The sequence below is a fragment of the Symphalangus syndactylus genome, chromosome X, assembly GCF_028878055.3.
Source record: "Symphalangus syndactylus isolate Jambi chromosome X, NHGRI_mSymSyn1-v2.1_pri, whole genome shotgun sequence".
NCBI lineage: Eukaryota > Metazoa > Chordata > Mammalia > Primates > Hylobatidae > Symphalangus > Symphalangus syndactylus.
This window is the reverse complement of record NC_072447.2, coordinates 127,612,908-128,766,340: the sequence shown is the minus strand read 5'-3', so window position 1 is coordinate 128,766,340 and position 1,153,433 is coordinate 127,612,908. Positions and strand designations below refer to the sequence as shown.

Sequence of the window (1,153,433 nt, the reverse complement as noted above, 5' to 3'; positions counted from 1 at the left end):
CACCTGGACTATTTACAGTATTAGGTTATTACAAATAAGCCTCCTATGATCATTTTTTGACAAGTCTTTTTATGGACATATGATTTTCTTTTTCTTTTTTTAATTTTTATTATACTTTAAGTTTTAGGGTACATGTGCACAACGTGCAGGTTTGTTACATATGTATACATGTCCCATGTTGGTGTGCTGCACCCATTAACTCTTCATTTAACATTAGGTATATCTCCTAATGCTATCCCTCCCCCCTCCCCCCACCCCACAACAGGCCCCGGTGTGTGATTTGTTGAATTTTAAACGTCTACTCTTTGAAAGATGACAATAAAAAGCAAAATGACAAGCCACATACTGGGATAAAATACTTGGAAATACGTTTCTGATAAAGGACTTAGATCTGAAATAGATTACTAATTTGTGCACTTCAATGATTTTCAAAAAGCCCAATAAAAATAGGCAAAATATTTGAATAGACACTTCATCGAAGAAAAGATATAGATGGCCAAAATCCATATGAAAACATGCTCACCATCATTAGTCATTGGTTCAATACAAATATAACCCTCAAGAACATATTAGCTTATTTTTATAAAAACTGACAATACCAAGAGCTGGTGAGAATGTAAAGCAACTGAAACTCTCATGTATTGTTGGTGGAAATATGTTATAGTAAAAATATTTTGGAAAAGAGCTTGGAATAGTCTTACAAAGTAAAACATAGTCACATTCACCATACTGCCCAGCAATCCTTGTCCTGTGTATTTATCCATATGCCCACACAAAGACTTATGTTTGAATCTCTACATAGCCTCTTAAGAACTGGGAAGAACCCAGTGTTGTTCAGTTGTTGAATGGATGCACAAACTGTGATGCATTAATAAAACAGGATACTACTTAAAAAAATCAAACATACTACTGATTCATGCAATGACAATGATGAATCTCAAAAGCATTATGCTAAAAGAAAGAAGCCAGAAACAAAAATCTACACAAGGTATCATTCCATTGATATTACCTTCTGGAAGATGTAAAATTATAGAGACAGAAATCAGATCAGGGGCTCAAGTAGGTGAGGTTATTACTTACAAAGGGGAATGAAAACTTTTAGAGTGATGAAAATATTCTATAACTTAATTTCAGTGGTGGTTACATGATGATCATGGTTACGTGACCAACAAGCATGGCTACCTGTTACTCAAACAAATTGAATTATACATTTAAATGGGTAGACTTTTACTGCAAGTAAATTATACTTTAATAAATCTAACTTTAGCAAAGTAGAAAGTGTAAAAATGTATAAATTGTGGCAATTTGAGTTAGTTGTCTGACAGAACTTGGAAAAACTACTTTTTGGGAAATATTCAACTATATGGACCAGAGTTTACAAAACATTCTTCTAAGCAAAAGACACTGTCAACTGTTTAAGTAGAAATAGTATTCACACTTTTATTACAATGTTTTGGGTTAATCACATTTATAGTAAAATCATAAATATTATCTTTATTCCTTTGCTTAAAAGCTAAAACTATAGAATCTTTAATACTAGTCCTAAAGGCAAGTGATTATTTTTAATATTCTTTTTCTCCTTACTGTTTTGGAAAGTTATTTGACAAATGTCACAACCTATTAATTGCTTTTGAAATCTCTTCCAGAATATTCATGGGATAAACTCTGCTCATGTTGTTAGAATACCTGTTATTTTATTGTATAATTATCAGACTTTAGAAATGACTTCCCACAAATTTGTCTATTTCAGTTCAACATGCGTTCCATAATTTCCTGGGGCCCCTATCCATATATTTTTTGTAAAAGATATTCTCTTTGAAACCTGTAGATTCTTATAAATTGGGGTAGGAGGTGATACTGTGCACTGAAATTTGAAGGGGTTGGGAAAGAAACCACCTGAAAAAATAATTTTCCTCTGCTTGTTGGCTACGAATATCAGAAGTCCCACTGTTAAATATCCATATGCTTAAGATGCAAGCATCCTGGGAAGGGAGAATTAAAATTTCCCAATGTCTTAGAGGTAAGAATATTCATCTATTTATTTTTCTGTATCAAGAAGAATGAGGAATCCATTTGAAAACCCTGGAGAAATAGATAACAGGGAGATGAAGGGATCTAGAAAGGAGACTGTTGGCCCACGAGGGTGAAAAAAAACTTTTACGGACTGCACAATACTTACCAGTACTGATTATTTAAGAATGAATGTGAATGTTTCTCTACAAACTTCTCTAATAAAGGCAATTTTTTCCTTTATTTTGTTAAAACTCCAATTTTGACATGTAGATAATTACTACAACTCTCACGCATTTAATCATTTTTTATTCACATAGTTTTACTTTCATAACTCATATACTCACTTTATTTGATTCCAGGAGCATAATGGAAGGAATGGGTAACCTGTATATCATTCACTCAACATTTGTCTCGAAAACAAAAGCAATCAATACAGGATACTTTAATCCTATTTGTAACACAGCAATGTGTGGTGTTACAACAGGAAAAAATATATTGATGGTAAGCTTTTTTTTTCCTTTAAGTCTTCAGCTAGGTAAGAAATATGGCCACTTCTCTTTTAAGGTTGTATTCATTTTTAATGACATTGCTTTTGGTAAACAATAATGGTCTAATCTTTTAAAAAATTGTATATATATAGCTTAAGTATCAGTTTCACTGGAGAACAATGCCTTTGTTTTACTGTGCACATCAAATAAGATGAGGTGTCAAGTCCGACTATTTACTCTAAGTAAATTCTAGACGTCTGACTACCTATATTTTTGTTTTACTTTCTACGAGAGAGATCTGATCCATTAGTTCCTACAAGCAATTATTAACATCTCTAAAATTGTTTTTCTTATTCACATTCAAATTCAATATTTTCAATAATATCATCCAACTATGGAATTTTATTTTATTTTTTCTAATAATTCATAAAATCATAGTTGAATTTATAATAAAATTACCAGTGTAGGAGTGATGCCAAGATCTTTTTGTATTGTAATGTAAAAAAAAAACTTCTCCTTCCTTTTTATAGATTACAAATACAGAACATATTTTAACCAATCAATTATCTGTTTATTTATAGATACTATATGTGGACATTGCTAACTCCTAACAAATCATCTTGAGGTAATTACAGCATAATGTTCTCCAAATTAGTTCTTGTGATTTCATGTTTTAAGCCTTAGAAATCTAAATTCTGCAGATGTAGCTATCTAGTCTTGAGAACCTAGCATTATGGTAAGATATTATGGTAATGAAAATTCTGTCACTTTAATTTTAATTTATAAAAGACCTTCGGTGTTTGATACTTACTTGCAAAGCTAAAGTAAATGATTATTTATTCTAGAGTTAACAAACAGCCCAATGACAATTCTACATTTCATACTCATGTCATAGAATATTAGGCAAATTTAAAAGGCCACAAAACATTCTTATACAATGTATTGCCAGTTGTCTCAATTATATATACTAACAGGTCTAAAAGGTAAAGATCATATAGTCTGGTGATATTAGTGAAAATTACAGTGCACAAACCTCCAATGAAATCACCTCCATAAAGAAGTGAGAACACTGACAAAATGTTGTCAAACCAACTTTTTCACAACTCTGGGAATTAACCAACAGCTTATAGCAATTCTTGTCGCATATATTCAATAAAACAGTAAGAATAGCAAGGTTCACGGTATTTTAACTTACTCTAGTCTAATCTGCCCCTTCCCAGATCAGCACTGCTATTGAAAACCGCCATCTCACAATGATAGTAAAACCCAGCACCTTGGCAGGCAGTGGAAGAGGTACATGGAATTGGAGATCACTTTAAGCCCCATTCCAAGAGACTTATTATTATTCTACCTGTTGTTTAATCTTTCAAAGTTCCTACTCACAAGATGTCTTCCTTTTAGGAGCTTACAAAATATGAAATCAATTTCCTTAGGTGACTTGGTCAAAAACAATTACAGAAATTGTTTAACATTGGGGTTGTTGAGAACAGAGGATAACAGTTGGGGTAAATAATAGATTATCCAAAAAGGTTTAAAGAAAAATCTTTTGAATGAGATGTGCATAGGAACTTTGAAAAGTTATGACACATTTCTGAGGCTCTAGAAGTCCATGTGTGTAGGGTTGTGTGCATGCTCAGGGCTGGGTGCATACTCAAGAAACATCTGAAAAGATCCTATTTCTCACCACTGGTTGATGTTGAGGCTCTGTACAAGTAGGAAATGGAGATTAAAGCAGACTTTTCAACTGCTTAGCTGAGTGTTGAAGACATGACTCAACAAACATACAGAGCTCCTTGGCAAAGACTGAGAAACGTATATGTTGCAGGCATTTAAGAAGCTCTTGGTACAATAACTGACCACTAATCTAACTGGGCAGAGACTTTAGTGGCCACATACAACAAGATGTAGACTTTTGAAAATTAGTTCATAAAAGTATCTAAGCAAGCAAAGAACAATGACTAACAGCAAAAAGTAAAAAACTTGGGAACTGTGGAAAATCTGATATCCAGAGCTGCTACATTATAATATTTCAAATTTCTAGTTTTTTATTTTAAAAAATGACATGCAAAGAAACAAGAAAATATGACTCAGGAAAATGCAAAAAAGCATTCAATAGAAACTGTCATTGAGGAAGCCCAGACATTGGACTTAATATCAACACTTGTCCAACTGCACACCAAGTTGTGGGAAATGTTGCAAGTTTTGTAGTGGCCCAACCTGGAATGAAGAACTTTTGTCTTTCTCTCTGTGACATAGGTGCAGCAGGCATGGGAGGGAATAGAAAATCAAATCAGAGTAGCAGTGGGGAACAGGGTAGGAATACGCTAATTTGCTGATTTTAAAGAAAATTTTCAAAATTAAAAAATTAATAAAAAATTACATATAGCAAAAGAAATGAAAAGGAAATTTAAAACAGTACAACAGAAAATACCTATTTAACACAAAAGAAGGCAGAAATTGAGAAAGGGGGAAAAGACATAAAATTTTTAAAAGTAGTCAAATGGTAGACATAAATCCTCATTTATCAGTAATTGCATTAAATGAAAATGGATTAAACAGTCTAATTAAAAGGTAGGGATTGGCAGAAAGGATTTTTAAAAAAATACATTATTTAACTATTTGCTGTCTACAAAATATACAATTTAAATTCAAAGACAAATAGTTTGAAGGTAAAAGAATGGAAAACAATGTACCAGGAAAACAGTAACCAGAAAATAGTTGGAGCTGCGATACTAATAACAGACAAAATCCATTTTAAGAGACAACTTGTTAATAGAGATAAAGAAGGATATTTTATCATGATAAAAGGGTTACTCCACCAAGAAGACATAAAAATTATAAGCACATATGCACCAAACAACAGAGTCCAAAATAGATGAAGCAAAACTTAACATAATTGAAGGGAGAATGAGAGAAAACTAGTTGGAGATTTAAATATCTCACTTTTAATAACGGGTAGAATAACTAGAAAGAAGATCAACAAGGAAATAAAATATTTGAACAACACTAAAACTAATCAGACTTAACAGACATCTATAGAACATTTCACCCAACAACAGCAGAATACACATTCTTCTCAAGTACACAAGGAGCATTCTCCCAGATAGATCATATGTGAGACAATAAAACACAATAAAATGAATTTAAATGAATTAAAATTATACAAAATATGTTCTCTAGCCACAATGGAAGATAACTTATAATTACTCCTCTTCATACTAGGAGAAATTGGTGCCAGTAAAGAGAGCACAGCTACATTAGGAAAACAGTATATATTCAACTTATTCCTATCAAAATCTCCCTATAGGAATCACATCCTATAGTTATGTTCTGCATCAGTCTTCTTTCTTCCCAAGAAATACCTTACTGTTGCTAAGAAATACCTTACTGTTTCTATGACATTAGGTAAATCCTTTCCAAAATATGTTATTCACAACACACATTCTTTGGGATATTAAAGGTATTATGTGAAAAAAATGTTTCCATGTCTAAGTACATTTCAAATCACATACAGTAAAACACATTCTTTTACTGAAAGATTTCTTAAATATTTTAAAACATTAATATATACTATTAAACTTCAATAAGAAACATAGTATGAAGAATTTTCCAGACATATTTAAACATATAACTATCTTTGCAAAGATTATTTCATAAGCCTAAGGGTCCACTTAGAAGACTCTTTAAGACATAGTAAATTAAATCTTAATATTATAGAATAACAACAGAAACCTGTTATTTTGTGATACATAATTCATAGTCCTGAAAATGAATCCTGACAGTATTCTCTGTCAGTGTTTGAGAATGAAACTTTTTTACTACCTTTATTTTGTAAAGAAGATAAAAGTTTTATTTTATTTATGAGTTTATACTGGCACGTGCTATATATAGGAAAGTAGATTTAAATCACGTAAAGACTGGAAGGACAGGAAGAAAAGTGGTCCCTTGAGCTTTTGGAGTCTGATATAATTACTAGCCACTTACAAACTTTATGATGTCAGGCAAGTGACTTAATCTAGCTAAGTCTACATTTTATGCTCTGTAAAGTAGAAAGTGAATACCTAGTTCAAAGGATGGGTGAAAGGAACAGAAGAGAAATACATCTTATTATGTCCTACATCTTACTGTGGTATCTGACACACAGCAAGCATATTTGACTCCATGAGTAATATCTTACAGTAGGTCAAACAAATGTTTGCATCAACATTGTCCTAGGGCCATAACTCATTCTTAGAATACTCAGAAGATGTTTACCTTCAGTCATTTTATATAAAGTTTACTACTAAATAAAAATTACATCTATTACTGAAAATGCAGCAGCTACTGTACAAGTGAAGGGTTCATGTGGATGTTGTGAGGTCTGGCCCCTCTTTCAGATTAATAAGTATTCCAGAGGAATGCTTGTCTGTACAGAGGTAGGCAGTGGAAAAATAAAATGTCCTGTGCAAGAAGTTGGGGTAAGTAATCATTGTCACATTCAGTTTGCACCCAATGCTACATTCTGAATGTTTGTGTCCCCTCAAAATTCATATGTTGAAATCTTAAACCCCAAGGTGATGGTGTTAGGAGATGGCACCTTTGGGAAGTGATTAGGCCATGAGGGTGGAGCCCTCATGTGTGGGATTAGTGCCCCTATTAAAAAGGTGTGAAAGAATTCCCTTGCTATTTCTTATGTAAGGTTAGAGTCAGACAATAGCAGTGGATGAGGATATGGGCCCTCATCAGACACCAAATTTGCTGATGCCTTTATCTTGGTCTTCCTAGCCTCCAGAACTGTGAAAAATAAATGTTTGTTGTTTATAAGCCACCCAATATATGCTATTCTGCTACAGCAACCTGAACTGACTAAGATGCCCAGAGACAGTAAACATAGAATTAAAATAGTAACTACTATTTATGCAGCACATACTATGTGCTTAAGCTATACTTTACCCATATTACTTCATTTTACCTTCACAACAGCTTTTTGAGGTTGTAAAATTTCTATCCCAACTTTATAAGGTGAGTACTACTATTATCCCTGATCTGCTAATGGAGAAACTGAGACTAGAATAATTCGCTTGTTATATAATTCAGAAAATGTATTCAGCAGTTATGAAGATTAAATGAGAAGATGTGTATAAAGCACTTAGCATAATTATTAGAACATAATAAGTGTTTAATAAATGCTACTTAGTGGATTTTGAAGGAACATGGATGGAGTTAGAGGCTATTATCCTTAACAAACTAACATAGGAACAGAAAACCAAATATCACAGGTTCTCGTTTATAAGTGAGAACTGAATGATGAGAACTCATGAATACAAAGAAGGGAACAAAAGACACTGAGGTCTACTTGAGGGTACAGGGTGACAGGATGGAGAGGATTAGAAAAAATAACTATTGGGTATTAGGCTTAATACTTGGGTGATGAAATAATCTGTACACCAAACCCCCATGACACGAGTTTACCTATATAACAAACCTTCACATGTACCCCTGAACCTAAAACAAAAGTAAGTAAGTAAGTAAGTAAATAAATAAATAAATAAATAAATCTCCACGATCTGGGAAAAAGAAAAAATAAATAAATGCTAGGTATAATTATTCTAACTATAAGATCTTGAGAACAGATAAAATAATAATAGTTTTCTCATATGTGAAAATAAGGATACCTATCTCATAGAAGTGTTGCGAGGATTAAATGAGATTATACATGTATAGCCTCTGCACATACTAAGTGCTTAATAAATGTTAGCTATTATTACTCTCACTTTGCATATGTGGAAACCAGAGCACACAAAGGAATAAGTAGTGCGTCTAAGGTCATAAGAGCAATTATAGATCCAGATCTGAATCCAATAGCTTAAGACTGCAGTCTGGGTATTTAACCACTGAGTATTAGAACTCATTTTTTATCTAATTAGCAGAGTTAGAGAAAGTGCTCTTCCAAGCACCATTTACGTGCACATATGCCCTTTTGGAAGGGAGATAGGACCTATTGCCTTTTCTTATTAACACATCAGCCCAAATTGGCCCCTAAATTTAGCTAATTGTCACTTCAGGAGGCCCAGAGAGACTGCTCAGAGGAGAAAAGACATGGGACTCTAACATGGAATAAGGAATAAGTGGAATTAATCATATCTACCAGCTTTAATATTACAGAGTAACTCATCTAACGAGTAACTCGTATCTAAAGGATAACTCATATCTAAAGCTGGTAGATATGATGAACTCCACTTACCCCTTATTCAATTTAGATATGAGTTACAGATTATGGACATTATGCCAGGGAGAGCAAGTTGCAAAAAAAAAGTGGTACCCAAATGAGTGGGTACCAAAACTTAATTCCTTAAAAGACCAATTCATTTAATTCAGTGTCCCTATTAGATTAGGTGCTGGGCTATCAATTTCAACTTCATGACTGAATGCTGTATTTCTGAGCCCACTTAATTTAATGCCCACAGTTGGTCCAGTGAAAGGAAGACAGTTGTATCTAACTCCACAACCAGCCCAAATTCCTGCCTGGATAGGACAAATGAAGTTTAGTTAATACCCACAAGAGTATTGTTGAGCACAGGCCTTTAACTGCCCACCAAGTCAATTCTCAGGTCAATAGTCTCCTTTCACAGTTCCTTAGTTCACCTTTTGTTTTTCCATTGCCAACTTTGGTTGCTTACACCACATAGTGTAAGGCCTAACACTGAGGCCTGATATTATGTGCTGCCTTGTCATCTGGTGAAACTTGGACAGCTTCAAATGACTGAAACGCAACTTCCTCTCCCAACTCTTCTCCCACAATTAAGGCCTCCAAGCTAAACAACCCTCCTTATCAAATGGACCAGGTACAGTTTCTACTTATCTCTGAATAGTCAGTTTCAGTTCACTGACAGCTTATGTAACTATTCAAACATGAGAATCACATTTTCCTGAAGGTACTAAGGATCATGTCACAATCTTGATGCTATTATACAAAGCCTGCCTCCCATAGCCCATGCTTTTTCACTCTTCCTAAGTACAACCCCCACTGTAACCCTGCACAGCATGCTATGCCCTCCTCCCTGGGGCAGTGCATATATGTCATTATTAAACTCCTGTTAATCTCATCTGCCCTGCTTCTGTTGTTATGTGTTTGGCAATTCTCTGAACTATAAGACAAGTAGCCCTCTGTCATCAAAGGGGTGAATAGAAAACAACCAAAACAATTGTCATCATCAACAGAATGGCCCAACTATGACCAGGGACACCTGGTCAGCTTTACCAAAGTTTGTCTAACTGGCTCCATGATATGGTAAAGACCGCCTGGGATGAAATTGCCAACTGCTGGTGGGCTTGCACTTTTGCATAAGCAGCACTTTGTTGTATTTGTTGGATGTTGCTCTTTCTTTCTACCCTAGAATGCCCTTGTGTCCCCAAGATAAAAATTACTATTAGTTGACTATATCCCAACATGATGTGTTATGGGATTTAGCCTGTGTTTGACACGTGGTCTCTGAGGCCCTTGCATGTAAAATCACTGACAGCTCCATGTCTCAACCAGTCAGTGCTTGAGTCCTGCTTACCAACAGACAGGTTAGAGCTTTCTGAGCACTGTGTCTAGCCCCATGACCACCACTATATAGACATTGTTTGTCATTGTGCATCCTTACAATGGACCTGAGAATGGCCCTTTGTGAGGTTAGTGGAAAAGAAGAAGACTACCATCCCAGGGTACAATTACTTATGGCATCCCAGTTGCCTAACAACAGTTTTTGTTGCTCAAGCAAACAGGCAGCCTTACCCATCTCCTGTGCTGCTGCTTCTCTTGCTGCTCTCCTGACCCTCAAAGATATCTTGGTGAACATTCATGGCAGTTCATTGCCCAGGCATTGATGACAAAAGTAAAGGAGAAGTATTTGGTACCAGCGCCTTCAAAAACACTAAGCAAGGTAACTTAATTACTCTCCCAATGAAAAACTCCTAGCCAATATGGCTGGACTTTGCTTAGCACTGCTGCTTACCAGCATGCTAAAGCATTAATATTGTGATCACAAGGCTTGATGACTCCCACCTAGGCCATAGATAAAATTACTGGATGTGGACCCTCATCTTGGGAAGATTGACAGACACTTCTTGAAGGAGAAGGAGGAGGCAGCCTATGATGTGAGCCACTGCACTCAAACTTTTCCTTGTAACCAACCAGAAAGTCTGAACTATGGGTGATTAGATAGAGACAGAAACTGAAAGCTGTCACTTCATGTGGCTAAAAATCCAAAACAGTCTGAGGAAATTTTTACATAGTAAAGGAGGTAAATTAGTATGCTGAAGTTCACACTCTTAATAGCAGACAACTCACCAGGATCTTTAAATACCTCTGCTGCTGCCACCTATGGCTCTATAACAAAGTTCCTGATATTCAGGGTTTATAGGAGAAAATACCCACTGCACCATTGGAAAGAGCTTAGCTCAAACCTTCCCCATGTTAATAGTTGCTTTATGGGGCTTAAATATCCCAAGGTGAGTCAGGTTTGAATAAAGAGTTTAACTCAAACCTGACTCAAGTGTGGGCCTCTTGAACCCCATAAAACAACTATTGACATGGGGAAGACCCCTAACCCTGACAATATTGATTTGAGGCTCTCTGGAGAAAGAAATTTATAAATAAAGGCAGAATAGAGGAGACACTTCCTGAAGTATAGTCAATGTGTATAGGTGGTGCGGGGTGAGGGTGAGGGGATGATGCAAGGAACAGGAAATAAAGAAACCAGAATACAGGGGAGAAAATATAGAACTGAAATAAAAGTCCACAAGTTGACCCAATTAGAAGCTCAAAGTTTACTACAAAAATTTATACAGTGAAAATAAGAGTGCTAATTGGCTTTTACACCTATGCAACATAGGTTCTGAATTAACTGTAATATCTGCTGAAGTATACCAATTGCCAAGGCTTAATGGCCTTAATCAATACTGGGGTTCTGATTAGTTATACCCACAAATCTCACTAAATTTGAATATGCCGCCCCACTCATAATCTTAGGGAAATTATGGAATATAAAACAGAAAACAAATAGATAGGCTTCTCCTTAACCATTGAAGCTAGTGATTTGCGTAAATTCCCCATCGTCATAGCACCCATTGGCCTCATATTTGGACAAATTCATAGTGGGCACAGATACTCTGACACAATGAGTAATAAACTAAAACTAAATTAAGTCTTTGGCACAAATTGGCTTAAAAAATGGGACTCCATTGACAATATCCTCAATTACAATAGTTATTATGGCCCAATATAAATTAAAACAGGGCCTTCAAGGATCAAAACCTACTATACGAGACCTATTGTATTTAGTGAAGGAATGATTGTCCCGACTATTTCTCTTCTTAACTTCCCAATTGCCTATTCTTAAACTTAAAATGAGTGGTTCTTTACAGTGGATTACCAAAACCTTCAAGCTGTGGTCACATCCACTAATGCCTCCATATGTAATACTTAACATTACCAAAATTGCTAAATCCGTCCAGTCATCAACTGATATATATTTTGTGATTATATTTGGCCAATATGTTCTGATTAGTACCTCTTTCAACAGTCTTTTGCTCATAATTTTCCTTCATATCCAAAGGGAAATGATACTTAAATGTCCATGGGATACCTCAGTAGCTTTACCACCACCCACTGCCTTTACAGGCAATATCTTAACTACATCCACCTTCCTCCAATGACACAGGTATAACCTTACATACATAACATCCTCTGAAGAAAAAATGTATTTGACATACTTATTCAGGGCTTACAAATAAGTCCACAAAAAAGAGATGGGCCATTGTCCTGTACATAGTGCAAGGGCCACACTGCCTTAGTTAAATAACTAAACATTACTTGGTAAACCAAGGGCTGCTCCATCCCTGACACTGTCAGGAAACAACTATTGACCCTTCCAATACCTTCAATGTTAAAACAAGACCAATATTTTTTAGGCCTTTGAGGTTCTGCAGGCAACATATTCCTCATTTTAAAATCGCATTTAATCTCACTTACGCTGTTACTTGCATATCAGCCCAATATGAATGATACCCTCTCCAATGAAAGCTCTAGAATCTGTCCAAATCCTCATACAACAGACATTTCTATTAATGGCCCTGTGAGTCTCTCATTTTAGAGGCTTTAACAGCCTCCTCTCATATCTTCTAAAGTCTCTGGACCAACCATGATAACCATAAGTTGCCCATAGACTTCTGATGCAAGAAATTGCCCTCCACGACCACACACTACACTACAACAGTATAATAATTATTTTTTTGTTGTTTTTTGTTTTTTTTTTTTTGAGACGGAGTTTCAGTCTTGTTGCCCAGGCTGGAGTGCAATGGCGTGATCTCAGCTCACTGCAACCTCCGCCTCCCGGGTTCAAGCAACTCTCCTGCCTCAGCCTCCCGAGTAGCTGGGATTACAGGCATTCACCACTACACCCGGCTAATTTTTTATTTTTAATAGAGACGGGGTTTCTCCATGTTGGTCAGGCTGGTCTTGAACTCCCGATCTCAGGTGATCCGCCCCCCTCAGCCTCGCAAAGTGCTGGGCCTATAGGCGTGATCCACGGTGCCTGGCCCATTATTTCTAGGTGTAAGGACATTTCTGGAAGAGACTAGTATTAGAATTAGTGGACTGAGTAAAGCAGATGGCTCTCTCCAATGTAGGTGGACATCATCCAAACTGTCAAGGACCTGAACAGAAAAAAAAAAAAAACTTCACCCCCTCTCTGATTGCATGAGTTGAATATTGATTTTCTCCTGCCCTTGGCACTCCTGATTCTCTGGTTTGCAGATCTTAACTGGAATCTACAGCATTGTCTGTCTGGCTCTTAGGCCTTCAAACTATATCACTGGCTTTCCTGGCCCTTCAATTTGAAGACAGCAAATTGTGGGACTTTTCAGAGCCTATAATTTCATGAGGCAATGTCTTATAATAAATCTATTTCTTGATACATAATAGGAGATTATATATATTGGTTTTATTTCTCTGAAAAGCCATTACTAATAAAAACAATTGCTGGCCACCTGCTGATCTCTTTTAGAAACAGAGACTTTCACAGACCCTGAACTTATGACCCTTCATACTAAGCTATCAATTATACCTTGGGCTATAAAGGCAATATCATGAAAGCTTGACTTGGTTACCAAGGCCTCCTTGCTACAGAATGGAGCAAAATCTGGGCCCTATGGTATGTCCCACTTGCAGGAGAAGGTGGCCTCCCCCGCAGGGGGACTGATAAGTCCTTTGCCAAATGTCATGGTGCTAAAAGAGGTCATTTCTCTCCCAAGCCCCCTTAATGCTTGGAGACTCCCTTGGGATCAACTGAGTGAACAACAATGGAAGTTCATACACTTTATGGACAATATTGCCACCATATAGATGACAAATCTTAATAGAGAGTTTCTGCCTTTTCGTCTCTTAGCCAGGCCATTTCTGATGAAGGACCAAACCCAATGATCAGCACAATTGGCCACACTTCAGTCACCTTAGAACTGGATGCTCTGTTCAGCAAATGGGCCCACCTATAGTTTTTTATAAACTCTTGGGCCATTGCCTAAGAGTTTTCCCCTTTGGAATAAAGAAGCTCTTGCCTCACAGATGCCCAAAATATAAGTCAAGGTAATTGATATCTCTACACATACTAAGGCCACAACACAAGGCCTTACCAGAAAACTGTATATACATCAGAGCCCCAGACATTGTTTTTCTTTTTTTTTTTTTTTTTTTTTTTTTTTGAGACGGAGTCTCGCTCTGTCGCCCAGGCTGGAGTGCAGTGGCGCAATCTCGGCTCACTGCAAGCTCCGCCTCCCGGGTTCACACCATTCTCCTGCCTCAGCCTCTCCGAGTAGCTGGGACTACAGGCGCCCGCCACCACGCCCGGCTAATTTTTTGTAGTTTTAGTAGAGACGGGGTTTCACCGTGGTCTCGATCTCCTGACCTCGTGATCCACCCGCCTCGGCCTCCCAAAGTGCTGGGATTACAAGCGTGAGCCACCGCGCCCGGCCTTTTTTTTTTTTTTGTTTTGAGACAGTCTTGCTCTGTCACCCAGGCTGGAGTGCGGTGGCGGGATCTGGATTCACTGCAAGCTCCGCCTCCCGGGTTCACGCCATTCTCCTGCCTCAGCCTCCCAAGTACCTGGGACTACAGGTGCCCGCCACCACTCCCGGCTAATTTTTTTGTGTTTTTAGTAGAGATGGGGTTTCACCGTGTTAGCCAGGATGGTCTCAATCTCCTGACCTCATGATCCACCCGTCTCAGTCTCCCAAAGTGCTGGGATTACAGGCATGAGCCACCGCGCCCAGCCCAGGCATTAATAGTTACCAAGGCACTCATTTTACTTCTTATAACACACATGCTGGGATCTAGAAAAACACATTCAATGGAACGTCTACCTTCCCTATAGGCCCCAGGAAACTAGCTTAACTGAAGAATAATCAGCTTCTGAAACAACACTTACTTAAGTTACAAAGTGGCAAATGTATCCACTTCTGGGTGTCACTATTGCCACAGGCATTGATTAGCCTAAATCCATGGGAACATGCACTCCCTACACCAATGCCACAGCTTCCTCAATTGCCTTTATTGTCTACCAAAGAATACACCAATAAGGTTCAAGGTTTTTACTACCACTTCTACCTCTTTGTCAAGGGCCTACTTTACTTCCTCAGAAGATACTTGTCCTACTCCCTAGGGGTCCCAGTCATTACTAAGGTTTAAATTGATGTCAAGGCATTGAGGGGTCAATTGTGGTATAAGGCCTAAAATTATGGTTCAATAGTATGTGCTGCCTTGACATCTAGCAAAACTGGGAGGGCCTCATATGCTTAACCACATGTTCCTCTTTTCACTCTGTTTTCTCAGATAAGGTCCTTTAGCCAAGCAACCCCTTCTCCCTTATCAAGGAGACTAGGCACTGTTCCTCTGATCCCTGAGTAGTGTGTTTGGGTTCCCTGTCAGCCTGCAAAGTTATTCAAATAAGCCAAGAACATCCTCCTGTGGGAGGATCCTCCCTCTTAATACTGCAAAACCTGATTTCCACAACCCATGGTTGTTCACTCTATTCTTGAGCACAACCGCTGTGTGGTCCTGTGGTGTGCAGTGTCCTCCTTCCCTGGGCTGTGAGTATATGTGACTAATAACTGCTGTCAATCTCATTTTTTCAGTGTTAGGTGCAGTGTATTTGTGCATACTCATAAACCTAGGACAAGAATCCCTCCCTCATCAACCTGGTAAATCGATAATTAAATACAACTTTTCATTAGGTAGCCAATAAGCGCTGATGAATGCCAACCAGCTGTCCCTTCAGGAAAGCCTGGTTGGAAGAAGTACAAGCTACATCAGAGTAAATATGGATTATGGGGTGAAATGATGGTCAAATGAGTCAAATTCAAAGGCTACATTATCTTCTTCGAAGACTAAAGTTGTGAGTTGTGAGAATTAATGGTAGTAAAGTAAAAAGAGAGCAAGAAAGGGGAGTTTAAATACCACTTCCCAAAATGTTCCTAAGGAGCCTGTGAGACAGGAGGTGAATGACTTGAAAGAGCATGATAGCAGGTGGATAATGTACAAACACAGATTTAAATAGAAATCAGTGTTTTATTTAGACATAGGAAAATGTGCATTGTAAGAATGAGATCAAGTGAGAAAAAAACCTGTTATAGAATGCAGGAACCATCTCTTTGTCTTTTTAGTATACATTCTCACAGACCCTAATGAGCAATGGGTCCATGCAATGAATACAAAAACTCAATAATAGGTGTTAGAAATAATCATCCAATCTATTAATCCCTAACTCAATTTATAAATTCAGGATTGTTTTCTTATTTTTCTCTACCACTATATTGTAATTGATGCATTTTACCTTGGAATAATTAACCGCTTTGAATAAGAAAAACTCTTAACATTTTAATTTAAAAAATAATATATTCTTACAGACAATGTATTGGAAAACTAGCATTTCATTAGGCCTTTTTAAAATTAGTCTCATGACTGGGCTTCCCCTTTCAGTTTGAAACCTACCAGCCAAAATACAAACAAAATTAAATTTTGGAAAATGTGATCACTCCCTGTAGCTATTTCCAGGAAGTTTCAGGAAACATTAGTTAGAACTGCAATGATAACAGCACACTTCTAAAGCGGGTGAATATCTCCAGCTCTGGAAATCAAAGTCTTCATTCCCTTTATGAAACCGACGTTGAAAAACAAAACAAAAAAAAAAAAAACAACTTAACAAACAAATGAGAATAACTGTGTCTCTTCCCCTGGAAGCATTTGTGATTTAATGATGTCCATTTCTTAGTGTCCCTTATATAGCAGCTAGGGGATATGGTGATTACAAGGAAATGCCCTCCTGACCTTCTGCCCCTGAATAAGATTTTCCCTGGTTGGCCATATCTAGGATAGATACACTTTGCATTTTACTTTACCCTAGGACAGGTGCAGTCTGGCATTTTCAAAAAAAAAAAAAAAAAAGTAAATGCATGCAAGGCACCATTATCACTTTTTTGTAAAATGAGTAATGTTACTTTAATTGATTTAGGGATTTAGAGTTAGGAAGTCAATAAATGAAGAACATTATCTTTTTTTTTTTTTTTTCTTCTCATGTAGCATTTAGAAGAGTTCTAAGCATATAGTAAATGCATAACAATTAACACATTTCTAATGGTCACTTTGTCTTCTAAATGTGCAAATAGATGACTGAACAAACTGCTCCTTATTCATGGAGTTTTTGTTTCATATTTGTTGTTCAGTGAGATCCATATCTAATCAGAAAGACAAATCTAATGATGCTGGAAAATAGGTCACTTGATAATTTAGCCTGAATTTTTTCCTTAATAATATTAATAATACCTATTTACTTGCCTTTTTTTGTAGGTTAGATAAAGGGCAGTTCTGCTTGCTGGTACAGGGAGAAAATCCTAGACATTTGGTTACAAACCTGTAAATGGTAGATTTCTAGGCAACTGAGAAGTTATTATAAGTCATCTTGAAGCCAGGGGCAAATTCTAATCTTTTGCTCTACAAATAGAATAGAATCAAATAGAATGAAATAGAATTTAAAAATAAGGGTCTTTATTTATAAGAAAAGTTGAGACACTTTGGTCTAGATAAACTCAGGTTCTCTTCTAATCCTATAGCTCCTCTGACAATGAAATATAAAACAATTACATGTTTTCTAAACTCCTAAAAGTAAGTTCTAAATCCAAAGCTCTGACATCTTATTTCCTCATCCGTGCTCTTGCTTTATGAGTTCCCTCCCTTATATTGCAATATCCCATGTAGTTCAATAACAGAATTCTCTAAATGCTAACAGTTTATTTGATCTGTCATTTTTAAAAAAATTAACATACAAAAAAACAAGACAACATTTCATATGGAGTTCAATGTCAATTCTGTAAAAGAACATAGGAAAATAAAGTGAGATTATAGCTAATTTGTAGTTTTTTCTTTATAGATTTTTATATTTCCAAAATTTCTAAAACAAGAACAAGAATAATTTTTGTAATAAACAAATGCCTTGTGAGTCACTTTAGGTAAAGAGAATCAAACAGGGAATAATGTGTTATTAGAATTTCAAAGGGTTTTGAATTCCTACTTTTTTTTTTTTTTTAACTGGTCCACACTGAGTATCTAAAATCACATTTAAGTTTTCCTCCTGGGATTAATTCATATATTATTCAAGTTAAGACTACTGAAAAGCTAACGTAACCAGAATGTTTCAAGTAATTGCACATTTATATCTATTATGTTCTGCTTGCATGAGAAAGAGCAGGAAAGGTTAAGTGAAGGCTTTACTGATGAGGACTAAACTCTGATATTCTTATCTTGTCCAAATTCCTATCTAAGGAGTCTGGGGAGTCATGCCCTACAAATCATAAATTCTCATCAGATGGGTTTTATTTAACCCTATATATCGTGACTTACTTTCCAACCTGACTCTGGCATAACATTAGGAGACAAGGAAGAAAATTAAAATATTTTATCCCAAAACATGTTTGTTTGCTATATCTTGAAATGGCCCTGCAAAGCTGTCCTTTGTGAAGGAAAATTTGCATCTGTAAAGAATCTCTATTAACATAGCTACACTTTTTTCTTCTAGACCCTCCCAATCCCAAAGAGATTAAAAGTCTAGCACCTTTTAAAGAACTAAGTAGAAAACATTTGTCATCTATTATCTCTAAGGGTAGCCACTATAAGACTTAAAAAGAACCTTGGTCTCCACAATCCTTTCTCTTAACCTGAACATTTCCTTTCTGTGATCCCAGGTCTACAGATAAACTCAACCAATTGTGAACCAGAGAAAGTTTAAATTTACCTATAGCCTAGTAAATAGCTCCCTCACTCCCCCGCCCCACCAACACACCACCTCCTGCTTCGAATTGTCCCACCTTTCTGGACCAAACTAATGTATTTCTTAAATATATTTGATTGATGTATCGTGCCTCCCTAAAATGTATAAAACCACGCTGCACCCTGACCACCTTGGGCACATGTTCTCAGGACCATCTGAGGGCCGTGTCATGGGCCATGGTCACTCATATTTGACTCAGAATAAATTTCTTCAAATATTTTACATAGTTTGACTCTTTTTGTCGACAGTGAGGACTTATTAAAACTTTTGACAGATCGATCAATGCCCCCAAACATCCCAAAACAGGATCAGTATCCACTCTACCTGCATCATCTCTAGTATTTTCATGACTCACTCTAATGCACTTAAAGATCCAAGATCAAAAAGTACCTACTGAGTCAGCAGGTTTTCATGTACAGGTATGTAACTGTAGAGCAGACCAGTGACATTCTTGACAATCTCCAAATTCAAAACAACAAAAAGACTTATGAAGAGCAAGGTGCAAATTGAAAATAACATCTCACTGTAATATCTGTGTGTAGGTAATAACTAGGCCCATTCACTAAGTTACTTACTCCCTCATGCATACAATGAAGGACAAACGCAATTCAAATTTATGCCTAACAAAACTGCAAAATATTCCCTGTTGTGGACCTACAAAGTAATTGGCAATGGCTGGACAATACACAAGACAGATTTTTATTCTTATATAATTGGTAAGGTGTTGTTGGGGCTCAGAAATCAATACCCCAAAATATGGCACTTTGTACATGCTGAACTGAAAAAGAATCCTCAAGGTCTTTCTGATCGCCCCCGATCCCCCAACCCCGTGCCTCTATCCCTTAGACTAGACTGAAGTTGTTCTCTGAAGTTCCTTTATTTGACTAAAGGCTGGACCTACTAAGGTGAACAATTGTCTTTTCTTTCCTTCCCCGTTATCTCATTATCAATGCAGAAAAAAAGACCAAGAATGTAACCACACCTGAAAATATCCCTTCACAAGATGTCTGTCTCTCAGAATAATTTAAATTCCAAAAAGAACTACTTACAAGTTAATCTGTTCCTCAATTCATTCATTCTCCCTAGTAATCATCTATTGCCCCCCACCAACAGAATTTTTCTCCCACTCCCATAACCTACTGTGCCAGAATCCAAGCCCCCATTCTTTCAGTAACCTCAAGATGGTATATAAATTTCTGCATCCCATTGGGGGTGGGTCTTCATTTTGAAGGCTCCCATGTACATGTTAAATACATTTGTATGTCTTTTCTCCTACTAATCTGCCTCTTGTCAGTTATTTTCAGAGAACTTCCAGAGGGTGAAGAAGTTTTCCCTTGGCCCCAACATTGTTCAGTTACTGAATATTAACCACCTATTGCAGGACCATTCATTATAACTTTTTAAAAAAGACCTTTGTGAAAGAATAGAAATATCCTAAATATTCAGTTTATTTATTGTGTTGCCAGTGGAGGGTCTTGACTACGAGTTGTCCAGGTCCTTCGCATTTTAAACAAATAATTGAACAGAACGCACAAAGTAGCAGAGGCATGAAACGCGGGAATGAAGCAGCGAACGCAGGAATTTATGAAAGCGAGAAAGCACTCCGCAGGGTGGCAGTGGGCCCCAGCAAGTGGCTCAAGAGCCCAGTTACAAACTTTTCCAGGCTTTAAGTACCCCCTTTGAGGTTCTTATCAGCTACCCCTTATCTGGATGAAGGATTTGGTCTGTGGCTAAAGGCTGAGGTGAATCGGTGCCCTATGCAGATAAAGGGATAGTCCCTGGTTGGCGTATGGCCAATCTAAGGCACTCTCCTTTTCCATCTGAGATGTGGTGGAAGGGGAAGGATTTTAGGGAGAGTAGCCTTTGATCCTTTGTTACTAGGCATGGGGAGATTGGGTTTTTCTATTTTGGTTTAGCTTTAAGAAGTTTGTGTTAATTGGCCTTAGATTTCCTGCCCCCAGACCTTGGTGTTATTTCTTTTAGGAAGTTAGCACAAATCGGCCTTAAGTTCTCTGTCTCCAGACCGTATTTTCCTGCCTCAATTGTACACGTTGAGATAGACTTCTGATATTTTTGTGGCCTATTTCTCACTGGAGCACACACTTTTAACTTGGTTGCTGTAAACCAAAACTAAAATTCTAAGCCCCTCAACCATCTGAATTGACCTCTTCCCTTGGCCAAGGGAATTCCAAAGTTAACCTGAAAAACTACATCAGGCCATGATGGGAAGCTGGGCTTGGACATGCCTCATTATTCCCTCCTCCCTTTTTGAATTCAGGCACAGCTGACCAGCGTTAACATTAAAACAGATCTTAAGACTGACAAAGCAGACTCTTTATAGCAATAAGACACCAAATTCCAGCCTGACTCTAGATTAGCATCACATGAAAGATACAAGACCCTGAAATAAGTATTTTATCCCAAATATGTTTGTCATATCTTGAAATAGTCCTGCAAAGCCATCTCTTGAGGGGAAAATATACACTCTGAAGAGAATCTGTCGGGCCTCTGAGCCCAAGCTAAGCCATCATATCCCCTGTGACCTGCACTTACACATCCAGATTGCCGGTTCCTGCCTTAACTGATGACATTCCACCACAAAAGAAGTGAAAATGGCCTGTTCCTGCCTTAAGTGAAGACATTGTCTTGTGAAATTCCTTCTCCTGGCTCATCCTGGCTCAAAAGCTCCCCCACTGAGTACCTTGTGACCCCCCACTCCTGCCCGCCAGAGAACAACCCCCCTTTTTCCTTTACCTACCCAAATCCTGTAAAACGGCCCCACCCCTATGTCCCTTCACTGACTCTCTTTTCGGACCCGGCCCGCCTGCACCCAGGTGATTAAAAGCTTTATTGCTCACACAAAGCCTGTTTGGTGGTCTCTTCACAGGGACACGCATGAAATTTGGTGCCGTGACTCAGATCGGGGGACCTCCCTTGTGAGATCAATCCCCTGTCCTCCTGTTCTTTGCTCCATGAGAAAGATCCACCTACGACCTCAGGTCCTCAGACCGACCAGCCCAAGAAACATCTCACCAATTTCAAATCCGGTAAGCGGCCTCTTCTTACTCTCTTCTCCAACCTCTCTCACTATCCCTCAACCACTTTCTCCTTTCCACTCTTCAATCTCTCCCTTCTCTTAATTTCAATTCCTTTCATTTTCTGGTAGAGACAAAGGAGACACGTTTTATCCGTGGACCCAAAACTCCGGCGCCGGTCACGGACTAGGGCAGGCAGCCTTCCCTTGGTGTTTAATCATTGCAGGGACGCCTCTCTGATTATTCACCCAGGTTTCAGAGGTGTCAGACCACGCAGGGATGCCTGCCTTGGTCCTTCACCCTTAGCGGCAAGTCCCACTTTTCTGGGGAAAGGCCAAGTACCGCAACCCCTTCTCTCCGTGTCTCTACCCCTTCTCCGCCTTTCTGGGGGGCAAGAAACCCCCAACCCCTTCTCCGTCACCCAGAGCGGCAAGTCCCGCTTTTCTAGAGGAGGGACAAGTACCCCAACCTCGTATCTCTGCACCGGATCCCTTATTTCTGTGCGCCAACCTCATATCTCTGCGCCCCAATCCCTTATTTCCATGCCCTGACCTCATATCTCTGTGCCCTGACCCCTTTCCTGCTTTTCTGGAGGGTAAGAACCCCCGAACCCCTTCCCTCCGTGTCTCTCTCTTCTCTCTGGGTTTGCCTCCTTCACTATGGGCAAGCTTCCACCTTCCATTCCTTCTTCTCCCTTAGCCTGTGTTCTTAAGAACTTAAAACCTCTTCAACTCTCACCTGACCTAAAATCTAAGCATCTTATTTTCTTCTGCAATGCCGCTTGACCCCAATACAAACTCCACAGTAGTTCCAAATAGCCAGAAAACAGCACTTTCAATTTTTCCATCCCACAAGATCTAAATAATTCTTGTCGTAAAATGGGCAAATGGTCTGAGGTGCCTGACGTCCAGGCATTCTTTTACACATCGGTCCCTGTCTAGTCTCTGTTCCCAATGCAACTCATCCCAAATCTTCCTTCTTTCCCTCCAACCTGTCCCCTCAGTCCCAACCCCAAGCATCGCTGAGTCTTTCTAATCTTCCTTTTCTACAGACCCATCTGACCTCTCCCCTCCTCCCCAGGCTGCTCCTCACCAGGCCGAGCTAGGTCCCAATTCTTCCTCAGCCTCCGCTCCTCCACCCTATAATCCTTTTATCACCTCCCCTCCTCACACCTGGTCCGGCTTACTAGCCCTTCCCCACCTGCCCAGCAATTTCCTCTTAAAAAGGTGGCTGGAGCTAAAGGCATAGTCAAGGTTAATGCTCCTTTTTCTTTATCCCAAATCAGATAGCGTTTAGGCTTTTTTTCATCAAATATAAAAATCCAGCCCAGTTCATGACTCCTTTGGCAGCAACCCTGAGACACTTTACAGCCCTAGACCCTAAAAAGTCAAAAGTCCGTCTTATTCTCAAAATACATTTTATTACCCAATCTGCTCCCGACATTAAATAAAACTCCAAAAATTAAATTCCGGCCCTCAAGCCCCACAACAGGATTTAATTAACCTCGCCTTCAAGGTGTGCAATAATAGAAAAAAGTTGCAATTCCTTGCCTCCACTATGAGACAAACCCCAGCCACATCTCCAGCACACAAGAACTTCCAAATGCCTGAACCACAGCGGCCAGGCGTTCCTCCAGAACCTCCTCCCCGAAGAGCTTGCTACAAGTGCCAGAAATCTGGCCACCAGGCCAAGGAATGCCTGCAGCCCAGGATTCTTCCTAAGCCACGTCCCATCTGTGCGGGACCCCACTGGAAATCGGACTGTCCAACTCACCTGGCAGCCACTCCCAGAGCCCCTGGAACTCTGGTCCAAGGCTCTCTGACTGCTTCCCAGATCTTCTTGGCTTAGCGGCTGAAGACTGACGTTGCCCAGTCGCCTCGGAAGCCCCCTAGACCATCACAGACGCCGAGCTTCGTGTAACTCTCACAGTGGAAGGCAAGCCCGTCCCCTTCTTAATCAATAGGGAGGCTACCCACTCCACATTACCTTCTTTTCAAGGGCCTGTTTCCCTTGCCTCCATAACTGTTGTAGGTGTTGACAGCCAGGCTTCTAAACCTCTTAAAACTCCCCAACTCTTGTGGCAACTTAGACAATACTCTTTTAAGCACTCCTTTTAGTTATCCCCACCTGCCCAGTTCCTTTATTAGGCTGAGACACTTTAACTAAATTATCTGCTTCCCTGATTATTCCTGGATTACAGCTACATCTCATTGCTGCCCTTCTTCCCAATCCAAAGCCTCCTTTGCGTCCTCCTCTTGTATTCCCCCACCTTAACCCGCAAGTATAAGATAACTCTACTCCCTCCTTGGTGACCGATCATGCATCCCTTACCATCTCATTAAAACCTAATCACCCTTACCCCGATCAATGCCAATATCCCATCCCACAGCGTGCTTTGAAAGGGTTAAAGCCTGTTATCACTCGCCTGCTACAGCATGGCCTTTTAAAGCCTATAAACTCTCCTTACAATTCCCTCATTTTACCTGTCCTAAAACCAGCAAGCCTTACAAGTTAGTTCAGGATCTGCACCTTATCAACCAAATTGTTTTGCCTATCCACCCCATGGTGCCAAACCCATATACTCTCCTATCCTCAACACCTCCCTCCACAATCCATTATTCTGTTCTGGATCTCAAACATGCTTTCTTTATTATTCTTTGCACCCATCATCCCAGCCTCTCTTCACTTTCACTTGGACTGACCCTGACACCCATTAGGCTCAGCAAATTACCTGGGCTGTACTGCCGCAAGGCTTCACAGACAGCCCCCATTACTTCAGTCAAGCCCAAATTTCATCCTCATCTGTTACCTATCTCAGCATAATTCTCATAAAAACACACGTGCTGTCCCTGCTGATCCTGTCGGATTAATCTCCCAGACCTCAATCCCTTACAAAACAACAACTCCTTTCCTTCCTAGCCATGGTTAGTGTGGTCAGAATTCTTACACAAGAGCCAGGACCGCACCCTGTAGCCTTTCTGTGCAAACAACTTGACCTTACTGTTTTAGCCTAGCCCTCATGTCTGCGTGCAGCGGCTGCCACTGCTTTAATACTTTTAGAGGCCCTAAAAATCACAAACTATGCTCAACTCACTCTCTACATTCCTCATAACTTCCAAAATCTATTTTCTTCCTCATACCTGACGCATATACTTTCTGCTCCCTGGCTCCTTCAGCTGTACTCACTCTTTGTTAAGTTCCACAATTACCATTGTTCCTGGCCCGGACTTCAATCCGGCCTCCCACATTATTCCTGATACCACACCTGACCCCCATGACTGTATCTCTCTGATCCACCTGACATTCCCCCCATTTCCCCATATTTCCTTCTTTCCTGTTCCTCACCCTGATCATGCTTGATTTATTGACGGTAGTTCCACCAGGCTTAATCGCCACACACCAGCAAATGCAGGCTATGCTATAGTACAAGCCACTAGCCCGCCTCTCAGAACCTCTCATTTCCTTTCCATCGTGGAAATCTATCCTCAAGGAAATAACTTCTCAGTGTTCCATCTGCTATTCTACTACTCCTCAGGGATTATTCAGGCCCCCTCCTTTCCCTACACATCAAGCTTGAAGATTTGCCCCCACCCAGGACTGGCAAATTAGCTTTACTCAACATGCCCCGAGTCAGAAAACTAAAATACCTCTTAGTCTAAGTAGACACTTTCACTAAATAGATACAGGCCTTTCCTACAGGGTCTGAGAAGGCCATCGCAGTCATTTCTTCCCTTCTGTCAGACATAATTCCTCAGTTTAGCCTTCCCACCTCTATACAGTCTGATAACAGACCAGCCTTTATTAGCCAAAGCAGCCAAGCAGTTTTTCAGGCTCTTAGTATTCAGTGAAACCTTTATATCCCTTATAGTCCTCCGTCTTCAGGAAAAGTAGAACGGACTAAAGGTCTTTTAAAAACACACCTCACCAAGCTCAGCCACTAACTTAAAAAGGACTGGACAATACTTTTACCACTTTCGCTTCTCAGAATTCAGGCCTGTCCTCGGAATGCTACAAGGTACAGCCCATTTGAGCTCCTTTTTATTAGGCCCCAGTCTCATTCCAGACACCAGACCAACTTGGACTGTGCCCCCAAAAAACTTGTCCTCCCTATTATCTTCTATCTAGTCATACTCCTATTCACCGTTGTCAACTACTCATACATGCCCTGCTCTTGTTTGCACTGCTGGTTTTCACTGTCTCTCCAAACCATCACAGCTGATATCTCCTGGTGCTATCGCCAAATTGCCACTCTTAACTCTTGAAGTAAATAAATAATCTTTGCTGGCAGGACTATGCTGAATCTCCTTAGGCACTCTCTAATCAGATGTCCTGAGTCGTCCCAATTCTGAGACCTTTTATACCTGTTTTTCTCCTCTTATTCCATTTAGTTTTTCAATTCATACAAAACTGTATCCAGGCCATCACCAATAATTCTACATGACAAATGTTCCTTCTAACAACTCCACAATATCACCTCTTACCACAAAATCTTCCTTCAGCTTAATCTCTCCCACTCTAAGTTCCCACGCCGCCCCTAATCCCACTCGAAGCAGCCCTGAGAAACATCGCCCATTATCGCTCCATACCATCCCCCCAAATTTTTGCTGTCCCAACACTTTACCACTATTTCGTTGTATTTTTCTTATTAATATAAGAAGACAGGAATGTCAGGCCTCTGAGCCCAAGCTAAGCCATCATATCCCCTGTGACCTGCACTTACACATTCAGATCACCGGTTCCTGCCTTAACTGATGACATTGTCTTGTGAAATTCCTTCTCCTGGCTCATCCTGGCTCAAAAGCTCCCCCACTGAGTACCTTGTGACCCCCACTCCTGCCCGCCAGAGAACAACGCCCCTTTTTCCTTTACCTACCCAAATCCTGTAAAACGGCCCCACCCCTATCTCCCTTCACTGACTCTCTTTTTGGACTCAGCCCACCTGCACCCAGGTGATTAAAAGCTTTATTGCTCACACAAAGCCTGTTTGGTGGTCTCTTCACACGTACGCGCATGAAAGAATCATCTTCCTTTTCCAGGACTTTTTCCTTGTCCAGGAGAGAATCAACTCTGATAAGAAACATTTACAATCTATTTTCTCTGAAGCTTGCTACCTGGAGGCTTCCCGTACTTAACAGGAACCTTGGTCTCCACAACCCATTATCTTAACCCAGACATCCCCTTCTATTGATTCTGGGTCTTTAGACAATAACTTAACTCTTTCAACCAATTGCCAATGAGAAAATCCTTGAACCTACTCATGACCTGGAAGTCCCCCATTGCTCTGAGTTGTCCCACCTTTCTGGACTGAACTGTTGCAGGAAGAGGGTCCTGACACAGATTTCAAGAGATGGTTCTTGGATCTTGCACAAGAAAGAATTTGGGGCAAGTCCACAGAGTAAAGTGAAAACAAGTTTATTAAGAAAGTAAAGGAATGGAAGAATAGCTACAGAGCAGGGCATTCCCAAAAGCAAGAGGAGTAAAACGCTCACCTTAGGTACAATGCTTGTTTATTTATAAGAAAACAAAGCAAAAAATCATGGGAGAGATGTGCTCTACTACAGGCGCTGCGACAAAGGATTGTTAATCTTTGTGTAACTACTGTCTTCTGCATGAATACATTTTATTATCATTAAAGTGAAACTTATTCTTAAAATAAGGATGCTTTTGTTCTTAAGATATCGGGACATCAGGACATTTCCTTTGTTATTTCCTGGGTCTGTTAAGTTTTGGGTCTATTTTATCAACATTAATAACTTGTTTCCTTAACTGTAAATATCCTGTGACTGAGAATGCCTAACCTTCTGGGAATGTGGCCCAGTAGGCCTCAACCTCATTTTACCCAGCCTCTATTCAAGATGGAGTCGCTGTGGTTCAAATGCCTCTGATAGAACCAATGTACATCTTACATATATTGATTGATGTATTGTGTCTCCCTAAAATGTATAAAACCAAACTGTAGCCCGACCACCTTGGGCACAGCTTCTCAGGCTCTCCTGAGGGCTGTGTGATGGGCCATTGGTCACTCATATTTGGCTCAGAATAAATCTCTTCAAATATTGTGCAGAATTTGACTCTTTCTGTCAACAGTGCACATAATTTAACTGCCCTGAGTTTTTGCATTTGGATATTGTATCTATATTTTTCCCAAATTTAAACGATTTACTTGTTTGTTGGTGAAACTGAACTGTTATCTTAGCAAACAACACTTGGAAAAACCTTCCATCAAAATGCCTTGCATTTTTCTGTGTAGGAATCCTGTAGGAAGTACACTGTGAAAACTAACAAAATATATTAAGTGACTATGTTGAAAGATTATATACCTAGTAGAGAGATCAGAAACTATGACATGAAAATATTTTGTTTTTTTAGCTATGTGTAAAACTGCAAGTTAACAAGATAAGATTAATTTTAATTTCAGCCTTCTTTAGTGGAGTTGAGGCATTCCACATGTTCCATCACAGCTGATCCAGATACAGAAACTACAAAGAAATACAGTTCATATGAAGCAACCCAAGGTCAGGTAATATTTCCAAGTAACAATTTCCTGGACTGTATTTCAACTCCCATCTTTTCCTTGCCCTTGTTTTAAGAGCCAAGGATTTGAGACAGAACACTGAAGATTGATTCACAAAGGTAGCACCAATAATTCGCTTAAAATTGGGAGATATGTAATTTATATGAACCTGATATTTTAATAAAAATATGAAAAATATAAAATACAGTATCTATAATATTAGTATTTATAAAGTAATAACAATATACATATAGTGATAATAATTGTCCTTTGCCTGCATAGTTGGGGTGTTTAACAAATGAAATAAAATAATTGATTTTAAAAAGCTTTATATGTTATAAATTGCCACAGAAATGTTATCATTATTTACAGTAGTAGTCAATATTCCATTCTCTTCATTTTTTTAGAGGACTTAGGAGAAGAGATGCAAGCTTGTGAATAACCAGGACTTTACCATGAAGAGAGCAACTCACTGTATTAAGCAAAATTTATTGAACCTACTGTTAAAAGAAAAACCTTAGACAAATTAAATTTAGCAGAGTTTAATTGAGCAAAGAATGATTCATGAATTGGGAAGCCTCTGAACCAAAATAGGTTCAGAGAGGATCATCTAGCCTGCCTTATGGTGGAAGAAGATTTGTGGACAGAAAAAGGAAAGTGAAGTACGGAAATGGAAGTGAGGTACAGAAACAGCCAGATTGGCTACAGCTTGGTGTTTGTCTTATTTGAACATGGTTTGAACAGTTGGCTGTCTTTGATTGGCTAAAACTCAGGGCCTGGCACAAGAGTAGGTTACAGTCTGTTTATACATCAAGTTAGGTTATAGTTCACTATGTATAGAGAAACTTTTAAAATATGTAAAGAGGTGGTTTTTGGCTAAACTTAATTAAACACTACTATGTGAAAGATTGCATAATACTGAATTCTATTATATTATTCTTTAAAACCTTTCATCTGCCTTTTTTTTTTTTTTCTGAGACTGAATCTTGCTCTATCACCCAGGCTGGAGTGTAGTGGCACGATCTTGGCTCACTGCAACATTCACCTCCCAGATTCAAGCAATTCTCCTCCCTCAGCCTCCCGAGTAGCTAGGATTACAGGAGCCCACCACTGTGCCCCAGCTAATTTTTGTATTTTTAGTGGAGACAGGGTTTCACCATGTTGGCCAGGTTGGTCTCGAACTCCTGACCTCGTGACCTTCCCACCTCAGGCTCCCAAAGTGCTGGGATTACAGGTATGAGACACTGTGCCCAGCCTCTTCTGCCTTTTTTTATTGTAGGAAAATGTACGTAAATTTAAGTAAAATTTACGAAAATTTACATCAAAAATATACATAACTTAAACTCACCATTTTAACCATTTTAAAGTATAAAATTCAGTGACATTTAGTACATTTACAGTGTTGTGTAATCATCACCCCCATCTAGATTCAAAATATTTCCATCGCCCTCCAAAACAACTCCCAAAATACTATTTGCTCCACTATTCACAAAATACCATGCAAAGGAAATCAAACAAAATGCAGCCTTTTTTGTCTAGCTTTTTTCACTTAGCATGTTTTTAAAGTTCATCCACATTTCAGCATGTGTTTTTTTTTTTTTTTCTTTTAAACAGAGTTTCACTCTTGTTGCCCAGTCTGGAGTGCAGTGGTGCAATCTCGGCTCACTGCAACCTCAGCCTCCCAAGTAACTGGGATTACAGGCATTTGCCTCCATGCCCAGCTAATTTTGTATTTTTAGTAGAGGTGGGGGTTCACTATGTTGGTCAGGCTGGTCTTGAACTCCTAACCTCAGGTGATCCACCCACCTCGGCCTCCCAAAGTGCTGGGATTATAGGCATGAGCCACTGTGCCCGGCCCACTTCATTTCTTTTTAAGACCAAATGATATTTTATTAAATAGATAAACCTTATTTTTGTCTATCCATTTATAAGTTAATGAACATTCACTTTTTGACTATTGTGAATACTGCTCTTATAAATACCTTTGTACAAGGTTTTGGATTTTTTTCTTTTTTCTTTCTTTTTTTTCCTTTGTGTTTACCTTGTCAGAACTAAGCACAGGGAAGCAGAAAAAGCATAGGTCAGGACAAGTTGTACAAGTTTTCGTATGAACAAAAAGACAAGAGATAACAAGTATTCACAAGGATTTGAAGAAAAGCAAACTCTTATAAACTCTTGGTGGAAATATAAACTGATATAGCCATTATTAAAAAATAGTATAGAGATTCCTCATAAAACTAAAAGTAGAACTACCATATGATTCAGCAATTCCACCACTGGGTATATATCTAAAGGACATGAAATCTGTATATCTGTGCTCTTATATTCATTGTAGCATTCTTCACAACAAATAAGATTCAAACTAGGTGTCGATCAATAGATGAAAATACGATATGTGTGTGTACATGTAGTAATATGTATGTATGTACGTACGCATAATATATATATAATATGTATAAATGTAATAGATATACGGAATGAAATAATATTCAGCCATAAAATAGAAGGAAATCTTTCCATTAGTGACAATGTGGGGATGAACCTGGAGGACATTATACTAAGTGAAATAAGCCAGACACAGACAAATACTGCATGATCTTACTTATATATGAAGTCTTTTTCTTAACTCAGTAGTTACTTGGTTGCTGTAAACCTTCGTTTATTTTTAAGAGTTCCAAAAAAGTTGATTTTCACAGTTCTTGCCCAATTTTTTCTGGGTATCATTGAGGATATGAGCCCTTGGAGCTCTCTCCTCCACCATTTTAACTCTCTGATCTTTTTGTGCAAGTAGCCGATGGTTGACAAGATATGATCTGGAGGGAGAGCACAAGGAATGTTCAGAGATTATATGACTTACTTTGCTTGTACACCATTTTAGCACTTATGGAGCATTTTCATATGGTGAATACATAAAGAAGTTTGCCACATGTGACCCTCATTATAGTTCATATTTTTGAAGGTAAAGTCAACTTTTTTGATATTAATAATGAAGGCTTAAGAGGAAAGTGTGATTTTGCTAGAGAATCTATACATAGAAAAAGATCAAAAGTCTAGCTAGATTTGGATGAGAATCTAGAGGTATAAAAAGTATTGTTTTGGATTGAGGGTCTCTGGAACCAGGTGCTAAGATTTGGAAGGGAGGAAAAAGATGGAGAATTCATACAGGGTGAAGTCTAACTGTGGTGCAGACCCCACAAATTTTTAATCAATTCCACCAGGAGTTATGTAGCATATGTTTGTCCCAGCGTGGACCAGAATGATTGGAACTTTACACCCGATTTCAGTCACTGCATATTCCACTGGAAGCATATGACCTCAGACGGCATGATTCCCTGTGGTTGAGGCACCACCTAGAGGAGTTGACAGCTAGGGCAACAAGGGTGACATAGTTTGGATGTGTGTCCCCTCCAAATCTCATGTTGAAATGTGATGCCCAATGTTGGAGGTGGGGTCTGGTGGGAATTGTTGGATCATGGGGGTGGATCCCTTATGAATGGCTTAGTGCCATCCCCTTTGTGATGAGTGAGTTCTCACTCACTCAGTTAGTTCACAGGATGTCTGGTTGTTTCAGAGTGTGGCAATTCCTCCTCTCTTTCTTTTTCCCTCTTGCCACGTGATATGCTGCCTCCCCATTTGCCTTCTGCCATGATTGTAAGCTCCCTGAGGCCCTAACCAGAAGGAGATGCCAACGACATGCTTCTTGTATTGCCTACAGAACAGTGAACCAATTAAACCTCTTTTCCTTTTAAATTACCAAGCCTCAGTTATTTATTTATAGCAACACAAAACGGCTTAATACAATATTCTTCTTTGACGGCCTTGAATGACACATCTTTGAGTCTACCATAAGTAGTCTGCATTATGTACATGTTAATATGGCTGGCACTATTCCACATGCAAATAGCATTCTGAAGAGAGATGTATAATACAAACTTTCAGTTGATGTACAGACGTTAAAAGGGATATACATTATAAAAGACAATGTAATTTCAAAATCCTTCACTGGTACTTCTTAAGAAAGTAGATTTTAATTCAACTTATGTTTCAAATGAAAATAAACTTGATAATGGAAGGAAGCTCTGCAGAGAAAGAGCTTTCCTAAGATAAGGATATCAGTATATTACTTAATGACAGCTTTGACTGCCTGTTTTCTCTCAAGGATGTTCTGGGGACAGAACAGATGGAGTTTTTTCACTGAAAACTTCTTTAGGTATACCACATTAGAAGACTTAATGGTATCTTTTATTGTTTAATTCATAAATAAAACAACAAACTATACATCAGTACAACCCTCTATAGTTTTAAGATAGTATTAAGAACACATAATCCATTTGAATCCCTGAAAAACACAGTTATTCTAATTTTTTTTTTTTTTGAGACACAGTCTTCCTCTGTAGCCCAGGCTGGAGTGCAGTGGTGTGATCTCAGCTCACTGCAACCTCCGCCTCCCAGGTTCAAGCGATTCTCCTGCCTCAGCCTCCCGAGTAGCTGGGACTACAGACGCATGCCACCATGCTGGCTAATTTTTTGTATTTTTAGTAGAGACGGGGTTTCACTGTGTTAGCCAGGATGGTCTCGATCTCCTGATCTTGTGATCTGCCCCCCTCGGCCTCCCAAAGTGCTGGCATTACAGGCATGAGCCACCGCAACCGGTCACAGTTATTCTAATTTTAATGATTATGCCAAATAAGAGTCCAAAAGACAGTGTATCTTATTATATTTTCCAGAAATGTGACAGTTCACCAAGAGGTTTAAGAATATCATATCATAAACATAATGCCTCTCCCTCCTCACTTGTTGTGGAAAAGATACAGAAACATGAAACCTATTAAACACTTATCAACATTAGTTAATGATGATATTATGCTAGATTATAAATGAAATGTAATTTTAAAATTAGAAATTTCTGTCCGCTAAGTTTTTAAATCTTCTATTTGTCTTGCTATCCAGTGTTATAATAGAACATTTGTGTACTCTTTTTCTTTAGAAAAATGTTTACTCCTAGCAAAACCTGGAGAACAAGTCAATCTGTCTTTTTAAAAATGAAATGCATCTGCAATCTTTTAAGCATGAAGTAACTAATCTCTGTCTCATATTCTATAGTTGAAAGGAAAATGTCAGGACTCTTAGAACATTGGTTTGTTTGTATCTAAGAGTAAATTTGCCAATGAAATCCTTGATTTTCATTTCTTTACCCAATAGCTTTATGATCTCATATCAATACTCTAAATTCTTAATACAATTGAGAAAAGGGGTATAACTTAAATTTTGATCTGAATCAAGTTGCTATATCAATTTAAATTTTAACAGTTCCCGGGCTAAGTAATCCTTACTTGTGTTATATTATTCACATCCTAACCTATGTGAAAGATTACACATAAACACAGGATGAGGAAAACCTAGACAGTGCAAACTATTATAGTCTAACAGAAACACCAGAAGCAGCAAAGACTTCTCACGTCAATAAACAAGATGGTTCTCATATTTATGGGCATGATGTGATCAATAACACAACAAGTACAAAAAATGTCTAGTCCAGGTAGGAGAAACATTTCTGTTTCCCAAGGGTTGCTCAATAGCCCAACAAGATGTTATACATTCTCCTTTGAAGCTTCACAAAGTGCTCTTTCAATAGATATTCTCTCTATTTTAATTCTAGAAATCTTTATTTTACACCAAAGAGAGGGAAGAAACTCGTTTAGTCATTCAGTCAGCCGTTAAAAAAATACTTTGGGTGCATCTACTATGACAGAAAATAAATACATAAATTATTTAAAAAATAAAAAGTTGGTGGATAGTAAAGAAATAAAGCAAATAAACAGGAAGGATAAAGCAAAGAAATAGGAAGTCATTTGGAGGATGAGGTGGAGGTATTGCCTCACAGTCCATAGAGCTTCATGGGGATTGCAGTCAGGAATAGAATGATCTAGGATACTAGTAATACTGGACTTCTTTCAGGGACCGATGTATACAGGACAAATGACATTTATGAGATTTATTCAGATGGCCTCAAAGCACATAATGAAGGTGAAGTTGGAATACTGAGGAGTCAGGAAGAGTGATGGATCAAAGTTCTGAGCCCTTCCCTTCAGCCTTTCCAATAATTTCTGGGAAAGAGGGTAATCAGCTTGAGCTCATGGAGCTCTGGGACTCCTTGACTATTTTTCAATGACTTGTGGAGGCTTCCATATGATAAAATAGAACATGTGATTTTTAGCATCTTAGAAAGAGCCAATAGCCTATTAAATGAAAACCAAAGCAAATGTTTTTACAATGGTAAACAAAGCGTCACACATACATTATTTGAGATTGTAAAGGTTTGTGGTACATTGAGAGGTTGTCTGTTGGCAAATTGTTTTTTTCTTAAAACTGAACGTTCATGGGGCTGAAAAATGCTGATGGAATTTACCTCATGTCTTACAGATATTTTGTTGGGTAGCACATGAAGAAAAGTACAGTAAAGGCATTTGGTTCACACTTGTTCTTGAGTTTCCACAATATTTTACTGTCCACCAACATAAAAGCAAGTAACCTGAGGCATTGGCAAGATTTTATTGTGGTATTCTTCAGTAACTTTTATATACTGTTTCCTTTCATAATTTGAGACGCAATAATGATTTTTGTTATAAATTTCTTCACAAATATTCTTACTGATGGATGATGCATTTATTTAAGCATCAGTGGACAAATAAAGTTATCCACGGGTGACTAACAACCTTGAATAAATACCACTTCACTCAGTTGCTATCCATAGTACCTGAGAAATGCAATTACATGCTGGAAACTATTATCCCAATTAATGGCCTGTTTTATATTCGCTGTGCATTATACTTGAAACACTTTAGAGGCCTGGCCTTCACTTAGCCACAGGCAAAATAGAAATTTATAACAAATAACCAAGAAAAGTCTATCATTTACTTACCAAGATATGTAGCGTGTAATTATGCTTTAAGCATAACTAGGCAGGACTCAACAATGCCCTTTGATTTAAACCACAGTGAAAATATATTTTTAAAACTGTGACAAATATAACTTTGTAATGAACAAGTCAGTGTGGATTACTGCAACACTGGAGGTCTCATTATCAACCGGATCTAACCCTCCCCTCTTCCAATGATGTGGTCAAAGGTTAAACTTGATTATATTTATTATATTCAGAGAGATTATCATTATTCCAGGCATATGAACTAAAAGAGCAGCAAAACGTGGAAGTCTGACTACCTAGATGAGTGAACAAATAAAATAGTCTGTTAAGAAGTACACAGCCCTTGGTTGTGTTGCTACTTTGTAAAATGTCAGCCTGAGGCTATGTTTTATGGCAATGGAATTTGACCACTGAAGTTTAACTCTACTCCCTCTGGTGGTTTTCAAAGCTGTATTACCAAAGCTATAAAATAAAACACAATTGTAATTCTTCTCCTTATTGTAAGAAGCATTGATCGCCTCTGATTGTATATTATAGCAAAGGGGCAGTCTATTACATAAGTTTATTGCATTTTATTCCTGATAATTACTGGAAGTTATTGAACAAGGCAGGGAGTTATAGCCAGTATGTTCCTGCTCTAGCTGAGGAAGCAAATCTACAAATATTTAGTGGATCTAAACAGTTGTAAACAACACATCCTGTTTATCGTGTACTAGAAATTTATAATTTACAGTGCATTTGAGGTTATTTTAAGAATCATACCCTCCATTCCACAAACTTACACTTGAAATATGAACTGTAGCAAAATGTCATACTAAGTATATAATCTGGTTTTTAAAACCAATTTGACAATACATACAACGTGAAAAGTCAAATTGTTTAAATTTGCTATTTCACTTTATTAAGAGAAATGGGTTTTGTTCATTTTGACTTAAATCTTTCATTAATAGCAGACATATCACTTTTGGTCATATGCATTTTTGCACTTAAAATTATAGTTATTCATGAATCTAAACTTATCCTTGTGTTAGTAGGAAAACTCTCTAATAAAAAAAAGCAAATTTTAAAATGCCAAAGTCACAAAAGAAAATGAGACAAGTTAAAATACCATACTTAATTGTTCTTTCTGCAAAATTCACAACAAAAAAGGAGCAGATACAAGAAATCAGAAGTTGTTAATGTTATGTGTTTGTATATATATGTATATGTAATTTGCTCTATACTGTCTGATATAAGGTTATATTTGTACAACAGCCAACAAAATATAGATTTTGTACCATTCACTATCTTATCTAGTTTATGTATCATAAAATCGCATAGTTTAAATGTTCCCTGTCTGAAAATGAAGCATTAACTCTTAGCAGACTAGCAACCCCACAGACAACAACTCTGGGGAAAACGTATGAAGGCATGAGAGGGCAAGCAGAAGCAGGCAGATACTTCAGAGTAACTATACTTGGAAGAAGTAAAGGAGTAAAGGGCACTGGTTGGGTTTCCATATTTTAGTGTTTTTGTCTAAAAGTAGGTCCTAATCAGTGCTACCTGAAGTAGATAAAATTGAATAGAAAACCCAAAACTATAATGTTGTGAAGAAATGGATAACGGACTTAGGGGCAAAGGCAGCAGCTAGAAAGTAAAGGCAGTATCCTATTTTAAAAAAAGAGAACTACAGAGGGGCCCCCTAAGATCAATGTGTAATATCCTCCTGTATATGTATCTGACCCCTGAATTACACATGTGTGAGACAGGCTGTAAGCATCCGAGTTAAAGCTAAAAGGACTAAACAAATTTCAACTCCTCACCACCACAGGGGAGACACAGGAGCATGAGTCCAGCGAAGTTAACTGCCTGCCATAATAAAAATAACAACAAAAATCAGTACACAGAATTCAGAATTTTTGTATTATATTTTTTATAATGTCTAGGATTTACTTCAAAACTCATCGATACATAAAAAAGCAGGACAATGCAACTGATATTCAAATTAAAAAGCAATATATTGATACTACATCAAGATGACTGAGATGGGGCAGTTAACAGAAGAGAACTTTAAGATAGCTATAATAACTATGCTCAAAAACATAAATAAAAATATACTTGTAATAAATTACATAATAGAAAATATCAGCAAAGAAACAGAAACTATAAAAAAGAGCCAAATGGATTTTGTTGTTGTTGTTGTTGTTGTTTTGTTTGTTTGGAGACAGGGTCTCACTCTGTTGCCCAGGCTAGAGTACAGTGCTGTGATCATAGCTCATTGCAGCCTCAACCTCCTGGGCTCAAGTGATCCTCTCACCTCAGCCTCCCAAGTAGGTGGAACTTTAGGTACATGCCACCATGCCTGGCTAATTTTTGTATTTTTTGTAGAGACAGAGTCTCACTGCATTGCACAGGCTAGGCAACTGAATTCCCGACCTCAAGTTATCCTCGTGCTTCAGCCTTCCAAAATGCTGGGATTACAGATTTGAGCCACTGTTCCTGGCCCCAGATGAAAATTTGCGAAAAGTAAATACACTTCTGAGAAAGAAATTTGCTGGATAAACAATATTAGATGGGAGAAGACAGAGGAAAAAGTAAATGATCATAAAGGTAGATAAATAGTGTTAAAAGATAAACTTTAGCTGAATTAAGCTGAAAGGAGCTTAATTGAGCAATGAACAATTTGCAAATCAGGCACTCCCCAGAATCACAGCAGATTCGGAGAGACTCCAGTGCAGCTACATAGTGGAAGGTGATTTACAGATTAAAAAAAAAAAAAAAAGGAAAAGACGTACAGAAATCAGAAGTGAGGTACAGAAACAGCTGGATTGGTTACAGGTTGGCATTTGCCTTATTTGAACATGGTTCAAACAGTTGGCTACATGTGATTGGCCAAAACTCAGTGATTGGCACAGGTGTAGGCTATGGTCGGTTTACACTTCCACTTGTTATAGTTCAAGATGTACAGAAAAACTTTCAGGCTGAACTTAAATATGTAAGGAGGCATCTTTAGGCTAAACTTGATTAACAATAGAAATTATCCAACCTGAAGAAGAGAGAAAAACATTATTAAAAATAAATTTCCAGTCTTAGCAACCTGAGGAATAATATCAAAAGGTTAAAATACATGCTAATAATACTGGAAGAATCAATATTGTAAAAATGGCCATCCTGCCCAAAGTGATTTATAGATTCAATGCTACTCCTATTAAACTACATTGACATTCTTCACAGAACTAGAGAAAACTGTTTTAAAACTCATATGGAACAAAAAGAGCCTGAATAGTCACAGCAATCCTAAGCAAAAACAACAAAGCCGGAGGCATCATGCTACCTGACTTCAAACTCTACCACAGGGCTACTGTAACCAAAACAGCATGGTACTGGTGCAAAAACAGACACATAGACCAATGGAATTAGAGAACGCAGAAATAAGACCACACACTTACAACTAGCTGGTCTTTGACAAAGCTGACAAAAACAAGAAATGGGTAAAGGATTCCCTATTTAATAAATGGTGCTGGGATAACTGGCTAGCTGTATGCAGAAAATTGAAATTGGATTCGTTCCTTATACCGTATACAAAAATTAACTCAAGATGGATTAAAGACTTAAATGTAAAACCCAAAATTATAAAAACCCTGGAAGACAACCTAGGCAATACCATTCAAGACACAGGCACAGACAAATATTTCATGACAAAGACACCAAAGGTAATTGCAACCAAAGCATAAATTGACACATGGCATCTAATTAAACTAAAGAGCTTCTGCACAACAAAAGAAACTATCAACAGAGTAAACAGACAACCTACAGAATGAGAGAAAAGTTTTGCAATCTATCCATCTGACAATGGCCTAATATCCAACATCTATAAGGAACTTAAACAAATTTGCAAGAGGAAAATAAACAACCCCATTAAGAAATGGGTAAAGGACATGAACAGACACTTCCCAAAAGAAAGCATATATGCAGCCAACAAGCATATGAAAAAAGTCCAACATCACTGATTATTAAAGAAATGCAAATCAAAACCACGATGAGCTACCATCTCACACCAGTCAGAATGGCTACTAATAGGAAGTCACAAAATAACAGATGCTGGCAAGGTTGTGGAGAACAAGAATGCTTATACACTGTTGGTGGGAGTGTAAATTAGTTCAATTACTGTGGAAGACTGTGTGTAGGGTGGAGCCAAGATGGCCGAATAGGAACAGCTCCGGTCTCCAGCTCCCAGCCCCAGCGACACAGAAGACGGGTGATTTCTGCATTTCTGCTTGAGGTACCGGTTTCATCTCACTAGGGAGTGCCTAACAGTGGGTTCAGGACAGTCGGTGAAGCGCACTGTGCGCGAGCCGAAGCAGGGCGAGGCATTGCCTCACTCGGGAAGCGCAAGGGGTCAGGGAGTTCCCTTTCCTAGTCAAAGAAAGGGAAAACAGACGGCACCTGGAATATCGGGTCAGTCCCGTCCTAATACTGCGCTTTTCCAACGGGCCTGGAAAACGGCACACTAGGAGATTGTGTCCCGCACCTGGCTCGGAGGGTCCTATGCCCACAGAGTCTTGCTGATTGCTAGCACAGCAGTCTGAGATCAAGCTGCAAGGCGGCAACGAGGCTGGGGGAGGGGCGCCCGCCATTGCCCAGGCTTGCTTAGGTAAACAAAGCAGCCAGGAAGCTCGAACTGGGTGGAGCCCACCACAGCTCAAGGAGGCCCGCCTGCCTCTGTAGGCTCCACCTCTGGGGGCAGGGCACAGACAACCAAAAAGTCAGCGAGAACCTCCACAGCCTTAAATGTCCCTGTCTGACTGACAGCTTTGAAGAGAGTAGTGGTTCTCCCAGCACGCAGCTGGTGATCTGAGAACGGACAGACTGCCTCCTAAAGTGGGTCCCTCACCCCTGAGCAGCCTAACTGGGAGGCACCCCCCCAGTGGGACAGACTGACACCTCATTCAACCGGGTACTCCTCTGAGACAAAACTTTCAGAGGAACTATCAGACAGCTGAATTTGTGGTCTCACGAAAATCCGCTGTTCTGCAGCCACCGGTGCTGACACCCAGCCAGACAGGGTCTGGAGTGGACCTCTAGTAAACTCCAACAGACCTGCAGCTGAGGGTCTTGTCTGGTAGAAGGAAAATTAACAAACAGAAAGGACATCCACACCAAAAACCCATCTGTACATCACCATCATCGAAGACAAAAAGTAGACAAAACCACAAAGATGGGGAAAAAACAGACCAAAAAAACTGGAAACTCTAAAAAACAGAGCACCTCTCCTCCTCCAAAGGAACGCAGTTCTTCACCAGCAACGGAACAAAGCTGGATGGAGGATGACTTTGATGAGTTGAGAGAAGAAGGCTTCAGACGATCAAACTACTCTGAGCTACGAGAGGAAATTCAAAACAATAGCAAAGAAGTTAAAAACTTTGAAAAAAAATTAGAAGAATGGATAACTAGAATAACCAATGGAGAGAAGGGCTTAAAGGAGATGATGGAGCTGAAAGCCAAGTTTCGAGAACTACGTGAAGAATGCAGAAGCCTCAGTAGCAGATGCGATCAACTGGAAGAAAGGGTATCGCTGATAGAAGATGAAATGAATGAAATGAAGAGAGAAGGGAAGTTTAGAGAAAAAAGAATAAAAAGAAATGAACAAAGCCTCCAAGAAATTTGGGACTATGTGAAAAGACCAAACCTACGTCTGATTGGTGTACCTGAAAATGATGGGGAGAATGGAACCAAGTTGGAAAACACTCTGCAAGATATTATCCAGGAGAACTTCCCCAATCTAGCAAGGCAGGCCAGCATTCAGATTCAGGAAATACAGAGAACGCCACAAAGATACTCCTCGAGAAGGGCAACTCCAAGACACATAATTGTCAGATTCACCAAAGTGGAAATGAAGGAAAAAATGTTAAGGGCAGCCAGAGAGAAAGGTCGGGTTACCCACAAAGGGAAGCCCATCAGACTAACAGCTGATCTCTCAGCAGAAACTCTACAAGCCAGAAGAGAGTGGGGGCCGATATTCAACATTCTTAAAGAAAAGAATTTTCAACCCAGAATTTCCTATCCCGCCAAACTAAGCTTCATAAGTGAAGGAGAAATAAAATACTTTACAGACAAGCAAACGCTGAGTGATTTTGTCACCACCAGGCCTGCCCTAAAAGAGCTCCTGAAGGAAGCACTAAACATGGAAAGGAACAACCGGTACCAGCCCCTGCAAAAACATGCCAAATTGTAAAGACCATCGAGGCTAGGAAGAAACTATGGCAACTAACGAGCAAAATAACCAACTAACATCATAATGACAGGATCAGATTCACACATAACAATATTCACGTTAAATGTAAATGGGCTAAATGCTCCAATCAAAAGACACAGACTGGCAAACTGGATAAGGAGTCAGGACCCATCAGTGTGCTGTATTCAGGAAACCCATCTCACGTGCAGAGACACACATAGACTCAAAATAAAGGGATGGAGGAAGATCTATCAAGCAACTGGAAAACAAAAAAAGGCAGGGGTTGCAATCCTAGTCTCTGATAAAATAGACTTTAAACCAACAAAGATCAAAAGAGACAAAGAAGGCCATTACATAATGGTAAAGGGATCAATTCAACAAGAAGAGCTAACTATCCTAAATATATATGCACCCAACACAGGAGCACCCAGATTCATAAAGCAAGTCCTCAGTGACCTACAAAGGGACTTAAACTCCCACACAATAATAATGGGAGATTTTAACACCCCACTGTCAGCATTAGACAGATCAACGAGACAGAAAGTTAACAAGGATATCCAGGAATTGAACTCAGCTCTACATAAAGTGGACCTAATAGACATCTACAGAACTCTCCACCCCAAATCAACAGAATATACATTTTTTTCAGCACCACACCACACCTATTCCAAAATTGACCACATAGTTGGAAGTAAAGCTCTTCTCAGCAAATGTAAAAGAACAGAGATTATAACAAACTGTCTCTCAGACCACAGTGCAATCAAACTAGAACTCAGGATTAAGAAACTCAGTCAAAACCGCTCAACTACATGGAAACTGAACAACCTGCTCCTGAATGACTATTGGGTACATAATGAAATGAAGGCAGAAATAAAGATGTTCTTTGAAACCAACGAGAACAAAGACACAACGTACCAGAATCTCTGGGACACGTTCAAAGCAGTGTGTAGAGGGAAATTTATAGCACTAAATGCCCACAAGAGAAAGCAGGAAAGATCCAAAATTGACACCCTAACATCACAATTAAAAGAACTAGAAAAGCAAGAGCAAACACATTCAAAAGCTAGCAGAAGGCTAGAAATAACTAAAATCAGAGCAGAACTGAAGGAAATAGAGACACAAAAAACCCTTCAAAAAATTAATGAATCTAGGAGCTGGTTTTTTGAAAAGATCAACAAAATTGATGGACCGCTAGCAAGACTAATAAAGAAGAAAAGAGAGAAGAATCAAATAGATGCAATAAAAAACGAAAAAGGGGATATCACCACCAATCCCACAGAAATACAATCTACCATCAGAGAATACTACAAACACCTCTATGCAAATAAACTAGAAAATCTGGAAGAAATGGATAAATTCCTCGACAAATACACCCTCCCAAGACTAAACCAGGAAGAAGTTGAATCTCTGAATAGACCAATAACAGGTTCTGAAATTGTGGCAATAATCAATAGCTTACCAACCAAAAAGAGTCCAGGACCTGATGGATTCACAGCTGAATTCTACCAGAGGTACAAGGAGGAACTGGTACCATTCCTTCTGAAACTATTCCAATCGATAGAAAAAGAGGGAATCCTCCCTAACACATTTTACGAAGCCAGCATCATCCTGATACCAAAACCTGGCAGAGACATAACCAAAAAAGAGAATTTCAGACCAATATCCTTGATGAACATTGATGCAAAAATCCTCAATAAAATACTGGCAAACTGAATCCAGCAGCACATCAAAAAGCTTATCCACCATGATCAAGTGGGCTTCATCCCTGGGATGCAAGGCTGGTTCAACATACGCAAATCAATAAATGTAATCCAGCATATAAACAGAACCAAAGACAAAAACCACATGATTATCTCAATAGATGCAGAAAAGGCCTTTGACAAAATTCAACAACCCTTCATGCTAAAAACTCTCAATAAATTAGGTATTGATGGGACGTATCTCAAAATAATAAGAGCTATCTACAACAAACCCACAGCCAATATCATACTGAATGGGCAAAAACTGGAAGCATTCCCTCTGAAAACTGGCACAAGACAGGGATGCCCTCTCTCACCGCTACTATTCAACATAGTGCTGGAAGTTCTGGCCAGAGCAATCAGGCAGGAGAAGGAAATAAAGGGTATTCAATTAGGAAAAGAGGAAGTCAAATTGTCCCTGTTTGCAGATGACATGATTGTATATCTAGAAAACCCCATTGTCTCAGCCCAAAATCTCCTTAAGCTGATTAGCAACTTCAGCAAAGTCTCAGGATACAAAATTAATGTACAAAAATCACAAGCATTCTTGTACACCAATAACAGACAAACAGAGAGCCAAATCATGAGTGAACTCCCATTCACAATTGCTTCAAAGAGAATAAAATACCTAGGAATCCAACTTACCAGGGATGTGAAGGACCTCTTCAAGGAGAACTACAAACCACTGCTCAATGAAATAAAAGAGGATACAAACAAATGGAAGAACATTCCATGCTCATGGGTTGGAAGAATCAATATCGTGAAAATGGCCATACTGCCCAAGGTAATTTATAGATTCAATGCCATCCCCATCAAGCTACCAATGACTTTCTTCACAGAATTGGAAAAAACTACTTTAAAGTTCATATGGAACCAAAAAAGAGCCCGCATCGCCAAGTCAATCCTAAGCCAAAAGAACAAAGCTGGAGGCATCACGCTACCTGACTTTAAACTATACTACAAGGCTACAGTAACCAAAACAGCATGGTACTGGTACCACAACAGAGACATAGATCAATGGAACAGAACAGAGCCCTCAGAAATGATGCCGCATAGCTACAACTATCTGATCTTTGACAAACCTGACAAAAACAAGAAATGGGGAAAGGATTCCCTATTTAATAAATGGTGCTGGGAAAACTGGCTAGCCATATGTAGAAAGCTGCAACTGGATCCCTTCCTTACACCTTATACAAAAATTAATTCAAGATGGATTAAAGACTTATATGTCAGACCTAAAACCATTAAAATCCTACAAGAAAACCTAGGCAATACCATTCAGGACATAGGCGTGGGCAAGGACTTCATGTCTAAAACACCAAAAGCAATGGCAACAAAAGCCAAAATCGACAAATGGGATCTAATTAAACTAAAGAGCTTCTGCACAGCAAAAGAAACTATCATCAGAGTGAACAGGCAACCTACACAATGGGAGAAAATTTTTGCAACCTACTCATCTGACAAAGGGCTAATATCCAGAATCTACAATGAACTCAAACAAATTTACAAGAAAAAAACAAACAACCCCATCAAAAAGTGGGCAGAGGACATGAACAGACACTTCTCAAAAGAAGACATTTATGCAGTCAAAAAACACATGAAGAAATGCTCATCATCACTGGCCATCAGAGAAATGCAAATCAAAACCACAGTGAGATACCATCTCACACCAGTTAGAATGGCCATCATTAAAAAAATCAGGAAACAACAGGTGCTGGAGAGGATGTGGAGAAATAGGAACACTTTTACACTGTTGGTGGGACTGTAAACTAGTTCAACCATTGTGGAAGTCAGTGTGGCGATTCCTCAGGGATCTCGAACTAGAAATACCATTTGACCCAGCCATCCCATTACTGGGTATATACCCAAAGGACTATAAATCATGCTGCTATAAAGACACATGCACACGTATGTTTATTGCGGCACTATTCACAATAGCAAAGAGTTGGAACCAACCCAAATGTCCAACAACGATAGACTGGATTAAGAAAATGTGGCACATATACACCATGGAATACTATGCAGCCATAAAAAATGATGAGTTCGTGTCCTTTGTAGGGACATGGATGAAACTGGAAAACATCATTCTCAGTAAACTATCGCAAGGACAAAAAACCAAACACCGCATGTTCTCACTCATAGGTGGGAATTGAACAATGAGAACTCATGGACACAGGAAGGGGAACATCACGCTCCGGGGACTGTTGTGGGGTGGGGGGAGGGGGGAGGGACAGCATTAGGAGATACACCTAATGCTAAATGACGAATTAATGGGTGCAGGAAATCAACATGGCACATGGATACATATGTAACAAACCTGCACATTGTGCACATGTACCCTAAAACCCTAAAGTATAATAAAAAAAAAAAAAAAAAAAAAATAATTAATGATAGCCTGTGAACTCCTCCATCTCCTGAAATCTTACTTATGTCCCACGAAAATGTTCCCTATGCTCCTTTCATGATGCCACCATTGCATTCCAAGAATTGTTCAGAAACCTTCTTAAATCAACAAAAGTCATTAATTATAAATCTACTGGCTAGAACAAAAGCTTGACTTGTGTTTGCCTCTGCTCTGTCTTTAAGAAGGGAGATTTATTAAGCAAATTAACCAGAGTGAAACTAAGAGTGAAACCCAAAATACATGTGCATCGTTTAGAAACAAACCTGTTCATAAATTGCTGCTGAAATATACATGATAATTCTCTTCTGCCTGATAAGTTTGCCAGCTACATAAAAATCCGCTATCCCCAACTAATTGGTTGCACAATAGTATACATATGGAAACAGATACTTTAAAAACAAACAAAAATAAATAAATAAAAACGTTTTGATCTTCTAAAAAAAAAAAAAAAAGACTGTGTGTATATTCCTCCAAACCTAAAGACAGAAATACCATTTGATCCAGCAATCCCATTACTGTGTATATACCCAAAGAATATAAATGATTCTATTATAAAGACACATGCACATATGTATGCTCATTGCAGCACTATTCACAATAGCAAATACATGGAATCTACCTAAATGCCCATTAATGATAGATTGGATAAAGAAAATGTGGTACATACACACCATGGAATACTATACAACCATAAAAAAGGGCAAGATAATATCCTTTGCAGGGACATGGATGGAGCTGGAGGTGATTATCCTTAGCAAACTAACAGAGGAAAAGAAAACCAAATACTGCATGTTCTCACTTAAATGTGGGAGCTAAATGATGGGAACACATGGACACATAGAGGTTAACAACACACACTGGGGCCTACTGGAGGATGGAGGTTGGAGGTTGGGAGGAGGGAGAGGATCAGGAAAAATAACTAATGGAAACTAGGCATAATACTTAAGCGATGAAATAATCTGTATAACAAACCCCCATGACACAAGTTTTCCTATGTAACAAACCTGCATATGTACCCCTGAACTTAAAAGTTAAAATAAAATAAAATGCATGTGAATGAAATACCAGAAAAAGAAGAGAAGAGAAAATGGGTCAGAAAAGCAAAATATTCGAAGAGAAAAACTGGTGAAATTTTCTCATATTTAGTGAAAAACAAAAATGTGGAGACTAAAATTCAGCAAACCCCAAGCAAATTAATACAAGGAAAACCACACATAGGTACAACATGTCCTCTTGCTAAAAACTAGATATAAAGAGAAAACCTTGAAAGCAACCAAAGAAAACTAGTAAGCAAAATCTCAGTACTGCATACTATTGAGCATTGCTTAGAGAAATTAAAGGTTTTCTATATAGAAAGATACACCATATTCACGGATTTTAAAGACAACATATGCTTAAGATACTAATACCACCAAAGATAGATAGACAGATAATACCAGGTCTATGTGTGAACATTAATAAATTGATTCTAGGGCCGGGCGCGGTGGCTCACGCTTGTAATCCCAGCACTTTGGGAGGCCGAGGCGGGCGGATCACGAGGTCAGGAGATCGAGACCACGGTGAAACCCCGTCTCTACTAAAAATACAAAAAAAAATCAGCCGGGCGTGGTGGCGGGCGCCTGTAGTCCCAGCTATTCGGAGAGGCTGAGGCAGGAGAATGGCGTGAACCCGGGAGGCGGAGCTTGCAGTGAGCCGAGATCGTGCCACTGCACTCCAGCCTGGGTGACAGAGCGAGACGCCATCTCAAAAAAAAAATAAAATAAAATAAAAATAAAAATAAAAATAAATTGATTCTAAAATGTATATGGAAATGCAAATGACCTAGAATCTCTAAAACAATCTTGCAAAAGAAGAACAAAGTTGAAAGATTTATATTACCTGATTTTAAGGCTTACTATAAAGCTGTAGGAATCAAGACAATGTGGTACTGGCTTAAGAATAGACAAATAGGTCAAGGGAACAAAATAGGGATCCTAGTATAGACCTCTATTAGGTCAATAGGTCAATAGACCATGAACTATTGATGTTTGACAAAGGAACCAAAGCAATCTAATGGGGAAAACAGAATTTTCTCAATAAATGAGGCTATAACAACTAAATATTGTTATGGGGAAAATTATTTTTAACCTCTACTTCTCATCACACATAAAAACTTATTTTTACTTTGGGCCATAGCCCCAAAGTAAAAATTAAAACCATAAAACTTCTAGTAGCTTTTTTCCCAGGCAAGATGGCCAAGTAGGAATAGCTCTGGTCTGCAGCTCCCAACTAGACCAACACAGAAGGCGGGTGATTTCTGCATTTCCAACTGAGGTACCCAGTTCATCTCATTGGGACTGGTTAGACAGTGGGTGCCACCCACGGAGGGTGAGCAGAAGCAGGGTGGGGTGTCACCTTACCCAGGAAGCACAGGGGGTTGGAGAACTCCCTCCCCTAGCCAAGGGAAGCCATGAGGGGCTGAGCCATCCCACCCAGATACTACACTTTTCCCATGGTCTTCACAACCCACAGAGCAGGAGATTCCTTCTGGTGCCTATACCACAAGGGCCCTGGGTTTTAATTGCAAAACTTGGTGGCCGTTTGGGCAGACACTGAGATAGCTGCAGGAAATTTGTTTTTCATACCCCAGTGGCTCTTGGAACGCCAGCGAGACAGAACCATTCACTCCCCTGGAAAGGGGCCTGAAGCCAGGGAGCCAAGTGGTCTAGATCAGCAGATCCCACTCCCGTGGAGCCCAGCAAGCTAAGATCCACTGGCTTAAAATTCTCACTGCCAGCACAGCAGTCTGAAGTTGACCTGGGATGCTTGAGCTTGGTGGGAAGAGGGGCGTCTGCCATTACTGAGGCTTGAATAGGTGGTTTTCCCCTCACAGTGTAAACAAAGCCACCAGAAATTACTGGGCAGAGCCAACTGTAGTGCCACAAAGCTGCTGTAGCCAGACTGACTCTCTAGATTCCTCCCCTCTGGGCAGGGCATCTCTGAAAGAAAGGCAGCAGCACCAGTCAGGGCCTTATAGATAAAACTCCCATCCCCCTGGGACAGAGGACGTGGGGGAAGGGGCGGCTGTGGGTGCAGCTTCAGCAGACTTCAAAGTTCCTGCCTGCTGGCTCTGAAGAGAGTAGTGGATCTCCCAGCACAATGCTCAAGCTCTGCTAAGGGACAGCCTGCTTCCTCAAGTGGGCCCCTCACCCTCCCTGCTTCCTGACAAGAAGGCACCTCCCAGCAGGGTTTGACAGATGCCTCATACAGGAGAGCTCCAGCTGGCATCTGGTGGGTGCCCCTCTGGGACAAAGCTTCCAGAGGAAGGAGCAGAATGCAATCTTTGCTGTTCTGCGGCCTTTGCTAGTGATACCCAGGCAAACAGGGTCTGGAGTGGGCCCCCAGCAAACTCCAGAAGACCTGCAGAAGAGGGGCCTAACTGTTTGAAGGAAAACTAACAGAAAGCAATAGCATCAACATCAACAAAAGGGATGACCACACAAAAACTTCATTTTAAGGTCACCCACGGCAAAAACTAAAGGTAGATAAATCCATAAAGATGAGGAAAAAACAGCACAAAAAGGCTAAAAATTCAAAAAAACAGAATGCCTCTTCTCCTCCAAAGGATCATAACTCTTTGCCAGCAAGGGAACAAAATTGGATGGAGAATGAATTTGACAAATTGACAGAAGTGGGCTTCAGATGGTGGATAATAACAAACGCCAAGCTAAAGGAGCATGTTCTAACCCAATGCAAGCAAGCTAAGAACCTTGATTAAAGGTTAGAGGTTTTGCTACCTAGAATAACCAGTTCAGAGAAGAAGATAAACGACCTGATGGAGCTGAAAAACACAGCACAAGAACTTCGTGAAGCACACACAATTATCAATAGCTGAATTGATCAAGTGGAAGAGAGGATATCAGAGACTGAAGATCAACTTAATGAAATAAAATGCGAAGACAAGATTAGAGAAAAAAGAATGAAAGGGAATGAACAAAGACTCCAAGAAATATGGGACCATGTGAAAAGACAAAATCTACGTTTGATTGGTGTACCTGAAAGTGATGGGGAGAATGGAACCAAGTTGGAAAACATACTTCAAGATATTATCCAGGAGAACTTCCCCAACGTAGCAAGACAGGCCAACATTCAAGTTCTGGAAATAGAGAGAACACCACCTCTACCTTTAATATAGAGAAAATTACCTATTTGGTCTATATGTTTGATGAATGAGTAAATGATGTTAATAAATTTTAATGAAAATGATAGTATAATATTTTAGCAGTTCTTCTGAATTATTTGGTAGCTCCATTTATTTGAATATTTTAGCCTCCAGCTTCACAAAGCTGTCAGGGCATGTGATTTTAGGTAAAGGGCTTGATATGGTTTGGCTGTGTCCCTACACAAATTTCATCTTGATTTGTAGTTCCCATAATCCCTATGTGTCATGAGAGAGACCCAGTGGGAGGTAATTGGATCATGGGGGCGGTTATCCCCATGCTGCTGTTCTTGTGATAGTGAGTGAGTTCTCAGGAGATCTGATGGTTTTATAAGGGGCTTTCCTCCCATTTTCTTTGCACTTCTCCTTGTTGCTTCCATGTGAAGAAAGATGGATTTGCTTTCCCTTCTGCCATGATTATGTTTCCTGAAGCCTCCCCAGTCATGCTGAACTGTGAGTCAATTAAACCTCTTTCTTTTATAAATTACCTAGTCTAGAGTATGTGTTGATTAGCAGCATGAGAATGGACATTAATACAGTAAATTGGTACTGGGTAGTGGGGCACTGCTGTAAAGATACCCTAAAATGTGAAAGTGACTTTGGAACTGGGTAACAGGCAGAGGTTGAAACAGTTTGGAAGGCTCAGAAGAAGACAGGACGATGTGTGAAAGCCTGGAACTTCCTAGAGACTTGGTGAATGGCTTTGACCAAAATGCTGATAGTGATATGGACGATAGAGTCCAGGATGAGGTGGTCTCAGAAGGAGATCAGGAACTGGTTGAGAACTGGAGTAAACAGACTGGTGGCATTTCGCCCCCACTCTAGAGATCTATGGAGCTTTGAACTTGAGAAAGATGACTTAGGGTGTCTGGCAGAAAAAAATTTCTAAGCAGCAAAACATTCAAGAGGTGACAGAACATAAAAGTTTGGAAAATTTGCTGTCTGATGATACAGTGGAAAAGAAAAACCCATTTTCTGGGGAGAAATTCAAGCTGGCTGCAGAAATTTCCATAAATGATGAGGAGCCAAAGGCCAATCACCAAGACAAAAGGGAAAATGTCTCCAGGGCATGTCAGAGACCTTCGTGGCAGCCCCTCCCATCACAAGCATGGAGGCCTTGGAGGGAAAAATGGTTTCCTGGGCTGGGTCCAGGGCCCCCCTGCTGTGTGCAGCCCATGGACTTGGGCTCTAGCCATGGCTAAAAGAGGCCAAGGTACAACTGGGACTGTGGTTTCAGAAGGTGCAAACCCCAAGGTCTTGGCAGCTTCCACGTGGTGTTGAGCCTGTGGGTGCACAGAAGTCAAGAATTGAGGTTTGGGAACCTCTGCCTAGATTTCAGAGAATGTATGGAAATGCCTGGATATTCAGGCATAAATTTGCCACAGGTGCGGGACCCTCATGGCGAACCTTTGCTAGGACAGGGTGGAAGGGAAATGTGGGGTTGGGGCCCCCACACAGTGTCCCCACTAAGGCACTGCCTAGTGGAGCTGTGAGCAGAGTGCCACCACCCTCCAGATCCCAGAGTGGTAGATCCACCGACAGCTTGCACTTTGTGACTGGACAAACTACAGACACTCAACACTGCCCTTGAAAGCAGGCAGGCAAGGGGCTGTACCCTGCAAAGCCAAAGAGGTAGTGCTGCCCAAGACCTTGGGAGCCCACCTCTTGCATCAGTGTGACTTGGATGTGAAACATAGAGTCAAAAGATATGATTTTGGCACTTTAAAATATAATCACTGCCCTATAGAATTTTGGACTTGCATGGGTCCTGTATCCCCTTTGTTTTGGTCAATTTCTCCCATTTGGAACAGGTGTAGAGAGAACCATAGGAAAAGAGGTCTCCTTTAGAGCTTTACCCTTGTGTTAGCACATCCTCTCCCCATTCAGAAAAACCATGAGTTAAAAAGATGGAAAACTTCTATAAATGAAAATACATGTAGCAAATAATACAGTAACTAAATGGCAACATTAATTCAATATGATAATATTAATTCTGCTATGGTAAGGAAAGATGTGAAGAAATCAGCAAGGCCTTTTGATTTTATTTTAAAATTTAAAGCAAATAAAACACAAGTGTCCTATCAACTAAGGTGACAAAATGTCATTTTCACCTCAGTTCTCCTTGCTTGAAGAACAGACAAGATCATTTTGACATAGCCAAGAGCAGAGACTCCTTTTCATCAGAACCTTGATCAAATGTTTTCATATTAGATTTCCACCTGTTTAAGGACAGCCATAGATATTTCCCAGTCCAGTCAGCAATATCAAACCTGTAACAAGCAGACCCCTCTTTTCACAAAGATACTGAATCCATTGATTCAGCTATACTTGATACAAAAGCCCTTGTTTTACATTATTATTAAAGAGAGAGAAAACAGTCACTCTTAGCTCAGGAAGACTCAAGATCATTCTGATGACTTTAATTTGAGAAAAGCCCAGATATACAAAGCAAATGTGTAATTTTCACAAGTTGTGAAATTCAGAAATACTGTCTGTCACTGGCAGCCATTAATGGTTGTAATAAATAAGGATATCTGTGATGGGCAAGCAAGAATTGTGGTGGACAAAAGGAAAATAAACACAAACATAATCAACCAAGGAGTTAACTGCTCCATCTTTAATGAGAACCCCAAGTTCTTCTTTAGCTATATATCTTCTATTTTCATCTTTCTCTCTGGTGTATATAATTTACCTGCACATTTCTGCTCATTGTGAATATTTTTTCATATTGACACAATTATATTTTCATTTGAATGAGTGTTTATCTATATAGCACACACGCTTAGAACACTGAAGAAAAACAGAAATGAATTTTGATATCTTTTTCAACTTCTTTGACTAAAATGAAAATTATTTAAACTCCTTTATTATTATGCATGGCAAGCTTCTTTAAAGGTTACTAGCTAAACAAATATATATGTGATTCTTATTTACATTTATTGACACATCATATTACTTTAGAGAAGATAAAGCGTTTATCTTTAGTACAAAACCATTATTGCCATAATATTTCACAAGTGACTTGCCGATTTCCTCCATTACCATAAAATCCAAATTATCACTGATGATTATCCAAGTCAGAAGTAAAGACAAAATAAAAGACACCATATTAAAGGAAAATTTAAAACCATTCATCATTGTCCCAGTTTGATTTTTTAATATAACCAACTTTAAATAAAGTATTTAGAATTGTAGTCTTCTTTTAATCTTCTTTTAAATAAAATGAGCCTACAACGCCTACCTGAAGACCTCATATCCCTAAAAATCTTTTCTCCCTAAATATTTATATTTATTTTTTGCTTAATCCATATTTTGTTATTTACCAGATACAGGAAATTACTGCTGCATAATAAGAACTAACATTACTGAGTCCCTGTAGTGTGCCAGATGTTGTTTTAAGTGTTTTACATAATAACAATAACATTAATGGTGACAGAAAACATTTATTGAGTGCTTACTATATGTCAAATACAACTTACTTTACATGTATTAATTTAATTCTGACAGTCCTATGAGATATCCCTAATCAACTCATAATCATCATAATTGTACAGATGAGGAAATTGAGACACATCAAGATTAAGTAACACATGACACCAAAACCAAGAGCAACAAGAAAATCAGTTAATCTGACTTCATCAGAATTGGTCTTCAAAGACACCATAAAAAATTGAAAGCATAACCCAGGAAATGGGAGACATTATTTGTAAATCATATATCTGACAAGGACCTTTTACCTGAAATACATGAAAAACACTTACAATTCAATAATAAAAAGATAACTCAATTAAAAATGGGAAAGGTCTTGAATAGTCATTTCTCTCAAGAAGATACACAAACGGCCAATAAGCACATGAAGAAATGCTTGACATCATTAGTCAGCACAGAAATACAAATTAAAACCACAAAAAGTATCATTCCACACACATTAGGGTGGATAGAATAAAAAAAGTCAGATAATAACAAATTTTGGACAAGGATGTGGCAAATTGCAACTTTCTTGCTCTTCAGGTGGGAATGTAAAATGCTGCAGCTGCTTTGAAAAACAGTCTATTAGTTTCTCAAATGATTAAACATACAGTTACCCTATAGCCCAGCAATTCCACTTATGGTTATATATCCAAGAGAAATGAAAACCTAAGGCCACACAAAAACTTGTACACAAATATTTATAACAGCATTATTCATAATAGTCAAAAGATGGACACTCAAATGCTTATCAGCTAACAAATAGATAAATAAAATGTATATCCATGTAATGGACTATTATTTAGCCATATAAATAAATTTTTATTCATGCTAAAATATGGATGAGTCTTGAAAACATTATGCTAAATGAAAGAAACCAGTCACAAAAAAATACTTATTGTATAATTCAATTGGTATAAAATGTCCAGAACAGGGAAATTTACAGAGACAGAAAGTAAATTAGTGGTTGCTTAGGGCTGGGGAAGTAGGGCAGGGTGGATGACAGGATGATAGCTAAAGGGTATAGAGCTTTCTTTTTGTGGCAATGAATATGTTCTGTGGTAAGGTTTGCACATATATGTGAATATACTAAAAATAATTGAATTGCACACTTTGAGTGAATTGTGTAGTGTGAATTATACTTCAATGAAGTCATTTTTTAAAAAAGATAATTTGTTCAAGCTTCCACAGCTAGTGACAGAACTGGGATTAAAACTGAGGCATTTCAGTCCCCGACTTAGAAATTTTAATCACTATATCAGTGTCTCAAGTGTGTTATTTTGTTTAATCTCCACAATAACCCATGGAAGTTGGTAATGTTATTAACTGCATATTATAGAAAAATGATAAATTAAAAATAACATGATCTGTACTTTCAGAGAACTTAAAATCTAGCATCAGGAAGACATACGCATAAGAAAAAATTAAGTATAATAAAAGACAACATTCAATAAATATGATAATAGAAGTAAGGAAAGTTGATGTACGGTGCAAAGAAGGGATAAAAGAGATAAAAGAAGAATTTGGTATATAAAAGTGTTGTAGAACGTTCAGAAAACTTACTCCATAAAAGACTGTAACTATTAAATGACCAATAAAAATGTAGAAAAAACATTTTTGGAAACTACTCAAAAGCCTTCACTGTTGTCCTTCTATCTCACCTATGCATCATCACATTGCCTGCAAGATAAAATCCAAACTTTCTAACAGTAGTATTTAGGCAAGTTCTGAAATTGAGGCATTAATAAATAGCCTACCATTCAGAAAAAACCCAGGACCAGATGGATTCACAGCTGAATTCTACCAGAGGTAAAAAGAAGAGCTGGTATTATTTCTACTGAAACTATTCTGAAACATTGAAAAGGAGGGACTCCTCCCTAAGTCATTCTATGAGGTCAGCATCATCCTGATACCCAAAACTGGCAGAGACACGACAAAAAAAAAAAGAGAGTATTTTAGGCCAATATGCCTGATGAACATTAAGGCAAAAATTCTCAATAAAATACTGGCAAACTGAATCCAGCAGCACATCAAAAAGCATATCCACCATGATCAAGTTGGCTTCATCCCCTGGATGCAAGCTTGGCTCAACATATGCAAATCAATACAGGTGATTCATCACATGAACAGAACTAAAGACAAAAACCACATTATTATCTCAATAGATGCAAAAAAAAAGGCCTTCAATAAAATTCAACATCCCTTCATATGAAACACTCTCAATAAACTAGGTATTGAAGGAACATACCTCAAAATAATATAAATCATTTATGACAAACCTACAGCCAATATCCTACCAAATGTGCAAAAGATAGAATCATTCCCTTTGAAAACCGGCACAAGACAAGGATGCCCTCTCTCACCATTCCTATTCAGCATAATATTAGAAGTTCTAGCCACAGCAATCAGACAAGAGAAAGAAACAACAAGAGAAAGAAATAATGCATATTCAAATAGGAAGAGAGGAAATCAAATTATCTTTGTTTGCAGACATGATCCTATATCTAGAAAACCCCATGGTCTCAGCCCAAAAGCTTCTTAAACTGATAAGCAAATTCAGCAATGTCTCACGATACAAAATCAATGGGCAAAAATCACTAGCATTTCTATACACCAACAGGCAAGCAGAGAGCCAAATCATGAATGAACTCTCATTCACAATTGCTACAAACAGAATAAAATATATAGGAATGCAGCTAACAAGGTAAGTAAAAGACATCTTCAAGGAGAACCACAAACCACTCCTCAAAGAAATGAGAGAGGACACAAACAAAAGGAAAAACATTCCATGTTCACAGATAGGAAGAATCAGTATTGTGAAAATGGCCACAATGCCGAAAGTAATTTATAGATTCAATGCTATTCCCATTAAACTACCACTGACATTCTTCACAGAATTAGAAAAATCTACTGTAAATTTCATGTGGAACCAAAAAAGAGGCTGTATAACCAAGACAATACTAAGCAAAAGAACAAAGCTGGAGGCATCAGGTTACCCGACTTCAAACTATACTATAAGGCTACAGTAATCAAAACATTATGGTGCTGGTACACAAATAGACACATAGATCAATATAACAGAATAGAGAACTCAGAAATACGAGTGCACACCTACAACCATCTGACCTTTTACAAACCTGACAAAAACAAGCAATGGGGAAAAGATTCCCTATTTAATAAACATTGCTGGTAGAACTGGCTAGCCATATAGAGAAAATTGAAACTAGACCCCCTCCTTACACCATATACGAAAATTAACTCAAGATAGATTAAAGACTCAAATGTAAAACCCAAAACTATAAAAACACTAGAAGATAATCTAGGCAATACCATTCAGGACATAGGCATCGGTAAAGATTTCATGATGAAAACACCAAAAGCAATTGCAGCAGAAGCAAAAATTTACAAATGGGACCTAATTAAACTAAACAGCTTCTGCACAGCAAAATAAGCTATCATCAGAATGAACAGATAACCTACAGAATGGGAGAAAATTTTTGCAATCTATCCAACTGACGAAGGTCTAATATCCAGAATCTACAAGAAATCTAAACAAATTTACAATAAAAACTAAACAACCCCATTAAAAAGTGGGCAAAGGACATGAACAGACACTTCTCAAAGGAAGACATATATGCAGCCAACAAACATGATAAAAAGCTCAACATCACTGATCTTTAGAGAAATGCAAATCAAAATCACAGTGAGATCCCATTGCACACCAGTAAAAATGGTAACTATTAAACAGTAAAGAAACAACAGATGCTAGTAAGGTTGTGATGAAAAAGAAATGCTTTTACACTGTTAGTGGGAGTGTAAATTAGTTGAACAACAAAATGGTTCAACTGGTTTACACTCCCACTATCAGTGTGGCAATTCCTCAAAGACCTAGAGGCTGAAATACTATTTGACCCAGCAATCTCATTGCTAGGTATATACCCAAAGGACTATAAATCATTCTATTGTAAAGATACATGCACGCATATTTTCATTGCAGCATTATTCACAATAGCAAAGACATGGAATCTACCTAAATGCTCATCAACAATGGACTGGATAAAGAAAATGTGGTACATATACACCATGGAATATTATGCAGTCATAAAAAGGAACAAGAGCCCATATTTTGCAGTGACATGGATGGAGGTAAAAGCCATTATCCTCAGCAAACTAACACAGGAACAGAAAACCAAACACTGCATGTTCTCATTTATAAGTGGGAGCTTCACGATGAGAACACATAAACACATGAGAAGAACAACACACACTGGGGCCTGTTGGCAGGGAAGGGAGAGCATCAGGAAGAATAGCTAAAGGATGTTGGGCTTGGTACTTAGGTGATGGGATGATCTGTGCAGCAAACCACCATGGCACACATTTACCTATGTAACAAACCTGCAAATCCTGCACATGTACCCAGGAACTTAAAATAAAAGTAAAAGAAACTTTTTTTAAAAAAATAATATTTAAGGCTTATCACCATCTGGCCTTAAAATAACCTTCTAGCTTCTTCCTCGACTACATTCTAACACCCACCCTATGCTCTAGCGGTAGCAAGCCATATCTTTTCAGACCTCTAGTCCTACTGTCGTGGTTCCAGTATGGAACATCCATCTCTCCCTTCTCTTCATATATATAATATATATATAATGTATATATTGGTATTAATCATTCCTTCCTCTTTACATCAGCTTTTGTGACACTATTAAAAAACTTATTTCAACTTATTTTATTCCATCTTTCATTATACTTAGTTTCTTATGCATGTGTCTCCTTCCTGACCTCCACTACATTAGACTCCCTGAAGACAGTGACTATATCATATATTCACTCATTCTTTCTAGTACTTTAAATATCATTCATGTTTGTTCCATGAATGTCTATCAGTAGTTAGTAACTGTTATACAATTTTTCCTCATATTTTACCTGTTCACATTTGGATGTTATTGCCTAGCTTATATATGAAGTATAAAGCCTCTAGACTGTGAATGCCTTGAGGGTTGTAACTTCATATTTCACCTCTGTGGTCTAATACAGGGCCTGGCTCACAGGTTCACAGTAACATGTTATTGAATGAGTGAACAAACATCAAGAGGAGACTGTCTTTCTTAGGGACATATAACCTGCACACATTATCATTAAGGTCATATTCAAACAATACAGATAATGGACATAGCATACACTCTTATAGCTAAAAAGTTGCATAAGTAAAGATCAGTATCTAATGGTGAAAACAGTTGTTTGCCATTCTTATTTCCTTTAAGTTGTGCTGTGAGTCCTTAATTTCAGAATATTTGTTATCATGGTTGCTTCTTAAATAACTCAAGAGTCTGATTATAAGAGAATTCCTGTAAAAACACACTTAAATATGTGTCATGTCAGAAAATAAAATGTCACCGTGAATGCTATAATTAAGGCTAAAAAGGCAACTAGACTATAAGCACATAATTTTAAGTCTTTTATTTCTCACAGAAACATTTCTGAAGGTAAAAGTTTTCATGGTTCTTAGTTTAACTGCCCATTTTATTTTAGAAAGTTCTGGGAAAATGTGTCACTCTTTTGTAGTTAATTTGACCTAAAATGCATATTCTAGTCACTCAGAAATTATTTATGTGCTTTTCTCACTGCTGAATGATTCAAAACAATTTGGTTTTAAAATGCCAAGCTTGTCACGTGTGCAATACTGAATGGTGAAGTGTGATGTTACCATAATCAAGTTTGATTTTCAAAATTCAAAAAATATTTATGAAAATTTAAAATAGCATATTTAAAATAGTATACACTACAAAGATCTCTATTTCTTTCCCAAAGAGACAATTCTGATGAATGTGCTATTCTCTGCAGCTGTGGATATTAACGGTTCAGTTAGAGAGAGAAGAGAGAGGACAGGGAGAAAGAGAATGAAGAGTAGAATGTTCAGCCTTCTATGTTTTAAGGAAATGTGTTCCTTTTCAAATTTTGCTTCTTGGTATTCCAAGAACATTCAAACAACAAAACATTATTCTCCTAATTGAAGAGTCAGCAAGAAATAATGCTCCATCTCAGGAATGAATCCATGAAAGCCTAATGTTTTTCTACCGTGGCAAAAAAAAAAAAAAAAACCCACATGACATGAGATCTACCCTCTTAACAAAGATTTAAGTGTACAGTACAGCATTGTTAACTGTATGCACATTGTTGTACAGCAGATCTCTAGAACATTTTTATCTTGCATGACCAAAACTGTATACTAATTGAACTAATTGAACTTAATTATTTCAACCTATATAATGTTACCATATATGCCATACAAGGTCCCCAATCTTCAAAGAATTTGGCTCCAGTAAAGTATGCTTAATGCTAAAAATAAAACAATATAGCTACTTTTTCTTTCACAATTCCAAAGAACCCTTATATTTTGCATTATTTCGGGGCCATAATTCAATGATCAGTTATTAAGTATTTACCTTTTAATACGCATTCTGGTTGGTGAAAACTAGGAGAAACCAAAGTTGAGATTTATGCAAAGATAATCTGTTGCAGATATAGTTAAGATTCATCTATTATCTTAGCTGAATAACTAAATAGCTAAAATTCTAGCAGTAAAAAAGCCTACCCATTTTAAGTGTAACTAATTTGAATCTAAAATAAACTGAATCAAAATTGATGTAAGGGATAAATATCACATCATTATACAAAGTCAATTCTATAGAGACTTTAAAGAGAAGCATCTATAATGATTAAATTACATTTAATGAAATTATTATAAATAATTCGATATTTTATTTGAAATATTATAAATAATTATCATAACTAAATATACATAATTTATAAAGTATAAATAAAAATACAATGACATTATTATAAATAAATGGGATTATTTATCAAAAGCATTATATATCCACTGTAACTTCTTCTCATTTTAGGAGGAAAGAGAGGGCATTAGACACTATATACACGTGTTTGTATGTATGTGAATATAAATATATATACACATATATATTACATAATATCAAAATAAACACTTATATGCTTATTGATCTTGCTGAAAAATACCTAATATAATTGTATTAGATATTACATAAGTTCCTTTAAAGTTAATAAACAGAAAGCTGTTCTATTATTTGACAAGAGATTAAGAACCAATTAATAATTTTAGATAGTTGAAGATATTAATATCTCTGCCTCTTATTATGGCTTTTTTTTTTAACAAAAGCTTTTTAGCTTTTCAACTTGGTAACAAAGCGTTATCAATGTCAGGGAAAACACAGTAGTTTTTTGCACTGAAGGAAGGCTTGAAACATTGGCAGGAGGAAATATCCCAGCACACCACATTATAGCATTAGAAATATTTCCTTATAAATGACACAAATTTCTGTATTAAATCTATTATGGAAATAAAATAGAATATGAAGCCTTGTGTTGTGTTTTGGACAAAAATATTGAAATGGCCAAAGGAAATGTGTGCTTTTCTTTACCGGGAGACTTTTTATTACAGCTTTAATCTCATTACTTGTTATTAGTCTGTTCAGGTTTTGGATTTCTTCTTTTTTTTTTTTTTTCTTCTTGATTCAACCTTGGTAGGTTGTACGTAACTAGGAATTTATCTGTTTCTTCTAGATTTTCCAATTTGTTGGCATATAGTTGCTCATAGTAGCCACTAATAGTCCTTTGAATTTCTGCAGAATCAGTTGTAATGTCTTACTTTTCATCTCTGATTTCATTTATTTGGATCTTCTCTGTTTTTTTCTTAGCCTGGCTAAAGGCTTTTCATCAATTCTTTTTAATTTCAAAAAAAAAAAAAAACCCTGCAACTTTTTATTGCATTAATTCCATACTGTTTTTCTCATTTCGATTTCATTTATTTCACTCTGATTTTTATTATTTCTTTTCTTCTACTCATTTCAGGTTTGATTTCCTCCTGCTTTCCTCTTGCTTTTCTCGTTCTTTAAGATAGATTATTAGATTTTTTTTTCAAGTTTTTCCTCTTTTTTCATGTAGGCCCTTATAAACCTCCCTCTCAGTATTGCTTTTGCTGTATCCCATAGGTTTTTGTATATTGTGTTTCCATTATCATTTGTTTCAAGAGATTTTTAAACTCCTCTGAATTTATTCATTGACCTACTGGTCATTCAGGAGTATATTATTTAATTTCCATTTATTTGTATAGTTTCCAAAATTCCTCCAGAATTATCTGTCTGAAAGGTCACATATTTCTTTTTCTGCAGGATTGGTCCCTGGTGCCTTATTTAGTTCATTTGGTGAAGTCATGTGTTTCCTGTATGGTGCTGATGCTAGTAGATGTTGTACAGTGTCTGGGCATTGAAGGCTTAGTTAGTTATTGTAGTCTTCCCTATCTGGGTTTATTTGTAGCTGTCCTTCTAGGGAAGGTTTTTCAGATATTTGAAAGAACTTGGGTGTTGTGATCTAAGCTGTGTTTACTTTAAGGACACCACAAGCCCAGTAACACCGTGGTTCTTGCAGACTCATATAAGTACTGCTTTGGTGGTCTTGGACAGGATCTGGGAGAATTCTCTGGGTTACCAAGCAGAGACTGTTGTTCTCTTCCCTCACTTTCTCCCAAACATACAGTCTCTCTCTCTCTCTCTCTCTCTCTCTCTCTAAGTACTCTAAAGCAATGAGCAGAGTGGCAGAAGCACTCTTGTGGCCACCACCACTATGAGTGTGCTAAGTTAGACCTGAAGCCAGCACAGTGCTGCATCTCGCTCAAGGCATACTGCAACAATCCTTGGCTACTGCCTATGTTCACTCAAGGCTCTGGGGCTCTACAATTAGCAGGTGGCAAAAAAAGCCTGACCTGTCCCTTCAGGACAGTGAGGCCCCTCAAAACCCAGGTGGGTCCAGAAGTGCTGTCTGGTAGTCAGAGACTAAAATAAAAAACCTTAGAAATATACCTGGTTTTCTATTGTATTGTGGCTGAGCTGGTACTCGAACCACATGAGGCAATCCTTTCCATGCTTCAGTCTCCTTTCTAAATGCAGGGGAGCCTCATCCAGTAGCCACCACCACCCGAGGCCACAAGAACTGCCAGACTGCCACTAATGCTGCCTGAGGGCCAAGATATCTTAGATCAGCTTGCGGTGAATGCTGACTGGCCTGGGACTCACCCTTCAGGGCAGTGGGCTCCCCTCTGGCCCAGGGCAGGTCCAGAAATACCATCCAAGAGTAAAGTCCTGGAATCAGGGACCCCAAGAGCCTACTTTGTGCTCCACTCTACTGTGGCCATGCTGGTACCTGAAGCCAGCAAGTCTCAGAGGTTCACTTAAGGCCCTCAATGTAGTACCTGGGTATCTCTGCTTGTTATTCAGGGCCCAGGGGCTCTTCAGTTAGTAGGTGCTATATGCTGCCAGGACTGGGTTTTTCCCTTCAGGGCAGCACATTCCCTTCTGGCCCAGGGTGTGTCTAGAAGTGTTGTCTGGGAGCCAGGGCCTGGAACAGGGGTCTCTCAACTCTGATCAGTGCCCCATCTTGCTGCAGCTGGGCTGGTATCCAAGAGGCAAAACAAAGCCCTCCTCAATCTTCCCTCTCCTCTCCTCTCCTCAAGTGGAGATAAGGGGTCTCTTTAGGAGTCATGAGCTGTGCAGCCTGGGGTTAGGGGAGGGGTGAATCCCTTGGCTGCCCCAGCTGCTGTCCCAATATGTCACATGGCCCCCACAATCCACTGTCTCTGGTCCTAATTCAGCACAAGGACTCACCTAAGAATTGCAGTTCTTATGGTCTGGACTGCCTTTCAACCTTCCTTAGAGGCCCAGAGCACTTTAGCCCATGGTGGCAAGGTTTGTGGCAACTCAACTTTGGATGGCTGGGATTGGCACTTCTCCTCTAGCTAGGGCTGGATTAAATGCTTCCACCTTGTGCAGGCTTTAGCCGAGTTTGGTCTGGTTTTCCTTTCTGCTCGATGCTCTCTGCACCATGCTGCTGCTGATGGGTGTATGGGAGGGTGGCATCAGCAATTCATGACTGTTTTTTATCTCTTCAGTGCCTGTTTCAGTGATATGAAGTTTAAGTCAGGTACTATGCGTGCTCACCTGATTTTTGGTTCTTATGAAGGTGTTTTTTCTGTGTAGATAGTTGTTAACTTGGCATCCTTGTGGGTGGTGCTATCAGTGGAACCTTCTATTCTACTATCTTGCTTCACCCTGTGTCCTTTTTAAGGCTGAATAACATTCCATTGTATGTATATATTTTGTTTATTCATTTTTCTGTTGATGGACATTTGAGTTGCTTCTGCCTTTTGACTACTGTTAAAAATGCTGCCATGAACATGAGTGTACAAATATCTCTTCTAGATTCTGTTTTCAGTTATCTTGGTTATATACCCAGAAGTAGCATTGCTGTATTTTCATTTTGTGTGTGTGTGTGAAGTGTAGCATACCTTGAGAAGAGTGCAAAAATAGAAAAGAATAACTCAAATGAATTTTACAAATTGAATATTCATGTAACAAGTTATTATCCAGAAGGCTCTCCAACTCCTACTCCTTCCCAACTACCACCCCTTCCCTCTTCTCTGTATTCAACCACTATTTACATTTCTAAATATTATAGTTAAGTTTGCATATTTAGGGACATTTTATAAATTGACTCAATCAAAATGTAGTTTTTTTGTGCCTGGCACATTTCATTCACATATGTATTTGTAAAATTCACCCCTATGATTGGTTGCATGTAGCTGTAATTCATTCACTTTAATTACAATATGCTATCCATTGTATAAATATATAGCATAGTTTCAAATCAGTTCTACTCTTGATGGGTATTTGAATTGTTTTGAGTTTAGAGATATTTCAAGAATGAGACATTCTTACACATGTCTCAGTGCAAATTTCTATAAGGTATGTATATATTTCTATAAGGTATGTATATAAAAGTAAAAATTTTAAGTCACATGGGCACGTACAAATTCAGTGTCAACTATTTTCTAAAGAGTGTATACCAATTTACAGTCTAATCAGCAGAGTGTTAGTTGCTCCATATTCTTGCCAATATTTGGTAGTTTTCATCTTTTTCATCATAGTCATTCTGGGGTAAAATTTTATTATAGTTTTAATTTGCACTTTCCTAATTCCTAAGGTGGAAGAGCAACTTTACGTATGTTTACTGGTCATTTGAATGCCCTCTTATAGTGAAGTGTCCATTTAAATCCCCAACAGTTTTTATTAGGTTGTCTAACTTTATTATTTATTTGTGCAAGTTTTTTACATTTTCTGTATATAAGCCCTTTGTCAGTTATTTGTGTTACAAATAATTTTTGCCATCCCATGCCTTGGGCGTTCACTATATTAACCTATTTATGCCTGGGGTTGAATTTTTTTGAATTTTGCAGTCAGACCTTGGTGATGACCTTGAGCGGTAGGATGTAAATAACTCCCACATGCTTAGAGTTCCAATAATGGAACGCTAGGCATAAGTGGGTTTTAATGGTGTCTATTTTTCAGGTATTTATTTTAAATTAGTGTTTTTCATTACTTTTTAATAAATATTTTTCTATTTGAATTTCCTTAGTTCATGCAGATAGTTTTCCATGTTATCCTGTAGACATGTTATTGCTTTGCCTTTGATTTTTAGATGTGGAATTTGAGTTTGCATATGGTGAGGGGATCTAAGTTTACTTTGTTTCCCATATAATGTCCACTGACCCAGCAACAGTTATTGAAGAGATTGTCTTTTCCTCACTTCTCTGGAGTGTCTCCTTTGTCCATATATGTGGCAAGTCTATTTTTTTCACTCTATCTGTCCCATTTGTTTATTCATCTGATCCAGTGTCAATAGTACATTCCCTTTATTGTTGTAGCTTTAAAATGGACCTTTATATCCAGTAGACCAAGTCCTCTGAACTATATCTTCAACATTGTTTTATACTATTCTTGGCTTTTTGCATTTCAACGTAAGTTTTAGAATTAGCTTATCAAGTTCCAACAACACAGTCTATTGATATTTCATTGAAATTGCATTGACTATTTCTTCATTGCATTTTTATTGCGACGTAATTCAAATAACATGAAATTCACCATTTTAAAGTATACACTTCAGTGATTTTTTAGTTTATTCACAATGTTGTGTGACCATGACCACAAATTCCAGACACTTTCATCATCCCAAACCTTATACCTGTTAGAAGTGACTTCCAATTCTCCTCTTCTCCAATATCATAACAACAAACATACTTTCTGTATTTATGTATTGCCTATTCTTGAAATATTATATAAATGGAATAACACAGTACATATCTTTTATATATGTCTTTTTTCACTTTGCATTATGCTTTCAAGCTTTATCCATGTTGGAACATGGACCAATACTCCATTTATTTATGGCTAACTAATATTCCATTATATGACTATACCCAGTTGTGTTTATTCACTCTTCAATTGATGAACATTTGGATTGTCTCCACATTTTAGCTATTATGAATAATGTTGCTAAAATATTTATGTACAACTTTTTGTGTGAACATATGCTTCTATTTCTCTAGGGTATATGCCTGGTAGTGGAATTTATAGATCATAGTGTGTTAGTATATTTTCAACCATATGAGTAACTGTCAGACTTTTTCCACAGCATGTGCACCATTTTACATCTCCATCCACAATGTATGATGGCTCATATTTCATGACATCTTTATCAAGATTTCTTATTTTCCTCTTTTTAAAAGATTATAGCCATCTGATATAGTTTGGATATTTGTCTCCTCCAAATCTCATGTTGAAATTTGATCCCCAATGGTAGAAGTGGGGCCTAAAGGCAGGTGTTTGGGTCATGGGCGTGAATCCCTCATGAATGGTTTAGTGTCATCCTTGGGGTAATGAGTGAGTTCTCACTCCGTTAGTTCCTGTGAGAACTGATTGTTACAAGGAGCCTGGAATCTCCTTCTCTCTCTCTCTTCTTTCCTGTCTCACCATGTGATGCCAGCTCGCCTTCACCTTCCATCATGAGTGGAAGTACCCAGAAGCAGATGTTGATGTCATGCTTCTTTTACAGCCTGCAGAAGTGTGAACCAAATACACTTTTTCTCCGTAAATTACCCAGCCTCAGGTATTCCTTTATAGCGACGTAAATGGATTAAGACAGAAAATTGATACTGAGAAGTGGAGCATTGCTATAAAGATACGGGAAAATGTGGAAGCAGCTTTGGAACTGAATAATGGGAATAGGTTGGAAGAGTTTGGAGGGCTCAAAAGAAGACAGAAAAATGAGGGAACATTCACAACTTGCTAGAGACTGGTTAAGTGGCTGTGTCTAAAATGCTTATACAAACATGAACAGTAGACTGGGTGCGGTGGCTCACACCGGTAATCCCAACTCTTTGGGAGGCCAAGTTGGAAGGATCACCTGAGCCCAGGAAGTCAAGGCCAGCCTGGACAACATAGCAAGACCTTGTCTCAAAAAAAAAAAAATTAGCTGGATGCAATGGTAAACACCTATAGCCCCAGCCACTCAGAAGGCTGAGGCAGGAGATTCATTTGCACTTGGGAGGTTGAGGCTGCAATAAACCATGATTGTGCCACTGCACTCCAGCCTGCGTGACAGAGTGAGAGCCTGTCTCAAAGAAAAAATTAAAAAAAAAAAAGAAAGAAAAGTGAAGGCCAGGCTGATGAGGTCTCAAATGAAAATAAGGAAGTTACTGGGAACTGGAGCAAAGATCACCTTTGTAATGACTTAGCAAAGACTTTGGCTGCATTGTGTCTATGCTTTGTGGAAGGCCAAACTTAAGAGTGATGGCCTAGAGTATCTGGCAGAACAAATTTCTAAGCAGCACAAAGCTCAGGAACTGGTGCGGGTGCTTCTAATAGCTTATGATTAAATATGGGAGCAAAGGAATCATCTAAAGTTGGACTCTGTAATTAAAAGGGAAACAGAGTGTGAAATTTTGGAAAATGTGTAGCCAGGCCATGAGATAGAGAAGAAAAAAGCATTCCTGTGACAGTAATCTGAGGGTGCTATGGATCAATCAATTACTAGAGAGATCAGCATAACTAAAAGGGAGATGGTTGGTAATAGTCAAGACAATGGCAAAAAGGTCCCAGACATTTCAGAAACCTTCTTCAAGGCCACCACTCTTTTCATAGGCCCAGGGACTAAGAAGACAGAATTGTTTCAGGGTCCAGGCCCAGGATGCTGTTCAATGCATCCTGGCTGCTCCAGCTCCAGTCCAGAGGGTGCAAGTGGCAGCTTCCACGTGGTGATAAGGCTACAGACAGGCAGAATGCAAGAGTGATGAAGGTTCGGTAGCTTCTACCTACATTTCAGAGGATGTATGGGGAAATCTGGGTGCCCAGGAAGAAGCCTGCTGCAGGGGTGGAGCCCTTGCAGAAAAATTCTACTAAGGCAATGCCAAGTGGAAATGTGGGATTGGAGTCCTTATGAAAAGTCCCCAATGGGATACTGTCCAGTGGAGTTGGGGGAACTGGGAATGGGGCCACAGCCCTTCAGACTCCAGAATGGTAGAGCCACCAGCAGCATGTAAAACTGCTTTTGCAAAGATTATAATAGTGAGATAAACCTAGTACGGCTGACTCCTTGCTTCTAGCCTCACAGGCTGATTGCCCTCGCTCATTCCTGGGCATAGACCAAGCTAACGATGGGAAGAATTTATAGTTTAGTTTTGAAGCAAGGATGATGATAGTCCCTCCCTAAAACTGACTCCTTCTTTGTTCAGGTGCTTAAACTGCCTTTGTAAGACTAATGGAAGGTCACAGGATTATGGGAGGGCCTTGAATTCTGCTAAAATGTAGGCATAGTTAAATGACAACCAGCCATTGTTTCCTAGCTTGCCTTTCTATAATCTGTTACTGTTTAAAAGTCATAAAGCCAGAGGTCACAAGATTTGTTACTTCTTCAGTTACTCCTATAGATAATAGATGACATCACTATTATGGAACATAAGATTGGTCTTTTGAGATGATTTTCATACTTTTGCATTCTGGCAGCTGATTGACTCAACCTGGACCCTTAACTCATAACTTAACTCATTCTGTGGACCCCAACCAGAGGCTGATGTAGTGCACAAGGATTGTTTTCCACATTCCTACAGTTTCATTCCCAACCAATCAGCAGAACCCATTCCCTAGCCCCCAATCTGCTAAAGTATCCATAAAAACCCTAGCCCCTGAGTTCTTGGGGTAGCTTATTTGAGTAATTACTCCTGTCCTTCCACTTCACCAGCACCATGATTATTAAACTTTTCTTCAAAAAACTGCTGTTCTTAGTGCATTGACTTTCCTAGGAAGCAGGCAAGATGAACTCATCAGGTGATCGATTACATGTGCACCCTCAGCCGGGAAAACCCACAGTTGTTAGATTCCAACTGTGAGAGCAGCCATATGGGCTATGACCAGCAAGGCAATGGGAACAGGACTGCCTGAGGCTTTGGGTGTGCCCTGGATGCAAGATATGGAGTCAAGCTTTATTATTATTTCAGAGCTTTAAGGTCACCTTGTTTTATTATCTTCGTGTGCCTGGTTTGTTTTTATTGGGGGATGGGTTATTGTATATTAAAATCACTTAAAAACATATTGAAACTTGGGATGATGTTATCTTCCTCCTTATAGCAAATTTGCATTTGCTTCTGGGAGAAGGGGTAAGATACCACCAATGCAGATCAATTTAATCCAGTTATAGAGTCTGAAATTACGTGAAGCAAATCTTTAGTCTCTGAGGGGGTTAGAGTATTTCTGGCTCAACTTTAATCCAAGTTATGTTCCTTTGGCATCTCAACCCAAAATGTAAGAGGTTTACAAGGCTTCCTACTCTTTGATGGACCCTAATAGCCCTATAAATTGTGCTCAGCTTCTTCATATCTTGGCAGCCTCCTCCAAAATCAGCAGATACCCACTGAGGGAAAAAAAAAAAAAACTGTTCCAAAGAAGAATTTATTTTGGTGTTTCCTTGCTCCCCACTGAGCTCTTGATGCCATAATTCTTTAATATTACTTAGCTTTATCATGCCTCAAACAGAATTTTAGAAAACATTTTGCTCAGGTGTTCTAGTTGCTCTCAGTGAAAGAGCTGGTCAGCATTACCTAGTCTGCCATTACAAGAAGTGGAAATTTTCCTAGATAGAACTTGAATTAGAAATTTCAATCTTCTTCCAACCAGTATGTTGGAACTTGCTTGTTTTCTCCTTTCCCTGACATAAAGTTAAGTTGATACCCCAAAATAGAAAAAGATAAGAGAAAGGATAGAAAGTGAAGAATAATGCACAATCTGGATAACAGGTTTTCTGAACAATCAAGAACTAAGTAGTTTTACATTAATAATAAAATGTGCATTAATTAATTTAGGGTAATCACTATGATAAATACTGAACACTAACACTTTCTAATCCTTTGTTTCCTTGAAGAATTTATTGATTAATCCCTCCTTTCTTCCAATATGCATGCCTCTTCTTTCACATACTAATTTCTCATTTAAGTGTAGTTTTCTTCTGTTACACTCTTTTCTTCTCTCTCCTCTCTCTCTCTCACACACACACACACACACACAAACACACACACAGACACTCCCCTCCAATATTACATACTTTTTGTTTGTATCTTTATAATATGTTTTGAAAACTAATGGCTAAAATGGACCCTTTTAAAAATGGTTTTGATTATTCTTCATCATATTTCCATAGATTTGCTAAAAATCCAGTTGTTATTTGAAGTGAAATTCCACTTAATTTAAAAGAAAATTTGGTAAGAATTGACCTCTGAACCTTATTGAATCCTTGCATGCCACCATTATGTATATGTTTATTTTATACTATCTTTTGAAACATAATAAAGATATAAATAGAATTTTCTTCAAATAGGTCTTACACATCTTTTGTTAGACTTACTACTAGTTACCTTATGGGTTTTCTGAGAAAATCGTATTTTAAATTTTAATTGTTTTCTAATTACACACACACACTTTGGTCTGAATATTTGCTTAGGTTATATATTTAGAAACTTAAATCATCTTTGATTAAAGACACATTTTGTTACTTTCTGATTCCTATTCTTTTTCTTCTTTTGTACTAGGTAGAAACTTCTATTGCAATGTTGAAAAGGTATGAGAATGACCACCTGTATCTGCTTGCTGGCTTTAAATAATACACCTAGTATTTTACTACTAAGTGTTGTGTTTATGTAAGATTTTGATAGATACCATTGATAGAGTTAAAGAAGTTTACAGTTGCTAGAATTATATGTTAATTTTATTAAAAGATTTTTCTGCATCTAATAGATGCAGATCTTATTTTCTTTACCTCTTTTAATTTTTTAGTAAATTTTCTAATATTAAACCATCCTTAATTTTTAGAATAAATCATCCTTGTGTTACATTTTAAAAATACATTGCTGAATTATGTTAGCTAATGGAATATTGAGTGTTTTAGATCTATGTTTCTGAGACTGGCCTATTACTGTCCTATCTTATACTATTCTTTTTTTTTCTTTTCTGTGAAATAAAGCCTTATTAAGTGGAGACCAGCATACACAGAAATGCACAACTGACTGATAGCTAGTAATTATGTATAATTCAGGAATTGTGCTTAATAACTTTTTATGCACAAAGTGTGGTTATTCTCTAACCCATGAAGACACAGGCTCTCATTTTCAAGGGTACATTTTCTGGAAATCTCTGAAAGAAAGAAAGAAAGAAAGGGTTTTGTTTCTCCCTAATTTGTTTCTTTTTCTTTATTTCTTTTTTTTGGGGGGAGGGTGGACATGGATGAAGCTGGAAACCATCATTCTCAGCAAACTATCACAAGGACAAAAAAACCAAACACTGCATGTTCTCACTCATATGTGGGAATTGAACAATGAGAACACTTGGACACAGGAAGGGGAACATCACACACTGGGGCCTGTCGCGTGGTGGGGGGAGGGGGGAGGGATAGCATTAAGAGATATACCTAATGTAAATGACAAGTTAATGGGTGCAGCACACCAACATGGCACATGTATACATATGTAACCTGTACATTGTGCACATTTACCCTAGAACTTAAAGTATAATAATAAAAAAGTATACTATTCTTATCAGTTTTGTGTATCAGCGTTATAAGATTTTTATAAAATGAGCAGAAGAAACATCTTCTTTTTCTGCTCTCTGAAACTGTTTGAATAAAGACAGGAATTATCTATTCCTGGAGGCTTTGCAAAGCACGCCTAATGACACCTTCCAGACCTCATACTTTTAGAAAGAAATAGATTTATAATATTAATCCAATATATTCAATATTTGTAAGACTATTTTGAGCAATTGAATAAGCCCTAATCCAATTTTATTAATCCATATTTACCTAAAAAAATTTCCCATTTCATTTTGGTTTTCCCATTTGGTGGCATCAAGTTGTCCATAATATGTTGTTATAAATTGGAAATTTAAAAGTTCCTACCAAGGCAATACTATGACCCCCTTTTAATGCTAATACTAATACTATTTGATTGTGCCTTCTATTTATTCAACAACATTGCCAGAAATTTCTATATCTTAGTATATCAGGTTTTGAAATCCTCTCTATTGTTTCTTTGTCTTTTCTTTTAATTAGTATCTGCTCTTCTATTTATGGTTTTCTTTTTTTTCTTTTCTTTTTCTTTTTTTTTTTACTTTATACTAATGTTCTTAGTCTAACTTTTCAAAGTGAACACTTGCCTCAATAATTTTCAATCTTTCTTTTTTTCCAAATACATTCATCTTAGGCTATAAAGGTCCTTCTAAATACTACTTTTTCTTCATTCTACAAGTTTTGGTTTATAGTGGTTTTATTGTTCTTCACTTATAAGTATTTAATAATCTCCATTATGGTTTCTAATTTAGATCATTATTTATTTAAAAATTTGTCCCTATAGGTGTTTTTAATTCCCACATATAGCAGTTGCACACACAGGCTTTATTTGGGTGACACATTGGTTGACAGGTTTGCATGCAAGGGAAGTCCCTCACAGCATGAGACTGCCCAAGGCTATGGTACAGAACAACCATCCAGAAGAGGAATAGGACACAAGGACTCCCAGGGGAGACAGGAATTAAAGATGGGGTTCATGTGATGGGGTGATGTCACTCAGCAGCACTTTGGGGAATCACTGGGTCAGAGAATTTTGAAGGGCAGCAGTGGCTTGGGGCCTTTACAGCCACAGGATTTCTCTTATCTAGGGCTAACAGATGTGCAGTTTCACAGAATATGCAAAGCAAGCAGACTCTAAATGGCTAAAAATCTGCTTATTTGGGGTATGTTTAAAACAATGGGATGTGTAAAAATTTGAGTGTGGTTCCAGAGAGCATTTGAGCTAACGAGTCTCAGCCTGCTGTGAAGAAATAAACAACATAGGGGCCAATATACAGAGGACATCTTTGGCTCATTTATGTAACAAGTTTTAAGAAGGCATATGCATTAGTTCAATATGCCATGTTGCGTGAACTGCTATACTTAGCTCTTTACCAATGAGCATCATGCTGAAATCGTTTATATTTTAAGTCTGCTGCACTAATTCTTAAGCAACTCTTTTAAACTCTAGTAATAATTTTACGATGAATGATAATAAGGCAGTTCCCAGGTAGCTAAGGCCAAGATCTGTTTTTTCCATATGAGGCAACATCACTGAAATGTAAACTATTGGAAGGGAAAGAATTACAGTGCTACATCATCTGATTTAATGTTTCATTTAAAAGATGAAGAAATTGAGTCACAGACAGCCTAAACAACTTGTTTACAGTAACATAGTTAACTAGTGACAGTACTAAACCAGGATCCAGGTTTCTTGGTTGTCAGTCAAACAGTTTTCCTACTCTACCATAACAGGTCAAATCTAGCATTTGTACTAATAATTTAATAAATAGGATCTACCAGCTGTTTTGCTCCAACAATGTTGCATTTGCTTTACATATATTCCTCATTTTGTCTTTATCAAAACCTTGTGTTACAGATGATGGAAAGAGACTAAAAATGTAAACAGAAATAAAACCAGGACTAGCATATAGGTGTCCATTCCCACACCCTTCCTCTCTGTGCTACATAATGGTGATAGTGGGGATAGAGCTATAGTTAATAGATATATAGTTAATGCTGCCTTGCAATGCTGAAATTTTATAATGACCAGCATTTGTCCTTACTAAATCAAAGTGTTATTTGAAAAGAGTAACAGTGAACAATTTTATTGATTTTAATTCATTCTTAGCAATGGGTGATAATTTCATTAGGTTTTTTTATGAGTATTGTGCTCCATAACAACTTTATCCTCACAAGAAAGAGAGAGCATATATGAGGTATGAGAGATGCACACTGTGAGCCTGTTTCTTTATGTTCATTATTGTTTTGTTTTCAGACAAAGAAGAGTAACAGCATTTACCATGTACTTTTATCACTAACTCTTATGACCCAGTCTTTTAAACATGTCAGCCTTTATAGACATGTGTTTAACTACTATCTCAAGTTATAAAATTGAAGTGGGAAATGCTTTCAGGTTACTCTGATGTTCTTTTTAGGATTTAAGCACATTTTCTTCCTCAAATGATATTGCAACCAAATGCAAGTCCAGCTGCTTGCTGCCTGAGAAGCCAATCACACAAGAGGTGAGGTGTGGTGAAAGGAAAGCAGCTTTATTAATTAAACACTAGCTGTTGAGAAATGCCTAGGTGCATGCCTCCAAAAGACCATTTCAAATTTTAGCCTTGTTAAGGAGTTTAAGAAAAGAAACTTGGTATGAGAAACATACTTGAGGAGTGAGGGATACAGCGACTACATGTCTCATTCCAATGGCTGTCTTGAGTTATTGTCCAGCTGGAGTGTGAGCTGGTGCCATTTCAACAATGACTGAGTCATAGATTTACTGCTTTGAGGTAATCTGTAGATGGGGAGGATTCTATAGCTGAGTCTCTATGCCTGGTTCATTTGAAGGTTAGCCCCTGGAATTTCTAAGCAAGCACATAATTAGATAAAGCAGCACAGTGAAAGGAGTGTCCAGTGGGAAGGGAGGGAAACAAAGAGTTTCAAAAAGAGAAAAAAGTTTTAAAATTCATTTTGAAGCTAAGCTACTTGGTTACAATGTAAGAGTTATCTTTAAAGCTAATTTCAGCTCCTCAAATTAAAAAAAAAAGCTGACTATATGGTAAGCACAAAATTTACATTTATATGCAGATTTGAGGAAAGCAAGAGAATCTGCTGTGAAAGGTGAATATTTCAGAAATATTTGTAGTATGCATATTTCAAAGTAAGTTATGCTGATAACATGTCAATCTTGGAACATAGATCACCTGTAACTAAAGCACTTCACCTGAGTCATGTTAATTTTATAGAATAAGGTATTTTTTTCTTAGTTTATTAGCCCTCATTTATTGCTTCTTGTACAAAATGTTCCACAAGAAAAATAACACTGATGACCAGGCAACAGCATTTCATAAGTGTCTCTGACATTAATCAGTGTGCTTGAATCCAAGGAGCTATTATTTTAGACACATTTAAATCCTGATTGCATTTTATTCTGCCTTGGCAATGTTCACAATGTGATCTTCATTAGAATGTATTTTAAGCTGTCACATGCTGGCATGGCCATTATTTGTATTCTGCACCGTGAGCAGTAAATCATGTGGAAGGTGCCTAGATGCAGAGTTCCAGGGTCCAAAATTTGCCTTCTTTTGGTTTTCATTTTGTCCCTTAATATTTCTCTTGAACTGAAAGGAGGTTCAGAATATAACTCTCTCTGAGAACTAAGCACATTAATGAGAATCTCAGATTCCTACCATTTTTAAATGAATTTGAAGATGTCTACCCTGATCCTCTAGTACCTTCACTTTAGTGGGTCAACAAAAAGTAGTTTGAGTATATCTTGGTTCATGTCAGAGCTTTGCAGAATTACTTCTATTGCTTTGAGTACTCTGAGAAAATGCTAAAGGGCCTGATGTCCTGCAGTTCTTCCTACCACCTGCACATGTGTGTCCCTGACCTGGAAGCTCTTTTAACTAATTTCAGAAAGGGCCTGGAGCCCTCATGCTTATTGCATTCCCCTTAGTAGTATGGAGCTCAATATAAGGAGCCAATTATGGTGAGTTTTCCAGTTAAAAATATGTGAATTAGGTCAAGTTTGGCATCCAGACCTAACTTCCCATAGCAGGTACCCTTTTTTTTCTGCTTACCATTTATGCCTTATGTATGGCACATTCTACAGTGCCACATAATGTTGAAAATCATGTCATTTAGAATCAAATACTCCAGTTAGTGGAGGCCATAGGCTCTTGGTCCCCCAAAAGTTTACTAAAAAGTCACTTGTGTGAAAGGAAAATATCTTGGGGCTCCAAAATCACTAAGCTAAAGGGAAAAGTCAGGCTGGAAACTGCTTAGGGCAACCCTGCCTCGCATTCTATTCAAAGTCACCCCTCTGCTCACTGCGATAAATGCATATCTGATTGCCTCCTTTGGAGAGGCTAATCAGAAACTAACAAGAATGCCACCATTTGTCTCTTGTCCACCTATGACCTGGAAGCCCCTTCCTCGCTTTGAGTTGTCCTGCCTTTCCAGAACGAAACAATGTTCATCTTATATATGTTGATTGATGTCTCTTGTCTCCCTAAAATGAATAAAACCAAACTGTGTTCTGACCTCGTTGGGCACATGTCCTCAAGACCTCTTGTGGCTGTGTCACAGGCACGTGTCCTCAACCTTGGTAAAATAAACTTTCTAAATTAACTGAGTCCTGTCTCAGATTTTCGGGGTTCACACTTGCATGAGGCATGTTAATAGGAGAAAAGGAATGTAAATTTATTTAATATGTAGACATGAGAGCCTTCTAAATGATGACCCAACTTTCCAATAAGTAACAGAAACTTGTATACCATTTTGAAATTACAGAAAGAATGTAAACTTAAAGTATGTCAAAAAACAGGCTTTAGTGGCAAGGCAGGTTATAGGAGGAAGAAAGGAAGAGGCTTGTCTCGATGAAGATGAAGCTTCTTTCAGAGGGACTAGATAGTAAATGTTTCTTTTCAGGTTTCTTAAGGTGTGAGACTCTCAGTCCTTCCTGGATCTAGGACAGATGTGGAAAGCAGGGGTATGGCTTTATTAATGGAGATGCTGTACAGATGCAAATTTTTCCCAACAGAAAACAGTTTTGCAAGGCCACCTCTGTTTGCTGGCCAATTGGCAGCCATTTCAAAATATGTCAAAGAAATATATCTTGGGGTAAAATATTTTAATTTCCTTCAAATTTGAATACTAGCTCCCCACTTACAAGCTTATGACCTAAAGCAGTGGTTTTTAATGGGGTAATTTTGTACCTTGCCCGACTCCTCAGTGGGGCTGCAAGTATATTTGGCATTATAGGGTGTATTTGTCAAGGTTCTCTAGAGGGACAGAACTAATAGGATAGATGTATGTATGAAAGGGAGTTTATGAAGGAGTATTGACTCACACACTCACAAGGTGAAGTCCCACAATAGGCCATCTGCAAGCTGAGGAGCAAGGAAGTCAGTCCGAGTCTCAAAACCTCAAAAGTAGGGAAGCTGACAGTGCAGACTTCAGTCTGTGGCCTAAGGCCCGAGAGCCCCTGGCAAACCACTGGCGTAGGTCTGAGTCCAAAAGCTGAAGAACTTGGATTCCGATATTTGAGGGCAGGAAGCATCCAGCATGGGAGAAAGATGAAGGCTGGAAGACTCAGCAAGTCTGCTCTTCCATCTTCTCCTGCCTGCTTTATTGTAGCCATGCTGGCAGCTGATTAGATGGTGCCCACGCAGATTGAGGGTGAGTCTGCCTTTCCCAGTCCACTGACTCAAGTGTTTATCTCCTTTGACAACACCCTCACATACACACCCAGGAACAACACTTTGCCTTCTTCAATTCAACCTAGTTGACACTCAACATTAAGCATCATATCTGGAGATATTTTTGATTGTCATGAATATACATGGGTTTTGAAGTCAGAAAGACTTTAGGCCTAAGTCCAGATTTCTTGGATAAAGGAGTGCGGTGATCTTGGGCAGATTAGTCTCTGATCCTCACATTTTTTGAAGGTCAAACTAACCAAATTTTGAAAACACCTTAATCAATGTCTGGTACATGATAGGCACTTGATAAATGTTCACTTCCATTCCTGTTTCCAACAGTCTACCCACATCTATCCTGTTCCAAGGGAGACTAGACAAATAAATATTGTTTTCTAGAGTGCCCTACTCTACAAAAAAAATCATAATAGATCATACAGGGGAGATGGTAGCCTAGATAATACAGAGGGCTGCAAATCCTCATTGTGCTTAGACTGGGAAAATATCTCTGCTGCCTTTGAGTATATGTCTCCCTGTATTAAGCATAAGGATGATGTGGTAGACCCACAATCATTAGAGATTCCACCTTAGAACAGTCACAGAATGAAGATCAGAAAAGCAATGTAGTGGTTACAAACAAAATTTTTAAATAGAATAAACAAATTCAGAAAATTTGGCAAGGGAGAAAACATATTATTGTGAAATACGTGATTTTGTTTTCTGTATTATATACACACATATATAGATACAATTACAGGTTGAGCACTCTGAATCTGAAAATCCCAAATCCAAAACTTTGTGCATGCTCACATAACACTTAAAGGAAATGCTCTTTGGAGCATTTCAGATTTCTGGATTAGGGATACTGAACCTTTAAGTATAATGCAAATATTCCAAAATCTGGGAAAATCTTAAATTTGAACACTTCTGGTTCCAAGCATTTTAAATAAGGGATACTCAACTTGAATATACATATGCACACATACACACATATACATGTATATACATATGTATACATAGTGTGTGTGTGTGTGTGTGTGTGTGTGTGTGTAAAGCCATAATGTAAAATTCACTTCTTCTGTGGTAAAAAAAATTTCGAAAAACACTACATTATATTTGGATTTTGGGATTTGGTTTTTATTTCTAACAGGATGTATTCACAATGTGCTACTCATAATGTCTTACCCAGTCAGTCCCGTTTGTGATCACTGCCATCAAATTCAAGGGTGAGTAGGCAACATTGGAGTAGGGCAGTCTGTGACCATAAAACACAATGTGTTTCAGTGAAAAGGATCATATATTTATTTTTGGTGCTCTACTTGCCTATGACAATATTCTAAATAAAGTAGACCATCAATAAATAACTGTTTATTTCAGGAAGTAGTATAATAACAGGTAAACACCACTCTGATGCCTTCAGAACCATGTCCTACCACCTGCAGAAAAACTTATATGCTGGCTTAACAGATTTTGAAAAAAACAATCCTCGTTTTAATTTTCATTTTCTCTTCTAGAAGGGTTAATAATTGGTAGACCAGGGATATAACCCCAAATAGTGCCTGTAGATATCAGATATTTTTTTGAGACAGGTTCTCACTCTGTCTCCCAGGCTGGAGTACAGTGTCGTGATCATGGCTTACTGGAGCCTTGTCCTCCCTGGGCTCAGGTGATCCTCCCATCTCAGCCTCCCATGTAGCTGGGAACACAGGCATGCACCACCACACCTGGCTAATTTTTTCTATTTTTTTGTAGAGACTGGGCTTCATCTTGTTGCCCACGACGGTCTCAAACTCTTGAATTCATGCGATCCACCTGCCTCATCCTCTCAAGGTGTTGGGATTACAGGCATAAGCCACTGCGCCCAGCTTAGATATCAGATTTTAACAGGATAGAGAAATGTGACCCAGATGATAGTATACAGAACTAAAACAAAGGATGCAATGACTAAATTTGAATGACTAGAATGTGAATGACTAAAACAACAAAAAAATGTTATTTAATGGTATAATGTCAACTTGAAATGGAGTAATGTTAACCTAAAAGGAGATCTCCAGCAACATGCCAATATGAATGATATAAATAGCAAGTTGGTAGATACCACAAATCTGAGTTGGGGGGTGACGGTTTGGCTTTGTGTCCTCACCCAAATATCATGTCAAATTGTAATCCTCACATGTCAAGGAAGGGTCCTGGTGGGAGGTCACTGGATCATGGCGGCAGTTTCCCCCATGCTGTTCTTGTGACAGTAAGGGAGTTCTCATGAGATCTGATGTGTTTTAAAAAGAGCAGTTTCCCCTGCATTCTCTCTCTTTTCTGCTGCCATGTAAGACGTGCCTTGCTTCCCCTTCACCTTCCTCCATGATTGTAAGTTTCCTGAGGCCTCCCCAGCCATATGGAACTGTGGGTCAATTAAACCTCCTTTCTTTATAAATTACCCAGTCTTAGGTAGTATCTTTATAGCAGTGTGAAAACAAACTAATACTGGGAGAAAATGTTTTAAATGATAAAATCAGAATCCCTATGAATTATCACAGACTGGTAAAGGACAAGTGAAATCTAACAAGATAAATTATAATAGGGATAAGTAGAAGGTCTGGTATTCGGATCTAAAAAGCCAACTATACAAGTATAGCAAGGGAAAGACATGACTTAGCAACAATGCATATATTTTAAAAAGGAAAAAAGAAAAAGTGAAAAAAAGAAAAGAAAAGAAGAAGACTTGAATATTTTAGCTTAAAACGAATTCAAAATGAGTCCACACTTAAAATTTGAATTATAATTAGGTTATAATTAATACTGGGTTATAGTTTATGTTAATACAACCATAGTATTTTAAATAAAGGAGTTGACAATCTTTCACAGACCATAACTGAGTATAGTACTCAGTTCCGTGAGCCATAACTTAAAAGTTTGTTTATATGAAAGCAGTCAACTGAAAAAAGAATTTCAAACCATTTTATATGAAGAACAGGTAAGGGAACTAGAAATGTTCAATCTGAAAAAGAGGAGCCAATGGATGAATACTTAAATTCCTTATGTAAAACTCCCAAAGAAGAAATTGGAACAGTTGGGTGAAAGTTATCACACTTCAGCTTTCACCTTGGTGAAGGTTACCAAATATAGGGAAAAGTTTTGCTGTCTCTGGAGGTTGTAAGTTCCTGGGTAAAAAGAAAGAGTGAAGTATTCACTTGGAAACAAAACATCACTTTGCAGGAATGTCGCAAATTGGATTAAACTGTTGGAATGTTTTAGTACACAATGACCTTCAAGGTCCTTTTCAACCTTCAAAGTAAGTAATATTAAAAATAAGTACTGTACATACCATACATTCTTTTGTGACTTTAGGATTGTCCCTAGATTTTTTTTTAAGGACGAATGTAAAAACTCCACAGGATTACAAATCCTTACATTAAACATTTTAAATTATATATATTAGCTGACACTGCTTTGGCATCAAGCAAACTTAAAACTTATAGTAGTATAAATGTGTATTTTAAAGGAATAAGTATAACAAACCCCAAGATAAATGTCAAGTACTTACATGAATACTAATATGTCTCTGATCCCTAAGAGATTTAAAGGGACAAATTCAGTCTGAGTATTTCAAAAATATCTGTATAGTTTTTTTCACACATTTAAAAAACTAAAGGTATGGCAGACTATTTTTTCACTTTTTATTTTGGTTTTGGCTAAATGCAACCTGAATCCCCAACTTCAGACTGATCTACTGGGAGCAAATTTGAGATGGCTGCAGACATCCAGATGTTCTATTTGTTTGGTGGCTGGCAAACAGCCCCTTTACTTCAAATACTGCCCACTTTGGCAGACTGGTTTGTTGATTACAAAGAAAAATCCCATTAGGACCACCCCTAATAAGATGATAGTCTTTAGATTATTCAACCATTAAAACAACAAAAACAATATGTAAATCACCAAAAAGTTGAATTACCAAAGCACTGCTGAATTTTTGTCATTTATTTACAAATTCCCCTGTGAACAGGCTCTTTCTTGTCATTTGTTTGCTTTGGCAGGCCACTTATCAAAACAGAGTCTAAAAAAGCATCCCAAATAAAATGACTGGTTCCACTAATCATGTCATCAATGGTATTATTCATTCTTACGTTTCTAACCACCTTTATCACTGCTTCTGGGAAAGCAACTATGTAGCATTTAGGCAGTAAGGGATCCTTTAATGTATCATAGCACAGTTTGGCACACCAAACAATAGCATAACATCCAATCATCATGAAACATTAATCCTTAAAATATTAGGTGGTCAAAATAAAATATTTATCCACAACAGTGTACATACAAATACATGAATTAATGATTTCCAGAAGCTATGTGTTTTGTGCAGTTTAAAGTCACAGCTATAAATATCAAAAGGCAACAGAAAACGGTGGCAACAAGTGAACACAAATGCCCCAATATATTGCTTTTATTTGAGTAATTTCATGCACATTCGCCTTTAAATAATTTTTTAAAGGTAAAAAGAGATAATCCTACCACATCATATGTTGTCTGTTATGCTATAGAAGACAATCATATTTTCAAATATTCCTTCAGTCACTTTTTCATCATTATCAGTGGACAGTATTAATTCTATTTTGACCATATAATGTATCACAGAATATCACAAGTGCAAATAAAGATGAAGAGAAAATGAATATTATGTGCATTTGTAAAATGCCACAGCAATTATTCATTTGTTTACTTGGTCACCTTTTCTCTGGCCAGGAGAAGCTAGGGCCTTAAGCTTCACAGAAAAAGTTGGTCTGTCTTCCATTTTACATATATGAGAGACCCTATGCACACACATATGAGAGACCCTATGCATACACACACATAAGCACGTTCATAAATTATTTTAATCAAACGAAAGCATTCAACCTGTAAAAGCAAGCTGTAGGCAAAACAAAAGGTGAGTTACTCATTCCAATCTAGTAAAGGATGTCATATCTTCTTTGAAAAGTGAGGAATATAACAAAGGGCCGTAGAGTGAGTTTTTTTTTCCCAAATAAAAATATGTTTGTGGGTTCTTTAAATATAATCTTAGCTCAAAGTAGCTCTATAAAGCATTCAAGTATTCCCAGGTGTGGAATATGATAATATGTGAATTCTTTAACAGTGTTTTAGCTGGTCATGTAATTCATTATTATGATGAGGAAATTAAATCAACATATTCATGCTGTTTTTCTTATAAAGATAAAAGGATATCCAGTTTGAATCATTGTCAAGTTGTCATTTTTGAGGAAAAATCTCATTACATAATCTTCACTTTCAGTGCTCACAATCAATCTTTTACTTATAACAAATTAGGGGAGAAGTGGCTTTTCTCAGTTGAGACTTGTTTCTACATGTCTAAATATTGAGCTACTCAGGGTCATGATAAACTCCACGAAAAAGAGCTGAAGGCCTTAGACACATGTAAGACCTTTGTGTACATGGTTTTCAAGAATCAGCTTATTTAATTTAAAGCTGTTTCTGTGTCTCTGATAAGAGATTAGGAGAGGTTTCTGTATTTTGTAATAATCTATAATTTATTTTAAGTCTTTTAGTTACTTTTCCTATGAAATCCTTGATCAATTTAATTCTGCAATGAAAAATGTTACGGTATGTGGTTCACTGAATACAGGATATGACCTGCAGTCGACACAAAGTAAGTTAAGAACTCAATGCCCCTATCAAAATCAGTACAGAACATTCATAAGTGTGTGAATATCTTTCTCACATTGCATCACTCTCACACTGATTACTCTTCTGCCTCTCACTTCCACCTTTTATACCCATTATGACATTGCACCAACCCAGATTATCCAGGATAATCTCCCTATTTTAAGGTTAGTTGATTAGCAATCTTAATTCTTCTTTGCCATGTGAAATAACATATTCATGTTTTCCAGGGATTAGGACACATACATCTTCAGTGACCATTATTCTGTCTACCACACCTGCCAATAACTACATAAGTGAGCTTGGAAATGGATCCTTTCACAGTGGCAACTTCAGATGAGCTCCCAGCCCTGGCTTAGGACTTTAGTGCAGCTTCGTGAGAGACCCTAAAGCAGAGGTCCCAGCTGAGCTGTACCCAGATTCCTGACCCACAGAAACTATGAGATAATAAATGTGCATTACGCTAACTGCTAAATTCTGGTAATTTGTTATACAGCAATAGATAACCAATACGGTACTTAAAACTAAATTATTGTTTTTATTTGCACATTTTACCTAGGTTTTATTTTTGCATCCATTTAATTAAAAATAAATGTACCTTATTGATTTCAGGTTGTGGAAATTACAGGTTACATTTAAGTTATTCAAACCAATAGTTGGAATGATCAATTACCATAGTGTTTATAATGAAAAGCTCCAGTGTACTACCCTCACATAGTAATTATACGAAATCAACAATAAAAATCACTCTTATTTTAGCTACAGACTGATCCTCAGAATATGATTACAGTATAGGAAGATGATCAGTCAGAAGAAAAGGCATGGTGGCCTAGCCACACCACAATGCTTATAATTATAAAGAAATTGTAGTGCATTCAACTGAAATTTTAGCTGCTGGAATCAAATTAATGTGTTGCTAGTTACATTTTCACTTCCTCCAAAATCAAGGATGTTTTCTCTTCTTTATAGAACAGGGAGCACCGAGAGATGAAATTACCATAAAAACTAAAAAGCTGATTTATCTTGCAATGTTTTTTGGTATATTCAATGGGTGATATGTATGCCAATTGATTTGTAACTGACTCACTTAATTGGTTAAACCATGGAAATAATGAGTGAAGTTAATTGCCCTAGATAGAACAGAACTCAAGACTCTTTAGCACTACGTTCCTCTCTGCCAAATGAATACTGTTTTTTTAAATCAATCATAGATATTAACAAGCTTTGCCATTCACTGGTGATAAACTATAAATTTGTATATGCCCATATGTATTTTTTGGTAGCTATTCAGAGAGACTGCCTGTTTAATGCCAATCAGTTGGGTTTCACTGTTACTTCTGGGTAAGGAAGAATAATCATACAAATGGTTTTATAAACTGAAACTAGTAGGTGCTAAGCATGTTTTCATATATTAATTAACACCTGTATTCAGTAGGTATAATTATTCCCATTTTATAGATGGGGAAATTGAGGCAGAGAAAGAATAAGCAACTTGCTTAATATCACATAGCTAGCAATTGCTAGTGCTAGGATTCAAATTCTGTTTATCCCCTATACTACACAAGAGTTCCAAGAGTTTTAATAGTCTTAATTGTTCTAAAATTCAGATGTCTAAGTAGAAAAAACTATATTTATTAGTGTTATGGATTGAATTGTGTCCCCCCAAAAATTCATATGTTGAAGTTCTAAACTCCAGTACTTCTGAATGTGACCTTAATTAGTTAAAATGAGCTCACTAGGGAGGCCCCTAATCCAATATGACTGCTGTTCTTATAAACAGCAGAAATTTGGACAAAGGCAGACACACAGAGGGGAAACAATGTGAAGAGACACAGGGAAAAGACAGACATCCACACGCCCAGGAGAAAGGCCTAGAACAGAGTATCCCCCCATAGCCCTCAGAAAGAACCAACCCTGCCAATATCTTCATTTCGGGCTTCTAGCCTTCAAACTTGTGAGGCTAAATTTCTGTTGTTTAAGCCATCCAGTCTATGGTACTTTGTTAAGGCAGCCCTAGCAAACTAATATGATGAGTATTACTATTTTCTAGATGGTAATAAAAATATGGAACTTTCTCTGAGAAGACTCTATCTGGCTGTCAAATGCTGAGCCTAAACTGTTTTCTAGTGAATTTTTAAGTTTTATTCCAGTTGGTGGTTTCATGCATTACTTTATCGAAGCACATGAGGCAGTGGTTCAAGCAAGCAACCTCCAGGTAACCAAGTCAAGGTGGTCGAATCCTATGGATGAGGGCATCGGATGGCAGCCCCCGGGCGCGGGCTGACAAGTGGAGCTGGCCTGAACTTCCGGGCCTTTGGGCCTTCCAGGAGAATTGGATCCCAGCCACACCAGGAGCTGAAGCCATGGCCTCAAAGCCTGAGTGTGGCATCGTCTGTCTTTATCACCCTTGCACCCCTGGGCCGCGATTTAGCTGTGGTTGAGGAAGGGAGCCAGGTGGTTTGTGAGGCCTGATGTGGCCTCCCCTGGGAGGCTCCTGTCCCCCATGAAGGCACCCGGAGCTGGCTTAGCGGGAAAGCCCAGCCCCTTGGCACCCCCTGGCAGGGCTGCAGCCACAGTGCCAGCTACACCTCTGCAGCTCTCCAATGGAGGATGCTCACCCCCTCCTTCTGTCCTGGATGGTGAGGACGCACTTCCTGACCTGACCTCATCCCACCCCCTCCACTGCCCCCTCCGGTGCTCCTGCCTTATGAAGAAGAGGCTCCTGCTCCAATGGGGGCCTCACTCATTGCAGACTTAGAGCAGTTGCACCTGCCCTCGCCCCAACCCCGACCACAGGCCCCGGTGGAGGGACCTTCAGTCCGGCCTGGGGAGGAAGAGCTTCCACCTTCCCCAGCAGAGCCTGTTGAGAGAGAGTCGTCCACAGACATCTGTGCCTTCTGCCACAAAACCGTGTCCCCCCAAGAGCTGGCTGTGGAGGCCATGAAGAGGCAGTGCCATGCCAGGTGCTTCACGTGGCACACCTGCTGCCGCCAGCTGGCTGGGCAGAGCTTCTACCAGGATGGGCGACCCCTCTGCGAACCCTGCTACCAGGACACGCTGGAGAAGTGCGGCAAGTGTGGCGAGGTGGTCTGGGAGCACATCATCAGGGCCCTGGGCCAGGCCTTCCACCCCTCCTGCTTCATGTGTGTGACCTGTGCCCGGTGCATCCAGGATGAGAGCTTTGACCTGGGCAGCCAAAACGAGATGTACTGCCTGGACGAATTCTACAAGAAATTGGCCCCCGTATGCAGCATCTGTGAGAATCCCATTATTCCTCGGGGTGGGAAAGATGCCTTCAAAATCAAGTGCATGGGAAGAAACTTCCATGTAAATTGCTACAGGTGTGAGGACTGCAGGATCCTCCTGTCTGTGGAGCCCAGGAACCAAGGCTGCTACCCCCTGGACAACCGTCTCTTCTGCAAGCAGTGCCATGTGAAGCAGGGTGCTGCTGGGTGCTACTGAGAGCACCACTGGGTGTTAGACAGTGAGCGGTCCACTAGCCCTGGCTGGGGCCCTTTCCTGACTTGGTTTCCCTTCCTGGCCTGCTCTTGCACACTTTCCTTCTGAGCTTCCATGGGGACCAGCCTGTCCAGGACACAGCGGGGCTGAGCACCCCCAGACCTTCCACTCCACCCTCTGGGCACCAGAAGGCTCCTGGACCATGAGTGTCACCCGAAGAATTCCCTGCTGGCCCCAACCTTCTTCCAGGAGAAAGCTGGAGGGAGTCTGCTGGGGGCACTTGGACCCCTAGCATTGACTGTAGCTCTCTGGTAGGGGTGCTGGGACCAGTCCGGCTTGCAGGGTTGAGCCATTTGAGGAAAAACTCCAAGGTCCCTTAAAAAGTGCTTTTTAGGCTGGCCACGGTGGCTCGCGCCTGTAATCCCGGCACTTCGGGAGTCCGAGGCGGGCGGAGAAGCATTTTCCACATTCGATCCTGCCAACCGATGTCCCACAGGACATGCCCTTATTCAAGCTGCTTCTTTTGATTCTGCTTTTCTATTAAAGGGTAGAGATGGAAATGGGAGTGTGAAGGCAATGCTGCTCCTGCCTAGGCTCACTAGCGGGGTATGAAGAAGTGTAGGAAGGGTGAGCAGTAAGAGAAAATATTGCTTCTCTTGTTCTGAGGCCCTCAAAGACTCCAATAGGCCTCTTCCCACTTCCCCTGCATTCCCTTGCTCAGAGCAATACCCATGTTCCTCGTCTATCACCACCACCTCCATAAGTGCTTGCCAGGCAGCGGCACCAGGCCCACTCCTACCATCACTACTGGCAGCACCTGGAATCCTTCCCCTCTTCCTCCACCACTACAATTTCTACTCTTCCTCCTCTATCATATCAGCTCTAGAATTAGACCCAGTAGGAAAAAAAAAATACCTGCACATACCCATATTTCCAAACATACAGGGGCCATTAGGATATACAAAATATTATAGTATCTGTCCCTCTGTCCAACAAAAGTTAAGGTGTTTGTTCCCCAACAGCCCCCTTCTTTTCTTGTACTCTTATCCCAGGTAAACAAAGCCCTTCCTGTTTGTCACATCTCTGAGAAAAATTTCTGGTATGGTAAGATTATTTTTGTTGTTCACCCCTTATCTCACCATACTCATTCCAAGATGTCATTCAGATCTTTCCCCTGCCTTATCTTAGGGGAGGTTTATGCTTCCAGCCTGTATTTGGTTTTCTTTAATCCTGAACATCTTGACAGAATTATGCCGACAGAAGAGTGACTTAGAGAACAGAAAGAAAAGAAGGAGATTTCTGCTCATGATAACTAAGCACCCCTTACTCTACGCAAAGACTCCAGAAATAAGGCAGGGCCCCACAGGAGAATGGCTACATGGTCCATGTAAGGAGGCTGGACCCTAGGCATCAAGACTTCCACCATCAGCAGACATTTCCATCTCCCACTGGCCCCAGGGCAGCAGAAATGCCCACCTTCAAGGTACTATGTGGACTCAGACAATGAATGTAGGGGGGAATCACTGTCTAAGTCCACATAGTACCTTGCCCCCATTCTTGGGTAACTCCTTAGAAGAGGAGGGGCCCTCCAATAGTGAATGAGATTGAACTTTTCTTCACTTCAGTGAGATGAAGGGCAGATGCGGATTTAAGCTGCCACCTCTGAGCAAACCTGCCCTGAGATACACACTACACAGAAGACACAGCAGTCAAATGCACATTCTTTATTACTAGTTAGGACCAGAAAATCCCTGACAAACATTGATTTTGGTGAGCTGGGTGGGATCTCATTGGGAAACTCAAGGACATCTTTAGCTTGGACTGAAGGCAGATCTGACCAACCACCCCTGGGCTCCACCCTGGCTCCTTCCTTGCCTTGCAGCAATTGCCTTGGGCAAGCCTGCAGAGAACACACCAAAGAGGGAGAGGTGGGGGTCCTGGGGTATTCCCAAGAGTGCTTGCCCCAGTCTACCTCTATTTTTAACCCAATTTATCCTCCCAAGAGAAACACCATTCATAACCTGGTGCCCCCAATGTTTGTCCTTGGAATCCATTTTGTTCTTCATCCACTGCTGCCTGAAAAGGGACTTGGGATGGGGGCAGCCTGAGGCTGAAAGCTAGCGTGTGTAGTGAACACTCCCCAAAGCACTGTTTTTCTTCAAGACACCCCAGGTGTTTCAGGCAGGCTGGTGGGCAACCAGGAAAACAGCTATCCCTCTCAAAGGAGGAAATCAGCAGAGAAAATCAGAAAAGCTCTGCCTGCATTTCTGTGAGGACACTTTCCCAAACTTTGTCACTGCTCATTTATCTCACCTGAGACCAATTAGAGAAGCAGTTTGGTTACTCAAGACCTTTCATAAGGGCTGGGCATGGTGGCTCACAGCCACTCGGGAGGCTGAGGCAGAGGATCACTTGAGCCCAGGAGTTTGAGGCTGCAGTGAGCTATGATGATCATGCCACTGCACTCCAGCCTGGGCGACAAACTGAGACCTCATTGCTCAAAAAAATAAAAAACAAAAACAAAACAAAAAACCTTTCATGAAAGTCTCTTTCGCATTGGCCCCAGAAGCACAGAAATGGATCTGGATGTTACTTCAATTGATTTTATCCAAGGTCACGCTATATGCAAGCAAAGAAGACATCCCTGATCTAATGTGTATGCCAAATTATGCTCTTTCCTATCTTCTAACCAAACTCACAATAAAAGATTATGCTGTGTGTACTAGATAATAACATACAAGTCTAGCTCCCAAAACATACTAGGCAATAACTATTTCTTTAATGAATTAAATGAAATTAAAGTTGCTATCATCTATAGAATTTAACACTACAACCCCCTAAACTCTTTCCCTAAACTTCTCATTTAATGAATTAAGGGAAATTCATCAAAGTTGCTATCATCTATAGAATTTAACACTTTTCTAAGTTAATTCCCATACCAATGAAAAAAATTCAACTCTACAAAAACAATTTTGTTCTTCCTTTTCCCCCTAATGAGTGTCAAATTATCTCTTCTTGCCTGACTTCCTTTCACTCTTCTTGACTGCAGCCAGCTGGGGTCTCAGTGAGGTGTGAGTCCATCAGAACTGAGGTGTTACTTCTTGTGGCTTTGGCAGATCTTCTAATGTCACAGGTTCAGCTTCTTCAGAAACAAGCAAGTTTGGTGGGGCTAAGACACAAAAACAGGACTTCACCTGTAAAACTAATAAAACAAAAAATAAGCAAAAATCAACACTGCATTAGTTTCAAAAGGAATGATAGCACTTGCAAGGAAAAGCAGTGTTTCTAAAATACAATATAGCCTGTAACTCTAAAATCACATGGCTGCTCCCAGCCAAATACATGGCATTTTCAGGAGAAGGAGGTTAAGAAAAAAAAAAAAAAAAAACAGAAAATGGTTGATTTAAAACAGGCTTTATAACTATAACTTTAGCATCTCCAGGGTGTCAACCAATTAGTATCAGCCAACCAGAATCTACTACCTGAAAAAGTTGACAGCAATTAGGAGAAATCCCCTAATTAAAGACTGAATGTTATACTCAGAAGTAGTCTCTCTTTATTCAAATAAATGAATAAAATAAGAAAATAAATACATACGTATTTGTATGTATGTATACTCACAATGATAAAAAGTACTTAATTTGGATAATAGGATAATGGATTATTTTATCTAATTTTCTCTACAATTTTGGTTTCAAATTTTCTGTTAAGTAAATAAGTTACTTTTTTATCAGAAGGGGGTCCTGGGAAATTGGTTTCTCTTTGGAGTGCTTCCATCTTACTTACCTTCCTGAAATCAATGAGTTTACGCTGGGTCAACGCTGCCATTCTCAACTGGCATATGGACTCTCTTGCATTTATAGCACACCTTGTGCCATGGAAAATTCATGGCATTACACCATGGGCAGGCCCAATTCACTGGGCTGGAGCATGAGGCAGGCTTCTGTTGCTGGGATTCTGAGGCCTTTTTCCTTTTTCGTTGCTTGACCTTCTGCCCCTGAGGCTGGTGTTTTCATGGGCTATTTTTCACACCATGGCTCTTGCTATCCTCCAGAGAGGTTGCCTGGGGCCTCTCCGGACCTTCCATCTGGCTGTGGCTCTTGATAAACTTCAGTGAGGCTGTGCCCTGCGGAATCACTGGATGTTTCTTCAGGCTGTGGCTGTTGCTGTCCCCTAGGAGGACCATCTCCTGGTGCACCACTGGATCTTTCTTCAGGATGTGGCTGTTGCTGTGCCCTAGGGGGACCATCTCCTTGGGCATCACTGGATCTTTCTTCATGCTGTAGCTGTTGCTGTCCCCCAGGGGGACCATCTCCTTGGGCATCACTAACTCTTTCTTCAGGCTGTGCCTCCTGCTAAACCCCAGGGAGGCTGTCCCCTGGGGCACCACTGGATCTTTCTTCAGGCTGTGGCTGTTGCTGCCCCCCAGGAAGACCATCTCCTTGGGCATCACTGGCACTTTCTTCAGGCTGTGTCTCCTGCTAAATGTCAGGGGAGCTGTGCCCTGGGGCACCACTGGATCTTTCTTCAGGCTATGGCTGTTGCTGTCTCCCAGGGGGAACATCTCCTGGCGCATCATTGGATCTTTCTTCAGACTGTGGCTGTTGCTGTCCTCCAGGGGGACCATGTTCCGGGGCATCACTGGATCTTTCTTCAGGCTGTGGCTTCTGCTGTCCCCCAGGTGGACCATCTTCTGGGGCATCACTGGATCTTTCTTCATCCTGTGACTATTGCTGTCCCCCAGGGGGACCATCTCCTTGTGCACAACTGGATCTTTCTTCAGGCTGTGGCTGTCCCCCAGGGGGACCATCTCCTTGGGCATCACTGGCACTTTCTTCAGGCTGTGTCTCCTGCTAAACGTCAGGGGAGCTGTGCCCTGGGCCACCACTGGAACTTTCTTCAGGCTATGGCTGTTGCTGTCCCCCAGGGGGACCATCTCCTGGCACATCACTGGATCTTTCTTCAGACTGTGGCTGTTGCTCTCCTCCAGGGGGACCATCTCCTGGGGCATCACTGGATCTTTCTTCAGGTGGTGGCTGCTACTCTTCCCCAGGGGGACCATCTTCTGGGGCATCACTGGATCTTTCTTCATGCTGTGGCTGTTGCTGTCCCCCAGGGAGACCATCTCCTTGTGCACAACTAGATCTTTCTTCAGGCTGTGGCTGTTGCTGTCCCCTATGGGGACAATCTCCTTGGGCATTGCTGGTTTTTTCTTCAGGCTGTGGCTCCTGCTAAACTCTGGGGGAGCTGTGTCCTGTTGCATCACTGGATCTTTCTTCAGGCTGTGGCTGCTGCTGTCCCCTTGGGAGGTCATTCCTTGGGGACACTCAGAACCTTCCTTTTGGTTGCAGCTTCTGTTATCCCCTGGGAGATATACTCCTTGGAAATTCTCAGGATATCCATCCTGGCCATGGCACTTCTGGTCCCACAGAGGGGCCGTCTCCCCCTGGGACCCCACTGTGGCCCAAAGACCAGGTGGATAGATCCCTGCAGGAGGCATCTGTGGTGCAATTGCTGCTGCTGATTCCATTACTACTGGGGGTGGTAGAGGTGTTGAGTATGGCAGTCCCATTGGTGAAGGCACATGGAATGGGACTGGATGAGGCGCCTGCATTGGCAGAAGGGGTTGCATGCCCTGGACCCTGCCACTCTGGGGTTCAGGCATGAAAAACACAGCTGCTGGGGCTGCTATCTGGGCTTCCGAATGTGGCATTCCCTGTGCCTCTGTGGTCACCGCCTCACTCCGTTCTGCATTTAAAGTCCCGGCCACAGGCCCATACTGGCCGGCTTCTGGACCAGGTACAAAATCCTGAGGTATCGGATAGACCTCCATGGATCTCTCAACTTCACGCAGCCTACCGCATAACCCATCACGCTCATTCAGCGCCTGCTGCAGGGCAGCCTGCGTGAGGTGCAGCTGTGTTGCCGCCTCCTCATGCTGCAGTCGCAGCTGCTGCAGCTGGGAGGTTAGAGCCCAGGAGGTCATCTGGCGCTCCTCCACATGCTCTTGCAGCCGCCGAACACGGTACAGCAGCTGCTCCCGCTGCCTCGCAGCCACTCACACACTCAAAGCCAAAGCGCTCCAGGTACAGGCCCTCTTAATGGCGTGGGGCACCCGCGAGTCGGCCACAATGGCCCGAAGCCGGTCCTCTACCTCGTTCCATGGCCGCGAGCGGAAGGCCATGTAAAAGGCTGGGCCGCCGCCATTCCTGAGGACTTCATTGTTGATGAACCTGATCACATCATTGTGGCGGAACCCGCTAGCATGGTCCCCAAAGTTCATCGCCATGGCGGCTGTGGCCTAGTCAAGCAGCTGCCTCATGGTGGGTCGCCTCGGCTGCCGCCGCCGCTTCCAGTACAGGCTGCTGCCACCAACCAGTCCACCCCTCACCTCTCCTTTCAGTCTTACTTTAGTCCTTGCTCAGTCCTGGCCTCCTCCTCGGCCTCCTTCCTCCCTCACTCCCTTGTTCTCACAAAGAGCGAAGCAGGTCCCCCTCGCCACACCGAACCCTTCCGGCGACTCCGCGACACGTCACAGAGAAAAGTTGAGTCATGCCGCAAGGCCTGCTGGGACCAGCTTCCTTTGAGAAGGCACTTCCTGAATGGAGAATCGCCAAGCGGCTGAGCTGGGAACTGCAGTGAGCCCAGAGAGGGAGAGGGAAGGGTAGGTTTTCTGGAGACGATAGAGTGGCTATTTGCACATCCAAAGTGGAATGGACCCCCAAACACACACACACACACACACACACACACACACACACTTCTTCTCTGAAAGGGAAGGTGGGTTAAAGGAGCTCAGAGACCTTCTGGGTGGGGTTGGGAGACTGGAAGAGTAGAGGGATGTAGGTGTAGATGGAAGAAAATAAAGTTGCAAGGCTCCCAGTTCAGGGAAGTGAATAGGGTACAAGCTGGTGGAGCAGATGCCCTTGTTGGGCCAACAGTGGGAACCAGGCTCAGTTGTATGCCCTGTACATGAGTGAAGTGAGAGGCTGGCAGCTGTTAGAGGGATTACAAGATTCAAACCACAGGTGAAGGCTAACCAGGGACACTAGAAAAAGCACCACTACCACGGCTGAATGGATAAGGCAGGAAGGGAAGCCAGACCAAGATGTTCTGGGAAGACAGGGAGCTATCAAAAACAAGAGGCCGGCCGGGCGCGGTGGCTCAAGCCTGTAATCCCAGCACTTTGGGAGGCCGAGGCAGGCGGATCACGAGGTCAGGAGATCGAGACCATCCTGGCTAACACGGTGAAACCCCGCCTCTACTAAAAATACAAAAAATTAGCCGGGCGTGTTGGCGGGCGCCTGTAGTCCCAGCTACTCGGGAGGCTGAGGCAGGAGAATGGCATGAACCCGGGAGGTGCAGCTTGCAGTGAGCCGAGAGCGCCACTGCACTCCAGCCTGGGGGACAGAGCAAGACTCCGTCTCAAAAAAAAAAAAAAAAAAAAAAAAAAAAACCAAGAGGCCACTACTAGGATGCGTGACCTGATTCGGTGAAAAGAAGACATTTCAGAACTTAGCCTGGTCAACCTAAAAGGAAGAAACTGAAGCAAAGTTAATATAAGTAGTGAGTTTATTTGGGCCAATTTTGAGGATTGTAATGTCAGAGTATAAATTTAAGTTGTCCTAAATAGATACTCCAATTGACAGGTACAAGTATTTTTTAACAGAGAGTTCCTTATTTATTAAAAATTTACATTAAAATAGGATAAACTATTAATTGGCTATGCATTATTATTTGTATTACAAATTTTAAAAACATAAAGATAATGGGTAAGACAACTTGCCAAAAACAAAATGACTTTAAATAATTGCCCACAGATACGGATACAGAGGATATGATTAAAGTCCCATACTCATGTCCCTCTGGGACTATATACCTCACCTAGTTCAGACTGCTGTAAGATATCTTTGTTTCCTCAGCATCCTGAAATGGAATGCTCTGATGAATGATGAGAAAATGTGTGTGAACATGTGTGAGAAAAGTGAATACTAGTAACGATGTTGGATCTCAGATGTTTCTGAGGGCTTTCGAGAGGATACCAAAAGCCATATGAAGAAATTTTCTATTACGGTGTCGGGGAAGGAAGGCTGCTGTTTGCCTGTTTGCTCAGTTCCTTCTCTTATACCTCTCAGTAACCATACTGTCTTCAAGCCTCCTTCATAGTTCCTGCCTCATTCACTCTCACAGGAAGGATTTTTCTCTTTTCAACTTTAAAACTAAATTCTTCACCTGTGGTTTGGATACCAGCCTCTCCCATCTCCTCAGGGAGTTTGATCCATTCATAGCGCTCCATTCTCTTCTCTGTTTCAGCCTCTTCCTCTTCACTGGCTCCTTCCCATCACAGTAAGAGCATGTTCAAGTTTCTTTCCCCGCCCAATAGTACAAGTTTCTTTTAACTTGACCTTTCTGTAGACTTTGACTCTTTCAACCAATCCTTTTTTGAAATTCAGTCCTCTCTTTTCTTCTGTGACACCAAACTCTACTGATTTTCTTCCCCTCTAGCTGCTCCTTCCTAGTTTCTTTATGCTGCTTGCTGTGCTTTCATTCACCTTTTAAATACTGGTGTCTTCCTGAGTTTTGTCCTAAGATCCCTCAGACCTCAGACACCCTCCCTTATTCCAGAGACTCTCTCTGTGTGATCTCATCTATTCTCTTGTTATAAGCTATCATCATTAATTGCTAAAGATTTCCAAAACTTTATGTCTGGTCGTGCTTTTGAGAGGTGACAGTGTGCTGGCAGTCCTCACAGCCCTCGCTTGCTCTGGGCACCTCCTCTGCCTGGGCTCCCACTTTGGCAGCACTTGAGGAGCCCTTCAGCCCACTGCTGCACTGTGGGAGCCCCTTTCTGGGCTGGCCAAGGCGGGAGCCGGCTTCCTCAGCTTGCACCGAGTGTGGAGGGAGAGGCGCAAGCGGGAACTGGGGCTGTGCGCGGCGCTCGCGGGCCAGCTGGAGTTCCGGGTGGGCATGGGCTTAGTGGGCCCCTCACTCGGAGCAGCCGGCTGGCCCTGCCAGCCCTGGGCAGTGAGGGGCTTAGCACCCAGGCCAGCGGCTGTGGAGGGTGTACTGGGTCCCCCAGCAGTGCCAGCCCACTGGCGCTGCGCTCGATTTCTCACCGGGCCTTAGCTGCCTTCCCGCAGGGCAGGGCTCGGGACCTGCAGCCCACCATGCCTGAGCCTCCCACCCCCTCCATGGGCTCCTGTGCGGCCCGAGCCATCCTGACGAGCACCGACCCCTGCTCCACAGCACCCAGTCCCATCGACCACCCAACAGCTGAGGAGTGCGAGCGCACGGCATGGGACTGGCAGGCAGCTCCACCTGCAGCCCCAGTGCAGGATCCACTGGGTGAAGCCAGCTGGGCTCCTGAGTCTGGTGGAGATGTGGAGAACCTTTATGTCTAGCTCAGGGATTGTAAATACACCAATCAGCACCCTGTGTCTAGCTTGAGGTTTGTGAATGCACCAATCGACACTCTGTATCTAGCTGCTCTGGTGGGGCCTTGGAGAACCTTTGTGCTGATACTCTGTATCTAACTGATCTGATGGGGACGTCGAGGACTTTTATGTCTAGCTCAGGGATGGTAAACGCACCAATCAGCGCCCTGTCAAAACAGACCACTGGGCTCTACCAATCAGCAGGACGTGGGTGTGGCCAGATAAGAGAATAAAAGCAGGCTGCCCAAGCCAGCAGTGGCAACTGGCTTGGGTCCCCTTCCACACTGTGGAAGCTTTGTTCTTTCGCTCTTTGCAATAAATCTTGCTACTGCTCACTCTTTGGGTCCACACTGCTTTTATGAGCTGTTAACACTCAGGGCGAAGGTCTGCAGCTTCACTCCTGAAGCCAGTGAGACCACGAGCCCACCGGGAGGAATGAACAACTCCAGACGTGCTGTCTTAAGAGCTGTAACGTTCACTGCAAAGGTCTGCAGCTTCACTCCTGAGCCAGCGAGACCACGAACCCACCAGAAGGAAGAAACTCTGAACACATCCGAACATCAGAAGGAACAAACTCCAGACACGCCGCCTTTAGAACCGTAACACTCACCGCGAGGGTCCGCGGCTTCATTCTTGAAGTCAGTGAGACCAAGAACCCACCAATTCCGGACACACTTTGACCCTCAAACTTGAGACTCACCTAGCCAAAAACCTCCTACAAACTTTCACATGGATCTTGCATAAGAGCCGTGTTCTCCACAAGTCCTAAACTCATCAATACTATTTTGGACAAATAGCTTGTCAAGTTTCTTAACATTTCTGAGGATCCACTTCCTTAAAGAGTTGTTGCAAAGATGAAATAAGAACATATATGTAAATACTATTTTCGTCATCACCCATATTACTATTAAATGAGACTTAAACTGGAATTTGAACAATGGTAGGATTTAGATGAGGACACTGAGGAGAAAAATGAACTTGAAATTGATAAAAGATGTTTCTCTATTATTTACCAATTGGCTGGTTGGCCAAGATTTGTACCAGGTCACCCTGTTTTGCCATATCCAGTTGAATTGTATTTCTCAATTCATTGGACAACTGCTTCTTGTGGTTTCATTCCATTATGATTTTAGAAGCTGGTATCTGGTCCCCCACCTACCTGCCTTCTATTTTTCAGCTATTTCCATGGATGCTCTTTGCTAGAGCTACACATCTGACACTAGCAAGGAGACACCATGTGTGTGCTGGCATTTGTGATATTTCCAGGATCTATGTTGGCTTCTGGGTACTGAAGGCATCATCTGCCTCTGATTAGAAATGAAACATAATTTCTATATTTGGAATATACAGAAATATGAAAACACAGGAGGATATAATTATGAGGATAAATGATTTTGTATATAATAATAATAATATCTTCTTAGTTTAGCAATGGAAAAATTTAATGTGACTCAGAAATATGTTTAAAAACTTAATGTATTTATCACTCTATATATATCGATAAACAGATAAGAGCTTTCCCTGAAAATAATATTTTCATACTTGGACGGTTCAACTTGCCAAGTGTTGAATAAATAGAAGGAGCAGAACTGTTTTTCTAGACATATAAAAAGGCACTCAGGTGTAAGAGAAGCAGTTATCAATATTGCCAGCTCTAATTTTCAAATTGGCACTAATCATTGTTGTGTATTAAGTGAAGGTAGAAATGATTTCCTATAAACTAACACTAAAGTTGCTCACCGATTCTTTTCTATAGTCTTTTGCATATTCATCTTATAAACAATAATAATGGTGCTAATAAAAAGTTTTTCTTCTGAGCTTTTTATACAGTAATAAATAATGAATACCTTCTTAGCACTTACAATGTGCTAGGCCCTGTGGATACTTCGTGTGCATTATCTTATGCAATTATCACTACAACCGTGTGAGTTAACTAACAGTATTACTTCCATTTTTGGAATAAGTAAATTGGGGCTTAAGAGAGTGAAATAACATTTACAAGGACCCACAGCTAGCGTTTTAATTCTAGGAAGCCAGAATTAATACCTGATTAAAATCCATGATCTTAAAATTAAACTCTACAGCCAGAATGGCACATTTCCTCATAACTCTGAGACCCAAACTAACAGAATCAACATATTATAGACATGATAATACATGTGCAAAACTTATACTGAACAAAAATGTCTTTTAATCCAAAGCCAAGAAGAACAAAACTTGCCTATAACCTATTAGGTAGCCCAAATATATCTCAAAAATGAGTCAAATGAAGAGGAGTGATTAATTTGAAACATAGAAAACAGGAATCAGAGAGTACAAATTGAAACTGGTATTACAAACCTTTCCAACATAAAAGATGTTCTAGCCAATGAATAAGAACATTCCAGTCCTCTAGCCAGATCTATACCTGTAGAGATAGACGCATTAAGCCACAGAAGTTCCATGACAAATATCTATGAAAATCACTCAAGCAAAATCCCAGTTTTTCTCATTCCATGTTGACCTATGTGCCCTGATAATTATATGTTCCAGTATAACTTATAATTATGGAGGAAACTCAGCGACCATCATCCTACGTGCTGCAGTCTTTTTGACGGTTATGTTTATTGAAAAAGAAAAACAAGATAACACTCAGATTTATACATTGATCCCTTTTGTATTAAACTGCTACAAGCTACTCTCTGAGAGACTGGTATCATTTAAGTATCTGACCAAATTGAGCATCTTACTTATGGAACTGAGGAGCACACCCTGGAATGGGGTGCCCACACTAAGGTACATCTACCCTAGGAGACAACTCTATGTCATGATTCACAAAGTCACAGGTTTACTTCCTTGACCTAGACTGATCAAGGTAATCATTATAATTTCTGAGAGAATCAAATATATGATGTTATTTGTAACAGTTCTCATTTGTTTGAAGGCCCTTCAAAATAGTTGAAATTACAAATAGAGGTATACCTGAGAGATACTGTGGGTCTGGTTCCAGACCACCAAAATAAAGTGAATATCACAATAAAGCAAATTACACCAATTTTTTGTTGCCCTGTCCATATAAAAGTTATATTTATAATATGCTGTAGTCTATTAAGTGTGCAATAGCATTGTATAAAGCAATGTATATACCCTAATAAAAAATGCTTATTGCTAAAAAAAAAATGCTAACAATCATCTGAGCCTTCACTGAGTAATACCCTTTTTGCCAGTGGATGGTATTTCCTCAGCATTGGTGATGGCTAACTGATCAGGGTGGTGGTTGCTGAAGGGTGGGATGCCTAGGGAAATTTCTTAAAATAAGACAATAATAAATTTTGCCACATGAATTGACTTTTCCGTTCATGAAAGATTTCTCTGTAGCATGCAGTGATTTTTGATAGCATTTTACCCACAGTAGAACTTCTTTCAAAATTGGAGTCAATCCTTCTAACCTTGCTGCTGCTTTATCAACTAAGTTTGTATAATATTCTAAATCCTTTGTCGTCATTTCAACAATGTTCACAGCTTCTTCACAAGGAGTAGTTTCCATGTCAAGAAGTCATTTGCTTTGCTCATGCATAAGGAACAATTTTTCATCCATTAAAGTTTTATCATGAAATTGCAACAACTCAGTCACATCTTTAGGGTCCACTTCTAATTCTAATTCTCTTCTATTTCCACCACATCTACAGTTACTTCCTTCACTGAGGTCTTGAACACCATAAATTCATTCATAACTGTTGGAATCAACTTCTTCCAAACTCCTGATAGTGTTGGTATTTTTGCCTCCTCCCATAAATAACCAATGTAGTTCTAGAATTGTGAATACTTTCTAGAAGGTTTTCAATTGACTTAGATCTGATCCATCAGAGGAATCACTATCTATGGCAGCTATAGCCTTACAATATGTATTTCTTAAATAAGATGTAAAAGTAAAAATTACTCCTTGATCCATAGACTGCAGAATGGATGTTGTGTCCGTGGGCATGAAAACAACATTCACTTCCTTGTACATCTACATCATGGTCCTTGGGTAATCTGGTGCATTGTCAAGGAGCAGTAATATTTTGAAAGGAATCTTTGTTTCCGAGAAGTAGGTCTCAACAGTGGACTTAAAATATTTGGTAAAACATGCTGTAAACAGATGTGCTTCCATTCAAGCTTTGTTGTTCCATTTATAGAGCATAGGCAGAGTAGATTTAGCAAAATTCTTAAGGGACCTAGGATTTTCAGAATGGTAAATGAGCATTGGCTTCAATTCGAAGTCACCAGCTGCATGAGCCCCTAACAAGAAAGTCGGCCTGTCCTTTGAAACTTTGAAGCCAGGCAGTAACTGTTCTTTTCTAGCTATGGAAGTCCTAGATGGCATCTTTTTCCAATATAAGATTCTGTCTACATTGAAAATCTGTTTAGTGTAGCCACTTTCATCAATGATCTTACCTACATCTTCTGGCTAACTTGCTACAGCTTCTACATCAGCACTTGCTGCTTCACCTTGCACTTTTATGTTATGGAGATGACTTCTTTCCATAAAACTCGTGAACCAACCTCTTCAAACACTAGCTTCAAACACTTCCTCTGCAGCTTCTTCACGTTTCTCAGCCTTCATGGAATTGAATAAAGTTAGGGCCTTGCTCTGGATTAGGCTGTGGCTGGGGGGAATGTCGTGGCTGGCTTGATCTTCTATCCAGGCCACCAAAACTTTCTCCAGATCAATAATGAGGCTGTTTTGCTTTCTTATCATTCATGTGCTCACTGGAGTAACACTTTTAATTTCCTTCGAGAACTTTTCATTTCTATTCTCAACTTGACTATCTGTTTGGTACAAAAGGCCAGCTTTCAGCCTATCTCAGTTTTCGACATACCTTCCTCACTAAGCTTAATCATTTCTAGCTTTTGATTTAAAGTGAGAGACGTGCAAATATTCCTTTCACTAAAACACCTAGAGACCATTGTCATTTATTAATTGGCCTCTCTATTACAGAATAGAGAGACCTCAGGAGAGGGAAAGAGAAGGAGAAATGGCCAGTAGGTGGAGCAGTCAGAATCGACACATCCTTTATCAATTATGTTTGCCTTCTTATGTGGGTGCAGTTTGTGGTGTCTTGATCATAATAGTAACATCAAAGATCACTGATCACCATAACAGATGTAATAATAATGAAAAATTTTGAACTATTGTGAAAATGACCAAGATGTGAAACAGAGACATGAAGTGAACGCATGATATTTGAAAACTAACGCTGATAGACTTGCTCGATGCAGAGTTGCCACAAATCCTGAATTCGTGAAAAAAAAAAAAAAAAAAAAAAACCCACAGTATCTGTGAAGTACAATAAAGCAAAGTACAATAAAACAAGGTATGCCTGTGGCAGCAATTGTACAAAAAAATTAAAGTTTGGTTACATGCTGTAGTACTGCTAACGTTCTACTAAAGCAATACACCTCCATTATGTTCTGCCACAAGAACTGACCTTGTATATGTAATGAGCATTACACTTAATTTTAAATCACTGTAATATAATACTATTGCTTTTGAGCCACCTATTTCAGTTATCTTTGGTAATATTTGTAGTGGCAAGCTTGCTGTGTTGTATTTCCAAGAAGAGCTTTTTTTTATTCCACCCTTTCTGTTGTTCTGTTGTTTTTCTCTCATTATTCGTTGTCAGAGAGCTAGAGATATTGGATTACCCTTCCCAGATTGTGTTTTAATTTGGCAAAAAAATTAAGATGCATATACAGTCATATGTTCCCATCCCTGCCCCTGTAGTTGTATGTCAGTAGGGCAAATTATGAGTGATATTAATCCATTTGGTATCAACACAGACTACATTACAAATGGTCCTATGAGTATATGTTATGATAAAAACATTAAAAACTCCTTTTCCGTCTATCCATTTCACAAGTTAATAATGTTCCCACAAATAACCTTTTTAAATTAACAAATATTATAGATCTGCAACTCACGAAATTATCTAAAAAATGAGTTTTTTCAATTTGTATCATGTTTTAGAAGTTAGAAATTCTTGTGCTCCTCTGTCTGCTGCTTGTAAAAGAAAGGGAGAGAACATCCTTCTATTTATCCTAAATATTATTATCTTAGTATGCCACTCAATCCTCAATTTTCTGGATTCTGGATCCTATACACATTGCTCTACCATGTTTGATTTCACTGAAGTTGCAAACTGCTTCGTAATTGTAAGATCCAAGAGAAATTATTTTCAATCTGGATCTTCTGATTGAATATGGTACTGATAATCACTCCCTCTTTTTTAAACTTCTTCACTTTTGAACTCCAGGAAATCAAACACCTCTAGTTAATATAGCATATCTCCAATCATTCTTTTTCTGTTTATTTTATGAGCTCCTGTTCTCGTATTTGCTCAATAAATATTGATGTTCCCCAGAGTCAGTGTTGTTCCTCTGATCTTCTCACTTTACACCTTTTCCCAGGTGATCGAATTGATGCTCAAGTTTTCAATTGTTACCCATATGCTGATAACTCCTACACCTATATCTCTAACCTATGTCTCTCATTCAGGCTTAAGAGTTGTACTAAACTATATGCTGAATTCCTCAAATGGCTCACAGGAACCAACCTTAATGGCACAAACTGAATTCATGTTTACATCCCATATCACATCCTATCCTGTTCCTGTAATTATGCATTGTCTGTTGCCATCATCCACTCAATTACCAAAACTAGAGATTTTAAAGTCATAGAGACTCCTCTCTCTCTTTCCCGTCCCTATATCTAATTAGTGGCAATATCCTCCTTTATATTCCTTGTTTTTTTTCCATTACTTTAACATCTATACTATCACTACCCAAAGAAACTACCAGCATTTACAACACCCTTAATGTCTTATTTTAGCACCTCACAATTCTCCCTGTTGGCCTTACTGATCTAATTTTTATCCACTCCCTCATCAAATGCTACATTCAAACAATGCTGAATTGCTTATAATCCCTCACACATGTGTTCTTGTTTCTCATGCAATTGGCTTTGTTTCTGCTGTCTCCTCTGCCTGGTTTCAAACACTCTTTACCTGGTTAACTTCTAATAATAATTTAATATTCAGTGTAGGTTTCATCTTATCTAGAAAGCATTGTTGATATCTGCACATAAGGCTATTTCCTACTATTCTATAAACTAGTCTATTCTATCTTGTTCATCTTTGTATCTCTAGCATTTAGCTAAGTACCTGTTATACAATACAATGCATGTTTATTGAATGCAGGAACATGAAAGGTAACTCCTAGTTATTGCATGCAGATTTGATGAACAACTCTAAACTCACCTTATCCTTTCTCTTTTATAATGTCTAGCCCTCAGTTTCCATCTTCTCAGATAAAATAATCCTACTTCTTTTTTTTTTTCATTTTTGAGATGGAGTCTTGCTCTGTCGCCCAGGCTGGAGTACAGTGGTTCAATCTCGGCTCACCGCAACCTCCGCTTCCCGGGTTCAAGTGATTCTCTTGCATCAGCCTCCTGGGTAACTAGGACTACAGGTGTGTGTCACCACGCCCAGCTAATTTTTTTGTATTTTTTAGTAGAGACGGAGTTTCATCGTGTTAGCTAGGATGGTCTCAATCTCCTGACCTCGTGATCCAGCCACCTCGGCCTCCCAAAGTGCTGGGATTATAGGCGTGAGCCACCGCACCCTGCCAATCCTATTCTTTATCGTCTACTCTTGAAGATCTTTCTCCTTAATTATCCTCGTTACTTGTTACTTGCTACTTACATTTAGATCTTCTCCAGTTCAAACACATCTTCTAGATATGCGGGCAAATCCGTAATTATGTATACAAAGTAGAATATTGTATTTTTTATGTTAATATACACCACGATTATGCTCATTATTTTTTGACCTTTTGACCACAGTAGCATGCTAAGTTGATATCTTTAGGACAATCAGAAACTCACTAGATATTTAATATATATAAATAATATAGTACAGCAAACAAAGATAACTAAAAACATGGTGTCTACCCTTATGGAGTTTGCATCTTGTTTCAAAGGTGAAAGAGGTGGACATAGGTAATAAACAAAAAGCACAGAGCATGCATGGCAAATGCTATAAAGAAAATAACATAAGTGGCTGTAATATATAGTACTTGGGTCCCCAGAGAGGCTAATTTAGACAGACTCACAGCTCCTCTCTATAGATGTAAGCTAGATAGACTGATAAACTAGAAACCCATTAGCCTATGAGTATAATTTAGATTATTTTCCTCAAATGCATGCTGTATCCTACTCAATCTTACTCATGATTTTCCTGCCCACTCACCTTTAAAAACCCATATTCTTTTATCAGTATGACACATCTTCCAATTCATTTGAGTCAAGGAAATGTTAAAAGTGGTCCCACAGAGTCCCTGATTGAATTAATCTTTTTGCATTACAGACAGTTAGAAATCTCACAGAGAATGTCTTTTCCTCTGTTTTACCACTTTCGACTTAACATTTCACTCCTTTAAAGACTATGGTGTTAACTCCCGACTTGGCAGATGTATTATAGACTCATTTTTCCATCTAGTTTCAGTCAGCATATATTTAGCAGACATTATACTACAGATTTATGAAAAATAAGATTAGTCTCAGCATTGAGACCTGTGAGATGCCCATTTTTGTTACTTGTCTACTCAGAGAAGTACATACCTAGCATCAGTGTGTCTTCATAGTTCCCTTTTTCTCCTGTGCTTAGGACCTCCCTCAGAAGTCATAAAACTTACTGGGTTTTTTGTGGAAAAAAAATTACCCCAAAAGATGCAACTGCTAGTGCTTGTGATGGCAATGAAAAGAAAGTGAGAAGATGCAAGAAAGTGATGGTTCTTAGCCAGCAAAATAGAACTTGTACATGGGAAACTATAGCGATTGTAGTAGTATTTGCAATATTGAGAATATCTGTCTCTAGATATGTACTTTGGGACTTTTAAGAGTCTACGGTAGTATTTCCGAGAATTGCCTAATCATGAGAATCCCCTAAAACACATGCAAAATAGACTATCAGTCTCTCTCCTTTGGAAACTATCGTTCTGGAGAGAGGCTGAGGGCAGAGAACCTGCATTTTTAACAATTGTCCCAGATGAATATAAAGACCTGACAGGTTTGGGAAACACTGGTTTATATAACTTTACTTATAGAATGCAGTACATGTGAAAATGGATTGTAAAGTTTTCACAAATAATAAGTACTCAATAAATGTTTTTTATCCCTTTCCCTTTCCTCCTCCTTTTTCTGGCCCTTTTATGAAATTGTGACATCTATGGAGGTTTATGTATCTCACTGCTAAAACTCTGCTTCCTGTGTGAAAGAGGAATCAAAATTTTACTTATTATTATGGTCTTCTCCCTCAAATTTGTGATATAATAACAAAACTTAGGCTCTTCCAAGTGCCATATTACCTATCATGTCAAACATTCCTGGTAGCTGAATTTTATTTAGGCATTTGTCTTTAGGCCATTCATCAGTGTTATTTTGCATTTATCATTTTTTCCATTTAATTGGCTTGCAAATCTCAATATTTTTCTTAGGCTTAGAGTAATGGTGATTTTATCTAATTTGTTATGCCTTGGGAAAAAAATAGATTGTTATTACTACAACAGCATTTTAATCAGGAGAATCATAGAACTAATTAGGGGCAGAAGTAAAATTAAAAGAAATGATTAATTCTCAATCCATTACGCTTTCCACCACTCTACACTGCCTCTTAGCTTGCATACATGTAAACAATTATAAATGCTTATTTTAGAAGAGTAAACAAATCGTGAGGTATTACATATTCTAGAACATCTTTGTTCTGCTGAATCTATAAACCTTTTGTGCACAAACCGAATAATGTTTGGAATAAATGTTAATGTAATTCTTCAATTTTCAAATAAAATTTGTGGCATCGTTATTCATTTCTAACTCTTTTACCCTTTAACATAGCAGAACTAGATATGTCAGGTTTAACTGTCCATTCTAAAATGCATTCATTTCTGTTGACCTGAGTTTCTCAGAAATGACATCATTAGGGAAACTTCCAGTAACACACTGATTTTTAAATGTAGTTTATAACTTAATATAACTCAACAGAAGTTTATGGACTAATCGCAAGTTATGTTTGAACTTACATTATCTCTTATATTGTTAGTTTCCCATCCATATGTTCTATATTCCCAAAGTAAATGGTCAGATCCTAGAGAGCATAAACTACACATTAAATCTCTTTGTATTTTACCCAGCACCTAGTAAATTGTCGTTTAATATATGTTACTTGGTTGATCACCTTCTCAGAGAACCACAAGGCACAACAGGGTTTCATAGGAGCACCTAATTTTTCCAGACCCCTTCCTAAAACCAAGTGAATGAGTAAACCACAGATTGAGGGAACTGGCAGCCCTCAGTCTGGATCTAGCCTCCACATAATAATAGTTAAGCCACCAGATTTTTAAAAGAAATTATCTCTCATGACAATCTTGTCACGTTAAAAAGAAAATCAATCAATCAATAAATCTCAACAGCCCTACATCCATACCTCTCTGACATTGTTAAGTTGTTATCTATCTGTGGTAATGCAACCACTACCATTCTCCTCGTGAAAATCTCTGGAGATAAAGATTTTAAATATATGACTCATTATCCTGGTGATCAAGAGAGTTTGCTTGGTAACCAGCTTAAACTTCTCCATTTTTATCATTTTCTTTCCTCTTTTCTTTTCTTTTTTTTTTTTTTGGTGGTCAGAGACTAGAAAAAAAATCTTTCATATTATAAACTTTATGTTGGAAAACTGTGACTAAGTCACCCCTTAGCCATCCATTCTCCAGAAGAAATAAACCTAGTTTATTTACCTTACCTTCACAAATTTTCTGTATCTTTATTTCTATCTCCGTGCCTTTGGTTTTACCCACTCCAAACCACACCACCAGTGATTTGAGACAAATGAAAAGAAGCATGTTAATTCCACTACCTTAACCCTAACCCTGCCTCCCCAATGACGTTAGGATAAAATTGAATTTCATTTGTATGCAAGGCCCTGACAACATAATGTCTACCAAATTTTTTCATCTAAATTCGTGCTACTTCCTGTCTTGCACTCCATGCTCCAGCAACTTTACTTGTGTTTTCCCACCATTAATATAAATACCTTTGCTCCAGAGGCCTTCCTTGCTTGGAATACCCATGCCAAGCTGTCTCCACCACTTGGCTACTCATCCTTTAAGATTCCAAGGTCTCATTGTTATTCCTAATCTCCGCTAATTTTCATAGAAAGGCGTCCACTTCCCCATAAAAAGCCATAGACTTTATGAACCTACATATATAATAAAATTGTATAAAACTTACCCATACAGGCACACACACAAAGACACATGCATGTAAGTATAAAACTGGAGAAACTTGGATGGGAATAGTAGATTGTGCAAATGTTAATGTCAGGGCTATGATATTGTACTATGGTTTTGCCAGATATTACTATTGGGATAAATGGAGTAAAGCGTACACAGGACTTCGACATATCTTACAACTGCATGTGAATCTACAATTACCTTGGTAAAAAAAATTTTTAAGTGAGATTTTTTGCAGTTAAAAAAATTATACTCCATGTTAAGAACCCCTGCACTAACAAAATCTTAATATAGTGTTTCCCGAAGTGTTCCTGAAGATGTGTTTCAAAGCCTATTAAACGTTCAGAGAAGTCAAGAAACAAAACAAAACAAAACAAAAACAAAAACAAAAAACAAATCAAACAAACAAACAAAAAACAGCCTTCTAAACTCAGGCTTTTCCAAGAGTATTTGCCCCCCAAAAATCCCCACTTATTTTTGTGGAATACTTATTAGTATTTAAGAAGGAGTTGCATTACACAGAATCTACTTTTTTTTTCTTTTTTTTTTTTTAAATTATTATACTTTAGGTTTTAGGGTACATGTGCACAATGTGCAGGTTTGTTACATATGTATCCATGTGCCATGTTGATTTCCTCCACCCATTAACTCGTCATTTAGCATTAGGTATATCTCCTAATGCTGTCCCTCCCCCCTCCCCCCACCCCACAACAGTCCCCGGAGTGTGATGTTCCCCTTCCTGTGTCCATGAGTTCTCATTGTTCAATTCCCACCTATGAGTGAGAACATGCGGTGTTTGGTTTTTTGTCCTTGCAATAGTTTACTGAGAATGATGATTTCCAGTTTCATCCCTAGAACTAGAAATACCAGAATCTACTTTAAAAGTGCTGACTTGTTCATCACAAGATCAGGTTTGCCCTTATCATAGCAGCCATGAATACCATTCAAGATAGATTTGAATTAGAATATTTCAGCAGACTGTTACCATTCTTCTTTCATCATTGTTTTTGAGCAACATGGTTTACTTTGGGGTGATACCTGTTTGGAAGGATAGGGCAACCAGGTGGAAGGACTACGTGGGTGTACTGTAACACTTTCACACTAGTTATTTTCCCTTGCCATTCAGTGAGCTGTACTGAATTGAAAATAAATCTGTCAACAGCCAAAGCAAAAGAAAAAATGAAAATATTCTTAAGAAAGGAGAAGTCAATTTGAGGAACAAAGTATAAAATAAAATATAAAAATATATTCATGAAATATGTACAGGAATTCTCTTCACAAACTTTTGCACATAAACTCACATTTGGAGAAACTGAGGTATGCTCTTATAGGTATTCTCAGTGAAAGTACTTTTAGCTTGAGTTTTGTTCAGCATATCAGGCCTTTTCAGTCTTTCTTTCCCAGCATTCTGACGGGGTATTACCTTTGAAAATATAAACTGCATTCACCTTGATGCAATACAATATGGTGAAAAGAGCAATGGGCTTGGAAACATGAAATAAGGATTCCAATCTCAATTATGCCACACAGTGTGTGACCTTAAGCAAGTCATTTTGCCTCCCTTGGTCTTCAACTTCTTCATTTATAAACTATCTGAGGTTGGTTGCCTACATTCATAATTGAAAGAAAAAAGTGCAAACATTATTACTAATATAAAAAGTAAAAGACGGAAATTTATAAAAAGAAGAAAGTAAAGAAAGTTTAGACGAGCTGGTGTCAAATGAAACTTTTAGTTATATAGAGCAGTGGTTGTCCTTAAAATACCAAAATATCCATTATGCTCAAATTGAATGTATAATTGCTAATATTTATTGAGTACCTACATTGCAAAAACTTTTTTGCATATTTTGCATATATGATTTACTGGATTTTTACTGAAACCCTATGAGGTAAATATTACTATTATCCTTGTTTTATAGATGAAAAAACTGAGACATAGAAAAGCCAAGTAATTTGACTAGTCACGCAACTAATGAGTAAAAGACCAAGAATTCAAAGCTAGACAGTCTGGCTATAGAGGATCTGAGATTAACCATTAAGGTATGAAATAAACAGAGGAAATAAATACCCTTGCAAGAAGAAAAGATGGGACAATAAAAGGGAAAAAGCAGAACACTAAAACTATCCAATTTCAGCAGTTGCATATTCCATAGGTATGGCAAGAGCTTGAGTAGTATTACAAAGATGGAACAATGTGAAGTACACAGGGAGCTATTTTGCTTTTCTAAATGTTATCCAATAAAACAAGGACACTAATACAGAATAAAGCTTTAGTGGCCTAAATCTTTATTCATTGGCCGGAAATGAAAAAAATAGATCAAAATATTGTTGCAACCATGTATGAATAAAATGTTGTCCTCTTGGTGTACTCTGTTTAAAATATATAAAATAAAGTGTGTGCTCCATAGATAAAGAATATTAGCCTTGTACACACGTAAGAAATCTTAATACTTTTCCAACTTGTCAATGACAGTTGTAGTATAATGAAGAATTTGGCTGACCTTTGTGCTCAGTTCCTGTAAGGTAGCTTCTAAATTCTTGCAATTTCCCAAGGATAAGAGTGTCTTCATTATTCATGGTGAGCCTTAGTAGTTTATGTTAATGAGGTGAACTCACTGTGGACCCTAGATAGTTTAAGCAAAGAAGACAGTACAGGATGGGAGTTGACCTTGCCAGAAAGACCAACCATGTGGTTAGACAATTGGAACTTTGAGCCATGTGACCTCTAGGGAGGGAGTAGGGTTGGAGAATGTATTATGTCACCATGTGGCCAATAATTCAATCAATCATGCCTATATAATGAAATTCCAAGAAAAAGTCTGGACACTGAAGCTCGGGTGCACTTTCCTGGTTAGCGATGCTTTGTACATATTGTTACACATGAATATGTCCTGACTTACTCGGAGAAGACACTGGAAGCTTCACAGCTAGGACCTTCTCAGACCTCCAAATTTGCTACTCTTCTTTTAGATGGTCTTAGTTAGCCTTGATTTGTATTCTTTTTGCTATAATAAAACTGTAATTATGAATATAATGCTTTTCTGAGTTCCTTGAGTCATTCTTGTGAATTATTGAACTGAGAGAATAGTAGAAAACCATGAATTTGTAGCCCATTGGTTAGAAGTGTGAGTGGCCTGGGAAACTCGGAGCTGGTGACTGATATGTGACAAAAGAGCAGTCTTGTTGATGATTATGCCCTTAACTGGTGAGGTTTTGCTTAACTCCAGATAGTTAGCATCAGAAGTCATTGCAATAGTCCAGTAGGAAGTGACTTAAGGTATGACAACAAAAATATTTAAGAGAAGTTGGTCACTGCAAATGTGCATAACGAATCAGAATTGTACAAATAGTTCCTCACCTAACATATTTTTAAATTTTTGAACAGTATAACTGATAACAATGTTGAAGTCTACAATACCAATTTTATGGTCAGTCATTAAACCAAACTCATAATCTATGTAATTATACATTTCAGTGCACAAAGCTGAATTTCTTGGCGTAAACTAAGACCTTCACTATTTCTTTTCCTTCATGAAAATCAAAGCCTTTCAACCAGGATATTTTCATCACACTAGATAAACTGATTCCATCCATCAGCCTTATGCCAGCATTAGATAGGAAATTTTCAAACAAAACTTTATTTTACTTTTGTTGAGTCTAAATCCAAACTTTAATCTCCTATCTTCGTTTTTAAACTTAACTCACAATGACATCAACATGCTTTTTTAAAAGTCTTAAGTGTGTTATATGCGCATTATAGTGTTGAGTTTTCAGTAACATTACCGTTCTACAACTATGCCCAGGGATACTGAAATCTGTTATCAAAATGAAGGAAAGCAGCATTATTTTTTGTCTGTAATGACTTTACTGTTTCCATTTTAAAGAAAATATACCCTGTTTAGTAAAATAAGGTTAGGATGACATAAAGAAGCTAGTAAATAAGGAACAAGTTGAACTCACTCCTAACATTTACAGAGTAAGTCAATTTGTTTAGTGTTTCTGAAGGAAGCTGACATTGTCCAATCTGATTTTCCAAGAAAGTGAAGGATAATTGGCCACTGATGCTTAGTTCACCTTTGCCATCCTCATGACAAAGAGCAGTTTTAAATCCAGTCCTTCAGTTATCTTTTCAACAAATGTTACTGATTACTCATTAGATACCCAGCACTGTTTGGCACTAAGGAAACAGACAATAAAACGCACTTGCTGCCCCAAGGAGCTCTTATCTAATAAGACAAACAACAAAGTAAGCAGACAATTAAAACACAATTTGATAAATTCTGTAAAATGATACCCAGAATGTTGTAATAGAGCAGAGATGAAAAAGCACTTACCTCTACTTGGAAGTGTGAGAAACATTTTCTTGGAGGAGAATGACTTCTTAAGCCACATCTTCAAGCCAGAGTTTGAAAAGAAGTTAAAACAAAGAAGGGGATTTGTAAGGTTAGAATAAAGACATGGAGGTAGGGTGACCACTCCTCCTGCTTTTCACAGAACTAAGGAGGTTCCTGGGGCGCACGACTTACGGTGCTAAAATCAGTAAAGTCCTAGAGAAACCAGGATGCATTGGTCTCTACTAAAAATATAAAAATTAGCTGGGCGTGGTGGCATGTGCCTATAATCCAGCTACTCAGGAGGCTGAGGCAGGAGAATCGCTTGACCCGGGAGGCGGAGGTTGCAGTGAACCAAGATAGTGCCACTGTACTCCAGCCTGGCAACAGTGTGAGACTCTGTCTCAAAAAAATAAAATAAAGAAATAAAGTGGGTAAGGACCAGCATTTTTAAAAAACAAAAGTGCATGTCACAAAGTAAGTTTAAGTATTCTTTCACAACATTTTTTTTCAGGTAGGCAGAGAGAGAGAGAGAGCGTGTGTGTGTGTGTGTGTGTGTGTGTGTGTGTGTGTGTGGACCTGTGTGACACATGCTTGTATAAGTCAAAATCAAATCAAGGATTTCTCAAGCACTTTGGAGAAACTACTTGTTCTTCAGAAAATAAACAGGAACCAGTTTTTTCAAGTGAGCACATCTCACATGCAAGACAGGCTTTATGGTTGTTAAAGTAAATTGAAATGGAGATGAGGCCTGAAGAATCATTGAGTAGACAAAGCAAGTTAGGCTTCATAAGTGACCTCAACCTTGCTATATTTGAAAACATAAGAAAAGCTTAACTTGAACTATTTATTTAAAATGCCTATAATAAAGAAAAACTTAAGCTTAACCAATCAGAAGCAACCAACATATTTATAATTACATAACTTGGGACTTCTCAACATGATAAACCAAATATGATAACAACTGTTTAACTGTAACCAATCAAATGTTTTCTTTGCTTTACGTCCATACCCATCCTATGACAGCTTCTCCATTGTGTTCTGTCAGTGGAGCTCCTGAACCACTTCTGGTTTGGAGCTGTCTAATTCATGAATTGTTTGCTCAAATAAACTCTTTAAAATGTTATTGTGATGCAGTTTCCCTTTTTAAAATGGGCATGAAACCTGTAGAGAAAACGGGGCCTGATCTTGGAAGGAGCCCCACACTTAACTTCATACTCTGCTTTAACAATCATGAAATTCTTAATAATTTGGCCTTTGACTTTGTGCTTTGAAAGTGAAGTCCAGTAGAACAATGGAATATGCACGTGAGCAGAGAAGATATGCCTTGTGGCAGCATACACACCACAAGTTCAGACCCAGGAGCATAGTAAGTGTTGAGCAGTTAGCTTGGCTGCCTGAGACACAGACACTGGCCTGGGACAGGTTAGGGGTCTGCAGCGACCTAAGGGAGTAATCTCAGGCCATGACCTGAGCCCAGATATGGAGCTCTGGTGGTAGCAGCAGCAGTAGAAATACCAGTGGTGGTAGGAATAGTTGCATCCTGGGAAAAAGGAGGGGTTCCGTATAAGGAAAATGCTGGGACTCAAGATGGGAGATAAGCTTGCGTGTTCTGGCATCGCATCCCTGCAGCATCTGTATAAATACTAACTCTGGGCAGGAACTGCCAGAGCTTAGTCAGTAAACTTTGCCAGTGAATTACTACCAAACAAAAATAAACACGTGGACATTGCAATAAAACATATGAACAAATTATTAGAATTCTTTAAAGTGTATAGAATTTCTAAATTTGAAAACTGTTGCAACATTACAGAATGAATATCCATGGACTTAGTAATAGCAATTAAATTTAAAGAACACGATTTTTCCTAGAGGCTTTACATTAATCAATTATTAATAAGGAAGAAAAATTTAAAATTGTTTTTCTTTGTAATTGAATATATAGCAATAGAATGCATAAACAGTCATTTTGAATTGGAAATAAATCATGAAACCACTTTCAGTTTCTTCTACCACCTTCTCAAATTAAAACACAATTTGATAAATTCTGTAAAATGATACCCAGAATGTTGTAATGAGAAAACATTAAAATTCCATCATATAAATTTACATTTACAATTAAATTTAGTCTTAAATGAAACTGATTTGAATGAAGAGTTAAATCTTTTTAGAAAAATTGTTCTGCAAGAAATATAAATTCTACATGTACTAAAACTTATATTTAGACCTAATTTATCAGAAATCATCTCAATATTATTATAGCCTATGTAATACTCTTAACAGTTGTATCAGCAGAAAGATCCTCCTAAAAACTTAAAAATTATCAAAAATTATTTGCATTCTTGTATTTGCCAAGAGCAACTGATACCACTTTCAATTATAGCAATTGAAATTTAAGGGGCTAAAAGTGTATATTTTGATGACTTTAATAAATAAATTTACAGAAAAGTGAGTCAGAAAAATCTTCTGATGGATCAAGATGTCATGTTAATAAAGTACGATTGCCTAGGCGCAATGGCTCACACCTGTAATCCCAGTACTTTGGGAGGCCAAAGCGGGCTGATTGTTTAAGCCCAGGAGCTTGAGATCAGCCTGAGCAACATGGTGAAACCCTGTCTCTAGAAAAAATAGAAAAAGTAGCCTGGCATGGTAGCACACACCTGTAGTCCCAGCTGCTTGGGGTGCTGAGGTAGGAGGATCACTTGAGCCTGGGAGGCAGAGGTTGCAGTAAGCTGAGATCAGACCGCTGCACTCTAGCCTGGGTGACAGAACAAGACACTATCTCAATAAATAAATAAATAAATAAATAAATAAATAAATAAATAAATAAAATCATTTATTATATTATATAAAATTATTACACCAAAATATTATTTTCTTCACATTAAGTTCATCTTGTTATTCATGTATCTACCCCATTAAGTTTATAAGTAATGAAATATTTTTCTAAAAAAGATTTATATTTTAATACCCTAAACTACACATTTTTCTTCTTTTTGAATAAGGAATCTCATATTTTCATTTTTCACTAGGCCTTGCAAATTATGTAGCCGACCCAGCTTGCAAGTATTACCATAGAATAAGAGAAACAGAGATGATCTTTGTTATCCTATCAATAAACTTGTATTTTAATAGATATAGCATTAAGCAAATGAAGCTATGGTATTGTGGTAGTTACTGTTTTTGTCATGCTCAGGATATTCTCCCAGCCCCATATCTTATAAAAAGAAGTGAGCCTGTGACCTAGGCTGAGACCATCATAGCAAGCCAGCTGTATGATCCCACTGATTGGCCCACGGATGAACAAGCCAGAACTATCTGAGGTCTTCCTCGGGATTATTCAGCTGAATGTGGTAGGGAAGTGTCTCTCTTCTCTCTAGTGATGGAATTGTAGGGATGTCAAGGAACTATAAGAATATGAGTCTATGGGTGTCAGAGGCCATTTTCTTCACAAAGTAGAGAAGGCTGAAAGGAAGAAACTAACATTCAAAGCAACCAACAGTGGGTAGAAGAGGGAGAAAGAGAGAAAGGAAGAAAAAAAAAAAAGACTCATGGGATTGAAATTGTATTTTGCATACTTGAGATTCCTATAGCTGCCCTGTCCTTATAGCTTTTTTTTTTTCCTTTCTTGATTAGGAGAGCTACTCTACATGTATTTAATATATTCACTTCTCCCTCTTAAGCTGGTGGGAGTTGGATTTCTCTTGCAACCAATATAATCCAAACTAATAGATGGATGATAACAACTTTATATTTGTGAGCATTTCATAACATATCATAGAAACTCTGAATAGCCAACAGCAATAATTCAAGAATAATTGAGATAGAATTACCATACGTGATCAAAATTAAAATACTAATTTTTGTGGAGAATTTTATAATGTGTAATATATGTACAGTATGTCATTTCACCTTTATACCAATTCTGTGAGCAAGACAGGATAAGTATTATTATGTTTCTGTCTTCCACACATTAGATGGGAAGCTGCATAACAGAAAAAAATATATATTTTTTTCAGATTTTGCAATTACCTGGCAGAAAACCATATTTTACAAATAACAAAACAGGATATATTGGCCCAAAGCTACACAAATGGTTAAGTGACTGGTCAGAGACTGGTTCCCCGGACATCTAGCATTTTGTGTTTTGTGATAGGCATTATATTTGACATTACAGATACAAAGGTGAGGAACATCCTAGTCCTCCTTCTCTTAAAGAATTCACAGTCTAGTTCACAAAGAAGGACTTCTCAGATATTTCTGATATATCCCATGCTGTCCTGTTGAAATCACTCAGCTGGTGATAAGTTTGAGGTAAAACACTTTGTATTACTAGCTTATATTCACAAAAGGATCTTGAAATGTTCAGTGCTTATATATTTAATCATATTTTAACTTTTATTGAATGGTAAAAGAATTTTCCCCCCGCCCCCTGCCAAAAAAAAAAAAAAGATACAGGCCGAGTGCAGTGGCTCACACCTGTAATCCCAACACTTTGGGAGGCTGAGGCAGGAGGATTGCTTGAGGCCAGGAGTTCAAGATCAGCCTGGGCAACATAGTGAGACCCTATTTCTATTTAATATAAAAAATAATAAAAGTAACAATAATAAAATTTAAAAACCACTCAAACTGTGGTGGCATACACCTGTGGTCCCAGCTACTTGGGAGGTTGAGATGGGAAGATCGCTTGAACCCAGGAGGTTGAGGCTGCAGTGAGCCATGTTCATGTCACTGCATTCCAGCCTGGGTGGCACAAGGGGACTCTGTCAAAAAAAAAATTCTTCCATAGGAAATCTGGCATATCCAGTGTGGGACTAGAACCTGGCATGTACTAGACACCTACTACTAAATGAATTGTATTGTTGCACTTCCCAGCCCTACCTCTAATAGTTTTCTTCAGAGATGATACATTAGGGTAGTTTAGTGACTGGGATCTCAAGTCAGATAGAACTGTGTCAAGTCCCAGTTCTGCCATTTATGAACTCCATTACTATTACAAAGTTTAATAATCATTTTGTGCTTTACTTTTCTTACCTGTAGTATGACAATAATAATAATACTTATAAGATTTGTTGTGAAAACAAAATATAATGTTGCAATATAAAGCACTTGGCCTGTATGTTGCAATGTAGTACATTTTAAGTTTTGTTTTTTCTTAATTCTAAGTCAAAATAATGTTCAAGATGATGGATATGCTAATTAACCTGATTTGATCATTATATGGTGTATGCATGTATTGAAATATCACATTGTCCCCTATGAATATATATAATTACTATGCATCAATTAAAAATAAAATTTAAAGAAAAGGGAAAGTGATTAAGTAATCAAAACACTCTAATCTATAGTAAATAAAAGATACATACAATGCTATGATTGTGCATGTTCATGATTAAACATGATTAAATAAACATAAAAAAGCTATATAGACACCTCACCTTTTGTAGACTTCTTAATCTTAAAAATGGTTTCATTATTTAGTTTATAATGCATATAGTATTTTGTTATAACTTTACTACTAAATATCACTATTTAGTTCCACTTTGACAATAATATCGATCCCCAAAACACATTATTTGCAAGCATCTAGTTTATGAAACGTGCGTGATTCATAGTTAAAATGAATTACAAAGTAAGTTTTTAAAACTTCTATAGTTGAGCTTCACAAGCCACACCTACTGCAATATCCTTTTTCCCCCATTTACTTCCCTATTCAGAATAACACTATCCAAACTTCTTTTAGGGCGCTAATATTATGTAAGTCTAAACGTGAATGTCGAAGTACGCAATGGATTAACTTAAGTATCTTGTTAATTTGTATTAATTATCTTAATTTTTTCTATTCTCGTTTTCAGGAGATTTGAATAACAAAGTAGCATGCATTGATTAAAATTCTAAGTTGACAAAAGCTATTAATTTAGGAAGCATAAATTTTATGCAAAATGTGGTGTCACACAAAGACTTATTTATTTCAGTGTAGGATAATCCAGTATGGTGATCAAGATGCATACAGATCATATGCCAGCTTCAGCTCTGTAATATTTTTCTTTAGGGAAAAATGAAGAGCTGCCTTCAGAAGCTGCAATTTCAGGCATTCTTTATAAACACTGTGAATAGTTGCTCAAGTCCAGTTAATGTATTTAATATCGACAACTATCATGACTATCCGGATTGCAAAAGACTTCTTTTATTTCATAACACTTTCTTAGTCTAAATCACTTGTCTTTAAACTGCAGTCCATGAGTCACATCTAGTCTGCCAACCAATTTTTAAATAAAGTGCTACTGGAACACATCCTCCCACACTCTTTCATTTATGTATTAGCTACCTCTTTGGCTTTATGATGGCAGAGTTGACTAGTTGTGACACAGACAGAAGGGCCCTTGACAGAAAAAATTTGCCGAAGTCTGGTTTAAATCATTTGGACCATTACATCATTTCTCTACTATCTTGAATATCTCCAGTCCAATAGAAGCTTTACTAAGCCAAATTTGATTTAAGGGATTCTTTCAACTATGGTAATGTATTTTCACTTTCTTTTCTCAGTTAAATTCTTTTAGATTTAGTATAGACCCATTGGCCACATTTAATAACCAAAGACCCACTCCATGCCTAACTGTTCTCTTTGAAGTTTCCTAAACTTCCTTTAAACAAATTTCGCAGTCTCCTTTTAATTCTCATTATTCTAAACCTTTCATGCATGACAATTATGATCACCCCACCAATACAGAAGTTCTCTCTCATTTCTTGGCTCTAAATTATAATAATATCCTGTTTTTCTCTTTTTTTATAGTCTTCTTTGGCTCATCTCATCTTCCTTTCGCTTTCTGTGTGCATTCTCCTAGGCCATTTTATATTCTCATGCTATGTGTATTCCTAAAAAATACTAATTTGTTTTCATAGCTTTAACTATCACATCTATGACTGCTGACCACCAAAATATCTTGTTGATCTGACAAAGTTGAATGTATTCTGTGTTGTATTAAGAGAAAGCACCACCTTGATAGACTTTTAGTAGTGTCTTGGAAGGGGAAGGGAAAGGGCAGATCTTCATACAGTTTTGGGGTTTGTCTTAAGGAAGGTCTTTCAAAGAAGGGATCTGCCTGGAATTGGAAAAAAAAGTTGTAACAGATTTTTAGATTGGTGAATGCAGCAAAGCAAGAATTTTGAAGTGTCCTGATGAGTAATCATTTGATAAGCAAGCAGTTTGCCCATTGAGTGATCTATCATCCTGAGAATGGTGATATTTACCCTGATGAGTAACTTCTTGCCTTGAGAAGGGCAGCTAACTGATCAGCTTATTGTTCAGATGAAAACCTTGTTGCAACTTTATTTTCCTAGGCAATAATTTCCTGAAATAGTAAAGTAATGTTAACCTTAACAGCCTTAGTTCTTGAACTCATTAAGCAGTATGTTTGCAGGAAGTTTGTTCTCACTTCTAGTCCAATAACTTGCAAATAGTATCTATAAGATACAGTCTCACTTACTCTAGATGACTGCTATGCCAGGTCCTATTTTCAGTTTCATTTTTATTAATGGGACTAATATACTTCAGGAATCCTAGGTTTGAAGCCTAGGCATTATATTTAACTGCTCTTTCAAAATGACTCCCAGTATTCAACCAGTCATCAAGTGTTGTCTGTGTATAATCTCTTTGATAAAATCCTCCAAAAAGCGATGAGACTAGCGTAAGGAGGAAGTAATGAGGAGCTAGGGCTATTCCTCAGATAGACTGAAGGGAAAGGTAACCTCCTGAATGAAATAATGGTTATGTATGTTAAAGCAGTGTCACAATTACTTGTTAGCCTGAGACTAGGGTTATACAACTTCCGGAACTGTGATGTAAAAAGAAAAGGTTAAATTGCAAAACAAATGATAGGAGAGAGAAATTTGGGAACCACTAGTAAAACTGAGTGCAACGCTGTGAAATGTCTTCATCAAGATCTACAACCAGTTAGAAGTTAGAGGTCTGGTACGGTTTGAATGTGTTCACCAAACTTCATATGTTGGAAACTTAATCCCCAAAGTAACAGTGGTGGGAGGTAGGAACTAATAAGAGGTGATTAGGTCATAAGGGTTCCACCCTCATAAATGGATCAATGTTATTATCATAGAAATGAGTTCTTTTATCTCTAGATGGGGCTTATAACAAAAGCGAGTTTAGCTCCCTCTTGCTGTGTTGCTCTCATGCTCTCTTGCCCTTCCACCTTCCACCATGGGATGATGCAGCAGGAAGGCCCTCACCAAATGTTGGTGCCATGCTCTTTGACTCCCCAGCTTCCAGAACCGTGAGTCAAATACACTTTTATCATTTACAAATTACATGGCTGGGTGCAGTTAGCTCATGCCTGTAATCTGAATACTTTGGGAGGCTGAGACATGAAGATGGCTTGAGGTCAGGAGTCCAAGACTAGCCTGGGCAACATTGTGAGACCATGTCTCTATAAAAAGTTTTTAAAAATATTTTCATTGATTAAAAAAATACCTAATTTGAGGTATTCTGTTACAGCAACACAAAATAGACTAACACAGGGGTCCCTATAAAGTCAATTTCAGTATATAATCAAGGTTGAATAATAAGAAAAGAGTAAGTATTGGCTGATTGAAATAATGAACCCTTACCATCTTTGTGAAGCATTCAGGAATAAAAGCAAAGTATTGTTGCTCTGTTCTAAGTTTCTCTAGAGGATAGAAACCATATGCCCATTAGCTGACTATTCTTCCTCAAGAACATAAATTCCTTCCTTCCCACTGACCGCCAACATTCTGATCATGGATAGTTTGATATTTGGGGAATTGTAGATTCTGGTTCCCAGTTGGCAATGAATTCTTCACCACAACAAACAGGCTAGAGCTATTTTTGTGATTCTGTGAATGTCATGTCTTTCTGATAAAAATTAGTATTCACCAGTAACTAAAAAACAAATAGAGGTTACCTGTCCTTAACCCTAAAAACCTGGCTATGAGGAGAAAACAATCCTCAGACCAAATTCCAACAAAGGTACTTACATTTCTTCACAACCTGTTTATAGATAAAAGAGGCCCCTCTTCTATCCTTAAGTCCACCTTGCATAAAGAGTTTACTCTAGACCCAGCCATCCCATTACTGGGTATATACTCAAAGAACTATAAATCATGCTGCTATAAAGACACATGCACACGTATGTTTACTGCGGCACTATTCACAATAGCAAAGAGTTGGAACCAACCCAAATGTCCAACAACTATAGACTGGATTAAGAAAATGTGGCACATATACACCATGGAATACTATGCAGCCATAAAAAATGATGAGTTCATGTCCTTTGTAGGGACATGGATGAAACCGGAAAACATCATTCTCAGTAAACTATCACAAGGACAAAAAACCAAACACCGCATGTTCTCACTCATAGGTGGGAATTGAACAATGAGAACTCATGGACACAGGAAAGGGAACATCACACTCTGGGGACTGTTGTGGGGTGGGGGGAGGGGGGAGGGACAGCATTAGGAGATATACCTAATGCTAAATGACGAGTTAATGGGTGGAGGAAATCAACATGGCACATGGATACATATGTAACAAACCTGCACATTGTGCACATGTACCCTAAAACCTAAAGTATAATAAAAAAAAAGTTTACTCTAAAACAAATGCAATTACATTCTTTCACCTAAATGGCAGAATGTGGAAGCTTGTCATCCTATCAAGGGGTAAGATTTTCAGTGAATCGGAGATGCAAGACCAATAAGTTTCAGTCCTGGAATGTTGTACCTATGACACAAGACTTCTGATTCCCAGTACCTTGCAGATTTCCAACACCTTATTCATACCAACGAAGTTGATCCTCTTGCACTATTCACAGACAATCACATATCTAAAATACTGTTATTTTTTCCAATCAAAAAATATTTTTGACATTGCTGTGCAAATTGGCCAACCCTAAGTTGATGTATTCATTTAAGATACCTCACCTTCTAATTAGCCCCAAGTGTTGCTTCAGATAAAGACATTTCATATGCTAATTAGTTACCCCTAGGATTTTAATTAGAATTAACTTTTTAATGTTATTCATCGCATTGTTTATACAGTCATGATGTATTTTAAATTCCACTCAGACAATATAACTCAGTAAATGCTACAGGCCCATATATGTATAAACATCATGAAAGCCCACTCCGTACTCCATAGCCTGGCTGGCAGAACATAGAAGAACTACATTTCAGACAAGTGGGATGAGCCCAGCCTGTTAGCTCTGCCTCTTAATGTATAATTGCACGTTCTAAAATTTCAAATATGTAGCATTATCTTCTTCTTCTCTGAATTCTCAGAGCACTTTTGGATTTCTTATAAGATCCATAAGGAAAGGATCCAGTTTGTTTTGATCACTGCTCTGTTCGTGGCTTACAGAATCGTTTCTGATGAATGAATGTACCAATGAATAAACACATGAATGTGTAAGCTCAGTGATCTCAGGCTATGACTGAATCTCTCTGAGCCTCTGAAGTTTCCTTATACATAAAAAAGGAATAGCAATAATATTTACTTTATATTACTAATGTGATATTCTTAACTCGAATGCACTTTACATGGTGCCACTACATTAATTTTCTTGAAACACTATTTTATACAATCTTATCACTGCACTTACCATATTGTTGTATAATTATCTCTTTCTGTATCTGATTTTCCCACTGGACTATGAATTTGTTGAAGGCTGACACATGATATTTTATATTGTATCCCCAGATCTAGCATGGTGGAAAGCACATATTAGGTCTCAATGAATGCTTGTTGAATGAATAAATCTGCTTGAGTCATTGCAATGGTTAAAATGAATATAACCATAATTTATATCAAGTATCTGAGTACCAAATTTAATTTTATACTTATTTTCAAAGTTTGTCCACCGTAAAGATTTCTACTTTATTACTAAATTGTACCATGCTAAAAAGTTAGCTTTTCAAAGGAAATTAATTCCTCAGAGTAAGTTAACTGAGCCAGTTGATTTATGGCTGTGTGTACAAAGGCAAATGAAATAGAAAGTTGAGTAATTGCTAATTGCTCTGTCAATTTAGTCAATATTGACAGCCACTCTGGAGCACACAGTTTACTTTTTACTTAAATAGTACAGACAATTGTCTCAAATCTAAAAAGAAAGAAAGAATGACCCTGCATTTGTTCCCCGTATGACATAAAACTGGTTACTGTGAGATGGAAAATTAAACCTTATAAAAAGGTACTAGTATGAGGGTACTAATTCCTTAGGCATCAGAAGTACTTACTTATAAAGTTCTTTTCCCTTTAAGATAGCTACATGGTATGACCCTTAGGGAAAACGCCTCTGAAGATTCCATAGTTTTCAAGGAAAGGCACCAAAAAATTGAAATACATTTCCACCCTAAACACATTACTGACAATTCCACATCAACAAACAGGCTTAATCCTTCTTTAGACACATTTGTCCTGCTAGTTAAAAAAAAAAAAATTACTAGAACCATGACATTCCCAGTTATTTTGGAATAACTCTAAAATAAGCAGAGACCTTTAAATTCCAAATACTGAATTTTTAAATATGAGCAAAAGCACTTGAAAATAAACATTTATATTTTCATTTATAATTATTCCAAATTCTGATTATATTTTCTGCATTCTTATCTGCATATGATTTTTACTTAAAACCTAGATGACGGGTTGATAGGGTGCAGCAAATCACCATGGCATATGTATACCTACGTAACAAACTGGCACATTCTGCACATGTATCCCAGTACTTAAAGTAAAAAAAAAAAAAATCTGAAATTATTAAAAGATGTATATTTTTGCTTATTTTAAATTCTTTTTTATTAATTGATAGTATCACCATTCATTAAAATTATGTAAATCGACTTAAATATTAAAGCAAAGCATATGTAAATCAAATGCCATTTGTTATTAAAAATTGAATTTTGCTAAGAGTTTAAGGTTGATTTAGTTGCAATTGAGCCCTAAATTTAGTGCTCATCTTCATGGACTCAAACGTAAATTGAAAACATTATGGGATTTTATAGTTCTTATTATCTAATAATAGAAACCAAAAATATTTGTCTACAGAGACAAATGTTACAAGCATTTAATTATTGTATGAATGCTTTGAGGAGCATGGCATAGACTTTGAGAAATATGACAGGCATCGACCCTCATTTTGGTTTTGTCTTGCTCCGTTTTGTACTGCTATAACGTAATTCCACATCCTGAGTAATTTATAAATATTAGAAGTTTATACCAGGCATGGTGACTCATGCCTGTAAATCCCAGCACTTTAGAAGGCCAAGGCAAGGGAATCACTTAAAGCCAGGAGTTTGAGAGACCAGCCTGAGAAGCAAAGCAAGACCCCATCTCTACAAAAAAATAACAAATAAATAAATTATCCAGGCATGGTGGTGTGTGCCCATAGTCTCAGTTACTCAGGAGGATGAGATGAAAGGATTATTTGAGCCCAGGAGTTCAAAGCTGCAGTGAGCTATGATCATGCCACTGCACTCCAGCCTGGGCAACAGTGAGGCTGTCTTTAAAAAAAGATAATGGAGGGAAGTTTATTTGGCTCATGGTTCTGGAGGCTAGGAAGTCCAAGAGTATGACACTGACATCTGGTGAAGGCCTTCATGCTTCATCATCTCATGGCAGAAGGTGGGAGGGTAAGAGTGAAAGAGTAAGAGAGGGCCAAACTCATTTTTATAACTGCCCACTCACAATAACAAACCCACTCCCTCATGACCTAATTACCTCTTGAATGTCCTACCTCCTAAAACTACTGCACTGGGCATTGAGTTTCCAACACATCAACATTGGGAGACACAGTCAGACCACAGCATTTTACCTCTGGCCCCTAAAGTGCATATCTTTCTCATATGAAAATGCATTAACTCCACCCCAATAGCCCCAGAGCCTTTACTCATTCCAGCATCAACTCAAAAGTCCAAAGTCCAGAGTCTCATCTAAATCAAATATGCATGAACACAAGGTATGATTCACACTGAGGCACATTTCTCTCCAGCTGTGACCCTATGACATCAAAGCAAATCATCTGCTTCTAATACACAATGGTGGGACTGTCATAGGCTAGACATTCCCATTCCAAAAGGGAGAAATAAGCAGGAAGAAAAGGGTAACCAGTCCCAAGTAAGTCCAAAACTCAATAGAGAAAACAACGTTAGGTCTTAAAGCAGGAGAATAACTTCATTTTATTCCATGTTCAGCATCCTGGGCACACTGGGGTAGAGGTTGGGCCCCCAAGGCTTCTGGCAGCCCTGCCCCAACAGCTTTACTGGGCTCAGTCCATGCTTCAGATCCCTTGGGTTGGAGTTGCTGCCTGCAGCTCTCAGGCTGGTATTGCACTCTGGTAACTCTCTAATTCCGGGGTCTTGATGGTGGACTTACTCCAACAGCTCTACTAGGCATTACTCTAATAGGGACTCTCTGTAGTGGCCTCATTTTCAGAGCTCTACTAGGCACTGCCTTAGTGGGGGCTCTCTATAGTGGCTCTGCCCCTGTGACAAGTTTCTTCCCCATGCTGCCCAATACATCTTTTGAAATCTAGCCGAAGGTCACCATGGCCTCATAGCTCATGTATTCTGTGTCTGCAGAGTCAGCACCACATGACCACTGCCAAGGCTCACATTGTTATGGGATCCTTGGGGTGTTGCTTTTCCAGCTGGAAACCTCTGTGGCCGGTGGTGCCTTTGCCTGAGTTTTGCTCTGGCACGTGGGGCTCATTCCTCCCACTCAGCCTGCCAGGTTACTCTCGGTTCATGATACCGGCCTGGATCCCTCACCTGCCATGGGTGAGCAAAGCATCAAGGAGTGTGTGAGTGAATGAGCGTAGGGTCCAGCCACTTCACACAGCAAGGCACGCCAGTCGCAGTGGGGTGGGAAGCTCCAGGGGCTGGCACAGGCACCAGCTCCCTGCAAGGCTGCAGCCGGATCAGGTGTACCGCAAGTAGCTTCCACAGCTGGCACCAAGGAACGCAGTGGCACCCAGAAGCTTGGAGATGCCAGGAACCACAGATCCCCAAAAAGGGTATCACAGCCCTAGCTTGGGAAGCTCCTAGGTCTGGGCTTCCTGAAGGGCCGCAGCTCTTCTCTCCTTCTTGTCACCCTCAACGTGGTGAGCAAAGGGTGCATTTCAGCCCTGTTTGTGTTATGGCTCTTCCAGCTCTGCTATTCAGCAAGTCCCGAGTTCTTGTCCTGCATCCAGGAAAAATGAGATATGCAGACAAGTGGAGAGTGAGCAAAGTGAAGAGTTGCTTTATTGAGTGACAAAACAGCTCAGAGCTGACCTGCAATAGGTACCTCTTCTCCCCAGGCAGGTCATCTTGAAGAGTGTTCAGCTCTCAGCAGAGAGAACCACAGTCGGTAGCTCCTCTGCACAGGCAGATCATCCAGATGTTTGTTCAGCTCTCAGCAGAGAGGAGAACCACAGTCAGTAGCTCCTCTGCACAGGCAGGTCATCCAGATGTTTGTTCAGTCTCAGCAGAGAGGAGAACCACAGTCAGTAGCTCCTCTGCACAGGCAGGTCATCCAGATGTTTGTTCAGCTCTCAGCAGAGAGGAGACCCACAGTGGGTAACTCCTCTCCACAGGCAGGTGTTCCTGTCATCTGCCTGAGTCGGCCTGAGTCCAGGGTTTTTATGGACTTCAGAGAGGAAGAAGTATGTGCTGATTGGTCCATGAGTGCCCATGGGCTGGCCAGAAAAAGCACCATAAGTTCTCGCTCCAGTCCTCAGAACTGGCAGCCTGGCCCTCAGGCATTAGGCCGTCCCAGGCCTGAAGGTGGAGTTTCACCAGGGACCCACCCCTTTCTGCCTAGGAACCTGCCTCCTGCCACGACTAACCTGCTGTCCATGGTGTGCACAGTGCCCAGGCTGCTCGTGCCAAGGGATGCCCGAAGGCCTGACCAGAGACACCCTTACCACCCCCACCATCCTCCCAACTGTGCCCATTGGCACCTAAAGCCCAGAGAGGGCCAAGGCAGCAGGGGGCTGGTATGTCAGCACTGCCCCAAGTGTGCACACACTCACCTGGGTGGTGACAGCACCCAGGCTCAGCCACAACTTTGCTCTGAAATCAAAGCGGGTTCCATGAGTGAGGAGAGGCCATGCAGCAGGAGCAGGCACTTCTGAGCCTGCAGGGGCAGGGGGGCTTCGTGGGCCCCAAGAGTGCAGAGATGCCTGGGTGCACATTCTGCTGCTGTGTGGCTGCAGCTGCACCAGGGATGGTGAAGCTCCTTCTTCTCCAACTTGGAAGGGGGCTGGGCTTCCGCCTGTTCCTAGCTCCCGCCAGCTCCATGGGGTGTGCAGTCCAAGTTGTGCCTCCCCCACTATAGCCAGCATCATGGCAGTGGACACTCCAGAAAGGCTGCCACTGCCATCAACGTCACTTTCACCCTCCAGAGCAACAACATGAGGTGTACCTGGGCCTGCCTGAGCCACAGGTGAGGTGACCAAGGAGCAGTGTGCCAGAATGTGGGGAGCAGAATCATGAGGTGGCCGTAAGCAGCGCATGCTGAAGTCCCATGGGCCCCTTTCTGGATACGTTGCCCTGACTCACAGCCCTGTTCTGAAACTATAATGAGAGGAGCAGCCTACTCAAAGATCTCTGAAATGCCTTCAGGGTCATTCTATCATTGTCTTGATAAATAGCACCTGGCTCTCTTCTAGCTTTAGTAGTCTCTTTAGCAAAGGGTTGCTTGGCCACACCCTTGGTTTGTTCTTCTAAATGTGCCTTTTCACTTCTTACATGGCAAGGCTGATAATTTTCTAAACCTTTTCATTTTAATTCTCTTTTAATTATAAATTTCATCTTTAAGTAATTTTTCTCTATTCATAGCTTCCTATATGTGGTTAAAATGGCCACATATCTTTTTAAATATTTTGCTTAAAAATTTATTCTGCCAGATATTCTAGTCCATTACTCTTAAATTCCACCTTTTATAAAGCCCTTGGGCAAGCCCTGGTAAGAAGGATGGCCTTTCCTCCAGTTTCCAATACCTTGTTCCTCGTTTCCACCTGACACCTCATTAGAATTATCATTACTGTTCATATTTCTACCAGTATTCTGATAACAATGACTTAAGTAATCTCCAAGAGATTTCACACTTCCCTACAGTGCTCTCTCTTCTGAGCTCTCACCAGAATTACCCTTAGCACTCCATTCACAGCAACCTATGCGTTTCTTAGCTTGTTCCTCCAAATTCTTCCAGCCTCTGTTCATGACCCAGATCCAAAGCTGCTTCCACATTTACAGATATTTATTATAACAAAAGCCTTACTTCTCAATACCAGTTTTTGTCTTGGTTCATTTTGTGCTGCTGTAAGAATACCACAGACTGATATAGGCAATAAAAGCTCATTCATGATTCTGGAGGCTGGGAAGTATGAGAACATGGTGCCAGAATTTAGTGAAGACCTTCTTGCTGAATCATCCTATCCCAGAAGGTGGAAGGGCAAGAAAGGTTGAGAGCAAGAGTAGGCCAAATGTACTTTTAAAATAGCCCACTTAATAACTAGCAACCCCCTGAATAACTAGCCCATATTTGCAATAATGGCAGTGTAATTTGCAACAATAAGCACCTATTTTGTCTCCAATAAATTTGATGGAGATATTCTGTTTTGTCTATTAGAAGCAAATGTCAGATATGAAAATGATATGTCCTCAGGACTTCCAGTTTCCTGTCTGACATGTAAGGAACTTGGAAGTCTTCACTCCATTTTAACAAGTAAAAAGTTAAACAGGCTGTGCGCAGTAGCTCAGGCCTATAATCCCAGCAGTTTGAGAGGCCAAGGCAGGCAGATTACTTGAGGTCAGGAGTTCGAGACAAGCCTGGCCAACATGGTGAAACCCCATCTCTACTGAAAGTACAAAAATTAGCTGGGCATGGTGGCAGGCACCTGTAGTCTCAATTACTCAGGAGGCTGAGGCAGGGGAATTGCTTGAACTGAGTAGGCAGAGGTTTCAGTGAGCCAAGATCGTGGCACTGCACTCCAGCCTGGGTGGCAGTGAGACTCAGTCTCAAAAAATAATAAAAAAAAAAGTTAAATAAACTGAAAAATTAATAACTCTTCTTAAATCTGTCAAAGAACTGTTACCTCAAAAATTGGAGACACCGACAAGTAGATACCAAGAATCACAACTTACTGAGCAGAAATCCAGCAGCAGAAACTTCTGCAGGGTAGAAAACTCTAAACAATAATCGAAAACATTGCTGGAGGCTCAGGTAAACAAGCCTAAGAAATAAAAACTTCATCAGAATCCAGTCATGAGGGACCCTCACACTTTGGTTAGTTTCACCTCCAGGGGCTCTACTAGATCTTCACAGTGTTTATCAAAGAAAAACCCCTTCCTGCATCCAGCAGGTAGAGGGAAATACATTAGATTCTTCTTAATAAAGCCTGCCTTCAGGAGAAATTATTTAACCAGAGGCTAGCCTGCTTGAGTTTTACCAGACCCTAACAAACCTGGGAGAAGGGAAACACCAAACTCTAGCCCCCTCTAGCTTTCCACCTAGGGAAAGGGAAATATACAACTCTAGCCCCCTCCAGCTGTCCTATCCCACTTAAGAAAGGAAAAACTGAGAAGCACTGGTGAAGTTCACAGCCCAGGGCTACAGGAACGTTGAAACAGTAAGACCTGAAAAAAGGACTATAAAACGCTTTCCCTCCCTTCACATCTTACAAATACATTACAAATGGCCTATTTATAGAAATTCTCTATTACCCATTACATCATGTCCACCTTTTAACAAAAAATTAAAAGGCATATTGATATGGTTTGGCTGTGTCTCCACCCAAATCTCATCTTGAATTGCAGCTCTCATAATTCCCTCATGTTGTGGGAGGGACCAAGTGGGAGGGAATTGAATCATGCGGGCAGTTTCTGTTATATCGTTCTCATGGTAGTGAATAAGTCTCAGGAGATCTGATGGTTTTATAGGGAAAACTCCTTTCACTTGGCTCTCATTCTTCCCTTGTTTGCCACCATGTAAGACATGCCTTTCACCTTCTGCCATGATTGTGAGGTCTCCCTAGCCACGTGGAACTGTGAATCAATTAAAACTCTTTCTTGTATAAATTGCCCAGTCTCAGGTCTCAGGTGTGTCTTTACCAGCAGTGTGAAAACAGACTAATACACATACTAAAGAGCAAAACAAAACAAAACAAAAAAACAGTTTGAAGAGCCAGAGTCAGTAACAAAATCTGATTGGTAGAGAAGTTGCAATTATCAGACCAGAAATTTTTTAAGCTATGATTAATATGCTAAGGGCTTTAGGGCAAAAAGTAGACAACATGCAAAAAAAGATAAATAATATCAGCAGAGAGGTGGAAACTATATGAAATAATCAAAAAGAAATGATACAGAGGTAAGACATCGTAACAGGAATAAAGAATGGTTTTGATGGGCTCATTAGTAAACTGGACATGGCTGAAGAATGAATCTCTGAGCTTGAATATATGGTAATAGAAACTTTTAAAACTGAAAAACAAAAAGAAAACATAGTGAAAAACAAAACACAACAGGCTATCCAAGAACTGTGGGAAACTACAAAAGAGAGAGCATACACATAATGGGAATATCAGAAAAAGAGAAAGGAACAGAAGAAATGTCTGAAGCAATGACTGAGAATTTCCCCCAAATTAATGTCAGACATCAAACCACAGATGCTGGAAGCTCAGAGAACAGAAAGCAGGATAAAATACCAAAAATCACTATAGCAAGGCAGATAATATTCAAATTTCAAAAGTACAGAAGATAATGAAAAAGACCTTGAAAGGAGTCCGAGGGAAAAACACTTTACAGAGAAGCAAATACAAGAATTATACCTGACTTCTTTTTAGAAAGTATGTGATATGGTTTGGTTCTGTGTCCCCACCGAAGTCTCACCTTGGATTGTAATCCCCATAATCCCCACATGTCAAGGGCAGAATCGAGTGGAGGTAATTGGATCATGGATGTGGTTTTCCCCATGCTGTTCTCATAATAGTGAGTTCTCAAAAGATCTGATGGTTTTATAACTGCACTCACTCTGTCTTGCTGCCCTGTGTAGAAGGTGCCTGCTTCTCCTTTGCCTTTTGCCATGATTGTAAGTTTCCTGAAGCCTCCCCAGCAATGCCAAACTATGAGTCAATTAAATCTCTCTTCTTTATAAATTGTTGAGTCTCATGTATTTCTTCATAGCAGTGTGACAACAGACTAATACAGTAAACTGGTACTGGAGGTGGTACCAATTTTAGGTGCTGTAAAAATACCTTAAAATGTAGAAGCGAATTTGGAACTGGATAACAGGCAGAGGTTGGAACAGCTTGGAAGGTCCAGAAGAAGACAGGAAGATGTGGGAAAGTTTGGAACTTCCTAGACACTTGTTGAATGGCTTTGACCAAAATGCTAATAGTGATATTGACAATGAAGTCCAGGCTAAGGTCGTCTCTGATGGAGAGGAGGAACTTGTTGGGAACTGGAATAAAGGTGACTCTTGCTGTGCTTTAGCAAAGAAACTGATGGCATTTTGTCCCTGCCCTACAGATCTGTGGAACTTTGAACTTGAGAGAGACGATTTAGGGTATCTGGTGGAAGAAATTTGTAAGTAGCAAAGCATTCAAGATATGGCTTGGGTGCTCTTAAAAGTATTTAGTTTTATGCATTCACAAAGATACGGTTTGGAATTGGAACTTAATGTTTTAAAGGGAAGCAGAGCATAAAAGCTTGGAAAATTTGCAGCCTGATGATGTGATAGAAAAGTAAATCCCATTTACTGAAGAGAAATTCAAGCCAGCTTCAGAAATCTGCATAAGTAATGAGAGCCAAATGTTAATCTCTAAGATAATGGGGAAAATGTCTCCAGGGCATGTCAGAGATCTTCATGGCAGCCCCTCCCATCAGAGGCCCTGAGGCCTAGGATGAAAAAATGATTTCATAGGCCTGTTCCAGAGCCTTACTTCTTTGTGCAGTCTCAACACTTGGTGTCCTACATCCCAGCTTTGGCTAAAGGGGGCAAAAATACAGCTCAAGCCATTGCTTCAGAGCATGCAAGGCCCAAGCCTTGGTGACTTACACAAGGTGTTGGGCCTGCGGGTGCACAGAAGTCAAGAATTGAGGTTTGGGAACCTCTGCTTAGATTTCAGAGGACTTGACTTATCTTGGATGAGACTTTGGACTGTGGACTTTTGAGTTAATGCTGAAATAATTAAGACTTTGAGGGACTATTGGAAAGGCATACTTGGTTTTGAAATGTGGAAAACATGAGATTTGGGAGGGGCCGGGGGTGGAATATATGGTTTGGCTCTTTGTCCCCATCCAAATCTCACCTTTAATTGTAAACTCCATAATCCCCATGTGTCAAGGGCAGGACCAGGAAGAGGCATTTAGATCATAGGAGTGGTTTCCCCCATGCGGTTCTCATGATAATGAGTGATTTTTCATGAAATCTGATGGTTTTATAAGCATCTGGCATTTCCCCTGCTTGCACTTACTCTTTCCTCCTGCCCTATGAGAAATGTGCCTGCTTCTCCTTTGTCCTACACCATGATTGTAAGTTTCCTGAGGCCTCCCCAACAATGCAAAACTGTGAGTCAATTAAACCTCTTTACTTTATAAATTACTGAGTCAGAGGTATTTCTTAATAGCAATGTGACAGAGGACTAATACAGTATGTCAGCAAGAACAGAATGGAGTAAAATATTCAAAATGTTGAGAGACAAAAACATCAACCTAGAATCTTGTATGCTGTGCAGTTATCCTTCAAAACTGACAGAGAAATAAAGACTTCTTTGACAAATAAAAGTTGAGAGACTTTGCCAGTAAACCTATCTTGCAAAAAATGTTAAAAGTTCTCCAGAGAAAAGACAAATGATACATGTCAGAAACTCAAATCTACATAAAGAAAGTGTCACAGAATAAATAAATGAAGGCTAAATAATCTTATTTAAATTGATCTAACAGATAGTTTGTTCAAAATAATAATAGCAACAATGTACTCAATATGTATGTTGGATATATATATTTACATATGCTTATTATAAGTAAAATAAATTACAAAAATAACACAAGGAACAGTAGAGAGGAATTGGAAATATTTTTTATTATGATACTATTGCTACCTGTGAATTGGGATATTGATATTTGAAGGTAGACTTGGATTAGTGGGAAATGTATATTGCAAACTCTAGGGCAACCACCAAAACAAATATATAGGAATTTATATGCTAATACAGGAGAGAAAGTAGAATTATATAAAATGTTCAATAAAAAACACAAAAGCAGAAACATTATGGAAGACAAAAACACGAAACAAGGGCAACAAATAAAGAACGGTAACAAATATGGCAGATATCAATCCAACTATATCAACAATTACCTTAATTGTCAATGGCCTAAATATACCAAATAAAAGAGATTGTCAGAGTGGATCACAAACAACATTCAACTATACATTATCTCTAAGAAAACCACCTTAAATATTAAAGACACACTTATATTGAAAGTAAATAGAGGGATCAAATGTCCTACAAAGTCCCAGAAAAAAATAAAAATAAATAAAATTTGAGGGAGAAAGATATACCTTGTTAACACTAATCAAAAGAAAGTGGGAGTAGCTGGTTTTTTCTTCTCGTTTTTCAAGTCTTAAGAGGGTAGCTATTTTAATTTTGGACATAGCAGACTTCAGAGCAAGGAAAGTTTTCAGGGACAAATAGGGGCATTTCATAATGATAAATAACACCATCAATGAACTGGATATAATTGACATCTATAGATTACTTCCTTTAACATCAGCATAATACAAATTCTTCTCAAGCTCACATGACACATTCATCAAGATAGACCATATTCTGGGCCATAAAACATAACAACAAATTTAAAAGAATAGAAATTATATAATGTCTGTTCTCAGACCACACTGGAATTACAAATCAGTAACAAAATGAAAGCTGGAAAATTCCAAAATATTGGAGATTAAATAATGCACTTCTAAATAAGACATGAATCAAAGAAGAAATCTCAAACAAATTTTAAAATATTTTGAACTAATTGAAATGAAAATACAACTTACCAAAATTTGTAGGATATTGTGAAAGCTGTGTTTATAGATAAATCTATAGCACTGAATACATATATTAGAAAAAAAGAAAGATATAAAACCAATCTTCTATGTTTCCACCATAGGAAACTAGAAAAAGAAGAGCTAATTAAATCCCACATAAGCAGAAGTAAAGAAAAATTAAAAATTAGACCAGAAATTAATGAAATTGAAAACAGGAAATCAACAGAGAAAATCAACAAAATCAAAAAATGGCTCATTGAAAAGATCAATAACATCAATAAGCCCATAGCCAGGCTAAGAAAAAAAGATACAAATTACTAATATTAGAAATGAAAGAGGAGACATTACTGCAGATCTCCTGAACATCAAAAAGATAATAAAGGAATATTATGAACAACTCTAAACCCACAAATTTGATTACCTAGATAAAATGGAAGAATTCCTTGAAAGACACAATCTGCCAAAACTCACACAAACAAGAAAAGACAATATGAATAGGCTTATATCTGTTAAAGAAATTTAATTAATAATTTTAAACCACTCAAAAAAGCACCAGGCCTAGATGAGTTCACTGGTGAATTCTACCAAGCATTTTACCTATATATTTATATAATATACAAATATATATCTAATATATAAATATATATCTCATATATAAATATATATAAAATATATAAATATATATCTCATATATAAATATATATAATATATAAATATATAATATATAAAAATATATAAATATATATCTAATATATAAATATATATAAATATGTAAAAATACATCTCATATATAAATATATATAAAATATGTAAATATACATCTCATATATAAATATATATAAAATATGTAAATATACATCTCATATATAAATATATATAAAATATGTAAATATACATCTCATATATAAATATATATAAAATATGTAAATATACATCTCATATATATATAAAATATGTAAATATACATCTCATATATAAATATATATAAAATATATAAATATACATCTCATATATAAATATATATAAAATATATAAATATACATCTCATATATAAATATATATAAAATATATAAATATACATCTCATATATAAATATATATAAAATATATAAATATACATCTCATATATAAATATATATAAAATATATAAATATATATCTCATATATAAATATATATAAAATATATAAATATATATAAAATATATAATATAATATATATATCATATATAAAAATCATATATTATATATGATATAATATTGTATAATATATAATATATAATATATATCATAATATTATATATATTATAGTTATATATAATTTATATATAACATATATATAAATATATGTTATATACAATATATAATATATAATATATTATATGTAATATATATTATATGTAAATATATAAAAATTATATGTATAATATACAATATTTATAAATATATAATATATTATAAATATATATAATATATATTATAAATAATATATATTATATATAAATATAAATAATATATAATATATAAAAATATATTATAAATAATATATAAAAATATATTATAAATAATATATATTATATATATAAAAATATATAAATTCTCTACAATCTACCTCAAAAGATGAAAGCAGAGAGAATATTCCTAACTTTTTCTATGATGTCAAAATTAACTTAATACTAAAATCAGACAAAAACATTACAAGAAAACCATAAACAAATATCTCTCATAAACACAGATACAGAAAGGCTCAATAAAACACTAAGAAGTGATTCCAACAACATGTAAAAAGACATACACCACAAACAAGTGGGATTTGTCCCAGGTATAAAAGGTTGGCTTGACATTTAAAAATCAATTAATTTACTACATAACATCAACAGATTGAAAAAGAAAAATCTAATGATCATATCTATAGATGCAGAAGAAACATTTGACAATGTTCAATGCCCATTAATGATAAAAGCCTTCAACAAACTACAAATGGGAATGGGGACATACTCAACTTTATAAAGAACCTCTACAAAAAATATAGAGCTATTATCGTACTTATTGGTGAGAAACTTGAAGCTTTCCAACTAAGATCATGAATAAGACAAGGATTTCCTCTCTTACCAGTGCTTTTCAATATCACATGGAAAGTCTTAGCTAATGCAATAAAACAAGAAAAGAAAATATATACATATTGTGATGGAATAAATAAAATTGTTTTTGTTCACAGACAACATGATCATCTGTGTAGAAAATCTGAATCATAAAAAAAACCTGGAACTAATAAACAATTTAGCAATGCTGCAGGATATGAGGTTAACACAGAAAAGTCAATACTTTTCTGCATATCAACAATGAACAAGAAAAATTTGAAATTAAAAACACATTGCCACTTACGTTAGCATCCCTAAAAAAGAAATACTTCATATAAACCTAACAAAATATGTACAAGATCTATATGAAGAAAACTACAAAAATCTCATGAAAGATATCAAAGAAGAACCTTAAAAATGGAGAGCTATTTTATTTTCATAAGTAGGAAGACTCAGTGTTGTCAAGATGCCAGTTCTTTCCAACTCTGTATATTCAATGCTATACGAGTCAAAATGTCATGAAGATATTTTGTGGATATTGACAAACTTATTCTAAAGTTTACATGCGGAGGTCATATACTCTGATAGTCTTTCCATATAAACCTTAGAATAGCCAACCCAATATTGAAGAAGGAAAACAATCAGGGGCCTGACACTACCCAACTTTGAGACTTACTATAAAGCTACAGTAATAAAAACAGTGTAGTCTTCGTGAAAGAATGGACAAGTAAATCAAAGGAACAGAATAAAGAACCCAGAAATTGATCCAAATAAATATAATCACCTGATTTTTGACAAAGGAGCAAAAGCAATACAATTGAGAAAAGGTAGTCTTTTCAACAAATGGTGGTGAAACAATTGGATATCTATTTACAAAAAAGCGAATTTAGACACAGATCTTGTGCCCTTCACAAAACTTAACTCAAATGGATCATAGATCTAAATGTAAAATGTAAAGCTATAGAACTTCTAGAAGATCACTTAGGAGAAAAACTAGATAACCTCGGATATGATGACAACTTTTTAGATACAACATCAAAGGCATGATCCGTGAAACAAAAAATTAATAAGCTAGACTTCATTAAAATTAAAAACTTATGCTCTGCAAATGACAAAGCCAAGAGAATGAAGACAAGCTACAGATGTGAAGAAAATATTTTCAAAAGACATACCTCATAAGAAAATATTCATAATATATAAAGAACTCTTAAAATTCAAGAATAAGAAATTAAGTCTGATTAAAAATGGGTAAAAGACCTGAACATATACTGCAACGAAAAAGATAAACAGATAGCAAGAAAGCATGCAAAAATATTTCAATATGTCATCAGAAAAATGCAAATTATAACAATACTGAGATACCACTACATTACCTATTAGAATGGCCAAAACCCCAAACACTGACAACATAAAATGCTGTCAGTGGATCTACCATTCTAGATTTCTAGGGTGGGGAGGGCATTGGCCCTCTTTTCACAAGTTCACTAGGCAGTGCACCAGTGGGGACTCTAGGTCTCTCCTACTAGACATAGGATTATGAGAACTACAATTCAAGGTGAGATTTGTGTGGGGACAAAGCCAACCATATTATTTCAACTCTGACCCCTCCCAAATCTCATGTCCTCACATTTCAAAACACAATCATGCCTTCCCAACAGTCCCCCAAAGTCTTAACTCATTCCATCATCAACCCAAATGTCCAAGTCCAAAGAAGGTCATTATATAATAATAATAAAAGGGTCAATTCAGCAAGAAGATATAACAATTATAAATATATATGCACCCAACACTGGAGCATACAGATATATAAAGCAAATAATATTAGAGCTAAAGAGAGAGATAGACCACAAAACAACAGTAGCTGAAGAATTCAGCACTCCACTTTCAGCATTGAATAGATCTTCCAGACAGAAAATCAACAAAGAAACATCCGACTTAATCTGCACTAGAGACCAAATGGATCTAATAGATATTTACAGAATATTGCATCCAATGGCTGCTGAGTACATATTTTGTCCTCAGCACATGGATCATTCTCAAGGATAGACCATATATTATGTCACAAAACAAGCCTTAAATCATTCAAAAAATGAGATTACATCAAGCATCTTCTCTGAACACAATGGAATAAAACTACAAATCAATAACAAGAGAAATTTTGGAAAGTATACAAACACATGGAAATTAAATAATATGCTCCTGAATGACCAGTGGGTCGATGAGGAAATTGAGAAGAAAATGGAAAAATTTCTTGAAACAAATGATAATGGAAACACAATATACCGAAACCTGTGGGATACAGTGAAAGCAATACTAAGGGGGAAGTTTATAGCTGTAAGTGCTTACATCAAAAAAGAAGAAAAACTTCAAAAACAAACCTAATGGTGCATCTTAAAGAACTAGAAAAGCAAGAGCAAACCAAATCCAAAATTAGTGAAGACATGAAATAATAAACATCAAAGCACAAATAAATAATTTTGAAATGAATAAAACAATACAAAATATCAATAAAATATAAAGTTTGTTTTCTGAAAAGATAAACAAAATTGACAGTTCTTTAGCCAGACTAAGAAAAAAACAGAGATGACCCAAATCAATAAAATCACAGATGAAAAAAGGAGACATTACATCTGATACACAGAAATTCAAAGGAATATTAGTGGCTACTGTGAGCAACTACATGCCATTAAGTTGGAAAATATAGAATAGACAAATTCCTAGACACCTACAGTCTATCAAGATTGAACCATGAGGAAATTCAAAACCTGAACAGACAAATAATAACAAGATCTAAGTTGAAATAAAAATTGTTCAAATAAAGCCTGAAACTCAATGGCTTCACTACTGAAATCTACCAAACACGTAAAAAAGAACTAATAGCAATTCTACTCAAACTATTCCAAAAAATAGAGAAGGAAGGAATACTTTCAAACTTATGGTATGAGGCCATTATTATCCTCATACCAAAACCAAAGACATATCAAAGAAAGAAAACTGCAGGTCAATATCTCTGATGAGTATTGATGCAAAAATAATCAACAAAATACAGCAAGCCAAATTCAGCCATATGTGAAAAAGATCATTCATCTTGACCAAGTGGGATTTATCCCTGGGATGCAAAGATAATTCAACATATGCAAATCAAGCAATGGGATACATCCTATCAACAGAATAAAGGACAATATGGTCAAATCAATAGATGCTAAAATTCATAAAAAGACCTTTGATAGTTGATCAAAATTGGTGCTTTTTCTATTATTATTAATAAGTAATAATAAAACGACTTCATAATAAACATATTTATTGTTTGTCATACTGCTATAAATCTCTGCCCTACAATCACATAAATTTGCATAAATTATATTTTATATTTTTCCATAAAAAAAGTTTAAATGGTTCTTTTATAATCACATTATTAAGTGTAATACTAACTGTAGAGAACATTTGACTAGACTCAGGAGAACTTAATCCTCTTTTTATAATTTTATACATTTAATGATGGGAAGACTTTTGCATAGATGGGTTTTTGGCTTTGTACATTTCAGATCTTGCTTTTCCTCTACTATCTTCATATTTCCAGTGCTGGAAGCTGTAGCTATTGTTCATACCACAACGTGACTCCAGGTTTTCATATTCATGTTGTATGCACAGAAGGTGGTAGGAATATTCGTGGAAGCCACTCCTACTCTGGGGCAGGTAATAATAACTATACATGAATGTGACTGTGGATCACATAGATATATCCTACTGAAGTCAGACTAAATAATATCCAACTGAACTTCTTCTGAGCCAATTCCTTAATGTGCCTGTTGTCACTTGAGTCCCATTCTATGCAAGGAAGAGTGAGTGGGGAGAAAATATAAAAAGAGATATTGGTTAAAAATATATTTGTATTAGTCTGCTTTCACACTGGTGATAAAGAAATACCCAAGACTTGGAAGAAAAAGAGGTTAAATGGACTCACAGCTCCACGTGGCTGGGGAGGCCTCACAATAATGGCAGGAGGCAAGGAGGAGCAAGTCATGTCTTGCATGAATAGCAGCAGGCAAAAAGAGAGCTTGTGCAGGGGAACTCCCCCTTGTAAATCCATCAGATCTCCTGAGACTTATTCACTATCACAAGAACAGCATGGGAAAGACCTGCCCCCGTGATTCAATTACCTCCCACCGGGTCCCTCCCATAATATTTGGGAATTTAAGATGATATTTGGGTGGGGATACAGCCAAACCATATTATTCTGCCCCGGCCCCTCCTAAATCTCATGTCTTCACATTTCAAAACCAATCATGCCTTCCCAACAGTCCCCCAAAGACTTAACTCATTTCAATATTAACTCAGAAGTCCACAGTCCAAAGTCTCAACTGAGACAAGGCAAGCCCCTTCCACCTATGAGCCTGTAAAATCAAAAGCAAGTTAGTTACTTCCTAGATACAGTGGGGATACAGGTATTCAATAAATACAGCCATTCCAAATAGGAGAAATTGGCCAAAACAAAGGGGCCACAGGCCCCATGCAAGTTGGAAATCCGGCAGGGCCATCAAATCTTAAATCTCCAAAATGATCTCCTTTGACCCCATGTCTCACATCCAGGACATGCCGATGCAAGAGGTGGGTTCCCATGGTCTTGGGCTGCTCCAACCCTGTGGCTTTGCAGGGTACAGCCTCCCTCCCAGCTGCTTTCCCCAGCTGGTGTTGAGTGCCTGTGGCTTTTTCAGGTGCACAGTGCAAGCTGTCAGTGGATCTACCATTCTGGGGTCTGGAGAATGGTGGCCCTCCTTTCATAGCTCCACTAGGTTGTACCCCAGTAGGGACTTTGTGTGGGGGCTGACCTCACATTTCCCTTCTGCACTGCCCTAGCAGAGGTCCTCCATGAGGTCCCTACTCCTGCAGCAAACTTCTACCTGGGCATCCAGGAGTTTCCATACACCCTCTGAAATCTAAGCAGAGGTGCCCACCCCAATGCTCGACTTCTGTGCACTTGCAGGCTCAACACCACAAGGAAGCTGCTAAGGCTTGGGGCTTGCACCCTCTGAAGCCATGGCCTGAGCTCTACATTAGCCCCTTTCAGCCATGGCTGGAGCATCTGGGTTGCAGAGCACCAAGTCCCCTAGGCTGCACACAGCATGGGAACCCTGGGTCCAGCCCATGAAACCATTTTTTCCTCCTAGGCCTCTGGGCCTGTGATGGGAGGAGCTGTCATGAAGACCTCTGACATACCCTGGAGACATTTTCCCCATTGCCTTGGGAATTAACATTCTGCTCCTCATTACTTAAGCAAATTTCTGCAGCTGGCTTGAATTTCTCCTCAGAAAACCAGTTTTTCTTTTCCATTGCATTGTGAGGCTGCAAATTTCCCAGACTTTCATGCTCTGCTTCCCTTATAAAACTGAATGACTTTAACATCATCCAAGTCACCTCTTGAATGCTTTGCTGCTTAGAAATTTTTTTCAAAAGATAGCCTAAATCATCTTTCTCAAGTTCAAAGTTTCACAAATCTCTAGGGCAGGGGCAAAATGCCACCAGTCTCTGCTAAAATAGAAAAAGAGTCACCTTTACTCCACTTACCACCAAGATCCTCATCTCCATCTAAGACCACCTCAGCCTGGATTTCATTGTCCATATCATCATCAGCATTTTGGTCAAAGCCATTCAACTAGTCTCTAGGGAGTTCCAAACTTTCCCACATTTTCCTCTCTTCTTCTGACCCCTCTAGACTGTTCCGACCTCTGCCTGTTATCCAGTTCCAAGGTCACTTCCACATTTTCAGGTATCTTTTCAGCAGTGCACCACTCTACCGGTACCAATTTACTATGTTAGTTCATTTTCATGCTGCTGATAAAGACATACCCAAGACTGGGAAGAAAAGACATTTAATGGACTCACAGTTCCACATGGCTGGGGAGGCCTCAGAATCATGGTGGAAGACAAGGAGGAGCAAGTCATGTCTTACATGGATGGCAGCAGGCAAAAAGCTTGTGCAGGGGAACTCCCCCTTAGAAAACCATCAGATCTTGTGTGACTTATTCACTATCATGAGAACAACATGGGAAAGACCAGCCCCCATGATTCAATTACCTCCTGCTGGGACCCTCCCACACATGCGGGAATTCAAGACAATATTTGGGTGGGTCACAGCCAAACCACAACAATCTTAGTTTTACAAATTTTGCAAAACCATGTGATGATGCAAATATATCACTAGTGCTCTGTTGTGCATTAGGGTGTACCCTAATCCAATGTGACTAATGTCCTTGTAAGAATAAGATATTAGGACACAGCCACACACAGAGAGAAAATCATGTGAAAACACACAGAAAAGATGGCTATCTTTTCTGGCTCCTTGGCTAGCCAAGGAGCAAGACCTTAGACAAAAACCAACCGTGCTGACCTCTTTATCTTGGACTTCCAGCCTCCAAAATTGTGAGAAAATACAACCAGTCTGTGATGCTATGTCATGGAAGCCATAGCAATTGATACAGTCCCATTAGGGTCTTTCGAGGGACCCATTCTAGTAAGGGTTTCCTGAAACTTAAGCTTCATTAATTTCATCGTAAATCCATCTCTATCTGTACCACACAGTTTGTCACTCAATTTTGTTCTATCTTGTATCACTAATTTACAATTCTCTCCAATTTTATTTTAATTGCCTTGAGGATACCGACAGTTTTCCAAGTCTTCAACATTCACTCCCATCGATGTTTTATCCCTCTAATATCCCAAGATAGGATTAGATACAGAGTGTATCTATTAAGTAACATTTATTGAATTATTCATCACATCTATATGTAATCTCACCTGGAGTTATTAAAGGTTTATTAAAGAGAGCCTTTGTCATCTCCATAAGATTAAATACTCTTCTGGGAGTCATGGCTATTTTTGCAGTACAGATGTTCACATAAATACTTTTGTTGAAAGCCAGAGTAAGTTTAGTATACTAGCAAGTGCTATCATAGGCTAAAATTAATATGCACGTATATAATACTAAATATCAGGTATCAAATAAATATTTATTAATAACTAGAAACCAGGACACTAATTTATATCTTGGAAGCACATAAATATTATGAAAAGAGAACTACAGTAACTGATCAAGTAAGTATAGAGAGTCATTAACTTCATTATTGTTGAGATCATGTACTACTCAAATTAATAAGTTGTTAACACAATTTCCCAAGAGTGTTACCCTCACCCCACCTAATTCACAGAATCTGAGTATGAAAAGCAGTTTTATATATGCAGAATCCTACTTTCACTTTTTCACATTTCATGATCCTGGAGGGTGCATGTAAACAAAGATTGAATTTAGAAAATAACTAATGCCTATGTAGATTTAAAAGTAACTAGAGATGTCCTAAATCCTGTCCGTTTGTAATGTGTTGCTACAAAATCTGTTCTTTTTATTGATGAACTTTTAAAATTAGCTTTATTTCTATTTGCTGTTGTTAAAAATTACTGTTGATTTAATTATTTTCCAGATTAATAATTTAATAGGCTTTACTCATAATTAAATAAAACATACAGAGGTGTGAACGAAAATTAGTATTTTCACAGTGATTTACTTGATTCCACTGACTGTTTCCCTGTTTCCTAGGTATGATCTAGGAAACATAGTTTAAAATATCTAGATACACATGCAAACCCCAAACTTCTCATGGTAAGCCCCAGATAGACTTTCTTATGGCTAAATAAATAAATATAATGCCACAATTGAGTAAGCCAGTCTGTTTCTTCTGAAACTGAGCCGTTAACTGTCAAAAATGGTAGACATGGCCATAGTGAAGGTGTTACTATATTAGAATAATTATTTTATTATTATATATTATCTTATTGATAGGGACAGGAGGCAGAAAAATTCTAGGCAAAAAAGGGTGGGACCCTTGGAGAAGCCCCACCCTCGAGCCTGGAACCATGGCCCAAAGTGAGAACATGCATTCTTGTTTTCCTGCTTGAATGTTGCATTTTCCAATACCTCCCATGGCCCACCCCAGCCCCCATCCTGTACCCATAAAAACCCTAGGCTCCACCAGTGGAGAGCAGAGAAGGGGAAAAGAGAAGAAATAGCTGGACGTCAGAGACTGTGGTTGACATTGGAGAGAAGCAGCTTGACCTCAGAGGGACAGCTTGATGGCGAGACTTCGGAGAAGAGTATGGCCGGAGATGGCTGGACTTCAGGGGAAGAATACCTTCCCACTCCATCCCCTTTACAGCTCCCCATCCCGCTAAGAGCCACTTCCATCAGCAATAAAATCCCCAGCATTTATTATCCTTCATGTGAACTGATTTTTCCTGGACATCAGAGAAGAGCTCGGGATACAGAAAGCTGTCACACTGACCCTCTGCTCTTGCAAGAAGGCAGAGGGTCCACTGAGCTGTTGAACACTTAAGCCATCTGTGGACAGCAAAGCTAAAAGAGCACTGTAACACATGCCCTCTGGGGCATCAGGGGTCACAGGCACCTCCCTAGACGGGGGCGGCACAGAGTTTTGCTTCTGCCAGCACCCAAAAGTGTTTGCTCCAGCTCCTGCACCCACTCATCTGCATGCTCCCCCTCCCGTGAGGGGTTGAGAGCTGCAGGCTGAGTAAGCAAGGCATCCCTGTCCTGAGTCCCATGGAAGGGGTCAAGGAATAGTTCCTGTTTCATCGTGACGTATACCAGCAAGTTTCATCCAGCAAAAGGAATTAAAAAACAAAATTGGTACTATATCTTCCAAATATTATCATATAAAGAAAAATTATAAGTATTATAAATGTAAGAAAACAGGTGGCCAATTAGATTTTTTAAAACCATAAGGTAGAATGAAATGTACAATAAAGATATTTCAGTCAATGGGAGGCAGAATGTTTAAGGTGTATCTATGCAAATCCTCTCATCTTTTAGTTGTAGATCAATGTTTTATATATGATAAAATATTAAACGTCATGAGCATCTTGAATAAATGATTATAGCTCTAATTCTTGCTTTGTTATTTAGCCAATAACACATTGCTGTTGATGGTTTCAGCTAATGACTGTACCAAGCAAAAAATCTTGCTTCTTTTTAACCTGCAGCACTAAAAGCTAAAATGTGTTTCATAAGTGGCTTCTGCCTTGATTATCATCATCAACATATAAAAGGGTAAATAACAAATGTATTTTCTGAGTCAGGTTCTATGATGTGAAATGTTGAAATAATAAATTATACTTTCATGGAGCCATAAGTAAAACAAAATACATGCGTGTTCTAATTGTTCTACTGTAACTGTGGTCATTGACTAGGGTTCCTTTAAATAAATAGGTTTCCTGCTGGGCATGGTGGCTCATACCTGTAATCCCGGCAATTTGGGAGGCCACGGTGGAAGGATCCCTTGGTTTAGGAGTTTGAGACCAGTTAGGGCAATACAGTGAGACCTCTGTCTCTACAAAAAATAAAAAATTAGCTGTGCTGCTACACTCGGCCTGAGTGATAGAGTGAAACCCTATCTAAAAAAAAAAAACCACAGAAAATAAATAAATGAATATTATGTTTCTTGATTATAAAAAGAGTATATGCTTATTGTAGAAAATTGGAAAACTTTAGAAGTTTAAAGCTAATTCGCTATATACCATTGTATTCTACTTCCTTATTTTCTCCCACATTCCGTATCTTACATATTTTCCCACGTATATTATAATTCTTTGTAAACATTTTCAGAGTTCCATTCTAATGGTAACTTACAATAATGAGGCTAAATAAAGGTTACACATAGAAACATATTAGATATATTTAAAAGTAAATATACTATGTTAAAAAAGAATGCTTGTAATCAGAGACTGTTAGTTGTTGTTTGTTAGACAATACCACATTTTTAAACAATTATCCTTTTTAGTGTTATTCATTTACTTGAATTCTTATTTATGGAAATGAATAACTATGAATAAATGTGTCCAGCGTATAACAAAAGTATTCCATTAATACTTCCTTACAAATATTTTAGCTGTGGTAGAAGTGGGAGTACACTTTTAATTTGGACTTCTAATTGATAATTGAAGTTTCTAGCTAAATGAATGTAAACATACAGTAATTCAAATAGCCACGTGACTTTTTAACACCTTAAATTAGGTCTTCCCTAATTAAGGAACTCATTATGCTAAAGTTTCAGGTAATGTATATTTCAAGCATTTCACTGAACTTAGGTCAGTTGCTTGGTTTTATTTTTGGCAGCCTATTCTGATATTTTCCAGACCATGTTTTAAAATGTTATGAGAAAGACTATAACAAATTAGTGAACTGTCTGTTCATAAACCTGTTCTGAATCTTTAGCAATAATTAAGACAAATATCCAACTTTGTTCTTGATGTAGTTCCCTTGGAATAGGAAATAGTTGGAATCTTGAGATTAGTTTTAACAAAACCAATTCTGAGAGAGAACAGGTGGCTTAAAGAGGAAGAATGCGTACTTATGAAAGAGACTAAATCTTTTTACACCCATAAATAGTATCCAGTCACCTAGTTGTTTAATTCTTCAAATTTAAATGCTTTTGGCTATAAAAATATTACATCTAATAATTTTGAAGTATGCTTTCCGTAATGCGGGATTTTTTTTATTTTAAAATATCTTAACACTGAGAATGTCATTGTGAATTATGAAATTTTTCTATATTTAATTTTATTTGGTGCCATGGGCTATGAGAAAGACTTTACTGAAATAAAGGTTAATAATAACTTCACTTTAACTGTAATTATTTTTCTTTCTTTCTTTTCTTTGATTGTTTAAAGTAGCTAATCATAGTGGAGTGCCCTTTAAATCAGGAGACCAATGACACTTTGTTTCCAATTAACAGTAAAAACCTTATTTGATCTTTGACTTTTTTATGAGATGAATTTATATTTTCCAGACTAACATGCATGACAACATAATTCTCTATACTCATTAATATTCAACTTTGCTGCTTTAATGGGAAAAACCAGGAGAAATGTAATGGCATCTGCTTATCTAAGGCATTAGTAACTTTTGCTAACATAAAAAAACCAACAATACATTTTTGAAGAATTTACTCAAAGTTTATTTGTAAAGAATATAAAAGAAGAAATACCAGTATTTCCCATATATTCGAATAAATGGTTTTTATAATGTTTCTGAAATATTCAGATGATTAGTGTCATTTATTCAAGATACCTATATATTATTAACAGCTTTATTGAGATATAATTCACATATCATACAACGCACCCATTTAAAATGTACAAACCAATGGTATTAAGGATGCTCACAGAGCTGTTCCATCTTCACCACAATCAATTTTAGAACATTTTCCTCCTCTAATGAAGAAATTCCGTAACCATTAGTAGTCATTGCCCATTTCTCTTCCCTCCCTCACCTTCCCATCTTCTCCCTCCAGTGCTTGGGCCCAAGCAATCACTTTGAATTATAATAAACATTAATTGAGCACTTGCTATACCTCAGACTGTCCTAAGTGGCAAATATGTATTAACTCATTTAAGTCTTTTGAGGTAGAAACTTCGAATATTAAAGAAACATAAATAAATGTGTCTAATCTACTTGTGGGCTTAATCTTTTATTTATTCCATGGTTGTATATTACCATTAAAATGGAACTCTGAAAATGATGCTGTAGAAAACCTTTAATGGCACGAGAAAGCGCATGTGATTTAATGCTTAAGCTCTGTATATAAGATTATATTAGTTCTGGTATACATATATATAACATATATGCATGTTTGTATATATATTCTATATATATGAACATATATGTATACCATGTTTTCTATATATATATAACATTATATATACATATATAACATTATATATACATATATATAACATTGTATATACATATATATGTTATAGAGAGAGAGGGAGAGAGAGAAGTGGAAAGAGAGAGTAAGTTCACCAAATATTCATAGTGTCCTCGCTAGGTAATGGACTTTCAGGTGATTTTCATTTTCTTCTTTGAACATTGCATTATGATTTATACCTGGCAACACCCACAACTTAGCCTGACAATAGACTATTAACAAAAATCATATGAAAGATGAAACAGGACTGACAGGGAACTGTGTTGTATTTTAGTTATTAATACGCCAAAGCAGAAGAAAGACTAGGCTATAAGAATTGTTGATCCAGCTTCAGTTAATATTCTGGTGATCTAGGAGCTATAATTAGTTCATAGTGAAATGTTCAGGAGACAATCCAAATATTTTATGTTGTTCTAATGAGCCAAATAATCATATACATAATCCTTACTGATCCATTTCTACTCTTCTAAAATTAGGTTTAACTATCCAAAGCTAAAGATAGAAAAAATATAATTCACTGGCATTTTCGACTTTGTCCTAAATAAGTCCAAAGAGGCCCATTTAATTCTGATCCATATTTAAAAGGACTTGAATAAAGTATAAAACATTAGGAAGAGGTGATTATCTCTTTGTGAGAATGTGTATATTCATTTGAATTACTAATTTGAAATTATGATTACATATAGTAAAGGCAACATATTTAGGTTACTGAAAACCTACTACATAAGCCAGTGTTTTTCAAAGTGTGACTCCCTAGATCATCTGTATCAGAATCATCTGTGGTACTTGTTAAAAATGCAGAGTGCTGGGTCCCCATCCCAAACTAAGTGAATCCAAATCTTTGAGAGTGAGGACCATATTCAAATTTTCAACAAGCCCCCTAAGTGATTTGAAAGCACACTAAAGTTTGAGAATTACTTTCCTAAACGTAAGATTTTAGTCTCTGACAATGAGATATCATTTATATTCACAATATAGATCCACAATGGAGGATGCATTTGTACTGTAAAAACCTGAATTAAGTACTCAATTGTCTCTAAAGAACACAAAACTGAGGACAAATCCCTGTCATTATGCATCTCAGGATAACTTAGACTAGCGCATCTCAGATTTGGTTGATTCTCAGAATTTCCTGGGCAGTTTTTAAAAGTATGAATTTTCACACTCCACACCACATCTACTGATCCAGAATCCCTGGGGGCAAAGTCTGGGAATCTTTCTGATTTTTAAATTTTCCAGGTGATTTTAATGACCAGCTATGTTTGGAGACCACTGGCCTAGACTACACGGTAGTCTAAGGGTTTCATTATGAACTAGTTATCCTAGAAGCTAATCTTTCTAGGCCCTGAATCTGCCCTAAAATGAAATTGTGGTTTTTGTTTTATTTTTTAGGAAATTGATCAAAATGCTGGTCGTTATGGCACCTTGTAGAAACTTGCTAAGGGGTGTGGCAATGTATTACCGGCTCCACTGACATTGATTTCGGCTAACTGCATTGTGCAAATAGACTGTGGCACCTTGGTTGTACTAAATCTTAACAGCAAATATGAGTGAGCTACTGTGAGTAGCTTATATGTGCAGAAGGCCAAAAGATTAAACATTTAAAGCTAATTTGACTAAGTTTATTTCCCACTGAATGGAGAGGTTAAAGTTCGTGAACGTTAATTATAAATAAAATTAGATGAAAACTGGAAATTGTCCCAAATTAGGGAAATATAAGAACAATTACACAAGAAACCTCTGAATAACTATGCCTAACCTCTCAAGATAGGAAAATCTAATATTAGCTTCCCTATTTTATAGATGTGCAAGTTGAGGTCTAGATATTAAGCAATTATTGCGTAAGATCACCTAGGGCTATTACAATCATAGGGCTTAGACCAGAAACGAAGTCTTCTGTCTTTTAATGTTTTTCTCCCACTCTATGCTGCTACCTCCTTCATTAAAACCCATTCAAGGTGACAAAACCTGGACAGATTTTTTTTTTACCTTTAGGAGAAATAAAAGGAAGGAAATGTCTTTAATTGGAGTTTTTTCCCGAATTCCAAGTTCAGTGAATGCTGCCTTTTATAAGAGCAACTCATTTTCAGAAGAGTTTGTTTAGTCTAAACCCTTGTAGATTAATCAATCACCCATGCTACAAATCAAAGCGCACAGCTGATGCACTTTGTATTATAAATGTTTCACACTGAAACATTTATAGCATTAAAAAGACAATAATCTTCACTGATAGAGTTTCCAACTACTAAGGTTACCTCATAAAAAACATTTGTCAGTAACATTACAATTAAAACAAACGACACTGCATAAAACTGCCGCAGATATTTCCATTCACAGGCAGCTAACAAAAAGAAACCAAAGTGCCATGACCTTGTTAAGCACATGGTTATAAGAAGAAAAAATATCAGCAGTCAGTATAGAAATGTTAAGGATGAAAGAGGATTATAAAGATGTTATTAAATAAGGAATTGAAAACTTAGGTCTCACTGACCTCACAAAGATATTATTAGGTTACTGACCAAAAAAAGGTGAAGAGCATTTTGAAAAAGAACCTAAGTCAAAACAGTGATGTGGGATGAAAGTAATTATTTTTATTTTGGAAGAAAACCCTTTAGACTCTGCTTACTTTGTGACATTTTTTACTGGCACCAAATACTCAAATACAGATCCACCTTTCCAGCCCAGCAAGAAACCTCCTGATATGCAAAGCAGCACACTGCTGGGATCTGGAGAATTTCATTCAATTTAAATCAAGGACTTATACTGGACCTTTAAAATCATTTCACTTGCTGAAGGACAAGCCCTTTCTAGCCCATAATTGTGCAGTGGAAGCTTCCAAATAGGAGCTTGATATTAACAAAAAAGTTTAAGCGGGTTTTGAACCTTATCAACAAACCCTTTCTTGATCAAAGCTGACTTTATACAAACCAGATTTTTGTACAATATTTATGTGTGCCTAGAGAGTAGTAGGCATTATAAACACAATGAATAAAATATATTTGGCCATATATGCTCCTGTGCTTAAGTCCCTGGGGAGTGAATGAAATGGTTAAGGAGGTATATTAATGTTTTTAGGCTACTTAAGGCATAACTGCTTGAAGAGGTTAGTACCTTAGTGGGTTCTCTAAGCTTGTAACTTACTCCTAATGAGTGGCTAACTGAGCGTATTACCCCTAAATTACATAAAAAGCTTCATCTACTGCTAAAGCTACAAGTGGAGTATTATTCTAGATATTCTAGGAATACAGTCAGCATGAAGTAATTTTAGCCTACCTGGAAAACAATGCTGCAGAAACTGCAGTGGGCCATACCAAAGGAAGAAATGGGAGGTAAGGTACCTGGAATATGTAAATGTTCTTATTTTCTCACAGGAAAAATTATTTAATAGCTCAGCTAAGGGTGGGACTCCCTTGCTCTGTCAAATGTTATATGAATAAATGTTTCTTCCTAGATCAGTATTTGGTATCATTGTTATATTTGAGTTTTTCTTACATTCTGAAAATATTTACACTGTTGCCATGCAGTTGTGTTTTAAAATGCAGGTGTTGTGGTTTCAGTAAATATTGTTGTGCTGTTGTTCCTCTGTTTTTGCTTATTCTTATAGCAACATGTCTTCTATTTAGAAGTACAGGCAAGGAAAAAGAAGAAAAAAAATCTTCAAATCCTGCCACCTACACATAAACACTATTAACATTTAGTGTTCTTCCATTCACTTTTCAGTACAGATAGAAATATTTTGTTTTAAAAATGCAAGTTCAGATATTGAGTAATTGATATGATTGAATTACTTCCTGATTGTATATGTTCTCTTACCCTCACATACAAAAAAAGTCTGTCCACTGACATATATGGAGACCTGTTCATATAAATGTTATAAGTGAATATTACAGTTTATATATCTCCCTGTTATTTTAAATCAGGAATGTATATTTAATCTGGTATTCAAAGAGGTATCAATTAATGGATGGATGATCTCTAAGACAGAATCATTCAAAATGAAACAGTGTCTATAATAGTTTCTTTCATGAGAGTCAAGATTCAGTGTTTACTGTGTATTGAGCCTTAAATTAGAATTTTATCATCTATGTTTATATAACTATTTTGATTAGGAAAGAAAGAAAGAAAAGAAAGAAAGAAAGAGAGAGAGAGAAAGAAAAGAAAGACGAAAGAAAAGAAAGGAAAGAAAGAGGAGAAAGGAAGGAAGGAAGGAAGGAAGGAAGGAAGCAGAAAAGAAAATAAAGGAATCAGAAAAAAGGTTTGTTTTTGCCTCTAGCATGAGGAATTCCTTATTATTTAGAATTTACAATAATATATCTGTGGCAAAATATAACCTGACTTACTATGCAAAACGATTGTGAGAACTAGGCATGACACATCGAAGCAGTGGGGCATCTGACTCAAATCTGAAAAAGATACACTTGGGTGGAAATGACTTTTAATCTTTTAAATTAAAAGTAGAAAAATAACTATGGCATTCGTGTCCAATGGAAAAAAATACAATTATAGCTTTGTGATCTACAAAAAGAATGTTGACTATGCTCCAATATGCATGCATTAATATTTTTATTTGCTGGCTAAAAAAAAAAATTCTATGGGACCTATTCTTCCATTGATGCATGAAGAAATTATATAAGAAAGTAACTCTCAAATGAATCAGTGAAAGAGCACACCATTTAGCATTTTACAATTCTCTTTATTCATTCATTCCATTTCCCAAATGAAAATGCCCCAAACCTCAGAATCAGAATCTATAAAATTACAACCTACAATAACATGCACTTTCCAGGAAAGTGCTATGTGCTGGCACTTTGTGTATCTAGATATGCTTATATTTCAGATTTTGGAATATTTAAATGCATTATGCTTTGAAGTATCCTTTTTGAGTTACCCACATTGAAAACATTGTTTTGAGACAATACTTGCATGGCACTCTACTTTCTTCAGTTATAGGCCACACTCTTCCCCACAGTATTTTGCAGGGCTTTTACTGGCAAAGAATTTCTCATTGCTTTCATATTTCAGATATTGGTTTACAGGAAATTCACACACCCTTGGAAAGTTCTGGGAAAAGGCAGTACACATTTGTGCAAACCATTTTTAAAATTAAAAATGTGTGCATGATATAGAGAAGTTAATTATGTTGCATACAAAGCACTGCTGCAAGTTGAAAGTTATTTGAAGGATTTGGGAACGTGGCTAATAAACACATTTATACAATCAAAAATTTCAGTTGAACTATCAGGATTTTATAATAGATCTTTTGCATAGCAAACCAATTGAAAACATTTACATAAATCAATAATCAAAAATTCTAACACTACTTCACTGTGTGTCAGTAACACAAATGGATCTTTAGAGATTTCTGATGGAGATAAAAAATTGGTGATACAGAATCAGGGAGTGGGAAAAGGTCTAAAGAGATTAGAGCACCTAGACACAGGATCCTTAAAGAGATTAGACTCCATTTGCCTGAGATAGTACTTTCACACTACCACTCTTATCAGTTGCATTAACACCTCCTTTATCTAGAAACAGCTAATTCAGAATCTCTGATAGTCAAGATGGATGTGGAACTGAGATTTGCCTTTGTAATAACTATAAAAGAATGATTTTCTATGTAATTAAGTGTTTAAATCAGATAGCAGAAGAAATGTTCAATCTTATAAGCATGCAAGGTTTCCAGGCCCCCTTTAAAAGTCATTTTAGTTGTTTATATATCCTTCATTATAAAAGCAGTATGGAAAACTTGGAAAAAATACAAAAGTACAAAAAGGAAAATCAAAATCTTCCATAATCTAATAATCCAGAGATAGGCATAACTGGTATTTTAGGCAACAGGGGCTGGCAAACTGTTTAAATAAAGAGCCAGATAATAAATAGTTTGGCCTTTGTGTGCCATACATGTTCTCTGTCACTTAACACTTTTTCGTGTTGTTGTTGTTGTTGTTTTCTTTTTAACAACCTTTTTAAAATGTAAAAACATTTTTAGCTAAAGGTCATACAAAAACATATTCCAAACTTGGACTTGGCCAATTAGATCTTGTTTGCCAACCCTCGTTTAGTGTATATCCCTAACAGTAATTTTTCTCTTACAGATTATTTTTTTAGATATAAAATATCTTAAATATCCAAAAATAATATTTACAATACTAAGATTTTTCGTCCTACATGAAAATGGTGTTCTTGCAAATCTACTCTACCAACCTTGCAGAAATGTTCAAATATTGTAGTTCCTCAGATAGTCCATTTCTCAAACTGAGATTTCCTGAAACACCACATTTTAAAATACTAAAGCATTTTTTTAAATTAATTTAGTCTAGCCTTTCCTACATCCTTCTCAATTTGGTATTAAAGATTTATGAGAACATGTTTTCTCCCTCTAATCTAAGCACTATATTCTTTATCCATAGAAAATATCTTTTGAGATTTTAGTATTTAACCATTATTATGAATGAAAATTTAACTATCTCTTGTAAAAAGCATTTTTTTCTTCTCTTAATAAGTAGTTGGGGTTAATATGGTAGGCATAATAATGCCTCCCCAAGGATGTATACATCCTAACTCCTGGAACCTGTGAAAATAATATCTTACCTGGCATGAGGGACTTTGCAGATGTGATGAAGGGTAAGAGATAAGAGATTATCCTGGATAATCTGGGTATGTAATCACAAGGGTTCTTAAAAGTATAGAACCAGTTAGAATGGCGATCATTAAAAAGTCAGGAAACAACAGGTGCTAGAGAGGATGTGGAGAAATAGGAACACTTTTACACTGTTGGTGGGACTGTAAACTAGTTCAACCATTGTGGAAGTCAGTGTGGCAATTCCTCAGGGATCTAGAACTAGAAATACCATTTGACCCAGCCATCCCATTACTGGATATATACCCAAAGGACTGTAAATCATGCTGCTATAAAGACACATGCACACGTGTGTTTATTGTGGCACTATTCACAATAGCAAAGACTTGGAACCAACCCAAATGTCCAACAACGATAGACTGGATTAAGAAAATGTGGCACATATACACCATGGAATACTATGCAGCCATAAAAAATGATGAGTTCATGTCCTTTGTAGGGACATGGATGAAACTGGAAAACATCATTCTCAGTAAACTATCGCAAGGACAAAAAACCAAACACCACATGTTCTCACTCATAGGTGGGAATTGAACAATGAGAACTCATGGACACAGGAAGGGGAACATCACACTCCGGGGACTGTTGTGGGTTGGGGGGAGGGGGGAGGGATAGCATTAGGAGATATACCTAATGCTAAATGACGAGTTAATGGGTGCAGCAAACCAACATGGCACATGGATACATATGTAACAAACCTGCACGTTGTGCACATGTACCCTAAAACGTAGAGTATAATAAAAAAAGTATAGAACCTTTCCAGAATGTAGTGTGAGAGAGAGATGACTACAGAAACACAGCTAGATGTGATAGCGCTAATTTTGAAGATGGAAGGAGAGACCACGAGCCAAGGAATACAGGTAGCCTCTAGAAGCTGGAAAAGGAAATGAAACATATTTTCCCCTAGAGCCTCCAGAAAGGTACATAGTCCTGCTAACTATCTAGAATTTAGCCCAGTGAGAACTTTTTTGGACTTCTGACCTACAGAGCTGTAACACAATAAATTTTTTATTGTTTAAACTATTACACAAACTTGTTATGACATCTGTTATAGCCAGTTAACAATCTATTTGCAGACCATCCTTATTTCTTTATTTATAATCTGCTTTGTTTCAAAAAGGTGAAAATAGTGTAGAAGGATGCAAACCATAAAACATGATAGTATAAATTAAATATAGGCATGAAAGGGGAAAACCCAAAATCAGAATAGGAACCTAAAATGAAACCTAAGACTGAGGCTAATACAAAACTACATCTTATAGACGCATATTATTACAAGTGGGCTCTAGGCTTTCTAATAGCCAATGAAAAGAGGGAAATCTTATGAGTTTCATAATTTGTGATATCATAGTATTATATAACAACAAACTATTTTCTCAGAAGAACTTCAATTTCACTTAAAACTCAGTCCAGATGAGAATTTTTCCTGAGAGAGTTTATAATATACAGTCACACATCACTTAAAAATGGGGTAAGTTCTGAAAAATGTGTCATCAGGCGATTTCTCATTGTGTGAAGACAATGGAGTGTACGTACACAAACCTACATGTTGTATGTAGTCTACTGCATTATATAGCTGTATTATAATCTTATGGGACCACTATCATATATGTGTTCCATCATTGAAACATTGTTATACAAAACATGACCATATTATGCAATGATGATGTGCTCAACAATTTTCATATGTCCATGAGTCTATGCTAAATTTTACCATTAGTGTTATTTCAATAAAAACAATTTGTTTTACAATTTACCAAATCAATGTAACAGTGATCTAAGTAACAGCCTCACAGCATTCTTGATCCATAGGCAGCTCACAGATCTTACCTTTGACTCTTCCAAAACTGGCAGAGTTAACTGGGAAATAAAATCTGTTATTTTAGTAGATTCATGGTCTTTTCATAGTAATATGGTTTGTTTCTGTGTCCCCACCCAAATCTCATGTTGCATTGTATCGCCATTGTTGCAGGAGGGACTTGGTGGGAGGTGATTGGATCATGGGGGTGGATTTCTCCCCTGCTGTTCTCACGAGTTCTCATAAGTTCTGGTTGTGTGAAAGTGTGTACTTCAATGTACTTAAATGTAAGTTAGGAGTACTTCCCACTTCTCTCTCTCTCTCTCTCCTGCCACCATGCGAAGACATGTTTGCTTCCTCTTTGGCCTTCTGCCATGCTTGTAAGTTTCTTAAGGCCTCCCAAGCCATGCCTCCTGTGCAGCCTGTGAAACTGTGAGCCAATTAAACCTCTTTTCTTTGTCAATTACCCAATCTTAGGTAGATCTTTATAGCAATGGGGAATGGACTAACACACAGCCAGATTTCTTTCTTCTGCACGTAACAAAATTTCTTTCTCCCTGCATATTTTTAAAAGTTGAAAATTCAATATAGTACAAGTAGAAGAGATTCTTGGTAGGGGGAAAAGAAATATGGAGTCAACATTAAAGAAATGTTAGCTATGTACAATTCATTGCAAAATGCTTTTTAGGTCAGAAGAATCACTGTGGCTTCATTTAGTTACACAATTCTGTCTCAAATTCTACTGGTAAAGTGGTAACAATAACAGATTGGCTTTGACCAGAATTCAGGAAGATCTTTGATCTTATCCCCTGTATTATCTTCCTCCCAAATACACAAATCCCTTTTAATACATTGTAGAAGAGAAATGAGTGACAGAACTACTGAAAAAATATTTAAAAGTTTGCATTAATTTGTATAACTAGATATCATCCCTTTTTTCAATTATGGTGTTTGATGGGTGAAAAAAACATAATTTTTATTGAATACTTAAATTCTGATGATACATTTTCTATTTCAATATTGTAAACCATTGAGATACTTAAATTCTAGAAATGGATAAATGTAAGTTAGGAGTACCTTATTTTCTTTTAAAATATGGAGCTACATTTTCATACTTAGAGATTTTCTAGTCTTTCTAACTAAAATAATATGTTCCATTGTTTAACATTCCAGAATCAGAAATATTGCATCGGCCATGCAGATGGAGAAAGCACTAGAGTTACAATAAGATTTAAAGAGAAAAAGTAGTTACCAAAGAGCCACAGGGATGAATGCACACAGAAGGGGCAGAACATGCCAGATTAGAATTGACAGATTGCTAAGAATAAAACTGAGCAATAGCAATAAAGTAATATTCTTTCAATCGTTTTTTCAAGTCATATTTTTACTTGTAGACTCTGACATGTTTTACACATATACTTAGTCAATCTCTGAGAATGTGTCAGGTGCCAAAGAACATAAAACTAGAGTCCTACTTAGGGTGAGGTTACTCTACAAAGCAAGACAAATAAACCCTTGAAAGAGAAAGGCACTTGGAAAAGTTTACAGGTACCCAAGGCACAGTGGCTTTTTCTGGAAAAAAAGGGGAAAACAAACCATGCAGATTCTTTTCAGCTATCTGGCCTGTGCCCATGCAATTAGCCTTCTGGAGATATCCTGCCTGGTTTCCTAGATGATACTAAAACACTCTTTTACTGTTCTTACTTTTTTGGCCAATAGCCCTCAATCCTGCCCTGGAGTCCTGCCATTCTTTTTGCTTTCTTGGCTTATTAAGAAGCTCTAATAAACTTATGTGGACCCAACAGGCATACATGGACAGCTTCAGAGGTTTGCTTCCTAAACTCCCTGAAATTGTCTGCAAAACGTATTAGAATGTACATTTCTTTGGGGGAAAAGGTATGTAGCTTTTATCAGATTCCTGAAGGAATATGTTACACCAAAACCTTAAGTAGTATTGACTGAGTGTCCATATATATGCGGTGACTTGTACTTCATTTTGGGGAAACAGAGGCTTAGAATAATGATGGCTATAATGTTTGCAACACCTTACATACTACCACGCATTACATGGATTATAAACTACTTTTGTACGAGTGTCTATCCTTGAAGAGCTTATATCTCAGTTGGGACAAAAATATATCCACTTCAATTATCTATTAAACATTCATTAAGTTTCTACTCTGTGCTAGGCTCTGTTCTAAACACACAAAATACACCAGTAAATAAAACAAAGATCTCTGCCCTATAATATCATCTTACATTCTGCATTTAACAAATGTAAAACATGGGAACAGTTTGAAAACAATATATATGCTTATATAAAGTGAATAGCAAAATGCTTATAGGGTGTAAAGGACTTTGATTTAGAGCTCTGCTCTTAAAGACAGCACTGTCTTGTATCATAAATACCCTCCCTTGAATACTGCTTTCTACTTTCAAATCATGTAACAGAATCAAGTTTGAAGCTTGTCTGGCCTTGAATCTTGGACTAGCCTTGATAAACATTATATTTTACTATGGGTCATCTCCAACATCTCCAATATCTGGTCGATTTCAACACAAAAACCCAAAGGTGAAATTGGTGAAAATTTCTTTATCTTACCCTTTCCCAGAATAATACATTATTTCATAGCGATGCAAACATAGACCATGTACATTACGGTCTATCTTTTCCTGCTTGAGTTTTATGCCCTACTGGCACTGTGCCTAGTACAAGTGGTAAACAGCACAGTACCATTTTTTCTTTCCAATTAATAAGAAGGCAGCACTTTACTTTTAGGAGCACAGAAAATAGAATGTGCATAATTATTTAAGTTGTGAATAATACCAAGAAAAAAAGTATTAGGTGGCAAAGCCTAAGAAACTTGGATGATGATGTATATCAAACTGCACAGATGAGAGAAATTTTATTGATAGTAATTATTTAATACATAGTTTCTGTGTTATTAAAAAGTTATACCAGAGGAGGGAAAGCTGGTATGTTAAAATATTAATGTTTAATTATAAATATTATATTATTACATATTATTTTCTATTTTTCTTTTTAATTCACCTGTAATGATACAAAATAAATATTCTGTTTTGTATACATTTAAGGAGTACAAGTGCAATTTTGTTACATGGATATACTGCACAGTTGTGAAGTCTGCACTTTTAGTGTAACCATCACTCAAATAATACACACTGTACTGAGTAATTTCTCATTCCTCACCTCCCTCCTACCCCCGCCCCCCTTTCAAGTCTCCAATATCTATCATTCCACACTATATGTCCATGTGTACATATGATTTAGTTCCAGTTTATGAGTGAGAACATGGTTTTTAACTGTTTCTGAATTATTTCACTTGAGATAATGGCCTCCAGTTCCATCTTTGTTGTTGCAAAAGACATGATTTCATTCTTTTCAATGGCTGAATCTCTTCCATGGTGCGTGTGTGTGTGTGTGTGTGTGTGTGTGTGTGTGTGTGTGTGTATAACATTTTCTTAATCCAATCATCCATTGATGGACACAGTTTTTGACTCCATATCTTTGCTATAGTGAATAGTGTCACAATAAACATATATGTGCAGGTATCTTTGTGATATAATAATTTATTTTCCTTTGGGTAGACACCTAGTAATGGTATTGCTGGATCAAATGGTGGTTCTATTTTTAGTTCTTTGAGATATCTCCATACCGTTTTCCATAGAGGTTGTATTAATTTACATTCCCACTAACAGCGTATAAGCTTTCCTTTTCTCCACTCACCAACATCTGTTCTTTGGTTGGGGTTTTTTTTTTTCCGACTTTTTTTCAGCCATCCTGACTGGTGTGAGATGGTATCTCATTGTGGTTTTAATTTGCGTTTCTTTAATGATTAATGATGGTCATCATTTTTTCATACACCAGTCGGCCATTTGTATGTCTTTTTTTGAGAAATGTCCATTCATATCATTTGCCCACTTTTTAATGGGGTTATCTGAGTTTTTTTGTTGAGTTGTTTGAGTTGCTTGTAAATTCTGGGTATTAGTCCCCAGTTGGGCGAATAGTTTGTAAATATTTTCTCCCATTCTGTATGCTGTCTTTTCACTCTGTTGATTATTTCTTTTGCTGTACAGAAGCTTTTAGTTGAATTAAGTCCTATTTGTTTATTTTCATTCCTTGTGCTTTTGAGGTCTTAGTCATGAATTCTTTCCCTAGACTAATCAATGTCCAGACAAGTTTTCCCTTGGTTTCCTTCTAGTATTTTTATACTCTCAGGTCTTACACTTAAGTCTTTAATCCATTTTGAGATGATTTTTGTATATGGTGAAAGACAGGGGTCCAGTTTCATTCTTCTGAATATGGCAATCCATCCCAACACCATTTATTGAATAGAGTGTCCTTTCCCCAGGCTATGTTTTTGTCAGCTTTGGCAAAGATCAGTTAGCTGTAGATACATGGCTTTATTTATGGGTTCTCTATTCTGTTCTCTTGACCTATGTATCTATTTTTATGCCAGTACCTTGCTGTTTGGGTTACTATAGCCTTGTAGTATAATTTGAGGTCAGATAAAGTGATGCCTCCAGTTTTGTTGTTTTTGCTTAGTATTACCTTGGCTAGTCTGACCTTGCTACATATTATTGCTAGTGGACTTTCTGTCTCCTAGGCTGGACTAGTTATTCTCCCTCATCTAAACTTGAATATGGAATTGCCAATGTGTTTTTTGTAGGCTGTTCGGTAATCAGGGAGAAAAATCTGATTTTCCCTTGTCACAGGCTACATCCCCTATCCAATAACGTGCAAATGTATGTTTCTAAGGGAATGTGGAGGACTCAGAACAGAGTATCCTAGGGGAAAAACAATATTTCTCCTAACAAATGACCAAAAGATGTCAACTTCTTATACAAAAAAGAGTACATATGTCTTTGAATCATGCTCATGACTTGAGATTACAAGAACCACTCATCTTCTATGGAGAATTCATATTCATTTATCCCTGAATTCTCAATTCCTGACATCACAGAAGGTGTTAATCTTTTCTCTAAGAGTCAGAATGGGTTCTGGTAAATCATAAAACTGATATTCTGGGAAGAATTTCTGTAATCGCTCTTCTGAGTTCTTTGTTCCTTTGTATCTACGGACGAAAGAAAAAAAAATTCCCTTTGCTAATTGTCTTTCCTTCTCCTTAGAGTGCCAATTTCATTTAGTGGGACTATTTAAAACCCATTCTTTAGAAAATGATTTCTGTCATTCTATATAATATCTAGTTCTTGTGGGGTTCATTATACAGGTTTTCCACTGTCACTTTCTATCCATGTGACACACAAACAACACTTTCTCTTCTCAATTCTTATAATACATCTTTAATATACCTGTACTCTCTACTACAAAAATATATCTACTTTTCCTTTGAATCCCATCCCTTTATCCGTTGTCATTTTTAGATCTATCATGACATCACTTTAAATCCAATAAATAAAAACTTATTTTAAAAGTGCTCAGTGTCGGCATTGGAAGAATGCTATTACTGAGGAAGTGGCAATTAGAACCCACCTAACATGACCCTGAGGCACCTTACCCCTTATAAACCAGAAGAGTCAGAGGTAAGAGCCCCCAACTCAGCACTTCAGATGAGCTCAGCATCAGAATCAATTATCTCTTTGGCTCCTCTGCAGCTGCTCAGGGTCAAGGATTATGTACTCATATTAGTCTACTGGGGCGGCCATAGCAATATACCACAGACTAGATGGCTTAAGTAACCAAAATGTATTTTCTCACAATTCTGGAGGCTGGAGGTCCAAGATCAAGGTGTCAGAACTGATTTCTGGTGAGAGCTCTCTTCCTGGCTTGCCGATGGCTGTCTTTACCCTGTGTCTTCACATGGCCCCTCCTCTGTACATATGTGTACATACACAGAGAGAAAGAGGGAGAGAGACAGAGAAAAGGAAACAGAAAGGGGGAGAGGGAGAGATCGCTGGTGTTTCTTCCTCTTATATGGATACCATTCCTTTTGGATTAGAGCCTCACACTTATTACCTCCGAACCCTAATTATGTCCTTAAAGCCCCTTTTCCAAATACACTCACCATAAAGATTAGAGCTTCAACATGCAAATTCTGGAGGGACACAATTCAGTCCAAAATAGTATTATTCAACTCTATCCTTGCATCCCTCTTCTGAGGATTCAGCTCCAATCCCTGCCTCTCTCTATAGTCTAACTTACCTCAGCATGTCTCTTAAGTGACCTTACTAGTACATGACTTTTCACCCTATTGTCTCTATATTCCCGGTTCTTGGTTCCTTTGCTGACATATTTCAAGCACCACTTCTGTAGATCAGACTGTGTACTTAGATTATCTAACGAGTTGCCTCCATAGCTTTTTTTTTTTTTTTTGACAGTCTTGCTCTGTCACCAAGGCTGGAGCACAGTGGTACAATCTCGGCTCACTGCAACCTCCACCTCCCGGGTTCAAGCGATTCTCCTGCCTCAGCCTCCCAAGTAGCTGGGACTATAGGCACGTGCCACCATGCACAGCTAATTTTTTTTTTTTTTTATCTTTAGTAGACACGTGGTTTCACCACGTTGGCCAGGCTGGTCTCGAACTCCTGACCTCAAGTGATCTACCTGCCTCAGCCTCCCAAAATGCTGGGATTACAGACGTGAGCCACCGTGCCCAGCCATAGGGAGACTTTGTTTATGAAATGATAGAATGACTTTTCACTTGATAGCAAAGTTCTAGTTGAAGTCCCCTAGAGACTGGTGAAACTCACCTTCTACCTACTCCCTACATAACCACCTACTTCCACACCTACAGAAAGACACGTGGCCTGTTTCTCCCTGTGGTGGCTACAGTCAGCTACTGTACCACTAAACTCCAGTCAGCAGGCCCTACCCTATCCTGCCTGATTTTTTTTTTTTTTTGGAAGGGTTTGGGGGTGGAGACAGGGTCTCACTGTGTTGCCCAGGCTGGAGTACAGTGGTGCAATCTCAGCTCACTGCAACCTTTGCCTCCTAGGTCAAGTGATTCTTCTGCTTCAGCCTCCTGAGTAGCTGGGATTACAGGCATGCACTACCACACCCAGCTAATTTTTGTAGTTTTGGTAGAGACGGGGTTTTGCCATGTTGGCCAGGGTGGTCTCAAACTCCTGACCTCTAGTGATCCGCCTGCCTCGGCCTCCCAAAGTGCTGGGATTACAGGGGTCAGCCACCATGCCAAGCCCCTGCCTGAATTCTTTAAATCCCACATAAAAGGGTTTTTTTGTTTGTTTTTGTTTTTGTTTTGAGACGGAGTCTCGTTTTGTCACCCAGGCTGGAGTGCAGTGGCGCTATCTCGGTTCACTGCAAGCTCCGCCTCCTGGGTTCACACCATTCTCCCGCCTCAGCCTCTGGAGTAGCTGGGACTAGAGGCGCCCGCCACCACGCCCTGCTAATTTTTTGTATTTTTAGTAGAGACGGGGTTTCACTGTGTTAGCCAGGATTGTCTGGATCTCCTGACCTCGTGATCTGCCCGCCTCAGCCTCCCAAAGTGCTGGGATCAGAGGGGCGAGCCACCACACCCCACCCCCACATAAATGTTAAACAACCCTGTAGTTTGTTTGATTTTAGTAATAACCAAAGTGCCACTGCCATTTAGTGGTGATCCATACAATTTTCAAATTCAGGTTTTTGGAAAAATAAAATAAAGTCCTCTTAATATTGAACATGAACTTAAAGAGCTAAAGTCAACCAGTGACAACACTATAATGAAATTCAAAAAAAATTGAGGTAAAATATACATTTATAATTTACCACCTTTACCACTTTTAAGTGTACAGTTTAGTTGTAATAAATACATTTATATTATTTTTCTCATGTCTTTCAGCAAATTTTAACATATCATTGTGTCCACCCTGCATCAATTATATTTGCTTTAAATTGAACCATATATATCAGACAGTACATCTTCATACTCTAAAATTTTATATAACAAAATAAGTGTCTCCATGGTTTTATGATATAGTTTCTTCCATGTCAGTTTTTGGACTCTTTTCACTATCAAGTTTTATAAAAATGTTAGGTAAATGGCTTATATTCTTGAGGGATACAGGTTAGGTTAGGTAAGAAGAGAAAGTATTTCTAGTGAGAAAAAGAATCCTCCGAAGAACTTTGTATACCAGTGAATCCCAAAGAGAGAATTGAAATTGATTCTCTGGAGCAACACAGCTCTTATAGCCATAGGCAAAATTCTACCAACCTATCTGAACACATCTAGCTGATGAGAGACTATGTTGCTTGAGATTCTTCTGTACTCCCAAATGTGCTTAACTTAGATTTCTGTATCCTTTGTGCTTTCAGTGGAAATGCTCCAGGAAGAATTGCAGTGATTTAAAAATAGATACTTGCCAGATTTTTATTTTTATATTTCCTGACAACTGACTGCAGATTATTTGAAGAATTCAAATATGAAAACATTCTAAACCTTCACTGAAAGCAAACAAAAACCAGTGAGTTTTGTGTGTTCATTGCTAATGTATAGCTCTGGAAACACAGAATTTTATGTGTCTGTCACAAAATCTAGAGAAAACATCAATGCTTAATGCTTCAGTTTCTAACTGCCTAATGTTGAAGTATGAATAAAATTTATTTTCAGACTTATTTCTTCCTCATAAATTATTATTTCTTTAATTGGAGGGACTTTTGAAATAACATATATGTTACAGAGATTACTGAGCCAAATGCTTTCTGTAGGAATTCTTTTAATATGTTCCACATTGATTATAAAAATAAAGGATATGCATTATTTTTGAGACAGGATCTCACTGTCTTGGGCTGGAGTGCAGTGTCGTGATCACAGCTCACTGCATCCTCCACCTCCTGGGTTCAAGTGATCCTCCCATCTCTGCCTCCCAAGTAGCTTGAACTACATTCAAACGCCAGCATGCCTAGCTAACGGTTTGTACATTTTTTTTGGTAGAGACAGGGTTTTGCCGTGTTGCCCAGGGTAGTCTTTTTTTTTTTTTTTTTTTTTTTAGACGGAGTCTCCATCTGTCGCCATGCTGGAGTGCAGTGGCGTGATCTCGGCTCACTGCAACCTCCAACTCCCTGGTTCAAGCAATTCTCCTGCCTCAGCCTCCTGAGTAGCTGGGATTACAGGTATGTGCCACCACGCTTGGCTAATTTTTGTATTTTTAGTAGAGACGGGGTTTCGCCATGTTGGCCAGGATGGTCTTGATCTCCTGACCTCGTGATCTGCCCTCCTCAGCCTCCCAAAGTGCTGGGATTATAGGCATGAGCCACGGCGCCTGGCCCTAGGCTAGTCTTAAACTCCTGGGCTCAAGCAATCTGCCAGCTTCAGCCTCCCAAAATGCTAGGATTACAGGCCTGAGCCAGTACACCCAGCCCATTTTGTAAATTTTGTAAAAAATGTATTACAAAAGAAATGGTCTTTTCATAATCCTACTGTTTTGAGATAATCACTGCTAAAAATTTAACAAAAATCTTTCCAAATGCTTTTATAAATTTTTATGTAGTTGAAATAATATTTATATGATTTTTGCATCATTTTAACTTAAGATTATACCATAAGTACCCTCTTATGTTATTGAAAAGGTTTTAAAGCATAATGTTAAATGGCTATGTGATATTCTATCTGGATATTTCATTTTCCCCTGATGTTGAGAAATTAGGTTGTTTTTAATTTTTCATTATTATAAATAAGACTATGATGAACATCTTGATACTTAAATTTTTTATTACTTCCTCAGGGTAAATACCTAGAAGTAGTACTGCTGAATTAATAAATAATTCAATAATTTAATTAATAAATAATAATTATTTGAAAAACAAAATAACTGTTTTTAACTTTTATTTTTAGTTTTGCAGCACATGTGCAAGTTTGTTATATAGGTAAACTCATGTCACAGGGATTAGTTGTACAGATTATTTAATCACCCAGGTATTAAGCCTAATACCCATTAGTTATTTTTGCTGACCCTCACCCTCCTTCCACCCTCTACACTCAGGTAGGCCCCAGTGTCTGTTGTGCCCTTCTATGTGTCCGTGTGTTCTCATCATTTAGCTCCCACTTATAAGTGAGAACATGCAGCATTTGGTTTTCTGTTCCTGCATTAGTTTGCTAAGATAATGACCTCCAGCTTCATCCATGTTCCTGCAAAGAACATGATCTCATTCTTTTTTATTGCTACATAGTATTCCATGGTTTATATGTACCACATTTTCTTTATCAGTCTACCGCTGATGGGCACATAGGTTGTTTCCACATCTTTGCTATTGTAAAGAGTGCTGCAATGAACATCATGTACATGTGTCTTCATCATAGAATGATTTATTTTCCTTTGGGTATATACCCAGTAATGAGATTGCTGGGTCAAATGGTAGCTCTAAAGCAAGATAATTTAATGCCAAGGTCCCTAACCTCTTTGGATTTGCAAACCACTCTGATAATTTGATTTAAATTATACCCTTCTTTCAGAAAATGCTAATAATTATACTGTTTATTTCACATAAATATAACATTTAAAAAATTATGTCTCACTCATGAAAACACACTTAATAGGTGCAGCACACCAAATGGCACATGTATACATATGTAACAAACCTGCATGTTGTGCACATGTACCCTAAACCTTTAAGTATAATAAAATAAAATAAAATAAAAATTATAAAAAAAAAAAAACAAATTGTCAAAATAAGAAGTAAATTTTAATTTTGCTAAAAGGTAAATTTTAATAATAATGTCTTTGTTTTGTAAAAGACCTTAAAATTTATATAGCAACACATACATTTGAGATCAACAAATTACTTGACTTTTGATGGCCACAAATGCTGACAAAGATAACTCACAAAATTATATAGTTTGACAAACTAAATCAGAGCTCATGCAGCTTTGCCAGATAAGAATAAAGTTATGTCAAATTGCCTCAGGATTCTCCAAGATTCTTCCAATTAAAAGCATGTTCCAGCATGTCCTTAATTCTCAAATGAATAAAGCCATCTTTTTGTTATAATTTCCGTTGTTGATGCTGTCTGTTTTAGTAAGGGAGTGTTTATAAATCAGTGGTTCATTTTAAAAATCATCTGAGTAGGAAGAAAGTTTATTCATTTACTTATTAGAAACAGGGTCTCACTCTGTTGCAGACTGGAGTGCAGTCGCACGAACAAGGCTCACTGTAGTTCAGACCTCTTAGGTTCAAGCGATTCACCTCAGCTTCCCAAACAGCTGGGATTACAGGTGCACACTGCCATGCCTGGCTAATTTTTTGTCTCACTATGTTGCCCAAACTGACTCTCAAACTCCTAGCCTCAAGCAATTCTCCTGCCTTGGCCTCCCAAAATTCTTGGATTACAGGTGTGTCACTGCGCCCAGCCAGGAAGAAACTTTAAAATAATTTTGCAATTATTTTAGGTATGTACACACTTCTACCAGCAGAAAAACTGAACAAGCTTTGGCAATCTTGGCTCCAGCCAGCAGACGAATCTCCTTCAAGTTTACAAAGTTTGTAGAGTTGCTTGCGTTCACTCTACGCTTCCAGAATAGAAAGTTTGGCCAAAATGAAATGAAACAAACCAAAAAATCTTGTAAATTTTTCCCATGGCAAACGTAATTGTGACGACAAGACCTTGAATTGAAGGAATTATTGTATCCCTATCACCAAAAATCATCAAGCCAAACTATTCTTCTGAAAGTGAGCTTGCTCTAAATAAACAAATAAATAAATAAACTTGTTTTTGTACTTCAACCAAACACGTCAGTACTTATTTTTAGAAAGCCAGAAAACTCTCATGGAGTAAGAAAATTCAAATTCTGTTCCCATTTCTTTATAAAAGCTCTTTTAAGGAAAAGATGATTCAACAGCCAGGCTTTCAGGAAGCTGATAAATTCTACCATATCATAGGTCTAGCAAAAAGAGAACAGAAGGGGGCATAAGTTTTCTGGTGCCAACTCACAGGGGCACTGCAAAGAAGCTAGCTTTTGCTGAAGGACCTGAATAAAGACATACAAATGGCCAACAAGTATACGAAAAAATGCTTAACATCCTTAATCATTAGGGAAATACAAATCAAAACAATAATAAGATATCACCTCACACCTGTTAGAATAGTTATTTCCGAAAAGTCAAAATATAATAAGCATTGGGGAAAATGTGGAGAAAAGGAAACCCTTGCACACTGTTGATAGGAATATAAATTCATATAGCCATTATGGAAAACAGTGTGGAGGTTCCTCAAAAAACTAAAAATAGAATTACCATGTAATCCAGCAATCCTACCACGGGTATCTATCCAAAGGAATTGAGATCAGTATCTTGAAGAGATATCTGCACTCCCATATTCATTGTAGCAGTATTTACAGTAACCAAGATATGGAAGCAACCTGTGTTCAGCAACATATGAATGGATAAAGAAAATATGGTATATTTACATAATGGAGTAATATTCAGACTTAAAAAAGAAGAAAATCTTGTCATTTGCAATAACATGGATGAACCTGGAGGACATTATGCTAAGTGAAATAAGCTAGCCTTTGCCAGTTTAGCTTGGTTGTAACCACATATATAGAGACCAGGCTCAAAACACCTTCCAGTCCCCAGCTACAACTTCCCCACTTCCTGCCCCAGCTACTCATGTTCAGGCCAATAGACAAAACTTCAATAGACAAAACTTCAAAAACTGTTGTCTGCCTTTGATGCTGATGTAGAAAGATTTGATCCTCATCAAAATGGAAAGCCAGATATGTGGCCAAGCACTGCAGGTATTCCAATCATCTAAAAGAGTATCAGGATTTTTTTTCTCCATTATAGATAGAGTCTACTGAATATAACTCTCATTTAGGTAATGAGTCTAGGTTCTCATTATGAACACGGTATTATAGGCATCACAGAATAGAAGTGTTCATAATGAGGACCTAGACTCATTACCTAAATGGGAGTTATATTCAGTAGACTCTATCTATAAAGTGAGGGATGAGTAATCTTTTCTGTAAATAGTTTCATCAAAAATAAAGTAATTTTCGAAATGTACAGACATGTTCCTTCATCTTCATTTGGCTAGAACCATGTCACATTAGAAGTGTCACAGGTTTTGCATTCTGTCATGTCCAATAAGGAAGGGAAATCAATGGATACTTACATATTATGTTTTTTTCTTTTAAAGTTTTTAAACTTAAGGTAGATTCATTGTAATCAAAAGCAATCACATATGATTATAATAGCTGAATACAATTTCTTTTATTCTTAGGAAGGAAAATAATTCCAGATGTCAAAATGCAGCAATTATGAGGATTATATACTGATGGTTCTCATCTAGCAATGCCTTGTCACCTATATTAGGCAGACTAGGCTACACTGACATTGCAGTAACAAACAGCTATATCTTAGTAGCTCAATAAGACAGAAGTTTCTCACTCTCACAAGAATCAATATGTGTCAGGGCAACTCTCCAAGGGAGTTTCACTTCATGTTGTGGTGATTTCTGTAATAATTGGACTATACTCCTGCAATAATTGACTCAACTATCTTAATACAAGGTTCCACAATTGCTAAGGAAGAGAAGTTAGAGCTAAAGAATTGAGCACTGCATCTTAGGTGTTTCAGGCCAGAAGTAATACATACCACGTCTGCTCAGCCCATTGACTATAAATAGGATATGGCAATCAGGCAGGAGAAGGAAATAAAGGGTATTCAATTAGGAAAAGAGGAAGTCAAATTGTCCCTGTTTGCAGATGACATTATTGTATATCTGGAAAACCCCATCATCTCAGCCCAAAATCTCCTTAAGCTGATTAGCAACTTCAGCAAAGTCTCAGGATACAAAATCAATGTACAAAAATCACAAGCATTCTTGTACACCAATCACAGACAAACAGAGAGCCAAATCATGAGTGAACTCCCATTCACAATTGCTTCAAGGAGAATAAAATACCTAGGAATCCAACTTACAAGGGATGTGAAGGACCTCTTCAAGGAGAACTACAAACCACTGCTCAATGAAATCAAAGAGGATACAAACAAATGGAAGAACATTCCATGCTCATGGGTAGGAAGAATCAATATCATGAAAATGGCCATACGGCCCAAGGTAATTTATAGATTCAATGCCATCCCCATCAAGCTACCAATGACTTTCTTCACAGAATTGGAAAAAACTACTTTAAAGTTCATATGGAACCAAAAAAGAGCCCGCATCGCCAAGTCAATCCTAAGCCAAAAGAACAAAGCTGGAGGCATCACGCTACCTGACTTCAAACTATACTACAAGGCTACAGTAACCAAAACAGCATGGTACTGGTACCACAACAGAGACATAGATCAATGGAACAGAACAGAGACCTCAGAAATGATGCCACATATCTACAACTATCTGATCTTTGACAAACCTGACAAAAACAAGCAATGGGGAAAGGATTCCCTATTTAATAAATGGTGCTGGGAAAACTGGCTAGCCATATGTAGAAAGCTGAAACTGGATCCCTTCCTTACACCTTACACAAAAATTAATTCAAGATGGATTAAAGACTTAAATGTGAGACCTAAAACCATTAAAATCCTACAAGAAAACCTAGGCAATACCATTCAGGACATAGGCGTGGGCAAGGACTTCGTGTCTAAAACACCAAAAGCAATGGCAACAAAAGCCAAAATTGACAAATGGGATCTAATGAAACTAAAGAGCTTCTGCACAGCAAAAGAAACTACCATCAGAGTGAACAGGCAACCTACAGAATGGGAGAAAATTTTTGCAACCTACTCATCTGACAAAGGGCTAATATCCAGAATCTACAATGAACTCAAACAAATTTACAAGAAAAAAACAAACAACCCCATCAAAAAGTGGGCAAAGGACATGAACAGACACTTCTCAAAAGAAGACATTTATGCAGCCAAAAAACACATGAAGAAATGCTCATCATCACTGGCCATCAGAGAAATGCAAATCAAAACCACAATGAGATACCATCTCACACTAGTTAGAATGGCCATCATTAAAAAATCAGGAAACAACAGGTGCTGGAGAGGATGTGGAGAAATAGGAACACTTTTACACTGTTGGTGGGACTGTCAACTAGTTCAACCATTGTGGAAGTCAGTGTGGCCATTACTCAGGGATCTAGAACTAGAAATGCCATTTGACCCAGCCATCCCATTACTGGGTATATACCCAAAGGACTATAAATCATGCTGCTATAAAGACACATGCACACGTATGTTTATTGCGGCACTATTCACAATAGCAAAGAGTTGGAACCAACCCAAATGTCCAACAACGATAGACTGGATTAAGAAAATGTGGCACATATACACCATGGAATACTATGCAGCCATAAAAAAGGATGAGTTCATATCCTTTGTAGGGACATGGATGAAACTGGAAAACATCATTCTCAGTAAACTATCGCAAGGACAAAAAACCAAACACTGCATGTTCTCACTCATAGGTGGGAATTGAACAATGAGAACTCATGGACACAGGAAAGGGAACATCACACTCCGGGGACTGTTGTGGGGTGGGGGGAGGGGGGAGGGACAGCATTAGGAGATATACCTAATGCTAAATGACGGGTTAATGGGTGCAGGAAATCAACGTGGCACATGGATACATGTGTAACAAACCTGCACATTGTGCACATGTACCCTAAAACCTAAAGTATAATTAAAAAAAAAAAATAGGATATGGCCCCACGTATATGTTATGGAGCTGGAACGTGTAGTCTTAGAGTTACCCAGAGGAGAAGTGAACTGGATATTGGTGAGTAGTAATAGTATCTACTACACCATTCTAGACTCTTTTAGAATGTGGCAATGCCTTAATAATATTTTTTCCAAAGAATAGAAAGGAAATCAAAGACACCATAGGGATCTTTTGGACCTTAGTTAAGAATTCCCCATTTACCTTCTAAAAGTTGTAAATCCAACTTTCACTCAACTGATTCCAATAAGAATGAGGATCATTTAATGGATTTAACATAAATTTTGTGTTCAATTATCAACTCTACCATTTACTAACTGTGTGAGTATATGTTCTTGGAGAAATGACTCACAATCTTTGATTCTTGATGGCCTCATCATTAAAAGGAGGATGATAATGCCCAACTTCCATCATAGTTTTGATGAGTAAATGAGAGATGAAAAATGAACTAGCAACATCTCTGGCACCCATCAGCTTCTTAATAAAACCTAGTTCCTTTCTCTATCTCCTCTCACCTCTTCCTGCTTTCCTTTACCTTTCTAAATATTGGCACTTTCCAGATAAAAGAAAAAGCCGTTGTGGTTAAGTGATGAAATCTGAAGAGACACAGTGTGCCCGATCAGTCTGTCATTCAATAGCGTGTAGTCTTAAGAAAATTACTTAAATAACTGAGCTTCGGTGTCCTCATTTGTAAAATAATAGACAATTTAGTACCTACTTCATAGGATGTTTAAGAGGATTCATTTGTATAATGTGTATAAAATAACTTACATTTCTCAGTAAGTGTTAGCAATTATTATTAACAATGCAACATGTTTACAATTTCATGTCAGAAGTTTGTTCTGCTTAAGCCAAGCTTTGGAGAAGACTTTAATAACTAGTTACTCAATTCTAATTCATGAACCAGAATAATTAGCATAACCTAGGAGTTTGTTAGAAATGAAAACTCTCTTTCCCTAGAGCAAGAAAGGGAAAGAGAGAAAAAAAGATAAATGCAGACTCTCAAGATCTCATTCCAAATCTACAGAATTAGAAGCTGTAGTTTTATAAGTTTTTCAGGTGATTCCTGAAGATAAATATAAAGAAAAGAGGTTTAATTGGCTCATGGTTCTGCAGGCTGTATAGGAAGCATGATGCTGGCATCTGCTTGGCTTCTGTGGAGGTCTCAGAAAACTTACAGTCATGGTGGAAGATGGAGGGGGACCAGGCATGTCACATGGCAGGAGCAGGAACAAGAGAGCCAAGGGGGAGGTGTCACACACTTTTTAACAACCAGATCTCATAAGAACTCACTCACTATCATGAGGATAGTATCAAGAGGACGGTATTAAACCATTCATGAGAAATTTGCCCCCATGATCCATCACCTCCCACCAGGTCCCACCTCCAACCTTGGGGATTACGAGTCAACATGAGATTTGGTTGGGGACACAGACCCAAACTATGTCAGACTGGGAGGCAGGAAATCAACATTTAAATTGTAACTTCCACTGACAAGCTGATTAATTTTATACAAATCATTTAATTCATTTTAGCCCTTTTCCTCATCTACAAAATGAAAGAGTTAAGCTCTTTCTATGGTCTTAACTGGGAACATGCATCAAAATTACGAGAGGAAGCTATTGCAAAATATCTGACAAGCCTGGGACCTGCCCATGAAGATTCTGATTCATTAGGTCTATCATGGTGTCAAAAAAACAGGGACAGCTGCTTTTATATGGAAACCTCTGGAGGTAGGAAGAATAATAAACTAGAGAGGAGACACCTGTAAGATTGCCTCAGAGAAGAGCAGAAAGTGAGGTCCTGGAAGCCAACAAGCAACAAACATTAACAAGTGCTCTGGTGCAAGAACCAAAATCCCATGAATAGGTCAGGCTGGACAGATACTATGCTTAGTGTTCTTGTGGGAATAAAATTAACTGTGTGGGGAAAGTCCTTAGTATAAAGCCTGGCACAGAATGGACCCTCAATAAAGGTCCTTCTCTTTCCCATTTCCCTCTTTAAGGAAATTCCCAATTCATTTCAGAAGGATCTAACTGATTTCTAACTCTAATGCAACTGTTTTAAGTGAGACAAAGTGGATAGCCTCAAAAACAAACAAAAACATCTAATAAATAATTTAAAAGATAAAGCAGAACAATAAACATAATTTCTCATTTTATTAAGCAATAGAGTTTTGATGTTGTAATACTGAGACTCCAGACCAGCCATGAAATTTATAGAGCCTAGTGCAAAAAAGTCCAGATTTTCAGTTAATCAGTGATGTTGGGAGTAGTCATGAAGACAGTCACAGGTCCCAGTTCTTCACTGGGCAAAGAGTGCAGATTTGCATGGAAAAACAGTAGAGATAAACGCCAAGATCTGATGACAATGTGCATGCATTATTTGGACTCCTCTCAATTATCTGAAATATTTGGTCTTATTAATACTTTTGTCTCCATTATATTCAGCTAACTATAGAGTAAAACAGTGACTGCTTCAAAAATTCAAGGCTACATGAATGCTTATCCTCCTCCTTGTTACCAAAAATCTTCATTCCGTAGACTAATCAAAGCAGAAAATTTGGAAAAGCACCAGTGAGACACAAGCTTAGCATGTGTGACCAAGGTTAACTCAAAATTACTAGAAGGGACACATAAATGAAGTAAATTAATCCATACCCCCTGCAAGGGATAAAAAAATGAGCAAAAACTTGATTAAAAAAAATCTCCAAGTCAAAAAGACTGAACAAAAGCAGCACTTGAACAAGATGAAATAAAATACCCTAGGCAGAATAGAAATGGCTTCCATTGGAAAGCTGATGTTTCCCAAAGAAGGAAACTCCCCAGAAATTCAAAACAAAGATAAAGGCATAAAGAATCAAAGTACACATTAAGAATATTAAATTCTACTAAGTGAGCAAAGTGATTGATTCATAAACAAGCACAGTAAGGAAGCTCTCTAGCAAGTAGCATATGTTGCCTGAAAGCATAGGCAATGAATGCATTCAAACAAGCACACATGGCCACCCAGAGACCAACACCTTACTAAGATGTCTTTGGGGCTTATGGCATGGGACCCCAATGTATTATAAATGAAATGGTCTCACAGTAGGGTTCTTTTATAATCACAGACATAACATCCCCCCCACCAAAATCAGGAGATATCAAGAAAGAGCTAACTCAAGCTGCTTTGCATGTTTTTTAAAAATTTTACTGAGTATCATCAATCTTTATTTTTGAGACAGTCTCACTCATCTAGGCTGGAGGGCAGTGGCATGATTTTGGCTCACTGCAACCTCCGCCTCCTGGGTTCAAACGATTCTCCTGCCTAAGCCTCCTGAGTAGCTGGGATTACAGACATGCACCACCACACCTGGCTAACTTTTGTATTTTTAGTAGCGATGGGGTTTCACCATGTTGGCCAGGCTGGTCTCAAACTCCTGACCTCAAGTGATCCGCCTGCCTCAGCCTCCCAAAGTGCTGGGATTACAGGCGTGAGCCACTGTGCCTGGCCTGTATCATTAATTTTTATATTTGCTTTGATTCATCAAATATTTATTGTGCACCTAGTATCTACCAGGTTCTGTGGTAGGTATAGGGGATATAAAAGTAAATAAGGCATATCCCCCAAGCCTGGGCAACGTGGTGAGCTCCTGTCTCTACAAAAAAAAAAAAAAAAAAAAAAAAATTAATTAGCTGGGCATGGTGACACGTTCCTGTGATCCCAGCTACTCTGGAAGCTGAGGTGGGAGGATCACTTGAGCCTAGGAGGTCAAGGCTACAGTGAGCTGTGATTATGCCACTGCACTCCAGCCTGGGCAATGCAGCAAGATTTTGTCTCAAATAATAATTGTAATAAATAAAAATGAAAAATAAGGTATAGCCCCTTTCTTAAAATACCTTAAATCCAGTAGAAGAGGCAATAGGAAACTAAGTGATAGTGATACATGGTACTCATGGAAAGCTGGAGGTATAATACTAGTATGAAACCTGTCCCTCAATTTTGTCAGAAGTCCCCTTGATTTACAAGTCTTTTGGCCTCATGACTACATGCTTTTTTTTTCCACTTAGTACCACTGATATGGTTTGGATGTTTTGTCACCTCCAAATTTCATGTTAAAATGTTATCCACAAAGTTGGAGGTAGAGCCTGGTGGGAGGTGTTTGGGTCACGGGGCCGGATCCCTCATGAATGGCTTAGCACCATCCCCATGGTAATGAGTGAGTTCTCACTGAGACTGGCTATTTAAAAATGTGTGGCACCTCTTTCCTCTCTCTTGCTCCCTCTCTCACCATGTGACATGCTGGCTCTTCTTTGCCTTCCACCATGACTGTAAGTTTCCTGAGGCCCTCACCAGGAGCAGATGCTGGCACTGTGTTTTGTGTAAAGCCTGAGGAACCATGAGCCAAATAAACCTCTATTCATTATATATTACCCAGTCTCAAGTATTCCTTCATAGCAATGCAAACAGACTAACACAATCACTTTTAACAGGGTAAAGATATTGCCTATGTGAACAGGATATATATATATACACAAAACAAATCGAACGTCTCTGAAACAAACAAAAAAGGGTGCTTAGATGGGGAAACTAAAGCAACATTCTCACCTCTGATAAATGTTCATAAATGGACAAGATTGACCTCAGGTACAATTTTGAGGCCAGTGAGGTTTCCTTTGGCTCCTCCTTTTTTTCAGAATTCACCATTCCAGACTCTCAATGCCCTCTTATGCCTTGCAGGATCCAGACTCCCTTCCTGAGAACAGCTTTTTGGAGGCTGATGTATAGTTCTCTACCTGTCACATCTTTTCACTACAATGTCCACAAGTTTCTAGTATGGTACAGTGGTTTAATTAATTTATTCATTCATTTATTCATCTATTCATGCATTCAAAAAAAATACTGAGAGCCAGACACTGTGTTAGGCACTAGAAATGCAGTGGTAAGCAAGATTGGTGTTGTTGTCTTTGCCCTCAGGGTTACAGGTTGATTAGAGATGATTTCTCTAAGTATAAGATACTATCTAGAAGACACAGCAATGACTATTTCTGTTGACATATATATTATAGGAAAAGCTGGTTGTAAAATAATTTAAGTCACACTGGGGCATACTTCGTTTTCATGAATAGGAAGAAATTGAGGAAAATATTAAAAAGTATTGTGATTTTAAAAGTATTCTGTAATGAATTACTTTTTGAATAAGTAGCTAGAAAATGTTCATATCCATATGGTTTACTGGGTTCTATAAACTTAGAAAGGAAAATTGACTAGATTATGTTAGAGAAAATAAGGGTACTTGTTTTGTGAAAAACTCTCAAACCATGTTTTCCCACCATTCTCACACATCACAACAACAATCATCAACACCAAAGAAGATTTCTGTGGCCAAATAAGTGTGTGTGTAGTTTCCCCACGTACCAAGCAGCAGACACCAGCTGGGTATCTTCCAATTCAATCCCGACACTATCTTACCTAGAGATAGGTCAGATAACATAGGTTGAGGGCTCAGTTCCCAAGATTTCTCCCACCCCCAGACACCATTGGCAAGACCAGGCCTCCAGAACTTCTGGTCGATGGGCTTAAAGTATGGGTTCCCACAACCCCCTCTTTGGGTTCCATTAATTTGCTGGAGTGGCTCACAGGACTCAGGGAAACACGTATATCAGTGTATTATAAAGGATATTACAAACAATACAGATGAAGAGATGCATAGGGTGAGGTACAGGGGAAGGGGTGTGGAGCTGCCATGCCCCCTCTGGGTGTGCCACCTTTCAGGATTCTTCACATGTTCAGCTATTTGGAAGCTCCCTGGATGCTGTTTTCTTGGGTTTTTATGAATGCTTCATGACACCAGCATTTATTTCCCCAGGGTATGGGGGGAGACCCTCTGGAATGAGGGATTTATGACCCAGAATTAGAAAGGTAGAAGAAGATTAGAGTCCTGCCTTGGTACAGGTAAAAGGAAGGCAAGAGAAGGTCAGATTTTGTTCCCTGAGGCCTGTCCCTAAGGCCTAACACTCCCAACACTATAACAAAAGACTGTAACAAGGGCTATGGGAGTTATCAGCCAGGAACTGTGGATGCCCTTGTTACAGTATATTATACACACACACACACACACACACACAATGTATGTTGTGTATATATATTATATATACAATGTATATTGTGTGTATATATTATATATTTACAATGTATATTGTATATATATAGTTTAACACCACAGCACTACTTCCCCACTTCTTGATAAACTCTGAAATACACATCTCTTTTATTTAAAGAGGAGCAAAGGGACAGCTATTTTCCAAGTCATTCAGCCTTTAAACAGATCAATCCCACTGAAAACCATTGAGATTCAAACATATTACATGTTAAAACAAGGATATTTTTGAATGCAGAGCTTACAGTAACTGATCTGCAGCAATACATTAAGACTACTTCTTTTACATACCACTTTTAGTAGATGCCCTTTTCAGAAGACCACTTAACTCTGCTCATTTAACAATCCATTCCTTGCCTTTGCTTTTGAAAAAGCAATGACATTTGCCCTTCTTATTTCTGTAAGCAGTGTCATAAAGCTTAATTTCAATCACAAGGTTCAGCAGCTCAGAAAATTTGTACCCTTCCATTCCTCTTATGATAAAAAGAAATGTATTTTTTTCTAATAGGGAAAGGGGTAATGAGGTAAAGATTTAGTGTTCATGATTATGGTTGATTTCTGAGGTTAATTCATTTAAGTCTTTTTTAAAAAGTGGTTTTGGCTATATGTTGCAGGTATAATATATGTTGATATAAAGCATACTTAACATTTTATCATTGGTTAATTAGCATTAACAAAATAGGAATGCTACTCATTTAACTACAGTTCATATTCATTTGAAGCATAACTTGACATTTTTCTTTCTTTAAATATTATAAATGGCTCATTATTTCATCAATGTTCATTACCTTGACATATCATTCATTTTTTTCCTTTTAAGTACAAATGGAGAGTTGTATTTAAGGAATGAACAAATTAAAACTAAAGTTGAACACCCTTTCTATTCATTTCCTATCTTTGTTGTAACAAATTACTACAAACTTGGTGGCTTAAAACAACACGTTTACTCTCTTACAGTTCTGGAGGCCAGAATTCTAAAAATAGTTTCATTGGGCTGAAATGAAGGTGTTGTCAGGTCCAGCTTCTTTCAGAGGATCTTGAAGAAAACATATTTTTTGCCTTTTCTATTTTCTAGTGGCTTCCAGCATTCCTTAGTTTATGGCCGCATCACTCCAATCTCTGCCTCCACAGTCACATTGCTTTCTTCTCTTCCACATGTTACATTTTCCTCTGTCTCCCTCTTATAAGGGTACATGTGATTACAATTAGGTCCTACTGAGATAATCCAGGATAGTCTCCCTATCTCAATATTTTAAAGCACATCTGCAAAGTCTTTTTTTTGCCATATAAGGTAAAATTCACATGTTCCAGGGATTGGGACATAGTTATCTTTTGACTCCATTATTCAGTCTACCATGCCCTTCTAAACTACATACTAAGACATTATGACTTCCATGGGCCATGCACACTTTAGCCTTTGTGGCCCTATCCTCCATAAAAATAAATTTAAAAATATTTTTTATGACTGCATTGATATAAAGATGAATACTTATATATTTCTTATCATAAATGTATATACATTATATTAATTTTTCTTCTCATTTTAAAAGAAATTAAAATACTTTTGTGAACCCCTAAAAGTATTATGGGCCCTAGGCATGTGTCTAATGAGAAAGTCAACCTTGCATACAGAAAACATGTAAGGTGTTTGGATCTCAGCAGCTGATAGAATTTTAGAAGTATAGAAGCTCAGGAAATAATTCTAATGTATACATAGGTTTCTTAATTGCACTTTGGTTTTCAAAATTCATAAGATTTCTGTTCCAGTTTAAATAAGTGTTCCATTCTGTAAGCTTTCTCATTTTTCTATCATGTGAACTTTAAAAAGGAAAACACAAATCATTTTTAAGAAGGACTATTTCTTCCATACCTAATTGATGAAAAAATAATGTGCAAGATGTTTTAAAATGAAATAAAAATGGTTTCATTCTGTGTCATCCCACTGCAAATTTTGTGAGTAACAATAAACAGCCCATTGTGTATGTTTTCTTTTTAAATTTTAAAGGTTGGGGTAAGAGAGAAATAACACTAATAATGTTGAACCAAATCACACAGCTTTAATGTGACCTGGTTAGACATCACCCAACTTATACCTCTTCCAAATTAGGTTTCTCAAGATAATGTTGTTCTACCATCAAATCGTTCTTTTTTGTTTGTTTTTGGACAGAGTCTTGCTGTTGTCGGCTCAGGGTGGAGTGCGATGGTGCTATCTCAGCTCACTGCAACCTCTGCCTCCCGGGTTCCAGCAATTCTCCTGCCTCAGCCTCCCAAGTAGCTGAGATTACAGGCACCTGTCACCATGCCTGGCTAATTTTTGTATTTTTAGTAGAGACACAGTTTCACCATATTGGCCAGGCTAGTCTTGAACTCCTGAACTCAGGTGGTCTACCCACCTCGGCCTCCCAAAGTGCTGGGATTACAAGGCATGAGCCACTGTACCCAGCCCGTAATTGTTTACACAGTTCATTTGTGGCTTGCAGAACTACATTTTCTTTGGCAATACAAGGAGAGTGAGGAATCATACAAATTTTTATTTTCAGTATCTTATGAAAGATTATGCTAATCATAGAAATCACAGCTTGGGTAGCTAACAGCAAATCAAAATTTGGTTTTTCTTTAGTAGGAAAATGTTATTATTGTGCACTGCTTTTCAACTAGAAATTCTACAGTCATACATTTTCTAACATTTAAACTTTGTTTCACAAACTCAGTTCATTAGTTTTAATAAACTCCTTATGATTTAGAGGATGCAACAGATGATATTTTATATTACATTATATTACCTCCAGGACAGTTTTAGCTATACCTAGACTAAAATGCACAATTGCTGTAACCATTCATCGCTTTCTTTGGGATAACAGTATGAATATTTTTTTATGAATGAAATAGAATAACACATTTTAAAACATGCTTCTTAAAGACCATTCCTATATTTATTTTCAAATTGAATTAAATGTTTTATGTTATTATATAGTACACATTCTAAGTTTTACATAGTTATGAAATCTCAGTGATAATAACAATAGTTATAATTTCAGCTTTACATGTATTATTTATTGCTCATAGCAAAAATTAAGACAGGTCCTTTTACTTTATTCCATTTTAGAAGTGAGGACACTGAGGCATTGAGCAGTTAAATAATTTGTCCAAAATCACACAGCTAATAAATAATGAAGTTGAGATTGAAACCTAAGCATGGTCTGTCTGCCTACAGAGCCTATACATGTAACCCACCATATTATACTGTCTCTACACAGACTATTCATAATATTCTAATACTCCACTTTTTTTGTGGGAAATGCCAATACTCATAAAAAGTTTTTGATGATTGCAAAGTATCAACTAAAGTCGATTAATGACACACACATATGCCATGAACCAAATACAGAATACACTCATAAAATTAACTAGAGTTTGCATTGGATAGTGTGGTCCAGTTTAATTGACTGGAGAATGAAATTAAAAACTTTAAAATTTTGGTACTTTCATGGAAAAAGTTGTTAGTTTTATTGAAACTGCCTTTGCAAAAATATTATGACAAGAGAAATCTGACATAGTTGACTCCATCTTGCTTCTGACCTTCAAGCTATTGTTGGTCATTCCTGGGCATAGGCCAAGCTAGGTTAGAAGGAATTTAGTTTTTAGTTTAACTTGAAAGCAAGGATAAGGTTGGGCACAGTGGCTCACACCTGTAATCCCAGCACTTTGGGAGGCTGAGTTGGGAGGATCACTTGAGCCCAGGAGTTCAAGACCAGCTTGGGCAAGATGGTGAGACCCCATCTCAACAAGAACAACAAGAAAATTAGTTGGGCATGGTGGTACACACCTGTGGTCCAAGCTACATGGGAGGCTGAAGCAGTAGGATCACTTGAGCCCAGAAGGTCAAGGCTGCAGTGAGCCATGTTCACACCACTGCACACTGCACTCCAGCCTTGGTGACAGAGCAAGACCCTGTCTCAAAAAAAAAAAAAAATGATGACTATAGCACCTCTGTAAAACTAACCCCCTCCTTGCTCAGGTACTGAAAACCACTTTTGTAAGACTAAAGAAAAACTGTAAGAATAGGATTACGGGAGGGTGCTGAACTCTACTAAGATGTAGTGTAGTTTCTATTATCCTTTACTGTTCAGGAATCGTGTGGCTAGAGGTCACAAAATAAGTGTAGTTTCTATAATCTTTTACTGCTCAGGAGCCATATGGCCAAAGGTCACGAGATGTATGCCTTCTCCAATTGTTCCTATAGAAAATATCACTATTCTAAAACCTAATTTTTTTTTTTTCCTGTGACAGGGTCTCCCTTTGTTGCCCAGCCTGGGCACGGCTTCCAACCTCTAGGATTGTTTTGTTATCTCCTTCAGGCTGACCCCACCAGGATGCGACTGATCCTATGGCCCCACCCAGAGGTGGACTGAGAACATGAGGTCCATTTTCCACATCTCTATGATTTCATCCCCAACCAATCAGCAGCACCCATTCCCTAGCCCCTTGCCCACCAAATTGTTTATAAAAACTCTAAGCTCTGATCCTTTAGGGAGACTGATTTGAGTGATAACTCCAGTTCTCCTATGTCAGACGGCCTTGCATCAATTAAACTCTTCCTCTAATGTAATGCCAGATTCTCAGTGAATTGATTTTGTCCATGCAGCTGGCAGGAAGAGCCCCTCCAGTGATTACTTTACTTTGTTACAAAGCCACAGACTTGACCAGTAGCCCAGTCAGTTTCACAACTGTATGGAGGGCACAAAGACAACTTAGGCAGAGAGAATGAGTAACTCATAGCAAATCTGTTGTTTCTACTACAAAGGAAACCAATCCAAGGCTATGCCCCACTGAAGAAGGAGCAGCTGTGAAACAATATATACAAAAGACAACATTAAAACACAAGGAGCTATAGGCTTTAATTAAAAGCACTTTGTGCAGTGCTTTGCTGTTTTAAAGATGGGGTGTATCTATTACTACATCATGCCAGAAGTAAAAATACTACCGCTGCAATAATAGTAGTAATATATGTATGAATATTTTCAAAATGCCAAAGCACTCTGATTCACCCCATATCCCTGCCCAAATTCACAGGTAATTTGGATACTATAGAATCTACTAATTGGAAGGGACTGTAAGAGTTACCAAGTACAGTTTATGAGCAGTGCAGAGATTCCCTCTATACTACGACTGGCAGGTGGAAAGTCAGTCTCTCCTTAACCCTTCCAGTGATAAGGAACCCATAGAGAAGCATGAAAAGTAATCCATTCAATTATTGTACAGTAATAATTTTTAGATATTATTGTCCTACCAGATTGTCTGTACTTCCATTTGTTAGGTCTAGTTGAGTTTTTGAAAAAGAAATATGCTTAATCTCTTCTCCTCATGACAGTATTTTTAAAGAGCAATTATGTTCTTTCCCTTTCTTTAGTCAGTCACCTCAGGTTCTGTAAACCATTATTCATAAGGAATATTTTCAGAGAAAGAACACAGGATGCTTACTTTACCACCTAATTTCTTATGGGTCAAAGATCAGAAGATGAGCCTTGTAAGCTATAAGTGTGAAAGGATTCACCTGTTTCATTATTGCAGCTTTTCCTCAATTCTGAAGTTATTATCTATTCATTTCCTGAAGCAAATTTCATGAGAAAAACATCTCCCTCTGATATCTCACGATGCCTGTTCTTAAGCAATTTGAAAAGAGAATGCCTTTGCCAAAATCGTTACTTGATTCAGAGGCGTTTGAACTTTTTACATATGATCATGCATCCACATAGTTTAAAGGTTTTCCACGCAGTGTATCAGCCCAGCACATTTTATTTTGATGATTTCATTGACCTTGTGCCTATCCTATCAGTTTTATCCACATACTCGCATGAGTCACAGTCCTCAAAATGTCATAAACATGAGGTTTTGTTTTCATTGTGTGAATATTACTCTAGACAAGATGAGGAGAAAGCTTTAAAGTCAAGCATTCAAAACTTAAGGAATGCCTACATGTTTTCCCCTTCCATCTTTCTCATGGACACATTTATACTGAAACAATCTAACAACAACATTCTATTTACATGTAATCTTAATTGGTCTCTAACATTTTCAACAAGTACATTTTCTCAAACCCTCAACCCTCTATTGCCTTGAACTTCATCCTTCCTCTCTTCCTGTCAATGGAGGGTAGATTTCTCCTCTCCATCCTTCCAGCATTTCCTCCTTTACAATGTTTTTCACTTTGTCAATCTGTTTCATAATAAATAACCTAACTCTTCATGAAGCACTCCATCCACCTTCCTGACTTAACTTAAACCTTTGCTCTCTCCCAAGGACAGGCTTTCCCAAGAAATCTCCTGGAGGAAAAGCTACTTATCATTACACCTTGCGTGAGATGAGGGAGGAGAGTGCAAGGCAGTATTCTCCTTTACCACTAGTTCTCCTTTACCACTTTCAAACCATTACTTCTCTACTCCCTTGTTAAAGTACCTTGTCCTTGAAGATGGCTTTACCATGATCTAACTCGTCTCATTACAGAAATCTACAGCTCTAATGGTCATTTTATCACTATTTAGTATTTAGAAGCCAAATCAGCTTATAAATGCTTTTTCTGAGATACAAGACAGTTATATGATGAAGTCAGGATGAAACACACAAAAACATGTAAGACTGAGGTCGGAGTTTATTGACACTTGCTATTGCCTTTCTGGATATCTGGAGTATATTCACCCACTGTCTCCATTTTTGCTTCCTTGTCTCCTTTCAGTAAACTATTTATGCTAGACTATAATAATCAGGCTTTTGTCGTACAACTGCAAGGAAAGTATCCTCACCGAGGTCCCCAATGACTCCGGTTGAGAAATCCAATTTATTTGACATAACAGACTGTAGGTCATTCATTTTTAAATGATCCCTTACTTTGCCTCCCATTATATTATATATTCCTATATTCTCTTCCTATCTCTTGTTTCCCACTGATCATCCTTACATGTTGGTGTTCCTCAGAATTCTGTCTTAGGTGCTCTTCTCTTTTTACTTTATACTTTCCTTTTTTGGAAACAGAACCATTTCTTCTTATTTCACTCCATTCACCACTACCACCCCTGATTCTGGACCTGTATAATTCTGTCTGGTTCTTCAAGTTTCAACCCAGGAATTCTTTTTTTGTGAGGAGTCTTTCTTAACTAATTTCCCTCCTACCTTTAGAGCTTCCAGTATGTCTTCTCTTTTAGAATATGCAGTATTTAGGTATTACCTTTATTTTTGTCTCAACTTTTTAAATGTCATTTCCCCCTTAAGGCCTGCAGTGTATTGAGTATGTTTACAGTTCCTTTTTTGGCTATTTCAAGTTGAAAAGGGGTCACCCTCTCTGAATGCTTTCATCACTATTATTTCCTCAATCAATTCCACGTTGTTAGTAAAATTAAAGTCCAAACCAATGCTTCCCCTTGGTGTTCTCTCTTTAAAAAATAAATTTTCAGCAGCATCAAGACAAGAATGTATCTGTTTCTACTTTTAGCTAAAATAATTATAAAATATGTACATAGTTGACGATCTCATCCCTATAATGTCTTGCTATGTAAGAATTGGTATATCTGGGTTGCGAGCAGTGGCTCACGCCTGTAATCCCAGCACTTTGGGAGGCAGAGGTGGGCAGATCATGAGATCAGGAGTTCAAGACCAGCTTGAACAAGACGGTGAAACCCTGTCTCTACTAAAAATACAAAAATTAGCTGGGCGTGGTGGCACGCACCTGTAGTCCCAGCTACTTGGGAGGCTGAGGCAGGATAATCGCTTGAAACCAGGAGGCAGAGGTTGCAGTGAGCCGAGATTGCACCACTGCACTCTAGCCTGCATGACAGAGTGACTCTGTCTCCAAAAAAAAAAAAAAAAAAAAAAAAAAAAATACAAAGAATTGGTATATTTGAATACAGATATATACCATATTCTCAATCTATCTGTCTATCTGGATAGTGTGTACATACTTTAAAAAGCATATCATTTGTCCCTCCTTTCCTCTAGCCTTATAAAATAGCCTCATTACATTTCTACACTGGAGTCCTAGATTTTCACATAGGTGCTCATTTTGATAGACAATGTCATTCTACGATCCTTGTTTTTTATTTCTACTATCATATTCTATTATGAATTATATTTGTAGTAGACAGAATTCTAAGAAGACCTCAAAGATTTCCTCCTCTTGGTGTTCAGAAAATGTACATGTCCCTCCTCTTGAATGATATCACTTTTATGATTAAGTTACTGATCAGTTGAGTTTAAGATAATCAAAAGGGAGATTATTTTGAGTGGGCCTGAAATAACCAGGTAAGTCCTTTAAAATAATGTGAAGTGTCAGAGAGGCATTTTTGCTAACCTGAAAGAAAGCAAACATCCACGTTTTGAACTCCTATAGGGAGTCCGTCCCCATAACTCTGGGGTGGGGATCCCTCCCTCACCAATGAGATAAAAAGGAAGTAATAAAAACCCAGTGATGAACTGGAGAATATGTTTTATTACCATAGCTAAACAATAATAAATCAGTAGTAATTTTGAAATTCTGGGTAGAAATGGAAGTAGTTGGGACATACGTGGAACTTCCATTTTTTTCTCATTTGAATACCATTGTATTAGTCTCTTCTCACACTGCTATAAATACTTGAGACTGGGAAATTTATAAAGAAAGGAAGTTTAATTTGCTCACAATTCTGCAGGCTGTACAGGAAGCATGATGCTGGTCATCTGTTCAGCTTCTGGGGAGGCCTCAGGAAACTTACAATCATGGCAGAAGACAAAGGAGGAGCCGGCACTTCACTTCACATGTCTAGGAGCAGGAGGAAGAGAGAGAGAGTGGGGAGGTGCCACACACTTTTAAACAGCCAGATCTTTTGAGAACTCTATCACAAGATAGCACTAGGGCGGATGGTGCTAAACCATTAAAAGCCACCCCCATAATCCAATCACCTCCCACCAGGCCCCATCTCCAACATTGGGGATTGCAATTCAACATGAGGTTTGGGCAGGGACACAGATCCCAACCATATTGACCATTATTTTGGAAGCATTGAAAGGATATGGTGATCTATCAGGTGGATGCAGAGTTGGTGTCAAATAGGATGAGCTGTTTTGCTGGGCCATGTTATTAACCAGCATTTCCTGGGTAAGAGTCACTAAAAGGAATTATTGACAAAACGGATAACCAAGCCTATCTTCCTGAAGGTTCTTATTCAGTGGGTGTGGGGTGGGTTCTCAATTTGTTTTAAATCAAGCATGCCAGGAGATTCTTATCAGAGAAATTAGGAAAACACTATTAAACTGTAGTAGTGACATAGGAGTTAAAAAGAAATTATTTAGGCAGATAGTGAGGGTAAGGAAGTCCTCTGTAAGGTTTTCCTTTTAATGGAAAGCAGCCCCCAAATCATTTTCTTTTCTAACAAAGAGCAGCCTGTAAAATTGAGCTGCAGACACAGACAAGCAAGCTGGAAGCTTGCACAGGTGAAAGCCAGCAGTTGTGCTAATAGGAAAAGGCTACGTGAGACTAAGCATGATCAAAATGGTGGCTCCATCTTCCCTTCTCTTTGCCAGCCAAGTGTACAGTAAGAAGCAGACAAGTGGCACTGGAAAGTGGAAAGCCCATTTGCATAACAAGATTAGGGTGGGGCGACCAGCCTTCCCTGTGCGCTATGTAAACGTCACACCTGGTGGAACCAATGTTTCTGAACCATAAATCAGATAGGCCTCCTCAATCCTGCATATAAAATCTGCTGTGGTCCACCATAGGCTGGCTTTTCCCTTTCGGACACTCCTGTCTCTCATGAGAGAGGTAGAGCTGCTCTCCTTTGTCTTTGTTTTGCCTATTAACCTCTGCTCCTAAACTCACTCCTCATGTGTGTCTGTGTCCTTAATCTTCTTGGTGCGAGATGACGAACCCGGGATATTTACCCCAGACAACTATGCCGCTTCAGTAGTGACAGTCTGAGAACAGTAGAGATAATAAATTACCTAAGAACTGAAATAAAAGCTCGCTGACTATTGGCAGAATTCAGTTTGTTGTAGTTGATGCTGAGATCCCCATTTTCTCAGTTCTTGATGGCTTTTGTCTGGGGACCTCTCCTAGCTCCTTGAGGCTGCCCACAGTTCCTTGTCATGAGAAAAAAAAAAATGGAAGTTCCACGTATGTCCCAACTACTTCCATTTCTACCCAGAATTTCAAAATTACTACTGATTTATTATTGTTTACCCATGGTAATAAATATTACCAAATATTCTCCAGTTCATCATTGTGTTTTTATTGCTTCCTCTTTATTCCACTGGGGAGGGAGGTATCCCCACCCCAGAGTTATGGGGATAGACGAACATGCAACACCCAATGCTGGACAGATGAGACTGATCACAGTTTATCAATTACATATACTCACAGCCTAAGAGAGGAGGACACCACACACCATACAGGACCACACAGGAGTTTGCTCTCTGGAGCAGACCAAGCAACCAGGGGCTGTGGGAGGCAGGCTTTATAGTATCAGACAGGTGGGGTGACCCTTAGTTCCCACAGGAGGATGTGATTGGCTTATTTGAATAATTCCATGGGCCGGCAAAGAACTGAAAGCCACTACTTAGGAACTGCACCTGGTCTCCTTGATAAGGAGGCTTGTTAGGCTAAGGGAACTTATCTGTGGGAGCACGGTAGGGAGAAAAACTCATAGATAGGCTATTGGAGGCTCTCTCAGTTTCGCCAGATATCAAGGCAGTACATAATATGAGGCTTTAATTTTAGGCCTTACATCACACACTGGCTTTGATAAACGGTGGCAGGCAAGGCCCTCAACATATTCTGAATAGTTGTGCCAGGAAGATAGCTCATGCACTACTTTATCATGCTGGATGAATGAATTTTTAATCTATATTTACATGTAGCCACTTTCTATGTGTAAGATTTTTAACAATAAAAAAAGCAGATTCCTGAATACTCCGCTGAACACATATCATGCATTTATTTTTTATTTTTATATTTTGGAGACAGGGTCTCATCCTGTTGCCTAGGCTGGAGTGCAGTGGTACCATCATGGCTCACTGCAGCCTTAACCTCCCTGGGCTCAGGTGATCCTCTCATCTCAGCCTCCCAAGTAGCTGTGACTACAGGCGCATGCCACCATTCCCGGCTAAGTTTTGTAGAGACAGGGTTTCACCATGTTGCCCAGGATGGTCTTGAACTCATGGGTGCAAGTGATCTTCCCACCTCAGCCTCCCAAAGTGCTGGGATTACAGGTGTGAGTCACTGCACTGTGCCTGATATTTTAATAAAAAATAATTGCAGCCAAACACAGCGGTTCATGCCAGCGCTTTGGGTGGCCAAAGTGAGAGGATCGCTTGAGGCCAGGAGTTCAGGACCAGCCTGGGCAACATAAGGAGATGCTGTCTGTATATAAATTTTTTAAAAAATATATAAAATATCAAATTTTCAAAATTATAAATGGAGGAGAAATATTAAACTATGTTATCACGAAGTTAGTTTAAGTCTGCTTTTAAAGCAATTCATTTCAATTGTGCATATCACTTGGAAAACTTTCTCAAACCTTACACACATCCCATCCTCCTTTCTTCCCTTTCAGTCCCACCACATATTGCCCCAGCGGGAGGATATTTGTTTGTAGTGAATTATTGCCGTAACCTTCGGTGTAGCCATGAGTGTGCCTGGAGGCAAAGAAGTTGATAACCACTTTCCAGTGTTGTCCAATAATAGAGTATTTCCTTTCCCTTCCCTCTCTTTTCTTTCCTCTTGTTTCCTTTACTCTTTCTCCTCTATCTTACCACTGCTGCGAGTTAATTGAAATCTAGAAGATGGACTTTGGCTGAAGATTATATAAGAGGACAATCAGACCAATCTGTCTTTAGGCCAAAATTCTCATGGCCTAAGGTTGCAAGAGGCTGAAAGACTAAAGTATTACTGCAGAACCTCTCTGGAATAGATATAATTCTAAGACATCATTCAGGGAGATTGAAGGAGTAGTCTAATCGAAACGACTAAAGGAAGGATTAAGAACGGGGTTAAAGTGTCATTTCTATTAAGAAATTCTGGGATGTTCAGGGATTTTCTTCCTAAAAAGATTACTTCATAAGTGTAATCTTTAAATATTATATGTTCAAAGTATATCTACACATAGCTTATAAAGTAAGAAATAAAGATATATCTCTCTGAGACTTAGGGGACATTATTATTGTTTGCTTCATGTATTCCTATTCACAGTACCTTTCCCACTTGGGAGCAGTGTATTATATTTGCAATAAAAGCAAGCAAATGAAAAAAAAAAAAACTAACTCCAGTGAGCTGAACTTGCAAACCTCAAGTTATGCAGTAATCGCAAATATCATGTATGTCAATGTAATTGTGGCAAATGTGAAACATGATCTAGTTTAAATCATATTTAATCAGAAATGGGCAATGGTTCAGAAATGTAATGTTTCCATTTTAAGGATGTTAAAATTCATTACTATATTGACTTCGTGTTTCTGAAACTTTTTGGACATTGGGCTTAGGCCCAGAGGAATTTCAAAAATCAAAATTGACACTACGTATTTAACTATCATAACCACTCAGCAATTATATTATATTAATATTAATTATATTCTCATCCAACAACTCCACAATCTAGGAACTTGTGTGCATATTGAGATTCCTATGGAAGTTATAGCATTAATGAAATTGAGTTTTAAATTTCCCTAGGCTCAACCTAGACATTAAGAATATAAATGTAAATTAACAGCGAACTAGCAGCCATGAATACTAACACTCAAATCACATTCATTCTCATTTAAATTTTACGCAGACATCAGGGAAACAATTTCTCCTCCTTTCCTCTAAAGAAATTATATTAATAATTTTGGCAGTCTTCCTGTGATGAAACAACATAGAATGCAATGCAGAATGCAACACCATTAAATTACTTAGAAAACAGGCATATGAAAACTAAATCTGGATAGATCATGTTTGCTTTGCTTGTGGGACAATTTTAGAGACTGAACCTAGTCTACTCCTGAGTTTAAGGAGATGCTAAGGTTTAAAACTATGGGTTGAATATACTTACTAACCAATAGCCTGTTAACGGTCTTTAGTACCACCAAGTATAATAAAGGGAAGCGTAAATTACATAGCTCAAACCACAACAACTCTGCATAATGATATAACCAGTACAGTAGTCCCCTCTTATTCATGGATTTGCTTTTAGCAGTTTGTTAATCACAGTCAACTGCACTCCAAAAAGATTAAATAGAAAATTCTAGAAATAACAATTCACAGGTTTTAAATTGCTTGCTGTTTTGACTAGCATGATGAAATCTCTCACCATCCTGCTTCATCCTAACTCAGATGTCACTTAGTGGCCTTCTCTATTATCAGATTCACTGCTACAGTATTGGTAATGCAGTCCTTCTGTTCAAGTAATCCCTACTTCATAATGGCCCCAAAGTACAAGAGGAGTGATGCTGGCCTATTATTGTAATTGTTCTATTTTATCATTAGTTTTTGTTGTTAATCCCTTACTCTGACTAATTTATAAATTAAACCTTATTATAGGTATGTATATATAAGGAAAAACATAGTAATATATAGGGTTTGTTACCGTCTGTGGTTTCAAGCATCAAACTGGGGGTCTCGGAAAGTATCCCCTGAAGATAAAGGGGGACTACTGTAGTTTCCCTGCTATCTTTTTAGATGACTCTGCCATGACCAGAGAGAGCTGTATGACTCTTATGTGGCTTTCTTGGTCCTTCTTTTGTCCTCCTTTCCTTCAGATTTGAAGAACAAAAGGAAACAAGGAAAGAATAACAAACTGCCAACTATTAAGTGTTTGGCTTACTTGACAATTGGTAAAGGAAGGAGTCCGCTACAGGCAGAATGACAGGTGCAAGTAGTTTGGGACTCTCGGACGGAAGAGTGAATTGCAAGGTCCACTGCTAAGAGAAAAAAAAAGTAATCCAGTGAGAAGCTCCATCCCAAGTCTGTTTACTCGAAACACGTATCTATTCAATTGGGTAGGGTTAAGTTGGGAATTGAGAGCAAGATGTTTACCTTTTGTGTCCTAGCTCTTGGGTTCTTCATATTAATATTTTATCGTTTTCACTTGCTTCATGAGTGCTATTCACCTAACTTCTCTGTAGATTTCTCTTATGGATTCTCTACCCTGACAGAAGTTTATTCCTTGGTATTGCAGATAATTTTTCTCTGGGAAATACAAACACATTCCTAAATTTGAATTCTCATGTAACAATAATCCAAATTTATAATCAATTTTCCACAGAACTCCTGAAAGAGAGGTGGGGTGATTGTAAAATATGGTGGTAGAAATATTTTCTTTAAAGCTCATTTAGGTGAAAGTGGTACTTTTTTTTTTTTTTTGGACAGAGACTCAATCTGTTGCCCAGGCTGGAGTGCAGTGGTGCCATCATGGCTCACTGCAGCCTTGACTCCCTGGGCTCAAGTGATCCTCCCAGCTCAGCCTCCCAGGTAGCTGCGATGACAGGTGTGTACCACTATGCCCCACGAATTTTTTTTTTTTTTTATATTTTGTAGATACGAGGTCTCCCTGTTCCCCTAGGTTGGTTTCAAACTCCTGAGCTCAAGCAATCCACCTGCCTCAGCCTCCCAAAGCAAAAATACTTTGTAAACAAAAAGTTTTTTAAAAAAAAGAAGAGTGAGAGAGACAGAGGAACATTTTATCTGAGAGATATCAAAACATACTATAAAACCTAGTAATACAGCATGGTATTAGTTTACAGACAGTCACTCAAATCAGTGGTTGAACAGAGTTTAAAAATAAAAAAATAGATGTGTAAAGATGTGCTAATTTGGTTGACGATAAACTTCAGATCACTGAGAAAAGGATGGGCCTTTCATAAAAGGACAAACGGCCAACCAAATGAAGAAAAAAATAGGCTGCACCCTTAATTGAAACCATGAATACAAATAAACTTTAAAGTTTTAATTTTTTTAAGTATTAAAAATAATAGAATAAAATAATGGATACTTAAAAAAATTATGGAGTGGCAAGGTCTTCCCAAGCAAAGTATGAAGCCCAGACTCCATGAAGCAGAAGACTGACAGATTTCACAACCTCAAGTGACAGACCTGGAGAAAATATCTGCAACATATAAAACAAAAGGGCAATAGCCCAAATATATCAGGAGTTCAACAAATCCATGAAAAAATACTGTAATAGGCAATTCACAAATGAAAAAATATATAACCCTACAAAAAAGTTCAACATTACTAGCAATCAAGCAAATGTATATTAAATGTTTAATGAGATATTTTTGTCCATCAAATTTAAAATGTTTGATGATGCAAAATGTTGTTGCCTATTGGAGAAATGGACACTTTTTTTTTGTTGCTAGTAGCACAAAATTTTTTTTTATTGTTTTTTGTTTGTTTTTTTACCCTTGTTGGACAGTTCTTTTTTTTTTATTTTTATTATACTTTAAGTTCTAGGGTACATGTGCACAACGTTTGCTCTGAATGATGGTTTCCAGCTTCATCCATGTCTCTACAAAGGACATGAACTCATCCTTTTTTATGGCTGCATAGTATTCCATGGTGTATATGTGCCACATTTTCTTCATCCAGTCTATCACTGATGGACATTTGGGTTGGTTCCAAGTCTTTGCTATTGTGAATAGTACCACAATAAACATACGTGTGCATAAGCCAAAGAACAAAGCTGGAGGCATCACCCTACCTGACTTCAAACTATACTGCAAGGCTACAGTAACCAAAACAGCATGGTACTGGTACCACAACAGAGACATAGACCAATGGAACAGAACAGAGCCCTCAGAAATAATACCACGCATCTACAACCATCTGATCTTTGACAAACCTGACAAGAACAAGAAATGGGGAAATGATTTCCTATTTAATAAATGGTGCTGGGAAAACTATTATTCCCTATTTAATAAATGGTGCTGGGGAAATGATTCCCTATTTAATAAATGGGGAAATGAGTCCCTATTTAATAAATGGTGCTGGGAAAAATGATTCTCTATTTAATAAAATATGTAGAAAGCTGAAACTAGATCCCTTCCTTACACCCTATACAAAAATTAATTCAAGATGGATTAAAGACTTAAATGTTAGACCTAAAACCATAAAAACACTAGAAGAAAACCTAGGCAATACCATTCAGGACATAGGCATGGGCAAGGACTTCATTACTAAAACACCAAAAGCAATGGCAACAAAAGCCAAAATTGACAAATGGGATCTAATTAAACTAAAGAGCTTCTGCACAGCAAAATGAACTACCATCAGAGTGAACAGACAACTTACAGAACGGGAGAAAATTTTTACAATCTACCCGTCTGACAAAGGGCCAATATCCAGAATCCACAAAGAACTTAAACAAATTTACAAGAAAAAATCAAACAACCACATCAAAAAGTGGGCAAAGGACACTTCTCAAAAGAAGACATTTATGCAGCCAACAGACACATGAAGAAATGGACACTTTCATACACTCTCGTGAAAGTCTTTTTGAAGAGATACTTGACAGTATCTAGCCCACAGTATTTGATCCGTGAAATCCACTCCAAGAATCTATTCTAAGGAAATTCTCGTACAAGTGCACAAAAATATATACTGAAAAGAGAATGAATTGAAGAATATTTATCATAGCATCATTTGTAATAGAAAATAATTGGAAACAATCTGAGCATCCATCAATAAAGAAATGGTTAAATAAAATTATAGTACATCAAAATAGTGGACTACCATGCAGCCATTTTAAAAATGAGGTGGATCTGCCGGCACCAATATATCACCTCGCTATATTTTTAAGCAGAAAAAACAAGCTCCTGAAGGCGAGCGGGTGGATCACAAAGTCAGGAGTTCAAGACCAGCCTGGCCAGCATGGTGAAACCCTGGGTCTACTAAAAATACAAAAATTAGCCGGGCGTGGTGGTGGGCACCTGTAATCCCAGCCACTCAAGAGGCTGAGGCAGGAGAATCGCTTGAACCCGGGAGGCAGAGGTTGCAGTGAACCGAGATCGTGCCATTGCACTCTAGCCTGGACGACAAGAGCAAGACTCCGTCTCAAGAAAAAAAAAAAAAAAGAAAAAAAAAAAAGAAAATGAATCTCACATAAATATATAGATTGCTAGAAATAGAGAGGGAAGGACACTCCAAGTAGATGAAAGATTGTTTTGAACTGTAGAATTTTTAGGCTTTATTTACAATAGCATTTGAACAATAACAACAAAAAATAGAAGGTTTCACTCTACCCAAGTGTCCATCTGATAGCCCCTGGGATAAACTGTACTTCGCACAATTTCAAGACAGAGAGAGCGATATGGTTTGGCTGTGGCCCCACCGAAATCTCAACTTGAATACTATCTCCCAGAATTACCACGTATTGTGGGAGGGACCTAGGGGGAGGTAATTGAATCATGGGGGCCGGTCTTTCCTGCGCTTTTCTGTTGATAGTGAATAAGTCTCACGAGATCTGATGGGTTTATCAGGGGTTTTTGCTTTTGTTTCTTTCTCATTTTCTCTTGCTGCTGCCAGATGAGAAGAGCCTTTTGCCTCCTGCCATGATTCTGAGGCCTCTCCAGCCATGTGGAGCTGTAAGTTCAAGTAAACCTTTTTTGTTCCCAGTTTCGGGTATGTCTTTATCAGCTGCGTGAAAACAAATGAATACCAAGAACAACAGTAACCCGCAGCACCTAGAACTTCAACTAAGGCATCCAAGTAGCCTAGAAAATTGATGAGCCTACTTTTTGGTGGTAGTTGACTCCTACCTATGCCCATCCTGTGATTGAAATGTCTTTGGTGGTAAAACAAAGTGGTCCAGGAGGAGTCTGTACTATTATAATGATATTAATTAAAAAGTGTGTTAATTGCAAATTTGGAGATAAAAAGGATCAGACCTTTAAAATGAAAAGTAAGGATAGGTATGGGATGTGTAAGGCAAAATAGTTCTGTCATGTTTTTAATAATATATTTTTGATTATGAAGTAATGCATGTTTGTTATAGAAAACAATATACAAAAGAAAATTAAAACTGCTGGCAACCCCATGAGTCACTATTAATACTGTAATTTATTTTTCCCAGTTTTTTCCCCATGCCTCTATTTATAAATATTTTTGCTTTAGTCTATTCATATAAAGTTGGGGTTATACCCTTTTGTACTCTCCAATTTTTCCTATTTAAAATATATAGAGAATCAGTTTTTAAATTCAGTTTTTAAAAAGTTGAGCTTCAGGTAATTGTGAAATATTAATGAGGAAATGTCCAGCCAGCTGTTAGAGAGAGAGTCTAGGAGAAATGTTGGAAAAAGGTCTGGAAGATGTCAATCTATAAGTAATTATTGAAGCCTGGAAATGGGGTGATATCATCCACACTTTTTCACAGGGTGAGTTACTGGGTTAAGAAGGCAATTGATAAGGTTGGAATAGGATAGATAATTTCAGAATGTATCACATAGCAGTTATAAGTATTCACACTGGATTGCAATATAAAAATCAACTTCTAATTGTGAGTCTAAGGACTAATCATTTAGAAACAGTAGAAGATACTGACAGGACAGAAACCGTAACTAGTTTTAAGAAAATAAGATCAATGGTTGGCATTGGTCTCTGGGCCCCTTTACAGTCTTTACAATTACTGATGACCCCAAAGTGCTGTTGTCCCTGTGAGTTATACCTATTGATATTCGTGTATCAGAAGTTAAAACAGAAATTAAATATTTATGTATTGATTCACTTAAAATAACAGTAATAAACCCATTACATGTTAACATAAATAGTATCTTCATGAAAAATTGCTATATTTTCTGAAACAAAAAATTACTGAGCAGCCATTAAAAGGAATGAAATCATATCCTTTCCAGCAACATGGATGGATCCGGAGGCCATGATTTTCAATGGAATAACTCAGAAACAGAAAGTAAAAAAAACACACATTCTAAGTTATAAGTGGGAGCTAAACAATGGGTACATATGAGCAAAAAGACGGAAATAATAGACACTGGGCACTCCAAAAGAGGGGACAGCTAGAGGGAGGCCAGAGTTGAAAAATTATCTATTCACTACGATATTTACTATGTGAGTAATGGGTATACTAGAAGCTCAATCCCCACCAGTATGCAATATACCCATGTAACAAACATGCACGTGTTCACCCTGAATCTAAAATAAAATAATTGAGAGGGGTGGTATCATGATCTTTAATGCCTGGCTTAACAAAACACAGCTGAAATCTCATCTCTGCTTCTGCATTCAGTTAATTGATGATGCACACATGTAAGAAAATATGAGTGGGCCGGGGACGGTGGCTCATGCCTGTAATCCCAGCATTTGGGAGGCCGAGGCAGGTGGATCACAAGATCAAGAGATCGAGACCATCCTGGCCAACATAGTGAAACGTCATCCCTACTAAAAATAGAAAAATTAGCTGGGTGTGGTGGTGCGCACCTGTAGTCCCAGCTACTCGGGAGGCTGAGGCAGGAGAATCTCCTGAACCTGGGAAGCAGAGGTTGCAGTGAGCCAAGACTGCGCCACTGCACTCCAACCTGGTGACAGAGTGAGACTGCATCTAAAAAAAAAAAAAGAAAAAGAAAAGAAAATGTGAGTGAAAAAACATAATGTCTTTTATTCGTTTGTTTTCTGAGACAGGGTCTTTGTTGCCCAGGATGGAGTGTAGTGGTGAGATCATGGCTCACAGCAGCCTAAACCTCCCAGGCTCAAGTGATCCTCCTGCCTTAGCCTCCCATATAGCTGGGACTACAGGCACACATCATCACACCTGGCTAATTTTTAAAAATGTTTTATAGAGACAGGATCTCACTGTGTTGCACAACCTGGTCTCAAACTCCTGGGCTGAAGCAATCCTCCCACCTTGGCCTCCCCAAATGCTGAGATTACAGGCATGAGCCATCACACTCTGTCAACAAATAATATGTTAGTATTAGGAACATAAGTTTAACTGCACAGACACCCTAAAAGGCTCTAAGGAGCCTCCAGGGGACTCTTGACCATACTTTAAGAACAGATACCATATGACATAGAGAGGTCAGGAAGATTAAGGATAGAAAATGTTTTATTGAGCATTAGCAAGTGTAAGGATTTGAATGACAGGGGTAAAGATTCTATCAACGGTATATCAGATCATAACATACCTTCCCTCCTTTCCTGACTTCCTGTTGTCCTTAGGGCAAAATCCAAAATCTTTATCCAGGCCCTTGAGTTCTTGGATGTTTTGGCTCCTTCCTGCCTCTCCTGCCTCATCTTACATCACTTCCTCCCCTACATCATTATGCTCCTTACACTCTAGATGCACAGGCTGACCTTGCATTATTTGAGGTACCAAGACATTCCTTACATCAAATACCATAGATTCTGTTCTCTCTGCCTGGAATGCCAATTACTCCACATTCTTCAGGCCTCAGATTAATAGCCACTGCCTCAGGAATGCCTACTTAACCACCTCAACCTCAATCGAAATGGGTCTCCTCTGTTGTTCTCTTGCAAATACCTTGTTCTGTTCCTTCAGAACACCCATCAGTTTAGAACTACATATTTCGTTGTATTAGTGGTTCTGTTTGTCTCCTACCAGTAGTCTGTAAACTCTACAAGGGCACGAATACGTATGTTTTGTTTACCACTGTCTTCCCAGTACTTAGCACCGAATAGGTACATAGTAGGTATTCTGTAAATCTTTACTTAGTGAAAGTATAAATGAGAGAATGAAGATACATACGGGGAGCCTATTTTCTTAGTCTGAGAAGAAATTATTCATGTTTATTGTGTTGTATGGAAAATGATAACATCCCAGTTCCAAATTTTCATTTAAAATGCCTTTTAAAATCTGTTTATGAGGGACTATCCTAATAATTGTTAGCATTTATTAGTGATTGTTAATGTATGTGACTATAAAAGTCTTCTTATGGCCATTATTAAGCATGTGTTTTGGAAGCACTAAATATTTTAGTTATTTCAATACAAATTAGTAGTTACCTGTACAAGTCAATCACAATAATTCACTTAAAAGATTATGATAATGAGGTCACAAAGTTAGAGAGAAGTTCAAGTGCATTTAAATGCCAGCCGAGCAATCCTAATTGTTCTATACTCTTTTCAAGTTCTTTTCCTGGAGTGTAATTTTATCTCTTAAGGAGAAATCACAGTACATTTTGAAATCAATTTTTTCCCCTTTTCAACAACTGTGATAGTTAAAAAAATGCTAAAAAGTAATATTCTTAAAAGTATTTCCAATAAAAAGACAAACACTAGCATAAAGTCAGCTTTCAGATCTTCAAGGGAAGGCACTATGTTATCTTTATGAGGGTATAAATTATTATTATTGCCATATTGGTTTATGTGTATGGATAGTGAATATAAGTGAATTTTATATAAATTAAGGACCAAGGTACCATTTTTTAAACTAGCTATAAATTTAAATTTAGGCAGTTATTTGAATCCATTATAGCAATAATACAAATGAATTGCCACTGTACCCTATTGAGAAGCCTTGGTTTCTGAAGGTTATGATTAGTCTGTATTAGGGATGTATTTTATTCTGAGAGTAAGGTAAAGCAGCATTGATGGAGCCTTTCCAGTGAGGGATGTTATATATGAATGTACACTTCCATGAGCAGAACTTGCTGTGAATACAAAGTGCCTTGCTAAAGCCCAGACTTTTTTTAAAAGGCATTTTGTTTCTCCTTTGCACTCTGGCCAGAGAAGTAGCTCCACAGGGTCCATTTGGATACTAAATAGGAATAGGTAAAGAGAAGACTTTAATTGGCTTGTCAGTTGTTTTCCTGAGCCTTACTTGGGTATGTGAAAAATAATGTGTCTGACTCTGTTCTGAACAGATGGATGCAGAATCCTGGCCACCAACTGTTCATATCCAGGCTCAAATAAGCTTCCTCCAATGTGGCTGCTTTCCCCAGAGGGGGTGCCCACAGCTGGCCGGAAATGGGCACTCCCTTGCAGCAAGCTGGTGACTGCAATTTTACAGCCCTGTTTATGGAAGCTATTTGGGTAGAAAATCATTAAGCTACCTTTCTTGCTTCCAATCATTGTAGCCAAAAGTTAAGGTGCCAGCTCTATTCATAATCTCTGCTAGCTGATCTCTGGATGGCGTTGTTATCAGTTGAAGTAGGAAATAATAGTCCACCACAACGAGTACATGTTGAAATTATGCTTTTGAAAACATCTTCCCATTAGAAAAGCAACCAAACAAAACTCCTTCATTTCAGATAGTGCACATTGATTTTCTTTATGTAATTGTTATTGACTTTAGTCTTCTAATATTGATATGGTTTGGTTGTGTCCCCACCCAAATCTCATGTTGAATAGTAGTTCCCATAATCTCTGTACTTCATGGGAGAGATCCTGTGGGTGGTAATTAAATATAGGGGTGGTTTCCTCCATGCTATTCTTGTGATAGTGAGTGAGTTCTCCTGAGATCTGATGGATTTACAATGGGGGGCTGTTCCACCTTTTGCTCTGCACTTCTCCTTGCTGCCACCATGTGAAGAAGGACATGTTTGCTTCTCCTTCCACCATGATTGTAAGTTTCCTGAGACCTCCCCAGCCATGCTGAACTGCGAGTACAATGAAACTTCTTTCCTGTATAAGTTACTTAGTCTCAGGTATGTCTTTATTGGCAGCGTGAGAATAGACTAATACAAATATTATTGTACTTACATTCTTACTTATGATGGTACTTAGAAACAAAACTGACATAATATTTTCCATTATGCATTCTTCTCACAGAATGCAACCTATAGATTAAAAATATATTTAAAAAATCAAGGCCAGAACATCTAAATATTGTTCTCTGGGAGTGAAATGTTCTAGGTACATGGTAACAGTCACACAGTATATGCTTGTTGATTAGCAAATTGTTCACACATCTTTGAACATTTCTTAGCTTCTTTAAGTCTCAGTTTCTTTGCCTATTCCCAATGCTGGCACAGTTCCTGGAATATAGTAGATGTTCCATAATCACTTGCTGAATTGAATTTATGTAATTACATTAGTTTCGGAAATAAACATAAAAAGGTGTATGAGTGCATGTGTGTGTGTGTGTGTCTTTGTTAACAAAAAGGTATATATCTTAAAATTCCTAGCAAATTATTTTAATAATATACACTCAGCAACTGGATAACTGTCATATAGAGATTGCATGCTCCATTACAATCTGTTATATTTACATTGGCTATTCTGAAACTAGCAATTTAGTGTGTCTTCTTCCTGATATTCATATTTGAAATAGAAATTCTTGGTCCCATGAGCAAAACTACTTGAAAATTCTGCAATTTCATGTTGCTTAAATGTGTCTGGGGAATCTCTAAAGTTGAATAAATGCCTTAGGAAATCCACCTACAATATCAGGATATAGGCGTCTAGAAGCAGCAAATCAGTTCTTAGGAAACAGAGAAAAGTGACAGAACCCTCTGTACTTTGGAATTAGGACTGGAAACAATGTTTTGAAGGAACTAAAGGGAGACAGGTGCAGACCAAATGAATTAAGGACACCAGGGAGCCACAGGAGACCAGTAAGGAAATGAGAGGGAAGAATGCGAGAGAAAATACAGCATAAAGAGGAGGTGGTAGAGAATTTCTAAAAAATGATTACAGGGACTGCTGAATTGCCAGGAAAGAAACAAACTCAGCCTCCTTTCATGAAATCCCTAAGTATCAACTCTCCCTTTCTGCCAGTATCTCCAAAAAGAGTAACAAAGGAACAGCAAGAATGAGAGTGAGATAATCATGCTTTTAAATTCATATTCCATTTCCTTGACCGTTAGGGTTTGTCCATGTCCCATGTGGCCAGAATTCCCTTTTTGTTATGGGGAGTTCTTTTCTTAATCGCTGGTTACAGAAACACCCAGAGTGTTTCCAGTCATTGGAGAAGTGACTGGCCAGATGTTTCTTTTTTTTTCTCCTTCCAGAACTCTTTGGTAAGGATTGAGGAGGTATCCTGAAAGTCTTCCCTCCACAGTTCAGGGTTTGGGCAGTTCATAATGTGGAATCTTTCATTTATTTAGGATATTTAAATCTATATATGTTTATACAAATAACTTGTTTTTGTTTTGTAGGAGGGTAGTGGGTTTTAGGAAGGTTTCGTTTACATATTTGTGGCAAGACACAGGTTTTATACCCATCCTTTCACTACTGCTTTCTCAACAGCCCAACAGAGAGCCGGTGATAGAAGCAGTTGCTATGCCCCTACAGAGCCTGGTTGTCTTTTGTTTCTTTGTTGGCAGGGCGGTGGGGCGGGACAGGAGGGGGAGGGTGTTGAGCCGCAGGGATCCAAATGATTCCTGCCCGAAGCTGAAGACCTTGTTGGGAACGGGACGATGGGAATAAACGTGCTCTTGATTCCCTGATTCTTCCCCCTAGAGTGTTCAGCTCTTTGTATTTCCTCCCATTGGCGGTGTGATGGTCTTACAATGCTCCCTCTTTGCAAATACCTGTATCAAAAGCTGGGAAAATGGGAACACACGGTTCAGAGAACTCCCCCTGGCGTCACTCTGTACTACCTCTCTTTCTGAAACTGAATCTGGTCCCCCTGCTCTGGAGTGCAGAGACCAGCCCGGAAGCCGACCTTGGGCAGGGGCCGCCACCCAGGGAGAGGAACAGTTGGAAGCTCTGGTGTTCGCCCACCGCGCCAAGAGGAACTCTTCCCGGTAACTAGCACCAGCCATGACTCCAAGCATGCCTTATTGTAACCTCTAGCGGGTTCCCAACTCGGCAATAGCTTCTCGCTCTCCTGTCCCTGTTCTTGCGGAGGAAAATTTAAAACGTGCGTGCACATATACACATTCACACACGCCCTTCTTTCTTTACTTAAAAAAAAAAAAAATCAGTAAACGTCCTTCGCCCGAAGAATGTTCGACTCTTCACGCTCTCTTTTCTTTACCTAGAGGTCAGCAGTCCCTTGGGAGCACACGCGGTGCTCCCTCGCTGCTCTGCGCGCCCCCTACCTGCCTACGGCTGGGGTGGCGCCGCGGGGCAGGAGGCTTGGGAATCCGCTAGACTCCTATTTCTCCAGTTGGTGCAGCTCCCCTGGCTCGGCACTTGGTATCTCCCACGGTCTTGCTCTCTGTGGGAAGCCGGAAAGAAGACTGCTGTGGGCGTCGCCGCCACCCCTCCCGGAATCAGAGCCTGCTCCTAGCGGGCATCTAAGCCTCCTACTTCAGACTCACATCTGGCCCAGCCAGACAGATGTTAGCCGCTGGAGAGTGCCTCCATGCGAAGCGCCTCAAGTCCCGTGCATGCCCAGTCGGACTCCTAAGGCTCCTGACGCGAGTTTCTGGGCGTGCAGATTCCGCTTCTCCGCTTTTTCGAGGAAGCTGAGGAGGGTTGGGAGGGAGGGACGGATCCAGGTCTTGGGGCAGTCGCTGGGTTCGCCGGAGTACGTGCCCTGGTGCCAGGCTGGGTGAGGGGCGGAGCCGTTTAGGGAGCCCAGGAACCTGGGCGGCCAGGCAGGGCAGGATCCCTTAGCGCTCCCCTCTTCCCCCAACCACCTTCAGGTGGAAGTCGTTACTGCTGATCTGATGCGCCGCCAATAGGCTGCATGTGGCCGGCCGGCCTTGGAGCTCTGGGGTCACACTGTCAGAGGGACGCAGTCGGTGGTGCACTCTCACCGACCGACGCACGAGAGCTTGTGGGTAGCTTATGCACCGCATTCACGGGCTTTTGGCTTTTCTGGAAGGCGGGGGAGAGGAGAATAAGAGAAGGAAACCAAACAATTTCTCTCCCCCCCGCCCTTTTTTTTTTTTTGCCAAAGTTATACTGGCAAAAGACTTCGCATTCTAGGCTTTGAACATAGAAGCAGTGATTGTGCTCCTGTGTGTGTGCGCGCGTGTGTGTGCACGCGATGTTTGTGTATGTCATGACTAGGTAACATTGTCCCAGGCTGATCCTGGGGTTGACAAATACTCATCCGAACGCCCCACCCCAACCTCACCCTCAGGAGAAAGTAATTAAAAAAAAAAAAAAAAAAAAAAACTAGTCGAGTGAGTCCCCTCGCCAGGCATCTACCCACTGTGGTAGGAAATCTAAATTTTGTTGATCCATATTTCCTTCCTCTGCTCCCATATCCAGCTTTCTCCTTCCCCTCTCCACCCTATAACACCCTGATCTTTCTCATTTTGACTTCCCTTCCTCTGCCCGATACCTGCTCCTTAAGCCCTTCTCCTCTTTCTCCTCCTCCTCCTCCTCCTCGTCTCCCCCTCCTCCTCCCCCCACCTCCCTCCACCTCCCATCTCAGCTGCGGCTAAAACCTGGAGTCTTGGGGAAAAGGAGAAAAAAAAAAAAAAAACTCGGCTGTGAAGCTGTCAAACCGGGCATGCTCAGTAGATAGGGCAGGTTTTTTGGTCGCGAGTAGCGGAGAAACATTTTTTGCACCACCGCGACCAGCCTTAGAGCGCGGCGGCGGCGGCCACGGCAACATCAGCCCAGCCATCAGCCGTGCAGACGCCCAGCACCCGGGAGCGCGGCGAGCTTCGGCTCAGCCCGGAGTTCACCTCCGAGTGCCCCGGGGGCTGAGCTCACCCCTTCTGCTCTCTCACACACGAACACTCTCTTTCACTCACACACACACACGTATTCACACTCTCTCGCACACACATAGGACCCTGGGCGCAAGCACCCTTCCGGCAGCAGTCGTCCGCTGGTGCAATAGTAACTAGGTTCGGTTCCTGCCACCGGCGGCCGCCGGTTTAGAGCACCGCCGCCAGCAGCCGGAGGAGAGCAATGCGGGGGCCAGAGCGGCAGCTCGAACAGTAATGTGGATTTACAGTCGTTTCCCGCAGGAGTCGGCCGAGACGCCCTAAGTCCCGGGCACTGGCAGCGCCCGGCGGAGCCGAGCACCTGGCGAGGGGGCGGGGGAACCGCACCTGGGGACGACGCCGAAACTTGCGCTTGGAATAGGTAGGTGCGTTTCTCCTGGCTCCCACCCCATTCCTTCTCGCTCCCGCCCGCCACCCCCAACCTTCTACCCCAAGGACTACAGGCGAACTTCGCCCCGAGGCTGCAGGCGGCGGATGGCGGCTCCCGGCTGTGAGCGGCCGGTTGAGTCCGCTCTGGGACTCCTGCCCGAGGTGGCAGAGCCTCCGCATCCTTCTTCTCCCGGTCTCCGCCGGCCATGGGGCTCTGGACCATCTGGGGCAGAAGGGAGGTCGGCCTTGTTCGCAGTTCAAGCTTCCAGCGGGCCCTGGGGACGCTGCACTTCGAGGGCTCGCTGGGCTTCCCAGGCGGCACTTTTACCAACCAACTCCTTCAGTTCTGAGAGGGAGCCTCCTCGCCTCGGCTCTCGCGCAGAGCCCAGGCACTCTAACAAGTGGACCTGGGTGCTTGGGGTGAGGATGGGAGGCTCGGTCTAAAAAGAAAGAAAGGGGCGCTTCTCTGGCATCCCTCCCATCCTGGAGCGTTCGCCCGGGGCTCTGCCACTGGGGTCCAGGTCCTGCTGTCTCCGCAGAGAATATGCCCAAGGGCTAGGACGCACTTTAGTACCTGTTTGCTTCTGAATTTCTATTTGAGCCTCACTCAGGGAGCCCGGGTTCCCGGGGGATCTCCAGGACCTCCTAACCTACGCCGCTGTCGAGGGCCCCACCCGATGCGTCCTCCCTATACCTTTGTCAATCTTTGTCAAAAGAGACAGTCATTACAGCCCAGGCGGTGCTCCTGGACCGTCGGTGTTGACTTTAACCATGCGCTCCAATGTGCGGGTTTGTGTGTTTCCGCATTTCATCCGAAGACGTGGTGCCCGAGATTCAGCAAAGGCCAGCATATCTGCGAGCGCCAAGCACGCGCTAGGCAGGCTTGGGGAAATGTAACCTCACTTTCTTCCACTCCGTAACGGGAGGATTGCCAATTTAGTTTCAGGATGCTTTGCCTAGAGGCGGAGAAGGGGAGATTGTTAGCGCTACTTGGTGAGTGGATGTGTTTGCAGTCAGGAGTATATTTAAACATTTCAGTGAACCCGATGCAGTCAGTTGTTTACAATTGCGGAGACAGACGATCGCACTCCACTAGTAAATGTTTCCACGTCTGTGTCGCCACTGGGAGAGTAGGGGCGGGGGCGGGGGCTGGTTTGCAGCTCGTACTCGCCGTCGGCAGCTTCGGGTTGAGCAGATCTGCATCACTGCTACTGGCGATATGCTAATAGGGGTAGAAAAGCTCTACATCTCCAATAGGAAACAATTGGTCAGTAAACATCCTGAACTTAACTGTTTTTTTCCTGGGATACCAACCTGGAGGTGTTTTTGAGGTGGCCCAAAGAAATACAAAGAGAAATTCTCAGTGCCACAGAAAGGAAATTAGTAGCCATTTGGTTTTAAAGACCAAAAGGAAACGAAACATCCCAGTGCACTCTAATAGGTACTGTTAGATTAGCGGTTAATTGATCGCGTTTGTGACAAGTGAGTGTCGCAGACAGCTTCCTTGAATTTTAGACTCTTGTTCTATGATTATAATTAACAAGCCAGGTAACAATGCACTGTGAGAATCAATTGCTACTCTTAACGTGTTTGAGGAGAACATGGCAAATGTCTTCTCTATTACATGTTTTTTTGGCTGAAATAGCCCAGTTCATCTTCCTAGTCCGAAGTCTTCTGATCTGGAGCAGTAGATACTCCAGTGTTACCAAGAAAGGGCAGAGTCTAAGAGGGAAAGGCTTAAAAAACAAAATTAATGAAAAGGCGATCCACACCTTTAACTTCTGCTCCATGATTACCCAGCATCTGCTTGCTTGCCTCACCCCCGCTCCTTGCTCTTCATATCTGCAATGTGGGGAAAAATGAATTTTCATAAGGCATAGTAAGACCCTCAAAGTAAATAACTGGAGAAACAGAATCCCAATTTTGCCATTTTAGTTCAAGTTCATAACACTATTTTGTGATGCATTAAATAATTTACTATTGCAAAGTTGGGGTTTTTAAGGGTAATTAAAGGCTTTCAGGTATGACAAAATAATGTTGAAAACTTTTCATGATTAAACAAAGTCAAAATATGCATTTAAAAAGGGATCATGTAATTCCTAAAATAAATCCATGCTCTAAATATTATTTAAAAGTTTTCAGGTTGTTCCCCAGAATGTTTCTGAAAAACAGGTGTTTCTATAAAACAACTCTATGAAGAAATGTTAACATTTTCATAATAAAACTAGTAGAGTCCAGTCCTGAGAACAATGTCAGATATACATAGCAGAAAAAAACCCACAAATATTTTTGCATACATGAAGTAGTATTTTCCATTAGGTTTAGGTTCCAATTATGAATTAGGGACAGTCATGTCATTTGACAAAATATACAGTGAGGCTAAAGAATGCTTTGTAGAATCATTGTGCTGTAAAGGTGATTAAGATTTCAAATACTCAAACGTATAGGTGTATTAAAATAAAATTGTATTATACATAACTATCATCACATTCAAAGGCCTAATTCAGTCTGAATACCCTAGAAGTCTCAGTGTTTCAATTCAGCTATTATATGTGTAAATAACACCGACATAATCATAGTTTCCCTCATAGTCATTGATCCTTTCTGATACCTTTACCAGAAAGATTCTTGCTGAAGCAGAACAGTCTAGCATTCAAGTTTATTCTATACGATATTACTTTAAATTGTCAAACTGCAAAACATTCCTGATACGTTGTTTCTGAAAACAGACAACTTAGTGGAAATTTATTTTCTGTGACAGCCTTAAAAACTTGGAAGTAGTAAGAAATTTTAGTGTTAATAAAACAAAAATTTTTCGTATTCTATGTTAGAGATACACATTTGGAATCCATATAATTTTTGCTTGAAGCTTGCTTTTCCTAAGTCATTCAGTTTCAGATTTAAGTAAAGCTATCAAGTAGTTGGTATAGATTATGGTTAATAAATTCCCTATAGTTTCCCAAAACAAGTTAATTATTATTATTTATGCATTTATTTATTTACTTACTTATAAATGACCAGAGGTCAAAAGAAGACCAATACTTTGAATAACTGACTCAGTGATTAATTTTTTTTGACGAAAACAAATTTTCTTATAGTACTCATATTTGTTCTCTCTCTCTCACACACACACACACACACACACACACACACGCATGGAAGCAATTGCTTGTGAATGCCTTGAATCAGATATAAAACATGTACAATAGCTTTATTAAAATTATATATATTTGTTAAATTGCTGTGGATTTTAACCTCAAAATTAATAATCCATGCATACTTAAAAAGCTTCCCATCACTTAACATTTAGAAGAAAGGTTTAAACTGGATTCCTAGTATGACTACAGGCAGATGAAAAATATTGTAAGTTACAAAATTTAGCAATTCTGACCAACAGCATATACCCACGACTGGAAGTGTAACTGCTGATTATAAAAATTAAAAGGAATCAAATTTCAGAAATGCTCACATATACCACAATTTCTTTAAATCATCTACAGATTCTGCATATTAGATTAAATCACTATTTTGAATGGAAATTGCTATTATTTTTCCTTCCCCTAAAAGGTAAAAATATTCTGAATCCTGGCTTAATATATTATTTTTATTCCTGTTTTCCATTGATTTTTTTTAGAACAGAGGAAGGTAAATATCAAATATAACCAGCTAGAACCATGCTTAGTTTGAGCAGGTGAATGCTATAAAAGGCTTCACACAGCTTTTGATTATTCTTAACAACCTTGATGACCAACCATAGGTGTCTGTTCAGTATTCAGTGCTCTGTTATGGCAATTTATATAATGTATAGAGATTTTGTAGTTTGCTAGACGTGCTGTGGTACAATTTAGCAAGACCAGCAAAATTGCTTACATTTGGAACCCATGAAAAATAGGGCTGAGGAAATTGGAATATGATGGCATAGACTGAAAATTATTATATAACAATATTTATATCAATTGCAATGCTAACATTTCTGTATAGAAATTAAGCTAATTTTAATTTGAAAAGTAAATATTTTTACAGGTGACCTGGATCCCTAATATTTTAAAATAGTAACCTAGAGTCTAATAAATGAAGTCTATTAGATTTTTATGTAACTTCAGGACCCATTTCAAGGCCTGGAAGTATAATCTTGGATAATTTACAGCTTAAAAAATTATTCTAAATTGCACTTCCTGTCCGAGCCTCCACTTTAGGTAAACAATAGCATATGGTGAAACATGCATATATGCCAACTAACCACTACCTCTTGGATGATGTTTTTAATGTGATGTAATGATTCTGAAATATTGGATTCTCCACCCCCGCTCTATTCTAACTATAAGAGTGGAGAAGCTAATTGGAAAATGGACACATAAAAACATGTTAAAAATCTCTTTTCACATGGGTGGTTAATCCCCTATGAAGTTCTTACCTGGGAGCCTTTATATTTCTGTTTATGGTAGATATGTGCCAAGGTTAATATTTTTTCTCTGGGTGCTTATGACAAATTTCTATGACTGAATCTAGGTGACACCCAAATATGTGACTGCACCATTCTGTTAACCATCCAACTGTTTGGGGCGACAAACATCTGGTTGTTTGAGAAAATTGTTTACTTAGTTTCTGGGTGTTTTGGAGTCACTTAACAGGCCGATGACCCTTAATATCCATGTCAAAAGAAAAAGAAAAAATAAAACACTTTAAAATACATGTAAAATATCTTAAACACTCTTGGGTTACTATAAAATGCCCAATGAACTAAATGCCATCGTGAATCTACAGCCTTCTATAAAATGTATAAGGAGATGTTGCTTGCATTCTCCAACAATTACAGAAACAGAAACACACTGACCTTTTCAGCAAGCCAGGAAATTAAAAACTTTAAGTTCAGTTCTACACTCTACTCCCCTTTCCCTGCCCCCCACCCCTGCCCCCTGTACTGATTCATCAGTTTAAAGAAATTGACTTAAGGGGCTTGATACAGTGGCTTCTTAAAATTTCCTGTACCTCATTTTCCACTGATTGTGCTACTGCCATGGAAACTAGATGGGACAGACAGCTGGGAGTCACTAATTCAGAATGGGAATCTGCTTGTTAATTTAATTTCATGCCAGCCTGTTGGTCCCTGAAAGTAACTGTAAAAGGCTGGGGAATTGAATTTGCTAGAAATAAATGATTAAGCCGAACGAAAAATCAGTGCCATCTCTGTCATTTTCCTGAAAATCTTACTACAACCCTCTTTGTCCCTACTCAAGCAATTTTTAAAAAATAATCACAGAAAGAGAAGTTTGATTTGTGCATTCCTATTGGTATGTATGTATTCTATGGAGCATTTTTTGTTCTAATAGAACATTTACAGCTGTAAAATAGTTTCATAATAGCTATTACATTGAAAAAATATGTTCTTTCAAGTTATGATTTTGTAGACTTTGAAGAAGCCTAGTTAGTGATGATAGGAAAACAATATAAATGATGCTTGAATTTTCCAGTAGAATTGGTTATTTTTCCCTTTCAAATAAAAAAAGTCTTATTACAATATCTATGCCCCACTTTTATTACAGAGACCAAATGCATTTGAATGCATTTATTTGAAATTTGTAAAACAGTCATTTTACCAGTCACCAGAAAGCACACTGATTGTTTTAATTTTATTCGACTAAGTTGTAAATTAATAAGTAGTCAACAATGAGGAAATTGCCTTTTAACGTTTCTCGTATTCTGTTTTAATGTTTTTGTGGCTGATTATGAGTTATGAAATTAAATTTTGGAATCATAATCTCTATGATGAGCTGAATTGCAATCCATGTCAAGTCTTTTACCGGCTAAAGTCCTGAGAAACTAGTATTATTTTTCTGTCAATTTGTAGCTGTAAGCAAATTTCTATATTAAGACTGAGAGAAGATCTTTGGTAAGGAAACAAAGAATGGAAAGATATATAAAGGTCAGAAGGTATTTTTCTGTTTTAAGGTTAATAAAATTTCAAAATATATATGTTCAAGGTAGAATTATTCATGATAGAATGAAGTAGTTATTTAAAAGTTTAGGAAAACTAATATCCACATTTTTACAGTTTAGGGAATACTGAGAATATCAGTATCCAGTTGTTGAGTGTTGAATTACGTGTATTTTATTCTTTGGTTTATTTTTTGTTTCTTGGACTATATCTGTGTGATACTAAAATCTGACTAAAACTTAATAAAATTGGGACAATTATCACGGAACTTGTAGAATTCATAATATCGGTATCTTCTTTGTCATGTCGATTTCCTCTAACCTTTCAGCAGATGCTTGCATTTGGATGAACAATGGAAAAAGTCATTCATTCATCTGGATGGTTCCAGCTTCCACTGTTTACTCAAATCCTCAGTTTTTATGGTTCTATAGCCTCGGTTTCCCTTTTGAAATCACCATATATTTATTTTTCAATTGTTTTTCTATTTAGATGAAAGGTATTGTAAGTATTCAGGATGCTGATGCATATTATACATATATATGTAACTTTCAGTAGAATTTCTATACGGTTATATTAAAGGAAATCCACTTTCATTTTAACGTTTTAATGTTTGGAATCGATTTGGTGTTTTTAGTTGCCTGTATGAATGATGGTTTTTAAACAGCCAAAACAAAAGTACATGGCTATCAGTTTGCATACTTCTGGGAAAATCTGATCACTGGCTAAGGTCAAAGATAAAATTTCCCAGTTGCATGGTTTTGCATAATTGGTGGATTCTAAGTGTGTATATTACCTCTAATGTCTCTATCTGGTTTAGACACCTGTCAAAGAGAAGGTGCCAGATTAGATGGACAATTGGTTTATTAGATATTGCAATCCCTATGTCCCAGCTGCATACAGACATTTTAAGAAAACTCTTCAGTTGTTCAGAGAAATTAGAAAGAGATACTGCAGATGGCTGATCTCAATAATCCAGGTTTTTTCAGGTACATTTAAAATTAAATGTCCTAGAGATGATTAATTCAGGAAAGTTATTGATAATGAACTCATCTTATGCTACACATCCTTTGCACCTATGATGATACCTTATTAAAGGTGTTTCAATTTTGCTAATTACCACCTGTGTTTAAATATAGAGGTGTATAAATACACTATAACTACACAGTGGTTGGAAGCCTTCTCAACCTAAAATTTTGGTACTGTTTTTAGCTTACTCAATTCCTATCAAGAAAATGTTTGTGGTCAACATTTTGAATTTGTACTCTGTGCCTTATCCCCCTCCTGCTTTTAACATTAATGATTTTCTTTTTTAAAGCTGCTCTGCTTAATTGTAAGCATTTGATTGATACTGATGTGTGATCTGTTCTATTAAGTAGCCCAAATATGTGTTTGTGTTTATGTGTGTGGGGCTGACATTTTTTAAATGAATATTTATGAAAACATACATACATTGTGGACAAGGATTTCATAAGCATCATTTACAGACACATATAAATACACCACTTATTTGCTTACTGTATACTTCAAATGAATATGTATTTGTGACTGTGACTCATTATACGCTTAAAGCTTTAAGTAATGTAGGAAAGCATTTTCAGAATTGTGAAGCAAGTCAAAAAAAAGAAACTTTTTTGGGGAAGATAGTATTAATTTCACTAATGAGATCTAGTGACCGCTAAGGGAGAAGAACAGTACAGTTGATTGGCCAATTAATACTTATTGCTTAGACTTGAGAATAATCTTACATTTTAAATTATCAATAAAATCACTCTAATTCCTTCCTTCCTTCCCTCCTTCCTTCCTTCCTTCTTTCCTTCCTTTTTTTTTCTCTTTTTAAACTACTTTTAAGATTTGGGTTGGTATACAGTTTTAAGAGAAAGAAAATAGGCTTTAGGACACTCACTAAAATATTGGGAGTGATTACTCTTTTTATTCTTCTTCTGATTCTGGCCAATTCTTTATATATGTTCTAGATAATTATAAGCATAATATGAGATATTATTATTTATATTTTTTTCAGTTCGTACCTTCTTTCAGTTGTCTTGGGTAGGGGCTATAATGTCACACTGCTTTACTGGGTTGGTATTTATTATAAATGTACTCTGTTCGTGTATTCATATGCTGCTAGTACATTTGTGATATATCTTTCCTGTTTAGTCTAATAAAATCTCAACACTTAGGGGTGACACTATTTATTTTTGGTTTGGAATTCATGAAGTGTCAACATAAGGATGCTACATTTTCTTCATTGTTTTGTTCTTTCCCTATTTGAGATACTGCTTTGATGAAACATTGGACAACTTGTGAAAGTGAGGTAATTTTAATGTAAACAATTAGAATTCAGTGCAAGGGAAATATTTTAACCGGTAATTTAACATGGAAGAAAGAAAATTTTAACAATTTACTTCTGTAAAACATGGAATAAAGTATCCTTAAGAAAATGTGTAAAACAGCAGTAGACATAGTGAGAGAACATTGGTCCTAGATATTTAGCAAAATACTTGGAACTGCTTTACTATTGAAAGGGAAAAAAATTAACATTTACACTGATAATCTGTGACAGTGGGTCTTGAAGGCTCCTGTTTTCCACAGAGGCCCTCCAGGTCTCGTGCACTGGTCTCTCCTTTTACTGAAAACTTCAGTATTACATAGTTTTGGTTATATATCATAAAACAATTTTTATGAAGGAAAATTTTCATTTGCTCATTCTTCCATTCATTCATTTACTAGTTTATCAAACCTTCCTCAATGCCTCTGTTTACCTGGTGCTACAGAGACATTAAAAAATCATCTTTGGGAGACAGATATATAAGCATACTCTGGTCATATAACAAATGCTACAGTAGAGGAATAATTAGAATGCTCTGGAAACTCAAAGGTTGATAAAGTTTTATAAATAATCAGTTATTTGAATTGATTCTTAAAGAGTGTCTAGGATTTTTTTAGTCAGAATATGGAGAATCACATTCCACATGACCTTAGGGCTGTGAAAGAACACAAGGTTAAATTAGCAATGGGGAATACCAATCTAGGACAAGGGAGTGCCATTTTATTTCCTATCTGAGCCTGGAGAACAGAGGTCGGGGATAACGTCTTATTTTATTTCCATTTATGTGTCTGACATACAGAAGAGGCTTAGTACACATTTGTTGAGTGAATGAATGGGTTGGTATTTTGCTGCATGGAGATAATCCTAGAAAATGGTGTTTTTCCTGAGGTTTATCCAAAATTAAGCAGTGTGCTATGTTGTAGCAGCGTCAACTGAACGAGATAAGGGGTTTTAAAGTGAGGGCAAGGTGAATCAACCTTGTTTTAGAAAGACATCACCAGTATGGAGAAAGGATTGAAGTAGATTAAGAGTATAGTAGCAGTGAGACCAATAAAGAGGCAGTACTGCAACTGTGACCAATTATGAGGACATGAACCAAGGCAGTGACAGTAAGGATGGAGAGGAGTGGACAAATTTGAGAACCACTCATAAGGTTGAATCAATGATTCTTAGAAATTGATTAAATTTAGGGTGTGAGGAAGTGTGAGGAAGAAGGAGGGAGTGACTCTGAGGCTTTCGTCTTGGGAAACTAGGTAATGCCATGAAGCAGAATAGGGAATACAGAAGAAAAAGTTGGTTTTAGTGGGGATAATGCGGTCAGGTTTCGACTCACTCAATGTGAGACACCAGCTAGATATCCAGATGGAGATGGATTGTGCCAGATGGAAATTACAGATCTGGCTGGGCGCAGTGGTTCCTGCCTGTAATCCTAGCAGCTTAGGAGGCCAAGGAAGGAGGATTACTTGAGCACAGGAGTTCGAGACAAGCTTGGGCAACATAGTGAGACCCCATCTCTTTTTAAAAAAAAAAATTAACTGGGCGTGGTGGTACATCTCTTTAGTCCCAGCTACTCAGCACTCTGAGGTGGGAGGATTGCTTGCTTGTGCCTGGGATGTTGAGACTGCAAGTGAGCCATGATTGCACCACTGCACTCCAGTCTAAATGACAGAGCAAGAGCTTGTTCTAAAAAAATACAGATCTGAAGATAAAGTCTGGAATTAGAGATCTGGGTGTCATCAATCAACATAGTAGTTGAAATCATAGGGGCAGGTAGGTGAGCATAGCTAGAGAGTATATACAGTCATCTTTTGGTATCTGTGGGGACCGGGTTACAGGACCCCCCACCATAGATACCAAAATCCACAGATAGTCACGTTCATGATATAAAATGGTATAGTATTTGCATATGACCTAAGTATATACTTTAAGTCATCTCTAGATTACTTAACAATACCTAATACACCAGATGCAAGGGTGTACATGCCTATAGTCCGAACTACTTGGGAGGCTGAGGCAGGAGGATCCTTTGGTCCCATGAGTTTGAGTCCAGCCTGGGCAACATAGCAAGACCCCATCTCTAAAAAAGAAAATCTAATACAATACCTACACATCACTTTATTCACATGGAATCAACAAAGTACTTGCTGTGCGGCAAATTCAAGTTTTGCTTTTGGGAACTTTGTGGAATTTTTTTCCGAATATTTTTGATTCACGTTTGATTACATCTACAGATGTGGAACTCATGGATACAGAAAGTTGACTGTATAGAGTATAAAGAAGCAAAGATGAAATCTTGAGAAACACTGCATTTAAGAGTTTAGTGAAATAAGAGGAGCCTTCAAGAGAGAGGAAGTTAGAGTAAGATCAGAGAGGTACAAGCCGTACAAGATAACAATAAAATAGAAGCTAAGGGAGGAAATAATTTTATAAATGCCACTTGGGCAAAGATATGAAAAAATAATTCACAAGAGAGGAAATAGAAATGGGAAATGGAAAAAAATGACTGAAAAATACCTCAACCTTCAGTAATCAACATAAATGGTATTCAATGAATATAAAGTTTCTCTTATGCAAGGCAAATAAGGTCTAGAGATCTTTTGTCCAACATAGTGCCTTAAATAACAATACTGTATTGTACACTTACAATTTTAAGAGGGTAGACCTCATGTTAAATGTTCTTACCACAGTTTGTATGTACATGTATACATACAAATTAGAAACAATAAATGCTTGTTTATTTTAAAAATTAAAATAATGCTCAGTGCAATTTTTCAAGTCCCAAATGTTAGTCATTCTTGATTTCTCTTTTTTAACACCTGACACCCAACCAATTAACAAATGCTGACTATACCTTCAAACTATATTCTTTATCTGAATAATTTTCATCTCATTCATTACTAACACTCTAGAACAAACCACCATCATTTCTTACCTGGACTACTGAAAGAGCCTTCTAATTGATATCCCTAGATCCATCTTTGTTCTCATATAGTTTTTCACACAGCAACCAGGATGATCATTTTATTTTATTTTATTTTATTATTTTTTTATTATTATACTTTAGGTTTTAGGGTACATGTGCACAATGTGCAGGTTTGTAACATATGTATCCATGTGCCGTGTTGGTTTGCTGCACCCATTAACTCGTCATTTAGCATTAGGTGTATCTCCTAATGCTGTCCCTCCCCCCTCCCCCCAACCCACAACAGTCCCCGGAGTGTGATGTTCCCCTTCCTGTGTCCGTGAGTTCTCATTGTTCAATTCCCACCTATGAGTGAGAACATGCGGTGTTTGGTTTTTTGTCCTTGCGATAGTTTACTGAGAATGATGGTTTCCAGTTTCATCCATGTCCCTACAAAGGACATGAACTCATCATTTTTTATGGCTGCATAGTATTCCACAGTGTATATGTGCCACATTTTCTTAATCCTGTCTATCGTTGGACATTTGGGTTGGTTCCAAGTCTTTGCTATTGTGAATAGTGCCGCAACAAACATACGTGTGCATGTGTCTTTATAGCAGCATGATTTCTAGTCCTTTGGGTATATACCCAGTAATGAGATGGCTGGGTCAAATGGTATTTCTAGTTCTAGATCCCTGAGGAATCGCCACACTGACTTCCACAATGGTTGAACTAGTTTACAGTCCCACCAGCAGTGTAAAAGTGTTCCTATTTCTCCACATCCTCTCCAGCACCTGTTGTTTCCTGACTTTTTAATGATGGCCATTCTAACTGGTGGGAGATGGTATCTCATTGTGGTTTTGATTTGCATTTCTCTGATGGCCAGTGATGATGAGCATTTCTTCATGTGTTTTTTGGCTGCATAAATGTCTTCTTTTGAGAAGTGTCTGTTCATGTCCTTCGCCCACTTTTTGATGGGGTTGTTTGTTTTTTTCTTGTAAATTTGTTTGAGTTCATTGTAGATTCTGGATATTAGCCCTTTGTCAGATGAGTAGGTTGCAAAAATTTTCTCCCATTCTGTAGGTTGCCTGTTCACTCTGATGGTAGTTTCTTTTGCTGTGCAGAAGCTCTTTAGTTTAATTAGATCCCATTTGTCTATTTTGGCTTTCGTTGCCATTGCTTTTGGTGTTTTAGACATGAAGTCCTTGCCCACGCCTATGTTCTGAATGGTATTGCCTAGGTTTTCTTCTAGGGTTTTTATGGTTTTAGGTCTAACATGTAAGTCTTTAATCCATCTTGAATTAATTTTTGTATAAGGTGTAAGGAAGGGATCCAGTTTCAGCTATCTACATCTGGCTAGCCAGTTTTCCCAGCACCATTTATTAAATAGGGAATCCTTTCCCCATTGCTTGTTTTTGTCAGGTTTGTCAAAGATAAGATAGTTGTAGATATGTGGCATTATTTCTGAGGGCTCTGTTCTGTTCCATTGATCTATGTCTCTGTTGTGGTACCAGTACCATGCTCTTTTGGTTACTGTAGCCTTGTAGTATAGTTTGAAGTCACAGGATGATCATTTTAAAACTTAAACAAGATCTAATGATCTGTCTGCTCTCTGGCTTCCAAAGGTTGACTTCTCATCACACTGTAAAAAACTTGAAAAATTTTAAAAATCTTTACAATGGCCTACAAGGCTTTACATGATTTGGTCATTATTTATTGGACTTCATGTCTTACTATGTCCCCCCTCAAACATTGCTCATAACGTTCTAGCCATATTGCCCTTTGATTTGTTCTTTAAACATGCCATGCATTCTTTTTTTTTAATCTCAGGGCCTTGTGCCTGCTTTTTTATCTGTCTGAAATGGTTTTTCTCCAAGGTTTCTGCAGACTTTACTTTTGTTTTAAAATAAAGAACAGAGGTTTATTTTCTCACAGTTTTGGAGGCTGGGAAGTCCAAGATTAAGGCACTGACATTCAGTGCAGGAGGCAGTTACTCCTTCTGCTTCCAAGATGGTGCCTTTTTGCTGTGTCCTCCAGAGGGAAGTACCCTGTGTCCTCACGTGGTGGAAGTTGAAAGGGCCAAAAAAAAAACCAAAAAAAACTAGCTTATTCCCTGGACCTCTTTTATAAATTACCAATCCATTGATGTCTTAATCACTTCCCAAAAGGTCCCGCTTCTTAATACTGTTGCATTGGGCGTTAAGTTTAAACATGAATATTGGAGGGGACATAAACAATCAAACAATAGAAGTATATGATAGATCCTTTTTGACTCAGGATCACACCACCATAATAATGTCACCAAAAAAGGTGAATGGAATATTCTAGCATTACAAGTAATAATAAAAACTAACACATATAGAATGCTTCCTAGGCAAAGCACTGTCCTAAGGACTTTATATGTATTAACCCATTTAATTTTCATTCAGACCTCTCCAGGTTTACTTTCTTACTTCATTCAGATATTTGATCAAATGTTCCTTCATCATAGTGGCCTACTCTGACCATCCTATGTAATGAACTTTATTGTCCTTCATTTTCTATGCCTTTATCAGCTTCTATTTTTCTTTATATTATTCATCATTAACTGGTATCATACTGTATTTTTATCTTATCTACTTTTCTAGAATATTAGTTCCTTGAGAGCATGAACTTTGTTTCTTTTTTGCTCACTACTATATCCATATCACCTAGCACAGTGCCTGATACATAGTAGGTGATTAATAAATATTGGTTGAGTAAATGAATGACTAATAAGGACATGATGAAATATTAGTTGGTGTAGATTTGGCAGTTTGTTGCAAAAGCCTTAATAATGTTCTTACCAATAATTCTACTTCTGGGACTTTGTCCTAAATAAATAATATGAAATAAAGAAAAAACTTCATTTACAAAGATTTTCACCAAGCATTATTTGTGATAATAGAAAATATGAAGGAACCCAAATGTTCAACAAGGCAAATGCTATGTGATTTATGATACATCTAGACAAGGCAATACATAATGGCCATTAAAAAAAGATGTTTACAAATATTTTATGATAAAAGGAAAATGTTTGTGTTATACTACCAAATGATAAACCAAGGTGTAAAATTATATGTATCCAATATGTAAGAAAAAAAAAAGACTTGAAAAAGGGATACAAAAGTGCTAAAAATGATTATTTCTGATTGAAAAAGGTGGGTAATAGGTTATTTTTTCCTTTATTATCTGTATTTTCCAAATTTTCTGTAATTAGACTATATAACTTTTATCAGACACAGTGTATTTACAAAACAAAGAAAAACATTAAAAAAAATATTGCCATATGAGAAGTGAGGTTTGGGAATAAATAACAAAGAGAATAAACCCATTTTTCTTGAGAGATGTTGCTGGAGGGAGAGGAATATGTCAGTTTTAGCCAAGACCAACTATTCTCTGACTTTATTTTGAAGAGGACTACAGAAGGGAAAATAATCGAGATCCACTGATCCAATCTGGTCTTCACTCACTAGAGAACCAAAGAGGGCAGAACTTACCCTGCTAGGATTTGAACAGGATGTTCAAGGGAAATTGCACAAATTAAGTCTTCTTCATATTGCTGTGGAAAGCACTAGCAATTTGCTTCATGTAAAACAGAAGTGATTACTCACTGTATTTCTTCATGTCATGTAGTAAAAACAATTAAGTGAAGTTAGACTATAGATTACTTGGCTATTCAGCCACAGTCACCTCTAATGGAAAAGAAGAAAAATAGCACTGACAAGTTTTGGCAGGTCTCATCATTAGAAATGCCTATATTGCCAGAAAGAAAAGAAGCTTCAGCCAATAATGTAAACCGAGAAGTTCTCTAGGCCTTGAGGAAGAAAGTGACAATACAGTGTTGCAGCATTAATTGTCTGAGAGCACTGATCATTGTAATGGGAAAACTGTCTCTTTTATTAACACAATTATTTTCTACAAAGTCTTTGAGTAAATGTCCCATTAGAAAAATTGCATTAGGAGTTTCAAAGCATATATAGCGATGTAAAGATATACTCATTAATAAAATAAAGTGTGACCTATATGCCACCCAAAGTCCCTTGAAAATAGAAATAGCATTAATATAGGTATTAAAATTATAGTATAATTAGGTAATTATTTTTAAAAAGTAAAAATTTGTGAGGAATGCGGAAGTAGCTTCGCTAGGAAAACTCCCGGCGTGGAGATGGCGCGAGCTGGTCACGGAGCAGCGGTGCCCAGGGTGCGGGCAGGTCCTGGGAGTCCCCGGCAGCAAGCGCAGCCGCTGGAGAAGCAGCGCCCAGCCCCGTGGCCCGGGCTTCGCAGCGAAGAGAAGAAGAAAGTGAACTGCAAGCCCAAGAACCAGGACGAACAGGAGATCTCTTTCCGGCTCCAGGAGATTATGAGGAGCCGCCAGGAGATGAAAAACCCTATCAGTAACAAGAAAAGGAAGAAAGCAGCCCAGGTGACCTTCAGAAAGACATTGGAGAAGGAAGCAAAGGGAGCGGAGCCTGACATCGCCGTCCCCAAGTTCAAACAGAGGAAGGGGAGTCCGACGGGGCCTATATCCAGCGCATGCAGCAAGAGGCCCAGCACTTGCTATTCCTCAGCAAGAACCAGGCCATCCGGCAGCCAGAGGTGCAGGCAGCTCCCAAGGAGAAGTCTGAGCAGAAAAAAGCAAAAAGGTGTTCCAGAAGCGGTGACTAGATAAAGTCCGACGGAAAAAGGAGGAAAAGGCAGCAGACAGGCTGGAGCAGGAGCTGCTCCGAGACACGGTGAAGTTTGGTCAGGTTGTCCTGCAGCCCCCAGAGCTGAATGCCAGGCCCCAGAGGAGTGTAAGCAAGGACCAGCCTGGCAGGAGATCGCAGATGCTGAGGATGCTTCTGAGCCCAGGCGGTGTGTCCCAGCCTCTGACCGCCTCCCTGGCCCGCCAGCGGATTGTGGGGGAGGAGAGAGAGCGGGCCATGCAGGCCTACAGAGTGTTGAAGCAGCCGCGGCGGTGGCTGCACGGGGAGCAACCACACCTCACTTCCCGGAAGAAGCCAGAGCCGCAGCTGTGATGGAGAGACACCTGGGGCCTGGCCACGCTCCGGGAAAACTGGCACCAGGAGCTGCCACACCTGGGTAGGAGAGAGGCAGGCCATGCCAGCAGTGTGGGGTGAGGCCTCCAGCTACTTGTTCACACGTTGGGCACTAGTGGGTCCACATCTTACAGGGGGTGAGTGCCCGACGGACTAGGGCCAAGGCCTGGCTGACAGACGGCCTGTGGGGCCCCGTGTCACTCACAGCTCCATCTCTTTGTTTTGAACGTCCATTCTGAGTCTCAGCCCAGGTACACCTTAGGAAGGGCTGGATCCCTGTCCCTGAACACCAACTACTGAGACAGCTGATGAGGCTGGCTCGGTGTGTGATGGTGTGTGTGTGTGACAGTGTGTGACGGAGGCCCCCGGGAGTGCACAGCGCACATCAGGCAGAGCAGGCCACGGGCAGGGAAGACGCATCGGGGCAGGGCCACTGGGCACATCTGGACCACCTGGGAGGGCTCTGCAGGGGACCGTGACTACAGGCCAGTTGTGAGTGGTCCCCTGCAGAGGCTGCCCACCCAAGGTTTGGTTGGGGTGAAACATGATGACAACACATACACTTAAGAAGGTGGGAGCCGGGGGCCGGGTGCGGTGGCTCACACCTGTAATGCCAGCACTTTGGGCAGCCGAGGCGAGTGGATCACCTGAGGTCAGGAGTTCGAACCAGCCTGGCCAACATGGTGAAACCGCATCTCTACTAAAAATGCACGAAAAAAAAAACAACAGTGGGAACAGAGTTGTCACTTACCTAACAGGGCTCTGAGAGAGCAGGGAGGCCCAAAGTGGCTGGAGAAGGTAAAGGAAAAATCCTGTCTTGGGCTCGGGGTCACAGAGTGGGGCCCAGGGGGAGTTCCTGCTGAGTGTAGGGCCTTGCCAGGCTTCAGTCTCCGTCCAGTGCCAAAGGAGGAAATGCCCAGGCTGTCAGCATTTCCAGATGAGAGCAGAAGGGAGAGGCTTAAACCCAAGTCACACGTCCAGCAATGGAGTCCGACAGCCCAGCACCATCTGGGAACTGAGGAGCGCCTCTGCCCGGCCCCCACACCCTGTGGAAAGTGAGGAGCGTCTCTGCGAGGCCACCGCCCTGTCTGGGAAGTGAGGAGCGCCTCTGCCCGGTCACCCAGTCTGGGAAGTGAGGAGTGTCTCTGCCTGGCCACCCCGTCTGGGAAGCCAGGAGAGCCTCTGCCCGGCCGCCGCCCTGTCTGGGAAGTGAGGAGCGCCTCTGCCCGGCGCTGTGCAACCTTCCAAGTGTGAAGTGACAGCCTTGTGTGTGATCTTTTCTGTCTTCCCCAAGTTTGGACTTTCGACATTAAAGTTTACTTTTTAGTTAAAAGTTCAAAAAAAAAAAGTAAAAATTTGTACCATTTTCTAAACTAATAGAAATCATACTTTTAACATCTATTTGAGAAAGATATCTATCCATACACATGTATGCATATTCACATTATGTGCATATTCATATATACATATATTTTTTGATGTCAACATCTTGAACCTGGCTTTTAGGCCCTTCTTCTGCTCACCTCCAATTTATGCATTTTATCTCCATAGCCAATCTCTGCTGATAGTTTTGTTTTAAGAGGCTGAGAACTGAAGGAAGTAGAATATTATTATCTATGTAGGAAGAAACAACAGGCAGTGGTGCTAATTAAGGTCTGGGCTAGATGATCTCTTAATGAGCTGTCCAGGTTTAGACATAGGGCTCTGCTTGCAGGGTCTAGCCTATTTCCAAAACCAATAGTCAGTCCTGTGAGATGTATTTTGTATTTGTTTAATAGTTTCTGCTGTTTTTGCCTCTGGTATGCATTATTTGGCTGAGTTCAGTGATGGTCCTGTCAAACATTCTAATTTCTTTTTCTTAAACAGTAGTTAACCCACATTCAGTATTAAGACGGTGAACAGTTTCTTTTTTGGAAATGAATTCTTGAGAGGAATAGAGAGATAAAGGGTGAGGGAAGTTGTACATGTTGGGAATTGTTAAGTGATGGCAAGTAACCTGTGGTATCTGACATAGATCAATGTATTAACTGGCCTTCTCTAGTCATAAATGGGGTGACACACTCCTAAAGGAGCCAGCTTGAAAACAATGGAGAAGTGAGCAGAGAAGAGCTATATCATTTTGAAGCCTTTTGTTTTTCCCCATCTTCTGTTTATCTCACCAAGGCAAAATGCTACATATAGGGCAGTTTATTTTTTAAAGCATTTTTTGCTAGCCTCCTTGCAGAATCAGCCTGATGTATATGAAGCCAATTTCTACAGACTTGCTCTGGTATATGCAGCACAAGAGCCAGAAATATTTTTTATAGTCTGGATCTAAGTACTTTCTGAAATGTCTTCCCTTGAAAGATTCTAACTTAGCACTATTCTGGAACCACATGAACATCTGAGCAGAACTACATCTTTTTTGAGCAACATTAACAGTGATGAAAAATGCACATCAGGCAGTTAGATTGCAACTAATCAAGAGCACGACTTCAGCCTAGTATGAATGATTTATATATAGTGCATTGGATATGGAGATCATTAGTTAATAATATGATACCCTGTTGTCATTATAAGGTCACCTTGGTGATCTTTGTAAGATAGTTGTAAGGTGACGATGATGTTATTGACCTACGTTTTAAATGTGGCATTTAAGTATTGTCTTCTGTCTTGATTTACTGGTAAAATTTTTAAATTGTTCACTCTTACTACTGAGATTTTTCCTCAAATATAAAAATAATAGGTTTGGGGATTACTTCATTAATAAATTGGGACCATAAGGTTAATTAAGTGCCAATCATAAAATATTGGAATGTTAAATTTTGAAGTTTCTTTTTTCTTCTGCTTTAATTTACACACTGCCTTTTCATTTTTCTTTTCTTTTCTTTTCTTTTCTTTTCTTCTTTCCTTTGTTCTTTTTTTAGACAAGGTCTCGCTCTGTCATCCAGCCTGGAGTGGATAACACTCCAGCTCACTGCAGCCTCAACCTCACAGCTCACTGCAGCCTCACTGCAGCCTCAACCTTCCAGGCTCAAATGATCCTTCCACCTCAGCCTCCAAAGTAGCAGAGACTACAGGCACACAGCACAATGCCTGGCTAATATTTTTATTTTTATTGTAGAGACAGGCTTTCACTCTGTTGCCCAGGCTGGTCTCGAACTTCTGTACTCAAGCGATCCTCTCACCTCGGCCTCCCAAAATGCTTGGATTACAGGCGTGAGCCACCCTGTGTGGCCCACACTGCCTTTTCTAAAATGGATTTTTGAAGAATTAAAAACGTATAATAACTTTCTATATATGAGTAATATGTGTTTGTTATAGGAAAGTTAGAAAATACAGATACACAGAAAGAAGAAAATCATATATAAGTTACATACGTATATATCTAAGCTCAACTCACATTGTGGTTACTTTATAATGTGCTTATTTAAATAAATATTTTTGAACATTTCTATGTGAATAAAATATATTAGATATGTGCATACACACAGACATATATATATACATACACACACATAAACACACAGACCTACACACGGAAAGAGAGAGAGAGACAAAGAGAGACAGTTGAAAAAAAACACCAAAAAATGAAAAGAAAAATATATAGTCCCCTTTCCCCCATCTCTTCCAGAATGTCATTTAGAAGCAGCAAATTAAAGACATACATAGAAATTATATGAAGTGACCATTAACATCTAACAGTTCCCATATTATGTTTAATGGCTGCTTAGTAATCCATCACATAAATAAATCCTTGATTTATTTAACCAGACTCCAATTATTGGATATTTAGGCAATTTCCAATATTTATTACTATAAAAACATCATGAAAAATTCTTATACATACCTCTCTGTATATATCTCTGATAACTCCTTTTGGAATGTTTAAATGTAAAATAACTTGATCACAAGGAAGACATATTTTTAAGGGTTTTGGTACCTACTGAAAAGTTGCCCTCCATAAATATTGCACCAATTTTACATTACTAATAAATGACTTTTTTCTTTTCTTTTTTTTTTTTTTTTTTTGAGACAGTCTTGCCCTGTTGCCCAGGCTGGAGCGCAATGGCGCAAGGTCAGCTCACTGCAACCTCCGCCTCCCTGATTCAAGCAATTCTCTGCCTCAGCCTCCCGAGTAGCTGGGATTACAGGCACTCACCACCATGCCCAGCTAATTTTTGTCTTTTTAATACAGGCCAGGTTTCACCATCTTGGCCAGGCTGGTCTTGAACTCTTAACCTTGTGATCCACCCGCCTCAGCCTCTCAAAGCACTGGGATTACAGGCGTGAGCCACCGCACCTGCCATGAATGACTTTTTAAAAGTTCATATGTTAAAAATCCATGTGACTTCATACTGGGTATATATAAATCAGAGGAAGAAGTGTATCTCTCAATTGGAGTAAAATTAGTAGGGATCATTATATAATAGCACAGTTCCTTCCTTAGCACCAAGCATGGCACATGGGAGACTATCTTAGTCTATTTGTCATGCCATAAAGGAATGCCTGAGGCTGTGTAATTTATAAAGAAAGGAGGTTTATTTGGGTCACAGTTCTGCAGGCTGTAAAGAAACATGGCAAGAGAATCCACTTCTGGTGAAGACTCAGGAAGCTTCCAATCATGTCAGAAGGTGAAGGGAAGCCAGCATATTCAGAGATTAAATGATGAGAGAGAGAGAGCGAGAGCGCCAGGCTTTTTTTTTTTCAACCAGCATTTCTCATGGGAACTAAGAGTGAGAACTTACTTGCATGATAAGGGTACCAAGCTATTCATGAAAGATCTACTCCCATGATCTAAACACCTCGTACCAGGCCCCACCTCCAGCATTAAGGATCAAATCTCAACATGTGACTTGGCAGGGCCAAACCAACCATATACAAACCATAGTGGAGACACATTTTATAGTCAGCTTTATACCTGTTGAATAAAAGACGCCATGTGGGACGTTGGTAAAAGGACTGAACCAAAAGTGAGGGGACATGCATTCTAATCCTGGCTCTGCCACTAACCACATATGTGAGTTTGCAAAAGCCATTTAACCTCTCTGGGCCTTAGTTTCCTAATCTTACAACAGAGTTGTTTGAGAAACAGATGAAATACATATATGAATTTTTTTATAAATTGTAAAGGACAATTTTAATGTAAGAAATTAGGACTACTATAAATTGTTTACACTAGTGGAAACTCCTTGAAATTGTGGGCATTTCATCTCAAAATGACTGGTATGTTGAGTGGAAATTGAAAAAAAGGAAATTGAATAGTGTTCAGTTGGGAGAGTCTATGTGGAATGGGTGAGAATTTCATACTCCTCCAGGTATACTCTTCTATAATTAAGAAATTCTTTGTTAGCAGCATAATTAATATAATTAGTTGAAATTTCAAGTAGACCTTTTAGAAAATGGACCCCTTTATCTCTTGTGAATTGCACAATGAATATTCTTATATTCGCAACCCTCATCTCCACTTCCAACCCTACCCCACATGTATCTCTTCCATTCTTTCATATAACGACTGCTGTGGATTTGCATGCACATATGTTTGAAGGATAATTTGGCCTAATTTGTTTACAGGAATTACAAGGGTGACCTTTATTCCGCTGTCTCCTTTTTGATTCCCATAACTTCTGGACCTATCAAGGTATGTGCATTTTACACCGAATTTTACTTTGAGATTTGAACACATAGCTACATAATGTGAAAAGAATGGAATGTTTTGGTGATATAGTCAGTTATATTTATTGCACGTCATGTAAATGAAATGCATTGTTTTAAAATTTTTAAAGTCTATTTGTCCATTTTATAGATAAGCTTGTGTCTGTACCTCATAATTTTTAGTCTTTGCAAAAACAAATATGCAGGCTGTCTTACATGTCTGAATAATTCTGTGACCTTTTCCACGTACAGCTACTAAAATCAGGAGTCTTCTTGACTAATGGGAACATCTGCAGTGTGTAGGAACAGCAGTAGCCAGAGAAGATGTTTGCAAAACTATTTAGTAGTTCTTACTGACTACAAATAAATATTTCTCCATATCAGTGGAACAGATATTTCCATTCAGAAAATTTTACTGGCATAAATATTTGCCTCCTGAAATGAATGTTTTGATTCTTTAGTAAAGTCTCATGTAAAATATTTGTATTTACACAGGTATTGCATTCATTTGTTTACCCTTCCATTATAACTTCTCTTCATCTACCCATCTATCCATCTATAAGCCCAATAAACGGGTATTGAGCAACTTTGGGGCAAAAGTTATTGTGCCTTTTTTTGTGGTAAATGTGCCAATGTCGGTATAATTCAAATGGAGCACTGAGAGTGTTTGCTTCTCTATAGTCAGTCCACTGTTAGGTGGACTATATGAGAAAATGTGGCAAGATGAAGGATCTCGCTCATTGGTTTTAATTTTTATTAAAATATTGGTCAATATTCAGTCCTTAGTAACTAAGGCATAGAAAGCATTGATTTTTTTCCCTTTGCTACCTGTATCTTGCAGTGCTATGCATTACTCAAATGTGAATTCTCATTTCAAGCTGTAAAAAAGTCAAAAGGATGATCTGAATTTGTGGTAAGTCTTTGGCATCACTTGATACTTTCTTTAAGAGTATGTAAAAAAGAAATCTGCAAACTCTCAGAATTTGCATTGCCCTTCTAAAAATATAACACAAATATCTTGTAAAGGGTTTCATTAATCGGGCTCCAATTATTCGATGTTAGTCTGTATCAGAAATTTAAAACGGATTTGTCAGTTTTGACTATACATGTAGTTCTATTAGCCTTTCTTTCAGAGGTACTGTCTTTAAGGGAATACTATTGCCAAAAAGTTCAGATTACTATAGGAAAAAAAAAATGTAAGATCACAAAATAAAATGACATTAAAAGATAAACTTACTTAAAAAGTTAAGTCAAGATTTTTGTATATAATGTCATTTGTGAAAATAATTTTTTTAATTTGATAATTGTGAGTCTGCCAGTTGTGCAATACTAATTGCAAAGTATTTTTCACACTAGGAAAGTTTAAATGTGTGGAAAACGTTAGTCTTACTAAGCTAATGTGAATGAATGGATCAGGATGGAGAGGAAAATGCCTGACAGACCCAAAGAATGCACACTTATAAAAATAATTGGCACTAAATATTTAAAAGTTTCAGAGAGCAGCTAGTTTCCCTCTTTTAGAAAGACAACATGACATAGTAGAAAAGCCCTTGTTTGTCAATCAGAAAGCCTGGGCTCTACTCTCAGTCTTATATTAGTAATACGTTTCTCATCAGGTCACTTCTTCACTCTGAGCATTGGTTTTCTCAAGTCTATTATAAAAACTTTGGGCTGAACAACTCCAACTGTCTTTCTGTTCAAACATTGTATGATTTTTAGAAAATTCAGGGCTGTTCTCAGATATGCAATATGGAATCAAGATTAGCGATTAAATTGAAATACACACGCCATTTAAAAGATTGCTCCTTGTTAAGTGGTTTAGTGAGTTGGTAATAGTATATTTTTCCTTGATTTAAAGCAATTGTGTATTCGAACGCCACTATCACTCACTCACTCCACGCGTACTAGTACTGGCGTTATAATAAATAGTTTCAAGCTGAAGTTTAGCTAGTAGTCTTGAGTCTTCCTCCTCGATAAAAATGCTTAACTTTGGGATGCTGCTGTGCTTCTTCTCTGTCAGTCTGTTGGAGTTCAGCAAACTATGTTTTCACCTTCTTGCATGATGGTCGTTCAAGGTCAAGCATCTCTCTGTACCTTGAAACCATCCAAGTGTATAACCTGATGACTTCAGACTCCAATGCTTTCAATCTGGCACCTTTCATGAGCATTGAGTTCATATTAAAACATTTAAAATATATTCTCCTTCATCTACATATCACAGCAGTAACAACTTGGGCACAGGACAGTGCCTGAGAACAAATAACCACTTGGAGTTAATGATCTGAGGGGCAGCTGAAGGACCATTGACTCTTCCTAGTCAGTTCTTTGTCCCTATAAAATGCCTACTTCTGAGGTGCCGAGCCTTCAATAATTTTTCTGTCTCACATCAGATTAAGTAGTGACCATAAATAATAGCATTTAATACATAATAATGAGATGTGGCAATGCAATAAAATATCAACAATTCTAGTACTATATTAACATGGCTATTCTGATGAAACCAAAAGAATGAGCAGTAAATGAAGTTCATGAATCATAATATTTTAGAAGAGACTTTCCCCTTATTGATTTGAAATGAGATATAAGAAAGAATTCATTTGGTTTAGGGGAGCAGTTCCCTTTCTTTTGCTCTGTATTCCACTGATGAATGATCTAATTTAGAAATAATAAAAAATGCCTCTGACGTCTATTTTAAATTGATTTTTAAATAGTATATGTTCAGCTTTTTCCCCTCTTTTTTAGCAGTAGATTCATTTTTCAAGATATGTACAGCTCTGAACTAAGTTACAAATACAACTCTACAAATGTTCTTTTCCAGAAGAAGCACCTTTTATTTATTTATTACTGTGACAAACATTTATAAGTCTCTACAGTGTGCCAGGCATAGTGCTAGGTGCTGGGGAAACAAAAAGTAATATGGAACGTAGTCCTCACTCATAAGCTCATAGTAGAGAGTTGGGGACTGTGCTATACACAGAGAAATAAAATAATCAAGTGTTGTAGGTATGGAGTTTCTATGAATTTACTTGCTCATGGCATTTTTAAAATAAGTTTAAAAGATTCATATATCAAAATCTACTGAGTAAGGCAATGATATGTGTAATCTAAAATAGCTCTCCACTCAAATCTACAGGAATCATTGGTTATGGTGGGAGAAATGCCCCCCCGCCCTCAAAAAGATGTCTGTGTCCTAATCTCTGAAACCTGTGAATATGGCATGTCATGTGAACATGACAAAGAGGAATTAAGATTGCAAATGAAATTAAGGTTACTAATCGGCTGACCTTAAAATAGGGAGATTATCCTGGTTATCTCTGTGGGCCCAATGTAACTACAAGCATCTTTAAAAGTGGAAGAAGAGAGCAAAAGAGAGAAAAACAGAGAGATGGGCCCATGAGAAGAACTTGGCCTGATTTTACTGGCTTTGAAAATGGAGGAAGGGGCCATGAGCCAAGGAAGGTGGACGGCCTCTAGAAAGTGGAAAAGGCAAGAACACTGATTCTTTCCTAGAGCCTCCAGGAAAGAATTCAGCCATGCCAATATCCCGATTTTAACCTATCAAGACCCACTTCAGACTTCTGACCCCTAGATCTCTAAGATAAGTCTGTGTTGTTTTATGCTGTCAATTTTGTGGTAATTTATTACAACAGCAATGGCAAACTAGTACACTGAGGTTTACTCAGTACAGAAAATGTAAGGAGAAGTCTCTAGTTATTGATCATGATTACTGAAAGGCATTCTTCATGCTGAAATTGGTGCACAGGGTTATTTACCTAGTGACCATTTTTTCTAGATATCCGTATCAGGTCCCTCCATCAGAACTACAGCGATTTGTGAGGTCCCTGAAAAACCTGACAATTCTGTCACTCCCACTCCCAATTTCAGAAAGAATTTAGTCCTCCTTCCCTCTCCTTCTGTGGACCACTTGTGCTCCCTTCCTCTATCCCCTTGTCCCATATCCCTCCACATTGATGCCTAGGATACAAGGTTTATTGATAAGTGAGAAGTAAAAAATTATCTTTTTTCTTTCATGGAACACCCGCAGCAGGAAGAATGATATAGGTACTAATATCCTAATAGGTTTACCCTGGCATGGGTTTCATGACAATCTAAATGTTGGGTATTAAGTAGAGTGTGAAAATGAAGTTTCAAACTAGTGGCCGATTGCTCAGGGCCAGTCCTCAGATACGTTTGTTTGCAACCCAGAATGGTTTCTCTCCTCTCTACTCCTTTTCTTCCTTTTTAAAAATGCTGTAGCTTGAGTGTGTCCTCTTTAATTCTGTAGTAGAGGGTAAGTGCATATGCTTTGGGATTTAAAACCATGAGAAGATCCAATTCGGCCACATATTGACTATACAGCTTGGGCAAGTAGATTAAGAATAATCTCTCTAAATCTCAATCTCCTAACCTCTAAGATGAGAACAATAATTATACCTCACAGAGTTGTGACGTTGAAAATGGCATGCAAATAATTCATAAAACACCTTGCACAGTGCCTGGCATATAACATAGTGTATGCTCAATAAATATTAGCTATTACTTCTGCCACTATTATTGCTATAGTAAGGGCACAAAGGATGGGCAAACAATTTCATCTGGTAGGGGAATGAGAAGCAGATATCTGGAAATGCTTCGTGGAGGAGGTAATGCTGGTAATACTAGGGCCAGGCATGTGAGTGTGGACTGCTGGGGAATAGGGAATGGTAATTTGGTATTGTCAGAAGAACAAATGGTAGGGATGTTCTAAGCAAAAGAATAAGTGGCAGAGAAATATCAAATACCCTGGTATCTTAGGGAAACTGCAATCAGTCTTTACAGGTAGAGGGTCATGTGGAATGTAAGCATGAGAAGAGATAAGGATAGAGAAGTATGCTGGAGACAGATACAGATGGATTTCCCCAGCCTGTATCCTACTAAGGTGCATCTCTTTTTTTTCCTGTAGGTCAGTGGTTTTCTAATGTTGCTTGTGAAATTTGAAGTTTGGTTTATTGCCCACTGAACCTCTTTCTTGCTTAAGGGCAACCCCTGAAATGGCTACCTAGGAACACTGATTATTTTATTTTATTTTATTTAAATAAATATATATTTTTTATTTTTATTTATTATTATTTTTTTAGAGATAGGGTCTCACTATGTTGCCCACGATGGTCTCAACTCCTCAAGTGATCCTCCTGCTTGGCCTCCCAAATTGCTGGGATTACAGGCATGAGCCACCACACCTGGCGGAACATGGTTTAAAAGTCACTGCTCAGCCGAGCATGGTGGCTCACGCTTGTAATCCTAGCAGTTTGGGAGGCCAAGGCAGGAGGATCACTTGAGGTCAGGGGTTGAAAAGCAGCCTGGCCAACATGGTGAAACTCCGTCTCTACTAAAAATACAAAAAAAAAAAAAAAAATTAGCCAGGCGTGGTGGTGTGCACCTGTAATCCCAGCTACTCAGGAGGCTGAGGCAGGAGAAACCTGGGAGGCCGGAGGCAGAGGTTGCAGTGAGCCAAGATTGCACCACTGTGCTCCAGCCAGGGAGACCGAGCAAGACTCCATCTCAAAAAAAAAAAAAAAAAAAAAAAAGTCACTGCTCTAGGGAAGGAGGAACTAGAGAAAGACGTCAGTAATCACGTTTGTGATATACAGGGCCCACCCAGGTGGTAGTATGGAGGATGGATTGGAGGGATCATATATGAAGACGAATAAACCAGTTAGGATACTACTGCTAAAAGCTAGATAAGAGATGATGGGGGCAGATGGCAATTACCGATGGTGATAGCAATGAAGAGACAGAGTTGAACAGTGATTCTCAAACTTGAGTGTGCATCAGAATTACTTGGAAGGCTTGTTGAGAAACAAATTGCTGGATCCTACACTTGAGTTTCTGTTTCAGTTGGTCTGAGGTGAGGCCCAAGATTTTGCCTCTCTAACAAGTTCCCAGGGGATGCTGATGCCACTGGTCCAGGCACTACACTTTGAGAACCATGGGATTTGAGATATGCCATGTAGAACTGACAGGCATGGGTCACTTATTAGATATGGGCATAAGGGAAAGGTTTCTGGCTTGAAAGGCTAGTCAGATAGTGATACTATTCAGCATTACTAAAAGCAAGTTTAGGCTGAGTTGAAAAAGAAAATGTTCATAACCCTAGCAAGAGAGGGCAGCTAAAAATCTTTATTATTTTTTTTTGTAGAGATGGGGTCTCACTTGGTTGCCCAGGCTGGTCTTGAAATTCTGGCCCCAAGCTGTCCTCCTGCCTTAGCCTCCCAAAAGCACCAGGATTAGCACCTGGCCTTTAAAAATCTTTAAACAAGATTTATGATCAGATCCTAGGCTTTCTTCTGGGCAGCCTGATTCTATCCTTTTGTACCACTAGCTTCTCTTGCTCCCAGTTCACCCCCATTTATATGCCTTGGTGCCATTCACATTCAGGAAGTGAAAGTACAACTCTGGGAGGGGGTAGAATAATGGATTCCATTTTATACCTGTTGAGTTTGGTGAGCCAGCAGAACATCTAAGTGAGAAAACCTGAAAAAAATAATTTAGGCATTAGTTTTTGTTTATTTGTTTTTAATTTAAAATGAGGTCATTTCCTTATTTCAGGTTGGACATAAACTCTGTGCAAAATTGTAGTAGTCACAATATAGGTCAATTTTTTTTTTTTTTTTAGGAGATGGGGTCTCACGCTTTCACCCAGGCTGAAGTGAATGGCACAATCATTGTTCACTGCAGCCTTGAACTCCTGGATTCAAGCAATTCTCCTGCTTTAGCCTCCTGAGTGGTTGGGACTATATACATGAGCCACCATGCCAGGCTAGATTGAGCTATCATGTGCATATTTGCTGTCAGTCCTATAAGGATTTTTGAGTGTTAAATTTGCTCATAGCTGGCAATCATCCTTTTTATAGTATAGATCAGTGAATCCAAAACATGTTTATTTTAAAATTCCCCTTGAACACCCGTGTGACCTAGCTTTCTCTACATTACTTCTTTACCAAAAAGGAAAAATCAAAGTATGGCAGAATATCCATGTGGGTAAGTAGAGGAGAATAGGAGAGTGCCATACAGATTGACCTTTCTCTTCTTTTCTTTCTTTTTTTTTTTTTGTAGCTTATTTCAGTAATGGTCAGATATTTCACTGAATCTATCCCTCTAAGGTTGAGAGTAGGCAAAGGAAAGATCTTAGAACAAGATAAAGTACCTACATGCAATGGTGAGATGGGGAATAATATAGGGAATTTTGAGGAGCAGTAGAAGTGAATACTAAACAAAAAGGATTAAATTGATAGACTTGATTTTGTTGCAAGGGGGCAGTTGTACTGGTAAATCAGTCATTTTTGGCACATAGTATATCCTTACAAATATTCTAGCATATTAAAATTATCAATTTACTTGTCAGCTTGCAGTTCCACAAAGCTGTAGAATCATCTTAATATGGGGAGCAAAAATATGATAAGATGGTCAATTATAGTCATTCACTGCCAAAACTTCCTTGAAAAGATATACTTAACTGTATCATTCATTCTCCTTTGAAGGCTGCTCATCTTAGAGACTGATTATGTACTTGTAATTTGTGGATAGGACAGCCACTCATACACTTCCATCTGCAAGGCTCATAAAGAACCTTAACTTGTAGACTCGATTCAGTTTCTTGTAACATTTAGCTCTGATCTTTCGAGGAAAATACGATGCATTCCTTAGTACTTATTCTTTTATGCCAGAAAAAAATATGGAAGGAAAACAACTACAAAACTAAAAACAAAACCTTGGGGTTTTGCTACCTGTTTATAGATAAGCCATGATCTGAAATGCATCCATGTATATCAACAAAAAGTCCAACATTGGATGCTTAGGAAATGGGATCAGAGTTAATAGAAATGGCTCTTGTAGTTTCTGGGAAATCTCACTGAGAAGAAGTTATTCCTTAGGAGTGTTATTTCAGCCCCATGATATTGCTAACTTGACAGCTGAATGCAGAAATGTGTCTTTTGGGTGAGGCAAAATCCAGCTTTTTCATAGACCTCCATTTCACCTTAATAAATTTGAAATCACTATTTCTTCAGCTTTACATATTTCCAAAGTATATTGAGAATCACTATATATACTTTTTTAAAGGTAAAGAAAAATAAAAAACAATGACAAAAATTCTGAAATATGTACAAAGGGACAATGTAATCCCATGCCTTGTGGCACCCTATCTGAAGTATCAAGGGTCTTTTCTATAGTATAGATGTTGAGCTGGTGACCTTCAAATATTGTCCTGTTTTCATTCGATGTCTGACATATGTCAGATGAAACTGTTCAACTCATATGACTTTAAATAGCTGTTTTCTGTGAATGCATCAGCTACTTATTTTGTCCCAGACTCATCTGTACTACTGCACATGAACTTTAATTTTAAAATATATACTTCAAGTGACATAGCTGAATGTCACTGTGTGTGATAGATTGCTGGTTTTGTTCTCGTCTTATTTGCAAAATGCTCACCTAGTTAAATGGTGTGGGTATAATATGTAAACCTTTAGGTGTATGATGTAAACCTTCAATAACTTAATATCAATAATACAAATTTTCAATGCCTTTCTTAATTTTGTTTAATTTTACACCTGTGTTCAAAACACCCTGATTAATGCTTTAATATTTTGTATATGGTGTATGAACACAGAATAAAAGATGCACTTATGTACATGCCTGATCCAAGCTTATATCTACATACTGTAAAATGTGAGTGCCAGCTGAGTACCAGTTTGCACCAAGTTTATAGTTTTAATCATAAAAAAGTACATGAAGTTATTATTCATCTTATTGCTGAACAGTAGTTTGAAAAGGCAGAGGGAGAAGCTCTAAGAAGATCCTTTAGTAATTCTAAGAAAGGCTGATTTTCAGTTAAGTACATTTTTGTAAGTCATTTTGTCATTTGGTAAACACACAATGATTATTCCTTCAGACAGATGAAATATTTATTAGAAAGATAAATGTGGAATCACAATAGTATTAAAGAATACCATGGGAGTGGGAGGCCTGTCAAGAATGTTCTGACCCCAGGAAAAAGAAATCAGAATTGCCACAGAGAGGGACCATAGAATGAAAACTTTTTAAAAGGTTATTTCCATAAAGTCTGAGAAAATCTTGGCCTCCATTAAGATTTTTGTCCCTGAGAGCGTAAACTATAAGTATGGTAACTGCTTTGTCTGCAGAATACAAAAGGAGATCTTCGCTTCATCATTATCCTGGGAGTTGAACATCCTGCTAACATTTGAATAAAAATGCCTACTTCATTACTGATGGGAACACGGAGTTCTGTGTACCAAATGATTTACAGTAGAGCTTACTAACAGGGCTATCTTACAAATGAATGGGCTTTTTAAAGAATAATACAAGTTGTTAATGTGTATAGTATCAAATGAAATATATAATGCCCACAAATTCTAAAAAGTCTACCAAGTGAGTACTGGCTGTTAGAAAGATATAGTCCTATTATACATTTAGGTAAAATGGAAAGTGATGACGTAGAAAACAGAATTCTGATGTGTTGACAATACCATCAGTGTTTTTCCTCTAGTAAAATCTCTTAAAATGATGGAAAACAGAACTATGAAATAATCAAGCTGCAGAGGACCTTGAGAAATCATTTGCCCTAAGCTTTTGCTTTCAAACATGTGAATGTCTACATAAAGGGTAAGCAAGTCATGTTGTTAGTGCTATGAATACCAAATTCTTTATTTAGCAAATATATACAGCATTTGACTCTGTGCCAGGCACTGTGCTAAGCACTCTACAATAGTAACTGGACACATTGGTCATGGTATTGCTTTTTTCCCCCCTTCTACCCCTTTTTACCCTCCCCTTATTTTTTCTCTACACATCTTTTCCTGTTTCCTTTTTCCACTATGTGGCCCTCCCTAGTATTGTTCCAGACTTCTTGGGGTCCTCCAGTATAATGAGGTTACTGAACTCTAGTGTAAGCCCTTTATTCTCATTGCTTTTGAGAATGTCATGGAATTCATGTCAAATTTGTTATGGGAATCAAAGTAGATTATTTTATCATTTTGCTTTCATCTCTGTGACTTGTCATTTTATGATAGAAATGAGTGTTCTCGAATAATTTGGTATCCCCATAGCATGGATTGATGGTTACTTCCAGTGTCATAATATCACTTGTTTAATAATAATATTTTTGGGTAAGACTAAAATTATAAAGAGTACTATGTATAGAATATTTTTAAAATAATACTTTCTCATATTAAATTTCCAGTTTGCCAAACCACATGAGAATCTTCTCTTTTGCCCCATTCCTGAAAGGGTGAACATGCTTTCTTCATTTTGTATTTTCTCATCTCATTCTTGAGTTTGCGTTTTTTAATCTTATAAACTTAGTAGGTCTTTAGCAAAAACTGCTAACCTTGCTCTTTCCACTTATCTCTTGAGGACATAGATAATCTTACGTGACTGACATAGTTGTTATTTTAAATTATAGTAGACAGTTCAGCTTGCAAGCCACTCTCTTCCTTATATAGACTTCTCTGTGTGTTGCACATTGACTTGTGTGTGTGTGCATGTGTATGATCTAGCAAGTTATGAGCAATTACTGTGTGCCAAGTACTATGCTATTCATTTTAAAGTGTTATCTCATTTAATTTCCACAATAACTTTATGAAGGTTGTACAGTTATCATCTCCAATTTGCAAGTTTGGAACACTGAGGCCAAGGGCAGTTAAAGTAATTTGAGTAACGTTACACAGTAAGTAAGTGGTAAGGCAAGTATTCAGGGTATTCAGCTACTATTCCCTTGAGTCTTCATTTGTTACTAACTCTGTTAACAGGATAATTCTGGTTTCTTTAAATTTGATCTGTTTTCTCTTGTTGGAATGCCCACATTTAAGACTTCTTAAGTTGAGGTATCTGAATCTTGGATTGGGCCTTTAGATATGGCAGATGAATTTTAGACTCCTGCTCAAAGAATGTTTTTATTGTGGAATACCTCAACTAAAGGATTCTAATGTGACCCCACTAAAATATGAGTCTGGTAGATATATTTTGCAGTAGAAAGGGCCACAATATAGTGAATCAGTTTAACTCCATTTTCTGGTATGCCCTAATCCTTTGCTTACCCATACCACCATTCCAAGATGAACCAATTTCTCTTTGTCTGATATCAGTGCTGTTTACTTCCCATGAAGCCTCCTTGAGTAAAGAACATGAACATTTCTTCCTGTCTTATTTTCTATTTCTTATATTCAAACTGTGAATGTACTTGAGATCCATTATTTGTTTTTCTCCCTCTACCTTTTTATCCTTGGGGATTTCCTCTACCTTTGTAACTCTAGCTGCTATTTCTTATATAAATAATTTTTAAAACATTTCTTATACTATGGTCTCATGTCTCCAACCTCTTGCCACACATGTACAATTGGATATTCTGCTGATATTTGAAACTCATTGTGTTTCTAACGGTGAGCACATCATATTTCCAAGGTTGGATCCCCTGTCCAACTTCCCAGTTTCTGTTGATGATACCATCATTCTTCCAGCTACCCTTGAGGCTTAAAACCTTGAGGCTTTCTTTTCTTTCTTCTTGTACTTTGCTCTCCATATCTAACCAGTCATTAGGTTCCATCATTGCTTCATAATGTCCTTTATTTCCATCCTTTATTTTCTGTACCACTGCCATGAGCTTATCTCCACTTTAGACAGTTTAACATCTTGCTCATTAATCGCCCTCTAAAGCTTAGTATGTGGCCTTGCCCATAGCAGGGATTCAGAGTATTTTGGTTTTGTGATTGAGGTGCAGGTTGCCTCCTGCCTCCAGCAACAATGAGCACTTTTGGAACCCAGCCTTTTTGAGTTTATGTTTCTTGCATGTGTGCATCCATCTCGTTGGTAGCCAGATATATACCAATATTCTTTTCAGGTGTATATATTTTTATCAGACTCAGTGTTATATACATGTCTTTCGTGAGCTACAAGAGGGAAGGGGACTGAAATTGATCCGGAATTAATGAGTTCCAATGCTTTAAAAGGACAATCAGGGCATTTTATCTAGTGAGGGTGAGACAATAAGCTCCATGGCAATGGAGACTATGTGGGCTTTAACACTGATGGATTCCCAGGACCTAGCACTATACTTAGCACTAGTAGTATTTAATGAATATATGTTGAATGAATTAATGAATAAGCACCAGTGATAGTGACAACTGTGCTGTCCCAAAAGAGGAGAACAAAAGTCTCCTGATGACTACTTGCCTCATTCACTTTAATATATTAAACTGGGGAGATTGCACCTAACATGCTGAGATTTTTCCACATGGCCATATATTTAAGGCAATAATTGAATCCTTAAGAAAAATTTATGTTCATACTAAATTATATTTCTCGTGGGATAACATGGCATGATTCTACGTGGATACCACAAATTATATTGATAGGGTGAAATGTGTTTTCATGTCTGTTTATAAAATGTGGAATATTATTGAATTACTTAAAGTGTTGTGTTTGAGATGAGCTTAGGCTGGTTTCTTTGGGTTTGACACATTTCAGTCTGTCATCCTGTCCTTAGAGATGTTGAAAATTAAATGGGGATACTTAAATAATTTAATTTATAAGCTTGCTTACAGCTATGTGGTTTATCAAGCCAGATGCCGGCACCCTCAGTTTCTTGTAGCTGAGATGCTTCCAGAACATAAATTAAAATTGGTTCTGCATGTCAAGAATTAGCATGTAAAAAAGGAAGAAACTTTTTTCTCAAATAGCCAATATTTGCGTAGTATTTGCTGGGCAGTGTCATTTTTTTTAAACCATTAGCCAATTTTAAGGAAGAGTATAATTCATTCATAAAATAAGCTTAACTATATTTTGGGGAAAATCCTATTCCCTGTGCATATGATGACGTAACTCACATCTTTATAACACAAAGTCTATAATAGATATCTTATTCTAGTTTCACGCCTCCCTCTCTCCAGAAGTCATTTTCTGCTGTTTTTCAAATGCAGTAGATTTACTCAAGTTTTTATGGTTACACCGCCAACATTTCCAGTTCCTTTTTTAAAAAATTGGTCTAGACAATATTTTAACAGGACGTTTTTCCTAGTGAGAAATTATGCATCTGAGCTCTTCTTCCCCCACATAAATGGAAAATAAACAACAGCTTCTATGTAATTTAAGCAAGGCTGTGGGAGACAACTTGAGGTGGTAGGAACAATGCAGGATTGCCCACATTCACCGTGGGACCTTGGGCAAGTCAATTGCTCTATCTGGGTTTGTTTCTTCTCGTTTAAAATGGGGGGGGGCGTGAGGTTGAATCATCTCTCAGTTTCCTTGCATGCTCTAGAATTCTTTGAGATGTTGTAAAGTCTTAGGCCACCTCTCTTTCCAGGTTCTTTGCAGTATTAAGCTCTTTCTATTCTTTAAGGGCCATGAAACATTCCAAGGTTCATGATTCCAACTTGACTTTCTCATTTTTAAAGTCCTTACAGCATTTTCATAGTCAGATTGCAGTATTTAGCATGTTTATACTGCATAATTATGCTTGTCTAATTCTCTTTATCTAGCTAAGTGTTTTCTTGTCCACTAAAATTATCTCTCCAACTAGACTACAAGAATGTTGAATACAGGAACTATGCCTTTTACTTCTATTTTCTTCGTGGAATGTGTTATATTCTAAAGTAGGTAAAATTATCAATTGATTTGGATTAGATTATAATCATTTATCACCTGGGTTGAAAGAACTTGAAGTATGAACAAAGATAGCCTCTTTTATGGTATATTGAGGCTTCCTGTCTCAGTCTGTTTCAACTGCTATAACAAATAGGCCATAAACTATGTGGCTTATAAACAATAGAAATTTATTTCTCATAGTTCTAGAGGCTGGAATTCCAACACCAAGGCACTGGCACGTTCAGTGTCTGGTGAGGGCTGACTTCTTGGTTCATAAAGAGCCAGCTTTCTGGTGACTTGACAGTGATGTGACTTCTCATTGTATTCTCACATGCTGGAAGAGGTGAGGGTCTCTCTAGGGCCTCTTTTATAAAGGCATTAATCCCATTTATGAGGACTCTGCCCTCATCACCTAATCACCTCCTAAAGGCTCTACCTCCTAATACTATCACATTGAGTGTTAGGATTTCAACATACGAATTTAGAGTGGGAGCAGGGGACACAAACATTCAGACCATAGCACCTCCTCTGAAATTATGAATAATTTCCTCTAGATCCCTTAGACTGAATTAATATTACAATGAAAAATACTTTTTCTGGGTCTTTAGATCTGGGGATGTAATTTATGTGAAGCAAGACCTTGTTTGACAGGAAGGTGTTACTTTGGTTATTTTTTTTTCTGGACCTTTAATATCAACTTTCCAATCTAATACAGCCAAAATAAATTGAGCACACACTATATGTTAAAAATGTGATAGACTCTGTGGTGAGTTGGAGGGAAAGTGGTGTGTGTAAAGATTGATAGAAAATAATTTTTGCCCTGACTGCTTCACAGTGAGGAATTTGGGATATGATAGATATAAAAACCAACAAACAAAATAACTCCTACAATATAATTTAATAAGAACACTAATAGAGGTACATGTGAAGTGATTTGGAATCACAGACAAGCATCTTACTATATCTTATGGCTTATATCTCGGAATATACTACTGAAAGGTAACAATTTTAGAAAATGACTAGGAATTTGCTTATCAGAAAAGGTAGGGAAGTGCATCCTAGTAAATATATTAAAGTAAAAGCACAAAGACATGCAATCTATGATATATCTGAGGGATTATGTGATATAGTATAGTTAGATTACAGGATGTTCAGGGAAAGCATTTCATGAGAAGATATTGGAGCGGTAATAAGGTTTTTAGCTTATCACTGACCTTGGAAGTCCATTTTATTCCCTAGCAGGTATACACCCTTGAGCATTTTCTAAATGTGAAGAAGCCCATGGAGTGGGAGAGCTGGTCTATAAGAGGAACTTGTGGAATGATTTTCTTCCTGTCATGAAATCTTCAGTATCAACTTCTTCAACTGTCCTATATATTTAAGACAGTCATTTTTTGTTCTTTTCTCTTGAATGTGTATTAGGAATGGTGAGATCATCTGAACTCATTTTATGACTAATTAAAATAGGGGAGGAAACCCCTGAATATGCATCTGAAACTGAACTCTTACAACTCACAGCAGTAGATAGCAATATAGACAAATGAGACTACATTGCATTCAGGCTTGAATACAAGAAGCTTATTCAGCAAAGCTTGGAATGGAGACTTCTCTTTCTGGTGCACTTTTCAAGTACCAGTGGTGGATGTCTCTTATTCCCTTCAGGCAACCAGGGACTTCACATTTATCCTCTTTCTTTGTGTCTACTCGCTTCTCCCTCAAAAACATAAGGCCTGCTCTAAGAAAAGGAACTGACAAACTTAGTCATTTGGAACCATAAGTGACTCTTAAGGCTCAGTGGGATAGTCTCCCAGTGCTGTTTGCATTTTAAGAAGGAGATGAAGGCCTTGCTTAACTTAAATCACAAGCTTTAAATTTTACAGCAGCACCTAGTCCAATGAGGGAGGCATCTGGTATTTTATCTCAATGATTGATAGGTAGTACCCCAACATTAATAGCATGAAATCACTGATAACACTTCATGTCCTTTTATCGTGTCCAATAATATTAAGCTATTTGAAGTTTGATAGGTTTTGCAACTGAAATGAGAATCTACAGCTAGATTTTTATAATAAAAACAGTATAAAGCATTTGAATTTCTATGTTATTTCCCACACTTACTGTTTCCCTTTATAGTAATGAATAGACTAAGCCAGGCATAAAAAGAAGAATGAGAATGAAAAAAAAAATGAAGAAATGACTTTCTGGGCCTTTGGCTCTTTCCTATGGGACCTTAATTTAGACTTCTCTTATATGTTTCTGAGTTTAAGAAACTGACTTTTGATTGACAAGGATATTGTTAAGGTTTTGAATAGAAACTTAGCTATTGAAAGAATTGTATCTTAGATGTGCAGATTAGGGTGGGTTCAGGGTAGTTAGTATTGAGATAAAATGAAGACTATTAAATGTATCTGATGGTCAGATATAAACTAGATATCCCAGTTCCTTTAAAAGCAAGGCCAAAGCCTGACTGTGCAGCAAATTAAGAAAGAAGAAAATTACTCTGATTTATACCAGCCGTGTGTGGCCACCATAGCCAGTTTGTTAGCCAGTTCATTGGAATTGGATTTCTGAGTTATTTTTTTTTTCGTCCTACATTATTGCCATCTTTAAAAGGAATGGGGTCATTTTTCAGCTTCATGCATTGATAAGTAGGTCTACAACTCCCACTGTTTTTCATATGTGTCTAATTTTTGCCACTCTCCTGACAAATACGTGACAAAACAGAAGTCAGTATATTGCTTTTTACTTTCTCAGTAGAAAACAGCTTTAGCGGAAGGTACAATATAATACCTAATGATCATAAGTAGAAACAATTTATTTCAGCTTGCAGATATTCCTGGGGTATACATGGCTGGGCACTAGGCACTGAGATAGAGGCAAAATCAAAAGATGTGGCTTCTTCCCTCAAAATGCTTACCCTCTAGGATAAAAAATATGATCTGCACACACACACACACACACACACACGAGATACTGGTTTTCTGTGGCTGTATAACAAACCATCACAAACTAAGTGGCCTGCAATGACACCAATTTATTATCTCACAGTTTCTTTAAGTCAAAAGTCTGCTCATGACTCAGTGGTTTTTCTGCTCAGTCTCACAAGGCTGCAGTCAAGATCTCGGTTGGGCTTATTCTCATCTGGAAGGTCAATTAGGGAAGAGTCCACTTCCAACTCCCTCAGATTATTGGCAGAATTAATTTCTTTGTAGGTGTAGAATTCCTGGCAGCTTGTTTCTTCAAAGCTGGTAATTGAGACAGATAGTCTGTGCTGCTTCAAATCTCTAATTTCAGGAGTGACTTTAACCCCCTTTTAAAGGACTCTCTTGATTAGGCCAGGCCCACCCAGGATGATTTCTGATTAAGTCAAAGTCATCTGACTGGGGCTCTAATACAAATAGAAAATCCTTTTGCCTTTGCCATATTCTGTTGGGTAGAAATAAGTTATAAGTTCTGTCCACACTCATGGGGAAGGTATTACACAAGGGCAGGACTTAGTGAGTGTCACACTAGAATGTGTTTGCCACACACAGAAAACACTAAATACCAGCAATGACAATACAAGTACCTTGGTATGGACAACAAGCCTAAATGGAAAGTATGTACAGGGACTGAGGAAACACAGAGCAAAAGGGTGATCTCTGCATGTATCCAGCAAGTTTACTATGCACTAACCATGTACCAGGACCTGTGCTAAGCTCTGAGGTTGAAATAAGTGCAAAATGGCAAGTGCCCTAGGTAACTCTTGAAAACATACAATGCACAATTCCAGTAGACTTAAGAACCCTATTAAATACTGTTATCTGAGAAAGAGACACTAAAGACACAGATGTTGATAAATATGTTTACTCATAGCTATGAGTTCCTTATATCTTGCTGTGGAGGTACAATACGACAAACACACAGACAGACACACACACATACACACACACAAGCATGTCTACAAGGCAGTATAAGTAGGTTTGACTGAATATAACAATTTCCAAATATATCCCTTGACACAAAATCATGATTGCTTTATTCTGGCCTCTTTGTGTGGAAAGTGGAAAATTGTAATAATCATGGCCAGGGTTTGGAGGTCTGACTCTTGAGTCTATTCAATTAGTGCATGTAGATAGCAAAGCAGCTTCTCAGTTTAGTCGTTGCATTACATATCACTTAATGTTTGCTTGAATCTTTTTCTATTTATTACCTTATTGGATCTGAACACCAGCCCTATCACACACACACAGCAAAATTTACCATGCCCACTTTATAGAGGGATTTCTTGTCCAGATTTAGATAAGCAGGATACTGAAAAACATGGGCGAAACCCTAGGTCTTCTCACACCAAATCCAGAGTTTTCCGTGCCATGTTTATGAATTAACAAGAAGGAAGTGAGGTGGAGGAAAAAAATAATATAGAAAACAAATTATCCAGCTTCACTAGTTCTACCATATATAAGCTTGACCCTCTCATTCTGTGTTTGGTGGATCCTTTGTCCATTGTTCATTTTTAAGCCCCAAATCATGTAGCCTAGATTTCTTTATGAAGCCAGAGTATTTATACTCAAGAGTTTATGAAAAGAAAAGTTGTTGTCCCTAAAATGTACCCTCAGACTCACCTAGAGGGACCACTTCCAGTGAATAGGTTCTTCATGCCCCATTAGTTTCTTGATTTCTCTACTGAGAGTGCAAACAAGCTTCCTGTTTTCACAATGATTGTAATGATGTGAACATTTACCCATCGGGAATGAGACAAATCACCAAATCATTTCATATGGGCTATTGCACAACTGACAGTTATGATAATAAATTTCAAGACACTGCTGACTGCTTGTTCAAATCTACTTTGGGACTTTTTAGTTCATCCAGTTTTCCTCCAGATTTTATGTTCTTTCTATTATTCAGGCTACTTTAGGCCAAATATTTAGTCAGTTTTTCATTTTGTAGCCTTACTGTCTGCATCCAGGTTTTACATAGTATATTGAAGAGACTGCTTGGTCACCTGAAGCTGCTCCATTTTGTCAGCGGGAAAGCATGTCAGGCAATAAATCCTGAAAAGAATGAACATTTGCTTTATATAGGTATCTCATAATCCAATTGCAAAGTCTCTCTCAGGAATCTACTGCAATGTTTGTTTTCTGCAGGTGAAATTCAATGAGATAACAACAGTGCCATATATGAAGCCATAAACCAAACTCCTTATAAGGATTTGATTATGAGGAAAAAGGAATTTATGGTTCCAGCCTTTTAGATACCACCTAATATGCAATTTTATCTGTCTTCAATTATTCATAAGTCATTTCACAGACACATTAAGATATACCAGTCTTCACATCCAAATATTTTTGGTAGCATGTTTTTCCAAAAATCTCCTTGTAAGATTAAATATAAAATTTGAGCCTCAGTATTCAATATGGTCTAGCACAAACATCCTGAGTATCTCATTTTACACTTAAATTTATTAGACTAAGAAACTGGGTCCTTAAATGTTAGTTGCTGGCTTTATTATTAACTAGCAGTGTGGCGGTGAAAAAGTCATCACAACCTCTCCAGGACTCTATTTTCTAGTTTATTGCCCAAGGCACTTGTGGTGAAAACTCAAGATAGTGTATATAGAAAAACTTTATAGAAAATGGAGAACAACGGACGGAGGAGTTATTATTAGTAATAATAATGGTTGGTAAGTTGGATGAGGTTGCTATTTAAATTCACTATATGCTTAAATTTTGTAAATGATCATTTTCTAGTGTGAACACAGCATTCTTAAAATTGTTTCCTTTGAACTTACATGTTGTTTTCTAAGAAGGTTATGATGTTTTAAAGTTATCAAGTGTAAATGAAAAGAGCCAATGCATATATTTAATATTGTTTTTACTTAGTGTATATAATTAGTGTCTACTCCCTAATGAGTAGGGTACAAAAAATGAGGTACAGATATTAATTTGTTCTACTTGCTATACTGTATTATGTATTCATATACATTTTTAAAACATGTTTTAGCTCAATATATACCACATTTGCAAAACTCAAGTGTCCTCAGCATCAAATCATTTGAATTATTTTTTACTAACATTATTTTCTCTTTAATGGCAAGAATCGCAGCTGTTTAAAGTGCCCAGAAAGTAACTCAGGCCAACCATGATGGCTTGAAAATGTGACTAATTTATTAGTCATGCGGTGATAAACTATATAGCGAACAGGGAGAAGACAAAATGTTTTCCAAAAGAAATATCTATGTAATTTTCACCACCTGAGTTCTCCACTGAAGCAAGGTTAAGAAGTTAGCATAATATTCCTCCTGAACTGCGGGCCCTGTGCCACCAGGCTTTCAGAATTTGAGCAGAAAAGCAGCTCAGCTTTTGTCTTCCCACTGTCATTAAAAGCATCTCTGCTTCTCTTCCCCTTACCTGTATCCATGGGAGTCTCACCACATCAAGGAACATTACCTGTCATTGTGATGCATTTAAGATGCAGGTGTCTGAATTTTTCTTTTTCCACTTTTTTATTTCATGCAGTGTAGTAATTTAGGCTTCCTATGGAGAGGACATCTTATAAATAAAATAATGTCTCAGATCTGCATATACATGTGTCTGTATTAGTGTTTAATGGTTTTGTTTTGAATCAGGGGTATAGTGGCTCTTAATAGAGCCAGAGAATATGGCAAAAATCCAACTTTCTACACATTTATGTTTAATATGCAAAACCAATTGTTTTCCACTCTGTTCTTTCCTGCTTTCTCCTCCTGTGTCTGTTCCATCCTCATAATGGTGTTAAGAATTGGTATAATTTTGTTAACTAGAGGCTATGCAAATTAATAGAGAAGGTTTATTTTGATGGTCTAGATAATGTGCAGGAGAATCACTTTCTCACTGTAAACTAATCTGTAATGACAGACACTCAATGTCAATTGTGTCACTGACAGCTTTTTATGCCAGCTTTAGCAACCTTTGTCCTTCTGGATGTTTTCTAGTCATGAACATGATATTCAGTAATGAACACCTTTTTGGTAGAAGTTGAATGGAGGTGATGGCTGGTATTGGATGTAAGCCGTATTCCTTTTCCAGAAACTTATCGTACTCAGGACCAATACATATTGACTCTGCTCTGGTATGTCTTCAGTAATAGAACAGTGCTTACAACTATGGCATACTTATACAAATTAATGAGTCAGTAGAGAATTAAAGACACAGAGGAAAAGAACTTTTCCCTGTTATTTACTCAATGAAGTATAATTTGGAAGGTTGTGATTATGCCTTAGGTGCATTCTTAGTCCGATGAAAAAAGTCAATGAGGCAAGTTTACAAGTATTCATAAACTGTCTACTATGTGCTAGGTTCTTTGCTACGTGCTCTGCCAGGTGCAAAGCAATAATTCTGACATTTCAAATGTTATCCTTATGTGCTTTAGACTTCAAGTGCAATACAAATTCAGAGAAGAGAAATTTAGTGTAGCCTGTATTATTTGTTGATGGCTTTGTAGAGCAGTTGAGACACTGGATCTTGAGGAAAATCTACAATCTGGAGAGATTAAGAAGAGTAGTGAAAATATTCCACTTGGGCAGAATGACATAATGAATGCCTCAGACTTTATTTGATAGGCAAGTGTAAATTGAGAATTTTAAGCAGGTATGTTACATGGTCAAATAGTATTCTGAGGGACTGAAAGTGGCTGGAGGAGGGTGAGAGTTTATCATTTAGAAGGGTATTGCAGTTAGCTATATTTATCAATCACTTAAACAAATGGTCAGTTCAGGCTCTGTGTACATACATGGCTGAAATCAGTCAAGTAACTAGTTGTTTTGAAATTAGCTGACTTGGAACTGTTGTGAAAACAACCAGTTTGATTGAATTCACTTGTTTCTCTCCAGATCAGCTCATTATTACATAAGCACTATGTGTTAGTTACACTCAGAAAAAAAATCACTTAAGCTTGTTGTTTCATGGCTTACAGGCAAACCAGCTTGTAGATTACCTAAAAATTTGGCTTTTCAGTTGGAAGTTTCAGTGTTGTGTCGATAAAGCCTTTTAAGAGTTCCATAGATATTGGCAGGCAGTACTAAGATATGTTAGAATTAGCTGTTAGGAAACAGACTTATCAAGAGTAGCAAAATAAATCCTTATGCAAAGAAGTGACAAGACACACATAGTATATTTTATTAAATATTTTCAGTGGTTTATAATTAAAGTATAAATTAAAAATTAATAGAATGAAGAAAGGATGAGAAGGAAAAAGTGACAAAAACACTTTTTATATGTCATTTTAAAAATAATCCATATTGGAAAACATGACTATTGTTAGGAAACAGGCTTCTCTGAAGAGAAACAGTGTGTTTTTTAAAACCATATTCTGAAGAGTTAGTATCAGGCTAAACATTAAGCAGAGTTCATGGATATTTGTTAAACATCTATTTTCTCAGAGCTGAATGTCATGTCAAATTTACTTTACCTGAAGGAACATGAACTGCTCCATCCTTAAAAATACCCTAGGGCATCTTTATTTTTGTTCCTAATAGCCAACCTAAATACAATAGTTATACTGACTTCCCTTGATTATTTACTATTGATGCATTCTAGATACTATTATGATGTCATTGGCAATGCCAAGTAAGTTATCTGGTCATGACAACCTGTTGCAGGAGTGGCTCACTAGCTAATGACACTGATCCTAGGATGAGTGGGGCAATATGAGGCAAGAAAAGCCCTTTGAGAAAAGAACCACTTCTCTGTGGCGGTTCTTGTCCAACAAACACACACTGCTACTAGGAGTTCTATCCAGCTTCCAGATAATAGCTATATCCATTATATAGCATCCAGAGAGGCTAGAGGCACTAATACCATTTAAGAAGCTGTTGGCACAGCCCAGGAAAAAGTTAACATTAGCCTGGATAAAGTGGTGGCAGCGGGGGCAGCATTGGTAACTCTGGGAAGCTGGAATACTAAGAGTGAGAAGAGAGGGGGTCAGAATGACTTCAAGGCTGCAATCTTGGGTGACTGAGAGTGTGGGTGCTATTAAATGAAATTGGGCATTCAGGAAGTAGAGAAGGTTTGTGATGGGGAAAGATGTTCTATTCTGGACATGTTGTCTTTGTGGTGTTCAAGGGGTCAACTGTTGGGGTTGTGAGATTTGGGTTTAGAAAAGAGATTAGAGCTGCAGATGTAGATATGGGAGTCATCTGTATCTTCAAAATTTAGATGTTAATTGAAGCTGTGGCAACGGATACAATTGCCCATGGAGGGAATATAGAGAGCCAGCAAAACAAAACAATATAAAATGGATTGAACAAAAGACTTAAGGTGCTGGTGGAGGAAGAGTAGCCAATGAAAATGTTAGAGAAATGGCAGAAAGAAGAATGAGAATCAGGACAAGTTAATGTTTCAGAATCTAAAGGAACAGAGAGAATCAAGAGATGTGGAGGTGGTCAGCACCATCAGACATTGCAGAAAAGCTGAATAGGCTGAAAATTGAAAAAAAGCACCTGGATTTGGCACATTGGTGAACTTCATTTAAAGAGAAATTTCAGTGGAGTAGAAAGAGCACATATATTGCAGTGAGTGAGTTACTGAGGAAGTAGAAGAGATACATTGTGTCACACATCATCAGTGATAGAAGCTATAGTAATAAAGTAAAAAGAAATGGGAAAATTGTCTTAGCTTTATGGATTTTAATTCTGAGAGTGCTCAAATGCTTCATTAGGTGGCATCCCCATTCCATATGCTTATCCACCATGAATCCAGTCTAACTCTTCCATCTACAGTATCTAGAGTAGTTTGCCCCCATAATATTAACATAGCTGAGGCAGCTTCAGGCGTGACAACCTCATACAACAATGCAGAAAGGGGCAGAAAAAAACCTACTTGATTCTTGCTACTTTGTAAGTGCTAAGAAATCTTTCTCACCTCTTTACCGCAAGGAGCCTTCCTCTCATATCTCATTGGACAGAATTAGGTCACATCACTCTTCCTTACCCAATCACTGGCAAAAGAACACGTAATTACCATAATCTACTTATACTAATCAAGATTAACAGTCTGTGATTGAGTCAGGATCTGGAGATGCAGCTTTAGCTGGGACCTGGGTCTGGGTCTGGGTCTGGAACTAGACTTTCTTTTATTTAAATTAGCTTTATTGAAATACAATTCACATACAATAAAACTCACCCATTTAAAGTATACAATTCAATGGCTTTTTATCTATTCACAGAGTTGTACATCCATCACCAAAGTCAAATTTAGAACAATTTTATTGCCCCTAAAGGAAATCCCATATCCATTAAACAGCCACTCTCCATTTTCCCTTCCCCAATCCCTGGCAAACACTAGTGTACTTTTTGTCTCTATGGATTTTCCCAGTCTGGATATTTCATATAAATGGAATCATACAATATGTGGGTTTTGATGATTGGATTCTTTCATTTAGCATAATGTTTTCAAGGTTCATCCACATTGTAGCAGGTATCAACACTTCATTCCTTTCTTTATGGCTCAGCAGTCAGCCCTCTATGTGTTCTGCATTTGTGGATTCAACCAACTGTGGATTGATAATATTAGAAAAAAAAAGTAAAAATACAACAATAAAAATAATTTGAATTAAAAACTAATACAGTATAAAACTATTTCTATAACATTTACGTTATATTAGGAATTATAAGTAATCTAGAGATGATTTAAAGTGTACCAGAAGATGTGTGTAGGATACGTGCAAATACTATGTCATTTTAGATGAGTGACTTGAGAATGCTCAGATTTTGGTGTTTGAAGCAGTCCTGGAACCAACCCTGAGGATATCAAGGGATAACCATATAATATTCCATTGTATAGATACAGATATTTTGTTTGCCTATTTATTAGCTGTTGGGCATTTGGGTTGATTTTTTTTTACCTTTTGGCCATTGTCAAAATGCTGCTATGAACATTTATGTCCAAGTATGTGTATAAACATGTTTTCAGTTTTTTTGGGTATACACCTAGGAACAGAACTGCTGGGTCATCAGTTAGCTCTATGATTAACATTTTGTGGAACTGACAAACTGTTTTCCACAGTGATTGAACAATTTTACATTCCCATCAACAATTTAAGAGTGTCCCATCCCAATTTCTCTACATCCTCTATAACAGTTGTTATCTTTTTTAATAGCTATTATAGTGAGTGTGAAGTAGTATCTTATAATGGATTTGTAGTCTTTCTTGAAGCATATAGATAAGTGGAGGAGCGAGGATATCTGAACAAATCTGGGATGATTTTAAGACAATGCCATAGAACTGCTGTGTGACCTCCATGAGCATTTGTGGGCTATTGTACCCAATTTCTTTTCTTTCTCTCTCTTTTTTTTTTTTTGAGACGGAGTCTTGCTCTGTCACCCAGGCTGGAGTGCAATGGCACAATCTCGGCTCACGGCAACCTCTGCCTACCAGGTTCAAGCAATTCTCCTACCTCAACAATTCTCCTGCTTCAGCCTCTCAAGTAGCCCGGATTACAGGCATGCGCCACCACGCCCAGCTAATTTTTTTTTCTTTTTCAGTAGAGATGGGGTTTCACCGTGTTGGTCAGGCTGGTCTCAAACTCCTGACCTCAGGTGATCCACCCACCTCAGCCTCCCAAAGTGCTGCAATTACAGGCATGAGCCACCATGCCTGGCTTTCTTTTTCTTTTCCTTTTTTTTTTTTTTCTTTGATGGAGTCTCACCCTGTCTCCCAAGTTAGAGTGCAGTAGTGGTGATCTCAGCTCACTGCAACCTCCGCCTCCCAGGTTCAAGCAATTATCCTGCCTCAGCCTCCCGAGTAGCTAGGATTACAAGCACCTGCCACCATGCCTGGCTAATTTTTGTATATTTAATAGAGACAGGGTTTCACCATATTGGCCAGGCTGGTCTTGAACTCCTGATCTCAAGTGATCTGCCGGCCTCAACCTCCCAAAGTGCTAGGATTACAGGGGTGAGCCACCATGCCTTGCCTCCAATTTCTTTTTTGACTGAACTGTTTCCTACTGGTTAGTCGTGCCTCCTTTGGGTCTCAAAATCTCACCACTTCATGTGCTCATGGACTGCTCTGTCTTTAATCTCCTATGTAGCCTGGATCTCTAGAAGCTGACTCTAACATTATTTAAACAAAGAAGTGAGAATTAACTATTATAGGCCAATAACAGAGTCTGGTCACAAATAAATACAAAACATATTCTTATTTAACTTAATTTGGTAACTTTTTTGATTTTACTTCAACTTTACATTTGATACATTATTTGAATTATCAAAATTTTCCAGTACTGACTCAGGAAAGATTCAGTATAATAGGCAAGCATATTTGGATCTAATAATAAATTATATAATTAAAATATGGTATAAAAATATAACTCTTAAAATTCATCTGGGCTGATCTATTAGTTACCCTGAGAGATGATATAGATGTTACAATAGCTGATTGGTGTTATAACACCAGTTCTTAGAGGACCATATATTTGTCAGGCTCATTTATCTCAAAAGCAGGAGTTAGGTTTGGTGAAGCATGGCAAAGAGTAAATTTTTAGAAACATAATCATGGGCATAAGAAGTCTTACTCAGGAGATGGGTGTGTGGGTCCTGTAAATCCTTAGGCCAACACTAAGTTCAGTCTGAGCGTTCCAAGGGAGCTAGCATGAGAATACGTTAAGGGGCTTAAAACCAAAAGTGAGAGTCTACAGCTTTTTTCTTGTGATTAGCAATCATACACCCATAGAGCTGCTGTGTGGACCTCCATGACCATTTGTGGGCTATAGTACCCAATTTCTTTTTTGACTGGACTGTTTACTACTGGTTAGTTGTACCTCTTTTGTGTCTCAGAATCTCACCTCTTCATGTGCTCCTGGACTGTTTCTGCCTTTACTCTGCTATACAGCTTGGATCTCTGGAAGCTGACTCTAACCTTCTTTAAGTAAGCACTTTTTTTTTTTGTTGTCAGACACTGCTATTTGCCTAGCCAACCACCATTTCTTCTTTCTTCATTGTCAATATTATGTTGGATTTTTTTCAGGTATATTAAAATTCTAGATTCATAAACATATTTTATAAATGAAAAGGAACTTAGAAGGCATTTAGTCAGTGTCTTAAAACTGTGGGTGGGCAATTTGCCTACTAATACCACATGGGTCCTTGCTCTCTCTTGGGAATCTATTAAATCAGCATCTCTGGGAGTGGAACCCAAACACTGGTATTTTGCAGGCTCCCAAGAGTAGTTAAAATGTGCATCTAGTTAGTACTAGTATACCTTCCCAAAAATTACTTTGAGGGACATGAATGTTAATGCTATAAAAGGCTATGCTTTGGTACAACCGTAAATTTTTCTGATTGATATCATGTGGATAACCATGACCCTGTATCTCTGCTCCAGAATGCTCCTTGATACCTCTATAAAGACCACCTCGACTAGGAAGGACCATGATTGACTCAGTTTGACATTTTGCTTTTTTTTTTTTTTTTTGAGATGGAGTCTTGCTCTGTCACCAGGCTGGAGTGCAGTGGCATGATCTTGGCTCACTGCAACCTACACCTCCCAGGTTCAAGTGATTCTCCTGCCCCAGCCTCCCGAGTAGCTGAGACTACAGGCGTGCACCACCATGCCCAGCTAATTTTTTTATTTTTAGTAGAGACGGGGTTTCACCATGTTGGCCAGGATGGTCTCCATCTCTTGACCTCGTGATCTGCCTACCTCGGCCTCCCAAAGTTCTGGGATTACAGGCATGCAGCACTACACCTGGCCACCTGATTTAAATATATATATATATATATATATATGTTTATTATCTATGTCAGGATGTAGGTAAGAACATATCCAAAAAATATTCCTTCTCCTCCATAAATTTGATGTCTCTGTTTTCAGGTTAGGGTTATGTGTATTAGAAAGTTATCCTCACATTAGCATATTTTCTATATACATTTGGCTTGAAAGATAGGTTTCAGGAATACTGAAGCAGATTGAATAGTCCTTTTTAACTTTAACAGCTAGTGAGTTTGTTCAAATGATGACACTTTTTCCCTGACTTAGAGATAATTGCTCGGATATGTGTTTAAGTGAAGTGTTTTGGGAAACATACTTAGGTATATCCCGGTTTTCTTCCATGAATTGTACTCTAATTAAGCTCTGAATAAAATAGGAATGCTTTTTTATACCTTAGTTTTGAATCCATTCACTTTAGGAATGCATTCTAAACATGACCATCAGTATTGAATTCATAATGCAAAGTTATTTGGAAATTGAGGCATGCTAGTTCGTTCCCACATCGACTTATTGGGTGATCAGCCATTCTTGGAAATTGCTCCCAGAGAAACCAATCATCATCAAGTTTTATTACATGTGCATAGTATATAGTGCTCCAGGATCTGTAACAGTAACAAAATATGGTATCAGTCGATGGATACAAAAGCATATGTAATGTGTAAATGTCTATCTGCATGCAGCATTGTACTGAGCACTTAGGTAGTAACTCGGTGCTGACACTTGTGTTTTCAAGCTATATTGCATATTGGGGTGATTGACACAGCAATCTAGTTAAACAGAAGCAGAAGCAGAAAACTGTCCCAGAGCTTCTTATAGGAGGCAAACAACTTATGTCTACATGTATGACTATGGAATCATTTTTTACATAATTAAGTAAAAATGATCTGCTAGACCAGTTATTTTCAACTCTGGCTGCATATTAAGATCAGCTAGGGAGAGTTTTAAAAAATAAAGACGGCCAGTTCTTTCTCTCACAGATTCTGGTGCAATTGGTCAGAATGGGGCCCAGGCATCAGCATTTTTAAGCCCCCCCCCCCCCCCAACCAGGTGATTCTAATGTGCAACCAAAGTTGAGAATCACTGAACCTGACTATGCATCATGAGGATAGGAGCCATCGTTTGTCTTGTTTACTGCTACACTCTCTTGTCCAGGCCAGTGCCTGGCACATAATACTTCAATAAATATTTGTTTCATGCAAAGTTACCGTCTCTAGAATTGGTAGAGAGCTGAATATTTAGACTCAGTTGTCCAGGCATTCAAAAACCAACATTTTTGTGGAAAGCAGTTTGGCAATTTCTCAAAGAACTTAAAATAGAACTACCATTCAATCCAGCAATCTCATGATTGGGTATATACCTAAAGGAATATACATCGTTCTACCATAAGAACACATGCATGCATATGTTCATTGCAGCACTATTCACAATAGTAAAGACACAGAATCAACCTAGATGTCCATCCATGATGGACTGGATAAAGAAAATGTAGTATATATACACTGGATAAAGAAAATGTAGTATATATACACTATTGAATACTGCACAGCCATAAAAAAAGAGTGAAAGCATGTCCTTTGCAGCAACATGGATGCAGATGAAGGCAATTATCCTAAGCAAACTAATGCAGGAACAGAAAACCAAATACCACATGTTCTCACTTATAAGTTAAAGCTAAACTGAATACACATGGACACAGAGGAGAACAACAAACACCAGTGTCTACTTTGGGTGGAGGTTGGGAAGAGTGTGAGGATTGAAAAACTACCTATTGGGTACTATGCTTATTACTTGGGTAACAAAATAATGTGTACAGCAAACCCCATTACACACAATTTACTCATAACAAACCTACACAGGTACCCCTGAACCCAAAATAAAAGCTTTTTAAAAATTGCTAAATGTTTATAGCAGTTAGAGGCCTGCAGATGGTTACAAAAGAGATGATCTCACAGAAGCCCTCACCACGAGGTCTTCTCAACTAGTGGTAGATTATACCTGCTTCTTGCCTAAAATACCAAACTGTCAAAACAAAAAATACAGGGGCCCTGACCTCAAGGTGTTTGTAACCTACATAAAACTACTAATTTCCTACTTTTTTGTGGTCTCCTTCTTGCTCCTACTGAGAGGTGACAGCGTGCTGGCAGTCCTCACAGCCCTCACTTGCTCTCGGCTCCTCCTCTACCTGGGCTCCCACTTTGGCAGCACTTGAGGAGCCCTTCAGCCCGCCGCTGCACTGTGGAAGCCCCTTCCTGGGCTGACTGAGGCCAGAGCCGGCTCCCTCAGCTTGCGGGGAGGTGTGGTGGGAGAGGCGGGGGTGGGAACCCAGGCTGCGCACTGTGCTTGCGGGCCAGCACGAGTTCCGGGTGGGTGTGGGCTCGTCGGGCCCCGCACTCGGAGCGGCCGGCCGGCCGGCCCTGCAGGCCCCGGGCAATGAGTGGCTTAGCACCTGGGCCAGTGGCTGCGGGAGCTTCTCGCAGGGCAGGGCTTGGGACCTGCAGCCTGCCATGCCTGAGCATCCCCGCCCACTCCCCCGCCCGCCTCCGTGGGCACCTCTGTGCAGCAGGAGCCTCCCCGACAAGCACCGCCCCCTGCTCCACGGCGCCCATTCCCGTCGACCACCCAAGGGCTGAGGAGTGTGTGCGCACGAGGCGGCACTGGCAGGCAGCTCCACCTGCAGCCCCAGTGGGAGATCCACTGGGTGAAGCCAGCTGGGCCCCTGAGTCCAGTGGGGACTTGAAGAACCTTTATGTCTAGCTCAGGGATTGTAAATACACCAGTCGGCACTCTGTATCTAGCTCAAGGTTTGTAAACACACCAGTCAGCACCCTGTGTCTAGCTCAGGGTTTGTGAATGCACCAATCGACACTCCGTATCTAGCTACTCTGGAAGGGACTTAGAGAACCTTTGTTTCTACACTCTGTATCTAGGTAATCTGGTGGGGACGCGGAGAACCTGTGTGTCTAGCTCAGGGATTGTAAACGCATCAATCAGCGCCCTGTCAAAACAGACCACTTGGCTCTACCAATCAGCAGGATGTGGGTGGGGCCAGATAAGAGACTAAAAGCAGGCTGCCCGAGCCAGCAGTGGCAACCTGCTGGGGTCCCCTTACACACTGTGGAAGCTTTGTTCTTCCTCTCTTTGCAATAAATCTTGCTGCTGCTCACTCTTATGGGTCCACACTGCCTTTATGAGCTGTAACACTCACTGCGAAGGTCTGCAGCTTCACTCCTGAAGCCAGCGAGACCACAAACCCACCGGGAGGAACGAACAACTCCAGATGCGCTGCCTTAGGAGCTGTAACACTCACCGGGAAGGTCTGCAGCTTCACTCCTGAGCCAGTGAGACCACGAACCCACCAGAAGGAAGAAACTCCGAACACATCCGAACATCAGAAGGAACAAACTCCGGACACGCCGCCTTTAAGAACTGTAACACTCACTGCCAGGGTCCGCGGCTTCATTCTTGAAGTCAGTGAGACCAAGAACCCACCAATTCCGGACACGCTACCTCCATTAAGAAATGTGGACAAACAATACTCTAGGTGAGTCTGTTTTTTCTTTTAATAATAATATTAAGGGGAGGAAGGTAGATATTTGTTGTGTGAACAGAGCAGCAGACCTCTGTGGCATTTTCAAGGTAGTTTTCAAGTCTGTTAACACAGGTGTTTGGGTTATACTCTTGCTGTAACTTCCAACTTTGAAATCTAGCTTACTCTTAATTGCATCTCAGAAACTTTGCCAAACAGAAAACTTTCTAACTAGTTTCCATCTCTTACTCTTTCTCATGACTTTGATGACTTCAGAATCTTAACCCAAACCCCAGGGTTATGACTCCAATTTAAATATGTAAATTTAAGAAATGTAATGCCGGTGCCCTTTCTTTTTAGTGTAGATTGGCTCCAAATGCAGGCATAGCTGGGATTTGATAATTACTTTGTCCTATAGTAAATCTAGTTGGGTAGTGAATCAGGTAACACTGAACTAATTGATTGTATTTTATTTTTATTAATTCCATGTTTGCAATTGAATTATGTATGAAGCAGTAAAAACATCCTGCTGTTCTTTTTGTAAATGATGTTATATTGTATCACACAGTGTCTTAAGAATACTAATGCTTGAAAAGATGACTTGAGGATTAAAATGCAGCTTTAGCTTATGGGAGAAATACCACTCAACAATAGTAGATATGACATACATGTAGTGAAAATGACAATCAAACTGGTCTATTAAGTGCAGAGACAGATGTCCTATGTAAGAGATTTCTGTGTCATTGCTGGGAAACGTGTGTGTGCATTATTCATCTCTGCTCAGGCACTACATTCAAATCCTTTCCAAGTATTCCCTTTTGAAGTACTTTCATGCTGAATTGCTGTCTGTGAGTTTTTGCCTTACGTTTAACACCCAATTTGATTCCTCACAGAATCATAGTAGCAAAGTAGGGGAGAAACTAAGGGTCAAAGAATAGCTTAATCTGAAAATCCCAGTTTTATGCAGTTGGTATAAGAGGACTCCAGTAAGGAAGTACTTTATGAAAGTGAAAGCTCTACAAATACTAGATGGGATTATTTTTATTCAACTATGTTTGGCATTAAAATAACCTTAGTTGTGCTGATTATTAACTTTCTGTAATTACCCATCAAGTAAAGGAAAATAAAAAGAAATAACTTTGAATTCTGTTTCAGCAGTATTGCCTGAGGAATTTAAGCTAGTCAGATTTTTGTTTTTCTTTCTGTTTTAACCCAGATGATTATTTCCATTTACATGTGTAGGAGGAAAAGACCCTTTTCTTAAAGGACTTAATTACTGTAAAAAGGCCTATAATTAATGCAGTAAGTGATTTTTTAAAAAAATCTCCGTTTTACAGGTAAAAGTAAGTGATTTTGGAAATTGCTTTTGAATAGAATTCCCCTCCCCCCCCAGTCATATGTCTTAAGGACATTCTGATGGTTGAAACTCAAGGAGAGAATTCTGCTGGTTTTACCTTTCTACATTGAAAGACACTTGGTGGCAGTCCGTAAGCACTAGATTTCCTTCATTTAGCTCTTTCTTGGGGGAAACAAAGTTTTTACCTCAAGCTTCTCTTGAGTTCCTGACAGATTCCATTCTCCTTGAAACAAGCGGTAACTGGATATTACTAAGACAGTTCCTCCAGTGAGAAAACTGCAGTTGGGGAACTCTAGCCCCATAATTGCTTTTTCATTTGGGACTCAGCTTGCTTACGAAGAAATTGGATGTTTGGGATTTAAAGACACACCTCTATTCTTTGTACCATCACTGATTTAATTGTACTGTCTTCCTTTCTTTCCTCCCTTCTCTCAAGCAACTCTTTCAGCAAGTGTGATTTGAATTAGGCCTGCCATACTGCCCTCTTCAATAACATCTACCAGCCTCTTGACCATTTAATCCATTTTGAATTCAGAAGATACTTTTGTGTGGCAATAAACTTGGTTGTCACAAGCTTCCTTCTTCACAGTGTCATAGTTTGCAGAAACTATTTAGGAAAATCTGGTTCCTTATGTTCCTAGAACTGTATGGCTATAGCTTTCCTCTTGGAAATTTCCCTATGGAAGGATGGCTTCTATTACATGGGAATGCTTTCTCTGAATACTGTGACCAGAGAATCTAAGTGCCTGTGTTGTTTTGACTAAATTAACAAAATTTCTATAATTCATGTCTTTTCCTTTTATGGCAATTAAGTAATATTTCATATGTGTGACTTTTATTATTTTTCTTTTCAACCACACCTGTTTTGGTCAAATCATCTCTTACCTTCTTAAACCCCCATACATTCACATACATACACATTTCTTTACACATTCACACTTCTATTTTTTTTTTTTTTTTTTTTTTTAAGATACAGAGTCTTGCTTTGTCACCCAGGCTGGAGTTCAGTGGTGCAATCTCACTGCAACCTCCACCTCCCGGGTTCAACATATTCTTGTGCCTCAGCCTCCCGAGTAGCTGGGATTACAGGTGTGCACCACCACGTGTGGCTAATTTTTGTGTTTTAGTAGAGATGGGATTTTGCCATGCTGGCCAGGCTGGTCTCAAACTCCTGGCTGTAAGAGATCCACCAGCCTCAGCCTCCCAGAGTGCTGGGATTATAGGCATGAGCCACCGTGCTCAGGCCTCAAGATGATATTCTTTATGAATTTTTTCCCTCTATTTTAGCTAAAGTTATTATGAAGTATCGATATATTCACTTTAGGCCAAGGTTTCTCCACATAGGCACTACTGACATTTGGGGCTGGATAATTCTTTGTTGTGAGGGTCTGTCCTGTGCATTGTAGGATGTTTAGCAGCATTCACTACATGCCAGTCCTACTCCCTACCCAAGTTGTGACAATCAAAAATGTCTCCAGCTTTGACAGATGTCCCCAAAGTGGGGGTTGGAGAGCAAAATTGTCCCCAGTTGAGATCTACTGGCTTAGAATATCTAGGACCTGGCCTTTCATTGAAAAGATACAATCATTTTTCAATGTAAACCATATACACAATTTTCAATTAATGCTTGTAATACTGTTTGTATGTACTATACTCATAACCTTCCATATACTTCCTATTATTTGAAGAGTTACAAATAGTCTCACCTATTTTCCATGATTGTGACATGATTATATCCAAATAATCTGTATGTCTTTACCCAAGCCCCTTTTACAAGCATTTTCTCTCACAAAGCAATAATCTTTAATATACCACAAACAGTTCATCTGTGTCATTTTTTCTGCTGGTCTCCGATCTGTTATGTTATGCTGACTTGCCATTATTTTTAAAGCAGTGATGCTAAACTATTTTGGATAAATACCTCATTTGCTTTGTAACTTTCCTGGAAACATTAAAAAATATTTTAATATTTAGGAGTATTTCTTTTCTACTAAGGACTTTTAGCCAGCATTCCTTTTTAAGATATCATGTTCTGATGATTTACTTGTTAAGTTTACCCTTTCAATGTAAGTGCTGCTATAAGCTCGGGATGCATTATACATTTTCAAGATCTGTAGGCCCACTGGAATTTTGATTTTTTTTTCCCCTGAAATTCACAGGAATATTATACAGACAGATTTTCTATTTAAAGATAAGTTTGTATAAACCTCACTGTGCCATTTAAGTAATAAATATTGGTGCATGAACTGGTTTGACTTTCTGCTGAGAACTGCTAAAAGCCTTTTAATAGAAAACAATAGGGAATGTCAAACATTGAATCACGATCTCACTGAAGCAATTTTTCTTAGAAAGACTTTCATCACACAGAAGTTTTATCCTTGCTCAAATTTTGCCAGAAATTATGTCTGGTTAAAATCTATTGTGATGCCTTGTGCAGCTTGTTTACCCAATCTTTTATGAATAAAGGGCAGCTTTTTAATATGTTACCAGCTTTGTTCTTCTCTTTCTTTTTTCTTTTTTAAAATAATTTTCATACGTAAATACTAACTAGCTTTGAACTTAATTTTTGTCTAAACATATATTTAGGTACAAAACAGAAGACTATAATTTTATTTTAGGTTAGGTATCACTAGGAGAGGTAGTTAATAGCCACATGTATGTTTAATGGTATGTGACTGGTTGCTTTGGGAGCAAATAAACTAGAATTCCCCTAAATGAGCCACTCATTTTACTTTGTCTTGTCACCAGTTTGTGCCTTCTAACCCAGGCCAGCTGTCTCACAACAGAGGCCACGTGAAAGGAATGCAGGCTCGGCAGAGTTTAGTCATCGCTGTAAAAAATTGCTTGAATGATAAAAACTACTAGGTTTATTTATCTTAGCATCTTCAATTACAATGTGAGCTCAGTGAGTTTTGACTAAGCCCTACCTTTTTCAATGTATATAGGTCTATTTAGAACAGTTGAGAAGGGGAAATCAAAATAAAAAACAGTAACTGGCTTCATGTAAACGTAGTCTGCATGTATGAAATGTGAAAAGTCCCATTTCACAGCTAACCACCATTTTGGACTTGCCATTATCTTCCTTTCATCCTTCTTTTTTTCTTCCTTATTTTTTACTTCTTTCCTTCCTTTCATTTCTTGATAGCAGTGTTTAGCTCGTGGTGATCCTCATTAATTCTCTTATCCTTCAATACTCATGGAGAAATCCTAAAATCCCTTGTTTTGATGCCAGAAGCATGTGTTGGTTACTGAAACAACAGTCTAATTAGGCTCCAAAATTAGAATGTTGCCTGTGTTGGACCCTAGAGGGGGTAGATACTAAGAAACTTACAGATATACGTTGTGGTTAGATTGTGTCTTGTATTCCTTCATTGCACACTGTCATCGTAATTCAGTGCCTTACATATGGAAGGTACTTAATTTTATTTTTTCTTTTATCAGGGTGTTCTTACTGTTGAAGTGAAAAAATGATCCTGTCTTCCTCTACTTTTAGTTTTTTCAATAATCACAATATCCATCTCTTCCCAGATAAGGATAGGAAACGTTTTATGTAGCATTGTGCAATATCTTAAATATATACTTAATTTAATAAAACTTAAAATGTATTAGAATTTATCCTTTATTGGATGGAATTATTTTCCTTAATAATTTAATATATTAGTTAATTCATTTACTACCTAGAAATTCTTTAAGAACGAAATATTTCCTATACCCTGTGCTGAGCACTAGGGATGCAAATGGATGAGATGCCATTACTATCCTCAGGAAATAACAATCTATTAGAAGAAGACACAAATAACTGTGGTGTGGTGAAACAAGACCTATAGTATAGATAGATACAATGTGCCACAGCAGATAGAGGAAGTTAATTCTGTTAATGGTAATACAGAGTAGGCTGTCCAGGAAGGAGATGACACTTGAGCTGGTCTTTTATTTATTTATTTATTTATTTATTTTTTTTTTATTATACTTTAGGTTTTAGGGTACATGTGCACAATGTGCAGGTTTGTTACATATGTATCCATGTGCCATGTTGATTTCCTGCACCCATTAACTCGTCATTTAGCATTAGGTGTATCTCCTAATGCTGTCCCTCCCCCCTCCCCCCACCCCACAACAGTCCCCGGAGTGTGATGTTCCCCTTCCTGTGTCCATGAGTTCTCATTGTTCAATTCCCACCTATGAGTGAGAACATGCAGTGTTTGGTTTTTTGTCCTTGCGATAGTTTACTGAGAATGATGTTTTCCAGTTTCATCCATGTCCCTACAAAGGACACGAACTCATCATTTTTTATGGCTGCATAGTATTCCATGGTGTATATGTGCCACATTTTCTTAATCCAGTCTATCGTTGTTGGACATTTGGGTTGGTTCCAACTCTTTGCTATTGTGAATAGTGCCGCAATAAACATACGTGTGCATGTGTCTTTATAGCAGCATGATTTATAGTCCTTTGGGTATATACCCAGTAATGGGATGGCTGGGTCAAATGGTATTTCTAGTTCGAGATCCCTGAGGAATCGCCACACTGACTTCCACAATGGTTGAACTAGTTTACAGTCCCACCAACAGTGTAAAAGTGTTCCTATTTCTCCACATCCTCTCCAGCACCTGTTGTTTCCTGATTTTTTAATGATGGCCATTCTAACTGGTGTGAGATGGTATCTCACTGTGGTTTTGATTTGCATTTCTCTGATGGCCAGTGATGATGAGCATTTTTGCATGTGTTTTTTGGCTGCATAAATGTCTTCTTTTGAGAAGTGTCTGTTCATGTCCTCTGCCCACTTTTTGATGGGGTTGTTTGTTTTTTTCTTGTAAATTTGTTTGAGTTCATTGTAGATTCTGGATATTAGCCCTTTGTCAGATGAGTAGGTTGCAAAAATTTTCTCCCATTCTGTAGGTTGTCTGTTCATTCTGATGATAGTTTCTTTTGCTGTGCAGAAGCTCTTTAGTTTAATTAGGTCCCATTTGTCGATTTTGGCTTTTGTTGCCATTGCTTTTGGTGTTTTAGACATGAAGTCCTTGCCCACGCCTATGTCCTGAATGGTATTGCCTAGGTTTTCTTGTAGGATTTTAATGGTTTTAGGTCTAACATATAAGTCTTTAATCCATCTTGAATTAATTTTTGTATAAGGTGTAAGGAAGGGATCCAGTTGCAGCTTTCTACATATGGCTAGCCAGTTTTCCCAGCACCATTTATTAAATAGGGAATCCTTTCCCCATTTCTTGTTTTTGTCAGGTTTGTCAAAGATCAGATAGTTGTAGCTATGCGGCATCATTTCTGAGGGCTCTGTTCTGTTCCATTGATCTATGTCTCTGTTGTGGTACCAGTACCATGCTGTTTTGGTTACTGTAGCCTTGTAGTAGAGTTTAAAGTCAGGTAGCGTGATGCCTCCAGCTTTGTTCTTTTGGCTTAGGATTGACTTGGCGATGCGGGCTCTTTTTTGGTTCCATATGAACTTTAAAGTAGTTTTTTCCAATTCTGTGAAGAAAGTCATTGGTAGCTTGATGGGGATGGCATTGAATCTATAAATTACCTTGGGCAGTATGGCCATTTTCACGCTATTGATTCTTCCAACCCATGAGCATGGAATGTTCTTCCATTTGTTTGTATCCTCTTTGATTTCATTGAGCAGTGGTTTGTAGTTCTCCTTGAAGAGGTCCTTCACATCCCTTGTAAGTTGGATTCCTAGGTATTTTATTCTCTTTGAAGCAATTGTGAATGGGAGTTCACTCATGATTTGGCTCTCTGTTTGTCTGTTATTGGTGTACAAGAATGCTTGTGATTTTTGTACATTAATTTTGTATCCTGAGACTTTGCTGAAGTTGCTAATCAGCTTAAGGAGATTTTGGGCTGAGACAATGGGGTTTTCTAGATATACAATCATGTCATCTGCAAACAGGGACAATTTGACTTCCTCTTTTCCTAATTGAATACCCTTTATTTCCTTCTCCTGCCTGATTGCTCTGGCCAGAACTTCCAGCACTATGTTGAATAGGAGTGGTGAGAGAGGGCATCCCTGTCTTGTGCCAGTTTTCAGAGGGAATGCTTCCAGTTTTTGCCCATTCAGTATGATATTGGCTGTGGGTTTGTGGTAGATAGCTCTTATTATTTTGAGATACGTCCCATCAATACCTAATTTATTGAGAGTTTTTAGCATGAAGGGTTGTTGAATTTTGTCAAAGGCCTTTTCTGCATCTATTGAGATAATCATGTGGTTTTTGTCTTTGGTTCTGTTTATATGCTGGATTACATTTATTGATTTGCGTATGTTGAACCAGCCTTGCATCCCAGGGATGAAGCCCACTTGATCATGGTGGATAAGCTTTTTGATGTGCTGCTGGATTCAGTTTGCCAGTATTTTATTGAGGATTTTTGCATCAATGTTCATCAAGGATATTGGTCTGAAATTCCCTTTTTTGGTTATGTCTCTGCCAGGTTTTGGTATCAGGACGATGCTGGCTTTGTAAAATGTGTTAGGGAGGATTCCCTCTTTTTCTATCGATTGGAATAGTTTCAGAAGGAATGGTACCAGTTCCTCCTTGTACCTCTGGTAGAATTCAGCTGTGAATCCATCAGGTCCTGGACTCTTTTTGGTTGGTAAGCTATTGATTATTGCCACAATTTCAGAACCTGTTATTGGTCTATTCAGAGATTCAACTTCTTCCTGGTTTAGTCTTGGGAGGGTGTATTTGTCGAGGAATTTATCCATTTCCTCTAGATTTTCTAGTTTATTTGCATAGAGGTGTTTGTAGTATTCTCTGATGGTAGATTGTATTTCTGTGGGATCGGTGGTGATATCCCCCTTTTCGTTTTTTATTGCATCTATTTGATTCTTCTCTCTTTTCTTCTTTATTAATCTTGCTAGCGGTCCATCAATTTTGTTGATCTTTTCAAAAAACCAGCTCCTGGATTCATTAATTTTTTGAAGGGTTTTTTGTGTCTCTATTTCCTTCAGTTCTGCTCTGATTTTAGTTATTTCTAGCCTTCTGCTAACTTTTGAATGTGTTTGCTCTTGCTTTTCTAGTTCTTTTAATTGTGATGTTAGGGTGTCAATTTTGGATCTTTCCTGCTTTCTCTTGTGGGCATTTAGTGCTCTAAATTTCCCTCTACACACTGCTTTGAATGTGTCCCAGAGATTCTGGTATGTTGTGTCTTTGTTCTCGTTGGTTTCAAAGAACATCTTTATTTCTGCCTTCATTTCATTATGTACCCAATAGTCATTCAGGAGCAGGTTGTTCAGTTTCCATGTAGTTGAGCGGTTTTGACTGAGTTTCTTAATCCTGAGTTCTAGTTTGATTGCACTGTGGTCTGAGAGACAGTTTGTTATAATCTCTGTTCTTTTACATTTGCTGAGAAGAGCTTTACTTGCAACTATGTGGTCAATTTTGGAATAGGTGTGGTGTGGTGCTGAAAAAAATGTATATTCTGTTGATTTGGGGTGGAGAGTTCTGTAGATGTCTATTAGGTCCACTTTATGTAGAGCTGAGTTCAATTCCTGGATATCCTTGTTAACTTTCTGTCTCGTTGATCTGTCTAATGCTGACAGTGGGGTGTTAAAATCTCCCATTATTATTGTGTGGGAGTTTAAGTCCCTTTGTAGGTCACTGAGGACTTGCTTTATGAATCTGGGTGCTCCTGTGTTGGGTGCATATATATTTAGGATAGTTAGCTCTTCTTGTTGAATTGATCCCTTTACCATTATGTAATGGCCTTCTTTGTCTCTTTTGATCTTTGTTGGTTTAAAGTCTATTTTATCAGAGACTAGGATTGCAACCCCTGCCTTTTTTTGTTTTCCAGTTGCTTGATAGATCTTCCTCCATCCCTTTATTTTGAGTCTATGTGTGTCTCTGCACGTGAGATGGGTTTCCTGAATACAGCACACTGATGGGTCCTGACTCCTTATCCAGTTTGCCAGTCTGTGTCTTTTGATTGGAGCATTTAGCCCATTTACATTTAACGTGAATATTGTTATGTGTGAATCTGATCCTGTCATTATGATGTTAGTTGGTTATTTTGCTCGTTAGTTGCTATAGTTTCTTCCTAGCCTCGATGGTCTTTACAATTTGGCATGTTTTTGCAGGGGCTGGTACCGGTTGTTCCTTTCCATGTTTAGTGCTTCCTTCAGGAGCTCTTTTAGGGCAGGCCTGGTGGTGACAAAATCACTCAGCGTTTGCTTGTCTGTAAAGTATTTTATTTCTCCTTCACTTATGAAGCTTAGTTTGGCGGGATAGGAAATTCTGGGTTGAAAATTCTTTTCTTTAAGAATGTTGAATATCGGCCACCACTCTCTTCTGGCTTGTAGAGTTTCTGCCGAGAAATCAGGTGTTAGTCTGATGGGCTTCCCTTTGTGGGTAACCCGACCTTTCTCTCTGGCTGCCCTTAACATTTTTTCCTTCATTTCAACTTTGGTGAATCTGACAATTATGTGTCTTGGAGTTGCCCTTCTCGAGGAGTATCTTTGTGGCGTTCTCTGTATTTCCTGAATCTGAATGCTGGCCTGCCTTGCTAGATTGGGGAAGTTCTCCTGGATAATATCTTGCAGAGTGTTTTCCAACTTGGTTCCATTCTCCCCATCATTTTCAGGTACACCAATCAGACGTAGGTTTGGTCTTTTCACATAGTCCCAAATTTCTTGGAGGCTTTGTTCATTTCTTTTTATTCTTTTTTCTCTAAACTTCCCTTCTCTCTTCATTTCATTCATTTCATCTTCTATCAGCGATACCCTTTCTTCCAGTTGATCGCATCTGCTACTGAGGCTTCTGCATTCTTCGCGTAGTTCTTGAAACTTGGCTTTCAGCTCCATCATCTCCTTTAAGCCCTTCTCTCCATTGGTTATTCTAGTTATCCATTCTTCTAATTTTTTTTCAAAGTTTTTAACTTCTTTGCTATTGTTTTGAATTTCCTCTCGTAGCTCAGAGTAGTTTGATCGTCTGAAGCCTTCTTCTCTCAACTCATCAAAGTCATCCTCCATCCAGCTTTGTTCCGTTGCTGGTGAGGAACTGCGTTCCTTTGGAGGAGGAGAGGTGCTCTGTTTTTTAGAGTTTCCAGTTTTTTTGGTCTGTGTTTTCCCCATCTTTGTGGTTTTGTCTACTTTTTGTCTTCGATGATGGTGATGTACAGATGGGTTTTTGGTGTGGATGTCCTTTCTGTTTGTTAATTTTCCTTCTACCAGACAAGACCCTCAGCTGCAGGTCTGTTGGAGTTTACTAGAGGTCCACTCCAGACCCTGTTTGGCTGGGTGTCAGCACCGGTGGCTCAAGCAGAAATGCAGAAATCACCCGTCTTCTGTGTCGCTGGGGCTGGGAGCTGGAGACCGGAGCTGTTCCTATTCGGCCATCTTGGCTCCACCCCTCCCGAGCTGGTCTTAAAAAATGGAGAGGAGTTTGCCAGTTAAAAAAGTAGCAGTGTATATTGCGGGAGAGGATAACATCCATTCCACACTGCAGACAGAGCATAAGCTAAGGCATGGAAATATCTGACTTGTTTGATATGCATGTCATATGTTCCAGTGTGGCTAGAGCATCAGTTGCATTGGGACAACTTAAAGTATATGAAACCAGAAAGATAAACAGAACCTTGAATGCCTGTTAATCAATTTGGATTTTATCCTGACAGCAAAGGAGAACCACTGAAGTGTTTTAAGCAGGAGTTTGACAGGATCTGGTTTCTAATTTAGAGAGAAAATTCTGTTAGCAGTATTGAGGATGGGTTGGAGGGAGAAGATGTGGGATATTAAGGAACCAGTTAGGAGTTTACTATAATTATTTAGGTGACGGACAATGAGTGCCTGGATTAGGACATGGGCATTGCAAATGAAAATGATGACATATTTCTTAGTTATGTTAGACAGGACTTTAGTAACCACTTCTATACGGAGAATAAGGAGCAACAGAGAAGAATGAGCCCAAGGTTTCTAGCTCCAGCCACTACCAACAGGAACACAGGAGGAGAAGCAGCTTTGGTTAGGAAAGGTGATGTTGGAAGTGTTTGTTGTAAGATTACTGTAAGAGGTTAGACATTTAGAACTATGGAACTTGAGTTCAAGAGAGAATTAGAGTTAGAGACAGACTTGAGGGTCATCAGCATATCTGAGATAGTTAAAAGCATGAACCTGAGTGCAATTGCTCAACGAGACCATACAGAATAAGAAGAGAACAGAGAAGAGGGAATAACTCGGTGTGGGGGGGATGGGTTTTAAGAAGCTGGTAGAAAAAGAGAAGCAGACAAAGGGATCAAGTAGTTGCGCTACAGATGTCATAATTGGACTACAGGAAAACCAGTGCTGTTGGGTACCTGATAGAAAAGAATGAGCAGGAATGGAAGGAATGAGAAGAGAGATAAATTAAGAAAGGGAGAAAAATTGAGAGAGAATAGACTTAGATTGAATGCTGGTGGAAAAGAGAGAGCAAAGGAGATTGAAAAGGAGAAAGGAGTATGTATATACATATATACAAAGAGAGAATTGTGAGAGGGAATATAATTGATACAGCAAGTTTTCAGATGAGGCATTACAGGCTAGAAGCGCAGATTGGGGGTAAAAAACACAGGTGAGAAAGATTCTTGAAAAATTAAGAGGACATTTCTTCCTCTGATGCGAAGAAAAAGGAGTAAGAATAAATGAAAATAGATTTTGAAGGTATAGTTAAGGGAAGTTGAGAGTTCAAACATGACAACTTGATTTCTCTATGAATAAGAGAAAAAGTCATTGGTGGCCGTGACAGTGAGTTGGCCTAAGTGAAGTAAGGCTGATACTTTATCAGCACCAGTGATAGTTTTTTTGAGAACCAACTTGTGTAAAAAACATTTATAAATCTGCGGTGTAACCAATCAGCAAGATAATGAGGGTTTTCTCTTGCTCTTGGCTGCTTGTGAGGAGGAAGAGAAAAATAAAATGAAGCAGGGATGGATGCAGGATTATGAATTGGCAGGTCAGGTGTGGTACCAGGTAAGCTGCGTAAGGGACCTGTGATCACTAGTGAGGGTTAGGTAGGCATATAAGGGAAGTTAGGAAGACGCTGATGGACTAGCAACTCGGAGACAAGGGATGTGGTTGGAGGTCTTATTTGAGGTTTAGTGGGAGGGAAGAAGTATATTTTGAAGTCTAATTATAAGATTAGAGTCTTGCAGATTTAAATAGAGAGTCTATTATGGCTTAACTAATTTTTATAACTAAAAAGTAATGTTGAGTAAAACATGAAAAGAATTTTTAAACTCCTGTGAAGTGTGTACCAGTGATTAGAGCTGCGACAGCTTATAGGAACAAGATGAGAAAAACTGAAGCTGGAAATGAAATGCTGTGTGTGTGTGTGTGTGTGTGTGTGGGTGTATACAATATATCCACACATATACTATAGTATGGTATATACTATACTTATGTAGATATATAAGATATATAATATACGCACATATACATGTATACACACATGCATACATGTGTCTGTGTGTATGTATAAGATATGTATACCACAAATATATGTGATATATATACACACATATGTGTGTATATATAAATAAGATATATAAATAAGATATATATACACACATGTGTGTGTATAAAAATAAGATATATATACCCACACACATATGCATGTGTGTATATTTGTATGTGTGTATATTTCATATGTGTCTTATATACATTTTTTCTTTCAACTATTTTGAGACAATACAAACGTGGAAAAAAATGAATCTCTGGTAATTAAAAAGTCAAAGATTGGACCTGAGAAGTGATAATGGAAAGTTTTAGGGACTATGGTCATATTCTTGGTAGGTGGGCTCAGAATTCAAGACTTGAATATATTGAAGAAATGGCTAGAAATTAACCAAATTTTATTACAGCATGTTTTGGGGTATTGGGGAGGCAAAAACAAACCATGAGTGAGGGAAGTCTTGCATGTTAATCCTAAACCCTTTAATTTTTCTTATACCTCACTAGATATGCGTTCTAGTAACTTAGAATGTAAGTAGGTTTTCCTTATTAATAGGAGAAACTGCAAATTTACTCTACCCTTCACTTTATGTACCCTTAATTCTCTCTATCTCAGAAACATCTTCTTGAATTGAATTTTATACCTCTGTTGGCACACACAAGTGATTCTAAGCCCAGTACCTAGCATATTTCCTAGCACTTAATTAGAAATGTAGATAAATACCTAAATAACAATAAAACATAATACATGCTATAATAGAGAAATAAAAGGAGGAAATGGTGGCGCTTGAAGGAGGAAATGACCAAATTGTATATAGGTGTGTTAGTGACACATGTCTTTAATCCCATGGCTCTTAACATTGACCCTCAAATCCTTAAACCCCCTTCCCAGAGTCTATTTTCCACCCTGGATTCTCCCTTCCTTATCTCCTTTTGCCCTCACCAAAATTTTCCACCATATTGCCCAATTTCACAATAATCTGGTAACGCAACTGGTACCAATGAGATAACATATTAGTGTATTGATAAGAGCCTTCTGAAGGGATTGTTTCAACCCAAAGGAATGACACCATAAAATCTCAGATATTATGGCAAAATCATGGGGAACATTATTGACTTTGGGTAGACAGGTTGTCTAATGACTCTAAAGTCTTATCACATTGGTGTTTGTCCTACTTACATGTAAGACTGACCTTGTATTTGTATAAAATTTATATATGTTGCCTAGTAAAATTTTGTTGATCATTTGTGTCAATTAAAAGTTTTCTGGGTATAAAAGCTATGGTCTGAAGAGGTGCAAAGATTTAGTTAGTTTTACTATCATGGTTTCCTGAATCATTATGGCTTCCATGATTAAGAAAGTTTTAAAGCAACTTGCAAAGATTTAACTTTGTCCTATGCCGGTAAATCCAACCTTGATCAAACTAACTCAAGTTCCCAGCTCCAAGAGGGCATTTGTTCTCACTGTGTTTTCTGCTCAATTTCCCCCAGCTGAAGTGAAATGGATGAAGAATTTTAATTTGTCTCTTTTGCATTCAAATATAAAAAGTCATTGGATGTTAGTTGAAAATTTATGAAGTGACAGTCTTGTTAACAAAGATAAATGAGATGGCTTGTTTTATTAATATTAATGTTGCACATAATGTAGCTTTGCTAAATAAATATATGGTTACATTTTGCAAACTTTGCAAATTAAGAATTTATAGTAATTGTAGATTTTAAGGCCAAGTTACAAATTTTCAGATGCATTTTAATTGTCAGCAAATATTTTAAGATTGGAGAATCACATTTATTTGAAATATTTGTGAAGAAACTTAGCTACAGCCTTGATGATTTCCAGTATTTGTAGTGATGTCCTAATTATCATATTACTTATAACAATTGAGAACTATGGTAATTGAGAAGGAGAATCTTCCACAATCTAATTCAAGTCAATCCCATTAATATGAACTCCATAGGGGAGCCACATGTTCTGGCTGCAGTGAAATGCTTGCAGTCCCAAAAAAGAAATCAGGCCCAGATTTTCTGTGGGAGATGGGGATTAAATTAATAGTTAATGGAGAAAATAAAAAATTGGAAGGGGGAGGACTTGGACATGCCTTCACTTCACTCATTCATTCACTCATTAAATATTTATGAGTGGCTGGGCAAGGTGGCTCACGCCTGTAATCCCAGCACTTTGGGAGGCTGAGGTGGGCAGATCACCTGAGGTCAGGAGTTTGAGATCAGCCTGGCCAACATAGTGAAACCCCGTCTCTACTAAAAAAAAAAAAAAAAATACAAAAATTAACTGGGTGTGGTGGGGGAGGGGATGCCTGTAGTCCCAGCTACTTGGGAGGCTGAGGCAGGAGAATCGCTTGAACCTGGGAGGCGGAGGTTGCAGTGAGCCAAGATCGCACCACTGCACTCCAGCCCGGGCGACAGTGTGAGACTCGGTCTCAAAAAAAAAAAAAAAAAAAAAAAAAACAATTTATGAGCACCTGCCAGGTGCCACATCCTGTGCTGGGTTCTGCAAATAAGACAGATGAAGTCGAAGTCCTTGTCCTCATGGTTGTTCATTACATCCAGATGTGGATGTTCCTATGCTCCTGTGGTATTCTGTTAGTTGTTTCGGAAACTTGGTTGGTTCATTATGGTCAAAGTTCTAAATTAGTTAAGATGATTAAGATGTTGAGGTGCAGAGAGGGGAGGACAGAGGGAAGGAGAGTTGCAACTGAACAAAAGAGCCATGAAATGCTTAGCTGTTCTCTCTTTGCCACTCTTCATCACTGCCTAATTTTCACAATGGATTAGCAAATGTGAAGTGTTCTGTAGGCAGACATGACTCCATTCAAAGCTTTTCATAATCATTTTGGAAAGTGGCAGGAATTAGAAGCCCAGCATTGGCAGCACAGGAGGTAAGGGTGATATTTATTATAGACCATTTTTTGCTTTGTAGTTTATGGAGTAAGCTAAGCTTACAACTATAATTATATTATTCAATGTTTAAATTTTATATATTATCAGAACAAGTATTAATGTATAAGAGGCATACAATGTGAAAATTGAGCCATCTCTTTGGATTCATTGAAAGGTTAGTTTTCCCAACTTATATTTATAAATGACTTAGGACCACTGATAATGCTAATGAATTTAGCTAAAAAGTATCTCCAGAATGATACTCAGACATTTTGTACATTTAGATTTATTCTACAATTCGGTGGGGAACAAAACCATTCAAAACCATTTTATTTTGAATAATTTAGTTACTTCTTGCTTTCCTAATGGATTTGCTTTATGATTCAAAATTATTCTGGATCAATGAGACATGATGGACATCTATGGAAAAAATAAAAATATATAAATTATACAGATTTTTAAAATCCATATGTTTAATTTCATAGTCTAGAAAAAAATAACATCTAGGTTTGACTATTTTCCCTAATACCTGGAATGTATATTTTAGATAACAAAGGGAGATGAAGTAAATGCTATGTTAGTCTCTTTTCAAGGAAATCTTGTGACTTTTTCAACATTCTATCACAATGTCGGGAAAATTCATGTTTTATAATCTAGAATTTTATTTGCCTTGCTTTATATATATAGAGAATAGTTACTTTCCTTTTGTCAGAATTTCTAATTTCTAATGTCTCTTATGCTAGCTGCTATTTCGGTGATAGGTGCTTTTAAAGAGAGCTTCAAATGATTGTACTACTTTTACCTAGTAGCTAACATTAGTTTCCATGACAGAAGGTGTGTAAACTATTGTCAGTCTTGACAATATAGAAACAAGATCGGCTTTACTCAAGAAAGTTTTCATTTAGGTTAATAATATTAGGGTAAAATCCCAACTGAGTCTATATCAGGAAATCTTTTATGATCTGATATTATAACACATTCAAGAATAACAAATTTTCCTTTAAATAAAATTAGAGGGAGTTGCTTTGAGGCTGAATAAAAAATACATTGGAAAACTGCTCTGTTGGGAACCCATTTATCTCTGACTCTAAGACTAATCATGTTATGAATAGACGTACACACTCTGGGCAACTTGAAAAACAGTTTGTTCAGCTCCAGAAGGACTCTCTGAGAGATTTCTTGCCTGAAAAACTCTCGATTGGACTCCGCCTTTTTATGAGATTATCAAATATTTTTACATGTTTTGCTTTTGCATGTGTATGCATCCCAGGATGATGGTTCATACTTGAATTATGTTTATTGTTCATATTCTTTTATCTCATTTTTTCTCCTTGGTACACCATGTCAAGTATTACTGATTATTAACAGATGCTCTCTTGATGGGCCGATTTAGGGGCCTACATCTTATTTCCAAAGGGCTTTTGCATACTCTCACTGCTGTTTCCTTTGGATAAGAATTTTGGGACTATGTATAGACAGCATACACGACACTGTGATACTTAAGATCAGTTATTTTTTCAGATGGCACATCTTATCCTTGTTAGAATGACCTGAAGCCTTGTGGTTTTAGCTGCACCAGGATGAGATGCCTAGAGATGTAGAAGGGTCAGACTTCAGTAGAATTGCAGTCCAGGCTTGCCTGTCCATGCTAATGGAAAGATGTCATGTTGTATAGCAGTGGGGGTTTTCAGCTTTTTTTTTTTTCAAGAAGGAAATAATGTTTTCAAGTAAAATTTTCTGTAGAACCCCAATATCTACAACAATTAAGAATATGGAGTTGCCCAAAGCAGAGAAAGAGCTGAGACCCACTCTCTCATCTGCTTTGCCTTCTGCTAGGCCTCCTTGTCACCCCGCTCCGTGACCCTTCAGGAACCTCTGTGGAGTACTAAAGCTCTGAGGAATGAAATTGATAACCATTGTGGTACGAATAATTTTTCTTTTTTAAAATCCTTGATCATTGACTGAAATTTTTTAAAAACTACATTTCAAAATTGAGGTGTCAGCTATCTAGGGAAATCATATCAGTTAAAATAAAAGCAGTCCCACTATCCAAACTGGAATGTGGAAGAAATAAAAACCTTCTCATCTTTACCACCCTAACAAAAAATTAAGCATAAAAAGCGATAAAAGTTCAAGTAATTTGAAAGCCAAGTTGCATAGCCCAGCCTCTTATTTGCTGTGTGGATAGAAAGTGAACTAACATTTGATGAGTATCTACTATCTGAAAAACCTTCTGCCATGTGCATTATACAATATTCTCTAATTTAAATCTCACAACAATCCTGGGAGGTGGAAATTATTCCTATTTGACAAATAATAAAAATGTGGCTGGTGGAGATAAAGAAACTTACTTGAGATCACACAGCTAGGAAGTAGAGGGTCTGGGTTCTGAACCCTAATCTGACTGGCTCAAATGCTCATACCCTTTCTCCAGTCCTGCGCTGTATTTCCAGAAATATAGTGAAGGGAAGCAAGGATATTATGAACTATAAACACAAGATTGTCCTGAAAAATATAGAGATGCCCTTGACCACAAACACAGTGTTTTTCATTTGCTATTTATATACCACTATATCTGTGCCCCCTTCCTTTCATATGCAATATATTTGATATATTCTTCCTTCCTCACTCCTCTTCTGTTATGCTTCTCTCCTTTCCTCTTTCCCTTCTCTCTCTACTTCCACCTTGACTGTTGCACAGTCTTAAGAGATATGGGTCCTCCTCTCATCTAGACACGGTATTTGTTGGTTTTAAGAAATGAAAACCCAGTTAAGATAGTAAAGTGAGAAGGTCCTTAAAAGAATATAGAGGTACCTCACAGAATGCAGGGGCAAGATGTAACTGCCACACCAGGAAATGAGGTGGCTTTTCTACCTCTCTGTGAGTGCATAGTTTTCCTTATGTCTGCTTCTCTCACATGGCTTCTTTCTGCATATCTGCTCTTACTCCCTTCTCACACCTCTGCTCCTCTTAATTGGCTCCCTCTGCTTAGGAATCTTTAGCATTGCTCAATATGGATGGCCTGGCCCTAACTCTGCGTGGGCTTTCAGATCCAGTGCCTGGAACTTTCCTCCATATCTCTAAGTTTAATGTCCTGTGGGCATAAGGTTGGCTCAGCTCAGCTTATAAATACATACTCTTTCGCGTTAGGTGTTCAACCCTGATCCAGTCAGCTATACTGGAGTGACAGGTCACAGATTCGAATATGGTCCCTTCAGTTGAGATTATAGGTAGGGCCTAAACCCAAAGATAGGTCTAGTATACTTTCGTCGATACTGGACTTTGCTTCCAGATATATTCTCCTTCCTTTACCCTAATTAATTACTCTAGAGAAGAAAGGAAGGAGGGAGCCCTGTGGGTAGCAGGACTTTCTCCTACAAAGGAAGTTAGATTGTTCCATTCAGGGCTTGTGGTGGTTGATGTGTTTAGCTCAACCAGATTTGGACATCCCACAGTGTGGCAGAAGGCTCAGAAACCTTTGTAGAAAATGAGGTCGAAAAAATATTACTTAGGTAATTACTTTTGCAACAACTTTTAAAAATGTATTTGATAAATAATCTTTTACATATTTATAGGATACATGTGATATATTGTTACATGCATACAATGTGTAATACACAAGTCAGGGTACTTAGGATATCCATAACCTCAAGTATTTATCATTTCTATGTGTTAGGAACACTTCAAGACTTCTCTCCTAGCTATTTTGAAATACATAATACATTGTTGTTAGCTAGCTATAGTCATCCTACTCTGCCATCAAACATTAGAAATTATTCCTTCTATCTAACTGTATGTTTGTACCTATTAACCAACCTCTTTTCATTCCCTCATCCATCCACCCACACACCCTTCCCAGCCTCTGGTAGCTATCATTCTTTTCTGTACCTCCATGAGATCAACTTTTTTAGCTCCCACATATGAGTGAGAACATGTGAAATTTGTCTTTTTGTGTCTGGCTTATCTCACTTAACATAATGACCTCCAGTTCCATCCGTGTTTCTGCAAATGACATTTTATTCATTTTTTATGGCTGAATAGTATTTCATTAAAATAGTATTTCATTAAAATTTTGGATTAGTATGAACAACATGAAAAGCCTTTACGATGTGGCACAGTCGCGTTAGTCATGGGTCAAAAACGTGGGTGTAGTTCACCTTGCCTGAAATTGTGTTACATATATAAGTGGTAGAAACCAGGTTTCTACAAATAAGATGTGCTGGATGCTTTGTTTCTAATAAACTCATCCATGCTCAAGAGAGAAGTATCTATGATGCTGTTGTACTTTAATGCCCAGTACTATATTACAAAAGTATTTTAAAAATCACTTCAAAGATCATCATCAAAGGATAGTGCAGTCTTTGATTACTCCTTGAATACTCTCTCTCTACTTCTCTCTCTCTCTCATTTTCTGTCTCTCTGTCTCTGTCTCTCTGTCTCTCTCTCTCTCTGTGTGTGTGTGTGTGTGTGTGTGTGTGTGTGTGTGTGTGTGTGTTTGTGTGTTGAGGGCAGCTAATTGCAGTGTGAACCTGAAGTAATGCTTTTATTATAGGCTAAAGAAGTTATATTAAACTTTGTCTCTAGGGGTTATGATTTGAGTAGATTATAAGGGTTATGATGTATAAGAACTTAGTTGAAATTATTCTAGTATGCATTATTCCAGGCTTGATGTATCATGTTGTGATATAGCAGCTGTCAATTTTGTAAAAAGCCTAAAAAGGATTCTTTGGGACTCCCTAGCCATCTCTTATTCTGGACATTTAAGAAAGTAAAAAAGAAGTTCATAATCACCAAGTTCCCAAACTTGTCAATGTATCATTTTCAGGTTGAAGAGTTTTTCATGGAAACGCTTTGCTTCTAGACAGCACCCCTTGCCTTCTGCACAATATCAGCAGGTGCGGTGGTAGCTTCGGGAGGGCTAGCCCCTGTGTGGTTGCTCAAGTTTTTCAACTTTAGAGTCTTCATATCTTATGATTCCCCTATACTTCACGGATGATGACTTTTTACTTCGTTGGGGCCCTCCCTGACCACTCTATCTACAGCAAACGTCCTCATCCCCCATACTCTCACTTTATACTGTTTTGTTGTCCAAATTTTACTTATCACAATCTGCAATTATTTTGTTTAATCATTTTGTGTTTTATTGAATGTATCCCCCATCAGATTGTAAGCTCTGAGCCGGCAAGGACCATATCTATGTTAGTCAACATTGGTATCCCCAGTGCTTTATACAGTGCCTCACATATAAAATGGGCTCAATAAGCATTGTAGGGGTTGGTGAATGAACAAAACAGTAGTAGAACACTATCATCCATGATAACAAAGCAGCCACAGAAGTCATTTCACTTTGGAAAATGAACCTCTTGGCACAATGGCTGTGTCTCTCATGTGCACATGGTTAGTATACCAGCCATCCCTGAAGAAAGGGATGGGGGATTTGGGCAAATCATATTATATTAGAAGTCCCCACACCTACCATTCAAAATGAATAATTATCAATATTTAATATACTTAATAGAAAAATGCCCCTATTTTAAATGTGCAGACTGATGATTTTTCATACAATGAGCATACACATGTAGCCAGCACCTAGATCAAGAAACAATATTCCCAATACTTGGAAGCTCCTCTCATGCCTGCTTCCAGTTACTGTTCCTTCAAGGTTAACTATTAGTCTGTCTTCTAACAGCATACATTAGTTTTGCCCATTTGTACTTTATATAAATGGAAGTATACAGTTTCTATTCTTTCAACATTATGTTTGTGAGATCCATCCATCAACCATATTGTGGCATCCCCCATACTTAATGTTTTTAAACAAGTGGAAATGAATCCCAAGACACAATGAGAGGGCAACGTAATGAGGAAAGGAGGCTAGTTATATAGAGTGATGATTGGAGATTTATGTGCTGAAGTGAGCTATGTTCTATTAAATTCACTCTGCCTTCTTTGTTTCCTCTAGCCTTGCTTCCCAAATCCTAAACATTCAGCTTACAAATATCTGCCCTTGGGAAAAATACTTACTAATCCACCGAAAATCCATCTCTGCTACTGCAGAAAAAAAAAAAAAAATCTTTTGAGCCTGTGCTGTCTCCCTGAGGTGTGTCAATACTGCCATTTCTTTATACCGGGGCAGCATTTAATTATTGATTCTTAATGCATATGTCCTGGAGGTGTTTATTAACCTGAGTTTAGGGACATTGTTCTTTCCCTCTCCGTGCATGAATTTATGAGAAGACCTATAGGGGAGGGGTGATGAAAGAATTGATTAAGTTTCTGGACTTTACCCAGAAAGGGATAAAAATAGGATACTATGCATGATTTAAAATTGGCAAGGACAGGCCTCCAGCATGAGGGAGTCTCTTTGAGTTATTAATCATGAGTTATATATTTTTGTGACAGTGAAAGGGAGAAGCTTTAATTAAACACACCTTAATCAACTTCCCTTACAAAATTCCTTTTTAAAAATAAATATGGCATCAAGTAATGCATGGAAGGTGTAGAGTAACTCTTCTAGAGTTCTATATAATGAAGAAGCACCCCCTGACAAAGAAGGTTGCCAAGCACTTGCACAAATTACTAAAAAAGGCTGGGGAATCACTGGCCATCTGTTCAGCATGGTTCTCATGCAAGTGTGCCTGGAGCCATGGGGCTAAATGACATGATATTAGAAGGAAAAGATCTTTTGGTTTTCATTTGATGATTATCAGGTTTCTTTAAGTCTAAAAAATGCCTTAAAACTTAAGTAATAAAATAAGGTGTTCTTTTGGCTCATGCAGTGTGTTGATCTCTGTCTCTCCCAAGCCTTTTTAGACTTCATGCCAGAGACCACCTGGAGGCAAAAGACACCATTTATTTAATTCCTTCCAATACTAGTACCACACATTTAAAAAAAAAAAAAAGTATTGTGCTGTTGCTTGCGTAAAGAGCTATTATTTACTGGGTCTCATTTTAAAATGTTTTTATTGCTTTTTAAAGTGGTCAAAATGACACTTTTAAAACCCACAATTTTGTGTGACCTGCATATTGAACCAGTCCAGACACCACTTGAAAGGTCTTCGCAGGCCACTATGGCTCCAATAGTAATAATAATCAATATCACTTAGACTACTTATTGGGTACATACTATGTGCCAAGAACTGGGAGGCACTTTATATATGTTATCTCATTTAATTTTCTCAATGATCTGGCAAGACAGGCACAACCATCACTCCACTAATAAATGAGGGAAATGAGTCTTCGCCCAGTCAGATAATTAGTCCTCAGCCACATTGCTCGTTTGTTCAAGCACTGAATTATGAACTTGGGTCTGTCTGACTCCAATGCCCACATTCCTTCCCTACACCATACTTTCTTAGTACTTTGGGAACTGTGGTCTACACTCATTTCTTGATATCTTTGGGAGTTTGGTTCCAGGACCCCATGGATACCAAAATTTGAGTATGTTCAAGTCCCTTATACATTTGCATATAATCGATGCACATTCTCCTGTATGCTTTAAATCATCCCCAGATTACTTATAATACCCAAATACATGTAAATAATGTTATACTGTATTTTTTCTGTTTTTTTAATTGTTCTATTGTTAATTTTTAATTTCACATAGTTTCAGTCTGTGGTTGGTTGAATCTGCAGATATGGAACCCATGGATGTGGAGAGCTCACTCTATTTCAAATAAGACTGAAACAAACACAACTTCTGATTTGGATATCTTTCTAGGTTCATCTGGTTTGTTTTCTGGTCACTTTTAACATGTAGTAATCAGTACTAGGTTTGAACCTTGCCTTTGCCACTTGCCAACTTTGTGACCTGCAGCATGTTACTTAACTTCTGAGGCTCAGGTTCCTCTTTCATGAAATAGTTAAAATAGTAGAACTCACTTGATAAAGATGTTTTAAGAGTTAAAGGAGATGATGCAAGTGAAAGTATATATCAAAATAATAACAAGTGCATAGTAGATGTGCAAGACTATTAATAACAAAGATACTAGGATTGGTTTTTGAACTTAGAGCACCTTGGCAGTCTCTCTTCTCCTTCTCAGTAATTAACTCAGTTGCTCTCTTAGAAGCCTTTTCTGTTCATCAGGAACAGAAAACGTTTCCTTACACCCAGAGTTTAACAACTGAATCCAGGCTGTCTTTACAAAATAAATCTTGATTCTCATACTTCGATTTTTAGCAGCCTGTCTTCTCTTCCTTAAGGTCTAAAGAATAACCATGAAAATAAAAACGTGATTCTGCTGAGACAGCATTTGAAAAAAATAATAAATGAAAACTAACCCCAATCAAAACAAATAACATATATCCAAGCATCTCAAACATTTAAAATGTTGTAAAGGTAGAACTCATGCCTATTTACCTAGCCCTATGATTGTCATATATTCCAAACCAAAAATTAGGACACATAGTCCAACAAAGAATTCGTTTTCAGATTTGTATTCTGATTTATTGAATAAGATACATGGAAGCATAACAATTAAGTTGCATTTAGCTATACATTTTCTGAATCATCTTTATTGAGAAGAATATGGGACACTATAAAGTTGAACTATCCTAAAGATTAGGGACATGTGATACTCTACACTTTTCTTTTGAATAGAAGCATATCAGTAATCTTTGAATATCCTTGAAAAGTACCAAGATAGAAGGTTATTAACATTCATTGCAATGTTAATAACTTTATTCCAGAATTTTCTTTTGTTTCTGTTGTATAACTTCACTTGTAGAACACCCATTAATGCAATGCCAAGCTTATAGAAACACATGCTTTATGTAATTTTTAGTGTCGGTAAAAGTGATATTCAGAGGGAGAAAAGATAAGTAGCCCCAGGGTTCGATAGACATCATTTAGTAGTCGTCCTGTTAATCTAAAATCCTACACATAACCAATTACCATTGTAATGAGAACTTTAATTTTTAAACTTCCTATCCAATTTCTTTCAATCATTGCTGCAAAACATTTGAAAGCCAGTAATGCAGATGGTGCTTTATAGGCCTGTGTTAGAAATGGTCACATCTCCAGGGAGCTAAAATCACAGCAGATCACACAAGTAGAGTGATCTTCTTTTTATTGTGGGCATTATATAACTTCAGCTTTGAAAAAAGTCGTGTTAAGGATGAAACCCAGCGACTTTTAGTGATAAAAAAAATTTTGCAACCATTTTTCATAGAATACACACCCAAGGCCATTTTTTCTCTTGATCTTTTGAAAGAAATTGTACTATCTGAAATGAATCCAGATAAAAGAGATTGAAGGCAGTGGATGTTCATAAAATTCTTGTTTGGATATGGCAGGTCTCTGGGTGGTTTTTGCTGTTTAGGACCTTCTCTGCTTCTCCTCTCCTGTCCACTTTTCTCTTGTACCTATTCTTAAAGAGACCACTCTGTTAGTTTAGAGTGATTCATTTATACTAGTGGTGAAAAGGCATTTTCATCCACTACCATGAGGTATTATTAATCTACTGGGCCTTCATAAATTTCATTGTGAAGGGACTTAATTTGTTTTTATTATGAGAACTTTTGAGCACATTCAGTTATCATAATCAAAAAGCACTTAACCGCATGTGCGCTGTGCCAAGAGAATTACAGAGACACATTTTCTTCCCTCTGAGTGTTCAAGTTTAACAGTGACTGCCAGGTTGCGTGGATCACTGTGTGGAGGGACAGAATGATACATGATCTTGGAGAGCAAACTTGGGTCTAAAGGTATCAGGCCAAACCAGCAAACCTGTGTCATAATTGGGAGTTTCGGGAGAACTAGTGGTTGATGTGAGAAATCCAGCCATGCTGGAGGCACAAACAGAAGCCCAGTTTGGTATATGTAGACTAGAGAACCGCATCCAGAGGATTAAGCATGGTAAAAGGGTACAAGACTGGAGTCCAAACATACAACCAACTTGGTCAGGATTCATTTCAGGCAAGAAGAAACTGGGAATAGAGTTTTAGCCCAGATTCAAAACAGATAGCCGTGTCCTCCTAATTGCACAGCCATGGTGAAAAATCTATATTCCTTCCTTTGCCCCTGATTTTAAACAGCCTTTCTCTTGTATTTGGATCTGGAATACTGGTTTGGGCTGCTTCCTCAGGTGAGGCAGGCTGCTGCAGACTATGTGTATTATAACATATACTGATATACTACAGTAAGCTCTTGTAATCTTACCTTTGAGACAAGATTAATATGAACAAAACGCTTATTCAAAGGTCAAATGATATCTAGTGTCTGGGGTTTGGTTGCAGTATACATGGACCTTTTCTTAGAACTCCCTCTTTCTTGGCGATGAAATACAAAAATCAGGCTGACTTCCACCGAAGCAGCTTTTAACATTTACAACTGAGGAAACCAACTGATATCTAAACAGAAGGTTTTTTCCAATCTTTTCGTCCCTAAGGGCAATAGGCTTTTCAGAAAGCCATCTTGGATTGTGGTAAACTCCAATGATCAGTAAATCTGTCCATTGGTAAGTATGAAATCAGCCCCTGTTTTTAAAAAATAATTTCCAATTTTTATTTCTATTTTTTTTTTTTTTCTGGAGCAAAGGCGATTATTCTGTTAGTTACAGGACTTCATCTGGACCTCTAGTTTGATGACATTAGCCACTATACTGGTCTCAACTGGGACAAAGATACTATTTCTACATAGTGTCAACACTGACCTGATTAATAGATACTACTGCTCTTTTAGAATAAAGGCAAACATAAACCTTGAAGTAAGTGAGAGGGGAGGAGACAAGGACTTTAGGGGATGCTTTAAAAGCTGCTAATTTCTCTTGATGCCATTATTCCTCTGTGCATGCTTAAAGGATTATCTTGATGTTGGAGTAGTGATCGAGAGAGTATCATTTGTAACCTTGGGGGTAGGGATGGGGTGATGGGGAAACTGTTCTAAATAAACTCTGAGACAGTCAGTTCAAGAAGAAAGTTAAGGCTACACCTTGAGTTTAACAAAAATAAGTTCTTAGTGATACTTGAAGAATTACCAGTGGCCTATGTTCCTAAGAAAGGAGTAAGAAGGCCAGACACGGTGGCTCACGCCTGTAATCCCTAAAGGCCCTCCCTTTAGGAGGCTGAGGTGGGCGGATAACGAGGTCAGGAGATTGAGGCCATCCTGGCGAACACGGTGAAACCCCGTCTCTACTAAAAATACAAAAAAAAATTAGCCAGGTGTGGTGGTGGACGCCTGTAATCCCAGCTACTCGGGAGGCTGAGGCAGGAGAACAGTGTGAACCCGGGAGGTGGAGATTGCAGTGAGCTGAGATCACGCCACTGCACTCCAGCCTAGGTGACAGAGCGAGACCCTTGAACTTAAAGTATAATAATAAAAGAAAGAAAAAAAAAAAAAGAAGAAGGGAGAAATGGGAGAGAAAGGCACTCATCAGTTTTGCATATTTTACCTTCATAATAATGTTATGAGTGTGTATACTTTATCATCTTCATTTTATAGTTGAGTAAACCGGAGCTCAGAGAGGTTAAATAACTTGTTTAAACACTGTAGTTAAGAATTAGGCCCTAAAGGCAGAGGCAGGTGAGCCTGAATTCTGGCTTCCCCTAATTTCTACCAGTATGACTTTGGGATAGCTACTTAAACTTTCTGTGCCTGGTTTCCCCATCAATAAAACAGCGAATATAATAGTACCTACAATCAATCATAGGAATTTTGTGGATATTTAATGAGATAATGTGTATAAGTCACTTAGCAGTGTTCCAGACACCAACTACTCAAAAAGGGCATCTGCTTTGTAGTTATCATCACCATTATCAGCGTTGTCCTTACCCCTTCTATCCAGATGTCAGACACCAAAGCTTATGTTGTTTCTACAACATTATAGTGCCTCCTAGTGGTAGTAAGAGTGGTGGAGCCAGAGAAAGTTAATGTGCACAAGTAGAAGATGAAAAGATAAGGCCATGAGAAAAATGAGAAAAGGCAAAATTTAAAAGGAAGATAAAAGGAGCTTTATACTAACAGGTGTAATCACTAGAAGCTCACTTGTAAGCAGTCGCCTCAGATGCCATACTCAGTGCATCCTGCACTAGAACAATCCTTTCTCTCTGAACCCCTGAGGTTACTAGATTGTGGAGAATAGAACCACATGTGACCACTCAATGAGACTCATGGAGAGGCTTTCATTAGGCTTTGTTTGAGAAAGCCACCATGTAGAGCTCATCTAATAGATCTGAACCCTAACTCAAAGACATTTTCAAACTAGTTCCAAGGCCATGCACATGCAATGAAAACCATGCTTAACTATGGGATACAGGGAATGATCGATCATTAAAGAATTAATTAACCAAATTTATTGAAAATTGAAATCACCCCAACTGTCAAATGAGTCATGCTCCATGGACTTTCTGTGTTCTAAATATTGCTCAAATCATGCAAACGTTGTGTGAAACTGTTATGTTGGCTGCTTTAACGCAATTTCACCTCATTTACATGAACTTTGATGTTGCTTAGGGATATTCAATACAACAGCACCCACCCAACAAAGTACTCAAGTATGTACAGCCATTGGAAGAGTAATGACTGTAACGTGTCTAGATGTACAGGAAAGCTAGCTTCTTATAACCCAGATTGAGCTAAATTAGCCTGATGAATTCATTTTCCCTGCTATTGTTGGTTTGACCTTCATTTCAATATAAAAATGACAGAAAATAGGACACTTTTTGTTTCTCTAGTAATCAATCACCATTTCTACTGATTCATTGTCAGTGCCTACTCCATTCTTCAAGGCAATCAGCCAAATGCCTGCCACCAGAGAAATCCCTGGTTCCAAGCTTAAGTCACCTTCATAAGTACTGAAGTCCAACATACAAAACTATTGGACAGCAGTTTATGAGGGTTTAATCCTTTTTGGACAGGTGGCACTTTTAAGTTCTGGGTAGAAAATTCCAACATTTTGAGATCTGGAATTTTGACCTGGTAGAGCAGCTGATACCTTAAACAAAGCAGTGTTCTCTTTATTCACTAGGTGGCAGGAGCTCCTTAATATATATGTGAGGGATGGCTATAAACACATGTTTAGACTAGTGCATCAGTAAAGCTGTCTTTTAGAGACAGATCATGAAAATGTGAGCCAGGAAATATTAAACCAGAGCCTATGAGAAAAGAAATCCTCTGTGTTAACCACAGTGGCTTAGGATTTAATAGTAGTAGAAAAAGGTGATTGTTTCTTTAAATAATAAGAATTTGAAGAAATTCCATTAGTAGGTTTGTCAAAATGAAGTGAATTAATAAAATACTTTCTTCCTATGTGTTTTGCTGTTTGAAAATTTACTTCCTTCAAGTCTCTGCTGAAATGTCATTTTATCAGCAGGTGCTTACCCTCTTTTATACTCCATAACCCTCTGATGTTGCTTTGTTTTACTCTACAGTACCTATTACATTCTGACATACTTTATATTTTACCTGCTTATTTATTTACTGAGTGTCTCCCCTATACCCTCTGGAATGAAAGCTCTATGGGAACAAGGACTTTGTTTTGTTCATTATTGTATTCCCAACACACAGAACAGTGACTGGCAGATAATGAGTGCTCAATATACATTCAAGTGAATGAGTGGAAGAATTACCAAAAGGAAATTATTTTTAAAAGATAATTTTAAATTCAACTTTTAAGTCAGCTTGTATATAAAGCCAAGCTGATTTGTATATAAAGTCAAGCTGACTTAAAAGTTGAATTTAAAATTATCTTTTAAAAGTAATTTCAATTAATTATAATCAAAGTAAATCATATTATAGTATACATATTTTAATTTTGTTTTGCTATAATCATAAAATATTAAATACTATCATCACCTAAATGGATGTCTTTATGTTAACACTTGATGGTATCTAAGGTAATTAATTTTTAAGTAATTATGCCAAATTTGCTTGCTGTTTTTATATCATTAATCAAGATAATGAACCTTGTCATTGATAACACTGTGATTTACCAGTATTTTGCTCTTTAATTTCAGTTTTTACTTCTGTTTTGAGCAGTAGTATAATATTTTAGAAACATAAGGAATTAAAATGGTGATAAAATTAGGTGAATTTAGAGAATGTCTGTATTGTTATTTTTAAAATATCCAAACTGCCTCTACAAGTACATCTGTGAAGTTTTAGTTGTAGCATGGTAAAGAGAATCTTAGCAACCAGATAACTTTTGAAAAAACACTGAATGTTTCCAAGCCTCAATTTCCTTATATATAAACACAAGATAGTAATTTCTGTCCTGCCTATTCATAGGATTATTGAGATATATAAAAATTATCTGGGAAATGTAAAATTCTATTCAACTTTAAGGAGTTATAGATGATGCTAGTAATTTCATTTGTCTAATAATTTTAGGAGCTACAGCAATCCCACTCCTAGGTATTTGCTCTGAAGAAAGGAAGCCAATATATTTAAGTGATATCTGTATTCCAATGTTTGTTGCAGCACTATTCACAATAGCCAAGACTTGGAAGCAACCTAAGTGTCCATTAACAGAAGAATGGATAAAGAAAATGTGGTATATATACGTAATGGAATATTATTCAGCCATAAAAAGAATGAGATCCTGTCATTTGCAGGAACATGGATGGAACTAGAGGTCATTATGCTTAGTGAAATAAGCCAGGCACAGAAAGATAAACTTCACATGTTCTCACTTATTTCTAGGAGCTAAAAATTATAATAATTGAACTTATGGAGATAGAGTGTAGGATGGTTACTAGAGGCTGGGAAGGGTAATGGGGGTGGGGGGAAGTGGAGATAGTTAATAGGTACAAAAAATAGAAAGAATGAATAAGACCTAGTATTTGCTAGCACAATAGTGTAACTACAGTGAAAAATAATGTACATTTTAAAATAACATCAAGAGTATAATTGGGTTGTTTGTAACACAAATAATAAATGTTTGAGGTGATGGATATCCTGTTTACCCTTATGTGATTATTATGCATTGCATGCCTGTATCAAAATATCTCATGTAACCCAAAAATATATACATCTACTATGCACCCACCAAAATCTTAAAAAGTACTTTGTTTTTAATACTCTCTTGTAGGACTTTGGATATGAGCCCTGTCTTAGCTCAGGTTGCCATAACAAACTGCAATTCATTGGATGACTTCAATAACAGAAATTTATTTCTTACAGTTCTGGAGTCTAGACGTCTGAGGTCAAGTTTCCAGCCAATGAGTTTCTGGTGAAGGTACTTGTCCTGGCTCGTAGACAACTGCCTTCTCACTATGTCTTTACATGACCTTTCCTCAGGGCTTGTGTGTATAGAAAGAGAGACAGCAGTTTTCCAGCGTCTTTTCTAATAAGGTCACTAGTCCTGTTGGATCAGCGTCTTTTCTAATAAGGTCACTAATCCTGTTGGATCATGACATCACCCTTATGACCTTTTTAACCTTAATTACTTCTTTGGAGTCCCTATCTCCAAATATAGTCACACTGAAGGATAGGGCTTCAACATATGAATTTGGGGGAAACACAGGCATTCAGTCCATAACCAACATCAGCAGCATCACCACAATAATGTTCATAATAACTTTTTTTGAGCACTTTTTGTGTGCGTGCCAGTTACTGTGATAAGTACTTTAAATGAACTATCTCATTGTTTTAGTCAATTATTTCTGTGGCTTATCACAATCACTTGAGGACCAGTGAGAGGGGCTTTTCTCCATGTAATTATTTAAAACCTAGGCTCTTTCCATCTTGTGGCTGTGGCCTCCTCTGAGTTCTAGAAGTTCTTTCTATTTAGCCGCTGAATGGGAGAAGAAAATAAGGATAGCACATGGGAGGTTTTTATGGGCCATGCTTAGCAGTGCCACGTGACCACTTTTCATTAGCAAGAATTTAGTCACATGGCTATACCTAATAGTTGAGAAATGCAGTCAACCCGTGTGTTCAGGAAGAGGAGAACAGGGCAATACAGATATTAGTGGAGCATTAGCAGTAACTAGCATACTCATTTAATCTTCATAGTAACCTAAATCGGTAGGTACCATCATTGTCCCTATTTTACCAATGAAGAGAAGGTATTTGCTCAATGTCACACTACTAGTAATTTAAATTGAAACTCAGTCTCCTTCAGAGGGTTGCTTTTAATCACTGTGCTCTTCTTTCTGAACTAGGGATAAGAGTATTATTTCATTGCTATAGTGAATGTTTGAAATGTTTGACCATCTCTCAAAGATGTTTTAATAGATCAAAAATTTTGTTTAGTTATAATTTGTTTAGTTACTAAAGGAAGAAGGGAAAGAAAAAAGGAAGGAAGGAGAACAAACAAGGACAAGCTTTTTGTGGAGGGGTTGGATGCTGTTTCTTATATGCAATCATGTATACTTGTTAATACCATTAATAGCTTATTCACCTTTAGGGTCTTTTTCCTCATTGACATCATTTTTAGAGATACTTCGAATGTGTTTAGGGTTTGGCTGTGACATCAAAGTATATGGAGTCCTTTGTCTGTCTCTGCCTAACTACCTCTTCATAATGGAGGTTGTACTGTCCAGAGAGACCATATAAACTCATCTTAGAATTTAAAGTCATTTGTCCATATTGAGCACAAATTGGAAGGTCAAGGACTAGGATACTGCTTCCCATTGGGCTAAAGGGTTCCTGAAGTGATCTAAAACAGGAGGGATGGGAAATCTCCCTTCCCTTTTACCTAAGTGGTTACAGGACTAAACTAAATTACAATAGGTTGCCACTTGTTTTTTGCATCTTGATGGGTTTTATAGCCACCTGGATGGGGCTGCCTCTCCAATGTACCATGTTGAATGGTGCATTGTTTGATTTACAATGTTCAACAAACATTCTTAAATCTCTTCTTATATTTTAGTTGAAAGTTCATTTTCTTTTTATAGATAGCACAATACTATCCTAATTCTAGCTAAGTTATGATAACAAACTACAGAATATGAAATTCTAAGCTTCTAAAAGTTGTCTTCATACCATTCAGATGGTATGCTTCTTAAAATGCCAACATATTACAAAGACCATTTAATTCAGCCTTCTTGAAGCACGAGAAGAAATGATCTTTCTAGCAAAACTGTTTTCCTGCCATATTAAGTTGAATTTCTCCAATACTGTAAGAGTTCTGGTAGCTTTTGAAAAAAGTAGTAGGGTGGGGGATAAACTGTTTAGACAGCGTGAAATAACTTAAAATTTTCCTGCCTATATTAAAGAGAGTAGCAATCTAGGATAGTTTCATCTTAAAATAAATTTGTGTTCCGTGGTTGATAGTAAAGGGGTAGTAGGGAAGTGCTCTTGACTAACTTGTTCCATTATCAAAAGCCAAGTCAGGATTTTTGCATGTGCATATATAAGTGGCCAAATGAGAGTTCATAGACAATGATATTACATTAGGCTTTCTTCCGGCAGTGTTGATAGTAATAATAATATGGATCAGGCCTGTCTTACCAATCTGAAACACCCTATAATCCGAGAAAACATTGAAATCAGACGTGTAGAACTGAATTAGAGATGTGTGGGTATTAAAATACTCCATCCAGCCCATTTCCACATGTACCATCTGTTGTTTCCAGATGCACTGCTTCCTAGAGGCAGTATTCATGGGGATGGCATTATAACACCAACAAATCGGCATTTCTACTTCTGGGACTTAATTCCCAGAAATACAAGTTTTCATTGGCTGCACTTCAGGGAATTAGACTTTTCTGTGGCTAGGGACATGCCATTACAACCATGGTAATGGAAGTAGACCAATTCAGAGCATGTAAGGCAGCAGGGTGCCTTCAAATTGGAAGCAGTACAAAGTTTCTCTGATGTGTCTGTAACTCAAGGTAAGTTGAGTAACACTATTAATGTTCCCCCCTTGGTACTTAGATATGCCTAGCACATTGCAGGTAAGTTGTTGGAGGTACCTCTTCTATGTTAAGTTTGATAAGGCAAGTTATAAAACCCTTCAAAGGCTCTGGAGTATATGCTTAAAGCCATGTATATAGTCCAGCACCTTAATCTGATGCTGTCTGTAAAGCAATGGGCTGTCACCTCCCTCAAGACCACTGCTTGCCTCATTAATACCACTGGAACAAATTATCACTTCACAGCCCAGAAATCTTCTATAGCAGTTGTGGTGATTGATGTAACAAGGCTAAAAAATAATGATGAAATGCATGTTCCAGAAGACAGATTCAAATGGCAGGAGCTTCAAAGGCAATTAAATGTGACACAAAAGGAGTCTTCCTGGAATAAAGTATTTTCAAATAAATGATAAGATAAGTGTGATAATCTCCTAGACTCACATTACACATAAATTAGTTTGCTGTGAATAATTATTTCCAAAGGCTTAGTGTGCATTGAAGTAAACGTTTAGAAACAGCCAGTTTGAACCATTTAAAAAATATATTTTGGTTTAAAATGAGGAAAAAAGAAATGCTTTGGGACTAGCATATATGGTCACGATGGAGTTTATTTATTTGTAGCCATAGTATTTGAATGACATCTTTTGATATGCTTTAAAATTTCTTGTTGGCTGGAAAGTAAAGAATCATGACTACAGATGTCCTCCAAAGTGAGTCAAACGATTCTTATGATGTATTGATTCTATACCACTAAGTTACTAACTATGTTGTGGGAGGAACCTGCCTCCTCAAGATAGTGCAGCTGTACATCAGACACGGAATATCAAGGTCGTCATGAAGGGGAAATTTAAGACATGGAAATAACTAGAACAGCTGGGCAAGGTTAAAGCACTCTGGCATGCACTGGCGAAAGCAGGGCAGCAAAGCTTGCATCTGTAAGCTTCCAGAAGAGGTGAAAAATCCAAAGCTTTGGACCACTTTTCTGTGGAAAAGGTAAAGGTCAAACTGTCGTTTTGGATCTGTACATGCTACTACCTTATTTTCTTGAAATTTGAACTTGAGACAGATAAGAAGAGTACTGACTCAAGTGTAGCAAGAGAGGTTATTTTTAATACGGATTCATGTTTACAAGTTTAGTTAATCATAGGACTGGACTTCCACAGAGTTAAAAAAATAAATTCTAAATAGTAATTTTTAAAAATCATATTTGGATTAGATGTAAAGTGATCTGGGGCTGTAATGGATATTTGTTTAAAGTTATTTCTTCACTAGTCTGTTATTAGCCAAACCTGATGAGGTCATGTGTCGATTTATTGGCAGGATCAAAGGAACACATTTAAGGTGGTATATTTGTTGATCTCACCCAGAATTCTCTAGATATGAGTTGATACAATTCAATAGCTATTAATTCCACTTTAATAATGAGTTTGACATTTTTTTTTTTACAATTCTTAACCAGCCTTTTCAATAACACGATCCAATGATGCAGAAATTTGTTTCTAATTGTACAGGCCATCATTAACATTGTTGTTTACCCTGAAGGCATTTGAGTGCCCCTTTGAAATAAAAATTAAGGGCTATTTTGACCTAGATCTTTAAAAACAAGTAACACGTTTATGCAAGCACACTGGTTAAATTGTGGGCTGCAGACAAAAATACTCACCAACTGTCAAAAGAGGCTGAGAAGTTATTTCCACTCTAAAATGTCTACAATTCACTAGGTTAGACAAAGAGGCACATTCATGAATCAAGAGAATTGTTTTATAAAAATGATGTTTTAGAAAATTGCCTTAACATCTTACACACTTTAAGTTTGGAATCGAGAAATTCTGCTTTTTACTTACCTGCCTTATTAATTGTTTTAAAATACTGAAAATATATACATATGCATCATGTTTGGTAGGAAACACATATGACTTGGCATGACAGTTGCTTGAAATAGAAAAGCAATACAATGACTTTGTACTTTTACGAAACACATAGATTGGTAATAAAGCTCCTTCCTAATCGCATTTGGCCATCACAACACCCAAGTGATTTGTGTAATTATTGTTTTATCTATCTTTTTAAACAATGGAAAGGTCAGATGAACCAAATGACCCAGTGCTCATTTTTATTGTTACCATCCTTCTACTAGATGTACAGTCATAGTCGTTTTTAAAAGAAAATCCTGACTTTTTTTTTATCATATCCAAAAAGCATGTCACTAAATTCTCATATCTTGTGACAACTGACAAATAATAGCTAGAGTGTATTTTTTACACTAATTGTGATTTTAAACAACATTAAGAATTGGTTGCTTATATGGGGTAAATTAAAACACATAGATAAGCCCTTTTAATTGAATACTTAGAACTACACAATTCCAAATTAGTCATGTAATATTTTAAGAAGAGAAAGATACACGCATTGGGTGCCTTCTCTGGGCCAAACACTGTCACACATGTAATGGCAACTTCAGAACAACAGTGTGCAGTAGTTATTTTTATCCCCATTTTTATGGAGGAAGAAACCCAACCTCAAAGATGTTAAGCAGCTTCTCCAGCATCACACCAGCTACTCAGTGGCAGAGCCAATATTCAAATGTACATCTGCCTGTTTTTAACTTCTGCATTACAAAGCTTTTAAATAAATGTGGAAAATATGTTTGATAATAATGGCTAAATCAAAATGCATTGGAGTAAATCTGTGTAGTACTGTTCATCAAGGTAAAAGTACGCATTTCGTTCGTTAAATTGTTTTATACAAGACACTGGAATAAATTAAAAGCATGAGTGATATCAGAATTTAAAGCATTGTGTTTATTATATTAATGTTTTATAAGTTACAATTATTCAATTGAGCAGTCTACAAAAATATTTAATGGCAAAAGTAGAGTTAAGTAAAGTTATTTGCACCCACACATTCATAAAATTTTGTTTTGTTACTTTAAGACAGGGTCTCACTCTGTCACCCAGGCTGGAGTGCAGTGATGTGATCATAGCTAACTGCAGCCTCAACCTCATGGGCTCAAGAGATCCTCTTACCTCAGCCTCCCAAGTAGGTGGGACCACAGGTGCACACCAGCACTCCTGGCCAATTTTATTTTTATTTTATTTTATTTTACTATTTTTTTTTTTTGTAGAGACGGGGTTTTGTCATGTTGCTCAGGCTGGCCTTGAACTCCTGGGCTCAAGTGATCCTCCCACCTTGGCCTCCAAAAGTGCTGGACTTACAGGCGTGAACCACCACACCCAACCTTGGTTTTTAAAGCTGGGATCTCTATTTTTCACAACCTTATTTATAAAACAAGCCAAATACCAAAACTGAAAAATGATATGGCTTCATTTGAACTATCTCTTGCTATGTGTAAGGACCGTTAAAGATATTCTGGTACAAATTACTCTTTAAAATAGGGCTTAAATTAAGTATGTTCAGTTGTGTAGTATGCTTTCGGCTTTAGGTTATAATGCAATCAGTTATTTTGCTGTGATTCAATATTTACATGTTTCTGCTGAAGAAAAAGCCCGGTCACTACAGAAAGCAATTGTATGATTTTACATGTGTAGAAATCTTGTGATATAATTGCATTCTCATTATTTCTTCTACTAGTAATTTATGAATATTCAAGATTTTTATTTTATTTACTTTCAACCCAAATGATATTTTTTTCTGCAGAATAACAGAAAAAACTTAACCCTAGAAATGACTGTTTTTTAATTAAAAATAATAACCCTTCCAGAATATAGAGAAAAATAAGTTATTTTTCTCTATATTCTACTTATTCACCAAATAAATAAATGCTGACTATCAGAACCCTTTAAGTCTGTATGACCTTGTAGTTCTATAACCTCCTTGAACCCATAGTTTTCTTAACTATGAAATGAGGTAATAACTACTTCCCTGGGTTACTATGATTGATACTTAAATAGTATAATGCATGGAAAGGATAAAGAACTGTGCCTGGCAATGAGTAGGTATCAAATTGTTATTGAGTCAATTAATTTGTTGTGCATATAATTAAGCAATTTGGAAATATGATTTAGGAACATCTTATAATCTGACCCAGAAATTGATTTTAAAAATGAATGAAATTTCAATTACAGTGAAGTTGCTTGTCAGATTCCCTTGACAGCTTCCCCAATATTGATCGAAATGATCTAGACCTCTCAGGAGCACCCTCCTTCACTAGGTCTTAGCCCTATACTCCCTCTCTTGTGTTTTACTGGTTTCCTTCTCACAGTAAAGCATTTTGATATGGGTGTTTAACATGACTATTTTGATGGAGTCATATTGACATAACCACATCCAAATATCTCTATATTAACCATTAATATATTAACAGGATTATATTAACCATTAATGTAAAACCATTGGCCATTGGTTTCTTTACCCAAGGACTGTGTATCATATCAGACATTTTGAGCTTAGTTCCATCTCTTAGCATCCCCCAGCAGACTTCATGGTTCTTTCACTTTCTACTTTACCCATTTTTGTTTTAAGAGACAGGGCCTCACTCTGTTACCCAGGCTGGAATGCAGTGGCATGAGCATAGCTCACTGCAGCCTCAGACTCCTGGGCTCAAGTGATCCTCCTGCCTCAGCCCCAAGAGTAGCTGGGACTACAGGCATGTGCCACCACACCTGGTTAATATTTTTAAATTTTCTAAGACATGGGATCTCCCTATGTTGCCCAGGCTGGTCTCAAATTCCTGGCCTCAAGTGATCCTCCTGCCTTGGCATCCCAAAGTGCTGGGGATTACAGGAGTGAGCCACCACACCTGGCCTTACCCATAATTGTATTGCTTGACTTTTTATTAAAACTTACTGCTTTTGTAGTCATAAAAACAGAACTATTTTAAAAATGTTTACAACTGAGTCAACCTCCAAGGGGAGGGATGCTTTTTACCCAAAAACTAGGATTGTAAAACAGTGTTACCTCATAGTGTATATATGTTACTGTAGAAATTGTTAGAGAAAATTTTCTCATACCCCATCCCTAGTGTCGTATGAGATTTGAAAAATCAAGAAGCCTACGCAAAAAAGTAGCCATTTAAAAATATTTTCTTCTGGAAAATGGCACAAATTCCATAATTACATTGCTAAATCTGTATTTCAGTAGAGATTAAATAAATATAGCAATTGTAAACTTTAAGAGATAAGACAATTTAGAATGGTGACCATTCAGCCAACAACATAAATTATGGCTGCTGTCCCTTTGTGAGAAAATCATGTGTGATAAGTATGTGGCCCCTAGTTTTATGTCGTGTAGATGTCACATGGTGCCTAATCCCAACCTCGTTCCCTACCCCATTTCTGAGCTTCTTGTCATTTCATAGTCTTCTGGTATATAGATCAGGGATAGGATGAGGTCCAAAGATAAGAATGAGGATGTTTGTTTCACATACTGCTTGATTTAAAATAATCTGACTATAAGCCTTGTCACATTATCAAAATATCAGGTACCCTATTCCGTTCTTTGCTGTACACTTGTCTCCTCTTGATATTGCTAAATCATGAATAATAAAGAATATCTATTAAGAAATGTGCTTTTGAGACTAAAAGTTAACCCCACTTTAATGATAACATGTTGGAAAATACAGTGGAAAGGCTAGAACGTGTGCAGAGGATACCATTTACTCGTGCCATAATGAGAAAAATATGACCAATTTGGAGTGGTCTTTGTGTATAAAACAGGACCTACTTTTGCAAGAGACCTGTTCAACTATATATATATGCAGCAGTAGGCAAATATTTGAGTGAGTAGAATAATAATAGCAAGCATCAATGTGGGATTAACTGGTGATATATTTTATAAGGCCACGTTCATCATGGTATATCCCATACAACAGGCAGATGTTAAGATGATGTCAATAATTATGAATTTGTTGAGTACCCATGAGTAATTTGCTTTTTTAACATAATGGATTGAACACATTTTAATTCTTGCCTTTTGAAGGCTTCCATATGAAGCCTTCTAAAGGGGATCACATAACATGCTAACATACAAGTGATTGTAAAGAAGAATTAGTTTTGAAAATGTTGTTCAGATAAGAACACATGGACAGAGGGAGGGGAACAACACTTAACTGGGGGCCTATGTAGGGGGCGGGTTGGGGGAGGGCATTAGGTAAAAGAGCTGATGCATGCTGCGCTTAATACCTAGGTGACGGGTTGATAGGTGCAGCAAACCGTCATGGCACACGCTTACCTATGTAACAAACCTGCACATCCTGAACATTTACACCGGAACTTAAAAACATACATAGTTAGAATGGGAATGACATGAAATTCATTAAGGTTGACATTTAAATTCATGAGGTTATCAATGCTTATATACTTATTAAAATATAAAGTTGTTTACGGTAAAAAAAAAAAATAGGAAATGTTGTTCAGACAAGTATTTAAATATTGTTAGTGCATAGGACTGATACAGACTGGGTTAATCTGGAAAAAGTCTCTTACTCAAGGGAACCTTCAGGTGAACTTTCTGGGAAAGGGTTATGTTATTTAGACAGACTTTTGAAGTAGAAGTATTGAAGGCTGCTCAAGGCACCCCACAATTTATATTATTTTCTTATTCTAGAGAGGAAGAGTGTTGTCATAAGGAAAAGTTAATGAAGAAAGACCGACGTAGGATTTGGTTGAGTTTAGTACATGCTGATACTATGGTAGCACTGTATCATAAACTAGTACTGTAAAGACTATTATATACTACCCACGCAATTATAAGATGACACCCATTCATTTCCATTTTCATCATCTTCATTTTTTTCTAGAATATTTGTAGCTTATAAAATAGGATAACCTGATTAAATTTAGTCCTTTGAATCACAAAGAATTCTAGATTATTTCCTTTTTAATTCTGGGAAAACTTAAGCCATCTGTTGCCTTGAAGCAGAGAGATTTAGTAATCAGGCAGAGGAGTAAGAAGATACTTGTCTAGAGATATCATTAATTAACAAACTTGGAAGGTATTCTTCATTTTTTACCTTAAAGTCAAAGTACCCCTAATAAGTACATTGGGGAATTAGGTTAGAAAACCTGTCTTGGGTCAGATACTCTTTGTGTTCTGCTTTGTATAGTGCAGAAGAATATGTAAATAGAAGGTGTTGGGTCCATTACCATGAAAAAAAAGCAGTAAATAACAAGAATTGTTTTTTGTGAGGTCCCAAAATAGTGCACATTTATAAAAAACCCCAATATTTCAAAACAAATATTATGTTTTAACATAATCCTTTTCACTTAAAAATAACTGTTCTCACCACAAAGAGGTGATAACTGTTTAAGGTGATGGATTTTTTGATTAACCTATTTGATCCTTACATCACATTGTACCCCATAAATATGTGCAAGTGTTATGTAAATTAAAAATAAAGTAAAACTTTAAAACTGTTGTAGTGTCCTTTCTACTTAACTTCCATATTAAAATTGAAAATTTCAACAACAAATTTTGAAGGAACTAGAACAAGTTTTTTTAAATCAAATTTAACTACAGCTATTTTGCAATTAAATGGACCCATTTTAAGTGCATACACTGATGAGTTTTGACAAATATATATACCCATAGAGTCACTACCACTACCAGAAACACATAGGATGTTTCTAAAACCCCATAAATTTCTCTTCTGCCTCTTCCCAGTCAATTCTCATTATCCCAAGCCTCAGGCAATCACTGATATACTTTCTGTCCCTGTAGATTAGATTTGTCTTTTCTAGAATTTCATATCAGAGGAATAATACAGTATTTACTGTTTTACATATGAGTTCTTAACACTCACGGGTTTGTTTTGGTTTTGTTTCCATATCTTTTCAGCACATAGTATTATTCTTAATGTTAGACATTCTAATAGATGTGTATCAGTATTTTGTTGTGATTTTAATTTTCATTTCACTAATAACTAGTGATGTTGAGCATCTTTTCGTGTGCTTAATGGCCATTTGTGTATATTTTTGGTAAAGTGTCACTTCAAATGTTTTGCCCATTTTAAAATACTGGGTTGTTTATCTTCTTCTTATTGAGTTGTCAGAGTCTTTTATATATTCTAGATACAAGTCCTTTGCCAGATATATGTATTGCAAACACTTTCTCCCAGTGTATGGCTTGCCTTTTTATTTTCTTAACAGACAAAAACTTTTAATCTTTATGAAGATCAACAAATTATTTTTTCTTTAACAGCTAAGTGCTTTATTTTTCATTTTCTGTTTTTATATATTTAGGGGGCACAAGTGCAGATTTCTTACATGTATATATTGCATAGTGGAGTAGTCTGGGCTTTTAGTGTACCCATCCCCCAAATAGTGAACATTGTATCCAACAGTTAATTTTTCAGCCCTCACTCCCCGCTCACTCTCCCATACTTTGTAGTCTCCAATGTCTGTTATTCTGCTCTATATGTCCATGCATACCCTTTGTTTAGTTCCCACTTAGAAGTGAGAACATGTGGTATTTGACTTCCTTTTCTGAGTTATTTAATTTATGATAAGGGCCTGTGGTTCCATTCATGTTGCTGCAAAAAACATGATTTCATTTTCTCTTCATGGCTGAGCAGTATTCCATGGTATGTGTATATATATATATATATATATGTATATATATATATATATATATATATATATATATCACATTTTATTTATCCGGTCATCCATTGATGGACACTTAGGTTAATTTCATATTTTCGCTATTGTTAGTGCTGCAATAAACATGTGTGCAGGTGTCTTTTTTGGTATAATGATTTATCTTACTTTGGGTAGACACCCAGTAGTGAGATTGCTGGGTTAAAAGATAGGTCTATTTTTATGTTTTGTGAAATATTCATACCGTTTTCCATAAAGGTTGTCCTACTTTATGTTCCCATCAATAGTATATAAGCATTCCCTTTTCTCTGAATCCTTGCCAACATTTGTTGTTTTTTGGACTTTTTGTTTTTAATTATAGTTTAAGTTCTGGGATACATGTACAGAACGTGCAGGTTTGTTACCTAGGGATACACGTGCCATGGTGGTTTCCTGCACCCATCAACCTGTCATCTGCATTACGTATTTCCCCTAATGCTATCCCTCCCCTAATCCCCTACCCCCTGACAGGCCCTGGTGTGTGAGTTTCCCTTCCCTGTGTCCATGTGTTCTCATTGTTCAATTCCCACTTATGAATGAGAACATGCAGTGTTTGGTTTTCTGTTCCTGTGTTAGTTTGCTGAGAATGATGGTGTCCAGCTTCATCCATGTCCCTGCAAAGGACATGAACTCATCCTTTTTTATGGCTGCATAGTATTCCATGGTGCAGATGTGCCACATTTTCTTTATCCAGTCTATCACTGATGGACATTTGGGTTGGTGGGTTGGTTCCAAGTCTTTGTTACTGTTAACAGTGCTACAGTAAACATACGTGTGCATGTGTCTTTATAGTAGAATGATTTACAATCCTTTGGGTGTATACCCAGTAATGGGATTGCTGGGTCAAATGGTATTTCTGGTTCTGGATCCTTGAGGAATTGCCACACTGTCTTCCACAATGGTTGAACTAATTTACACTCCCACCAACAATGTAAAAGCATTCCTATTTCTCCACATCCTCTCCAGCATCTGTTGTTTACTGACTTTTTTTTTTTTTTTTTTTGAGACAGTCTTGCACTGTCACCCAGGCTGGAGTGCAATGACGCAATCTCAGCTCACTGCAATCTCCACCTCCTGGGTTCTTACGATTCTTCTGCTTCAGCCTCCTGAGTGGCTGGGAATACACGCGCACACCACTACACCTGGCTAATTTTTTGTATTTTTAGTAGAGACGGGGTTTCACCATGTTGTCCAGACTGGTCTTGAACTCCTGACCTGGAGATCCACCCGCATTGGCCTCCCAAAGTGCCGGGATTACAGGCATGAGCCACCGTGCCCAGCTGTTTGCTGACTTTTTAATGATCGCCATTCTAACTAGCAGGAGTTGGTATCTCATTGTGGTTTTGATTTGCATTTCTCTAATGACCAGTGATGATCTTTTTTTCATATGTTTGTTGGCCACATAAATGTCTTCTTTTAAGAAGTGTCTGTTCATATCCTTTGCCCACTTTTTGATGGGGATGTTTGTTTTTTACTTGTAAATTTAAGTTCCTTGTAGATTCTGGATATTAGCCCTTTGTCAGACGGATAGATTGCAAAAATTTTCTCCCATTCTGTAGGTTGCCTATTCACTCTGATGGTAGTTTCTTTTGCTGTGCAGAAGCTCTTTATTTTAATTAGATCCCATGTGTCAATTTTGGCTTTTGTTGCCATTGCTTTTGGTGTTTTAATCATGAAGTCTTTGTCCGTGCCTATGTCCTGAATGGTATTGCCTAGGTTTTCTTCTAGGGTTTTTATGGGTTTAGGTTTTACGTTTAAGTCTTTAATCCATCTTGAGTTAATTTTTGTATAAGGTGTAAGGAAGAGTCCAGTTTGTTTTCTGCCTATGGCTAGTCAATTTTGCCAACATTTATTAAATAGGGAATCCTTTCCTCATTGCTTGTTTTTGTCAGGTTTGTCAAAGATCAGATGGTTGTAGATGTGTGGCATTATTTCTGAGGCCTACGTTCTGTTCCATTGGTCTATATATCTGTTTTGGTACCACTACCATGCTGTTTTGGTTACTGTAGCCTTGTAGTATAGTTTGAAATCAAGTAGCGTGATGCCTCCAGCTTTGTTCTTTTTGCTTAGGATTGCCCTGGCTATATGGGCTCTTTTCTAGTTCCATATGAAATATAAAGTAGTTTTTTTTTTTTTTCCTAATTCTGTGAAGAAAGTCAGTGGTAGCTTGATGGGGATAGCATTGAATCTATAAATTACTTAGGGTAGTATGGCCATTTTCAAGATATTGATTCTTCCTATTCATGAGCATGGAATGTTTTTCCATTTGTTTGTGTCCTCTCTTATTTCCTGGAGCAGTGGTTTGTAGTTCTCCTTGAAGAGGTCCTTCACATCCCTTGTAAGTTGTATTCCTAGGTATTTTATTCTCTTTGTAGCAATTGTGAATGGGAGTTCACTCATGATTTGGCTCTCTGTTTTTCTATTATTGATATATTGGAATGCTGTGATTTTTGCACATTGATTTTGTATCCTGAGACTTTGCTGAAGTTGCTTATCAGCTTAAGGAGATTTTGGGCTGTGACGATGGAGTTTTCTAAATATACCATCATGTCATCTGCAAACAGAGACAATTTGACTTCCTCTCTTCCTATTTGAATGCCCTTCATTTCTTTCTCTTGCCTGATTGCCCTGGCCAGAACTTCCAATACTATGTTGAATAGGAGTGAGGAGAGAGAGTATCCTTGTCTTGTGCCAGTTTTCAAAGGGAATGCTTCCAGCTTGCCCATTCAGCATGATATTGGCTGTGAGTTTGTTATAAATAGCTCTTATTATTTTGAGATATGTTCCGTCAATACCTAGTTTATTGAGAGTTTTTAGCCTGAAGGGGTGTTGAATTTTATCGAAGGCCTTTTCTGGATCTATTGAGATAATAATGTGGTTTTTGTCATTGGTTCTGTTTACGTGATGGATTACATTTATTGATTTGCATGTGTTGAACCAGCCTTGCATCCCAGGGATGAAGCCAACTTGATAGTGTTGGATAAGCTTTTTGATGTGCTGCTGGATTCAGTTTGCCAGTATTTTATTGAGGATTTTCACATCAGTGTTCATCAGGGATATTGGCCTGAAATTTTCTTTTTTTGTTGTGTCTCTGCCATGTTTTGGTATCAGGATGATGCTGGCCTCATAAAATGAGTTAGGGAGAAGTCGCTGTTTTTCTATTGTTTGGAATAGTTTCAGAAGGAATGGTACCAGCTCCTCTTTGTACTCTGGTAGAATTTGGCTGTGAATCCATCTGGTCCTGGGTTTTTTTTTTTGGTTGGTAAGCTATTAATTACTGCCTCAATTTCAGAACTTGTTATTGGTTTATTCAGGGATTTGAGTTCTTCCTGGTTTAGTCTTGGGAGGGTGTATGTATCCAGGAACTTATCCATTTCTTCTAGATTTTCTAGTTTTTGTGTGTGTGTGTGTGTGTGTGTGTAGAAGTGTTTATAGTATTCTCTGATGGTAGTTTGTATTTCTGTGGGATCAGTGGTGATATCCCCTTTGTCATTTTATATTGTGTCTATTTGATTCTTCTCTCTTTTCTTCTTTATTAGTCTGGCTAGCAGTCTATCTATTTTGTTAATGTTTTCAAAAAACCAGCTCCTGGATTCATTGATTTTTTTGAAGGGTTTTTCTTGTCTCTGTCTCCTTCAGTTCTGCCCTGATCTTAGTTTTTGAATTTGTTTTCTCTTGCTTCTCTAATTCTTTTAATTGTGATGTTAGGGTGTTGATTTTCGATCTTTCCTGCTTTCTCCTGTGGGCATTTAGTGCTGTAAATTTCCCTCTAAACACTGCTTTAGCTGTGTCCCAGAGATTCTGGTACGTTATGGCTTTGTTCTCATTGGTTTCAAATAACTTATTTATTTCTGCCTTAATTTCGTTATTTATCCAGTAGTCATTCAGGAGCAAGTTGTTCAGTTTCCATGTAGTTGTGCGATTTTGAGTGAGTTTTTTAATCCTGAGTTCTAATTTGATTGCACTGTGGTCTGAGAGACTGTTTGTTATGATTTCCGTTCTTTTGCATTTGCTGAGGAGTGTTTTACTTCTAATTATGTGGTCGATTTTAGAATAAGTGCTATGTGATGCTGAGAAGAATGTATATTCTGTTGATTTGGGGTGGAGAGTTCCGTAGATGTCTATTAGGTCTGCTTGGTCCAGAGCCGAGTTCAAGTCCTGAACATCTTTGTTAATTTTCCGTTTCATTGATCTGTCTAATATTGACAGTGGAGTGATAAAGTCTCCCACTACTATTGTGTGGGAGTCTAAGTCTCTTTGTAGGTCTCTAAGAACTTGCTTTATGAGTCTGGGTGCTCCTGTATTGGGTGCATATATATTTAAGGTAGTTAGCTCTTTTTGTTGCGTTGATCCCTTTACCATTATGTAATGCCCTTCATCGTTTTTTGGTCTTTGTTGGTCTATAGACCGTTTTATCAGAGACTAGGATTGCAACCCCTGCTTTTTTTGCTGTTTGCTTGGTAATTATTTCTCCATCCCTTTATTTTGAGCCTATGTGTGTCTTTCCACGTGAGATGAGTCTTCTGAATACAACACACTCATTGGTCTTGACTCTTTATCCAATCTTGCCAGTCCTTGTCTTTTAATTGGTTTTAATAATAACCATTCGGACTGGTATAATATTGTATCTCATGGGGTTTTAATGTGCATTTCTCTGATGATTAGTAATGGCTAGTGGCTAGTGCTTTTTTGTGTCCTGTGTGTTCTTGCATATTCCAAGATCATGACAGTTTTCCACTGCGTTTTCCTCTGGTAGTTTTATAGTTTTAGCTTTTACATTTAGGCCTATAATACATTTTGAGACAATTTTTTATCTGGCATGAGGTAAGAGTTGAAGTTCAATTTTTCCTTATGATTATTCAGTTACGTTAGCAACATTTATTAAAATATTATCTTTTCCTCATTGAATTTTACCTTTGAATTTTATTCAAAAACCATTTAACCATATACAGGTGGATATATTTTTGGACTCCCTATTTTGTTCCATTAGACTATGTGTAGTATATGCTGATACTACATATCATGATTCTTTTTCAAAATCATTTAGGCTTTTCTAGGTCCTTTGCATTGTCATATAAAAAATTGGCTCATCGATTTCTACCACAAGAGCCTGGGGAGATTTTGACTGGGTTTGTTTAGAATTCATATCATTTTGAGGAAGTACTGGTATCTTAACAAGTTGAGCCTTCCAATTTATAAACGTGATATCACTCCATTTATTTAGATCTTTTTCTCAATGATATTTTCTGCTTTCTAGTGTACAGGTCATGTTCTTTTGTTAAATTTATGCCTATATATAATAACAAATTTTCAAAAATTAAATATCAAGAGAGAATAGACAGTGAAACTTATCCAGGAGTGCAGCCTGTTTTCATAAAATTAATTTGTGATTGACACCAACAAGCCTTCTGATCTGAAATTTCAAGTGTTCTGGTGAGTAATTGGAATTTGTGTATATCTTTTTTTCTAAGCTTTTTATATCAATGTCTTTTAAGGAACCAGGCATATATTCTCCTCAGTGAGAATCTCCAAGTGAGCCTTTTACTTTCCCCTAAGGTTTGGCTTCCTTATGTTTGACTATTGCCTTATACATGTTATTTGTTATACATATTATACATGTTATTTGTTCATTGACTTATTGGCATAAAGGCCATAAAAATACTTTTTCCTCCTTCAGAAGTCTCTTCGACATTAATAGCTTTATCTAGTAGCTCAGTTATGGAAACTCACAAGCCTACATCTCGAGCCTAATATTTATCAAAACTCTAGTTCTAAATCATCTACTTTTGCTGGGTATTTCCATATGTAAAGGTTTGTTAATTTAAGCATATCTGAAACCAAACATCTCTCCCCTCACACACACACACACACACACGCACACACACACACATACACACACACACACAGAAAGAGAGAGAGAGAGAGAGAATTTCATTAAGCAAACACATTGCTACTATCTGGTACAAATAGATGAGTTTAAATCCTAATGTAAAAGACATAAATATAAACAAAGTTTCATTGCATAATCTGAAAAATTGCATAATAGGGGTAAGAAAGATTATTATGGAAGCATCTAACTGTGACTGGTGGGTTCAGGCACTTCACAAAGAAGGTGATGCCTAAACTGGGACCCCTCAAATCCATTTTTGTTCATCAGGTTGGATAAATCATAAAATAATTTTGTCATTCATAATGTTAGTCCACTCCATGTTTGAAAAATTGTAGTTATTCTTGATTCTTTTCTTTCTCTTGCACCTCAGGTTCAGTCAGTGAATATTACCAGTTTTATGCATTGTAGCACAGTCATTAAATGTGTTGACTCTAAAACTATTCTCACTGTATTTGAAACCTGACCCCACTCCTTACTTGTTGTGTATTTTGGCAAGTTATTCTTCCTCTCTGTGCATCAGTTTATTTTTCTGTAAAATGCAGATAATAATTATACCTACCTTCGAGTGTAAATATAAGGATAAAGTAAGATAGTAAATATTAATTGTTTACCTCAGTGCTTAGCCCATAGCGAAGTATTCAATAAATATTCACAATTATCAATAATATTGTTATGGCATCACTTAAATATTTTCTTTCCTTTCCAACACCCTTGAAATAACCCTGGTCACTCTTTTTTTTTTTTTTTTTTTTTTTGAATAGAAACAAGATCTCACTGTGTCACTGTGTTGGACAGGCTGGTCTTGAACTCCTGGGCTCAAGCAGTTCTTCTGTCTCAGCCTAACAAAGTTCTGGGATTACAGGCATAAGCCACCATGCCCAGCTCCCCAATCACTCTTTACCCTGGCTACTGTAGTACTGAATCCATATTTAAAAAGTTCATATGTATGTTGATTGTTTAGGTGCACCGCTTGCCTTTTCTCATAGAAACAGTGTTGTGAATGATGGTTAAATTAACAGGCCAATCCAGCAAAAACTAATTTAATGCAAATCTGTTAAATATATTATCATGTTGAGTCCTCTATAACCTAGCTAATGCATAATAACTGTTTTTCAATTATTCAGCAAATATTTAGGGAGTACCTACCATGTGCCCAGAACTATTTGGTGCTTAGAATATACCAGTGAACAAAACAAAGATTCTGAGCTTGAAGAGCTAATGTTCTAAAGGTAGAAGTTAGGACTTCTTTACAATCTTACAGCCTTCTGCCACTACTTTCTAAACTTAAAGCAGACACATAGCTTTTTGGAAGACTTCTAAGTGTTTTCATGGTAGGATGCTAAGAAAGACAACAAATGTTTAAAGAGGCTCCCTTCCATACTTTCTTATTCTCTTGGTTAATTTTGTCTCTGGAGAAACAAATTGGCACATAAAAATTAGCCCTGGGTCTTTGGCTATTCAAAATGAAGTTTTACCTTCATTTCAGAGGAGAAACAATTTTAAGCTACAGAAAGGCATTTTTTTCTGCAGAAATTGGATGGGACTTATGCTGTCGGTGAGGACCCAGAAGGAAAAAAAAATGGGATGGGGAAAAAGCAGCTAGGACAGTGCTGGTGAGACCATCTTCTAGGGCTTTATTCACTCTTCCCTTTTCCCTCACCACTTTCAGCCTTGCCATTTCAGACTCTCCAATGGAATAGCCTGAATGAAAAGACAAGAAGAGAAAAATACCCATAAGCATGGGAATGAGATTTTTAAAGCTTTTGGGATGGAAAGGGAAGGGAAGGAAATCACAGAAACTGGCTCTAGTAAAGGATGTCAGTTTCTGTCCTCAAATGCCTCCAGGGTATATAAGTAAGTCAGAAATACCCAACCTAGATTTTGACAGCAAACAGACCTGGGTTTGAATCCCAGCTCATACATTTATGACCTTTTTACGTTTGGCAAGTTATTTAACCACTCTAATTCTTTGCTTTCTCAATTCAGAGTTAATGAGAGGGAGCACCTTATGGATATGATTGTTGCTAGGATTGAATGAGATAATGTACATAAAGTGCTTATAAGAGTGACTGGTACATAGAAAGTGCCCACCCACGAAAATTAGTTCTTTTCTTCTGTCCCATAAGAATTAATTTCATTGTTTCATAAACATCAGTGCATCCTTTCCTTCCCCAGTCCAAGCTATCCTAGATACTACTGCTATAGAAATCGCTTAAAACACCTTTTGGATCTGCTGTGCCTGCCAAACAATCTCCAATGGATTCCCATCACCTATTGGGTAAAGTTTAAACTTAGGCTAGTATTCAGAGTCCTCCACAATCTGAGCCCGACTATTTCCTCTCTACAATCCTACATGAACATTTTACTCAAGCCCAATTTGTCGACACTAGTGTTTCTCTAACAGAACTCAGGGCTTGTTGTTTAAGGATAGAGCCTTGATTTTGCCGGGAGGCTAGTGGTATGATGGTGGGGTGCTGATAGCATTTCAAACAGGGGAGGGCAGGATCAGAGAAAAACTATGTTTCTCTTTTTCTCTCTCTTCCTCTGTTCCATGAAGTATGCCTAGATTGTCTTAGCCAGGAAGTGTTTCTTTAAAAGATCAATTACTGTTCCTGCGTGTTTGGGGGAGTGGGGAGGGCGATGAGAGGGAGAGCATCAGGAAGAACAGCTAATGGGTGCTGGGCTTAATACCTGTATGATGGGTTGATCTGTGCAGCAAACCACCATGGCACATGTTTACCCATATAACAAACCTGCACATCCTGCACACGTACCCCCGAACTTAAAATAAAAGTTGATTAAAAAAAGACCAATTACTGAGTCCCAGTTCTATAAGTCGTGGTGCTAAGAATGGGCACTACAGTGCTTCCTCCTTGATTATGTAATCACAAAGAGGAGAAAGACATGACAACAAATGTTTTTAGCTAATTGTAATATGATTCTTCCGGGTGTATGTGTATGTGCGCATGCATACGTCTGTGTGTGTGTATGTGTGTGCATCATGTAGACACATGAAGGTAAGTGTGACAAACTGATGTAAGTAATCATTTACTAAGATGGTAACATTTGAATGGGAACTTGAGATATTTGACATTCCAGAAACAACAAGCACACCAAGTAATGGAAAGAAAGGGAGGACATTTGAGACAGGGGAACAGAAGATGCAAATGAGTAGAGGCGTGAAAGGGTTTAGTGTGTTCAGGGAGTCCCACAAAGTCTAATGAGACTTTAGTACAGTCTTGTGATAAGAAGGGAGTTGAAAATAATGATAAATGGAGCTCTGAAGGTAGGTTGGAGCCAATTTAGGGATTCAATTACAATGATAATTGTAATTAACATTTATTGAACACCTAGTATGCTCTAGGCACTGTGTAAAATGCTATATATATGTGTATATATATACACACACATATATATATATGTAATCATTTTTAAAACTGTTTTTTTTTTTTTTTGAGGCAGAGTCTCTCTTTGTCACTCAGGCTGGAGTGCAGTGGCGCGATCTTGGCTCACTGCAACCTCTGCCTCCTGGGCTCAAGCAACTCTTGTGCCTCAGCCGGGTACAACCATGCCCGGCGAATTTTTGTATTTTTAGTAGAGACGGGGTTTCACCATGTTGGCCAGTCTGGTCTCGAACTCCTGACCTCAGGTGATCCACCCACCTCTGCCTCCCAAAGTGCTGGCATTATAGGCATGAACCACTGCGCCAGGCTAAAAAGCTTTTTATCAACCATATGAGCTATAAGAAATATTATTATCCCCATTTAATAAGTGAGGGAACTGAGGCAAAGATTAAATAAGTGTTCAAAATCACCAGCTGGAAATGGTAGAGCCAAGGCATAAACCTAGGTCTATAGGACCACAGAGTCAATGAACGTGAGTGAATGAGGCATTGCCAACGGTGAGGTGAAAATAGAGCAGAGAGATTAGACTCTGAGGCATCCTCTGAGATAGAAAGATAGTGTTATTGTGGCCTGGTAACTTGTTTGGTGTTGAAGGCTAGAGTGAGGCATGGAGGGTGACTCTAAGGTTTCTAATTTGCGAGATGTCATAATCTCATTAGCAGAGATGGAAAATTTAGGAGGGGAAGAGTGGTAGTGGGAGCATTAATACATTTGGATTTGTATGTTTAATAAACTTCAATATCTGAAATGGACTGAAGGTAGTCACTAGACTTATAAATACAAGTTGAAAGGTCTGGATGGAATATAGAGACCTAGGACCACAGCATTTGGGCAGTAGTAGGAGGCGTGATTATGGATAAAATTACCCAGGGGGAATGTATAAAGTTAAAAGAGAAGAGCATCAGGGATGGAGTACTTCTTTCTCTGAAACATTTTACATTTTCCTCGTGAAATAGCATAAGCTTCCTAGTGTTATGTAGTTTTTTTTTAAACCTCTCTGATCTCTATCGAATTATCAGCTACTTGAGGACAGAGACCTCCTTGATGAATTTCTACAAACTAGCCAACATTTAGCAAAGAGCCTTGTGCATAGTGTGAATTCATTTTATTGGATTGTCCCTTAGCATGAGGATGTTAGGGATGGGAGTCTGAGGGACCTGTGAGAGGCTTTGGGTTGTCAGCTAGGAGCCGGGGTGAGAGCTATACATTGGGAGCAATGGAGGTGAGAAGAAGGTGCCTACCATTCAGAGGTTGGGCTATTTTCCCCACTTAAATATGGCAATATAGTTATGTCAAAAAGTATAAATGTTGTGTTTTATCAAGTAAACATTCTCAGGCTTGCTGTTGGATAAAATTTGGTGGAGTCGGGGAAATCCTTCAACTTATGCTTTCAATTTCTGAAGGAAACTTCCAAATGTAGTAAAATAACAATCTGAGCTTGTATTCATTTTTAAATTTAGGAAACATATTTCAACTATGCATTACAGTATAGCTGTTTAAATGAACTATTCTATGATTCTTTCAGCATTTGTGAAATAAATAAAACAGGGCACTGAATAAAAGTGGAGTATTGTTATTTCACTGTTGCTGAAAGACAAAATCAATACTTGATTACTCTGAATTAGTATATCCAACCACGCAAATCTTTAACCTCAGATTAACTAAATGTAAGACCGTGACCCAACCTACAACAGTAACATTTAGCAATAGAGAATGAACTGGTGCTGAGCCTATTTGTAAAGCTTGGAGTTGCACTCATGTCCAGGCTAGTTTTCTGACTATCATTCTGTCTGAAGTAGCTACAGAATTATGTCAGCAGAATTTTAACTAATTGGCATTTCTGTGACCGTTTCCTTTCTCGTACTCCTACTACTCATTTTATAACACAGCTCATAAATGAGGCCTTAGGGAAATAAAAGGCCTCAGTGATACTTTGCATCACATTAAAGGTTGTTTTCTTTGTTAATATTGCAAAGAGTTTTGCAAATGGCCATTTCTCATATCGCTAACTGTTCATTAAATCATTCAAAATTTAGGCTGGGCGTGGTGGCTCACACCTATGATCCCAGCACTTTGGGAGGCCGAGGCGGGTGGACCCATGAGATCAGGAGATGGAGACCATCCTGGCTAACACGGTGAAACCCTGTCTCTACTAAAAATACAAAAAATTAGCCGGGCGTGGTGGTGGGCACCTGTAGTCCCAGCTACTCGGGAGGCTGAGGCAAGAGAATGGTGTGAACCCAGGAGGCAGAGCTTGCAGTGAGCTGAGATCACACCACTGCACTGTAGCCTGGGCGGCAGCGTGAGACTCCATCTCAAAAAAAAAAAAAAAAAAGTTATTCAAAATTTAAAACTTATGTATTGATTACCTGCTATGTGTCAGGTAGTATACTAAACATTGGAGCTATAAGTGGTCTGCAAAACTGGTGAGGAACCTATACATACATTCTATACTGGTGGAGACAGATAATATACAAACAAGTAGGTAAGTGAACTGAATAATTTCAAATAGTGATTCATGCCAGACAATAAAATAAGATAATGGGAAACAGTGATTTTGTGGTGGTGGTAGTGGAGAGCTGGGAAACATTAACTAAGATTATTTAAAAGGCCTCTCCGAGGAGGTGACATTTGAGCTGAAACCTGAGTGAGGAGAAGGACTCATTTAGGCAAGGATATGGGAGAAGAGGATCCCAGACAGAAGTAACAGCAGGTACAAAGTTTTCAAGCCTGGAATGAGTGGGTGGGTCTATGGAACAGAAAGAAAGCCATTGTGAATGAAGCAGGTGTGAGCACATGGTTTGAAGATGGAGAAGCAGTCAGAGTTTGGATCATTCAGGGTCTCGTGGACCATGATAGGAAGCTTAAATTTGATTCCAAGGAAAGTGGGAAGTCCCTGTTGGGTTTATCACTCTGGCTTCTGAGATTTGCCTCAGGGCCTTCTTGTTTCCTGGCATCCTGCTTCTTCCTGTGGCAAATCCTGCCTTGGTTTCACTGGCCTGGAGAAGTGATTAGCTCCCCAGTGATCTAGAACCATCCTTTCTGTGCTGTGACTGTCCTTCCCTGACTTCACCTCTCCCTGCCTGGGATCTGAGGGAGACTTCCTTATTTCTCTCAACAAAGGGGCCTTTCCAGAATTTGTGGATCAGGTCAGAAAAAGATTCCATCCTTGAAAGGCCACACAAATCTTCCTGGTGTAGATGATTGCAATTTTTTTGCAGCAGCACACCTCAGACAGATGCATGAAGGTGTAGCTGCCACGGTGAGAACATGTCCCCAAGAAGGCCTCCATCTCAGAGGAAATTCATGGGACATCTCTGCAGTGTCATTGATTTCAACATACTCTTCACGAGATGTCAGGATGATGGAAGCTGTTGGTGTTTAATAAGAAATTTTGAAAAAAAAGTGAGCTAGATAGAAATCTGAGATTTCTGCATGCCTTCAGCTTGGTCCAAGGCTTTGCGTCCTTAGAAAGGCAGTCTCTGTGTTTTGGGATTCCATCAGAGTGGAGTAAAAATGCCTACGGAACTCTGTAGTTACAGATTTTGTGTGTATCAAGCTGCCTTTCTGTTGTCAAAAATAACCTCTTCGGTTTGTACCGTGCTCTCCAGTTCACAAACCTTGTCACATGCGCAATCTAATTTTATCATCAAACCAAACCTACAAGGTTTTATTCTATGTTAAAAATTATGAAACGGAGGACCATAGAAAATGACCCCAGGAAAATGTCAATCTTTACATAAACTATAGAGAAATGAATGAATGTGGCAAATCCTTTAAAAATAGAGATAATAGGATTTTTTTATAGTTAGTTATGGAAGATGCATAATACAGCATCTTTGTCATTGCCATGGACAGAAAAATCGAATTAGGGCTAGTCTATAGAAGTTGTTATTGTAGAACAAAGTTATTAATTCTCCAAGTAGTTTGTTATGTTTAAGTTTCATACAGCTAAAATAAATTTTTTTAGAAAGGCATTCCCTTTTCTATTTTTTTTTTTCTTTCTAGTTGTTTCATCCTTGGTGTGGCTCTGGATTAAGTAATCAAATTGTGAATACTCTGTATGCTGATACTAAGCACATAGTTTAATAATGTATTTTATGTTAAAAAAAAAAAAAAAAGGCTCTTTCCTTTAGTGGGTCGTGAGATATGGACGGGGGTGAAGAGAGCTAGACCTTTGAAATGAGAGAAGCTCTTATTAATAAAGAGTAGATGCCAGTTATACAGTGACAGATGGGACCCAAGGACGTCCAGAAGTTTGTGAAGGACATTGTCAATGTCATAATTGGAGGGATACATCTCAGTTTCCCTAGGCTTTTGTAATCAGTGGTGTGCTACATGTAAATCACATCTATTTCACAGAGTTGTTGGTCTTGAGGAAGAGTTTGGGAAGTAACTGTGAAAGAGGACTTGAACTCACGTTTACAAACCTCCTACAATGTGCTTGGAACTGTGGCAAGATGTTTCTGAGTGTTATCCCATTTACTTTCCACAAAAGTATTGAGAGGAAGTACTAAGCTCTTTTTGGAGATGAGAGGATGTCACTGACCCTTAAAGTGGTTAAGTACCTTGATCAAGGGACAAAGCTGGCAGATTCAAGATTCAGACCCAGGTGACTCCAAAGCCTACTTTTTCTTTCCTTTACAGCCCTTGTGGTGACATGAATGAACTTTCTTAATTAAGATTGCTGATTCATTTATATTTTTAAATGTGCATCATAACCTAGCTGTTTACTGTAGTTAAGTCTTTTATTTTTTTTTTTCCTTACGGAGTCTCGCTGTCACCCAGGCTGAAGTGGTGCAGTGATGCAATCTCAGTTCACTGCAACCTCCGCCTTCTGGGTTCAAGTGATTCTCCTGCCTCAGCCTCTTGAGTAGCTGGGACTACAGGTGAGTGCCACCATGCCTGGCTAATTTTTGTATTTTTAGTAAAGACGGGTTTTCACCATATTGGTCAGGCTGATCTTGAGCTCCTGACCTCAAGAGACCTGCCCGCTTCAGCCTCCCAAAGTGCTGGGATTACTGGCGTGAGCCATGGCGCCCGGCCTAGTCTTAATTTTATATTAAGCAAGCAGGATTAACTTCCCTAATTCTGGAAATCAGATGGTTGAGTTGTAGAAAGATGCTTTATGAATCTTTATATGAATCTTCCTTCTGCTGTTAGGTTTAGTAGAGCAACCCCCCTTAATATCACTATTTCTGGCGCTTTGATTAGTTGCTTGTTGGAATTGTCAAAATATCTAAAAGTTTTAATAAAATAGAACCTTAAAGTGAGAAAAATCACACCATGAGCCTAAGAGAACTCCAAACACTCACCAACATGGGGATCAAGGCACCTGATTATTATATATAGAGGTACCATTAAGACCTGCAGTATTAGTTTCAAATGAAAACAAAATGAGACAAGATACGTGCACAGCTTTTATGACAAATTTATAATATTGAAGCCAAATTAATTTAGGTACCATTTTACAGTATTTGTGCCAGAAAGAAAATTACGAGAGCTGGGAGAACCTAGGAAAAGCCAGTAAGAACTGAAAAGGGAAATTTTTATGATTGGGTTTTTAAAAATTAGAAATATAAGTTCAACACGTACACCCACCTTTTGTCTTATAGTTGTAAACATTTTTGACTACGAAGGAAAATATATTTGCAATGTCAAGTTTGCTACCTCAGTGAGAATAACTTATTGAGATTCAAATGTGGGATCCCAAAGTAATTTTAGATTTGAATGATTTTCATCTGGATACTTTTTAGTTTGCTTCTTGTACTTCAGCAGAATTTTCCTCACAATTTTGGCTTAAGTTTCCATCTTCAGGACATAATCTTGCAGAATCACCTCTCACCCTTATCTCTTGGTAACTGAGTACTGAGATGGGACATTATGAACTTGATCTGACAACTTAATAAGATGTAATAAGACCTGAAATAGAGGCAATGCCCTTTCAACTGAGAAGATCTAGATAGGTACAGGAACTTTTCAAGGGTATGTCTAACTAAATTCCCGTTAAGAATTCTCTTTGAAACATTAAATGTCTTTTCCTGTTTCAAACTAGAATGTGATCAGTTGGAATATTGGCAAAGAACAGGTCATTAGCGAAAACTCCAATGAAGACAATTGGCTTTGGGTTTGATTTTCCTGTTTTTGCAGTTAGCTTAGCACCAGATGGTGCCCTAGTGAGTTCTGTATAAATAATACAATCATAGGGTTGAGTGATTCTCTACCAGTCACAGACTCAAGCAGAAAATAGCACTTGTCTTTCCACACAAGCTCATGTAGATTCTTTTACTGCTGAATTGTTCTTATGCAGCTCTAACCCTTAAGTTGTTGTTATGGTTGGTGTTTTTTTCTGTTTCTTTATTGGGCAGGCAAGCAGCCAAATCCTCACTCTGACCTAGAGGGAAGGGCTGCTGGATTTGAGGATCTTTAGCTGATACATACATCCCTTGCAGAAAGAAGGGGCAAAGAAGTAAAACTCCCTGCATTCTCTCTATTGTTCCTGGAAAAAAAAAAAAAAAAAGGGTGGCCCTACACATTCCCTTGACAGTTGGTGAACATTAGGGGGTGATAGAACTGGCTTTGCTTACAGAAATTCTGTGACAACCTCTTACAGGCTTTCAAGGTTCACCTCAAGAGCCAATTCCAGCCCACGATGCTCAATGATCTCTCTCTGGGTTCATATGACAGTTTTATTTTGTACCTCAAGATCAAGCTCTTCATTGCACTGTATGGTGTTATACCTTCCCCACTCTTTTTTCTTTGGATGTAAGTCTTGTCTTACCTACAACATTGTAAGTTGCTCGGATCTATTTACTTACAACCTGCACTGCTTAACACAGAATTGGGTATTTAATAACTGTTTGTTGGCTTGATAACACATATGTGGGTCACAGTTCTCAAACATTTGAGCAGAGTTTTAATGGTCGGTATCCTACTGAAAGAACAGAGTTCATATATTGTGACATAAAAGATTCTAGTTTCTTAAAATTGAAAAAGAAAAAATAAAAAGCCTTTGCTGCTCTTCCCTTTCTCTTTACTCTCCCAAAGATTTGACCCATGTAGTAGCGAACCACAGAAGACATGATGTAGCATATCGGGAGCAATGGGCAGAATCACTAAGAATCTTTCTTCTTTTGAGAAGAGCCTCTATTTTTACTTTGGAAGGACAAATACTCATACAATGTGTCCAACCTTCACTAAAATTGGCCCACTCCATTGTCTTTCTAAGCAAACGTGGGGCTCCATTTCCAAGTGATTGTTATTTCCTATGTGTTAGATGTTTGGGGTGACCTCAAGAAAGTCATTAGTGTATTCAGACCAAGTTATTTAAACTGGTAATTTATTAATCATATCCAAATGACCCATTTCACATATTCCCCAAAGTATTTTATGGTCTTCTGCAGGGTTCCCAAAGTGTTTCCTGTGGAATATTAGTATTCCATGAGATATGAATAGATGCCTCTTGGAAAAAAAATTGGTTGTTTTGTTGTTTGGAGAAATGTTAGACTCTCTGTTTGCCTCTTGGGGCAACACATTGCATGTTAAAGGCTCTGAGGAGTCCTGCAGCAAAAATATCTGGTTAATTTGTTTAACTTGGCATTTAGCAAACATATTCAACCTTAGAAAGAGAATATCTAGTGAGTATTCTGTGCCAGGCTTACATTAACTTATTGAATCTCTATGCTAAGATTCTAAATTAGGTACTATTATCTGTATTAAAGATGAGGGATTGAGAATCTGCTATATTTAAGGACTTTTTCTAGGTCATACAGTGACAGAGTCTTGTATAGTGAGTTCTTCTGTTGCCTCTGCCACCAGCTAGCTATGTGCTACCATTTTGGGCCAACAGGTCAGTCTTAATTTCCTTATCTGTGAGTCACAGTTAAATAATAAGGTTGCTTTGAAGATGAAACTAGTTGAATTTATATTATAGTATTTTGGTTAAACAAGTGGTGTATAAGTAGCATTTCTACTTTACAAAATCAGGAGGAGAAGGAGGGCAAAAACATCATCCTATAATAAGAAACAACATATTCTCTCAAAATACATAGTGCTAACTGCTAGACTTTTAAGAACGAAAGCAAGCAAACAAACAAAAACATAGTTTTAGCTGTGCAGAATAGTGACCAGAACATGTACATTTTCATTTATAAGTATTATATATTTTTGGTATAGTCGGACTCTGCATCTCATGTACCGATCAAATTGGGTAGTACAACGTTAAGGCACCCAGTGGTATTGTGAAATTTTAAGACTAGAAATATATTACGACTAGATATTGGAGCTTTGATCCTTAACTACAACTTTCCTTGCTTCTATGGCTTTAAGCCAGAAGCTGAGCTTCTTTGATTTTTCTTTTGTATCATCCATTTTAGGTAGACACTACATAAACCACTTGTGGCTCTGCTTCACTCCACCAATTCCACAATGTGGTATCTGATTGTTAGGACTCCACTGTCTCTCCCAACTTGTCAAATTCACCATATGAGGTAAATTCATTTCTACTTGGCACTTCACAAGCTTAATGTTTAATGATTTTGATGTAGATAATAAATTTCCCCCTAATTTTTTATTATTCTGCTTGTGAAATCTAGATATACATACACGCATACATACATACACACATAACACAATAGAGATTCTGCACATCAGCTTGAATATGGAGGTGGGTTTATAACAAAGGGGAAGAGGACTTCTAATTAAACGTCTACCTTGCCAAATTGGAAACTGATTTCCCTGTTACCCAAGTTGAACTGAATCCTGTTTTCAATCTAGAAGTAATTACCAAGGCAGTGCACAATTGTACTGAGGCAGACTGCATTTTGCATTCTGCATCCCTGAACTGTCATTAGCTGATATCATAAATATTGATATATAGTATAATACTCCACCAACTTTATTAAAAGAATAATTTAGAAGTCCATAGTGGTTTTATCATCCAGGGTTCTGCCATTCTCAGAAGTGTGATGAGTGTTTCCGTGGTTTTCCTAGATTTTGTATTTATGAGTTGTTTATGGCTCTGACATTATTTTATGCCAGAATTCATTAACCTTTAAAAAGTTTCCGATATGGTAAGGCCTTATTGTCACCTCTGCTTTCTAGACACACGGAATGCATCCCAAGAAGAGGAGATGGAACCGATAGCATTCAGATTTACTGGAAGCTGCTTTCTTTGGCCACTTGGTTTCTGAGGTGTAGTGCTGGATGTGCTGTAGAGGGCAGAACTGCCTGTGATGTGATGACATTCTGTTTCCTTTATTGCAGCCCCAAATTACAAGGTCCATTCTCTGATAACTATGATTTCTTGAAAGGTGTGCATCCATCTCTTTACTGTAAAGAATAGAAGAGAAATAATGCCACTGTTTAAAGAATGGTTTCATACATAAGGATAATTGCCACGGAATCTGTGCATAGCCGGAAAGAGTTTATACTCTGACAAAAGCATTTCTTTAATGGCAACTCCCTGGGTAGATTAATGCTTCCATCTGGGTTCTTCTCAGCAGAGCTTAAGGGGCTGAATGGGATAGACAATAAAAAAACCCAAACAGACAAACTAGCAAAAACCTCCCCCATTCCTTTCAAAACCTTTTGCTCTTGTGCAGCTGAAAAAGTGAAGCAACTATTAGAAATACCTCTTAATACTTATTAAATATTGAGCCTTCTACTGCTAAGCAGTGACTTAGGAAGTAATGAAGCTGAAGCTAGACCTACTTTAATATTGATTCTGGCCTGAAATAAACGTTTATGTCCTTGAAATAATTTGTTGGTGGTTGTTTATTCATTATTTTCTTTATATATTAAATGGGAAGTCCTTTGGTCTCCTTCAAGTTCTGGATGGGCTAATTAGCCATTTTGTAAACCAATATAGTACAGTATTTCATCTGGATAAATTAATTTATGGTCTTACTTTGAAATGTAATTAAAATGTTGTTGCAACTAGTTTTTAGTCCCTAATCAGCAATTGCTGTTACCCTGTACATGAATAGGATGGTAAATTTTATTAGCTTGTTTTCCTGGGCAAAAGATAGTGTCTAATCACAGTCTCTGATCCACAGAGTTGCAGAACAAGCCCGCAACTTCAGCTTGCTAAGCAAAAGTTGTCCATGCCCCATTATTAAAGATATAGGGAAAAAGATGTTTTTCTTTTTGCTTTGATATTATGTTTTGCATTTTCTTATTGTTGTCTTTATGCTTGACAGTTCCTACCTTATGAACTTGAAAAGAACGCTATTTTTTGTTGGAATTTAAGCCAATATTCACTTATTTTGTTCTTCCAATATAAATGCCAACTACAAATGCAATCAATCCATCAGTTTGTCTGACAATGCTATTTAAAAGTAAATTTCAGCATTGAAGCTTCATTCATTAATTTATTCTCCCACTCAACAAATATTTATGTTTGCTGACCCTGTTCAAGATATTGTGCTAAATAGATCCTATGGAGTTTTTTGAGGATATAGCAAAACACAACCCTTTTATTTTTTATTTTTTATTTTTTTTTGAGATGGAGTCTTGCTCTGTCGCCCAGGCTGGAGTGCAGTAGCGCGATCTCTGCTCACTGCAAGCTCCGCCTCCCAGGTTCACGCCATTCTCCTGCCTCAGCCTCCTGAGTAGCTGGGACTACAGGCGCCCCCCACCATGCCCGGCTAATTTTTTTGTATTTTTAGTAGAGACAGGGTTTCACCGTGTTAGCCAGGATGGTCTCGATCTCCTGACCTCGTGATCCGCCTGCCTCCACCTCCCAAAGTGCTGAGATTACAGGCGTGAGCGACCACGCCTGGCCGCCACTTTAAGTTTAAAATTTGACGTTAGTCAAGTTAAAATTTTAACATACCAGATTTTTAGCCAAAGGATGCCAAGTTGATGACAGAATGTATATCAGTAGGCATAGTGCATTGTCACAACTATAGTAGTAACAATATGAAGACAGCAACAATATTTGCTGAATTAGTGACTTAACTGGAAATTTAAATTGCTTGACTGTCAGCCCTTTAAAATAACACGGACAGAGTTTTTTTGTAATGGTCTGTGCAATCACGTAACTCACATTGCTAAGCATGTTTTCTTCAGAAGGCACGTTATCTCAGGATCAAGGAATATTGTATCATATTTGTGTCACAGACCTCAATTTTAACACGTTTAGTAAATTAAATGGAAGGAACTAAAAATCAGTGGGGCTTTGATTTGTGAGAAATTTATTTAGAATTTTTGGTAACAGCTGTTTGCACCTTAGGTGAGATGTACTAAAATGCTTTGTGTTGCTTTACAACGTTGCTTGAATTTGTAGAAATAAAATTTTGTGACTATTTCTCCCTGTACACACATACTCACATACACGAATGCACCTCAGTTGAAAAAAAGATTGGTGCTACTCAGAATCAATACAGACAATATAGTTAATGAATCTATGTCTAATTCAAAGTGTATCTTGCGGCTGGGCGCGGTGGTTCACGCCTGTAATCCCAGCATTTTGGGAGGCCGAGGCGGACGGATCACGAGGTCAGGAGATCGAGACCATCCTGGCTAACACGGTGAAACCCCGTCTCTACTAAAAATACAAAAAAATTAGCCGGGCGTGGTGGCGGGTGCCTGTATTCCCAGCTACTCGGGAGGCTGAGGCAGGAGAATGGCGTGAACCCCGGGGGGGTGGAGCCTGCAGTGAGCCGAGATCGTGCCACTGCACTCCAGCCTGGGTGACAGCAAGACTCCGTCTCAAAAACAAACAACAACAAAAAAACAAAGTGTATCTTGCTGATTGGTTAGGGGATAGGCCAACAAAATTCTTTGCACTGTGAACTAATGTATATTATCCTGAAAGGCGTTCAAAAAAAAAAAGGAGCAGAAAACAACTTCTTCTCACCTAAACTTGTTCTCAGGCAAGAGGTCACAACCATCACTCAGTACCAGAAACCTGGTCTTCAGTAGTTAGGGCCAAATGGGTAGCCAACCTTCTAACATGAGGGTAGGGTGGTGGTGGTTGGTGAGTCTGGAGGCCTGAACAGCCCTGGAGGACAAGGCTGCACCGTTACATGGCAGCTCAGCACACACAATAGGGTTCCACTCTTTATCTCCTTTGTGTTATCAGGCTCTTGTTTACACATTGCTATTTCTGAAATCTTTTCACCAAAAGATTAAGGTAGTTGAAAAATCAGCCCTTTTTAAGCATGCACTCATTGGAGGAAAAGTTTTTTTTTTTTTTTTTAATCATCACTCTGCTACTAGTAGTTCTCTAGAGTTTCTCTCATCAGAAACTCTGGTCCAGGGAATTAGGATTGTTTGTTAGGTCTGGATAACCAAGTATTACAGACTTCGAGGGTAGGAGGAAACCTTATGGTCGTTTAGGCCCACACTCATCTGATGTTTGGATCTCTTCTGTTTTTAAAGAGAGTCCCACTTACAGAGAGCTGTCTCCTGAGACAGCCCTTGTTCAGTGTTTTCTCAAGAGTGTTTTCTTTAACACCAGCCTCGAGGTACTACAAAAAGAAGTGTTCCATGTTCAAATGACTTTGAGAAGCAATAGTCACCGTATCGACTTTGAGTATTCCTGTAGAAAATAAACCTGTTTGTATCAACTTGGAGTATCCCCCAACTTATTTGGTCATGGAAACTCTTTCTCCAAGAAAACATGCTTTAGTATTTCATTCCACAGAAAACTCACTCTAGTATATGTTTTTTTCCAGATAATACATATTTATTAAAGCAAATTAAAATTGCATTGGCTTTTTGGATTCATATAAAACTGACCTTTGACTTCTTGAGTCTTATTTTTTAGTACAACTTGCCGTTTAGCCACATCAACATGTTTTGTTTGGCTTGACTTTTTGGTCTTAAGTATTGGTCTTCGTTTTTACATTTTGTCTTGTTGGAACCAGCCCACCTCTCCAGCTTGGCTTTTTGGATCCTGGCTAAGTCATCTTGTACATTCTTCAGCAGTCTGAGATCTGTACTATTCACTGATGTCATAAGCATACTCTCTTCATCTTTATTCATTTTGTTGATTGGAAATGATGAGCAGGACTGGACAAGGTTGGTATCACTCTATAAACCATCATCCATTGATTCTGACTGTTAATCTCCCAAATTAGTAAAACATTTTTTCAGAAGGGAATTTCCAATAATCCATGCCTCTAGCCTTTGTGGTTTGCAAACCTTTTTTTCAAGAGCCAAATCATGTTTCCCTATTTTTAGCTCTCCAATTTTTTTCTGAACAGAAACTGGTAATAATATGGTTTCTAAATATAGTGGCTTATCAACTCTTCATAAAACCAATGCCACCTCTTTTGAAGAAGTAATGTTGGTCAAAATCCTGCTTCATATTTTGCAGAATATGTTTTTGGAATATATTATAACATCCATGGTGTCTTTCTGTGCATAGATAATTTAGTTTGTATCGTTTCAGTATATTTGTATTTGTATTGTAATTTTCTATCTGAAGGAATAGTTTCTTGAAGTTGTATACACTAATTAGTATAGTTTGTAAAATAATAGATACTTTTAAATGTGTGGGAGGCACAGCTTTCAAATGAAGTATTTAAATATAATTGCTGTTTAAACATTTCACTTAAAAGATGTGTATTAATTTTTCTATAACTCCAGGTTTAGGGTGGCTTATTGTTAATTAATCTCTGCACAAAGCAAAAAAATCCAATCTGTTGCCCAAACTTACCTCAAACATCCTATTTTAAATGTACTTTATTTACATTTATGCAAGGATGGTTGCAAAGGCTTAGCCCCAACTGCTTATTTCCACTAAATTTGATCCTGGAGAAGATTTTTTTGCTTTGTTTGCAAATCCCTCGTGTAGTATTACTGAGATTTTGAATCTGCTTTTCAATATCAGAGCATCTTTACATTTTCATTGTTAAGGTCAACTTACAAAGGATTGTGTCAGAAGCACTAGAGAGCTCAAGTTCTGAGACTGAAAAGACCTGAGTTCATGATTGACACCATGCCATTTTCTAGCTGAGGCACTTTGAATAAGTTATTTTATGTGTCTAAATATCAGTTCCTCATTTGTAAGATGAAAAAAGGATGATGATGGATACCTACCTCATAGGATTGCTTTAAAGATTACATGAAGCGTATTCAAGTAAAGCACTTATCACATTGCCTTACACACATTAAAAACTGGATAAGTGATTCTTAAGCTCTTAAGTTTTATCTATAAGAAAAACTCTTAAAATGTCCAGAAAAAGTTGGCATGTTGAAAATGAGACTTTAATTTGCACAAGGTTCTGACAATCAAAATAATCATATTTCTCAGAAGTCTTCTATTTTCATGATGATGATGGATTATATCATCTGACTTATACGACACGGCAGCATATTTGAAATTCAGACCATTTCAGAAAATCTGTTTCACACAGTCACCATAGCAATAGAACCCAAAACATATCTCAATCATAACACCCCATTGGGCTGAAATGCATCTTCTAAGTAGGACAAGTAGGGTAATAGGATCTACTGCTCTTGCTAGGCCAAGATGTGGTCCAGACAGTCAGTCAGAAAACAAATAAAAACAAAATAATGGTCCTTTCCCATTGGACACTTAACTCACCTGAATTTGTCAAAGTGGCAATGGGCTTCTTTAAGATAATTTATGTTTAGGACACGGCTCTGGACATTTTGTTTCCCTATCAAAGGCAGCTAATTTGATTAAAATTTTGTCTGGATATTTTTCATTTCTTAGGTACAGCCTAAGTTACATAAATACATGTACCATGGCTCTGAGTGAAATATCTTTGGGTGGAGTAGACCCCTATTTAATATTAAAAGGATGATGAGATTTAATAATCACCAATCCTGTAAGGATTCAGAGGATGAGACCAGCCAACAGCCCAAGTCCTCTGAAGAGACAGCCTCAGAGAACAAATTCAGTAGATGATATCAGACAGTCAGCAGGGCCTCAGGGATGCTGGTGCAAATTACTTTCTGCACAAGGACGCCCTGCTGAGGGGAACATGAATTTGGACTGTAATATAGCCTGCATTCAACTCACAGTGGGCCCTTTATAGTTGTTCAGCCTGAAGGTGGCACCTTGTGGTAATTCTTCCACCCAGAGGAGGAGTCTTATTCTATTTTAAACAAAGGTGCTTCACAATGAGTGCAGACCTGGCAATCAGTTTCCATTCAGACTTTGGCTCTGCTCCCATGTGCCTTATAACTGTATCTGAAGGGACAAGACCCTTTAATAGAGAATTTGCCCTGTTTTAGGAGCTAAATGACTTGGTCCCTCCCAGAACAATGCTTTTCTTTCTATAATATTTCTTGAAATGATACATTTAGTAAGGTAAATGATACCTTAACAGTACAATAAAAAAGAACTGGGACTTTGTAGTCAGAAAGCCATAAAGCCCTGGATTTTCTTTCTAATTTCAATATCTCCAGGCTTTGTGACCTTGGTCAAGTTAATGGAAAATGGGGCATGTATAAATAAATCAGATTGACTCTCTATAACATTTTAAATGGTCATATATATGCTGTAAATGTTATTAAATTTCAATGAAATTTGGTACATGAGTAGAAAGAAATGAATGATTTATGAGACAAAGAAATGACTCTCTTTGCTATTTTAAAGCAAAATCATCGTCCTATCTATAATATTTACCTTAGGTGAAAATCACCTCTGGTGCACATTGACTGATAGAATATATGTATGATACGTTACATTTATGTGAATTCAGGAATTCAGAGAACCATTTCTTATATAGTGGCTGCCTCTGGGACTTAGAGGAAGTGACTCTTTGTGCTGTAATCCGGCCCTTTGGGGTTTGAGCTGCAGAGAGGAGAGGCCCCATGCTGCTATGTTTTGAATATTTTGAGATTTGAGAGCAGCAAACCAGATCGCAGAAATCAGCTGGTGCTAGGTCCACTGAGCTAATCTTACAAACATTTCAGAAATTGACAGGTGGCCTACAATAATCCTATTCTGCTAATAAAATTTTTTTTCTTTAATTTCTCTAGTAGAATTAATTCTGTAGAGAAGTGCCCATTGCATATAGAATACACTTATCAGCAATAATATTACAAGGTTGTTATTCACACAGGAATGGGAAAAGCAACTGGAAGTTCTAGTAGCTTTGTTGCTACGTTAATAGATTCTGCTGTCAGGCATAAGTTGTTCTTCAGGAATACTAAAAAGTAGCCTAAGAATAAATAACTAGAAAATCAAGTTCCAATAATATCCTTATAATTATTACTAGCTCCAGGATTATGGAGAAAAGCCTACTGGAAAACGCTTTCCATTCATTGAAATATTTTTAGTAAACAACATTGAATCGTAAAGAATGTTCGGTGTGTTGGTTGCTAATTGTTTTTATAAATTGATCTGTGATTCACTTACTTAATTCTGTTCCATATCTGTTCCTTATTATTTTCTGGTAGGAGTTGGTTCAGAACCCATATTAATTTATGATTTCTCTGGTTCACAAATTCCTACTTTACTCACATTAGACCATAGAATTAAGCTCCATCCCCAAATTGTTTTTTCTATCATCTACATTTTTTGATATCACATCTACTGTTGCATTTTACTTCCCTAAAATGCATTGCTTTTCATATGACTCCTTTTAATGTGTCTTTGATTTTTTAAATTGTTCATTCCATTGGTGACATTTTTGAGAGTAATGTTAAATTAGTTCTACAACTTCTTTTGGCTGCTATAAAGTCTACAAAACTTGAAGTGTAAAGTAGTATCAGGAAGAATAATAATCTTATAATGCATAAAATACTTAATCAAGTTTAACATAACCTTTCCCATCCTTTTTTTGATTGAATAGCTTACTTTTGCTGGGATCCTTAAATTGACAAGCTGATTAGGAAGGGAATGTGTTTGGTAGATTCTTTGAGTTGTCACATTCTAGAGAGTTTCATTTTGATGTGTGCTTTAATTAAAATCAATTTATATACAAGGGTGTGGCAAAATTTTAGCAGTTGGTAGAGATTATTTGGAAGCTTTTTTTTTCTATTTTCCTAAGGGTATTTTTCTATTCAAAACATTGCATTGGCAGATAGTGGTGTGAATTTGTCCCAAGCTCTATAAAACCAATCTTTTTTTTTTTTTTTTTTTTTGAGACAGAGTTTCACTCTTGTCGCCCAGGCTGGAGTGCAATGGCATGATCTCGGCTCACCGCAACCTCCACCTCCTGGGTTCAAGCGATTCTCCTGCCTCAGCCTCCCAAGTAGCTGGGATTACAGGCATGCACCAACACGCCCGGCTAATTTTGTATTTTTAGTAGAGATGGGGTTTCACCACGTTGGCCAGGATGGTTTCTATCTCTTGACTTCGTGATCCACCCACCTTGGCCTCCCAAAGTGCTGGGATTACAGACGTGAGCCACTGCGCCCAGCCGAAATCAAAAAAATTGTAATCATCCATTGTCCTAGTCACTACAAAATCATCTATTTCTTCCCTTAAAAATACTATTTATGGCTTAAATTATAGGTCCACATTAGATGCAAAGGAAACATTTTCTCCTAGGTGTTTTTTTTTTTTTTTTTGGAGATGGAGTCTCGCTCTGTTCCCCAGGCTGGAGTGCAGTGGCACGATCTTGGCTCATTGCAAGCTGTCTACTGCCCAGATTCACGCCATTCTCCTGCCTCAGCCTCCCGAGTAGCTGGGACTACAGGTGCCCACCAAGACGCCTGGCTAATTTTTTGTATTTTTAGTAGAGACGGGGTTTCATCGTGCTAGCCAGGATGGTCTCGATCTCCTGACCTCGTGATCCGCCCACTTTGGCCTCCCAAAGTGCTGGGATTACAGGCGTGAGCCACCATCCCCGGCCTCTCCTAGGTTTATATGTTGGGTTACCTAGCTGATAAATTGGGATCTTATAAACTTATATTGTGAATGCACACTGGGCTAGTCCCCTTACCTGTGAAATGGCTTTCTTGGTTTTATGTCTACCTGAGGGCAGGTTTCTTGCCATCTGTCCTTATACCCCCATGAATCAGCTCTCTCGACTCCCTGGTGGTATTTGCTTAACACACTCAACCTACCTGGTTTCCTGTTAGTTGGCTATGCTACAATTTGAGGTGTCCAAATGTAGCGGAACCCTCAGCATTTCTTTTAAAAGACAATCATTTTATTCCTCCACGGTCAGCTTTGTTTCTCATTCCACCCAATAGCCATCTCCAGCTGTGTCTTCTTCCTTCAAATTAGATGATTAGGTTCTCCAAATCTCATCATGAAAATGGAAGTCATCAAGCATGAACTCCCTCAACTTCGCTCATCCTTGTCTTTAAAATGTTATCAAGCTTTTTTCTTTCTCTTTTCCTCCTGTCTTTGAGTAACAGGCCGGTTTTACCAATAAGTTTTCATCTTTTTTTCTTTCTACTTTCTTGTTGCAGGTCCCTTAACTTAGGCTGTCATCATCTGTCATTTTCTAACTATGATTGTCTCTAGTCTTCTCCACTAACTTGCCAGTCCATGCTCCACAACATAGCAAAAACGATTCACCACTCAAATCATGTCACTAAGTTGCTTTCAACTCTTCTTTGCCTGCAAATTAAAATCTAAAATATGTAACATAGCGAACAAAGTCCTTCCTAATCTGAAGTGTTATAATGTAATTTTCTGCCATTCCCCTTGATGCAGTTGTAGTCACTGTTTTCTGGTCATACCACGCACTTTTATATCCTGGTCCCTTTGTCTATGCAAGTATTTGTGTTCCCTTTTCCTAAAATATCTTACCCGCCTTCTGGACAGGGTGGGTTTCTACTCATCCTGCAAGACTTACTTGAAATACTGCCTCCATATGACACCTTTTCCAGTCCACCCCTAGGCAGCATTAAGTCCTACATATTTTCATGGCTGTGTTGGCATGCTTTCTTTTTGAGACAGAGTCTTGCTCTGTCACCCAGCCTGGAGTGCAGGGGTGCAATCATGGCTCACTGCAGCCTCCACCTCCTGGGCTCAAATGATCCTCCCACCTCAGCCTCCTAAATAGCTGGGTCTACAGGAGTGTGCCACCATGTCTGGCTATTTTTTTTTTTTTTTTTGTATATTTTGTAGAGCCAGGGTTTTGGCATGTTTCCCAGACTGGTCTCGAACCCCTGGCCTCAAGCGATGCACCTGTCTCAGCCTCCCAAAGTACTTGGATTATGGGCGTGAGCCACTGTATCTGGCCTTTGCATACTTTTATTACAGCATCTCCACATTGCCTTGCAGTTATCTGTTTATGTGCCTTTCTGTCCTTAATAGCCTGGTGAACATCATGCCTTAGTCATCTTTGTTTCTCAAGCTTCTAGCATAGTGCCTGACATACAGTGGAAAGTCCTTACATATTATTGAATGAGCAAATGGAAGAATGACAAGTAAGCAGCTCGGGTTTTATTTGAAGCCTCCAATTCCAGACACTTGAAAGGATAAACAACATTACAAGAAAATTGGTGAAATTAAAGCAAGAGATGGCATAGATAATGACAGGTAATTACTGGATTGCGAAAGTCACACACTAGCTGAGGCTTTTGTGTGATGTGGGGAGTAGGAGGGGCAGGGATACAAAGGGAAATAGAGTGAGATAGAATGAGTAGCTGACAATGATGGAACACTTGACACACACACACAAACATACACAGACCCCTAAATTTTCTATCTGGCACCTCCTTTTATCCTCTTAAGCATGAATATAATAAGCCAGTAGCTTACATCTTCCCCAGAAGTGCTTTCCCAAAGGGCCATGTTCACCACCTGACTATGCTCCTAAATGTCATTCCCTATGCTTCTCCATGGCTGAAACCCCACAAGGAGGTTGATTCAACTTACTCCCTTCCCCAACTACTGCCCTTCTTAGTCTCCTCCCACTTGGTATTACAGTATGCCAAATATTTTTCTTGAGTTCTGTCTCAAAAGGCTCTAAATAGATCCAGCCACCAACTAAGAGACATGACGTGTTTAAATTATATGAGCCTTTAAACTAAATGTGTTGAAAGGCTGCCCCGTTTATTCATTTATCCACACATTCAACAATTAGATTATGAGTACCTACTGTGTGCCAAACCACACGGTACTGAGAAATATGTTTACTATACCCTTAGGGGATGATATCTTCTCATATATCAACTACAATGAGGCATTCCTGCTTTTCAATTTTAAGCAGTTTTTTGGAGTTTAGTTGAATAAAGCTAGGTGTCCCCAATAAATAATCTTAAACCTAGCAATCTTAAAATGATCTGGCTGTAGATAATGCTAGGAATTTTTAACAAAATTGGGTCTTACAAAATAACTGGTTTTACCAATGAATTTGGGAAAACTATAACAGAGATATCTTTAACCGTAAAAATGACCCTGAAAATTTATCAACCTCTCTGCAGACCTTTATAAGAGACCAGCACCCCAGTTGATCTTTTTGAGGTCGTTTGAGCTATAAGATCCTATGGCTAGAATTTATGCTTGATATTGAAGTTTCTGAGACAAACCTCTATTCAGCTTTATGATCCCTCTTTTTGGCATCCCATTTAGGAAAATGAACTAAAGTAAGTGGTCTTTGGGGTAATTTGGAATACAGTCAGTCCTTTCTACATCACTGGTGATGGGGAACGCCAAGATTTTATAGCGTATAGGTATTTTTGAAGCTATGATTTGACTCAGTATATTTTATTTCCTACTGTCATGAGTTATGACATCGACTTTTTAAAATTTGTATAAATTTAAGGGGAACACGTGCAATTTTTGTTATGGATATATCGCGTAGTAGTGAAGTCTGGGGTTTCAGTGTAATCATCACCCAAATAATGTACATTTTATCTCACATTGACTTTTAGATGAAGTGGATTTGATGTTCAAAAAGGCTTATCTGTTTTTGTCTGTATACTCATTTTACTCCAACAGGTCAATTTCCCCCACTTTCTTCACTATAACTCCTTAATTTTTCTCACCTTTTTGTTACTTCTTTAAAAAAAATTTTTAAAAAATTAATAGGCTTTATTTGTAAATCAATTTTAGATTTTCAAAAAATTAAGCGAATGGTACAGAGATTAACCATCCTCCACAATAGAGTTTTGCCTATTATTAACATCTTGCATTATTTTGATATATTTGTCACAACGAACCGTACTCACACATTATTACTACCTAAAGTCCCTGATTTGTTCAGATTTCCTTAGTTTTTACCTAATGTCCATTTTCTGTTGCAGGATCCCATCCAGGATACCACGTTACAGTTAGTTGTTACATATCCTTAGGCTATTCTTGGCTGTGACATTTTCTCAGACTTTCCTTGTTATTGATGACTTTGGCAGTACTGATAAGGCGTTTTATGAAATATCCTTCTGTTGCGATTTGTCTTGTTTTTCCTATGATTAGATTGGGGTTTGGATTTTTGAGGGGAAGATCATAGAAGCATATAAAACGCCATTTAATTCAAATCAAATCAAGGGTAAATGTTATCAACATGACCTATCACTGATAATGCTGGCCTTAGATCACCTGGTAGAGGGAATGTTTGTAAGATTTCTCCATTGTAAAGTTACTCCTCCCACCCACCTTTCTATACTGTACTCTTTGGAAGGAAGTCATTATGTGCAGCCTATATACTTAATGAGAAGGGATATTCCACATCCTTGAGGGCACAGTATCTACACAAATTATTTGGACTACTTCACAGGATATTTGCTTCATCTCCCCCATTTATTTATTTATTCAATCATTTATATGTATCAGTGTGGACTTACAAATATTTATTTTATATTTTGGGTTATAATAATCCAATACTATTTTACTTTTTTGTTTCTCAAATTGTTCCAGTTTTGGTCACTGGGGGCTCTTTCACTTGATTCTTGTGTCCCTTAGACATACTTCCAGCAATGTAGGGTTTTAGTGTTTCATTTGAGTATTTACTTACTTTTTGTTACAACAGGATGCTCTAGGCTCACTTTGTATTTTCACTTCTTTGCTTTTAATTTCAGTTATCTTCACAGAAGCTTATAGAAGATCACAGTTGATCAGACAAAGCTTATTAATGAGTCTGAAAAGTAATGTGACCTCATATTTTTACTAATCTGTCATCTATGACTTCAGATTGTAGTTAAGAATTATTCTCATGGTTTATATTGGTTATCCCCAAAGTTTAGCTGTTTTCTACACAAGAAATCTGCAATTTGTGACCAATGATTTTCATAGATTTACAATGCCTTCAGTGGATTTTAGATTTACTGAATCAACAATTTGTATACAAAATATATATTTTGTATATAAAATATTGATAATATAATTCACTTTTTAAGTAATTGAAAAGTTTTATAGGTTATATTCTAATAGTAACTTAAAGAGAGGCAATTGACATTGAAAATGATTAATAAGACAATGATTCCGAGAAAAAAAACTTATCAGTTTACATATCCTGCCTATCTATACAAATATTCTATTACTTACACATAAGTGACAGTAGAGATGCTCATGATATTACAGTATTCTCTCTTAAGGTCTGTCAGCATTTTCATTGTAAACCTGCTTTTCAAGGGCATATAATATCTCTAAAATTTCATTTGGGATTTAAACTTGCCAAACACAATTGCAGACTGAAAATTCCTTTTGAAAATTTAATCAGAATCATTGTTATTGTCCCAGTGCTTTTGCTTGTGTGATAGCGACTTTCTTTCTTCCTGTGTCTTGATAAATGGTTTCTCTCCCATCTGAGAGTGATGACTGTTGAATGAGAACATGGCCTTAAATTCTCTGAGTTTGATGGGTAGTGTGTAATATCATAACTCTTTGATTCTGCAGCAGGCAACTTCCAGCAGAGAATATGTTTTCTAAGTGGCAATGAGTGTTTCTTATTCTTCTTTTTTTAATGGGCTATTAATGTAGTCACTATGAATTATACTGTATTTCTCTGTTGATGTGCCAGCAATAACCAGTTAGAAATTATAAATGTAAAAAAAACTTACTGACAATATTTTTAAAATAAATAATCTGTAAATTTTAGGAATTATTCCAGCAAGAAAAATACAAGGCTTATATTTTCTTGAGAACTACGAATTTTTTTTGAGAAACATGAAGTAGAATTTGAATAAATGGAGACATACAGCATGTTCTTGACTAGGATGTCTGAATATTAAAAATGTATGTTTTTTCTGTTTAGTTGATTATAGGTTTATAGATATAGTACATTCCAAATTAATTCCTAGGTTTTATATAAATTCAACAACAAATTCTCTTTACTTTTAAAATGATTATTCTGAAGTTCATTTTGGAAGAATAAGCAGATTTTAATAGTTAAAATGTTTTTAAAACATGAATAAGATAATAAAATGCATCAAAGTTATAGTAATTACTAGTGCGGTAAGATTTTAAGAATGGAGAGATGAATAACATGAACCAGATATCCTTGAAAAAATATTATTTTTATAAAACATCATAAGCAAAGGGGAAAATCATTTAATAAATAAATCTTGGAAAAAATGGCTATTTGGGAGGCAAGTATAAACCATAAAATCTCATGTTAGAGTTTTACTTTACACCAACACCTAAATAATTTTTGAAGCATTTAAGAGTTAAATGTTTTAAAAGTTTAAGAATAGAAACAAATAGAATTTACTATTTAATTCCTTTGATGGTGAGAAAGTATTTTCTAATCATGAGCATATAGAAAAAAATCACAAAAGAAAAAGATGCTGGATTTCAATTGACAACAACCAATAATTTTTCCTAGTCAGAAAGCATCATTGTCAGAATGAAAAGGCAAATCACAAATAGGGAAAATATATGCAACATATATAACAAAAGCCTAATGTCTGTAATATATAAATATCTCTTATAAAATCAGTAAGCAATAATGAACACCTTTAAAGGAAAATGACAAAGATAAGAATAGGAAATGAAATGAAATATACATGGAAAATAAACATTTGAAAAACACAAGTTAAAAGCAGATTTTTGGACAATCATATTCACAAATATTAGAAATAAATTTTTTGTGAAGGTGTTGTGAGACAGGCACTCTCACAGTTAGACTTCTGGAGGAGTGTAAATTAGTATCATCTTTCTGGAAAGTAAATGGCAATATGTACAAAGAGCCTTAAAAAGCTACTAAACTTTAACCCAAGAATCTTGTAACTAGAAAATTACCAAGGGGAAATCATCAGGATGTAGGCAAATATTAATATGCAAGGAAAATCCTTTTCTTATTAGTACTAATGATGAAAGACTGGAAAAAATTCTAAAAGCCAACAAAATGAAAACATTACAAACATTACAGTACATCATTTATAATAGAATAATGGGCAGGTATTTACAACCATGCTTGTATACACGATTTCAGTTGTCATTTGTGTAGGTAACATTTTTTTTGCCCTGTATATTTCCTTCCTGAGCCTGTTCAAGTTAAAATAAACGATTGGTAGTTGAGTCAATGAGAGTTTACAAAATTTCTAAAACTCTAGAGAGTCACTATTCCTTGGTTTACAGTTGGCTCTTTTGGCTTGGGTAGGAATGATGCTTTTATTGTAGGCATCAAATTACATGCGCCACTTACTTAGAGGACCTAACCCTGAAAAGATCTCAGAAACTATGCCTCAGTAAAGAACTCAGATTTCACTCCCAAGCAGGCATATAAAAAAGTTGACCATTCACATTCTGGAAATTCTCTTTCTTTGACTTCTGGGTTAATACTCTCTCCTGTTTGTTCACCCATATTTCTAATTATTCCTCTGCTTGTATCCCTAGTATGATCTGGGAGGTACAATGTAGATTCCTCAAACAATCTTTTGCCATTCAAAATGGCTGTTCTTTGGGTTAAGACACCTAACCTATCATTAAGCAGTATGGTGAGTGTGTGATTTGGGGTCAGATTCCAGCCTGGCTACCAGTTAGTTGGTGACTTTGGGCAAATAATGTAACCTCTCTCCTTAGTTGTTATGGATTAAAAGGTGAAATATATATGAACCACTTAATTCATTGCCTGGGATATAGCAGGCACTGAAAATGGTAGCTATTATTGTTATTATGATGATGTACTAGGGACTATGGAAGACCAATGAATTTCTACAGAAAATACTGATGTTTTTAGAAAAAGGTACATTAATAGGTAATACTACTAAAGCAACAGAATATCAGCTGAGCTGCCAGTCTAAGTATATGAGACATAAAGAAAACAAATGGTTTTCAGGAGACACTCTAAGCTAGTGGCAATGAGGCACAATGCTTTATCCACTTATCTATCCCAAACACCAAGCACAGTTCCCAGGGGATAGTAGTATTCAATAAAGATTTTTTTGAATGGATGGATGGATGGCTGGTTGAGGTGTGACAAATCAAAGCCCCTGGTAGCCAGTGCATAATATGAAGGAATCCTGCGCATGTGTGTCAGGAGAAGAGAGGATATAAGTATGGGGAAAGGGAAGGGAAGGCTGAAACAAAGAGAGATAAAAGGGTATTGAAAAGATCTACCTCTCAAGTTTTTGAGCAAAATCCTTCCTATCTTCTACATTGTTTGAAACCCCATTTTCACACACAGCTAAAACAGCTGAGAACATATTGGAAGAAAGGAAACATCTTGTGGTCTCACCTACAAACTTGAGCATCCCCACTTTCACTTCTACCCTCCTAGTAAAAATTATGACAATATGTCAATATGATAAGGCAGCGACTACTCCTGGGAGCTGTTCCTAAAGTCTGTGGGGATCCAGAATCTAGGCTAACAGGGCAATAAGACCATGGCTACAGTGACCTATTTTCTGAACCCTAAATTGGGGCACACAGTCTGACCAAATATTTATTTTCAATATGTACATATATTGATGTTAACAATTTCAAGAGATGTATATATTGTGTCTCCTTTAAATGAGTTACTGTTATTGAAAATAATAACATTCTCTGAAATTAGGGCTGTTCTAAAAAGTTGGAAGCATATCATTACCCTGTTTTTTGGCATCTTTCAATATATGTGGGTTCTTTTTGACTTTCAAAAATTTAGTAATTTCACAGATTACAGTAACATATGTGTGTGTATGAAGTATGTAAGGTCAAGGTTTCAGAGTTGAGAATCTTGGGTAGAGGGATGAAAGGATGCATTCAGCCTCATGGGTGATAGAGGAGCAGGGACCAATAGATGTGTTAATTAGACTTGAGAGATAAGGGTACAAAATAGAATCTAGACCCCAGAAGCTCAGGAATATAAACTGGACTAGAAGGAGGATTAAGCATTCACTGGAATCGAAGTACGATAATTATTTATACTACATAAATAAGCCATAAGTAGATGCATTTATTCAATGGGAAGCTGAATTTTTGTGGAAAGACTCCAGGAGATGTTGAGCTTAATGAAAGAACAAAAGTGTACATATTCGGTTGGCTTCAAAACAGAACAGAATGAGGAAGTTTCCAAGGACAAAGGTGATATCCACCACTATTCATTCAGTCAACAAACATTTTCAATTTGCCAACAGTGTGCCAGATAGTTCTAGACACCAGGGATAGAGCAGTAAGCAAGATTGATCAAGTCCCCACTTTCATGGAATTTGCATTGTAAACGGAAAGTAATAAATGAATAAAAATATAATTTATTGTACATTTAAAAATAACGAAAAGAGTATAATTGGATTATTTGTAACATAAAGGGGAGATGTTTGAGGTAACGGACACTCCATTTACCCTGATATGATTATTATGCATTGTATGACTGTATCAAAATATCTCATGTACCCCATAGATATATACAACTACTATGTACCCACCAAATTTAAAAAGAAGAAATTAAAACATACATATATATTGTGTTAGGTTGGGATAAATGCCATAAAGATAAACTTAGACAAGGGGACAAAAAACGGTGTAATGTACCTGGGTGCTATTTTAGTTAGCTATGATTGTCAGCGGCCTTCTCTCTGAGGAGGTGACACTTAAACAAATAAATGAATGAAATACAGGAGCCAGCCATACAAAATCTGGAGGGAGGAGGATGGCATTCCAAACAGATTGATGAATAATCAAATATGCCCTCAAATGGTATTAAGCATGCACTATTAGACAAAAACAAAGCCGGCCAGTATGTTTGGACTTTAGCGATAGGAGGGAGGCAGGGGCCAGTTTGTATGGGGCCCTGTAGGTCAGTGTGAGAATTCGTCTTATTTTAAGTATGATGGAATACTGTTGGAGGCTTTTGAGCAGAGGAATCAGGTGATCTGATTAATATGTTGTAGAAAAATAACCATTGCTGCTAGATCAAAAGAGGTTTTAGAGAGGCAAGAATTGAAACAGCAAGGCCAGTTAAGAGGTTATTGCCATAGTCTAGTTACATCCTGATGGTGGTATGGACAAGGGTAGGTGGTAAAGAATGAGTTTTCACTTACATTTGCCTTTCATTTATTTATTTTTTATTTATATAAACTTAAGGGGTAATGAAATTTTGGGGCATGCATTTTTGTTACATGCATAGATTATGTAGTGGTCAAATCATGGCTTTTAGGGTGTCCATCACCAGAATAACATACCTTGTACCCATTAAGTAATTTCTCATTGTCCACTGCCTTTCCACCTCCTCGCCCCTTTTGGAGTCCCCAGTGTCTATTACTCCCCTCTGTATGTCCATATCTACACATTGTTTAGCTCTCACTTATGAGCGAGAACATGCAATATTTGTCTATGTCTGTCTCATTTCACTCAATATAATGGCCTGTCCAGTTCCATCCATATTGCTGCAAAAAACATGATTCCATTTTTTATGACTGAATAAATATTCCGTAGTGTGTATGTACCATGTTTGCTTCATTGAATCGTCTGTTGATGGACACTTAGGTTAATTCCCTATGTTTGCTATTGTGAATTGTGGTGCAAAAAACATACAAGTGTAGGTGTCTTTTTCTTTTTCACTGGGTAGATACCCAGTAGTGGGATTGCTGGCTCCAATGGTAGTTCTATTTTTAGCTCAGAAAGTAAGTATTTTTAAGATAAAATCTATATAACTTGCTGATTGATTCTGTGTGAGATAGGAGGGAAAGAGGAATCAGGGAATGCACCAAGCTTTTTGATCTTAGTAACTGTGTAAGTAGTGATGCCATTTACTGATGGGAAGGTGTAAGTGTTAGGAAGACTTGGGAGGGAAATTGAAAGATATATTTTGGACCTATTAAATTTGAGATGCCTATACTGTAACCAAGTGGAAATTAAGAGAAACAGCTGTATACATGAGTACGAAGTTTAGGCTGTGGTCAGGATTGAAGTTATAATTTAAAAACTGGATACATGGTATTGAAACTATTGGACAAAATACGACAATCTAGCAAATGAATGTAGATAGAGAAGAGGCCCGACAAACACACACTCCATATAAATTACTCTCGCTAAGACTTATTTGTTCAGTCAACAAATATTTTTGTTGCTTATATACTAGGTGTTGTTCTAAGATCTGGGGATACAGTGGAGAACCACATAGATAAAGCTGCTGTCCTCACAGGGCTTAGAATGAAAAGTTACATGGGTGATAAGAGGACTAGGACAAAAGGGTAGCAGAGAAAAATAGATGAAAACATTGAGCTTTGTAAAGAACAAAACAAGCCTGACATTTGCTAAGCCAGTATGTGCCTGTTAAGCCAATAAAACAGAGAAAATGAGTGTCCAGGGTAAGTATGGGGATGGGGAAGCAGGAAATGATAAGAACCCAGGATACCTCCAGGAGTGTGGTTGGATATTTCTGGAGTACACACAGGCAGAACTGAAGCCTTGAGAAGAATTTTTAGCCTTTTGGAAAAATGTCTTTCTCATCTCCAGTAGATAGAGAATAGAAGTATATTAACATTGTGTCAGAAAAGAAATTCTGGAGTCACAGGTAGACAACAGACCAGAAAGGCAGTAAAAAGTTACTAGCTCGGGCTCCAAAAGCAGGAATATATGATTTTATATTTTATATTTTCAGGAATATGTGATTTTATATTTTCCACCTTTAGCTTTGGGACTTAGGTAATTTACATTTTCTGAATCCTAGTTTCCGCATCTGTAGAATGGGGAGCAAAAATATGCAAAGCACCTAACAATATGTCTTGTATATAGTAAACACTAAATAGATGTTAGCTTATAATGATATTGATTCTAATTATAGTAACAAAGGTTGAGAATCTCCACAGCTGAGTTGGTATGGGTCTCCATGATGTTCATATTTCCTCCCAAAGGACCAAGGAAAGAAATGAAGTTAATGAGGCACATAGGTAAGCTGTGCCATTCAAGAAACCTTTGATAGATCATTTTTAACTGAGGACAGGCATTCTATACTTTGAAAATATGTCTGGTTTTATACTTATGTTAGTTCTTATTAATTTCACCCTTTCACTTTTCATTGTTTATTGGCCTTTTCATATATTCCCTCTCTGCTAAAAGGGAGGTGGGATTGAGAGTCTGAATTTATTTATTTATTTATTTTTTATTATTATACTTTAGGTTTCAGGGTACATGTGCACAATGTGCAGGTTTGTTACATATGTATCCATGTGCCATGTTGATTTCCTGCACCCATTAACTCGTCATTTAGCATTAGGTATATCTCCCAATGCTGTCCCTCCCCCCTTCCCCAACCCCACAACAGTCCCCGGAGTGTGATGTTCCCCTTCCTGTGTCCATGAGTTCTCATTGTTCAATTCCCACCTCTGAGTGAGAACATGCGGTGTTTGGTTTTTTATCCTTGCGATAGTTTACTGAGAATGATGTTTTCCAGTTTCATCCATGTCCCTACAAAGGACATGAACTCATCATTTTTTATGGCTGCATAGTATTCCATGGTGTATATGTGCCACATTTTCTTAATCCAGTCTGTCGTTGTTGGACATTTGGGTTAGTTCCAAGTCTTTGCTATTGTGAATAGTGCCGCAATAAACATACGTGTGCATGTGTCTTTATAGCAGCATGATTTATAGTCCTTTGGGTATATACCCAGTAATGGGATGGCTGGGTCAAATGGTATTTCTAGTTCTAGATCCCTGAGGAATCGCCACACTGACTTCCACAATGGTTGAACTAGTTTACAGTTCCACCAACAGTGTAAAAGTGTTCCTATTTCTCCACATCCTCTCCAGCACCTGTTGTTTCCTGCTTTTTTAATGATGGCCATTCTAACTGGTGTGAGATGGTATCTCACTGTGGTTTTGATTTGCATTTCTCTGATGGCCAGTGATGATGAGCATTTCTTCATGTGTTTTCTGGCTGCATAAATGTCTTCTTTTGAGAAGTGTCTGTTCATGTCCTTTGCCCACTTTTTGATGGGGTTGTTTGTTTTTTTCTTGTAAATTTGTTTGAGTTCATTGTAGATTCTGGATATTAGCCCTTTGTCAGATGAGTAGATTGCAAAAATTTTCTCCCATTCTGTAGGTTGCCTGTTCACTCTGATGGTAGTTTCTTTTGCTGTGCAGAAGCTCTTTAGTTTAATTAGATCCCATTTGTCAATTTTGGCTTTCGTTGCCATTGCTTTTGGTGTTTTAGACATGAAGTCCTTGAAAACTGGCACAAGACAGGGATGCCCTCTCTCACCACTCCTGTTCAACATAGTGCTGGAAGTTCTGGCCAGAGCAATCAGGCAGGAGAAGGAAATAAAGGGTATTCAATTAGGAAAAGAGGAAGTCAAATTGTCCCTGTTTGCAGATGACATGATTGTATATCTAGAAAACCCCATTGTCTCAGCCCAAAATCTCCTTAAGCTGATTAGCAACTTCAGCAAAGTCTCAGGATACAAAATCAGTGTACAAAAATCACAAGCATTCTTGTACACCAATCGCAGACAAATAGAGAGCCAAATCATGAGTGAACTCCCATTCACAATTGCTTCAAAGAGAATAAAATACCTAGGAATGCAACTTACAAGGGATGTGAAGGACCTCTTCAAGGAGAACTACAAACCACTGCTCAGTGAAATCAAAGAGGATACAAACAAATGGAAGAACATTCCATGCTCATGGGTTGGAAGAATCAATATCGTGAAAATGGCCATACTGCCCAAGGTAATTTATAGATTCAATGCCATCCCCATCAAGCTACCAATGACTTTCTTCACAGAATTGGAAAAAACTAAAGTTCATATGGAACCAAAAAAGAGCCCGCATCGCCAAGTCAATCCTAAGCCAAAAGAACAAAGCTGGAGGCATCACGCTACCTGACTTCAAACTATATTACAAGGCTACAGTAACCAAAACAGCATGGTACTGGTACCACAACAGAGACATAGATCAATGGAACAGAACAGAGCCCTCAGAAATGATGCCGCTTATCTACAACTATCTGATCTTTGACAAACCTGACAAAAACAAGAAATGGGGAAAGGATTCCCTATTTAATAAATGGTGCTGGGAAAACTGGCTAGCCATATGTAGAAAGCTGAAACTGGATCCCTTCATTACACCTTATACAAAAATTAATTCAAGATGGATTAAAGACTTAAATGTTAGACCTAAAACCATTAAAATCCTACAAGAAAACCTAGGCAATACCATTCAGGACATAGGCGTGAGAATCTGAATTTCTTTTTTTTTTTTTAATTTGCATGATTATTTATTGCTATTTGTAAGGTACCCCAGTAGTTCTCAGGTGGGGGGGGCAATTTTTCCCCGAGGGAACAATTGGCAGTGTCAGGAAACATTTTTGGTTGTCTGAATTTCTAACAAGCTTCCAGGTGATGCTGATGCTGGTGCTGCTTTCCAGGAACCACATCTTGGGTAACATGGAGTTAGGGAACGTATCTGGAGGACACTAGAAAACATATCAGAGCAGGCCGGGCGCGGTGGCTCACGCTTGTAATCCCAGCACTTTGGGAGGCCGAGGCGGGTGGATCACGAGGTCAGGAGATCAAGACCACGGTGAAAACCCGTCTCTACTAAAAATACAAAAAATTAGCCGGGTGTGGTGGTGGGCGCCTGTAGTCCCAGCTACTCGGAGAGGCTGAGGCAGGAGAATGGCGTGAACCCGGGAGGCGGAGCTTGCCGTGAGCCGAGATCGCGCCACTGCACTCCAGCCTGGGTGACAGAGCGAGACTCCGTCTCAAAAAAAAAAAAAAAAAAAAAAAAAAAACATATCAGAGCTGCGGCAATCAGTTATCTGATTCTCAAATAAATGAGGCAGGATAACCATGATTACTCCTGCTTCTCATTTCAGCCTCCAGTGGTTCTCTTACATTATATGCAGCATAAAGAGAGGATTTGGAGGCGAGTAATGGGGTTAGAAAAGCAGGAATGCTGCTCATGATTCCTTATAGCCTCCATGTTGTCGTGAAACAGATGTGAGTGCACAGCTGTCTACTACAAAGAGAGCTTCTGAGGAAAGCCTCCATGGAGCAATATATCTTGCTTTTATCATTTTCCTCTTTATGATGTTTTCTTTTCTCAATCCCATGAAAAATCACATAATGGGATTTTACTGTAGCCTGTTTGAATGGATAGGACAATGGAGAAATAATGTAGTCAAGAAAGTGTTCCCACAACTAAAAGAAGTTTATCTGAGAAATGTTTGTGGCAGAACATAAGCAATCATTAGAAATGAAATTTGGGAAAGATGAAAAATTATTCAATATAAATCATATATTGTTTATCAGAAATACTTGGAATATACGGAAATATTTTCATTATGATTATTGAGATAAAAATGTGGCTTTCAAATATATTCTTCCAGTATGACCAGTATATTTTATTGTGAAATTATTCCTTCCTCAAGAAAGGCCTTTGATAAATGGACAATGAAACAGGATGTGTATTCAGATGCTACTGTCTATCCTCAGATATCTTGCTTTTCAGCAAGTGAAGCAGAAATTGATGGTGACAGTCTTCCTGGATTTGTTGCCTCTTTCACCATGATCCACTCTTTTTATGAAGGAAACATTGAGTTTCATTTGGTGATTTTAGATGCATTTATTATTTTTGTCTTATTCAGTCTTGCATTGCTATTTAAGTTCATTTAGTTTTCAATCCACAGCCCTTTAGATATTTTGTCTGTACTTGACTGATTGATATGAGAGGCAGTATTATGAGGTATTTTAACGCATGAGCTTTAGAAACATATTTGAATCCTGACAGTGCTACTTATTACCTGTGTAACTCTGGAGAACTTGTGTAAGCTCCTGGTGTCAGTTTATTCATCTGTGAAATGGGAATAATAATAGTTCTTACAGGGTTGTTATGGGTTACAAATGAGTTAATAAGCATAAAACAGCCAAAACTGTGACCAGCATAATTGCAAACTCTTACTAAGTATTCAAAATATATTGGCTACTTGTATTAATGGTGTTTTATGTAAACCATTTCATGTCAATGCTCATGTTTTATCTCCCCAGCCGGACTACAAACACATTTTAGGTATGGGAGCAATGCACTTTATTTTCTGTGTATTTCCTTCAGTGCATTTATTATTTCTATATTGTTTGCCATCATCACTATGGATTTAGTTTGAAGATACAACTACCAAGGGGTGCATTATAAATTTTAATAAATGGAACCTGCAATTAAGAAAAACTGCTACCAATAAGCAGTAGGTAATGAGGTGAAATAAATGGAAAGCATGTACTTTCTTACTAATAATTAATACTAATTATAATAACACCTATTTATCAAGTACCTATTTTACTTTGTGAGATACTTTATTTCATCTCTTTATTATTCACAATAATTATATGAATTAGGAAACTGAAAGTAATAAAGGTTTAGCAACAAGTTTCAGGTCACTCGGGATTCAAACTGACTGCTCACTAATTGCAAACACTGCATTGCCTCACTTCTTTTTTAAAAATTTTTGAAATATAATCCTTGGTAAAAATAACTGAATTGGGTTCACATAACAGTTCTACTTTTCAGTTACCATGTGACAACTTGGAATTCATAACCCATATTTGTGCAGAAAGACACTGTGAATCTAAATCTAAAGCTTTTCTTTGTAGAATACTTCATCCTCTGCCATTTCCCTGCCAGACTGCTGCTCCTGCCTCCGGAACCACATGACTTGATCATTTATTCCAAATTCTCTAGTCACTGCCAACCCAAGACTGCACATCCTCTGTTATCATACCCCAGGGTTTGTCCTCCTTTTCTGTGTAGGTATGAGTTACGATCATGTAGTTCTGATTTTCCATTCAGTGAGAATAATCCAAATATGAAAACATTGTCTTTCTCCATCTGTTTCAACACTTGGGCTAGCTATCACATTTTAATTAGTAAGTAGTACTCTGATGCAGTGGTCCAGAACAGAAAGAAAATGATCAATACTGCCATTCCACGTCCAGATGTACTATAATAAGCACCTTGAACATAAATGGGATGACTTCAGTTGATTTATAGTCTTAGAACTGGCAGATTATTAAGCCACCAATAATCTTGTTCTCCTTTGTCTAGGATTTCCCTCTTCTCTCCTGATCATTTCTAATTTTTCCTGTCCTTAGGGAGTGCATATTGGGAGGAGGAAGTGGTAAAAGGTAGGAGCAGAGATGGTGAGAGGTCAAAGAGCAGGAGGATCTGTGAATGGGTTTTCTTAGTCCCAAGCATTCTTAACATGAGAATATGTTTCACCCTATATTGATTTAGTCACCTGGAAAATATGTGTCTTTTTTTGGTTACAGTTCCTTCATCCTCTATTTTTAGTCCAATTTGAATATCATTTGCAAACTAGGAAATGTACTCTAAATCTTCATCCAAATAATTACATTCATATAAAAAATCTGTTAATGAAACATTAGAGCTAAGGTCTTAATTGGCAAAAAAAAAAAATCAACCCATAGAGCTCGAAAATTCAGTTAAGATTCCATGGCAACAGGATCTATTATTAACTGTATATATGTTATCTAATAACATTTTGAAATTAACCTGCTAGTTTAGGTTCCTCAGTACTATATATACGATGCTGTTTAAAAATAAGATAATTTAAAAAAATAATTTGTCTGGATGAAAATTACGGAAAACTTCCAGTTCCTTCCAATTATTTTATTGCTTATCAAATTTTATGCTCTTTTGTAAATCAGTTAATGAGAAACTGCCTCCTTACTTTTGAAATACGATGGCATTTAGTGTCCAGGAGTCATATTTCTGTCATACATTTTCCAAAGAAAAAAAGTAGCAGAAAGGGAAAATTAAAACACAAACTTAATGAAGTAGGAAATGCTAAGAAGGGAATCTGAGAGAGCAGATCATCCTTTGAGGGAAGGAATCTGGATGAAAAAAATATTTTTGAAATGTTTAAGTATGATAAGGATTAACAAAGGCATCTCAGTTGAGTAAAAGGTATTATACCCTAAAACACAAAAGGGGAAAACTAATTCAAGTTAATAAAAATGAGGAAGATAGTAAGAGTTTTCAGTAGGCACATTGTTAATATCAAGGTAAAAAAGATTGAATATTGAAACTAGTGGATGTTAAACTGAGAACGTCTAGTAAACATATAGAGAAGATGATTCAAGAGTGGGAAGTAATGCTGAGATATTCTAATCCAAACACTACCTATGCTATAGATGGCAAAACAGAGGCCCAGGGCTGAGCTGCAATTTTACCAAATGCACACAGCACAATAGTAGCAGCCTCAGCACACAAAAATGCCAGATTCCACTCTCCCAGAGCAAGAACCCGTCATCACGAGAGATCCTTTTCATGATAATGATATTCAAACACTGGAGGAAGCATTTACTAGAAACATGCTGTTTATTCATCACTGTGTTGGTTAACACATGGGACCCAAAACAGGAAGCCATGATATTTACTCATGAAAAGTTTTTTTGTCAGTTTGGGAAGACAATATGTAATATATTTACATTAATATCTACAGAGCAAATTCAAGTTCAGGTAAAACATAAAGATCTAAAAGACTACATGGTGCACACCATACACATGTTGCTGGCATGATTCCAAGTAAAGGAGAGATCTGTTAGGGTATGATGTGACTTTACAATGTGATGAAGCTTCAACTGCTGGTGCTATATTGACTCTAAAAGGAAAACGCTAAACATTGACAGAGTAGAGATTTAGGTTAATCATAAGGAATAACTTTTTACTGATTATAAAACATATAGAAATCTTACTTTTCCTATAGTACTTTCTGGATCTAGGAAGAAGTCAAAGGAAATATACCATGCACTCCTTACTCTTCAGTAGCTTATGGTTTAGTTGTAGAGAGAAGATATTCATTTTGAGGTGTAAGATATAGATAAGGAAGTTTATGATTATGTGGCAAAAGGAAGACACATATGGGAAATCAAATGAGAATTCTAGAATGATCTTAGAGAAGAGGAACTCTGAGGATTAGTGGCAGCATGGTGATGTGGAAATACTATAAGCTATTATGTCAAACAAATTGGGTTAAAATGCAGGCTCTGATATTTACTAGGTTTGTGGATTTGCTGAGCCTATGTTTCTTTTCCTGAAAAACTAGGGATGTAGTACCTAACTTGTAGGGTTCCTATGAAGAGTGTCAACAATAGATGAAAGGATATGGGGCTTCTTTTGGGGATAGTGAAAATGTTTGAAAATTGATCATGGTAAAGGTTGCACAACTCTGAATACACTAAAATCTACCAAATTGTACATTTTAAATGAGTGGCTTTTAAGGTTATATTCTGTGCCCCAGTATATATACAAGAGTAATGAAAACATATGTCTACATTAAAAACTTATACCCAAATGTTCATAATAGCATTATTCCTAATAGCCAAAAAGTGGCTATACCCCAAATGTTCATCAACTGATGGATGGATAAACAAAATGTAATATATCCATACAATGGAATATTATTCAGCCATAAAACGGAATGAAGTTTTGATACATGCTACAACATGGATGAATCTCAAAAACATTATGCTAAGTGAAATAAAGCACATGCAAAATAGATTGTGCAAACCTATTGTACAATCTCATTCATGTCAAATGTTATGAAAATACAGACCTATAGAGATAGATAGAAAATAGATTAGTGGTTGCCAAGGGTCGGGTATGGTAACAGGTAGTGGTTGCAAATGGCCACAGGGGACACAAGGAGTGTTTTGGAGATGGTGTAAATATCCAGTGCAAATATCCTAAAGCTGGTTTGTGCTGATAGTTGCACAATTCTATCAATTAACTAAAAATAATTGAATTATATGTTTAAGTGGGTTGGTTATATTTCAATAAAGCTGTAATGGATTCAAAGTGTTAAGTAATAAATGCTCAACTAACAGTAGCTTTTTTGTTGTTGAAGTAATCAGGAAAAGCCTCCTGAAGGAACTGGAGTTTTAATGATGACTGACAGATAGCTTTGCCTAGATGATAGGGAAGTGGGGAAGTGAAGAAGAAATAATAGGAAAATAGTATGGGCAGTGGCCTGGAGAGAGAATAGGCCTGGTGTAATTTGTCTTACTATAGAGCTGACTAGACTAGGAAGTTAGTACTAGGGAATATTGGGATAGTTGAGAGATAAGAAGCTGTTGGAATCAGACCTAAGACTGGGAAAGGACTGGTAGGATGTGCCTCACATGTAGGATTGATGAGTGGGTAGAAATGAAGAGATTGAAGTGATAGAGGCCCCAGATGATAGAGATAGTTAAGATATGGCTTTTGTCGAGGAGCAGTGGGCTTGTTGGGTGCTAGAAATAGAATTATTCTGGCTGCAGCTGGCTGGTACTGATCCAAACCATTTAGAGGCTGAGCTGGGGAAGATTGTAGATGGTAGGATATGGTGTGGTATGGTGCGGTGTGATATGGCAGGTGCCTAAGCAGTAACTTGTGTCTAGGCAAGTAGGCTAGAAGGGCCAGCCTGGGGAAACAGACCCAGAGTGGCCAACCTGGGAGTCGAAAGGGTAAAGGTGATATGGTGGACCCATCTAAGTAAAAAAAAAAAAAAAAAAAAAAAAAAAAAAAAAAAAGTGATCCAGCTGGTTATCTTTTCTCTGGCTGCTCTTGGAGTCATATGAGAACTGACTAAACTGTCTTCCAGTCTTGTGAGTTATTTAAGTAAGCAGCTCTGTCAACACTATGCCCTCCAGCTTTCCAACAAATCTAGTGAGGTCACTGGGGGAGAAATCTCCAAATGTCTTCTCAAAGTTGTATAGAATTTTAAAGATTTCCCACCCAACTTGAAGCAAATCCTTACAGTGCTTAATCTCAGTGATGTGATAAGATCATGACCTTTTCAGAAATGTCTTTGATGTCAATCCTAATTCTGCTAAATTTTACCTGACAAGGAAAGAATGAAACATTATAAGCTAGTTTGTCAAGCATCTCAGTAATCTGTTTTGGCAATGATCTGTTCCAATTCAGCCCTGCAATGATGGGGTCTGGTGAATGATGTACCTTGACTTGGAAGGAACTTATTAAGTGTTCAGTCATTGATTAATGAAGTAAAAATGCACTAGGTAGACCTTGAAGTGAAAAACTGGACAGGAACCTTGGCAGACATTAGTGCCTCCTGCCCACTATCCATACTGTGATTTATTTTGAAAATGATCACTACTCATTTTTTTTACCCACATACCTGCAATGCCACAGAAAGACCAGTGTTGACAATCAACAGATACAGAAATGAAAAATACTGCAGGTGACTCCTACTTTGAGTTTTAATCACCATTATAAAAGTGAAAAAAAACCCATAAAGGATTAGAGTTGTGAAAGCCCATTTTTCCTCAAATGGCCTTTCTGATGTGTAAATTTAAAAAACTATGCTATCATTTTTGATAATATAAACATAAAAGATCAAGGAAATTGAAATTGCAGTTTTATTTTTTGAGATACATTTTATGGTTGGTCATAACAGCAAAGTAAGTAAGTGATATTTTTCAGTTGATCACCCATTACGTTTTAGAATGTTTTAAATCCCTTCATCATCAATGTATCCCGCATCCCCAAAGACCACAGACACTACACCTCACAAACTGAAGAAATTTGGTTAGTTTTGCATTTTCTCTTCATATTGCTTGCTTTTCTTAATTTTTTCATAGGTTATCAGGGTTCTTTCTGCTAAAATTTACCTCCATGCCTACATAGATTATTGAGTTCTTAGAGGATTAATAACATAAAACATACAAATTTTCCTGCCCTCTGCTTTTGTGCCTCAATGTGATACAAAAGGTTTTATCTCATATATTTGATGTTTGTGTAGACTAGCAGCTCATGAGTCCCTATTGAGGCATGACTATCATGAGTAACTTTTTTAATTCTCTGGGTTAAATTTTAAATTTTCTTTGAACTTTGTTTTTAGATAACCTCTCAATGTAAGTATAAGGCAAATGACCAAAACTTCCTCCTTTAACATAAAAAAGACCCTACATAATATTATGTGAATGTAGCATAAGATTTAGTAATGTATAAAACCAAGGTGACATGGCAGATTCCATCAGATCTGAAAGGTTTACCAGTGCTGCCTTGCAATTTCTTTATTTTATTTTATTATTATTATTATACTCTAAGTTTTAGGGTAAGTGTGCACAACGTGCAGGTTTGTTACATATGTATACATGTGCCATGTTGATGTGCAATTTCTTTCCCAAGCTTCTGAAGATTTCTTGTTCATTACACTCCTCAAAACTTTGAGTATTATAGTCCCAAACCTTTTCTAATGACAGTTCCTGTGTGGACAATTCATTTACCAAGAATTACAGTTTTTTAAAAAATGAAGTGAGAAGTTATTAGTTTAATAACACAAGGTAACTCTTCATGTCTTGGTGCCCAACAGGCACTCTTATAAATTACCGACAAATTACAGTAGATGGCAATTCCTGCACTGCTGCCACTGATAGATAAATCTATGCCATATTATTCTGGCTTTTATTGTCTCTTAAAACAACATCAGATTGATTTTAGAGTAGCAAGGATATAAAATAAATACACAAGATACCTTTCCAATAAAGGAAAGGAAAACCAGACTTCTTTGTGCCTGAGAATTCTAGTGTTGAAATGGAAGAACATTTCTGAGTACCTTCTTGTTTCAGCACGAAAATTGTTTCCTACTTGACTTTCAATAATGCAGAGCTAGTTTTTTTGTAGAAGAAGAAAATCACAGGACTGAGAAAAAGGGAACCCGATATTTTAGTCCGTCCTGTCTGTCACTAACAAGCTGTGTGACCTTAAATAAGTCATTTAAGTTTCCTGTGCCTTGGTTCCCACCTCTGTAAAATTATATAATTGAATTTGATGACCTTCAACACTGCTTTTGGTTTTAATATCTTATAGTTTATTAATATGAATATAAATACCATATGCATCATATTTATACTTATGTATTTTATTTATATGATCTGACAGAAATATATGAATACAGATTTTGAAATTTTTTGAAGATAAAAAAGAAATGGCTACTGAAACAGGCTAATAATAACTAATATGTGTCTATTATTAATCAATTAACAAACATTTATAAACACCTAGGTGCCCTATCAGTGGTAGGTATAGAGAGGTGAAAATGAAATATTTCCTTTTTCTTTATACATAATAGTGAAGGACGTGGATGTTAAATATAGAAAAATCTTGATTTACTAAAATATTTAGGGAAGGGGATGTTAATTGAGGCTTTTTAAAATTAAGTAGCACATCTATCTTTTATTTCAGTCTTTGTGGTTGAAACGTTTTATATAACTGTATAGTCCACTTTACTACTTTAATAAGTACAGTTAAGTGAACATAATTGCATTTTACTTTAGTATTTGGAACATTTTTTCAGAGTCTCAAGTTCTTCATTCTGAAATCTGTGCTTATTGTGCGGGAAAAGTAGGAGATTGGGATGAATCTCTATTGACCTCAGACTACTTCTTGGGAGATGAATTTATTTTTCCTTCAGTAAATTCAAGAGAAAGGCTTGCTTAGTCACCATGTCTGTTTTTCTCATAAAAATGAGTGTAGAACATGAAATAAAATGTTTCATTAGTTGGACTTCAGTTAATTAAGGTTTTACTGTACATAAAATCTTAATTACTAACAGAGAGATCTGGTCGCATTTTTGGGAAATAGTATGTTCAGTTTTGGCTGTGAAATTTGGTTAGGAACATAGCTGGCTACATGACAGTATCCAGAATATCTCAACCAGAAAGGTGAAATTAGAGCATGTAATATGCAAAATGGTGAAAGGAAGGCAAATTGGGGTGAAGAAATAAATAAAAGAGGATATATCCATCTTCTTTCTGTTTGAAGAGCTGATTTGTAGAAGAGTGAGTAGAATGTCCAGTCTGGAAGGGACCCAAAAGGTTATTCTAACCCCTCTTATACATCTGTTCATATAATATTTGATTTCCTTCTACATCATTCTATTAGGTGACTAGAACATCTGGAGAACTTCAAAAGCAACCATTTCGTCCATGATTTCCCCTGTTGGTTCTTCTTCATATTGAGCTCAAATCTGTCCACCTACCAGTTTGAGGCACACAGAATACATCTATTTCCCTTCCACATTACAGTCCTTTAGATATTTGAGAACATCTAATTTTACAGAGGTGGGAACCAAGGCACAGGAAACTTAATGACTTACTTAAGGTCTTACGGCTTGATAATGACAGAGACAGACAAACGTGTCCGCCTTGGATCTAATTTTTTCTCCCCTGAACCTTAACAAGTAAACTTGTTCTCCAGAAAGTGAAGTTAGTACCAAGATCACTCTCCTGCTTAAAAACTACTGTTAGAGTAAACAGACAACCTACAGAATGGTAGAAAATATTCGCAAACTGTGCATCCAATGAAGGTCTAATATCCAAAATCTACAAGGAACTCAAACAACTCAACAAGGAAAAAACAAACAACTCCATTAAAAAATGGGCAGTGGGCGTAAACAGACATTTCTCAAAAGAAAACATGCAAGTGGCCAACAAACATAAGAAAAAATGCTCGCCATCACTAATCATCAGAGAAATGCAAATAAAAAACACAATGAAATACCATCTAACACTAGTCAGAATGGCTTTTATTATTATTATTATTACTTGGACACAGAGTCTCTCTCTGTCTCCCAGCCTTAGAGGGAAGTGACATGATCCTGGCCCACTACAGCCTCGAACTTCTAAGCTCAAGTGATCCTCCCTCCTCAGCCTACTGAGTAGCTAAGACCACAGGTGCACACCACCATGCCCAGCTAATTTTTAAAATTTTTTTGCAGAGACAGGCTCTCACTATGTTGCCCAGGCTGGTCTCGAACTCCTGGCCTCAAGTGCTGGGAGTATAGGCATGGGCTGCCATGCCAATCTGGCTATTACTAAAAAGTAAAAAAACAATAGGCATTGATGTGGATGCAGAGAAAAGGGTATATTGGTGAGAGTGTAAATTTGTTCAGCCCCTGTGGAAGGCAGTATGGAGATTTGTCAAAAAATTAAAAGTAGAACTATCATTATTTTTATAATTTTTAAAATTTTTATTTTAAGTTCTGGGATACATGTGCAGGATGTGAAGGTTTGTAACACAGGTAAACGTGTGCCATGGTGGTTTCCTGCACCTATCAACCCATCATCTAGGTTTTAAGCCCCGCATGCATTAGCTATTTATCCTGATGCTCTCCCTCCCCTGTATTCCCACCCCTCAACAGGCCCTGGTGTGTGTTGTTTCCCTCCTTGTGTCCATATGGTTTCATTAGAACTATCATTTGATCCAGCAATCCCACTACCGGGTATCTACCCAGGGAAAAGGAATCATTACATCAAAAACACACCTGTACTTATCAGTTTATTGCAGCACTATTCACCATAGCAAAGTCATGGAATCAACCTAAAGAAAATCTACAAAGAATTTACAAAGAAAATGTGGTAGATATACACCATGGAATACCATGCATCCATAGAAAGAAAGAAATCATGTCCTTTGTAGCAACATGGATGGAGCTAGAGGCCATTATCCTAAGTGAAATAACTCAGAAAAAGAAAATTACTGCCTGCTCTCACTTACAAATGGAGCTAAATAATGTGTACACATGAATATAAAGATGGAAACAATAGATATTGGGGACTCCAAAATGGGGGAGGATGAGAGGGCGGTGAGTGTTAAAAAATTGCCTGTTGGGTACAATGTTCATTATTTGGGTGATGGATGCACTAGAAGCTCAACCCCCCATCATTCCCATGTAACAAACCTGCACATGTATCCCCTGCATCTAAAACAAACAAACAAAAACTACTATTGGCTTGTGTTGTCCGCCAGATAATGTACATGTTCTTTATTGTAGTATTTAAAGCTCTGCCTACCTTTGGCCTTGATTAACATTACTTCTTCCATGGAGGCTATAGTCCAGCTATCCTGGACCTGTCCGTTTCATTAACAAATCATTTATTTTGTCTTCACTTATGCCTTTGTTGAATGCTTTTCCTCTTCTGGAATACCCTGCTATCCCTTCTGAGGCCAGTGCACTTTCAAGTAATTCTTCAAAGCCCAGATCAAATGTGTTCTCTTTTGTCAAATCTTCCTAGACTTCTCTTCATACCTACCTTCTTCTCTCTGAAAACAAGTCCTTAATATATCCTTATACTCTTAATTATAGCCCATGCCCCTGTGAAATCATTCATAAAATTTTATCCTGTTTTGTTTTTATGTATTTCCCCAGCTGAAATGTGAACTTTTGAGGTTAAACACCGTGTCTTGTTCATATTTCTTTTCTCAGATTTAACATATTTGAAAAATTAACATATAAATATCTATTGTATTTTATTTCATTAGTCATCAACTCTATTCATAAATTTTATGGAATGTTACCTAATTTTACCTTTCTGGAGTGCGATGACCTTTTATTCATTCACTCCATTTGTTAGACATCCATCATTTACCTTTCTTTTCACCCTTTGTCTTTCCAGATTAAAGAAACTTAAATTCTTTGTCTGCTCCTCATCCCATTAATTAAGTTTTTATGGACTTTTTTCCATATCTCATGGAGCAGGACCCCAGGCCAGGCCTAATTAGGGAGCACCATGGCAACTGATAGCACCATTCATTTTAGGTGAAAAATATTAAACACTGTCACACCACCATCACCACCTCTTCTCATTTTAGCTTGCTTTTCCCAGGACAGCTCCCAATTCTCATTGAATTGCAGAGCAGTTGCAATTATTTCCAAGTCAGTGGCTTATTATTAGTTTGTCTCTCTTTGCTCAACAGTGCAAATCAGAGTGTGTTTTACTTAAAATTATGTGCATTTTAGTGTATGGTACTAGAATGTTAGCTCTTACTCTGCCTTTGAGCATGTATCTTTCAAAGCATTGTAGGTCAACTCTGAATCAACTTTTCACTGGAATTTATAGAAAATTTTAGGCTATTTCAAAGCCAACTTTTATTCTCTCAAAAAAAGAAGGGAAAGATGAGAAGGAAGAATATAAAGAGTTGAATTAGAAGCCTGAAGTCAGTGTCTTTAGGTAAAAGTTTGAAAACAAAAGCATCCCCTTTTGAAACAAAACAAAAACAATAAACAACCACTTACAGAAGCCAGTTCAGACTTTAGCTGCATTAAGAAAAGCCATGGCCTGCTACCTAGTTCAGACATGATAGAAGTTGGCCTGCTTCACCAATAGTCTTTGAGCATTTCTTTTGATGACTGAACTGAGTTACTGAAAGCCCAGATAAGTGAGACAATAGGTCAACTGGAACCCAAGAAGTGGTGAGCAGAGGTGAATGCTTTTTAAAATAGAGAGGAGCAAAAGGAAAAGCTTTCATTAGATAAACTATACATTTCCCTCGCTCTGTCAAAGAATAGCATTTCAGTTTTTTTTTCCCTAGAGGTTCTGGCAAAATTTCCCTTACCTGGAAAGCTCCAATGTAGTAAAGTGAAAACTATTTGAGCACCAATGTTGTTTTGGGAATAAATGGTCTAAAATGCTTGAGAAGCTACTCATGTCATTGGATTTTTGTTAAGATTGGATTCTTCCCAAGATCCCTTGACTTAGATTCTAAGAAAAAATAACCCTTTCTTTGGGGACTTTGAGGCAAAAATGAGCTGTTCATATTTGCTGTCCATCTCTGCAAACCAAGGTTCTCTTATGGTGAGAAGTGTATATTGATTATCTGAGCTGCCATTTCTGTTTCGCAGAAAAAATTACATTTGCAAATCACTCAGGAGAAGTTCATAGCAGGGGATCCCAAGCTCACTCCTCTCTTATAGAGCCTCTGAACTTCTCTCCCAAGCATTGCATTTTGGCCACAAGTTCCTTTTCTGCTCGATCTTACACTTTCTATGCCAAGAGTCAGCTCATTAAAGAACAACTAGATGATATTCCACCAAAATGAACTAATGTTTTAAAAAATGGACATAAGCTTAAATAAACCAACCAAACAACAAACAAGACAACGTATGAAGCAATTAGGACTGAAAATGAAACTATGTTTGCCTGAATCACCAAACTTAAAGTTCTCAGCATTCTCTGCACTGAATATGTAGCATGGCAATATTTCATTTAGTTTGATTCACTAAGCCAAATAGATAATTTGTTTTCGTGTTTTGTTACAAACTTTGAAAAAAATAATAAAATATTATTTTAAAATTAACACAGTATCAATAGAATTATACTATATTTTCAATCTGAAAGTGACATTAGAGACCATTTCAACTGACTACCTCCTTTTTAAGGTTACAAAATTGAGACCCAGAGAAAATGGACTAATGCAGGTCTTGTATAACCTTGGTATTCTCTCAGCTCAGTGATCTTTCCAATACTGCAAGATATCCCCTCTGCAGTGTACACTTTGAGGATTGTAATGTGAAGGGAACAATAATAAAAAGTTACAAATTGCTGCTAATTCTCTACCTCCCTTCATTAGCATAAGTAGGTAAGCTCAGAATTGTGCTTATTGGGAGGAGGGACTCTGGGCTAAATGTCAGTAGTAGATAGAACTAGGGAAGTAGTCCCAGACCATCTGCATTTCAGAGAAAAACTGACCCAGGCATAAATGATCCATGGAATACCCTTAATGTTGTGGCAACCCTGTGTTCCTTGGTTTCCATCTTCCCCTCAGCTCCCACTCTTAGTTATCAGCTTCCTACCAGTTTGCCCTTCTTAAGGCTTCGAAAAATCTTTTTAAGTCATATATTCCTGTTACTTGAGTCCTTTCCACAAATTTCGTCACAAATGGCTATTAAACATATGCAAGAATGACACATCTTCCTGTCATTCAGCTATTTTGGTCACTCTCTTCTGAACACATTCTATTTGTTTCATGGTCTTTTAAAGAGGAGTAGCCTACAATTGAACACAGACCCCAGGTACGGTTTGGGCAGCTGAAATCAGATCAAGAATATTATCTTTTTCTTTAGAGTCCATATTTCCATTTACGCAGCCTATGCTCACATCAGCCACATCATCTTGCCAGCTCATTGTGCTTACACTCAACTAGAATCTTAGTCTCCACATGCAGCTATTTTTATACCAATTTTTGTTTCCATGTACTCATGTAGTAGAGATATTTTTACAAATGCAGGACTTTACATATGAAGGGACTTGAAAAAGTTTATGGAAAGTGGAATTAAATCATAAAAATTAAAAATTATAAACTTTATTTCTCAACATAAGCTCTATCAAGGTCAAGACACTTTTGTAAGTGATGATACCAGCCATTTAGTCTTTCTCTAAAGAACTGAAGGTTCTGGGAATTGGACCATGTAAATACAGTTTTTTTTTACATTATTAGCTGAAGAAAAATGGGTGGCATTTACAGATTTTTAAAGATTAAGAAACAAAAAGAAGTCAAAAGGGGCCAAATCAGGACCGTAAGATGGATGTCTAATGCTTTCCCATTGAAACTCTCACAAAATTGCCCTTGTTTGATGAGAGGCATGAGCAGGAGCATTGCTCTGGCGGAGAAAGACTCTTGTTAAAGATTTCCTGGACACTTTTCTGCTAAATCTTCCTCTAAACACTCTCATAATAAGCAGCTGTTATCATTCTTTGGCCCTCCAGAAAGTCAACAAGTAAAACACCTTGAGCATTCCCCAAAAAATGTTGCCATGACCTGTGTTTTTAACCTGTCTGCTTTTGCTTTGACTGGACCATTCCACCTCTTCATAGCCATTGCTTTGATCATGCTTTGTCTTCCGGATTGTGCTGGTAAAACCATCTTTCATCCCGTTACAATTCTTTGAAGAAATGCTTCAAGATCTTGATCTCACTTGTTTTCAATTTCTACTATAAGCTCTGCTGTTGCCTACAGCTGATCTGGGACTAACAGTTTTGGTACCCATCGAGTGGAAAATTTGCTCAACTTTATTTTTTCAGTCAGAATTGTATAAGCTGAACCACTTAAGATATCTATGGTGTTGGCTGTAATCCCAGCACTTTGGGAGGCTGAGGCAGGTGGATCAGAGGTCAGGAGATCGAGACCATCCTGGCTAACATGGTGAAACCCCGTCTCTACTAAAACTACAAAAAATTAGCCAGGCGCGGTGGTGGGCGCCTATAGTCCCAGCTAATCAGGAGGCTGAGGCAGGAGAATGGCGTGAACCCAGGAGGCGGAGCTTGCAGAAAAAAAAAAAAAAAAAGATGTCTATGGTGTTGGCTATTGTTTCTGCTCTTAATCATTGGTCTTCTTCAATTAAATCACAAACAAGATTATTTTTGTCCACAGAAATTGATGTGGATAGTCTGCCACTGTGGGTTTCATCTTCAACATCATCTCATCCCCTCTTAAAATGAGTTGTTCACTTGTAAACTGCTGATTTGGGGAGGGTGTTGTCCCTATAAACTTTGTGTAAAGCATCAATGATTTCACTATTCTTCTACACAAGCTTCGCCATAAATATTGTTTTTTTTCTTGCTTCAATTTTAGCAGAATTCATGTTACTCTGATATGTGCTCTCCTGAACAGATATCTTATCTTTCTTTTTTTTATTTTCTTTCTTTTTTTTATTATTATACTTTAAGTTTTAGGGTACATGTGCACAACGTGCAGGTTAGTTACATATGTATCCATGTGCCATGTTGATTTCCTGCACCCATTAACTCATCATTTAACATTAGGTATATCTCCTAATGCTATCCCTCCCCCCACCCCCACCCCACAACAGGCCTCGGTGTGTGATGTTCCCCTTCCTGTGTCCATGTGTTCTCATTGTTCAATTCCCACCTATGAGTGAGAACATGTGGTGTTTGTTTTTTTTGTCCTTGCGATAGTTTACTGAGAATGATGGTTTCCAGTTTCATCCATGTCCCTACAAAAGACATGAACTCATCATTTTTTATGGCTGCATAGTATTCCATGGTGTATATGTGCCACATTTTCTTAATCCAGCCTGTCGTTGTTGGACATTTGGGTTGGTTCCAAGTCTTTGCTATTGTGAATAGTGCTGCAATAAACATACATGTGCATGTGTCTTTATAGCAGCATGATTTATAATCCTTTGGGTATATACCCAGTAATGGGATGGCTAGGTCAAATGGTATTTCTAGTTCTAGATCCCTGAGGAATCGCCACACTGACTTCCACAATGGTTGAACTAGTTTACAGTCCCACCAACAGTGTAAAAGTGTTCCTATTTCTCCACATCCTCTCTAGCACCTGTTGTTTCCTGACTTTTTAATGATCACCATTCTAACTGGTATGAGATGGTATCTCACTGTGGTTTTGATTTGCATTTCTCTGATGGCCAGTGATGATGAGCATTTTTTTCATGTGTCTTTTGGCTGCATAAATGTCTTCTTTTGAGAAGTGTCTGTTCATATGCTTCGCCCACTGGTTGATGGGGTTGTTTGTTTTTTTCTTGTAAATTTGTTGGAGTTCATTGTAGATTCTGGATATTAGCCCTTTGTCAGATGAGTAAATTGCAAAAATTTTCTCCCATTCTGTAGGTTGCCTCTGAACAGATATCTAAGTGCCTCAAAGTAGATCCTGCTCACATATGTTATAACAAGTTAGTGCAAGTTTATTTTGGTGCAAAAAAATTGAAGTCCATACGTAGTTTCTTCATAATACACTTTTTCCATGAACGTTTTGAAGTCTCTTTGTATCTGTCTCTGAAATTATAATGTGTTATATTTGGCTTATAGTTCTATCCTGGCATGAATTTGGGGCTTGATGATTATGTCATTCAACAGGCTAGTTATTCCTACTAGTTCTTTGTTGTTTACAAACTATATTTTCTCACTCATGACTTGGATAAAAATGTCATAGAGGACAAGGAAGAGATCACTAGAGACAAATTAATCAGCTACTTTAATATGGTTGTTCATTCATTTGTGTGTTAATTGTGCTGTCATCTCATAGTTTTTAACTCATCCAATAGCATATTATAAGATACTTTGCAAAATGCCTTGCTGAATATGAAACATATCTACCCATTTCCCTGTCTTGTCAATTTAATCAGCCTGCTCAAAAGGGGACTGAAGTTAGTCTGTCAAGACATATTCAGAGTATGCCCATGCTGGCTTCTGGTGCTGATTGCTCCCTAGTATCAGAGCTAAGTCAATATTCTTGGAAATCTTTCACAAGGGCCCAGAAACATAAATATTTTCAACACTACCTCCTCGTGAATACTGGTCTTTTATTTATTCTTACTAAGGATTATGTTATTATTTCTGGCTCAAAAGTAAATCTCTTTGACAGAAAAGGCAGATGCAAAGTAGGGGTTAGCTATTGATTCCAGGAATTGTTTGACAAATAGCATCATTACAACAGTGACTATAACTCTTATTTACTCATTTTTAATGTTGCCCTTCATATAACTAAAAAAGCCTCCAGTCCTGCCTTTTTTGGCCTCCACATCTTTTATAAGTTGTATAGGTTTTGTGAGTCAGACCGTATTCTTGATTATATGCAGTGATTTTTATCTTTTAGAATCACCCTTTAAAAAATATGGCTTTGTCAAAAAGTTCCTAGTTGCAGCTCTATCTTAATCTTATGGAAATTTCCCCTTTATCTTCTGTCAATATTTCTCAGATAATGATGATGATGATTATGGAGATGGCAGTGATAACAACAAAAGTATTATAGCTAACATCTATTAAATGCTATGTGCCAGGAACTATTCTAAGTGATTTTCTTCGTATCAATTCTTTTCATTTTTAAACAATCGTTTGAGATAAATTCTATAATTTTATCCATCTACATCTTACATATGATCATATGAAGGCATTGAGACATTAAGTAACTTGCCCCAAATCTCGTGATTAGCAAATGTTAGAGCTGGAAGCCCTGCATTCTGATTTCATAGTTTGGAATCTGAACCTTTCACTCTATTGCTCGAGAACACAGGTTAGACACTGAAGGATTGAACTGTTAGGGCAATCATGATACAGGTTCAGAACATCTCCATAGGCAAACTTGTGGGGCATACAGAGTTAGTGCAGTGGTGTGATGTCGGCTCACTGCAACCTCCGCCCCCGGGTTCAAGTGATCCTCCTGCGTCAGCCTCCCAAGTAGCTGAGATCACACACCGCTAATTTGTTTTGTATTTTTAGTAGAGATGGGGTTTCGTCATGGTGGCCAGGCTGGTCTCGAACTGCTGACCTCAAGCGATCTGCCCGCCTCGACCTCCCAGAGTGCCGGGATTACAGGCATGAGCCACTGTGCCTGGGCAGAATTAGTTTTTGACATGCTTCACCTCCTCTTCTGCACATACAGCTACCCTCACTGTATCTTGTTGCCATCATCTGAGTTTCCTCTACTTGTATGCTGTCCTTATCTCCTCAGCTTAACTGTAAGGTTCTGAAGAGTACGGTTTATTTTATACCTACTTCTTTGTTTCCCACATACTGTAGCCAAGCACAATGCTAAACAGGGGGCATATATAAAATCCTTGTGGAATTAAGTGACAAACTTTGCAATTCATGTGAGATATGTTCTCCTAGAGGAGGTATGCATGTGTGCATGTACAGTCATGAGCTCACATGCATTCTCAAAAGAACTGTGAGCATTAAGGGAAAACACAATGCTTGGAATGGAGCAAGTACTCAGCAAATATCTGGGAAATAAATAAATAAAAGAGGCAGAGAGGAAGAGTTTCCCTGGGATAAGATCAATATCAATTGTCCCCATTTCTTATTTCTGTAAATTACATACTCTTTTGAACCATTAATTAATTGATATAACACATTAACATCTTCTATTCAAATCGGTTGTAGTAATTATGCAACAATTTTCAGTAATTCAATTACAAATTAAATTAAAAACATGAGGGTGTACCAGTGTGGAAATATATATATATATATATATATATAAAATCTCCAAGAAAAAAGAAAAATATTATATTTCATGATTTGGAGGATAAACAGGTTGACTCCTAGTATCATTCAGCTAGGTGAATGTGGTTTTATTATCTTAGTATCTGGGTAAATTCTGAGGTGCAAATTGACTCAGACCTATTCAAATTTAATATCAGACTTTAGACAAATCCTTTCATAACAAAAAATAAATGGAGAACATATGATGGCTTAGGTCTTTTATATATAATTATATGGTTCCCAGAGGGAAGTTATAATTGAATTATAAGCTGCCTCATGAGTATTCTAGCCAGTGTTTAGAGAACCACAAAGCAGAGCTGAGCAATTTTTTTCACCAGCTAGAATGTCAACAAGACACTGTATAATTCAATTATAACTAGCCTCCAGGAACCATATAATTATATTATAAAGTAGTTTGGGGAAACTACAAAACTGAATGTTTTTCAACACATTGTATATACTTTTTAAATGATAATTTGATAATTTTACTTTATGTCTCAAGTGTCCTGACCACAGAGATTTGAAAACACTATTTGTAGCCTTATTCCTATGCACTTTTCAAAACTTTCGCAACAAGTTATCATTCTAGAGGTCCTTAGATGACTCTACCTTCATTGTAGATCTGTCTGTAGACACATACACATCACTTAAACTCTTTGATCCTCAGTCTTTCCACCTATAAAATGATGGGATTTGACTTAGGTGATCTGTAAAGTACTTTCTAACACTGACACTAACTGAATCTTGTATTAGTCAGGGTTCTCCAGAGAAATAGAACAAATAGGATGTGTGTGTGTGTGTGTGTGTGTGTGTGTGTGTGTGTGAGAGAGAGAGAGAGAGAGAGCGAAAGTTGGGGGAGAGAGAAGAATTGATTATAAGGAATTATCTTATGCAGTTATGGGGCTTGGAAACCAGCAGGCTGGAGATCCAGGGAAGAGTTGATGTTGCAGCATGAGTCTGAAAGGCAATCTGAAGGTAGGATTTTTTTTTTTTTTTGAGGCTTCCATACTTTTCTCTTAAGGCCTTCAACCAATTGAAGGCATTATGGAATGTAAGTGGCTTTACTCCATGTCTGCTGACTTAAATGTTAACCATATCTAAAAAACACCTTCACAGTAATATGTTTCTTTCTGTATTGGGATTATTTCACATAGCATAATGTACTCCAGGCCTATTCACATGCAAATGGCAATATCTCATTCTTTTTCAGGACTAAATAATACTCCTTTGTGTATATGTACCACAGTTTATTCATTTGTCTGTTGATGAATACTTGGAAAAAACATTGCAGGATCTCACTTATATATGTGGAATTTAAAAAGAAAAATAATTGAATATACAGAGATAGAGAACAAACAGTGGTTAGCAGAGTTAGGGGTTGAGGAGGATGAAATGAGGAGATGTTGGTCAGCGTACAAAGTAGCAGATATGTAGCATGAACAAGTCTAGAGATTTAATGTACAACATGAGGACTATAGCTAATAAAATTGACCTGTTGTGGGATTCATGCTGTGTAGATTTTATCTACTTTTGCTACAAAAACAAAAAACGTGGGTAACTATGTGAGATGATAGATGTGGCAATTTGCTTTGCTATAGTAACTTTTTTACTATCAGTATGGATCCCATAATATGTTGTATGCCTTAAATAAACAAAATAAAATTTATTTTTTAAAATATTAATACCTTCACAGCAACATCCAGACTTGTGTTTGACCAGAAGCTGGGTACCATGGCTTAGCTATTCTCACAAAAAATAAATCATCACAAATCTGTACAGTAAGAGAATGTGGTGTTATTCAGGTCCTACTTCTTCTGATTGTGGATTATCTTTTAGGGATATATCTTTTAGGGGCAATTTCATTCCTTTTTCATCCATAAAAATGAATGAAATTCCATAGAGCAGAAAGTAGGCTACTGGTTGTGAGGGGGTAAGAAGAGAGCAGGAAAGAAGAAGTGACTACTAATGGGTGCAGGGTTTTTTTTTGTGTGTGTGTGTGTGTGTGTGTGTGATGAAAATGTTCTAAACTTAGTTGTAGACTCTGTAAACACACTAAAAACCATTGAATTTTATACTTTAAACAGATGGCATGTGAATTATATCTAAATAAAGTTCTTAAAGAGTAATGTATACATAGGAAAAAAATTCAAAGCAATTGAAGAGTTTGTAATGGAAAGTCACTCTCACCCCAGTCTGCACTTAGCCCCACCCCATTCCACTTGCAACTACAGCAGTAACCACTGTCAATATTCCTGTTTTCCCCCAAATATTGTTCTGTCCCTTGACTTTTCAGTCAATATTGTTTTTTTGAAAACTTCCTCTTTCCCCATATATACATCTTTACCATTCTTTGAACAGCTGTCTAGTAGTCCGAGTATTATGTGGATGCACCAAAATCTAAACATTTCCCTCCTGAGGAATTCTGCATTCTTTTCAGTGCTTGTGAAAATGCTGCATGGACACTCATATCTATTTACAAGACAGTGCAAAAATATATCTGAAGAATAAATTCTTACACATAAAATTGTCTAGTCAAAAGGAATGTGTATTTTAGATTTTGATAGTTATTGCCGCATTGCCACATACAATAGTTGGGCCAATTTATACTCCCTTTGACAGTACTTCACAGTGTTTGTTGATGCAAATTAACACTGGATATTATCAGACTCTTTGGTCTGTGTCAGTATGATCGGTAAAAAATGATTCCTCATTTCAGTTTTAAAAGTGAATGAGATGGAACTTTTTTGTCCATATGCATTTCTTTTTTATCAATTTTATGTGTGCTTTATTTATACTTCTATTGTGTTATTGGTCTTTTTATTATTGACTTCTAAGATCTCTTCAAACATTAAGGAAATTAGCCCCATGTTTGTCATAAATGCTGCCAAGATTCACCACTTTTTCATTTGTCTTTATATTGTGTTTATGATACTTTTTGGATGGATACATTTTTAAAGTGTTCATTTTGTTGCTTTCAAATAGATTGGATTGTACAATAGAAAATACAGTCCAAACTGAAATCACACTCTTATGTCACTTATTTTTTGAATAGTCCATGAAGCTCCCTCTGGGGGAAACCCTGAAACTGTCAGTGGTTTCAGTGTTCCACTGTGCAATATCCTGTCCTCATGGATATTGGATATCCCTTAATTATCATCCTGAAATTTGCTCTTAGATAAGGGTATTTTTATTGTTTATTTTTAATTGGCCACAGATTGATCAATAAAAACATGATAACATTGAACAGATTTCAGATATTTTTTCCTTTGCCAGGGCATTCTCACTTTACTCAATATAGCAGCTGTCACTGTGCTTGCATTATTTGCTAATTTAACTCTATTACTCCTTTCATATAACACATAAGGGTCTTTACAACACAAGTTTTTAACATGGAGACAAAAAATCACATAAAATGGTTTAATGTACGAAATGGAATTATAAACATAAAAGACTGGAAAATAGGATATTAACTTTTGGGACTACTTTACTTTTTTCCTCCCTTCTCTCTCTTTCCTTCCCTCACTCATTTCTATTTTCATATTTTTCCTCCTTTACTTCTTCCCTTGTTATTACGAAAGTAATATAGACTCACAGTAATGTATGTGTGTGTGTGTGCATGTATAGATATATCATTACAAACAGAGCATATAAAGTAAAATAAAAGCTCTCCTGCCCACCCCCGTCACTTGACTCTCCATTCACATGCCTGAGAGGATATAAATTTTCTTTATGTGTATTTCTTGAAATTTTCTATGTGAGTGCAAATGGATGGGTATGTACTAGTGCACGTGTGCACAGTAGAACATATTATCTTGCATGAAAGATATATATATATATATGCATAAAAATGAGAGAGCATCCTTTAGGAATAATTGACTCAGGCTGTACATTGGTTCTAATACTATCTTTGTTAAAAATTTTCTTGGGATTTTTTGTCTGGTTATTGCTTTTAGACCTTGGGAATTCTCATTAAATATTTTTACTGGTGGATTTTTTGTTTGTTTGTTTGAAGAGGGATTTGATTTTGGGGAAAAACCAGAGACTATTTGGAGTCAAGTCTGTTGAAGACAGGTGTTCACAATATGTGGTATGACATGGTCAAAAATCAGTAGAGTTAAAAAGCTGATTGTTTTAAGCAGCTCATAGACAAACATTACAGATAATTATCAATGAGGAATTACAAAAATGTTTTGAATACTGACAGCATTGTTTGTATGTTTTTGGTATTACAAGGGTGACGGAATCAATTACAGAGCTGGAGTTGATTTGAATGTATGAATTCTGCTGTGCTGGTTTTTGGATTTCAGAGCTCTGCTGTTGTGGTTACAAAATTTGCCTTAGATCTTTTCCCTACAGGCCTAAGAAGCATCATTCTAGGTCATCAGTCTGCTGCATCCGGCACAGACTTTTTCTTCTGACAGTAGCCCTGGGGTATAATGACAGTCTTAGACATGAGGAAGAGCCCCTGGATTTTCCTGCAGATCTGTAATTACCAGTGGTACAATGGCTGTTTCTTTCATTAAAAAGTCTATTATTTAAAAAGTCTAATTATAGTCTGTTTCTGAAACAGATATGTTATTTCAGTTTAGCTTAACTTAATTTCTTATCTCTTCAGATAAGAAAGCTATACATCTTAAGAAATTCTCTATCACCATTCTCACTATTCATGTTGAGATTTTTTTTTAACGTTTCAAAAGCTGTCACTTAGCGAAATAATTATCATAGCCTAACATTCAATAATTCCTTGCTTAAAGACAGCTTATATTTTCACTGGCTTCGGTGACCAGTACAGGAATTTAGAATTTATATTGATGAAGAACACAATAATAATCTGTGGTAAATCTTGCCAAGTTTTGGTAAGAACCATGGCACATATAATTGTGTGTGTTTTTTTTCGTTCTGCAACATATGCAAATATGCAAATACTAGATGCAACAGAACTAGGAAAAACATTGATTGCACTATGCTGTAAAGAGGATTTGTGGTACTGTGTGTGGACATGAAAGAAAGTAATTATTAAAGCCATTAATAAGAAGTGAAACTTGATTTCTAAGCATGATAGAGTAGATAGGAGGGGGCTAATGTTTTGGACTGTTAATAAGTGTCCTGAAAATAGTCCCTGGCTTTCAAAATGAAGAACAATGCTCTAGAATACCTGCATATTTCCTTCGACAATTTTTTTCATATAAGATACGTAACAACACAACATCGATTCACTTATGTTTTAAATACATAATTGTTCGGGTTTATAATGAAACTCTTTGTCAGGTGGCCTGAGCTTCTTGTTCAATGAGGACATCCATGCTCCTCGGCACTGGTCTGTTCCTTTTCAGAACATGGCTTGTCACTGCAAAGGAATGGACAAAATGTGGGTATGAGCGTCTTTAAGTGGTTTTATTGAATTTATATTGGCAAAAATGTCATTCTTTCATTCAAAAAAACGTGTATTGAATACCTACCATGTGCCAACCACTGTGGTAGTTTGTGGGAAAATAGAAATAAAGTAGATGGCATCTGCCCTTCAGGAACTCCTAATCTGAGAAGAGAGGTTGAAGTAGGGAGAGATTTGATTATCAGGGCAACCAAATATGAAACATTCTGGAAAAGAAGTATCTTCACAGCAGTGAAACTAAAGACTTTCTCAATCTCTTCCTCCATTAAAAGAATAAATAAAAAGCAAACCTGTATTCAAATCCCAGCCCTGACACTTAGTTGCTGCAAGACGTGGTGCAAGTTACCCAAATTCTGTGAACTTCAGTTTTCTGTCTGTAAAACTGACATAATAATAATGACCATACAGAACTTGAGTGTACTTTATAATTTATACATGTGATATGACTAGTCTTTTGTGAACAGTAAAGGGCAACTAGGATGATACTTATTAATATATAATTTGCTTATGAGGATCACATGATGTATTACTGAGTTTTTTTCTTTTTGGAAATAAGACTTTTACAATTTAAAAAGTGGAAGAAAATGACTATATTTTCCGAAAGCCTTACTAGCACTTACAGAACACACCAAACATACTTTTATGCTGATATATTTTGTATCTGTCCAGCATGGCATGCATATTATGCTTCCCTTAAACACAGTAATTTCACTTGCCACTGAACTTCTGTCTCATACATTTTTCCTCCCTATTTCCCTCACAAAGGTCATGCCAAGAAAGGCAGTGCACAGAAAAATGTTACCCCCCCTCCTCCACATGTCTCCATTCTATTCTGTGATATCTTCCTTGTCAAATCGGACTCACTTGAAGACATCAAAAATCAGTGTTGAATAAAGAAACAAAAATACTTCCACCTGACTTATGGCAGAAACTCCTTCTCTTGCTGTTTTCTTCTCTCTGTCATTTATGTTGACGGTTTTAAGCTTTTTCTACTTAATGGTGAAATATTCAGTCATATGGAAAGAAATCAGCCAAATTATTTGGCTATTTATAGACAGGTTTTTTTAAACTGACTGCACTTCTGGAACTTTTTATCATATTTTGGACAGACTTAAATGTATCTCTCAAACAAGAGATAATATTTGCCTTGGAGCAGGAGTGTCAACTGTGTTAATCCGTTCTGACACTGCTGTAAAGAAATACCTAAGACTAGGTAATTTATAAAGAAAAGAAGTTTAATTGGCTCACAGTTCTGCAGGCTGTACAGAAAGCATGGCTGGGGAAGCCTCAGTAAACTTATCATCATGGCAGAAGGCAAACAGAAAACAGGCACGTCTTGCATGGCCAGAGCGGGGGGAAGAGAGATGCGGGGAGGTGCCACCCACTTTTAAACAAGATCTTGTGAGAATAGGATATCCTATATCCTGTATCCTCACTAGTTACAATCCTGTGCAGAAAAAAAAATCACTATAGATTTAGTTGATCTTGGGCCTACCCTGTGACTAAATGCTGATACTCGTTTACTTACCTCATGGTAGAACGATGGACTTTTTAAAGCTAAAAGGTCCTTAGAATTTGATTAGTCTAATGGAGTTCTCAAGTTTACCTTTTATTTTTTAAGCAACAGAAAGTGTTTTGTTTCATTTTATTTTGTTTTGGCATAGTGGTTTAGAGCGAGGGTGGTGGAGCCAGACTGCTTGGGCTGAAATCTGTGTCTCTTATTTACTATCTTCAAGAACTTGGGCAATTTACTTAACTTGTCTGTGTCTCAATTCTCTCATCTGAAAAATGGGGATCATATTAGCACCCATTTAATAGGCTTTTTGTGAATATTACATCAGCCGATACATAAAAGCACTTAGAACCCCGCTCAGCACAAAGAAAGTGACATTTAAATGTTTAATATGTCTTCCAAAAAGTAATCTTTTATAGAACCCAAACCTACGATACAGCAGGCAAAATAAAAGCTACTCTGGTTGAATGGAAAAGGGTGGCAGAGGTGAAGCACTGGTCAGCCATAAGCCACACCCCACCCTGCAGCCACTACCATTTCCTTTTCCACTAGTAGGGGAAGCCTGAACATAATTTGAAAATCTGAAAATACTTTGATAATCACTAATCTAAGCCCATCACTTCTTTTTACAAATGAGAAAATGGCTTCAGGCATATTAACTCATTTGATCTTCACAGTAGTTCCCAATTTTTTTTCAAATGAGGCTCAACAACTTGCTCAAGCTTATATGGCTAGTAAACTGCAGAGATGGGATTCAAATACACCTAGAAAAGCAAGCCAAAGGGTACAGACATTTTTACAGGTTAGCTACCACATCTATCAACTGCAAAGAACACAGATACCTTCTCCAAAGAGGCCTTTGTAAGCTCTTTGATTTTGGAGTCATCTGTTAACTTTGTTTAACCACAATTAAATTGGACCTTAGTAAACTAGAGCACAATAAATATTAAATTATTCTTCTCCAAGATTCTCACAGTCTTCTTCTGTCTTTTTGTTACAGTTTTAGCAGCTTTCATGTCAACATACTATCTTAAAATATTTTAATTACAAACAAAAGGTAACTTTGTGAGGTGATGGATGTTTTAATGAGCTTGATTATGGTAATCATTTCACAATACATACATCAAAGCGTTCACATTTTATACCTTGTATACAATTTTTATTTCTCAGTTATACCTCAATCAAACGAAGAAAAAATAAAAAAATTGTGCCATTTTTGGAAAATGTACTTTGGGGAACAACAATTTCGCTACTTCTGTTTTCTGTTGGCAAAGCCGGGAACGTTTGTCCTTCTCTTAAAAGCACTCAGTGCTGTTGGACAGAAGAGTGGGGGTTGTATGATCTGTTTTATTTGAGAGATGTGTCCATTGGATTAACATTTAAAAAAATATTTTTATAATATCAATCTTGATGCACAATATGAACTAAATACCATTTTCACATTACTCTTATTGTGTCTTTAAAGGGGTTGGGAAATCTAGTCACTTCCTTTTATTAGATATTTGGTTGTGTGGCACTATCATAGGAGGTGAGTTTTCTCCCACAAGAGGGTAAGCAAGGTTTTGGTGCCTTAGGTATTGGTGACTCTCCTCAGTGTAAAGTGTCTTCGATTAAAATCAAATACATTAAATTTCTCCAGTGCATCCAATTATTTTGTTAATTGAAAAGGACAGCATTCAATTTAATTATGTGTTCTCATTTCTGGCAATGCAAGAAACAACCATTCGAAGAGCCATTTGGTACTGTTCCTATTTGGCCCTGTCCATTTGAGATTTCCCGATTTTCTGTGATTTTGGTCTGTCTTCCTAAGTATGATTTGTTTGCTTCACTGATTACTTCCAACAGCACGTTAAATGCCCCCATGGGACCATGCTTTCTGTCTGACATTTGATATTGTTTCTGCTGTCACTTTTAAGATTCTACACTTCTCCTTGTGGTTTTGATTTGCATTTCTCTGATGGCCAATGATGATGAGCATTTTTTCATGTGTCTGTTGGCTGCATAAATGTCTTCTTTCGAGAAGTGTCTGTTCATATCCTTTGCCCACTTTTTGATGGGGTTGTTTGTTTTTTTCTTTTAAATTTGTTTGAGTTCATTGTAGATTCTGGATATTAGCCCTTTGTCAGATGAGTAAATTGCAAAAATTTTCTCCCATTCTGTAGGTTGCCTGTTCACTCTGATGGTAGTTTCTTTTGCTGTGCAGAAGCTCTTTAGTTTAATTAGATGCCATTTGTCAATTTTGGTTTTTGTTGCCATTGCTTTTGATGTTTTAGACATGAAGTCCTTGCCCACGCCTATGTCCTGAATGGTATTGCCTAGGTTTTCTTCTAGGGTTTTTATGGTTTTAGGTCTAACATGTAAGTCTTTAATCCATCTTGAATTAATTTTTGTATAAGGTATAATGAAGGGATCCAGTTTCAGCTTTCTCCATATGGCTAGCCAGTTTTCCCAGCACCATTTATTAAATAGGGAATCCTTTCCCCATTTCTTGTTCTTGTCAGGTTTGTCAAAGATCAGATGGTTGTAGATATGCGGCATGATTTCTGAGGGCTCTGTTCTGTTCCATTGGTCTATATCTCTGTTTTGGTACCAGTACCATGCTGTTTTGGTTACTGTAGCCTTGTAGTATAGTTTGAAGTCAGGTAGGGTGATGCCTCCAGCTTTGTTCTTTTGGTTTAGGATTGACTTGGCGATGCGGGCTCTTTTTTGGTTCCATATGAACTTGAAAGTAGTTTTTTCCAATTCTGTGAAGAAAGTCATTGGTAGCTTGATGGGGATGGCATTGAATCTGTAAATTACCTTGGGCAGCATGGCCATTTTCACGATATTGATTCTTCCAACCCATGAGCATGGAATGTTGTTCCATTTGTTTGTATCCTCTTTTATTTCACTGAGCAGTGGTTTGTAGTTCTCCTTGAAGAGGTCCTTCACATCCCTTGTAAGTTGGATTCCTAGGTATTTTATTCTCTTTGAAGCAATTGTGAATGGGAGTTCACTCATGATTTGGCTCTCTGTTTGTCTGTTATTGGTGTATAAGAATGCTTGTGATTTTTGCAATTGATTTTGTATCCTGAGACTTTGCTGAAGTTGCCTATCAGCTTAAGGAGATTTTGGGCTGAGATGATGGGGTTTTCTAGATATACCATCATGTCATCTGCAAACAGGGACAATTTGACTTCCTCTTTTCCTAATTGAATACCCTTTATTTCCTTCTCCTGCCTGAATGGCGATCATTAAAAAGTCAGGAAACAACAGGTGCTAGAGAGGATGTGGAGAAATAGGAACACTTTTACACTGTTGGTGGGACTGTAAACTAGTTCAACCATTGTGGAAGTCAGTGTGGTGATTCCTCAAGGATCTAGAACTAGAAATACCATTTGACCCAGCCATCCCATTACTGGGTATATACCCAAAGGACTATAAATCATGCTGCTATAAAGACACATGCACACGTATGTTTATTGCGGCACTATTCACAATAGCAAAGACTTGGAACCAACCCAAATGTCCAACAATGATAGACTGGATTAAGACAATGTGGCACGTATACACCATGGAATACTATGCAGCCATAAAAAATGATGAGTTCATGTCCTTTGTAGGGACATGGATGAAGCTGGAAACCATCATTTTCAGCAAACTATCACAAGGACAAAAAACCAGACACTGCATGTTCTCACTCATAGGTAGGAATTGAACAATGAGAACACATGGACACAGGAAGGGGAACATCACACACCAGGGCCTGTTGTGGGGTGGGGGTGGGGGGAGGGATAACATTAGGAGATACACTTAATGTTAAATGACCAACATGGCACATGTATACATATGTAACCTGCACTAACCTGCACGTTGTGCACACGTACCCTAAAACTTAAAGTATAATAATAATTAAAAAAAAAAGATTCTACACTTCTCCAGCTCTCGGGTTCTAGAGTAATCTGCCCGTGTTGCCCACATCAGAACCATTTAAAAATTGCAAGAAAACATGAATAAGGGTGTCATAGCATTGATAGTTCTGATGAGCACTTTTAAACTTTCTATTATTAATAATAATAGTAAATAAGGTAAAGAGGTAGACATCAAAATGACAACTCATAGAATGGAAAAAAAATATTTACAAACCATATAAGAGACTTGTATCCAGAATATATAAAGAATTCTTACAAGTCAGTAATGAAAAAAGAAATGAGGCAATTTAAAAATGAGCAAAAGATCTCTAAAGAAAACACACAAATGACCAATAAGCGCATGAGAAGAGGTTCAGTATCATTAGTCATCAGAGCAATGCAAATCTAAACCAAGAAGAGATACTATGTCACACATAGGAGGATGGCTATAATAAAAAATAAAAACAATACCGAGTGTTTTGAGAAACTAAAACACTTATACATTGCTTGTGAAAATGTACAATAGTGTAGTCACTGTGGAAAAGTTTGTCATTGCCTCACAAGCAAAAAGTTAAACATAGTTTCTGTATTGCCCAGCAATTCCATTCATAGGTATATACCCAATTAAAAACCTATGTCCACACAAAAACTTGTACTCAAGTGTTCATAGTAGCTTATTCATAATAACAAAGAAGTGGAAATCCACAAAATATCTATACAATGAAATATCATTCAGCCATAAAAAGGAATGAAATACTATAACAGGGATAAACCTAGAAAACATTATACTAAGTGAAAGAAACCACACACATAAGGCCACATAATTGTATGATTCCATTTATATGAAATGCCAAAGATAGCCAAATCCATAGAGATAGAAAGTAGATTAGTGGTCGCCACTGTCGGGGAGAGGGAAATAGGTGTGACTGTCAATGAGTACAGGGTTTCTTTTTGTGGTGATGGGAATGTTTTGGAATTAGTGGTAATGGTTGCACAGTTCTGGGAATATACTAAACACTACTGAATTGTACACTTTAAAAGGGTGAATTTTATGATATATGAATTATATCTCAATAAAGCTGTTAAAAAAAAAAAAAGGAAAAATAGCCAACATTGAGCACTTACGTGTTTCAGGCATTGCACTTGGCAGCTTTGTATGCATGATCATATTTAATGTTTACAACAATTATATGTACATCGGTACTGTTACTTCCTCCATTTTACAGATGTGAAAATTGAAGCTTAGTAATGGTACGTAAGTTACTTAGTAATTTGCCCAGGTTTCCAGAGGGTAAAACTCCAAGAACTAGAATTCAGAATTTAGGTAGCCATCTTGAACTTTTAACTACTACATACATTTCTGCCTACATTTTTTATGAAAGCAGACCGTACAAAGCACGGCAGACCATACAATTCACTCATTTAAATGAACTACCCATTTAATAGTTTTTAGTATGTTTGTAGATACTGGCAACCATCACCACAGTCAGTTTTAGAGCATTTTAATAATCTTACTAACAACCTTCACCCAGTATCCTTTAAATATCACCTCTCTACTCCCTCATCTGCCCAGTACTATGCAACCATCAGTCTGTCTCTATGGTGGTAGATTGATACTGCCACCTATAGCCATTTGCATCATTGTATATTCTGTTCAGATTGTGTTAGTCAATTTAGATAAGACCAAGGAATAATGAGACAATAGGATTCCCTTTAAAAATTGCTTGGAGGCCAGGTGTGATGGCATGTGCCTGTAGTTACAGCTACTTGGAAGGCTGAGGTAGGGAAAATCACTTGAGTCCAGGAGTTCGAGGCTGCAGTTGAGCTATGGTCACACCTATGAATAACCACTGCACTCCAGTCAGGGAAACATAGTGAGACCCCATCTCAAAAAAAAAAAAAAAAAAAAAAGGCTTCGAAACAGCATCATTTAAACGGACTCCTAAAGGCAAAGGGGAACCATTACAGGTTTAGATTTGCCCTGTTTCTGGAATTACCTACATTATTTTACTGAGAAGCTGAGTCTACTCAAGAAAAAGAATATCTTGATTGCAGAAAGTATATTTTGCTTCTGGGAAAAATTGCAGAAATTGTCAGGAAATTTCTTTGCCTTTAAAATTGGCACAGTGCCCTCTTGCTAAATGATTTTGCTAAGTGGCTTTGCTAGAAACCTTTCCTGCTCCTCTTGTCCTGAAGCTACTACTTTTTCTCCTGACCCTCTTGACCTCAGTTTGAGTGTATGTGTTCCAGTTAACAAGTAATTTAGGGGAGTGTCAAAAGGTAACTAGTGTCCCCTGGGTTACAATTAACCTAAAAATTAAAAGGTGGAGTTTAAAATCCTCATTAAGTATAACAAAAACATAAAAAGGAATTTTTGGATTGGAGTTGGTTTTAGAAAGTCACCTTTGAATTAATGAAACTGACCATACTTGACTATGCACCAAGTTATGTATTTGAGACAGGATATATATTCTATAGTTTAGTGGCGATTAGTGGCTAATGCAAAATGAGTAGAAAAAATTTCTAGGAGCCGTGTTCCATGATCCCATTCACTCACAGTGCACATACTAATGTGCTCCAGTTTTAATTACCTCTAATTTCTGAAATATGCTTGTGAGTGTTACATTATTTGAATTAAGAATTAATGCATTCTCACTTAACCTGGCCAGATATTTGGTGCCATCATATATCCCTGAGAAATTTTCTTGATGATTTATTTTTAAAGGTAGCATAATAAAAACAGCTGGGGTCTCTAAAAATGATTTATAGTAAACTCTTATAGCCTAGTAGTAAATTCTAACTAATATGTATTACTCATAATGGATGCCTACAGCTTGTCAACTCTGTGCTAACAGGGGAAACAATATTGTTATTGCTCATACTGTATAAACTTTAAACACTTATGTTGTGCTGGATAAGCTCAAACCATGTTGGATGCTTAAAATATTTAATAACTCATATATGCTAATATTTATGTAATTCCAAAAACTGTTTCTAAAAGCAACAATGTTCTTATTCTAAAATAGAATTTAGAATCACATTTTATCAAAGTCAGTTTGTGGCCTCTTGAAGCAGAAATATATGCATAAAATAAACATCTACTAAACAGGAAACTTTGGGGAGGAATTAAAATCTATCACTGCTTTTAAAGAATATTCAGATGTGTATACCCTCCTTTTGAGTATTTCTTTTTTTTTTTTTTTTTTTTTTTTTTTTTTTTTTTTTGAGACAGAGTCTCGCTCTGTCGCCCGGGCTGGAGTGCAGTGGCGCAATTTCGGCTCACTGCAAGCTCCGCCTCCCGGGTTCACGCCATTCTCCTGCCTCAGCCTCCGAGTAGCTGGGACTACAGGCGCCCGCCACCACGCCCGGCTAATTTTTTGTATTTTTTAGTAGAGACGGGGTCTCACCGTGGTCTCGATCTCCTGACCTCGTGATCCGCCCGCCTCGGCCTCCCAAAGTGCTGGGATTACAAGCGTGAGCCACCGCGCCCGGCCTGAGTATTTCTATTAAATGGTGCTTGTGCAGTAATAAGCCTCATTTACTTACTTAAATGTATTCTCCTTACCCCAACCCCCCAAACACACACATATACACACACGCATGTGCACACACACACACACACACACACAATTGTATGAGTAGATCTGCTATCAGTTCTTTTGTCTCAATTTTCTCAGTTGTCTGGCTTTTCAGGAATGTAGTTCATTTGGGGGACATGAAAAGGTTAGAAGTGAAATGAAGATGACCTCACTGACCCACATTCGGCAGGACATGTCCCTTGAGTTGTTTAGAAATTTAGATGGCCTTGCCAGTTTGTTTTTGACCTGTGGCACACATTTCTATAGCAGCTGGTTGCAGTTAGGTTTTCTTCTGTATCCATGGAGCAGAGAAAACATCACTGGCCCATTTGAGGATGGAACTTCAACCTTGCTCTCATTAGTGCTTGGCTTTAGCCAACTGATACGGGATTACATAGAAGAGGGTAAGTAGCAAAAGACAACTAGGAATTGTACAGCCATTGACAAAGAAGACATAGTAGGTATCTAGGACTTATCTCCCCACTAGAAATGCTTGGGAAGGTTCACACACTTTCTTTGGCAAGCCATCTAAGATATCTCATGTCTAAGGTTACCACTGTATTCAAACAGGCTGCAGGTTTTTTGACTAAAGTAAAGGAAAAATTTTTAGTTGGTGAGCAGCCTTGATTCTTTATAAAATACATACATATGGATAAAAATAACACCTTTTAATAGGGTAATATATTTGTATGTAGTCCCTTCATCCTTCAATACATATGTAAAAAGTGAACAGATTTGGTTATTTAGTAGACCTCCTCTCAACTTGGTTTATACCACCAGAAATTGATTGGAATTAAATATTACTCTTTCAATATTTTGCTTTTCCCAAACTACCTCCAAATAAGGAGTGCAAATGTAGAAATTGGTTGCTCTTCTTCAAGAGAAAAAAAAGATAGAATATGTTTCTAGTGTTTGTAAATGAAAAAATGGTGTACTGAAGTGTATGTAGGGGGCCTTTTAATTGAAATTAAAATTAATTGATGAAAGTGTTTTTGGCTTAAACTGAATGAGTCACTGATGTACTTTAAACCCTTGCAGTAAATGAAGTATTTGCTGGTAGAAGAGAATCTGGGGCTGACTGGTGATGATTATTCACTGTTTTTGGAAACAGATTATTTTCTACCTGCACTGAAGTCACAATGATGGGCAGAATTTCCATGGGAAGTGTTATGCCTAACTGGCATAGTAATTAAAATGTGGGTTTTCTGAATCCTGAATGTAGATTTCACAATTTTCCTGGAATTTAATATAAATCTTCTATAGCCACAGGTAGTAAAGTGTTAAAGAGTAAAGGAAAAACAAACAAACATGGTTCCATCTTCCCTAATAGATAAATGCACAGGAATGGACTGTATCTTAATCTAGAATCTAGTTTGCTTTCAACCAGTAATAAAACCAGAGACCACTATATATAGCTTTTGGAATTAAATAGAATATATCATTAGTTTTAGGTATATTTCAGGAAGAAGAACTAACCATTAAAAAATAAACCACAGGCCGGGCGTGGTGGCTCACGCTTGTAATCCCAGCACTTTGGGAGGCCGAGGCGGGCGGATCACGAGGTCAGGAGATCGAGACCACGGTGAAACCCCGTCTCTACTAAAAGTACAAAAAATTAGCTGGGCGTGGTGGCGGGCGCCTGTAGTCCCAGCTACTCGGAGAGGCTGAGGCAGGAGAATGGCGTGAACCCGGGAGGCGGAGCTTGCAGTGAGCCGAGATTGTGCCACTGCACTCCAGCCTGGGTGACAGAGCGAGACTCCGTCTCAAAAAAAATAAAAATAAAAATAAACCACAAATGGAATACTAACACTATGAAGCCTGATTCACTCCTCCTTTCCTGATATGGTTTGACTCTATGTCCCCACCCAAGTCTCATCTCAAATGGTAATCCCCACATGTCAAGAGAGAGACCTGTGACTGGATCATGGGGGCTGTTTCCCCCATACTGTTGTCATGATAGTGAGTGAGTTCTCACAAGATCTGATGGTTTTATAAGTGTTCGACAGTTTTTTTTCTACATGCACTTGCTCTCTTGCCTGGCACCAGGTAAGACATGACTGCTTCCCTTTCCGCTGTGATTGTAAGTCTCCTGAGGCCTCTCAAGCCATGTGGAACTGTGAGTCAATTAAACCTCTTTTCTTTATAAATTTCTCAGTCCCAGGCAGTTCTTCATAGCAGTATAAGAATGGATTAATACCCTTCCTGAGAGATCTTAGTGCAGTCGCACCCTCTCTGCCCCATGCCCAGGCATAATTCCAAATATTTATTGTTGAGATAATTGAAAAAATAATTGTTGTATGTTCTAACAAATTTGAAATTATTCCTCAGAATGGAAGATTTGGTAGTATGTTAGCTTTCCATTCTTTCAGATGGTTCATTTGTCATTCATAGAGTATCCTTGTATAAGGACTTGGATTTAATAGACGTGTGAAAGTTCTCTAGGTTGACAATATGCCACAACCTGGAAGTTATAGTCTCTGTTGTGGTTATTGATAATACTCAGGCTTACGAAATTCATTTATTTTTTATTATTATTTTTTAATTTTTTGGAGCCAAGGACTCAATCTGTCACCCAGACTGGAGTGTAGTGATGTGATCATAGCTCATTGCAGCCTTGATCTCCTAAGCTCAAGTGACCTTACCACTTCAGCTTCCCAAGTAGCTGGAGCAACAGGTGTGTGCCATGATACCAGGCTAATTAAAAAAATTTTTTTTGTAGAGATGGGGTCGCACTGTGTTGCCCAGGCTAGTCTCAAATTCCTGGACCCAAGAGATCCTTCCACCTCAGCCTTGCAAAGTGCTGGGATTATAGGTGTGAGCCACCACACCCAGCCCATTTCTATTTTAATTAGGATCTACTGAGGAAGATTCCACAAAATGTGATGATTTTATAATTTTTAATATTCTTATAATTTGTGAGATATCTATTCATTTCTAAAGATCAAGGTCAAATTAGCCTGTTCCTAAACTTTCTACCTAGAGTTGATTTCCTCGCAAGTAAATGCAGTTAACTTGCATAGTGTACTAAGCAGCCAGTTGTCAAACTCTAGGCCTGAATCTGACTTTTGGCACCTATCATCCATCCAGATATTGTAAAAATTTTAGCATCTAGTCAAACCCTTGAACTTTGTTAGCTGATACTGTCTATGCCTTGCCTAATAATATTCTGTACTTCTTTTAACAGGCTCACTTAATATATATTACAAAAGAGGAAGGATTTCACATGAATGTCCTACTCTTTTAATATGTGAATATTTTTCTCTTTTTTTCCTCTCCAAACTGCTCCCACCTACTGCACTCTGGTGGCTGAAATTCTTTCTATAGAGTTAAGGCATTTTTGTTCAAAGAAGTCTATGCTAAAATAAAATTACCTGTATTGACATATTTTTGCCTGATTAGTTTATCCAGGTCATTTTCAGATTTCTCATTTGAGAGCTATCTTAAGGGGAAGATGAGTTTTGGTGTTGCTCAGGAGTGAGAGAGAAAGGCATGTCCAAAATTGTGTTCTTGACAATTCTGCTATTAAATCAGAATATTGTGTGAAATTACAGGTGTTACCTACTAAGATAAATAAGGGGAGAGACATAGAAATAGGGAAAGAGGACTTAGAAAGGAAAAATAGCTCTTCAAAGACCAAAGTTACCTACTTTACTGTTCTTCACAAGCCTGATTCAAACCTCTAGAAGTAACTCAGCTCATTTCTGGTGTTCACTTCAAGGTATATTGCTGCTTTTAAACTTAAACTGTGTCTAATTCTGTGATGAAAAGAAATTAATGAACAACCTCAACTTTCAAGTAGAGCACTGAAGTCATACTTAAAGCTGTTGAATAAAAAGTGCCATTAATTGAAGTATAGGATATATTCAGCTATGAGAGGTTTTATTATTCACTGAAAAGTACAATGAATACTATATTCTTTAAAAGTCATTAAAACACACATATTCTACTTCACTGCTGTATTTATATAAGCATTGCTAGCATTTGCCCTTGTTATGTCTTCTTCAATTTTTTTCTCCTACTCTTCCTCCTCTTTATCTTTCTTACTGTTTATCCATGCCTCCTTCAGCTATCCTCAATATCACTAAGCTAAGGGAATATATAATCTCATGAGGTGTACCGTTAAGTGGTACCATTTGAGAGAGTGTCTCTCTCTCTGTCCTATAATGTGCCTGAAATTCTCAGAATTTTGGTTATGGTTTGTGATTAGGGCACTAGCCCAAAAAATCATAAAAATCATAATGCAAATGTCCAAAGCAAGTACACTCACATTTATTCCGTAGAAAGCAGAGAGAAGATTAAACGATCCATTTTTTAAGACTTATGTAACCTAGCATGTTAGAGTTAGAAAGGATCTTTGAGGTCATAAACAGTTTTTAATTAAAGTTGGCTTGTTTTGTTTCTTTTTTATTTGTGTCAGTCCTTTCTTTAGATGGTATTTAAAGATAATGAAAGTTCAGTGAGGAAAATAGATGAATTAGGAGAACATTAGGACTCACCTCTGCTCGTTACTGGTTCTATGGAAGCTTAGGGGTTCTGTGCAGTGAAAAATTGAGCTCATAGTTCTGGAGCTTTTTTTTTGTGGAGAAAGTGTGACCAGAAGTTCAATATTCTGATTCCCAATCCAGGGATCTTTGTATCCATTGGATTGCTCCCAATAATTACCTTTTTGTGTGAGTGCCTTATCCGAATTTCTTCTACTTTGTAGACATATTTTTGTTAACATGGCTACACAACAATACTATGGACGTTCTAAATAGCGAAATGACAACCATAGAAAAATAATCCAAATGGGAAGAGGGAAAAGTGATTCTGAAATAGAACCCTCTCTGGCAAGACATACAATTTCTAAGAGAACCTTTGAAATATAGCTGAGTATGAAAATTGGGTAGGAATGTCACATTATTGGTAATTCTTATTGTTTTAATGATTCCCCAATTGACATTAAAACAATAGACAAATTAAGCGATCTTTAATAGAAAAGAGAATGAATTGTAGATCAGGTTCTTCCAACTCCAGAAGATTACTTTCTGAAAACAAATAGCAGTATCTGGTGAAAACGAGTTTACTGAGGTCATGAGCCTAAATTTTATTGCAAAGGTCCAAATGATGACTAGTATCAATTTTTTTTCCTTCAGCTCAGATTTTTGACATCAGAGGAAAGGATGTTATATATCGCAAAACAGATGTAATCACTGAATCCAAAGAGAAATGTTATTGTGCACTGAAACACTGGATCCAAATGGAATCTAATTAATCAAAGTATGTTTTGCTAATTAGGAGGACAGTTGATGATATAACATACATCTAGTGATGTTTTAAAATATCATAACTGATGAGAGTTGCCCATATTAAGCGTTTGAATGGGTTTTTGCAATAGATGGAGTTTTTCAATTTCCCAGTTTGTAGAAACTGCAATCTTAGTTTTAGAGATGTGTTAATTATGAGGCAGAAAAATAAATATCATATAATGACATTTTATGGTCCAAACTTCCATAGAGTTTCAATTATTTGATTTTTGTTGTCCTAAGTTTCTACAGCTTTTCCTTCAGAAAATGTTCTATTTCTGGATGATATGCAGATAGGTAAATATCCAGGTTTTCTGGGGACCTGAGGTTTATGCACTTTGGGGGCCCCTCTTTTTAAACAGAATACAAGATCACAAATGCAAAATTGGGAATGAAAGTCAATATTTAGAAGGGGCCTATGCAAGGGAGGTGCCCTGAGGTTTAAGCTTTACGGTAAATCTACTCCTGCATGCAGCACATACTAGTAAATAATTTAATAGTTGATCAGTGAAGAAGAGAGAAATTTTTCAAAAACCACAACCCTTTGATATTGGAAGTATTTTGATATGTTAATAACATGCATAAATACAAATGAAAAAAATTGTAATTAGTTGGTCAAAGAAAGAATTATAATGCACAGTTTGATGAGATCTAAATTAGATCAATTAAACTTTGATAGTGCAATGACAATCTGGTATGTCTTTATGTAACGCATCTTGAGAAATGTAGTTACAATTATTTTAAATCACTGATAGTACATTTTATACCAATTAAATGGGAATTACCAAGAAATACATTCAATCTGATCAAGGTTAATAAGAAAAGGCTCAACGTTTTCAGAGAATACTCTTTTGAACGATGGTCTTCTGTAACATGTGAGAAGAAAACTAGGATCAAAGTAATGATTTATTTTTAATTTGTGACATAAACTGCAATTTAATCTAAAATCACTATACTTTTAGGCATCTGATTCTGTTGTCTGGGTTGGTCACTAAATAACAGCATCCAGTTATCTTCAGTTGCACTAAGAACCTTTGTGCACACACTTTTTATCTATTAGGTTCAGGTTTACCTATGTCTTTTTTTAAATTCCTTAGAAGCTTAATTAAAGATCTATCTATATCATTACTAGCAAGACAATTAGAATATATACTAACTAATGGTGGCTGAACAAAATTAACTCATGCTTTGGGGGCCAGCTGTAGAGATTAGGGAAGCATTTGACTCCCCCAGTGGTTCCATTTGATGTGTACCACAGATACTTGCTAATGAGTAGTTCCTCCTCTGTCGTGCACTGGTGTCTGAAAATTCCCACCATTTGGGTTATGGTTTATTTTTAAAACGCTAACTGAAAAATACAAATCATCGTAAAAATTAAACCTGCGGGAAGACAAAAACCTTATCTGATATTGATTTGTGCCAAATATAAAACTGATAAGAGCTTGGCTATAAATCCAGCTAAAGGTGTACAATCAAGAGCAAGATAATGGGTGCTATTTGGATGTATTCATAGGTAAACAACTAGAATTTAAAGATATAGATGTGATAAATTAGCTCATTGGGAAAGAGTAGAACCTTGGTTATATTTCTTCCTGACTTGATTATTAGTTAACTGTGTGACTTTCAGAAAGTCACTTGAATTCTATGAGTTGTCCCTTACTGTAAACATGAAGAAGTCAGTCCCTTTCAGTGGCAGAAGTCTATTTATTTAAATACATGTTGGGCATCAAATATTCTTTAAGCTTGGTCTTTTGGAATATTAAACAATAGTTCTTTAAACTTAAGTCTGTAAGCGAATTGCCACTGGCGGTCCTAGCAGTCAGCATTTGCTGATGTACTACTAAATTCGTATTCACTTCCTTTTTTCCAATATTCACTTTTAGTGTAAAGGTCTAGGTCAATTATAGTTGTTTTGTGAGTTGAAAAATAAATTGAAAAATGACAAATTTATAGGCCAACTTACAATTTTAATTTGAAAATTGCCTACTATAGACATAGGCATGTCATATTCAAAACAGATTTGAGTGTCCATTAGACCATAGTGTCTATTAAATCTACTCCTGTTCGGTCCTCAGAGAAAATTATAGTAAAAGTCATAGGTTACATAGAGGATTATGCCATGTGTCTATAGTAGCTTTCATAACCAATAAGGTGGTTTTATAAAGCAAAATATATATGGCACTGTTTTGAGTGCTTTAATATATTAGCTAATTTGATCTTTAGAATATGTCAATGAGGTTTGGCATTATTATTATTCCTATTTTTCAGATGATGAAATTGAGACACAGACAGGCTAAGTAACCTGACCAAAGTCACAGAACTCAAAGTAGCAGATGGGAGAGTTGGTGTCACTCTCCAGAGTCATACTGAATAGAGTAGGTATGGTAAGGAAAACAAAACAAAAAAAAAGGCTAAACTATCAAAGGACAAGAAACATCCCTACAAGTAGCTGAGCAAAGCTATCTCACACCTAGAAAAATATATCCTAAAACATATATAGTGATTAGAAGCTACTTATAGCAGTGATCTACTGGAGTGCCTGGAATGAGATAAAGAGAAAATGTGAGACAAGCAGGGCTAAGCAAATGTGAAAAACAGGACTGTGAGGCTCTGTTGTGTTACTGACAGTCTTGCTGCCTTGGAATAATGATTACAGCCTTTGCAGAAGTCACCTGTGAATGTGGAGTTCCATATGCAGGTGTGAAACAGATAAAGTTCTTTCCCACTTGATTCTGTTGAAATGGCATGTGGAAAACAGGGCAGTGTATGACAAAAGTCTAGGAAAACTAGGGAAGTGTGGTGCACAGTACTGAGAGCATTCCAAGAGCCTGGAGAGACTAATTTATGAGGAAAGATTAAAAGAATTAATTACATACAACTTGGCTAAGTAATGCCTAATGAGGAACATGAGAACTGTCTGTAAGTATTTGAAGAACAAATATGCCAGAGAGAGAAGGGATTTACCTAGTGGGACACAAATAGATGAAACTGGAAACATTGGTTGTAATTTCGGACAGGATCGTTTTGGCACAATAGCTTATAAAACTTCTTGACAAGTCATATCTATTATGCCATAAAATAGATTCAGAAAATAATAAAAAAAAAAAAACAAAAAAAGGGCCCAGTATGGCCTTTAAGAATATCAGCAGGGTGAACGGGAAGGTACAGTGATGTATATTGAGAAGATAAAGTATAGGTTAAATATTCTGGTTCTAGAGTATAATATCCCTTACAGTTATTAAGGTCTCTGCCCATCCTGCCCCATAACAATGTTATAGTGCAAGTTAAGGTTATTATGTTTTGCATCTTACTACCCCGTGGTATATTGAGTAGTTCTGTGTCTGGTTCTCTGGATAGACGTTGCTACAGGAAAATAGAGGGTACCAATGAGAATCAAAACCTGTTCTCCAGATGGAGGAAGCATTGTTTCAAGCAGAGACCAGATGCTGGAACCCAGGAGATTAGAGATTGCAAATTAGGGATTTTATTTAACATGGTAGGTGTTCATTTATTATCTATAGGATGAATAAAGGAATAAAGGAAAGAATAAATGAATCTCATTGACTCAAAATATCCTCATCTGTAAAATATAGTTAGCAAAAATACATATCCATAACTAAATATTTTAAATTAACTAATGTATGTGAAGCCCCACAAAAGGTATATGTTCAACAAATGGTAGCTATTATTATGTGTTGCTCATTGGACTAGCACAGAATGATGTTTAAGCTCTTCCTTTGACTACTTCCTACCTTTGCACCCTTGATTATGCCCACCTCATCAGGAAGGTGTTGATTGGAATCAGAATACTTAAACTCTTTGGGAGAAGTCAAGAGTCCAGAGTGAGCCACTACTGAAGCAGTCACTTTTGGATTCAAATTAAGTCATTTTGCACACAGTGGAAGCCTGATGGTACCGCTGAAAAGAAAAATAAATTAGCATGTTTCACAGCATTGGTCTGGTAGAAGAAGTAAAGACTATTTTATGTCATAGGTTGCCAAAGAGGTTTCCTATCTTTTTAATTCTCTGTAAGTAGAAATCACTCATGTTAGTAAAGCAGAAAGTCCCAGTTGGCCTTTGTAATATTCTCATAGATGATCCAAGTTTTGGTGGGTATTACAATACATCTGAATACAAATAGATTGTGCCTTAAACTCTGCCCAACACTCTGCATTAAAGCCAAACTCTACACAGTCTTTGTCTTTATGTCTCCCCTTTACAATTCTTGGTACATTTTGACACTTTAACTCACAAGCATTTCAAACTTAAGTGTGTTGTTAATTCTCAGCTGTTAAAAATCAACACAAATATGTTGCAAAGCCATGATGCTTTATTTAGGGGGAAAAATAATTCTTTTAAAAGATACAGTGCTTGAGCTTTCAACAAATACATCCTTAAAATGAATATAACAAAAGCAATAACAGGCATAAATTACATTCAAAGAGAAATCAGGTGGAAATAGAAAATTTTGACTAAGTGCCAACTGCCACGTAATGTTGCAATGACTTAAAGAATACATTTACATTTATTTAGGGAAGATTAAAGGCATCTCTGTTTGTGAAATGTCAATTAATAAGGACCTGCAGTTTTTGTTAGTGAGAGCGTGTATTTTAATTGTTTCTGTGGAATTTTAATAATGATTCAATTGTCCTTATAACCAGATTACTAACCCTCAGTCTCCAGAGTAGCCTGAGAGATAACACACAGCATAGTTCCCATAATATTTTTTATCAACTTATTGAGAGTGACATGCTATTGTTTCTGATGGAGCATCACAATAGGACAGCACACCTTCTCCATTCACAAGGGATAGGCCCTGAGACCTTCTTGACTGCCCACAGCCTCAAATATCACTCTAGCATATAATTTCCCTCATCAAAGGCAGTAAAGTATAACTGAAAAATTTAAGAGACCCTTTTCAGACCGTTAATGATTCTATAAATACAAGACTAAAGTCATTTACAGAGCCATTTTCTGGTTAAGAACTAGCACTTTCTTTTCACTGCCAGCATTATCACTAGCAGTTGTGTTTTTCTTTTCAGGGCGATTTTTTCACATAGAATTAAAGTTAATTGTCATCACTTCAGTAGAGTTGCTGCATACACCCCCAACAAGTATAGAAGAGCAGAGTTTTGGATGTTGGGCAGTTTGCCAACTCACTCACTAGTTATATTCAACACCAAAGATCCAAATTGAGGTGTCAGCAACATTACACATAACTACAGGTCGTGGACTCATGGAGTCACTTCCCGAATAGTCAAAATTGCAAATATTAAATCCATAAATTCCAAAGATCTGCTGTATTTACTAGCTTAAGCTTGGCAGTTGCTTTTCTCTGGTTGTTATAGCTGAGTATCAACTGCATTTGAGTCATAATGGACTCTTGGTGCTCTTATCAACTCTACAAAAAATCTGGGAAATACATTTAAAATTATAGGACTTGAAGACCAGCACTGGCCTTTATGCTATCCATACTCACTTCCTGATGCTTCCAAATATAGGTATACCATTTCTAGTAAATTCCATTTATTTTACTATTAAGAAATCAGCATTCTATTTATCTGGAAAATAGAAGACAAATAGCAGTATGTATAAGCATTAACCACCTCCTATATCCAAACACTGTGCTTGTCACTATAGTGAATGAAAATATTTAAAACTTCCATTTGTTATTTATTATATTTTAGGCATTGGGTAATCACCTTACATGCATTATATCATTACATCTAATGGTGGGCCTATAAGAAACTCTCCTTGCCCGTAAACACGCTATAATCTATTTGAAGTGATGTCATAAAGATTAGATTTAGTTGGTTCCCTAGGATGGCCTGAGAGGCATAGGAGGTTTTACCCAAAAATGTACTAGACATCCAATATCTAGTTTTCTGAGTCAACTGCATTTTCCTTTTTCCACAAAGTGACTTAGAATTTCTATCAATTCTGGTGGATATCTCTGAAGTTAACATTTGTATATTTAATTTTTAAGGATTGATAAATGTATCAAAACTAAGATGTGAGTGAAAATTTAATCTTCTTTAGATCAATCTCCTTTTTGTGTTTTTTATTCAAAAGCATTATGTTGCATGTAACAGGATCTTTCTTGTCTGTTAAGGAAGATCCTCATCCCTGTTGGACTATTGTTAGTTTGCGAGTTTGCTGTAAGCCTCCTAAGTGATCTTTGATCAAAAATTTTATTATTTCCCCTGGGAGTTAAAGGCACAGGTCCCAAACTTGTACCTTTATAGCAAGGTAACTTACTGAGCAAGAATTTGTCGGGCAGTGGAGATTAATGCTAACTTTTGCAAATGGCAATTTTTGGTCCCCACTTCCTCTGGTGTATAGTTAAGTAAGAGCAGTGTAACATAGAAAATTCTGCAAAACCAAACAGATTGCTCAAGTCTAGCATCTTGGATGGCATGTAGATTTGTTGCCTTTCCTGAGTGAGTATTCCTGTCTGTGAAGCAACAATGGTAGTCTCCTGAGTAACACATTGCCTAGGGAGTCAAGAACTCTTGCTTCTAGCCCAGGCCTTGACACAGACTCTGAGACTTCTGGCAAGTTGCTTTATTTCTCTAGGCCATGGTTTCTACAGCTATAAAATGGGATGATGCTGTCTGTCTCACAGTGTTGTTGTAAGGGCAAATGCGAAAAGGTTATGTTCCCTTAGAAGAAAGGCAAAATAGACATCCAAAGTGGTATTCTTAGATATTCATGTATGTATTTTTCTGTTGTTAACATGTGTAATAAAAAATAGGTCATGTTATTTTATTTAACTGTTGCAGCCCAAAAAGAGGTACAGACGAATAACATTTGGTTATAAACAAAAAAATGAATATTGTGTAGATGAGCAGAGTAAATTTTTCTTCTGCAATGTATGCAAGTTGTGATTGTTACAGTCAGGAAGAGGATGTGAAAAAAAAAAAAAAAGCAAATCTGCAGCTATTCAGCTCCCATCTGTATACGGTAAAATGTTCCGTATGAAAACGGTAAAATGTTCCATAGCAAACCCATGGTTCAAAAGAAGGAATTGTGGCTTCTCACATTTTCCCAACCCTTTGTCCTTCCCTTCCTCCTGCTACTTATTGTAAGAGGCTGCTTTTTCTACTCTCAACTTCACAGTCGCCCCTCAAGAGGTTTAGCAGGCTATATTGTCACAGCTTTGTCTTCTTTATCAATTTCAAAATACAACGAGGATAACATGATTATCTGTAGAACTGTTTCTCTACATAGCACTCATTGAGTTTTTGGGTTTTTTTTCATATGGGTCAAGTTAGTAAGTCATTACCTAGTATCTATCATGTGTCCAGCCTAGTACAAGACATCATGAGGAATTCATGGAAAATAACCAACACAGTCCTGACACAAAATAATTTACATGTTGACATAAAACATTTTCATATATGATACTCATCTTCCTTCTGAACTCAAAACTTACATCTTCGAGACTGTGAGCCATGTCGAATTCATCTTGGGGTCTTCCACACTCACACTCTGAGATGGAGTATTCTTCATATTATGGGAGTGGCCCACCCCATTGTGTTATCTTTATTATCTTTTTCCCCTATACAATAAATGTCAGTAGCATCTCCCAGTCACTGTAACAACTGAAGTTACCTCCACACCTTTCCAAATTTGGGATAAGTGCTCCCTCAATTGAGAGTCACTGTTTTATAGCATCATGGATGTCAGTTTGCTCATGATAGACGACCCTCCATCAATATTTTCTGAAAGAATGAATTCATGCAACATGACAATGGGAGAATAATTAAGCAGAGCAAAAATCACATGCAAGAATCCTTGGGACAGTATTCTAGTACATTAGGGCTCTGGGACGTGAGGCTGTGTTGTGCTGGGCTGTATGATTTATTGTATTGGGATGTGCTTAAAGGATAAATAGGTTTTCCAAAGTGAATGGGAGAGTGGCAGCGCCTGTAAATAAGGGCAGCAAAATTAAATAAGAAAACACTGTTTGGAGGAAACCTTGCTGACTGGGTTGGAAAACTGTCTGGGGGATAGTACAACGGATGTTTGAATAGGTAGTAGTAAGCAAGACTGTAGACAGCTGAACTTGATCCTATAATCAACAGTTTACTTCCAAAGGCCTTTGTATAAGTTTATAACATCATGGAAGTCTTAAGACGAATTTGGCTATTGAATATAAGATGGATTTGTCTGGGCACGGTGGCTCACTCCTGCAATCCCAGCACTTTGGGAGGCCGAGGCGGATGGATCACCTAAGGTCAGGAGTTCAAGACCAGCCTGACCAACATAGTAAAACCCCGTCTCTACTAAAAATACAAAAATTAGCCAGGTGTAGTGGCTCGTGCCTGTAATCCCAGCTACTCAGAAGGCTGAGATAGGAGAATCACTTGAACTCGGGAGGCAGAGGTTGCGGTGAGCTGAGTTCGCGCCATTCATTGCACTCCAGCCTGGGCAACAAGAGCAAAACTTCGTCTCAAAAAAAAAAAAAAAAAAAAAAAAAAAAAAAAAAAAAAAAAAAAAAAAAAGATTTAAAAAGGAACATACTGGAGACTGGTGACTAGTTAGGAAGTTTTTACCATAATCTAGCTGGAAAATAATACTCTGTCTTGCTCACTCTACCACCCCGCCCCCCCCCCATCTCAATCTCTTATTTGTTCTCTCATCTACATATTTTCTTTTATTGTTTCTTCATCTCTTTTAGGTAGTAGAATATTTTTTGATACCTAAACTCATTAATATTTTCTTTCACTTCTCCTTGCCCTTCTAGTACCAATGGAACATATTCTATTACTTTTATAATTTTTACAAATCTGCTTAGTTTTGTCTTCTAACCCTTAGTTCACAGTTTAAAATTTTTAAAGTACTAGAAGTTGGAAAATAGAATGAACTCAGAAACTAATGTGATCTGCTTCTAGGAGAAGTAGGAAAATAAAAAGAAAAACTTAATTCTAAAGATAGAAGTTCTGAATCATGAATGGATGAAGTTCACAGAGGAGCAATGCCATCTCATTTCTGAAAAGAACTTGATGATGAATTAGGCTATATTAACTCAATATAATCTGACCTAAAAGAATTCTTTGTAAATACCTAGGTGATGAGATGATCTCTGCAGCAAACCACCACGGCACACATTTACCTATGTAATGAACCTGTGCATCTGCACATGTACCCTATAACTTAAAATAAAAATTAAAATTAAAAAAGAATTCTTTGTAGATTATTTTATTCAGTTACCAATATTTTACATTTCAGTTGAGGGGACTTAGAAGAGGGAAAGATAGGTCCTTACTTCTCAGATCAATTGCCATTTACTTAAGATAACCAGAAAAGAAACAATATAATTAATATAGCAATATAAATGGCAACAACTCCTTAATTTATATTAATTTATAATAAGATTCAAATTATAAAAAAGAATGAAATTATATCCTTTGCAACAAAGGAGGCCATTATCCCAGGTGAATTAATGGAGGAACAGAAAACCAAGTACCACATCTTCTCACTTATAAGGGGAGCCCAACATCAGGTACTCATGGACATAAAGATGAGAACAATGGACGCTGGGGACTACTGGAGTGGGGAGGGAGGAGGGGAAGAGTTAAAAAACTGTTAGGTACTCTGCCCAGTACCTGGATAGTAGGATCAATCATACCCCAAACTTCAGCTTTATGCAATGTACCCAGGTAATAAACCAGCACATGTACCTCCTGAATCTAAAATGAAAGTAGAAAAAGAAAAAAATTCAAATTAATATACTAATGCAAGATTTCTAGGTTGGTTATTTAAACGTTTATAGGAATATATATCCAAAACATATTTTTATTCAGGCATCCATTTATATACAAACAATCAATATATTAGATTCTAATTATTCTTATCTACTCATTAAGTGTCCTAAGGGACCACTACTAGTAACACTTAACAGCAAGAAACATTGTTTGTGAATTAAAGTAATGCAAGTGTTGCATTAATTAAACTATTTTAACATTTAGACATTTTCTTTTTAATAATTCACAATTTTCTCACACTACTAAAATGTTATTCTCTGTATAATATGTGTTAACAGATAACATTAAGCAGAAAAACTGTTAGACTGTTTAGGTAAAGATAAGTAAACTTTTCACATCTGTCTTACACAGTTTGAAAAAGCATTCCAGGGAAAAGGAGGGATAAGCTTGAACATTTTTCATGAACACGTAGTTAACAAAATATAGAATATAAAATCCTGAATGATATAGAAAGCCATTTTGGTAGTTTACACCTAGAAAAAAATATAGTGTCTTTTTGTCTTGGCAGTTAAATTCATTTTGATATATTTTTGAGCTGATTGTTTTAGCCAACTAAAGAACAGAGTAAACAAATTTATGGAGTAAAGAAAACAACGTGGTAAAGAATGAGAAATGTATTTTCCCATGAAAGTCCATTTGAGACTCATGGGTTCCTAAACGCCAACCTTCTTCGGATGTTTTAGGATTTAAGTTTGAGAATGTTTAGCCAATTGCGATTCTGTGCTTTGAAGGAAGAAATAAGACTTCATACTGCCTGTGAACTCTCAAAACGTTAATTTGATTAACCAATTGATATGCCACATAAATATATTTAAAATGCCTTAAAATACACATTAGTTAAAAAGTAACAGATAAACAGATACACTGTAGATGGTCACATACCAACTTCAATCACTTTAAAAATACAAATGACACAGATCTAATTTGCAGGCAAATCTCTTTCTTTTACTTGTGCCAGTAAATGGGTTAGGATTATGATCTTCAATCCTGTTCCAGATATCTACCCTATCCAAAGTTTCCCCACTTGATAGCTTTGGTCCTAAACTGTGATCAGTGCCCTACCCTGGTGAACTGGATTGGGCCATGTGTCAACTGCCAGAAGGCTTTTTGCATAGGCCATAGGCAGACTACAGCTATATACACAACCGCCAGTCTCCTCCTGGCCTTCTAAATGATGCCTGTGGTGAACTTTGGCCTGTGTTTCCTATGGGGAGACTACTGGTTCTTTGTACTGTACTGGCTGTGTGCATTCCAGGAAATAAAAATAGCAGGGCAGTGTATAATATAGTTTTGAGGTTTACTAAGTTATACTTCGCACAGGAGAAATAATATGGATTTTGTAATCTGACCAACCTAAATTCGAAACCCAAATTTGACAAATATGAGCTTTGTTGTGTGACCTCAGGCACATTGCTGCACCACTTTGAGTCTCGGTTTCCCACCTGTAAAATGGCCAAAAGTATGCCTACAACCCTGCTAGGATGTTTTGCTTTTAAAGTGCCACAAGAGATGAGAAGAGATGGGATATCTTCCTCTGGAGATTGGAAAGAGTTGATGTAATATAGACCTGGTTCCAAGATAGGGAAACCCAGCAGCTCTTGTTGAGATTTAGCCTAAGGATAAATTAGAACTATTCTAAACAAGTGGTTTTTAAATAAATTTAAGGAAAATCAAATAGGACATAGATCAGGATATAAGTAAGTCTTCAATGGACTTGAGCCAGAGAGCTCTCCAGAAGAGTGAAAGAACTTCCTGTAAGGTCTGTGTCAGCCATCCTCAAGGCCAACCCAACCAACTGCCATCACTACTCAATGTGCATTTTTAATGCTATGCTAGTTCCTAAACTGAAGAAAAATTTCGGTAATATTGAATGAAATATTTTCTGTGTTCCTCTAAATATTATTTTTATTAATGATGAAATATGTCAAATGCACAGGATTTCACATAGCAAATTCTCGCATACCTATCATTCTTTCACTAAGTTATGTCAAATCTAGCATGTTATCTTTTCTTTAAATCTGTTTTCAAGAGTAAAACGTTACAGACAAAGCTGAAACTTCTTATGTACCCCCCATGCCATTCTTCCCTCTTTCACCCTAGATGTAAGCAGTATCCTGAATTTGATATTATTCTTTTTTTATTATCGGTTGCAGACTTTTAATAAGTTAATTATTATTCATGTTTTCATTGTGAACATTTCTGATATATGAATATATTTTTTTAACTTTTAAGTTCAAAGGTGCATGTGCAGGTTTATTACATAGATAAACTTGTGTCATGGGGGTTTGTTGTAAAAATTATTTCATCACCCAAATATTAAGCCTAGTACCCGTTATTTTTCTTGATCCTCTTCCTCCTTCCACCCTCCACTCTCTGATAGGCCCCAGTGTATGTTGTTCCCCTCTATACGTCCATGTGTTCTCGTCATTTAACTCCCACTCATAAGAAAGAACATGGCCAGGCATGGTGGCTCACGCTTGTAATCTCAGCACTTTGGGAGGCCGAGGCGGGCGGATCACGAGGTCAGGAGATCGAGACCATGGTGAAACCCCGTCTCTACTAAAAATACAAAAAATTAGCCGGGCGTGGTGGTGGGCGCCTGTAGTCCCAGCTACTTGGGAGGCTGAGGCAGGAGAATGGCGTGAACCCGGGAGGCGGAGCTTGCAGTGAGCCGAGATTGCGCCACTGCACTCCAGCCTGGGTGACAGAGCGAGACTCCGTCTCAAAAAAAAAAAAAAAAAAAGAACATGTAATATTTGGTTTTCTGTTCCTGCATCAGTTTGCGAAGGATAATTTTCATTTCTATGTATGTTTTACTGTTTTTACAGCATCCATATAGGTTTTCATTAAACACATATTCTTCAATGTTCTTTTGTCTCTTAACTTTCTGTGATTTAACTATGCTAATGGGAGGCTCTATTTCATTCTGTTAATACATAAAATGAATCTATTGGATGAAAATACAAATCTTCCATTATTGGTGGATATTTAGACTTTTCCCAGAATTTAATTTTACAAACAGTGCAGCAGTAAATATTCTTATGAGTATTTGTGTGTGAGAGAGAGTTTTTTAAAGTATACATCTAGAAGTGGAATTTCTGGGTCGAAGAACGTGAATATCCTCAAGTTTACTAGGTATTACCAAATTGTTTTTCAAGGCACACAAAATTAGACTTCTGCTAGCAGTATGTGAAATTCCTAATTCTCTATATCTATATCAACGTTTAGTGTGGTTAAATTTTTGCCAGTCTGCACAGTGCTATAGGTCCACACTGATTTAATTTATATTCCACTGATTGCTTGTGAGGTAAAGTACTTTTTCACATGTCTATCGTCAATTCAGATTTCCTTGTCTGAGAATTCCCTGTCCATATAATGTATTTATTTTTCTATTTTTTAGTCATAAGAGTCTTCTTAAAAATAATTTTTGCCACCTGTAGTTCCAGCTACTCGGGAAGCTGAGGCAGGAGAATCACTCGAACCCGGGAAGCGGAGGTTGCAGTGAGCCGAGATCGCACCACTGCACTCCAGCCTGGCGACAGAGCGAGACTCCGTCTCAAAAAAAAAAAAAAAAAAAGAAAAAAGAAAAGAAAAAGAAATCTTTGTCAGTTATGGTTATGATCCTTGCAATTATCTTCTCCAAACTTTTGACTTGGGCTTTCAGTTTGTTTCTTATGCCTTTGGCATTGCATCAAATTTATAGATTAATTTGAGTACAATTCATATTTTCATGAAGTTCAGTCTTCTAATTCATGAACATACTTTATCTTTCCTTTCATTCAAATCTTTAATGTCCTTAAATAACTTTTGCTCACTCCATAAAGGTTTCTCGCAGCTTTTACTAGATTTATTAGGTTCTGTTTCAGCTTTCATTAATGCTGTAAGTGGAACCTTGCTTTTTTTTTTTCTTATTGAATTTTCTAATTTGTTATTACTCATATAGAAGTTTGTTATTGGTTTTAGTACATTGATTTTCTTTCCAGCAACCTTGCTAAACATTTTGTTAGTTCAAATAATTTGTACTCACTTGGATTTTTCTGTGTAGACAGTTATATCCGTTGCAAATAATGACAGTTTTGTCTAATGCTTTCCATTTTATATCTGATTTATTTTCCTTGTTTTATTGCATTGTCTTGGACCTTCATCAAAATGTTAAATAGAAATGATGAAAGTGGGTGTTTTTGTCCTGATTTGAATGGGAAGACTTCCAAAATTACACCATTGATTATTATGTTTACTGCAGGTTTTTAATAGATACCCTTTAAGAAGTTGAGGGACTACTGCTATATTTCCAATTTGCTATGTTTTCTAAAAAAGGTTTTTAAATGTGATGAACTTAGTTCATCACATTTAAATGAACTTCACTGAAGTTGATTTTTGTTAAATGCTATTTCTTCATCCATTCAAATAACATATGTTTTAGTTTTTGTTATTTTGTTAATTAAGTTAATTACATTAATTAACTTATTTAATTTTGAAGCAGCCTTTCATTTTTTGGATAAACTCAACTTGGCCTGGATGTATTATACTTTTTACACATTGCTGGATATGGTTCAGTAATTTCTTTTAAGGATTTTTGCATAAAATTAGTGTGTAATTATCCTTTTCCAAATTGCCCTTGTCAGATTTTTGTATCATAGTTACATAAGCCTCAGTGAATGAGCGGATAGCTTTCCTTCCTTTTTAGCCTCTGAAATAGTTTATATAGACAGGGGTTTATTTCTCAAAAATCTGATAAATGTTGCATGTAAAATTGTCTGAGCTGGTGAGTGGGAGACTTTTGATTATACATTTCCTTTGTTTAATGGCAATTGTTTATTTTTCGTTCTCTAATTTTTTCTTGAAGTATCTTAGTAATTTATATTTCTCTAGAAAATTATTCCTTTTATCTAGTTTTTCAAATGCATTTGCATACTATTGTTTATAGTCTTATTTTATGATTTTATCATTTTTGTTATATCTTTATTTCCTCTTGAGTATTAGGGGTTTTTTTCCTTTGCCTTTTCTCCTTCTTTATTTATTGGTTTTACTGGAGGATTGTTTATTTTACAAGCATTTCAAATAAACCAGATTTTTGTTTTATTTTTGCTGGTTGTGCTTTCTTTTTTCTACTGCACTAGTTTCTGTACTTATTTTTTATTTTTTTCCTTTTCCTTTATTCACATTTAGTCTGACGTTATTTTTTCCAACTTTTTGAGATAAACATTTAACTCACTTATCTTTCCATCTTTAATGAATAAAGGCATTTAGTGTTATACATTTCCCTCATTGTATACCTTTAGGCATATCCTGCAAATGTTGGTATGTAGTACTTTTGCAACCTTTACATTCTAATTTTTTTTAAATTCCCATTGCAATTTAATTGTTAATTTATTAGGTATTTAGTGGTGCTTTAAAAGTTATTATACAAGGGGTTTGGGACTATCATTTTAGTGTTGATTTCTTAGTGCTCATAATTGTGTTTTAGGTCTCTTACCAAGAGCTTGTGCCTGGTTCTCTTTTCTTCCTCGGTCACTAATTTCATACAAATCTGTAACCTTTTTTCAGAAGGCCCAAGCATCACCTTGCCTGCTTCCCAGCACTTTTATCATGGACACACCTCTGGAGCTGAAGTGGGTACCACTGCATGCTTCTGAACTCAGAACCCAGCCCACCATTTGCTTCACTGCTTCAGCTGCTTCAGACTCCTGTTTCTAGTCTAAAAAGATGTTAAATCTTGTCTTTGAACCAAGCTATATTTTTTGCTATTCTCCTTTTATACACTATTTTTCATTTCTTTGTATTTAGAGTAGAAGAATGAGTTAATTTGAATTTCCGTGTCTCATAGTTTTAAAACATGTACTTCTCTGTGAAGAGGAAGAACTGGAGTAGCACCCTCACTTCCCAGCCAAACCGCACCCCCACCCCAGAAAAACACAATAGTATGTATACATACATACATGGTCTCAATTAATCCTTTATTTTGACTACACACCCTCTTTATGCAATATTGAAAATTCCTCTTTGCTTTATGGCCACACAGTATAATACTTACAGAACATTGCCTTCTGTTTTTGGACCCTTCGGAGGTGATTATTCCCAAAGAAAATGAATACTACTTTTGCCTTGTGTTCAATATTTTCACTATTACTTTTTTAAAATTTCAATTTTCCAGTATAAAACTGAAGGTCACGCTGCCTGCTGATAACTAGCTTGTTCAAGTAACAGTGAACCATAAGGCCAAACAGAATTGATTGGAAATTGGCAGGCCTCTCTGCATTCTAAGCACGTATCCAGAGATTTAGTGAGAGCTAATCACTTCACTGAAAAAACAGATAAAAATATAAAGATCCGCTTTACATTTGGTAAAGCATATTGATAGTAATTAGATGAGAATAATAAAGCTAATTGCATTATTCTAAGCATATTTTATTTTATTTTTAAAGATTTGGGAGGTCCAAATACAGTTCTGTTACATGGATAATATTGTTTAGTGGTGACGTCTGGGATTTTAGTGTACACATCACCTGAATAGTGTACACTGTACCCAATAGGTAGTATTTGATGCCTTATCCCCTTCCCACTATCCCACCTTTTGGAGTCTCCAGCCTCTATTATTCCACAGTGTATGTCCATGTGTATTCATTGTTTAATTCCCACTTATAAGTGAGAATGTGTGGTTTTTGACTTTCTGTTTCTGAATAATTTCACTTGAGATAATGGCATCCAGTTCTGTCCATGTTGCTGCAAATTGACTTTTTTTATGGCTGAGTAGTGTTTCAGTAAGGGTGTGTGTGTGTGTGTGCATATGTATGTGTATATATGTATGTGTGTATGTATGTGTGTGTGTGTATGTATACATATATATGTATATATATATATATATATCTCCAGTCATCCATTGATGGACACTTAGGTTGATTCCATGACTTTGCTATTGTGAATAGTGCTGTGATAAACATACGAGTACAGGTGTCTTTTTGATATAATGATATTTTTTCCTTTGGGTAGATGTGCAGTGGTGGGTTGCTTGATTGAATGGTAGTTATATGAGAAATCTCCATACTGTTTTCCATAGTGGCAGTACTAATTTATATTCCCACCCACAGTGTATAAGCATTGTCTTTTCTTCACATCTATGCCAACATCTATTGTTTTTTAACTTTTTAATAATGGCCATTCTGGCTGGTGTAAAGTGATATTTTATTGTGGTTTAAATTTACATTTCTGATGATTAATGATGTTGAGCATTTTTTTTGTCTCTGTTTGTTAGCCACATATACATCTTCTTTTGAAAAATATCTGTTCATATCCTTTGCCCACTTTTTAATGGGGTTATTTTTTTTTTCTTGTTGAGTTGTTTGTGTTCCTTGTAGATACTGGATATTAGCCATTTGTTGGATGCATTGTTTGCAAATATTTTCCCCTGTCCTGTAGGATGTTAAGCATATTTTAATGAATAGTAAGAGTCTAGATCTTAGCCTAAGGGAGGCATTGAAGACTTGTGTCTCCTCTACTAGTGACCATGACTGAGAGTAGTGGTTACATGCTTTATACTGAACCATTCTCGAGTATTCTTTCCACCATGGTCCTGTCCACAAAAGGTTCTTTTTTTTTTTTTTTAAGATTCTTCTGTCCTTATTCATGAGTGCATAAGGAGCTCCGTAAAATTCTGTGCATGTCGTCATCTATCATCATCCAATGTTACTCTTCTGTAGCATTGTCCTTGTTCTCTCCAGAATCTTATCTACCTGACTGATGCAGAGCCATAAGGTCTTGGCTAGTGTATTAGTCCATTCTCACACTGCTATAAAGACTTGAGACTGTGTAATTTATAAAGGAAAAAGTTTTAATTGACTCACAGTTCTGCATGGCTGGGGAGGCCTCACGAAACTTATAATCACGGTGGAAGGTGGAGGAGAAGCAAAGGCACGTCTCACATGGCGGGAGGCGAGAGTGAGTGTGTGTCAGTGCAGGAAAAACTACGATTTATAAAATCATCAGATCTTATGAGAATTCACTCACTATCACAAAAATAGCATGGGAGAAACCGCCCCCATAATCCAATCACTTCCCACTAGGTATCTCCACAACACCTGGGGATTAAAATTAAGATGAGATTTGGGTGAGAACACAAAGCCTAACCATATCAGCTTGTCATCTAAATTTGAAGTCAGCACGGGTCTATGCTGAAAACTTAGCCAAATGGTGTACTCCACAGCCTTATACTTGTGGTTTTCAGAACTGATGTGGCCAAAGCTTAGTGGATCACCCTGTTTCTTTAATCCTGTACTTCCATAACCCATTATGCAGAATATGTGATTTGTAATAAATCTGTATTTAAACAGATGATTACTGAACATAAGAAAAGAGAAATGAAAAAGGGTTATGAACTAAAGTTGCATTTTGAGGGGGTGCACAGAAAATATATAAACAACTAAGGTAGCCCTAAGTTTATCAAATATAAAATCAATTGTGCAATAGCTCATACCTCAGGGGGAAATATTGTCTTTTTTAGTAAGAACTGCCTTGTTCTAAATTAATTTGGCTCGATGATGCTTGCTTGGGCTGCTAAACACAAATTTTTCAAAGAAACCTTGTAGTCATAAAAATGCTCTTAAAATAGTTCATTATATATCATATTTGAGGCTGGAGCTTTCAGAACACCAGACTATTAAAGTTTCTAAAACCAAGGATCAAACTCTACTTACAGTAATGATTTTGCTACTTAGTCGCCACATGATAATGCCACCTGAACCTCTGAGGAGTTCACCTTAAGCTAGATCATATATTCTATATATTTTGGCCTGGAAGTTTTTATATTGTTTTCAAACAAATTTTATTGAAACCTGGTGCTTTATTTTTTCTGCTTCTTCACACTTCTGCTTATTTCTTTTTCCCCATTTGTGTAGGGACACTAGCTGAGGTAAATATACAAGACTTAAATTTGTAAAGTTCAGGTTATATTTCTCTAAAAACTTTAGTTTCCTTGAAAAACCTATGTGGATCTTTCAGCTAATGAGTGTAAAGTCACTAAGCTCTAAAGCTATGTCATTCTCCTTGTGGATAAACTTATTATTTGACTAGTAGAAATGAGGCACATATTAATGTTTCAATATTCAGGGGTACGCTTGATATTAAACACAAGGAGTTAGCAACATTCATTTCTAGCCAAATAGGTACTCAGCAAATATTTGCTGAATGAATGGATTATCATAAATTCTTCTAAAACTTGATAAAACTTCTTCAACTTTTTAGTACCATATTTGTCATCACCAGAGGGAAAAAGGGATAATAATTTCTGACACTTACAAGTATTATGGGACAACTTAGGGCAGGGGTCAGCAAGCTGCATCCCTCAGCTAAATGCAGCCTGCTGCCTATTTCTGTATGGTTTGTGAGCTAACAATTGTTTTTACCTTTTTAAATGGTTAAAACAAAAAATCAAAGAAGGACAGTATTTTGTGATATGTGAAAATTACGTGAAATTCCAATTTTAGTGCCCATAAAAAAGCTTTATTGCAACACAACCACATTCATTCGTTCATTCATTTACACGCTGCTTTTGAAACACAAAGACAGAGCTGTGCAGTTACAACAGAGGCCATATGAACCAGAAAGCCTAAAACATTTACTGTGTGGCTCTTTACAGAAAAAAAAAATGTTTGCCATATCCTGACTTAAAAGATTGATGAAATGGTTTTGATAAAGAAAACTACTAGGGGAAAAATAGTGCTATATAAGTACAAAAGTGTTACAACTATTTCATTTCTAAATATGTTGCTATTATTTCTGAGCTGTTTGCTTGTGGGCCTTACAGTGGTAACAAGTGCTAATGCACAAGAATAGGATGGTAACTCCTACCATAATTGTCCACATTCATAGAAAACTGCAGGTATAGCTGCAGCCAGATGTTTAAAGAATGGAAACTGAAATGAAAATGTAAAATCTTTACTGAAAAAAGGGTAGAAATGACACAGGAATTGCATCAATGACCTGATAAGAAGGATAGGCAAAAAAAAAAAAAAAAAAAAAAAAAATGTATGTAATTCATGTGTGTAATCCCTGGGATGGATTTCTAATAGACAGCCTCACAAAAAGCTCACATAATTTGACAAGACCATAAAACAGTTTCTCTTTTAAGGCAAAAAACCTAATTTCTTTAAAATTTTCATAACATCAACCAGTATTAACAACTAGTCATATAGAAAATGTTGGCAATTTATTTACAATAATAACATAAAGCTTTAGTGAGATGCTTATATACCTATGAGGTAAGTGTGTAGAGTGTTAAATCAATGGTAGAAAGAGGGAAATGAGTGAAATACCAAGTTTTGAATAATGTAAGTAAAATCACACAATTTTAAGACTATATCCATTTTAGGGCTAAAAGCTTAACAACATAGGCTGTGTTGAAACAGCACAAATGGAAGTGAAGTTTAATTAATGGAGTTCATTTAACTAATGTAGACAATAAAACCAGATATTTCACTGCCTGAATGGGATTACATTTTGGCAGTTATATAGTTAATTTGATTCATTGAGATTTGTAAATTGGATCATTCAGAGTCCAAAGTGAAATGGTGATTTAAATGCAGCCCAATGGCCTTTAGAGAAATAATCAATTCTTTAGAATTCCTCTGAAGAATGAAGTTTTATCCTAATTACTCACCTGGAAAATTAACTTGAATTTTGAAGCATTTGGCTAGGCAAAAATAATAATAATAATAAAAAAAATAAACCTGGGCCTTCCATTTAGAAAAAAACCATCCAGCGAAAAAAGTTTGGGAAAATTTGAGCCCATTCACATCAGGCCTGAACCCTGTTTTCTTGATTTTTAAAAAGTATCCTATAATTATATAGATTCATGGAGTCAGCAGATCCATTCACTTGTTTATTTAGTAAATATTTATAAAATCCTACTATTTAATACATGCCAAGTGCTTTTGAAGCCACTGGGAATACAGAGGTGAACAAGTTAACAAGAAAAATAGGTTCCCTGTCTTCTTGGAGCTCACATTCTTGTGGAGAAAAATAGATGATAATTGTGATTTAAAAAATAATTTCAGGTAGGAAAAAATTCTATGTAATAAACAGAGTAATTAGAGGGAGACAGATGAGGAGCACTACTCCTGCTAGTGTGGATGGAGAAGGCCTTCCTGAGGAGGTGGCTTTTGAGCTGAGACCTGAATGATGGGAAAGATGAATGATGGGGAGATCTTAGAGAAGACACATTCACATATGTAACATTAACTCTAACGTGGAGGCAGAGTCCATCCTAGAGACTATTTCGTTATGCTCAACATCAAAACTCAACCTATATTTTCCAACCAATACTCAGAAACATCTCTGAGGGACAATTATGCCATGGACTTATTACTATCATTATTTTTGTTATATTATAATTAATATTATAATTATCCATTGAAGTTGAGATATTTTCACACATATTCCATTTTAATCTCATGGAGTGTGGGTACTATTAATATCCCTACTTTGTAGAAAAGAAGACTTGGGGTTCAGGGAGATCAAGTAATTTGCTCAAGGCCGCCCAGAGAACAGTTTAGTAATTGTAGAGATAGGGCCTTGAAGCCAGACTTTTTTTCTAAATATCCAAATTGCTCATTTTATTACACTATTCTACCTTAAACCATAACTGTAATTATAAGATTCTGAATAATAATTAATATCCACAACAGACAACATATTTGTGTCCAATAAAGTAAGACTCTTTAATATCTGCTACTTTAGGAAAAGTATTCAGAATAGAATTTTTAGTCTCAACTTTCATGATGGGTTATGATCAAAATAGAGGATGTGATTGATTTTATATAGTTTCACACATGATATTCATATTTGATGTTTAAATATTTAATTTTGTATATTAAATTTTAAATATTTAATTAAATTTATATTTAATTTTTGCTTCCTCTTTTTAAAGCAATTCAGATTTGTAAATAACATTGCTGTTGACTTGTTTTTAGAAGAGCTGTGCTTTGAAAAGAAAATTAGTCATAATGTAAAATTGCAATTAGATGGGGTTTGTTTGGTTTGCTTTTTGTTCTGTTTTGGTTATAAGCTTTTCCAGCACTGATGCTAAAATGCTCACCTGTGCTAGCCTGGACTTGTGGGATATTCATTGACTTTATGTCCATAGTAAAGTAGTGCAGATCGTCTTATGTGCAAAGCACATTTGGCTAAGGTTGACAGGATTTTCATTTTCCATTCACAGATGTAAAGCCTTTTCAGTATAACACAAACCTCAGCATAACAAACTCAGCAATTTATGAGAAGCACACAGCTCTGCTTACCTTTCGTTTGTCAAAGATTGATGAGAAACATCTATATTACTTGTTCAATCTGTTAATTGTATGTTTTCATCCAAGCTGAACTGATAAGCTAAGATCTGTCCGCTCATATTAGTCTGCAAGGATATGCTTGTCAATAAGGCCTTTAAACTTCCTTACACGTGACCTATAACTCAAGTAATTCTTTATAATGCAATATTTGAAAGGTTATCTATACTTTAAGATTACACTTGCGATACCCCTAGATGAAAAATAAGGTACAAACTTCAAAGACTGCAGTTTCATAATCTCTAAGGTCCATAATTTAGTTAATTTTAAATGAGTTAATATTAACTTTGAGGAAGGAGTTAGGACATCTAAAAATATTCTGCTTGCTTTTAATTAATTTTTAGCTTTTAATTAATTTTTAAGTTACTCAAATTCTACAAACATTTTGGGGAAGTTTGCATAACTAATATAGTGAGTTTTAGAGATTTCCTCTCCAAGTAGGACCTCAAAAATGCTTCCAAAATAAACATTTTAATGTCGTAGATTTTTTAATTCACCATAACATTAAAAACATAAAAATGGAGTTGATGGCTCTTGGTCTCAGTGTGGCAATGTAACCAGAAACTAAACAAATGCTCTCAAGCCAAATCATTATGGTAAAGTTTAACATCTGAGCTCCATGAACCTATTTGTTGGATCATCAAACATATGTTGGAATGATCAAATTCATTGTCCTAGCACTGGTCATAATCTGAATATCTTCAGCACAATTCACTGCCTTGAATCATTCTGGTTTTAAGTTAAGCACAGAAAACAGGTATCATTAAATTTAAATTGTCCGAGTTCTTATGGTTTAAAGCAAAACTTTGAGTTTTCTCTTGACTATTTTAAAGTTAACTAATACTGAATTTGATCCTTGCTTTTTAAAATTTATTTTTTTTGTTATACTTCTGTGATACATCTGCAGAAAGTGCAGGTTTGTTACATAGGTATACACGTGCCACAGTGGTTTGCTGCACCCATCAACCCGTCCTCTACATTAGGTATTTCTCCTAATGCTATCCCTTCCCTAGCCCCCAACCCCCGATAGGCCCCGGTGTGTGATGTTCCCCTCCCTGTGTCCATGTGTTCTCATTGTTCATTTCCCACTTATGAGTAAGAATATGCAGTGTTTGGTTTTCTGTTCCTGTGTTAGTTTGCTGAGAATGATGGTTTCAGCTTCATCCATGTCCCTGCAAAGGACAAGAATTCATCCTTTTTATGGCTGCCTAGTATTCCATGGTGTAGATGTGCCACATTTTCTTTATCCAGTCTATCACTGATGGGCATTTGGGTTGGTTCCAAGTCTTTGCTATTGTGAACAGTGCTGCAATAAACATACATGTGCATATGTCATTATAGTACAATGATTTAGAATCCTTTGGGTATATACCCCGTAATGGGATTGCTGGGTCAAATGGTGTTTCTGGTTCTAGATCCTTGAGGAATCCCCATACTGCCTTCCACAATGGTTGAACTAATTTATACTGCCACCAACAGTGTAAAAGCGTTCCTATTTCTCCACATCCTCTCCAGCATCTGTTATCTTGTAAATTTCTTTATCTTCCTTGTAGATTTTGCGTATTAGCCCTTTGTCAGATGGATAGATTGCAAAAATTTTTTCCCATTCTGTAGGTTGCCTGTTCACTCTGATGATAGTTTCTTTTGCTGTACAGAAGCTCTTTAGTTTAATTAGATCCCATTTGTCAATTTTGACTTTTGTTGTCATTCCTTTTGATGTCTTAGCCATGAAGTCTTTGCCCATGCCTATGTCCTAAATGGTATTGCCTATGTTTTCTTCTAGGGTTTTTATGGTTTTAGGTCTTACATTTAAGTCTTTAATACATCTTGAGTTAAGTTTTGTATGAGGTGTAAGGAAGGGGCCCAGCTTCAGTTTTCTGCCTATGGCTGCCAGTTTTCCCAACACCATTTATTAAATAGGGAATCCTTTCCCCATTGCTTGTTTTTGTCAGGTTTGTCAAAGATCAGATGGTTGTAGATGTGTAGCATTATATCTGAGGTCTCTGTTCTGTTCCATTGGTCTATATATTTGTTTTGGTACCAGTACCATGCTGTTTTGGTTACTGTAGCCTTGTAGTATAGTTTGAGGTCAGGTAATGTGATGCCTCCAGCTTTATCCTTTTTGCTTAGGATTGTCTTGGCTATACAGGCTCTTTTTTGGTTCCACGTGAAATTTAAAGTAGTTTTTTCTAATTCTGTAGAAAACCAGTGGTAGCTTGATGGGGATAGCATTGAATCTGTAAATTACTTCGGGCAGTATGGCCATTTTCAAGATATTGATTCTTCCTATCCATGAGCATGGAATGTTTTTTCATTTGATTGTGTCCTCTCTTATTTCCTTGAGCAGTGGTTTGTAGTTCTCCTTGAAGAGGTCCTTCACATCCCTTGTAAGTTGTATTCCTAGGTGTTTTATTCTCTTTGTAGCAATTGTGAATGGGAGTTCACTCATGATTTAGCTCTCTGTTTGTCTATTATTGGAATACAGGAATGCTTGTGATTTTTGCACACTGATTTTGTATCCTGAGACTTTGATGAAGTTGCTTATCAACTTAAGGAGATTTTGGGCTGAGATGATGGGGTTTTCTAAATATACCATCATGTCATCTGCAAACAGAGACAATTTGACTTCCTCTCTTCCTATTTGAATACCCTTTATTTCTTTCTCTTGCCTGGTTGCCCTGGCCAGAACTTCCAATACTAAGTCGAATAGCTTTAAAACCATGGTGATGTTGATGTTCTTCACACACATTTGCCCTTGTTTCTTTTAGGCACTAGTAACAAATGGAATTTTCAAGAGATTTTTATATACATCACAAGGTAGATAAAAAAACATTTTTGGAGGAACTATTTGTAAAGCTCAAATGCAGAAAAACACAAATTTTAGAACATTCAAACTAAAAAGACGATGGACTATGAGCTCCTTGAAAGGAGTATTTCTACTCCTTAGCTCTAGGTCTAGTGTATAACAGATGCTTAGTAAACAAGTGATGAGTAAGTAACCAGTATAACTTTTTAATTTTACTATTTTTGAAACCGAGGCCCAAAGGAGTTAAATAATTCTATGTGGTTGCACAAACTAATGGTAGAAGAGAAATAAGAGAATTCTGGTCTCTTGAATCTCATTCTACGCAATGCACTTTCCTCTATAATACTATGTTTCCTCTAATTTATTTATGTTGTTTCCTCAATCCTCATTTCCAATGACTTGGGTTGAGTAGGTGAATTTTTTTTAGGCTATGTTCCAATATAAGGTTTCACTCTCAAAACACAGAAAGCATAGGCACTAAACTAATGCATATACATTATCCTTTTAAGGTTAATAACGATTCTTCCAAAAGCAGATCCGTTCTTATTTGCTGTCACTACCATAGGTTGAATCTCAGCGGTGACAACTGATACTAATGTACAACATAGCCTTTTCTCATTAAAGAGGTAGTGGGCAACACAGGAGCAAGAACATTTTCCTACTAAAGTATCAAGTTGAGTTACTCGCTCATGTATGTATATATCTGCTTCTGTGACATACTGCATAATCCTTCAGGAAGTGTCATCCTATTGATACACTGGGAGGGGGGTTTCACAAGAGTTGCCAGATAAAATATAGGATGCCCAGTTATATTTCAACCCTAGATAAACAGTTAAATTTTTTTCAGTATAAGTAGGTCACAAATGGGACTTACTTGCTAAATCTGGCAACCCTAGGTTATTTGTCATGCCTAAACACCCAAGGATGTCCCAATCTGCTGACAGCCTGCTCTTCCTTGCTTGATTTTAGTAGTTGTGATTGCTTTGCTCACCAACCACTTTACTGTGTGTACTGAATCTTCAGAGCATTATTGTGGGCCAGTTGCTAATGATGGCAATTTACATGACCTGTTAACAGATGAGTGATGCAGGCATAAACAGAATCCCTTCCCCAGAGTCTTATGGGAGCTGGGACTAAGCCTTCCACCTTATTTGTCATATTCAAACACATATCTCTTTTTGATACACATAAAAACTTATGTCCCTGAACTCCATTGAGAGTGTTATTTTCTGTAGCTTCTTTGTGAAAATATTATATCTTTTCCATTTTACAAATATAAAATTATATTATGATAGTAAGCATGCTTTTTCAAGCTACTCTTCATATAACACTACTCTAAAGGTTTTGAAATCCATCTCTAGAGAATAAGGCCCCCAACTGAGAATCAGTGGTCTATGAGATACCAAAACAAATCAATGAGAAGTCAAGTACTCATTCAAGCTACTAATTTTTCAATTACTTAAATATATTTTTTTCTAAATCAGTGTTACTCAAAGAGTGACTTTTTATGTAACAAAGGTTAAATAATAATAACATAATTATGTTAATGTCTATTTAAAATATTGGGTTTTCTATTCTGTTTTAGTGATTAAAAATTTCAGTTTGGAATCCACTGGTTTACCTAAAAGTAAAGAAATAGTTAGCTTTTAAAGAATCTATTAACTTACAATTCCCTATCCCCTCTAAGTTGACCAGCCATTTGGACCTTTTGTGCGTAAGCAGAAGACTACTGCATTTAAAGATGACAGGCTACATACAAATCTGAAAAGCTTTTTATTGTTGTCCACAATTGTTACATTATAATATCTTGCATTTGTTTTCATGTATCTATTAAACATGGGGATATAATTATATTATTCCCATTTGGCAGATGAAGACGCTAAAACTCACAGTGAAGAGATGCCTCGTTATACTATTGAGGATTAGATTATAATCTTTATTGTAAATCTTAGCTTGTTTTTATTTTTATTGAATTAGTTTTTATAATTACATTATTGCATATTTCTGTGCCTCAGGAGTCTATTGATACATGAACTATTAGATTTAAAGGAGGAAGGTTTTATGAGAAGATGAATATCCAGATAATTATAGCCCTAAAAAAGAAGCTTAGATAGATGTGTTAATTCTCCTTATAGGTATTTGTTTAATTTTCATCCAAATGATAGGTTTAGCATCATTCCAAGAGATATTTAACAAAAATGTTTCTATCGTATCGTCCACTTGTGGATTAAGCTTGCTAAGATGTTGTAGTAGTCCAGAGTTTACACACTTAATCTGGTTAGGCTGTTGTCTGCCAATTAACTAGGGTTTATTGACTCTTTTCAAGTTGGATAACACAGTGACTCAGAAATCTTTACCCCCTGATTTAATTAACCTGGAATAAATATTAAACTGATTTCTGAGATTATCACATTTTAATCAAATGCGAACTATCATTTGTCATATCCAGTCATATCCAGTCATATCCAGTCTTCTTAAATGAAGGAAAACACAAATTACATAGGTAATTTTTTGGCAGAAGAGTATGAAAACACTATTTTACTATTTAATTCAGCACCCAATATTAGCACTTCATGTTAACAAAAGGCAGAAATGAATAATTAGGATCTTCCATGGTTACTATAATATAAATTATACATTTTAAGGTTATTGCAGATTAAAATATTCAGCACTGATTACTATTAAAATTAAATACTAAGATATTTATCAGATTCACTTTAAAATGCATAGTCTATCTTGAAACAAAATTTCTGCAGCAATAAAATTTACATAAAATGTCAAAAATCCTAACTTAAAGCAATCATTTTGTAGTTAATCTTCATGTATGATTGCCCATCCCAATTTGCCTAGGCATTCTGATTTTTGACAATCAGTATAGTCTTCTCTGTTTATCCTCATAAAATGTCAAAAAGGGTTATGAGCTGCTTTGGAGATGAGGACCACGAAATGCAGAAAAAATAAGTAACTTCACAAAGGACCTTTATAAAGCTTCTTCCTCAGCCAACACTAAATAGAACTGTAGCTATTGAACATTTTGGAGCTCTGTGTTTCTGATGGCAAAACAATTCATAGGAAAAGTGAAACACTGCTGTTACCTAGGCATAATGCCCAACTTTTAGGTACTTTAAAAATATCTGGTTGATTATTTTCACATGTAAATCAGATAGTTGACAACCTTGTATACTTGTGTATATATTTACAGAAAGTTAGAATGGCCTGTTACTCAATCGACTAGATACTGAATTACCTCAAGTAATACCCTTGAATTGTTTTAATATCATATACATACATTCTTGGTATTGTGCTATATCAGCGTTTTCATGTTTCCTTCCATTAGCCTTCATTTAAATTGATTTTAAATATAACAAAAGCTAATTCACATTAAATGTAGTGCACATTTGATTTGGAGTGAGTTTTTTTACAAATATAATTATTATGCTATCCTATGAATATCTAAGTCATTTCCAACTGAATATAGAAATTATTAAGGTATATATTAAATAAAACACTTTAGTTATTAGAAAATATAGAACTGTCTCTGGGTGGTTTGATTAAATTATTACAATCATATAATGCTTTTATTCTAAAGTACGATGCTAAATATATTTAACTTGAATGTCTACTTCAGTACTTTAAAGTTCTAAGGAGTCAATTCACTTCTAAGCGGGTAGTCTCATTTTAGTGTTTGAAAGTGGGTAAGAATCTGTTCTTGTTTCTTTTTTTAAGTTTTCTTATTTTACTTTACTTTAAATTCCAAGATACATGTGCAGAATGAGCAAGTTTTTTACATAGGTATACATGTGCCATGGTGGTTTGCTGTACCTATCAACCCGTCATCTAGGTTTTAAGCCCCACACGCACTAGGTATTTGTCCTAATGCTCTCCTTCCCCATGGCCCCCACCCCATGACAGGCCCCGGTGTGTGCTGATCCCCTAGCTGTGTCCATGTGTTGTCATTGTTCAACTCCCACTTATGAGTGAGAACATGTGGTGTTTGGTTTTCTGTTCCTGTGTTAGTTTGCTGAGGATGATGGCTTCCATTTTCATCCATGTCCCTGCAAAGGACATGATCTCATTCTTTTTATTGGCTGCATAGTATTCCATGGTGTATATGTACCACATTTTTTTCCGGTCTATCATAGGTGGGCATTTGGGTTGGTCCCATGTCTTTGCTATTGTAAATAGTGCTGCAATAAACATACGCGTGCCTGTGTCTTTGTAGCAGAATAATTTATATTCTTTTGAGTATATACCCAGTAATTGGATTGCTGGGTCAAATGATATCCTGGTTCTAGATCCCTGAGGAATCGCCACACTGTCTTCCACAATGGTTAAACTAATTTACATTCCAACCAACTGTGTAAAAGCATTCCTGTTTCTCCACAGCCTCACGAGCATCTATTGTTTCTTGACTTTTTAATAATTACCATTCTGACTGGCGTGAGATGTTATCTGATTGTGGTTTTAATTTGCATTTCTCTAGTGACCAGTGATGATGAGCTTTTTTTCATATGTCTGTTGTTGGCAACATAAATGTCTTCTTTTGAGAAGTGTCTGCTCATATCCTTTGCCCACTTTTTGATGGGGTTGTTTGTTTCTTCTGGCAAATTTGTTTACAAATTTGTTGTAGATTCTGGATATTAGACCTTTGTCAGATAGGTAGATGGCAACAATTTTCTCCCATTCTGTAGGTTGCCTGTTCACTCTGATGATAGTTTCTTTTGCTGTGCAGAAGCTCTCTAGTTTAATTAGATCCATTTGTCAATTTTGGCTTTTGTTGCAATAGCTTTTGGTGTTTTCATCATGAAGTCTTTGCCCATGCCCATGTCTTGATTGGTATTGCCTACGTTTTCTTCTAGGGTTTTCATGGTTTTGGGTTTTACATTTAACTCTTAAATCCATCTCGAGTTAATTTTTGTATAAGGTGTAAGGAAGGGGTCCAGTTTCAGTTTTCCGCATTTGGCTAGCCAGTTTTCCCAGCACCATTTATTGAATAGGGAATCCTTTCCCAATTGCTTGTTTTTGTCAGGTTTGTAGAAGATCAGATGGTTGTAGATGTGTGGTGTTATTTCTGAGGTATCTGTTCTGTTCCGTTGGCCTATATGTCTGTTTGGGTACCAGTACCATGCTGTTTTGGTAACTGTAGCCTTGTAGTATAATTTGAAGTTAGGTAGTGTGATACCTGCAGCTTTGTTCTTTTTGCTTAGGATTGTCTTGGCTATATGGGCTCTTTTTCGGTTGCACATGTAATTTAAAGTGTTTTGTTTGTTTGTTTGTTTGTTTGTTTGTTTGTTTTTAGACGGAGTCTTGCTCTGTCGCCCAGCCTGGAGTGCAGTGGCGCGATCTCGGCTCACTGCAAGCTCCGTCTCCCGGGTTCACGCCATTCTCCTGCCTCAGCCTCCTGAGTAGCTGGGACTACAGGCACCCGCCACCGCACCCAGCTAATTTTTTGTATTTTTAGTAGAGACAGTGTTTCATTGTGTTAGCCAGGATGGTCTCGATCTCCTGACCTCGTGATCCACCCGCCTCGGCCTCCCAAAGTGCTGGGATTACAGGCTTCAGCCACTGCGCCCGGCCTGTTTTGTTTTGTTTTGTTTTGTTTTGTTTTATAATTCTGTGAAGAATGTCAGTGGTAGTTTGATGGGAATAGCACTGAATCTAAAAATTACTTTGGGCAGTATGGCCATTTTCAAGATATTGATTCTTCCTATCCCTGAGAATGGAATGTTTTTCTATTTGTTTGTGTCCTCTCTTATTTCCTTGAGCAGTGGTTTGTAGTTCTCTGTGAAGAGGTCCTTCATGTCCCTTGTTAGCTGTATTCCTAGGTATTATATTTTCTTTGTAGCAGTTGTGAATGGGAGTTCACTCATGATTTGGCTCTCTGCTTGTCTATTGTTGGTGTATAGGAATGCTTGTGATTTTTGCACATTGATTTTATATTTTGAGACTTTGCTGAAGTTGCTTATCAGCTTATGGAGTTTTGAAGCTGAGATGATGGGGTTTTTAAAATATAGAATCATGTCATCTGCAAACAATTTGACTTCCTTGCTTCCTATTTGAATACCCTTCATTTCTTTCTCTTGCCTGATTGCCCTAGCCAGAACTTCCATTACTGTGTTGAATAGGACTGGTGCAAGAGGGCATCCTTGTCTTGTGCCAGTTTTTAAAGGGAATCCCTCCAGCTTTTGCCCATTCAGTATGAAATTGGCTATGGGTTTGTCATGAATAGCTCTTATTATTTTGAGATATGTTCCATCAATACCCAGTTTATTGAGAGTTTTTAACATGAAGTGATGTTGAATTTTATTGAAGGTCTTTTCTGCATCTATTGAGATAATCATGTGGTTTTTGTCGTTGGTTCTGTTTATGTGATGGATTACATTGATTGATTTGTATATGTTGAAACAGCCTTGCAACCCAGGGATGAAGCTGACTTGATCGTGGTGGATAAGCTTTTTGATGTGCTGCTGGATTCAGTTTGTCAGTATTTTATTGAGGATTTTCAAATCAATGTTCATCAGGGATATTGGCCTGAAGTTTTCTTTTTTTGTTGTCTCTCTGTCTGGTTTTGGTATCAGGATGATGCTGGCCTTATAAAATGAGTTAGAGAGGTGTCCCTCCTTTTCAATGGTTTGGAATAGTTTCAGAAGGAATGGTAGCAGCTCCTCTTTGTACCTCTGGTAGAACTTGGCCGTGAATCCATCTCCTCCTGGGAATTTTTTGATTGACAGGCTATTAATTACTGCCTCAATTTCAGAACTTGATATTGGTCTATAGGGACCAATTCTTCCTTGTTTAGTCTTGGGAGGGTATATGTATCCAGGAATTTATCCATTTATTCTAGCTTTTGTAGTGTATTTGTGTAGAGTTATTTTTAGTATTCTCTAATGGTAGTTTGTATTTCTGTGGGGGCAGTGGTGAAATCCCCTTTATCATTTTTTATTGTGTCTATTTGACACTTCTCTCTTTCCTTCTTTATGAGTCTAGCTAGTGGTCTATTTTTTTTTTCCGAAAAAAAAAACAGCTCCTGGATTTATTGATTTTTTGAATGGTTTTTTATGTCTCTATCTCCTTCAGTTCTGCACTGATCTTAGTTATTTCTTGTCTTCTGCTAGCTTTTGGATCTGTTTCTCTTGCTTCTCTAGCTCTTTTAATTGTGATGTTAGGGTGTCGACTTCAGATCTTTCTAGCTTTCCGATGTGGGCCTTTAGTGCTATAAATTTCCCTCTTAACACTGCGTTAGCTGTGTCCTAGAGATTCTGGTACATTGTCTTTTTGTTCTCATTGGTTTCAAAGAACTTCTTGATTTCTGCCTTAATTTTGTTATTTACCCAGGAGTCATTCAGGAGCCGGTTGTTCAATTTCCATGTTGTTGTGTGGTATTGAGTGAGTTTCTGGATCCTGAGTTCTAATTTGTTTGCACTGTGGTCTGAGAGACTGTTTCTTATGATTTCAGTTCTTTTGCATTTGCTGAGGAGTGTTTTACTTCCAATTACGTGGTTGGTTTTCCAATAAGTGCCAAGTGGCACTGAGAAGAATGTATATTTTGTTGATTTGGGGTGAAGAATTCTGTACATGTCTATTAGGTCCACTTGATCCATAGCTAAGTTCAAGTCCTGAATATCCTTGTTAATTTTCTGTCTTGTTGATATGTCTAATATTGACAATGGAGTGTTAAAGTCCCCCACTGTTATTGTGTAGGAGTCTAAGTCTCTTTGTAGGTCTCTAAAAACTTGTTTTATGAATCGGGGTACTCCTGTATTGGGTGCATATATATTTAGGATAGTTAGCTCTTCTTCTTGAATTGATCCCTTTATGATTATATAATGCCCTTTTTTGTCTTTTTGATTTTTTTTTTTTTTTTTTGGTTTAACGTTTGTTTTATCAGAGACTAGGATTGCAACCCCTGCTCTTTTTTGCTTTGCATTTGCTTGGTAAATTTTTCTCCATCCCTTTATTTTAAGCCTATATGTGTCTTTGCATGTGGATGGGTCTCCTGAATACAGCACACCAATGGGTCTTGACTCTATCCTATTTGCCAGTCTGTGTCTTTTAATTGGGGAATTTAGTCCATTTGAATTTAAGATTACTATTGTTATATATGAATTTGATCTTGTCATCATGATGCTAGCTGGTTATTTTGCACACTAGTTGATGCAGTTTCTTCACAACATCATTGGTCTTTATATTTTGGTGTGTTTTTGGAGTGGCTGGTACTGGTTTTTCCTTTCTGTATTTAGTGCTTCCTTCAGGAGCTCTTGCAAGGCAGGCCTGGTGGTGATGACATCTCTTAGCATTTGCTTGTCTGGAAAGTATTTTATTTCTCCTTCACTTATGAAGCTTAGTCTGGCTGGATATCAAATTCTGGATTGAAAATTCTTTAAGAATGTTGAATATTGGCCCCCACTCTCTTCTGGCTTGTAGGGTTTCTGCTGAGAGGTCTGCTGTTATTCTGATGGGCTTCCCTTTACAGGTGACCTGGCTTTTCTCTCTGGCTGCCTTTAACATTTTTTCCCCTTCATTTCAACCTTGGAAAATCTGAAGATTATGTGTCTTGGGGTTGATCTTCTCTTGGAGTATCTTAGTGCTGTTCTCTGTATTTCCTGAATTTGAATGTTGGCCTGTCTTGCTAGGTTGGGGAAGTTCTCCTGGACAATGTCCTGAAGTGTGTTTTCCAACTTGGTTCCATTCTCCCAGTCTCTTTCAGGTACTCCAATCAATTGTAGGTTCGGTCTTTTTACATAGTCTATGTTTCTCGGAGGTTTTTTTTTTTTTTATCATTCCTTTTTATTCTTTTTTCTCTAATCTTGTCTGCATGCCTTATTTCAGCAAGATAGTCTTCAAACGCTGATATCCTTTCTTCCGCTTGATCAATCCAGCTATTGATACTTGTGTGTGCTTCACGAAGTTCTTGTGCTGCATTTTTCAGCTCCATCAGGTCATTTATGTTCCTCTCTAAACTGGTTATTCTAGTTAGCAGCTCCGTAACCTTTTATTAAGGTTTTTAGCTTCTTTGCATTGGGTTAGAACATTATCCTTTAGCTCAGTGGAGTTTGTTATTACCCACCTTCTGAAGCCTACTTCTGTCGATTTATCCATCTTATTCTCCGTCCAGTTCTACACCTTTGCTGGAGGGGTGTTGCAATCATTTGGAGGAGAAGAGGCATTCTGGCTTTTGGAAATTTCAGCATTTTTGCACTGTTTTTTTCCTCATCTTTGTGGATATATCTACCTTTGATCTTTGAGGTTGATGACCTTTGGATGGGTTTTTGTGGGGGGGAGGTTCTTTTGTGTTGATGTTGTTGCTGTTTTTACTTTCTGTTTGTTAGTTTTTCTTCTAACAGTCAAGCCCCTCTTCTGCAGGTCTGCTGCAATTTGCTGGGTGTCCACTTGAGACCCTGTTCGTCTGGCTATTACCAGTGGAGGCTACAGAATAGCAAAGATTGTGGTCTGCTCTTACCTTTGGAAGCTTTGTTTCAGAGGGGCACCAGCCTGATGCCAACCAGAGTTCTCCTGTATGAAGTGTCTGTTGACCCCTGTTGGGAAGTCTCTCTCAATCAGGAGGCATGGGGCCGGGGACCCGCTTGAGGAGGCTGTTTGTCCCTTAGCACTGTGCTGGGAGAATCCCCCTTGTCAGGATCAGCTGCACTCTTCAGAGACAGGCAGGAAAGATTAAGTCTGCTGAACCTGCGACTGCAGCCTTCCCTCCCCACAGGTGCTCTGTCCCAGGTAGGTGAGAGTTCTGTCTGTAAGCCCCTCACTGGAGCTGCTGGATTTCCTGCAGAGATGCTCTGCCCAATGAGGGGGAATCTAGAGAAGCAGTCTGGCCACAGCTGCTTTGCTGCTCTGTGGTGAATTCCACCCAGTCCAAATCTCCCAGTCTCCTTAGCACTGTCAGGGGAAAACCACCTACTAAAGCTACAATAATAGTGGGCACCCCTCTCCCTACCAAACTCGATTGTCCCAGGCCAATATCAGACTGCTCTGCTGGCAGTGAGAATCTCAGTCCAGTGGTTCTTAGCTTGCTAAGCTCCGTGGGAGTCAGACCCACTGAGCAAGACCACTTGGCTCCCTGGTTTCAGCCCCCCTTCCAGGGGAGTGGATGGTTCTCCTGTCTCACTGGAGTTCCAGGAGCTGCTGGAGTATGAAAAAACTCCTGCAGCCTAGTGCCTGCCCGAAAAGCCACCCAGTTTTGTGCTCAAAACCTGGGGCTCTAGTGGTATAGGCTCACAAGGGAATCTTTTGATCTGCGGATTGCAAAAATCCGTGGGAAAAGTGTAGTACCCTGGGTAGGTGGCACAGTCACTTAATAGCTTCCCTTGGCTGGGGGAAGGAAGCCCACTGGCTCCGTGCACTTCCCAGGTGAAGCGACGCCCCATCCTGCTTCTGCTCGCTCTCCATGGGTCGCACCCACTGTCTAACAAGTCCCAGTGAGATAAACTAGGTACCTCAGTTGGAAATGAAGAAATCACCTGCCTCTGCATTGGTCTCACTGGGAGCTGCTGGAGCTGTTTCTATTCAGCCATCTTGGCCCCTCCCCCTTAGTTTCTATCATTGGAAAATTGCATTATCTTTCCTTGAAAGTTTTCTTGAACATGTAGAGCAAACAAACCTTAGACTCTACTAGTGGAACATTGATCAAAATATGTTTCATAGAGATGTTCTTTAAACAAATAAAATACACACACACACACACACACACACACACACACGCACACAACCAAGTCAGGTCAAAAGATTGTTTAATACACTGGGGAAACACTGCACACTTAAGGTTGTGTCTCTTGCAGAATTCCAATGCATAATAGTTTATTAGAGGCTCTGAAAAGCTCTTCGATAAAGAAAGCTGTTTATTTAATCCATGATTTCCCAAACTGATTTGGCCATAGAATTATTTGTGTGTGTGTGTGTGTGTATACATCTTTTAGCATCCTGAAGAGTTAGTATTATGTGGAGCACACTTTTGATAATGCTGGTCTAATTTCTTTCAAACTGAATTTTGAATAGAAACTTAGTTTTCTGGAAAGAGCATAAGGTCAAGAGGCAGGAGACCAAAAGGCACATATTTGCCGAGTAATTAAGTCATTAAGTGAGTGAGTGAATTAATGAGTCATGGTTTCTGTTCTATCACTAACTTGCTCTAGTATCCTGAGCCAGTCGTTTCAATATTTGATTATTAAATGCTCTTGTCTAAAAGCATGTAAGATTACTTGCCCTAATCACTTAGTAGACGTTGAAAAATAATAGAAATTATTTTGAAAGCAAAAGTAATTAAAAAAGAAAAAAACGTACAAAATGTTTTGCTCTTTTTATATACAGAACTATTTAGAGGAGAAATATGATGATGTCTTGGAGTTACTTTAAAATACATTAGCTAAAATATAAATGAAGCAAATTTAACAAAATATTAATTATTAAACAATATAGTTGATAGGTATATGTGTATTTATTCTACTATTTTATGTATGTTTAGAATTATTCAAAATATAAAGTTTTAAAAATTCAAAAAAGTATTATGCTATTTGTATGTAAAGTTGCAATTACTAACACGGACATTGATTTTATAGAACAGTGTATGGGATTGTAAGAAACATGATTATTTTGTCATCTTGTCCTCCCTGTAACCAAGGGCAGACATTTGTTGAACTGTCATGTCCGGTTAGGGTGGTTACCTCAGAATTTTCCTTTGTGTAATATCTCCTGGCTAAAATAAGATTTGAACTTGAAACCTAGGGTTCATTATGACTGTGCCCTGACATAGTAATTCCCAAAGTGTGTTCCATGGACCAATAGCAACAACATTACCTAGGAACTTGTCAAAATGCAAATCCACAGGCTCTATCTCATGCTTACTGAATCAGAAATGTTCAGAGTGGGTTCCAGTAACATGTGTTGTAACAGAGCTCCCAGATGATTTTGATGCTTGTTCAGATTTGAGAATCACCTATCGCGTTGATCTACAACACAAGACTGAAGTGCAATATGAAAACTCTACTTCTGTCATTACTCATTAGTATTGTGGTGTCATACATTCCATAAATTCTTAATTCTATAATAGAAAACAGTAAACAGGAATTCTACTGTTGATTAACTTAACATCTTTCTCCATCGTTAGGTGATTGTTTACACAGGTTGCGTAGATGGAGTTAGGACCTGAGAATGTGTGTACTGTGTAAATGACCTGAGAACCCTGATGCATGTCACAATGGCCCAACCCACTCAAGCCAGGCTTACTGGATGGAAAGAGAAGTTTTCATTGTATAGATGTATTTAGACACATCATTCCAGTTGTTGATGTCTTATTATCTTGGTTTTGTGACAAGGATATTCTGTCCCCATGCCTGAGGCATGTTTAAAAGCACACAAGTCACTGGAGCACAGTGCTTGGGTTCAGTTGCCATTTAACTAGCAGCTGGTCACTGAGGTGGAACGGCCCCTTTCAAATTTGGTAAAAAGAAAAAAAAAACCCATAGCCATGAGGTTGAGGCTTCTAAAAGTTACAAAGCAGCCCACAAACTTTCCCCTTGAGGCTTTATGTTAGAGGTGGCTAACATCTTATATCCTGAAAATAAAATTCTTAATCAAGCTTCTTCAGAGAAATCCATAAAGCTTTGTACTCTACTATTAACTTATTGAATTGGAGAAGAATCATTTCTATACCGGTGGAAATTGATGAGGAAATGGAAATATGGGGACCTTTCTCTAATTGAATAGTTGGCATTATATATGTATTCTACATTCAGAGTAATATAGCCCTTTATTCTTACATTTTTAAATGAAGAGGACCATTTTGTTGATCGTATTTCACTTTTTAAGCTAACACTTGCCAGAAGTTCTTCTCTAATGTTTATGGAAAGGAGGATCAGGCATAGCATCACAGGTAATTTCCTCAAACTTTTTCCTACTTCTCTAGTCCCACTTAAAGATGGCAAAAGCTTTTGGTTCTATAGAGACCATGGCCATTTCTAATACTGACATCTGTAGTGTGAGATCCACTGGCACTGCTCTGCTGGAAAATTGAGGGCATGTTTTAACCTTTTACAGTCAATCAGTATTGCACTAGGTTTTGCCATTTATAATGTTCCTTTTCCTGCCTACTTCTAATTTGTTCAATTCTAGAGCAATTAAGGACTGCAAAAATTTCTGAATCCCATTTAACAAATCCCATGGAACAGTTGAGAAGGCAATTTATGAAGTAGTGAGGAGGAAAACCAGAGGACCCTTGGTTTGTAAAGCCTGGACCCATTCCTGGGTCTTTATCTGGCAGTTGCTATAGCAGCATGTAGTGAGGAGGAAAAGCTGAGGGAACAAGTCTTATGGAAGCAGTCCATTCTATTCTTTTGCTTGATTTTTTTCCTAAATCTATATGAAACATTTTAGCTGAAACCCATCTGACAAAGGCTTGATTTTGTGTGTCAAATGTACAGCCATAAATGTTGAAGCTGTTTTTATACTGGGGACTCTGGGCAGGAAACCGGGCTGTCATTCTAGGACAGGTTAAAGGCAAGTCTGTGATGGACAAGGGAAAGGTTCAGGAAATTCAGGAGTAACAAGACACTTTTGAGCTTTGGCTGAAGCAGGAAACGACCCTAGATAACTCACAGGGAGAGAAAGTGTCTTAGAGGACGGGTCTGATTGAAGGCCTTTATATACACAACCCAAGGTCTCCTCTGTTGGCTCCAGAGGTGTTATCTACTTCTTGCAGTATTAAAAGAAATTTACCGAGTTCAGACCTTGATTAAAAACATACTTATGGAGCTCTTTGCTCTCTAGAAAAGAAGATGGGCATTCTATAGCAATTACAATCATAGCGAAAGACCGGGGTGCTATAGGAGCCCAATTGTGAAGCACTATGCAATCGAAACTCTCATTCATTGACTAAACAAACATTTTAACAGCATACTGTATACCAACTACATTCCAGGTACTAGGTGCTGAGAATGTAGCAGTGAATAAAAAAGACATGACTCTTGCTTTCCTGGGGCTTATAATCCAAGAAGGAATAAACTTAAACATTTATACTCCCTATTTGTGATCAGTTGAGTCATTCTGGAATCATATAAACTTTCATGACATGAGGTAGGGCCTCATCTTTTGACCTGACTTGATCGTGTGTGTGTGTGTGTGTGTGTGTGTGTGTGATCTCTCTAGACATACACTGGAGGTAGAGAGAGCTGTGTGTGTGTGTGTGTGTGTATGTGTGTATCTATCTATCTATAGTTTGTTATAGCAGTTAGTACTACTGTTGTACTAGAGGTAGAGAGAGGTGTATATATACAACAAAGAATCCTCAAATCACAAAGAATCCTCAAATCACAGTGGCTAAATACAATGAAAGTTTATAGTCCAATGTGTATTGGACTATTAGGAATAAACAGGGTTGAGGGATTCTGCTCTCTGCATTCATGCCTCCCATTTTGACACATAGCGTTTTCCTACTCTGCATTGTTACATATCCTTTTATGGACATATTTTATCTCCATAACTAAGTTTCTAGCCTCCTCTAGATTCTTAGACCTCTTTGTTTCCCTAGTGACTGTCATATCTGTTGAAGGTAACTTTCTAGATTTGTGTACATTATTAAATCAAATAATGGAGTAGATTCAAATTGAGTAGAATTATAGATGGTTAAAGCAGAGAAAAGAACTTAGAGATTGTTTAATTTCAAGTACCTTGTTTTACAGATGAGGAAACTGAAATCTGGAAAATAGTCCTAAAGTCTATCATTTCTCTCAGTGAATCTCACCTAACTCAGTCAACCAAGTGGAGGCCCTATCTCATATAGAAAGGGCGCTGCCAGACCAGAGGAGTTAATAGCTAATAAATCATAGTATATCCTGCTTTCTATTACCTTGTAAGTTAGAATAGAGGGGCATTTTAGCTAATTCACATTATTCACTTTTCTGGTGCTTGGACTCTCTCATTTTATAGACTTATCTGTAAATGGATTATTTCAAATATATTGCAGAATTTGAAAAGAATCAAAGTTATTAAAAAAAAACAAGGTCACTCATACAATTATGAGATGTCTGGAGTATAGTCTTTTAGGATACTGAGTAAGCCCTTGGCAGGTTTATTATGAGCCAAGTCTTCTCTGAAATTTAATCAATGCACTAATTTGAATTGGAACAAATGGGAAAAAAAAAGAAAGGAGGCTTTCTTTTCTATTCAATTCAAAGTAAATTGTATTCCAGAGAAGTCAGTCTCTGGTTGGGATTGGAAGCCTCTGGTGGCCTTAAAATCTAGAAACATGAGCCTCAACCTCATGTAATGAGGAGCTCAAGATGACTTTAGGAAGGATTTTATTTCAGAAGATATCTCTTGAATGACTAGGCTTGCTGGCCAGAAAAAAAGCCAATTGCTTGCAACAAGTTCAACATGTACGTGGTGATTTCTTTTTTTTTTTTTCTTTTTATTATTATTATTATTATTATTATTATTATACTTTAGGTTTTAGGGTGCATGTGCACAATGTGCAGGTTTGTTACATATGTATCCATGTGCCGTGTTGTTTTGCTGCACCCATTAACTCGTCATTTACCATTAGGTATATCTCCTAATGCTGTCCCTCCCCCCTCCCCCCACCCCACAACAGTCCCCGGAGTGTGATGTTCCCCTTCCTGTGTCCATGAGTTCTCATTGTTCAATTCCCACCTATGAGTGAGAACATGCGGTGTTTGGTTTTTTGTCCTTGCGATAGTTTACTGAGAATGATGTTTTCCAGTTTCATCCATGTCCCTACAAAGGACATGAGCTCATCATTTTTTATGGCTGCATAGTATTCCATGGTGTATATGTGCCACATTTTCTTAATCCAGTCTATCGTTGTTGGACATTTGGGTTGGTTCCAAGTCTTTGCTATTGTGAATAGTGCCGCAATAAACAAACGTGTGCATGTGTCTTTATAGCAGCATGATTTATAGTCCTTTGGGTATATACCCAGTAATGGGATGGCTGGGTCAAATGGTATTTCTAGTTCGAGATCCCTGAGGAATCGCCACACTGACTTCCACAATGGTTGAACTAGTTTACAGTCCCACCAACAGTGTAAAAGTGTTCCTATTTCTCCACATCCTCTCCAGCACCTGTTGTTTCCTGACTTTTTAATGATGGCCATTCTAACTGGTGTGAGATGGTATCTCACTGTGGTTTTGATTTGCATTTCTCTGATGGCCAGTGATGATGAGCATTTTTGCATGTGTTTTTTGGCTGCATAAATGTCTTCTTTTGAGAAGTGTCTGTTCATGTCCTTTGCCCACTTTTTGATGGGGTTGTTTGTTTTTTTCTTGTAAATTTTTTTGAGTTCATTGTAGATTCTGGAAAAAACCAGACTCACACGGGGTTTAGAATTTTCCATGCAGTTTAGCATTCTGTGCATAAAAATAAAGACATGTTTTGATATGAAGACAAGCATCTTCTGCTCATGCCAGAATCTAACTTAACATGTATTAACATGTCTCCTTTCATATTTATAATGTTTGCATTTTAGAAACATGAGCCTCCTAAAGGAATTCTGGAAATATAAATCCTATAAAACAATGTAACCTTCCTTGGTTCATTTAGTGGCTTGTCTATCCTGACATAAATAGAAAGACGGCCCCAGTGTTCAGAGACTTCTGTTACTCTCAGCCATGAGTTTCAGGTGAACGTTCGAGTTTCTATACTTCACTTGCTCTAGGTCAGATAGTATTTTCAATTATTAAAACCATAATCCTGAAGACAAGCATACTTTTTGTAGCTTACTTGTAAATTTGTAATTTTAACAACTTAGTTTATGCTGAACATGAATAATAAACTATCACCTATTAAACCTAGAGAGCACCAGAAGTTACTAATATGATTTACAATGCACTGCAAAAATGGGATTCATTATTATCTCGCACTTTAAAAATTTGCAGTAGAGTAGTGTAAACAAGTATTTACTTTAATTAAAGAAATAGCAAGGGTTTTGTAGGGCTGTATTTTATGTAGAAAATAATTATCCAATAACCAGAAAGTTCATACTTGGTAAAAAGAATGTTGTGCATTAACTGAATCTTACCAGAAAATCTGCTCATCTGTCTCAGTAAACTATCGCAAGGACAAAAAACCAAACACCGCATGTTCTCACTCATAGGTGGGAATTGAACAATGAGAACTCATGGACACAGGAAGGGGAACATCACGCTCCGGGGACTATTGTGGGGTGGGGGGAGGGGGGAGGGACAGCATTAGGAGATACACCTAATGCTAAATGACGAATTAATGGGTGCAGGAAATCAACATGGCACATGGATACATATGTAACAAACCTGCACATTGTGCACATGTACCCTAAAACCCTAAAGTATAATAAAAAAAAAAAAAAAAAGAAAGAAAGACAATAAGGTGTTTCTAAAAGTTATCTACACACTACTGATGGCCCTTTTCAGTTCTTGCCAGCAATTCATGTCTTTAAAGCAAGGTCAGTGGGAGGGCCTTTACTCAAGGGAAAGAGAATTTGAAGTATCCATGTTACTTTTCTTTTCTTTTCTTAAATTGCCTTTGTAAGTGGGCCTTGACAGATCCTTGAGACTTAACAAAATCACCGGTGGAAGGATAATAGGCTAACTTTAGATCATGTTCAAACTCCTCAGCTGGTAATCATTCAGCAAACCCCTCCCCATGTAATCTGAGTCCATCATACTCTCTATGCTTGTCTCTCACTGTGCTCCAGATAGTAACATCTGCTTTTGCTGATGTTTGGTTTAAAAATGTATTTTAGGACAGCTCCTATATCATTTGAATTAGACTCTTTGTCAAGTCTACTTTTATTAATTAATCAAGTTAATCAAGTTAGTTAATCAAGTTAGTTAATCTAGTTAATCAAGTTAGTTAATCAAGTCAGATTCCTCTACCCTACATAGATGATCTCTCATGGAAATTTAACTTGTTCTTCAAGCCCAGGTTCATCCCTCCTTCCTTCCATGAAGCCCTTGTCAAGTAATCTAGTACATGCTGATTTCTACACATTTGAATATCCATACTATTTATAATGTATCTGTGATTGCGTATCTCATATGTAGGAATACTATTCTTTAATAGTCTTACATAAAATGTATAACCTGTTAATTATAATATAAAAAACATTTACATTTTAATATGAACACACATACTAGAACCAGAATTAATAGAGTTAAGACATTTTCTTCTAGGGAAGCTATTATTGGTTTGAAAGATGCTTCCCCTGCTCTAGAATTTTGGGTGAATGTTTTCAGAAAAAAAGTCATCTAATTTCCTCATGCCACATCATGTTTTTGTTCCCAAATGAATTTATCCAGATTGATATCGCACTTCATTTGACCTCATTAATTCCAACTTATTTTTTTCAGTATTTATAAAATTTAAATTCAACCTCAAAGAAAGATTCCTCCTAGTGAATAGGCTGAAAGTGTGTTTTAGATTTAGAACACAATTACTAAAGAAGAATTCCAGAAATGTTTGCAAGTGTAATAAGTGCATGGTTTCGTAATTGACTACTTTAAAGATGATCCTTATTCATTTGTATAAATTTGTCTATACTGTTAACAGTAAATCTATGATTACTATGTTCACATGAGGCATATATTGAAGTATACATCCAAGTCTTATTGCTTTAACAAGAATGCAAGCTCACATCTCAACTAGACATTTAACCTCAGGAAAGTTACTTAAGTACTCTGCCTCATTTTTCCCATAAGTCAAATGGTTTTAGTAATGCCTATCTCATAGGATGCTCTGTAGAGTAAATGAGAGTACGTGAAAATCAGTTATACACTGAGCTTGCCATGTGGTAAATACTCAGTAAACCTTAGCTGCTATCATCATTATTACTATTATCATTGTTTTTTTTAGAAATACTTGTTCTTGTTCACCTTCTTTTCTTAAACGCTGTTGTCGAATTTTATATTTTGAACCCTAGTCTTCTTATATTCAGATGACCATGAATAGCCCTCCTGCTAAAATTATCTTCATCTGTTTTTGAGCTTACTCCTTTTCTTGAAACCTCTCAGTGGCTCCCTTTTCAATTTTATTTTAATGTCAAACCCCTTGAATCCAATTTCAATGCATATATCCTATTACATTCCTTGAAGTCAGGGACTATACTTCTTTATGGTATCAAGTATCATGTAAATTACATTAATAAATAACAATGATATCATAGCTACATAAAAAGAAACTAGGGGCAATCTGAGAGACACTTAGGGGAAATCCTTGTGGGAAATCCTTTTTTTCGTTTGTTTTTTTCCTAAAATGAAACTCTCCATTTTGAAGCCACACACTGATAGACCATAACGCGGAATCACACGTGAAGCAATTGGAAAACTCATCTCTTCTAAAATGAATATGGACAACTGATGTTGTTAATAAGCAAATGCAGGGATCATTGCCTTGACCTTGTATATAGGTGAAAACAATGGTTTAGGAAATGAAGGCTTTCCAGGGTGGTATAAAGAATAGTCAGAGGTTGTTCTACTTGAACAACCTTACTATCCATATTGAAAATGGGATAAGGGAGCAATCAGATCTAAAGAGGAAAATTACAGCCCAATTTGTGTTCAGGTCTCCTCTGTGTCTCCTTTTGGTGTCCAGAGCTACTGCCTCACACCAGCCCAAAATGTACCAGGGAATGAGAGACTTTGGCATTCGAGGGGGTACACAGTCCAAGTTCTTATCATTCACTTGACCTAAATTAATGGCAGCATTAATGATGAAAGCACACCAGTAATGTTAAAGCACATTAAACTGAGATCTTTTGTCTCTGCAGAATAATGTTCTGTTTTGAGAATTCTCGTTACGCAAAGTAATGAAACAGCCAAATCACTATTTACATCTGTGTTTGTTGATACTTGACATTTGGTTTTAAAGTGAGGGTTAGGAGGACCCTTATTTAATCTGGGTTGGACTCTTCTGTGATCCAATTTATTTGCTGCCATTTGGATTTCATTTCTGTAGTTGAGCATCCAGTTGCCCCAACATAAATCTAAAAGGCCCTCTTCCTTTAATTAATTATACTTACTGTATTCTGTACCATAATTCAGCTCATTCACTTTGAAGAGTTGGAATGAACAGTATCTCAGGGCCATAGACATGGAACTCTCAACTAAAGCTGTGCTTTGGGGGAATATTGGAATACAGTTGTGATTGCTATTGGCTCAAATTCAAATTTCTTAATCTGGCATTCTAGGCCTTCCATTATCTGGTCCTGATTTGCCTTATCCTTTCATAAAATCTCTTGTATGTCCCCTGAACATGGTAGTAACCTAATAAATTAGTTATATTCTTCCCTCTCCCAGGCCATCCCCATTGTACTTTAATCAAGCTGATGTCTTCACCATCTTTTAAAGTCTACTGAAATCTCACCCTTTCTTTGGAAGTTTTCCTTGTGCTATAGCATCCACTACGCTTTCTCTCTTTTCTTTAATTTCTTTGGGGCTAAGTGCTAGATGCTGGTACTGGTTGATAAACGTTTCACATGGGTAGATCTTTTCAACAAGATTATGATGGCCAAGTGGGCAAGGACTGCATTCTCTTGACATATATCCTCCATAGTGTCTGACACAGTGCTAAGTTTATTAAACAACTCTTACTGATCTATGCTCAAGAGATTGATTAGCCTGCTGTACCTTCGAAATTGCTTATTTGGTGAATATATATTGCCTACCATGAGGGAGATTCTGAGGATGTGGAAATTTTATGATGAATAAAATATAGGGTTGAATTTCATTTGAAGCTGCAATTATATTATTCTGGGTGGATAAAAGTGTGTGTGTGTGTGTGTGTGTGTGTGTGTGTGTGTGTTTAGTTATATGTCTTTTAGCTGTAATGGAATCAGTAAATCCCCTCCTGATTTAACATGGAATCTGTTGGTAAGCAGCTGCTGGGTTTCTAATCCTGAAATCCAGAAAATAAAATTGGACTTTCAACTGGAATATCTATTTTTAGGAGTGCTGTATTAGATAGACGTTTTCCTATGAACCACTCAGAACCCAACTACATCTGTAAGATAGTTGCTAACACAGGGCAACCTCAATAAATTATGGTTTTGTGTCATGAAAATATTTTCAGGGACTTAGGAGTGTTTGCAAAAAGCTAGGTCAGAAAGTTAATGTGAAGAAGGATTAAAGAATTTGAAAGATCAGGCACCTATTAGATGATTATAGTACTTCAGGATTATAACTTGGATTTTCTAAAGAATATGCACAATTCTCAGATTTCACTATTAAAAGTCCACTTATTGGTTTAAAATAAAAACCTTCCATAAGTAGATTTTCCAGAAGAGCATTTCATAAATTTTCTTTATTATTTCACTTAGCTTAAAAAGGATAAAGTGCACATATTTCAGCTTGGATTTTTTCAAGAAAGAATAGTGTTCTATTTGTTTTTTTTTTTCCTTCCAAATGAGTAACAACTTAGTCTATGAAAGGTTGTTCGTGTTGTTTCTAGGAAAACTTTAGGTATTTTAAAGAAAAATAAAATTCAGAAACCCAGGTCAGCAAATTGAAAATATCGGGAAACTTTTTTTCAAAAGGAACTTAAATATGCTTATAACAGCACTACATGTTTTCCTTTTATGGTTAGTGCTCAAATATTTCCTTTTAAAATTAACATACATACTACTTTGATGATAATAACAACTGTCTGTACTCACCTTCTTTAAGGCATATGATTTATTATTGTAGTAGAGGGACTGAATTGCTGATGCATTCATATACTCCCCTTGGTGAAAAATTCGATGCATACATGTAGCATCTGGCAGAAGTTAGAGGCTTAGTTTGTAGCCAACAGATAGAAAAATGCTAAATGTCCCAATCCTGTGTTGTTGGCCTAAATAGGAGCAGCATTGTGCCTTGAAAAATTCTATGCTAGGACTCAGGAAACTTGGATTATAACTGTGTGAACTTCTGGATTGAGATAATCATGTGGTTTTTGTCTTTGGTTCTGTTTCTATGCTGGATTACATTTATTGATTTGCGTATGTTGAACCAGCCTTGCATCCCAGGGATGAAGCCCACTTCATGCATTCGTTTATTAAATTAATATTTATTGAACTAAGAACAAGGCACTATGCCGGGTATTGAGGAGACAGTAGAATACAATAGACAAGATTCCTGCCATGATGGAACCTACAGTCTAGTGGTAAAGACAGACAGTATTAAAATAATTACACATATAAACTGTATTATTATACCTGTGGTAAGTACATGGAAGGGAAGATACAGCGCTATATAAAAGCATATAATAGGAGGATTTGACATAGTCAGGAAGGTCAGAACCTACTTCCCTGAGGAAATTATGATTAACAAACTAAGCAAAGGAGGAGGGACAGTGTTCTACGAAAAAGAGAAGCATGTACAAAGGCCCTGTGGTGTGAGGGAGCTTGATGAGTTTAAAGGATTGCAAGCAAGGCAGAATGGTTAGAGTAGAAGGAGTGGAGAGGCAAATGGCACAAGTGAGGCTGCAGGCATCAACAGGGGCTAGATTGTATAGGGCCTTATGAACATTAAAAGAGTTTGTCCCTTATCCTAAGATCAGTGGGAAGCCTTTGTAGAGTTTCAAGCAGAGAAATGATGGGTAAGATTTGAATTTTGAAAAGATAACTCTGACTACAGTGTGAAAAGCAAATCAGAAAGTGTCCAGAGAAGGATGGAGATCACTTATGAGACTGTGGCAGTCATTCAGGAACGTGATGGTGGCAGGTTGAACAAGGATAGTGGCAGTGAAGAGAAGTGGAAAGATTCAATAGAGAAGATATGAAATTGGAGGAGCCTAGACTCAATGCAGAGGTGATCAAGAGGGCACTGTCAAGGATAACTCATAGATTTCAGGCTCATTTAACTGGGTAGATGGTGTGTCATTCCTTGAAATGAAGAACACTATAGAAGAACTGTGATTGTTTTTGTCGGGACCAGGAGGGTAACAGAGGTCATGAATTTCTTTATCAGATATGTTGAGTTTCAGTTATTTTTAATTTGTTTGGACCTCAGTTTCCTAATCTATAAGATAAGGACAATGAACCTCTGAGATCTCTTCTAGAGCAGGGCTTGGCAAACTTCTTTTGTAAAGAGAAGGATAGTATTTTTAGTTTTGCCGACTGAAACTACTTCAGTCAGCTGTTACAGCTGGACTAAAGCATTGAACCTCAGTTATCCAGATATAACAATCCTTAGACCATGTCAACACAAACCTGCCAATTGATTTGGTCAATTGCAAAAAAAAAAAAAAAAAAAAAAAAATCAGTCAATTAAATGAAGAATTGATTGTGTCATGAGTTAATGAGTCAAATCAGTAAAATTAGTTGATATAGTAGACTTGAGGGGATATACCTGTATGTATTATGATTACAGTAGACCCTGCCACCAACAAAAGGGATGACAATCAGGAGAATATGGCTGACCCACCTATGGGAAAGCTGAGTAAAGCAAATCAGAAAAATCATCCTGAAAATAGGGCTATACTAAGCACTTACTATCTGAGTAGAAGTTACTGTTATTGCTGATGTTGCCTCCTGTTAGAGTCATGGATGTTGCCACTATCCCTGTCTTGAGGCATCAAGTATGACTAGTGGGACAGCCCAGTAATGGAGATGCTGTGTGTGTGTGTGTGTGTGTGTGTGTGTGCATGCACACTTATGCATTTAGGGAAATAAAATTATATGGTAAATATTATAATCTACTTGTTTCACTTAATGAATGTTTTGGACTTTTATTTTGTTAACTTTTTGTTGAGATTATACTTAATATTAACTTTGTGGGTGGTGTGTATTTAATTCTCGTTTGTCTTTGGCCTTGTCACCTAATATTTCTCTGAAGTAGCTTTCTCTCATCCTCAGTTGATATATATTTTGCCTATAGCACTCCTCAATGAATATTTGTGTGGGGGTAGGGTAGAAGCATCATATAATGTACTTCTAAAGCTCAGTACATATAGGGTTTGAATAATATGCTGTTTTGGATGAAATGATTTTCTACTCCTCAACATTAATAAGGATAATCAGGGGTTAACCATGTTTGGACATGACTTATATAATAAGTATGCAAAATGAGGCTTCTGAGTATATAGACTACGGCAGTTGGGTGAATAATTGACTATCTCAGGAAAAAGTAAAAATTTTGATCAAATCATACCCATAATTCATCCTTATAAAATACTAGCTCATTTCCATTCTTTTCAGCTTGTTATAAATGAATATAAGAAAACTAAGCTTAAGGCCAAAGATATTCTTCATGAAATTCTTTCCATTTGAGACAGGTAGATTGGCATTTCCATGATTTATTTAATGACATACCTTCTCTCCCATGCTATATTATTGTTATTTAATATTTATTGAACACTCTAACCTGAGATGGTTGGAGGGAGAAGCAGGGAGTTTGTCAAGTCTTAGCTTACACTGGTTATGAGCAGAAGTTTTAGCTATAGCACTGAATCAAAGCCACTAGTCTTGTCTATTTAGAGACCAAGGGAGAGCTTTCTCCTTGGCCCTCTGAAAGTTTGCTGAAAATCACTAACAAGAGGCATATTAATTGGAGAAAATGCATACAAATGTATTTAATATGTATACATGGCAGCCTTCAGAATGAAGACCCAAAGATACAGGGGAAACTGTCCAGTTCAACAAAGGATAAATAGCCATGTATATATATAACTTGACAATAAAAGAATATGATACAATGCTAATAGAAATAGAGCAGGGAAGCCCAGCACGGTCTGTCTGTCCAGATGCTTCTTGTCCTCTTTGAGCATGCATTCTTTCCTTCTGGGTATTGGGCAGGTCCTTCCCTGGAATGAGGGTCTTATAACCTACAGTCAAACGAGGTAGGTCAGATAATTGCTTTGCAGCCAGTTTTTACACAGAAAGGAAGAGGGAAAGTTACAGTAACACATTTAGGTTTTATGGCTGGCTTTGAAGAAAAGGGGTTATGGTTTCTCTGACCTGCCTTAGGGAACAGGGATTCTAGTTTCTATGACTAGTCTTCGGGGAGAATGGGATTAAGAGACAGGAGGGCAGGGGAAGGTCAAAGAGAAGCTTTTGCTTCTGAGGCTGCTTCTGAGGCCTTCATTTTGGGGTGTTGTTTTCTGATCCCCAACACTATCATGATGAAACATGACCAGCAATAGGGGAGCCCAAACTAAGAGTGGACAAAATCTGGAAGCCGGAAAGACAGAGGGCTAGGCAGAACATTACAAAGATCCAGGACAGTCTTGGCAGTGGGGAGCAGGAGGAAGTTTAGACCTGTGATTATCCTCAAGAAAGCCCAGCAGTAAATTAAAAACCTAATAAGCATGTTGAGCATGCTTCAGGGAAGGCCAGTAGCAGATATTCAGATATTTTGGTAGTCAGTAAATGTCAGGTCTAGCTCTGTCAGGAGATGATGGGACCTGAGGTTTGGAGCCAGATTTCCCTTCCTTAGAAGGACTTTTGTGAGTGTGTTACCCTAGGCTTGGAGGAATGATAGATTTAAGCAAGGGATTTACAAAGAGGCGGGGTGAGGAGTTGGTTCCTGGAACTGGGATCAAGGATGGGACTTAATTTTAAAGGAACAGTGGTGAAATACTAATAGAGGTCATAGGCTCAGAACAAGTCTAGCAGCAAAGCTGATTTGATGTCAGACAATTGAGTCACTTAGACCCTTTATATTATTCTACTTGCCTAATTCGTGATTGGTCCTAGGGTCCCAGATTCAGGAATGGGGGTGGGAGGATTGAAGATAAATGTGGGGTTAATGACACTGACTGTTTATATTAGAAGAATATGGAGTCAAAAAATTAAGTATCCTATCATTATCAGAGCAGGAGAAGTAGTACAAATTCCCTTTTTTTGCGTCATCATTTGGCTGAAAATTATAATAGAAATGTAGTCCTGAGAACCACTTGCTACATGAATTTTAATTTTCTCTTCTCTCTCTCTCTCTCTCTGTCTCTCTCTCTCCCTGTCTGTCTCTCTCTGTCTCTATCTCTCTCTCTCTGTCTCTCTCCCTCTCCCCCCACTCCCCGACACACACACATCCCACTCACACTCACAAATACATGGATCCACAAGAAGGGCATAGCTGGCCTTAAGTGTACATGGCCTTATCTGTGGTGTGATGTGCTTGCCTCAACCTTAGCCGTCTCCCACCATGAACATTATAAAATCCCTCTACTGGCTACTCCTCTTTTAAGAAGAGATGGTTGCTGCATGGTTTGTTTGGAGGAAATATGTTTCAGAGAAGACACAGAGGGGTAGAAAGTATCAGTGTGTCCAGGGCTGGTCCTATATGAAGCTCCTAAGTAAGAGTAAAATCTACCTTTGCCTTTCTCTCATCTCACCTTTCAATCTCCTTCTCCCCAACATGGCAGGATATCAGATTAAGTTCAGATTCATCTGTTCAGCAACAAATGCACAATCACATGGCTTCAGTCTGTCTATAGGAAATCTGAGGTTCTCTTCAGGCACCTAATTCTTCTCTGTCTCTGAGTAAGGTTAAAAATTAATTGATTCTTGTTCATGGCCTTAGTGACTAGCACAGTGTCTGTCATAGGCCCTCAAGGGAGTTTGCTACTTAAGTGGGTAAATGTTGTTCCCTTGCTACTCAAAGTTGCCAACCATGGAGTGCCACCTAGGCTAGAACACCTGAGCTCTCTAGCCTCACTCACATTAAATTGTGTCTTTTCTACATTAGATACCCTCAGTGCCTTATTTCTGCTGGACAATTCATAAATTAATCCTGATAGGATGATAGCAGTAGATTAATTACTGAGAATACGTTAATGTGCCACCCCTCCTACATAACTTATTTGCATTTTAATGGAGCATTTCTGGAGATAATCCCTTAAGGCAAAGGAATGAATCTTGAGGGTGAGAAAGCCAGAATCAGTGTCCAGCTGCAGTTGTGGGGGTGGGGGGAGAAGGTGATATTATGTATGTCTCAGAAGTGACACCATATGGGCAGCTGCCTACTCCACCTATGTGTTATGCCAGCTTTGATGAATAATTTTTAAAAACCAGAATTATTATTTATTGCTGTTCTTTTTTAGTGTTATTTTAGATTTGTTGATTCTCTAGAGCAAAACCTCAAGCCCTTTGGGGCAAAAACAACTGGCTAAGCCTAATAAGATGCATGGTGCTGAAAATAAGATTAATTATCTAGGATTTGAATTGAAATTGTTTTTGAGATAAAATATGTCCAAAATGTATTATTATGAAATGTTTGCAGTGCTTACAGTATGCCACACTGAATGTAGTTATTTTCAAGCTGGGAAGGGGAGCAAATAATATGATATCTCAGGAGAGGAAAAAAAAAATCTCACTTTGTACCCTTTTCTCATCCAGAAGGCCTCAGTTTAACTCACCATGGTATACCTCATTTTGGTCAAATGTTTCTTTAAGAGGTCTATAAGAAATATATTACCAGAGTACTTAAAAAATTTTAGCAAGTTCAACTTTCTGAGACATATGCACATAGTCAGCTTTTATACAAAAGTGATATATTTTTAGTTCCATGAAACTAGATTATTTTTAAGTAACAAGATGATGCCATTTATCACAGATACTTATTGAAAGAGCTGCCAAATGCTTTATTGCCATAGTGTGAATGCTTAAGTTAGTCATTTATTCAACAAATGTTTTACGAACACAAAGTATACACCAGAAACTGTGAAAAGTACAATGGGAATGCAAAAGTTATTAATAAATAAATATACTTCATATATCTCATATATCATCAAGCCAGATCAGGGGTTTCAGACACTTTTTTTTTTTTTTCCTGCAGAAGACTTCTTTTTGAAACTGCTTCCATTTGGTTTCACTGATCTATTTATCTTTTATTACACCAATACCACACTTTCTTGATTACTGACATTTTGTAATAAGTCTTAAAATTAGGTAGTGTAGGCCGGGCGCGGTGGCTCACGCTTGTAATCCCAGCACTTTGGGAGGCCGAGGCGGGCGGATCACGAGGTCAGGAGAGCGAGACCACGGTGAAACCCCGTCTCTACTAAAAATACAAAAAAAAAAAATTAGCCGGGCGCGGTGGCGGGCGCCTGTAGTCCCAGCTACTCGGAGAGGCTGAGGCAGGAGAATGGCGTGAACCCGGGAGGCGGAGCTTGCAGTGAGCCGAGATTGCGCCACTGCACTCCAGCCTGGGCGACAGAGCGAGACTCCGTCTCAAAAAAAAAAAAAAATTAGGTAGTGTAAATCCTTCAATATTATTCTCTTTCAAGATTTTTTGGGTATTTTAAGCCCTTTGCTTTTGTACCTAAATTTTAGAATCAGCTTGTCAATTTCTACAAAGGAAGCATTCTGTAATTTTTATTAGGATGGCAATTTGGGGAGAATTGACCTCTTAATGGTGAATATTCCAATCCATGACCATGGTGTATTTGCCCATTTAACTAGGTCTTATTTAATTTCTCTCTGTAATGTTTCATATTTTTTAGCATTGAGGTCTTTGCAGTTTTGTTAATTCTTTAAAAATATTTTATGCTTTTTGATGCTATAATTGGCATTTTAAATTTAATTTTCCGGTTGTTTATTGCTAATAAGTAGAAATACAACAGATTTTCATATATTGATCATGAATCCTCTGGCCTTCCCAATTAGTTCTAGTAGCCAATTCTCAACATCTCAGGATTCTCTATATGAATAGTTGTGCCATTTGCAAATAATGGCAGCTTTATTTCCTTCTTAAAAATCTGTATTGCTTTTATTTCCTTTGCTCACCTTATTGTGTGGTCTGGGACATCCAGTACAATATTGAATAGAAGTGGTGAACCAGATAGCCCTTCCTTGTTTCTGATGTTAGGGAAAAAATTTTTAGTCTTTCATTATTCAGTATGATGTTAACTATATGTTTTTAAATAGCCTTTACAGGTTAAGGAAGTTCCCTTTTATTCCCAGGTAGCTGAAAGGTTTTTTGTTGTTGTTGTATTCATAAATGGGTGTTAAATTTTGTCAAATGTTTTTCTGTACTTACTGAGGTGATCATATAATATTTTTTCTTTTATCCTCTCCATAACGTGAATGGCATTGATTGCTTTTTGAATGTTGTACCAACTTTTCATTCCTGGGCTAAAAACGTATTTGGTTATGATTTAGTACCCTTTTTTATATGTTGCTCCATAACATTTGATAAGTGTATTAATGATTTTTTTCCTATATTTATGACAGATATTGGTATACAATTATTTTTCTTGTGATGTCTTTGTTAAATTTGGGTATCAGGGTTATACTGGTCTGGTGAAATAATCTGCAAATATTTCCTTCTCCTTTATTTTCTGAAACAGTGTAAGAACTTTTAAAATGTCTGATAGAATTCACCAGTAAAATTCTCTAGTTCAAAAGTTCTCTTTTGGATTTAGTTTGAAAATTACAAATTCACTGTCTTTAATAGATATGGGGTAACTAGATTTTATATAGCTTCTTGTGCCAGTTTTGTCAATTTTAGAAGAATTTATCAATTCCATCTATGATGTTGAATTTATTGCTACAAAGTTGCTCCTGAATGTTTAAAGGTTCTTTAGTAATGTCTCCATTTTCATTGTTGATATTTCTTCCACTTTGTTTGGTGGTAGTTAGAAATTGGCCAAGCCTGAATAATGTATAACTATATGAATGTATCCTATTTTAGATTCCATAGCCAGCACTTCTTAATCTCAAGGTGTTTATTTCTGTCTCCCCTCTATAATCACTGCTCTGTCTTTCCCGAATTACTACAAAAGGCTTAATACCTTTTTTGTGTATAAACTATTATTTTATTTACTGATTTTTTTTTTTACCAATAGGAAGCAATCTATTATCTTGTACTTGACTCCAAAAATACTTAACACCTTTCAACTCTGGTAAAATGCAGTCATATTCAGATTATTTGAAGAACAAGTAAGAACCAGGTATCAATGTAAATGCTTGACTTAATAATCTAGAGTTCAAGGTTTAGATGTGTTCTAAAATCCTGAGGAGTGAAACATTAAAGTAGCTAAGAAGCATAAAATCTCAGCTGGATTTGAAGATAGTCCCAAACCATATTTTAAAGGTAAAAAATTTTGTAATCACACACACACACACACACACAAAATGCAGAACATGTGGTCAATATATGTCATCCATAGTGTCAACATCTTAACTGCTCTCATTATACTATATTTTCACTTGGTCCTTTCTTGTGTGTTTCTATTTGGTCCTTTTAACACACAGATTTGTTTCAACTTAGTTTTAAACTATAGTTTATTTATTTTTCCTTTACTTAACATTGTATCATAAACATGTTTTCAAGTTTCTATATATTTTTCTTTGCCTTCACTTTAAGTGATGACATAATATTCAATTTAGTGGCTGTAATAACATATAACTATTTCCCTACTTTGACCCAATAGATTTTTCCTATTTTTCAATTCTCTGAAACAAGATTGAGATGAACATATTCATATATGTAACTTTTCCCCATATTTTGTATTACTTAATTAGGATAGATTTCTAGAAGTCAGATTATAACCTGAAATTAAAGAGGAAAGCCATATATATTTTCATAATTTGGCTAACTACAGAGACTTTGTGATCATGAACTTATTGGAATTCTTTACATATTGAGTATGGTGATTAGTATTGTTATTATGGGATCTCAATTTAGCATACAAAAATAAATTATTGAGAGCTAAAGGCAAGACATAGTCTGGCAGAAACATAGGAAAATTCCATGCACCCCAGAGACCATGGATGTATAAGGAACCCAGGGATAGGTGAAGGATGTGGTGAAGGAATGGTGGTGCAGGGGTATGCAGTTAATTCCAGTGACTAGAGCAAAGTCATATAGCATCTTAAGAAGTCCTACTACTGACCAAGCATGGTGGAGCACACCTGTAATCCCAGCACTTTGGGAGGCTGAGGCGGGCGATCACCTTAGGTCAGGATTTTGAGACCGGCCTGGCCAACATGGTGAAACGCTGTCTCTACTAAAAATACAAAAGTTAGCCGGTTGTGGTGGTGTGCACCTGTAATCCCAGCTACTCAGGAGGCTGAGGCAGGAGAATTGCTTGGACCCAGGAGGTGAAGGTTGCAGTGAGCTGAGATCGCGCCACTGCACTCCAGCCTGGGCGACAGAGTGAGACTCCATCTCAAACAAACAAACAAACAAACAAACAAAAAGAAGTCCTACTTCTGAGAGATCTGAGACACATCCACGGGAAACCCCTTGTTCCATAGAAAAGTCATTTTAAATATTAAGTTTTCTATAAGAAATCAAGGCTTCAAATAATATGATTGGTTCTAAGGTTGTTGTGCAATACGTTGTGCTGTATTCAGAGGGAATTATGGCCAGTATTTCGTAAGAAATGCTCACCTCAAAGATAGTGTTCTATGATTACGTAAACCTTAGGATAGCAGCCTTCTTCATGCTTGAAAGAGTTAAAGGGTCTTTCAGCTTCTTCCTCAGCATACAGTTTAATTGTTTTATGAAAGTAATAACTCTTCCATTTTTTAATAAGAGGAGAAAACTTGATCATCATGCTTGAAAATTTTGTGAAAACGGTTCAAGTGTATACGCTGTGATACCATTGTCTAGGCCCTCCCAAAGCCATCACATATTTTAATATTTTATTTTCACTGATTGAAAGGTCTTGGGATCAAGGAAGAGGGAATACAGAAAATAGAATATGAAATAATTTCTTATTTAAGATAATTCTGGTTTCAAATAGACCTATTATTACTATTATTATTTCAAATAAATAATAGTGAACACCTCTCCTCATATTTCCCTGTGTGTCAGCTTGTACGCTATTCTTTCTAACTTACGTTTTATCAGTTAGACATTGCAAACTTTTAATGACCAGATTTTGTCTCCCCCATCACCAACTGGCACTGCAGTTCACGACAGTTGATGTGCCACATTTAATTTTTACCGTTTTTTAAAATGAAGTTTGAGCATGATGTTGTGTAGAAATGTCAGAGCTACTGACTTGACAGCCTCATTATGCTGTGCCCCAGTGACTGCTTCCCAAACATTAATTACATTGCACAGAGACCATGTCTATTGTTTTTAGTTTTTTTTCCTTAAACTATGAACTCTAAATTGATTTATAAATCAAATGCAGCTGATTAGTGTTTATAATATTCTCTTAAATGCACTTTGAGGTACAGGCTACATATTATATAAAACACTGACCCCACTGCCAAAAGATAACCCACACCTAGTTCATTTTCTGTGACAAGTAGTTTGTAAATGATTACTGCTCATGCTACATTTGTCAACTTATGTGTATTCGGATGTCGGGATACCCTAAAGATATAAATGACTACTTATTGCTCAACATAGTGGATGTTACCCATGTGTTAGTCATACTTGCCTGTGAATAAGTGCTTTAAGGTGACACTGCATCAAAGAAAGTTATAGTGGGCCTAGAGGATGATTCAAAGATCTATGTCTTTATATTTTTAAATAAATTTAGCAAGATTGAAGGATCAGGTGCTCTGCTTAATCAAAGAGTATGCTTTGCACCACTTCCAAGGAAAAAGAATTTAGTAAACTATATCTAAATGTAAAACTAGAATGAATGGATTATAGTCTTTCTTTGAATCTTCAGAAGGCACTTCCAGTTTGTGCTGTTAAACAGGGTCATCATTAGCAATAATTATTAGAGTACTGGCTGAATCGCCAGTCAATAGATATTTCTTGATGACAGAATGCCAGAACACTGAGGGTTGACTGTAATTCATATGCTTTGTTGACGACGAAAGGGTCAGAGTTAGTTACTTTGGACATTTTTAACCTTTGATATTTGAAACAAACACCACATAGGACTCAGTGAAAAAGAAAATTCAAGAAATACCAATTCTTGTTTAGCAACTTGAAGCCAGAAGCTTCTCCAGCACTCCTACGATGTTGGCGGAGTGGGAAAGAGCCCTAGCTTTGTATCAGTGAAACCTATTAGAGGAATTTTATATAAGGACATGAATACTACAATTAATAGGAAAGTCCAAATTCTTATTCCATTCAATAGTGTTAATCACATGTTCCAGCTACCAATGATATAACACTGATTCTATCCAAGGCGGTGGAGGAGAGAGAATTTATCATTGTTAGCTTCTATCTAGAAATGAGCTCAATTCTCTTCACTTAATGTTAAATCCATAGAAGACATTCCATAAAGATTTAGGCCAATTCTGTCTCTGCCCTGAAGGTCAAAGAATCAGGCTCAGTAAGAACTCAACCCCATAAAATCAGTGATTGCTGGAATCACTTTGACTTTGGGAGGACAAAGGAAAGCACTCTCCAGTTCAGAAGATTTCTTCCTTAATGGTCTACTATGGGGCCTAAAAGTTCAAAACTAAAAATTAATACCTTTAATCAAAGACGCTGAATTTCCAGATCACCTCTGTAAAAAATTAACTTCTTCTGGGAGAGAGAACACATTTCGTCCCAATTAGTCATTAATCATTAATCGTCTTGAATAAAGTGTTGACAGGTAGACATCTAGAAAAGACATGAGAGAAAAGTATGTAGACAGATCAAGTAACCTTCGATGAAAGAGAGGAATAGATTTGGAGTGGTAATAAAGGGAAGAAACTGTACTAGAATCTTTTATCCACTCTGGAAGCAAGAAGAAGCCACTGATGATTCTGAAGAGGTGAGAAAGGGATTTCTTGTGTGTATATGTATATGCGTGCACACACGTGCATACATGCATGATTGTGAGAGAGATTGAAGCTGGTGATATCAGAGAAAACCTTTACTGGTTATTGGTTATAACCTATGAGAATTAGTAAATTATTATTGAATAGCATTGTTATTTAATTTTTATTATTGGAAATTCCTTCTTTTATTTTAATGTGATTATATATCTGTCCTTCAAATCTTCATATCACTTATTGCCCAGGCACAGTGGTTCATGCTTGTAATGTTTGGGAGGCGGAGGCAGGCAGATCACTTGAGGACAGGAGTTCGAGACCAGCCTGGCCAACATAGCGAAACCCTGTCTCTACTAAAAATACAAAAAATTATCTGGGCGTGATGACACATGCCTGTAATCCCAGCTACTCAGGAGGCTGAGGCACAAGAATTGCTTTAGCCTGGGAGACCAAGGTTGCAGTGAACCCAGATTATACCACTGCACTCTAGCCTGGGTGACAGAGCAAGACTCTGTCTCAGAAAACAAACAACAAAAAAACTTCATATCACTTCTTGCATACACTATCCTTTTGTCAAAATTTTGTTCCAGTTTCAGGAGTCTGATTCAGTGAGGGCCTATTATGTGTTGGCCAAGTTTGGGTTGGTCACTTTCTCTACCAGATCAACTTATTCATGATTCATGAAATGTGTCTACGTATGGTGTACTTCAAGCAGCGTGCTAGTCACTTTATTTACTTCCAAGATATATGGAATTAAGTAAGCTACTTATTCTCTCTAAGCCTCTGTTTTCTCACCAACAATAGGAAGAAGAGGATGATAATGTTAATGATCACAGCGATGGCAGCGAACAATGAGGAAGTGAGTGCTTATTGTGTGCTCCACACTAGAGTAGGAACTTAACATAGATTACTTTAAAATAGTATGTGTATTTCTTTTTCATTACAATGTTAGAATGTGTTCATTGTCTAAAAAAAAAAAAAAGACAGTAAAAAGGGAACAATAAAAAAACTACCCTTAGTGCCACCATCTAATAATCTACCTAAGAATTCTACTATCTAACCACTGTTAATACTTTGGTGGTATATGTACTTTCAAACTTTTTGCTACAAAAGACATACAACATGCATTTTTGTTAATTCTCACATCAACATTGCAAGGTAGATATTGTTATTCTAGAAGAGGAAACATGAGGTTAAGTGAATGGAGGAACTGGTAGTAGAACTGAGCTCACTCTGGACTCAAAAGATTTCTCCAATATTCTGCTTCTCATTCTTCTGTAATAGAAGTGTTTAGGGGCTGATACTCCTTTTAGCCAACTAGACATCTGCAATTAGAATGAAGTAAAAAATATTTCTTCCCTCATACAAACCAACTTCCTAGTAGGAGTCATTGGCATGTAAGGCAAGATTTACTAAATGAATAAGATTGAGAATGTCAACTGGAAGACCAAGCCATCTGAAATGATAGTGATATTTCTAAAATAAAAGGCCCATCCATGTCTCTCACAAAGTGCATCCCTCACTTAAATATGAGGTTTTCATTCTAAGTTAGTATTTTTCCTGAGAAGTGTCTATTGAGCTGGTAGCAAAGGTTCTTGTAGCAGCAAAGTAAATTTTATATCATTAAAAATCTACAGAGATGTCTTCTTCAAATACCCCATGGTGCCCTGCTCTCTGGCATCTCCCTTCCCTGCTGGATAAGAGGTAGACACTCTTGCAAAGATTAGATCTTTTGGGCTAAACTAGGGTCAGCTGGAGGGGTTGGTTTACAACCCCCTAGGGTAAAAAGTGCAAAGATATTATTCTGCATAGGAGAACTTAGTTGCTTTTGTTGTACATTTTTAGTTCACTTAGTTGCTTCCTGTTTTTGCTTTTATTTTCTTTCCCAGAGGTTATTTTCATTCTCTGAAATTATAAAACCATATTCTCCAACCAGGGATAACCTAAGACTCGATGGCATCTCCACTTTCCCTGGGCTGATAGGGAATCTAGATGACAACCTAGAGTCCTTCTTCACAGTAGATAATCTGGAGAGTTTGTACCCACAAATGGGTCAAACATATTGCATTCAGTGTTCCATTAAGTCATGCCAAGTCCACGCTCTCATGGGTTTAGGTTTCAAAAGAAAGGGCTAGGAGGTTGTGCATTTCCTGGCATGGGGTATACCTCTTAGTGGAATGAAAGACACTTTGCAGACAAAAAGCTGGCATGAAACATACCTTTGATTCCACCAACAAGCATGCCATATGTCACAAAATTCTACTGCTTCCTCCCTGTTATTTCATCTGAGTGCCTCTTTCCTGCACATGGCTCTCGGGTGCGGTTAAGTAAAATGGATAGTACATTTAATTGATGTAAGTAACTTGAATTCAGTTGGGCTTAAGTTAGTTATTCGATAAATGAGTAGTATCTAGAGTTTGATACTCTTTATGGGAGGCAACATGATATAGTGAATAGAGTGCCAGAATAAGAGTAATAAAACCGGGGTTTTTGCCCAAGGTCTGCTATTGCCTTGCTTTGTGACCTTTGGCAAATATCTGAGCCTCTGTTTTCTCATCTGAAAGCCAGAGTAATAATATTTTTCTGATCTGTTATGTCAGCGGGGTATCAGGCATATAAATTATAATATTGTGTGTGAAGTTAAATATCAGAAAAAGTCTAAAGTGCTTTGCAAAGTGCAAGGTACTATTAATATATACTTTCTAATGAATGGCTGAATACCACACATCTATATGAACATGGATAGGAAGAACAGAGAGGAAAGTACAAATTTCAAATTTTCCATCCAAAACTTTTATAATTGCTATTTTATGTTTAAAAAAATTACATCTTCAATGTGGAGAATAGGAAAAATGTAAAGAACATAAAAATCATTCATAATCACCCAACACAAAGATTATTGCTATTTAAATATTTTGGTGCATTTCTCTTCAGTATTTTTTTTTCAAATGATTGGCAATAAACCCTGTGTGTGAGGGATTTTTCTATTTTTCTGATCACAAATTTTTTAAAGTTTATTGTAGAGAATTCAATAGAAAGTTAAACCCTTCTTCCTATGAAACTAGTATTAACATTTTTTCATTTTTAAATTTAGTTTCATTATTAAATACATAATTTCGTTATTAAATTTATCGTATTTTTTATTTAAAATTGTTTTCTAGTGTTTTCCTACATCATCAGATACTATCCAAAACTATTTTAACTTTTTATTTTCTATAATTTTAACTATACAAATAGCCTTTGACTTATGACATTTAAACTTATGTTTTTCAGCTTTACAATGGGTTTATCAGGGTATTAAATGTATTTTCGACTTAGGGTATTTTTGACAGATGATGATGGGTTTATTGTGAGTTAACCCCATTGTATGTTAAAGAGCATCTGTATACCAAAGTAAAGCACACAATTAGATGAACCCAGCACTTAGCGATCATATTACTTTGATGATTTTCAACTCATAAACCATATTGCTGCACCTACAAGCCACTCAACTCCCTTTCTTTCCTCCATGACTTTTTTAAAATTAAAGATGGGGTCTTGCTATCTTGGCCAGGCTGGTCTCAAACTCCTGGCTTCAAGCGATCCTTCCATCTTGGCATCCCAAAATGCTAGGATTATAGGTGTGAGCCACCAAGCCCAGCCTCTTCCATGAATTTTTGAAGTAAATCCAAGATATAATTTCATCCATAAAACTTTAGTATGTGATTACAAGGTATAAAAACTCTTCTTTAACCTAACTACAATACCATATTGCACATTAAAAATGAACAATAAATCTTTAATATCTTTAGATATCCTGTACATTCCCATTTCCCCAAATGATCTCATAAATATGTGTACAGTATTTTCATTTCTTTGTTGAAATGAAAATCCAAACAAGATGCACACATTACAATTTGTTAGTATGTCTCTTAAATCTCTTTTATAATCCTCATATTTCCCTTCCTTCTTTTATTTTTTCTTTTCAATTTATTTGTTAAAAAACTAGGCCATTTTTTCCTATGGATTTACTCACATTCTGTATTTTGCTATTTGTACCCCCATTGCATTATTTGATATGTTTCTCCATCTCCAGTACTTCCTATAAGCTGGCTATGAGACCTAGTTTACTGCTGCCTAATGGAAATATAATCTAAGACATATATGTAATTTAAAATTTTCTAGAAGTCACATGAAATTAATTTTAAAAATATATTTTACTTAACGCAGAATATTCAAAATATTATAACAATATATAATCAAAATAAAATTATTAATGAAACATTTTGCATTTTTTTTAGTAAGTCTTTGAAATCTTAAGCAAAAAAATCCCCAATATATAGCACTTCTATAAAATTCTGCCATTAAAACATCAGTTATTTGGGCAGAACTTCTGGCTGTAGTCTAATGAGATAATCTACAATGACCTTCCCCAAAACAATTATGAAGCTCAACAAATTGACAAAAACAACACTTAAGTACCCGGAAATCAACCAAAGGCCTACAACAATCCAAGAAGCATTTGTATTTGAATAAACTATTGGACTGTGGGTAATAAAAGTGGGAATCTATGATGATTAGGCCTGGGACTGCTCATGATCCCCACCTTCAACTCTGAGCTTGGCCAATGCCAAGGTTCTGCTGTGGTGGGGCAGGCTGTAAGAATTGTAGCTGCATTGGCGTGGTGGATAATGGTTCACTTGTGAAGAGGTGAATGATGCCCACACCCAGTGCCATTGTTGGTAGATGTTACAATCTCAAAGTTGGGCTGGTGGGGAAGGCTAACAGTTCTGCTAACCTGAGGTTGTGGTTGTGACTGGGAAAAGCATGTTTCTGACTGAGGCTGAGCTTATGTGCAGCAGACAATGGAGAACTACCTGAGAGGGCTTAAGCCAGCCACACACTGCTAGTCAACACAGTGGAGAAATGAAAAGCCTTGTGGATAATAAAAGCTGCAGGGCAAATATGAAAATGGCATCAACATTGAGTGAGCTCTCATTCCCACACACAGATCCATTGTCAGAGAATAGAACACATATCTGCTCAAGATGGGTGAGCACAACCTCTGCGCAATCATTGACCAGCCACAATGCTACAAGGACACAGGAGTGACCTGTAGGAAACCAGACTTAAAAAGAATATAACAGAAAAATTGACAAAGGAAATCAGCAGCTACATACCATAGAGTGACATATTTCACAGATATAACCCGGGCAAGTGACTAAATAAAGAAACAAACGGACAAAATCTAACAATAACCTTCAGGGAGAAAAAGTCAGAATCCAGAGCTGCTATACTATATTATCTAAAATGTCCAGTTTTCAACATTAAAAAACACTATGATATATGCAGATAAATAGAAGAGTGTAACTCATCCTCAGTAAAACAACAACAAAAAAGTCAATATAAACTGTCTCTGAGTGTCTCCAGCTTTTGCAATTAGCAGACAAGTCTTCAAAGCAACTATTATACATATGTTCAGACTAGTAAAACCATCAATAAAGGCTTAATGGAAAGTATGACAAAAATGACCAAATTATTGATTTTCAAGAAAGAAGTAGAAATTATGAAAAGAACTAACTGGAAATTCTAGGATTCAAAAGTATCATAATTTAAATGAAAAATTCACTAGAGAGACTCAAAAGCAGATTGAATATGGCAAAAGAAACAATCAGCTAATTGAAGATTGATCTATACATATTATCCAATCTGAAAAACAGAGAGGAAAAAGATCTCTCCCTCTCTCTGTCACACACACACACACACACACACACACACACACACACACACACACACACACACACAATAAACAGAGCCTCAAAGATGTGTGGGACAACATCAAGCATATTAACACATGCATAATGTGAGTCCCAGAAGGTGACAGAGAAAGGGGCAGAATAACACAACATGTAAAAAGGAATATATTCAGAAATTTGAAAGGACATGAAATACTGATACACACTACAATATGGATAAACCTCAAGAGCATTGTGAAAGAAGCCAAGTGGAAGAGACCATATATTGTATGATTTAATTTAATTTACAGAAAATGTCCATAACAGGCAGATTCATAGAGACAGAAAGTAGATTAGTGGTCGCCAGGGGTTGGGAAAGAAGGGATATTGGGAATGACTGCTTCCTAGATTTGGGGATTATTTTTAGGGTGATGGAAATGTTTTAAATATGGATGGTGGTAACGGTTTCACAACTCTGTAGATGAAACCCAAATCATTGAATTTTACACTTAAAATGGGTGAATTGTATTTATGAAAATTAAACTCAATAATGCTATTTAGAAAAAGAAATAGTAAACAAATCAACAACAAAAACAAAGCAACAAGTTCAATAATTTGATCTAGCACTTAGTTATTCTGGTGTGGCCCACAGCATCTGGCATAAACGTTGACTCCCTGAATGATATTTTCTCAAAACAACAGACAGCCTAGTTTTGATACATTTACAATCACAAAAGGTATTAGTAATCATCACTGTATAAAATGCCTTAAGGTTTACATGGCTTTTTCATGTGTATTCTTTTATTTGAGTCATCTGCCAGCACTCTGAGGGAGAAAGGGCATTTAATCTTTAGTATGAAAAAGGAAAGGAAGTTAACTGATTTATCCAGTGTCATACAGTACGTGACACCATGGGCCCAAGCTCAGACCTCCTGACTCCAAGTTCAATGCCCTTTCTGCTACATTATGCCAACCCTACTCTCTATGGTAGCAACCCATTTGCAATTACATTGTACTACGCCATGTAGGTGAATATGAAAATATGGATATTAGAAGAGGGAATCACAAAGGGGAAAATTACAGTTCTATTTGTGCTATGTTCTTCCTGAACATTCACTGGTAGGGAGGCTGAGGAAGTCAGCAAATTTCCTGCTTGTGGCCTGGAATGGTGCGGAGATCTGTATCAAACTGATTACAAATTGACCCAACAACATCAAGTCAATTCTAGTCCTCTTTCATCTGGTTATACAGTAAGTGAGAAATAGGGTAGGTGGGGGGGGAATTGTTTTATAGACTAACACCTAATAACCTTGCAGAGCAGCCATGTCTTTATAGTTTTTCTGGTTTCATTCATAGCATCTTAGGATCTTAGGATGCTATGAATGAAACTGAATATAGATTCCCTTTTTTCTGAGTCTCCTTATGCCATTCTTATCCAAGAAGCTTGTTTTCTTTGTTACATAAGCAAGGCCAAATACTTTTTCAGATGCTCTGTAGGATCTAAAGTCTTCTTAGTCTCTTTCCAAACTGCACCTGAAAGTCTTACCTGAGTTTCCTACACTGATTCCTGCAGCTTCCTTTGAACCTTATTTCAGAGATTCTGTGACTGCCACATAGCAAAGAAATTAAGAGTACAGGCTCTGGAGCCAGACCTTTTGGATTTGAGTTCTATCTCCACTAGCTGTGTGATCTTGGTGAAATTAATTAACCTCTCTGTGCTTCTGTTTCCTCATCTGTAAAATGAGGAAACATATCTCATTATAACATTTTTGAGGATTAAATGTGATTATGGATGAAAGTTGCTTAAAAGAGTACCTGTATCTTTCTAGTTCTTTTAATTTTGATAAAAATGATGATTAGTTATAATTAATATTAACTAAGTATAGTATTAAATAATATTAATAATTAATATTTGTAGTATTTAAGAAAGCTGACAACTTTAACCTATACCAGAAGCTTTCCTCTGGTACTTGTATTTTTTAAAACTTCCAGTCTAATTATTCTCATGTGCTAGCCATGACAACCCTGTGAGATTCATAGAAATAATGATATTAGGTATTTCCCCACTTTATAGATATGAAATAAAGGAATGCTATTTTGTCATAAAGTTGGGTCTAGAGCTTCCTTTTAGAACGCTTATATACAGATCTTTCTAATACAGTCTGCTGCCTTTGGCATAGTTATCATTTGCCCACCGCAGCAAAATATTTGGTACAAGTCCCGACAATCATTGTTAACCTCTGTATCCACCTCTGCAATTAAGTCACTAAAGGGTGTGTATCTTTGTTGAATATGTTTTATTAATTTGATTAGCTCCTTTTCAGTCTAATCTTTAGCATAATTGAAAATGAGTCTCCAGTAGTAAGCAGCAGAAATGCTACTGCTTCCAGTTGTTATACATGAAACTTGAGGAGGTTACAGATACAGTGTTGATTTCACTAAGCTAATGCTGAAGATGAATGGCAGTAGAAAGCTATGATTAATACTTGCTATTTGGAAACTCTAGAAGAAAGTTATATCTTTGGTTGTATAATACCATATTTAAAGCCTATTACTTTTCAAGATACTGTATTAAATTTGATATTACATTTTGTATAAGTACTTTAATGCTAAAATTACTATAAAATTTATAAAACCCCAATGGATTTCATTGTAGAAAAATGAATTGAATATGATTGTTTATTTGTGGAAATAAGCAGCTATTATTCTTCTCTAAAGAGTGAAAAAGCTTTTATACATCGAGTTACCTTCCATTTCCTTGAAGATTGTTTCCTATATGAAGTGTTTAGGTGATCTGCATAATCCACCACAAAGGATATTGAGAAGTAATAAGAAAAAGATAATTCGAAATTACTTTAGAAGGTGCTGGAGTTCCAAAAGAAAGGATATGATGGAGATAGATATTACTGCAACTCAGAATTGTATATTATTTGCAAATTACTAAGGGATAGAAATATGCTAGGTATTTAAACAGTTACAAAAAATTTCTGCTCCAATGAATTTGAGATATGAACCAGAGTTCCTGGGCCCTCATTTTGGGAGGCACTAAGCTGTTGCCATTTATCTAATGGGATCATGTGAAATACTCAATAAATCTTCAAAATTTATATATATATAGTGTCAGTCCCTGAGAATTTTGTTCAGATGTGTGTGTGTGTGGTATCTATGGGGTAGATGTGGAGTCAAGATTCCCTAAGCAGCAATGGTAAATACTAAATGAGAGTAAGCCTCCAAAATAATTTGTGTTAGAGTTTCTTTGTGGAAATCAGTGGCACCACCAACTTTTCCATTCACTAATTCTTTACCTCTCCACTTGTCTCATGTGATCCAACATTGGTGTCCATGAAAAGTTTTGAGGCTTTAACAAAAATAATGAGAAAAATAAAGACACATCCATTCAGAAAAATCAAGAATCTACAAAAAGAGATGTGAGATCATCGCTATTTAATTGTAGAATTAAGCAACTTCCATTTTTCTCTTTTGAAGTGTCCTAAAGAGCCTGCCAAAGCACCTTGAGGATATGGACTGCAGGTGTTTTTGCAATTGAGTCAAATCAGTTTTGAAGGGATATTTTTGCAGGATGGACCTTTTATTATTCCGTTATAATATGTTTAAAATGTGAATAGAACAAGTAGATTAAACAAATACATGTAAACTAATGCCATTGTTATGGTTTGAATGTGTCCTCCAAAGTTTATGTGTTGGAAACTTTTTTTTTTTTTTTTTTAATGTCCAAAGTAACAGCGTTGAGAGGTGGGAACTTTAACAGATGAATAGGAAATGAGGGCTCTGCTGCCATCAATGGATTAATGCCATTATGATGAGTGTGGGTTCATTATCAAGAGAGTGGGTCTGTTGTAAAAGCAACTTTGACGCCTTCTTGCTTTCTTGCTTTATTATTATTAGTAGTAGTAGCGGTAGTATTATACTTTAAGTTGTGGGATACATGTGCAGAACGTGCAGGTTTGTTACATAGGTATACATGTGCCATGGTGGTTTGCTGTACCCATCAACTCATCATCTACATCAGGTATTTCCCTCCCCTAGTCTCCCACTCCCCCGACAGGCCCCGGTGTGTGATGTTCCCCTCCCCGTGTCCACGTGTTCTCATTGTTCAATTCCCACTTATGAGTGAGAACATGTGGTGTTTGGTTATCTGTTCCTGTGTTAGTTTGCTGAGAATGATGGTTTCCAGCTTCATCCATGTCCCTGCAAAGGACATGAACTCATCCTTTTTTATGATAAGCAACTTCAGCAAAGTCTCAGGATACAAAATCAATGTGCAAAAATCACAAGCATTCCTATATGCCAATAATAGAGAGCCAAATCATGAGTGAACTCCCATTCACAATTGCTACAAAGAGAATAAAATACCTAGGAATACAACTTACAAGGGATGTGAAGGACCTCTTCAAGGAGAATTACAAACCACTGCTCCAGGAAATAAGAGAGGACACAAACAAATGGAAAAACATTCCATGCTCATGGATACGAAGGATCAATATCATGGAAATGGCCATACTGCTCAAAGTAATTTAGAGGTTCAGTGCTATCCCCATCAAGCTACCATTGACTTTCTTCACAGAATTAGAAAAAACTACTTTAAATTTCTTATGGAACCAAAAAAGATCCCGTATAGCCAAGACAATCCTAAGCAAAAAGACAAAACTGGAGGCATCATGCTACCTGACTTCAAACTATACTACAAGGCTACAGTATCCAAAACAGCATGGTACTGGTACCAAAACAAATATATAGACCAATGGAACAGAACAGAGACCTCAGATATAATGCTTCACATCTACAACCATCTGATCTTTGACAAACCTGACAAAAACAAGCAGTGGGGAAAGGATTCCCTATTTAATAAATGGTGTTGGGAAAACTGGCTAGCCATAGGCAGAAAACTAAAACTGGACCCCTTCCTTACACCTTATACAAAAATTAACTCAAGATGGCTTTCTTGCTTTCCTACCTTCTATCATGAATTGACACAGCAAGAAAGCCCTAACTAGTTGTGTCCCCTTGACCTGGACTTTCCAGTGTCCAGAACTGTAAGAAATAAATCTCTTTTCTTTATACATTAGCCCGTCTCAGGTATTCTGTTATATCAACACAAAACAAACTAAGACGGCACAAAACAAACTAAGATAGCAGTAAACAATTTCAGTTCAACTCTTGAGGGTTATCTCTTTGACATAATAGAATATCTATGTACCACGCAAGCAGTCTACTTTGAAAGCCATCATTTTCTGGAGAAGAAGTCCCATATTCAGTACATAAAATTCTCAGCCTATCTCCTAAAAAGCGGTGATTTACTTCTCTTTTTATTTACTAAAATGTTATGGCTGTATCCATGTGAAACCAAAAGAACTGACCAATTCCATGACAAAATCAGACTAGTCCTTTAAGCTTTATATGCTTATGTAAGCTGTCATCACACACAAACTGATGTACTCTTTTTCAGTGTTAGAATTCAATCAAACTATAATTCATTTTCTGACTAACTAAATGGAGTCAATCAAGCAGCCACTGAATAATTAGACTAACAAATTGTTTTTGGAAAAACTCTTGGTTTTACAAAGTTTTGTCATATTTTTCTAAAGCAGCTTGTTTTTGTCCAGTTGGTGACCATGTTTTCCTTTTAGAGTAACATTCACCAACAAAAAGAACAAAAATGAAAATGGCAAACAACAGACTGTGAAAGATAGTTTCGACAAATACTATGGATAAAAGGTTAATATACTTGTTTTATGGCATCAATATGATTTAATTTTTTTTTTTTTCGAGACAGAGTCTTGCTCTATCACCTAGGCTGAAGTGCAGTGGCATGATCTCATCTCACTGCAACCTGTGCCTCCTGGGTTCAAGCAATTCTCCTGCCTCAGCATCCCGAGTAGCTGGGATTACAGGAGCCCACCAAGACACCTGGCTAATTTTTGTATTTTTAGTAGAGACGGGGTTTCACCATGTTGGCCAGGCTGTTCTCATACTCCTGACCTCATGCTCTGCCCGCCTAGGCCTCTCAAAGTGCTGGGATTACAGGCGTGAGCCACCACGCCTAGCCCGATTTAATTTTTTTAAAACTCAGGTTCTCAGTAGGTAAATGTGCAAAAGCCCCATAAATAGACAGTTAATAAGCAAGGAAATATAACTAGCAAACTCGTATAGAAAAAGTATTCAGCCTCACTAATAAGGAAATTCAAACTAAAAGCACAATTAATTTACTTAAATAGACATTAAAAATAATACCCAAAGTTGACAAGGGTACAATGAAAGAAGAGAGTGTTCCCACACATTGCTAATGGCAGTGTAAATCATTACAATCCCCTGAATCCACAAAAATTTTCAAAGCTTTTGGCTCATTAATTCAACTTCTTGGAATTTACTGTAAGGAAATAATAAAAAAAAATTGAAGATGTTCATGGTATCTTTATATGGCTTCAGTTGTAATACTTGTAAATGGTGAGGGAGGAGTGTAAATATCCAACAATTGGGGAATGCACATGTAAATTATTGTGCGTTCACTCTACCCAGCCACTAAAAATGATTGTTACAGATACTGTGTAGAAGCATGCAAAAAATCATCTAGAGCGGAGGAAGCAACATGAAGAAACTTGTGTGCATATTATGACTGAAGGGAAATGGACCAGAATGACAGTAGTCACTCTTACAGGCTGGTAGGATTATGGGGGAGATTAGGTGATTATGTACATTTTTTATTATTATTATACTTTAAGTTCTAGGGTACATGTGCACAATGTGCAGGTTTGCTACATATGTATCCATGTGCCATGTTGGTGTGCTGCACCCATTAACTCGTCATTTACATTAGGTATATCTCCTAATGCTATCCCTTCCCCCTCCTCCCACCGCATGACAGGCCCCAGTGTGTGATGTTCCCCTTCCTGTGTCCAAGTGTTCTCATTGTTCAGTTCCCACCTATGAGTGAGAACATGCGGTGTTTGGTTTTTTGTCCTTGTGATAGTTTACTGAGAATGATGGTTTCCAGCTTCATTCATGTCCCTACAAAGGACATGAACTCATCATTTTTTATGGCTGCATAGTATTCCATGGTGTATATGTGCCACATTTTCTTAATCCAGTCTATCATTGTTGGACATTTGGGTTGGTTCCAAGTCTTTGCCATTGTGAATAGTGCCGCCATGAACATACGTGTGCATGTGTCTTTATAGCAGCATGATTTATAATCCTTTGGGTATATACCCAGTAATGGGATGGCTGTGTCAAATGGTATTTCTAGTGCTAGATCCTTGAGGAATCACCACACTGACTTCCACAATGGTTGAACTAGTTTACAGTCCCACCAACAGTGTAAAAGTGTTCCTATTTCTCCACATCCTCTCCAGCACCTGTTGTTTATACTTTTATAGCTTTTATTTTCTCACACCCACAGCAGTTCACTTCTTAAGTGCTTCCTTAGAAAATCAAAGAGGAGAATCGGTCAGAATTTCGCCTTTCTTTTAAGAGCTTCCTAAAGCCAGTGTTTTCTGAATCAGTCAATCTGCATTAATATAATAGGCCCTTATTGAGGAAAAATTATTGTAATAATTCCAAAGAGTACTATCCCCCTTTGCTAGCTATTCCCCAGGCACTGTGTGGCCTCATTTCCTCTATCTGTTGTGCTATGAAGGCCTGGTATCCTTAGGCAATGTTCTATGTACCCTTTAATTTATTTTTCTGAGGTGGAGTGAGACTATTTGGTGGAAGTTCCAAACTATAAGCAGCTGCTATGAGTAGGACCAGACTGTATTTTCTGAGGGTAAACCAGGACCAGGTTCCCATTTTGAGAGGGCAGTGTATGTGATTAAGAATGAGAAATTGAAAGAAAATAAAAGGATAGTGGAGGAAAGGTTATCCCCAGTGCATAGATATAAATGTATACTCAGGTCCACGGATTCAAAACAATATTTTAGTTCAGCTATGCTACAGTAGATTGGAGTGTGTGTGAGAAGGCTAGGGATAGGGAGAGGAGGAGAAAGGAAGAAAGGGAAGAGGAGAAGGAATGATAAATAATGTAAACATGGGCTTTATACTCATCATTTTATTTTTTGCAAATCAATCTAAACTTCCCTTCATATTTCATATACAATTGTAGAATTTTAGAGTTGGAAGAGTTCTTTGAGATAATCCAATCTCCTTATTTTACATTTAGAAAAAGAATGCCCTGAGAAACGGGAGGTGATTTTCCTAAGATCATTCTGCCACATGTTCTGAAGAGCAATATAGACGAGTGGTTAAGAGTGGGGCCATTGGAGACAGACTGTAGGAATTGAAATCTCAGTCCTGCCGTTTACTACATGTGTGATCTTGGCAAGTAACTTCTCTGTTCCTTGGTTTTCTTTTTCTGCAAAATGGGGATTAAAAACAGTACCTACCTCACAGGGTGCTATAAGAATTAAATGAGTTAATGTGGGAAACGCACTAATATAGCACCTGGTACCTGATAACTGCTTTATGAGTTAGCTGCTGCAGCTGCTGCTGCTGTTACTTTTATTGTGATAATTCTGTCACTTGAAGGAAGGTCAATGATTTCCACATACTAAGTTGTCTCTCCCTAACCTTACAGTGACTAAATAAATGAACGTAAGTCTCCATGGCTCTCTTCTAAAGTCACTTAGAGGTTGTCTTGTTAGCAAGTGGAGAGTTTAAAGCACAAGAGCAAGCCACCGGTGTTGACATTTGAATTCATACTTCGTGGACTATCTGAAGGCATCTTCTGCAGTAGAAACAATGATTGACTTCTTTGTTTTGCACTCTGTTCCATAGCAGCATGTGTTTTCCATACACATTTGCTTTGTCTTGGAGTTTATCATTATCAAAATAATACAAAAATGATATTATTTGGATGTGAATAGCATTATATGTATATTTGGTTTTTCTGTAAGTTGACAGTTTCATCATCATGTCTAAATAACATTTACTTGACATTGGACCCCCCAGGATGCCATGATGGGCACTGAATGAAAAAGTCAATTAAGCACATGTGAACCTATCCTTTACCATAGAGTATTTGGAACAACATTCTTTCAGAATTATTATGCTTTCAACCATTGGTGGATTTAAAATATTAATCTTTTTCTTAATGTTTTCTGCTTTTTTATTTTGAAAAAAAATGAGCGATTAGTGAATTCAAACTCTGTTTCTAAAGCCTTTGACAAATATCACAGTTATGATTTCACAACTCTAGGCACACAGAATTGTGTGCACCTCCGTATCACATGCTTAGAGAGACCCGGAAAGTTTTCCTTGTCACCTGGGTCCACTGACACGAGTTTTAGGACAAAAAGTTATTGTTGAGTGTCAAGGAGCAGGAAAGGATTATTTTCTCTTGGTTTATACTACTTTTGTGGTTTGAAGGAAGATTGCTTCCAAGGACACTCAATAACCTTGAATAGATATGACATTCCTAGCTGATTCATGGCTATGTATAGTTATGATTAGAAATTTGAAAGGGTTTCCAAATGGCTATAGGAAAGTCTCTCTCTCTTTCTCTGTCTCTTTCTCTCTCTCTCATTACAAATAAACCTATGGAGGGAAAAGAGAATGCCTAGGTTTCCATACATAAAAATAAGGGTGATTTTAACATGATAAATCATATTTGCCAAAACACAACATTCAGCATTCAAAGTGAGACATTTTTCATTTTTAAATTTAAATGGTTAGGTTTGAGTGGCATTAAGATTCATAGAGATTCATAATCAACTGAAGCTTAAGTTGAAATGAAGTTAATAAAGCTTAAGTTGAAATGAATTTGTTGAAATGAAGTTTGAATTATTTTTACCTTTTAATTTTATTTTTGTATTTTAATTAATATATTTAATTTTTTGGTGGTGTTTTACATTAACAGAAAAACTGAGCAAGTTTTTCAAAGTTTCTGTATATATATTTTATCCCACTCAGCAACCATTTTTATTTACCTAAACTCTACTTTGAGTATTTAATATTCTTGAGCAGCTTAGAAATTTGAGACTGTCTTTGTATATTTTTAATAATGCAACTACCTTTGTCAAATTTATTTTCCCCTGTTGTTTCCAGTATCTAGTCCACTAATACATTACTTGTATAGTTCAGCTCTCACACCCAGTGAAGAACTTTACATTGGTCATTCTGATGATGACCCTAGTGGCAGTGTGGAGGATGGGTTGGAGCAGGAAGGGTATGGGGGAAGGAACGTCTACAGTTCAGGCAGAACTGATGAGGGACTGAGCTAAAGCAGCGGCAACTGGGATGGAAAGGGAGAGAGAGACTGGAGATTGCAATGCGACCTAGCAATGAGTTAGATGCTTGTGTGGATGGAGGAGTGGTAAGTTCTAGGTTTCTGACTTGAACTACTAATGCGGCCATTAACAGAGATGGGGAAGTTTGAGAAGATGAACACATTTTGGGAGGGAGGAAATACTGACTTGCCATGCCTAAGGGACCTTCGAGTAAAGCTGCCCACTTTGCAGTTGAAATAGGTGCACATAGCTTAAGAAAGCTCTCGGGCTAGGTTAAAGCTGTGTAAATCATCAGTGTTCCATGAAAAGAAAAGACATGGCTGGATACGGGATAGACCGGGGAAGCTGTGGCATTTGTAGAAAGGAAAGACCTGTTCAGACGTTAGGTGAATTTTATAGATGCTTCCTTTTTCTGGGTGAAAGTCTAATCCTTGGCTGCAGAACTACATCTCTGGAAGCCTGCTATTGGTACAGTTCTCAATTTGCACTGTTTGTAGCAAAGTCAGACAGCTGTCCACCTTTCTTCTTAGGTTTCCATAGCATCTCCTGAAGATCATGTTATGGAAACCTAAAAAGAAAGAGATTAAAACTGGTGTTATAGATGCTCAATGGAATTTCAATGGTTGTGGTGACAACTAACTGAATCAAGTGCAGTCCTTTTCCCATATCTTCATCTTTAGTGCTCAAACATTACTGTTTTTGTCTTTTGTGTATACAAGCCACTTCATTCAGCTTTGTAGTAGAGTTGTTTACTTATTGTGTATATTAAGCTATGAGTTCCTCAGGGGCAGAGACTATGGCTTATACATTTCCACATCCTCTCCAGCCCCTCTTGAGAGTTTTCAACAGTTGTTTATTTATTCATTCAGCATGTATTGACCAAGTATCTACTATATGCAAGGCACTATGCTTTTTCGGAATGATATAGCAATGAATAGAAGAGATAAAAATGCCTCTCTTCATGGAGCTTATGTTTTAGTGGGCAGAGACAGATGGCAGACGATAAACAAATAAGTAAAATATATAGTGTGTAATTTGGTAATAAGTTCTTTGAAAGACAAGAAGAAAGATGAGACGTACCATTTTTTGGTATTTTTTTATGGGAGGTTGCAAAGGCTGTGAGGCACAAATATGCCTGGTGTTTGCACAAACAGCAAGAGGGTTAGTGCAGCTAGGGTACATGAGCAAAGGTAGACTAGGATACATGTTTCTGAGCAAAGGAGAGACGTGATATGACTTAAATTTTAAAGTTTTATTCTGGCTGCAGTTTGGAGGGCAGTAGTGTAAGAAGCAAACCAATTAGGACACAATTGCAATAATCCAGGAGGGATATGATGGCTTGAACTGATGTGGTAGTATGAAATTGAAGAGATCTGGTTGGATTCTAGATACGTTTCAAAGGCAAGACCAACAGGATTTATTGATGGATTGCAAGTGGGATGTGAAAGACAGGAGTCAAAAATGACTTCAAGTTCTTTGGCCTGAGCAAACAGAAGAGCCTTGTGGCCATCTATTAATATCAATATAAAGAATGCTATGGAAAGATTAGGTTTGGGAAGGGGTAGGAATTAAGAGCTCACTTTTGAACATACTATGTTTGACTTATCTTTTAGATAACCAAGTACAGATATTGAGTAGGCAGTTGGATATTCAAAGTTGTGTCTCAGGGTCAAGACCCATGCTGAAGCTATAAACTGAGAAGTTATGGGTGTGTAGACAGTATATGAAGCCAATATACTGGCATGAGATTAGATTGTTGTTGAATCATTGGTATGTATATATCTATATATTCATATCTGCTGCTTTCTCTTTAAGCATGCTCATCTCTCATATTAGTTCAAACCAAACTAGGTGTCTCCATAGACCGTTTGTAGGTTCGGGAGTTAAATAGTTTCTACTACGTGTGTGCCTAGAGTAATACTTAGCGATGTGGGGGATATAAAGAGACGTTAAGACTCACATCCTGCCTTCAAGACCTTAACATTTGATTAGGAAAAGAAGACCTTGACTTGTGAAACTTTGTTCATACTACAAAAGAAGAACCATTTAAAACATATATCAGTCAAATGTATAAGCCTTTTTTAAAAAATCAGCCTACATAGGCCGGGCGCGGTGGCTCACGCCTGTAATCCCAGCACTTTGGGAGGCCGAGGCGGGTGGATCACAAGGTCAGGAGATCGAGACCATCCTGGCTAACATGGTGAAACCCTGTCTCTACTAAAAATACAAAAAAAATTAGCTGGGCGTCGTGGTGGGCGCCTGTAGTCCTAGCTACTTGGGAGGCTGAGGCAGGAGAATGGCGTGAACCCGGGAGGCAGAGCTTGCAGTGAGCCCAGATCGCGCCACCGAACTCCAGCCAAGGTGACTGAGCAAGACTCCGTCTCTAAATAAATAAATAATAAATAAATAAATCAGTAAATAAAAAAAAAAATCACCCTACATCATGCTTTGAAAAGCTAAAAGTCTTTTTTGAATGATTTCTGTGTTCTGTGTGCTTGGCATAAATGTAATAAAAATTCCAAAATATGAGATAGTGTACATGACCGAGGAGCCACCATTTGGATGTCTATAGATTTCTTTGAAAATACATATGGTGAAGAGCTGAAGAAAAATAAAAGAGTCAATTTCACTACAAAATAAAATCATAAAGTTAATTGGTTTCTAACTACATTTTTAAACATTGTATGAAAAGACCAAGTTGCAAAGTTGCTGCAGTGGACTGAAATGGTGATGATAAAATAATGTAAGGAATGAAAATAAGAACATTTTTACAGGCTTTTAAATTTACAGAGGACTTTGACATCTGAGATGACACTTGATCTTCTCAAAACTCTCTGTGCTAAGTAGAGCAGTTAATGCCTCTACTGGCCCTAAGACCTTTAGTGGCTCCTAGCTCAGCATTCTATGGGGAAAGGGGGTTCTTTCGGTGATTTCTCATGAAGTTTAAAATTGCTGTTTCCAAAACCGATTTAGATCCTGCTGTTCCTGTACCAGTATACTCACCAGAAGTGTTGTTTACATCCTCTCAGTACTATGAAGAACAAAAATTTACCACCACCTAACTCATTAAGAATGCTCTGCAGGCCTGAGGCTCAAAAGCCACAATATGAGCACAAAGAGTTCAGTCCCCCTCAAGGACACTTTATTTCATGAGCTCTCTCACTCAGAATCCTTCCCTTCCTCAGAGCCCCCGTCTTAAATGTAATATTAAACCAGAAGCAAGAATGTATTATTTCTGAATGTAGTTCTCTTACCAGTTTTCATTTCAAATGTGGGATGTGCAGGGTTAATCTTTGTACTCCTCACCACTTTCAAATCCGATAACGTTTTTTAATCTAACCACTGATTTTAACATTAAAAACACGCACACACCATAGAACAACGTTGTCCTCTATTTGAATTCCAATACAAATATTTTTGAAGGCTGTCTCTCTTTTACTTTGAGTATTTACTGATGCTGCAACCTCCAGCTTAATCCTTAATGCTTGACAATGTATGCATGTAACACAGTTGTATTATTGCCTCCGGCTAGCTTCATGTCATCTAGTTTGTCTTTTACTTCTCTCCTTTGATAGTATTATCAGGACCAATTGTGAATCTGCCAGATGCATTTCCTCACAAAAAGATAAATCTAAGAAGGCTTGTGTTTTTCCCTTTCTCTTCCAGGACTGCTTGCAAAATTAAAGGAATTCCTCATCCTTTTTTCATGAAACTGAACTTGCTTAATCAGAAATGGAGCAAACTGACTGCAAACCCTACCAGCCTCTATCAAAAGTCAAGCATGAAATGGATCTAGCTTACACCAGTTCTTCTGATGAGAGTGAAGATGGAAGAAAACCAAGACAGTCATACAACTCCAGGGAGACCTTACACGAGTATAACCAGGAGCTGAGGATGAATTACAATAGCCAGAGTAGAAAGAGGAAAGAAGTAGAAAAATCTACTCAAGGTATGTTTTTATTGGATCTTTATAACGAATATTATTTCTCATTAGAGAATGCTTGTGTGCATAAACTTTGTTTCAAAAATAAATTTGCTAATGTTAACTGGTTAATAATTCGCACTGCTTATATACCTCAGAGAATCTATTGCATATGCCAACCCAGCTGAGGTTGTAGGTTACATGTGCTTTTTACGGATTATGCATGAATTTAGATGCTGCAGTCCTCTTATCAGAGCATTCGAAATTTGTCTAATCCTACAAATAGCCATTTATAGACTAAAGGATAAATAATTTATAGTAAGATGAAAAGTAAACAGCTAAGTGCTTTTCAAGCCATTGCTTATATGGGACAAAAGTCTCAAATAAATATTTGGCTGCTGACAAAGCTAGCAGGTTAGTGGAGACCACCAAACAGGGTTCCAGAAAGTCTGTCACCAGAATGTAGAAACATTGTGCAGCCGAGTCGGAAAGGAAAGTAAGAATTTTTTAGAACCCTTCCTACAATAGCCATATTTTGGAGCATATTCTTTGGGCAGCCTTAGTTTCTCAATTATGGATTGACAAGACAGTTTCTAACAAAAAACTAGTAGAAATACGATTTCCTGTTCCAACTGATAGATAAACTGTGTTAGACACTATTTTAATGACGTAGAAGATACTGACATTGGCACAAGGTTTTTGTTTTTTTGTTTTGTTTTGTTTTGTCTTGTTTTGAGACAGAGTCTCACTCTGTTGCCCAGTCTGGAGTGCAATGACGCAATCTCAGCTTACTGCAACCTCCACCTCCTGGGTTCAAGCGATTCTCCTGCCTCAGCCACCTGAGTAGCTGGGATTACAGGTGCGCCTCACCACACTCAGCTACGTGTTGTATTTTTAGTAGAGATGGGGTTTCACCATGTTGGTTAGGCTGGTCTCAAACTCCTGACCTCATGATCCACCCACCTCAGCCTCCAAAAATGCTGGGATTATAGGCATGAGCCACCGCGCCCAGACGGCACAAGTTATCTTTTTTATGAATAAGTTAATGCTGAGATAAAAAGTAATAGACTTAATTTTCTATGTCCTCCAAGTATGGACTTGATAGCAACAACAGCAAAACCTGAGAATTTTTTTAGAATGTAAATTCTCCAGCCCCACTCTAGACATATTGAGTCAGAAACCCTGGGGGTGGGACCCATTTGTGGTTTAACAAACCCCCAGGGGATTCAGATTCCTGCTCAAGATTGAAGATTACTGCTTGAACCCCGAAATATTTTTGCTCAGATGGCTTCAATGATCACATCTATTTGAGTGACCTTCAAATATTTATCTTCAGACCTAACCTCCTTCCTAAACTCTAACCCGAAATTTTCAGTTAACCTCCCCGGCATTTCCGAATGAATAATACACTGACACCTCTAAACCAATCTATCTAAAGTGGAAGCATTCATCTTAACACTCCTAATCCCACGCATCTTCCTTGTATCACCTACATCTGTTAATGATGCTCCCATTCTCCCAACCACACATACTTACTGTATCTAATCAGTTTCCTCATCCAGCAGAGTTAATCTCTACATCTCTCAAATCCATTTTCTCCTCTCCATTTTCATGATCATTACTCTCATTATATCTCACTTAGATTGTTTTTTGTTTCTTAACTGGTCTACCGGGATCTCACCTCATCCGTTTTCAATCCCTTTGCTGTGCTGTTACATCTTTCTTGGGATACAATTCACTGCTATCTCTCTTTATGCATATTCAACCATCTTTCAAGGCCTAGCTTACAAGCATCCTTTCCCACTGAATCCTTGCCTCACCATCACCCCCAACATCATCACTGTTTCACTGTGTAGGTGATCTTCCTCGGTGAACTTTGAAAATACATTCTTTTTACTTTTTTTTTTTTTTTTTTTTTTAACAGAGTCTTACTCTGTTGCCCAGGCTGGAATGCAGTGGCATGATCTTGGCTCACTGCAACCTCTGCCTCCTAGGCTCAAGTGATTCTCATGCCTTAGCCTCCCAAGTAGCTGGGATTTCAGGTACGCGCCACCATGCCTGGCTAATGTTTTTGTATTTTTAGTAGAGATGAGGTTTCACCATATTGGCCAGGCTGGTCTCGAACTCCTGGCCTCATGTGATCTGCCCACCTCAGCCTCCCAAAGTGCTTGGATTACAGGCATAAGCCACCATGCCTGGCCTCTTTTTAACCTCTTCTTATGGTTATATATATTCTCCTAGACTGTATACTCAATAAAGATGGGGATCATGACAGATCTTTATTTTCCATAAAATTTTGCATATAATATATGCTTTATAATTGTTTCATTTAAGGAATTAGTTGCTATCAACTGAAATATAAGTGCTTATCATGCACTGAAAACTACTCTTTAAATATTGCCATGTGAAATGCAGTTATTACAAATGAAAATTACAGTACTCTAGTACTGGAATCTTACATTTTAAAAACAACCTTAAATTGAGCCAAAATTTAAGATATTCATTCTAACTCTTAAATATACATTAAATATTTGTGATGTTAACTATATTACTCATTTTCATCCCTTAACATAATTGGTAAAAGTTTTATATCTTTCTTTTCAAGGAATTCATTTTAATATTTCCTATTTTTTTTTTCAGTTAATATCATGTAAGTTTGTTGTAAAATAATTTTCTTCTTCTGCCTGACAATTGGGAAATTATTTCCTATGGAAATGTTTTTGGCTTTAGGAAATGCCTAGTTCTCATTAAAATACTTAGCTGTAAGTTTATCTTTACAGACGATGAATTTACAATTGTGATTTATGGGTTGTGGGTTTAGGGTGTAGAGTGGTTGACCTAATATGTTGTGAGTAGAAATAAGAATGCATTCTGGTGACAGTTCTAAAAACATAAGCAATTTTATGCTGAGTCAGTATAAAGAGCTGGCCAGCCTCAGATTTTGTCTGTGCAGTTTTATCAAAAGGAATTTGGGGTGAGGGAAGTTTGTCTCTATGATGTCATTCTAACTTCCTTTCAATGGATTATTTTTATTCAATAAGCTTTTATTTACAAATTAATATGTGTCAGACCTTGAAGCCAATGCTGAGGATGGAGATGACTGCTTGCAGGAAACTTATAGTGCAGTGGAGAAAATAGACACTTAAAACACATTATTGCAATTAAATGTATGAAGTGCTTTTACAGATAAAAAAGGTGCTGTGGAAGTACACAGAATGAAACAATTAACTTCTTTAGAGGAATCAGGGTACATAGAAAGGTGATATTTGATCTAAGTTGAAATTTGAATAAAAGTTTACCAGAAGGACATCCCTAGAGAGCAGATAAGCAAGTGCAAAGTATACAGCTCTGAAGAAGGCCTGTAATGGTGAAACATTCAATATGGCTAGAGCAAGGAATGTTGGAGCCAGCTTGTGAAGCCTCGCATGCCCAATTTAGTTTTTTAAAAATTTCCTTTAAGCATCAAAAAAGAAAGCTTTCAATTAGTGGAGAATTTCATGATCAATTGTAATTTTTAGGATAAGAAGTATATACAGGGGAATTGTAGAAGAGTAGGCAGCAGTGTAGAAGATTGATTGCAATTGGAAATAATGAGATGCAGGGAGAAAATTCTGTGAGGCCATTGAATTAGGCCAGAGCTGAGAATCGCGTTAGAGGTCCAAACAATGTCTGTGGAGATGAAGAGACACACTCAAGAGACATAAGTGTGTTCGAACTGATAGAACCTCCTAATTGATTAGTGGTTGAGGTTGAAAGAAATAACAGTCAAGGATGACTTTGAAGTTTTAAGTTTGGGAAACTGAGAGAATAGTGATTAATTTACCAAGAGAAGGAACACAGCAGGAGGAGCAGGTTTGGAAGGGAAGATGAGTTTCTTTTTAGACATGTTAAGTTTAAGATGCTAGTATGACATCCAGGTAGCTTTTCCCATCAGCGATTGGAAATGTGTGTCTAAGATTCAGAACAGATCTGGGCTGTCGTTACAAGTAGATTTGAGCTCATCAGTGTCTCAGAATAGAGATGCCAGGGGATGGATGAGATTACCCAGGGAGAGTGTGTAGAAGGTTGAGACTAGAAAAAGGCCAAAGACAAAAACCTGAATCTATCATCCATGAACTGACATAAACACATTTTGAACCAATCTATATTTTTAGCCAGCACCATCCTTCAGTGCACTGACTTATATAAAATAAAGTATACAGACCCGGGAACTAAAAGTCTGGAAACAGTATCTCATCTGCCACTGACTGCCAATCGGTAGAGACACCTAGGAGGGAAAATATGTATCCCTTTGAAGGAGAAATGACTTGTCCTATGTTAGGCAAAATAGTGGGCCTAATTATCATCTTTTTTTTTTTGTAAAATCTGGAATCCTCTTTATTGTCTTAGTCCATGTATTGCTAACTGTGAGTCAGAAAAAATGTTTTTAATTTTTGCAAATGTATGTCAGTAGTTGAATCTTGCATCAATCAAGGTGAAGTTGAGCCTAACCCATTATTTTAAAGGAATAAGATCTCAAAAAATCATTGAGTTTTAGATCAGGAAGGATGAATGCAAACAAAATGTTGATTGGGCACCTGCTATGGTGCCAGGTACGGTGCTAGATGCCTTTAAAGTTTACTAGCTATGTAAACTTAAGCAAGATACTTCAGTTCTGAATCTGTTTTTTCTTCTGCAAAATTGACTTCATCATCATCACCATCATCGAAATAATAATGATAAATTTGGAATTGTACCTATTCTATGCTAGCACTCTGCAAGGTGCTTTACATTTGCTCCTCATAAACACCTGATGAGGTATGCACTGTTATCCCCAGTTTACAGATGAGATAACTGAGGCTTGGAAGAGGCATAACTTGCCAGAGGTTGCACAGCTAAAGGAGAGGTGAGAGTTAGGATCAGAAATCAAGTCTGTGGCTCTAAAGCCCCCATTCTTCACTATACCACACTGTCTTCCATACCTATGTCAGGAGGTTGTGGTAAGTATTGAATGCCATCATGAGAGTGATGATCTTTAGGAATTCAAAAAACGTTAGTTTCCCTTCATTTTCTTCAACAACCTTGCCAGCCTCCAGTGACCAAGTGTTTATAAGGAGGTTAAACGTCTTTTCATTCTGATTATCATTAGAAAAGGGCAGATGATATGCTATATAATTTACCATGAAACATTCCTGAGTCTGCTTATTTCCACTTTTTAGGGAAGTTAATGTTTTATCCAATTGAAGACTTGTTTTGAGAAGTATTAATAAGAGAAAATACTTTATACCAGCGGAAGATATGTTCATATTATCTTTATTTTCCAAAACAGCAGTGCCCTACTCCATGTATATGTGGAATGCTGGACTCTAAAACTGAATTTCTTATTTTCCAAAAGCTTTTGAATTAAGGGATGGACACTAATATAATATTATTCACAATTCTTTGCTAACAGGATGAGTGAGCCCTAGGCAGGCTTATTTCATATGACTTTTGGCAGGTTGAATAGCAGGGGAAGCTTTCCTAGAGGCACAGGCTAGCTATTTTTCCCAAGCAGCCTCACATGCAAGGGAGGCATCAATTAACTAAGAAATTAGTATTAAAAATGAAAATATAAATGCATGGATATATATATACCAAGGGTAATAATTTTAGTTATGCGAATTGGCCAATAATTTTATATAGATAAGATTAGTTTTTGAATATCCCCATTTTACTGCAAAGTAATTATGAATGAGAAGTCATCCATGCATAAAAAGGAGGTATGTTGAGGACCTGATACAAGTCTCACAAGATCATAGACTCCTAAGGTATTACAGATGACACAAACATTTCATTTCTGTCATCTAAATCTGTTCTTTTGACGCTTCTTTTTCTCCGAATAGCTTTTTTTTTGTTTGGTTGGTTGTTTTTCTCTTTAAGATTACAACCTAAACCTATATCTCACATTATTGCCATCTGGTGGAAAAAAATTTAAACTGCCAATTTTTTTTTTTTTTTTTTTTGAGTTGGAGTTTTGTCACCCAGGCTGGAGTGCATTGGCATGATCTTGGCTCACTGCAAACTCCGCCTCCCAGGTTCAAGTGATTCTCCTGCCTCAGTCTCCCGAGTAGCTGAGATTACAGGCGTGTGCCATCACACCTTGCTAATTTTTGTATTTTTGATAGGGACGAAGTTTCAGCATGTTGGCTAGGCTGGTCTCGAACTCCTGACCTCAAGTGATCTGCCCGACTCAGCCTCCCAAAGTGCTGGGATTACAGGTGTGAGCCACCATGCCCAGCCCAAACTGCCAATTTTTATTTGCCAAGATTACATGGAAGCAAAGTTTATCTGTCATCCATTCATCCATCCATCCAACCATCCATCCATCCATCCATCCATCCATCCATCCATCCATCCATCTATCCATCCGTCCATTTGTTCATTTATACACTTATGCATCAGCATTCATTTAATGTAAACTAAATACCAGGTACTGTTCTAGGTAAATGAAGTTAATCTTGAAATAAATGTACCCTAGTGACTATGATTTTCTCTCTTTTTGCCCCAGTATGATAAGCCACTTCATCCCACAGGAAAAAATGCTTAAGCAGCACTGCCACCTGTGCAGTCTTTGCCTTCAAAATTTGAGAAGTGCGTCTCTCTATTCTTATATCAAACATTTAGCAGTAGTTTAAATGATTGTTTGCTTATATGTAGACAGTTTAGATATCAGTTCCTTCAAAATCCTTTAAAAGAACTCTTAATATCAGGATCTGTATTTACATGGCAAAGATCACAGATGGCAGGTGTAATATTAATGTGGCAAAACCTATGAAATGAAAATTTCAGCAGAATTTGATCACATTTAATGAATTTTCTGCTGTGAGCATGCTATGCTTCTAGTTGTCACAAGTTTCTAGCACAAAATCTAAAATGACTGCTCTGAAAGAATTTAGACTACAAGAGAAATTAGCCAAGTTATTTAACGATAACTCCAATTGGCTCATGTCTTTCAACTAGTAACATTTGTTCATGAAAATTCATTCAGTAAGTATTTACTTACACAGCATCTAAAACTGGAATGGAATGTCCATGACACTTGTGCCACTGCTCCCTCTATTTGTCCCATGGAAGACATCCCTAATTAATCATGATGCTCTTTCCCCTGTTGAGACCAGCTTCAGCCTCACATCCCTTTCAAAACGGCATTTCACGCAAGCATTGTCAATCAATTAGAGTTGAAAAAGGACAAAACCTATTTCTAAACTTTGGTTTGCTTATCTGTGCAAAGTTCTTTGTTAAACTATGAAGATTATAGGTGAGTAAGAAGCAATCTTTGCCCTCAATAAATTCATAGTACAGTTGGGAAGGTACATGTCAATCAGCAATAGTGATGCAATATGATTGGTGTGATATAGTGGTATATGTAAAGTACCATAGGGGTCTAGAAGCTAGAACCATGCCGTGTATTCTGCCTAGGGCATGGCGACATTGATTATGCGAGAAATATCTAGCATTTATTCAACAACAGACCAGAAGTAAGGCACTTTAAATGGATTATGTTATTTAATCTTCCCAGCAATGCTATAAGGTTGGGATCATTATTATTCGCATTTTACAATGAATAAAATAAGCACAGAGATGCTAGGTAACTTGCCCAATATTACAGAGGTAGTAAGTGATAGAACTAGCATGGGAACCCAGGCAGTCTGAAATTAGAACCCACTGTCATAACTACTATGGACAGATAGACAGCTGTAAATTTAGATCAATTTTAAAGAAATGGTGTCTGTGTGTGTGTGTGTGTGTGTGTGCGCGTGTGTGTGCGCGCGTGTGTTGTATGCATTTATGCATGTATTTGAAGACATGTAATATTGCTAAAATGTCCATATTACCCAAAGTGATCAATAGATTCAATGTAATCCCTATCAAAATCCCAATATCATTTTTCTCGGAAATAGAGATAGGTGGTTCTATTCTATGAAACTACGGGAGTAGAAGAGATGACCAGTGAAAATACATACAATCAGAAATAATGAGAGCCAATTATCATACCCTGAGAAGCACTGAATTTAAAATAGTGGGCAGAAGCAATGAAGTGGTCTTGATATGTCATCGAAGAACAAAAAGGAATGAGTATCACATAAGCCAAAGGAGGAGACTTTTCAGCAGGAAGATGTGACTAATATTGTCTATAAATAAAGACAGTAACACAGCTAGTTTAGAAGGTCATTGATGACTTTAGACTAGAGATTGTCCACTTTGACTGGACATTAAAATCATCTGGAGAGTTTTACAAACCTCAATTCCAGGACTGTTCCCCAGACCAATTAAATCAGAATTTCCAGTGGGCGGGACTCAGGCATTTAAAAAAAATATCCTTGGGGGATGCCAATGTGCATCCAAGATAGGGATCCACTGCCTTAAAATAAGCAGTTTCAGTAATATTAGAGAAAGATGCCAACTCACAAGGATTTGAAGGGTGAGTGCAAGTGAATGTAGATGTGTTTATTGCCATAAGGCTCAATTGGAGAATATTTCTGGATCTCAGTTGGAAGGAAAAACTTTGAAAGGGGAATGTTCGCTGCATCCTCTAAGACAGGAAGTAAATTACAAAATATAGTGGCGAGAAGTTAAAGTAGTTTATGACTTGATGGTCTCACCCAAGAAAAATAACAGACAAGGTTATGTGCTGAAAGTATGAATCAAGACAAAGGCTTCAGATGAGTAGTGAGGTAAGTTTTTGACGAGGCCGAAACAGAATTGCACATGCCTATCTAGAGCTCAGGTGAGGTGGAACTGTAGATGGAGATGTGGGAACATTAATGACAATAAATACTGTTGACCACTATGTGCCAAGTACTCTGCTAACTGAGCTTACATATATTTTTTATTTAGTCCTTATTGCAACCCTATGATGTAAAGATAATTATCATGGTGGTGGGAGGCAACCAAGCAGTAAACTCTGCCCCTACATTTCACCCTCCCTTGCCATTATGTCATCTTGATTTACTACTGTCACCATCAACTAGGAAGTTTTCCACTTAGTGCCAAAACCACAGATGGTCTGGGTTTTGCTTCTAATAAGAGAGGTAATATTTCCTTATATAAACATTTATACAACACATCCCTTCATATAAATGATTTTACAAATTTTGCTGATGAGTATGAATAAATATATTGTACAGGTAAGTCTGGAACCCAGTAATGGAGAAGGGAAAGAAGCCAGAAAAGTGGATAAATGAAGGAGGGAGGTTTATAGTGGTGCAGTGTAGATGTTGCACCTTCAAGCATCTTTTTGAAGGTCATCATTTCTGTAAAACTCCCTCTTTCCCCTTCATCAGTTAGCTAGGAGTATAGGTAACCACAGTCAGTGACAGTCCATCACTTCCTAGATACCAATTTATTACCAAATGGTAGGAGTCACCTAGTAGGGCTAAATTTGATTTAAATAATTTGCTATATATATTCTTAAATTAACTTTATGAAACAATATACAATTACAGCTAACTACATACATATTACACAAATGTAATTTTACCTTTGACCATCACGTCTCTTTGTGGACATTCTTTAGCTAGGAATAGCTAGGTCAGTTTCAAAATTCTTTTGTCTTGCTGCTTCTGAGGCTACATGACATTTTGATCTCAGTCTGAAAATAGTTCTTGCCTCTGCACATTCATTCTATTTCTATGGTCTATCTCTGAGCCCACTTTGCTCAATTCTATGTTCAACCCTTTAATGCTTCTTCCTAAATCTAGATTAAAAACTGTACCATAGTATGAGAATTGATTCTAGTGTTTTCTTCTTAAATAACTCTTTACCAAATGGAATTGTGTATTTCTTTTGAGGATCTACATAATATCAGAAGGAAAAGACTGACTCCCTGGCTAAGTGTCACATAGATGACTGTCCCCTGGGAAAAAAAGCAACTGTTTTTTTTGGGGTACATAATTTTGTTCCCCCTTTTAAATTGCGTCAGCTACTGGGCAGGATCAAAGGGGATACATATTCGTGGGACTGTGAAGACTGGGAAAAAGAGCTTTGTCTTTTTTTCCTTTTAACACTTCAGGACCCATTTATTATATAATTAACACAAAGAGGCAGAGACACGGGTCAGTAAGATAATCTGAATAGATATCATGGCTAACACAATAGATAACATGGCTGAAGTAGCGGGACTGTTCAAGAATGATGTAAAAGGAAAGTTAGTGAAATATAGAAGGAATCAGTTGCTAAACCTAAAGAGTGAAGTGAAAAGACATGGATTTGATTCAACAGATGACAGGGAACCTCGGAGGGTTTCAGTTCATAGGATTGATTGGAACTATATCCAAATTACATGCTCCTTCTCTTTTATTACAAGGATTTGAGGAAGATTCAGAAATAGCATTTTGAAATGTAGCAGTATTTCATATTAACAGTCAAAAGCAGTTGTAAATATCTGCAAAGGCATAACCATGAGGTATGCCAACATGTCCTGTCAGGAAATCATCCTGTCAGAGAACTGTTATTCTGCTTTTTTGGTCATCTGTGATGCAGAACTGGCTCCATATACAAATAAGTTCTATTTATTTTCAACACTTTTTTTCTCATTATCATTCTGAAAGGGTCTAGAGATGACTGAAGATAAACTTTGAATCCCTTAAAACCTTGACAGTATTCTCATTTGAAGCCTTTATACCAAAAGATGAGGATTCTTCTGTCCCACCAGTATAAACTGAGCCATATGCAGTGCTATTTTGGTGCCAATCATTCTTGTGACACATGAAGTATTTAGTTTTATTACACCAGAGTCTAACTATTAGAGGAAATGACCCTTTGTGTCTTTTATGTCATGGAAGAAAGCAGTTAGAAATAAGCTCAAAGGCAAAAAAAAATTAATAAGGACACGCCCAAACCTTTCATGAGATGTAAAGGTTTGAGTTAAGATTTCTCAAGCTTCAACTGAGATATTTATAAGGCTTCACTACTAAAGTCCAATTAAGTCTTCTCATTAATGGTTCAACTCCAAAGTTTCAAGAACACTTAAAAAATTATCACATTGACATACAACCAGGCTGAATGCTAATGTGTCTCAAATTATTCAATAAATATGGTCAAAAATTACCTTCACTAACTGGATAAAAGTAATCTGTGGTTTTGATAAATGAGATGGTCACAAGAAACGCAGAATTTTATTGTATGTTTTTTATGAATACATATACATACTAATGTCATATATTTAGTAATCAGATACACACACACACACACACACACATACACACACACACACACCATACGTAAGGAACAGTGAAGTGAATCAATTTGTAATGGGATTGTTCTCTAATTTTTTTCTATTGATGGCATTTTCTTAAGCAAGATGTACTAGTATATGATAATGGAGAGGCAAAACAAAAGAGATGTTATATGGAGCAGCAACTAACATTCAAACATGGATGCTTATGCTCCTTTTTCTCCTGCAGCTTCCCATCCCACAGACTCTAAGCCCCAGGTATGCTTGTCAAGTGCTAGTGGTTGGCAAGCTTTATGTTTCTCAGTGGTTTCCTTCAGACTACCTCTTGGATAGAGGACAATCAACCTGATTTCTGAAGCATTCTAACCATAACACACAGCCAAGATGTTTAGTCAGTGTGTTCTTTCGAATCTGCAATATGATTGGCAGTACCAAAGAATCTGGCAAATGGACCAGGGAACATACCTGATCAATTTAACTTAAAAGTACAAGTGGGCTGGCTGTACCATCATTCTGCCACCATGTTTTTATAATTTACTTTAGAGCTTGGAACAGTATTTGGCACATAATATGTATTCAGTGAATATTTATTGAAGAAATTAATTTATTAAATGTATAACAGCACTTTCTTTTGGTAAATTAAGTTGGAAAGAGACTCAAATTAGAATTTTCCCTATTTGTCACATTGATTGTTATATATACATATATATATATTTTAACTTTTCATAGAAAAGTATGTGGTAGTTTTAGTAAATGATGTTTTGTCATAACATAAAAATCAAGTTTAGATAAAATAATTACACAACTGAAGTCCAAGTTCATAACCCTTTGCAGTTAACAAGAGTTAATCTAAAATTTATTGGCTAAAGGCTTTCTAAAATACATGTGTCTTCTTTATACCACTCCTTGGTTTGTAGAATTGCGTTTGGATGTGGAATTGGTTTAGAACATTGTTTGTATACACAGAAGGATCTTATTCTGGTCAGCTGCTTCCACTTTCATTGCACTAGACTATAGATATAGAAGCCATTGAAGAATGGCCTCAATGTAGAAATGAAGAGAACCTAAAAGCTTGGAGGTGGCTTTGTATTTTTGACATTTGTCTCATTTTTATCAATGCCAACTACCGGGGTGAATGGAAATGTAGATATTCCAATTAAACAAGGCTACTTTTAATTTTTTTTATTGATTGTGGTTGCACTGTACTAATAAGATGATTCAAAATGTATATTTGAAACTTTTATTTGCATGTATTTATGTACTGTGGGATTGAAATGTACATTTCAATATAAAGTCTAAAGCCTATGTTGTTAGAATTGTGACTTCATGAGAATACTGTGAAGTCTGTCACAGTAGAATTTATAATCTTACATGACATCCGAATTCAACAAGAGTGTCTTGAGAAAGTTGCCTTTTTAACAAACTAAAAAGACTTTTCACAGTCATTCTTTTGGTAAAACACGTGCACTTTTACTAAAATAAAGCTTTTAAAACATGGGAACTATAAAAGGAAAACAATTATGCAGTTTTTATTACTCAGGTTCAGAACCAAAGTTCATAGCTCTTAAAAGTGAATCACAAGGCTGTCAAGGACCTTGAGAGGACATACCTTTCAGGCAGGACCACACTAAGCCTACCCAGCTAAAAATTACATAAAATTTGATTCTATTTCAGCCCTATCACCAAGCTTTTGTGATAGTGTGTTGATTTTTTACTGCCTACATTATAATTCTACATAAACTTTCATTCTACATAAACTTAAGTCTCACCAGAGTTCAACGCAGCAATCACTATTTCCAAAAGAAGTATTCAATACATATTTGTTGATCACTGATTTTGAAGGCATCAGGAAATTTCTACCATTTTCTAGTGTTTGACAGTATTTAGTACTAAGCACATTTTACTAAAATTCCACTGGTCCTTTCCTCTTAGAGAGCATGGAGTATAACCAACAACCATTAACCAGTAAGTAGATACTTCGATACAGTGCAATATTTTGCACATAATAGGTCAAGTATTTAACAAACATTTAGTAAATTGAATTAAAAAGTTGATTGTCTTTGTTTTGATGTATTTGTTGCTTAATTATTCATGATGGTATAATAGAAAGAATACTGAACTAATAGCAATTTGGGTTCAAATTGCTCTTTTACTTAATAGCCTAGCACAGTATCATCACAGAATAAGTGCTTAGGAAATATTTCCTGAATGAATTAATGAATTGAGTTGAATAAATGAAGCCTTGGGCCCCCTTTCCCCTGCAACCCTCTCATGTGGCTCCTCTCACTTTTCAGTGTGCCTCAAGCATGACTTTCCCCTGAGGCCAGTGTTTCTCTATCAAGGGTGCCTTTGGAGCCTACTCTTCATTATCCTATGCTCTACAAACCAAATTCTTTACTACAGCACTAAGACACCTCTACCCTATGTTAAAAACCAACAAGCCTCAATAAAATACTAAACCTACTTCATGGTACATGCCATTCAGCTATACCACTACCAATCTTAAAGGCATGGTCCCTCATTTCTTTTATGTTTTTGGATCTGATAAAATTATTCCTGTTGATCCAAATTTGGCTATACCCCTGGGTACATTTGCACCAGCATTCATCTCTGACTGAAGCACTGTTCCAAACCCATTCTTCCCCTCTGGGGGCAGGAACAATAAAGTGGATCAATTTGTAATGGGATTGTTCTCTAATTTTTTACCTGGCTAGGTACTTCTCAGCCTGTGAGTCTCCATTAGAGTCTCTACCTAGAAACTACTTGCTCTGGAAAGCCTGCCTTGGTGCCGTGCAATCTTGGGTGGATGCTCCTGCTGTATACTCCTACAGCAGTCTGTACTTATTACTACTGTAGCACTAATCACCATGAACTGTAATTGGCTTGTTTGTTTCTCCACCTAGACTGTAAATTTATTGAGGTCAGGAACTATACCTTATTTACCTTTATAAACCCTGCCATATAGTAAGTGCTCAACAGTTTTTTTCTTATAATGAGATAACTTTTACAACGTTTTGTTTCCACTTATGTAAAGTGAGTATGTTTCCTTGCTGTGGTGCAGAGGATCAATGGAAATTGTATACATAAATCATTCTGAAAAGTGCCAGGACACAAGAATTATTCCTGATTGTCAAATCCTTTCACAGATGCTTTTAACGCACAGATTGCCAGTTTCAGCCATTTTCAGAGAGAGATTTCCTCTTCATACTTAGGATCTAGTAAGTTGTGTCACTGTAAATAACAGAATGAATTGGAACTTTATACATAGGAATAAGGGAGAATCCTATCTCCACACCAGCCAGTCTGACTTTGTTAAGGATCTTAACTTCCCATGCCCTTGCTCTGTAACTTCATGGTATAGAAATAGAGCAATAGTGGAAACAGGTTTAACAAAATTCTTAGTCCTATCGTGGTAACTACAGTTGTAATACCTCCAATTAAGCTGCTATGAAACACTGGAGAATTGTTTTCAGTTCAAATCTTCTAGAGAATGTCTCTGATAAAAATGATGCCTGTAATCCCAGCATTTTGGGAGGCCAAGGTGAGTGGATCACCTGAGGTCAGGAGTTCAAGACCAACCTGGCCAATATGGTGAAACACCATCTCTATTAAAAATACAAAAAATTAGCTGGGCGTGGTGGTGGACACCTGTAATCCCAGCTACTAAGGAGGCTGAGGGCAGGAGAATCTCTTGAACCCAGGAGGTGGAGGTTGCAGTGAGCCAAGATTGTGCCACTGCACTCCAGCCTGGGCAACAAGAGTGAAACTCTGTCTCAAAAACAACAACAACAACAAAAAGACACAGTTAACATCAGATAATACAATTTTTAAACCCTGAAAGAGTATTGATTAAAATAAAATTCCTAACATTTATCTTTCTTATGCACATTAATCAGTTGGATTAGAAGAGTCTTGCTTGACTACAACTTGTTAAAGCATCATGGCTTTTGTACACTGTAGGTTATGTAAACTTTATGCAAAATAGCTCAGCAGTAGATCTTGTGCTCCCTCTAATACTTCCTGATGGCATTGACCCCATGAATGGAGTTTTAGTGAACCTTCAACAGCAGATGAGTCTTTCCCCATAGCGTTCTTCATCACCTTCTCTATTGCCTTCATGCCACAAACTCATTTGAAAGGTTTTATGATCCAATTATTACCAACAACTATTACTTCAGTTACTATCATTACATAGCCATATTTATTAAAAATTCTGCACATACTAGTGGATCATTTTATTGTGAAGTTCAGGAACTGTTAAAATTTTGAACAAATTAGTCCAAACAGTGTCCTTTATTGCTAGATTCTGGGAGGCAGATTCTATTGATGTTGTAGTTTGAATAAATGGAAATATTGCTCTTTATGATACGGATGGCCTTCCTAACTAAGCATTTACTGGATTGTTTTACAACTAAGTCTACTCAGAGTGAGAATGAAAGAGTTTCTAATCTTCCAAGGGATTTTTTTTTTCTTCCTTGAAAGGTTAGGATAACTAGAATTGGTAGCTCATGAAAAGTATAAATCAATATTGCCATTGACTTAATCCACACAAGAGGCTTAACTTCATAGGTGACTCCTGAACAGCTGAAACAAAACAAAGATCAGTCTCTGGTGAGTTCTCAAGTTTAAAATAAAGTTGAAAGCTGTTACAGAAAAATGCTTCTAGACTAGCAACGACAGCAGAGTGGGACCTTGTAAACCATTATACTTCAGCAAGTAAATCCTCATGCTTACCCATTTTAAAGAACAATAATAGCTAACCTTTAATTATGTGTCAGACACTGTGTTAAGCATGATCTCATTTAACCTTTAAAATAACCCTGTAATATCTAGCCACATTTCTAATCCCCATTTTACAATTTATGAAATTGAGGCATGGAGAAGGAGGTTAACTTTCCTAAGATGACACATCTAGTAAACAGCCCAGTTGAGACTTGAACATATGTCTGCTGGACACTAAGTATCATGCCCTTAATCAATATACTGTAATGTATATGTAGAAAGGCATTCATAAAATATAGTCGTTGGTGTTCAAATGGGTCTATAATGAAAGCTGATGCTCTTTACATACAATTAGAAATATCTGCATGGTTTTCCTAGTTAATAGGGAATGGTATACCCTGAGTCCTCTGCACTTTAATGTCAGGGATCCACTATGATTAGCATTAGGCCAATATAATTTGCAAGATTGCTGTGCAAGACCAAAGTGTATGCCATGGCCAAGGGACGGTGTTCTTTCCTTTGCCAGATTAGCTGTCGAGGGTGAAGATCAAATTATTGACCTCTCTCTTTCTAACATTATGAACTAACTAGCTGAATTAACTGAGCCAAAAATAATTTATTCAATCATAACCAATTTACTCCACGGTGTTCACTGGATTATTTTACAACTAAGTCTACTCAGAATGACTTCTTTTTAGTTGTTTTTTTTTTTTTTTTCAGTTTTACAGCTTCACTTCTTTTAAAGTTCATACCATCTGACTATTGTTTTCTCCTTCCTTCTACCTCATTAAGGTGGTTTGTCAATCTTCAGACTTACAGACATTTTTCAGCATTTGATTTTTGCATCGTGGTCTTTCTTATTTCATTCTCTACCACTATTTGCAGGAAATGCAACATTTAGGTTAATGATTTTTCTTAGAGTTTCTTGAAATATTTAGCTCTTGTCAAGATCGCCGAGGTCTCCATGGTGCTAAATTCAATGGTCAATTCTTAGTTTTCATCTTGACCTTTCAGTAGCATTTGACACCGCTGATCACTCACTGTTTCTTCTTTACCTGGTTTTCAAGATATCATATTCTGAGCCTCCTCTTATCCTACTGACCGTTCTTCTAACTCTCCTTTATTGGATCCTTCTCATCATCCCAACTATTAAACATCAGACAGCCTGAGAATCCAGCCTTCAGACCTCTTCTCTTACCTTTGCTACACTTATTCCCTTGGTCAGATCATCCTCTTTCGTACAGTTAATATCATTTATATACAGAAAACATTTACATCACCAGCTTTGACCTCTCCCTTGAAATTCAGATTCATATATCCAGCTGGTTATTTTTTATTTCCACTTGCATGTCTGATAAGTATCTCAAACTTAACATATCTGTATCGGACACCTCTGATTCACCTCGCATTTTCACCCCACGTTTTTATTCCAGCTATTGCTGCATCTACTAGCTGCATGCAGATATACACTAACAACACGTTTTTTTCAACTGCATCAGATAGCTCTCATTCCTGCCTTTTCTGCTACTTGTATGTGGAATGCCTGTAGCAACCCACTCAGTCATTCTGAGGCATGTGCAAGCCTGGAAGTGTGAGAGGGTTAACACATCATGGGACAACCCTTGATCTAGAAGAGAAAGAATCATTCATGACTGCCTCCCTCTTTTGTATTTGAGCAGACAATTCTCCCAGGCATTTTACAAGCTCTTCAGAGGGTGCCCTGTAAGATCAAGCTTCAGCTGCTCTCAGCTGTGACCAGCTCAAAAACTCACCCTTTGACTTGCCTCACTTCTTTATTTCACCTTTACTGATCCTCCATTCTTATTTTGGGGATCACTTTCCAAAATTTACTTCCTACACACAATCTCTTCTTTCACTGTCTGCTTTTTGGGAAAACCAAGCTGAGACAATATTCAAAACAGAACTCCTGACCCTCCCTTCAAAATCTGCTCCTCCGACTTTTTCTGTCTCAGATTCTCGCACCTCTTATGTCCACATATTTATATCAAAAACCTTGACATGATTCGTGACCTCATCCATTTTACCATCAAACCTTGTCATCTCTGTCTTCAAAATATATCCAAAATCTGACTAATTATCATCACCTCTTTTGCTACTACCCTGGTCCAAGCCACCATCAGTTCTCATATGGATTTTTGCAATAGCCTTTTGACTGATTTCTCTCCTTTTATGCTCTTACACCCCTACAATTTACTCAAAATACAATAGTCAGAGTGATACTCTTAAAGCCCAAAGCATATCACTTCCCTGCTCAAAACCTGCAATGGCTCCCCATCTCACTGAGGACACAGACCTACGTAATGTGGCTTCCCTTTCCATGTGTGACTCCATCTCCTGCTACTCTCTTCCTCAACCATTCTGTTACAACCATTCTGTTATGATTCTGAAAAATATAGGCAATCACTATTCCCTCTGCCTGAAATGTTCTTTCCCTTGATATCTACCTGGATAGGGACCTGGCTCGGTCTCTTGCCTGATGCACGTTCTTACCCAGCTGTGACCTTCTCAGAGAGGCATTCCCTGACTATGCTATTGAAAATTACAACCCTCCTCCAACACATTTGTTTTCCTGCTTTTTTCTTTCCATAGTACTTATCATTTAGGTGACCATATGATTTATTGTCTAAACTGGACATTTTTTAGAGTGAAAGGGTGTGCTAGGAGTAATTACACTAAGACCACAGGTATAAACCAGTACTATCTGAGTAAACTGAGACATTATGGTCACCCTATTTATCACCATCTGACGTACTATTTTGCTTATTTCTATTTATGCTTTACATATTTATTTATATTTCTACATATATATTTACTACATGTTCAAATATGTATAACTATACATTTATACTTATTAGTATATTTTTATTTTATTCATTTGTTTTCTGTCTTTCATACTAGATTAAGTTCTGTGAGAGCAAGGAATTTCGTGTTTTGTTCTTTGCTGAGTCCCAGTGTTTGAACACTGCCTAGGACACACTAACCAGGTGGTAAATATTTAAGTAAAGCAAACCAACAAAATACTAAAATAATATCTGGCACATAATTATCTTTCAATATTACTTATTGTTATCAATACTTATTATTAGTGTTGTTGTAGTTTGTCCTCAAACAAGTTATTACTTTCAGCTCTGAGTGAGAATGGTATATTTTGGATGATATTGCCCTATTTTATTTACTCCTCAGTAAGATTTTTATGAGCTGCCTGTATAGAGATGTTTGCATCTGCCAAATAATTTTTATTTAAATGGCCTGCTCTTCTCCAGCTTTTTAATCAGGATGCTTAGTAGTTGGGTGACTTACAGGCCTTTGTGATTCATGACATACAGATGAATTGTTCTTTTATATATCAGGGTAGATAATAAAAAAAAATTAGCTGGTAAACCCTAAACCCTTGTATGAGTTCCTATTTTAAAATATATTGGATTAATTTATTTAATGTCCAGTTGTGAACATGTTTAAAAGATTATTGAACTTATCATTGTAATAATAAGCAGCATATCTCTTTTATACTTCATCCAGTTGGGAAACATAGCTAAAAATATCTTAAAAGAATGATTTTGAGTTCTTTCAGTGAAATTCTAGAAATGCAAATTCAGATAATTGTAATGATCAATCATTTACTGGTATGTTAATTTCTTAATGCATTCAATTTATCAGCAGCAGGTTTTTCCTAATTCTAAAGAAGTAATGCTTAATTCTCTTTTTAGTGATTAATTGTAGAGAATTATACTCCTGGCAGTTGACAAAGGGACTTACATGGCTTGCTTCAATACCATTCAAGACATAGGTAAATAATAAAAGTAAACAATTCATGAGAAGTGGAAACATAATTAACAGCAATCTTATGAATGTTTGTCTCCTCTTGCAAAAATCCTAGTAAGCTATGGCATGAGCTTCCAGTTTTCTCTGGATAAGAAGTACTTGTAAGCTAATCAATGTATAATCCCCAATGATCCTTAAATATTAAAAAGTTGGCATTAGCCAATTAGATAATTCAATTGGACAAGCATTTATGGAGCATTTGCTATTCAAGAAATTTTCTTTTGGTCACAGACAAAAATTTAATATAGCAGCACCGCTTTATAAAACTCATGTTGAGAAGCATAACTGATAGCTTTTTTTATTTTGGCTTTTGTTTTACTGAGCTTTTATTTTTCAAGACACAGGATTTTCTCTGCAGTACATTTGTAGCCTTATAATCGTGTGCTGTGTTATAATAGGATTGAGCTTTATTGAGATATGGTTGAATTGAAAGTTCACTAGGTAAGTTCTTTCATTTTAATTCTGAATTCCATGCTGAGTAGCTTTGTCTTTTAACCTTTTGTGCAGATAGTGTCCCTTATTCCCATTTGCCCCCTTTTGGATTGCCTCTACTATGTGGTCTACTAGAAAGATCATATCACTGGGTCAAAACTCATGCTTTCAATTTTGCTTCTTTCACTCGCTGAATGACCTCAGGTCTTCTTTTAACCGCCTTTACTAGTATATTAATAGTCACCTGGGGTCTGGTGGCACAGTTAATCAAAGACCTAAAAATAATTTGAAATGTACAGCCCTCCCTTCTGCCTCTAGAGAGAATCTTCGAACCAAAGAAGAAAAGTAAAATGAAAAGAGAGATTTGCTAGGATAATCAACAAGATCTCTGTATGATGGTTTCCTTTTCAGCACTGGCCTGTCTGATCCTCCTTAGTCTCCTAAAACTGAAATGCTCATTTCTGAGATTCTTCTTTGCAATTCCTCATTTGAAGAACAGACCTTAGAAAGTGACAAGACATCTATTTGAAATAAAAATAATAAAACTGGTGATATTCTTTATCTGCTTGTGTTGAGATACAAAAGAACAGAAATGACTTCCAAGTTATATGCTAATATAATATTGAGCATGATATACATGGTTCAGAAGAAGTGCTTGAACCCTAGAAATAGACAAATTGTAACAAAAAGTCAGGTAAGAATTTAGTTCTCCTCTAAATTATATTACCATTTCTTGTTCTGCACCGTTTTTTACCTCTCTGCCCAATGCTATGACCAGTATTCAGTGACTTCCTGTTACTGTTAATAGACTTCTACTTTACTTGGTTAATTGTAGTCTCATCAAAATACTTGTGAAAAATTCAAAGGTACATTTTGGGACTATTCATAGTGAGCCCTGGGGGGAAAAAGCATAATCTTCAAGGTGAACTTCAGTGTGCTTTAAGCACATTCCTCTCCAGTGGGGAGGATTTCAAAACTTTTATAGTTTCTGTGGGCAATGAGGTGGATATATTAGAAGAGTGAAAGACAGGTTGAAAGTGATCAGTTAGGAAAATATTGCAATAATCTAGAGAAAGAGATGATTAGGAGCTTAACTTAGGCATTAAATACCCAAATTTTCTAAAAGGGAGACATACACAGGAGATAAATTTAAATTGGCAAGACTTAGGGGCTAACTGGTTGTAAGCATGAAAGAGAGAAAATAATAAAGATTTCTGAAAAAACCTGGTTTGGCTGTGTCCCCACCCAAATCTCATCTTGAATTGTAGCTCCCGTAATTTCCACATGTCATGAGAGGGACCCGGTGAGAGAAGATTGAATCATGGGGGCAGTTTCTCCCATACTATTCTCATGGTAGTGAATAAGTCTCAAGAGATCTGATGGTTTTATAAGAGGAAAACCCTTTCACTTGGCTCTCATTCTCTTTTGCCCTCCACCATGATTGTGAGGCCTCCGCAGCCACGTGGAACTGTGAGTCCACTAAATCTCTTTTTCCTTATAAATTACCCAGTCTTGGGTATGTCTTTATCAGCAGCTTGAAAATGAACTAATACAATTTCTATCTTTGGTAAGTCATTAAAGAGGAGGATGGTGCTAGCAATCAACAAAGGAAGGTAGGGAAGCAAGAAGGCAGAGTTTTAGGGGGAAAAAGTAACGATTCTCTTTTGAACATGACTTCACAGGGCTGTAGTTCCTCCAGGTAGAACTGTCTAGTTTGAAGTTAGATATACAAGACTTGGAGTACTGGGGCTAGAAAATGGATCTGGATATTGTTGACACATAACTGGTATTTGAGACTGATGTGATCACACCAGAAGAGCATGTACAGAGTAGAAAATAAAAAAGGAAGGGGCAATTGACAAAATCATGTAGCACACTAAACATTTAAACGACTGACAGGAAGAAGAGCCCAGGAAAATTGCTGAGAAATGGACTAATGGAAATTCAAGACAAGTGGTATTATAGAAGACAAGAAAGAACAAATAATCCAGAAAGAGGGAACAGTATCTTATATGAGAAAAGGTCTCATTAAGTAAAGGCTAAAATATTTACCAGTTTTGGCATTTAGGAGTTTATTGTTGACTTTGAAAAAGGAGATTTTTAGTGTAGTAGTAGAGAAAGAAGAAAGATTTCAGTGGGTTGATAAATAAATGCAAAAAAAAGGAAGTGGAGACATCAAGTGTAGGCTTTTAAGATGCTTGGCTGAGAAGTGATGGGATGGTCAAGGAGAGAGGGACAATAGCTGAAAGAGAACACAGGTTTTAGGAAGGAATTTTTTTGTTGTCTCATTAATTTGTTTTTTTGGATGGAAAAGAAACATAAGCACGTACATTAACCTAGTCCTGCACCTCCCACAGTGGCAATGAATAAATATTTGAAGTATGAATGAATGAATACTTATAGTCAAGGGAAAATGAACTAATGAAGAAAAAATATTAAGTGATAGAAAAGAGAGGTAGTATCTGGTGGAGCAAGGTCCTGGAGAAAGCCTAAATAAAGGATCCAGAATACAGATGGAATTTTTGGTCTCTGAAACATGAGAGGAGCAGGGATAATTGAGGGAATGTGTCATGTCTCATAGCATCTGCTGTCTATGTTAAGTAGGAGACAATGTCGTCTGCCAAGATTCAGGGAGAGAGGGCTGTGAGTAGAGTAAGAAACATTAGCAGAATGAACAATGAGACAGAAAAAAATCTAGAAAGTGGTAGTAGGGTTGCAGGGAAAGTTAGTATATAAGTTAGAATCTCGGTTGTAAGTGACAGAAAATCAACTCAAACTAGCTTAAGCAAAAAGTGGCATGAATTTATTGGCTCAGGGAACAAAAGAAAGTTTAGAATAGCAAACTGTAGAAAGGGCAAGGATATTACTGACATAGGAAATACCTGGAGCTAATGAATCAAATATGATCAATATAGTCTTTATATTTTTCTAGTGGGCATTGAATTTAAACTTCATTTTCTTTCATGTACACAGGCTTAGTAAACACAGAGTGTGAAACATGGCTCATACAGGCTCTTGACCATCTCTTCTTACCACCCTGATATAGAAGCAGTGTATTTAGTGGATCCAAGACCTAGAATCCTAAGCAAGGACTTTGATTACCCTTGCTTTGTTCAGTTGCCCACTCCTGCATCAATCACTTGTGGCCAGGGGTAGGACCTGCAGAATGTACTTTGATTGACAAAGCTTAGGTCAGATGTTCACACATGAACTGATCACTGTGGCAGTTGAGTCCATCATTCAATGAGAATTTTTTGTGTTCTGACAATGTTTCAGATCTCGTTTTAGGTGTTGGGGATACAGTTGTGAAAAACATAGACATGGTCCCTACTTTTAAGAGCTTATACTCTAGTAAGGAGAGATTGATAATAAACAATGTATTTTGGCTATTGATATATTTTATTAAAAAATTAAAACAGGATTATAATAAAGAGTGACTGGCAGTAGGGTCTACTTTAGCCTTGATGGTCAGGGAAGTCTGAATAGCTGACACCTGGATCACAAGAATAAGCCAGCTATTTGAAGATTTGGATGAATATTATTCAGACAGAGGGAAGAACAAGGGCAAAAGCCCCGATTGATAAATAAGCTTGGGATATTTAATTAGCAGAAAGAGGGCCGCTGTGAGTGGATCTTAGTAAGTGAAGAGAAGAGTAATGTGAGATGAGGTGGGAGAAGTTAGCAGGAGCTGGATCACATAGGACTTTGTAGCCACTGTAAGGAATGGCTATTAGGATTTATCCAGTCAAATCAAGTGCCTTTTCTTATAGTAATCATTTGAATTGAGGGCCACGTTCCTAGGAAAGGGATATTAAATACAGTAATTTTAATTTGCTTATCAGCCCAGGTGCAGAAATAGTAGAAACCAAGGTAAAACTTCTTGGAGGATTGATTAATAAGATAGGTCAAGTAGAAAGTTGAGGGAGAAGGCAGAGGTAATGCTGTTGAAAGACTAGTTAAAACAGCCGATCCTGGATTCCAGACCACCACAGAAAAGAGCTGAAGTTAGGAGAGGGACTGAGTGGGAAAATAAAAAAGGTTATCAATCTTGTGGTCTTTGTCAAGGTTGAAAAGTAGGTTTTATGGCCATGAGGAAGTCCAGTAGGTATAAGCGTAGGCTATCATTGGCGGAGTAAGATTTCCTAGTCAAAGGTGTTGTAATGTCCTTTCTTATTCAGATGAATACTTGTTTTTACATATTTATTTGTATCCAACCTAAGTCCATAAATACCTTGTTAGTGTACCCAGTTTCCAGAAACTTGCTGATTGGGGTTCAGAAATACTCTATATCCCCTCCTCCCTTTTTAAGTTGTGATCTTTTCCATTATTAAACATTGGCTTTTTTCCCAGGGATGGCACTGAAGAAGAAAATCAATGACATATCTAGCCAGCCAGCTTGGACTGAATGGGCATTCAAATAGACTCCAAGGGCCAAGTACAGATGGTGATTTATTGTGCATACAACTTCTACAGAGTGCCTTCATTTGAGCATCAATGTATATACAATTACTCACCAGAATGCTGCAGTTTTACTATTTAGCCAGGAATCTGTGGAGAGATTATGTTCACTAAGAAATCCACACATGTAGTTTCTACCCTTTTCAGCAACTCTAGAAACTCTCAGTAGTCTTCTGCATGAAGAAAAGAGATTTCAAAAATAGTTCTTTCATTTTACCATATTTCTCACTGTTGTCATCCTTATGCAATTCCCATTTCAGAGCCAATTCAGATTTATTAAACCATGCTCCTCTACTGACATGTAAGTAGATGGATTTGCTAGACGCAAATCATTTACTGTGGCTATTGTGAAACCTAAAATTGCAGTAGTCGTCTCCACATATCACAGGCTTTCTTATTGTAAAGATCATTTTTAGACAATGTTTATGTGATATTGAAACAACCAAGTGAAAGTTCAACTGTTTAAATGAAGCAGATATTTGACATCACACAGGCAGAAAAACAATGAAGGCACTTCTAAATTCCTTTTTCTCACTGAAAACAGTTTGAGTGGCCAGTTTGCCCTTATAATTTGAACTTCAATTGAAATTGTTAGCAGGTTATTTATAGCTTTAGGAGGGTAATTTCCAAAAATCTTGCTTTTCCTCTCTGGCCAAATATTACCTAATTGCTGTCCTATTTCAGAAACGACACCATGTCCAGACATTTATAGGTTTATATTGTATTTGTGTTTTATTATATTAAGGGGACTGGGTTGTTGGGGTTTACATCAGGAATTGAATTATGTTGTTCTTTGCATAAACATATATGGAGTTATATTACAATGTATTTTCTTTAATATTTTGGCTAAATTTCAGTGAAAAATGTTAATAATTTTAATAGAAACACTTCAGACCAATCTTTAATGCAAACAATATGATGTCAAGTTTAATAGAAGCTATAAATAAAAAGAAGCTGTAATAATATTGATAAAAATCAGCTCAGCAAATGAAAATAAGGAAATTCAATAACAAATAATATACCGCAATGACATAGCCCATCGAGTTGCTATATGAGGCAGCATGAAAAATAGCCCTTTAAATTATTTATGTACCTTGCAGTATAATCAGTATCTTGGATAGTAAGCTACTAGAAGGCATAAACAAACATCGTTTGTATGGCGCTAAGCCTGTCACCCTCAAATTAAATGTAAATATATGCATCTGATGCTACATAGTAGTGCTTCTTCTAATGTTTTTCTGTCCATCATCATTGACAGACTTTTCAGCTCTTATTAGGGTTTTCTTTTCTTATCTGTATTTTCTCTTTCCTTTCTCAGGGAGTATCTTCTTTTGGATCTTAGTATGAGTTTTGTTATGGAAAAGCTCAGGGTCTATGTTGTTATAGATACAGGGAGAAGCACTTCGATGAGCATCATCTATTTATTTGCTGAGCATTGCAATAAGCACTACTGGAGCAGGAAAAATACAATTTATGGACCCTATCCTGTATGTATAGAGTCTAGCTGATTGTTCCATGTTGTTTGTAATCAAATCCATTCATTTATGATAACAGTGTAGCTCTATATAGTTATAGTCATTATTGATTTTCTATTATTATATCATTTGTTGAATAAATGAGTAAATAAATGGATGAATATCTTTAATGGTTTTTGCCAGTATTTACGGCTGAAGGATCATGGATAAGTGCTTAATAGTTATACTACTTTTTTTTTTTTTTTTTTTTTTTTTTTTTTTTTTTTTTTTTTTGAGGCAAAGTTTCACTCTTGTTACCCAGGCTGGAGTGCAATGGCGTGATCGTGGTTCACTGCAACCTCCGCCTCCCTGGGTCAAGCAATTCTCCTTCCTCAGCCTCCCAAGTAGCTGGGATTACAGGCATGTGCCACCACACCCAGTTAATTTTGTATTTTTAGTGGAGATGAGGTTTCACCATGTTGGTCAAGCTGGTCTCAAACTCCTGATCTCAGGTGATCCATCCACGTCGGCCTCCCAAAGTGCTGGGATTACAGGAGTGAACCACCATGCCCGGCCTAGTTATACTGCTTTTTAAGAGTTGTGAATAGGCACTGAATATCTATTCAAGATTGTACCTCTATGATTAACCAGGCTTGATTTTGCACTAAAACAGTACAGCATTGTCATTGCACTCTTAGTATTTATTTTGCATTTGCTTAGTGTTACATTCAAGAAATATAGAGAGAACATTTATTATGTGCCAGACAAAGTACTAAGCACTGAGTACAGTGGTGAATGAAACAAATATATACCATGTCTTCATTGAGCTTATAATCCATTTAGGGATACCAAATAGTGCTATGAGGTGCTATGGTGACCAACAGAGTGCATTCTTAGAAGATAACAGGGTGAGGCTAGGGATCTACTTCGTGTGTCCAGGGAAGTAATCTTTAAGCTGAGATAAGAAGGATAAGGAAGAGCAGAGCATGTGAAGAGCCAGGGACTGAGCATTCCAAGCAAGGGGAAACAGCATGTCCAAAGACTCTAAGGCATGAAAGAGTTTGGTGTGTTTTAATGACTGTAAGGAAACCAATGTGGTTATGTTGCAGAAAGGGAGAGAAAATGTACTACATGATGAAGTTGGGGAGTTAGGTGGAGACAAGACCTAGGGCTTTGAAAACTGTGCCAAAGATTTTAGACTTTCTCCTGAGGTAATGGGACTATATTGATTGGTTTTAATCAGGGGCAGCAGTGGGGTTCACATATATGCAAGACGACTTTGGCAGTTTGGATAATGGATGGGGAATACAAAAATGAACAAGAGAAATCAGTTATCAAGTTACTGCAGAAGTCCATGCAAGAGGTGAAGCTAGAGGCAAGTGGACTAATTTGAGCTATATTATTGAGATATAACCTAAAGGACCTTATGTTCAGGGTTGTATTTGAGTGGACAGGAAGAGGGAAAAATCAGGAATAAGTCAGGGTTCTGGTGGAGGAAACTAATGTCGGGAAAACTGAGAAAGGAATAGGTTTCAGGTTAGAAATCAAGAATTCTGTTTTAAATATTTTCATTTTTAGATACTCATGAGATATCTAAGAATATAAATAGGCATTTGCATTTACCAGCCAATGATGTAGCAATTTCAGATGTTTCTGCTGTAAAAAATATTGACATGAGTGTTTGAATGTCGTGCTTTAATTAATTTGGTAAACATTTGTTGGGTCTCTGCTATGTGGCAGGTATTGTGCTAAGCACTGGGAATACAAAGGCATAGTTGCTGCCAAAAAGGAGTTTATTATAATCAAATTGGGAGACTGAAAAAAAGAAGATAATTTAAAACACTGTGATAATAACAGTAGGAGGAACATCTAACTCAAATAAGGGGTTAGAAGAGTCGGGGAAAGATTCCTGGAAGATATGACATCTGAGTTAAGTTCAAAAGTAAAATCTAGCCAGACACAGAGGAGCAAAAGGCTCTGTTAGGAAAAATTGTGCCAATAGCGGACTTAAGAAAAATACAAAAGTGAACATCTTAATATTTCTGGCCACAGACTATTTTATGCCTATTACAATTATTATTAAATATGTCCATAATATCAGAATCATCGAAATGAAAGAGCTGTTAGAAATCATCTAGTATAGCCACCTAGCTTTACAGAAGGGGAACTGGACTCAGGGAGAAGTGACCTGTCCAAATCATCAATTCTACTATAACTTTTTTGTTTTCAAATATTGTAAGTTTACTGTCAATCCACTGTCTAAATGGTGCCCCAAAGCATTAATTTAATCCTTCAAATTGCCCACCTGTTACAAGAGGATCTTTTATTTCCAGAGAGATTTTGTTGTTCTCAACTCTCCTCAGTTATCATTTTCCACTTAATTCACAGTGAACAATGTGAAACGATCTTTCAATAAGTGATATCTATACAATTAAACAGCTTTGTGTAACATACAGGGAGATATTTAAAATATAATCTTTCAAAAGAATGTTCATAGTTACGTTCTCTTTATTCCTAAACCATTTATAGGGCTCCATTTTCTTCCACTGGGCAAACCAATGGGGTTTTGGGAGAAAGATGAAAGAGTTGACTACTCAAAATTCAATTATATTTGGTTATCTTATAGCCCTTTTGTTTCTACTGCTCCTATCTTCTGCCGGACTAACACTCTGATCTGCTGCACCATTGATTTCCTACCTGTTCTGCCACCGTTGTTTCTAGCACACTAAGAAATGCAGTTCCTCACAAGCCATATAGGCAGTAGTCAAGAAGAATACAAAAGGAGAGAACATAAACCATTTTCCTTTCCCTTCTGTCCCTGAAATGCCAAATACACAATATAAAGGAGCTGAAATCCTTAGCAAAGAGGGCAGAGTATGCCATGACAATAGCAGCAGTGCCTCCAAAAGCAAAGGAAAGTATTGTATAGTAGGACCCAGCTAATTTAGACCAGTTGAGAAGAAGCTCATCTGAATGTTTGAATACGTTAGTAAGAATTGCATTTTCATTATTCTAAAATACATGGAGTCAGGCACTGTCATGTAATGCAATCTGTTTGGAGGACACTTGTAGTAATATCTGACAAAAACAAAATGGAAATGCTTTAAATCTCCATCAGTGGGGACTGGTTAAAAAATAAATTCTTCCATCTATGCAGCCATTGAGAAAGATGTAGACAGATATATCTCCAATATATTATATCGTTAAACAAAATTAACCAAGTATAGAACAGTCTGCATCAAAAGCTCCCAAATTTCATTGAAAATATGTTATCCACATACGTGTATACACAAATATGCACACATTTCACTTGACACACGTATATAAAGGTATATACACACACATAAAAAGATATAATGTGTGTATTACAAAGTATTCTTCTTTGTAATAAAAACCTGAGATAAAGTGTGAAAATGTCTAGGTGGAAAATAAATTGTGCAAAATAGTACAAGTAATATTATATAGCCCCCCAAAAATTTATAGAGTAGAATATGCAAAAATGGTCCTAAAATGCAATGGAATTTAAACTGGGTAAATAAAGTGTGGTCAAATAGAGATCCTTTGACTCCTGCTTTAATGAACAGATAAGAATGATTACCAGTTATTGGAATGTAAATGTATGCCTTTAAAGTGCTTTTTAAAAGCTTATTTTAAGAAGCTTGAACTTTTCCTCTCCAAGTTTTAATTTTGAAATTAATTTGTTTTATGCACATTTTTCACTAATAGTAAATTTCTAACAAAGCCTGTCGAAATTTTAACAAATTCTGGATTTGTACAGCATTAATGAGGACTTTAAACGTCTTTTTAAAATTAACAATGGATAATTTCTAGTCCCTCCTTTTAAAGTGCACTTTGAAATACTGCATTAAAAATTGTCTATAAGTTGAGAAATGACTCAAGACTGTTCTAACCACTCTTGATAAATCTTTGGATTTATTTATACTCTTTGAACTCATGGACATATTCTATTTGTCTGGTGAATCAAATGCTCACAAAGTTGGGTTGTTGAAAGAGGGCTTTCCCAATTGTATTCTGTGTGCCTTTCTTCCTTTGGCTGCTGGCCTTTTGGCCTTTTCACTGCTCATTAACACCTTCTTGGCAGTGTGGATAGCTGAAAAAGGTGAAATACAAACTGGTTAATACTGCTACCCCAGCATAAAAATCTGGAAGTAGGGCTCCATGAAAAGCAGAGGTTAATTTTCTCTACTACAACCATATGAATAGTCAAAAGTTGGAGCTATAGAGTTGGAGGATTTGGTTTTAAGATTACTCCTGGGATTATTTTAAAACAGAATTTATGATTGATTTGAATATGAACTCACCAAGTGTAGTGACTTTACTGTGGAACCCTTTCAGAGGCACCTCTTGGGATTTTTTATTCTACTACTGATTGTGATCTTAAACCTAAGTATGCAGAGATGCCTGAAATTTAATTAAGGTAAAAATTTAAAAATTTATTTTTCCGTTTGAATTATATGCAAGGTTAGAAAAACCCCATGTAAATTGGTGGTAATTTATTTCACTTGAATCCCTAGGGACTTACATTTCCACATTAATAAGAATACACTGATTCTTACACACAAGGGTAAATATAGTGACTGTGACTCACGCTGAAGGTCGTGTTTGGAATCTCATATTTCCTTTGCATCTTAGTTTCAAACATTCTTTCTGGATTCTTTCTAGCATTTCCAAATCCTATTCATCCTCAGGGCCTAACTCAAGTCTCGCCTCTTCGATAAAGTCTTCCTTCACAACTTCTGACTTCCACATATATTGCTCACTGCCTTCTGTGAACTCCTCCAGTTTTTATTGTCTGACATTTCACAGCTTTGCAGTTGACTATTTACTAGCTTAAGCACTAGTTGTAAAGATTGTCTCCCCAATGAAATGTTAAGTTCCTTAAGGATTGCAAATACTTTTAATTGTATTGGTATAGAGGTCTTTTGAATTCCTTGCAATACCTAACATAGAGTTCCTAGTAGGTACTCAAAAATACTGTACTTTTTAGTTCATTTATGGACTATGCATGAGTTACATTTAAAATTCCTTCTATCTCACTATTGTCACTGCCTCAATTAGTTCCATCCCTTACTATATCATTTTTTTTTTTTTTTACAAGGCAGGACAAAATATTGCCACTGATATTGAACTCTAGTTTGGCTTATCTGCTGGCAGCAGGCTTTCCTGTAGGGCATTGTGAACATTTACAAAGCTAGTATAGCTAATCTGCTACAGAGCTATCTTGCCCTTTTGGTCTGATTTATGCTCATTGGGCTGAAATATTCTCTGGGCTACTGTGGAAGCCCAGAATTCTACTTTTGCAAGCATCAATGACCAGGTAGCCGCTTTGTGGAACCAGAAATGATAGCATGTTCTTAAGTGACCCTCCACAGTTAAAGGCGAAACAATTACTATGGGGAAGTAAGGCCTTTTGGCAAGTGTGTGTGCGTGTGCGTGTGCATGTGCGTGTGCGTGCATGCGTGTGTGTGTGTGTGCCTGGCGTCCTCGCTCCCCTTACAATCTCTGTCTACCTTACCAGTCCCACTAGGCTTCATGCCACCTCAGATTCAACACCTTCAAGTCACATTTTAATATAGCACATAATAATGTATCTTCTTTCTCCAGGGTAGGCCACAGAAAATGTTTGCCTCCCTTCTTTCTTGGGGCCTTTAAGGAATTTCTTTCTATCAGCTAGAAAATGAATTTGAGAGACTATGAAAATTGAAAGACTTATGTGAAACCTTATGTGGTTACTCTGCAGCCATTCCTGCCGAGGAAATAACTCCAGAGGAGTAAGGGAAAATATTTAAGGGTTGCAAGAGTCATCCTACCCTGTTCTTGGGCATTTTCTGCTGTTTCAGCCTCATGGTTCCTCTCCCTGAAAAGAACAGGTGTGCCTGACAGCAGGTGTGTTTGTTCTACTTTTCCTATGGCAGCTGTCACTCCCCAGGTAACTCCCTTTTCCAGGTGGTGAATTCTTACAACCCATCATCTTCTTTCCTGGCTACCATTACTTTAAAAAAAGGTTTGGCTGTCAACCCTCCCTCCTTTTAGAATCTTTTGAAATGTTATTGTTGTGATTGTTGATTTTTTTTTTTTTTTTGCTTTTGTGTTTTGGGATGATTTTTTAAGGGAAAATGCATCTTCAGATGGATTCTATTTACAATTCAGACAAACTTAACACCTTCCTTTTAAAAGCCTCCACAAAAGTCTGCAGCCCTCTTTGATTTGGATTGAGTTTGGAAGCCTTCTTCTCTGACAGCGTTGGGTTTCTCCATTTTGCATTTTCCAGTAGATCTTGGGGTCCGTCCTCAGTCAAGACACCTGCTGCTGGGACTGCCAGTCACCACAGGCTTGGCTTTCATCTTCTCTCGTTTCTATTCATAGCATGCACTTCTCATAACTCTAAAAGACTGTTTGATGCCCCCTCATTGTTTAATATCTACATGATTAAAGCAGCTGAGAGAATTAGCACGTGTCCTAAGCCTAAGGAAAAATCCAGTCTAAAAGAAATTGTATTGCAAGCCCAGATCATTTTTAATAAGCTCTGCTGCGCTCTGTCTCACCTATTCCTCTGTGGGGCTCCCTTGGGCATTTTATAGGTATTTGAGGGTTAGCTTTAAAAGGATTCTTTGAGGCATGTATTTGACTCTCAATATAACATTTATCAAGCCCCCACAGTGTGCAGGACCCTTACAGTGGTCCCATGGTAAGGTACAAAAAAGCAAGCATACCATTTTCACACTTAAGGAATCAAGTTACCTGTCCTTTAGGATGAAGTGAGGGAGAAAAAGTGCACATATATGGAAGATCTGGGTACATTTTGAAGATGTCAGATGTATAGGTGCAACATGAGTATCAATTCGGTACACAAAGGGGGCATAAAATGAATGTGTAATCACAGTTGGAAAGATACAGTGAGAGCCTCAGAGGAGTGAATGGTGTGAGCTTAAGGGCTTTCATCATGAGTGTCCTCGGGGACTTCAGTAAGGCAATGCACTGTGCAGAAAAGTTGGTATTCTGATAGTGTTATATGAAAATAATAGTAACTGCTACTATTTATTCAATTGAATTTTTACTTTGTGTCAATGTAAAAAGAATGGAAGAACTAGGGAGCAAGAAAATATAGACTGTAAAGAAATACATTCTTCAAGTGTCAAGTGTATGACCATGGGTTGAAATTTGGCTAGGGAAGTGGGTGGGCCGTATGCTTGTCTCATATGTCTGTGCGGGGTAGGGGGTGGTGGCGGGGAGGAAGAAGCAAGATAAAGAGACTTGGAGAGTAGGGCAGAGTCTGGGAAATAGAGGTTACGGTATGAGGTGATAGCAATTAAAGTGGGGAAAGGAGTAAAAGAAAAGAGAGGCTGTGTTCAAAGAAAAGGATTCACAGTTCCAGATCTTGGAATTAAATCCTTTACCTTCTGAATATATTTTTCTCTGAAATCTTAGGCTTATTTTGCTCATTCAGAATAAAATAGAACATTTAAATTTGAAAATAGGGTTTTTACAGAAAATAAAGTGCTGCTTTAAAATGCTAATTTTTGACTCTCAGAGTATACCCAATTTTTCCACAAATTTGTAATCCATGGTAATTCTGAGGCATAGCGTATTGGAAATTAGGATGCTAAAGCCATGTCAGAAAACTAAGCAAGTAGAGATTTACAGTAAATTATTGGAGAGACTCACATCATTACATTAGCACATGGTTTAGCTGTATTTTGACAGTGGAAAACCTGGCGTAAGAGTCTCTGAGAGCACCAAGTAATATGCCTGAGGTCCCTTTCCTGCAGGTGAATTCTCTAGTGGCAGCGATCGCAATTTATGCCAGAGGCTTATTTTTGTGCAGACATAATCTCTGGTAGAATTTTCGCAGCCTCTGTTGACAGAACTGACAGTGTGGTATAGGCCCAGGCTACTAGGCAACACCAGCATCAGTTAGCAGTCAGCAAATATTTATTATGCCTTAACCATATGCCTAGAACCAAGTTAGAAGCAAGGAGGATATATTAGAACAGGCATAAACAATCCCCTCAGACTCTTTACAGGGCTGACATACTTAAAGTAACTAAAATAGTGACAAGGCTATATTTAATCAAATGCCACATTCGAGGGAGGGTGAGTATTTTAGGATGTTAGAAAAAGGAGAGATCAGTTAGAGCACTAGATTGGGAGAGTCTTCAGAAAAGAATTGGAACTCGTCCTATAACTCATAAGACAGGTCGAATTTAAAGAGTCAGAGTGAGAAAAGGAAGGAAATCTATGCACACTGAGAACAATTCAGAGGAAGGCAAAAAACAAACACAATGTAACAAAACAAAACAAAAACACCCTGGTATTTATATAGTACAACAGGAGACCAGCTTGATTGACATGGAAGATGTTTGAATCAATAGAAAATAAGTTAAGTCGGGCCAGAGTATCAAAGTACTTTGAAAACCAAGTCAAATGTTTTGAATACAATACATTAAGAAATGGGAGAAGTGTGATGATGAAAGGTGGGAGCATAGCATGATCATTTAAGGGGCATTCTAACACGATTAATATGGTACTGATTTACTGGACCGATTGGAGAGGGTAGAGAAAGGTATACAAATATTACTATAGCTATTGGATAAGCACATATTTAACTGCAATTTCACCCTTCAAAGAAGTCATTCAGGCCATTCCCAACAAAATCCTAGATTCCTGTTGTTTTTTATGTTTAACATAAAAGTGTTAAAAAGATCTAAGTTCACATCAGATGGGTAATGTGCCAAAGTTGTAACAAGGTTTGAAAGAGGCACATCTGACACATAAATATGAAAACCTGTTGTTTGAGTCAGATTCCAAGGCTGAAGGGACTATATGCACTTACATCATTGGATAAAATCTCTGTGTCTCTAATTAGCTTCAATCTGTACAGATGTTCTTTAAGGAATTGCCATTCCTTTTTATTAGACCGAGCTCACAAATTTTTCCATCTAAGTTTGATGTAGTATATTGGAAATGACTATTGTAGGAAACTTGGAATATATGAAAAATATGGAGGGTTTTTAAGATACAGAAAAGAAATATGTGTAAGTAAGAGGTAAAAATAAGCAAACCAAAATAACTTAGATGGATGAACCCAAACCTAGGTCATAGCTGAAAATAGAAGGGTAAACAAGCGCCATCCCAAATAAAAACAAAGTAATGTAAGGAAATGGGCAATGCAGAGAAATGAGGACATAAACCAAGTTTCACTTGAATTATACATAAAAATTAAGACAGTTATTTCAGTTTTGATTCATTCGCTTGTGTGTATACTTAGGTTTTCACCTGCCAAACTTTGTAAGTTAGTATAAAATTGATCATATTTACATCATCATCAAATGGACACTGGTTGTCAGATTTGAGGGAGGAAAATATTTTTCTTAAAATCATTGGAGATTAAGTCTCAGGAAAGCTACGGCTTCAGTGAAAATCTTGTAAATATAATTGGTATTAAGAGCTGTTTAATTAAATGGCATTACAAGGGAAAAGAAGGTCCAGTTTGTCTTTAGGTATTTGTCTTTTGCTTTCCTCAGTTATTTCCCTACAGTGCAATTTATTCCATTGAGACTAGTGGTGGTTCAACACTGGCTGTACCTTAGGATCCCTATGGGAACTTTCAAAAAGTCCACTGCCCAGACTCCACCCTAGATTGATCCAGGCTTTGGTATTTTCCAGAGCTCCTTGGGGGATTCTAATAGGTATGCTGAGTTGAGAAGCACTATATTAGATTAGCACCAGCATCTTTCTCTCTTCCCCTCTCATATAGTCCCTTAAGGCGTAACACTTCTTACATGGGACATGTATTTTAGCCAGACTAAATATTTGTGCTACACTGATGGCAGAAAGCTCTTGAGGGCAGGTCCTTGGTTTGTTTATTTTTCTATCACTCAGTGGGCTCTGGCCAGTAAAGTTTGTTGTATTAATACCAAGTACAAGTATAAGAGGTAGCAGGATTAGAAATAGGACTCAGGACAGGCTAGTTTTTATGTAAGCGGGGAGGGGAAGAAAAAATCCAGATTGTAAAATACAGAAGTCTTGGCTATAGTGGGAAGTCTTCGATAGGTCCTGTGAATATAAAATATCACCTTAGAACTATGGTTTATTGCCAGATTTTTTAGTTATCCATACTGTGACTTTAGGTAAGGTGTTTATCACTGGGTGTCTCTGATACCTCTTTAAAATGAGGAAAATAATTCCAGTCCCATCTACCCCAAAAGACTGATGTGAAATTCAACTGACATTTGTAGTTATTTATGCCAGATATATGTAAAATTGTGGTCGTTATGATTTACAAAGGCAGTTAATAGCCTTTTTGTCAGAATGAAAAACCTAGAATAATCCATAGAGCACTGCAAGTGCCTTTAACCACCAAAGTCAGTGGAAGTGTGAGGAAGACTTCCTTTGCAAAGCTATTCAAATACCTCAAAGATTGTATTTTCTATAAACCCAAGAGATGAGTATGTCCATGTAGAACATTGCATAATTTTGACAGACTTTAATAATGCAATGAAAATAATCATAGAGAAATAACTTGATGTGAATTTAAGTTCCAGTCCAGCATTAACTTGGTTTATGAGCTTGGATAACATATACGTATATGTACTTGCATGTGTTTATTCATTAAAGGGAAGGAGTCAATGTACTAAAATTTGTTGAAGTCATTTATCTATCCAACATACATTAATTGAACACCTATTATGTGTCAGGCAGTATTTTTAGTGTTGGGAATACAGCAGTGAAAAGAAATAGACACATTGCTTACCATCATGTAAACTTACATTCTAGTAGGAAGTGGAGCATAATATAATTCCAAGTCTATAGAATTGCTGTTGAAAAAAATAACAAAACAGGGTAGGCACATAGACTGGTGGAAAAGGGTAAAAAGAGTGGATGTTTCGTAGGTGCCAAGATCTACCGTAGGCACTTCCCACACGTTACTTTTATTTATAAATCTTCACAAGCATCCTATGCAGCAGGTATTGTTATCTTCATCTTAAGGAGAGGGAAATTGAGGCTCAGAGAGTTTTTAAAACTCGCCTAACATTACCTAGCGGTTATGTGACAGAGTTAGAATTGCAACTTGCATCTGCCTGAGTTCAAATCCCATGTTCTTTCTACTACATGTGGCCAACATGTAAGTGACTTAGTATATGTTTCCATATTCTTTTCTGTAAAATTCCTTTCTGTTGGGCTTCATCAGAGATTTAATCTGACATCCCATGTACCCTATATGTTCCACAGATACTAACACTTTAAAAATTGAATTAGTTATTAGCATTTAAAAGTAAAAAGCTGCATACAGAAGTATTGGTTTCCAGCTTGTCTCAAAGTATTGAAAAGTCCAGCAAACTTGGGCCTGTGCTCCCATAGGGCAGAAACCAGCTGAAGCTGAGTAGCATGATCCCTCTGAGACAGAGCATGCACTCTCTGGGTTTCCACAGCTACTACTAATCCATGTTGTCATATCTGAGCCACTTCACTCATTGATGTTATTTACCTGGCCCACGTAAATATTTGAATTTGTGACCCACTAGAACAAATACATGCAAAACCCTCTTCCAGTTCCAAAGTTTTGATTCAATGCTGAACATTAGGGTTCAGTTATAAGCCTTGTAACTATTCCTTTGACAACCTTAGTTATACTTAAATGAGTTTCTTTTCTTTCATTTGTTCTCCACTTTGTTTATTTTTTATGGTTTAACAACCATGCAAACAGTAGCCAAAATTGCACACTAATTACTTTTTCTATTTTAAAATATGATTCAGTGCAGTACACACAAACCTATATATTTTTAGTCTTTATGCAGAAAAAAGTGAAACATGCTAAACATGTTAAAAGTCTCAAGTATGCATATAAACTGTAAATAGCATAATTAACAAGTAATTCATAATGGCAGTTAAATTCTGCCAATGTGGAATCATGCAAGCCAGTTTAGAAGTCCATGTTTTAGTTAAGTCTATAATTCACCATAGCCTTTAAAATCCAAGTAATTTATTAACCTAATACAGGTTAGAAGAGAAAACCCAGTCATAATATTGAAGTGAATATAGGGAAAGATGCGTCTCATGAAAATCATTCAAAGTATAATTATTCTTAAGCACAACATTATTAAAATGTATTTCTATAATATAAAAGTTTTTATTAGTATTCTGTGATATAAGGTACCCTATGCAGCATTATGTTAAATTCTGTCTCCATATTTATAAGTTTTATAGAGTTTATTTTATAGCAGTAAACAATGGGATCTCTGCTAGACTCAGAGTGAATTACAGTTGCTTAATGGTGTGGGTACAAGTTGATTTGTCAGCTCACAGGCCCAATTATCTGTTTGTGTGGTTGCCCTAGAGCGGCCCTGAGGCACAATAGCCTCTATGGCCAGGCTATCTAGCTTGTTCGGTGGCTCATACACTGTTAGTACTTGTTTGATTTCATGCAGGTGGAGTAGGAGCCCACTTCGATAGTGCACAGTGAAGTATGGCGTGAAGACTCCTTCCTCGTCCAGCCACAAATGTCTTCCTGTATAGCCTGCCACAATGTCTGAAATTTCCAGCCTCAAATAGTCATTTGTTTGGTTAAATTTTCGTCCCTGTCCAGAAAACAAAACCACTTCCAAAAGGTTAAGCCATTGTCCCACATATACATAGTGTTGGCTTCATTAACACTATGAAATTGTTCATTGGTTTGCATAACAAAATGTCATGGTCCCTGGGAGAACAGGTAACACAGAGCAGGTAACTCTTAAGGATGGAAATAGGAAAGTTTGGTCTAAATATAAGATATTTGCCAGGAAGGTCATGCCTAGCACAAAGCTCTGTGGTAGAGAGCCTTGAACAGTACATACTTGGCTGGGGGCAGGTTGTTAGAGATAAAGGGAAGAAACATTAGAAAAGAGAAGGTGAAAGTGAAATAAGGTTAAATTTGACATAGTTCCTGCCACCCTCTTCCTAGGTCTAATCCTCATGTTATCTGTTGCTTATAAATTTAAAAGATAGCTAGACTTCAGATAGTATGAATGCTTGAGAAATGGGGCATTATAACTGAAAGATTTGTTAGTTTAGATTGAAATGTATTATAAAATAAAAGTACCAGTAAATTTGCAGATTGCTAAGAAGGGGTTGATAAGGGACAAAAAGTCAATTCAAAAATTAAATAAGGAAATGGAAAGAAGAATAAACAGTGTAAGAATATTAATTCATTTAATTTTTGAATTGGCTTTTCCCCATTATCTATCCACTGTCCACAGTAATTTGGAAACAAACTCTTATTTACATTTTATAATATTGCATTAGTTTTCTATTGCCACTATAAAAACTTACCATAAACTTAGTGGCTTAAAACACTACAAATGTGTTATCTTACGGTCCTGGATAGTCAGAAGTATGAAATGAGTCTCATCAGGCTAAAATCAAGATATCAGCAAGGCTGTATTCCTTTCCGAAAGCTGTAGGAGAAAACCTGTTTTTCTTGCATTTTCCAGCTTCTAGAGTCTGCTCATATTCTTTGGCTCATGGTCTCTTCCTCCATCTTCAAAGCCAGCGATTTCATGTCTATTTGATCCATCTTCCCCATCATACATTCTCTGATTCTTCTACCTCACTCGTCTACTTTTAAGGACCCTTGTGAGTACACTGGGTATACTTAGATAATCCAGAATAGTCTCCCTATCTTAATGTCAACAGATTATTAACTTTAATTCCATCTGCAACCTTCATTTCCCTTTGCCATGTAACCTAACATATTTATATGTTGTGGGTATTAGAAAATGGACGTCTTTAGGCGTTATTCTGCCTACCACAAAGATAATAAACATACATTGTTATACTATGATTAAGACATTGTGTTTGTTACAATAATGGAAATGGGCTGACAAATTTTATTCCCAGACAAAACCACTCAGATTTACACATTTTAGCTACGTACATATATAAGTGACAAACATTAAACAAAATGATGAAACTGTTTCAAAATAAAGGAATAGATGATGATATGCCAGGGAATTTTCAATAAGGAGAGAATAGGGCAAGGATGTCAATATCAGGTTAAGTGGAATTTAATGCCAAAAGCATTAAATTAGAACCTAGAGGGATTCATTCCATAAACAAATATTTATTAGATGTAACTGTATGGAATGATATGTGAAGCATTTGATAAAACTGCAGTTACAGTTGTGAAATACAGATTTCTCAGAATTTGAAAAGTAAGTAGGCAAAAAATAATACCAAGGATTTGAATAATCTAATTATGAAGCTTGACCTAATATTTTGTCAAATAAATAGAATTAGATACTCTAATGCCAAAAACAAAACCACATTTGTATCTTATGCCCCTGGACCATTTACAAAATTTATCATGTACTTTGCCACAAGGAAAACCTTAATAAATTCTCAAGTGGAAAACAGGCAGGTAACATCCTCTGACAAGAATTCTGTAAAGCTAGAAATCAACAATTCAAAGACCAGAAAAAGTAAGCAGGAAAAAAACTTAGAAGAACCATAAAATACTTTATGTAAGTAATTTTTGGATCAAAGAGAAAATCAAAAGAAAATTTTAAAATTATTTTAAAATAAAAATGATATTACTTCCTAAATAATCTAGGGATGTGGCTAAAAACACGATAGCTGCAAGTGAAAAATATGTGTGGGATTTTCGACTTTGCACAAAATATACATTTAAATTTATTATTTCTTTCTTTAAATTCAGTTAATGCTATAAATTTTCCTTATAGCATTAACCTAATTTAAAGAAATATTGAAAAAAATCTTTCAACTCAGGAACAGAAAAAGAATATATAGATATATATATTTCACATAAAAGTATCTGTACAAAAGTAATAAAAATATAAGCTAAAATAATTACAAAATTTCAATGTGCAATTAACAAAGCCAAAAGCTGGTCTGCGAAAATATGTATAAAAGAGGGATACTTTGTTCTACACTGAAGCATACACTGATACACTTCCTAAATCTCAAGGATAAAGAGAAAATCTTTCAGGCTTTTTGGCAGAAAAACTGAATCATCTACAAAGAAATAAATGGTTTTCTCATCTATATGGTGGAAGCTAAAAGACAGTGGAATAGCATCTAGAAATTTCTAAGAGAAAAAGACTGCAAACCAAGTAACTTACTATCCATTCAAGGTATCATTCATCCACTTGGGTCAGAGAAAGTTGTTTGAGGACATTTAAGAATTCAAAAAGTATATCACTCTCATACACCAGTGAAAAAATATTTGAGAAAAAACTCAAACTAAATAATAAATGAATCGGAATGGAGACTTCAAGATGAAAGAAGAAACGATGGGCAATGAACCTGGCTCTCTGGAAAAGTAATTAAATCTAAATGGAAAGGCAGATTGACTTAAATATCTAAAATAGTATCATTTCAACATGTAATCAATATAAAAAGTATTAATGAGATACTTTGCATTCTTCTTTTGTGCTAAGTCTTAAAAATCCCACATGTGTTTTGTACTTGCAGTAGATCTCAGTTCAGACTAGCCACATTTCAAGTGTACAACAGTCACATGTGGTTAGTGGCTACCATATGGATAGCACAAGCGTCTAAATAAATATACTAAACTATCCCAACAAAACACAGGAGTGGGAGTGAGAAGAAGGGAGGACTAACAAGACCCAGAAGATCTCATGGGGTTAGGAAGAGAAGTGAGAAGGATTATAAAAGTGACATTGTAGGGTTAACAATGACAACAAAAGGAAGCAACTCGGATGTCCAGCAATAGGGCATTAGTTAAATAATTAATGGTACATTTCTAACATATAACATTTAATATTTCCAGATTTTGAAACAATGAGTTAGAAGCATATTCTATCTTAAGGAAACATGCATGTTATATTGTTATATAAAACAAACAAGTATAGTATAATTCCTAAAATACCCAATTTTCATAAAAATAAATGGAAAGTTTTTTTATATATGTCTGTTTGTATATATTTTTATGGGTCTAGAGAAAGGTATGGAAAGACCTTCACTCTACAATGAGTATCAGTTGCCTTGTGACAAGATTGGAGAAGTTAGATAGGGAGTTATTTATTAATTTTGTCTTTATGAACAACTGTATTATTTTAATTGTAATAATGAGAATTTGGGGGGGGTAATTTCTAAAACATCTTATGCAGCATAAATAAGAATGATAAAGAGAAATAAACAGCAGTAGCTCTTGACGTGTGGAAGGGACTTGACCTCTCTTCATAAAGTCGGATAAAGCCTGAGTTGATAGCATTATTTGGTCATTAAAAGAGGGGCGTGAGATTTAGGGGAAACTAGAGGTAAGGTCTTTTAAAAAAAAAAAAGTCTTGTTATATAAAGGGACTTCCTAAGTGAAGCATGAAACCCAGAACCCATAAAGGAAAAAAAAAATGACAGATTCGATAACGTAAAAATTGAATGCCCATAAACAACAGTAAGAGGGGATGGGAAAGCAATAGGTTGGGAGATAATATCTGGTACATACAAAATGCAATGTATATGGATAACACATTCCATATAAAAATGAAAGAATTACACAATACCAGTAAATATATGAAACAATGTTCAAATTAATAGAATGTAAGTATAAATATCTGTAAATAAAAATGAAGTAACTTTTTTTTCACCTAATTTGGCAAAAGGAAAAAGAAAATGATTCAAATATTTAAGGGTATGAGGGAGCTGGAACTGTGGGTGGAAATATGAACTAGAACAATTTTTTGTGAGAATCTAAGAAAATTCAAAAAGCACATGCATTGTGACCCAGCAATCAGACTTTCAGGAATTTATCTTACAGAAAGAATAGAGCAAGAGTACAGAAAGGTGTATACGCAAGGATGGCCACTGAACATTGCTTATACTAGTAAATACTTGGAAATAAGCTAAATGTGTGGTTCTGGTCAAATAAATTATAGTAGCCTCAGACAAAGAAATTCCTTGCAAATATGAAAAAAATTAAGTAGATCTACATATTCTAACATAGGAAAGATATCCATGACATAGTATTGACAGGAAAATTGCAAAACATTACATATAACATTACCTCAGTCTTGTAAAAACACAAAAAAGTGTTTGTGCTTATGTGTTTATGTATTTATGTGTTTTCTGCATTTTTCAAACAATAAATAAAAACAATGAAAGTATAGTAACCTTTCAGTCAGCATGTTGTTTAGGGAATGAGGAATTTTCATTAATCCGTATTTTTTTTGTTGATTCAGAATTAATCATATATTTTTAAATTCCCATCTTTGATTGTTGAAAATCTTTCTAAAATGACTCCTTTTCTACCCCAGTGTGACATCGAGGAAGCATTTTTGAACCTTCATTCTATGACTGATGATCTTTAGTGACTTATGTTCATTATTTTGAGTATCGGTTCTTTTTGCCTGGAGCCCTAATAATAATGACAATTGCTACATGTATAGAGCCAGGATTCAAACCCAGTTCTCTGATGCCAAGTTCTTTTCAGTACAGAAAAACCCCTGGTAGCTACCCTCATTGATTAAATCCCTGAAATGATGCATTTGCTTTTCATTCCCTTTTATTTTCTTACAGTAGAAAGCTAGAGGGAAAAAAGTCATTTGGTTGAAATTTTTGGTTTCGGTTTCAATAATTAAAGTTTTATGTATTCACCATGTAGCTTAAGAAATAGAGCATTACTAATACCTTTTTGCCTCTGCTGTGTGATCTTTTCAGATCCCAACCCTCTTCCCTCACTTCCCTACTAGATGACCATCATCCTGAAATGTGTTTATCATTCCCTTGCTTTTCCTTATAGTTTTGCCATGTATGTATGCATCCCTAAAAATATGTTTTTCAGTTTCACGTTTACGAATTTCTTAAATATAATCATATTGTTTTTCTATGAATTGCTTTTTGTGCTCAATGTTACATTACTGACATGCATCCATGTTAATGTACATAGCTCATTTATTTTCAAGGTTATATAATATTCCATTGTGTGACTGAACCATAATTTATTTATCCTGTAGTCTTTTTTGTAGACTATCATAGCACAGCTTTCAACTGATGGTAATATCACAGATATCACAATCTGCCAAGAACCTACATGGCCATTGTTATCTGTCTGTTCGGTGTTGTAGCGAAAGAAATAGACAAATCAAAGTACCACTATAAGGCATTCAACGAGTATCAAATAAAAGTTTGAATAGGGCACTGTGAGACTATGGAGAGGGCCAGGTTAACTTTGGCTAAAGCAAGGCTTAGAAAAGAGATAATTTGAAGTAAGCCTTGAAAAACTGTTACAACTTTCAGGAGGCAGATATGGAGAAGTATGGCTTTCTATGCAAAGAATCACTGGAGCAGCAAAATGGGAACATAGGACAATGTTCAGACAATGTTTAGCATAGATGTGGCTGGAGTGTAGGTACCTGAAGGTCTGGCTTACCCAGTCTAAATGGGAACAGATCCGTAATCAAATCCTAGCTCCATTTTTTAAAAAAATTGCCAATATTACTTAACATGGCAGGTTACTTGACTTGACCTTGTTCTCTCATCTGTAAAGTGGATAATGCCTACCTCTTTGAGTCATTGTGATGACTGTATCTTTAAGTGCGAAATATATGGATAGGTCTTTGCACAGTGTCTGGCACAAAGTAGGCACTTTCTGAATGTCAGTTCCCTTCTCTTATTTAACATTGACTTGAATAAGGCCTCTTTCACTTTTGTTTCTCAAGGAATTGAATGGGTAGGGCAATGAATAGTATTTTTTTTTTTCTGTAATTTCTCTTCAGGCTCAGAGCCTCACCATGACATTTCTTTGCTTCTGTTAGAAAGCTGGTTACTATTTGGCTCAAATTTTCAGCATCGGTTGGGCGCGATGGCTCATGCCTATAATCCCAACACTTTGGGAGTCCAAGGCAGGTGGATCACCTGAGGTCAGGAGTTCAGTACCAGCCTGGCCAGCGTGGTGAAACCCCATCTCTATTAAAAATACAAAAATTAGCCGGACGTGCCTGTAGTCCCAGCTACTCTGGAGGCTGAAGCTGGAGAATCACTTGAACCTGGGAGGCGGAGATTGCAATGAGCCGAGATGATGCCACTGCACTCTAGCCTGGGCGACAGAGTCAGACACCAACTCAAAAAAAAAAAAAAAAATCAGTGTCTTCTTTGTGTTGTCTCCCTCTAATTCCTACTTGCAAATATCAATTCCTGTACTCCAGAAATAGCCCAAGCTAGGATATGAAGCTCAGGCCAGGGAGTCTGGGTAGGAAAAGGAAGAATGTAGAGAAGGTTTCTGTTTGTTTAAACTAAGCTAAGAAACCAGATCAAAAACAGAACTTGAAATTGAGTCCACATCTTATGAGCTAGATGTTCCCTTTCTATTTCATTTCTAGGGACAAAGCGGATGTCAGAGTGCAGAGAATTCTAAGCCTGTAGATTACCTGGCTATAATGGAAGAGTGATGAGCAAATAATAGCCAAGTGGCTTTATTTCATTTGATAAAGGTGAGAAAAGCAAATAACCCAGTGAATGTACTAGGACGGAGCAGAAAGTTGCACAGAAAATGAATGAATTAGACAGGGATGTTCAGAGTCAAATTATATCAGGAGGCAGCAAAAATGGGAATGACCAGCTAGCAGAGCAAGCACATAAATAGGGCATATTGGAGTTGAAGAGATGAGAAGATTAAAAATCTATAGAAGGAATTTATCACAACTCAATTCAGTTCAATAGATAATTATCAAGCACTGATTGTGCACCAGGCTTTCTTTGGTCCTGTGGTTGTGGAGGTGATATAGTGAAGGACAGTTTAAATCCAAGTCAAAAAATGAGAACCAGGAAGTCTATGTGGGATTAAGGAATGAGCTACAAACATTCATTAGCAGAGACCTGATCATGAAGATACTTTCCTAATTCATCTCCAGGCCACCACTTCTGATATTTGTATTCGTCAGAACTCCGACAGTGAATGATGGTAGCCCAACTCCTACTAGCTTAAGAGAAAAAAAAAAAAGTTTTTTGGCTCAAGTAACCAAACAACAAGGTGGAACATGGTCTTAGCAAAAACTGGAACACAGGTTGGAGTTACGGACTGGAAAACTGTCAAGACTCCCTCTTATTCCTACCTCTCTCTGCAGGCCAGCTTTATTATGTACAAGATGGACAGCTGGCTACTGCTGACTGCTCCAGGCTGTCAACCTTATAGCCTAGCTAACCAAAAGAAAAGAGATCCTCTTCTGCCTGCTTTCAGTAAACATTTAAAAAATTAAGAAAACCTGAAAATGAACCTGGATTGGCCTAGCTTATTTCCCATATCAATATCTGGACTAATCAGTGGGGACAGGGAGGAGGTGTCTTGGTCCATTCTTAGTTTGTTTTATGCTGCTACAAAAGAATACCGTAGACTGGATAATTTATAATGAACAGAAATTTATTGGCTCACAGTTCTGAAGGCTGGGGAGTCCAGTGGCTAGAGCTGTCTTTTTGTGTCATCACGTGGCAGACGGGCAAAGATGAGGAGTGGATAGGTAGAGAGAGAGAGAGAGAGAGAGAGAGAGAAAAGGGGTGAACTCACCATTTTATAAAGAGCCTATTCCTGTGGTAACAAACTAACAAACCCATTCCCACAATAATGGCATTAATCCAGTCATGAGGGTGAAGCCCTCATCATGACCCAATCATGTTTTAAAGGTCCTACTTTTTAATACTGTTAAAATGGCAATTAAATTTCAACATGAGAACTGCCTATAATCACAGCACTTTGGGAGGCCCAGGCAGGAAGATTACTTTAACCCAGGAGTTTGAGACCAGCCTGGAAAACAAAGTGAGACCCCCATCTCTACAAAAATCTTTTAAGAAATTTAATTGGGCATAGTGGTGTACACCTGTGGTCCCAGCTACAAGGAAGACTGAGATGGGAGAATCACTTGAACCCAGGAGGTCGAGGTTACAGTGAGCTATGATGATGCTACTGCATTACAGCCTGAGTGACAGGACAAGACCGGATCTCAAAAAGAAAAAACAAATTCAGTATGAGTTTTGGAAGGGGAAAACATTCAAACCATAGCAGGTGGGAAGTATGATTGGCCCAGACTGTATCAGGTGTACACCCCTTAAACAATTATAATTGTGGCAAAGACTGCAATACAAAGGTAGGAGCTTCTTTTCAGATCACACGTCTAAAATGGGGGTAAAATAATTGTTTTTTCAAAGAGGTGAGATTGCAGTATGTAGATGGTCACTGGCGGAATCACTGTAAGCCAGACATTCCACCATGTGGCAGTTCTGTTGGGTAGGGGGCTCTCCAAACATGAATGGTCTAGAGATGCTGAAAGTAGGGACACATATTTGGAAGCACCAGGCTAAAATGGAGAATACATGTGCAGTTGGGATAGCAGCAGATTTTTGACATGCAGTTCTGAACCACCTCAAGCCTTTGGTTGTTCTCTATTGCCTGTAGAGTAAATCCTGAAATACTTATTAAGTCCTTCAAAATCTTTTTTCCAGTGTTTTCTCCCTTTTTTCCACCTATATGAACTCTTCAAATCAGCCAGACTTGAATAGGTACTGAGCAAAGCACTCCGTGCTGAAGCTACACTCAAGCAATCATCAGTCCTCCAGATATGGAATCGTCATTCTTTTTTTTTTTTTTTTTTTTTTTTTTTTATTATTACACTTTAGGTTTTAGGGTACATGTGCACAATATGAAGGTTTGTTACATATGTATCTATGTGCCATGTTGTTTTGCTGCACCCATTAACTCGTCATTTAGCATTAGGTATATCTCCTAATGCTGTCCCTCCCCCTTCCCCCCACCCCACGACAGTCCCCAGAGTATGATGTTCCCCTTCCTGTGTCCATGAGTTCTCATTGTTCAATTCCCACCTATGAGTGAGAACATGCGGTGTTTGGTTTTTTGTCCTTGCGATAGTTTACTGAGAATGATGTTTTCCAGTTTCATCCATGTCCCTACAAAGGACATGAACTCATCATTTTTTATGGCTGCGTAGTATTCCATGGTGCATATGTGCCACATTTTCTTAATCCAGTCTATCGTTGTTGGACATTTGGGTTGGTTCCAACTCTTTGCTATTGTGAATAGTGCTGCAACAAACATACGTGTGCATGTGTCTTTATAGCAGCATGATTTATAGTCCTTTGGGTATATACTCAGTAATGGGATGGCTGGGTCAAATGGTATTTCTAGTTCTAGATCCCTGAGGAATCACCACACTGACTTCCACAATGGTTGAACTAGTTTACAGTCCCACCAACAGTGTAAAAGTGTTCCTATTTCTCCACATCCTCTCCAGCACCTGTTGTTTCCTGACTTTTTAATGATAGCCATTCTAACTGGTGTGAGATGGTATCTCATTGTGGTTTTGATTTGCATTTCTCTGATGGCCAGTGATGATGAGCATTTTTGCATGTATTTTTTTGGCTGCATAAATGTCTTCTTTTGAGGAGTGTCTGTTCATGTCCTTCGCCCACTTTTTGATGGGGTTGTTTGGTTTTTTCTTGTAAATTTGTTTGAGTTCATTGTAGATTCTGGATATTAGCCCTTTGTCAGATGAGTAGGTTGCAAAAATTTTCTCCCATTCTGTAGGTTGCCTGTTCACTCTGATGGTAGTTTCTTTTGCTGTGCAGAAGCTCTTTAGTTTAATGAGATCCCATTTGTCAATTTTGGCTTTTGTTGCCATTGCTTTTGGTGTTTTAGACATGAAGTCTCTGCACACGCCTATGTCCTGAATGGTGTTGCCTAGGTTTTCTTGTAGGATTTTAATGGCTTTAGGTCTAACATTTAAGTCTTTAATCCATCTTGAATTAATTTTTGTATAAGGTGTAAGGAAGGGATCCAGTTTCAGCTTTCTACTTATGGCTAGCCAGTTTTCCTAGCACCATTTATTAAATAGGGAATCCTTTCCCCATTGCTTGTTTTTGTCAGGTTTGTCAAAGATCAGATAGTTGTAGATATGCGGCATCATTTCTGAGGACTCTGTTCTGTTCCATTGATCTATGTCTCTGTTGTGGTACCAGTACCGTGCTGTTTTGGTTACTGTAGCCTTGTAGTATAGTTTGAAGTCAGGTAGCATGATGCCTCCAGCTTTGTTCTTTTGGCTTAGGATTGACTTGGCGATGCGGGCTCTTTTTTGATTCCATATGAACTTTAAAGTAGTTTTTTTCCAATTCTGTGAAGAAAGTCATTGGTAGCTTGATGGGGATGGCATTGAATCTATAAATTACCTTGGGCGGTATGGCCATTTTCACGATATTGATTCTTCCGACCCATGAGCATGGAATGTTCTTCCATTTGTTTGTATCCTCTTTGATTTCATTGAGCAGTGGTTTGTAGTTCTCCTTGAAGAGGTCCTTCACATCCCTTGTAAGTTGCATTCCTAGGTATTTTATTCTCTTTAAAGCAATTGTGAATGGGAGTTCACTCATGATTTGGCTCTCTGTTTGTCTGTGATTGGTGTACAAGAATGCTTGTGATTTTTGTACATTAATTTTGTATCCTGAGACTTTGCTGAAGTTGCTAATCAGCTTAAGGAGATTTTGGGCTGAGACAATGGGGTTTTCTAGATATACAATCATGTCATCTGCAAACAGGGACAATTTGACTTCCTCTTTTCCTAATTGAATACCCTTTATTTCCTTCTCCTGCCTGATTGCTCTGGCCAGAACTTCCAGCACTATGTTGAATAGGAGCAGTGAGAGAGGGCATCCCTGTCTTGTGCCAGTTTTCAAAGGGAATGCTTCCAGTTTTTGCCCATTCAGTATGATATTGGCTGTGGGTTTGTCATAGATAGCTCTTATTATTTTGAGATATGTCCCATCAATACCTAATTTATTGAGAGTTTTTAGCATAAAGAGTTGTTGAATTCTGTCAAAGGCCTTTTCTGCATCTATTGAGATAATCATGTGGTTTTTGTCTTTGGTTCTGTTTATATGCTGGATTACATTTATTGATTTGTGTATGTTGAACCAGCCTTGCATCCCAGGGATGAAGCCCACTTGATCATGGTGTATAAGCTTTTTGATGTGCTGCTGGATTCAGTTTGCCAGTATTTTATTGAGGATTTTTGCATCAATGTTCATCAAGGATATTGGTCTGAAATTCTCTTTTTTGGTTATGTCTCTGCCAGGCTTTGGTATCAGGATGATGCTGGCTTCATAAAATGTGTTAGGGAGGATTCCCTCTTTTTCTATTGATTGGAATAGTTTCAGAAGGAATGGTACCAGTTCTTCCTTGTACCTCTGGTAGAATTCGGCTGTGAATCCATCAGGTCCTGGACTCTTTTTGGTTGGTAAGCTATTGATTATTGCCACAATTTCAGAGCCTGTTATTGGTCTATTCAGAGATTCAACTTCTTCCTGATTTAGTCTTGGGTGGGCGTATGTGTCGAGGAATTTATCCATTTCTTCTAGATTTTCTAGTTTATTTGCATAGAGGTGTTTGTAGTATTATCTGATGGTAGATTGTATTTCTGTGGGACCGGTGGTGATATCCCCTTTTTCATTTTTTATTGCATCTATTTGATTCTTCTCTCTTTTCTTATTAGTCTTGCTAGCAGTCTATCAATTTTGTTGATCTTTTCAAAAAACCAGCTCCTGGATTCATTAATTTTTTGAAGGGTTTTTTGTGTCTCTATTTCCTTCAGTTCTGCTCTGATTTTAGTTATTTCTAGCCTTCTGCTAGCTTTTGAATGTGTTTGCTCTTGCTTTTCTAGTTCTTTTAATTGTGATATTAGGGTGTCAATTTTGGATCTTTCCTGCTTTCTCTTGTGGGCATTTAGTGCTATAAATTTCCCTCTACACACTGCTTTGAATGTGTCCCAGAGATTCTGGTATGTTGTGTCTTTGTTCTCGTTGGTTTCAAAGAACATCTTTGTTTCTGCCTTCATTTCATTATGTACCCAATAGTCATTCAGGAGCAGGTTGTTCAGTTTCCATGTAGTTGAGCGGTTTTGAGTGAGTTTCTTAATCCTGAGTTCTAGTTTGATTGCACTGTGGTCTGAGAGACTGGTTGTTATAATTTCTGTTACTTTACATTTGCTGAGGAGAGCTTTACTTCCAACCATGTGGTCAATTTTGGAATAGGTGTGGTGTGGTGCTGAAAAAAATGTATATTCTGTTGATTTGGGGTGGAGAGTTCTGTAGATGTCTATTAGGTCCACTTTGTGCAGAGCTGAGTTCAATTCCTGGATATCCTTGTTAACTTTCTGTCTCGTTGATCTGTCTAATGTTGACAGTGGGGTGTTAAAATCTCCCATTATTATTGTGTGGGAGTTTAAGTCCCTTTGTAGGTCACTCAGGACTTGCTTTATGAATCTGGGTGCTCCTGTGTTGGGTGCATATATATTTAGGATAGTTAGCTCTTCTTGTTGAATTGATCCCTTTACCATTTTGTAATGGCATTATTTGTCTCTTTTGATCTTTGTTGGTTTAAAGTCTATTCTATCAGAGACTAGGATTGCAACCCTTGCCTTTTTTTGTTTTCCATTTGCTTGATAGATCTTCCTCCATTCCTTTATTTTGAGTCTATGTGTGTCTCTGCACGTGAGATGGATTTCCTGAATACAGCACACTGATGGGTCCTGACTCCTTATCCAGTTTGCCAGTCTGTGTCTTTTAATTGGAGCATTTAGCCCATTTACATTTAAAGTTAATATTGTCATGTGTGAATCTGATCCTGTCGTTATGATGTTAGTTGGTTGTTTTGCTCGTTAGTTGATGCAGTTTCTTCCTAGCTTCGATGGTCTTTACAATTTGGCATGTTTTTGCAGGGGCTGGTACCGGTTGTTCCTTTCCATGTTTAGTGCTTCCTTCAGGAGCTCTTTTAGGGCAGGCCTGGTGGTGACAAAATCACTCAGCATTTGCTTGTCTGTAAAGTATTTTATTTCTCCTTCACTTATGAAGCTTAGTTTGGCTGGATATGAAATTCTGGGTTGATAAGAATGTTGAATGTCAGCCCCCACTCTCTTCTGGGTTGTAGAGTTTCTGCCGAGAAATCAGGTGTTAGTCTGATGGGCTTCCCTTTGTGGGTAACCCGACCTTTCTCTCTGGCTGCCCTTAACATTTTTTCCTTCATTTCAACTTTGGTGAGTCTGACAATTATGTGTCTTGGAGTTGCTCTTCTCGAGGAGTATCTTTGTGGCGTTCTCTGTATTTCCTGAATCTGAATGTTGGCCTGCCTTGCTAGATTGGGGAAGTTCTCCTGGATAATATCTTGCAGAGTGTTTTCCAACTTGGTTCCATTCTCCCTGTCATTTTCGGGTACACCAATCAGACGTAGGTTTGGTCTTTTCACAGAGTCCCAAATTTCTTGGAGGCTTTGTTCATTTCTTTTTGTTCTTTTTTCTCTAAACTTCCCTTCTCGCTTCATTTCATTCATTTCATCTTCTGTCAGCGATACCCTTTCTTCCAGTTGATCGCATCTGCTACCAAGGCTTCTGCAATCTTCGCGTAGTTCTCAATACTTGGCTTTCAGCTCCATCAGGTCCTTTAAGCCCTTCTCTCCATTGGTTATTCTAGTTATCCATTCTTCTAATTTTTTTTCAAAGTTTTTAACTTCTTTGCTGTTGTTTTGAATTTCCTCCCGTAGCTCGGAGTAGTTTGATCGTCTGAAGCCTTCTTCTCTCAACTCGTCGAAGTCCTCCTCCGTCCAGCTTTGTTCCATTGCTGGTGAGGAACTGCGTTCCTTCGGAGGAGGAGAGGTGCTCTGCTTTTTAGAGTTTCCAGTTTTTCTGCTCTGTTTTTTCCCCATCTTTGTGGTTTTATCTACTTTTGGTCTTTGATGATGGTGATGTACAGATGGGTTTTTGGTGTGGATGTCCTTTCTGTTTGTTAGTTTTCCTTCTACCAGACAGGACCCTGAGCTGCAGGTCTGTTGGAGTTTACTAGAGGTCCACTCCAGACCCTGTTTGGCTGGGTGTCAGCAGTGGTGGCTGCAGAACAGCAGATTTTCGTGAGACCACAAATTTAGCTGTCTGATAGTTCCTCTGGAAGTTTTGTCTCAGAGGAGTACCCGGCCGAGTGAGGTGTCAGTCTGTCCCTACTGGGGGGTGCCTCCCAGTTAGGCTGCTCGGGGGTGAGGGACCCACTTTAGGAGTCAGTCTGCCCATTCTCAGATCTCCAGCTGCATGCTGGGAGAACCACTACTCTCCTCAAAGCTGTCAGTCAGACAGGGACATTTAAGTCTGCAGAGTTTCCTGCTGACTTTTTGTTTGTCTGTGCCCTGCCCTCAGAGGTGGACCCTACAGAGGCAGGCAGGCCTCCTTGAGCTGTGGTGGGCTCCACCCAGTTCGAGCTTCCTGGCTGCTTTGTTTACCTAAGCAAGCCTGGGCAATGGCTGGCGCCCCTCCCCCAGCCTCGCTGCCGCCTTGCAGCTTGATCTCAGACTGCTGTGCTAGCAATCAGTGAGAGTCCGTGGGCATAGGACCCTCTGAGCCAGGTGCGGGAGACAAGCTCCTAGTGTGCCGTTTTCCAGGCCCGTTGGAAAAGCGCAGTATTAGGGTGGGACTGACCCGATATTCCAGGTGCCGTCTGTTACCCCTTTCTTTGACTAGGAAAGGGAACTCCCTGACCCCTTGCGCTTCCCGAGTGAGGCAATGCCTCGCCCTGCTTCGGCTTACGCACAGTGCGCTTCACCAACTGTCCTGCACCCACTGTTTGGCACTCCCTAGTGAGATGAAACCGGTACCTCAAACAGAAATGCAGAAATCACCTGTCTTCTGTGTCGCTCAGGCTGGGAGCTGTAGACTGGAGCTGTTCCTATTCGGCCATCTTGGCTCCACCCCTGGAATCGTCATTCTTTATGGTGTGCTTCTACTATCATCCTTGCTTAGAATGCTTTTGAGATGCACTGCTATATTCACCAGGTATTTATTTATGCTTCTATGTGTGCAGAGTTTTTTGGACATTGGTTATACAATGATGAACAAGACAGACATGATCCCTGCCCTCAGAGAATTTACTTTTTTTCTTTTTGAGACAAAGTCTCACTCTGTCACATAGGCTGGAGTGCAGTGGTGCAATATTAGCTCACTACAGCCTCTGCCTCCTGGGTTCCAGTGATTCTCCTGCCTCAGCCTCCCAGGTAGCTAGGATTATGGGCATGCGCCACCCTGCTGGGCTAATTTTTGTAACTTTAGTAGAGGCAGGGTTTCACCATGTTGGCCAGGCTGGTCTCAAACTCCTCACCTCAGGTGATCCGCCTGCCTTGGCCTCCCAAAGTGTTAGGAGTACAGGCGTGAGCCACCACATCCAGGCGAGAATTTACATTTTGGTAGAAGTAGAGAGTTTTTATGTAATTATAAAACTGATCCTAAAATTATGATGTGATGATTGTGATAAGTACTCCAGAGAAAGAAGGACCTAATCTGGTCTGGAGGGTCAAGGAAGTGAGATGAAATCAAATAGAAGAAAGAATTAACCAAATGAAGAGTTGGAAAGGGGCAGGGAGGAGAAGAGGGAACAACATGCACGAATGTCATGAGGTGAAAAGCAGGATGGCGTATTTGAGAAACTGGAAGAAGTACATGTTGCAGAAGCAAGAGAGTGAGTGGCCAGAGGAGTAGACAGGGAACCAAATAACATAAGACTTTGTAAAGCATGTTAAAGATTTTGGTATTTATCCTAAATGTACTCGGAATATACTGAAGGGAGGTGATGTGATTAGTTTTTAGCATTCTGTCTGGTAGCATTGCAAACAATAGATTAGAGGGTAACAAGATTGGATGGAAGGGTACCAGTTAGGTTGTTGCAGTCATCTAGGCCAGAGATTATTGAATGTGAAAATGGAAAAAACTGTATTGGCTCAAGATATAATTAGAAGGTAAAAATGATGGTATGGGGGACTCCAGGTTTCTGGCCTGTGCAAGTGAATGGATGATACTTATATTCACAAAAAGGCAATGGTAAAGGAGGATCGATTTGAAGGCAGTGATAATCAAGTTAGCTGTGGACATTTTTTAAAATGTAAGGCATCTTTTAAATATCTATATGATGAATGAATAGTTGGATATACAGCCTGGACAACAGTACTGGAGTCTAAACTCTACCCTCTTTCATTCAAGCCTTACCCATTCATCAAATCCTAGCTTAATCTACCAACTCCACAGGAGTCACTGACCCATTTTTCTCATTCTATTCTTTCTCTCCTCTGTGCCCTCTCCTAGTGTTTATTGCCTGAACCAATCATTAGGTTCCAGTTATATACTCTACAATATATATGGGGATATATCTTGTTTCCATTACCAGACATTAAGTTTGTTGAAATTAGAGATCTATATTAGATTACATTATACCTCCTTACCACCAGCAGATATACATGTAGTAAGAGATCATTTTACCTGTAACGAAGTGAATGCATAGGCTTTCTGCCACTAAAGCAATATTAGAAGCAAAAGGTGTTAAATACAAACAAAATGGGATTTGAATTTTGACTTCACCTCTTACTAGCATTTTAACCCTTCAGAGTCAGTTTCCTTGCTTATCAATACAAGATAATAATAATACATGCCTCAGGAAGCTATTGTTCAGTACTAAATGCAGAATGTATGTAAAGTGTATAGCACAGTGTTTGCCACAGGACAAGCACTAGAATAACCATGATTTGTTGTTGCTGTTATGACTATAATTAATTTTGCGGAGATCAAAAAATACCATAATTACGTATGACAAGCAGTGGCTATGGTGAGGTGACAAGTTAGTGAATACAAAAATGGGTATAAGCATATGCCTGTTTCTCCATACTTTATAGTATAGTAAGATTTTCCATTATTCTCTGCTTCAGAAAGCAGTCATAATTTTGTTGTCTTTATTTTTGGCTGGAGGTTGGCCTCTGGTTTTATAGACTATTCCACTGGAGCCAGTCTCTCGTGTTTCATAAAGCATAAATTAAGGTATGGCTAAATTCACAATGTGAGAATTGTGTGCACATGTGTATATATGTATAGACCTATGTGCCTATTAATCATTTTTATCAAGAAGGCCCATTGCTCACGGTGCGTACCATATATTGGTCATTATGTTGCTGGCAAGCAAAAAGAAATCACCCACTTAACAGGAGAGAAACACATTAACTCTTCAAACTAGTAGGGGGTGCTTTTACTAAATTACCTCCTCCAGTTGCTTTAATGGTACCCTAGTCTCCACACACTAATGCATGTCTGAGCAGTAAGTAGTTTTCTGTCACCTTACTAAGAGAACTAGCATATTTCTTTTTTAATATGAAGAGCTTGGGGAGAGGGTATGGAAGTTTGTTTTTTTCTTTATATTTGTAAAATATTTATTTATGGAATCACTATGGGAACGTATATAAATGTATAGTAGATATAAATTGCTACTTCTATTTATAAAAATCCAGTATCTCTTTTAAGTCAATGGTATTAGTAAGAAAAAAATTATGATCAATGTTTTTCCAACTTTTACATTCCAGTGCATCCAATTTTATATATATTTTTTTTTACTAATTCTTAATGCAAAGAGGTTCTTTTTGAAAGGTACCCTTGGAATCTAGTGATATTTTTAATATACCAGTAGATGATATATATTTTAGTTTTATATGTGAATAATTATAATTCAAAATGGCCTTTCCAGTTAGCTTTCTTTTCACACCTCTCCTAAGGCCCATTTGAATTTTATGTAGTTTAAGAAATAAAACTGATTTCCTAGATGAATGAAAGTTGTCTTTTTATAATTTTAGCCCAATGCTAAAATTAAACTGTTCGCAAGTGGACTGTTTTTAAATAACCCTACCCAGATTTGGAATTTTCAGAGCAAATACTATTTGGCATTTATATAGCACACCCTTTCAAGACTGGACTTTTATTTATTGATTATACATCATGAAGTGGAACAGTGTTATGATTTTATAGCTACACTGTGGAGTAATTCCATTTTTCTTCCCTCAACCCCCACCCCAGCTCCCCATCTCTGAAGTCCGTGGTGATTATAGTGTTACAGGTGGGCTCTGGATTGACTAGAAGAGCTCTTCCCCCCCCAACAAAATAAACCTCTCTCCCCAACCCTTTCTCCATCCCTCTTTCTTGCTCCCTCCCTCCTTATCCCCTCTCTCAGGATATTGAGTTTCCAAGTATTTAGCCAAAAATAGTTTGGGAAGAAAAGTGAACACACAGAACAGGGACAAATGTGGCATATCTCAGCATAGTCTCCCAGGGTCCTCAACTTCCCTCAAATGGAGGATACTGTACAGAGAAGCCATTGACATGGTTTTCACCTAGTAGATTTCAGTTCGATGGAAGAAGCTAAATTCCTGTTTGTCACTGCTTTCATATACTCAATTTTGCTGACACTCTGGAGGAACCTGAGTTAATACCGAGATGAAATGCATAGACAATAACATATAGATTAATATACGGATGAAAATCTGTGTGATTCCGATACTAAATTTTGACTGAGCACAGTTATTACAAATTTATTCCCACTAGAATATGAGTTCCATGATGGCAGGGATTTTTGCCTGTTTTGTTCATTGCTTTATCTCTGATACCTGGAACAGTGCCTGCTACGTTAGGTGGTTAATAAATATTTTCTAGTTAAATGAATTTTCTTACATTCTGGATTAAAACTCACAGCTAGCGAATTTCCAGGCTGCTTTGTAGACATATGCAAAAAAATTGTAAACTCAGTTATTTGTGTTCAGATTAATGGTTCTGGAGCCCTAGCACACAGGACTAGTAAGCAGCATGAGAGATAATCTAAGACAAACAAGGCCCAATTCCTTAGTATGGCATATAAGGCCCTTTACAAACTGGCTCCATCCTACTTTACGGGTTCTTCTACCCCTACACTTATAGTATAGATGCAGAAAATTGTTTGCTGTTCTTTAATTTCATTATTCCCTTACACTTGTCTTTGCCTTTGAACACACACTTCTCTGTGCTGGAAACGCTCTTATCCACTTTTTAACCTACCAGAGGTGCATTCATCCTTTAAGATGAAACTCAAAGTATCACTTCTCCGGAGCCTGTCTCTGTCTTCCAGGCAGAGTGAATCCCTCACTTTGCTTAGACTCCACAGCCCTTTATGTATAGATCTGTCACGGCACTTGCTTACCTCCTTGTCCTATCATCATTTCCATGTCTGCAATAGATTGTCAGCCCTTCGAGGGAAAAGGACATATCTTTTTCCTTCTCTCTAATCTGCCTGGATCCTACCACAGTGTCTGTCACACCATAGGTGCTCCATGAGTGCTTATTGAATAACATATGGACTGAGGGCATGAAAACTAAGGGTTGAAGTGCTCTATTAAAAATTATAGGCCAAGTGCCGTAGCTTATGTGTGTAATCCCAGCACTTTGGGAGGTGGAGGCAGGAAGATCACCTGAGCTCAGGAGTTTGACAACAGCCTGGGCAACATAGTAAGGCTCCATCTCTATAAAAAATTAAAAAATTAGCTGGGTGTAGTGGCACACACCTGTAGTCCCAGCTACTTGGGAGACTGAGGCAGAAGGATGACTTAAGCCCAGGAGGTCAAAGCTGCAGTGACCTGTGATTGCACCACTGCACTCCAAAGCCTGGGTGACAGAGCAAGACCCTGTCTCAAAAACAAAAAATTATAATATATAATTTGGCATTAGTCAGGGAAGAGAAAGTATACCAAACCTAGCTTAACTTTTTCAGATTTGCTATCACACTGCTGTGCTTTAGGCAACTGGCTAAGAAATGAGAACAGACAGTGGATGGACAAAAGGAACAGATCTACCTTAAATTGTGCCTAGGAGAAACCTTGGAACCAGTGACAAAGCCAAGTAACTATGTCAAAAGCGAACATTTAGCCAAGCATGTGTTTTGTCAATATACTATCAAATCACTATTTGGCTCTTTGTGCTTTTTCCCCCCAAGGTGATGTTTTGGGGACCAAATGGAGTCAACTGTTCCAGGCATCGTGTAGACTCATATTACATCTATCCTGTATATCATTAATGTCCTTGGGCAATCCTCATAGATTGTTTTACCTGCACATCCTTCCAAAATGTGTGAAAGGAACATGCATTCATGTATATAGATTGTCCATTGTTTTTTTAATGCCTGAAACATTAATTTGATTGTTCAGATTAAGTGTTTGGGGCAATGATAATAAGGATTTGCATAATATGTTTCCAATTCAAAAGCACTAATGTTATTGTTGCTGTTTGCATTTGCTTTCTAGCTTTGAGAGGTTTTGGAAAATGCATTTTGCAGGAATTGCCTGCAGTGTTAGCACTAAATGATAGTGTGGAGGTAAAGAGAAGCATGCCTTTATCTAATTTCATACCTCTTTGATAAATTTAAAATAAAGAAAAATGTTCCTAAACATTTTACCAGAAACTGTAGAATATTTTCAACTCGAAGCCTTTCTCTGTATACTGTGATACGTGTAAAACTCTGAATGTAGATCACAGATATAGGCTTAGTCTATTTAGCATGAGATGATAATACTACCTTGTAAACAGGAACTGCCCCCAAAATTTGATCTGATTGCTTCCTCTAGTTGGGTGATAACATGCTGAAGTAATACCCCAACACACATTTCCCAGTGAATATTATTCCTCTCATCTTTGTTAATGTTGTTAAATAATTTCAAAACTCTCCTCAAGGCAGCTGCTTTGTGCTAGGGAGCTAAACACAAGAGAGGCCAATGTTTTCTTTTATTTGTCTGCCTGCAGACACAGATGTTGTTTGTGTTGTCTGGAAGCACAGAATATGCTCTAAAATATCATTGTTGTTTTCAGTGAGTCAAAGTGACAAGTTGCGGGTAAAGTGAATCCATAAGAATTAGTACAGAGTGGAATAATACTTCAAAAGGAGGTACAAAAATGCATTAAACTCATATAGAACAATAAGCTATTAATAATATATGCATAGTTTAAGGGTCTATTTTTATATTGTCAGTGACAAAAGAAATGCCCATTGTCTCCTGGCTGCTATATCCCTCAAAATATTTTGGCGGCTGGCTGTGGAAATCCAGATGGAGACAGCAGTGAACTGAATGAAACCTGGGAGGCAAGAAGCAGGAAGTTCTAGCATCCGCCACATTCACATTGCACAAATGAGAACTAAGCTGTGAATTTGAATGTGCTGCTTATAATATGCTGCATGAGGTCATTAGGATGGTGTTAAAATGGTTCCAAGTTAGCATTGCCAGTTAGTATCTGTGTGGCTTTGGACAATTTATTTAATCTGTCATTGAATGTTGGTTGCTTTATTTGAAAAACAGGACTAATAAGCCAGGCGCGGTGGCTCACACCTGTAATCCCAGCACTTTGGGAGGCCGAGGCAGGCGTATCACCTGAGGTCAGGGGTTCGAGACCAGCCTGGCCAATGTGGCGAGACCCCGTCTCTACTAAAAGTACAAAAATTAGCCAAGCATGGTGGCAGGTGCCTGTAATCTCAGGTACTCAGGAGCCTGAGGCAGGAGACTCACTTGAACCCGGGAGGTGGAGGTTGCAGTGAGCCAAGATTGCGTCACTGCACTGCAGCTTGGGAGACAAGAGCGAGACTCCAACTAAAAAAAAAAAAATAGGAATAATAACCTTTCTCTCAGGGATACTCTGAGGATTAAATGAAATAATATATGTTTCAGGGCTTGGTACATAGAAAATGCTAAATTCATGGAGGTCAAACTACCAAGGAACATGCAGTTTTACATATTAAAAAAGAAGAAGAAAGTAAATCCAAACATTAATTTAGCATCTTCTTTTTTAAAAAAATTTACTTTAAGTTCTGGGAACATGCACACGTATGTTTATTGCAATACTATGTACAATAGGAAAGACTTGGAACCAACCCAAATGCCCATCAATGATAGACTGGATAAAGAAAATGTGGTACATATATATCATGGAATACTATGTAGCCATAAAAAAGGATGAGTTCATGTCCTTTGCAGGGACATGGATGAGGCTGGAAACCATCATCCTCGGCAAACTAACACAGGAACAGAAAACCAAACACTGCGTGTTCTCACTCATAAGTGGGAGTTGAACAACGAGAACACATGGACACAGGGAGGGGAACATCACACATTGGGGCCTGTCAGGAGGTAGAGGGCAAGAGGAGGGAGAGCATTAGGACAAATACCTAATGCATGCAGGGTTTCAAACCTAGATGACGGGTTGATAGGTGTAGCAAAATACCATGGCACATGTATACCTATGTAACAAACCTGCACATTCAGCACATAAACTTAAAGTAAAATAAAATTTAAAAAAGAAGGTGCTAAATTCATGTTTGGATTTACTTTCTCCTTTTTCTGATATGTAAAACTGCATGTTTTTTGGTAGCTTGACCTCCATCCATTTCTGCCCCAGGACTGGAGAATGCGTGCTTTGAAATCAGAACTACCTAGTTCAAGTGGTTAAATTAAACATCTTGTACTTAGTCAGTTGCAAGTGAATTTTCTGATAACTGAGATAAGTTAGTTTTTCAGCTTCCACAGCTAATGGAGAATGGCCTTTCTAAATAAAAGTTTGTAATGATAGGACTGTAATGTAAATACCACTCTCAAAACTAATTGTATTGGTTCAGATCTACTATACTTCAGAATGAGGTTGACTGACCCTGATTACAAGAGTATATGACTACTATGTTAGTGTTTGTATATAATAACCCATTCTGCCATTGACTATATATACTATGCCACTAAAGAGTCTTTGTAGAAATTAATGGTAAGCAAAGGGTACATTGTCAACCTCCTATTGTTGAGAAGTAGATTTTGAGGGTTTTTTAAATAGTAGGGCTTCATTTGCACTGAGTTAACCATATCCTCTCATCTAGTTCTTGGAAACAAATGACATGCATTCGACCAGAATGAATAGCCAGGATTATGAGAGAAATTTGTAGCTATGGGACAAAACAAAGGCAACTAGACTGTTAAGGTGGAAATGGCAAATGTGTCACCGATATCATTGAGTCTACCTAATCTGTCATGGTACTTTATCATTGAGCCCAGATTGGCACATGAGTCTTTCCTGCCAGATTAGGAATAAACCTCATTTGTTGGTCACGTTTGCGTTAGTCTGTAACAATCTAGCCATTCAGGATTTCGGTATCCAGAATTTAAGCCCTTCAGATTCCACTGGAGTAAAAGTAAAATGGCAGACAAGTTGAGAGAAATTGATCTGTCCATTTCCCTCATTGATGGCAGTGTGTGAACACAGATTGGTTTTTCTGTTTCATCAACCTTGCTGCTTTGTTTCATTGTTCCCAGTGTTCTACTTGAACATTTAAATTAGGCAAGCAGAAAACATTCTTTTCTTCCCCCTGTATTTTCTAGAAACATCTTTATTGAGGTAAAATTGACATACAATAAACTATATATAGAGTATACGAGTTGGTAAATTTTACATATATATATATATCCATGAAAACATCACCACAATCACCACGGTGAACCTACCTACCACCCCTAAAAGTTTCCTTTCATTGCTTTATAATGCCTATGCCCTCCACTCCCCACATACCCCAGTCCAGGCAACCACTGATCTGCTTTCCCTCACTACATATTAGTTTGCATTTTCTGGATACTTACATACCTGGAAGCACACAGTATGTAGACTTTTTGTTTGGCCTTTTTAACTCAGCATAATTATCTTGATATTTGTTTATGTCGTTATATTATTTATATTAATAGTTCATTCCTTTTTATGTCTCAGTAGTATTCCATTGTATGGATGTACCAGAGTTTGCATTCATTTGCCTATCGATGTTCTTTATTTCCAGCGTTTGGCTCTTACAAATAAAGCTGCTATGAACATTTGTGTACAAATCTTTGTAAGGACATATGATTTTATTTATCTTTGGTAAATAATGAGGGTTGGAATAGTTAGATCACATGGTAAGTGTACATATAACTTTATAAGACATGAAGACATCTAGGACCAACATTGCTCTGCACCCACCTAACAAAGCTTAATAGCAAGACCTAAAAGGATAAAAATGTTGCCAAGTAATTTAAGCACATACTAGAACAAAGCTTTATACACACATATATACAGACAGTCACCAACTTACAATGGTTCAACTTATAATGATTCAACTTAATTTTTTTTTTTACTAATGATGGTTTAAAAGCAATACACATTCAGTAGAAACAATACTTTGAGTACCCATACAACCATTCTGTTGTTCATTTTCGGTATAGCATTCTATAAATTACATGAGATAGTCAACACTTTATTATAAAGATAGCCTTTGTGTTAGATGCTTTTGCTCATCTGTAAGCTAATGTAAGTGTTCTGAGCACATTTAAGGTAGGCTAGACTAAGCTATGATGTTCAGTGGATTAGGTGTATTAAAGGCATTTTTGACTTACAGTATTTTCAGGTTACAATGGGTTTATCAGGATGTTACCCCATTGTAAGTCGAGGAGCATCTATCTATGAATTCAAAATCTGTTTTGAGTATTCTATTCAATGCCCATGAACTATGAGGTTTTCCACTGTGGGTGTTGGAAACAGCGACTATTTCCAGCCCTGTTTCAGATTCAGAAGTTGTTTCTTTTATTCCTTTCTGGTGGTTCTGCCTCCATTCTCAGATGGTTTTCTTGCACGCATGTGCTGTCCAGAGTGCAGGTGAATATGCAGGGGAGACCCTCTGAAGATCTATGGAATTCTTTTTCTGTGCAGTTCTCTCCTGTCTGGTACTCTGTACTGCAAACTCTAGCTATCTTGGCCTTCCCACACTACCAGCTTAGTCTTCTCAACTCGAAGAGACTACCAGGCTCTGCCTGTGATCACCCTCCTTGTCCTGAGGCCTGGAAACTCTTACAGGGTTTACCTAATTTGTTTCTCATATCTCAGGGATTGTTGTCCTTCCTTATTTGTTGTCCAGTGCCTGAAAACTGTTGTTTCATACATTTTGTGTGGCTTTCGTTGTTGTCATTTAAGGTAGGAGAATAAATTTGGTTGCTGTCACTCCATCTTGTCTGCAAGTGGAAGTCTTCTCCAGAATTTAATGTTTTCCTCTGAATGGAATTCAAATTTGCAAGTTCCTGATGAGTGTCCAAAAAGTTATTTTCTCAATCTTTCCCAACTTGGAAATTTTATTTATTTATTTATTTATTTATGATGAGGTCTCACGCTGTCACCTAGGCTGGAGTAACAGTGGTGCAGCCTCAAACTCAGGGACTCAAGTGATCCTCCCAGTCTCTCAAGTAGCTGGGACTACAGGCACATGCCACCACACCTGGCTAATTTTTTTAATTGAGACAGAGTCTCACTTTGTTGCTCAGCCTGGTTTCAAACTCCTGGCTCAAGCAATCCTCCCACCTTGGCTTCCCAAAGTGGTGGAATTATAGTCAAGAGCCACCCACATCCAGCCAGAATTTCTTTTTTCTATCCCTGACTTATTTTTTTAGTAACATTCTCTGAGTTCCTGAAAACAGGCTGTCAGAAGAGCTACATACCCACTCCAGGGCATTCTACAAACTTACTGGATGATAAATTCTGTCTGGGATATGGCATGAAACTGGTTGATGAGAATGACAAAAGAAGTTTCTATTCAAGCCAGCTTAAAGATGGTCTTTTACCAAGGCTTTGTGACTAGTTTCAGTAAAATTTCCCCAGTTCTACACCCTAGAGTACATTTCTGAAGAATTTTAACAGGCAATTATTTCCCAATTCATTATGCCAAAAAGTATAGTGAAGAAAGCTTCCTTTGTGTGACTATTTCAGTCAGAAGATGATACTGAGTACTTGTTCTCCATTAGTCTAATATTATAAATTGTATTTTCCTGAATTCACAGCCAGTGGGCTGCTGTCTTTCTCTTCTTGCCAAATTTGTGGAACATCTGTTATTTGAAACAGACAGCTAATTTACCAAAATAACAATTTTTCAATTTGCATTGGTAGGCATTGTTTTATGTTAAGCTAAACCACCTCAAATGTGTCAGAATTGGGTTCAAGTTGTTAACCCTTTCAAGAGTGGTTCCATGTTAACTATTAATTTTTAAACTTCTGTATATAGGGTCACTCTTTGCCTAGAAGTATTCTAAGGTCTGAGGGGATGGCAATACAACCTTAGAATGTAATTTATTCTGTAGTTGATGATGGACGCTGACTCCGTTGTACCATTCTGTCTTGGCATCTTTACTCATTCATCACAAAGTAAATGCTTACAGAGAAGTATAGAATGTTACAGAAATAATATTGCTTGCCTCTATGAGTATGTGTTTGAAGCACTCGCAAGTGTTTTTAATGGTTATTTAACTCTAGCTCATTGATCTCACTTCTCTAGATAGAATTGTGCAGCAGATTAATGTAGTTTAAAATTTCAGACACGCACACACCCATTGACCAAAAAGCTGCACATACTTAGTGAACATAATGGAAATACACAAGTATACCTGGAAGACCACAATGGGCAATAAGGATTCAGGTTCCAATGAGTTATGAACAGCCAGAAAATTGGGCCAGCACGTGTAAGAAATGAGAAATTTTTAGGGCCATTGAACACCATGCATTTTCAGTGTTCAGTAGCCCTGAAAATTTCTAATTTAGGCCAGGAAGTCTCTGTCTCATTCAAAATGTTGAAGTAAAGGGAACATGCACAGATTCTCATTGATCTAAATTTCTGTTGAAGTCCAGGACCTCCCACCATCTTTTCTAGTCCCTGATTCTTTTTCCAGACTCTTATTACAAATACTGTAGAGCAAGCATCCAATTTTTGTCATTGTAGTGGTAACTGCTGAGTTAGCTTCAAAACAAGTGCTCCCATCTTATGTGAATACAGTCTAAATGGAGCCGTTCACTAAGGTGAAAATTAGTTTAAGGAAATAGTTAGCATTTGCTTATTCCCACATCAAATTTTCTTCCTCTTCTTAGATTGCTGAAGGATATTTTAATCTCTCTCTAAATATGATTGGAGTTGTTTTGATTTCTTCCAGGTTTCTACCTCGTCTTCTTTCCTTCTGAGTCCTGCTACGATTCTGTGTCCTCTGATTTGAGCCATTTTTACAGATTTTCAATTCATTGTACTTCCGAGAGCATCCTTTTTTTTTGATATTAACGTAGCCTTTTAACTGCATTCTGGGATGTCTCCAGTTAGCCAATATTGGTCACAAAGCATGAATGTTTCTACTTCAGGCTTTTAACTCTGCCCAGATTTGTTGCCATGCTTTTCCGTATACTGACAGATGGAGAAATCTTGAAAATTAAATAAGGCATAATTAGTAGGTCCTGAGTGCCGAGATAATGGGTGCATTTGGAACTGTGAAGGGGAGATTAGGCTCCAGGAAGCTTAGTTATTTTATTTAAGTCCTCTTATAACCACAGGCTCCAGTATTGCACGTGGGAGCATTCCATCTCTCACTCCTGTGCCCCAGAAAAAGCTGATGAGCCCTCAGCAGAAAAATAAAAGTCAGGTTTGGACAATGTGCCTTTATTACCTTGTTATCATTAGGGGCTTAAAAAGGCTCTGTGTGGAACTTCCCAAAGGACATGACAAGGTCCTGTTAACTCACTCTGCTCACTGCCTAGTATAGCACTGTACATTTGATAAAACATTTTCATGAAGAAAGGAGGAAATTAAATTGAACTAATTTTCTAAGACTAAGAGAAATCAGAGGGGATTATTTTGTTTTGATTTCTTTACTTGAAACTGAGTGGGTGTTCAGTGAAGCTGTGTTTAAGTAAACTTACTTGAGCTGATTTGGTTGACAATTTGATACCGTTTTCTTTTTAAAGCCCTCAAACTGAGAAATAGAAAATGGTACCCAGTAGTGAAAATTATTTGCCTCTTATCTGGTGTTACTTACTTCTTTGTCTCTGTATTTCTTGCTTAAGATTGTAATAATCCATAGCATTTTTCCCTGGAGCCAGTAATGAATTATTAGTGGGTCAGCAATATTTTTTAATTGTGTGAATTTTATTCATTATGTTTCCAGTAGCCATGTTGTAAATGGATACTTTTGTATTTGATGAGTAACGATTTATTCAGTTGCTTTTTACATTTTAAGTTGTAGATACTCTGTTTCTCTATCAATAATCTTGCAATTCATAGTAGATACATAGGCTGTATCAATACTTTAATATAGCAGGAATTATAATTATGGACAAGATCTTATTTAACTGATATGTACTATATCCTTCACAAAGAAGTATAAATGGCTCCTTGATTCATAAAACTACTAACTCTTTTCCCATTTGAACACACTGACCATTACATATGTTGGATAACAGGTTCAGGTTATAATTATAGAATTTTAGAACAAGGCAGTTACCTAGGGATTTATTTCTAGTTGGATCCATACATCTTACAAATGAGAAAACTGTGGCCCCCAAAATGTTAAGTGACTTATCCAAAAACCAAATGGGTAATTAATAACACTTGCTTCTGCGTGTAATCTGTAAGGGTTGTTATGAGTCACAGTAATTAAACTAATAATTCTATCCCCTCTCCCCTCTCCTTTATTTTGGAAATGGACTATACTCTTTAAAAGTTATATCCCAAATTTCTCAGGTCATGGTTAAAATTAATCACACTTCTTGACTTCCAATTACTTACTTGGAGCATAATGCCTTAAAGCTCACTTTTTAGAGTAAGCATGGGGAGGTAGAATTTTAAGAAAAATAGTCTTGAGCTTATCAGAAACACAGAAATTGGCCGGGTGTGGTGGCTAACACTTGCAATGCTTGAGTCCAGGAGTTCAAGGCCAGCCTGGGCAACACTGGGGGGAGCTCTTCTCTACAAATAATTTTAAAATTAGCTGTGTGTGGTGGTGCACGCCTGTAGTCCCAGCTACTCAAGAGGCCAAGGCGGGAGGAGGATCACCTGAACCTAGGAGGTCGAGGCTGCAGTGAGCCAAGATCATGCCATTACACTCCAGCCTGGGTGACAGAGTGAAACCCTGTCTCAAACAAAACAAAACAAAACAAAACAAAACACAGAAATGGCATTTCTAGAAAAACGCTGATACAGATACCTATAACTTTCCTTCTCAAGTTTTGATAAGTGGCTTCTTTAGGCTGAACACCTGACGATCAACCCCTAGATTCAGAAAGTACAGTCATTTATTTTTTTTCAGTGCTTCATAGCATTTTTTTAAAAAAAATTACTAATTTGTTAGCATTAGTAGATGCCTAAGGTGGTCCTATGTGCCAGACCAGCTCTACTCAATCTCATGATCCTCAACCATAAGTGTTTCCCTAGCTGCTGAAAGCTTAGCAGTGATGAGTTTCATCCTTAGTTTCCCTCCTAAATTTGACGTTCAACTCTTATGTGTCTAGGACAAAAGTACACCCCAGAAGATCACTGAGAAATCATGCATCAGTCGGGCATAGTGGCTCATGCCTGTAATCCCAGCACTTTGGGAGGCTGAAGCGGATGGATCGCCTGAGGTCAGGAGTTCGAGACCAGCCTGGCCAACATGGTGAAAACCCGTCTCTACTAAAAATACAAAAATTAGCTGGGCATGGTGGCGGGCACCTGTAATCCCAGCTACTTGGGAGGCTGAGGCAGGAGAATCACTTGAACCCGGGAAGTGGAGGTTGCAGTGAGCCGAGACCACACCATTAGAGCAAAACTCCATCTCAAAAAAAAAAAAAAAAAAAAAAGAAGAAAGAAAGAAAAAATAAATCATGCATCAGTTAGTCTTAATGGCCTCTTGGCTTAGATATAAGCAAGATGACATTTTGACTACCTTTTTGTTCATGTTACATTTACTTTATTCCACTAGAGAGAAAAGAGCAAGACCTCCTTCTAGCTGTGAACATTGATTCAAAAGTCTCCTTGTTGTTTTAATATCTGGTGGTGTACAATCAACTAAAAATCTTTGTAGGGGTATAATTGAAGTATAATAAACTACACTTACTACATATACTTAAGGTGTGCAATATGATAAACTTTGGCTTGTATACACCTGTGTAACTATCACCACAATCAAGATAACGGACATTTAGATCACCCCAAAGTTTTTTTGTGTCCTTTGTTATCCATCTCTCCCTCCACCCTTTTCCTCAGGCAACCACTTATTGGCTTTATGTCACAGTAGATTAGTCCGAATTTTCCAGAATTTTATATAAATGGAAGCATACCATATGTAGATTTTTGTCTGTCTTCTTTCACTTAGCAGAGTCATTTTGAAGTCCATAACATTGTTATGCATCAATAGTTCATTCCTTTTTAGGACTGAGTAATATTCTATTGTGTAAATATACCACAGGTGGATTATCCATTCATGTGTTCATAGATACTTGGGACATTTGTACTTTTTAGCTATTTTCAAATAAAGCTGGTATGAACAACTTTCATTTCACAAAGAAGTTTTCATTTCTTTGTGATAAATGTCCAAGAGTCCAATTGCTCTTTTGGTAAGTATGGCTTTAACTTTTCAGAAAACTGCCACACTTTTTTCTTATGTGGTTGCACAGTTTTACTTTCTCACCACCAGTGTATGAGAATTGCAATTGCTCCACATTCTTTCTCAACACTTCTTGTGGGCAGAATTTTTTTAGCCATAGTAGTGGGTGTGTAGTGGTATCTCATTGTGGCTTTAGTTTGCATTTTCCTGGTAACAGTGACGTTGAGCATCTTTTCATTTGCTTATTGGCCACCTCTATTTTTTGTTGTGAAGTGTGTCTTTAAACTTTTTGCCCACTTAAAAAATTGAATTTCAACCATTGTGGAAAGCAGTAGGGCAATACCTCAAAGAGCTAGAAGCGGAACTACCATTCAACCCAGCAATCCCATTACTGGTTATATACTCAGTGGAATATAAATCATTCTACCCTAAAGATGTATGCACTCAGATGTTCATTGCAGCACTATTCATAATAGCAAAGACATGGAATCAACCTAAATGCCCATCAATGACAGATTGGATAAAGAAAATGTGGTACAGGCTAGGTGCGGTGGCTCACACCTGTAATCCCAGCATTTTGAAAGGCCGAGGCAGGAAGATCGCTCGAGTCCAGGAGTTCGAGACCAACCTGGGCAACATGTAGAAACCCTATCTCTATAAAAATACGAAAAATTAGCCAGGTATGATGGCATGTGCCTATAATCCCAGCTACTCAGGAGGCAGAGGTGGGAGAATCACCTGAGCCCAGAAGTCAGGGCTGCAGTGAGCCCTGATCACGCTGCTGAACTTTATCTTCTCTAGAGAATATGCAGTACTTTAGGTAACAAGGTTATATGTACAAGGCTAGGAAACAACTACTTGTGGTGCATTGTAAGTGCTTTATAGATAATGCATCTTTTGGGAATTTTGAGCACCACCAAGACGTTTGTGTATTTAAGAAAATATTGTACAATGGTGACATTGATTTCAAGAAAAGGATATGAGGCATTTCAATAAACATCGATTACTATAAGTAAGTGAAACTTTTTCTCTTTCTTTCTTTTTTTTATGCTTTACCACTTAAAAAAGAAGAGCAACTGATAGCTAATTTGGATTGTTACTTTTTCTAATTATAGATTGACAAAGTGTACTTTTCTCTGACTATGTAATTAGAGAATTTATGAATTAGTCTTTGTAGTCGAAGCAGGATATAGTTACAATAGAAAATAAATTGTTTATTCTATGTAATTTTTTATCAGATTATACAGCATTTTCTTAGGAACAAATCCATGTTCTAATTTCCTTTTGAATGGGAAAAATATCTCTTTAATAAAAAATCTGCTTACATCTGTCAGTGCTTTTTAAAAAACTTTATCTGGTGTTTTATTAATCTGGAATGACAAATTGGACCTGCATTTATTTTTATTTGCTCATTCTTTTCCAACGAATGCCATGACTCAGATGCTCATATTAAAATCTTTGGAAAGCCACATCTCATATGCCGTTGTATGAGTGAAACTAAATGCAAGTCTGTGCTCTTGGAAGTAAATTTTCTAATTAGTGCCCTGAATCCAGGGAGAATAAACGGAGACACCTCACAGCAATTCAGAGCAAAAACTTCCTTTCTTGTGTCTTTAAACAAAATTAGAGATGATGCAGCAAAATCTGTGGTGATGCCATGATAAGTTTGCACCCTCACTGCTACCCATTCCCTGGATCCCATCCACTTCAAGTAAATCTCTAGGGCAGTCGATTTCAAAGTATGATCCCTGGACCAACAGCATGGGTCTCACCAGGGAAGTCATTCGAAATGCAGATTCTTTGGCCCTACTCCACACCTGCTGAATCAGAAACTTAAATTGGAAGGCACGGATGGGAGTGGGGTGCAGCAATCTATGTTTTAACAAGCCTTCTAGGTGATTCTGAAGCAGACAAGTTTGAGAGCCACTGTTCTAGGGGAGTGAAGTAAGTTGTTACAGACCTATATAAAATTCATTTCTTGCAGCTTCAAGCTGAAAGGTTTATTACCAGGTTGCTGTAGCAACAACTGCACAGTAGGATTGGATAATGAAACATTGTGAAATTAAGAGGCATGAATATTAGCTGATCCCAATATTCTAGATTGCTAAAATTTATATTGGGCAAAATGGATTTTTACTTTTAGCCTTATGGCAAGAAGAAGCATGGCTTCATAAAATGTTATGTTTGACAAGTGGAAACCACAACTATTTTTTGAATACTACTCCTTTGGAATTTAGCCAAGTTTTTGTAGAAAAAGGGAATTACCCTTAAATACATTCATCATGGAAATCAAAAGGTAACATACTCAGCAGTGACTTATAACCCTGAAAGAGTTAAGTTTTAATTGAATATTTCTAATACATTATAGTAGCTTTATTTGCCTACTATATGTTTCACAAAGCACAGTGCTATGCGCCTAGTGGTATTAAGTAAACAATAAGAATTTTTTGTTAAACCCTTATTTGGTAATTATATGCCACAAAATGGTTATTTTAAAAATATATTCATATTCTGCTTGCTTTCCTCTAGTGTATGATCTAAAATCCAGTCCTTTCTGTATTCAAAGAATTAAATTCATGTTAACGTTTGCATTTTATTGATATCTGCTAAGGATTAGATGCACTCAGTTAAGCTCCTTCCCAGCCAAATGACATATCCTGTCTCTGATGTCAGTCTGAGAAAATCCTATATGGTGTACTACATCTCCGGATTACTTTATCTTAGTATTACATGGACATTTCAGATGATATATCTTGGCATGTGGTCATTTTTCATTAACTTATTAGGAATTGTTAAAGCATCTTTTCCCCTTTTTGACACCTTGCTATAATTGAATGTAAAATTGACTGTAAGACTGAATACCTGATATTCATGCAGTAAGTTGATGGGGCATCGTTGTTGTATACCAGAAACCATGCCTACATGGGTGTTTTAGGAAAAAGGGCTCTGTTGCTATCTGATGTGAGCTATGAAAAAATAACATCTATCCTCAGGAGTTTATTTTCCTCAAGAAGGAATTCGTTGCATCATCTTTAAGGTTCTGAAAATTTTATAACTCTAAGATCTAGGGGGAAAGGAGAGGAAATCCAATCCATGAACCACTGCCAAGGTACAATATATGACTAAATTTTTTTAGGTATTTATTGAAAAAAATGAATTACATAGAATAATTAGCATAAAGTCAGCCTTGAACTCCTTTAAAATCAATGGAAAATAATGATATTAGGTACTGATGATTTAGAGTTTAAATTAACATGTTTTAGGAAAAATACTTTAGAAAAGTGCATTTGAACTTAATGCTTTTTTCTCAGTTTTCACATTGAATTATTTATTCTTAAATCCAATGTGTATGGAATACTTAGAAAAGCAAATCATTTTAATATTTTAAGCATAGGTACACTCTGCAGATGATATATATTCTTCCTAGAAAAGAAATATCTTTTAAAGGACACCTCTCTACACTTTATACTCCTCTGCACTCACTTGTTTCATTACATTTTGTGAAACCTAAAATTGTAGCTATAAAGCTATTTTGGGCGCGCTTTTTCCAGAACCTTGTAAGAATCAACAGGAGCATAATTTTAAGCTACTGAAGTGCAAAATAAGCACAGAGTCCTAGCTACCATAAATAAAAGGCCAGAATTCTAACTTTGCAAAAACACATAATTACTACCAATGGGAGAGAGGGGAATGAGAACAAAAAGTAGAATTTTCTGGGGGATTTCTTCATACTTCTAAACGTTTTCTCTGAACTTTGTTTCTTCTCAGAGATGGAATTCTGTGAAACCTCTCACACTCTGTGCTCTGGCTACCAAACAGACATGCACAGCGTTTCTCGGCATGGCTACCAGCTAGAGATGGGATCTGATGTGGACACAGAGACAGAAGGTGCTGCCTCACCTGACCATGCACTAAGAATGTGGATAAGGGGAATGAAATCAGAGCATAGTTCCTGTTTGTCCAGCCGCGCCAACTCTGCATTATCCTTGACTGACACTGACCATGAAAGGAAGTCTGATGGGGAAAATGGTAATAAACTACTTGAATTGTTTAAGTAAAACACAGAAAGAATGCCGTTTTTAGCCTTTGCTTTGTTCTCCTTCCCTATATCTGCCCTTCTTTCATTTAATATGCAGAATGGAAATACAAGATAGCGGGGACTCATGGACAAGGCACGTACCTAAGTATCTGGCACATAGACATTTATTTATAATAACAGACAAAATACTTTTCATTTTCGGTGAGCCCCCAAGGGAAATAATCTCATGTAATCCGTAATGTTGTGCATGTTTTGTTTATTACTCACCTTTTATTTTCATCTTTATTTTCCACGGCAATACTAGTAGAATTTGTTATATAGAATGTCCAAGTTTCGTGTATTTGGGCTTTATATCAATAAATGAACAGTGAGATGAACAGTTGTATAGCAAGCATATTCTGTATGTGCTTACTATTTGGATTCAGATTAGCCTGTTGAATGTACAAACTCAAATTAACCAGGTTGGACTGAAATGGTTTAAAAAACCAGAAAGTGAATGAACATCATCCATTTGCTTGACAATAAGGACTAACAGCAATATCATTATGTTGTAATCATATATGATTTTCTTGCAACTTTTATAAAAGGAAAATTTTGTCTTTTTGATTTGTTGGAAAGGGGTTAATTTATTTTATTTCTGTTCTTTTGCTCCTACCAGAGAACAAAATCTTTTCATAAAAAGCACATTACTGCTTATTAAACACATTAATCTAGTCTCTCCATCATTCTGTTTGTGTACATTTTATAAGTCCCCATTACCATGACCACAAGGCTTAGTCTGTTAGCAGTGGTAATTAGTACTTTTTCAGGTGGCAGAGAGAGAGCCAGCTGCCCTGTACCTGCAGTTTGTTTTTTCTATTTTGTCCTCTTCTGCCTCCTTTAACCCAAAGGTGATACTGGCCATATAATCAGGAATTAGGGGTTGCCTACTAGTTAGAATATCATGTCCTAAATAATAGACCATAACACTTTACAATACCACCAAGTATCCTTGGGGTCTTGATTTTTTTTTAGATTATTTTCATATATGTATGTGTTCATGTATGCATTGTGGACTTTGGCCAAGAGTATAGGAAGTAATGTATGGAAATAAGAAGGGAACATACTTGACATATGTAGCATATTCATGTAAGTGAAAGGCATTAGGATAGAAGTTAGGAGACCTCTGACTGGTCACTACAGTTTTCTGGGTTTCATCTTTCAGTTGGGAAAAACAATGATCAAAATTTCATGAAATGGGGTGGTAGGTGATCTCTTATATTGGCAAGACATCTTCTCCCTCATCTCACTCTGGACATATTCACTGAGTTGAAACATTAAAATGAAAGAAGTTTCCCCACTGGGCTCTACTATTCTTCTACCTTTGCAAGTCCCTTGTTATGAGGTATCTTTTGGGGTGATGAAAATATTCTAGACTTAGATAGATGTGATGGTTGTGCAACTCTGCAAAAATACGAAATACCACTGAATTGTATGCTTTAAAAGGATGAATATTACATATGTGAATTATATTGCAATAAAGCTGTTTTTTTAAGCACCACTAGATGAAGGGTAAGGGTTGAAGTTTGAGGAATTGCAGATGACTTGGACAAGGCTTAACTAGTAAAATGTTTACTGTTACAGGTTTCAAATTCTCTCCTGTTTGTTGTGACATGGAGGCTCAAGCTGGGTCTACTCAAGGCAAGTGTTTTCAAATATTTGATCACAAATTATTTTTACTTCACCCCATCCCTGGCACCCTACCCCCACAAAATGGAACCCTGCTTCTCTGACAAACAACATACAAGCCTGCTCAATGAACCTGTCAGAGAATACAGTGGCAGCTTATTTATTTGTTTTCTTCTTGAAAATTTCATGTGAAAATGTTGGTGGTAAAGAGGAGGTGAAGGGGGAGCTAGGGAGAAGGATAAAACAGGATTCCAGGTAGGATGAGAAAACATTTATTTAACCTGGGAGGAGAGACTGAAATCAGGTTGGGTTGGATTTGGCTTCATGACTTTCTACAAATCTACCGTGTTTTACATGGCTCTCATAATTAACTCAGTATAGTTTAGGTATTCTCATAACTTTCAGATGTTGCCTAGCAGTTGGCCTTGGTCTCTTCCTCCCGGTGTTCATGCTTGGCTTTAGCATCACACTTTATCCGTGTCATCAATCATAAATAACACTTTCAAATGAAAAAAAAATGTTGTTCATTCTCTTCTGTAAACCTATATTTACACTGTGTCATTCCCTAGCAAGGGGGCATTGGTGTATATTTTTACTTTTGCCTTCATTGTGTTCATTGGGTTTTGCCCCTTTGGAGAGGGATAGTACTGAAAGTAACATTTATAAATGTTTTTCACAACTCAGCTTGTGCTGGGCCCTTCTCTAACACCTTGTGGTAGGGTCCACACATCCCCCCACAGGGCAATGACTCAAAAATGGGATGAAACTAGTATATAAGGATTTAGAACAGTGCTTTTAACATGTAGGAAGAATATGAACGTTCACTATTATTATTGGGTTAGCATTTCAGAATTTCCAAACACACTTTTCATATCTTTATCCCATTTCATCCTTATGACCACTCTGTGAAACAAATTCTATTATCTCCATTTTACACATGAGGAAGTATTAAAACAACAATTCAGAAACAATCTAGCTGAATGCAATGGATTATTTTCCAAGTATGCTTTGCTTTCTCCTTTGGATCTTGTGTGTATGCAATATGTAAACTTGAACAACTTTTCCCTGCTCTGTTCTGTATGTCTGACTCCTACTAATATTTTCAATAAGGAGTATATAATTGGGGTTCTTATTTATCACCTATGGTAAGATTTTACCAATGTGGATTCCACAGATTTTAATTGATGACAACCATGCCTGGCCTGCCTTCAGCATTTCCATAGATCCTTGAGGAGTTGGTTTGAGTTAAGATAAGAGTGTAAATGGCTTTTCCAAAAGCACGTTAATTTGAGGAAACAAGTTATTTCCAATGAATGAACTTGGCGTTTGTGTGGAAATGTTGCTATTTATTTCCCATTGATTTCATCCATTCATGAAAGCATGCTTATCAAGGCATCTATTTTATTAATTTGAGTTTATATATGTTATATCTGAAAAAGTAAAACTACTTAGAATATTTTTTATGTATACGTTTGACTACCTCAGACTCCATGCCAGCCCATCCTGTGGCTCAATTAATGTCAATGACATTTTGTTTTGTTTCTGTCTTCCTATACTTTCTGAATTTTAGAATATTGATGAGGCAATGAGCATGATATCATGGATCAGCTTAGGAACATTTGGGCCTCACTGCTGTGAATGTTAGATAAAAGTGAAGATGGAGGAAATTGTTAATTTAGGTGAATTGTCCAACTGAGAAATATTCTGAGAAGTAATTTCAAAGATGCTTACTATTGTATTCATCCTAGGAGAATATGACTTTGGTTTTCTACTTACATTTCCAAAATCATGTTTATAAGGACTTGTTTCTTTTATTTCATTAATTGGCCAAGCCTTTCAGAATTTTTTTCCTCATTTCCTTAACTCTATTTGGTTGCCCTTAATTGAATTTATGTCTCTGACATTTTATAACTCATGAAGGATTATAAGAAATAACCCTTAATTTCAGCACTAAAACACTTGAACTTAAAGGCCTGAAGTACTGGAAAGGAAACCATCAGGTGACAGAAGGGGATCTGGAGGCTTTCACAGGGGTATCAGAGCACTAATGCATTATGTTTCCATTCTCTCAAATTTGTCCTAAGTAAACCCTTCATCATCTGTTGATGCTGAATTATCTGTCAAGAAAGATGCAGATTCACTCAAGTTAGCTTCATTCTGGGACCTGTGAACAGTCAGTACCTAGGTGATACTTTGATATCAACCATCATGCTTTATTCTATGTCATTTTTATTCCCATTTCACCTTACTAACAACATTACTACTCATGATAGGCGAATACTAGAGTTGTGTATTTTATATCCTAACAATGGTTGTTAATAAGCACTAGACTGGAAGCTACGTGAAGAAAGGGTCTAATTTATTCACTTTTGTAGCTTCAGTACTTAGCAAGGGGACCTAGAGCACAGTAGGCACTAAATAAATGAAAAATATGCATGTTCTAGGGGTAAAATATATTTTTTGTCGATCTTGTCTTGTGTGACTCTCATAAGGATAACAGTGCTACAGTGTGTCAGACCTCTGGTCATCTAATACACAACTCTATCTCTGCCAGGTGATCTAATGCTCATTTAATTTTTTTATCTTTAGTTATGGGTACATAATAGGTGTACATATTTATGGGTACCTGTGATTTTTTTTTTTTTTTTTGACAGAGTCTTGCTCTGTAGCCAGGCTGGAGTGCAGTGGTGCGATCTTGGCTCACTGCAACCTCTGCCTCCTGGGTTCAAATGATTCTCCTGCCTCAGCCTCCCAAGTAACGGGGACTACAGGTGCACACCACCACACCCAGCTAACTTTCGTATTTTTAGTTTAGACGAGGTTTCACCACGTTGGCCAGGATGGTCTCGATCTCTTGACCTCGTGATCTGCCTGCCTCGGCCTCCCAAAGTGCCGGGGTTACAACATGTGATGTTTTGATACAGGCATACAATGTGTAATCAGGGTAATTAGGGTATCCATCACCTCAAGCATTTATTATTTCTTTGTTAGGAACATTCCGATTCCAATATTTTAGTTATTTTAAAATATATGATGTTAACATTGACTACAGTCACCCTGTTGTGCTATCAAATACTAGATCTTATTCATTCTATCTAACTATATTTTTGCACCTGTTAACCATCCCCACCTTTTCCCCCACTTCCCTCTACCCTTTTCAGCCCCTGGTAACCATCCTTCTACTCTCTAGCTCCATAAGTACAATTGTTTTGATTTTTAGTTCCCACAAATCAGTAAGAAGATGACGTTTGTCTTTCTGTGCCTAACTTATTTCACTTGACATAATATCTTCCAATTCCATTCATGTTGTTGCAAATGACAAGATTTCATTCTTTTAATGGCTGAATAATATTATATTATGTATATGTACTACGTTTTCTTTGTCTATTCATCTGTTGATGGACATTTAGGTTGCTTCCAGGTCTCGGCTATTGTAAATAGTGCTATGATATATTTCCTTTCTTTTGTATATATACATAGTAGTGGGATTGCTAGAGCATATGGTAGTTCTATTTTCAGTTCTTTTAGGGTACCTCCATACTGCTCTTCATGGTGACTGTACTAAATTACATTCCCACCAAGAGTATATGAGTGTTCCCACTTCTCCACATCCTTGCCAGCATTTGTTATTGCCTGTCTTTTGGGTAAAAGCCATTGTAACTGAGGTGAGATGATATCTCATTGTAGTTTTGATTTGCATTTCTCTGATGGTTAATGATGTTGAGCATTTTGTCATATACCTGTTGGCCATTCATGTGTCTTCTTTTGAGAAATGTCTATTCTTTTGCCCATTTTAAAATCAGATTATTTAATTTTTTTTCCTATTGAATTGTTTGAGCTTCTTATATATTCTGGTATTAATCCCTTGTCAGATGGGTAGTTTGCAAATATTTTCTCCCATCTTTACTTTCTAATAAGCATTTCTTAGAAGACTTTGACAGTCCTACTTAAGTATCAACCTCAGTGATTAGGGTATCCCTCAGCAGTTACATTTGGCTATACATTGAACTGGAGGAAAAAACAGTATCAACAGCTAAATTTGAATAATCAGTTTCCAAGAATGTGTTTTTCACATGTGGCCTGAATGGAACAGTTGGATTATAAAATGTGAAAATAAAAATTGTTTATCAAGAAGCTAAATGGAAAGAAATTTTCTAGGTAGTGAAAAAGTATTGTAATCTTTAATAAAATATAAATTGCAAATAAATTATTTATAGTTATAGCCTCGATAATGATATTTCTGTTCAAGCAATATTTATTAAGCACCTTCTCTTTGCCAAACTCTGTACTAGAGATTGGGAATATATGAAAGATGAATAATACACATTCCCCAACCTCAAGGAATTTACCGTCTACTGGGAGAGATTGATGCCCTATTAGTTAAGATCGCCTATTATAGGTAACAGAAATCAACTTGAGCTAGCTTAAACTGAAAACAATTGTATTAAAAGTACATAAGAATACAAGGTGACTATAGTCAGTAATAGTCTAATTGTACATTTTAAATATAACTAAAAGAGTAAAATATGATCAGTTGTAATACAAAGGATAAAAGCTTGAGAGGATGAATACCTCATTTTATATGATGTGATTAATATGCATTGCAGGCCTATATCAAAACATCTCATGTACCCCATAAATATATGTACCTACTAGGTACCCACAAGAAATAAAAATTTAAAAAAATAAAGTACGTGAGAATGCTCCATTGGACTCAGGGCAAGAGTGTGGCTATACCACAAGAAGGGACTTGTTGCAGTCCCTTAACAATTCTCAGAAGAATTGTTAAGACTTTGCTTTTTGTTTTGAAACTCATTTCCTTCAGCGCTGTCTCTGCAGGTTGACTTTCTCTAAGTTTCCATCTACAAGACAGGTATAAAAACCCCATACCCCATAAAGCCCTAGTTCATATTTCTTGTATTCAGGAAAGAAGCTAAGATTAACCAGATGTTTTTTTAGTGCCATTTCTAAATTCCAAGGAGACAGAATAATTTTCTCAACTTGAGTCAGCTGTCTACCACTGGTCTCATCAGCTACAATGAGGGGTAAGGTCAGTAATACAAATGTTGCTTTCTGGAAGCCTACCCAATTGATTCTCGAAGCAATTCCCAATGCAGGGCTGTCAGTGTCAAATGGATATGTATACCCAAAGAGGTCTACTAGAGAGGATTGAAAGCTAATTTTAATACACTTTAGTTAATACCATGATAAAGATACAGTAGCTTGCTCTGAGAGCACAAGGGGTGTGAAACCATTTAGTAACGTAAAAGTGGTAATATTAATACAATCTAAATAAACAATGTTTTTTGTATAGTAAGTGGTTAAGAATAACCACGATATAAGACAGACCTAGGTTTTTGCACTAGTTCTGCCATTTACCTGCTGTATGTCCTTGGACAGGTAACTAAAGATCTCCAAGTCTTAGTTTCTTTTCTTTTTTTTTTTTTTTTTTTTTTTTTTGAGACGGAGTCTCGCTCTCTCGCCCAGGCTGGAGTGCAGTGGCGCGATCTCGGCTCACTGCAAGCTCTGCCTTCCGGGTTCACGCCATTCTCCTGCCTCAGCCACTCCGAGTAGCTGGGACTACTCTTTATCTGTCAAATGGTAACTGCAAAGTCTTGGGAGTTTTTGTGGTGAGGATTAAATGAGAAAATGGATATATAGCACTTTACAGTGTGTCTGTTACAATGAAATGCTCTATAAATGTCAGTTGTGGTTGTTGTTTATCACTATTAATTTTTTATGCACGTATTATGGGATAGATGCTATCAGGTAAGGTACCTGTTATCAAGTATTAGACAGAGAGGCAACATAGCTTCTGAAACACCTAATATCCCAGGGAACTCTTTAGCCTAGCAGAACCCAGCCTACTTTCTGCTCATTTTAAAGTAGGTAAAAATCCTTGCACTTGTCTTATTTTAAATAATACAACATTTTATTAATAGGCAACAACCTTGTTCTGCTAAACTTAGAAGACTGTGAGAGGAAATTGACTGAGGCACTTCAGACCTGGCTGCGGGTTGACTTGTGCTATTGTATTTCCCGTTGTCATTGTAGTAGCCCTTTAAGGGAGAGGTGGGATTTTAATTAGTACTCAGAAGGCCTGTTGATTTCCTGGACTGTTGGGCAGCTGAGCTCCCTATGTTCTGTTCAGGAACTTTACAGGTAAGGGAATATCTGATACAATCTCATAACAGCCAAGAAATTCATTAGTACTGCTCCCTGTTGCTTCTGTACTGCATACCACAGAACCTAAGTAGTGTGGTATGTGCTACCAATAAACATACCATCATAGCCATGCATGTGCTGTTCTCAGACCCTAAATTCATTCAAGGAAACAGCTGGAGTTGTGAAAAAAATGGCTAGCCTAACACCTGTGTTTCTTGAATGACAGGTAATAGTTATACCCACATGAGGAGTTATTTCTTCTGATATTTGACCATGTACATTTGATGGAGGGAATTTGTTTGTTTGTTTTCCGTTTCTTTCCTTTGCTTTTTTTTTTTGTTTTCCCCTGGTAGTGTAAGTTATATAGGACCCTTACACAGCAGTGATAACAGTTCCTCAGAAACCATCTGATTGTTAAAGGAAGTGTATGAAACAATGCAATGACTTGGTAATAGCTTCAGCAGGAGCCCTGCCATATAACTGACACCCGAATGGCTCTATTGGACCCATTAGGCATGTATGAGACAGTGCAGTTGACTCTGTAACAGCTCCTTTGGAGCTGTTACACTATCAGAAAAAGTGTGGAAGTTATTGGAATTACTTTATGTGTGGGTGAGACACTTCTGTGGTGACTGTGATATTCAAAATTAAAAACCACTTTGATGATACTGAATTTCAAGCCATTATCAAGGTAGATATAACAAGCTCATATTTTCTTTTTCAGTAGGTAATTTTAGCTACTATTATCTTTATGTTAAAGTAATATTGGCCAGTGGTTTAAAAATTAATAGTAAAAACAGGTTTAAAGTGAATAAAGTGTAACATCCCCCTCCCTCTCCATCCTTCAGGTTTCACTCTTGAGACACAGTCAGTGTTAATAATGTATTATATGTAATTCCCCAAATTTTCCACGCATGTACAAATGGAATCATACTACAAAAAGTCTCATAATTTTTTCCAGTTCATATTATCTTGGATATTTCCCCATATTTGTAGTACAAATCCACCTGGTCATTTTTAATGACTGCATAGGATTCTGTTTATATATGTGTTATTTTTTTTTAGCCAGTCCCTTGTTGATGGACATCTAGATTTCCAGTGTTTTGATATTAAAAACAGTGCTGCACTTAATATCCTTGTACACATCTTTTACACACCTCTTGTATAATTTATTAGAAGTAGAAATGATGGGCCGAAAATATATGCATTTAATGTTTGTTTAGATATTACCAAATTTCCCCCTTAAAAAAGACCTACCAATTTATTTACCTACTAAAGCTATATAAAAGTGCCTGTTTTCCCATATACTTATCAACACTAGCAATGATGAGAAAGATTTCTAGTACCCAATCTGCAAGATGAAATACAGTATTTCTTCTTACTATTATTTTGTTCTATTTGTGGGTGAGCTTGGTCATCTTTTTAATGTTAATGGCCCATTTCCATCTCTTCTCTCAATTTCCTGTTGACATACTTTGCCCGCTTTCCCATTCGAATTTTTATATTTTTTTATTAGTTCTCTAGAGTACTTCCTATATTAAGGGTAAAAAAAAAAAAAAAAAACCTTCACTACATGTTATGCATTTTTCCTAGTGTGATATTTGTCTTTTTAAATAGGTGCATTGTGTGTGTGTATTGTGTGTGTATGTATATGATAAGATTTACATTTTTAAGTGGTAAAAGTCAACTATTTGTACTTTATAGCTGGTGGATCTCTCTCTTTCTCTCTCTCCATATATATATATATGTATGTATGTATATGTCTTTGTTAGCAGTACTATAATTTCCACAATTTGAAAAATAAATTGGTTAAAAATTTATTTTAATTTAAAAACAGAATATAAATATCTACACATAAATAATAAATGTGAATGTATGGTATGCATATGTTTAATATATAATACATACATATGGATATATTTACATGAAAGCAAACTTGAATGTAGAAGTTAAATACAGTACAAATAATGTAGCTATTAAAATTAGTATTTTATAAGTTAGTCTTTGGAGTTGATCTTGATATATTATTTACTCTCTTACTTCTTTAGTACATTACTGTGAAAGAAGCCAAAATGAGTTAAAGTGCTCTTATCAACAGAGTTTTTAAAAAGAGCTTAGAAAATGAAGGAAAAAAATATGGCTGAGCCTGTATTCACCAGAAATAAAATGACAACATTGTCATCAGAATTTGAAAATGATGTTTCAATTGCCGTAGTTAGGACATATGCTTTTGGTTGTTCTTTTCTGGTTTGGGAATGGGCTCCTGTTAAGTCATTTGTGTTACCTTGCACCGTCCGTCTTTTCACTTTTGATAGATATTCATGAGATTGCTGGTCAGAGTTAATTTTTTGGGTAGGTATTTAAAGTGGAATGCAGAATAGCTCACAATTTGAATGCATGCAGTTGAATTTTTTTTTCATATATCCTAGTTGATCATTTTTTGAAATAATTGAAATAATATCTTTAGAGAAAAGGGGAATCTTCTTGGCTACTTCAGAGGCAAGTTGACTATCTTTTCAGTAGTTTTTTCATTATGAAAGTAATATTTTTTAATAAATAGATTATTAAAGAAAATTGGGAAATTACTGAAAAACAGGAAAAAATCCTTAAGGTTCTCTCCAAAATAAAATATTAGTCATATTCTCTCATGAATTAGCATCTTACCTTTTTCTTTCCGTGCATCATGTATCCTTATCAGGATCCATACAACCTGATATTTCACTTAAATTAAAATGTGAGCAATTTCCAATATTACTAAGTCTTAATTAAATGTTATTTTAAATCTATTAATTAGGTAGATGTAACATAATTAACTATACACTATTTTCGGATATTAACATTTCCAGTATTTCACTAGAACAAAAATACTAAAATAGACATCTTTGTAATCAAAGATAGGTCTCTTTCTGATTTATTCATTATTAGTGGAGTTCTACAATAAAATTACTAATAAATACAATACAATACAATACATACAATAAATAAAATTACTGGGTTCTAAAATATTTTCATTAAGGTTCAAGATATATATTATCAAATTATATCAAGATTCATACTCCCCCATTAGTAAAGCATGATAGTGGCCATTTTAGTGTACCCTCACTGGTACTAGATAATTTACTTTAAAATATTTTTCACCAATTCGAAATGTGAAAAATATAACTACAGTCATGTGTTGTATAAGAGTGTTGTGGCCAATGACAGACCATATACATGATAAAGTTCCCATAATATAATAATACCATATTTTTACTGTACCTTTTCTACATTTAGATATGTTTAGATGCATAAATACTTAGCATTGTGTTATAATTGCCTACAATATTCGGTGAAGTATTAAGAACATGCTTACAGGTTTGTAGCCTAGCAACAATAGGCTACACCTATGGCCTAGGTGTGTAGTAGGCTATACCATCCAGGTTTGTGTAAGTGCAGTCTGTGATGTTTGCACAATAACAAAATCCCCTAATGACACATTTGTCAAATTGTATCCCTGTCATTAAGAAATGCATGACTGTATGTTGTTTAAAATTACATGTCATTAGAGAGAGAAAGGAAGCTAGCTGACTAGAGGCATCTGGTACTTACCTCCTCCACAAAGAAGAACCTAAATAGCGAGTAATCACACTTCCAATACATCATCTATGGGAGAATGCTAGAATTCAACAAAGAAGTGACAAGAAATACCTAAGGCAAGGAAAAAGAGGGAAGCAAGGCAGCCTACTCAGCTGGAATGGGCTGGGGGCCTGGAGAAGATCCCCAGTATGATGAAAGGATAAGTGAGAGACCCCAGCAGTCTCACTGTGAACTCCTGCAGTCCTAGCTATGGAGAACCCTTGATCCATGTGGGCCCTGAGACTAACATACGGAATATGCCTGGACACTATGTGACGGCATTGCTCCAGAGAGAGATGTGACATTGGGTCTCACCCCCCACCCACCCCCAAATCCTAAACAGCTACAGCATGACACCATTTTGAGAGCTCAGTCTCCAACAGACAGCATCCTGCCCTGGGGTTCAACATCCTCTGCCTCTACACATCCCTGGAGTACAATGAACATCCTCTGCCTACAGCCACCACCACAGCTGGCTGCTGCTACCAGGGACAAAGTAGGAGCCATTGGAAGCAACCCAGCAGTGGAGCCTCCTGCATTTGCAAGCACCCTAATGACAGGCTAACCTGCTGTAGCTACTACCCAGGGCAAAAGTGCACACTCCCTATCTGCCTGACAATTGCTGCTGCCACTGAAAACAACCCGTGGCTGCCTGATATCAGGGACACAGTGCAGCCACTGATACCCCTACCCAAGCATTCCACCAGAGGTCTGGGATCACCCTACCCCTGCCTACCACAGTCAGCACCTGCATGCACCACAAGAGGAGGCCCTTAATACAGATCTGCCTGGCCCAGCACCACCACTACCAGTGTCCAAGCTCGTTGTCCAGGGGAGTGAGGATTGCCTGCTCAGTCCACCAGTGTTGGCAGCTGAGCACTCCCCCCAGAAGCCTCAAGTTGGGCCAACACAACAAGTTGATACCACTAAAGCTTGTACTCATCAGCATGCACCACCTACAGACCTGGGAATTGGCTTGCCCAACCTGCCACAGCCACTGCCAACACAAGCACAGATCACTTGGAAAATAGAAGGTTGTCTTGTCACTGTACTGCCACTGTCCATGCCACACCTGCTGGCCAGCAGCCCAAGGGCCCACCCACTCACTTGGTCCACTGCTGCCACTGCCAGTACTTGAGCAAGCTTTCTGGAGACCCAATGATCAACCTGCCTGGACCCACTAAGACTGGTGCCAGCATGCACTGCCTTGAATGGGCCCAAGAACAGGCACACTTGGCCTGCCACTGCCACCACTGCAGCTCAAGGAGAGGCCCACCTGGCATCCTTATCTGCAGCTAAACTTTGCTTTAGCCTTCACTAAAAACTGCACACTAAGCCACTGAGGACATCATAGACACTACTGATGTTGTTTACAGCTAAAGGAGTCACACAGAGATGACACTATGGCACGGCACCCAGAAGCAAAGCAAAAATTTTCTACCCAACCAACATATAGGTATGTGTTCAGGAAAAAGTCCTCCCCTACCAAGGCAAATACAAAAAAATTAAAAGGAGCAACTGTTATACCTGATGCACAAATATCAATGTTAAGGACAAAAGAAACATTAAAAAGCAAGAAAATATGATACCTCAAAAGAACACCATAATTATCAACAGATTCTAATGAAAAAATAATTTATGAAATCCTGGGAAAATAATGATATTAAATTCAGTGAGACAAAAAATTAAATTAAAAACCCAGGAATACAACTAAACAAAGAGGTGAAAGATCTCTACAATGAGAATTAACAAAACACTGCTGAAAGAAATCAGAGATGACACAAATGGAAAAATGTTCCATGCTCATGGATAGGAAGAATCAATATTGTTAAAATGGCCATACTGCCCAAAGCAATTTTACAGATTCAATGCTGTTCCTATCAAACTACCAATGACATGTTTCAGAGAATTAGGAAAAAAAACTATGCCAAAATTTATATGGAACCAAAAAAGAGCCAGAGTAGCCAAAGCAATCCTAATGAAGCTGGAGGCATCACATTACTCATATCAGAGAAAATAGATTTATGTCAAAAATACTAAAAATAGACAAAAAAAGGTCATTATATAATGATAAAGCAATCACTTTAGCAAGAATTATATAACAATTCTAAACATATATGCCACCAATACCAAAGCACTCAGATGTATAAAGCAAATATTATTAGACCTAAGAGAGAGAGAGACTACATAGATTAATAGTTAATAGACTACACACATTAATAGTTGACTTAGACACCCCACTCTCAGTGTTAGACAGATCATCTAGAGAGAAAATTAACAAAGAAATATGCGACTTAAACTTCCCTTTACACCAAATAGGCCTAACAGACATCTACAGAACATTTCATCCAACAACTACAGAATACACATTCTTCTTATCAGCACATGTAACATTCTCCAGGATAGACCACATGTTAGGACAGAAAACACAACTCAACAAATTTTTAAAAATCAAAATCGTATCAAGTATCTTCTTATACCACAATGGAATTAAACTAGAAATCAGTAACAAAAGGAACTTTGGAAATTGTACAAATATATGGAAATTAAATATCCTCCTTAATGACCATGGAATCAAACAAGAAATTAAGGAGGAAATTTTAAAAATCTCTTCACACAAATGAAAATTAAAACACAATATAGCAAAACCTAAGGGGTTGCTGGGCTTGGTGGTTCACACCTGTAATCCCAGCACTTTGGGAGGCTGAGGTGACTGGGTCACCTGAGGTCTGGAGTTTGAGGCCAGCCTGGCCAACATGGTGAAACCGTCTCTACTAAAATTACAAAAATTAGCCGGGTATGGTGGCAGGTGCCTGTAATCCCAGCTACTCGAGAGACTGAGGCAGGTTAATTGCTTGAACCTGGGAGGTAGAGGTTGCAGTGAGCCAAGATTGAGCCATTGCACTCCAGCCTGAGTGACAGAACAAAACTCTGTCTAAAAAAACAGCAACAACAACAACAACAAAACTATGGGATACAGCAAAAGCAGTGTTAAGAAGGAAGTTTATAGAAAAAAAATGCACACATCAAAAAAGTAGAAAGATGTCAAACAACCTAATCAGGCACCCCAAAGAATTAGAAAAGCAAGAACATACTAAACCCCAAATTAGTAGAAAGAACACAATAATAAAGGTCAGAACAGAACTAAATGAAATATGGACTATAAAAAGTAATACAAAGGAACAACAAATGAAAAGTAGGTTCAGCAGATAAACAAAATCAATAAACCATTAACCAAAAAAAAGAGAGTAGACCCAAATAAATAAAACCAGAAATGAAAAAAAGAGACATAACAACAACTGATATCATAGAAATGCAAAAGGTCATCAGAGGCTGTCATGAACAACTATACACTAACAAACTGGATAACGTTGAGGAAATGGATAAATTCCTGGCCACATACAACCTACCAAGATTGAATCAGGAAAATACAGAAAACCTGAACAGATCAAAAACGAATAATGAGATTGAATCAGTAATAAAATGTTTTGCAACAGAGAAAAGTTCAGGACGGAATAGTTTCACCGACAATTTTTACCGAACCTTCTAAGAACTACCACCAATTCTCCTCAAACTATTTCAAAAAGTTGAAGAGGGTGGAATTCTCCCCAACTCATTCTACAAGGCCAGTATTACCCTGATACTAAAACCACGAAAGTCACAATTTAAAAAGAAAACTGTAGGCCAATATCCCTGATGAATATACATGTAAAAATCATCAAGAAAACATCAACAAAACAAGTCTAATACCACATCAAAATATAATATATCACGATTCAGTGGGATTTATCCCAGAGATGCAAAGATGGTTCAATATATGCAAATCAATAAACATAATACACCACATCAACAGAATGAAGGACAAAAACCATATGGACGTCTCAATAGATGCAGAAAAAGCATTTGATAAAATTCAACATTCTCCTCATGAAAAAATAAAAAACCTCTCAAAAAACAAGGCATAGAAGGAACGCACCTCAAAATAATAAAGGTTACATATATATGACAGACCCACAGCTGACATCATACTGAATAGGGAAAAGCTGAAAGCCTTTTCTTTAAGAACTGGAAGAAGACAAAGATACCCAGTTTCACCACTCCTGTTTATCATAGTACTGGAAGTCCTAGCCAGAACAATCAGTCAAGAGAAAGAAATAAAAGGCATCTAATTTGAAAAAGAAGTAGTCAAATGTTCTGTCTTTGCAGATGATATTATCTTATACTTAGAAAATCCTTAAGACGTCAACATAAAACTCTTAGATTTGATAAATTCAGTAAAGTTGCAGGATACAAAATCAGTTTGCAAAAATGAGTAGCATTGTTATACATCAGTCATGAACTAGCTGAGGAAAAATCAAGAAAACAATTTCATTTGCAATAGCTCCAAAAAAATAAGTACCTAGAAATAAATTGAACCAAGGCACTGAAAGACTACTACCAAGAAAACTACCAAATCACTGATGAAAGAAATTGAAGAGGACACAAACAGGTGGAAAGACATCCGATGCTCATGAATAGGAAGAATTAATATAGTGCCCAACACAATCTACAGATTCAGTGCAATCCCTATGAAAATGCCACTGTCATTTTTCACAGAAATAGAAAAAAATCCTAAAATTCTCAAGTAACCAAAAAAAGCCTGAGTAGCCAAAGCAAGTTTGAGCAAATAGAACAAAGCTGGAAGCATCACACTTCCTGACTTCGAAATTTATTACAAGACCATAGTAACCAAAACAGCATGGTATTGGTATGAAAACAGACACATAGACCAATTGAAAAGAATAGAGAACCCAGACATAAATCCACATGTCATCAGGTAAATACAAATCAAAATGAGATATAATCTTATCGCAGTTAGCACAGCTGTTATTAAAAAGACAAAAAATAGCAGATGCTGACAAGGTCGAGGAGAAAAGGGAACTCTTACACACTGTTGGTGGGAATGTTAATTAGTATAACCACTATTGAAAGCAATATGGAGATTTTTCAACAAACTAAAAATAGAACTACTATAGGATCCAGCATTCCCACTACTGGGCATTTATCCAAAGGAAAAGAAATCAGTATACCAAAGGGACACCTGCACTCCCATGATTATTGCAGCACTATTCACAATAGCAAAGATGTGGAATCAACGTAAGTGTCCATCAGTGGATGAGTGGATAAAGAAAATGTGGTACATATATATGATGGAATATTATTCAGCCATAAAAAGAATAAAATCCTGTCATCTGCAACAACATGGAACTGGACATCATTATGCTAAATGAAATAAGCCAGGCACAGAATGAAAAATGATATATGTTCTCACCCATATGTGGAAGTTTAAAAGTTGATCACTTGGAGATAGAGTTTAGAATGATAGATACCAGAGGATGGGAAGGAGATATGGGGAAAGATGAAGAAAGGTTTATTAACGGTTACAAACATACTGTTAGATAGAAGGAAAAATTTCTAATGTTCAATAGCAGAGTAGGATGATTACAGTTAACAGTAATGTATTGTATATTTCAAAATACCTGGAAGAGAGGACTTGAAATGTTCCCAACACATAGAAATGATAAACACTCAACATGATGGATACCCCCAAATACACTGATTTGATCATTGCACATTCTATGCATGTAATAACATATCACATGTATCCCATAAATATGAAAATTTTATTTCTCAATAAAAACATTTAAAAAATATATGTCATCCAGAAGAAAATTCAGAAGCTATAAAAATATTAATCAAGCCTGGCAGCCTTGAGGAACCCTTTAAGAGGACAGAAAGGCTTAGATTGTTCAGTTGTTTCTGGTCTTCCGTGAGCCAGCCTTCGCTCTGCAGCTCATCCTCGGCCATGAGGGATGACAACTTGTAGGGTTAGGCACCTAGGACACTAGCCCCTTCTGAATCAGTTGTATTTGTCTGTGTGTCTGTTTTTGTTGCCATAAAGATACCTGAGGGTGGGTAATTTACAAAGAAAAGAGGTTTATTTGACATATGGTTCTTCAGGCTGTACATACATGGCATCTGCATCTGCCTGGCTTCTCGTGAGGCCTCAGGAAGCTTTTAGTCATGGCAAAGTGGAAGGGGAGCTAGAGTGTCACATGCCAGAAGAGAGTAAGAGAGGGATGCCTGGCTCATTAAAATAACCAGATCTCATGTGAACTCATGGCCACCAGGAGGGCACCAAGGCATTCATGAGAGATCCACTCTCATAACCCAAATACCTCCCTATAGGCAGCACCTCCAACACTGGGGATCACATTTTAACATGAGATTTGGAGGGGACAAATATCCAAAACTATATTATCAGTTCTCCAGTTTGACTCTGGATCCCCACCCTCAGACCTCTGGATGAGATTGTTCCTCCTCTATAGTCCTGTGGTTCTCTGGACTAGCCTCGTCATAGCTGCATCACACTGGGCTTTAATTGTAAGTATCCCCCAACTAGATTCAAATAAAACAAGCTGATCACAGATGTATGTAAAGAAATCTTGGCCCAAGGTAAAAACTCATTAAATGTGTGAAGCGTGAACATACAGTTGGCCCTTGAACAACACAGTTTTGAACTGCACAGGGGTCCACTTATACATACATTTTCTTCTGCCTTGGCCACGCCTGAGACAGCAAGATCAGTTCCTCCTCTTTCTCCTCAGCATACTCAACATGAAGATGAAGATGAAGACCTTTATGATGATTCACTTCCACTTAATGAATAGTAAATATATTTTATCTTCCTTATGATTTTCTTGATAACATTTTCTTTTTTCTAGCTTACTTTATTGTAAGAATTAAGTATATAATACATATACAAAATATGTGTTAATCAATTGTTTGTTATTGGCAAGTCTTCCACTCAACAGCAGACCATTAGTAGTTATGTTTTTGGGGAGTCAAAAATTATGCGTGGATTTCTGACTGTGTGGTAGTCGGCATCTCTAACCCCTGCACTGCTCAAGCGTCAACTGTACTAATAAACCTATAAATAAATCAGATCCAAGAAGTTCTATGAATGGGTTTCAGAGAGTCTGTGAATGCCTCAAATTGCATGTAATATTGAATGCATGCTGATAGACATGCAGTCCTCTGGCAAGGATCCATGTCCTTCATTAGATTATAAAGTGGTATATGACTAGCTCCAAATACCCCCAAATTATCTTAAATTCCTTGAATGAGTATGTGGGCCAAGCTTTGAGGTACCAGTGACTTTCAGAAGTCACAACTTATATTCTAGAGAGAGTTTATTTTGTTTTGGAAAAATAAGCACTGTTAGGAACCAATGGAAAATGATTAACCTCTTTAAAGTCAGGGATTGAAAGTTAAAAGAGCAGAATATCATTACTTACCAACTGCAGCCAAAAAATCACAAATGAAAATCAACTGCCAGTCCAATTAATACTTTGTCTCTATGAATGGGTAACATGGTCACCTCTGGAGGAAAATGGAAATCTGAAGATCTGCAGTGCATTAATTGAGCAAATATTCTTACTCTGAATGCTATATTGTATAATTTGGATTTTTTTATCCTGTATAATCACTTATTTCAAAATAAATAATTAGAATTTTTTAACTGGATGTCCTTTATTGATTCTGGAATTTAACACTTTTTATAATGACTTTAAATTTTTGTTTGAACTGGAATGATTTTTTAAGAAAACTATGATAAAATCTGAGAACTAACTAATAAATTCAAGAACCAATTCTTACAGGCATAAGCAATAAAATAGCACAGTCAGGAAAAGAAGAGGAAATAAGACATGAGTATGTTGAAATAACTAAAGAGACAGAGGATATTGAACGATTCATAAGAGACTAATTTGTGCACCTCTTTTAAGGTACCCTTGAAAACCATGTCGGAATGGATAATCTCATAGAAAAAATACAAATGACTAAAACTGGTCTCAGAAGGGAGAGAAACTTTTCCCAGTAGAGAAAGAAGTCTAATTTGTAAAATAGAAATAAAACTTCTAAAGAACTACTTAAACCAAAAGAAGTAGCATAATTAGGCAGTGTCACAGGCAAAATTTGCTACATCTTTAAGGAACACATTATTTCAATGCTACTTAAATGTTTTAACAGCATAATTAAATGAAAGCTTCCAAATCTTTTAAAGATTTTTTTGGAAGTAAAAAAACATTGATATCTAAAAGTGAAAAAGAAAGTACGAAATATATCCCCAAATCAATTTTACTTCTGAATACCGATGCAAAATTCTTAAATAAAATACTAGCAGACAAGGTCCAGCAATATAACAGAAGAATAATACACTACAAGTAAGTGCAGTTCATGCTAAGAATGCAAGGATTATTCAATATTAAAAACTCTGTTACTCTAACATACCATATGAGTACATCGATATAGATAAACCAAATTTAAAAACTGCAGAGATTTTCAAAAGGGTTTTGATAAAAACCAACATTTTATTTAACAAACATGTAGTGTTTATTCTGTGCCAAACATTGCTGTAAGTATTTTACAAATATTGAGTTTAATACTCATAACCACTCCATAACTGAGGTACAAATGATATTCCCATTTACAATGAGAAAACTGAGGCACAATAAGGATAAGTAAAATGATTTGGCTAGTAAGTGGTAAAGTCAGTATTTACACCAGACAGTCCAAACCTTGCATTTACCCATGATATTATACTGTCTGTCATGCATCAATTTTTGATAGACATACATACAAACAAATATATATATATAATTCTTAGAATGAGATCATGTAAAATCACAAAATCCAGTTTTATTTGAAGTGAGGAAGCACTAGAAGGATTTTTTTCTTTTTGAGACAGTCTCACTCAGTTACCCAGGTTGGAGTACAGTCATGAAATCGTGGCTCACTGCAGCTTTTTTTTTTTTTTTATACCTTAAGTTTTAGGGTACATGTGCACAATGTGCAGATTTGTTACATATGTATCCATGTGCCATGTTGGTGTGCTGCATCCATTAACTCGTCATTTAGCATTAGGTATATCTCCTAATGCTGTCCCTCCCCCCTCCCCCCACCCCACAACAGTCCCCGGAGTGTGATGTTCCCCTTCCTGTGTCCATGTGTTCTCATTGTTCAATTCCCACCTATGAGTGAGAACATGTGGTGTTTGGTTTTTTGTCCTTGCGATAGTTTACTGAGAATGATGTTTTCCAGTTTCATCCATGTCCCTACAAAGGACATGAACTCATCTTTTTTTATGGCTGCATAGTATTCTATGGTGTATATGTGCCACATTTTCTTAATCCAGTCTATCGTTGTTGCACATTTGGGTTGGTTCCAAGTCTTTGCTATTGTGAATAGTGCCGCAACAAACATACGTGTGCATGTGTCTTTATAGCAGCATGATTTATAGTCCTTTGGGTATATACCCAGTAATGGGATGGCTGGGTCAGATGGCATTTCTAGTTCTAGATCCCTGAGGAATCGCCACACTGACTTCCACAATGGTTGAACTAGTTTACAGTCCCACCAACAGTGTAAAAGTGTTCCTATTTCTCCACATCCTCTCCAGCACCTGTTGTTTCCTGACTTTTTAATGATGGCCATTCTAACTAGTGTGAGATGGTATCTCATTGTGGTTTTTATTTGCATTTCCCTGATGGCCAGTGATGATGAGCATTTTTTCATGTGTTTTTTGGCTGCATAAATGTCTTCTTTTGAGAAGTGTCTGTTCATGTCCTTCGCCCACTTTTTGATGGGGTTGTTTGTTTTTTTCTTGTAAATTTGTTTGAGTTCATTGTAGATTCTGGATATTAGCCCTTTGTCAGATGAGTAGGTTGCAAAAACTTTCTCCCATTCTGTAGGTTGCCTGTTCACTCTGATGGTAGTTTCTTTTGCTGTGCAGAAGCTCTTTAGTTTAATTCGATCCCATTTGTCAATTTTGGCTTTTGTTGCCATTGCTTTTGGTGTTTTAGATGTGAAGTCCTTGCCCATGCCTGTGTCCTGAATGGTATTGCCTAGGTTTTCTTCTAGGGTTTTTATGGTTTTAGGTCTAACATGTAAGTCTTTAATCTATCTTGAATTAATTTTTGTATAAGGTGTAAGGAAGGGATCCAGTTTCAGCTTTCTACATATGGCTAGCCAGTTTTCCCAGCACCATTTATTAAATAGGGAATCCTTATCCCATTGCTTGTTTTTGTCAGGTTTGTCAAAGATCAGATAGTTGTAGATATGTGGCATTATTTCTGAGGGCTCTGTTCTGTTCCATTGATCTCTGTCTCTGTTTTGGTACCAGTACCATGCTGTTTTGGTTACTGCGGCCTTGTAGTATAGTTTGAAGTCAGGTAGCGTGATGCCTCCAGCTTTGTTCTTTTGGCTTAGGATTGACTTGGTGATGCAGGCTCCTTTTTGGTTCCATATGAACTTTAAAGTAGTTTTTTCCAATTCTGTGAAGAAAGTCATTGGTAGCTTGATGGGGATGGCATTGAATCTATAAATTACCTTGGGCACTATGGCCATTTTCACGATATTGATTCTTCCAACCCATGAGCATGGAATGTTCTTCCATTTGTTTGTATCCTCTTTTATTTCATTGAGCAGTGGTTTGTAGTTCTCCTTGAAGAGGTCCTTCACATCCCTTGTAAGTTGGATTCCTAGGTATTTTATTCTCTTTGAAGCAATTGTGAATGGGAGTTCACTCATGATTTGGCTCTCTGTTTGTCTGTGATTGGTGTACAAGAATGCTTGTGATTTTTGTACATTGATTTCGCATCCTGAGACTTTGCTGAAGTTGCTAATCAGCTTAAGGAGATTTTGGGCTGAGACAATGGGGTTTTCTAGATATACAATCATGTCATCTGCAAACAGGGATAATTTGACTTCCTCTTTTCCTAATTGAATACCCTTTATTTCCTTCTCCTGCCTGATTGCCCTGGCCAGAACTTCCAACACTATGTTGAATAGGAGTGGTGAGAGAGGGCATCCCTGTCTTGTGCCAGTTTTCAAAGGGAATGCTTCCAGTTTTTGCCCATTCAGTATGATATTGTCTGTGGGTTTGTCATAGATAGCTCTTATGATTTTGAGATACGTCCCATCAATACCTAATTGACCTCCTAAGCTCAAGTGATTCTCCCACTTTAGCCTCCAGAGTAGCTGAGGCTAAAGGTGCATGCCACCATGCCATGGCTGTTTAAAAAAAATTTTTGTAGAGAATGGATGTCCCCTTTGTTGACCATGCTGGTGAACTCCTGAGCTCAAGCCATTCTCCCACCTTGGCCTCCCAAAGTACTGGGCTTACAGGCGTAAGCCACTGCACCTGGCTCTAGAAGGATTTCTATTAGAGATAAGAACAAAACAAGGATATCTGCTCTAATTAACTACTTTAAACTTATGAAGGTAGCAACTGTCAACATTAGAAAAGAGAAGAGGAATAAAATTAGAAACATGAAGTATAATTTTATTATTTTTAGGTTATATAATTGTATATCTAAAAAAAAAAAATCTAAGACCAAACATGAAACTAATACAAGAAATAATAGAATTTAGTAAGCTAGTTTGGTGCAAAATTAGCACACCAAATTAATAGTTTCCTTCCATACAAACAATACTTACTTAGAAAATATAATTGAATAAATGATTACAGTAGCAACAACAGCAATCAAAATGCCTGAGAATAAACAAGCAAAAAGTACAACACACACACACAAATTATAATGCTATTGAGGAATATAGAAAAGAACATAAATAAGTAGAAAGCCATACTTTTTTCTTAAATAAGTCTCAGAACCATAAAAATTCCCCTTAATCTATCATTTTAACATGCCTTCAATAACAATATCAATTGGTCTTGTAAAAAGCCTAACATACCGGCTCTAGTATTCAACTGGGAAAAACAAACATGTAAGAATACTTTGAAAATATATGGGGAAAAACATAATATAATGATGATAGATTTTCCGGATATTAAAATATATTTAAGTTCATTGTAAATAAATTAGCGGGGTGCTATTATATGAATAAACAAAGTGTTAAGATGGAAGAAGACTGGAAATGGTTCCAAATACAAATAGGAGTACGGTATATGATAAAGATGACCTTTCAAATAAGTCTGGAAGGCATAAATTGTTGATGAAAAGTGTTGAGACAGTTATGTAGCCATCCAGAAAACAATAAAGTTGCTTCCCTCCGTACCTCACTCCCTACACCAGAATAAATTCTAGGTGAACCAAAATTAAATGTGAAAATAAGTACTATAAAGCAATATGGGAGAATTTCTTCCAACCTTAAAGTAGGAAAACCTTTTCTAGATACAGCCCAAAAAACTAGAAGCCATCAATAAAACTGCTGTCAAATTTGACTACACAAAATTATATACATATGTATATATATGTATATTAAAATATGTGTAGCATACAGAGACAAATAGTCAATTTCCTCCTATATAAAGAGTGCTTATAATCAATAAGAAAAAAATTCCAGTAACGTAATAGAAAAAAATTGATATATGCCATAGTAAAGGAAATGAGAATGGTTCTTGGACATATGAAAAAAATGTTTAAACTCACTCCTAAGAGAAATGCATATTAAAACAACTAAATTTTATCATTTATCACCTATATTATTGGCAATAATTAAAATTTTATAACATACATTTTTGGAAAATGTGTATGAAATGTTGGTTATGGAAGTATAAATAGATACAGTCAATATGAAAAGATATTTGACAATATCTAGCAAAAACAAATTATCTTCTTTGATCCAGCAATTTCTCTTCTTGAAATGTATCCTACAGATATTGAATGAGCATGCAGTGGTATGTATGAAGATATTCACTTAACACTGTTTGAAATATCAGAAAATCAGTGATATCAATCAAGATTTTTATCAATAGGAAGCTACTTGAATAATTTACAGTATAATAATTTGAATAATTTATGCAGTGGAATTCTCTGCAGCCTTAAAGAGAGTAAGACATATAAGTAGGAAGAAAAGTTGGGTGGCTCAAGCGGAATTGCACAGGGGGTTTTAACTCCACTGACACTATTTGTATATGTATTTATGATATTTTATTTCTTAAGCTCGGTAATGGGGTACATGGTGATTATAATATTGCTCTTTATACCCTTTTATGGGTGTCTGAAATTTTTAAAATAAATCTAGCACAAACAAAATGAGACAACTCTGTATTTATTGAAGTGGAACAGTCTTCAAGATGCATCATTAAACAAAAGCCACAGGGTTTGAATCGTTCTCTATAGTAGTGGATTTTCTTGCCTATGACCCAGTTGAAGAAATGTATTTTACATTCTAACCCAGTTCACAATGAATCCATAAATAAAAACCAAAAACAAAAATTTCATAAGATGATATCTACCCTTACTATGAAACAACATACTCTGACATTTTCTCTTCTATTCTATTCCATTTCATATCTATGTAATGTTAATTGTGATCCAGTAAATTCATTTTATAACTAATAGGTCACAACCTGAAGTTTGAAAATGATGATGTCCAGTGTACTACACTTTATGTGTGATTTTTAATGAAGCTATATGCTTGCATGCCTACATAATCATAGAATTTGTCTGAAAATATTCACAATAAATGAATAATTTTGATTGCATTTGTGGAGAGGAAATAAGTAGCTCTGGGGCAGGGATTGGAGGGAGACTTTTTTTCCTCCGTGCTCTTTTGTCCCATTTGAACTTTGATAATGTGCTATTAAAATTTTTAATTTAACATAATTTTTCAAAATAAAAGGAAAATGATGTCATAGATTAATGAATCCAATTCACCTCCTTTCTTGGCCACTTTTTAAAATAGCCAATACTTGCTGCTTAAAGGGCTCCTTCCAATGTTTTAAATTTTAAATTTAACATAAATAGAAATTTAAAATTTCTGTAATGTAGCTTTGTATGTGTATATTCCTTCTGGAAATAAAGTGGGAAACAAATCTACTATACTGCAAATAATATTTTACTCTTTACATTACTATTATGTCACCTGCTCATATTGATTGTCCTCATGAAATTATAGCCCCATGTATAGAGGGGATATACATTTTTGTTTACTTGAAAGAACTATGTTTGGAAATCAAGTTTCTGTCTTACAGAGGAAGCAAGGCATGGAAGTATTGTTATCTAGTGGACAAGCAGTTTTATGTTTCAAAATTGTTTGCCAAAATTAGCAGCTGTAAAACAAGAACACAGCTGCAAATTTCAAACTTTTCATATTAATATATACCATGCTATTTTCCTTTGAAACCAAAAACATGTATTTTTCATTTAACAATTTCAGTAGTGTACACATCATTGTTTCCCTGAACAAATGACTATTATGCTAAATGGTTGATTTTAAATAGAGTTTCCTTATCCACCAAAGTTTATACTTTTAACGTTTTGTTTTCAATTGGAAATTTCTGCTTAAATAATTTTCATTTATTTTGATGTTTGTAAGTGAAAAATTAGTTTACCGGTAAAAAATTGTCCCGTATTTTCATTGTTCCTTCCAAGTTTATATTTGCTGAAGTAATTCTTCTGAAGCTGGAGAGATTGTGTAGCCTGCACAAAAATACTGTGTAATTGTTTAATCCATTTTACCATGAGAAAATTGGTAGCCTTGTGAAATAATCCATGAATTTTCCTTATACCACATGTTTTATAAGCCTGGATTACTAGTGCTAAACATGGACCAAAACAAAATTAGTATAAAACTAAGGTCATATCCCATTCCATGAAGAAATTCTGAGTTCTCTACACTGTTTTCACCTGGCTTACAGGATGTCATGCTCTCTTAGTTTTCTTCTTATCTCAGTGGTCACTTCTCTGTCTTATTTGCTGATTCTTTTTCTTCTAATCTTTTTTTTTTCTTTTTTTGAGACAGAGTCTCACTCTGTCGCCAGGCTGGAGTGCAGTGGCACTGCAACCTCCATCTCCTGGGTTCAAGCAATCCTCCTGCCTCAGCCTCCCGAGTAGCTGGGATTACAGGCACACACCACCACACCCAGCTAATTTTTGTATTTTTAGTAGAGACAGGGTTTCACCATGGTGGCCAGGATGGTCTCGATTTCCTGACACCGTGATTCGCCTGCCTCAGCCTCCCAAAGTGCTAGGATTACAGGCCTGACTCTCTAACCTTTTAATGTGGTGTACACCAGTGCTCAGCTTTTGTCTTCAAGTCTTCACCATTTATACCCACTCAGTGACCTCTTATAGTTGTGAGGCTTAAACCATCTGATACACTAATGACTCTCAAATTTATTTCTCAGCCAAGACTTCTCTTCTGACATCCATTTTCAATTACTTATTTGGTAATTTCATTTGGATGTTTAATAGATATCTTAAACTCAACTTGCCCAAAACTGAACTCCTGATCTTTTCCTCCTACCCCAAACTTGCACACTTCCCCATTTCAGTTGACAGAAGCTCCATCCTAGCACTTGCTCAAGTCAAAAACCTTGGAGTCATCCTGAGAGCTCTCTTCCTTGCAATACCTTATATCCACTGTATTAGCAAACTCTGTTCACTGTACCTCCAGCTCCACTGCTACCACGTTTGTCCAAGCCACCATCATCTCTCATCTGGGTTAAATCATACAGCCTTGTAACAGATCTCTATGCTTCTCAGAGTGATCTTTTTAAAATATTTTCTTATTACAGGTTAGCATCCTTTTCTTTCAGATTGGTATCATAGAAGTAGAAAGTAGGATAGTGGTTACCAAAGGCCAAACAGGGGAGGAGGAAGGAGGGAAAAGGGAGAAGATGGTCAGTGGGTACAAAGTTACAATTAAATAGGAAACATAAATTCTGGTGTTCTCTTGCACAGTAGGGGGACCATAGCTGGTTAAGAAAAATGTATTGCATATTTCAATATAACTAGAATAGAGGATCTTGCAAGTTATCACCACAAAAAAAGATAAAGATTTGAGATTATGAACGTGCCAACTATCCTGATTTGATCATTATACAAAATATGCATGTATTGAAACATCACACTATCCCATAAACATGCAATTATAATGTGTCAATTATTTAAAAATAATAAGAGTAAACAAAATATATGAGTCGACTCTGCTAAAAATATTGCAAGTGGCTTCTCATTTCACTCAGAGTAGAATATTTACAGTGACCTAAAATACCCTCCATGATCTAACTCCTTGTTACCTCACCTCCTTCTGCATTTTTTCTTAACTCTACAGCATTGATACTGACATCTTTGTCAATCTCCAAAAAAAAAAAAAAAAAATACTTGAGGCACACTTCTGCCTTAGGTACTTCACTGTGGCTGACTCCTCTACTTGGAATCTTCTTCCTCCAAGTATTGCATGTTTTCACTCTCACACCTCCATCAAGCTTTTGCTTAAATGTCTCCTTCTCAGTGAGGTCTACTTTGACCCATTCTACACCCTACTGCAATTTGCACCATAATCCCTGAACTCTTAATACATTTACCCTGCTCTACTTTGTCTTTATTTCCATAGCATATATGAACCTCTGTATAATTTACTTATATACTATGCTTATTGTTTATTGTCTGTTTCCATCTACATGAATTGTAAGTTCTATGAGGACTAGGATCCTTGTGTGTTCTGTTCACTGAAGTCCTTAAAGGCCCTAGAATAGTTTCTAGGACTTAGCAGGTGTTCAACAAGTACTTTTGAAAGAATGAATATAGAATGTAACTTTCGGTATACAATTTGTGTCTATGTCTTTACACAGAACTGAATAACTGTTTTTGACTGATATGAACTATTATTTCTTGCACAATTAGTATTTTTAATTTTTGTTGTACATAGTAGGTGTGTATATTTAGAGGGTACATGAGACGTTTTGATACAGGCATGCAATGTGAAATAAGTCCATCACGGAGAATGGGGTATCCATCTCCTCAAGCATTTATCCTTTGAGTTACAAACAATCCAATTACACTCTTAAGTTATTTTAACATGTAGAATTAAGTTATTATTGACTATAGTCACCCTGTTGTGCTATCGTATAGTAGGTCTCATTCGTTATTTCTATTTTTTTTGTATACATTTACCACCCCCACCTCCCCCCACAGCCCCCTACTACCCTTCTCAGCTTCTGATAACCATTCATCTACTCTCTATGTCTGCGAGTTCAATTATTTTGATTTTTAGATCCTACAAGTAAGTGAGAAGATGCAATGCTTGTCTTTCTGTGCCTGGCTTATTTCACTTAACATAATGATCTCCAGTTCCATCCATGTTGTTGCAAATGACTGGATCTCATTCTTTTTTATGGCTGGACAGTACTCCGTGGTGTATATTACCACATTTTATTTATTCATTCACCAGTTGATAGACACTTAGGTTGCTTCAAAATTTTACCTATTGTAAACACTGCTGCAACAAACACAGGCATGCAGCTATCTCTTCTATATAATTATTTCCTTTATTTTGGGTATACTGCTACTATATACTATACAATATATACCCATCAGTGGGATTGCTGGATCATATGGTAGCTCAATTTTTAGGTTTTTGAAGAACTTCCAAACTGTTCTCCATAGTGGTTGTGCTATTTTACATTCTCACAAACGGTGTGCAAGTGTTCCCTTTTTTGCACATTCTCACCAGCATTTGTTATTGTCTGTCTTTGGATAAAAGCCATTTTTGCTAGGGTAAAATCATCTTTTTTTTTTCCTTGAAACAGGGTCTTGCTCTGTGGCCCAGGCTGGAGTGCAGTGGCATGATCTCGGCTTGCTGCAACCTCCACCTCCCAGGTTCAAGCAATTCTTATGCCTCAGCTTCTGGAGTAGTTGGGATTACAGGTGCACATCACCATGCCTGGCTAATTTTTTGTATTTTTTTTTTTTTTTTTTTGATAGAGACGGTATTCCACCATGTTGGCCAGGCTGGTCTCGAGCTCCTGACGTCAAGTGATCCACCTACCTCGGCCTCCCAAAGTGCTGGGATTACAGGCGTGAGCCACCGCGCCCAGCCGGGTGAGATCACATCTTATTATAGTTTTAATTTGCATTTCTCTGATGATTAATGATGCTGAGCACCTTTTCATATGCCTGCTTGCCATTTGTATGTCTGGGTTTGAGAAATGTCTATTCAAATCTTTTGCCCATGTTTTAATCGGATTATTAGGTTTTTTCTTATAGAGTTGTTTGAGCTTCGTATATATTCTGGTTATTAATCCTGTGGGAGATTAGTAGTTTGCAGATATTTTCTCCCATTCTGTGGGTTGTCTCTTCACTTTGTTGATTGTATTCTTTACCATGCAGAAGCTTTTTAACTTGATGTGATCCCATTTTCCCATTTTTGCTATGGTTGCCTGTGCTTGTGGAGTATTGCTTAAGAAATTTTTTGCCCAGATTAATATCCTGGAGAGTTTCCCCAATGTTTTCTTGTAGTAGTTTCATAGGCTGAGGTCTTAGATTTAAGTCTTTAGTTCATTTTGATTTCATTTTTGTATATGGCAAGAGAGAGGGGTCTAGTTTCATTCTTCTGCATATGGATATCCAGTTTTCCCAGCACCATTTATTGAAGTGCCTGTCCTTTCCCCAGTGTATGTTACTGGCACCTTTGTCAAAAATGAGTTTACTGTAGGTGTGTGGATTTGTTTCTGGGTTCTCTATTCTGTTCTACTGTCTATCTGTCTGTTTTTATGCCAATGCCATGCTGTTTTGGTTACTATAGCTCTGTAGTATAATTTGAAGTCAGGTAATGTTATTCCTCCAGTTTTGTTCTTTTTGCTTAGATAGCTTTAGCTATTCTGGCTCTTTTATCCTTCCATTTAAATTTTAGGCTTTTTTTTTCTGTTTCTGTGAAGAATGCCATTGGGGTTTTAATAGGCATTGCATCAAATCTGTAGATTGCTTTGGATAGTATGGTCATTTTAACAATATTGTTTCCTCCAATCCATGAACATGGAATATTTTTCCATTTTTTGGTGTCCTCTTCAATTTCTTTCATCAGTGTTTTATAGTTTTTCATTATAGAGATCTTCTCTGATTAATTCCTAGGTATTTTATTTTATGTGTGGCTATTGTAAATGGGATTACTTTGTGATTTCTATTTAGGAATGTTCACTGTTGGCATATAGAAATGCTACTGATTTTTTATGTTGATTTTGTATCCTGCAACTTTACTGAATTTGTTTATCAGTTCTGATAGTTTTCTTGTGGAGTCTTTGTTTTTCCAAATAAGATTACATCATCTGCAAACAATGATAATTTCACTTCGTCCTTTCCAATTTGGGTGTCCTTTATATCATTCTCTTATATGATTACTCTATCTAGGACTTCCAATACTATGTTGAATAACAGTGGTAACAGTGGACATATTTGTCATGTTCCAGATCTTAAAGGAAAGGCTTTGAGTTTTTCCCCCTTTAGTATGATGCCAGCTGCAGGTCTGCCGAATACAACTTTTATAATGTTGGGATATCTTTCTTCTATCCCCAATGTTCTCAGGGTTTTTATCATGAAGGGGTGTTGAATTTTATCAAATGCTTTTTCAGCATCAATTGAAATGATCACCTGGTTTTTATTCTTCATTCTGTTTGTATGATGTATCACATTGATTGATTTGTGTATGGTGAACCATCCTTGCATCTCAGGGATAAATCCCTCTGGTCATGATGAATGATCTTTATAATATACTGTTGAATTCAGTTTGCTATTATTTTATTGAAGATTTTTGCATCAATATGCATCAGAAATATTGGCCTATAGTTTTCTTTTTTGATATGTCTTTATCTTGTTTTGGTATCAGGGTAATATTGGACCTATAGAATGAGTTTGGAGGTATTGTCTCCTCCTGTATTTTTTGGAATAGTTTGAGTAGGATTCATATTAGTTCTTCTTTAAATGTTTGGTAGAATTCAGCAGTAAAACCACCAGGCTTTTCTTGGAGATTTTTTATTACGGCATCCATCTTGTTATTCATTATTGGCCTGTTTAGGTTTTTGATTTTTTCCTAGTTCAATCTTGGTAGGTTATATGTATCTAGGAATTTGTCCATTTCTTCTAGATTTTTTTGATTTATTAGCATATAGCTGCAGATATTACACTAATGATACTTTGATTTTCTGCAGCGTAAGTTGTAATGTGTCCTTTTTCATTTCCGATTTTATTTATTTGAATCTTCTCTCTTTTTTTCTTTGTCTGTCAATCTCGTTTAACTTAAAAAAACTTTTGTTTCATTAATCTTTTGTATTGTTTTTCATTTCAATTTCATTGAAATTAAATGAAATTTATGCTCTGATCTTTATTATTTCTTTTCTTCTACTAATTCTGGGTTTGGCTTGCTCTTGCTTTTCTAGTTCCTTAAAATGCATTGTTAGATTGTTAATTTGAAGTTTCTCCTCTTTTTTGATGTAGGCATTATAGCTATAAACTTCCTTCTTAGTACTACTTTTGCTGTGTCCCATAGGTTTTGGTATGTTGTGTTTCCATCATTATTTGTTTCAAGAAATGTTTTAATTTCTTTATTAATTCCTCCATTGACCCACTGGTCATTCAGGAACACATTGTTTAATTTCCATGTATTTTTATAGTTTCCAAAATTCCTCTTGTTATTAATTTCTAGTTTTATCCCATTGTAGTAGAGAAGATGCTTGATATTATTTCAACTTTTTGAATGTTTTGAAGACTTGTTTGTGACCTAAAATATGGTCTATCCTTGCGAATGATCCATGTGCTGAGGAAAATAATGTATATTCTGCAGCTCTTGGATGAAATGCTCTATAAATATCTATTACATCCATGTGGTCTATAGTGCAGATTAAGTCTGATGTTTCTTTGTTGATTTTCTGTCTGGAAGATCTGTCCATTGCTAAAAGTGGGGTGTTGAAGTCTGCAGCTATTATTGTATCGGGGCCTATCTCTCTCTTTAGTTCTAACAATATCTGTTTTATATATCTGGGTGCTCCAGTGTTGGCTGCATATATATATTCAAAATTATGTCCTCCTGCTGAGTTGGCCCCTTTATCATTAAATAGTGACCTTCTTTTCTCTTCTTATAGTTTTTGTCTTGAAATCTATTTTGTCTGATATAAGTATAGCAAATCCTGCTCTTTGTTTTTGGTTTTCATTGGCATATAATATCTTTTTCTATTCCTTTATTTTCAGTCTATGTGTGCTTTACAGGTGAGGTGTTTTTATTTTAGGCAACAGATCAATATTTTTTCACCCATTCAGCCAGTCTGTGTCTTCTGATTGGAGAGTTTAGTCCATTTACATTCAGTTATTATTGATAAGTAAGGACTTACTCCTGCCATTTTGTTATTTGTCTTTCAGTTGTTAAGTGGCCTTCTCTTTCTTCTTTCCTTTCTGTCTTCTTCTAGTGAAGATGATATTCTCTGGTGATAGGAGTTACTATTTTGCTTTTCATTTTTTGTGTATTCATTGTGTGTTTTTGGTTTGAGGTTACTATGAGGCTTGCAAATACTATCTTATAACCCATAATTTTAACCTGATAACAATTCAACACTATTTGCATAAACACACAAGCAAAATGAAAAATAATAAAAACTGTACACATTACTCTTCTTCCTCTGCTTTTTAACTTTTTGTTGTTTCTATTTATATCTTATTGTACTTACTATGTCTTGAAAAGTTGTTGTAGTTATTATTTTTATTGGTTCATTATTTAGTCTTTCTACTTAGAATAAGAGTAGTTTACACACCACAGTTACAGTGTTATGATATTTTGTGTTTTTCTGTGTGCTTACTATTACCAGTGAGATTTGTGCCTTCAGGTCATTATTGCTCATTAATGTCCTCTTCTTTCTGATTGAAGTACTCCTTTTAGTATTTCTTGTAGAACAGGTCTGGTATTGATTAAATCCCTCAGGTTTTGTTACTCTGGGAAAGCCTTTATTTCTCCTTTGTGCTTGAAGGATATTTTTTACTGAATATACTATTCTGTGGTAAACTTTTTTTTCCCTTAGCACTTTAAACATGTCATGCCGTTCTCTCCTGACCTGTACAATTTCCACTGAAAAGTCTGCTGCCAGACATATTGGAGTTTCATTATATGTTGTATGTTTCTTTTCTCTTTTAGGATCCTTTTTTCCCCTTGACCTTTGAGAGTTGTATTATTATTAATAAATGCCTTGAAATAGTCTTCTTTGAGTTAAATCTGCTTGGTGTTCTATAATCTTCTTGTACTTTGTTATTGATATGTTTCTCTAGGTTTGGGAAGTTCTCTGTTATTATTCCTTTGAATAAAGTTTCTACCCCTGTGTCCTTCTCTACCTCCTCTTTAAGGCCAATAACTCTTAGATTTGCCCATTTAAGGCTATTTTCTAGATCCCGTAGTCATGCTTTATTGTTTTTGTTTTTGTTATTTTTGCCTCCTCTGACTATGTATTTTCAAGAAGACTGTCTTCAACCTCACCAGTTCTTTCTTTGCTTGATCCATTCTGCTATTAGATTCTGATACATTCTTCAGTATTTCAGTTACATTTTTCAGCTCCAGAATTTCTGCTTGACTCTATTGAATTATTCCAATCTCTTTGTTAAATTTATCTGATAGAATTCTGAATTCCTTCTTTTTGTTATCTTGAATTTCTTTGAGTTTCCTCAACACAGCTATTTTGGATCCTCTGTCTGAAAGGTCACAGGTCTGTGTTTCTCCAGGATTGGTCCCTGGTACCTTATTTAGTTCATTTGGTGAGGCCATATTTTCCTAGATAGTGTTGATGCTAATCAATATTCTTCGTTGTCTCGCATTGAAGAGTTAGGTGTTTATTGTAGTCTTCACTGTCTGGGTTTATTGTAGCCAACCTTCTTGGGAAGGCTTTCCAGACATTTGAAAAGACTTGTGTGTTGTGATATATGCTTTGGGGGCATTCCGAGCCCAGTAATACTGTGGTTCTTGCAGACTCGTAGAGGTACCACTTTGATAGTCTTGGACGAGATTTGGGAGAGTTCTCTGGATTATCACACAGAGATTCTTGTTCTGTTCCCTTACTTTCTCTCAAAGAAACAGAGTCTATCTCTCTGTTCTGAACCACATAAAGCTGGGAATGGAGTGACACAGGCACCTCTGTGGCCACCACCACTATGACTGTGCTGTTTCAGACCTAATGCCAGCACAACACTGGTTTTACCCAAGGCTGGCTTTAACCATTCCCTGGCTACTGCCTATATTTGCTCAAGGCCTGGGGGCTCTACAATTGGCTGGTGTCTAAGCCAGCCAGCCCTGTGTCCTTCCCTTCAGGTCAGCAAGGTCCAGAAGTGTTGTCCAGGAGTCAGGGACTAGAGGTAAAAAAGACTTTGAAGGCTACCTGGCGTTCTATTGTATTGTAGCTGAGCTGGTACTCAAAACACAAGAGACAGTCCTTCCCACTCTTCTTTCCCCTTTCAAAAGTCAGAGGAACCTCACCTGGTAGTCACCGCCACCCCAGACCACAGGGAGTACTGCCAGACTACTGCTGATGTTCATTTAAGGCAGAGGGTCTTGGAAATCAGCTTTTTGTAAATATTGCCTGGCTTGGGACTCAACCTTTAGAGCAGTGGGCTCCTCTCTGGCCCAGGGCAGGTCCAGAAATGCTGTTCAACAGTCAAATCCTGGAATTGGGGACCCCAAGAGCCCACTTAGTGTTCTAGCCCCACTTCGCCATACTGGTATATAAGGTGCAAGAAAATGTCCCCTTTGCTTTTCCCTCTGCTTTTCTCAAGCAGAAGTTTTGCCCCATTGCCACAACAGCTGATCATGTGCTGAGTCTTACCTGAAACCAGCAAGTCTCAGAGGCTCACCCAAGGCTTTTGATGGGTATCATTGCTGTTTATTCAGGATCCAAAGGCTCTTCAATTAGCAAGTAATGAATGTTGGCAGGACTGGGTGCTTTCCTTGAAGGCAGCAGGTTCCCTTCTGGCCCAGGGTTTGTCCAGTAATGTCATCTGGAAGCTAGGGCCTGGAACAAGGGCCTCATGACTCTGACTAGAGCCCTATCCTGCCTTGGCTGAGCTGGTATACAAGATGCAAGACAAAGGCCTCTTCATTATTGCCTCTCCTCTCCTCAAGCAGAAGGAAGGGGTCTCTTTTGGAGCTGTGATCTGTGCAGCCTGGGGTTAGGGGAGGTTTGCTGCCAACACTCCCTTGGCTGCCCCAGCTGGTGTCTCAAGTATGTTACATGCCCCTCCCCGTCCACTGTCTCTAGGCCTACTTCAGCACTAGGACTCAACTAAGAGTTGCAGTCCTTATGGCCTAGATTGTCATTCAAGTTTACTTGGATGCACAGAATGCTGTAGCCCTCAGTGGTGAGGTTTGTACCCACTCAAGTTTGGACCTCTAAGATCAGTGATTCCCTCCTTGGCTAGGGCTGGTTTAAATGCTCCCCCTGTGGGTGGTTGTCTGCTGAGTTTGGTCCGGTTATCCTTTTTGCTCTAGCAAACAGTTCAGCACTGAGTTCAATGTCTCATAATTGTTGTGTTCTCCCTCCCCCAGCACCCAGAGATACTCTCTATACCACACAGCTGCTGCCACAGGCAATGGGGGGAGGGGGGTATTGGTAATTCAGGACTGTTTTTCCTATCTCTTCGGTGCCTCTTTCAGCAATATGAAGTTAACACCAGGTACTATGAGTGCTCACCTGATTTTTGGTTCTTATGAAGGTGTTTTTTCTACATAGATAACTGTTAACTTGGTGCCTTTTGGGGGGGCAATGGGTGGAACCTTCTATTCTGCTTCCTCCACATCCTCCCCCTATTTCTTGCACAACTGATTGTTAAAGGCTTTGTTTATTTGTGTAAGCCAGTTTGGTTTCTGAAAGACTTGGTCAGTCAGCTCAATAAAGTCAGTAGTTTTTAAACTCTTAAGTTAATAGTTGCATCAGTCGAACCTATTTTCTGGTTTCCTGGATTTGTTTCGTTTCAGTTTATGATGACTATACTGGCCCTTATGGTAATATATTCAAGCTAATTTGTGCGTGGAGAAATAGTTGCAATTGATATGCCAAATCAATGCATGTAGACACAACCATATTCAATCACAATTAGTCAAATGAGTGTTGTAGAAGAACTTTATACTCAGCATAGTTCATTTTAAGACAAGGAAATAGCAAATACCAATTGATTGAATGTCCATAAATAAGTAAATAAATAAGCACATGCATGTATTGTTTTGAGTGATTTATGAAAATAAGCAAGTCGATCAAAATTGTCAAATAGGTCTATTCATATAAGACATTGCCTAAATTAATATGTCATCTGACTAAATTGCCTAGTAATTCCAGTAAAAACTATTGAAATTTTAGTTTATGAAGATATACTCATATTTTATCCAATAATGCATCAATTGATTTTTTAGAAAGCATTCCAATTAGAATGATCAATCAATCCCATCAAAGTTTTTAATAAAAGTGGATCTATAGGGTAGTCATACCTAAAGTAAGACTAGAATAAGAAACAGTGAGGTGTTAAAGTGAGATTTTGCTAATCCTGAATCATGTTGGAGTTTGAGGAAATATCTGTAGAGGTTGAAAAGAGTGGCAAATGAAAGTTCAGCACTTCAGCCTTAAAAGAATCATAAACCCATAAACTCATGACATTTTGCAGTCAAAACAATGCCACAGCTGACATTTAGGTACCCCAGGAAGCAAAAACAAAACATAACAACAAAACAGAAACAACCAAAAAATAGAAAGATAAGGAAAGTAAACAGACAATGGATTAAGTACTTGATACATATTTTTACTCGCCCTCAATAAAAAAAATCTATGGATTAAGTACTTGATATATATTTTTACTTGCCCACAATACATAAATTATTTTAACCTTTAGTTGCTTTTGTTTTATTTCTGGATGTTGTAGGATACTGTTTGCTCATTTGTATAACTTGCATAGGGAGAAGTAAGGATTTGGGAAGTAATTTTATCTTGTGCCTCAGTGTAGTTTTGTCCCTAAGCTCTGTCATTTGTATATCAAACTAATACTGTCATTTTTATCAGCTTCAGCCACAAGAAGGTTTATCAAGATGTTTCTGTTTTACTTCTCGTTTCTAAGCAGCTGCCTAGAACTAGAGTCATGAGTCTGCTAAATTGGGCAGGCATTCAGAATTTTGTTTTTAATCATGTTCTCCCAAAAATCATAATTTTATAAAAAGAAATTAGCCCAAGGTAAATCTCAGGAGAAAAGTGTTTTTCTCTAATAACCTGCCTCCAATGAAGCGGTTGGTCTTTACCCACAAGAACTAGAAATAATAATTTTTTTGTTCTTTATACCTTGGGCCTGGGAGACTTAAAATAAAGAAATATCTTGCTTTTCAACAACTTGGGTTTCAGTTGTTCCAGATTGAATTAGTGTAAATAAAATAGGAAGAAGGACCCTAGCAAATCAATACTGCATTGGTAGTAAACTGGAAAATACTGACAAATTATCCTTTTAGGCCTTAGCGAGGTTTAATCTAAACATCGTTTTCTCCTGACAGCATGAAAGAGAAGAGAGTAATTTATTACACCATCCTGATATGGACGAGAAAAGACTGCTGTGTGTTCTTCAGTGTTCTGGCTCTCTCCTTCTTTATGCCAGTTCAATTTTTGTTTTGCTCCAGAAAAGCATTCTCCAATAATATGGTTACAGGTCTTGTAACTTTAATGCTGTAGCACTACTCTCTTGTCATGGTACATTTGAGAACTTGCCAGCTGGTATAAGAATGTGGATTGTGAAGTGCTCAGTTGAGATTCAGCTGTCTCTCATTACATATATGGGGTATGTTCCTAAAGTCCTATACGCAAATAATTTTATAGCTTTACCTAATGTGTGAGGTCACTATGTAGAGGGATCTTTTAGAAAATCTTGTCACATTATAATGTGAATAATTACCCTGCCCCTAAATTTCACGATTTTCATAACTCGAGATTTTTGCTTGTTGGGTTTATTTAAGGTGGACTATCTCTCTTATTCAGTTAAAGCTTACTCATTTATAGGGAAGGGGGAATTTGTGTTTACTGAAGGAAAAATATTTAGCATTATTTCTTTCCTAATTTCCTGTGGTTTTTGTTTCATCAAACAACTCTTATTCCATGTGATAGGTGTGTAATACAAATATGTGAAATATGTCTCACAAATATTAGATCAGCAATTTGTTCATCTTTTTCTGTTAAATAAATTGGTCATGTTAAATGTCACATTTTCCAACGTGGACATGATAAAATAGCACTTTTAATTAACCCAAGAGGGATATGGACATAAGAAAACCAAACACTTGCTCCAGGCAGGATCCTTTCTCAAGGAACTGCATTATGAATATGGCTTAAATTATTGATTATATGTATCCCATGTATTTTGCAAAACCTAAAATGTTATTATATTGTCATTACACTTCAACAGTTATCATCAGGATAATAAATAAACTCAAACTTTTTTTTTTTTTTTTTGAGACAGGGTCTCACCCTGTCGCCCAGGCTGGAGTGCAGTGGCACTATCTTGGCTCACTGCAACCTCTGCCGCCCGGGTTCAAGTGATTCTCCTACCTCAGCCTCCTGAGTAGCTGGGATTACAGGCACCTGCCACCATGCCTGGCTAATTTTTGTAGTTTTTAGTAGAGATGGGGTTTCACCATCTTGGCCAGGCTGGTCTTGAACTCCTGACCTCATTATCCACCTGCCTCAGCCTCCCAACGTTCTGGGATTACAGGCTTGAGCCACCACGCCTGGCCAACCTCAAACATTTTTAACACATTTTGAGAATAGTGTACATATTAAATAGCAATAAATGTTTTCCTACATACTGTTCCACATATCAAATCCAAGCCTTAAAATGTCTAATTGCTCATCTAGACTCCAAAAATATTTAAATTACCAGGTACCTCTAGCCAAAAGATAAAAACATTAAATTAGAAATGATTAACATATTTACAAAAAAGAGGAATTTTTCTAAGAAATTTGGTTAAACTTAGTTCCTCTGACTCAGAAGAGGAAGGAGTTTCTTCTGGAAAACATTTTCTAAAATAGCAAAATTCATCATAAATATATGATTGGGACTATTAAATATAAATGTTGCAGTCTTAATCATCTATAGACCAAGCCATTATGACAAGATTTCCCTGTACAAATGTGCAGCATGTTTCATATGCCAGTGTGTTAAAAAAAAGAATCATTTGATGACTTTAAAATAATTAACTGAAATATTTGAATTTGCTTTCCTTTAGATATCGTATGAAATATCATTACCATTTTGTGAGACCTTTTAGGTTATTAAACATTTAAAAATTCCTTCTGTGAATAAGGCACTTTTATAGGAGGGAGACAGTGGGAAGATATGGGGAATGTAAGGATTACTGATGTGCTCACAGCTTAGCAGCTTGCTTACTTGGACTTAATGATGCTGATAAAAGTAATTCAGATGACATTATTAACCTATCTCTATATAACTCAGCCAATTGACCAGAATAAGATCAATATTTTTCCCCACTTGTCAAGACAGCCAATCACCATGGCTTTGATTGGATCATGTCATGGTCAATCCAATTCATTAGTTAAGATTACTGAAATAAACCACCCTGAGAGAAACCAAATGCCAGTTAGGTCGTGGGCAAGTGCCAAGTGGTGGAAGAGTTCTATAAGAGCAAGCTCATCAAATGATTTCCTCAAGTCATTATTCATGTCCAGAATTGATTCAGTGAGTAAAGTCATTTGAAGGGTCTGGAAGATACAAAGTCGAAAAAAATGCTTTCTAAAATTTAAAGTGAAAACATTTGTTAGCATGTATTAGAATTTGTTTCAAAACTACAATTTTTTATTGTACAAATATTTGTTAAAGGACTAAGAATCCAGAAATAAATAATTAGACATTTTCCTTGACCTTGAGAAGTTCATAATCAGTGGGCAGAGTAAGGGAGTAGACATATAAATAGATAATTATAGTGCAATGTAGTAAGCCTTGTAATAGATGTATGTAAAATGCATGCATTAGAAGCACAAAGAAAATAAGCTGGAGAAATCGAGGAGGATTTCACAGAGAATGTGATATTTGAATTTTATCTTGAAGTATAGATATGAATATTTTGTCTTTTTATTTTCTTCTATATTTGTGCGTGTGTATACACACATGCACATGCATTAGTATGTATATCAGTTACTACCCTTTCATTTGTGAGTGACTAGGAAAAGGTAAATATTTGATTGCTTCTGGTTTTGGGGTTTTTTTTAACAGCTTTATTGAGATAGATTTCATACATCATACAATTCACTCATTTGAAGTTGTAAAATTAAATGGTTTTTATTATATTTACAGAGTGGTGCAACTATCACCACAATCAATTTTAGAACATCTTCATCACCTCACAAAAACCCTTTACACTCAGCTATCATCTTCCTACTCCTTTATCCCCCAACTGTAAGTAGCACTAATCTACATTTTGTCTCTACAGATTTTCCTATTCTGGAGATGTCATACAAATTAAATCATATAATATTGGTCAATTTGTGTCTGGCTTTTATCACTTTGCATGTTTTCAAAATTTGTCTATGTCATAACATATATCAGTTAAATTCCTTTTAATTGCCAGATAATGGCTCATTGCGTGGAGATATCACATTTGTTTATTCATTCTCCAGTTGATGGACATTTGGATCGTTTCCACTTTTGCCCTTCCGATTTCACAGAGGGTGTTCTATTTGTTTTCTTTTAATTTTCTAATGTTCCGTCTTGTCAATTTTTTTTATCATCTTGGAGAAAAATTATTTTTCCCAGCTGATAATTATCTGTTCTACTGAGAATATGATAAATGTGGTTTTCCCTCAGATGAAAGTAATCTGATCATATCTGTGGTCCTAAGAAAAATTTTTCTCTACTGCCTGTGAGATGTAGAGGCAGCTCATAAGACAGTGACTTCCAACCTTTTATGGCCAGGGCCCATAATAAGAAATACATTTTTCATCACAACCCAGTACATACATAATTTATGTGTATGTATTAAACAAAAGTTTCACAAAACAGTGTTTATGCTTACTATGTGCAGTGCACTGTGATAGGCTATCCTATTCTAGTCTATCCTAACCTTTTCTGTTCTATTCTACCCTATCCTAATCTACCCTGTCATATTATAGTCTATTGTTTTAAATGTACATTACATGACCCATACATTGATTTCACAACCCACTACCAGGTCACTATCTGAAATTTTGTAAACTTCAGATTTCAAATCTGAAGTTCTGTTATAGGAGAGAGACCAGAACACATTCTGTGTCGAGAAATATTCATCTCATCTTTCTGAGGTAATGACTAAAGAATGGTATTTTATTGGTTGATACCCATCAAATGTTGGTGAATAATAAAAAGGCCCTATATTGACACCTCCATTCTTAACCTACTGACGTTTAGAAGCAAAAGAATAATTACTGCTCTAGTTCATTACCTTCAGAACAGTAACTGTGCTATGAATATTATTCCCTTCTCTTGGGAATTAACTTTCCTATTATGACTCATAACATTTCTTTTGTACTAGCAAGGTAAAATGTACCACTTAAATATAAGGCATTATAAGGAATTTAGGGCATTTTAATATAATGTTTAAGTTTTTTGATCTAATATTTTCATCTAATAGTTTAAGGTCTTTTAATCTAATGTATGTAACTTAAATGCAAGGCATTTTAAGACAACTTTTAAAATACAGAGGGGACTCTAATGGACCTTCCCCTCTGTATTTTAAAGGATGCCTTAAGGTGACATGATTTCTCTAGAATGACAAGTCCCAAGGAAGTATAAGCAAAATATTCCCATGGAGAGTGATAGAATAACCTGAAAGACAGTTCAGACTCATTTCTCATATGACTCACTTCTCTAAATTTGGCTTTAACAGCTTATATTCTAGAAGGAAGGAAAATTGGCCTTCAGAATTGAAATGCCAATGAATAAAATGTGTCTATAGGACACAATATGATAATATTACATGTGATGGTGACCTATTAAAAAAAAAACTGAAACTCCCACCACCTTACCCAACATTCCTTCATAGCTCCTAAATAGAAGGGTACTCTTACTCTCTTCCTATGGTGACTTAATTGCTGACTTTCTTCCTTTTTCTCTTTCCACACTTCTCCACAAACACATACAAGTTGGGAAAACTCCTCCAAAGTATCTTCCTACCTTCTATACACAAATCTTCCTTTCTTCTTTTCTTTATTTTTCCACTTCCACAATCTTCCTGTCTCTTTTGTACTTGTGGCTGCCATTTCCAGAAGAATCCAAGATGTACAATTGACAGGAAACACCAAACTGAATTATAGAGATGGGCAGAAACTTCAACTTTGCTTCTTTCCTCTTTACCTGTTACCCTGCACTTTCAGAGAACTTAATTGTAGATTGCAAAATGAAGATCAAGCAATAACCACACACAATGAAGGATTCAAGGAATCCTAAAAAGGAAGAAAGTGAAAGTAGTAGAACCTTTCTTGTTACACATCTCTATTTTACTTATTCAAATGCTATTCTTTTTTAAGTCTATGTTTCCAGCCTGGTTAATCATAAAAGCTCAATCAAGCACTTCATTTTAGTCTTTTTTGTGTGGGATTATTATTGCCATGGGTGGAGAACTTCACACAAAGTAGTGCATTTAAGTCATGCCCAATAATGGCTCAGAAAATTGGTTTTGTGTATATACTGTGTAAATAGCAGATAATTCCCAAATCAGGTAAGAAAAGAGAAAAGACAGAAAAGTCATAAATAAAAGTGTAGAATATACTTCTATAGTGAAGGCTTATCCTTATTTCAATTAAGAATTATGACTTATGAAAGTAAATACATAAAAGCTTAGATCCCTGTTGTCAAATGCAAAATATATGGAAGTATCACAGACCTATGAAATGCCAAATACACTTGCACTTATTCATGGGCACTAATAACTTTAATTAAGCCAGAACATCTCAAAATAACAATAATGAAAATTACATAGGTAATAAGACTATAAACTGGACTTGAATAAATGATTTTGTTTTCTTTAGAGGATGTTGGCTAACATTCAGTCTCCAAGTATAAAATATTTATTACATGTCCATTTGCGAAAAAGATAATTTTTAATCCAATTCAATTTTACATTTTTCTATTATCCTACCAGGCAGAGTTTAATGCAGTACATTTGAACTCATGTTATGTTTATTGAATAAGTTTTTCCTACTTGCCTGGAGTAAGTGCATTTTTCTGTTACTTAAACTTAAATGTTTTCCACTGTTTTTCCAAATAACAGTTTAGAGTATGTGTTTACTTGAAGTTATGTCTTAAGATTTTGAAATTTCTTTCCCAGATAGTATTTATGAAACATACTTTCTGTTGTCCTGTTGCATTAAACTTTTTATAATTGGTATTTTAATGTTTCTTAAGCCAAAAGAATGATACTATATGTGCTAGACTTATACTCATCCTTATCTTTGGTTTGGACTGATAAATCTACTTTTCTGTTAGGAAAAATGTCTGTCTGAAATAATCTGCCTCCATTTTCTTTTTTTTTAATTTCAGTAGTTTTGAGGGAACACGTGGTGTTTGGTTACATGGATAAGTTCTTCAATGGTGATTTCTGAGATTTTGGTGCACCTGTCACCTGAGCGGTGTACCCTGTACCCAATGTCTTTTATCCCTCACCCACCTCCTACCCTTTCCCCTGAGTCCCCAAAGTCCATTATATCATTCTTATGCCTTTCAATCCTCATAGCTTAGCTCCCACCTGTAAGTGAGAACATACTATATTTGCGTTTCCATTCCTGAGTTACTTCACTTAGAATAATGGTCTCCAACTCCATCCAGGTTATTGCAAATGCCATTATTTCTTTGCATTTTATCTGCCTCTATTTTCTGACAGGCAGCTCATCTGAAACCCTAACTGCATAGTTTTTTGACCTCTCTCTGGTCAGTAATCATTACGGTCACTCCATTTCCACAATTCATTTCCTCTTCTCCCCCTCCTTCACTCTCACTGAATCACTTGTGGTCTCATCAAGGCCCTCATACCTCCCTAGCTACCTATCTATTTCATAAACCTTTTCAGGCTCTCTCTCTTACCCTATTTCAACCGTGAACTCGTTGACACTCTTGTGTTGCACCATCCTGCCAATCCTCAACCATTAATCAGCTTTCCTTGATGTTTTCTTTCATTTTTTTTTCTTCTTCTTCTTTCTTTCATTATACTGCTTCTGCCAAAGAAAATCACATCCCTGATTGACTGGTGCCGCTGCAAATTCATAATATCCAAGTTCAGCCAAGCCTTTAAAACTGCCCAGCTGTCTCGATTTTTGTTCTTAAGTCAGCTCCCATTCTAGTTCCCCATTCTTACTGGGCTAATGATATTGTCTCTGAAATATTTACTCCACCCACACCTTCGCAGACAGCAGAAAATGTTGCTTTCTACCTCATAGAAAAATAAAGGCCATCAATCATGAAGTCCCCTCCATTCCCTGCCACCCTACACTAAATATACTTCTATTTATACTTAGTCTTACCACATGTTTCACAGTAAGAAATGTCCTTTCCCCTTTTCATTGTCAACTCTCATTCTGTGTTTTTGATCCCATACACTCCCCACCTCCTCTGGAGCTTACACTTTCAATGCCTTCTCACTTGCATTATTAATCTCTCTATTCCCTCATAAATACTTCCCCATTTACCATTTAGTCCTCAATCTTCATGGGTTGCTACTTATTTTTTTCCAGCCTTTTGCCCAAATATGACGTACTCTGTGAGGCCTTCCATGATCACATTATTTAAAATCACAGCTTCAGATACTGTATCCACACAATTACCTCCTGTTCTCTTTTCTTGCTTTAACTTTCTCTTTAGCCCTTGTCAATATCTAACATGCTTTAACTTATTTTTCTTATTAATTATCTGCCTTGTCCAATAGAATATAAACTCCATAGGGCAAGGATTTTGCCTGAATTCTTATCAACTAAAACAAAGTCTGACACATAGTAGGAACAAAATGAGTATTTATTGAATAAATTAAATGTAATTTGACTTCTATTTCCACTAGGCTATTACAGTCCTAAAGATCATCATTGAGATTATGGCTAAATCCAGTCCTCATTTTAGGTCTCATCCTACTTTTAGTAGAAGTTAGTGTAATTGTACAATTGTTCCCTTAAGAAAAATGATTTATCTGGGCTATCCAGTCTTTTTAGACTCCTTCACTGATGTTTCCTCTTCACTCCACCCTTGAAAGGTATCAATGTTCACCAGATATCTGTCCTTGGACCTTTTCTTCCTTGCACTCTTTTTCTGAGAAGTATCATCCATATCCATGTTTTTTAAACACTGCCAGTGGCTTCTCAGTCTAGATTTCTAGTCACTACTTTTTTCCAGAACTGTTTCTAACTGCATATTGGATATCTACTAGATGGCTTGTATGTTTTTCAAACTCAACACAACCAGCATTAATTCAGTACCCTCTCTTCTTCCCGAATGCCTTGTTTTAATTAATGGCATCAACATCTACTCAGTCTCTCAAGATATATACTTTTTTTTTTTATTTATTCTAGGCTCCTTCTTCTCCCCTGCCTCCAATTCTGTTCCAAGTTCTAATAACTCTACTTCCTAATTCCATTTCTAACATATTCCTTTTTCTCCATCTTCTTCACCTCTGCCTTACCTCTAGCCCTCATAATTTTTCACGTGTGATATAATAGTTACCTGATTTTTTTCTACCTTCAGTCCTGCCCAAATCCAATCAAGCTTTTATACTGTCACCATAAATACCTTAGCCAATGCAAATCTTTCCATACTTGTCCCCTCTTGAAACTCAATGACTATCCTTTGTACTCTCATGTAAACTTTTTACTCCATAAAGCCTAGCTTCAACCTACCTTTCCAACATCTTAAAACTCTACAGGTAACTTTATTCATTTTTCTCCAGCTACACCACACACTTTCTCAACTCCAGACCTACAGCTTCTTTTACCCAGAATGTCAATTTCTTTCCTTTATATCTGGCAAACTTCTAAGCACTATTCAATAGCCAGTTCAGATAGCAGCTCATCTGTAGATCTCTAAATCTCACAAAGTAAGTCACCTTGGTTTTTTACCTTAGAGCATTCTGTATCGTTTATCTCTATGAAAAAAAACATATTTACATTGTGTTTCAAAAACTTGGTTTGCATGTTTATCTTTTCACTGAACTGTGAGCTCCCAGCCCTCAAGTAATTAAGATAGTCTAGCTAAGGAGATAGCACACGTACTTAAAAGAGTAAATAGTGCAAGGTATGGTATGATGATCATATGATAGAAATGGACCGAGAATGGAGAAATGGAAGCAATCAGGACTACTTCATGGGGTTGGATCATCAGGGAAGGCTGCACAGAGGAAGCAGCTCTCAAGGTTAAATGGTTTTTGGATAAGTCAAGAAGCAAGGACCCAGTATTTCACTTGAGGATTATGCTCTGAGCCAATATGAAAAGATAGCTCAAGTAGAATAGTGAGATGGACACTGGGACAGGGAGATTTGAGCTTGATTGTGGATTTCCTAAATGTCATAAATTTGCTATTGTGTTGTGTATTTATATGCATATGCACATACATGCCCCTTAGATACTTTTCTACCCATTCTTATCCTAAAATTACCAAGTCTAAACTGGAAGTTTTCTAATTCCTCAAGAATAATCTGATTTATACTCTTGTATTATCCTATATCATTCAAAGGACTTCTCCTAGAGTCCTGTAAATAAGGACTGAGATAAGGGATGTAAATGCATAGGGCAGTGCCCAACATACAGAAAGTGATTTATAAAGGTCAAGATTTTCCTCTTGACCTCAGTCTCTGATCTCAGGGGCCAAATTAGACATTGTACTGATTCAGACAGGAAAACAGAAAAGAAGAGAGAAAGTCATAGATGGAATAAAACTTGGATCACAGAGATCGTTTTGTTGATGTGGCAACAATTTTTGGCTGATAAAGTGAAGAGGCAATAAAAACAGCAGTGCATATGATTCTGCAGTTTGAACAGCAAATTGCAGCAAATTGTAGCTATAGCATTGGAAGTTCTTCTTGTTCTCTGGCTGTCTCTTTATTCAGAAGTTTAAGTTAATTAAACTTGGCTCTCATAGTGTTCGAATGCCAATTCTAAATGTCTGTGGTTAGAAAAATCATACCCTATAAAATCGGTCAAAATGCACATTCTAGAAGAGTCATCACGATTGATAGTGATATTTCCTAACATCCATTCATCCTAGTATTCTTGTTTTTTTTTTTTCCTATTGTGTTTTTTCTAATTATTATCTGCTGAGATTAGTGGTTTGCCCTTTGCTTTCTGGCATGGCACATTGTACAAATGCTTTGTGGTAGGACTTTAATTTGTTCATCATGACACTGTTTTGGCCTTTGCCCATGGGAAAAATAAAATCGAGTCATTCCTCCTCTGGCCTTCTTCAGCACATATCCTGTCAGTATGATGTTTATCTCAACCTGCCTATTGATGATTACATTGATAGTGCCATATCCTAGTGTGCAGCTCTGTGCTCCTGGCTTTTTAGTTTTGTAGAGTTTACTTCCTTAATAGAAAGCCTGTATGAACTTAAAAAGTCAGCAATCTTCTCATATTAAGGAACAGAACTACCTATAACATGGGTTTCCAGCCACTACCGTATTCAGGTATAAATCAAAAAGGAAATTATGTGAATGGCAGAATATATAAAGCCGTGTGATAATGAGCCACATTGTAGTGAGGCTCTAGCATAATAACTCTGAACTGGGTTTTTATTTTAAGTCACTGAAAATGAGGGCTGGAAAATGTAAGATTTGGGGGAAGAGAGGTAGAATTAGATCTACTATATTTTTGAAGTATTTTCTGAAAGGGAAGTGGGATTTAAAATATTGGATTGTTTCTTTTTCATTCTTTTTTATCCCATTAAACACAGGCTTTGGGTATAAATCCTGGTATAGCTGACTACTAGCCTTGCCACCTTGGGCAAATTTTGTAACCTCTTAAAGCCACAATATCCTAATCTATGGCCACTTCACAGGAGTAGTGTGAGGATAAGTAGTGTGAGTAAGAACTATAAATGTATAGGATGATGCCTAACACATAGAAAGTGATTTATAAAGTTCAGGTGTCTGCATCTGGTAGTAGTTTAGTATCAGAAAGTAGTAAACAAAATAGCTGATTGAGTGCTTTCTCTTGTCTTCCCCTGGTTAGTATGACATCAGGCAGAATATTAGAACAAGGTACTTGTATTAGTTTTTCACTGCTGTATAACAAATTATCACAAACTTGAGGACTTAAAACACCAATTTATTATCTCACAGTTGCTATGAGTCAGAAGTCTGGACACATCTACTGGGTCCTCTGCTCAGGGTCTCACTGGACTGAAATCATGATGCCAGCTGGGACTGAGGTCTCATCTGATGATGCTCTTCTTGGCAGAATCCAGTTCCCTTGATTATAGGACTGAAGTTTCTATTTTCTTGTTGGCTGTCAGCCAGGGGTCACTCTCAACTACTAGAGACTGTTCTCCAGTTTTTGTCACGTGGCCCTTTCCATAGGCCTACTCACAGCATGGCAGCTTTGTCTAAGCCAGCAACAGAGAGAAAGAGAGAGAGAAAAAGAAAGAGAGAGGCAGAATTTTACTACATACTAGTAAAATGAGTCCTGTATGTATATGGTAATATAACTGTGAGAGTGATATCTCACCACCTTTGCTGTATTCTATTGATTATAATGAAGTTACAGGTTGTACTCAAACTAAAAGGGAGGGGATTATAAAATGGCATAAATATGATGGCCATCTTAGGGTCTTTGTGCCACAATACTCAAAGAAATAATAGACAATTCACTGGCCCAAGTCTTAAGAGAAATAATGGGTAGTATCCCTTGATAATAGTTTAACATGCCTAATTTAACATGCAAATACCTCATTTCTTTTTCCTGAATCTATGACTCTTGAAACTAATATTTTGGAGGTTATTGAAGGAAAATTTTACTTTAAAAATATTAATTACATAAGTAACACATGATTATATGCTTTATGTAAAACAAGAAAAATTAAACCATACAACAATATAAAGTGAAAAAGTAATTTATTCTCCACCTCCCCCTTGCCTTTACCCCTTCCCCTATCCAGAGGTGCTCAAGGATGATAGTTTGATACTTATTCTTCTGTAATATTTTTAAAACATAAATGAGATCATGTTATATGTGCATTCTGTAACTTGCTTTATTCTTTTTTAAACAATGTTTCTTGAATATCTATGTCAGTATAGATAGATCTGCCTCTGTTGCTTGATTTTTTTTTACTATGTATGAGCAATTAGGAGATTTCCCATTTTTTACTTTTATGAGCAACACTACAATGAATTCTATGTATGTACATGTTTATGTACCTGTGGGAATTATCCTGCAGTAATAGATTCCCTAGAAATGGAATTGATGGGTCAAAGGGTATACACATTTAATTTTTGATAGGAAAACAATGGAAGCTATCTGATATTTAAATACTGGTAAAATGTCCTCCAAAAAGACCAGATACATTTACAATCCTAGCAACAGTGTTTATTCAAGTGTCTCATTTTTGTCCACATTAAGGTCTTTTCCAAAATCAGCAATGTGTTACTCTTAGGAACCTGATAGGAGGTGCAATAGAGGTCATTGAAGATGGGGATGAGTAGGAGTGAAAGAGCCCTGGAAACTATTGACAGAGGCAGTATCCATTTGGCTGGCCACAGAAAATTTAGGTACACTAAAAAATTTTGAAAACTACTTCCAAGGCTGTATGATATCAAGAGATGTATAAATTAGAGTAGTCATTCAAATTTAACCCACATTATGCACACATACCTGCATGTATGGGGAGGGAGGAAGAAAGAATGAGAATAGCACATTTAGAGAGTGAACATTTTAGAAGTATAAAAAATAGCAGGGAATGTTGATAATGCATGTTATTAACTCAACAGCTCTAAGAGTCCTTCTTCAAAGCCATTTCCAAAGCACCTGTGATTACATGATTAGAGACCCCTTAAAACAAGTAAAATAGGTCTGTAAACTAGGTTATCTATCAGAGTACTAGAAAGCCTGCTGATAGCTATCATAAAATAAGTCACAATTCATACCCCTGCCAAAGAAATACAATTGTCTTGATAATATATAATAATGCCAAAGGATATTTTGTGGAATGCCACTGCTGGAGCTGCATGGAGATTTTTCAGTTTGCTGATTACAAAGCCTCCTCAGAATCTTAAGGCTCAATCCTAACCATTGTGATTTGTGGAGACTTGCATTTCTTGTCCAGTCTTCTGAAAGTAATTACAAATGCTGCAGAAATACTCAGTTTTATCCAATTTCTGACAGATGTATTCTGACTACTCCCATTTATTTATTCTCTTTTGAATGAGAATACATGAGAGGAAGACAACAAGAAAATAGACCTTACTCCATGCTTTCTGTTTTGCACACACACACACACACACACACACACATTCAATTAATTATGTCTACAATTTATGGATCAATCATGTAAAGTGGTAATCTTGGCTTAGACCAATTGGTTTAATCACCCTGAACTGCATGTCCAATACAGAAGTTATAGACACACTACACTGCCAATGCTGAAAGTTGATGATTATAGAACATCAGCAGTGTTTTGAAAGATTTGAAGGTCTTTTGTACACAAGCAATTTTTAAAGGGAATGATTAAACAAGATTTATATTATTTCTTACGTTTAGAAGTAAATTATTATTTCAAATATGTTATAATTTCCCAAAATATGTTATAGTGAAGCCCTAGTTTTGTACCAGACTCCAAAGCAAAATAGCCCATATATTTAGGAAGTGCTGCTTACCATAGCCCACTCTTGGTAACTGAGAGTACATACTAGCATATTTAAAGGCTCTGAGAAGTCCTTTAATAAAGAAACCTGTACAGATATGTTCAACACAAAGTTCTCCAAATTTATTTGTATTGAGAACTCTTTTCTCTTAAAACACTCACTGACATTTCCACACATAAAGAAATGAAAATTTAAGAGATGTCGTTCCTAGCATTAGCATTACTTAGCTGTAAAATACTTATTTCAGTGTTTACCGTGCTAATGTTATATCGTTCCTTTTAATTAATTTGATGAAAATTTTAATTCCTTTTAAAAATACAAATGTGTCTCAAAAATATTGAAAGAATACACTTGGCTGGCAAACTGAGGGCAGCTTTATTTATAAAACTCATCATTTAAAACTTATTGTGGAATTAGTCATGCAGTGGGGAAGAAGATAATTCTGCATAACTGGATCTCTTTTTTCAAAAGATTATTTGAATCATGTTTAATGAAAAAAAATGCAGCCCTCAGAAGATGGCATTTGATAAACCTTCATCTTTGAATTAATTTATTTTTCCTGTTATCATTGTTAATTTTGCTTGAGAAAGATAATCTAAGGACATCTCAGGAATTAGATAAAGAAGGACTGCTGGGTCACCTTCATCCAGGTGATGAACTGATAACTGTGATTGAAAATTGTAGTCAACTTAAAACAAAATAAAAAAGGAAATTACTGTCAAATGGAAGTGTAGTTTTGGAAGCTGAACCCTTATAAATTGTATTGATGGGGAACCTGCATCTGAGCCACGGTGAATCACTTCACTTGGATTATATTTAATGGCAATTGGAAATATCCTTGTTCCTTATCCTTTTATTGTATGGCAGTCTTTTTGCGGTTCAGCTCAGAAAGTCAGGTTTATTGGGAAATAAATTTTCAGTGTTTCATATGTTGTCTTTAAAGAAACAGTGGTCACCACCTGCTGCTTGACACCCACCGATGTCGTTTTTCTTCCCAATCAAACAGAAGCAGGTCAGCAATTTCCTAGCAGGACAAAAGTACGAAAGGTTACTTTTTTCCCTGCGTTGTATCATGGGCAAGACTTATACCTAGCATGATGTGGGGCATATCTCTTCCTAACCTCCTTCCAACTACCCCACTCCCCCTAAGAAGAAATATTTGTACTACTGCCACGAAGCCTGAAATTCCATACTAGTCTCCCCTCTGGATCTGAATAAATTAAATATATTCTCTATGAAGGCTACAATTTGGCCAGGTGCATATTCATGCAAAGCTTTTATTACTTCTAAGCCTTTGTGTAACCTGTTCCTAGTGCCTGGAATATTGTACTTTCCTCTCTTCTCCCTGACCCCCACCCTATCCACTCACCCATAACCCTCCCAGCCTGCCAGACTTTTCTCTAGGACATCTACCCTACCCGCTTCCATACATGCCCCATCACACCCTGTAATTTCCCTACCTTATCTTAAAAAGTGGGAGGGAGGTAAGTCCTGGTGTATTTTCCTTGCTTTGCTCTAAGGTCCTATATATATTTTGTAATCCTTAATCACTCAGGGCATTCAAGGCAATGTAAGTCTCTCTAGGTTACTTGTGTTAGAGAAAGACAAAACCAAGGGACTTATCTGATGCTCTGAATACAGGACCTTAATGCAGCTTTTTGTTTGCAGAAAATAATGTTACTACACATTACATATTGCAGAATTTCTGCAAATTTACACAACCTAAAAGCCCAAAGAGTCCCCTTACATGCTGCAAGATCTTGTTACTCAAAGGATGGTCCACAGACTAGCAGCATCTGTATCATCTGAGACCTTGTTAGAAATACAAAATCTAGGGCCCACTGAAGACTTATTGAATCAAAGTCTGGATTTTAACAAGAGTCCCAGATGATTTGTGTGCACATTAAAATTTGAGAAGCAGCGGTCTAGAAAAAATGCTGGCAGTGTGCTAGATGTGTGTCTTAGTTAAAAGTGTGAAAGACTGAAAAGGAATTACCTTTTATTTATTTGGTATAGCATTACTTTTTTAGAACCTCAAGTCCAAAATTAATCTAAGTGTTTTGAAAATTAGAGAATATGTAATTTTTAAATTTTAGAATAATTAAATGTGTTTATTTTTACCCCATGTCCTCCAAGGATGCAGTGATTCTCCAGTAATAATGGCCCTACTAGTCACCTGGGGTGCTTCTTATACATACAAGTCTCTAGGCCACAACCCCAGAAATTGTATATTACATGGCCTGTGATAGGTCTATGAATCTGTAGTTTTAACAAGCTTCACAGGTGATTCTGATGTAGGTGGTCCATGGACCTCATTTTGAGAAACAGTAGGGGGTCAGGAGTGATAGGGAGACAGAATGAAATGTAAATATATTAAAATAAATACCATCTACATCAACTTAACTGAAGGTACTTCCCTAAAAATACAACACCAATTGACAGTCTTTTTCAGGGAACCAGGTGAATAGCATATTTTACCTTCAGTGCCACTTTTATTCATATTTGCCAAGTTTCCACAATCAGTGACATATTATTTTTCAACATGAAATAATAGTTCTGTGGAAGGGCCCGTGGTTAAAAGCCTAACCTATCATTAGCTATCAATGTACATAATCTTTTACTGGAAGCACTCAAAACATAGCACAAAAATATGATTACCCCTTCCCCTCCACCATGATTACCACCCCCGTCAACCACATAGTCCATCAAGACCAAGAGACTACTGCTGGGAGCACCAAAGGCAGTGTTACAGAAGGGGAACTTCCTCTTAGGGATCAAATGTAGCTCTCTAGACTGTAGCCCATGCATTTATAAGAACTTGAGAATGACTTGGGTCCATTATGTGTCTATTTGCCTGGCAATAGATTCTGGAATTGATTAATTAAATACATTGGAAATGATAAACTGGAATACAATATAACAATAGTTTGTGTGCTATAAATAGGAAAACACTTATTTTTATGCCCTTGAAAATTGCTTTCTACTTGGCTAAAAAAGGTCTAGTGCCATCAACTCTAGAGACAGCGCTAAAGGAGTGGCTTTGCCTTTATCTAACTAACGATTCCACACAGCACTGAAGTAGAAAAAGATGAGTCTCTTACATACAGTGTGCATCTAGAGAGGAGGGTGACAGGAGCCACTCATGCATAATGTGGCTCCCCTGTGAACAAAACAAGGAAGCCGAGAAGTAGATGAAGTTCTTGATTTCACCCTGGCTGTTAATGATAATGAATCATTGAATGCATCTGTTCCTTGCATTCCTGTGGCGTAGGAGGAGGAAAGGAACATAAAATATAAAACCTCAATGCAGTTAAACTACACAAAATGAAGAAAATACTAAAGAAAGTAGGCACCTCAGTTAATGGAACTACAAGCACCAAATGATACTCTTTAAGAGGCAGTGAAGCCAAGCTGAAATCTGCATCAGGAATTCTGTGGGGTTATGAAGAAGAAACACAAACAAGTTTGGACCCCTCCTTTAAAACAACAGCAGTTTTCCTGGAAAAGAAAAGGTGCTAAAAAATCTGCATTTCCTCCCAATGGACTGTTGCAGTATTTTATGAAATACGGGAAGAATAAATGTATTAATTCTACTCATAAATGAACAACTCCATGCATTGTTCACACTGGCTGAAGAACCACTAAGGAGGATTCCTGAGGTGAGGAACAGATCTCTTAAATGAGTGATACGGTGAAAGGAGTAGGGAGGGGGGAGGCAACGGGAATCAGCTGTAGTTAATATACTTCTAGGATCTGAATAGAGTGGCAAGCAGCACATTCTGTAAACTCCCAGGTACTGAAGCTGTTGCAGATAGCAGTAACAACGAGTGGCTCTAGATGAGTAGAATGCTTGGCAAAGCTGCTCAGGAGGTTAATGAAGTTGACACAGGTTTGAAAAAGTGGAAAATAGCGCATCTTGAATGACAGGATCTCATTTTGAAAGAAACAGTGCTTAAAGAGAACAAGTTTAATTTTTTATTACAGGTGAACGGTTGATTATCTAATTCAAACATGGGTGGTATGCCAATAAAAATACCTAGTACATGATCACTTTTTACAGCTTGCATTCAAGCTTGGACAAGGCAAAAATGATACTCTGAATGACAGCAGAAAGTACATTTAAGGCGTTCGTGACTGTGGGTTTCTTCATGCTTGATGAAAGGACCTGAGATTTGAGGGAAGAGGTAGGATGATGTAGGAAATAGCATCATTTGATCTAAGAGACCATGAATGGAATGACTAACAGTAAAATGTCAAGGACTTCTGTACAGTTCAATACAGAGGAACATAGTCCCCTTGTACTCTGACCTTTGAGCTAGAAATCCTTGGTAATTAGCTTAAAAATGAAACCAATATGCTATGGACTAAATTATGTCCCTCCCAAAACTCGTATGTTGAAGTCCTAACCCTTCATGTGATGGTATTTGGAGATGGGGTGTTTGGGAAGTCATTAGGTTTAGATGAGGTCATGATGGTATGGCCCTCATGATGGAATTCTTATCCCTATAAAAAGAGACACCAGAGAGCTTGCTCCCTCCCTCTCCACCCTGTGAATACACGGTAAAAAGGTGGCTATCTGCATGCCAGAAGAGACCCCACACAAAAAAACTTGATCATGTTGGTACCCTGATGTCAGACTTCCAGCCTCAAAAACTGTGAGAAAGTAAATGTCTGTTATTTAAGCCACCCAGTCTATGGTGTTTTCTTGTGGCATCCCAACCTAAGGCCCAGTGTAATTGTCATTCAACTTCCAGCTTGGTTTCCTTTTCATAAATAGAGCATCAGCAAAGGAACCTGCTGCTTGTGAGTAAAGATGGGTGACATGCGCATATTGACTTCGATTGTTTCAAGCACACGAATTCATCTGATTTCTCCTGTCATTTAGCAGAGCCCTGAGGAATTCTGTTAGTCTTCAGGGGGTTTTTCGTTTGTTCATTTATTCATTTCAGAAATATTTATTGAGCATATACTTTGTATCAGAAGGTACACTAGGTATTGGGCCATGGTAATGTGGAGTTCTAGGTAGTAGACTGAGAGCACAGAAATCCCAAGGGGTGATAAGGAAGAAATACCAGAAGAGACATAGAAAACTAAGGGAAAATGAAGGGAAACACTTGTCATGATTTTGCCTATACCCAGTCCTGATAACACTGTAAGTATGAGATTAAATGCTGCAAACTTTGGAATATTTCTAGGGAATCAATTTGACTTTCTAGAGGCCAACCATTCAATTACAAACGTAACTTGCTATTGAAAAACCACAAAAAAAGCCAACCTACGGCGATTATCCATGAGAGACAAAGTTACTCAACATGTTCTTAATATGTCCTGTAGTCTTCATTTAGAGATCTTCCAGAATTCGTATAATCCCCAGGAGGGCCTCTATTTCTGTTAAGATGATGCTGGCATCACATGCCTTCCTGTTTAGTAAGTGGACAGTGGTTTGAGAGCATCTGAGGTGATAAAGACATAGTGAACATTGACCACAGGTAGAAGGACGAGTAGGTAGTATGTTGATTCCATGTCTATCAAATTATCTCCAAGTCCATTCCTTTTTTTTTTTTTTTTTTTTTTTATCATTCACAGAAAGAGGCAGCCACAACACCCACCTGCTAGCCAAGATGGGTCACAACCTATGCTGTGCATGCAGAGCTTTTGAGAAACCCCAGGTTACCAGGAATAGTACAGAAGCAATTGTGCATGATTGGTGCTCCTATGCGCCTTGTTTTGTCCACTTTTTCCTAATAACAGGGAACACATGTTTCATGCCGAGGAAATCTTTTTGCCTTTGCAGGAGTCCTTGCTTTCATTTACAGAATCCAAGCTCCTAAGTATTGTAGCTGGGTTTAGGTTTAGTTTAAATTCTATTGCTGATCCGTTTGCTCCCTGTTTTGCCTTTCTTTAACCAAAAGGACAAAAGATGATGTGTTTATCTAAGTGTGTGTGTTTTCCACTGAAGGAGAAAGGCATGGGGGGAAAACACTTTTTCCACCCGACTGAAGGTAATGTTTAGAGAGTACTGTTTTCTGGCTATTTTTGTTGCCTGTTGTTTTAGTAAAAAGTATCGAGTTACATGACAAGGTTTTACTCTTCTGAGCCCTCAAGTACAAACTTTCTGAAGGTAATTTTAGGCATAGAAATATCTTTTCCATGGCAACTGTGTGCCTACTTTGATCAACAGAAAAGTGTAAATCACCTTGAAATAAGCACAGCAAATCATGTTCTAACTTCATTCCTGTTCTGCTAGAGAAATTGAACTGAAATGTAAAAGTAAAATGGCATATTAACTCTGCTGTAACATATTAATGTCTAAGTAAAATTATAATGTATATTATAAAATTATATATTTATATACATGGGTTTTTTAAGCTTTTCTTTGGCAAATTTTCATTAGTAATGAGCACCTAGAGCCTCACCTAAGGTGGCCAACTAGGCAGTTGAGTACTGATTAGCATATATTTTAAGCAGGATCTGATTAACCTAACGAAAACAGATAAGCAGCTTTTTGGAACATAAGGCATTTCAGAGATGTTGTGCTATGTACATTTGCAGATTCGTGTAGTTTCTAAACTATGTATAAGCAACCTCCTCTCTTTATTTTTTGTGCATTTATCTGTAAATGTGCTCTCAAGGGGTTAGTCTTGAGCTGTTTCTAAAATTAACCATCGAACACAATGTATACCCATAATTTGTACTCAGATACCTGAGCAGTCATTCTGAAAGTTAAATAAATGATTGAATTTCCCCCAATGTTTCTGCCATGTTTATTATGTTTATTACTAAGTCTCATTGCAAATTGAATAGCTAATGCTCCAAGCTAGGTGGTGATCAATCTTAAAATATAATCAATACTTTAAAATTATATTATGCTTTCAGAATTTTCAGTATGAAGCAGATCAGTCTTGAGCCTCTCCCAAGAAACTTTAGTTGATGGGTGTATCAAAAGAACTTATATAAGTGTTTTTTGCCCATAAGAGAATCTCATAAGTTCCAATGACATCATTATTATAAGCTTATTGTGTAGCACCTTGAATTTATCTAATGGTGGGCATCTAAGAAAAGAAGTATATTTTAAAAGTAGTGTTAGGTTAATCAGATCCTGCTTAAAATACGTGCAAATAATATTTGGTGGTCAATATTATTATCGTCACTTGAAAGACAAAAGAACAGAGGTCCGGAGAGGTCAAGCCACATGTCCAACTTTTAAGAAGTCATTGCCAGAGGTTGAATTCTCAAGGATCCAATCCTGTGCCCTATCCACTCCTGTCACTCAGCTGTGAAGCCATCAAGGGTTTACTATAAGCAAAACTAAAAGCAGCAGGATCTCCTTCATTTGTGATGTACCAAAGAGATAAGGTCCAATCACTTAACAAAATGAACTGAAGCTGATTGCATCTGAAGGACAGGGACCAGACGATTTAAAATAACTTTTTTTTGGTTCATGCCTAAATGACCGTTGATGTACTTCACTTAGAAAAAAATACTGTAAAGATAATGCTTCATTAATTTCCCTCATCTTAATATAGTAACTTTTATGACTAGCTAATAAACATTTTTCATCAGAAGAACAGAGCTAATGATGACACTTCTGTCTAATCAGGGACTTTTCATCACTCTTTTGTACACTGAGTATTCCATTTTCTTTCCCTAGACTTTTCTAAACACACACGCACACATACACTTTTTCTGTATGAAACATTTTAAACATACAAGAACAGTGCAGAAAATATGGCATTTATGTGCACACAACCAATATTAAACTCATATTGACATTTGGCCACATTCGCTTCATAGCGCTCTTTCTTTTCAAAGGTAGAAAATTTAAAAGACCTGGGTAAAACTTCACTTCCTTCTTTGCTTCCCAGAGTTAACTACTCTCCTGAAGTCGACATAGTTTGTATCATTCCATGCATATATAGTATAATGTTACTATATATGTAAGTACCCATAACTATAAATTACTAAAACTCTTTTTGCTCCTAAAATTTGCATAAATATTGTACATGTTTTACAAATAGATTTTTTCAAACAGCTTTGTTTTTGAGATTTTTTTCAGGTTGATAAAGACAGATCTAGACAATTTGTTCCTGTGTAAAATTCCATTGTATGAATAAACCGCAGATTATCTATTTCCTCTGCTGAGAGACATTCAAATTATCTTTTTTTTAACCACACCAGCAGGGCTTCAGTGAACTTCCTTATGCCTATTTCCTGATAAACACAAATGGGAGTTTCTCTGGGATAGAAACCTGGAAGTGGAATTCGGTTTTTATCTTCAAATCTATTAGATATTCCAGATGGCCTTCCAAAGTAATTGTATTCATTTCCATATATCCATATATATGTGTGTGTATATATACATATACATATATGTATATGTGTGTGTATATATACATATACATATATGTATATGTGTGTATATATGTGTTTATATGTGTGTGTGTGTGTGTATATATATATATATATATATATATATATAGAGAGAGAGAGAGAGAGAGAACACTTTTTTCCCGTATCATCACCAGCATATCACTTGGTGTTAACAGAGTTATTATTTTCTTTCAGTCTAATGGGTGCGGTGGTTTTAATTTGTACTGCTTTGCATAACAGGTGGGATTGAGTATCTTTTCAGTTACTGGACATTGGAGTCTCTTCCTCTTTTAATTGCATCACTTTGTCCTTTTCTTGATTTTCTTTAGAGCAGTTTTTATTTTTCTAATCGACTCATAGGAATTCTTTATATATTACAGATATTGATCCTTGGTCAGTTATATACATTGAAAATATCTTGTCTCAGTCTGTGTCTTGCCTTTTCACTTTATCATTTTCTAATCTATTTCAATATTTTTATTTTCACTTTTCAAAATAAAAACAAATTATGGAAAACTGAGTTTTATGTCTTATTAATAGGCAAAGTCAGATATTTTCTGTAAATACAATTGTTGTGCTCTTCCTTTCTTCCATATAACCTCCACACTTGTCAAAACTCAAGCCCAAATTCTAAAAATATCACTGCATTTCTATGATTACAGGGCAAGATAAGATTTATTTGGGATCATACTGATGTGGGACACATTTCTTTTCCTCTTAGTCTTCTTTCTGCTTCAGCAGAAAAGCTAATTGCTTATGCGTTTCCCAAGCCCATCTGCCCAGTTGAGGGAAGAATCTCTGTCTAGTTAGAGGACTGCTCTTCTCACAAGTCTGAGAGCTGGTATGCCTGGGGGACATGTCTGAAACCTCTCTGCTCATGTTTTATCCTGTTTGATTTCATTTTCTTTAAGTGTGAGCAATGTATTTTCTGTTTGTGAATAAGATTAGGGAGGATGCTTTTCCAATACATGTCTGTAAAATGAAAAATGTTTGGCAGTGCAGTTTTGGTTTTTTACACCTAACTAGGCAGCAGGTAGCATCCATCTCTGCAATATTGCAAAACTCTTTCTACCTGTTTTTTTTTTTTTCTGTCTAACCTAGAATTAAAATAGTGCCGCATTTAAAATATTTTTTCACTGTCAGTATCTTTGTGAGTTTCAGTAATTCCTTTTTGTCATCCCATAGGCCCAGTAGACATTTTAGATGTGGAAGAGGCCATGTCACATTCACTCAGATGTCAATGTTTAAGGTTCCTGGATGGATGGTAATATGAAATGTTTAGAGGCAGTGTTTATATGGTTTGAACATAAACCATTTTACACTTCACTGATTTTCACCAGAGAACATTTCTGCCTTTGTTTCCTATGCTGATGAAGCCATATTCACCTCTTTAGACATAATTGCCTTAAAGTGAAAGAAGTCATTTTTTAAACTCTGTTTTCTAGAAGTCTGTGTTACTGAACCAACTGATTAGGGAATGATAGAGAAAAAAAGGCTGGGTGTCATAGCTCACACCTGTAATCCCAACACTTTGGGAGGCCGAGTCAGGTGGATCACCTGAGGTCAGGAGTTCGAGACCAGCCCGACCAACTTGGTGAAACCCTGTCTCTACTAAAAATACAGAAATTAGCCGGGCATGGTGGTGCATGCCTGTAATCCCAGCTACTTGGGAGGCTGAGGCAGGAGAATCACTTGAACCCAGGAGGCACAGGTTGCAGTGAGCCGAGACCGCACCATTGCACTCTAGCCTGGGCAACAAGAGTGAAACTCTGTCTCAAAAGAAAAAAGAGACAGATAAAATAAGATCTGTATGTAATAGTTGGATGACAAAACCCAGGGCTCAGACAAGAATCTAGATTATACCAGCTTGAAGCAGATGAGAAGCCCAGGAACGTAACCTGAATGACATCGTAAGTCATGAGGTTAACAAACTGACATTGGTAGTGTAAGAGTCCAAATCCAAATAAAGAGCCAAGATCCAAAACATATACTGTGAGAGTGACAGTAAAGAACCAAACAAAAAAACAAAGTCGTGGGAGGAAAGCAAAGATCAAGTAGTAGCAAACCAAGAAATGATGTGGAGGCTCTTTGTTTTCTTAAGCAGGTAATTCTGTTTCTCTGAACCTCAATTTCATCATCTATGAATGTAGAGATTCAATTATGGGCAAGGGCTCTTCCAGCTTTAACATGTTTTGATTCTGATTCTAGAAAGTGAGAACACAGAGGACTAATGTTAAATCCCGCTATCGGGAGCTGTCTAGTCTCATGAGAAAGGCAGACCAGCAGTCAGGCAAATAAGACACTGGTATAGAATATTTAGGTGGTTGTGCTGCATTTTTGATCTTTATAAATTTTCTAGGTCTTGGACATACAAGAGGTAGAAAAGTGCAAGTAAACTTTCCCTTCTAAAAAAAATCAAGACTTTATTTTGCCTACAATATACAGATAAAAGATAGTGGTCAGACTGGTAAAGAGTACTTAAGTGAGCAGTGTAGGAAGGAGGAAAGAGGTGAGACAATGAGAAGGAAGATGTAAAGTTTTTAAAGTAAGAGTTGTTAGGAAACAACTTCTCCTACTTCAAAGAGAGGTTTAGACACTAACAACAAAACGAGACCTGAGAGTGGGGGAAGATAGATGATACTTTAAAAATGGCGGTAGACTTATTTTCCTGCATAATAACAAATATATTTCTCATCCATGCATATATGTACTCTCCCATAGAATTGATGTAGACATAGGGAATGATATAGCATATATTAGACAACAGTTCTTAGTATCATATTATGTTGAACATGCTTTAATGGTATGACATGGAATTGTAATTAATTCTCACCTGCTTATTCCTTAAGCCAAAATCACTAAGCCACCTGTGGTCCATGGAAAATTATTTTATTGGCAATGCTGTCATGAGCCTTTCCATAGCCCACCCTTACATATTTTAAACCCAACTTCATCCCCTCGAAAAGCATTCCTATTGGGCCTGAAACAGCTACACCTCTTCCCTATGTCCTTGAAGCTACTTTCAACGAATAGCTAAGTGGGATGACTCGCCTGTGGAGTGATATGCCAATGATCATTTTTCACTTATGGAGTCCCGTTTTTGCTGTAATTTCTTTCATTTTAATGTTTCCCATTAACTTGAATCATTTATGAAGGTAACTCTATGCCAACTCTCAGTGACCAGACAAACTGAAAACAAATCAGTGACCTCTTAGAAGCTAATGTGGGAAATGTGTCCTATTGCTCCCAATAGGATGGGAAATATTAACACTTAGGGTAAGAGGTTAATAAAAGCTAGAACCTAAATTCGTTCATAGAGCAGAAATGTATTTTAACATTTTGTAATACATATATAAAACATTTATAAATATCAACTAATGTATAGTTAATGAATATAGCAAGGATTCTACTGCCTAATATCTAAATATTATATTTCATAATTATGATCTGCTCACTGGGCAGCATTTCACAGATGAGAGGTCAAGGCTGGGAAAACAATTTCTAGAAGCGTAAGCCCCAAATGTACTTTTTATAGCATTTTAGCAAATCGGATTACTATATTTACCCATGTTCATCTCTATCCCTTAATTTTACAAAGGAGGTAGTCTTATAAATGTTTTAGTCAAAAGATATCTACTGAGTACCTCCTGTGTGCTGAGAAGTTTTAAAGGACAGACAGAAGTTGGCCAGGTAACAAAATGAGGTTGACCTTTTCAGGCAGTGGGAATCACATGTGCAAAAACCCAGAGGTATGAGAGAGCATGGAATTATTGAAGAAACTAGGGCTAGTTTAGTTTAACCAGAGTAAAAGGTGCCTGTTGGGGAGGTGAGGGCAGAGAAGTAGGCAGAGACTACTTTATGAAGGGCCCTCTTATATTATCTGTAGAATTTAGACTTTCTTCTGAAGGCAGTGGGGAGCATATAAGTGACATGATTACATTTGCATTTCAGCAAGCTAAATCTAACAGCATCCTGAAATAAAGATTGATTGATTGAGGAATGGTTAAATCTGGAGACAAGGTAGGTGATTAAGAGGTTATTTCATTGGCTCAAATGGAAATATTGGTTTACTAAAATTGTGGAAGATGAAACCAGTGTGAGCATGAACTTTGGAGTCTCCCAGAAATAACTTTTAATTCCAGTATTGACCTAAAAGGAAGAAGCTGAGGCAAAAAATTAATATTAGTAAAGAGTTCTTTTGGGCCAGTAAAGAGTTTATTTGGGCCAAGCTTGAGGATTGCACTTGGGAGCATAGATTCAAGTTGCCCTGAATATACACTCCCCTTAGCAGCAGTTACAAGTGGATTTTTTTAAAGGGAAAGCAGAGGCAGTTCCTGAGCTGTTTACCAATAATTTATATTAAAATAATGTACTCTGGCCAGTGCAGTGGCTCATGCCTGTAATCCCAGCACTTTGGGAGGCCGAGGCAGGTGGATCACTTTGAGCTCGGGAGTTTGAGACCAACCTGGGCCATTTGGCAAAACCCCGTCTCTACTAAACCTACAAAAATTAGCTGGGCGTGGTGTCAGGCACCTGTAATCCTAGCTACTTGGAAGGCTGAGGCAGGAGAATTGCTTGAACCCAGGAGACAGAGGTTGCAGTGAGCTGAGATTGCACCACTGCTCTCCAGCCTGGGCAACAGAGTACTCCATCTCAAAATTAATTAATTAATTAATTTAATAACATAACATAAAGTACACTATGGATTGACTATATATTTTTCTTTGCATCAAAATTCCAGGCATATGACTATATTGGTTGAGGCAGCTAGTGAGAAACAAAATGACAACAATTGCCCCAGGCATGGCAGGGGGCATGACTGAAGTCTCATACTTATGTCTTTCTGGACCTGCAGACCTCACAGAGCTCAGATTGGTCGGAGCTGTTTTTCTTTTCTCACCAGCAATACCATTTACTATCTATCTCTGTGGCTTTTAGCAAGTTTTTAACTTCCTTGAGGCTACAGTGATGTGGCACAGTCCCTGACATGAGTGTGTATTTAGCATGCTATTATGTTGGTATGATATACGGGACTGGTGGCCACTTATATGCAGGGGTTGATAGAAAGGACATAATCTACAGTAACTCCCATAATTTCCCTTCAGATAAAGTTGTCAGTGGCAGCCAAAGCCCCTGATAAGTTGAAGAGTGATATAAATGGCTTGTTTCTCAATAATAAGAGAAAAAGTATACAATATTATTTGTGTACTTATTTATATTTGGGAATATGGTTTAGAAATAGGAGGAGAAGCTGTGACTGTGAGGTAGAGAACTAGGGAAAAAAGAAAAGCTAAGCAAGGTTAATGAGACAGTTGGAGGTAAGGAGTTACTCTTTGTAGGTTCTAACTGAAAGCTAATGAACGATTTCAAGGATGCAAGTAATGTAATAAAATATGAGAAATATAATGAGTCAAAAAATCATAGGATGCTAAAGCTGAAATGGACTACAGAGTCCATTATGTTCAGTTAACACTATGGCTCCAGTATCTTGCAAAGAACGTAAGCATTGCTGCACAAAACCTACCTTGTTGTTCATTCAACTCAGTATCTTTCTGGGCAGAGACTTTTTGAAAGTATGGTGGTGATTTTCCACGAAATGCTTCTCCAGAACTAGAGGGATCATTTGATAACCAATTGTAGATCCATCATTAAAGAATGTTAGTAAACACCTCTTGAGCTGATTTACCTTATGTTTAGAAGTTCAACTTTCTCCTGTATAAGTCTCTCAGTTTAACTTACACTGCATACCTAACTTTTAGCTGTTGGCTTTTGTTAATTTCCACCTGTCATTATAGGACATAATTTCCATTGAACCTTCCTTTGGCTCTTTTTAGCTATTTTTTATTTAAAAAGATGTGCCTTAATGGTCAAAATGCACGCGACCATTTTTTTTCCTCTTACATTGACTAATGACCAATAATAATAACATCTAAAGTTTATTGCCTACTTACTAATTTGCTAGACACTGTTTCAAAAGCTTTCTGGCTGGCTGTGGTGGCTCACAGTTGTAATCCCTGCACTTTGGGAGGCCAAGGCAGGAGGATCTCTTGAGCCTGAAAGTTCAAGACCAGCCGGGGCAATATGGCAAAACCCCGTCTTTACAAAAAATACAAAAATTAGCCCAGTGTGGTAATGAAGGCCCATAGTCCCTTCTACTCAGGAGGCTGAGGTGGGAGGATTGCTTGAGCCCAGGAGGTAGAGGCTGCTGTGAGCAGAGACCGCTGCACTCCAGCCTGGGTGACAGAGCCAGACCCTGTCTCAAGAAAGGGCTTTCTATATGTAAATTCCTGTAATCTTTACATGAGATAGATACTGTTTTTTTTCCTATTTTATGAAAGAAGAAACCAAAGCCAGAAGACTTGAGTACTTTGTGGGTGCTCAGACAGCCCAAGCTCTTAACCTCATCAGACTAACCTCTAACTTTTGCTGGCTAAGAAACTGACACTATATTGAACATTACACAACACTGGTCTATTCAGATATAATTATGATTCCCTTAACAATATTTCTTTATCTCATTCTGCCTCTACTAAAGCCTTCATCCAGGCAGTTATTTTTGTTTTGACAATTGCCTTAAGATGCATATGTTTTCATTTGCCTAAATTTTGTTTAAGTTTTTGTTATGAATATACACCCAGGGCAATGGCAAGAGTTGCATTAAAAGAGGGGGAGGAGGGATAAATAAATAAATAAGGCCTCCCCCACTTCTTATATCTCGAGGGACTCTGGGATGTGATAAAACAAAACACTGTTAAAAATTCATACTAGTAACTTGCATTGTATATTATGCACTGCAACTAAACTTTTTAGTGTCTCGGCAAAGCCCTGGAGCAGCCGAGAGGTACCTCAGAGCACAGAAAGCACATTTGAAATGGTAATGAGAAGCGAGCCCCGTGACAAAGTGCTAGTCGGTGAAATATTTCTCTGAGACAAACATAGATTTGGAGAGGGTAGAAAGTCATTGCTGCCATACCATGACCTATTTTAATGTTTTCTTTTTTTTGTCCACACTATATTCAGTTGACTTCACAGAGGGCACAATTTTAATAATGCAGTAAATGCCAGGACATTTGAAGTTTGAGAGTAACGTGTTACATTATTAGTTCTCAGGATGTCAACTTTGGGTTTCGTTGTTTGGAAACAGCAGCGGATCCTCTATTAAAGTACTTCCAAGGTTTAGAATCCTTGAAGTACCACTCTGTTTTAAAGATAATTCCGAAGTTCTTCTTCATCATGCCTTAATAGACTGTAAACTTGCTTTTTCTCTGGACCATTGGATAAACAGTGAGTGAATTTCCTTATATAACACCGTTTTGCTGGTACGAAGTTTGTTAAAGTCTCAGCCTTCTGTTTGCTAATGAATAAAATATAATAATGAAAAAGAAGCCGCTTCCAAATTTGCAAGAGTCATTGAGTACCGCTTCTCATCACACACACAATGAGCTCCCTTAAATCAGCTGAACTTTCAGGTGCTCGGGGTTTTGTTCAGAACTTTTGAGTAAGAGATTCAGAGAGAGAGGATGCCTAGAAAGCTCTTAGTTTGAGCCCTGAGAAGAAATTTAGGCTAGGGAAAGAGGAAGGGTGCAGTGGGTTGTGAAACTAAAGAAACAGTCTCCAGAGATAGAACACTCAAGACACAGAAAATAAAGTCGTGAGAGTGTTGCTTTCGGGATAAGGTAAAAATACAAGGGAAATGCAGATCTTCAAAAATTGTCCTTGTCTAAGGCAAAAACAACTCTGGACTGGCTCTGCACTAAATCATCACAGCCCATTACCCCCAGGAGCTAAAAACGAAAACATCTAAAAACATGGAACATAAGCAAACAAAAGCCAGCATGGAACTCCAGTGGCTTATGACATGTATGTGATGCTCTTAGCCCCCCTACAGAGGTTTTGTGGAGTTCAGTGTCCAAACTTTGTAAAAATCCTTGTGTGTATTAAGAGGTGGGAATGGTGGTAGATGATAGGCTCCACAACCTGTTTAGTTCTCGGTTCTCACTGTGTTGCCAGAGCCATACTATGTACCAGGCAGAAACAGAGAGACTGCCCCTCTCCCCTGTTCTGTGTCAAATGTTTTCACTCAGTTTCTGAAGCAGCACCACTTATGCTCCGTTCTTCATGAACTCCTTCAACCTTTGTCAGCTGCACTTATCAATGTATGGACTCAGGGAGCCAGGCAGAGGACATGTGTCATGCCAAACCAGGTCCTTATTTCTTCATTTTTAGCCCCACACGTTTCCCACCACAAATTTGCATATGACACATGTCCTCAGACACCTCTTCCTGCTACTTTCTATTCAATTAACTAATGCAAATAAACTCCCCTGGGAGATGTTATATTTCCCCATGCTCACTCTTAGTTTACACTAAGCCAGGACCACCTAACTACACAGGTGTCCCAAGTGCCACCGATAGTCCTATGTTTGAGGTACGGGGGCTGAATAATTTTTCCCAGGTTTCATGAACTATCAAAAGACACACAATGAATAAATATTTATGAAGATGTTTTAATTTTGGGAGGGATGGGGTAGACATAGATAGGGGTAGACATCCTCATTTTGAGATGATGTGCTCTAGGAATAAAGAATGCTTCCTTCATTTTCCATGACTGTCAAACTGGCATCTTTCATCAGTACTAAATTCCCTTTTAAGTAGTCGAATGCCTTACACAGTTTTAACAGGAAATCTCTCAGCACCTCTAGCTATTTGTTGAAAAGAAAACAACTCATTTTATTTTAGATACATCTTGCAGAAAACCATTTCCCAAATAAAAATTTAAAAAGTGGTATCATATTTAGAGGGAAAGAAATAAGCTCCTGAATCATAGTGCCAGTTTCATGTTTTCCTTAACGTTGCAAAGGTGATTATTTTTGCCATAATCTTCTTCTGGCTGTTAGCCCAGGATGGCAGGCTGCGTAGCTGCCTTGTTAAATAAAAGAGAGGGGAGATTTTCTTGAAGCCATTTTTTAGAGGATTTGTACATATGTGTGTGGGAAGAGTGTGGGTGAAATCCTCAGGACAAAAATTTCCTATCTACTACTCCCATAATCATGAAAAAATTAGTTCTACCACTTGTTATTAATTCAAGTCCTGGAAATATACTCTAATCATCAATATCGTTTCCAAAGAACATATAAATATAGTGGTGTGTTTCAAACTACCAGAGAACTTACACTCAGGATGCATTTTGCATCTTTCTTCCATTTTCTTTATTTCTTTCTCGTGTTTAGTTGGAAGTCAGTGTTGTTAAATAAGGAGAGATCTAGGCATATACAGGATGGATTAGTTCCTTGCCCTCAGCCTCTTTAATAATTATTTTTTACATTTTTTGATCTATTCAAATGTGTACAGTGCTAAAAAGAAACTTATTTGAAAAGGATCTAATTGGCATGAGCTGTCATTGCTGTCACACTGAAGTCCTGCTGACAAGGCTGAGGTTGGCAGAGAAATAAAAGCAACTGTTAATGTCAGAAATGAGTTGTGGTAAAACATACTGTTTAATGTTGATAAAAGGGCAGGTGGAAAGTACATGGAATTGTCTTCTCAGAGAGTTCTTGACTCATAAACTGCAAATGCTCACTAGAAAATAAATTTATGTTTTATTTAGTTGTGGCTAAAACAGTATAATAACAACTATACTAGGAGTATAGCATAGAGTGGGCACTGCTATTATCCATGCTTGTGCCAAATAGATCTGAGAATTGTAAAGAAATGTGTTTCAATAAGATGATATTCTCATGTATCCTATGACTATTATAAATACTTAGGTATTAATATCAGAGCAGAAGGATTGCAGTATTTCTGAAACTAACCCTAGGTTAATATCATTTACTGTTAGAAATGAAAACATTGTTGAAAAACTGTGTGTAAATGTTTGTTAAAATCTGTTTTTAAGTTTTTTTATATTCAGTTTTAACATCTGTTACATTTCTTTCTGATTACTCTTAAATTGGCCATGACTCCTGATTTTTTATCATAAGTTTTAATTCTCTACTTTCCTTATGTCATCTGAAAATTCTAGCACTGGGGCCCTTCATATTTTAAAGGTTGTCTTCTGTTGAAATATATACATATGAAGGATTGACCTGCAGTGTAAATAATAATTTATCTCTTTTTATTTATTCTTTAAGCCTGTGTTAAATATATTGACTTTTCTTAAAGAGGTTAAACCCGTGAATAGTTAACTCAGACCAGAGGTATTTTAAGTTGTATGTTAATTTCATTATGCAATAAAGCTATGAAGCTCTGACTTGGCATTATAACTATGCTCTTCTTGGAATAATAAGGGGACACGCTGCTTATCTGATTGACACTTCTTTCAAAAGCAGAAGATATTTTTATTGACTTTGGTGGCAATCCCATATTCAGGGCTTCCTCCATATAAAAGAAAATAATGCCAACCTTGACCACAGGGAAGGTCACAGACCTTGGATAGAAGCCAAATATCTGTGTTTTGTTTAGGGCCCCCAAGCAAAATTTTCACACAGGATTTCCTCAGATTCACTTCACTGCAAAATAAAGGCATTTTCCCTCCCTGCCAGGTTTAGCATGAGAAGCCCCTCTGTTGTGGGGCTGCTTGAGCAGTATTTACACTTCCTTATTGTGTACTTGCAAATGTCTCAGCTAGAAAAGTGAAAGTAATCCAGGTAGGCTTGATAAAAAATTTTAAAAACCAACTGGGCGCAGTGACTCATGCCTGTAATCCCAGCATTTTGGGAAGCCGTGGCAGGCAGATCACGAGGTCAGGAGTTCGAGACCAGCCTGGCATGATGGTGAAACCCCCGTCTCTACTAAAAATACAAAAATTAGCCAGGTGTAGTGGTGCACTCCTGTAATCCCAGCTACTCAGGAGGCTGAGGCAGGAGAATTGCTTGAACCCGGGAGGCAGAGGCTGCAGTGAGCTGAGATCACGCCACTGCACTCCAGCCTGGGCGACAGAGTAAGACTCTGTCTCAGAAAAAACAAACAAACAAAAATTTAAAAAACTGCCTAAAAGTTTTAGCAAGTTCATCTTTCTTGGCTTGCTTTACTCTTGCAAAGAATCTGTAATTTGGAGAGAACTGACTCATTTTTGCTACTAGAAACATTTTTTTTAAACACCAGTAATGGAAGAAACAACCAAGGGATGAGGAAGTGAGCAAAAAGTGTGACCTTCACAAATATTGGTCCTGTTAATAAAACTTAGATTCTAAACTTTTGATGTCAAGTCATTTTTAAATGTTATTTTTTCCTAATTTTTGTCACAACCCAGGAAGAACAACTGCTAACATTTTGGCTTATTTTCTTGCAGATTTCTAAATTTTTTGCATAATTTGGATCACATTATTTATGTAATGTTACATCTTGCCTTTCGTTTAACACTTGCCACATGTAAGTTCTAACATCTGTAAATAATTTTTTGGAAATCATGTTAATGACTCTATTATGGCTCATAATTTACTTAAATATTCCCCTAACAATGGATATTTAGGGTGTCTTCAATTTTTTAGCACTCTAAATAATTTTTTTTTTTGAGACAGGGTCTCACTCTGTTACCCAGGCTAGATTGCAGTGGCACCATCACAGCTCGCTATAGCCTTGACATCCCTGGCTCAGGTGGTTTTCTCACCTCAGCCTCTTGAGTAGCTAGAAATACAGGTGTCTGCCAACATGCCAGGCTAATTTTTCAATTTTTAGTCGAGACGGGGGTTTCTCCATGTTGCTCAGGCTGGTCTCGAACTCCTGGGTTCAAGCGATCTGCCCACCTTGGCCTCCCAAAGTGCTGGGATTACAGTTTTGAGCCACTGTGCCCAGCCTCTAAATAATTCTACAATGAGCACTTCTTGCATGTATCTTTGCCTACATTTCAAATTATTTCAGCAGTAGAGCTTCCAGCAATAAAATAATAGGTCAAACAGAATAGACATTTAAAAATTTTCTGCTATATGGTTTCAAATTAATTTACAGAAAAACTTAACTAAATTATGTTACAACCGATAGTGTATGAGAGGACCTGTTATTCACTTTCACCAGCACTGAATTTTATTTTTTTTAACTGTGTTAATTTGATGAGCATAATTACCATTTCTTTCTTTGAATAATTTTCAAACTAATGTAAACTCAATGGCACACCTGAAGGCTACATCCTACAGCACAGGCCCTTCTGGAGGAGACAAGGCCCTTTCTTTACAGTAAGAATCACCTATTAAGTATCGATGCATGTTTGAAATAATATTTTTAAAGTATATTATGCAAACATATATAAGTTAAATGCAAAGGGTGTTTAATTGGGGATTAGAAAGAATCAAAAGGCAAAACATTTGCATAATTAATGCTTGCTTCTTTTCTTTATTTTCAATCATGGATATTATAGCCCACAGGATTAAAACTTAAAATGTGCAGAAGTGGCAAATCTGAATTGTTTACATCTTTTGAAATTGATATGTCCTAACCAGTTTTCCACCTAAAGGGAGACAAAGAAGCTGGGCACGATGGCTCCAGCCTGTAATCCCAGCACTTTGGGAGACTGAAGTGGGTGGATCACTTGAGGTCAGGAGTTCAAGACCAGCCTGGCCAACATGATGAAACCCTGTCTCTACTAAATATATATATTATATATATAAAATAGCTGGAAGTGGTGCTGGGCGCCTGTAATCCCAGCTACTTGGGGGGCTGAGGTGGGAGAATCACTGGAACCCGGGAGGCGGAGGTTGCAGATCTAACCACTGCACTCTAGCCTGGGTGACAAAGTGAGACTCCGTCAAAAAAAAAAAAAAAAAAAAAAAAAAAAGTCAGCTTATGTATGAAAAAGAAATTTGTTGATTTCTACTAATAGAATATCATACAATCCAAAATCAATATATAAGATAATATTATTTTCTTTACTTTCCTGTGTCTCATCACGTTCCCATTTCATCATTTTTACTTCAGTGTAAGTTACCTTTGTGTAATGAGGAAGAAATCTCTGTCCTTTTTAAAATTTTATTTTTGGTAAGGCAAGAGTTAGGATGTGGGGTTAATTTATTTCTGGAAATCCTCAAGTTGGCCAACATACTACTCTAAAAAGGAACATGAATCTGACATTAAATTATGAAAAGGTAAGAAGTAATATTGCACATTAGCAGTATCACACAGTATATGGATTGTGTTTTTAATATTCAAAATAATATCCTCCTCTGATTTTATCCGGACATGGTAAGAACAACTTTGCAGTGGTTAAGGTGGTTAGATTTTGAAGCCAAACACTCATGATTCCAATTTTGCTGCTGCCTTTTACCAGCTATATGATCTTAGACAGTTTAACATCTTGGAAACTAAATGTGTTTTAATCTGTAAAATGGAGAATGTTATTACCTCTCAAGCTGGGTGCAAAGATCATAAAATTATTGGGAATTAGGTATAGCACACTTTTCATTGCAGTCTGCCTGAGTACAGGCATGTATGTGGCACTCCTTCTTTTACTTAAGCTGTTTGGTTCTTCCTTCCATCAGGTGGCTACTAACCACACTTAGTGTTGTTTTTTTGTGGCTGTGAAGTGCATAAACAAAATGTGTAAAGTGAATAGAGCAGTTAAGAAAAATAGATGCCGACAGATCCATGACATTTGCTTCATTTACCATTAATCAGCTGAGTTAAATAAACAGCAATTATTTTTCTTTTTTTCCTTTCCTATCACCAGACAGTTAATCAAACTGATTTCAGTTTGGAGTTTGCAATTTTCTCTTAAAAGTTTTTAGGAAAAATTTTGTCAAAAAAGCAAATTCGTTATAAAATATTTTATTAAATCATTGGTAACTATTTCACCCTAAGATTTTGTGCAGTTAAATGTAAATGAAATAAATGTGAAGGCATGAAGACAAAGAAAGAAAGGAAGGAAGTCCTATAATGTAGGTCTGGTTAAATAAATCATGGTGTACCTATACCATACAGCATTATGCAGTATTAGCTGAAATGCTTTAGAAAACTGGCATGGGATATTTTTCGTGATATGTTAAGTGGGAAAAAGGTGGTAATAAAACAGTATCTATGTGATGATCATAATTTCTTGAAAAACATAGTTATGTTTTACATCAATGAGAAGAGTATCCACTCTATTGTTAGGATTATGATTGCTTATGATTGTTACCTCTGGATGACAAGATTTTTTTTCATTCATTACGGAATTTTATCTTTAGTATAGCATTTTAATATTGTTTCTAAATTTGTGTGTGAAATCTATATTACTTTTGTAAATTTTAAATTTTTTTCAGGAGGAAAAACTAAATCTATAAGAGTAGTATACTCACACACTACTCTTTTGGGGTCCATACGTAAAAGCTACTTTTTAGTATTTCGACTTCTGTATTTTAATTTTCCCCTTTGCCGGGCAAAAGGAACTAAGAAATGTTAATGATAATGATCTATCAAAACACAAAGACAAAAAAAACTTAGTCTGTTTTGCTCCAATTTTCCTATTTTACATTGATTTAGAATGATCGCAAAAAATAATAATAAATCCCAGCCCAAGATCCCATGTGCAAATTGGTCAGTGTATTTATTTGTTTCTACATAATTTATTTGAGGATCAGCTTTAGCTCAAATGATCACTGCCTCATGCCAGACTCTGTCATGACACATCCGTCTAATTAATTTCTCTGAAAATTTCACTTGAATTTCCATTTTTACCAGTGCCTATTGCCCTTTAGTACCAAATATAACATGTAGATGTCTACCATATTATAGGAATAGTTGTGAGATACGAAGACAAGTAAACGAAAAGCAGCTTAATTTAACAGTGTAGGTGTTAGACTCAAAATAGTACTTAGCCTATTAGCGTTTGACTCTAGCAAGACTTTGCAAAAGGACAAAAGTTGTTACCAATGAGCGTTTTTTCACAACCCAGTTAGGACTTGGTCATAAGTAGAATGTAAGCTCTTCAACTATCATCCATTACTTTCCTATATCTTCTTGGTTACTATGAAATTCTGGAAACATAAGACATAAGATAGCAGGATTGTAGGTAAAAGTTTTTTGCATTCAACCTGTTACCGATTCTGGGTCCTAGATTCTTTTCTGCTTCTGTTGCCCATGACAAATATGTGCTTGCTCCAGGCTTATTCAGCTGCAACACTAGATTGTAGACAAACAGCATGAAGCTCAAATGTCCCAGTCCTTCACTCGATCAATAAGCACTTCTTGAGAGAGGCACAGTACCAGCACTTTACAGGTTACACAGGAGAATAAGATATGAACTTACTCTCTGGAAGCTTGCTCTGCTAGAAGAAATAACATATATAAAAACAGGGCTTATAATATGAGGTTAGAAAATCAGAAGTCCTGTGAGAAAGGGGAAAATAAGTTCAAGTGCGGTGGAAGCTTGAAGGTAAATTGGAAAGGATTTGTGGAGAAGTTCCATTTCAGTTATGACCTACAGTACAAGGAGTACTTTGGCACAAGTGAATGGATGCAACAGACACATGTAATAAACTCTTTAAACAGTCTCTGGTATATAATAAGCATTAGCTACATTTGTTAGAGTGAAAAGCTTAGTTACTGTAATGAAATGACACAACAAAGATTGTTTCATGTAACAGTCCATGAGGTGTGAGCAGACACTGCTGCACACAGTCTGTCACTATGCAGGGACCAGGATTCATCTCTTCATGTTCTTCCATCATCCTCTAAAACCATTGTTATCATCTGAGTATTTGAAACTATTCCTACCACATCCTAATTCTAGCAAGGAGCAAGGGGAAAAAGTGTTAAGAGTATATTTGTGATGTGTTAAGGCTTCCATTGGTGAGCACTTAGTTGCCTACCTGAACTGGGGCTGGAAAGTGTGTTCTCTGGCTGAGTAGTCATGTGATTTCTATAACTCCATTACCAAGGAAGCAAAAGAAAACAGATTTTGGTGGATAGCTAATAGTCTCTGCCCCAGCTATTACTATTATCATTCTTGAATAATTTGTTATTATCATCATGCCATAATTGTACCCTAGAAATCTGTGATGGCTAGTTCATCTCCCTAAACAGTGAATTTTCTACTGTACAAGTGGCTTAAGCCCGAGATATTCTTGTCACTATTCCTATGGAATAGAATTCAAACCATTCCCAAAGCCTAGCTAAAGCTATCACTGAGTAAAACTCTCTTAGCTTCTTAAAGTTCCTATATTTGTCCTTAAGTGACCTAGGCTGTGAAGAAATGGGTGATAAAAGTGTGAATCACAGAACCAGTGCTTCCACCTGCACTGAATTCTCTGCTCTTCTGAAGAATATTTCTCACAATAGTATCAAGGGAAGATTGGTTGAACTGTCTTATTCTATGCTAAATTATTCTCTTTTGCTTTTAAAAAGTCATTTGCTAGAAGAAAACCTCTTCAGCAAGTTCATTTCAACATTTCAAATAATAGTTCTCTTTTCATGAACTATTTGGTAGAAAATTACATGGGTAATAATATCATGGGAAGAGTATAGCTTTCATGATATGTATTTTTTCTAATCGTTCTAATTTTTCATGGTAATCTGAAGTGCCATATCATCTTACCCAAGCTCAGGAATTGCACCAATTGGGGATTTTGAGTGCTTGGAAGAAATGTCTATTTTTAAGCAACTTTTCATTCTCTGTTAACATAGTGATTTATTTGTGACTCAGAAATGGAAGGACAAGCCACCTGTCTGTAGTGATCACCTGTCTTATGGAATCTTAATTGCAATGCTAATTCAGTCTTGGAGTTAGTGAGATAGTCAACTAAATGATAAGTACAAAATATTGACAAATGACAAGGGAAGTATTTAGTAAGTCATTGGTAAGTCTGTTTTATCTTAATGTGTTGAGAAATTTGAAAATTAGGAGAAGGAAATAAGAGCATATTTATGAAATTTTCTAAAGTACTGCTCTGTCCCAGATCTTATGGTAGATGCCGTGGAGGGTTACGTAAAGAAGGGAGATTGAGCTCAGCCTTTGGTTAACGTTTGCCTTCATCTAATAGAAGACAACATGTACTTAACAAAAGGGGAAGCAATACTGGTAAGGCAATATGTTAAGTGTACGTTACATCAGAAGACAAGAACTGGCCTGCAAGGCAGAAGATGTGGTTCTCCGGAAGGATATCACCAACCGAATATGTGACCCTGAGTAGGTTTCTCCTTCTCTCTAGGCCTTAGTTTACCCACCTGCACTATGAGGGAGTTCAATTAAGTGGATTTTGGCCCCTAACAGATTATGTGATTATTTGAACTATGTAACCATATACATAGTATAAAATGCTTACTTATACTGAGAGAATGCAGAGTACTGAGACTAAACAATACAAGTGTGAGGAGTTCACATTCTCACTGATGACAAGCCTTAATGGACAAAGATTAGGTAAGATTTTTGAGTGATTGCATTCAATGAACTTCAAGGACCCTTCTAATGCTGGGACTTTGATTCTTGGTGGGTAAAATGTGAGATCCCTCTTGCTCTCTAAAAATCCCCAGAAGATCTAAATTGGATGCTATTTTCATGTCTGTCTCTACTCATCAGTTGAATTGGAGGGAACCCAAATGAAATGAATAAAAATGGAAGATCTGCGGTGGGGGGGTGGCTGGGAGGAAGGATTTCTTTCACTTTAGGTAAGATAAAACTGTATAAGCAAAGACATAAACATAATGTATGACTTACTGAAAAGTGTAAGTAAAAGCCAGTAAGGAAGCAAAGTGGGTTGTCTGAGACCGGGAAGAATTGGAATGAAAATGATGGGCTGCATTTCGGAGAACTGAAATCAAGGCAAAATACTAGGACAAAAACACATTGACCCATACGTGAAAAGGGAACAGAGCCAGGCGCGGTAGCTCACTCCTGTAATCCCAGCACCCAGCACTTTGGGAGGCCAAGGTAGGTGGATCACTTGAGGTCAGGAGTTCTAGACCAGCCTGGCCAACATGGCGAAACCCTGTCTCTACTAAGATTAGCCTGGCGTGATGGTGCACGCCTGTGATCCCAGCTACTAGGGAGGCTGGGGCATGAGAATCACTTGGACCCAGGAGGCAGAGGTTGCAGTGAGCCCAGATCAGAGGGAGATTCTGTCTCCAAAAAAAAAAAAGGAAAGGAAAGGAAATGTTGCTGGAATATTTTAAAGTCATATAGCCCAGTATCATTCAGATTAATTAAAAATCTTGGAGCTTGACAATTTCGTGGTGCTGATGAGTGAGAGAGGGCTAAGATTAGCAGTAGCTAAAGAAGGGAAGTTTCCTACAATTATGTAGGCCAGAAACAGTTTCCCCCACCCTCTCATGCCATATGTTCTCTTGCCTCTTGCCTGAGGAAGAGCCGCTATTGGTAAAGTTTCATTTGCACAATTTTGTAGTAAAGAAATAATTAGAGTTTAAGACTCTAGATGTCACACCACTGAGGCCGTATGATCTAGTGCCAATTCTAGATTCTGGTCTATACTCTGCCAATGATAGGCCAAGTCACTAAACCTCTCCCACATAAGTTTTCTCATTTAATCAATGGGGACAGTCACTTCATGGGGCAAAATCACTTTGGAATTTTTAAGGTGCAATAGAAACTCACTAATTTCTTGTACCTTCTTTTCTGTTCTTCCTCTTATTTTAAGTGACTTGGTTCATAAGACTATGCAATGAAAATATTTTTAAATTTAGGACTTATTCAAGCCCCCAGATGAATTTCAAGAATTATTTTCGTGCTAGCCATTCTTGATTTTGCTGTCAATAATAACAAATAGTCAATTTAAATTACACTGAAATTTGTGGTTGAACTTTTAAATCTTTGTTGGATTATATGAAATTTATATTTTCTCCCCAGAATCATGTCATCATTGTCTTATTTTGCCTGACATTGGCCTGGGGTGCATACCCTTGCAATAACCTTACTCTGGGTTTACTATGCTTGCTCTTAGGCAAATTGTTTAGTTTGTTTTTAATGTTTAATGTTACACAACCCAACAGCGTTGTGTACTGACCTGAACCAATTTTATCATGCAGAATGCTTAGGTTCTTTTTGATAAATAATGGTAACCTCCAAAGAAGTCTTATGATGGTTGAGGGTGACTCTCCAAAATCTCATTATGGGATTATAGTCAAAGAAAATCTCAAACCAAATCCTACCACAAACGTTTATTATTTAAACATTTATTAGCATTTCAGTACGTAAAATGGTTCATGTAACCTGTTCTGTAATCTCAAGAAAATCCTAGTTCACTATCCTTTCAGGTATCTTTTCAGGTGCTTTAGAGGTTAAGAGAGACAACTTCTCTAAGGGAGAATTATAAAGAGTGTATGTCCTGCCATATAATAGATTTTCCTAATAGCGAGAGAAGATACATTATAGCCATGGTATTAAGTTCAGAGATGGTGTATCCTTGGACATTGGTTTATTGAGAAATAATTATGATGACAATGATAATGATTTTTAAAATAACAATAAAATAGCAACCACATTACCGCGTCACATTTGTATCTCCAAAAGATAAATTTCACAAGGGCAGGAATGTTGTTTTATATACCACTCTATCTCCAGCACATAGCATTTTGCCTGGAACATAGGCATTTAGTAAACTTTTGTTACATGAACCAGTGAACAACAGTTACGGCAAACAGTTTGACAAACTGATGAGTCAGGCAGTGCTCTAAGCTCTTTACATGCATTATCACATTCAGTACCAATCTGTGAAAAAGCCAAGCTAAATAAAGCTTTCACTAATATCAGTTTTCAGGAAATGAAATATACTAATTAATTGAATTTTCTGGTTAACAGAGCATTACATTTCAATTTTTTTAATTTTAATCCTTTTAATTGCAATTTAAAAAAATCAGTGACATCCCTGCCTCAGTAAATAGAATCTAGAAGACATTCTTGAATTTTAGGTTAGCTGATTGAAGATTTTCTCAGGGCCCCAGATGAAATTCCAAGCATCAATTGTTTTATGCAGTATCATAAACAGAAAATGTGTAATAGAATACATTAGACTAAATGTATAAATAATGCCATAACATTCTCTAGAAGTTGTTTTTCTTTTCTTCTTTCCTGGGGGTATGGGTGGGATTATGTTGTTAAAGCTTTACTATTATCTTGTTTTCCTCTGCCAACTCTCTCATTCCCTTGTACATATTTTATGGAGAGCCAGTAAATAGAGCATAGTGGAGAAAGCGCAGACTTTGAAGCAGGAAATGGCTGCATTAGAATCTTTGTTCTGTCATTTAACTGCTGTGTTAACATCTCAGAGCCTTAGTTTCCTCTCCTGTGAAATGGAGGTAAAACCACTTAGTATAAGATTTCCTATGGCGATTGAATAAGGTCCTGTATGTAAAGGTCCTCTGACATAGCTGCTGCCACTGCTGTGAGAATCCCAGGATATAGGATCTGAAGGCAACTTAAAAATATATAACTTGCTTCAGGAATACATGAAGTATGATGCACAAGTAAAAGAATATTGTTTGAAAATGGCAAATTTTAATTCTACTATAAAGACACATGCACACGTATGTTTATTGTGGCACTATTCACAATAGCAAAGACTTGGAACCAACCCAAATGTACATCAATAATAGACTGGATAAAGAAAATGTAGCACATATACACCACGGAATACTATGCAGCCATAAAAAAGGATGAGTTCATGTCCTTTGCAGGGACACGGATGAAGCTGGAAACCATGATTCTCAGCAAACTATCACAAGAACAGAAAGCCAAACACCGCATGTTCTCACTCATAAGTGGGAGTTGAACAATGAGAACACATGGACACAGGGAGGGGAACATCACACATTGGGGCCTGTTGGGGGTTGAGAGGCTAGGGGAGGAATAACATTAGGAGAAATACCTAATGTAGATGACAGGTTGATGGGTGCAGCAAACCACCATGGCACATATATACCTATGTAACAAAACGGCACGTTCTGCACATGCACCCCAGAACTGAAAGTATAATTTTTTTAAAATTTTAAAAAAAGAAATAGGAACAAACATTGTTTGAAAAAATAAATTAAGCTATTATTAAAAATAATAATAAAAAATAAAAAGGAAAATGGCAGATTTTATATGGAATGTATACAAATGATTAATTAGAAAGGTACTTTGTTCCATTTGTAACAAATGACAGTGATAAAATACTAATCTAAGGTAATTTTTTTGAATCTTAGAGCAAATGGTCCATTTTATAAGTTTTCTACAGGAAAATGTGTTAATTCTGAAACCATTAATTATTTATGATTATGAGTACAGTGGCTGGGCTGCATCTCCTTGTTCTGTTTAAGCTGTGGATTGATAAGCAAATTCAGACATGAAATAAGATGCCAGAGAGTATAAAATATTTGAGAGAAACTAAAGTGTTTTCAAACACTTTATAAGCACTCATTTACATATAAATAACATATGCAAATTGTGAGTCATTCTTCTGTATTTCCAAAAGCAAGTGCTTAAAGATATTTTATTAGCCTATGTTGAACTATTGTATACTTTGAATATGGTGTGAATACACAAATGCGTGCATTCATATACACGTACATACATACGTATTATGCATTTATTTTTTAATGATCTGTAGTTCTTACAAACTTTTTTGCAAATTGGCCTGAGAAAAGGTTATTTTGTGTATTTTGTTTTATCAACACCTATTTTATCATCTCCTTTCTTCCCAGTGATGCTGATATAACTACCATTTTATGCCCAATGACTGATTTTGTCTTTATGGCAGCTATATGATTATCTTTGTGATCATCTCTTGAATATATTCACAAATCAAATAATTTCCAAAGTATTCAAGAAGAAACACAAACATTTTCTATTCATTTTCAAACTTCAAACCCAATTCTTTTTCATCAACACACTTTTACAATATTTTAAAATTCTTTTACTTACTTCCAAATCTACTTAGCCCCTAAAGAAACTTTCTTTAAAAGTGCTTAAAATTGGAAACAAATAACATTTTTCATACAGACGAATCCTTCTCTCAGCTATTTTGCTTTGTTTTGTTGCATAGAAGTCTTTCTATTCTAATATTTAAATAATTATTTACAGTCTCTTCAGATTGTTTCATTCAACAATTCTGTTTCACTGAACCATTCACAATGTTTTAAATCAGCTTTATTTTCTTGAGTACAGTGTTTAGATAATTTTTTTCTTTATTCGTCTAAAGTACTCTTTTTTAATGAACAGAGATTCTGTTATTATTGAAAATTGTCTCTAAAATATGAAATGCTATATACATACTGAGGGTATTTTAAAGAAAAAAATAGAATCTATTTTGCTTCTGCCCATAATTTTTCTGGCAACTATTTCAAAGGACAATCATCATTTAATATTTAATATTGTCTAATGTTTTGGAAAGTCCCAATTAGAGCATTAAAATTTGTTGTATAATGAAATCAATGTTGGAAAAACACTCCCTAGTTTTAGCAGAGCAACTCAGTTGTGTCTTGGTTTGGGGTAAGCTTCTTTAATGCAATGTTTTATTCCATAAAACTGAAAATTGCCTTTTGGATGCTGAAGAACACTATGACCTCCATTGTTTTGTTTTATAATATATTTGCAATTGAGCTACAGCATATAATTTGACAGAGGATAAATAGAGAACAAACCTTTTATTTTATGCACATTGGCTTCATGAAGTATATAAATAAGCATTTCTAAAACCCTGAGCTGACTCTGACAGACCCAAGATATTGATGCAGTAGCCTGCCAGCTATCCACAGCCATGCATAGCCTCTTGAACTCCTCATTAGGAAATAATGAGGGAACAGTCATAAATACATGCAATTGATTGTGCATTACTACTGATGCTTACATTTGCTTTCAGTACGTTTAGGCCAACTCTAAACTTTAAATTAATAGTTTGCCACATTTACTGATGAAAACATTGGATATACACCATCTAGACAGAAATAACTTGTTTGTTTGATTTAGTGAAAATGTTAAATACTATTAAGACTTAGTTACCACAAACCTGGCATTGGAGGCATAAGGCAGGTCAGGAACTGGAATTATTCCTGGCCAATCATATCCTGCCTCTCCTTCTTCCTTTATCACACCTCTTTGTGTTTACCCTACTCTGTCAGTAAAGGTCTAACCAGGAAAGCAGAAATATAAATTAAAACAGGAAGACTAATGTTGGAACTTGGTTACGCAGGCCATAGAAGAACTGAGAAGCTGAATATAGGACATTGCAGCCACCTAACTATAAGCAACAACAGGGAGCAACACCACTGCATCCAGGGTGGAGGGACAAGGGAAGGGTCAGCTGATATGGAAACCTTGGAATGGGGAGCTAGGATAAGGAGCAGAGAAGGAGAAACATGATTTAAGGACATGGATCTGAGGACAATCAGACCCAAAACAAGCACAGTTGCAGTGGGCTACTGTAAGGAAAATGAGAGAACAAAAGTGTGAAAATGAGTTTGAATCCCTAAGAAGTGAATAAGCCATGTTAATAATAATAATAGCAATAATAATGGTGATGACGATAACAGCAGTTAACACTCATGGAGCACTGTGTATCAGGCATTGTTCCAAACACATTATCCATTATGTCTATTTTGTCCTAACATAGCCTAATAAGTTAGGCACTATCTTCATCGTGCAGATGAAACTGGGGTACAGTTATTTAGCATGTCCAAGGTCACATAGCAAGGATTCAGACCTAGGCAGCCTGACTCTAGAAATGAAGCTGTTAACTTCTACACTACAACTGCCTCCCAAAAGGTAAACTATGCTGTCTCCTTCTTGGCCATTCCATCCTTCAGCCATCTCTACAATTGACTAGATCTTAAATTCATTTGATGACACTATACTAATTCTGTTAAGAAATAATAAAATCATTCTCATGCAATGCAGCTTTCATTAAGACACTTCTTTTTTTGTAATAGGTAGCACATGCACATGGTAGAAATTATTCTGGTATTTTTTGAACCATATGGAATTGCTGCTTTTTTATGTCAAAAAAGTTGCATATTGGCATTTTTTTATAGTTCAACCTAATGTCGAGGGCATACAGTAAAGGCAAGTATCTCCCTCACCCCAGTTTCTCTGAAAGCCACCACTCCCTCCGGTTTCTAAAGTACCTTTACAGAGATATTCTGTAAATATACAATCACATATGCAGATATATGCCTCTTTTCTGCCCAAATAGAAGCAAACTGTATTCACTATTCAACAGCTTGCATTTTGTCACTTAACAGCTGCTGAGTTTCCAGTTGCACAAATGTACTATAATGTATTTAACCAGTACTTCTTGATGGAAATTTAAGTTGACTTCATTCGTTATTACAAAAACATACTGTAGTTAATATATTTATGTGTGTGCCTTTACACATGTAAATTACTAGAAGTGGAATTTCTTCCTAGGTATCTGTGCATTTTTTATTTTGATAAATATTAATGATGTTGGACAAATATTGTCAAATTGCCCTTCATAGAAGTTTGATAAATTGGAATTCCCATTATCAGTTTGTGAGAGTACTTGTTTTTTCAAATACTTGTAAACATAAGGTGTTATCAAACTTTTTAATCCTGCCCATCTGATAAACACTAAATCCAATATTACTGTATTTTTATTTTGCATTTATTTTATTATGAAGGAGAGGCAGCCATTTTTCATATGTTCAAAAGCTAGTAATATTACATTTTCTGTAAATCATTCAGATTGCTTACTATGTTGGATTGTTGGTCTTTTATTATTGATTTGCAGATACTATTTATATATTAAGTAAAGTAGTAGTCATTTATTAGGGATTTGATTTACAAAGACTTTTCCCAGTTTGTTATTTGTCTTTTATCATTTTTGTGGGTATGTGTGAGTGTGTACAACTGTTTTTTTAAATGTTTCATGTAATTTAAAAATGCCCTTCCTGGCAAAAGCAAACTATACCTGTTAATCAAGAAATCTAAAGAAAAAAAAGTTCTATTTTTAAGAATTTCTAAATTGGCTGGCTCATTTGGGCTGTAGTTGAGAAAGTTCTAGTGGTTTTACTTTTTTTAATCCAAACTACTTTCTTACATCGTGTATTTCCATTTTTAATTTAGATTTTTTAATTCTAAAGATGATTTTATATATGTGCTCATTGTATACTTGGAAAACTGGCACATGAGGAAGGAAAAACATTTTTTCCTTGTTACCACAGTCTACTCATATAAAGGTAAAAATAGAATAAGAAGGATCAATGAAGTCCTTCAGCATTTTTTTATTGTGATCTCTGTTTCTGATTTGTAGAAACAATTTGAAAGTCTTTTCCCAAAAGTGATTTATAAAAAGTTGTCACGTTTTGTGATAATGATACTATCACTAATCATACTGACAAATTCATGACATTTGTTAGATAGATGTTAGAGCTGCATGGATCTATAGGAATGTAAAATAAATCTTCATATTTAGCAATAATTGAGATTACTTGTTTCTTTTCCTTCCTGACTCATATCAATATTTTAACAAATTATTAATGATGATACATTAAATGCTATCTTATTTTAGCTTGTTCAAATTTTTATTATTCGTTTATTTTCAAATTGACAGACAAAATAATTATCATGTACAACATGAGATTTTGAAGGATATACACATGGTGGAATGGCTAAATCTAGCTAATTAACATATGCGTTACCCCACGTAGTCATCATTTTCATGGTAAAAACACCATATCCATTCTCTTAGCATTTTTCAAGAATACAAGATACTGTCATTAACTGTAATCACCATGCTTCATAATAGATCTCTTGAACTTATTCCTCCTATCTAACTGTAAGTTTGTATCCTTTGACCAACATCTGCCCAGAAGATACAATTTTCACTTCTGGAAAAAGCACTCTCAACCTCCCAGACTTTGATAGTCTTCATTCTATTATACTCTCTACTTCTATGAGATCAACTTTTTTAGATTCCACACATTTCGTTTAACATAATGTCCTGCAGGCTTATCCATGTTGTCTCAAATGACAGGATTTCCTTTTTTTTTTTTTTTTTTTTGAGACGGAGTCTTGCTCTGTCGCCCAGGCTGGAGTGCAGTGGCACAATCTCGGCTCACTGCAAGCTCCGCCTCCCGGGTTCACGCCATTCTCCTGCCTCAGCCTCTCCGAGTAGCTGGGACTACAGGCGCCCGCCACCACGCCCGGCTAATTTTTTGTATTTTTTAGTAGAGACGGGGTTTCATCGTGGTCTCGATCTCCTGACCTCGTGATCCGCCCACCTCGGCCTCCCAAAGTGCTGGGATTACAAGCGTGAGCCACCGCGCCCGGCCAGGATTTCCTTTTTTATGGCTTAATAGTATTCTATTGTGTATATATGCCACATTTTCTTTATCAATTCATCTGTTAGTGTACACTTAGGTTGATTTCATATCTTGGCTATTGTGAATAGTGCTGCAATGAACATGGGAGTGTAGATATCTCTTTGCCATACTGATTTTATTTCCCTTGGATATATACCCCATAGTGGGATTGCTGGATTATATGACAGTCTTATTTTTAACTTTTTGAGAAATCTCCATACTGGTTTTCATAATGACTGTACTAATTTGCATTCACACCAATGGTTTGTCAGGGTTTTCTTTTCTCCACGTCCTTGCCAACACTTGTTACCTTTTGTCTTTTTTTATAATAGCCATTATAACAGGAGTGAGGTGATACCTCATTGTGGCTTTAATTTGCATTTCCCTGATGATTAGTGATGTTCAGCATCTTGTTATATACTTGTTGGCCATTTGTGTGACTTTTTGAGAAATGCTTATTCAGACCTTTTGCCAATTTTTTAATCAGATAATTTGTTTTCTTGCTATTGAGTTGTTTGTGTTTCTTAGATATTTTGGATATTAACCCCTTATCAGATATATAATTTGCAAATATTTTCTCCCATTCTGTAGGTTGCATATTCATTCTGTTGATGGGTTCCTTTGCTATGCAGAAGCTTTTTAGTTTGATGTAATCTCATTTTTCTATTATTGCTTTGATTGCCTGTGCTTTTGAGGTCAAAATCATTGCCCAAGCCAATATTATGGAGATTTTTCCCTATGTTTTCTCCTGGTCATTTTATAGTTTATCCACTCTGAATTTATTTCCCTATATAGTATGAGGTAAGGCCCTAATTTCATTCCTCTGCATGTGGATACCAGTTTTCTTAACAACTTTATTGAAGAGATTGTCTTTTCCCCACTGTGTGCCCTTGTTGCCTTTGTCAAAAATCATTTGGCTATAAATCCATGGGTATATTTCTGGGCTCTCTATTCTGTTCTGTTAGTCTATGTGTCTTTTTAAAATTGCCAATGCCAAGCTGTTTTGGTTACTGTAACTTTGTAATATACTTTGAAGTCAAGTAGGGTGATGACTCCAGTTTTGTTCATTTTGCTCAAGATTGCTTTGACTAATTGGGGTCTTTTGTGATTCCATATACATTTTAGAATTTTTTTCTATTTCTGTAAAGAATGTCATTAGTATTTTGGTAGGAATTATATTGGATCTGTATATCACATTGGGTGGAATAAACATTTTAACAATATTAATTCTTTGAATCCATGGACACAGGATATCTTTCCATTTGTTTGTGTCTTCCATTTCTTTCATCAAGGTTTTATAGTTTTCATTGTAGAGCTCTTTCACCTCTTTGGTTAAATTTATTTCTAAGTATTTTTTTGTAACTATTGTAGACAGGATTGTTTTTCTTTCTCTTTCAGATAACTCATCAAGTTGGAGAAACACTACTTATTTGTGTATGTTGATTTTTTTATCCTGCAATTTTACTGTATTCCTTTATTTGTTCTAACAGCTTTTAGGTGGTGGCTTTAGGATTTTCTATATATAAGATCATGTCTACAAACAGGAATGATATAACTTCTTTGTTTTCAATTTGGATGCCTTTTATTTATTTCTACTGTCTAATTATTCTGGATAGAATTTTCAGTACTATGTTGAATAGAAGAGATAAGAGTGGGCATCCCTGTCTTCTTCCAGATCTCATAGGAAAATATTTCAGTTTTTCTGCATTGAGTATGATGTAAAGGTGAGTTTGTCATATATGGTCTTTCTTCTGTTGAGGTACTGATATGGTTTGGCTGTGTGTCCCCACCCAAATCTCATTTCGAATTGTAATCCCCACATGTTGGGGCAGTGGTCTGGTGGGAAATGATTGGGTCATGGGAGCAGACTTCTCCTTTGCTGTTCTTGTGATAGAGTTCTCACAATATCTGGTCATTTTGATAAGTGTCTGGTGCTTCCCCCTTCTCTCTCTCTCTCTCTCTCTTTCTCTCTCTCTCTCCTGCTGCCATGTAAGATATGCCTTGCTTCCCCTTCACCTTCTACCATGATTGTAAGTTTATTGAGGCCATCCCAGCCATGCAGAACTCGGAGTCGATTAAGCCTCTAAGCCTCTTTACTTTATAAATTACTCAGTCTCAGGTATGTCTTTATAGCAGTGTGAGGACTAATACAGGTACTTTCCTTCTATCCCTAATTTGTTGAAATTGTTTATCATGAATGGATGTGGAATTTTGCCAAATGCTTTTTCTGCTTTTATTGAAATTATCATATGTTTTTGTCCTTTATTCTCTTAATGTAATGTATCAAATTTAACTGATTTGCACAAGTTGAATCATCCTTTCATTCCTGTGATGAATCCCCTTGATCATGGTAAATAACATTTTCAATGTGCTTTTGAAGTAGGTTTGCTAGTATTGCATTGAGGATTTTTGCATCTGTGTTCACCTGGAGTATTGATCTGTAGTTTTCTTTTTTGCTGTGTCCTTGTCTGATTTTTGTAGTGGACCCATCAGGTCCTGGGTTCTTCTGTGATGGGAGACTTTTTCTTACAGAATCAATGTCCTTACTTTCTATTCATCTGTTTAGATTTTCTATGACTTCATTATTCATGAATAATTGAATTGAATGTATCAAAAAGTGTATCCATTTCTTCTAGGCTATCCAATATGTTGACATATAATTGTTCATAATCATATCATGAAACTTTGTATTTCTGTGTTATTAGTTGTAATGTCTTCTTCTTCATGTCTGATTTTCGTTTGAGTCTTCTCTCAGTCTAGCTAAAGGTTCATTGATTTTGTTTGTCTTTTCAAAAAAACCTCTTTGTTTCATTAATCTTTTCAGTTTTTATAATCTCTATGTTATTTCTGCTATGTTATTATTCCCTTCCTTCTGCCAATTTTGGACTTAGGTTGTTCTTGTTTTTCCAATTCCTTAAGGCAATATTAGGCTGTTTATTTCAGATCTTTCTTCTTTTTTGATGTAGTTATCAATTGCTATAAACTTTCCTCTTAGAAATTATTTTGCTGTATGCTGTAGGTTTTGGCATGCTATGTTTCATGCTTCCATTTTCATTAGTCTCAGGACAATTTTAAATTGCCCTTTTAATTTCATCATTGGCCCATTGGTTATTCCAGAGCATGTTGCTTGATTTCCATGTATTTGTGAATTTTGCAAAGTCTCTTCTGATACTGATTTCTAGTTTTATACGATTGAAGTCAGAAGAGATACTTGATATGATTTCAGTCTTATTAAATTTGTTGACTGGTTTTATGGTCTAACATATCTATCCCGGAGAATGTTCCATGTGAAGTTGAGAAGAATGCACATTCTGCTGCTGTCAGATGAAATGTTCTGAATATGTCTGTTAGGTCCATTTGGCCTAGAGTGCAGTTTAAGTCTGATGTTTCCTTATTGATTTTCTGTCTGGTTGATCCGTCCATTGCTGAAAGTGGAGTGTTGAAGTCTCCTATTATTATTGTATTGCAGTGTATCTCTTCCTTCAGCTCTACTAATATTTGCCTTTTGTATTTAGGTGCTCTGATGTTGGGTACACATACATGTACAACTGTTATATCCTCTTGCTAAATTGACCCCTTTATATAATGATCTTCTTTTTCTATTTTTATAGTTTTTCCTTAATGTCTATTTTATCTTATATAATTATAGCTCCTCTTGCTCTGTCTTGGCTTTCATTTGCATGGAGCATCTTTTTCTACCACTTCACTTTCAGTCTATATGTGTCCTTATAGATGATATATGTCTCTCGTAGGGAGCATATAGCCATATAGCTGAATGTTGTTTTTTATTCACTGAGTCACTGTTTTTTGACTAAGGAATTTAATCCATTTACATTAAAGGTGAGGACTTACTGCTGCCATTTTGTTAATTGTTTTCTAGTAGTTTTGTAGATTCTTTGGTACCTTCCTTCCTCTGTTTTGTGTGTGTGTGTGTGTGTGTGTGTGTGTGTTTAAGTGATTTTCTCTAGTGATATATTTTGGTTCCTTACTTTGTATTTTTTTTGCATCTACTGTGTGTCTTTGCTGTGTGGGTACCATGATACTTACAAAAAATATCTTGCAGTCATAACAGATTATTTTAAGCTTATCACAACTTACCTTTCATGATAATTTTTAAAAACTCTATGCTTTTACTACACTCCCCCCCACATTTTGATTTTTTAATGTCACCATTTACATCTTTTTATATTGCATATCACTTAACAGGTTATTGTAGCTATTATTTTAATAGTTTTGTCTTTTAACCTTCATACTAAAGTATAAGTGACTTACTCACCACCATTATAGTTTTAGATTATTCTGAATTTGACTCTGTATTTGCTTTTACCAGTGTGTTTTATACTTTCAGATGATATCATGTTATTCATTGACATTCTTTTCCTTTAGTTTTTAGCATTTCTTGTAAACAAGATCTGGTGGTTATGAACTCCCTCTGCTTTCATTTGTGTGGCAAAGTCTTTACTTCTCATTCATTACTTAAGGACAGCTTGCTGGCTTGCAGTTCTTTTACTTCAGCAGTTTGCATATATCAGACAGCTCTCTCCTGGTGATAGAATTTGGATGTTTGTCCCCTCCAAATCTCATGTTGAAATGTAATCCCCAATGTTGGACATGGGGCCTGGTGGAAGGTATTTGGATCATGGTGGTATATTCCTCATGAATGATTTAGCACCATCCTCATGGTAATGAATGAGCTCTTGCCCTGAGTTCATGCAAGATCTGATTGTTTAAAAGAGTGTGACACCTCCCCTGCCCTCTCTTGTTTCTGTTCTCACCATGTGATACACCAGCTCCTCCTTAGCCTTCTGCCGTGATTGTAAGCTTCCTGAGGCCCTCACCAGAAGCAGATACTGCTGCCATACTTCCTGTACAGCTTGCAGAACCATGAGCCAAGTAAACCTCTTTTCTTTATATATTACCTAGCCTCAGGTATTTCTGTATAGCAATGTGAGAACAGATTTAACACAGAAAATGGTACCTCCCCCACCCTTGCTCCTGCTCTCACCACGTAATACCCTGGCTTCCCCTTTGCTTTCTACCATGATTGTAAACTCTCTGAGGCCCTCACTAGAAGCAGATGCTGATGCCATGCTTCCTGTAGAGCCTGCAGAACCATGAGCTAATTAAACTGCTTGTCTTTATAAATTACGCAGTCTCAAGTGTTCCTTTATAGCAATGCAAAAGTGGACTAACACACTTAGCCTGTAACATTTCTGCAAACAAGTTTGCTGCTAGGTGTATTAGAACTTCCTTATTTGTTCTTTGCTTCTTTTCTTTTACTGCTTTCAGGACTCTCTCTTTGTTTTTGATTTTTGACAATTTGATTATATGTCATGAGGTAGTGTTATTTGGATTGAATCTGATTGGAAACCTTTGACTTTCCTGTACCTGGATGTACATCTTTCTCAAGGTTTGAACATTTTTCTGCTATCATTTCTTTAAGCTTTCTACTCTTCTATCTTTCTTCTCTCCCTCTTAAAATACAATGAATCAAATATTTGCTTTTACAATGCTGTTCCATAAATCCCATTGACATTCTTCATTCCTTTTAATTCTTTTTTTCTCTCCTTTGACTAGATACTGTTAAATAATCTAAGTTCACATATTATTTCTTCAGCATGATCAATTTTGTTGTTGATGTTCTCTATTGCATTTTTTTTCGTTGTATTTTTCAGCCCCGGGATTTATCTTTGATTCTTTAAAAATTATTTCTATCTCTTTGTTAAATTTCTTTTTCTGGTTACTTTACAGTTTTTCTCATTTATTTTAATTATTTATCTGTATTTTTTTTAATGTCGCTGAGCTTCCTTAAAATAGTTCTTTTGAATTCTTTGCCAGGTAGTTTGTATATCCCTGTTTTTTTATGGCCAGTCACTGGCACTTTATTTTGTCTCCCTAATAATGTCTTGTTTCTCTGATTGCTCTTGATCTTTGTGGCCATATGTTGATATTCGCATATTTGAAGAAATAGTTACTTATTCCAGTCTTTTTAAATTGGCTTTGCCTGGGAATGCTTTTAAATAATAAGCCCTTCCGGAGACTCTAGGCAGGCCCTGTGGCCTGGTCCCTAAGCCTGGCATGGCTGTGGCCGTTGTGGTGCTAGAGGAGTGCCCATGGTTGCTGAGGCCTGCTTGCCACTGACATTTATCCAGGGCCCACAGCCACTGTAGATATCCAGCAGGGACACACACTGAGTTCACTGCACAAGGGCTATGCATTCCCATCTGGTGCCAGGGCAGGTCTGGAGGCTTAGTTCATAGATACTTTATTCCTCTTTCACTTTTTAAAATCTTATCAGCCTCTGAAAAACTAGTATGCCCATTTTACCACATAACTCATTTGACTTGAATTTCTACTTTATGAATTTAAAATTTTTTCCAGGCTTTCAAGGTTAGAAATATTATATATTGCTTCTATTAATGCCTATTTGTTGTTATTTTCTACGACTCCTCAACGTATTTGCTATTGCAACAATCTCCTCAGCACAACACATTTCAAAATTATTCCTCCCATTACTCATGTTATTCTTCTCACCTTATCTGTTTTTGCCATCCTTCAAGGCTAGCATGTAGCCGAGAGAGAAATACACATATTGTCATATCTGAGTTCCTGTCCCAGCTCTTACTAGGTCTTAGTAATTGTGTGACTTTGAGTAAGATAAATGAGATAAAGCAGCTAGCATATTTCCCGACACATGGAAGACACTAAATTTTTTTCTCCCACCCTCACTCCGCAGGGTTTTTCATGAAGACTTGCCTGAATACACTCTCTCTCCTCTGATTTGAAAATACTCCCTAGGTCACAAAAACCAATGCCATTTTGCAATTTTTTTGTATTTTTAATCGCAAACTATATTATAAGCATCTTTATGTGAATTCTTCTACTTGTACATCCATTATTCCCTCCACAAAGCACCTCTTATAACACTGAGGATACCAAGCACTGAATAACTACTTGTTGGTTGGTTTGTCTATATCTGGAAATAGAATAGCAGTGTCAAATTTTGTTATATCTATTGGTAAAATATAATTCTAGGAAAACAAACAATTGGAGAACTTGGTTCTTATTATTTCATCTTCTTGTGGTCCTTGTTAATGTCTGTTGGTTCACAGGTGATGATATACAAAATTTAGGAAAAATAATTTTCGTTCTTTGTTAGTGGAAGAAATTTTTGTTATTGGAAGTCATTTTTGAAAACCTTTTAATTGGTTTTAGGATTGTAGGGGCAAATGGAAACAAAACTGCAGTGATTTAGAATATCATAGGATAGTAGAACCAGGAAATTAACTTATTTAATTATAGATTTTGAATGACTTCAAAGGAAACTCAGTTTTTTCAAGGTATTAAGCCAGGAACTGGGCTGTTATTATAGGAGGCCACTTGGGCTTCCATTTAGCCAGTTTCTGGCACATTCATTGACAGGAATAATTTAATGATTGTGAACAATCACCAAGTGTAGGAAATAAGGTCCTCTTTGAATCATAAAGCTTTTTTTTAAACATGAAAAATTTTATGCATTTTTTTGAGAATGGTGAAACATGCAAACTAATTTCATATTGTCCTACCAATTATGAATGTGTTATTCCTGGCAGGCAGGTCTCTTTAAAATTGCATATGCTTAGTTCTTTGCCAGGAAGAAGAGAGAAAAACATTGTCAGCCTCTTTATACTCAGCTGGGGCCAGGTGTTGTTCATTAACATGTAAATAGTGCAATTACTGCCAATTAAGTTTTTTTAAAACATTAAAATCTGTGGGAACACAGTTATATCATCTATAAAATTTAAAATATATGTATATATCTTAGTGCTTTAGATTCCTGCAAGGCATGTACTATAACTTGTAGTCTTCATTACCCAATGCTTCAAGTTGTCATTTATTTGCAGAATGCCACATATGAGGGTCAAATGAAATGTAAAAGTACATTGGCTGAGTTTATGATTGTAGCCAAATATTGAGAATTTATTATGGATTATATTAATTGTCAGATTATTTTGATTTGTCCTTTAAAAAATTTATCTATTTCTTACTCCGTGTAAGGAACTGGGTTACGTGCAGTGTATTCAATGGTGAATGAGGCAGACGTGGTCTCTGCCCCCATGAATCTTATAGTGTAGTTGGGCTTCACAAATAAGCAATACACATACAAATAAGCATACAACTAGGTAAGTATTGTTATAGGTACTGTTGTATAAAATGAGAGGGTGTCATTATAATACATGATGGAGCGGGATGAGTACAGTTTGGGTAGAGAGGATAGAAAGCTCTCTATGAATATGCAGCATTTCCACTGAAGCCTGAGGGATAAACAGGTGATATCCAGGTGAAGAGAGTGGAGAAGAGCATACCAGCAAGAGATAAGAGCGCTTAGGAAGGCCTTGAAGCAAGAAACAGCTTGATGTCTTCAAGTAATTGACAAAAAGAATACATTGCCAACTTGAAGGTAGTGGTTGCCTCCAGGGAGCAAAGGAGCAGAATAGAATTTAGAAGCAGTAAGAAGGGGGTTTCAAGAGCAACTGTAATACTTTAATTCTTTAATAAAAAATATAAGCAAATATAATGAAAGGTTAACATTCATTATTATCCCTTGGTGGATTTATGGATGTTTGTTATATTAACTCTTGGTACTTTTCTATGTGATTAAAATGTTTGATCACTGGGAAAAAATGTGAATGAGAGGTGAGAAAGTAGATTTTAAAATTTGTTTACAGTAGTATGAACTGGGCTTTGTTATAAGGAAGAGTTAAAAACTGTTAATGTATTTTAGCCTCTTTAAAAATATTTCTTTGAATTTTACTTGGGGATATTCAAACCCTTAGCCACTACTGATATCTATTAGCAAACTCTATTATCTATTGATAACATAGATACTACTATGTTATCAATAGAAATAACTTGGCAACAAGCACATCCTTCTGCTGCACCCTACTTTGGGGTACAATAGTTTGTTTTTACACTGATAGAGCTACTTGAGGCTAAAGCAGTGGGGCTCAGAATGAAACCTTTATTGGGGGGTGGGGCCAAGATGGCCAAATAAAACCAGCAGCAATCAGAGGCTCCCATCGAAAAGAACCATAACAGCATGTGAATCCTGCAATGGCAACCAAGGTATCCAGGTTCTGTCATCAGAACTGACTAGGCGGCTGGTGTGACCCACAGAGAGGAAAGAAGAGCAGTGTGGTGTGGTGGCCCACGTGGGAGCCATATGGGGCAAGGGAGCCCCCAGTCCCCCAGCCAAGGGAGGCAGTTGGTGCCCGCTGAGGTCAGAGATCCCAGAGGAAGGAGCAGGCACCCATCTTTGCTGTTCTCCAGCCTCCTTGAGTGACATATCCAGGTACGGGAGTGAACCAGATGAATAGGGCCTGAAATGAACCCCCAGCAAACTGCGGCAGCCCTAAAGAAGAGGGACCTGACCATTGAAAGAAAAACAAACAGAAAGCAACAACAAGAGCATCAAAAAAAAGTCCCCACAAAAACGCTATAGAAGGGCCAGCAGCCTCAAAGATAGATACTAGACAAACTCATGAAGATGAGAAAGAATCTACAAAAAAAAAAAAGTTGAAAACCCAAAAGGCCAGAGTGCCTCTTCTCCAAATGCTCACAATGCCTCTCCAGCAAGGGGACAGAACTGGCAGGAGGATGAGATGGGTAAATTGACAGAAGTAGGCTTCAGAAGGTCAGTAATAACAAACTCCACTGAGATAAAGGAGCATGTTCTAACCCAATGCAAAGAAGCTAAGAACCTTGATGTTAAGGGAAGCCAGAGAGGAAGGTCAGGTCACCTTCAAAGAGAGGCCCATCAGACTAACAACAAACCTCTCAGCAGAAACCATACAAGCCAGAAGAGAGTGGGGGCCAATATGCAGCATTCTTAAAGTAAAGAATTTTCAACCCAGAATTTCATATCCATCCAGACTAACCTTAATAAGTGGAGGAGAAATAAAATCCTCTCCAGAAAAGCAAATACTGAGGGATTTTGTCACCACCAGGCCTGCCTTGCAAGAGCTCCTGAAGGAAGTGCTAAATACGAAAAGGAAAAACTGGTACCAGCCACTGCAAAAACACACCAAAATATAAAGGCCAATGACGCTGTGAAGAAACTGCATCAACTAGTGTGCAAAATAACCAGAAAGCATCATGATGACAGAATCAAATTCACACATAACAATATTAACCTTAAATGTAAATGGGCTAAATGCCCCATTTAAAAGACACAGACTGGCAAATTGGATAGAGTCAAGACCCATCAGTGTGCTGTATTCAGGAGACCCATCTTACATGCAAAGACACACATAGACTCAAAATAAAGGGATGGAGGAAGATTTGGAAATGGAAAGCAAAACAGAGCAGGGATTGCAATCCTAGTCTCTGACAAAGCAGACTTTAAACCAACAAAGATCAAAAAAGACAAAGAAGGGCATTACATCATAGAAAAGGGATCAATTCAACAACAAGAGCTAACTATCTTAAATGTATATACACCCAATACAGGAGCACCAAGATTCATAAAACAAGTTCTTAGAGACCTACAAAGAGACTTAGACTCCGCACAATAATAATGGGAGAATTCAACACCCCACTGTCAATATTATACAGATCAATGAGACATAAAATTAACAAGGATATTCTGGACTTGAACTCAACTCTGGATCAGGTGGACCTAATAGACATCTACAGAACTCTCCACCTCAAATCAACAGAATATATATTCTTCTCAGTGCCACATGGCACTTATTCTAAAATCAACCACATAATTGGAAGTAAAACACTCCTCAGCAACTGCAAAAGAACTGAAATCATAACAGTCTCTCAGACAACAGCACAATCAAATTAGAACTCAGGATTAAGAAACTCACTCAAAACCACACAACTACATGGAAATTGAACAATGTGCTCCTGAATAACTACTGGGTAAATAATGAAATTAAGGCAAAAATCAAGAAGTTCTGTGAAACCAATTAGAACAAAGAGACAATGTACCAGAATCCCTGGGACACAGCTAAAGCAGTGTTAAGAGGGAAATTTATAGCACTAAATGCCCGATAAGAAAGAGAGAAAAATCTCAAATTGACACCCTGACATCACAATTAAAAGAGCCACAGAAGCAAGAGGAAACAAATCCAAAAGCTACCAACAGACAGGAAATAATGAAGATCAGAGCAGAACTGAAGAAGACAGAGACATGAAAATTCCTTCAAAAAAATCAATAAATCCAGGAGCTGTTTTTTTGAAAAAATTAACAGAATAGATAGACCACTAGCTAGACTAATAAAGAAGAAAAGAGAGAAGAATCAAATAGACACAATAAAAAATGATAAAGGGGATATCACCACAGACCCCACAGAAATGAAAACTATCATAAGATAATACTATAAACAGCTCTATGCAAATAAGCTAGAAAATTTATAAGAAATGTATAAATTCCTGAACACATACACCATCCCAAGACTAAACCAGGAAGAAGTTAAATCCCTGAATAGACTAATAAAAAGTTCTGAAATTGAAGCAGTAATTAGTAGCCTACCAACCACAAAAAGCCCAGGACCAGACAGATTTACAGCCAAATTGAACCAGAGATACAAAGAGGAGCTAGTACCATTCCTTCTGAAACTATTCAAATAATTGAAAAGGAAGGACTCCACCCTAACTCATTTTATGAGGCCAGCATCATCCTGACACCAAAACCTGGTAAAGACACAACAAAAAAAGAAAACTTCAGGCCAATATCACTGATGAACATGGATGTAAAAATTTTCAATAAAATACTGGCAAAGTGAATCCAGCAGGACATCAAAAAGCTTATCCAGCATGATCAAATTGGTTTCATCCCTGGGATGCAAGGCTGGTTCAACATATGTAAATCAACAAACGTAATTCATCACATAAACAGAAGCAATGACAAAAACCACACAATCATCTCAATACATGCAGAAAAAGCCTTTGGTAAAATTCAACATCCCTTCATGTTAAAAACTCACAATAAACTAGATATCAATGGAACATATCTCAAAATTATAAGAGCTACTTATGACACACCCACAGCCAATATCATACTGAATGGGAAAAGCTGGAAGCATTCCCTTTGAAAACTGACACAAGACAAGAATGCCCTCTCTCACCACTCCTATTCAACATAGTATTGTAAGTTCTGGCACGGTAATCAGGCAAAATAAAGAAATAAAGGATATTTAAATAAGAAGAGGGGAAGTTAAATTGTCTCTGCTTGCAGACAATGTGATCCTATATTTAGAAAACCCCATTGTCTCATCCCCAAACCAAGCAGAGAGTCAAATCATGAATAAACTCCCATTCACAATTGCTACAAAGAGAATAAAATACCTAGGAATACAGCTAGCTAGGAATGTGAAGGACCTCTTCAAGGAGAACCACAAAACACTACTCAAGGAAATAAGAGAGGACGCAAACAAGTGGAAAAATATTCCATGCTCATGGATAGGAAGAATCAATATGAAAATGGCCATACTACCAAAAGTAATTTAGAGATTCAATGCTATTCCCAATAAACTACCACTGACATTCTTCACAGAATTAGAAAAAAAAACTACTTTAAATTTCATATGGAACAAAAAAAGAGCCCATATAGCCAAGACAATCGTAAGCAAAAAGAATAAAACTGGGGACATCATGCCACCTGACTTTAAACTATACTACAAGTCTACAGTAACCAAAACAGCATGGTACTGGTACCAAAACAGACATATAGACCAGTGAAAGAGAACAGAGACCTGAGAAATAAGACCACATATATGCAACAATCTGATCTTTGACAAACCTGAAAAAAAAAAAAAAAAAAGCAATGGGGTAAGGATTCCCTATTTAATAAATGGTGCTGGGAAAACTGGCTAGCCATACACAGAAAACTGAAACTGGACCCCTTCCTTATACCTTATACAAAAATTAACTCAAAATGGATTAAAGACTTAAATGTAAAATCTAAAACCATAAAAACTCTAGAAGAAAACCTAGGCAATACCATTCAGGATACAGGCATGTGCAAAGACTTCGTGACTAAAACACCAAAAGCAATTGCAACAAAAGCCCAAATTGACAAATGGGATCTAATTAAACTAAAAAACTTATGCACAGCAAAAGAAACTATCATCAGAGTGAACAGGCAACCTACAGAATAGGAGAATATTTTTGCAATCTACCCATCTGACAAAGGGTTAATATCCAGACTCTACAAGGAACATAAAGAAATTTACAAGAAAACAAACAACCCCATCAAAAAGAGGGTGAAGGATATGAACAGACACTTCTCAAAAGAAGACATTTATGCTGCCAACAAACATATGAAAAAAAGCTCATCATCATTGGTCATTAGAGAAATGCAAATCAAAACCACAATGAGATACTATCTCACGCCAGTAGAATGGTGATCATTAAAAAGTCAGGAAACAACAGATGCTGGACAGGATGTGGAGAAATAGGAATGCTTGTACACTGTTGGTGGGAGTGTTAATTAGTTCAACCATTGTGGAATACAGGGTGGCAATTCCTCAAGGATCTAGTACCAGAAATACCATTTGACCCAGCAATCACATTACAGGGTATACACTAAAAGGATTATAAATCATTCTACTATAAAGACACATGCACGTGTATGTTTATTGCAGCACTGTTCACAATAGCAAAGTCTTGGAACCAAGCCAAATGCCTATTGATGATAGACTGGATAAAGAAAATGTGGCACATATGTGGAATACTATGCAGCTGTAAAAAGGAATGAGATCATGTCCTTTGCAGGGACATGGATGAAGCTGGAAGCCATCATCCTCAGCAAACTAACACAGGAACAGAAAACCAAACACTGCATGTTCTCACTCGTAAGTGGGGGTTGAACAATGAGAACACATGGACACAGGGAGGGGAGCAACACACACCTGGGCCAGTTGGAGGGTGGGGAAAAGGGGAGGGAGGGCATTAGGAGAAATATCTAATGCATACGTGGCTTAAAACCTAAGTGACAGGTTGATAGGTGCAGAAAACCACCAAGGCACACGTATACCTATGTAACAAACCTGCACATTCTGTATTTGTATCCCAGAACTTAAAGTAAAATTAAAAAAAAACCTTTATAGCTAACTTTATCAAGTAACCAAATCCCTTTAGTAAGAACAACTAATAAGCCCATCCTTCATCAAAGACTCTTATTACCTAGCTAACTCTGTTGTAACGTTAACACTTTAATTATGTTTCCAGGGAAAAATAAGTCATGCCACTGTCTCTGAAAAATGCAACCAAGTTAATAGGGGCCTTTGAAAGGAAGTTCTTGAATTCCAGTATTTTAATCCTTTAGCCTCATCAAGGTAATTTTATATCTGGATGGTCAAGTCTCTAGGAATACCTACTGACTAAAAAGCCAGTGGAAGAAGGTATCCTAAAATCCATCTTGGGCAGCCCCAAGGAACTATGTGCTATGGAAAACCCTTCAAAGAATAATCAACTGCAGGTTGCCCTTGTTTATCTACTTGCCTGATTGAAGAGAGAAAGCCATACCCATCCAGTTCAGTCACATCAGCACGAACTTCAGTTCAACAGACATTTGACTCATTACTATATACAGGGCACTTCATGGGCTACAAAATTGAGTAAGCTACAACCCGAAAATGCAAGGAGTTTAAAGTCTACTTTTTGACATGGAACGAATACAAATCTAATCCATTTCAGAGTTGGAATAAGAGTGGAAGTGAGCTCATGGTGAAGTGGCTGGGGAAAGAGAAATGACTGTATCTCTTTCAACTCCTAGATAAATTCATTCAAATTAGACTGATGTTCCTTAATCCTAACCATGACATTCTCATGAAAGAGAAGCTGTAGAAATCTAGAAATATTCATTGTAATCAAATGGTTGCTTTAAACACCAAGGTAAAATTCAGTTATATATAATTATCATTCACAATCTAGGAAAATGTCTCTTTTTTTCATAAAGAGGCCAATTATAACAATAAATGTCAAATTCCTTAAGTGTAAATCTTATAGTTGAGGCTTAAGTAACTAAGACTGTATCTGGCATTCCAGAAAAGATAGGTTGATATTTTATATAAAAATATTATTCTGCCTGATATACTGTATCTTCTATATTTAGTATAATAATGAGCTCTTCCCAGCAGAGAATAATATTTTTAAAATCTGATGTTTGATGCCAGTCCCAAGATAGTCGTACTCAAGGTACTTGATTTAGAAAGAAGAAAACAGCAAGATTTTCCTGTGTTTTTAAGTCGAGAAGCCCCCATTTTATAAATTGACTTGGATAGAAAAGTACATAAAATATAATGCAAAGGTCATAAGGGTCTGTTATCTGTTCCAAAATAGTGATCCCTGGTGGAAAAGCAATGTAGTGCATATGGCCATGGCTGCAAAATGAAAATGTGTTCTAAGCAGGACCTGCTGAACTGAATAAGCACAGATGTACTTCACATTAATATTTAATCTGATACCAAAAGCACTTAAAGGAGTTAGGGATATGAATTCCTTGTAAGAAATAACTTCCTTCTCACAGAGAGCAATTATGGCACTGCAAAGGTAATACAAATAAGATTGTCATATTTTTGTTAGATTTAAAGAGTAAATCTGGAAGTGAAAGTATTTTGCTGGCTCTTTTTTTGAATTTTCTTAGTATTATTTCTTATAAAAAGAAAATGCTCTTTGAATGTCATGGCATGGATCAAAATGAAAGCTAATAAAGTCAGTTTGATTGAGAGACTATCTCAGCCCTTGAGAGTAGACGAGAGTGATTTTTAATTGACATCATTAGAGTGTTATTAGAATAAAATAGAACCAAGTAACCCTTACTAATCTTTAAAAGGAAAGTGCCTATAATCAAGTTACAATTCTGATTTCTTTCTGTTGCTTTTTCAGAAGCAGATCCTCAAAATAAGCTGGAGTCCAGAGCTGTCTCATGCCTTTCATTTTAAACCCACTTTTGTTCCACATTTTGGCCTGTCAAAAATGTTATTATCACGTTACGTACTGAATACTCAGAAACTACCGCCTAAATAAAAAAAAAAAAAAAAAAAAAAAGAAACTACCACCTTAGGTTAAAGTGACATTTCATCTCTTAGGGTGATTTTTTTCTGAATTAAAAGAGATGACTGAACCTACTACTTCAATAGAAAGCAAAGACACTTTACAAGTATGGTAGGCACTAACTGGAACATAGGATGACAAAGAAAAACAGGCTATATTACACTTACCATCATATTTACCACTAAAATATTAGCTCTCTTTGCAAGATAGCTTTTGTATGATCAAAATGTCACATGGACGTTATATTGAGGTAACTATTTTTAGATAATGGGTTAGTCTTATACATTGCAGCAATTATGCAGGAATTATAAGCTATCTACATCTTTTCATTTGAGGAGATAAAGGACATCCCCTCCCAGTCATGCATTCAACAAGTATTGAAACTGCTACTTATTTATGTATTCAGAATATATTTGAGCACCTACAACATGCTAGGCTTGAAGTATTGAAACTACTACTTATTTATGTATTCTGTATATATTTGAGCACTTACAATATGCTAGGCCCTGTGCCAGATGCTAGAGATATAACATTGAACAATGTTGCCCTATATCCCAGTGGGAGAAAGAAGCAAAAAGTCAAAACAGAAATATATAGATATGGTAATACCATTCATTTCAGAGAATAAGGGAGGTGATTGTGGAAGCTACGTTAACAGTAGGGAAAGCTGAAAAAATTCCTTCCTTAGGAGGTGACAATTGAGGTGGGACCTGAAGTATGAGAAGAGAAAATCAATCATTCAAAGGATGGTGAGGGCAGGAAGACCCTTTCCGGCATATGCAAAGGGCCTGTGGTGGAAGAAGATGACCCCATCTAAGAAATGCAACAAGACCAGTGTGTCAAAAATGTGATAGACTAAGGGGAGAATAGCTCAACAGGAAACTCTAAGCTAAACAGCAACCAGGTCACAGAAGGTCTTGGAGGCCATTACGAAGAGCTTAAATGCTTTCCTAACGACAATAGGAAGCCACTGAAGGAGTTTAAGCAAGGGGTGGGATGTTCAGTGTTGTTTTTTTAAAGATTACTCTAGGGCTGATTATTGTACAGTAAATAGGTTGGCGGGGGGGATTGGAAGTGGGGAAACCAGGAAGCTGACTATTGTACTTACTCAGGTGAGAGATGATGGTGGAAACAGAGAGAGGTGGATAGAGAGAAGATATATTTCTGAAGGAAACCAATAGAATGTGGTGACGTATTGCATGTGGAAGTTAAGGCACATGGAGAAATCCGGTATGATTCTATTATCTTGTTTGAGCAACTGAGTACCTTGTGGTGTCACTTAGGCTAGATGAGCAAAAGGGCATAGTGAAAATAGGGGAATCAAGAATTATGTTTTCAGTATGTTAAATACTTGTCTATGAGATATCCAAACTATTATTGAATTTTGGCTGGATATACAAACCTAGGCTTGTGGAGCACATAGTTAGCCTGCTACCGACTGGGAGGAGTCAGCAAACAGTGACATTTAGAGTCATTACAGTTATTTATAGTTCCTGAATGCTTATTCCTTTGGATTCAGGCATTGATGGCTCTACTCAAAATATCAGCACTAGCTCAATAGTGGTTCCACATGTTAGATATTGTTTCCTGAGACTGACTCGAGAGAATGTGCCAGAGGATGAATGAGTTCTGTTAGGATACAGAAGGTTTTTATTTAAAAGGTCTGGATTATGCAGTTCTATTTAAGAAGGCAGATTTGGGTGGGATTTCACAGTCCAGAGGGGAAGGGGCCACTTGGGAGAAGAGGAGGAAGATAGAAAGGGAAAGAGGTTTTTAAAAAGAGATGGAAATAGTGCTGTAAAAGAAACTGAGTCATTTCACAACTTTGGAGAGAGTCGGGTCTGCTACTAGATATTTTTCTGTAAATTTTTGAGTTCCTTTTTATTAATAAAAATGAAAAATTTAGTAAGCACTTACCATATGCCAAGCACTGATCTAAGTACATTACATAACTAACTCATGTAGTTCTATGCAGAAAGCTATGAAATATGCGTTTGACCACTTTTGCAGATGAAGAAACAGACACAGAGAAGTTCCGTAATTTCTAAATTCACCAAGGCATTAAGTGGTGTGCTAAGATTTGAATCTTGGCAGTCAGTTTCCAGAACCCATGGTCTTAACCATTACACTACATATTTCAGTTTCAGTATAATATAACATGTGATTGTAAATGGCTTTTTTGTCTTTCTAATAAGCAGGTCTTTTACCAAGACTGCCAGAGAAATCTTAGTTTTCATTATTTTTTATCCTGTAAGTTCTACATGTTTTATGGCCTGGAGAATAATTATGATGATGGTTGTATAATATTAAGAAATCTGCTTCCAGTCTACATATTCTGTGATTTTGTTCTATTTTATTTCATTTTTATTTTCTCATATTTCTTAGCCCTTTGCCCCTTAAAAACAATTACAAGAGTAGTATTTACTGATCATCATAGAAACCACTACCCAATTCTTCAACCCTATTGTATTGATCATAATTTATTGATGAGGTCTGACATCTCACACTCTTTATCCAGACTTCCTCCCATGAGGAAAAGACTATAAAATTATTTTCCTGCCTGGCACATTTAATTCCAGAAACTTGCATCTAATACTATTGTGGTGAACAACTCCAGCTGCTGTTCCAGGTTCAGAGTCATTTTACTCCATAGAAGAAAATAAAGTATGTTAATTGACTAATCTATATATTGTAATATTTGTTTCTTTAATGATATGGTTTTAAGTTAACTTAGCCATATGTTAGGGCCCATGTTTAGAAATTAGTCTTTTCAAACTAACATTCAAGAGCTGCCCAAGTATACAGAGAAGTTTAATTGACTGAAATGTGTAAAACAAAGCAAAATTATTAAGTTAAAAATAATGATATTGTCTAGTTATTTTTTAACTTTGAAATACTTAAAACTCCTTGAAACTTTGTTATAATCAACTGATTTTTAATTTACTAATTTGAAAGTGTTTTGCTTTATTAAAATGATTTTTTTCATCCTAGGGATACTTTTTTTCTCATGGCTAGGTTTCATCTGTCATTGTGCCTTATGGGCTTGCCCTTTGCCTTTTGCAAATGGTCTATTTCCCTTCTAACAAATATGCTTCGAATTTTCACAAAAGATATGCAACAACGTTAGCTTTTTTTCTGGGTGAGAAATGGCATAACACAACTCTAAAGAGTTTATTACTGTCAAAGTCTGTCCCTTGGAATTATAGGTAGATATTTGTGAAAAGAACTAGAAAATTCTCTCTCTTCTTATAATCTTCAAGAATACTTCAGATGAATGTGAGTTCAGAAATGGTCATTCCTGTGACATTGGCACGTTTAATGTACTGACCAACTGATAGGCACAATCTAAAAACAAAACGACCTATGCCTACTGGAAATCTACGTAGGCTGTATAGACTCTGGAAATTTCACTGCAGAACACCTAGCACATTATTTTTATTCAGCATTTGGTAGGAAAAGAAAATGAATTTATTTTTCAAATAAAAAATGTATCAAGGAAAGTTCTGGGGAAAGGAAGGAGTATGGGATTGGGGGTAGCAGTGGAAATTTGATTACTTGATTTATTGAAATGATTCAGAATGGCAAGCTTCTAGAAGTACTCCCAATTTCCCTCTGAGATAATTCAGCCCTCCCAAAGATAGGTCGGGTGTTTCCCGGAGAGAGGAAATATTGTACTATCTGAAAGAAATAAAATCCTTCCCTGGATCCTTCCTTCATAGGAAGGTTAACATCTCCCTGAAGGCTTTCTATCACCTCTGGAGACACAGTGTGGTGTGTCTGGGGAGTATATTTTACACACATGTGCACACACACACACACACACGCAATTATGCACACACAAGCCACTAAAATAAGACAGTGAAATAATAACTGTACTTACTGCCAGCTTCTTACTGAAGTATGCCTATCCCATTTCTCTCATAATGGAGAAAATTAATATATCCTGTCAGGGTCACATAATATGAATAGTGAAATTCTGTGAAGTGACTGCATGTAGAAAAGTCAGGAAATCCACTTTGATCTACATTTTTGATGTTTGATAATTGTACTTATTATCAGGTCCTTTCTGCTCTTTTTCTTTGACATGAGATCCATTATCAGTGACAGCATGAGTGTGAGTATGTGTTTGATTTAAAAAACTACTTAAGATGAGGTAATGGAAAAGAAGCTTTTTTTGTCCATACATATTAAAAGAATGGGAGACAATTAAATCTCATTATACAGTGGCTCGCTTGAATTGTTTCTCTTTTATGTGTGGCATTGTTTGGGCACCTCATGGGATAACTTTTTTCAAAAGAAATTATTTCCTAGTGATATATTTTGTATATATGTAGACTGTTATCATTTGCTTTGATGCTTTCATTCTATGAGAAAGCATTGAGAGAAGAGATAAAGAAATGATGGTCACAAAAAATAGGACAGGTCATGTAGCCAACGTCTGCTTTTTCAGAAATTGTTATAAATAGAATGCATAGTCATATGTGAATAGGACTAAAAACAGAACATAACTTCATATTTATACCAAGGCAGATAATTGGTAAATTTATTAACTAGGATTCTTTTTGTATCTGTTAATTTATTTTAAATAACACAAGCTACCTTGATGCAAGTAATTATTGGCAATTAATATGTGATAAGATATTTGAACTTTTCTGCTTGCCTAAATTTTACAACAAGGGCTCAGGCTAATTTAGCACATTAACAAATGAGTATTCTTCACAGTAGAAGCCTAAGTAAAATGCTAACCCATTCATTTACTATTTCTTTTTTTATTTCTATTGTAGGCATTACCTACTTTTGGTCTTTGGCTGTCAATATTATACATATAAATAAGTATTCTATAAATCAGTATTATATAAATAATACATGGTTCAATGGTAAAATTATAAAACTCTTTCAGCCAAAATTAAATGCTACTCCCATATTTTTGCTTACAAATTTCTCTTCTTTGCTGAATAATAGAGAAAAATAAACTTGTCTTTACTCATCCAAGTTAACTTGGATTTAATTTGGAGCAGCTAAAAAAATTAATAGTCTTTGATGTTCCTCTTTTCCATTAACTTTACTTTTTTCAGATATGTTCTCAATAAAAAGTTACTGGAGAAGTAGTACTCCTCACGGCTCTTGGAGAAAATGAGAGTGTATTTGGAAATAGTTTATGGAGTAGCTTTTGTAGCCTCTGACTTTCTCTAAGTGACTTTGTACCCAAAAACAGTCAGGTGGAACTATTTTGTAAAGTATAAAGCGCCATACAAATGTCATCAAATGTTAGAAAAAGTAGGAGAATATGGTAAGATATGACAAAGTACAACCACATACATTCCAAATGAAAGCCTTAGCCTAATTTGAGCTACATTTGTGCTACCTTTGAATTGCTAGTTTATTTGTTAGTGCTTAATATGGTTTGGCTCTGTGTCCCTGCCCAGATCTCATCTTATAGCTCCCATAATTCCCATGTATTGTGGGAGGAACCTGGTGGGAGATGACCAAATTACGGGGGGCAGGTCTTTCCTGTGCTGTTCTCATGATAGTGAACGGGTCTCATGAGATCTGATGGTTTTAAAAATGGGAGTTGCCCTGCACAAGCTCTCTTTTTGCCTACTGCCATCCATGTAAGATGTGACTTGCTCCTCCTTGCCTTCTGCTATGATTTATAAGGCCTTCTCAGCCATGTGGAACTGTAAGTCCAATAAACCACTTTCTTTTGTAAGTTGCCCAGTCTTGGGTACGTCTTTATCAGCAGCATGAAAATGGACTAATACAGTAAATTGGTACCGGTAGAATGAGGCGCTACTGAAAAATATACCCAAAAATGTGGAAGCGACTTTGGAACTGAGTAACAGGCAGAGGTTGGAACAGTTTGGAGGGCTCCAAAGAAGAAAGGAAAATGTGGGAAAGTTTGGAACTCCCTAGAGACTTGTTGACTGGCTTTCACCAAAATGCTAATAATGATATGGACAATGAAATCCAGGCTGAGGTGGTCTCAGATGGAGATGAGGAATTTGGTGGGAACTGGAGCTAAGATGACTCTCGTTATGTTTTAGCAAAGAGACTGGCAGCATTTTGCCCCTGCCCTAGAGATCTGTGGAACTTTGAACTTGAGAGAGATGACTTAGGGTATCTGGTGGATGAAATTTCTAAGCAGCAAAGCATTCAAGAGGTGACTTGGTGCTGTTAAAGGCATTCAGTTTTTAAAAGGAAACAGAGCATAAAAGTTCAGAAAATTTGCAGCCTGACAATGCAATAGAAAAGAAAATCCCATTTTCTGAGGAGAAATTCAAGCTGGCTGCAGAAATTTGCATAAGTAATGAGGAGACAAATGTTAATCCCCAAGACAATGGAGAAAATGTCTCCAGGGCATGTCAGAGATCTTCACGGCGGCCCCTCCCATCACAGGCTGGGAGGCCTAGGAGGAAAATATGGTTTCCTGGGCCAGGCCCAGGACCCCCCTGCTGTGTGCAGCCTAGGAACTTGGTGCCCTGCGTCCCAGCCACTGCAGCCATGACTAAAAGGGGCCAAGGTACAACTCGGGCTGTGGATTCAGAAGGTGCAATCCCGAAGTCTTGGCAGCTTACACATGGTATTGATCCTGCAAGGGCAGAGAAGTCAAGAATTGAGGTTTGGGAACCTCCACCTAGATTTCAGAAGATGTATGGAAATGCCTGAATATCCAGGCAGAAGCTTGCTATAGGGGAGGGGCCCTCATGGAGAACCTCTGCTAGGGCAGTGTGGAAGGGAAATGTTGGACAAAGCCCCAACCCAGAGTCCCTGCTGGGGCACCACCAAGTGGAGCTGTAAGGAGAGGGCCACTGTCCTCCAGACCCCAGAATTGTAGATCCACTGACAGCTTGTATCATGCACCTGGAAAAGCCACAGGCACGCAACACAAGCCCATGAAAGCAGCCATGAGGGGGGCTATACTGTGTAGAGCCACAGAGGTGGAGCTGCCCAAGACTATGGAAGCCCACCTCTTACATCAGTGTGACTTGGACATGAGATATGGAGTCAAAGGAGATTATTTTGGAGCGTTAAGATTTGACTGCTTTGCTGGATTTCAAACTTGCATGGGGCCTGTAGCCCCTTTGTTTTGGCCAGTTTCTCCCATTTGGAACAGCTGTATTTACCCAATGCCTGTATCCCCATTGTATCTACAAATTAACTAACTGATTTTACAGGCTCATAGGAGGAAGGGACTTGCCTCATCTTGGATGAGACTTTGGACTGTGGACTTTTCAGTTAATGTTGAAATGCATTGAGACTTTAGGGGACTGTTGGGAAGGCATGATTGGTTTTGAAATGTGAAAATACGAGATTTGGGAGGGACCAGGTACAGAATGGTATGGTTTGGCTCTGTGTCCCCACCCAAATCTCATCTTGTAGCTCCCATAATTTCCATGTGTTGTGGGAGGGAACCAGTGGGAGATGATTGAATTATGGGGATGGGTCTTTCCTGCTAGTTTATGTTAGTGCTTGATATGGTTTGGCTCTGTGTTCTATCTAAATCTCATCATAAAGCTCCTATAATTCCCACGTGTTGTGGGAGGGACCTGGAGGGAGATGATTGAATTATAGGGGCAGTTCTTTTCCGTGCTGCTCTCATGATAGTGAATGGGTCTCATGAGATCTAATGGTTTTTAAAACGGGAGTTGCCCCACACAAGCTCCCTTTTTGCCTGCTGCCATCCACGTAAGATGTGACTTGCTCGTCCTTGCCCTCCACCATGATTGTGAGGCCTCCCCAGCCATGTGGAACTGTAAGTCCAATAAGCCTCTTTCTTTTGTAAATTGCCCAGTCTCAGGTATGTCTTTATCAGCAGTGTGAAAACAGACTAATACAGTGCTGAAGCACATATACTATATTATAGAATCTATCTCATTTCATTGTTCTCTAGCATTCTTAAGCATTGTAGATAATTTAGCACACCTTTAGGGAACTGGAGGAGTTAAAATATTTTTATTGGAAATTTGTAAAGATAAGAGCTTATATTTTAATCTAATCTTAGAAAATAATAGAAAAGCTTACACCATTGTCAGAATACCTTTCTCCCCAAACAGGCAAATTTCAATGCTATTATCTGAATATGCTCTCTAGGGACAAGAGATAACCTGTTGAGAATTTGTGACTCTCCAACAACTTTTTGATGGAGGTGGATTCTGATATCATAAGCAATGGATATCACCTACATCAAGAGTATTGCTAAAGGCAGGGCCTGAAATCAAAGGATTAAAGAAAAAGGAAAGGGGCCCAAATCAAACTTATTTCAAATTCTGTGTATGGCCAGTAACATCCAGGCAAGATTTACAAGAGGGTAAACTTTCCCAAAGTTCGTAAAATCATTTAAGTGAGTTAATTCCGTATGGTGAAAGTATACACAAAATGTGTCTGGAGATACATTGTTATTAATAATACAATTTCCAGATATTTTCACAGAATATTAACTTCAATGACTGAGCAATACTATAGCTGATGACCTTAAATCAGTTCCAATTAATATGCCTCTGCTTTTGTACATAAAAGTGTTAAAAATTAGCACTGTAATGAAATGTTGCATAATACTTTGAGAGTTGTGTTGAGTGGGCAATAATATTTTTTATTTAAATGATAAAACAGAGTATTGAATGAAATTACTAACGTTTTCATGAATACTGAAAGTATAGAACTCTTGTGAGTACAGAACTGTTCACCTCTTTTGAACTGAGGTTTTGATGTCATATATTTATATTGAGTTACATTATTTTTTAAAGAATAGTACATATTTTTATTATTACATATTAAAGAATGAGTACATATTTTTACTGAGTTGTTAGGCCATGTTCATTCCTTTGCTTTGTCTTTCTGGCTTGCTTTTTGCCTTATCATGGATAGGAAGGGGAAGGGGAAGCATTCAGAAATTACAAGCTTTGTCCATATAAACAGTTGCTCAAGTGAAAAACTAACAAATTGTTGCACCATAATAATATTGTTTTCCATATTAAAACTCAGGCACGAGAACAGCAAGACTCCATTGGTTTTTCAAACCTGCTTTGTGACAATTGCATATATATGGTTCTATTAAGCTCTTTCACTTGGATACAGTTTATTTCCAGAAATGTTCAATTTGTGGGTAGTGTTCACTTAAGAATTTCATGAGTGTTTGAAAAAATAATTTAAATGTTGACTGATGGACCACTAAATCCTTTGAAGTTGATCACACAGTCCTCCTGCATGCCATAAACCTAAATTCGTGTGAGTAGATGTTAGAGGGAGTAGTCTATAAAAAAGGGAGACTCTTTGTTTTGTGAAACGATTTACTACAAGTTTATTTTAAATCATGTAGTCAAAATATAATTTAACAGAGCACCAATTATTTATATAATAATACATTTGCCAGATCACATATGATGGATTTGCAAGAGATATATCTGAAAACTGAATGGCAGAAGCAAATACCTGTTTATTCATGTCTTCCTGTACAAATATCAGCTGCTTCCCAATTTGAAAAAGCATAGTTAAGATAGAGAATATAGTGCAGTATTATCTTCCTGCTTCCAAATAAGATAATATCATAGTGAATATATACTATGCTTTATAGTTAACATTCTTACGATGTATATTTTCTAGCTTTACTTGGAAATTCTCCAAAAAATTGTATATATGTAGATTATTGTTATATTCAGGAGCAACATTGACCTATTATACTAATAGTAAATACATGAGCCCTATATAAATGCTACTTGAGGCAAATGTATTCACCATATGAAGCTACTATAAGATGCTCCAAATATTCATGGATTATTCAAAATTAGAGTAAACACTATTGAGCAAAGTACAATATTTGTGAATAATTTGAAATTTCACCATTTTGAATATTTATTACACAGCATGATAAGATAGAATCATTGTCCAGGGGACTGGCTGACAAATCGGGTCTCATGAGGAGGTATTATCCTTTCGATTATCTGTTACTTCAAGTCCATTCTGGTTAGCGCTTGTTACAGCATCTAAAGGGATTTGACCTCTAAGGTCTGCCTTACCTTAACCAAATTCTGAGACTGATATATAAAACCAGTCAGTCAACTGATTCATTCACAATATAAAATATAACTTTAAAGCAAGTCAAAATATTCTTGTCAGTGGTCAAAGTATTTGGTCAAAGTATTGTTTCCTGTTGAGAAGCTACATGAGAAACCAAATGATATCCAGAAGATTCCTTTACAAGGATGGATATGAGAGAAAAAAGAAGTTGGAAGACCAAACTCTGAGTAGCCCATTATGGGATATGCCTGGCCCAGCATCAGATACTTAGATTCCTGAATAAGGTGACCCATTTAACTAGACAGCATGGGTAAGGATAACAATGATAAATTCTTTCTAAGATTCTCCTTTTCTACGTCCCATGTGCCTAATAGCACATTCTTTCTTCCCACTACTGTAACTATTACCATATCAGCTTAATCACATCTAGCTGTTCCTAAAATACTTGACCACTCAGTTACAGATTATTACTTAGAATGGGCTCCTTCTACAACTAATCTCATTCATTACATTTTAGTCCTAATTTTATTCTCAATTGGTGGTCTTTACTTTTAAATTTGGGAGGACTTCCATGTCCATATTGCCTACAATAGTCTCAAACCATTGCTGTATCCAGCACTTCCTCAATAGGTGACTAGCCAAAGAGTAGAAATATACATTGCCATGTAATTGAGATTCTTTTTGATGGTATATAACAGAAATGTAAACAAAAAAGTGGGAAATTCAGTTTATTATTAGAATATAGGAGTATCTCAGAACCCAAGGACAGAAATCACTATAAGTCCTAATTGAGGGACTGGGCTAGGAATTGGAAAGAAATCAGTAACTCCCACACCCTCAATTTGTTCATGTGTTCTTCTTGTGTGTTTGTTTTGTTCTCTCTGCAGATGAACTCTCCTTGCTTCCCTCTGTATGTGACCAGAAAAGGCCATACTTCTGATCATGAATTGACATAATATCTCAAATTTTAAAACCTGACTAACTAATATTGTGTCCCACTTTTAAAATCCCAGGAGAGATCATCTTATTAGTAAAGCTTGGATCAGGGGCCAGCTGCCAGAGTATTTGGCTCTCAGAATATTAGAGGAAGAATCATATAACTGCCACAGGAGCCTTATCTCTGTGGGTAGTGGGCAGTTTTCAGAGAAAGGGAAGGTGAGCTAAGCAAATATCTCAAAATTGGCTGCTGTATATGAAGAGACTAATGAGACTTAGGCATAATCATGAATGACTTGTCTTTCCTCACTTTTTATTTCAAATATTGTGATTTTTCGTCTTAGAATTTCCATTCTCTTTTTTGTTTTCTATTTCTCTGATGAGATTTCCTTTCTTTCTATTTATTGTGGGCCTATTTTCCTTCATATCCTGAGCACAGTTATAGTATCTACTTTAAAACTCTTGTCTGCTAATTCGAATATCTGGGTTTTCTTGGCGTTATTCTCTATAGGTTGTCTTCTCTTGAGAATGAGTCACATTTTTCTGTTTTTCATATTTTAAATAATTTTGGACTGTATTTTGGACATTGTGATTGTTATTTTGTGGAGACTGTAGATTCTGTTCTATTATTATTCTAAATAGCTTTAATTTTTTTCTCTTGGTGTACAAGGCAATTAAATTTTTTGGACTTGGATGACAAATTCTGTTTCTTGAGCTACAGCTCAAATCTCAGTTGAGTTTCTTCATTCTCAGTTGCAGTCAGCCTCACACATGCATGATTCCAGGTCAGGGAGAGATTTGGGCAGAGTTTATATACAGAATATGGGGTGCATTCTCTCTCTTATCTTTTTTGGGGGATGCCCCCTTGACTTTCCAGTGGTTGTGGTTGCCTAAACTCTGTTCCCTATTTTTTTATGTGAGAGATACTGAGAGTTTTGTGTCAAGATTTCTGCCACCCTGTGCCGCCTCATTGTTTCCTACCTTCTGGTTTAAAAAAATAAAAAATAAATAAATAAAAACTGGAAAATAACCCATGCCTTCCCTTCTTCCAAGTGTTGATTCCCCACCATAATCTGCTTCTTTTGTTCACTCTCCAGTTCCTAAAGGTCATCGATTTTTTTATTGAATTTTGTCTAGTGATTATCACCTGCAGAAAGATAGATTATGATAGAAGCTTACTTAACTATACCCTTCTCACCACTTATTCGACATTACTTCCTGCTCTTTATAATAACTTCTTTTTAAAAATTATTATAACACATGCTTATCATAAAAATAGCGAGTATGTGTATAACACTTAATATATGCTAGATTGTTCTAAGCAATTTTTATATAATAACTAGATCATGAAATAAAGTAGTACAGAGTTATGTAATGTACAATTAAAAGTTCTATTTCTCCCATTGTCCTACTCTGAGAGATGAGTATTCTTCCTGATATTTCTTACACAAGTCAAACTTTACTATATATCATCTTTCTGCAATATGCTTTTCTCACACTCACAATATATCATAGGTATCTTTCCAAATAATCTTAAATCTTAAATTATCTAACATAAATTTGCTACTACTAGTACAACTTTCACACACATACACAAACTTGCAGACTGGGTACACTCATATCATAGAGAAATTTGAATTATCATTTTTATGAACGAAGTTTTATGGTTAGGTAGCTTTACCCAACTAATTTTCTTTTCCGTCTCCTTCAGGTGGCTAAACCATACCCATGCCCAATGTCAGAATATGGTCAGACTGCACTCTACAATTAACTGTTTTTCCTTATTTATGTCAAGTCAGTTAAATCCATACAATCATTGTGAAGCTAAAAATGAAATAATGTATATAAAAAATACTTCAAAAAGTTTAAACTGTTAAATAAATGAGTAATATCAGTTTGACCTACATTTTTTAGTATCTGCTGTGTATAAGAGTCTCGGAGGTTATAAGGATGAATAGGATGCAATGTCGGTCTTCAAGGTGATGACAATCTAGCTTTTAAAATGTAGTTAATGCTATGACATAGATTTTTTAAAATGTGTTATGGGAGTGGCAATGGGAGGACAATTGATTCTGACAAAGAGAATCAGAGATGTATGAGAGATGATGAGGTGAATTGGTCCATGAATGATAAAAAGAAATTTCAGGTATGAGACTGAAGGAAGGGGATGTACTCCAAGATGAAAGAACAGTGTATATGTAGGCATGAAAGTATTTATTTTTCTGGTAATACCAAGTAAGTCATTTTGGTTGAAGCATAGGATATGGTATATATGGTCATGGGAGGGTAAGAGTCAAGGATTAAAAGTAGAATGAGACTATAGAGTGAGTCACATTTGGATTTATAAGGGCCTTACAGGTGTCGTTCCAAGAAATTTGCCTACAATATGATAGCCAGTGAATTAAGGATTTTGCCCAGAGAAATAGCACAGTGTATGGTGTATAAGACAATGCTAGCTTCTGTTACAAACTAACCTAAAAATGTACAATGGCTCAAAAATAGTAGTTGGTTTCTCATTCACCTAAAATGCAACTGGAGAATTCCTGATTAGTAGGCTGTTCTCCTGGGCTTGACTTAGGGCACAGGCTCTTTCCATCCTTGTAGCGCCACTGTCTTTAACACATGGCTTGAAAAGTTGCCCTGTTTGTCTACATCAAGCTAGAGGAAAGGAGGAGAGCAAAGATCACAAGTGGAAGATTTTATTGACCAGACCTGGAAATGGTACTCAATACTTCTATTTTCTAAACTCAGTCATATGTATACAGTTATCTGCAAGAAAGCCTGGGAAATGAGGTCTAACTTCTTCCTTGGAAGAAGAGGAGAGGAATGTAGTGAACAGCTTGGTGGTCTCTGCCATAAATAGTCAGATTTAGCTTTTAGAAAGCCCACCCTGGTTGCAGTGTCGACGATGGATCGTAGGAGGAGATACTAAAGGCAGAAGAGCAGATAAGAGGCTGTTTTCATAGCGCAAGTGAGAGATAGTCAGGTCCTAAAGGCAATGCTTAAGGAGCCACTTGCATCAGGGATAAGACAGGGATACATTTTGGAGACCAGATTTGGTGACTGAGAATTCAGGGGCCAGAGTTTGTTGACTTGAGCAATAGGTTGATAGCCTAGATGAATGGTGATTACTCTATATCATGATAATAATGCTCATCCAAAAAAATGGTTGCTTACTTAGACTGGTAATAATTGAGTGCTTAATAGATCAGAGCCCTTTGTCAAGAGCTATAGGAAAATAGAGTAGAGTATTTGATATGGCCCTTTCCCTCAAGGAGTTTTTAATCTATCTGAGAAGAGAGAATATACCCAAATGACAACTTGACAACTTTTATGTATATCAGTAAGCGTGAGTTAATTCAACACAAACTGAATCCGAGTGCTAGAGGGGTTGGAGGAAGAGTTGTGTTTAAGAATGCATGGGATCATTAGGACATAAGTTTGGAAGTTGGATTTTATTCTTTCATTTAACAAACATGTATTAAGTGTATGGTGTGCTTAGATAACTGTACTGCTGGTTCATAAAATGCTCAAGTAATATTTGTTGAATAAAATATTCGTTATTTAATGAGACAAATAAAAAATCACCCTTACTTTTGAGGGATTTATTAGAAATAAGTAATATAGGACAGTAAGGTTAACATAAAGGTAAACAACCAGTACAATAATGTTTAACAAGTGCTATGATAGAATGGTCCGGTTGGGGCACAAAGGAAGGAATGTTCAAGAAAAATCTTTGTTAAGCATGAAACTCTTGAGCTTGTCTTGGAATAACAGTACAAGTGACCACACAAACTAAAGATGAAAGAGAGAGAAGAAAAGTCTTTCCAATGCAGCAGCAAAGATGAAGGTATGACAAGGAAAGTGGGTTGGCAAGAGATGAAGCCTAGTGTTCCCTGAATTTAGGGACCAAGTCGTGTTAATATCTGTACCTTTGTACATAGTACTTGTCCCTTTTGAGATGCTCAGAAAATATTGGATTCTATTCCTACATGCCTTCTTATAGTCTTGGCGAGTGTATCTAGTACACTTCTCTTCAACTTCAGACATCTAACTAATTAACAGAGGTAGTGAAATAATGATTTTTCCATCAGTGACTGAAGGCTCTGCTTGTCCCTGCTGGTGACCTCACTTTACATTCTCCTGAGGCTACAAAGTCATTTGCAGGTATATTTGGTTGTTTTAAATCACAGTTGCAAACCATCACTGACATAAGCCATCTAAGTCCCAATTTCTGCTCAAAGAGAGATGCCTAACTGAAATAGGCATCTTGAATTCAAACACCATCTTGAATTCAAAATCAGATTGAGGCAACAAATAAAGTTTTATGTGATGTGAATCACCAACGGTATGAATTTCTCTTACTCTAGCAGAACTATATTTCTTAAAAGCTAACAACCATATTTTCTTAGTGAAATTTACTGTTTGAAGTGTATAAGCACACTTTGGTCCTTGAAGGGTTGTAATTTTAACCGGAGATATTTCAGAATAAGATAATAAGTTGAGAAATTAGTGCTTGGGCAAGGAGTTTCAAAATGCAATTTTATTTCATTGGCATTTTTCTGTCTAGCCTCATATGTGTTTTTATGCACTAAATAAGTATATTGTAATTTAGACCTTGTGGTTTAATTTTCCATGAGCCTAATCCCTAATCTATACTGGGAAGAATGATCCTCTTAAAATGGGGGGTATCTAAAACCTCTTTTGTGTTTTCCTGCTAATAAATAGCTTACATTAAAATAAAAGTATGGGATTGTGAATATTTGAGGTCAGACAGACTTAAGGTTCCTTCCCAAGTTTGCCACTTACTAACTGGGTGGCCTTAAGCAAGTTACTTAAATGTTCTGAGCCTTGCTTTCTTCATTTGTAAAATGAGAATAGTATCAACTACCCCTTGCAGGATATTTGTAGAGAATTAGAGATTATATGGTGGGAATTACCATGTATGAGGTGTTTAAATAGTGGGAATTGCTACTGCCACAAATACAGTTCTTGGCATCTCTCAGAGTCAACTTCTAGGGGGAAAAGTGTGTTTGGAACTGCCCTCTGCATATAACAATTTTAAAACTTTTCCCATTTGCACAAAGATCCTATATGTGACCTCAAAGTATATAATGGGTAAAAGTAAAGGTGAGATACCCAAAGCTTCAGGCCCCATCCTAGTCCCTAAGACATGCTCATGAAATACAATTTGAAAACCATTCCCTCAGTGGCATACGTTTACAAGTGCTAGGGGAACTTAAAACATGACATTAAAAGAAAAGCAAGATTTCTAAGAAAGCACTGCATAGTTCCTGGTAGATCCCTGTATGACCTAAATGCTTATTCTATTAAATGTATGGTAAAAAGCACTGCAATCGGGACTTATAAGAAAATCGTGCACTATGCCTACTGAAGTACCCCTCTGTAAAGAAGCATGAGAAATGAATCGTCTTTGAGGAGAGAAGTATAAACTTTTCATGATTTCCCAACTTTTCTGCAGTATTGTCAAAGAGGTAGGCTATAACCTATGCCCACGATTATTGAATGACAGCCTTCCCTCAAGACACTTTACTGCCATCAGAAAATTACTGTAAAATACTAGTTGTTAGAATAAGACTCTCTACAGCTATATTCCAGAAACCTTTTAATAAGTCTGTTGATTTTCATTATCCTCTACGATCCCCAGTATCTCCAATGTGAATGGCACACTCTGAAATGGAGCACTCTTGTATAGCGTGTAATCAGCATACATTATACCATGACCCTGCTGATATCCATATTTTTTAATAAAGATGAATTGTTTGGTTAAATATAAATGGCAGCTAATTAAAAATATAATTTTCACTTAAATTTTTATACAGATGCTTCAGAAATCAAGTTCAAATAAAGCAGTAAACCATACAGATTCTGCAATTTCAAGGGCTTCTCTGTAGGCAGATAAAATAGCAGAAATTCAGCTGTCAACAAAATTATAGGCAGATGAGGTGCTATCTATGAATTAAAATGTAAAATTTGTAAATAATCTTCCTTGAGGTGATGGAGTTGCATATGATTTACTCACATTGACAGATGAAATTCCTTCTTTTACTTTTTATGGCTTAAAATATACTAGAAATATAAATGCATTCCCTTGACTATTAAGCTGACATACCTTTAGAATATTGAAAAACCAAAGCAACATTATTTTATTTCAGTCCTCAAAAGCAAATTTTTGCACTAAAATTCCACTCATTGTGTTGTAGAACTTTGCTCCTTAGTTCAGCTAAAACCCAGATTCTTGTCACATGACCAGGAAAGTTTAGGCATGCGGACACACTGAAGGGTGAGGAGAGCAGGACTTTACTGAGCGAAAAGGATAAAAAGGAAGAAAACTCAGCAAAGGGAGATGGAGTCCTGCTAACAAGCCCTCTGCCTCACAGATTGAATCCCAGGTCACCACAAAGAAACCGAAGAGTCCAGGCTCCTCCCACCTGCAAACAACGCAAACTTCCCGGGGCTCCACCCCGTCCTCCCAGTGCGCAGGCCAGTTGCAGATTCTCCAGGGACCCCGTTTTATCTGCCTAGGCATTTAACTGTCCCTACTGGAACAAAAGTAGTTTGCAATTTAAGAGAACAATTAAATATCCTGGTAGTGAACTCTGTTTCCTGAAACGAATCCACTGGATAATGAAAACCAAGACAGTACAAGAGGGGTCAGCAAACTATGGCCTGTGGGCCAAATCTGGCCCATCGCCTGTTTTTGTAAATCAAGTTTTATTGGAAAATAGCTGTGTTCATTCATTTATACATTGTCTGTGGCTGCTTTGGTGCTAAACTGGTAGAGTTGAATACTAGCCACAGAGACTATATGACCTGCAAAGCCTAAAATATTTACTGTCCAGCCCTTCACAGAAAAGCTTTGCTGACCTTTGCAGTACTAAATTATTTGAAATGGCAAATAAAACATTATATATGTTTGTGTGAGCAAATTTATCAATACAAGGAAGGATATTCCACACTTTAAATGTTAATTATCATCAGGAAAGGTATTGGCAATTAAATAGAATACTTCTTTCCTCCCTGTTGCACAATTCTACTGCACCTAAACTCTTCCAGTCACTACACATCAAAATACATAAAATGGAATTGAATAAAATTCAGAGAATGAAAAACGAATTTATACTAGACTGAATAATGGAAGAGACTCTTACATTTGGGGAAAATGATGAGTGGTGACTTTACCAATTCTTCAAAGTCAAAAAGGCCAGTGATAAGCTGAGTACTAACTTTTCAGTAGAACCCTTGAATACCTGACAAAGCACTCCAAAGACAAAACTCAGGACTATAAGGACCATAAGTGAAACAACAGTTTGTCAGAAGGGACTCATTCCTTCCTGTTAAGTTTATATAACTACATTGAATACAATCAGAATTCAGACATAGGATTACTAAATGGCGTTTTTTTCAAAAAAGGAACACTAACACTGATCTCAAGCTAACAGAAGGTGGCATTGTGACCTTCAGAGGTTAAGAGCAGTAAGCAGAAAGTTAGTATTAGTATACAGGAGTTTCATTTAATTTTATTTTACTTATTTTTAAATAATTCCAACTTTTATTTTAGATTCAGGAGTTTAATGTCAGGAATACTGGGAGGAAACGTGAGAAGGAGGAGGACTGCTTAGAATTAATTTGCAGAACTCTTTCTTAAAACAATATTTTAAGCGGAAACCCAAGATACAAAAACCAAAACTAAGTGAAGATGTTGAGGAAGCTAGAGTGGATGAGTGTTAAAGTTCTGCTTGCTTGGAATAAAAAAAAATAAAATAATAAAACTAAATTTAAAAGTTCTGCTTGCTTGGATCCCTCTCTTCTTTATGTCTGTCTCCTCTGTGAAGAGGAGCTCTGCATTTTCAATTAGCAGACTATCATTCAAAGTGATTCAGGAAGCTTACTCACAAAAAAGGAATATTTGTGTGTCCAGCCCATCTAATTTCCAGCATGTCCAGACAAGTTTATTATGCTTTTTTGCTATCTCCCACTTCTTTTGGCCTTTATTTTCCTGTTATGAAATATTTATGACGTACTGAAAATGTTATTTAATATTTACTCATAAAATTTTGTAAAACTTTAAACTTTGCACATAAACAGATAAATATTTTTGGTATGCTTTTCAATCGATATTCTTCAAAAACGTTTATTACTTTTGTAGATACCTTTCATTGTTTTCATTCTTACTTGTCTTAAAGTCTAAAATTAAATCAGTATCTCTACCCTTTTCCTAAACAACAGATGGAAATTAAATTGTTTCAATTTTGATCATTATCCCTTCATTTACATGTAATTATCATCCAGTATTCTGATTACACTTCTTCTTAACACCCCAAAATTATTTCTTATAATATTTTCCACATTCAATGCTTATTTAGATTTACCCATATGTTTACCAATTACATTACCATTTTTTCTTGCAGCTCATGCCTTTCTTCTGGGTTCAGTTTTATGCTTCCTGAAGTACATCCTCTCATAATTCTTTCAGCAAGGGTCTGTAGTGGTAAAGTCTCCTGCTTTGTAGGAAGTTGTCTTCATTTTACCCTCAGTCTTGACTAAGAAATTCGCTAGATGAGGAATGCAATACTGACAGTTGTTTTCTCTAAGCATTTTGAAAATATTACTTCATGAACTAACAGATTTATTCCTGGTACAAGTAACATAATATCCAACAATAATGTCTTCAACAATAAAGATATACACAATCATAGCTCAGTAAATGCTGGAGATTGGTTCCAGGACCCCTTCATATATCAAAATTCTTGCATACACACTTCCCACAGTAGGCCCCACAGAACTAGCACATTCCAAAAGTTGGCATCCCACGAATACTGTATTTTCTGTCTGTGTTTTAAAAATCAGCATGTAAGTGGACCTGCAGGGTTCCAACCTGTGTTGTTCAAGAGTCACCTGTACTTTCTACCATAACAAGCAGTTCAGAGCTAGGCAGTACTAGGGTTGGTTAATTGAGCAGCTCAATATACCACAAATCTGAGTCAGCTTCTCTGTGACACTTTTGGCTTTTCTTTTATAGTTGCTAAATAACAGCCAGCTCTAAACATCATGTCCTCACGATGATAATGTCCAAAGGCTGACAGGAAGAGCCAAGTTCTCCTCGCCTATCTCTCTCTTGCTAACACACAGGATAATCTTTTCCAGAAACCTTTTTTCAGAATTCCTCTCAGCCAGAATTGGGTGGCATGTTCACCCACTAATATAGTCACTGGCAAAGAAGAATGAAATATTATGACTTGCTTAAACCAGTAATGGAGTTTGGAGTGGGGCGCATGTTTCACACCTGAACAATGTAAGAATTGTTAACAATGCAAAAGAGGTTAATGGCTACGAGGTAAGCAAACAACAGTTTTCCATTCCTTTTTTTTTTATTTTTTTGGACAGAGTCTTGCTCTGTCGCCCAGGCTGGAGTGCAGTGGCATGATCTCGGCTCACTGCAGCCTCCGCCTCCCAGGTTCAAGCGATTCTGCCTCAGCCTCCTGAGTAGCTGGGATTACAGGCACACACCACCACGCCTGGCTAATTTTTGTATTTTTAGTAGAGACGGGGTTTATGGTGCCATTAAGAAATCTGTTGTTATTCTAACTAATTATAGCTTCATTGTAGCTAATCTGTCTGTTCTATCTAGTTGTTCTATTATATCTTTATGTATGGTGTTATGTTAGTTCATATCATCCAAGAAGCAGCTGCCAAGATGGAATAAGATGTGCTACAGTTTTTTTGGAGGATCCTTTGAAGGATAATGGAGAGGGAGCAGGAGAAGGGAGGGAGAACCTTCACAATGATGCAGGGTCTGACCTGTGAAGAGGAAGGTAAGAGGGAATATTAAGTAGGAAGAGTTTCAGACTACAATGCAGATCCAAGAAAGTTTTGGCCAGGCTGATGGAGACCCCTTGAACCAAAGTTACCCGTTATAGGTGTCCTCCATCTTGTAGGAATGCCCTGTATTAGTATAGTCATTGGCTGGAAGTAACCCATAAGAAGTGTGGACTCAGCATGAATCCAGTAAGGTCCGGAGCTGGGACTATCATTCAATTATGCAGATAAATAGATTGGGAGGTGCATTTTCATAGCTGCCTTAGATAATCTAACGATATGAATTTTCCTTTTTCCTACTGGCAGGTCATGCTTCCTGAATCTGAAAATTTTCTCAGATTCTCAGATTTTTAAATCAGTCTTAGAATATTCTTCATCGTCATTATTTCTTCCCATTTTCTTTATTTTCTTTTTCTAGAATGTTTATTAGATCCATATCATATCATTTCATTCTATCCTCCGTGACCCTTAACATTTCTTTTAGATTTGTCATCTCTTTATATCTCTGTGCTGTATTCTGGGTAATTTCCTCAGATACACATTCAAGTTCATGAATTCTTGCTTGATTTGTGCCTCATTTGCTATTGAACTTTCCCTTTGGCTTTTATTTTCCATTGAGTTTTACATTTTGATACTATATATTTTTAGGACAACTTTCTTTTAAGTCTCTATGATCTCTTTTTAAAAATAGTGCTTTGTTCTTATGCTTTTCACTCTTTTTTTAACCATTTTAAACATATGCATTTTTTTACAGTCTCTAAACAAGAGCTCTGTTATCTGAAATTCTTAGGGACCTAATCTTATAGTTTGGTGAACCTTTTGTTTCAGTTAGATTATTTCCTTATATAATTTTTAACTTTAGGTTGTGATCTTATTTGCATTTGCCTCTGCCAGGCTCTCCAGTCCTTTGTATTAATGTTAATTTCTCTTACTGGTAGTCATTAGAACACATGGATAGTATACACTCAACTCTAAATCCATAGATATAGGCCCATAATGATAAATTCTCAGTAACAATTTTCTATTGTTTTCACCCAGAGCCCAGTCCAGGGCAGACAGGCTTCTTTGTTATCCCTTTGTGTGAGTGGGCAGATTTCTTTCAGTGTATTCTTTTTGGAAGGATAGCATTCTGGGGTCCATATATGGGCAACGTATGGGTGTTTCATTTGCAAATCCCTACCTTATGAAGACCAAAGTCATCACCTCCTAATTCGACAACCTTAGGCTTAAAACCCATATCTTTATGTCACCTACTTGCAGAGAAGCTGCAACATAGACTCCTGAACATGCCACTCAGGTTTAAAATTCCCACCTTGGTTTTGACTCCTGTTTTGTTTTTGTTTTTGTTTTCACATATTGTGAGCTCAATTTTTCATTTAAAAGGACACATGCTATGTTTATCCAGCATTTTTACATGTTTTGTAGGATAAAACTGTTTACATTTTCTAGTCCACCATTATTGCCAGAAGTGGAATTCTTAATTCCTACTCTATATTGCCTCCGGGTAGTTTGGTTAACAAACAGCAAAATTCACTTGCCATCCACAAACCTTCTCTTTATGGCATAAGAAATCATGATAATTAGAAAAAAAATCTTGATACATCTGGTTTCAGAGAAAACTGCAGTGCTTCCAACGCAACTAGAAGAGGTCACAGGCATGCTAGGCAGATAAATTCTAGAGAATGTTTTAACCAAGCTTGCCATTGTATCACTAAAGGAAAAGCAGAGGTGTTGCTTGAGAGTATTAGAAAGGCACATTGCTGCTTTTTTAGTGTAGGACATCGTTCGATTCAAGGAAATTGCTCTAAATGTTAGGTTTTCGATCATCTACTGAGAAACAGTGAGGAAATAATCCTACAATGACCCAGCTGGCTAGTTGCGTAAGTTATAAAGTTTTATTTTGTCAATAAAGACTTACTTTTCTTAAGAAGGTTTGTGTTCCTGAGTCCTATAAAAACTGGATGAAAAGAAGTTGGCTGCTAGATTATTACCACAGATATAAGGTCCCATCTAGTGGCAAATGTTCATGCAAACTGAGGTCTGTACAATTCATGAAAATAAGAAAAGGTTCATTTTTTGGTATAATTGACAAAGTATGACATATCAGCCCTTTCAACATCAGCTTTTTAATGAAATTCTTCTTTTATGGCACAGAAAAAAATTTATAGTATACAATATTATTTGAGTTTTTACTGAGGTGATTTCAGATTATTATTTACCAAGTATCTATTCTATTTTAAAGACTTACATGTTAGACCTAAAACCATAAAAACCCTAGAAGAAAACCTAGGCATTACCATTCAGGACATAGGCATGGGCAAGGACTTCATGTCTAAAACACCAAAAGCAATGGCAACAAAAGCCAAAATTGACAAATGGGATCTAATTAAACTAAAGAGCTTCTGCACAGCAAAAGAAACTACCATCAGAGTGAACAGGCAACCTACAGAATGGGAGAAAATTTTTGCAATCTACACATTTGACAAAGGGCTAATATCCAGAATCTACAATGAACTCAAACAAATTTACAAGAAAAAAGCAAACAACCCCATCAAAAAGTGGGCAAAGGACATGAACAGACACTTCTCAAAAGAAGACATTTATGCAGCCAAAAAACACATGCAAAAATGCTCATTATCGGCCGGGCACGGTGGCTCACGCTTGTAATCCCAGCACTTTGGGAGGCCGAGGCGGGCGGATCACGAGGTCAGGAGATAGAGACCACGGTGAAACCCCGTCTCTACTAAAAATACAAAAAAATTAGCTGGGCGTGGTGGCGGGCGCCTGTAGTCCCAGCTACTCGGAGAGGCTGAGGCAGGAGAATGGCGTGAACCCAGGAGGCGGAGCTTGCAGTGAGCCGAGATTGTGCCACTGCACTCCAGCCTGGGCGACAGAGCGAGACTCCGTCTCAAAAAAAAAAAAAAAAAATGCTCATTATCACTGACCATCAGAGAAATGCAAATCAAAACCACAATGAGTTACCATCTCACACCAGTTAGAATGGCCATCATTAAAAAGTCAGGAAACAACAGGTGCTGGAGAGGATGTGGAGAAATAGGAACACTTTTACACTGTTGGTGGGACTGTAAACTAGTTCAACCATTGTGGAAGTCAGTGTGGTGATTCCTCAGGGATCTAGAACTAGAAATACCGTTTGACCCAGCCATCCCATTACTGGGTATATACCCAAAGGACTATAAATCATGCTGCTATAAAGACACATGCACACGTATGTTTATTGCGGCACTATTCACAATAGCAAAGACTTGGAACCAACCCAAATGTCCAACAACGATAGACTGGATTAAGAAAATGTGGCACATATACACCATGGAATACTATGCAGCCATAAAAAATGATGAGTTCATGTCCTTTGTAGGGACATGGATGAAACTGGAAATCATCATTCTCAGTAAACTATCGCAAAGACAAAAAACCAAACACCGCATGTTCTCACTCATAGGTGGGAATTGAACAATGAGAACCCCTGGACACAGGAAGAGGAACATCACACTCCGGGGACTGTCATGGGGTGGGGGGAGGGAGGAGGGATAGCATTGGGAGATACACCTAATGCTAAATGACGAGTTAATGGGTGCAGCACACCAACATGGCACATGGATACATATGTAACAAACCTGCACATTGTGCACATGTACCCTAAAACTTAAAGTACAATAAAAAAGTTTACACTTTTTATATGCCATTTAAGGGGCAAATTTTTTATTCATTTAATATAGAAAAGTCTCATAATTTTAAAAACTTTTGACAGTACTAGTTGAAACTTACCCCGAAATATTCCATGGAAAGAGTAGTATAAAGAATGTAGGGGGACAGGGAATGGTGGCTCACGCTTGTTATCCCAGCACTTTCAAAGCCAAGGAGGGCAGATCACTTGATGTCAGGAGTTCAAGGCCAGCCTGGCCAACATGGCGAAACCCTGTCTCTACCAAAAATACAAAAATTATCTGGGTGTGGTGGCGTGTGCGTGTAGTCCCAGCTACTCAGGAGGCTGAGGCACAAGAATCATTTGAACCCAGAAGGCGGAGGTTGCAGTGAGCTGAGATGGTGCCACTGCACTCCAGCCTGGGCGACAAAGCAAGCCTCTGTCTCAAGAAAAAAAAAAAAAGAATATAGGGGATTTGGTTCACCTGCCTAAGAGAATAAACTATTTTAAGAACTTTAAAAGCAATAGTAATACAATGAAGATTTTTATTGTTTTTCTGTAAACCAGTGAGTCTAGAAACTTCTATAGGATACTAGTAAGTAGTGACTAACATTCATACAGTGCACTTGAAAGTAACTATCACATATTTATATTTTAAATATCATACGGACTTAACAATTAATACAACTTGACTCTCCAACTAGCCTGAATTAATAGGATTTTTAAAATCTTTCTACACATTTTCTTAAATGTAAATATTTTATATGCTGAGGGAAAGTAGTTTCTCTTAAGCTGTTTTCTTGAGGAATCATTACATTTTCATGACTCACACCTTTGAATTTTATCTTTTCTTTCAATTCCGAATTGAGCTGTTCATGTCTCTTCTCTATTCCAAGCAATTCTTTGCCCCATTCATTTTGAAGATGTGGTCAGAGAGTAGGTGTGAGTGGATAATATTCAATTCAAACAACATGACTACACATAATTTAAAGCATCCAGTGCGTTTTAAACTGACATTTAAGGATTGCCCTGGACTAATTCATCCTGCCTTCTTCAGCTTACGTATTTCTGTGCATAATTCCTTCTGGAAGTTAATGGGAATTTGGCATGTGGCAGGAATACATGTTTCATGAAATGGGAATCTGGGATCTGTCATTTAACAAGAAATCTGCTTCTACCTTAATTGGTCTGTCTCCCTAATGTCTTTCACTATACTATGGCAGCATAGGCTGGCCTTCCATTTTAATGTTTAATGAAACTATTTTAAATTGAAGACTATATATGGGTTACCATGAACAGAAAGAAAGTAGTATGATCTATGGGACCGAAGATGGGAGAGTTTTGAAATGTTGTGCTTACTGAACATAGCTTAAAATTTAAAAGTTCTGTGTGCTACATTGTAAACATTTTAATTAATAACACATCGTTTCACTCACCCATGCCAGTAAATGCTGAAAAACATCTTATTCAACAGGCTTTAGAACTAGAACTTTATTTTTATGATCTTTTTAATTTTTATTTATAATTGATAAATAATAACTATACTTATAGAACTAGAATTTTAAATCAAAGAAAAGGTAATGGTTTTTCTAGTTCCTTAGTGCTGCGCACGGTGTATTAGAGTTCAGCCTTTACATCAGTATCTACATTTTCTAAGTTTCAGTTACGCAAATATGTACTTCCTATATGTAGGTGAAATAATTTTTAGCATATAAAACATTTTCAAATAATGATCAATAATTTGCCAACACATTGAATAAACTATAAGATCCATGAAGGGAATACTATACAGGCTTAAAGAAAAAGAAAACAAGAAGGATTTCTATACGCTGGTATGAAGAGATCTCAAGATGTATTGTCAAGTAAAAAAAAAAAAAATGGTCTGGGTGCAGTGGTTCACGCCTGTAATCCCAGCAATTTGGGAGGCACAGGTGGGAGGATTGCTTGAGCCTAGGAGTTTGAAACCAGCCTGAGCAACACAGCCAAACCCTGTCTCTGCAAAAAAACTAAAAAATTTAGCTGGGTGTGATGGTGCACACCTGTGGTACCAGCTACTCGGGAGGCTGAGGTAGGAGGATCACTTGAGCCCAGGAAGTCGAAGTTGCAGTGGGCTGAGGTTGCACCACTGCATTCCAGCCTGTGCAACAGAGCAAGACCCTCTCTCAAAAATAAGTAAGGTGTAAAAATGTAAATATACTATGCTCTGTGTACAGAAAGAGTGATATTATAATATATATTCTGATATTCTGTACTGGTGTGAAATATAATGGAAAGATGAATAAGAAGCTAGTAAAAATGGTTACGGGGGTGGAGGAGAAATGAAGTGGGTGGGGAGAAAAGACAAAGTGAAACAGTGTACACCTCTTTAAACAATTTGTTTCTTTGCTTGTTTTGTTACGAAGCGTATTAATGTAATGAAATGGGAAGAAAATGAATTTACCAATACACAAAAGATGTTTTAAACTGCTTTCTTCCAGGAATATATAAGTTAAAATGTTGGACCTGGATTTTTTGTCTTGACTCTGCCACTAATTAGCTGTATGACGTTAGGCAAGTCACTTTACTCATCTGGACTTCAATATCTGTAAAATAAGTAAGTTAGAATAAATGGTTTCCAAGGCCCTCCTCAGTCCTTTCATTCTAACATGAAAACAGGTGACAGCATAATATGGGTGTACATAGGTCAATTTCTTAAGGATTGGAATTGTGTCTGATTGATAAGAATATTTATTGGTACTCTAGGGTTTTTCTGCTTTGGCTAATTTTTTCTCCAGATGAAATAATACTTGAAATGAGTTTTCTCACTCAGTCAGATAGATACACATTGGATATAAATTACCTTTTTAAAAAGCAATTTTACTGCTTTTCCAAAAAGAATTTCTGTCTTTTAACTTGAGGCAAAATCTTCATACAAATATTTACTAAAGTATCATAAATGTACTAACACCAGATGAACTCAAAACATTGACTTTTAATTGCTAATCAGTATTTTGATAAGCTTCTGAATCTTTATTAAATATGTGTTCATGTTTGATATCCATTCTGTTTAGGCTTCAATTATTTAATTACAGGTCTTGATATGAAACTAATCATGCATATATCCATACGAAGCTTGCATACTGACAGGATAAAATCATTAAATAGTCATTACTGTAAACTGACGTTGGCCTGAAATTTTTGTAGTTAACAGGGGAGTTGATGCTTGATGAACAATCCAATTAAAACTGGCAACAAAAGACCTAAAATGTCAGCCAAATTGCTTTTTAATAGTCAATGCAGCCGTCACAAAACATAAACATTAAAGTCCCCATAGAAGCATAAAGCTTCATGGTGAAACAATTCTAGAAAATGAATAATAATTATAGCATCTTGAGGATTCTTTTAATAGACATGAACTCATTAAAAATATTTTGTTGGTTAGAATCAGATGACAAAGTATGTTTCCATGAATATTTTCTTATATTTGTTATAATAATAATTGGATTTAACATTAGATAGGTGTAATTTCTATTTTCTAAAAAAGTTATTTTAAAAGCACTTTAATAACCTAGAATACAGGTTTTGAAAAAGGGAATAAGAAAAATGTACAATATGACCTGCTAATATCTCAAAATACAAAATCATAATGAATCCTCAGTTGCACTGAACTTTAAACGAAAAGGCAGGAAAGCCAATTGTGATTTCTACAAGTAATCCAAAAGCAATGGACAGCATTTAGATTCTTGCAACTCTCTGAGCGTTCAATACTGAATATGTGAAGGGATTAATCACCTAGATGTTTCCTGCTATTCAGCAGTTTGATTTTTAGTTGAAGATACAAATTCTATTATTTGCATTTTTCACCATTGGTTCAGATGTTTTGCACATGGAAGCCAAATAATTCGATTGCCATGAAAGATTATCTTGTATGTTATGAATAATCCAACTTCTTCCTCTATCATTACTGCCACATCTTTCAACAGGCAAAGAAAGAAATTGTGGGGTTTTCATCTTTGTAACATTGTAACACAAGGGAAAATATCAAATGGCTCCTAGGGAAAATGTTGAAAGCATCAGGGTTTTAATAATAAGTCATTTATTTTCTCAGTAAACATTTGCTAAACACTTATAATGTGCCAACATGGTGTTGACCACTCTGGGAATCTGGAGATGAGAAAGATTTGGATACCATCTGAAGCTTATTATTTACTGAAGGTTAGACATGTAAGCAATCACATACATGGGAGAAATGTATGAAGAATTCAAGCCAGGAAAATAAAAAATACTTATCTCCCAAACTCACATGTGAATTAGGATTATCCTTTAGCCTACCATATTTTTTAAAATACTTTGTAGCATAGATGCACACAGTAGAGTCCTCAGACAGATGGTTTTCTAATATGTTTATGTATTAAAATATCTTTCAATTAAGTATTGCCTTCCTCTACAATCATAGAGTCTAATTTTATGTGCTATGAAGGGTAAATTGACGTTCACACTTCTCCAGCTGTGGTTCCTGTGTTTTATCTGTTGAGAAAGTTAGTGCTCTGTTTTCAGAGCAACAATTGTTAAAATCCCTCAGAGGAGAGATAGACACATTGGGACGTCAAAGTCTATTAGCTGAAACAGTGAGGAGAAAACCCTATAGGAATATAAATGAAATTTTCAGAGCACCATATCAGAAAATACTAAATGACCCAACTATCCATAAAAATTTGCTTATCTTTTAGGTCTTTTTCATAGTACAATGATGACTAAATTATAGAGAGAAAATTCTAATATTTAGGCTATATCTCTAAACCACCATCTCAGCCTGTGGGAAAATAAAAATGCCTTGGTCCATATTATGCACATCATCGAATAAAATCATGTCAGCAATTTGGTTAAGTGTTGGCTTTAACAGACCAAATCAGCCAGCTCCTTTGCTGTTGTATGAACCACATAATAATAAGTTTAAGCATAATTTTCTGCCCCAAATTAATATTTTAATATGTAATCAGTAAAGAACAATAAAGCCTTCGGTGTAAAAAAGAATAGATAGATTGATAGATCTATCTAAAAATTCTTATGACCACATGTAAAATTGCATTATGTACTTTTGCATTTGCCCAAGTAAATTCAAGGTAAATATTAATACAATTTGCTCACATATTTAATCAGGTACCTACTATGACCTAGACATTGTGCAGGTCACCAAGATTCAAAAATGAATAATAAATAGACCTCACCTTCAAGCAACTCACTGCCTCACTGACGCAACACACACACACAAATACTCATGATAATGTTGGTTTCTGATAGATAATTTTAATAAGTCGTGTGAGAACACAGAAAGGAAAATGGAAGAAAGCATCACAGAAGAGGTAACATTGCCTAAAAGACTTCCATTCATGCCTTAAGCCCTAGCTCCACTGAGAAGGGTGAGAAGCAATAGCATCAAAGCAAAGGAAGCATGTATAATATAGTACTGTGGACACATAGATGTGCATGGCATATGCAGAGTAGAGAGATAGGGGATAAAGCTGCTGGGGTTTATAGGCCCTACTAATGATTTTGTACTGTGTTACATATAATGAAGAGCCATTGTATTCATTGTAATTAAGAAAACAGTTGTGGATTTATTCATTTTGATTATTCATTGGTAATACATATAATTAAATAAGCTGTTAATAAATTACAGAGATATCAGATATCCTAATTTGATAAGAATTAGATCTGTGAGTACCAGGGTATTATCTATAGTCAGTGTTTCCTACATTCTCCTGAATATGTTTAAGTCAGGTGAAGATTTTCTAAGATGATTTCTTTATAAAGCACAATTAGCATTTTTTTCCACAAAAGCAGTAATAAAACCACCATCATACCTATATAAAAACCCAAATTTTTATATAATATTCCAGTAGAACTCTTAAAAGCACTCAGACAATGAAATTACCAGCACATAAATAATACCTAACTCAAGGATTGCCAGAAACCATATTTTTATTATCTACAATTATTTTAATGTTAAAACCAATAATGTGGACATTTTGGCAGCACAAATTACTTTTGAACTACTTAATGAGTTTAATAGGCAACATGGTGTAGAACAGTGACTTTTATTTTTCTCACCATTTCCCACAGTTAAAATATATTTTGCATCATAATATACAAAACTGAAACAAAAGTTTTGTGAAACAATTAAAATCTTTACTAAATGTGATGTTCTAGGATATATTATGTTCTATTTCGTTTTTTATCCTAGTCAAAATTGGTTTCATACCCCATCAATTGATCATAGCCAGACATTTGGAAAACATTGTTATAAATAGAATAGTTGAGAAAAACTGGATTTGAAGTCAAAAGCTACTGGATTGGAAGTTGAAAGACTTGGGTTCTTTTTCTGGGTTCTTTTTACTGCTTACAATCTCTATGGCCTTAGTAAAGTCAGTTAACTACTCTGGTTTTTGATATATAAAATGGGAATGATGCCTTCCATGTCTATCTCACAGACTCCTGTTGTAAGGAGCAAATGAGATAATATAGTGCTTTGCAAACCATAAAACACTATATAAGTGTAAGGAGGTGATATCCATAAAATGAGACTATACTTCATTGTTATGTATTTCATGTGACTTTCGTGAACCTTTTAATCCTTCAAATTCATTGTTAAAAATAATTTCCGTGAGGGTATCTAGTCACACCAGATGTATATGAAAATAAGGTTGACAAAGTGTTTCTCATTATGAGTAAGTGACATAAGTTCAAGTAGAGTTTATGTTTTTGGCCTCTCTGAAAGAAATGTGAAACAGACCAGCACCCTTTAAACTAAAAGATAGTTAAAACAATGAGAGGAATGCATGGCTTTATATTATATAATTTGCGTATGTGACACATTTTTTGATACATTGTGCTGCTGCTAAAGTTAGCCTTTGGCAAAGATGTGTCATAAACACATTTGCAGAACACTAATAGGAATAAATCTATAACAGTGAAGAGGGAAGCAGGCAAACCATTCATTTGAAAAAGCGTTGTTTAGTAAAATATTATTATGAACTACCTATGTTCAGTTCTTGCCTTGCTAAAAGTGAATGGAAATTCAATATGATTTGAGGATGACTTGTCTAGTTTTCTCCATTCAGTTTTTCAACAAACATTTGCTAAGTACTGGCTGTGTACCACACTGCAGGTGCTATGAGAGTCATTACCTTTCAAAGAGCTTTATCCTCTGTTAGGGAAGATAAAACAAGTATACAAATACAAAGCACAATATTAGGCCTGTTGGACGATTGCATGAAACAGAGACTTACTCAGAGTAGCTCAGATGATAAGGATTTATTATAAGCGTGCATGTCCAAAATCTGAAAATGAACCAAGCTCTAGAAATTTCAGCAGCAGGAGTTTGTGAATTTTCAATCCAGGGTTCTGCTATTCCTGACACACTAACTGCCTCCTGTCTGCTTTTTTCTATATCTGTCTGTTCTCTTTCTGCCACCACCTGGCTTCATGTGTCTTAGGAGGTATTGAGGGCATAATAGGAAACAGTGCTATAGGTGGTCAGAAGAGATTACTGTAGCTTCTTTCTTTAGATTTCAAGGAATGCTTAATAAAAGGGGTAACATTGGTAATGGGCCTCAGAAGAGTAGGATGCAAACAGAATATGGGATGAAAGGACGTTCAAAGTGGGAAGTCAAGTATGAATGTAAAGATTCAGAGATGGAGAGAGCACCAGTGTGTCTGTTGAATGGCAAATGTTGCAGTGTGGCTGCAGAACAGGAAATATGCAAAGGTATACTGGGCCAAAATCATCCCTTTTTAACCTCTCAAAAAGTGTTTTAAAACTTTTGAATTTAAATGTAATATAGTCAATCTACATGTGTACGTATTTTTTAAATGTCCAATAGTTTTCCAATGTAAAAAAAAAAAACAGTCCAAACACAGCATACCTCAAAAATGTCTTCCATTGGCCTTTGCTTCAGTTTATTTTGTAGAAACTGGAACACATTTGTCACTCCATTGACAAGCTTATCTAGTGAGGCATGGCACTAGGCAGTGTGTGGATTGATAAAATAAGAAACTCCCTGTTCTTAGAATTTGCCATTTAGTTGAGGGACAAGACAGACAAGCCCAAACACAAACATAAATGTAGCAGAAGCAGGTATTTTTATACAGCTGTCACTAAGTGCTTGCACGCTCCCTAAACACTATACCCAGATATTACCACCCAATCTCCCTCATTCGCCTCCTTGCTTACCTATCTTTATTCAGATTCCTTTCTCCTCAGCGTGCTCTAAGCCTCACAGCAACACAGAAAGGTACCTAATTGGTTCTCTAATTGAAATATCTGGTCTTGGGTTTAAAGATCATCTACCAATTGCTGTCCCCACCCCTGCACTCATTTGACTATGTCCATTTACCACTTCTACCTAGTCATGCTCTCCTCTCCAGGGAGGCAAACTTACTTGTCACTGGAAAATATTGTCCTTTGAGGCACCTGAGGTCTTAATAGAAGGCAGAAGAGCAAGCAATGAATCACTGATAAAATTTGATTGCCTTTGATAAAGTAACATGAATAAGGGCTTTAAACATAAATTTCTTGATAAACGTTGGATTAAAGTTTAGCCAAGCCCTGCAAATAACCATTATATGTTAAATAATCAAGATGTACCAGCAACAGTTTTTCCCTTACTAATTCTCCAGGGCATAGAAGGTAACTAATCCAAGGATTCAACAAAGTCTAGTCTGTTCTAGGATAGAAAGGTACATTTTGCTTCTTTGGAATGCCCTCCAGAAATAGAAGACTACATCTAGGGTGAACATTCCAACTTAATCCTAAATCTGAGAGATATCTCTGTGCCTATTACCTGATTCAACTACTGACATAGCACTGATCACCTTGTAAAGCACACATATAAATGGCTCTACAATAGAGACCTGTTCTCACATGAAACCTAGAATATTTGTGGAGTGATTATAAATGGATTAATGCGACATTTGGTAGTTGCAACTCAGCTGAGAATAGGAGATGAGCTCCTGGAGACACAAAGAACCTCATGTCTCACCATTTCTTCCCCCTGACTAAGCTTTTCAAAGGTGTGTGTGTGTGTGTGTGTGTGAGAGATTGTGTGTGTGCTTTTGAGAGAAGTGACATTCACCTTCACCATTATACTTGGGCACATGGCATACCTAACACTTAATAAGCAGAACAAAAATGTTTGTTTAGAAAATTAAATAGCCATCTTGGGCTAGGAAAATTATTAAATCAGCATTAGCATGTCTGTAATTTTTCCCCTCTCTTAATTGTTGTATTTGCCTCTGCTGCCCTGCCATTCCCTCATACCATTGCCCAAGCCACTGAGGCACCCTGCTCCCTTTCATTAGGGCCCTTTCCCTTCCCTGTGTATCATACAACTTTTCTGTGAAGCCTTGTAGACTAGTCTGTTCTCTCTTTTTTAACTCTACCACTGTTTACAATTACCTGCTCATTCATTCCATTGTATTAATATGTATGTGCTTACCCTCCTCCCATGTCAGTTACATAACCTTCTTTTCTGATGACCACCCACTATTCCTTTTGGTGATTTTTCAGGCAGATATATCTGTTAGGGGAAGAGGAAGAAGGGTTAAATGGCAGATTTATTTCTGTAATCTTTGGAATGAGGTTAGTCAGTAAAGACTAAACAAGTAAAGACTACACAGTAAAGACTACAGCATCATACACAAGTATGATGCTGACCATTATGTATAAAGCTGGAAAGTGATTATGACCTGTAGTAAAGGCTTACTCATCTCAGTGGTCACCACTGGTTGACCATGTAATCTTCAACAAATAACATAAATTTTCCATGCCTCATTTTCCTCACCTTATATTTAAAGGTAAGTATTTATTGTACCAGCAACTTTATAATCACAATAACTTACCACATCTTATAATGAGAATGATGATTGGAATGATACATAAATGGAATGCTATTTGCACCTCTCTGTGTATAAGAGAGCTGAAAATGATTAAATACAGTAGCAAATCATTTACTCAGAATGTCTGAGACCTGATCTGTTCTATTATATTGGAATTTAGATATCCTAGTTCCAAGTGAACATAACAATTTTAAAGGCATGTTAGCTAATCAATTTATGCTATATAGTGTGAGATGCAAAGTATAGTAAGAAGTTTTAAAACCATCTGTCTTAGAAAGCATGACACATAATATGGAATGTAAGATATGGTAGAAAATAAACAAGTTTTTAAAACATGAGTTGAAGAAAACATTCATTAGTGTTAACACATTATCTAGATGAGTTGGTGCTATGTATGGAATTGTGTCCCCCAAATTTATATGTTGCAGCCCTAACCACCAATGCGATAGTATTTAGCAATTGGGCCTTTGGGGGATAATTAGGTTTAGATCATTCCATGAAGATAGGGCCCACATGATGGGATTAGTGCCCTTCTAAGAAGAGACACACTCTCTCCCCACCATGTGAGAACACAACGAGGAAGCAGCTATCTTTTTTTTTTTTCATGGAAGAAAATATTTGCAATGTATTTAACACAAAAGGATTAATATTGGGCTTTATGTAATAACTTCAAATCAATTGTAAAAGACCAAACATCCAATGTACATTAAAATGGACAGGCGTTATAAAGAGGAGATTCAGTTTTAAAAATGAAAAAATAAAATTTAAATGGCTAACAAACCGTTTTTAAGATGCTCCACTTCACTTGTAATCAGAATACCCATAAAAAGTTGTTTAAAATTATAATCCATTTATATTATAGAATACTATGGAAGCATTATTTCTTAAATTAAGGTCTATTTGTATGTACATACGTGGAAAGATCTCCAAATGCATTTCTTAGAAAAACATGCTACAAAACAATGGAAATAGTATGATCCCATTCATGTTTTTTTTAATTTTTTAATTTTTTATTTTTTTATTTATACTTTAAGCTCTAGAGTACATGTGCACAACGTGCAGGTTTGTTACATGTGTATACATGTGCCATGTTGGTTTGCTGCACGCATTAACTCGTCATTCACATTTAGGTATTTCTCCTAATGCTATCCCTCCCCCCTCCCCCCTCCCCCTACCCCACGACAGGCCCCAGTGTGTGATGTTCCCCACTCTGTGTCCAGTTGTTCTCACTGTTCAGTTCCCACCTATGAGTGAGAACACGCGGTGTTTGGTTTTCTGTCCTTGAGATAGTTTGCTCAGAATGATGGTTTCCAGCTTCATCCATGTCCCTACAAAGACCATGAACTCATCCTTTTTTATGGCTGCATGGTATTCCATGGTGTATATGTGCCACATTTTCTTAATCCAGTCTATCATTGATGGATATTTGGGTTGGTTCCAAGTCTTTGCTATTGTGAATAGTGCCACAATAAACATACATCTGCATGTGTCTTTATAGCAGCATGATTTATAATCCTTTGGGTATATACCCAGTAATGGGATCGCTGGGTCAAATGGTATTTCCAGTTCTAGATCCTTGAGGAATCACCACAGTCTTCCACAATGGTTGAACTAGTTTACCCTCCCACCAACAGTGAAAAAGCATTCCTATTTCTCCACATCCTCTCCAGCACCTGTTGTTTCCTGACTTTTTAATGATGGCCATTCTAACTGGTGTGAGATGGTATCTCATTGTGGTTTTGATTTGCATTTCTCTGATGACCAGTGATGATGAGCATTTTTTCATGTGTCTGTTGGCTGCATTAATGTCTTCTTTAGAAAAGTGTCTGTTCATATCCTTTGCCCAGTTTTTAATGGGGTTGTTTGATTTTTTTCTTGTAAATTTGTTTAAGTTCTCTGTAGATTCTGGATATTAGCCCTTTGTCAGATGTGTAGATTGCAAAAATTTTCACATATTCTGTAGGTTGCCTGTTCACTCTGATGGTAGTTTCTTTTGCTGTGCAGAAGCTCTTTAGTTTAATTAGATCCCATTTGTCTATTTTGGCTTTTGTTGCCATTGCTTTTTGTGTTTTAGTCATGAAGTCCTTGCCCTTGCCTATGTCCTGAATGACATTGCCTAGGTTTTCTTCTAGGGTTTTTATGGTTTTAGGTCTAATATTTGTCTTTAATCCATCTTGAATTAATTTTTGTATAAGGTGTAATTCCCTTTGAAAACTGGCACAAGACGGGGATGCCCTCTCTCACCATTCCTATTCAACATAGTGTTGGAAGTTCTCACACGGCAATCAGGCAAGAGAAAGAAATAAAGGGTATTGAATTAGGAAAAGAGGAAGCAGCTATCTTAAAGCAGCTATCTTCAGGCTAGGAATAGAGCCGTCACCGGAAACCGGCCATACTGGTGTTGCAGAACTTTCTCCTTAGTTCAGCTAAAATCAGGTTCTTGTCACAGGACCAGGAAAGATTAGGCTTGCGGACACATAGAAGGGTGAGGAGTGGAATTTACTGGGCAAAGAGGAAAAAAAAAAACTCAGCAAAGTGAGATGCTAACAGGCCCTCCACTTCATAGATTGAATCCCAGGTCACCACAGAGGAACAGGAGAGGTTGGGCTCCTCCCCACTGCAAATGGGGAGAACTTCCTGAGGCTCCACCCCTTCCTCTCAGTGTGCAGGTGGGCTGTATTCAGAGACAATTAGTCGTGAAAGGGTGGGCTTCATCCGGGACCAGCAGTCCGGTTTTTCAGCCTTCAGGCTGTTACAGGCTTAAAAGCAGGGTTTTTGCCAGGGACCCTTGACTGTCACCTGTCTCTGTCACTGGTACTTTGAACTTCTAGTCTCTGAGCTGTGAGAAAATAAGTTTCTATTGTTTTAGCCACCCAGTCAATGGTGTATTGTTATGGCAACCTGAACCAAGATAATCGGCTATTTATTATTTTATTTATTTAGAAATATGGATGTATATCTCCAGGTTTTGTTGGCTAGCAAGCACATATCTTTTACTTTTATCATTACTTGACACAGCCCAAATTTTCCAAATACAACTGATTATTTACATTAAGGAATAGGCTGTATGATATATAGGTACACAATTCAATGCATTAAAATGGAACTGGAGACTATTTTTCTAAGTGAAGTATCTCAGGAATGGAAAACCAAACATCGTACATTCACTCATAACTGGGAGCTAATCTATGAGGATGCAAAGGCATAAGAATGATACAGTGGACTTCGGGGACTCAGGAAAAAGGGCAGGAGCGGGTGAGGGATAAAAGACTACAAATTGGGTTCAGTGTATACTACTTGAGTGATGGGTGCACCAAAATCTCACAAATCAACACTAAAGAACTTATGTAACCAAATACCACCCGTTCCCCAAAAGCTTATGGAAATAATTTTAAAAAAACTATTTTTATCTATTAAAACATACGTTATTAAGAACGCTACAATTCTTGGATTACCAGCAAAATCTGTGTTGATGACCATGTAATTATCCATTATAACTTGTCTGCCCCATTCATAACGCTTTCATTTGTCCACTGTGATATTGCTGACCCACAGAATCACACTATCGCCATGTGATTTAAGTAAAATAAAAGATTGAATTATTTATTCAATTATTTATAGATAAATATTCCACTCAATGAAGAAATGGCATGACTTTTTATTTTGATAAAAACACATAAAATATACCACCTTAATTTTAATATATCATCTCCAATTTTAAGGGTATGATACAGTAGTGTTAACTATGTGTACATTTTTGTATAGCAAATATCTGGAACCTTTTCATCTTGCAAAATCAAAAATTTATACCCATTAAACAACTTCCCTCTTCCCCCTCCTCTCAACTCCTGGAAATCACTATTCACTTTCTAAGAGTTTGACTATTTTAGATTTAGATTCCTCATATAAGTGGTGTTATGTAGTATTTGTCCTTCTGTGTCTGACTTATCCACTTAGCATGTCTTCCAGGTTCATCATTTTGTGCAAATGACAGGATCTCCTTTTTTAAGGCTGAATAATATTCAATCATATGTATATGCCACACCTTCTTTATCCGTTCCTCCCTTGATGGACGTTTAGATTTCTTCCACCTCTTGGCTGTCCTGAGTAATACTGCAATGGATGTGAGAATGCAAATAGCTCTTTAAGATCCTGTTTTCCACTCTTTTAGATATATTCCCTTTAATAGGGTTGCTGGATCATATGGTAATTCTATTTTTAATTTTTTGAGAAACCTTCGTACTTTTTTCCATAGAAGCTGCACCGTTTTACATTCCCACCAGCAGTGCACAAAGGTTCCAATTTCTCCACATCCTCACCAACACTTTATTTTCTATTTTTCTTTATAGTGGCCATCCTAATGGGTATAAGATAATATCTCATGGTGGTTTTGATTTGCATTACCCTGATGATTAGTGATATTGAGCATCTTTTCATATACCTTCTGTCCATTTGCATGTCTTCTTTAGAAAGATATCTATTCAGGTCCTTTGCCCATTTTTTAATCAAGTTGTTTAGTTTTTTTTGTTTGTTTGTTTTGTTTTGTTTTTTCTGCTATTGTATGAGTTCCTTTTCTATTCTGGATGTTAATCTCTTATCAGCTGTATGGTTTGCAAATATTTTCTCCCATTTCATAGGCTGTCTTTTCACTCTTTTGATTGTTTCCTTTGCTGCACAAAATGAACAATCATTTTTATAGTCATTTTTTAAAAAATTCTGTTGTTCAGATACTTCTACTCATTATACTCCTGCATAAACAAACTTCTGTTAAAATGTTTAGGGAATTCGAATGCTTTTGTTTGTTTGTCTTACATTTTCAGTTCTTTCAAATGGAGCTGTTATACAAATTGAGTGTATTAGTATGTTGTATTATGAAGAATACAATAATTTATGTGTAAGAAGTTTCCCAAATCCATAAAATATAAAATAACATTCAATTCACATTTTTTAACAAGCCAGCTCTCTAGTATCCCTCGAATTTTAAGACTTTAGATTTTGGCATCTCTATGAAGTGCTACACTATGTATTTATTTAATATAGCCAACCATTAGACCTATTATACTGAGTGACATATGTAGCGATACTATTTCTGGAGTTGCTAGTTGAATTACCATAACCCTAAACTATCCTCATAATTATCTATTGTTGTAATCTAACATGTATTTAGAGAAGGAAAATACCTACATGTGACTCATAGTTTAAGATAATTCTTTTTATTGTAATAGCATTTATTTGAAGCCAATTTGGTACTTCCCGTAGTAGAGAAATGGTCATCATGAATGCCAGTTATTGTATTAAATAAGAATTTATTTTAGGTACATAACATTTCATTAGCAAATGTGGTTAAACTTTAATGTGCAGGAAGAAAAACAGCATACATAAATTGCTCAGTTGTCTTTTTAAAGCAAGCCCATCAAGCAGTCTCTTCTGATATTTTCAGCATCAACTTGGGATAAAATGACACACCAAATAAGCTAAAAACTGTTACCATAGATTACATAAATTACGTAGGTGCTATTGAAATGAAGATATTTGCTACTCAAAAGGAAACATTTAATGATGTGTGCTTGAGCATATTGAATTGGACCTACAAATAAAATAACCCACTACATGGATTTCATTATGTTATTACATAGCTGTTCAGACTCAGCATTTTATATTAATTGGTTGCAATAAAGAGGAATGACTAGAGTGGTATAAGCACAGTTGGTGTGGTTTGTTTTGAAGGCCAGGAGAGATGGCTGAGTGGCAACAAATGGAGTCAGTGCAATACTATGGTACCCAAGGCCTTGCACTAGATTCTCCACATCTCTCAGACTCATATTCTCTATCTCTAAAATGGACACAGCATATGAATGTTGAAACACGGTGTTTTCTTCAAGGCAGTGGAAGTTATTTATAGCCTCAGAAAACTTTAAAAATTACACATTCTTAACAATAATGACTTTTTTTTCAAATAGTCCATTTTCACAGCATACCAGTTATGTGAACAAGAAGGTAAAATAAGAGAGACTAGAGGGCCAAAAATAAAAGCACTAAAAAGGAGTAAATGAAACTTGTGATATCTCCACAGTGAGTGTGTCTAAATTAATGTTATTTTTGTCATGGTACCAATGCAATTTACTAAAACTTTGTAGGTCACTTATTTCATTTGGGTTATAAAAGTCTCTAGTTTGATTCTGTCTTCCCCCCAGAAATGGTTAGCCACATGTTTTAATGGCGTACCCACAGCCATAGTCTTCATGACAACAAGACCCTGTGTAAATGGTTTCAGCTGGAAGGTGGGAAGAGGCCTTAACATCTGTGTAGCCTCACGTCTCCCCATCTTGGGCTACTGTTCTAACAGAGGAAGGGGACATGTTTTTCTTTGCTTCCTACTTTGCAAGTATATATCCTAACAGGCATAAGGAAAAGACGTAATAGTTGTAGCAGTAGCAGCAACAGCAACAAATGTGAATATACGTAAGTTATCACTGAATTCTTTGAAAGAAAATTGGTTTGGTAATCTAAATTCATACTGGAAATAATTACAATAATAATTATATTAGTAACTAACATTAACTCAATGTGTCACATGTACCAGGCACTATGCTAAGTATTTGACATACAATCCTGGTCTGGTACCCATGCTCTTTACATATACTATAATTGATATGCAATGCTTTAATAAATATATTTGGATATACTATGAGGCAAGTCATATGTCCCAAATTAGGTTGATACACAGTTACGAAATTGATCAGATAGCTTTCGTTTATAATGTGGATGTTGGTCTTAATGCCAATATGATAAAGTTCCTGTTTATTTGCTATGAACGGTATACCTACAGAGCACCACATTTCTAAATAGTAGTCATCATTTGTTAGGTGGTATTTTTGTATATACTATTTAAAAATGTTTCTGAGCATTCCTACGCTTCAAACAGTTATCCACAACTCCTTCCCTCATGGGGTTTGACATACTGTGAGGGAATTATTCGAAAGACAGTTTTGCTTGCAGCTTGGCCCAGTGAATAAAGCATCAGATAATATTTGTGAAAGTCTTTGAAAGATGCAGATGAAAGGTGCTTCATAAATACAAAGCACTAATGTTGTATTCATGGAAATGGCTCTTCTTCACATCCTTTGCTCTAATGTCTGAGTCCCAAGGTGTTATTGCAATGGATACTTTAGAAATGCATGTATACCCCCAAATCATTTTAGTATAGAGGAAAATGCAAGTGAACACAGTCAGAGTACTTAACTAAAAATCATGAAATAGAGACTATTATCTGAAGTGAAAGAAACTTGCAGCATAATAAAGAAGCTAATCATACAGAGTGTTTGGTGTGGCTTGGAGGAAGAGGAAAAGATAGGTGTCAGCTGTTCTTATATTGACTCATGACTTCGATAATAGCTTCTTAGAACTTTTAGAAGAAAATAAGAAAACTGAAAATTGTGAAAAAAAATTCAACTATAATGCAGAAGTTTTAAGTAATCAGGTGTCTTGGAGTCAAGTAGGTTATCCTCTTAGGCTACTTACTAGATGGCACCTGATTTTATAAATTTCATTGGGCTCAATAATTGATCATTCATTTAATAATATTATTTAGTGCTTACTATGTGCCAAGCACTCTGCTAAGTGTTTTGTACACATTACCTCATTTAATTCTCACAAAAAACATTGAGATGCTTATTGCTATCCTTATTTTACAGATGAAGAAACAAAGGCTTGAAAAGGTTTATAGCAAACTGATGGTAAATGACAGAGCTGTGATTTAAACCGACATAGGTCTGATTCTAATATCTGTAACTTAACCGTTGTGTCATTCAAAAATGTTATGATGTACTTACTAATTTAAACAAGTTATATACAGATGATATCTCTAAGTAAGTAAATTAGTAGCAGAGAAAGTACTCTACACTTGATTCACCTTATTGAAAACAAACAAATGAAACTAAGACACTCTCCTCTTTGTCTTCTACTGCTAAATATAAGGTGTTCCCTAAATGTTTAGGTTAATTTCTCCTTTTCTTTGGCTTCCTCATCATTTATTTTGTAAGTTATAAGTAGGAGGAGCCCTACTTTAAAGAAAAGTATAGTTCAGTAGTAGACAGCACTTGACCTTTTATTCTGTACACAGAACAATAAAATTTAAATATATAGATATATATATATCTGTATACCTTGACATGCAACCCACTTTGTGTGTTTATCACTAGAAAGCCCTGTGATAAACAATGTTCAAAACTACCCAGAATGGGAAACATCTAAGCCCTGTACTGTAAGTACAGAAAAGAGGAAATTGCCCTAGTGCTGCCAGGGCAAGAATTTGAAGATCAGGGAGCTGGTCAGTAAGCCTAAGTGACATGGCTTCCTGAGTAACAGAATTATGCTTTACATAAGCAGTTTCCAAATGCTGATGAGACCAGGAGCATAAAACAGAGCAATTCCACAGTACTATGTTCTTTTACCCTGAGGGAGAGACAGCTCACTCTGTGTGGGCTACCAAAACCAGAAAATGAGGGCTTGTCTCCATGAAGTACAGGGGAAGCAAAAGGGAACCACGTATACATGCTTGCATTTTAATTTTATTTCTATCCTTTGTGGTACTTATTTGCCATTTGGGAGTCAAGAAAAGTAAAAGCAAACTTGAATCAAATCCAGGTTGTCATCATTCCCATCCAGGAACCCAGATCACACTCTGTGGTCTGGTCTGGTCCAGACCTCCAGTGTTAATACACAGAAAGGAGCGTCGGTGCACTCATTCACTGACTTCAGGCACTACAAGAAGTCTCTTGGAGAAACTGTTTCACATAAGTAATGTATGTTTAATCCACTGTCCCTCTCAGCATCTCACCTATCATACAGACCTATCATACATATGTATTTTCACAAGGTACACGAGTACCTTTTGAAAAACTTACTTGAATGAGCTTAATGAAGAACTAAATTGCTTAAGAGATAGGTTGGTGCAAAAGTAATTGAGGTTTTTGCCATCACTTTCCATGCCAAACCGCAATTAGTTTTGCACTAACCCAATACTTGCTTAAAGGACATATTTATCAGTCACTACCTATGAAACCGTTTCTTAATTTCTAAGATTTCCAACTATATTTACTACTGCAGTCTCATATATTCATAGCTTCATTAACATGTGTTCTCATTTTCTTCTTCTGTTTATGCAAGCTGACTCTCTTCCCCTTGAGATAAGCTAATTTTTTTCATTTTCCTAAGGCATCTATGCATTGTGTTCATTTCACTGGAGGGGAGTACCTGCATTCAGTGTTGTTCAATTCATTCTAATATCATATTAGCGGATTCCACCTAATTTGCTTTTTTATTATTTTTTATTTTATTTATTTATTTATTGAAATAGAGTCTTGCTGTGTCACCCAGGCTGGAGTGCAGTGGTGTGATCTCGGCTGTCTGCAACCTCTGCCTCCTAGGTTCAAGCGATTCTCCTGCCTCAGTCTCCCGAGTAGCTAGGACTACAGGAACGTGCCACTATGCCCAGCTAATTTTGTATTTTTTTGTACAAAATTACTAAATTTCATAATTTAGTAGTTCGTTTTCACCATGTTGGCAGGCTGGTCTCGAACTCCTGACCTCAGGTGATCCACCTGCCTCAGCCTCTTAAAGTGCTGGGATTACAGGCCTGAGCCACTGCACCCGGCCTAATTTGCTTATTTTGATAGACATTTCACTTGATCTACTAGCAGACACATCTGTATCAATAGATCAGTATATTTCCTAATTGAGCTGCTTTCTCACAACTTCATTAGCCATATTCTAGTTAATGAAGTCTCAAGTGCAATCTATACATAGTTTGAGGCTACATGTGAAAAGACATCATTACAAAAGAATTTATCAGATAACTTTTTTGTATTCTGGGTGATGTTCATCCAGAATGTTGCATTTTGTTTGGGGAACCATAAAGACCTAGTTAAATTGGAGTGAATCCAGGGAGATAAGCAGTAATGTAATTGAGAGAATGAATCAGATTTTGAAGGAAAAATAAAATGACTTAAATATGCATAGCTTAGCATAAGCAAAGTTTATAAGATAGGCTTAGTAATAGGTTGTAATTTTGGCATAACTCCCAAAAATAGCTCTATTTAACATTTCGCTAAAATGCCATGTTGAAAAACAAGAAGACGAAAATTTGTGATAATGAATCAATCAATGAACATTTCAAGCAGAAAACTTTTCAGATACAGGCTGTGCCCACACAATGCCAAAACAGCTGTTAGGAATGTGAATAATTCAATCAAATAAGTTATTTGGCATCATAAAACACTCTCACCCACCATGGTTGCTATAACTTTTTTATAAAATAAAACTTGATTGAATTCAAACTTTAAATTTTTGAATTCACTCAAATTAATCAAATTTGTAAATGAGCAAAATAATAAACTTGTATTGAATAAAATTATGGGTTATATGTGGGAGATACAAAGATGATTCAGACTCAGATCCTGATACAAGACAAGTATATGCATAGCTTGAATGCAAGAGGGGAAATAAAACTTGCTCTCTCCTTCCTACAGAATTGTTATTTTCCTGCTCATACCTCTTAGGAGGCTCCCTCAGTAGCCCATTAGATGTCAGACAGAAAGATTGGTGGCAGCCAGTACTGTTCTACCAGCAATCACTAAGATCATAATTCTGAAAAAAAAAAATGTTTTGGCCCCGACATATTTGAATAACATGTACATGTTACTCATATGAGAATACCAGGACTTCTTTTTTTAATCCTTCCTATTTCCTTTTTGTTGCTGTTGTTCAGAGGGGAAAGATAAGCAAATCTTCGTCCCTCCCATGATATGAGTAGAATCACTTTACAAGCATATGGATACGAAAATCACCTATTACAATTGCTTATAAGATCGGAGTTGTACCCAATTCCTATCACTAGCTGTAACCCCAACCCCTTTCTCTCCCATCCAAGAAAGCACATCCAAATGCAACTCAGTGAGAGTGGCACTATTAGAGGCATCACCCTGAATCCACTCATCTTCACTTTTTAAAAATAAATCATTTGTGAATTTCAGTCCTCTATTGTAGCAACAGGTGACCGCAAAACATTGGCCTGTTTTGATCCTATAGCTGAGCATTGCTGAACTGGAGCAAAGGGCCAAAACGTGAGTGAAATTTGAGAATCCCCTGGGTCTTGTGAATACTGCTATAATAGTGCCATCTCTTCCGGTTGTCCCAGATGAGGGCTATGTACTTGTTTAGCTCCCAATTACAGATGCCAGGGTTCCTCTCCATCACTCCATTAGGTGTCCATGAGTGCCCTTTGTTCTTAAGTTGTGCTGGTGGAGAGGAACTGTGGAGCACAGGGGATCTTTCTTGCCAAATAACCAGACAACGATGGTTATGAGAATATTTTCTTCAGCCTTTATTTGAAAAATTTGGACAAGGGTGAAACCTTTCCGAGGCTTCCCTAGCCTCTATGCTTTTTTATACTCTAGAATTTTTGCCTTTTGCTTTTTTTGTTTATTCTTAATATAGCGTGCCCTCACTATTTAACATATGATAGCTTGAAAAATATTTTTCTTGAAACTTCAGACACAGTTGTAATGTTTTCCTGATTTGTGCTTCAAACATTGCGTTCTATCTTTATAAACAACATTGGAACGATCTGCATTCTTTGCCTTTTGAACAAATACAGGGTGACCATTTATAACACTGTAATAAAAATAAAGCCCTGAAAATGAAAACTTTATAAATGTTCAGGATACCTCTTATTAGCTAATTCATTAAATGATGCACTGTCAATTAATTCATAACCCTCCATTACCTACCTGCAAATAAATAATGAACTTGAAGATTGAAAATAATTGAAATACCTACATAAAACTTTAGTTTGAGTATAAACTAAATATGAAATTTTAAAGGATCATTACTTTTTTATATTTTCTTTTTGATATACTTCACTGGCTAATAACAGAAGCCACAATATCATTGTCAACATAAGATAAAACAGGGCAATTATCTATTTCATGTTTCATGGTACATAACAGATAACAGTTTGTTTCAAGGCTATAGTGAAAAGGCTTTGGCCAACCACTAATTTTAATTGCTAACTAATACCGTATACTAATGTTTAAATATTGACATTTAAAATTCCAAATTGTACCATAAAGTAGAGCTCTTTACCACTCTACTTAGAAAAATGACAATTTTCTAAGATAACAAATATATTGGCTTCATTTTTCTTTTTTTTTTTTTAACATTACCAAACTACTCTGCAAATATTAGCAGAGATGTATCCATCTTGTATTTTCACAACCAAGAAAATTAGGTAGTTTGAGCAATTACTACAATAATTTAAACAAAATGGCATTTACCACAGCCCTCTCTTTTTTTCTTGATTGTAAAGTCCTGGATTGTTTGACTTAACCTGTGTCCCAGAGTTGACTGAGTTAACAAACCAGCCACTTATTGGCAGGAATATTGAGTATTATGCCTGAGGTTGGCTGATTGTACTATGTAAAGCCAATACAGTGTACAGCACAGTTGGATTCCCTCTATAACAGAGACAGGAAGAAATGGGCTGGGGGATGGCTGCTTTGTGGATCTTTGACTAATTTATATGCTTGCACAACAAATTGGAGAACAGGAAAAGAGATTAATTAAACTAGAAAGTAGAAAATTTGGACTTTCTGGATGTAGACCAGCACTCCCTCTAAAGATGAGTATCAGCTTATAGAGAGACTAAAATATAAATATGAATTTCAGCACAAACATGTCAAAGGATCGTAGGTGCTTTATTGTTGACCTTTATTTCCAGTGATTGTAACAAAGATCAACCTAACTGACAGAAATTAACACAGCATTCTATATCTTAACCTGTTGGCTTAGTGAGAGGGCCATTCAAAGTTCTCAAAGGGATGTCCTTGGCAATCTGAAAAACAGTAAATAGTATCCAGGGCTGTGGAAGCCATGCAGAATGCAGTAATCCAGAACGAGGTTGAGCCCATGGAAACTAGAAAACATTGTAATTTATTGTTAGATTTCCCCCAAGAGCCTCTGTGACTGTTCTCCTTCGGTCATCTGCTTTAGTTGTGATATCTCCACTCTATTTCTCTCTCCTTCTGACTCTTTCTGTTGTTGTCTGTGCCTCACTCATGCACATGCCCATTTGTACATAAGTATTTATTAAGCATTACCTATCAAATGGGCTTTATTTCCATTCTCAATCCAATGGTTTGGTTAACTGATAAATCTGCTTTTAATAAAGGATGTTGGTATATTAATATTAAAGCAGTATTATTTGAGCCAGAAAAGTGATAAACTGTATTGTTTATTTTCTTCTGAAAACCAGTTTTCTTACCTTTTTATTCTTTGAGCCCCTAATGATAATTACGAGGTTGAGAACAGAACAGCCAGATACACCTAAGTCTAATTTGATGATCACTGAGCACTATGAAGTTAATGGATATTAGTCATAACATGCAAATCTTGAAACTATCTGCTCACAAGTTACAAAAGCTCTTTGTGACAGGTAAAATACCATTAAGTAGTAACATACATTTTGAGTTAGTAGTAATAGTTAATATTAATAAGAAAATATCTTCTCTTTCTTTTAAGCCGGTTTCCTTTTACCCCCTACTCCTGCCTAGAAGGGGAGAGCAGCTCAGAAAAGCAACCTCAGGAACCAAAGACTTCTAATTGGCCTTGAGAGATTTGACATAAGTAGTATGGCAATAACTCTTGGTGCCCTGATGTTCTTTGCACATGTAGATTATATGGTCTTCAGAGGCATTAATTAATATTGCCTCATAAGAGCTCAGGAAGGTGGTTAAATACTAATACAGGCCCATAATCCCTTATCCAAAACCTTTGGGGTCCACTTTTTTCAGAATTTAGAATTTTTCAAATTTTACAAAGGTGCTGCTGTACATTTACTATATACTATATATACCCTCACCCAGAGTGAGGTATGGGCCAGCACCCCTTAATAAAATGCATTAATACTTTCATAGCTAAGTGTATGAAAATTCACAAAATGAGATAAATAAATGAAGACTATAAATATCCTCATATCACTTCAGGTCAGGCTTTGCCACCAAAATTTATGAAATTAGATAAGTAAAGACCATAAATATCCTCAAAGCATTTCAGGTCAGGTTTTGCCCCCCAGTGAGTTAGGGGAAAACAAAGTCATTTTTCGGAGATTCTTTCATTCCATAGTTGTAGATAAAGAATTGTGGAGCTACCCTTCCCCTTCGCCAAGGAGATAATGAAACACATACTAAGACCAGGAAGTACAGACATGATTTCTGACTCTCTGTGACCTTTTTCTAGAGCTATAGGAATATATGTGCCCCTTTTGGCAACGTACACTGCATAGTAACCTTGGAAAAAAACATATTTAGGGAAGATATTGTCACAGTGTCACTAAAGAAAAGAATGATCAATTTAGTACATGGATTTCAGAAAAGCTAGCCATGTATCTACTTTTGTCAAATTTTTCAAGAAAAATTGTCTATTTGGCATTACTGTAATACTGACAATATTTATTTTTAATACCTACCGAAAATTATTTTGCATATACAGCCAGTGCTGCTACAGTGCTTGTTTTATGAAGGTTAATTTTTTCCTTTGCTATTGGGATGTTTGAGAACAGTCTGAACTTAAGACAAATTTTGCGTTTGCATATGCGCAATTCCATCTGTTAAAAGCACTAGATGAATGCAGAAAACTGCATACAGCAGAATGAACTGCATAAGAATACACAAAATGGGCACATGTATATACCTGAAATATCCATCAGCTATTTCAGCTCACCACATGTGGATAGGAGCCTGTCCCATCCACATCTGGTATTTAGAAGTTTCCGTCCTAATCAGATAACTTTCCTTTTCACCACTTCACAATAACTCACAATTTGCAACTCTTCTGACACCCACTTTCACAAGATAAAGTGTCATATTTGGTATGGCATTCGTGTATCCCTTAACCATTAATATATGAAAAACTGTGCTGTCATTCTTATTAGGTTCCTTTTTTTTAATGTGTCATTGATTATGTTTTTGACTGTTGCATCCCTAACATCATTTTTTCCATAACCCTTTGGTTATGTGTGATTTTGCATAGTGCAGTGAATTGCAGAAATGCATGCTTTGTCTTGTAGCAGGACTGACTGTATATGTTAATGAAATGTAAGGGACAAAACACCCTGATAGACACTCTGATAAGTTGCCACAGAGATACTCTAATTTCTTGTGAAAACTTTCTCTAACACATTATCCAAAATAAGGTTTATTGGCAAAAAGAGAAGAAAAGGAAAAAAAAAACTATGCGTGACACGTTTCTTCTTGCACTTACCTTTTGGAGACGGAGGCAATGTTGTTTCTGAAGGCTTATACTTCTTTTAGTAGCTCTGCCACACTTAAAAGTTCTCAGATCTACAGTTTGGAGGAATTTTGCTCCTGAGAAATTATCTTACCAAGTTATTTTAGGACCTCTAACCTGAAACTGGCTACTATCCAAGTATATTATGTGAATTCGACCTTTCCATTTGAAAACTTAATTTATTTTCAGAAAGCTTTGTAAGTATGTCTGGATATCTACATTTGCATAATCACCACTCCCCACTTCTCCCTTCCTCTCTCTCGGGCACAGAAGTGTATGGTTGCCAGATACATTTGGAAGTGAGTGTATGTGACTCTCAAACCCCTAGAATTGGTGTTCTAGAGCTCCTGACACTGAACACTAATGTATTTTTCATTAGTGTTTAATGTTGGGAAATCCCATTTCATGGAGCCCAAGGATTAAATTACTTCATTTGGGAGGGAACAAGTGCATTCCCCATCTTTTTCCAGAGGTGAAAAAAAGAATGAATGAGATCATTTGCATTTCATAAAGGCTTAAGGTCTGGATGTATTCCACTCAGTGCAACAATCCAATATTGTGAAAGCGTTTAAAGACAATATGAACTAGTAGGGAAACCTCCACATATTTGAAATGTGGAAATAAAAATACACAGTAAAATAGATGAAAATCAAAATATCCATATATGGATATGCATTATACATAGATAATCTAAATGACTAGACAAAGCCGTTCTACCTGCAGCAGAAATGTTATAATAATACTGTGATTGCACTTTTCAATGAAGTAAAATTTTTATCATTTTTCATAATAGAGTTGCAAAGATTTTGAGGTAATCTAGCAGGCAATAAATCTAGATGTCAATGAGATATTCTTTTTCTTTTGAACAACTGTACTGAAGAGAAGCCCTTTCTCTTGCACAACTGTGCTGACAGAAACCCCTACTGATTAAGCTAGTAAATGTCATGCATGTTGTTTAGAGGGGTTCTGAGCACAAGACGTCAAATTGACTCCTCTTTTTCTTCTACTCTTGGACTCCCACCTTTTGCCTCCCTTCCCTCGGGTCATTAAGTGCCCTCCCACACGTGGCATTAGACAGTAGATCTGTAGTGTGTCACTGGTGCTTTTTTCACATCATGAAGGGGCATCATTTTAAGCACCATCTTCAGAGTATCATTGTCCTTTGTCATGGCTCTGGGAGGCATTCCACTAAGATCTTCAAGGGGAAAGCCTACTTCTCTGTCAATTGAATAGCCAGTGGCTACATCAGAATGAGAGCCAAAGGGAACACAGAAGGTGGTTATCTGGGCCCCATGATCCAGTCAAACCCTCTTCTATTAGCAAAAGATTTTGGAGATTTTGCTCTGTACCCAGTACTTTGCTCAATGTCATACAGCATACAGGAGAAGTAGAAGGAAACCTTATTCTAAGAAATATGCAGTCTATTTTGGGAGAAAAGACAAAACACATAGGATATGATGGGGATGCTCTAATATTGCCAACTCAGGGATCAAATTTATGGCAAAAACAGTAAATGTTAAAGTCATAGAAGAGACTCATGTTTATGTTCCAAAATAGCATAATGGAAAGAGTGCTGGGCAGAGTACTGGGATTTCAGATAACATAACCCGTGGGGGTGGGGGAGAGTTTTAAGTTCAGTCTATCTGTTAAAATGTCACTTAATTTACAAAAGCACGTACAGAAGAAGAGTAAAGAAATCATCTGGCATGGGCAGGAAAAAGTATACAAGTTGAATGACCTTGAGCAAGTCAGTTCACCTCTTTGGGTCTTGGGTTTCTCATCTGTAAAATGGCAAGTGGAGAGAGGCAAGCTTAACTAGGTGATCCCTACGATTTCTTCCAGTCTTATAGTTTTATATTTTTATACTTTTATTACATTCAATAAACAAATAGTCAATAAAATGCATGTTCAAGCACATTTTACATGAATTAAATTTAATTGTTAGAAAAAGGGATTATTATTATTATCCTTATTTTACAAATGAGGGGTTAAAGCTTCTAAAGGGTAGAGGCAGAACTTAAACCCAGATTTGCCATGCATCCCAGTCCAAGCCCTCTCCTCTTTCCACTGTACTGTGTTGCATACCATTACACCACACTGCCTTCCTTTCTACATTTAAGGAGTCATGGTCAAAGAGAGAAGCAGACATAGTAAACCTAAGTGAAAAATCAAGAAAATGTGGACAATTCTTTGTCTCTAAATCTTATGAAGGAAAAGAGAACTCATATTACAGAGATCTGCAATACAGGGAATGGAGCATTAGCCAGAGAGTCAGGAGATGTGAGTTCTAGTCCTGGCCATGCCACTAACTTGCCAAGTATCCCTGGACCTGTTTTCTCGTTTGCAAAATGAAAGCATCTCCAAAGTCCTTTGGGTTTCAACATTCTGTGCTTCTTTGAGCCCCCAAAATGGAAAGCACACTGCTAGTTATGGTTATGAGTATGAGCCCAGAGGTTTAAAAAAAGTTAATGAGATGTTAAGTATTTGTGATGATATTTTTTAGTGGATATGGGATTTGAGCTGGGCCTGGAATAATGGGGGTGATTTAGGAAATTCATGAAGCATTTTAGTTCTTTTAAAATATACAAGGATAGCTGACCATCTAAAGGAATCTTTTTTATAAAATGAATGATCACCACTCCCTTCTCTATCTATCTCTTGTACAATTCAGATTTTCATATAGTGAGTTTATTTAAAGGGAGAGCCACCTGTGCTGGAAAATACAGCCAAGAATTTGTCATGCTCTTGGGAGAGTAATACCATTTTTAAAAATAAAAAACCGTGCCAGTGTCTTTAAAATTCAAGTTTGAAGTAAAAAGATTGAAAGAAGTGATTTTTTTTTTTTCTGTGATCAGCCACTGCAAAGTGGGCCTCAGCACAAACCAGCTGAGCCCTTTGCTGGGCATCGAAAGCCTCTGGCGTTTTTCTGCTTTTCAACTCTCAGTCATTTGGGAGGTGGGACAAAGCCATGCTGTCCACAAAGTTTATCCAGAACGTGCTGGTGTTACAAGAAATCACTTGACATCTATTATGTTTCTCCTGTGGAAGAGAGGTGGCTATCAGCTACGATAGTGATTTCTTTTTAAAGGGGTTTAATTGAGGTATTTCTCATGGGCCAAATTCTAACTCACAGTCTTTACATGTGCCTGCCAGGAAAACAAGGCTGCCCAGGCTGCCCCTCTGCAAACAAGCAGAAAAAAAATCTGTTTCCCTGCTGCCTAAGCTGCCGCTAACATGACAGAGCTCCAAGAAAGGTGTGGCAAAGGGAAAAAGGTGCAGACTGTGCTTTGCATGACCATGGAAATATGTATAACAACTTGAACAAACTCCTTTTAGCCTACCTTTTACAAGTAGCACTCTAAGTTGGGGGGCCGGCAAAGAGATTAGTTTCACACAGCCAAGTGACACACTCGTGAGCTGTTTTTCTAAAATATGGATTTGCTCCTGTATAGGCAAGCTCACATCCTTTCCTGAGGTAAGCCAGAAGGTGGCCTTATATTTTTATTTGAAGTGCCAAATGATTTTCCTTGCAACAAATTTGTGCTTTTCACTAGCATTTTCTGAAGTGAGAATTTTGCAACTGATGGAAATCAGCTCACTTCTGTTCTGTAACTTGGTGTCTTGTTGATGATTTATTTGTTCAGTAGCAGAAACTATGACAAATGGTGTGAGGCGGCCTCATTTACTTTTTAGCTGCTATAGCCCTAAAGAATTTACATGTAAATGCCACTGTGAATGTTTTACATTTCATAAGCATGCTGCACGTGCTTTTCTAAGTTAAGTGGCATTTTTACAGACAGATTGAACTTAAAACAACCTCCCCCACCCCACAGGTTTTATTATCTGAAATCCTGGTAAGTCTGTCATGCTGGTTTCCCTGACTGCTAAGTGGGAGAGTAAGTCTCTATTTTATGTTTCTCTTCTCTCCTCTTTAGATGTACAGAGCAGCCCACACAACCAGTTCACCTTCAGACCCCTCCCACCGCCACCTCCGCCTCCTCATGCCTGCACCTGTGCCAGGAAGCCACCCCCTGCAGCGGACTCTCTTCAGAGGAGATCAATGACTACCCGCAGCCAGCCCAGCCCAGCTGCTCCAGCTCCCCCAACCAGCACGCAGGATTCAGTCCATCTGCATAACAGCTGGGTCTTGAACAGCAACATACCATTGGAGACCAGGTACTTGAGCTATTATTGATCCCACTAAACTTAAGTATTGGCAGAGGATGGTTCCACTGATTGCAGAAACTAATTTCATCACACACATCTGCAGAGACACACAAATGCACAAACCGATGCACGCCCAGATGCATGGGCAAAAAGGAAGACTCCTTCACAGGCACAGATGTGCAAACAGACACACACATCTAGATCCAGCCACAGACACAGACCAAAGCAGATACACGTGAAAAGATGAAGCCACAGATACATAAACACCCCGCTGTCACATATCCACAAAAACATAAAACAAAGCAATTATCTAAGCTGTCACTGCAGCCTCAAAGTGAAAGGCAATTGTCCCTTGTTTTAAAAAACTGCAGTATTACAAGAAAACCCAAACACAACTGGAGGAGGAGTGATCATTTATATTTTATTTATTGTAAGATTCTTTGAAAAAATAAGTTGCCTTCAAACATAAAAAAAAGTAAAAGGATCAGCCTCATGTAGTGGAAGTATATGTGTAAGTTTAAAAACTAAATTCTGCCTTTAGGGTGAAGCTTTTGGTCTTTTGAGCAAAAAAGTTTTCCTCTGTTTTTCTTCACATGTTTAGATTTCTAGATTCACTCCTCAGAGCTTTGTCGTGATAAAAGTTCTACTCTTTGCAGTTCTAGGTCCCTTGATCATGACAGATTTTAGCACTAGATACAATTAATAAAGAAAGTATTCATGATTTCTAGTCACTTTCTTAAATCAAAAATTATAACTTTATATTGACATAGAAAAACACTAATAAAACATAGCATTCTATTTTCTTTGAAATTCAAGGACTTCCCCTTGTTTTTTTTTTTTGTGTGTGTGCCTTATTTAGTTCTACAATGGAAGCTTTTATTTTTGTTTTATTTTTATAGATTCGGGAATACATGTGCATGTTTGTTACATGGGTATATTGTGCAGTGGTGAGGTTTGGGCTTCTAGTGTACCCTCACCTAAAGGGTGAACATTGTACCCAATAGGTAATTTTCTAACCCTCACTCCCCGCCCATCCTCCCTTTTTTAGAGTCCCAAGGGTCTATCATTTCCATTTTTATGTCCATGAATAGCCATTGTTTAACTCCCAGTTATAAGTGAGAACATGTGGTATTTGATTTTCTGTTACTGAGTTAGCTTACTTTGAATAATGGCCTACAGCTCTATCCATGTTGCTGCAAAAAACATGATTTTTTCTTTATGGCTCTGTGGTACTCTATGGTATATGTATACCACATTTTCTTTATCCAGTTATTCATTGATGGACACTTAGGTTGATTCCATGATTTTGCTCTTGTGTATTGTGCTGTGATAAACACATGCATGCAGGTGTCTTTTTGATATAATGATTTATTTTTCTTTGGGTAGATACCCAGAAGTGCATTGATGAATCAAATGGAAGTTCTATTAAAAATCGCCATACTGTTTTCCATAGAGGTTGTGTTAATTTTTATTCCCACCAACAGTGTATAAGCATCGCCTTTTCTCCACATTTTCACCAATATCTGTTGTTTTTTGACTTTTTAATACTAGCCATTCTGAATGGTATGAGATGGTATTTCATTGTGGTCTTAATTTGCATTTCTCTGATAATTAGTAATGTTGAGCATTTTTTCATCTGTTTGTTGACCACTTATACAGCACCTTTTGAGAAATGTCTGTTCATGTCCTTTGCCCACTTTTTAACAGGAATTTTTGGGTATTTTTTTCTTGTTGATTTGTTTAAGTTCCTTATAGATTCTGGATATTAGTCCTTTCTTGGATGCATTGTTTGCAAATATTTTCTCCCATTCTGTGTGTTGTCTATTTACTCTGTTGATTACTTATTTTGCTATGCAGAAGCTTTTTAGCTTAATTAAGTCAAATGTGTCTATTTTTGTTGTTGTTGCATTTGCTTTTGAGGTCTTGGTCATAAAATTTCTTGCCTAGGCCAATGTCCTGAAGAGTTTTTTCCTAGGCTGTCTTCTAGTATTTTTATAGTTTCTGGTGTTATATTTAAGTCTTTAATCCATCTTGAGTTAATTTTTGTATACGGTGAGAGATAGGAGTCCAGTTTCCTTCTGCCTATAGCTATCCAATTTACAGAAAATTTTTCTAAAGACATTTGTATGTAAAAAATGGGTATAATATACTACTTGATAAACAATGTCTGGTATCACCTTCTAATCTGATCTCTGGGAATTGGAATGGAAAGAGAAGGACTAGTCAACTCTCATAAGACTGGTTGTTATTATTTTTGTTGTTTAGCAGCATATTAAATTAAATACCAACCATGGCCTCAGAGAATACTTCACCATCAACAAACTGGAAGTACTATGGCCCATGTCCAGGAAACAATATCATCCATCACTTACCAGATTAAATGGTTTCATAAAGGGTGATTTCTGCTATATTCCAAGAGAAAAATATAGCAGTCAGCACCCATGGTGACGATAACCCAATTAGAACTGTACTAGTGATAGGGTTTCTGTATGTATGTATGTATGTATGTATGTATGTATGTATTTATTTATTTATTTATTTATTTTGAGACAGTCTCCTTCTGTCACCCAGGCTGGAGGTCGGTGGCAAGATCTCGGCTCACTACAACCTCCGCCTCCTGGATTCAAACGATTCTCCTGCCTCAGTGTCCAGAGTAGCTGGGACTACAGGCATACGCCACCATGCCCAGCTAATTTTTGTATTTTTAGTAGAGACAGGGTTTCACCATATTGGCTAGACTGGTCTTGAACTCCGGACCTTGTGATCTGCCAGCCTCGGCCTCCCAAAGTGCTGGGATTACAGGCGTGAGCCACCGTGCCCAGCCCTGTATCTTTTCTTTTTTTTTCTTTTCTTTTCTTTTATTTTCTTTCTTTTTTAATTGAAAGGGGGAGGTGAGTGAAGGGTTAAATGCAAAGAACAATGTATATCTTCTTCAAGGAGTTTTCAAACAGTGGTTATTTCCTCATTTTACTTTTAATTCATTTGCAGAGCTTAGTGATAGAGAGCTGAGGAAACAGCAGGGCAATATGGTTAAGTAGCAGTTCTGACAAGCAAACACACTCCTTTCGTCTATGAAGCCAAATAACAGGAAATCTGGGAGAGAGTGGGGAACGGGTTCAGGCAAATGGAGAGAGAAAATTATTCTTATTTGAAATGTACATCTAGGCATGTTTGTACAAACTGCACCCACGGACCTTCTGTATCTATGCAAGGAATGTATTAATTGGTCTCAGTTTCTTAAGACGCAGAGAAGAACATAAGTTTTCATGTAAGAGTGAACAGAGTACTTTTTTAGTACATTTGAACATATATTTAGCATCACAATGATGATTTTTTAAAAGCCAGAAACGTTATTAGCTCTATCAACTAGCATTGTTCAAATATAACCTTTAAAATGTTCATTTCTCATGTAGTCAATAAAGGTAACTGTGGGTATCCAGGAACTTATGCATGAACTGTGTAACAGAACCTGTCTGAGCCTCAGCCTCCTCATCTGTAAAAATGAATATACAAATGCCTGCCTTCCTAATTAGGAAAATCAAGCTAACGTAGTAGAAAGTGCCTCATGTACTGTAAGGCACTACACAATTGAAAGGTAACATTACTTATCCCTACTAAGTGGCCACTTGCCTTTGCATAAATATCTCCAAAATAGGTAATTGACTTATTCCTAAGGTATTCCACTCTACCTCAAACAACTACTAGAAGGTTCTTTTTGGACCAAAATCTACCCCTTCTTAACTCTGCCCACTTTTCTCAAATCTAATTTTAGGGTCTCACAGAATAAGTAAAATTCCCCTTACAACTGACAGCCCTTCACTGTTCCTGAGTCTTCTCTTCTTTGTGCTAAATGTTTCCCCAATTCCTTCAACCTGTTCCTCACATCAACTGGTTTCAAATCTCCCTTCCTGGTCTCTTTCTTTAGAACACACTCCAGTTTGTCCAAACTGCTCTTGAAATGTAATGTTCAAGGCTGAATGCAGGTGTGGGTTCTTATTAGCCTCTCTGGTTGCAAGAAGCCAGAGACATTCAGGTTGCCTCGAGTAATTGAGAACATCTTTTCAGTGTATGTGTTGTCAGTCCCTGAGAACGCGGGAAACTCTGGTCAATTCCCAAAGGAAAGGCAAAGCCTGTAGATCTCTAGCATTAATAAGACTCAGCTGTTCTCTGCGTTTTTGCTCCTCTCTGTCTCTTTCTTTGTCCAATAGCTTATTCTTTCCATCAGCTCAATATGTATTTTGTCTACCACATAGTATCTACTATCTCATAACAATGTCTTTTCTCCACTGTACCACATGACTCCAAGAGTACCTCCTCACACCTCTCACCTCATCCCTTCAGCTGCATGTCCCATTGCTAACTGCATTATTATCTTGGTCACTGTAGGCTCAAAACCCTAAGAGAGAATTTGATTAGCCCAGTTCATCCCTTTTATAGCAGGCTGTGTTTCAGTTTTTTGGCAAGCCCTGGCAATTATTCTCACAGTCAACTGAGGCTACGGGGAGAGAAAAGTCAGGTGATTAAAATAAACAACAGCATGGTCATTTTTGGTTGTCCCTTGAGGAAGGACCACGAGCAGATTTGATGTTCCTTAGATGGGACTCTCAGCAGTCAGTCATTTTGACTGATTCACTGAGGATTTTATGCTATGACCAACAATTAGCCACCTCTCTTGTTCTAATTATGTATTTTGGTTAATGCTGTCTACTCCAGTATCAGCTTTTTTGGTGGCCACATGACACTATCCATACACATTGAGAACACTGGAAACTAAACCCCAAAGCCTTTTTAACATGTTCTGAAGCTAAACCACGTTTTATTTATTCTATAAGTACATAGTTGATTCTTTTTCAGTTTTGTGTTTGGTATGGAAGATACCAGTGGAAATATATTTGGAGCCTTGATTTGGCCTAATTTGATTTCATCTTGTTAGCATGTGGAGATGTTGCTGAGTTCTAATTCTACCATACAAACTATTTGCTTTTGCTCTCAGAATTACGCCATCTGTAGGCTTGTTAGGTATGCTTCCCTCTTTTTTATGTAAGTTATCGATACAAATGTTACATGGGACCAGATTAGGGTCAGATCTCTGTGCATGCCACTGGTGACATTTATCTATTAGGCAACATTCTTTTACTAACAACCCACATTTCCCTATCTTGTTCATAGCTGTATTATGGAGACCTTGTTAAATGCCTTGCTGATATTCAGATATAGTATGCTTACATTCTTACCGATCTTCCAATCTAATAACCATGTCAAGAATAGAAATGAAATGAGATTGTCTAACATAACTTGTGCTTAGAGAATTTATACTGCTTTCTTATGGTTACTACTTTTTTCCTAAGCACTCACAAACTGCTCTTTTATTAACCTGTTCTAGAATTTTGTATTTAATCAACCTGTTTCTTGGTCTAGTCTAAGGAGTCCATATGCTTCCTAAAGCCAATGAAAACTAAAGCCAATGTTTTCTGTCTCCAGTCTCCGGTCACACTTCCACCACACTACGGTTGCTAAAACTTTAGCAACTGTGACAAGGTAATCCAATCTCCAAGACCTCTCACCACTCTGGGATAGAATTTTAATTCATTTATTATAGAACAGCCAAATGCCTTTTAATGACTGCTTTGCCTATTTTAGCTTCAATTTATGGTTACTGATATTGATTTTACCATTTCAAGTCTATCATCATTCTTTTTCACAAAGAAAACTAGTACAGTAGTTGAGAAGGCCTCTCAGATATTGGCCATCCAATAACAATTTCATGGGTTGCATGTCTCTCCTACCCTTGCTCTTCTTGGTTTAAATATATTTTTTAAAAGCACTTTTCTGTCATCTTTAGCAGTTTTTTTCTCAAGCCTCAGGCTCATTTGGGGTATAATTCTTCTTAGCATTATTTTCTTCGTGCCCTCTTAAACTTACTTATTTTTGGTTTTCATCCCTTTATTTTGGTACCTGTTCTTTTGAAATCCAAACTGAATGTGAATGGATAACACCCAGTATAGACACACTGGTTTCAACAGGTTAAAAAAAATAAAATATAATAACTTCCCAACTCTCTTAATTCATCTCCATATTAGAGTATCTCAGGGCGTGAAATTGTACCTACTTTACTTCAGCAAGCTCTTTTCCTAAAGTCTGGGATTTGGGCCTTATAAGGTACTTACGGACTCTAAGATAAAATACTTCACTTCCTCTAAAGGTTCCTATCACCTTCAACTCACCAGTTTCTCTTTTTCTAAGTCAGTCAGAGAGGCAAGTTTCCTTATTTTCTCTACCTTTTGGGAAGTGTAGTCATTAACACAAAAATTTGGGAACTTGCCATATATTTGCATTTTGCAAATCGATACAACTAGCAGATGTTTATGGAGTTGAAATCACTCACGTTTACTACCCTTTCCTCCTATGACGCTTTTGTGATCTGTGTTGAAAATCAGCATCCATTGTCTCCATCTGGCCAAGTGTCTTATTATAGACTCTCCGATCCACTAACTATTAGTCATGTGACATTGGGCACATTAATTATCATCACCATGTCTCGGTTTTCTCATCTGTAAAGTAAGGATAATAGTAAAACCTAGCTCATAAGGCCACTGTGAACATTAAATGAGTTCCTAATTGCAATGTGCTTAAAGCAGCCATTAACATAATGAGCACTCCATAAATATTAGTAATAATAATAGCAATAATCATGACACAAGCGATTATTTTACTTTTTGTCCCTATTGCTATCTTTAACTAAAGGTATTTCTACTCGTCCATTCATGATTTCCTCAAAGTAAACATATACAACATCATTCCACTTTCTCTCTTAGCATGCTTTTAAATAGAATACACTTGGCCTGGCCCGGTGGCTCCCGCCTGTAATCTCAACACTTTGGGAGGCTGAGGCGGGTGGATCACCTGAGGTCAGGAGTTCCAGACCAGCCTGGCCAACATGGTGACACCCCATCTCTACTAAAAATACAAAAATTAGCCAGGTGTGGTGGCAGGTGCCTGTAATCCCAGCAACTCAGGAGGCTGAGGCAGGAGAATCGCTTGAACTGGCGGGGAGGGACGGGGGTTCAGAGGTTGCAGTGAGCCGAGATCACGCCACTGCACTCCAGCCTGGGCAACAGAGGGAGATTCCGTCTCTAAATAAATAAATAGAATGTCCTCTTTCACCACCATGTTCCAAATCATCAGAACCATCCCCCCTCTCCCACATTTTGACGATACATACCTGTGAGGCTTTTTAAGACTGCCCTGTGATCAATCTTCAGAACAGCTTGTACATTGCTGCCTGCCTTCTGTTATTCAGAAAAACAATGCCCTGTCTACCCAGTACATTGAAGATTGGGCCCTGCCCTGAGCCCTCCCTTACTCAGACGTCAGCCTTGCTATGTCCTTCTCCAAGCCTTCTTCTCAAAATTCCCAACATCTAGATTATATTTTGGGGGCAGGGTGTTTTTTGCAACCTGGAAAGATGGACACATTGCCAAAGATGGAGAGGCTGGCTGATGTGTGCAAGCATGTGTACTCCAACATCCCTGGACAAAACTACTTATGTCATTGTGAGCTTAGACACATTACGTAACTTCCATAGACCTGAATTTCCCTGTTTGTTTTGTGTCGAAAATGACGGACCCTAACTCATGGGGCTGTTTTCAGAACTGAATGAGATAATATATGAAAATGTCTACTCAGAGCCAGGCACATTGAAAGTGTGCAATAAATATTATTATTTTCAATTCAGTATAATAGCCTGGCACAGACCTGCTGGCAAGTAGACGAATTCAGAGTTACTACAATTCAGAGAGACACAATAGCTTTAATCTGCTGTAAAAACATCCAGTATTCACATATACTTCCCAGTCTGTGGATTATTGAGTGTGTCCTGCACAGCGAGGCATTCACCAAGCATTTACCAGTTATTCCTGGTGCGCTGCCACTTCTATGAGGAATGAGAATCCCTGTATTCCAGAAATGTATGGTTTAGTACTAGTAACAATAACGATAGCTAACTATGCTAAACAGCATTACTATATGCCAAGCACTATTCTAAGCCCTTATGAATCAACTTCTTTAATCCATATGCTAGTGCCCATGTGGTACGTACTATTTAGTGTTGCCATCCTCAATTGAGAGATGAAGCAACTGAGGTACAGAGAGGTTAAGGAACTTTGTAAAATCCCACAGGTAGGATATGACAGATCGAGGTCAGGTTTTGAACCCGGGCTTGTAGGTCTAGCATCTTCATATTCAACCACTATGCATTACTGACTTCCTGTAGTAGGGGAAGCAAAGGTAAATAAATAACAGTACCATCACAAGTGTTTTGTTATATTTAAGTAATCCAAAGGTAAGAACACTTGGAGGGGGATAGATCTAACCAAGGTAGGAATAGTAGAGACTAAGGAAGTGTTGAGGTAGGTAGAAGGGGGGAAAGTCGAAATTTCCCTGAGAAAATGGCCTAAAAATCATTTTGTTCTAAAATCATAAGGTGATGTTAAGTGAAAAATGGAGGAAAGGGCATTCTGGGAAGAACATATCACAATCAAAATTGTGCATAGTCACCAGCTATCTAAGTGATATGAGGCACTATTCTTTTTATTATTTCTTTCCCTTCTCCTTCATTTGCCATTTAAATACTCTTTACCAGGTTGGCTACTCTGTGAGCAAGCATGTTCTTTCTAGTACTAATGAGAGATAACCATTCTGGAATTGTAAACCTATCATTCTCAAGCTGTGAGCCAGAAATCTAAATTTCATACTAAAATTCCTGCTGTTAAACTTCCACATTATCTTTCCTTATCCAGAGGCCCATCCTTCGATATACTAGAGTTTGTAGATCCTTTCGTTCTTTTATTCTTTGATTCTTTTTTTTTTTTTTTTTTTTTTTAGAAAGTCTCTTTTTTTTCCCTGTATGAGCCTCAATCCCAAAGGTATCATATGGCTTTGGTGGCACAGTCCTGTGCCTGCTTGATAAAATGCTGTAAGACTGGTTAAGAGTTTGCATTTGCTATTATTAGTGAGATTAAATATTTTCTCAAATGTTTAAAACATAAAAAAGAGAAAACAATAGAACTGGGTTCAAAGTCCCATTCTGCTTCTTATTAGCTCTATGAGCTTAGGCAAATTACTGAACCTTTCTGAATTTCAGTTTTTTTTGAACATAAAAATGGGTTAATAGCACTCACTTTATAAGGTTGTTACAAGTACTATTTCATACCGCACATGAAATTTGCACCCTCATTTTAGTTTCCTCTTTCTCTTCTTCCCATGTCCATCCCCTGGCACTGGCTTTTTCCTTTCTAGCTTCTCACAATCATGATTTACTGCTTTCCTTCTTTTCTATAGAATGGTTTTTTCATTCTATCCATGAAATTATGTGCAAGTAGATTGACCTGCCTTTAACACCCAATTAATTGAAGAGGTGCTTATTTCTGTCAGGAATTCAAACACAGCCCCCTTGCTGCAGAGCACTGGAATAGTTCCCTTTGCTTCTCAGCCTCTTCATCCAGGTTCACTTTTAAGTGGAATTGCAGCCATTTTTGTTTACTCTTATTTACACTCTTTGCTGTCCCCCAATTCAAATTCCTAACTCAGAGTCTACTTGATATTCTATCACTCATGATAATTTTTGGCCAAGTGTTGGTTCAAGAAAACTAATTTTGCTTGGCCTGATCTTAGATGGTAATTATTTTTTCAGAATGACGATAATGGATAGTAGTCATGATCTATTTACCAAAATGAATCTTACTCAAAGGTTTTGCCGTGATTATCAACACTAGAGAAAACCTGGTGTTGGGATTAACATGACCACTTCAGTTCACAAAGACAAATCAGAATTGTGTGGAGGAATCATGCCGGGGCAGGAGAGTGCAAGTAACCATCTTCATTGATTTTTAGCATATCCTGACAGATGGCTGTAGCTTGGTATGAGGCTAACTGCCCTTGATGGCTTTAAGCCAATGTGACAATTAAATGGAGTCTACAGGGTTATTTTTACAAAAGAAGAGCCAGGGCCGTTGGCAAAGGAGATTTTGGCAAGGAACGGAAACAGAAATGAAACTTATATGACCCATGTGTGTTACTATACTTCCAGAGCTAGTGTCTATCTTGGGGGAAAAAGAATCATTTGGAGGAAATGCTCATTAATGGTGATTGCAGTAATTTATTTATGGAAAAATACCCTTTAAATATTAACCAATAAATGTAAGTTCTCCAGCAGCAGTAATATGTCTTTATTATACAGCCCTGCTAAAATCTACCTAACATTTATAAGTAGTTTTTTTCTAGAACATTTGCAATGGAAAAATAGAGACTTAATTTTTTCCTTCAATAATGACTGGAGAAAAAACATCTCGGAATGTACAGATGCAGTGCTTAGATCCAACAGCATCTCATGCTTTAATCCTTTAACAGCACGGAGGTTAGCAAAAATCTATCTTCAGCCACAGATTTTAAGATTCTTTTTAAGACAGGAAAAGACGCTGTAGAACTAATCTACGACCTATAAATCCTGTTTAACCAAATTCAACCAAGCTTTTCAGCCTACACCACATGATGGATGTGGAATATGTTAAATTTACATGAAAGAGAATGCTGTAGTCTTAAAATATGTTTTACGTGTTGAGAGTAAAAATGTAAGTCTATTGTACTTAGGCAGTGAAGAACAATACTTTGGAGATGAGTGTGATACAGTCTCTAGTTACTTTGGTGGCAGCATTATTTTTAAACATGCTTTTCGACTGACTATTCTCAGTTTCATTTCAAAATAAAACCATAGCCAAATATAATTTGTTTCATTTTATAAGGAAAGAATGTTTCACCATAGGTGAGATGAAATCTGTTTTTAATATGCAGAAGATTTACTTAGCAATGCAAATGTGAATCTAAATATGTTTTAGGGAATTTTTAAAAGTGAGTTGATTGATGTAATATACGAGTATAGCAAACAAAAATTAAATTTTAGTGAAATCTCTGTACCCATCATTTTGCCCTCCCTCACCATATACTTATACACTTCCCTATACCGACTGTATTTAAAACAGAGATGTATGGTTTTGAACAAGAGAGAACACAAGTTCTTAACAGCTTCATTCACTACAAAGTTACTTATCCAGTGAATCATAACAAATATTTCCATTACCATGTCAAGTTAATAGATACTTGTCTATTTTACTAAAAGCATGAAATATATTTAAAGCAGCAGAAAATAAATTTCCTGTCAATTATTCTTATTTTCTATCAGGGTGTTAATGTGTATCTGCACGTGTGTGTGTGTGTGTGTGTGTGTGTGTGTGTGTGTGTGTATCAAAAAGATGTGCTACTAAACATCTCCCTTTAGAAGCATCCAGCTGGTTCTGTATTAATTCCATAACACAAAAATGTTTGTAGCTTTAAAAGCAAAAGATAAGATCTGGTTAAGTCTTGAGGTCTTTGAAATATGTCTGCAAGAATTGTGAAAGTGTGGTACTGAGTATTTTATCTAAAGAACAAGAAAGCTCAAAAAGAATTGTCCCCTTTGGTGAACAGATAAGCAAATAAACAGTAACATCTGCTTCTCCATTTTGTTAAAAAACATTGGTGTGATATCTGAGGGTATAAGAAAGTATACAATGCAAATACTTTAAATGAAAAACAGTTCATTATAAATAATATGATGAATTTATTTTAGTTTCATCAAATTTTAACAAATACTTATTAAGTGCCTACCTGAAACCAAACACTCTTCTAGTTGCTGGGGCTACAACAGAGAACAAAACAAATAAAAACCTTGCCTTTAATGAGCTTACAATCTAGTGGGGGGAGAGAGCCTTTCCCCTAAAACATTGATCTTTTTTGAGGTTAATAATATTGCAAGACTTGGGGTCTGGCTAGATGGGATATGGGAAAAGGGGGAGAGGAGTCAAAGATACCTCTTAGAAGTCTTCCTAGTCTGCCATCACCTCTGTTTTAGACTGGGTAATTTACAAACAACAGAAATTGATTGCTGTCATTTCTAGAGGCTGGGAAGTCCAACATCAAGGTGTCAGCAGATTTTGGTGTCTGGTAAGCACCTGTTCTTCATATACAGCAGGTTATTGCTTTGTCCTCATATGTCAGAAGGGGCCAGCAGGCTCCCTGAAGCCTCTTTTATAAGGACACTAATTCCACTCATGAAGACAGAACCCTTATGGCCTAATCACCCCACCAAAAGCCCTACTTTTTAACATCAACATATTGGGGATTCGATTTCAACATATGATTTCTTTTTTGAGACAGGATCTTGCTCTGCCACCCGGGCTGGAGTGCAGTGGCACAATCATGACCCACTGCAGCCTCAACCTCCCGGGCTCAAGGGATCCTCCCACCTCAGCCTCCGGAGTAGCTGGGACCACAGGTGCATGCCACCATGCTCAGCTAATGTTTGTATTTTCTGTAGATATGGGGTTTTGCCATGTTTCTCAGGCTAGTCTGGAACTCCTGAACTCAAGCAATCTGCTTGTCTTGCAGGCGTGAGCCACCGCACATGGCCAACATATGAATTTTGGAGGGACACAAACATTCAGACTATAGCAACCTCCCCACTTCAACTTTCATATAGAAACCCCTTATCTATGATCTCATAACACTCTGTCAATATGTTTATCACAACACCTTATTTCGTCGTATATTTGCCCTCAAAAACTTCTATTTACTTGTCTTTGTTCCTCACTGAAACTTAAGTAAAGGACTATGCCTTTTCTTATGTTGATCCCTCAGTGCTTGGCTCCTATCGTTCAACAAAATGCATGGACAGAGTAAGTGAGCAAAGAACTATAGATAGAGTAGATTTCTGAAATCAGGAACAGAAGTTAATTGAAGCAGACAGTGCATATTATTTTGGAAATATTGGAACACCTACATGAGCCATCTAGTTTGAAATGTTCAGTATCAAAAAGTTGAAAATACGGATCTGAGTCCAAGGAAAGGAATACAGAAAAAATATTCTCCTACTACTTGCTGAATGCTTACTATGTGCCAAGTATTTTTCCAAGTATCTGTCACATTTATTTTAACTCAGTGTTCTTAAAACTAAGGCTTAAAAATGTTGAACAACATGCCACAGGGTCATCAGTTACGTGTAGTGGAGTCAGTTAAAACCCAGATATGGCCAGGCGTGGCTGCTCACGCCTATAATCCCGGCACTTTGGGAGCCTGAGGCGGGCGGATCACAAGGTCAAGAGATCGAGACCATCCTGGCCAATATGGTGAAACCCTGTCTCTACTAAAAATACAAAAATTACCTGGGTGTGGTGGCGCATGCCTGTATTCCCAGCTACTCGGGAGGCTGAAGCTGGAGAATCGCTGGAACCCGGGAGGCGGAAGTTGCAGTGAGCTGAGATCACGCCGCTGCACTCCAGCCTAATGACAGAGTGAGACTCCGTCAAAACAAACAAAAAAACACCAGATATATCTGCTTCCAGAGCTCATGATGGACGTAGATAATTAAGAGTTTCATAGGTAAATGTAATAATAGTAAGTATTGAAAAACATAGATGGAGTTTTATGCAAGAGTAAAAGAAAGCCATAAACCAAACCATGGCAACACTTATGTATTAGGAGTTCATAGAGGAGAAAGGCCAGTGTAGATGATTGAAAAGTAATCATGGAAGAGAACAAACAAGAGGAAATTTCCAGGAGGTGGTGATCATGATTTTCAAATATCACAGAGGAATCAAATAAACTGTGGATGAGGAGAGACCATTGACTCTATCAATTATAAATTTTAAGCAGCCAATTTCTGTACAGTAGTGAGACTGAAGCCACATACTGCATTGGATTTGAAGAATTGGTAAGAGCTAAGAAAATGGAAACGAAAGGTAAAGTAGGGTTTTGAAATGGGACAGTAGATTGAGAGCAGACTGAATCAGGGCAAAACTTTCATATGAATTGGAAGGCAAAATACAAGGGAAACTACATTAGTGAGGAGGTGTGCACTAGACGTCAGGATAGTGCTTTGAGTGACAAGAAGAAACTGACAGACCCAGTCAGAGATCAAGTTGCCTTAGTGATAAAGTATACAGAAATATGCAGTGACAGTGATAATCACATAATTCGGAAGAAAACAACATGATCCCATACAGCAGTACAGGCTTCCCAGGTTGCCAAGTCCCAACAAGGACATAGAGCTTTGGATTTTTTTTTTTTTTTTTTTTTTTTTTTTTTTTTGAGACGGAGTCTCGCTCTGTTGCCCAGGCTGGAGTGCAGTGGCATGATCTCAGCTCACTGCAAGCTCCACCTCCCGGGTTCACACCATTCTCCTGCCTGAGTCTCCCAAGTAGCTGGGACTACAGGTGCCTGCCACCACACCTGGCTAATTTTTTGTATTTTTAGTAGGGACGGGGTTTCACCATGTTAGCCAGGATGGTCTTGATCTCCTGACCTCGTGATCCGCCCGCTTCGGCCTCTCAAAGTGCTGAGATTATAGGCGTGAGCTACCATGCCTGGCTGAGCTGGGGATTTATTAATCCTCACCTTTGGGATGAGGATTAAAATAAAATAAAAAGTTTGCCTTTGGTATTCTCACAGTAGAGGTGATATTATATCCTCCCACTCTTATCTAAAGTTGGTTCTCAAATATACATCATATTTCCGAGGGCAAGTACCTATCACTGGCCAAGATACAATTATAACCCGAACTTTTTATCTCTGTCTGGCATACAAAAAACACTAGGCGGTCCCTTGTTACTGAAGAAGATACTTAATAGTGACATATGTATGCACAGAGCTTGCATTGACAGCGTAGATGCTAACATGGCTGTTTCCAATTCAAACTATCAAAATATCAAGTACAACATGATATTAGCTTTGTAAGTAAATTGAATTTCTTCTGGCATAAAATAGTCACAATCTGATATTTTTCTCACCTTTCAACTAAAATAATTGTTTTTATCTATGACAGTCTAATCTTTCAAATTTTGTCATTTACCATAGTGAATAGTATCATTAACTTAGGTAATTTTATGGTAATGTGGGTAGTTGTGTTTCAGTAGATACACTTGTAGCGAAATACTTTTTCTTGTCTGTCAAAATCAAAAGGCTCAGCTATTTGATAATGTACTGTATATGTATGCATATATGTGTGTGCGCACATATAGGCATGTGTGCATATATAAGTGTGCATGCATAATTTGCTATTGTCCAAAGTATTTTCACTAGTTATCTCATTTCAAACTGTAAACCCTGGAAAGTAGACATAATAGAAACTATGCCCAATTTAATGATAAAATAATTGAGTCTTGGGAAATTTTAATAACACATTCATATGGAGCATGTGTTATTAAATTATTAAAATTTCTTGGAGCAAGATTTGGTGTTGGAATGTAAGTCCTGTGCAAACAATCCAATGCTCTTTGCACTGTAACAATTTGTCTCTGGTATATAAAGAACTCCAAGTCATCTCTTTTTGTCTTTCAGTGAATATTTATGGTTCGGTTAAGTTTCCCTGCCTGGAGATACAATCTAGTTTTTATTCTATTTATATTAAAATCTTAAATGCCCAGGAAACTGGGGCATTCTGGTTAATTGGATTTGGTGGTTAGCTTAAGGTTAAATAGAACTTTTTACAAATTGCCATTCTTGTTGAAAATCATTCTTAAATATGAATCTACTTTCCATTTTAATCCAAATGATCATAATTTAATCTTTTATAATTGAAAATCTTATAGTACATCAGGGTTGCCATTTAAAGATGAGTTGTTATTGCAAAGTGTTCTAGGTATAAAGGGATGTTGTATGGTGAACAAAATGTATAGTGGTCCCAGGATATCCGTTGCAAATTTTTAATGGCTCCATGTGAGTTTTTGAAAAAGCACTAGATTTATAGTTAGAAATCTTGAGTCCAAGTCCAATTTCACTATTAAATAGCTATGTAACCTTGATATCCCTTTCTTCTTCTCAACCTCATTTTCCTCAATAGTCAGATGAGGAAATGAAGCTAAATGATATTTGAGGTCCTTTCTGGCTTTACAATCTCTGTCATTCTGTGACTTGCTTCTTGTCTCTTGCTCCTCCACTGAAAGAATCCTGCTTAATTGAGCTTTCCAGTTAGTTGGAGTCTGCTTAATTGAGCTTTCCAGTTAGTTGGAGTCTGCTTAATTGAGCTTTCTAGTTAGTTGGATTCTAATTAATTGCAAGTTTACTAATTCCAGGTGAGGTCCCCAAACAAGTGAGATAGATTTAAGTTGAGCAGTCATGATTCTTTCTGAATTTCCTATAGGCAAGAAGAACTGAAGAAGACACCACACTTCCCTTTCTGTCAAGGGGTAGTGATGATGGCAGGCAACTACAGTTAAGGAGGCAATGTCAGGCCAGTACAAGACTAGTCTATGAAGTTATTTTTCCTGTTACGCAGTAGGTGCTTGATACAATTTTGTTAAATAAATGCATTTTTAAAACAAAACCCTTTGTGAACCGGGAATATCTGAGACATATCTCAGTCAATTTAGGAAGTTTATTTTGCCAAGGTTAAGGATGCGCTGGTGACACAGCCTTAGGAGAACCTGACAACATGTGCCCAAGGTGGTTGGGGTACAGCTTGCTTTTACACGTTTCAGGCAGACTTAATACATCAATCAATACATGTATGATTTACATCATTGGTTTGATCCAGAGGGATGGGACAACTCAAGGTGGGGAGCTTCCAGGTCATAGGTAGATTTAAACATTTTCTGTCTGGCAATTAGTTGAAAGAATTATTAGTAGAAGACAATGTCTGGGTTACAATAAAAGGTTGTGGAGACTTAGGTTTTATCATGCAGATGATGCCTGCTTTAGAGAAAATAGACTATATATGTTTCTTATCAGACTTAAGGTCTGTGTTAATGTGAACACTGGAGGGATATAACGAGGCATGTTAGACTCCATCTTCTATCATGGCTTGAATTAGATTTTCAGGTTAACTCTGAAATGCCCTTGGCCAAGAGGAGGGGTCCCTTCGGACGATTTGGGGCCTTGGAATTTTATTTTTGGTTTGCACCTTTATAGTGACAAGATTCAAGATGCAACACCTTGTATAGAAGTCTACTCTGCCTTGGGTCATACTGTGAGGCTGCAGTACAATTTCAATATCTTCCTTCATGTTGTCATTCTCAGTCTGTGACGTAAATACAACTTCATATTATGTTTCCTATTGAAAGATAAAAATATAATCTGGTTTAGGTTTAAGTTACAACCAGCCATTTCTATACTGCACCCTGTGAATCCATGATGATATTTGCTTTCTAAGGATAGACAATGATGCATAGAAAAAATAAGTCCAGGTTTAATATTATATTTGCCAAGTACAAAGGCATATTTAGAGGTCAGCGGAGTGCATGAAATCCCTATATTCTTGACGTTGACCTTACCTTGTTTATCTCTCTGTGCTGTCCCTGAATAATTAAAGTGAACCAATGTGTTTCTTCTTTGCACTCTCAAATCCACACAGCAGGGAACCAGGGAGGGAACATTTTAGTGGAAGGCAGGCCTGCTTTCCACAAATTCTCCTGTGCTCAAGTGGAATTGTAGTTACTAAGCTTTAGAGTACAGCACAAAGCTGAATTTGACTGTTTCTTAAGTGACCTAACCTAAGAGGAATTAATGTTGTTTCAATTGCTATGATTATTGTATATTCTGCATATTTTAATCAGTTCAGGTTTTGGATTTATGCCTCATGGCAGGTTCATGAGGAGTACAGTTTAAAAAGCAATTTTTTTTATTGTTACAAAGATTTCCTTGTTTGGTCAGTAAGGGTAAATGTTTGAGGCAATTACCGGTGAGTTGTGTATGCTCTCTGGCCCTAGGGTTCAGGGTATTTGTTTGGATAATAGACCAATCCCAAGTGCAAATAGAGCATCAAGGAGGAACAGCAGTGAGCTTGGGGAGAAAGATAAGATCAGGAGTGCCTGACATGAAAATCTTCCTCTGGGAGTCTTTACAGAGTGACAGATTTTCTCCTGTAGAGATGTGGAATACTTCCAAACTTCACGTTCCAACTGGATGAAGAGTTTTAGACAAATGGTTCTCAACTTCACCACTATTGACATTTTGGGCTGAATAATTTCTTGTTACGTATGTCTTGAGGAGGTGGACTGTCAGGATGTTTAGCAGCATATCTGACCTCTACCCACTAGATGCCAGTAGTACCCTTCTCCAAGTTGTGATAACCAAAAATGTCTCCTGACATTGCCAAATATTCCCCATGGACCAGTTGGTCCCCTGTTGAGAAACACTTTTTTTGTAGCCAGTTTGAGAAACATTCTTTTCTATCTATGTTTCCCAACTTAGTCCTGGTACTGGTAAGACAAAATCTGTTGTTGCTGGCTCACTTTTTACTCAAACCACTCTTCAAACTCTTAATTTCTTTTTTCCCTTCCCATCTTTCCCTCCTCTATTCCTTTCTTCCAAGGCCTTTGTTAGAGGTTTAGACAATTCTCCAGTTTATAGTTTGGGATAGAAACCATTAAACTACATCCATTTAAATCTAAGCCTCTCCGCATTGCTTTACATTTAATACAATGGCAATTCATCATATAATTTTATCCCCAATTAACTTGTCATATCCTGCATTTCTATGTGCGAGTCTTAAGAGAAATATACTTTTGACACATTGAATATATACCCTGTTTGTACTATACTTAATTGACTTGTTTTCTGGTAATGCATAAAGATGGAAAAATACAGTGTGTCATTGCTGACTATTTATTTAGATCAAAACTAAACAACCTATAGCAAAGGAGACCAGAGTGACCCCTGAAGCAACTAACAAATGATCCTCTAACCTTGCAAAGACAGCCATATCTATCTGTAAGATTTCCTTTCTTACTCTATTCCTTTCTCTTCTCTTATACTCTTCATTCTCCCTATGTTCACTTTTTATCCTCTATTTCCTGCCTTACTTTAGAGCTGCACTATTAAGATTTCCTTTTGTTTTCTTCTAGATCAGATGTCTGTGGAATAGGGATTTGGGGTTGTATTTTGCTTTTGGCTTTGTGTGGGAGGGGACAGCACATAATTGTGGTTGTACTATATACATGAACTCTGTTTCTTGCTCAACATGGAAAATTATCTAGTTACTGGGAGCAGAAAACCTGTAAAACTAAATTAAACTTTTTAAAGGTTTTTTTTTTTTTTTGAAGATTCAGAGTAATCTCACAGTGAAAGAAAAGCACAGTAAGTACAGCCAGGCCTAATGAAAGATGAAACTCTCTCCATCATTCTATTTCTTTCTGGGACCAGATGATGTCTCATCTTTTCTTCCCTCTAGAGATATGCTCCATTCTCAAGCTTCACTCTAGATGGGATTTCTTTGTCTGTTCCCCTGTAATGTTGTAACTCCACCTCTGGCTCAACATGACCTTGCATCTTGGCTTCCCCAGTTGTATGTCTGTGTCTAGATTTCTGAGCGAGAAAGAGAGAATACAATTGCCTCTAAGTTTGGTTATCCAATTCTGGTCCAATTAACTATGGCTGCAGGCAGTGGGGAGTGGGCATGGGGGATCATGGATGTCCCGTCTAGGTTTCTGTGCTGAGAGACAATGATCTACATATCTAATATGCTTATGTGGTTACCAATTCTTTGGATTTTCTGACTGCATAATATTCCATGGAATGAATATGTTACCAGTGGAAGAGATATGAGTTACCCTGACCAGCAGCATATCCATATGGGTCCGTAGCAACTTCAGTCCCTGCCTCCTCAGAAGAAAGAATTCAACTGAGGGGCATAAAGCAGAAAAAGAGACGGAGGCAAGTTTCAGAGCAGGAGTGGAAGTTTATTTTAAAAGTCTTCAAAACGGAAAGAAAGGAAAATTTGCTTGGAGGAGACTCAAGGGGGCACCTGAAGGTCCAAGGGAGAAAAGAGAGCAAAAAAAGGTGCCTTTAACTTTGATCCTAGGGCTTTATAGGCTCGTCTCTTTCCCATGATTCTACCCTTAGGGTGGGCTTCCTGCATACTCAGTGCATTCCTTACCGTTTGGAATTGAGCACGCACCGTGTGTTTAGGGAGTTACACACGTGCCCATCTGAGGCTTTCTTCCCTTTTCCAGTGGCGTGTACCCGGAAAATCATACTTCGTTATTTTTGTCTCTTAACGTGCATGTCCAGGAAGTTGCTTCTCCTTGGGGCCTACATTCAATTAACATTTTGATGTTAACAGGTGTGGGCTATCAGGAAATGGCACCGGCTGCCAATTTGTCACTTTTTGAAAGGCAATGCAATAATTGCTGAACCATCAATGGACATTTCTAGTGGGTAATAGGGAGAGCCCCCTCCTGCCCCACTCATGCCTATTTACCTGTAACAATTGTACTAGGCTCCTTCCGTATTTGGGTCTGCTTTTTTCTAGCCAGTGGATGAGGAAGGAGATTGGGGATCATGGGTGGGAAGTTTTAGGGGTCAAGCCTTGAAGTGTCAAACATCATTACATTTCATTAGCCAGAACTCAGTCGCAGGACCACACCTAACAAAAATGGTGGTTGGGAAATTGTAGTCTATTTGTGTGCCCAGGAAGAGAGGAGAACGTGGATGTTGGTGAGAAGCAGTCTCTGCCTCTGGCTATCTGTTTTATTTTGAGGCTATTTCAAAGGACAGTCATGTGTTTTGCCAGCTTGTTCTTTAGAGAAGAAAAATGTTACGCTGGATAGATTAAGGGGCTGATTTGAGTGGCATTTCTTATGTTATTTTATGACATTGTAAAATAGTCTTACCTTTAATGTACATGTATGAATAAGTCTTTCAAAGAAATAAAAGCTGATAAAAGCCAAATGTTGATCAAGATCCTTCAGAAGTGGCATTAGCATAATGATCTAGATTTTCAACCTGAAGTGTTTAGTGAGAAACTCTTAGGCTCTGTCCTTCTTGTACTTCTTTGTAATTAATTTGAAACTTTATATAAGATGTCCTTATTGCGGTACATTATAACTCAATAAAAACAAATCATACAGAAAAGTATACCATGTCAACTGGCTCATAAAATAAACCAGGAAAATACGTGTCTGTAGAAAATGAAGATGAACGGGAGTCTGAGGCAGGAGAATCTCTTGAACCCGAGAGGTGGAGGTTGCAGTGAGCCAAGATCACGCCATTGCACTCCAGCCTGGGCAACAAGAGTGAAACTGTGTCTCAAAAAGAAAGAAAGAAGAAAGAAAAGAAAAGGAAAAAAAAAGAAAAGGTGAAAAAAGAGGTAATAAAAGTGTATAATACTCTGCCCACTACCCCCTCCTGTATAAAGAAAAAAATAACCATAATAATCCAAGTAACCACTGAAGATCAATTTTATAAAATCATCAGTTTCTCTGTTTAGTAAAATTGGGAACTGACTTTCAGCAAAGGGAAATGTAATTGAGTTTCTTTACAAATTGAAGGGGTTTTTTTTTTAAGTCCTAGGAAATTTAGAGTCTGATTTACTTTTAAATGTACAGTCACAAGTATTTCCTGCATCACCTGTTTGTTCCCATTTTGATTAGTCTCTGTTAGGGAATGAACTACTGAAAACTATAGTGTGGCATTCCGTTATTCCTCCGTAGGGAAAATGTATAAAATTGTAAGAGGACTGATAAGCTCACCTACGAATAGCTTTACACATTATTTTGTAGTTTGAAAGGATTATAGCTTCCACACCATTATGTCAAAACCTAAATTAGTATTAAATATAAAGAGAATGAAAATATGATAAGCTTACTTATCTAAGTAAATAATTTTTATACATTGGCCTGAGCCTTTTAATACAGGAACATTTGCATTAATAGAAAATATTAATTTGGTATTTACCCTTCAACTGATATAGAGTTTTTTAATATCAAATTTTAAATTAAAGTTGGGTTGACAGAACATGGATCTAACTTGGAGAAGGAGAATGAAAGGGTGACTTGAAAGGGCATTATTATGAAGAGAAGCATTAATTATTTATTTTAATTAGTTTTGAGGTCTACTAAAGCAACTTGATCAAACATTGTAAAGTATGTAGTATATTCTTTCTATACCATTTATGTATCTATGCCCTTACTCCTACTTTCAATTTATCTCTAAACATCCTGTTACAGAATGTTGAATTTATACTTAGTTATATTTAATTTATATTTATGTTTATATTAATTGACATGGGAAAGTCCAGTACAGTACTGCATGAAACTTTTCTGATGTCCCCCACATTCTAAACAGGGAGCCATGACAATTACCTCACTTTCACAATGATGATAAGTATGTATCCTCCTGATATCATTTGATCATTTCTGTAATTTTAAGAGTTGAAAACAAATTCCATAAAAACATATTCAGTGACATATGAAGTTTATATGTATGCATCTTTGAGAAGAGAAATATCAGATGATCATGTGAATTAAGAAGATCATATTACCTTAATGATTAATATTATGAGTGATATTGTAGGCTAATATGTACACAGTTGTTAAGTAAATGGGTTTTATTATTCAGGCATGGATTTTAAAATATTATTGAGTGCCTGTTGTTTATTATGCACCATTTTAAGCACTGAAGATACAGTAATAAATAAGATAGGCATTTCTACTTTCATGTAGCTTACATTCTAGCAGTCAACAAAACAGAAATTGATTCCCAACTCTGTCTTTTACCAATTGTGTAACCTGATGAAATTTATCTAATCCTAATATCTGATCCTCAGCCTCCTCACCTATGAAATGCAGATAATATCATCTACCTTATAGGATTATGGTGAGGATTCAGTGAGAAAAAGCACATAAAGTACTTTAGCAAAGTACCTGGCACATAATAGACGTTCAGTAAATGGACAATTATGTTGCCATTATCATTAACAGCAATTATCTTTAAATTACTAGTATATTTATTAATAGTAATTTTTTCATTACTAAAATATCTCACAGGAAGACATGAAATGTGAATCAACTATTTCTTTGATTTGTTTATTTTAGAGTATGTGAAAATGAAATGAGCACATATAGTTGTTTTTACATTCAACAAGCCAAGAAATATTTTCCTGCAAATAGAACACTTACCTTAGACTACCCAACCTTTGTTCCTTCTGCATAGTGGTGATTCAAGACCCTTTTAGAAAAAGCAAAGGCATCATACAAATCAATATGTATTCATGGAGTACCTCTGAAGTAAGAGACAATGTACCTAGAAATTAAGACTGTTTCCTGTCCTCAAGGAATATGCAATCCAGAGATAGCTGACCAGATAGGGCAGATATTGCTTCTGAATAAAAGAGGAGAAGGGATGATAACCACTGAAAGGTTTAAAAAGGATCTCCCGGCCGGGCATGGTGACTCACGCCTGTAATTCCAGCACTTTGGGAGGCTGAGGCAGGCAGATCACCTGAGGGTGGGAGTTCGAGAACAGCCTGACCAACATGGAGAAACCCCATCTCCACCAGAAATACAAAACTAGCCAGGCATGGTGCCACATGCCTGTAATCCCAGCTACTCGGGAGGCTGAGGCAGGAGAATTGCTTGAACCCAGGAGGCAGAGGTTGCAGTGAGCCGAGATCACGCCATTACACTCCAGCCTGGGCAACAAGAGTGAAATTCCATCTCAAAAAAAAAAAAAATTTTGCAAATCACAGTAGTAACAGTCTAGACTAGAGAGTATTTCTATTTGAGAATATATTATAGAACTAAGACTTAAGCCTAGGAAAATTAAAGCTTAGATAGGTATCCAGAAATTCATTTAAAAGCTCTTAAAATTATGAACGATGTGGACGGAGCATAGACTTTTTATCAACACTTGGCATCCGAGGTTTAGAAACAGTATGTGGACAGAGGTGGCTTAGAATTTGGAAGAAAGAATCACAGGGCAAATAAAATGAAATTCTCCTTTATATAGTTGTTAGTAGAGATGTTGAGGTTGATATCTTTGCCAGTAATGACTCTTTTCCACAAAACAACACTAAGTATTCTTGTTAGAGAAGAAAATGGGGCTGACCCAGCATGGCATTTTCTTGTGTTTTTTGGAGGCATGAGAATAAATACCTATGAATAGCCATTTAAGCAAAAGTGATATACAAATGCCAAAAAGCATATGAAAAGATGTTCAAGGGCGGGCGCTGTGGCTCACGCCTGTCATCCCAACACTTTGGGAGGCCGAGGTGGGCAGATCACTTGAGGTCAGGAGTTCAAGACCACCCTGGCCAACATGGTGAAAACCCGTCTCTACTAAAAATACAAAAATTAGCTAGGCATGGTGGCAGGCGCCTAGAGTCCCAGCCATTCAGGAGTCTGAAGCAGGAGAATCACCTGAACCTGGGAGGCAGAGGTTGCAGTGAGCCGAGATCTCGCCACTGCACTCCAACCTGGGCAACAGAACAAAACTCTGTCTCCAAAAAAAAAAGAAAGAAAAGAAAAGATGTTCAAAATCCCTATTCATCAGAGACATGCAAATCAAAACCACAATGAGATATCACCTCACACCCATTAGAATCATTACTATTAAAAAAAAAAAAAAAGAAGGAAAATTACAAGTATTGGTGAGGATGTAGAGAAATTGGAACCCTTGTACATGGTTGGTGGCATTGTAAAGTAGAAACCGCTACGAAAAACAGTATGGAAGTTCCTCTGAAAAGTAAAAATAGAACTACTGTATGATCCAGCAATCCTACTTCTAGGTATTTATCCAAAAGAAATGAAAGTAGATCTCAAAGAGATATTTGCACACTTTCTATGTTTACAGAAGCACTATTCACAATAGCCAACAAGTGGAAGCAACCTAAGTGTCCATCAGTGGATGAATAGATAAACAAAATATGGTACATACATACAAAAGAATATTATTTGGCCTAAAAATGAGGGAAATCCTGTCAAATGCTACAACGTGGATGAACTTGGAGAACATTATGTTAAGTGAAGTAAATCACAAAAACACAAATACTGTATTATTCCCCTTATATGAAGTACGTAAAGTAGTCAAAATCATAGAAACAAATAGGAGAATGGTGGTTGCTTGGAAGAGGACGGAAAGAATAATTGTTTAATGGGGATATAGTCTTTCAGATTTGCAAGGTGTAAAAGTCCCAGAGATCTGTTCTATAACCATGTCAGTAATACTTAACATTACTGAACTATACACTAAAAAATATTTAACATGCGAAATTTTATGCCATATGCTTTTTATCACAATAAAAATTCATTTTATAATTTTTTTTAAAAAAGTACCTAAATTCTACTATGCTATCCAAATGTGGTTTGGTCCTATTAACTTGTAGTCTTCTTGTTTTTAAAAACCCAACCTCAGCTTCTACTGGAAGCAAGTTGAATTCCTTCTTCTGGGTACAAAAATAAGTCAGATGCTTATAGCTAAGGGAAAATAGGTTTAGATATGTGTCTCATAAGAATGTTTACAAGATGTAAAAGAAAAAAATCATGGGTTATTTATGCATCTGTTGTTAGAAAGTCGTAGATTTCTGTCTATTTCCTATAGAATTTTAAGTGCCACATTAAATCACATTATTTAGTGCTAGCAGATACCCTCAGAATTATGTAGTATGAGGGGTTTAAAAATAGAGAGCACATCTTCCCCTTTTTTATAGATGATTTTAAAATCCTTACAGGGGCATTTATTATATTCCCATTTACCACCACTGGGTCTCATCATTCTTGAAGATTTTTTTTTCAATTTCTTTATATGCCCATTTCCTTTTGGTAATATCTTGCCTTTCCTTTTTCAATTTGAACTTGAATATTAAAACAGATGCAAAGAAGAGTACTACTTACACATAAACTCTTGAACTGCATTTTTATCATTTGCTCTGTGGAGAAAAACCCAATTGTGTGAAATTGATAGCAACATTTTAGTATATCCTCAGGTCCCCAGGGAAAAGCAATGTGCTTAGACAGATGATCTGATTTTATGAGCACATAGCTAACATCTAGCACTGAGCATTTGTCTTTATGCTCCTGCTTCTTTCAGGGACTGTGAAAACACATTTGGGCACTAGTTTGACTTTCCAACAATGGACTGCAAAGCCTATGACAAAACACATCATTTGCATTGCTCTTTTTCATGGTGCACAACAAAGTATAGACCACTTTCAGCATAGAATCTTAATCTGAGCTTGCTAATAAGAAAACAAGAACCTTAGTACATGAACTCATTTTATTATCTACCCTCATTGAGAACCGTGATTTGGATTCCACTCAAATAAAAATTAGTTTAAATGTTGTTCTGCTACAACTGTTGAATTTATTCGTTATGCTGTAATATTTTACTTATGAAACTGCATTTGGAAATCCTTTGGTGTACATCAGGGATGTTGATTATTGCTTGTAATTGCCGTCATAATAGCCAACAATTCTGTCTTTTTTTTTCCTTCCTTCTACCTCTTAATATTATACCAAACCAAATCGATATCCAACATATTGGAACACTTACATTGTCTCAAAAATCCAATTATTCTCCTTCATAAATATGCAAAAGATTGAAGATTTTATCTCCAAACATTAAGTAAAGGAACCTCATTCTGCTGGGTTTCTCCTTTATCCCATAGGACCATGTCAGAGTGTTGCTGTATCGAATCCGTAATATGTGACATTTTGTCACCTCCAAAGTAACCACAGGGCAGGAGTGGGGAGGTAGGGAGGCTACATCACTACGCTGCCTATATAGTGCTACACTTCTTGCTCACTAGTAAATGAAATGGTCAAAGAGGAAAAAAACAGTCTGGGAGAGTTAAGCAGACATTAAAAAAGAAATTCATCTTTTTATGGTGCAGAGGAGGTTATTTATTTAAAAGCCTTAAAGTAACAGCACAATCAAATGAAAAGAGGACTACTAAGAGTCACTTATTCATTAAAATATACTTAATCTTATTATTATTTTTATATTGTTTCTTCATTCTGGAGATAAATTAGGTGCTTTTAGAAGCAGTAGTAACTCTTCTAGGTTCTCATCAACTAAAGGGTAGTTTCTTTGTAATGCTTACCCATTCATCCAAAATAGTTAAGACAGTCTTTAAAATTTACTAGAAGAACATTTGACGTACAGAAAAATAGATGTGTATTACGCAGTACTGTTTGAACAGATAGTGTTTGTTGGGCCCAGGTCAGTTAACCCAGATGATTAGAACCTGATGCTAATCTGGTGAAGACTGTGGTTGTCAGGTAGCATGGGGCAATGTAAATACACTATTTTGGAAGCCCCAGATTTCAGTTTCATCCATGCCTGTTAGGTAGCTATGCTATTTTTAAGTAAGAAAGTTTCATTCTCTTGGCGTTAGTTTCCCTAACATCAAAATGAGAGGGATGGGCTACTCGATGATTTCTGAGGGTCCCTTCCAACTCTGTGATTCTGTAGCCATCATTCTCACATTCTTGTTATTAGTCAGAAAAGGAACGTAATAGTGTGGCTCAATTAAACATCATCCTCGTGCCAAATTCAACACAAAGCATACTTATTCTATGCCTCAACAGGCCTGTATTCCCATCACAAACAATACACTATGTTATAGTATATTGTTTAAGAGCAGTGGCTCTGCAGCCAGACTGCCTGGGTTTGAAACTCAGTTTAATCAATTACTAGCTGTGGGGCCATGGAAAAGTGACTTAACCTCTCTGGGCTTTGATCGTCTCATCTGTAAAATAGAGATATTGACTGTAATAAAGTTGTTATGAAGATTAAATAATATAATACTTTGTGAGGTATTTACAGCAATGCCTGTCAAAAATAATCGCTCAAATGTTATCTCTTACTAACATTATTATAATAATTACTATTATCACCACTCTACTCCTACTAAACCTCTTTGGGTCTCAGTTCAGTCATCTAGAAGATTAGGATAATAGTGTCAACTTCACAGACATATAAGGATCAGAATTGGAGACAAAGTGCCTAACTTGGAGCCTGGCCCATCTAGGCGCTCAATAAATCACGTTAATTTAAATGGAACCAACTATTCCTGTGGTTGGTGTTATCCTGTAAATGTTTTCCACTCCCTAATACTCATGAATCTTTTTTTTATCTTACTTACAAAATCAATATAAGCTCAAGGCAGAAAAGTTCAGAAAATACCCCTACCATACAAAGGTAACATAAATTATTATTTTCCTGTGAACATATGTACTTTTTTTCCTTTAAAAATTGAACAATGTTGCCCATACTCTTTTGAAGCCTGCCTTTTTTCGCTTGGTAATATCTGTAAACACTTTTCCCAGTGAATAGACAGTAATTTGCCACACAATTTGTAATGATTGTGTAGTACTATGTGTTTATAAAATAATTTACTTAATGAAATAGCAATTACTGGGCATTTACATGTTTATTTTTTGCTACTATAAATAACACTGCAATGAATGGCTTCTTATATGCATTGTCATACACATCATTTCCTGAGGAAAAATTTCTATAGCCATAATTATTGCATCAAAGAATAGGCATTTTTAAAGTCATTTGATACATAATGCCAAATTGCCCTCCAGAAAGACCTGTGAATCTGTACTCCCCTCAGCAACCCAGTCCTTTAAAAAATTTTTAACCTCATGATGCTGAAGCAAAATTCTCTATTGTGGGTATTTTCCATTAACATTCATATGGAGTTTTTTTTTATCCCTTGAAATACATATGCTTTTGTTCTTTAAATATGGAAGCTAGAAGTCAGTCTTAATGTTAGTAATTTATGCATTTGTGCACACGTTACATGTACAAGGTGATGTTGGCTTTATACTTAGTGAAATTTTTTGTTGTATATTAAAATTTGGCACTCAAATGTGTTTTGTTTAGCAGTGTATTTTACTGCCGCAGGTAGTGCGGTAGACTGCTTAAGATTAAAGACTTTGGTCAAGATGATGAATATGCTAATTATCCTGATCTGCTCACTCTACATGTATATGTATTGAAACAACACTATGTGATGCTGGTAGGCTGGGGGAAGTCTCCAAATGCTGGTGGGATCTTGGCCACAGCTGGTGTCCAGGCTCTTGACACTGTTGCAAGAATGAACTCAAAGACAAGTTGGAAAATAGTGAAAGTATGGACATTTATTGCAAAGGGAAATGTACACACTCAAGAAAAGGGAGTATAAGTGTACTCAAGAGAGAATCACCCACAAGGGGGTTTGGAGCTGCTAGCTTTTGGGGTTTGTTTATTCAAGGGGTAGAATATTCATGAAAATTTCTGTAAAAAGGTGGAGATTTATCGGATCTGTGGTGCCACCCATTTTTACACCAAACATGGGTATTTCTGGAACTGTCATGGTGCTGGTGGCTTGCGTGATTTAGTATGTTAATGAGGATATAATGAAGTCCGAGGTGAAACCTAGGTCAAATCCCGCACCGTGTTGGGTCCAGTCAGTCTTAGCCAGCTTGGTCCAAATCCTGTTTTTCAGGGTCTTAATAGCCCATAGCCTCTAATCATGTGAAACTGCTGCCTGGAATTTTTTTATTCTCCTGCAACCACCCTATTTTTCCTGTCTCATATGTACCCCATAAATATGTACAATTGTTACATATGTCAATTAAAGATAAAAAAGAAAAGAAAAAGGTTTCTAAAAAATGATTGGCTGGGCACAGTGGCTCATGCCTGTAATCCTAGCACTTTAGGAGGCTGAGGTAGGCGGATTGCCTGAGCTCAGGAGTTCAAGACCAGCCTGGGCAACATGGTGAAACCCTGTCTCTACTAGAATACAAAAAATTAGCCACGCAGGGCGGCAGGTGCCTGTGGTCTCAGCTACTTGGGAGGCTGAGGCAGGAGAATTGCTTGAACCCAGGAGGTGGAAGTTACAGTGAGCTGGAGTTACAGGCTGGAGTGCAGTGAGATCTGGAAGTTACAGGCCGGAGTGCAGTGAGTGAGATCGCGCCACTGCACTACAGCCTGGGTGACAGCGAGACTCCGTCTCAAAAAATAAAAAAAGATTAAGGACTTTGGAACCCCAAATGACCTAGATTCTGATTCTGGCTCTGTCCTTCACTTGCTAGGTGAATTTGGACAAGTTGTTTAACCTCTTTTGGTCTCCATTTCTATAAATGCACAATAAGAATAATATTATAGACTATTTCATAAGAGTAAAGAGCAAATGAGATACTAATGAGTGTTCAGCACAACACTTGGCACTTAGCAAGTGTAAAAGTACTTTTATTTATTTGTTGTATAAGTATAAAAGAAGTATATGCAATTTTATTTATTTATTTGTTTTTGGCAACTCCTTCCATGTGAATACATTACTACTGTTTACAAAATGGCCATGTTACAATAGTCATGAACACTCAACAATCATTCTTTAGTAATTCAAACATGACAGTAGCATGACTCGATTTGCATGAAGTTCTACAAGAGGCAAAACAAATGTATGGTGGAAAAAAAATGCAGAATAGTGGTGTTCTCTGGGAATAGAAATAGGGATTTACCTAGAAAAGACACAAGAGAACTTCTTGTCTTGATGGGAACGTTATACATCTTGATAGGGGTTTGGGTTGCATAGGTGACAGCATTTGTCAAATCTCAGCAAATGTGCACATAAAACTGCACATTTTATTGTGCATAAATTTTACATTAAAATTTGTAAAAATATCAAACTAGCTAATAATATGTGAGTTAAAATGTATGAAGGGAAGTGTACTGATGTATGCAACATACTTCAGAATGCTTAAAAACTAAAAACTGGTCGGGCACAGCAGCTCACGCCTGTAATCCCAGCACTTCGGGAGGCTAGGCGGGCGGATCACTAGGTCAAGAGATGGAGACCATCCTGGCCAACGTGGTGAAACCCTATCTCTACTAAAAATACAAAAAGTAGCTGGGCATGGTGGCACGCACTGTAGTCCCAGCTACTCAGGAGGCTGAGGCAGAAGAATTGCTTGAACCTGGGAGACAGAGGTTGCAGTGAGCTGAGATCACGCCATTGCACTCCATCCTGGTGACAGAGCGAGATTCCATCTCAAAACAAAACCAACCAAACAAACAAAAACAGAAACAAAACAAAAAACTAAAAACTGACAGATGGAGACAAGAATGGAGAAATGAATAAGTATGTGACAAAGTGAGTTCAGTCAAATGCTAACTGTGGAATCTAGTTAGTGAGTATACGGTTGTTTATTATAAAATTCTTTCAACTTGGCTGTATATTTGATAATTTTTATAATAAAATGTTGAATGAAAATATGACTGTGAGGCTAGTCTCTAAAGTTTGGTAGTGAGGATAATCTCAAACACTGGTGTCTAGGCCATTTTAATGATCAAAATGCCTAATGATGCATCTCTGTTTTTGAATCAACTCTTGATGATCATATTTAATGAAAGGGAAGGGTGTAGTGTGTAACACCAAATGTGGAATGTTAGCACTCACTAGCCAGCAAATCAGGGAACACAAGGCCTGTTTCTTAAAGGTCTAGATGAAAAAAGAAAAAAAAAAGACAAAGAAAAGAGAGAGAACAACAAGGGCAATTTAGAATTATCTCTTAGGTATGTGAAAATGTTGCTGAGCTCCATCCAGTTCTCTTGAGCTCGGCTATAGCAGGATTGTTTGAAATTAATAGAGTTTGTGTTTTTGTAGCAACTGGCTTTGGTTTTTATAGCCCAAACTTGTGTTTCCTTTTCACAGGCATTTCCTGTTCAAACATGGATCTGGTTCCTCTGCGATCTTCAGTGCAGCCAGTCAGAACTACCCTCTGACATCCAATACCGTGTACTCGCCCCCTCCCAGGCCTCTTCCTCGAAGCACCTTTTCCCGACCTGCCTTTACCTTTAACAAACCTTACAGGTGCTGCAACTGGAAGTGCACAGCATTGAGCGCCACTGCAATCACTGTGACTTTGGCCTTGTTGCTAGCCTATGTGATTGGTAAGTCCTTTTTGTCATGCCTCAGCTTTGTTCTTAATCAAAGTCTTGCTTTGCTTGTGGTGGGAATGGGGGGTTTTTCTCTCGATTCTCGCCTGTACAAATTTGGACCTAGGCTTAGGATTATAACAAATTGATTTTCTTTTTTTTTTTTTTTTTTTTTACTTCCTAACCTTAAATACTGCTGAGGAGAGTAACAAATGCTCTTTGAGAAGAAATATTTATACTACTAACACAGTCTTATTGATCACAATTACTGTAATTAACCATTTTCCCTTCAATTAAAAGGTTGTTATGGTTTTCCCATTAGAAGTCATAAGTACCAACCTACAATAGCTTCTTAAATTACAGTTAAACAATAATACTGCTACGAAATTTTCAGGTAGCAATTTCATTAAATCCCCAGATATTTGGAAGCTATCAGAAAATTCGGTACATAATTTCTTCCCAAGAATTCAGATTTTTACACCGTGACCAAAAAACGTATTCTTATTTCACTAGGTAAATGACTGCAAAATTGTGTGGTTACTATGTCTTGAAAAGTAAAGCAGAGAGCTGTTATAAGGTGCTCTTTCCACCTTTAGGAAAAATGTTGTTGTTCTTGAGTCACCCTGATTAAAGTCACCCTCATTTGGTAGCAAATTGTATTGATTTTTCTGGATGGCACTTTATTGTGACTGAATATTAATTTAGTTTCTTGAGTGGTTCTGCAGTCTAAAATGTAAACTGACTTAAGAAATGTGTGTTTTTTTGTGGCAGCACTATTCCTAGAATGAATAGAATGTCATTGTAGAAAACAAAGTCTATTCAGGTATATCCCTAGTAAATTATTTTCAGGTTTACCCCAGTTACCTATTTGAAGCAGATTTACCCACTAAGAGACAATGAATATGATTTTGAGTGGCAGATAAAAGGAGACTTAGACCTTCTTATAAGTAATAAAGTACATTTGGTTGATTCCCATTTATCTAGAATGAGAATAATCTAAAAGTTCACATAATGATTTTGTGTGGGCATCATGGACCAGCGGATGGTAAGTAAATAAACGGCTGTATTTTGTAGGGAGGTCACTGATGATGTAAACAGTATAGGCTCGTAGCCTGTGCTGATGTTCATGATTCTCTCTTTTATATTTTCATCACACAAGCTGAATATATTTGAACAATGCTTCTATTTAACATGGATTATATTACCCTGTAATATCAAAACTGTGTCTTTTATCTCAGACATTTCAGGATAACCCAACATGTGTATTTATTTGGTTTGTAGTGACCTGTAATGAGAAATACTGCTGAAGGGATGGAGGCAAAGGATGAGAAAGTTCTACAACTCAAACATGATTTTCATATATCATTGGAAACAAGGAATAATATAAAAAGTTTAAATACATTAGAGTCCCTTTAAAATGGTCTTGCTCAATTATGAGATAAACTTTTATACGGGTTATTTTCTATTAACTTTTACTATATAGAGAGATAATGTTTTAGATACAAGCCCTAACCCTTGGTATAAACAAGCTCAAGTAATAGCAAGCTCTTTATTTAGGTTTATACCATGTTTAATACTAATTTTCTATTTAAATTTATTATTATGGCCACTCCCATATCAAAATTTTATTATATATTCTGAAACTTGTTTAATTCAGTTGTATATTTATTCATTTCATCAGCAAAAGTGGAACATTTCAGTTATTTCAAGGACTGTCTTTTTTAATAGAATAAACAATGGCATATCAATTTGGCATGGAAGTAAGACAGTATAGTTCAATAATTATTAACACGGATTTTCCAGACCTCTGCCACTTATTAGGCATGTTGCCTTGGACAAGTTACTTAACCTTTTCAGGTCTCCATTTCCTCATCTGTAAAATAGGCTTAAAATCGTACCTATAGCATAGGATTATTATAAGAATTAAATTAGTTAATATAAATAAAGCACATGGAGTAGTGCCTGAAATATAGTAAGTAGCCTATAAATGTTAAATATTATCATTAATATTACCATTGTTACCATCATAATTATTATTCATGATTAAAATTCACTAGTTCCCAGAATTAACAGTTTTGTTCATGGCTGTATCTCAGCACCAAGAACAGTGCCTGGCACATGTAAGCCCTTTCAGTAAAAGTTTGTTGAAAAAAAATAAATTATGCTAAGCTCTTTACTTGTATTAGCTCGTTTAATTCTCACAACAATCCTTAAGGATAGGTATCAATACATATGTATTTTATAAATGGGGAAACTGAGGCTCAACAAAGTTAAGAGGCTACATAGAGGCCACTTTTGAGATTAAGAGGGTGCCTTGCTAAGAAATAAGGATGCTGAGCTTCAAGCCAGAGCAGACTGACTCTTGAGTGCTAGGCCTTGCTTCTCTTCTAACACTGAAGTAAACTTTATAACTTGTTTACTTCTCAGTCTACTGAATAAATCCACCAGATATTTTTTCTTATTAAATTACAAATTCAATTAGATATACCAAGTCATCTAATTCCCATGGTGAGTGCCACTAAGATTGGTCGATTGGTAAGCAATATTTGTTGAAATCATTTACTGGGAGATTTTTTAGATGCAGAAATATCAGGCTAAATGCTGGCACAGTAACTTGAGTGGGTTCAATATGAGAAGATGTTTATGGCAAACACTGGAACTTTGTTCCTGGTTCTGTCATGAACTGGACATTATGTGACTGGATAAGTCCGTAAAAATCTCTCTTGATTTATCCCATCTGTGCCATATTGGTGACCACCTCAGAAGGATAGAGTAAAAATTCATAAATAGGCATTCAGGTGAAAGATGGCACATAAGAGCTGTAATATACAAGATGATTTTTAAATGGCTTTCTGTGGTTGAAATAAAAAAGTATTATATTTCAAAATATGAAGCCATTTCATTCTCGACTATTGCTGAGTCTGTAAGTCATCATTTTTTTCAATCCCCATTTGCAGTTGCTGTATAACCCAAGTAAAATCTTTCACTGAAACTACTTGCTGCTTCTGTTTCCCGTGCAAATTCCTTTCTGCTATTTCATTTTCCTCTACTATCCATTATACATAACCTTTAGATACTAATGGCTGTATGCTGTGCTGCCCTCAATCCACTAGGGGAAATCGCATCGATATCAATGGGACATCAATAGTCATTCTGTGCATTATAGCTCTGTAAGTGGTCATTGGAAAGCAGTGGAAATCCAGCACGTGAAAAATCAGAGCTGGGTTGTTCAACCAACCAGTCCTATCTCCACACCTACCCACTATACCTTTTGGATCAGGGAAAAAAATCATTCCTTTGAATAAGTTTTGAGTTCAAAAAAGTTGGTGAAGAGAGGCATGGAAAAATACTGATTATATGAAGATACCATGGAATGGCTATTGTCATCACTTCCTCATAAATCTGTAATATTTTCCATCTGAATCAAAAAGTATGTCCTTATGCTTCATCTTCTCTGATATTTTGGCATCGGTGATGTATCAGTGCCAGTCAGAAGCACATTTGCTTGAATTTACAAATAAGCCATACGAAGTAGTAGTCAGGAAGACAGATGACCATATGCAAGGTGTCAAGAGAAGGCAAGGTTAAGGTACTTCATCAATGGTTGTGAAGGGCACAAACACAGCTTCTCTGGCAATCTTTGATGTTTTGATCAAGTTTCTTCACAGTCAGCAGATTGTATAAGAGGCTACAGAATCTCACATGCACAGAAACTCACGTGAATACATTGTGCCTGGGGTCAAGTGCGCTGTTGCACTGAATGAGCTGAAGAGTAGGGGTTTCTGGCTCTCGTACCCATTATCATTAGTTAATGACATGGATGATCCTTTTCCTTTGCCATGAGATTAGTAGCAATCCATACCACCTTCAGGGGAGACAGGTAGTATTCCAACTGTGCAGATGAAACAATTTTAGTCCATAAATCTTGTCATGGCATACTATATAGCCTACATGTAGAAAGCTGACCACAATGGATATTAACAATATAGAACTAGAAGAGATAGAGTTTTGTACCCAGTTCTCTGATCCAAAGGTTAGAGATGAAACTATTCAAGAGGGCAAAGGGCCTACTTCATGTTGCTCTCTGCAGCACAATTCAATAACATAGATTCAAGCGCTTTTTTTTGCCTCTTTGCACTGGCCCAAATTGCCCTATTTTGGGGGTTTACTACAGTGGAGTAAAAGAGTGCTGAAAATAATAGAATGAAAGGAGTGGTGTGTGTTCATTTTGTCCGCCTCAGGAAGAAAGTGCAAATACCGCACTATACAGGGAAGAAATAAAGTGGGCTGTGGCATGTTCTGACTTTGGAAAATTCAAGAACTTAGATTTTTTTAACAGAGAGGATAGAAATTGAGTTTTTTTCCCCATTAAATCTAAATATAAAAATGCCCCCTCACACAGTATTTGCTAAATGTAGATAAATATGCTTACCAAAGCCCAACTCTTTCACTTATAGTGCTAGCAACTTCATTAATCTTTCTGTGCCTACGTTTCCTCATCTATAAAATGGGAATGTTGATAATACTTTCTTCAAGGATTGTCTTTATAATTAAATGAGCTGAAGCTTGTAAAACACTCAGGACATTGCTTAGCATAGCTGGATAAAGATTAATGATAATTATTAGTGAAATAGAATTATTGTGAAGATTATTTAGTTTGAGCTGGGGTAAGGATAATGAGGATATAATTCATCCTAACATGAACTGCTTTTGTTTCCCTTCTTTCCAAAGTCATCTAAAACAATTTTTCAGAGCATGAATGTCTGTCTCACAAGAATCCTCTAACGAGTTTGTTGTTTCCTTCTGCCTGGTCTGAAATAGCTGTCACTTTGCCTTTATTTTACTAATATCCCTCTTCTATGATGTTTTGACCCTTCAAATGGTTTTGTATTTTTATCTGAAGGCCATATCTAGGTTGAAACACATTTTCATTGAAATGCATTACAGCTTATAACATTCAAGAAATGACTCAGCATAAAATGCTAAAAAGCATTTCACATTATCCTATAGACCATTATCAATCCTTTTGCTGTCATGCTTAATACTTATTACTTCTTCCAATTCACTCTTATAGACCCAATCATGATAATACTGACAGTTTTTATATTAGCATTGACTTTTCCTCCTATTCATGAATCTACCAACCTTCTAGCAATGTCTCTAAGCAGGGATCTGGAAAACGGTAGTATAACTTTAGTCTAATTACAAATCTGCTATCCATGCATTTATCAGAACCTTTCTTTTAAAAAGATTTATAGATTCTTCTTACATCACCTTTCGGTATAATATATTCCATAAGTTCTATCCCCACCATGTTAAGTGGCACTCTTGCCTGCCATAAATAAAAGTATAAATCCAATCCAAATTAAACATACTAAAATGACATGATGAATCCATGTCAAATAAAACTAATTTCTAGAATCAGAGTTAGGTCCTGTTGCTCAGACTAAGGGCATCTTGGTGAAAGGCAAATACCGTACTTATTTTTTTTTTCCTTAGAACTCCAGAATGTGTATTTAAGACATAGAGTAAGATAAATAATTGATTGGGTGAACAAGTAGTAGATACTAAATATATGTCTTGCATCAAGAGATTATTGTCTCAAGGAGAGGCAATCACTCTACTAAGTACTTCTCGTACAGTACTTTCTTAGCCCAGCTAGGAAAATTAAAATGAGACTGTGAAATAGATAAAGATCTACTGGTAGGCATAATAAAGGGGGACTGGACAGGAGGTTAGTCATTTTGGAGTTTTGCATGCTTAAGACATTTTAGAACAGGAAGAATCAGTCATGCAAACTCAGACCAAAAAAAAATCTCTCAAGAAATCTATGACTTCACAGTAAATAACTTGAATTCTGTTTCATAAAGAAGAAATTTAGCTCCTGTTTAACTCAGTTTCTCTCCACCCAAATTGTATATATAGTACATACATAGATATGTGAATATTTTAGAGCCACATTGCATAAGTCGTTAAGCTATACTTACTCTGAAGTGAGTAAGAATAAACTAAATTAGAGCAATGGCTTTTAAACAGATGGCAGGTTAACCCGTTTTAAACTTCAGAAATATGACTAAATTTTTATCTAGAACAGCCAGAGTGGGGAGGGCCAGTGTTACCAACAAAATATCTGATTTATCATAGTCAACACTAACAGGTGGCATCTTACAGGGTTGGGGCTTATCCATTTAGGGTTCAGCAATATTTGCTTCACAAAGAGGTTAAAAAGCATAATATGTTTTAATAAATACAAATATATTGCAATACCTGGGGAAGCAAAAAAGGAAAGATACAGAAAGGTGGCAGGAAATGAAGATGGTAAGCAGGAGCTGATTATGGAAGGCGTTTTAAGCCATGGTAAGGACCTTGAAATTTATTCCAAGAACAAATGGAGAGTTTTTGTGGTTTTTCTTTAGGGCAAGACAATTATTTGCTCAGACTTACATTTAGAAAAATCACTCTAATGGCAGCATTGAAGTTGGGTTTGGCAGGCAGGACGATGGGTTTGTAAAATTGAAAACATGGAGATAAATTAGAAGACTATAATAGTAATACAGATCAGTGATAGTGAGAGCATAAACTTCTGGTAATGGAGAAGGAGGAGATGGAATGGAGAAATATTTAAATGATAAAACTCACTTGACTTAGTGACTAATAAGATATATCAGGAGAGAGAACGTTGTTATCTGGCTTAGGGACTGGGTAGATGGTGATAATGTTAGTCAAGATAGATAGCAAATGGAAGGAAGAGGCTTAAGGGTGAAAATGGACATACAGGTAGAGACACCTAGAACATTATTAAATATCTGGTGCTGAAACTTTGGAGGTAACTACCTTTGAGGACACCAAAATCGTGGGAGTAGGAAGGAAAAAGGAGTATGAAGACTTGAACTCTGGGAAATACTGGTATTCAAGAAGCCCAGGGAAAAGGAATCTGCTAAGCAGACTATGAAGAAACAACTAGAAAGATTGGAAGAAAACATTCTATGGTGAAGATAAAATAGTGGTTCTCAATGTGTGGTCTAGCAACCACTAGGAATTCCAAGACCTGTCAAAGCATCTATAAAGTAAAACCATTTTCATAATACCATAAAAGTGTTATTTATCTCTTTTACTGTAATTCCCTCAGGAGTGTACAGTGTATTTTTTCAGAGACCACATGACATGTGAAATCACAAGAATTTGAATGCAAAAGTAGCTATGAGAGTCCACCTGTTTTTCATTAAGCCAAACATGAAAGAGATCTTCAAAGATGTAAAACAATGCCACTATTCTCACTAATTTTTTGGGTTTTGCATAATACGGTATAATTATTTATTACAAAATGTATCATTTATATTAAAATGTAATGGTATCTATATATTATTCAATAAATTAATAAATAAATACTTAAAAATTATCCATTTTAATTTCTAATATAGATATAACTCATGTCACCAAAAGCTCTTTGGCATCTTCAGTAACTTTTAAGGACAGTAAAGAAGTACTAAGACCGAATCATTTGTTCATGGAAGGCTAGATTCTTGTTTAGGTATGATCCCACAAAGTAGTCTTTCCTGGGTAGACTTATAAGCCCATTAACAAATTACACCAAAGTACAGATAGCATTTAAATAATAGCACTAGTTTATATTGGATCCTCCATACAGGCTAGACCCACGTGGAATTTCAGATTACAGTGTAAATTCTCAGGAACACCTTCCTTGGGGCTCCTACTCCTCTCTATGGGACAGTGATGAACAAATTAAGAGGGTCCAAGATGGCCCACTGTAATTTTCTACTCGTCAAAGCCTCATCAAAGCGTTGCCAGTCTAATTAACATAGACCTTATGTACTGTGTTATGGTTAACTTACAGGGTAATTGCTTATGTCAAGAGTTTCTAAGGAGGGGCCTCACAAATGTTTGATTATTGGGTTGGATGTGACAATGGGAAATTCTTAACAGGAAGAAAAGATATATGATCTGGCACTTTGAAAAGCACTCTTGCTTCTATTTCATTTAGTTCATATTAAAGGAGCTTTCCTGATCAAATGATCAGGAAACTGTAGGCTAGCATATATACATAGAATACCAGAGGAGGTGGTTGAGCTCTCAGATAAACTAGCTGCGGCTCTGGTCAAAAATGAATAGAAATGTGATTTTTGACTGCAACCATTCTCTGCTACACAGACAAAGACTTCGCACTTTGGTAGGCATAGGTTTCATTAAATCAAATAGCCCATTATTCAACATTCTTAATTCAGTTTTGCCCTTTGTTCACTTATGAATCTACATTTCCATTGGTTTTGAACTTTAATTTTAATTAAGCATAGATATTAAATATGGCAAATAACAATAATGCAGTCTTTTATATATATCATATCCACAAATACTTTGCAGAATTAACTAATAAAATTATGGAGTTAAATGAAAATAATATTAAATAAAGAGAGCAGATAAAAGATTTTGGATTTTACTCATAACAAGCAGCTAAGCCAATACTAGTTGTACAGTGCATAAGAGAGAGAGGAGAGAGAGAGAGAGAGAGATACCAGCTGTCAAACTAGGAACAAGTATATTGCACTATAAAGAAAGTGGAAATTTTTGAAATGGAGTGGTTTTGTTAAAGATCATGTGCTACCTCCAGACATAGAAACCTATTGAATCCTAATCCTCTGAAGCTAACAAATAGTTCACTGGTTTTTGTACCACCTAGCAGAGAGTCAAGAAGGTTTTCGTTTTTAAATGTCTGATTGTGGTGGTAAATCTAGCCTCAATCAGTCCATAAGTAGTTGAAGAATCAGATGACTTTTGAACCTAGTTGAACTATTTGGCTCTTTGGAGGTGAAAGTTCTTATACCAGTGGGAAAATGTAAAGGACCGGAAATACTCAATGCTACTACAGGCTATAACAGCACATGCTCCAATATTATCTCATAGGATGTTGTAGAGCTAGCACTACTTAAGATTTACCAACACAGGAGACTGTGGGAGTATTTGAAAGCCAGATGGTACAAATAGATCCTTTCTTTGTCATGCCTAAAACACAGCCTGTTCTAAGATTCTACAAAACCCAAACAAACCATTAGTATCTTTGGTTTCTTTTCCTGCCTCTGTATGTTTTTAGTTTGGTTTCTCTGAAAAATTCTGCCATTATATAACTTGGGTTAGCCGTCATATAAATCTTTTTGCTGATAGGCAACAATCTAGTCTTTTGAATCAATGAACTATTAAATGTAGAACCCATTAACTGGAAGGAAAAAAAAAATCCCTCAATTTTAAAAATAAGAGGTTCAATGGGCAATCACAGTTAAATAGACTTTCAAAAAATGAAGACTGTGGAGTCCAGTGGTAGGGACATATTTTGGCCTAAAAGAAGCATAATTCATTGTTAGCATGCATATCAAATTAAAGAATATAGTTCTATTTTTATAGGCAGTTACAGTGCATATGTCTTTTGTGATTTGAGTAGGTAGGAAAGAAATAAAAATATTTGGATTACTCACTGACTGTCTCAGTAGCATTCTTGCTAATGAGGCTGAGGTCATGGGCTCAGTTACTATTTCAATCTGTCAGTTCAGTTCTGTTCTGTTTCATTACCAAAGCCCATAGTCTCAATCTCCCTTTGTGTTTCCCTCTCCAAATCAGGAACTTAGTCCTGTCTTCTACTGCCTAACAAAACCTGAATTCAGAATTGAATCTTGGGTCAAGAGGTTTTACGTAAAATTTCTTGTTTCTCTTTGAAAATAGATCTGTCATCCCTGGCCCTGCATTCTCCCATTTCCCCATGCATTTATTGAGTACCTACTATGTGTCAAGTATTATTTCAGTCTTTGGTGTGGCAAAAATAGCATGAGAACCATTAACTGGGGCTAAATAGGACCATGAACGCTCCAGTCCATCGAATACCCATCCTACCCTCTTCACTCTTTTATATTATCTGCCTTCCTTCTATGTAGATATCTAAGCTTGAAGCCACGTAATAAAATAACTCACACTGAGGTATAAATGGCTATAACAAAGATAAGTGTATTATATCTCCGTTTCGTAATTTGCACTTTATCAGGAAACAAAGTGTTAATTCTAAAAAAGTCTAGGTTCTGCAATTAGAGTCAGCTCAGAAGTTGAAATATATTTGCCATCACTACTTTAAGCCAAAGAAGTGAGATACTCACTATGAATTTCCAAGCCTTAAAAATCTAGGTGGAGAAATTATGTGAAGGGCAGGAAAACATGCCTAAGAATACAACACAGTCACCTTGTTAGTACATCTGGATTGATCCACAGTTACAAACCATGGCCCTAACCATGGATGACTCTCTCATAGATGCATGGAACTGAACATAAAGAACAGCACACAGTAAAATTATATTTCATACCCATTATTAGAGACTTGTTTCAAATGAATGTGTTATAGATACTGGGTACACAATGTTCAGTTATGTGTGTCTGTGTATGTATTATATGTATTATATGTAAAAATAAATATTAACAGTTCTGAGTTCCCATAGGGTAACACTGGCCTTTTAAATCCAAATCTCTCCGTTCCCTTATTCAAAAAGAAATTCAAATGCACAAGAGAAGCAAGTAGAACCACCTGTAACCCACTCAATAACATAAATAGGAGACAGATAATTCTACAAACTTCAAATTACACATAGGTAGAGAAATAAGCACCCAAATTACACAGAGTTGTCTCTGTAGCCCATGCCAGGACTGAGAGTCAGATAGAGGCTGAATGGAAAAGAAGACATGAGAGCTAGGGCCCACCTATGGCAGACTTGATCAAATTACTCCCATTAAAAAGAAGAAGTACTCCCATTAAAAAACTGTCTGAACAATCTCAGACCTGGCATATGAGAGCAATGGCTACGGAAAATAGGAATGTTCTTTAAAGTTCACAGAAGTAAACTTGGTAGCCTTGGGAAGGCACAACCTCTGAGGGCATGGGGGCATTAACTTGGAAGAGATGTCCCTTGGAGGCTTGGTGGTGAAGAGAAAGAAGAAAGCAAGAGGTATAATTTCAGGATACAGCAAAAATAAAAGTGAATCACAAAATTAAGTGATCTACCAAACCCCCTATCCAAAAGGCATTGATTTTCAAAAGCTACACTTTAATAAGAACTAATAATTCTAGTAATCCAACAAGTCACCAAACTCCTGATTCCTATTTACATACAACTCCTATTACTGGTCCAGGAAACTAAAATTTTTCAGAATGAACGTAAAAGGGAGACAACACCTACACAAAGCTCTATAAGAAGGAACTAGAAAATAAGAATTAGTCATTTCACTTGATTAAAAAAAAAACTAATAGCCAACCCCAAAGCAGAAAAAAACAGCAATAAAACATCCCAGTCCTAATAAGCCTTAAAGAAACATTTGAAGATATGAAAAAGGCTCAAATGATAAACTTTAAAACTCAGAACAGAAATGTACAAAATGAGAGTTGACTAAACTCTGGGAATAAATTGAAGAAAAAGGTAAACCCATCGTGAAAATGAATACTATACTGACTGATGACGAAGGGAGAAAAGATATTAAAATGAAAAAGATGCAATGATGAAAGGCACTTGAATAGCAAAGGGAATGAAATTGAAATAAAGAAGTTTAAGAAAAGATCAGAGAAAATAATTGCTATAGAAGATAGTCAAATAAATACAAACTACATATAATTATTATTAATGGTTCCCAAAGAAGAAAAACAAAACAATGAAATAAAACTAATATTTAAAACTATAATCAAAGAAAATTTTCAGAAATAATAGGCCTGACTGTAAGTATTGAAGGGCACAACCTTCAATATCTTGGAATTACCTCCAAGTATCTTCGAAAACTGACTCAAAACCATCAACTCCAAGTCATGTGCTACTAAAAATATTAAATTTCAATTATTATTTATAATCATCTCTGGGCCTTGTAGTGGGAGGAGTCATTTGTGAAAGAAAGAAAATGAGATTGGCATTAGACATCTTGACAACAGACAAAGCAAAGTAAGAGTAGAGCAGCATTTTCTTTCTTTCTTTCTTTCTTTCTTTTTTTTGAGATGGAGTTTCGCCCTTGTTGCCCAGGCTGGAGTGCAATGGCATGATCTTGGCTCACTGCAACCTCCACCTCCCGAGTTCAAGTGATTCTCCTGCCTCAGCCTCCCAAGTAACTGGGATTACAGGCATGCATCACCATGCCCAGCTAATTTTTTGTATTTTTAGTAGAGACGGGGCTTCTCCATGTTGGTAAGGCTGGTCTCAAACTCCCAACCTCAGGTGATCTGCCCGCCTCAGACTCCCAAAGTGCTGGGATTAGAGGCATAAGCCACCGTGCCCAGCCAGAATTTTCAAATAAGAGAGAGTATGAGCCAAGGATTTTCTTTAAGCCAGTTATTCTTTAATTATTAAGGTTATAGAAAAATACTTTAAACATGCAAGAACTCAGAGAATACTGTACTCATAAGCCCTACTAGATGAGGAAATTTTGACCCACCACTTTCAGTTCAAGACATGTCAGGTGGACAAAAACATAGTAAATATATAGAAGAAGACCTAAGAAAGCAAAATCAATAGATAGATCCTTTTTAATGTATTATAATAGTAATTTTTAATAATATTTTAACTTTTAGTTTCAGGGGTACATGTGCAGGTTTGTTCTATAAGTAAATTTTGTGTCAAGGGAGTTTGATATACAGATTATTTTGTCACAAACATAGTACCTGATAGGTAGTTTTTCGATCCTCATCTTCCTCCACTCTCCACCCTCAAGTAGGTCCCGGTGTCTCTTTCTCCCTTCTTTGTGAACATATGTATTCAATGGTTAGCTCCTACTTATAAGGGAGAATATTTAGTCAAGATAGATCCCATGGCTATGTATTGAACTTAACACCCTGATATTAGAGAATACACCTTCTTCTCAAGGTTTCATAAAACATTCACAAAATTTAAGCAAATATTAGGTAACAACTCAGTGAGTTTCATAAGTTAGAAACAATACAAACATCATTACCAGATCATGGTGAAATGAAAGTGCAAATTAATAAGAATATTTAAATACCAGAAAAGCCCTTCTATCTGTAATTTTTTTAAATTTTAAACAATTCTTGTGTATAAGGGGAAATAAAACATAAAATTTTAAAATATCTAAGAAAAAATTATAATGAACACACCACATGTTAAAATACTATTAAACCTTGTATAAGGTGAAAATTCACATCAATAAAATGAAAGAAAACAAATCTGAAAAATCAATAAAATAAAAAGAAAACACAGGAAAGGAAATAAGAAAGATATAGCAGAAATTAATGGAGTAGGAAACAAAAATAATAGAAAGATAAATAAAATAGTGTTAAAAATTAACAAGTAGGCAGACCACAAATAATCTGAAACCAAGAGAAAAGGGGAAATATATACAAAGTAAGAAACGAGGAGAAATAACTATTGAAACAGGAAAGTTTTAAAAAACTGTAAGTGGCAACTTTTCATGAATCTTTTTGATAATGATTGAGCCATTTTGTACACCCACCAGCAATGTATGAACGTGTTTATGTCTCCACGGACATTGCCATCAAACTGTGCTGCAAGCTTCTGAATCGTCAGTTTGACAGGTTAGAAATGACATCTTAGTGTAGTTTTCTTTTGTTTTTCTCTTAAGAAAAAGTAAGGTTGACTATTCATATTTTTAAGGATCTTTTTTGTTACCTGTGTGCTCATATCTCTTGCCTTTTTTTCCATTTTCTTTTTCTCTTCTTTGTCTCAAATTTTAAGAGTTTAAGAAGACTCATTATTTTGAATACATAACTCTAACTGTGTATCCTCGGGAATATATTCTAAGGACAAAAACACAAAATTTGAACGTTACTTAGTAGGCTCATTTCTAGTAATGATTTTGCTATAATAATTCCATCCAATAATAAGATGCTTTGTGCATCTTAAAGGATAAGCAAACAGGTAAATATATTGATGTTACTGGGAACAAGGTTCATTGTGTGAAAAAGGAAATAAAAATATGGAATGAGAAAGAAGAACTCTGAAGTGTTGGATTAGAATTGGGGAGATATATATATATATATATATATAAGCTTGTGCTTTTAAAACTGTGCATATATGTACATCTTAGTCTGTTTGTGTTGCTATAAAGGAATGCCTGAGGCTAGGTAATTTATAAAGAAAAGAGGTTTATTTGGCTCATGGTTCTGCAGGCTTTACAAGAAGCATAGCACAGGATCTGCATCTGGTGAGGGCCTCAAAGCCCTTCCATTCATCATGGAAGGAGAAGGGGAGCCAGTGTGTGCAGAGATCACAAGGCACGAGAGAGGAGAGGGAGGTGCCAGGCTCTTTTTAACAACCAGCACTTGCAAGAACTAATAGAACAAGAAGAGAACTCACTTATTACTGCCAGGATAGCATGAAACCATTTATGAGGAATCCACTCACATGACTCACTTTCCATTAGGCCCCACCTTCAACATTTGGAATCCAATTTCACCCTGAGATTTGGAGGGTCAAACATCCAAACTATAGCAATCCAGATATATGTGTGTATACACACACAAACACACACACACACACACACACACACGAACAAAGCAGGTTATAAAATCTAAAAATTGTGTTATTTGTTTGTATATTCCTAGTCTGTCCTCTGAAAGGACTTAAAAGCAATAACACCTCAGTAGTAATTAATACACCTTATACCCAAACTTTGATTTCTGAATACATTTCCTACCAAAATCTCCTTGAAGGATTGGCTGTTTCTAGGTCTGTGGCAGGGAAAGTAAGTATAAGGTAAGCCTGGGATATCTTGTGCTAGAAAGCAAGGAAGTGTTCAGGCATGTGAAAATGACACAGGAGCCAACTTGAAGGGATTCCCCTTGGCCAAATTTGAGTGTCAGAAAGAAGAATGGTGGTAATTGATTATACACTGAACAACAACAAAAAGAATTTAATATTTGTAATATGGAAAAATTAATCATTTAATTTCTAGAAATAGGCATGTGTTCTACTTTAACTCATGTAGGTTCCTTTATGCATAATCATGGTCTCATCCAAATTAGGTATTACAATAGTACTGCCTTATCCACAGTTTTGCTTCCTACAATTTCAGTTACCCAAGGTCAACTATGGTCTGAAAATATTACATACAATAAGATATTTTGAGAGAGACACCACATTCACATAGCTTTTATCATGGTATGTTGTTATACTTGTTCTATTTTGTTATTATTGTTCATCTTTTTAATTTATAAATTAAATGTTATCCTAGGCATGTACACGTAGGAAAAAAAAACATGGTATATGTAGAGCTTGGTACAATCCGTGGTTTCATCCATCCATTAGGGGTCTTGGGGCATATTCCTCACTGATAAGGAGGGCTTATTGTATTATTTCTACTTTACATATAGGAAAACTGAGACTCAGCTTAGGAGCTTGCACAACATCACATAGCTAATAAATAGAAAAGCCATTACTCTTCAAATCTGTCTGACACAAAAAGAGCCTGTGCCCTCACTTATTACACTAAACAGCCTCTAAAATGGAGCTCATATTATATACCTCTTTATTGCTTGCTTTGTAAACATTTTTCTCTATCATGAAATATTTTCTGTAATATTTTTAATGGCAACACGATCTTCTATTGTCTATAGTCATTTGTCTAACTGATCCCATTTGTTGGACATTTGAGTAATTTTCAAAATCTTGCTATTATATACAATACACTGAATATCAATGTTTTAAATCTATTCAGACCTTTTTCTTTTTATTATTATTATTATTATACTTTAAGTTTTAGGGTACATGTGCACAACCTGCAGGTTTGTTACATATGTATACATGTGCCATGTTGCTGTGCTGCACCCATTAACTCGTCAGACCTTTTTCTTACCATAAATTTCTAAACATTAAATGGCTTGATAAAAATATTTTTTAAAAGAATCCAACGCTTTGGATATATATTGCCAATTTGTCCAAACATTTTTGCAACACTTTACACTACCAGCAGTATGTGAGGGTGTTCATTCCTCTGAACTCCAGAAAACTTTTGACATCATCATTTATAAAAAAGAAAAGAAGCCATTTTGATAGGCAAAAGGGTATTTCAATGTCTTAGTTTGCATTTTCCTTCCATATTTATTGAGGTATAATGAGGTATATTGAGGTATAAATGACAAAAATTGTGTATATTTAAGGTATGCAATGTGATGTTTTCATACAGTATACACTATGAAACGATTACTGCAATCAAATTAATTCATATGTCCAACACCCTCATAGTTGCCTTTTATTATTCGATGATGAGAGCATTTAGAAATGTTCAAGTAGGATCCTTGCTTCCAAAATGCCAAAGGAAAGAAGGAACAATGGTCATGCCAAAAAGGCCTGCAGCCACATGCAGCCTGTTCGCTGCAAGAACTGTGCTCAATGCATGCCCAGGAATAAGGCTATTAAGAAGTTTGTCATTAAAAACATAGCAGAGGCAACAGCAGTGAGGGACATTTCTGAAGTGGGCTCTCAATGCTCACAGTGTTTCCCAAGCTGTATGTGAAGCTATATTGCTGTGCGAATTGTGCCATTCACAGCAAGGTAGTCAGGAATTGATCTCATGAAGCCTGCAAGGACTAAACACCCCTACCCCTATTTAGACCTGTGGGTTCTGCCCCATGGCCCCAACCAAGGCCCCTGTGAGGAGCTGAGTCCTTACAGACTGAAGGAAAACTACTCTCTGGAGAAAAATAAAATGGAAGTTGTACTTTAAAAAAAAGAAGAAGAAAACTCCTGTAATCCCAGCTACTTGGGAGGCTAAGGCAGAAGAATCGCTTGAACCTGGGAGGCGGAGGTTGCAGTGAGCCGATATCCCACCACTGCATGTCAGCCTGGACAAAAGAAAGAAAAGAGAAGAGAAAGGGAAGGGGAAGGGAGAAAAGAAAGAGAAGAGAGGGGAGGAGAGGAAACTTGAAGTATACATTATTATTAACTATAGCCAGCGTGCTATACATTAGATTTCCAGAATTTACTAATCCTGTGTAACTGAAACTTTGGACCCTTTGAGCATCAGCTCCCTACTTTCCCTACCCCCAGTCCTTGGCAGCCACCACGCTACTCTCTGCTTCTATGAGTCTGACATTTTTAGATTCCACATGTGCGCTAGATCATGTAGTATTTGTCTTTCTGTGTCTTGCTTTGTCTTCTTTTGATAAGTGTTTGTTCATGTCCTTTGCCCACTTTTTGATGGGGTTGTTTATTTTCTTTAAATTTGTTTAAGTTCCTTGTAAATTCTGGATATTAGACCTTTGTCAGATGGGTAGATTGAAAAAATTTTCTCCCATTCTGTAAGTTGCCTGTTCACTCTGATGATGGTTTCTTGTGCTGTGCAGAAGATCTATAGTTTAATTAGATCCCATTTGACAATTTTAGCTTTTGTTGCATTTGCTTTTGGCGATTTCATCATAAAATCTTTGTCCATGCCTATGTCCTGAATGGTATTGCCTAAGTTTTCTTTTAGGGTTTTTATGGTTTAGAGTTTTACTTTCAAGTCTTCAATCCATCTTGAGTTAAAGTTTTAAAGCATAAGGAAGGGGTCCAGTTTCAGTTTTCTGCATATGGCTAGCCAGTTTTCCCAGCACTATTCATTAAATAGGGAATCCTTTCTCCATTGCTTGTTTTTGTGAGATTTGTCGAAGATCAGATGGTTGTAGATGTGTGGTCTTATTTCTGAGATCTCCATTCTGTTCCATTGGTCTATATGTCTGTTTTGATACCATGCTGGTTTCTTGTAGTATAGTTTGAAGTCAGGTAGCATGATGCCTCCAGCGTTGTTCTTTTTGCTTAGGATTGTCGTGGCTATATGGGCTCTTTTTTGGTTTCATATGGAATGCTTGTGATTTTTGCACATTGATTTTGTATCCTGAGACTTTGCTGAAGTTGCTTATCAGCTTAAGGAGTTTTGGGGCTGAGACGATGAGGTTTTCTAAATATAGGATCATGTTGTCCACAAACAGAGACAATTTGACTTCCTCTCTTCCTATTTAAATATCCTTTATTTCTTTCTCTTGCCTGCTTGCCCTGCCAGAACTTCCAATACTATGTTGAATAGGAGTGGTGAGAGAGGGCATCCTTGTCTTGTCGGTTTTCAAAGGGAATGCTTGCAGCTTTTGCCTATTTAGTATGTTATTGGCTGGCTGTGGATTTGTCATAAATAGCTTTTACTATTTTGAGGTATATTCCATCAATACCTAGTTTATTGAGAGTTTTTAACATGAAGGGATGTTGAATTTTATTGAAGGCCTTTTCTGCATCTATTGAGATAATCACATGGTTTTTGTCATTGGTTCTGTTTATGTGATGGATTACATTTATTGATTTGCATATATTGAACCAGCCTTGCATCACAGGGATGAAGCTGACTTGATCGTGGTGGATAAGCTTTTTGATGTGCTACTGGATTTGGTTTGCCAATATTTTATTGAGGATTTTTGCATCAATGTTCATCAGGGATAAGCAATATATTGTTTTAAAATATGTAAATATTGTCGAATGGCTGAATCAAGCTCTGAATTTTATACTTTTGTATGTTTTCATATTTATTTTAGTTTTTAGTTAGCATCCTTTATTTTCAGGTTGAAAAACACCCTTTAGCATTTCTTGAATAGCAGATCTAATGGTGATGAATTCCCTTAGCTTTTGTTTGTCTGGAAAGGCCTTTATTTCTCCTGAATTTATGAAGAACAGCTTCGCCAGTTATAATATTCTCAGTTGGTAGAGTTTTCTTTTTTAATACTTTGGATATATCACCCCACTATCTCCTAGCCTGCAGAGTTTCTGCCGAGAAATCCAGTTATATTCCTTTGAAGGTTCCCTGTATATGATAGGCCACTTTTCTCTTGCTGTTTTCAAAATTCTCTTTTGTTGTTGACTTGTGTGAATTTCATTATAGTATCTCAGTATATATCTCTTTATGTTCAATCTGTTTCTATTTTGGGTTCTTTGGGCTTCATGCATCTGGATTTTCATTTCCTTCTTCAGATTTGGGAAGTTTTCAGTCATTATTTCTTTAAATAATCTTTCCACACATTTCTCATTATTTGCTCTTTCAGGACTCTCATAATCTGTATACAGGTTTGCTTGAGGCCAGGCTCAGTGGCTCACGCCTGTAATTCCAGCACTTTGGGAGGCCGAGGCAGGCAGATCACCTGAGGTTGGGAGTTCGAGACTAGCCTGACCAACATGGAGCAACTCTTTCTCTACTAAAAATACAAAATTAGCCGAGCATGGTGGCACATCCCTGTAATCCCAGCTACTCAGGAGGCTGAGGCAGGAGAATTGCTTGAACCCAGGAGGCAGAGGTTGTGGTGAGCCGAGATCATGCCATTGCACTCCAGCCTGAGCAACAAGAGCAAAACTCCGTCTCAAAAAAAAAAAAAAAAAAAAAAAAAAAAAAAAAAAAAAAACAGATTTGCTTGAAGAGGCCATAAGCTTTCTTCACTCTTTTTCATTTATCCTTCCTTTTGTTCCTCCTACTGAGTAATTTCAGATGACCTACCTTTGAGCTCATTGATTCTTTCTTTTGCTTCACTGACTATTGTTGAAGCTGTTGATGGAATTTTTCAGTTCAGTCATTGTGTTTTTCAGCTCTGGATTTTTTTTTATGGCTTCTATTTCTTTGTTGAGCTTCTCATATTTCTTATGTGCTGTTTTCTGATTTTATTCACTTGTCTATCTGTGTTCTCTTGTAGCTCACCGAACTTGTAGTTCACTGAGCTTCTTTAAGTTCATTATTTTGAATTATTTTTCAGGCATTTTATAGCTATCCATTTTTTTAAGGTTGGTTACAGGCGCTTTGTTTGTTGTTGTTGTTTGTTTTTTGCTTTCCCTTTGGTGATGTCATGTTTCCCTGATTATTCATGATCCTTGTGGCATTGGCACCTTCTCCAATCATTAAAGACTGGCTTCACCGAGAAAAGCTCTTCACCTCTCAGCTTGTCTAGGGATTCTGTGTGGGCCAGCAGGGAAGGTCTCTGGGTTGGCTTTGCTGAAATCCTTGGGCTGGTAAGCCTGGTGCATGGGTCAGTAATGGCACCTCGGTTCCTGGGTAAGTAATGATGGTTGAGCCTGGAGCTTGGGTTCACCAGTGCCAGACTGGTACCTGGGGCCATGGAAGATGGCCTGGCCCTAGGGTAGGCCTAAACCCATTGGGCCATGAAGAATGAATGCAGCTTAGGGCTATAAGGGCCATCCTTGTGCTATGATGAGTTTGGATCTTGGGTTGGCAGTGGCTTTACTAAAGGTCAGATCCATGAGAACCAGCCTGATACTGGGGTGGGAGCCTGAGTCCATTGGAGCTAGCCTAAAGCCTGGAGCCACAGGGACCAGCCATGTTTAGTGGTTGGCCTGGAGTTTGGGTCTATGTGGACCAGCCTGGAGTCTCAGGCCTTGAGGCCTTGCCTATCACTAGGGTAGGCCTGTAAGCTTGGTCATTGGGTGCCAGCCTGGCACCAGGGTTCCCTGGGGTGGGCATGGTGCTGGGTTCTACAGCGAAGTTAGGTGTTCACTTCACTCTCTTCTGCCACATGGAAGGTATTTCTCTCCACACTGTGCTGTGTAAGCCTGGGAGAGTAGTATTGCAGGTAATGCTAAACTATTCTTCTTACCCTCTTCAATGCATCTTTTTTTATGTCTGTGCTCCACCAGATACTGTAATCTCTCACCTGAATTCCTTAGCACTTGTGAAGGAATTTTTTAGCCTGAATGATTGTTCAAATCGATGTTTCCATGAGGGAGCAAGCACTGGAAATGCCTATTCTGCCATATTGTTGACATCACTCCTCTAATTTGCATTTTAAAATTACTGCTATAGTTGAATATTTTAAATTGTCTCTGTTAATTTGCATTTCTTTTTTGTGAATTGCCTATTGATGTCTTTTGTCCATGTTTCTATTGAAAGGTGCATTTCAATAGAAATTGATATTGATTTATAAGAAATTTTATATGTTAAAGATTTTAACATAAACTGCATATTTTAACATTGTTTAAAATCCAAAATTACAGTTTCAAACCATACAAAAATAATGAAACTAAAATACTGCCGTATTATTTTCCCACATCTATTGATATCATGGTAAAGCATTTCAGAAAACAGTAAGAAAAAATTTTGACTCCTTTTCAGGGGTGATATGAAATTGAGTTAACTTCCCACTGCCTACCTTTTCTTTAAAGAGAAACTTGCATCTTTTTCAAAAATAGTGAGCAAAGCTTAGGAAAACAAAGTGATCCGTTTTAACAAAAATGCTAAGAAGATTGAAGTAAACAAGAGAAAGGATTGTAGAACCAGTAGAAAATATATACAGTGTATTTTACTTCAGCTACATGTGACCCAGTAATTCAATAAAATTTAAGTGTCATTATAAAAAGATTTTGCAGATGTACATGTATTTTGAATTGGAGGGTTTTTACAGAGTTCCCATTTCTCTCTTATGTACTTACCTGTGATTGATGGAAAAAATAGCTTGAATAATCAGGCTATGACAAATAGTGGAATTTTTCCCTATGAAAAAGTAACTGGTTGGAATAAAATCTTAACCTATAACATTGGCCTCATTAGTCCAATATTCCAGTCAAATTACTTCAGTACTAAATGTCATTGAAAAGAAGAAATGGATTACATATTTTCTTGGCCTTAACTAAGACTGAATCAGTGTGGTTGGGTGAAACAAGACTGAGGTAGAAAAATAGGGTCCTAGTGCCAGCTCTCTGTGTCCTAGGTGCAAAGCATTTCCTTTCTCTAGGTGTTATTTTCCTCTTCTGTAAAATGAGGAGATTGAGGCAAATGGTTTGTGTGTGGTGTGTTCTTTCCAAAATATCCTTTTAATTGTAGAACGCTTTTAGACTTACATAAAAGTTGCAAAGATAGTACAGAGAATTACCATATACTCCTCATTTAGTTTCTATTTTTTTTAGATAGTACAAAAGGCTGTCATAGTTTCTTCTATTGTCAACGTCCTATATCACCATGGTACATTTGTCACAACTAGGAAATGAACATCAATAATTACTGTTAACTGCATTTGACACTTCATTTAGATGTCACCAGTTATTCTTTTCAAGGATCCAATTCAAAATAGGATATTAACATCATGTCATGTTTTCCTATCTTCCCATGGTCTATAACAGTTTTCTGACCTAGATGACATTGACGATTTTGAGTAGCAATGGCTAGGTTGTTTTTTTAATGTCCTTCAATTTGGATTTTGCTGATGTTGTGCTTATGTTTAAACTGGCGGTATGCTTTTGGAGAGGAAGACCACAGAGGTGCCATTATCATTGCATCATATCAGGTGTCTGTGCCATAATGTACATGCTATCATTGATGATAACCCAGCTGAGGTAGTGTTTTCCAGGCTTCTTCACTTTAAATGTACTGGTCCCCTCCTTTCTAAACTATACTGGATTACTCTGTGGTCTTTTTGAGCTCTAACATAGCATGATTTTACTGTTGCAGACAGATTCCCCTACTTGTGCAGATCAATTTGATAGAGTAGAATCCGTCACCCAGGATTGCATACTTGTGCTGGGTAACTCAGCTGAAAGTTTTCTTGGGACCCATTTCATACTATATAGCTATGTGAGAATTATCAGTTATTATTCATAAAATGAGACTCTAACTCCTTTATGCTAACCTTTATAAAAAGTGTACTCTACTAAGAAATGATGATACCTTTTAAAATCTTAGGGATGCTCTAATTTCTGGAATCCTTTTACCAAGAAAACCCAAAACCTACAACTTCCAGATCCCCAGTGCCCTGATGATAGAGGAAAGGAAATTAAAGAAATTTGCAGCTTTGGGGGATGTTGATGGGGATGGGAACATAAAAGTATGTCTGTTGTATATTAAGTCAAGGATTTGGAATCAGGGAATTAGGTGAGGTTTTTGTTTTAACTCTACAGCTGTGTGAAGATGGCAGCTGAAGTTCTCTCAAAGACCGGAGTCCCTTTATATTACTCTCTTCAGAGAATCACAACTACGCAATCATCTCCTGGGGCAGGAAAGTAGAGAATTCAATGAGTCAATGACTTTCTGCCTTTCTCCACTTCCAGGATGGTTTTGTAAAGGGATCAATTAACCAGGCTTAATAATGATTGCTAACCTTTATTGGGCATTTAGTATGTGCCAGGCATTTTTTTCTAGGTACTTTACATATACTGACTCATTTAGTGTCCACAACAACCTTATGGAGATGTTGTTATTGCGCACATTTTATGGTGAAGATACTGAGAGGCAGAGAATAACTTACCCAAGATTATTACACACACTAGTTAGCAGCAGAGTTGAGATTTGAACCAAGAAACCTTGGCTCCAGAGTCCCTGCTCTTTATTATACCATATGACAACTGCCTCCCTTTCCACAGAGTGAAATCCCCAACAGGGCCAGTTCTTTTTGCAACCAAACAGTAAGTGTTGTATCCTCAGCAACTAGACAATGTCTAATACATAGGAGCCAGCCAACAAATAATTACTGCATGAAAGGAGAAGACTTGAGGATCCAGATCATGAATCAACCTCATTTTAATAATACATTGGTGACTCTTTCAGAAGAACACTGTCATGGTGTCACTTCAGAAAACCCAGAACAAACTGGGTCCTTATAATCACCACTTCACTCTCTCTACCTCCTCATCTGTTCACATCTTATAAGACAGATAAGAAGGTTTCATAGTTTTTCACCACTCATCGTTTTCCATCTTCTCTATCATATCCTGTCTTCCCAGCCTTTTATAAGCCCTGCTCCTTAATGTTAACCGTGAATAATAATTAATGACAGAGTTTTTAAAATTCCAATATCTAAAAGTTTGCAGAAGGACACATACCACGTATTTATAGCTATGATTACATGATGCTAACTCAGAAAAGTGAGTTTCAAAGTATCAGCTACCAGAGGTTGCGGATATAAATCAATGAATACATTTCCATTTTAAAAATTTAAATAATATACAAGTCAGATGGGTAAGAGGAAGAGATAGCTGTGTATGTCTATTTCTTACTCTCTATAGTCACAAGTTTTATTTGGGTCTTTTTAAAAGAACCTGGTTACTATCGCCAATAAGTACTCAAACCAGGAAAGAGAGTAGGAGAATATTTAGGAATCTAAGAAACTCCCATCATCAATAATGAAGAAGTGATTGGCAGTGATTTGGACCGTAGAGAAAGGGAGAATTAGTTGAGCAGAAAATGAAGTAAAATAGAAAATAAAATTTTAAAGAAGAATTAAAAGTACTGATTCCTGTCTAAATTTATATTTTTGCTACATTATTCATTAAACTGTTTTTTAAATTTATCCCATCATTATGCTGCTTATTCTTCCTGACTCCACAAAGCAAATAATAATACAAAAATAAATAAGATTTGAGTTATGGAGAGCACTTATTGGTGCTGTGACTTGAGATGAAACCACTAAATAATTGTGCGTGTCTGATAAGGAATACACAGATGGGCCCGTAATGCAACTGCAAATGGAGATCATATATTAAACTTGTGATAAGGTACCTAACTAGACATGTTATTTATAAATATTGCTGTAGTCTTGGAATGGAAAATATAAAATACGTAGTAAATGAAAGTTTTAAGATAATATAATACAGAACTGGGATATTAAAATGATTTATTACTCTGATAGGATCTTTTCCATCGTGAGTATTGGATAAAACTAGCACCATACTAAGGCAAAAAAAAAAAAAAAAAGCATGCTACAATAGAGAATAATTCATTTCACTTAGGAGAGGAAAAGTAGGGATTCAAACACGTGGAGCAACAGAAAAGGTGTCCTCATTGCTGTGTTATACTGTCTCAATCTTTTCTTAACTGGCATTTAATTTTAATGTTTCATCATGGCAGACTTGCAAAATGTGTTTTGTAAAACAGTTCAAGTTAAAATACTTTTCTTTTTTTTCTTTTAATTAGTGAAGTTCTTTCTTTCAAAGGGAATTCTACCTATATACAACACAGCAGCTTTTTGGGTTTTCAAAAATGTTTGAAAGAGACCTCAAAACCATATTGACTACATTTAAATAGCTTTGAAAAGAAACATTTAAGTGTGTTTTATTTATGTTCATGATGTAGTACAAGCACAAATAATATTTTTAGTATAAAATGTATATGTATAGCCCTAGGAAAAAAAGAGAAAAGTTGAATGAAACTGCTGAGGCAATAGTAGATACCATAAATAAACATGCATTACTTCTTTAATTTAGTTCTTGAAAAATGCTTCTGTGAAAACTAATAGTTTTCAATCCTGCATGTAATATGGTTATTATCAGGATAAAACTCAGATCTGAAGGTAATTTATCAAAAGGCTATAGTTCACTCATATGCCAATTTGATGTTTAATGTAATAAAAATGGGATTTATTTTAAGATGGGAAGATAACCTGGTTTCTGTAATGTTGGCAGTCACTGCATTTAATTCAAGTAGCATTTATTTTTGCAGTGATATTCCTTATTGCAGAAGCATCTAGTCTCACATCATGGCCACTGAAGTATCGGTCTGGTGAAATTGCTTCCCACGGGAGTTAGTTGAAAGCCTGAAGTCATCAGGGGTCACCATCTGGGTAATGTACTTCGTATATATTTCAGGAAGGGAACTGTCCAACATACAAGCAGATCTGTAGTTTTGACAAGCCTTGGAAGTAAAGTACAAAAGCTGTAGCATTCCCTAGCCTGAAGGAACATGAAGGGAACTAGTAGGGGGAGAATGCTGACAAAAAGGGAAAACAAAGTATCTTGGAAAATATTATATGCTTTTGTCTTGGCATGCTGTGAAGCAGGACATGATCCATAATGGTCAGGACTTTATTTGTAAGATAGATTTCAAACTTTCTAAATAGGTTTATTTAGTGGATTTAGAAAATAATACCCCAAAATTCTTGCGACAAATAAATATAACACCCCTAGCTGAATATCTTTGCATTTTAAGGTGCAAGATGAATTCCTTGAAAGCAAAGTTACATTTGCCTTAAAAGTCTTATAATTTTAAGGTTAACTTGTATATTTATTATCAAAGCCCTATTTATTGTTAGGTGTATTCAAAAATTACCTGTAAGAGAGTGGACACAAAACCCCAAAACATATATAATAACATGAAAAGGGGTCCTGTCTCCTGACAGTAGCACTATAAAGATATTTCAATAAATTTAAATACCTAAAAGGAATTCTTCCCAACACCCAAATTTTCCTTATTCAGATATTTTGAAGATAATTTTTTAGGCCACTAGATTTAAAACTATATTATTTGGATCTTTTGGACAGCCAATCCCTTTCAATCGAATTCTGTTTATCTGTTTTATGTGTCTGGGAACTGTTCATATTTAATTGCTGAATGGTTCTGCTGCTTTGAAATGTTTTGAAAAGTCCAATTTTAGACAGAAAACAGCAATAAAAGAGATAGAATAAAACAATGAAACCATTCAGCTTAACAAAGGTTTGTTGAGCATCTGGTATTTTAAAATTATATAATAATACATGAATACATTATCATTGTAAAAGATTCTAACAATACTATGAAAATGTCAAAGTATCCTTTTGGTTTTCACAGCTCCCTACTCTAAACATCAATAGTTTGGTATTCATTTTTCAGGTCTCTTTCTACGCATTTAAAAATATATATATATATAAATACATATTTTCTACTTAAACCAGATCATAGAATATGCATTGTTCTACAATATTTTTCATAAAATCTTAGAGCTTGTTTCATTTCAGTACATACAGATCATCCAGTGATGTGTCGATAAATGTTTAACAACAAGCTCTCTGGCCCAAAAAGCCTTGATCTGCCACAGTTGCGAATTCCCAGGATGTAAATACACCTTCCATGGTCAATTTCAACTGCCAATATAAAGTCATTGGTGGTGGAATTGGGAAGAGATGTGCACAGTTGGCTTTTGTAAACCAGTATAAGCCAGCTCCAGCATATCACTTGATCAGTCCTTTTTCTCTCTCTTTTTGGCTTTTTATTTTGAAATAATTTTAGACTTACAGAAAAGTTACAAATATAGCACAGAATCACTGTATTCCTGTCACTGAGCTTCTCCCAATATTAGCATCTTGCACATAGTACAATTACTAAAGCTAAGACATTAACATTGGTATGAGGCTATTAACTAAACTTAGACTTTAATTCAGAGTTCTCCAGTTTTTCCACAGTCTTTTCTGTTACAGGATTCTTTCTAGATCCCCATATTGTATTTAGTCATCATGTCTCCTTAGTTTCCTTCAATCTGATAATTTCTCAGTATCAGTCCTTTTAATTCTTAAAAAGGATTTCATAATATGGGTGTACCACTCTTCCATAGATGGGTATATTGGTTGTTCTAATTTTTAACTACATTAATAAAGTCAATATATTAACAATGCAATAGTGAATTTCCTTGCACCTGCCCCTTTATGCCCCACATGTGATTATTTCTTTAGTACAGACTCCTAGAAGTAGAATTCCTTGGTCAAGGAATATTCTCAATTTAAATAGTGATAGATATCAACATTGTCTTCCAAAGCCACTTTACCACTTTACACTCCTATCAGCAATGAAGAGTACTTCCTGACTACCAATCACAGAGTTAGGTACCAGGAACAGAAAAATGCAGAAGGCATTGTTCCTGTCTTTGGAGTGCTTAATAATGATGAGACAGACATGTATCTATGATAGGGTACTAAAAGAAAAACATCGTATCTCTTTGTGAAATGTTGTAGGTAGTCCAAGATCATCACTGCTCAACAGAAATACATTGTGAACCATATATGTAATTTAAAGTTTTATGGTAGCCGTATTAAAAAAGTAAGAAGAAACAGGTGAAATTAATTTAAATAAATATTTTATTTAACCTGATATAGCCAGAATATTATCATTTCAATGTGTAAATAATATAAAAATATTAATGTGATCTTTTATATTTTTTCTTTTATACCAAGTCTTCAACTCTGACTAGCCACATTTCAAGTGTGCAACAGACACATGTGATGAGTGGCTACCATATTGGATAGCATAGGCCTAAGTCATTCAGCATGTATTTCTCACATTTACTTCTGACGCATTCCTGCGGGATTTTTTTTTTTTGAGTCAATGATTGCCTCTTGAAAGAGAGTGGGATGGGAAAGGATTATTGATTATAAATGTTGCTAGAGACCACCAGTCTTATTTATGAGAAACAAAGTCCAACATTCTAACAGTATGCAGAGAGAAAACTGCAGAAAGACTTGGAGGTTGCTACAGAAATGTGTAAGTTAAGAGCTTCTGTACATGGAGTCAGCCTGCCTTGAGTTCCAAGGTGCTTGATTGAATTTGGAATTGAGGAGAGCCAAGACAATCCATTCATTACCTGAACTTTGTGATGAATTTATAATTTTAGAGCACAGCTCTTTGCAATTGGATAGAAAAGGAAGGAGAATAATTGTAAAATGTACAGGGCTCAGCACCAGGGAACATTTGCTATAAGAGCGTTAGGGACTGCCATTTATAATCTTCTGAAACTACACCATTCCTGGAATATTTGAATAGACATAAACATTCTGTCCAACCATTGAATTTCAGTGAAATGCAAATAACAGGATGGGTACTTCCTCAGAGATCTGGGTAGCTTCCATCTCCATTCATTGAGTGTGTGTATATATATATATATTTTATATATGTCTTAGGGAACAGTAACTTTGACCTTGCTTACAGTCAAGAGTACTTATATTACATCTACTTTAACCAGCAGTGCTCATTTGGAGGTATATATTCTGGTATGTGAGATTTTAGGTTTATTACTTTCTAATTCTTATTTGTTGGTGACCAGCTTGCAAAGTTGGCTAGCGTACTGAGGTAACAAGATTATGGGTCCAGTACTTATGTGTATGAGTGTTCCTACCACTCTTTGCCTTTCTGACTGAGCTCACACTGGGCTCCTTAGTATTTCTCACACACTTCATGTAAGACTTCAGGGCTTTCTATAAATTCTGTTTTGTCTGCCTAGAAGGTTCTTCCACTAGATATTCACAATGGCTTCACTTCATTCTAAACTTGATTCAAATGTTACCTCCTCCAAGAGGCCTTCTCTGACCACCCTTACCTATTTTTACCTTCATAGCACTTATAACTACCCAACGTTATCTTGTTTATTTGTTGTTTTTTGGTTTGTTCCCATAACGTTATATTCTATCTTATATTTTATATCATGTATTTTTTATTTGCCTGTCTTAACCCACTACCCTCTCATGTAAGTTCTGGGAGGGTAGAGGTTTTCTTATCTTTTTGCTGTTGTAAACTCAGAAAAAAAAACAGTGCCTGGTATAAAGTAGGCACTCAAAAAAGTATTTGTTGAATCAACATGTGAATATGCTTAATATTGCCCTGTTTGTTCATTACTAATTTTACCCTTATTCTAGCCAATTGGCTTATAATGTCTATTCTTGGGTTTGGGGGACTCACCTAAACAGTGTGGCTCTAAACACATAGCATAAATCTGGATGGGAATCCACTAGAAACTAAGGAAGCTGTCTTTATACTGTATCTAAAGCTGCCATTCAGCCAGTGTGTACTGGTTAGACTATATCAGTTGTTTATATCTGATAGCCATTTTGGTTGGCCAGTACCTATGTTTGGAAGAAATAAAAGGCCAGTAGCTTTGCCATGATACCTGTCTGTGGTCTGTAGCAAATAATTAACTTTCATTATATATTCACACAAATATATATTACAGCTTGTTCCCTGGGAAAGATATAGTAAGTTCGAAAAATTACAAACCTTCACTGCTCTCAAAGAGTGTTCTACTAAATGTGCCCATACCTCTTTATCTGTCTTGATTGGCTGGAAGCAGTCCATTTCATTTGATGGTGAAAAATTAATCCTTACCTTATATATTTTGAAGTGAATCTCACCACAGGCATTTTCTCGCATTTTCAAGTGCCGCCAGGAAACTGGCTCAACTTAAAGTATATAAAATAGCCCCTTTAGTCTTCTAAATGAGAACTACTATGCCTTTTGTTACATATGGTCCGTCTAATTTCACAAAAGTAATTGAACCAAGGGAATGAAACACATTTTCAATATAGCTCCTACTATCCATCATATTCAAATTATTTGGGAGGCAGAGTAAACCAAATTTTCTGTAAAACTGAAAAATACCTCTAATTGGAACAGGTGTGTTAAACCAAACTTAGAGTCCATTGGCAAGGAAATCTCAAGGATGTCACTAATATAGCTTTATTAAAGTGCCATACCATACCTTACTCAGAACCACTATCCTTTGAGTTAAAATTATTTCCAATAATTGCAAGAGAAATTCATCAGGCAGCACTGGCCTTAATCCAAAGAAAAGGGTAGAAACCAATTAAATGCTTAAAAGTTTTAAGGATAAATTAGGAAGTAGGTGTTAGAAATCTCTTTAGCTCCAACTAAAAGTGGATGAATGATTTTTAAATAGGCTATCCTTCTCTGTTCTCGGTCACTAACTCAAATACTATACATGAGTGTTACACTTACTAATTAGCCCCTTTCAGTTCACCTAGGAACACAAAGAGAAATATGAAATGGCTTATGAGCAGATTCACCCTTTTTTTTTTTTTTTCTTTTGGCCTTTTGGTAGGATTTGGTTGATGTTGAAAAATGCAATGAGAAAACAAACAAGAGGTTTCTCCAGCTTTTTGCCCTAGGCACTGTTTTCTCCTAACATTCTCTCCCTTCAGTGACTTCATTCACTCTCACAACTTCAGCTATTGCCTCTGTGCATATATGATTTTTCATTCTTTTTCTAGCTCTAATATCCTCCAGAACTTCAAACCTCCTATAGTTAGCATTCACTATGTGGAGGGCCCATCAGTCCCAGAAACCCAACAGCCCCAAAGGCTGAATTCATTGCATTCCTTGCATCTTCTCATCCTGTCTCAAGCCACATATTCAAATAGTCATCAATCAACAAAACACAAATCCAGTACCAACTATTTGTAGCAAGTGCTAGGCTAATAAAAAATTCTCTAACTCTATTAATGGTTCCACCATTGTATCAGTTAGACTCAAAACCTTAACCATTTTGGATTCCTCCCTCCTTTCCCTCACTTTTTTCTACGCCCTCCCTCAGCACACCTATACACATGCATGAATGTGTATACAAACACACACAGAGACAGAGAGAGAGAGAGGGAGAGACAGAGAGAGAGAGAGAACCTGTTACCAAATCCTGAAATGCCATTTATGCAATTTCTCCTTAAGAAATCCCCTTCTTTGCATCCCACTGCAAATAACTGAGACACTCCTGTGACACTACTCTAATTGGGGCACTAATTACTTCTTTCCTAGATTATTGCAATGCCGTCCCAATTGATTTATTTGTCAAATCTTTAGGTCTCCAATTCATTCTTCTCCATACTACTACTGGATTTATCTTTCTGCAAAGGATGTTTTTATTATATCAGTTATTTGCCTAAAAACCTTCAGTGCTCCCCACTATCAAATTAATACTCCTAAAAATTCTGATCATATCACTCAACCTCTCAAAAAATAGAAATGCCTCTCCGTTGTCTAATAAGTTGAATCCAAATGTATAAGTGTGGCACTCAGTGTCCTCCACAATATGGCTCTAATCTTCCTTTCTGGCCTTAACTTCCACTAGCACCAGCACATAGCTAAGCTCCAGTGAACCCCAGCAACTTCTTTTGCCTCAGATACATCATGTACTTTACAAAGTCATATTTTGTTCAGCCCTGTCCCTTCTCCCCACCAATTGTTATTACCTGTCAAAGCCCTACACATCCTTCAAGGTCTATATCTACTCCCATTTCCTTCAAAAATTATTCTTGATCAACCCAACCTATTTTAACCTCCTGTTCCTTTAAACCAAAAGCTTTCTTTTTCACAGATGGCAAACGTTACACATGTTCATTGTAAAAAATATGGAAAACACAGAAATCATAACGAAAAAAATAAAAATTCTCTGTAAGCTTCCCATGCTGTTAACATGTTGCTGTATATTCTTCCAAACCTTTTTTCTCCAGACATGAACATGTGCACACATACACAAACACACACACTTCAGATCACACTATTTATAATTTTTAGTAGCCTAATATTTTTCATTTGATACCTTATGAATATTTCCCATGCCATTGCATGGTCTTCTGCAACATGATTTTTAGCAGCCACATAATCTTGTATTATTTACTATCTCATCAGCTATTGGATTAATCCCCTCTTGATGAATATTTAGATTGATTATAACTTTCTAATATTATTTTCAGATGTTACAATAGACAGCATTGTACTTTGGCAACATTCATAGTTAATTCACAGAAATTAAATTGTTAGCTCAAAGGGTAAATCAGATTTTAAGTTCATTTAATAAATGGTGCCACATTGCCCTCCAAAAAAGTCACTGTATTTTTATACTCTCATCAGGAGTGTATGAGAGTGCCCATCTCCCTGCACAGTGACCAACACTGGGTACTTTTTAATCTTCTGATAGCAGTTTAAACATGTCTTATGTCAATCATTCTGCATAATATTATTTTATCCTGGTATTACTACCAAATCCCACCCTAATAAGCATCTACATTTTAACACCTGCAGCAACTATCATAGGGCTTTATTCATACTAGGCATTCAGGAAATATTTGCTGAACTGAATTGAATTAAAGCCATAGAGAAGGTCTTCCATGTTCTCATGATAGTCTGTCCACCATTACTCTGTAGTAGTTTCCATATGGAAACTAGTGTTACATGACTAAGGGAAATGGAAAAGGAAAGGGTCACAGCAGTGAGAAGTTAAGTCTAATTGTACTACAGTTGATTCCAATTTCTAATCCTGTCATTGGGACTGCTTTAGCCTCAAAATGTTAACAGCTACTTTAACAGCTGTTAACACTTATATGTGTGTCGTAGCATGTAAGTAGCTACATGTATGATGTATAGGTATAAACTCCCAGTTACTTGGCCTAACTAAAAGAAAACTGTCTGTAACATTTTTAGGTGCAAAGGGATACCTGGCTTGGAGATTTTCTCAGTGAGTCTGGAATAAATTAATGTATGGCTTGTTCTCTTGCAGCAGTACATTTGTTCGGCCTGACTTGGCAGTTGCAACCAGTTGAAGGAGAGCTGTATGCAAATGGAGTTAGCAAAGGGAACAGGGGGACCGAGTCCATGGACACTACTTACTCTCCAATTGGAGGAAAAGTTTCTGATAAATCAGAGAAAAAAGGTACAGTGATCAAAATGATTGATTGATTGTTGATTACTTTTCTTCTAATTTGATCATTAGAACTGTAGCTGGGATGGTTTCACTTCACATTAAATTTCGTGATCACTTGAAAGAAGTCCTCTACGTGGACAGAATAAATGCATGTAAATATCTTGTGAAAGCAAATTTTCCTTGTCTCCAGTGCCTTGAGTATAAACCAATTAAAGTTTTCAAATATGTTGGCAATTTTGAAAATAGATAAATATTTACAGAACGGAGGCTTCAATACAATGGAAATTGCATTTCGCATATAACTACCCTGAAGCAACGTGGGATTTTGATTAAGTTCTCTGTGTCCAAGCCCAGCATTTATATATAACATTTTACAAAGGGTATATGGAAATTTCTTCTGTTTGTAATACGAAAAAGCTTTTTCTGCTTAATGTAAAGGTGAATGTTTATGTCAAAGTTGGATAACATGATTTTTTTCTAGTTCGGGAACGTGAATTCTTCCTAGTTGGGAGAAAGAAAAAAATCACTTTGAGTCCTGAACCGTTAAGTTTAACCAACATGAGCTTGAACTACCTGACTTATTTATAATAAATGTCACAGTACCAGCACTCCCAACATCTTATTCACACTGAATGATCTTAGTCTTAATGTACAAGCAGTGAAAATAGCTGGAAATTTATATTTTTATTGAAATAGGGTTCAGTACAGAGGGACTTGAGCCATGTAAAATTCCAGGAAGTCAATTTAAACGGTAGAAATTGAGAATAATATATATAGCCAGCAATATCCTGAGTAACTTTTGGAGACCAAACATAAATAAACGACTGAATGACCAAAACCTTACCTCCAAGAAGCTTACGATTTTATACGGGTGGTAACACAGTCTTATTTTGGTTCATTAGTTGCAACTAAGACATCATTTTTTAATACAGTAGTTATTTGGGTTACTATTCTTCCCTTGTGTTTTTAATTCCTTTCGTGTGGTGGGGGGGGGGGGTTGTTTGTGGGTTTTGTTTGGTTTTGTTTTTGTTTGCTTTTGAAAAGGTAACTTTAATCCATGCTTTAGTAAAAATTAATGCTTAGGGTTCAGGAAAATTTTATGGTTTGCTCTAGTTTTCAATTCATGATGCAGTTTGCTCTATGTTCTCATTTCAAAATACTTGTTTCTAGCCTGGAGTGACCTTTCCCAGCAGTTTCACTGTTACTCCTGAAAGTGGCTGAGGAGAGTAGAGGGGTCAGAGGTGGCAGATAAAAAAGTCTGCCACACTTACTGCTCAGATTTTTCTTCCTTGTCTCCCTTACCTGCTTTTTCTCCCTTACCTTCTCTTCTGCTATTTTATCCCCTTATATCTGAAAGTACAAGAGCTATCATTTGGTATTATCTGCCTAGGGTTTCTTGCCATTCACACTAAAAATCAGAATTTATCTGTCTGAGGAAAATGAAACATGCAAGACAGCAGGTCATCACATAGTTGTCATTATAGTATGTTTGATTTTATATTCTAATTCAGACCTCTTTTGATTCCTTTCCATAAAGTAAGTTGATGATGATAGCTAAAATTAATTTAAAATTACCACGTGTCAAGAATTGTTCCAGACACTTTACATGGATTATATTATGAAGTTCACATTATGGTCCCCATTGTCCAAATGAGAAACAGAGGCACAGAGAGGTTAAGTAACTTGCCCAGTGTCACAGAGCTAGTAAGTGGTGGTCTGATTCCAGAGTCCAGTCTCTTAACTTCTACACTGTACTAAAATCCTCATATGGAATATCTGTGAAGACCACAAAAAACTTTTTACACAATGAAAGCAAAGCCCCAGAGTCTATTCATGATAGATTTTAGAGAAATTCTACTCACCTATATTTTTAATGTGTTGTGACAAGTCTCATAAATGAAAAATCCTATAAGTTTCTGCTCAATTATAACAACAAACAGAGCAAACCGACTTCAATTAAATACTTTATTAAGAAAAATCATTATGGGTTGATGCCTCATATACCAAGTTGCTAGCTTAACCTGACTTTTTCTGGAAGCCTGAACAAAACCTTAACTATAACTGCACATCATGGTTTTGCTATACTAGGTCTTTACTGCATATTACTTACCAAGTAAAAACATAGCTCCTTTTTTTTTAATGCCATATATATACTAATCCAAACCTTGCAGAAGATGTAATACAGTAGAAGGATATTTTCAAATGTTCAGTTGTATCCTTTTATGATTTTCTACATAAGACACATCCCATAAATACAGCTCTAGAAGCTTGTCTTGATACTGTATGCACTAAAATATGAAACTGACAACCAGACCATTCTTTATAAATTTTTTTCTCTACTCTCCTAGAAGATTGGGCATCATAGCACTGTGGTTCAAAGCCTGGATTCTGGAGTCAGAGAGACCTGGCTTTAAATACTAACTGTGCCATCATTATCTCTCCAACCTCAAGTAATTGACACAACCTCGCCCAGCCAGTGCCCTCATCTGTAAAATAAGGGTGATAATAATAGTACCTGTCTCATATGGTCATAGTAAGGAGTTAATTAAACAATTGATATAAAGCATATAGTACAGTGTCTGACACATGGCTTAATTTAGCAGCAGTTATTATTGGACCAAAAGATTGGAAAATCACCTTGAGGTTTTTGAATTTCATTGACATTCCGTTAGGTGCCATAGAACCTGCTTTCAAACCAGTATGAACTTTGCAGTGAATGATGACCTTCTTGAGATTAAAATGTTTTCTGTCTTTAAAGTTTGGTCTCTACTCACCAATCTAAAACCTATTATTTTTAAACTGTTATCACTATCATCATCAGATAATGATGAATGGCACTTTCTTTTATTATACTTTAAGTTCTAGGGTACATGTGCACAACGTGCAGGTTTGTTACATATGTATACATGTGCCATGTTGGTGTGCTGCACCCATTAACTGGTCATTTACATTAGGTATATCTCCTAATGCTATCCCTCCCCCCTCCCCCCAACCCATGACAGGGCCCAGCATGTGATGTTCCCCTTCCTGTGTCCAAGTGTTCTCATTGTTCAATTCCCACCTGTGAGTGAGAACATGCGGTGTTTGGTTTTTTGTCCTTGTAATAGTTTGCTGAGAATGATGGTTTCCTTCTTCATCCATGTCCCTACAAAGGACATGAACTCATCCTTTTTTATGGCTGCATAGTATTCCATGGTGTATATGTGCCACATTTTCTTAATCCAGTCTATCACTGATGGACATTTGGGTTGGTTCCAACTCTTTGCTATTGTGAATAGTGCCGCAGTAAACATACGTGTGCATGTGTCTTTATAGCAGCATGATTTATAATCCTTTGGGTATATACCCAGTAATGGGATGGCTGGGTCAAATGGTATTTCTAGTTCTAGATCCTTGAGGAATCACCACACTGTCTTCCACAATGGTTGAACTAGTTTACAGTCCCACCAAGAGTGTAAAAGTGTTCCTATTTCTCCACATCCTCTCCAGCACCTGTTGTTTCCTGACTTTTTAATGATTGCCATTCTAAAGGGCTAATATCCAGAATCTACAAAGAACTGAAACAAATTTACAAGAAAAAAACCAACAACCCCATCAAAAAGTAGGTGAAGGATATGAACAGACACTTCTCAAAAGAAGACATTTATGCAGCCAAAAGACACATGCAAAAATGCTCATCATCACTGGCCATCGGAGAAATGCAAATCAAAACCACAGTGAGATACAATCTCACACCAGTTAGAACGGTGATGAATGGCACTTTTTAAAGAAACATCAAATTCTACTGGAATTGGTTTCCCATTAACAGTTGTTTTATATATATATATATATATATATATATATATATATATATATATATACGTATATATATACGTATATATATAATATATCTGCTTATCGTGAGAAAATAGAATTTTCTCACCACTTAGTTATCCAAATGAAAGAAAAAGAGTATTTGATTATAGACATTTAGTATGCTAAAAAATTTACGAACACTCTAGAATTTCAGTAAGCAGATATAAGTCACAACCACATGCTGTAATCTACCAGAAAAATCTTAGTTGTCAGTATTAAATATTTATAAAATTGAAAGTATTGTACCAAAATAGTCCCTCACTACATTAGAGACTTACAAACTAGTCATAACTTTTTTTTTTTTTTTTTTTTGAGATGGAGTCTTGCTCTGTCACCCAGGTTGGAGTACAGCGGTGCAATCTCAGCTCACTGCAACCTCCGCCTCCCAGGTTCAAGTGATTCTCCTGCCTCAGCCTCCTGAGTAGCTGGGACTACGGGTGCCCACCACCACACCCGGCTGATTTTTGTATTTTTAGTAGAGATGGGGTTTCACCATGTTGGCCAGGCTAGTCTCAAACTCCTGACCTCAAGTGATCCACCTGCCTCGGCCTCCCAAAGTGCTGGAATTACAGATGTGAGCCACTGTGCCTGGCCTATAACTATTCAACCAGTAAACATTATGTAACAACTGCTTTAAACAGAGCAGAGGATATGAACAAATAAAAGACTTATTCCTAGACCTGAGTTATGTAATGTCTATAAATAAAATTAAAAATAACTACCCCCACGTAATTTATCAGCAAATTAGAATGTTAAAATCTTAAAGATTATCAAATCCAATATCCTTATTTAGAAATTAAGAAAATTAGGTCCAGAAAAGTTGAGATCACATAGAAAGAGCTGGGACTAGGAGAGAAGGTACTGAGTTTCACGTTTTATATTTTTCACCTGTTATTGTAGTAGTATAAGATAAACTAAATATATAAATTTCTGAAAAGGTTTTCAATAAGGAAGTATCACAGAGAAAAACTGAACAAGTAAAAAAATTGATTTTATTCAGGCTATTGCAATAGGGAGGTTTTGTCTTGGTCTTATATAGGAAGGGGTAGATGGTTTACATGTGAGATGATTTACTGGTGGGATCGCGTTGCAATCAGGGGAAGTATCAGTTAGCTGAACAAGAAGTATGTATCTCTGTTTCTAGCTAGTTTCAGGGAAACAGTTCTAATCTCAACTAATTATTCATGAGACAAAGAACGGGAAATTGGAGGGTCTATGTATGGCCTTTTAGTGGGTTCAGGCAATAGGGGAAAAGTCTGTGTTTGGTCTTTTCAGGGGTGGAATTATAGGTGAGTCTTAGGGAAATCATGGGAAAGAAGGGACAGAGACTTTTAAGTCATTTAGGGAAGGGTGTTTTGTATGTGTTTGTTTGGGCTTTTGTTTGTTGTCATTGTTATGGTTTTTTTACATAAGCCATTTCCCAGGACACAAAAAAGTGGGAGAATTTCGGAAAACAAAAGGTTGGGGAATTTCTCAAGCAAAATTGTTTTCCAAGAGCATTAGGGCTCAGGTAAAGTCTTGTATTGTCAGTAGCAATATAGATGAAGATGAAATTTATCGGGTAGTTGAGGATACTGAATTCCTGCAGGTTGGCTGCCAAAATAGAACACTGGGAACAAAGAAGGATGGGTGGGGCAAGAGAGAACTAAAGAATACTAAAAGCAGCCTTTATCTCCATTACAATTTTGCAAAAGCCTGGCCTTGGGGGCAAGTGGCATTTCTTTTAAATTCATCCTGCATGATCTATCTCCACAAAGTTGAAAAAAAATGACATTTTTCTAGTCAGTGTCTGCTGAATATATGACCATGTAAACAAAATACAGCTGATTGATATGACACAATTTATAGCCTGTCGTGAAGACGCTTTAGCCAGGACCAAATAGTGACTACAGCCTCACCTCTCTGGGCTCCAGTTTCTCATCTGAAAAATAAGGGAATTGGCTTTCAACCCTTTCTAGGGGCAGAGAACAGGCGGGGCTAGCAGGCAATGAAAACCTTTTTACAAATTAAATCTTACCCAGAAATTACAAATTTAAATAGAAAACAGATAACAGCCAAGTTTCTCCAGATATGGCGAGGGAAGGGGGCAGATTCCTGGCAAAACTCCCGTTCCCTTCCTCTTTGCTTTATTTGCCCTCTATTCTCTCAGCATCTGCTAAGGCTTTGACAAAACACAAGGCTAACTTATCTGTAAGATCCCTTTCAGCTGTACACACTATGCATTCGTGTTCAAATTCTGCAGTTAGGGAAGAATAATGAGCCAATACAAGTAAAAGTGGACCTATTTTTGCGAAAGGGATATACTCCTGGAAAGAGGTTGAAATGTATGTCTATAAAGTTTGTAAAACCACATTTGCCATTTAAAGTACTTGCAGAGAATTCCGTTGCAATTCAAACAATTAATTCCCAGTTTCCTACCTTATGAGTTTGGAGTTTTGACATGTATATAACACTAACAGCTTGCACTTAGCATTTACAATTGTAAAATACTTTAATGTCTTTTATCCACATAATAGTTTTATTCTGTGGCAGCTATTGTTACCTTTTCTTTCTTTCTTTTTTTTTTTTTTTTTTTTTTTTGAGACAGAGTTTTGCTCTTGTTGCCCAGGCTGGAGTGCAATGGCGCAATCTCAGCTCACCGCAACTTCTGCCTCCTGGGTTCAAGTCATTCTCCTGCCTCAGCCTCCCAAGTAGCTAGGATTAGAGGCATGTGCCACCATGCCAGGCTAATTTTGTAATTTTTTTAGTGGAGACAGGGTTTCTCCATGTTGGTTAGGCTGGTCTCGAACTCCCAACCTCCGGTGATCTGCCCGCCTCGGCCTCCCAAAGTGCTGGGATTACAGGCATGAGCCACCACGCCCAGCCGTGTTACCCATGTTTTATAGTTGAAAAGGAAAACACAAGAAAGTTACGTGACTTGCCTTGCACAATAGACAATAGACATAACTAAAGGCAGGGCTGAGACTGTGATCCAGTTTCTCCTTACTGTTAGCACCCTTCCTTGGGCTTTTTCTTTCATTTTTCAAAAAAAGTTCCTTTCTCAAAGCCAGTTTGTTTAAATAATGGCTATCTTGATTAAAAATCTCAATGCATACAGTTCAAATACTGTACTCTTCCTTAAGAGTACTTGGCAAATCTTATATTTCACATCTAAGATCTCCTTTCAGCGACCATTCTGCCTCCTCCACAAAGCAAAAGACACACACACACACACACCCCCCACAAGTACTATTGGGAATTGAAAACTAAATGACAGTGCAAAATGTACCGTTTACAGCCACCTTTCATTGTGGACCTATCCAGAAGAGGGGTATGTTTGTGTGGTGTGTGTGTGTGTTTTGCTTTTTTTTTTTTTTTTTTTTTTTTTGCTTTATCTGAGGCATAAATGCCTTGGAACATTTTATACAATGCCAACTGTGGACCTGAAATAACAGGTTAAATTTTAATTTACTTAAGGTTTGGCAGATATTTATTTCACAGACCCAGTCAGTAGATAAAGATTCATTATGTGGTACCAAACTAAAAAACTGCACCAACCCCACCCAGGTAATCATTGTGCATTCAGATGGAATGCAGTCCTGCAGTATAATTCTCTGGTTCTGCAATATTGGTTCATAGGACATGTGGATATTCAGCAGCCCTTTGAGTCAACCCATAGTTTCAGTATCTTTTATTTAAAGGATATTATAGCCCAAGATATTGAGGTAGAATTGGGAATAATTCATGTAAGCACAACAAACCACATGAATAAAATAGAAGTAATGCACTAACAAAGACAACATTGTTGGGAGTGTAACAGTATTATTTTTAAAGATTGATGGCGAATTACAGTAAATGTTTCCTATAATGCTATATAGATGTTTCCCTAACATAAGGTTTCAGAGAGCCCAGCTAGAGTGCTGCAGCTTGTTTTCAACTGTATTAAATCACTTTATCAATATACTTCAGTTTTAACAAAAGCTTTCCTAAAGCATACTGGAGACTTGACTTCTAAAACAGATTTATGGAAAGGGTTCCCTATGCTGAAAGACAAACTTATTTATTGTATTAAAACTTCACGTTAAATGTCCTTGGTCATAAATGTTTAGTGTTTCATTCTTGTTTCATTTTCATCCTCATTTTACTTAAAAAAAAAAAAAAAAAAAAACTAATACACACCTTTCCTGTGATACAATAAGAAATAGGTCTGTCTTGTGGTCCCTCTAGTCTAACAGTCTGCATCTGACAGGGTCCCTAAGTGGTATGCTGTAGAATGCCATGTTTATCCTCCTGGACTAGTCCTTTCAAAGCTAAGGGATCTTCCCATAACATTTTTACAATTTAGTTTTGTGGAGGAGCTAGTCCATTGTAGAAGTTTATCAGCCATGTGTAGATTTAATTCTGTTGAGTATCCATTTATATCTTTGAACCTGTATTACTTTTCAAGGAAGTTTAAACATTTACTAGCCTTTTTTGTGGAGTCCAATGTAATTCTAGTTACTTGAAGTTTATTTTTGACTATGAAGTTTTAGAGTTCCAGAATTTAATGCACAAATCTGCATTTTTCCTGCGTGTAACTTTTGTAATCTCCTAGATGATAATCATGCGTTCTTTTTTAGCCTCCACATGTCTAATATTAAGAGTCCTTGCATTTACTTCTGTATTCTTCTTGTAGCTTCCATTTTCCCTTAGTCATTTCAATGGTCATTATCTATTTTCATTATAGTTATACTGAAAGTGTCAGCCACAACTATACACAGATACCATCTTCTCTTCTTGGTTCTAGGAGAGGGAAGAATAACAGTTAAAAAGTTGAGTTGGAAGAGAAACCATACCTGACCACCTCAAGTGCTCCATTAAACTAATAACAAGGGAACAAAAATGAAATTCTTAGTATTCAGAAACACAGAAGCTCATAATTTTTAATCCTATATCAGCCAAGCTGCTACTTTAACTGTACTAAGTACTGTGGAAAGCTAACAAATAAAACAGAAGACATAGTGCTTGCCCTTGAGCAGATTCCCATTACACAGGAGAGCTGGAAGAAACATGCATACATACACATACAATACAAACAACATGCAACAAACTGTTGTACAGAAATAAAAATAAGATGGTTAGGTGATTAACAGGCTTAAAGAAGATTAAAATATGACTATTTCTGGAGTAGTTTGCGCCAGACCTTGGAAAACAAGAAAAATCACTCCTAGTGATCTTGAGGAGTACATTTTTAGGAGAATGGAATAATCGAGTGGTAAGGAGGAAATGCAGATGGTAATAGCCTAGGTGGTAAGTGGATAATGAAACAATAGTGCAGCTGATAGAAACAGTTCAGCAAGGAAAGGAAGGAGATAAACAGTATGATAATTAGACAAAAGGGCAGTTGGGTCATGTTATTCGTTTTTTTACAAATTTTTCAAAAGAAGAGAGCCTTTTTTTTTTTTTTTTTTCTAAGATGAAGTCTCACCCTGTCACCCAGGCTGGAGTGCAATGGCGCGATCTTGGCTCACTGCAACCTCCACCTCCCGGGTTCAAGCAATTCTCCTGCCTCAGCCACCTGAGTAGCTGGGACTACAGGCGCGCACCACCACACCCGGCTAATTTTTTGTATCTTTAGTAGAGACAGGGTTTCACCATGTTGGCCAGGCTGGTCTCAGACTCCTGACCTTGTGATCCGCCCGTCTCAGCTTCCCAAAGTGCTGGGATTACATGCATGAGCCACTGCGAGAGACTTGTGTTTGTTTGAAGACAAAGAATGAGGAGCCAATAGAGAGGGAGACACCGAGTATGAGTAAGAAAGAAGATTGCAAAAAGACCAAAGTCCCAGCATAAGCAGGAGAGATGAGGAGGGAGGAGCCTTAGAGATAAACTGAGACATCAAATTGGATGGCATACTGAGTATGAAAGAGGCAATTTGGTATTTTAGAAATGAGAGATAGGGGCTGAAAAAGAGGACACAGTAAGTGTGGTAGCATCTATTATTATTATTATTACTCTCTGACTTGAGTTTTGTCTGTGAGAAGTTTAATTCATGTAATTGAAGATTTTCTGCATGCCTAAAAGGTAGAAATCAAAGGCTATAGCAATATGGCAAGTCTTCTGGAGGACTAGTACAAGATTGCCATTCCCTCATTACTCTCAACTATGTCATGGGTAGTTCATCATATAATTGTTTTTATTAAATGCCCAATGAATAGTTGTTGAAAATTTAGACAGATGTGAATGTTCTATCCTCTGGGGACTTACATTCTAAAATAAAGGAGAGGGAACTAGATTAACTGAGCTATAATCAGCCATCCTGCCACCATCCAAAGTTAAGAAGGATGTGATCATGATAACTGACATATAACAGTGTCTAACATTGTATGAAATATAGAAAATAGGCATCCCTGATGTGTACTACCAATCACACATTCTAAAATACTGGCCAGGGGATAGTTCAGCTTCTAGGTAGCAGGTAACATTCTAAAACCACTTGGAAATACATCAAAACTCTTGTGACAGTACATGATGGTTTGTGTGTATATGCTATGCCAATTCACACTATCTATTTTTGTGACAGCTTTATTGAGATATAGTTTATATAGCATAATATAATTGTGCACTAATTTAAAGTGCGCAATTCAGTGATCCTTAGCCCACTCAGAGTTGTGTAGCAATCACCAATATTTAATTCTAGAACATTTTTATCACATCAGAAAGAAACCTCATAGGCATTGGCTGTCACTCCATATCCCCACCTCCTTGCAACCCCTGGCAACCACTAATCTACTGTTTGTCTCTATAGATTTGCCTATTTCTACATTTCATATAGAATCATATAATATGTAGCAATGTATCAGTACTTCATTTTTATGGCGGAATAATATTCCGTAATATGGGTATACCAAATTTTGTTTATCCATTCATTAGTTGATAGATCTTTTGTGGATTTTCACTTTTGGGCTATTGTGAATAATGATTCTATGAACATTCATGTATAAGTTTTTATTAGAAAACCTGTTTTTAATTATTTGGAGTATACACCAAGTTGTGGAATGATGGGGTCATATGGTAATTCCGTGTTTAACATTTTATGTTTAACAGTTCTTCAACTGATGAACTGCTTTCCAAAGCAGCTGCACCATTTTACATTCCCACCAGCAATGTATGAGAATACCAGTTCTCCACGTCCTTACACTTGTTATTGTTTGTTGTTTTTATTTTAGCCATCCTAATGGGTGTAAAACGGTATCTCATTGTGGTTTTTATTTGCATGTCCCTGATGAATAATGATGTTAAGCTTCATTTACTGTTCTTATTGGTCATTAGTCTATCTTCTTTGGAGAAATGTCTATTCAGATCGTTTGCTCTTTTTTCAATTATTTAACTTTTTGTTGTTGAGTTGTAAGCCTCCTTAATATACCATAGATACAAGCCCCTTATCCAATATATCATTTGCAAATGTTTTCTCCCATTCTGTGGGCTATTTTTCCACTTTCTTGATAGTGTCTTTTGAAGCACAAAAGTTTTTAATTTGTTTTTTTTTTTTTTTTTTTTTTGAGACAAAGTCTAGCTCAGTCACCCAGGCTGGAGTGCAGTGGCATGATCTCGGCTCACTGCAAGCTCCACCTCCCAGGTTCACACCATTCTCCTGCCTCAGCCTCCCGAGTAGCTGGGACTACAGGTGCCCACCACCACGCCTGGCTAATTTTTTTTTTATTTTTAGTAGAGACGGGGTTTCACCGTGTTAGCTAGCATGGTCTCAATCTCCTGTCCTCGTGATCCACCCGTCTCAGCCTCCCAATTCAATTTATGTATTTTTTTCTTTGTTATTTGTGCTTTGATGTCATGTCTAAGAAACTATTGACAAATCCAGGGTGACAAAGATTTATGCCTGTATTTTCATTTGAGAATTGTACAGCTTTAGCCCTTACATTTAGGCATTTGATCCATTTTGAGTTGTTTTTTTGTATATGGTATGAGGAAGGGGGTCACGTTTATTCTTATGCATGTGGATATCCAGTTGTTCCAGTATCATTTGTTGAAAATATTATTCTTTCCCCCATTGAATTGTCTTGGTGACCTTGTCGAAAATCAGTTCACCATAAATGTGAGGTTTCATTTCTAGATTCTCAATTGTATTCCATTGATCTATATATCTATCCTAATGCCAGTACTCATTATCTTGATTAGTGTAGGTTTGTAATCAGTTTTGAATCAGGAAGAGTGAGGCCTCCAACTTTGTTCTTTTTAAAGATTGTTTTAGTTATTCTGAGTCCTTTGCATTTCCATATTAATTTTAGCATCAGCTTGTCTATTTCTAAAAAAAAAAAAAAATGAGAGTTGGAATTTTGACAGGGACTGCATTGAATCTGTAAGTCAATTTGGGAAGTACTGCCATCTTAACAATAATAAGTCTTTTGATCCATGAACATAGGATATCTTTCCATTTATTTAGGAAATATTTAATTTCTTTCAATTATGTCTTGTAGTTTCTCAGTATACAAATCTCACAGTTTCTTTTACTGAATTATTCCTATTTTATTATTCTTAATGATATTATAAATGGACATTGTCTTCTTTCATTTTGGAGTTTTCACTGCATATAGTTATATTTATTCATAAATCTTTGAATTTTTTGCAATTGGCAATATTTTCTTTCAAGAGATATTTTATTCCACCTTGACCCATGAGTCTGAGTAAATGTTTGAATATGTAACAATTTGATGATACATTTGTGCTTTATATCAATTTTAGTTTTCACCAAGAAAATTCAAAGTAATTGGCTACTTCATGTACCCATTTGTAATCCATATACAGAAACTTCTACAAATGTAATTTGTATTACACCGTGTGAGATTGTATAGCAAGTCACAAGAGCCTTCTTAAGTTTGAAAACTCATTTTTCTGAATGCTACCTAATGGTCAATAGACCACACCAGAAGAACTGTGAAACTTTAAAGTTTTTGGGAATGTGGAAGTTTTTACAACAAAATTTAAAGAAGTCCTTTTAAATAGAGAATTATGTCTTTCAAATGATATAGCTTCAAAAACAGATATACAGAGTCAAAATGCAACTCAAAATAAGTCCTTTAATTAAGGATAAGATTTTAGCAATGCCATTTTACTTCTACCTGAGAAGATGTAAGCAATACTAAATAAGCTACTGTACTGGTATCTGTAGTCTTTTGGTGTTTGGAGATAATTGTTTACACTTATACAAGTAATGTATTTCTCAATTGTAAGATTAGTTAATTAACTTTTCCACACAGTGAGCTATCTATTATCAGTGTCATATCAGAGGATTTTGTTTACAAACATATTTTATTCACAGTTAATTGCCAAGGCCTATGTGTGTAAATAGTTATAATTCTTCCTCTCACCAGTAAATTCTTGACATCTACTTACTGGACATTTAATAAAAGCAATTATATGATGACCTACCTATCACATAGTTGAGAGTAATAAAAAAGTTGTACATTTTGACTAAAATGTCAAATATATTATCAAAATTACTGTCAACCAAAAAATTATCAACATTACTAATTTATTAATGTATCCAAGCAGTGGTTACCAAGTTCCCACCAGGCGCAAAGTTTATTCTTCCTTTTCTTTTTCTCTTGACTACTTTTGGGTAATATAATGGATACAAAAGCATGTGTAATCCATAACCCAGAAAGTCTACCCCTGAAAAATTGAGAGTTGAATACATATTTCTCTTTGATAGTTCACATAAGGAAAATTACATTAAGCTACATAGATGGAAACAGTAGCTTTCCACTTACCTTTTAGATGGCTTTTGCTATACCCCTTTGACCCCTTTACAGCATTTAATCACAGGGAAGAGGTTAGTTCCACCTCCCATTTTGCTCCAAGCACTGCTAATCTAAATTTGCGAAGACTTGTTACTGTTAAACAAGTATTATACTTAGAGGAACATAAAGAAGATGATACTTATATCGTGAGACACACACTAGGTCTAATTTGGCTGAAAAGCACACCAATATCTTTTAAAGCTTTTGAGCATCTTATAGGGTGAAGTAAAGGACAAATGTGCTTTTAATGCATATTTTTCTTTTCTTTGGACAACATAGCTTAGATACTTTATGAAACTTGCAAATGTCTTTAAAGTACAATTCAGATTGCTGTTATGGGCTATACCATAGCCTTTAACTTGATCATTTTTACCTTAAAATTTAATGGTGGAATCTTTTTAATGACCATGTTTCACTATCTTCTACCAATATTCAACCGAGTTTTGCATTGGATCATTGAATGTACCATGTCTAGCTATATTAAATAGAAAAAATAAATACATATGTGCAGAATATAGTTATTTACCTCCTATTTTATGTGAACAATGTTACTAGTAATTATGTAATTAGTATTCAAGTGTGTGTCTGAGTCTAGATATAATGGAATCTTGATTTAGGTGATACCGCCACTGCACACATTGTCTGTCACCAATTCCAGGCCCCCTTTTTTTTTCACCTTCCAAGTATCTTGATTTTTCTTTTTGAACTAAGTTACCATCACTTAGTGTGCCCTCCTTCAACACAGCCTGTCTACCATTGGTTTTTCCTGCTCAGCAGTTGATGCCTGTGTTGCAACCTATAAAGAGAGTGTTTAGCTCAAACTGAATTGGTGGATATTGGTGAAACTGTGATAACTACAGTACTGCACAGCTTGATATGATCTGTGGCTCTCTGCATTTAATCTCAAATTTGTGCAAGGAAGTGTTCTATAACTGGAGAATATGGTCTTCCTAGGTTTTCCAATATGTTTTAGTAAAATAAGAGATTAAATGCCAATTAGAACAGGCATATTACAAAAAAAAATTAAATTGTACCTTGATGCTGTATTCTGTCTCTGCTGTTGACAATTTGCAAACAAAGGATCAGAGTCAGTGTTAAGTTTGGCCAAATAGATTCCATTTACCTATATTAATACAGAATTTTTTGGAAAAAAATCCTTTTTTTTTTTTAACTGGAGACAGGGTTTTACGGTATTGGCCAGGCTGATCTCGAACTCCTGACTTCAGGTTATCCACCCGCCTTGGCCTCCGAAAGTGCTGGGATTACAGGCGTGAGCCACCGCACCTGGCCTCAAAAAATACTGTTTTGTATTGTTTTTGTACATTTCATTTCCTTCTGTTTAGTTTGCCCCCCTTTTGGCTACATTAAGGAAAATAGTTAAATGATAAATGAATTCATAGTTATTGTATTATAGTCGATAACAAATTTTGAGAGATGATAAAATGAAGCAGGCTATTTAGTGGTGTAGATTGCTAACCGGGAGATATCTTCCTTTCTGATGCATGAAACTCTAAAAGGTAAGAGGCTGAGAATTTTCCACCTGCAAGCTGTGAGAGTGTCTCTTCTCTAATACCAAATCACCACAACTAGCTTGCTTTGCCTATTTTTATTTAAATTACAGTCCACGTGCTCATTCGTATGTTGTCATCTCTGTTCATCTACCTTGTCTTAGCTGTAATGAAGCTTTCAAGGGATAAGATCAACTTCTTTTAAGATTATTTTCATGAATAACTTATGCATATGTACTCCAGATATATAGTAATGCTAATAAACAGAGGAGCCCAACAACACAACTTCCTGAGTTTCTTTTAATTTATTGAATAACATTTAAGTAGCTTCATTATGCAATATATGATGCTATAAAGTGCAGAATAAGGAGATGGTGTAGTATTTGGTAAGGTTTTAATATAAAGGTTAATGTCCATCAACCAGTTTTGTTCAGATTTTTAAAAAATGACAATATCTATTCATTAAAGTCTATTCTTAGCACCTTTAAAACAGTGTTTGTCAAACCTAGAACATTTTGAATTGTTTTATATTTATAATATTGTTTGCATAACCAAATGATGCATTTTAAGATTGATAAAAGCCCCTAATGAGGATAGCAGTTGAATAAACTGAACATTAACTTGTGAACAGAAGTGCCACATAAACATGGTCTGTTAATTGTCTGCTCATTGAAGACATTGTCAGCTCTAGGACTTAAGAGTTAAATGTATAATCAACCCTTTAGGGGCCAAATTGATCTGTCTCACATGGAAAAAAGTAACTTTCAGTGAAAAATAAGGTCCTCAGTTGGTCATTTATCATTTCAAAGGGCCTATTTTATTATAAATGTCAATTCCACCAAATTTTGTGTCCTGTAATACATAATTATGTACAAAATTGCATTTGAAATCTATTATTAACAGTTAACAGTGAACATTCTTAAAATAGTTATTACTGTTGGCCTTAACACAAAAAGCAATAATGGAGGTATTTTAGGGAGTTAAAAGCTGCAAGGCATTGGCCACTGAATAAATCCACTGCAGGTGTGTTTCTTAATGGGCTGTTAACTCTATAATGGGTGAACACAAAGGACAGAGACCATGTGTGTTTTAAAACTGTGTTTGGTCTGGAGAAGGAGTTGATGGCTGAAAAAAATAAACGTGATGTAAAATGAGGCCAAGTTGAGCTTTCTCGCCTGAGATGTAACCCTCCTTGCTTAAAATCAAGGCAAACTAATTCTTGCTCCTCCTCTTGTATTCCTACCCTCCCCATTACCACAAAACAAAAAATTCCGTGAAAACACATATTAAACTGGCACATCAGAAATCATTAGAAAATATGACAATAAATAATAAAGCTCTGATTGCCCAAACTCAACATCCTCCCTCACAGACCAGCTCCTGTTTTTGCTATTAGCACTGTCTAAATCCCCCAACTCACAATCACGGGTTTAGCTTTGACCCTCCATTGGCCCCAACACTTAATGTTCTCTAGAGCTTTGCTTCTCAGGGTGTGGGCTGTGGACCATGTGACATGGGCATCACTTGGGAACTTGTTAGAAATGTCTGACTTTGGACCTCCTGAATCAGAATTTGTATTTTAAAAACTGCCTTCTTGTACGCATTAAAGTTTGAGAATCTCTACTGCAGTATCTTCCTTAGCATTGTCTCTCATACCTTCTCCTTCTCTCCATTCACACGAAATTATTTTTCACTGAGATGTAGTTTTTCTATATGAGCTGTTTGAGCATACCCTAAATTTAGATCTTCATGTCATTTCACTTGAATCACCCATAATTCCTATGTCATTCTTGTGTCCGTCTGCTCTAATTCATCCTACCTCTGCCTCAAGATTAGCCTTTCTAATATACCCAAACCTCTTCCTTCTTCTTAAAAACCTTTAATGGCTTTCTATCCTTTATTAAATAAACCCTTTTGACTGGTCCTCTAGGCCCTAGACAACATGCTTTCCTTCTTCCCTCCAGCCCTAACTCCAACTGCTCCTCTCTATAGACACATACCCTACACCTTAGTTTTACAGTTTCTTTCCTCTTTTTAGTTCAAGCCATCCTTTCCACGTGCGCCACTCTTCCCAATAAGTCTTTTGAAATCTTTGTCCTCCTCTAAGGCTCATCTTCAATGCCACTTCCCATAGTGACTTTTTCTCATTCATCCATTTGTTCTATGAGTACATATGTATCATCTATGTTCTTTGCCTACAGTTGCCTACATTGTTCTAGGCATTGTTCTATTCTACTGGGAATAAACCAATGAATAAAACAGCCACAGTTCTTGTCCTCACAGAGCTTACTTTCTATTGAGGGAAAATAGACACTAAACAATAAATAAGTAAAATATGTAGTATGTTAGATGGTGATAAGTGCTAAGGAGAAATAAAAGAAGATAAAGAGGATAGAGACAGCTAGAGATGAGGAGTATCCTCCAACCAAATAACTTTCCCTCTTTCAAATACACAGAGCACTTATTTTTCTTTACAGTGAGGTTATATGTGCTTGTCCTATTTTCCCTGATATTTTCAATGCTCCTTGAGAGCAGCAACTGCCTCTTACTCATCTTTGTATCTCTTGCAGCTACCAAGACAGCACTCAGTAAATAATGGTTAAAAGGAGTGAAATTGATTGAAATGAATGCAATAGGATCTGAAGAGAAGAGAGAGACTGACATAGTGGGTGGTTGGGGAAGGCTCCTTAGAAGATACTTAATTTGGGCAAGGCCTTGAAAGACAGATGGGGTGGGGAGGAAGAAAAAGCTGAGTAAGTTATTTTGATATATCTGTTCTTGAAAAGCTAAAAACCATTGCTTTATAAATTAAGATTAACATGGTGTGTAATTTTCTCTACCTTTAAAACTAGTGTTTCAGAAGGGACGGGCGATAGACACTGGAGAAGTTGACATTGGTGCACAGGTCATGCAGACCATTCCACCTGGTTTATTCTGGCGTTTCCAGATTACTATCCACCATCCGATATATCTGAAGTTCAATATTTCTTTAGCCAAGGACTCTCTGCTGGGAATTTATGGCAGAAGAAACATTCCACCTACACATACTCAGGTATTTGATATTATAGGTATTTTCTTAAACCCTTTCCAAGGGTGATGGGTTGAACAGTTCAGGGTTTCTGATTTGTGAAATATGTGGTTGTCAAAGGTAAAGATAGAAAAATATTTGTCATGAATAAATACCCAGAATAATTACACTGAAACTAATGAAAAAAATGACATGGAGAAATAAGGAATAACATTTAGCAGAGCAAATTCAGAAAAGAAAGTTTAAGACAATACCCTTTAAACTTGACTTCTGCTTCCTGGAACTGGCTGTTCATGAGCTTCCCAGACCTCTCATCTTGCTTAGCTTTGCTGCCCACAGTCCCTTCACTGATTTCATACATCTGTGTCCCCTTTTCCCCAATGAAGGAATGCATATTAATCAGAAATTAGTGAGAAATTAGTCAAAAAGTTAGGTTTTGTCTTACAGGTAGAAATTTTTCTTTACTATTGTTAATAACTTAAATGTGTAAAACTTCTATGATTTTTATAGCCCTTCCATAAACTTTAAGCATCTCATTTCTCTTATTTTCTTCTCCTTATTTTTTCCCCACTTGAACCCATTTCGAGCACTACTTCTTCTAAGAAGTAGAAAAAGTAATCAAACATTGGGGCTTGTTTTTTCCCCAACAGATATGACTGTAGTTAAAACCTTACCTTCAGTTAGTCAAGAGATCATGTTAAACAAAGAAACAAACTAAAAAACAACCTTACCTTCTGGGCCAGAACAGAAAGGGAATTAGAATGCATTCAAATGTGATTCAAAAAATAAATTTTCAAGGAAACATGTGCCAAGTCCTTGTCAACTGATTAGAAAAAATGGAGAGGAGGGGCCTTTTGAATATGTAAATATGTCACCCACAAACGTAGTAAATTATGATGAATGTTCTCAAATTTTTGACTGTTCATTTATTTATTTTAAAAACTATACAACTGTTTTTAATTTGTAGAGAAGGTCACAGTAATATTTATGAGTGGAAGGTGCATTTTCAAGTATCTTCTGTCAGATGCTTTAGTAAAATGTCAAGATTCTCCTGCATAATACTAAACAAGATTTCTTTCTGTTTTTTATTTATTCATTTTTAAACAATTATTTTGAATACTCTCAAACTGAAAGGTTTATAATATTTATAATTACAGTGAGGGTTTCTTCATAATTAATAATATGTTTTTAAGTTTAAATATGCTCTTTAAAAAACTTTTAAAAATTTTTTATAAAACTTGTTGCCCAGGCTGGTCTCAAACCCTTGGGCTCAAGTGATCTCCCTGTCCTCGCCTCCCAAAGTGTTGGGATTACAGGCATGAGCCACTGTGCCTGGCCAAGTCTAAATATACTTAAAAATTGATAACCTCCTCTTCCAATTTGCTCATCTTCAAAGCAAAGAAGTATGAAATAGGGCAGTTGAAGTTAGGGATGTTTATCAGTCTAGAAGAAAAAGTAGTGGCTCATTTTTATGTTTGTATTTGTTCCAGTTCGATTTTGTAAAACTAATGGATGGCAAACAGCTGGTCAAGCAGGACTCCAAGGGCTCTGATGATACACAGCACTCCCCTCGGAACCTGATCTTAACTTCGCTTCAGGAGACAGGTTTCATAGAGTATATGGATCAAGGACCTTGGTATCTGGCATTTTACAATGATGGAAAAAAGATGGAGCAAGTATTCGTGTTAACTACAGCAATTGGTAAGCTGCTTTGCCTAATATGTTGAATTGACAGTTCAACCCTAGAAAGACACAATCAGTGATGACAGTGTCCTGGGGATTATTTAAGCTTATTGCTCACTTTGAGTTGAAGTCATTATTGAGGAAAGGTTACTATGATAAAAGTTTATATTGCTGTTATCATCGATGTTGTTTAAATGCTGATTAAGATTTGTTTTAATGCTACTTTATTTGTTGCTCTTCTAGGACACTTGCCATACATCTTTTTATGTGCTCTCAACAGGAATAATTACCTTAGTAATATTATTACCAAGGCTACGTAGATGAACAATTTCAGTGAAAAAGGGAATAAGCAAGTTAATTTAAGTTCCATTATTTTTAAAAAGCAATGAATACCTTTTTCAAATAGAAAAAACTAGTATAACTACAGTTCTTCTTTAGAACAACTGATTCTAGAACCATTAGGGCTTTAAAATACAACATAAGATTATTTAGAGAAGAATATTAAGGATAATAACTTGAGACATTCAAAGCCCTTTCTTATAGAATATTTTAGTTTGAAATTCATCACAATGTCTCTTCCAGTGTGCTCAGAGTCTTTTAAAACATGTTCTTCTTAATGCAATGCCTGCCTATACTCATTCACTTTCACCCTAACTAGTTTCAGACGTCTCACTCTTTTGTCATTTTAGGATAAATAGTCCTCGTGACCCTTTGTGTGAATAAAGCTGAGCTCCTTAGCGATTTTAGAGTCCTGAAAATAAACAACTCATAGACACAGTATCGTACTGTGTGAATTTTCCTAAAACACGTCTTTTAAAAGACAAGAAAATATTTTACAGCTGTCAGTTTTCAATACAATTCTCACCACTTTATCCTTTAGTTAACCTGTTCAGCCATATGTTTAGGAAGATGTGTTGACTGTTAATAGATATACCATCTGCTCTTTTTAACAATTATGTTCTATTTTTACTTGATGCTGAAGACCTTGAGTCAGTAGAAAATGGTATTTCAGCCGTAAGATTATCAAAACTTTCTTCAAAAGTAATCAGAAAGGCAATACAATGGAAATGATTATGTTTCCCCTAGAGAAAAACTCCACTGATCTTATATCTTCAAAAGACAAAATATTTGTTTGTTAAAATAGAAAATAAATTTTTCAGTCATGTCACTGTTTTGCTGTTGACAGGCTCAGTGGGGCAGTTTCAACGGATGAATATTTCATGGCATTTTTCTATAGAGGCTTAATTTTAATAATGTGCATGTCGAGGAGTTATGAAAGATTGAGTTTCTCCTAAAAATTAGATAAATTAGAAGATAGGAAATATTTGTGAAGACTTTCTGTCTTCCTGTTATTCTTACTCTTAAGCTCAAGTTAAAACACTAACCGATCTATTAACCTTCCAAAAATCAATAGACCCAGAAACGTGCTTAGAGGTTTTTTCCTGTCCCTTACTTCCTCCCCCAAAGAACCTAAACTTTGAGATCCAATTCATATCATCCACATATCAAGCTGTCAGTTTCATATACAACAACATATTTGCTCTTTGCTTAATGCAAGTCAGACTCTTTACTTTTCTCTTGTCTTTTTAAAATTAGAAGCAACAGAAACGTTTCTGCTACCATTCCACTTAAAGAAAACTCAAGTAAATTTTCCCCAAATCAAAAGGCTTGTAAGTCATTCACCCTAAATTTTCCTCTTTCTTTTTTGTTTTTTGTTTTTTTCTTTGTTTGTTTGTTTGTTTGAGACAATTTCTCTCCATCGCCCAGGCTGGAGTGCAATGGCACGATCTCGGCTCACTGCAACCTTCGCCTCCTGGGTTCGAGCGATTTTCCTGCCTCAGCCTCCCGAGTAGCTGGGATTACAGGCGCCTGCCACCACTCCCAGCTAATTTTTGTGTTTTTAGTAGAGACAGGGTTTCACCATGTTGGCCAGGCTGCTCTCAAACTCCTGACCTCAGATGATCCACCCGCCTCAGCCTCCCAAAGTGCTGGGATTACAGGCATGAGCCACCATGCCTGACCTCCTCATTTTATTTTTGTTTTTGAAGTTTATCTTAATCAGAATAAAAAGAAGCCAATATACTTGATTAAGCAAAGTCATATTTGTATGAATTTGCTCTAAACGCTGCTCATTTATCTATTTCATGATAATGTTAGAATCAGTTGATTGATCTCAACTATATTTGGTCTGCTACTAACAAGGATGAAGACAATTAATAACTAACATTTACTAAATGACTAATATAGATCATATACTGGCCTAAGTTATTATATATTATTTTCCAGTAGTATAGGCAGCATTGTCAATATCCCTTAATCTCAGGCAACTTGCTCTGTAGCAGGATAATAGATAGCATTTATGGAGTGCCACTCTGCACAAGCACTGTACTAGATGCTTTACACTCAGTTATCTTGTTTGATTCTCATCACAACCCAGATAGCTCAGGAATAGTGATACATATATCACAAATAACTAAACGAGGTCTTGGAAAGAGTAAATAATTTGGCAAGGTCTCACAGACAGCAAGTAGCAAAATTGAAATTTGAGAACCAGTATGTCTGATTCCAAATTCCATACCCTTTGGACTATACTCATTCTATAAGAGTATTCATTACATGTAGTTTCTCCCGTGAGAATAACTACCAGAAACAAAACCTATCATCAGCGCAGATGCAAATATCAAGGGGCTTTTGACTGTAGCATAAGAACAGGGTTTAAACATAGAACTTCAAAATTATTCTCACCTCTAAGGAACTGGACTCTAGGAAGTAATTCTGAAGTAAGATTTAAAAGATAGAAGGCAAAGATTACTGGAGGCCAACATAAGTAGAAAAACACATTCTTTTTCGTCGCTAGTTGTTTATGTGTTCCTTTTGCAGCCATCTTCCTCCTGGAGTCCCTCAGCTGTTCCAATGTCTCTTTGATACCCAGTGGAAGTGGCAGCTTCCAAAGCCTATATTACCTTCTCTTCTCATTTACATTGCTGGGGTTAAGCTTTGTAAAGCCCTTTGAGCTCAGGGACAGTTCTTAAATAAGTCAATAAGATGTACGGATTTTTATTTATTTTGATAGCAAGCTTTATTAAACATTTTTTCCAGAAGAGCTACATTCCGACAAGACTGCTTCCATAAAGTTTCCAATAGGATCTGGTATGAAATTAAATTCAACTATATTTATTTTTGAAAGCTTCCTCTATGGCCTTCTACTAACCATCCAGCATGGGGGAAATTCAAATGTAGATTTAAGAAGTGGCACTACTGCTTGGTACAAGGAAGCTAGATAAGTAGAAAACAGATAAATAATTGTTCCATCGCTGAATGATAAAAAGTCTCTTTATGCCTTTTCATAACTACTTGTTAAGTAAATTAGTGATTTTCTGATGGTAACTAGTGTTTTAATGAGTTAAAAATAGTTGGCTCTTTGCTGAATGCTACATTTCAGTCAGCCCAGGTGTGGTTAAGTGAATGTCAGGTGTCACTTGCTTATCCAGTTGAGTTTTCTAACACTGTGATGAGGGACCAGACTGGCATAAACCCGCAAAAGGCATGTATTCACATAATGGTTAGACAAATAATATCTTCAATTGATAATAGGGTGGCTATCCAGCCACTGGATTCATTCTCAGCTTTTTAAGAATCCCCCAAATGGACTAGATACCTCTTTCTTTTTCTTGTTTTTATTCTTCTCAAGGCAAAAATGCAATATTTAGAACAAAGTTCTCTAACTATGGAAGTTTATTATTTAAAGCATTGGCTCTCAATGTTCTCATGTGGTGATTGTCAGAATGTAGATGACTGGGCTGCATTCCTCTGAAGCAGGTTTGGTAGATCTAGAGCTGAAACACAGGCATCTCCATTTTAAGTGCTCCAGGTGATCTACTAATACAAGTAATCCACAAGCCACAATTGTAGAAATGCTATTTCTCAACCCTCATTATAAATTCTCACTCTTATTGTTCAGTGGAAGATATCAGGACCACTTCCTAGAATCTCTCCTTCTAATCAGAAATAGCTTATCCAAGTGAAACTTGGTGAAGCAGGTGATTTGGATTGAAAAGGGAAAAAATGGTACACAAGAAAAGTGTGAGTTTAATAGGCCAGAACACTAAACTCAGAGTCCAAGATTGCTGAATATGAGAAATTTATAGAAAGGTGTAATGAGGAGAAGATAAAACACACACACACACAAACACACACGCACACACACCACAAAAAAAAACCCTGAGAGAATAAAGCATAGGTACCATAATAGTTCAGACTTAGAATTTGATCATTATTGTGCTCAAACACAATTTTAAAATACAAACATTTTTTCACCTCATTGTCAGAGAGACTGACATTTGTATAATATTATAGATTTTCGAGAAGTTACCATAAGTCTTATAAAAGTTCTGTTGCACGGTACGTATTTATATCACCAGAACTACCTGTCGGTACCTTCAAAGCCATCTCAATTCATCTGAAATCTATTCTTCTCTAAGAATGGATTGAAAGGAAATTAGTGGCAGAAAACTGATAAGCATTTACAGTTCAGAAAGCATTTCTCAACAAAATACTTAGGTTCTAATGCTTTTAGTGGTGGTGAATTTAATATGAACACTTACTTTAAAAGCCTTCCATTGTCACTTATTAATGAAAATGAAATACTGAATATCATATTTAAGCCATTGAGATAGTAGATTAAATAAGTTGCTAGAGAAGAAACTGTATGTGCTAAAACCTAAATTTGAAAAATAAACAGTAGACTTAGTCATCTGTGTTACATTTTAAAGCCTGTTTTGCTTTTGAGAAATGCCCTGTAATCCTGGTGCATTTTTTAGCTTTATCATGAATGTCTCTTAAGAATACAATTCAACTAGAACATTTATGTACTTTAGAGATAATGATGTTTTTTAGTTCCACTCTTGATTAGCCAATTCAGCAAACCCAGGGCCCTTTTTATAATTTTGTACTGCAGGTGACATCTTACAGATGTCTTTGTATGTGATTTTGGGCAGTAAGTGCTCCACAAACAGCAAAGGGCAAACTTGTCATAGGTCCAGAATTCCTGCAACTTAAAAAAAAATAAAGACTCTACAGCCTGGAGATTCGTTCATTTTTTTATCTTTTTCTCTGTATTACTAGAAATAATGGATGACTGTTCAACCAATTGCAATGGAAATGGAGAGTGTATCTCTGGCCATTGTCATTGTTTCCCAGGATTCCTTGGACCTGACTGTGCTAGAGGTAATGTTGCTCTGTTATTCTGATTGGTTTGGGAAAATAGATGTGATTTCATAACCCAGAATTAGTAGTAATAGTAATAGTAAGTAACATTAGTAGTGGTGACAGCAACAGCAGCAGTGTTCCCTACGGCTGCTGCCAAAAGCTGAGCACTTACTATGCCAGGCACTGTTCTAAACAGTTTGTGTTCCGTCTTTTAATTCCAACTTCCTACAATAGCTCTATGAGATAGGTCTGCTATTATCCAATTTTTATGGGCAAAGAAACAATGCCAGAGAGTTTAAGTGACTTAACCAGGGTTACCTAACAGCTGGGATTTGTACATAGGTTGTCTGACTAGTCACTACGTGATGCTTGTATTTCCTTCACAAACTAATTCATAATGGGCTGACTTTAAAAGTGAACTAAGTTGATAACTGCTTATACACACCAATGTATGTGGAAGGGGTGGGTTATCACCAAATGAGTAAGGAGCCTACAAAGTAAAGACTGGAAAGTCAGAAGTCAAACTTAGCAAACTTCACTCTTCCTGGACTTGCCCATAGTTTAATTTTTGAAAAGCTTTAGGTAAATCACATCATGTTTTCCCATAGACTTACAGTTATTATTTTAGAGATGTTTTCTGCTCGTTTTCACTGTATTCTTAAAGTTCCCAGTCTGCTAATATTTTAATATCAGGTTTCTCAGACGCTTCGTTTCTTTCTATTAAATTCCATTCAGTAGGGAATTCTAAAACACTTGCTAGGTTCCCAGCACCATGATAGATCTTGAGGAGGTGGGGGTTGAGTGTGGAGGTGATGGTTGGTATTAAAAAATCAATAAGACAAAAAATACAGGCCTTGTCCTCAAAAAGCGCATAATTTTAATAAGGAGACTAACAATGACAAAGCAGAATTAGCATTCTAATAAAGGTCTGCACGGTGTGTTATGGGAACAGACATCTGTCCAATAGAAATCTATTTAATTACACAACTTTTTAAAGATAGTATTTTATAACATTAATAACTTTATTTATTGCTTTTTAAATTTTCAGATTTTGCTTCCTAAAAGTAAACACACATCTCCCTCAGGAAGAAAAATATAAGAAAGAAAAATCCTAGCTTAAAATAATAACAGTTTAAGAGTAGGGTGAGATCAAATGCAAGTACTTGAAATAATTTCTCCACTCAGGATATTTTTAATTTACCTTTATTTCACTCCCGTAAAAGGAAAATTCTGTTTGGAATCATGAACATGTGCCTATTTAATACAGGGTAAGACAGAAATAGTACAATTTTTTGCCTGAAATACAAAAGTCAATAGAGAATTGTTCTTTGGAGACTTTGAAAGCATTATGAGAACATTACAAGTTCATTTGCCAACCTTCAGATTCCTGCCCTGTGCTGTGTGGTGGGAATGGAGAATACGAGAAAGGACACTGTGTCTGCCGGCATGGCTGGAAGGGGCCAGAGTGTGACGTTCCAGAAGAACAATGCATTGATCCAACATGCTTTGGCCACGGCACCTGCATCATGGGAGTCTGCATCTGTGTGCCAGGATACAAAGGAGAAATATGCGAGGAAGGTCAGAATCCCATTTTAATCTATTGCTTCAGGCTTTTCTCTCACTCAGTTGTCCAAGGTGTCATTCTGTTCTCCTAGTAGAGATGCAAGTGGCCTTTGCAAACAATAAATGCTCAGCATCTTAGTACATGCAGCAGAGGGTTTGGGTCAGCGGAGCTCTTGTCTCTTCTGACAGATTCTAATGTTATACATGAGGCTGTATCTGTGACACTTTCAGAGCAATAATGAAAAATAGTATTATACATCCCTAATTTCTCTCACTATTTTATAGCTTGAGAATGTCCATATTGATGATTTTAGGTGTTAACTCATATGCTTTCATTATTACAGAATGCATTATGCTACATCTCACTTTAAAGCACATAATAAAAATAATAATATATGCACGTTTGCAGCCATTTTGCAAATGTTTTCTTTGGGAGTGATTTGTAATTACCATTACTATTATTGCTTTATATTATTTATTTTTACATGCCTCATGCTGAAACTTGACCTCCATGCCTAAGGAAGCAGGCTTACTACTAATGAGTTTCAAAGCCATGCCTTTATATTAAATTCACCCCAAAGGAGTCTTTATCCCCCCAAAATTTTGAAATGGCAAGTTTTATCATTTAAAGAGACACACTGGAAAATAAGTTCACTAGTAATCAGACGTTTTTCATGCCACATTCCTCAAACAAGACTGATTTCAGAAATAATATTAAACCATTACCATGGGAGATGGTCTCATCATAACTGTTGTTCGGGAAAGAGGCTGCTGAAAATGCACAATAATTGCTTTTTAAAGATGGCTCATTAAGACTATTACACAGCATTCTAAAGAGTTTAATCTCATTCCATTCCATGAACAAGCAAGACTTTAGCTTTTCACCTCCCATTAGCAATAGTAGAATTTTGGTGTGACGATTATATCTGCTCCAATAAATGGCATTTGGCCTAGACAAGGCACTGGAGTTTCAGAGTTACTTTCAGAAAATGTTTTTATGGTGATCCAACTGAAATAATATATTTAAGTTGTAAATTCAGATGCTATATCGACCCACACAGTGTTAGTAAAAAAAAAATACCATCACATCTACAAATTACCATGAAAAACATGTAATCTAATTAATTTAGACCCCTCTAATTTAAATTTTGTAAGCAGTTTAAAGAAGAGTTCACTTAAATTAGTCTTCTCCAGGGTCACTAGGAATATCTGTAGAATAACCAAGATATTAAGGAATAATGCTCAGTACATTTAATGGTATAAATTTTTCCAATGCAATAGAAAAAAAAAGATGTTTTAAGTCAAACTTTGCAGCAGGAGCCCACAGGCTGAACCAGGCCACTGAATGGGTTTTGTTTGGCTCACACTGTGTTGCTGTTGTTGCTGTTGTTTAATGTGACTTATTTGCCAAAATTTAAAAATAGAGAAGTGCCATATGAAAATTCCTATTTCTGGCTTCTTTAAACACTAGAAAATCTGGTGACCCTGGGCCCACATTGCTACGTGGTGGCAATCAACTGGAGCCAAGTAGCAGCAGTTCTTTTTAAAAGGACACTTGCTTTCAGTTTGCTCCCAACACACCCTTTTTTTCTTCCATATGGCCCATTTCCTTCCTGTATGCCACCTGCCTGGCCCCTTTGGCCATATGATTTTGTGCTTCTAAATTAAATATGACATGAATGATTTAAATATGACTTCCATGAATACATTGAAGCAGGCTTCTTAATAAAATAGGCTATATTAAGTTAAATATTACTTTATTAAAATTATTATTCTTTAATATAACAAAATGGCCTCCTTCTGAAAACAGATTCTATACTTTGGACTTTCCCTCTCTCTTCAAATCATGAATCAAATTAGATGTACCTTCTGGTATTTATTTGCTTGTTAGCTCAGATAATAAAGTATTGTGCTAATGACTCCAGGATCTTGGGCTAATTATAGTGGCAATAACACCAATTATAACAGTGCTTACTTAGACTTACTCTGTTCCACAGACCCAAGCCACACCCTAAAACTAGGCAGTCTTGGAAATGCAGGCAGGTTGTCACAGTCTATTTGCATTGCTGGAAAAGTAATTCAAATCATACATCCTCATTACAATTAGTTATTTTAGTCTCATTTTATTTGTATGGAAAGACTAGAAATTTGGAAATCAACCTTTCTATTTCCCATGGAATGGTTACTAGTTAAAAGCACAAAACAATTTTTCCCCCAGGCAAGCATAAGAACCTACCTCTAAAACAGTATACACATTTGTTAGAATGTATACAAAAATTTCCAGACTCACAGAATCAGAGACAAATGGAATTGGGTCTGTGATATTCTAAGACACTGAAAACTATGTCACCATGTTCTCATAGAAGGAGAAGCCATGAAGAAATGAATTTTTAAATTAAGTTTAAAATATTACATTTTCAGTACTTTTAAGGAATAAATGAGAGATTATAATAAATTGATGTAAATTTTATTATTTCATGCAACAGCGTTCCCCTCACCCAATACCTTGAAGAATCCAAATTTCAAAAATTTATATAAACTCCTCTAGACATATCAAGTAAAAGTCTTCTCTGGGAGCTACTGCTGCCACTTTCAGAAAGGATAAGGAATGATTTAGCAAAAACTCTTGGGCTTTTTTGCGAAGCTGAGCAATTCCTGTTGAAGGCCCACGGTACTCCATCCTCTTATTTGTGTGGGGGTACTGCACACTGTTCACAGTTTCACGCAGCACATGTGTGGTTTCCTTCTCCTTCTAAATTTAGGTTGCAGCCATTATGATACCCCACCATATTTTGAAGTGTTAATAATATGGTTTGGACAGAGTGTTTGCATGAATCATTTTATTGCCTAATTAAAGCAGCATTGATGATATAAAACTAGGAAATCAATGTAATCTCCGTTTCATCATACTAAGGTATGTTGGCCATACCTGTTCACTATTAATCACCCCTCCCCCCCATTCTTTTGTGCCTTCAGAGGACTGCCTAGACCCAATGTGTTCCAACCATGGCATCTGTGTAAAAGGAGAATGTCACTGTTCTACTGGCTGGGGAGGAGTTAACTGTGAAACACCACTTCCTGTATGTCAAGAGCAGTGCTCAGGACATGGAACTTTTCTTCTGGACGCTGGAGTATGCAGCTGTGATCCCAAGTGGACAGGATCTGACTGCTCAACAGGTGTAGTGGAGTTTATTTCCTTCTCCTTCCTCTACTCTTAAATTCTACCTGTTCCTTCCTTAAGGTAGTGCTTCTTAAAATGTGATCTGTACACCTTTGTGAGTCACAAGAGGTTTCCAGGTATGTCCTAGGTTAGTATTTTACTGCACTTTTATTTATAACACGCTGTTACCTATTTTTTTCATCTTGTTTTTCATTGTAGGTCTGTGCTTGAACTTCTGTCTTCATTTTGTATTCTCCTACAGTTATTTAATACATTCCCAAGTCTCCTACTGTCAGTTCTATGCAGATTATTTCAAATTATATCTCTCCCAAACTCAAATAATCTGACATTTCCAACCATCTGCGAAATATTTCTACTGGGTGTCCCATCACTTAAAAGCACAACTTAGCCCAGGAACTCTATCCCATTTTACATATTGCTATATTGCCACTCAATTGCTATTCCTACAACATTGCTTTCCTTTTTTCATTCCCTACTCTAGCATCTTCTATAGTTTCTCATTATCTGTAGATAAACTTCAAGTATCCTAGTCTATGATCAAAAGCCTACCACAAACTATTCCAAAAATCTTTCTCCAGCCTATCTTCTATTTTTGCTTCCTGCATAAATCCTTCCTTTGCCAAAGTAATCTATGTGCTCTCCTTACCCTTAATGAACCATATTTTTATACTTTTCTCCATGCCTTTTCCTCCTCATGAGATGCTATTGTAGTTCCACCTAGTGAAATCCAACCCGTCCACCAAGACTAACTATAATTTTAGCCATTCCATAAAATGTTTCCTGATCACATCAACGGGGATCCCCTGATTTTTTTTTTTTTTTTTTTTTTTTTTTTTTTTTTTTTTTTTTTGAGATGGATTCTCGCTCTGTCGCCCAGGCTGGAGTGCAGTGGCGTGATCTTGGCTCATTGCAACCTCCGCCTCCCAGGTTCAAGTGATTCTCCTGCTTCAAGCTCCCGAGTAGGTGGGACTACAGGCACGTGACACCATGCCCGGCTAATTTTTTTGTATTTTTAGTAGAGACAGGGTTTCACCATGTTAGCCAGGATGGTCTCGATCTCCTGACCTCGTGATCCACCTGCCTTGGCCTCCCAAAGTGGCAGGATTAAAGGCATGAGCCACTGCACCAGGCAGGATCCCCTGAAATCTTACCATGCACATTGCTAAAGAGCACAGAAAACATTGTGATGTAGATATGTGTGCACATGGCTTGTCTTTTCACCTGAATTATAAGCACTAAAAATAACAAGTCATTCTTTATACCATTTTTTTTCAAACCATGTACTCATTAAATAAGTAGAATTAATACGTGGTAACTCTTAGAAAGTCTCTGCCTATGAATTTTGTTAAAGATGTAAAATTACGTGGTAAGCAGGGAGGATTGAAGCACTGTGGGACTTTTTGTACCACTGGATTAGCTCATGAGCTGAAAAGTCTTATGATCCTACACTGTAAGGAAAGAGGAGAATGTCTCTGTTAAAAGGTTTAATTTTAGCATAATAATTCACTGCAATTCTAACAATACTTCACTGAAATTTTGTTGCCTCACATAGACGTAATACAGGAAAGAGGAATACATTTCACAATTTCCGAAAATAATCAAAATGCTAAAGGCAATCTAATAATAGCTAAAATGAAAATCTTAAAAACCATATATATCTATATCCTTATATACACATATAACCTTTATGTCTAACAAATATACATGTGCCTGCTAAGTGCTTGGCATGGTGCTTGATGCTAGGGTTATAGTAGTGAACAAGGTGGATGTAGTCCTTGCACAAATGGATCCCACAGTTTAGTCAAAGAGACATTGAACAAGTTAGAAAAAGGTTACAAAGGGAAAGTTTCTGGGTATCATGAAACTGTACAGTAGGGACCTAACTTGATTATTAATTTACTTACTAAATGTTATTGAATACTTTCCATCCTTCCATGCTTCAGATACACTATCATGGCTTAGAGCTTTAAGTTTAAAATGATAATATTAATATTATTATTATTATAGCAAACACATAATAATTATGTATTAGTCACTATTGTAAGCATTGTACATATATTAACTCACTGATAACAACTCTGTAAGTATGATAATCATGCCTACTTTACTGATGAGGAAACCAAGGCACTGAGAGGTGAAATAACTTGCCCAAAGACAATCATACAGCTTCTGGCTTCACAGTTCATACATTTCACCACTATACTGCACTGTCCTCTAAAAATTTATTATCTAACTCACCACATATAAAAATGTATCATTGTTGGACCATGTCCAGGGCGCTGTGTCACAGAGCACAAAGGAGGGGGCAGTAGACTATTTTTGTGAGAAGAAGCCTTACAGTCAGGTAAGGCTTTGTAGAAGTCTTAACATTTGAATTAACACCAGAATGATGATTGCATGTTTATCACATGGACAAGAGAGGAAAGAACATTTCAGGCAGAAGGAGCAGTTTAAACAAAGAAATAGAGCTATGCATCTAAATGACACATTTGGGGACTTGCAAGCCATTGGGTATAGCTATAGCCTAGGAGTGCAGAAGAAGATAAAACTGGTGAGATGAGCAGGGGCCAGAAAATAGGGAGTTTTATTTACACACTATGCTGAGGAATTTGCATTTCTTCTTGACGCATTAGGAAAGCATTGAGTGATTTAAAACAAACCGCCTTTGCGATAGACCACTGAGAAGACCAATTGTAGCTGAATGATATAAGGAACTAAGAGACATGTGCAATGTGATTATTGGAGTAGTCAAGGAGCATGATGGTGAGAAGGGCCTGAATTGAAGCTGTAGTTGTGAGAATGGTGAGGTGGAAACAAACTAGAGAGGAATGACCATGCTAGATGGAGAGAAAAGAGACATGGTAACTGCTTTGGATGACTAGGTAAAAGTAAGTGCCGCCAACTGAGAGAGAAAAGACATAGGCCGAAAAGTAGGTTTGGGGCAGAGGGGCCAGCTATGGTGAGCTCAGTTGTGGACATGCTGTGTCGTAGGCATCTGCAGCAGATCCCGCCTGCATATGGCCAGCAAGGGGTTGATAGTCAAGAATGAAATTAGAGAAGAATCCTGAGCTAGAGACAAATATTTGGAACATAGTTGGGACCACAGGAATGCAAGCTACTGTCCAGGGGAGTGTGGAAAACGAGAATGAAGAAAATCAGAACCCTGGAGAACACCAACATTAATGTCTTTACTATGGTAGGGTGCTTTACAGTGAGTCAAAAGCTTGCCTCTTTATATATGATTTAATAAATACATATTGATCAAACAGTGATTCTGAATCATATAATTGCTCCCTCAGATCACTCACATCCTTTATGTGCCCTTCCTGATGCCTTAGAATTAGGTAAAATTCCTGGTAATGTACTACTCTCCAGTTGCATAAATTCAAATATTTGTGTTTCCATTGAGTTAACATTAAATTCAATGTACTGAGTTTCTCTTTCCCTGCCAATTCCTACTCCCTAATACACAAAGACATGCACTAGTCTTGTTGGCCAAGAAGAAAATCACAGAAGGGGAGGAAAAGGGTAATTATGAACATGCCTGTATGTTGCCCCCTCCTTCTCTCTCTTCCAGGTGAAGTACCCTAAACCCTACCCCACTCCTTTCTCACCCCAAACAACCCTTACCCACCAAAACAAATGAAATGATGAGGGAAAAAAAATGATAGCCCTATAGAATATTAGATCTGGAAAAAAGTGTAGATATCTGATTCAATGTTCATTAAATGTTCCTCTTCCATCCACCTCAGCATCCCTATGAATTTTAATGCACTGAGGCACAGAGAAGTTAAGCAGTTTGCCTCACAGTGTGAGAACTACCGCACTAGTCAAAACCTCCTCATTTACTTGTTTATTTGCCTAACATTTCTGGAGCCTGAGCCCCTATTACGTCTCCGACAGCATGTGAGGCAATAGTATACAAAGAAGGATGAAACATCTATAGTTAGGGAGGCAAATGTGAATAAAGATGAAAATACCTTGCACTAAATGCTAAAAGATAGAGAGAGAGATACAATGTGCAAAGAGTCTTTAATACTTACTGATGGTTGAGGAAGTGATCACAAAAGACCACAGATCGTGAAGGTCTCTGTATGACATGCCTAGGAGCTTGGACTTGACCCTGAGGACAATAGGAAAGCCATTTAAGGTGTTTAAAGAGGGTAGCGTCATGACCATGCTTGCATTTTAGCAAAGTCATTCTGTAAATGGTTTGGAGAATATAGTCAAAAAATGATGCAAACTTGATATAAGGGAATTTAAGTGTAGATGGAAAGGACAGGACAGACATGAGAGGGGTTAGAAAATAGCACTTGGGGCCAGGCGCGGTGGCTCACACCTGTAATCCCAGCACTTTGGGAGGCCAAGGCAGGTGGATCACAAGGTCAAGAAGTTGAGACCAGCCTGGCCAAGATGGTGAAACCCCGTCTCTACTAAAAATACAAAAATTAGCCAAGCATGGTGGCATGCACCCATAGTCCCATCTACTCAGGAGGCTGAGGCAGGAGAATCACTTGAACCCGGGAGGCAGAGGTTGCAGTGAGCTGAGATCGCACCACTGCACTCCAGCCTGGGCAACAAGAGCGAAATTCCATCTCAAAAAAAAAAAAAAGAAAGAACGAAAAGAAAAGAAAAAAGAAAATAGCACTTGGTGACTATGTGGGTATAAGGGGAGACAAGAATTTTCACTGACTCCATGATTTCTATATTGGGAGACTGGATGAATGGTAACACTACTAACTGAGATGTGAAATATTCATCTATTAAACAAATTTTCATTGAATATCTTCTTTATGCCATCTGCTACACTTTTGGGATATATCAGTGAAGAAAACAAAGATTCCTGCACTAATGGAGCTTGCAGTCTGTCAGGGAGAGACAGATGGTAAAAAATGAACAAGAAATATATGAGTTTTTGAAACATGAAGAAACTGAGAACCAGAAAGGTTAAATAATTGGTCCAAGGTCATAGGCCTGGCTAATTGCAAACCTGCCAGAAGAAACCAGGTCTTCTGATTTTATGTAATGTCTAGCATTCTTTTCAGCCCTCAGGCCCTACTCCTGCCAAAGAAGAAGGAAAAGTTAGACAAGGAGACAGAACTCAGGTGAATAGATTAGTTTGCTGAAAAGGAGATAAAGGACATCAAATACCAAGTACATAAATGACACATTTTTGTACAGAGGTCTGGACCAAAGCCACATTCATCCATTCTGGACCACAAAAAAAAAAAGATCACTAGAATCATCTCTTGTTCACAGAAGCAAAAGGGTGGATAGGTATGACCCAAAACTCAGCAGCCTCTCAGGCAAAAGGCTTCCTAATAAAACTAGCAGATTGAAAAATAAGGGAAGGAAATGCCTTCCAAATCTCCAGTGTCATGGTAGGAATAGTCCTTCTGTGATTTTTAAGCTCCATAAAGGTTGTTCCCACAGAGCATATTTAACCATCGAGATGATCTCACCGTGCAGACTTTTAATTGAGTGTGCTCAGTACAGGAAGCAATTTAACATCTGATTCTTATAATGGATCATGTCATTTCAAAGGTGGATATGCTCTTTGCCATTGATCATTTTCTTCCACTAAGCACATGAAGCTTAGCTGTTAGCATGTTAACTGTGCTGCTCTGATACCAGGGGGACTATAGTGAATGGTTTACTGATTACTTTCGGTCTGTATTTCTAGGTACATTGAGTATTGTTAACAGCTCTAAAATGATATTTGATATAGGCTTCTTTAACCTGATGGCCTCACGACACTTCACAAAGGTTAACTCATTCTTTAAAAATACCTGAAGAGGAATACAATAGAAGCTTGTTATAATGTGCTTTAGATTTGGATATGCCACAGGTCAAATCATGCTCCCTTAAAACGTAACTCCTTATCATGAAATCTCAGTAATACATTTAGCCTATTCTAAGGGTATTGGCCCTAGCCTCTGAGATCAGCATTGTACAATGTATCTGCTATATTCCTTTTGTAAAATCTGACTTCTCCTGGTCACATAGTCTTTGAAAGGGAGCATAAAACAGTTTAGAACTTTGTACTACTCTCTTCTTGATGAAACCTCCTTTGAACCACTCCCTCTATCATTACTTGCAAATAACTGACAGCAAAATTTATAAGTGGTAAGCATTTAATAGAGAGGCTAACTCTTGTCCTTTCTCTACTACAATCCTCTCTTACTATGCTGTATCTTAGAAGTGGGTTAATCAGCTGGAGAGATGTGAAGCATTAGGCCTTGAGGGTCTTTTGAACATACTATTTGCTATTCAGCAGGAATCATATAAGGTATTATCATGATGTGCCCCTTCTAAGGAAGGTTAGTTCCTTAACATGTCAGAAGGCTTTGTTATAAGGATATTTCTTTTTACACTATCCTATGACATGTGTCCACCTTGTCTATCAGAAAGTTATGAGTATATGGGTGTGCATGTATTCACACACAGTGACCTTGAATAACTTAATTTCTTTTAGTCTTAACCACCTCATTTGTGAAATAGTGGAAGATTAGCAAAATGGCCCATGAGGTCTTTTCCAACACTGAGATCTATGATTCTTAATACTGTATATTGAACTATTGACACTGATCATGAGTGGTTCATAGATTTAGTTCATAAACTCTCTTGAGTTTATTAATTGTAAATAGCTTTGTTTTCATTATAAGGTCATCCACATTTTGATATATAGACTATGTTATTTGAGGATTTCCCTTTATATATGGAGATACACATACACATACACACACACATAAACATATGTATGTGTGTATATCTTCATTATAACAATGTCTCATTATGTTTTGAAGTGTTCCCTAATGGATGATGATATGCATCTACTAATAAAACAGATAATTAGAGGAGGAGGTTGTAAGAGGTTTATATAATTGTTGTTGCTAAGGAAACTTTCCTTGATTATACAAGTACCATATGCTTTAAAAACATTATTAGTTCTCCCGTTTATTGAAAGTGCCAATAATCAAAAGATTTTTCACATGACTCTACGTGTCTAGCACATATAATGCATCATTTTCCTGCAATTTCTAGGAATGTATTAGGTCTTATGAAATGATTCATGTGTACACAGTGTTTTTTTTTCCTTTACACATAACAGTTACAGCAGGCTCATACATGCCATTTGTTAAAGAATCTTTGTTCAAAATGTAATGCACACACCATGAGGATAACTATGGAGCTATTCATCATGCCACTGAAGGGAAAAGTCCACTCACATATAAGGTATCTAGAACTTAGCATCTTCAGTAGAAAAAGAGACAGTTAATGTCACCATATTAAGAACCTAGGATTGCAGGTACATTCTTCTCTGCAGCTTTGGACACACACCTGGGTTTCTTAGAAAGAGTAACTGAGTTCTCAGAAAAAAAGAAGTTTCTATTGGTTAGCAACAATGCCACAGATTCCCTGGACTTAGAGTTCATTTCTGAAGATCATATGGGGCAAGAAAAAAGTTAAAATATAGGTAGTCACAGAAATATGATAGGAGAGTTTATAGCGCTTTTTAGTGGATAAAAGACAAAAAGCTTATGCCTAATTCATATGTAGGCTTCATTATTTTCATCTTGATATTCAAAGTATGACAACCTGTGCTCACATTTATTTTAAAATAATTCTTTTTCTACTCAGTAAAAAAATAAGAGATAAACATTAAGGTGACTGATTTGATTGGTTAAATAAAACAAGCATCTGCATAAAACATGGTAGCTATTTCATTAACATTACAGTGAGATTAAAACATTAACTCTAGATTATTGAAGTAAATGAAATTCATTGGTGGCACTAGAAATACAATTCAAAAGCATTCTTAAGACAATTCCAAGTCAGATTAAGTGTGTAAGACTGAATCTACAGGAATATCTTTGGGAGATAGATATGAAATGGAAAAAAAATCACACTATTATAGTAGGATCATAGCCATACATTCGACTCAGAGATGATTTGTCACCCCAGGCCTCTTTTGGCCCAAATGAAAATAGAAATTGAACCACAAAATAGTCTCAGATCCAAAAATTCTTTATACAAAAGTTCATTTAATGGCCATAAGATTTTATAATTTTATATGTATATATATATAGTAATTTAAGATTGTAAGGCAATTTAAAGCACATCAAATATCAAATGTTTTCAAAAGACATCTTTTACATTTTTGTTCTGAGACAATAAAACCACACGTTATACCATTATTAGCAGGCAACAATGCAATATATAGTGAAACTTTTGACAATTTGACAAGTTTGAAGTAAAAGCTAAGTTTGCAGCTGCCTCTCTATAAATCTGAGCTAACTCTACTAACTATTCCAAGACATTAAAGCTTTAAAACTATTTTTCAAACCAGAGACATATATTTAAGTAAGATGGCAATTGTGAAGCAAGAAAATGTGAGTAAGCCTGAGCGCGTGTTTATTTACATAAAGTACAGTACAGTAAGAATCCATTTGGACAGACCAATGGAAATGTCAAAAGAAAACAGGTAAATCTTGTGTTTCATTATTCCCCTTCCTTCAACTCTTATTCTGAATTCTAGATTCATTGGCTATTTGTCATTTTTCTCAATTCATTCTTAGCTATATGAAGTGACAATAGATCCCAAAAGGAAGTATTTACAAGGTGTGTCTGTCCCTGTATATGAGAGATCGTATGGAGAAAGTGTCTACCACTACAGCTTGCCCTGCGCCATGGAAATTCCCTGACAGGGGAGGATAAAGTAGAAAGGCTCTATGGTGGAGATGGCTGAGAGAGGTTGAAGGAAGCCATAGTTCAATTGTGCAAAAATTAGTGGCCATAGGGAAGGATCAGAATAAATTGTCCCAATCCTGTGTTCCAAAATCAGGTGATTGGAGATACAGAAGAGTACCCCATATGCTCACCCCAAATAAGCTGAATGATACTATTCCTGCAATAAAAATATCCTGCATTTATCTGATTGTATTATTTTTTTCTCCAAATACATACCAGTGTTTTCTTATTTCATCATTATGGCCATGATCCAGGGTCATTATTAGAGTTTGGATTGCATATTGAGCTTTGATGGTACAAAATACCTACAGGACTGTTCCAGAGATTTGATTTACATATATATTTCCCTGAATCATTAGAGAGAAGGAGAAGAGGGATGGGAAGGACATAAATTAGATCTTCAGTAAAGAGTGAGGACAATAAATTTTCACTTAGAAACTTGTTAAGGTCAGGCTCATAGAGACTCTGAATGGGTAGTTGAGTCTGCTATAAAGAACTTGACTTGTACCCCAGCTACCAAATTTCCAGTATCCTAGCAAAAATATTTCTATTAGTCTCATAACACCCACACGGTAAGTAGGGTAAGTAATAGTTTCTTCATATTAGAGTTGAATGAACTCCTTTACTTTGAGAGGCAGGGCAAGTTACTTTATTGTGTATGCTTCAGAGTTGAGGCCACTGGCAGAATTCACACCCCAATATCCTTTCTTAAAGATCAGTATGGGCTGGGCGCGGTGGCTCATGCCTGTAACCCTAGCACTTTGGGAGGCCAAGGCGGCAGATCACGAGGTCAGGAGTTCGAGACCAGCCTGACCAACATGATGAAACCCTGTCTCTACTGAAAATACAAAAATTAGCTGAGTGTGGTGGCACGCGCCTATAATCCCAGCTACTCGGGAAGCTGAGGCAGGAGAATTGCTTGAACCCAGGAGGCAGAGGTTGCAGTGAGCCGAGATTGCGCCACTGCACTCCAGCCTGGGTGACAGAGCAAGACTCTGTCAAAAAAAAATCAGTATGGATTTTTTTTTTTTTTTTTTTTTTTTTTATTTGAGACAGTCTCATGCTGTCGCCCAGGCTGGAGTGCAGTGACTTGATCTCGGCTCACTGCAACCTTCGCCTCCCCGGTTCACGTGATTCTCCTGCCTCAGCCTCCCAAGTAGCTGGGATTACAGGCACATGCCACCACACCTGGCTAATTTTTTTGTATTTTTAGTAGAGATGGGGTTTCATTATGTTGGCCAGACTGATGTTGAACTCCTGACCTTGTGATCTGGCTGCCTCAGCCTCCCAAAGTGCTGGGATTACAGGCACGAGCCACTGCATCCAGCCGGATTCATTATTTTTATCCTACTTGGGACTTGCTGAGCTTCTTGAATATAAGAACCCATGTCTCACATAAATTATAGAAAAATTTCAGGCCTTATCTCTTTGAATCTTGATTTTCCCCCTTTTGGTATCCTTTTGGAAGTTCCCTTAGACTGTCCATCCCATTCTAGCCTCCATGTCCTTCACTCCTTTTTCTTACTTACTATCTCTTTGTTTCCCTTTGTTATCTTATAAGCAGTTTCTCCATATTTATCTTCTAGCTCACTAAATCTCTCTTTAGCTATGCTTATTGTAATGTTTAACCCTTTTATTAATTTTTTATTTCAATGATTACTTTTTGTTTCTAAAATATTTACTTAGTTTTTAAAAAACATATGCCTCATTATTTTGGGTAATTTTTGCTTCTTAATTGTGTTTTTGGTTACATGAAACATGGTTCTTTTATATACAGTATCTGATAAATACAGCATATGAAGTCTTTGTGGATGTGGGTCTATGGTTTGTTACTTAAATGAACTCTTGGATAGGAATTGCATTTTTGTTTTTGGCTTTTTTAAATTGTGAGCTCAAACAGGTTGGAAATCTCTCTAAGTCCTGTATGAAGAAAGTATTCTTCTGGTGAGGATTTACATTTGTTTCTGTCAGAAACCTGCCTACACTACAAATCAGCGTAAACTTTAAAATATCATGTTGCAATTTTTTAGGCCAAATAAAGAGTAAAAATATGAATCCTAAACCCACATGAAACCTGGCTAGTGGCCATGAAGTCTCAGAGGAGGCTTGATATTTAACATCCTCGTAGACCCAAGACTGAGACAGATCATTTTCTTCTAGTCTGTCTCTGCAACACACATTTTCTTCCAGTTTGGATATATATCCCAATATATATCCCTAATCTTGCACAGGCCCAAGGTAGCTAAAAACTTTTGCTCACTCTGGACACTCATGAAATCTCTGGGTCACTCAAATCAGCAGATGACCCATGTCCTGGCACAGCTCTGACTTTCCATATAATCTTGGGCACATGAACCACTATGGGTCTCAATTTACACATCTGCAAACCATTTGTAACCTAAATTCACATTTCAATTCATTTTTAGTAATTAGCATTTTTACTCTAAGTGGATAAAACAAATTAAGTTCCAGTAAAATTAAGAATGTAGTCTACTAAGGTATGGGTAACAATTTTAGATCTAGTTCCACAAAACTAGAAGAGCTTATTCCATGCTAGCAAAGAATGTTCTAAGAAATATTTCTCAGAAGACATTTCAGGAACCATAGCAGTCAAAGTCAGTGAGGTTAACAGTGGAGTCAAGAATAAGTAGTTTCAACAATCAAAACAAGCTTCCCACACTTCTCTGCTAGGTTCATTCATTTTTTTTTCTTTTTTACCAAGAAAGATATTGAAGGTTCATTCATTTTTTAAATGGAATTCTGCATATCAAGCAATGAAAGTTAAGGCACCCTAAATACGATTGCCTACTTTCTTTTCCAACAGTCTTCTTTTTGTTCATTTCTTTTTTTGACAGACTTGTCATAATCATAGAATATTGACAATAGATGAGATTTTAGATGTCACCTAGTTTTGCCCATTCCGTTTATAGATGAGGAAACTGAGTTCCAGAAAGGTCGAATGACTTATGGACAGTCATATAGCTCATTAGGCACATAGTATGAAAAGCAGGTATTGTGATTTCTGGTTTAGATCTTTTATCCAATATACCATTCAGAGAGCCTTCTATAAATTTAACAGATTCTACCCATTGTCAACAGTTCCACTGAATCTCTAGAAAGTTGGCAATGAGCATATATGGGGAAGGATCCCGGGACCTTTTTCTTGACTATCAGAATGTTATAAAAGTTGTCAGAGATTCAGCATGGAAAAATTCAGACAGAAATGAACTCAAATCCCAGGCGTGTTTCTAAGTTACCGTATTACCTTGAGTAAGTTGCTTGGATTCTCTGAGCCTCTTCTGTAAAATAGGGAAATAATTAATATTTTGTAATATAGTTGTAGGGGTTAAATGAGATAGCATATGTGCAACACATAGCATGATGCTTTTCCCATAGTGGGCACTAAATTATAATGATAGATTGTAGCTATTGTTGGCATTGTATGTCAATTCTCAATATAAAGACACATTTCAAAGACAAATCTTTTGTAAGTAGAAGATAAATTAGTAGATGATAAATCTCAAAGAAATTCATCTTTAAACACCGTAAAACTGAATTAATTTGAAGGAGTATGAAAATTCTTTCTACTCCAAAGTCTTTATGTTCTTTTGTCACTATCCATATGGTATTGTTTCCTATGTTTGCAGAATACAGATATATGTTTTACTGGAAAGTCAGCTAACAAGTAGATATTCTGCCTCTTCACTACCTTTACTTTGAGCCATGCTATTTATTATAAAATCACATTCAAGGAAAATTTACATTCCTGATGTGTCAACTAAGATTATAGTTCAGTGATTGGAAATACCTCCCCAAGGGGAAAAAAAAGAGATAAACAAGATAGAAGGTAGAAGTATTATTTTATTTTAGGCAAAATAAATCTGGAGGCAGGCAGTCCAGGGCTTGGACTTCAGAAAGAAAGCTTCTTCCAGCTCACCACTGTACTATTTCTAGGATGGAACCCTTACCCTTATAGTACACAGTGAGAGCCAGCGCTCTAGCTATTACGTCCTCACTATAGGCAAAATGAAGAAATGATGAGGCAAAGGGACTTCTCTACTTTCTTTTAAGAAGACCTCACTGAAGCTACTGCCGGAAACATTCACTTACATTTTATTGATCGATAACTTAGTCCTGTGAAAACACCTAGCTGTAAAGGAAATGAGAAATGTAATCTTTATTTAAGGAAGTCACGTGCATAGCTAAGTAATGTCTAATTGTACTGTAGCTTTCTAACTCCCTCTTAACCAACACAAGAGGGAAAAATGATCAATTATGTAATTCACGGTGTCCTCAAGATAGACAAACTCATAGCTCAATTAAAATAAAACTTTTCTTTTCATTGAAACCAATGAGACACTGCTCCTTTAGCTCCTCTTCAAGACTTGTATGGAAGATTAATTAAAATATCTCCTTATTAATTTTTATATTGATTACATTATGAAATGATATTTTGGATATATTGGACTAAATAAAATATATTATTTAAATTCATTTTAATAATTTTTACTAGATAATTTTGTTTTACTTTTTAATGTGGCTACTAGAAAACTTTAAATAATATATGTGGCTTGCACTTAAGGCTCACATTATATTCCTGTTGGGCAGCAGTGCTTTAGCATATGGCAGTATCAAGTTTAGCCTGGAAAATACAACTACATATATATTCCAAATTAAACTGATTCTATTCCAATGCCAAGGTAACTAAACAAGTTAACTTGCAGTATGAAATTATTGACAAAGTAGATTAAATATGGAGAAGGTCTACCAAAAATGATTATTTGAGTCTTAATGTAACTGAGTAACAATCCTTTTTGGCAATAATAAGACAGCAAGGGTAACCATTTTAAATCTTCTTCTAGTTTGTGACAATAAAATCGTATCCAGGAAATATAAAAGAATAAATATATTTATATTTCCTAAGACAGGAGGAGCATCAAGTTGTTAATACTCAGAGCTATACACAAGATGATAAAGAATACAAATATGAAACGACAGTAGAATAATTAAATACCTAACGATAACCTGTTTCTTATATAGAATATAGAGGCTGGGGAAACTCAGGCTTTCAGTTCCTCAAGAAGGAAACCAGCATATGCTTTAGATAAAATGTCTAATAAAGTAATAGCTTTGTAACTTGGAGAGAGTAGAATTTTAATGTCATAAAATGAGTTAGACACACTCTGGGTCCAGCCAGCCAGAAGACCTGTGGAGATAATAACTATAAACAAACTGGTAAGGATTAGAGTTTATCATTTAGAATAGTCTTTGAATAGTTCTCCCACCATGAAATCTTCCTCTGATGCTTTATTTAGCTTGTGTGTTTAAAAAATCATGTGTGCTGCATAAGGGACATGGACAGAGGTGGCTCGGGCTCACCAAGCTGTCAGTTGGCATCTGAGCTGCCATGACCTCATTCTCCAAATCCATACCTTGTGTAACTGCCACGGAGCCTGGCCTTTTTAGGGGATGCAACGGCCAAATTCACATTTTCCCACGAGGTCGTATTAAATCTGAGGTTTTACTTAGCAATAAGCTTTTCATATATAGACTTGACTCTGATAAAATCCCAATGGCCTTTTCTAAATTTATTTTTGCTAGTCACCACATTAACTTGGCCAGAATTTTTTTGTTTGTTTTTCTCTGCCCATCGTTCTTATCAAACCGGATACTATGACAGTAGGACAGAGTGCATATATCCATTTTAATTAGCATCAATTCATCCATAATGGGAGCTGCCCCTCACTTAAGGCACATGAGGGCAGGGTTGAAATGGTCCTTGGGAGTCAATGGAATGCCCACAGTGTGTGAAAGCCTCTCAATCCATCACCACCTCTCAGCCTCCTTACATAGTAAATCAAAATGTAAATGCAAACACAGCTCTGGAACAGCTATACCAAGGATCAAAATAGTGAAGAAATGATTAATGTCTACCTTTTTCAGAATATCCATTTTAACGATGGGTAGTTAGAGAGGAGAATCTAATCCTAGTCAATAGTCCTATGCAGCAAGTAAAATCTATAATGTTTCCCACCAGGTTAGATACAGACAAAGTTTCTTACAGATTTATCCCACATCCTACTATTCAGTATCAGCAGGGTTGGTGTATAAATACATTTTTATTTGTTTGAGGAATTTTCCTTTTGGGTTACTGCATCTCCCTCTAAAACATTGCTTCATGGGAAAGCAACTCACACAGTCCCTTAAGACTTCTGGTAGAAAGCAATAGGATACACCACCATTCTGAAATTCAGCTCCCAAGGAATGATTAACTCTACCGTAAGGAGCAGGTAATGGATAAAAGTTTAAAGATGATTTTAAAAGGACCACATATCTAAGCAAACTACGTGCACCTTGGCAGGAGATATACAAGAACAAAGGCAAATCATTTCCAGATTGCTGGGAAACTGAATCAGGACCAAAAGGAAGATCATCCAGTTGTATGAGTCAGGCATTCAGCAGCAGTCCACCTGACATCTGTCAAGTTTTATGGTGGCTGTTGTTTCTTAGATAAGTGGAGAGGGAAAGAGACAAAACTCATACACGGGAAGATACCTGTGCTAAAAACAAGATCGTATGAGAACGTTAAAACCAATCAGAAAGTGCAATACAATAAGAGTGCTCGCCTGTGGAATTCCAACCTGAGGAGTTTCAAAAAAAATCTTAGTTATCAAAGAACCTTTTGGTGACTCTAAAAAATCTATTTTAATAAATACATACATTCAATGGAATTATGTGGTAGGTTGTCTGCTGAAGCTTCTACCTCCATTGGAGTAGCTCGCCCTAATCTGGCAAAGGAAATCCTCTGGCTGTAGAGTTTGTAGACCCCTACTCCTAGGGGTGTGTTAGACATGCCTTTTTTCACTCAGATCATCTGCACTCTGGTAGGCTTTTTAAATTTTATTTTTTAATTGACAAGTAAAAATTGTATATATTTATGGTATGTAACATGATATTTTGACATATATATACATTGTGGAATGGTTAAATCAAGCTGTTGAACATAGGTATTACCTCACTGATATGGTTTGGATCTGCGTCTCCACCAAATCTCATGTAGAATTGCAGTCCCCAGTGTTTGAAGTGGGGCCTGGTTGATGGAGCTTCTCTAATCATGGGGTTGGATTTCTCATGAATGGTTTATCATCATCCCCTTGATGCTGCTCTTGTGATAGTGAGTTCTCATGAGATCTGATTGGTTAAAAGTGTGCAGCCTTTCTCCCCTCCCTCTCTCTTGCTCCTGCTTCCACCATGTGAGACACCTTCCTCCCCCTTTGCCTTCTGCCATGATTGTAAGTTTCCCGAGGCCTCCCCAGAAGCAGAAGCCACTATTCTTCCTGTATGGCCTGCAGAACCGTGAGCTAATTCAACCTCTTTTATTTATAAATTACCCAATCTCAAGTATAGCAGTGTGAGAATGGACTAATACGGTCACACACTTATTTTGTTTTTTCATGCGAACACTTAAAATTTACTCTTAGCAATTTTCAATTATATAATATATTGTTATTAAGTGTAGTCACCATGATGCATAGTAGACCTCTTAAACTGATTCTTTCTAATTCCTTCTTAATGATTATAGCGATGATTATGGTAATTATAATAATAATAATGCTGTTGCATTTATTGAGCTCTTACTATATATGTGCTTTACAAATATTATCCATTTAATCTTTGGGACAAATCAGTCTTTCCGAAGTATCTTCTATATAATCCTTTTATTGCAAGATATTATAGAAAAACAAAAATGCATTTTTATAGTATAATGAAAGAGAAAAACACTGCATATGTTAGCTCCCACTTGGAAATTCACAAAGCACATTCCCGTATTATAGATACTAAAAAAAGCCCTGTATAAGGAAATCTGTTTACCAGAGTTTCCCATGGATCTTTGATCAGGAAACCCAGTTATCACCTCACATTTTTAAATATAGTGTGCGGATAGCAGTGTTCTTTGGAGTATACTTTAGGAAAAGGTGCTGTAAAATGCTACCTTCATTTTGTAGATGAGGAAATGAAAACTTAGAGAAATTCAGCAGCTTTCAATCAAAAAGCCAGTAGGAGGCAAAGCTTTTGAAGCCAAGTTTATTTAATGCTAAAACCCACACTCATCGTTAACAATAATGGCTCAGATAATAGCTATCATGTATTAACTATCTAATATGTTCTAGACATTTTATGTATATTGTCTCATCCTTATAACTCCTGCAGTGAGAGTACCATTATCCCCATTTTATAAATGAAGAAACTGAGGCTCCATTAGATTTATTGACCTACCCAGATCTAACCAAAGAAGCTTATACAGGACTGTCAGCAGGGATGTAGACTTTATTGGTTCTGCTTCTGTATCATTAAGCAAATTACCTAACCTCTTGAAGCTTCATTGTCCATATCTGTAAAATGGGTGTAATATGTGTAAAACCTCTGGCACATAATAGTTATTGAGCAAATAGTATCTGTTACACAGACAGTAGTGAGTTTAACCAAGCCAGTATACTCTAAAATAAGTACATAGTGAATCTTAACATTGGAAGTATGATTCATAAATTGGATATATTGCCTGTAAAGTAGATTTGAACTTGACATCAATCAAGTTTTTAGGCATTGTTAGAGAAGACAATTGAGGGGCAGAGAGTAGCAGGCAGGCAAAGAAACCCCATTCCCAGTGAGGGAACATATAAATACTAGAAAGGTCATACCTTTCAGCATGGCGAAATTCAAAAGAATACAGTGTTAGAGTGAGACAAACTCAAAATTGATACTAGCCTCTCTCCTAATTAGCTACATGACCTTAAGCAACTCATTTAACTTCTCTGAGCCACAGCACCTCCTCTGAAAACTGGTACTAACACTATCTTGCAAGGTTGTAGTGAAGATTAAATGAGATAATGAACGCAAAGATTCTAGCCCTGAACCTGGTACTTATTACATGGTAGCTTTGGCCCCCAGGGCTTTGCCTCCACCTTCTAGAGCAGCATGTTTTAACCAACAAAAGGAAAATGTTGTATCAATGAATGAGCATCAGGCTCATTCCAGAAATGTGCCTAGTGCTCTCGCAACTTCAAGGGTGGTCTGGGGCGAAAACAGATGATAATTATAGTCTTTTAAATATTAATCCCAAAGTATCCTCAATCGCTGTGACAGTGGCATGTGTCACTGTGAATGAGGAATCCTGAGAGAATAAAGGAATCAAAAATGTTTTTAAAAGGCAATGAGGAAGGAAGGTTTCCCAACTTTGGCAGCTGATTTACATCTATTAAACTGATATTACCAGGTGCAGATTTCGAATATAGCTATTTTTTCCCTGCAAATTTCAAGCAAGGTATAAATTGTGTGTGTGTGTTTAATGCCAATATCTTATAGATGTATTATAGATACAGTTGGGAGGTGCTTCATTTCCCTCATTTTATTCTGAGGTTAGTAAAGTAATTCTTGGAGCACACTCTGATGACTGCCTAAATAAAAGTACAAATAACATTTGATCTCCAAGCATGTATTTAAAACAGAAAGATTCACACTTGCATATTCATGCAGTCAAACCCACTATCACAAAGTCAAGCGAATACACGAACACACATACACCCAAACACACTCATGCACACGCACCCAAACAACCCTCATACACTCACGTTCACATATACTCAGACTCTTACACACTCACACATATATGCACACTCACACAATCACACATATACACACACTGTTGCACATTCATGCACACATTCAAGCCCATGCTTACCCACTCATATATACCCATGCATATTTACACATAAATTGAGACACTAACACATTGCTGCTCTTACACACATACACACAATGAGTTTGTTCCCATTTATAAAGAATATTGTCATTAGTTTGAATAAAAAGAAAATTATTTTATAATAATGTCCTCATCCTAAGCTGATGTTATATGTGCACTGAACACTTAAAATTGTATTTACTTAGGTTACATTCTACATCAGAGAGGGCAGAAAATTTTAAAGGTCCTAAATTGTGTTCATGCCCTTTAAAAGTTAACTCTCTCTCATTCTGTCTTGAAATACAGAACATCTTTAGACCTGAAGTGCTTTGGGAAAAAAATGTAAAATTTTGTAATAGTTGTAAATTGGTATGTGCACTGTAGGGTAATTTAAAATCATTAGAATGATGCATTTTTTAAAGTAAGTGCTTTGCCAGAAAATGAGTGAAGCAATATCACAGTGTATTAATGGAGCTCAAGACATCTCCAATTGATTTTGAAATTAAACATCCCAAACTGCAACTTGAAAAAAAAAAATTAGATAAACCATTATATAGCAATCAAAAAGAAAAAACCCTCTTGAAATTTAGGAAATTGCAAATTAAGAGTGTCAGTCATCCTGATTTGGCAAGGGCAAGGATTGTCAATGAAAAGAAAACATATGCAACTTAAAATATTCTTGAAAACTGAATCGCGCACACAGTTTGCTACTCTGTTTTGGTTTTTAGCTTGGGTCTTTCTTTCGCTCAAAAGAAAGACATATCATTGTGAGAGCATCATTCAGCAAAAGTCTTGCATGTCTTGTCACTGAAAGACTTGACCTTGTGAGCGTTTTGTAAACGAAGCTGGCGGTTGACACTAGACTGGAGGAAATGGTCAGGCTATGCGTCTCTCCCTCTTTTCCCACTCCTAATATTAGATTGAACTGTATGAAATTGTTGATATTCGACCTATGAATGTGGTATTTTCACAAAGTTCAATCTAATATTTCTAGTTTAAGTGGATTTGAGAGGAAAGGGAGTTGTAATTATCTGGAAAGCGGCCTTCTTGTTCTGATGCTAGCAGTGTAATGAAAAGTAACCTAAAAATAATTTCTGAGACATGTAGCTAGTTACTTAATTGATAATAATTTATTTGTTTAAAAAATGGAAATAATGCCAATTTGCCATACATAACCCAAAACTTAGTAGGACAAAATTAAATAAGAGGTATGTTTTAAGTAGTCCAAATTACAATACAAATAAACTCAAGTGCATCCTCACCTGTCTGGATCTTTTATTTATTCAGACTATCCTCAGTTGTAAGCTAGCTTGCACAAAGCATTTCTCCATTTTTAGTATCAGGGCCAAATACTTTAAAATTGGAAATATCTCCAGTTTTTGCTAAATGCTAAAAACATTCACCACCAGCTTTCCCTACATGAGAGGGGATTTATGAAATCTTTTTCAACATTACAAGTTGAGCATCCATAATCTGAAATCAGAACTGCTCCAAAATCTCAAACTTTTTGAGCACTAACATAACACCATAAGTGGAAAATTCCACACCTGACTTCATGTGATGGGTCACAGTCAAAATGCAGTTAAAACTTTGTTTCATGCAGAAAATTATTTAAAATATCATATAAAAGTACTTTCAGACTATGTGTATAAGGTGTGCATGAAACATAAATGAATCTTATATTTAGACTTGGGTCCCAGTTTTCTTTTTTTTTTTTTTTTTCTTTTCATTTTGAGACAGAGTCTTGCTGTGTCACCCAGGCTGGAATGCAGTGGTGTGATCTCAGCTCACTGCAACCTCCGCCTCCTAGGTTCAAGCGATTCTTGTGCCTCGGCCTCCCGAGTAGCTGGGACTAGAGGCGCCCACCGCCACGCCCGGCTAATTTTTTGTATTTTTAGTAGAGACAGGGTTTCACCATGTTGGCCAGGCTGGTCTCAAACTCCTGACCTCATGTGATCCGCCCACCTCGGGCAAAAGTGCTCGGATTACTGGCATGAGCCACCGCACCCGGCATTGGGTCCCATTTTCAAGATATCTCATTATGTTTGTGCAAATATTCCAAAATCTGAAAACATACAAAATCCAAAACACTTCTAGTCTCAAGCATTTCGAATGAGGGATACTCAACTTGTATCTAGATTTCTCTATTACATGGATTGAACCCAGTCTCTGACGGTGAAGGTGCCTATAATTCTGTTTTATTCTTTTCCTATCTCTTTGGGCTGCTAAGTAACTCCTTGTTAAATGGAATGACAAGATATAATCCACCCCCTTCTTCTAAGTGACACCTGTATTCTTCAGTGACACAGTGGTGATATTTCATACATTATTTGGTTGTGGCCTTAATCATGTATAATAATTATTTCCATAAGACAAAAGAATGATTTCAGCTCTGGAGAAAACTTGACTCAGGCTTTATGTAAGACAACAAGAATATATTAAGCCCCTACTGTGTGCTGAATCCTATGCGTTACATGAATGAACTATACAAACAGAATACTGTAGTAATCCATCTAGTCTTTCTAGATAGAAGTTTGGCAATTTGGTTATTCACAGCAATTATTCAAAGTAGGAAGGAGTCAGGTACATCTTAAGTGTGCAACAGAATCAGAATGGTTAGGTAAATTAGGGTACATTTGAAATATTATAGAGCTATTACAAATATTTGTGAATAATTTTTAATTTACATTAGAAAGTTTTAAAGGCAGAGGAAGTCTAAAAGTATGCTAAAATGTGTATCTGATATCTCCACAAGGCGCATAGTGTACAGAATTAATGGAAAGATGCCAAAATATCAAGAGTGTTTTTTGCTAAATTGGGAGGTTTTTTTTCCTTCTTTACTCTTTTTTTGTATTAAGGACTCAGAGGATTTGGAATGTAGAAAGCAACATAATTTAAAATCATGGTCAAAAACGTTATTGAGGACAGGTTGAGGCCCCCATTCATTCCGAGAAAAGAGAGTTCAGAAGAGACTTAGTAATAATCTTCAAGTACTTGAAAAGCTATAAGATAGGGTATGGTGACCAGGTCTTCTCCAATTCTTTAAAGAATAGAAAAGAAGTAAGTAATATACAGAGAAATCAAGTTTGGCTAGAGGGGAGAATTTCATTTGGGAGAGACAATAATTTAAAAATTAGAATAGCTTATGATGGCGTATATGCCGTTTCCATTTTAGAGGATTTGAACAGCAGTTTTTCATCTGCCTGTAAGGATTTAGGAAGAATCCAGGCAGTCTCCTGAATGCAGAAGGGTTGGCTGATTGTACTCTTGAAGTCAGTTCGAGTCCTTTGATTGCATCATTTGTTCCACGCCCACAGAGTAAGTACATGGTGTAACTCTGGCCTCTGAATATTATACCTTTTGCTATGAGCCATTCTGAAATCTGTTCAAACTCATCTTGATAGTTTTTTAAATAGCAAGGGAAAAAGATGCTCAATTCACTAGTTATCGGGGAAACAAAAATTTAAAAGCGACTTTTTTACACTCTTCCATATTGACACATCAGTGAAGGGTATCGAGAAACAAGTATACTCTTACTCTGATTGTGGTTATATAGATTGGTACAATATTTTATCAGTATCTATCAAAACTTAAAATGCATATAGCCTCAACTCAGTCATTCCATTTCTAAGAAATATTCTAGAGAAATGCTAGTACATGTGCACAAAGAGGCATTGTTTACAGTAGAAAAAAGGTTTAGAAACAATCTAAATATCCATTTGTAAAGGGCTAAACTATAGGACATATCCAGACTATAATGGTATGTTATATAACAGTCTAAAAGAACAAATTAATTTTATATGGACTTAACAATATGTCTTGGAGCTATTTCCAAGTTCTAGAAAAATATAAACAATGTTATACCATTCAGGTTAGAATATACCCACAAATTAGTTATGTATCTACATGCATTTATTAATGTAAATGTATTAAAAAGTACAGAAAAGTATTATTAAAGAGATATTAGGGGTTACCGTCTCACGAAGGAACTACAATTGTCAGCTCAAGGTATATTATTGTTTTATTCATAGCAGAAAGTTTTACAATATGAATTGCATTTTTCAATTCAATTCAATATGCATCAAATCTTTATTATTTTGTTTTTTATTTATTTTTGTAGAGACAGGGTCTCACTCTGTCACCCAGACTAGAGTTCAGTGATGAGATCCTAGTCCACTACAACATGATACTCCTGGGCTCGAGTGATCATCCTGCCCCAGCCTCCTGAGTAGCTAGGACTACAAGTGTGCTCCACCATACCCTGCTAGCTTTTTTTAATTTTTTGTAGAGACAGGATCTTGCTATATTGCCCAGGCTGGTCTCAAACTCCTGAACTGAAGTGATCCTTCTGCCTCAGCCTCCCTAAGTGCTAGGATTACAGGCATAAGCCACTGTGCCCAGTCTTGAATGTACTTTTAATTACTTATAATAGCATGTAATTAAAAACAAACATAAGTAAAACTTAGGAAACAGGTGTGTACTATGGAAAGGAAGGCAACTGGTTAAAATAGATGTTTGTGGCTTTTCACAAGGAAAAAGAGTGGCCAAATCTAGAAAGAATGATGGCCACAGGGTTATGGAGGGAGACAGAAAATGTAATGGGAAAAAATAATGCTTACAAAAGCAAACAAAAAAGAAGTTAGCATTAAATAACACAAAAAAGTGCTGAAAATATAAAGTCAAAATATAATGGGAAAAAATAATGGGATAGAAAATATAACAGGAAAAATCGTGCTTACAAAAGCAAGTAAAATAATTTTAGCATTAAATAACACAAAATGTGCAGAAAAATATAAAACTCTACTGACTAATGAATGAGGACTTGCCCTACCAGGTGTCACAATGTGTTATAAAGCTTAAGTAAATACAACAAGTTGGTATTGATGCCTCAGTAAACAGATCATGGAAAAGTAGAAAGTCTAGAAAGTAACACAGGTACATATACATAATAATTTGGAGTATGATAATCAGTAAGGATAGGATGGATAATCCAATATATTCCAGAAAGCTTCATCCCAGTCCAAGCAGCATGAATGTCTAACCATATCTCTCTGATTAAGTAGGAAAATGAAGGATGGAATGGGAAAAATTACAGAATTCCTTCAACTAGGAGTAATTCCACAGGATAAAGAAGTTTTAATGTTACTGACTTCAGTATACTGACATTCCATAATTCTTAAGGTCTATATTTTTATGTAAAGATTTTACATTTCTGTGATGACATGGAAAGGAAGGAAAGTTCTTAAAGATTGTTATGGCTAGGAATGGAGTCTGGTTATTCTTTTCCCTTAATTTAACCCTCTCTTTCATTTCACTAACAGCTTCTTGCCTCTTCTGGTGAAGTTTTAAAGATGGTCTCTTTGTCCCGGAATCTCAGTATTTCTTATAGACTCTAAAAGAACTCAGGGGAAAAACTAACTGGTGAACTAGTTTCCTTTCTGGGAAAAAACAAAAAAGAAAGAGCATTATCATAACAGGAAGAAAAACTTAATTCAAGTCTCCGAGGAATTTAAAGTAAAAATCATAGGGCAGCAGGATGGAAACCCCTAGGTTTCTGGAACTAGTCCAAGCTGAACTAGAAGGGCCTAATGCAGTCATTCATTGATTTGAGAGACAGGATATGTCAAAGGTATTAGAGTTACAACAAGGCAACCTCCAAGGCGGAGGCTAGCCTGCCAACTTTTACTTGATCATTTGCTGCTTGATATTACTGGCAGGAGGGTCAGAAATATTACCTCTTCCCTGCCCCCTTTCCTCTTTGTGTTATATCTAGTCAATTCTCAATTTCCCTCTGCTTCAGCTCCAGTTACCTCAAAAATAAACTTTCTCCGGAAAGTCTACCTTTATTACACATATATCATTTTCCTCATACTTGGCACTGTTAGTCTAGTCAGGTATGAAAGTTAGGGAGGGACAATTAGAAATCCATTTGATCCTTTTGTCTGAAGCCAACTTTGTCATTCCTCTTTAGTGATACCTATTCAGGATTGCCTCTTAGGGCATATGGCAAGATACCAAGTACCTTAAATTTTACTTAAAAGAAGGGAACTTAATTAACACCATCAGTAGTAACAGCACTCAAAACTGATACCTCCAACAAGAAATTTTAAAATTATAAAAACAGCTTAAGACTATAAGGATCTTAGTAATAGTGGAATTTCATATCCTGGGGAATCTCAGTGGATTCTTCATCTTTCTAAAGATCACTTACCCTTGTTAGATGCTTTTCTTTCCTTAGCACCAAGAGGCAAAAGGGGAGAGGACTCTTAATATATGTTTGTAGTCTCCCTTCTTCAGATAGGCACATCTTGGGCAGGTAGTTTCCTTCATTTTTTTTCTTCTTTGAATTGCTGTAGTTCTCTACTGTACATTCACATGAAGTCAATTTTCTATGTAAGGTCTTCCACTGATCCATTCTATAGCTATTTACAAAATACTATGTGCCAGGCACTATGTTTAGATGCTGCAGATACAATGGTGAAAAACTCCAAACCCATTTCCCGTCTTCACAGAACTCAAGTTCTAGAGGGTCCAGTATGTAGAGACCATGTGTTCTATTTCTACTATAGAACCCTGCAAAGAACAAACACACACACACTTGTTGAATGTGTTTCTTAAAGCTCTGTAACAGGACAGATTCTACAGCAGTGTTTCTTAAATTCGTAGACATAACTGAGTGTCTGTTGCATATAAAGATTTCTGCCACCATCCTCCCCACAGAAAGCCTAATACAGGGAGTCTGGAGTGAGGATCAGAGAGCAGCATGTTTAACAAGCTACCCAGATGATTGTAATGCAGGTATTACAAGGACAACACATTGAGAACACTGTCTCTACTCTTCCTGATAGTTAATTCGTATTTTATATAGTTTAATTTGAGGCTATCAACTTTTGTTCAGTCTTCTCAGAACACAGAAAAGAGATGTTCAGCATCTTCTTCATATAAGAAGTCCAGACATCACCTAAAAATGACCATTTTGCGGTCAATTTGGGGCTTTTGGTCATATTAATAGCCAGTTGCTGTGGTATCAATTAGAATAGATATGTGGCCAATTTATCCACTCAGATATCCAATATAATAACTGAGCTGGTAGCGCCATGCAAGCAACATTTAGACATGACCAAAGTCTGGCAAGTCACACCAAAGACAGTTTAATTTCTTTCCTTATCATAGTGACAAGGATTAAAGAATACTTTAAGTAATTTCCATTGAAACAGTTTTTTTGTATGTGTGTGACCCCACCAGTGGCTGGTTCAGATCTGAGTGTTTACAGCTTATCACTGCAAAAAAAGTGTTTATGTCGTCATCCCTAAAGGAACATAATAATACCAACTTGATTGAGGATGAAATGATATAACATGTAAAAATACTTATTACAGGGCTCTAGTAGATGCTCAATAAAAATATTTTCTCTATGCCCGAGACTTCATAGAAGTTAACCTATATCCAAAAGTCATCAAGTAGCTGTGATAGAAGTATATATATCTCAATACTAAAAACCAAGACAGAAAGAGAGGAATAAGGACAAAAGCTTAGGTAATTCATGCATTATCATTCTTTTTCCAGGTTACTCTCTAGAAATTGTTAGATTTTGCAAGATGTTTTGGATAAATTGTTACTTTTTGTTAGATGTTTTGTCTAAAAATAACGGAACCTTACTTTTGTACGGCATTGTACTTTTCAATGCTCTTTCCCAATTGTTATTATATTTGGTACAACGACCTTGTGAGGAAATGACTGTTCACAATTGACAGATCAGGAAACTAAGGCACAGAGAAGATAAGTGATTTGCTCAAATTTCCCCAGTCACGAAGCACCCAGAGTAAATACTAAGTTTCTTGAATTAGTAGTACAGGTCGCCTTCCACAGGCTGTTTAATTACTGGGACCATGCTTGAGTGTCAATAAATGTGTTTGAATTTTAAGTCTTTTAACTCAGGATTTGAAGCCAAGACACTTTCATACAGGAACACCTGTGACGTAGACATGAAATGCTACTTCAACCAACATTTACTTAGCTACTTTGCCTGTCATTCTACATCCAAGGTTACATATTTTTTTTAAAAAGTAAGCGTAAAATCTTTGTGTTATCATCAAAACACTTTGCTGTCTTCTTCCATTTGTGGGAAAAACAGGAATTAAAGAATGCTGTTGAGAAGATGGCTTCTAGGCATAATATTGGGTAGTTTATAGTTACTGGCCTGATACTAAATCTTGGGCGTATTCCTAGCTCTTGAAGCATGATCAATTCCTCCTGGTCTCTGTCCTTGGCTCTGCCTTCTAGTTACCACTCAGTGCTGCTTTTTTTTTTTTTTTTCTTTTTTTTTGTGAGACGGACTTGCTCTATCACCCAGGCTGGAGTGCATTGGCGTGATCTGCGCTCACTGCCATCTCCACCTCCTGGGTTCAAGCGATTCTCCTGCCTCAGCCTCCCGAGTAGCTGGGACTACAGACATGCACCACCACGCCCAGCTAATTTTTGTATTTTTAGTGGAGACGGGGTTTCACTATGTTGACCAGGCTCATCTCGAACTCTCCTGACCTCAGGTGATCTGCCTGCCTAGGTCTCCCAACTTGCTGGGATTACAGGCGTGAGCCACCACGCCCAGCCTATTACCACTCAGTACTTCTAAAATGCTGTCTGGGTAACCCCACTTCTAGCTTGAATAAACCCTGGCTCCTCTCCTCCTATCTCCCATCCCATGGACAGCCACCCCATTTCAGTCTAGTCTTATTTTACATGCGTGACCCAGAAGTAGAAGAATAGAAGATTGTTTTCATAAGCCAGTGAGCATAGCATGGAGCTTCTTGGGAGGTAGATGTATTAACTTCTTAGGTGCAATGATCTATACCATGACCAATTTTCTAGATTACTTTGAGATTTCATGTATGGGGATATCAGGAGAGAATTTTATGTAAAGCTGCATTCTTTTCAAATATAATTGGTACAGATAGGGCCATCCTTAACGTTTGTGGAACCTAGAGCAAAAATACAAATAGAGACCTTCTGCCTATGTTCTAACCCCTTTTTCCTCCCAGCCCTGACTCTGTTCCATATTATGAGAGGCTTCATATACATGGACTCAGCCATACCAGCCAAACTCTGTTGACATACCACGCCACCACCCAAACCCCCCAGAAAACAGTTGTCTTTTATCCATCTTTCAAGCCTTGGGGCGCATATATTGGCAACATAGTCCAAACTTGCCAGAGTCCTCCATAGGCCCTGAAAGTAGGCTTAGGGCCATGTAGACAGGGCATTCCAGGCACCCAGACTCCCAAGGAGTAGTCTTATTGGGGATCAGGAGTGCAAACTCCAGATAAGCTTATACCACTGGCCCAGGAGACTTTTCACCCCAAAAGAGGAGGGTAGCTGAAGGAAGACCAGATGATGCCATTTAAAATAGGTCAAAATAGACCCTAGTTGACAGATTTAAGGGCAACACTAGGGTCAGAAATAATATACTCTCTTACAGTTTTCAGTGTCTTTAACTTAAGTCAAAACTACCTAGAGCTGTAGAAAAAACATTGAGGAAAAGATTCCCATGATATTATCAAAGGAGATATTACCAAGCAGTGAAAGAAATGAAATAAAGGGTGAGGTGGACATATTTAGAGGATACCAGAATAATTTGAAGAATGAAATACTTTATAACCTCCTGACCCATATGATAGTTGGATCTCCCATTTCCCACTGTCTATTCATTTTGTCCCTGGGTTCTATCTAAATTTTCAAAGACATGATTTTTTAAATTGTTTGCTGATATAAGAGAACTTGAGGAACCATTCTGTTCTTCCTTTTTTTTTGTATTCAGAATAATTTTGGTTTACATATACGTTAAAACCAAACACAATGCAATCAGCAGTTGTCCCTTTCCTGGATTTTCACAACCTCACTTCTTATCCGGGTCATTTTTATTTTTTCCTCATAATGCCTCAGGCCTGGAAAACAGGGGAAGTTTAAGCTGATGTACATGACTTGAGACATTATGATAATTAATCAGAAAATGCTTTGTAAAAGGTGAAGTTCTATACAAATGTCAGTTGTTGATCATCTCAGAAGGAAGCATCTTTCTATAGCAACCTTATTTCAAATAGTACCTCTCACCACCAAAACGAAACTTTGAGGTAGGGCCTTCACTGAACTTTACACATTGTAGAAGGCAATAGAAGGTAACATTCCGTCAATAGGATGGAACGAATGTGGATTTTATTTTCTTTCCAGCTCTGGGAAGAAAATAGATTGCAGGACTGGTAAATTGATTCACTAATCTGCTGGATGATCAACAGCATACTTATATGTGAAAAGTCTTTGCATTCACATGTGAACATGAAATTGATGTGGGAATGTGCTTTGGTAGATAGAAGATAATAGATAGATGATCAATGATAGATATAGATAGATAGATAGATAGATAGATAGATAGATAGATAGATAGACAGACAGACAGACAGACAGACAGACAGATAATTTGGGAGAAAAGGAGGAAGGAAGGGAGGGAGAAAGCAACGAAAAGAAGGAGGTCATTCAGGTTAATAGGTTCTCCTCTCCCCTCTGCCTACCCAATGTGGAGGCCTGGAACAAAAATATCTTTATTCTGTGTAGTTATGTGATCTCTTGTCATTTTAAACGCATAGCACAAGAAATCTCTTCTCTTTTGGGAATTTGTTGTTGGGTAAAAAATGGCTTGCTTGTTATCAACATAGTTTGGGATGGGTGACACTGCTGGAAGGAGAATTCTAGGTTTAATTCTTAGAAAAAAATGTTGCCACAGATGTTTATAGTACAGAACACTGTTCCAACCTAGTAGATTTCAACATTTTTATTCTACCCAACTCACCTCAGGGCTATGACAGGCTACTCCTTTCATAAAAAGTAATGGTGACTTTTTAAAGTATGGATTCTCAGTTTGGCGTGAGTTATCAGAATGAGGGTAGTGGAGTATGTGTAGTTTGAAAAGCTCCCTGCCACCCCAGTCGGTTTGATATGCCCCCTAGCACACACACATATGTATGCATGCACACACACAGACACACACACCTTGAAATCATTGTTCTAACCATATTTATTCTATGCCTAAACAAGCATCCCTGAAATACACATATATTTTTATTTTTCTGTCTTGATTGAAAATGTTCTTCATAAAAACTAGTGATACTAAATTACCTTCCTCATCTTTAAAAGGATCGTTTTTCTTCCAGCCACAATCCAATAAAATAATTTTTGTTTTCTGAACAAATCATATTTTAAAATTCAACAAGGCTGAAAATGTACAGGCATATTATTATATTAAAACATTTACTCTTGCATGCAAGTCAAGTTGTTTAGTACTAAGAGGCAGCTGTGGAGTTCAAAATGAATCTAAAACTGTGTGCCTCCTTTAGAAATTAGTTTCTAAACCATGCTGTGCACTTGAGACTTAGCATTCGTTATGGGTAGCATTATGTGCACCTAATACATTGTGACATGAAAAGTCACAATATTCTTGAAGATTTTCTGTATCACAGTGGGAGAACCAAAGTCTAGTGAGTAGAACAAGAGATAAAGAACGGATCATTCTGTGATCTGTTCCCATTTTAGCTTCTATTTTATCTCATGATCCTGAGAAACATTATTGGTCTTCTTTACTATAAAGATACTTACTTATTCGGTGTGCTAGCTTTCTTTGTGTATTGGAGGCAGCTGATTTTGAATTGGGTTCACTGAATCCTGATGTTCTTTAAAAGTACCTTAGGAGCTTCCAAAGAAACAAGGAGTAAGTTAAGTAGGTTTGGATCTCCCTACTTTATATCTATTTTATATAATGGGATTCTGATTGAGATTTCATTTGAACGGAGAGTATTCTGGTAGACATGTTAGTGTTCATCAAGATCCCAGTTGTTTTATCCTTTGGGGCACAGTGCCATTTCAGTTAGGCATCATCATGTGACTTGCTCTGGCCTATGAAATGTGAGCAGATGGTGTGTGTAGCATTTCTGAGTGGAAACTTTTAAGAGCCATTGCACAAATCTCCATTTTCTTTTAGCCTGCCTTGGAAGGCCCTAAAAGCTTCATGTTGAGATGACAGTGTCCTAAGTAGTGTTCAGAGCACCACCTTCTGAACTGCATTGCACATGTAGCGTGAATGAAAAATAAGCATCTGTTGTTTCCACCCACTGTTATCTTGTGGGGAGGTGGGTCATCTGCAACCTAATCTAACCTATACTGACTAGTACAAGTGTCCCATCAAGCCACTGCTGTAGTGGAAAGAGTCTGAAGCTAAGAGTCAAGAGTCCTAGATCTAGTTCCAGCACTGCTACTGAGTAACCCGTGACTTTAGTCAAATCCCTCATTTCTATGAGCCTCAGTTTCCTACTCTATAAAGCATAAATAAGGAAGTCTCATGCTTCCTAGAATGTTTGGGAGATAAAGTGATATATTAGATATTAAAGAATAATTAATTATAATATCATTTGAGAAACTATAATCAATATAGATGTTTACAAACCAGTATAACCCTCAAAGTTTCTAGGAAGGGGAGGACAAAGATCTAAATACCTCCCTGGCAGAAAAGATCTTGTGTGAATGAAGCGGGGAGGTATCATCCCTTATTCAGGCCACTGTTTCTACCTAAACCTCACCGATTCATTTTAATAAGGATCCACCAAGAAATAACCTTGCCTGTTGATATTTGATTACACACGCTTAGTAGTAGGAAGAAGTACAATACTTATTGTAATCAAAGAGTTGAGTTGACAATACACTTTGCAAACTTGTTAAAGGCCAGAAGACTAAGGTAGAATTCATAGCTTTTCTGTATTATGACACTTATTTACTGAAAAATAGATTCCGAAGGCAGTGAAATTTGGATATTTAAAACTTACGTTCCTCCTTTAGTGACTTCGTATGTTCAAAGGCAAAGACTGAATATCTACTCTCTAAGCTGTATAAATATGTATTGCATGGAAGAATTACTTCCTATTATTGCACTATAAACAGAATCTGATAATATTTTGAGTTGATATATTGTCAGCTTTCTGAAAGGGTCCAAAGAAATACAGCCAAATTGCTATAGGATTTTGGACAAATTAGCCTGGGCCTCTGTTTTCCAATGATCAAAATGAAAATAGTTACCTATCTCCTCTCCATCTAATGGAGTGATTTTGTGCCTATGTCAACCTAGGCTAGTGAATTAGAAAGCACTATGAGCTATTGTGAGAAAGGCCCCCTTATAAATTGATTATAGGAAATATCAATTATTATCTTCTGGTCACCCACAGCGATCACAACATGGTACTCACAGGCATTGTCATTATTGCCCAGACTGCCCTTGGCTGATTCCAGGATAAAATCTATATCTGAATCTTTAGTATCCACCTCCTATGGTGACTGTATATTAACAGCAATAGCCATCTGTTTTCCTTAGATTCATGCCTCCTTGGCTTTAGGCATCAATCTTATATTCCAGGGTCATAATATTTAGGGACAATGGTGCTTTTTTCTGTACTCTAGCTGAATTATTTCTTCTAGTCTCAACCCTTTGTGTGCTCCTGCACTGTAGGTTTTCACTACGTTTTACTCCAGTGAGGGCAACCAAGAGTTATGTGAGCATGAGGCAGAGGTAAGTCCAGGTTATATCTTTTGATTAATTTCAGTTCCACACACTTAAGCCCACTAGAAATGATGAAACACAGTTCCTTTGGTATTGCTACAGTTTTGATTAAGCATGTTAAAAGGCTTCTTGGCTGCAATTTGAATCCCTGGCAACTACTGTCTTACAATTTCACTTGTAGCATGTCTTGCTCAAAACCAAAGGCTTTAGATACATGTGTGAGAAAAAAAAAAAAAAAGCAGCATGGGTTCAAGGATCTACAAATCCATCTCCTCTAAAAGCGTAATTTTTAAAAAGTTGATCTTGGCTTGAGAAACTTTTTTTCTTCAGCAACTATGTCAGTCCAATTTTCTACCCTATCAGATTAAGCTTTTTTTCATTTATTGTAAACGATTTCCCACAATATCCTTATTTGATCTGCCAACTTGTATGATCTATGGCCCTTAGGGGAAATGGGGAAGGCAAGTTCTACTATTCAAAACCCCCTGTGTGTTGGCCACAGCATAATTGTATTTCTGCTTTACACCTATATCATGGTTGGGTAAACAAAGTTATACCCAATGGTGAATGAGTAATCCTTTTCAGTAGTATCAATTTCCAGAGCTTTGGCCCCATGAAATGAAATATCTGTTAGTATGTTTACCATTACCAGTCCAACTCATAAGCTTGTATTGATTAGATTTTTGTGCTGCAAAAATACCATTTTAAACCAGAGTGAAATCAATATGGGTGTGTATTTTTTATATACAAATTAGATTTATCTCAAAAAGAATATTCTTCGTTGGAGCAGAATAAATCTGGAAAGAAAATCTGATAAAGCATCCTAAAATGAAAAAAAAAAAAAATGTTTACCCTTCCTGGTGCTTCAGTTCTTTCCCCTGACTATTAATCTGAGCTCAGTTCTTGCTGTCTGAATGGAGATTTCTCTTCTGCTCAAAGCAGATCAATGTTTGCACAAATTAGAACTTCAGATAACATCACCAGTGTGCAAATGCCTTCTTTAGATTTAAATGACAAAATAGAGTTCCATTCAGCTCTTTGGGAAGCAGCACAAACTGAAGTACAAAACAGCCAGTGAGGCTCCTGACAGCAGTGCGCTTACTGTAAAGCAAAGAAGCTCTTTTCCTTGGAGCACTTAATGCTTCAGAAACATCCCACCAGATGGGGTAGGATTATTTCCAGAAAACAATTAAGGCAGTTATTGGAGCGATGGTAAGGCATCACTGTGAGTAAGCAAATAGCAAAGTTGAAGCCCCTCAACTTGTACTAGTTTTTATTTGACTTGGCTAAAGCTGAAGTTCACAGATAATGAACATGGCTTTGGAAAGCTGAAAACTGATGTATATTAACTCTGAATGTGGACTTCCCACGCATTAGGAAGACTGCAGCTTATTCCCAAAATAATTTTACAAGCACTCGACTAAAACTAAAGACAGCGTTCTCTGGTTTCCTTATAATACTAACAAGAGCACTTTAGTAATAAAATCTCAGCGCACCTGTTACTGGGCTTCTCACACAGGAGTGCCCACTAAATGTTAGTCGACTGACTCTTCTTACTGTAGCAGTCGATTTACATATGTAACTTATCCTCCTTATACTTGCCACTCTTTTAGTCTTCCCCATCTCACTAAATGCAACTTTATTCTTCTAGTTGCTCAGGCCCAAAACCTTGGGATCATCATTATCTTGCATACCTACATCTAGTCCATCAGCAAATCTAATTGGCTCCGTTCTCAAATATATCCAGAATCTGACCATTTCTCACCACCTACACTGCTTCTGTCCTGGTCCCAGGCCACCATCACCTCTCACCTGTATTATTGCAATAGCCTCTTAACTGGTCTCCCTGTTTCCGTCTTTTCCCCCTAGAGTCTATTCTCAGCACAACAAGAGTAATCCTTTGTAAATCAGATCATGTCATTCCTCTGCTCACAAGCTTCCATGGTCTTCCCCCTTCACTCAGAGTTAAAGCTGACTTCCTTACTATAATCCACAGGGCCCTGCCCGATCTGCTTCTCCCACCTCTGCGATCTCTCTCACACCATCTCCTACTAACCTCTCTTCCTCTCTTTCACGCTGCTCCAGCTACATATGCAGAATTCTGGCCTCCTTTTTCTTCTTCAGTATTCTCATAATGCTCCTATTTTAGAACATTTCTACTTGGTATTCTTTCTGCCTGCCTCCCTCCAAATATCTGTGAGGTTCTCACACTTCCTTTGAGTCTTTGTTCAATTGATAAATTATTAGAGAGGCTTTCCCTGATCACCCTATATAAAATAGCAACTACCCACCCTTCATTACTCTGCATCCCTCTCACCCTACTTTAATTTTCTTCAGAGCCATTATTACCACTGGAAATATCCCATATTCATTTATTATTCTCTGCCATAGCATCACCCCCTACACGTACACATACACATCAGAAAATAAGTTCCACAAAAGTAGAAAATAAGCTCCACCAAAAGTAGAAAATATCTATTTTGACCACCACTGTATCACCATTGCCTGGAACAGTACTTGGCTCATCATAGTTTCCCAACGGGTATTTGTTTTCAAATAAATCTAAGGTACCAAATGCCCACCATTTTGTCTCATTCCTTATTGTTTCCTCCCTTATCCTCCTCCTCCTTGTCCTCCTCCACATCTTCCTCCTTTTCGTCCTCCTTCTCTTCTGCCTCTCCCTCCTTCTCCTCATCTTCATCCTCTTATTCCTTCTCTTCTTCATCATATCTATTAACTTACTGAGCACCTGTTGCTGGGTACTATTGTACATAGTGTACTATCTCTTTTAATCATAACAATAACTCTATGAGAATATATGTTATCCGCATGTTAATAAACAAAGAAATTAAAGCTCAAAGCATGGTATAATTTGCTCAAGATGACATAATTAGTATATCAGAGCTATGGTCTAAACCCTAATGTGTCTGATTGCAGAACCCATGCTGATTCCATTCCTCCAAACCTAGTGACTTCTACAGCTTATCTTACTGTCCTCTTTTTCCCCTCTCCTACTCTCTTTCTAGCAGCTGAAACATTCATGAAATTATAAAATGTTGGATCCAGACAAAATCTTAGACATTAATGTATCTAACCATCTTGTTTCCTCTCCCTTCTTTCCTACTTTTCACCATTTTGCAGTTGGTGAAAATAAAGCTCAGAATATTAAGTCTTGTCCAACGTCACATGGAAAATAAACGGCAAAATGAGGACTAGAACCTTCTTATTTCCAGTCCTGTGTCCTAAATGGAACACTTAGGTATCTTTAAATAGTCAACGGGACAGCATGTTACCTAGAAAGGATTAAAATTATGAGGATGATAAAGGTTCTTATAGAGGCAAAGAAATGAGAAATGGAAGAGTGTCAACTCTCTCAACACCGAATCAGTGATCCTGTAATTTTAGAATACATTACCTAGAATATTGTTAAAAGAAAAATTTCCAGGCCTCACCCTCACATTTTGACTCAGTAGATCTGCAGTGGGGCCCAAGAATATGCATTTTTTAACTGGATCCCAGGCAGGCACTCTGTGGGCCATACTTTGCAAAATGCATTGTAATCTAAACACACCAGGTTTAGGTTAACAGCATATGGTCTTTTTGCAAAGGTGTCACAGAAATGATTGAAAGAAGAAAAACATCACGTTGCTTCATTTAGAAAGTTTGGAAAAAATCAAATTGCCATTTCAATACTGAAAATCATTTGGAGTGGTTTTCAAAGTTCAGACTTTAATATACACTGCTACAATAAGAATTCAACTTTTCAAGTCAGCAAAAATAACAAGATGAGAAGAAGTCAGCTGGTTTGATATATGATGACAAAAACATGTATGCTAATTGAAATCCTCACATATAATAGAAACTGTGCATTTATGAATGATGCGCAACATTGGTATTCCAGTGGAACAGTAGATCACATTCCATATTATCCAGTGCATTGTGTTACTGTAAATATCCCAAGGATGAATAATGTCTCATTATGAGAACATTGAGTTTAACATCATTGTTAGGTTACTGGACAAGTGACATTAGTCCTCAGAGGCTGAATATACAGACAACACTGAGAAAAGCAAACATTACTGAAAACAAAATTGGTAAAGCAAAACCAGAAGGGTATTTGTAAATGTTTGGTAGCTGTGCATTCAACATTGGAAAAAGACACTGGAGATTAGACAGTGGAATTTGCTCCTGAAGATCACCAACAGTTCTCTTGGCCCGTTGACTCCATATACAACAAAAGGTCCGATAGATCACACCTGGAGTTATTTGGAGGAATAGACCAAAGAAGAAAAAAGTTGTTTTATCTGTGATTTTTGAGGTAAAACTTTCTGTTGGACCTAGAAAAGGATGGAACCGTTCTTATACACATAAAGTCACCTAGTCAAAAGTAGTAAAATTCACTCCTTTTATTTTCTTTACTGAAAGAAAAGCCCATCTAGTATGGTGAAAGCAGTATTGAACTTTCTAGATATTAAAGGCCAATTTTCCAAAATGCAGCCTCGTTTTTGGTTGGCTCAAATTGATTTTTCTAAGAAAATTTGAAGCCTGACACTTTGACTTCACAGCAGTCCTTGCAGCACTGTCCTTGGGGCTTTTTTGAAAAGTCCCAAGCAGGGGAAACCTACCATTGATCCTAAATGGAATACTCCATTTGCTCTGAATCTAGAGATGTTCTTCAGAAATAGGGCATATAAGGGAGAGGAGAGAGGAAGAAAAATAATATATGCCAGGCAGTGTACCACTTTCATAAACGTCGTATATTTAAACAACGCTTCTAAGAAGTATCTCCTTTGACAAGTTAGGAAATCAAGGGAAAAGTATTTTCTAAGCCCACACAGCTAGTGGATCTAGAATTCAAATCCAACTCTGTCCATTATGAAAGCTCATGCATTTCTATATATCAGGATTACTTTGGTTTACTGCTTGAGTTTTCAAAGTGTTTTTCAAATAGTTACACTGTATTTCCAACATTCCTGTAAGTTAGGATGGATGATAGCATCCTCATTTTACAAATGAAGACACCATCTTAGACATGCTATGAGCATATCCCAGTTCACATGGCTAATAAGTAGCAGATCTGGGACTCCCAGTTAGGTCTGTTAATTCTAACTCACACATCAACGATTTTGGACCTGAAGATGAGTTTCTGCCCCAATAGCTTCAAACTGATCATTTCTGGGCATTTTCATTTAAGAAAAGTAAAGAACTCTATCCCTTGAAGGAATACAATTTTGGAAAATAACAATGTGATTCTGTTTGAGGAAGCCAGCATTTTAAGATGTCTCAAACAGTGAGATATTAAAAAATATGGGATTGAACCTACTACACATTATTACTCTTTTATGGCATTGTTAGCTTCTGAAATAAAATATCATTAAGAAAGAATGCCAAGGGACTGGAGCTGTCTAGGCAGAAGGGTTTCCTATGACAGCTGAGCAATCCAAATGTCAAGGTAGAGCAGACTGCCTTTATTTTTGAGGAGCAACTACTAATTTTGAGATAGCACCATATTACTATGTCATTTTGCTATTATACCAATTATTTTATGTAGATTGAATAAATTGACAACAGAAGTTGGTACAAAGATGTGAGAAAGAAGGAAGAATATGATCATATTAAAAGGGTGAACATGTTATTGTGATCAAAAGAACTACTACATAAGGTGTAATGATTTTATTAAAGTATCCTTTGCATATACTATAGAGCAAATAGCTTAAATTAAAAAAGTAAAATGAACATTTTTATTAGAACAAGATCCCTACTTGATTCTGGCTAGGGTAAGTATGGTACTGTCGAAGTTATCATTTTTTGCTTTACTCAACTCTAGTCACTTGAAGTAAGTAACAGGGCATGTCTTCAAAAGCTTTTGTTTCTTTGTGATATAGATTTGCGTTTATTGTATAGCAATGAAATGTCTGAGTTTAGATTGAACTTGAAAACAGAAATATCTTTATTGTTCAGCCAATCAGACTTATTTAGAACATAAGTTATTACCAACTACTGTGGCGTATCCGAATAACTTCTGAAAGCAGTTTAGCGTAGTGGTTAAAAGTGTGGGCTCCAGCATCAGGCTGTGTGGGTTCAAATCCCTGTTCTACCGCCTGGTGGTTATAAAACCCTAGACAAAGTGTTAAGCCTCAATCCCCTCATGTGTAGAGTGAGGTTAATAACAGTACCTGGAACATAGAGCTGTTCTGAGGACTCAGGAAAATAATTCATTTACATCACTCAGCACAGTGCTTAGTGTCTAAAATTCCCAATAAATGTTTGCAGTGGCTGCTACTATTGTAATTATTGCTTAATGCCAACAGGGCTACATGTCTAGAATGCATCATGAGGTCTTGATAACTACAGTGCAACTGCTATGTGTTTAAATGACATGCTCAGTATATCAGTTTCCTAGGGCTATCATAACAAATTACCCCAAACCAGGTGACTTTAAGCAACTGAAATTTATTCTCTCTCAGTTCTGGAGGCTAGAAGTCTAAAATCAAAATGTCAGCAGGTCCACACTCCCTCTGGAGACTCTGGGGAGAAACATTTCTTGCCTTCTCCAGCTTCAGGTGGCTGGCAGCATTCCTTAGTGTGTGACTACATAGCTCCAATCTCTGCCTCTGTCTTCATATGGCCTTCTCCTCTTCCCTTTTCCTTTTCTGTCTCTTACGAAGACATTTGTCATTCTATTTAGTGCCCACAAGGTTAATCCAAGATGATCTAATCTTAAGATTCTTAATTTAATTACATTTGCAAAAACCCTTTTTCAAAATAAGGTCTCATGCACAGGATTTAGGAATTATGACAAGGACATACCATTTAACCCAATACACTTGGTAAGACATCTTCAGTCTCACTTTCTCTGGCTTCATCATCTTTTAGGTTGCCACATCCTGGGAAACGGTTGTATCATTTTATCCCAGATATTCCCAAGTCAAGAACCAGTACCATTAAAACTGTGAGAATAGCAAAGTTTCTCTTCAGTGGCCTATAATGTCCCCTTAGGCTCCTGCGTTTTCCTATGTGGCTCTTCTGTCCTTGTCCCTCACCCTTGCACATAGCACCTTCATTCTGCCTAAGACTCCCAACAGCCACCCTACCTAAGTCTTGCTTACTCTGAGCAATGCCTCAAGTTCTAGACTTAATTTTCTCCCTTCAACTTACCAATAATCTTATTATTATATATTCTAACAAATCTTCATTAGCTCATTGTTCCAAAACTCTGGCGAGGAAGATAATACAGGCATTATAATTGAAATTTTTGGAAAACTGGTCAAGGGTTTTTTTCAACAGACCCATCAGTGGTTTTGAACCTCACTTTTTGACAGCAGAAACTTCCAGTTAAATCTTCTTCTGAACTCCAATAAATAAAATGGGTAGAATTTAAGCAGCTCATGTAGAAACACAGGTATCTGAATTATGATGAGATAATACTTTAGTTTTGGGGATTTCAGGCACTATGGAATAGCTGTCCTTTCACTTTAGAATCAGTATAATTAACCCATTTTAAATGACCTGAACAGATAGGACCTTCTCAACCTAAAATTATGTACCGCACTTCAAAGTTCTGATTAATGATGCCAGATAAGCAAACTATCGAACATTACTGTAATTTATTGGGAAGAGTAAGATTTTCAGCTTGAAAAGTATCCAACTTTGAATTTTTCTAACACTTCAGAAGTTTACTGAGTTATAGTTTCAGTGCTTTTTCCATCGGTAAAAGGTTAGAGAAATTCTATATAAGTAGGACTTCCTTTAAGACAGAATATAAGGCCGGACACGGTGGCTCACGCTTGTAATCCCAGCACTTTGGGAGGCCGAGGCGGGCGGATCACGAGGTCAGCAGATCGAGACCACGGTGAAACCCCGTCTCTACTAAAAATACAAAAAAAAAAATTAGCCGGGCGTGGTGGCGGGCGCCTGTAGTCACAGCTACTCGGAGAGGCTGAGGCAGGAGAATGGTGGGAACCCGGGAGGCGGAGCTTGCAGTGAGCCGAGATCGCGCCACTGCACTCCAGCCTGGGCGACAGAGCGAGACTCCGTCTCAAAAAAAAAAAAAAAAAAGACAGAATATAGAAAAATGTATTCTTCCAACTTCTAACAGAAATGGTCTATCATTTTATTTTATTTTTTTTATTTTTATTATTATACTTTAGGTTTTAGGGTACATGTGCAAAATGTGCAGGTTTGTTACATATGTATCCATGTGCCATGTTGATTTCCTGCACCCATTAACTCGTCATTTAGCATTAGGTATATCTCCTAATGCTGTCCCTCCCCCCTCCCCCAACCCCACAACAGTCCCCGGGAGTGTGATGTTCCCCTTCCTGTGTCCATGAGTTCTCATTGTTCAATTCCCACCTATGAGTGAGAACATGCGGTGTTTGGTTTTGTGTCCTTGCGATAGTTTACTGAGAATGATGGTTTCCACTTTCATCCATGTCCCTACAAAGGACATGAGCTCATCATTTTTTATGGCTGCATAGTATTCCATGGTGTATATGTGCCACATTTTCTTAATCCAGTCTATCGTTGTTGCACATTTGGGTTGGTTCCAAGTCTTTGCTATTGTGAATAGTGCCACAATAAACATACGTGTGCATGTGTCTTTATAGCAGCATGATTTATAGTCCTTTGGGTATATAGCCAGTAATGGGATGGCTGGGTCAAATGGTATTTCTAGTTCTAGATCCCTGAGTAATGGCCACACTGACTTCCACAATGGTTGAACTAGTTTACAGTCCCACCAACAGTGTAAAAGTGTTCCTATTTCTCCACATCCTCTCCAGCACCTGTTGTTTCCTGATTTTTTAATGATGGCCATTCTAACTGGTGTGAGATGGTATCTCACTGTGGTTTTGATTTGCATTTCTCTGATGGCCAGTGATGATGAGCATTTCTTCATGTGTTTTTTGGCTGCATAAATGTCTTCTTTTGAGAAGTGTCTGTTCATGTCCTTTGCCCACTTTTTGATGGGGTTGTTTGTTTTTTTTCTTGTAAATTTGTTTGAGTTCATTGTAGATTCTGGATATTAGCCCTTTGTCAGATGAGTAGGTTGCAAAAATTTTCTCCCATTCTGTAGGTTGCCTGTTCACTCTGATGGTAGTTTCTTTTGCTGTGCAGAAGCTCTTTAGTTTAATTCGATCCCATTTGTCAATTTTGGCTTTTGTTGCCATTGCTTTTGGTGTTTTAGACATGAAGTCCTTGCCCATGCCTATGTCCTGAATGGTATTGCCTAGGTTTTCTTGTAGGATTTTAATGGTTTTAGGTCTAACATTTAAGTCTTTAATCCATCTTGAATTAATTTTTGTATAAGGTGTAAGGAAGGGATCCAGTTTCAGCTTTCTACATATGGCTAGCCAGTTTTCCCAGCACCATTTATTAAATAGGGAATCCTTTCCCCATTTCTTGTTTTTGTCAGGTTTGTCAAAGATCAGATAGTTTTAGATATGCGGCATCAATTCTGAGGGCTGTGTTCTAGTATACAAAATCAATGTACAAAAATCACAAGCATTCTTGTACACCAATCACAGACAAACAGATAGCCAAATCATGAGTGAACTCCCATTCACAATTGCTTCAAAGAGAATAAAATACCTAGGAATCCAACTTACAAGGGATGTGAAGGACCTCTTCAAGGAGAACTACAAACCACTGCTCAATGAAATAAAAGAGGATACAAACAAATGGAAGAACATTCCATGCTCATGGGTTGGAAGAATCAATATCGTGAAAATGGCCATACTGCCCAAGGTAATTTATAGATTCAATGCCATCCCCATCAAGCTACCAATGACTTTCTTCACAGAATTGGAAAAAACTACTTTAAAGTTCATATGGAACCAAAAAAGTGCCTGCATCGCCAAGTCAATCCTAAGCCAAAAGAACAAAGCTGGAGGCATCATGCTACCTGACTTCAAACTATACTACAAGGCTACAGTAACCAAAACAGCATGGTACTGGCACCACAACAGAGACATAGATCAATGGTCTATCATTTTAATCCCTCTTGCAAATACTCTAAAATGCATTGCCCCATTGGTCCTTCCTGAAAACCCTCAAACAATGAATGATGTCAACTCTCAGCCTTGCCCCTACCTATACAAGCACTAGGCCAAGCCCTACTGGAAAAAAATCATACAGTTTGGGTAGACTGATACCAATAAAAATTCAGCCACCAACCTCACTTGGGATGTCAAAAGTGCCTGGAAATATTACTGTATTCCTCAGGTTACCTCATTTTGTTATTCTCCACAGATACTTTTTCAGAATTTCTCTTCTCAAACTTCTAACTTCTCCTCTGCCCATTCATTCTCAATGGATGCCCTTGCCTTGCCTCCTGCTGCACAGAAAAAAATAACCATCACATGAGAACTCCCTCAATTTCCTGCCATCAAATCTAAAATCAGGTTGGATCTGCACCCAGGCTCTCTTTCTTCCTCCCATTACAGTGCTGGAAGAGTCCTGTGAAAGGTTAGTCCCTTCATAGTCCTGTGAAAGGTTGGATCCCACCTTTCTCCCACTTTCTCTCACATGTAAGTTTGACTCCAAAGTTTCTACTAGATCCTTCTCGAGAGCTTTTAAACATGGTTTTGTCTCTCCCACTTGAAAAAGAAATTCCTTTTTGAATCCCACGTTCTCCTCTAGCTACTTAATTATCTCTTGCCTCCTTTAATGTTTCAACTTCAACTTCAACTTCTCCACTTTCTTACCTTCCATTCACCCTTTACTTTTTATTTGGTAACAATCACAAGCTTATTGAAAAGTGAAAGTACAGTACAAATGATTTTCCCCTAAAACATTCAAGAATAAGTTGTGGACCCTTTTCTCCCAAATTCTTTATTGTGTATTTCCTAAAATTAAAGGCATTATTCTACATACCCACAATACAGCTATCGAAAACAGGAAATTAACATTCATACATTACTAATGTCTAATGCTTAGGTTCTATTCATATTTCATCACATATCCCAGCAACATCCCTTATAGCAAAAGGAACTGGTTCAGAATAAAGCACTGCATTTTAGTTGTCATGCCCTCTAGTCTCCTTCAGGTTGTAAGATTATCTCAATCTTTCCTTAACTGTCATGACTGATACTCCTAAAGATTATATATTGGTTATTTTATACAAAGCCCCTCAATTTGGGAGTTTTCTGATGTTTCCTCATACTTACATTTGGGTTGTACATCTTTGGCAAGAATATCATAGAATTAATGTTGTGTTTGCATTATATCCTATCAGGTGGTGCCCATTATTTATTTGGCCCACTACTGGTAGTGTTAACTTTGATCATTTAATTAATATGGTATCTTCCAGGCTTCTCCACTGTACTCTCCCCATATGCACTTGTAATTAACAAGTGTTTTGTGAGGAGGTACTTTGAAGCCATGTAAATATTCCATTGCTCATCAAACTTTCAATTTATTAATTCATTTATTCATACCTGTGATAACTCAGGGTTTTTCATATTATTCAATGAATTATAGTTTCTTGCTATTTCTGTTTATTTTGATGCTCAAATTGTTTTGTAAACAATGACTGACGGCCACTTCAAGGTGGACTTTGCATGTTTTTGACATGTCCTCATCTTTCTCTGAGCACTTTTTATCTCAATAGCATATTCCAGTCTCACCTTGCACTTTCCCTGCCCTGTCCCTGGAATCAGGCATTTCTCTAAGGAGGCTAATTTATTTTCTCGGAGTGGTATTTAGAAGCCAAGTTCTGTTCTCGGCACTAGGTGTGTTCATTGCTGTCGGGATATTGCTATTCCCAGGCCCTTATGGCGAACAGAGGTAGGAAATATGCACATACATTTATGTATATATACACACACACACATATATATACACAACTAATTTCTATCAATATTTACCTATTTATCTATTTATATATCATCTATCTATCTAGAGAAAACCATGAGTTTCCATTATTACCTCCAACTCCAGTTCAACACCGCGGGGTTCATTCTTGTTTTCTCCTTTTTCATATTTGTAACTCTCTTCTCTGACAATGTAAAATCAAGATCCCCTTATCCTTTATATATTTACTCCAGTCACTTGTTAACCTATTTCACTCTGGCTTCTACCCCCAATCACTCCACTAAAACAACTGTCACTATGTTACCAGTAATCACCATTTTACTAAATATGACAAACACTTTTTAATGTTCACCCTACTTGACTTACAGTACCATTTGGGATACTTAACTACTCCTAATTACGGAAAACTCTCATTCACTGGTTTCTGTGATACTACATTCTCTTGATTTTTCTTTTACATCTATAGAAAATCCTTCTCTCTTTTGTTGGATCTCCTCCTCCACTTGACCTTTAATTGTTAAAGTCCCTCAGTCTTAGGCCCCATTCATTTCTCATCACACTCATCACACATTCCCTTGGTTTCAATGACCATTTTTACTGGTGACTTAAAAATTTAATCTCTGCCCGTGAAACCTCTCCTTAATTCCAGACCCATAGATCCATCTGCCTCCTTGCCACTTTTAGTTGAATTTTTCACAGGCACCTCAGGTTAACAGGTCTAAAGCTGAACTCGTCCTTCAGCAGTCCCTATATTGATAAGAAATAGCGTAAACACCCAGAGAGTTGCACATGCCAAACTAAGACATATGGCTTTTCCATATCCTTTGCATTCTTTATCTAATCAGTCACCAAGTCTTGTGATTCTACCTCATAAAAATATTTTGCATACAGTAGTCCCCATTATCCATTGGGGGATGTGTTTCAAGATTCCCAGTGGATGTCTGAAACCTTGGATAGCACTGAACCCTATATATACTATTGTTTGCTACACATACATCCTAAGTAGGTGTATATATTTATGGGGTGCAAAAGATATCTTGATACAGGCATGCAGTGTATAATAATCACATCAGAGTAAACGAGGTATCCATTATCTCAAGCATTTATCTTTTGTGTTACAAACAATCTAATTATACTCTTTTAGTTATTTTTAAATGTACAATTAATTTACTATTGACTATTGTCACCCTGTTGTGCTATCAAATAGTAGGTCTTATTCATTCTTTCTATTATTTTGTACCCACTAACCATCCCCATTTCCCTCCCACACCATTCAGCCAAACCCCACTACCCTTCCCAGCCTCTGGTAACCATCCTTCTACTCCCTGTCCACATGAGTTCAGTTGTTTTGATTTTTAGTTCCTACAAATAAGTGAGCAAGTGCAATGTTTATCTTTCTGTTCCTGGCTTATTTCACTTAACATAATGATCTCCAGTTCCCTCCATGTTGTTGCAAATGACAGGATCTCATTCTTTTTTATGGCTGAACACTACTCCACTGTGTATATGTACCACATTTTCTTTATCCATTCATCTGTTGATGGACAACTTAGGTTGCTTCCAAATCTTAGCTATTGTGAACAGTGCTGCAACAAACATAGGAGTGCAGATTTCTCTCTGATATACTCATTTCCTTTCTTTGGGATATATATCCAGCAGTGGGATTCCTGGATCATATGGTAGCTCCATTTTTAGTTTTATAAAAACTAACTGTTCTCAAAACTGTTCTCCACAGTGGTTGTACTAATTTACCTTCCCACCAACAGTGTACTAGGGTTCCCTTTTGTCCATATCCTCACTAACATTTGTTATTATCTGTCTTTTGGATGTACGCCATTTTAACTGGGGTTAGATGATTTCTCATTACAGTTTTGATTTGCGTTTCTCTGATGATAAGTGATGTTGAGTGCCTTTTCATATACCTGGTTGCCATTTGTATGTCTTCTTTTGAGACATGTCTATTCAAATATTTTGCCCATCTTTTGATCAGATTATTAGGTTTTATCCTATAGAGTTGTTTGAGCTCCTTATATATTCTGGTTATTAATCCCTTGTGAGATGAGTACTTTGCAAATATTTTCTCCCATTCTGTGGGTTGTTTCTTCACTTTGTTGATTGTTTTCTTTCCTGTGCAGAAGCTTTTTAACTTTATATCATTCCATTTGTCCATTTTTGCTTTGGTTTCCTATGCTTCTGGGGTATTATTCAACAACTTTTTGCCCAAATCAATGGCCTGCAGATTTCCCCCAATTATGTCTTGTAGTAGTTTCATAGTTTGAGGTCTTAGATTTAAGTCTCTAATCCATTTTGATTTGATCTTTGTACATGGTGAGAGATAGGGTTCTTTTTCTTATTTCAATAGATTTGGGGGGAGGAGGTGGTGTTTGGTTACATGGATAAGTTCTTTAGCGGTGATTTCTGATATTTTGGTGCACTCATCGCCCAAGCAGTGTACACCGTACCCAATGTGTAGTCTTTTATCACTCATCTTCCATCCTCTATCCCTCTCCCACCCTTCCCCTCAAGTACCCATACTCTGTTATATCATTCTTATGCCTTTGCATCCTCATATCTTATCTCCCACTTATAAGAGAACATACAATGTTCGGTTTTCCATTCCTGAGTTACTTCACTTAGAATAATGGTCTCCACCTCCATCCAGGTTGCTGTGAATGCCATTACTTTGTTCCTTTTTATGGCTGAGATTTATATACCACATTTTCTTTATCCTCTCATTGATTGATGGGCATTTGGACTGGTTTCATATTTTTGCAACTGCACATCGTGCTACTATCAATATGCATGTGCAAGTGTCTTTTTCCATAAAATGACATCTTTTCTTCTGGATAGATATCCAGGAGTGGGATTGCTGGATCAAATGGTAGATCTACTTTTAGTTCTTTAAGGAATCTACACACTGTTTTCCGTAGTGGTTGTACTACTTTACATTCCCACCAGTAGTGTAAAAGTGTTCCTTTTCACTGCATCTATGCCAACATCTATGATATTTTTGATTTTTAAAATTATGGCCATTCTTGCAGGAGTAAGGTGGTATTACACTGTGGTTTTTATTTGCATTTCCCTTGTCATTAGTGATGTTGGGCATTTTTTCATGTTTTTGGCCACTTATATATCCTCTTCTTCCTTCTACTCCATTCTCTATATTACATCCAAAGAGATCTTTGTGAGGCAAATATGATTTTTGTTACTCTCTACTACCTTTCAGGGTTTTTCAATTGCTACTATAATAAAGTCCAAAATTTTAGCAAGGCCTGCAAGGGCCTGAATTCTCTGACCTCTGCTTGTCCAGTCCCATCTCATACCATTCATTCTGCCTCTCTCTCTTACTCTCCTTATGACATATATTATCTATTTCATTTCCCCATCGCCACATACGTTTGCCCATTCATCCTGTAGTTTTCAACTTAAATGCCAATGCCTAAAAATGGTCAAAATCCTGACACCTTCAAATAAAATTAGGTCACCCTGTGATAGTCTCCCATTGCACTCTGCATTGCTCCTTCATAGTACTTTTCTCAGTTTATAGTTCCACATTTCTCTGAGTATGTATGCAATAGATTTTATGCTCCATAAAGACAGGGGCCATATCTGTCTTTGTTGTTGTATTCTTCCAGTTAGCACCATGTTTAACTCATGTGAATGAAAAGTCAAAAGGTAGGAAAAAAGGACGGAATGCTGATCCTCACAATGACAAATGTTTTGATAGAAGATATCTAAGAGTTAAACATTTGGGTGTATCCAAAAACTCATATATTTGGGGTTTACGGAAATATAGGCAAACATTTTTTTTCTCTTAAGTCAGTCATCGGAGCAATCTGATTGGCTGGCTTCTAATCATTTCATTCTGTGTCATTCAGAAATCGCTTTGTGATTTTGAAACTTTTTCTTAATTCAGTTGCTTAAAAATGAAATTGGATTGTATCCTGAACACAGCAGGAAGGTAATTTAAAGAACCCATGAACATTGTTGAAATTATCATGCAAGCTTATTAAATGCAATGCATATTTAAATTGAAAAAACTTTCTTTATTAAACCTAGATAGGTGAATTTTTACAGCTTCCCATGCTAAACTATGTTAGTTTTGAGAGTCAGGTCAGATTAATTTCTAATCTTTATGGAAATCATTTTTATTAAAAAGTGGAAAGTTAAGAATGTGACAGTTACAGGGTTTGGGTAATTCTAAAATGGTCATCATTTAAAAATGCAAGGAAAGTATAATCAGAGTGCTTTCATGATAAAGATGATTTGTTTATTTTATATACTCATCTTTAAAAGCTTTTTTAATATTTAGGCTTGTTAAGGAAAATCTGAAATGTAGTTGAATATATTAAAACTTCAATAAGAGTTTTGGCTTTTATTTCTTCTTATAAGAGCCAACCAAATAAACCACAGTCTGAACTTAGATGCTAAGAAGAAAAAGATTAAGGGTATATTTTCATTTTTAATATGAATTATCAATATATTTGTTTTTATTTGTAGCTATAGTCTACAATTGTCAAGGGAGTATTCATATTTCTTACAAAAGAATATTTTACATAATTGGAAATTATTAGTCAATCATTTGCATTTCAAATTGTTTCCTTTCTTCTTTTTTACTCTAGCTTTGTTGAGACATAATTAACAAATAAAATTGTATACATTTAAGATGTACACAGTGATGATTTTATACATATGCATTGTGAAGTTATTACCACAATCAAGTTAATTAACTCATCCATCACCTCACATAGTTACTTTTGTGTGTGTGTATATGTGGCGAAAACACTTAAGATCTATTCTCGCTGCAAATTTCAAGTATACTCATATTGTTTTAATTTAAAGGTCATTTTGTTTTCTTGTGGTAATTGGCTCAGAGATGCACAAAAACTCTGCAAAGAAACTTCCCAAGAAGATAATTGACAACAGAGTGGGAGGAAGCTGCTTCTTTCCTTTGAATTTGGACTGCTCTTGGTGCTCTTAAAAGTTAGAAACCAAACCACAAAGGAGTACAACACTTTTGTCCTTCAAAAGAGCAAGGACATTTGTCTAATGTGTTTGTTGATAGCTTGCAAGTGGCCAGGAGGTTATAACGTGTGAGAACTGACCTTTGCAGCCTCAAGAAGAATTAACTATCCTGACATTCTAGGCCTTTCAAACCAGGGATTCTATAGAGGTGCTCACTGAATGGAGATATGAATGAAAACAGAGATTCAAATGTTTACTTTTGAGTATCAAACAGAGAAATTTAGGAGTTTTCCAAGTACATGAGAAAAGATTGACTTTGTTCATAGTCATTAGTTTTGTGGACTATGTAATAATTTTATTGTATATATTTGAGGTTTACAACATGATATTATGGGATGCACATAGATAGTAGAATGGTTACTATCGTGAAAGAAATTAAAATATCTATCATCTCATGTTACTTTTTGTGACAAGAGCAGCTAAAATCTATCTATTTAAAAAAATCCTAGAGGACCCAGTGAGAAGTCAGCCATCCACAATCTGGAAGAGGGACCTCATCAGAACCTGACCATGTTGCACCTTGATCTTGGACTTTAGCCTTCAGAACTGTCAGAAATAAATTTCGGCTGTTTCAGCCACCCACTCTATGGTATTTGGCTATTGCAACCCAAGGTAACTAAGACATTTCTCTCCCAGCCTGGGGTCCACTCTCCTCTGACATGAGAAGATTTTTTTAAGTTAAAAAAGCATTATTCTGGGAATTGTGAAGGACACTCCAGATCCCAGGGAGGTGAATGCTGGCAAACAGCCCCATGATAGCATCCAGCTGATAAAAGTGAGTGAAGCCCAAGTACACAAGGGGGCAAAGAGCTTCCCTCTGTGACTCACCTTTCCACAGTGGATCTGAGCAACCCAGGCCAAGGGAAAGCACTTTGTTTTGCCCAAGCCCTAGAGCTAACTTAGAAAGAGGCTTGGAGATGCTGTGAGAGAAAGATACCAGGAAAAGCTGCAGATATTTTCCCAGACGCAAGAATGAGAGCAAGATGCCATTTTTAATCTGGGTGCATACAAAATCAGCCATTCCTTGGCAACCCATAAGTGTGGCCACACAAGCATTTTAGCCTCAGGCCAGAGATTGGAGCACCTGCTCTGGAGTAGGGTAGGGGCCTCCACAGCCAGAACTATGGAAAGCACCTCAGCAGGAGGCACTGGAATTGTGCTCTCCCCCACTGCAAGCCCGGATTGGTAGGAGAACTGCAGTTTCCCTTGGGAAGTGAGATTTGCAGCCAGGGCCAGCTTGGCAACCTGCATCTGGTCTGTGTATGCCATTGCTAAGTGCCCCAGCCTGCTCCCCTGAGGTCATGGTGCAGCAGAGCCCTCTCCACTCCACCCCAGGCAGAAATTCAGGTACTTAGAACACTCACTTCCTTGGACCAGAAGCCTGAGCTGCTCCACCCTTCCTGGACATAGATTTTGGTCCAGTAGGACCTTCTCTGCCTCATGCCCAGGCAGAAATCTAGGCATTTAGAGCACCTGCTTGCCTAGACTAGCAGCCTGAGCCACCTCACCCTTCATGGACATAAATTAAGGTGCAGCAGTGCCCCTTCCACCCCACACCAAGGCAGATCTCCAGGCATTCAAAGCAACTGTTTGCCTGGTTCAGCACCATGAGCTGCTCCACCCTTTCTGGGCACAGATCGTGGTGTAGTGAGGCTCTCTCTACTCCAAGCCCAGGCAGATCTCCAGGCATTTGGAGCACCAACTCACCTGGATTGGCATCCTGACCTGCCCCATCCTTCCCGTGCAGAGATCTTGGTGCAGGGAGGCCCTCTCTGCTACATGCCTAGGGAGATCTCCAGGCATTCAAAGCACCTATTCACCTGGTGGCTGCCCACTGGATTATCACTTGACACTGCTGTTTGTGCCTGACATTGGAAGATCTATAGGTGGACCTGCCTAGTCTGGCCCCATTCATCTTGTCCTCCACAACCCTAGGGCTGAGCAGAGTTGAGAGCACTCTGCACTGCATGAATCAGCCCATTGCCTGAGAGAACAGAGAGTTTCTACCAGTAAACAAGGATCAAGTATATATGCAGCCACATTAGCTGTAGCTAGCTCTTACCTACAAGCACCATCTACTGGCTTGTAGGTCTAACTGCACAACCCGATATAAAACCTGCTAAGAGAAGTGCATAGAGCTATAGAAGCAAAGCCAAAAGACAGCCCATACCCAGCATTCTCTGCAGTCACACCCCCTAGGGAAGGGGAGAAAAGGAAAGGGATCAAACAAACAACAGTAAGGCCTGGGCATGGTGGCTCACGCCTGTAATCCCAGCACTTTGGGAGGCCAAGGGGAGCGGAGGGGGGGCGGGGAGCAGATCACCTGAAGTCAAGAGTTCAAGACCAGCCTGGCCAACATGGGAAACCCCACCTCTACTAAAAATATAAAAATTAGCTGGACGTGGTGGCACACGCCTGTAGTCTCAGCTATTCAGGAGGCTGAGGCAGGAGAACAGCTTGAACCTGGGAGGCGGAGGTTGCAGTGAGCTGAGATTGTACTACTACACTCTAGCCTGGGTGACAGAGCAACACTCTGTCTCAAAAAAAAAAAAAAAAAAAAAAAACATAGGCAAAGAATGATGAAGAAAAAACCAGCTGGCAAGGAAATAATTACAAAAGTTAGAAGTGCCAACATCTCCAGATGAGAAGGAACCAGCACAAGAGTTCTGGCACCATGAAAATCTGAATGTAGCAACAGCTTCAAAGGATCACACTAGCAGGTCCAGCAATGATTCCTAACCAAAATAGAAATTCAGAAATTACAGGTAAAGAAGTCAAAGCACAATTACAAAGAAGCTCAATGAGATCCAAGACAAGGTTGAAAATCAACACAAAGAAACTTCTAAAGCAATCCAGGAAATAAAGGAAGAGATTAGTATGCTAAACAGAAACCAATCAAAGCTTCTGGAATTGAAGACACACTCAAGTAATTTCAAAATACAGTTGAAATTCAAATACAATTGAAGGCTTTATTAATAGACTAGACCAAACCGAAGAAAGAATTTCCAAGCTTGGAGACCAGTCTTTTGAACTATGCCAGTCTGACAAAATAAATTAAAAAGAATGTTAAAAAATGAACAAAGTATTTGAGAAATATGGAATTATATATAGCAACCAAAATGTGAATTTTTGGCATTCTGGGAGAGGAGGAGAAAAAGCAAAAACCTGGAAAACATTTGAGGGAATAATTCAAAAATATTTCTTTAATCTTGCTAGAAAGGTTTACATCCAGATATAAGAAAAGCAGAAAACACTTGAGAAATACTATACAGAATGAACATCACCAATGCGTGTAGTCCGCAGACTATCCAAGGTCAGTGCTAAAGAAAAAAATCTTAAAAGCAGCCAGAGTAAACAGTCAGATTACTTACATAGAGAACTCCATCAAGCTAACAGTAGACTTCTCAGCAGAAATCTTACTAGCCAGGAGAGATTAGGGGCCTGTTTTCAGCATTCTTAAAGAAAAGAAATTCCAACCAATAATTTCATATCCCACAAAACTATGCTTCATAAGTGAAGGAGAAATAAAAACTTTTCCAGACAAGCAAGCACTAAGGGAATGTGTTACCACTAGACCAGCCTTAAAAGAGCTCCTTAAGGAACACAGTAATGAAAGAACAATACCTGCTGCCACACAAACACCCTTCAGTACATAGCCCACATACCCTGTAAAGCAAGTACACAATAGAAACTACAAAGCAACCAGTTAACAACTTCAGGATAGGATCAAAACCTCACATGTCAATATTTACCTTGAATATAAATGGTCTACATGCCCCCACTTAAAAGACACAGAGTCACAAGTTGGATAAAAAAACAAGACCCATCCATCTGCTGTCTTTAAGAGACTCATCTCACATGTAATGACACCCAGAAGCTCAAAGTTAAGGGTTGGAGAAAGATCTACCATGCAAATAGAAAACAAAAAAGAGCAGGGATCACTATTCTTATATCAGATAAAACAGACTTTAAGCCAACGACAGTAAATAAAGACAAAGAAGGTCATTACATAATGATAAAGGGTCCAATTCAGCAAGACTTAACTATCATAAATATACACATACCCAACATTGGGGCACACAGCTTCGTAAAACAAGTACTTCTAGAATTATTAAAAGACTTAGGCAGCTACACAATAATAGTAGGGTTCTTCAACACCCCACTGACAACATTAAACAGATAATTGAGACAGAAAACTAACAAATTCTGAACTTAGCTTAGACACTCAACCAATTGGACCTAATAGACATCTACAGAATACTCTACGCATCAAAAACACAAAATTCATTTTCTCATCTGCACATGGAACATACTCCAAGAGGAAACATATGCTCAGCCTTAAAGTAAATCTCAATAAATTCAGAAAAATTGCAATCATACCACCATACTCTTGGACCATAGTGGAATAAAAATAGAAATCAATACCAAGAAGATCTCTCAAAACTGCACAGTGATGTCAAAGTTAAACAACTTGCTCCTGAATGACTTTTGTGTAAACAATGAAATTAAAGCAGAAATTTAAAAAAATTTTTTGAAATAAATTAAAGCAGAGACATGACATACCCAAATCTCTAAGATGCAGCAAAAGGTATAAGAGGAAAGTTTATAGCGCTGAATGCCTACCTCAAAAAGTTACATCTCAAATTAATGATCTAACTTCACACCTAGAGGAAATAGAAAACAAGAACAAACTAGCCCCAAAGCTACCAGAAGAAAATAAATGACTAAAATCAGTGCAGAACTGAATAAATTAAACTCAAAAATCCAAGCAAAGAATTAACAAACCCAAAAGTTAGTTTTTTGAAAGGATAAAAACAGATGGATACACCACTAGCTAGATTAAAAAATAAAAAAGGGAGAAGATCCAAATAAGCACAATCAGAAATAACAAAGATAACATTACAGCCAATCCCATAGAAATACAAAAGATCCTCAGAGACTATTATTAACACTTCTACTCACACAAACTAGAAAATCTAGAGGAAATGGATAAATTCCTGGAACAACATAACCTCCCAAGATTGAACAAGGAAGAAATTGAAAGCCTGAACAGATGAATATCAAGTTCCAAAATTGAAGTAGTAATAAAAAATCTAGCAACCAGAAGAGGCCCAAACAGATGGATTCACAGCCAAATTCTACCAGGTGTACAAAGAAGAGCTGGTACCAATTCTACTGAAACTATTCCAAAAAATCAAGGAAAGTGACTCCTCCCTAACTAATTCTATGAAGGCAACATCACCCTGGTACCAAAACCTGGCAAAGATACAACAACAACAACAACAACAACAAAACTACAGGCCAGTATCCCTGTTGAACATAGATGCAAAAATTCCCAACAAAATACTAGCAAACTGAATCCGTCAGTACATCAAAAAGCTAGTGCACCACAATCAAGTAGGCTTTATCCCTGGGATGTAAGAGTGATTCAACATACACAAATCAATAGATGCGATTCATATTAAAAACAAAAGTCATATGATCATCTCAATAGATGTGGAAAAAGCTTTTCATAAACTCCAAAATACCTTCATGATAAAAAAAAAAACCCTCAAGAAACTAGGCATCAAAGGAACATGCATCAGAATAATAAAAGTCATCTGTGACAAACTCACAGCCAACATCATACTGAACAGGCAAAAACTGGAAGCATTCCCCTTGAGAACTGTAACAAGACAAGGATGCCCACTCTCACCACTCCTAATTAACATGGTACTATAAGTGCTAGCCACAGCAATTAGGCAAGAGAAAGAAATAAAAGGCATCCAAATAGGAAGAGAGGAACTCGGACTATCTGTCTTCATGGATGTTGTGATTCTATACCTAGAAAACCCTAAAGACTGCCAAAAGGCTCCTGGAACTCATAAAGGACTTCAGTAAAGTTTCAGGATACACAGATCAATGTACAAAAATAAGTAGCATTTCTATACACCAATAATGTTCAAGCTGAGAGCCAAATCAAGAATACAATCCCATTTATAATAGTCACAAAAAAATAAAATACTTAAGAATACATCTAACCAAGGAGGTGAAAGATCTCTACAAGGAGAACTTCAAAACACTGCTCAGAGAAATCATAGATAACACAAACAAATGGAAAAACATTCCATGCTCATAGATTGGAAGAATCAATTGAACAAGGAAAAAACAAATAATCCCATTAAAATTGACAAAAAACATCAATGATAGACTGGATAAAGAAAATATGGTACATACACACCATGGAATACTATGCAGCCTTAAAAAAGAATGAGATCATGTCCTTTGCAGGGGCATGGATGGAGTTGGAAGCCATTATCCTCAGCAAACTAACACAGGAACAGAAAACCAAATACTGCATGTTCTTATACATAAGTGATAGCTGAACAATGAGAACACATGGACACAGCGGGGGGAACAACACACACTGGGGACTATTGGGGTGTGGGGGAGAGAGATCATCAGGAAAAATAGCTGATGCGTGTGGGGCTTAATACCTAGGTGATGGGTTGATAGGTGCAGTAAACCACCAATGCACTGTTTACCTATGTAACAAATCTGTGCATTCCACACATGTATCCCAGAACTTAAAATAAAATAATGTTTTTTTAAAAAAATGGGCAAAAGGTATGAATAGACACTTCTCTAAAGAAGACATACAAGTAGCCAAAAAATATATGAAAAAATGCTCCACATCAGTAATCATCAGAGAAATGGAAATCAAAACCACAGTGAGATACCATCTCACCTAAGTCAGAATGGCTGCTATGAAAGAGTTAAAAAAAATAACAGATGCTAGTGAGGCTGTGAAGAAAAGGGAACACTTATCCATTGTTGGTGGGAGTGAAAATTAGTTCAACCACTGGGGAAAGCAACTTGGAGATTTCTTAAAGAAGTTAAAACTACCATTCAATCCAGCAATCCCATTACTGGGGATATATACAAAAGAAAACAAATTGTTCTACCAAAAAGACACATCCACTTGCATGTTCATCACAGCACTACTCACAATAACAGAGACTTGAGATCAACCTAGATGCCTATCAGTGGAGGCTTGGATAAAGAAAATGTGGTACACATGTACCATGGAATACTATGTAGCCATAAAAAAAGAACTAAATAGGCTGGGTGCAGTGGCTCATGCCTGTAATCCCAGCACCTTGGGAGGTCAGGGTGGGCGGATCACCAGGTCAGGAGATCGAGACCATCCTAGCTAACATGGTGAAACCCTGTCTATACTAAAAATACAAAAAAATTAGCTGGGCGTGGTGGCACGCACCTGTAATCCCAGCTACTCAGGAGGCTGATGCAGGAGAATCCCTGGAACTCGGGAGGTGGAGGTTGCAGTGAGCCGAGATTGTGCCACTGCACCCCAGCCTGGGTGACAGAGCAAGACTCCATCTCAAAAAAAAAAAAAAATACTAAATATTGTTCTTTGTAGCCACGTGGATGGAACCGGAGGCCATTATCCTAAGCAAACTAACACAGGAAAGAAAAACCAAATACTGCATGTTCTTGCTTATAAGTGGGAGCCAAACATTGAATACTCAGGGACATAAAGATGACAACAAAAGAAACTGGGAACTACTATAGGGGGAGGAAGAGAGGGAGAAGGGTTGAAAACTAGCTGTTGGGTAGTATGCTCAGTGCCTGGGTTACAGGATCATTTATACCCCAAACCTCAGCATTATGCGATGTACTTAGGTAACAAACCTGCATGTATACCTCCTGAATCTAAAATAAAATTTAAAAAAAGCTTTTTAATGAAATTAAAAATAAAAAATTATTAATACAGTACAATTGTATTAACTATGGTCCTCATGTTGTACATTAAATCTCTAGACTTGTTTGTCCTACGTATCTGCTACTTTGTGTCCTTTAACCTATATCTTCCCATTTTCTCTCCCCAACCCCACTCCATAACCACTATTTTATTCCCTAACTCTGTGTGTATGTGTGTGCATATATATACGCACACATGTGTATATATACATATATGAGCATACATTCATATACATATACACATGTATATCTATATGTATGTGTATATATGTATATGTGTATATATACATATATATACAAGATTCTACATATAAGTGAGATCATAGAGTATTTACCTTTCAGTGCATGGCTTATTCCACTTAGCGTAACAACCTCCAGGTTCATACATGTGTAGCAAATGGCAGGATCGCCTTCTTTTTTAAGGTTGAATAGTATTTTATTGTATATATACTACATTGTCTTTATCCATTTGTCTGTCAATGGACACTGACAGTGTTTCCTTACGTTGTAGCCACTATTTTTTATGTCGTTACTTTGATTTATTGTTAATCTCAGACGAGTGCCTATGAATTAGCACCACCCTCTTTCCTGCCTCTTTTTTGATACACATTAGCACCTAGAATGCAGCTTTCCCACACACAACTGTAAGCTCCAATAATAGAAGCTTAGCTTAGTAAATGCCTATCCGTATGCCAGCTTAGTAAATACCTATCATTCTGCATCTTTTGCCAGCACCTTGAATTAAACACAACCAAAACCAAACATAACTCATCCTGACTTCCTGGTTTCCCTCAATGATGCCAACATTTTTCTAGTCACTCAGACTGAAAATTTCAGATACTTTTATGTTCATCAGTAATTTATTTAATCAAAGTATATAAAGCTTGTTTGCCCTGAGCTATGCAGAGTACTCAATAAATGTTTGTTAAATCAATTCATGAAATAATCCTACAGATATTTATTGAGTGCTTATGTGCTAGAAATGTGTGAAAGAGAAAAAAAGGATTAAGACCTAGTTCCTGCCTTCATCAACTTACAATATAGTGGGAAGAATAATGCATATGTATAAAAACTACAATAAAATATTGTATGGCATAACAATCATAATACATGTGTAAACAAAACTCTATAATAGTATAGAAGAGGAGGAGGTCATCCCTGCCTTGGAGCATCTCAGACCATGAACTGTTGCCTGAAGAAGGTGTCATTCAAGCTTCAAGTGGAAAAATCATTTGTGCAGGTAGAGACAGGCTGTGGGAAAGGCCTTGAAAAAGAAAGGGAAAACATTGTAGAGCCCCAAAAGCATGAAAAGGAAGGTGATTCTACTAAATAGAATAGGGCTAGCAGTCAAATTTGTCTGTAGCAAAGGATGCAAGCTGGAGAACCATGAAAACCAAAGTCAAAAAAGTAACAGTTGGGGCTTGGTTAGAGAGAGTTTAGATTTCTAGGCTAAGGATTTTGGACTTAAGTGTGCTTTGGTAAACTATGAAATATTTTTCTGTGTAGTGTGTAACCAGAGCTGTGCTTTGTGCAGAGAAGAGTAACCCATATGTTAAGGGTAAGCAAACAATGTAACATGAGCAACATTTGTAGGACTCAAGGGTGGCTAGATGAAGAAAAATTTAATTGAGATTAAATAGCTATCTTCAATGATCTGAAGGGCTGACCAGTAGAAAAGAGAGTATGCTAATTTTTGGCAGAATTAAAGGACACAAATAAATCTAATTGGTGACAGAAAATGGACAGCAGATTTCAGTTCAAATCAACAAATTACTTTCTAATATGGCTGCATAAATATAGAATTGACTGGCTTTGTGACGTATAGCTGAACTTTTGGGAAAATATTGGAAAGTTAGGAAGTTTGTATGTCAAAGTGAAGGGCTGGCCAGATGAATTTTAAAGTTTTCCCAAGCCCTAAGATTCTATTATTCTAGCTTATAGTTGTATGTGGGATGTTTAAAAAGAGAACAGAGCATTTGTGAAGCCGATGAGGAGGCTTTTGTGAGACTCAAGACAAAAGATGGTGAAGGGCCAGATAAGTGTATTGGAAACAGAGGTAGTCATAATTTCTAACAGTTATGTAATACTTGTGTACCCAGCACTATATGTAATATATGTAAGCACTTTAAATATATTGACTCATTTGTTCCTTGTACCAACCCCATTTTATAGATGGGAAACCAAAGCATAGAAAGATTTAGTGAGATGCTCAAGGTCCCATAGTTAATCGATCTCTGAGCCAGGATTCCAGACCAGGAAATCAGGCTTTAGAGTACATACTCTTAATCACTATGCTATCCTGGCCCTCCAGAGAGAGAGAAATAGAAGAAGTGTTGAAAACAGAAGAACTGAAAGATGTAATTGGATATGAGCATAAGGCAAAAGGAAAATGAAAGCATAATGCCAAATTTCCTAACCTTGGAAACTAGGACTATTATCATGATATTAACAAAAATAGCAAAATCAGACTGGATGTGGTGGCTCATTCATGTAATCCCAGCTACTCGGGAAGCCAAGGCAGGAAGATTGCTTGAGCCCAGGAGTTCAAGACCAGCCTGGGCAACATAGTGAGACCCAATCTCTACAGAAAAAAATTTTTTAATTAGCTGGGCATGGTGGCATGTGTCTCTAGTTCCAGCTGCTCAGGAGGCTGAGGCGGGAGGATTGCTTGAGCCTGAGAGGTCAACGCCACCGTGACCCATGATCTAGCCACTGCACTCCAGCCTGGGCAACAGAGTGAGACCCTGCCTCAAAAAAAAAAAATAGTGAAATCAGGATAAAGAACTGATTCATGAGTAGAGATTAAAATGTAGGCTATAAACAGGTTGAGTTTAAAGGTGCTGGTGGCTTAGCCAGGTAGAAATGCATAGCATGCATGTTATTTGTGAAATTGAGAGTGAGCCAAGGACTTTAACTTTGTGTAAATGTACCTAGATTGATATACTACCTCCTCATAGCTTTCCTACAGTACATTGTAACCTCACGAGAATGCTGATATCATGAGACAAGGATAGACATAAAGTCAAATACTTTACTCCATTATTAATCCTTAGAAGAATGGGTGTGGCGACTCATAGGAAACATACAAAATACATGTCTTAAAGTTCAGATGACACTAATAACCATAGAGCCTTGATGATTGCCATAGAGTAAAACTATAAATTTTTTTAAAACTAAATGTCTTAAATGACACTAAACTATGCATTGAAATACTATATAAGGACATTTATATGCCTTTTTCTTCTTCATGCTGAGGATTTTGTTGACTCTGGGTTCTTTACATTTCTTTTCTCCCCTGTCATGTTTATTTATAAGGGTAAAAATAAACTGTTGGTGCATGGTCTGTTGGGCTGTGATGGCAGCTTTGTAAATATGTATGCAGCCCCTGTCCAGGTCTTTGACAGAAAGCTGCTTTCCATGCCTTTGTAATGCCTTGAACACACCTTCTGCATTCAGGATGCAGAAGCCTACCACCATTGCAAAGGTTGCCTGATGATTGCTAGTATCATCTCTCTTGTGGACTCCAATTAGAGTTAGTGTTCTAAAGCATGGTGAGCCCTTAGCAATAGTGTTGAATGGGATGGGGAAGACAACTCAGTGAGCTCTTTCTCATTTAGAGTAAGATTTTTAGTCTGCGTGAAGTGTTCTTCCAGCATACAGCTTTGGCTTTGCCACTGAAGTATGCTATCAGATTTGCTTGGGGACTTAGATGTGTATTTAAAGATCTTTGGTTTGTAGAGTTTCTTTGCTAAGTTGGGAGGCTTATTGCCTTAGAATAACACCATGTAGGTAATTTAGATGTGCATCAAGGGGACTAACGAAAATTCATTTTGAGGAGAGGTAATGTCAAAATTTTCTGAAAAAGGGAAAGCAGGTCAAATATCATTCAGGAAAGGGAGAAAAAATTCTACCTGGTGCAGTTTTAGCATTTTACCAAATCATGCCCAAGAGTGTTAAACTTTATATACGAAAAGTAGCCTTCTAACTTACCAAGAAATAGTTCTTAAGTAGCCACTCTTAGACAAGATGTAGTATAATTGTTCCAGTAGTAGTTTTATAAATGATATACACTATATAGTGTATATAGTTTTATAAGTGAGAGCACTGTTTTACTGATGTCTGAGACATGCATTTCATACCTCTATGAGGCAGTTAAGCTTGCCCTTTTAGGTGGTCACAAACTGCACCTAGACAGCAATTACGATAAGAAGGTCTAAGTGAAAAGCTGTAGATAAACCAAAACAAACTCTGCCATGGCTGAGCAATCCCATGGCCTACTACTCATGACAGATCATGAGCCTTAAAAGTTAATATTTGCGGGGCTGGGCACAGTGGCTCACACCTATAATCCCAGCATTTTGGGAGGCCGAGGCAGGTGGATCACCTGAGATCAGGAGTTCGAGACCGGCCTGGCCAACATGGCAAAACCCCGTCTCTACTAAAAGTACAAAAATTTTCTGGGTATGGTGGTGTGTGCCTGTAGTCCTAGCTACTCAGGAGACTGAGGCAGGAGAATCACTTGAACCCAGGAAGTGTAGGTTGCAGTGAGTCGAGATCACACCACTGCACTCCAGCCTGGGTGACAGACAGAGTGTGACTCCGTCTCAAAAAAAAAAAAAAAAAAAAAAAAAAAAGTTAATATTTGTTCCTTTAGGGTGATGGTTTTACCCTGACAATCTGGTACCTAATGGGTCAAATGATAAGCAAATGTCTAGATTTCAACATTCTTTGGCATTTGAGGATACTATTTGGATAGGCAAAAGTGTCAGGTTTATAATCAAAGGATTGAAACACACTCTTGCAGTCTGTAGCTACAAATGAGTAGAAGTTCACCTCATCTTCAATAGTTTGAGCTTGTGATCACTAAGCTAACCAAAATGTGACATCTAGAGTTAGGGAGAATATTTTATTTAGCAAGCAAGGAAACAGGATTTATTCCAAAGGAAAGATTCTGTATAGTGAAAAGGCCAACTGACTTATTTTATCGAATTCAAAAGTTGTGAGTCAGGCATGGATTTTTCTGTCTTGTCAGGTTATTCAGACCTACCAAAGAACAGTTAACCAGTTCCTTTATAAAGGAAATCCAAAACCATGTGACAATCAAGATCCATGAAACACTAAGCTGAAAGTCATTACAACTTTTGATCTTCACATGCTAGATTCCTTGGGATTTTTGTTCTTATCCATCAAGAATTTGAGAACCCCCTCAAGGTTTTGTATAGGCTGGAGTGTGTTGCTGTTGTTACGCTGCTTGTATGTTGCTATTTGTTCAGTTAAAGCTAGCTGACATTTTGTATCATTTTGAATCTCTTCAGTTTAATTGTTCAGATTTAAGGTAGTATTAAAACTACTGAGATACACTGAAGCATCATTGTAATGCTGAGGCTGAGGGACAAGTATTATGTTATAGATTTTCTGTGTTAAAATGAGGAGATACTATTATACTTCAAGCATAGAAAACGTGATACTTATCCCACAGTAAAGCCAAATCTTTATCACAGCAAGGTACTTGTAAAGATTGGTTAGAGATGGTATTTAATTTAACCATATGCAATAAAACAGATATGATACCTCATCAACTAATATGTTCTTCAAATTACTTTTAGAGAAATAGACACCAAAAATATGTGTGTGCATGCATGTATATATGTGTGTGTGTGCATGCATGTATATATGTGTGCATGTGCATGCATGTGTGCACGTGTGTTCTATTGATATAAAGTTAACAGTGACTTATAGTAGTCCTACTTTCTAGTAGAATATTTGCTACTGAGAAATGGAAGGAGTTGAAATCAGTAAAATGAAAATGATCCAAATACTTGGTGAAACAATACACGGTACACAAACTTTTGTTTGTAATAATGTTTACTATTATTAGTTGAATCATTGCTTGATTTTAGTGAAATTTTCGGTATACACCAAAATTTTTTTCAGCCCTTAAACAGCTTGAGGTGGCACTGCCTACACTTGCCAATATAGCCTTACTTTTTTTCTTACTGTTATTTCTAATATTAATCATACAAAACAATGAGAAAATCCTCATAGTTTAGTTTCCCCAAGAAAAATTGCAGTAAAGTCTAACAAAGAGAGGGTCTCTGTCTATTCAGGCTCATTCATTCTCTGTTCTTCCCTGTGCTTTCCCTTTCAGCCTAATTTACTCTGATCTTTAATTGCTTCTACCAGATGCTGGGCAAGAAAATATGTAATAATTTCTTAATTTTTATGAATTTTTACATCAGAGGTGTCTCTTCCTTGTTTAGAATGCCGTATTTTAATCTTGAAAATTTTGCATAAATGTATACTTTAGAAACTGATAACCAGATTTAATCTTTTGGGGTACCAAATATGATCACCATCTAATATTGGAGAAGGCAGAGGGGTCAAGAATAACAGAGTTTACATTACTGGAAACTTTTGCCTAAAAAGTAAATCTCAGAGAAGTGGTTCTGAGGGAGGCTCTGAAGGATTTACTGTTTAATCCAATTGTTCTTTGTCAGCATGCAACAAAGAAGTGTTCCAGTTGTATCTGAGTTCAATTTATACAAGTGTTGTTCATTGTTGACATGCATAAAGAAACTTATTAAAAATGAAATGTCTCAATAGAACTTTAAAGTGTCTGCCTATATTTTTCATGTTCTTTTCCAATACATTTGCACAGAAGAATGTTTATATTTTAGCATTCTTTTGTCATATTTTGTAGCCTGTAATGTTAATGTATTTTCAACAAGATAGAAAATATTACACAGAAAATAGAACTATTCATGAGACAAATGTATCAGAGCAAATATCATTTCTATCTTGTTTATAAATTATACAATTGCCAGCATCTGTTTTCTGTTAGTTCTTCACCCACACCAACCCCACTGCTGATTATTGGAAGATTGGGATTGAAAAACATCTTAGAATCAGTCCAGAAACTCTATTTGGAGCTGGATGCAATTGCAGAAATGTTGATGCAGTTCAAAATGAGGAATGCTTATTGCTTAAGCTCTGCTTCTCCATTTGTAGTAATTCATTTTGTAGAGGATTCCCTCATTCATGAGGATATTGCTTCCCACCTGGATACTTGCTGTGCTGAATCCTATCCGACTCGTGGTTTGGTTTGTATCTGTGGAGTGTATTGTGTAAGAGTTATGTTAAGTCATATCTCCAGTTATTTATTCAATAGAACAGTCAGTCTCTAAAGACAGTTGTTTTTTACTGATTTTCTTTTTCTTTTGTAAATTATTATGAAATATTTCAGACATGTAAGATAACATAATGAACAGCTGTAAACCCACTACTTTGCTTTAAAAATTAATAAATACAAACAAAGTCCCTATGTATACTTTTGTGATCCCATCTGCCTCTCTTCTCTGCAGCAGAAACCACTATCCTCAGTCTATTCATTGTCATACAATACACATTTTTAGGCTTTTCCAAATATGTATATATCCATAAAATATATTGTATTGTTCCACATGTGTTTAAATTTCATATGAATAACTTGCTTTCCTCCTTCATCATTATGTTTCTAAAGTTTATCCATATTCAGACATGGATCTCTACCTTACTCAAGTTAACTGCTATATTTTTTGCACTGCATAAATATATTAAAATTTATATATCCTTTCCCATTGATGGATATTTAGGTTCAGACAGACACACACACCCCCTAGTATTAATAGGTATGCTTCAAAATGTTCTTGGATATTCTTGGCCTTTTCTGTTTCATGTGGATTTTAGGATCATGTTTCAAGCTCTATGATGGCATATTTACCAGAATTACATTGAATTTATAGAACTAGTACAGAAAAATTGACATTCTAATGATATTAAGCCTTGTGAGCCATGAACACAGTATATCTTTCCATTGATTGGGTCTTTTTATGTGTTCTTTAATAAAGTTTTAAAATTTTATGTAAAGGAGTATGGAACCTTTTTTTTGCTATATTTGCTGTTATTGTTAATGGGACCTTTTATTTAGAAAAAAAAAGTACATATTCTAATTTGCTGTCCCCGATATCTAGGCATGCTATTGATTTTTTCCTTTTGATTTTACATCCAGAAACCTTGTGGCTTTCATAGTTTACCTGTATGTTCAATTTTATCTCTTCCTTTTCAGGCATTCCACTTTTTTATGTATCTGGTTGCCTTTTTGTGCTAAGATTTCCAATACAACATTGAGTTAGAAGCTGTAGTTAATTCTAGCACTTCTTCTGACATTAAGAGGAATATATTACTCTACTTTTGTACTAAATATGATGCTTACTATAGGATTTTGGTAAATCACCTTTACCATACTCGGTAAGTTATCTTTTTTTTTTTTTTTTTTTTTTTTTTTTGAGACGGGGTCTCGCTCTCTCACCCAGGCTGGAGTGCAGTGGCGCGATCTCGGCTCACTGCAAGCTCCGCCTCCCGGGTTCACGCCATTCTCCTGCCTCAGCCTCTCCAAGTAGCTGGGACTACAGGCGCCCGTCACCACGCCCGGCTAATTTTTTGTATTTTTAGTAGAGACGGGGTTTCACCGTGGTCTCGATCTCCTGACCTTGTGATCCGCCCGCCTCGGCCTCCCAAAGTGCTAGGATTACAAGCGTGAGCCACCGCGCCCGGCCTAGTAAGTTATCTTTTAGCCATGTTTTTCTAGGAGATTCTATCATAAATAGGAACTAAATTTTAAATGGTACTTTCTACATGTAATAATAAAATTATAATTTTTCTTTAATCATTATGAAATGTGTGAAAGTAAAATTCAGTGGTGAATTACATTGATAGATTTTTCTAAAGTTAAACCATCCTAGCATTCATGTTTATTTGGCTGTGACTTCTATATACTGGTGTATGCATGTGTGTGTGTGTATGTGTGTGTGCATTTTTGGTTTGATTACCAGATATTTTTCTTGGAGATTTTTTCAGCCATGTTTATAAGTGAGATTGGCCTATTAAGAAATCATTTCTAGAGCTGGACAAGGTGGAACACAACTGCAGTCCCAGATACTTGGGAGGCTGGGGTGGAAGAATCACTTGGGCTCAAGAGTTCAAGTCCAGTCTGGGCAAAATAGAGACATCTCACCTTTAAAAAAAACTCATTTTCTCCTTTTCTTACTCTATTTTGGAACTGTTTTGGAACTAGATTATATTCTTATAAAATGATTCAAGATGGTTTCCCTTTTTTCCTGTTCTCTGGTATAGTTTAAAATAGAGATTATCTGTCCTTTGAAAATTTGACAAAATACACCTGTAAAACCATCTGGGCAATTTTCAATGTTTTTAATGTGTATTCAGGTTTTCTATTTCTTCTCACATCCATTTGTTTTCTGGAAAAACGTCTACTTTAAGGTTTCAGACTTACTTGCATAAACTTGTTAATAGCAGTCTCTATTTTTGAATTTTAATCTTTAATGTTTATTTGTATTCTTTCTTTTCCTTTTTTCTAGCTCTATTACCTTGCCGCAGGTTTCTCTATTTTTTATATTCATCTCAAAGATGCAGATTTTGATTTTGTTGATCTTCTCTGTTGTTTCTTTGTTTCCAATTTCATTACCTTCTGCTCTTGGCTTTGTTGTGTCTTTCATCTACTTATATGTAGTCCTTTTTCTAAATCCTTGATTTGGACACTTTGCTCATTAGATTTCAATTATTCTTCTTTTCTACTACATGCATTTCAGGCTGTAAATTTCCTCTAAGTTACTGTCTAGGCTGCATCCCACAAGTTTTTGTAAATAGTATTTCATTGTTACTCAATTTGTAATTCCATTGTAGTTTTTGAAACATAATTCATGAATTATTTTTAAGTGTGTTTTTAAAGAACACCTTTCTGGGATTTTTCTTTTGTTATCTTTTTGTTTATTGATTTCTAATTTTACTGCATTTTGTGAAGCAGAATAATCCATATGCTGTGGAATCTTTGGCATTTATTGAGTCTTGCATTGTAGACAAATCTTCGTCAGTTTTTGTGGGTTATTCTGTGTGTGCTTGGAAAGAATATGTATTGTATAGTCATAGCTTTGAGGTCCTATATATGTCCATTAAATTAAAGTTGTACTGCCTTTGAGTGATGATGACTTTATTTATTCCTTTTCAGTGTTTATACAAGTTTTCTTTTTCTTGCATAATTTCATTGGCTAGGACCTCCAGAATTATATTGTGTAGAAGTGATGATCATAGGCATCTTTTCTCAGTCTTAATAACACAAAAAAAGATTTCAACATCTCACTATTATGATGTTTGCTATGGGGTGTTGTAGCTACTCTTTATCAAATTTAAAGTTCCTTTTAGTCTTAGTTTTTTTGTTGTTGTTTTTTGTTTTACTGGGTATATACCCAAAGGATTATAAATCATGCTGCTATAAAGACACATACACATATATGTTTATTGTGGCACTATTCACAATAGCAAAGACCTGGAACCAACCTAAATGTCCAACAACGATAGACTGGATTAAGAAAATGTGGCACATATACACCATGGAATACTATGCAGCCATAAAAAAAGATGAGTTCGTGTCCTTTGTAAGGACATGGATGAAACTGGAAACCATCATTCTCAGCAAACTATCACAAGGACAAAAAACCAAACACCGCATGTTCTCACTCATAGGTGGGAATTGAACAATGAGAACACATGGACACAGGAAGGGGAACATCACACTCTGGGGACTGTTGTGGGGTGGGGGGAGGGGGGAGGGATAGCATTAGGAGATATACCTAATGTAAATGACGAGTTAATGGGTGCAGCACACCAACGTGGCACATGTATACATATGTAACAAACCTGCACATTGTGCACATGTACCCTAAAACTTAAAGTATAATAATAATAAAATTAAAAAATAAATAAAAATTAAAAAAAATTTAAAAAGTCTTAGTTTTAAAATTAAAGTTAAAAGTTCCTTTTAATTACAAGTTAACTTAAAATTTCCTTTTAGTCTTAGTTTGCTACAAGTTTTTATCATGAATGGATGTTTAGTATTTTATCAAATACCTATTATATATCTATTGAGATGATAACTTGATTTTCCTCTTTTATTCCATATATGTGATGAATTACATTTGTTAATTTTCAAATGTGAAAGCAATCTTGTAATATATTCCTAGAATAAGCACAAATTGGTCATGATATTATTTCTTGTTATGTAATGCTATATTTGCTATGTTAATTTTTGTTTAGGATTTTTGTATCCATGAATGAGATCTTCATGAGAAAGATTGGCATATGTTTTTTAAATAATATCCTTCAGAATTTTATATCAGGATTATGCTGACCTCATAAGGCATACTGTTAAAAGTTTCCTCTTTTCTATTTTTTGGAAAAGTTTATTTAAGATTGGCAATTTTTCTTTCTTAAAAGTTTGGTATATTTACAGATGAAGTCATCTGAGACTGGAATTTTCTTTGTGGTAATGTTTTCCATTATGGATTAAGTTTCTTTATAGAAACTATTCAGTTTCCATTTTTTCTTGTAGTTTATTAAGTTGTATTATTCTAGAAATTTGTTCATTTCATCAAAAATTTCAGATGTATTGGCAAAAAGCTGTTAGTAATATCCTCTTAGGATGTTTTATGTTTGTACTATATATAGCAATGTCATACTTTTTTATTCCCAATACTGGTTATCTGGGTCTTCTGTATTTTCATCTTGATCAGTCTCCACCAGGAGTTTATCAATTTTATTGGTCTGCGCCAATCATCAAGTATTGACTTTGCTGATTCTTTCTGTAGTACATTTATTCCTATTGTATTAGTTTTAGCTCTTAAAATTAGCATTTTCTTCCTCCTACTTTCTTGTATACATTGGTTTTCTTTTTCTAATTTCTTAGAATCAGTACTTAGGTCATGGTTTTTCAGCTCGTTTTTCTACCTTATAAATTTTTCTGTACACATGGATTTAGTTATATTACACATTTTCATTCATTTCAATCTCTTTTCCAATTTTCATGATGATGTCTTATTTGTTTAATGTTTTATTTGAAAGTATATTTCTTGATTTCCAAACATGTATGGATTTTAGATTCATCTGCTATTACTAATTTCAAATTTAATTTCATACTGGGCTTAAAATAGCCTATGTATGATTTCAGTACTTCTAAATATATCGAAACTTGCTTTTGAGCCTAGCACATGGTCAATATTTGTAAATATTCTATATACATTTGAAATACATTATGTGTATTTTGTAGTCATTTATGGCAGTGTTTTATATGTATCAATTAGATCAAATCTGTTAACCATGCTGCTCAAATATTTCATATTCTTTCTGATTTGTTTGCTTGCTCTATCAGTTGGTGTGAGAGCGGGGCTGTAAAGTCTCTGACTATGATTGTGAATTTGTCCTTTTCCCTTTCTTCTTCTTTCAATTTTGCTTCATTTATTTGGCTTACTGCTTTCTTCAATGTTGGATTTTGTTTGTTTGTTTGCTTGAGACAGGGTCTCACTCCGTTGCCCAGGCTAGAGTGCAGTGGCATGAACATGGCTCACTGCAGCCTCCACCTGCTGGGCTCAAGCAATCCACCCACCTCAGCTTCTTGAGTAGCTGTAGGCACATGCCACCACACCCAGCTATTTTTTGTATTTTTTGTAGAGATGGAGTCTCACTATGTTGCACAGGCTCTTCTCAAACTCCTGCGCTCAAGTGACCTGCCCACCTCACCCTTCCAAAGTGCTGGGATTACAGGTGTGTGCCAATGTGCCTGGCTAATGTTGGAAATTTATTAGCCATTATCAATTCAATTTTTTTTTTTCTGATTCCATGAGACTGAAAAAGCTCTACTCAGTCTCTGAGCCTTCTAGCTCCCTCTAGTATAATTGACAGATGCTGCTACAGGAAAAGCATCCATAAATGTTAGGCTCTTCTCTCTGGGTTTTCTTTTTCTTCTGGAACTTGGCACAGTAATTCTTTACTGTTTTGTGAACTCCACTAACTCCCAAAAGATTTTAAAATATATTTTGTTTAGATTTTCTAGTTCTCATCAGAAGGGAATAGTAAAAATTACTTAGGTCCCTATTACTAGAAACAGAATTCCACCTTTGTGTTTTCATATGCATACTTGACAAAGTACCAGTTACCTAACTCCCAAATAATATAAGGCTTTCCAAATATTTCATTCAGGACACTCCATCTTACATATTATTAAGCGATAGTATTTTATTTCTACATTGTTTCCTAGCTCCAGATTTTTTATTATTATTGTTTTATACTCAATAGTCGGTGCTTCTTTGTCATCTCTCTGGGCTAGTGGGTACAGTTTATTACTCACCATCTTACTGAGACTGCAGCCTTTCAAGTGGCTCCAACTTTATGCTGGAGATTTAGTCCAACTCCCTGTCTGAAATAGGTCCAAGACCTCATCTCTTTTTTCTTTGTGGACATAAGTACCCAAGCCCCTAGTCGTAATTGGGTATAATAACTCTCAAGGCTACCAGAGGATTGACTGCTTTGGCTTTTAGCATCCTCTTTGCTTCTGGCACTTGAAGATTTCTCTTTTTTTGTGAGCCAAGACATGCAATTTAAAAAATTGTTACATTATATCCAACATTTCTAATGGTTTATATAGAGATAGTTTGAAAATAGCCTGGTCTGCTGTTTGGCCAATACTGTTCATCTAGTCCTATTACTTTTCAAACAGAAATCAGAATGCTATACTCCTCTATGCCTAACATTTATAGTTGTACAAAGCAATATATGAAAAATGTTTGCTTTTAACTATTCTAGTCAGAGCTGACTTGACTAGCTTTAACCAATTAGTGCCTAATCTTATAAAGGCCCTTTCAGTTCAGTTTTTAATGCCTTGGGAGGAGGCCATGAAGGGGAACAGAATGATAATATCAGCCTTACTACAAGAACTGAAATTATAAATACAAATTATCAGAGATTCAGACCAAGATTCAGGACCAGGGGTTCTTTCAGGATAATTCTACCTGGGCTACCACTTTTTAAGCCAAGGCCCACGTTTTTAAGATACGTTTTTCTGTGCCCTAGACTTTTCTCACAACCTGATGATTCCCTGCACAGCTTTCCATTCACTTTTCCACCCATTCCAATTTGGCTTTTCAACTACACCTTTATCAGTACATCTTTTCCTAACGTCATCAACAAATTCCATGCTGATAAATCCAACGAGCACCTCTCTGCCTGTGCCTTACTTGACCTCTCAGCAATATTAGATGTAGTTAAACACTCCTTTATTGAAAAGTGTCCTCTTGTGCTTTAGTTACACCACAGTCTCCTGGATTTCTTCTTATCACTCACCGCCTTCTCCATCCCAGTTTCCTTTGATGGTTCCTCTTTTTTCTACCTGATCTTTCTTCAGGGCTCTTCTATTCCCTGTTTAGGGGTATCAACCAGTTATTTCCATGCCTTTAAATATCACCTATATGCTAATGATGGCCAATTTTATATCTCTAGCCCTGGCCTGTCAGAATCATATATTCTGCTGGTTGCACTGACATTTTCACTTGGCTTTTTACATATATCTTAAGGTTAATCTTTTTGATTTTCCACCCTTATTTTTCCCTTAACCTTTCCCATTTCATTAATGACAGCATTATCTATCCATTTGTTTAAGCCAAACTTTTATTTTTCCCTTTCCTTCATCCCTTATATCCAATTTTGAGCAAGTCCTGTTGGTTACATCTCTAAACTATATTTCAAATCTGTCCAACAGCTTTGTGATGTATAAGTATTATTACTTCTATTGCATTCTTACGCAAACAGAGATTAAGACAATATAGGCAATACCATTCAGGACATAGGCATGGGCAAGGACTTCATGTCTAAAACACCAAAAGCAATGGCAACAAAAGCCAAAATTGACAAATGGGATCAAATTAAACTAAAGAGCTTCTGCACAGCAAAAGAAACTACCATCAGAGTGAACAGGCAACCTACAGAATGGGAGAAAATTTTTGCAACCTACTCATCTGACAAAGGGCTAATATCCAGAATCTACAATGAACTCAAACAAATTTACAAGAAAAAAGCAAACAACCGCATCAAAAAGTGGGCAAAGGATATGAACAGACACTTCTCAAAAGAAGACATTTATGCAGCCAAAAAACACATGCAAAAATGCTCATCATCACTGGCCATCAGAGAAATGCAAATCAAAACCACAGTGAGATACCATCTCACACCAGTTAGAATGGCCATTAAAAAGTCAGGAAACAACAGGTGCTAGAGAGGATGTGGAGAAATAGGAACACTTTTACACTGTTGGTGGGACTGTAAACTAGTTCAACCATTGTGGAAGTCAGTGTGGCGATTCCTCAGGGATCTGGAACTAGAAATACCATTTGACCCAGCCATCCCATTATTGGCTATATACCCAAAGGACTATAAATCATGCTGCTATAAAGACACATGCACATGTATGTTTATTGCGGCACTATTCACAATAGCAAAGACTTGGAACCAACCCAAATGTCCAACAACGATGGACTGGATTAAGAAAATGTGGCACATATACACCATGGAATACTATGCAGCCATAAAAAATGATGAGTTCATGTCCTTTGTAGGGACATGGATGAAACTGGAAACCATCATTCTCAGCAAACTATCGCAAGGACAAAAAACCAAACACCGCATGTTCTCACTCATAGGTGGGAATTGAACAATGAGAACACATGGACACAGGAAGGGGAACATCACACTCCGGGGACTGTTGTGGGGTGGAGGGAAGGGGGAGGGACAGCATTAGGAGATATACCTAATGCTAAATGACGAGTTAATGGGTGCAGCACACCAACATGGCACATGGATACATATGTAACAAACCTGCACATTGTGCACATGTACCCTAAAACTTAAAGTATAATAATAATTTTTAAAAAAAGAAAAAAAGAGAATTATCTAAAAGGTATTATTCCAGAAGACTTGCTATGGAATCCCTTTTAAAAAGGGCGTTCAGAAAAAGGTAACACTGAAATTTATTACAGTTTGAAGAAAATCACTCCAATTATAAATCCATGAACCCAATCATTGTTTAATGAAGCTCATCTTTGCTGGAAAATCCCCACTGAGAGTGAAGCATCACAGTAATCCACACAGTCCTAACCAAGCCCACTGGAAAAATCACCCTGAAGAACACTGGTGGAAAAGAGAGAAGTCCATACCACAGTGTGAGAGCTAATTTAATGTGTTCTTCAACAAAAATTAAATAAAACAACATGACTCAAAAAAAAAAAGACAATATGTTAGTAAGTTGCCTAAGAGTCCATAGGTACTAAGTAGAGGAATCAAGGATGCAGTTATCTTTATTTCAAAATTTACTACCCTTTCCATCATACCCTGACCTTCAAAGAGTACTTACGAGTAAACTTATGAACAAATTGATCCAGATTATAATAAAACTCATAATCATGGCTTTATCAGAAGAATATTGTCATCTACTGAAAAATAACTCTGCTGTCTGTGGAGAATATTAATATCAATGCCTCTAAGTATATTAAACTAGTTTCAGAATTTGAGACTGTGAAAGATACAACCTGGCTTCCAGAACACCGTCTTTTCCTTTCAGGAATATGTGGCCTATTGTTCCCAAAACATATTTCATTCTTTCTGTAGGTTTTTATCCTACTTCTCTTCCTCCAGCAAGGGAATTCAATCACGAAAGAGGCTTGCCATGCTTTCATGTTGGTTTATCTACTGTCATGACTTTATTAATATTCAACATTTCTCAACAAAAAGTCAAAGGGACAAAGGAAAGAAACTCAGCAGAGCCAGTACACATCATCATTATTATACTGTCTAAATACTGAGTAGCATTTGAAGATAAGAAGGCTGTGTACTTTAATCAACCAGGGTTAATTTTATATGCTTAAAATAAATGCAAATATTGTTAGTATGATCAGGGAAACCAGCTGGTTGTCATCATTGGCATCTTTACCTTTTGTATATTATGAATTTTATTAGAAAGTTATTATCTTTCCAATTAATGAACTTGTCTTTCTGAATGAAGTTAGGGCACTGTTTTATTGGGATTTTTCCCCCAGTGATATCTTAAAGTATCATAAAATTCTTGCAACATTATCTGTGATGTTAATGAATTTTTAGTGAAACCCGGTTGGCATTTGTTTGTCATTAATCTCATTTCTAAGCCTTGAATGCCATTATCATTTTATAGACTTCTCAAAATCAGTTTGGCTTAGAGTTTTATATTATTCTTAGAGACTTAACTACCTCTTTTTAGAGTTTCTTGCACATTCATTCAGATCTTTGTGACATCTTGTTTATATAAATTGTTTATTAACATTTTGTTTAAAATATAAGTATAGGCAGGGCATGGTGGCTCACATCTGTAATCCCAGCACTTTGGGAAGCCAAGGTGGGAGGATCACTTGAGGCCAGAAGTTCAAGACCAGCCTGGTTAACATAGCAAGACCCCATCTCTATTAAAATAATAAATACATAAAATATAAATACAGACAGGGATTTTTGGTAATTATAATGTTTTTTGGAAGAATGGATGCTTGTTTTAACAAAATATGTTAATATATCTTCTTTGAATTCCCCACAGAGCTGTGTACCATGGAGTGTGGTAGCCATGGAGTCTGCTCAAGAGGAATTTGCCAGTGTGAAGAAGGCTGGGTAGGACCAACATGTGAGGAACGCTCCTGTCATTCTCATTGTACTGAGCATGGCCAATGCAAAGATGGAAAATGTGAGTGTAGCCCTGGATGGGAGGGCGACCACTGCACAATTGGTAAGTACCACCATACTTTAACCAAAGTAAGTTGGATTAGTTGAAGTTAAGAGCAGTCTAGTGAGTCAATCACTAGGCATTTAGTAGAATTTGAGTTTGGAGTAGAGGAGGAGAAGGAGGGTTGGTTACAAGTTTTAAAGTTTTGTAAACTGGTAGGTTTCTTCTTTTGTCGATGACATTCTACGTATTTCTTGTGTTGTTTCCTTTCTTATTACTTCAATATTCCTTATGTTTTCTGCTTTCGAGTGCTTTGAGTTACTCAAGTGAAAGGTGTTACATTGGAATAAAGTGTCATTAGTTAATAAGAAAAGTGCTTTTGTTGTGAAGGTAATATTCTCTGCCCATTTTTCCTTTTGAAAAGTATAGGTTGTTTCGGTTGAAAGCACTTAGAGGCAATTTCATTAAATGGGACTACTTTAACAGGGGCCATTCGATATCATTAGAGGCTGTCTTTAATGTATACGAGGAAGGCACTTCTGACCTATCATCAATAGAACATTTGTGTTGAATTGTTTATCCGGTAGTGTAGAGAGTTGGTGCTGAAGCCACCACTCTCTCTTCACCCCTTATTGTTAATTTCACAAGGGGAAAAGATCTGTGAATATGGAAAAGCCTATGTAATAATTAATTTATCATGTGATCTTCACACTATAAAAGATATTAAAAATAAATATTTCAGTTATAAAATATTTTCTTTTTCTGAAAAAAAAAAAAAAAAAAGCAAAGCCCTTAACATATATTTCTATCCACCGCTAAGGTTTCTATGCAAGAAACCTTTGCATAGAAAGGTTGTCATTAATACAGAGTAACAAGTATGATTCCCATTGTTCAGCTAAAGAAAGTGGGTCACAGGGTGTTCCTGTGTTCCAGTGGCATTCCTTGACTACACAGAAAATTCATGCAGAGCAAAGGCAAATGTGGGCCTCTGGATTCCCAATTTATTGTTTGTAGGCTTTTCCCTCGTTAGACTCTTAGACTGTACTACAGCTTTCATTTTTAGGTGAAAGTATTTTGTTATAATGGTTGGAACTTGCCAAAGTAATGTATAATATATATAATACATATAACATATATAACATATAATCTTCATAAACTGCATTACTTCTCTACTAAAGGTACAGTAAGTCTTGTTCTGCAACTGTGGGAAATAGTTAAGATTCATTAAAAAGGTGGAGAGGGGTGAGATTCAGATGTGTAGCTTAAGTAATTACATTCCTGTACTACAGTAAGTTTATTGCCTTTACATAAGAGGATTTAAATATTGTGATGATTACCATAGGTGGTTATTCCAGAACTCTCTTCTAAAGATATTACTAATAAGAAGTTGAAGCCAGTGCTCTTTCACAGACGTTATTACTGAAATGTGAAAATGCAGTTCTTATACTTCTAATGAAATATGACACTTTTTATGAAGCCTGAGTTTCTTGCAGATATGCCATTAATATCGTTCTCACAGAAAATATTATTCACAAACTACACAGGCCCATGTACCCAACTTTTGAGCTGCAGGCATTTCAGCAGTTCACAGTTTGCTGTTCTCCTCCCAGGCAACAGATGGTAAACCATTAGTACATATTGTATAGCTTTAGTCTCTCAGAAATTCATTTGATCACTCTTTTCCCCTCCCTTTTAGCTCACTACTTAGATGCTGTCCGAGGTAAGATTTTTCTCACTAATTTTATAACAGAAATATATTTTTAAAAGAAAATATGCATGTGAGAAAGAAAGGGTGGTGTTTTTTGGCATTTGTGTTGTTTGTTTTTATTTTTGGCAATCTTATTTAAATATAACGTTGTCAGTTTCGTGCTAAAATAGTCACACTAAAAGGTCATTTGTTTTTTCAACATCAAAGAGTCACTTTTTACCGTAGTATAGAATGGACTGATAAGCAGTTTTAAGGACTATTTTTTCTTGTCTTTATATTGAGTTCTGTGTATGTGTGTGTGTCTGGATCTGTGTGTATAACACAGGTAATTTTAAATAATTTTTAATAACTTAATAATTATTAAATAATTTGGTTCAGAGGATGAACTTTTTCTTTAACATAACAATATAGCTCCAAGTCCATATACAAGGGCTCCTAAGTCCTTACAGGGGCAGGAGAATTATCCTCCTAGAAGTATCCCATCATCCATCCCTCCAAGGAGCTTCCTTTAACAGAGACAGCAAGGGTTTTTCTGCCAGATATCCTAGTGCCTTTCATTACCTCAGCTTCAGAAGTTTAATATGTCCCAAATTATTCTTTATTTCTCCTTAATTATCTATTGCCTATCCATTAGAATAGAACTATAAAAATTCCCTTCTCAAACCTAGATATGTTCATCATATGCCATGTCATGAGTATATTATATACATCAAGCTTTTCATATTTTCTAACAACCATCTGTCATTTTATTTTTAAATTTTTTCTTCCTCTGGTCTGTTGATAGTTGCTTGGAAAACTATTTAGAAGGAACACTGGGTTACTTCTACAGATTTTTTAATCTGTTTTTTGTTTTGCTCTTTATGCTTTTGGAATTTTCTTTCAAAGAAAGAAACCAAAATGAATATTGACTGGACTATTCCCAGTAAAATTCAGGTCTGGTCCTGTGTTGCTACTAGGAAAATACCCAGTAGCATTATAGTTGCTTTCTCTGTTCATCTGCCCACTGTGCATGTGGCGCATGTGAAGTTACCCTTTGCTAGAGCTGAACTCCAAACTACGGGTACAAAGAGTAGGGCATCCCTGAGAAATTTAAAGCCTAAAGAGGAACCATTGTCAGTGTTGATGCTTTATCAATGGATAAAGGTTATTTAAATGCTACACTTTCCTCTTGACTTGATATTTTCCGGTTCTGTATAATTCAGAAAGTCTAGATCTGGCATGTATTAATTCCATAAACACTTATTTAACATTTAATATTATTGTTACAAGCATAATATCATGCAAGCTTTTGAGAGAGATACCATAGAAAGTAAAGATTTCAGTTCTTAGCCCGCAGATGAATAATAATCTTGAAGAGAAAAGCTGAATAAATGTAAAGCAACTACAGCACATTTCTAAGGCACCATATGAACAAATACTTAATGGTGTGGTCTGAACTGTATACCAACATACTTAAGTCCTGAAGCAATACATCATAAGGGAAAATCAGCACAGGCTAGAAGTAGTTAGGGAAAGTTTCTCTTCATAGGGACTGCTATCTTTTCCCAACATATTGGCCATAACTAGATACAGCGTCATCCATTTAGTTTTGATTGAGATGAGGAGATATGTTTAGTGAAAAGAAAAAAAGAATTCTTGCCGCTGCCATAGTTTTCTTCCTATATGAACCAGGGGTTGGGAATTGGGGTTAGCATTAATAAAGCTTAATTGGCTCTCTAAGGAAAACCACTGCAGAGTAAGGGATAACAAGTTCCCTGGGAAGGTTTTGCAAGCAAGCAAGCTCCTCTTCCATTTATTCAACACCTCATCTGAATGGGGCCCGGATGATTAGATGCTTCCCTATAGGCAAATACATCATTGTTGGCCAATCCCATTCTGATGTCTCTGTGATGGTTACTCTCTGATGTCTTTTCAGATGGCTGCCCAGGGCTCTGCTTTGGAAATGGACGATGTACCCTGGATCAAAATGGTTGGCACTGTGTGTGTCAGGTGGGTTGGAGTGGGACAGGCTGCAATGTTGTCATGGAAATGCTTTGTGGAGATAACTTGGACAATGATGGAGGTGAGTCATTTATAAAATGTTCACGTAAGAAAGGAATAGCCCAGCCTCTAGCACAGTGGTAATCAACCTGGCCAAGCGTGAAAATTAGGAATCTCTAGTATAAATGATACTGAGTTATATAGGGTAATGCTACCTTTTAGTCTCAATCACATTAAGAAGACATTACTTATTGAATATTACTATGACCAGGCAGTACTCCAATTTTTTTTTTGCATGTGTTATGTATCATTTAATTCTCACAATAACCCTATGAGGTATAGGTACTACTATTTTCCCTACTTGTAGATGGGAAAATTAATGCTCTGGGTGGGGATAGTAAGTGACTTATCCAGAATCACATAGCTAGGGAGTAGCAGAGCCAAGTCTCCAATTTAGGGCTATGTGACTTCAGAGCATATTTTCTCAACTACTACACCATGCTACCTCCCATACCCATGGCATTTATCATATCAAATTAAATTAACATACCACTATTCAAGTTGTTTGATGTTAGCATAGTTTGCACTAGACACACTAAAATATTTTTCTTTGTTGTTAGTTATTTGGAACTCCCTCTTGTGTGTCTACCTTTTAGTAACACTTTATACCTTTCAGAGGACATAGCATCAAGACAATTTATGGTAGAACTTTAAATATTTAATCAAGGAGCTACACATGATATTTTTTAAAACCATTGTGGCTCCAAGACCTCAGAGTTACCACTTCTCTTAGGAAAGCCAACAAAACATCTAACACACTGTACGGTCAGACATCAAAACTGCCCAAACCACCTCTGAGTGAGCCTAAAACAACAAATCCTCACTTTCCACATACCTTCTACTCGAGGAAACATAAAATTAACAAAAATTTTTTTTTGAATTTCTGTATATTAGCTTAAAATGAAGTATATTATTATATTTGACTCCTCACATTTCTATATCTGCTTAGACAGTTGCATTCCTTGTCATTTGAATGCAGACATGGGGCAGGCTTATATTAATAAGGTAGCAGTCATGGCTTAAGAACCAAACTGCATTGTAAGAGTTTCTTCCTTTATTTGTTCTGGCTAACAGTTAACCTTTAAAAGTTTTAAGACCTTATCAAAATTAAGTGGAGGCAACTTTGTGATTAAGAACACAGAGATTTGAAGTTAAACTGTCTGGATTCAGATACTAGCTCTGGCTCTTATACTAGCTGCATGATTTGGGGCAAGTTTTATGATATCTCTATGCTTCAATTTCCTTATTTCTAAAATGGGGTTGATGATGTTAAATGATATTACCATTTTTCCCTATAGTAGAATTAAGATAATATTGATGATAAATATAGATTCAGTTCTACTTTGAGACGGAAAGATAGATTGAATAATTAGACACACACTAACAGGGTTGTAATAAGTATTAAATGAGATAGTTCAAGTGAGCCACTTGAAAGATAATAAACTACACCACACACACACACACATAAACACACACACATAAACACACACACACACGCACACACAAATAGAAGAGACTATTTTCTGAAGAGACTGTTTACTACCCATATAACTTGAAAACCTTGTTTTGGAAACTGGAGTGAAGTTTGCAATCTAATGATCCACTGATAAACTATTTAGTTTATTTTGATGGCCCTCTAAGACTCATCTTCACTTTCCTTCTTGTCTTTTTCATTATATGCCTTTTACCTGGCACATCTTCATGTCTTCTCCACCCATTATTCTCTCTCCGTAATTTAAGTCTCAACTTAAACCATATCTCCCATGAAACTTCTGACGTCCACCTCCTCAATCACCCATGGTGTTGATAATATGCACCATACAATCAAACACCTAATTATATTCTGTATATGGTTTTCTTGTTGCATGTTAAGCATGACCCATTGCCCATAGTTATATTCCCAATATGTTGAAAATAATAGTATCTCACTTGTATTCAGGATTTACTATGTGCCAGGCACTGTGCTGAGCCCCTTATGTGAATTATTTCATTTAATCCCCATTATGTAGGAACATTTTTTTTTTTTTTTTTGAGACAAGGTCTTGTTCTGTCTCCCATTCTGGAGTGCAGTGGCACAATCTCAGCTCACTGCGACCTCTGCCTCTGGAGCTCAGGTAATCCTTCTACCTTAGCCTCCTGAGTAGCTGGGACTACAGGCACACACCACCACGCCTGGCTAATGTCTGTATTTTTAATAGAAACGGGATTTCACCATGTTGCCCAGGCCCATCTCAAACTCCTGGGCTCAAGCGATCTGTCTGCCTCAGCCTCTGAAAGTGCTGGGATTTCAGGTGTGAGCCACTGCACCTGGCCAGGAACTATCATTAACACTACTTTACAAATTAGGAAACTGAGACACAGAGAAGTCAAGTAAGTTGTTAAAAATCACGTAGTAAGCAAATTATAGGTCCTGGATATAAACCTAGGTGGTCTGCTTCATTCTAAAAAGGATTTGGTATAATAATAGGAATTTCTCAGTTATGTATTGATTAAAATGTTATGCTCAGAAAGCACATTAACAACCTATGCAATTATAATTTCTGGCTCAGTTAAGGTTGAGCCAATGTTTCCTGCCTCAGTAAAGTAATAAAAATAATTGAATATTTAATTATCACCATTTTTTATGGCCTCAAGGTCATCTCAAGGCAGCCAAAATGTTTAAAGAATGGATCAATTAAATATTAATGAATTAATGAATTATCAATTCTCAATGCCTGTGGTCTATGTAGATTCAGAAGACATAGAAGATTTCACTGAATGTGTATTGACCTGTGAACATTCCTTAAAACTATGTATCTATATGCAAATTAAAAATCAAAGACCTTAATATGAGCTCAGTATATTTTTATGATTGTCTCTTTAGGGAGCAGGGGGAAGGCTCCTTGAGATTTCCAATTACCATTTTTCCCTATAGTAGGATTAAGATGATATTGATGATAAATATAGATTGAGTTCTACTTTGAGATGGAAAGATAGAATGAATAAACTCTGAAAGCCCAATGACTAAGATTTTAGACCAATAATTCCATTTTTATACTGTTCAAATATTACCCCTAAGAATACATTAAATGCCCTTCATTTGGTAGTCTCAGCTTTCCAGCTATCCATAATGGCTGGTTTCATTTAGTTAAATATGACTAATTATTAATATTTGCTAAATATTAATATTAGCATACTTGTTTGTGCATGTGTGTATATGTGTGTGTTTTCATTACATTAGAAAGTACCAATTGAACCTTTTTGGGAAAAAGTAGTTCTAATATTAAAAATGTAATTCTTAAGAAATCTTCCCAATCAAAAAAAAAATCACTTTCAAGCATTTGCTTCAAGTAGCTGCTACCTGATTACTCCATATTATAACTGATACTTAAAGAATGGTGGAATTTTTTTGCATTCTAATCAGCTTTGAATACTCATTAGTATTGCTGCTACTTCCTGAAGCTTTGACTTTAGTTACCCTCTGATTCAATGCATTGTGATTCTCAGTAACTAATTGGGCTGCATGGAATATGTGGGTGACACCGCTGGTCCAGAAACTACCTAAAAGCTCCTTGAACAGTAAAAACAGAAGACAGAAAAAATAACCTTTGGATGTTTTTTCTTAAGTGCAAAAAAGGAAAGCTATCTTATGTATTGTATATATAAGAACTAATTAGAAGTCACAAACCTATGAAATGTCTTGACCTCGTTCATCTCTTTAATCAAGAAGCACCTACCACATGCACAACCATATACTTGGAGGAAAAGACTTACTATGGTGACCACATTTTCATTTGTTAATTATGTGTCCTAATTTGGAGTTTGTTACATATGATCACCATACATTACATGCACGTATGAATTAACATCAGAAAAAAGTTTGAACATTATATTAACTGAGTCAGAATAGCTAAAACAAGCAATAGTGAAAGAACTATCAGACATTAAGGCATATTTGAAAGCTATGATAATTAAAGCAAAGTGGTACTGATGTAAGAATAGGCAGATTAATGCAACTGAATGAAAGCTCTAGAACACACCCAAGTACAAAATTTAGTTTATTATAAAACTGGCATCAAAAATCAATGGGGGAAAATAAGCATTATTAAATAAATGGAATTGGGACAACTCTTAAGAAAAATGCCTTAGATTTTTTAATTCATACCATATACCTAAAGAATAAGATAAATAAAAACACTTCAACTGGATTAATGAGTTAAAAGTAAAAGAAAACAAACAGAATTCAAAAAAAAAAAAATAGGTGATCTTACAATGAGAAAGCACTTTGTAAACATGAAAAGAAACCATAATAGGAAAAAAAAAACAATAAATTTGACTTAGTAAAAATTTAAAACTTTTTTATAATGTTTAGCTAAATGTGTAGACCATCCAATATCTAAATATTTGCAGACATCAAAATCTACACTGTCTAATATGGTAGCTACTGGCCACATGTGAGTATTTAAATTTAACTTAAATAACATAAAAAAATGCAGGATCTCAACTGCACTAGTCACATCTCAAGTGCTCAGTAGCCACATGAGACTAGTAGCTACTGTACTAGACAGCACAGTACTAGAGCATTCCTATCTTTAGGAAAAGTTATATTGGATAGTGATGATCCAGATGTTTCACTCAAATGTTTACCTTTAGACCAAACATTTCACATTAAGTACCTGGTTTTCCATTAATTCATTACTACTTCTTGCCAACTGTTGTGCTTGGCACTGGGAAGAAAACGATAAACAATACAAGTTTCTGCCTTCATGGAGCTTATGGTCTAGCAAGGCAGATATATATTAAATAATCCACACAAATATGAGGGACTTCAAAAAGTTCATGGAAAGGGGGACTTATAAATATTTTAAAATATAAACGTTATTTCTCAACAAAAATATAAACTTTATTTCTACATCAAGTTCAAGACAATTTTGTAAGGGATGAGTCCATCCTGATATAACTGAGGGTCCTGGGAACTTAACCAGTCTTCTTTACATTGTTAACTGAAGAAAAATGGGTACCCATTAAAGATTTTTTAAGATTAGCAAACAAAAAAAAAATTAGAAAGAGGCAAATCAGAACTGTAAGTAAGATAAATGCGTAATGATTTCCCATTGAAACTCTTGCAAATTGCCCTTGTTTAATGAGAGGAATGAGCAGGAGCATTGTCATGGTGGATTAGGACTCTCTGGTGAAGCTTTCCTGGGTGTTTTTCTGCTAAACCCTTGGCTAACTTTCTCAAAACACTCTCGTAATAAGCAGATGTTATCGTTCTTTGGCCCTCCAAAAAGACAACAAACAAAATGCCTTGAGGATCCCAAACAAGTGTTGCCTCCTGGGTTCAAGCTATTCTCCTGCTTGAGCCTCCCAAGTAGCTGGAACTATAGGTGCATGCCACCCGCACCCCTCTGGCTAATTTTTGTATTTTTAGTAGAGATGGGTTTTCACCATGTTGGACAGGCTGGTCTCGAACTCCTGACCTCGTGATCCGCCTGCCTCAGCCTCCCAAAGTGCTGGGATAACCACTGCTGTTGACCAGTCCACTCTTGCTTTGACTGGACCCCGTCCACCTCTTTGTAGCCATTGTTTTGATTGTGTTTTGTCTTCGGAGTCATACTGGTAAAGCCACATTCCATCTCCTATTACAATTCTTCAACAAAATGCTTCGGGATCTTCATCTCATTTATTTAAAATTTCCATTGAAAGTTCTGCTTTTGTCTGCTGCTCATCTGGGAGTAACAGTTTTGTACTCATCAAGTGGCAAATTTGTTTGACTTTAATTTTTCAGTCCGAATTGTGTAAGCTGAACCAATTGAGATGTCTGTGGTGTCGGAACTGCTACCGCTGTTAATCATTGGTCCTCTTCAATTAGAGCACAAACAAGATTAATTTTTCCTCACAAATTGATGTGGATGACCTGCTGCTGCAGGCTTCATCTTCAGCATCGTCTTGTCTCTTCTTACAATGAGTTATCTATTTGTAAACTGCTGATTTCTTTGGGGCATTGTCCCCATAAACTTTTCATAAAGTATCAGTGATGTCATCATTCTTCCACCTAAGTTTCATCATAAATTTGATGTTTGTTCTTGCTTCAATTTTAGCAAAATTCATGTTGCTCTGACAGGGACTCTTTTCAAACTGATGTCTTATCCTTCTTAGTGCCTCAAACTAGATCCTGTTCAGATGTGTTCCAACAAGTTAGTATGACTTTATTTTAGTGCAAAAAAAATTTGAACTCCTTGCATAGTTTTCTCATGATACACATTTTCCATGAACTTTTTGAAGATCCCTCATAGCCATATATTTACAACTGTGAAGAGTGCTGGAAAAATTTTATAATTTTAAAATTGTGTAATTCTATAAATGTGCATAGGGACCTGACCTAGTCTGGGTGGTGAGAGAGGCCTCACATGAGTCAGGGGAAGAACGTTCCAGACGGAGGAGATAGCGCGTATATATGCCCTGAGGTGGAAATGTACTAGACTGTAAAGTAAAAGGCAAGTCTTTGTGGCTGGAACATAAGTCAGGAAGAGATTAGTATAGAAAAGTAGTCAGGGGCCAGATCATACAGAACATTGTGAGTTTTACAAGATCTTCAGTTACCATACAAAGATTCCATTTCATTCACTTGACTTGTGGGGGAAGGAAAGTGGTCTCTGATATTGTGGAAATATTTTCAAGGAGGCTCAAAACATGTAGAGTAAGAGTGTTTAATCCAAACAGCCTTTTTTCTCTGATCTTTTAAGTATTTATCACGTTTGTCCAAGCTTCTCTGGTATAAACTCTTCCAGTGGTCTATATTCATATTCATTGGTAAAATCAATAAGTTAATTGCCTAAAAGAGAATGATCTTCCAGGAATCATTCTTCATAACAAGTCACCATTCATTAAGAGCAATAGCTATTTGCAAGCCTCTTCTATGATGTAGTGTTTCTAGATCCAGAAGACAGCACCACAGGTGAGTTATGAACACATACAAGCTCATGGATCAATGAGCCTGTTTGGAATGGCACCAGCATGCTTCAGTGTTTAATAAATAGGACAATGAAAGAGAAGGAACAATGAATTTATAACATTTACTCTATGTAAGAGGCAAACATCTTCACATTTACTTTTGAGATTTGGTTGGAGACAAAAGACTTGGCATCAGAAAGCATGTTTCTAATTATTCTTTTCTCACCATACCCCTTTAATTTTGAAGCAACCCATTTATTAATGGATCATCACTTAGTTATAAGAGCCTAAACTGCCCAAGTGCCTCCAGATGCAACTGCAAAGTAGAAAATCTCAACTCTGTAACTGTTCACCACTGTATGACTGGGCCCATCACATTATCTACCAACTAAGGCTACTGATACTTGACATCTGCCTACTTTGCAGTGATGAAAATGAATGAGAAAAGAGTTGAAATACAGTCATTTAAAGTGGGCAATAAAAGTGTGTTATCAATGAAGAATCTATTAATAACAATTTGATATATTAGTTGGATATTAATCTCTGGGCAAATTTACAAATGTCATAGAAATAGGACTTTTATGGCATCCATTTATTCATTATTCAAATATATAATGGATGTTCATTTTTTGGGGGGGAGGATAGTGTCTCGCTCTGTCACCCAGACTTGAGTGCAGTGGTGCAATCTCGGCTCACTGCAACCGCCGCCTCCTGGTTTCAAGCTATTCTCCTGCCTGAGCCTCCCAAGTAGCTGGAACTATAGGTGCATGCCACTCCCACCCCCCAGCTAATTTTTGTATTTTTAGTAGAAATGGGTTTTCACCATGTTGGCCAGGCTGGTCTCGAATTCCTGACATCAAGTGATCTGCCTGCCTCGGCCTCCCAAAGTGCTGGGATTACAGGCGTAAGCTACCATGCTGGGCCTTGAATGCTTACTTTAAGCCAGGTACCGTTCTAGTCATTGAGGAAATAGCAATACATAAAAAAGATAAAATTCATGCTTCCATAAAGCTTATATTCTAGTTAAAAGAGGCAGAAATTAAACCAAATTTTAAAAATACATATTATGATAGAAGGTGGTAAATGTGATGAAGAAAATTTGTTTTTTTTTTTTTTTAAAGGCAAGATGGCTACCAGAGGCCGGCAAGGGTAATGGGGATTTAAAGGGGAATTGGGGATGGTTAATGATGCAAAAAGATAGTTAGAAAGAATGAATAAGACCTACTTTTTTTTTTTTTTTTTTTTTTGAGTTGGAGTTTCGCCCTTGTTGCCCAGGCTGGAGTGCAATGGTGCTATCTCAGCTCACTGCAACCTCTGCCTCCTGGGTTCAAGTGATTCTCCTGCCTCAGTCTCCCGAGTAGCTGGGATTACAGGTGCCCACCACCACGCCCGGCTAATTATTGTATTTTTAGTAGAGACAGGGTTTCGCCATATAGGCCAGGCTGGTCTCGAACTCCTAACCTCAGGTGATCCATCCCCCTCAGCCTCCCAAAGTGTTGAGATTACAGGCGTGAGCCACCACGCCTGGCCAAGACATACTATTTGATAGCACAACAGGGTGACTACAGTCAATAATTTAATTGTGCATTTTAAAATAACTAAAACAGTATAATTGGATTGTTTGTAACACAAAGGATAAATGTTTGAGGGGGTAGATACCCCATCTTTCATGATGAGATTATTATACATTGCATGCCTGTATCAAAATATCTGAGGTACCCCATAAATATATACACCTACTATGTACCCACAAAAATTTAAAATTAAAAAAAATTAAAATTAAGGCAGGAAAAGGAAGGACAGGGAGTGTAGGACAGGGGGAAATTTTAAATAAGGTAGCCAGAGAAAATCTCACTAAGAAGATGACATTTGAATAAAGACCCAAAGGAGGTGAAGGTTAAGCCATGTTGATACCAGGGAGAAGAACATTCCAGGCATAGGAATAGTGTGTGCAAACGTTCTGATAACAAGACATTGCCTGGGAAATTAAGGAACAGCCAGAGGAGTGGGAAGGAGATTGGGTGGATCAGAAGAGGTAAGATCTGAGAGGTAAGAGGGAGATGGCAAAGAATCAGACTGTGAGGTAATAAGTCATTGTTGAGACTTAGGCTTTTATTCTAAGTGATATGAAAACCCACCAATGGCAGGTAGGCACCAGGAGGACATGAACATTAGTGGCATACAAACAACGTATTTTCCCAACCCAGAAAAGTTTAATGGTATGTGGTTATAGCAACAATAATGATTTGGGCAGGCCAAATCCTGAGTACACTTGAGTCTCTCTCACTTTCTTTTTTCTAATACAGTAAAATCCAGGGGTAAAAATCAGCCTGAATAAATGAAGAACATGAATTATAGACTATTTCCAGAGGAAATACAGTCCTATTACCTTCAATACATATAAGGGCAACAACTAAGCTAACAGGAGTTCCTAGTAGGAGGCCTGCTTTAGTAAAGAGTTATGAATGATTTATAGTTAGTTCATTGCTTATGGCTTTCTAAAATGCCTAAGAAGATTTTGCTTTACTGAGTCATTGGAATGATCAGCCCTTCCATTTTATTTTCACTATTAATTTGCTCAGCAGACCCACTGTTCCATAGATGCTGAAAAGCTTAAGCTTAAATCCAGCCCCTGTCCAAATGGTGACAAATTCTGAATCAATCAAATCCAAGCAATGAAAAGTTTCTGTAGTATTAGTGTTTGTCTACTCAGAGTCACATAAGATCCTACCTACCTGACAACCTAACCAAGCATAGTTCGTAAAATGAACACATTCCAACAACTGAAACATGCTACACAGAAATCAATTACCCTCTGGCCAGTAATAATGCAACTTCAATAGAAGTGGGGTTGAACACTTTAAGCTGCCATTGCAAACCATTGACATCTACCCCTAAGACTCTATCCTTAGATTCTTTGCAGTCTGTGTGTTTTAGAATTTGGTATAATAACAACAGCTAACATTTATCAAGTGCTGGTTATGTACTAAATAGTAAGCTTATTATGATTACCTTTCCAACTTTATTGAGGTATAAATGGTGTACAAAACCTGAACATAATAAATGTAAATAATTTGGTCAGTTTATACATATGTGTAAACTCATGTTACCATCACCACAAACAAGGTAATAAACATATCCATTACATCCAATGGTTTTCTTCTTGTCCCTTTGTTCTGGGGTGGAGTGTGTGTGTGTGTGTGTGTGTGTGTGTGTGTGTGTAACATGAGGTCTACCCTCTTAAAAAATTGTTAACTGCACAATACCTCATTATTAACTATAAGTACTATGTTGTACAAGAACTTGCTTATCTTATAACTGTGACTTTATACCCATTAAACAACTCTCCATATCCCCATAACCAATCCCCAAGTAACCACCATGCTGTTGTCTACTTCTGTATGTTTAACTATATTAGATGCCTCATATAAGAGCAATCATGGAGTGTTTTCCCTTCTATGACTGACTTATTTCACTTAGCCTAATGTTCTCCAGTCTACGGCTATACCACCCTGAATGCACCCAATCTCGTCTTTATTATAGCGTGTGATACCTACAACAACAACCTGTAGAGTGAGTATTATTGTTATTTACATCTTACAAATGAGGAACTGACTTGTCCAGGATTCTACAGATTGTAAGTGACAACATTAAGATTAGAGCCAAAGCAGGGCTGGCCCGGTGGCTCACGCCTGTAATCCCAACAGTTCGGGAGGCCAAGGCAGGTGGATCACCTGAGGCCAGTAGTTCGAGACCAGCCTGGCCAACATGGTGAAACCCCGTCTCTACTAAAAATACAAAAAATTAGCCAGGCATGGTGGCAGGTGCCTGTAATCCCAGGTACTCGGGAGGCCGAGGCAGGAGAATCGCCTGAACCCAGGACACAGAGGTTGCATTGAGCAGAGATCACGCCACTGCACTCCAGCCTGGGCGACAGAGCAAAAGTCCGTCTCAAAAAAAAAAATAGAGCCAAAGTAGTCTGGTTTGGTTTTCTTTTGTTTTGTTTTTTACCTTAACCTCTTCATGTGCTCTAAATACCTACGTATAGTCATGCACTTAGAAGTCCTACAGCCTAGATCAGTACTAGTAATACACACTGTTTAGATGATGATGTTGAATGTGTGATTTGCATGCATAACACTAGGTGTTAATATGACTGCCAGGTTACTTCCCACTGCAACTACATTTAGCCTCCCCTTCTTTGTTTGTAATATAGGGATGAGGATATCAACCTAACAGGCTTGTTGAAGGGATTTGTTGAGATAATATATGTGGATGTACCTAGTGCCTGGCAAATATTAACTAATCTATACGTGTTTTCAAATTCTTTTGTATAACCTACTATGAATTAACTGCCCGTTATTATCAAGGTGATAATACAAGTGCTGTCTCTAAAGGATATATATTCGTAAATGCATTTTCAGGATTAGAAAGTATGGGTTTCCCCTGTATCACTCATATTCCTTCATCCATTTCCCCTTTCAGCCAAGGGCATACAATTAGTAGGCATAAGTTTACTAGTGATGACTTGATTACGTAGCAAAGAAACCAGTGCTTCATCATCACCAATTGAGCCAACTGGCAAAGTCCCAAACTGGTTGGCAAAGCTAGGATCAATGAATGTCATAGATAGTCCTTCAAGTCAGTGTAACCTCCCTCTTTTTTAGCTACCTAGTATTTTTATTCCTTTGAAGAGAACAGGCCCTAAAAGCAAAAATCGGTTAATATTTGATATGCCGCTGACAACGCTGAGCTTGGCTGTCAGTAGGGTGCCACAGCTTCCAATTCTGAACAATTAGGAAAAAAAAACTGTTAATAGCCAAAAAACAAGGCATACATTCAGTGTGATTGTCATTTGTACTTCTTTGCAACAGTCTAGACGTACTTTATGGGGTGTTAGTCAATGTGATAACTGGTAAGTTCATCTTTGCCCATGTACTGGACTTACCTACAAATTATAATACGGGGTTTGCATGCCATTATTGGTCGGCTTGCCTGAGGTCTTTCTAGACTCAACAGGAGCCTTGCTGTTGTCTCAGAAAACAGAGGTCTTAAAGGGTCAGCCCTACATAATAGGCAATTATTAAATATGAAACCTTAGCTTGGAATGTATAGAACATTACTAGATGAGAATGTGAGTCCCAATTATGAATTGGTTCTATGTTTAGATTTTTTTAGTTTTTTTAAGATCTTTTTGGAATTAATATTTATTTAAAATCAATTTATTTTCAAAAATAAGTCGGAATTTTGTGGTTGACAGGTTGAAACCTGTGACTGCCCAGTGTGATTATTACTAGTGTATTCGTTAATATTTGCCAGGCATGACACTACATACTTCCACATATGTTAGCTCAATAATAACAAATTCACTATTCAATAAAAATGTAAAAGTGACTGCCCATTTGAAAAGCAGTTTTTCATTGTTTAGTGCATTATGCACCAATTCCAGACATCAGAGAACTCTCTTAATCAGCCTGATATTTTTGCCAGCTTTTCAGCGCATCCAGATGTTTAATTAGCAGAGTAAAGAGATAATGTGCTAATAAGAGGCTGAGAACAGCGTATTGGAGGGAGAGGCGGTAGTGATATCTAAAATCCGTAAAAAAATTGTTAATATAATTTGCTGAATGATGGGAAAAGGGGAAGCAGAAAGAAACTTCTTATTGAAACAAATTCACACTAAAAAGTCATCAATGAAAAAATATGTATACAGAGAAATAGAAATCAGGGGCAAAAATACTTTGAACAAACAGGGAAGGCAAGAAAAAAGCAAACTGCATTTTAAATCAAAGTAGTATCTATAGTACAGGGAATTTGAAAGGACCACATGTGGGGAAAAATATTTCCTGGGTGCCCTAGGGCTGCTGTTCCAAACGTCTGCTCTCTTGGTGTTCCTCGCTTTCATTGCCCCCCAGCTGTGGTACACCCGCCTCTAACTCCACGGGAGCAGACAAGTGGGGGAGAGAGAGCAAGCAAAAGAGCTGCAGGAAACCAGTGCTAGTAACTTGCTGCAGCAGCAGCCTGAAGGAGACGGTGATCCATCCGAACGTTCCTATTCCAAGGCAAGCCAAGCAGATCAGTATCTTTATATTTACCCTTGTTAAACAACTGAATTAGAGCCACTTGCCTTCTTTAAGGACCTGGGAAGAACTTTAATTTTTTTGCTTATGGGGCATGGAATGAAGTGTCCATATGCTCAGTTAATCACTCCAACCCCTTCTCTTTGCGTGTAACTCTCTTAAAGCACTGCTTACATTTTTGCTAGTATAAGAGTTAGCTGTTTACATATCTCTTTCTCCTACTAAGCCCAGAGCTCTTGAAAACAGGAAAAGGGTATTTTTATCTCTTCACCTCTCCAAGCACCTAACAGTATTTTGCACCTGTTAGATTCTCAGTGGTCTCCCTGCCTCACAATCCCTGTTCCCTACATCAGTTCTCTACCAAAGAGCAAAGCCTTTGTATGAGGTTTATTTGTGGTACAACAGTGGATTCAGCAGTCTACAGCAAATGGTGAAGGGCTAGAAAATGAAACAGAGAAAGTCGTTGCATTCATATTTGTCAGATTTAATAGTAATTGCATCGGCTGGGTGCGGTGGCTCACGCCTGTATTCCCAGCACTTTGGGAGGCCGAGGTGGGCGGATCAAGAGGTCAGGAGATCGAGACCATCCTGGCTAACACGGTGAAACCCCGTCTCTACTAAAAATACAAAAAATTAGCCGGGTGTGTTGGCAGGCGCCTGTAGTCCCAGCTACTCGGGAGGCTGAGGCAGGAGAATGGTGTGAACCCGGGAGGAAGAGCTTGCAGTGAGCCGAGATTGTGCCACTGCACTCCAGCCTGGGCAACAGAGCGAGACTCCATCTCAAAAAATAAATAGAATAGTAATTGCATCAAAAAACTGCTGTTAGGCATGTTAACTCTAGTTCCTTCTATAAATTCCTTAAAAAACTGGTTCTGCAACTTTAGTATGCTTCAGAATCACCCAGATTAAGTATGCATAATCCTGGGCTCTGTAAAAATTCTGAGTCAGTAGGTGAAGCTCAAGAATATGCATATTTTATAAGCTCCCTAGGTAATTGACAACATATTTGAAAATCATTGCTCTAAATATCATTTTTCACCATGAGAATCCTAACCTCTATTTTGAGCATTACCAGTAGACAACAATATTGGGAGGATTTTTTAAAAAAAATACAAATTCAGGTAGCAAGTACTTGTTAATTGTGTGCTCATAGATGTACTAGGTGTACTTACAAGAAATCATTGCATTCTGAAAGAATGGTCTCACTGAGGAAGAAGAAATTTCTAAACAGTGATATGTAATAGAATTGTTTACCCAAACTCTAAACAATAACTATATAAACTATATTCTCCAGCTGATAAATGCTGGATAATTCAGGAAAGAAAGATTTATGAACAAAATACTTTGAATTTCTCTGAGGTGCCATGTGAACTCAGAGTGAGTGATAATTCATGAAAAATGTGAATTTAACAAATTCTGAACTCAAAACAAGGTTGATTATCTTTGGCTATATTTTAGAATTTTCTCCATTTATGTATATTTTAAACTATATTGTTTCTCTTGAAGCTAAATAATCAATATTGGTTTTGGGTTTTCTTTCCAGATGGTTTAACCGACTGTGTGGATCCTGATTGTTGTCAACAAAGCAACTGTTATATAAGTCCTCTCTGTCAGGGCTCACCAGATCCTCTTGACCTCGTTCAGCAAAGCCAAACTCTCTTCTCTCAGCACACTTCAAGACTTTTCTATGATCGAATCAAATTCCTCATTGGCAAGGACAGTACTCATGTCATTCCTCCTGAGGTGTCATTTGACAGCAGGTACATATGTATTTATTTTATTCCTTAATGAACAATGGTCATGTTTTTCCTTAACTATGAAAGGAAATATCTTCTAAGGATCAGGTTACTTCCCATTCCACATAATCCACATTAATTTCTTTTTTAGGACTTCTCTGGAAAGCCAAAACCCTTGCTGATTAAGGAAAAAACTCATTCCTAGAGATTCTGTATCATAAAATTATGTGTGTATGTTTGTGTATGTATACATATAATATGGCTTTTAATAACAAAAACAGGAGGGAAGTATAATTTGCAAATTTATTGTTTAGCTTCTGGATTGATTCCTTGAAAAAATCTTGGATTTCAAAAACTAAATTTTAAGTTTTATTTCATGATGAAAAATGTTTCCATAGGAAAGGGTTGAATAAGTTTGACATCCCAGTGTGAAATGCAAGACTCGTGAAAAATCTGTCTTCCAGGAAAGCTCAAATGCATGAATTGTCACTTAAGACCTCAGACCAAAGCCCAACCCATAAGGCAAATAATTTTTTTTAAAATAAACTTACTTATATGAAGTGTAATAACATGAATTTGCTCACTGTTATTCTTTAATTCATCTTCAGCGATGATATATTTTACTAATTAGCATTAGAGGTAAGTCACTAAAGTCAACATTTCCAGGCATAAAAATGTTCTCCTGTATTCATTCCACAAGTCGATATTTCACTGGCTTTGTAGACTATTGCAAATAGGAATTTTTAAGAAACATGGAAAGTATTTGTCCAGGAACTCCTGTCTACATCCCACTCCCTCAGTTGCAGCCTGGTGGGAGTTATCATTCCCCAAGAATAACTTGGTCAAGAGTTTATATTGATATCAGTGACAATCTAAGAAAATTACAACTCCATCTTGACTTATACACAGTAGAAAAGGGGAAAAATAAGATGTGCGTGGAAATTTCAAACTCTCAACTCCCTTCCCTTCAGTTGTATACTAGAACTGTTATTGAAACTTAAAAGTTTTAAATTTTTTTTTTTTTATTGTGTAGTTCTGACTTTCTAGGTCTCTGGCGGAACCCAAAATCCAACTGCCAGAGAATCACAAGAAAGGGCTTTTCTGCCAGGGGATCTAGTCAAAGTTTTACTTCTTCCAAGAGATTCAGTCATCTCCATTTTGAAGTATTTCTTCCAGCTTCAATAACAACTCTGCAGTGACTTTCAGATGTGGTATAGTCAAAGTGATTATTTAGATAGTCGAGACTTATTTATTATACACCAGAGGAACAAAAAGAACAAAAAGCAGCCATTATCCCTATTTTCCTATTTAAGGTAGAGGTAAGACATCAACTCTGTAGCTTTCTTCACTCGTAGAGAAAAGTTGATCAAAAAAAAAGAAATGAAGTGAAAGAAATAACAACCTCCATGACATGGAGATGTGTTAAATGACTCACTAAACTCAAGTAAGGGGAGAAAGTCAGGACCTGAGAGAGACAAGAGACAAGTCATTGTGACCCAGAGCAGAGCATGTGAGCAATAAACTTAGAAAAGTGAGGACAAACTTAAATCCCTGTGGTTTAGCTTCATGCATCAGCAGCACTTGCCAGCCGCTCAGAGTGAACAAACCTATTTCTTGTGATGGTTAATGCCCTTCTCATCCTCCTGGTTTGATTGAGTTTCCCTCATTCTTTTGTAAAATGCTCCAAGTTATCATTTGGCTCTGCAAGTCACATTTAAATTCAGAACGATGGGTCTCCTTCATCCAGGGGTCTCAGCTCTTACAGATATATCCATTCTATCAGAAAAGGCAAAGGCTTTTCGTGAGGAAAGTAGCTGAGGACAAACAATCTAATTCTATTTCCTCTAAAAAATCAACACATGCATTTTTATTTGGGATATCTTTGGACAAAATAAGTCCAACTCTGATCATATATATAAGTCATAATAGCTACAGTCTCTTACATCTATATAGTACTTTTTAGTTTACAAAGCAAATAAACATACATTATGTCCTTTTATCCTCACATTATCCCTGTAAAGTAGATACTTGTATTAGGTGCATTTTATATATAAGGAAACTGAGGTTCAGAGAGATTAAATAATTTGCCCGAAATCACACATGCAGAAAGCTTGCATTGCAGCAACTCTTGTAACCTTTCCATTACGCCACAGCTGCCCCATTTCAATGTGTCCTTAAATAAGCCTGGTGACGTGAACCAAATTTATACTAGGTAAATTGTATTTGGGTCAGCACAAGAAACTTAGAAACCAAATGACATTTTAAAAATCCAGTTCAATTTAATACATTTCAGTGACATCCTTTACAAACTTCAAATCAGTGCTAATGAACTTTTTCTTGGTAGATCACAATTGAGTGACTCATGAAATGGACCTTTTGATACATGTAAATTGTCCTTGGGCATTTGTTATGTCAAAGATCTCATGCTAAACTTCTACATGTGTTATTTAATCCTCACAAAAACTCTGTATGGTAGGTACTATTACTATCTCCATTCGTCAGGTGAGGAAATAAGAACAGAGATGTCAAGTAAATGACTTGTTCAGGGTCACAATTAATGAGTGTCAGTCAGATTTGGAACCCAGAATTTGAACTGGTGCTGACAGCCTAGTCTCTAAACCACTATGCTGGGCCATTTTGGCTACTTAGAAAGCTGGGCTAGCTGACTCTGAAATACTTATGGCTCTTATACATCTCGGACTGTAGGATTGCTCCCCTCAGACAGATCTAGGACACTTATGTGCCATAATCAGGTGAACAAACCACTTTGCTTTTTAGTTTTTGCTGCATAATTGAGAGATACCTGGGTAGGCGGGAGAAGAAAGCATTTTGAAGGGGCTCGTTTGCCTCCTGGCAAAATGCGACCCACACAGCTGATTTGCTGCTGAGTGTTGCCACCATCAGAAACCTTTGGAGCTAAAGATGTGGCACACAGGTGACTAAGTGTTGCAAGGACACACAAAAGCTAAAAATTTGTTTATCTTTGTGCATCCAAGGGAGACCAGACCTTCTTGTTTTGAGTTAGCTGCACCCACATGTGAAAGCCCATGGAATATGTATGTTCTGTGCCCTGTGATGGTGTAACAACAACGTGAACATGCAACCTGCCCATGGTGAAGATCTTGGGCAAACTCAACTGAGTTGCCATTTTTTTCCTAAATGCAATTTATATCCTGTAGCTCGAGTTTCTTTGTTTTCTTCAATCTACTCCAAACATGACTACAAAGTAAACCACATATTCTACGAGCCCTGTATGACTTATTACTTTTTAATAATGTAAATAGATGAACAGAAGTATTATTGATCTTCAGTGTCTAGGCATTTAATCACTATTAATAATGTAAAAGGTTTTTATAAATATGTAAAAACAGGAGTACATTAAACTAAATGACAGCAGTAATTTGCAAAGCCAGACTTTTCACTCGCCATCACTAATGGAGAAGTGCATTTTAAAAAACAAAATCCTACCAGGGTTAGTGCAGCGGCTGACGGCAAGGTCTAGCCAAACTCATTTGTCTGTTTTGTAACCATGAGAGGCTGATCCTCACATCAATCCGTGTCAGATGTCCATATCAGAGGTTGCTTAAAATCAGCCCACAGATGTATTTTGTTTGTCCTGACATTTAGAAATTAGGAGATCCAACATAAAAATCAGAATATCTTCCTTCTCTAGAAAATTTACACAGCTTGGGATGCATGGGCAACCTAGGATGCATGGGCATGGCATAGGTGGTCTGACGCTAAGGGCCAGCTGCCCCTCTGGATGGGACATGGCATGCTTTCTAGCTCACCACTCACTTGACTCACATCCTTCACTTTCAATGTCATGCCTGGCCTTGCTGGCATTTGAGTTTGTGATTTCTGGTCTATACAGTTTCTGTAGCTTTCCAAGGAAAGATCTTAAGTGTTTGTTTTTCTTTCTGATCTTTTTCCCTGAGAGCCTTTAAATACCCAACATTATAATTTCACTTAATTTTTGAACTTTTATTATAGTGATTTAAAAAGAGGAAAAAGATGACTGAACATGATCTAGAAATCACATTAATGGAACAATATTTCTCCCCTTAGTTCACTGGAGTACCTTTGCATATCTCATGAATAAGTTGGTATACACTCTGCCTCACACCTTAGGCTAATAAATTCCTCTGGGCCAGTAGATCTTAACCTATGATGTCTTATATCCCACCCATTATATCAGATAATCCAGGTCCCACCAAAGTAGGAAAAAAGTCCACATTTTATGAGAAGAATGTGTATGTTCGCAGGAATTTGATTATTATGTCTATAACTTAGAGTAAATTTTAAGAACAGCTTAAAGATCTAAAATCTTGCAACAGTCCTGCTGAATCAGTTGTGGTGACCTCTTCTGCCCACTCCGGTGGAATGCCTACCCTTAATTGAAAATTTCTAGAATTAGGACCGAATTTAGTATAGCACTAAGCACATAATAGCAATATTAACAAGCAAAAAAAAAAAAATGAAACAAGATGATGGGTTTCTTCTAGCTTTCTTTGGAATTGCTGCATTTCAGTTTCTTGGTTCACCCTAGAATGTACAGTGTTAGCTCTGAATTGTCATCATTTCTAAATCTTAAGTTCTGTAAGGACAAAGACCCAGTCTGATTTGTTCTCTTCTTGTTTTGAATATCTACTGCTATGTAGCAAATTATTCCAAGTAATGGATTAAAACAATTTAGTATCATCCTATTTCATGTGTCCATGAGTCAGACATTCAGATAAGGCATGGCTAGCATGGCTTATCTCTGCTCCATGATGTTGGAAGCCTCAGCTGGGATGACTCAAATAACTGGGGGCTGGAACAGCTGGACAGTAGATGGAAATCCTTCTCTCTACAGGCAGTCTCTCTATTTGACTACTTGGGCCTCCTACTGGCATGGCAGCTATCCTTAGGTTTGTCAGAGCTCTTATATGGTAGCCTAGGGCTCCAAGAGTGAGTGTTCCAAGAGACAGGAAATGGAAAATGCCAGTCTCTTAAGACCTGGGTCCAGAAATTGTCACAGTGTCACTTGTGTCATACACAGTTGGTCAAAGCAGTCACAGAGCTTGCCTAGATTCAAGGGGAAGGACATAGATCCCACCTCTTGATGAGAGCAGTATCAAATAATTTTTGGCCACCTTTAATCTATGATACCACTGTATCCCCATATCCTAACACAGTATCTGGCATGAAGTAGGTGAAAAACAAGTGAGTGAGTAGCTTAGTTATGATTTTGAAGTGTGAGTGCTCTGTATTAGGTCATTCTTGCATTGCTATAAAGAAATACTGGAGACTGGGTAATTTATAAAAAAAAAGAGGTTTAATTGGCTCACAGTCCTGCAGGCTTTACAGGAAGCATGATGCTGGCATCTGCTCAGCTTCTGGCGATGCCTCAGGAAGCTTTCAATCATGGTTGAAGGTGATAGGGCGATAGGCATGTCACATGGTGAAAGCAAGAGCAAGAAAGAGAGAAGGAGGTGACAAACACTTTTAAACAGCCAGACCTCATGAGAACTCACTCACTCTTGTGATGACAGCACCAAGAGGTGGTGCTAAACCATTCACGAGAAATCCATCCCCATGATCCAATCACCTCTAACCAGGCCCCATCTCCAATACTGGGGATTATAATTCAACATGAAATTTGGACAGGGACAAACATACAAACTATATTGTGCTCTTCTCATATTTGCTAATGAAAAACTCATTTTGGTTGCCTAGAACACACAAATGATATTAGGACCTTAAATGATCCAATTCTCAAATGTAGAACCAGCCTAAAGGTAAGACTACAGTTCTCCAAATAGCAAAGAAACAAAATTCGTAAAAGATATAGTGATAATATAACAATAGCAAAATAATTATTCTTTTTTAAAACTTGTGATATAGTCCATCACTGTCACAACCTGCCAGTAATTGACATCATTTATGATTTTGTGTATGCATCAATAATTCTGTTTTCAATGGGTTAGATAATCAAAATTTAGTGCTAAGAAAAAAGTGGAATATAAGGAGCAATATCAGGAAGTCAGCAGGAAGACTGCTGCTAACTGGCTCACTTTGGTATGCATCATTATTCTGTCTCACAAGAAAACCAAAGAGAAGTACCCTAAAACAAACTGAAGTACTTCAAATGCCTCGAACATGGAATTTTGGCAAACTCTTTATTTACCTAAGCCTTCATCCTCCTTTACTATACCCTACTCAATAATACATTCTTGATTCTTGTTCCCGATTAGTCATGATACCTGGTGATAGCCATAATTACTCATCATAACTTGTTTAATATAACATGCTTTCTGCCCTTAGTTGAGCTGGGAATTTATACCATTTGAGATTCTGTGAATGGCAAAACAAACTATTGACCCAAGACTGAGATCGAGGGAAGGTTGCAGGAAGATGGTCGTTGCTGCAGAAGCTGCTGATCTTGAATAAAGACTGAGACTTAAGAATAACCATAATTGACAGATACTAATTACTGTTTTAAGTATATATTTTATTACAATATTAGTATTTCCAGAGAAACTGAGGACTTTACAGCCTCAGAAAAAGATAGAAGAGATACCAGATTCTTCTGCCATTCTTAATGTAATATAATACCCTAATATCAATTCATTTTTCAAGAGTGATGAAGGATATGCATTCACTCACTCATACAACAATATTTATTGAGTACTCACTCTATGCCAGGAACTGTGCAGCTGGAGATACACAAAAGAAACACAGTCCCCTTATTCACAGAGTTTACATTGTAGTGGCAGAAGCAGTCAAAACATCAAGTAAATACATAAATAATTAAAATAATTATGAATTGCAGTAAGTCTATGGATCGTGGAACATCAGATTTCTAAAGGAGCTTGGAGTTTATCAACTCAGGAGTCCAAATTCAACTGTTTCGATGGGGAAGACAGGTAGCCCTGTAAGACAAGAAGTATTCTGGCAAATTAGACAAAGTCATTAAACAATTATAGAAGTGAAACTGACCTGGAAGTTTTCAGCAATAATCCAGAGATGCGACTAATTGGCTCAGGTGAGCATGAAGAGCTGCTAAAATTGACACACACTGGAGACTATCGATGACTTGCAAGAAAAATACAAAGCTTATTTGGACAGTGAACAGCTTAAGTGTATGCAAATAGTTTCATCCTTTGACATTTGGGGCTATAAATAATTTTCTCTACAATTTAAAATGTGTGTACCAAACATAAATTCCAGGAAAAAAAAACAGTCATCCAAGAGAAATCCCATTTAGCACAATGAAAAAAAATCCCCATTAACCACACTTTGGAGTCATTTAAAACAATAGATCCTACAGTTCCTTTCAAGATAATCCCTATTGGGGGAAGATTAATCATTTCACTCTTTAAATGTATGAATGTTATAATGTTTACTTGGTTCATTTCTTCATTTAGTAATAGGTACTGTTCCAGGCTCTGGGTTATAGTGGACAAAATCTCTTCCCCATACAGTCTAGTGAGGGAGGCAAACAATGAAAAAAGTAAATGTCAGGAAGGTATAAATACTGTAAAGTGAGATAAAGGTTAGGGACAGAGAAGGACCATTTTACAGAGAGTGGCCCAGGGACACCTCTCTGAGGAGGTGACACTAGAGCAGAACCCTGAATCGCATTCATCTGTATATTAGATGATCTTGGTATAAATGTTTCTTGCCACCTGGACCCCTGTGCAGTAGATTTTAACACAAACTAGAGCCTGCTGTTGACTTTTAGGGGCCTGTTGAATCAAAATTCTGTGACATAATATGCAATGGAAAAGTAAAGCGAACCTTTGTCAAGGAATTAATGCATATTGGTTACTAGGTTTTACTGATAAATGGATGAGGTGCCTGCCTGCCCTCCAGGAGTACATTGAGAAAATTTGAATACCTCAGACAAACTGAATAGGACCTGGAAAGAGAGATCAGTAACAGCCTTAGACCACTTACTCATGCATGACAGAAAAAAATAGCAGATCTTCGTCAATTAGTGTTAATCCTAGAATAAATCAATATTGAGAAACCACTTACTGATTTGGAATTATTTTTAAAAAGATAAGCCAAGCCTATATTTTAAAATATTTAAAAGGAAATATAGTGCTATTACGGTATTCAAGCATTCACAGAATTAACATGTGCAGTTTTGTCTATCTACGAGTAACCCCAGAAGGTCCACAACATAAACATTTGTAATTTCACTGAGGTACAAATTTGAATCCATATGCCTTGTGTTTAGCTTTTTCATGAATCTATTTGTTAAAGACCTCTAAGTCTACTTGCTAATGGCAGATTTTTGTGTATTTTTAATCTAGGAACATGAAAAACATTATACCAAGTACACAACTAGGGGTTGATAAATATACAGTGTGACAATTGCTGAATAAATTGAATAGACTAAGAATCGGGTAAGCTCTTTATAGAGCATTGACATCCTCAAATCTACCTTCTGTTCACCTTCCTTTCTAAAGGAAGGCACTGCAGATGACCTGCTCACATTTGGAAAAAGAATTCCAGTGTGTTTTGGATTGGCCGTGGTTACCTGTTATTCTGTTTGTCTGTCCCTGTTGCTTTTCCTGAGCAATCTCCTTTGCTTATCACCTCTGAAGTTGTTGTGCTAATTGGGAAGTAAGGTTGTTGCTACTTGCTAATAAAGCACTTTGATCTTCATGTGAAAGGTGTTACTGAAGATGGGATCTCTTGATTTTCAGACTATACTGTCTAATGCTAAAATTCAGAAAACACATGTTCAAGACATATTTAAAAAATTACAAAGTGCAGAAGGTTCCCAGATTTATAGTGCTGACTGTCTCCTGAAATCAGCAGTCAACACCTAAAGGTACCAAAAAGAAACAGTGTGAGACTTTCACCTCTTTGCAAATGCTCTTGGGCAAAGAAGAATGAAAAATCAGAACACAAATCTTCAAAGGCTGTTCCAACTGATTATTTATGATACTTTGAAACTCAGTTGTTCTGAGATGCTTCATAATTATAATTAATGATACCAGTAGCTGCCTACAACTTATCTCAGCATGAATAGGTATTTTCTAATATTTTATCTATCCTACTTGCTGCTCCATTAGGATCTAAAGTTAAAAGGCTCAAATCCTTATTACCTACTACTCAGTCATACTATTTGCTTGTAATGACTCTCTAGCTGGTTCTGTCATCTCATTTTGTCCCTGGAGAGGACAAAGTGAACGCAAGTTTGGGTAGAAAGAACAAATGACATGCTGTAGCTCATCTCCACTACACACACTCCACATAGGAAGTGCTCAGCAGTTGGTAAATTTCTCCAGGTCGCGATAATTCTGTAGATAGCACCATCTTTGTAGGTGATCACTTTCTTTTCATTTGTAGCCATATTGTTTATATCTTGACTCAGAAAGATCTGCAATACAGCTCAGGCTCTTTGGAGGCCAGGTCAAGAGATCTCCACCCCTCCACCACTTATGAGCTGTGTTAAGCGCAAAACTTTTAACTTCTCTGAGTCTGTTTCTTCATTTTTTAAATGGGCCTAATAGCTTTACCTACTCAGGGTTATGTGGACATTAAATGAAATAAGGTAAGGAAAGTATCTGGCGTAGTACCTGATTCATAGTATAATAAATATTTTATTTATACAACATATGTATCTAATAATTATCAGGGTACATAACAATAGAATTTGAAAGGCCTAGTTCAAAAGTGATCATTTTACTGGGTAATTTTACTATGATGACATCTTTGTGAGGTAACCGGGGAGAGGTCAAGGGAAGGAAGATCATTCCCACCCTACATAAAGGGCAAACAGAGCTAAGAGTTAATTCTGTTTCTTAGGAAAAGTCACAATGGTGGTTACTAGCAAGCCAGAGCTAGAACACAGCTGTGGCTAGAGCAAGGACGCACTTTTTCCTCTGTGGAGGGAAGAGTAATATATGCCCAGGAGATGGCCAACAAGAAGGATCTGTCCTATATTTAATGACTATCCATTAGTCGAAAAGCAGATTCAGAGAAGTGACAAGAGAGGTTAATGAGGTTAACAAAACCCTATAAGGCTGATTGCAAAGATAAAACATTTGAGTCATGTGTAGAACAAGCAAAAAAACAAACCAAAAATTTTAAAGGAAAAACTAACTTCAGACTATTTAAGAGTTGCAAGGGCTTACAGGACAAATATTTCAGGATTCAAATTCTGGACGAAAATAATCATGTGTCTAAATGAAGCAAACTGGCACTTACGCAGTCCTGAAAATGTGACTGTGTCGTCAGTTTTCTTATTGCTTCAAAACACTTGATCTTTTTCCCATTACTTTGGGGATCTCAGGCCTCCAAAGCAAGCCTACTTTTGACAAGCAATTACCAAGGCAGATGGGAAAATAGCCACCCTACCTCAGGGTGAGTGCCCCCATTTTGTTTTACTTGAAACATCACTAGCCATGAGGAAAATAATTCTGCTTAAAAATCTATCTGCATTTTCAATAGCACCACCTTTCCCAGAGTCCTAGAATGTTGATGGCTAATGCTGCTCCCAGCTGCTTTTAATGCTACCCACTTGGTAGGCATTGTTTATTTGGGGCAGTGACCAACTGAGTAGGATTAAATCAACCCACCATATTAAAATAAAAACTAATGAGGAGATTGTATTGGGTTTGCATATGAACATTCACTGCATTTGAATTTTCAGAACATGGAAATAGGTTTATGCTATAACATTAAGTGTTTTCATAGTGCTGTACCAGGTTAAATAACATATATCAAAAGTAGCATGTGTTGTAAGGAAACCTCCAAAATATCTGGATATTAGAAGTCCCAAACGCATTTAAATTATAAAATAGCAAATAGTAATTATATAATAATATATAAAGGAGGAATGGGGCTAGTGTGCATAAATTAAGCATTTGAAGACTATTCATTTCATCTTCCCGATCACAATAGGTACTGTTTAATTCCCTAAAATAGTCAAGTATCAAACAAAACACTCCTGATGAGACTGTCATAATGCTCAATCCAGAGTGTTGGCTTCTAATAAATAAAGTGTAAGGCATCTGTTACATAGGAATCTCAACGTAGTCACTGAAGCCCTTGCTTGAAGCAGTGCCATGAGCATAGGTTGCAAGGATCTTACAACTATATTTTTAAATATTTGAGTTGAAATTCTATGAACCTGTCTTGAGCATGTGCTGTGTACATCAGGCTCTGAGAAGGACACAGAGAAGAGAATCACAGTTTTTGCCCTGGCTATCTAATAAAAAGGCAGACAGATCTAAAACTGTCATCCAAGACCGGTTATGATAAGTGCAATAACACAAGTATGAGCATTGTATAATAAGAATAATGAGGATGGAGGAGAAATGGACACTTATTTGGGACAAATAAATTGGACTAAAACATATTTCCATTTTATAATCTCTGAATTTGAAGACCCTATAGTTCATCTTGTAGTGCAGCCACCCCTTTTGTCATGACAGTTTCAACATGACTCCCCAAACTACAGTTGTTGCAAACCCTTTTCCAGAAGTTTATATGGAAGAGTTAAAATTCATGCCTGACAGATTTCATAAGGGTAAGATTGTGAACCAGTGGTTGATTTGCCTGCCTTTTTATGGTTTATACCTTCTGCCTCCCTCTCCAGGAGTTCATATGCCTTAATTGGCTGAGTATGTTATGGCCTTGCTTTTCCTAAAGCAGCAGTTCTTAAAGGTTTGTCTTGTTAGAAATGTAAATTCTATGATCCAACACCAGATCTACTAAATCAGAAACTCTGAGGATACGACCCAGCAATCTGTGTTTTAATAAGGCTTTCCAGTGATTCTCATGGACAATCAAGTTTGAGAATCACTGATCTATAAGAGAGAGAGATTATCAGACAGGACTGAGGACCAACACCACAATCCCAAAATTACATTCCAAAGAGAAGCCCCTCTATTCACTATGTGATGGCAGTGGTAACAGGAACATCACAAACCCTGTGTCCTAACTATTCAGAGGTATTTGCATTCCAACAGAGACCCCAGTAGCTACAGCTGTCAGGGGACTCCTCCAGTCACACCTCATATGCGACAAATTTCTATCCCTTGGAGACTTGAACCAACTGACAATTCAAAGAGGAATTTACAGGGCAGGATTCAAACACTAGTGAGCAGAGGATTCAGATAGCCTCTCTCAGCCCAGTCCTTCTCAGTGCTACCTTTTGACCAGAGCTGTCAGCTGTAGAAAGGATTTCATCTGTTCCTATGGAAAAAAACAACCTAACCTGCCCACCTGCTGCTAGATCCCCTGCTGGCTAGGTCCTTGATTTTGAATGTTACCCTTCAAAGGCTGCTTATGCTCATGTTAGCAACAAAAGCAAATCGCTATAACTTTTCTAGCCCTGAGTCTCAGTTTTCTTTCGAAAGACATTAATCAGAAATACAATGTAGTAAATTGCATCTTCTTTCAGCAATTTAGTTTTCAGCCTTGTTTTTCAAACCAACTATTGTGCTTGAGGTTAATGTTGTTGCCTGAGGTGTTAAACGAATATCGGAGATTTGACATCGAAGACAAAAGACAACAAATAAAGGAAGAGGAGAATGGAACCAAGAGTTGATTGAAGGCTAGGGATAATTTGACTATTCCATGAAAATAACAAATACAGAATGAATTAGACCTTTTGCATCAGAACTGTCTAACAAGCAGCTTGTTAGTTAAATAAAGCTCTCAGTAAAGTGTATTCTGACTTGCATTTCCCAAGATGCTCTGTTCTTCAGACCAAGCTCCAAACACCTAGAGGATTCAGCATTTAGTTAAAGTGGAGAAGCAGTTCCTTTGGGGTTGCTGCTTAGCATAGTGACAGCAGGTAGACAGCTTGGCAGCAGCCTGTATTCTCTAGAGAACAGGAAAAAAGACACTTGTGAGGGGTGATATTCCCCATGCATGTTTCCAAAGTCACATTGGACATGCCCATCTAAGTTCAAGTTATCTTGCTGTAACCAACAACAGCAGGGAGAAGTTCTTGTTTTCAAAGTTTCAACCAAGCAAAGCATCCATCCCATTCGTGTCTGTGAATCAAAGGAGAGCCCAAGCAAAGACAGAAAGTATGCAATGCCTGCCATTGAGCGTACACAAGACCACACATATAGACACACAAAACCAACACAAACGACAGTTACGCCGGGCACATAGCTGCTGTACACATGTGCAGGGCCAGCCGCATGACAGTCCAGGCAGTAGCTTCTATCATCTTACTTGAAAGAGTTAGAAGAGTTCTATATGTTATTGAATTGAAAATGTTTCAGAAAAAGACAGATTTTTAAGGACCAGAACTCAGGTTGACGGTAGTTTTGATGTGGCAAAAATTCAAGAACTCAAGATGCTTCCTTGAGACAGACCAAGTACAGGCCAGGTAGGGCTGACTAATTTCAATGGTGATTTGAAGAAGCCAGGGACTCCCTGGAAGAGGAAACAGGGAGGCACCATAATGGGAATAGGAAAAACACAGAAAGCAGGACTGTGGTAATATCAAAGGCAGACCCTCGCCGTACATACCTCACTACTCAGCTAGGATCTAACTTTGGAAAAAAAATGAACTATACAGGCTGCCTTAGATATAAGAAGCATAATCAAAATAGTTTATATAAATGGGGGGGAAGGAACTATATTTTAGTGGCTGTGGGGAATCAGGAAAAACCAACCAGATACAAGGCTACCATCCACAATTATTAAGAAAATAGAATTTAGAATCTGGGAGTGCACAAAATGGCTGTTGAGCTGAACGAAGTGGCACAATATGCCATACTCCCAAAGAATATATATGAAGGCTCCCTAATGGCCATTTGGAGCTGATGTAGCCTGCCTGGGAAAGCAAGTACACTCAAGAGCTTTCTTTTTGAAATGGAGAGTTTGCCTAAGAAGTAGATTTTTCCTAAATTTCTTCATGCAGTGTCAGTCAAGATTACTGCAAATTAAAAAGAATACTTTAATACTGTCCTGAAATTTAGACAATTTAAACTGACACTGGATGACTGATATTGTTCAAAGATTAAAGTAAGTACTAGTAATCCAGGAATAAAAAGACCTAAGAGTTATTCTCGTGAAAAATGGATGACATGGAGTGTATAAATAATGGGAACAAATGCAGCAAGATACAGGGAATCTTAGAACATTTAAAGTCTAATACATTACAAAGGGAGTTCAATACTGATAAATGTAGAATATAAGTTTTATGGGGCTTTATCATATGCTGTAAGTTTGTGTGGATCATAAAATATGAGGAATAAGAAAGTAGGGGAGTTGAAAGACAAGTCTGAGCATTATTTATGAGAGATGAAGAGTGAAATGAATGAAAAGAAGAACAGGTAGACAATGTCTTGAGTAATGATGACTTTGATGAGTCGTTATCACACAAATCTGCGTGCTTCATAAAACATGAGGAATATTAAGAAGCAGAAGAGTCAAAAGACAAGTCTACTCAGAACGAGATTACAGAATGAAGGAAGAGAGGAATACAAGGGAAATGCACAGAATAATGATAACTTTTATGAGACTTTCACTCACCAGCTTGGATCCTTCATAAATATAAGCCATATAGAAAATAAAAGAACAGCAGAGAGAAGAGACAGGTCTGTGTGTGTCATAAAATATGAGAAAATAATGCCAACTAGGCTTGACAAAATAAAAACAAAAATAATTGAGCCTAGTACAGCTGTGGAAAGACACAATGTCTAGATTAATGTGAGCAAATAAAAAGAGTGAATTTGGAATTGTCTTGCCAATAGGGAATCAGCAAGCACCTAGGTAGGTGTTATTGTTGTAAAGGCCACCTTGTTAACTGGTAGAGGCTTGGCAAGGTAATAACTAACCCCCACCATACTCCCAAAGCAGCTAACAGCATTGAGAGCTCAGGAAACAATGCTTAACTAATTTCTAAATTGTTTGGCATCACTACAGTCTCTTCACAGCCCCCCTGGAACCAATCCATATGTCATTTGCAGATTTTCTCAGCTTGTTTCCATTCAATCTACACCCACCTTGTCAAAAGTTGCTCTGTAAAGACATCTAAAAGGTTACTGTATAAAATCAGAGATGTCCTTTTATTTTCATTTCTTGTTACATTGGACTTAGAACCTGGGACCAGACCTGCCAGAATTAGTTCAAAATCCAGAACTCAGTGACTTCAAATGTCTTCTCTATTAGAACAAATGGGATTTCAAAATGATACAGAAATTGGGACAATCAAACATGGCAAAGCAAGTGCCAGTATGCCATTTGCATGCCACTCAGAACCATGATTTACATAATTCATAAAATGGACAGCTCACTGGAAAAAAGCCACTGATCTATGTCACAGAGCTATGAATGTTGGTCTGAGAGTTCAGAAAATACAAACACTAATAGCAACAATTACACTATCTTACTTTGCATAATACTTAATGGCTTGTAACTTTTGTTGGGAAAGGCCTTACGTAGAACAGGATAAATCCTATTAGCATAACTTATAACCAATTCCTCTGATTGCAACAGAATTTAGTAGTGAGGTTTATTGGCTAAAACATATACAACCAACTTTGGCTTATTATAAGCTACCATCTGTAGCTTATTCAAAGGTGTTTTACTTTCTCTCAAATTGATGTTTGTGGCCATGAGCCTTTACATCCCTCCCTTTACTTTCTGATTCTGTTAAAAGAATGTATAATTCCAGGATGAAATGATTAGGATTACTCTGAAATGCCATGTTTGTCTGAATAACATGGTCCCCTTTAATCCAAGATTGAGCTGCCCTGGATACCCAGAATCCCACTTGGTTAAAAAAAAAAAAAGAAAAGAAAAAAAAAAGAAAAGAAAAGAAAACAGAAAAAAAGGTGGCATTGATGCCCTAGGAAAAATCACTGACCCTGCTCAACCTTCCTCAACCCTGCCAGCTCCAGCTACAAAACTCATGTCCAAGAGCTCAGGGCTGCCAAGACTAGGATTAAACTCTGGTGAAAAAACTGTCCCTTCCTCCCCAAATAACAGCAGACCAGTGGAAAAAAAGTCCTTGCTTGGGATTTGTCCCAGGGTACTCTTAACCGCCAGCCTCCTGAAATTTGTTACAGCTTGTCAGCCAGGCTAGCGCTGAAAGTCTCGTACATTTTAGTGGACTATGTCCCTGAAAGAGAGCCCTGTTTAGGGACTAGTTTAATGGAATTCCATTTTTTAGTAGGGATGAGACTCATTTGTTTAAAGGGAAAGTGTCTTGAAATATTTTATTTAAATTAGGCAAGAAAAGCAGTATACCATTGTCAGGGATCATGTCTCTTTTGCAGACTTTAACTTAAAGTGTGCTCAACTAAATTTGTTTGTTTGGTTGGCTGGTTGTTTTACCAGAAAAAGGCACTTTGGCAGTGTGTATCAGGAGGCTTAAAAATATTCATACTATATATGTAAATGCATAGAAAATGCACACAACAAACTAATAGTGCTGATTACCTCTGATGAGAACACCAAGAAGTAGGAAAAAGGCGGTCAGTAGGGACTTTAGTCTTATCTTACAATATAGTTATGTATTAACTAATGTAATTAACTTTAATTTTGATAAGAGAAAAGTATCATTCCACAACTAGGACTCTCCCACAGGAAATAATAAGAAATTTAAGGCAGAAAAAAATTAAGAAACAACAAAATGTCCGAAGATCAGGGGTAGGTTAAGCAAGTTATAGGATACTAATTTAAGGGTGTATTATATAATAACAAAAATGATATATTAAGGAATTTCTAAATACATTGGATAATATTAATAATATGCCTTTATCCTTAAAATATCTGGATTCAGAACCATACTTAGTATGATTCTGATTTTGATGGGGAAAAAAAAAAAAAAAACTCCTCCCCAGAATGTTACTAGTAGTTTTCTACTGGTTGGTGAAATTATTGTTTTCTTTGTTACACTTGACTGTTTTCCAAAGTTTCTACAACTTGATTTCTAGAATCTAGTCTCAACATGCTTTTCTGTTCGCCTTTGGTCTTGTGTTGCAGGCGTGCCTGTGTGATTCGAGGCCAAGTGGTGGCCGTAGATGGAACTCCTCTGGTGGGAGTGAATGTCAGTTTCTTGCACCACAGTGATTATGGGTTTACCATCAGCCGGCAAGATGGAAGGTATGTCAGTGTTGTTTCTGATCATTGTGGGGGCCAATTACTGACTTCTAGCCAGGGGTAAAACCAGGGCTCAGATGATACAGTGATGGTAAACCCATCTTTCTTCAAGTTATATCTCAAAAAGTCATTGGTGATATTTATTTCCTCTATTTCCTAATTAATTCAAACTGGATTCCTCTTCTAATCTTTCTCGAGTCTTCTTGAAACCCAGGCCATGTGAAAAGTTTTCTATCCTTTATCTAATTCCATCTATAAATCCAACTTCAAAGATCAGTGACATTATGCAAATGATAAATAAGGAACTATGGAACACATAGGCTATTTTTCCACAGTAACCCCCAAATATTTCAGAAATGAATGCATCCAAAATATTTCTTCCAAAAGTACAGAATTCCACCACATTAATGGAGAAGCTTTAAAAATGCGTCCTCCCTAGGCTGCCTATTTGACTATTGGCTGCAACTGATAGACAAGCTTGGCCAGACTACTTAATTATAGTGATTTATCCTGAAGCATCAACCACCAGGCTGCTCTCTAAGGGGGTTCTCTAAGATCTGAGAAGCAAGACCTTGAAGTAAAACCTTCCCATCCTGGAAAAGGATTTGCTCCCAACAACATTTTTGTTGCTGTCATTTAGACAGACATTGATTCAGAATATTTGAGTCAATAGGCCCATGTGTCCAGCTTAAAGGTACCTATTTATGACTCTCAGGGACTCTGTAATAATGGCTTTGAGGTGCCCTAGTCTCCAGGTGACTACCCTTAAAATGTCCTACTCATAACAAGCCACTTCAATAATCATACGCAAAAAAAGACCTGTTGGCTTGGAGCTTTATCACACTGTGAGAAACTATCTCATTTCAAGAACCCACAATCAAACCTTATTAGTCCTAGACACTTCAGAAATGTTAATTGTTCAACTTGGGTTATGCCGGATTTATTTTTCCAAGAGCCTGTCAAGAAAGTACTTATAAAAAATTAGTTTAAAAAGATAATAAGAAAGAGTTTTAGCCTACTTAAGAAAATAAACTGTTCTTAAGGACTTTAGTAAATTATATAAATTATTTATGTATAAATTATATTGCTTATTACTAACTAACCATCTCTTCATTATAACAAGCTCAGCAGAACTACTTTGGTAGCACACACATATATGTACATATATATGCACATATATATATATATATATATATATATATATATATATATATAACTTCATTTCCTTTCAAATATTCTATAATCAGAGTTCTCTATTAATTCAAATGGGTCTTTCTCCCAATTAGATTGAATAACGGAATTTTGGTAGTGCACTCACCAGTGACTGGTGCTTAAAACTAGCCTCACCCTTGCAAACATCTTCAACCATATGCCATAAATTGCGAAATGGGTTATTTCTCTAAATAGAATACATCTTCTGAGACATTTGACTTTGACTTCTCATGGAGGCCTGATAAGCCCTCGTTTTTTTAGCTTACATACAAAGGTTTCGGTGAATTATTTGATATTCACACAAGAACCTAAAAGAATCTTGATACCTAAAAAGTCTAAAAATGTTTGTGCACGTTTACAGGGAACATTAAAGAGGGTAATCTTTGTTGTTATTTTTGTGTCTTTAGTTTTAAGTGAAATGCCCCAAGCCCCTCCTCTGCTGAATTCACAGTGAGACCTGAGTTTATGTAGATGACAGATACTAGTCAGAATCCCCTCTAGCAATAACTCCCCTCAGGCTCCATAAAGGTGTAAGCATTCAAAATATCGGCCCCAAATGCCAACCAGACTGTTCCACTGTCATTTCTTGGACATAAAGTGACAGTGTGATGACAGTTTCCATTTATATGTCTCTGCTTGTTGCTACCTCAGTTTGAGTAAGTACATTTTAAAAGTAGAAAATCATAAGAAAAATATACCTGAGGTCGGCCAGGGATGGTGGCTCACGCCTGTAATCCCAGCACTTTGGGAGGCTGAGGCGGGCGGATCACGAGGTCAGGAGATCGAGACTGGCCTGGCTAACACGGTGAAACCCCGTCTCTACTAAAAATACAAAAAAAAAAAAAAATTACCTGGGCGTGGTGGCGGGCGCCTATAGTCCCAGCTACTCAGGCGGCTGAGGCAGGAGAATTGCTTGAGCCCGGGAGACGGAGGTTGCAGTGAGGCGAGATCACGCCACTGCACTCCAGCCTGGGCAACAAAGCGAGACTCTGTCTCAAAAAAAAAAAGAAAAAAGAAAAATATACCTGAGGCCAAAAGAGTATAGAAAGGCTGAGATTAGCATCTAGATCCTAGTAGAGAGTGTGATATGTGAGTTGCTGATAGGATCCTCCATGTCCAAATCTCAATCCCTCCAGTCGGCCACAGTGCTTATAATTTTCACCAATGGTATCACTGCTTTGGGTGAAGCTATCAGCTCTCTCAAAGTCCCCGTTGAATGCAAATATGTCATGTGGGATGTAGAAATATTTACCCCCATTATCAACTACTTGCAAAAGTAAACTGACAAGTTTCCCTAAAGAACCAGAAAAGGTCTAGATCATGGGACCAAAGTAATTTATTCAAAGCAGAAGGAAGGATGGTGTTGAAAGACTGAGCCCTTTAAAAGTATGAAGAGATTAGATACTCACATAGAGAAGGGACTACTTAGCAGAAAAGAAAAAAGCCTATTCTAAAGGAAAGGTGAATGTTTATGAGTGTCTACTGTATGTTAGACACTTTCATGAATGTCTGTTTTCATCCTCACAACTATGTGAGATAAATATCATTATTATCATCCTCCCCATTTGTTGTATGAGAAAATTTATCCAGATAATAAGGATAGAGTTCAAGATTTAAACCCAAGTAATCTTGCTCTTTTCTTCTATGATTTACCACCTTCAACTTAGATACATAACCAGTACTCAGTCAAGTGTTGAAACAGAACTATTTGTAAATAGTTCAGCTAATGATAAGCAAAACAGGTGACGTGACGACATTCTTAGAAGGTTCTTGAGAAGTATTAAAGGTCTCAAGAACTTTGTTCTGAAGACTAGAAGATGAAGAGAGGGTTCCCTTTGATTCTCCTCAAGGCAAAAGTTTATTCATTTATGGATACCATGAGGCAGAGAGAGATAAGCAATTTGCATAGGTGTCAATAGCCTTCCATCCGTAGATAGGATTGGTTGGACTTATGTGTTGATAACAATCTCCAAACAAATAAATCCTCTCCCTTGGGTCTTTTATATCCACTCTCATATGACTTAATAACCTGTTCTTAATGGCCCATACAAATGGAGGTGTTTTGTGGTGGGAGAAATCCCAAAGAAGTAATCATTCAGAGAGCATTCTATTTGGCATTGGAAATGGTTTAGATGGATCTCTGGCCACAGTTCCACCTTCCGTCTCCATGTCAATTAATGAGTCAGCCAGGCAGTGTTTACTGTGTATAACTGCGAGGTGGAAAGATGAGAAGTGTGTCAGTCGGGGCTTTCCAGGGAAACGAAATATGACATAGATATAGATATTGATAATATTGTATTGAGAGAGGGATTTATTCCAAGGAATTTGCTTATAATATTGTGGGAATTGGCAAGTCTGAAATCTGTCGGGCAGGCTAGAAGACTGGAAACTCTCAGGAAAGAGATGCAGTGGTCTTAAGGCAGAATTTCTTCTTCCTCACAGAAACAGTTTTGCCCACCCACATTATCAAGGATCATCTCCTTTACTTAAATTCAACTGATTGTAGATATTAGCCACATCTCCAAAAGACCTCCACAGCAATACCTAGATTGGTGTTTCATTAAATAACTCAGAACTATAACCTAGGCAAGTAGAGATATAAAGTGAACCATCATAAGAAGCCTAAGGGAAGTCCCAAGGAGACCTTGAAAATCAGTATCTGCTCATGGAAATAATCAAAAGCTGACCTATAGTTCACTTGAACTACAAAAAAATTTCTCAAATCTGATTTGAGAAAAAAGGTAACAGTTGTTGAGTTCCTACTATATGCTTGACCCTTAAGTCTTTATCTCATTTATTCATTTATAATAGCAGCTAAGAGATAGATTATAGAGGCTTCATTTTACTAATGAGAAAACTGCATCTCAGGAAGGTTAAATAACTAGCCCAAAGACACAAAGTTAACAGGGCAGAGCTGGGATTCAAACCCAGATATATATGAAACCAAACCCACATTCTTTCTACAAAACAAGATGCCTGGCCTGTCTGCGTAATCTTTCCAGAAGTACAGAACAAAAGTTTTTTTTAAAAAGAGAGAGAATAATTTCTGGGCACCTACGTTCTTACCTGGATAGTTTATTTAGTTTTCATGTTTCTGTTTGTTTTTTGTTTTTAAATAAATAAGCACTTCAATTTTGAGTCAAGAGTCAAGGTTTGGGTGAGGCAGATAAACTTCCCCAAGGACACGTACTTAAATCCACATAGAAGGTGAACTAGAGGAAAGATTTCTTGACAAGTAGTGTCAGATTTTCCCCACTACACTTGCCTTAAACTGTTCCTGTATTATTATGAATTCAGACCCTCTGTCTTAAACCATAAACCGTTTGTGTTTTCTTTATTTTTAGTTCAAACCTAAATTATTTTCTGTAGCTAATGCAGTTCTTCAAATCCTCTTTTTGGAAACTGCCTTAATATTAAGCTACTTCACCGAAAAAGCGGCAATAAAAAACACGGTATTATCCATCCTTTGTTACTGTTCATTTATCTTTATCTGCAAGATTTCTGCAACAAAACACAATTGGTAATACTATAATAAACATAATAAATGTCATAGGAAGAGAGTGATGAGATGTCCATAATTAAGTCTGATTCCCTATCAAGGCTTTTTATCATTGAAAAAGTGTTTTGCTGAAAGATCTTTTTTAATGCGGGCAATTGCTTGCATCTCTCTCCTGTGGATTTAAGTTGCCTTGAATATTAAGTAACATCATATTGCCCTTTATCCATTTTTAAGATAAAAATGACAATAATTTCTCATTATCTTACTTTTTTATATAGGAGTTTATGCTTTTCAAATGCTCTCAAGTACATCATCTCAAAGACGTCATTATACTTAAAAGAGAAGCAAGGTAGAACCATCTAGTGCAGAATGAAATGAAATCTGAATCTGTTCAGCTCCAATGCAATAGTCTTGTCATAGACCACATCTAGAGATAGACAGAGTTGGCTTACAGCAGAGGTAGTCTTGCTTTGTCATAGATAGAGAAGGAGTTGTTGGTGAAGTTGTGCAGGGTTCATTACAGGCTGTCTTACAAAAAGAAAACGAAAACCATTGTGAAGCCAACCAGAGATCTTAAATCTGAGGTTCAAGTAGACTAGGAGGACAAAGAGGGTAGTCAAATGTAGAAGGCTCGGTCGGGCATAGCTGAGTTCAAAGAAATTTTCCCTAACAATTGTCCTCTGCTGATATCTTTCTCCAAATGCGGTGTCAAAGACACTGTCTGGTTTCTGACACGATGTTTGTGACCCTGAACAAGATATTTAACCTTTTGGCTCCTTACTTTTCTTATGTTACATTATGGATTTTTTGGAAAATGAATAATGCATCATTCTCAAAGATGCTGCTAAATGTTAGATGGTCATCTTTCTGTTATCTTTAGCATAAGGGGAGCAGCTGTATCAGATTTGGCTTTGCAGAAATGCATACAGTGATTTTGTTTAAGATAGTGTTAAAATTAACTGGTTTACAGGCTGGGCGCAGTGGCTCACACCTGTAATCCCAGCACTTTGGGAGGCCAAGGCGGGTGAATCACCTAAGGTCAGGAGTTCAAGAACAGCCTGACAAATATGGTGAAATCCCATGCCTACTAAAGAATTCAAAAATTAGCCTGGCATGGTGCTGTGCACCTGTAGTCCCAGCTACTCGGGAGGCTGAGACAGGAGAATCGCTTGAACCCGGGAGGCAGAGGTTGCGGTGAGCCAAGATCACACCACTGCACTCCAGCCTGGGGTGACAGAGCGAGACTCCAGCTCAAAAAAAAAAAAAAAAAAAATGGTTTACAAATTTCAAGGGAATATCAACTGGTGACATGGAATGTCTTCTTAGAAGACCACTAGATAGTGAAAAGAAGTCATCTATGGAATTAATACATTGCTAGAGAGAATTTATAAAATAGACAATAGAGGTGGATATAGTTGAGTCCCCCCAAAAAGGAAAGGGCACTGAAATTAACCTATTTTTTAACTGTAATTTTTTAATTTTTCATTTGATTGCAACTGTCTTATGTTTTTTCCTTCTTAGCTTTGACCTCATAGCCATCGGTGGCATCTCCGTCATCTTAATCTTCGACCGATCACCTTTCCTGCCTGAGAAGAGGACCCTCTGGTTGCCTTGGAATCAGTTTATTGTGGTGGAGAAAGTCACCATGCAGAGAGTTGTATCAGACCCGCCATCCTGCGATATCTCCAACTTTATCAGCCCAAACCCTATTGTGCTTCCTTCACCGCTCACATCATTTGGAGGGTCCTGTCCAGAGAGGGGAACTATTGTTCCTGAGCTGCAGGTGAGTATATCGGCCTTTGAATGTATAAAATAATAATATCATGGAGTGGTCAACAGTGTATAATAACTAAATTCCTTTTCCTATTCTTGTTGCCATCCTTATAATGTGCTGCCCTTTATTTGTCAAGAGAAGTCTTCAAATGTTTTTCTGGCACACATGTTTAAGATAATTGCTCAGGGCATTAGAATGCTATCTGTGGCCATGGAATAGAACAAGATTAAGTAGCTTTCATAAGAATTAAACTCCCATCTTTAACCTAATAAACGCTGTGCTCTAAGAACAAAGCTAGCTGGCTTGTTACTAATAACAGTATAATCCATGAGCTTGGACTGTTTGTGGTTCTGAAATTAAAGCTCCTTAAGAAATTTAGTTTTTGAGCTGGGCGTGGTGGCTCACGCCTGTAATCCCAGCACTTTGGGAGGCCAAGGCGGGCGGATCACCTGAGGTTGAGAGTTCAAGAGCAGCCTGACCAACATGGAGAAACCCTGTCTCTACTAAAAATACAAAATTAGTCAGGCATGGTGGCACATGCCTGTAATCTCAGCTACTTGGGAGGCTGAGGCAGGAGAATTGCTTGAACCCGGGAGACGGAGGTTGCAGTGAACGAGATTGCACCATTGTCCTCCAGCCTGGGCAACAAGAGTGAAACTCTGTCTCAAAAAAAAAAAAAAAAAAAGAAAGAAATCTACTTTTCTTCTATTGTCTAGTTTGTATCATTGTCATTGTTCCTAGAAGACATGACAACTTCTCTTGTCTAACTGTGTAAAGTAAATGCAGTTTTCAAGCCTGTGTGGTTTTTTTAAAAAAAGCTTTGCTTCTGAGTGTTCAAGCTTTATAGTCAGGAGAAGACATTTTTGAACCTCGATATTTTAACATTCCTGAGAATTATTCTTTATTGAACATTCAATGTTGTCATTTCAATATTAAACCATTCAAACAACCATAGTACAATTCCCTCACCACATTATAGAAACATTTTAATGATAATTAAATGTGGAAACCACCAAAATGGACTCATAGGTCTTAACAGATCCAGAAATCCAGAAGGAAATGCATGCTCCAAGATAGAATTGATTGTTCTTTCATCATAACACCAGCCACCAGCTCTTAGCAGTGCCCAGAGAATACCACTTAGATAAGGCTCACGCAAAAATACTGCCCTTCAGGAAAAGCAGTCCAGAGAGCTGCCCCTTATCTTTTCCATTGCTCTTTGCTTAGAAAGGGAGCAAAAACAAGACAGTGTTTAATGAGTACATTTGATTGGTATGCCAATCCCTTCACAGATGTCATTAGGAAGTATGGGTCTTCTTTCAGCACGGAAGTTTCCAGGCTTATCTAGGATTGCATGTTTTCTTAGGAAAATGAACTACTAAGTTGGTGAGTGTCATGCTATCCTTCTCTATTGTACTTCTGTCACCATCTGAGAAGACAGCTGGTGGACAACTCTGGTATCAAATGGCTAATGTAGAGGAAGAAAAACTGGGCAAAGTGTACACAGAAGGTATCGTGTCCTCAGAAACAGGAGAAAGACCAAAAATCCTGGACAATATGAGATACCATATGTTTAACAATCAGTTCTTCTATGTGCACAAGTTTGGAAAAGTAAGAGAGAACAAGGTTCTGAGGTAAAAATCAATAAGAGCATGAAAATATCTACACTATTCATGTCACCTTAAGTGTATTGAATAGGATGGGCTTTTTCTTCAGAGGTCTTTTGAAAAATGAAAGTCATAGAACACATGATTCAGTTTCAGTTACCACCTTTGGTTATTTAACTTTTTCTGTGGTGATAAGCAAACAAGTAATAACAATTAATTAAAGCCACGTGGTATTTTTGCTCTGAGACCAACGTTTAGTGTAAAATTTGCAGAGGAATTAGTGGGAGTTATTTGCTTCTCAGTCACACGTGCCAACTTGGAGAAACTTGTTCCCAGCCATTGCTACATCCAGGCACAGAGAAATATGTGAGAAAAATTTGATTAAAAATTTGGCCTCAGGGTCATTTCAAAGCTCCAAAGAAAACGAATTTGATGGCATCAGTAAAGATTAATTCTAGGGAAACTATAATCTTTGTCATAAAATATCACTTGCTGGGCCTGCTTCTTGAGTTCTTCCTCTTAGAGAGCTTAGCCTGAATAAGGATTACACCAATGGTTTTATGATATATGACTTAACACCAAACAAGATTTTGTGTATGTTTATATAAGAAAAAGACCCCTTAATGGAGCCCATAGTGCTGAATTGCTTGACATTCAGTGGTATGATCTTTTTCAACTCCTACTAAGCAGTTTTTGGAACACTATTGAAAAGCTGAAATTGTTCCTTACACAATCTTTCCTGGCATGGGGAAAAAATAAAAGCAATCCTTAAGGTTGGGTCTTGTCTCCATTCAGCTTTGGTGCAAAATTCAAAACCTATTATCATACAGTCTCACAAAGATTCAAGAACAAATGCCTTGACATCCTTAGACCTGTTTAAGCTCTCTCCTTTGGCATGTTTCAAAGAACAACAAAGCATGCAATATCCTCATCTACCTGCGACCACTGACAAGAGCCTATTTGGCTTTCTTTTTTTTTTTTTTTTTTATTTCAGGTTGTACAGGAGGAAATTCCCATTCCCTCCAGCTTTGTGAGGCTGAGTTACCTGAGCAGCCGCACCCCTGGGTATAAAACCCTGCTACGGATCCTTCTGACACATTCAACGATTCCTGTAGGGATGATAAAAGTACACCTCACAGTAGCTGTGGAAGGGCGACTCACACAGAAGTGGTTTCCCGCCGCGATTAATCTTGTCTACACATTTGCTTGGAACAAGACCGACATCTATGGACAGAAGGTTTGGGGCCTGGCAGAGGCTTTGGGTATGTTGAACTAATTATATGTAAATAGCAGTAGTACATGCACAGAATAGAAAATACTTGTTACATGTTGATTTGTATTTGGAATAATTATTGATTTTCTTCTGTTTAAAGGACCTAAGGCATTTTTCATTTAAACACTACCTTGAGGCCAGTTTAGAGTTCCCTTTTGACACATTTTTGCTTCAAAAAGATTTTAGTTCCCCTTTCATGATGGCTGCGTACCAATGGACTCACGCAATATCTGACTTGTAACTGTCACCAGAGCCAAATGCTGCCTTCTAAATGTGACCTTTGGTGTGACGTTCTATAGGCCATGTTTTTGGATTTGACATTTAGACTGTCATTTCTACTTAGAGACTACAAAATTCTAACTTATAGCCATCTCCACTTATTATCTTTTATGTCTAAGATGGTTAGACTTCATTAACTTGTTACTTCTTCAGGTTAAATAAAAAATCATCCTGCCTTCCTATTCCTTTTGATTTTCTCTAATCTCAAGACTTGAAAACCTAGAATTTTATAGATAGCAGGGACCTTAAGAGGTCCTTTGGGCCTATGGTTTTCAGATATTTAATTCTCCCAGACAAACGACATTTTTTTAAAATGAGGCAGAGATAGATTTGCCAATGTTTTATTTTGTCAAGTAAGAATATTTTTAAAAGAACTCACTATAATATACTATTCCTACCACTACCATAATTTCATATATGAGGGATACCTTAACAGCAGAAAAGAAAAAATAGTCTGTTTTAAGAAATGATGGCAAGCAATGGAACCCTGACACTCAGAGAGAGATAAACTAACACCAAAGTCTTTATCTCTCTCACTCTGTAGAAAACAGAGAAACCTTTCTAAGGAACTTGATATAGGTCTGTAGACCTGCAGTTTGGGAGCCATTAATCCTTGTACCTTCAGGAAGCAGCTCATGTAAATCACCCTTGGACAGATGAGAAGATTATTTTAAAGCTCTCCAAAAGAGACATTTAGACATCCTCCCTTGGAAGTGTCTATCATGGTATAATTCCCACAGAGCTGACCTATATTTCTTAGACTATAGTATGTCAATTTTCTTTTCCCAGAGGGAAAGAGAGAGAGAGAGAGAAAGACTGATGACTCTTCTCTGCCCAAGAGACCCTCATATATTTAAATAATTAACTCATTTGTGTTGGACTTTACTGGTATGCAAGGAACATGGACAGGTTCATGTTACCTCAGTAAATGGGGAATTATTGTAAAGACACACAAGAAAATAAGAAAGTACAAGAAATACCATCAGTAGCCTCACAAGCAGGCCTCAAAACCTATAGCCTTGTTCAGGACACATTGCATTTCTAGAAGGTCAGCATCTGCTCTGTCAACTTAAAACCAGCTCAAGTTTTTCCAAGTCCACTGCTTCCCACAGTGGTGACTCGGCCATACTTAAGACTGGCTTCATCTCTCCTCCTGCCATACTAACTACCCTCCTTCTCTCTCTCAGCTCTTCACATTCTATGTGGTCTGCTAACTTGCTGTGTATCTCGCATTCAGGTTCCTCTCAGAGAAAATATTGTATTGTGTCAGCCATTTACTGTGCAGTCCAGAACACCCTTGTAAGGCAGAACTTTAGCATTAGGCTACCATGAAAGTTGCTGACCAGCCTCCGGAGTCCTGCTTAATCCCTATTCTATTGAGCCAGACTCCTTCCCCGGGTTCAAATAATTCCTTCTCTACTTACGAGCTGTGTGACATTGGATAAATTAATCTCCAAATGCCACAGTTTCTCCATCTACAAAGTGAATATCATAAAGATTATGTTACTCATAGGTTTCTTATGATATGATGATTAAATGAGGTGAGTAACATAAAGTGCTTGGCACATCGTAAGCATTCAACAAATGTCAGTTGCTGGTATTGTTTTTTTTTCATTTTGTTGTGGCCAGGGTACTGTGATCACATAGTATAAAGCATGGAGTCTGTGCAGGTATTTGTTGCCTCAGCTTCTCTAAGAAGGGTGTTGTGAGTATAACAGGCAAGCACTTTGTGCTACTTACTCTCCATTTGCCCTCCCTGCCCACCCCACCCCTCCGCCCCCAACAAACACACGCGCACATAATCTCTTTTCTGTCCTTCTCTGTGCTCTGAGAGGCTGGCTTCCATGGACTGCATTCCCTGAACGCCTTGCTCTTTAACTTCCCGCTTGATTTGGTCGATGAGTGGCACCATCTGGAGACTGTGGAAAGAGAACAAGGTCAGGGTATTTATCCCTCTCCCTGCTTTACTGCAGACTGCATTAGACAATAGCAGCTCCTGTCTAGTAGCCCCTCCTCCAAATCCCCATGCTCTCTCTTGCCTTCTGTATCATCACTCCATCGTCTTCCCCCTACAAGCCCAGAAGGTTTACCAGTTATGCCAGTGCTTAGGTGGCTCTCCCTTCCTTGATAATTCCCTTAACTCTGCCCATGCCTTAATTCGAACTCCCTGCGGTGAACGTTTACAAGTGCGACATCTCATTCCTGCTGAGACCCTCACTGAATCATACTCAAAGCCTCTAATTCTCTTCTCCATGATATTATCCTACAGCATTTCCTTCACTAGGCAGATAATCCAAAATTCCTCTGATTTTTCTCTATAGGTCCTTATTTTCCAATTCTTTTAATTTATTATTTATTTATTTATTTTTATTATACTTTAAGTTCTAGGGTACATGTGCACAACATGCAGGTTTGTTACATATGTATACATGCACCATGTTGATGTGCTGCACCCGTTAACTCGTCATTTACATTAGGTTTATCTCCTAATGCTATCCTTCCCCCCTCCCCCCACCCCACGACAGGCCCCGGTGTGTGATGTTGCCCTTCCTGTGTCCAAGTGTTCTCATTGTTCAATTCCCACCTATGAGTGAGAACATGTGGTGTTTGGTTTTTTTGTCCTTGCGATAGTTTGCTGAGAATGATGGTTTCCAGCTTCATCCATGTCCCTACAAAGGACATGAACTCATCCTTTTTTATGGCTGCATAGTATTCCATGGTGTATATGTGCCACATTTTCTTAATCCAGTCTATCGTTGTTGGACATTTGGGTTGGTTCCAAGTCTTTGCTATTGTGAATAGTGCCGCAGTAAACATACGTGTGCATGTGTCTTTATAGCAGCGTGATTTATAATCCTAATTTATTTATTTTTAAACTTTTATTTCAAGTTCAGGGGTATGCATGTAGGCTTGTTATATAGGTAAATTCATGTCACAGGGTTTGTTGTACAGATTGTTTTGGCACCCATTTACTAAGCCTAGTACCCAATAGTTATTTTTTCTGCTCCTTTCCCTCCTCCCAGCCTCCACCCTCAAATAGGCCCCAGTGTCTGTTGTTCCCCTCTTTGTGTCCATGAGTTATCATCATTTAGCTCCCACTTATAAGAGAGAACATGCGGTATTTGGTTTTCTGTTTCTGCGTTAGTTTGCTAAGGATAATAACCTCCAGCTCCATCCATGTTCCCGCAAAAGACACAATGTCATTCTTTTTTATGGCTGTACGGTATTCCATGGTATATAAGTACCACATCTTTTTTATCCAATCTGTCACTGATGGGCATTTAGGGTGACTCCACGTCTTTGCTATTGTGAATAGTGCTGCAATGAACGTTTGTGTGCATGTGTCTTTATAGTAGAATGGTTCATATTCCTACCCAAAGAATGGGATTTCTGGGTCAAATGGAAATTCTGTTTTTAGGTCTTTGAAGAATTGACACGCTGCTTTCCGTAATGGCTGAACTAAATTCATGCTCCTACCAACAGTGTTTAATTGTTCCCTTTTCTCCACAACCTCGCCAGCATCTATTATTTTTTGACTTTTTTAAAATTTGCATTTCTCTAATGATGGGTGATATTGAGCTTTTTTTAATATGCTATTGGCCACATATATGTCTTCTTTTGAAAAGCATCTGTTCATGCCCTTTGCCTACTTTTTAATAGGGTTGTTAATTTTTTTCTTATTAATTTGTTTAAGTTCCTTATAGATGCTGGATATTAGACATTTGTCAGATGCATAGTTTGCAAATATTTTCTCCTATTCTTTAGGTTATCTGTTTGCTCTGTTGATAGTTTCTTTTGCTGTGCATAAGCTCTTAAATTTTGTTAGATCCCATTTGTCAATTTTTGCTTTTGTTGTGATTGATTTTGGTGTCTTCCTCATGAAATTTTTGCCTGTTGCTGTGTCCAAAATGGTATTACCTAGATTGTCTTCCACGGTTTTTATAGTTTTGGGTTTTACATTTAAGTCTTTAATCCATCTTGAGTTGATTTGTGTATGTGGTGTAAGTAAGGGGTCCAGTTTCAATCTTCTGTATGTGGCTAGCCAGTTATTGCAGCACTGTTTTTTGAATAGGGAGTCCTTTCCCCATTGCTTGTTTTTGTCAGCTTTGTTGAGGATCAGGTGGTTGTAGATGTGTGACCTTATTTCTGGGCTCTCTGTTCTGTTCCATTGGTCTGTGTGTCTGTTTTTATACCAGTACCATGCTGTTTTGGTTACTGTAACCCTGTAGTATAGTTTGAAGTTGAGTAATGTGATGCCTCCAGCTTTTTTTCTTTTTGTTTAGGATTGCCTGGGCTATTTAGGCTTTTTGGGGGGTTCCATATGAATTTTAGAGTTTTTTTTCTAATTCTGGGAAGAATGTCATTGGTAGTTTGATAGAAATAGCATTGAATCTGTAAATTGCTTTCAGTGGTATGGCCATTTTTACGATATTGATGCTTTTTATCCATGAGCATGGAATGCTTTTCTGTTTGTTTATGTTATCTCAGATTTATCTGAGCAGTGGTTTTGTAATTCTCTTTGAGAGATTTTTCACCTCCCTGGTTAACTGTATTCCTAGATATTTTATTCTTCTTGTGAATATTGTGAATGGAAGTGTGTTCCTGATTTGGCTCTCAGCTTGGCCGTTGGTGGTGTATAGGAGTGCTAGTGATTTTTGTACATTGATTTTGTATGCTGAAACTTTGCTGAAGTTATCAGCTAAAGGAGCTTTGGGGCCAAACCTATGGGGATTTCTAGATATAGAATCATGTTATTTGCCAACAGGATAGTTTGACTTCCTGTCTTCCTATTTGGATGCCTTTTATTTCTTTTTCTTGCTGTATTGCTCTGGCCAGGACTTCCAATACTATGTTGAATAGGACTGATGAGAGAGGGCATCCTTGTCTTGTGCCAGTTTTCAAGGGGAATGCTTCCAGGTTTTGCCCATTCAGTATGATGTTGGCTGTGGGGTTGTCATAGATGGCTCTTATTATTTTGAGCTATGTTCCTTCAATACCTAGTTTATTATGGAGAGTTTTTAACATGAATGGGTGTTGAATTTTATCAAAGCCGTTTATGCATCTATTGAGATAATCAAGTGGTTTTTTTCTTTAGTTCCATTTATGTGATGAATCACATTTATTAATTTGAGTATGTTGAACCAACTTTACATCCCAGGGATGAAGCATACTTGATCATAGTGGATTAGCTTTTTGAAGTGCTGCTGGATTCAGTTTGCAAATTTTTTTTAAGGATTTTTGCATCAATATTCATCAGGGATATTGGCCTGAAGTTTTCTTTTCTGTTGTGTCTCTGCCGGGTTTTGGTATCAGGATGATGCTGGCCTCATAGAATGAGTTGGGGAGGAGTCCCTCCTCAATTTTTTGGAATAATTCTGGTGGGAATGGTACCCGCTGTTCTTTGTACATCTGCTAGAATTTCACTGTGAATCCACCTGGTCCTGGGGTTTTTGTTTGTTGGTTGGTTGGTTGGTAGGCTATTTATTACTGATTCCATTTCAGAGCTCATTATTGGTCTGTTCAGGGAACCAATTTCTTCCTGGTTCAATGTTGGGACGGTGTATATGTCCATGAATTTATTAATCTCTCCTAGGTGTTCATAGTATTTTCTGATGGTTATTTACATTTCTGTGGAGTCAGTGGTAGCATCCTGTTTGTTGTTTCTAGTTGTGTTTATTTGGACCTTCTCTCTTTTTTTCTTTATTAATCTAGCTAGTGGCCTACATATCTTACTAATTTTTCAAAAAACCAACACCTGAATTTGTTGATCTTTTAAATAGTTTTTCATATTTTCTAATTCTTTATGATCTTCCTTAGGCCCCAGTTGGGTTTTGAGGGGGTTGTTTTTGTTTTTGTTTTTTGCTTTTTTTCTTAAATTGTGACACTTAGAAATTTACCGAGTCCTCTCATGAAGAGCTGACCAGTACAGCATCTAGTAGTCATTTCTTGCTAGGGTTCACATAAATGCAGCTCAGCTGCATTTTTTTTTTAATAACAGGCTTATTGAGGTATAATTCATAGACCAGAAAGTTCACTCCCTTAAAGTGTACAATTCATTGGCTTTTAGTATTTTCACAAGGTTGTACAACCACCACCAATATCTAATTCCAGAACATTTTCATCATCACTCCACAAAGTAACCCTGTACATATTAGCAGTCACTCCCCACTCCTCCCTCCCCCAAGTCCTAGAATCCACTCATCTCCATTTTGTCTATATGGATTTATTTATTGGCTTGTTTTTCATGGCATAATGTTTTCAAAAGATCCATTTTCTGACAATGGTAAAACATCTGAACAGTTGGTAGAATGAAGTTAGAGAATCTACTACTCTGAAGATGGATTGTGAGCTCCATAAGAACACAGTAGATGATAAATAGTTCAGATGATAAATGAATGGAAACAAATAGGATCAAATATACAACCATTGCGCTGATACCTTAATATTTATCATTAAATCTAAACAAACAAGGAAATGTCTATTTGTACTCCTGGTGATATTTTATAATCACTTAACTGATATGGGAGGAAATAGACTGAATTTTGCACCAGCGACAGTGCTGTATCTGACACTTTTCAGATTTGCTTCAAATTCAGAAATACTAGTATAGCTATTTGGTAGGCAGAATAATAGCCACCCCCACAAAGATGTCCATCCTTGGAAACTATGAATATGTTATGTTGCATGCCAAAAGAGAATTAAGGTTACAGATGAAATTAAGATTGTTAGCTTCTGATTTGAGATTGGAGATTATCCTGGTCTATCTGGGTAGGCTCACTTTGTCATAAGGGTCCTTATAAACAGAGAAGGGAGCGGAAGGGGAGGTCGGAGTTGCATGAGGATATAACTATGGAAGAAAGGCACAGAGAGATGCAACATTGCTGGCTTTGAAGATGAGGGAAGAGAGCCACAAACTAAGGCGTGCAAGCAGCTATTAGAAGCTGGAAAAGGCAAAGAAATGGATTTTCCCTTAGAGCCTCTGGAAAGGAACTCAGCCCTGCGGACACCTTGATTTTTGCTCAGTGAGACCCGTTTGAGAATTCTGGCCTCCATGACTGTAAGATGAGAATTTTTTCTTGTTCAAAGCCTTTAAGTTTTTGGTAATTTGTTACAGCAGAGATTGGAAACTAATATAAGACATGACCAGCATTCATGCAGTCCAGTTAGAGCAATGATTTTGGTTAAAACTGTGACTAGAAAGATCTCCCACTCTTTCTCCTCCCATGCCAGTTAAATATGAATCTCTGGCCCACTCACTTCTGGGTGATGGAGAAAGAAAGGTTCAGGTTTAAACAAGCTGAATTTAAAGTGATGGTGAATATCTAAATTAGTTTGAAATGTGGGACTCTTGTTTTCCATGTAGCTCGGCTGTAGGGAACTGGTGTAATCTCTAAGGGCTAGAATATCACAAGAGAAGAATAGAGTGTTGAGGGACAGCGAAAATGAGAAAAGAAGTGCTCGAGATCCTAGGATATACCACCATTTTTTGTAAGGAAACAGACTTTGCAACTGAAGGGATAACACCAGAGTGAATAAATCACAAACAGGGGTTGTATGAACTCCTTCCTTGGAGAAGTATCAATGGTAACTGATAAGATTGATTAATCCAAGTACAATATTGATCAAGTAGAAGAAGAGTAAAATCATCCCCAGGGTTCCAGTACAAAAGCCACAATCACTAGTTCATCCGGCTTAAAGATTTTGTTGTCTGATACACAGACAAGCCTCACCTGCTAAAAACTCCATGTGAGCGTTTTAAATAAGTTGGACTTAGTGCTTTATTCTTTGACTCTAAATAAAGTACGATGTCTGGAAATCATTGTATTTTATTTAGTTTCTTTCCCAACTCTGCTGCTTGCAAAACAATGTAAAAAAAATCATTACTGTTAAGTTCACAGGGCTGTTAAAATTCTAGAGATGGCTTATTTAATTTGACAAACTGGCTTGTTCAGGGGCTCTGATCTGCATCCATTATGTGAATTTTGTCAAAATAATTCCTGACGTCCGCCTGTGTCTGCATACATTATCAATATGTAATAATGCATTCTGCCTCGTCTTTATTTTAATTAAATTAAATTGCAGCAGTTTGGAGTCCTGGAAGTTCAGGAAATCAGCCATCTGCTGTTAGTAGCTCTGCTATAAACAATTCTATTTTTCTTCAAGGTTATTGGCAACAACAATTGCATAATTATTTAGTATAGTAGTTTGGCAACGAAGAATGGTGTTTCTGGGAAAACTAGACTTCCTAAAGGGTTCACGACACATAGGAGTCTGTCTAAATTGTGTTAGAGAGAAACAGGGGAACATTAATAGTAATAGGTGCTAAGCTATGGTTGCTCTGTGCACACAAAACATTCCTGAGAGCGATGCTTTAGCGTTCATAAATTTCCCTTCAGTAAAACCTAAGCAGGTTGGGCAGCCACAAAAATAGCATCCACTGAATATTTTAATAATAAATGGGTAGTGCTTTACAATTTGCAAACTACTTCCACATATATTATCTCATTTTAATCCTTATAACATTCCTGCCTGGTAGGCATGGCAGAATTAGTATGATCTTCATATTGCAGAGGGGGAAACTGAGGGTCAGAAAGAAAAAGTAACTGGCCTAGAGTCCTGTACAGAGCAGGGATTCAAACTCGGGTCTCCCAGTCCTGAGTTCTGTATGCCTTTCAATGCTGCCTCTCCTCACTAAAGTAACCAACCCACCTTACTGAGTACCCAATTCAACGCCCCAGTGGTTTTCTATCAGAGAAGCTAGCAGAGATAATAATCTTTCATCATTTCTCTCCACTCATGAATTCATAATCGTTAACTGAAAGCAGGGCTGTTTTATCCATTCAACTTCATAGGCACAGTGCCAAGGATGTGAGCTTTTCAAGGACCTACAAAATGTTTGCTACCTAAAAAACAAGTTTATTGTCACCAGAAGATGAAAAGGAAATCTGAAAATCAACGTTAATAAATGTTTAAATAAGTGTCTGAAAAAATGGAGCATCATGTCAGCTTGTGAACTACAACTCAATTTTCATCCTTACATATGAAATATGTTTAATGTAGGATATGAGTTGTATACATTTTAATATGTCTTATAAGATATAAGATAGGATATCCAAAAGTAAGAGTTCCTACCAAGGTTTTCAGATGGCCTTCACTAATACTTTCATAAGCAAGTGGTCTTGTGCCCATTTCAAACTGCTGGTCACACCCATTAGTAGACTGTGAAATCTATTTGGTGAGTCAACCAGCATTTTTGTTTTGAAAAATTGAATAGAATGTGATGGAATATAATAGAACCGAAGTGAACAGAATTAAATAGAACATACCAGAATGTGATGCTACAAAGACAGTATTGTCTTGGAAAACTTTGTTTCGTGTGTGTGTGTGTGTGTGTGTGTGTGTGTGTGTGTGTGTGTGTGTATCTCCCCATGTGGATGCTGGGTCACAACTAACGAATTGTGTTTCTCATCATGACTTTCAGACATGAAAGTTTAAAAGCCATTGGTAAGATGATAAGCCCAGAAACAGAAAAATTAAATGACTTATCAAACCATGTGACTTATTTTCCAAATCAGCGTTTGTGACTGTTATTGTCTTCTGGTCCCCTCTACCAACCCGTATCAGAGGGGACTATGGAGGTATCTCTTCAACATTGGGTGACCACATAATTTATCATTCAAACCAGGTACTTTTGAGAGTAAAAGGAGATACTGTTAATAATTACATCAAGAAAACAACATAACCAAGCACCATTTTGGGCCATTTGGGTTACATGGCACTTCTACTTCAAGGCTATCCCTAGCTTCCAGTCCTTGTCTCTTAAATTCTGAACAAATAAAAAGTTATTTATTAAGCACTACTGAATTGTGGGTCTTCCCCCTCAATAGCTGTTATCTAGCATAGTAGATGAAAGCATTTGCCTATGAGTTGCTGGGTTTGAGCTCTGGCTCTGCCATTTACTAGCCATGTGACCTTGGACTTAATAACTTCATTCTTTGAGTCTCTATGATATCGATCAAACTGGAGTAAATATAGTTTCCTCATGAGTTTGAGTCTTCAAATTAGGTCATATGCACAAAAACATATCTAATTGTTATGTATTATACAAATGTAAGACATATTATTTTGTGGTAATTATTAGGGAGATCATTGATAAAAATTCCAGAAAGTAGGCTGGGCATGGTGACTCACACCTGTAATCCCAGCACTCTGGGAGGCCAAGGCGGGTGGATGACCTAAGGTCAGGAGTTCAAGACCAGCCTGGCCAACATGGTGAAACACCGTCTCTACTAAAAATAAAAAAAAATTAGCCGGGTGTGGTGGCGCATGCCTGTAATCCCAACTACTCGGGAGGCTGAGGCAGGAGAATCACTTGAACCTGGGAGGTGGAGGTTAACAATGAGCCATGATCACACCACTGCACTCCAGCCTGGGCAACAAGAGTTAAACTCTGTCTAAAAAAAAAGAAAAAAAAATCCAGAAAGTAGGTAATCCTTCAAGATATGGCTTCTCTCACATGAAAAATTATCCTGCCCTGTGTAATATTCAGTATATCTCCAGTGCTTCATAGATCACCTGCCTGGCACATAGAGCAGCTTGGCGAAGGTTTGCTGTGTCATTACATAACAGCACCTCACTTTCCGTTACGATATTGAATCCCTTTTAATGAATGACATTGTTTCAAAGGATGGCCAGTCCATTTTCAAGGTGAGTCTATTTCCAAAACCCCTGCCTTCCCCCAAAATATTCCTAAATACTGCTAGGGGATAGTAATCTTACAATTTTTTACTGGGTAGGGACAGGGAGGGTTGTTGTTCTTCACTTGTTTTTGATGCACTGGAGAGAAACTGACTCTCTAGCCACCCTGACCTTCTTTAAATCTCTCAAAGCTACCAAGTCTCAAGGCCTTCCACACATGCCACTCTCTCTGCCTAGAATGCCCTCCCCTATAAAGGTAAACCCTTTCTTGGTAAAGAGGCTTTTCCTTGCCTCCACAGTCCAACATAAATTTCCTGGTTACACTCTCTCATAATGCTCAGCATTTTCCCATCATAACCTTTATTACAATTTGTGTTCGTGTGTGTGTGTATGTGTTATTTGTTTTACTTTTATATTTGTTCTTCCCACTTGAATGTAACCTCTGCTGGGGGGAGGGATGCAGTCTTGTTCAACCTCATATCCCCAGTGCCCCACAAACTGCCTGTCGACAAGAGGTACCCATGAAATATTGCATATTTGTTGAATGACCGAACAAGGAAATGAATACCGACAGAGGATCAGGGTGATCCCTTAGCCTTGCCTATATAATGGAATGGTGGGTCTACCCAGAGAGAGGAGGGCAGTGCCCAGGTACGCAAAGGTACTCACAAATGTTATACATGAGCCTGTATATCACTCTGCCTTTGATGGCAATATAGGTTATCCATGTTGGCTTTTATGCAGCTAGGCTTGGACAAAGCAGCCAGAAAAAAAAATCTCATAATATTAGGTTTTACTGTATGGAACCTCTTGGCAAAAGTGTTGCATAGCTGTCTCACTCCTGGATTCTTTTAATTTCCTACCTGTACTTTCTCTTCATTCAACGACCTCACTCTAACACTATCATATTTAACCCTTGTTTTTGTACAAAAATAGGGTAAAGATCTTAAGTAAGGGGTTGCCAAATCAAATCCAGTGATTCACTGAAAGGATAATACATCATGTCCAGGTAAAGTTTATTGTAGGGCAAGAAAGATGGTTCAACACTGGGAAATCTATTGCTATAATTCACTGTCTTAACAGATTAAAGGGGAAAACTATGTGAATATGTCCATAAGTGTCAAAAAGACACTTGATGAAAATTCAACACCTGATTCTGACACTCTTAGTAAGCTAGGAATAATAGATAAACAAAGTATTTCAGGCCACTGGGCAGTGTGTCAAATTGAGAAACCTCTGGGCTCATCCTATCCTACGATAAATCACTAGAGAATAGGGAAAGATAGAAGAATCTCTGAGAGCAGGTACTTGTTTTAAATAGATAGCATTTTGTCTAATTGGTCTATTTTGCCATGGCCTTCATTTGGTTCTTTAGGTTTTTTGTCTTTTGTTGTTGTTTTCGTTTTTGCATTAATCTTGTATTTTAAAAGAATGGAAAATATTTATTGCTATATTCAATAATTCCTTTTGGAGAAGAAGATTTTCATCTTGTAATTAGGTACCTTTTAAATATCATGAAATTATTTTTAGATGTTCCCTGAGTTCATGAAGGTAACATGTAAATTTCTCACATTGACTATCAGACGACTTTTAATTATATATTGCCTTCATAAATGCAACCATTATAAATTCTGAAGCCTTAGCCTGAAGCTGTTGAAAGTCATCTGCTTAATCTTGTCATATTCCACACGTCAGCTTCATTGCGTGGCACCTTTACCTTGGCTACTTAATGTCAGTCTCCTATCCTAGCCCTTATAGATGAATGTCACAGTAACTAAACTAAGTTATCAGGGACGCCGTGACCCTCAGCCTTCTTGCCATCCCCATGTCATACAAATGCTGCCGCTCTGATAAGTAGAATGAACATTCAGTTATTTTTCCAATGTCAAATGGCTTTGGAGGAGCAAGCTACAATCTTTTACTCAGTCTTCTTTACAAGCCAGTGTAATATTTGCAAGATGACGAACAGTGAAGTCAGAGGTGCAATCCTGTGACCAGAGGATAGAATCCTCTGCAAAAGTAACAGGACTATCTCAACAATTAGTGGCTGTTGGTTAAGGAGCATTCCATGAATATCTCTGTGTGGAGGTGAAGGAGAGAATACAGGAAGGCAGAAATCCAGATGGAATTAGAAGAGTCACAAGGGAGGTGATCACATGGCTCAGAGAAAGTATTATTCCGTAATAATTACTCACTGTCAACTGCCTTCTCAGTATATGCACACCAGCGTGAAGCCATTATGCTAACCCCTAGGAAGTGTAGTCCAGAACCCCTTATCCACTGATTCCTGCTCACTGCCAGTCTAGTCTACTTTCTACAGCTTCTCTGAGATGTGGATGAATTTTTTGTCCTTTCTATTACACTTTTCTCCCTAGTCCCTACTCCAGAGTGCTAGAGACTGAATCTGTGCCCTGTACCATGCTATGTTGATGATCAGACGTGATAGACAACAGGCCGCCTGGGAAATGGTAGTGGTCCACTGTGCTTATTTAGCTGAGGCTCAGCTGTCATAGTGTCAGGCACAGCATGGTGTCAAGACAGGGTTTTCAGTGCCAGCTCCAGTGTAACCTTTTTTCCCTATATTTAATTATATGAAAAAAGTAGGCATTCGGTGCATTATAGGCTGCTTCCATGACAGAAGGTCTAGGATTAGTTGCTACTGTATTTGCTAGTTCTTGTGAGCTTGGAGAGAAGCTCAACTCCATGGGGTGAAACATTTGCCTTCTCATAAGCTGATTGCAAGTTCCAGGATTATGTTAAAGTGGGCTGCTGTCAGAAAGAAACTTTGCCCTGTTACCCTGAGCAAGGAGCCACATACGAAAATACCCCAACACGCAGCTATTCTCATTAAAGTCAGCTGGAAATTTTGGACAAGTCTTAAATATAAATTATAACTTCATTAGCTCATAGAACTTTCTTGGGAGAAAGTAAATCTAATAAAAATTAGAGGGAACTTAGTAAGTGGTTGCCTTGTTGCTATTTGCTGTGACTGGGGAAAAAAAGTGATATAATTGTGGGGTTTGCAGCCCATGCACTTTTTTGTTGTGAACTGGAGAGCAATTCAGAGAGCAGATAGGAGGAGGTGAAAAGAGTACACATGTCTCATTACCACTGCATTGAGAACTCCTTAATTGATGCTTTATGTAAGCATTTCCTGCTGCAGAGTTGGGAGGATCTTTAACTGTTACTGAGAGAGAAAAAGCAGGCTCCAAACTACCATCACAGGTCACCAGGGCACACTACTTATTTGCAAAACTGCGCAATCACCTTCCGGAGAAGGGATTCTAGGAGAGCTCACCAAACTTACAATGTACAGAAGGCAGATCCAGTAATTGCCAGGAGTACTGTGGGGAAGGAGATGATGGCTTTAAGGGAACTTGTAATTATTGTGGTTGTGATTATTTATTAATCAAGACTTTTAAATGTTGGCAGGAGAAGCAGAAACTGTGTTATCCTACACACCAACATGGCCCTCAGTGTGCTCTCTAACCACCTGATTTTTCCAGCATAAGATTCAGTGTTCTATTTGGCTTTTGGGTTTGATCCTCAACCAGAAGTTATCAAATGTAATCTAGAAAGAATGCAATTTAGAGTGTTAGTGCTAAAGAAGGATTAAAAGGATTGTCTACTACAGTTGTCTTTGATCTGAGATCTTTGGACTTCAGAAAGTCAGTGAACTCCCTAGAGTTACATAGAAAATTTCGTATGCATATGCTTTTTTCTAGGAAGAATGTCTATAACTTTAATTAGATTCACAACAAAGTGCTCCCTGACCCAAAAGCATCTAAGAACCACCAGTTCTAGTCACTCCCTCCCACTACGCTACCAGTGAAAAGCCCAACTCCAGAAATGGAGAAGAACTTGCCTGAGCCCACACAGCTAGTTAATGATAGATCTGAGAGTTGAAGTCTTTTCTAACTCTTGGTCCAAAACCAACTCTTTGCACTTTACCAGAGTTGTTTTAGCAAGTAGAGGGGCTGTAGGAGATATCAGGGAGACTGTAGACAGTATTGATTTGTACCATAAGTGTAACTTGAACTAGATTACCTTTGAGATCCCTTTCCCCTCTGAGAGTCTATTTCCACTGTTAATAGCGAACAGCATTGGCAGAGATGATTAGTTTCCTCCACCGCCCCCAGTCCATTGGCCTCTGTTGCTAATAATGCTTGGTTGAGGATAATATTGAAATGAATCTGCATTTCATGAGTCTTTACCAGCTGATGGCTGATAGAAGGGCATCCCCGCCAGGAATGGCTACATAATTTGCAGGGCCCAGTGAAATGAAGACGGAGATACAGAGCCTCTTGTTTAAAAAGTATTACTTCAAGACAGTGACTGCAGAGCATTAAATCAAGTGTAGGGCCCTCCTAAGCATGGGTCATACCCATGAAGACGGTCCTGATCCCTATTATAAGCTTTGGTAGAGTGGAGAACAAAGAGAAGCCAGCCTGCAATTTAAAATTGGCCACAAATGATCCACAAAGTCAGAGAGTTGGGTATTTGTGATTACAGGGACTTTTTGGCTTATCTGTGAATGTGCTCACACACACATGCACATGCACACACAAATCAGTTTGACCAAAATTACCATCTTTTCCCTTCACCTAATGCCAAAAACCAAAACTAGTTGGCTTTATTTTTTCACTTTCGGACCTATTGTTCTGGCATTGTTTAAGCACCCATTTTCATTTCCAGTTTTCATAACCAAATGACAAAGGAAGGACTGAGCTCTTCAGGGGCATCTAAAGAGTCAGGTAGAGGCAGGTACTCGAAAGCTATGGCAGACCACAGACCAACAGGGGCTATTTTAAGCTGCCAGAAAGAGGGAAAGTCTCTTCAGGATATGCAGTATAATAAGCCAGTGTTCTCAGGCTTAGAGCATTATGAGGATAGAAAGCATTGTAAATTTAAGAATCAGAAATCTGGGGTTCCAACAGGTAAGCAGGTTTACCAAGAGGGAAAATGGCTAGGACTTGGTATACTTGAGCTATACATAGTTCGGTAGAGCAAAGACACTCAAGCTACCACATTCTGCATTTCACATTTCAGTGGCATACCGGGGTTCCAAGTTTAATGCACAACATCTGTGCTGCATAGCAGTTGAGGCCAAATGTTGGGTGATGTCCCACTGGTTAGTTATATGCAGAAACCAGAACATAATGTGCACAAAGTGGAATTTACACTTGCAAAACTCTAAGCAAACTTAGTCTTCTCAGCAAACCAAAAGCCAGTTAGCATAGGAAAACATAAATTGGGCAAATCCATTTGTATTAGTTTCATATGTAGTTGGTTGCCGTATAAGTGACCTAGTACTCCAAAGGCAGCTTCCTGAGTGCATTTTTCACTATAGTGGTAAAAAACCAGCCCTACCTGCACTTCTCCTACAAAGGACGAGAGAAATTATACTACCACAGCTTAATCCTGCAGAAAGCGTCTCTCTTCAGTTTTGCAGCACAGCCTCCAACCCAAAAGCCCAAATAAAGCTTAATGTCCATAAACATATGGTACCAACCTAATAAGAGCATTTATTTACTCACTCCTTCATATATTTATCCAATGTGCACTGATCACTTTTGAGTGACCAATGTTATGGTAGATGCAATGTTGTACTGTGCTAGGTGAAAGAAATTTGCAGTCAAATTTCAACTCTAATCAGAATTCAGTAGCCAAAGTGATATGCACAGAATTATCAACTAGTATAAACATGAAGCAAATATTTTACAGTTTTCTAATGTGCTGTTAACTCTTTGTTTGCAGTATCTGTGGGATATGAATATGAAACGTGCCCTGACTTTATTCTCTGGGAGCAAAGGACAGTCGTTTTACAAGGTTTTGAGATGGATGCTTCTAACCTAGGAGGCTGGTCTTTGAATAAGCATCACATTTTGAATCCTCAAAGTGGTAAGTAGCTTTTTAAATTTGTATTAATACTACTTTCCTAATGCTGTATAATACATATTCATTGCAGAAAATTTGGAAAGTACAAGATAAAAATTACTTGTAAGAATACTACTTAGAGATGACCACATTAAACGTAATAATTCTATTTTGAATTACTCTTAGTGTGGTAAGAATCAGAGCACTCTCATCTTACTCTATCCCTTCTTTGGACCACTCTCCCTGCTGTTCTCCTTGTTTGCAATTTAAATGTTAAACAAATCAGGAGAAGGGAGCAGAGGTGGCCCCTGAGTTTGTGCTTTTCCCAGACAAACTGAGTTTGCTACCCTGGTTATAACTCCTTCATCCAAGTTCCTTCACCTACTGTTGCATCTTAATGGGAAACCCATCATTAGTGTTTTCATACAGCTTTCCTCTGAGCGTCTACTGTGAAATCATATCCCTTTTCATCTAAAGTGACAGATTCTGAACAAACTATAGTAGGACATGTACATTGGGTTATTTTTCCAGAATTGGGGATCAGAATGTATTGAGGCCCCTACACACTTCCATCCAGCCATCCTTGTATCCATCCTAACTTTGTGGAACAGGTGGCTAAGGCCAGGCGATCTTATAAGGCCATGAACTGACCAAACTAAGAGATCCATTTTTTTTTTTTTTTTTTTTTTTGAGACGGAGTCTCGCTCTGTCGCCCAGGCTGGAGTGCAGTGGCGCAATCTCGGCTCACTGCAAGCTCCGCCTCCCGGGTTCACGCCATTCTCCTGCCTCAGCCTCTCCGAGTAGCTGGGACTACAGGCGCCCGCCACCACGCCCGGCTAATTTTTTTGTATTTTTAGTAGAGACGGGGTTTCACCGTGGTCTCGATCTCCTGACCTCGTGATCCGCCCGCCTCGGCCTCCCAAAGTGCTGGGATTACAAGCATGAGCCACCGCGCCCGGCCCCTAAGAGATCCATTTTATAATCACACCCATGATATCACTTCATCTGTACTATTGTCAAATCAGCTATGTCAACCAGCCCCACAGACTGAGAAACTTTGAATGACAAAGCTAACCAGATTTACTTCAACCATAGAAAGAGGCCGCCTACTATAGTCCCAGTGTGGGACTCTGAAGGTGAATGAGTCTATTGCTGTATGCCCCGCTTATACCTCTTTCCCCTCCTTCCAGGAAGATACTGAATTCCATATCAAACAGTTTATTTTTTTTTTAAGAGCAAAGATTCAGGCTGAGATATAAAATGTCAACTTTTTTTTCTGTTGTCAAAAGGAAAACCACAGTTTTAAAAGTACAAAAATGAAAGGGCAGATGCCACTTATTAAATTATTAGGTTTTTTGTTTTGATTTGAAAGAGTTTGACATTTTAAGCAGCCGTTTCTTTTCCACTCACTTTTATTGGCTTGTATGGATTGTCCCTTTCAAATGCCTGTCATTGACATTAAACACAAAGTGGGAGATGACCTCAATCGAGCCAGCCCCCAGCTGTGTGCTCCCAGTCTTGTATCCTCTTACCATTTGCTTCACACAGACTTGAAACATTCAGAACAGAAGGGAGTCATTCAGAAAGTTGGCTTTGGGGGGGGGCCCCTGATTTCCACAAATGTGTTATCTCCACCCCTAATTCACCAGTAATTAGTTTTTAGGTAATAGGCATCAAGTTATTTCTGAGAATTTTTAACAGCTTTATTGAAGTATAATTTATACATCATAAAATTTACCCATTATAAGTGTACACTTCAGTGATTTTTAGTAAATTTGTAGTTGTGCAACCATCACCAAAACCCAGTTTTAGAATATTTTTATCACCCCCAAAAGATTTTGTGTGCTCATTCAGAGCCCCACTAAATCTGCTTTGTGTTTCTACCTTTCTGAGAAATTTATTCTGAGAAAGAAGCCTTCCTTTGGATAGTTTTTTAAGAAGGAACATTTGTTCCTTTTATCATCTCATTTGTAGACGTGTATTTCCAACCAAGAACTCATCACACTTGCCGGGAAACAGATCTGAAGCCAGCTCTGCTGCTGCCTTTCAGCCTGACCTTGGACATGAAAACCTCTCTTGGGACGTTTTCGAAGTCTAAATCCCACCCACAAAGGCAGTTTTAGAGGCAGGAATGATAAGTGTGATGGAGCAGCTTTGGGAAGACCAATTTAGAAAGCGATGCTCTTTCCTCCTCTGGTCAGTCTTTTCTGACTGATTAAGCTGATTAAGGCAAGAGCAACATCTCTCCAAATTCCCCCGCTCCACTTCTCTCTGGAAAAAACATAACTCTTTAGGCATCCTGCTTTTTTTGATCAGAGACAGATAGCAGATTAAAAACAAGAATCTATCTTCCCCCAGTTTCCTCTCACTGGTTAAAAAGACACCTGTAATTAGACTGGATGTCTGCTGCCATTCTATTCTTCAGTTTCCTTTGGCTCCAAAATCATTATGCAATGGGTAGTTTCTAGCAGGCAGTGTTTTCAGACCATTTGTCATTTCCATTGCTGCAATTATATTTACCTGACAATTAACCATTGGTTGTGGAGAATTGTTTCCCAATATTAGGCCTGATATATAAAGATGGTTCTGATTTTCACTGAGATAAAAACATCAGAAACTTGTGATTTTCAACATTATTCCTTTTAAGTACATCTTCTTAGTGATTATAAAGAGGGTATATTCATTCATTTTAAGAAAACTCAGTTCTTTAAAATTATAAGAAAGTTGTGCACATCTGTTACAGAACTAAGCTATTTGTTTGGTATATCTTTTATCAAACACATCCCCTAGGGTTTTCTGCCAGTTGAGTGTTTAAAATTATTAAAAAGAACAATCTAGGGCACTAATTGGGTATTGTCATCTGTCTCAAAATTGGTAAAGAATTTCTTTTAACTTATCCTCCAAAATAGGTCAGTAGTTTGCCGACAAATGGTTTTACTGGGAGGAGAAGTAAATGTCCATTGATCACACTGGCATACCTCCCAGTTTCTGTTTATATCCTCTCAGTCAAGTACTAAGAGAAATATGTGTTGTGTCTCTGTTGATCATAAATCTGAAAAATGGTTTCTTCCTCGAAATCAGCATAAAGCACCACCCACTGGCTTTCAAGGAGATTTTTTATTTCAGACATATTTATAAGCATCAAAAGAAGTTCTGAACAAGGTAGCAAGAGGGTATGACTAGTATGTTTAAAAGTGTGCTTACCTTATTCTACAATGGGCTTGGCTTTTTGGCAAAGAAAAGGAAAACTTTGAAGAGAAAATGTGCAGTAAGCCCCATTCAGTGGGGTTTCGTTAACCGTAAACAAGATACCCAATCCTTAGCAGGAAGTTGGCCTTCACATAAATAATGTGTGTTGTCCTAGGATCATTTGATTCCCTTTTCAAAATGAGCATGTGTGGCAGAAGAAACTGGAAAGGAGGCAGCAGTAATTGATCAAGATTTCTAGGAACATAAACAAACTATTTTCAAAGCAACATTTTGCAAAAGAATTGGTGTTAAATCATGGTTGCTGGATGGTATGCCCTGGTTCTGTGTAATGGAAGGTTAAACAGATTCTTGAAACAACAAAAACACCCTTCAAAATGATCTATTTTTCCAGGGCAATACAAAAGGGGTTTGCCCATTTTTGTTTTGATTGCTTCAGCTTTAAACAGAAATGGTAATTTCAGTACACGGGCACTTTAGTACCTTGCATGAAAGCCAGACATCAATTGTTGAGATGTAATCAGAAAGTACATTGCCTTATGTTTTATTTCCTTTAATCATTCTTCTTCTTTGATGGAGTGTTGGGCTTTCTAATAGAAAAGGGGAGTTTTAGAATTGCAGGCTTAGAAGAATGGTTTAGAATAGCCATCTTTAGTTTTAAAATTGCCAGGAGGCTGGTAATAACATGTCATTTTGAGGGTAATTGTTAACTATACCATTATATTGATATAAAAAAATGGAGATCTACCTGTGAAAATAGATGTTAATAGCAAATCTGGTATTTCCAAGCCAATAATTGGAAAGATTTTTGAATGATATACACTATAGTGCATTGCTGAAATACTGACATGCTACACAGTGGTTTCCTCATTTGTTAAAGAACATATCATAGTCTCGTTTGTAGAATATTCTGTTAGCAATCATCAGGAGATTTCTCTTCAATGATGTTGTGCAACTGTCATTCCAGTTCTTATTCACCTCCTCCTAATTTATTTGAATTACAATATTGACCACACTGCAATTAAATGTTTTTTGAGAAATGAAATTCAGTCCTATTAATCTTACTTAATTAACTATTCTAAATCTTAAGAAAGGTCTCTACTACCTAATAAAGTTATTAATAAAATAATAAGAAAGTAGTGATCTTCAAGATATCTCATAGTTCTGCAATAAAAGACCAGTTTGTTAGGGCATAAACTCACAGCTGCTCCTGCAAATCATGTGTTGCAAAAGTAGCCAGAAATCACCCTGGAAGGAGAAGTAAAAATACTTAAATTTGAAATCCAATACTATATGATGGATGGGATTTCGGTTTGCTGGAAGGCCCTTTCCAAGCATATATTCTACCATGGTATTATAGCATGTTTTACCCTCTTGTTTATTTTTGCCAGCAATGTTCCTACCTCAGAGTGATCAATAGTTTCTGTGGTAGGACTGTGGTACCAAAAGTTGGAAGAAAACTAGAGAGACATTTCAGGAAATGTTTAGGGAGAATAACAGGCAATGCAAGGAGATAGACAGCAGGGGGAAAGGGAGAAAAAAATAAGGCTTAACTGTATAACTGCATTCATTCATTTGCTATCAGTGACTTCAGTCTGACACATGCGCATGCCTTCCCACAACATGGATGTTTCACCTGCCCTGGCTCACTCTGGGCTGACTTGAGCTATTTAGCACAGCAGTACTTGTTCCTCGGATTTTCTGCCCAGGCTCAGCAGGTTTGCAAAATCATTGGAATTTAGACAAGGAAACTACGAGAAACTCAAAGCCTATTTTCAACATTTACTGAGCACTTATAATGATTTGGCCGCAGGGATTGGCACTAAAATACAGAAAGGAGTAAGACAGAGGATCTGCCTTCAAGGAGCTCATTCATGTTCTAATGGGAAAGACAGAGAAGTAATAAAAACTGTATCACACAATGTGGTAAATGTTATAACAGAGCTATGGAAAACAAACAACTATGGGCACACAGAGGAGGGAGTAACTGACTCTACCTGGATGGAGCATTGAGGAAAACTGGAGCTGAGCTTTAAAGGATGAATAGAACCTCCCCAAGCAGACAAGATGAGGAAGGCATTCAAGATAAAGAGAATAGCGTGGACAAAAACATAGAGGAATGGAAGTAGGTGAAAGTAACCATAAGTAGTTTGTTCTGGCCAGATCTCAGGATATAGACGAAAGCGTGATGAGAGAGGAGACTGAAGAAGTAGTCAAGGGCCAAATCATGAAGGACTTTGTATGCCTTAACAATAAGGAATGTGCCCTTTATCCTAAAGGGATCTGGAGCTATTGAAAGGTATTAAACCACAGACTGAAATAATCTGTATGGCAGGAGTGTGGACGAAGATCTGGAAATGGACATGCATGGAGACCAGGAGACCAAGAAGTTAAGAAAAACTAAACTAATGTAGGAATAGGGAAGAAAAAACTGATTTCAACATATTTTAAGGGATAGACTCAATGGGAGTTAATGATTAATCAGGTTTCAAGAATGGGGGGAATGAAGAGCCATGGTGATGTCCAGATTTCCAATTTAGGTAATTGTATGCATGGTACAACCACTCACAAGATGATTAGGGAACACAAGAGGAAGAGCAGGGTTTGGGAGTGGTTGCAGAAAAATAATGAGTTCAGTTTTTATATGTTCGAGTCTGAGGTAATTGTGGGGGGTCCAAGTAAAGAGGTCTAGAAGGAAATTTCATGTCAGCTAAGAACTCTGGATGGGAGAAAGTTTCAGCATATAGAAATGGGAGTTAAAGCTGTGGTTATGGATGAGATTGCCCACACAGAATGTCTGCAAAGCATTTTCATAAGTCAGTATCTCTGTTTCCTGCACTGATGATAGTGTGATATGGTCCAAAAGAGTGGAAAATTCAAGTTTCTTTCATATTTCTTTGAAGTGCATTCTAGCAGTAGGATTTCTTTTCTTCTCACAGAAGGAGATTACCTTCCTCATTGTGTTTTGCTAAGGTTAATATTAAAATTGACTGCTATTCTCTTTTCAGGAACTGGTTTCATAGTGAGGGTGATTTGAAGTCAGTCAGGTATGTGCTAGGCATCAGAAAAGAGCCAGCCAGATATGAAAATGTAGCCACAGATGATTCACAGAGCCCAGAGTGAATAGGTCATTAAAAGTTAGTCATCAAATGCTTTATTGAGTCATTTAGAATCAACATTATAAGGACTGGTTGTATTACCCTACTTCACAGATGGACAAACTGAGGCAAAGTATTATGCTACTGTTTGTTGTGGTTATGCAGTTAAACAAAACCGAGGAAAGTGTGTGTTTCACTCTCAGGTTCTCTTATGCCAGGCCAAAGCTCCTTCCTGCTTTGAATGATGAAAAATAAATTAAAATATTGCTGAGATTATTTTGTGGTAATTGCTTTTCTTAAATTCTCTTTTTGTTTTCCTTGAATCTAGGAATCATACATAAAGGGAATGGAGAAAATATGTTCATTTCCCAGCAGCCCCCAGTCATATCAACCATAATGGGTAATGGACACCAAAGGAGTGTAGCCTGCACCAACTGCAATGGCCCAGCCCACAACAACAAACTCTTTGCTCCTGTCGCCTTAGCTTCTGGCCCTGATGGCAGTGTGTATGTTGGCGACTTCAATTTTGTAAGGAGAATATTTCCCTCGGGAAACTCCGTTAGTATTTTGGAATTAAGGTAAGTCTTCTCTAATCTCTATATATTTGCTTAGCATATAAAGCAAAAAGCAAGATAATATGAAAAGACAAAGCATTGCCAGAAGAAGCAGAAAATGTAGTTGCCCCTATTGTAGCACTGAGTTAAGATGCAGGAATAGGGACAAAGGTCAACGTGCCCACTCTTCCTACTTGAAGGATCCTTTGAGCACTACTTTGGAGAACCAGGAAGTGTTAACATCCCTGTATGTATGTCCTTCCCTGTAAACAGTGCTGACACTGACATGGATCTCAATACTTCCAAGCACTCAAGTAAGTCACTCATTCACCGCTGGCCACTGTGAAGACTCGTCAAAACTATTCCATTCTAGTTGGGAGAGGTATTGTCAGATCCAAAAGGCTAAACTTCATAAGTTTTTATTTCCAATCTTTGGAAATGGTCATTTCATAAACAAGAAAATGGAAATCTGGTTTTCACGGCATGATAAAGAAGGAAGAAATGGTTCTTTACCCTTAAAAGCCCTACCCCATGATAATTAAAGCATTTATCTTTAGATTTTCTCACATGGTTTAGGAATTTTCTTGAGAGTACAAAGTATTTTGACACCTTTTGTAAGGAATTCGTAGCTTTTAGTATTCCATATCCTGAAGTTCCACAAAGATTGTGACTAAATTGACTGTGGCTTAATTCACTTATTTCTTCCCTTCCTGAGATTATAAGACACAAATGTGTATCTTCTGGCGTTATAGAAAAGGGAAGCTTCAACTCCCGTCTCCTTAAGAATAAACAAACCTGTTTCCTTTCCCCTGGGTAAACTGGTAGAGCCTTCTTTCTAATTAGTTATGACAGCTATATTCCTGACACATGCCTCTGGAACATTTGGCTTAAAGTTTCTCTATGTTCAGAAGATCTAGATGCTATCCTATGAACTATTCCATAAAACAGTTTTTTCTTCAGGCATCTCCTCAGTGACCTGACAAATAGTGACCAAATATAGTGACTGGGAGAGCATAGACATTGATAGAGCAACTTGTATGTGCATGGCATCATCAAAGCCAATTAAAACACATGAAAAGTCTTGGGTCATTTTCATTTAACACTTTCACACAAGCATGTAGATTTGAATACATAAGGGCATTTCTCAAAATTTTTCAGATTCTTATGCTTGCTATGGAATATACCTCCATTTTCTAACACTAAGTGTTACTCCCTAACATCTAGCTGGGGAAATCTTCTAGTCCCAAGCCCCCATCCATTTTTCACATTAATTCACTCCAGTTTTAATACATTTCTTAATTATAGTAGCAAGGGCTGTCATAGGGAAGAAAGCTGTTAAATCCTTTAGCTAATGAAAAAATAGACTGTAAAGTTAAGACTTTATAATAAAGACAAAGCACTTTTAGAGAGTCTAGAGAGGTACTAATTCATAGCACCCTACCCTAATCAAGTATTCATGTACCTCAGAATGTTACACCTCATGGGGACTTGTCATTTCCAGCACCATATCTCTTTGGGCACCTACTTACTGGAAAGTCAACAGGAAGGCCAAGATGGTTGGTTGTATGCCTGGATGTGGAAATGATTTATACAACAGTCCACATTGTTTTCAAAACCCTAGGGATGCTCTATCTATATAGTGCCAAATATAGATGGGCGCACTGAACAATTCATTCAACATCTGAATGTTTCCAGTCATCCAGACTGTCAGGTAGACAGAGACCTTGTCTTGCTGAGTCTACATAGTTAACCCTATAAAGCCTGTATAGCTAACCCCTATATAGCTAACTCCTCAAAGGAAAAACAGTAAAATTGTCTACAAAAACAAAACAAAAAATTATATTCATATTTTTTAAACTCCAGCTAAATTTAGTCCTTTTCTTTGTAATTTAAATGTAAATTTACCTAAAGTGGAGCAATTGTCATTTATTGATGAGATTCTCTCTTGGTCAAGGATCCTTAACAGTTTATAAATTTGCATTTTAGTCCAAAGTACCTTATGACCTTCAATACAAAGCCATTCGAAGTATAAAATAGAATAACTTGGACCCTAATTGCAAACTGATTTTCACAGTATAAAGAAAAATTAGTTTCTGACAATTTGAAGTACTATCCAATGCCTCTATTCATTCTTATTCCATGACACTGTTTTGTCTCATTGTCTCAGCTCATCACTTAGGCATGCACAAACTTCGAATTCACACATCAAGGCTCTCTCACTTAGCTTGAGAGCTTTTCTCAAGCTAGCTGGCTTTTCTGAGTTGAGATCCTCTGGAGTAGTTCTTCTTGACTTTTTTTTTATTAGTGTTAGACTCCTTTGAGAATCTACTGAAGGCTATGGACCCTCTCCCTAGAAAAAACAAAATCACACAAAATGGCATATGTGATTTAAGGGATCGCATTTTTTTCCCTTCCTTAGAGTTCCCTGCCTCCCACTGCCCCCCCCAGCAACCAGTCCCTGTAGATGAAGCCCTTTCATAGACTCATGGTGAATATCCCCTGCATTAGGTTCAAGGAGAAAAGGCAATTGTTTCTTCTCTATTCCAACACTCCTGTGATTGGCCATCAAAGAAATAAGCTAATGGAAAATACATGATCATTTTGATCTAATTGACAGGTAACTCCCTAACTGTTTGACTATAGTCAAAACCATCAAACCAGTTTATGTCAGCACACATTAGCTGTCATTAGCTGTCATGTTTACTCAGAAGCTAATATAGCTCTTATTAGATTCACTTATTTTTAAAAAAGCATCTATCCTGATCAGTTGCCTATATGTGTACTGTACATTGTACATAAAATTTGTGGATTTATATATTTGCTTTATAAATTTTCCAAATTTAAACTTCCTGGGGAGAAATAAGTTGATTTAATAAGGCTGTGCTATCTTAAGAACCATAATGTTCATTGATTCTACTGTATTTAGATAAAAACCTCACTTCGTACCAGTTTTTTTCTTAAGATCAGTTCATTTAATTGCTCTGTGCCCCATGCAAATTAGTCACTTTACTTGGTTGAGTCATCTGTTTCCTTGGAAACACAGACTAATATAGCCATTATGTTATTGGTTGTATTTAAAATTGTGAATGGAGAAGCAATATTGTCAACAGATTATTATAGAATGGGATAGAGAGCCTTATAGATTTTGATCCTCTGTCAGGTTATTCATTATCTAACTGATGTACTATGTTCTCTAGTAGTTCTCTTCCTTATCTATAAAATTGACTTCAGGTTTATACTCGAGAATCCTCTTACATGACAAATACAATTTAACCTGTTTAGAGATCCACAGATGTGTAGCTCTCAGCCCAAAGTTTGATGACATTTTGGGAGGACATATAGTTTGCCCCTAATGGATGCCCTTCTAGATCCTTTTGTTTCATATTTGGCCACACCGAGTAACTCCAGATGTCCCTTGGCAGTTTAAAGATTGGAAGACTGTAGATATTTTCTGCCTCAGCCCTATTGATCCGAAATGTTTCCAATTGAAACATCTGACCTCAAAAATAACTTCATTTTCATTGGTTGCCAATCATTTATTTCCTCTAGCTAGTCCCCCATTGGTAGAACAAGGAGGAAAAGGAAAAGTCAGCAATATCACTATCATTAGAAATCTGCCAAGAGAAACAATGTTATTTCTTATTATTTAAGTATATAGTACCCCTTTGCCTGTTTACTGCAGATTTCATTCATATGTATGCATCTTAAAGCTTCCTTCCAGTGGGAGATTGAGGTAAGATAATAAAGAAGGAAAGCTTATAAGATCATACAATTAAACCTCTGTGACTTTAAAAATACATCCTTGAAAAAAATTTTAAGATAGATTCACTTCTATGTGAGATACTTTAGGAGTTGGTTTCACTAGGGATTTGCTCCTTGTATATATATATATATATATATATATATATATATATATATATATATGTGTGTGTGTGTGTGCACACATGTATATGTACATATACATATGCAGACACACACACAGATTTCAGTAGAACAAAAATGACATCACAGATTTGTGAGCTTAGTATTAGAAGGATCCATGAGGGTATCAGGTCCAAAATTGTGCCCAGTCCATGCCTGATGGTTTGTTGTCTCTACATTGATCTCTTTCAATCACAGGAAACTTCAATACTTCTCAAGATCCATTGCATCTTTGGACTGCTCCATTAGAAAATTCTTCCTTATATTCAGCCAAAATCTGCCTTTGTGAAAAATTCACTCAGTAGTGGCAAATGGTAGCATCTAAAACAGTACAGAAGTCACTTCCCTCTTTTACCTGACAAATTTTCACAAGTGTGAGGAGAGCTGTCATAGGTTCCTGAGCTTTATCTTCCTCAGTCTAAACGTCTACAAGTCCTTCAACTATTTCCCATCAATTATGACTTAGTTGACTTTTTAAATTGTTATAGCCTCAGGACCACTTTTAAGTTTTCTGAAACTAACAGGGATAATTATATAAGTAAAAACAGGAGAGACCATATCAAGTGCTTTGCAAGAATTCAAATATGTAATATCCCCCTGTACCCTTCTCATCTTCTAATTTCACAACTCTATTAGAAAACCCATTAAGCATGATTGGAAATGATTTATTCTTTACAAAAACCTCATGCTGCTGTTGTTCAAGATTTTGTTATTCTCCAGATATTTATTTTGTCCTTCCCTTGAAAGTGCAAGAGATAAGAAAATAAGAGCCTGGCAAATGCTTCTTGGTATCTTGAGTAATTTGGATTCAACAAATGTCAATGTGACATGAAAATTTCTCTTGAGATTTTCCTGTTTCTTTTCCAGCAACTGCTTAATATTTCATACATTATGCTCTGGACTTGATTCCTGTCATTGACTGGGAATGGAGTAGAACTGGAATAGCAGCCATTTAGGGGCAGTTAGAATGCTGAGAGGCAGGAGAACATGTAGAGCTCTTCGCTGAAGGAACAAATGGAAATGGAGCTTTGAGAGCTCTACAGATATCTCAGAAATGGCCATGAACCATCCTCTTGTCAACAGCATTGGAGCTACAAATACTAGAAACACTACATGTAGATGAAACAGGTGGTTACCTCCGCAGTTTGATCTCACGTATTAGCAGTGGTACTCAGGGATTCCCTCCACCTCACCCAAAGACATCTTCACTGGCTTTCCATGGTGCCCAAAATTTTCACTCTAAGACATATGTTCCTTTGAATTGAAACATTGCATCTCTAAGATTTCCCAAAACATGAACCTCTTTTAGAATGGCTCATCAAGCTAAAAGCATTCACGAGTCCCTTGATATGGATTCATTTATCAGATTGCTTTTCAAAGGGACTGCTAGCTGAAAACAGGGCCCTAAAACAGGACAGGTAAGTTGTGATAAGGGCAAGGAACAGAGCCAGAGCATGGGGGAAGATAGTCTTGGATGGGGGTCACTGGAGTTGGAAGATCTGAGAAGTCAGTGACAGTCAGGAGTGTGCTCTGATGTCTAAAGCAAGAAGACCAAGGAAAGAGGAGCAGGAAGGGCAGACCATTCTTCAATGTCAAATGTTTCTGGCCAGGAATATGAAAAGAAGCTGAGAACAGCATGAAGAACAAGTAAAGGGCTGCAGCCACCACAGTGCAGGCCAGTCAGAGTCCCATGATGCCAGGCCACTAGAAAACAGCTCCAAAATTGGCATATGTCCTCTTTTCCATCCCTTACCTCACAAAAATATAAAAGGAATAGATGGTACATTATGTTAAGTGGAAGAAGCTAGACATAAAAGGACAAATATTTAACGGTTCAATTTATATGAAATATCCAGAATAGGCATTCTTGTGGTTGCCTGGGGCTGAGGGAGGGGAAAAATGGGAAGTGACCACAAATAGGTATGGAGTTTCTTCACAGCATGATGAAAATGTTCTGGAATGGAATAATGGTAAAGGCTACACAACTCTCTGAATGTACTGGAAACCACTGAATTGCACATTTTAGAAGGGTGGATTTTAAGGTATGCAAATCATATCAATAATTTTCTTTTAAATTAAAAAAGAAGAGTACATGACCCTTTCATCACCTGGATCTTGAGAAAATCAAAGGTCAACTTAAAGACTTTATCATTGGAAGCATGTCTTGCGCTAAAAAGATTTGAAATTCCATTTCTTTCTCCTCCTAACTCATGGCAAGCTTCAAGTCGGTCCATTGCCAGGTGGTGGTGCCCACGGATGGGCCCAGGCCCTTGTGAAGAGCTCACACACTGACACCTCAGCATGTAGTCAGTTGGTAGCTAGATAGCAGACTGACTTTGGTGGTGGCTCAGTCCTAAATCCTTAACGAAAAGTAATTCTGAGACAGAACAAGGTCACACACTGGAAATAAATTCCATCATTTTCACTTCCTCCCTCTGAGATGTTAATGAGAGAAGCTGCTCTGCATAATATGGGACATCTTTCCAAATTCACAGTGACATTATTGGCAGAATCAGAAGCAGCTGCAAGAAAGTCAAACCATCCCCCTCTCACTCCTTGCCATCATGTAAGAATTTCAAAACCCTTTGTAGCCACACAAACGGTTCTGTTCCATGAGAATCTGTTGCTGATGAAACCGTATTTTAATGAGATCCTTCTAGTACTTTCACAACTAAACTTCTTTCAGGAGGATCACCTATGCCACAGTGATTACAGCTAGCCTCAAACACACTCATTCTATAATTTAGAGGCCACAAAAACAGGCAAGTGTCTAGAGACAAGGAAATTGAAAGAGGTGCAAATGAAAGTTTCTAGAGACAAGCAAATTGAAAGAGGCGCAAATGCCTGCAGCCAGGTTTCTAATCAGAGCTCCTCATCCTTATCAGTTCACCTTTGTTTCAACCCACAGGATACCTACCCTTTTGAGATGAGCAAAGGAAACAGAAAAGTCAGTGAACCTTGACCTGTGGCCCAACTAGTAAAATCTCAGAAAGTTTCTTTTTAAAAAGAGTTGAATCTGCTGTAGCAGATAACTTCAGATGAAAAATTTTGTATATTTTCTTCTTCCCTGAGATTCCAAAGAATAAGACCATTTCCTAGTTTAGATAAAAAAAATGGTTATCTCTATGTTTTCAAAATGACATAGGGCCAGATTTAAAAGGATTTTAAAAATTAAAATGACCGTATTTCACAGATGATTATAGCCTTTTAATTCTGGGCAGACTTGACCCAAAGTCAGCCCTATACACAGACTGCACTCCCTGTGTGAGAAACCTCATACCAGGTCCCATCATGAAATGCCCTAGGCAATACCCTGTGCCAAGAGGCTTACAGATCAGGAGCCACCAAAGTATTGTCCTTCTTCTGGCCCAACAGTCCTCTAGTGCCTACCCCAGTTGCCCTTTAGAGCATGGATGGCTAGAAGACACAAAGCTCTAATAGCTGATGTACAGTGTGTTTTATTGAAGTTGTTTTGATCAGCAGTTTTGATGTCAGGGATACTCTGTCATGGTCTAAAAGAAAACTCTTACACTTTCAACTTGTTAAGGAGCTTTTTAATATTGCTAAGGAATTTGCACAACGGATGTTCCTATCTTATCTCTGAGATCAGATAAGTGGTTTAGGGTTAGTGTTGGGATGACTGTCTGTACACACAACTTGATAATAAAACAGTGATTTTACACTTTGATAGAGTGCTTATGGCTATCAAACCAAAGCCTAAAATGAATAGTCCCTCTGCTGTGGCTGCTGCTTCAACCCCTAGTTCAATGGTTCCTAAATTTTATTTTGCATCAGAATTGCCAGCCAACTTTGTTAAAAATAAAATTTCCAGGCCCCACCTCCACCCAAGATTCTGATTCAATAGGGCTAGGGAGAACCCTAGGAGAGTGCACAAGTGCAAGAATCCAAGTGATTCTGATGCAGATGGTCCAGAGAGAACCTTTTGAAAAATCTGCCTTAGAACTTTGTGCATCCACCAAACAAAATATGCAATCACCTTGACACCATCTTAGGAGGCAAAGCCTGGAGAGATTGGATCAACTTTGGCTTGCACGCCTGACTAAATGATCCCCATAGAGTCTCTTTAAATGCCACAATCTGAGTTAGAAATTGGTGTGTCTGGTTAGGTTTGGCTTGTTCAATGATACTGATGACTCTCTGTTTGCTTTTGCTTGCCACTCGTGGATACCTTGTGCGCCCTAGAAACAGAGATACCAGACATAGGTAAGCAAATCACATCAGCAGCTACCTAATGTCCCCTCTTGCCTATGAGACTACCTCCTAATAATGTGTTAATAGGGAAATTTTTCTTCCTCAGTAAGGTTAAAGAATAGTGTGAACATAAATTTGGAAGTTATAACTCAGGCAAGTGTCTTCCAAAAGAAGGGTCCACTATGTAGAATTTGCTGGAGGATTAAAACATACTAAAAAGAATTCATAAGTGAAAGCTGACAGTTCAGTACTTCATGGGAAAGCAAGGCCTTAAGTTTCATTATGTTCCCCTAAGGTGATAACACAAATGAGTTGGTAAGTTCAAATAGATTTGATGTTTTCAAATTGCAGGTAGAGAAAGAGGTAATACAGCAATCTCCCTAGGTCCAGAAATATAGTTTTCAAGTTTATTAAGAGACAGTGACCATGGTGACCTTCTTTAATACAATTTTTTCTTTTTTTCTTTTATGTGACCTCACTGTTTCTATTTCTTTCCACCAAAAAGAAGTAATAGGAAAACCTTAAACTGACCGTTTACAGACAATGGTACATAGCTCTGAAATTAATCATAATGAATATTTCTATTCAATGTGTTTATGCATTACACTTGTCAAAACTGTTCTAAATTACCTGAAATTGCAAAGGAGAAAATTGAATTTGTTCACTCCCGAATGCCAATTGTCATCAAAATGGCACTGATGGGGTTTCTAATCTGGATTTCATTTGGGCAACGCCACTTCCTGAATGCCAGTGCAGACGATCAGCCTTGCTACTTTGGCATAACTGATTCCTTAAGCAAATTAAGTTGGTTGTCAAATTGCTTACTGGTAAAGTGTTGCACAGTATTAATTATAAACAATTAATTGCCCATTTAACAATCTATGTGATTTTTAACTAGCATGAATGAAGTGATCTTTGCTAAGTTGAAGGGCATTGCTTAAATGTAAAACTAACCAAAAGGTGATAGTAAATCTAACACCCAAGTTGTAAAAGAAATCTTCACATATCTCAAATTGCAATTTGCATTGAGACACAAGGGATTAAAGCAAATTGGAATATAGTCCAGTGGTTTTTTTCTTTCTCAGGTATGGCTTGTTTTCAGAAAGTAGAAAGAAATCAGCTTCAAAAGAGCTAAAGTACACTTGAGAAATGGCATGAAACAGCAAGTTACATATTGATAGGAGGGACCTTACTGACTGCTGGCTATCAAGAAAATAACATTGATTAGATTTCACTTTGGTTTGTTGGGCTATTCTGTTTTCTAAAGGCCAGTACACAAAGTTTGAGAACAGCCTGGCTGAACAAAATAGGACATGTTGCTCATTAGAAAGCAGGAACACTGATTTGTTTTGCTGCCTTCAGAGCAAGAGTATTCTGATGATATTTTGCACACAAAATCACATATAATCTAGTCTAATCTCGGTCCGGGCCCAAACTTGTTAGTGAGCCGGGACAAGCTCCCTGTGTGTCTGGGTTTCCCCAGCTGAGATTTGAGAGATTGCTAATTCTAACTTTCCTCACAGGCACACTGGGGTGTTCAATAATGAATGAATGTACTGCATTCCAAAGTGCTTTTGTGCAAATAGCAAAACAGCATTTCTCTTGGAAAAAGAGCCTATGGACTCTTCCTAAACAAAGCATGACTAATCTGGCTGAATTGAAACTCCACAAACTGGCTATCAAAGTATTATAGTTGTTTCAAAGAAGGATTGTGACCCCTTCTTTTTTCTAGAAAGATCTGAGCCCATTGGAAAAATTTTATTCCGAAGGCAAAAATTTAACTATATATGTAAAGACTGTTACTCAAACCCCTATTGAAGCAGTTTTTCCCAAAGACATGCCTTGTCTGGTATGGCTACCAAATCAATTCTAGAGTTTGTTGGGGCCCTTCATAGTTTATTTACAGCACCTGTTATGGTGGTTCCAGGGTTGGAGGTGTCCCTGGAATCTACTGGATTCTCTTACTTGTTGAAGGTAAGTAGCAAAAAATTAAGTATTCCTATTGAACCTATTTTTTTCCAATTAAAACTATAAACAGTCTCAAATTAGTATTTGCAGGCCTGATGATTATTAACATACATAAATATGCTTGGAGGGCAAATATAATTACAAATGCAATTAATAACATTCCAGTCCTTAAAGGTATCTTGATTGTTCTCACCACCCTCTCCCCTCCATTTTGCCTAAGTAGCAAGGCCTGAACTCTTTTATGTTTTAGTTTTATATCCTGCAGTTCAGTTTAGTTTAGCACGTACTAAGCACCAATCCTGTCAGGCCCTCTGTTGGCACTGAGAATAGAGAGATGAATATGGTTCCTGCCTGCAAAGAGCTCACAGTGTAGTTGGAGAGAAAGATATGTTAGGAAAAAAAATAGTGCTTACACCCAGCACCCAGATCTTGGTTTCTAATACCATTCTCCAATAAAGGGAACCAGGGGGTCTTTGGAGAAATGGCTGATTCTAGGATTGGGGCAGGGGGTATAGCAGATGAGCCCAGAGCATCTTGTAGTGCCAGAAAGAAAGGAAAGGCTAAAAAAAATCCCTCATCGATGGGGATATGGCAAAGGGACACATGAGTCAAGGAAAAGAGCTCCCAACGGCTAAAGCTGGAATAACTTGAGCAACAAGATAAAGTAGCATTGGATTTAATGCAAAGTATAAAATAAATATCCATGAGTCCATACTGATATAAATAAATGGTTGAATTACTAATAGATGGAGACGAGATAAAGCTCCCATTTAGAAGAATTCCAAATAATTTATGTAGATACTCCACCCTCAAGGAGGTGGAGCATAACTTTCTACTCCTTAAGTGTTGGCTACGCATAGTTACTTCCTTCCAAAGAGTAAAGTGTGGAAAGTAGGGGAGAAAGAGTATCTTTGCAGTGAAGAAATCTGACGAACACTATTTCAGCCAGGAGATCAAGGTCAAACCCATTAGTGTACATCATATTGGTAGTATGTACCCTTGATATAATTTGATCAGAATGGCACTTTATTACCTCTGTGCTCTTCCTCCCAAAAGCCTATCACCCCTGTCTAACTGTAAGAAAAAACAATCAGACACATTTCAGTCAAGGGTATTCTACAAAATACCTGACCAGTACTCCTCAAAACTGTTAAGGTCATCAAAAACAAGAAAAATCTGAGAAACTGTCACAGAAGAGCCTAAGAAGACATGACGACTAAATGTAATTTGTTATCGTGGATGGGATCCTGGAACAGAGAAAGAACATTAGGTAAAAACTAAGGAAATCTAATAAGTATGGACTTCATTTAATAAATTTTAAAAGTAATGCTAATACCATATGATAGGTGCTGCTAAGACACAAGTCCCTCTTCTTTACTAATTTCTCTCCTTCTGTTTCTCCTGTCATAACACTTGGACTCATGGTAGTCATATCCTGTCTACTTATCTGTCTCTCCCACTAGACTGTGAGTTTCATAAAGAAGCTGTGTGTATCTTGCACACAAGTAGGTCTCTAGAACATAGCACAGTTCTTGGATACATTGTATGCACTTAATAAATGATTTTTAATGAATTAGTAAACAAATACACAATACTGAAATGGTACCAAGGAAGTAGTTCAGATGAGAGATGATGAGGCCTTAGAGTAAAAACAGCAGAGATAAAAAGAAATGAGCAGACTGGAGAACAATTTAGAAAGTAGAATTTAAAAACCACCTTTCACTGGATGTGGGAAATGGTGGAAAGAAGGAAGTAGAAAAGAATGGCTTCTGGTTTTTGGCTTTGACAACTGGGTGCTAGGCAGAGGTACGGGCAATGAGCATATCAGAGATGAGCAAGACAAGATTGCTCTCCACCAAGCTTTATTGCAACTGGCAGGGCAGGAGAGGGAGATGCAAACAACACATAAACAAATAATTTAATATGATATGTAATCCCCAGAATAGAGGTAAGATAATGCAAATAACCCAGACTGGAGAAGGGAAGACTGGGAAAGCTCCCTTCAGGAGATGATGCCCAAATAAAGCCTCAAAAGACATGTAAGAATGAATTAAGAGAAGAAAGGCTTGGCTAACACACCAAGAAACATTAAAAAGTTTTTAAAGATGGGAGCCAAATGATCAGAGTAACTCTGCAGGCAGCATGGGGAAAAAAATGATTTAAGATTTCAAAAACACATCCTACATATTGATCTGTAGAAAACATTCCAGGCCAGAGATGATGAAAGATAGAACTAATGTAATGGCATAGAGATGGAAGATGAGAATGTTTCTGAAAGTTAGTTTACAGGCACAATTGCATGTGGAGAGCAAAAGAGGGATTAGGGATGACTTCCACGTTTGGGGTTTGGATGATGTCAGTATTACACGAACCTTAGGTTCAAGTAAAATGTCTCCAAAACTAAGGTTATTGTAGCCATTGAAAAAAAATTAGGAAGAATCAAAATAATAAACAAACTCAGCCATCTATACAGATAAAAATAACTTGAGATTCCATGTGAATATGTAATAGAAAAGTTTCAAGAATGCCAAAATCCAAACAAGGTAACTTTAGGGTCACTTTTAGGAGGTATAACTATGCGATTACACAATCATATGATTGCCATTATAACTTTAAAAAGGTTAAATATAACCAGTTCCATTATGTCCTGAAAGAACAAAAACTAGATTAGAAAACTGTGATAGTCAATTGAAAAAGGGAAACTTGGAAAGAAGTTTGGCAGTATATCTCCAGCACGATCCTCCCTTAGCGACACTCCTTGAGCTTTGGACATGCCTTTCAATTGACAACTGGGGCCTGGGAAGATGGTATTGTCCACAAGCAAGGTGAGAAGCCCAAGAGAGAGGAAGTAGGTTTATGAAGGATGGGGAAAGCAGGAAAAGAAAGTAACTTCTGTTTTGGATATGTTGAGTTTGAGGTGACTGAGACATCCAGCAGTGATCTAGTAGGTAATTGGATAACTGAGTATGGAGAATAAGAGAAGAATGAACTATTGAGATTTCCTGTCTTCTGTTTCTTTCTACCCCAAAATGGATGGTATTGGAATGTCAGCATCATTATGGGTTAGCAGTACACATTAGATTTGTTTTATACCTAGACCCACTATTAGAAAAACAGGGAAGTATCCATCTCCCTGATACTTAAGAAGGAAGATAAATGAATTCACTCAGCTATCAAAAGATTTTTCCATTTGTGACAAAAGGCTGAGCCCAGGGGGTTCGTGTTGAAAAATTGCCTTGAATAACTTTACTTTTCTCTTCCTTAGCACAAGTCCTGCTCACAAATACTATCTGGCTATGGACCCTGTGTCTGAGTCACTCTATCTATCAGACACCAATACTCGCAAAGTCTACAAGTTGAAATCTCTTATGGAGACGAAAGATCTGTCCAAGAATTTTGAAGTGGTGGCAGGAACTGGTGATCAATGCCTTCCCTTTGACCAGAGTCATTGTGGAGATGGTGGGAGAGCATCGGAAGCTTCACTGAATAGCCCTCGAGGTAAAAAAAACAAATATATATATATATATATATATATACACACACACACACACACACCCCCTTGGGTCATCTAAAGATTTTGACTTTACAAAATCCCAAATCTGTTGCCACACTTTAGCCCATCCACTAATCTCAATATTTTGCATCTGAGAGCCAAAATATCGAAGTCTGTCCCAGTAGACACATCCAAGGCACATAATGTATTTTTAGCCAATATTCATTAGTATGGTTATAACTGTTATTAAAAGAATGAAATGCTTCCTTTTCTAGTTGATAAATAACTATTAGCCAGAACCCTCAGAGTGCCTCCCTGGCACCACAGCCCACCCCAGAGTTACCTCCTGGAAACTCCCCACAGTCCAGCAACTAAAGGGTTAACCTGACCCAGCAGAGAGCCTGCAGACCCCTGATTTGGCTCTTCAGCCTGCATTGCTTGGGATAAGGTCTGTGCCTACCTTCTACCACTGCTAAGTATGCTGAATATCGCACAGACCCTAAACATTCCTGACTTTTGCTTAACAAAATTATGAATCTTCAATGAACCCTTCTTCCGTTAATTTATCTGAATCATTCTGGAAATTACTTATATTTTCGTTGATATTGCCTCTAGAATAACAAATTCCAATTTTTTTCTGTTGCCTTCTGTGGGAGTTTGGCCTTATTTTTATTTGTCCTAAATTTACTTCTCAGTCTTCAAGGACCAACCTTTAATTTAATTGCCTAGAATCTAGTGAACAAATCTGTGTCTCCCAATTAACTTCTGGATTTTCTGGATCATATGCCAATCTTAGGCCACAAAGTAGAAGGATAGTCAACTTTTAAGTCTGTCATCATATATCATTGACCCTGTCATCTTAATTATTTAACTGCTCTTCTCAGTTCCTTCTCCAAGATGCTTGTGTGAGTGTGTGTATGTGTGTGTGTGTGTGTCTGCATGCATGCATACATGTGTGCATTTATGTTAGTGATTTTAGAAATTATTCATTTTACTGGGCTTACAAAGCCAGTGTTTTCTTAGTTATTATACAAATAATTTAAACATTTGTTGCAGAAAAATTAGAAAAGGGAGAATAAAAAAATTTAATTAAAATCACCCATAAGCCTACTACATGTAGAAAACCACTGTCAACATTTTAGTATTTATCCTTCTAGACTTTTTCCATGCATATCAGATATTTTAATTCTCTAAGAGTAGAATCATATTATATAATGCTGTTCTGTAACCTGTTTTACACACAATGTATTATGAACATCTTTCCATGCCAATAAATGTAGTGAGGTCAGTGTGTTTAATTTATTAGATGGTCACTTATTACTTTATATTTTAAGAGGTTACTCTTTAACCATTTGACATTTGCTATATTGGGATTGAATTCCTACTAGTATCACAGTTTAAAGCTTTCACTTTCTTCAAGGCCTTTGTCTTTTATAAAACCCCTCTGGCTAACCCCATACCATTAAATCTGAATTTATTTAACAGTGTCTACACTACACAATTATCACTTGATTTTATGTTGCCTTCTTTTGCTTCCAGTGCTTTCATGAATGGGAGGTTTTTTCTACTGAAATAAGTTGCTTGAGACGGGAAATCACATCTAATATTATGGAATCTTCCCCACTTCCCCACCAACTTCTAGCATAGTGTGGGACCCACTACACACACTTATTGTGTAATTAATCAATTAAGTAACTCTTATCTATGCCAGGAATTCCTAAAAGGAATTTCAATGGTGTTTACAGGGGATGATTTATTTTCCCTAAGGGAACACAAGCCCCCCCCAAGTATTATGGTAAATTTTTTCTTTATTTCTCTGTGCCAGCTCTTTCCTTATACATAGTGGATCCACGATAAATATTTAATGATTGAATAAATAACTCGGGTGCAACATGTGATCAGCTCATCTTTCAAGAAAATACATTAGGCTGGCTCTCACCTTTTACACGGGTTTAAAATTCTTGAGGGTATTATAAAGATTTCTGCATAAAAAATAGAGAGGAATCAACCTTGTATTGTGCTTTAAATTGACATCCTCCTGAGTTGCTGCTAGTTTGAAAACCATTCACCTCAACTACCACATTCAGCCTGCCACACAGAGAATGAATATTTTAGCTTTTCCAAAGAAAGCAAATAATTGGTTCCCTGCAGCTCTTTTTTTTCTTGGAAAGCAGCAATAATAAAGTACTGATGAGCAAGACTTACCTGAACTCTTGAAGCATCAGTAATGAGAGTGCTGAAATTTATGTATCAAAGCTGATATTAAACTAAGTTTTTCTTCTTGTCATAGCCACTACTACATTTTCCTTTGTCTTGATTTACTCATCTTTCTATCCAAGAGCTTCCTTTGCCGTAATCTGGTCCACTTCATTCATTCCAAAGCAATAAGAGAGCCCTGAGAACATCTAGCCCAGACTTCCGACAGCTAAATGTCTAATCCATCTGGGACAGCTTACACATAATGATCCTGGAGCTGGTGTTGTCAACATCTGCTTTGATCCAGTGAGTGAACTAGAATGCTTAAAGGAGTGGGATGTGTGGTTCACACTAGGTAGCCACCACATCTCCTTCAACCATGCTAACAATGTTTGAAGACCCTGTTAGTGATCTTTATAATAACTCAGATGGCAGAACCTATGTCCAGCCGTCAGTTGCTCTGAAAATGCTGGTCAGAACACTTAGGTGCCTAGCTATGGCACCTATCTCCATGCTGAATATAGTCAGCACTCACCTTTGTCAGTGAATTAGAAGTGAGATTCTCTTTAAATGAAATGCTGCAGGGTGATTTCATAGACTTCCATAAAAGGAAAAATCATGCAAAAAGTTATTACAGTGTACAAAACGAGAGGAGAGTATTGCTAATTGCTCATTTCATCTTTGAGGTTCTCCTACAGGTTCTTTGTTTCTCAAGAAAGCCCAATTTGTTTGTTTTTTGCTTTAAAACTACCCTGTACATCGGCTCCTTCTTCCTTCCACTTAGTAGACAGCAAACGTTTAATGAATTTCTTTAAGGAGAGGTTTGATTTTTCCCTCCACCTAGAAGCTAATAAAGAAAAGCTGTAGATCAGTAGAAAATGGAAATGTACATCTAGGGAGCACCATTTCTAGGTTAGGGAAAAGAGCTTGCTCCAAGACTTTAACAAGCAACATATTGCAATTATAGGAAGGTTCTCCAACATGTCCTTAATTATGCAAGGTAAGCCAAATAAATGTTAATCTGTACGACAGCTAATTTACTCTCTAAATCTATTCTAAAAATAGGATGAAATAAAATTTGCTTTTGAGATCATTCATTCTAAATTCAGAGTAAATTATCCAATGGAGTTAAAAACCAGTCAGCGAAAGGTAACAGGTCAGAAGCCATGGGATTTTTTTTGTTTTGGTTTTGTTTTGGTTTTGGTTTTGTTTTTTAGCAATGGCAGCAAGTTTTGGTAAATACCAAGTGAGGGAGCCTGGACTTTCTTTTTCAATACATGTAATGCCCATGTTTTCTTTCAATGACTCCGTGCAAGTCACTGTACCTCACTGTGGTTTCACTTACCTGAACATGAAGATAGGCTGAGTGGTGCCATTGACTAATTTTATGACATTGGGCATTTAAACACTGGGTCCTGAAATTCCTCAGTTGTAAACTGAAGGGCTCAGGATGATCTCCCTTTCAGCTCTAATGTATTAAAATAACTGTAACTATAACTTGTTCAATGCCTACTGTGTGCCATACACTGTGCTAGATATTTTACGCAGTTTCTCTGATCTTCATAACAATGCATGATGTAAATAGCATTAGTCCCATTGTACAGAAGAGGAAATAGAGAATCAGACAGGTTAAGAAATTTACCTGGACATATTACACATGTACCACTGAACCTAAAATAAAAGTTATTTTTAAAAAAAGAAATTTACCCAGCGTCACACAGTTTACAGATAACGACACTGGAATTCAAACCAGGTCTGCCTGACTCCGAAAAACCCATGATGCCATTTTTTTTTTTTTTTTTTTTTTTGAGACGAAATCTCGCTGTCACCCTGGCTGGAGTGCAGTGGCACAATCATGGCTCACTGCAACCTCCACCTCCCGAGTTCCAGCGATTCTCCTGCCTCAGCCTCCTGAGTAGCTGGGATTACAGGAAGGGGCCACGACGCCTGGCTAATTTTTGTATTTTTAGTGGAGACGGGGTTTCACCATGTTGGTCAAGCTGTTCTCGAACTCCTGACCTCGTGATCCGCCCACCTCGGCCACACTTTACTTCACCATACCACACTGTCTGCCTTTCTGCTAAAATCCATGATCTCTGGGAAGGATGGAAATATTGGGGAAAAAAAAATGCTTTTCAATCTGAGGACATGTATTCAATGGGAACAAAATATTTTTATTTACAAGATAAATAACTTTTAGTCTAGTTTCCTTTTCCTATTAAAACCATTTCTCAGATTTTTCTGACCTAGTAGTGTACCCATAGTGCACTACATAGATAGCATTTACATACTCTGTAAATGTAATTATTCAAATAAATCTCCAGGAAACCTTGTCACTTCTCTTTGGAAGATTCTGTAATTAGAAACTTCACCAAATTTTCCTTAAGGGACACAGGCAGGAAACCTTCATTTTATTAAATTTCTTGACTACAGTAGTAACTGCAAATTTTGTTTGAAGGAAAAATGGAAGCGTCCCCAAATAGAATTTCATATGATAGCCTCTGGGTACTTCTCCTGGGAGGAAGTCTTTATCTGATCCAGTTTTATGCACTTTGATCTGAATCCCAATAAAGAGAAACATTTGCCATTTTACTCATCAATACTTCAGTGTAATGGGACAAAGAAAAAAAGTTTAGAAAAGAGGTTGATGGAGTACTAATCCCTGGCATTGTATATGAGTTTGAATTGACTTTGAAAGATGCTTTTAAAACATGCATGGATGATGTAGTTGAAACTTAGGTTCCATTTATTATTTTTACTGCAACTTTCTTTAATTCTACAGAGAACTCGAACTAATGAGTCATGTAATAGATGACCAAGTACTTAAGCAGAATGTGAAATGGTACTAGGTGGGGATATAAAATAAAATTTGTGACAAGCTGGATGCATTTATTTTTTTAAGTAGATACAGAAGGTGAAGGAGTGACTGGACAGGATGAAATTAATCAGTGACTTAATTTGGTTCTCTTGGACCTCACCAAGGGTTATATCTCTATTTTCATGTACATCTTCAGGCAAACTGACCTCAGCACTCAGCAGGAGCAGAACTTAGGCAATGTCCAGATAAGTGCAAACAGCCTCTGAGCTGTTCCATAGGAAGGAAATGATCCTTAAATCTTGACGGCTTCCAAAAGTGTTTTTAGGGTATACATGACACTAACCTTACAGGATTCATCTTAACTTTACTGGAAATTAAGAAATCTGGGAATAATAAAGTCTAGACACAAACAATCTGTTTTTGTCCCTATCAGGTCTAGCTGAAGTGCATTCTGAAGCCCTACTCATTCTCCTGGCATCTGCATGCTATTGTGAAAAGTTATATTTGGGGTTAATGGAAAGATGCTAAGGCTATAATCAGTGACTTTTTGCTGATGTCACTGGTGTCTATGAGGGAGACAGTGTAGTAAAGAAACAGATGTAGAATGTTCTTTTGGTTCTCCTGTTCAATGGAAGTGGTATGGTTTTTCCTAAATTCCTTTAGCATATGATCCATCTTGGTAACAAAGCCATTTAGATTGACACTAGGGACATCCCTCAACAAAATTACGGGTAAGCCATAGCATAGATAAAAAGAATGGTATATTTAGGAAACTGCAAATAATTCAGTATTCTTAGAGTAAGAATATCGGAGAGTAATAGGAAAGGGAGGGCAGAAGCAAGAAAAGGAAGTTTGGATTCTATCCTATAGGGAAAGGATTTGAAGCAGGAGAGATGTCCACCTTGTGCATACGGTTTTGATAATGTTGGCGACAGGGTAGTAAATGTGCTGGAGCTAAACTGGGGCAAATAAATGACAGGGAGTACTCACCTGTATAAGATTGGCAATGGATGTTGTGGGGTGGGGGGAGGGGGGAGGGACAGCATTAGGAGATATACCTAATGCTAAATGACGAGTTAATGGGTGCAGCACACCAACATGGCACATGGATACATATGTAACAAACCTGCACATTGTGCACATGTACCCTAAAACTTAAAGTATAATAATAAAAAAAAAAAAAGATTGGCAATGGAAGGGGATCTAATGAAGGAAACAGAGCAGAAACCTTCAGAAAAAAAGGTGGTGGACCAAAAGAGCACACTGTCCAGGAAGCCAGAGAGTAGTTAATTTCAAGAAGGTGTGAAAAACAGTATCAGGTGTCACACATTTGTAGCTGTTGCATTAGGCAATGAGGAGTTCATTGGTGACCCTATCATTGGTGGTTTGGATGGTGGTAGAGGTGGAAGCCAGATTTTAGTCATTTGATGAGCCCATGAGAGATGAGAAAATAAATATCACTGGTGAAGATCACTCTTCTGAGAAGCTCGAATGTGAGAGATGGAGTGATAAATCGTGGGAGGCCAATGAACTCAGGAAGGGCTTTTTCTCTAAGGGGAGATGTGGCAATGCTTATCAGTCAATGGAAAGATAAAGAAGACGGGGAATAAATCAAAGCATGGAGGAAACTGGAAGGAAGTAGGCCTAGAATAGGAGGGGAGACTGAAGCGATTATGGGTAGGGTATAGGGATGAGGATCAGTTTGTAAGTAGGAGAAGCTAGAAGAGTGATGATTCTTCATCCTGATAGCCTCCGTGTTCTCAGAGAAGTGGATCTGTTCTACTTAAAATGAGGATGTAAGTGGGAAAGGTTTGGGAGAGGCACTTACTGAAGTCTTCCTTCTGGATAAGACAGCATTCTACCACCCATGGCCAAATTCCTAGCCCAGTTTCAAGACATTTCTTATGAGAATTTTACTCCAACAACCTTGTTTTAGAATCAGAAACATCTTGAAAAAAATATGTTTGATAAAGCCTTAAAATTCAGGCAAAATATTTGTTCTTTATCCTTCAATGACCTTGTGCTGTTTTCATTGGGGCGGGGGGGGTTTCTGTCTCAAACACTGTTATTGGTCTCTCAGCTTACTGTAACTGTAACAGAAGAGTTAGTGCCTATTATGCCACCAGAATTAGAGCTTAACCTGTTTTTTATGCACAATTCATCTAATGCATCTGCTTAGGGTAGTCAAAAGATTTTGGCCTTAGATTATGTCAGCAACTGGAACTTGAGGACCTTCCGGCCTGTTCTGTTGCAATCCCAAAGCCGTAAGCTGTCGATGAGAGAAGTCAGACAAAAGGAAGGCACTTACATCTAGCCTTGGCTCATTGCCTGTTTGGTCTAGGTAGCATCCATGGTTGGAAGACCTATATTAAGTTTTTTCAATTTTTATAAAGCCACAGATGCATTATTAAATGACTTTTTCTTCTGCATTTGTCTTAATTTTCATGTGTGCGTCAGATTCTAGCAAACACAGACTTAATATTTTAGAGGCCAGATACCATGGTAGATAATTTTTCAGGTTTTGGAGTCAAACAGAAATGGAGGCAAATCCCAGATCCACTGCTAATTAAATGTTTAACCTTAGGCAAGCTTGAGCTTCAGATTCCTCATCTGTAAAGTTGGAAAACTAGTAATAGTGCCTACACAACGGGGTTGTTGGATAATGTATGTAAATTGCCTAGTGTGACACCCAGCATAAAGTATGTTACTGTATTACATAACAGTATTACCTACTGTTATGATCAGTCTTGCTGTTTTGTTGCTATAGTAATAATAATTATAATAGTGACCCATATATGGAATAAGTTACTTTGGAAGGAAGGAAACATTATGTCCTTGTAGGTCAATCTGAGACTTGATAATTTCTAGGTAGGATGGGTGCCACAGAAGAAGCAAGAGTCAAGGTAGGATGGAATTCACATGTTGTATGTGATTTGACTAGCCGACCCCGCCTCACCTTGAGATGCAGCAATTCTAGTGTTAGTTCCTTGTACATGTTATATTTGGGGGAGCCCCACAAGGCCCATCTAACTAAAGTAATTCCCTTAGCAGCGTACTATTTCACAATTAAATTCATTCCATAAGGATTTTCTTCAGATGTGAACTTAGTACGTGGCGCAGGGAATTGTCTAGGAGAGCAGCATATTAATTCTTCATTAAAACACTTTATGGGGGCCTGGAGGGAATGGAGCAGAAGATGGATATGTTTGGATTGACAAGATCACCTGAGAAGGACAAGCCTAGGTGGGAACCACTGAAGGTAGCATGGAGAAGTGTGGTGCTAGGTATATGGCAGAATAGCTGCAAAGTGGGAGGAGGTGGAGGAATAGCACTGATATACTTCATCTCCGCAGTATTGTCTAGAATGAAACTTGGACGCCTACATGCAAAGACTGACAGCTTGGAATTCTGGTTCCTCTTTTTATTTAAATCGCTAGCCAAAATAACTTTGCTTCCCTATCACAGCTCCTCAATGTCACACTTTTCTTATCTGCCTCAGCTGATGAAAAAGAAGAGTCCTCCCCACCCCTGCCAAAAAAGTGACAGAGATCACACACTAAGAGGCTGCAAATCACTTAAATCATATTTTGAGTGGTGTATTATGGTAACCTATAAATAACTAATTGTGTAAAATTGCTTTAGTAGTTTCTAGGTGGCAGCTTTAATTAAAAGCACCAGAGACATTTAGAAGTTTAGAAATGGATGGCATGTAATTTGCCCTTTTACCAACCATAAAATGGTAATTAAGAAATTTGATTCACTTCTTCCTATTAAAAGTTTTATGAGAATAGCAAGTTCCTTCTAAATACAGTTTCTCTTCAGCAAAAGGTAGTACGTTTGCTTTATCAGTCTTCTCCAGCAGGGTAAGATGTTTTAATGTACAAAGTCTTCAGAAGTTAATTAGGACATTTCTTTCCATGCAAAATGTTTGTTTTTAAGATTCTAAAACATAAAGCTGTATTAGAGTTGAACTTTGATCATGGCTCCATATTACTCCACCATCAATACAAGATGGTCCAGTAATTTCACGATTACCAAATGCATGGAGCTGACTATAAAATTAAAGAAATTGGGAAGTCATTTCCTGGTGAGTCTAGCATGCTTTGCTGATTTTTGAAGGAATCTGAAGTCTACAGTGTGTTGACTTCCTAGGGAATCCGGAATATTCACTCTACACTAGCAGAGTCATAAAAGATCATTTTAGCTTCATTGATCCTCCAGAAATACTGGATAAATTAGTAGTTGTATAGCGTAAAATTCAAACAACATGCAGCAAGCTAAGATTTCTTTGGAAGTCCATGAATTTAACACTGTCACAGGCTAAAACGCAGCTGGAAATAGAGTAAGGGAGTTCATTTTTTTATTTTATAATTGAACAATTGATTGCATTTTTGGCCACTTCAGCCCAGGGTTTATAGATGTCACTACTCAGGGCACTTACAACAGCATCATTAATGACATAAGTTATATGCAACATAAAGACAGCTTCTGGGTTTTTTTTTGTTTGGAAAAAAAACAACCAGGAGTACCTCATAGTCAGCTGTTTTTTTGTTTTTTGTTTTTTGTTTTTTTTTTTACATCAAGCATATGTTTAAAAGTTATCTAAGCTGGACAGATCTAAGCAGAAAATAGGGGATGTTTGAAATGTCTCCTCTTCATCCCATCTTTCAGTGACACCCTGGCTAACTCTGAGCCCCTTGTGGCAGCCCTCAGTCTATCTCTCCTAGATAGAAATCCACCTTTTTGTCTCCTGTCTTCCCTAATCAGAACTGGGTGGGTATAAGTGGCATACTAAAGGGGGATGCGACAGTGGAAGAAGTATTTTATCCCTGACATTATTTGGAATTTCCAGCGAATGTTGATAGTTAAAGCAGACCTACTATTCACCAGGTTTATTATTGTTTTTTAAGATTTCAACAGAAAATGCACTTCCCCTTACTCTCTACGCCCAGAACCAACCACTCCCACCCGCTCCCCCAAACCTTGGTACACCCCTGCAGGTATAAAGAAGATATTCACAAAATAGCATTCAATGAAAAGTTCAGGACACAAAGCTGTGTGTACTGTATGCTGCCTCATCTGTAAGGATGTAAGGGTAATATATATATTACATATTATATAATTATATATTATATATTACTATATATTATATTATATAATTTATATTATATATTACTATATATTATAAATTATATATTATATATTACTATATATTATATATTACTATATATTATATAATTATATATTACTATATATTATATATTACTATATATTATATATTATATAATTTATATTATATATTACTATATATTATATGTTACTATATATTATATATTTCTCTATATAGAGAGAAAGTTTGAAAGGGAGTGTATGTAAATGTTAGCAATGATAATTGCTACATAAGGGCATAAGTAATTATAAGTGACTTTTATTTTCTTCTCTTTAATTTTCTGAGCATTTATTATAATTCAACAAAAGACCAGATATTATTTTTTGAGTTGATGTCTAGTTATGAAATAAAATGCAACTTTTGTATTTTTCTTAAAAATACATGTATGTTATTTTCTCACATACACACCCTGTAAATACAAAGGGTGTGTATACCGTATAGATTACTCCTCACCCTGCTTCTTTTATTTAATAATATGTCTTGAAGATCTTTCCATAAAAGCATGTACGTATCTACCTCTTTGTTTTTAAGAGCTGCACGATATTATAACATATGGATACACCATAACATATTAAGCCAGTTGCCTCTTGATATACTTGTTGCTTGTTTTTAATCTTTAATCAAGACACCCTGTCTTGTCCTATGGCCCGATTTCTGAGGACTCAGCTCTCTGTTTTCATAGATGACAGCTCTCCAAGAAGGAGTGTCATAGTACTGGTGGTTGACAATGGTTTACTCCCACCTGAGCATGTTACGGGAGACCTGCTGATGGGGCAATACCGTAAGTCAAGGAAGAAACCTAAATGGAAGACCTTGAAGGAATCCTGGCAGGCCAGTAGTAAAAGATATTTAAATTACACTTATTTTTTTTAAAGAGTAGGAGAAAGAAGAAAAATTTAAAAGGCCCACAATCCTACCGTCTAGATAAGCACTCTTGACATGGAAACATAAAAATGTAAAAGTAATAAATGTCTATGGTTTGATAGTTCAAACTGTATAGAAAGATACAAAAGAAATTTCAGGCTTCTTTGCCACAAACACACATACCCAGGTCTCTCTCTGTAAAGATAACCAATTTTAACAGGCTTTTGAGATTCCTTCCAGACCTGTACATATATATTTCCCTTACATAAAAGGAAACCATACCATATAGATTACTCCTCACCCTGCTTCTTTTATTTAATAATATGTCTTGAAGATCTTTCCATAAAAGCAGGTACATATTTACCTCTTTGTTTTTAAGAGCTGCACGATATTATAACATATGGATACACCATAACATATTAAGCCAGTTGCCTCTTGATATACTTGTTGCTTGTTTTTAATCTTTTATTATTACAGTGCTGCAATGAATGACCTGGTTCATATATTTTGGAGCACTTTTGTGAGTATATACATAGGCTTAATTTTTAGCAGTAGTAGATATTGCCAAATTGTCCTCCCAAAAGATTGAACATATTTACACTAATAGTGTATCAGAGTGCCAGTCTGCAATACCCTCAGCAGCTCTCAGTGTAAACCTCCTAATGTATGCCCATCTGATCAGCGGGAAATGGTGTCTTGTAGCTTGTAACTTTAATTTTCATTCCTTTAATTATCAATGAATTTGAGTCTCATTTCATATCTGTTGTGACCATTTGTATTTCTTTTTTGGTAAATTCACTTTCATATCCTCTTCCAATTTTTCTACTGAGCTGTTGTCCTTTCTGTTCTGGAAATTAAGAAAAACATCCCTTCATCTTTTATATGTGTTCCAAATATTTTTCCAAGCTTGTCGTTTTTTTCTCTTTTTTTAACCCTATAGAATTTTCTAACTTCATATGGTCAGATTTAACAATATATCTTCTTAACATCTCTAGAGTTTGTGTCCAGCTGGAAGACTCTTCCTGTCATAAAGATATAACGTATTTAAGGCAGGTGGGCAGACTTTTTAGTGACCCTTAAATCATACCATGTGCCTCTCCAATTTGAGCCCTGTGAAATTTGGAAATCTTAGGAAGTGTTTGCAGTGGTTAAAACCAGGGACTTTGGAATAGTACAGATAAAAATGGGTTCAAATTTATTTTGAATCCATCTTTGAGCCACTGTTTTGTCATCTGTAAAATGGAGATAGTACCTACCTTCATTATGAGTTTATAGAGGATGAAATGACACAAGATGGGTTAAACAGTGCCTGGCACAGATTAAGTACTGAATAAAGTATGATGATGAGAAAGAGGATAAGTATTAAAATACTTTTTTAAGCTAATAATTATTATTAAGTAGATTATTTTCAAGATTTGTAATAAACATTTTGTTTTCAAAATTCTTTGACTGTATTCAAATTTTCTTCTTTCAGACTTCATTGATTGTACAGACACAGCCCTAATTTAATTCTGTTTACTTGGAGAATTCATTGTTCAACTAAAGGGGAAAAATTGCAACATCAGAGAGATGAGCTAGAGGGTGCTTGACTGAAGAAAAGTGTATGGACAGTCACAAGTACACACATGCATAAGACGTGCTATGATATTAACTATAGTATAAAAAATAGAAACAACCTAATAATCCATTAACAGGGGGTTGGTCAAATGATGGAACATTTATACAACAGTAAAGATGAATGAGCTAGATCTACATGTAAAACCATTAATAGTCAAAAATATAATGTTGCATGGATAAAAGAGAAAATTGCAAAAGGATACATAAGGTGTAATATAATTTACGTGTTTTTATTGTGGTAAAATATACATAACAATATTTACTGTTTTATTATATGTACAGTTCTGAGGCATTAAGTACATTCACATTATTGTTTAGCCATCACTGTCATCCATCTCCTACATAAATTTTTAAAGCACAAAGACAATACTATATATTATTCATGGATATATACACATATGTAGATAATTTATGAAAACATGCATGGGAATGATACACACTAACTTCAGGACAGTAGTTACCTCTGGAGAAGGAAGGAAAAAGAGGACAGGGATAAGGAGATGGGATTGGCTATATCCATATCATTTCCTTTTTAAGAAAGAGATATGTGCTGGGCGCGGTGGCTCATGCCTGTTATCCCAGCACTTTGGGATGCCGAGGCGGGCGGATTACGAAGTCAGGAGTTCGAGACCAGCGTGGCCAACATGATGAAACCCCATCTCTACTAAAAATAAAAATGAATTAGCCAGGCGTGGTGGTGGGTGCCTGTAATCCCAGCTACTCAAGAGGCTGAGGCAGGAGAATCTCTTGAACCCGGGAGGTGGAGGCTGCAGTGAGCCAAGATCACGCCACTGTACTCCAGCCTGGGTGACAGAGAGAGACTCCATCTCAAAAAGAAAAAAAAAAAAAAAGAGATATATGAAGCAAATGATAACATCTATTAAATTTTGGTGGTGGATGCATGATGATCTGTAGTATTATTTTCTGACTTTTCTAACCATTTGAAATATTTCCTAATTTTGAAACATTTTAAGTCAGAAGTAGAGTTTAGAAATATCAGCACTTTGGGAGGCTGAGGCAGGCGGATCACTTGAGGTCAGGAGTTAGAGACCAGCCTGGCCAACACAGTGAAACTGCATCTCTACTAAAAATACAAAAATTAGCCAGGCATGGTGGCGTGTGCCTGTAATCCTAGCTACTCGGGAGGCTGAGGCAGAAGAATCACTCGAACCTGGGAGGCAGAGGTTGCGGTGAGCCGAGATTGCACCACTGCACTGCAGCCTGGGTGACAGAGTGAGACTGTCTCAAAACAAACAAACAAAAAAAAACTAGGGTTTAGAAATCAACCTACAAATGTATACCTGACTATTCCATTTCAAAAAGTGATTTATTTTGTTTTGTTTTCTTTTAAATAAGACTTTCACTCCTATAGAAATGATGGTCAAAATATTTAACATCCTGTAAGGCACAGGTACCAACATATGAGAACACACACCAGTTTTGGCCTTGGAGCAGGGTCATCAAGGACCCCTGCATTAATCCATTATTTTCTGAACAGATCAGTTTTGAAGCTCTTCCATTAGCTGTAGAGATCATCACATCAGCACCTCTAGTATGTGCCCATATGTGGAGTTTCCTAAATGGCTGACAGTGAACTTCCTGAGAGAGCCTCCATATAATGAGTCAGCTTTATCGTTGACCAAAGAAAGTCACTGTTCCCTTGGGAGTGAGTTCTGGCCCATTTAAAGTTTCCCCCTGAGGAATCACAGGCTTAATAACTCAAATGTGAGGTTATCTTCAAGCCTCAAATATCAAAGCCTAGCCAGGAAGCCCCAGTGTTATTTGCTCTATTTTTCTTCCAGTTTCATTTACTAGCTATTCCATTTGACTTTTCAAAAAGCTTATTAGACTGTGTTTGGGGGAAACACAATTTTCAAAAAGCTTATTAGACTGCGTTTGGGGGAAACAGTCTAATGGGTTTGGGGGAAAAGGAAGGTGGGTAGGTGCCCCATTTTACCTGTATTTACTCAGGAAAGGAAGCTGACTACAGTGGTAATTTCTCTTAGTGGGCAGGAATTATTTCTCCTTTTGGAAAGCATCTCTAACCCAAGGAAATTGAAGCCATAGTAATAGATTGATAGGTCTGCTTTGTCCCTCCCCAAGCCAAAATCCATCAGAATAGATTCTGCTAAGCTTACCTATATTGATTTTCATAATCCTTTCTCTGTGTTCTCTTGAACAAAGTAAAATCAGAACTGCAGGCAGGCCTACTACCAGAGCCCTATTTAATGACTTGGGGCAAGATCTCACCTTTCCCAGAGTAGTAAAACTGGGGGCATTTCCAGGGAGAGTGGACAGAAGAAGGGTTACTTTGAAATCTTCTGATTTTCACTTATTATACTTGAAATTTTGAGAAACCACAGATCAACAGTTAGCACCCTAAAATGTTTCTTTCCATTGTACTTTTCTTACTAATGCTGGACACTTTTTCCCAAGTATATCTGATCTAATTTTAACAGCATGACATTATTCAAATAATCTATTACTGAATGTTAAAAAAAAATACTAGCCAATTTACAAATGACCGAAACCACTTGCTTCTGCATTGGCCCTAAAATGATATCTTCCTAGTTCCTGGAAATGCTGGAGATGTTTGAGCTGTTGAATTAAGGAATGAATCACTGTAGTTGTAACAATGGCATCTGGAAGTATTTTCATACAACTCAGTTTTGTTTTGTTTTACTTCCTTTATCAGAGTCACTGCCTGTTATTAATTACTCATTTTTTAAATTGCTCAAATTGTTATGTTTCTAAAATAGACCTTAATCATCTATTTAATGAACATATGAAGTATGTTTATATATATAAAGTAGTCTTGTATGGCAGGAACTATGCTAAATGCTATAGTCAAACACCACAACCGTCTCTTGTTGCAGCACAAACTTACTGGTTATCAGACAGGAATCCAGAGATGCCATTATCTTAATTAATACTTTAAATATATTTATTTTACTGATGTCAACAACACACTAGTATCAATGGCCCCACCTTACTATTCGTAAGATTCCCACTGGTTTTAGCTACTCTAGCACATCCACATCATGCCCCTGGTATATCTTGTTAGAAAAAGAACCACATTCACTGAGCTTTATTGTTTTGTTACGTTTTTCAAGCAACAAATTTGGAAATCATAAGTAAACTAAGAAGATATGGTCCCTGCCCTTGAGTGGAATATTATCTCACTGGGGAGACATGGGAGGACTCATTAGAGAAGACTAAAATACAGGATTGGGTTGCATGTATAAACTTCAAATACCACAGGGATTCACAGACTGGAGAGCTGATTGGGGTTTGGAGAGAAAAAAAGGAGAAAAATGAGAACAGGGAAGAAGTGGAGAAAAAGGAAGGAATCTGAAAAAGGACAGGACACAAAGGTAAAAAAGAACTAGGAACTAGATTCTAACCTCTATTTCTGATGGGTTAAGTGAACTCCAAAAGAAATAAGAGATCAAAGATAAGGCATAAATAAGATGGGGCACAGCGGCTCAGGCCTGTAATCCCAAAACTTTGGGAGGTCAAGATAGGAGGATCACTTGAACCCAGGAGTTCAAGACCAGCCTGGTCAACATAGTGAGACCCCATATCTACAAAAAAAATTGTTTTAATTTGCCAGGTGTGGTGGCATGCACCTGTGGTCCCAGCTATTAGAGAGGCTGAGGGGAAATGATGTCGGGAGCCCAGGAGTTCGAGGCTGCAGTGAGTTGTGATCATGCCACTGCACTCCAGCCTGGGCGACAGAGCAACACCCTGTCTCTATAAATAAGTAATAAAACCAAAACATAAATAAATACTAACATCACTTGTGTTGACCTTTCAGAAAGCTTTCACACATAGAAGTTATTTTATATGGTCTTTACAGTCATCCACTGACATGAGCAGCTCAGCTTTTCTACTCACCATTAGACAAAGGCAAAACCTGAGGACTGGGAGACTGTTTAAATTTGTTAAAGTCACAGTTAGTCTCACAACTGGATCTTCTGGCTTCTACGCCAGACTCTTTCCGCCACCTCTCATAGCTCTGATGAACTTGTCTGGGTATTTGAGTTTAGAGGAAAATAGACAGGGAAATGGCCTTGGAAACTCCAATCTCAATCAAGACAAGGCTAAGGAAGTCACCAGCCCCCTTTGAACAAAACATCCCAGCATTTCAAATGCCTCTCAACGTCACGGTCTTGTGCCCACAGATTGTCACACTTATAGGTGAGAGTGTGGAAAGGTAAAAACAGTAAAAGAAGTTGTTTATCTCATTAAACAACTGCTTTGACTATTTTTCGCTTTTTGTTCCGCTATCATACTTGTGCCTGTGTCTGTGTGTGTATGCTGTTGTTATATTCATATATTCTCGATTGAGCCCAAATCAGTTCTCCTAAACGTCTCTTGAACCTCCACTTAAAAGGTTTAAAATGTGTATTCACACAGTGCTCATTACCCTGCCTTACCTTTTGCAAATGACTGTCTACCACTCCTGACTTTGCGAACTTCTCTTCTAGCACTAGCTTCATTAGTCAAGACGTACGGATGCAGGGAGAATTTTAAATGGGCCCTCTGTGTTGTTTTTGAATGGGCACTACGTGCAAATCATTATCCTAAAGAAATTTTAATTCTTCTTGAGTTACTCCACTTTTGTGAATAGTGAGCACTATTGGCTTAATTCCTCATATCCTGCTTTTACTGAGTATTCGGGACAAGGTATACTTAGTTTGCTTTTTATATTAGAACCTCTTGGTCATTCACATACCTTGAGATAGACTCATTTTCCCTAGAGTGCAACAACTGCAATTAGTTTTTTGCTGGTCCACGGGCAATAAATGAACTTTCCTTCCAAGGGCTAATTGTTCACTAAGGTTCTTGTGTGGCAGTTTCCTTCCTTAGGATGACAGAGACAGTTCTTTCAAATGTATCTGAGTAGTGTCTCAGATATCGTTGCTTGATGTTTGAGGAATTTCTAAAGGGGGAGGTGTAAAATAAGCAGCTCAGATTTAGTAAACCTCATTTATCTTAGCCCATATATACTGAGAACCCTTAAATCTCAGCCTGCAGGCATCTTTTGAGTGGGAACTCTAACACAAAAATAAAACAAGACGTGCATTTCAACTTGAACTAGCACCATCTACTTACCCCAATCTCTCTCTCTCTCTGTCTCTGTATACACACACACACACACACACACACACACACACACACACCAACCTCTATAAAGCAAAGAAAAATAAATCACATTATTATCAGTGTCTGGTTCCACTGTTAAATGTTGAGACATTACCACCACCTTGGCCAAGGGTCTTCCTTAGCGAGTTGCACGGCATGAAACCTCATTTATTTGATTCTGTGTATGAAAACTTTAACCATCTTATAAAAGCTTGAAGGCTTTTAAACCAATAATTTAATAGTGTAGTATTTCCCCTGAGCTAACAAAACTGTTTTCAACTACTGACTTGTCTCTATGGTGAATCTAACATAGGGTGCTCTCCTACTGACAAGGGTTACATAATGCTCCATGGACTTAAATCTTATTTACAGAACACAGAAAAGCCTAAAGTGTTCAAGCAGGGCCTGTGTGGAAATTTTTGACTGTGATTCTAGGCTTAGAAAAGTCACTGTCAGAAAGAATTATAGCAATAACTAGGCAATTAAGATACCACTTAGCACCACCATATTTTATCTTCTTCAAAGTCCTTTCGTTTCATTGGCTCTTGTGAGCTTCACACCATTTTACCTTGTGTAGTAGGTAGTACATAAGTTAGGAAATCAAGACTCTGAGTGGTCAGATGCATTATCCAAAGTCCTACAGCTATTCTGTAAGAAAAATCAGCCTGAAAAAATCCTGAGGCACTTCTGTTTCTTCAGAACTCCTAACATGGTAAGGTCGGAAGAGATCACAAGATCACAAACAAAGTTATATTGACAGAACAACTGGATTTGTGTGTGTGGTGGGGGGAGTGGTGTCATGAGCTATTCATTGTAGCTATCCACATGGATCACATTTGTTTGCAGTTAATTTGATCCATGGTCCTTTGTCTGTTTGCTCTTGGTTGTCAACCCCACTTTTCCCATATTCCAATCGTCACTAATCGATAGGGGACTGTATTCCTCTTAAAGGACTTTAGAGAAAGACATTGTCACTGCATCCTTTCTAAGCTCATTTCTAGAGAAACTCATATGCAGTTCTTGACCTCCTGGCATGCTTAATTTTGTTCAAGGTAGATATGTTTCAGTATAAATGCATGGAAATTTAGTCCTGTAAATCAGGAAGATTTATTGAACATTTGTGCCCAAGTGCACTGAATTATTTGAGATATAAAAACTAATTCTAAAATCCAGTTCCTGTCTTCAGGGAACTTATTACCTACACAGATCATGATCGGAGAATTCACATTAACAAATAAATAAATAAATAACAGCTTCTGTGGGTTAGAAAACAGAGAGACCACGATGAACTGGAGTTTGCAGGAAAGGATTCATGAAAGGGAAACATCCTATAAAAGCCTTAAAAGGTAAATAGGATTTGGGTTGCTGAATGTTAATACTCGAGCCAAGCTAACAACCATATTAAACACACACACACACACACACACACACACACACACACACACAATATCTCAATAGCTTAACAAAAATAGTAACTTATTTCATTCTTACATCACAATTTAATATGGGTTGCCTGGGGAGTGGAAGAATCTCTGCTCCAAGCAGTGATTCAAGGAACCAGCCTTCTTCCATCTAGTGATTCTTCAATGCCTTAGGCCTTGGAGTCCTCTACTGGATGGTCTGCATGCAGCCAGCCTACAGTGGAAGATAGTAATCCACAGAGAAACTCAGTAGATATTTCATTAAGGATCAGGCCTAGAAGTCGCATACATTACTTCTGCCCACACCTAACCGGAAAGGAGGCTGAGAAATGTAATCTAACTCTGTTCTCAGAAAGAAAGAGAAACGGGATGACATCAACACATAGCATTGTCTCTGCCATACTGAAAATGAAACGACCTTATTAATTTTAATTGATACATATATATATATTTGGGAGCTATGTGTGATAATTTCATACATTTGTATAATTTGTAAATATCAAATTAGTATAATTAGGATATTCATCACCTTAAATAGTTGTCTTTATGCTAGAAACATTCAAATTATTCTCTTCTAGATATTTTGAAATATACAATGGATTATTGTAACCTATATCACTCTACTGATTTATCAAACACTAGTTCTTATTTCTTCTATCATAGTGCATATTTATACCCATTAATCAACCTCTCTTCATCCTCCCCTACCCTTCCCAGCCTCCGGTAACCACTAATCTACTCTCTTTTATAGCTCCCACATATCAATGACAACATGTGATATTTGTGTTTCTGTGCTTGACTTATTTCACTCAACATAATGACCTCTAGTTCCATCCATGTTGCTGCAAATGATAAAATTTCCTTCTTTTTATGGCTGAATAATATCCTATTGTGTATATGTGCCACATTTTCCTTATCCATTCATCTATTGATGGGTACTTAGTTGATTTCATATTTTGGCTGCTGTGAATAGTGCTGCAATAAACACGGGAGTGTAGATATCCCTTTGATATACTGATTTCCGTTATTTTCTATATATACCCAGTAATAATAGTGGAATTGCTAGATCATATGATAGTTCTATTTTTAGTTTTCTGAGGGACCTTCATTCCATTTTTTATAGTGGCTATACTAATTTACATTCCCATTAACAATATATGAGGATTCCCCTTTCTCCACATCCTCACCAGCATTCATTATTCCCTATCTTTTTTAATAAAAGCTGTTTTGACCTAGGTGAGTTGATATCCCATTACGTGGGGTCTCCTTTTTAGGTGGTAATTCATATGATAATAGTAAAGTTACCGAACTCCCCACCACATGGAAGCTCTTGAGTACTTTCTTGAAACTCATCAGCTCTGAGAAGATGAAGCCACAGAATACCTCTGAAGAATAATTCTGAAGAAGTCTAAGAGATCTATAGGAATACAAGAATTCTTAACAATTTTTGGGATGGGTCAGAGATCCTTTTGACAATCTAACAAAACCAATGGACTCTCTCCCCATGATAATACCCATACACAAAACATTTTGTGGATAATTTCATGGAGTTTCTGAACCTTCTTAAGCCAGTCTGTACCCCATCCCTGTGGTAAAGCAATTGATAACCTCATTTAAGCTACATGGCATAGTGGTTAAGAGAATGGGCATTAAACTCAGACAAACTTGTGTTAAACTAGCATTTTCTTTTTTTTTTTCAACTTCTACTTTAAGTTCAGTGGTACATGTACAGGTTTATTACATAGGTAAACATGTGTCATAGGGGTTTGTTGTGCAGATTATTTCATCACCCAGGTATTAAGCTTAGTATCCATTAGTTATTTTTTCTGATCCTCTCCCTCCTCCTATCCTCCACTATCTGATAGGCCCCAGTGTGTGTTGTTCCCCTCTATGTGTCTATGTGTTCCCATCATTTAGATCCCACTTATAAGTGAGAACATGTGGTATTTGGTTTTCTGTTCCTGTATTAGTTTGCTAAGGATAATGACCTCCAGCTCTATCCATGTCCCTACAAAGGACATGATCTCATTCCTTTTTATGGATTCATAGTATTCCGTGGTGTATATGTACCACATTTTCTTATACAGTCTATCAGTGATGGGCATTTAGGTTGATTCCATGTCTTTGCTACTGTGAACAGTGCTGCAATGAACATACACGTGCATGTGTCTTTATAATAGAATGATTTATATTCCTTTGAGTATATACCCAGTAAGGGGACTGCTGGGTCGAATGGTATTTCTGTCTTTAGGTCTTTAAGGAATCACCACACTGTCTTCCACAATGGTTGAACTAATTTACACTCCTACCAACAGTGTATAAGCATTCCTTTTACTCCACAACCTTGCCAGCATCTGTTATTTTTTGACTTTTAATAATAGCCAATCTGACTTGTGTGAGATGGTATCTCATTGTGGTTTAGAGTTGCATTTCTGTAATGATGAGTGACGCTGAGCTTTTTTTTCATATGCTTGTTGGCCACATGTATATCTTCTTTTGAGAAGTGTTTGTTCATGTCCTTTGCCCACTTATTAATGAGGTTGTTTGTTTATTTTCTTGTAAATTTGTTTCAGTTCCTTATAGATGCTGGATATTAGACCTTTGTCAGATTCATACTTTGCAAAAATTTTCTCCCATTCTGTAGGTTGCCTATGTACTCTGTTGATAATTTCTTTTGCTGTACAGTTCATTTGTCAAGTTTTGCTTTTGTTGCAATTGCTTTCATTGTCTTCGTTATGAAATCTTTGCCCATGCCTATGTCTGGAGCGGTATTGCCTAGGTTTTCTTCCAGGGTTTTTATAGTTTTGGGTTTTACTTTTAAGTCTTTAATCCATCTTGAGTTAATTTTTGTATATGGTATAACGAAGGGGTCCAGTTCCAATCTTCTGCATATGGCTAGCCAGTTATCGTAGCACCATTTACTGAATAGGGAGTCCTTTCTCCATTGCTTTAAACTAGCAGTTTCTAGGTATGTAACCTAGAGTTAGTCACTCCACCTCTCTGCAATTCCATTTCGTCATCTAAAAAATTACATTAGTACCTACTCGACAAGGCTGTTGTGAGGATTAAATGAGAAAATCTATGTAAGGAATCCAGCACAGTACCTGGAATATCATAGCATTCTCGGCAAATGGAAATGATTATTGTTTAGTAATATTAGTCATCTTTCATAGATTTTCAGTGGTGTTTACCTGGATTTCATACATACTAGGCTCATCTAGAATTCAACATGGTTCTTCAGATTTCAGCTTACCTATCACTTAAGTCTGAGAAATCACTTGTGACTTTCATTTCCCCAGCCCATCCCCCAAGGATGCTCCCATGGCACCTTGGACTTGCCCCAAACTAGTGCTTATCTAATGGCATTGCAATTGCCTGGTTACTTCTCTGTCTCCCTCTACCAGTTTCCAGGCTTTCTAAGAGCAATGCCATGTCTGTTTTATAGTCTCCTGTACTCCCATTGCCTAGGACAGTGCCTCACGCATAGAGGGTGCAAAATAAATCTTGAATAAGTTAATGAGTAAACAGAAAAACATTTTTCTCAGTAAGCTTTAAGAAAAATAGTGGTTGGTGGATTTAAAAGGGCTGTCCATTCACTTTGCCTTATGGCAAAGCTGAAGTCTAAAGCTTTGAGAGGATCAGAAGGAGCTGAAGACAAGACAAATGCCAAACGCTGGTGTCGCCTGTCTTTTTCTCAATCAGAATTCTTGGTTAACTAGCCCATGAGTTTATTGTTCTTTATAATGACTATGAAGCCTTTTGAAGTGCCTTTTGAGTAATCAAAAGAAGACATTCCAGTCAGCAGAATATTAGTTTGAATGCTTATCATTTTTAATTTGTGTTTATGTTCTTTGGAAATTGACCTTTACTATGTAGAATGTACAAGAACATTTTATTAAACAAAATATCTGATTAAATAACTCACTATTCACTAGTCATATAATATTACAGTGAGTTTATTAGTGTCTCCTACTGGAGAAATCCTGATGCCATTGTTAACCACACAGTGAAATCATCTCAGCTGGTCATTAAGCTCTGCCTCCTTCCAACCTCTAGTGACACACGGAAATCTGTAAACCCTCCAAGTTCTAGAAGCTCCATTTAGTGGCTACATAGTGAGAAAACTTAACAGGCTTATTATGCATAAGTAACTTGGCCCTTTCTGATCCCAGAGGGTAATTAAGTGGACAGTAGTCAGATGGGTTGAAGAATGGACTTTTCTGCCTAGTAGAGTTTCCATATATACCACACATATTGTACCAATTTTCAGAGAATTGGAATGCACATGAACAAAGAAAAATTCTCTTTGACTAAAAGAACATTTTTGAATCAGTTACACAATTCAGCACTCTCAGTATTGGAGATTGAGCTCACACCATATTAGGCTTAGGAATTTCCCTGGAAGTTGATTTAACCATTTATCTTTGTCTGATAAAATTAAACAGCAGATTGTGGCAGAAAAACATCCAGTATTTCAGTTTTCTTGTTGCTAGGGCTATAGATGAAGAGAATGTTATGACTGCTTTCCAAAGCTTATATTCTGAAAGATGTTTCATTTTTTATATAGAAATAATAAAAATGTAGGTGGCCTCAACAGCTGTAATTTTAAAAAATTAAGTACAGAGATGCCTTCTGCCAACATTTGAAATTGGCATTCTACACAGCCAAAAACTCTGATCTTCACTGTTATCTAATTTGGGATTTTAGCTACTATTTCCAGGCTATTAAGCACCACATCTGGACTCTCAGTGATTACATCAGGATGCCCCTGTTCCTTCAGTATTGATCAGTAGCATCTTTTTCCCCTCACAGGTGATAAATTTATAAGTAACTATCCAGGCTGCCCCAGCTTTAGGCAATTGTCTTCTTAAGAATTATAGTATTTATTCATTGGAGGATAATAAGACAAGGGAAGAAGTCAAATAATTTCACCTATAATTTGCAGCTGTTTCATACAGAGCACTGCTTCAACAGAGAAAACAGCCTGCAGTTCAGATATTATATAATATCCCCTACTTTGCATGGGATGTTCTGAATAATTTTTTTACAAGATGTGCTTTGTTTATGAGCAGGTCTCTCTATAGAAAGAGCTTGTTAGGGCTTAATGCTGATGAACGGAGACAGCACCATTCACACTTCCAGGTTATGGTCTGTCAGTGCTTTCATTATATGCACTAATTTACAAGGATTTATTTATTTTCTCCCAAATGTAAAAATGTGCTCCAAGCTAAACATGCTGTCTGGGCATCTGAGGCCAATGTTTTCCTTGGTGCAGGGGGATTTTTAAATTCAAATTTAGACTGAGGGGACTCAAGCTATTGTGTGTTTTCTTCCCACTTTCACCTCCACCTGCCTTGCATCACTGCCTAACCTTGTGGTAATATCAGGGATCTCTATATTTTTACTTGCTTTGAAAAAGAAAATGAATTCTGGTTCAAAATTTTTAAACCTGGAAGTGGTTTTCTTAGTACAGTTTAAGTCTTTAAATCTTTTCTCATCCAGAGAATGTACCTTTGATTGTTTAAGTGCTAAGGAAAATGCTGTCAGTGAGCACATCAATGAACACGACCGTTGGAACAAATTATGCCCACAACATTGGTTACCAAGTTTTGGAGATCTGGGCACAACAATATCAAAATTGGAAAGTAAATTGAATCTGCAGATCTTGCTAGCCCCAGATGGCTTTATGTGATCTGAAATCACTCACATGCCCATCTCCAAAGAATAAAGCTTAAAATATATACTGGGAATGTGTCACCTCCTTTCACTCATTCTGACAAGCAGTAATATATCTACAGCATCATCACTATCCCTGGGTTATAACAATAAGCATTATGGGAGGGGAAACCTCCTCAGATGATGGACAAATATTATTCTCTTTTTCATGCCTGGGGTTTCCAATTTGATTTTTACCCTCAGTGAAAATTAAATACCCTTTAAACTTCACCAGCAAAGAGGTTGCAAAATTGTTGTTTGGGGAATTTATGTGTCGGTTGGTTGATTGGTTGGTAAGGAAAGGCAAATGAGAGGAAAATATGTACATATAAAATATGCCTCGGTACATTTATGAAGCACCTATCACATAGTTTCCTCAAAGCCTTTTCTACTATTTCTTTTTCAACTCCAAACATGAGTGTAACCCAATCAAAGTTAATTAAAGCTTCTCAAGGAAAAAGAAGTATGTTTGGAATTTGGACCATGATAAAAGATGTTGCTACACAAATATATGAAAGGAAAATATTCTACAAACTGTCAGCAGAATAAGCCCTGCAGGCAAATAGTGAGGATTTAATAAGCCTAGACTTATTTCAAAGGGCACTCGTCTGTGGGACTCAGCTGACATGAACAGACAAAGAAGTTCACAGTGTTTAGATCTTCACAAAAAGTAAAAGTAAGAAAACTATGTAAAGTCCCAGATTATCCTCCCTGGATCAGCCTAAACTTTTGCACTCTGATGGGATGAGAAGTGTGGTAGTCAAGGAAAAGAATTGTCCTCCCTGACATCAGCAAAGAGATGTAAAGACCTTCCCACATATACTAGTTAAGAATACATTTCTTTCTCTATACCTTTTGTGAACCTGCTCAAATTTTTAGAGGATCAGATCCTCTAAGTTTACTACCTCCTCATAAGAGCCACACTTCATTTTATTTTTAATATCCTTAATTTACTCAAGTTCCAGAGTATTCTTCTTAGTCTTAGTTTCAATGTCACCAGACTCTTTATCCTTATACCCTCACAGAGCCTGGCATGGTGACATTCACTATGATTTAGTAATCATAGTGTTTAGTAAATGATTCATGATTTTGTACATGTCGAGCACATCTCCTCTCAGTCTTTCCATCTCCAGACTTGAGTCTTGAGTCTTGATCTTTCCCCATAAGTCTATCCCCTTATGACAGCCAAATTTGAAATTTTATACTCAGCGATATTTAATATAGTGGTCATAGAAGGTGGTTTTAAATAATAGGTCTGCCACAAACCACACCAAATTTTAAGCAATCAAGAAATTGATGTTGCAAAACACAAAAATAACAGGCAGAAGTTCCCCCTTGGTTCATCCTCATCCAAAATGTTCTGGAGGTTAAATAATTGTTCATATGCCATCATCATTTAACTTGCCCCAGTCTTAGAAGTCTTTTTTGTAAACCACCTTAAGGGTCCTTATACCTCTAAAAATTATAAAGGGATTTATGGACATGGAATTCCCTTGTTTGGACGTGCTGGTTTCCTTTAGAGAACTCACCAAAACATAGATGACTTTCGAAGTATTCAAGGGACATTAAAATGAATTTGTAACTTTTATAGATGTTAAGGATTAATCAAACATCAGGATTAATCAAAGTATACCATAAAGCCAAGTCTTAATATTAACTTCCTGCCAATGAATTAGTTCATCTAAAAGCAGTTTATTGAGTTTATAAAATGACTCTAGATGAGTTCACATTTTGCCAGAAAATTCATGTGTATGTGTGTGTGTGTGTGTGTGTGTGTGTGTGTTTGTGTGTTGTGTTGTGTTAAAAGGACGTGCTTGTTAGCACAGAAATTCTGACTTTAACATCCATTCAATGAGTTTCACCAGACCTAAATAAAGGGAAGTGGGGAAAAGACTAAATTGTAGACTAGTTTGAAAAATGCCATGTGGTTATTTTCAAGAGCACTGTCAAAAGCACCAAGGGAAATAGGAGTAGAGCCATATGTTCTTAAAGTGTACCTGATACTTTTTATATGTATTATTTCATATGATATAACAACCTAGGGCCAGGCCCGATATCTCACGCCTGTAATCCCACCACTTTGGGAGGCCGAGGCAGGTGGATCACCTGAGGTCAGTTCGAGACCAGCCTGGCCAACATGGTGAAACCCTGTCTCTACTAAAAATACAAAAAATTAGCCAGGTGTGCTGGCGGGCTCCTATAATCCTAGCTACTCGGGAGGCTGAAGCAGGATAATCACTTGAACCCGGGAGGCGGAGGTTGCAGTGAGCCGAGATTGCACCATTGTACCTAGCCTGGACAACAAGAGCAAAACTCCCTCAAAAAAAAAAAAAAAAAAAAAAAAAAAAAACACCTAGATATAGAGTAACCAGCTCATCCTGGTTTGTCAAGGATGTCCTAGTTTTAAAACTGAGCTCGGGACTACAGGCGCCTGCCACCACGCCCGGCTAAGTTTTTGTATTTTTAGTAGAGACTGGGTTTCACCATGTTAGCCAGGATGGTCTTGATCTCCTGACCTCGTGATCCACCAGCCTCGGCCTCCCAAAGTGCTGGGATTACGGGCGTAAGCCACTGCGCCCGGCCTGTTCTACTTCTTAAAACTGGTCACTGCAAGTACATCGTCTTGGGAAGAACTGGATATATTTCTTGAAACCCCTTTCATATAGCCATATTCTCAAACATAGAACCTTCTCCTATTTTTTTCAAAGATTTTTTCCATTACTGTAGAAAATTCAGAGGGTGTTTATGGATAGTGCAGTACTCTGCTCAAATATAGGGAATGAAAGTTACATTAAAGTGATAATATTTTTTTGCCGAAAAGTATTATGATATTTAATGTAAGCAAACAAATTACTCAGATGATAGTGTTTTGTTTTAATTTTTTAAATGTCTTATTTCAATAGCTTTTGGAGCACAAGTGGTTTAGGTAATGTGGATAATTTGTATAGTGGTGAAGTCTGAGATTTTATTGCACCTGTCACCTGAGTAGTGTACATTGTACCAGACATGTAACTTTTTTATCCCTCACCCGCCTGCCAACTTCCCCCTTACCAATCTCCAGAACCCATTGTATCACTCAGTGGAGAGTCTTCTACATTCAGGGTGGAATCTTCAGGGTGTGACCCTCTATCCATTGCTTTCCACTGTTTGTACTCTCTGCTTTGTAAATAGAGGTCTGTTCTCCCTGACTGCCTTGTTCACATACCTTTGCCGTTTTCCTTGATGGGATGACATCCTTTGCCCTGAAGTTCTCATTAACCATACCATAGATGTCCTCTTCTTACCTCAATACATCCAAGGCTACCTCAAGTTATAACTTCTCCTTTAGTTTTTCCCTAGTGTCTGAGTCCAAGTGGTCTTCTCTATATCCAGAATATCTACTACTTGTCTTATCTTTCCTCACACTTGGCACGTGCAGTTCCTTCCAGCTACTTTCATAATGTTGTATTTTAACGGTTCAGTTGTGTTTATATTTCACTATTCTGTCAGGCAAACAAGGGTATTTGTATGGCTGAAATCTATGGTATTTTTAAAATGTAATAAAATGTAATGAATAAACATACAAATGAATGAGGTAATTAATATATCATATTCTTGGTTAAGTAATGAGCATTATGAGGACAAAAATTGAGTCTTGCACCTTCTTATAATCCTAAAGACCTCGTACAGGACTTGGAATATAGCATGCATTTAAGACATCTTTGTGACTAATGAATTTAAATATTTTTGTTAATTCTAAGTTGACATGTGATTGTAATTTGGGGAAGGTAGTGAGATTTCAAATGGCTTTCACCACCTGTGAAATGACCCTTTTACACACCACATGATTTACCAGATCTTTGTTTAGGTGAACCTAGGTGAAAGCGGGTTGTTTCCTCTACTTAGGAAATACTTTACATATTTTAGTTGCTTATAAATTTGATGATTTTAATTTGTAGAGTTATAGTTTATGATATTGACTTGTACACTTACATATATTTTTACATATTATATATTATATATAGTTATACTATATGTATAATTTTATTTTTCTAAAATAAACATATTATTATACTTTAAAAAAAAAAAAAAAAAAAAAAAACTGAGCTCTGCCTCTGTTACAGCCAAACCAGAGCAGTAGATCACTTCAGCTAAGTAAGGCAGACGATCCTGTCCCTCTGTTACCAAAGAGGAGTCTGAAATTTGCAAATGAATGATTCAATCAGAGTCACACATTAGTCGTAAGTGGAGTGTTCAGTATTAGAACCCAAGCCTTCTAACTGCTATTATAATAAAAATTTTAAGAAACCAGGCTGTAATTAACACTGTGTGTAAAAACTGCTGTGAAAATTTTATCAGCTTTTATCTTTTCTAGAAACTTAGCCATTCCCTTTGTGATACTATAATTTTGCTCTCCAACTCCCCTTTTAATAGATAATATGGAGAAAAAACTAAGCCCGGTTTATCAGAGTTATTACAAACTCCCTTTTAACAAAGTCTGAATTGATGAAAATAATTGTAATGCTTTTCAAGTCAGTTATTTCCTAATGCAATCATGAAAATAAGCAGCAGCCTGTGCATTAGCACCCTAAAAGAAATGTAATATACATGATCTCCCCATCTTTTCCCATTTATCTTAAAGATGATTTTTTATTGTTTGTGGGGGCAAGCAAGTATCAAGGGGGTGGAAATGTAAAACTGGAAAAAACAAAATTATTAGACCTGGCTTTATCTCCGCATGTGACTTTTTGTCATTTCTTCTCAATACACAAAGAAGCGAATGTATGCCCCAAAAAACCTCTCCCATCACTGTCCTGTCTGTGCTGAGCAAAATTGAATCTATATGTCTTTAAAATGCCTTTCCATTGCTATGGCTTTTTTCAAAATACAGAACTTGGTGCGAATGTGGTTCAATAGACTACTAATGCTCATTTGCTCTTTCCCAACAGGCATCACAGTTGATAGGCATGGATTTATTTACTTTGTGGATGGGACTATGATTCGCAAAATTGATGAGAATGCTGTGATCACAACTGTAATCGGCTCAAATGGTCTGACTTCCACACAACCACTGAGCTGTGACTCAGGAATGGACATCACTCAGGTAGGCATCACTGGTTTTCAAGTGTTATCGTCATTTGGCTTCATGGAAATGGATAACAATTTTCTCATGTAGAAATTAGGTAGAATGGAAGCCTGCTATATCTGTTATAACACCAGATAGCAGAAGTTTCTCTCTATGTAAGTTACTTTTTTCCTCGTTAGAAAAGCTTAGTTGGGAGAAAATGGTAAGCGAGGATGGAAGTAATGTCAGGTAGAATATTGACATACAATTAAGTAAATTCTCTCAAACTTGAATTAATCAGAGGGTAAGGCCAATCTCGTTTATTGAATATTTCCAAGACATGTAATTCTATTTTTTTTATTATACTTTAAGTTCTAGGGTACATGTGCACAACATGCAGGTTTGTTACATATGTATACATGTGCCATGTTGGTGCGCTGCACCCATTAACTCGTCATTTAGCATTAGGTATATCTCCTAATGCTATCCCTCCCCCCTCCCCCCACCCCACAACAGGCCCCGGTGAGTGATGTCCCCCTTCCTGTGTCCAAGTGTTCTCATTGTTCAGTTCCCACCTATGAGTGAGAACATGCGGTGTTTGGTTTTTTGTCCTTGCGATAGTTTGCTGAGAATGATGGTTTCCAGCTTCATCCATGTCCCTACAAAGGATATGAACTCATTTTTTATGGCTGCATAGTATTCCATGGTGTATATGTGCCACATTTTCTTAATCCAGTCTATCATTGTTGAACATTTGGGTTGGTTCCAGGTCTTTGCTATTGTGAATAGTGCCACAATAAACATACGTGTGCATGTGTCTTTATAGCAGCATGATTTATAATCCTTTGGGTATATACCCAGTAATGGGATGGCTGGGTCAAATGATATTTCTAGTTCTAGATCCCTGAGGAACCGCCACACTGTCTTCCACAATGGTTGAAGCAGTTTACAGTCCCACCAACAGTGTAAAAGTGTTCCTATTTCTCCACATCCTCTCCAGCACCTGTTGTTTCCTGACTTTTTAATGATGGCCATTCTAACTGGTGTGAGATGGTATCTCACTGTGGTTTTGATTTGCATTTCTCTGATGGCCAGTGATAATGAGCATTTTTTCATGTGCCTGTTGGCTGCATATATGTCTTCTTTTGAGAAGTGTCAGTTCATATCCTTTGCCCACTTTTTGATGGGGTTGTTTGTTTTTTTCTTTTAAATTTGTTTGAGTTCTTTGTGGATTCTGGATATTAGCCCTTTGTCAGATGAGTAGATTGCAAAAACTTTCTCCCATTCTGTAGGTTGCCTGTTCACTCTGATGATGGTTTCTTTTGCTGTGCAGAAGCTCTTTAGTGTAATTAGATCCCATTTGTCAATTTTGGCTTTTGTTGTTTTAGACATGAAGTCCTTGCCCATGCCTGTGTCCTGAATGGTATTGCCTAGGTTTTCTTCTAGGGTTTTTATGGTTTTAGGTCTAACATTTAAGTCTTTAATCCATCTTGAATTAATTTTTGTATAAGGTGTAATGAAGGGATCCAGTTTCAGCTTTCTACATATGGCTAGCCAGTTTTCTCAGCACCATTTGTTAAATAGGGAATTCTTTCCCCATTTCTTGTTTTTGTCAGGTTTGTCAAAGATCAGATAGTTGTAGATGTGTGGTATTATTTCTGAGGGCTCTGTCCTGTTCCATTGGTCTATATCTCTGTTTTGGTACCAGTACCATGCTGTTTTGGTTACTGAAGCCTTGTGGTATAGTTTGAAGTCAGGTAGCGTGATGCCTCCAGCTTTGTTCTTTTGGCTTGGGATTGACTTGGCAATGCTGGCTCTTTTTTGGTTCCATATGAACTTTAAAGTAGTTTTTTCCAATTCTGTGAAGAAAGTCAAATGAAACAGTGACTGAAATTTAGAAAAATAGTGACTACGAAGGCTCGTTAGACATCATTTTTAATGAATATATATAGCTATTTATAAAATAGCTATTTCTAGGGTATTTGGAAGTTTTCTTAAGTAAAAGCAACATCCCCTCTGAGATCTATTTTACTGTTATTTAGGAAATCTGTTTTTTGTTTTTTGTTTTTTTTAGGCCAGTGAGGATAAAAGAATATTCAGTGTAGCTTTCATCTAGATCCAAAATTCTGATTTTACCACAATTGTACAAAATCAGTATTAGACATTTAAAGAGATTATAGAGCATACAGCATAGTCCCAACATTCAGTGTCTGACTTTCTTAGTCTGCAGAAACAAGAAATGAAGGAAATAGATTAGACAATCCTCAAACCTTCCAGCTCTAACATTCCATAAATTTGTGACCCTAATAAAGTAGAATATTAAATAATCTTTTCAAAAAAACTAAAGTGGATGTTGAGAGTTTTCAAATTGATTAGTGTATCACAGAGGATGGTCTTGGCTGCAAGTAATAAAATACTTGTCTAAAAGTTGTTTAAACAATAAGGTTTAATTATCTCACATAATGAGATGTCCAAAGATAGGCAAAGATGCCAGCAGATTTCCTTCTTGTGTCACATTGGCCAGAATTGAGTCACATGCCCATGCCTTCACCAGTCACTGGCAAAGGGGAAATGAGATTCCATAGTGGATTCAGACCCTCTAGAAGTGGGTCCCCTTCCCTGAGCACATTGCTACCTGATTCTTAAACCAAAATCAGAGTTCTGTTAGCAAGGAGTAAAGGGTTGCTACTGGGGACGCAATGAGCAGTGTCCCCCACAGTTATGATATTCCTGTTGCCTCATTTGTCATACCACTTAAAACCTAGAAAAACAAGGTAAATGTATTAGTCCATTTTTACGCTGCTGATAAAGATATACCCAAGACTGGGCAATTTACAAAAGAAAGAGGTTTATTGGACTTACAGTTCCCCATGGTGGGAGAGGCCTCACAATCATGATGGAAGGCAAGGAGGAGCAAGTCATGTCTTACATGGATGGCAGCAGCCAAACAGAGAGCTTGTGCAGGGAAACTCCCATTTTTAAAACCATCAGATCTCGTGAGACTCACGCGCTATCACAAGAACAGCTCAGGAAAGACCCGCCCCCATAATTCAATCACCTCCCACCAGGTTTCTCCCACGACCTGTGGGAATTGTAGGAGTTACAATTCAAGATGAGATTTGGGTGGGGACACAACAAAACCATATTAGTAAGTAAAAGGTACACACACCCCTAAGAAACCTTGCTTTAGTCATTGACTCTAAGATCTCCTGCCACCTCCACCCACCTTGAGCATCAGCTCTATAAAACACTAGCCTATTTTGAATTTCTTCTTCTCTATGTGCCCCTGCCCTGCCCCAGAAACTCAAGGAATGTTCATATATAGTCAACTACAAAAGTGAAATGGGGAGTTGGGCCTGGAAAACTGACAAAATGAACAAACCCTTTTTTATAGAGACTTGAATGGATCAGGCTATCAAGTCCTAGAATAGCCTAACTTTCCATGATTCAAAATGCTGCAGAAAGCAAGGAAAAGCAGCATTATTTATGGCAATAAAGAAGGGTGTGAATGTATTTGTATGGAGGAGGGGGGAGAGAGAAGATGCACATGTATGATTCACTTGCGGGATTTTTTTTTAACTTAAAATAGGGTACTTAGTATTGCAATCAGTCAACTCTAAACAACTTTTCTGTTTCTGTGTAGAAAAGTTATGTTGAAAAGAGAATTATTTGTCTTAGTAGAGTAAATATATGATCATCATCACCATGAGAAGGGTTCTTTTTCACATGACACTTTCCAAACATAATTCCCACCATAAAATCTACCTCATCCTTTTCAGGTTGGGATATACAGTGCAGCCCACTGAAAAGAAGCCCTGGTAACCAGGAGACAGAAACTTTTCTCTGTGGCATTTCATTCCAAGCCTCAGTTTCTCTGAAGTACCCTCTTTCCCGTTTCTTTACACAACTTTAGCTTTAGAGATACAGTAGATTATTTTGGAGGCAGGGGAGGTTGTGTGGTATGAGAAGGGGATGGTAGAAGCCAGCAGGATTTACCAGGAAAGAAAACAGATTTTATGTCCAGATTATTTGGCCAGTAACTCTGCTGCTACCCACCATTTCCTGTTCTGTGCCTGAGACACACTAAAGAGTAAATCCAATTTGTCCACCCAGACTGGCTCAAAACAAGGATACTATATTGATCAGTGTCCAGATTATCACCCTCTACCTTTATTAGAGGCCTACTTCTCATGGCCCCATTCCCCCAGTCTGGAAGTACCTCTGCTGGTCCAAATCCCATTCTCCATCCTCCTCACACCTCGCCTCTTCCATGGGAACCTTCCTTGATGGTTCTAGTCCTCACTGTTGTTTCAATCCCTTATTGGAATTTAGTATCACCATGCTTAAATGTAATTTGATCTTTGCTGGCAAACTGTGTATCCAACCCGTCTCCCACAGTAGACTGTGTGTTCCTGGAACATGCATAGGAAGGGCTCAGCAGGTACAGTTAACATCTATACCTGAACCAAAAGGACATAATGGTAAAAAGAATATGAAAGAGTAGTGAGAGATGAAGCTAGAAAGGTAAGTGAGGGTGAAATGGTGAAGGGCTTTATAAGCATAATGAAGTTATACTGGACAATGAGGAGACAATAACAGCGTTAAGAAGGGAAATGCATTTTTAAAATAGTATTAAGCATGGAAATTAGTTTTAAGAGATCATTCTAGCTGTTGCATGGAGAACCAAGTGAAGCAAAATAGCACTAGAGGCAGGGAGACCACTTAAGAGGCAGTTGAAGAAATCCAGGTAGGACAAGGACAAAACATATCAATATAGGAATGATCAGCCCCTTTCCAAGGGACTGCTATAAAAATTAAGCTGTTTTCCAATGCTTTTGGGATGTTCAGCTGATATTTCTTTGGGATACAACTCTGGATGAGACTTTCCATGACACTGCTCAGCTTTATGCAGGCTACATAGGCAAGCAATATTAATGGCTGAACCTAAAATATCATAGAAGGGTAGATAGATTCGTTAAACATTGGAGCTAATATCAAATAACTTGTTGACTGACAATTTCAGAATTGAGGGAACGTGTATGGTGGTACCATTCACTGATACAGGGCATACAAGAGGAAGAGAAGCAGGTTTGCTTGATGGTTGGATGATGGGTTCGGTTTGGGGTACGTTGAGGTGCCTGTGTGGCAACCAGATAAAGATATCTGGCAGGAAATTGGATACAGGTTTAAAGCTTGAGGTCTAACTATAGATTAGAGTTGTGATTGCTATTAGTTTACACATGGCAATGGTAAATAGGGGAGTGGATGAGCTCTCTCACAGAGGGTACATAGCATAAAAAAGAGGAGAAGGCTTAAGACCAAACTCTATGGAACACCAGTGTTCAAGAAAAAACTGAGGAATGAGAACCCACAAAGGAGGCTGAGAGAAGGAGACCTGGCAATTAGGAGGAAAACCATGAAGGTGTCAAAAAAGCCAAGAGACACAAGTTTTTCAAGAGGAAGGAAATGGTCAGTATCAAATGCTGCTTAGGGATCATAAAAAATGAGGTGCTTTTTAAAGAAGTCATCAGATTTCACAGCATTAACGCCTCTGATAAGAGTACCTTTGATAGAGTGCTAATTAATGAGAGTCAGATACCAGCGGCAGAGTAGGAAGTGAGGAAATGGAGAAACCGAAAATAGATCACTTCTTTGAGATGTTTGGCTGGGAAGAAGACGCTTTGGCATTGAAGCAAATCAGCTCCCAGGTGTGGGGAAATCAGCACCCAGGTGTGGCGCAGGTGGACTAAAGCTGGAGAACACCGAATGAAATTGATGAGTCAGTTGATAGAGTTTACCAGGAGAAAGCCTGTGTGTGGCACAGCTTCCTAGATGCTCAGCCATTGTGACCAGAGCTTCCCATCTGTTTAGACAACTGTGACAGATTGGCAACCGATGTTTCCCATGACTGTACTTAAGAACATGGGCCATCTTCAGCTAGAGAGAAGAAAGCTGAGCAGGGAGCTTCATAACACCCACCAAGAGCAAAGCCCCAGTTGTTCATAGTAGTACTTACAGTGATCCAGCTGAGCTTACACAGTGCTCAGTTTCATATTTCAGTAAATCAAAATATATTGACGGGTGAGGGCACAGACAAATGTCTAAATGAGAGTGCATTGTTTCTGCTGACAGGAATGGACAGGAGAGAAAATAAAGGCCTATGCTGCAACATGAAGATTTGAATCAGACCTTAAGAAAAGCTTACTGTTTCTAACACTATGTGGCAGCATCATATATTTTTAAAAAATTTTTGTGGAGTTCCCACCTTTTGAAACTTTTCAAGCAAATATTGGATAGCAATAATCTATGAATGCTTGACATACAGGCCTCTCTGGAGCCAGGAAAATGGACCGTTTTCTCAAGGTTCCTTCCAACTCCACAAAGGTGTCTCCACAGAAATACAACCAAATTTCTAAAGTTTCTTGTTACCTTTCCAGCATTCCAGCATTTCAAAACCAAAAGATCTCCAACAAAGAAAGGCCCATGTATACTAGCATAGTACCTATGGAGGTTAGAAAGTGATGTGAGAGAATGGTCCTCTTCATCTTACTTGCCTTCATCTTCTGTACTTTTCTGTGGCAAACCTAAGCCCAAAGAAGAATCACTTCTCAGGGCTTGTCCTAATCTTTAGCAGATCATTAAGTCCTATAGTAAGTCTAAGAATAATTGCTACCACTTATAGAGAGCTCACTATGTACCAGGAACTATGCTAAGAATCTAATTTACACTATTCCATTTTATCTGCACAATGCAACCACCCTTGAGAGGTAGCTATTATTATCCCCATCTGCCAGAGGAGAAAACTGTTAGTCGGAAGGATTATATATTGTGCTATGACCTAAGAGTTATGGAGTGATATAACTAAGATTTTGGCACAAGCTTTCTGAACCCAAGTGTGCATTTTTCCAACCTCTGGAGATGACCAAATATCATTGTATTTAGCTGAGTGACAAATGCCGCTTGGTTGAAGAATATGCTGTTTATTCACAGAATGTGTGTTTAGTGGCAGTTAGGAAAGAGTTTAATAAAATCTAATCGTCTCAAGAAATGAAATTTGCTTTGACAATAAAATCATCCATTTGTTCAAAATCAATATCTTTTTTTGATTTACTGAAATCTGAAACTGAACTCTCAGTATAAACTCTGAAGCATAACTGCCCTTTGTAAGCACTGCTATAAGCAACCAGGCCTTTCACTTCAGGAGATGAGTTGATTATCAAGACACTGGGTGCTTTATTTCTGTTGCTGCTTTTGAATCATCCTGCTCTGGTAACTCACTTCCATCTGATGCCTGACTAGAATGGAATTGGGAGTGAGAGCAAGTTTCTTGATGGGATAGCAAGTTACTCCTTGGAGCCAGCCTAATGCTTTTCCCAAAGTCTGCCCAATAGGAGATACACAAGCAGGATGGACCTTTTGCATGCATAGGAAATCCTGTTGACCTACTGCCCATAAGGTACACACTTTGAGGTGTTTGTCTAGAGCATCCAGATACACAGCCAGGGCTTCATAAGTGCTTATTGGATGATTTGTGTGTTTCCCACTGGTTTCCAACAGCACCCATTTGTCAGATGGGTCTAATGGGGGTAGGGGAAGCATCATCCATAGTTGTGCAGGAAGGAGGGTAACATTCTTTGGAGGAGCAAACTTTGTCCTCATATATTACATCTATTAAACTAGTCCACTTCTCTTTTTTTTTTTGAGACGGAGTCTCGCTCTGTCGCCCAGGCTGGAGTGCAGTGGCGCAATCTCGGCTCACTGCAAGCTCCGCCTCCCGGGTTCACGCCATTCTCCTGCCTCAGCCTCTCCGAATAGCTGGGACTACAGACGCCCACCACCACGCCCGGCTAATTTTTGGTATTTTTAGTAGAGATGGGGTTTCACCGTGGTCTCGATCTCCTGACCTCGTGATCCGCCCGCCTCGGCCTCCCAAAGTGCTGGGATTACAAGCGTGAGCCACCGCGCCCGGCCTAGTCCACTTCTCTTGAAGTGGACTATATTTGTCCTCATATATTACACCTATTGAGCTAGTCCGCTACTCTTCTCAGTCATTCGATGCTTGACTCCTCTCCAGAATATTGTGACCATGTAGTAACAATCCAACCTATTTTCAAATGCTTCTTGTGATAGGGAATTTACTACCTCCCCCAGGCAGCACATTCCATCTTTGAATGCCTCTGACTGATGACAAGCTCTTCTTGGATCCCTTTAACTTTGTGTCTTCCTTTAACTTTCACCATCCAGTCTTGCTGCAACTGTTCAGGCTTTCTTGAATTATAAATTTTATCTATATTCTATGAGATCAATCTACTAGTAAATCAAGCACAATACTGGGTACATTTATATATGTTATCTTATTTAATCCTTCAAGATAAGTATTATGTTCCCCTGTTTTTAATACATATGAAAAACAAGATTCAGAAGAACTGAGTAACTTGGTCAAGGTCACACAACCAATAAGTGGCTGAGTTGGAATTTGAACCTGGTCAACCTGACGCCAAAGCCGACGTTATTTTCACCAAATTCCGTTAAACTGCCTCCTCCACATGATAGCCCTCTTAGTACAAGAAAACAACTCTTTCATGCCTCTTAAGTCACAGTCCCACTTCATTTAACTATACTTCATCTTGCATGGTTTTGAGTTCCTTCACCATTCTTCCAGAATGGAAGCCACCATGGCTTCCAGAATGAATAAAATAATCCAGATGTGCTCTGAGTACTCAGAGGTAGAATGGGAACCGTCACAACTCCCTTTCTATATTGTTTCTTTTCCTTTTGCCCATTGATTGTTTAAAAAAAAAAAAAACTTCAGCCACAGAACATTTACTTCAAAGAAATCAGTCTCAATTTATAAAATAGATGCAAACAGTAGATTCAAACAAGAGGTGGTGTCCCAGAACCTTCTGTATTCAAGCTTACTTCCATGCAATGGTAGCTTGCATGGTGACCTCAAAGGCACTTTTGCAAGATGCTAAAGAAATAAAGGGCACAGATTAGAAAACCACAGCTAAAGTTGACCGGGATTTTTTCACAGCTGTATCACACATTTGACACATGATGTGATGTAATTACAGAAAACTAAAAATTCACATGTCTCTCACTCCCATCTCCTCATCTTATACTTGCACCATTAGTGATTTACAACATACTGCTGGGTCCTACCTTAGTCTCTATTCAATTCCATGTTGTTTGAGTTAGTCCAATTCTTTATACTTTTCTGCTATCATCTAATATTTTCACTATCCTTCCCAGCCTTGTGTCGCCTATCTATTTGATGAATGCTTTCTATGCCTTCATCCATTATAAAACTGATGGATAGGTAGATGCAATTGTGGCACCAGTAGACTAGTTATCTGTTAGATTATGAACTCATGTGTTTGAACTCTCACCTATTCATTGTGATTCCTCATAATACATCAGGAAATCAATATAATGGCCTATGACTGGCTTTTTAAAAAGGTGAAACACAATTTTAAAAATCAAGGTGTATCATGTGTAATGAGGGTGAGTAGTGTTTCATAATATTTTTATTTTGACTGGATAATGGTGTAAAATACAGTTCTTAGTGAGTGTCACAGTCAAAACAAGTTTGAAAGCCACTCTCTTCACTGATATTTCCCCCAACTTAGCCGTAAAGGTATCATGAGAAACCTTACCAGGTTGGTAACTCTGTTTAAAAGGAAATAAGAACCACTTGAAAAAATTTGTTTCTAGTCACAGTGTCTGTAAACATCATTTCCTCATCTAAGAGTTAAAAAAACAACTGTTTCAAAAGAAAAAAACTGTTTCATAATACAATTGAAGATCTTTTCCAAATCAACATAAAGCTCCCTCCATGCAGGTTGTGGGGCACGTTTCTGATTCTTCTTGAAGTCAGAACTATATTTAACCATCTCTAATCTTCTAGTGCCCACTATTTCTCAATAATTACACAAAAAAGTTCTAAACCCCATTTGCATGTTCTCTATAAGGAATGATTCTTCCTAGCTAGAAAACTTGAACTCGGTTAAAGAATTTAGATGCTCTTTTACAATCCCTTCATCCATTTTGGGCTTTGGTATCTCTGAATCAATATTCTCTGTGGTCATTCTCCTTAACAGAGAAAACAAAACCTTCCCCTCTCTCTCATCCATCAGTATTATACCACCTGCCCCAAGCAGCAGACCTCTGCCTTCCTTGGTTGTCTTCTGCTCTCTACATAACTGAAAAAACAACTTTCTCTTGTCCTTAGATTTTTTTGCAAGCTTCAAATAAAATAACACAGCTCTATAGAAGGGGTAATATGCAGCCTCCTCTTCAAAATCGACATGTCAATTTAATTTTATACAAGTGGGTTCAGCATTTTCTGTTGTTTTAAATACACACACACACACACACACACACACACACACACACACACACACATATAGTCATCCAGGCATGAAAAGTTACAGCAATCTGGGCGGAAAAAAAAGAAAAAAAAAAAACAGTAGTTTTAAAGCAGAAAAGGGCTAGGCATGGTGGCTTATGCCTGTAATCCCAACACTTTCAGAGGCTGAGGTGGGCGGATCACTTGAGCCTCAGGAGTTCAAGACCAGCCTGGGCAACATGACGAAACCCCCGTCTCTACAAAAAATACAAACATTAGTTGGGCATGGTGATGCATGCCTGTAGTCCCAGCTACATGGGAGGCTAAGGTGGGAGGATCACCTTAACCCAGGGGACAAGGCTGCAGTGGGCTGTGATTGTGCCACTGCACTCCAGGCTGGATGGCAAAGTGAAATAATGTCTCAAAAAAAAAATTTCTTTAACAGAAAAGGCACCTCCTTTCCCCTTCTTAAACTCTTGCCTAACATCTGTCATTGTCTTTCCCTCTCTCCCTTGCCGACGCTTTCATGTCTACAGAATGTCCTTCATCATCCTGAGTGATCCTGATACAGATGATATTGAAACTCAACTCCTTCATGGATTACTTGCTTTTCTTTGTGCACTTCCATCACTCTCCCATGTGCACACTGAAAGAGAATAGAATTAGATCTTTCAAATGGAGGCCATTATAAGTGAAATTCCCCGCAGGGACAGACTTGTGAGTTTTGTGAAGCTCTGTAGGGAATCAAGAAAATCTGAATTATAATAAGTTTGCTTGAATAAAGGGATCTCCCAGGGGAAAAAGAAAAGAAAGTTTATTTTAAAAGTTCTTGCCACCAAAGATGAAAATCTCACCATCTCCACCCCTACCACACCCTCTCGATGTTTCCATGACTATGGAACTTATCTCACTGTCAAAGCAAAGAAAAGGTCTCTGGCCACACTCCAGATAATTCAGACACAAGGGCATGTGGTAGAAGGAAAGAGTGAGTTGCAGGTAAACAGCAAGACAGGGACGATGAAAGCTATATATCTGAAATATTTGAAAACACATTTCTCAAGGGCCAGGAATACCAGTGTGCAGTAGGGAGAAAAAGAGAGGTGAAAAAAGGATAAGAGAAGATTAGAGAGTGGACAGAAGATCAAACAGCAAATTAATGAGGCCCAGGGAGTAGCAGAATGGAACCAAAAATGTTATTTGGTGGCCCTTATGCCAAACATTTACTCTATCCTAATTGGTCATGGTTAGTTTAACCAATTGAATCAACTATTTTCATAGTAACTATCAACTAATAGATTAGATGGCATTAAAAGCCATAACAACCAAATCTCCAGTGTATTTTCCCATTTTCTTTCACTGTTCTCATGCCTGGACCACAACAATAGAGCAGCAATTTTAACTGCTCAGAAATGGGCTATTGCAGGAGTCCAAACATAAGCATCCTAAATCAGCAATGTTCTGTTCTATTCATTTGAGCCACATGCACTCAGTCAAACCACACGAGTCACAGCCACTTCCTCCCGCTGCTCCAAAGGCTTATATTATAAGTGCAGAAATGGGAGTGCTTGTTAGTTCCTACAAGATAAAGAGGGAGCTCAATCTACATCAACCATAGCAGGAAGGCATTGTTAACTTAGCCACACTCTTCTCAAAGACCTCAATATGTCAATTACCTTAAATGTGAAAGTATTTAAATCGGAAAGTGATGACTACTGAATAAAAATGAGCAAACTTTCTACCAGACATGTTTATAAGCCTGGAACAATTCTTCATATTTCTTCAGGAGTACAGAGGCATGTTTTACCAAAGTTCTCTGGACAATTGCCTAATTCACCTATTTTCCTTTGACTAAGAGTGTTCTAGTAGAAGGAGTATAGACAATCCTGGGTGTGAGTCCATATTCTGCCATTTATTTGCAGTGAGACCTCAGACAAGTTAATTAAGGTCTCTGAGCCTGAGTTTCTCCACCAATAAAAAGTGGGATAAAAACATGTAATGTCTCCTAAGGAGGTCATGTCAGTTAAATGAGAAAACACATATGAAGGAAGTTTCTTTTTTGAAAGGCACTTGCAACTATAAATTGTTGGAGCTGATCAGAACTGAAAAAAGAGACCATATGGCATTACATGTAACCTTGGCTTTTATGTGTACATTTGCCATGTCAGTTAGGTAGGCATGTGGAAGGAAAGTGGCATAAACTTCAGTCTACATAGCAATCAAATTATGCTGTCACAGAGCATGAGATGGCAGGAAGAGTTGTTTAGACTCTGATTTGACAACAGCACCAAAAGCCATTAAAAAGGCTTTTTTCGGAGTCCCTAGTGGCTCTCCACATTATTACTCACCTGTAAATGAGAGATCCATTAGAGTTTATGGCTGAAAATTACATAATAATGCTAAATAAACACTATTTGTAGCTACCAGGTCTATATTTTAGAAAAATAACACTTCATTCTGAATCATTTATTCTGCTCTCCTCTGAAAGATGGTAATACAGAAAAAAATGTTAAATCATTTTTTTCTATTTCTTGACCCAAATGAAGGTTCTTTATAATTTTGGATTCAGTACTAGATGTAAAAACTGACACTAGAATTTTGGAGCTGGTTAATTATTCCTCCTTATGAAGGCTAATTAAATAAATGACCCAATTGTTGATTAAGTGGCCTCTCTTTTTTAATGTGAAAGCACTTGGAAAAGTATGAAGTGCTTTACAAATAAAAGAGATGATGTAAGATGTTAATTGGCATCTTCATGAAATATTTTCTGTTGATTCATCATACACTTGCTAAAATGGGAGGACACAAGAACCAAATAAGTCTGCAAGGTGGTTTTTCTGATTTTGTAATATCTGTGGTTGTCAGTCTCTAATTTAAATGCATTTTTGCATAATGTTATTTATTGCTTATGCAACCCAGACCTAGTCTCCTGGCTCTGTCAAATGCAGAAAAACACCTTCTGGAACGGCAAAGGAGAGCCAAACCTTTCTCTAATCCTTTAATAGAGGATGCAAGAGACAAAATCAGGCCTTTAGGGTAGACTGTTCTTCATAATTATACCAATATGTAAAGTCAGTAAAGCTTAATGGTATGGGAATACAGACTGCCTGGGTTTAAATCCTAGATCCACCACTTGCTAGGTGTGTGCCCCTGGGAAAAAATTCTGTATCAGTAAATGGGGGTGATAATGTTACTTTCCCCATAGGGAGGTTGTGAGAATTTAATGAGGTAATATGCATAAATCACTTAGCAAAGTGTTTGGCTCATAAGTGTTCAATAGATTATTATTTTATCATTATTATTATTACTATTACTAGTAGTAGTAGTAGTAGTATTTGACCTTCTGCTCACAAAAGAGAATTGAACTGATAGCTTACAAAACTAGAATAAAAGGGACCAAGAAGAAGTTTAGAACTGATAGAGAAATTGTATAATCTTCCTTTCTGTCCTTTTCACATAGGTGTAACTTCTACAGAGAGGCATATATCTATCTGTAGGTGAGTGTGATGGGCTGTAGCAAACATGTTCCAGAGACTGGTCTTAACCTCCTGTGACCTTCACAGAATGTTTTGTCTCCCTAGTGCTGACGTGAAGCTCCGTCTAGATCACTTAATGAATGTTCACTATAGTCATTGAATGGTGCCCCAAATACTTCATCTTCTTTTTACTTTCACATACTGTTGTGATGACTATGGAGCTGAGGCTGGAATGTAGTATGAGTTTTATACATCTGTGAATGTAAGATGTTAGATCATCCTCTATCCCTTTGAAATCAAGAAGTAAAAAAGCAGTTCATTCAGTGGGTGGCCTGCAGCCATTCTAGGTGGGTCAATTTCACACACACAAAAAAATAAATATTAGAGTACATAAGAAAGAAGACAGAGTTTATCTAGGTCACTACGAAGAATATGACTTTCCCAAGACAAAACAAAAAGGCTCCCAGCTAAGTGGGAAATCAAAAGGAAAGAAGCTGATACATCATAAGAAGAAAGCAGCGTCCTAGGATTTTTGAAGCAAGTTTGGTCTATGATTTTTTTCATCTAACTAATGACTTCTGTTTTTATCAAGATTTTCAAGTTTCCAACACATCTGTCAGTTTTCTTAAGTCTATTATATATATTAAAAAAAAAAAAAAATTAACAAAATGATAAACTGGGAGGAACAGTGCAATGAGATTATCCACAGAGTTCATTTAAATATTGTATCCTTTCTCCAAATTTATTTAAACCTTTTTTTAACTGTTTTTCAGGCCTGCATCTCTTAGGTAAAATCACAATATTATCACCTGTTATCAGAGATATTTCCATTGCTCCCTCCAAAGTGACAGCTCAGGTTGTTTATAAATTCTGCTGAAATGTCTGCACACAAGCAAATAGCCAAAGTTGTCAGGGGCCTTAAAATAAAAGTCAAGTACCGTGCTCAATGCTATATCGAAAACATAATTTATCACATAAATAAAACTCTCTCAGCAGTGTCCTCTTTCCACACAAAGGACAATGGCACGTTAGCTCTTATTAAAACTATTAAGCACCAGAGGAAAAGCATCTTCAAAGTTCAGGGCAAGTCACAAGATGCAAGGCTTGCAAACCTGCTTTTGAACCACTCAGTCTTCCACACATTTTGCTCAGCAGGCGCCATGACCTGAGATGAACCTGAAGCTCTCTAAGATACAGAAATATCTAAGATACTTCTGTATCTCTCTTAAGATACAGAAGACCTACAACAGTATATTGCTGTTCCTCTATCCTTGTATGTGGGTTAATGTTGTGAATATAGTCAAGATTCAGTCAGAGGCCAGGCACAGTGGCTCAAGCCTGTAATCCCACCACTTTGGGAGGCCAAGGCAGGCGGATCACCTGATGCCAGGAGTTTGAGAAGTAAATTCAGTAGTTAGTGTCTTCAGGTTTTAGGGATAACATCCTGTGCTGAGTCCCAATGCAAGCCAGTTGGCCTAAATTTCAGACTACACTGTACCTTTAAACCTACTCTCACTCTCTATTAATTATGAGAGGGGAAAGTGCACGAATCAGTGCCAACCCCTCTTTATCAAATGGAAATACAACTCAAAGAGAAAGTTATTTGGCTGTCAGCAGGAGTGCCATCTTTTCATGCAAAAGTTGGTGTGTTTGGAAAAGTAAACATGGGGACATATAAAATGTTACCAACAGGCTACACCTGTTGAAATGTGTTTATCTTGAGATACATAACAAAGAGCAGGGGTTCATTTGGTGCATCTCAAAACACACTTCCAACTCCAAATCAATGAGAAGAGGATTCCGAAGGAGTAATTGCAATGTCTGACAAGAAAACTAGCAAGAGTGAATATAAAAGAAATTTAATAATAAATGTCTAATGTATTACTGTTAACAATTGAGCACATAGGAAATGTTGTCATGGGGCAACTTCATGAACCATTTGGTACAGAATTGTTTCTCCAAATAACGTATGGGAGAGTCACATGATCGACCATGAAATCATTCTCAAAAATTGCAAGAATGAGAAGTTTCTAGAGAATAATGACATATACATGGCATTTCCAGAGTCAGAGAAGCTCTGAATAAAATCATTCACAACCAACTTTATAACATCCAAACACAGTGGATTTCTGGACTTTCACAGCAAAGTCTCTGGGGCCAAAATGGTCCTTGCTACTTCCCATGCACCTTTACTAGTTTTCTGTTACCACTGACCTACAATAGTGTGTTGCTGTTCCTCTATCCTTGTATGTGGGTTAATGTTGTGAATGTTAGTCAAGATGCAGTCAGAGGCCGGGCGCAGTGGCTCATGCCTGTAATCCCAGCACTTTGGGAGGCCAAGGCGGGCAGATCATTTGAGGCCAGGAGTTCAAGACCAACCTGGCAAACATGGCGAAACCCCATCGCTACTAAAAAAAAAAAAAACAACAACAAAAAAAAAAAAACAAAAAATTAGCCGAGCATGGTGGGTGCCTGTAATTCCAGCTACTTGGGAGGCTGAGGCACGAGAATTGCTTGAAACCAAGAGGCATAGGTTGCAGTGAGCCGAGATCGCACCACTGCACTCCAGCCTGGGGGATACAGCAAGACTCAGTCTCAAAAAAAAAAAAGATGCAGTCAGAAAAACAGAAATTACATTCGTTATTTTAACAAGAGAGGATTTAATATAGAGAATGTGATGTACAGATGTTACAGGATTGGAAAAAAACAAGAGATAATATCTGTAGGAAGTGGCCACCATCTCTCTGACTCGGGAAACAAAGGGAAGAGGTTGGGGTTGTCAAAACCTAGAAAGTTGGAGAATTTGCTCCATGGAGGTAGGACCTAGTCTTCTGAGAAGAAGATGCCAGCTAGCCCCATCTCTACTAAAAATACAAAAAATTGGCCGGGCGAGGTGGTGGGCGCCTGCAGTCCCAGCTACTCAGGAGGCTGAGGCAGGAGAATGGCATGAACCTGGGAAGCGGAGCTTGCAGTGAGCCGGGATCATGCCACTGCACTCCAGCCTGGGCAACAGAGTGAGACTCTGTCTCAAAAAAAAAAAAGAAGATGCCAGCTGGTTGCTTCTGGCGCCTCTGAGGTGGCATAATGAGACTGATTCTCAGGGTGGGGAAAGGAGCTGGAAGTGCAGCCAGGTACTGCTTCCAGGATGAAGGGCTACTGTTGAGATGACACTGGCAGGAACAGAAAGCAAGCAGGAAGGATCAAGTCCCTTCTCCCTCCTTTAGCTTCTTAGAATCTCTTTATCTTCCGTATTGTCAGGACCTATCAGAAATCTAGCTGGCAAAAGAAAAATGTAGATGGCTGAGTCCCAACCCCAGTATCACAAAGCGGCATCTTTAAAGGGGTGAGGTGGGAGCTGTGAGACAATAGCTTAATAACTAGCACACTGTGCAATGAGGTGTTAGATTTTCATGTCATTGTTGCTGCTGGAGTCACTCAGATATGCTTACAGTTTAGATGAAACATTAATTAGAGTGGACTGTTTGTCACAGAGGATTTCATCATTACTGAATCTGTAAGAACCTGTTATTGGGAGACCTCAGCCAGAGTTGCTGTTTGTGAGGGTGATTTTGCCTCCCCTTTTATTGAAGCTCGGATACTCACTATTCATCACCACTTTTTGCTTTTGTTCAGGCTTAAGTCTATAGCCCGCATGCTTCCTTAAATGATTCTGTACACATGGTAAGTGGTCAGGTGGCCAATCTCCAGAGTTCTAGAAGCATGAAGCTTGAGCTGGGCCATCTGTTGAGTGAGTGCAGTTTTGTATTACACACAGGGAAGCGGTGGGCAAAACCCGGAAGCACACTGGAGGCCTAATGAAAATACCACCAGTTAAATCTTCCCTCTAAATGTTCATTAGGCCATCTGCTCTTATTAGTGTCCTTATCATTTGGAAACATTACAGAGTTAAGATGAGAGAGACAATCTGTGGAATTCTAGTATAACTTGAAATGAACTTCTGAGTAGAGCAATCATGAGTTGTGATGTTTACCTTCCCATTCAGAGCCTAGCCCACTTATATCTTAACATCTCCATGGTGAAAATTTTTAATAGTTTCTTCCTGAAATATTATAACAGAAAGAAGGGTTAGCAGTAGCTACAGAAATGAAAACATAATCTCAGCGTGGCTGATCAATGAAGTCAGACCATTTCATAAAAGCCGTGCAGTCATACTTCTGGCCTGTAAATTGCTTTAGGTGCCAAAGGGAATTGGAAGCTTGGTCTGTCCTGTCAAGCCAATACTATAATATTAACAACCTGCAACAGACTAGTTTCTGCAACTTCTCAGCAGAAACAAATTGCAGAATGATTTCAGGGGCTTCTTTATAAGTCTCTGGCTCCTACGCAAGCAAAGCCTTGGATCTCAAGAGGACAGGAGTCTCACTTCCTACTGTGTTAAGACCAGCAGAGGTCTTGGCCTTACTCTGAATTATCTCAGACTTTATGGGCTCATCACGCAGCCTCAAATTTGATTTCTTATTACCTTGAACTGTGTACTCTGATTGCCTCTCCTTCTGTATGTGTATCCCCCACAGTGCTAGATATACAGTAGATATTTAATGAATTCACGTAAAATTAAATTAAAATGGAGACTCCAAAGAAAAAAACATAGTAACATTTTCATATTCCTCTCCCCACCCCCAGAAGGGCTGAGAGGGTTCAGTTTTTTAGCTGTAATGATAAAACCCGAGAAACAGAGATACAAATAGTAAATCGGCAAGTAGCATCATGTAAGTAGCATCATGTACAATATGTTCTCCTTACAATAACAATCAAATTTACAAACAAATTAGCTGTGGAGTCTGAAGGACATTCTGTAGTTTTCACACTGGGCCTTCATCTCCTGCTGATAGATGACTTTGACTGTAAATTGAAAACTGGAAGTGGTTAAACATTCTGTGTATTCACAAGTGCCATTTCCAAAATTGAGGCTTCAGAGACGAGATGCAAGAAAGGGTCGACGGAAACTCAGAGCAATTATGCCTGTTATTAAGATGAGGTAGTGGCAATTACACAGCAGACTCAGAGAGAGTGTGTACGTGCTGATTGTTCTGAGGCAGCCTGTAAGAACAAACTTTTATGGTACCCATCAGGCATTGGGTCTCTAGAGGAAGTGAAGATTTTCAGCTACTCCTTCAGTATGCTTTTGGACAGGACTTATGGCCCCAGGAACTATCTTAGGAGGGATACATGCTTTTTTGTTAATGAGCTTCAAGGAAACTCTTATATAATAGAGTGGTGTCTTTCACTGTTTCTTTCCTCTAGGATAACCATTCTCAAGCATTTTGGTCTCAGGACCCCTTTGCATTTCTAAAAATTGTTGGGGGCCCCAGCGAGCTATTCTTTTGTTGGTTTTATCATGTGAATATTTACCTTATTAGAAAATAAAAGTGTGAATTTTTTTAAACTGAAGATACACTAGCCTGAGGTAGCCTCTGGAAAGCCCCACTGTACACACATGATAAAGTACAAAATGTACATAATATTATTTGAAAAACAGTTTTGACCTCATAGACTTTCTGAAAGAGCATTGGGGATTCCCAGACTCCCCAGACCAAAATGGAAATACCATATTTCCTAAATTCTAAGACATCGTGGACTATAAGACATAACATCAATTCGATATCTTTGGGTAATGGGGAGAAATGTACCATCAAACATACACATTGACTATAAGCTACATCTTCACTTCAGAAAAGTTAAAATATGGAGGCAGTGGGAAATGCATTTCTTAAAATTGAGGTATTTATGGCAATTTACACTAACCTCAGTGGGTCTCTGGAAACCCAGATTTACTGACACAAACATGTTAATGAGAAATAGTTTTTCTTAGAGCCTATTTGCATGTTATAATTTTTTAAAATGCTTTCATGGACTGAAAACATTACTGTCAATGAAGCACTAATGTTTTCATTCAACAAACGTTTGCCAACTTAATGCCAGATACTGGGAAAACAAAAATAAAAGAGTTCTCATCTTTGCCGTCGAAAACTCATAGGCCTGGTAGAGAACATAGGAAGACAAACAAGTATTTTAGAATAAGAGAGAAGTACTGCATCTAAATGAAGGAGTCATGGAGCTGGAAGAGCTTGAAGTACCCAAAGACGGAGCCCTGCGTATTCAAGAATGCTTGAGGTTAATCACTAGGTTTAAGCAATTAGTCATCCTCTTAACAAAGGGCTGCCCTAGTGGACTTTGCTACGTGCATCAGTCTCTTTCAGACCTAATTTATTTCAATTTAGTTTAATTTAATTTTCCAATCATAGGCGATTCATCCAGAGATGTGAAACTAGAAATCGGTTAGACCAGTTTGAATGTCATGTTGTAGTGAGTAACTCCCGTCAAGACCAAAGCCTAACAGAGCACTGTCTTCCCTGTGATTATATTCAACCAAGAATAACAGAAAACCCTAACATGACAGTGATGTAAGCAAGAGAGCAGCCAGGCTAGATGTGTGGTTTAGGGCTGAGATGGCAGCTCTGCAGTGTCATCTGGGTTCCAGGTTTCTGTATTTTTGCCTTGCCACTCTAACACATAACTTCCATTTTCAAGGCCACCTCATGGTCCATGACATCTGCTAGAACTCTCACTGATATATCCACATTGCAGAATGGAAGAAAGGGCAAGACGAGCTTCCTTCCAGTTGGGTCAGCTCTCCTTAAGCAGCCTTTTTAAGTATCTATTTGTAAGTGTGGGTGCTTCCACACTTCCTCTTACATATTATTGCCTGGAACTTCACATGACTACAGATCATTGCAAATAAAGCTGGAATGTCTTCTATTCTAAACAGCAATGTACTCAGATTCAAAAACAGAGTTGGCTGGGTGTGGTGGCTCATGCCTGTAATCCCAGCACTTTGGGAGGCCGAGGTGGGTGGATCACCTGAGGTCAGGAGTTCAAGACCAGTCTGGCCAACATGGCGAAACCCCATCTCTACTAAAAATAAAAATAAAAATAAAAAAACAGCCAGTCGTGGTGGTGCATACCTGTAGTCCCAGCTACTCAGGAGGCTGAGGCAGTAGAATTACTTGAACCTGGGAGGCAGAGGTTGCAGTGAGCTGAGATCATGCCACTGCACGCCAGCCTGGGCGACAGAGCAAGACTCAGTCTCAAACAAACAAACAAACAAACAAAAAAACTGGGAGTGTAATCAGGAGGAAAGAATGAATGTAAGAATAGGCCTAGAACCAGCAGTCTCTGCCACAGGAATTTTAGGAACCAACAATTTAACATTTTGTTTTGACCCTGATATTGTCTGAGCTTCTTCAAATTTATAAATAGGAGAGAAAATCCATCTAGATAAAGCTTGGTTTTCTACAGTTAGAAAGCATGATGACACCTAAAAGAGTGATGGCCCTTATTGATCTTCCTTGCAAAAAGTGGAAATTATTAGAAGATGAAATATACTAGGACTACTTTGGAAGTTTTGCTTTGTTTGGTTTGGTTTTGCTTTGCTTTGTTTTCTCCACTTCCAAAATGTTTTCGGAACATTGAGAGAGATGCAATTTAATCTATATCCTCTGCAGTAGAATAATTCTCAAGATCAGCCAAATTGTTACTCTTGATTAGATTGATCCTAGCTATTCATTTGCAATGAATAATGCAATTTAAGTGTCAGTTATTCTAATTGGGAAGCCATGGAAACAGACCATGCCAATGCATTTGACCAAAGGTTGAGAGGTTCTTCAAATTCTCCAGCCATTATGCAGAGAGACACAAGAGTGTGTATCTAAGATAATGGGAAATAATTTGCCCTGTTGACAAGGCCATGTAATCTTGGTGTATTTCATCTTCTAATAATTTCCACTTTTTAAAAGCAAGATCAATAAAGGCCATCATTCTTAAAGGTGACATCATGCTTTCCAAGTGCAAAAAACCAAACTTTCTCCAGATGGCTTTTTCCCTCTTTTATAAATTTGAAGAAGCTCAGAGAGTATCAGTGTCAAGAAATGAGAAGGCCATTTGAAAACTGACAAAAAATGATGCTAACAATCTGGAGTTGTCAGCTTTTAGAAGTACGGAAAAATCTAACATGGAGCTGGCATAACACCCGGCAGAGAGCACTCAGTCCTGTCACTGTATCTTCCCCAGGGCTGGCATACTACAGAAGAGATAATCGTACGCTTCCTGGAAATTCCTACTGAAGAGGACTCACAGATCAAAATCAAACAGAGTCATTTTTTAAATGAGCCACAAGGCTCCCAATGTAGTAAAGGAAAGGAGGGAGATTAGAAGTGTCATGTTTGAAATGGGGAGACAGGACCTTTTGGGAAACAACTGGTTTCTTCAGCACACTTGAACTTTGGGAAAAGAAATTATTAGCACTTGGTGACAATTGTAAAAATATAGTAACAGTCATGATATGTTTTTGAGGCACTTCCATAAATGTTAACTTCTTAAAATGAATAAACTGGAACAGAAATAGTCTACTGCTCTATGCCACTAACAACCCCTTGTACATACTGGAAGATGAAGGAAATGAAGTCAGCAAAAGAGTATAAACATTATGAGGGGAGGAATCCAGTCTATCCCGACTGAAGTTGGCTCCTTAGTGCCTAGCATGGTACCTAACATGAGATAAATAGACATTTATTGACAGAAGAAAGGAAATCAATTAAGGTAGCATTTTCTGTAGTTGGAATTGTACCAAGAGTACTGTTACAATTAACAGTGGGGAGTTCAAGTACTAAGCTAAAATATTAGCCATGAAATTGGCTGACAGATATATATGAGGTAATATATCCCAATACCAGCCAAATATTTCTTGGAGGACGTATAGCTTAGAAAGATTCTCAAGGAATGGAATAGATAAACAAGGAGGAAATGACTGGTGACATAGAATCAGGAGAAACCTTGAAAGCATGACTATATGATTAAACTTAAGAGTTTATGAACTAGCCAAGGAACAGAACAATAGACAGGGACCAGCACAAATACACACATGTTCCATAATTTTCAAAAATAGCTAGCCTCTACAAAGCTCTTTTAATGTACCAAGCACTGTGCTAGATGGTCTATGTATTTTTTCCTATCTAATTCCAATAATAATTTTTGAAACAATAGCGTTACTATATTCAATTTGTAAATGAGGGAACAGAAGCTCAGATAGGTTAACTGATCTGTGCCAAGGTCACAGGGATAGCAAATGACACAGATGGAATTTTCGACTCTGGAAATCTTAACTCGTGAGCCTGAGGTCCTAACTACTTCCTTCTAGTGCATTGAAGCCTTTTTCTAGGGAAAGAGTACATAGCTTTCATCAGATTCTCAAATGGACGAGTAAATCAAAGTATGAGAAGCAGTGTCCCAGATTCCAAGTCCCATGAAGGCAGGGACTATGTCTATCTGGATCAGGACCCGGATATCTGTCAGATGGTTGGATCAAAGGATATATTAATGGATGAATGTACCAATGAATGGCTGTCCTCCAAATTGGTTATCCTGCATCTAGTCTGGTCTCCTTCCAGCCTGTCCCCCAAAATGCAGCCTAAGTAATCTTTCTAAAATGCTAATCTGACCATGTCAGCTCTCCACTTTAAAGCGGAGACTCCTCAACACACACAGTTTAAGTCTAAAGCTATCAGCATATAGCACTCTGCATGACTTAATCCAGTGATTCTCAGCAAGAGACATTTTTGCCCCTCAAGAGACATTTTGCAATGTCTGGAGATATTTTCGGTTGCCACAACTGGGGGTAAGGTGCTACTGGCACCTAGTGTGTAAAAGTCAGGGATGCTGCTAAACATCCTACAATGCACAGGACTGGCACCACCTGACAATAGTGCCTCAGTGGAGGAACCTGGACCTAGTCCTAGCAAACATTTAGAACTCATTCACCACTACCACCTACCTTATTTTATGCCTAAGAAATCCCAGACAGCAGTTAGTTCCTTCACTCTCATATGATTTCATGCTTCGGTACTTTTGTTCATTCTTTTCCCTCGCCAAGATCACCCTTCCCACCTTTCTTTTTCTCAATACCTTTGCTTCATCCTTCAAAATTAAGTTTACATTGCTCTTCTAGGAATCTTGCCCCAAACTCCCTCCATTGTGTTTCCATGTCATTCCGGGCATACATCTATCATGGCACTCATGACACTTAACCACATTATGTTAAATTATCTATTTCTGTATCCGTTTGTTTACCTTTATAACATAGTGCCTGGCACGTGGTCGAAACTCATAAAGCATTGAACTGAAAGATAATAGATGACAATGAAAAAGATAAGTCACTCAACTCATAAAAAGTCTTGACCTTCACAGCCAAAGAGAGCAATCTTTATGTTGATTCAAAAGGGCATAAGGGGAGGCCAGATTTGGTGAGACGAGAACGAAGAAACATGTCCACTCTTCTGAATGACCAATCAGATGGCACAGGGGCTAAAAGCACATATCTGAAAGTGGGGATGTTAATAGTTTTTCTCAGGTAATTTTTATATCAAGTAGTAAACCATATGAAGTACCTGACACCCAGCAGGCATTCAGTAAACAGTAGTCACTTCTATTAGTGGCTCAGATGACTGGGCCTGTAATTTCATGTGTTATTGATTACATAACAGTTCAAAGGAAGGGGCAGCACCTATTCACATTTTAAAAGTCAATTTAAAGCAAAATATTAAGTCAATAATCATGCAGGTGATGTAGGGGTGAGGCAAAACTCATAAAGGTGGCACAGGGACATTTGAAGTCTGGGAAACACAGTTGAAAAGGAGCTACATTGAATGGTAACTGGGCCAGGTTCCTGCCAGCTCTAAAGGTCTATGACTTTAAAACTGTTATTACTATTAATACCACTTGCTATCCCTTACTATGTGCCAGGCACTGGGCTAAGCAACTTACACCATTATCTCATTTAATCCACACAATAACTTTACAAGTAGATATACTATCACTAGCCTCCTTGTTTTGTTACAGATGAGGAAACCAGAGACTCATAGAATATACCTCATTTGCCAAGGGCTACATACTAATAAGGGTGGGAACCAGGACTCAAACTGTTAGAGGGAGCCCAAGTATACAAATGGTGGTTTGAGCATACAGTATGGGATTAGGCTTATACATAATTTAGACATTTTCTAGTTTAGTCTAACCAAGGGCTTATATTTAGATATTGCTTTTAAACATGGATTTCTCCCTATAGGATTCTGCTGCTTTATAAATTGCTACTTAGGTCAAAATTAGCTGGATCTCTAAACCAATCATGGGACTGGTTGACCTGAGAGTCAACTCTCTTCAAGGCAAGTTTTCAATTAGCAGAGGAAGACGTAATGCTGTCAAAGGTTGACATCCTGACCAAGAGCTCCTTTATGCTCAGGGTTATTTCTCAGGGAAGGTTATTGGGAGATAGGCACATTCCACCAGCTGGCGGCTACACAAGTGACCTTTAATGCTAGTTTAGCTTAAATGCATTTTGACATTTCAAACAAAGTAATGTATTTTTACAAGGTGTGGCAACCACCACAAATTAGGCCAAATAGTTTGCCTGTAGGTTGGGTCACTAGGCAGAGTTTACAGAGCTTTGCTGCTGCTCTTCAATCTCTGTTCCCACCCCACAAAAAAGAAGTGTTTATTTACCTCAAGAAATCATTTGGACGAATGGTAGCAGCGATTGGGGGCCAACCTTAGCCCCACCTTAGTATCATATAATTCTAGGGTCTCTCTGCAACTAGTAGATACTAATTCTAACTGTCAGAATCAGCTCAAAGACTCCATTCCTTGTATTAAGCTGTATGTTATGAAAATGTCTTGGTAGTAAATACAGTATTTCTGTTGTGTGAGCACAAGGCACCAGTTCCTTGAAAACTTACCTGGCAATAGGAGTATTTAGCATGAGAAGGACATAAAAGGAACTGACAAGCTACGAGAGGTGAAGAGGTCCAGCTTCTGAAAAGGCAGACTCTCAACTACTAAGTAGCCACACGTCTTTCATCTGCGAAGATTGCATAGACAAGCTGCCTGGCCAAATCAAATGAGAATTAAAGAGAATCTGTGTAGTTTGTATAGAAAATGGCTCAGAAGCACAAAGGGCACTTTAGTCACAGGAAGATGCCAGAGGGTGACTAATTCCACAGAAAAGAAAACAAACAGACAAAATAGCTGGTGTATTTTTGAGGCAAAATTAAATATAATAAACATGACACCAATCGTATTGGTTTAAATCTGGTTGGGTGAGTTGGAGAATTTAACAGCTTATTTCCCAACTACCAGCCTTTATCTCAGAGGCAGCCTTGATAGCTAAAAACAGAATCTGAAACATGCTTCTTTTCTGGCTTCTGCCAGGTGTGTGCTGTCCCCAGCCTCTGCCCTGGCCTCGGCTCCCAGAGTGGGGATAATTAGAACGTCATTTCTGCCAGGTTTGTTTTTTCTGGGTCACTGACTTGAGACTCAATCAAAATGGGAGTGTTGTACGGAAATGAATCCATTTCCTCTTCCTCGGCCAGCCCCAGCTAATATCCTGGGGGACTATTCTCCACAGGACCAGTGCACACAGACAGCTTCTGGACAAGCATGATAGTGTATAGAGGTCCAAGGCAGGGGCACACAGTGGAGGAGGAGTCAGCACCCTCCAAAGCAGCAGGCGTTCACTCTCCCTCTCAGTGGCAGGGCACTGACATGCAAAGGCCTCAGACAGACGTGCTGAGGAACACATCACCGCAAACTGCTCTGGGAGCTGTTAAGGCTGGTGTTTAATGTTTATCCGATGGCCTCAGTCTGAAAGGCTCTGTAGAACACGCATAACACAAGCTCAGCTTTATACCCCATTAGCACTCAAATTCCTAGCTGCACAGAGGCATCTGGTACTGACCAGAGAAGGCCAGTCTATGTGGATAGAGGTGGAAGGCACACAGAAACATAGAAACAGAATGAGGCCGCTGGATGTACGTGAGAGACTCAGAGACATGGGCAAAGAGCCCCACATGGTGCAGTAGAGGAGGTCAAAGACAACCTTTGTCCTCTTCACAACGTCACCGGTTGCCCTCCCTAATGAGACACAATTAGAAGAAGGGCCTTATCTCAAATTGACCTTTATCCACTTCATTGCTGATTGCTTATAAGCCTCTTTGAGCTGGGGAAGTAGTGGGCCGCAGAATGCAATGACAGCTCATACCTTGTTTTCAGACTTTCAGATTCCACAAGAAAAACAAAGCCTTCTGTGGGCTTTCACTCAAAGCAAAAAAGAAAAGTGGCTACATTACTGTTACTATTTTGGCCATGAATGGGACTTTTTTTCTGCCTTTAGCCTAAAAGAAAAGAAATAGAGAACAAGTGAGTGGTAGGGTGGGGAATGGTGTGGAACACAGTTCCCTGAGAAACGCCCAGGGATAAATAGTTACTGTCAAGGAGATGTCAGGGCAGGCATTGAATCAACTCCTGTGTCTAGAAAGGAACTAAGGTGAAGCCATGTTTGGCTAGCCTGCATGTCTCCAGTGCCTAGCACATCTCTTGGTACAAGGCACACCAAACACACACACACACACACACACACACACACACACACCAGTCCTTTTGCTTCCAACTCTTTAACATGTCTCAAATCCATCTGCTTTTCTCCATACCCATTGTTGCCATCCCAGTTCAGGCACCATAATCCCTAACTTGGGCCTGTGCAGGAGCCCCCTAAATGTCTGCCTCCCTCCTATCTCGCCTCCTCCTCTAATATGGTCTGGACAGCAGCCAGGATGATCTGTCTAGAACCCAAATATGACTATATCACACCCCTACTTAAAGCCCTTCAGTGGCTTCCCACAGCCATCAGAACAAAACTGGACATGTGCTTCCCTCTATTACCCAACGTTTTAGTCTGTTTTTTGTTGCTATAACAGAATATCACAGACTGGGTAATTTATGAAGAAAAACATTTATTTAGCTCTTGGTTCTGAAGGCTGGGAAGTCCAAGAGCATGGCACTGGCAGCTGGTGAGGGCATTTTTTGCTGCATCATAACATGGTGGAATGGCATCATATGGCAAGAGGACAAAAACATGCCAGCTCAAGTCTGTCTTCCTCTTCTTATAAAGCCACCAGTCCCATCAAGGGGACCCCACCCTTATGACCTTATCTAATCCTAATTATCTTTCAAATGGAGAAATGCAAATCAAAACCACAATGAGATATCATCTCACCCCAGTTAGAATGGCTATTATCAAAATGACAACAAAAAAATGCTGGTGAGTTGCAGAGAAAGGAAAATGTAAATTAGTACAGCCAATATGGAAAACAATATGGAGTTTCCTCAAAAAATTAAAAATAGAACTATGTTATGATTCAGAAAAGTAAAGAAAATCAGTATGTCAAAGAGATAGCTGCACTATTTGCAACAGCTAAGACATGAACTCGACCTAAGTGTCTATCGACAGATGAATGGATAAAGAAAATGTGGTACATATACACTGTGGAATACTACTTAGCAACAAAGAAGAACAAAATTCTGCCATTTGTGGCAACGTAAATGAGCTTGGAGGACACCGTATTAATCCATTCTTACACTGCTATAAAGAAATACCTGAGACTGGGTAATTTATAAAGAAAAGAGGTTTCACTGGCTCACGGTTTCACAGGCTGTACAAGAAGCATGAGTCTGGCATCTGCTTGGCTTCCAGGGAGGCCTCAGGAAACTTACAATCATGGCCAAGGTGAAGGGGAGCTGGCACCTCACATGGCCAGAGCAGGAGGAAGAGAGAGAGAAGGGGAAGGTGCTACACACTTTTAAACAACCCCGTCTCATGAGAACTCACTATACAGTCCCAAGGGGGGACAGTACTAAATCAGTCATAAGAACTTCACCCCAGTGATCCAGTCACTTTCCACCAGGACCCACTTCCAACACTGGGGATTACAATTGAACATGATATTTGGGCGGGAACACAGATCGAAACCATATCAGACACTATGTTAAGTGAAATAAGCCAGGCACAGAAAGATAAATACCACATGTTCTCACTCATATATGGAAGCTAAAAAGGTTGACCTCATAAAAGTAGAAAGTAGAATAGTGGTTACTAGAGGTTGGGAAGGTGGATAGGGATAGCCAGAGGTTGCTTAATGGATACAAAAGTACCACTAAATAGGAAGACTAGGTTCTAGTGTTCTAGAGCATTATAGAGTGACTATAATAAAACAACAATTTGTTATGTATTTTCAAATAGCTGCAAGAGTGGATTTTAAACGTTCTTAACACAAAGAAATGATAAATGCTTGAGGTGATGGATATGGCCCCACCTCAAAATGCCATCAGCATATGAATTTGAAGATTAAGTTTCCAATACATGATATTTGGGGGACACATTCAACCAGAGCACCTGATACATTAGTCTGCTAGGGCAGCCATACAAAATACTACAGACTGAATGGCTTAAACAACAGAAATGAATTTTCTCATACTTCTGGAGGCTAGAAATCTAAGATCAAGGTGTTGGTGAGTTTAGTTTCTTCTGAAATGTCTCTCTTTGGCTTGCAGGTGGCTGCTTTCTAGCTGTGTCCTCATATAGTCATCCCTCTGTGCGTAAGCATACCTGGTATCTCTTCCTCTTATTAGAGAGACATCAGTCCTATTGGATTAGATCCCCACCCTTATGATCTCATTCAATCTAAACTACCTCTTTGAAGGCCCTGTCTACAAATACAGTCACACTGGGGGTTAGGGCTTCAACATATGAAGTCGGGGAGGACACAATTTAGTCCATAACACCTGGCCTCATCCCTCAGGTCTCCCTCACACCCAGCCTATTATTAGTCTTACTGAATTAGCTTTAGTAACCTGGATGGGCCATGCTGTCTTTAACCTCTGGACTTTCACCCGTGCTTTTCCCAGTACCCAGATTTTCCTCAACTCTGATGCCCTTTCCCCCTCAACTTCCACCCAATTCTTCTCCTACTGTTCATTTCAAACCTTACTTAGGTACCACCTGCCCTGGGAGTATCTTGCCCCTGACTCCTAGTCCAGGCGAAGTGCTATCTTACCCTCTCTGTTGCCTTCTTTTCATAACATGAGAGTAATTGCCTAATGGTTCCTCTGAGGGCTCTACTATACCACAAATCATTTGAGGACAGAGGCCGTGTCGTCGTCATTTTTGAGCCCCCAAAGCTTAGCACAAGGCTTAACCCAGAGAAAGGTACTCGGCGAACACTCAGTGAAAGAAAAAAACAACGTGTTTCTTTGCTAAAATGGGGAACCTATGGAGTGAACCAGGTCAAGCTAAGTAAGCAGTGTGCTGCACCCCGGGATTCTAAGTCAACAGCTGATGAACTGTACCTGAGTGTTCCGCAAAGTGGATGCTAGGTCTATGCTAATAGCAGGTCCTGTTGCAAAAGGTTGCTCATTGAGGAAAATCTGGCTTCTCTGGCATTCTGCCATCCAGAAGCCTGTATGACTTTGCTCTCCTATACATCTACAGGACAGTGAGAGAGATTTGAGTATCATAGTTACCAGAATTCCTACAGCAACGATCCTCAGAATCACCTTGGCAAAACACAGATGTTGGGTCCCCACCTCCAGGGTTTCTGATTCAATAGATCTAGGGTGGGACCTGAGAATTTGCATTTTTCACAAGTTCCCATAATACTGTTGCTGCTGGTCCAGAGAACACACTCTGAAAACCTCTACTCTAAATGATCCTTCTGGAATTATTGGAAAAAGATACATTATATTGTAAATGGCATAAATGATAAGTCTGTTTACCAGAACATGTGATTAACCATCCTCCCCCTGCCCTCCACTTTCTGAGACATCACCAATGTTGCTAAAATTCATAAGACGGGGGAAACAATACATCAATTTTTTTTTCTTTTTTCAAGGTAAAACTGCCCATGGAAAGATATGGTAACCTAATGGTGTGTGTGTGTGTGTGTGTGTTCTGTTCTTTTCACAGGTGCGATTAGAGTGGCCAACAGACCTTGCAGTAAATCCTATGGACAATTCATTGTATGTCTTGGATAACAACATTGTGCTGCAAATTTCTGAGAACAGGCGCGTGCGGATCATTGCAGGACGCCCCATTCACTGCCAGGTGCCAGGCATCGATCATTTCCTGGTCAGCAAGGTAGCAATTCACTCCACTCTAGAGTCAGCGAGGGCCATCAGTGTCTCCCACAGCGGGCTGCTCTTCATAGCTGAAACAGACGAGAGGAAAGTAAACCGCATTCAGCAAGTAACTACCAATGGGGAGATCTCCATCATCGCTGGTGCCCCCACTGACTGTGACTGCAAAATTGATCCAAACTGTGACTGTTTTTCAGGTATGACCTTTTTAGCAATTCACCAGCTCCCCCTCTCTGTTTTGAAAAGAAAAACGTGCCCCAGTAAACTCAAAAGGAAAAGGAAAAGCAAAGTGTTACTTGCAAACATTGGTATGAGCTAGTGGAGAAAGCAATGGATTAGGAGTCAGATCACTTACTTGTTCTCACAACTGACTCACTGAGTGACCCTAGCAAAGCTGCAAGATCTCTTCATGACTCATTTGCTTCATTTGTTTAATAAAGATGGTATTGTCTCAGTTATATCACCTTGCTATTCTGAGGATAAACTACTGTAATAAAAATATTTATACTCTTAAAAAGTTGAGACCACTATACAAATGAAAGATCATGATATTATTAAATATTTGTACTTTAGAGAAAGGAAAACTAGGTAAAACCCACATTTACTGGTTTAGCTGAGGAAAAAATTACTTCCCCATAAGTGGTTGGTTTTCAGATTAAAAGCATGTGCTATTTGAGACTCAAAGGGACGAAGAACAGACTGTCTTTGGGATAGATGAGCAAAATTAAATCTGGCAATGGAGAGTTCTCAGGACGTTGGTCTGCTAGATACATTGCTTTTTAAAGAGCTAAGACTTTCTCCATAACCCATAGTGAAGTTTTCTTCTAATCGAAATTGGAAAAAAAAAAAAAAAAAAGCCTTCTCCCCAAAACATGTAGTGGATATCTCAGATAGCAAACAGTCCTCTTAATGTCAACAGATACAATATACTACATGCAGTGCTATTAAACTGCTCATCCAGGCCCGAATGGTTCTCTTAACCTTTGCCTTTCCTTAGGCCAGAGGAGTCAGGAGTGAGCAATTCGGTCAATATGACTTTTGATCATTATTTCCAATGTTTTCTTGGACAATTAGTTTTATAGATATTTTGCTAATTTGTATTTTTCAGTCAAAGCAAATCTAATGTTTATTCCAGATATCAAATTTAATGTTGTGAATCATTGTTGCACTTACAGACTTAGTGTAATTTGACAGTGTGACAATGGGAATTAACAGAAGAAAGGGCATCTAGGCACAGTAGGACTGGAAAGTCCTGAAACAGATCCTGAAAGAATTGACAGGCATAACTCTCACAGATTTCCAGCCAAATTTTGTGTAGCTATCATTATTTGCAGTTCTTGTATCTTACAATACAATAGATTCCGAACAGCAGGATTGAGGATTTCACAAAATTGGTGTAACCGAGATAATTACATCTTACTGTTTGTCTGCAGTGGTACTGACTCAAGAATTATAATCTTTTGAATAATAGGCTTCATATTTTTCAGGGAGGGAATACAGAGAATGTTGGTTCACTGTTTCTTTTAAAATGATTCTTGATGCACAGAGCTTTATGTCTGTGGTATGTTCATGTAAATGCTTATGATGCCAATTGTTAAAATCAGAGTATTTCTCCCACAGGTGATGGTGGCTATGCCAAAGATGCAAAGATGAAAGCCCCTTCCTCCTTAGCAGTGTCGCCTGATGGTACCCTCTATGTGGCAGACCTCGGAAATGTTCGAATTCGTACCATCAGCAGGAACCAAGCCCACCTGAATGACATGAACCTTTATGAGATTGCTTCACCCGCTGACCAGGAACTGTACCAGTTCACTGTAAATGGAACCCACCTACACACCCTGAACTTGATAACAAGGGACTATGTTTATAACTTCACCTACAATTCTGAAGGTGACTTGGGCGCAATTACCAGCAGCAATGGCAATTCGGTGCACATTCGCCGTGATGCAGGCGGAATGCCCCTGTGGCTTGTGGTGCCTGGCGGACAAGTATACTGGCTGACTATAAGCAGCAATGGAGTCCTGAAAAGAGTGTCAGCCCAAGGCTATAATCTGGCCTTGATGACCTATCCAGGAAACACAGGGCTTCTGGCTACCAAAAGTAACGAAAATGGATGGACAACCGTTTATGAGTAAGTTTCTAATTCTTGGCGTGGGCTTTGTTAGGTTTTTATTTGAGATTGTATTATCCTGGGAAAATGCCTTAGTAATTGCTGAGTGTTGCATGCTGTTTTCTCCTAACAACCACCATTTAAAAAAATGAGAAGTCAAGGAGAAAATTTTACCTAATTCCTAGAGTTCAGACCCATTTTTCCAGAGCAGTTTGCAGAGCATAATAATAAAAACATACACTGCATCAAGGAAGACTCAAGTGTGGCACTGCAGGAGACAGGAATGAGGTAGAAGTACAAGTACTCAAGAAATTTACAACATCCCTGGGAAGATAAGGTACAATTTCATTTAAATAACACAACTATAGTTCTAAAGCAGCAAAGAAGCAGCGTGACTTAACAACTATTTATTGAGCCCTGTGGGGTTTAATGAATGAATAAATGAATGTGTGCCCAGCCCAGCCCAACTCAGTATAAGTTGCTGTGGGAGGTAAGAGAGAAGTTCAAATATAAGAAGCGGACCCTGGAAGGCAAGGGAAGAATTAGGTGGGGCAAATGCTGAATAGGAGAGGCTCCATTCCATTGGCTGCTTCTGTAAAATGAAGAGCCAAATGCTCTGTATGGGATTGGGCTTCCTCAGGGTCCCTGCACAAGTTGAATAATCCAGCACATTTTGGCATTTATAGACTGGAACCGTGATAACTTTGTTTAATGGGGAACTGACACAAAGTGCGTCTGACAGCAAGCTACTAGGGGGTGCCGTAACATGGTAATAGAGACCATTGTCCTTGCCTTTTAAGGCATGGATGACCTTGTTTGCAAGTAAGCCCATCTAGAAAGCTGGTCTGTTGGCACTCGGGAAGCATTTTCCCCACAAAAGGAATTGCTGAGTTTTTTACCAGTATACTGAGTGAGCTAATCCATGGAATCTGAATTCAGAGTCTGGAATGGCATCAAAGTTGAAGAATGTGAGAAGTGGAGATGTTAAAGTATAAGGGGTTCCAAGCGTGACTATTTTGGGAGGATATAGAGAATATGTCCAGTCCCATGAAAGCCTCTTAAGAAAGGGACAAAACAATTGGCCTTCAAGTTTTGGATCATTTTCCAAAGAAATGCCATCATCTATACAAAAGAGCCAGACAGCTATTTTAGTTTCACTTAGAAAAATGTATTCAGTTGTTTCTGTTGCAAGTGTTCCTCTATTTTTTGAAAGTAATTCTCTTACATCTTAATAAGAGTAATAAAAGCTACGGTTAGCTAAAGATTTACTAAGTGCCAGGTACTGGGCTAAGTAATTTACATATGCGACTTTATTTGATCCCCATAATAACAACATGAGATAGGTGCCCCTAAGTATGCCCACTTTATGGATGAGAAAACTGAAGGACAAAATAGTTAACTTGTCCTGATTCACATAAATACCCAGGATTCAACCAGCAAGAGCCTGTGTTTTTAAATATACTACCCTTAGAAAAGATTAAATTTCTAATGAGAAGTTTTAATGTCTTTTTTAAAAACTCAAGCCAGATCACACTGCAGCTGAAATTAGGCAAACAACTATTTTGAAAGCTAATGGTGGAATTCAGTCCCCCAGCAAGAAATGGCTGAAGTATTAACTAGTTTTCCAAAGAACCAGTTCAACCATTCATGTATTTATTCAACAAATACATGAGCACCTACTACATACCATACAATGTTCTAGGTGCTGGGGATATAGCTATGAATAAAACAGATAAAAATCCCTACTCTTTTATGGAACTTGTACTGGAGGAAGATGAGGAAGATGTATACAATTTCAAATGGTGATAAGTTCTATGGAGAAAAATCTAGTAAAGTAAGGGAGATCAAGTGGGTGGAGCAGAAGAGGTTTTTGTTTCAGATTGGGTGGACGGGAAAGGCCTCACCAAGAAGGTGACTTTTGCATAAAGATCTGTAGGAGATGAGAGTAAGCCATATGAATATCCGGGGGTGGGGGGTGGTATGAGGGGTATTCCAGGCAAAGGGAAGAGCAAGTATAAATGCCCTGCAGCAGGAGCAAGCCTGACACATTCAAGGAAGAGTAAGGCAGCCATTGTGATGGAAGTGGAATGAGTAAGGTTAATGAGGACATGAAATCAGTTAAGTAACCAGAACTACTTCATGTAGGGCCTTGTAGGCCACTGTAAAGACTTTGAATTTTACTCTAAGAAGTGGAGCCACTGGAGAGTTTTGAGTAAAGAAATGCTATAAGCTGGCTTTCATTTTTTAAAAAATCACTCTGTATTAAAAATGGACTGTGTAGTGGAAACAGGGGAACCTAACTGGGAAGCAGGAGAAACTGTTGCAATAATGCAGGCAAAAGATGATGACTTGGACCAGGGAGTTGGGCCAGTAAGAGGTGCTAAAATTCTGAATATATTTTGTCAGTAGAGCTATCAGGACTTACAGAAAGATTGAGTATTGAGTGTGGGAGAAAGAGGGGTCGGAGATACCTCCAAAGTTTTTGGCCTGAGCAACTGGTTTTCATTTACCAAGAGGGGAAGACTATACAAGGAACATATTATACTGGAAGGTTGTGAGGTGGGAGACTGGGAATTCAGTTTGGGATATGATCAATTTAGTTAGTTAGGCATCTAAGTGAAAATATCAGGTAGACAATTGGGTATATGAGTCTAGAATTGAGGGGAGAGGGTGGAGAGTGAAATTTGAGATGTACTACTGTTTAGATTGTATTTAAAACCATGAGACGGGATGAGATCTCTCCATGAAAGTGAGTATAGACAATGAAGAAAAGAGATCTGAAGACTGACCATGAAGCACTCCATGTTTAGAATTGAAGATATGGGCCAGGCACAGTTGCTCACACCAGTAATCCCTGCACTTTGGGAGGCCGAGGCGGGTGGATCACCTGAGGTCAGGAGTTCGAGACTAACCTGGCCAACATGATGAAACCCTGTCTCTACTAAAAATACAAAAAATTATCTGGGTGTGGTGGCGGGTACCTGTAATCCGAGCTACTCGGGAGGCCTGAGGCAGGAGAATCACTTGAACCCAGGAGGTGGAGGTTGCAGTGAGCTGAGATGGCGCCACTGCACTCCAGCCTGGGCAACAAGAGCGAAACTCTGTTTCAAAAAAAGAAAAAAAGAAAAAAGAAAAGAATTGAGGTTATGAAGATGAACCAGCAAAAGACACTGAGAAGGAAAGGCCAGTGAAGTGGAAAGAAAACTAGGAGAGTGGAATGTCCTGAAAGCCAACTGTGTTAATCTGTTTGTGCTGCTATAACAAAATACCTTATACTGGGTAATTAATAAAGAACAGAAATTTATTTTTCACAGTTCTGGAGGTTGGGAAGTCCAAGGTCAAGATGCCAGCAGAGTCAGTGTCTGGTGAGGGCTACTCTCTGCTTCCAAAATGGCACTGCCTGCTGAGTCCTTATGTGACAGAAGGGGGACAGTGAAAAGGGACCTAGCTGGTTCTCTCCAGCTCTTTTGTAAGATTGCTAATTGCATTCATGAAGGCAGAGACAACATGACCTAATCACCTCCTAAAGGCCTCACCTCTTAGTACTATCACATCGGCAATTCAGTCTCAATATTTGAATCTGGGGGGACAAATTTGGACCATAGCACCAAATAAAACAGGTGATTCCAGGAGGAAAGAGTGAGCCGCTGTGCCAAATACTCCCGATGAGTAAGACGAGGACTTAGAATTGACCATTTGATTTAGCACTGTGAAGAGCAGGCGCTGTGACACATGGGGGACCAAAGCCTGAGTAGAATATTCTCTTAAGAGAGAATGGATACACAAACGTTCATAGCAACATTATTTATAATAGCTGAGAAGTATAAACAACTCAAATGCCTATCAAGTGGTGAGAAGACAAACAAAATGTGATATATCCATGTCATGAAATAGTATTCAGCCATAAAAAGAAATGAAGTTCTGATACATGCTACAATGTGGATGAACCTCAGAAACATTATGCTCAGTGAAAGAATCCAGAAACAAAGGACCCTTCTGATTCCATTTATATGAGATGTCTAGAAGAGGCAAATCCATAAAGACAGAAAATAGATTAGTAGTTGCCAAGAGCTGGGGAGAAGAATGAATGGGGAGTGACTGTTAATTCATATGGGGTTTATTTTGAGGGTGATAGAAATGTTCTAGAAGTGGTGGTGATGGTTGCACAACATTGCAAGAGGAGCAGAGAAATTAGAGCTGGAGGAGAAACAGTAAACAGAAGAGGTTTTTAAGTGAGAGAAATAACAGCATATTTGTATACTGATAAAAATGATCCAATATAGAGGGGAAAATTGATGATGCTGAAGAGAGAAGATAATTTTGTTGTCATATCAATTTGCGTGCCTGTTTTCCACTGGCATCACATTGATGCAGGCACTGTGTGGTAGGCAAGATTCTCACGGTGAATGGGGTCCAGGCCTGTTACCAGGATTTGGCCAACAGTGAGTGAAAAGGTATCAACTAACATCATTGTTGAGTGACTAATCTCGAGCCACTACGCTATGGGAAACACAGACATCCACATGGGGGTAGTCATGAAATTTTATGGCCACAAAGAGACATTAGATGTCATTTTACAAATGAAGAAACTGAAACCCAGAATAGGGAAGTAACTTGCCCATTCACATACTAGTTGGCTTATCCAGAGTCAGGATAACAGAAAACAGCGGATCATGTGGGCTTACGAGAGTGACCATACAGAGTCTAGAGGGCCTAGAAAGTTTCCCCTCAAGTAGCAGTAAAAGAGGAATAGGTAGCACCAGGAGATGAAAAGGGAGGCTGAATAACCATTCGTTCTTTCTCCCACCTTCTTGACTCCAGCCAGAATTATACTGAAACCCTCTTGGTCAAATAGCATCTGTTGAAAGGAGAAGGTACCTCTTCTCCTGAAGCAGTCTATTCTGGTGCTGAGCAGCAGTCCTTAACAAAACACAGCTCCTGTCCCTTCTTGCCTGTAAACAGAAATGAGCAACTTTCCGACCTTCATAATGTGACTAATTCCTCCTACAGTCTTTATACAATATCTGACTTTTTTCACTTTTGTCCTCTAGTCCTTTGGCTAGTTCTGAGCGCTCCTTCAAGAAGTTTTCTCTTGTCCTTCTGAAGTTGGAGAACACAGCATTTGACCTACTCTTCTAGTCAGGGTCAGAGCAGTGCTAAGGTCGGTAGAAGGCTGCTATACCACTGATACCAGGCCCTCCTAAAAGTAATTCCCTGAGGTAAAAGGGAGGCTTCTTTATGTGGACAAGGGGACAAATTGTTTGCAAAGGTGGAAATATAAATTCTGCTCTGAGAGGAGCGTGAGAGAAACAGAAAGAAACAGAAGTGAAATTTGGCAGGATGGAGGACTGCAGTGTAAAGGTAGCCCAGTCAGTAATCCATTCAACTTTCTATTATCTGCAGCTATCAGGAGGAAAAATGACATAGATGACCCTGAACAGTGGATAATCCAAATGGGATTTTAAAATGCATCTTGTGTAGTGGTAGTGCATGGGCTTTCATTATGTAGTGTGATGTCGTTTATATAGTTCACTAATTTTCATACTTCCATTTGACTTGGACCAGGATCAAAATTGCACACCCCAAGTGTTAGTATTTGATGCATCACTGCCCATGAGTGTCCCAAGTGTCGGGGGGGGGGGGGGGGGAAGCTGACCACAGAGAAACAGCTAACAAGGGAGTGATTGATTGTCAAGGCAGGAATACTGGCCTGAGGCGGCACGGGTAGGCTCCTAATTGTAATAACCCTGCAGCAGCTGAGATCTGAGGGAGGGGCCTAGTAACTCGCACAGCAGACAAGCCTTTCTCCACAAGGCTGCAAGAGTAGCCAGGATGCCCTTGCTTGTTTCCCTGGCAAAGGCTTCTGCTCTACTAAACTGAAAAGGTCCCAGACTAAGGCCAAAGCATCAGTCTTGTCACTGCTGCTGGTCCCTTCTGAGTTGACAGTTCCTCAGACCCCTTGCCCTTTGTGGGAAGCCCTCCCACTCGAAGGAGCCGCTCCATTTACATGATCTCTTGATCCTTCGTCTTCTGCATTCTCTGTTTTCAGACTTTATTAACACATCCTCTCCTCCCATCAAGAAAACAAAAAACTAACAAACAAACAAACAAAAACACCACCCACTGACAGGTTGGAGAAGCCTTCATAATATCTCTGGGTATCTTCTAGACTGTTTTACAAATGCCCAGTTTTATCATGGATGGCTAATGACAGATTCCCCCTTCTCCCTTATAAGATCAGAAGGGGTAGGGGGCAAGATAAACAATCCATGTCTCTGGGTGAGATATTTGCCTGGGGATAGGATGTGATTCCCATGCAGAAATGCTTATGTAATAATCAGTCATTCTAAACACATGCGACATTTCCAATGCCTTCTAGAATCCCAGAGTAGAAAAGGAACTAAGGCATTGTATAGTTCAGCCCCATGCCTCCAGGCGGGTGAATGATTTCAATTAAACAAGAACATAGAAATGTTGACTGTTCCTTCAGGTCTTTAGAAATAGAGAGTTGACACCCTTGCTCAGTCACCTCTCCTTGTGCTTTATGCCCTTGATAAGGATCAAGAGTGGGTAAAACAGAATTATCGTGGGTATTTCTGGGAAGAACCGAAATAAAGACGGAGTGAACAGAAGTAACAGAGGCTGGTAGGGAAGTTTTGCTGAACTCCATAGCACATCTGTGTAACCTGAGTGTGCCCTCCCAGAAGCACTATCGATGGTTCTGTCTGTTCTATAACCACATTGGCTCTCATATCCACCCCCATCCTTTTTTTTCACTGGCAGCATCCTATTTATACTCATTCAACAAGTACATGGAGTGAGAATCTACTCTGTTCCAGACACGGAGAATATAAAAATGAATGAGACACTGTGTCCTCCCTCTAAAGATGTGAGAGCTGTACAGTCTAGTGGGGAAGACAAATCCGAATGATAGGCAATCACAATATATTTAACGAAGGCAACAGACCAGCATCTTCTCTTATATGAACTGAGTCTGCAGCCTCCTAACAGTTCTCCCTGGTCCTTGCCTCCCCTTCCAAGACTCATTGCCACCAAAACACTGTTTGGATCATCCTTTTATCCCCTTGTAAAACTGTCTATGCTTCTTTATTGTATAAGCCCTTATCTCTCACTACCATCCTAGAGGAACCTTGTGCTCCAGCAATGCTGTTCCCCCAGTAGACATCCCGTCAGTCAGCGTGCCTTTCTTCATACCTCTATTTGGAATGCCTTCCTCCCCTCCCCAATCTCTACCTACCTTCTAGGATTCAAACACCACCTGCTTCTGCTCTTCCTCCTCCCATTCTGCTCAGCCCAGCTGGAAATGACCTTTGCCTCTTCTGAGATTCTACAGTTTCTTCTTTACAGAAATACATGGCAATATTCTGGCATTAGAGTTACTTGTGTGCATATCTTATCTACCCTACTAGACTGTGAATTTCATTCAGCACTGTATCCCTGGTCCCTAGCACAAGACTCTGATATTTATTGAATGAAGGACAAATGAAGATAGAAGGACATTATGAACTTGGAACTGAATCATAGGAAGCCAAAGGAATTTATTGGTGAGGAAAGGGGAATCCCATATTTCCTAAAGAATTCTTATTAGGTTGGTCAGCTCTCTCACAGGAAAGTGTAAAGAGGGTCTGACTCTTTCATATTTCCTTTAAAAGAGTAAGTAATGAATTTCTCTTCTATTATCTGCAATTTTTTTAAAAGCAAAGGTGTGGGAGCCTCTAGTTTTACCTTGAACAGTTTAACTCTGGCTTAAATTGTCCTCAAAGGAAAGGGCAAGCTATCCCTTATGAGAAAATACCAGGCCAAATATATTTTTAATCATGCGTAAATATCGTCTCTCCAACTAAACTATATGCTTCTCAAGGACAAGAATGGATTCTGAATTTTCTTTACAAATGTTTCCTTTGCTCTACTGGGGTGCACATGTGTGCACACACACACACACTCAAGTGCACATGCACACAGCCTATGACAGTGCTGAGGAAAAGGGTGAGTGTACTCTATACTTAACTGTCTGGTGCCCTCTGGGACCATCACAGTGGAACTCTGTAAAATCAGGACAGCGAGGGACAATTTGATATCAAATCTCCTCTTACCAAATCCACTTCTGATGGCTATGAAGGGAACTGTCATTTCCTGATGGCACAATTCAACAGCTATAATTTGCAGCCTGGTTAGGTGAGTGCTGTGCCCTCCATGCAAAGAGGGTGGGTTTGCTCCCATGCTGTGGCCTGAGGGGATTAGTTGGAGCATATCGGCTTGTATCTCTGCACCAAAGGATGGAGGCACCAAAGGGAAACACACAGCAGAAGAGATTTTGATTAAACTTGTTTCTTCGACACTCAGTCTGGAAAGATGCATTCCCCTGTGATGACAAAAAAAAAACTCAAGTAAGCTATAGGAAATCAAAGTCTCCCTCTATTTCTTATCCACTTTGAGCTATCTTTCCAAAGTTGTAGGAATTACCCACTGATGTGTACATCTGCCTATTGTTCTTCCTTTGGAAATGACCCAACAGAAGAGAGGTGGGGTCTGTATGTTTTGATCCAGGGCCATATTGAGCATCGGAGACACCACCCTGCAGATACCATTAAATGTGATTGCTTTACTGTGACTAGCAGAATTGGGGTATGTGAGTGTGTTGGAGTTGGGGTGCTTTGTTTACCATGGAGTTACAGTCAAATATACACTTTCATTGGCCTCTCTGGCCACAGAAAGGAAATGAGGCAATATAACTTTCCAGCTACCCAACAACTGGACAGGCCCATGGGAAATATCTTATTCCCAACACCATTGCCTCCTTCACCAGAAAACACACACACACGTGCACACACACACACACACACACATACACGAAGTAGTCTCCCAGCTAAATCTATCTGGGTAATTACAGTCTTATCTAGGAATCTTTAACTTGCCTCTCTGAATATACTACTGTCAATATGGGGTGGAGGGATGGGTACAAAATATGTAGGAATATGTCTGTGCTCTTGGAAATAAGCTTTAAAATGTTTATCAGACAAAGACCACCAATAACTTAGCTGAAAAGGTGTTTGGGTGGGTGGACTAGGAAACCAGATTTAGCCACAGGTCACTGCAAAGGTTCATTGGGAATTCTGACCCTTGTACCCCTATGCACGGACGGCCCAATTGGTATCTGATCTTGTCATCTTGTTCTGATGAGTGGATGCAACCACTGCTCTTAACTTTATATGAGATCTTCCCTTAAAACAAGGGGCTGTGTGACTGAAGGAAACTGCCCCCAAGCTGGAAAGTCCGTGTGGAACCTGCATCCACAGCATCTAAGATCAGCTTTCCCGGAGGAATGATAGAGTGAGCTTGCCAAGGGTTGAGGAATCCCTTTAGAAATCAGGAAAGGCCAGTGATGATGAACATTTTTTCATGTGTCTTTTGGCTGCATAAATGTCTTCTTTTGAGAAGTGTCTGTTCATATCCTTCGCCCACTTGTTGATGGGGTTGTTTTTTTCTTGTAAATTTGTTGGAATTCATTGTAGATTCTGGATATTAGCCCTTTGTCAGATGAGTAGATTGCAAAAATGTTCTCCCATTCTGTAGGTTGCCTGTTCACTCTGATGGTAGTTTCTTTTGCTGTGCAGAAGCTCTTTAGTTTAATTCGATCCCATTTGTCAATTTTGGCTTTTGTTGCCATTGCTTTTGGTGGTTTAGACATGAAGTCCTTGCCCATGCCTATGTCCTGAATGGTATTGCCTAGGTTTTCTTCTAGGGTTTTTATGGTTTTAGGTCTAACATGTAAGTCTTTAATCCATCTTGAATTAATTTTTGTATAAGATGTAAGGAAGGGATCCAGTTTCAGCTTTCTACATATGGCTAGCCAGTTTTCCCATCACCATTTACTAAATAGGGAATCCTTTCCCCATTTCTTGTTTTTGTCAGGTTTGTCAAAGATCAGATACAGATAGCTGTAGATATGCAGCATTATTTCTGAGGGCTCTGTTCTGTTCCATTGGTCTATATGTCTGTTTTGGTACCAGTACCATGCTGTTTTGGTTACTGTAGCCTTGTAGTATAGTTTGAAGTCAGGTAGCCTGATGCCTCCAGCTTTGTTCTTTTGGCTTAGGATTGACTTGGCGATGCAGGCTCTTTTTTGGTTCCATATGAACTTTAAAGTAGTTTTTTTCCAATTCTGTGAAGAAAGTCATTGGTAGCTTGATGGGGATGGCATTGAATCTATAAATTATCTTGGGCACTATGGCCATTTTCATGATATTGATTCTTCCTACCCATGAGCATGGAACGTTCTTCCATTTGTTTGTATCCTCTTTTATTTCATTGAGCAGTGGTTTGTAGCTCTCCTTGAAGAGGTCCTTCACATCCCTTGTAAGTTGGATTCCTAGGTATTTTATTCTCTTTGAAGCAACTGTGAATGGGAGTTCACTAACGATTTGGCTCTCTGTTTGTCTGTTACTGGTGTATAAGAATGCTTGTGATTTTTGCACATTGATTTTGTATCCTGAGACTTTGCTGAAGTTGCTTATCAGCTTAAAGAGATTTGGGGCTGAGACGATGGGGTTTTCTAGATATACAATCATGTCATCTGCAAACAGGGACAATTTGACTTCCTCTTTTCCTAATTGAATACCCTTTATTTCCTTCTCCTGCCTGATTCCCCTGGCCAGAACTTCCAACACTATGTTGAATAGGAGTGGTGAGAGAGGGCATCTCTGTCTTATGCCAGTTTTCAAAGGGAATGCTTCCAGTTTTTGCCCATTCAGTATGATATTTGCTGTGGGGTTGTCATAGATAGCTCTTATTATTTTGAGATACATCCCATCAATACCTAATTTATTGAGAGTTTTTAGCATGAAGGGTTGTTGAATTTGGAGAAACAGGAACACTTTTACACTGTTGGTGGGACTGTAAACTAGTTCAACCATTGTGGAAGTCAGTGTGGCGATTCCTCAGGGATCTAGAATTAGAAATACCATTTGACCCAGCCGTCCCATTACTGGGTATATACCCAAAGGACTATAAATCATGCTGCTATAAAGACACATGCACATGTATGTTTATTGCGGCACTATTCACAATAGCAAAGACTTGGAACCAACCCAAATGTCCAACAATGATAGGCTGGATTAAGAAAATGTGGCACATAGACACCATGGAATACTATGCAGCCATAAAAAAGGATGAATTCATGTCCTTTGTAGGGACATGGATGAAGCTGGAAACCATCATTCTCAGCAAACTATCGCAAGGACAAAAAAACAAACACTGGCCGGGCGCGGTGGCTCACGCTTGTAATCCCAGCACTTTGGGAGGCCGAAGTGGGCGGATCACGAGGTCAGGAGATCGAGACCACGGTGAAACCCCGTCTCTACAAAAAATACAAAAAAAAAATTAGCCGGGCGTGGTGGCGGGCGCCTGTAGTCCCAGCTACTTGGAGAGGCTGAGGCAGGAGAATGGCGTGAACCCGGGAGGAGGAGGTTGCAGTGAGCCGAGATTGTGCCACTGCACTCCAGCCTGGGCGACAGAGCGAGACTCCGTCTCAAAAAAAAAAAAAAAAAAAAAAAAAAAAAAAAAAACAAACACTGCATGTTCTCACTCATAGGTGGGAATTGAACAATGAGAACACATGGACACCGGAAGGGGAACATCACACACCGGGGCCTGTTGTGGGGTGGGGGGAGAGGGGAGGGATAGCATTAGGAGATATACCTAATGTTAAATGACAAGTTAATGGGTGCAGCACACCAACATGGCACATGTATACATATGTAACTAACCTGCACGTTGTGCACATGTACCCTAAAACTTAAAGTATAATTTAAAAAAAAAAAGTTTTACTATTGTAAAAAAAAAAAAAAAAAGAAAGAAAAGAAAAGAAATCAGGAAAGGGAAACCAATGAGGCAAAGTTGCTGGTGCCGAATGTGGAACAGAGAGGAAGTACCTGCATAATCCAGGTTGTTGGGGCCACAGTTCCCCTGATAAGAAAGGCATGCAGCAGCTTCCTTCTGTCTACTGCCTGCACACTCCTGCCTCCTCTACCTTGGGAGAATAATGGCTGGACAGTGGGCCGGGTGTGGTGGCTCACGCCTGTAATACCAGCACTTTGGGAGGCTGAGGCAGGGGGATCACATGAGGCCGGGAGTTGGATACCAGTCTGGCCAACATGGTGAAAACACATCTCTACTAAAAATACAAAAATTAGCCAGATGTAGTGGTACTCGTTTGTAATCCCAGCTACTCAAGGAGGCTAGGGCACGAGAATTGCTTGAACCCGGGTGGTGGAGGTTGCAGTAAGCCGAGATCACACCACTGCACTCCAGCCTGGGTGACAGAGCAAGACTGTCTCAAAAAAATAAATTAATTACTTTTTTCTTAAAAAGGCTGGATAATTGTTTTCCTCCCCTGGAAGGAAGACCAAACAGACAAGGTTGGGGCTAAAGTGGGTATTCGAGCCTTCCTATGCTCCGTACTTGCCAGGGGCCTGCTTCTTGTAGCTACAGAGCCCCACAGCAGGCAGAACATGGGCAGTCTTTGCAGAGGGAAGGATTTTGCCATTAACCCCAGGAACAAACAGCACTCTTCAGTCTTTCTTTGATAATGAGTCCTTAGCTGCATAGTAGCACTGTGCCAACCATTTTGACTGAAATCCCTTTAAAGAAAGGAGAGACCCAATTTAACATCTAAGGCTAGGCATGTCTGTGATGTCAATAACCTATTTGATTCATTCTATTCACATATGTGACTGTTTTAACTGATAGTGTATATGTGTGTGTGCACACACACACATGTATATGCAGAACTGAACTTTAGGTGGCATTATGTATAGGCTCAAGTTCAAGTCTGCCCTATAAAGTACAGTCCAACTGCTCTTCCCAAGCCTTCCAAAGGCTGGTATAGTTATTAAAATTTGAGCAACTACCCAGGCTGAGTTCTTTAGAATATAATGGATTAATACTGAATTACTGTGCCACTTTGTGTAATTGTTGGGGGAGGGAGTAGTACAGCCAGTCTCTACCATTGTGTCCAGGCTGAATCCTGCTCATTTTGGGTAAAAAGAATATAATCATTTAACATTTTAAAAGGCAAATAAAAGTGCTTAAATATTTTGTAATTTGCAACTTGAAAAGAAAACAGTAATGGGTTTCCAAGTGCATGTCTTTACTTTTAATGAAGTGTTTATTTTTCACGGTTCTATTGGCAATAAAAGAACAGCTCCACATCAAAAGCCTTCAGGGAAGCAGTTTTCATTTGGAGGACAGTGAGATTGCCAATAATCCTGATTTTTTTGGGGGGGGGGGGTAAAAGTAAACTCCCTAGACTATATTTCTAGATATAGGTTATAGCCTATTATCCCAGGTAATTATTTTTTGTCTCTTATTCATATAGACAAATTACAAAACATTATGTACTATACCCTAAAAAGATTTTTAAAATTTAAGTGACATCAAGATCAGGGGGCTCCAGAATGTTTTAATGAACATGTTTCCATTATCCTCTGTGCCTGTTCATTTTGTTGGAAGAATGATTCATTCATTTCAAATTTGGCAACTTAAACAGCAGCAAATTATAATTTTCCCATCATAACCCAAAGTCAGTATATTGGCTTCTCAGCCTTTGAGGGCTCTTTTGTACCTTCTTTTGCTTTGACAACAGCACCCTCTGCTGGGTTTTGTAATCCATCACATCTAATGGGATCGACCCAAATTGCAAACGGAGGCCTCCGTGCAACATTGCACACAGCAGGACATGATTCATAAATCAGTGTTCCACCCTGGTGATTCATTACCAGATATATTTTTTCTGTAAAACAGCACAGCTCAAGGAAGTCATCAAGAATTCAGAAGCTGCAAAAAATACCTTCGTTTGATTAATCATCTCTCTGACCTTTTTCTTCTTATTGAACAAGGTTAATGATACTTGTTATCACTCAAAGTTAAACTGTATTAGCTGCCAAGTGATTTTTATTTTGCAAAGGCCTGTTATCACTGCCGAGATGCTTCAAAGCTGGGATTGGTTACATTCCTCAGGTATGACCCCGAGGGACATCTGACCAATGCAACGTTTCCCACTGGAGAGGTCAGCAGCTTCCACAGTGACCTGGAGAAGCTGACAAAAGTGGAGCTAGATACTTCCAACCGTGAAAATGTCCTCATGTCAACCAACTTGACGGCAACTAGTACCATATATATTTTAAAACAAGGTAAGATTGTTTCCAACGATATCTGACTGTAACAGCCCCTATCTCAACATCCACCTTGAAATCTGTGTACACCATTCATAAACAGAATTCACCTCTAGCTGAGAAGATGTACTCTTCCTGTTTTCCAGCCATGGAAGTTGAAACACAGACAAAATTCACGCCTTTTACAAGTTCTCATATCAACTTTGGGCACATCTCTGTGGGAGTCATGAGGTTCAATCCCTGCCAAGTCTGCTCTGCTATCAACTTATTTCCCAGTACCCAGCTGTTTGCAAAGGTCTTTCAGGGTCTGGCTATGTTATATTAAATAAATGGAGCCTGGGCTCCAGCTGAGCTTAGCATTCTAGATCAATGCCAACACGGGTGAAGAAAAGGAAAATCTTAGGGTGCACACCAAGCAAGAATATAAGTGAAATGAGAGAATTAAAAACTCATTATATTTGAAGACACAAAAGTAAGGAAGAACAGAAGAAGAAAGGAAGGAAGGGAGATAGGATTTGGAATGTCTTAGAAGCTAGAGGAGAAGTGCACAAAGAGAAATTGCTTTCTCTCTGCCCTGTCATTAAGACCTCATTCTGTTGTTAGGTGGAGACGCCAGACACTCTAAAAGAGTACACTAACTTTTGTTAGTGGTATTTTGTGGAGTACGGCAACTGTGATGGTGGCCCCAGGTGGTAAGGTGCTAAGTTGAACTTCATACTCTTCTCATTCTAGCTCCCAGCATATCAAACTGAGGAGATTGATCCAACAAGTCAGTGAGGGAGGGAATTCTTTAAAAATGAAAAAAAGAAAAAAACAAAAACGGCCTGCAGTGTTAGACAAGAGTCTTTTATCCAAAAAACAGATACTCCAGCTGTGAAAATAACAAGACCCAAATGGATAGGGAACACGTTTGCCTGTCAGAGCGGTAGTCTAGCCCAGAAGGCAGATAGGACCACAGCACCCCACCTGCTTATCCCTTCCCAGACGTGCCTCCTAAAACTAAACCTGTCTCTTTTCTGCTTCCTGCTCTTCCCTTCTTTCCCCCTCTTCCTCCTTTGCTATTCTGTCTACAGAAAATACTCAAAGTACCTATCGGGTGAGTCCAGATGGTTCCCTGCGTGTCACTTTTGCCAGCGGGATGGAGATCGGCCTCAGCTCAGAGCCCCACATCCTGGCAGGGGCAGTCAACCCTACCCTGGGCAAATGCAACATCTCATTGCCCGGAGAGCACAGTGCAAACCTCATCGAGTGGCGGCAGAGGAAGGAGCAAAACAAAGGCAACGTTTCAGCTTTTGAAAGGAGGCTGAGGGTAAGGCTTGACTTTACACAAGATATAGAACTTTTATAGGTGGTTGGTTGGTTGGTTGGTTGGTTTGTTCGTTTAACTGCAGAGCCTCCCTAAACTGAAGTCCCATTTCTCCAAAGCTTTCTAGGTGATTGACTGGCTTATATGATATGCTAATTCAAAAGAGTGTGCTAATGGCCAATAACGTTTCAGTATCCTTAAATGAGCATTCTAATAGGAGCTTTCTTTGTCATTAGCCAGCTAAAGTGCTCTAATAGTAGCAATTTCAGGCACCAAGAAAGTCTGGCTGGAGAAATGTGTTTAGTCAAAGAAGGCCCTCCAGCACCCCTCCCAGCATGCCCTGGAGATGTTTATCAGGTTCACTGAGTTGACCCAGGTCCCTGCTTTCCAGGTAGCTCATTGGAAAGACCTCGCAGGTACACACAAAAGGATGTGAGACAAAAGGCAACATTTGGGCAAAGGCAAGTTAAGAGGAAAAATCAGTGAATTATAGCATTGCCATGAATACATATCCAGGGCCAGAGGGATAAAGGACTGGTACTGAGATTGAGCTGAGGTACTCAGAGCTGCCTGGAGGAAGTTATAGATTAGGGAGTTTTAAAGTCCTTACCAAGCACAGTTCACCAGAGTTAACCAGGAGACCTCGGTTAGCTTTTCTGCAGCACACAAAGCCTACAATCGCCATAGCACTCTGTCTACCTGTCTCCTCTTGAACATTATTAACCAGTGTTAGGATGATGTGGCCAACTTTCTACATGTAGTAACATTCATATAAGCCCTAGAGCAACTGCCACCCTGCGGGAAATAATCACTCACTACTGAGGCCAGATCTGCTTTGAGCACCTGTGTCACGCCTCATATACCGGGAAGGTTTATGTTATATATAAAGTTTCAGTGCCGCAAAAGGAATAGCACTCGAATATAAAATTTTCTTTTTAATTATCAGCAAGGCAAGTTACTTCTATAGAAGGGTGCGCCCTTACAGATGGAGCAATGGTGAGCACACACTTGGACAAGGGAGGGGAAGGGGTTCTTATCCCTGACGCACGTGTTGCTGTGTCGTTCCCCTATTGGCTAGGGTTAGACCGCACAGACTAAACTAATTCCGATTGGCTAATTTAAAGAGAATGACGGGGTGAGTGTTTTGGCGCGAGTCAGGGCAGAGCAGGTAGCAGGTAGCAGGTAATCTGAATGAGTTAGGGTGGAGCAGGTGATCCGAATGAGTTAGGGTGGAGCAGGTAATCGGAATGAGTCAGGGCGGAGTAGGTAATTGAAAAAGGTTGCTTTATGAGGAAGTTAAGTTTAAAAGTAGAAGGCAAAGAATTGAACATACTGACATATTAATTATTTGAAAAGAAATTTAGAACTCATATCAAAAATTTGGTAACCTTAAGGTTGTGGAAGTGCAACCCCCAAACAACCACCCAATTCCAGAGAGAGGCAGTCAAACCAGTTATATGGCTTGATATCAACAAAATAATCTACAGCAGGGCTCACTTTTCTTTTTTCTTTCTTTTCTTTTTTTTTTTTTTTTTGAGACAGAGTCTCACTCTGTGGCCCAGGCTGGAGTGCAGTGGCACGATCTTGGCTCACTGCAAGCTCTGCCTCCCGGGTTCACGCCATTCTCCTGCCTCAGCCTCCCAAGTAGCTGGGACTACAGGTGCCTGCCACCACTCCCGGCTACTTTTTTGTATTTTTAGTAGAGACGGGATTTCACCGTGTTCACCAGGATGGTCTCAATCTCCTGACCTCGTGATCCGCCCACCCCGGCCTCCCAAAGTGCTGGGATTACACGCATGAGCCACCGCGCCCGGCCAGTGCTCACTTTTCAATCAGTTCTATTGGTGGCACACAGCCACAGACTTTAGTGGGTGGTTTTTTTGTTTGTTTGTTTGGTTTTGTTTGGGTTTTTTTTTTAAGCTCCTGAAATTTGTATGTGCACAAGTCAATTTTTATGTTTCGATTCTATTGACAAGTTTCTGACAGAATATTTACCAGATATGCCACTGAATGGAGAAGTGAAACCAATCCAAATATCAAACCTCTGTGTGGGTAGCAGTAAAGATTTCTATCGGAATTCTTTGAGAAACAGGACCTCCTGGGTAGAGCCTTGGATTGGGAAGTTAGAGAATCTGGCCTTGATACCCTATTTTACAAATGCTTTAAGAAATGCCTTGATTTTTTTTTCACCTGTAAAATAAAAATGTACTACTAGAGAAAGTAAGAATTATCTACATATGGCTTATCGACCTCATGGACTCATCACAGAAAAATTGTATTGAAGACATGATTTCTTAGTGCCTCTCCCAGCATATAGCCTCAAAAAAGCTTTCTGAACCAAATCATATACTATGTGACTTTGGGATTTTTCATTCTTTAGGATAACTCATCCTCTATTATGTGACTTTGGAAGTTTCCATTTTCTAGAACAACCCGTCCTGTTTTCTGTCCTCCATATGCACAGATAATGGAGAGAAACTATAAACTGTAATTTACACCCCATATCCCAAATTGTTCTTAATGCTGAGAAGCTAATGGTCATAAAACATTTGGGAGCTCATTGGTGTTAAGAAGTAAAGTGTTTAGTTAGTACTAATTATAATGTGACCCATTTCCGGTCCTGTGGCAGAGTTGAGCAGATTTGTGGACTGGACTATAAGGGCAACAAATTCAAGGCCTTCTTCTCTGTATCACTTCTAGGCTACTGCCTGAGGTCCTGTGACTGAAAAATGAGGCCCCTTATTGGCCAGGTGGTGTTACCATGGCATGCCCCTAGAAGTCTAATAACAGTAACAATCATTTACGTATGTTTAGTGCCTCAGAGTGAACAAAATGGTTTCATAGCCAGGATTTTATTTGATCACCACAGCTGTCAATTGTTACTTTCAATTTACAGATAAGGAGACCAAGGCCCAGATAGGTTAAGTGATTTGCCCAAAGTCAACCAGCTATTAAGGATCAGAGCCAGGGCTAAAATGCAGGTCCTCACCTAGCATGGCACTCTTTCTACTGCATCACACTGTGCTGCCTTGTTCCTTAAAATAATTAATCTATAAATCATTGCCCCACTCAGTGGAGCTACCTTGGCAGGGCCTGACTCCTCATTTCAATGCTGACAAAAAGAGACAAATAATCGACTCTAATGTACTGGCAAGTGTGGGAGGCACAGGATAACTGGCTGGCTTCCAGGCAGGAAAAGCATGAAGCAGGCAAAAAGAGGAAGGAGACTGCTTAACTGGTTAATTTTTACCTGCTCTCCCTATTCCTAGTGATTTTTTTTATGCTGATGCCTCAATTTCCCCAGATTTGGCATTTCCAATTTAATGAAATGAGTATCCTCCCAAAAGGGACATGTGAATCCAGTTTTGACAAAGCAAATTCTCTTCCCCCACTGACGTTATTATTTCCGAGATGGCATCCCTTCATTTCTGGTAGCTTTTCAAGGGACAAGCTGATGCCAATTTTCTCTCTTCCTGGACCAAAATATGCAATGGCCCATTTGTAAGCATACAAAGAATAAGCTTCTCTGATGCTCTCAAGTTCCTCAATACCTTGGACTGAATCATTTATTTCTTCTAGTGAAGCTGTCATTTCAGACTGAGGGCAGGTGGAGCTATCAGAGTTGTTGAGACAGAATTTCCAAGTCATACAACATAGAAACCCCTTCTGTACTGTGGGAAATGGGGCTCCCTTTTGAAAACTCACACAAAAGTGTGGTTGTAATTTGCAAGTGTGCAGGCCATAAAGCACTGATTGTTCAAGGACAAAATGACAGGTTCATTTAAAGGCCCCTTTGGTAAGATGATAGACGTCAAATGTTCCCAAAAGCTGCCGATCACACCTCCCCCAGACCTTCTAGCTGGAAAGAAAAAAAAAATCAGAAAAGGATAGACCTATCTATCTTTGGAGAATAATCAGTGATTTTTTTTTTCATGCAAAGTCAGGATCCTTTTCAAGGTGAGGGAGGCAAACTGTTGGGAAACATGATACCCTGCTCAGCCTGAGCAGGCAAGGGATTTGTTACCTCTGAGCCATCCTTCACCAGCTCAATTAAGTGAAATAGGTCGCATTAACATCCTGAAATTTCATTTATTTAAAAAATCCATTTCCCCCCAACCTGAGTTGTGTTTGACTCACCTTCCTTCCTTGCAAAGCACTTTTGCATCTAGTCCATGTATCTGCTCGTGTGCTGCATCAATCTGTCCCCATAAATACATTTCCCTGGACAATAGAGAAATTAGAGTACAGATAACAATAGAGGCAATTGTAAAAGAATTGGGCATTCACCAAAAGCATACTGGTTTAGGAACTACATCCAGTTTGTACCTTGCTATGTCCATGGATAATAATGCTGTCATACGAGATTTATCCCAGCTTTGGATCCCAGAGCTGTTTATAAGATTTTGTAGACTGAGTTGTAAGGTTATAGCAAGATCCCTGAACTGCAGCCTCCTTTATTAAAAGAACAACAATGGAGGGGGCTTAGCACTTTATGACCAAAATTATAAAATCAGGTAGGATTATTTATTATGTGTTTACAAGTGAAATGAAGCAAGGACTTATCTAAAACTCTCACAATTTACTTTTTTCCTCTACTCAAAGATAACTGAGAATAGGGTAGGTTGGTTTTTAAATGAAACATGTGAGTGTTCAGATGTGAGCTGAGAAGGAGAAACAAGCTCGGTTGAACACAAGGTCTCAGGCTGACAAATGATGGGGAATTGGTGGGGGCAGCCAGGAGGGCTCTGGCCTCTCCCTCTATTCTCAGAAATTGCCTTGGTCCTCAGTTACAGGGTGCTCAGAGTTGGATTTTCATTCACTTAACACTATTTTAACTAACTTCCTTCTCCTCAGGTTTGGTGGAAGCATTTATTTTGTGAAAATATAGATAAGGAGCCTGACTGGAGATATATTAATCAGATTAATCTATTTAAAAATACATCTGCAGTTTTCAGTCAAGTAACAGTGCTTTTCCCCCTAAGGAGCCCCCTGGAGACAGGAGATTTCCCATATCAAGGCTACTGGGCCGTATTGATTTTGGGGGTCCAGGAATTCTTGGGGCTTCCAAATCATAGAACCTGCTATATTGGGTTGTGTTTTTTTTGTTTGTTTGTTTTTTGTCTCCCAGACTGGAATGCAGTGGCACGATCTTAGCTCACTGCAGCCTCTAACTCCCGGGCTCAAGCGAGTCTCCCACCTCAGTCTCCTGAGTAGCTGGGACTACAGGCGCGTGCCACCATGCTCGGCTAATTTTTGTTTTTGTTTTTTGTAAAGACAGACAGGGTCTTGCCATGTTGCCCAGGCTGGTCTTGAACCCCTGGACTCAAGCCATCCACCCACCTCAGCCTCCTAAAGTGCTGGGACTTCAGGCACGAGTCACCGTGCCTGGCCTATTTTTGTTAATCTTGGATCAGCCTCACTAAGATAACTAACTAGAAAGAAAGAATTATTTCATATACCATTTCACCTATATATGAGCATTAATGATTTGGTATAAAAAAATTTTAAATATCTGTTGTATGGTTACACAGATGAATTGGTCAACAGCAAAGTAATTAAGCAAGGGCAAATTAGCATAGTGCAAAAAATGTCCAAGGTAAATAATATAGCCAAAGTTGGGTGAGAAAAATGAGTATGATTTTGAGGAAGAACTGGTATGCCCATAATTTTGCACTTTTCTCATCTATAAAAAGAGGGACATGGATGGTGCAATCTATTATTAGTGGTAGTATTAACCATAACAGCAGCAATTAATTAGCATTCCTTGAAGTCTTACCATGTATACTGCCACATATTAACTCATTTACTATTAATAACACCTTACCAGATGGGTTTATCATTATCATTCCCATTTTACAGATGAAGAAACTGAGGCACAGAGAGGTCATACAGCTAGTAAGCAGTGATCACAGGATTTGAATTCAGGCAGTCTGGCTCAAAAGCCCATTATTTCCTAAGATGCCCTCTGTTGATAAGGTTCTATATGTTGGCAATGTAAAGGGAGTGTCTTGGGAGTAAAAAACATTATATTATTGAATCAAATTCTTCAAAAGAATTAGAAACAACTAGTTGTATGTGATTGTAAGTTACAGTGGGTAGTTGTTGGGTAAGAGTGAACAGAAGGGTTCCTTCTAACTCAAGCAGTTTTGTGTCAAAGGTTATTATGATGTCATGTAAACTTTTCTTTTCTAGAAATCTATCAATCAATCAATCAATCACTATGTAAACAAACAAACAATTGAAAATCCTGCATGGGAGAACAAAACAGTTGGTGGGGACGTTAAATTGACATAAAAGGAAATGAGGAGTTTTGGGGGTGATGGAAATGCTATCATGATTGTGGTAGTGGTTACCTGATTCGATGACTGTCAAAACTCATTAAATTGTACACTTAAAATTGGTGACTCCTACTGCGTGTAAATTATCCAAATAAAGTTGATTTTAAAATAATAAAGCACATACACACCAAAAAATAAAAAAAAAGAAAAAAAGAAAATCCTGCACAAATGTCATACAATGATTCTTGTTAAATATGAAATAATTAATTTTTAAAGAATAAAATGTCTAGAGAAATTACACATTTATTCCATCTATTTTAAAAGTAAGTTTAGTTATCTTTCAAAAGGAAAGAAAAAAAATGGGAATTCCAGGTGAAATATTAGAGGCTGATGCTAATACTGAACATATGCCCTGTTCATTGGTAGGCATCTCTGTGAAATAAAAGTAGGCTTAAGTAAGCTTATGATTGTCTACCAAGAGATACCAATAAAAAAATTAAATCTGTGGAATTAATGTAGTGATTGATTTCTAAAAATCAAATACTAATTACCTTAAAACTAATGAGAGTAAAGTAGCATGTGGTACTTTTTAAGATCAACTGTGACTTTTCTTTTTTTTTTTTTTTTTTTAAAGACAGACAGCGTCTTGCTCTGTCGCCCAGGCTGGAGTGCAGTGGCACGATCTTGGCTGACTGCAAGCTCCGCCTCCCCTGTTCCAGCAGTTCTCCTTCCTCAGCCTTCCGAGTAGCTAGGATTACAGACGCCTGCCACCACGCCTGGCTAATTTTTTATATTTTTAGTAGAGATGGGGTTTCACCGCATTAGCCAGGATGGTCTCTATCTATCTCCTGACCTTGTGATCCGCCCGCCTCGGCCTCCCAAAGTGCTGGGATTACAGGCGTGAGCCACCGCACCCGGCCCAACTGTGACTTTTCTATCCATTCTCACAACTTCATAAAAATTAAATGCAGGAGGCCCGGCACGGTGGCTCACACCTGCTATCCCAGGACTTACTTTGGGAGGCTGAGGCAGGCGGATCACTGGGTCACTTCAAGACCAGCCTGGCCAACATGGTGAAACCCCGTCTCTACTAAAAATACAAAAATTAACCGGGCATGGTGGTGGGTGCCTGTAATCCCAGCTACTCGGGAGGCTGAGGCAGGAGAATCCCTTGAATCCGGGAGGTGGAGGTTGTGGTGAGCCAAGATCACGCCATTGCACTCCAGCCTGGGCGACAGAGCGAGACTCCGTCTCAAAAACAAAAACAAAAACAAAAGAAATTAAATGCAGGATCTTCCAAACTCTGACATGGCTATTTGGCCCATCTCACTTATTTGCCTTCCAACTTCTTCAGCAAAAATTAAATTAAACAAGTAACACAGTTGTCTAGTGAGTTAAAATACTAGACAGTGTCCTTGAAAATTCAGCCTTCTCCTCCTTAAGGAGGGGAGAAAATCAACTGCAGTGATCATAGCTCAGAGTTCAGCACATTCACAGGTGTGGGTGTGCAAGTGTGTAGTTGGTTGAACCATAGCAAATTGCCCTTTGTGTAGGTCAAAAACAGCTAAATATCACCAATTGCCTTTAGATCAACCTAGTACAATGTTATTTTTCTAACTGAATGACTTTCAAATCAGAAGGGTTGAAAGGATTTTGTCTTGAACAATTAGAACACAAAGTCCTCAGAAAGAGCAGGAAAGGGCTTTGCTTTTCCCCATATACCCTCTTTTCACAGGCCTTTTCATTTCTGCCAGCAACACTATTCACGGCTCTCCAGAGCACACTCTTCCCTCTTTCCTCTCTGGTCCTAGTATGAACAATAATCAATCAATCAAGCCTGTCTCCTAGTATAGCTGAAAAAAACATAAGGGAAACCAAAGGATACATTACAGCATAGATCCATCGTCCCTTATTAAAAACCTATTACCAAACAGTTTTCTTACCACACCATACAGCTTGTCAGTTGCCAAACTCAAAGGTTTTGTTCAATGCACAGCTATCCAAAGATAGATACCCTTTTTAACTTGGAGCTATTCCCAAATTTCAATCTTTTTTTTCCCCCTTTCTCTTCTTTTCCAGAGAAAGGATTAGTGTCGATTGAATACTGAAACAAGAGTGGAAATAATAAAGATTGATGGTCCACACTTGGGCTAAGGGCTATCATTTTTTTTTTTTTTTTTTTTTTTTTTGAGACGGAGTCTCACTCTGTCGCCCAGGCTGGAGTGCAGTGGCACAATCTCGGCTCACTGCAAGCTCCGCCTCCCGGGTTCATGCCATTCTCCTGCCTCAGCCTCTCCTAGTAGCTGGGACTACAGGCGCCCGCCACCACACCCGGCTAATTTTTTTTTTTGTATTTTTAGTAGAGACGGGGTTTCACCGTGGTCTCCATCTCCTGACCTCGTGATCCGCCCGCCTCGGCCTCCCAAAGTGCTGGGATTACAAGCGTGAGCCACCGCGCCCGGCCAGGGCTATCATCTTTCAGGAAAGCAAGCACTTGTATGAATGTAGAGCTTTCTCAGCCTTGCCCACAACCCCAGTAGTGGGTAGTGTTCAGCCTAGTTCTTATTCGTATCATAGAGGCTGGTGGCACATGAGCACTCAAGAAGGAGGTTGGAGGCCGGGCGTGGTGGCTCATGCCTGTAATCCCAGCACTTTGGGAGGGTGAGGCGGGTGGATTGCCTGAGGTCAGGAGTTCGAGACCAGCCTGGCCAACATGGCGAAACCCTGTCTCTTCTAAAAATACAAAAAAATTAGCTGGGCGTGGTGGCGAGCACCTGTAATCCCAGCTACTCGGGAGGCTGAGACAGGAGAATCGCTTGAACCAGGAAATGGAGGTTGCAGTGAGCCAAGATCGTGCCATTGCACTCCAGCCTGGGTGACAAGAGCAAAACTCCGGCTCGAAAAAAAAAAAAAAAAAAAAAAAAAAAGGAGGTTGGGAGAGCTCAGCTGGAAAAGCATTCTCTTTGCCAGGCTTCTCACACATGGTTTCCCCAGGAGACTCAGGGAGGAACCTGTGGCATCTTCAGTTCCTTCATTCTTTTTTATCTCTTAGCCGAATTTTACATTAACTTCCAAACCTGACTTTGAAACTAGTGTTTCAGCAGCACTGGAATATCAGAGTGCATTATCCATAAACAGAAAAGCACAGCGGCAGACGTCTTGACAGGCAGAGAAAGAACATTAGGCAGAGTTGTCCTCTGCTTGCTTTGTGGTGGATTTTAAACAGTGATCCCTGCTTATGTAGCTATAATGACTTTATTAAGAAATGTGTTCTTGAGTAGTAAACTTAATCTATCAGACAAATAAAACCACAAATTTAGTTGAACTGGAAATCACTTGTTACTTTGGCTCTTTAACTATCATTATAGCATAAATTGAAACAGTTACAACCATCTCTGGGAGTACCTGGATATTTTACAGCTATTGTAAATGAACAGTATTACAGTTGGAGATATGTGGCTGTAAAACCACAGGAAGGGTAGTTCAAGAAAGAACACCTGGTTTCCTATAGGCTTCCAAGCCCGTTGTATCAAAAGACAGGAAATATGCGCTTTTCTTATCACCTTTTAGGTGCACATAACAACACATAAGCACATAACAACAGGTGGCTGTATATGTATGCAAGACAACACTGCATGCATTGGCCACAGATGGTATAAAGAGTCAAGAGTCCCAATTTGTGGTTGTACTCCCTGAATTAAACCTACCCCTGACACAAACAGCACTTGCCCCCAGATAATTTAAGCATCTGACCATTAGTCTTCTGGATGCAATTCATGGCATGGAACATTTGATAGGTCTTCTTTTTTTTTTTTTTTTTTTTTTTTCAGAAGTTCAAAATTAAGGGCAAATAACATTAGCCCCAGCTGACCAATGAAGAAACTGAAACCAAAAGAGGTTTAAAAAGGCAAAGTGTCACACCCCAATAGAAAAATGGGCAAATATCATGAGCAGACAATCTATAGAAGATACACATGTGGCCAATAGATGTTAAAAAGTGTTCAGCCTCACTAGTGATCAAATTTAAGCCACAGCAGCATATCATTTTCCCACTCTCATATTGGGAAAAGTTAATTAACTGATAATACTCAATGCTGGTAAGGATGGACTGAAATAGCCTCTCCCACTACTAGCTAATGGCAGTATGAATTTATACAACCTCTGTGCACTATAAAGTAATCTCTCAGGTTGCATCAGGGGTCTTTCAATATGTCTCATTTGACCCAGGAATTTCACTCATAGGGTTCTGTATTATGGAAATATTTGTTTATAAAAATGTTCAGCAAAACATGCAATATGAAAGAAAAAAACAAAAACTCTACTTTCTGATTTCCAATTGGGAGAATAGATAAATAAATGGTTATCATGTAGTAAGACATGCAACCATTAAAAGGTGTATTTTAAGAATATTGAATAACACAAGGAATGCTAAAGATAAAACATTAGCTGAAAAAGTAGGACACAAAACTTTAAATACAATCCTAGTTGTATGTTTTGAATGTATGCACCGAGATTATGCCAAAAAAGTAAGATAAATGAAATGAAATACAGTGAAGTGTTAACAGTGATTTTCATTGGATAGTTGGATTACATGTAATTATATCCTTTGTACATTTCTATATTTCTAATTTTTCTGCCATGAACAAGTTATCTCTCTTATACTTGGGGGTAGGAGGGAAAGGTTACTTTTTAAAGCAAAGAGCACAAGATTCTGAACAAAGGAAGACCAGAGTCTGGTATGAGAGCATTAGCTTTGCAGCCATCCAGACCTCTAAGATCAAAACTCTTTCTGAACCAGGATGTTGATCTTGGATTCCTGAGACCTGAAAAGGTTTTATGTTTGGGTTTTTCAGGAAGGTTCAAAGCCCCCATAAGAGTATATTGAAAATGTTAATATACATGCATTTTATATGCACTTTTCTTGGGATACATTGCATAGCTTTCAGATAGTTAAACAGATCCTTGACCACAAAAGTTAAAATTAACATCAAGTTTAGTTGAGTAGCTAGTGAATCAGTTTAATCTGACTATGATTAATGTAGTCAAAGCCTAATGTGAGTTTCACTCCTCCCCTTCATTAACAAGATATTTAACATTTCATTCAGGATCATGTTGACAACTCTTACAGATATAAATCTCGTACACTAAGCTACGATCACCTTGGAATCTGAAATGTGGTCCTATTCCCAAGCCTAAATAAAATGAGAAAAGTAATCATTATGTTATAAAAATAACAATTACTAGTGTTGTTTCACAGCTTACCAAGTACCTGTATATGTAATCTCATTTAATTCCTTCTTGCACTTTCCACCTATGCCTTCTTCAAAGCTCCCCTCTTCCACAGGGCCTTCTTCAGTGCGCTGGCCAGCAGGGACTGAACCTCTTAATGACCAAGATCAACAACAACACCTTTTTTTTTTTTCTGAAACACACACAAAAAAAAAAAAACAGTTGAGGATTGCATTTTCTAAGTGTTGTGTTGTAATCAGCTACCCATAGCAGAAGTTACTGGTAGATCTAGCAAACACTGACACTACTAGCTGAAAAGTGGAAAAAATCAGGTCAGATGTCCAACTGCTGATTTTTTAAACTTTTTTTTTTTTTACTAAGTCATTTAGTTATTTGGTTATCTTGTGTGAACCCAGATGAATTTCATCAGTCAGGCACCGTTGAGTACTGTCTTTCATGGAATCCAGTTCAAGATCCCTTGAATCAGGATCACTCTGGGACGACTACAAGGTTTTGAGGTGCCCAGAGAAAACGCTACCATACAGTAGAAAAAGTCTAGAACCTGAACCATGTGAAAGTACTGTTTCTAAACTTGGAATCCAAACTTAACTCTATGCTTTAACCACAGTTAGTGGTGCTGCCCTTGTGAATGCTGGGGGACCTACCAACACTTAGTTCATTTACCTACAGGCCTCCATGAAAGTATTGCTAAGTGAGATTCCATAACTAGAGGGCAAGGCAACCTGAGTTCCCCTGTAATGGGTGTGAAATCATATAAAACTCCAAGCCCAGGTGAACGAGGAAACCAAAGAAGCGAATCTGTATAAGTTAGAGGGGGCTCACTGTTTTCCTTTTGTCTGATTTCTAATCACACAAATAATTCACCATTTTATGTTATGGCCACTTCACTGGTGAAAAGGGTGAAGGAATACCTACTCCTTAGTAGGTAACTGACTTACATAAAATAAGATCACATAATTACTGAAAACTGTGGCACTACACTTAAGGCTTGAGCTGGGGAAAAAGCAATCAACAACCACCTATTGAGAGTCTAGAGTACTTCAAGTGCTTAAGACATAGCCCTGCTCTCTGGGAGTGTACGATGTGGTAGAGGAATTAAGACAGGTGGCATCTGTGGAATGTGAAGCCGTGAGGCTTCAGAGGCAAGACAGACTCTATCGTTGGATAATCAGGAAAGGATTCATGATTGTCAGTGCTCTAATGAGGGGAACAAGGCTGTGCTTAAAATGTATTTCATATCTCTTTCTCATAGGCCCACAACAGAAACCTACTCTCCATAGATTTTGATCATATAACCCGCACAGGAAAGATCTATGATGATCATCGAAAATTCACCCTTCGAATTCTTTATGACCAGACTGGGCGGCCCATTCTGTGGTCTCCTGTAAGCAGATATAATGAAGTGAACATCACATATTCACCTTCGGGATTGGTGACGTTTATTCAAAGAGGAACGTGGAATGAAAAAATGGAATATGACCAGAGTGGAAAAATTATTTCAAGAACTTGGGCCGATGGGAAAATTTGGAGCTATACCTACTTAGAAAAAGTAAGTACATAGGGGAAAAAGACAAGTTGCAAGTTTCTGAATGAAAGTCTGTGTTGCGGCTGTTCTGTTCTGTAGAAGTAACAAAAAGATGCTGAACTTATAACGATAAACTGTTTTTCAGCTGAAAATTTTCCCCAGTCCCACACTCTGCCAAGTACTCTTTCAGACTAAAGTCAGAATAATGGCTTAGCTTTCTCCTCATTTGAACATCTTTCTTCATGCTTTTGAAAAGGTATCTTTATTATTATGAAAGCTCATACTGAGGGAAAAATATCTAGAAAATTATAAAATTGTGTGAATGTACTCAGCTCTGGTAAAGGGCTTTTTACCCAGAGGATAAGCAATTCTAATTTTGTTAGGATAGTCAGTGAAATTTTAGTTGTATACATTTGAAGACTAATTTCCAAAAGTAATCAGCCTGCGGGAATGGTGGTAGTGGGGCCTCATTGGTAATACTCTTTTGTGTACACTGAGTCTCCGGTAGCATCCATAATGGGAGCTTGTGGCCTGTGTCTGGGAATAATAGAAAAATATTTTAATCCCACTACAGGAACCATTTGTCAAGCATCAGCCCTTACAGAGCAAAATGGTTTCTGGCCAGATTGGTACCAGAGGACAATAAGAGTAATTGATCTCTATCTCAATGTCTAATCTCCTAAGATAATGCCTCTTGTTTCCCAAATCTATTCTTTCAACACATTTAGGAATTCGTCAGTCCTAAATTAATTTCTACAAAAATTGAAAAATGGCTTCCCTTGAGAATTCAAGGGTAATCAGTACAAGGTAGCTTCTAGATGTTCTTAGAAAAGTCATAGGAGCTCATAGCTCACATGGCAGATTTCCCTATTGGTACCAAATAATGCCCAACTTTTCCGATACACCCTCCCCAAAGCTAAATAAAAATAGTGTGCCAGTGGTTATATGTCATTATAAAACCATGTTACTAATTCCCGGAGTTTGTTGCTGGAGACTTTACCAAGTTGGAAATGCCTGCAGATGAAGCAGAGTTCACTTGGGAGCCAGGGCAAAAGGAAGGAGTCCTTTGCTGAATCCACCTCATGTCCTTTTCTGCTAAAAATATGTATCAAATCTATAATCTATCCTCTACACTGGCAAAATCTGAATCTTATAGAGCAGGTCTTTCCTCTTTTGAATTTTGGTAACAAGAATGATTGGCAAAACCGTGTGACTAGTGCCTACAGAGTGCCAGGCCTGTTACAACATTAACTGAATCCAAATATTTGCTGGTATGTGTGCATAGGCAAAGTATTTCTTAAGGTGTATATTGATGACCTTCATATGAAAAAAACAGTGCTACTGATCACTAACAGAATATTGGCTGAGTTAGTTTTTCAGAAAGGAAGACAGGTTTGCAGCAATCTTTCCACAGGTCCTCCACGTGACTAGTTAAGTAGCCAGCACTCCTTAGAAGCAGACATGGGTTTGCACTCATAATTCCAACCTCATTGGCACCAGAGTCCGACCAGCTGAACTGATTGCCTCTAGACAGTCACATCTAGGTCTCGTAAGACTTTCCCTTTAGACCATCTGCACAATAACATAAGAGCCTATTGAAAACTTCAATTTCATCCCTGGGTGCAGTTATTTAGCCTCTTCTCTGACACCAATGAGGAGACTTTATTGTTTCTCTTTTCTGAATTCACCGATTATTCCATCAAATTTACTTAAGCAAAGAATCACGTGAAGCAAACTTCACAAGTTCTCTTTGCTACAGAAACGTAGTTGGCAATAATTGCTAAGCAAACAAACAAAAACCTCGGTGAGACTGCCAGTGTCTGCAGTGGACAAAAATAAGACCTTCCTCACCCAAAATAAGGTATCAAGACAAGTCCTGGTAACTTTCTGACCAGTGGCACAAACCAGCTTATTTGTACCTTTGAATTCACTTTTGTTCCTTTCTTGATTTTATATTTAATTTGTTCTCTAATTAAAAGGGTAGCTACTGATTTAAGCAATCCTGTTATGCAAAACTCAGAACCTACAAAACGCATAATTATGGAATGTTTCTTTACTTTCCAAAAGTCATTTGTCATAAAATTGATTTTATTAACATTATTATTACCAGTAATCATAACTAATTCACTGAATAGATATAATTAAATGAAATAATATAAAACACCTAAGTAGAGAATTTAAATGCTAACTAGCACTTACTGCCACTTGGAGGTAAATCAAAACAAGAAAGAGCAGAAGAAAGGAAGGGAGGGAAGAAGGAAGGGAGGGAGGGAGGGAAGGAGGGAGGAAATTAAAGCATCTTTGAAATTGTGATTCTAGAGGGAAAAAGGGAAAGAACATTGAATTTACCAAAATCCCATGTAACATGTAACTTTTTCAGTGACTTGGGGTTTTGTATCATCTCCCCATGTTCTTTCCAATCCTCTCTTTAATATGGCCTTTGTGGCACATTCTCTCACTATGACAGGGGCAGAGCAGGGATAAAGAGGCTCGTTCTTGTAGTATATTTATTTTAAACTAAGAATTCTCAAACTTTAAAATGGATTTCTCTTTTTACACCCCAAAATACTCTGGTATTACCTTGTGAATTTGCTTGCCATACCTGTGTCACGATGTATTAAAAAGCAGCAGCAGATTTTTCACCTTAACACGCAGAAATTTTGTAAAAATAGTTTGACTTCCTCTAGAGTAAGTGAAAGTTATGCATATCATTTTCATGCACAATGGTTTGTAGCCATTAGGAGAAAAATAATTATTTGGGTAATGGCTGTGGTTGCTTAATGATCTCTTCCCTATTAAAAAAAATCAATTATTGTTTCTTAAATTTTCTCTATGTGGTCATTAATTCTCTGTCTTGATTTATGAGACTTCTCTGAGTTAATTATATTTTGAAGACTTGTGGGCTAAAATTTTGTATTACAGTAAATGTAAATCTTTCAGTTTCCTAAAATAATTCTTATGAACTTCATTTTTTAAATGCATTTAAATATATTTTATAATCATTTAATAAGATACTTTAGCCTTATACATTTACAGCAATTGCCTCTTTCTTTGGGGCTGACGGTTTCAGAGGCTGCCTAGAGGGACAGAACGACGACTTTGGCTTCAGCTTCCAGGTGGCCCCACACTGCCATCTGGTGGTCATTCAAATGCTTTAACTTTTCAAATTTCTGCTCTCGTTTCTAGTCTTGCTCAAATAAGCATACAGCCATGATTGCTGTCGCTGTTGTTGTTGCTTTTACAATTATCTCTTTTAGAACCTCACAATCAATTAAAAGAATAAAAGTCTCCCACTCTGTTATTTGGACTAATAAGAAATGGCCTTTTATCCTATAGCAGCATTGTGGACATTGGATAGATTCATAAGCATTGTTTTTGAGCAAACTGATAATAATGCCCACCCAAAGTGAAAAAGCAGCCAAATGAGAGCTAAATGGTATTTTGGCAATGTAACAGTTACATTCATTTGATTTCTAATCACATCATCCACATTCTTGCCATTGGCAGGAAGCTTTGAAACAGACCAAGGGCTTTTGAGACAGCCCAGCATCAGCACCACCTAGGAACACGGTTCAGGCAGTGGTTTACTGCAGGCTGGAGGATGGGAACAGAGGAGAGAATAACAATGACGTGCCATAAGTACTTGGAAAGGCTGGTACAGTGACTGGAAAAGGCATGGCCCAGGCAGGCTGGTACTAGATAATGTGTGGGGGCCATATGGTGATTGATAGTCCCTGGCCCGTGTCACAGGTGACAGATGTCATTTACTCACGGCAAGTTGACAGAAGAGAGTGGAAAGGAACTGAGAAATGTGACTTTCAGACTAGAGATAATGCAAAAGCTTTTCCACGATTCCTGTGTAAAGCCTTTCCACCCCTGCCCCCTGCCACCTGCTTTCCCATTCATAGGAGAATTTCTTGCTGGTTCTGTTGAATTCTGCCTTGGTCCAGGGAGGCAGTTCTCCCTTAATGTCTCCAAGCCCATTCAGGATTTCCAAGTCTCCTTCCTTTTGTTCAGGAGGTTTTCAGAGGTCACAGTGGTGGAACTGTAGGCTGTGGCAAGCTGCAGGTTGTCCACAAGTGACGAATTGACAGGATTTCTGCACTCACCTCTGGCTCTGCAGGCATAATGTTGGTGGAAAAGAAAGAATGAACAAACGAGCAAATAACCACGGACTTTGACTTCATGGTACTGAGATGCAATTCAAAATCAATAATTCTCAGAAGGGTAGGGAGGATATGCAGTTTCAGAAAGCACATTCAATATTAGAATGTAATGTCATATTTAGAAGATATAAATGTACATTACATATACTTATGTAATTCACATTCATAAATATTTATATAATTTGTGCTTAGAAAATGAAAATATACCTATTGTTTTCATAACACAAACTTGAATAAATAACCCTCAACTAAATCTCTTTGCTTGAAATGGTAATTTTCAAAAGGGGAAGGATAAAGCTCCTCTAGGGAGTCATATCAGAATCTCCAAGGATGAGAAATTTTTACTTTTATTAAAAGATGAGATGCACATGTCAGTCAATTAGAGTCCTCCCTAAAACAGTGCTCCTTTTATGTCTGTATTTAGAATTAAAACAAGACAATCAATATTTATGAAACACCTATTACCTGCATTATGCCTCAACAAACAACTGTTTCTGAAATACAGATCAGTTTGGGGGAGAGGGGTTGCATAACCAGAGACTCATTCAATTTTAATGACATGCTTCCCTAATATTAAAACACACATGGAAATGTGAAGTTAAAACATCAATTGCAAAACAATAATAATGCCATAATAATATTTTATGCGCAATTTTTAGGAAGACATCTACTACGTGAAGTCAATCAATACTTTATGGTAACTATAAATGAATTTGTGAAATGCCCTGCCATCCATTTACCTTCCTCTGAAACATATGCACATTGAAGTAACCTTTCTAAAATACCAACTTGACAGTTTCTCCCAGCTTGCAAGTGCCCTCTTGCAACCGTCCCTTAGCTTGCTTAAAACCCTTCAAGAGTGCCAGATGCAGTGGCACACATTGGTAGTCCCAGTCACTCAGGAGGCTGAGACAGGAGGATCGCCTAAGCTCAGGAGTTCGAGGCTGCAGTGAGCTATGACTACACCACTGCACTCCAGCCTGGGCAACACAGTGAGACCCTGGCTCTAAAAAATGAAATAAAATAGAAACCCTTCGATGACTCCCTGTTGCCAACATACTTGAATCCAAACTCCTTAATGTGGCTTAGAAAGCCTAGCATGATCTGGACTCAGCCTACAGAGCTGAACGTCATCTCCTGCCATTCCCACCACTCCCAACATACTCAAGTTCTAGCCACACAAAATTTCTCTCATTCTCTGAAAAAGCCGTGTTCTTTTTCATATCCAGACCCTCACAAGGCTGTGCTCTCTGCCAAGAATACTCTTTCCCTACCCCTGCCCCAGGCTCCCTGCCAAGAATACTCTTTCCCTACCCCTGCCCCAGGCTCCCTGCCTTCACCTGGACAATCCCTAGGCAATCTTTATGTCTCAACTCAGATGCCACTTTATCCAAGAAGCCTTTTCTGATCTCTCAAGTCTGAGGAAACTGGTCTTCCTCTGCCTTCCAGAAGCACTCTGTAACTCCCCTGTCATAACACATTTCACACTATATTGTAATTGCTTGGTTACTTGTCTTTCTCCTCCATTAAAACTGTAAATTTCATGAAGATAGACACCACTAGGGTTTGCCACAGTGTCTGGCACACAGTAAGTGCTTGATTAATTTGTGTTGAATGGATGAATGTGTATTTTCTTTAATCGCCTCAACTTTAGTTGTCCATAATATGCTATTCTGCCTTTGTCTCGTTTCAGTCTGTGATGCTTCTCTTACATAGCCAGCGGCGTTACATCTTTGAGTATGACCAACCCGATTGTCTGCTCTCCGTGACCATGCCTAGCATGGTGCGCCACAGCTTACAAACCATGCTTTCAGTGGGCTACTACCGGAACATCTACACCCCACCGGACGGTGGCACTTCTTTTATCCAAGACTATAGTCGAGATGGCCGATTGCTACAGACCCTGCATCTGGGGACAGGGCGCAGAGTCTTATACAAGTACACCAAGCAAGCAAGGCTTTCCGAGGTTCTCTATGATACCACTCAGGTCACATTCACATATGAAGAGTCTTCTGGAGTGATTAAGACAATACACCTGATGCATGACGGATTCATCTGCACAATCAGATACAGGCAAACAGGTTTGTTGTGAAAGAGTGATGGTGTGTACAACAACATCACTATTTTCTTATGACATTTTTACTGACCACAGTGTGAGGTAGAAGCATTAAGCTACACACATTCAACCCAACTTTCACTTTACTTATCAAGTTATCTGACATTGAAAATTTAAAGCATGTTATAGTCTGATGAAAGCTGATTTCTTAAAAACATATAGTGCATTTCTGTCTTTCAGCTCTCAAGTAATTTGAAATCCAAGTGCCTAGTGTAACTGTATACCCATTCCTCCTCAGCACCAAATCTTCTCAAAGATGAAACTGCAAGATATAAGTCTCACTGAAACTAGCTCAAGCCCTGTGTAACCTTTATAAGCCTCAGTTGATGACAAAATATCTTCACAAGTCAGAACTTTCTAATGTATTTCACCCTTTGGGTTTATAGAATGCCCAAATCCAGTTACTTTAATGCTGGAATTTGTCAAAACCTGACCCTCTGACTTTGTAGCAAAGGTTAAATGAAATGAAAGCATTTTTGTCAGTGATTATAGCAAGAAAACATGTTCATAATATCAATTTCATCACCCTGGGCTACTGGATATGTTATTACTTCTGTAGTTTCTATAATTAAAATGTTCTATAACTATAGAGTATTTTAATTTTTTATATTTGAGGAGTACCACTATGAGAATATATATCCATGAGGTAATATGCCCAGGCATTTGATATCAGAAATCAATCTCCAATATTGTATTATGAATATAAAAGCACCAGTACAAATAAAATAACACTAGACCTTTCTGACTCTTCCACATTGATCACCTAGCTTCTTACTGTTTTTGTTTTGGTTCCTGCAGGACCTCTTATTGGACGCCAGATTTTCAGATTCAGTGAAGAAGGCCTTGTGAATGCACGGTTCGACTACAGCTACAACAATTTCCGAGTCACAAGCATGCAAGCTGTAATCAATGAAACCCCTTTGCCTATAGATCTTTACCGATATGTTGATGTCTCTGGCAGAACAGAGCAGTTTGGAAAATTCAGTGTAATTAATTACGATTTAAATCAGGTCATAACTACTACAGTGATGAAACACACCAAAATCTTCAGTGCCAATGGACAAGTCATTGAAGTCCAATATGAAATCCTAAAGGCAATTGCCTACTGGATGACTGTTCAATATGATAATGTGGGCCGCATGGTAATATGTGACATAAGGGTAGGAGTAGATGCCAATATAACAAGGTACTTCTATGAATACGATGCTGATGGGCAACTTCAGACTGTTTCTGTAAATGACAAAACCCAGTGGCGTTATAGTTATGATCTGAATGGAAACATCAACCTCTTAAGCCATGGGAATAGTGCTCGTCTTACTCCTCTCAGATATGACCTCCGAGACCGCATCACCAGATTAGGAGAAATTCAGTATAAAATGGATGAAGATGGCTTTCTGCGGCAGAGGGGAAATGATATTTTTGAATATAATTCTAATGGCCTGCTGCAGAAAGCCTACAATAAGGCTTCTGGCTGGACTGTGCAGTATTACTATGATGGGCTTGGGCGACGCGTCGCGAGTAAGTCCAGCCTAGGGCAGCACCTTCAGTTCTTTTATGCAGACCTTACCAACCCCATAAGAGTTACTCATTTGTACAACCACACAAGCTCGGAGATTACATCTCTGTATTATGATCTCCAAGGTCACCTTATTGCCATGGAGTTAAGCAGTGGCGAAGAATATTACGTAGCCTGTGATAATACAGGTACCCCACTAGCTGTGTTCAGCAGCCGAGGTCAGGTCATAAAGGAGATACTATACACACCCTATGGTGATATCTATCATGACACTTACCCTGACTTTCAGGTCATTATTGGTTTTCATGGAGGACTCTATGATTTCCTTACTAAATTAGTGCACCTGGGGCAAAGGGATTACGATGTTGTCGCTGGCAGATGGACAACGGCTAATCATCACATATGGAAACAGTTGAACCTCCTTCCTAAACCATTCAACCTCTACTCCTTTGAAAATAACTACCCAGTTGGCAAAATTCAAGATGTTGCAAAGTATACCACAGGTATTTAAACTATTTAAAACTTTAAGCTAAACTTGAGTAACTCAGTACTGTTGATTTTATCACAGAATCTCGATGCCTTTGTAAATATGCTTCCTCTTCCTGACAGTTAGCCCGCAAGTTATTGTGCATTTGCTGTCTTCCTTAGTTTTCTAGAGTGAGCAAAACGTGCATGTTAACATAAAACATAATGCTTTTGCATCCTACTACATTTTTTTTAGCTGTTTCTGTGTTTTACTCTTACAAGCTTATATGAATAATTTCGTAAAAGAAAAATTCAGGATTCTGTTTCATCATATCAATCTAATATGATGGTCCCTGTGGCCTTAGTACCACTATCACATTGGGAATTTCAATGTAGTAAGCTGAACTTATAATCCAGGGTTATCCACAAATCAACACTCTTCCCTGTAGAGAGAGGATCAGGTGTTTTAGTGTGGGTCATATAAAGGGGAGCTTTAGGCTGGGTGCGGTGGCTCACGCCTGTAATCCCAGCATTGGGAGGCTGAAGCAGGCAGATCACTTGAGGCCAGGAGTTCAAGACCAGCTTGGCCAACATGGTGAAACCCTATCTCTACTAAAAATACAAAAATTAGCCAGGTGTGGTGACACATGCCTGTAATCCCAGCTACTCAGGAGGCTGAGGCAGGAGAATTGCTTGAACCCAAGAGGTGGAGGTTGCAGTGAGCCAAGATTGCACCACTGTACTCCAGCCTGGGCAACAGGGTGAAACTACGTCAAATAAATAAATAAATAAATAAATAAATAGGAGTTTTATTCCTAACTTCTATTGCCTAAACAGTTTGAAGGCAGGAGAGGTATCTTTCAAGTTTTCAACAAAGGTTATAAAGTATTGGGATTTTTCATTTTCTTTTTTTAATATTGTGTCTCACAGACATCAGAAGTTGGTTGGAGCTATTTGGTTTCCAGTTACACAATGTACTACCTGGATTTCCCAAACCTGAATTAGAAAATTTAGAATTAACTTATGAGCTTCTACGGCTTCAGACAAAAACTCAAGAGTGGGATCCTGGAAAGGTTAGTAAAAGTTTTATCACCTCCTTTTAGCTGAAACAACAGAAGGGCATTCAATACCTAGAAATTATATTTACATATATTTGCTTATTGATTTTTTAGTCTTCTTGAATATTCACTAAAATGTGCACAATTAATGAGAAGGTAGAAAAAAAAGCTCCATGAGGAAAAGATCAGAGAATTGGAGTTTTGGGGGGAAAAAAAGATTAACAGGTTACTTGATGACTGCTGCAATAGGTACATAAGAGGAAAGAGGAACTGTACTTTTAAAATTCTGAAATGGGCTACCGAGAGCAATTACGGATTCTACCTAGAGAAAATTGTTCAGTAAGAGACACGAAAACATCAGATTTCCAACTGTAAAATAATTTAGGGGATGATGTCTTAAGAGCATGGGAATAACAGAATAAAATTATTCTGATAAAGAAAAAATACATAAGCACAATGAATCAAAGATAATAAATATTACAAGGGTACGGTTTTGAGAAAAAATAGGAACATCAAAACATTTAAGATTCAGCAGATTATTTCACCAGAAGTATGAGGTACAAATGAAAATAAGAAGGAGCTTTTTCTTTCAACTGAAAGAAATATGAATATCTGTGTTTGCGAAAACAAAATGGGCTTGATAGAATAAAACTGAAATTTGGGTGTGAGGCCTTGAAATTTAAGTCTAAAAAATTATAAGGGACAGGAAGTTCTAGATAGGTCCTATAAATTCATCCCTTTTTGTAAAGATGTAAATGCTTTCTGTAATTAAAAGTCCTTCTAAAAAACATTTAGCAAAATGTTGAAAATTGCTGAAGCTTCATAATGGATACTTGGAGGTTCATTAGTCTTTTCTCTTTATTTCTTAGTATGTTTGAAAATTGCCAGAAATAAAAAGGTTTTTTTTTTTTAAGTCCACATAAAAAGATCAGTGAATTTCTGGCTGATTTGCCATAGTTAATTATAAGGTCTTAAACTCTTTAAAGTAGGAACTATGCGTTATGCATTTCTTTGTGCCTCACTGTGCCGAAGTATCACTCTACATGTAGGAATAACATCTAGTCAGTGTGAGTGAAATCAGTGAAAATAAAATGTCTGTGTTTTGGGAGAGCTGGACCAACTTAGAGTGCCTTCCAGCTCTGCAATTCTATGATTTCAAGTTTAAATGTATTTCCTTATGCTTAACTCCACCAAGATATAAGAATGCTAGGTGGTCACCTGTTAGTCTTTTCCAAGTCTCTGATGAAGAGATTCCAAATCTGGCTTATTTTTAAATCACTCACTGACAAATTAAAGAGAGAAGGAAGCAACCTTGCAAGCCTGTCCTTTCCACAGTCATCAAGTATCTGACAGATGTCTAACTCCATGCTGCATCTGCTCTGTGCCTCTCTTTCCTAGACTATCCTGGGCATTCAGTGTGAACTCCAGAAACAGCTCAGAAATTTCATTTCCTTGGACCAACTACCTATGACTCCCCGATACAATGACGGACGGTGCCTTGAAGGAGGGAAGCAACCAAGGTTTGCTGCTGTCCCTTCTGTTTTTGGGAAAGGTATAAAATTTGCCATCAAGGATGGCATAGTAACAGCTGATATTATAGGAGTAGCCAATGAAGATAGCAGGCGGCTTGCTGCCATTCTCAATAATGCCCATTACCTGGAAAACCTACATTTTACCATAGAGGGGAGGGACACTCACTACTTCATTAAGCTTGGGTCTCTGGAGGAAGACCTGGTGCTCATCGGTAACACTGGGGGGAGGCGGATTCTGGAGAATGGTGTCAATGTCACTGTGTCCCAGATGACTTCTGTGTTGAATGGGAGGACTAGACGGTTTGCAGATATTCAGCTCCAGCATGGAGCCCTGTGCTTCAACATCCGGTATGGGACAACTGTCGAAGAGGAAAAGAATCACGTGTTGGAGATTGCCAGACAGCGCGCCGTGGCCCAGGCCTGGACTAAGGAACAAAGAAGGCTGCAAGAGGGGGAAGAGGGGATTAGGGCATGGACAGAAGGGGAAAAGCAGCAGCTTTTGAGCACTGGGCGGGTACAAGGTTATGATGGGTATTTTGTTTTGTCTGTTGAGCAGTATTTAGAACTTTCTGACAGTGCCAACAATATTCACTTTATGAGACAGAGCGAAATAGGCAGGAGGTAACAAAAAAAATCTCTGCCTTTGCGTCACCAAAGACTGCCTGTTTTTAAAACATAAAATGGTTTATTGTATTGGTTTTCTAGATCAGAACTCTGTATATGTAAATATGGAGGAAAAACATATCCAACTGCCTTTCAATGTGACGGAAGATGGTATTTTAATATTGTTTGTTTAAACTCTTTAAGAAATGACAGAGATTTTTAGTTCTTCTGTGGCAGTATTCAAAGTAACACAAGTAGAACTCAAACAGCTAAAAACAGTTTTCAGAAAGCACCACTTTCAATTTGCCGATCCATGCATATGTTCCAATATCCAGAAAGAACCCAAGGTTCTCTATCTCTATTGTGACAAGCAGTTTCGTCCTTAACTGTTGGCAGAACTTGCGGGCTATTGGAATAGGTGGTGCAATAGTATCTGAAACTTGCATTTCAAAAGACTGCCAGCCCTTTCACATTTTCCAGATCTGTTATAGGAAGCTTAAAAACAGGTGTAAAATGTCTTCAGCCACCATCTCCTAGAGTCAGGACCCAATTGCCCTTCCTTCTTGATTATTCCTCCTTGCTTGTTAAAGTAAATGCCATATTGTTGTGCTGTGTTTCGGCGTGTGGTGGCTGGGTTCTGTCTACCATGCTTCCCTGTGGGTGTGGTAACCAGACTGAATAGCCACTATTTGCTCATGTGTACATGATACCAAAGCAGCTGGCCAACGTGACCTCTCTCACACGACCTGTTTTGATTCAATTTTTTACTAAGTTGTCCAGCTGTATTGGTATCATGTAAACATAGCTTTTATTAACCTGGGTAAGAATTTCTCATTTATATATAGGATGTGTTTTGGTCATAGTTTCACATTAGTGATTCAGTATCTATACACCAATCCAATGGTTTTGTGCACATGAAAGGTAATTTACTTAAAAGTATGATTCTGGTACAAAAACAAAAAAAAAGGCTTTAGCAGGCATACGTGCCTGGGATGCCGATACATACATTAACTACTACTGCAGAAATTCATAAGAGCCAAAACCTTAAAAAAATAGACCTAGTGCTTAAGTAAAAGTACTAAAGGGAAGACCAGACCAAACATCACAGCAGTTGCTGCCACGTTGTTTCAGCCCACTTAGATTTATCTTTCAAATGTACAATTCTGTATTGAACATCTCCCAGCCATATTCAGGAAATCGAATCAAGTAAATCCTTTCCAACCAAAAACATTTCAACTAACTATATAGAGAGGCAGACTCATTTTTACTAAAATAATTTATATGGTTAGTTTAGTTATTTTCGTTCTCCGTCCTTACCCATTTATTTTTATTTAATCATCTCTACTGCCTAGGAAAATAACTACTTTCCAGGATGGGTTATTTGTTCTGCGATCATTTAAAATTTGGAGAAAGGTCAGGATTAGTGTTAATATCAGCTGCAGTTTCTCAATCTCTAGGAATCCTGCAGTGAAAGAAGCCCCTTGGTGAGCTGGAATATTTGTGCCCAGTGACAAAGGGACAGTTTGTAAAATGCTGTGTAATTGTAAGTTACCACAAATGAAAATACATGACAGCACAATGTGGCCCGTAGAAAATTTCCCTAAGCCAGCTTCTGCACTTTCATCACCGAATCTGAACATTTGCTATGTCTGAAGGCAAATTTATGATGGAATGTTAGTTTGGATTCTTTCCAGCTGCTACCTAAATGCAGTGTGGGGTCATTGCCTTGCTTTGCGATGACAGTTTCTTTGAAAATATGCAAAGTCATAAGCTCATGTTAAGGTTTTTCAAGAGTCTGCCTCCTACTACACAAAGGAAAGCAAGAGAAAGGAAATGACCCTGGCAAACAGTAGAGAAGGGTATATTCAAACATTTCATTTTCAAAACCTTCGGGTTAGAATACCACTTACACATGTATTCTGAGAGACAGAATTCATGATGAACTCATCTCTCCTTATAACTGGAAACACACCAGCTCAATATATTGCTAATCCATATTAAAATCATATTATTGGGTTTTTTTCTGAATCAGGCCTGTGTTAATGGTACAGTATTTATTCAGAATGGAATTCTAAAATTACTAACGAACAAACTTGTTGAAAATTTGAATACCTCCACACCAACCTAAAAATAGACCTTAAGTTCCTAGAACCTCTGATGTTCTTTTAAATTAATGGAAAAATAATTTGTGAACTGTATATAGAGAGCGCATTCATAAATGTGATTATGTATTTTATCACGAATCCAAAATGTCAATATTAGAGTCTATTTTGCTTATATTTTAAGCAATTATACGTTTTTGCAATTCATTGATGATGTATCATTTTCAAACTGCTTTAAATATCCATTAGAAACAAATATTTGAAGCTTTTACTTAATAGTGATTACCTTGAACTGTGCATTTCTAGTTTGTAATACGTATTTAGTTGGTTCGTGCCTTTAGTTTCTTAAAGTTACATTTGTATTATATTCAGGAAATGCACTTTTTATTACTTACAGCTGTGGTTTTAATACTGCCTTGAACTATTATTATTCCTTTTACAACTCCTAAAGTTTGAGGGAGGAAAGAAAAAAAAAAACAAAACTACTAATCAGTAGCAAATCGAAGACAAACATTTTGGCATTTCTTAATAAGAACATGGAGATATTGAGTATATCACTTCCTATTCAGCTGAATAGAAAGAATGCCTTCATTGACTTGCAGTTCTGAAGTTTAAATTATTGAAAGAACAATTCATTTGCATTTCCTGATGAAAGTAAAAGCATTTTTCAGAGAAACCTATGAATTTCTCATACCCAGCAGACAGATGGCTGACACTGCACAGCCACACACTATTCGAGTAAGTTAAAGTGAGAGCATAGTAGTTGGACTCTCCTATGAAGAACAGTCTGGGCTGGAGGCAGGGAATACTCCATGGTTGTTTCTTTTTCCTCGTTAAGCCCATTTTGTTTCTGCTTTTCTGTTTTGTTTTGTTTTCACTCTTGCACTACAATCTAGAGATCCAAATGAACTGAAAAGTTCAAAGTTTAACACATTTAAATATGTTTATTTTTAGTTGTCATTCTAATCATTATTGATTAGAAGCATGACTCCTGAAGGAAAGGGAAATAAATCTAAATTCATACTAACTTGCAACAAAACACTTACCATATAAATAAGTATATGATTTATTTTTAACCCAAAAAATGTATAAAATAAGTGTGTCCTTTACTGTCAATTTATCTAGAAGATCTATAATTTATAGACTACATATATATAATATATACAACATAGCCAAATGTATGAAAACTTGACAGTGTATAATTTGGAATTCACATGCTACCTATGTAGAGAGGTATGAAATTAAGTTATAATTTTCATGAGACATTTTCATCACTGTTGACACAGTTTCAAGCATTCCATCATGTTATTTTGACTCTTTTTCTTTTTTTCTTTCTTTAAAAATATATTTTTAACTAGACCAGGCCCTACTATAATATCACTTAAGAGAGTCAGGGCAAAGTTTTTGCATTTATGAAGATGATGTGTTCATGTAAGGGTGATTGTAATAGAGTTCATTGGTAATAGAAGCAAAAGTACAGTAATGAAGTATTGAAAAGAAAATTTTGGAGACATTGGAGCATATTATATATAGCTTGTGGAAAGACATAAGGCTACAGATTGAATGGAACATTCCTGTTTTCTTGAAGAAATTCACATACACATAGCTGACCTTACTAGTACTTCAGCTCTTCCACAGCCTTCTATAAAGGTTCTTTCTTCTGCAAAGAAAACAAACAAACAAACAAAAAAAAAAGGAAAAAACAAAAAACAAAAAAAAGCAAAGTAAAATTTAAAAATACAGAAAACAACAAAAAAGAATTCAACCATAAATAGTGACTATTATTTTCAGTGTGTCCTTCATGTGAAAGCTATTAAGGACCAAATATACTACTGTTCGTAAGAAGAAATTACTTTCTAAACAGTAACTGAAAATACTTAGAGTTAAACTTGCTGTGGATTTTGTCTTGGCAGTTGTCATCTTACATTATTTGTCAAAGGAAATGTGTTTGGCAGTTGAAAATCTTTCCTTAGATTTAGTGGTGGACTTTAACCTCTTAAATAAATGTTAGTATATCAGATTGTGTCCTTGAAAAATATTTTACTTGTATGAATCATGACAACGTCTAAATCTTTACTATTCTTCTGGCAAAAGCATCAGTAAGAAAGAAGGCAAAAAAGAGAAGTATAGCCTTTATGTCAGAAAAACATTCTTTTTAGCTGCTTACTTTCTCATGAAAAGTAAAGATGTTTACAGTGTATGCCAAGTTTTCAGTTTCTGTATAACAACAGTTAGAGGTTCTAATCATATTGAAAATTGTGTTATAACGGTCTGAGCCATGTTGCTAGGAAACAATAGGTTCCAATTTTGTATTCCTGCTCTCCTGTGCTGAAAAGTGACTGGATACTGTACAGGTTCATGTTCTCTGGCTGCAGTTAAATGGTCTTTTGCATTTTGCTCTGGCTTTCAGGCCAGAAGCATGCATTTTTCTACAAGAGCATCACAACAACATGCTGTAAATATTTAAAGTTAAACATTATGTGTTGATATTTGAAAGAAAAGTACTTTGAATATTTCATTTTTAAAAAATAAAATTGCCAATGAAAAATGTGTCCCATTTTATTCATGCGCCAAACTGCATTCTCAAATCAGTCTGGTCACCTTAGATAGGACAAGTGGCTCACTAACAGGGAACAATAAAACCACATCATCTTGAAAATGTAGGTACGGAAATCAAAAAGTCACTAATCCTAGGCAGACATCTCTTCATTTTTATTTTTCATACAGATAGATAGGATCTCTAACAAAAATGACCATTTAATAAACAAGAGTAGCTGCTGCAAATTTAAATGCCTCTAGGCTATGACTTTTAAAAAGCCTTCCCTCTCCTTTTGGTGCCTTTCTCAGCAATAGAAAGAAAATAAAAAATTATAAAAACAGGGTGGGAGAGATACAGGAGTTCGGGGTGTCCAAATGCACTGGCAAAAAATGGATGTTGGGGCAGCAGCCAGTGGGGAAGGGTGTCAAGGAGGGGAGGCAATCATGAAACACTAAAAAAATCCTATGCAATTACAATTGCCATTTGGCACTTGTTTTTCACAAGAAGACATTTACAAGTGACGCTGGGAAATCTGGCCAACAGATCTTCAAAAATTCATCTTGATACTAACGGAGCACATATAGTCCAAACAACCCATTACTGAAACTTGGAATCCTGCAGTTTACACCACTTCAAAATGCCCTGCTGCTTTTTTATGTGTGTGTGTGTGTGTGTGTGTATGTATATATATATATATATATATATAGAGAGAGAGAGAGAGAGAGAGAGAGAGAGAGAGAGAGCGTGAGAGAGAGAGAGAGAGAGAGAAAAGAATCATGGAGCAGAAGACAACCTTGATCATCTCAACATAACCCATCAGTAAAAAACAATGGGGGTAGGGGGTTGTTAGTATCAATCATCTGGAAATTTTTTTCAAAATATGCATCCCATCTCACACTCAGGGTATTTTTTTAAAAGGGCAGGAGCTCCTACAGAGAGAGAATTATTAAAGGAAACAGGAGATTTTTATATATTCCTTCCCTATTCACCCTCCCTTTTAGAGATCTGTGAACATCAATGTTATTTAAACATTCAGTAATATTACTACCTTAAAGTTATACATATATGTAATCACGCACAGGTATATATGTAAATTATTGTACCTTAATAATCTTGTGAGGTTAGTACGACTTAATTATTCCTGCTTGGCAAATGCAATAACAGTAACAGACTGACTTACCTAAGGTCACGTGGATAATCGGTGACAAAGATGAAAAACAGTAGGAGTTGAACAATGAGAACACATAGACACAGGGAGGGGAACATCACACACTGGGGCCTGTCAGGCAGTGGGCGGCAAGGGGAGGGAGAGCATTAGAACAAATACTTAATGCATGCAGAGCTGAAAACCTAGATGACGGGTTGATAGGTGCAGCAAACCACCATGGCACATGCATACCTATGTAACAAACCTGCACATGCATCCCAGAACTTAAAGTAAAATAAAAATACAAAAATAAATAAATAAAATGTTTAAATGGCCCACCAGGTGACTAAAAAAAAGAAAAAAAGTCAGGTCTTATGCATTCCTGCTTTTACTCTCTCTGTCCAATACTGAATGTGATACGTAGTATAGCCTTTTGTCATCTTCTGAGAAAACAGTTCTATTTCTGTGTGTGTGTGTGTGTGTGTGCAACCAAGATGTATATATATCTCAATTACATATATGTTAATGGGCTCTATCCAAACAGTTGGTCAGCCTTATTATATCTTGCTACATAAAAAAAAAAAAAATCTTCATTTAAGAACTAAATGACCTAATGATAAGAATTCAGCCTTTTACTACAAGTTTGGCCAATCACCCCAAATTAGGAAAATGTCCAAACTGGGTAGTTTAGCTACCCACCCCTCCAGTTGCAAAGTACAAAATAATGGTATACCATTTACTGCAAGAGAAAACATAAGTGTCAAAGTTGAACGTATAGCATCCTAACAGGAAGACCAGGCATCCTATAACCTTGAAATGCTCAAGGGCAAATCTGGGTTTTACTAGTAGTAGACTTTGGATTCTAAGCTTAACAAAGTGAATCAAATAAAACATAAGCTGATGTTGAAACATTATTAACATAGTTTAAAGCTGTTTCTCACATTTTTAATTCTGTGTCCATTCTACCCCAAAGAATATCTTAAATCCAGCCCTTTATTTATAGTGGAGGACTTAATCAGAGGCATTCTCTATAGACTTTTTCTACCTGTGCACTACCACAAAGGTTCCCTGCCTGTAACAGCCAAACAGACAATTACCTAAGCTTGTCTCCCTACTGACCTTATCTCTTAAGAACAAATTTCAGAGGAAATGAATAAGTATTTGATAAGCTGTCATGTTCCTTTTGGGCTTGCTGACACACTTTTTTTTTCCTGAAGAGAGCTGCACACTTGGAAATATATTGTGCATTTTTCTACCTTGACTCAGCATCTTACAATATGTTAGCATGGCAATATTTTAGATACGGCAAGGATATGACCTTTCTGCAAAGGTGCAAGTGATTACGTACTGGAAAATAGCAAGGATGCTCATGTTGGGAAAGAAAAGGTGAAAAAAAAAACAAAAAACTTGATGAATAAAAGGCCAGCCAAAGAAGATGGGAAGTAGGCTCATCAACAGGGAACTTTGACAGCAACAAAATCAGAAAAGCACTTACCTTTTCCAGGGTATCACTCCGATAAGATAATCATCAATCCTTTATTTGGTTTATTAATAGCATCAGTCTCTGAATATTTTTATAAGGAATTATAAGGAATATTTCAAGACAAATTAGGTAAATAAAGCTTTCAAACACTTTATTTAAATGTGAAAGACTTGATGATTCAAAAAAAGCTTTTTTTCAAAAAAAGGCTCTTGGAAGTGAACATGCAAACATAATTCATATGTTTAGGATTATTCCAGAATGAACACATTATAGAGTTAAAATTAGTTACACCTATTACAATTTAAACTCAAGCCATATAATTAAAAATTATTAAACCTATGCAAGTTATTGTGTAAGTAGGATTTTTAAATTCCTTTACAAGTTAACTTGATGCTTTTACCTCAAGAAATGGTAAACCACCCATAATGCATTACTCAGGCCACACTCCACTTTTGTACTCCCACAGCATCCATATTGAATGTTCAGAAATCCGGTCTTGCCAGTACATGGAGAGTAGCTCTGTCTCTCAGCAGTTAAAACCAAGTTCACCAACACTCATACACAATCCAGAATTCCAAGTTATTATTTTACAGTGAAGCTTAGCCTTTTCATATGGCCCATGGACCAACCAGAGTATTTGCACTGACTCGTTCTGCCTCTAAAGACCAGATCTATCTGCCTCTAAAGACCAGATCTACCTACACACGGGGAACCTCGCTTATCATGTACTTATCAACTTTCATTTTTATTTTTTCCTTGTCTTTTATTGTTATTTTCTTTCACTGTCTTTTATCGTTATTGTTTTCTCGTCCAACAAGACAGTGAACTGAGAGCAGGGACCAGGTGTTTTTACTGCTATGCCCTCAGCGCCCTATTATGTTTGTTGAGTGAATGAATTCTGTGAGCCGTGCAGCAAAGTGACATATAATCAATCACAAAAATCACAAAAATATAAATGTGAGAAGAAAATGCCGCATAAAATTCTGACTCTCATGTAGGTTTCAATCACTTGGAATTTTTTTAAAAAATAATATAACCATAAACTTTCCAGTGGTTTTGTAGGGTTACTTTAAAAGGAGGCTGGTTACAAATCAGTTATTCATGAGCTGCAGCTGCTGAAGTTTCCCTTCAAAATGAGGTCTTCCATGTAGTAGAAACAACTGGGGCAGAGGTAAATGAAAAGAAAAACTCATTTCATTGGATTTGTAATACAATTTCAAATCCTGTAGCATCAAATACGATAAACATGTTTACAGCATATTTTAAATTATAAGATTTTCAACTCCAGGTTGGTCTGTGGATTTTACTGTCCAACATCAGAACACTAGGCAAGAAGGATGCTTTCAGAATTAAACATAAATCCTTCACTCTTTGTCTAGTGCTTGTTTTAGCACACAGTATACAGCTTCAAAAATCCCAAAAGAGCCTATGACACCATAGCTAGTGGAGAACTTGGCAAAGACAAGGGACACCAGCCAACTTCCCCCCATACAATCAAGCAAGACATTTTAAAATTAGTAGCTATAAAATAATATTTCACTAAAAATGGAGCTTTTCACAAAAACAGGATTATTTTTATTTATATTTGGCAAGAATTGACATTAATCCTTTATAAAGTATTCATTATCCTTTAAATTGTTTCCCATTTGTAAATATAATAACTGAAAATAACCTATGGAATTACTTTTTCCCAATCCTCATTTCAAAGCTCCTCACTATGTACAAAAGTCCATTTCAGCTTTGACATCATGCTAGATGCTTCCATTACAGGACGACAATGGCTTTAGAAATGCATTTGTAGCTCACCGAACTGTATTATCTACAATATATAAGACTTAGCATATATTTAAATTATAGAAAATAAAGTACAAGGTGTTTTATTTTTCTTCATGGGGCTTTCAGGCAGACATCAGGATCTTCTCTTATCCCTAAAGAAAAATAACAAAAATCAAGAAAAAATAAACTTACAAACTATTAAAATTACAGATTAACTCAAACTTATAAAATTTCCAACTGCATAAAACGCACAATGACACAACACAGTAATATACCTCAAGCAACTATTACTTAAAACTGAGTTATAAAGAATGGAATACTAGGCAGAAAAAAACAACTAGCCAACTTGGAAATTAGAGTTCTATTTGCATTTGTATTATAAAGGCTAACTATTCATTAACTTAATTCACCACTTGAGTCTAATTGTCAGTTTATGCCTGAGCCTAGGTCCCTGTCAAAAAGGGGCATAACTCATTTTCTTTTATCATAAATATTTATTGTTTCAATCAAGGCCTATCCTCTTACTCCAAACAAATGATAAACTCCATTCAATAGAGGAGTAAACAGTCACGTATCAGATAGCTACAGACATTGGCTGGTATTCAGTCTTTAGCACGACACATACACTAAAATAGGTTTGCTCAGGATATGTAACAATATGTGCCAGTGGAACAACAAGGTCTACTATTTAATTTCCTTTGCTTCAGAAAAATGTCATTAATTCAAGCACCACCAATTCAGAAATCAGAATCATGTGTGCCAGGCTAACGTTAGCTTTCATGTCCCTGAAGGAAAAAACAGTTTACTAAGCAAAGGTAAAGGACAGCCCAGGTGTTCTCTGAATTATACCATCTTTCACATTATTCGTGTCTGAATTAGTGAAGTGAAATGATACTTAGCTACCTATTAAAGGGACAGGAAAGAACAAGATGAGACACACAAGAGCAGTTAAAATGTTATGGGCTTATAGAATTTTTTATGTTTTTACAGAGATTTATTAAAAGTTTATAGAATAATAGATGAAAATTACAGCACATAAATTGTCACCTCTCATTTGACTTGCTGGCTACATCTACTTTCTCATTGCATTTTTCTTACATAACTTCTAATTGATTATATGGTTATGAACAGGTTGACTCATAACTCTGAGCTTCCAAACCCTGCCAAAAATTAAGAGGAAATCATACCTGTAGTACCTTGTGTACTTCTAGCTGAGGACTTCTTCTCAACTGGATACTGCAGAGGTATTACAATGCCTTGATCTGGCTTCTGAAATGCTGAAATGAGATTTTTTATTTTCCGGAAATATCTTTTATGTACCCCAGGTGCTGTCTGGAAAATAAAAGGCCAAGCAAATTATTTACCTATCTCATAATGATACAAAAAGACCTACAAAATGTGCTAGGGATGCTAAGAGAGGTAACATTTGTGTAACTTGTTGAAATATTTGAAAACATAAGGAAGAAGGAAAAACAACATTCCAGAAGAGCTTACTTTGGTTGGCTGAATTTCCCTGCAAGAGGAGCTAATGAGCTGTCATTTCAGTTCTCCCAAAGGTGGTATTAGTTTGTACAAGCTCTTGCTCATCGCCCTGCCCTTCCTGCCTGCTCCCCATCAGACATCTCAAACCTCTAAGGGTACACAGGCCATTACCCACAATGAATTCACCAACAGAGGGGCTGCAGTTAAACAGGAAAAAAAAAAAAAAAAAAAACAGATCCTACAGGTCATTAATAAAAAGCTTGAGGAACAACAACAAAAGAAAAACCAACAACCCATCCTCCCTGCCATCATCCCACAATATAAAATGCTACACAGGAAATTAAAAATTGGCTGTTATGATACACACAGTGCACGGCTAGTTCAGTCCTCATACTCTTTCACCTCACAATATTTCCTGCGCCATTCTTCACATTAAATTTTTTCCTCCTTGGGAAACGTCCCTATACTCCCAAAATTGTTCTCTCCATCAGCACGTCACTGTAACAAGGTTTTCTCTATGACATGAAAATGAAAGACCATATAAGGTCAACTTTATTTATTTGTGTGTTTTTAAAGAGACAGTTATTTGCAGGTGACTATTAAAATGTGTTCCTTTCCTGACATCAGTTGTCTTGCAAAGACACTGCCTGAAATCAACAACGATTTCCTGCAAAAGCTTATGAGCCAAGCTTCAGGCATCAGCTCAAAACTGTCATTTTACATAAAATAAAATAGTATTGCCATGAGCAATTGAACAATGACTAGTTCTTTTTTTTTAAGTTGTTTTTCAGCTATTCCATCTGGTAGATTTTTGAGGTGGGAGCTGTTTGTTTTTTTGCATTTAATGAGAAAATATGAAGGCTGGCATGAAGACTTCTGTCAGCTAGACAGCGGTATGCTGAAGATAGCATACTACACTATCCATAGTAACTCTCAGTCATTTCCTTATGTTGGGGTAATTTTTCACTGAAAACATGACAAAAAATCTTTTTAGCTCTATATTAGTGTTCCCCCATATGTTCATAGTAGAGGTAGAACACTCTCTCACCCAGCTCCACCCCAGTCTCTCACCTACCCTCCACCTTCCTAAAGCTCGATTGAGAACTCATCCAAATATAACATGGCCATTCTTGCAGAAGTCCAAACAGTTCGTTGGTTCCAAGATAGAATCTCCAAATTGCAAGTGCAGGTCATAGGCACAAATTGCCTCCTTATACTTTCCTCAGCGCACTTTTTCATTTTCAAAGCACATTCCTATCTCTTGCCTTCACTATTTCCTCACAAAATGGCAGTTATTGGCTGATTCAGTCATTTCCATTTGACAGATAAGAAAATGTGAATGCAAAGAAATTAATCAGCTTGCCCAAAGTCACACAGACAACCAGAGGCAGAACTGGCTCAGAATCCCAGGACTCAGTCTCTTGCCTTTCAGATTAGAACTGGGCCAAACAGGATCTAGCAAAGCTAGGGTCATCAAACAGAAGAGAAACTATACACTCCCAAAGTGTGGAAAGATTTCAAACCACACATCTTTTTAGCTTCTTGTGGCTTGTAAAATCATTTATCAACAGAAGCATAGCCAGGCACAGTGGCTCACACCTCTAATCCCAGCATTTTGGGAGGCTGAGACCGGCAGACCACCTGAAGTCAGGAGTTCAAGACCAGCCTGGGCAACATGGTGAAAGCCTGGCTTTACTAAAAATATGAAAATTAGCCGGGTGCGGTGGCACACACCTGTAATCTCAGCTACTTGGAAGGCTGAGGCACGAGAATCACTTGAACCTGGGAGGCAGAGGTTACAGTGAACCGAGATCGTGCCATTCCACCACTCCAGCCTGAGCGACAGAGTGAGACTCTGTCTCAAAACAAAACAAAACAAAACAAAACAAAACAAAACAGAGAAGCAACATTTTTATGGGTACTGATACGTAGTTAACACTTGATTATCCATGCTAACAGAGAGGAATAATGGCACTGGAAGTATGGAAGCTATTTGAATTGGGGATCTGATGTTTCATAAGCAAATGACTGGCCTATTTTACAGTGTTTTACTTAGATTAATAAGGACAATTATTTAACATCTGCTGATCTCCTGATCATATACCCAGTAAAGCCTGAAGACACTGATGTCAACAGGGTGATGTCAGTACATTTTTAACAATGTATTGCCAATAAATCACATATTAATAAATGAAAGTAAATTGTAGAATTATCTAAATTAACAATTTAACAAAATTTTAGTCTGAGTCATATAAGATAATACACTAGGCAATGATTTAACCTAAAAGTCTCTCTAAAACTAGAAAACCACATGATATCTGTCTTTCATAATTCAGTGGGGCCAGAGTTTGATTTCATTACACTCTTTAAAACAAATCTCACTTACCTAGATTTCTAGCACAATATATGCACAGATGATGGCGTGCTACTGCCCTGATTTTTCCTGCAGCATGGCAAACTAAAACATTGTTCCAAAAATCAGTATTAATATCTATCATTTACCCAGTTTTGAAAAGACATTTATCACAAAAATTGTACCACTGACAACTCTCATCCTGTCACTGAACTCAGCTATTCTTCAAATTTGCACATCTCCCATACTGTCACCTCTTAGTTATCCATGGAAACATGTATTAGATCACAGCTGGTCTTCAATATGCTCTAGAGAATTTTTTTCCAGTCAGGTGGTATGAGCTCTGAGAATATACACTAGTTTAATATTCACCTTAGAAAAGCACTGCTAAGAAGGTAAATTTAGTAGATCAAAAAAATGCAATATGCATTTCAAAAATTAAAGAATTTTTAAAACTATTTTCCATTTGGGGATAAGTCATGCCAATCTTCTGCTCTCTTGGTGCAGAAAATTACAATATTATTATATAAACAAGGTCAGATCAGACAACAGGATGAGGGGGCATTTGTGTTCAATAAGCCCTCTCTTCTTTAACATGATCACAAGCATGTGACAATCTCATATGATGTTATACTCAAAATGCAGGAAAACAAGTCTAAAAACAAAGTTGTTAAACCCTAAGAATTTAAGATCCTTTCCTTACACAATATTCTTCAGCAGCTGAAGGGTATCTCTCTGGGGAGAAGAGCTATTTCTGGCGAAATAATATACAAACATATATGTGTGTGTGTGTGTGTGAGTGTGTGTGTGTGTGTGTGTGTCAGTATATATTACCCATAACTTTCTTCATAATAAAGTTTAATTTCTTATTCAATCATCTCTGCAGTGATACAGAGAATTTTTTAAATAAACAGGTATAAATAGTTTTGATTAGAAATGGTATAACTTTATCTTTAGTTAGTATTATAGTTTTAATGATCCTTACATAATACAGCAACAGTGTGTTTGAAAACTTGGCCTAATTCATCTCAGTGGTTCAAAACATTTGTGGTCTGTAATTTGTACTTTCCAACTTACTGATAAATTAGTAAACGTGCGAGCTATTTTAACTTCTTGAAGTCTAGACTTCAGAAAATTTTAAATGCACAGATTGAGTTATTAATAGGAGTTGGGGCAATTTTCAGGAGTTCACTTTTTTGAGGGCTCACTGTGTGCCAGGCCTTGTGGCGAAGAGCTTCTTTACGTGTGTTATCTTACTTACTTTTCAAAATGAGCCCTGTGCGTAAGAGAGGATTCTTAGGCTCAGTTTACAAATGAAGAAACTGGCTTACAGAAAAGTCAAGTAACCTGCCCAAGATCATAGACCTATCAGAGAGGAGGGGAGACCAGACCTGGAACCCAGATTCGCCTGTTAACAAAGCCTAGTTTCTTCCACTCGTAACTGTTTAATTTCAAGTTATAACTTCCCAAGGATATTGTAGTCTCTTAGAAAATAAGCATCATGTTTTTTAATCTCCCACGATACCAACACTCATATTGGTATCACTTGGTAAATAATTGTTCACTTAATTATTTTACCTACTTTTGATATGCTTTCTAAGATTTCACATAGTCACTAAAAGTTTGATGTAATTCTTCAACTTTTTTATCTTTCTCCCAAAGTCATACAAATCTGTAAAACGATGGCTAAACAGGACTGGGACCAAAATTCTCTAAAGCTTTCTTAATGACCCATGAACAATTTTGGATTGGAGCTTTAGAGATTTAAACCTTATGAATACTTAATAATGTATAATTTGCTCTTTTATAAAACCAGCCTAAATTTCAAATACCTCCTTGACACCCCCAGAAGCAAAAATAAATAAAACTATACCTCAGCACTCCAAGAACCTGTTTCTGTCTGGGACACTCGGTATGTATAAATGTAACCGTGATACCTGTGAAAGAATAAACTTCCATTACTAAAAGATTCCAAAAGAACAATGGATACTGTAAATTTGAGCTTCATATTACATATAAATGTCACATATACTAGGACACACGTATATGGTGTCATTGCATTCATAGGAAGTAAAGCATAGTGAATCTAACCTGTCTCCATATTATATCTGCCCAACCACAGTTTCCAGTGAGATTTCTTTATCTTTTCATTGTTTGAAATACGGAAATTCATGCCCCTAAAGATTTGTCAAGTTGAGAGACTGTTTGGACAGAAAGAAACTACAACAGGGACCTGTTGTAATTGATAAAACCATGAATTATTAGATAGTTTTAACAAACAATAGACATTTTTAAGTACATATCGAAACTTAAGGTGAAAACATTTCACTGGGATAATACACTATCAGGCCCACATAAATAATTATTAATATTAATAATATTTGTTATAAATATAATAGTAGTATAAGGATATAATACTATAAATTGAATATAACTATATTTTTATAAAATTACTATTATAATGTATAGCAATATAATATTGCTACAGTCATGCATCACTTACCAAGGGGGATACATTCTGAGAAGTGCATCATTAGGTGATTTCGTTGTTGTGCAAACATCATAGACTGTACTTACACAAACCTATATGGTATACCACCTAGGCGATGTGGTATAGCCTATTACTCCAGGCTACAAACCTGTACAGCATGTTACTGTACAGAACACTGTATGCAATTGTAACATAATGGTAAGTATTTGTGTATCTAAACCTATCTAAACCTAGAAAAGGCACAGTAAAATATAGTATAAAAGATAAAGAATGCTATACTGTTTGAGAGTACTTACCATGAATGGAGCTTGCAGGACTGGAAATTGCTCTGGGTGAGTCAATGAGTGAGTGGTGAGAGAATGTGAAGGCCTGGGACATTACACTACTAGAATGTTATAAACACTGTAAACTTAGGCTACACTAAATTTATTTTAAAATACTTATATTTCCCAGATCATGAGGTCAGGAGATAGAGACCATCCTGGCTAACACAACAAAACCCCATCTCTACTAAAAATACAAAAACTTAGCCGGGCATGGTGGCACGCACCTGTAGTCCCAGCTACTTGGGAGGCTGAGGCATTGAGGCAGGAGAACCGCTTGAACTCAGGAGGCGGAGGTTGCAGTGAAACGAGATCACGCCACTGCACTCCAGCCTGGGTGATGGAGCGAGACTGTCTCAAAAAAAAAAAAAAAAAAAAACTGTATCTCTTCAATAATAAATTAATCTTAGCTTCAACTCTTTTACTTTATAAACTTGTAAACTTTTTAAAACTTTTTGACTCTTTTATAACACTTTGCTTAAAACACAAACACATTGTACAGCTGTACAAAACTGTTTTTCTTTATATCCTTATTCCATAAGCTTTTCCCTGTTTTAAAATTTTTATTTTATGTATTCTTTGCTATTTAAACTTTTTTGTTAAAAACTAAAACACAAATACACACATTAGCCTAGGCCTACAGAGAGGGTCAGGATCATCAGTATCACTGTCTTCCACCTCCACATCTTATCCCACTGCAGGATCTTCAGGTGCAGTCACACACACGGAGCTGTCATCTCCTGTGATATTCATCTTCCAGAATGCCTTCTGGAATACTTCCTGAGGGACCTGCCCGAGGCTGTTTTACTGCTAACATTTTTTATATAAGTAGGAGTAGATTTTAAAATAATGATAAAATGTATAGTACAGTAAATACATAAACCAGTAACACAGTAATTTGTTATCGTTATGAAGTCTTGTGTACCGTATGTAATTGTCTGTGCTATACATTTTTTTCTTTTTCTTCTTTTTTTTTTTTTTTTTTGAGATAGAGTCTCACTCTATTGCCCAGGCTGGAGTGCAGTGGTACAATCTCAGCTCACTGCAACCTCCGCCTCCTGGGTTCAAGCAATTCTGTTTCAGCCTCCCGAATAGCTGAGGCTACAGGTGCACGCCACCATGGCTGGCTAATTTTTGTATGTTTAGTAGAGATGGGATTTCACCGTATTGGTCAGGCTGGTCTTGAACTCCTGACCTCAGGTGATCCACCCACCTCAGCCTCCCAAAGTGCTGGGATTACAGGTGCGAGCCATCACACCTGGCCTGTGCTATACTATTATACAGCTGACAGCACAGTCAGTTTGTTTATACCAGTGTCATCACAAATACATAAGTAATTCATTCTGCTGTGGCATTACAGTGGCTACAACATCAGCAGGTGATAGGAATTTTTCAGCTCCATTATAATCTTATGGGACCACCATTGTATATGCTGTTCGTCATTAAGGAAAATGTTGCTATATTGTACATGACTGTATTACTATATTACTCTATAATATATTACAAATGAAGTAATAGTAACAAAATATAAATTAAAAACAAGTGCTGCTTGTTTTTAATTATACTTTTGTGGAAGAGCAACTCTAAAATTCTGTAAACTAGGACTATCTCCAAAGTGCCTTAGTTGTCACTTTATTTTCCTAAAAGCAGCTTATCCTTTTAAACGGAGTAAATATTCCCTCCCATTACTCAGTTTATACCTATATTGTATATTTTTCTAATTGATTTCTACTACATGCCAAGAGTTTTACTTGCTGTATTAGTCTGCTTGGCTGCCATAACAAAATACCATACCTTGAATGGCATAAATAAAATAAAAGTTTCATTTTGAGCCCTCTTTTCTTGCCTTGTGAGTAGCTGACCTCTTGCTGTGTGCTCAGACAGCCTTTTGTGTTGTAATAAGGTCCCCAATCCTATCAGATTAGATCCCCACCCTTATGATTTAACTCATTTAACCTTAATTACCCCCTATCTCCAATTACAGTCATGTTGGAGGTTGGAGCTTAAACATATTATGGGGGAACACAATTCAGTCTATATCATTCCACTCTTGACTCCCAAAACTCATGTCCTTCTCACACTTATACCATCCCAATGGCCTCAAAAGAAATTAACTCATTCTAGCATCAACTTAAAATCTAAAGTCCAAAGTCTCATCTAAATAAAATTAGATGTGGGTGAGACTAGCAGTATTATTCATCTTGAGGCAAAATTTATTTCCAGCTGTGAAACTATGAAACCAGACAAGCTATGTGCTTCCAAAATATAATGGTGCTATAGGAAGAGGATAGACATTCCCATTCCAAAAGGGAGAAATTGGAAGAAATAAAGGGGTCACAGGTCCCAAGCAAGTCCAAAACCTAGCAAGGCAAACTCCATTAGCTCTTAAGGCTCAAGAATAATAATACTCTGCCCTTCAGGTTCACTGGGAAAGCAACATCACCCCCACAGCTCTGTAAGGTGGCCACATCCTTTTTTTAGGGTGATGGCCCCACCCATGTGGCTCTGTTGGATGTCAGTCTCACTTTTTGAAACCAAGGTAGAGGCAGCCTTACCCTCCAGGCCTGTGCACTCTGGGCCTATAGTAGGAATGGCAGCCCTGGTGATCTCTGAATCACCCTCAGGGTCGTTCTTCCCTTTTCTTGAAAGATAAACCATGTTTGCAGCCATGTAACTATACCATACTGTCCTGTTCTCTTTGGTCCAAACTGGTAATATTTCTGCTGCTTTTTTCCAAACTCTATTCCTGACTTCTGCTAGATGGCTGGTTAACATCATAAGTAATCTTAAGTAGTGCTAGATAGTCCAGCCACACCCTTAGTGTTGTCTCCAGAACAAGCTTCCTCATTTATTGCAATTCGTAAAGGCTCAGAATTTTCCAAATATTTAAGTTCCAGTTCCCTTTTGCTTAACATTCCTTCTTCAATTCATCTCTCTCCTTTCGTATTTTACCTAAGCCACTCCTTCAACTTTTTGCTTAGAAATCTCCTCAGACAAATAGTCAATTTTTTACTCAACAAATTCCACCTTCCACAAAATACTAGAACACAGTTCAGTCAAGTTCTTTACCATTTATAACAAGGAACACCTTTCTCCCAGTTTGCAGTAACATGTTCCTGATTTCCATCTGAGACCCCATCAGAATAACCTCCAACATCCATAGTTCTACCAACATTCTGTTCATAGCCGCCTATACCTTTTTCTAGCATACTCCTTAAAACTCCTCCAGCCTCTACTCATTACCTAGTTCTAAGGCCACTTCCACATTTTTAGGTATTTGTTACAGCAGTACTCCTCTTCTCAGTACCAAAATCTGTATTGGTCTGTTCAGGCTGCCATAACAAGATACCATAGACAGGGTGGCTTAAACAACAAAAATTTATTTCTCACAATTCTGGAGACTGGGAAGTCCAAGATCAAGGTGCTGGTAAGGTATGCTTCATTCTGAAGCCTCTTCTCTTGGCTTGTAGACAGCTGCCTTCTTGCTGTGTGCTCATATGACCTCCTTTGTACGTGCATTCTTCCTCTTCTCATAAGGTCACCAAATCTATCATTTTACAGCCCCATCCTTATGATCTCATTTAACCTTAATTACCTCCTAGAGGTCCTATCTCCAAATACAAGCATATTGGAGGTAAGTATTCAAATGTGTGAATTTAGGAGGATAAAAAGTTAAGTTTATAGCACATGCATTATCTCCTTTGGACCCCACAAAAATCCTATTAGGTTTATATTGTAATATTTATTTTATAGATGAGGAAACTGAGACTTTGAGATTTTTTTTTTTTTTTTTTTTTGAGACGGAGTCTCGCTCTGTTGCCCAGGCTGGAGTGCAGTGGCGCAATCTCGGCTCACTGCAAGCTCTGCCTCCCGGGTTCACGCCATTCTCCTGCCTCAGCCTCTCCGAGTAGCTGGGACTACAGGCGCCCGCCACCACGCCTGGCTAATTTTTTTTTGTATTTTTAGTAGAGACGGGGTTTCACCGTGGTCTCGATCTCCTGACCTCGTGATCTGCCCGCCTCGGCCTCCCAAAGTGCTGGGATTACAAGCGTGAGCCACCGCGCCCAGCTGACTTTGAGATGTTAAGTAACCAAAATTAGACTAGAGATTAAGAAGCAAAAATGGGATTTGAATCAGGCCCATTTGACTCTAGATCCCCAGTTCCTGATCCCCACACTGTACTGGATGTAGATTATTTGTTATATTTTAGTATATATAGTAATCCTACTTAATTTGCCTAATAAAATTTTACCTCATAAAACAGTAAGGTAAACTTTATAATGAATTGTTTCAGATTTTGAATGTGAATCTAAATCAATTGTGAATCAATTGAATGTTAATCTAAATCATTTATTTCATAAATTTTCTGATTGCTATTCTTGGGCACAAGTTTGGGTCAATAGAGATCTTTTGGTTAGGACACGTGCTTTTTTTTTTTTTTTTTTAAATGCTGTCTTGCTCTGTCACCCAGTACAGTGGGGTGATCATAGCTTACTGCAGCCTTGCCCTCCTGCCTTAGCCTCCTGAGTAGCTGCCACTACAGGTGCACACTGTTGTGCCTGGCTAATTTTTTTTTTTTTTTTAGTTTTTGCAGAGACGGGGTCTTGCTCTGTTGACCACGACGGTCTTGAACTCCTGGCCTCAAGCTATCCTCCCATCTAGGCCTCTCAAAGTGGTAAGATTACAGGTGTGAGCCACCACACCTAGACAGGACATGCACTGAACTCTGGTTAAAATCAATGTGTTTACAAGCAGAGGGTCATGCTTGACTTGATGATCACATTTACCATTAACCTCCTTTGGAAATAAAAGTATTTAAATATGTGAATTAAATTAGGCTCACGCCTGTAATCCCAGCACTTTGGGTGGCTGAGGTGGGCGGATCACCTGAGGTCAGGAGTTCAAGACTAGCCTGGCCAACATGGTGAAACCCCATTTCTACTAAAAATACAAAAATTAGCCTAGCATGGTGGCGGGCACCTGTAATCCCAGCTACTCAGGAGGCTGGGGCAGGAGAATCGCTTGAACCTAGGAGGTGGAGGTTACAGTGAGCTGAGATCGCACCATTGCACTCCAGCCTGGGCGACAAGAGTGAGACTCCATCTAAAAAAAAAAATTACTATATCTTTCATCAATATGCATCAGGACTGATTACCTAAAGGGCCAAAAAAAATCTGAAACACACTATTCAGATTTACTTGATTCGTGACACTGAATAAAAGGTCAATTTAACTACTGATGTGGATTATATGATGTTTTATTTTTTATGAAGGATTGCCAGAATATTTAGATTATATATAAAATAGCTTGATATATGCCTATATGTAATATGATGAATAAATATACAATATTACAATGTTAAAGTCTTTCGTCTTTTTAAACACTTGAAATCTACCTCAAAGCCCACTAACTTCAGCAAATACTCTATGGGGAACAAGGCAAGAGCTTTGATTTCCATTTTTCACCATGGGAACTCAACATAAGCCTTTAAGTGATTTTCTTAAAGCCACATAGCAAAATGGAGATGTGGAGCAGTGAAACAGCATAGGTTCTTAGTTCCATTTTCCCTATGAGAAATGATTAATGGCAATAATTCAGTATCATAAGGGTGATGTGGAGATTCATTGTTTAAAATCTCAGCAACAAGATAAGCAGAATGGTAAGCAACAAGTTTTCCACTTTCTAAAACAGTGGGTCTCTAAAAAATACAATGACTCTATCTCCCTACTATCATTCAGACGTATTTAGTCAAAGTAAATGAGTCTGTTTTGAGAATTGTTTCCTAACGAATCTGATCTTATCTCACTTTCAGTTAAGTAGCAGGAACCTGAGTACCACTTCAAAACTTCTTACCTCCTTCAGTCTCTGAACAACCTGGTGTCAATGGTACATAAAACTTCTCATGATTAACTCATCTAATATTAACAGTTTCCTTCCCCCCACCACAACCCCTCCAATTTCTGAATGAGCAAAATTCTTTCACCCCTCAAATAGGCCAGCAGTTTATATCTTTCACTTTCAAGTTACTGAAGTAACTGACCAAGGATGCCCTGTAGTCAACTCTTACTATAATATGCCATACATGGAAGAGATCTAAAACAGTGCAACTCAAAGTGCATTCCCAGGACAACAGCATCAACATCACCTGGGAGCTTGTTAGAAATGTAGACTCTCAGGCCCTACCCAGACCTGTTAAATCAGAATCTAGATTTTAATAAGGTGCCCAGGTGATTGGTATGAACATTAAAGTTACAGAAGGACTGATTAAAATGTAAAGAGAATGCCCACATCTCATTGGGAATATTGATGGCAACTTCCCTGTTGTCAACCTGGCTTCTTCCACCTGCCCAGGGTAGTTCTGTGCCACCTCCTCCGTAGTCATTCAGTCTATGCTTTAAGAATGCAATTTTATTTTAGTATAAGCTGAAGGTTTGTCAATCATTTCAGTCTTCATAGGACAGTGTTTCTGAACCATTTTTTCCTTTCTTCCCCGATAAGATTTCTTAGTTTTATTTTCTATAGCTTCTATTATAAACCAGTAATTTCATAATATAAATTAAACTAAAATATTGAATATGCCTTTTCAAACAAAACATACTCTGTCCCTGTCCATGGAAAATCGCTGTTCAAACTGGCAAGTCACATAACAAGACCTAAAAAACCATACATATTTTTGACTGCATAACCTTGCTTATCTTCATACACTCCAAGGAAACACGTCAAGAGGAAAATGCAATTTGACAAAGATTTTCATTATAGCCCTATTTTAATAGTGAAAAAATGGAACTAACGTAAGTACCCCTAAATAAGGAATAATTGCTCAAAATAAGGGAATTGTTTTTGGGTACAACCCCAAAAGCACAGACATCAAAAGCAGAAATAGATAAATGGGATTACAACAAACTAAAAAGCTTCTGAACAGCAAAGGAAACAACAGAGTGAAGAGACAACCTACAGAATGGGAGAACATATTTGCAAACCATACATATGATAAGGGGTTAATATCCAAAATATATAAGAAACTCAAATTGCTCAATAGAAAGAAAACAAATAATCCCATTTAAAAATGGGCAAAGGCAGCTACTCAGGAGGCTGAGGCAGGAGAATGGCATGAACCTGGGAGGCAGAGTTTGCAGTGAGCCAAGATCGCGCCACTGCACTCCAGCCTGGGCGACAGAGTGAGACCCCATCTCAAAAAAATAACACAACGTAAAATAAAATAAAATAAAAATGGGCAAAGGATCAGAATAGACATTTCTCAAAAGAAAATATACAAATGACCAACAAGTATGTGAAAAAATGCTCAGCCTCACTAATCATCAGAAAAATGCAAATGAAACCACAATGAGATATCATTTCACACCTGTTAGGATGGCTATTATCAAAAAGAAGACAACGAGAGAGGATGCAGAGAGAAGGGAACCCTTGCACACTGTTGGTGGGAATATAAATTAGTACAGCCATTATAAAAAAAAGTATGAAAGTTCTTCAAAAAATTAAAGATAGAACCACCATATGATCCAGCAATCCCACTGCTGGGTATATATCAAAAGGAAATGAAATCATCATGTCAAGGAGAAATCTGCACTTTCATGTATATTGCAGCATTATTCACAATAGCCAAGACATAATGCAATCAACCTACATGTCTATCAACAGATGAATGGATAAAGAAAATGTGTTGTATATACACAATGGAATACTATTCAGCCTTAAACACAAAGGAAATCTTGTCATTTGCAACAACGTAGATGAATATGGAGGACAGTATGTAAAGTGAAATAAGCTATGCACAGAGAAACAAATACCGCGTAGCCTCAGCTATACATGGGATCTTAAAAAGTTGAACTAATACAAGCCAAGAGTAGAATGGTGGGTGGCTACCAGGGGCTGGTAGGGGCGTGCAGGGTTGGAACTGGGAAATTTGGGTCAAAGGATAAAAAATTTAGGTTAGGAGGAACAAGTACAAGAGATCTATTGTACAACATGGCAACTATAGTTAAAAACAATGTATTGTATTCTTGAAAGTTGCTAAGAGAGAAGATTTTAAGTGTTCTCATCACAAAATATTAAGTATGTGAGGTAATGCATATGCTAATTATCCCAATTTAGCTATTACACATGTATACATATTTCAAAGCATCATGTCATACACAATACATATATACAATTTTTGTCAATTTAGAAATAAATATATAAATTAGGGAAAAATAAAGGAATTATAGCAGAAACTGGTTCAAAATTACACTTTCTCTGTCAAAGGTGAAGGTTTACAATATTAATGCTGGCTGGGCACGATGGCTCACACCTGTAATCCCAGCACTCTGGGAGGCTGAAGTGGGTGGATCACAAGGTCAGGAGTTCGAGACCAGCCTGGCCAACATGGTGAAACCCTGTCTCTACTAAAAATACAAAAAAAAAAAACACAAAAAACACTGCTGGGTGTGGTGGCACATACCTGTAATCCCAGCCACACAGGAGGCTGAGGCAGGAGAATCGCTTGAACCTGGGAGGCAGGGGTTGCAGTGAGCTGAGATCACACCACTGCACTCCAGGCTGGGCGACAGAGAGAGACTCCATGTCAAAAAATATAAATAAATAAACAAATAAAATATTATGCCAAAATTCAAAAATATTAGAGTCCTAGGTTTTCCAAAAAACTTTAAGCACGTGGACTATGTTGACATAAAATGACAGTATGTGTAATAGCAAAGACTTGGAACCAACCCAAATGTCCATCAATGATAGACTGGATTAAGAAAATGTGGCACATATACACCATGGAATACTATGCAGCCATAAAAAAGGATGAGTTTGTGTCCTTTGTAGGGACATGGATGAAGCTGGAAACCATCATTCTCAGCAAACTATCGCAAGGACAGAAAACCAAACACTGCATGTTCTCACTCATAGGTGGGAATTGAACAATGAGAACACTTGGACACAGGAAGGGGAACATCACACACTGGGGCCTGTCGTGGGGTGGGGGGAGGGATAGTATTAGGAGATATACCTAATGTAAATGATGAGTTAATGGGTGCAGCACACCAACATGGCACATGTATACATATGTAACAAACCTGCACGTTGTGCACATGTACCCTAGAACTTAAAGTATAAAAAAAAACACAAAACAAAAAATAAAAATAAAAAAAAAATGATAGTATGTGTAAAAAGTGGGCACAAGGAGATGCCACTCTGATTACAACTATTCAAAACTGTCTGTCCCTGTGTGTATATAAACTAGAAGTAAATTTAAACTAACATAAATGCATTCTTGCATGTTATTTTTTCATATAGTTATTTAAGTGACTGATTTTTTAAGAAAAACAAGCAGAATTACAATTTGGAGCCTTACAAACCTAGCCTAAGCAAATCACAACTCATAAAAATGTAATTCATTTTTTTAAATTGTTACATCCCCTTTAGGATTATATTTCCTCTGACTCCCTCCATTAATACAGACAAACCAGAAACGTAGTGTAATTTTAACTTCCTTCCCTCATTAAAGCTCTTTTGGACTCTTTGATAATCCTAGAGTTTAAAATGTATCACCAAAAAAAATCAGAAAATGAATAATTGTTAAAGAACGGTGGAGTTTTATCATTGCCTTTAATTTATTTTAATTACTATAAAGCATGTGTTAATCTAGTCTCTGCTGATATTGAAATTTGTCTTTATTTCATCTAAAGTTGTCCCTAACTGTAAAAAAGTGTTCAGGTTAGAAATGGACAAGAAGCAACCAACCTGACTTATTTCTTATTTTCTCAGTGGGTCAGTGTTGGGGACAGATCCTGGTTTAGAACTGACAAATCCACATCAATTCCTTTTTTATACCACGTCAAGTACTACACAAAAGAAAACGTTTAGCTACATCTGACTTCTTCATGACATTTCAAATAAAGCAAGCCAGTACCTATGCCCTCTATGTCTATACGAACTAATGCTACATACAAAATTCTAGACACAACTATAATGATTTTTAACAAATGTTTCAGAACTTTTATATCCAGAGGAATAGTATCCTACACAAAGCCATTATTTTTGAGACTATACTCTGATTCAAGAGCTTTCCAAACTTACAATGGCCCAAACTTTATTCTTTCAGAGAGAATTTTAATTTTTGAAACAGTTAAAAGTCATTAAACTTCAAGTGTGATGGTAAAACTATGTGATATTTTGATGAGTCACGAAAATAAATATAATCACTTCTTCCCCTGAACTTCCATAGCAAGTTTTATTTACGTATGCTTATGATGTTCTAACTTTGTATTACAACTATTTATAGCGCTTATATTTATATTAAAAAACACATATTACACGTTAACTTTACAAATATTAACTCACGTCATAATCATCATAACAACCCTGTGAGGTAAGTACTCTCATTATCACCATCTGCCGTTTTACAGGTAAGAAACCTGAGGCACAGAAAGTTAAAGTAACCTGCCCAAGGTAAAATAGCTAGTTAAGCGTCAGAGCTGGGATGCACACCCAAAGATCTGGCTGGAAGATCTGGGCTCTTAACCACCATTCTATGCTGCCCCTCTCTTATACTAGAGGGAATGTATTAACAAATTGGTCTTTAAGACAATTCCAAAAGCATAATTCTCAAAAAGGGAGGGAATCTGCTTGGACATGGAGCTGGAACTGTCCACTGAGAGAAGGAGGGCAGTGGAGGGAGCTGAAGGGAAGAGGCCAGGTGGGGAGAGCCCGAAAGAGATCAACCCAGACTCCCCCTCTGCTTAAGCTAAATGACATCTTCAGGCTAATCTTGCAACTTTAATTTTACATTGTCAACCGGAGTCAGTACTTGGCTTATTTGCCGTGAATTATCCATTTGGTAGTTTATATGTGGCAAACTTAATCCTAGGCTGGCTTTCAGGCTCACTTTACCACTGGATTGTATTCAGGAAATTGAAAATAATGTTGGTGGCCTAAGTTATCATGAAGATAAATGTGGCACCAAGGCACATATCCAGTTGAATTCAAAAACTAAATGTAAGTTGTAATTTCTCACTAAATGAAGTTAAGTTATAATTTCAAGTTCTTTGCCACACTGTTCCCCTTTATTGCAACTGATAAACTGGAATTTTATTTCATCACTGCTCCTCCCCCATTTCTCCAGTTCAGTTGTTTGACAGGCACTTTATTCCCAGTTGTCCCTTTAAAACTTAAAGGATAAAAAGATAATTATGCATTTATCTAAAGACATACATGTCAAATGACTTCATTGTGTATCCTTGAAGCTAAAGAATTATAACAGCATTTCTTCTTCCAAATCTTCCATCAGATAAGTAGCAAACAAAGGCAGATATGTCCAGAAGGATGCCAACTATAGAAATAAACTATTTTTTGAGCTAATTATTTTAAATATTTTAAATTAGTTCTCGTCCTATCACCATCAAACAATCCCACTGGGCAGTCAGAACTTTCCCAATGGCTGTCTACGTTGAGGGTGAGAAGGGAAGAAATGTGAGAGCACATATGTACCTCAGTGAAAAGAAACTTGATGTATCTAAAAAAACAAAGGGAATAAACTCAAAAAAAACTATCTGCATTAATAAGAGCATTCAGTACACTTGATAAATACAAGAACAGAACATAAAATCTACAGTAGCTTTCCTATGAAACAGAAAATATAGTGGAAACAGATCCCATTTATGATTTTTAAAAATCGGCATACACATTCATATACACAATAACTCGAAATAACAAAAATGTATAAGACATACAAAAAGAAAACTATAAAACTTGATTGATGGATATAAACAAAAAAATTATAAATGGAGAGACTTATGGGAAGGGAAGACTAAATTATTTAAAGATGACAATTCATTCTTAGCTTATTAATAAATTTAATGTAACCCCAATGGTATTTTCAAAAAAAGTTTGATACATAATAATTGTACATATTCATGGGGTACAGTGTGATGTTTCAACACATGTATGCATTGTAATAATCAAATCAGGGGATTTGAATATTTAGGATATTTATCACCTCAAACATTTATCATTTCTATGTGTAAGAACATTTCAAGTACTCTCTTCTAGCTATTTTAAAATACATAAGTTATTGTTAACTATAGTCACCTTACTGTGCGACTGAACACTAGAACTTATTTCTTTTATCTAACTGTCTGTTTGTACCCATTAGCCAACCTCTCTTCATCGCCTTCCACCTTTCCCAACCTCTGGTAACTATCATTTTACTCTCTACCTCCATATGATTGAGGAATCCCACTACAGGGTATCTATCAAAAGGAAAGGAAATCAATATATCAAAGGGATACTTGCGCCCACACATTTATCACAGTACTATTTACAGTAGCCAAGATATAGAAGAGTCCAGCAACAGATGAATGGATAAAGAAAATGTGCTATGTCTATACAATTGAATACTATCTGGCCATTAAAAAGAATGAAATCCTGTTATTTGCAGAAATGTAAATAGAACTGGAAGTCATTATGTGAAGTGAAATAAGCCAGGCACAGAAAGACAAAAATCATGTGTTCTCACTCGCATGTGAGAGCTAAAACATTTGGTCCAATGAATTTTTTTTAACCTAATAAAATGATTCTAGATTTCATTTTGAAGAACCAACAGACAAGAATAGCAAATAACTTTTTAAATGTATTAAAACATTATCATACTATAGTGCTATCAGTGCAAGAATAAATGGATCAATTGAGACAACTAGATAGTCCAGAAACATTAACTGTTATATATAAGCATTTAATATATGGTAAAGTCAGCTAGCAAATCAATGAAGAATGGAAGTTGTATTTATAAATTATATTAGGACAATTGCTAGCTATCTGGAAACAAAATCAAATTAGATCCTTTATCCACATCAAAATAAAACTCCAAATGGAATTAAAGAGGTAAATGTAAACTAACAAAACCATAAATTTAAAATAAAAACTGCAGTAAAGTTTTATGACATATCTCAAGGGGAAAGGACTTTCTAGCCAAGGAAGAAATCAAACACAAAGAAAACGAGTGATGTATTTGACTACTAAAAAGTTTGATTTTTGTATGTGTCAAAAAAAGTAAGGGCAAACACCAAACTTAGAAAACATACCTTGCAACAGATCAAGGATTAGTATATATATAAATTTACAATGTATTAAAAAAAAGTTTGATTTTTGTGTGTGTCAAAAAAGGGCAAACACCAAACTTAAAAAAGATACCTTGCAATAGATCAAGGATTAGTGCATATATATATATGTATGTATGTATAGAGTGTGTTTAAAAAAAGTATGATTCAACTGGTTAAATGAGAAAAATACACAAAAAGCCAAATCATGTGAGGAAATACAACAGCTTAACAACCATATAAAATGACAGTCACTAACCATAGGAATATAAAATGTGAAAAATAAAGAGATAGAGTGTAAATATAAAATAAAGAATGACAGGCCAAATGTCAAGGGAAAATTTTCTTAACTACAATACCCATTTATAGTGAGGGTGTGGTGAAATGGACACTCATGCATTACAGGTGAGCATGTAGATTGGAATAGCCATTTAGGGAAAATATCTCATGATCATGTATATATCAAGAATCCTAAGCTGTTTATGTTTTCTGACCCAGAAATTCCACACTGGAAATTCATTCTAAGGAAATAATCATAAATGCAAGGAAACTTTAATGTACTGAAATATACAACCTGATGGAATTTATAATAACAAAAATATGGAATGAGTCAAATGTCTAAAAGTAGGTGACTGGCTAAGCAAAATATGGTATACTTACAGCTAGCTGGACTACCATGCAGCCATTAAAAATAACATCTTAAAGTTGTCTCTAAGAACATTATATATGAGTATATTTTTTTCATATTAAATGGGAAATGGGAAATGTATACAACTGTTAAGAATACAAGAATACAATCATACTTTTTTAACACACGTAAATTTATGTATACACACACACACACACACACAAACTAATCCTTGATCTGTTGCAAGGTATCTTTTATAAGTTTGATGTTTGCCCTTACTTTTTTTGACACATACAAAAATCAAACTTTTTAATAGTCAAATACATCACTCGTAAGATACAATTGTAAGAGCACATGTGCTCAAAAAGCAATTCATCTTATTAAAATATAGAAGAAAATTCACCTAATTTTTAGCAATAGTCATCTTTAGGTTATAAAACTATAGATGATTTTTCTCTAATTTCTATTATCTATGTGTTTCAAATGTTCTATAATGAATAGGTATAAGGAACTATTTTTAATAGACTTATACAAAAATCTATATTTATTTAGAGAAAGTAATTGAAAGAAATACTTATCACTTAAAATGAAGGTGAGCAATCCTATAAATGGAGAACTCCTTTAGTGCTTTATGAAGGAGTTCAATTTTTGATTTTCTAAATCAGAGCAGAAGAAAAGGCCATATCTGAAAGCCATGATTAGGAGGTTCAGAACTGGGGAAAAGGGCAAGCATCATTTGAAAGTACAGTTTAAAGTACAGTCTGAAAGGCATATGAAATGTATTATCTCTACAATAAAAATACAAAAACTATAGCTCAATTAAATCTTCTTGGTTAATAGGAGTAAACAAAAGATAGAATAAGAAACCATTCTGAGTAAACCCTACAATCAGTGCATGTTTGTCAGCTATACCTTGTTGTCCATGTGTATATGATACCACTTATATTGTTATTTCGACTGCATATCATAAGCATAAGTGTTTTGGTTTAAAATGAATACATGGTTTATTTCTAAATAAAATTTGATTTTATAATTACAGTGTAGCACCAAAAAGAGGGAATGAAATTTTTACATTTATCAAAAGGGACACTCAACTCAAAAACATTGAGAAACTGATAAAAGGCAATGTATCCTCATATCCTCCCTCTGCAGCACATTCTGGCTATCACCCTAACAGTCTCATAAGACTTTGAGGCCCCAGTGTACCATTTGAAAGACAGCGTAAGGGAACTCCCAATTTGTCTAGTATTTTCCGCTACTTCACAAGGAGGTTTTCGTGGAGAACTAAGAGTCATAAAAACTGCATTTATGCAAGATTCACTTTGGGCAAAAACTTAAATGCTTGAGAATTTCTCACCTGCCTAAGTTAATTCCTCATGTGGTTCCGGCCTACATAGGCAAAAGTCTAAAGCTGTCCTTCTCTCTTGCATAAGGTACTTAAGGCAATCTTTTGCAGAAGGTAGGATACACATTACTATTCCTGTTTTATAAATATGGAAACTGAGTCCCAGAGAATTTGAGTGACTTTCCCAGAGTCCATACCCTAACCTCTCGATGTCCATTCCGTTTATTGCAGTAAAGAACAGAATTTGCCTTGACAGTTTGTTAATTCAAAAATATCTGCTGAGTGCCTATTATTATGTGTTCCTGTGTTTCTGGTGATGGAGATAGTATCTCCACCCTCATGGAGATTATATTTTTGCAGGACAGCCCAGCAATAAGTAGGTAAACAAGCAAATTATCAGACAGTTTGAAGCTCTTTGAAGAAAAATAAAGAGATGGAGTGAGTGTATCAGGGACAGGGAGAGGGCACTTGTTCTAGATAGGTGGTCAAGCAAGTCCTCTCTGAGGGAGGAGACAGCTGAACAAACATGTGAACTGAAGGTATTTTTGGCAGAAGGAACAATAAGCGCAGAAATCCTAAGTGGGGGCATTTTTGAGGAGCTTGAGAAACGGGCAGGAGCCCGGTGAGGCTGAAGCCTTAGGTGTATCTTGCCTATCACTACACCCTGTTGTCCGTCCCTCCCCTGCCCAGACTTTTGTACGTTCTTTTTCACCTTTAGGTTAAGGAGCATGTTACCTCCTTTGTCAGCTTCCCTAAAGCAGCGCCTTTCACCCACCCACTCACTCCACCTTCTTTGAATGAGAAAAGAGCCTAAGAATCCTAGCTGGTTTTCATTGCCCTTCCCTAGGTTCCACACAGGAACAATAATTATATAAGCAAAACATAAAGATTCAAGCCCAAGACATTCAATAGCTTCCACGTATTTCCCTTGAAGCCTTTGTGAAAAATGTATTTAGCATGACCTGAGAGCTGCCACAGACAAGGCTTGACGGTTTTTAGAAACCAATATACAGTGAAAAATCCTCTAGCAACAGCATCAGGATAATCTTTCTTCACTGACCCAAAAGGTATTTCAAACTCTTGTGGGGTATTATCAGATGCTGAACTTACTACCAAGCATTTAACCTCATTTGGTTTCTGTCTAGAACCTACAATGCAGGGCTGCTGTTTTCATGGATTTTTTTTTTTTATCCTGCTGACAATAATGCCTGAGCTAGGTCCTTCCTTAGAAATGCCCCCATGATTCCTAAAAGAAATCAACTGAAAAGAGAAGATAAAATAACAATATATCTTTGGTATAATAATAATACCAATAGCTTACATTTATTGAACATTTACTAGGTGTCAGGCCCCAGTGCTAATTTTTTTACTGCATTATGGCACTTAATCTTACAATCCTATGAGGTAGGCAGTAATATGATACCTATTCAATGGATAAGAAAACTGGGGGACTGAGAGGTTAATTTGCCCAGGTCACAAACCTAACATCTGACGAGCACAGGACAAAGTCTCAGATCTGCCTGACTCTGGAGCCCTGGAGCAAAGACGCAGATGAATTTGATTCAAAATGAAGCCTTAGACTGAGACATGCCTAGGCAAATGGCAAAGCTGAATCATAACAAGGGTGTTTTCCCTCCATTCCCTTTAAGACTACTGTGAGTCCTAACGTTTATCAAGAAGGGTCCTATTTCTGAAATCCCCTGCCCCTCCCCGCCCCCCACTACTTTTCTAAAGGATGCTACATCAGCAGATCCAGAGAGGTGATTTTACTCACACACATCCTCCTCCTCTCTCAGCATCTCGACCTAACTGGCATTGCATTCTTAAAGTAATTGACTCTGTTTCTTAATGTGCCTCTTCTCCCTGAATGTCATGCTCTTCCTTTGGGATGACACTTCAAAAGTCGTTTAAAGAGAGCTAGAGTAAAGCTCCCAGGGCGCCACCTGATAGGGGTCAAAATGGAAGTGGGGAGCCTGGGTCTTTCCTGGAGCGAAGGTAAACTCTGGACCACATTTCACCACCCGAAAGGGCATTCTCTGCAGCTGCCCCAAAAGGCTCTGGTGAGGGCCTTCTGGAGAGCAGGGGGCCCAGGGAACGAAATCCCCAGCGAGGGACTGAGGCGAAAGTGTGTTCCACCACGGCCCTGGGCTGGACTTGAGGGTGAGCCATGGAGGAGGCGTCGGCGAGCTGCTAACGCCGGCGCCCCTGCCTGTCTCGGCCTCCACCCTGGCCCCAGCTGCCATTGCCCACCGCCCACACCCTCAGCAGGCCCATGTCCACCGTATCATACTCACAGCACACATAGGCAGTACACGCCTGGCACGCTCTCGCTGTCCCTCAGCAAATAGCTGCCATCCAGTCCAGTGGCAAGCAGGAGCTTCTCGCCGGTTTCCCTGCTGATTTTGCCATGATACACAGCCACTGCGTCCATGGCCTGGTGGACTCTTGGGCGGGCCGAGGAGGAGAACTGTGCAAGGGAGATGCCGCTGCTACTGCAGCCAGGCACAAGTCAACCACCTGACTCCCAGTTCAGCCAGATGTGCAAAAAAGAGAGAAGCACCCAAACAACAGGATGTTGTCTACTTGCCTTAAACCTCCTTCTCACACTTCAATTAAAACGAGCTCAGCAATTCAGTAGCTTGGTTCGATCGAGCTTGCCAAGGGCTTCCAACTTCTGCCCCCCAACACAGGGTTCATACAGAGAGGGGAGGAACATTGGAAGAAGGATTTTGCAAGATTGGGGCTGTACTGCCAACACACACCCTTGCACTCAGACAGGGATGCTTAGTAATGCTTCTGTTCTTGCAGTTTACTCAGAGGCCACCAGGAATAACTTAGCTCAACTAGCCCGTAAGGAGTTGATGATAGAGGCAAGTTGTACATGTCTCTGTCGGTATGTGGACCCACTATGTAGGGCAAAAACATACTGACAAAATGAAAGGACCAAAAGCTCTGAGAACAAAACACTGATAGTTTTATCAGTACTGTCAGTATGCAATCATTACTGAACATGGCCATGAAGACTCCTACAGAATCAGACATAGTAGATGAACAGTGAACTTTGGGCAAGTTCTTCTTCTCCCTCTTCCTTCTACCTCACGCAGTCATCTTGAGAAGTCTTGGTTCTGAGCAAATATTGATTTCTTTCCTAACACCTTGTCCAAGGTCCCAAAGTGCTAGTTGAGATACAAAAGTCACAATGTACATCCAAAGATGTTCTAGATGTATCTATTTGATGGGCTTTAGATGAGACTGTGAATCATTTAACTGGTGCTTTGCCTTTGTGTGGATTTGTATGTGCCCTTTGGTGTACAAGGCCCACCTTTCAGCATTTTGTCCATAAAATCTGTTTTGAATCATTTGCAAGTTGTTGATAGTTTTGTTGTAACTTTTATTCTCTGTTGTTTCTAGAAAATGTTATTTCTTCAATTGAGGCTAAACTGTCTTTAATATTTTAAAACCTTTCAACCTTCATTTTCTTCTCTGAAATAAAACATTGCTTCTATTTCAAAATGTGCTAGGTAATATGTCTGCAAAACTTCCTGCATTTTCACTAGAGTAAGACTTTATTTATTGCTGAAGCTGAATTGTCTTGTACATGTACCTTTAGATTATGTAAAGTACTTTTAAAATTTGAATTTAAATAACTGAAGCTATGTCGTCTATTATATGCTTTCTGCAACTTCAGTGTGTAGTTCTTTGAGAATATGGCAAGGCTGGAAGCTCAATAGGGAGAACGACACTTAATTCCTCACGTCTTACCAATGGATTGGATGTACAGAGCTGACTTGCACCAAAGGCAGATATTTGCTCTTCATCTACTAGGATTAAGAACAATCCTCTAAGATTTCAGTGGTAGCTGGTAGCAACTTTTCTTCTTGATTGAAGAGTGTCCAGCCTTAGTATGCAAAGTACAAACATAAGTCTCCTACTAGTCATTTTCAGCATTAAGAATTTTTTTTTTTTAAAGCATTCAAGGTGACATTTGGGGATGGCTCTGGGGAATGGGGCCAATATTATTTTATCATCTTCCTTCCTCACATGTTTTTGACCAACTCCACCTCTTACCCCTTTTCATGCTTTGGATCAAGGAAGAAATTAATCTGATATATGAATGCATACTCCAACATTAAGGATTTGAAAGGTTGTCCACCTTGGGCTCTCCATATATTGAGCAGGCAAATGGTTAGCCCAGAGGAATTAATCAAAATGGTGGAATTTCAAGTAGAAAGGAGGAGACAGAGAAAGGGATCCCTTTATATCAGTCCATATGAGCAACAGCTGACCTGTGAGGTGAACTGTGAGAACATTCAGTGTCACATAAGTGAAAACAAAACCTAACCTTTTTTTGTCTCTTAACAACTCTGAACAAATCATCCATAAACTTAGGAACAGAGCAACCTGGATCTGACAGCACAAGCGTACCATGCACTCTTGTTTTCTCTGTTTTGTTCCGTGTTGCTAAAATAGCACACCTGTCAAAGCAGCCAGGTATGACGGGGTTCAGCACAACTAAAATTGCACTAAAAAACAGATAAATTATAAGGTAATAGTACAACTTTCACATCCAGTACCTCATTGTCATCTTACAAGCAAGCTGACAGCTGGGCCAGCCAAGCCAGCCCACTAGTGCAGTGTTGATGAAAAATACTGACATCTTCACTCTAATCCTACACCAGCACTAAACCTGACTTTAGCAAATTCAAAACTTCACACTGAGCTTGAAGCGTAGAGAAAAGAGGAATTGAAATGACTCTCTTCCTTCTCTCTCCCCATACACACGAGAGGAAATGGGAGAAAATGAAAGAGGAGAGCAATGGAGATAGTAAAGGCACCAATAGAGAAAGAGTTAGGAAGAACGGACCCCAAGTACAAGTATAAGCCACTTAGGAGCAGAATTATTTAATTAATGGTTTATCGTCTGTCTCCCCCACTAGAATGTAAGGTCCATGATGGAGGGATTTTGTGTACTTTGCTCACCACCGTATCCTGTGTCTGGCAAGTAGTAGGTGCTATATATATTTGTTGTGTGAATGAATGAATGAATGAAATTAATGCTCTCAATAAAAGAAAAAATACTGAAATTCTCTTTTACGTGCGCGCGCGCACACGCACACACACACACACACACAAAATATTGGTTCTACATGCCTATGGTCGTCTTTGAAATGACAAGATGAATTGGAAGGAGCAGTAGTCCAGTAAGTAGGAGAGTTGAAATATATGCCATGTTTTGCCACTAAATCACTTCTTCTCTCTGAGTCTCATTTTCTCCACCTGTCAAATGGAATTGAACCAGATGACCCCTAAGGTCACTTCCAGGTTGAACATTGTATTCTCTAAACAAAAGCCAAATGTGTTTTAGAGAGAAACAGAGGGGAAATGGATTGAACTTATTTGTGTATAAGAATAAAGACCTGTTTCCTCAATCTCCCTCAATAAAGGAAATATTTTCATTCTTGGCATTTTATAATAACTTAAGGGGAAAAATCATAGAATGGAGGAAGAGAGCTTCACAGCTACAACCTTTTAGAATATAGATGCTATTTAAATCAAATTATAAAAGCATTGAAATTTTAGAAAAACTGCCAGCCAAGGTTGAGAGTATCTTCTTATCCACACTTGTCAACTCCTGAGGTCTCTGAGAGGTGACAGAATTTTGCATGTGGAAGCCCTGTCTGAGGTGCTAATTGTCTTCATTTCAAATGCCCTAGGCTATTCTCAAACCCAGGTAGATTAAAAGAATGATGCCAAGGGTGGTCAGTTTTATAGAGTGGCTCTGACATTTCAAAATCTTTTTCTCTGACCTTTCAAAACTAACTCTGTTCTTCCACTAGCTCATCTATAGGTGTGAATTCTCCTGTGACAGTGTTATGACAGTGTTACCTGTGGTGAGTTTACACATTCTCTCAGCACTTACTAAAATTCACTTCCTTTACAAAAATGATTAAAGAAAAAAATTGTTTTTTTAAAAAAAGGGCACCTCCTTTTGATAATCTCTGGGTTTACCTATGAGGCCAATCTTTCTAAATGCCCTTTTTAAGTGAGAAGCCAGAGACAGGGTTGTTGTGTGTGTTTATTTAAGCCTGTCTTAAATATTTTTATTATTTCAACCAACACTTATCAGCATCTACCATATGCCAGACATTATAGTAGGTACTTAGGTTACAGAAAACTACAGTATCTGCCCCTAAGTAGCTCATAGTCCAGTGAAGAAGACAGACAAGAAAACAGACAATTATAATTCACTTAACAAGAGCTGAGATAGAGGAAAGGATGGGGCTCTAAGGACATAGTAGTGGCATATCTAACTCAACTTATATTCTAACCCACACAATCTATTCGAGATGGAAAGTGTTTTTATCTTTCTGTCTGCTATGTACAGGTTTTTTTTTTTTAATTGCACGAATTTTGCCTCCTTCACGACTCAAAGGAAGTTCCCTCATTCTAGCTGAAACTCTGCATGCTTCTGAGGTTTCATTCTCGGAATAATAGCAACAGCTAATATTTGTTAATTGCATACTAAATTCCAGGCATCCTGCTAAGCACTTTGAATGTATTATCTCATTTATTTATATCAACAACCCTGTGAAGCAAATACTATTATTAGTCTCATTTTACCGACAAAGAAACTGAAACCCAGAGAATCTAGGTAGCCTATTCAAGGTGGCACAACTGGTCAATGTCAGGCCCAGGATATGAACACAGGCCACTGACTGCAGAGCCTGTGCACTTCACCACTATCCTCTTCTGCGTCCCAACATTAATTCTGAGGTCACTGCACTGGATTGCTCAGGCTTCAGTCTCCTATCTAGCAACTGTAATCTGGACTTCTAGAATATTCTTCTTACATTTCAAGTGTCAACTGGTCCCATGCCCTGACTCATAGCATGTCTATATATATGTCTTATCAAATCGGATATACTATTTTAGCCTCATTCTCTTTATTTACTATGTCTTGGAAGGGTCTTCAGTTCACAGTCAAGGTTGTTTCCTGGGTTTACGGGTCTGGAAACAGGATCATAAGCTCATCCATCCAAAGTAACAGAACACTGAGTAGTTTGGGGTTAGTTTGTTTGTTTTGTTTGGTTTTTAAAGTGACATGGATATTTGCTCTCCTGGGAAGACCTGGATACACAGATAAGGTCTTATCACCCCATTCTCCTTTTTGAACGTTTTCTAGACCAAATGAAGTCCACTCCTCACTAGTTTTTATCTTTTTCCATGAAGATAGATGTGATGGTATATGCAGTGTGCCTGGAGCCTAACAAATACACAATATTATTTTCTCCTACTAGCCTGTGAACTCCCGGAAGACAGAGATGATGTCATATTCCTCTTAGCACACCCAGAACCTAAAAGAGTACCTGGCACCTAGTTAGCTCCCTTCCTTTCCCCCTCTTCTGTCCCTTTATAGAGAGAACCCCCTGCAGAGAGTGTGGCTTCTAATTTGCCTCAAGAAGTATATCATTTCTGACATTGACTTCTTTCACATTCATCACTTACCAACGTCTACCCTGTGGTCTGCCTCATTTTGGTTTATAGATACAACTCTTCACATCCCACACCTTGGCACCTGACACGCAAATAAATCATCATGTACTTATTTGGCCTCATCAACCAGTTGCCTTTGGATCGTGACAGAATCTTCTTTCCGCCTCTCTTTACCCTGGGTTGGGGCCCTCAGGGTATGCTACCAGCACAAGAAAATATTACATCTTTGTAAATGAGTCTGCAGCTTTTCATCTAAAAAATCTGTTCTCTTTCTTGAAAGCTCAAGAATAAAATTCCACCACTGGAGCTTTAATCGAAAAGATTAAAGTCCAAGAGACTGTTATTTTGTCTATATATTTTTGCCTGAACATTTTTAAAGAAATCTCTGATGTTTTCAAACACAGATGACCACTTTGATCTATACATCACAAATACCAAAATTTCGCGAAGGAATGGAATGAAGTGAACTACAAACATTTCCCTACGCAGTTTTATAAATGCAAATTAAATATTATAACCCAGCAAACAAAACAGCTAGTGGTGAATTTCTAAATGCATTTTGTAGTTACATATGCAACACTGACATTATTTTGCTTTTCCTTCTTAGTAATAAATATTTCATGAAAAAAATGCTAGAATCATTCATCAGCGAGGAGTTAAATACTATGAGTCTTTTACAAAGCAAGTCATAAATGTTCTGAAGTTACAAAACTGTCTAGACAATATCAGGAACTGTAGTGGTAATGGTATGAAATTTTCAATACTTGTCCAATCTTTTTCCTTCCTAGAACCAACATGGTTCACTGAAACTATCAAAATAAATATATATATCAAGCAAAAAATAAATGAGATTAAACCTCCTGAAACTTTTACTAACAGACAAAATCCTCAGATAGCTCATTGTCATCATTTTATAAACACTGGGGTATGGTTTAATGCTGCCTACCACAAAAGTAATCGTAGGTTTCTGCCTTGTGTTAAATTATTTTTATAATGTAGTGCAGAATAAAGAGTAAAATCTAGAATAGTAGATATAGACACAAGCAACAAAGTGCTGGAAAATGTCTCAAGTGAAGCTGTAATACCACGTATTATTTTGAAGTAAAACAAAGCCAATTTTCCTAGCAACCTTTTTGTAGACTGCAGACACAATTCGGAACCATCTGGCTATCATGGAAGCTTTGGAACCCAAAATGGTATATACTGCACTTCTCTAAAATCGTTTAGCACTTACTGGCATTTAACATGTATTAAAACTACTAGTTTTCTACAGAGGTTGTTCCTGACTTGTGTTTCCAAGGTTCATAGAATTTTAAGAAGGTAATATTGATTTTGAGGTATTGTCAATATTACAAAGAGCCTAGTAAAATGGTCCATTTGCTGGGATTAGGCTGCATGTAATAATAATAATAGTAATAATAATAACAATGGAATTCATTGAATCCTCACCAAAATCCTAAATGAAAAATGGCAAGTGGCTGCTTTTTGGTTAGAATTATAGTTGGTTAGAATTTGTATGAGAGAACTTTATAGTTATATAAGTTTCCTTAATTTTAAATGAACAAGTAATCTTGTATTAATTGATGTCATTTGACATGCATACAGAATATTTTAAAAACTGGCATCTACAAGCAAAAAAAATATGATGGAACAATTGATGAAAAGACTGAGAACTGTTTGGTGCATATTTACCTTATTTCTTCTAATAGAATACAAGGTCACTGAGGGTAATAACGATCACTTCCACAGAGTAAAGCATATTGCCCAGCTTATAACAATCCCGCCTTGAATGCATGCTGTTTACTTGATGTGTAAAGTAATAAAATAAGCTAGAGATTTCTAGTGGCATTGCTTACCTTTAAAATTATCACTCAGGATGATATGGTGCTTTTCCACAATTGCTTTATGCCCCAGAGAAGTCAGCCTAGATGGACCAGGATCTGACCGAGTAGAGTAATTCTTAAGTCCATTGAAGAGAGTGCCTCCAACAGTGAACTAAATAGGGAGTTGTGCTCAAAAAATTGTGCTAGGTCTCCTGGGATTATTAATACCCAGTGCAGCAACACTTACTATGTCTATTTCACTATTTCTGAACCCTTTTCTTAAACACCAAAGAATAAACAATATAGAGAATGAGAAAAATCTGTTCAATGGCAACCTCATAAGGTCACAGGCTAGGGCTGTTGAGTATCATTAAATGTACGTGAGTTTTAGTGCCAGTGGATGCACTGACTCTATCACATGCTAGAAGTGAAGAAACCACTGAAGAGTGTTGTGCAGCGCCTGTACCACATAAGAAGCAGCCACTACCATTCCGTGTTGAGTCTTCACAAAGCATGTGATAAGGAAGTTATGTGTTTCTTTGCCATTCTGTCGTAGATTTAGCACCATAATGTAAAAAACATCCCTGTTTGGCAATATGAGTCTGAAGTTTTCAAAATCTAATTTTCCCCTCCTTCCTCACTGGAAAAAAAAAAAAAAAAAAAAAAAAAAAAATATATATATATATATATATATATATATACTGTATATTGGATTTATACAGCTGCCACCTTATTCACTTAAAAAATGAATAATTCAGACAGACTTTAGGTAAGCAGTCGTGTCCTATCTTAATACTAAACTCAGATATAAACTTTTCATAAGTCCAGTCTGCTGAATCAGCACAAGTCATGCCCACTGCCTAAATCATTGCTCTTATTTTGCAGTCTTGGTGACTAAGATAATAAATGGCCCTACTCAGTGGCAGCCTGGGTTATCGATCACATATCCCAAAATTTGGGATTTTTTTTTTTTATGAGACTGAGTCTTCCTCTGTCACCCAGGCCAGAGTGCAGTAGCATGATCTCAGCTCACTGCAACCTCCAGCTCCCGGGTTCAAGCAATTCTCCTCTCTCAGCCTCCTGAGTAGCTGGGACTAAAGGCACAAGCCACTACACCCGGCTAATTTTTCTATTTTTAGTAGAGACGGGGTTTCACCATATTGGTCAGGCTGGTCTCGAACTCCTGACCTCAGGTGATCTGCCCACCTTGGCCTCCCAAAGTGCTGGGATTATAGGCTTGAGCTACCACGCCCAGCCAAAATTTGAGATATTCTAAAAGAGCAGCTCCACCACCACCAGACTGCCACTATACCTCAAATTCCCTCCATCACAGTCATTTCTTTGGGTTTAGGTATTATGATCCCTGTTAAAATGCACATGTATCCCTCAGTAAGGGTAAAACCTTAGGTGGTATGATATGATGAAGAGTATAGACATTGGAACTAGTAAAATTTCATTCTGAAGCCAGGCTTCACTAAGTCCCAAATTTGGGTATTACCACACCTGTAAATTGGGGGCAATTGTACCCACTTTGAAAACTATTAATATGGGTACCTATAATACCTTACAGTCATCAAAAGGGACAATGTCCTTAGAGTACCTAACACATAGTAAGCACTCTAATGGTAGCTCTTACTATGGTTAATAATCTCATACACTCATGATCCAGAGCAGAACCCTGAAGATAGAGAAAGGGAACTAACACTTGTGGGACTCAGAGACATTCAGTAAATTCTTTGGGGTCACACAGCTTCTGAATAATAGATCAAGTAGTTGAACTCAGTTTTCTCTGTCTCCAAAGCCCAGGTTTATGCTACAGAAACCTGCTACCTTTTCTTGCATGTATACAGCCTGGAAGAGAATAGTGATCTGACAGCCTCGATGATTCAGATTGTTTTGAAAAAGGTTGACCCTGAAAGACTGCGTAATCATATTAAAACATATAAAAGCTATACACAGGGTGAGTCTGTTTTTATAAAGGCCTAAAAGCATGCCAATTAACAACAGAGTCCATTTTGAAGCCATAAAAGAAACAACTATAGTGAAATCTAGAATGACTGCTGGTATATGAAAATGGATTATGCTGAAACATGTCCAAGTCTCATCTGTATCCCATCTTCCCAAAATTCCAAGGAGCTATCAGCCCACATCAGTATCATAAAACCAGCCCCCAATCCAGAAAACCTAGCTTTGGGTCTGACATCCCTAATGTATCCCTTCCTCTGAAGTGCTCCCCTCCAAAGTAACCAAGGACCTCCCAGTAATCATGACTCTGAGGGAAGTGAGAATGCTTGCGGGGCAAGGTCACTTTTGTTCTCTTTCCCCATTCCTGTGCCCATACCAAGCAGGTAGCCAGCCTCCACTCCCCTTCACCTCAGGGAACATTTGTCTTGTGAGCAGACAGGCTACAGCCTGGCTGTTTTCCAGAATCCTAAACAACTTGATAGGATTATGCATAGGGGAGAGGGGACAGTGACTTGGCAGAAATGCAGGAGGAAACTTTCTGTTCATGGGACATTAGGGGACCTCAGGGAGACAGGATCTCAGGGAAATGTCTTCTTGGTACACAGGAGGCTGGCTTCCAGGCATCAGAGCTCCAAGCCTAGGTAGAAGCACCCTCCCCAACTCACCCCTCCTGCCCCACCGCCCTGGAGCAGAAGATATGCTAACCTTCACGGGATCATGTGGACTTGGACTGTGAGGATAGAAAGGACAATCATGATGGATTGAAGGTCCTACAGAAGTACCCCCAATTCTTGGGTAATTCCTCATAAGAGGAAGGCCCCTCCAGTAGTAAATGAGATTGAACTTCAGTGGGATGGAGGAAAGATGCAGATTTAAGCTTCCACCTCTGAGAAAATTTGCCCTGAGATACACACTATGCAGAAGACCCAGCAGTCCAGTGCACACTCTTTATTACTAGTTAGGATCAGAAAACCCCTGACAAAGGTTGATTTTGGTGAGCTGGGTGGGATCTTACAGGGAAACTTGAAGACATCTTTAGCTTGGACTGGAGGTGGATCTAACCCACCACCCCCGAGCTCTACCCTGGATCCGTCCTTGCCTTGCAACAGCTGCCTTGGGGGAGCCTGCAGAGGATGCACCACAGAGGAAGGGTCCAGGGGCATTCCCAAGAGTGCTCGCCCCAGTCCAGTTTTATTTTTAACCAAATTAGTCCTCCCAAGAGAAACACCATCCATAGCCCACAGCCCTTATGTCTGTCTGCCTGTCCTTGAAATCCATTTTGTTCTTCATCCACCTATTGACTAGAAAGGGACTTGGAATGAGGGCAGCCCGAGGCTGAGGGCTGGAGTGTGTAGTGAATACTCCTCAGAGCACTGTCTTTCTTCAAGACACCCCAGTGGTCTTTCAAACAGGCTTATTGGCAGCCAGGAAAATATCTGTCCCTCTCAAAGGAGGAAATCAGCAGACAATCAGAAAAGCCCTGCCTGCACTTCTGTAAGACCACTTTCCTGAACTTTGCCACTGCTTATTTGTCTCACCTGCAAACCAATGAGACTAGCAGTTTGGTTACTCAAGACCTTTCATGCAAGTCTCTTTCACATTGCCCACAAAACTGCAAAAATGGATCTAGATGTTATTTAAATTGGTTTTACCGAAGGCAACACTACATGCAAGGCAAAGAAGATACCCCGATCTAATTTGTATCCCAAATTATGCTCTCTCCTATCTTCTAACCAACTCAGCAACAAGGATTATGATGTGTGCACCAAATAATAACCTATAAGTCTAGCTCCTAACACATATTAGACAATAACTACTTAACAAACTAAATGAAATTCATCAAGGTTGCTACCATCTACAGAATTGAACACGACAACCCCCCAAACTCTTCCAAGTTAATTCCTTGTCCCAATGGAAAAATTCAATTCTAACAAAACAATCCTGCTCTTCCTTTTCCCCCTGATGAGTGTCAAATCATCTCTTCTTCTCTGACTTCCTCTTACTCCTCTCTGCTGCAGCCAGTAAGTCTGCAGTCAGTCTCACTTTCTTTTGGCCTTGGAAGATCTTCTAATGGAACAGGTTCAGCTTCTTCAGCAACAAGCAAGTTTGGTGGGGCTGAGATACAAAAACAGAATCTCACCTATAAAACCAACAAAGTAAAATGAAGAAAACGTGAACATTGCAGTAGTTTCAAAAGGAATAATAGCATTTTCAAGGAAGTGTGGTGATTCTAAAATTTGTTTCCAAAGGAATAATAGCATTTTCAAGGAAAAGTACTGTTCCTAAAATTCAACATAGCTTCTAACTCTAAAATCACACAACTGCTCCCAGCCACATACATGGCATTTTCAGGAAAAGGAGTGAAACAAAAAGGAAAAGAAAAGGCATCATGACTTCAGCTTCTCCAGGGTATTAACCAATCAGCATCAGCCATCCAGAATCCACTGCCTGCAAAATTTAAATGCAATCAGGAGAAATCAAAAGTAGTCCATCTCTGTTCAAGTAAATGAATAAAATGAGAATATAAATACCTATATATTTGTATGCATGTGTATCCAAAACAACTTTTAAAATGGCTAATTTGGGTAATGGGATAATAAATTATTTTATTTAATTTTCTCCATAATTTGGGGTTCAATTTTTCTGTGAAGTAAATAAGTTATACTTTAATCAGAAGAGGATCTTAGGAAATTGGTTTCTCTTTGAAATGTGTCCATTCTTACTTACCTTCCTGAAATCATTGCGTTTGTCCTCCACTCTCAAATGGCACACAGGCTTTCTTGCATTTATAGCAGGCCGTACGCCATGAAAAATTAATGGCTTTACACCATGGGCATTTCCAATTCATTGCAATTGGAAATGAGGCAGGCTTCTCCTGTTGCTGGGATCCTGAGACTTTATTCACTTTTGGTTTCTTGGCCTTCTGCCTCTGAGGTTGCCATTTCTTTGGGCTTTCTCTGACACCATGGCTCCTACTGTCCCCCAGGGGAGTGTGCTGGGGCCTCTCTGGACCTTCTTCTGGTTTGCAGCTCCTGCTAAGCACCAGGGTGGCCATCCCCTGGGCCCTCTCTGGGCTTCCTTCCTGGCTATAGCTTCTGCTGTCTCCCTGGAGGACAGTCCCCTGGGGCCTCTCTGGGCCTTCTTCCTTGATATGACTTCTGCTGTCCCCCAGGGGGACAGTCCACTGGGGCCTCTTTGGACCTTCTGGTTTGTGCCTCCTGGTAAACACCAGGGTGGCCATCTCCTGGGCCCTCTCTGAACATCCTTCCTGGCTATAGCTTCTGCTGTCTCCCTGGGGGAAAGTCCCCTGGGGCCCCTCTGGACCTTCTGGTTTGCGGCTCCTGCGAAACACCAGGGTGCGCATCCTCCAGGCCCTCTTTGGACCTTCTTTCTGATTTTGGCTCTCTCTGTTCCCCAGGGGATCCATCACCTGGGGTCCTTCCGTACCTTCTTCCTGGGAGTGGCATCCACTGCTCCCCAGTGGGGCTGTCCCGTGGGGACTCTCTGACAGCGGGTTGTGGCACCCACTGTCCCAGGGGAGGGGCATTCTTTGGGACTTCTCTGAACCTTCTTCCTGGCTGTGGCTTCTGCTGTCTCCTAAGGGGAATGACCCCTGAAGGATTTTGGAACCTTCCTCCTGGATGTAGCTTCTTTGGTACCACAGAGGGGCCATCTCCTCCTGGAAGCCCACTGCAGGCCACTGGCAAGGTGGGTGGATCTCAATAGGAGGCATCTGAAGTGGGCCTGCTGCTGCTTCTGCCCCCATGACTACAGCAGGTGGTAGAGGTGGCAAGAATAGAAATTTCACTGGGAATGGTGGTGGGTGTGGGAATGGATGTGGCACTGGCAGAGGGGGTTGCATGCCCTGGGCCCAAGGACTCAGAGGTTCTGGCACATAAGGAACATCTGTCGGAGTTGGCATCTGGGCATTAGCATGTGTCCCCATGGCCACCATATCGCTCTGCTGCTCTGTAGCCAGGGGACATGCCGCAGCTCCATTCTGCTCTGCTTGCGGCCCAGACATTATTTCATGGGCCAGTGGAGCGGCCTGGGGAAACCTCTCGATCTGGAGCAGCCTCCCGTACAGCCCATCACGCTCATTCAGCGCCTGCTGCAGGGCAGCCTGCGCGAGGTGCAGCTGTGTTGACGCCACCTCATGCTCCAGGCGCAGCTGCTGCAGCTGGGACGTTACAGCCCAGGAGGTCATCTGGCGCTCCTCCGCATGCATTTGCAGCCGCCGAACATGGTACAGCAGCTCCTCCCGCTGCCTCGTGGCCACTCGCACACTCAAAGCCAAAGCGCTGCAGGTACAGGCCCTCTTGATGGCGCGGGGCACCCGCGGGTCGGCCACAATGGCCTGAAGCCGGTCCTCTACTTCGTTCCACGGCCGCGAGCGGAAGGCCACGTAAAAGGCTTGGCCGCTGCCGTCCGTGAGGACTTCATTGTTGACGAACCTGATCACATCATTGTGGCGGAACCCGCTGGCATGGTCCCCGAAATTCATCGCCATGGCGGCTGTGGCCTAGTCAAGTAGCTGCCTCACGGTGCGTCGCCTCGACTGCCACCGCCACTTCCGGTACAGGCTGCTGCCACCAACCAGTCCACCCCTCACCTCCCCTTTCAGTCTTACTTTAGTCCTTGCTCAGTCCTGGCCTCCTCCTCAGCCTCCTTCCTCCCTCACTCCCTTGTTCTCACAAAGAGAGAAGCAGGTCCCCCTCGCCACACCGAACCCTACCGGCGACTCCGCGACACATCACAGAGAAAAGCTGAGTCGTGCCGCAAGGCTGGCTGGGACCCGCAAGGCCCGCTGGGACCAGCTTCATTTGGCACAGCGCTCCCCACAGGGAAAATTGGTGTGCTGCAGACTGTAGTGACCCAACAGAACCTTTGTTTCCAATAGCTTAGGAAGGACAATATCCAGTGTCATGGAATGAATCCCTAGCCAGGTGATGGAGTTGGATAGGTGTATATATGGGTGCTGTTCTTGTCTCAGCTCCATCTCTTGTACTCTCAATTACTACTTCAAACATTCCATAGAATCAGTCATGCTATCTGCACCCTTCCCTTAGCTCCTGAACAGGTGAACTTAGAGTCCCTGTCATCAAGAAAAGCAAGTAATTGAGCCATGAAGTTCCTGTAAATTCACTCCCATCTTTATCTGGTCAACCCAGATCCCAGAGGGTATCTCTTTTTCCTTTTGGCTAAATGCTCATCCATGATCTGGATCTTCCCTAGGAGAAATGCTAAAGGGAGTCCTCTGGGCTGCACTAGACAGTAACTAGAATTCAAACAAAAACCACATGGTAAAGATAACAATGTAGGTAAATACACAAGACAAGATTAATGTATTTTTGGCTTGTAACTTCCTTTTTTTTTTTTTTTTTTTTTTTTTTTTTTTTTTTTTTTTTTGACAGAGTTTTGCTCTTGTTGCCTAGGCTGGAGTGCAGTGTTAGGGATCTCGACTCACCTCAACCTCTGCTTCCTGGATTCAAGCAGTTCTTCTGCCTCAGCCTCCCGAGTAGCTGGGATTACAGGCACCTACCACCATGCCCGGCTAATTTCTGTATTTATAGTAGAGATGGGGTTTCACCATGTTGACCAGGCTGGTCTCGAACTCCTGACCTCAGGTGATCCACCCGCCTCGGCCTCCCAAAGTGCTGGGATTACAGGCTTGAGCCACCGCTCCTGGCCCCAAAAATATTTTTTTAAGAAAAGAGAAAGAAGGCCGGGTGCATTGGCTCACGCATGTAATCCCAGCACTTTGGGAGGCTGAGGTGGGCAGATCACAAGGTCAGGAGATTGAGACCATCCTGGCCAACATGGTGAAACCCCGCCTCTACTAAAAAAAAAAAAAAATACCAAAATTAGCTGGACGTGGCAGCGAGTGCCTGTAATCCCAGCTACTCGGGAGGCTGAGGCAGGAGAATTGCTTGAACCCAGGAGACGGAGGTTGCACAGTGAGTCGAGATAGAGCCACTGCACTCCAGCCTGGACGACAGAGCTAGACTCCGTTGAAAAAAAAAAAAAAAGAAAAGAAAAAGAAAAGAGAAAGAATTTTTAAAATTTTCCCACTCTTTAAGGATTGACTCTGTTTTGGGAAACTCCTTTAATGCTTACCCAGATCATTTATAATGCTGCCTTTGCCTTTACTTCCTTTGCCTTTACTTCCTGCTTGTGGCGAACCTGAAAGTCAGCAACAAGTAGAAGTATAGGGTCTTCTCAGGCCTTTTCTGAGCATGTCCAGTCTTGGGCACGTACAAGGCTTTCTCAATTCTCTGGTTTACATTAGGGGTTTTAAAAGCCCTCATTCTCCCACATATCTCTTTTTCCCACCCTCTTTCTTCCCAGGATTTTTGGTCTATCTATTGCTTGTGCTGACTGCTATCCCTTGTCCCAGGCTGCTACAGCCAATAATTTTGCCTTTAAATGCTTTTGGTAAATGCCACCTGGAAAGCTGCCCCATCCCTGCAAATTCTGAGTCAGATGGGCAAAACAGAAGTAAGCCCTTACATCTGTCCTTCAGGGAGCTACCAGACAGATTAAAACACACAACCACAATTCTTTGAGAATAAGGTCCATATTGCTCCATCTGGCACATGGCATCCTATACCAGGAGTACAGGCTACTGTCTTCATGGCTGCCTCCAATCTAGTGTGTGGGGAAAGGGAGACAGGCAATTTGAAACACCAGAGAACTCCCTTACTGCAAGGCAGCAGCTTCTTTCTTCATTTGGCTTTCCCCTGGTTGTTATATGCTTTGACTAGATTCCAGAGTTCTGCAAAAGTTAATTCTGACAGTATTTTCCAGCTCCATTAGATGCTTTTATGAAGGGATAGGACCTCAATTTCTCTATTTTGCCATTTTTTTTATAAAGAGAGCTATCATACCCCAAAACTATTAATATCCCAAGTAAGATTAATTTTATCTCCTTGTCAGCTATCACTCATCCTTCCAGCTCAATCACCACCTCTTCCAAGAAGTTTTTCCTGACCACTACACCACCAATACTGTGTAATTAGTTTTTTTATTCTTCTTTCTCTTCAACTAGACTTAGTCCCTTGAGAACCAAGATTGTGGCCTTTCGTATCTGGATTTCTAGCACCTGATATGGCTCCTATTACATGTATTGCTCATAAATGCCAAAAAGAGGGAACAAAGTAATGGAAGATAGTGAAAAAGGAAAGAAAAAGGGGAAAACAGAGACCACTTCATGAGTTCTATAATCTTGGTTAAAAGTCAGACTGAAAGCTATAAGAAAATATTCTTGTCATATTTTCAATTCAGAGAAAAATAATTTTTTAAAGACACATACTTCCCTCAAGAAAAAAATTCACTATATCCAAACTGATGTATCTATCTTTTGGGGAAGTGCTTTCATATACTGTTAAACTTCATAACAATTTCAAGCTATTTCCAAATTAATGTAACAACACTTCATAAATGCCAATGTGTTTTTAAATTATTAACTTTAAAGTACTTTTGGCCTTTCAGCCCTTTATGGAATCAATTTCCACTATATTGAGACAGGAAATTGGCCTATAAAATGAGATTTAAAGGGTAACCTGGCTGAGTTATCATTCTTGATGAAACAATGATAATATCACAAATACCACCACACTTTACTTTGCAGGTGTGCAAGTTTGCAAAGTGTGAATGTATGTTTACAAGAGGTAGAACAATTCAATTGCATAAATTAATCAATCTGAGAAACCACATTAAAAACATAGCTAATTTTTACATGATTTTCAGTAAGTTCTTATACTTTCAATTTTAGTATAACCTCTGTCACAAAGCCTTCATAACAACTCTAAATGATAATCATTGATGATAAAGGAAGGAAAATAACATTTTAAAGTTCATAGTATTAGTATGTATCTACGTTTGTGCAGATTTAATCTCCTAGGAATCAAAGGTGGTAAACAGAATAGAGAAAAGGCATATGGAGTAAATATAAGCTATATATGCTGAGTACTGAGGAACAACTTTCATGCTGCTTTAGGAAAATTTACACCTTTTATTACATATACTTTCTTTTCTTGTACTTTGTACCCACAGTGACCCATTCAATATAGCTACCCAACAGATGCCAAAAGAAAAGAAAGGAGGCAGCTAGGCAGTTAATCTCAAAAAGACTAGAGTCACATCCCCTTAATTTTTTTTTCCATGTGAGCAGAATACATGGGCAGAAGCCCATAGTCAATAATCAACACAAGTGTGAGCACAGCTGAGCACAATGGCACATTGTAAGTGAATATACTTTACAATCAATTTCATCAGACCCATCTTGACAACATTCATGGTTATTATTGTGTATGTGGTAAAATTAGCCATAAAGAGTAAGCAGACATAAATTTGTTTTCCATAGACAAACGGTTTTTTGTATTTTCTTTCTTCTTGTTAGCCCTTTAGTATCTGTAAGTAACATCCCTGTTGAACATTCTCACGGAAACCATTCACAAATTTACACCTCCCACCTCCACCCCCACCACAAACACACCCATACACACAATCTCTTATGTCTGCTTACGTGCCAATGTGGCCTGGAGGACTCAAGGAAGCAGGAACTCTGGGACATTTAAGCTCTAGCCAACTAACTGGCTGGCAAGTCAGACTTAGATCACCACTCTTGGAGGGAAGGGCAGGGGCAGATGATTCATCAGCCAAGTGAAGGGGTATGAAACAAAGGAGAATGTATGCTGAATCCCCAAGGATCTAAGAGTCTTAAGGTTGGGGCGGAAGGTAGGAGGCTGAAATATAAAGGGAGGAACCAAGTAGGTTGCAGATCTATGAGCAGTTAGTTACCCCAGGATAAGCATAGACTGACTGGTACAGAAAGGCTGGGGGAAAGAACGTTTAAGAAAAATCACTAGATCCGAATTGGAGGAAACTGACAGGCCCCTTTGGCTTAGCAATTATTACAAATAGCCTATCAATAGTGCCACTTACAAAAATTAATATAAATACATTGATACTAGGAGTATAACATGACTGCTACTCTGGTTTTGATCTAATGGCAAGAGGGTGACTTCTGAAAGCACTAGATACCTGAAGGTCCAGTAGGCTATATCTGACGATTGAATAAACCGGAAGAGGTGAAGTCAGCATCTATTTTGCACTGGTGAGGATAGTACTGACAAGCCCAACCCCACACCACCCCACAATCTCTTTTTGAAATGCCACTGAGCTATCATTGTCATTTTTCCACCACTGTCTTGAGCCTTGAGCAATGAAGTACAGATTGCTATTAGACAGTGAGATCCAGTAGGATTTTATCAAAATTTCCTAATCTAAGGAGGACAGGCCCAAAAGCCATTGATAGAAGAAATCAATTTTCCTTTCAGACTTCACTCATGGCTAAGAAGAGAGGATGGTGACTTTGTCACCAATTTGTCCAGTGCCTGGAATCCACACTGCATTATTATCTTGCTTTCCACGAGGCAGTGTCTAGAAAGCAGACCACTCTCTGAAGGTGCCACCCCATTCTTTAGAAATTTGGGATTTGAGTTTAGAAGAATCCAGATCACACAGTGCCTTGTGCCAAGTAAAGGCATTCATCACCTACTCCCATAATAAATATAACCCCCGCCCCCAACACACACATATACCACTTAGAGGAGACAGACACTGCACCCAATAGAGGAGAAAAATAAAAAATAATCAGCCCTGCTCTCTGCCCAAGGGCACACTCAGAGCCCTGCACCCTCACCAGAGGTGCTTCTACGCTAAAGTGCCATACGTCATCTCTCTCGGGAATGTACGTTTTCCCATCTACCTTCACTGACCCACATCTGAATGTATGCTTTTGACACTATCTTGCTCATGATAACAGCCATGATTTAGGGAGTGTTTACTATGGGGTTATTACACAAAAAATGCCTTTACCTCATTTAATCCTCAAAACAACTCCATGTATTAAAGGTACAATTATCCACCCATTTTTACAGACAGAGGCACTGGGGCTCATAAAGGTTAAGCATAAGTAATTTGCCCAAGATCACACAGCTAGGAAGTGGTGGACTTAACAGTGTTGTGAACACTTTGTCATACTTGCTTTAGAACTTTTTATTTAAAGAAATTTGATGTTAGTGATACAACTAAAGTCCTCCTGTATCATATTTTCTCCTTCCCTCCCTTGCGCCTTCCATCCCCAAAACTAACCCAAGCCATATACCTTCCTGTGTATGTTTTTATAGATATGTATTTATCTATAAACATTATGTAGTATTACCTCTGTGGTAAACAATATCAAATTTTTCAAATTTGCATTGTTCACTTTACATGATATTTTCCATATCTTCCTATGTTGATAACTGTAGGTTAGTTCATTCATTTTAACTGCTGTTCACTCTTTGGATGTGCACTTATTTCCAGTATTATCATCATTAGCAACAGTTGCAATTAACATTATACATGACTGGTAGTATACATCTGTGAGTATACACTTAGAAGTGGAATTTCCCCATGCATGCATCTACAATTTTATTATATATTGCTAAATTGTTCTCCAGAAAAGTCTTACGAGATTATATTTCAGTCTGACTACAAATACAGAATTTCTGTATTCTGGGAACTTACTAAACAGGGCCATCTTAAATATGATACCACAGTTAAGACAATTGATGCCTAAGAGAGAGAAAACAAGATGGTTCTCTCTCTTGGCTTGGCTCCCAAGCCAACTGTCCATGACAATCACCCAATAGGCTTATAGAATGTAGATTTCAAGGTGTGGTCCCAGATCTACTAAATTAGACTCTTGAAGAATGGGATGGCTGGGCGAGGTGGCTCATGCCTGTAATCCCGGCACTTTGGGAGGCCCAGGTAGGTGGATCACCTGAGGTCAGGAGTTCGAGACCAGCCTGACCAACATGGTAAAACTCCGTCTTTCCTAAAAAATACAAAAAATTAGCTGAGCATGGTGGTGGGTGCCTGTAATCCCAGCTATTCAGGAGGCTGAGGCAGAAGAATTGCTTGAACTCGAGAGGCAGAGGTTGCAGTGAGCTGAGATCATGCCATTACACTCCAACCTGGGCAACAAGAGCAAGACTGTCTCAAAGAAAAAAAAAAGTGTAGGACCTCAAAATGCTCACCAGATGATCCAGATACAGTTGATCTGTGAACTCAGAGTTTGTATCAGCTGTATTCTGACCACATACCATGCACACTATTCCAGAGTTTTCTCTTCTTTAATCATATATTAATTAGACTATTAGAAAGCAATATGGCCGGGCGCGGTGGCTCACGCTTGTAATCCCAGCACTTTGGGAGGCCGAGGCGGGCGGATCACGAGGTCAGGAGATCGAGACCATGGTGAAACCCTGTCTCTACTAAAAATACAAAAAATTAGCCGGGCGTGGTGGCGGGCGCCTGTAGTCCCAGCTACTCAGAGAGGCTGAGGCAGGAGAATGGCGTGAACCTGGGAAGCTGAGCTTGCAGTGAGCCGAGATTGCGCCACTGCACTCCAGCCTGGGCGACAGAGCGAGACTCCGTCTCAAAAAAAAAAAAAAAAAGAAAGCAATATATGTGGCTGCAGTACCATAGAATATGTACTTGGCTTTTACCAAAGGACTGCCAGCTGAGGAGAAGAAAGTGGAAGCAAAGAAAGAAGAATCTGAGGAGTCTGATGATGACATGGGCTTTGGTCTTTTTGACTAAACCTCTTTTATAATGTGTTCAATAAAAAGCTGAACTTTAAAAAAAAAAGATTGGGGGTTATTATGTAATTGTTTCATTTTGTTGTATTCTGTGCTAAGATTTCTAATTAAATTAAGAAAAAAGTACTTTTTTTAGCTGCCCAAATTTATCAACAGCAGCCAGACAAGGAAAGGAAAACACCTTATGCTGTAAACTTTAAAAAAAAGAGAACCAGGAGAAAAAAGTTTATGATGCCTCTAAATCCACCTTCACTTTCATAATTAATACTGAGGAAAGAAGGAGTCTCGACAAAAGTCTGGCACCTTTCAGTAATTTTCTTCCAATTACAGAGATGTGGTCTGTGATAGTGAATAGAAGTAAAATTTCCTAATTTTTCTTGAGTCCATTTTGTTATATAATATTTTCTAGGAATTTTTAAACTTTGTCTAAATTTTCCAATATACTCATTTATAATATACTCATCTCTTCAATGTCTGTAGCATAAGTAGTGATACCACATTTTTCATTTCTGATATTGATTAGACATTTTCTTATTTTCTTCATCGGTCTTGGTAGAGATTTCTCCATTTCATTTAGAAGGAATGACTTTTGCTGGTCCACTCTGTTGCATTATTATTTTGTATTCTATTTCATTAATTTCGGTTTTGTTTTGGTTTTTTTGTTGTGTTTTGTTTTGTTTTTTCAGATTCTCACTCTGTTGCCCAGGCTGGAGTGCAGTGGTGTCATCTTGGTTCACTGCAACCTCCGTCTCCTGGGTTCAAGCTATTCTCGTGCCTCAGCCTCTTGAGTAGCTGGGACTACAGGCGTGTGCCACCACACCCAGCTAATTTTTGTATTTTTAGTAGTATTGGCCAGGCTGGTCTCAAACTCCTAACCTCAGGTGATCTGCCCACCTTGGCCTCCCAAAGTACTGGGATTATAGGCGTGAGCCACTGTGCCCAGCCAATTTCTGTTCTTTTTTTATTGAAGTAGAAATGATGTTAATTTTTATTTTTTTTTTTTTTGCATTTCCATATACTTTTTTTCTGTAAGTTATTGGGGTACAGGTGGTATTTGGTTACATGAGTAAATTCTTTAGTGGTGATTTGTGAGATTTTTGTGCACCCATTACCCTAACAGTATATACTGCACCATATTTGTAGTCTTTTATCCCTCCCCGCCTGCCACTCTTCCCCTCAAGTCCCCAAAGTCTATTGTATATTTTTGTTCTTACTGACAATGTTGAACACTATCTGAGCCGTGTACTCCCACCCTTCTGTGCTCTGGCTAACTTGTAAAGGACCACCATGCTGTCATAAATCCCAAGAAAACACCCACCTTCACTCTTCTACAATGCAGAAAAGACCCATCTCTATCCTCCTCATGTCCCATAAGACTTACTTACAATTTCCTTGTTTATCTGCCTCTATTAAAACCTCCAGGCTCCCTTCCTTTTCTTTGAGACATTCCTCACTAAGGTACATTCACTGGATTTCAATAGCCTGATTTAAGTCATCTTCTTAATTATCTGGTGTATTTTGTCTTTTACATTACCTTTTTTGTTTTCCTCTCTCTATGATCTTTGGGCTTTTTCTTTTTTAACGTCATGAACTTTGTTCATTAAATTTGAACATTCTTCTTTTTAATATAGATATTTAAGGCTGTAGCTTTCCCTTCAGGTAGTACTTTAGCTGCATACCACAAGTTTTAATATGTAATATGTCCACTGTCACGTAGTTCAAACTATCTCCTAATTTCCATTATGATACAAGAGTTATTTTGAAATCTATTTCTTACTGTCAAAATTATGGGGATTTTCTATATTTTTTTATTATTGATATCTATTTTAATGCACTGAAGTTGGAAAACACACACATGATTTCAATTATTTGAAATGTATTATGACTGTCATGGCCCAGTTTGTGGTCATATTTGATAAATGTTTTATGTGTGCTTGAAAACGATTTAATTCTGATGCTTTTGGCATAATAGTCTATATCTTTTTTATCAAGTCAAATTTGTTCATTGTACAATTTGAGCAACAAAATTAATAACTATAATATTGGATTATAACACGAAGAATAAAATAAGAGTTTATACTGATATAAATAAATGATAGAATAAATATATAGATGGGGGAAATGTACACATCTCCTATGCAAACGAATTCAAAACGAATTATGCAGATACTCCACCCTAAAGTAAGGGGAGCATAACTGTCCATTCCTTGAATGTGAGCTGAGATCAATGACACAATTCCAAAGAATAGTGTATGGAAAGGGAAAAATAGTAACTTCACAGTAGAGAAACCTGGCAGACACCACCCTAACCAAGTGATCAGAGTTAACATCACCAGTGATAAGTCATACTGAAATCATGTACCCCCTATATGATACGATGAGATGGGTACTTCACTTCTATGGATGATGTGATGAGATGGGTACATCACCTTTATGGTATTCTTTCCAATAACTCATAACCCTACTCTAATCATGAGAAAACATTACATCAGACCCACATTGGGAGACATTCTACAAAATACCTGACCATTTGAAATCAGCAAGATCATGAAAAACAAAGAAAGACTGAGAAACTGTGACAGATCAGAGAAGAAAAGGAGACATGACAACCAAATGAAATCTGATATCCTGGATTGGTTACTGGAAAAGAAAAAAAGACATTAGTAGAAAATCTAGTGAAATTTTAATAAAGTCTGTACATTAGTTTCTTAGTTTTTACAGATATACTGTGGTTACTTAAGATGTCCAAATCCGGGGAAGCGGGGTGAAGAGAATATGGGACCTCCTTGTACTACTTTGCAATTTTTCTCTATATTTAGCCATTCCAAAATAAAAGGTTTATTTTTAAAAATGTACTCATTATGTTGTTCAGGGAGAGAATTTTTTCTGCCTGTATTGTCAATTACTGAAGGAAGTATACTGAAATCTACCATTATGACTGTGGGTTTGTTTAATTCTCCTTGTACTCTCAATGTTTGCTTTTATACTTTGAAGTTATGTTATTAGGAACATAAAAATTTTTAATTGTTATGTCTTTCTGGCAAATCAAAACATTTATTTGTATAAAAATTTCAAACATAGTAATAATTTTACCTCTAGTAATGATTTTACCTTAAAGTCTATATTGTATGTTAATAATGGTGAGTTTCCTTGCTCTTTACCACCTTTTCTTCATTTTTGACATGGTAACTTCTTACTATATTGTCAATCTTCAGTGCTTTTGAGAAGCCATCATTAATACTGTATCCAAAATGTTTTGTTGTTTTCAGTGGGAGAATTGATCTGAATAAACTTATTCACCATTACCAGAAACCAGAAGGCCTAAAGGCAAATTGAAAGCAGCACTCTGTTTCCAAATCCTAACTCCTAGGGAGAAACAAAATTATCCCAGATAAGGTGGGAAGGTTGCCAAGGAGAATGTACCTAAACTCTGTCAGAGCAAATAGAAGAGCTAAGTGAAGCTTTTCACATTAGGCATAACCAAGTTAACTCTGCAAAAATGAAAACAAATATCACGGAAAAAGAATCTAGACGATAAAAATAACATAATTCAAAGAATAGAAGTATATTCCCCACAGGATTGTTGTGCTATAAAAGAACTTAACAAGAATACTAATTTAATAAACCAAGGGCTCAAAGACAAATAATATAACAACAGAAAAAGCAGAAAGGGGAGATTACAGAAGAAAAAAATAAGAAAAAAAAGGCACCTTAAAAGATCTATTAAACAGATCAAAAATAACACGAAACCAGAATAGATATTACTGAAAATCAAATTATGGCATAAAGTAAAACTTGAAATAATTACAGTAAATGCAAAAAAATAATGTCAATGAGATTAAAGTAATTAGAAAATAACACATATGTAGGACAATGATGATCCAACACAAAGATAGTTGGTGTCCTTGAAATAGAAACTCCCACTAAAGGGACAGAAAAGGACTTGTCTTGTTCCAAGACAATTCAATAGGGAAAAACAGTTTTTTCAACAAATGCTGCTGAAACACCACATACCAGAGAATAAATTTGGACCCCCTACTTCATACCATATAAAAAACTAAATTTAAAATGGACCAAAGACTTAAACATAATAGTTATAGCTATAAAACTCTTAAAATCAAGGTCTACTGGAATAAAGATTTCAAAACAGAATGCAAAAAGTTGTTATCATAGAAGAAAATATTGATAAATTGGACTTTGTTCAAATTAAGAACTTCTGTTCAGCAAAAGACACAATTAAGAGAAGGAAAAGACAAGCCACTTGTAATACATATATACAATAACAGACTCATATGTAGACTCTAGAAAAAACACCTCCTACAAATCAACAAGAAAAAGACAAGTAACTCAGTTTTTTAAATGGCATTTCACAAAACTACTTGAATAAGCACATCACAAAACATAGCCAAATGGCCATTAAACATGTGAAAATGTGTTCAACATCATTAGTCACCAGGGAAATGCAAGTGAAAACAATGAGATACCATTAAACATCTATCAAAATGGCTGAAATTTAAAAGGCTGACAGTATCAAGTGATCGCAAGGATATGGGACAAACAAAACTCTCATACATTGCTGACAGGTCTGTACAATAGCACAACCACTTAAGAAAACTACTTGAGAATATCTTCTGAAGCTTATTAACCTGCCCTCTGACTTAGCAATTCTATTTCTAGATACATACCCAAGATAACTGCATACATATACCATTCAAAAGACATGTACAAGAATATTAATAGCAGAATTATTTATAATAGCCACAAACAGGAAACAAGTCAAATATTTATCAGTGGTAGAATGGATAAATAGTGGTATGGTCCTACAATTGAATATGACAAGCAGCAATTAAAAAAAAAGAACTACTGTCACATACAAAAGTGTGGTTGAATCTCACATAATGTTGAGCAAAAGAAGCTAGACCTAACAGTACTTTCAGTATGCTCCATTTATATGACATTCAAGAACAGGAAACACATATGGTAATTATCTTAGTCTATTTTGGGCTGCTATAACAGAATACGTGAGACTGGGTAATTTGTAAAGAACAAAAATTGATTTTTTACAGTTCCAGAGGCTGGGAAGTCAATAATCAAGGTGCCAGCTTCTGATGAGGGCCTTTTTGCTACATCATAACATGGCAGAAGGCATCACATGACAAAAGAGAGCAAGAGGTCAAACGCTCAGCCTCAACTCCTTTTACAATTGGTGTCAATCCATTCATGAAGGTGAAGCCCTCATGACTTAAACACCTCCCATTAAGCCCTACCTCCGAATAATGTTGCACTGGGGATTCAGTTTCCAACACATGCTTTTGGGGGCACCCATCAAGCCATAGCAGTAATTGAGGTGGATTTTTTTAAATAACCACAAGCTTTTCTGCAGCTCCTGCAGGGAGTTTATTCCCTACCCCTGGAATCTGAAATGGCCTTGTGACTTGACCAGTAGAATTCAGCAGGGATGATATTGTACAACTTCGGAGCATTCTTCTGCTCTTGCCCTCTTGCTGCCCTGAGATTGTCATGTAAAGCAGCCCACTCTACCTTCTTGGAGGATTAAGCATACAAATGGAGGGAGAGAGGCCCAGCTGATAGCCAGCACCAACCATAGTCATATGCATAACACCATATTAGACTATCTAGCCCTAGTCAAGCTGCCAAATGACTGCGATCACCTAAGTGGCCTCAGGTGGGACCAGCAGATGAATTGCCCACCTGAGCCAAGCCTATAATTCTGACCCACAGAATTAAAAGCCAAAAAAAATGGTTGTTATTTTAAGCCACCAAGTTTTGGAATGCTTTCTAATAGGTAACTGATACAGTGATAGAAGACAGAATAGTAGTTACCCCTGGGGGATGGATAGTGGCTGAGAGGGAGCACACAAAAGCCTTCTGAAGTACTGGATATATTTCATTCTTTGGTATGAGTTGTGGTTACACAGGTGTACATTTACAAATTAAATAGTTACATATGTATGTGAAAATTCATCAAGGTGTACAGTTAAGATTTGAGCACATTTTATATGTTATACTCCAATAATCTGTTTGAAAGTCAAGGTCCAGTTTGTCTTGGTTATCTCTGAGTATGGTAGGCAGAATAATGGTCCCCAGAGATGTCTTAATCCTTGGAACCTGTGAACATGTTAGGTTACACGGAAAGGGAAAATTACTACTGCAGATTAAATTAAGATTGCTAATCAGCAGATAGGGAGGCTATCTTGGATTGTCCAGGTGGACCCAATGTCCTTAAAAGTGAAAAAATAATAGAGTCATGGGGAGATGTGAGTACAGACACAGAGAAATGCAACATTACCGACTTTCAAGATGGAGGAAAGGAACCTCAAGCTAAGGAAAACAAGTGGTCTGTAGAAGCTGCGAAAGGCAAGGAAATGGATTCTCACCTAGAGTCAGCCCTGCCAAAACCTTAATTTTAGCCAAAGAGACCTATTTCAAACTTCTGAACTACAGAACTATAGGATAATAAATTTATGTTGTTTTAAGCCACTAAGATTGTGGTAATTTGTTATAGCAGCGATAAAAATTTAAAACATTGGGTTGCTGCTGCGAGAAACTGATTTCAATGCATTTTCTATTTAAGTAAAATATACATATATAATTTAGCATCTTTACCATTTTTAAGTGTATAGTTCAGTGGTAATAAATACACTTATGTTCTTTTTTGTCCCCTTCATCCCCCCTCCCTGCCCTTCCTGGCCTCTTGTAACCACAAATCTATTCTCTAACTTCATGATACCTATTTTCTTTAGCTCCCACATATAAGTGAGAATATGTGATATTTGTCTTTCTGTGCTTGGCTTATTTAACTTAACATAATGGCCTCCAGTTGCACCCATGTTGCAGCAAATGACAGGATTTCATTATTTTTATGGCTGAATAATATTCCATAGCGTATATATACCACACTTTCTTTATCCATTCATCCATTGATGGGCACTTAGGTTGATTCCATGTTTTGGCTATTGTGAAGAGTGCTGCAATAAACATGAGAGTGCAGACATCTTTGATATACTGATTTCCCTTCTTTTGGATATATACCTAGTAGTGGAATTGCTAGATCATATGGTAGTTCTATTTTCAGTTTTTTGAAGAACCTCCATACTGTTCCCCATAGTGGCTGTACTAATTTGCATTCCCACCAACAGTGTTCGAGAGTTCCCCTTTCTCCATATCCTTGCCAGCATCTGTTATTGCCTGTCTTTTTCACAAAAGCGATTTTAACTAGGGTGAGATGGTATCTCACTGTAGTTTTGTATTTGTCTGATGATTGGTGATGTTGAGAATTTTTTCATATACCTGTTGGCCATTCGTATGTTTTCTTTTGAGAAATATTTGTTCGGATCTTTTGCCCATTTTTAAATCAAATTATTTGTTTTTTTCCTATTGAGTTGAGCTCCTTATACATTCTGATAATTAATCCCTTGTCAAATGGATAGCTTGCAAGTATTTTCTCCCATTCTGTGGTCTGTCTCTTCACTTTGTTGATTGTTTCCTTTGCTTTGCAAAGCTTTTTAGCTTGATGTAATCCCAATTGCCTAATTTTGCTTTGGTCACCTGTGCTTTTGAGGTCTTACACAAAAAATCTTTGCCTAGACCAATGTCCTAGAGCATTTCCCCCAATGTTTTTTTCTAGTAGTTGAATTTAGCAGGTCTTAGATTTAAGTCTTTAATCCATTTTGATTTGATTTTTGTGTATGATGTAAGAGAGGGATCTAGTTTTATTCTTCTGCATATAGTTATCCAGTTTTCCCAGCACTATTTACCGAAAAGACTGTCCTTTCCCCCTTGTATGTTTGTGGTGCCTTTGTTGAAGATGAGTTGCTTGTAAATGCATGGGTTTACATCAAGGTTCTCCATTTCGTTCCATTGGTCTATGTGTCTGTTTTTATGCCAGTACCATGCTGTTTTGGTTAGTGTAGCTTTGTAGTAAACATTAAAGTCAGGTAGTATGGTGCCTCCAGCTTTGTTTTTGCTCAGGATTGCTTTGACTATTTGCGGTCTTTTGTGGTTTCATATAAATTTTATGATTTTTTTTTTCTATTACTGTGAGGAATGTTATTGGTGTTTTGATAGGGATTGCATTGAATCTGTACATTTCTTTGGGTAGTATTATCGTTTAAACAATATTAATTCTCTATTCCATGAGCATGAAATAGCTTTCCATTTGTTTGTGTCTTCTTCTATTTTTTTTCATCAGAACTTTATAGTTCCTTGTAGGTCTTTCACTTCTTTGGTCAGATTGATTCCTAGGTATTTTATATTTTTGTAGCTGTTGTAAATAGGATTGCTTTCTTGATTTCTTTTTCAGATTATTCACTGTTGGCATATCAAATGCTACTGATTTTTGGGTTGGGCATGGTGGCTCACATCTGTAATCCCAGCACTTTGGGAGGCTGAGGAGGGTGGATCACTTGAGACCAGGAGTTTGAGACCAGCCTGGCCAACATGGAAAAACCCCATCTCTACCAAAAAATACAAAAATTAGCTGGGTGCGGTGGCACATACCTGTAGTCCCAGCTACTCGGGAGGCTGAGACACAAGAATCACTTGAACCCAGGAGACAGAGGTTGCAGTGAGCCCAGATCATGCCACTGTACTCCAGCCTGAGCAACAGAGTGAGACTCTTGTCTCAAAAAAAAAAAAAAAAGAAAAAAGAAAAAGAAAGAAAGAAATGTTACTGATTTTCGTATGTTGACTTTGTATCCCGCAAATTTACTGAATTCATTTATCAGTTTGCACGGTTTTTTTTTGTGGAGTTTTCAGGTTTTCCTAGGTATAAGATTATGTCATCTGTGAACAAAGGTAATTTGACTTCTTCCTTTCCAAATTGGATGCACTTTTTTTTTCTTGCCTAATTGTTCTGGCTAGAACTTCCAGTATTATGTTCAATAATAATGGTGAAAGTGAGCATCCTTGTTTTTGTTCCAGTCCTCAAAAGAAAAGGCCTTTGATTTTTCACCATTCAGTATGATGTTAGCTATGGGTTTGTCATATATGGCCTTTATTATTTTGAGATCCATTCCTTCTATACCCATTTTGATGAGGGTTTTTTATCATAAAGAGATGTTTAATTTTATCAAATACTTTCTCGGCATCTATAGTTTTTATTCTCGACTCTGTATCACATTCATTGATCACATTTATTGATTTGCATATGTTGAACCATCCTTGCATCCCTGGATGAATCCCACTTGATTATGGTAAGTGATCTTTTTAATGTGTTGTTGAATTCAGTTTGCTAGTATTTGTGTTGAGGATTTTTGCATCTATGTTTATTAGTGGTATTGGCCTGTAGTTTTCTTTTTTTGTTGTGCCCTTGTCTGGTTTTGATATGGTAATGCTGACCTCATAGAATGAGCTTGGAGATAGTCCCTTTTCTTCAATTTTTTTTTTTTGAGGCGGAGTCTCCCTCTGTCACCCAGGCTGGAGTGCAGTGGCACAATCTTGGCTCACTGCAACCTCTGCCTCCCAAGCTCAAGCAATTCTCATGCCTCAGCTTCCTGAGTAGCTGGGATTACAGAGGTGTGCCACCATGCCCGGCTTTGTTGTATTTTTTGTAGAGACAGCGCTCTGCCATGTTGGCCAGGCTGGTCTCAAACTACTGACTTCAAGCAATCTACCCACCTCGGCCTCCCAAAATGTTGGGATTACAGGCGTGAGCTACCGTGCCTGGCCTCTTTGTATTTCTGATGTCTCAGTTGTTTTGTCTTCTTTTTTGTTTCCAATTTCAGTTGGGTCTTTTTTTCTTAGTCTTGCTGAAGGTTTTTCAGTTTTGTTTATCTTTTCAATAAACCAACACTTCATTTCAGATCTTCTGTATTGTTTTTTAGCCTCAATTTCATTTATTTCTGCTCTGATATTTATTCGTTCCTTCTTTCCACTAATGTTGGGTTTGGTTTTGTTCTTCTTTTCTAGTTCCTTGACATGCATTGTTAGGTTATTTATTTGAAGTCGTTCCACTATTTTATACAGGTTCTTACTGCGATACACTTCCCTCTTAGCAGTGCTTTTGCCATATCCCACTGATTTGGGTATGTTGTATTTCCATTTTCATTTGTTTCAAGAAATTTTTAAATTTCTTTTCTTAAAAATTAAATTTAAACTTCCTCCTTGACCAATTGATCGCTCAGGAGAATGTTGTTTAATTTCCATGCATTGTATATTTTCCAAGGCTCCTCTTGTTATTGATTTCTAGTTTTAACCCATTGTGGTCAGAAAAGATTTGTGACTTTGATATGACTTTTATTTTTTATAAGTTGTTCATACTTGTTTTTGAAGCCTAAGATATGGCCTATTCTAGAGAATGTTTCATAGGCTGATGAAAAGAATGTGAAATATCAGTTAGGCTATTAGATCTAGTATGTAGTTTAACTCTGCTATTTTTTTGTTGATTTTCTGTCTGATCTGTCCATTACTGAGAGTTGGATATTAAAGTCCCCTACTATTATTATATTACAACCTATCTCTCCCTTTAGATCTATCAATGTTTGCTTTATATACTTAGGAGCTCCAGTGTTGAGTGCATAGATGTTTATAATTGTTCTATCCTCTTGCTGAATTGACCTCTTTATCGTTATATAGTGACCTTCTTTGTCTTTTTTTTTTTTACAGTCTTTGATTTGATTTGATGTAAGTATAGCTACTCCTGCTCTTTTGTGGTTTCCAGTTGCATGGAATATTTTTTTCGACCCCTTCACTCTCGGCATATGTTCTTTATCAATGAAGTGGCTTTCTCAAAGGCAGCACAGAGTTGGGTCTTACTTCTCTATTCAGTAACTCTATGTTTTTTTTTAAATTGGAGAATTAAGACAATTTATATTCAGTGTTATTATTAATATGGAAAGACTTACTGCTGCCATTTTGTTGCTTGTTTTCTGGTTGAGACTCCTCTCTTCCTTTCCTCCTTTCTTCCTGTCTTCCTTTGTGGCTAAGTGATTATCTGTTAGTATGTTTTAATATGTTGCATTTTATTTTTAGTGAATCTATTACAGATATCTGTGCTGTGGTTACCAAGAGGCTTACAAAAAACATCTTACAAACATAATAAATTATTTTAAAGAGATGACAACTTATCTTAGATCACAAATAATAGAAGCAAAGGCAAAAAAAATACAAAGAAATTCTGCAGTTTAACTCAATTTCCCCCCATTTTGACTTTTCGTTGTCTCAACTTACACATTTTTGTATTACCTATCTCTTAATAGATTGCTGTGGCTATTATTGTTTTTGATACATTTGTCTTTTGGGCTTCATACTAGGGTTATGAGTGGATTATACACCACAAATACAGCAATAGAGTATTCTGGGTTTGCCTATGTAATTTTTTTTTATTTTTTTATTTTTATTTTTATTTTTGAGACAGAGTCTCGCTCTGTCACCCAGGCTGCAGTGCAGTGGCACGATCTCAGCTCACTGCAACCTCCACCTCCCAGGTTCAAGCAATTCTCCTGCCTCAGCCTCCTGAGTAGCTGAGATTACAGGCACGCACCACCACACCCAGCTAATTTTTGTATTTTTAGTAGAGACGGGGTTCCACCATGTTGGTCAGGCTGGTCTTGAACTCCTGACCTCATGATCTGCCTGCCTTGGCCTCCCAAAGTGCTGGGATTACAGGCGTGAGCTACTGTGCTGGGCCACCTATGTACTTAATTTTACCAGTGGGTTTTATACCTTGAAATGTTTCCTTTTCACATCAGTGGTTTTTCTTTCAGATTGAAGAAGTGCTTTTAGCATTTCTTGCAAGATGGATCTGTTGGTGGTGAATTCCCTCAGCTTTTGTTTGTCTAGGAAAGACTTTATCTCTCTTCATATTTGAATAATTTTGCTGGATACAATCTTCTTGGATGGCAGGTTCTTTTCTTTGAGCACTTCAAAAATGTCATTCCACTCTCTCCTTGCCTATATGGTTTCCACTGAGAAGTATGATGCCAGAAAAATTGGAGCTCCATTATATTTTATTTCTTTTCTCTTGCTGTTTTTAGGATCTTCTCCTTGTCCTTGACCTTTGAGAGTTTGATTATTATCTGCCTTGGGGCAGTCTTATTTAGGTTAAATCTGCTTAGTGGTCTAAGACCTTCCTGTAAGGAGATATTTATATCTTTCTCAAGTTTTGGAAAGTTTTCTGTTATTATTTGAATAAGCTTTCTACCCTTTCCTCTTGCTCTGCTTTCTCTTGAACGCCAATAATTTTTAGATTTGGTGTTTTGAGATAATTCTCTATATTTTATAGGTGGTCTTCATTCCTTTTCATTCTCTTTTCTTTTTTCTCTTCTGATGGTGCACTTTCAAATAGCCTTTCTTTGAGCTCACTAATTATTTCCTCTGACTGGCTTGTTCTGCTGTCTAGAGCCTCTAAAGAGTTCTTCAGTTCAGCAAATACATTTCTCATTTCCAAGATTTTTGTTTGATTTTTTTTTTTAATTTCAATCTCTGTTAAATTTCTCTGCTAAATTTCTGAATTGTTTTTATGTGTTACCTTGGAGCTCACTATGAGTTTCCTTAAAACTGCTATTTTGAATCCTTGTTCAGAGAGCTCACAAATTGCCATCCTATTAGGGTCAGTCATTGGATTTTTGCTTTGTCCTTTGGGGAGGTCATGACTCCCTGTTTGCTATTGTTTTTTGTGGGTATACATTTATGTCTTGGCATTGAATGATTATTTATTTATTCCAGTTTTCTTTTTCTGGCTTGTTTTGTTTTCCTTTTGAATATGTTTGCTTAGCAAATCTTTGCCACTAGGCCACTGCATTCTTTTCAGTTCTAGGTGGCACCTTAACCCCAGGTTCACCTCAGGTCTAGTAAATGATTGGAGCACTGCCTATCCCAAATGGGGAAGTCCCAAAGGGATTATCCCAGCAGTATGGGAAGTCTGGCTAATGGTTCATGCCCAGGGGACCTGGAGAATGTACTTCCTACAGTGTGGTGCTGCTGAACCGCTACTCTGATTTGGTATCTCCTTTGGTTGAGTTACAGAGCAGAGTTTCCAGGGCTGAAGATGGTAGCCCCACCTCTCGTGGCTCTGCCTGTCCTCAATGATATTTCTCCCTTCAGGCAGTCAAGATGCATCTCCTAGGTTAAGGCAAGGACAGGTCTCCTGCCAGGGAACCCAAGAAAGTGAAGAAGCTAGTTCACCACCTCAATTTCACTTTTTCCAGCATAGGAACCATAATTTGGAGCGAGATTTTCCACACACTTGGTGCCTGGCAGAATTGGGTGGTGGGGAGGAATCACAGATGTGAAAGTGATTTTACCACCACCTACTTAGAGTTTTTCCACTACTTGGTGGCCCTGGGAACTGTCTTGTCCTCATACCTGAGCTCTGGATTGTTGCTGGTAAAATCTCAGTGTTTTATATCTGTTTTTGTTTTTCTGTGTGGGACAGTGAAGCCAGGTTGCCTCTATACTGCCATTTTAGGACCAGAAGTCCCTCAGTGCATCTCATTACATCTCTTAGTGACCAGCAATCTCACTTCACAATCAATTACTTCTGAAGGTCTTAATATAGACCTGGTAGAGCCACTTCCAGGCAGTTCTTTTGTGTACAGACTCAGAAAACCAAAGACCACAATGTAGAGCTGGCTTCATGGGTATACAACCTGTGCAGTCACAGAGAGCACTGTGTTTGGAAGGACCCCATATTTGGCTAAATGCTCTACTATTGCTCTCCTGAAATACTTTTTTTTCTTTTGAGACAGAGTCTTACTCTGTCACCCAGGCTGGAGTGCAGCAGTGCAGTTTTGGTTCACTGCAAACTCCGCCTCCTGGGTTCAAGTGATTCTCCTGCCTCAGCCTCCCGAGTAGCTGGGATTACAAACATGCACCACCATGCCCAGCTAATTTTTGTATTTTTAGTAAAGATGAGGTTTCGACATGTTGGCCAGGCTGGTCTCAAATCCCTGACTTCAGGTGACTCACCTGCTTTGGCCTCCCGAAGTGCTGGGATTACGGACGTGAGCTACTGCACTCAGCCCTGAAATTCTTAATAATTTTTAATCAAGGGTCCCTGTATTTTCATTTTGCACTGGGCACTGTAAATTATATAGTCAGCCCCACCACCATCCCCTTTCTTCCTCTTTACTCAGTACCAGAGCCAGCCCACCAGACAGACCACACTCTGTTTTGTGACACACTATTTTATGGATACTATTGTCTTTCCTGACATTGGGCCTTGAAAAGGATGACCCTCTCTACCTTGATCATTCCTCCTAACTCCAAGTCTCAACAAATGGATTGGAAGTTCTTTCCACGGATGTATGGTAAATGGCCTACCCTCTCTCCAGACATATGCACATCTGTCTGGTGAACACTGGATAACTAAGATGACCTCTTGAAGACCTGTTCCAAGATGCCCTTGTCACTCTGCCTGTATGGAGAGTGACTGGCAATTCCTTTCTCAGAAGAGGAAAAAAAAATCATCTCTGATAGGACATCCCACTACATGTAAAACACCAGTGCCTGGGGATATTAAGAAGTATTACAACAAAAAGGAGTTATGTAGTCAAGGAACTTTGTCAAATTGAGTTTAAAAAATTAAATAGCCTTTTTTTCTGGGGAACTTCTCAGCTTGCTTAATGTACTCTAGGACATATGACCCTCCAAGGTGGGGTAGAGGGAGAACTTTATAAACTTATTCAGGAAGGCATCACTTTTCACTTAGGGATCTTGCAGGACTAATTTTCCACAGAAAAAGGTTTAACGAATGCTCTCGTAAACAAATTAAGCTCTTGCCAGCAAACTAAGGCTTTAGTTTATCTCCTTTTCCATAGGAATTTGAAAGAAAGCCAGCACACACCTAAGTGAGGACATATTCTTTATCACTTTAATTATCTGCCCCTCTGCTCACACATATAATCTATATAGAAAGACAACAGCTTAGGATGTATATTTAAATATGCACTTCTTGGGCTGGATAATGATGATGACAATGATGATGATGATAGCTAACATTTATCAAGCACTTGCTGTGTAGCAACAAGTACTGTTCTAAGTACTTGTTGTATATCATTTTATTTAATAACATGGCCTATTTTAAAGAATAGCCCACATTTCATGGGCAAGGACTTCATGACTAAAACACCAAAAGCAATGGCAACAAAAGCCAAAATTGACAAATGGGATCTAATTAAACTAAAGAGCTTCTGCACAGCAAAAGAAACTACCATCAGAGTGAACAGGCAACCTACAGAATGGGAGAAAATTTTTGCAATCTATACATCTGACAAAGGGCTAATATCCAGAATCTACAAAGAACTTAAACAAATTTACAAGAAAAAAAAACCTCATCAAAAAGTGGGCGAAGGATATGAACGGACACTTCTCAAAAGAAGACATTTATACAGCCAATAGACACATGAAAAAATGCTCATCATCACTGGCCATCAGAGAAATGCAAATCAAAACCACAATGAGATACCATCTCATGCCAGCTAGAATGGCGATCATTAAAAATCAGCAAACAACAGATGCTGTAGAGAATGTGGAGAAATAGGAACACTTTTACACTGTTGGTGGGACTGTAAACTAGTTCAACCATTGTGGAAGACAGTGTGGCGATTCCTCAGGGATGTAGAACTAGAAATACCATTTGACCCAGCAATCCCATTACTGAGTATATACCCAAAGGATTATAAATCATGCTGCTATAAAGACACATGCACACGTATGTTTATTGCGGCACTATTCACGATAGCAAAGACTTGGAACCAACCCAAATGTCCATCAATGATAGACTGATTAAGAAAATGTGGCACATATACACCATGAAGTACTATGCCGCCATAAAAAAGGATGAGTTCATGTCCTTTGCAGGGACATGGATGAAGCTGGAAACCATGATTCTCAGCAAACTATGACAAGAACAGAAAGCCAAACACCGCATGTTCTCACTCATAGGTGGGAATTGAACAATGAGAATGAGAACACGTGGACACAGGGTGGGGAACATCAAACCCCAGGACCTGTCGTGGGGTGGGGGGCAGGGGGAGGGATAGCATTAGGAGAAATACCTAACGTAAATGACGAGTTAATGGGTGCAGCAAACCAACATGGCACATGTATACCTATGTAACAAACCTGCACGTTGTGCACATGTACCCTAGAACTTAAAGTATAATAATAATTAAAAAATAGCCCACATTTGTAATGCAAGGAACTTCAATTTATGATTGATAAATCTGAATGGACACAGCTGATGGTAAACCCAGCAATTTTTTATTTTTATTTATTTTTATTTATTTATTTTGGTCACAAGGTAGCAGCATTTCCAGCAGCACATCTCCATCTGATGGATTATGGGAATTCCTTTTCTGTGCATAAAACAAACCAAAAATTTGTTTTAAACCAACAACAAACTACTAACAGCATAATTGTAAACCTGCTGGAGATGAAGTTGAAACACCTGGCACTTTTTCCATTCAAATATCCATCAATGAATGACTGATGATACTGCTGTTCATGAAAACTAAGATTTGTTCTGAAAGCAGGGAGCTGACTATTCAAGTAATCTCTAAAGCAAACGCTGGGGGAAATACGCTCTCAACCTCTGAAGTTATTCTCAGGACATAAAATATTTCTATGAACACACGTAGAGGATGTTCAACTAATGGAATATTGAACATGAAAGGGAGAACTCACTTGTTTTTTTTCTTTTTTAGATAAAAAGTAATAAAACCAGTATAATCAGGCTGTCACTCCCACAACAAATAGCTTTGGAACCCAAATTTCTTCAGGTTTCTCTAGCCTGTGGATAGTAAAAGGGGTTCTATTAAAAGGAATCACCAAATTTTACTGTTTTTTGTATTGCAGGGACATGGATGAAGCTGGAAACCATCATTCTGAGCAAATTATCACAAGGACAGAAAACCAAACACTGCATGTTCTCATTCATAGGTGGGAATTAAACAATGAGAACACTTGGACACAGGGCGGGGAACATCACACCCCGCGACCTGTCATGGGTCGAGGGCTTCTTCAATTAAAAGCTCTCCAGAGTGTCTCCAGGCATTCTTAGGGAGTGGATATCACCTGTAAGCACAAACTAGTCTAACCAGCTGTCCTATCACCCACCATGTGGTTTCTGCCATTTCTTTCTTCTGCCTCCACCTCCGTTCCTCACTCTCTTAGCTGGACATTATGGCATCAGCCAGGCATCACTGTCCCCCATTAGGCATCTCCTGCCATCTCCTACCAGGCTCCTTGATGTCTTGCTTTAGCTGAGGAGCCTAGAGATGGCAGATCTGCGTGGTGCTCTGCTGAAAAGTGGGGAAGAAGGCCGCTTGTGCTCTATTATCTTTTTTTACTGAAAAAAGGAAGAGTGGATAGTATAACAGAAGCAGCTTTCTCATAGGGAGCATGCAGGTATCCCTTTTCATCATCAGCTACTCAGTCTTGCATGTAAGTGGACAGGGAGACAAATTTGGGTGATTCTTTTTTCCTTAAACAGGGGTTCCTACCATTTTTTTGTGCCATGCAACTCTTTGGCACTCTAGTGAACCCCATGGACCGTTTCTCAGACTAATGTTCTTAAATGTATAAAACAAAATACATAGGATTACAAAGGAAACCCGTTACATTGTAATAGTTATCAAACTATTTTTAGAACAAATTTTATATAACATGTATGCTTTTTATTAACACATTAAATAAATGATCCAGCAGCAGGTCTAACACCACAATAATTCAAAGAAATGCATGAGTAAATACTATTTTGAGACATCTGAAAAAAATGCAATGTGATATGAAAATATCTGTGATTTCTATCCATGACAGTGTCACAGATATGGCTAATGCCACTGTAGTTTTCTGTGTATGTTCGTAATTAAGGGAAAGCACTAAGTTTCAAAGATGTAATTGTTTTCCCTTCCAAGTTCACAGACCCCATGGATTCTATTTGTGAATCTCAGGTTAAGGACCACTGGCTTAGAATGAGCTCACTTTAGGGGGACCTTACAGGACCTGATGCTAAAAGACATGGCTGCCCATCCCTGCGGTTCATTGAATAAGCCCAGACAGGTCCAACTCCCAGGTAAAACTCAAGCTGGGAATCCTACTATATTTAGATGAAAAAAAATTTTAAGAGATGGAATCTTGCTCTGTCACCTAGACTGCAGTGCAGTGGCACTATCATAGCTCATTGCAGCTTCAAACTCCTGGGCTCAAGCAATCCTCCTGCCTCAGCCCCCAGAGTAGCTGGAACTACAGGCAGGCACCACGTTGCCTGGCTGCAAATGTTCTTAAACGTAGATCAGTCTATTATTAGGATATTTCTAGATAACCAAGAGCTCTCCTTGTCTGGGTTAACCTGACATTGTTTCCCAGTCTCCACAATTCTCACTATCCCACTTAACACATTGTGACAAAAGTGACCTTTTAAAATGCAAGTATGACCTCCCTCCCCACCCAACAGCAGTTTACACTACAGTGATTCAGAATCACCAAACCACATGCAATCACCCATACACACCTCCTACTTTTGTACATGCTGTTCCCTCATTCTGAAATGTCCTCCCGCCTCATCCTCACCTAAGAAATTCCTTCTTATTCTTTAAGACCCAGTTGAAACACTAACTCCTCTGAGAGAAAGTGTCAGGCCTTCCCTGGCCTCCCTGGAAAGAGTTTATTACTTTCTTCTGTGTGCTACCTACTCACTGAACCTTGACTATACATATAGTGTAGCACTTATATAAACTAGTTTATTGAATGAGCTAGACACAGTAGGGTGTAAGCAGAAAGCAATATAATTCTTTCACATCACAAGCTCTGTGGAATCATTTTTCCCCACCCCTGCATAAAACTTCAGACAGATCTCATACCTTTTTCAGTCACTCTCGGATATTAAAACATAGTTTTGTTTTCAGGCATTAAAGTTTTCAGTTCAGTCTAGTATATTATAGCTTCAATCTGTCACCCATTTCCAAGCTTTTCTCCTCCCCAAGCTCAGGTCTAACTTAGCCAAGAAACACAGTAGGGGAAGGATGTGGAGCATGGTTGGCTTCCCCATTGGTCCTGTTCCTCTTCTGATCCCTCCTCACACACACCCCACCACACACACTTCCCATGCTGTTCCAACTCTGAAATGATCCCAACAGAGGAATGAACTGATGGAATTCCAGGACCAAGGAGTTGAAAGAAGTCTGCCAGGGAAGGACTAGAAAAAGTAAGGGCCAAAAAAAAAGAGCTTTCCTTGACTGGTTACATTTTAACCTGGCATTGATTGAAGAGTGTGGCACATGTCCAAAGCTGACACTTTCTCTAAAGGTTCCTTGGAGCCTCCTATCACTGGAGATCTCTCACCTGCAGTTTTCCTGGCCTAGGCAACACTTCATCTGGCAGACCCTTTTCAACTCCTCTGTCCTGGGTTTCCATCAGTCCATTCCTCTGTTTGGATCATTGTATACCTCTAAGCAATCCTCTTAGGGGACACCCCTAATAAGATGACCCAACTCTAACTTTCTATCCTGATGACCACCTCTGGCCCCTGGGAAACAGACAGCTTCGCCCATACACTGGCAGAAGTACAGCTCCCTGCAAATGTAGCCCTCTCTCTTTCCTCTGTTTTCACAGGCTGCCGTAGCCATAGCCTCTTTTACCTTTAGACTTTGTTTTTAGGTATGAGTAAGTTGCCATTTCCTACAAATGTCAATCCCCAGGGAACACATGTCAAAGCTCCTGGAGTGATTCTCTTGTAGCTGCCTTCCACTTAAGTGAGTGGGAAGCACCTTCTCCACTCCCCCATGAGCAGGAGAAACTCCATAGCACTCCCATACCTCTCTTCAAAACTATCTTTTCTACCACTCTCCTCTCAGTCAATCCCCAGCTTCCTTTATATGCCTTCAAAGCATTTAATGGACACAAATCATATCTTGGAAGTTATCCTTTAGCAAGTTCCGTAAAAATGGTGTGTCACCTCTCTTTAGAATATGTGAGCCCTTACTACCCTTTGTTTTCAGCTTTGGAGACAAGTCCCGTTGTAATATCCATTGCATGGGACTGCCTATGCTACCAAACTATGAGCTCCTTGATACCATGAAATAAGTTTCATTCATGTTTACACCCCTAGCACCTACCATAGTACCTGGTACAGGGTAGGTACTCAAAACTATTTGTTGACCCCAGTTCAAGATGGTGGACTAGCTACATACATTGCTCCCAACGCCTCCTAGATTCCCTTAATATAAAAGTACAGCAGTACATAAGGGAATAAACCTCCAAGGGCAAAAAGAATTAGACAGAAGTTGAGGAAATTACCAACAAAAAGAGATCCCAACACGTTTCTAGAAGAAGGAAAGTAGATGTGGGCAAGTTGGCGGATGAAACAGATAGATAAAACCGCAGCCTAGAAAATGTTCTAAGGAAGCTGCAGAGGAGACGGAAGCCAGCCTATTTGGCAGAATCCTGGAGATACTCTGGGCCATAAGTCAGCAAGTACAGAAGGGAACAGGAATGAGAAGTGGGGCTTTAAACTGGGGAATTGAAGATTTGTAAAACAGAACAGTTGTATCAGTCCCCACCACCATATTCCTCCCAAATTCCTTACCAGAGTACCATTTACTCGCATTTGCTAACAAGCAAAAAAACAAACAAACAAAAAGCAAACAAAAACTAGAAGGCTTTTATCTGAAAAGGAATTAATGCTATGAATAAAGCTAAAACTTTTGGTTTGAATATAGGCTTCTCAGAGAAATATCCTTCTCATTAGGCATTCAGAAAGCTAATAGCCAGACAGCCAATTCCCAGCCCAAAACAAAACTTTCCAGGCAACCAGCCCCCATCCCCACCCTACTACATAAAGACATCCCTGTCAGATATCCCAGTCAGCCATCAGTGGAGAGACGTACCTGGAAAACAAAGCTGCATTATGCAATAGCAAATGGAAAACCCACACCAGCTACCCAGTAATTTTTCTTTTTTTTTTTTGTCATATAAAAAGTAGGAAAATATATTGCAATCAGACTTGTACTATGAGAAATAATAAACTTATTTACATAAAACAATACTAATCCCATAAAAATATGGAAATTTAGAGAAAACGAAGATCACACATGGATGAAAAGGTGAGAAAATATAAATAAATACCACCAACACACTATATAGCGGCTAATATACAGAATCTACAATGAACTCAAACAAATTTACAAGAAAAAAACAAACAACCCCATCAAAAAGTGGGCGAAGGACATGAACAGACACTTCTCAAAAGAAGACATTTATGCAGCCAAAAAACACATGAAGAAATGCTCATCATCACTGGCCATCAGAGAAATGCAAATCAAAACCACAGTGAGATACCATCTCACACCAGTTAGAATGGCCATCATTAAAAAATCAGGAAACAATAGGTGCTGGAGAGGATGTGGAGAAATAGGAACACTTTTACACTGTTGGTGGGACTGTAAACTAGTTCAACCATTGTGGAAGTCAGTGTGGCGATTCCTCAGGGATCTAGAACTAGAAATACCATTTGACCCAGCCATCCCATTACTGGGTATATACCCAAAAGACTATAAATCATGCTGCTATAAAGACACATGCACATGTATGTTTATTGCGGCACTATTCACAGTAATTTTTCTTAAAAAAACAAATGGGGCCGGGTGTGGTGGCTCACGCCTGCAATCCCAGCACTTTGGGAGGCCGAGTCAGGTGGGTCGCGAGGTCAGGAGTTTGAGAACAGCCTGGCCAACATGGGGAAATCCCATCTCTACCAAAAATACAAAAATTTGCCAGGCGTGGTGGCGGGCACCTGTAATCCCAGCTATGCAGGAAGCTGAGGCAGGAGACTCATTTAACCCCGGGAAGTGGAGGTTACAGTGAGCCAAGATCATGCCACTGTACTCCAGCCTGGGCAACAGAGCGAGACTCCACCAAAAAAAAAAAAAGAAAGAAAGAAAAGAAAAGAAAAGGAAAAAGGACAGGATAGTGATATCACTGAAAATGGCAAGGGAACTCCAGTGCTCCATCCACAACAAAAACAACTAATAAACTGTCAAAAACTGTCAGAATCAACTTTTGCAGAACTCTGAAATCTAGTCCAAAACTTACAATCACTAGGGAAGGCATGGTGAAGATAGAAGTGGCTGCAATATGGTAAGAGAGAGATGTAGCATTTAAAATGGCCTGCCTACCATCCCCCAACTCCCAGATCAGCAGTGGCTCTAAGGATAGCAGCCCACACTCCTGGTGAAGGTTGTTAGTACCAGAGAGGGCAATATGGAACTTTTTCTCAAATAATTATGGATGTCCATGTCTACCAGTCTGGTGGCCCACTGAAGAACAGGCACATGGGCTTGCCTTTGTTTTTTGACTCAGAGCATTCCCAGGGCTGGGACAGCTTCTAAGGCAGCATTTAACATAAATATGTAAAGGTACAAGTACTGGCCACAGTGGACTGTGCCAAGGAACAACAGTGGGGACAAGTAATAGACAGACCAAGAAGCATAGGAAGAAATTAGGAAAGGGGTTATATGTGGGTAAAATGGCTTTGTAAAGCTCCTAGATATACTGAGAAATTGAGAAAACCATAAGACTACCCAAGGATGGATACATGTACAGAAAAAGCCAGAGAAGACCCTAAGCTTTCACCTCTGGATGACCATTAGGCTCTGCACAAGCATGAAGTGAAGGCTGAGGTAGACTTGTAAGCAATGTGGCTAAGCTATGAATGAGTGCCCCAACACAGATCTAATATGTCAAGACTGAGAGTAGATTTTTCTTTCTCCTGGTCTAAGCATTTAAGGAAACCCTGTCAAAATAATAACTAACCACCAAGCTAATGGACCACATACTTCAGTGACCACACACAACAAAGAATATCATCTTTACAAAAATAGTTTAGAAAAGGCACTATACAAATAAGCATAAATAAGGCAAGCAGCAACAAAAACTCAAGAGAAGTGGTGAGAATCTAATCTCCTGAGTTACCACATAATAATGTTCAAAATGGCCGGGCGCGGTGGCTCACGCTTGTAATCCCAGCACTTTGGGAGGACGAGGCGGGCGGATCACAAGGTCAGGAAATCCAGACCACGGTGAAACCCCGTCTCTACTAAAAATACAAAAAAAATAGCCGGGCGTGGTGGCGGGCGCCTGTAGTCCCAGCTACTCGGAGAGGCTGAGGCAGGAGAATGGCGTGAACCCGGGAGGCGGAGCTTGCAGTGAGCCGAGATTGCGCCACCGCACTCCAGCCTGGGCGACAGAGCGAGACTCCGTCTCAAAAAAAAAAATAAATAAATAATAAATAATGTTCAAAATGTCTAGTTTTCAACAAAAAATAATAACTTATGTCTTATGCCTGTAATTCCAGCACTTTGGGAGGCCGAGATGGAAGAATCACTTGAGGCCAGGAATTTGAGACCAGCCTACATAGCAACATAGCAAGACCGCATCTCTAATTTAAAAAAAATAAAGCGTACAAAGAAATAGGAAAGCATAGTCTGTTATGAGGAAAATATGAGATCAACAGAAACTGTTCCTGAGGGAATCCAAGAAAATGGACTTATTAGACAAGACTTTAAATCAAGTGTGTTAAACATGCTCATGGAGCTAAAGAAAACCATGGACAAAGAACTAAAGGAAACCAAAAGAACATCGTGTTACCAAATAGAGAATAAAATAATAAATCCAATAAAATAAAAGAAATTGTAAAAAAGGAACAAGATAGAAATTCTGGAGCCTAAAAGAAAAGTAACTAATGCAAAAATTTCACTAGAATCATTCAACAGCAGATTTGAGCAGGCAGAAGAATGAATGACAGAAATTGAAGATAAGCCCATTGAAATTATCCAGTCTGAGGAACAGAAGGAAAAAAGAATGAAAAAAAATGAACAGAGCCTAAATGACATGTGGGACATCATCCAGTATGTCAACTTAGGCATAATAGGAGTCTCAGAAGGAGAAAATAGAAAGAAATGAACAGGCTGGGCACGGTGGCTCATGCCTGTAATGCCAGCACTTTGGGAGGCCAAGGCAGGTGGATTGCTTGAGCCCAGGAGTTTGAGACCAGCCCATGCAACATGATGAAACTCTGTCTCTACAAAAAAAAAAAAAAAAAAATAGAAAAATTAGCCAGTCTCATAACCCACTCTCAAAATAAATAAATATATTAAAATTTTTAAAAACAGAAATGAACAGAAAGAAAGTTTGAAGAAATAATGGCCCCAAGTCCCCAAATTGGATGAAATACATGAATCTAAACATCCAAGAAACTCAATTTATATCTAGTAGGATAAACTCAGTAAAACATTTAAACTCACCAAAACACTTAATAATCAAATTGTTGAAAGACAAAGAGAGAATCTTGAAATCACCAAGAAGTGACTCATTACACACAAAGGATCCTCAAAAAGATTAACAGCCAATTTCACTTCAGAAACCATAAAGCCCAGAAGGCAGGACTATGAAATATTTAAAGTGCTGCTGAAACAAAAAAATAACTTGTCAATCAATAATTCTGTATTTGGCAAAAGTATCCTTCAAAAATGAAGTAGAAATTAAGACATTCTCAGATACGCAAAAGCTGAGGAAGTTCATTGCTTGTATCCCTGTCCTATAAGAAATACTAAAAGGAGTTCTTTAGCCTGAAGTGAAAGCATACACTGGATAGTAACTTGAAGCCCTATGAAGAAATAAAGAATACTGGTAAATGTCACTACATAGGTAAATATAGAATACATATATTAAAAAAGCATGTTGTACACCTTCAATATATATAATATTTATTTCTCAATTATATGAAAATAAAGCTGGGGAGATCTAATATTATTATATTTTTGGTTTGTAATGCCTCTTTTTTACCTATGTGATTTAAAAGACAAATGCATAAAACAATAATTATAAATCTATGCTAATGTGCACACAATGTATAAGATGTAATTTATGACATGATTTGCATAAAGAGGGAAGGATGGTCCTATATGGGAGCAGATATATATATATACACATTTTTTATATACTATTGAAGCCAGGTTAATATTAATTCAAACTTGTTTCTTATAAATTTAACATATTAATTGTTATCGTTAGGATAACTACTAAGAAGATAACTGAGAAATATACAGAAAAAGAAATGAGAAAGTAATCAAAATGGTACACTGAAAAAATCAACTAAACACACAAGAAGGCAGTAATGGGCCAGGCACAGTGGCTCACCCCTGTAATCCTGGCACTTTGGGAGGCCGAGGCAAGTGAATCACCTGAGGTCAAGAGTTCGAGACCAACCTGGAAAACATGGTGAAACCCTGCCTCTACTAAAAATGCAATAATTAGCCGGGCGTGGTGGCATGCGCCTGTAATCCCAGCTACTCAGGAGGCTGAGGCAGGAGAATCACCTGAACCCAGGAGGCAGAGGTTACAGTTAGCAGAGATGGTGCCACTGCACTCCAGCCTGGGCAACAGAGCGAAACTCTGTCTCAAAAAAAAAAAGAAAAAAAAAAGGCAGTAGTGAAGGAGTTGAGGAACAAAAAAGATTTAAGATGTATAGAAAACAAATAGCAAAATGACAGAAGTAAGTCCTTCCTCATCAGCAATTACATTAAATGCAAACGGATTATACTTAGCAATTAAAAGACAGATTGGGAGAATGGAAAGAAACACATGGCCCAAACTATATGCTGTCTATAAGAGATTTACTTTAGATGCAAAGATATAACTAGGCTGAAAGTGAAAGGATAGTAAAAGATATTCCATGCAAAAAAATATATTCCATGTAAATAGTAACCAAAAGAGAGCTCTGGTAGCTATACAAATATCAGACAAAAGAGTCTTTAAGTCAAAAATTATTATGAGACAAAAAGGGACTTTATATATTGATAAAAAAAGTCAACCTATCAATAAGGTATGACAATTATGAATGTATACATACCTAACATCAGAGTCCCAAAATATATGAAGCAAAAATTAACAGAATGGAAGAAAAAAATAGTTGTACAATAATAAACTTTTCAATATCCCCCTTCCAATCATGGATAGAACAAGTAGACAAAAGATCGATAAAGATATAGAGGGTAACACTATAAACCAACTAGACCTAACAAGCCTATATAGAATAATCCATGCAAAAATAGCAGACTATGTATTCTTCTCAAGTGCAAGTGGAGTATTCTCCAGAATAAACCATATGGCAGGCTACAAAATAAGTCTCAATGAATGTTAAAATATTAAAACCATACAAAATACCTTCTCTGACTGCAATAAAATAAACCTAAAAATCGACAACACAAAAAATGTAGAAATTAAACAACACATACTCTCAAATAAACAATAGTAGATGGAAGGAAATAATAAATTTTAAGGCAGATATAAATGAATAGTATATTAAAAATCAATAATATCAAAATTTGCTCTTTGAAAAGATCCACAAAATGGACAAACCTTTAGTGACACTGACTAAGAAAAAAGAGAGAAAATAGAAATCACTAAAATCAGAAATGAAAGTAGGCATATGATTACCAGTCACACAGAGAAGATGCTCAACATCATTAGTCATTAGGGAAATGCAAATCAAAACCACAATGAAATACCACTTCCCACCCACTAGAATGGCTACAATCAAAAAATGGAAAAGGACATGGAGAAATTAGCACCCTCACTCATTCCCTGTTGGGAAAGAAAATGGTGCATCCACTGTGGAAAACTATTTGGTTATTCCTCAATAACGTTGGACACAGAATTATCATATAACCCAGCAATTCCATTTCTAGGTATATATCCAAGAGAACTAAAAACATATGTTCACACAAAAACTTGTAACAAATCTTCAGAGCAGAATTTTTTTGTAATAGCCAAAAAGTAACAACCCAAATATCCATTAGCTGATGAATGGACAAACAAGATGTGCAATAACCACCCAATGAAACATAATCCAACTACTAAAATCAATAAAGTACTCATACATGTAACAACATGGAAGAACTTTGAAACAATAGGCTGAGAGAAAGAATACTATGCAGCCATAAAAAAGAATGAGACTATGACCTCTGCAGGAACATGGATGAAGCTGTTCCTATGTTCCAAAAGGCCATATATTGTATTCTTCCATTTATATTAAATATTCATAATAAGCAAGTTGATAGAGACAGAAACAGATTAGTGGTGGCTAAGGCTTGGGAGAGTGAGGAATGGGTAGTGACTGCTTTCATGGGCATGAGGTTTCCATTTAAGGTGATAAAAATGTTCTGGGGCTAAATGAAGGTGATGACTGCACACTGCAAATGTACTCAAATATCACTGAATTGAATACTCAAATGACAAATTTTATGTTGCATGCATTTTAACACAATTTTTTAAACTTTTATTTTAGGTTTGGGGTTACATGGGAAGGTTTGTAACATACGTAAACTCATAATGGGGGTTTGTTGTACAGATTATGTCATCATCACCCAGGAATTAAGCCCAATACCCAATAGTTATCTTTTCTGCTCCTCTCCCTCCTCCCACCCCTCCACCCTCAAGTAGACACCAGTATCTATTGTTTCCTTCTTTGTGTTCATAAGTTCACATGATTTAGCTCCCACTTATAAGTGAGAACATGCAGTATTTGGTTGCCTATTCCTGCATTAGTTTGCTAAGGATAATGGCTTCCAACTTCATCCATGTTCCTGCAGAGGTCATAGTCTCATTCTTTTTTATGGCTGCATAGTATTCCATGGTGTATATGTACCACAGTTTCTTTATCCAATATGGTACTGATGGTTGATTCCATGTCTTCGCTGTTGTGAATAGTGCTGCGATGAACATACACGTGCATGTGTGTTTATGGTAGAACGATTTATACTCTTGGGTATATATCCAGTAATGAGATTGCTGGGTCTAATGGTAGTTCTGCTGTTAGGTCTTTGAGGAATCACCACACTGCATTCCAGAGTGGTTGAACTAATTTACACTCCCACCAACAACATATAATTGTTCCCTTTTCTCTGCAACCCCAGTAGCATCTGTTATTTTTTGACTTTTTAATAATAGCCATTCTGACCAGTGTCAGACAGTAACTTATTGTGGTTTTAATTTGCATTACTTTAATGTTCTAATGATATTGAGCATTTTATCATATGCTTGTTAGCCACATGCATGTCTTCTTTTGAAAAATGTCTGTTCATGTCCTTTGCCTACTTTTTCATGGTTTTTTTTTTTCTTGCAAATTTGTTTAAGTTCCTTATAGATGCTGGATATTAGACCTTTGTCAGTTGCATAGTTTGCAAATACTTTCTCCCATTCTATAGGTTATCTGTTTACTCTGTTCGTATAGTTTCTTTTGCTGTGCAGAAGTACTTTAGTTTAATTAGATCCTATTTGTCAATTTTTGCTTTTGTGGTGATTGCTTTTGGCATCTTCATCATGAAATCTTTGCCTGTTCCTATGTCCAGAATGGTATTGCCTAGGTTGTCCTCCAGAGTTTTTACACTTTTGGCTTTTATATTTTAGTCTTCAATTCATCTTGAGTTGATTTTTGTGTATGGTATAAGGAAGGGGTCCAGTTTCAATCTTCTGCATATAGCTGGCCAGTTATCCCGGCAAGACTTCTTGAACAGGGAGTCCTTTCCCCATTGCTTGTTTTTGTCAGCTTTGTCAAAGGTTAGATGGTTGTAAATGTGCAGCCTTATTTCTGGGCTCTCTGTTCTATTCTATTGGTCTATGTGTCACTTTTGTACCAGTACCATGCTGCTTTGGTTACTGTAGCCCTGTAGTATAGTTTGAAGTTGGGAAGCATGATGTCTCCACCTTTGTTTTGGTTTTTTTGTTTGTTTGTTTTTTTCTTAGGATTACCTTGGCTATTTGGGATCATTTTTAGTTCCATATGAATGTGAAGATGATTTTTTCTAGTTCTGTGAAGAATGTCCTTGGTAGTTTGACAGGAATGGCATTGAATTGATAAATTGCTTTGGGTAGTATGGCCATTTTAATGATATTTATTCTTTCTAACCATGAGCATGGAATGTTTGGCCATTTGTTTGTGTCATCTCTGATTTCTTTCAGCAGTGTTTTGTAATTCTCATTGTAGAGATCTTTCCCCTCCCTAGTTACCTGCATTCCTAGGTATTTTATACTTTTTGTGGCAATTGTGAATGGGATCACCTTCCTGATTTGGCTCTCAGCTTGGCTTTTGTTGGTGTATAGGAATGCTAGTGATTTCTGTACATTGATTTGGTATCCTGTTTGCTGAAGTTGTTTATCATATCAAGGAGCTTTTAGGCTGAGACTATGGGGATTTCTAGATACAGAATCAAGTCATTTGCCAACAGTGATATTTTTACTTCCTCGCTTTCTATATGGATGTTCTTTATTTATTTCTCTTGCCTGATTGCTCTGTCCAGGACTTCCAATACTGTATTGAATAAGAGCAGTGAGACAGGGACATTGTCTTGTGCCAGCTTTCAAGGGGAATGCTTCCAGCATTTGTCCATTCAGTATGATGTTGGCTATGGGTTTGTCATAGATAGCTATTATTATTTTGTGGTGTATTCATTCAATATCTAGCTTATTGAGAGTTTTTAACATGAAGGGATATTGAATTTTATCAAAGGCCTTTCCTGCATCTATTAAGGTAATCACGTGGTTTTTGTCTTTAGTTCTATTTATGTGATGAATCACATTTATTGATTCTCATATGTTGAACCAACCTTGCATCCCAGGGTTAAAGCCTACTTGATTGTGGTAAATGAGCTTTTGATGTCCTACTGGATTCAGTTTGCCTGTATTTTGTTGAGGATTTTTGCACTGATATTCATCGAGGATATTGGCCTAAAGTTTTCTTTTTTGTTGTGTCTCTGCCAGGTTTTGGCATCAGGATGCTGCTGGCCTCATAGAATATGTTAGGGAGGAGTCCCTCCTCCTCAATTTTTTGGAATAGTTTCAGTAGGAATGGTACCAGCTGTTCTTTGTAGAACATCTGGTAGAATTCGGCTGTATTTTTAACACAACTTTAAAAATACATGGGCAACTTAACTACACAATCAAAACTAACATTTCCAGTAATGGGACAAAGCAACATCATGTGCCTCCTAATATGATGTACTGAGGACTCAACATCACTTGTTATTTCTATCCAAAATGCATAAATAACCTGAATTTAATCCTGAAGAAATATCAGACAAACCCAAATAAAGTGGCATTCTACAAAATAACTGGACTGTCCTCTTTTAAAGTGTTAGGTCATGAAAGGCAATGAAACACTGAGGAACTGTCACATTAAAGTAGACTTAACAACTAAATACATCATGTGGTCCTGGATTGTATTCTAGACCAGGAAAATGACATTAGTGGTCAATTGGTGAAATCTGAATAAATTCCATTGATGAAATTAGAGTGTTTTATCAATATTAATTTCCTAATTTTGATAATTGTGCTTTTGTTGTGTAAGACATTCACTTATATATAAGAATTCGTTGTACTATTTTTACAACATTTTTTAAGTTAGAAATTATTTCAAAAGAAAGGGTTGAAATATTTTGTTTAATTAAACGACATGAATGAGCAACCAGGAATCCACAGTATCAGGAATCTGAGCTTCTTTCATCCTGTTGTTTTATCTTACCCAAATTGTTTCTCTCATATGCATGTTCCAGGCTGGTATACCCTCACATGCATCCATGTTCCAGGCAACAGTATGAAGCAGGTAAGAAGGGCACAATCTGGAAATTGCAAGTGTCACTTCCACTTGTATTCCATTGGCCAGAACTTAGTTACATAGTCACACCTACCTGCAAGAAATGCCAGGACTTATCTTTATTTGCCCATCTAAAAATTAGGGGATTTGTTACTATTTTAGAAGGAGAGAATGGAAATTGAAGGGCAACTAGCAGTCTTGGTCACACCTGATGTAGAAAACAGTGGATTTATCTTAGGAAAGCAAGAGAGGGAAGTTCTGGTATTACAGCTGTGCAGCAGGCCTCAAGAACAACCAGACCAGATCAGAACAGGAAAACAGAGAATCTAAAAAAGGAATGTGCCTTCAATGGGATAAATGGCATAGTGACAAGTTTGGAAAAATATCTCAAGATATTACAAAGTTAAATAAAGTTAGAAGAAACTGAAAATGCAAGTTTCTTGGTGTGATTAAAGGTGACTTCTACACACACACACACAAATACACACACACACACACAAAGACTATGATTACAATGGTTTGTTCAATTTCAATTTGTTTAAATTAGGACATTTAAAAGCTAGGTTTTCCATTAACTTTTAATTTAAATTTACAAACATTATTCTACTTATTAGTCGGTCCAATTTCTTTTTTTTTTTTTTTTACTATTATTATACTTTAGGTTTTAGGGTACATGTGCACAATGTGCAGGTTTGTTACATATGTATTCATGTGCCATGTTGATTTTCTGCACCCATTAACTCGTCATTTAGCATTAGGTATATCTCCTAATGCTGTCCCTCCCCCCTCCCCCAACCCCACAACAGTCCCCGGAGTGTGATGTTCCCCTTCCTGTGTCCATGAGTTCTCATTGTTCAATTCCCACCTATGAGTGAGAACATGCGGTGTTTGGTTTTTTGTCCTTGCGATAGTTTACTGAGAATGATGTTTTCCAGTTTCATCCATGTCCCTACAAAGGACATGAACTCATCATTTTTTATGGCTGCATAGTATTCCATGGTGTACATGTGCCACATTTTCTTAATCCAGTCTATCGTTGTTGGACATTTGGGTTGGTCCAACTCTTTGCTATTGTGAATAGTGCCGCAATAAACATACGTGTGCATGTGTCTTTATAGCAGCATGATTTATAGTCCTTTGGGTATATACCCAGTAATGGAATGGCTGGGTCAAATGGTATTTCTAGTTCTAGATCCCTGAGGAATCGCCACACTGACTTCCACAATGGTTGAACTAGTTTACAGTCCCACCAACAGTGTAAAAGTGTTCCTATTTCTCCACATCCTCTCCAGCACCTGTTGTTTCCTGACTTTTTAATGATGGCCATTCTAACTGGTGTGAGATGGTATCTCACTGTGGTTTTGATTTGCATTTCTCTGATGGCCAGTGATGATGAGCATTTCTTCATGTGTTTTTTGGCTGCATAAATGTCTTCTTTTGAGAAGTGTCTGTTCATGTCCTTTGCCCACTTTTTGATGGGGTTGTTTGTTCTTCTTGTAAATTTGTTTGAGTTCATTGTAGATTCTGGATATTAGCCCTTTGTCAGATGAGTAGGTTGCAAAAATTTTCTCCCATTCTGTAGGTTGCCTGTTCACTCTGATGGTAGTTTCTTTTGCTGTGCAGAAGCTCTTTAGTTTAATGAGATCCCATTTGTCAATTTTGCCTTTTGTTGCCATTGCTTTTGGTGTTTTAGACATGAAGTCCTTGCCCACGCCTATGTCCTGAATGGTATTGCCTAGGTTTTCTTGTAGGATTTTAATGGTTTTAGGTCTAACATTTAAGTCTTTAATCCATCTTGAATTAATTTTTGTATAAGGTGTAAGGAAGGGATCCAGTTTCAGCTTTCTACATATGGCTAGCCAGTTTTCCCAGCACCATTTATTAAATAGAGAATCCTTTCCCCATTTCTTGTTTTTGTCAGGTTTGTCAAAGATCAAATAGTTGTAGATATGTGGCATCATTTCTGAGGGCTCTGTTCTGTTCCACTGATCTATGTCTCTGTTGCTGGAAGTTCTGGCCAGGGCAATCAGGCAGGAAAAGGAAATAAAGGGTATTCAATTAGGAAAAGAGGAAGTCAAATTGTCCCTGTTTGCAGATGACATGATTGTAGATCTAGAAAACCCCATTGTCTCAGCCCAAAATCTCCTTAAGCTGATAAGCAACTTCAGCAAAGTCTCAGGATACAAAATCAATGTACAAAAATCACAAGCATTCTTATACACCAATAACAGAGAGCCAAATCATGAGTGAACTCCCATTCACAATTGCTTCAAAGAGAATAAAATACCTAGGAATCCAACTTACAAGGGATGTGAAGGACCTCTTCAAGGAGAACTACAAACCACTGCTCAATGAAATAAAAGAGGATACAAACAAATGGAAGAACATTCCATGCTCATGGGTTGGAAGAATCAATATCGTGAAAATGGCCATACTGCCCAAGGTAATTTATAGATTCAATGCCATCCCCATCAAGCTACCAATGAATTTCTTCACAGAATTGGAAAAAACTACTTTAAAGTTCATATGGAACCAAAAAAGAGCCCGCATCGCCAAGTCAATCCTAAGCCAAAAGAACAAAGCTGGAGGCATCACGCTACCTGACTTCAAACTATACTACAAGGCTACAGTAACCAAAACAGCATGGTACTGGTACTACAACAGAGACATAGTCGGTCCAATTTCTAACTTAACTAAATTCTCTTAAACATTTTCAGCTGCATTTGTAAATTTAATATATCTAATTTTCTTTTTAAATACTGTAAATGACCCTAGCAAGCACTAAACAATTAAACAAGTACTTAAACAATTCTAGTAAATACAGTAAATGAAATGTATAAGTATGGGCGAATCTTTAAGTCTGTGTGAACATTCTAATACTGCTTAGAAACTTAGAGCTTTCTTACTCTTTTCAAGATGAAAACACAAGTATAAAGTCAATTACTCAGTTGGAATCATAAAACTAATCTGATAGATACTTTTATATGTCAAATTATCTTAAATATTACAAATGTTTAAAACACCACATGTACAAATTGCCTCAATGATTACAAAAACAGCATTTCTGAACTTAACATGAAAGTACTGGTGTTTTCATTTTCATTTATTTAATGATGTCTATACACAATTCTAAGCTTTCCCAACATTAAAAAGGTACCCACTATGGAAATAATAATACTTTCTCAAAATTGGGATCACTATCACAGAGGATTTCATGTTTATTGACCAGAGCTTTTGGCTCGGACCTGAGATTCTAATACCTTCTGCAACGTGGATGGAAAAGTTGAGTGCTTTTTCTAATAGTCATTATGCCAGTAGAAACCCTTATGTTCAGATTTTCCAGTGGTGTGCTCTCATAGCCCAAATACAATAAACTAAATTCAACTTATACACTACATAATTTTTCCTTCTAATTTGAGTCTACACCCCCACATCCAGGTTGCTTCACCACTTGACTGTCTGATTCTGCCTTCTTAATATTTTCTATCCTAACAGGGCTGCAATGCTTTAGATATTTAAGTAACAACAAATTGGATTTTGTATACTCTCCAATACTTCATCTGGCTTTTTTTTTTCAAAACTCTAATGGCAAAAGAAAGGGGTAAAGGATGGGGAGATAAATAAATAAAAGCAAACTCCAGGAAAAGCTTTTAAATGTGCAGGAAAATCGTGATCCAAACATCAAGCAAACTGAAATAGAACAGGTTTTATTCGATTGATGGATTTAAGAAAATACCATAAAACACCCACATAGAGAACATCCATTTCACCTTAAGACTAAGATCCAGGCCAGGTGCAGAGGCTCACTCTTATAATCCCAGCACTTTGGGAATCTGAGGCAGGAGGATCACTGGAACCCAGGAATTCAAAACCAGGCTGGGCAACATGGTGTATTAGTCCGTTCTCATGCTGCTATAAAGAACTACCTGAGACTGGGTAATTTATGAAGGAAAAAAGTTTCATTGACTCACAGGCTGTAAAGGAGGCATGGTTGGGGAGGCCTCAGAAAACATACAATCATGGAGGAGGGCAAAGGGGGAAGCAAGTACATCTTCACATGACTGGCAGGAGAGAGAGAACCAAGGGGGAAGTGCCACAGATCTTTAAACTGCCAGATCTTGTGGGAACTCACTCACTATGAGAACAGCAAGGGGGAAGTCCACCTCCATGATCCAATCACCTCCCACCAGCCTGCTTCTCCAACATGAGGATCACAACCTAACATGAGATTTGGGTGGGGACACAGAGCCAAACCATATCACATGGCAAATCCCCATCTCTACAAAAAATAGAAGAATTAGCCTGACTTTGTGATGCATGCTTGTGGTCCCCGATACTCAGGAGGCTAAGGTAGAAGGACCACTTGAGCCTGGGAGATAGAGGCTGCAGTGAGCCTTGATCTGCACTCCAGCCTGGGTAACAGAGTGACACATTGTCTCAGAAAAAAAAAAAAAAAAAAAAAAAAACACTAGGATCCATAGAGGATGTAATGTAATTTTAGTACACTGACTGTCTTGGCATTTCTTGACCCAACATTACATGACTCAGAATTGAATAATCATGCAAACATATATGCTGTTTTCCTTGGTTTTCAAATTTTAGAGTCTACCTTATGGACAAGGCATGAAAGCCTTGGTTGTATTTGCAGGATTGTATTAGTGAGGATTTAGCCAGGAAAACTGAACCATTATGAGTATGATGGAAGAAGATATTTGTTATAGTAATACAACTACAGTCATCCCTGGGTATATGCATGGAATTAGTTTCAGGATCCCCAGTGTACGCCAAAATCCATATATACTCAAGTTTCACAGTCAGCCCTGTGAAACCCACATACATGAAAAGTCAGCCCACTGTGTAAGTGTGTTTCACATCCCTGTGTTTGGCTGAAAATTATCCACATACAAGTGGACCCACACATTTCAGACATGTGTTATTCAAGGGTCAAACATACATAATTGGGAAAGAGGCTGGGAAAGTAAGGACCAGAGAGAGTTGGAAGATCAGAGGAAAGTCGCTAAACAGCCAGACGTATCCAGTTGCCAGAGTGGGAATGGAAAGGATTGCTGATACAGAAGTCTCTGCAAAGCTGTTCCCCTCTGCATCTAGTCGTGGGTCTAGGGTAGGGTAGCCAGATTTTGCACACGCATGCATGTACACACATACTGTATGTGTATATGTATAATGTGTGTAAAATATGTATGTAAGTTATATAAGTGTGAAATATGCATAAAACCACACATATGTAAAACATATATATATATATACACATATGTGTATATAGAGCATGGGCCACACTTATACTAATAAATATAGTGTATCTAAAATTCAAATTTAACTCTGTGTCCTGTATTTTATCTGGCAACCTGCAATACTAGCCTGGGTTTCCTCACTCTTACTGGCAATTGGGAAGAAGAGCTGGACTCTGAATGGAGAAAAGCAAGCATAAGCTGGAATCAGCAGGCACCTCTATGTCTAGTTCTCGCTGCATGTAACAACAACCTTCAGAGAGTGAAATAACTACTTCATTTCTATCTTCCAAATCTTGCACAAATTTCTCTTTTGGCCAACTCTCACCTGGTGCCATGGAGGGAAGGGGATTCTGGAAAACGTAATTCCAGCTTAGCCAAACTAATAAAAATTACAAAGGATAGAAACCCTTCTAATATGTTTGAATCATATGAACTGTACTGTTGGGTAACCCAATAGTAGATGAGGATAATTGTTCTATATAAAACTATTTCAACTAATGAGTAGGAAATATTATAGAATTAAAATACCACAACTTTACAACCTCTGTGACTTGATAAATATAGGCATTAAGCATTAATATCTGTTCATATCACAAAAAATAGACAACCAGACACTATTTGCCTCCCATAGTCTTGCCAAACACCACCTATAATTTTGCCAAAGAAATCAAATCTGAGTCTGATGCAGTCTCTGGATCCACCTGCCAATTTTTCAAAAACACAAAGGACAGAAAAATGTGTTGGACTCCACATGAATGTGAAATTAGCAAAACTCAGATTATGAGAAATTACAGATACTATTCTCTGAGTTCAAGAGCTAAATTGTGAAGAAGAGAAAGATCTGAAGGGTGAACTAACAGATTTTAATTAAAAAATATATCAAAATGTGCAGATTTAATCAGACTATTTTTAAAACATAAGATAGTGATTACACCAAAAATCAGGATAGCAGTTCCTTAGAATGGGAATGAGGAAGTTGTAATTGGAATGGAGAACATGGAAGGGCTTCTGGGGTAGCTGGCTAAGTTCTGTTTAGTGATCTGGGTGACGGTTACAAGGATGTTTTCATACAGTCCTTCATTGAGCTATATATGTTTGTTTTTTTTCTGCATCTGTTTTTATTTACAATAAAAAAATTTTAAAAGCAATTTGGAGGAAAGATTATTTGGGGAAGACTTTTAAAATATCATTAAATATCAAGGTAGATAGAGATAAGAAAACAGACAGCATCTGCAAAAACAAAACAGGGTTCTAGAAAAGGAACATTTAAAGAATGAAAAATGTTAGAAATTAAAAACTGGATAGCATAAATGAATATATATATTATATATCTAAATTGTGTGTGTGTGCGTGTGTGTGTGTGTGTGTGTGTGTACTGTATTAGTCCATTCTCACACTGCTATAAAAAAACTACCTGAGGCTGGGTAGTTTATAAAGAAAATAGGTTTAATTGGTTCATAGTTCCACAGGCTGTACAGGAAGCATGACTGGGGAGGCCTCAGGAAACTTACAATCATGGCAGAAGGTGAAGGGGAAGCAGGTGTGTCTTACATGGCCAGAGCAGGAGGAAGAGAGAGAAGGGGGAGGTGCTATACACTTTTAAACAACCAGATCTCCTGGGAACTCACTCACTATCATGAGAACAGCAAGGGGGAAGTCCACCCTCATGATCCAATCACCTCCCTGCAGCCCCCTCCTCCAACAATGGGTATTACAATTCGACATGAGATTTGGGCAGGGACAGAGATCCAAACCATATTATATACGTATAATGAAACTAAAGCTGGAAAATAAAGTTGAAGAAATTAGAACAATAAAAGAAAAGGATAACTAAGTTCTGGCCAATGAGACAAGAGAGGATTCAATCTTTTGAAAAGGAAATTGGCTGTCCTCATTCCTCTATCCCATTGCTGGAATAAAGTTGTGGTGATTATCTAGCTTGAACCATGTAGACATGGACAACATCCTAAGGTAAGGGTCAGCAAATTATTTCTTTAAAGGACCAGATAATAAATATTTTAGGCTTTGTGGGCAATATAGCCTCTGCCCCAACTATTCAATACTGATGCTGTAATTCAAAAGTACTCCTAGACAATATGGAAATGAATAGGAATGGCAGTGCTCCAATCGAACTTTAAACACTGAAATTTATAGTTTTCATGTGTTACGAAATATTCTTCTGTTTCTTTTTTAACCACTTAAAAATATAAAGATGACTCTTAGCTCATGGCTGTAAAAAAGTCAAGTGGTAGGCAGGATTTGGCCTAAGGACTGTAGTTTGCAGAACTTTGCCTGGGAAATGTCAGAGCTATATGATACAAGGAACCTGCGTTCATGTAGCAAAGCCACCTACCTGAACTGGACTCTAGACTATAATACATGGGAAAACTAACTCTATTTTGTTTGGACCACTGTATTTTGTAACTCTGTTATACTGACTTAGTCTAAACTCTGTTATAAGGCACTCATAAATTCTCAGAGAAACTGAAGTTAAATAATTGTTAATAAGCTATGAAAACATCTGGTAGGGAGGATGGGCAGGCTGCACATATCCCAAAACCTAGCAATTCCACTTCTAGGTAAAAACCCAGAGAATCTCTTCCATGTGTATATAAGTAGACTAGCATAAAAATGATAATCGCTGCATTATTTGTAATAACCAAATTAGAAACCACCTAAGTGACAATCAATAGGCGAATAGATGAATAAATTGTGGCACATTCATTCAGTTGAATACTACAGAGACATTAAAATGAATTAGAATGATACGTATCAGCATGAGAACTTTCACAGACATAAGGCTGAGCAAAAGAGCTAGCTACAAAATAATAAACGCAAGATAATGCCATTTGTATAATGTTTGATAAGGGAAAACTACTAAAAATCATTCATGGATATGTATTTATTAAAAATGTATATATATATATATACACACACACACATATATATGCATGAAAATGTTACATATCAAATTCAGGACAGTGGTCTTCACTAAGAATGGGAGAAGGAAATAGAATTATGAAATAGTATGAAAGGTGTTTCAACAGTACCTGAAGTGTGTTTTTTTTAATTATTGTTATTTTTTTAGAGACAAGGTCTTGCTACATTGCCCAGCCTGGTCTTGAACACCTCACCTCAAGCTATCTTCTTGCCTTGGCCTCCCAAAGTGCTGGCACTACAGGTGTGAGCCACTGTACCTGGTCACATTATTTGTTTTTGAAAAATCATAACAAACAAAATATAAATGCTTATTGAGTGAATATGAAATTCATAAATATATATATATATATATATATATATATATATATATATATATATCTCAAATATCCCAAATCTGGCATATTTTCTATTTCATCTCCAGGTTTACATTCACAAAGATTTCCTGGCTAATTACTCAAGACTAGCTAACATAAGAGTGGTAATAAATTCACTCACAGTCCTTCTTGTTTATACTTCAAACAAGGTTTCTAGCATGAATATCCAGGAATGGCAAACACGCATTTCTCTTACTAGTAAGGTTTCCTAACACAATTAATTAATTAGAATATATGATCTACATGACATAGACCTATAAAGGTTATAACCAGATAGCACTGCCATCAGGAACTAGTACCTCAAATGAAGGAGGGGTTGCTAGGGTCACACCTGCGCTATTTACGATGAACTCTGGCGGATTGTTTACAGTAACAATGGATGATGAATGATAATGGTGATAGGGATGTGGAAAAAACCCAAGCTAAAGAAAACAGCAGCGAGTAGAACAGAAAAGCAACTTACTCTTGAACAAAAGCTAACTAAAATCAAAAGCTGGATTTGCTCAGTGATGTCTAGGTTTTTTAACTGCATATTTACAGTTATTTTTTTAAACTCTACTTTTACTTAAAATTCCTATAGGAAACAATCCCAAAACACCCATCAACAAGAAACTAAGTAGACAAATTGTAGTATACTTGTAAAATGAAATACTATATGTCAATTGAAAAAATGACAGAGATGCACGAGAACATGAATGAGTCTCAGAAACGTTATGCTGAGTGAAAGAAGGCAGATACAGAAGTGTGTATGCTGTTTGTTTCCATTTATATGAAGTTCTGTAACAGGCAAAACTAAACTATGGTAGCATAAATCAGAACAGCAGCTGTGGGTAGGGAAAGATTTACCAGAAAGGAACAAGGAAATATTGTTCATCATGATTGGGGTAGTGATTACATAGGCATATACATTTGTTATACATACAAAAACTTCATTAACTTACACATTTAAGCCATATGCATTTTATATTACATAAATTATATGTCAATAAAACTGATTAAAGAAGACATCCACACTATGTTTATTCCAGCACTATTCACAATAGCCAAGAAATTGCATCAACCTAGATGTCTAACAACAGATGAGTAGATAAAGAAAATGTGGTATATATGCACAGTGGAATACTATTAAGCCATAAAAAATAATGAAATCCTAGGGCCAGGTGCAGTGGCTCACACCTGTAATCCCAGCACTTTGGGAGACCGAGGCGGGAGGATCACTCGAGCCCAGGAGTTCAAGAACAAACTGGGCAACATGGCAAAAACCCATCTCTACAAAAAATATAAAAATTAGCCAGGCATGGAGGTGCACACCTGTAGTCACAGCTACTCAGGAGGCTGAGGCAGGAGAATCACCTGGGCTTGGGAGGTCAAGGCCACAGTGAGTTGTGATTGAGCCACTGTACTCTAGCCTGGGTAACTGAGCAATACCCTATATCACAAAAAAAAAAAAAAAAAGGGAATAGAATCCTGTCATTCACAATGTGGATGGAACTGGAGGACATTAAGTGAAATAAACTAGGAACAGAAAGTTAAACACCACATGTGATATGGTTTGGCTCTGTGTCACCAAGCAAATTTCATCTCAAACTGTAATCCCCACATGTTGAGGGAGGGGCCTGGTGGGAAGTGATTGGATCATGGGGGTGGTTTCACCCATGCTGTTCTTGTGATAGTGAGTTCTCATGAGATCTGATGATTTAAAAGTGTTTGGTAGTTCCTCCCCTTTCTCTTGCCTGCTGCCATGTAAGACATGCCTTGCTTCCCTTTTGCCTCCTGCCATGATTTAAGTTTCCTTAGGTCTCCCCAGTCATGTGGAACTGTGAGTCAATTAAACCTCTTTTCTTTATAAGAAAAGACTCAGGTGTTCTTTACAGCCGTGTGAAAACGGACTAATAAAGAAAATATTATTGCTTGTATGGGGAAACTAAAAAAAGTTGATCTCATAGAAGGAAAAAGTAGAGCAAAGGATACTAGAGGCCAAGAAGAGTAGGCAGAAGGGAGGAAAGGGAGAGATCTCTGAAAGGATTACAAATTATAGCTAGATAGGAGAAATAAGTTCTAGTAGTCTATACCATTGTAGGATGACTATAGTTAACAATAATTTATTCCACATTTAAAAATAGCTAGAAGGAGGATATTGAATGTTCCCCACACAAAGAAATAATAAATGTTTGAGATGATGGGATGCTAATTACCCTGATCTGACACTATATACCCCATAAATATGCACAATTATGTATTAATTAATAATATATATAAAGGAAAAATAATGTAAGCTCTATGACAAAATAAAATAAAGCCAATTATTTAAAACACCTACAGGAAAAAAAGTATTAAAACTATTATTCTGGCCGGGCACAGTGGTTCACGCCTGTGATCCCAGAATTTTGAGAGGCCGAGGCAAGTGGATCACCTGAGGTTAGGAGTTCAAGACCAGCCTGGCCAACATGCTGAAACTCCATCTCTACTAAAAATACAAAAATGAGCTGGGCGTGGTGGCAGGAGCCTATAATCCCAGCTACCTGGGAGGCTGAGGCATGAGAATCGGTTGAACCCGGGAGACAGAGTTTGCAGTAAGCCAAGATCATGCCACTGCACTCCAGCTTGGGGGACAGAGTGAGACTCTGTCTCAAAAACAAAAACAAAAAAAAAAAAAACAGCCTATGATTCTGAAAACTCTTTGGCATGGAGATTGCAAATTGGTAGCCCATAGGTCAAAATTAGCCCAGAGATAGGTTTTGTTTTAGACTCATTTTTTTTTCTTTTTTTTCAAACCTCAGCATCCACTAGAGGATGGACTCAATTTTTTAAAAACTGAATTAGTTGTAAACATTTGAAAATTGACATTAAAGATGTTTTGTTAATGTCCAGCTTCTCCTGAAAAATCTTGATATCTGGCAATATTGGGTCAATATTTTTGCATGACAATAACTTGCTGGTACATCCACTCTGTAAAACAAAGCAGGTACTGCCAATCTCCACAGCTCCCACCATGAGACATTGTCTTACACCAGAACCATTGAGTTATGGCAGAACAAAGTGCTACAACTAATAGAAATAATGAAATTGGGAGGAAGGAAATGAGAGTGGGAAATTTGGTGAGTTCTGATGTGCACACAGTGAACTTGAGGTGTGAGAAGTATATCCCACCAAAAACATTCAATAGTCAGTTGGAAATTCAAAACTGAGACTTAGTAGTCATCAAGCCCAGACATACGGATTTGAAGCCCAAATTGAAGTAACATTTCTTGATCACCTAACATGTAATAGTAACTATACTAGGAAATTTCCCAGGTGGCATGTGCATAGTTGAAGACACAGAAATGAACTCAATTACTAAGAGTGGGTAAAGAAAAGAGTAAAGGCTGAAGACAGGACCTGGGGGAAGAAATGTTCAACTTTAAGGGGTTTTAAAGAAGATGAGAATTAAGGGACCATGAGACAGGACTGGTTAGAGATGGAAGAGCAAGAAAGGAGAGTGCACAGTGCCAGAAGCCACGAGAAGAGAGAATTTAAAGATATCAACAGTGTCAATTATTACAGAGAAAGCAAGGACCATGAGAGCTGAGAAAAAATCATCTGGGCAATAAAAAGGTCACTGGACATGTAGACCTGAATGGTTTCAATACAGTACCAGGAATGGAGGTAAGCTTACAAGAGGTTAAAGAGTAAAGGAGTGGTTAATAAATGAGAATTAAGTGGGAGAAGGATGGTGGAACATAAAGAAATAACCAATCCTAATAATGAAAGCCCATCACCAGAGTTCCCTGGGTTATGGAATAGATCATTTCCATGATCTTTCCACACAAACACTAGACCATTTTTATTTATGAGTATAGGCACAAAAATCCCATTAAAAGTGCCCATAAAATAAATCTAACAGCATATAAAAAGAACACTATGTAACTAAATATGGTTTATTTCAGGAATACAAGGATAGTTCAATATAATGAAACTGATTTATATTGTTCATCACATCAGTAAAGCAAAGGAAGAAAATATTGTATTTATAAACATGAAAGGCAGAAATACATTTGGTTAAATTCAATTTTGAAAAAAAGAAATGAAAAAACTCTTAAACTTGAAATAGAATGATGTTTCTTAATAAAGATAAAAATATATTTCTTAATTCAAATGCCAACATCTTATTTAAGAGTAAAACAAAGCCAGGCACGGTAGCTCATGCCTGTAATCCCAGCTACTTGGGAGGCTGAGGCATGAGAATTGCTTGAGCCTGGGAGGCAGAGGTTGCAGTGAGCCGAGATCACACCATTGCACTCCAGCCTGGGTGACAGTGCAAGACTCTGTCTCAGAAAAAAAAAAATTAAAACAGTAGAGTCATTCCCTTTAAAGTCAGGAACAAAACAAGAATCCCCCCTACAATTAGCATTAGGTATACTTTTCTAAAAGTGCTATTAATAAAATATTAAAAAATAAATTTGAAGCATAACTATTAGAAATGATACACAATTATAATTCTTACAGATTAAATACTTGTCTTCCAGCCCAGCACGGAGGTTCATGCCTGTAATCCCAGCTACTCGGGAGGCTGAGGCAGGAGAATCTCTTGAACCCAGGAGGCGGAGTTTGCAGCAAGCCAAGATAGCACCACTGCACTCCAGCCTGGGAGAAAGAGTGAGATGCCATCTCAAAAAAATAAATAAATAAATAATAATAAATTGGTCTTCCTAAAACACCAATAGAATCAATCAACAGAAAATCCATGAAAACTAGTAAATAGCTGTATACAAAATAAATATACAAAATCAGCAGGTTTCCTATACAACAGCAACCACCTGTGAGAAAATATAATGGGGGGAAGAGTCTATTTACCTTACCAGTATATTATAAGAAATCACTAGAAATAATCTCACTAAGAAGTATGCAAGGCCTGTTTGAAGAAAATAACGTGGATAAAATGAAAGATACAAAGAAAAAAAGACTTGAGTGAATGGAGAGACATACAAGTGCCTGGATAATAAGCACAAGGCTGATAACCATAAAGGTGTCAATTATTCCCTTAAGTTATAGCTATATGGCAATTTCAATCAAATTGATATTGAAAAAAATATTTAACTATTGGAAAGACAAAATAAAGTGAGAACATCTCTTCAAAGTCTATGCCAAAATAAATTCCAAATGTATTCGAAAGTTAATTTTAAAAAACTGAAATTCTAGGCCAGGGGCTCACACCTATAATCCCAGAACTTTAGGAGGCCAAGGCAGGAGGACTGCTTGAGCCCAGGAGTTCAAGACCAGCCTAAGCGGAATAGTGAGACCCCATATCTACAAAACAAATTAAAAATTAGCCAGGTATAGTGGCTAACACCTGTGCTTTCAGCTACCTGGGAGGCTGAGGTGGAAGGATTGCTTGAGGCCAAGAGTTCGAGGCTACAGTGAGTTATGATCATGCCACTGCACACCAGCCTGGGTGACAGAGTGAGACCCCTATCTCCAAAAAGACGAAAAAAGAAAACTGAAATTCTAGAAGAAAATTTAAGGTAGATTATAAACATAAGGTGGAATATCAATCTGATCTCAGGATGATAAAGGACTTTTCCAGCATAATGGCAATGAAAAAAATAACAAAGGAAAGTGTTTATAGATAAATTTATAGGCAAAGTCTTTAATGCTAATGCTTTGGGAAGCCGAGACAGGCGGATCACTTTGAGGCCAGGAGTCTGAGACCAGCCTGACCAATAAGGCAAAACCCTGTCTGCAATAAAAATACAAAAAATTCGCCAGGCATAGTGGTGCGCACCTGTAATCCCAACTACTCAGGAGGCTGAGGCAGGAGAATCACTTGAATCTGGGAGGCAGAGGTTGCAGTGAACCGAAATCACATCACTGCACTCAAGCCTGGGCAACAGAGCATGACTCTGTCTCAAAAAAAAAAAAAAAATTATAGGTGAAGTCTGTAATGTTATTTTAAAAGACAATAAACAAAATATAAACAAGAAAATTTTTTCAACAAATATGGTAGACAAAGTATTCACATACAAAGGGCTCTTAATGAGCAAAGGACATAAACAAGCCATAAACTAAGATATAAAAATGGTCACAAAGCATCCAGAAATAGTATTCAGGCTCACCAATAACCAAGGAACTACTAATCAAATTATTAACATACCTTCCTTTTTTCCTGTCAAATTGGCAAATGTTAAAAAAGAGAAGGAAGGTAATACGCAGTGCTGACAGAATTTTGTAAGATGGTCTAACTTGTGCACTGCTGGTTGGAATATTAAATGGGCATCATTTCTAGGGGAAAAAAAGGTTGTCAATGTGTATCAAAACTTTAAAATGTTTCTGTTCTTTGAGCCAGAAATTCTTTTTCTAAGAATCTATCTTAAGGATATGATCAGATAAATGGACAGATATTTATGTTTAAAGTAAGATGGCTGTATAATTTATCCTCTAAACCAGAATCCTTTTTTTTTTTTTTTTTTTTTTTGAGACAGAGTCTCGCTCTGTCGCCCAGGCTGGAGTGCAGTGGTGCGATCTCGGCTCACTGCAAGCTCCGCCTCCCGGGTTCACGCCATTCTCCTGCCTCAGCCTCTCCGAGTAGCTAGGACTACAGGTGGCGCCCGCCACCACGCCCAGCTAATTTTTTGGAATACTTTTGAGAGTTAATAGGGCATTATTAATAATTATTCCAGCACAACAGACATTCATGAGCATGGTCCCAGGTAAACTTGGTCATATGGTCATAACTAGTTTAAGGCCATTGATTGTTCCATTAGAAAAAATATATATACAAAAAAAGGGCAAAGGAGGCCGGCCGTGGTGACTCACACCTGTAATCCCAGCACTTTGGGAGGCCAAGGTGGGCGTATCACTTGAGCTCAGGAGTTCAAGAGCAGCCTGGCCAACATGATGAAACCCCATCTCTGCTAAAAATACAAAAATTAACCAGGCATGGTGGCAGGTGCCTGTAATCCTAGCTACTTGGGAGGCTGAGGCAGGAGAATCACTTGAACCCAGGAGGCAGAGGTTGCAGTGAGCCGAGATTCTGCCACTGCACTCCAGCCTGGGTGACAAGAGTGAAACTCTGTCTCAAAAAAAAAAAAAAAAGGCAAAGGTTAAATGACATTACATTCATATGATACAATATTATGTAGCTAATTAAAAACCATGTTTCAAAATGTATTAAAATATAATATGTACATTTTTAAATCAGGATAATAAACTATATGTAGTATAATACAAAGTGGCTAAACATGTATGTAGTGAACATTCATTGATTGCCTATCCAATATCCAATTTCCTTTGTCCGCTCTCTAAAAGCATACAGATTTCCCTCCTTGTCATAGTTCATGGGTGGATAACATTAAGCCCAAGGCAAGAGCCCACAGTAGTCATCTGGCCACAGTTTTTAGTTCATATTGGTTCAATCAGAGTAAAACTTAAGACTTTTATTCAAAGCTTCTGTGAGTCACAGGAACCTATGTTCCTTTTTCCCTCTAGATTTGAACCACCAGAGATGCTGGCACATTGAGGAGACCTGTCAAGAGAATTTCAGAGAAACTTAGCTGGAGTCCTAATCACACGGTGCCAGAAGCCTTCATTGCCTCTAGACTTTTCAAGTAACAGTAACCAAAAAAAAATCTTTCATTTTTAAAACCAGTTTTATTAGTGATTCTGTTCCTTGCAACCCCAAAATTCAAAATGATGCAATATATAGGTATATTACAGTAGTACTCAACTGAAACTGCACGTTAAAATCACCTGGGGAACTTCTAAAAGTAACCATGCCTGGATCTCACATCCAGAGATTCTGATTAAAATGGTCTGGGTATGGGATCCTAGCACTAGTATTTTTAAAAAACATTCCCTTGTGATTTTAATACACAGTGAAGATTAAAGACCATAAATATATAATATATATGTTAGGCATACATAAATGGTTGGAAGGAAAATACGTTAAAAGTTAAGGATGCTAATTCCTGGGTATTGATAGTGCATTATTTTCATTGTTGTTTTTATATCAATGAAACAATTTTTTTAAACTTTATTTTGTTACTAAGTCTAACTCATCTTTGGGTCATTATTTATTACCTAGTGAAAGAATATTAAAATATATATGTTTTTCTTTACTTGTTTTTGCTCTTGTTGTTGTTGTTTAGCAAAGGGATCTCACTCTGTTGCCCAGGCTGGAGTGCAGTGGTGTAATCACAGCTCACTGTAGCCATGAACCCCTGGGCTCACGTGATGCTCCTGTCTCAACCTCCCTACTAGCTGAGACTACAGGCACGTGCCACCATGCCTGGCTATATTTTTTTTAGAGACAGATCTTGCTATGTTGCCCAGGCTGGTCTTGAACTCCTGGCCTCAAGCAATCCTCCTGTCTCAGCCTCCCAAAGCACTGAGATTACAGGCATGAGCCACCATGCCAAGCCTCCTTTACTGATTTTTGGTTTTGTTTTTACTTTATTAAAATACTAAGTTTTATTTCACATGTATATTTTTGTTTCCCCACCATTTCCATGTCTGACCACCGCTACTACTATGTCCTATCATAACATTCCATACAAAAAAACAAGCAAAGGGCAGAGTTCCATCTTTAAAAATGAAACAGGCATTTTGGACAACACATTCTTGGCAATGGAACCTGGACAACATTTATCAAACACAGTAGGGAAAGTTCTCACTCTGCATTATAAAAAGGATAGCCAGATATCAACTGTTACAGAAATGAAATAAGACAAAAAATTTTTAATAAATTGTTTAAACTATTTTCTTCAAGAGACTTCCACCACTGCCAGAGATCTTGAATAGCCTCCTGGTCAGTCATCTGGAAGCAATTCTTCACATAATTGATGAATTTGGCTTCCACTTTGAGAAGAGAACCACTTTTTCTGTACTTGCTTGCATTTTTGCTTTAATGTCTTCTACAGAACTAGGTCCTTTTGGTGTTTTAGGAGATTTTTTCTGTTTTTTGAAGGATTCTTGTCCTTTTGATCTTAGTGTTGATGGTTTTGAGTCTTTTGCATTCTGGTTTGACTTTTGTGTATTTTTGGCTGGAGTACCTCATTACAGATTTCTTCACTGGTGCTTTTTCTTCAGTTTCCTGATCATCAAAATCATCATCATCATCTTCATTATCATCATCTTCTTCTTCATCAGCAGCAGCAAGTTTTACTTTTTTCCGTGGAAACTTGCTACCACCTCCAGGGACAGATCACTTTCCAGATATACTTAAGAGTTTCACATCCTCCTCCTCTTTGTCTTCTGACTCTGCATTTTCCTCCACAGCTACTAAGTGCTGTCCACTAATATGCACTGGCCCTGAACCACAATTCAACCATAAGACCAGTGGTGGTGTTATTTCAAAGCCCCCAATGGAAACCATTTACTGTACAGACATTTTCAAAGTTGCCCATGTTACTTTAATTGGACTGCCTTCATAATTCATTGGCTCTGCTTCAACAATGTACAAGTCACTCTTTGCACCAGCCCCTAAACTGACCATTCTTAAAGATAACTGGTGCTCATTTTCATCATTATCAAATTTAAAGTGATAATCGGTGTCCACCTTTAGTTCACAATTAAAAAGATAATTCTGGGGCCTCAGGGGGCTCATGTCCACGTCCATCAAACCTTCCATGGGGTGGTAGCGTGCACTTAGGTGAGAAATGAGGTGGGTGGAGATAAACAACTACTGCTCCAGAGAACAGCTGCACAGGACAGAATCACACCAGGCTCTTTACTGTTTTTAATTACAAAAGTAATAGAAGCTCAAAGTGTTAAATTCAAGGAGGATGGAAGTGTAAAATGCAAAAAGTGAAAATTCCTTTAAAAACCAAAAATTCCCTTTTATTTCTTATGTACTTTCCTTTTTCCTACAAAGAACAAATATAACTTCTATCCTGAGAAACATTTTTAATAAAGAAAACAAAATATGAAAAATAAGTGGTACAGATCTCAAATTATTGCCTTCAAAACAATTCCCCCTCATCTATACAATTTGAAGATTAGAACACATAGGCTATATTAAAGATAAGAAAATACAACATTTTCAATGTCTTGTGCTAAGTGAGAACTGGAATCTCAATTAGTCAGGAATACGAGTAAATCTTTGCTTACAGTGATCTGGTTCTATGGGAAAATCGTCTAAAAGGTGTGCTCACACCTGTAATCCCAGCACTTTGGGGGGCCAAGGCAGGCGGATCGTCTGAGTTCAGGAGTCAAGACCAGCCTGGCCAACATGGTAAAACCCCATCTCTACTAAAATTATAAAAAATTAGCCAGTCATGGTGGCACACACCTGTAGTCCCAGTTACTCGGGAGGCTGAAGCAGGAGAATTGCTTGAGCCAGGGGATGGAGATTGCAGTGAGCCGAGATCATGCCATAGCACTCCACCCTGGGTGACAGAGCAAGACTCTGTCTCAAAAAAAAAAAAAATTAAAAGCATTCTGTAGGGTACACACAGTCAAGAACATACAATGTACATCATATGTGTGGCACTTCTCTGTGGGCAGGGTTTACTTATATTTTATGTAAATATTTAATATAACAAGACTTTTTATTGAATGTAATTGTCATAGCAACTAATAATTTTCTTTATATCTAATTCCAAAGCAGAAATTTCCTTGCTAAATATACAATTTATTCCAGGGTTGTTTATAAAATATAAATTTCTAATTTATTCTACAAATTTATTATTTTGTAATTTTTAGAAATATAATTTGTAACATTACAAATATAATTTACTTATAAAATATTTTATTAATATAAATACATTTATAATATAGATATATAAAACTTGCCAGGCGTGGTGGCTCACGCCTATAATCTCAGCACTTTGGGAGGCCTAGGTGGGCAAATCACTTGAGGTCAGGATTTCAATACCAGCCTGGCCAACATGGCAAAACCTCATCTCTACTAAAAATACAAAAAATTAGCAGGGCATGGTGGTGCGTGCCTGTAATCCCAGCTATTCGCGAGGCTGAGGCAGGAAAATTGCTTGGACCTGGGAGGCAGAGGTTGCAGGGAGCTGAGATCACACCACTGCACTCCAGCCTGGGTGACAGAGTGAGACCCTGTCTCAAAAAAAAAAAAAAAAAAAGATATATAAAATTTATTTATAAAGTTAATTTCTGATTATAATATTGTTTCTAAAATATTTTCTAAATGATTGAGGTTGAGGGAAGTGGGAAAAAGGAGGCATTTTGAGGCATTTCTCTCTGGATTCCTGTTTTCCCATTTTGATCTCCAGAAGTCAAAATAAAAGATGAAATCAATAAGGAAAGAATAGCTTCCTCATTGTGTATGCTTCAATGGACTGTTCTAAAGCCAGAGGAACTAGATGCATTTTAGGCACTCACTAAATAACAGATGAATGGGAAACAGGGGAACCTGTTATTACATTTAACTGCTCCGTTCCTTCCACAATAACAGTTGAGCCTCTTTCAGTTGTGGTAACAGAAAGTAGTAATAGCATATATAAAGTAGGATTATGTATCATCACTGCACTAAGACTTTGAGGCTCATTAAAAAATACATTGTACAAACAATCTAGCAATTGTTTTTATGGTGCATCAATGAAGTGAAACGTATTCCAATAGCATGTCAAAAAAGTATTGAGATACCAGGGAATTATTTAAACCATTCTCTTCAGTTAACTGGTATTTTTTCTTTTGAGTGTTTTTTTAATTCAATCATAAAAGTTAGCTATTTCTAAAGGCTGCTCTTGGTTCATAAAATCATGTAGCCGGCACAGAGGAAGATGCTTGACTTACTGTGTTTATTCAATATATTCAATGAGTATTAAGTTATTAAAATGGAAGATATAGAGAAGGGTATCCAGAACAAAGCCCTGCTTTACACTATGTCCAGTTATAATTTAATCTGTCAGATATTTTTACCCACTCTGATTCTTATAGAACTGTCTCCTTTTTTCCAAGAAATCTAATATATACATAAAACTTCAGAAACTAAGATAACCAAATACCTATGTTTCCAGTATACAAAACTGAGGATTGTTAATATTGTCATCAACGCTTCAAGTTTTTATACACATACAACACACATATGCACACACAGAACATTGTGCTGTGCCAGCTCATACTTGTTCTTGGTAACTGTGTGTTAAATTTTCAGGAATTTTGCCAGCCAGTTGCTAAACCTTTGGTAGCTTAAAATCAGCCATAGTGGGAGTATTTCAACACAGAAATCCTCAAATGCTATGAATCAGTGGTTTTTTTTTTAATTCCTGGAGGACCATTGTTAAATATTTATCAACATACTACTCTTCATATATAAAAGAAAGAAAACCTTATAGATAAAGTCAGATCACCTTGGACCCACTGTCAAACCCATTATCTTTCCCACTCCTCAAAGGCAATAACCCATTGTGAATTTTGTGTGCATTATTTCAAAATACCTTCTATACTTTAAGTGCACTCATATGTATCCATTAACAACACAGAGTTTAGTTCGGCTGTGTTTTAAAATGTGCATACACTGCAACTTGCTTTATTCATCTGACATTTTGCTGCCTATGGATCTAGATCATTCCTTTTACCTACTAAATAAAAGTCTATTATAGGAATATACCTTATTTTGTATATCCATACTCCTATTAATGGATACCTAGATTGTTTTCATTTTTTTTTTGCCATTAGAAACAATGCCCAAATGAATGGTCCTTGTCCATATGTACAAGAATATATCTAGGTATATACCAAGAAGTGTTAATGATGGATTGTATACATGTTGCCAAGTTTACTAGATATTGTCAAACTCCTCTCTCAAGTGTCTAAAGCCAATTTACTTCCTACCCAACAATAAAAGAGACCTCTCTTTGCTCCACCCTCTAACCAACACTTGGTACTGTCAAACTTTTAATTTTTGTCAGCCTGAGAGGTATAAAATGACCTCTCGTAGTTCGTTTGTATTTCCTTGATTAGCAATGGGGAGCATTTTTTTTCTTTCATTTATTGGCCATTTGTGTTTACTACTCTGGATTTCCTTTTTTTTTTTTTTTTTTTTCCTATTCTTCTATTGGGCTGCTTGCCTTTTTCTTCTTGACTTACAGGAATTCTCAATATAGTCTGTATGCTAATGTTTATTTTTTCACTTTGTTTATAGTAAGGTAGGGGTGTGTGTGTGTGTGTTGTTGTTGTTGTTGTTGTTGTTGTTGTTGGGCAGAATGACAGGTGGATTGACTCTATGGGCTCTTTGAAGATGTAGTCTACGGGCCTAGTGGTCAGAGTGCTTGTCTCACCTGCCTGGGTGATGGCTGACCCAAACTGTGTAACTTCCAAAGCCACAAGTTCTGGCTGGTAGCAGATCTACAACCCTCAGATGTATTTTCTACTCTAGCTAAACTACATTTTTTTCAACTGTTCAAAGATACCATGCTGCCTTGCCTCCAGGCCTTTGCCTATACTATTTCCTTTGCCTGGCATACTCTTCAATGCCATAACTGTCTTTGCCCCCAGGGAACATTTTACTCTCTGTTAGCACTCACCACACTGCCTTACAGTAACCTGTTAGCTTATCTGTCTCCTCCACTGGACAGTGAGCACTGCGAGGGAAGAGAAGGGTCTTTTTCTGCCTTTGTAGCCTTAACGCCTAGCAGAAGGCTTGACACATAACAGTTCCTCAAAAAATATTTCTTTAATCAATGAGCACATGAGTGAGTGAGTGAGCATGGTAAGGCAAGAGGCAGCCATATTGATGATCACGGAACATTTCATTCACTCATCCAACAACAAACCCTAGCACTTGCCAGGCACCTGTTAGTGATACGGTTCCTTTCCTCACTGACCTCACAGATGAATAGGGAAGACAGACTCACACCTGCCAAGCGTAGTATACTGACATCAGTGACTTGATGGAGAGAAGTGCCTAGTACTGTGAGCAAGTGAAAGAGGCATCAATTCCAGCCAAGGGTGGAAAGGAATTTGGGAAAACTTCCCTCTCACAGATAGAGATAAGCCATGAAGAGACGATTGTTCAATAATCAGCTTCTTGACTGAAAGTATAAGTGAAATTCTCCCTGCCAATCCCACGGGCTGCTATCTGGCTTTTTTAGATTATGACAACAAATGAATTTGCCCTGGTGTTTTCCTCCTTGGTTTAGGTTAGAGTGGCCCCTCTCAGTGAAGTCCCAGTACTAGAGCCCAGCCATGTGCTTCAGCTCTGCCCCATGGATAACAGATGAAACCCAAGGGTCACCCACGATCCCTCTTCTTCTCACTCTGCTGTACACTTGTTCCTTTTACTTACAGAATTCCTCCCCCTTTATCTTCATCCCCATCACCAAACCTGACCTCTCCACCAAACATCTATAGGCCAAAATAAACACAGTTGCCCCACTACTGTCTGCTCCCACTCGGTGTTTCCTTGGTTCCAGGTATGTACTAGGCATTGGCAAGGTTCTGAGAACTGAGTAAGAGGAGTAGGAGCTAGTGCCAAATCCCTGCTGTATGATAAAGCCTGGAGTGTTCTAGAAACTGACAGAAAGCCAGGGAGACAAGAGAATAATAACTGGAGGCACAAGATGAAGCTAGGGGGACAAGTGTTAGTAGACCACCAGATGGCTTAAAGCAAGGAGATGACAGGGTTTCTACAAGTATTCTTTTCTTCCATGGCATCTGAAGTCAGGGTTGAAGTATAGTCCAGACCTTGTGGAGAATCTATGCACAGCTGGGATTTTCCAGAAGAAATTCATAGATAAGAAAAGCTCTGGGGTCTTATCCAATGGGGGCTTCAGTCCAAGGAAAGCACTCTAAGAAAGCATAAGGCTGGGAGAGCTATAAACATGTTGTCACAGCTCTATCACCACTCTTTCTCTGGCCCTGGTTTTTTGGCTCTTCCTGAATCACATTTCAAAGCTTTTTCAGTCTTTATCCCCAGAGTAGTCAGCATCTAGGACCTAAGGCCCAGACTGGGCCAAAGAGACAAAGAAAATTGAAGCAAGCACAAGTTCATCTGTGACTTGCTGTCTGGGACTCAGGTACCTGCACCTGCATGGGAATACTCTTCACTCCCTGGGCAAGGGACAACCCACGCATCTCTGGGAGTCATTTCAATTGAGCATTACATCATTGACACAGCATTACAGCCTCCCGGGTCCCTTTGCTGTTACTCAAACATCTGTTTCCTCCTCCCTCCCCTTGCTGCCTCTTGGGGTCAAAAGCCCTCTTTTGCACATGGCTCCCTTTCTGAAAAATCAATCATTCTTATTCATTTTCCTGGAACTGGAGAAGAGTCACAGGGTTTGGCCCTCTCCCTCCTGGGATCTGCCTCTGACCTGTTAAGGCATCTGACACTGCAAAGTTATTGGAAAAAATGGAGGCTTCTGCTCTACTCCCCGAGATAAGAAAGCTTGTCAGAGCTTCGTTTATGCTTCTACTGTGCTCACAATGCCTACTGTATGCTTGAATACGAGAGTCCTTGCCCAGGTCCTGATTTCTTTATCTGTGGTTTATCGATACCAGAGCATATGTCCCTGGTGGCCACATTTTGCAGCCAGCTGAAGTCTCTGCTAGACTGGAGCGGGCAGGCTGCAGGGAGGCAGAGCACGCAAGGTTGATCAGCTCAAAGAACCACCCTCCTCCCCTCAAAAGGAGCCGGTGCTTTGCCATGAGAGAAAGTGCCAGAGGCCCCTCTGACACCTGTTCCTCAGAATAACAAAGGTTACACTATTTACTAATGAAATGTAATGTCCAAATCAAACAATAAAAGATGCTTATCTATATTCAATTTTAGCTCTCCTAAAATAGAGGCACTATATTTTCATTAGGTGATGTTTAAAGTCAGTTCACAGCTCCCTCCAGCTCTCTCTGGATCTGATATAAAGCCAATACCTGTCAATACTACTAGAGAAAGACCAAGAAAGAGGAAGTCTGAGGGGCAGCAGTAGATCAAGTATACATTTGCTTGTTATTCTGTATGCTGAATATTCTACCTCACCTCTCCTAACGCCTCTTGAATCTGCTGGGAAGACAACATCAGAAGGAGAAACATAATTCCACTCCCAGAACAAAGCACCCTATTTGCTTCTTTCCTACTTATATAAAATAACTGGGTCTAATACTAATGGAGAAGATGCATTCCAAAGCCTTTCTGTTTTATTTTTCATAAAGAGCAGAAAGAGCCACCTAAGTCCAGCATGGAATTTGAGATAACTCAAGATGCATTCCATTTCAAAGTCCCTTCAACTCATGTTTCTCTCTTCACAGGCACATTTCTTCACATCCCTTTACACACTCACACATACTCATAGTTCCCTCTATGAAACATGTCATGAGTTATCAAGATTGTATTTTAAAGAAGCAGAGTGGGAGTGCTAAGTTTTAACCCTGAACTATTTGGGTTTTTCATTTGTTCCTTTCAAATTCTCACTAAAAGAGAACAGCTGACGTCTTTAAATGTCTCCCCATGTCCGGGACACTGAAGCACCTCTTTTAATTGTTTTTTGAGACAGGGTCTCGCTCTGTCACCCAGGCTGGAGTGCAATGATGCGATCTCAGCTCACTGCAGCCTCCGCCTCCTGGGTTCAAGTGATTCTCCTGCCTCAGCTTGCCGAGTAGCTAGGATTAGAGGCGTGTACCACCACGCCAGGCTAAATTTTGTATTTTTAGTAAGAGATTTCACCACATTGACCAGGCTGGTCTCAAACTCCAGATCTCAAGTGATCCACCACCCAAAGTGCTGGGATTACAGGTGTGAGCCACCGTGCCCGGCTGCACTTCTTTTGACTAGTCATTTCCTTGTGCCAATTTGTGCTATGTGATTGTAAAACTGGGTGTCATGATCAAGTTTGACCTTCAGCTGGCCTCAAAAGTGAACCTATTTTATGTACCATCGTCAGAGGCATGATTGGTTTTGATATAAATCTGCTGAAAAGAGTAGATTCTAACTTACCCAGTGAAAGGAGAGGAGGCATTGCTGGCAAAGACTTCAAATTAGCCTGTCTTTGCATGGGGGTTGAGGATCCAAGAGGAAAGGAAGGTGCCTGTCTGCAGAGACCTAAAACTAATAATCATTGCTATTTATTGAACACTTCATATGTGCTAGCAACTTTAAATATATTATCTCATTGGATTTTTAGAACAACCCTGTGAAGGAAGTTGTGCTTTCAGCTTCAAAAGTCTCCAATAATCAGTAGGGATAGCTAACCTTGATTAAAGCAAGACAGAATGGGAGCCTGGGGCCCCATCTGTTTCCCACCTTCCCCATGGCCCCAGTGAAGCTCCTCAGAACCCTCAGCACTCCATGAAACATAGCTTTAAAAAATAGGCAATTCTACTTCCCATGATTCACTTTCTTCTCCTTAGGTTGGGCCTCTGCTGTGTCTGTCTGGCCTCTCCTTTATTTAAATTTATTAAGTTGAAATTCGTATAACATAAAATTAACAATTTTAAACTGAAGAATTCAGTGGCATTTACATTTATATTGTAAATAAATGTAATATACATGTAAATGGATATTACACACACAACATTTACAAATGTTACATACACAACATTTACAAATGTTACATACACAACATTTACAATGTTGTGCAACTACCATCTCTATGTAGTTCCAAAACATTCCCATCACGTCAAAAGGAAACACTACATTCATTAAGCAGTATTCCCATTCCCCCTCTCCCAGCCCTTGGCAACCAACAAACTGCTTTCTATCTCGATAGATTTATCTATTTTAAATATTTCACATAAATGAAATGTCTGGCTTCTTTCATTTAGCATGTTTCCAAGGTTCATCCACATTGTAGCATGTATCATTACTTCATTCCTTTTTATGGATGAACATTATTCAGTTTTATGGATGTGTTACACTTGTTTATCCATTCATCTACTGATGGACATTTAGCCTGGCCTGTCTTCTTGATTCTCCACCTCTTGCAGTCATGAAAGTCTTTGGATTCCATCTGTCAAAACAAGTGTGGCAGAACCCAGTAATCTGTAGAGGATTAGAGTCAACTCATGGCAACTCTCGGCCTAAACCTGTAATGTCTTCTAACCCAGTGATTTTTATTTATTTATTTTTTAACTTTTATTTTAGGTTCAGGGGTACACGGGAAGGTTACATAGGTAAACTCATGTAACAGGGGTTTGTTGTACAGATTATTTCATCACTCAGGAATTAAGCCCAGTACCCAATAGTTATCTTTTCTGCTCCTCTTTCTCCTCTCACCCTCCACCCTCAAGTAGACTCCAGTGTTTGTTGTTTCCTTCTTATATTCATAAGTTGTCATCATTTAGCTCCCACTTAGAAGAGAGAACATATTGGTATTTGGTTTTCTGTTCCTGTGTTAGTTTGCTGAGGATAATAGCCTCCAGCTCCATCCATGTTCCCACAAAAGACATCTCATTCTTTTTTATGGCTGCATAGTATTCCATGGTATATATGTGCCACATTTTCTTTATCCATTGTCACTGATGGGCACTTGTAACCCAGTGATTTTTAACTGGGGGCTATTTTACTTTCTCCTTCCCACAGGGACTTTTGAAAATGTCTGGAGATACTTTTGGTCATCACAGTTAGGATGTACTATTAGCATCTTGGTGGGTAGAGGCCAGATATGCTGTTAAACACTCTATAATGCAAAGGCTAGAACCTAGAGCAAAGAACTATCTGGCCCAAAATGTCAATAGTGTCAGGGTTGATGAACCCGGTCGATATAATCTAAATCAGCTGAGTTGCCAGAGATTCCAGAAAAATTTGATCAGATGAACAACTGTTCATAGATTTGATTATATTGTCTTAAAACTATAATTATATATAGGACATTCATGGATCTAACATACATGTACCAAGCACCTATTTATGGGCCAGGCTCTGGCCTGCATCAAAGTATTCACAAGCTAAGTGTCACATAAAACCATTTATTTAAGTAATGTATAATATATATGAGATGTTACAAAACTAACAAATTTGTTTCCTATTCGGTTGGTGCAACAGTAATTGCAGTTTTTTGCACTTTGATGGCAAAACCGCAATTGCTTTTGCACCAACCTAATAGAATGTTTTTATGTTTGCTCTTTAAACTGTGGAAACATTGAGAAACTAGTTACTATATCTATAGTGTATTATGTTAGTATCATTTTAACTCAATAAACCATTGTATTTAATTTGGCATCCCTAAATTTATCCATGGCTTTGTGCCGCGGACCTTAGCTAATTGTGTAAGAGATTTCACAATGGACTCTAAATCTTAAATCCCATCCTTTTAGACTGAGTAGATTACTTCATTTCCTTTTAAAAGTTAAAAATACATGCTTTTCTTTGTCTTTACACTTCTTTTTGGCCTGGTGGTTGTTTTGTGTGTTTTGAGTTTTCTTGGTTTTTATTTGTTTTGTTTTAATCACAAGAAAGAAAAATTCAGTGGCAAGGAAGAACAAGACATTGTATTTATACCCAAACTGTTAGCACAGGGCATTTCAAAACTGCCTCTCCACTCTCTACCCTCTGGGTCCTCAGGAAACGCAAAATGTCAACATCTACCACCCTCCCTTTGCCCAGACCTGTGCCACATCAGTTTATGATTAAGAGGAATTCTTGCCTGTTTAGGCCATACCCTAAGTGTTATTGTGAAGTAGACAGTCCTGTTGAGATTTGTATCATTCATTTTACTGCTGCCATGGGAGACTAAAAATTAAATCATAATTTTAAATATTTTCATAAAGGTTAGGTAGGCATGTTTGATTTCTTTATTGCTTCACTGAATGTCAGAGGCTAGAGTGTTCACAGAGGACTGACAGTGAAGAATGATGGTATTTATGAAACAAATGTCATTAAGTTTACCTTTGAAAAAGATGTATTCTGGACTCCATCTAGAAAATTATGCACAAATTACGTCCTATGATAAGCATGGTTTTTTCCATACAAATATTGTACTGTACTTTAAAAACCATGACAAC

The 1,153,433-nt window shown here is 37.5% G+C and overlaps 4 protein-coding genes, 1 non-coding gene and 3 pseudogenes across 7 annotated transcripts; 3 read left to right on the top strand and 5 right to left on the bottom strand.

Moving 5' to 3' along the window:
• The first annotated feature begins 85,091 nt into the window (after window positions 1-85,091).
• On the top strand, window positions 85,092-86,190 carry LOC129475396 (filamin-binding LIM protein 1-like; annotated as a pseudogene).
• Window positions 86,191-88,665: 2,475 nt separating this feature from the next.
• Window positions 88,666-92,476, bottom strand: TEX13C (TEX13 family member C). Its single transcript, XM_055267977.2, is given in 2 exon segments — window positions 88,666-89,389; window positions 89,974-92,476. A coding segment is annotated over 1 exon segment (2,277 nt). The 3' UTR covers window positions 88,666-89,389; window positions 89,974-90,199.
• A 126,594-nt stretch (window positions 92,477-219,070) lies between these two features.
• On the top strand, window positions 219,071-221,643 carry LOC129476295 (coiled-coil domain-containing protein 137-like; annotated as a pseudogene).
• Window positions 221,644-226,240: 4,597 nt separating this feature from the next.
• Window positions 226,241-1,041,987, top strand: TENM1 (teneurin transmembrane protein 1). 2 transcript variants are annotated; one of them, XM_055269101.2, is made up of 33 exons: window positions 226,241-227,070; window positions 457,215-457,497; window positions 530,609-530,869; window positions 532,503-532,559; window positions 686,224-686,464; window positions 717,966-718,204; window positions 751,218-751,370; window positions 769,353-769,552; window positions 771,019-771,229; window positions 776,336-776,437; window positions 777,803-777,997; window positions 780,959-781,159; window positions 855,339-855,524; window positions 857,158-857,181; window positions 859,085-859,231; window positions 873,766-873,982; window positions 890,918-891,037; window positions 897,267-897,528; window positions 900,121-900,388; window positions 917,134-917,277; window positions 923,887-924,136; window positions 932,237-932,257; window positions 937,479-937,711; window positions 967,584-967,738; window positions 998,388-998,754; window positions 1,000,178-1,000,688; window positions 1,014,705-1,014,877; window positions 1,015,933-1,016,168; window positions 1,028,946-1,029,242; window positions 1,035,078-1,035,465; window positions 1,036,299-1,037,519; window positions 1,038,412-1,038,554; window positions 1,039,938-1,041,987. In XM_055269101.2, the coding sequence occupies exons 2-33, from the start codon at window positions 457,281-457,283 to the stop codon at window positions 1,040,694-1,040,696; spliced, it is 8,199 nt and encodes a 2,732-aa protein (XP_055125076.1). In that variant the 5' UTR covers window positions 226,241-227,070; window positions 457,215-457,280; the 3' UTR covers window positions 1,040,697-1,041,987. The 2 variants fall into 2 exon arrangements, with proteins under 2 accessions (XP_055125076.1, XP_055125081.2); XM_055269106.2 differs by lacking the exons at window positions 226,241-227,070; window positions 457,215-457,497; window positions 530,609-530,869; window positions 532,503-532,559 and adding an exon at window positions 559,336-560,218.
• On the bottom strand, window positions 492,308-492,406 carry LOC129476618 (small nucleolar RNA U13). Its single transcript, XR_008655041.1, has one exon. It is a non-coding gene; the product is annotated as a small nucleolar RNA U13 (small nucleolar RNA).
• A 5,831-nt stretch (window positions 1,041,988-1,047,818) lies between the features above and the next one.
• On the bottom strand, window positions 1,047,819-1,073,986 carry SH2D1A (SH2 domain containing 1A). 2 transcript variants are annotated; one of them, XM_055268188.2, is made up of 4 exons: window positions 1,073,738-1,073,986; window positions 1,055,430-1,055,493; window positions 1,050,909-1,051,053; window positions 1,047,819-1,049,873 (listed from the first exon to the last, which is right to left on the bottom strand). In XM_055268188.2, the coding sequence occupies exons 1-4, from the start codon at window positions 1,073,872-1,073,874 to the stop codon at window positions 1,049,833-1,049,835; spliced, it is 387 nt and encodes a 128-aa protein (XP_055124163.1). In that variant the 5' UTR covers window positions 1,073,875-1,073,986; the 3' UTR covers window positions 1,047,819-1,049,832. The 2 variants fall into 2 exon arrangements, with proteins under 2 accessions (XP_055124163.1, XP_055124164.1); XM_055268189.2 differs by having other exon boundaries at window positions 1,049,593-1,049,873; window positions 1,050,918-1,051,053; window positions 1,073,738-1,073,874.
• Window positions 1,073,987-1,083,727: 9,741 nt separating this feature from the next.
• On the bottom strand, window positions 1,083,728-1,087,468 carry TEX13D (TEX13 family member D). The gene is made up of 2 exons (XM_055268186.2): window positions 1,085,453-1,087,468; window positions 1,083,728-1,084,865 (listed from the first exon to the last, which is right to left on the bottom strand). Exon 1 carries the CDS (start codon window positions 1,087,233-1,087,235, stop codon window positions 1,085,463-1,085,465), a length of 1,773 nt encoding a protein of 590 aa, XP_055124161.1. The 5' UTR covers window positions 1,087,236-1,087,468; the 3' UTR covers window positions 1,083,728-1,084,865; window positions 1,085,453-1,085,462.
• A 54,664-nt stretch (window positions 1,087,469-1,142,132) lies between these two features.
• LOC129475395 (nucleophosmin-like) lies at window positions 1,142,133-1,143,156 on the bottom strand (annotated as a pseudogene).
• Window positions 1,143,157-1,153,433: the final 10,277 nt, after the last annotated feature.

Coding starts and splice junctions, on each gene's coding strand:
- TENM1 (XM_055269101.2), top strand. CDS start 457,281: ATGGAGCAAACTGACTGCAAACCCTACCAGCCTCTATCAAAAGTCAAG. Junction 917,278..923,886: donor CATTTTGAATCCTCAAAGTG/GTAAGTAGCTTT, acceptor CCTTGAATCTAG/GAATCATACATAAAGGGAAT. Junction 937,712..967,583: donor TTCACTGAATAGCCCTCGAG/GTAAAAAAAACA, acceptor CTTTCCCAACAG/GCATCACAGTTGATAGGCAT.
- SH2D1A (XM_055268188.2), bottom strand. CDS start 1,073,874: ATGGACGCAGTGGCTGTGTATCATGGCAAAATCAGCAGGGAAACCGGC. Junction 1,055,494..1,073,737: donor GTGTACTGCCTATGTGTGCT/GTGAGTATGATA, acceptor ATTCTTTCACAG/GTATCACGGTTACATTTATA. Junction 1,049,874..1,050,908: donor AAGTACACAAGGTACTACAG/GTATGATTTCCT, acceptor ATTTTTCTTTAG/GGATAAGAGAAGATCCTGAT.
- TEX13D (XM_055268186.2), bottom strand. CDS start 1,087,235: ATGGCGATGAATTTCGGGGACCATGCCAGCGGGTTCCGCCACAATGAT.